Source organism: Hypanus sabinus, chromosome 20 (genome assembly GCF_030144855.1).
Source record: "Hypanus sabinus isolate sHypSab1 chromosome 20, sHypSab1.hap1, whole genome shotgun sequence".
NCBI classification, from domain to species: domain Eukaryota; kingdom Metazoa; phylum Chordata; class Chondrichthyes; order Myliobatiformes; family Dasyatidae; genus Hypanus; species Hypanus sabinus.
In genome coordinates, this window is record NC_082725.1 from 64,175,137 (window position 1) to 65,268,796 (window position 1,093,660).

Below are 1,093,660 nucleotides of genomic sequence, written 5' to 3' on the forward strand. Positions count from 1 at the left end.
GAAGACGAATCTCAGAGTTGAATACTGCATATGTACTTCAATAATAAATGTACTTTGAATCTTTTATCATTATATTAGGGAACCATTTACAACAGTGCGATAGAAGCTATCCTTGAGCCTGGTAGTACATGCATTCATCGTGATCAGTCACTTCTTTTGGTGAGGCAGTGTGAAATTTAAAAAGTGTTCGGGGCCTTTCAAGACTTTTTGATGAGTTCAATCAAAACTATTTACTTCCATAGAAGTTTGTGAAGATTTGCAATGACACCTAATTGACAAATTTCTATCGATGCATGGTGGAGAGTAAATTGATTGGTTGCATCACAGGATAGTATGGAAACACTAATGACCTTGAGCAAAATACCTTCCCCTCTGTTGAGTACATCTACACAGAGTGCTGTTGCAGGAAAACATTGGGGTCCCCACCACCCAGGTCATGCTCTCTTCTTGTTGCTGTCATCAGGAAGAAGATACAAGAGCCTTAGGACTCACACCACCAGGTTCAGATACATGTATTACCCCTCAATCATCAGGGCCTTGAACCAGAGGGGTAACTTCACTTGCTCCCACACTAAACAGTTCCCTCAACCTACAGATTCACTTTCAAGACCTCTTCATCATATATTCTCAATATTTATTGTTTATTTAATTACTATCACTTTATCTCTTTTGTATTTGCACAGTTTGTTGTCTTTTGCACATTGGTTGTTTGTGTGCCCTGTTGGGTGATTCTATTATGGTTCTTAGATTTACTAAGTATGCCCACAAAAAAAGGAATCTGTAAGTGGATCTTATCATAAGATTGCTTGTTTTACTTGCTGCAAGGGAAGACCATCACCTCACATGAACCTGCGACAGCTTCAGAAAAACAGGATAGTCACTCTTTTCTACCCAGGTGTTAGGGACTATTTGTCAGTTCAAGATCAGGGTGCATTTCATTCACCTGCTTAATCAACGTCCTTGGTGTTAATCAACGTACTTCCAGTAACCAAATCTGTTGGATCTGCAGTTTGTCAAGGACTCAGCTTTAATTGGCATAATGTTGCATGAACACTATTAGTTAAGCACAAAACAGGTTTCCATTTTGTTTCTACAAGTAAAGTACATTTTTAGTGTTGTTGTTTGAATGAATTCACCTGAGAAAAGTACTGATAGAAACAAAGCAGCTTCTTCATTCAACAAAACAAGGTACTGTAGGCATCATACAGGCTTTCATTCAAAAGGTCTGGCTGGCTCAACACAGGCTTGATATTCTATGTGCCAAACATCAAAGGACAATTCCCTATTTATAATGTGTGCACAATGTTTTCTTTGAAACAACACAAAAACTTCATACCTCCTCATTCAGACTCACACCACAGATAGCCAAATTAATTTTAATTTTAATCAGCGCTGTCTGGTCTGGGATTCCCAACTTTTAGGAACATATTGTTCGGAGCTGCACTCCAAATTAAATCCACAATACATTTTCAGATGTGAAGACCGGTAGCCAATGCCAATTGCTAAATGTATATGTCTTAAACCCATTCAGGCAGGTGGGGCTTGTCAGCCTTAGACAACAGTCCACCTAGGAGAAGGAAAGCTCTGATTTTAAACCTCCGCTGCCTCGCGGCCACACCCACCCACAGAAAAAGCTTCGGGAGTAAAACCTGGGTCCCTAAGGCAGTTTGATGTTGTTTACAACTTCACTCTGGCAACCTCTGCGATGACACTATGCCAAGCTGTATCGGTGCTTGCCCTTCCCTTGGACTACATCACTGACATGGAGAGAGGGAGCCCGCTGCATGGGTGACAGCCAGTTCTTCAAATTTTTCCACCCAGGCTCGTACCCCGGGGAGGACACAGTCCATCAGAGATGCAAACCCATGACCCCTGGGATCAACGGCTGCCTAAACCCAAAAATCGCTCTAACACTGCATTCCCTCCTTTTTGTTATTTCATTTTGACACTATATTTCACCAAATACAGTAATTGAAATATGTATATATGTGCATATAAAGCAATGATGCAGTTTCAAAGCCCTACCCAAAATTTTGTGTTCATTCATTCACTTCAACTAGTACCCAATCTTTTCCTTAATATCCTCTCCTTTGTCCTGGTATTTCACACAAAAATTGTAGAAGAATATACAGCCATTATTATAATACCAATAGTTATACCATAATATAGAATGGTTGCCACCATCCATCTCCGAGTGTAATAGTTGTGCTATTTATCCCCTACTTTCTTATCTCTTTGGTAGCTTCTCAGATGTGATTTACCCAGTCAGTTATATTTTCTGATCTGCCAGGTATGTAACTACAGCAACACAAGTGCCCCCCTTTTTCTCATAGAATAAAATCTAAAGCCATTCTGTTCTGTAACGCTACTGTACCAACAGCCATCAGTTCTGTTGACACAACACCCAGAAAATGCTGGTATTCCATTGGCATTTTGTGTGTGTTGTTTGAATTTCCAGCATCTGCTGATTTCCTCGTGTTAGTTCTGTTGACAACTTGGTTAATGCCTGTTGGGTTTGATCAAAGGCATCTGCAGTGTCATTCACTATTTTCTCCAAAGCCGATGCCATATTTATCAGTTCCCATGACAATCTTGAGGTCCCATATCCTGGAAAGGTAACCACCCTGTTTCTCTTGGCCTCTGTTATGGATCTCTGGTTTCACTGGACCAGAGGGTGGTGAGGTAGTGATGCCAAGAGTCACATGTGAGGCATTTCCAGGACTATGACCCTGTCCACTTCCTCTCATATCGGGCACAACATGCCCGGCAGCTAGAGGCAGGCCCCGTAACCACATACCCAGTAAGTGCCATTCGGCAGACAGTTCTGTACATGTATTTTTACTGTTCCCCAGGGAGGGGCCCTTGCCCTTCCAGTTGCAGTGACACATTACCTGATGAAACCACTTCAGTTCCAGAAACAAGCATTTGAATCCCACTTTCAATCATTGAGGAGCCCTCAGTGTATAGAAAGAAATTCCTGGGATGTCTGGACTGTCTTACGCAGAGAGGTTAGAGAGACTGGGCTCGTACACACTGGAATTAAGGAGATTGAGAGGGGATCTGATTGAAACATACAAGACTATTAAGGGATTGGACAAGATAGAGGCAGGAAATATGTTCCAGATGCTGGGAGAGTCCAGTACCAGAGGGCATGGTTTGAGAATAAGGAGTAGGTCATTTAGGACAGAGTTAAGGAAAAACTTCTTCTCCCAGAGAGTTGTGGGGGTCTGGAAGGCAGTGGAGGCCAATTCTCTGGATGCTTTCAAGAGGGAGCTAGATAGGTATCATATGGATAGGGGAATCAAGGGATATGGGGACAAGGCAGGAACCGGGTATTGATAGTAGTTGATCAGCCATGATCTCAAAATGGCGGTGCCAGCTTGAAGGGCCGAATGGTCTACTTCTGCACCTATTGTCTATTGTCTATTTTGGCAGGGTGCTCGGTCTCCATGTTTTTAACTTAGGACAGCTATCATGTGATTCAGGTTGACATACATTTTTAATGCACATGCAGTACACAAGGTCATGTTTAAAGTTTGAAACACTTTAAGTTGTTCTTCATTAAGAGTCACAGGTTCGACGTCTAGTCCTTCGGTAGATAATTGAGCGGTTGAGCAATAGTCGATTAATTTGCCACTAGCTTGTCAATGCAGTAATTAACAATAGTTTCATCTGACATAGCAGTCAATCTTTTTGTTTCATCACTGTCTTTCTCACAGGAGTTGCTAGGACCAGTGCAGGATCCATGTCATGTCTATTCTGTAATTCCTCAGAGTTCAAATGGTGTCACTATTCCAGGAGTCCTGTGTAAGGAGAAAGTGAATTGTTCAGCTGTATTACAGATGTTTGATGTTTCTTTCAATTAGTAAAAGATTTTACTCACTTCATTAACTTTCAATTGCTCATATATTTCACTAAGCTTGTTTTAAATTGTTCCATTCATCCTTTCTATTAAGCCTGATCCTATGTCATCTACTGAACCTCATGGGGAAGTCACACTGCTGCCACAATACAAGAATCACACACATCTATTTCAGAAATGTATAGAACAATTTCCTTATTGATGTAGGGGTCCAAATTCTAATGCATAAAATGGTCATTTCCAGCAGAATTATAATAAGCTGCACAGTGAAGGTAACAATGCCACTTACCGAGTTGTAGGTCTAAAAATAATATAGAGAAGTCTCCAGCTTTCAAGGACTCTCATAAAAATCTTCCAAACTCCTTGATAAGTGGGTTGACTACTACTGGATCCATAATTCTTCTGCCGAACCCTTCCGACTGTTATTAAAAATATACCGTACTGGTGTACCCTTATTAGGGGCAGGGAAGGACGCTCCTTGTCTCATTATTATATCAATTTCTAGTCTCCTACTTACCGTATTTTATCATTCTTTTGTTCACTACAGTGTCCTGTCCAGATTAAATTTATGAGCACAGTTTCCACAAATCTCACTCCCATTCTTGCTTGCATATTTTTCCTGGCATCATTGCATCCTTGATGACAAATCTTAGGTGTCCCTGACACTCTTACCAGATGGATTTGGTGTGTCCCTGATGCCAGAGGTGCTCCTGACACTCTTCGCAGTTAAAACTAATTATACTCATTTGTTCCTGGTTACTGTAATGAAAGTGTCAGAATCACAGAGAGAGAAACTGATCCACTCAGTAGACAGCCGCTCAGATCACTGTATATAGAATGGGAGCAGGGTGGAACCTGGCATTTTCTATTCACCACACACAGCAAAAGAACAACTCCTCCACATGAGGTTCCCTGGAAGTAGGCAGTCACCAGGAGTCCATTTGGTCCCCTCCTACACCTAAACATGAAATCTTGGTCGAATCTCCAAGTTCCATCAAGCATCTTTCCGCTACATCTTATAACTACAATTAACTCAGAGTGGATCAATCATGAGTGTGTTAATTTTACTTGCTGCAAGGGAAGACCATCATCGCACAAGAGCCAGAGATAGCTACTGAAAAAAAACAACTAGACAGCATAGTCACTGCTTTATACCCAAGTGTTAACGATTGTGTGTCAATTCAAAGTCAGGGTGCATCTTGTTCACCTGCTTAATCAGTGCACTTGGCATTCTTCCAGAATCCAAATCTGCTGGGTCTGTAGTTTATCAAGGACTCAGGTTCTGCCAGCATAATGTTGCACTCTGATACAACAGAGATTCCATTTTGTTAGAGACAAAAATTCCATTTTGTTTCTAAAAGTGAAGTATATTTCCACAGTACCTAATACTTTTTGTACAGTATTGTAAGTAATTTTATGAATTGCACTGTACTGCAGCCGCAAAAAAAAATTCAAGGCGTGTGTGTGACGATAATCCTGATTCTGATATGGGTCTCTATTGTAGACTGAGAGTGAGAAAAGGGCAGGAAGAGGGGAATCACGGTTTGGAAAAGAGAGAGGAGACAGAAAGCACCAGAATAATGTTTTGTGTTATTTATTTAATTGGGTTCTCTTTATCTAGTTTTGGGACTTGTGTGAAAATCCGATCACATTTTAGGTCACATTTATGCAAAAATAGAGAAAATTCTAAAGGGTTCACAAACTTTCCAGCACCTTGTATGTACTTTGGTATTACATTTACTTTGTACTTTGAACTTCAGGCACTTGGAAAAGGCCAATAAAAAGAAGTTAAGACTAAGGCTACATCCACACTAGACCGGATAATTTTGAAAACGCCAGTTTTGAGTAAAAATGATAGATGTCCACACTATATATTTTTGAAAATATCTCTATCCACAGTGAAATGAAGATTTTGGTGAATTTCCTCCTCCTACGCATGAGCAGGACACATCTACTGAAAACAAGCGACATGTTTGGTGTCGAATCTCGCCGTAAAAGTGCGCGTTTGTGTAGTTACAGACTAAAAAAACTTAAATGACGGACAGCTGTTGGGTCTCGCACAGGAGAACTTAAAACTAAAAAAAACAAATACTGGAGCATACGGAGGCAACTGACGGAGTTCACGGACATACTGACCCGGCTGACGACGAACATTGAAGAACTGACTAACTCTGTTGCATTAATAAAGCACCTTGTTAAATGTATAAAACATGTCTGCATCAGGGTTATTTTGTATTTCCATACAATGTTACATTAGGCTGTTACACATCTATTGTCAGAGAAGTACTTGCATAAATAGGGAAACCACCTTCATACAAGCAAGGACAGAAAACAGCGCAAAGTGAGTATACTTATTTATTCAGTAAGTTATGGGTCAAAGTATTTAGTGAGTACATTTCTAACACTTCTGGCGTCAGTCTCGTTGCCGTCTGTTCTGAAATTGTTAGGTTGCGTTCAAGAAAACAATGAAATAGTGCGCTGCTGTCTGACAGTGTTTTCAAAAGTCTCCGGTTACGCCATCCACACTGACCTGCCCAAGCGGCGTTTTCAAAAAGACCCACCCTGGAAAGCGTTTCTGAAAAGTTCCGGTTTCGGGGGACAGAAACGCTGTTTCAGTGTGGAGGGAGGGTAAAAACGAAGAGAAAAAGCTTCGGTTACGGATTTATCCGGCATAGTGTGGATGTAGTCTAAGTGCTCTAAACATTGTGTGTGCAGCCATTGAGTGAATAGGGTTAGGGTGGTTAGATTTTGTCTCAAGAGGCTGGGGCGAGTACGTTTCTGTTAAGTTTCCATCTTTCTTTGTCTATATAGTGTGCTGAGAATGGGTCAAAGGTCAGTGATGTGTTCTTTGTGCGAGTTGTTGGAATTCTGGGAGACCTCCGGTCTCCCTGATAACCAGATCTACACGAGATGCATCCAGCTGCAACTCTTTACAAACCACATTAGGGAAATGGAGTTGCAACTGGATAACCTACAGCTCATTTGGGAGAATGAGGAGTTGATAGATGGAGACAGGCACCTCTAAGATGCTGGAAGCAGGTAGCTAGCTGACTGTCAGGAGAGTGCAGACTACTCTTATGGGAATTCCCCTCAATAACAGTATACCACTTTGGGGACTGTTGGAGGGGTAACCTACCAGGGGAAAGCTGCAACAACCATTTCTCTGGCACCGAGACTGGCTTTGTGTCTCAGAAGGGATGGGGGAAGAAGAGGAGTACAGTAGTGATAGGGGAAGTTAGCGGAAGAGAGAGGAGATTCTGTGGACATAAAAGAGACATCCAGATGGTATGTTGTCTCCCAGGTGCCAGATCAGGGATTCCTTGGATCGTTCACAGCATTCAAAAGGCAGAGGGTGAGCAGCCGGAAATTCAGGTACATATTGGTATCAACGACATAGAGAAACATAGAAAACCTACAGCCCAATACAGGGCCTTCTGCCCACAAAGTTGTGCCAAACGTGTCCCTACCTTAGAAATTACTAGGCTTACATATAGCTCTCTTTTTTACTAAGCCCCATGTACCTATCTAAGAGTCTCTTAAAAGACCCTATCATATCTGCCTCCACCACCGTTGCCAGCAGCCCATTCCATATTCTCACCACTCTCTGAGTAAAAACCTTACCCCTGACATCTCTTCTGTACCTACTCCCCAGCACCTTAAACCTGTGTCCTCTTGTGGCAACCATTTCATCCCTGGGAAAAAGCCTCTGACTATCAATGCCTCTCATCATCTTATACACCTCTATCAGGTCACCTCCCATCCTCCATCACTCCAAGGAGAAAAGGCCGAGTTCACTCAACCTATTCTCATCAGGCATGCTCCCCAATCCAGGCAACATCCTTGTAAATCTCCTCTGCACCTTTTCTATGGTTTCCACATTCTTCCTGTAGTGAGGCGACTAGAACTAAGCACAGTACTCCAAATAGGGTCTTGACCAGGGTCCTATATAGCTGCAACATTACCTCTCGGCTCCTAAATTCAATTCCACGATTGATGCCTTCTTAACCACAGAGTCAACCTGCACAGCTGCTTTGAGCATCCTATGGACTCAGACCCCAAGATCCCTCTGATCCTCCATACTGCCAAGAGTCTTACCATTAATACTATATCCTGCCATCATATTTGACCTACCAAAATAAACCACTTCACACTTATCTGGGTTGAACTCCATCTGCCACTTCTCAGCCCAGTTTTGCATCCTATCAATGTCCCGCTGTAACCTCTGACAGCCCTCCACACTATCCACAACACCTCCAACCTTTGTGTCATCAGCAAATTTACTGACCCATTCCTCCACTTCCTCATCCAGGTCATTTATAAAAGCCACAAAGAGTAAGGGTCCCAGAACAGATCCCTGAGGCACTCCATTGGTCACCGACTTCAATACAGAATATGACCCGTCTACAACCACTCTTTGCCTTCTGTGGGCAAGCCAGTTCTGGATCCACAAAGCAATGCCCCCTTGGATCACATGCCTCTTTACTTTCTCAATAAGCCTTGGGGTACCTTATCAAATGCCTTGCTGAAATCCATATACACTACATCTACTGTTCTTCCTTCATCAGTGTGTTTAGTCACATCCTCAAAAATTTCAATCAGGCTTGTAAGGCATGACCTGCCTTTGACAAAGCTATGCTGACTATTCCTAATCATATTATACCTCTCCAAAAGTTCATAAATCCTGCCTCTCAAGATCTTATCCATCAACTTAGCAACCATTGAGGTAAGACCCATTGGTCTATAATTTCCTGGGCTATCTCTACTCCCTTTCTTGAATAAAGGAACAACATCTACAAACCTCCAATCCTCCGGAACCTGTCCCCATTGATGATGCAAAGATCATCGTCAGAGGCTCAGTAATTTCCTCCCTCATCTCCCACAGTAGCGTGGGGTATATCTCATCCAGTCCTGGTGACTTATCCAACTTGATGCTTTCCAAAAGCTCCAGCACATCCTCTTTCTTAATATCTACATGCTCAAGCTTTTCAGTCTGCTGCAAGTCAACACTACAATCACCAAGATCCTTTTCCATAGTGAATACTGAAGTAAAGTATTTGTTAAGTACCTCTGTTATTTCCTCCGGTTCCATACACACTTTCCCACTGTCGCACTTGACAGGTCCTATTCTTTCACGTCTTATCTTCTTGCTCTTCACATAATTGTAGAATGCCTTGAGGTTTTCCTTAACCTGCCTGACAAGGCCTTCTTATGGCCCCTTCTGGCTCTCCTAATTTCCTTCTTAAGCTTTTTCTGTTAGCCTATTAATCTTCTAGATCTCTAACATTACCTAGCACTCTGAACCTTTTTTTAAGCTTTTCTTTTCTTCTTGACTAGATTTATTACACCCTTTGTACACCATGGTTCCTGTACCCTGCCATAACTTCCCTGTCTCATTGGAACGTACCAATACAGGACTCTACACAAATATCTCCTGAATATTTGCCACATTTCTTCCATAATTTTCCCTGAGAACACCTGTTTCCAATTTAAGCCTCCAATTTCCTACCTGATAGCCTCATAATTCCCCTTACTCCAATTAAACGCTTTTCTAACTTGTCTGTTCCTATCTCTCTCCAATGCTGTTGTAAAGGAGACAGAATTATGACATAGGCAGGAAAAGGGATGAGGTCCTGAAGAGGAAATATAGGGAGCTGGGTAGAAAGCTGAAAAGCAGGACCTCAAAGGGTAGTAATCTCTGGATTGCTGTCTGTGACACACGCCAGTGAGGGTAAGAATAGGGTGATCAGGTAGATGAAGCCATGGCTGGAAAAACTGGTGTAGGGGGCAGAGTTTCAGGTTTCCTGATAATTAGGATCTCATCTGGGGAAGATATGACCTGTATAAAAAGGACAGGATACACCTGAACTCCAAAGGACCCAATATACTTGTGGGTGGGTTTGCTAGAGCTGTTGGGGAGAGTTTAAACTAATTTGGCAGGGGATATACAAGCAGATGTAGTTAGACCGTGGGGAGGACAGGGAAAAATCACAGAGTTGAATGGGTTGAAGTGTGCCTTTAAACACTTTAAAGAGTAGATTCAAAAGTTCAACAGATTGGAAAAGTGGGAATAATGTAAGAGGGCAGGAAAGGTTACGGAAGTCTCTAGAATAAATAAAAAGAAAAGTATGAGAACTTAAAGTAACATGGGAGAAAATTGAAAAGGATGCTGAAAACAGGACTGAAGGTGTTATATTTGAATTCATGTTGTATATGGAATAAGTTAAATAATCTTCTAGCACAGTTAGAGATGGAAGGTATGATGTTATGGGCGTCACTGAGACATGGCTGGAAAAAAGATCATAATTGGGAACTTAATGTCCAAGGATCGAAAGGACAGACAGGGGTATAGCTCTAAGAGTAAAATTGCTGAAATCAAACCCACATCCACCACTTCCACTGGCAGCTTGATCCACAATCTCACCTCCCTCTGAGTGAAGAAGCTCCCCCTTGAGTTCCACGTAAACATTTCACTCTTCACCCTGAATCCACAACCTCTCACCCAATGTGAATCTAATTCAGTTATGAAAATTATAAGAGGTGGAAAGAGGACTCTTTGCTATTCTTATTTGATTTTTCCTGTTCTTGGTACATTCAGCTTAGTTCTCTACTTTACTAGGTGGCTGAAAATTGTTTAATTTATTCCCTGTGCTTCTGTCATGCAACGAACTTAAGTTTTTGATGCTCATAGGAGTATGTAGCTCTTTGAAGGGAAAATGAAGAAAACAGCTGCACATGCTCCTTGACCTGCTGGAGTTTTCAGTGTTTTGTATTTTGTTCCTTTGAAGATCTCATTCCCTGTTTTACCTGCTAACCTTTCATTTCAAAACATAACTCATTTCAGCTCAGTGTAATTACCATACTGAATATTTTCACACTTATCTTCTTTCTATCCTTATTCATCCCACAAGCTGTTAGATTACAATTTTCCACTGCCCTCCACCCCTGCGAATGCACATTGCAACATTCTCCAATTCATTTGCTACTCTACATACAGAATTGATCCCTTCGGAATCAGCTTTTTATCAGCAATTTATATGTCGTGAAATCTCTTCTTTTGTTGTGGCAGTAAAGTGCAAAAACATAAACATACTATAATTACAAAACAAATTTTGAAAAATGAATAATTACTGGTAAGTAGTCATGGATTCATGGAGATTTGGTATATCAGCAAAGACTCCTGTAGATTTCTAAAGATATAACGTGGACCTGGATGCATCAGCGTCTAGTGTGGAAAGGCCACTGGACAGGATCAGAAAATAAGCTGCAGAAAACTCAGTCAGCTACGTTATGGGCACTAGCCTCCCCATCATCGAGGACATCTTCAAAGGTGATGTTTCAAAAAGGTGGCATTCATCATGAGGCACTCTTATCTCCCAGCACATCTCCTCTTCTCATTGCTACCATCAGGGAGGAGGTACAGGAGCCTGAAGACACACACTCAGTACTTCAGGAGCAGCTTCTTTTGCACTACCTATCTAATTTATGTTTATACACACACACACACACACACACACACACACACACACACACACACACACACACACACACACACACACACACACACACACACACACACACACACTACTAAACATGATCCTGCTGCAACATATTTCATGACATATGCCAGTGATACTAAACATGATCCTGATTCTGTTCAAAACGAAAGCATGCTCCTCCATTCAAAAAAGATCATTAGTCATGTCTGAAATGTTGAATATTCATTCTTCTCCATCGATGCTGCCTAACATGATGAGTTCCTCCAGCACTTCGTCTGTGCTTTTAAAGATTTCCAGCATCTGCCAAATTTCTTTATGCTTATGATCAGTGGAGGGAAATAGACAGTTGGTGATTTGGGTCAGGATCCTTCATCTGGACTGTTAGTTTACTGTAAAACACTCAAATGCTGGAGGAACTCAGCTGGCGAGGCAAGATCTATGGAAAAGAGTGAACAGTCAGCTGAGACCTTTCATCAGGACTAGGAAGGAAGGGGAGGAAGAAGTACAAGGTGGTGGGTGACAGGTGAAACTGGGAGAGGGGGAGGTGGTGAAGTAAAGATCTGGGAAGTTGACTGGTGAAAGGGATAAAGAGCTGGAGAAAGGGGAATCTGATAGGAGAGGGTAGAAGACCATGGAAGGAAGGGAAGGGGGAGGAATGCCAGAGGGAGGTAAGGAGATAAGGTGTGAGAGGAAAACAGGAATGGAGAATGGTGTAGGAGAGGGGGGAAATTAATGGAAGTTTGAGAAATTGATGTTCATGCCATCAGTTTGGAGGCTACCCAGTGGAATATAAGGTGTTGCTCCTCCAACCTGAGTGTGACCTCATCATGGCAATAGAGGAGTCCATGGACTGACTTGTCAGAATGGGAATTGGAAGTAGAATTGAAATGGGTGACCGTGGGAAAATCCTATTTTTGTTGTGGATGTTGCATAGGTGCTTAATGAAGCGGTCTCCCAATCTAGATCGGGTTTCACTGATATACAGGAGGACACCAGGAGCTGGATACAGTAGATAACCCCAGCAGGCTGATAGGTGAAGTGTCGCCTCACCTGGCAGGACTGTTTGGGGCCCTCAATGGTGGTGAAGTGTGGCATTTGTTCTGCCTGCAAGGGTAAGTACCAGGAGGGAGATCAGTGGGGAGGAACAAGTGGACAAGGGAGTCACATGGGGAGTGATCCATGCTGAAAGCATAAAGTTGGAAATGGTGGAAGTTACAGAGAAATATGTGCTGGACACAGAGGACAAGAGGAACCAGGTCCCTGGTGTGGCATTGGGTGAGGACAGATGTGAACGAAATGGAAGAGCTGCAGGTGCGGAGTATTGGAGTATAGAAGTTGCATTATTTGCTGTGTAACCGAAACTATGTAGTCAGCTTTGAAACTTGCTATTTGCTATGCATGAATCCAAAATGAAATCTTAAGAATGTAGAAGACAATGGTGTGTTAATGAGAGGTAGCTAAGAGATATAGATTAGAACACGGTTAAGTCAATGGGTAGAAACAATAGTGGTGGATGTACTTGTGATACACAACTATAGACCGATTGAATATGCTAATGCAACTAAACCAGGAGATTGCTATAAAAAATGCTATGTCCAAGGATCGGTGGGGGGGGGGGGGGGCAATCAGCGACTAGTTCAATGACTGTCTCAGCTTTGATTTGCAAATTAAAGTTTAACCCTTCTTGAAGAATCTTCTGCGTCTCCTGGTCTTTTGTGGGGCACGAGAAACCACGACAGGAGGCACTTCGAAGTCAGTTGGTGGGGGAAGGATAGCCCCTTTCTTTGAAGGAGGACATCTCAGTTATTCTGGAATGAAATATCTCACCCTGAGAGCAGATGTGGTGGAGACGGAGGAACTGAGAGAAGGGAATAACATTTTTACAAGTGGTAGGGTGGGAAGAGGCATAGTCCAGACAGCTGTGAGAATCAGTGGGTTTATAAAAGATATTGGTAGACAGACTGTCTCCAGAGAGGGAGACAGAGAGATTCAGGAAGGGGAGAGAGGTGTTGGAAATAGACCAAGTACATTTGAAGGCAGGGTAGAAGTTGGAGGCAATTGGAGAAATTGATGAGCTATGAGTGTAGGAAGCAGCACCAATGCAGTCAACACACACAAAATGCTGGAGGAACTCAACAGGTCAAGCAGCATTAATGGAAAAGAGTTGACTTTTCAGGCCAAGACCATTCTTCAGGACTGGAAAGAAAGATGAGAAGTTAGAGCAAGAAGGTGAGAGGAGGGGAGGAAGAAGTACAAGGTGGTAGGTGACAGGTGAAACCGTGAAGGGGAGGTGGTGAAGTAAAGATCTGGGAAGCTGACTGGTGAAAGAGATAAAGGGCTGGAGAAGGGGGAATCTGATAGGAGAGGGTAGAAGACCATGGAAGGAAGGGTAGAAGTAAAAGAGGGAAATGATGGGCAGGTAAGGAGATGAGGTGAGAGAGGGTAATGGGGATCGGTGAAGGGGGGAAGGGTGCAAATACCATGTTTGAGTAATCAATGTTCTTGCCATCAGGTTGGAGGCTACCCAGGGACTGAGAGATCAAGAAAGGGGAGGGAGGTGTCAGAAGTGGACCAGGTAAATTTGAGGGCAGGGTGGAAATTGGAGTCAAAGTTGATAAAGTTGACAAGCTCAGCATGGGTGCAGGAAGAGGCCCTAATGTATCGTTGGTGGAAAAGTTGGGGAGTGATACTGATGTGTAGACTTGGAACATAGACTGTTCCTCCGTGGATGAACCAGGAGGTACATTGTCTGCTGAAGGCTAGATCTGTGGCATTCAAGTCTGGTGACACTGCCCTGTACTAGAAAACCAGGTATGATTTGCGGATGGCTATTTCAAGGGTGAAGAGACCATTTTGAACGAGTTTGGAGGTGACATCGGATGCACGGCAACTCTGGCAGGATCTGCAAGACATTACTTCCTACAAAGCGAAACCCAATAGCAGGAATGGCAGTGGTGCTTCACTACCAGATGAACCTTCTATGCCTGTTTTGAAAGGGAGAACACAACTCCAGCTGTGAAGATCCCTGCTGCACCTGATGACTGTGATCTCTGTCTTTAAAGAGAGTGAACCATTGCAAAGTGGAAGGTCCCAATGGAGTACCTGGTAAGGCTCTGAAAACCTGTGCCAACCAACTAGCGGGAGTATTCAAGGACATTTTCAACCTCTCACTGCTACGGGTGGAAGTTCCCACTTGCTTCAAATATCCTGAAGCACTTATGCCATTTTGAACAACTGCTGTCCTTGTAGTGAAAATACAAAAAAATTTCCACAACATAAATTTTGAAGAATCTCTTTAAATAGCTGAATGCTTTCAGAAATTGCACATTTGAGGTAGTCTTGAAAGCTGCTGACATATATTCTGAGCAATGCTGCACTTCTGTATGAATTGCTATCACAACACAACCAACTCCAGGCCTGCTTCTTTTGCATCTGTGAGAATTTAGTGGATTTTTTCCCCTATCTTCCCCATTGCTGGGAATGTGCCTAGGTCATACACTACACTGTCCTTCTTTATACTGCAGTTTTGTCACAAAGCTTTCCTCTCAATCAACATCATTCTCATCTCAGTAATTTGGTCCTTCCCTATTAAGAATCAATAGTTGAATGTTACGGGATTAGTGTAGACAGGTACTTGATGGTTGGTATAAATCGGTGGAGCTATTTCTGTACTGATTCTGGCATGTACGGTATATTCCGGAGTATAAGCCAGGACCCCCCATTTTCAAGGTTAAAAAAGTGACATTTTCATGTTACCTTTGTATAAACCGACCCCTTTTGTAGAGGTTTTTGATTTAACTAGAAAAGATCACAAGATCTCACATGCCGGTACTCAGTTTTACCAATCCGGAACCTGGAAATTTTGTGAACCCAGTACCTGCTAAGAAAACAGGCTTACAGATTACAATCAGCGTTATTATTTAATAAATAAATCAGGGAGGGAAATTTTGGATTAGGTCTCCAATGGTAAAGAATCCTCAAACGAGAGAGAGTGGAGAAAGGCAGAGGACACGCTGAGGGAAATGCCCAAGATGAAATGTGCAAACCGTGGGAGAACATGCCAGTGGCCAGAACTGGAAGAAAAAGTTTTAGAGTGGATGAAGCACCAGCGACCGTCTGGATGCATCGTTACCAGAGAAATGATTTGAGTTCAAGTGTTGAAATGGGATGAGAAACACCGTGAGGTCGGCAAAAGTTTCAAAGCTACGCGAAGTTGGTGCACCCGATTTATGAATAGAGTGATCTTGTGCTGAGACAAAAAAGATTGCTCAGAAAATTCCCGTGGCGTGTTGTTTATGTTCAAGAACGCTGCTGGCTGGACGAAGCGGGTTGCTTGAAGTAGGTTAAAGAGGTGTGGCGTCGACATCCCGGGTTTCAGGAAGGAAAAGTCGCTACTTGTCTGGGACATGTTCAAAGCGCACTTGTCAGGTGGTTGAAGCAGCATTGAAAGCTGAAACTACGGTCATTGAAGTCATCCCCGGTGGATTGATGTCTGTGCTCCAGCCACTAGAAGTGAGTTTAAACAAATCATTCAAAGAATTCTTGCGACGACAGTGGAACGAAAGTAACTCAAAAATAGCCAATAAATACTACCTGTCTTCCGTGTATTCGTTTTTCCGAAGTTGGCACCCTCTGTATAAGCCGACCCCCTAATTTTAGGATCAAAATTTAGGGCCATATTCTCGGTTTATACACCGGAATTTACTGTAAATAGTTCTTAAACGGGGAGGTTGACCTTCAGTGCAGTGCTGCATGAGTGGCTTTTCCCAGCAGCAATGGCCAGCTGGACTCACACAATAGTTTCAGGCTTGTCAGATTTGTGAATGAAATTATATTTATTGAAGACATTGTGTTTGGCTCTCAAAATACTTTAAAATGCCCAGTCTTTGTTAAAAAGTAACAAACTAGTAAATTAACTTATTTGAAGGTTGAAAACAGATAAACATACATGATAAAAGATACTCTAATACATTTAAACTTTAAGAATTATATCAATTGAGAAATCTATTTGTAGCTCTTCTGCAAGCCATTTCTTCCCATTTCGAAGGGGCTGCTGTGTTTAATCTAGCACAGGCGTACAGCTCACTGCAGCCACAGAGATGAGTTAAGACTTAAGCCCAAATTCCCAGCCTAGAGATAGTAAGGCTGCACTGGAGTTTCAGCAGAGCATAATACTGCCAGTTGAAGTCACATTATCTATGACTTCCCAAGAGAAATACAGCCAACAGCAGAAGTGCCAGTGTCCAGGAAGAAAAGTTACCCACATATACTAAAGCTTGCATTTCAAAAGATAGTACAAATTCCAAAATCTAAGGCTTATGGGGTCTGGACTCCATTTATGACAGAGTACAACGGGCAAGAGGCTATGTTGCTTTACTGATTATAACGAGAATTGCTTCTTGACTTGCAAGGGATGAATTAATTTCTAGAAAAGAAATTAGTTAAGTTTGCAAATGGAAGTGTCTCAAGGTTATTTCTGTACAGTATGCCCTCATGCATGAAGAGTGCAGAACTATCTGTTACAGCAAATAAATTGAAGGCGCAACTCCACAGGGACAATGGTATTCTCGTGAAATTTTTCAAATTGAGGAATACCTCCACTGCTTGCAACTCTTGTTGCCACGCAAGTAGGAAGGGTATTAATGCAAATAGTAGGATGTAGGCAACGGAGTGGAGGGAGACAGAGTAAGAAGGCTTTGGCTTGAGAGACTTCGGTGAGCAGAGACTGAGTATGGGCTTCACTCCAGGTGAGGTAAGGCCGGGTAAGCTCCTTTAATTAATCTAATTAGCTTATGAGTAGGTAATGGAGGCAGCAGTTCGGGCAGTCGAGTGCTCCGATTGCAGTATGTGGGAAGTCAGGGTGAGCACTGTTGTCCCTGATGACTACACCTGCAAAAGGTGCATCCAGCTGCAGCTCCTGACAAGCCGTGTTAGGGAGCTGGAGCTGGATGAACTCAGATCGTTCGGGAGGCAGAGGCAGAAATAGACAGGAGTTTCAGGGGGATATTCACCCCTAAGAGTCAGGAGACAGGTAGCTGGGTGACTGTCAGGAGAAGGAAGGGGAATAGACAGAATGAGCAGAGCACCCCTGTGGCTGTTCCCATCAACAATAAGTATACTGTTTTGGATACTGTTGATGGGGACGACCTACCAGGGACAAGTTGCAGTGGTTGCGTCTCTGGCACCGAGACTGGACCCTCAGCTCAGAAGGGAAGGGGGGAAAAGAGCAGAGCAGTAGTGATAGAGGATTCGATAGTTAGGGTGACAGATAGGAATGTTCTGTGGAAGAGATCGAGAATCCCGGATGGTCTGTTGCCTCCCTGGTGCCAGGGTCCGTGATATCTGGGATTGAGTTCTCAGTATTCTCAAGAGGGAGGGTGAGCAGTCGGATGTCATGGTCCATGTAGGGACCAATGACGTGGGTAGGAAGAGTGAGGAGGTCCTGAAAGGTGAGTTTAGGGAGCTAGGTGCCAAGTTAAAGGACAGGACCTCCAGGTTAGCAATCTCAGGATTGCTACCAGTGCCACATGCAGGTGGGTTTAGAAATAGTAAGATAGTGCAGATCAACACGTGGCTGAAGACATGGCGCAGGAGGGAGGGCTTCAGATTTGTAGATAATTGGGCAGTTTTCCAGGGAAGGTGGGACCTGTTCTGGCGGGATGTTTACATCTGAACTGGAGGAAGACAAATATTCTTGCAGGTAGGTTTGCTAGAGAGGCTCCAGTGGATTTAAACTAGATACAAGGGGGGAGGGGAACCAGAGTGTAGGAGCAGATGTATGGGAGAAGGAAGAAAAAGAAGATAGTAAAGTTATTTGCACCATTAAGGATAAACAGAGAGTAAGAGGTAGAGAATTTCTTAAATGAATTTATTTTAATGCTAGGAGCATTGTAAGAAAGGTGGATGAGCTTAGAGCATGGATTGATACCTGGAAATATGATGTTGTAGCTATTAGTGAAACATGGTTGCAGGAGGGTGTGATTGGCAACTAAATATTCCTGGATTTTGTTGCTTCATGTGTGATAAAATTGGAGGGTCAAGAGGGGGAGGTGTTGCATTGCTTGTCAGAGAAAATATTACAGTGGTGTTCTGGCAGGATAGATTAGTGGGCTCGTCTGGGGAGGCTATTTGGGTGGAATTGAGGAATGGGAAAGGTGTAGTAACACTTATAGGGGTGTATTAAAGACCACCTAATGGGGAGCGAGAATTGGAGGAGCAAATTTGTAAGGAGATAGCAGATATTTGTAGTAAGCACAAGGTTGTGATTGTGGGAGATTTTAATTTTCTACACATAGACTGGGAAGCCCATTCTGTAAAAGGGATGGATGGTTTGGAGTTTGTAAAATGTGTGCAGGATAGTTTTTTGCAGCAATACATAGAGGTACCGACTAGAGAAGGGGCAGTGTTGGATCTCCTGTTAGGGAATGCGATAGGTCAGCTGACAGATGTATGTGTTGGGGAGCACTTCGGGTCCAGTGATCACAATGCCATTAGTTTCAATATAATTATGGAGAAGGATATGACTGGACCCAGGGTTGAGATTTTTGATTGGAGAAAGGCTAACTTTGAGGAGATGCGAAAGTATTTAGGAGTGGATTGGGACAATTTTATGGGAAGGATGTAATAGAGAGATGGAGGTCATTTAAAGGTGAAATTTTGAGGGTACAGAATCTTTATGTTCCTGTTAGGTTGAAAGGAAAGGTTAAAAGTTTGAGAGAGCCATGGTTTTCAAGGGATATTGGAAACTTGGTTCAGAAAAAGAGGGAGATCTACAATAAATATTGGCAGCATGGAGTAAATGAGGTGCTCGAGGAATATAAAGAATGTAAAAAGAATCTTAAGAAAGAAATTAGAAAAGCTCAAAGAAGATATGAGGTTGCTTTGGCAAGTAAGGTGAAAATAAATCCGAAGGGTTTCTACAGTTATATTAATAGCAAAAGGATAGTGAGGGATAAAATTGGTCCCTTAGAGAATCAGAGAGGACAGCTATGTGTGGAGCCAAAAGAGTTGGGGGAGATTTTGAACAATTTCTTTTCTTCGGTATTCACTAAGGAGAAGGATATTGAATTGTGTAAGGTAAGGGAAACAAGTAGGGAAGTTATGGAAACTATGATGATTAAAGAGGAGGAAGTACTAGCGATTTTAAGAAATATAAAAGTGGATAAATCTCCAGGTCCTGACAGGATATTCCCTCGGACCTTGAGGGAAGTTAGTATAGAAATAGCAGGGGCTCTGTCAGAAATATTTCAAATGTCATTAGAAATGGGGATGGTGCTAGAGGATTGGCATATTGCTCATGTTGTTCCATTTTTTAAAAAGGATTCTAAGAGTAAACCTAGCAATTATAGACTTGTAAGTTTGTCATCAGTGGTGGGTAAATTAATGGAAAGTATTCTTAGAGATGGTATATATAATTATCTGGATAGACAAGGTCTGATTAGGAATAGTCAGCATGGATTTGTACGTGGCAGGTCATGTTTGACAAATCTTATTGAATGTTTTGAAGAGGTTACTAGGAAAGTTGACAAGGGTAAAGCAGTGGATGTTGTCTATATGGACTTCAGTAAGGCCTTTGACAAGGTTCCACATGGAAGGTTAGTTAGGAAGGTTCAATCGTTAGGAATTAATATTGAAGTAGTAAAATGGATTCAACAGTGGCTGGATGGGAGATGCCAGAGAGTAGTGGTGGATAACAGTTGGTCAGGTTGGAGGCCGGTGACTAGTGGTGTGCCTTAGGGATCTGTATTGGGTCCAATGTTGTTTGTCATATACATTAATGATCTGGATGATGGGGTGGTAAATTGGATTAGTAAGTATGCAGATGATACTAAGGTAGGTGGCGTTGTGGATAATGAAGTAGGTTTTCAAAGCTTGCAGAGAGATTTAGGCCAGTTAGAAGAGTGGGCTGAACGATGGCAGATGGAGTTTAATGCTAATAAGTGTGAGGTGCTACATTTTGGTAGGAATAATCCAAATAGGACATACATAGTAAATGGTAGGGCATTGAGGAATGCAGTAGAACAGAGTGATCTAGGAATAATGGTGCATAGTTCCCTGAAGGTGGAATCTCATGTGGATAGGGTGGTGAAGAAAGCTTCTGGTATGTTGGCCTTCATAAATCAGAGCATTGAGTATAGGAGTTGGGATGCAATGTTAAAATTGTACAAGGCATTGGTAAGGCCGAATTTGGAGTATTGTGTACAGTTCTGGTCACCGATTTATAGGAAAGATGTCAACAAAATAGAGAGAGTACAGAGAAGATTTACTGGAATGTTACCTGGGTTTCAGCACCTAAGTTACAGAGAAAGGTTGAACAAGTTAGGTCTTTATTCTTTGGAGCGTAGAAGGTTGAAGGGGGACTTGATAGAGGTATTTAAGTTATGAGGGGGATAGATAGAGTTGACGTGGATAGGCTTTTTCCATTGGGAGTAGGGGAGATTCAAATAAGAGAACATGAGTTGAGAGTTAGGGGGCAAAAGTTTAGGGGTACCACGATGGGGAACTTCTTTACTCAGAGAGTGGTAACTGTGTGGAACGAGCTTCCAGTAAAAATGGTAGAGGCAGGTTCGATATTGTCATTTAAAGTAAAATGGGTATATGGACAGGAAAGGAATGGAGGGTTATGGGCTGAGTGCAGGTCAGTGCGACTAGGTGAGTGTAAGCGTTCGGCATGGACTAGAAGGGCCGAGATGGCCTGTTTCTGTGCTGTAATTGTTATATGGTTAAAAAAGATTTTCTAGGGTAGTTCCAAGGGTACTGGAAATTGCTCTGCCTGCAATGAAGTATGTGATAGTGATGGATGGACTTAGAATGAATTCATATTCCAGTCAGCATATTGTTGATGGATAAGGAGACAGCTTTAAAGTGATTGGTGGAAAATTTAGAACTGACGTAAAGATAAACATTTAAAAACTCAGAAAATAGTTGTCTTCTGGAATGGATTGTGAGTATGTAGTGGACATAAGTTTGATTTCAGGCTTCAAAAGGGAATTAGACAAATATTTGAAAGTAACAAAATTTGAGGGCTATGGTAGAAAATGTGGTGGATGGAACTGACAAGGTTGCTTTAGAAAGAACAGACACAGACTTGATGGTTTTTACACTGATCATTTTATGATTTTGTGCTTTTGAACTAAAACGTGAACTGCAAATCTGGAAATAGTACTTTAAAACCAGGTCATACATTCCCAAACCACTACACCTTGAAAGAAAATATAAATTTTATATCATGATATATTTCTGCTTCCAGAAGATGTTTTACCCCAGAATGAATTCTGAAAAGCGTTGGAAGAGGGACAAGCTGGAGCTTGTATATGGAGTGTAGTGTAAGCAGTTCAATATTTTAGGATTATGAGTCATTGCAAATATTGAATCAAAATTACTCTAATAGACCTGAATATGAATCACAATACTATTAGGCTGAGTACTAATACTGATAAGTAGTCTTTCTAGTCTTCTATAAACATCTCAATTGTACAAGATTTCACAGTGATGTCAAAGTGTTGAGCTTGTGTGTAAATATTACATAACTGAAAGATACTATACTGTATGTAATGGGCATAGAAGCAGATTGTGTAATGAAGTCTAAAGTATGTTAAAATTATGGGCAAGTTACAGTGGCAAGTTTATTGAAATTTGATGAAAACTATTCATCACAGGTTTTTGACATTTGTTACATTGATGTATGGATTGTTCACATTAGGTATCTGAATCAGACATTCAAGCATTAGACACCTAACCTTTGAAATTTCACGTTCCACTGTTATTAACTAAGCTTGTCAATGATTACCTACTTTTAAAGTCAATGCCAATCAGCTGAAATGTCCAATTTTTTCAGATACTCAAATGTAAGCTCTAGTAATTTCCCAGCCACTGATGTTCTGCTAACCAGTCTACAAGTACTTGGCTTCTCTCATCCAATATGATACTCTCTAAAAAGGATAATAATAATTACTATTAACCACATAAACAAACATATATAGTAATAAGTCTGAAAATAAAAATGAAGTATGGTATCTCTGGAGACAGAAAGAGTCAAAGATTCAGGATAAGATCCTTCATCAGAACTGAGGAAGAGAGAAACCTGCTGTATTTTTCTGACACTGTCTGTTATTATTTTACAAAATAAAACTGTACAATTTTCAGATCTAAAGTGGATCTCCCATGGTGATGTGAAACTGATTCACAGGGTTTTTCTTCTTATCACAATAATGTTATACTTTTTAAAGTTCAAAGTAAATTTATCATCAAAGTACATATATGTCACCTTATATGCAATTCATTTTCTTGTATGGCATACTCAATCCAATAAAAGCCATGACAAACTCACCAACCGGTGGGCAAAAGACAACAAACTGTGCAAAAACGAAAGGAAAGGAAATAAATAAATAAATAAATAAATAGATGTTGAGAATCTGGGATGAAGAGTCCTTGAAAGTGAGTTGATAGTTTGTGGAAGTGAAGTTGAGTAGAGTTATCTCCCTTGGTTCAAGAACCTGAAGGCTGAGGAGTAATAACTGTTCCTGAACCTGGTGTTGTGAGTCCTGAGGCTCCTAAACCTTCTTCCTGATGGCATCAGTGAGAAGAGAACATGACTTCAGTGGTGGGAGTCCTTCATGATGGGTGCTGTTTTCCTGTGACAGTGCTCCATGTAGATGTGCTCAATGGTGGGGAGGTGATGGACTGGGTTGTATCCACTACTTTCTGTAGGATTTTCCATTCAAGGGCAATGGTCTTTCCATTCCAGGCTGTAATGCTATCTATAGAAGTAGTTTTAGATGGATTTGCACAAACTCCCAAGGAGTTGCTGCCTTGTTTTCTTTGTAATTGCACTTACATGCTGTGCCTAGGACAGGTCCTCTGAAATGATAACATTGAAGAATTTAAAGCTGTTAACCCTCTCCATCTCTAATGTCCACTTTGAAGACACTCCTTTCTTAAACTCTACGTCACAACCTCCAACTTCTGCTTTGCAATTTTTCCTCAGGCTCAATGACAGCACAATATCAGTGCACTATTTGCGAGCTAAGTTTGAAACACATCTTGCAATAAACAAGACTGTCTTTCTATTTTCTTCTGTCCATCATGTTTAGCAAAACTCAAACTCTCTCCTCCCCTGCATTAGCTTGCATCAATAGGACATTCTCCTTGCTTGGGTTCCATTCTGCACAAATTATAACATCTTAATCGACAGTATGTTGCTTCTCAATTTATCCCTTTATTCACCGATCATCTTTGATTCCCGACTCCCTATTCATGTGCCTCAAAATAATTGTTTTTATTGCTCTCAATGGATACTTCTTCCCTCACATTTTTTTATTTGTTCTTTTTTTTCAGATATGGGTGTTTATTACAAGTTCCTATTTGCCCCTTGAACAGGTGGTGAGTCACTGTCTTGACCTCTGCAGTCTACTGGTGAAGGCGTTTCCATAGTGTTATAATGGATTTGGACCAATGAGGATCAGTGATATATTGCTGAGTCAAGATGGTCTGCAACCTGCAATGGAACCTGCCTAGAGTGCTTGCCTCTCTTCTTTGATAGTGAAAGTCACAGGTTCTGAATGTGCTGTCACAATGGATGAGGTGAGTATCATTACATCGCATATTACGAGCTGTATCATTACATCGTGTCTCTTAAACTCTATCCCTCGACTTATGAAAGCTAACACCCCATAAGCTTTCCTAATGACCCTATCTACCTGTGAGGCAACTTTCAGGGATCTGTGGACATGTACCCCCAGATCCCTCTGCTCCTCCACACTACCAAGTATCCTGCCATTTACTTTGTACTCTGCCTTGGAGTTTGTCCTTCCAAAGTGTACCACCTCACACTTCTCCGGGTTGAACTCCATCTGCCACTTCTCAGCCCACTTCTGCATCCTATCAATGTCTCTCTGCAATCTTTGACAATCCTCTACACTATCCACAACACCACCAACCTTTGTGTTGTCTGCAAACATGCCAACCCACCCTTCTCCACCAACATTCAGGTCATTAATAAAAATCTTGAGAAGTAGGGGTCCCAGAACTGATCCTTGTGGGATACCACTAGTCACAACACTCCACTCGGAAAGTACTCCCTGCACCACGACCCTCTGCCTTCTGCAGGCAAGCAAATTCTGAATCCACCTGGCCAAACTTCCCTGGATCCCATACCTTCTGACTTTCTGAATAAGCCTACCATGTGGAACCTTGTCAAATGCCTTACTAAAATCCATGTAGATCACATCCACCGCACTACCCTCATTTATATGCCTGGTCACCTCCTCAAAGAACTCTATCAGGCTTGTTAGACATGATTTGCCCTTCACAAAGCCATGCTGACTGTCCCTGATCAGACCATGATTCTCTAAATTCCCATAGATCCTATCTCTAAGAATCTTTTCCAACAGCTTTCCCACCACAGACGTAAGGCTCACTGGTCTATAATTACCCGGACTATCCCTACTACCTTTATTGAACAAGGGGACAACATTCACCTCCCTCCAATCTTCCAGTACTATTCCCGTGGACAACGAGGACATAAAGATCCTAGCCCAGAGGTTCAGCAGTCTCTTCCCTCGCCTCATGGAGCAGCCTGGGGAATATTCTGTCAGGCTCCGGGGAATTATCCGTCCTAATGTATTTTAACAACTCCAACACCTCCTTTCCCTTAATATCAACATGCTCCAGAACATCAACCTCACTCATATTGTCCTCACCGTCATCAAGTTACCTCTCAGTGGTGAATACCGAAGAGAAGTATTCATTGAGGACCTCGCTCACTTCCACAGCTTCCGGGCCCATCTTCCCACCTTTATCTCTAATCGGTCCTACCTTCACTCCTGTCATCCTTTTGTTCTTCACATAATTGAAGAATGCCTCGGGGTTTCCTTTTACCCTACTCGCCAAGGTCTTCTCATGCCCCCTTCTTGCTCTCCTCAGCCTCTTCTTAAGCTCCTTTCTTACTACCCTATATTCCTCAACAGACCCATCTGATCCTTGCTTCCTAAACCTCATGTATGCTGCCTTCTTCCACCTGACTAGATTTTCCACCTCACTTGTCACCCATGGTTCCTTCACCCCACCATTCTTTATCTTCCTCACAGGGACAAATTTATCCCTAACATCTTGTAAGAGATTCCTAAACATCGACCACATGTCCATAGTACATTTCCCTGCAAAAACATCATCCCAATTCACACTCACAAGTTCTAGCCTTATAGCCTCATAATTTGCCCTTCCCCAATTAAAACTTTTCCTGTCCTCTCCTATCTATCCTTTTCCATGATAATGCTAAAGGCCAGGGAGCGGTGATCACTGTCCCCCAGATGATCACCCACTGACAGATCTGTGACCTAACCCAGTTCGTTACCTAATACTAGATCTAGTATGGCATTCCCCCTAGTTGGCCTGTCAACATACTGTGACAGGAATCCATCCTAGATGCACCTAACAAACTCTGCCCCATTTAAACCATTGGAATTAATCAGGTGCCAATCAATATTAGGGAAGTTAAAGTCACCCATGATAACAACCCTGTTATTTTTGCACCTTTCCAAAATCTGCCTCCCAATCTGCTCCTCGGTATCTCTGCTGCTACCAGGGGGCCTATAGAATACTCTCAATAGAGTAACTGCTCCCTTCCTGTTCCTGACTTCCACCCATACTGACTCAAAAGAGGATCCTGCTATATTACCCACCCTTTCTGTAGCTGTAATAGTATCCCTGACCAGTAATGCCACCCCTCTTCCCCTTCCCCCCACCTTATCCCTTTTAAAGCACTGAAATCCAGGAATATTGCGAATCCATTCCTGCCCTGGTGCCAGCCAAGTCTCTGTAATGGCCACTACAGCATAATTCCATGTATGTATCCAAGCTCTCAGTTCATCACCTTTGTTCCTGATGCTTCTTGCATTGAAGTACACGCACTTTAGCCCTTCTACCTTACTACCTTTATACCCTTTATTCTGCTTCTCTTTCCTCAAAGCCTCTTAATATGTTAGATCTGGCTTCACTCCATGCACTTCTTTCACTGCTCTATCTTTCCGGGTCCCATTCCCCCTTGCAAATTAGTTTAAAATTAGTTTACAAGTATGTGAAGAGCAAGAGGATAAGACGTGAAAGAAAAGAATGTATCAAGTGTGACAGTGGGAAAGTGTATATGGAACTGGAGGAAATAGCAGAGGTACTTAATGAATACTTTACTTCAGTATTCACAATGGAAAAGGATCTTAGTGATTGTAGTGATAACTTGCATCGGACTGAAAAGCTTGAGCACGTAGATGTTAAGAAAGAGGATGTGCTGGAGCTTTTGAAAAGCATCAAGTTGGATAAGTCACTGGGACCGGATGGGATGTACCCCAGGCTACTGTGGTAGGCGAGGGAGGAGATTGCTGAGCCTCTGGCGATGATCTTTACATCATCAATGGGGACGTGAGAGGTTCTGGAGGATTGAAGGGTTGCGAATGTTGTTCCCTTTTTCAAGAAAGGGAGTAGAGATAGCCCAGGAAATTATAGACCAGTAAGTCTTACTTCAGTGGTTGGTAAATTGATGGAGAAGATCCTGAGAGGCAGGAGTTATGAACATTTGGAGAGGTATAATATGATAAGGAATAGTCAGCATGGCTTTGTCAAGGGCAAGTCGTGCCTTACGAGCCTGATTGAATTTTTTGAGGATATGATTAAACACATTGATGAAAGAAGAGCAGTAGGTGTAGTGTATATGGATTTCAGCAAGGCATTTGATAAGGCTTTCTGAGAAAGTAAGGAGGCATGGGATCCAAGGGGACATTGCTTTGTGGATCCAGAACTGGCTTGCCCACAGAAGGCAAAGAGTTGTTGTAGACAGGTCATATTCTGCATGGAGGTCAGTCACCAGTCTGGGACCCTTACTCTTCATGATTTTTATAAATGACCTGGATGAGGAAGTGGAGGGATCGGTTAGTAAATTTGCTGATGACACAAAGGTTGGAGGTGTTGTAGATAGTGTGGAGGGCTGTCAGAGGTTACAGCGGGACATTGATAGGATGCAAAACTGGGCTGAGAAGTGGCAGATAAGTGTGAAGTGGTTTACTTTGGCAGGTCAAATATGATGGCAAAATATAGTGTTAATGGTAAGACTCTTGGTGGTGTGGAGGATCAGAGGGATCTTGGGGTCTGAGTCCATAGGATGCTCAAAGTAGCTGTGCAGGTTGACTCTGTGGTTAAGAAGGGATATGGTGTATTGGCCTTCATCAATCGTGGAATTGAATTTAGGAGCTGAGAGGTAATGTTGCAGCTATATAGGACCCTGGTCAGACCCCACTTGGAGTACTGTGCTCAGTTCTGGTCGCCTCACTACAGGAAGGATGTGGAGACTATAGAAAGGGTGCAGAGGAGATTTCCAAGGATGTTGCCTGGATTGGGGAGCATGCCTTATGAGAATAGGTTGAGTGAACTCGGCCTTTTCTCCTTGGAGCGACGGAGGATGAGAGGTGATCTGATAGAGGTGTATAAGATGATGAGAGGCATTGATCGTGTGGATAGTCAGAGGCTTTTTCCCAGGACTGAAATGGTTACCACAAGAGGACACAGGTTTAAGGTGCTGGGGAGTAGGTACAGAGGGGATGTCAGGGATAAGTTTTTTACTCAGAGAGTGGTGGGTGTGTGGAATTGGCTGCCGGCAATGGTGGTGGAGTTGGATACGATAGGGTCTTTTCAGAGACTTTTAGATAGGTACATGGAGCTTAGTAAAATAGAGGGCTGTGGGTAATCCTAATAATTTCTAAGGTAGGGACATGTTTGGTACAACTTTGTGGGCAAAGGGCCTGTATTGTGCTGTAGGTTTTCTATGTTTCTATCTCCACAGATGCTACCTGACCCTCTGAGTTTCATTAATGTTAGATTTTGCTCCAGAAAAGAGCATCTTTTATGTCTCCATTAAACTGAGAAATATCTACCCTGCTGACAATGTCAAATGCCTTTTGTAAGTTGACTAATATTATGTCTAAGGATTTTGCTGTTTTCTGCAAATTTCTTTCTGTCATCACAGTACAAAGGATGAATAGTGTGGATATAAAGAGTGAATGTAAGTCTGTAGTTCCATTGGAATATTGAGAAGTTAGTTTGGACAATATCTGTAGGCTTACTTTCCAGGGGCTATAGTGGAAATGCAGAATAAAGTGTTACAGAGGATGTCCATTACAGGCAGACAATAAAGTGCAAGGTCAACACTTTGATGAAGGTAGAGGAGTGGATGTCATGTATATGGATTTCAGTAAGGCATTTGATGAGGTTTCTTCATAGGGTCATTCATAGGGCAATGAGATATGGGATCCAAGGAAACCTTGCTTTGTGGATCCAGATTTGGCTTGACAGTGACCAGTGGTGTTCTGTAGGGTTCTGTCCTGGGACCTCTCCTCTTTGTGATTTATATTTTTGACCTGGATGAGGAAGTAGGTTGTTTGCTGGTGACACAAAAGTTGGGGGTGTTGTGGACAGTCCGGAGTGTTAGCAGAGGTTCCAGTGGAACATTGATAGGATGCAGAAGTGGCAGATGGAGTTCAACTCAGATAAATGTGAAGTGGTTCATTTCAGTAGGTCAAGTTTGAAGACAGAATATAACATTAATGATAAGACTCTTGGAGGATCAGCGAGATCTTGGGGTCTGTGTCCATAGGACACTCAAAGCTGCTGCACAGGTTGACAGTGTGGTTAAGAAGGCGTATGGTGTATTGGCCTTCATCAACAGTGGGATGGAGTTCAAGAGCCACGAGGAAATGTTACAGCTATGTAAGACCTCAGTTAGACTGCACTTGGAGTCAATTCTGGTCACCTCATTACAGAAAGGATGTGGATACTATAGAGAGAGTGCAGAGGAGATTTACAAAGATGCTGCCTGGATTGGGGAGCATGCCTTATGAGAATAGGTTGAGTGAACTCGGCCTTTTCTCCTTGGAGCGACGGAGGATAAGAGGTGACCTGATAGAGGTGTATAAGATGATAAGAGGCATTGATCATATGCATAGCCAGAGGCTTTTTCCCAGAGCTGAAATGGCTAGCATGGGGTGGCATAATTTTAAGGTGCCTGGAAATAGGTACAAGGGGAATGTCAGAGGCAAGTTTTTCACACAGAGAGTTGTGGGTGTGAGGAATGCACTCTCAGCGAAGGTGGTAGAGGCAGATACAATAGGGTCTTTTAAGAGAGTCTTAGATAGGTACAAGGAGCTTAGAAAAATAGAGGGCTATGCCCTAGGGAAATTCTAGGCAGTTTCTAGAGTAGGTTACATGGTCGGTACAACATTGTGGGCCGAAGGGCCCAAAAGATTTTCTATTGTTCTATAACAAGATAGATTGTAAGGTCAAGAATCCATTTTATAGTTCCATTCTATAGTCTGATAACAGATGGATTGCACTGCCCTTGGGCCTGGTGTCTGTGCTTTCAGGCTTTTCAATCTCTGCCCGATGGGAGGAGGGAGAAGAGAGAATGACTGGGTGGCAGGGGTCTTTGATTCTATTGGCCGCTTTAAAGTCCATGGAGTATGTTGTACATCTATGAAGATATTGAGAGAAACCAAAGACCAAAAGGGATGGAGGGAAAATATTGAGCCTATAAAAAGTATTCATTCCCCTCCCCCGAAAGTTTTCATTTTTTTTATTGTTTTACACTGAATTACAGTGGATTTAATTTGGCTTTTTGACACTGATCAACAGAAAAAAACTCGTGTTAAAGTGAAAAGAGATCTCTACAAAGGGATATAAGTTACAAATATAAAACACAACATAATTGATTGCATAAGTATTCACCCCCTTCAAGTCAGTATTTAGTAGATGCACCTTTGGCAGCAATTACAGCCTTGAGTCTGTGAGGACAGGTCTCTGTCAGCTTTGCACATCCGGACACTGCAAGTTTTCCCCATTCCTTACAAAACTACTCAAGCTCTGTCAAATTGCATGAAGGTTGTGAGTGGACAGCCCTTTTCAAGTCCAGCCACAAATTCTCAGTTGGATTGAGATCTAGACTCTGACTTGGCCACTCCAACTTGGTTATTTTTAAGTAATTCCTGTGTAGCTTTGGCTTTATGCCGTTGTCTTACTGGAAAACAAATCTGGGAAATGGTACTGCAGCAAGAAACAGCTTCTTCCATCAGGTCATCAGACTGATTAATTCATACTGATGTAATTGTATTTCTATGTTGTATTGACTGTTGTACATACTATTTATTATAAATTATTTAGATGCAGATGTAAAGATTTTTACTCATGCTTATGAAGGATGTAAGTAATAAAGTCAATTCAATTCAATGCAAATCAAATCTCCCAAGTCGCATTTCTCTTGCAGTCTGCATCAGGTTTTCCCTGTATTTTGCTGCATTTTATTTTACCCTCTACCTTCACTAACCTTCCAAGACCTGTCGCAGTGACTCATCCCCACAGCAGGATGCAGCCACCGCCGTGCTTCATGGTAGGGATGGAGTGTTTTTGATGATGTGCGTTTAGTCTGATGGCCTGATAGCTCAATTTTGGTTTCATCATTCCGTAAAACCTTCTTCCAGCTGACTTCATTCTCCCACATGCCTTCCGGCAAACTCAAGCCGAGATTTTGTGAGTTTTTCTTCAACTGTAGCTTTCTCTTTGCTACTGTCCCATAAAGCTGTGACCAGTGAAGTACTGGGTAGCAGTTGTATGCGCAGTCTTAGCCACTGAAGCTTGTAACTTCTCCCTAGTTACCACAGGTCTCTTGGAGGCCCCCTGACTTCTTGCACAGCCACTCAGTTTTTGAGGTTGACCTGCTCTAGGCAGATTTACAGCTGTGCTATATTCTTCCCACTTCTTGATAATTGACTTAGTTGTATTCTAAAGATATTCAGTGACTTGGAAATTTTCTTGTATCCATCTCTTGACTTGTGCTTTCCAGTAACCTTTACACAAAGTTGTTTGGAGTGTTCTTTTGTCTTCATGGTGTAATTTTTTCCAGGATACTGACTCACCAGCAGTTGGACCTTCTTCTGACTTTTAATGTTGGTTGGCAGTCCAACTTAAAGGTGCATTACAGCCACCAACTGGACTGGAGTGTGGTGTAGAGAGTTGGGAAATAAAACCCCTACTAATTCTTCATCAAATGAAAACTAAGTTACCTCAAAGAGCCTATAGATTGTAAATAATTTAAGACAATACTGTGAATTAAATTATGATCACTTCATTAACTTAAAGTCTTTAAATGAAAACTGTCAATCCCCAAAGCTAGTAGTGTAGCCAGTATTTGACCTTTCAACTTTATAGTCTTCACATTGTAAAAGAATGTGTTCAATTGTTTCATAATGATGTCAAAACTTACACAGCCCAGACTGATGTTTTCCAACAAGATACAGGGAGTAATTAACCATAGTATGCCCAGTTCAAAGTTGAGTCAATACAATTCCTTCCCTCCTTGCTTACCCCCTTCTCCCATCAATCCAGCAGCTTTATTTATTTTGTAAAGGTGCTGCCCTTTATGTCCATTATCCCCCAAGTCTTAGCCCCACCAACCCTTTAGCTTCTGATATGCTAAGTGGAAGGTCTATATCTACCGATAAACTTTTAACAGCTTTTTTGGCCAAACAAGCAACCCGCTCATTCCCCTCACCACCTCTATGTGCAGGGACCCATAAAAAGAAGACATGAAGACCTATATTTTGAAAATGGAATAATGTTTGAAGAGCTTCCAGCAGTGAATTGGACCTACTGCTAGAATGACTCAGTCAAAACTGAAAAAGAATCTGAACAACTTATAACTTAGCAAGGACTTATTTCCCCCACCCACTGTAAGCCCAAAATGACAGCAATCAGCTCTAGAGTATATACTGATAAGTAGATAGTAAGACATTTCTTTACTGTCACCTGTCATTTAGGCACAAAGACAACCATACCAACATTCCCTGTTAAATTATCTTTTAATCCATCAGTAAAAATGGTTAAATATCACAATAATTTTCCTTAACATACTGATAAACCAACACACTCCCAGACATATCAGGATCCTTGGACTTCATTAAGTCAAGGAACCTAAATAGTTGGACCTTCCAGATACAGGTGTATTTTTACTACAGTCAATTAAAACACCTTGACTGCACACAGGTGATCTCTATTTAACTAATATGTGACTTCTAAAACCAATTGGCTGCACCAGTGATGTTTGGTGTATCATAATTAAAGGGGGAGGGAATGCTTATGATTATTTTGTGTTAATTTAGATCACTTCATAGAGATCTATTTTTACTTTGACATGAAAGAGTCTTTTTCTGTTGATTAGTATCAAAAAAGCCAATTTAAATCCACTATGATTCAATGTTGCAAAACAATAAACTTTAAAGCTTCCGGGGGTGGGAGGAAGGTGAATACTTTTTATAGGCATTGAATGTTATGAAGTTTAAGGCATTGTCAAAAAGGTGCAACTTTTAGAGTTTCTCTGTTAAGACTGAGTATTGAGGCACTGAATAATTGAAGGAAAATTATTTTTTTCTGCTGGATCTGATACTCAAGAGAGCCACAGTGTGACTGAGGTGTAGGCAGGGACAACACCCACAGAAATGGTAATTACAACATGGTCACCTTTAAAGCCAAGTCAGGTAGATACCGTTGAATAGGTAGGTCACATGATTGGCAGAGATGGCTGGAAGCCATATTGTGGGGAAATGTAGGAGGCCTTGTAAAGAGTGCCCTGCCTCAGAATGATTGCTCAGGATGGCTTGATGTCTTAATTGCCGCTGGATAGGCTGTATTCTAACAGGGCAACTGCCTGGCTTGATTTGGATGCAAAGGTCCAAAATAATCCCTGTGAATTACTATTCATTTGTTGAGGTTGGAGACAAAGAGATGGGGCTAGGAATGATAAATAGAATTTACTACATAGCTGCTGGGATAATTACAGGCAACACATCAATAGAAGGCACTTTAATCAGCATGCACATTAATACTGCTGCAAGCTGCAGAGTTGCAGGGAAAAATGTGGGCAGAAATACCGGAAACATTTTCCATTCAGGTAGAGCAAACTGTTATTAAGTGACTGTGCAGAAGGGATTCTTCAGGTTATGGGGGGCAGGATGGAGGAGAGGATTATCTGTTTAGCAGTAGATGTACAAGACCAGTTGTGTATTATGGTTTGTGAGGCCGGAGATGGGCATCAATTGAATCAATTTATTTGAATTCCAAACATCATTAGCAGCAGTGGGGAGCTTGGCCCCAAAAGTCATGGCTGGTCATTCAAACTCAGAGATGGTTCATATTCCAAAACTCACACATGGCTACTACAGCACTAATAAGGTGACGATGGAGAGTATGTAATCAGTAGTTACTGATCCATTATCTTAAAAGGTAGACTAAAGGTATGTCAGAGGAGAAGAGTACAAGGGTTCAGAAGACCCTGTCCTAGTAAGTAGGTGGGGTTACTGTAGTAAAGGCAGCAATGCAGTGGCACAAATGGATCACCTAAAGAGGCCTTACGGCATCAGAGAGCCAGGATCAATCCCAACCGTGGGTGCTGTCTGTGTAGAGCTTAAACATTCTTCCGGGAATGTGTGGGTGCAGCATGACCATTGTAAATTGCCACAAATGTGTAGGCGAGTGGAGTAGATGAGAATGACAAATGAATTAATGTAAATGAATGGGGTTGATGGTCAGCACAGACTCAGAGGTCTGAAGGGCCCGTTTCTACACTGAAGAGAAATACGTGGCCTGAGACATCAGCTGAGAGAAATATAATCTCTGTGCATGCTAGATAATCTAACAGTGTGTATCTGAGGGCAGGTAGAGAATTGAATGGTGAAAAATTGAAAGCTAATACTCTCAGGCATTAAATTGTGGCATGAATTGTTAACATTAATGAAGAATGCAATTTCTGCAATATTATGCAGTGATGGTATTTGTTGAAACCATGGGATTTGCTTTTACTGTGCAGGTGTTCAGCCAGGAAGAGATGTTAACATGTATGTCATTGTGGCTCTGCAAATAAATACGGTAGACAAAGAGCATAATGAGGTTGAAAGACACTGCTGGTCACAACCATGCATGGAGCTGGTAAGTGACCTGAGCCAGCACAATGGAGTTGGATACTTTAGGGAAGTAATCTGTTACTGTGTGGAGGCAGCTTAAGGAGCATAATTCCTGAGAGACTGAACCTTGATGACTGAGATCTACGCAGTGGAACCATCCAGAAAGCACATTGTTAGGCATTAGTAAATTATGTATGTTAGATGATGTAATAGGAAGCACTCTTTGGGAGTTCAAATGTAAAGGAAGAGTACAGAGTTAATAACAGGACTCTTAACAATTTTTCTGTATGGTGGGATCTTAGTGTTCAAGACCAGAGTTCCCTGAAAGTGGTTGCATAAGATGATAAGTTGGCAAAGAGAGCAGATGGCATGATTACCTTTATTAGTCAAGGCAAGCATGCCACAGGTCTTCTTTACCACCCGATCAACTTGTGCAGTTACTTGAGTTCACAAAGTTAGATGGCCTAAACTCTGGTTAGGCCAATCCGGAGTATTGCAGTCATTTCTGGTTGCCTCATTATAGGAAGGATGTGGAGTCTTTGGAGAGGCTAAAGAAGTTTTCCAGGATGCTACTTGGATTAGGGGGCATGTAGTAGTTGGATAAACTACTGTAAGGGGTTTCTTCTTTATGTTACTGCATATGTTAATCAAAATGGCTTCTTTGTTATGTTAAAAGTAAAAATGCTTCTTTGTTATGGTAACTGGTGAGAGAGTGCTCTCTCTCACAGCTTGTTTGGGTTATAATTACTGATAATGAGAATTGTATTCATTTGTTAACCGATTGGGATAGATGTTATTCTTTCTTATGGCTCTGTAAGCTAGTGTTGCGTGGACTTTTGGGGAGTTGGAGGGGAGATCGCGAGGAAGGAGAACGTGCTGGATGCGCTCTGGTCGATCACCGAGGGTGGTCCCAGGTGGCGGGTTGAGGAGGTGGGAGAAGATCGAATAGTGGACCGAAGACTTCGATAGTTGAGCTCCAATGGTTGTGCACGAATTGACTGAACTCTGATAAGTTTTGGTGCCTTTTCTTTCATATATATTGTATCGCTATTAATTACCTAGTTCTAGTAAGATTTATAAAGTGTAATTTGTAAAATGTACATTGTGTGCTGGCTGATGATTGATGTTTGAGGCCGTATCAGGAGGCATTGCACAGCAACCGACGCAACCATGAAACAAGGTTAACGGGGTCTCCCCTAGATACGTACGAGCCAATATAGCTGAGCGTTCCACTACTGTTATTTTTCTGGACTTGTGTAGGCTGAAAGGAGTCCTGATAGAGGTATATAAAATAAGAGGCACAGATAGACAGTCAACTTTTCTAATACTAGAGAGTTGCAAAACGAGCTGCAAGGGCCAAAGTTCAAAGGAGATGTGCTGTGCAAGTTGTTTTTTTACACAGAGCAGTGAATGCTTGGAATGGACTGTCAGGGGTTGTGGAAGTAGGTACAATAGAGGTGTTTAAGAGGCTCTTAAGGTAAACACATAAATGTGCAGAAAATGAACAAAAAGGGACCATGTGCAGACAGAAAGAATTAGTGTACTGTCAACATGTCAGTAAGCACAGGGTACTGACTGTCAGCTGGATCAGCCTCTGATTCGGGCATTAGCAAACTACAACAGAACTACAGTAGACAGAGCATATTTGTCTGCCACAGAATCCAGAATATTATGCTCTAAACCTACTTTTGTTTATGTTCATATCTCAGTAGATTGTTTGTTTATTGTATGTATGTTTCTCCAATGTAAAATGCATATATAAACAGGCCACTAGTATGTTGCTGTCAATATTTGTAGAGATTATTCCAGGACAAAATAGTAGCCTTGAGTACATACTTCATTAGGGAATTTTTATTGGTCGAACAGAAAACTAATATTTAACCATAGATTCTCTCTGCTCATTAGTATGTGCAACATTGAAAATTAAACATTACATTGGGATTACAAATAATGCATTTTTAATTACATAGCTGACCTTTACCTTTACTACAGAATTGAAAAAATTTAGCAATATTGCAACTTAGGAGAGTTAAATGTATTGATTACACTGTTGTGTAAGTCTTGCTTCCATAATCTTTTCCAGTGTTGCCAAACATTGTAGAGAGGGAAGATTGAGTTCCTGAAGGTTAGAATATCACCACTGGCACAAAGCAGATTGAAAGCTCCAAATGATCACTTTCACTGGTTTTCAATGACGAGCTTTTGCGTGGTGTACAAGTGGCCGATGAGTACCTACAAATAAAAGAGAGAGCACATTGTGAGGCATTTCACACAAACAGCTTTCATTTATCAGCAGGTTTTGTTTTTCTAACCTGCATTATACATTTTCTGACCTGTGCAGCTCACCTATATGACCTTTCAACCCTTCATGACATTAAACCTGGAACGGGGAGAGAAAAAAATGAGGACTTCCAGATTCTCAAAATGTGATAGAATTCTATTGTTCTCCTGGGCCTTTTAATTGAGCACATCAGGCAATGCCTCTTCCTAGAATAAAAACACCCATGTTTTTGCTGCCTTGTTAGAGAGAAACCACTTCAAAATGATGGTGTGCCTGGATGGCATTTATTTTTGACATTTGTTTGAAGTACACTCTTCTCCAGTTTATCAGGGCACCTAGAAGAGACAGGTAGGTAACAAAATAATACAAAGAATCTGCTACAGAGAGCTAAACGTTACATTCAACGTTCCAGCACAATTTGAGGAACACATGGCATCACCAGACCTAGAAAACCAACATCAGACTGGCAGATTCCATCTGCCGTTTTTCCAGCTGGCCCAGATCCCTCTGCAAGCTCTGATACTCTTCCTTGCTGTCTACTATAGCCACAATCTTGGTGTCATCTGCAAATTTGCTGATGCAGTTAACTATATTATCATCCAGATCAATATAGATAACAAACACCAGTGGAACCAGCACTGATCCCTGCTACACTCCAAAGGCCTCCATTCAGAGAGGCAACTATCTGCTACCACTCTCTGGCTTCTCCCACAAAGCCAATGTCTGATCTAGTTGACTACCAAGCAACTGAACTGTTATTGTCCATGTGGACAACATCCATTGCCTTGCTTTCATCAACTTTCCTGGTAACTTCTTCAAAAAACTCTGTAAGATTGGTTAGAAATGACCTACCACGCACACAATCCCTAATCTGCCCCCACCTATCCAAATACTTGTAAATCCACTCCCTTAAAATACCTTCCAATAACTTTCCCACTACTGATGACAGGCTCACTGCCCTATAATTTCCTGGTTTATTTTTAGAGCTTTTTAAAAGCAGCGGAACAACATTAGCTATCCTCCAATCCTCTGGCACTTTACCTGTCGCTAAGGATGATCAAATATCTCTGTTAAGAGTCCCTGCAATTTCTGCATTTGCTTTTCACAGGGTCCAAAGGAACACCTTGTCACAATAACTCAGTCAACAAATCCTTTTTTCATTATTTAACTTATTCCCACACCAATTTCTATCACCAGAAGAAGCAGATGTCACTTTATCTGATACTCTGTTGATGCCCTTCCCCAGATTAAACAAAGGAATATAATTTATATTCTATGCAATAGCAAATGACATTGTAGTTCTCTTAGCTGTGCCAGAAAATAAATTGAAATGGTAACAAACTATTCAGTCACTAACACCCAGCCCCCAAAACCATTCTCCCCTCAATTCTGCATATAGGATCAGAGAAATTTACAGTTTACTACACTGGTGTCATATGGACCATAAAGCTATGCACTTTAATCTAGTGTTCATTTTTTATCATTAACAAAAAAGTAGGTTGATCAACTTTTGAACATTTATTCTGTGGAAATAACTGCTTTCAAGTTCAACTCAAACTTGAGAACCAATTATCAGCTGCTCATAGTACTTCCATTTCTTAGTCCATACTTTGTCAACTGATGAGGTTTCTGCCTCGTCAGTTCCTTAGGCAGTGAGGTTCAGTTGTTCAGCAACCTTCACCTTAACCCCAACCAAATTCTTTTACAAATTACTTCAAATTTATGCCACTTGTTACTCACCATCTATTCAGGGAAATGGGTTCTTCCCAAGCACACTAACCAGGTCTCTCACATAAACGTTTGCTTTTATTTTACTTTGATTTTCATATGATGCTTGCCTTTGCTCTCTTTATACAGTAAACCTATCAAACCTCCCAATAAAGTGAGCCAGAAGACGGCAGCAAATTCCCAGTCCTTATCCTGAAACTCTTGGCAATGATTGCTTAGTCTTTTCTTACTCTCATCATTTGCTGAGCATTCAAGTTCTATAATTATGTTCCACAATAAGGCAAATGAATAAAATAATTATGAAGCAAGAGGTTAAAGATCTCAGTGAACACACCAGCTAGTTGGTCAGGCAGATAAAGACCATAAGACACAGGAGCAGAATTGGGCCATTTGATCCACCTACTCTGTCCAGATTTGATATTCTGTTACAATCAGGATAGAATTTTGTGTCTGGAAGTTGGTGAGCCTTTAGGAACAAGTAACCATGTAATTGTTAGTCACAAAGATTTTTTGGGAGAGTATATCAGTTAATGCAGATGCGGCAAAGTTGTCAGAAGGTAAACTGGAAGGAGCTGCTTGCTCGAGGAACAATGGGGCAAATTTAAAGAGGTAATACATGCAGTGCAAGAAATGTTCATACCTAAGGTCAGGAGAAGCAATAAAAAACAATAGCTCAACTACATGGGTGAATAAAGATATACATAAAATATTATTGAAGAAAAGACAGCTATATAAGGAATAAAGAAAAAAAGCAGGTTGAGGTTGACCCCAAGAGATTTTCTCAATACTTTAGTAGTAAAAGAAAAGTCAAGTAGGATGTTCAGTTTATTAGGAATAATAGTGGAGTGTTAAATTATGCAGAGAAGGACATTTCAGATACTCTTAACTCATATTTTACTTAAGTATTCACCTGCAAAGATGTTAGCAATATGCCAGTAGGTATAGAGAAAAATAACGTTGTTTTAAGTGATGTGTGGCACATGGCCAAGTGGTTAAGGCGTTGGACTAGCGATCTGAAGGTCATGAGACTGAGCCCCAGCCAAGGCAGCGTGTTGTGTCCTTCAGCAAGGCACTTAACCACCCAGCTGAAAATGGTACTATGGGTACTGGCAAAATGCTGGAGGTTAACCTCGCGATAGTCTGGTGTCCTATCCGGGGGGGGGGGAGAATGGGCGGAGGTCTCGTACTGTACTCTCAGTCGCTTCACGCCACGGAAACTGGCATAAGCACCTATAAGGCTCAGGACAGACTTTAACTAACTTTAAGTGACTTGGAGATCTTAGAAAGTGAAGTCCTTCTTCCGCTGAAAAGGCTGAAAGTTATTAAGTTTCCAGGGTAAGGCAACATATATCCAAGGGTACTTAAAGAGGTCTGTGGTTATATATACAAGCCCCCTCAAAAGTCAATGAAGACTGGTGAAATCCCTCAGGACTGGAAATGGGCTAATTGTTGTCCAGGTATATAAGAAGGGTGACCACATTGACCCTGGTTGGCTTAATGTGTATCGTAGGTAAGGTAATGGAAACATTAATAAAGAATGAGATGGAAAACCAGCTGATGAGAACAGGCATGTTAGCAGAAAGCCAGCATAGGTTCAGAAAGGGCAAATCACATTTTACTAAAATGCAGGAGTTCTATGAAGAGGCAACTAAAATTTATGGGAACAATAGAGCAGTTGGTATCATTTACTTGGACTTTCAGAAGGCTTTTGCCAAAGTACCCCACAAGAAGTTAATAATCACATTACAGGAGGTAGGGATTCAGAATAAGGGTGCAGAATTGGCTCAGAAACAGAAGACAGTCAGTGAGAGGATTATTTTAACACTTGGAATATGTTAAAAGTGCAGTTCCACAGTCATCAGTTTTGGGGCCGCTACTGTTTCTATAAGCACATAAATAAACTAGTAAAGTTTACAGATGACACAAAATTAGGGGGATGGGCTGATATCATTCAGGCAGCCGAATTAACACAGTTAGATCTAAACAAATTACAGATGTGGGCAGATATATAAGGGATGAAATTTAATGTAAGTAAATGTAAAATATTATATATAGAAAGTAGGAATATTAGATATAAATATACAGTGGGGTTCTTGAGTCAGAAAGTGCACTAAATGAGAAGGGTTTGGGTGTCCTCATCACTATCAACATCAAGACAACGCACAGAAGCGATTACGAAGGTGAATAGAACGTTGGGCTATATAATGTGCTCAGTGGAGATCAAGATGAGAGATATTTTCCCTAAGCTGTATAATGCGCTTGTGAGGCCACACCGTGAGTACTGTGAACAATTTTCGCCTCTATATTTTGTGAGGGATGTGAAGGCACTGGAGAGAGTTCAGAGAAAGGTGACTAGAGTCATTCCAGCTCTGCAGGGTATGAGTTAAGAAGAAAGATTGAAATAATTAAATCTTTTTAGCCTAAATAGATGTAGAAAGAGAGGAGAAATGACAGAAGTGTTCAGGATCATTCAGGGTATAAGTAAGGTGATGCCAGCTGCTACTTCGAAATTAACCCGTCATTAATCAAGGACACGGGGCCAGAGGTGGAGGCGGGTTAAAGGGAGATTTCAGACTAACATCAGGAAGCATTTATTTATACAGCGAGTTCTAGAGAGTAGTACTATAGAGACTTTCAAATCTATACTCATTAGTTACTTCAACACACTATGTGAATAGAATTTGGCAAGCTTTGTTGGGCTGAATGTTGGTCTGTTCTTGTGAAAAACTTTCTGCTGTTCTCCGCCATTCCATCATGGCTGACTTATTATCCCTCTCAACCCTATTCTCCTGCAGTAATGAAGAGGTGCAGCCCTGGCAGAAAGAAGGGTGGTACCAAGAGAATGCCATTGCTGAGAGGGTAAACTGAAGCACTGCTTCCTCTTTTGGGTAAAGGTAACATATTTCATGTAATTACTTCGAAGAATAATGGACTCATAGAAAGCTATAGGACAGAAAAGGGCCCTTTTGTCCCTCTTTATCCATGCTAGTCATGATGCCCACCTATGCTAATCCCATTTGTCACCAGGCCCACATGCTGCTAAACCTTTCTAGCTAAGTATCTGGCCAAAGGCATTTTAAACGTTGTAATTGTTTCTGCCTCTAACACCTCCTCTGGCAGAATGGGAAGTTGATTAATTGTGGATTAAAAACTATCTTTTAATTATCCTGCTGCACCAGGGGTTCTCAACTGGGGATCCAAGATATAAAAAAAGGTTGGGAACCCCTGTGCTGAAAAAAATATCATATATTCATTGTCACACTGCTTGCAGGAGTTTGCTCTGCATAAATTGGCTGCTGTATTTTATTGCAGGTCCAAAAAAATGCACCTTTGGCTATTTTGACTTATTCTAATGGGTCATGAAAGCAGCTACAGTATATGAATGCAATTCTTATTCTTTTTGCAGGCATATACCATTAGAAAAAAATCTGAATGAGAATGAGAAAGGAATTGCTTGGCCATTTTCTATAGAAGAGAGCTCATCAAGAACAATTTTAAAATGTATGCAGAATTAACGTTTACTTTAAGGATTTATCATTTCAGAACATTTTCTTACAGAGCCGAGCATCTAACACTTTAAGGAAAGCTACTCAATTTATTATTTATGATGTTTTCTCCAGAGATCATGCAACAATAAATTGTGCTTTTTTTCTGTACAAGTGAGGTATATTTTGTGTCTATTGTACTTGGAAGGTTTTAATCTGTTTCCAACTATGAAAAGTTAGGACTAGAGAAGAATGCAGTTAAAGTTTAGCTTTCTCAATACAATCAGGCAGGTTAAATACAAGAAAAGGACATTGCAACAAAAGATATACTGCAGGATAATATATGGAGAAATTATAAATTTAAATTATATGACTTCAAGGTTTTACTTATTGAACTATGTGAGCTTGGCAAAATGTGCAAACATACTGGTTTGTACATTTTATAGTAAAATGAAGCAGGTTACAATTTAAAGTAAATGCTGCCCTCTCTATAAATCAAGGACATGCTTTTGCAACAGGCACAAATCAAACAAACACAGTTACTGGGATACAGTGACCCATTCCCCATAATAAACAGATTGGTTCTGTGAACCATCATCACAAAAGGCAAGGTACCTAGAGCCAGATCTAAATTTACAACAGGAAATTCTAATTCTGCTTGTCTTCACACAGATGCTGCTTGATCTATAAGGTTGTTTAAGCAATATCTGTTTTTATGGTTGATGGCTTTGAAGCAGGCCATTTCTATATCTCTCTCATACTCAGAAGTGATGTGTGGCATGTTAAAAGCACAGAATAGGGGGAAAAAGAGACATACTTATAATCAATCTTTTTTTTACAACTGACCTAATATAAAGAGAATGATGCACCAAATTGAGCTTTTGTATTAGTAAATTTAGCTTCATTACTCTGCCTCAGACCTGCCTTCTTGCCATCATTCCAAGACAGTTACTATTGTTCTGAGCCCACGCTTGCTCTTCTACCATCCTACACTATTTCTCTTCCAGAAAATCCGCCCTCATCTTACATAAAACTCAACAGTCCATAAAACAGCCTCCTCCTTACTTAACAAATAGAGAAAATCTCCCAACTACAGTTTGCAGCACTGTTCTGCTCACTGTCCAAATGTCTAGCAGTTTCCTTGTCTAAACCTCTTTGTGCATAAGGGACAGCTGCTACAGAGACTGGTCTATATTTATTTCCACTTCTCTCTACGTGCTCCTATAAATCCCTCTGCAAGGCACTCAGCAATTAGCCTTAGCCATCACTTTTAATGACACCCAACTGGTCATTGAGAAAGATCAGAAATGCCCTTGGGTGATGCAGGTACTGCTGACAACTTTCTGCACAAGTGTGGAAATGAGATGATGAATGTGCAGGAGTCCGGTGGCATGGTTGATCTACAGACAGTTTTTCACTTCTAGCATTGTACCCAGGTGCCACTGATAGATCTAAATCTGTCCCATCTGCTAGTTCTAAAAAAGCCCACCTTTAAAAAAGGTGTGGCAATAAATTGGGCAACCACAGACTAGTTAGTGTAACCTCCATGACAAGGTAAGTTCTAGAGACAAAAATCAAGAACAAAATTGGGCATCACTTGGATAGGTATAAATTGACTGAATAATGTCAGCGTGGTGTTGCTATTAGCGAGGCATATTTAACAAATACAATAGATTTTTTCTGATGAAGTAACAGAAAGGGTAGTGCAGTCACTTTGATAAAAATGAACTTTTAAAACTGCCATACAATGCCACCAAAATAGAATTAAAATCAGAAAGTGTATAGATGGAGGTAGACGATTTCCATTGGAGAGTCCAGAACTAGAGGAGAGAGAATGAATACTCTTGTCAGACACAGGGTGTGGTTAGTTTCTGGAATGCACTGCCATGGGCAGTGAAACAGGTTGAATAAATACCTGAAGGGAAAGAATTTCCGGGTTATGGAGAGAGAACACTGAGGTGGAAATAATGCCACATGTAGGAACAATCCAACTAAATTGCATCCTTTCGCTGATTCACTGTCAATTTAGAGATAATCATTTCCCATGTTCAGACGTTGGGAAATCTCCGTTAGGCAACATAGAACAGAATAGTGCAGCAGGGGTACAGGCCATTCAACCCACAAAAACATTCAAACACTAATCTTACCTACACAATGTCCATATCCCTCATATTCATGTGTCTGTCCAAACGTCTCTAATGCATTTGGCTCTGCCACCATACCAAGTAGCACATTCCAGGCATCCACCACTATAAAAACATACCCCTCACATCCTCCTTGAACCTACCCCTCTCACCTTCAATGGTATGAGACAATTCCATCCTGGGAAACTGACATTCCCTGTCTACTGTATCTATGCCTCTCATTATCTTAGAAGCCTCTGTCAGATCTCTCCTTAGCCTTTACTGCCCCAGAGAAAACAACCCAAGTTAATCCAGCCTATCATGATAGCATGTACCCTCTAAACCAGGCAGCATCCTGGTAAACCTCTTCAGCACCCTCTCCAAAGCCTCAACATCCTTCTTATAGAGGGGTGACCAGAACTGTGTACAATGCTCCAGATGTGGGCTAATCAGTTTTATAAAGTTGCAAAATAACCTCTTGACATTTGAACTCAAAGCCTTGCTTAATAAAAGCAAGTATTCCGTAAGCCTTCTCAGCGAATATATCAACCTATGTAGCCACTTTCAAGGAGATCCCAAGATCTCTCTGCTCAGCATACCATAAAATGTACTCCTTGCTGTTTACTTTAGAAATAGACTACATTGCTACGATCAGAATTACAATGGGTACTCTGGCATCTTTCCCCTTCCTTTCTATTCCTTATGAAGGGTCTCAGCCTGAAACGTTGACTGTTTATTCATTTCTCTGGATGCTCTCTGACCTGCCGAGTTCCTCCAGCATTTTGTATGTGTTGCTCTGGATTTCCAGCATCTGCAGAATCTCTTGTGTTCTTAATACTTTATACATACAAGTCTGTTGAACTAATCAGATCAGTAGGGATTAGCTTTATTTGTCAGCTATATATCAAAAAATACAGTGAAATGTGTTGTTTGTATCAACGAACAACTCAGTGTAAGGACTGTGCTGGGTGCAACCCACAAGGGTCGCCATGCTTCTGGTGCCAACATAGCATGCCTAGACCTGACTAACTCTATCCTAAATGTATGCCTTTGGAACACAGGACACCCAGAGGAAACCCTTGTGGTCATGGGGAGACAACGGTGGGAATTGAACCCTGATCGGTGATTACTGGTGCTGTAAAGTGTTGTGCTACCTACTTTGCTACTTACCTACATGGCTGTCCATGTTATGGTGGAAATAAATTATACTCTGAAGCAACAAAGAATTATACTCTTAACACAAAACAACTATCAAAGGTTACAATTTTATGAGCTATACACACAGTGGCTACTGTGCACCTGCTTGTTAATGCAAGTTTCTAATCAGCTAATCATGTGGCAGCAACTCAATGCTTAAAAGCATACAGATATGGTCAAGGGGTTCAGATCAAACATCAGAATTGAGAAGAAATGTGATCCAATGGTGCTACAGATTGGGTGAATCAAGTTGGTTGAGGCAGTCTTGAGGAGGATTTCATGGAATGCATCCGTGACGGCGTTCTTGAACAGCATGTTACTGCAGGTAATGTGCTATCTTAGATCAATGAGACAGATAAAATTAGGGATCTTGTAGTTAGGGATCCTCTTGGAAAGACTGCCTGATGTTTGGGGTTGAAGGGGGAATTGATATTAGGTAATAAGGAAATAGCCAAGGCTTTGAATGACTAATTTGTGTCGGTCTTCGAGGTGGAGAACACACATAACGTGCCAAAGAGAGATGTTTTGGACATGATTAGAGGTGAGGACCTCAATACAATAACTATCACTAAACAGGTAGTGATGAGCAAACTTGTATGTCTGAAGATAGGTAAATCCCCTGGTCAAGTCAAGTCAAATGAAGTTTATTGTCATTTTGACCATAAACTGCTGGTACAGTACACAGTAAAAAGAAAACAACGTTCCTCCAGGACCCCGGTGCTACATGAAACAACACAAAATTACACTAGACTATGTGAGACAGCACAAGGCTACACTAGACTATGTAAAAACATAAAAACTGCACAGGACTACATAAAGTGCACAGAACAGTGCAGGGCAGTACAATACTTAATAAACAAAACAATAGGCACAGTAGAGGACAAATTACAAAATAATAATAAATGATGTAGATGTCAGTCTAGACTCTGAGTATTGAGAAGTCTGATGACTTGGGGGAAGAAACTGTTGCACAGTCTGGTCGTGAGAGCCCTTCACAAAGCTGTTAGCCTCGTGGGTGCAGCATGTGGTGTAAATGTCTGTAATAGTGGGAAAAGAGACCCCAATGATCTTCTCAGCTGACCTCATTATCCACTGCAGGGTCTTGCGATCCGAGATGGTGCAATTCCCAAACCAGGCAGTGATGCAGCTGCTCAGGATGCTCTTAATACAACCCTTGTAGAATGTGGTGAGGATGGGGGGGTGGGAGATGGACTTTTCTCAGCCTTTGCATAAAGTAGAGACGCTGCTGGGCTTTCTTTGCTATGCAGCTGGTGTTGAGGGACCAGGTGTGATTCTCCGCCAGGTGAACACCAAGAAATTTGGTGCTCTTAACGAACTCAATGGAGGAGTCATCAATGTTTAGCAGAGAGTGGTCACTCCGTGCCCTCCTGAAGTCAACAACCATCTCTTTTGTTTTGTTCACATTCAGAGACAGGTTGTTGGCTCTGCACCAATCTGTTAGCCGCTGTACCTCCTCTCTGTAAGCTGACTCGTCATTCGTGCTGATGAGACCCACCACGGTCGAGTCATCGGTGAACTTGATGTGATTCCAGCTGTGTGTTGCTGCACAGTCATGGGTCAGCAGAGTGAACAGCAGTGGACTGAGCACACAGTCCTGGGGGGCCCCCGTGCTCAGTGTGATGGTGTTGGAGATGCTGCTCCTGATCTGGATTGACTCAGGTCTCCCAGTCAGGAAGTCTAGGATCCAGTTGCAGAGGGAGGTGTTCAAGCCCAGCAGTTTCAGCTTTCCAATCAGTTTCTGAGGGATGATTGTGTTGAATGCTGAACTGAGGTCTATGAACAGCATTCAAACGTATGTGTCTTTTGTCTTTAGTATTGGTCCTGATGGAATACATCCCAGGGTATTGAAAGAAATGGCAGAAATTATAATAGAGGCTTTGGTGATGATTTATCAAAATTCTCTGGAGTCTGGGTAGGTCCCAGCGGATTGGAAGATGGTGAATGTCACACCACTATTCAAAAAAGGATGCAGGCAAAAGGCAGATAACTATAGGCCTATTAGTTTAACATCTGTAGTTGGGAAAATGCTTGAAGCTACCTTTAAAGAAGAAATAGTGAGGCATCTGGAAAGAAATGGATCCATCAGGCAGACACAGCATGGACTCAGCAAAGGCAGGTCCTGTTTGACAAACTTACTGGAGTTCTTTGAGGATATAACGAGCGCAGTGATAGAGGGGAACAGATCAACATTATTTACTTGGATTTCCAGAAGGTGTTCGATAAGGTGCCACGTAAAAGACATCCATAAGATAAAGATGCATAGAGTTGTGACAGATGTATTATCATGGATAGAGGATTGGTTAAATCATAGAAAGCAGAGAGTTGGAATACATGGGCGTTACTCTGGTTGGCAATCAGTGGTGAGTGGTGTGCCACAGAGGCCGGTACCGGCTGGGCCCGCAACTGTTCATGATATACAGTGGCATTCAGAAGTTTGGGCACTCCTGGTCAAAATTTCTGTTACTATGATTAGTTAAGTGAGTAGAAGATGAACTGATCTCCAAAAGTCATAAAGTTAAAGATGAAACATTCTTTTCAATATTTTAAGAAAGATTAGTGTATTATTTTTGTTTTTGTACAATTTTAGAGTGGAAAAAAAGGAAAGGGGTACCAGGCAAAAGTTTGGGCACCCCAAGAGATTTGAGCTCTCAGATAACTTTTACCAAGGTCTCAGACCTTAATTAGCTTGTTACGGCTATGGCTTGTTCACAGTCATCATTAGGAAAGGTCAGGTGATGCAAATTTCAAAGCTTTATAAATACCCTAACTCCTCAAACCTTGTCCTAACAATCAGCAGCCATGGGCTCCTCTGAGCAGCTACCCAGCACTCTGAAAATTAAAATAAATGATGCCCACAAAGCAGGGAAGGCTATAAGAAGATAGCAAAGCGTTTTCAGCTAGCTGTTTCCTCAGTTCATAATGTAATTAAGAAATGGCAGTTAACAGTGGAGGTCAAGTTGAGATCTGGAAGACCAAGAAAACTTTCCGGGGGAGAACTGCTCGTAGGATTGCTAGAAAGGCAAATCAAAACTCCCGTTTGACTGCAAAACACCTTCAGGAAGATTTAGCAGACTCTGGAGTGGTGGTGCACTGTTCTACTGTGCAGCGACACCTGCACAAATATGACCTTCTTGGAATAGTCATCAGAAGAAAACCTTTCCTGCGTCCTCACCACAAAATTCAGCATCAGAAGTTTGCAAAAGAACATCTAAACAAACTTGATGCAAGTCCTGTGGAGTGATGAATTTAAAATATAACTTCCTGGCCACAATGAGCAAAGGTATGTTTGGACAAAAAATGGCGCAGAATTTCATGAAAAGAACATGGGGGGGGGGGTGTCGATTATGCTTTGGGGGACATTTCACTGGTAGAGGGAAGAATGAATTCAATTAAATACCAGCAAATTCTGGAAGCAAACATCACACCATCTGTAAAAAAGCTGAAGATGAAAAGAGAATGGCTTCTACAACATGAAAATGATCCTAAACACACCTCAAAATCCACAATGGACTACCTCAAGAGGCACAAGCTGAAGGTTCTGCCATGGCCCTCACAGTCCCCGACCCAAACATCATCGAAAATCTGTGGCTAGACCTCAGTAGCAGTGCATGCAAGACAGCCCAAGAATCTCACAGAACTAGAAGCCTTTTGCAAGGAAGAAAAGGCGAAAATCCCCCAAACAAGAATTGAAAGACTCTTAGCTGGCTACAGAAAGCATTTATAAGCCGAGATACTTGCCAAAGGGGATGTTTCTAAGCACTGACCATGCAGGGTGCCCAAACTTTTGCTTCAGCCCCTTTTATTTTTTGTTATTTTGAAACTGTAAAAGATGGAAATGAAAAAGTAATCTTGCTTAAAATATTAAAGAAATGTGTCATTTTTAACTTTATGCCTTTTGGTAATCAGGTCATCTTTTACTCACTTAGCTATTCACAGTAACAGAAATTTTGGCCGGGGTGCCCAAACTTTTGTATGCCACTGTACATTAACAAACTGGAAGAGGAGACCAAGTGTAGTGTATCTAATGTTTGCTGATGATACTAAGTTGAGTGGAAAAGCAAATTGCGTAGAAGATACTGAGAATCTGCAGAAGTACAGATGGGTTAAGGAAATGGGCAAGGGTCTGGCAGATGGAGAACAATGTTGGTAAACGTGAGGTCATCCACATTGTGCTGTCTTTACGACAGTTATTTAGTTTATAATATTTTCGCTTAGTAATTCATTCAATAGTATTTTCTAGTTAGAATTAGGAGTGTTTAAAGTATATTCATTGCATGTAAAATATATCGGCATGCGATGACGTCACATCCGGTTTCGCCGCGTCTTGTGGGAAAACACCGGTTTGAAATTAGCGCGAGGGTGGGGGCTTTCCACGAGGCTCACCTGAGCAGAAGTTGTTTTGCAGGCATGAGAAATCACAGTGAGAGCAACGCTGTAAGTTAATAGATAATCCATATATTGAACTAAGATGTTAATGCCGATCCTGTTAGAAGTAACGACGGTAGATAATGTTTATGCTTTCGTTAGTTAAAGAGTCGCGGATAGTTTGCATGGAAGTGTATTTAAAGTAGTCAATGGAGCAGGTAAACTCTCCCTGTATACTGCACCTTAGTGTAATGTAGTTATAGTCACCTTTGCAAGTATTTACACTTGAAATGTGATATTAAGGAAGGAACAAATACTGTATCAATCTTGTATTGTTTTATCAACAGTTTTCACCATATGTTAATGTGAAGAGTGAACAGTAAATGGTTAATCTTACTGCGATCTGGTTCTTATTAACTGGTTTATCTCGACGTTAAATTCGGCGTTCGTTACACCCGAAGGAGAACGTTACACACATGGAAAGAAAAATGAAAGAGCAGAGTATTATTTAAATGGTAAAAATCTGCAGCATGCTGCTGTGCAGAGGGACTTGGGAGTGTTTGTGCATGAATCACAAAAGGCAAATGGAATGCTGGCTTTCATTGCTAGAGGGAATGAATTTAAGAGCAGGAAGGTTATGCTGCAGCTGTACAGGGTACTGGTGAGGCCGCACCTGGAGTACTGCGTGCACTTCTGGTCTCCTTATTTGAAGAAAGATTACTGGCTTTGGAGGCGGTGCAGAAGAGGTTCACCAGGTTGATTCCAGATATGAGGGGGTTAGACTATGAGAAGAGAATGAGTCACCCAGGACTGTACTTGCTGGAATTCAGAAGAATGAGAGGAGATGTTATTGAAACATATAAATTATGAAAGGGATAGATAAGATAGAGGTCGTAAAGTTGTTTCCACTGGTAGGTGAGAAGGCGTGCAGGAGTGAGATATGCCAAATAGTGGAGAGGTGCCACAGCAACAACTTGGTAGAGGGAATGTCAGTGAGATGACAGAGCTGATTGTGGACTACAGGAAGGGTAAGACGAAGGAACACACACCAATCCTCATAGAGGGATCAGAAGTGGAGAGAGTGAGCAGATTCAAGTTCCTGGGTGTCAGGATCTCTGAGGATCTAAACTGGTCCCAACATATCGATGTAGTTATATTGAAAGCAAGACAGTGGCTATACTTCGTTAGGAATTTGAAGAGATTTGACATGTCAACAAATACACTCAAAAACTTCTATAGTTGTACCATGGAGAGCATTCTGACAAGCTGCATCACTGTCTGGTATGGAGGGGCTACTGCACAGGACTGAAAAGCTGCAGAGAGTTGTAAATCTAGTCAGCTCCATCTTGGGTACTAGCCTACAAAGTACCCAGGACATCTTTAGGGAGAGGTGTCTCAGAAAGGCAGTGTCCATTATTAAGGACCCCCAACACCCAGGACATGCCCCTTTCTCACTGTTACCATCAGGTAGGAGATACAGAAGCCTGAAGACACACACTCAGTGATTCAGAAACAGTTTCTTCCCCTCTTCCATCCAATTCCTAAATGGACATTGAATCCTTGGACACAACCTCACTTTTTAAACATACAGTATTTCTGAGTTTTGTATGTTTTAAAAAATCTATTCGATACACATAATATGTAATTGATTTACTTGTTTATTTATTATTATCTTTATTTTATTTATTTTTTTTCTTCTTTATTATGTATTGCATTGAAATGCTGCTGCTAAATAAAAAAAATTCACATCACATGCTGGTGATAATAAACCTGATTCTGATTCTGACTAGAACTAGGGGACATAGCCTCGAGATCTGAGGGAGTAGATTTAGGATGGAGATGAGGAGGAACTGCTTTTCCCAGAGTGGTGAATCTGTGGAATTCTCTGCCCAATGAAGCAGTGGTGGCTACAGGCTGCCTCAGTAAATATACTTCAGACAAGACTGGATGGATTTTTGCATAGCAGGGGAATTAAGGGTTATGGGGAAAAGGCAGGTAGAATGCGGATGAGTCCATGACCAGATCAGCCATGATCTTGTTGAATGGCGGAGGCAGGCTCAACGGGTCAGATGGCCTACTCCTGCTCCTATTTCTTATATGCAACAGTGATTCTCACGAAGGGTTGCAACCCGAAACATTGACTGCTTCTTTTAATGGATGCTGCCTGACCTGCTGAGTTCATCCAGCTTTTCTGTACGTCTTACAGTGATTCTCTGTCCTCATACTGCCTCCTGGTAGATCTGAAGGTAGCAGAGACATGGTATCACGGGATTCCTCCTGGGATTTTCACACACAGCTATCTCCAGGATTTACAGAAAATGGTGAAAGAACCAAAAAAAACCCCCACATCTGGCAGGCAGCAGTTGTGTGGGGGAAAACACCTTGTTAATGAGACTGGGCAGATAATACATCAAACCTTAAAGTGGATGGGCTACAGTAACATAAGACCATGAACGTAAACTCAGTGGCCTCTTTATTAGGTCCAGGAAGTACATGGACCAGGAATTTTTGTGTGCTGATACTGGACTGTTTCAAACTAGGGTTGAATAGGAAAAGAAAGAGGGAATTAAAGGTACTTTTTCAAAATGGTTGGAACTGGGGGGTGGGGGGGGGTGGAAATATAGAACACATAACTTTAAACTCTGCCTCCCATATAACCCTCACCTTAAATTCCTCTGTATACCTGTCTAGTAGTCTAGTAGTCCCTTAAACTTCACTAGTGTATCTGCCTCCACCACTGACTCAGGTATGGTTGATATGGTTGAGAATATGGTTGAGAACTGCCCATAATTCTATATTGAGATTAGGTCTACTCCCCGAACACTGCAATGATAAAAAAGGGTGCAGCGTCTACATATAAATGACACGAAAAAAGGAGAAATAATAAATAACGATAAGACCACAGAAACCAGCAGGGCAAAAAGATGCATTTATGAATAACAAGCTGGCAGATTGATTTTATTGCCCTTTTGAGGTAGTGCATTTTGATTACAGAACAATGGGAGAATGCAAATTAACCACAATTACTATTTATAACATGCTTTTTATGTAGCAAAATTTTCCCTCCAAAGCATTTTTCAGGAATATTAACAGTGAGTGTGTAGACAGAATACTGTTTTGTCTATTAACATGTAGAATGCTGGAGTTGGTGTTAAGGACTGGTCTGCTAGTCCTAGTCCTATTTCTCTCTTGGGTTTGGAAGAAGACACTAAATAAGTAAGATTACATTTGGATAGATGACTAAAGTATGAGATTAAAAAAAGAAGATGGAGTGATTATGGAGGGAGAGGCAGAATGTGGCAGCCAAAGATATGGCTTCCTGCGATTGAGCAAATTAAATTCAGTCTGCCTCAGAGGCCAGAATTGGATGAGCACAAAGATCCTAAAAGTTAAGGATGGTGTAAACTCCAATATGGGGTAGTTAAATCCTGGAGGGATTTATAAACAGAGACGAGTTAGAAAGGTTAGTTAGGAAGGTTCAATTGTTAGGTATTAATATTGAAGTAGTAAAATGGATTCAACAGTGGCTGGATGGGAGATGCCAGAGAGTAGTGGTGGATAACTGTTTGTCAGGTTGGAGGCCAGTGACTAGTGGTGTGCCTCAGGGATCTGTACTGGGTCCGATGTTGTTTGTCATATACGTTAATGATCTGGATGATGGGGTGGTAAATTAGTAAGTATGCAGATGATACTAAGGTAGGTGGCGTTGTGGATAATGAAGTAGGGTTTAAAAGTTTGCAGAGATTTAGGCCAGTTAGAAGAGTGGGCTGAACGATGGCAGATGGAGTTTAATGCTGATAAGTGTGAGGTGCTACATTTTGGTAGGACTAATCAAAATAGGACATACATGGTAAATGGTAGGGCATTGAAGAATGCCGTAGAACAGAGTGATCTAGGAATAACGGTGCATAGTTCCCTGAAGGTTTAATCTCATGTGGATAGGGTGGTGAAGAAAGCTTTTGGTATGCTGGCCTTTATAAAGCAGAGCATTGAGTATAGTAACTGGGATGTAGTGTTAAAATTGTACAAGGCATTGGTAAGGCCGAATTTGGAGTATTGTGAACAGTTCTGGTCACTGAATTATAGGAAAGAGATCAACAAAATAGAGAGAGTACAGAGAAGATTTACTAGAATGTTACCTGGATTTCAGCACCTAAGTTACAGGGAAAGGTTGAACAAGTTGGATCTTTATTCTTTGGAGCGTAGAAGGTTGAGGGGGGACTTGATAGAGGTATTTAAAATTATGAGGGGGATAGATAGAGTTGACGTGGATAGGCTTTTTCCATTGAATGTGGGGGAAGATTCAAACAAGAGGACATAAGTTGAGAGTTGGGGGCAAAAGTTTAAGGGGAACACGAGGGGAGGTTTCTTTACTCAGAGAGTGGTAGCTGTGGGGAACGGGCTTCCAGTGGAAGTGGTAGAGGCAGGTTCGATATTGTCATTTAAAGTAAAATTGGATAGGTATATGGACAGGAAAGGAATGGAGGGTTATGGGCTGAGTGCAGGCCAGTGGGATTAGGTGAGAGTAAGTGTTCGACCCGGACTAGAAGGACCGAGATGACTTGTTTTCGTGCTGTAGTTGTTATATGGTTATGAAAAACAGAAGGAATTGTTGATACTTAACCAAGAGTCATATAGTTCAGCATGCACATTTATGATGGGTGAACAGGATATCTTGACAACAAGGATGGCCTTACTTACAAGCAGGCAGAATGAGGAAAATAGGCCAGGTGTGCATTGTGTGAAGTAGTGATGAGACAGGAAAAGAGTTGTGTGATGCTTCAGAAGTCATAGTGATGCTATGAATCAGTCTGGCTCAGTTAAAGAAGTTGACAGGGACGCAGATGGAGTCGTTCACAGGGAAGAAGTTTGTGACAGGAACTAAAGAAAACCTTTATCAGACACTTACTATGGGCTGAGCAGAAATTTCTTGCAGACAATTTACCAAAGAAGGACAGTTTATGGTGGTGGAGACAAGCAAAATCTTAGAGTAAACTTGAAAAATGATGCAGTGTTTTGCACCGTGTTGCTGAGAAGTGGTATAGAGAAGAGAAACAGAAGCTAAAATTATTTCCCTGTGGTATACGAGTGCGTGGAAATAGGAAGGAATGCAGGCATCTTGTGCACTCCCTCTGGACAATGGCGGAGAGGTACTGAAGGAGAATGGGCTGGTCGCATTTGTTAAAGGTTGAGACGTTGATAAGGACAAGATTGGATAGATGTACCTGCACCACAATAATATCAGATGTCTGCAATGACATTAACTAATCTATTTCAGTATGGTGGTAAAGTACACAAACAACTGGAAAGATTTAAACAATAATTTCTTGCTAAAATAGTAGATATTTGGAAGTCAAGTTTTAAGACTTTAGAAAGAAGGAGGTTAGCAATAAAATGGTAATTCACAAGGACAGTAAGGACAAGGGTCAAAAGATCAGTCATTCGTTATGTGTCATATAGTATAATGTAGATGATCATGGTCTTTCCATGACTATGATTGTTCTTGGCCATTTTTGCTACAGAAGTGGTTTCCTAATGCCACCTTCTGAGCTGTGATCTTCAGAAGACAGGTGACCCCAGTCATTATCAATATTCATAGATATTGTCCGCTTGCTGTCAGTGGTCGCGTCACCAGGACCTGTGATATGCACCAGCTACTCATACAACCATTCACCACCTGCTCCGTTGGCTTCACGTTACCCTGATCAGGAAGCTAAGCAGATGCTACATCATGCCCAAGGGTGACCTGAAGTCTAGCGGAGGGAAGAAGCACCTTGCGACTCCTTTGGTAGAGACGCATCTCCACCCCACCATCCTGTCAAAAGGTCAAGGTCTTAAACAGGAACATGTGAATTAGGAGGTTCATTTTTATAAGACTTTACAAACAGCAGGTCAAATGGCTAAGACTATTAAAAAGCTGAAAGGGTAGGATATTTTATTTCAAGGAATATAGAATATAAATTTATGACAAATCCATATATCATTATAGAAATATCCTTAGTTGTTTTACTCCAAGGAGGAAGGCTGAGTCAACGTAACTGGGAAACTGCAGACTGACTGTGAAGAGAAAATAGAAATACAAAACAAAACTGTAGCTATCTTAAAAGAATAAGGGTGCATTACTAAAAAGGTTTAAATTATGAAAGGAAGGGACAAGGTAGATGATTGAAACAGCCTTAAAAGAGTAGATATAGTTTCAAGAGTTTAAACAGAAAACAGAAAAACTGTTTTTTACACAAAGGATTAACAGACTGTGAAATGAATTACTGGAGCTAAAGTAAAAACCATTTCAACATTGAGACCAGATTTGATAAATGGATTAATAGAACATTTTTTTTACAGAAGTGGTTTGCCGTTGCCTTCTTCTGGGCAGTGTCTTTTCAAGATGGGTGACCCCAGCCATTATCAATACTCTTCAGAGATTGTCTGCCTGGCATCAGTGGTCACATAACCAGGGCTTGTGGTACATGGGGACAAAGATCACAGTTAAAATGGAGGAGATACCAACACAACAAATTACATTGAGTGGCCACTTCATTAGATTCACCTGTACGCCAGCTCATTAATGCAAATATCTAATCCGTCAATCATGTGGCAGAAACTCAATGCATAAAAGCATGCAGACATGATCAAGAGGCTCAGTTGTTCAAACCAAACATCAGAATGGGAAAGAAATGTAATCTAAGTGATTTTGACAATGGAATGATTGTTGGTGCCAGATGGGGTGGTTTGAGTACCTCAAAGTTGTTGATCTCCTGGGATCTTCACATACAACAATCTCTGGAGTATCCAGAGAATGGTACAAAAAACAAAAACAAAAAAATTCCAGTGAGCGTCAGTCCTGTGGGCAAAAATGCTTTGTTAATGAGAGAGGTCAGAGGAGAATTGCCAGACTGGTTCAAGCTGACAGGAAGGCGACAGTGATTCAAATAACCATGTGTTACAACACTGGTGTGCAGAAGAGCATATCTGAATGCATGACATGTCGAACTTTTAAGTAGATGGGCTACAGCAGCAGCAAAAGACCACAAACGTACACTCAGTGGCCACTTCATTAGCCACAGGAGGTACTTAATAAAGCGGCCACTGATTGTATGTTAAGCATTCTCTTTCTGTATTGGGAAATTTCATGTCAATGTTATACTATTTTATATCATCTGTTTGTAGCAGGTCACTCATTGTTACTGTGCTTTATATGACTTGAATTCCCCAAGCCCAATCGTGTGAATTTTAACAGTCTCTCTTGATCCACATTTTGTTTCTCCCACTTTTGGACCCACCAGTTTCATTTATTTCCAATTGTAAATCTTATCCATTATTACTAATTTGCTTTCATGTATTAAGCAAGCTGCATTTACAGGTTTCAGTAAGTTGTTCCTGCCCCCTTCTTATTTGTTGTATTTTCTCTTTTCACTACCTAACATGGAAACAAATTTCAAATAAATTTATTATTCAAGTACAGATACGTCACTATATACTACTCTGAGATTTTTTTTCTTGTGAGCATACTCAATAAATTCGATAATCATAATAGAATGAAAGACTGTACCCAACTGGGCGGACAAACAGTGTGCAGAAGACAACAAAACTGTGCAAATACAAAAGAAAGGAAGGAAATAATAACAATAACAATAAATAAATAAGCAATAATATTGAGAACGTGCGATGAAGTGTCCTTGAAAGCAAGTCCATAGGTTGTAGGAACAGTTCAGTGGTGGGCAAGCGAAGTTGAGGAGTACTAACTGTTACTAAACCTGGAGGTGTGAGTCCTGAGCCTCCTGTACCTTTTTCCTGAAGGCAGCAGAGAGAAGAGAGTGTGACTTGGGTGGTGGGGGTCCTTGATGATGGATGCTACTTTTCTGCAACAATGCTCTGTGTAGATGTGATCATTGGTAGGGAGGGCTTTACTGTGACTGACATGGCTGCATCCACTACTTTTTGTTGGATTTTCTTACTGGTGTGATGCAGCCACACATCTATAAACATTTGTTGTACTTTTAGATGTCATGCTGAATCTTTGCAAACTTCTAAGAAAACAGAGGCACTGCCATGCTTTTTTCATAATCTCCTGATACCATATCTTTGCTACCTCTAGATCAACCAGGAGGCAGTTTGAGGACAGAGAATCAAAGTAGTACAGCTCCACTGGGTACAGGCATTTCATTTCCCACTCCATGAAAACATGTTGATTTCAGATTGCAGTGTTCAAAAGAAAATTCTTTCTTCTCATCAGAAGAACAGACCATGGGACATATTGATAAAGTGGGAATCAAAATGAGGAAGCAGCAGAGGAACAGCAGGGAGTGGCAAGGAAGTAGATGCTGGGAAGGCAATGTGGGGTGGGACAGTAGAACAGAGATAGGGAGGAAGCAAGTGACCGGAAGATGGGCAATGAAGAGACAGCAAGGAATTAGTGGGAAGGCAGTGAGAGCGCAGCAGGGAAGAAGCAAGGGGAAGCAGTGAAGAGAGGCTGCAAGGTATGAATCAGAAGGAAATTTAATAGTGTTTCGGAAGCTGAAGGAAGAAACAACGTTTTATTCAAATGGCCAGTTTGACATGAGATGGATGCCAAAGCAGCATAACGTTTAGCACAACGCTCTTACAGCTTGGAGTGTTCAGATGTTTGGAGTTCAATTTCGGTGATGTTCTGTAAGGAGTATCTGCACATCCTTCCCATGGATCTAGCCCAGCGCAATGAGACAGGTAAGATTAACGACCTTGTAGTCAGGGATCCTCTTGGAAAGAGTGATCATAGTATGATTGAATTTCGCATTCCGATAGAGAATGACATAGATCTAAAACGAGTGTATTATGCTCGAACAAGGGGAAGTATGAGGATGGAGTTGACTAATGTGGATTGGGAGCACAGGCTATTTGGTAGGACAGTTGAGGAACAGTGGAATACTTTCAAAGAGATTTTTCACAGTGTTCAACAAAAGTATAGTCTAATCAAGTCTAATCAAAAGTAAGAACAGTAAGTGTGGGGAGAGCCAGCCTTGGATAACTAAAGAAATAAAAGATAGTATCAAATTAAAAGCTCATGTGCACAAAGTCACAAAGAGTAGTGGGAGACTGGAGGCCTGGGAAAACTTTAAAAAGCAACAAAGAACAACTAAACAAGAAATAAAGAAAGGGAAGATAGAGTATGAAAGTAAATTAGTACGAAATATAAAAACAGATAGCAAAAGTTTTTATAAATATATAAAGCAGAAGTCAATGTAGGTCCCTTGGAAGACAAGAAGCGGAGATTGATATTGGATGATAAGGAAATGGCTGAGGCATTGAATGACTATTTTGTGTTGGTCTTCACGGTGGAGGACACATCTAATATGCCAAAGAATGATGTTATGGATGAAATAGGTGAGGACCTCGATAAAATCACCGTCACTGAAAAGATAGTGATGAGCAAACTAGAGGGCTAAAGGTAGATAAGTCCCCTGGTCCTGATGGGATGCATCCCAGTGTGCTGAGGGAATTGGCAGAGGTTATAGTGGATGCGTTGGTAATCATTTACCAAAATTCTCTAGGCTCTGGGCAGGTCCCGGCAGATTGGAAGACAGCAAATATCACGCCACTTTTTAAAAAAGGATGTAGGCAAAAGATAGGCAACTATAGGCCAATTAGCTTAACATCTGTAGTTGGAAAAATGCTTGAAGCTGTCATTAAGGAAGAAATAGCGTAACATTTAGAAAGGAGTGGTTCCATTAGACAGACACAGCATGGATTCAGAAAGGGCAGGTCCTGTTTGACAAACTTACTGGAGTTCTTTGAGGACATAATGAGTGCAGTGGATAGAGGGGAACTGGTGGATGTCGTATACTTGTATTTCCAGAAGGCATTCGATAAGGTGCAGCACAAGAGACTTATAAATAAGATGCAGATGCATGGAATTGAGGGAAGTGTATTGGTTAATCAATAGAAGGCAGAGTTGGTATAAATGGGTGTTTCTCCTGTTGGCAGTCAGTGGTGAGTGGGGTGCTGCAGGGGTTGGTGCTGGGCCTGCAGTTGTTTCCCACTTACATTGATGATTTGGAAGAGGGGACTGTGAGTGTAGTGTAGCAAAATTTGCTGATGACACTGAACTGAGTGGAAAAGCAAATTGTACAGAGGCTGTGGAGAGTCTGCAGAGGGATATAGATAGGTTAAGTGAGTGGGCTAAGATCTGGCAGATGGAATACAATGTTGGTAAATGTGAGATCATCCACTTTAGAAGGAATATTAGAAGAGCAGATTATTATTCAAATGGTGAAAGATTGCAGCACGCTGTTGTGCAGAGGGACTTGGGAGTGCTTGTTCATGAATCGCAAAAAGTTGGCTTGCAGGTGCATTAAGAATAATTAAGGCAAACAGAATGTTGGTCTTCATTGTTAGAGGGATTGAATTCAAGAGCAGGGAGGTCACGCTGAACTGTACAGGGTACTGGTGAGGCCATACCTGGAATACTGTGTGCAGTTCTGGTGTCCATACTTGAGGAAGGATATACTGGCTTTGGAGGAATTGCAGAGGATGTTCACCAGGTTGATTCCAGAGATGAAGGGGTTAACTTAAGAGGAGAGATTGAGTCACCTGGGACAATACTCTCTGGAATTCAGAAGAATGAGAGGGGATCTTATAGAAACATTTAAAATTTTGAAAGGGATAGATAAAATAGAAGTAGGAAAGTGGTAGGTGAGACTAGAACTATGGGACACTGTCTCAAGATTCAGGGGAGAAGATTTAGGATGGAGATGAGGAGAAACTGTTTTTCCCAGAGAGTGGTGAATCTGTGGAATTCTCTACCCAGGGAAGCACTTGAGGCTTCTTCACTAAATATATTTAAGAAACAGTAGGGGAATTAAGGGTTATGGGGAAAAGGCAGGTAGATGGAGCCGAGTTTACGGACAGATCAGCCATGATCTTATTGAATGGCAGGGCAGGCTCGATGGGCCAGATGGCCTACACCTGGCTTCTAATTCTACTTTTCTTATGAATGGATGGGCTTTCTCCAGGTTTCTTCAGTTTCCTCTCACTGTCCAAAGATGTATTGGGTAGGTTAATTGATTTTTGTAAATTGTCCTGTGACTAGGTTAGGATTGGTTGGGGTTGCTGGGGTGGTGTGGCTTGAAAATTCGGAAGGACCTGCTCTGTGCTATATTGCTAAATAAATAAACACATAACCATAAAGCTACTCAAGAATATGAAGTCAATAGCACATTTGATATTGTTTAGTAAAGGTGTCAGAAGAGAAAACAAATTGCACAGAAGCTTGATCATGATAAACTGCAGACTTTCCCATCCATAAACATCAGCATAAATATTAATCACCTTTTTACAAACTACTTGCTTTTTACTTTACTCCACAAGAGGGCCACATTTACTGTACCTTGTGGGTCAAATACCTTTATGCAGAGAGATTGCTTTTCTTTAGCCTGTTTCTCAGGTCATGAGCACATGGTATATTTAAAGGAACCAAATGACCCCTGGGAGACGATTGCTTGTTTCAATGCAGGAACTATACCAAGTATTACCCTTCTGATAACGATTGCTCAAGAATAACACAATTACTTTTCAAATATTTAAACTCCTGATTTATTTAAAGTTTTCCATACCCAACAAGGAAAGCATATAAAGGAGTTTATAAATTCTAAATACTCCAGGGAAAGAATTAACATCCTACCACTCAGCTTTCCTCCATATTCATAATATTTCTTTTTAATTTGTGCACATTAGCAGTTTTCAGTATTCACATATCCAGTTTTCAGGAGTGCTTTAGCAGCCACCAGACTATTAAAGATCTCAAATGCATTCATTTTTATTGTGAGGGATTAAACAGTCAGATTCTAGGCAAGAAATGTAAGAAATTTCCAAAGTGGGAAACTAACTGGTATGATTAGTTAAAATTATTGATTATGTAATGAAATCGTTGTTTTTCAATTCCCAACCTACTCATCTAGAAAAGTTTCGATAACGCTGAATAAACAGAGTACAGCCCTACTAAGCTGGAGACGCTAGGAATATTTATTACTGAAAAAAATCTTTTAGCATACGGAAATGTTTTACTAAGTTCTTTCAAGTATAATTTTCTGGCAACTTTTCAAACTGAATGTTCAGACTATATTTCATACTCCTTGACCTAGTACATGCAGTTTTACTATGAAATTGATGAATAGTGGCTTTCTGAGCGGCTAAATTCTTGCAGTCAATGCACATATGCTTCAATATTGTTTTGTTAATTTATTTCTTTTTTTAAAATGACTGATTAAGAAGATCCACAGTTACTTTCACTATTCACTCAGATCTTCATTCCAACCCCATACTTACATGTAAAAAGAAGGTATAAACCTGGAAGTAAATGATCAAGTTTAACAAAGTAAAGATACTGATAGTTGTCCTGTTACAGGAAAACCTGGCCTAAACGAGCAAACACACAAAATGTGTAAGAACTCAGCAATCAGGCAGCATATGGACAGGAATTTGTTGATGTTTTAGGCAGAGACCCTTCATCAGGACTGGAAAGGAAGGGGGCAGAAGCCAGAATAAGGGGGGTGGGTGAAGGGGCAATATAAGCTGGCAGGAGAAAGGTACGACCAGGTGACAGGGAATGTTCAAAGGTCAAAATAAAATTACTATCAAAGTTCATATATGTCACCATATACAACCCTATGATTCATTTCCTGCAGGCATTCATAGTAAATACAAGAAACACAATAGAATGAATGAAAGACGTACTGACCAGGATGGACAACCAATGTGCAGAAGACAGACAACTGTGCAAATACAAAAATAAAGAAAAATAATAACAATAAAATAAGCAGTAAATATCAAGAACATGACATGAAGGGTCACTGAACATGAGTCCACAATTCAGTGATGGGGCAAGTGAAGCTGAGTGAAGTTATTCTCTCTGGTTCAAGAGCCTGATGGTTGAGGGATAATAACTATTCCTGAATTTGGTGCTGTGGGTCCTGAGGCTCCTGTACCTCATTTCTGATGGCAGCAGCAAGAAGAGAGCACGGCCTGCATGGTGTGGGGCCTTGGTGACAGTGCTCCATGTAAATGTATTCAATGGTGGCGTTGGGTTTACCTGTGATGGAGTAGGCTGTATCCACTGCTTTTGTAGGCTTTTCTACTCAAGGACATTGGTATTTTCATATCAGGCTGTGATGCAACTAGTTAATATACTCTCCACCACACATCTGTTGAAGTAGAGGTGCTGCCAGGCTTTCTTCATAATGGCACTTATGAACTAGACCCAGAACAGATTCTCTGAAATGATAACACTGAGGAATTTAAAATTGCTGACTCTCTCCACCTCTGATCTCCCCGTGAAGACTGGCTCATGGACCTTACATTTCCCCCTCATGAAGTCAATAATCAGCTCCTTTGCCTTGCTGACATTGAGTTAGGTGTTGTGGTGACACTAATCAGTCAGATTTCAATCTCCCTCCTATATGCTGATTTATCACCACCTTTGATTTGGCCAACTACAGCATAGTCATCAGCAAACTTAAAAATGGCATTGGACCTGTGCTTGGCCTCACAGTCAAGTATAAAGCAAGTAGAGCAAGGGGCTAAGCACACAGCCTTCTGGTGCACCTGTGCTGATGGAGATTGTGGAGATGTTGTTGCCAATCCAAAGTGACTGGAGTCTGTAGGTGAGAAAATCAAGGATCTAATTGCATATTAAGGTACTGAGGCCTAGGTCTTGGAGCTTATTGATGAGGAGGGGGGGGGGGTAATGAAATTATAAGTTGGGAAAGGATAAATGGAAGAAGGGTTAAAGAAGAAGGAATGTAATAGTAGAGAATAGTACCTGAAGAATTTCTAGCGTCCAAATGTTTACAAGTTGTCAATAAAATACTTATTTAGGCCACAAGGTGGAAGACTGCACTTGAGAAAAAAAGTTGGATTACTTTATTCCAGGAAATTACCTAAACAAGGTGCCTCAAGAGACTGGTGTGTTTTTAGTTGATTGTTGTTAAGACTTAAATGAACAAACATAAAATGAGAAGTTGTAACCAGATGGGAAAAAAACAATACATAATATTTCTGACTTTCCCCCCAAAAACTCTTCTTCTAAGATGAAAAAGAAATAGTTTCTATACAGAAAGCAGAATATTTAGTTAGGTGCCTTCTGTCACATTTGGAAATTCAAGAATATTACTTTTTGCAAAAAAAAATAATAGCCATATTTCCACTTTGCAGAATGCTTTATAATTTCTTGCCTAAGCTACTCCAATAATACCTCTCAAACCTTAGGCAATTAAAAATAATTGTCCCATAGAGTCATCAAACACTAAAGCACAGAAACAGGCCCAGCGGCCCACTTAGCCCATGCATCATTAACCATTGATCTGCGTAGTTACATTGAACTGCACCTGGACTATCACCCTCCATACCCTTCCCATCCATGTACGTATCCAAATTTCACCTTTAACTCATGACCTCTAGTTCTAGTCTCACCCAACCTCAGTGGAAAAGGCCTGCTTGCATTTACCAATCTACATCCTTCATAATTTTATATACCTCTATTAAATCTCCCCTTAATCTTCTACATTCTAGGGAACAAAGTCCTAACTTACTCAGGTCCTCAAGTCCCAGCAACATCCTTGTAAATTTTATCTACTCTTGCAGTCTTACATCTTTCCTATAGGTAGGTGATCAAACCTGCACACAATACTCCAAATTAAGCCTTACTAACGTCTTACATGTTTATACAATTTTAACATAACATCCCAACTCCTGTACTGAATACATTGATTTATAATGGCCAATATCCCAAAGGCTTTCTTTATGACTCTATCTATCTGTAACACCACTTTCAATTAACCATGGAGCTATATTCTGTGGAAATACTCTTGCAGTAACAAAATGGCATTTTTATCTGTAACAAAATGGAACCTGTATTGTACCAGAGTGCTTTGCTAATAGTATTTGTGCAACATTATGCTGATGGACTTTGAGTATATGACAAATTACAGAAAGATAAGCAGACGAGTTACTGGAAGAATGCCAAGTACACTGATTAGATGGACAAATGGTATGCACCCTTGAACTGACACACTGTAGCTACCACTTAGGTACAAAGGAGTGATTATGCTATGGGCTTTTTTGAAGCTATCACCGGTTCGTGTGGTGATGGTCTTCTCTTGCACCACGTAAAATAAAAATGTTTATGATTAATCCACTCTGAGCTAATTGTTTGTTATAAAATGTTGCAAAAATATGTTTAACAATTGCCAAATTCCTCTGTCAACTGTAGTTCTCAGTGCCACTCACTGTATAAGACCTAGCCTAATTGGTCCTCCCAAAATGCAACATGTCACACTAGTCTGCATTTAATTTCATCTGTCATTTTTCAGTCCATTTTACCAGCTGGTCTAAATCCCACTGCAAGCTTTGATAGCCTTCCTCATTGTCCACTACACTTCCAATCTTGGTGTTATTCGCAAATTTGCCGATCCAGTTAACTACACTATTATCCAGATCATTGACATAGATGACAAAGAACAAGTGACCATGTTCTGATATCTGCGGTGCACCACTAGTCACAAGCTTCCAGTCAGAGAGGCAACCATCTACTACCACTCTCTTGCTTCTTCTGCAATGTCTAATCCAATTTACTACCTCATCCAAGTGACTGAACCTTCTTGAACAAACTCCCATGTAGGACCTTGTTAAATGTCATTGCTAAAGCTCTTGCAGACAACATCCACTGCCTTACCTTCATCAACTTTCTTGGTAACTTACTCAAAAAATTCTTATGAGATTCGTTAGACACAACTTACCAGGCACAAAGCCATGTTGACTATCCCTAATCAGTTCATCTCAAGACAGCAAACATCTGTCCCTCTGTCATCTGTATAGGGTCCATGATCTTGCTGCTGCATTGCCTTACATCGAAAGAGTCTGGGTCCATTGCCAAGTAAAAACAGATGCCAAAAAATCCATTTAAGATCCCTCCCATCTGTTTCAGTTCCATGCAGAGATTACCTTTCTAATTTTCGAGAGGACCAATTTAATCCCTTGTTATCCTTTTGCTCTTAATATATCTGTAGAAGACTTAGGATTCTTCTTCACCTTGTTTTCTTTTAGTCCTCCTGATTTCCTTCTAAGTGTTCTCTTGCATTTTTATACTCAAGTACAGTTGGCCCTCCTTATCTGCGGGGGATTGGTTCCAGGACCCCTCGTGGATACTAAAAAACATGGATGCTCAAGTCCTTTATTCAATCTGTCTCAATGTGGTGGATCTTAGGACCCAGCGGAACCCCAGACCTTATTTAACCTGGCTCAGTGCGGTGGACATTAGGACCCAGTGTCCGAGCTCTGAAGCTGCAGTGTTTCTGTTCACGAAAATAATCACAATCACAATTGAAAATAAAGTGGAAATAATAAAGCAATTGGAAAGAGGTGAAACGCCATCGATCATTGGAAAAGCGTTAGGCAACAGTCTGTCAGCGATCGGAACAATTTTAAAGGATAAAGTGAGAAAGGCCCTGCCCCGATGAAAGCTACAATTATTATTAAGCAACACAGTGGTTTAATTATTGGGTTTTGGAGTTTTGGGTTTTTGATCCTCCATGTCAACCCGGCACGGAAGGAGAGCGCGCTCGGAAGTTGTCTGTCACTCGATCGAACTCCGGAACTTCCCGAGCCCGGCGCTGAATCATACGTTCTTAAGTGTTTTATACGCATAGAAAGGTAAAATATATACTATATACTAAAGACAAATGTTTGACTAACTGATGCTAAATAAAACCAGATGTACTTGTTCTGACTTCTGATTTTTTTTGATCCCGATCCATGGTAACCTACACACATCCTCCCGTATACATTAAATCATCTCTAGATTACTTACAATACCTAATACCATGTAAATGCTATGTAAAATGGTTGTTATACTGCATTGTTTAGGGAATAATGACAAGAAAAAGAAGTCTGTACATGCTCGAACAACAAGTGCTGGAAGAGTACTTCCGGGTTTCCTCGATTTGCGGTTGGTTGAATTCGTGCATGCGGAACTCGCGGATAAGGAGGGCCGACTGGACTTCACTTGTTCCTGCCTGCCTTTTTCTTCGATGCACCTCCTTCTTTTTCTTAATCAGGGCCTCTTGAAAACGAAGGTTCTCTAAACCTGTTATCCTTGGCTTTTATTCTGACAGGAACGTATAAACACTGTAGTCTCAAAATTTTACTTTTGAAGGCCTCCCACTTCCCAAGTTCACTTGCCAGAAAACAACATGTCCCAATCCACACTTGACAGATACTTCTGAGACCATCAAAAGTAGGCCTTACTCCAATTTATAATCTCAACCTGAGACCAGACCTATCCTTTTTCCACAATTACCTTGAAACTAATGGCATTATATAACCATATAACAATCACAGCACGGAAACAGGTCATCTCGGCCCTCCTAGTCCATGCCGAACTCTTAATCTCACCTAGTCCCACCTACCCGCACTCAGCCCATAACCCTCCACTCCTTTCCTGTCCATATACCTATCCAATTTTACCTTAAATGACACAACTGAACTGACCTCTACTACTTCTACAGGAAGCTCATTCCACAAAGCTATCACTCTCTGAGTAAAGAAATACCCCCTCATGTTTCCCTTAAAACTTCTGCCCCCTAACTCTCAAATCATGTCCTCTCGTTTGAATCTCCCCTACTCTCAATGGAAACAGCCTATTCATGTCAACTCTATCTATCCCTCTCAAAACTTTAAATATCTCCATCAAATCCCCCCTCAACCTTCTACGCTCCAATGAATAGAGACCTAACTTGTTCAAGCTTTCTCTGTAACTTAAGTGCCGAAACCCAGGTAACATCCTAGTAAATCGTCTCTGCACTCTCTCTAATTTATTGATATCTTTCCTATAATTCGGTGACTAGAACTGTACACAATATTCCAAATTTGGCCTTACCAATGCCTTGTACAATTTTAACATTACATCCCAACTTCTGTACTCAATGCTCTGATTTATAAAGGCCAGCGTTCCAAAAGCCTTCTTCACCACCCTATCTACATGAGACTCCACCTTCAGGGAACTATGCACTGTTCTTCCTAGATCTCTCTGTTCCACTGCATTCCTCAAATGCCCTACCATTTACCCTGTATGATCATGAGATGCAAAGTGTTTCCCTACACAAAATTCTGTCACCTGCCCTGTCTCATTCCTTAATAGGAGATCAAGTATTGCACACTCCCTAGTTGGGACTTCTATGTACTGATTAAGGAAACTTTCCTGAACACATATGACAAACTCTTTCCCATCCAGCCCTTTTACAGTATGGGAGTCCCAGTCAATATTTAGAAAGATCATTTTTAAAATCACCTACTATACCAACCTTATGTTTCTTGCAACAGTTTGTGATCTCACCACAAATTTGCTTCTCTGAATCCCATGGCTGCCTACAAAATAATCCCATTAATGTAGTTATACCTTTCTTATTCCTCATTTCTACCCATAAAGCCTCAATAGACAAGCTCTCCAGTCTGACCTGACAAAGCACTGCCGTGCGAGTTTCCTTGACTAGCAATGCCATCCCTTTCCCTTTAATCACCTCTCACTCTATCACATCTAAAACAATGGAACCCCAGAACTGAGCTGCCATTCTTGGCCCTCCTGCAACCAGGTCTAACTAGTGGCTAAAATGTCCTAATTCCATGTGCTGATCCATGCCCCAAGTTCATCCACCTTTCTTACAATACTCTTTGTATTGAAATATATACAGCTCAGAACATTAATACTGTACCAGCTTAAATGACATATGTGCAGACTCGAGGGGCTGAATGGTCTACTTCTGCATCTACTGTCTATTGTCTCCACAACCACTCTACTATCTGTTCTGGCACTCTGGCTCCCATCCCCCTGCAACTCTAAACCCCCCCTCCCCCACATCTGTGCAGCTCTAGCAAACCTTCCCGCTAGAATATTAGTCCCTATCCAGTTCAGGTTTAAACCATCCCTTAGGGTGGAAGAGACCTCAATGATCCAAAAATATGAAGCTCTCCCTCTTGCAAAAATGCCTTAGCTATGTGTATGTGAGGCTACGTCCACACTAGACTGGATAAATCTGTAACTGAAGCCTTTTCTCTTACTTTTGAACCTCTGTCCACACTAAAACGGCGTTTTCCTCCCCCAAAAATGGAGCTTTTCTAAAATGCTCTCTAGAGTGTGTAATTTTGAAAACACTGGATTGGCCGGAGCAGTGTGGATGGGGTAACCGGAGATTTCTAAAAAATGCTGTCATGACCTGCCGGAACAGATGCTGGTGGCAGCGTGCCATCTTGAACGCAACCTAACAATTTCAGATCAGACGGCAACGAGGCTGCAGCCAGAAGAGTTAGAAATGAACTCACCAAATACTTTGACCCATAACTTACTGAATAAATAAGTATACTCACTTTGCGCTGTTTTCTGTCCTTGCTCGTATGAAGGTGGTTTCCCTATTTATGCAAGTACTTCTCTGATAATAGATGTGTATCAGCCTAATGTAACATTGTATGGAAATACAAGATAATACTGATGTAGACATGTTTTATACATTTAACAAGGGGCTTTATTAATGCAACAGAGTTAGTCAGTTTTTCAATGTTCGTTGTCAGCCGGGTCATACAGTCCGTGAACTCCCTGTCAGTTGCCTCCATACACACCAGTATTTGTTTTTTTTAGTTATAAGTCCTCCTGCACGAGAGCCAACAACTGTCCGTTGTTTAAGTTTTTCTAGTCTGTAACTGAACAAATGCGCACCCAGTCTTTCATGGATAGATTCAACACTAAATATGTCACTTGTTTTTGGTAGATGTATCCTGTGCATGCACAGTAGGAGGAGATTCGCAGAAATTTGCGTTTTAATGTGGAAAGAAGTATTTTCAAAAACGCTTAGTGTGGACGCCTATCGTTTTTACGCGAAACCAGCGTTTTCAAAATTATCCGGTCTAGTGTGGACGTAGCCTTAAGCTGTATGATCTTCCCATTTCTGATTTCACTAGCATCTGGCATGGGTAGCAGTCTTGAGATCACAACCATAGAGGTTCATCCCTTTAACTATCTGAACTCACTTTGCAGGACCTCGTCACTCCTCCTATCCACGTCATTGGTACCAATGTGGACCACGACCTCTGGTTGCTTACCCTCATACTTATGAATGCTCTGAATTTGATCCAAGATGTCTCTGGCATCCGGGAGGCAACATACCATCTGAGAATTTTGTTCTTGTCCACAGAACCTCCTTCTGTTCTAACCAGTGAATTGCCTATCACTACAGCTCATCTCTTCTTCCCTTCTGAGCCATAGAGCCAGACTCAGGGCCAGATACCTGACTACTGTGGCTTTCCTCAACTAGGTCATTCCCCCCCAACAGTATCCACAGCAGTATATCTGTTGTTGAGCAGAACAGTCATGGGGTACTCTGCATTGTCTGCCTATCTACTTTTCTCCTCCTGACGGTCACCCTGTTACATGTGTCCTGCACCTTGGAAGTAACTACCACCCTGTATGTCCTCTCTATCAGCTCCTTAGCCTCCTAAATGATCTGGAGTTCATCCAGTTCCAGTTCCAGCTCCAACTCCATCCTAAAAGTATGTGGACTGTAAATCTGAAACTATAACCCAACCATTACGTGTTTTAAATTAACAGTTGTACAGCTTATTAAATCATTAAAGCTTCTTAATTTACTAACAGTGCCTGTCAAAATGGAGCACTTGGGCGACAATAAAATACTTAAGTGTGCCAGATGTTGAAGGGTGGGAGGAAAGAGAAGTGAGTGCAGTTACTATTACAAGGGAGAAGATGCTCATTAAGCTGAAAGCCCTAAGGGTACATAAGTCACCCAGACCAGATGAACTGCATCCAAGGGTCCTGGAAGAGGTAGCAGTAGAGATTGTGGAGGCATTAGTAATAATCTTTCAAAAATCATTGGACTCTGGCATGGTGCCATAGGTCTGGAAAACTGCAAATGTCACCCCACTCTTTAAGAAAGGAAGAAGGTAGCAGAAAGAAAATTATAGACCAGTTAGTCTGACCTCAGTGGTTGGGAAGATGTTGGAGTGAATTGTTAAGGACGTTAAGGATGAAGAAGTTGGTGACACAGGACAAGATAGGACAAAGTCAGCATGGTTTCCTTCAGGGAAAAATTGCCTGATGAACTTGTTGGAATTCTTTGTGGAAATTACAAGTAGGTTAGATAAAGGGGATGCAGTGGATGTTGGATATTTGGACTTTCAGAAAGCCTTTGACAAGGTGCCACACATGGGGCTGCTTACCAAGCTAAGAGCCCCTTGTATTACAGGAAAATTATTGACATGGTTAGAACATTGGCTGATTGGTAGGAGGCAGCAAGTGTGAAAAGAAGGATCCTTTTCTGGTTGGCTGCCAGTGAGTAGTGATGTTCCACAGGGGTCTTTTTATGCTGTATGTAAATGACTTAGATGATGGAATAGATGGCTTTGTTGCCAAGTTTGCTGATGATAGGAAGATGATAGATGATAGGAAGTGGGAAATGAAATACAATGTTGGAAAATGCATGATCATGCACTTTTGTAGAAGAAATAAATGTGCAGATTATTTTCTAAATGGGGAGAAAATCAAAAAATCTGAGATGCAAAAGGACTTGGGAGTCCTTGTGAAGAACACCCTAAAAGTTAACCTGCAGGTTGAGTCAGTTGTGAGGAAGGCAAATGCAATGTTAGCATTTATTTCAAGAGGTCTAAAATACAAGAGCAGGGATGTGATGTTGAAGCTTTATAAGGCACTGGTGAGGCCTTAACTTGAGTACTGTGAACAGTTCTGGGCTCCTCATCTAAGAAAAGGTATGCTGGCATTGGAGAAGGTCCAGAGGTGGTTTACAAGGATGAATCTGGGAATGAAAGGGTTATAATACAAGGAACATTTGATGGCTCTGGTTCTGTACCCGTTGGAATTTAGGAGGATGGGTGGTGGGGGATCTCATTGAAACCTTCTGAATGTTGAAAGACCTAGACCGGGGGTCGGCAACCCGCGGCTCCGGAGCCACATGTGGCTCTTTTACGTCTGTGCTGCAGCTCCCTGTTGCTTTGGGAAATAATTGGTTGTGGCGACCCTTTTCCTGGCACATCCGAACCGACTCACAATTAGATAGCCTACGGGGGTTTGCGAGCACAGAGCTTTGGAGCCTCTGCGCCATGGGGGGGGGGGGCAGGTTGAGGGAGGCTTAAAAGTGAGGCTGAAGATTTCGAATAAAGTTTTTTCCTTCGACTGCAGTTAACGACTCTGTGTCGTAATTTTAGCGCTGCGTGTAGCACACCGCTACATGGTCAGTATTTAATTAAAATGTATTTTATGTTAGTTTGTTAGTTTTTGAAATGTAAATCTAAATTTGAAGATTATGGTGATCTTGTACAATCTAAATAAGACGTTGTGGCGACCCATTTTCTGACACATCCGAACCGGCTCACAATTAGCCAGCGTTCAGGCTAAGGGAGATAGCCTACGGGGGTTTGTGAGTACGTGTCTTTTGGAGCATCCGCGCCCATGGGGGGGCGGGTTGAGGGAGGCTTAAAAGCAAGGCTGTTTAGTTCGAATAAAGCTATCTTTGACTGCAGTTTACTGACTGCGTGTAGCACACCGCTACAACGTGTTTTTATCGCTGGCTGTCCAGAGGGGAGGTGCTGAAACGCTTTGTCGCGTGTCTGGAAGAAGTGAAAACTTTCCTGGGCAGCAAAGGGCTCACCTTTCCTGAGTTGGAACAGCCAGAGTGGCTGGAAAAGCTACACTTCATGGTAGACATGACAGCGCACCTGAACACGCTGAACACAGCTCTTCAACGGGGTAAGGACGTACAGCCCTGCACATGTTGGAGGATGTTTTGGCATTCGAGCGCAAGTTGACGTTGCTTGCCAGAGATTTACAGAAAGGCACTTTGTCTCACTTCCCCAATTTGAGAGAGTTCAAACAAGGTCACGACATGATAAATTCGGAGTATTTACATTCTGCAATCATCGCAATGCAAACATCGTTTGGGAAACGCTTCTGTGAGTTCAGAGAGGAAAAAAACACATTATCCTTCCCGGTCACTCCCCTGAGCATCGATCCATCCCTACTGAATACGACTGCATTGTCAGGTGTGAGTCAACCTGAACAAGTATGATATATATTTTAATTGCCTATTATTTTACGTATATTCATATGTTTTCATTGTTCAGTGAAATAGTCCTTTTATTTTTCAGGTTGACAGCTGGCTGACGTTATTTTTGGTTTGCTGCTGGCGGCAAATTTAAGTTTGGCGTTTTTCATAAATACAAGAAGGACTCAAATAGACGTTGAGTATTTTACTTAAAAGTAACCTTCAACCCAACGTCTTTTTTTCGGAGTTCAAAATGTTTTTGTTGCATGCAGAAATGTAATTTCGTTTTCTCTGCAGGAGTTCATCAATTTCATAAATGCAACACATTGTAGTTTGTTTATACATAGCATAAAGGCAAAACAAAACGTTGTATGCAGTGTTATTTCATTTTAAATGTCAAACGGGTTTTGCGGCTCCCAGTGTTTTCTTTTCTGTGGGAAACGGGTCTAAGTGGCTCTTTCAGTGGTAAAGGTTGCTGACCCCTGCCCTAGACAAACGATAGAGCTATTGCTTAATTGATGATTATTATTATACCCGCGTTTTTTAGATTGAGTATTGACAACGTATTTTATCCGAATGTCTGTATTAATCTTATTTTTGTGCCCCTTTATAAATAAAGACTTTTAAAAATAGTACCATCAGACTTCAACGGGCCTCTCTATCTTTGCTGGTAAGTGACCCAGTTACGGGGTTTGTAACACTTTATTCCCACTCTCTGTTTTCTACCGACCAGCCAACACTCCAACAATGCTAGTAACTCCCCTGTAATTCCGTGGGCTCTTATCTTGATAATCAGCCTCGTGTGCAGCACCTTGTCAAAGGCCTGAAAATCCAATTCACCACATCTCCTTTGTCTGTCTTGCTCGTAATTTCCTCAAAAAATTGCAGTAGGTTTGTCAGGCAGGATTTTCCCTTCAGGAAACCATGCTGGCTTTGGCCCATTTTGTCATGTGCTTCCAGGTACTCTGTAATCTCATCCCTAACAATCTTCTCATCAAGGGATAACTATTGAACAGGATAATGGGAATGGTCATCCTCAAAATATAGTAGATCTTGATATATTTGCTCAAGAAAAGAGTTTTTGACCTTAATTCCTGTACAAGAGCATCAGCCCAATTTTTATGTTAAGGTCTGTAGAGGGTCTTGAACCATGAAATTTGTTGTTTGCAGTGCAAAGATTAAAAAATGACTACAAATTACAAAATTAATGAAAAGTACAAAATAAAAGGAATAATGGTAAGTATTTATGTCTTCCATAATACAAGATGGTAGTGGCTATACACCAGGGGTGTCAAACTCATTTTAGGTCACGGGCCGGATTGGGCAAAATGCAGCTTCATGCGGGCCGGATCAGTCGGGCGCGTGCGAATGCAGCTTTCATTGCCTCCGTTTTTTCAGCCTGTTCTCATGTGTCTCAGTCTCTGCTATAACTACAAAGTGTTTCACTTCACAAATTCCATTTCTTATGAAGAAGACTGCTGAGCAAGCATTATTTTTATGATTGGTACTAACTTACAATCATAGGCTTCATATCGCCAGGCCATTAATAATTAAAATAATAGATCTATCTAAAATGATCTCGCGGGCTGGATATAATTGTACGCCGGGCCGGATATGGCCCGCGGGCCTTGAGTTTGATACCTCTGCTATACACAGTGGTGTTTTGTGGGCAGTTCACAAAATGTCTATGCTTCTTCTGAACTGCTAAAATTGCAATCTTACAGTCTGTAATTTCCCTTTAGGTAGGTAGGTAGGTACTTTATGATCCCAAAGGAAACTAGTGTCACAGTAGCATTCCAAGTGCACAGATATATAAATATAAGTAAGAAAGAATAAAAAAAGTTACCTCAAACAGTCTAGCAGGATGGGGGGGGGAAGGGTCATCATTTCCCTGGCTATAGGTTGACTCGTTATAGAGCCTTAAGTCCAAAGGTAAGTAACGTACTTAAATGGCATATCTAAATGGACTAGCGATTTCACCATCTTCTGAAGGATTTGGTGTACTTAACTCTCAGGAATGCAGGTACTGTACCTTTAAGTAGACAAAAGTCCATTGTTATGGCTGGAAGAGAGGTCACCAGGGAGGACTTCAAGCTCGACTAAAACAGCAAGGTGTTAAACTTCTTCTACCTAGTATCTTGCTAGTAAATGAACAGTCACTGGAGATCAAGAACCTAAAGGCAAGATTGCTGCATCAGAGGGAAATGAGGGATCGCATCAGTATGTTGAGGCTAGGATAGATTCTCTGATATGTTGATACCCAGGAACTTGAAGTTGCTTGCCTTTTGCACTGCTGATCCCTCAATAAGGACCAGTGTGTGTCCTCCTGAATTCCCCTCCCTGAAGGCCACAATTAATTGTACACTTGGATAATGTTGAGTGTGAGGTGGTTGTTACGACACCACTCAACCAACTGAACTATCTCTCTTCTGTACGGCTGCTCATTGCCATCTAAGTTTTTAACCAATAAAACTGGTGTCATCTACAACTTATAGATAGCATTCAAGCAGTGCTCAGCCACAATCATAAGTATAGAGTGCAGCAGTGGGCTAAGCAAGCATCCTGGGGGTCATGCCTGTCATAATCGTCAGTGAGAAGGAGACTGTGGTCTCCCAATGAGGATATGATAGCAGAGGAGGTACAAAGGCCCAGGGTTTGAAGCTAGATCATTAATACTTAAGGATGATGGTGTTGAACACTAAGTTGAAATTGATAAATGGTAGCCTTGTAGCGGTGTGCTACACGCAGCGCTAAAATTACGACACGGAGTAGGTAACTGCAGTCGAAGGAAAAAACTTTATTCCAAAACTTCAGCCTCACTTTTAAGCCTCTGTCAACCGGCCCCCCATGGCGCAGAGGCTCCAAAGCTCTGTGCTCGCAAACCCCCGTAGGCTATCTCATTGTGAGTCGGTTCGGATACGCCAGGAAAAGGGTCGCCACATAACCCCCCCCCCCCAGAACCAGCGATACACCCCCCAATGTCCACAGTCTGGGCCAGAACCTGCTTGGGAGGTCGGCCTCTGCGCCGAGGCGCCGGAAACTCGGCCGGTTGCGCCAGGTCCACATGGGCCGGTTTGAGGCGGTCCACCGTGAAAACCTCCTCTATCCCCCCAACGTCCAGCACGAACGTGGACCCGTTGTTCCGGAGCACCATAAACGGCCCCTCGTATGGCCGCTGCAGCGGCGGCCGATGCCCGCCCCTTCGTACAAACACAAACTTACAGTTCTGTAGGTCTTTGGGTACGCAGGTTGGGTGCCGCCCGTGCTGTGAAGTGGGTATGGGGGCCAGGTTACCGAGCTTCTCGCGTAGTCTGCCCAGGACTGCTGCGGGTTCTTCCTCTTGCCCCCTTGGGGCTGGTAGGAACTCCCCGGGGACGACCAGGGGCGCGCTGTATACCAACTCGGCCGACGAGGTGTGCAGGTCGTCCTTGGGCGCTGTGCGAATGCCGAGTAGGACCCAGGGAAGCTCGTCCGCCCAGTTGGCTCCTCGCAGGCGGGCCATGAGGGCCGACTTCAGGTGACGGTGGAAACGCTCCACTAGCCCGTTCGACTGTGGGTGGTAGGCAGTGGTGTGGTGCAGCTGAGTCCCCAAAAGGCTGGCCATAGCTGACCACAGGCTGGAGGTGAACTGGGCGCCTCTGTCGGAGGTAATGTGGGCCGGTACACCAAAGCGGGATATCCAGGTGGCGATCAGGGCTCGGGCGCAAGATTCGGAGGTGGTGTCGGTGAGTGGGACCGCCTCTGGCCATCTTGTGAACCGGTCCACGATAGTCAGGAGGTAACGCGCTCCGCGCGACACTGGCAGGGGGCCCACGATATCCACATGAATGTGGTCGAAACGCCGGTGGGCGGGATGGAACTGCTGCGGTGGGGCTTTGGTGTGCCGCTGCACCTTGGCCGTCTGGCAGTGCATGCACGTTTTGGCCCATTCACTGACCTGTTTGCGGAGTCCGTGCCAAACGAACCTGCTGGAAACCATCCGGACAGTTGTCCGGATGGAGGGATGCGCCAAGTTATGAATGGAGTCGAAAACGCGGCGCCGCCATGCTGTCGGGACAACTGGACGGGGCTGGCCGGTGGCGACGTCACAGAGTAGGGTCCTCTCACCTGGGCCCACGGGGAGGTCCTGGAGCTGCAAACCGGAGACTGCGGTTCTGTAACTCGGAATCTCCTCATCCGCCTGCTGCGCCTCTGCCAGTGCCTCAAAGTCCACCCCTTGGGAAAGGGCATGAACGGTAGGGCGAGAGAGCGCATCCGCCACGACATTGTCCTTACCCGAGACGTGCCGGACATCCGTCGTGTATTCAGAGATGTAGGACAGGTGGCGTTGCTCAGACCCGACATCAGGGCGAACAGGGGGCGCATGATCCGGGCAGCTGAAGGGAGGAAGCGGCGGTAGAAATTGACCATACCTACGAATTCCTGAAGGCCTTTGATCGTGGTGGGTCGGGGGAAGTGGCGGACCGCATCTACCTTAGCGGGCAGAGGGGTTGCCCCGTCTTTAGTAATCCTGTGGCCCAGGAAGTCAATGGTATCGAGTCCGAACTGGCATTTGGCGGGGTTGATTGTAAGACCGTACTCACTCAGTCGGGCGCCGAGTTGACGGAGGTGGGACAGATGCTCCTGACGACTGCCGCTGGCTATGAGGATGTCATCCAAATAGATGAACGCGAAGTCCAGGTCCCGTCCCACCGTGTCCATTAACCGCTGGAACATCTGTGCGGCATTCTTCAGGCCGAACGGCATGCGGAGGAACTCGAAAAGGCCGAAAGGGGTGATGAGAGCCGTTTTGGGGACGTCGTCAGGATGCATCGGGATTTGATGGTATCCCCGGACGAGATCTACCTTGGAGAAGATCCGTGCGCCGTGCAGGTTTGCTGCAAAGTCCTGAATGTGCGGCACAGGGTAGCGGTCCGGTGTGGTAGCCTCGTTCAGCCTGCGGTAGTCGCCGCACGGTCTCCAGCCCCCCGTCGCTTTGGGCACCATGTGCAGGGGGGAGGCCCATGGGCTGTCGGACCGCCGGATGATCCCCATCCTCTGGAACTCCTCCTTTGCCAGTCGGAGCTTGTCCGGGGGAAGCTGCCGAGCGCGGGCGTGGAGGGGTGGACCCTGGGTCGGGATGTGGTGCTGTACGCCGTGCCTGGGCATGGCCGCTGTGAACTGCGGTGCCAGAACCGATGGGAACTCCGCCAGGACCCTGGTGAAGTCGTTGTCGGACAGCGTGATGGAGCCGAGGTGAGGGGCTGGCAACTGGGCTGCACCCAGGGAGAACGTCTGAAAGGTCTCGGCATGTACCAGTCTCTTCCTGGGCAGGTCGACCAGTAGGCTGTGAGCCCGCAAAAAATCCGCACCCAGAAGCAGTTGGGCTACGGCGGCCAGTGTAAAGTCCCACGAGAACTGGCTGGAGCCGAACTGTAGCTGCACCTGACGGGTGCCATAGGTCCTTACGGTGCTGCCGTTCACAGCCCTCAGGGGGGGACCCGGTGCCCTGCTGCGGGTGTCGTAACTCGTCGGGGGTAAAACGCTGATCTCAGCCCCAGTATCGACCAAAAACCGGCGTCCCGACCTGCTATCCCACACATACAGGAGGCTATCCCGATGGCCAGCCACCGTAGCCATCAGCGGCGGCTGGCCCTGGCGTTTCCCGGGAACTTGCAGGGCGGGCAACAACGGCGGGCTTCTGCGCCCCACCGCTGGTGGTAGAAGCACCAGTGTTCATTGGGCCGGGGGTTGGCGGGCTCTGCGGCCGGGCCTGGACTGGTTTGCTGCCGGGAGCGTGGCTGGGAGATCTGTGCGACGGACGCCCCGCTCACCTTTTTGGCGTTCCACAGCAAGTCCGCCCGGGCTGCCACCTTCCGGGGGTCACTGAAGTCCGTGTCGGACAGCAGCAGGCGTATGTCCTCGGGCAGCTGCTCCAGGAATGCCTGCTCAAACATGAGGCAGGGTGTGTGTCCGTCGGCCAGAGACAACATCTCATTCATTAAAGCCGATGGAGGTCTGTCGCCCAAGCTGTCCAGGTGCAGTAAACGGGCAGCCCGCTCGCGCGTGAGAGTCTGAAAGTCCTGAGGAGCAGAGCTTTGAATTCCGTGTACTTGCCGTCTGCCGGGGGCGACTGTACGAACTCCGCGACCTGGGCCACTGTGTCCTGGTCGAGGGAGCTCACCACGTAGTAGTAGCGGGTGTCTTCGGAGGTGATCTGGCGAACGTGGAATTGGGCTTCGGCTTGCTGGAACCATAGGTCCGGGCGCTGTGTCCAGAAACCCGGCAGTTTCAACGAAACCGCATGAACAGAGGCGGCGTCGGTCATTTCTGGTCCAAAAATCGTTTGGACTGTCGGGGTCACCAATTGTAGCGGTGTGCTACACGCAGCGCTAAAATTACGACACGGAGTAGGTAACTGCAGTCGAAGGAAAAAACTTTATTCCAAAACTTCAGCCTCACTTTTAAGCCTCTGTCAACCGGCCCCCCATGGCGCAGAGGCTCCAAAGCTCTGTGCTCGCAAACCCCCGTAGGCTATCTCATTGTGAGTCGGTTCGGATACGCCAGGAAAGGGGTCGCCACAGCCTGACATATGTCTAGGTGCTCCAAAGCTGAGTGGATAGCCTGTGAGATTGCATCCATTGCAGATAGGCAAATTGTGGAGGGTCCAGTTACTTGCTCAGGCAGGATTTAATTCTAGTTAATTCTCAAAGTACTTAATTAAGATAGATGTGAGTGCTACTGGGTAACAGTCATTATGGTAGCTCACCAGGTACACCATCGAGGCCTGATACCTGAACCAGATGGACTACACCCTACGGTTCTGAAAGAGATAGCTTAAGAGACTGTGGAGGCATTAGTAATAGTCTTTTAAGAATCACTAGATTCTGGAATGATTCCAGAGGACTGGAAAATCACAAATGTTACTGACTTCAGTAATTGGCAGTATGTCAGAGCCCATTATTAAGGATGAGGTTTTGGGGTATTTGGAGGCATATGATAAAATAGGCTGAAGTCAGCATGGTTTCCTTAATGGGAAATCTTGCAGGACAAATCTGTTGGAATTTTTTGAGGAAATGACAGACAGGATAGACAGTCAGTGGATGTTGTTTCCTTGGATTTTCAGGCCTTTGACAGGGTGTCACACATGAGGATACTAAACAAGATCCTATGGTATTACAGGAAAGACAGGGGCATGGACTGAAAATTGGCTGACTAGCAGAATGGGAATAAAGGAGGCCTTTTCTGGTTGGCTGCCAGTGACTAAGGTGTTCCCCAGGAGTTGGTGTTGGGCCCATTACTTATCATATAATATGTTAGTGATCTGGATGGCCAAATTGACGGCTTTGTGGCCAGGATTGCAAATAATAGAAATATCGGTGAAGCAGCAGGTAGAAATTGGAGATGCAAAGGATTTGTTAAAAGTTAATGCAGGTTGAGTCAGTAGTAAGGAAGGCAAATGCAATGTTAGTATTCATTTTGAGAGGACTAGGATATAGAAGCAAGGATGTAATGCTGTGGCTTTATAAGGAATTGGTCAGTCCAAATTTGGATTATTGTGAGCAGTTTTGGGCCCCATATCTAAGAAAGGTTGTGCTGGCATAGGAGAGGGTCCAAAGGACTTTTATGAGAATGTTCCTGGGAATGAAAGACTTAATATATGAGGAACATTTGATGGCTCCGGGCCTATACTTAGAATGAAGGGGGATTTCAATGAAATGGAGAGGATGTTTTTTAATTGTGGAAGAGTGTAGGACCTGAGGGAATAACCTCAGAATAGAAGGATATCCCTTTAGAACAGAGATGAGGAGGAATTTCTTTAGTCAAAGGGTGGTGAATCTGTGGAATTCATAGTTTCATAGTCACAACAGCTGTGGAGGCCAAATCATTGGGTATATTTAAAACTGAGATTGATAGGTTCTTGATAGTGAACAAGTCAAAAGATGGGGAGAAGGCAGGAGAATGGGCTTGATAAGTCAGCCATGATCAAATGGCAGAGCAGACTCGATAGACCAAATGCTTAATTTTGCTTCTACATCTTAAGGTCTTATAGACATTTGCAAAGGTTCACTTTCTTTTAGACTCTTCAGATTTCAGCCTCTAAGACAGAAATTACAGAGTTACTAGGTGTTGTGGGGATTCTCACAGGTGTTGTTTTACTCAACCTTTTCAAAGTGTGCATAAATGGTGTAAGTTCTTTGGGGAGTGAAGCAAAACTGGCATTTATGCTGTTAGCTTTTGTATTATAGTAATTAATGCCATGCAAACCATGTCACAGTTGTTGTGCGTAGTGTTCATTTAGTGAATCATTCCAAGAATGAAAAAGAACATTTGCGACCCACAGAATGGGTACAGCACTGAAAGTGGCCACTCAGCCTAACCTGACTATACTGTCTCTTTGTTAAAACGATCCAGTTACTTCCATTCACTCACCCTCTCGCAATACCCTACTATAATTCATTACAAAAGTTTATCCAGCTCCAGGTTAAACTGTCATAACTAACCAACATAAAGGATTCTATCTGCTGAGTTCAACTGTGATTTGAGATTCAGATGAGGCTTACCACTGGATGCAAGTTCAGTGCTTTGTTGACAGATACAGGTTGTTTTATAAGGGAAGGCTTGCTAATTGGGACAACTTGTCTGCTTGTTCAAAGAGCCCCTTTGCTCCATTGTGAATCAACAACAACCATCTACAGTCGGCCCTCCTTATCCACGGGGGATTGGTTCCGGGACCCCTCGTGGATACCAAAATTCTCGGGTGCTCAAGTCCCTTATTCAACCGGTCTCAATCCAGTGTATCTTAGGACCCAGACCCTATTTAACCTGTCTCAGAGCGGTGGACATTAGGACCCGGTGCCAGAGCTCTGAATGCACAGTGTTTCTGTTCACGGAAATAATCACGATCATGATTGAAAATAAAGTGGAAATAATAAAGCGATCGGAAAGAGGTGAAACGCCACCGGTCATTGGAAAAGCGTTAGGCTACGTCGATCAACGATCAGAACAATTTTAAAGGATAAAGTGAGAAAGGCCCTGCCCCGATGAAAGCTACAATTATTACTAAGCAACGCAGTGGTTTAATTATTGGATTTTGAGGTTTTGGGTTTTTGATCCTCCACATCAACCCAGCACGGTGGAGAGTGCTCTACGCAGTGATCTGTCCCGAGTCCCGAGAACTTCCGTTCCCGAGCCGGCGCTGAAACATGTTCTTAAGTGTCTCATATGCATAGAAAGGTAAAATATATACTATATAATAAGACAAACGTTTGACTAACTGACGCTAGATAATACCGGATGTACCTGTTCCGACTTACTTAGTAAGAGAACTTCCGATTTTTTTCGATTCCGTTGCACGATAACCCACGCACATCCTCCCATATACTTTAAATCATCTCTAGATTACTTACAATACCTAATACCATGTAAATGCTATGTAAAATGGTTGTTATACTGCATTGTTTAGGGAATAATGACAAGAAAAAAAAGTCTGTACATGCTCAAACAACAAGTGCTGGAAGAGCACTTCCGGGTTTTCACGATTGGTTGAATTCACACATGCAGAATCTGCCGATAAGGGGGGCTGTCTGTACATTTAAGCATCTCTTGTTCCCCTTCTTGCAATCCAGTCATCTTCCCCCACATCTCTTCTCAATCCTGCCATGCAGGTTAGTAGGTAATTAACCTACTAAGCTGCAGATCTTTGAGTTGGGAGAAAACAGGATTGCTCTAGAAACCAGATGTTCATCGATTCAACATTCAAACCCCATGTAGACAGCCGCCTGCTGCCTAGACTGGCTACTGCAGCCCTTGTTAGCTTTTTACCCTGGGGCAAAAGCTGAAGGAGCTGAACCTCTGCACCTAAGTAGGCTTCAGTCAGTTACCACTCCAGACCACCCTGACAGATTTAGATGCCCAACTGTTCTTAACTGTAACTAATAGTCATAAACTATTTAACATCTTTAGAAAATATATTTATTCTTTTTTCCCCAATATGAGCAATGCAAAACCAACATTTATTGTTCATTCTAACTGCCCTGAGAACGCGAGGGTGAGATGTACTTGTGAAAAGATGCAATTCTTCTGATGAAGACTCCTGCTTTAACATAGTGGTTAGAAATAATTAAATGGTTTAAGATAGCACTGGTGAGACACGGCAACGCTCTCCTGGCAGCAAACAAATCTATTAACTACTCTACTTATCCCTCTTTTTCTGGACAATGATTACTGCAACCAATTGCCTGTAACTTCCCTATTGGAGTTGTGGTTTTGAATTCTTGCTGTATTCTGGGGGAATTCTATGAACTGGAGTCTTGAAGTTGCAGTGCAGTGGCACAGCGGGTGTGGGCCAAACTGAGGCGATGGGGCCCGGGCCTGAGAGAAATAAGCCAATGTTTGGCCAATTTAAGTGCTGGGCCAGATTGAAAAGGTCAAAGGGATGGGCTGGTGTTCAGCTCACTGCTCCATGAGGTTTACTCGTGTCTGTGCTGAACTGAGGCTGTGGCCGAGCTGGCTTCATGGCTGTAGACTCATTTCTGCAAACTTTAGTTATTTATTTTTTATTGTTTGCACAATTTGTTACCACGCCCCTCACCTCCCCACACACACACACACACACACACACACACACACACACACACACACACTGAGTGTTTGACAATCTTTTTTTTTTAAGTGGGGTCTATTGGGTCTCTTTGTTTTTGTGGCTGCCTGTAAGAAGATGAATTTCAAGGTTGTACATATAGAAACATAGAAAACCTACAGCACAATACAGGCCCTTCGGCCCACAAAGCTGTGCTGAATATGTTCTTCCCCTAGAACTACCTCGGCTTACCCATAGCCCTCTATTTTTCTAAGCTCCATGTATCCATCCAGGAGTCTCTTAAAAGACCCTATCGTATCCCTCTCCACCACCGTTGCTGGCAGCCCATTCCACGCACTCGCCACTCTCTGCGTAAAAATTACACATGTTTGATCTTTGAACTTTGAAATGGACTGCTTCTAAGTTACAACAATTTTTCATTCTACAATTGCTAAATTTCTCAAGGAATCCTCCTTACTTATATCAAACTAACCTTAAAATGTAAAAATTGTATGTAAAACTCATATAAGAAAAGGTATACAACTGATAGAAACAACACTATGATGAGACCTGCCTGAACGCTAGCTTCAGTGCTCATTTGCAGCAATGACTTGTATAACCAATGTGAATCACTTACATTTCCATGCTGTCTCTGGGTTATGAACAGCTGAATAATGAACACCCCTACATATGAATAGACTCCTACAGTATTATTAAATTCAAAAGACAGACATGCATTGGTTCTTATGATTGATAGAACTAGTTTCCTCTCTCTCCTTTAGTAATTGTTCTTTTTTACGTGAGTTTGTTGTGATTCATTGCAATACAGAGGAGATGTGGTTACCATAAGTGATTTTTTTGTATGTTTTCTGACTTGTGGACAAAATCAACTTATGGATGATTGTAAAAACAGAACCCATTAGTTACACTGTATAAGTATCTATATAGGACTCAAGATGTCACTAATACTTTGTAGCCAATCAAGTAATTTTATCAAGTAACACATCTTTTCAAAGTGATAATTGTGCCAGTCAATCTATGCATGACAAGTCCCCTTTAGCAGCAATGACCAGGTTTTGTATTTTCAATGTTGTCTACTGAGGTATAAACATTGGTCCAGGTCACTAGGAATAAGTTACTTGCTCTTTTTGAAGTTTAATCATACTGCGATTTTACACACTAAATGTGTTCATGTAATGCCTAAATAATCACACTTTTGACATTGCCACACCGCTATGCAGGAATATTTTGTTTTTTTTATGTAATCTCTGTCTTCTGATTCAGGAGGGAAGGGTACTAACTGGACCAAAAGTGACACATTTGTGAACCCTTACATGAAAAGATTCTTCAAATGGATGTTTTGAACAAATCCAGCCTTGCTGATTGTTAAAATTATTTTCCAATGCAAGACAACAGGATCTTTATAGCCAAGGCTTAGCTGGCTTATTAAGGAATCATAGTAACAGAATATTTTTCTCTCTGGTGATGTGGGCTGAATATGCTCTGGAACTTTCTTTTTTTGTTGTAAAACCTTTGGTTATTGTCAGTATAATATATGTATACTTCATTCCCCAGGACAATCGTATTTTATAATTTCTCCGGGGTTCATTGTATTGAACAAAAATGATTTGGTGAAAAAAACACATTCTTACAAATATCAAGACTGCCAAAAGTGAATTTACAATTTTTAAAAGCAAAACTCTCAAGATTTTAAAAGGAACATTAATTGTCTTTTGTGAACTGTTTTCTTCCAAAATGACACTAGATCGTACTGGGTACAGTCTAAACAGCTTCTCTACTAAGTTGATGATGATGCAAATTTTTAATCAACGTATTCTCATATGTTGCATGTCTTTGGTGAGTGGCTGGCAATTTAAGCTGTATGGTTTTGTGTACGTAAAGGTTTCTTTGTCTATTTTAACATGCTACCACACAGCATCTGCAATTAATATATTTACCTTTATGTAAACACCCTGAGTCAGAAGTTATGTATGTTGTACCAAAATATAGTCGAAATAACACCCCACATGATTAACTAAAATGACCATATTGTATGAAAATATATTGCATCAAACACTTTTAGTAGTGTTTAGCATTAAAAGTTCTGTTTCTTCCAGACGTTTAAATCTAGAGGTTATCTGCTTTTTCCACCTTTCAATATTCCATGGCATTTATCCAATAACTCAGCTGTTTCAGATATTGTTCTAATATTGATACAGCATGGGAATTAATAGAAGTGGAAGGCAGCAAGTAAAGAAGAAATAGGTATTTTTGTGGTAGTGCACTTCCTAAGTACAGCATTCCAACGTGAATGCCATTGGTGGGCAGGTAGTTATGAGCAGTGGTTTTACAGAAAATTCCTTGGTATGTCATCAGGTCTCATAGAAGAATTAATGTAAACTACAGCAGAATAAAATATATCATTCACTAGTAGTTGTGTCCCTGAAGGGTCTATACTGCACCAGAATTATGTAAATGCATTAAGCACTGATGTATTTCAGCCACTTAACACCGCAGACATCGACTGTAAGGAGAATAACTGGCAAATGACGCTTGGTAGTTCAGCTCTTCTTTTGGTACAGAGACCCTAAAGAACAACTATAAATAATTCTAAATATATATGTGCATGCAGTACTCATTTAGACCATTCAATGCAGCTGTAGTCTGGACTAAACTTGGGAGGAGAGGATTGAGCTGGCGTGATAACTGTGGGGAAACAATGGCACAGATAGGGTAGCATAAGTAGGAGTGTTTTGTTCCCTCCTACCTTTGCTGTGGAAACAGGAACATGCTCTACTTAAACAAGCTGAGATCTGGCAAACTAGATAATAAAGACATAAACAAAGCTTTAAAGCTGGAAGAAATCGTAAACGCGGGAGATTCTGCAGATACTGAAAATATTGGGCACATAAACAACGCTGAAGGAACCTATGGAGGGCAATAAAGAGTCAATGTTTTGGACTGAAATCCTTCATCAGGACTAGAAAGGAAAGGGGCAGAGGCCAGAATAAGATGGTTGGGGGGAGGGTTTGGGAGAGGAGTACAAGCTAGCTGACAGATGGTAGGTGAGACCAGATGAGCGGGAAGGTGGGTGGTCACGGAAAAGCGGAGGAAGTAAGAAGCTGGGAGGTGATAGATGAAGAAGGATTTGAATAGGAGAGGAGAATGGACCATGGAAGAAAGGGAGGGAGATGGGAAACAAGAGGGGATGACAGGCAGGTGAGAAGAGAAGGGGTGAGAGGGTAACCAGAACGGGAATAGAAAAACAGAGAATGGGGAGAAGTAACTGGAATTCAGAGAAATCGATGTTCATGCCATTAGACTGGAGACTACCTGGACAGAATATGAAGCGTTGTTCCTCCAGTCTGAGGTTGGCTTCTTCGTAGCAGCAGAAGAGGCCATGGACAGGTAAGTCAGAATGGGAATGGGAAGTTGAATTCAAATGAGTAGCCAATGGGAGATCTTGCCTTTTGCAGTGGATAGAGTGAAGGTTCTGGACAAAGAGGTCCCTCGATCTGGATTGGGTCTTATTGATGTAGAGGAGGCTGCATCGGTAGCACCAGATACAATAGATAATCCCAACAGACTCACAGGTGAAGCATTGCCTTACCTGCAAGGACTGTTTGAGGCCCTGAAATGTGGTGAGAGAGGAGGTACAGGGGCAGGTATAGCAATTGTCACACTAACAGGGATAAGTGTTAGGAGGGAGATCAATGGGGAGGGATGAGTGGATAAGAGAGTGCCATGACCCCCATGGAATGTGAGGGGTGGTGAGAGGGGAAGAGAAAGATGTGCTTTGTGGTAGAAGGTGTGGAGAATGATGAGCTGGGTATTGAAGCTCTTGGGGTGGTAGGTAAGGACAAGGGGAACTCTATTCTTGTTGTGATGGTGGCAATATTTTTCCATTCCCCATTCTGTTTACCTTCTCTTGTCCTCACCTGCCTATTACCTCTATCTGATTCCACTCCCCCTTCCCTTTCTTCCATGGTCCACTGTCCTGTTCTCTTAGATTCTTTTTTTCTTAGCCCTTTACCTCTTCCCCCTATCATCCTCCATCTACTTACTTAATGCCCCACCCACATTTCCCCTCACTTGGTCTCGCCTATCACCTCCCACCATCTTATTCTGATTTCTTCTCCTTTCCTTTCTGGTCACGATGAACAGCCTTGGCATGCTACGGTGACTGTTTATTTCCTTCCATAAATGTTGCCTGAACTGCTGAGTTCCTCCAACATATTGTGCATGTTGTTTAAAGATGGAGGAGAATTTAGGTTAAGGCAAAGATATAAATGTAAAAAAGAAAAGTCAAGACTTCAGTTTGAATACTGAGGGCAGAATATGGCAAGAAGGGAAATTAAGTTGAACAAGATACATAAATTAATAGCATAAATAAAGATAAGCAAGTGTAGATGTTGTTGTATGGTGACCAATGTTGGGAACTAATCCCACTTGAACAGGACATTTAGAAAAAGACAGATGAGATGGAAAAGGTGGAAGGAATTGATTTAGAAGAGGCAGCCCTGATAATAAAGAGAGGTGTAACAGAAATCATGAAGAATGTCATTAGCATGCACTATAATCGATCCTAATGGAGTTCTGAGATAAAGAGGGGCAAACACTTTGATGGGAGTCATTTATAGTCCCCTTGGTAGCAGCATACAGATGGAAAGTGCATGCTTTGAGAAATCAAATGAGTCGCAGTAAAGATAAACAAATACAATGGATTTTAATCTTCATGTAGGCTGGACGGGACAAATTAGCAAGAGCTGCTGAGAGAAGAAAACTTCTTAAAATGTACGCAGAACAGTTTCCTTGAACCATGACAGAGAAGTCATTACAAAATGGGCTATTTTAGATCTTGCATAACGGAGTTAATAAGCAAGTTTATAGCATGCATTTTTCTACAGATCACATTTCTACAATGAATTCCAAGGTGGGTCTTAAATGTAAATTAAGCTATTGGTGTAGGTATGAAGTAACATGCAGCTAGGGAATGGGAAAATAAATTGTGTCTTCTGCAGTAACTCACTCAGCAGGTCAGGCAGCATCTATGGAGAGACTAAAGTCAACACATCAGGCCAAGATCCTTCATAAGAACTGGAAAGTAAGTGGGAAAAAACCAGAGTGGGTGGGGAAGGTGAGAAGGCAAAGGAGTACAAACTGGCAGGTGATAGGTGAAGCCAGGTTAAGAAGGTAGGTGTATGGGGTAACGGAAGGATATAAAGTGAGAAGCTGGGAGGTGATAGGTGGAGAAGGCAAAGAGCTGAAGAAGGAATCTGACACCAGAGGAGAGTGGACCATGGAAGAAAGGGAAGGAGCGGGGTGAATTCTATTATATCATGATCACTGTTTTTTAAGGCTTCCTTTACCCCTCAGCTTCCTATTTAAACCTGGTTCATTATACAACACACAATCCAGAATTGCCGTTCCCCTAGTGGGCTCAATCATAAGTTGCTGAAAAAAAGCCATCTCGAAGGCATTCCCTTTCTTGGGGTCCAGCACCAACCTGATTTTCCAAATCTACCTGCATATTGAAATCCCCCATGACGATCATAACATTGCCTTATTACATGTCTTTTCTATCTCCTGTTGTAATATATACTCCAAATCCTGGCTTCTGTTCTGTACTTAACCCCAATCAGGGACTTTTTACCCCCGCAGTTTCTTATCTCTACCCACAAGGATTCTACGCCTTCCGATCCTATGTCACCTCTTTCTAAGGTTTTGATTTCATTTTTTTACCAACAGAGCCACCTCACCTCCTCTGTCTATTCTTTGGATACAAGGTGTATCCTTGGATTTTACAATTAAAGAATTATGGGGAAAAGCCTGTTTCAGATTAGCTGTAACCTCACTGAATGATGCATCTACTTAAAAGACTAGCCCACTCCTGTTTCTATGTTCCATATGTTGTAAGAGATTGCACCGATAGCAAAATCCAAGGCACTGGAGGCATCTGTAAGCAAGATAATTAGTCTGAAATCAATATGCTAAAGAACATCTTTTAGGTACAAGAACCCTAAAGTACAATAATAAAAACAGGACAGAATGAGTAAAATGAAAATTTATTAAGTACTGCTTCAAGTGCACTTATAGGCTTGGAACATTTTAAATATGTTGAATACACAATATTGCTTTAGTTTCAAAGCTGAACCAATGGAGCTGTGGTTTATCTCAAAGAGAAGCTTTCATGTTATATTTAAATTTTAAGAACAGGTTGCAAGGTAAAACATCCCAATTGTGAATTAGCCATGCTTTCCTTTCCCATCACAATAACCAAGGGATTCCAGGGAAAACATTTTCAGAATAAAATGTTTATCTAGATTCAAAAGCAATGCAAACATCTCCGAAACTGTTGAACTTCAAATTGCCTAACTTCGTCATGCTACTGAAACGTGTAATGTCTATACTGGTAGAATCCTGCTGACAGCTGTATTTTAAACCTAATTTTACTAGACTTTTTTGTTGCTAGTAATCAATACTGTAAGCATAAACAGCATTAAAATGATTTCAATAGCCCAGCCAATTCCAAGAGCAAAAAAGTAATTATAAATATCTGTATTAATTATATTCATACCTATAAACAGATTATATTGCCGTCTATATGTAAGTTGCTCATTTAAAAAGGTAAATCCCATGGATGGCATAGGTAAATATGCCACCTGATCCAGCTGACAAACCAATCAAGCAGACCTTTGGTAGATCGGAAATTTACTCAGACATTTGCTTAGTTAGCTGTCAATTATGAGTTTCCTATTTTATTAGGAAGTTTTACTGTATCACTAGCCATCCATCAAATCTTGTCAAACACGCAGTGAACCAATTAAAGGCCAATCAGATCTAGAAAAATACAAGTAGATGGCTCAATTTTTTTTGAATTTATGCTTATATTTCCTGAAGTTTATTTTAGAAATACGAAGGGAAAATATTCTGAACACTTCACTTAATTCAAAGTACAATTACTGTATTATTAGATTGTGCATTGGAATCAGATACAAATAAAATACTGAAGCAGGAATTCAAGGATTATATCGATGCCTGGAAACATTTCTCACTGGTTCTAGTAGAAAGAAAAAAGTTCAGGAAATATTCAAATAACCATATGATCTTAAAAAAACATTCATATGTGTGCAGATTTACCTATTGAATCCTGTGAATGGTATATTTCACTATGGAAACTTAGTAGTATCCTACTTCCAAATAAATGTGGCTAGCATTTTAACTCTCGTTAAGGGAAATCAACTGCAACACCAAGACAGCATCTCATTGGACCCCTGAAGGGTGGAGGAAATGCGGGAGACCAGAGACAACTTGGTGCTGCACCATAGAAGTGGTGGGGGGGGGGGAGGGGAGGCACAATACAGAGGATAGGCAAAGACAGACAGGGATGGAGACCTTCATTGCTGCCCTAAACACCAGCAGTGTAATGGGCAGTAAGTAAGAAAAGCGAATGTGTTAAAATAACCTTCCCATCATTATAGTTTCAACATCTGTGAAACAACCATGCCCTGGTTATACATGAAGCACTTTGAAACCAATATATCAAGAGATTTTATATAGTGCAAACTGTGCCAAGTCAGAAATCATACAAATATGCATCCAAACAAAAACATTGAAAATATATGAAATTTATTAACTTGCAATGGCTGCCATCATCCCATTTATTCTATTTTGGCTGAAAATATGTGTTGTAATGTTTCTCATTATTGGATGTACCAAGTTCCTTCATTGCTCAGCCACTATATCCCATTCATTTCTGATGCTCTTATTCACAGTAGTGCTTTACTCTCACTTATTCAGACGGAGTGAGACAGCCAGTCCCTTCTCACTAATCACCATATGCATAGGTGCCTTGGCATTGGAAGAGACAACTAGCTACTGACACAAGGGCCAGGTTATTTTGAGCATGAAGCAAGATTCAGCTTTGTCCAACCAGCAGAATGTCAAGGAACTTCCCTGATACATCCACCTTCTGAGCTGAAATGCGGCCAGTTACTCTGATCGCTGCTGGGTGGCCAGTTGGACAATCTGGTTCATGATCCTTGTAGTGATAAGTTTTCCCAGTCTTTTTCTGTTACACAATGTTAGTTGAATTAAAATCAGGAAACGGTAGAAATATTTAGCAGGTGAAGAAGTAATTATGAAAAGAGAAACAAAGTTAAACATTACAAATCGATGACTTTTGATCAGAACACATTGTCACACCAATCTTAGGTGATGTATTTGTGCAATTATATTTTAAAGTTCATGATATAAATAAAGAAAAGTGACATTCTTGATTGTTGCGAAGACTCATCATAGTAAAAAAAACAAACACGAGGAAATCTGCAGATGCTGGAAATTCAAACAACACACACAAAATGCTGGTGGAACACAGCAGGCCAGGCAGCATCTATAGGGAGAAGCACTGTCGACATTTTGGGCAGAGACCCTTCGTCAGGACTAACTGAAAGGAAAGATAGTAAGAGATTTGAAAGTAGTGGGGGAGGGGGAAATGCAAAATGATAGGAGAAGACCGGAGGTGGTGGGATGAAGCTAAGAGCTGGAAAGGTGATTGGCGAAAGTGATACAGAGCTGGAAAAGGATCATGGGACGGGAGGCCTCGGGAGAAAGGGGGGGGGGGGAGCACCAGAGGGACATGGAGAACAGGCAGACTGATGGACAGAGAGAGGGAAAAAAATAAACAACTAAATATGTCAGGGATGGGGTAAGAAGGGGAGGAGGGGCATTAATGGAAGTTAGAGAAGTCAATGTTCATGCCATCAGGTTGGAGGCTACCCAGTCAGTATATAAGGTGTTGTTCCTCCAACCTGAATGTGGCTTCATCTTGATAGTACAGGAGGGAGGCCATGGATAGATATATCACAATGAGAATGGGACGTGGAATTAAAATGTGTGGCCACTGGGAGATCCTGCTTTCTCAGGTGTTCAGTGAAACGGTCTCCCAGTCTGCATCGGGTCTCACCAATATATAAAAGACCACACTGGGAGCACCCGATGCAGTATATCGCACCAGCCAACTCACAGGTGAAGTGTCGCCTCACCTGGAAGGACTGTCTGGGGCCCTGAATGGTGGTGAGGGAGGAAGTGTAAGGGCAGGTGTAGCACTTATTCCGTTTACGATAAGTGCCGGGAGGGAGATCGGTGGGAAGGGAAGGGGGGGGACGACGACGAGTGGATAAGGGAGTCACGTAGGGAGCGATCCCTGCGGAAAGCAGAAGGGGGGGGGAGGGAAAGATGTGCTTGGTAGTGGGATCCCGTTGGAGGTGGTGGAAGTTACGGAGAATTATACGTTGGACCTGGAAGCTGGTGGGATGTTAGGTGAGGACAAGGGAAACCCTATCCCGAGTGAGGTGGCAGGCGGATGGGGTGAGGGCAGATGTGTGGGAAATGGGAGAGTTGATGGTGGAAGAAGGGAAGCCCCTTTGTTCAAAAAAGGAAGACATCTCCTTTGTCCTGGAATGAAAAGCCTCATCCTGAGAGCAGATGAGGGGGAGACGGAGGAATTGTGAGACGGGGATAGCATTTTTGCAAGAGACAGGCTGGGAGGAGGAATAGTCCAGGTAGATGTGAGAGTCTGTAGGCTTATATTAAATATCACTAGATAGGCCGTCTCCAGAGATGGAGACAGAAAGATCAAGAAAGGGGAGGGAGGTGTCGGAAATGGACCAGGTAAATTTGAGGGCAGGGTGAAAGTTGGAGGCAAAGTTAATGAAGTCATCGAGCTCAGCATGAGTGCAGGAGGCAGTGCCAATGCAGACGTAGATGTAGCGAAGGAAAAGAGGGGGATGGATACCCGTATAGAGTTGGAACATGGACTGTTCCACAAAGCCAACAAAAAGGCAGGCATAACTAGGACCCATGCAGGTGCCCATGGCTACACCCTTGGTTTGGAGGAAGTGGGAGGAGCCAAAGGAGAAATTATTGAGAGTAAGAACTAATTCCACTGGATGGAGAAGAGTGGTGGTGGAGGGGAATTGGTTAGGTTTGGAATCCAAAAAGAAGCGAAGAGCTTTGAGACTGTCCTTTTGGGGGATGGAGGTATATAGGGACTGGACGTCCATGGTGAAAATAAGGCGGTGAGGGCCAGGGAACTTAAAATCATTGAAAAAATTCAAAGCGTGAGAAGTGTCTCGAACATAGGTGGGAAGAGATTGAACAAGGGGGGATAAAACAGTGTCCAGGTATGCAGAAATGAGTTCGGTGGGGCAGGAGTAAGCTGAGACAATAGGTCTACCTGGACAGGTAGGTTTGTGGATCTTGGGTAGGAGGTAGAAACGGGAAGTGCGGGGTGTGGGAACTATGAGGTTGGTGGCAGTGGTTGGGAGATCCCCAGAACTGATAAGGTTGGTGATGGTATAGGAGACAATGGCCTGGTGCTCCTTAGTGGGGTCATGATCAAGGGGTAACTAAGAGGAGGTATCAGAGAGTTGTCACTGTTCCTCAGCCAGGTAGATGTCAGTACGACAGACAACAACAGCTCCCCCCTTATCAGCGGGTTTTATAGTGAGGTTGGGATTGGTGCGGAGGGAGTGGAGAGCAGAGAGTTCTAATTTCTTCTGTAGCCACAATTCCAGCATCCTGATCATTGATGTATAACATATAAAGAAGTGGTCCCAACACCGATCCCTGCAGAACACCACTGGTCACCGGCAACCATCCACAAAAGGCACCCTTTATTTCCATTCTTTACCTCCTGCCAAAAAGTCAATCCTCTATCCATGTGAGTATCTTTTCTTTAATACCATGGGCTCTTATCTTGTTAAGCAGCCTCATGTGTGTTCAACACCTTATCAAAGGCCTTCTGAAAATCCAAGTAAACAACGTCCACTGATTCTACTTTGCCTGTCCTGCTTGCTATTTTCTCAAAGAACTCCAACAGATCCATCAAACAAGATTTTCCCTTAAGTAAATACTGACTTTGGCCTATTTTATCATGCACACTGAGACCTCATCCTTAACAATTGACTCTGACATATCCCCAACCACTGAGGTTCTTTCTTCTGCCTCCCTCCCTTCTTGAAGAGTGGAGTGACATTTGCAAATTCCCAGTCCTCTGGAACCATGCCAGAATCCAGTGATTCTTGAAAGATCATTACGAATGCCTCTACAATCTCACCAGCTCTCTCTTTAATAACTCTGGGGTGTTTTCTGTCTGGTCCAAGTAACTTATCCATCCTCAGACCTTTCAGCTTCCCAAACACATACTCCCTCTGACACTCAAACTTCCGGCACATCGCTGGTGTCTTTCCACAGTGAAGATGGATGCAAATGCTTACTTAGTTCATCTGTCATTTCCTTGTCCCTCATTTCTAACTCTCCAGAGTCAATTTCCAGTGATCTGCTATCTACTTTCGCCTCTCTTTTACTCTTTATGTACAAGTACCATGCAAAGGCTCAGGTGTGTGTGTGTGTGTGTGTGTATATATATAGCTAGGGAGCCCAAGAGTTTTGCACAGTACTGTAGTAATTGTAAGTATTGCACTGTACTGCTGCCACCATAAAAAAAAAACAAATTTCATGACGTGTGAGTAATGATAAAATTGATTTTGATATGGGTCTGTTGTGAACTGAGAGTGGGAAGGGGGCAAGAAAAGGGGAACCTTTGTTAGAAAAGGAGAAGGGAGAGGGGAAGGAGCAGGAAGCACCAGAGAGACATTCTGTATTGATCAATAAACCAAATGTTTGTAATCAAGTGACTTTGCCTGGTGTCCACCCCTATACACACACACACACACACACACACACACACATATTCATAGATACCTACATACATGTGCCTAAGACTTTTGCACAGTGCTGTATCAGAAAAAAATCTTCTGGTATCTTCTTTAATATTATTGGCTAGCTTGCCTTTGTATTTCATTGTTTCCCTCCTTATGGTTTGACTCCCCATATCAGTCATGGCTGTGTCATCGTGTGCCTTCTGAATTTCTACCAGAAACTCCAGCCATATGTGTTCTGCAGTCATCACTACTAGTGTCCCCTTCCAATCAACCTTGGCCAGCTCCTTTCATGCCTCTACAATTCCCTTTACTCCAGTTATACATCTGACTTCAGCTTCTCCCTCTCAAATTGCAAGCTGAAGTCTTATCATGTTACGATCACTGCCTCGTAAGGGTTCCTTTACCTTAAGCCTCTTAATCAACTCTGGTTTATTACACAACACCCAATCCAGAATAGACTTTCCCCGAGTGGGCTCAACCACAAGTTACTCTAAAAAGACTACCTCGTAGGCATTCTACAAACTCTCTCTCTCTTGAGATCCAGCACCAACCTGATTCTCCCAATCTACCCGCATATTGACATCTCCTTTGGCTACCGTAACATTGCTCTTTTGACATGTCTTTTCTATCTTCCGTTGTAATTTGCAGTCCACACCCTGGCTACTGTTCAGAAGCCCGTATATAATTCTGATCAGGATCTTTTTACCCTTACAGTTTCTTAACTCTTCCTACAACAATTCTACATCTTGCGATCCTCTGTCACCTCTTTCTAATGTAAACGTTCTTGATGGTGGTATAACGGTGGTCAAGTGTGTTGGCTTCTCTGGTTCAACAGGTGATATGCTGGTGGTAGTTACTGAGAGACTTCTTCAAGCTAGCCTGGTTGAAACACCCCACAATTATAGAGAAGGCATCAGGGTGTGCTGTCTAATGCTTGCTGATTATAGAGCTTAGCTTCTCCAGTGACTGCCTGATGTTGGCCTGAGGTGGAATGTAGCATTGCTACCATGGTGATGGCAGAAAACTCCCTTGGCAGATAAAAAGGAGACTATTTGACTGTTAGATGTTCTAGGTTGGATTAGCAGGACTGAGACAAACCACCACATTTATGCACCACCACGAGTTAATTATAAAGTATGCTCCACTTCCTCTGACTTTAAAGACTGAGCAATCCTGTCTTTCGAGTAAATGGTGACACCATTGAACTGCAGTGCTGCCTCCTAAATGGCAGGAGATAGTCATTTTTCTGTGAAGCAGAGTACATTGCTGTTTCTGATGTCCCTCTGGTACAACAATCTTGCCCTGACGTCTTTGATTTTATTTTCCAGACTCTGTACATTCAGCAGCAGGATATTCGGGAGTGGTGGTGGTGGGGAGGTTTTGGGAGGGTGGGAAGTCCTAAATCCTCTGTGTTTCAATCTTACTTGCAGTCCAGTACTCTTTCCTCGCTTCCTTTTGCTAAGTAGAAACTGCACTTGCCACCTCAGTTTGCAGTCCAAGATCCATCAGCTTTGAGTATTGGTAGATTTTTTTTATACAGCTTAAAACAATGTTGCTTACTGAAGTACTCATGGCTGTGACCGTGGATTTCAGGCCCTGAATGGGAATATTCGATGATTCTCATTGGAGTGCATGCAACATATTGCCCCTTATTGTGTCATCTAGACTCATGGTCAAGAATGTAGAGGCGCTGCCATGCTTTCTTCATAATGGCACTTACGTGAGCGACCCAGGAAAGATCCCTGAAATGATAAGACTGAGGAATTTAAAGTTGCTGACCCTCTTCGCCTCCAAACCCCCAATGAGGACTGGCTCATGGACTTAAGGTTTTCTCCTCCTGAAGTCAATAATTAGTTGCTTGGTCTTACTGTTGTTGTGGCACCATTCAGCCAGATTTTCACTCCCTCCTACATGGTGATTTGTCACCACCTTTGATACGGCAATGACAATGCTGTTGTCAACAAACTTAAATATGGATTTGGAGCTTTGCTTAGCCTCACAGTCAGAAGTATAAAGTTAGTGTAAAGGAGCTAAGCTCTTCCTTCAACTTATACTCCAAGCAAACACATCTCCAAACACCTAGATCTAGGACTCAACCTATCCCTTTGCAATTAGATCCTTGACATCCTGACCAATCTGCAAGGGTGGACGTCAGTACCTCTGACACAATATCCTGAATTCTGGTGCCTCACAAGACTGCGCCATCTACTCCCTACCGGCCAGATTCTGCTCAAATTCCAACTACAAATTTGCAAATGGCATCACCATAGTGGAAGATTTTTCTGTCTCTTTCTTTTGACATATACTATAGTTATTACTTTAGTTAAAGGGCACAATGTTTTCAGGAGCAATTGTTACAAACAACCAAATACTTTCAGACTTAAAATATACTATATTTCTGTGTATAACCACAGCCAAGGAGAAAATATTTTCCATTTTTATGTAACAACTTGAGAATATTACAACGCCTCTTCACAAATCCCCTTCCACTATGGAGCTTTATTTTAAACAAAAGACTGATAAATGCTAATTTTAAGTGATTACAAAGACATTCATTATATGGTTGGCAGGCACAGCAGCTCATTCCTTCTTCAACAATACAATAAGGAAGATGTGCAGCAGAAAGATATTTTGTGCATTCACTTATTGGCATAGAGCTTTTAGAGGTAATGGATTCTATGTTTTAATCATTCCAAGGATTTGAGCATCACGTCATAGAACATTACAGCACAGAAACAGGCCCTCGGCCCTTCTTGGCTGTGCTGAACCATTTTTCTGCCTAGTTTCACCGACCTGCACCTGTCCAAGTTTTTCTTAAATGTTAAAAGTGAGCCCACATTTACCACTTCTTCAGGCAGCTCATTCCACACTCCCACCACTCTCTGTGTGAAGAAGCCCCCCCAATATTCCCTTTAAACTTTTCCCCCTTCACCCTTAACCCATGTCCTCTGGTTTTTTTCTCCCCTAGCCTTAGTGGAAAAAGCCTGCTTGCATTCACTCTATCTATACCATCATAATTTTATATACCTCTATCAAATCTCCCTCATTCTTCTATGCTCCAGGGAATAAAGTCCTAACAGGTTCAACCTTTCTCTGTAACTCAGTTTCTAAAGTCCCAGCAACATCCTTGTAAGCCTTCTCTGCATTCTTTCAACCTTATTAATATCCTTCCTGTAGTTAGGTAACTAAAACTCCACATAGTATTACCATTAATACTATATTCTGCCATCATATTTGACCCACCAAAATGAACCACTTCACACTTATCTGGGTTGAACTCCATCTGCCACTTCTCAGCCCAGTTTTGCATCCTATCGGTTCCGCTGCAACCTCTGACAGTCCTCCACACAATCCACAGCACCCCCAACATTTGTGTCATCAGCAAATTTACTAACCCATCGCTCTGCTTCCTCATCCAGGTCATTTATAAAAATCATGAAGAAAAGGGGTTCCAGAACAGATCCCTGAGGCACACCACAAGATCACGTGTCAGGGGTACACAGAAGCCCAGCTTCAACGACAGGAGATCAACACCCATTTCAACATTTAACTGTCATCTCTAATTATCCTCTAAAAGGTATTGACATTTCTTTGTAGCAAAATCTATCTCAAAAGCAGGGTCAGATATCACTAAATTCATGCCACTAGCTAACTTGCACCAAATTCCATTCATCCATTAGCTCTGTTCTTGACAACCTCATGATGCTTCTCATCTGACATGAAACTGCTTCAGATCTCTCAATGTTTGTTTCACCTTCCCTTTTACAGTCACAAACTCTCAAACTCTAGAATTATCTCCTCAAACTATTTTCTTCATAACTTTTCTACCACCTAGCTCTTCAATTAACTGTTCAGTCACCTGCACTGCATCCCTTTGCAATACATCACATTTTGTTTGACAGAATTCTATGAAGTACACTGGGATGTTTCAATGTTAAAGGTTCTGTATTAATACAAATTGTAGCTCTAATAAGAGAATCTAGGTCTACCTCAAGAAATTCTTCAACATTTCAACAGTTAATTTTAGATATTCAGGTGAAATTTCTAGTAGCAACAATATACAGAGTGGTTGCAAATCATAAATGCAAAGAGATTCTACAGTTGCTAGAAATCTTGAACAACACACACAAAAGGAACCCATCAAGGCAGACAGCATCTATGGAGGGTCTTTATAGATGCTGTCTGATTTGAAGTGCTCCTCCAGCATTTTGGGTGCGTAGAAAGTGGTAGTGTAGCTTAAAGACAAGAAAATCTTCAAATGCTGGAAATCTAAGCAATGCACACAAAATGCCGGAGGAACTCAGCACCTATGAAGCACCTGAAAAGTCTCAGCCCGAAACGTTGCCTGTTTACTCTTTTCCATGGATGCTGCCTGGCCTGCTGAGTTCCTCCAGCATTTTGTGTGTTGGTAATGTAGCTTTCCCAGTTTGGAAATTCTAATAGTATGAGTCGTCTCAAAGTACACTTCCCTCAAGAAAATAGTTTTCTTTTGCTCTTTAACTAATTTCTAAGAGATACTACCGGTAGTTCTGCATCAAATAGATAACACAACTTTAAAGGATGAATAACTAATCATTGAGAGTATCAAGTGCTTCCACAAAAAATTGTGTTAGTTATTTTACTTTAAAGTTTATATAGTTTGTAAATAAAGTCAATTTTTGGAATACTGACTATTTGTTAAATAAAGAAATGTGTTAAAAACTATCAAATGAAACAGCAAACAAGAAAAATCAGATGGTGTTGATGTGCATTAAGGTTATACTTTACTAGAAACAATCATCTTTATATACATTTGCAAGTATGTTGTGTATACTTAGAAAGTGATAATGGGCAAGCTCACACTATAAATGGTGTCATTTACAACCATTTTAAGTGCCATATTTTTACATGGTGATCGGAATGAATCAGGATTCCTGAAGTGGTGGCACAATATTCCATACGTGCATTTTTAAATTGGCAAAAGAAACATAGGGCAAAATAATTTTTCTTACAATATCTGTGGATAAGAGATATTGATGTATTAAAAACTTCTATGTATACACATATTGTAAACAAGAGGAAATCTGCACATGCTGGCAATCAAAGAAAAGTCAACTGTTTGCTCTTTTCTTAACCTGTTCTGATGAGTTCCTCCAGCATTTTGTGTCTTTTGCTTTGTATACACACATCATGTTTTGTCAAATCCCCATGTAACAATGATGAAATAAATATTAATTCTGTTTCTCATTCCAGATGAGCATTTCCAGAATTCCCTCTTATTGTGTTATAATTGGTATTAAATTATTTACCTTAATTATGATCTTGTTGTTTCACTGTTCTTTTGATTGTGTGATCTGTTAAAAATGTAATTCTACAAATGAAAATAGCCCTCTGGTAAATTACTTGGAGACAAGTTTTCACATCTGAGTCTAGATAGTGAACATGTACTGGAATAAACAGTAGCAGAAATACCTATAATTTTCTTTTCTCATGTATTTTTTCACCACAAATAACCAACTTTCAGGAATCCGGGGTTGAGGCCATACAAATCTAATTTCTATACCCTTGATGCAGGATGTCACTGATCTGTAGTTCTTTCCTTATTCCTGAATGAAGTTAATCCTTCATGTATTTTTAACAAGATTCTAGAGACAAAGACCTGTCTCACTTCCTACATACAGAGGTTTGCCTGATGCTGAAGTATTGTTATACAAAGACAACATATTAAAATATGCCACCCACTTAAACTCTGCTTCACATTCCCATTCGGGTATGTCCAAACATGGCCTCCTCTACTGCTACGATGAGGCCAAACTCAGGTTGGAGGAGCAACACCTCATATACCGTCTGGGTAGCCTCCAGCACCTTGGCATGAACATTGAATTCTTCAACTTCCGGTAATTCCCTCCCTCTCCCTTCACCCATCCCAGTTTCACTCTGCCTCCTCCTCCAGCTGCCTATCACCTCTCTCATAATTCTGCCTTCTTCTACTACACAGTGCTTTCACCTTACATTCCTTCTTCAACTTTCCTGCCTATCCCACCCCTTGATCTTTCCTCTAATTGATTTTTAACCTGACACCCACCAGCCTTCTCCTTCCCACCGTCCCCCCACCTTCTTTATAGGGCCCCTGCCCCCTCCCTCTTCAGTCCTGACGAAGGGTCTCGGCCCGAAACATTGACTGCTCAATTCCACGGATGCTGCCCGACCTGCTGAGTTCATCCAGCTTGTTTGTACCACAGCATCTGCAGTGTACTTTGTATTTATATTAAAGTATCCAAACACTGTTTCATATTATGAGCAAAAAGTAGCAGATATACATCAAGTATTCTATATATGGAAACTGAACTTCTTTAACCTCCACAAATTGATTTATGAAGGTAGACAACATTAGCTCTGTATTTTTCAAAATCTTCATCTCCAATTCACGGAACTAATGCCAAAGCAATCAGCAGAGCTGTCAATTAATTTAGGCACAACTGTTCCAGACTGCTTGCCTAGAATCCTCCGGACAGTAGGCAACATGAAGAGACAAATAAACAATGCACTTCACAAAACGATGCACTTCAAAATCAAGTCTGTTAGTATGGCTTTTGTACTGGATTTATCCAAAATATTGTTCCCATTGTCCACTTGGAGTTTGCTTCTAAATCAAAGACAAAGTTGAGTTTATTGTCATATGCACAAGTACACATCTAAGTGTATTGAAAACCTTAGTTGCAGAATCACAGGTACATGGCATCATGGAAGCAGCATTCACAATAAAAACATAAATTGTACATACATTTTACAAGCAATAGACAACTATAACAAAAAGGAACTAAGTCCATTTTGGTGCAAAGTGATTAGAGTGATCATGGTGCTGCTAAATTGTAGTGATTATGGTTTTCTCAGTTAGTTAAGAACTCTTGAACTTGGTGCTGTTGATCTTCAGGCTGAGTGGTAGCTGTGAAAAGTAAAGGTCCTGTCATACTATTTTATATACTGGCATGGCATTTGATGATGTATTTCAGAGGAGTAGTTCCTTGGACAATTTCTTATGGGTGTAGAAACTTATCCAATCTAACAGGATAGCATGCTAGGAGAACCAATTAAGAGTATATCAAATTAGTTTCCAAGCCTTGATGACAATTTTTCACATGGTTACTTCTAGATGGCCCTGAAAGATTGTTAACAGCTTCATTTGCCTTTATAAAATCTAGATAACTTACTGCAATTCTAAGCAAACTTGGGTCAATATATCCTGGACAAACGTTCAAGCTTGTGTCCTGGAAATATGAACTTAGTAAGAGTTCAAATTAAAAAGAAAATATACTGAACTTTGATGATAGGAACTTAACTACTGCTCAAGGCAAATTAATAAACATACAAGTTCAATTCTTTTGTAGAATTACTTCCATATTGCTATTCGACCCTCTGATGGCAAGAAATTTGTTTGTGCCAATTCCTTCAAAATCATCTACAGATCCTGTAAGCTGGATCAGCAGATTTGTGGATTACACCAAGATTTAGGGTGTAGTGGACAGTGAGGAAGGTTACCTGAACTAGCTGGAAAAATGGCCGATAAAATTTAATGCAGACGAGTGTGAGGTGTTGCGTTTTGGGAGGACAAATCAGAATATGACTTACACAGTGAATGGTAGGGCACTAAGGAGTGCGATGGAACAAAGGGATCTGGGAATACAGGTCCATAATTCCTTACAAGTGGCATCACAGGTAGATAGGGTCGTAAAGAGAGCTTTTGGTACATTGGCTTTTATAAATCAAAGTACTGGGTACAGGAACTGGAATGTTATGTTGGAGTAAGGTACTGGTGAAGCCACATTATATCAGCAAAGATATCAATAAGATTGATAGAGTGCAGAGAAAATTTACAAGGATGTTGCCGGGACTTGAGGACCTGAGCTATAGGGCAAGTTTGAATAGGTTTGGATTTTAGTTCCTGCAGCACAAGAGAATGAGAGGAGATTTAATACAGATATACAAAACTATGAGGGGCATAAACAGGGTAAATGTAAGCTAGATTTTTCCACTGAATTTGAGTGAGTGCAGAACTACAGATCATAGGTTAAGGGTGAAAGGTGAAATATTTAAGGGAAACCGAAGGGGAAACTTCTGCATTTAAAAGCGTAGAAAGAGCTGCCAGTGGAAGTTGTACATATGGCTTTGACTGCAACATTTAAGAAAACTTTGGTTAAGTACATGGATGGGAGGGGTATGGAGGGCTATGGTCCCAATGCTGGTCAATGGGACTAGGCATAATAGCAGTACAGCATGGATTAAGTGGGCCAAGGAGCCAATGTCTGTGATGTAGTGCTCCCCACTACATCAGGTGATGACACCTCTCCAGCTAATGATTTCTTGTTTTTATGTACAGCCTGTTTATAAAAATAGAGTGCTTGGGAGACAGGCCAAGCACAGATTTTGCCTGCTATATGACTGCAAGCAACTTTTGCTGTGCAGGCACTCTGTTCACAATTGCATTTCCAACTTGTGAATTGTTTGGGTTATGAACAGATCACAGGAAGAGAGCTCTGTCATATCCTGAGAAGGGCCTGCACGAAATTGTACAGTTCAGTAAAAATATTTGACTCAAGATATATGGCACAGAGGAGACCAGATAACCCACCTGAATCCACCTAATCTGAAGAGAATAAAGCTCTTGAAGCAAATTTCTGCTTCTTGATACTTAACCCTGTAGGTTTTTGGCATCAAATATATATCTGGATACTACATATGGTGAGGAATTCTGCCTCATCCACCATTTCAGACAGTCAGACCGCAATATATCTTTGGATGAAATCATATTTTCTCATTCTTCCACCTATGCCCACAAGTATTGACCTCTTTCATACAGATCTAGGTACTTCCTGTTCACTTTGACCAAACCCCTATATTTTACACATCACACTAAATCTTCCCTTAGGCTACTTGGTTCCAAACTGATTTGCAACGGGAAATGTTTCCTGGGCCTGGGACATGATGGGTTATGGAATCTTGTGCTTCATTTACATTTATGAGACCCATGCGTTTCAGCTCGTAAGTGGAGGGATTTTCCTTTGGACTGTCACATAATAAAGAAATAAATGATGCAGCGATAGGGTACCTTGAGATTGCTTCACCACTCAACAAAGTCAAGTCCACTTGAGCTTGGCCATGTCCACCTCAGTGCCCATTTTCTATAATCATGTCCGCTCCTATAGTCCAAAAATCTGCTTATCTGAGCTTTAAATACGCTCAGTATTTCAGTATTCATAGCCTACCAGAATACAGAATACAAAATTTCAAGATCTGAGGGCAACTCCTCTATGTCTCTGTCCAGAATGACTGACCTTTCATTCTAAAAATTATACACCAGACAGGATTATTATAAAGAAACATCTTCCCAACACCTCGGTTGGCAAGCCTCCTCAGGATCTTAATAGGTTCAATCAGTTAATCTCATTCTGATAAACTCCAAAGATATGGTTAATACACACAAATTGTTAGAGAAACTCAACAGGCCAGACAGCAATTCCATGGAAAAGAGTAAACAGTCAACGTTTCTGCCCGAGTTCCTCTAGCAATTTGGGTGTATTACTTTGATTTCCAGCATTTGTAGATTTCCTCTTGTTTCCAATGGTATGGGATCACTTTTCCCACATAGGGCTTATGGATCCCACATAAAAGATTTGGATCAAGCCTAATTATGGCATGCATTGAATAATCGATTTGTTGACATGACATTAGTTGAATAACTAATATGCTGAATATTCTCATGAAAGAAGAGAGAATGTTAATTTGGTTAAAAGAAAACACTTTGTTCACTCCTGAAGAAATTGTTTACTTTGAGAAATTGTAGAGGACAAGTCAGAAGTCTCTTAAATCAGGACCAGAATATCTGGATCCAAAATATATTATGGAACAACTCTGCATTTAAGAAGCTACGTTTACGTTTCTAGTAGCTTCAGAATTGATCTACAAACTCAAGCTTTAAGAATAACAAGCAGCACAAGTAGACATCAAAAGACATCAATTTGGAATAAGTCAAAAAACACACAAAATATTGTCAAATCAGAGATAGCCCTAAACTGGCAAAAGGTGCATGCAATGTAAGAATAAATATGTAATGAAAATGCTAAATTTACAGATTTCATATTATTGAATACTATAGAGAGAGTGCAGAGGTTTACAAGGATGTTGCCTGGATTGGAGGGCGTACCTTACGAGATTAGGTTCAGGGAACCTCCTTGGAGAGACGGAGGATGAGAGATGACCTGATAGAGGTGTACAAGATGATGAAGGGCATTGATCATGTGGATAGCCAGAGGCTAACACAAGGGGGCGTAGTTTTAAGGTGCTTGGAAATAGGTACTGAGGGGATGTCGGGGTAAGTTTTTCCACAGAGTGGTGGGTGCATGGAATGCACTGCTGGCAGCAGTGGTGGAAGCGGATACAATAGGGTCTTTTAAGAACCTCTTAGATAGGTACATGGAGCTTATAAAAACAGAGGGCTAAGCACTAGGGAAATTCTAGGCAGTCTCTAGAATAGGTTACATGGTCAGCACAACATTCTGGGCCAAATGGCCTTAATGTGCTGTAAATTTCTATGTTCAAATATAACGCCTGCATTGAATCTATAACTATAATGTGATCTTAATGGCTGGTAATATCATTGATGAGGCAAAACCAGTTTTTTTTTCCAAGGTAACATACACAAAATGCTGGAGAAAATCAGCAGGTCAGGCACCAACTATGCAAAAGAATAAAAAGTCATTGCTTTGAGCTGAGACTCTTCCTCAGGATGAAGGTCTCCAAGGATTTCCCTGGTTATAATTGTGCTTCAGTACAGCTTGAAAATATTGGCCTATAGTACCTCAAGGCGTTCAGTTTTCGTTGACAGTTGGCAGGGCATTCATTTTAACACTCTCAGAAAACAAAGACTGCCTAAAAAAATAACTGCAGACAATAACATTTTTAGAATGCTTCTGTTACTAGACAAAACAGTGATTGACAAGCTATTGCACTTGATTGATAATTAACCTAAATCAAACAACCTTTACTTTGCTCAAGTTATATAACAAAATACAGAATTCTTCTTAGTTTGAAAGTTATACCACTCGGTGGTAAATGGGAAAAATCCCAAAGCTTCCCTTCACAGGGTTTTGTATTCATGGGATCAGGGATGATCAGATTCCTATGAGAATAAAAATGTAAAGTAAAAAAAAAGTTTATTCATGTCCAGAGGCTCCATTGTAAGACAGAGAATCCATGAATGCATTCATCCTGCTTGTAACATAATACTGATACCTTGAAGTTTGAAGGCTGAAATTATATTTTCTTTCAGATTTTTATCAGGATATTACATTTAAAAACAGACTGCCATTTTGAAAATTCTATGTTCAGAAAAAAAGTAATGAATAGCTTTCTTCATTTACTTCCTTTACACATACACTTTTCATGCTGTTTGTAATTCCTAACATTTAATTTGTTTCTCAATAATATATTAAATATCAGTTACATAACTAGTATTGCAAACAGATACTTTATGAATAGTTTATAATTTTCTGAGATGCATTTAGAACATTTTTTCCTAATAATTGACAATGTCCTTTGATTAGTTTATGGAGTTGTTATACTGCAATTCCTTTATTGGAAATTTTTCCTCCTCGCTTCCTCTTTTAGGTCTTCCTAATTCCTAATTTTCTCCTTTTCTTGATGGTGAGATTCTACATTGATAATTATGAATGGGTTATAATTAACTAAAAAAATGACATAATCATATAATTGACTAACTTAGGATCGAAGCATCTTGTTATAAGGAATTAATCTTAAAATAAAAGCATGATCCAGATTATTGCATTTGTATCAGGGAGGATATATAATTGATTCATAAACATCATTTAAGAAACTAAAGGTAAACTATTTTTCCTCACTCTATATGATCCATCTGCAGACTTTTAACATGATTGACCATCTATCTCCTTCCAAAATCTCTTCTTTGTAATCCAGCCACAAATGCAACATTGATAACACAAAGTACACTGTAGATGCTGGGGACAAAGCAACAAAGCAACAAAGAGGTTCAGTTAGGTAAATGTATGCCAAACACAGGAGCTAAACTCAAAACGACGACAATTCCGTCTGCCTGCAGATGCTGTTCATTCTGCTGAGATCCTCCAAAAGATTGTCTGTTGCTCCAGATTCCAGTAGATGTGTGCAGGTTAAACACATCAGGTCTCCTGATGAGAGTACTTCTGCCCATCTTACCCCTTTCCCCTTTCTCTTATTCTCCCTAAAACCTTTCATAGGTCTGCATACTTGCTGTTCATTCTTTCAGCTATGCTCCCTTCTGAGAAAAGTACCTAATAAAACATCTATGTCCGGGAGTATTTTGTTCATGGAGGCCAATAAAAAGCCCTCCAGTATGTGCCTCACTACTCCCTACAAATGTGCAATTTGTAACATAGTCTCTAAATAGCATTCTTGAGGTTTATCCTGTTGCTGGTCATGTGCTCATCCATCCAAGATTGATACACTTGACCGTTCAGCACATTTCCAGGAGAAATACACTGTGTGCCGTTTAATATCCTCAGCACATCTTCTTCATGACCGATGTAGAAGTCATGTAGAAGATGTGGTGGGGATACTAAGGAGCACACAGTGTACAGTGACATCTTCTATAAGCATAATTTTATGGGTGAATGTGTACAAGTAGAAAGTGTTACTTTAGAGGACCAAAGGTACCAAGATCATGAAAGAAACAGACAGCAAGTTCAATTACTTGCTGTGTAAAACTAAGTCTACTTTCATATCCAGACAAAATTACAAAAAGAATTTAATAGATCAACAAGGGGAAAAAAGTTAAAGATTACCTTAAAATTCATTTGAACATTCTATTAACCCAAGTTATTCATTTAACACAGAAAACTAACATTCAGAAGCCAGGAAAGGGATTATTGCTTGGAAGTTTAATTCACAAACATTTTCGTTATTTTTTCCTGTTATCTAAATAGATTTATCATAAGAAATTAATAGATGAAATATTGGATCCATTTAAGATAACAACTGAAGATCGAATAAATACATCGTTCAATACTGTGTGATACATCTTAAATCATAAAATGTTAATCTATTCATAATTTTCAAGGTGTGAATGCCACTGACATGATTAGCAATTATTACCTCTCTTTAAATGCCTTAAAAACTGTAATGTGAGCTACTGTATGTTGTTAAATTTCTTTATACTATGCCAACCAACTCTTCAACCAAGTCAGCCTTCTGCTAAACAGCGTGCATTTTATTCAATGATAAACTTCACCATTTCTTGGAGTCTCTGTTAATTACACTTTGTGGTAGTGGTGCTGTATCAATGCATGGTTGGTAGGCCATTTCAGAAGTTCAGTTAGGAGCTTACCATGTTGCAGTGGACCCCGAGTCCAAGTCAGTCACACATGAGCAAGAACATAAATGAAGCTGAGAAGGGTGTGCACCAGTTGGAGTATTATACTGAGGTTGGAGGCATTCATGTGTCAATCCATCACTTTATGAACATGTACATGTGCTGCCTTCTACTACATCAATTATGTAAAATCTTACCAAATTTAAATTCCTACACACACTCCTAATGCCAGACAGGTTTCTCCTCCTGGAAGTTTGATAGGTTCACATTCACATTGCCAATCATAGCTTTTAAGTTAATTAAACAACACAGAATTGCATAAAATTGAATTTGTCCCTAGATCATTTTTTCAAGCCTCTGCAGTATAAATCCTCTAGCTTAACCACTATACTACTAACCACAACTTGTTCGTATTAATAAGGCTTTTCTCCAAAATCTGTTGAATATCTCATAGTAAAGATATGAAAATTCTGGATTCCTATCCTCAAAGGAAGAACATTTTAAGCTACTGATCTCATTTTCTTTGGACTAGGTGCTGCATTGTGATAAATCATGTTCTTTTAAAATGCAAACTACCATCCTAAAAATCCACAAGATAAAGGGATGAAAGCCAATTCTAGCAATAGCTTGAAATTATTATGGGAATTCAATTCCTTGGCTTCAATTTACTTGCTAATAATACTGTGACTAGAGCACAAAGCTGTCCCCAAAGTGGTATTAGATTTGCATTTTACAAACAAAAATTTGGATGCTGGTGTTGCAAAAAACCCCCCACCATATTTGAATTTACAATCAGCCTTAAATGTCTTTTACACCCTGTTTTCGAAACTGGATATCCAAATACAGAAATATTCATCTTTCCAAAATAGCAAATGTAAAAAATATGACATACATTGCATTTACAGGTTTTTAAAAAGCAAGATAAAAGATTTGTCTCACGTTTCATTGTTGAACTTAATTTAACCTAATAAATGCCAGTGACAAACAATCTGCTGGAGGAACTGAGTGGGTTGAGTAACATCTGTGGGAGGAATGGAACTGGCAAAGTTTTGGGTTGAAAATTTGTATCAGAATGCAGACTGGTTGCAGCATCTGCAGTCTCTTGAAACCCTCTAATAAACTTTAGCTTTATTTTCTGTATAGGACATTATAGACATTTTTATGTTCTGCTCCAGGTACTCAGCTAAACTATAATCAAATTTATTTCTTAAACACAATATATTCTGCAGATCCTGGAAATCAGAACACACACAAAATGCTGTAGGAATTCTGCAGGCCAGGCAGCACGTATGGAAATGAATACATAAACTGTCAACATTTTGGGCCAAGACCTTAGGGAAAGCTGCCATAATAAAAAGGAGGCATGAGGGGAAGGAGGACTAGCAAGGAAATAGTTGAAGCTAGGTAGTTGGGAAAAGTAAAGAGCTAGAGAAGGAGGAACTTGATAAGAGAGGAGAGTGCACCATGAGAGAAAAGGAAGGGAACCACATGATAAGGGAAAATCATGCTTGACAAACTTGTTGGAATTATTTGAGGAAATAACAAGTAGGATAGACAGAGAATTGTTGGATGTTGTTTACCTGGATTTTAAGAAGGCCTTTGACAAGGTGCCACACACGAGACTGTTAAAAAGAGCCCTTTGTATTACACTAAAAAATACTAGCATGAATAGAAAATTGTCAGGGTTCTCTTGGGGCACTAGATGGAATAAGTTGCATTTTGGCTTTGCTCCGTTCATTTTTCAATTTTTTTTAACACCCTTTCACTATTTATACTAAAGTGTTTATAACACTTTTTTATGCCTGAACTTTGATTTTTAATCACTGAAAATGAATACCAGAGGGCAAAGGTAAGGCAAGGAAGCCAGTAATGGAAGTGGAAGGAGAGAAGGTGCTTCTAAGCAACCTAAACAGTCTCCACTCACTTTGGAAGCTATGTCGAAGCTCCTGGATGATAAATTCGATAAAACAATTTCTACTTTGGAAGTATTGTTAAAGGAGATCGAAAGTAGACTGGGAGCTCTTAATCGGGAGAGTGAAAAACAACAGTGACAAATTTCTGAACTCGATGAGGCTGTAAGACAGAGAGATCGCAGACTGGAAACTTTGGAAAAGAAATTAACTTCGACTACTCAAAAACATTGGAACAGTATAAACTCAAGATTATTGACCTGGAAAGTTGCAGTAATAGACAGAAACTGAGAATAACAGGACTCCGTGAAGACGTTGAGAGTGGTGACCTTACTAATTTCTTTTCTCAATTTTTAATGGACGTTCTTAGCTCTGAAGCTCTCTCTACTATCCCTACACTTGATCATGCCCACCAGGTTTTAAGAGCAAAATCTCCTAAAGAGTTGAAGCCTCGACCTGTTATACTCTGATTCCACTATGTGCAAACCAAGGAGCATTTAATTCGAATTGCCCATCGGAAAGGGGCTATTGAACACGGAAACCTCAAGTTTCATCTGGTTGAAGACTACTGTCCTGAGGTAATGCGAGAAAATCGCTTTTTAAACCGGTGCTGTCCGAGCTTTATCAAAGAAAGTTTCAACCAGCTCGTTTCAGGGTTGTTCTGCCTGATAAATCATGTAAATGGTTTAAATCCATGGAAGAAACTCATCAATTCCTTGAGGATCAACATTCGATCCCAGCTGTCTAATAAATTTACTGTTTCTTCATGTGTGCATTCATTTGGTTTATAAGTTAATAACCAGTTCATAGATCTAGACTTTTAAAGTTTGAAGATTTTTGCCCTTGGTTTGATAACACTTGTACTTTGTTTTGGAGTATGGATGTTTGCCATGCTTCTATGTTAAAGTTCTTTTATTTTCTTTATTAACTTATTTTATTATTTTCAATTGTTCGTTTTTGAAAATAATTAAGAATCTGATCTGGTGATTGATCTTTTTCCCTGAAATAGTAATAAGATTATATTCTGTTTCACTTTTCAAGATCTCGTTTTTCAAATTGTTTTGCAAATGGCTGATTTTTTTACATTTGTTTGGTGTTTTTTTATGGTATTCTTCATCAATGTTTTGATTATGGGTGGTATTTTGCATTTTTTTCAATTTTGGAGATTTGCCTTCAAGAGAGTGGGGGTAGGGGAGTTTCTAGTTAGCTTTCTGGCTGTCTATTGGCCAGTTTTTGGACTTCTGTGGGTGGGGGTTGGGGCTACTTTTAGTTTAGTTTTTTTTCATCTGGGCTGATCTGAAACTACAAATATGTCTGAATTGTCGTAACTTCCGGTTCCCCTTTAAACCTTTTTCCCTCTTCTGGTTCATGAGTTTCCGATGGAGTAAAGTTAACTCTTTACATACCATATGGCTTATTCAAGTAAAATGGATAATATTATTAACTTCGTCTCATGGAATATGAATGGTTTGAATAATCCAATTAAACAGAAGAATATTTTAAAAGTTTTTCATAGATTGAATGCTCAGATTATCTTTGTCCAGGAAACTCATGTGAGGAAGGAAGATAATCAGCGTTTTTTTAGGCTTTGGAAAAGTTAACAATTTCACTCTAATTCACAGGCTAAGGTGAAAGGTGTATCTATTAGACTCCTCGATTTCATTTGTTCACTATAAAACAATCTCAGACCCAAATGGTAGATTTTTATTAATTACTGGTTCACTTTATAACCAAAATGTTGTTATGGTTAATATTTATGCACCAAATGCCGACCATCCTGAATTTTTAAAATATCTATTTGCATATCTTCCTAATTTGAATGAATATACGTTGATAATGGGCTGACATTTTAACTGTTGCCTGAATCCCTCGATGGACAGGTCTGCATCCAGTGAGGTACTTCCAAACAAATCTACTGTTCTTATTAATTCCTTTTCAGTTCACGCCAGAATTTTAGAAATTTGGAGGTTGTTACATCCTAATGATAAAGAGTTCTCATTCTTTTCTCATGTATATCATAATTACTCTAGAATTGATTACTTTTTTTAATCGACTCTCAATTAGTTCCGTCTGTTACTGCCTGTGAGTATGATGCAATAACTGTTTCCGATCATGCACCCTTGAAACTATCAATCAAATTAACTGATGTAACTTTTAGCGCTAGACAATGGCGGTTCAATTCTACTCTTAAATTCAGGTCTTAAATTTTGTTAATTTTATTAAAGAACAGATTGTCTTTTTCTTTTCAACTAATTTTATGGGAGAAATTTCCAGTGGGATATTATGGGATACTTTTAAAGTATACATCAGTGGGCAAATTATTTCATATTCTGCTGGATTGAAAAAACAAATTAATAAAGAAATTCGTACATTGGTTGATAAGATTAAAGAAATTGATAAAAAGTATTCTGCTGCTCCTAATCTGCTTTATAAAAAGAGAGTTGAACTTCAGAAGCAACACAGTTTGTTATTAACATCCCCGATTGAAAATCAATTACTTAAAACTAAGAGTAAATTTTAAATACATGGTGATAAATCGGGTAAATTACTGGCCAACCAACTGAAAGTTGCTTTAACTGAATGTCAGATTATTAAAGTTCGTAAATGGGATGGTATTTTGACGGCTGACCATAATGAAATTAATAAATCTTTTCAAGAATTCTGTACTTCTTTATACCAATCAGAATTTCCTGATGATTCTACCATAATGCATGAATTTTTAAGGAAATTGAATATTCCAAAATTACCACTTAATGAACGTTTAGCATTAGATGCACCCATCATGGAAGAAGAAATAAAGTAAGCAATTTCTTCAATGAATTCTGGTAAAGCACCTTGTTTGGATGGGTATACAGTAGAATTTTCTAAATCTTTTTCAAATCTACTTTCTTCTTGGTTATGCAGAATCTTTAAGGATGCTTTATTTGTAGGTAAATTACCACAATCCTTTTACTCAGAGTCTGTTTCTGTATATGTTAACCATTATTAATGTAATCCCGATCTCTTTGTATCATTATCATTGTTAGTTTTATCTACTTGAAACTTAATAAAAAAGATTGAGAGAAAGAAAGAAAATTGTCTGACTGGCAGGAGGCGAAGAGTGGGAATAAAGGGAGCTTTTTTCTGATTGACTGCTGATGATAACTGGTATTCCTCAGGGATTACTTCTTTGTATCTTGTATATCGATGATTTTGGTAATGGAATTGATGGCTTTGTGGCCAAGTTTGTGGACGATTCAAGATAGGTGGAGGGGCAGGTAGTGTTGAGGAAGCAGGAAGGCTGCAGGATGTAGATTAGGAAAATGGGCAAAGAAGTGGCAGATGGAGTACAATGTCGGGAAGTGTATGGTCATGAACTTTGGTAGGAGGATTAAAAGCAGACTATTTTATAAATAGAAAAAATTCAAAAATCAAAGTTGCAAAGGCTCTTAGGAATACTTGTCCATGATTCTCTAAAGGTTAAGTCGGAGGTGAGGGAGGCAAATGCAATGTTAGCATTCATTCAAGAGGACTAAAATATATAAAAAAAGAATGTAATGCTGAGGATTTATAAGGCACTGGTGAGGCCTCACTTGGAGTATTGTGAGCAGTTCTCAACCCCTTATCTAAGAAAGGATGTGCTGACATTGCAGAGGGTGTAAAGCAGCTCATGAAAATGATTTGAGGAATGAAAGGCTTGTATGAGGAGCGTTTGATGGCTCAGGGCCTGTACTCGCTAGAATTTAGAAGAATTAGGGTGGATCAAATGTTGAAAGGCCTATACAGAGTGGATATGGAGAGGATATTTCCTATATTGTGGGAGTTTCGGACCAGAGGGCAGAACCCCAGAATACAGGCTGTCCATTTAGAACTGAGATGAAGATTAGTCAGGGCATGAAAGGTTACAGGTAGCAGGCAGGAGAATGGTGAGGAGAGGGAAAGGATTAGCCATGATTAAATGGCAGAGCAGGGACTAAAAGAGGGAAGGGGGAGGAAAATTAAAATGACCAGAAGGAGAAATCAACATTCCTTCCACCAGGACTCTAGCTTGACTGAATATAAGGTGTTGCTCCTCCACCCTGAGAGTGGCTTCATGGACCAACATATTGGAATGGGAACAGAATAGGAATGAAAATGGTTGGTCACTGGGAAATTCTGATTTTGGCGGATGGAGCGGAGGTACTCGACAAAGCAGTCCCCAACTTACGACGACTGTCACCAATGTAAAAGAGGCCACATCGGGATCACCAGGTACAGTAGATGACCTCAACAGATTCACAGTTGAGGCTCTAAATTGAAGCAAGGGAGGAGGTAAGGGACAGGCGTGGCATTTCTGTCACTGTTAAGGCGACAGGAAGATGGGGTGAGTGCGGATGTCCGGGAAATGGAGGAGATGTGGGTGAGTGCATCATCAATGGTGGAAGAAGGGAAACAGCATTCTTTGAAGAAGTAGGACATCTCTGATGTCCTGGAAATAAAGCCTAATTCTGGAAACTGATGTGGTGGAGACAAAGGAACTGAGAAAAGGGAACAGCAATTTTACAGGAGACAGGGTGAGAAGAGGTATGGTCAAGATAGTCAAGAAAATTATAAAAGATAATGGTAGACAGTTTATCTCCAGAGATGGAGACAGAGAGATCAAAAAAGGGGAGAGAGGTGTCAGAAATGGACCAAGTGAGTTTAATGGCAGAGTGGAAGCTGGAGGTAAAGTTGATTAGTTCAGCATGGGTGCATGAAGCAGCACAAATGCAATCATCAATTAGTGGAGGAAGAGTTGAGGAGCATTACCAGGAAAGGCTTGGAACATGGACTGTTCTACATAGCCAACAAAAAGACTGGCATAGCTCAGGCCCATGCAGGCGCCCAAGGCTACCGCTGAGTTCTGAGAAAGTGGGAGGAGCTGGAGGAGAAGTTGTTGAAGCTGAGGACCAGTTTTAACAGATGGAAGAGGGTGGTGATGGAGGGGAATTGGTTGGGTCTTTTGTTGAGAAAGAAGTGGAGAACTTTAAGGTCTTCTTTATGGAGGATAGAAGTGTATAGGGACTGGTCATCTATAGTGAAAATGAGTATGGGAGGGGAGACAGTCAAGGCCAGCAGCTTTTCTGGTATTTTGCTTCTTGAACAGCTTCCTCACCTCCTCTTCATTGACAACAATGGGTGGGGGACATTAGTGATGATCTGACTGAATGGGCACTAGAGGCGGTCTTTGAAGTGTGATCTGTGAGGCAAATCTGCAAAAGAACTCATTTAACTAGACTGAGAGTAGGGGGACATTGGGGCATGGTGGGGGGGGGCATAAACATAAGAGATTCTTCAGGTGCTGGAAATCCAGAGTAACACATACAAAATGCTGGAAGAATTCAGCAAGCCAGGCAGCACCCATGGAAATGAATAAAGAGTTGATGTCTTAGGCCGCTACTCTTCATCAGGACTGGAAAGGAAGGGGGAAAAAGCCATAAGGTGGGAGGAGGGGAAGGAACAGAAGCTAGAAGGTGATAGATGAAGCCAAGTGGACAACGAAGGGGAATAAAGTGAGAAGCTGTGAGGTGTTAGGTAGAAAGGACAAAGGGTCAAAGAAAAAGGAGTCTGATAGGAGAGGAGAGTGAACCATGTGAGAAAGGGAGGAGGAGGATCACTAGGGAAAGTTGATCAGCAGGGGAGAAGAAGTAAGAGGGGAGTCAGAGTGGGGAATGGAAGAACAGGGAAAGGGGAGTGAGAAAATGATCAGAGATCAGAGAAATCAATGTACATGCCATCACATTGGAAGCTATCCAGATGGAATATGAGGTGTTGCTCCTCCATTCTGAGGGTGGTCTCATTGTGGCAGTAGAGAAGCCATGGATCGCCATGTTGGAATGGGATTGGAATTAAAAAGATTAGCCACCGGAACATCCTGCTTGTTGCAGATGGAGTGAATGCGCTCGACAGAGCAGTCCCCCGATCTACGTTGGGTTTCAGCAATGTAAAGGAAGCCGCATTAGAAGCACCAGATACAGTTGACGACCCCAAAAGATATGTAGCTGAAGTGTTGCCTCACTTGGAAGTACTGTTTGGGGCTCTGAATGGAGGTGAGGGAAGAGGTGAAAAAGCAGATGTAGCACTTCTGTTTGCAGAGATAAGTGTTGAGAGAGAGATTAGTGGGGAGGGACGAATGGACAAGGGAATCACAGAGAGATTGATCCCTGCAAAAAGCAGGGGAAGAAGGAGGTAAAGATGGGTTTGGTGGTAGGATCCCACTAAAGATGGCAGAATTTGCTGAGAATAAAGCACTGGATGTGGAGGCTCATGGCGTTTGCAGAAAACTAGTTTTCCATATTGACTGAACATTGGTATATGACAGCTTCGATTGCCTTCTCCAGCTTGCACTGAGTCTTTATGAACTCGCCTTTATCTCCATTCTTATAGGCCTTCATCTTCTCCAGACACAACTGTCTAAGTTTTGCAATGAACCAGGATTTATTATTGCTGTAACTGGTGATTGTTTTAGTGGGTACATAGGCATCTTCACAAAAGCTCATATAGTAATTAACCATGTCAGCTGTGCTGTTGGAACTAGTATTAAAGATAGTCCAGTCAGTGGAATCAAAGCGGTCTCTTAGCCTTTGTGGCTGTATCAGACCATATTTTTACAACTTTATTAGTGGGCTTCACAGTTTTCATTTTTTGCCTGTATGCAGGGATGCTGAATTATAGTGTGATCAGAATGTCCATGGGGGCCATGGGATGTGGCATGATAGGCATCTATAATCAAGCAGAATATTACCTTCTCCAGTAGCATATTTTAAGTGCTGGTGAAAAGAGGGAATTTTCTGTTCTAATGTAACGAGATTAGATCCACTCATGATAACAACAACAGCATCTGGATAGGGATTTTCAGCCTCCTGAACTAGATCAGCAAGCATTTTTTGAGCTTCACCTGCTTTCACTTCACCAGCCAAAACGATGGAGGTAAATTCTCAAGGAGAATAAAAGGATTTGCAATTGAGGAATATAGCTTCAATGTTAGCTGTATAAATTTAGTAACATGGAATCACAACAACAACCTTTCTGTAAAAATCATTGAAACGAGAGTTGGTTATTAACTTCAGGAAGGGGAATGGTGCACATGCTCCATCTACATCATGGCGTTGAGGTTGAGAATTTCATGTTATAACCAGCGGCCTGTCCTGATCCAACCATGTAGATGCCATTGCCTAGGAAGTTCACTAATGTCCGTACTTCCTCAGGAGGATAAAGGCATATCCCTGTTGATCTTCAACAATTTTTAACAAAATTGATCCACTACAGAAATATACCCTATCTGGATACATCATGGCTTGGTATGGTAACTGACTGCAATAAACTACAGAAAGTTGTGGAAACAGCTCTGTACATCACAGAAACCAGCTTTCCCTTTATGGGCTCTATCAGCTTTTTGCTGCCTCAATAAAGCAACTGCATAATCGAAGACCCCAGCCACCCTAGACATTATTTCTTCCTTCTTCCATCACGTAGAAAATACAAAATACTGTAAGCACATACCACCAGGCTCAAGGAAAGTTTCTACCCTGTTGTTATAAGACTGTTAAGTAGTTCCCAAGTATGATAAATTGGACTCTTGACCTCACAATCTAACTTGTAATGATCTTGCAACTTAATTGCACTGCACTCTCTGTAGGGTTACACATTATTCTGCGTTGTTTTTTTACCTTGTTCTACTCGATACTCATATGATCTATATGAACAGTATGCAATACAAGCAATACTGCATCTGGCTACATCTGACAATAATAAACCAATTTCAACATTACTTTGTGGGATCCTGTGTGCAAGTTGGCTGCCACTTCTATATTATAACAGTGATTATCATTAAAATGTGCTCCATTTGTTGTAAAAGGCTTCAGGTAATCTTGGAAGAAATATCAAAGGTGTCGTAGAATGCAACTTAATCTCTAGTGTACCTCTTCACTAATTGAATTGCTTTTTGACTATTCCTAATGCAAACTATGATTTTTTTGGTACATCCTTATCTTTCAAAGGGCTTTATCACGCAAGGGTGTACTAGCAAGACCAGGTTTTATTGTTATTTCCTAACAGTCTTCGAGCAGTTTGCCAGACCGTTTCAGAAGGCATTTAAGATTCAACCACAATCTAGCACAATATCCCTTTCTGAAGGTTCTAAGCAGTTTCAGGGCAAATAAGATACTCTGTCCCCCCATGTTCATATTTCTTGACATTTTGAATTCTTATTATTCCTGAAATGATTAAAAGTGCAGATTTAGTATGCTTGCTGAATTATTATTAATTCAAGGCTATTACTTTTCTTTAATATTTCTGCATACAGTCCCAATTAATTAAATTACACAAATTGATTTTCCTTGCCTTGCAGATTTTTGGGTAGGGTTTCTTGTTTCTTACATCAAATAAAAATGGACTGTTGTTAGCTATTTCTAGTTTTGCTCATCTATGTTCTTTGTAGTGTCACTTCTGCACTCAGTCAATAGGCAATAGACAATAGGTGCAGAAGTACACCATTTAGCCTTTGAGCCTGCACCGCCATTTTGAGATCATGGCTGATCAACTACTATCAATACCCGACTCCTGCCTTGTCCCCATATCCCTTGATTCCCCTATCCATAAGATACCTATCTAGCTCCTCCTTGAAAACATCCAGAGAATTGGCCTCCACTACCTTCTGAGGCAGTGCATTCCAGACCCCCACAACTCTCTGGGAGAAGAAGTTTTTCCCTAACTCTGTCCTAAATGACCTACCCCTTATTCTCAAACCATGCCCTCTGGTACTGGACTCTCCCAGCATCTGGAACATATTTCCTGCCTCTATCTTGTCCAATCCCTTAATAATCTTATATGTTTCAATCAGATCCCCTCTCAATCTCCTTAATTCCAGCGTGTACAAGCCCAGTCTCTCTAACCTCTCTGCGTAAGACAGTCCTGACATCCCTGGAATTAACCTCGTGAATCTACGCTGCACTTCCTCTACAGCCAGGATGTCCTTCCTTAACCCTGGAGACCAAAACTGTACACAATACTCCAGGTGTGGTCTCACCAGGGCTCTGTACAAATGCAAGAGGATTTCCTTGCTCTTGTACTCAATTCCCTTTGTAATAAAGGCCAACATTCCATTAGCCTTCTTCACTGCCTGCTGCACTTGCTCATTCACCTTCAGTGACTGATGAACAAGGACTCCTAGATCTCTTTGTATTTCTCCCTTACCTAACTCTACACCGTTCAGATAATAATCTGCCTTCCTGTTCTTACTCCCAAAGTGGATAACCTCACACTTATTCACATTAAACGTCATTTGCCAAGTATCTGCCCACTCACCCAGCCTATCCAAGTCACCCTGAATTCTCCTAACATCCTCATCACATGTCACACTGCCACCCAGCTTAGTATCATCAGCAAACTTGCTGATGTTATTCTCAATGCCTTCATCTAAATCGTTGATGTAAATTGTAAACAGCTGTGGTCCCAATACAGAGCCCTGTGGCACCCCACTAGTCACCACCTGCCATTCCAAGAAACACCCATTCACCATTACCCTTTGCTTTCTATCTGCCAACCAGTTTTCTATCCATGTCAATATCCTCCCCCCAGTGCCATGAGCTCTGATTTTACCCACCAATCTCCTATGTGGGACCTTATCAAATGCCTTCTGAAAATCAAGGTACACTACATCCATTGGATCTCCCTTGTGTAACTTCCTGGTTACATCCTCGAAAAACTCCAATAGATTAGTCAAGCATGATTTACCCTTGGTAAATCCATGCTGGCTCGGCCCAATCCTATCACTGCTATCTAGATATGCCACTATTTCATCCTTAATAATGGACTCTAGCATCTTCCCCACCACTGATGTCAGGCTGACAGGTCGATAGTTCTCTGTTTTCTCCCTCCCTCCTTTCTTAAAAAGTGGGATAACATTAGCCATTCTCCAATCCTCAGGAACTGATCCTGAATCTAAGGAACATTGGAAAATGATTACCAATGCATCCACAATTTCCAGGGCCACCTCCTTTAGTACCCTAGGATGCAGACCATCTGGACCTGGGGATTTGTCAGCCTTCAGTCCCATCAGTCTACTCATCACTGTTTCCTTCCTAATGTCAATCTGTTACATTTCCTCTGTTACCCTATGTCCTTGGCCCATCCATACATCTGGGAGATTGCTTGTGTCTTCCTTAGTAAAAACAGATCTAAAGTACCCATTAAATTCTTCTGCCATTTCTCTGTTTCCCATAACAATTTCACCCAATTCATTCTTCAAGGGCCCAACATTGTTCTTAACTCTTCACATACCTAAAAAAGCTTTTGCTATCTTCCTTTATATTCCTGGCTAGCTTGCGTTTGTACCTCATTTTTTCTCCCCGTATTGCCTTTTTAGTTAAGTTCTCTTACAGATATTACTAAAACATGGAATACTGAATTGCACAGCACAGGAACAAGCAATTTGGCCCAAAATGTTGTGCCACACCAAACTAAAGAGCAAATCAAAAACCCTCAAAAACTACCTATACAATGTCCACATCCTTCCATCTTCCTCATATTTATTTGCCTATCTAAATGTCACTTAAAAGCCTCTAATGTATTTATCTCTACCACCATACCAGGCAGCACAATTCCAGGCATCTGCCACTCTCTGAGTGAAAAAAACTTACCTCTCACGTTCCCTTTGAACCCATCCCCTCTCACCTTCATTGCATGCCCTTTGGTATTAGATATTTCAACCCAAGGAAACAGATACTCTCTGTCCACTCAATCTATGCCTCTTATAATCTATAAATCTCTTTCAGATCCCTCCTCAGTCTTCACAGCTCCAAAGAAAACAACCCAAGTTTGTCCAGCATCTCATGATAACATATGCACTCTATACTAGGCAGCATCCTGGTAAACCTCTTCTGCACCCTCTCCAAAGCCTCAACACCCGTCCTATAAGTGGGATGATCAGAACTGTATACAATACTCCAGATGTGGCCTAACTACAGTTTTATAAAGTTCCAACACAACCTCTTGACTTTTGAACTCAATGCCCCAACTAATAAAAACAAGCATTCCATAAGCCCTTAATAGTGTACTGCCTCATTGCATTTGCCCTAACAAGGTGCAACACTTCACATCTATCTGGGTTAAACTCCACCTGCCATTTCTCTGCCCATATCTACAACTAATGCGTGTTGCATTCTTTGTCAGTCTTCTACATTATTCCCAACTCTATCACTCTTGGTATCATCTGTAAACTTACTAACCCACCCATCTATATTTTCATATGTCACAAACAGCAGAGGTCCCAGCACAGATCCCTGCAGGACATCACTAATTATAGACCACCAGTTCAAGTCAGTCCTTCCACCCAGTACCCTCTGTCTTCCCTGTGCAAGCCAGGTCTGAATCCAAAAGCCAATTTGCCACAGACCCCATGTGTCCTAATTTTCTGGATTAGCTTCACAAGGGAACTTGTCAAACACCTTACTAAAATCCACGTAGACAATATCCACTGCTCTACCTTCATCAATCTTTTTCATCACCTTGTAAAAAAAGCTTGCCTTCACTGACTAGTGTAATTAGTGTTATTCAAAATAAAAGATTAATCCCAATCAAATAATTCTAAAACAGACAATCAAATTTTGATTTGATTTAATTATAATGGGTTACATGGCCTCCTTTTTGGCTATGTATTTTTAAGGTTCAACAGAAAGACAATTTGCTTTTAATATATACAAACCAAAGTTACGCGATCTGCTTAGTTCCTCCAGCATTTTGTGTGTGTTACACTGGACTTACAGCATCTGCAGAATCTTTTGAGTTTATGAAGGAATCAAACAACTTGTTGCGACTATACAAATACATTCTGTTTTTATTAAGAAGAGTGCAGCCAGATTGTGCAAGAATTTAGCTCTTAGGAACCATACATTCTGTGTTATTGTTCAGTCGTTAAGTTGAGTGTGACTCTTTGCGATCAAGGACCATAAGGTTTTCATGGCAAGATATGGAAGTAATTTTCATGCACAGATACTGCTGCTACCCAGGTTGGGACCCAGCTCGGTTTGAACTCAGTGCCTTGAAGTCCAGTGTTGATGCCACTACACCACTGGCTGGCCTACATTCTGCGCACTTCTTTAAAATACAACACCCAAGTATTTTGTTGTTCATTGTGGAAAAGTAAAACATGGTAATCAGGAGGCCAAGGAGTTAGCTTCAAGAGTGGGGAAAATAGGTTCCATAGAATGCTAGCGATGGAAAGGCACGAGTTACATAATGAATACATGTTTGTCCAACCCATTATTCAAAGGTTAGGTTTTTGCAATGATGAATTAGTTGCAATAGAAACATAGAAAACCTACAGCACAATACAGGCCCTTTGGCCCACAAAGTTGTGTTGAATATATTCCTACCTTAGAAATTACTAGGCTCACCCATAGCCCTCTATTTTTCTAAGCTCCATGTACCTAGTCTCTTAAAGGTCCCTATCGTATCCACCTCCACCAATGTTGCCGGCAGCCCATTCCATGCACTCACCACTCTCTGAGTAAAAAACTTATCCCTGACATTTCCCCTGTACCTACTTCCCAGCACCTTAAACCCATGTCTTCTCGTGGCAACCACTTCAGCCCTGGGAAAAAGCCTCTAACTATCCACACTATCAATGCGTCTCATTGTCTTATATTAGGTCACCTCTCATCCTCTGTCGCTCCAAGGAGAAAAGGCCGAGTTAACTCAACCTGTTTTCATAAGGTATGCTCCCCAATCCAGACAACATCCTTGTAAATCTCCTCTGCACCCTTTCTATGGCTTCCACATCCTTCCTGTAGTGAGGCAACAGGAACTGAGCACAGTACTCCAAGTGGGGTCTGACCAGGGTCCTATATAGCTGCAGCAATACATCTTGGCTCCTAAATTCAATTTCACGATTAATGAAGGCCAATATACCATATGCCTTCTTAACCACAGAGTCAATCTGCGCAGCTGCTTTGAGCATCCTATGGACTCAGACCCCAAGATCCCTCTGATCCTCCACACATAAGGTCATAAGGCAGTGGAAGTAAGAAGAGGGGGAGCAGCACCAGAGGGAAGTGATGGGCAGATAAGGAGTAAGGTGAGAGCGAGGAAAGGGAATGCGGAATGGTGAAGGGGGTGGGCATTACCTGAATGTTAAAATATAATCTTTCCATAGGTCAATTACAAAAGGACTGAAGTGAAGTGTTCACTAAAGAATAATATATGCTCAGAGAAAAAGCAAATGAAAATCTCAGGCCAGAACTTGCTATAACCAGCAGTGGTCAATATAGATATATTTTTCCAATATCTGTCAACCTGCCTGGAAGGCAGCAATATAGTATTAAGTTTATTTACAATAAGGTGAAAAAAATAGCAGCAAACAAAACCAGTGCCTCAGGTATAGTCAATGATCAAATCCATCAAGGAACTTGAAAACTTTTGAATGTCCACAAAAATACTTGACTATTATGTCCCTGACTTTCAGAAACATTCAAGAGCTCTTCAAAATCAATGAAATTAAAATTAGGTAAAAAGACAAACAAAACTTGAAGCAAACTGAATTAGTTCAACAAGGATTTATTTACTTGGATAAGTTCCCTAAGGAACTTACCATAAGTTCCTCTCCATTTAAATGAAGAGATTTACTGTTACTCCATTGTCTATGTTGGTCCATTCAATGGACAAATTCCCCAGTTATGTACCAATTCAGAAATAGATTGAACCAAGACTGAGACATGCTAGAATTTGGCAAAGAAATATCAGTTTTTTTCCAGCAAATTCCACCTCCTCATCTCTATGACAGTAATCAAGAAAACTGTAAGGTCTCAAAAAGATAATTTGTAATAACAGTTCCATAATATTCCAATTACTTACATAGTGTTAGAATAGAACTGACAGAAAGCATATTCCAAAATATTTGCAGAAACTCTTGCATCACAAAAATAACTGACTTAAACAAAGGCACACAGATTTTGAAATAAAGAGTGAATGCTCTTTTTCAATGTTGTCGGAATAACACTGTTGAGAAAATTTTAAGGAAAGCATAAATTAAAAAAAATTCACATTGTGAACTACATTTTGACATTTTTTAGTAATGAAAATGACTTCTGTTTATGGGTTGCCTGATTGTACATCACAAGAATGTCTCAAAATGATAATCATAAAATGTTTAAATGAATATTATCTACAGGAAGATGGTTTTTGGTGATACTAGTTATAGATAATTATTAATAACAACCTAGAGAGTCTAGCATTACTTCAGTATTTCACTGTAGTGTTGATCACTGATGAGAATTCAACCCTAAATGTTGGATGAAAGATTGTTAATACTGGCTAAGCTTACGCTGGTGAAATAAATTTGGTTTAACTTTGTCACACTGAACCAGTCTTACCAAAACTCATTTGAAATACAATCTGGAAATGAAATTATCAATGAATAACCCATGTTCTAAGTTAGTTTCTTTATGATTCCTTCATTGACCATCTGAAGCATTGGGACTAGTTACACCTCATCTGTTGGATTAAGCAAAAACTTCAGCACTACAATAAATATGGTTCTGATGAATGGTCCCTGATCTGAAACACTGACTCTTTCTATTTCGACATCACCTGCTGAATGCCTCAATATTTTCTGGTCTAAATTTTGATTTCCACCTTCACAAAGTTTTATTTTAATTTCAGCACTGAACTAGAGTGTCAAGTGGAGAGTCAGTCGGTCTTGCCTTTCACCCACAGTGCCAACATCAAATCAAAATTGTAACATCAAGATTTAAGATAGAAATATTTTGCATTCTACTGAGATTTAAGCTGCACGTGAAGCTAGATAATTGTTAATGTTACTTCTATGTTATAAAAAGGAGAAACAAGAATAGGTTATTCAACACCATTGTGTAATCCATAATTCACTAAGGCTGCAGCTGATCCCATATTTCTTGGTTTCCTTTCTATCCTTTCTATCTAAAAAAAACTATCTGAATTGGAATTGGTTTATTATTGTCACATGTACCAAAGTACAGTAAAAAGATTGTCTAACATAATTTGTTAGAGTCTATTGAGGTAGTACAAAATGAAACAGTAACAGAATGCAGAATAAAGTGAAGCAGCTACAGAGGAAGTGCAGTACAGGTAGATAATACGGTACAAGATCAAAGCAAGGAACAAGGGAACCATTCAATAGTCTTACAATAGTCGGGTGCAAGCTGTCCTTCTGGTGTCACATGCTTTTAGGCTTCTGTACCTTTTGCCTGATGGGAGAGGGGAGAGGGGAGAGGGGAGAGCTGGGGTAGTTGATTATGGTGGCTACTTTATTGAAGTAGCATGAAGTACAGAATCAGGTTGGAGCATATAGCAGGAAGACCGCAAGTATGAAGAATTGAGGGGTAGGGAAGATCAGGGGATGGTAGGCAATAGGTGAAACCAGGTGAGGAGAGAGATGATGGACAATTGAAACCAGGTGGGAAATGGGAGGGGTAAGATTACATAACTACAACAGATATTCCTTCTAGCCAATCCAGAAACAATAAAAGCAAATTCAAGAATGAAGCTAATTCTTTATATTCAAATGTTTTTCCCCCAGTTGGATTGTGCCCTAGGTTGAGCTAACTTCAGCTGCTTCATTGATGACCTTCCTTCCGAGGTGGGGATGTTCTTGGATGGTTACATTAGGGTGAGTTCAATTTGCACTTTCTCAGAAAATGTAGAAACCAAATCAGCAAGGCCAAACAATAGACAGACACGTGCTGGTAAGTAGTAAGCAACATTCATGTCACCAAAGTATTACTTAGACAATAAACACTCCCTACAAGATACAATATGACTATCCCCCACTAACACTGAATGTTGTTAAAAAAACATCTGGTTCACTTATTCCCTTCTCTGAAGCTCTGGCCTGTATATGACACCAAACATATACAATGTGATCGGCTTTTAATTGGCCTCAGATGAGGAACAGTATGATCTGGCAATAAAAGCTGGCCTAACCAGCAATGCACATGCCCTTGGGAAAAAAAAATGCCATCACTGACAATCTTACAGTTGAAAACTTGAGGATGTCCATTTATGATCAGAAACTTTATGGAAGAAACCAAACAAAATTCATGGCTAAAAGTCAGAGATCAAGCATCCTATAGTTAACTTAGCTTACAACTTCATTATCTAGAAGAGTCAAACCATGGCTGACAAGCTCCACCTACTCTGACTGGTCTTAAGGTGCCAGTAACCTGCTTTTACCCATTCTCCTGACAGTAGAAGCAGTTCTGCCAGGCTAATTAGCTAAGCCACACGTGAAGGACAGGAGCTGGGCTTGGTTTTCGGAGGTTAGTTGAGGCATTTGGAGCATTTACTAGGTAGTGGGAACTTGTACTCACTACCACTCCCAGCCATAACAACCTTAAGGAACCAATGGATGTTGGCCTGTAGTCTACTCCCCAAGGTGGATTTACGGAGGTTAATAAAAAGTCAGATACATACCATGCAGAAGTGGAAAGAGGGCATAAACTGGCAGAAAAGATACTGAAATATTTGAAGCTCCATGAGTGTGAAAAACAGCCCAAATATACTAATCAATGTAAAAGGGGAAAAAAAAGGATGTGGAAGGGCACTGAAGCAAGGACTGTTGCACATTCTGAAAAAGGGAAAAGCATGGTTGAAACTTCCATATCTGCACCTTTGATTTGAAGCATGTAAAGTTAAACAGTAAAGTTTTTCAGTATAAGAATGGGTCCAATGTTCAAAATAAATGTGTTATCAAAGTACACATACTGTATGTCACAATATACAACCATGACATTCATTTACTTGTGGGCATACTCAATAAATCCATAATAGGATCAATGAAAGACCACACCAACTTGGGCATTTAATCAGTGTGCAAGAGACATCGAACTGTGCAAATACAAAAAGAAAGAAATAATAATAATAAATAGATATGCAATAAATTTTGAGAACATGGGATGAAGAGTCTTTGAAAGTGTGTCCATAGGTTGTGAGAATATTTCAATGATGGGGCAAGTGAAGTTGACTGAAGTTATCCCCTTTGGTTCAAGAGCCTGATGGTTGAGGGGTTAAATCTGTTCCTGGATCTAGTGGTATGAGTCCTGAGGCTTCGTACCTTCTTCCTAATGGCAGCAGTGAGAGAAGAGCATGTCCTGGGTAGCAGGGTTCCTTGATGATGGATGTTGCTTTCCTGAGATAATGCTTCATGTAAATGTGCTCAATGTTGGCAAGGACTTTACCTTTGATGGACTGGGCGGTATCCATTACTTCTTGTAGGATTTCCTGTTCAAGGGCATAATTGGTAAGGGTTTAAGGGATATGGGGAGAAGACAGAAGAATTGAGTTGATTAAAAAAACTGCCATGATTGAATGGCCGAGCATACTCCTTGGGTCAAATGGCCTAATTTTGTTCCTGTATCTCATGGAAGGAGTGATCCCAGTGGATCAGGAAATCTCCAGACAGGAGGAAGTGGGTGTAGGCTGAGGTGAAGACTCCTGGTCAAAGAAATCAATACAGGGTCAGTAAAATCTGGCCCTATGTTTTCAATGTAACACTGGTATTAAAAAAGGACTGCTATTTTACATCCAATCTGTAAGGTATACAAATAGCTCATGCTTAGGCTAAAAGAAAAAAGTAAGTTTCAAATCACTTTGATTGGGTAATTAACATTTGATGTTTCAAAATATTCTTTACAAGTTAAAAGAATATCAGGTTCATTTTAGTTTCAGATGTTCTCCAGAAGTTGACAAAAACAAAATGGATAAGGACATAAGCTGGAGAGAAATCAGTTTAATGTAGAAAATAACCAAACCCATGATGTCCAAATGCGCAACATGGTAATATTTTAAATACATCCTCATCACGAACATCCCGGTGATTGCTGACATTTTTTCTCCACGGAACTGATGTCATGATCATTTGTCTTTGCAAATGAAGGTCATGTTGAGTTTAAAACTATTTCTGTTAATGCAGAAGCTTTTAATGGCAGTTAACTTAGTTTCTTGCTATGGTAAAGTTATACTTACTTTGGTAAGTCAATTCTTAATTGCTTTTTTTGACACATGATAATAAATAAATGCTCTGGTTTTACTTCTACACTGTCTTTCCTGGGATATCTGGCTTTGCCTACAGAGTTTAGCTCTTGAGCTCTGCTTTTATTCTCTAAGTATATAGCAATATATTTGTCACAATATATTACTATCTCAATTGACTGTAATATAGAACAATCAATTTTGGTACAAAAATATCAGCAAATCTTTAGTTACTTATAGGATTTAGAATGTGCTTAATGAGTTCCATGTGCCCATGGCATTAAATGGGCGATACCACTAAAGAAATTAAATGGAGTGAGAAAAAAAATACAATGTTCAATACTCAACAAGTCAGGCAGCATCTCTAGAAAGAAACAGTCCATGTTTTCAGCCTGTGACCTTCTACAGACCCAAAACTTTGACTGTTTCTCTTTGGCAGAGGACTTCTGGCAAAGGTTCACTGACCCATAATGTTGATCATGTCTCTTGCTATAGACATTGCCTGACCTACTGAGATTTTCCAGCAGTTTCTGTTTTTGTTTCGTATTTTGATTATCTGTAATTTAAAAAAAAATCAAATGACAGATTGGGTTGTTCTTCCAAGGTTGCATCCAGGACACAGGACTGCACCAAAAGGAACACACACAAAATGCTGGAGGAATTCAGCAAGTCAGGCAGCATCTATGGAAAACAGTAAACAATTGATATTCATCAGAACCATCCTCAGGTAAATGGAAAAGTTGCTGACTTATATCCAGCAAATATAAATTGTGGAGATTGTTTTGTGAACACTTGTAAGAGATTCTGGATATGTTTGTTCCATTGAGCCAGGAAGAAGCTAAAGAAGGGTCTCAGGAGGGCTGGAAGGAACAGGAGAAGGTCTTGGCAAGTAGGATAAAGGAGGACCCTCAAGGCATTCAAATGTAAATGAAGGAGGATGACGAGAGTGTGGGTAGGAACAATCAAGGAAAAAACAGGAAACAGGTGTCTGGAGTTGGAGAAGGTAGAGGAGGTTCTTAATGAATACTTTGTTTAGGTACTCACCAGTGAGCGGGACCTTGACAAATGTGAGATTAATGTAGATCAGGCTGGAACATTTAGAGTTAATAATGAGAATATGTTGGAACTTTTGAAAAACATTAGGTTAGATAAGTCCCCCAGACTGTAGGAGGTACATCACAAGTTACTACAGGAAGCGGAGAAAGAGATTGCTGCGCTTTTGGCAATCTATCTTTTGAGTCCTTACTGGCCAGAGAAGCAGCACCAGAGGACTGAAAGTTGGTAAACGTGGCCCTTTTTTCACAGAAAAGTAATAAGGATAATCCTGGGGACTATAGACCAGAGAGCCTTATATCAGTGGTGGCCAAACTACTGGAGAGGGTATATGAACATTTGGAGAAGTGTAGTCTGATTAGGGATAGTCCACATGGCAGTGTGATGAGCAGGTCATATCTCAAGAGCGCGAATGACGTGTTCGAGGGAATGACAAAAAAATTGATTGAGGTAGATGCGGTTTATACAGATTTCAGTAAGACACTAGACAGAGTTCCCCATGGTTGGCTCATTCAGAAAGACAGGAGGCATGGGATCCAGGTAAACTGGGATGCATGGATTCATGAGGGTGGTAGCAGATGGAGTGTATTCTGCCTGGAGGCCGGTGGCCAGTGGTGTTGTGCAGGGATCCGTTCTGGGACCCCTGCTCTTTGTGATTTTTATAAATGACTTAAGTAAGGAAGTAGAAGGGTGGGTTAGTACATTTGCAGTTGACACTAAAATTGGTGGTGTTGTGGATGATGTAGAAGATAGTTATAGCTTACAATGGGGCATTGATAGGATGCAGACTATATTGATAAGTAGCAGATGAAGTACAATCTGGAGAAGTGTGAAGTTATACACTTTGGAAGGTGAAACATGAAGACAGGATTAATGTCAGGGGGATCATGGCCCCCACATCCATAGCTCCCTCAAAGTTACTGTGAACCCCTTGTTGATAGAGTTGTTAAGAAGGCATATGTGGTGTTGGCCTTCGTCAGCTGGGGGACTGAGTTCAAGATCCACAAGATATTTTTACAGATCTATAAAACTCTGTTTGGACCACACTTGGAATATTATGTTCAGTTCTGGTCACCTCATAATAGGAAGTACATGGAAGTTTTAGAGATAGTGCAGAGGAGATTAACAAGGACACTGCCTGGATAGGAGAGCAGCCTTTTGAAGAAAGGTTGAATAAACTAGGGCTTTTCACTTTGGCATGAAGGAGTATGAGATTTGACATGATAGAGATATACAAGATAATAGGAGGCCTAGATAGAGTGGACAGCCAGCATCTTTTGCCCTAATTTCTGTCAAGTTCTGGTATGACTAATATGAAAAGGCACAAATTTAAAATGATTGGAGGGAAGTATGGGAGGGTGGGATGTCACAGAAATTTTAGGTTAGGTAAGTCCTTGGGACTGGAACAGATATCCACCAGGTTACTACGGGAATTGAGGGAAGAGACTGCTGTGCATTTTTACAAAGGAAGTGGTAACTGAAAGGAATGCACTGCTGGGGTGGGAGTAGAGGCAGATACAATTGGGACATGTAAGAGATTCTAGGCTGGGCTGATGAATAAAATGAATAAGATGGTCATGTTGGAGGAATGGATTTTTTTGATCTTGGATTAGATTAAAAGGTCAGCACATTTTGGGCTGAAGGGCCTGTTATGTGCTGTACTGTACTAAAGGATATGTTTCTTAACTGCTGTGTTATTGCAGGGCAAATTACTTATTGATCAAGAACATTATAAATAAAATACATTAACTAAGAAAAGACCACCCTCCATTTTACTTTTGATTGGAAGAGGTCAAGTTCTGGTCATTTTATTTGATTAACTCTTGCGCAGCAGTACTTTCAAACTGGCAATAAATCAAATTATGTATTTCCTTACTACTTACAACATTTTGGCACAGCTTTCCCTTTATAAACCAAGCAGAACTGGGTGTTGATAGAATCTTGGTGCAGTTCGACACTGTGTTAACAACCAAGCTGAATTAGTTCTTTGGATATATGTTTAAGTGATCAGCCTTATAAAGTGCTCTGACTGAAGCGGAGAGGATGAAGTCCTGTGCTCAGAAGTAACTCAACAAATGAAGCACATTCAAAACCTAAAAATAGTAATGAAAATGTTAGGAGGTTTGAAAGTAGGTATGACTAAAAATAAAAAAACTTTGTACCCAGTTGTTATTAAAGGTGTCTCCTACTAGGGCTAATGAACCCAGAAATATGTCCAGTATGTCGAAGAGTCATGGATGTAAGAAGCAAAGTTGGCAAAATGGTTCATCCTACAATACCCCTATTTCTTGTCCTCTAAATGCCCTCTAACATGCAAGAAAAGGCTATTATAGTGTCATAGACTCACAGGGTTGTATAGCATGGAAAAGGACATTTTGGGCACATGCATCCTTGCTGACGAAGTTATGTATTTAGGCTGTTCCCATTTCCAAAGCATTTGGCTCATTTCCCTCTAAGCTCTTGTCATCCATACACTTTATAAATATATCTAATGTACTTGCACTAACTATTTTTGCTGTCACTCTAACGCCACTGCATTAGGTTAATTATAAAATGGCTGAACCCCCTGCTGGTTCTGGATACTCTAAAGTTTGCTGCATAATTCAATAGCAACTGCTAGGATCCCCTCAAAAGTTTTAACACCTCAGAGGTCAATATCCCAATGATATTGCATCTTATTTCTTAATCATTATTGCTTTGTTAGAATACACATTCATGGGAGAACGGGATTGCTTATAAGACAGTGATTTATTGAGTTAGTTGCAGTGAATTGATTTCTGTAACTGCTGCAGTCTATTGACGATGGTACTGTTAGATGCTAACTTCCAGGATTTGGACCCAGCAATTATACAATTATGATAACATTCTTACAGGAGGCTACTCAGCCCATATAGGTCAATGCTAACTCCCAACACAGCAATGCTCTTTTATATCCAAGAATTCCTGCAATTTATGCCTACAGGTATTAGGCTTTCTTTGATGTTTTTTGCCACTTGTTTAGAATAAGCGGGGGGGGGGGGGAGAATTTAGAGCAAACAATTAATTTGCCAGAATGCTTTTGGCTGGAAACTGGATAGCTGGGAGAACCTCCCACTAGGTTCCTCCAGCTGTGGGGCAATATTGGTGACTGCCACTCTGGTCACAATTTTAGGGAAACTCACTGCCTTTATCCTTTTAGACAGAAGGGACCCCATATTGGCAAATCTATAGAACTAACATTGACAATTTTCATATGTACATTCTGCAGGTGTTAACAGACTGCCCTATGTGGTGAAGGTCAATGTTTTAAAGAAGTTGTTACTCTGCAACATTTAGAGTTTCAGCTCTCTTTACCAGAAAACGTTAATTTTTGACATTTTACAGTTAAAATGAACTAAATAAAGTGAAGATTAATTTATTGGGCTGATAAAGCAAACAAAAAATCTCTGAAACTATTGTGGAAATTGGATAGGAAACTCCAGTGACCACATGAATGAAAATAAAAGCAGGAAACAGGCTGGTGAACAAAAATTTTTAGAGCAATTGCAAACACACTCAAGTGCAGCTGTAATGAAAAGATGTTACAATTTTTATTATTCACTGATTGTAGTTCATTAACTTTTAACTGGATTAAATCTCTACAGATTACACACAAGGTGCATGTATAATTAAAATATTTGCAAGTTTGGTCATTCTTTAGAATGGCTTTACTGTAATCAATATAACACATATTTGTCTCCAGAAGGTCAGTTACAATTTCTTAATCCTAATTATTTCTTGAACTGAGCAGTGGGTTCAGTCATTTTATAGGGTAGTTAAATACAGGTCAATTAAGAGTCAACCACATTGGCAATTCCACCAAAAAGGCTAGATCTGGTAAGGGTAGCAGATATCCTTCTCTGAAGATATTTGTGAACCAGATGGGTTTCTAATAATAATAATTATTCACCTTCAATCTATTGATCTCTTTTTTATTCTAAATGTGTTTAACTAATCAAATTTAAATTCCGCAAATGTAATTTAACTTCTTGTCAACAGTTCACATTTTTGGGTAGTAGCTAGGAACTTCCTACCATGCATTTAAAAACTGGATTGATAGTATTTATTTGAACTTGAAGAGATTGTCAAAGTTCAGAAGGAAGTAATGATATTGTGAAAATCCTTACTTCTGAACTTAACTCAGACATCACATTCTGCTACTGATTTACCACCTCCTTTGTGTAACAAGAGGCAAACGGCTACTGACCTGTCTCTTCACTTATTTTCCCTGTCCACTTTAGATGACTCCATGTTGGTGTTTTTATAATCGTCCTTAGTTAAGCTGCAAGTACTGGTTTTGGTTCTGTGGTGCTCACGCGCAAGCCACATCTACAATTCTATCATCTTGTGTTCACCACCTCCTTGGGGATCTTCAACACAAGATTTCATATTAATCTCACCTCATAACCAAACCTAAATCACCCAGAAGCAATCTCTGATGGACTCCACAAATTCTTCCTTTATGATATCCTTGCCCATTTGGTTCACCTAATCAATACATAGATTACAATCTCCCATGTTAACTGCAGTTCTTTTCAAACACGCCATTGATATTTTCCTATTTATCCTCCTCTCCATGGAGATGTCACATTTGAGCAGCCTAAGATTATTCCCATACATACATTTTTTCTCATGTTATTCATGATTTTAATCCAAACTACTGCTCTGTTACCTTCCTTGATTAATAACAGTGCCTTTCCCTTTCAGCCTGTTCTTTTAGATCATTACATAATCTGGAATACTGAGTTTTCAATCACCAAGTCATGGAGTCTTAGAGTTCTATATTACAGAAACAGGCTCTTTGATGCAAATTGACAATGCTGACCACTGACTTCTTAAATTAGTCCCATTTGCCTATGTTTAGCCCAAATGTTTCTTATACATGAGCTCATTGTAACTGTGGAACTTTTTCTGGAAATTTGTTCCATAGGTTGACCATCCTCTCTGTGAAAACTTGCCATTCAGGTCCCTTTTATAGCTTTCCCTTCTCAATTTAAACTTTTGCCTTCTGATTTCAGACCACTCTATCCTGAGAAAAAAAGGCTAAAAAGATCTGTGAAGGCACAGGAGAAGCAGTAATCTGGAGACCAAACAATCTGCTGGAGAAACAGACGCGAAAGGAATTATTGGCTTTTCATGTTGAAATCTTGCACGAGGAGGACTCCTGCAGTTGCCATCCTTGTCCACAAAGAGGATAACTTACCCAGCCACAAAGTGGTATCCCTGACTATTTGCCAATTTAAAACTTGTTAATCTTTGAGGCATGACTGTTTCCTGGATACCCAATCCAGTAGTTCTCCCCTCCCCAATGTATCATTGTGTTTGGAGCTCAGGCACTAACTCAGCTTGAACTGAAATTTCTTGATCAGTCGACACATGCCGCAGATGTGGTCACTACCACAACTGGGTACACCAGCTCCCACGTGATGCAAATATAATACTGTAGCGCCTCATTTCCTAGCGTATCCGAACCGACTCACAATTAGATAGCCTACGGGGGTTTGCGAGCACAGAGCTTTGGAGCCTCTTCGCCATGGGGGGCCGGTTGACAGAGGCTTAAAAGTGAGGCTGAAGTTTTGGAATAAAGTTTTTCCTTCGACTGCAGTTACCGACTCCGTGTCGTAATTTTAGCGCTGCTTGTAGCACACCGCTACAATTGGTGACCCCGACGGTCCAAACGATTTTTGGACCAGAAATGACCGACGCCGCCTCTGTTCATGCGGTTTCGTTGAAACTGCCGGGTTTCTGGACACAGCGCCCGGACCTATGGTTCCAGCAAGCCGAAGCCCAATTCCACGTTCGCCGGATCACCTCAGAAGACACCCGCTACTACTACGTGGTGGGCTCCCTCGACCAGGACACAGCTGCCCAGGTCGCGGAGTTCGTACAGTCGCCCCCGGCAGACGGCAAGTACACGGAATTCAAAGCCCTGCTCCTCAGGACTTTCGGACTCTCACGGCGCGAGCGGGCTGCCCGTTTACTGCACCTGGATGGCTTGGGCGACAGACCTCCATCGGCTTTAATGAATGAGATGTTGTCTCTGGCCGAGGGACACACAGGCCTCATGTTTGAGCAGGCATTCCTGGAGCAGCTGCCCGAGGACATACGCCTGCTGCTGTCCGACGCGGATTTCAGTGACCCCCGGAAGGTGGCAGCCCGGGCGGACTTGCTGTGGAACGCCAAAAAGGTGAGCGGGGCGTCCATCGCACAGATCTCCCAGCCACGCTCCCGGCAGCAAACCAGTCCAGGCCCGGCCGCAGAGCCCACTAACCCCCGGCCCAATGACCACTGGTGCTTCTACCACCAGCGGTGGGGCGCAGAAGCCCGCCGTTGCCGCCCGCCCTGCAAGTTCCCGGGAAACGCCAGGGCCAGCCGCCGCTGATGGCTACGGCGGCTGGCCATCGGGATAGCCTCCTGTATGTGTGGGATAGAAGGTTGGGACGCCGGTTTTTGGTCGATACTGGGGCTGAGATCAGCGTTTTACCTCCGACGAGTTACGACACCCGCAGCAGGGCACCGGGTCCCCCCCTGAGGGCCGTGAATGGCAGCACAGTAAGGACCTATGGCACCCGTCAGGTGCAGCTACTGTTCGGCCCCAGCCAGTTCACGTGGGACTTCACACTGGCCGCCGTAGCCCAACCGCTTCTGGGTGCGGATTTTTTGCGAGCTCACAGCCTGCTGGTTGACCTGCCCAGGAAGAGACTGGTACACGCCGAGACCTTTCAGACGTTCTCCCTGGGCACGGCCCAGTTGCCAGCCCCTCACCTCGGCTCCATCACGCTGTCCGACAACGATTTCACCAGGGTCCTGGCGGAGTTCCCATCGGTTCTGGCACCGCAGTTCACAGCAGCCATGCCCAGGCACGGCGTACAGCACCACATCCCGACACAGGGACCACCCCTCCATGCCCGTGCTCGGCGGCTTCCCCCGGACAAGCTCCGACTGGCGAAGGAGGAGTTCCAGAGAATGGAGGAATTGGGGATCATCCGGCGGTCCGACAGCCCCTGGGCTTCCCCCCTGCACATGGTGCCCAAAGCGACGGGGGGCTGGAGACCGTGCGGCGACTACCGCAGGCTGAACGAGGCTACTACACCGGACCGCTACCCTGTGCCGCACATTCAGGACTTTGCGGCAAACCTGCACGGCGCCCGGATCTTCTCCAAGGTCGACCTTGTCCGAGGGTACCATCAAATCCCGATGCATCCTGACGACGTCCCCAAAACGGCTCTCATCACCCCGTTTGGCCTCTTCGAGTTCCTCCGCATGCCGTTCGGCCTGAAGAATGCCGCACAGACGTTCCAGCGGTTAATGGACGCAGTGGGACGGGACCTGGACTTCGCGTTCATCTATTTGGATGACATCCTCATAGCCAGCGGCAGTCGTCAGGAGCATCTGTCCCACCTCCGTCAACTCTGCGCCCGACTGAGTGAGTACGGTCTTACAATCAACCCTGCCAAATGCCAGTTCGGACTTGATACCATTGACTTCCTGGGCCACAGGATTACTAAAGACGGGGCAACCCCTCTGCCCGCTAAGGTAGATGCGGTCCGCCACTTCCCCCGACCCACCACGATCAAAGGCCTTCAGGAATTCGTAGGTATGGTCAATTTCTACCGCCGCTTCCTCCCTTCAGCTGCCTGGATCATGCGCCCCCTGTTCGCCCTGATGTCGGGTCCGAGCAAGAACATTACCTGGGACGAGGAGTCTGCCGCCGCTTTCGTTCAAACGAAGGAAGCTTTGGCGAACACCGCAATGCTAGTACATCCCAGAATGGACGCCCCTACCGCCCTCACAGTGGACGCATCTAACACGGCAGTCGGTGGGGTGCTGGAGCAGCTCATCGCAGGTCGCTGGCAACCCCTGGCGTTTTTCAGCAAACACCTGCGGCCACCCGAGCTCAAGTACAGTGCTTTTGACCGGGAACTGTTGGCGCTCTACCTGGCAATCCGGCATTTCAGGTACTTCCTAGAAGGTCGGCCCTTCACCGCGTTCACGGACCACAAACCGCTTACCTTTGCGTTTACGAAAGCATCCGACCCCTGGTCATCCCGCCAGCAACGCCACCTGTCCTACATCTCTGAATACACAACGGATGTCCGGCACGTCTCGGGTAAGGACAATGTCGTGGCGGATGCGCTCTCTCGCCCTACCGTTCATGCCCTTTCCCAAGGGGTAGACTTTGAGGCACTGGCAGAGGCACAGCAGGTAGATGAGGAGATTCCGAGTTACAGGACTGCAGTCTCTGGTTTGCAGCTCCAGGACTTCCCCGTGGGCCCAGGTGAGAGGACCCTACTCTGTGACGTCGCCACCGGCCAGCCCCGTCCGGTCGTCCCCGCAGCCTGGCGGCGACGTGTTTTCGACTCCATTCATAACTTGGCGCATCCCTCCATCCGGACAACTGTCCGGCTGGTTTCCAGCAGGTTCGTTTGGCACGGTCTCCGCAAACAGGTCAGTGAATGGGCCAGAATGTGCATGCACTGCCAGACGGCCAAGGTTCAGCGGCACACCAAAGCCCCACCGCAGCAGTTCCATCCCGCCCACCGGCGTTTCGACCACATTCATGTGGATATCGTGGGCCCCCTGCCAGTGTTGCGTTACCTCCTGACTATCGTGGACCGGTTCACAAGATGGCCAGAGGCGGTCCCGCTCACCGACACCACCTCCGAATCTTGCGCCCGAGCCCTGCTCGCCACCTGGATATCCCGCTTTGGTGTACCAGCCCACATTACCTCCGACAGAGGCGCCCAGTTCACCTCCAGCCTGTGGTCAGCTATGGCCAGCCTTTTGGGGACTCAGCTGCACCACACCACTGCCTACCACCCACAGTCGAACGGGCTAGTGGAGCGTTTCCACCGTCACCTGAAGTCGGCCCTCATGGCCCGCCTGCGAGGAGCCAACTGGGCGGACGAGCTTCCCTGGGTCCTACTCGGCATCCGCACAGCGCCCAAGGACGACCTGCACGCCTCGTCGGCCGAGTTGGTATACGGCGCGCCCCTGGCCGTCCCCGGGGAGTTCCTACCAGCCCCGAGGGGGCAAGAGGAAGAACCCGCTGCAGTCCTGGGCAGACTTCGCGAGAAGCTCGGTAACCTGGCCCCCATACCCACTTCACAGCATGGGCGGCACCCGACCTGCGTACCCAAAGACCTACGGAACTGTAAGTTTGTGTTTGTACGAAGGGGCGGGCATCGGCCACCGCTGCAGCGGCCATACGAGGGGCCGTTTCCGGTGCTCCGGAACAACGGGTCCACGTTCGTGCTGGACGTTGGGGGGAAGGAGGAGGTTTTCACGGTGGACCGCCTCAAGCCGGCCCATGTGGACCTGGCGCAACCGGCCGAGTTTCCGGCGCCTCGGCGCAGAGGCCGACCTCCCAAGCAGGTTCTGGCCCAGGCTGTGGACATTGGGGGGTGTATCGCCGGTTCTGGGGGGGGGTTATGTAGCGCCTCATTTCCTAGCGTATCCGAACCGACTCACAATTAGATAGCCTACGGGGGTTTGCGAGCACAGAGCTTTGGAGCCTCTTCGCCATGGGGGGCCGGTTGACAGAGGCTTAAAAGTGAGGCTGAAGTTTTCGAATAAAGTTTTTCCTTCGACTGCAGTTACCGACTCCGTGTCGTAATTTTAGCGCTGCTTGTAGCACACCGCTACAATACATTGCCAGCTCAGCCACACATTTTAATTAAATAATTTTATTAGTTTATTTAGCTTGCAAAAGATTTCACCATTTTAAATGCGCAGACCTTCCCATATGAATATGCCCCAATTTGGGTCTCTCAACCAATCAGAATATGGCACTAAACAGTGACTCCTTTGCTTGCATCTTCGGAAACAGCTCTATTTCTATCTTTAATACCTCTTTTTTTCTTTCCAAGGTTCTTTTGAAGACCCTGATCTGGAGACACATTCTGATTTTGGTTCTTTGTGGGAACGGGACCCGCTCTCAGGGCCTCAGGAACAGCCGCTTTTTGATAACCCAAGGACGTGAAGACTAGCACACCTTCAGGGTTCTGGAGACGTGCTGACTCTAGGCTGGTGCCCCTGAGTGAGGTGTTGCGGGAGAACACGGAGCACTGGGAGCAGCGGGTTAGCTGCCATGAGTTGTGTGTCCAAAGACCTGCGCCTATCTGGGGCTGATTCTCTGGGCGCAGAGCTGGGAAACAGCAACACAACATTGTAAATGAGTAAGTTATTTGTTATATCTCCCTCTTGCTGTGAAACAAGGACACCTCTTTTTCACTTATGAGACAGAGAAATCCTGTGGTATGTCAAATTATCGGGTGACCGAGTTGTCTTTGGAGTACTGCAAGTCTGTGTCTATTGATGGGGGTGCACACTTGAGTGCGCTGACGTTTTTTTGCTGATGGAGTGGGGGAGGATCGTTGCCTCACTGCTGCTTGTGCGTGAGAGGGGGGAGCTGGGGGGGTACTTTGGGCTTCTAATGTTTAACTGTCATTTATTCCTTGAGGCACTCCTCTGTTTTCGTGGATGTTTGTGAAGAAAAAGAATTTCAGGATGTATATTGTACACATTTCTTTGACATTAAATGTACCTATTGAAACCTATTGAGACTAAAGGCAGAAGGAAGTATCAATGAAAAAAAAGAATAATCCAATGGCATAAATAGAAAGCAGAGACAAAATTCTCCTGCCAGGATGATGCAACAAATCGTAGCAATATAATTAGAAAACAAGAAAGATTGAAAATCTGAAAGAAAAACATGAAATACAGAACACCCAGATCAGGAAAATCTTTGTAGGAGAAGAGTCAATATAATGGCTATAGGCTTGAAACTTAAATGAATGCATCTTCTCCACAATGCACTGATCTGCTGTTATCCTTTTTTTTGTTTTGAAGAAGCTTACAAAACTCAGGAACATGGTCACAGAGAGATACAGCACAGTAAAAATCTAGCTACTTTAATAAAAGTACTTTATTAAATCTACTTTATAAACTTATAGAGCACCACAGCACAGAAATAAGCCTTTCAGCCCATCTATACCAAATTGTTATTCTACCTAGTATCATCAAATTGTACCTGGACCATAGCTCTACAAACCTCTCCAATGTACTTATCCAAAGTTCCCTTACAAAAATTGGAACTGAACCCACATCCACCATTTCTGCTGGCAGTTCATTCCATAGTGGCATCACCCTCAGTGATGAAGCTCTCCTTTCAGATTCCCTTTAAATATTTCACTTTAACTCTAAACCTGTAACCTCTAGTTCTAGTATCAACCAACCTCAGTGGAAAAAGTCTCCTTGTATTTACCTAATCTATATACCTCATCAGCTGGTCCAGATCCTACTGCAAGTTTTAATAGCCTTCCTAATCAGCCACTATCCCCCCAGTCTTGGGTGTCATCTGCAAATTTGCTGACCCAATTTACATGATCATACAGATTATTGATATATATGTCAAACAATAATAGAGCCAGTACTGATTTCTGGGGTACGTCACTAGTCATGGGCCTCCATTCAGAGAGGCAACCTTCTACTGGCTTCTCCCACAAAACCAATATCAAATCCAATTTACTAACTCAGCCTGACTGCCAAACAACTGAACCTTCTTGACCAACCTCTCATGCAGGACTTTTCCCAGAAGTCTTGCTGAAGTCCCTGCAAAAGTCTAATGCACATATATACACATAGCTAGGGTGCCCAAGACATTTGCACAGTACTGTAGTAATTTTATGTATTGCACTGTACTTTTGCCACAGAAAAAACTTGAATTTTATGATACATGTGAGTGATGATAAACATGATTCTGATATGGGTCTCTATCGTGGACTAAGAGTGGGAAGTGGACAGGGACAGGCGAATCATGATTGGGAAAAGGGGAAGGGAGAGAGAAGGCAGCAGGAAGCACCAGACACATTCTGTAATGATCAATAAACAAATTATTTGGAATTAAATGACCTTGACACCACTTGCATTCCATCCCTACCGCCTGTTGCACACCCCTCCTGTGGTACTTCATTCTCACCATTCCCAAAGTCCTATGTTCCAACCAGATTTACAAACTTGCTCTTTGCTTCACATTGACAGATACAGTGCTGTGCAAAATTCTTAGGCACTCCAGCTATATGCCTAATACTTTTGCCTTTTGTACAGTACTATAGATAGAAACAACTTGGACAGAACCTGTCAACCCTAATCATATCCTGTGTACCAAATGCTCCAGTGCCTTCAAGTATCTTCCAATTATTAACCCACTACTGATGTCAGCCTCATTGGTCTCACCATTGCACATCAATGGCTCTGCCATAGAGGGAGTGAACATCATTAAGGTCTTTGGCCTGCACATAATGGACGATCTAAACTAGACCCACAACACGACTTTATCTGTCAAGAGGGCACAGCGGTGTCCAGATTTTTGAAGATTGAAATGTGGAAGGTTCTCCACCCCCATTCTAACAACATTCTACAGAAGCACAATCTAGAATGCCTTGACTGGCTGCATCATCGTGTATTAGGGAAGTGCAAGGCATTGGTCCACAAGATCCTACAAAGGATAGTAAAAACAGCCAAGAGGATCACTGTGGTTTCCCTCTCTATCTCCTCCCCCATTTGTGACATTTACCAGCAGCATTGTATACAAAGGGCCTGATACATTGTTGAGGATTCCTACCATCCATCCCACATTCTCTATGACCCACTACCATCAAGAAGGAGGTAGAGAATCATCAGGAGTATGATGGCCAGACTGGATAACAGCTTCTTCCCTCTGGCTGTGAGACTAATGAATACTCTATCACCACCAAGGTCTCATCACTAGGACAGTGAGTTGTTTACCGTACTGTTTACCCTTGCTGCATTCTACATGCACTTTGAATTATATTTTACTAACTTATTTGTGGTAATGTTTTGTTTTATATGCTGTGGGTGATGTATGTTTTGTGGATGCACCATGGTCCAGAGAAAAAGTTTCATTTGATTGTATACATGTACAGACAGATAACAATAAACTTTAACTATAAATTCCTGCTTATCCTTAGACACTTTCTTGAACAACAGGATATCAGCTATCCTTCAGTCCTCCAGCACCTCATGCACAGGCAGTCCCCGGGTTACGTACGAGTTCTGTTCCTGAGTCCGTCTTTAAGTCGAAACAAGTACATCTGGTATTATTTAGCGTCAGTTAGTCAAACGTTTGTCTTAGTATATAGTATATATTTTACCCTTCTATGCATATAAAACACAAGAAACGTATGTATTCCAATAATTAAACCACTGCGTTGCTTAGTAATAACTGTAGCTTTCATCAGGCAGGGCCTTTCATGTGCTCCATTATTCTCACTTTATCCGCTAACCTTTAAAATTGTTCTGATCGTTGACCGACTGTAGCCTAACGCTTTTCCAATGACCGATGGCATTTCACCTCTTTCCAAATGCTTTATTATTTCCACTTTATTTTCAATCGCGATCGCTTCCTGTCAATGGAACAGAAACACTGCGGGTGGCAGGTTCCGAGCTCTGCTGGCTCCCGAGGTCCACTGGGTCCTAAGGACCACCACACTGAATTCCCCGGGTCCTAAAGTCCACTGCACTGAGCCAGGCTAAATGGGACAAGTGGGGGCTGCGCTGGGTTTGGGTACTTGATCCTCCACAATATTCTGCATGGGAATTTAAACTGGAGGTGGCAGTGTTTTTTTTTTACGAGGTTGAGTTGCGAGCTCAACATCAACCTGGCATGGATGGTACGGGAGTCACTGGATCGACATCAACCCGGCACGGGAGCGGTCTGTCACTAAATCGAACTCAGGAATCTCTGTTCTCCGGCCCGGCTCTGAATGGGGGGGGGAGCAGGGTCAGGATGAATCTTACTAAGAAAAATTTAAGCCAAATACAAAGTTAAACACTCAACACAGTGTCAACGGCAACAACTTAAAATGGCGGATGGCGTCGCGATCTGACTTAAAATGGTGCATGATGTTCTCCTTCCGCAGTTCGTAAGTACGAGTTGTCAGTAAGTCGGTCATTCACAACTCGGGGACTACCTGCACATGTATATTTCTTATAATCTGGAAAAGAAACACTTCATACCATACTGCTAATTCTCACCCCACATAATCTATAATTGCACATATGGAGAACATCTGTTTGCACTATGCATGTGGAATCTTTTCTTTAGCATTCATTATCCAGATGAAGGGTTTTGACCTGAAATGTCGACTGTCCATTTCTCACAACAGGTCCTGTCTGATCCACTGAGTTCATCCAGCAGTTTGTTTTTTCACTCCAGATATTCATTGCAGTAGACTTGGTTAGGCTTTACAGCAGGTTTCATAGTTGCCAAGATCAAATAAGCTACTGCCTCACTCGTTAGCTCCTCCAACTTTAATTTTGAACTTGTATTTAATCCCTAATGAGGGATAAAAACACTACAGCAATCAATCCAGAACCACAAAGTTAGAGAGGACCATGGTGGATGTGGATCTGCAGGGTTAGAACTGACACCGCACTCCTGGAGTGTGTGCAGTGAGGTGGAAACAAAGAATAGGGTGACATGATGAAAACAAGAAATACAGATGTTGGAAATCTGCAATAAAAACTGTAAACACTAAACAGGTCTGGCAGCTGGATCCCTGGTGGTGTCCTGTGCTTGAATTTCAAACGTCGACAGTGCTTCTCCCTATAGATGCTGCCTGGCTTGCTGTGTTCCACCAGCATTTTGTGTGTGTTGCTTGAATTTCCAGCATCTGCGGATTTCCTTGTGTTTGCCTGTGGATAATGTTTGGGACTGTATTTGGACCGTTAATGCCAACCATCATTAAGACTACCTTTATTCATTTTGGCAACACCACCCAAGTCCTTTGGACTCCAGCCAGCTTCTGCTGAATAGTAAGTAGCATTTCTTGTGAATGACTTTGCTTTTCAACACTCTCCCAGCAGCCTCAAATGTGGGTTACTCAAAACTTTGCTGCCCATCTTAATTAGTACAAATACCACTAATCATTCCTGTCTTGGCTGACCTACTCCAGTCATCAATTATGGAATGCTGTTAGAGTGATTTTTGGGTTTAGGTCATTTACATTTAGCAAGTGGCTTTGGCTACCAGTCTTCTGTTCCTTGAAAATGTACTGTGGATTTAATTTGGAACAATGGATTCCTGAAAGCTGTGAATCCCAGTTCACAGATGCTGCTGGAATCTGTGGGATGGATGCTAATCAGAAGGTGTGAAGTTTGTATGTAGCTTCAAAAGAAAGCATTGCCTATACTTTGTAAATGTGGAATTGTGTTTAGCAGATAGATATCGAGCCCCACGTTGGGCCAGTAGACCTTTCCACCAAAAGCATCTCTATATGATGCCTGTTTTGTCGAATAAAGAGGCTGCTTTGTATCTACCAGTAACTCACTCTGGTGATTTCATTCATGCAACAACATAATGCCACATTGTTAAAGATATCAGTTAAATTTCAAATTCCTCCCTGGCTCTCACACCTCCTCTGGTGCTCCAGTCCTCAATACCTTCAGTTCTGTTTGTTGGGCAATTTAATTGAACCAAGCAACTTATACACAGTGCTGGAGGAACTCAGCAGGCCAGGCAGCATCTGTGGAAGAGCATAGTCGGTGTTTCAGGCCAAGCCTGATGAAGAGTCTCGGCCTGAAACATCAATTATACTCTTTTCCATAGATGCTGCCTGGCCTGCTGAGTTCCTCCAGCATTTTGTGTCTAGTTCTGTGTGGAATCTCCTTGTGACAGTGTACATTGTCTTTGAGTCCTCTGATTTGTCTTACGTCCCAAAATCCTGTGAGTTGAGAGATTAATTGGCCACTGTAAATTGCTTCTAACATGTAGAAACTGGCAGGTGATGTTAGGCAGCACAATAACAGCATTGTTGACAGTATCATGGGGAGAATAAAATTTGAGTGTAAAAATGGGTGCTTGATCAATTTCATGCTGTACTCTTCTCTGATTATGATCTCAACATAGCTTGTTGTCATGTTTTATTTGAAAATGCTGATGCAAAGTAGCTTGAAGCAATTTGCAAAATTAAACACACTGCACAAATACAAGTGTTTCTGGATGCTGCCACTTTGGATCAGCTTTCTCTGCCTTTCATTTTTGACTTCATTCCTACTCTTTTCACAAATCTATTCTGGATTCTCATATTTTCATAGTAGCATATAGAAGAAAGGGAAAGAGAAATTCAGTTGACTTCATGCACTGCAAATTTAATTTACTTCAATAGATTCTTCCCCAATTCCCCAACACATATTATTGTAAAACATTCTCCTCAATCAAATGAGATATTACTCAAAACATGTGAGATATTAAATGGCACTTGATAAATTAAATCTATGGCAATATTCAAAACAATATAGAAAATTATTAGTTTAGGTAAAATCTGTCAGAGCTTGAGGAAGTGTTTCACCTCCTTGCTTATCAACCTAACAACTAGTAAACAGAATAATTTTGAACTGTTAGTTTTTGAACTGCTAGCTTTTGTTTTCGTTCATCAATCCCTGACCAGAATAAACAATTGCATCAGAATAAGCTTCGATATTTGATTTTCTGACATCAATTAATTGGTCACAAGACAGAATTGGAATAATTTCATATAAATCATGGTGGACGTACTAAAATATGGTTTCCATTCCTACTACATATATCTATATCTAGTCACTGCATAATGCAATATTATTAAAATTATGTATTATTGAAGCATTACTTCTGCCTACTATGTACTCTATCCAAGTTGTTCAGTGAACTATTACAGTGTGCAGGTCATCCAATGCACCACATATGAAGACTGTAGTTTCCTTACATACTAATTCTAAGAACTGGTATTTTGTAATTAATTCAATCACTGTAAAGCTTGTTTTTTGCCTACCTGTTAATGCAGAATCTAGTGTTTCAGAGTAACACACTCAAAGTACTGGAAGAACTCAGCAGGTCAAGCAGCATCTTATGGAAATGAATAGACAGCCTATATTTCAGGCCAAGATCCTTCATCCGGACCTGAGTACTGATGAAGGGCCTTTGCCCAAAATGTTGACTATTTATTCGTTCCCATAGATGCGGTTGACTTCCCCCTGCAATCTGTGTGTGTTGTTCTGGATTTCCAGCATGTACAGAATCTCGTGTTCATGGTGTTACAGAAACTGGAAAGCCTGGGAAACATACAGCAGATTAGGCAAATTTTGTGCAGAGATAAGAGTAAATGTTTCAGGGCAATATCATTTTTATAGATCATACAAAGTTATGATACTGGAAATCTGGATGTATTTGTACCCAATTTCCAAATCTGGATGCAATTTACACATTCAAAGCTGTGAATTATGAGCAGGAGTATAACTCCTTGAAACCTCAGTGTTTTACTTTCTTGCTTATCAGCCTAACAGCTAGAATCCTGATGAGGCATGGAAAGAGAGTAAAAATGAAGATCTTTTTGAGAAATTAGCCTTTTCAAGCACAATTAAAAAGTTCTGCAGATGCTTGCTTCAAAATGGTTATTTGCACAGCAATGTTAAGCAAGCTGATGATAAAATTAAGATATTTATGAATGCAGTCCACTATCAAGGACCCCCACTATCTAGGCCATGCTTCCATTATCAAGGACCCCTACCATCTAGGCCATACTCTCTTCCCTCAGCGACCATTGAGGAGGAGGTTTGGAAGTCTTAGGTCCCACACCAGCAGATTCTAAACAGCGATTACCCTTCAACCATCAGGCTTCTGAACCAGCATGATTAACTTCACTCACCTTAACACTGAAGTATTCTACAACCTATGGACTCACTTTCAAGGACTTTGCAATTCAAGTTTGCAATATTATTTATTACTTATTATTATTATTGTTGTTGTTTGTAACTGCAGTTTGTCTTATGCACATAAGTTGCTTATCCATCTTTGTTTTTTTGTAGTTTTTCATTGATTCTATTGTGTTCCTTTGTGAATGCCCGCAATGGTGACACTTTGATAATAAATTTACTTTGGGCTTAGAAAGTTAAAGTAAATATGAAATGCATATTATCTGAAATCATGAATAAATCATATGTAGATAAAACTTACAATGTTCTATACCATTGAATTAAATATTCAACTGGGTTTACTTTACAATCTTAGCAAGAAATATTGCTATGCTACAACTTTGGTACAATTCTCTCCAAATCCTCAAGTATTTTATAAAACAACACTTCAGGACTGATTAAGTAAGTTCAAACTTAAAAAGGATTAGTGGAAAAAATGGGATGAATTCATACTAGATCAACCAATCATTTAGCACAGGAGGAGTGCATTTTATTTACATCTCAAGTAAATGCTCTTTGAAGGTCTTAAAGTTGTAACCATACAAAACCACGCATTTACAATTTATCAATTTAAATATTGAGGCATTCTCTGATATAAACAAATCAGGATTGTAAAAATTTATTAAGAAATAGCAATAAGGTCAGTATTTTCATACTAGCACACATAATTGCATTGTTTTGTGACATGCTGGTTCGAAGATTTCTTTTGAGTGGGGTTGTAGGCAGAAAGAAAGGGCAAAGAACAGCAGCAAATACTGTATAACAGCAGTTTCCATGCACGTACTTGAAGTAATCATTTATAATGCTCTAATAAAGAAATTAAAAATTACAATAATATTTCTTTTAAAAACTGAATCCATAGCACACAAGGATAGGCAATAAGTCCTTGAAACTTCCAGTGTATGCTGCACATTTACAATTGCATGCTAATTTACAAAGAACTACAGATTTTGTGACAAGGCTTTCTTCTTTTGCCAAAATCCCCATAGCTTATATTTTGGACTTTCTTTCCCTGACAACAGATTGACTGTATTATCTAACATTTTAAACCTCCCAATAGACACAGAAAAATAAGATGCAGTCAGGGTGGCAGCAGCAGCTGATCAACACGGTTGAAAAGTCTGGGTAATCAGACCAACTCACCTGACAATATCCTTGACCGACCATTGACTTACGATTGTTGGTACTAGGTTGGGTAGCTTGAGTATCTTAGAAACTGTGACCTCCTGGGATTTTCATGCATAATAGTTTCTAGAGTTTATAGAGAAGGGTATGGAAAAAATGTATGCGATGGCTGTGGATGAAAATGCCTTGTTAATGACAGAAGCTAGAGGAGATTGGCCAGACTAGTTCAAGCTGACAGAAAGGTGACAGTAACTTAAATAACCACACATTACAACACTGGTTTGCCAAAGAGCATCTCCAAATGTACAACACTTGGAACCTTGAGCTATAGCAGCAGAAGACCACACCAGGTTCCATTCGAAGTGGCCACTGAGTTTGTTTTAGCAAGCTTTGTTAGTCCTCAAAGGAAGAGCTAATTCACTGGTTTCTAAAATTGAGGGTCTATTAAGTTCAAGAAAACACAATCGCTTTGTGATAAAGTTGAAAAAAATCTTCAGCCTTTGATAAGAACTCTCAGAACATAATTGTAACTCACCAAGCAGCATCCAATAAAGGTGCTGATAGTTCTTCAGTGCAGTCTTAACGATCAACCATTTCATTGGTTGCACATGAAAATACCCAAAATTCATATTATGAAGAACTAATTTATTTTTTATATATACACACCCTACTACTACTCAGTTACTGAATTTATGAAGACTTCATTCTAAGCAATCTCAGAGGTGGCATTAGTCGTGGCATTTTCAAGTTAATGGGAGGAAGATTGTAAGAAAGATTTAAATTTGCATTCTATTAAATTGATTTTCATGCAAACTGAATTACATAAAGAGAAAAAATTGCAATTAATTTGGCTAATTTCACCAGTGAGGGGATTCATAACATAAATATTATTTCACATGCTCTCAATATCTTCATTTACTTTAAGTTCCCTGGTCCTGGTCATGCCATTTTCACTTAGGATGTCCAGTCTGTACATGCTTCTATACCCTATCCGGAAGGCCTTAAAACTCTACTCTTTTTTTCTGGACAACAAACCTAACCAGTTCCCTTCTACCATCACCCACCTTCATCAGACAGAACTGCTCCTCACCCTCAACACTTTCTCCAATGTGTAATCATGGGGTTTTGCGTTGGCCCCAGCTATGCTGGTCTTTTTGTTGACTATATTGAACAGTCCAGGTTCCAAGCCTACACTAGTAACATCGCCCAATTCTTTCTGCAATACATTGATAACCGTATTGGTGCTGCTTCATTCATGCATCTTCAGCTCATCAAGTTAATTAACTTTGATTGCAACTTCCATCCTGCCCTTAAATTCACACCTCTTTCCCCTTTCTTCATCTTTCTGTCTCAGTCTCTGGAGAGAGATTAGCTACTGATAACTGTGAGAATCAGCAGGTTTATAAAAGTTATTTTGACTATATCTCTCCCCATCTTGTCACTTGTAAAATGCTATTCCCTTTTCCCGGTTCCTGGGTCTCTGCCATATCTATTCTCAGGATGAGGCTTTCCATTCCAGAACATCTGAGATGTCCTCCTCCTTCAAAGAACAGGGTTCCTCTTCCTCTACCATCACCACTGCCCTCAGCCTTATCGCCCCTATTTCCCAGACAACTACCTTCATCACAACTCCCCACTGCGTTAACGAAGATAGAGTTTCTATTGTTCTTACCTACCATCGCACAAGCCTCTGCATCCAGCACATTTTCTCTGTAACTTATGTCATCTTCAACAGGATCTACCACTAAATCGAACTTTCCTTCCCTCAACTCTCTGCATTCTGCAGGGATTGCTCTCTCAATGATTCCCTTCTCCACTCATCCCTCCCCTCTAATCTCCCTCAGGAGATTACTTAACTCTGTAAGCAGGACCAGTCCTACACCTGTCCTTACACCTCCTCCCTCACCATTATACAGGGTCCTCAATAGTCCTTCCAAGTGAAGCAACACAACCTGCAAAACCGTCTACTGTACTTGGTGCCCCTAGAATAGCCTCCTCTATATTACTAAGGCCTGACGTAGATTAGAGGACCACTTTGTCGGGCACCTTCACTCTGTCACAAAAGATGGGCTTTCCCTGTTTTCACTTCCCCTTCCCATTCTGACATCCCAGCCCACGGCCTCTTCTACTGCCACGATGAGGCTACGCTCAGGTTGGAGGAGTAACACCTCATTGTGTCTGGGCTGTCTCCAACCTGATAGTATGAATGTTGACTTCTCTAAATTCCAGCAATTTCTCTACCCTTCCTCTTCTTCCATTCCAGCTCCCTTTTTACCCCCTTCTCTTCTTCTCACCTGCCCATCACCTCTCTCTGGTGCCCCTCCACTCTCTCTTTCTCTCATGGTACCCTCTTCTCTCCTATCAGATTCCTTCTACTTCAGCCCTTTCCCTCCTGCTATCACCTTCAAGCTTCCCATTTCACAACCTCACCGATCTTACCTTCATCTGGTTCACTCGCCAGTCTGTACACCTTCTCCTCCTCTCCCCTTCTCCCCTTCCTCTCCAGTGCTAATGAAGGGTGTCCGCTCAAAGTGTCAATCGCCCATTCCTCTCCATAGATGCTGCCTGACCTTCTCAGCCCTTCCAGCATTTTATGTGTGCTCCTCTGGATTTCCAGCATCTTGTGTATATCATAAGTTTTTTTTGTCTCAAGCATTTTATATTAAATTTTAGAATATGCTAAGGATTTCTCTTTTGAAAATGAATCAAAAGAAAATCCACCTCAGCACATGCAATTGAAACATGACACAATTAACAATTAGAGATAAAGGAGAATTGGTTGATGTTGTGTACTTGGATTTTCAGAAGGCCTTTGACAAAGTGTTACACATGAGGCTACTTAACAAGCTAGGAGCCCATGGTATTACAAAAAAGACTAGCATGGATAAAGCAGTAATGATGGGCAGGAGGGAATAAGTGGGAATAAAGGGAGCTTTTTCTGGTTGGTTGCTAGTGACTAGTGGTGGTTTGTGTTGGGTCCGATTCTTTTACGTTATAATGTCAATGATTTGGATGATGGAATTCACGGCTTTGTTGCAAAGTTTGAAGATGATACAAAGGTAGGTGGAGGGGCGGGTAGTTTTGTGGAACCAGGGAGGCTACAGAAGGATTTACACAGATTAGGAGAATGGACAAAGAAGTGGCAGATGGAATACCATGTCAGGCAGTGCATACTCATGCACTTTGGTAGAAGAAATGAAAGGGTTGACTATTTTCTAAGTGGAGAGAAAATACAAAAATCTGAGGCGCAAAGGGATCTGGGGAGTCCTTGTGCAGCATTCCCTAAAGGTTAATTTGCAGGTTGAGTCGGTGGTGAGGAAGGCAAATCTGATGTTAGCATTCATTTCAAGAGGTCTAGAATATAAAAACAAGGATGTAATGCTGAGATTTATAAAGCACTGGTGAGGCCTCACTTGGAGTATTGTGTGTGCTTTGGGCTTTTTACCTTGGAAAGGATGTGCTGAAACTGGAGAGGATTCAAATTATTCCAGGATTAAATAGCTTGTCATATGAAAAGCATTTGATGGCTCTGGGTCTGTATTCACTGGAATTTAGGATAAGGGATGATCTAATTGAAACCCATCGAGTGGTGAAAGGGCTTGATAGAGTGGATGTGGAAAGGATGTCCACAAGGATGACACTCCCACTATGTTGGACATAGCCTCACAATAGAGGGGTGTCTTTTTAGAATGGAGATGAGGAGGTATTTCTTAAGCCAGAGAGTGATGAATCTGTGGAATCCGTTGCCCCAGGCAGCTGTGGAGGCCAAGTCTTTATCCATATTTAAGGCAGAGGTTAATAGATTCTTGAATGGTCAGGTCATTAAGGGATTGGGGTTGAGAAATAAAATGGAACAGCCCATGAAGAAATGGCAGAGCAAACTCGATGGGCCCAATGGATGAATTTTGCTTCTGCTCATTTGTGTAGGGAGAGGCGAAAAGATCTAACTTAGAAAGAAAAACACATTCAACTGTCTAGCTACCGCTGAACACTACATGTGGTGCTTGAAAATATGATATTAACACCTTTACTGCTGCCAATAAAATGAATACCCATCCTTTTCAATATGCCCCTTTAGCTCACACTTCCTTTACAATAATGTCATTAAAGTTTTCTTTCCCATATGTTCATTTATCATATACCTACATTCACTGTACTGAAAAAAGTCTGCTAAAATACTCAAATTACAATGAAGACGGTTTCTTCAATTGGACTGTTGATAAGCTTGTAGAAATCAATGACTGGCTTCGCATTCTGGCTAATGAATAATTTACTATACATCCTATGCAAGGGAGAATGCTTGAAAAATATCCAGTTACCTCCAACAGTTATAACGGAAATCGTACAATTTCACCCTGTAATCAAGCAGAGAGCATAAACAGACAGAGCAATTATGGTTCACTTAAAAGCCAAGGAAAACCTAGTTGCTGGTAACGTGAATTCAAAACAGAAAGTGCTGAGGTACTCAGCAATTCTTGTTACTACTTAGCACTTCAGTCTATATTTTATAAATGCATCAACATTTGTCACAAGTAGTAAGAGCAACACAACTGCATTGCTACAAGCATACAAGAGATTCATTTGGGGGCAAAGAAAAAACAAGGGACACCTGATCATCATTTGCCGGTCATATAAATAAATGAATGTAATTTCGTATTTATAGACAGCAGGTATAATATTACAAATTATGCACAATGGTATCAGATAACATTCAAAAGCATTGTTTTTGAAAACACACAACTGAATCTTATTTGATTTCCCTTAAGCAATCTGAAGTTTAAGGTCTTGACTTGCATTTTGATGTAACTCTGCATATTTGTACATAACACACTTAAAAATAAACTGATATGCATTCATCTGGATCTTTTAAGTTTCAAAAGAATCTACTAAATACTAACAACAAAACGTCAGTTAAATATTTCAGATTCAAACAAACATTAATAAACAGACTTCACATGTGCTGCCTTGTCAAAATAATGACAGCCTGCAAGACTAACAGACTTAACCTTTGGTCTCATCCCTCAATTACCCAGTGCTGGTGTAATTTAGGCAACATAATGTGCACCTGCGCCTCATCCACTGAACATTCACACCCAACATGTGCTATTAAAATGTGGATCCCTTCCACAGCAAAAAGCCGCCTAGGGATTTTGAACAAGAGAATAATTACTAGGTATAGGTTATCGACCTGTACGAGGATTTACAGCGAGGTTATGTCACACAAGAGACCCTGCCTTGAGCTCAATTCTTCAACAGCGTACTTCAGGTTTCAGAATAATATACGGGTAACTTATGCAATGTTAAAAAGCACTTCTTATTTATTTTCCATTATAATTGTAACTAAAATTTTCATCCTTAAATATAAAGAAAGGAAGTTAAATTACAAATATTGGAATTAAAGTCCAGATTGTTATCTTTATAAAAATTGAGAAGGGCTCCATTTAGACAAATAAATGAGGCTAAGACATGTCCAGGATCCAAGATTAAAAAACAGGCCCAGAGGACTTTCTCTTTGTTAGTTAGCACAACAGCAAAAGATTGCAATACTCTCATATATTACTACCAAGCAAATGAATCTACTGCTGCAAAATGTCCCATCTCTTTGTGTAGGTTTGTTCAACTTTGACAAAAGATGGTTACTACAGGACAAGCTAGCTTTGATTTTTGCCCAAATTCAAACAACAGAATTCTCAGTGCAGTAAAGACACGGAATCGTACTGAAATATACAAGTTGATCGAAACTTTCAATTAAAATGAAAACTGAATAAAATAAAAATGTATTTTGCTATTTTTATAAGAATAACACAAGCAATATTATTACCATATTTGCTGATGGTATTTGGTGTTTTAACAAATAAATATACCATTTAAAACTTATCAGCATCACCTGAACCCTTAGTGCTCAAGTAGTATTGTAGGCTTATATCATTTTATGTGTAACAATGGTAACTAAACATCAACAATTTTAGCAACAGCGACATTGGGACAAAATGATTTTCAGGTTTTTTTCCAAGTCAGTCGGACATGCAGGTATTCCTTCATTGCTTTAGGGTCCAGGAATTCCTTATTTATTAACACAGTGGGAATATTTTTATCATAGGGATTCCAGTAGATCAAGAAGCATCCCTACTCTGACTGCATGAGGGAAGATAACTGAAGGTACACTGAATATCCAGTTATCGCTCATGATGTATATTTGCTTGCGCTAGTTATGCAATTAACAAGCATACCATAATAATTAATTGAGACTATAAAATAAATAACATATCTAGTAAAGAAAGGCATGTCTACAATAAATAATCACAGAAAATGTTATTCACTAATAGATCAATCATTATTCAAAAAGGGTTGGTGATTATAAAACAAGGAAGACAACTGGTCGAACAATGATGGACCTGGCCTGCCACCCATACTTTATTGTGCCATATGTAAAGGGGTCTATCTTGCTGATCTTACATAACTTACAGGTCTTCTACAGTGGGATACTAAGGTGGTAAAATATGGGGGTTGTATCTCCAAAATGCATGACAGTTCCAAACAGATGGTAAATCCATGCCAAATATGGAAATTGTCACCAAATTTAATAGTTACAGTAAGTGTCTGATACTTAGAGATTTAAAATAATTAAAATCAATGCAAACTACCTGAAAGTTATTGAAATGAAAAATATGTAAATGAAATGTAAATAATATATAGCCACAAGTAGTCTGCAGGTGCAGATTAGTCATAAATAGCATACATTAAACTAAGTCAAAACAATGAAAAACTAACCTATCTTTGTGGCCTACAATCCCTATAGAAATATCTCAAATCTTAGATTCTGCACCAGATCGGACATTGCACGTAGTTCATTAGACCCAGAAAAACTGCTTTCTGAATTTGTCCTTAGATCTTGTACTTCTATATGCATGTGAGTGTCTGGGAACTGTAACTGTTACAACACTGATGGCTCAGCATATTCTGACTCTTAATTAATTCCAATGCAACAATGAAATTGACAAAACTTTCTTGGGGAGAATACTGAATATTACTAATATTTGTCAAATCTTGGCAAGTCTATTTCTTATACTGTTATCTTGATAAACTTCCTTCATTGATATCATCTTCAATAAGTGAGCTGTGCATTAAAAAAAGGAGGTCCTTAAGGTTTATATTTCAACTGCAAAAGCATCAGAAAATAATCATGCTATCTGGGAATATTTAATAAACGTAAGTTCTTGCACTTAATACCAAGGAACTGATTGTGGACTTCAACAAGGGTAAGGCCAGGGAATATAAACCAATCCTCATAGAGGGATCAGAAGTGGATAGAATGAGCAATTTCCAAGTTCTTGGGTGTCAATATCTCGGAGGACCTAACATGGACACAACACATTGATGCAACTGTAAAGGTGGCAAGACAGCAGCTATATTTCATTAGGAGTTTGGGGAGATTTGGCTTGTCAACTAAACACTCAAAAACTTCTACAAATGTACCATGGAGAGTATTCTGACTGGTTGCATCACCATCTGGAATGGGGAGGGGGGTGCGGAGGCTACTGCACAAGATCGAAATAAGTTGCAGAAACTTGTAAAATTAGTCTGATCTATCACGGGTACCAGCCTTCATAGTATCCACAACATCTTCAAGGAGCGGTGCCTTAGAAAGGTGGCGTCCAACATTGAGGATCCTCACATTGTTACCATCAGGAAGAAGGTACAGAAGCTTGATTCAGGAATAGCTTCTTCCCCTTTGCCATCCAATGTCTAAATGGACACTGAACCCATGAATACTACCTCACTACTTTTTATTTCTGTTCTTTTTGGACTACTTATTTTAACTCAACTATTTAGTAGATACTTAATGTAAGCAACACACACAAAATGCTCAGGAATTCTGCAGACTAGGCAGCATCTATAGAAAAGAGTAAGCAGTCGATATTTTGGGCCAAGACCAGGTCTTGGATTTCCAGCATCTGCAGATTCTCTTTTGATTTGCTTATGGTTAATGTAACTCTTGTTTTTCTATATTTATTTATCATGCTGTAAAGTTAACAAATTCTATGACATATGCCGGTGATATTTAATCTGATTCTAATCTTTAAAACCTCTGACTTTCTGAGTCATTGTTGTCTTACTTAACTGATAGAACAAAAAGATAGCCTGACGTCTACAAGATAAGCCAGAAACAGCAGATATTTTACTTTCTTTCCATGATAATAATGATGAACATATCTAGTTGGATTGATGAGAATAATGTTAAATAATGTTAAATAATGAATGGAAAATACATCATAAGAGCTGGTAATCATCAGATTGCATGTGTTGAGCAGCAGTCCTTTTACACTCCAGAGGAAAAAAGACAACATTATATTTCTAACAGAAAACCTTACTCAGTCATTTGCATTATCAACAAGATGCCAGAAATATTTAACAGGAAACATCTGTGGAGAAAATTGGAAGGTGATGTAATGAGTTTAACATACAATTGTAAGGTAATTAGGCTAAATAATTCAATACTTTGACATTTGTTGTTTTGTGAGCGGATCTCTCCACATTAATTTTAGGAACGAAGTCTCAATTTTTTGCTGATCTGGGGTTTAGACAGCTATTTATTTTTAGCATTTCCTCAGTGCACAGTGAAATCTGGTTTACTCCAATCAGCCTGTTAATTTACTCCTCAGCAATCCTGTTTGCTATTTTTTAGTGGATCACTGGATAATTTTGAAAAACAAGTTCTGAGAAAAAAGCTGCAGAAAGTAACAGAAATCTCTCTTTCAAACGCAATTCATCTTATAAGACTCTGTAAGAAATCCAGTTCTAATTGTACAACACTGTAAGTGGACACTTTTAGCCAAAGTGCTGCTGTAGGTAATCATCAATTCATTGATATGAAAGTGAAGAATGGATTTTCAGAACACAATTAATTTTTTTTGTACAAAATGAAAATGAAGTACTATTTCATTACTGGAAAAGAAAGCTGACTGGTGGTGTAGTGGAATCAGCACTGGACTTCAAGGCCAGTGGTCCCAGGTTTGAATCCAGCTTGCTCCTTGCACGTTTTCCATCCATGCCGGGTTGTGTGTTGAGTTAGTAACTTGATCTCATTAAAAAACAGACCAGGAAATGGCAAAAAATGCCACCTGATGCGCAACAAGATACTAAAAGGAGCAACAACAACCTTGAAGAAGGACAGCAAACACAACCTCTCTCAATCGTCTGCATATCAACAAAATGCCAGAAATATTAAACAGATAGAAAACATCTTTGGAGAAAATTTGTAGCCAATGGAATAAGCTTAACATATAATTGTAATGAAATTAGATAATTAAATTTAGGGGAGTGAGAGGAAGAGATTAGGGGAGCGGTACATCAAGGACATTAAATGAATAGGCCAGATGTCACCGAGTCCTAGGGCTGGTTGGTTTAAAAAAGTACGTATTTAAAAATCAACATTTCAGAGCTGAATCAAAACTCAAACAATCCAACGAGTGATGTTTGCTCTCCTGGACAGGGCTCTGTACATCAGGCACTTTGAAGGACAAGACAGTTACTACCATAATGGTTTCTCCAAAATCCTTCAAATTCATAGAAAGGGTATGTAAACCAATGTCAGCATCCTTGTCTAGCAGAATGTTCACAGCACTGAAGCCCTTTCAACATTACCAGCTCCATCAATATATACCATTGGCCAGTACAGCACAGGAACCAGACCTTCTGCTCACCATGTCTGTGCCGACCATGATGCCAATCCACTTAATCCCATCCACCTACCTGCACATGTAGTGCCTTCAAACAATATTTATCTCCTGCAGCTTTTTTCACATTTTACTGTCTCATTTTCTAAATTTAACATATACTTAAGTTGGACTTTTTGAGCACACCATCATGTCAAATAAAAAGAAAAAAATCCTAAATCTGTTAATGATTTATGAAAAATTAAAAACCAAAATTGTGAGGCTTAAAAAGTTTTCATCCTCTTTGTAATTACTATGCTAACTTTCCTCAGGTACAATACACTATTACCTTAACTTTCTCCCACCCCTACCACTGCTTAATGCAGAGATCATTCGCTCTGTGATTCCGTTGTCCATTCGTCCCTCTCAACACATCCCTGCAAGCAACCTAAGTGATAAACCTGCCCATTCACCTCCATTCAGGAACCCAAACAGTCCTTCCAGGTGAGGCGACACTTCACCTGCAGATCTGCTGGGGTTGTATATTGTATCCAGTGCTCGTGATGTGGCCTCCTCTACATTGCTGGAAATTGAGGGATCACTTCAGTGAGCGCCCCTGCTCCATCCACCAAAAGCAGAACTTCCCAGTGGCCAAACCATTTTAATTCTGATTTCCATTCTCATTCTGACATGCCAGTCCATGGCCTCCTCATGTGCCTAGATGAGTCAACCTTCAGGGTGGAGGAGAAACACAATTATATTCCACGGCATTGCCTCCAACCTGATGGAATGAATATCAATTTCCTCTGCTGCTAATAAAAGAAACCCTTCCCCCTCCCCTATTCCCCACTCTGGCCTCATTCCTCTTCTCTCCTGCCCATCACCTTCCTCCTTCCCTTTCTCCCATGGTCCACTCTTCTCTCCTATCAGATTCCTTCCTTTCCAACCCCTTATCTTTCCTATGCACCTGGCATAAGACCATAAGACATAGGAACAGAATTAGGCCATTAAGAACATTGAGTCTGCTTCGCCATTTCATTATGACTGCTCCAGGATCCCATTCAACCCCATTCACCTACCTTCTCAGCACATCCCTTGATGCCCTGAACAATCAGGAATCTATCAGCTTCCTCTCTGAATATACCTATGGACTTGCCCTCCACCACAGAATATGGGATAGCAAGCCACAGATTCACCACTCCTTGACTCAAAAAGCAATTGTCCCCTTACTTCTGATCTAAAAGGATACCCCTCAACTTTGAGGCTGTGCTCCCTAGTTCTGTATACTCCCACCAGAGGAAACATCCTCTTCACATCCACCTTATCTAGTTCTTTCAACATTCAGTGAGTTTCAAAGAAATCCCTTTTTATTCTTCTAAATTCCAGTAAGTAAAGGCCCAAAGCTGTCAAACAGTCCTCATTAGTAACCCCTTCATTCCCAGAATCATCCTCGCAAACCTCCCCTGGACTTTTTCCAATGACAGTACATCCTTTCTGAGATAAGAGGCCCAAAAGTGTTGACAATACTCCAAGTGTGGCCTGACTAGTGTCTTATAAAGCCTTAGTATTATTTCCTTGCTTTTATATTCTATTCCCCTTGAAGTAAACGGCAACATTGCATTTGCCTTCTTTACGACAGTCTCAACCTATAAATCAACCTTCTGGCAGTCTTGCACGAGGGTTCCTAACTCCCTTTGCACCTCTGAAGTTTGAATTTTCTCCCCATTTAGATTATAGTCTGCACTTTTGTTCCTTTTACCAAAATGCCTTATCCTACATTTCCCAACACTGTATTCCATCTGACACATTTTTTGCCATTCTTCCAATGTGACTAAGTCTGCTGCAATTGCATTGTTTCTTCAGCATTATCTACCGCTCCACCTATCTTTGTATCATCCAAAAACTTTGCCACAAAGCCATTACTCCACTATCTAAATCACTGACAAACAATGTGAAAAGTAGCAGTTCTGATACTGACCCCTGAGGAACACTACCAATCACCGGCAGCCATCCAGAAAAGGCCCCCATTATTCCCACTCACTGCCTCCTGCCTGTCAGCCATTCCTCTATCCATGCCAGTATATTTCCCGTAAAACCATAGGATTTTGTCATGCAAGGCACCTTATCAAGTCCCTTCTGAAAATCTAAGTAAATGACATTCACTGCTTCTCCTTGTCTACCCTGCTTTTTACTTCCTGAAAGAATTCTAACAGATTTGTCAGACAAGATTTTCCTTTACAGAAACCATGCTGACTTTGATTATTTATCATTTGTCTCTGAAACCTCATCCTTGATAATGGACTCCAACACTTTCCCAACAAGTGAGGTTAAGCTTACTGGCCTTCCTCCCTTCTTACAGAATGGAGTGACATTTTCTAATTTCCTAGTCCTTTGGAACTATGCTGGAATCAAGGATTCCTGAAAGATCATGACCAATGCACTCATTATCTCTTCAAAAACCCTTTTATTTTGTATATAACAGAAAACTTTTAGTATCCTGCTTTATGTTATCATCTACTTTCCCCTCATATTTCATCTTTTCCCTTCTTATAGCATTTTTAGTTGCTTTGTGTTAGATTTTAAAAGCTTCCCAATCATCCAACTTCCCATTCACTTTTGCTACCTTATATGCCCTTTTCTTGGCTTTTATGCAGTCTTTAACTTCCCTTGTCAGCGACGGTTGCCTGGCACTGCCATTTGAGAATAACTTCTTCTGTAGGACATATCTATCCTGCGCCTTGTGAACTATTTCCAGAAATTTCAGCCACCTCTGTTCTGCCATCATCCCCACCAGAATCCCCCTCCAATCCACCTGTGAAGCTCTTCTCTCATGCCCCTTTATTTCTTTGATACATGTGTCTTATGCTTCTCCCTCTCAAACTGCAGTATAAATTCAATAATATTATGATCACTGCTTCTTAAAGGGTTCCTTTACATTAAGGTGACTAATAAAATCAGGGTTATAACACAACATTCAATCAAAGGAGACTTTCCCCGAGTAGGATCAAGCACAAGCTGCTCTAAAAAGCCATCTTGTGGAGACATTCAATGAATTCCCTCCCTTGCGATCCGACACAAACCTGGTTTTCCCCATTGCCTTGCATATTGAACCCCCCCCCCCCCCGATTACAATTGTGACGTTATCCTTATTAAACGCTCTTTCCAGCTCCTTTTGCAATTTCATGGACATGTTGTCACGGACTAGAGGCTTGTAAGTGTCAGGGGGCAGGAGTGAGTGCCATTGCTATTACAAAGGAGAAAGTGCTAGGCAAGCTGAAAGGTCTTAAGGCGGGTGAGTCACCTGGACCAGACTGACTACGTCCCAGAGTCGTCCTTCAGCACAGTGTGCAAAGCTAATTGAGACCTATCCAAAAAGACTACTGGCTGTAATAGCTGCGAGAGATGGTTCAAGTAGGTACTGAGCAAAGGGGGAAGAAATGCTGACATTTCAGTATGAATTTTTAGTTTTTCATGCTTTTTTGGCTCGACTGGAGAAAAAAGGAGCTCATGGTTCACAAATAAAAATTCTCGGTTAAATTGATCAAAATTCCTGGTTTTAAACTCATTTATGTGAACAAAGGGTTGGGGCTGAAAACTTTTACAAACCGCTGTATCCCTCTTTTCCTTACTTCTTCATGTGGCTGTCTAAATGTTTTTTAAACAGTTGCTATTATATTTCTTGTACCACTTCCTCGGCAGAGTTACTTGTAATAAGCTATTAAATTGTAAGAGAAGAAGGAGTCTCATTCTCTAATTTTGTGGAGAAATGATTTTGAGGAATAAGGAAGCCAGTTACTTGAAAACATACCAAAACCGCTGAGAGACCAGGTATGAGGGTTTACACAGTGTGACATGCTTCCAAAAATAACTATATTTCAAGTTGAGAAAAAGTACGTTTGATCTTGTATTACAAAACCAGCAAAGACGAATGATCTTATAGCAATAAATTGAAACTAAAATTAGAGATATAGTGAAATTAATGGAAAAAGCGAAATAAATATTCCAATTAGCACAACTAAGCAGTCAACAAAAAAAATAATTCCCTGGTTGCCTATAACTCTAACCTAGACTAATCAACTAACAAAGACAAAGTATGAATACATAACTGTACTCATTAGGTTCTACCATGCCCCAATCCATATGACAAATTATCAGTAATAAATGTGCACCCTAAAATACAATACAGACAGACATGATTCCTACAATGTGTATGATAATGTTATGCTTGAATGACAAAATAAAAGCAAAATAAATTTAATTACAGAATATCAATCTGACTTAGCTGTGAAATGTAATACTTTGTTTTTGGCTAATTAAGTGTCACAAAGCAAATGGGGATATACAACCAGTCTGACAACTTGTGAATGTGGAACTGAGCCACAAACTATGCAACATCCCCTGCAATGCCCATCACTAGAGGAACCCTGTACTGGCGCAGATCTTACCGAATTGAGCAACAAGGAGCAAAACTGTGTCCAGTTCTGGCTGGGACATGTACAGACTGACCGTGGACATGGTAAGGAGAAGAGGCTAATTAAGCACTTGCTTTTCACCACCAATGTTTTAACGTAATTTGTATCCAAGGTCTACAAAAAGAGCGCAGGGTTGAAGTTCAAATAAATTTCAACATTGAAGCTTTCGATCTAACCACAGGAACATTTTTATGGAAAATGCAGAGTTTCTTCATTACATCTCGAACACTTAGAATGGATGTTCAAGGTAATTTACCCCTTATTCCATTAAAAAAGTAAAAATATTTCCAATATGACTTTCAATTCATATTCCATTCAATCTCTGCTTAAATATGTCTATGAAATTCACGTTATTCACTTCATCTAATTTGTTGAAGCTGATACTACTTTCTAACTACTCTCTGGATAAAGAAATTCTCCCACATTCCACACTGAATTTATTAGTGACTTTTTTATTTAAATAGCCCATAGTTTTGAACAATAGTGGACTCAAGCTATCTTAATGGACTGAGTTATAATTTTCAAGACCTCAAAATAAAGACGAGACTAGCTTTATTTGTCACACGTACATTGAATTTGCATCAAAACAAATCAGTGGACTTTGCTGGGAAGCTTACGAGTGTCACCATGTTTCCAGCGCCAAAGTGGGATGCCCTCAATTCACTAACCCTCACCTTACATCTTTGGAATGGGGGAGGAAACTCCCACAGTTATAGAGAGAACGCACAAACTCCATACAGACAATGTTGTTGGGGCCGATTAACTGGACTCTGACAATTTGCACTCGTTCTTCAATCACACTTTAGTTACTTGTGAACAAGAAGAGCATGACCCCTGTTCTGAAGTCTGAACAATGAAATACCACTTTTATACAGAAATTTATGAGTTATATACAATTATTGATCCATGGAAACATTGTGCACTTCTGAATCTCACAATTTACATATTTAAGGACCAAGCATATTTCAGGTGTTACTAATCAATTAAATCTACACATTAATGGCCAATTATACTTGAGAATTAGTAAAATAACTGTCCAACAGTAAGTGTTGCCCTAGAATCCTTCATTTGCATCTTTATCTTGTCTTGGTATGCTTGATGACCTCGTTCCCAGGCTTGGACAGAAAGGCTGTGCAAGAGTTAGACCTTCAAAGGCCACGCTCAACCTGGGTGACCGCACTATGCCTGCACACACTCTGTGTCAACTTAACATATTGACTGTTGCTGTAGATGTTGAATTCCTCACAAAGAAAGGATGAACAAAATGCCTGTGCTTTGTTCAGTTTGCATACGATTTTAATCTTTGCTTTGCTGCAATTTCCACAGAAGTGGGAATTAAACCCCGATGTTATAACTGGAGTGTGTTAAACACTATGATAACAAACGACCCCTACTGTCAAAGTCTTTTCTTGAGAGTAGACCCCAACCTGGTTCAATTTACTGTGACGGTTGAACACTCTTCTACGACTATCCTTCCAACTACTCCTTTTATTTTTTCTGTAATTTATTTTTTATTGAAGTTCATCATCAAACATTTCCATAAGATGTATTTCAGATATTGTACACATATATATCATATAGTCATATATGCCACAAATCTCCACATAATATTTATCTGAGGTATACACTTACAGAAAAGAGAGGAAAGAAAGAACAAGTGAAAGGAGAAAACTATGTACAAGTAGGCAGTGATTTTTTTAACAGCATATTCATTGATTTGTGAGGATAAAACCAGGCCTATGAGGTGTTATGTAGTTAAACCATTTTTCCCAGTATGAATCAAATTGCTCCAGCTTATGATTAACAGATGCTGTTATCTTCTACATTTTGTAAATGTCCATTGTAATTGCCACCCATGCAGTTAAGGTTGGGCTCTTCTGTGACAACCATTTCCTAGTAAGAGTCTTTTTACCAGCCACTAGCAGTATATTCATTAAATATTTATCTCTTTTCAACCATTCTTGAGGTATATACCCAAAATATATGGTCTTACTTGCTAAGGGTATTTCACATTTAAAGATGTCTTGTAGGGCATTGCGTATTCCACTCCAATAGTCTTTGATAACGGGGCATTCCCAGAAAATATGATACTGGCTTATATTTTGATTTCCACAATTTCTCCAGCAAACAGGGAGGTTACTATCATAATGGGATTTCTGAGAGGGTGTAATAAAATACCTTATCAAGTTTTTCCCATCCAAACTCCCTCCATTTCTGTGAACTGTTACAGATAACCATTGATACCTCCATATTATGTCCATTCTTCCAGATATAATTATTCCTCCTTCCTTCTCCCATTTTGTTTTAATGTATGAAGTCGAATGTGTTTCAAGATTTGACAAACCCTTATACATGCTTTAAATGATTCTACTACCATTATCCGAATTGTATGCTTTTCTAAATAGCTCTCTAAGAGAAGGAAGGCCCCATCCCCCCATTTCCTTGGCTAATTGCAAAGTTTTGAGATGAACTCTAGGCCTTTTACCTTGCCAAATATATCTTGATAAAGTGTTGTTCCATTCATTGAATTGATTTTGATTAATCTCTATTGGTAGGGTCTGAAAGAGATAGTCTGGGCAGTATATTCATTTTAACAGATTCAATCCCTGAACTGAGACTGAAAAAAAGGAATTAGGTTCCATCTTGATGTATTTTCCTTAATTTTATTATATATAGGGTGATAATTGCATTCTGATAATTTTTGCCAAATCTTTTGGCATAATGATGCTCAAATATTTGAAAGACTCTGTGTGCCATGCCCAGGGATATCTACTTTCAATTTCTCTTGGTGGGCTATAGTAGCATGAAAGTAATTAGGTTTTATCTATGTTGATTTTGTATCCTGATAATTGATCATATTGTTCAAAGGACGAAAGAGTATGTTGGTTGCCCGAGATAGGTCAAAATATCATCCACATAACAAGCCAATTTATGCTCTGTCCCTTTAACAGTAATTCCCCTGATATCTTCATTTTGTCTGATGTATTGAGCTAATGGTTCCAGATATAATGTGAAGAGTAGTGGTGACCATGCACAACCCTGTCTCATGCCCCTTTCTAGGGTAAGACTATTTGATAAATATCCATTGATTTTAATCCTAGCAGTAGGGTTGTCATATAGTGCCTGCATAGTTTTAATAATTGTGTCATGGAAACCAAATCTATGTAAAACTCTGTAAGAAACTCCAATTAACCGAATCAATGCCTTTTCAGCGTCCACTCTTATCACTATTGCTTCGATTTTTAAAAATATATGGTCCATAAAGTGAAGTGTCCTTCGTATATTGTCTTGTGCTTGACGTTGTTGTATAAAACCTGTCTGATTATTATGTATCAGTATGGTTAAAAACTCTTCTAATCATTTGGCCATGATGGAGGTAAATAATCTAAAATCTACATTAAGAACGGATATTGGTCTAAATGACCCACATTCCATTTTATCCTTGCCTTCTTTCGGTATAGCTGAGATTATTGCTTCCTTCCAGCTGGGTGGCATTTGAGCCTTTTTTAGAGCCCAGTTCAGTGTGGGGAGTAAGACAGGAAGTAACTCATTTTTAAATTCTTTATACCACTCTGCCGTATACCCATCTGACCCTGGTGACTTGCTTAATTTAAGCCAATAATTGTAGCTTTTAGTTCAACTTCAGTTATGTCAGCAGTCATCATTCTATTTTGTTCTTCGCTTCAAGTGGGTAACTCTAGAGAATTCAGGAAGGTGTCAATTTGGGTTATGCTTCCTCCTTGAGCGTTGGAATATAGAGTTTTGTAAAACACTTTAAAAGTTTCTTGAATTTCACTTAGCAAACACGAGGAAATCTGCAGATGCTGGAAATTCAAACAACATACACAAAATGCTGGTGGAACACAGCAGGCCAGGTAGCATCTATAGGGTCTCGGCCCGAAACGTTGACAGTGCTTCTTCTTATAGATGCTGCCTGGCCTGCTGTGTTCCACCAGCATTTTGAATTTCACTTAGCTTATTTTTTTTATCATTTTTGATCTTGGATCCCTAATTCTATGAATTGTATTTTCTACTATTTTTTTTCAGTTTCCACGCCAGTATTTACATAGAGTTAGATCCACTTTCATGCCTCTGTTTCAGAAACATTAACTTTTTCCTGATTTCTTGTGTAGCTAAACTATTAATTTTATTCCAAATTTTTAAAAATTTCCCCGAATGTATCCTGTGCCAAATTCAATTTGTGTTTTTTTTTCTAGTTTCTTCAGTCTATTTTGTAATTCCTCTAATGTTTTATTCCTTTCTTATATGAAGATATCGCTATAATTTTCTCTCTTAAGACAGCCTTCAGAGTATCCCATAGAATGGAAGGTGAAACCTTTCCATTATTGAATTCTAAGTAAAGACCAATTTCTTTTTTAATTTGTTCCTTAAAGTAGGGATCATTGAGTAGACTTGAATTTAGTTTCCAAATAGTATTCTTTGGTTGTAGGTCAAAATCAACAGATAAATATATAGGTTCATGGTCACTTACATCTATTGTCCCAATTCCACAGGTGTTTATTTTGTCTTTGTCTTTTCCAAGTGTTATGAAATAGTCTATTCTTGTATATCCAGAATGGGGGGCAGAATAATGAGTGGAATCTCTTCTGTTGGGGAAAAGGTCCCTCCATATTAGACCAACATCCTCAAAAATTGTATTAACTTTCTTATGTAAGGATTTTGTTTCATAGGTTTTTCTATTGGAAGAGTCTAACTTTGTTTGTAATTGTAAATTTAAGTCTCCCCCACATATCAGGAGACCTTCAGTTTCTGTTACCATAATATTAGTAATTTTCTGAAATAAACTAATATCACTTCCTGGGGGTGTGCATGTATTCAATAGAGTAACTGAATTTCCATCTATATTCCCCCTTACCAGAATATATCTGCCCTCCTTATCTCCCATTTTTAATACTTTTTCAAAATTTAGCTCGCTTGAGATAAGAATAGCAACTCCTCTCCTATGTCCTGATTTATATGAGGAGAAAAACAAATTAGTGAAGCCCATTCTCTAGTTTTCCATGCTCATTATCAATTAAGTGAGTTTCCTGTAAATATACTACACGGGCTTGTTCTTTTTTCATTTTGGATAGAATTCTACTGCACTTGATTTGATTTAACAGCCCATTGACATTAAAAGAAATGAATTTTACTTTGTCCTTAGCCATGCGTATTTATCTGTCAATATATCATTGAAATTAGCAGAATAAAACTTAATTGATCTACTCCCTGAACAAGAAAGAACCAAGGAACACGAATAATAAAAAAAGGCAATGAAGGTGTGATTCCAAGGCTGAGGTCTCTAGCAGATGACCCTGGGTTGAGCTGGAGGAAGTGTCTAGCTATGAGGGATTGCCCCTCCTATCTCTGAATTGAGGGCTCCCATTGCTGTACCCATAAAAGTAAGTGAACAAATCTATGTCCATTACACAGAAAAGATTTCCCTACGTATTCTTCCCATACATATATTCTCATTTAGGTGGGGGGAAAAAGGAGTGAATGAATAAAAAAGAATAATTGAGTAATATAAAATCCACATTATAATAAGCATTTCTTGAGATAGGTAGAGCAAAGTCTATTTTTGCTTCTGTTTAACTTATCATCACTTTTAAACTTAGCCAAACCTTACGGCTCTTCTGGAGGAGGTGAAGGCTATCTTCGAAAAACTCATTAGTCTCTTCCTGATGTACTTCTCCCACCCTCCTCCCACCCCCTGCTTTCTCGATTCTCTCACTATTTTCCAAGCAGAGCGGGATAACTGCTCAGCCAGGCTTTCCCTCGGTTTGATTACACTGACGGGCAACCCTCTGGCCTTCATGTCTGTAGTCGCCTCGTCCACTGTCTGATACAGTTGGATTTCATCCTCATAAAACACTCGCAGTTTAGCAGGGTACAGAGTCTGGAAACCAATCTTTCCTTGCTTTAATATTCGCTTTACTTCAGAGTATTCTTTACATTTTTGCAGGACTGCTGGGGAGTAATCTTGATCGAAATATATTAATTTCCTGCCCAAAAACACCCTCTTCTTTCCCCAGGCCCTTCATAGAATCTCCACCTTGATATTGTATCGAAGCAATCTAATTACTGTTTAGCGTGGTTTATCTTCTGTCTCCAGTAGGCCTTGGGGTGAGCACACGATCTGCCCTCTCAATTTCAAGCTCCATAGTCGAAGGAATCTCCAGCGTGCCCCGCAGAAACTTTCCTACAAACTCCATCATAGACAAACCCTCCACTCCTTCGGGTACATTGTATATCCTGATAGTTTTCCGTCATGATCTTCCCTCCTGGTCAAGCAGTTTACTTTCCTGTTGATTTAATATTTTTACCATCTTACTTAGTATCTGTTCCACGTTTTCCATGCGATCTTCCACCTTCTCAATTTGTGTCTCTGCCACTGCTATTTCTTTGATTAACGTTGATGAGCTCGGACTTGATATCATTTAGTTGCAGTTTTATATATTTTTGGAATTCCCATATCTCTTCCAGAACTCTTATCACATTTGCCACTTTGCCTGAAAGAGGCCCCTCGTCAGCCTCGCTACCGCGTGTTCAGGTAGGAGAGCCGCTCACTGCACCCCTCTTGTCTACAGGTGCTGCAGTGATGCTTTTATTTATCTCCATTCTTTTTCCCCATTCTTGCTCCCCTTACCAATTCAGATATTTTCGAAAGATCTTATATTGGATGGATTAATGGGGCAAAATATGCATTTTTCCAGAGGAGCTATTGACTTAAGCTGTCATTCTGGGCGATGACATCACTGGAACCTCCAAATATTCCTTTTTAAACACCACAGTCAATGTGGATTATAAATAACAAATTTTCTTTACTCACTCAAGGATGTGAGCTTAGCACATTGCTCTACTTTTGCTACACACGTCTGCAAGGTTAGGCACAGCTTAAATGTTATCTATAAATTCGCCAATGGAAACTCACATGGCAAGGAGGAGCAAGATAGATTGGCTTGAGTGGTGTCAGTAAGACCAAGGAATTGATTACAGACTGCAGGAAGCAGAAGTCGGGAGAAGACACCACAGACCTCAATGAGGAGTCATTGGTGGAAAGTCTGAGCAGCTTCATGTTCCTGGCCATCAATATCTCAGAGGATCTATCCTGGGCCAAACACATTGATGCAATCACAAAGAAGGTATGTCAGTAGCTATAATTCATTAGGAGTTTGAGGAGAATTTGTTATGTCAAAGACTCTTGCAAGTTTCTACAAATATACAGTGGACAGCATTCTGACTGGATGATTTATTGCCTGGAATAGAGGCTCTAATGTGCAGGATCAAAAGAGGCTGCAGATTCAGCCTGTTCCATCATTGACACAATCCTCCCCACCATAAAGTACATCATCTAAAGGAGGTGCCCAAAGAAGGCAGTACCCATCAGTAAGGACCCTGACCATCTGGCAGATGCCCTCTTCTCATTACTACCTTCAGGGAGGAGTTACAGGAGTCTAAAGAAACATACTCAACATTTTAAGCTTCTTCCCCTCAGCCGTCAGATTTCTGAACAGTCCATGAACCCATAAAAACTACCCCAGTATTCCTTTCACACTTTTTTTTTTGGTAACAGATAGTTTTTTTTATGTCTTGCACTGTACTGCTGCCAAAAAATAACACATTTCATGACTTAGGTCAGTGATAATAAACCTGATTCTGATTCTATTCCCCCCAAATCAGGAAATCCCTAGCAACACTGCTGATCACAAATCTACCCCGACTCTGACCAAAATACCCTTTGATAAGATCCTTCTGCTGCAATCACTTAACTTGGTAGTTGCACATTGTCTAATTTATATTTAAGTAGAAATTGAATGAGATTAGCAAATTAGTAGATATACGAAGACACAAAATTTAGCTCCAAAGGTGCCTTACCTGTCTCCTAATAACTTCCATGTTGGTTTTAGCCTTTTCTATTAGCTCTTGGATAACTTCAGTATTTGCCTCATTTTTGTGTTCTCGAAAAGTGTCCCTAATCCTCCGGAGTGCAAATGTCCTTAAAAGATGAAAAGGAACACATTAGCATTTATTTTAACAGAATTCAATCCTATTTTATGGCACTTTGTTCACATAGACACATTTAACATAAAAACATTTTTGTGGTTCCTTATTTTGGGCTTCCTTACATGTTAATTGTTAGGTAATATTTTAATCAATACATTATTTAAAACAACAAAATTTAGATTGCTCCTTTATTATCCTATTGATGATGTTACTCTGTCCAAGATCATCACTATACGAGCCAACCAGAAGCCACGGATGACCGCAGAGGCGCGTGCAGTGCTGAGGTCCCGCGACTCCGCCTTCAGATCAGGCAACAAGGCAGCCCTAACAGCAGCAAGGGCCAAACTGTCCCGAGCCATCAGAGGGGCAAAGTGTGCACACGCCCAGCGAATCCACAGCCACTTCCAGGACAACGGCGACACGCAGCACATGTGGAAGGGCATCCAGGACATTTCCAATTACAGGACATCACCTGACTGTGCAGGTGATGCCTCCCTCCCAAGTGTGCTGAATAACTTCTATGCCTGGTTTGAGGCAGAAAATGACATGGTGGCGAGGAAGTCCACCCCTCCTATAAATGACCAGGTGCTGTGTCTCACTGTGGCAGATGTGAGAAGAACCCTGTGCAGGGTCAACCCACAGAGACTGCTGGACCAGACAACATTCCTGGTAGAGTGCTCAGAGGATGTGCAGACCAGCTAGCAGATGTTCTCACTGACATCTTCAACATCTCCCTGAGCAGCGCCACCATTCCAACGTGCTTCAAGGCCGCCACCATCGTCCCTGTGCTGAAGAAGTCTTCAGTGTCCTGCCTCAATGACTACTGTCCCGTTGCACTTACATCCATCATCATCAAGTGTTTCGAGAGGCTTGTCATGAGGCAGATCAAGACCCTGCTGACCCCCTCACTGGATCCCCTGTAGTTCGCGTACCGTCCCAACTGCTCGACAGACGAGGCCATTGCCACCACCCTCCACCTGGCCCTAACCCACCTGGACAAAAAAGACACGTACATTCGGATGCTGTTCATAGACTTCAGTTCAGCATTCAACACAATCATCCCTCAGAAACTGATTGGAAAGCTGAGCCTACTGGGCCTGAACACCTCCCTCTGCAACTGGATCCTAGACTTCCTGACTGGGAGACCTCAGTCAGTCTGGATCGGGAGCAGCATCTCCAACACCATCACTGAGCCAACACTGTTTTATTAAAGTATATCTACCTTTTAAGGTTCAACCCTCTACTCTCAGGCTCTGCAAGTTTAAAAAAATTAATTCAATTTGCAAATGGAAATTCAAAACACAGGAGGGAGTGTAATCTTATTCTAATTTTAACAAATCATTATTTATACAACTAATGCAAGCATGCAACATTCACACCCTCTTCCCTATAACACTAAGTAATAGATATTATTTCATGAAAGTTTTCCTTCAATCTACTATATATATATATCTATCCATGTACAAATATTAATGGCCAGATATCATACTATTACTTAACTCTCTTCCAAACTGTCTTTAGTAATGTGGCTTAATACTTAATCAACCGTAGTTTAGTCCATTAATAAAGCAAATTTTGTTAACCCTATCTGCCATATGATATACAGCAAAGTTTTGGTAAATGAAGGTTGGCATGGGCATGACAGGGCGAAGAGCTTTACTGTGTTGTGTGATACAGTGACTATGATTGGAACTTGAATGTCTATTATAGCTGCTCTGATCATGTGAATCTCCATAAAATGTGCTTCTGAGATGTCTTCCTTATTCTTTAACTGTGGCCTTCCTTCTATGATAGTTAACAGAACCTTCGGTTGCATCCCACCTCTTTCCCTGCATCACAACTTGCACTGCATGTTCTCCTGGAACTCACTGCCTACTAACCCCTAATGGATCAGCCTTCAAAATATCTGCTAACTTCCATAGTTTTCAACAACTAAACAGAGCCTCGCACCCCCCACTTCTTATTTCAGAACTGCAGAAATAATTTTCTCTGCAAATCTGTGGACCACGCTTCCACCTCTCCCAACTACTTCTCACTTTTCCATGTAATTGTAAAGATGCAACCCATGGTCCTTCACTTGGTCTCTTTCCACTATCTGGTGATGAAAACACGCTTTCAGGTGATGTAACAATCCATTTAGGGAATTGCAGTTAGTGTTCACAATTTGGCACCAACTACATTTGAAAATCTGTACAATGAACGAGTAACAGTTTGCAGAACATGTCTATTCAATTTGCATAGACAACCTCGAGCTTCCAGTTGCCTATCACTTTGATTCTTGGCTCCATTCCTACCCTGAACCAACTTTTGAGAAATTTTGAGATCGAAACATCTTTTTAATTTGGCAAATTTATGTTACTTAACTTACACAATTGTAAACTTACTTTTCAATTATCCTTGCATTGTTATTCTATGTTTGCATTGTTCTTATAAGCTTGAAGTGTCTTCCAACTTTAAATGCCATGCAAAGTTAAAGGTCATACTTAACAAAAAAAAGACACCCTCATAAAAATGTGATCACTGTTAGTATGATGCCAAGCAACTTTAAAGGCTCAGAAATGAAACGATTTAAATTGTTTAGTCTTATTTTTTGATTCAGTCAATTCTTAGATATTCAGATTTAAATCACTTATCTTATTCTTTAATGTTCTCCTGTCCATCTCAGCTCTTAATCCAATCTTTCCTTCCCCATTTCATCACTGCTGAATTCTACTCTTTTTCTTTCCAGTCCTGACGAAAGGTCATGGCCCCAAATGTCAACTGTTCATAGATACCGGCTGACATGCTGAGCTCCTGCAGCAATTGTATGTTGTTCATTTGTATTCATTTTCCTTAAATATTGTTCTGACATCTTTCTTACTTTACAGTCCCAGCAACTTTCTTCAGGCATTTTTTTTCTCTTTCATCATCTTGCACACTTTGTACCCTTTATAAAATGTTCTTCTCTCACTCCACAAAGTTCTATTGTCATTAAATCTGTACATTTTTTTCTACTTGTGGTGGCCTATTATGTGTCTTTTCAGAATGCCTATAAACTTCCGTGTGTCTTCTGCATTAGTTCAACAATTAGGACTATTTCTGTGCTTTCTTTGTATCATTTTGTTCATTTCTCTGTGATGACGTACAGGTGGCTGCACAAAATATCCAGGTCACAAAAACTACGAAGTGATATTATTGCAAATACAGAAAGAGAACTGCCACATTCCTGTTCAGTGTACTATGCAAATTACTGAAACAACATTCAGCCTTTCTCATGATTTAGCTAAAATAATTTTATTTGCACACCTTAATTGGGACGAATTGAGTCACACTTAGTTTCGTGTCTATAAGTTTATCTTCATTTTCTTTCCATTGCTAACACAACCCTGCAAGCTCATACATAATACATTTCAATCAGTAAGGCTAGTGAATGCCAATCCACTGCTGCACACTGGCAGATGGCAACACTTTTAATTAGGGCCTGTTCACCTATGAAGAGACATGGGGCGGTATTGTTAATAGGGATCTAATTCTCATTTGCAGCTGGTCCATATCAGACTGCCCGTTCTCTGGTAGCTTTACAGTATTCGGAGACAGACATTTAAACAAATGACATGTCAAAATTTCAAGAGTCTTTGAGCCAAGAATCTCTGAATAATTTAATTGAAAGTACATTTCAATCACAACAGATTACGTGGTTTTCAGTGACCTACAAAGATGAGAGGAAAATAATCTTTAATCATGACTAAACAAATACAGAAAGCTTCAAGTTTTAATATTGTTACAAAGCAACAACAGAGAGGCATTACAGTCTCTGTCACTGATTGATCTACTCAGCTAGAAACCTAATAGTAATGGGGAAATAAATTACAAATAGGATAATAAACACAAGAGATTCTGCAGATGCTGGAAATCCAGAGCTACACACATAATATGCTGGAGGAACTCAACAGTTAAGCAGCATCTATGGCAATGAATAAACAGTCAACATTTTGGGCTGAGACCTTTCCTCATGACTGGCAAGGAAGGGGGAAAATGTCAGAATAAAAAGGTGGGGTGTGGGAGTTAAGAGGATTAGTCAGAAGGTGATAGGCGAAGCCAGGTGGATAAGAAAAGTAAAGGCTTGAGAAGAAGGAACCTGACAATAGGAGAATGGACCATGAGAAAAAGCGAAGGTGGGGCACCAAGGGGAGGTGATAGGCAGGCGAGGATAAGGGGTAAGAGGCGAGAGTGGTGAATAGAAGAAAAGGATGGAAAAAAAATTACCAGAAGAAGAAATCGATGTTCATGCCATAACCTGGAGGCTTTTTAGACATAACACAAGATATTGCCCCCAGATGGCCTCATTGTGATAAAAGAGCCCATGGAGATATGTCAGAGTGGGAATGGGATTAGGAATTAAAATGGTTAACCATGGGGAAATTCCTCTCTTAGTGGATGGAGTGGAGGTACTTGACAAAGCGATCCCCCAATTTACGTCAGATCTAGCCAATTTAGGAGGCTGCATCAGAGCACTGAATACAATAGGTGACCCCAAAAAATTCACAGATGAAGTATTGCCTCATCCAATCTCCCTCTCAGCCCCAATCTCCTGGCTTCTCCTTTTTCCCTTCTTACCCTGGCCAATCAAGAATCTGTCAAATTCTGCCTTAAATGTATATAAAGACTTGGCCTCCACATTTGTCTGAGGCATAGCATTTGTCAGATTCACCACTCTCTGGCTAAAGAAATTCCTCCTCATCTCGATACCCCTCCATTCTGAGACTCTGTCCTCTGGTCTCAGACTCTCCCACCACGGGAAACATCCTCTCTATCAAGGCCTTTCACTATTCAATAGGTTTCAATGAAGTTGAAACCTTCTAAATTCTTCATATGACAAGCCATTCAATCCTGGAATAATTTTCATGAACCTCCTTTGAACCCCCTCTGGTTTCAGCACATCTCTTCTTAGATAAGGAGCCCAAACTTGCTCACAATACTCCAAATGAGGCCTCATCTCTGCTTTATAAAGTCTCAACATTACATCCTTACTTTTATATTCTAGTACTTTTGAAATGAATGCTAACATTGCATTTGCCTTCCTCACCACAGATTCAACCTGCAAATTAACCTTCAGCGAATTCTGCACAAGGATTTCCAAGTCCCCTTGCACCTCAAATTTTTTGTATTTTCTCTCAATTTAGAAAATAGTCAAAATTTTCTTCTACTGAAGCGCCTGACCATACACTTACTGATATTGTATTCCGACATATCTTTGCCCATTTTCCTAATCTGTTTACGTCCTTCTGTAGCCTACTTCCTCAAAACTACCTGCCCCTCCACCTGTATTCATATCATCTGCAAACTTTGCAACAAAGCCATTAATTCCATCATCCAAATCATTGACATACAATGTAAAAAAACTAGTCCCTACACAGACCCCTGTGCAACACCACGAGTCACCAGCAGCCAGTCAGAAAAGGCTCCTTTTATTCCCACTCTTTGCCTCCTGCCAATCAGCCACTGCTTTATCCATGCTAGAATCTTTCCTGTAATACCATAGGCTCATAGCTTGTTAAGCAGCCTCATATAGTACCTGGTCAAAGGCCTTCTGAAAATCAAAGTAAACGACATCAACTGATTTTCCTTTGTCTATCCTGCTTGCTATTTCTTCAAAGAATTCCAGCAGAATTGTCAGGCAAGATTTTCCCTTGAGGAAACCATGCTGACTACGGCCTATTTTATCATGTGCTTCTAAGTACCCTGAGACGTCATCCTTAATCATCAACTCCAACATATTCCCAACCACTGAGGTCAGACTAACTGGTCTATAGTTTCTTTTCCTCTGACTCTCTCCGTTCGTGACATTTGCAATCATCCAGTCTTCTGGAACCATTCCAAGATCTAGTGATTCATGAAAGATCATTACTAATGCCTCCATCATTTCTTCAGCCACCCTTTTTAGAACTCTGGGGTGTACACCATCTGGTCTGGATGACTTATCCAACTTCAGATCTTTCAGTTGCCCAAGAATCTTCTGGAGGTTATGGTAACTTTACACACTTCGTGTCCCCTGACACCTGGATCTTCCACCATACTGCTAGTGCCTTCCACAGATGTGGTGAGTGTTGGTGTCTGGGAAAAGGGCATCATCAGTGGTGGTGGAAGAGAAACCCCACTCTTTGACGGAGGTGGTGGACACCTCTGATGCCAGAAATGGAAAGCCTCATTCTAAGAACAGATTCAGTGGAAAAGAAGGAACTTTGAAAAGGAAATAGCATTTTTACAAGACACATGGTGGGAAGAGGTATAGTAAAGATGGCTGTGGGAATCAGTAGGTTTATAAAATATGCTGGTAGGTAGTTTGTCTACAAAGATGGAGACAGTGAGATCGTGAAAGGCGAGGAGGTGTCGGAAATGTGAATTTAAGGGCAGGGTGGAAGTTGGAAGTAAAGATGATGAAATTGACGAGGACATTGAAGTATCATCAATGCAGTTGTCAATGTAGCGCAAGAAGAGCTGGGGAGCAATACAAGAAAAGGCTAAGAACATGGACTGTTCTCCATAGCTAATGAAAAGGCAAATATAGCTGGGTCCCATGCAGATGCCCATGGCTATCCCTTGAGTTTAGAGAAAGTGGGAGGAGCTGAAGGAGAAATTGTTGAGGGTAAGGACCAGTTCTACCAGATGGAGAAAGGTGGTGATAGAAGGGAACTGGTTGTGTCTTTTGTTGAGCAAGAAGCAGAGAGCTTTAAGGCCTTCATAATGGCAATAGAAGTACATAGGGGCTGGACATCCATGGTGAAAATGAGGCAGTCAGGGCCAGGGATTTGAAAGTTGTTGAGGAGATCAAGAGCATGTGAGGTGTTGCGGATGTAGGTGGGAAGCGACCAAACCAAGGAGGATAGAATGGAGTCAAAATATATGGACAGGCATTCAGTGGGGCAGGAGCAGGCAGAGATAATGGGCCTACCCAGACAGTTATGTTTGTTGACCTTGGGCAGGATGCAGAAGTTAGCAGTGCGGAGTAAGGGAACTACATCTTTGGTGGCAGTGGATGGGAGTATTCTAGATTTAATGAGGTAGTGATTACATCTGAGTCGAGTTTCTGTTGGTCTGGAGTGAGGCCCTTTTCATGGGTTAAGTAAGAGGAGGCATCTGGAAGTTGTTACCTGGCCTAAGCAAGATAGAGATCAGTCTGCCACACTACTGTAGCATCCTTTGTTGCGGGTTTGATAGCAAGGTTGGGATTGCTGAAGAGAGTGGAGGACAGTGCATTCAGAAGGGCTAAGGTTCGAGGAGGAGAGTGATGTGATGAAATTAATGTCTCATCAGCATTAGAAGTGAAAAGATGCAGAGCAGATACAGAACTAGAGCGGGATGTCCAAGAAAAGGAGAGCTGGAGGTGGGAGAAGGGGTCATTGTTGCCACCTTACAAATAGGACTGTTGCAGAAATAGTGCAAATAATTTCTTAAGCCAGATATATTTTAACATAGCACATACTTATTTTCCCATGTAATACAATGCTGGATAAAACTTCAGAAATCGACATGGCTTCCAGATGAGAGGGACATTATCAAAAATAGCATGTCAGATTTAAGCCCTTTTGATGTGTCAACTTCAATACATTTTCTATTGTGTATTCTGGTCTAAACATTTAGACTCTTACCTTTAATACTGACTTTTAGTTTTCCCTTTGCACCACCCTAAGAATTCAATTCCATTACTTTAAAAAAAGAAATCTGTCCATGGCCAAGCCAACATTTATTGTTCATCCCCAAACAGCAATGAGCTGCCTTCTTGACTTGTCATTTTTATCTAAATACCTTGGTTCATTATATGACCAAACTGATAAATTACATCTCTGTTTCTTGATTCCACTGTGGGCTGACCTCTGTTAAAGTCACGAGTTCTCTCCTTTGATGTTGTACATTAACAATGACTCACATTGTGTAAAGACTCAATCACACATTTCAACCACTACTGAAAGCATTTTTTCCCCCTGGGAGTAACATACAAATTTAAATATAATAGTTAACCAAGACAGAGGAAATAGTGAATGAAAAAAAAATCACAGTTTTCTTTTTTTGCATCTCATGTATTAAGCTGAACGATCTAGTTGCAATATTTGTCCAACTTGCAGTGAAGCTTTTGAATTGCTAGGATGTTGACAGCATAGTTTTGTCTTTGCACATTAAATACAAATTGCTCCATCACAAAGCTGCATTTTGATTGCTAAGACATTTAGCACTCAAACAGCATTTTTACCAATATTACATCTGCGGAGTGTAAGAACCAATTTTAAATGACCAAAACATGAATCAAGTGGGATGAATGTTCCACAATAGAACTTTTTAAAAATAAATTCTTCTCACAGAGGGTGGCAAATCACTGGAATTTCCTAACTTGGAAGGTTATAAAGGCTAGACCATTGAGGGTATTTAATAAAGAAATATATTTTATTTTTAATATTAAGGAACTGACAACTATGCGAACTGATGCACAGATCAGCCATGATCCTAGCCTATAGACCGCTCCTGTGCTTATTTTGTTACATTTTATTAAAATTAATACCACTCTATATCCCAGAGAGGGAATTGTAGCAATGTGAAATCCAGATACTGGTTGGTTCTGATGATGGCTAGTGTACATCACTGTGTGGAACTAGGTTTGACAGAATATTTATCATCATAAATTCTGATTGTAAGAAAATACCATTGATTCTAAAGTTTAGCATCCTAACTATAGATTTTTTTTCAGATGTAAAACTTATTTTATCCTCTGCAGACCTTCAAATTAAAAAAATCTAGTGGATGATATGATGTGGCGAGTGAAGATTTTGAATCATGATCCTGCAAATTAAAAATATTTGATACATTAAATTATACTTACACACCCCAGTAAAGAAAATATTCACTCATCTTAATCATGCTGTCTTAAATAAGATTTTTTAGGTAAGAATAATGATGTGGCGCTGTGATGGTTTGAAACCTATGGAAATTTGGCAGTGAAAATTCTTGCTAAGTCATATATGCTGTGCCACAAATACAATGGTTATAAACAGACTAATGTATTCACTCAAGTGATGTGATGTGTAAGCTGAAAATATCATAATTCTGGGTTTTACTTATAGAATCCTACACAGATCACAAACATTGCAGAGGTAAAGGCGAAGCTATCTAATTTAAGTCAATGCCTTCATGTCAGTACTCTTGGGCATCATGAAGTACAGAGTTTTGCCAATTAAAGATTATTTCCCCATAACTTGATTTCTCATATTCCAACTGCATAAATATGCTTCATGTCATTTGAATGACGATCAATAACCAAGATTTGTTCTCTAGGCTATATGCTGCTTTGCAATTCATGAATTCTTGCTATCACTTATCTTAATATAACCATGCAAAAAGCAATTGTTTTAGCAATCCAGCTATCCCTCATATTCTTACCTCCAGTCACCCTAAAATTATCAATGTAAATTTTGTTATTGAAGTACACATATGTCACTATATACAACCCTGAGATACATTTTCTTCTGGGCATACTTAAAAAAATCTACAGAACAGTATCTATAACTAAATCAATGAAAGACCACGCAATTAAGGCAATCAACCAGAGTGTAGAAGACAGCAAGCTGTGTAAATTCAAAAGAAGAAATAATAGCAGTAAATAAATAAGCATTAGACATCAAGAATCCTTGAAAGTAGGAACATTTCAATGATGGGGCAAGTGAAGTTGACTGAAGATATCCCTTTTGGTTCAATAAACTGATAATTAAGGGGCAATACTGTTCCTGAACCTGGTGGTGTGAAACTTGAGGCTCTTGAACCTTTTTCTGAATGGTAACAGTGAGAAGAGTGCATGTCTTGGGTGGTGAAGGTCCCTGATGATGGATGCTGCTTTCCTGTTCAATGGTTGGGAGGGTTTTATCTATGACGGACTGGGCTGTATCCTCTACTTTTTGTAGGGTATTCTATTCAAGGGCATTGAGGCTTCCATATCAGGCTGTGAAGCAATCAGTTAATATATTCTCCACTACACCCTCTATAGAAGTTTGTCAAAGTTTTAGAAGTCATGCCAAATCTCTGCAAACTCTTAAGGAAGTAGAGGCACTTATATGTTGGGCCCAGGACAGGTCCTCCAAAATAATAACACCCAGGAATCCAATGAGGACTAGCTCATGGACCTCTGGTTTCCTTCTACTAATCTATAATCAGCTCCTTGGTTTTGCTAACAATGAGTGAAAGGCCGTTGTTATGACACCACCAATCAGCTAGATTTTCAATCACCACCTTTGATTCAGCCTATGACAGTTGTTATCAAAAAACTTGAATAGGGCACTGGAGCTGTGCTTAGCCACACAGTCATAAGTGTAAAGCGGGTAGAGCAGGGGACTAAGCATACACACAGCCTTGTGGGGCACCTATGCTGATGGAGATTGTGGAGGAGATGTTGTTGCCAATCCGAATGACTGGGGCCTGCAAGTGAGGAAATCCAGGATCCAATTGCACAAGGAAGTATTGGGGTCAAAGTCATGGAGCTTATTCATTAGTTTTGAGGGGATGATAGTATGGAATGCTCAGCTGTAGTCAATAAAAAGCATCTTTGCTAACGCAAGAAAATCTGCAGATGCTGGAAATCCAAAGCAATACACACAAAATGCTGGAGGAACTCAGCAGGCCAGGCAGCATATATGGAAATGAGTAAAGTTGAAATTTTGGGCCGAGAACCTTTATCAGGACTGGAAAGGAAGTGGAGGTCAGAGTAAGAAGATGGGGGAAGGGGTGAAGTTATGATAGGTGAATGAGATAAAGGGCTGGAGAAGAGGACAGGAGACCATGGAAAAAGGGAAAGGGAGGAGCACCAGAGGGAGGTGATGGGCAGTTATGGATACAAGATGAGAGAGGGAAACAGGAATAGGGAATGGTGAAGGAGAGGAGGGTGGGGGCAATTACTGAAAGTTAGAGAAATCGATGTTCACGCTATCAGGTTGGATGATACCCAGACAGAATATAAGATGTTGCTCCTCCAAACCAAGTGTGGCCTCATCATGACAGTACAGGCGGCCATGGGATATCATGTCGGAATGGGAATGGGAAGTAGAATTGAAATGGGTGGCCACTGGGAAATCCCGCTATTAGTGGCAGATGGAGCGAAGGTGTTCAGCGAAGTGGCCACCCAATCTACGGGTCTCAACAAGAAACTTTGACAATTGCTTTCCTCTGCATGTGCTGCTTAACCCGTTGAGTTCCTCCAGCAGTTTGTTGTTGCTCTTCTTGCATGTTATTTCATTTAGAACATCTCAGTTATGATATACCTTATTTCTTGATTTACCTGCATAATTTATTATCTAATAATTTTAGCAAAAGGCTAGCAGGCAGTTACAGCAAGTAATTTGGAAAGCTGGCAACGTTATTGCTCATTGCTAGGGGAATTAAATGTAGAAGTAGAGATATTTTGTTTCAGTTATATCGGGCATTAGTGAGTCCATACCTTGAGTACCGTATATAATACAGGTCTGTTTATTTAATGAAGGATGTAAATACATTGGAAGCACTTAAGACTAGGTTAATAGCTTTATAAGGTAGTTGACATTATGATGATAGGCCAGGCTTTCACCAGCTATTATCCAGAGTGAGAGGGGTCTTGATTAAAGTGCGTAAAACTCTTAGTTATAGTTAAGGAAAAGATGTTCCTTCTTGTGGAAAGATCTAGAACTGGGTATGGGGGTGGGGTCAGTGTTTAAAAATCAGTTGTTTTAGAAACAAGGTACAATCATTCTCGTTGAGGCTCAAGAGTCTTTGGAACTCTTTAAAACAAATGACGAAAACAGAGTTTTTGAAAGGCAGTAGAAAAAAATCTTGATCAACAAGGTTCTTGGGGGGACGTCACGTGATGACGTAGGATCGAGACGTGGAAATCCAGCTCTCCCTTAAAAAAACAGTAAAATAATGTTTAAGTGAAGAAAAGTTAGTAAATACTTTTTAAAAATTACTTAAAAACTACTCAGGATTGTCTTAAGATATGTCTCCTAAACAGAAGCAGAAGAAAACTACTACTTTGAAGACAACACAAGTTGGAAAAGAATCAAGGCCGGCTGCCATGAAAGATCCTCGGGCTCAAGTGCATTTTACCTTTGGTGATACAGAACAGGAAACTGTGGCAACATCAACCGTTTCCAAAAAAAAGAGCAACAGGAATTGCGCATACGTGAAGGAAGGGGCATGCGCAAACATGAGCAACACAAACTACAAATCCCAGCTATGATCGGAACTGAAAGTGAAAGTGAATATGAGGTGGAATCAGATTCTCTGGATAAATCAGACAAAGTTGAAGAGACAAAGAAGAGCAACAGGAAGAGGTTGGAGGTGATATTGGAGACATAAAAAAATCTTTGGTGCAAATAATGCATGAATTAAAAGCATTAAAAGTAATAAAAATATATTAAAATATGAAGATTATGTTTGATTAAATGATGAAAAGACAGGACAAAATGGACAAGAAAATTAAAAACTTGGAAGAAACAACGGGAGACACCATTGATAGAGTGAATAAAATGGAAGATAATATTTCTGCCTGGACATCAGAAAGAAAATGGTTGTTGGAAAAAGTGGATGTACTTGAAAATTTTAGCAGATGAAATAATAGTAAGATTGTTGGACTTAAAGAAGTTATAGAGGGAGAATTTCCAATAAACTTTTTTCAAAAATGGATTCCGGAAATTTTGGAAATGGAAGAAAGAACCCAGTTAATTGAAATTGAAAGGGCTCACAGAACCTTAAGATCAAGACCTCAAGTTGATCAAAACCCACAATCAATCTTGATAAAATGCTTAAGGTATCAAGATAAAGAAAAGATCTTGAAGGCAGCTGCCCAACGTGCCAGAAAGAGAAACGGGACATTGATGATAGAAGGGAAAATAGTTCTTTTCTATCCTGATATAAGTTATGACCTTTTGAAGAGAAAGAAGGAATTTAACCCAGCGAAAAAAGTTTTATAGGAAAAGGGTTATAAATTTATATTGCGCCACCCGGCAACCCTGATAATTTTTTTGGATGACGGAAAAAAAAGATCTTTTACTGACTATTGGGATGCGGAAGAATTTGCACAAGAACTCCCAAATATTCACTAACCACAGCCAAAGATTTAAAAGTGAAACGGATTAAAGATGAAGACAGGGACAGTAAATGTAGTTGATGGATGTTTAAGGACAGAAGAATATTTAAATATGTTCTTAATTATATGATACAGGGGGAGAAAGGTAAAAATTTGAGAAATATTAATCGAGAGTAGTGATATTATTTTTTCTTCTCTTATATATACTTTTTTATGTTACGGGGGAGCTGGGGGATCTTCGGATCGATTGCTACGGGGATTCACGTGTGTAATCATGGCGTTTGCCATGACCCGTACAATGGAGGGAGGTAATGTTGTGTTGTTTTTTATTCACAATATTAGTAGGGGGGTATTTTGTTATTTTTTCTTTATAATCTATTTTTCTTTAATCTTACTTTCTTTGCCTGGACAATCGGGGGGAGACACATAGCAACATGGAGAATTTTAAAAAGATTCCCCAAGGTACTACGAAAGTTGAAAGTTAGGTATTACTATAGACTGGAGTAACCCTGTTAAAAATAATGACTAATTTACTGAATTTTTAAAGTTTTAATATTAAGGGGCTTAATGGACTGATGAAAAGAAAAAGAATTTTAACATACATTAAGAAAATGAAAATAGATATAGTTTTTAGCTGCATTCCATTTGAAAAAATTACTTATAATTTAAGAGATAAATATGAAATATTTCTGAAAATTTGGCCTTATTTACAAAAGATAGGATCAAATATATAGGTGCTCCGAAGATAAAATTATTGGTTATTTGGGGAAAGAAAGAAATATATATATACTAAAGCTATTATAAACTCCGTGGAGCATGTGGGGATCTTCAGATATCCAGGCATTCTTTCTTTCTTTCTTTTTCTCTTTCTACAGGGATATGTTAGGGGGAAGGGGTTAAGGGGAGGGGGGAAGGGTTGATAATTTTTTCCCCTTCTGTAACCATTTGAAAATTCAATAAAAAAATTATTAAAACGGCAAAAAAAACAAGGTTCTCAACCAGAGCTTCTCAATTCTATGAAAGCTAATGACAAAGTGGAAGTTTACTTATGCATATTTATATATCCTTGAGACTTCACAAATATGCATGCCGCATTAATACTATACAGATATCTCTCACTAGGCAACACTCACCTGGCTAATCAGAAGGCAGTTTTTTACAAGCTGCTGTGTTATCAAACACATGACTGGATATCACTGCATCCATTCCGTTTAGTTATATGCCTCAGGCGATGAGTACATTAGTTAAATACATCTTCAACAATCAGACTTCTTTTTAAAATATATTACATTGTACAAAGATCCCAGGATCCTGTAGGGCCATCTATAAATATAATTTACCAGTCTTACTATCCAAAGGTTGGCGTGTTTTATCTCTGGAGATAAAAATATTACCATATATAATATTGGAATTATCACTATAGATTTATGATGAAAGATCTGATATAATATTGAAACACACAAACCATTTGTTCCGGTTGATTTGAGATATGGGCTTTATCGAGTGATCATTCAGGTTCTGACTGAAATATAGCCCTGCTAACTTTTAGTCAGATTGCACTGCTGACTTTGATTCTAATGGGCTCCCTCCTATATATTTGAAAGTCAGTTGGACCACGTGAGAGAGCAGCCATTTTGTTTTGGTGGGGTTTTTCAGTCACACTGAAGCACATTTACACAATCTTGCCTTCTTTCCTTTGTTTTCGTAAATCATCATGTGTTGGTTCAGTTCATAAAACAGAAAGCTATCTGTGCAATATTTTGTGTTAATATTATGTAAAAGTTTATTCCTGATTATTGATGGAGCATTCAACTGGCCTTAGTTACTTAATGAATGCGTAAATGGTATTAATCTTGTTGCATACTTTAACTTTGTTTATCCATCTTCTGTTTAATTTTTGGATACTTCACATGCAAGTCTAGGTTCATATATTCCTAATTTCTTATGAATGTGCAACTTTATCATCACAGGTTTGCTGTATTAAGTACTTAAGGTTTTACTCCTTCTCAATTGTATGTGTGTGTGCTACTAAGTAAAGTTTTATCCTGACTCTCATGTTCAGTTGCTGAATTGTGTACTGTTACTTTGCACACAAGCAGAGCAGTACATTGACTGAAGATAACTCTTTTGAATTATTCTCATTGCAGTCTGCAGCATGTGATTTCCCTTTAAGCAAACAATGAACTATGGATTTCATGTTCTTCTGAAGGACTCAGCAGACTTAACTCTCAAACAAGCAGGAAAGCACCTTTAAGTTGACGAAAGTTCGTTGCCATGGCCGGACGTGAGGCAGGGTGGGGAGAGGAATGAGACCCCCTCACCCAGCTCCTTGTTAACAAATATGCTGTCTCTGGAGAACAAGATTGAGGACCTGAGGGCAAGACTGCTGTATTGGAGGAAAAATAGGAATTGTTGTGTTCTGGGTTTTACTGAGACATGGCTTACTCTGAATGTGCCAGATCCAGTGATTAAACCCAAAGGCTTCTTGATACTCAGCATGGACTGAACTTTTGATTTTAGTAAAAGGCAAAAGGTGGGTGTGTATGTTTCATGATAAACTCTCTGTGGTACTCCAAAGTGGTGGTTTTGTCATACTCGTGGTTCCCCAAACTGGAAAGTTGGTATGGAAACAACATTTCCCTTGAACAGAAAATCCTATATAAAGTAGTGGATATGGCCCAGTTCATCACAAGTAAAGCCCTACCATTGAGCACAGTTGCAGGGAATCAGCATCCATCATCAGGGAGCCCCATAACCCAGGTGATGCTCTCTTTTCGCTGCTGCCACCAAGAGGGTGGTACAGGAGCCTCAGGACTCTCACCACCAGGTTCTGGGAGTTACTACCCTTCAAACATCAGGGTCTTGTATCAGTGCGGATAACTTCACTTGCCCCATTAATGAACTGTTCCCACAACCACTTTTAAAGACTCTTCATCTCATATTCTCAATATTTATAGTTCATTTATTAATTATTATTTATTTTTTTATTTTGTATTTGCACAGTTTGCCTTCTTTTGCACATTGTTGCTTGTTAGCCCCATCTTTCATTGACTCTATTATGGTTCTTCGATTTACTAAGTATGCCCACAAGAAAACAAATCTCAGGGCTGTTTATGGTGACATATATGCACTTTGATAGCAGATTTATTTTGAACTTTGAGAATGTGATGTACCCTTTAATACGAATTACCTATCCAATTAAAGCCATGCGTGGGATTTAAGTGTTTGCATATCGGCAATGTTTACATTCATTACTACAGTTACTTCATTGTTTACAACCTCAGAGTCCAAATCAAACTAGTTGAATCTCCCCTTCCCATATCTGCTCTTCTGAGGAGTTCATAAGGAAATTGATACCAAGGCCAGTATTTACTGTATTGTCTGCCTCTAATTACCGTTTGCACTGAGTGATTTGCTTAGCTATTTCAGTTAAAAAGACGAACACACTGTTGGATCCAGAGTCACCTTTAGGCATAACAAGGTAACTGATTGACTTCATTATCTGAAGGTCACAATGTTTTATTGCAAGCTGGTAGATTCATTATAAGTTAATAACCACAAATGTTACCAATGATGCAGCTTCTATTGCAAATGTAAATAGATAACTTATTCTTCCTTTAAACATTCTCTCTCTCCCTCCCTCATGCATTTTGCTGGTGCATGGTCTCAGAATGGTTTTTCATTGTTCATCAGCTTCCACAGGTATGCTCTAACTTTCTACCCACACCTCTTAACTTCAAGACCAAGTGCTATAACATTGCTTGTCTGACAATACATAGATGAGTGAAAAGATTACTTAGCTGATAATCTGCAATTTCCTTGCCCATGTCCAAACAATTGTAGCACAGCCTTCAGCTATTCTGAACCCCATTAACAGGAACTTTCTACTCAAGGATATCATCTACCTCACTTCATTAAACCAAATTTGTGTTTTTGTTTCTCGACCTGGAATCCACCTACTAACCAGGAGTATTTCCATGAGAAATGGTTGAGATACAACCGTGGTAAATGGAAGTACTTCCAAAATGACTTTGGGGAGTAGGAGAAGAAAAACTTTCAGAAGACATTAATATGGAACCAGTCATAGTGATAAAGCAGTACTGTGGAGATAGAACAGAGAGGAATAACAGCAGAGAAGAAGTAGCCAAATGTGTATAATAGTGTGGGAAAACTGAAGACACAATTGCACAAAACAATAGTGTTAGTTACCTGAAACCATAATAATCACTCAGCAATGATCATCTGCAGAATAAAATATAGATCTGTAGAGTACAAATAGTGACAAAAGCACATGCTTTTTTAAAGAAACATTTATGTAAGTAATAATGGTCAGACGATACGTTGCGAGAAACTCTTATTTCTAAAACAAGACATCTTAGTAGAGGACTTGGGGGTGACTTATCATAAAAATAAAGGTAAGATTACCTATAATACAAGGTTTGTGCTATTAAGCAAGTCCTTCTAATTACCTTCAAGTTAAAGGTTGTACCGATTATTCAATTTGCTGAAAAGGGCACTGTAGGTGCCAAGGGATGTACTTTAAAAAAAAGTGTACGCACCTTACATAATAATGAGGGAAAGCAATAAACAACTACCTTTCGCTGTCGGATTTCACAGTTTACAACCTGGGGACTAGAAAATCTACAACTGTCTACTAGTAATTAAGATGTAATCTAGTACCATAAATTTTGCTTGTAAATAATATGTTTCCTGTAACATCTATTTCTGAATTTAGCTTTCATTTAAAAAAAAGGAGTCAACGAAAAACAACATCACCTTTTAAAAATACTATGTACTTCAGACAGAGAGTTTTTTAAAAATTGGGAATGTCAGAATTAATGTTAATTTAAATCAATTTGATGGATTTTTCTGAAGATGATCCAGACTGGAGGACCGTAAAAATAGGGAAATAACTAACCCATTATCCTTCAATTACATTAACACCGATTAATATTTGTTTTGAATATATTGAGCAACTGAACTAGCAGAATCTGCTTGGCAGAGAATCCCAAATATTCATTGGCTTTTAGGTAAAAGCCAAATCAAAAGTGATGATGAATCAGAATATAGGAGGGAGATTGAAAATCTGGCTGAATGGTGCTTTAACAATCACTCATTGTCAGCAAGACTAATGAGCTGATTATTTACTTCTGGAGGAGGAAGCTAAAGGTCCATGAGTTAATCCTCCCCAGGGGAGAGGTGGAGAGGGTCAGCAGCTTTAAATTCCTCAGTGTTATCATTTCTGACCTGGGTGCAGCACGCAAGTGCAATTACTAAGAAAGTGTGGCAATGCCTCTACTTCCTTAGAAGTTTGCGAAGATTCAGCATGATACCAAAAACTTCACAAACTTCTATAGATACGTGGTGGAGAGTACATTGAGTAGTTGCATCACAGTCTGGCATGGAAACACCAATGCTCTTGAACAGATAATCCTACATTAAGTAGTGAATCTTCCCAGTCCATCATGGATAAAGCCCTCCCACCATTGAGCACATCTACGTAAGGTCTTGCCGTAGGAAAACAGCATCCATCATCAGGGACCCCCACCATCCAAACCATGCTCTCCTCTCACTGCTGCCATCAGGAAGGTGGTAGAGGAGCCTCAGGAGTCAGACCATAAGGTTGAGGAATAGTTATTAACCCTCAATCATCAGGCTCCTGAACCAAAGGGATACCTTCACTTCACCTGCCCTTTCAATGAATTGTTCCCTCAACCTAATAAACCATATAACCATATAACAATCACAGCACGGAAACAGGCCATCTCGGCCCTCCTAGTCCGTGCCGAACTCTTAATCTCACCTAGTCCCACCTACCCGCACTCAGCCCATAACCCTCCACTCCTTTCCTGTCCATATACCTATCCAATTTTACCTTAAATGACACAACTGAACTGGCCTCTACTACTTCTACAGGAAGCTCATTCCACACAGCTATCACTCTCTGAGTAAAGAAATACCCCCTCGTGTTTCCCTTAAACTTCTGCCCCCTAACTCTCAAATCATGTCCTCTCGTTTGAATCTCCCCTACTCTCAATGGAAACAGCCTATTCACGTCAACTCTATCTATCCCTCTCAAAATTTTAAATACCTCGATCAAATCCCCCCTCAACCTTCTACGCTCCAATGAATAGAGGCCTAACTTGTTCAACCTTTCTCTGTAACTTAAGTGCTGAAACCCAGGTAACATTCTAGTAAATCGAAATGAATCATTTTGGAGGACTCTTCATCTCATGTTCTCAATATTTATTGCTTATTAATTTTTTATATTTCTTTTTCTTTCTTTTTGTATTTGCACAGTTTGTTGTCTTTTGCACACTGATTGTCCACTCTGTTGGTGTGGCCTTTCATTGACTCTTTTATGTTTATTGGATTTATTGAATATGCCCCACAAGAAAATAAATCTTAGGGTTGTATATGGTGACATACGTGTACTGTGACAATAACATTACTTTGAACTTTTGAACCTTGAAGCATTCCCTCTACCCCCCACCACCATTTCAGTCCTGAAATGTCAAGCCTTTGTATCAAAACTGTGACTAGACATGTCAGCAAATAACATACCCGCACCTATTCTGTCTAGTCATGCAAGCATTTCGAAAGTTTCAATGAAATTAACTCTCATTCTTCTTTATTCTCAAGAGTAAACCCAGTTTACTTAATCTTCCCTCATACATTTAAAAAAAAATTCCCATTCCTAGGAATCAATCTGGCCAATCTACACTGCATTTCCTCAACAACTGTTCTTCAGCAGGAAGATCAAACTTCAACACAGTATTCCAGGTGTGGTCTCACCATGCTTCTATAGGAAGATTCAAATAAGACCAGAAGACACAGGAACAGAATTGGGCCATTCCATCATGGCTGATCCCAGATCCCACTTAACCCCATACACTTGCCTTCTCATTATATCCATGCCAGTGTCTTTCTTGTAATGCCATAGGATTTTACCTTGTTAAGCAGCCTCATGTGTGGCACCTTATCACCCAGACATCTTCTGTAGTAAAATCCTGTTAAGATCAAGGCCAACATACTTTTTTCCTTCTGGTTTACCTGCTTGCTTATATATCCAGCAGCCTCCTGACAGACTCCTCACAACGCCACTCAGCTTTATGGAAATAGCAAACAAATATATATTATGCTTGGACTTCTCATTGAAATCATTGATACAGACTGAAAACCGATGAGGCTCTGATCCTTGTAGTGCCTTCCACTCAAAAATGACCTATTTATTTTATTTTCTGTCAAAATATATTAATATGTAACCTACTACTGTATCTGATCTGCAACAGTTGTATTCAATAATGAGCAATACCTTTTCAATAGCGTTTTGAAAGTCCAAGTATCCTTCATTCACTCATCTTCTTCTTATCAAGTCATTTATTTTCTTTCAATAAACATGTATATAACCATACAATATATATAGAAATGAGACCACGTTTCTCCACACAGTAGTACACATAACACACAATTACTTATGAATGATCCTATATCTGTAATGCTGTTCCAGAATCCATGGAATTTTGGGAAGTAACAACTAGTGGATCCACCAACTCCACAACCACCTCTTTCAGCACCCTGAGATGCAGATCATTAAGTGGGATGTGTCAGTTTTCAGTCTCATTCATTTTTCTAACAGTTTTTTTTACAGGAATGCTAATCTTATTCACCCTGGGAGGTTTCTGCATCTTGTTCTGTGAGTAGAGATATAAAATGTCTGTTTCATTTGTTTCATTCTCCTATCCCAAATTATGCAGCATTATGTAAAGAGAAACAGAGAAACACTTCATGCCTGGATTCCTTGAGAGTTAACATGTTAACTTCCCATAAACAAAAAGGTAAGGTGAGCAGAACAACAGTTACTGGGGAAATTTAAAAACACATTTTGGCTTTGTTTGAGGGACAGGATCAATTTACAACTACGTTATTTAAAGGGAGTCAGCTTGGGAGGCCTCGATTGACTAATTGGCTGAGCTAATGAAAGACGTACTGAAGTATATGTATGAGTGCAATGCACATGATGTAGTTGACATGGCCTTTAGTAAGGTATCTGACAATGTTTCATGTGGAAAACTCATCCAGCATGTTACAGCCCAAGGGATCCAAGGCAAACTGGATCCAAAATAGGAGTCAGTGGATGATTTCTTTATGATTAGAATCCCATGACCACAGGGATTAGTATACTTACACAGAAGGTATGATGAATGTAGATTAAAAAGTTCAAAGTCAAAGTAAATTTATTATCAAAGTATATGTATGTCACCATATACAATCCTGAGATTCTTTCTCCTGCAGACAATCACAGTAAGTACAAGAAACACAACAGAATCAATGAAAGATGGCACCCAACAGGGCAGACAATACCCAATGTGCAAAAGAAAAACTGTGCAAATACAAAAAGAAAGAGAAAAGAAATGATAATAACCATAAATAAGTAAGCATTAAATATCGAGAACATGAGATGAAGAGTCCTTGAGTATCAGTTCAGTTCAGTGATGGGGCAAGTGAAGTTGAGTGAAATTTTCTCCTCTGGTTCAAGAGCCTAATGGTTGAGGGGTAATAACTGTTCCTAAACCAGTGATGAGAGTTCTGAGGCTCCCGTAACTTCTTCCTGATGGGAGCTGCAAGAGAAGAGCTCGGCCTGCATGGTGGGGGTCCTTGATGATGGATGCTGCATTCCTTCAACAGTGCTACATATACGTTTGCTCAATGGTGGAGTGGGCTTTACTCATGATAGACTGGGAGGTTTTTTAGATAATTTTTAGATAAGTTTTTAGATAACATGCTGAATCTACACAAACTTCAAAGAAAGTAGCTGTACAAAACAGAAGAGTGTAGGTCATACAAAAATTATACCATACAAAAAATTGTCAGTGTTGTAAATGTCTTAAATCAGATGGCATAGGATTAAGGCAAGGTTTCATCTAACTTGGCAGGAGAGGTGAAGGGACTCAGGACAGGATGGATGGCAAAAAAAACAAAGACAGCGTGTAGTCAGACTGTCAGGAAGGGCAGGGAGGTGACGGGACTTAGTTGTAGCCAACAGGCTGAGTATCAAATCATTAGGGATGCAGAATCAGAAAGGATAGCAAATACGCTACTCAAGGTGTTGTATCTAAATGTGAGTAGTATAAGAAATAAGATGGATGATCTTGTTGCAATATTACAGTTTGCCAGGTACGATGTTATGGCCATTACTGAATCCTGGTTGAAGGATGGTTGCAGATAGCAGCAGAATGTCCATGGTAACACATTATATTGGAGTTATAGGAAGGTAGGCAGAGGGGGTGGCGTGACTCTACTGGTAAAGAATGGCATCAAATCAGTAGAAAGATGTGACATAGGATCGGAAGATGTTGAATCCTTGTGGGTTGAGTTAAGGGTAAGAGCAAGGGTAAAAGGACACTGATGGCAATTATGTACAGGCCTCCCGACAGTGGCTGGGGTGGACCACCGATTACAACAGGAAATAGAAAAGGCGACTCAAAAGAGCAATATTATGGTAGTCATGGGAGATTTTAACATGCAGGTCGATTGGGAAAAACAGGTTGGTAATTGATCTCAAGAAAGTGAGTGTTGAACGCCTAAGAGATCGCTTTTTAGGGCAGTTTATCATTGAGCCTACTGGGCTCAATCCTTAGGAACCAGTGATCACAATATGATTGTGTTCAACTTGAAATTTGATAGGAGAAAATAATGTCTGATGTAGCAGTATTTCAGTGGAGTGAGGGGAAATACAGTTGTATGAGAGAGGAGTTGGCCAAAGTAAATTGGAAGGAGCTGCTGGCATGGATGTCAGCAGAGCAGCAATGGCATGCGTTTCTGAGAAAAATGAGGATGGTGCAGGACATGTGTATTCCAAAACTGAAGAAATACTCAAATGGTAAAATAGTACAACCATTGCTGACAAGGGAAGTCAAAGCTATTGTAAAAGCAAAAGAAAGGGCATACATCAAAGCAAACATTAGCGGGAAGAACTAAATGAGTATTTTGTATCAGTCTTCACTGTGGAAAACACTAGCAGTTTGTCTGATGTTGTAGAGTGTGAAGGAAGAGAAGTGGATGCAGTTACAATTACAAGGGAGAAGGTGCTCAAAAAGCTGAAACACCAGGGAGACTTCCGGTGGCTGTAATGGAGTAGATTGCACTAGCTACGTGCTCCAAAATTATTTGCTTACTTTGCTGTTTAAACCTATCTCGGTGAGAGCACGGTGAAAGCTGTCAAAAAAAGAGACTTTAGAGACTTTGACTGAAATGATTCAACAAATGTCAGAGAAACTCGAAAAATTGGATAAACTGGATGACTTGGAATCCAAGTTTGACTTTTTACAGAATTCCTTCGACCTGGTTAAATCTGAACTGAAAACGCTTAATCGGAAACTTGGAAGTCTACAGCAGACTGTGAATGACCATGAAATTCATATTAAGCTACACGAAAAATCTCTGCCAGTGTTGCAGAAGGATATCGAAGGTTTCAAGAGAATTTCTAAGGAACAACTTAAAAAATACAACGCGTTACTGAAGAAACTTACAGACTTGGAGACCAGGAACCGAAGGTGCAATATCAGAATTCTTGGATTTCCTGAAAAACTGGAGGGTAATCAACCTATCGATTTTTGTGCTCAAATGCTGAAAGATTTATTCCCTGATATATTATCGGAACTACCAAAATATGAGCGCGTTCACCGAGTTACCCCGCCTAATTGGGATCCTGCCAAACCTCGCTCTATTATCATTTGCTTTTATGACTATCAGATTAAAGAACAGATCCTTCATGAATCAAGGAAGAAACGTATATTACAATTTTATGATCAACAGTTTCGGATCGTTCAAGATTATCCACTGGAAGTTTTAAGAGCTAGACAGGCTTTTAAAGAGGTCATGTCTGATCTTTTTAAGCTTGGCTGTCGCCTTTCTCTCAGAGATCCGTGTAAACTCAAGGTTACTACTTCTGATAATAAGGTTTCTTGGTTTACGAAGCCTGAAGAAACTAAGAAACTTTTACAAAGTCTCCATCCTTAAATTCAACTTTTGAGTTGTTTTATGTTAAATGTTTTAATTTCAGGTGTTCAATCAAGTAATTGGCGTTTTGTTGATAACAAGGTTTCTTGGTTTTATGAAGTCTTAATCATTTGTTTGACTAAGTAACTGGCGCCCTGTTTTCTTTCAAACTATGCAAAATATGCAGGCAGACTGCATCCATTTTCTCTTTTGCTGCTTTTCGCAGCTGTTTTTAAACAATACGTTATATTCTCTCAGTGTTATGTAGGAAGCTATCTAATCCATTTCCCTTTTAAATTATCTTTTATTTGTTTCATTACTCTTTTTTTGCACCCGCTGTTGTTTTACTTATTGATTTTCCATATTTGATTTTCCTTATCTGTCTTTCCTTTTTTACCGAGACTAATACTTATATTTTCCCATGGTTCTTTTTAATCGTAATTAGCAAACTTATTTACTTTGATTTTTTTTTGTGTATATATATATATATATATTTACCGGTACAATTGTTTATTCAGTGTAGCTATACACATATATTTTCTGGAGCCACCGGAGTTTTGGGTTGGGAACGTTAGAATTGGTCTTCAGCCTCCCTTGGCTGATTTCTCTCTTTGGGGGGAGAGAGGGGGGAAATGGGTTCTTCTATAAAGCTGATTGGATGTTTTTACTGTTTTACTTATTCACTATCTACATGTCTGTGATTACCTTTTATACATTACTAAAGGATACTTGATGGATTCTTTTATTAATATACTCAGTTTTAATGTGAAAGGTCTAAATAACCCTGTTAAACGAAATAAGATTTTCTCTTATATCTGGAAACTTAAAACTCATATAATCTTTCTCCAAGAAACCTATATTTGTAAAGATGATATCTCATGTTCTTTCAAAGGATGGAAGGGTATACATTTTCACTCACCCTCTGAATCTAGATCGAGAGGAGTCTCTATCCTGTTTGATCAGAAGTTATCTTTTATTCAACATAATGCAATTTCTGATACAAATGGGCACTTTGTTATTGTTTTGGGTAGTCTTGGGAATAAGCTAATCGTATTTGCGAATGTATACACTTCAAATACCAATGACTCCTTGTTCTTTGAATGTCTTTTCTCTTTTCTGCCTGATTTGAATCGGTATTTCCTTGGTGATGGATGAAGATTTTAATTTTTGGCTTGACCCTATATTAGACCGCTCTTCAAGTAAACCCCCTGTCACTAATAAATCAGTCTTTTTAAATCTTTTTTATCTCAATGTGGTATTCTTGACGTGTGGCGTTTTTTACACCCCCAAGAAAAGGAATATTCATATTTCTCTCAGGTTCATCATATATACTCTCGGATTAATTTTTTTTTATAGATAGAAACTTGCTTCCACTGGTACGATCCTGTGATTATAAGGAAATTGCTTTGTCTGATCATGCACCTGTGCTTCTGGCTTTATGATTACCTGTTTACTCTGTACCAAATAGAAGTTGGCGTTTTAACTTATCATTGTTATCTGATAAAAATTTTCTAAAGTTTTTGGAAAACCATATTACTTTTTTCTTTAAAGAAAATTTTAAAGGAGATACTGCTGGTAATATAGTCTGGGATACTTTTAAAGCATATATTCGTGGAGAAATTATCTCTTACTCTACCTATATAAAGAAAAAAGCTGACAAAGAAAGGTCTGACCCAGCAGTGATATTAAAAGATCTTGATCGTAAGTATGCCCTATCTCTAGATCCAAGTATATATAAGTGTATTGAAATCCAATCCAAGTATAATCTTCTGCTGACTTATCCAATTGAACGACAGCTGTTGAGAGATAAAACTTAATTTTACATTCACGGAGATAGAACTGGTAGTTTATTAGCCAATCGCTTAAAATCTTTTACAGTTAATCGTCAAATCACAGAAATTTTTAAAGATAATGGAACTAAGACATCAGACCATTCTGAAATTAACAACGTATTTAAAGACTTTTACCCTAAGTTGTATCAGTCTGACTCTTCTTCAGATGATACCTATATGAATGCTTTTTTCAGTAATATCAACATTCCTACATTGTCTGCTGATAGTCTAACACAGTTAGATCAGCCTATTTCCAATGAAGAAGTGGCTGAGGCTATACGTGCTTTACATTCTGTTAAGACCCCAGGACCTGAAGGCTTTCCTGGGGAGTTTTATAAAACTTTCACTACGTTACTTACACCTTATTTATCCTCCGTTTTATCAGAGTCCTTTAAATCAGGTAAACTCCCTCAATCTTTTTATGAAGCTTTTATTTCTCTTATTCTTAAAAAAAAATCCAGCTGAATGATCTTCATACAGACCGATTTCTTTATTAAATGTTGATGCAAAAATTTTTTGCCGAAATCTTAGCTCGAAGACTTGAAAATATTCTACTATCTTTTTTATCACATGACTAGACAGGATTTATTAAAAATCGTTACTCACATTTTAATATACATTGGTTATTGAATGTGATATATTCACCATCCAAAAAAATATCAGTGTATATTATCCTTAGATGCAGAAAAAGCCTTTGATAGGATTGAGTGGAACTATCTTTTTAAGACCTTAGAAAAGTTTAATTTTGGGCCTAATTTTATTCGTTGGGTTAAATTAATCTACTTGTCTGCTACCGCTCAGGTTATTACTAACTCCCAAATTTCTAAGCCCTTTAAATTACAGCGGGGAACTAGACAAGGGTGTCCTCTTAGTCCTTTACTTTTTGCTTTAGCTATAGAACCCTTAGCAATAGCACTTCGAGAAGCTAAGGATATCTCTGGTATACTAAGGGAAGGTATGTCTCATAAAATTTCATTATACGCTGATGATATGTTACTTTTTATCTCTAACACTGAAACTTCTTTACCTTTGGTTCTTTCTTTAACCTCCCAGTTTAGTTCTTTTTCAGGATATAAGCTGAACCTACATAAAAGTGAGCTATTTCCTTTAAATGACCTAATATCATCAAATGCCAAATTTCCGTTCAAAGTTGTTACAAGTCAATTTACATATTTAGGTGTAACAATTACTAAAAACTTCAAGAATTTATTCAAAGAAAACTTAAACCCCTTATTGAATTATGTGAAAAAGACGCTTTCTAAATGGTCCCCTCTTTCTTTATCCCTAATTGGCTGAATTAATTTGATTAAAATGAAGATTCTTCCTAAATTTTTATATCTTTTTCAGGCCTTACCTATTTTTATTCCTAAGACGTACTTTGATTCTTTAGATTCAATTTTAACCTCTTATATTTGGAATAATAAACAAGCTCGTTTAAGTAAAGTTTACTTACAAAGAAATAAAGAGATGGGTAGACTAGCCCTACCCAATTTTAGGTTTTACTATTGGGCTGCCAATATAAGGAATATTACTTTCTGGTCCTATTATATTTATCGTAAAGATTGCCCATGGGTCTCCTTAGAAGTTAATTCTGTAAAGAATTCCTCTATTGTCTCCCTTCTTGGATCATGCTCTTTTTCAGCAAATAAAACAACAGATAACATAATTGTTAAGCAAACTTTAAGGACCTGGTCTCAATTTAGAAAATTTTTTGGTTTAGCGAATTTTTCAGTATCATCTCCCATTCTCCTTAACTTTTTTTTTTATCCCATCCATGACTGATAAAGTCTTTATTGGGATGAATTAGATATTAAGTGTTTTTGGGACCTGTTTATCTCAGGATCTCTTGCTTCATTTGACCAATTGTCAAATAAATTTGCACTCCCAAAATCACATTTTTACAGATACCTTCAAATTAGAGATTTTCTACGTTTCCAATTAGCTACTTTTCCTATAGGTCCTGATAAAAATTTACTGGACGATCTTTTAAATTTAAAACCTTTTGTTATTGGTTCTATTACCGGTATCTATAACTTGCTGATTGATCCTAGACAAGACGTTTTAGATAAAATAAAAAAAGCTTGGAAGGATGATCTAAATGATCAGATTTCTGATGATAGATGGAATAAAATTCTTAAACGGGTTAATAAATCATCTTTCTGTGCTCGTCATTCTCTTCTACAACTTAATGTGGTTCAAAGCTCTCCAGTTTTTACCCGAATGTTTCTCCACTTTGTAATAAATGCAACTCTGCTGATGCCTCTTTAATTCATATGTTTTGGTTTTGCCCTACAATTGAAAAGTTTTGGCGGGAATTATTTCATACTTTCTTTCAACTTTTTAGGGTCCAATTTGACCCAAATCCCCTTACTGCCTTGTTTGGTATTATTGCAAATGAAGATATAACTTTAAATACTCCTAACATACAGGTTTTAGTCTTTACCTCTCTTTTAGCAAGAAGGGCAATCTTGCTTAAATGGAAGGAGTCTACCCCTCCTACACATCTTCAATGGCTACGTGATATTATGTTGTATTTAAATTTAGAAAAGATCCGCTGCTCAGTCTTAACTTCAAAACAATCTTTTTATAATATTTGGGGACCTTTCCTAAATTACTTTTCCAATTTATAAAGTTTAACAGTGCACAGACTTTTATGTATATTTTTAACTTCTCTACTTAAGTGAATATGTTTTCTTTTCTAATTATCCATTGTCATCCATCAGCTTTTTTCTTTGGTAGTTGGTAGGGGGTTGACTCTTTTTATATATATAAAAAAATTATTTTATGATGTATGACCTATCTTTAAATTTTTGATTACAGAATGGTATACCTTTATGTGTTATGCTATAACATTTTGATCAATTTTATTACAATATATGAATGTACACAAGTTATGTTGAGATGTATCTATGTGTTGCACTCTGTAAATCTTGTTTTTCTTCTAAATAAAAATATTGTAAAAAAAAGCTGAAAGACCAAAAGGTACATAAGTCACCCAGACCAGAGGAACTGCACCCTAGGGTTCTGAAAGAGGTAGCGTTAGAGATTGTGGTAGAATTAGAAATTATTTTTCGAAAGTCATTGGACTCTGGCATGGTGCCAGAGCACTGGAAAATTGCTGAAGTTACTCCACTCTTCAAGAAAGGAGGAAGGCAACAGAAAGGAAATTATAGACCAGTTGGCCTAACCTAAATGGTTGGGAAGATGTTAGAGTCAATTGTTAAGGATAAGATGATGGAGTACTTGGTGACACAGGACAAGATAGTACAAAGTCAGCATGGTTTCCTTCAGGGTAAATCCTGACAGACGAACTAGTTGGAATTTTTTGAGGAGATTACAAGTAGGATAGAGGGAATGCAGTCGATGTTGTACATTTGGACTTTCAGAAGGCCTTTGAAAAGATGCCACACATGAGGCTGCTTACTGGGTTAAAAGCAATAGTATTACAGGAAAGCTACTAACATGGTTAGAGCATTGGCTGATAGGTAGGAGGCAGCAAGTGGGCTGGTTGGCTGCCAGTGGCCAGTGGTGTTCCACAGGAGTCGGTGTTGGGAACACTTCTTTTTCTGCTGTATATAAATGATTTAGATGATGGAACAGATGGCTTTGTTGCCAAGCATGCAGATGAAACGAAGATTGGTGGATGAGCAGGCAGTGTTGACAAAACGGATAGGGTGCAGAAGGACTTAGATAGATTAGGAGAATGTGCAAGAGGGTGGCAAATAAAATACAGTATTGGAAAATGAATGGTCATGCACTTTGATAGTAGAAATAAATGTGTGGACCATTTTGTAAATGGTGTTACATCCCCCATGGGTATCTTGTGACTGTCTTATGACCGTGATGTAATTGAGTATCTGGTGAGCATGATGTAATGGTCTTGTGATAGTGGGATGCTGTATTTTTCTGCCACTGTGAGGTCACATGATGTAATTTTCCTGCCAGTGTGAGGTCATGTGATGGCCTGTTCCAACAGGTATAAAACTGGAAAGCCTGCTATGACGCAGGAGTTTTTGTGTTGAGACGCCATTTAGAAACATAGAAAATAGGTGCAGGAGTAGGCCATTCGACCCTTCGAGCCTGCACCGCCATTCAGTATGATCATGGCTGATCATCCAACTCAGAACCGTGTACCTGCTTTCTCTCCATACCCCCTGATCCCTTTAGCCACAAGGGCCATATCTAACTTCCTCTTAAATATAGCCAGAGAACTGGCCTCAACTGTTTCCTGTGGCAGAGAATTCCACAGATTCACCACTCTCTGTGTGAAGAAGTTTCTCCTCATCTCGGTCCTAAAAGGCTTCCCCATTATCCTTAAACTGTGACCCCTCGTTCTGGACTTCCCCCAATATTGGAAACAATCTTCCTGCATCTAGCCTGTCAAATCCCTTTAGAATTTTATGCCTTTCAATAAGATACCCCCTCAGTCTTCTAAATTCCAGTGAGTATAAGCCTAGTCGATCCAGTCTTACTTCATATGAAAGTCCTGCCATCCCAGGAATCAATCTGGTGAACCTTCTCTGTACTCCCTCTATGGCAAGAATATCTTTCCTCAGATTAGGGGACCTAAACTGCACACAATATTCTAGGTGCGGTCTCACCAAGGCCTTGTACAACTGCAGTAGAACCTCCCTGCTCCTGTACTCAAATCCTTTTGCTATGAATGCCAACATACCATTTGCCTTTTTCACCGCCTGCTGTACCTGCATGCCCACCTTCAATGACTGGTGTACAATGACACCCAGGTCTCGTTGTATCTCCCCTTTTCCAAATCAGCCAGCGTTCAGATAATAATTTGTTTTCCTGTTCTTGCAACCAAAGTGGTTAACCTCACATTTATCCACATTAAATTGCTTCTGCCATGAATTTGCCCACTCACCTAACCTATCCAAGTCACCCTGCATCCTCCTCACAGCTAACACCGCCGCCCAGCTTCGTGTCATCCGCAAACTTGGAGATGCTGCATTTAATTCGCTCGTCTAAATCATTAATATATATTGTAAACAACTGGGGTCCCAGCACTGAGCCTTGCGGTACCCCACTAGTCACTGCCTGCCATTCTGAAAAGGTCCCGTTTACTCCCACTCTTTGCTTCCTGTCTGCCAACCAATTCTCTATCCACATCAGTACCATACCCCCAATACCGTGCGCTTTAAGTTTGCACACTAATCTCCTGTGTGGGACCTTGTCAAAAGCCTTTTGAAAATCCAAATATATAACATCCACTGGCTCTCCCCTATCCACTCTACTAGTTACATCTTCAAAAAATTCTATAAGATTTGTCAGACATGATTTTCCTTTCACAAATCCATACTGACTTTGTCCGATGATTTCACTTCTTTCCAAATGTGCTGTTATCACATCTTTGATAACCGACTCTAGCATTTTCCCCACCACCGATGTCAGACTAACCGGTCTATAATTCCCCGGTTTCTCTCTCCCTCCTTTTTTAAAAAGTGGGGTTACATTAGCCACCCTCCAATCCTCAGGAACTAATCCAGAATCCAGAGTTTTGAAAAATTATCACTAATGCATCCACTATTCCTTGGACTACTTCCTTAAGCACTCTGGGATGCAGACCATCTGGCCCTGAAGATTTATCTGCCTTTAATCCCTTCAATTTACCTAACACCACTTCCCTACTAACATGTATTTCCCTCAGTTCCTCAATCTCAGTAGACCCTCGGTCCCTTACTATTTCCGGAAGATTACTTATGTCCTCCTTAGTGAAGACAGAACCAAAGTAGTTATTCAATTGGTCTGCCATGTCTTTGTTCCCTATGATTAATTCAGCTGTTTCTGACTGTAAGGGACCTACAGTGACCAATCTTGACCAACTTTTTTCTTTTCACATATCTATAAAAGCTTTTACAGTCAGTTTTTATGTTCCCTGCCAGCTTTGTCTCATAATCTTTTTCCCCTTTCCTAATTAAGCCTTTTGTCCTCCTCTGCTGGTCTCTGAATTTCTCCCAGTCCTCAGGTGTGCCGCTTTTTTTTTGCTAATTTATATGTTTCTTCTTTGGACTTGATACTATCCCTAATTTCCCTTGTCAGCCACGGGTCCACTACCTTCCCTGGTTTATCCCTTTGGCCTAACTGGGATGAACAATTGTTGTAGTTCATCCATGCAATCTTTAAATGCTTGCCATTACATATCCACCGTCAACCCTTTAAGTATCATTTGCAAGTCTATCTTAGCTAATTCAAGTCTCATACCTTCAAAGTTACCTTTCTTTAAGTTCAGAACCTTTGTTTCTGAATTAACTATGTCACTCTCCAACTTAATGAAGAATTCCACCATATTATGGTCACTCTTACCCAAGGGGCCTTGCATGACAAGATTGCTAACTAACCCTTCCTCATTGCTCAATACCCAATCTAGAATAGCCTGCTCTCTAGTTGGTTCAGAAAACCATCCCGCATACATTCCAAGAAATCCTCTTCCTCAGCACTCTTACCCATTTGGTTCACTGAATCTATATATATAGATTGAAGTCACCCATTATAACTTCCGTTCCTTCATTGCAAACATTTCTAATTTCCTGTTTAATGCCATCCCCAACCTCACTACTACTGTTAGGGGGCCTGTACACAACTCCCACCAGCATTTTCTGCAGCTCTACCCATATCGATTCCACATCCTCCAGGCTAATGTCCTTCCTTTCTATTGCATTAATCTCCTCTCTAACCAGCAATGCTACCCCACCTCCTTTTCTTTCCTGTCTATCCCTCCTGAATATTGAATATCCCTGGATGTTGAGCTCCCATCCTTGGTCACCCTGGAGCCATGTCTCTGTGATCCCAACTATATCATATTCATTAATAACTATCTGCACATTCAACTCATCCACCTTGTTACGAATGCTCCTTGCATTGACACACAAAGCCTTCAGGCTTGTTTTTACAACACGCTTAGCCCTTATACAATTATGTTGAAAAGTGGCTCTTTTTGCTTTTTGCCCTGGATTTGCCTGCCTGCCACTTTTACTTTTCACCTTACTACTTTTTGCTTCTACCCTCATTTTACACCCCTCTGTCTCTCTGCACTTGTTCCCATCCCCCTGCCACATTAGTTTGAAGCCTCCTGAACAGCAGTAGCAAACGCTCCCCCTAGGACATTGGTTCCAGTCCAGCCCAGGTGCAGATATTTAAGTCATCAGTTACTCCTTTATGCTGCATATTTGGTTTCATGATGCAGTTTTGTTTTAAAGTGGAGTTTTACTTTCTATCTTAAGTCTCAAAGGTAATTGCCGGCAGTTTCACCAAATGCTGCCAGTTTTGGTTTGATCTACCTTTGCAATTCAGTTGGAGAGTGAAGAATTTATCGAAGTATGGAAACCCGAAGGATCGAGTAAAGTTGGTGTCATCGGCAGTTTGATACAGGATCAACCTTATTGGATCTTTGTTGAAGAAATAGTAACCTGCATCTGAGATAACCCCTGCCTTGTAAGAGCAGAAAGGTTTGGGGCAGAGTTATTCACCAAGGAAAAGGTCAGTTCCTTCAAATTGGTTTTATTTCCTTCATCGTGTGTCTTTTGGGCAAGGCATATTTTAGCTGGGATCAGCAGTAACATCCTGTCGTCGAAGAATTCGTTACTTCAGGAAAGTCTCTCTTAATTGACTGTATAAATCATTTGGACTTTGCATTTATCACTTTAAGAACTGTGTTCGTATTTATTGTTTTAAGAATTGTTCGAGTTGCCGAATAGCAGTTAACTTCTGGTTAAGTTAGTCATTTGTTTACTTTTCATTTTTATTGAGCAGAGTTTAATAAATGTTTATTTGTTTATAAAAAAAAATCTGTCTCAATTCAATATTCATTGTTGCTGGAGATATACTGTAACAATGGGGAAAAAATCCAGGAATCTGAGATGCAGAAGGACTTGGGAGTCCTTGTGCAGAACACCCTGAAGGTTAACTTGCAGGTTGAGTCAGTGGTGAGGAAGGCAAATGCCATGTTAGCATTAATTTCAAGAGTTCTAGAATACAAGACCAAGTATATGATGTTGAGGCTTTATAAGGCACTGATGAGGCTTTACCTTGAGTATTGTGAACAGCCAACAATCTTGGAAGGGATGTGCTGGCATTGGAGAGGGTCCAGAGGAGGTTCACAAGGATGATTCCAGAAATGAAAGGGTTATCATACGAGGCTTGATAAACAATGATAAATTAATACAATGATTAATACAATGATAAATGAGGGTTATCATTGACAGCTCTGGATCTGTACTCGCTGGAATTCAGAAGGATGGGGGGGGGGGGGGGGTGATAGTGAAAGTCCTGGACAGAGGAGATGTGGAAAGCTTGGGAGAGTCCAGGACATGAGGGCACAGCCTCAGGATAGAGGGGCGCCCCTTCAAAACAGAGCTGTGGAGAAATTTTTTCAGCCAGAAAATGGTGAATTTGTATAATTTGTTGCCACATGCAGCTGTGGAGGCCAGGTCATTGGGTGTGTTTAAGGCAGAGATGGATAGGTTTTTTGATTGGACATGGCATCAAAGGTTATGGGGAGAAGGCCGGGAACTGAGGTTGAGGAGGGGAAAGAAAAGGAACAGCCATGATTGAGTGGCAGAGCAGACTGAATGGGTCAGATGGCCTGAATCTGCTCCCAAGTCTATTATAGGATTTTTTTCATCCAGAGGATGTTTGGAATGCACTGCCTTAGAAGATGCTGGAGGTATAAACTTAGACAACAATTAAGTATTCAGACAATACATACACAACGCTGGAAGAACTCAGCAGGTCGGGAGCTTCTGTGAGAAAAGAGTAGCCAACGTTTCGGGCCGAGACCCTTCATCAGGAATGGGGGGTGGGGGTGGGGAGAAGAGAGGGCCGAAGCCCAGTAATAGAGATAGGGGAGGGGGTAGGGCCTAGAGGCACCAGGTGGAAAACCAGAGGAAAGATAAAGGGGGGAGGGGGAGAATAGGCATGAAAGAACTATAAAGAAGCAGAAAGTTGAGAGGCAGAGAGGGACCTGGGATAGGAGAAGGGGGAAGGGGGGGGGAGGGAATTACCAGAAATTGGAGAATTCAATGTTCATACAACCAGGCTGGAGGCTACCCAGACGGTAGATGAGGTAGATGTGTATTCAGACAAATACTTGAATTGCCATGGTACAAAAAGCAATGGAGCAAGAGCTAGGACATGGGGTTAGTATAGACAGCTGCCAAAAGGGTCTGCTTCTGTGCTCTATGACCCTAAAGTTGGAGAATTTTATATACAGTCCAGAAGGCCAAAACATGCTCAAATCACTGCGGTGTTGTTCTCAGACTTGCACTGGCCTTCATTGTGACCAAACGCAAGATCATATACAAATTGGGAATGATTGGGAATTAAAAACAGGAAGCTTGAAGTCACTCCTTTGAAGTGCTCCACAAAGTGATCACCCAGAGTGTTTGGTTTCTCCAGTGTAGGTTATGAATGCAATACACTAGAATGGAAGAAATGCACGTTGAGCTGCTACTTCACCTGGATTACTTGGGTCCTTAGATGGGAAAAGATGTGTGAAAGGACAGTACATAGGAATTTTGAATAACCTTCTTGTTTGACATAGATTCTCTTACATTGAAGGTTTTGTATATAGCTTGCATTGTTTAAGATCTTGGAATTTACTTTTCTTTTCCTTGTTAAGTCTTTGGACTGCTTTACCAAAATCTGAAATTCTCACGATCATCAGGCTTGGTGGTGTCATTACAAGTCTCATCTCGAGTTAATATTAACTTGTATTAACTTACAACTTTACCACTTATCCTGTTGTGTTTTTATGTTACATATATATAGTAATTTAAATGTTAGCAAATGGCTACTGTCAAATCTTTTAATGCTATTTTTCCATTTATCCTAACTACCTTACACCTTCATTATTGCATGTTTAGATTTAAGACTAGTTTCCAGCTAAAGTAAATGCCTTCTCTTGTTTAAGTAAAATTCTATTATCACTCAATCATTTATTTTGCCAAAATCATCTTGTTCTGACACAATGAGTAACTTAATCTCAAAATAACTCAACTACTGCATTAATTTCAAAATTTCCTGCATCACCAGCCCCAATTTATTGATATCAGACAGAATTAGAGACTAGGATAAAATTTATAAACTATTTCAATATGTACCAGTGTACATTTTTAGAATTTGGGAATGGAAGTAATGCTTTAAACATAACCTCCGAGGATACTTACCTGATAGTCCACCTAGATTCCATTGTTCTGTTGGAATATTAAAACTCTCTCCAAATACAATTATTATTTAAATAGAAGATGTTCCATATCAAACCAGATTATTCTGCATTTGAGTGAAAAGGAAATCTTACCGGACATATTGCTAACTTGCTCAATTGTATGTGAAGTTCTTCGTGCCAGTTTGTTCTTTGATTTGCAGAATTATTTTGCTTTAATTTAAATGAATGTTATATTTTTCCAATACATAAGTTCCCTTGCAAGACTATTCAACCTAACTTTTAGTCACAACTCTTGAATAACAATTTCAACAGAACAAACTACTAAGGGCACTGTATACTTTGATTAGACACTCAATTCAGATAATCGATTGGAAGACTGAAAATATAATCTTGCAAGATAACTTACAGACCATTTTACCTCTTCTCTCATAGTTTAAGAACCTAGTTTTGGTACAAGCTTCAACTTTAAATTGTTGCTTTGACTTGCAACAAATTAAGTATTTTTACAATACATGCTAGTTTAATCAGTACAATGCAGACAGTGATGCTGAACCTGTGGTTGAGTTTTGATTGTCCATCTAATTTTAATTAGAATGCAATGGTACATTATCCCAAAGATCTTGTATACTATGATGTGAAATGCAGAGCACTAACTCTGTAGTGCTGTTAACAGAGTCATCAAGAGGAGGAGGCCACCAACTATTCAAAAGGAAAAGGTGAACCACTTGTTCTGTATTTATATGATCATGCAAACAAGAGAACAGAAAGGAAAAGAAAGAGCAAGGCAGCCAGTAATAGAGTCAATTTCTAGCATGTGCTGAATTTGAACATCTTAGTCGGGCAGGAATGGGATGATTACAAAATGTTTTCATTACTCTTGCGTAGAGAGAAAGAACATACTTCAGGAAGAACTTCAAAAGCAGAAGCAATCAATTCAGGTCAAATATCCAATCTGGTTCATTTATTCAGGCAATTCCTCAAGAATATTCTCAAGATATAAAATATTACTTAACACTGTACGATGCTGTAAATATTTTTTTATAATTAGCTTAGGATTTTTAAAAAATAAAGTTTAAGACACCTCTCAGGAGTTTTAAATAAGTTAAATTAGATGATATAATAAGGTGAATCTTCCTGTGACAAGCAGTTCTGAAAAGAACTGCTAGCATTTCACCAGATTGAAGAAAGCCCTGAATTTTGGTGCAGCCACTGCAGATCCAAGATTTATAGATTCACACGTTAACAGACTCCACTTGATATCAAGAGGCAGAATCATTGTCTCATATTGTATGAACCATCTTTCTGATCCACCTGGAGACGCAATTCACTAGGTGCCCACTTAGGCATACAAAATAATGAGAGGCATAGGCAATAGAAACATTTCCTCACGACAGGTGTATAGGTTTAAATGATGAGCAAGAGGCTTACTGGATATCAGAGGAAAAAATGCTTTCACTCAGGGTATGCTTGTAATCTGGACGCACTGTCTGAGGGGTGGTGAAGGCAGGTAGTCTCAAAAAAATTCAAAAACAATCTAGACAGATTGCCAAGGCCACTGAAGCATGTTTCAAATGCTGGTTAATGAGATTAGTGTAGAATAATTCTTGATGGTCAGCATCAACGTGGTATGCTGAAAGACCTGTTGCTGCATTGTACAGGACAGAAACTGGCCCTTTGATCCACCAGATCAGAGACCACAAAAACTAATCTCATTTGGCCACATTAGGTCCGGATCCTTCTAAGCCTTGCCTATATAAGTGACTATCTACCTGCCTCTGAAGCATATATCTGATTCCATCATCTCTCCTTGACTGAGTCTGAGATATTAAACACTCTGAATTAAAAACTTAATTATCACAGGGCTGATGTTGATTTAGATTGGGTAGTTATAGAACTACTGCACCACATTGACTGCAACACATTCTCCCCTTAACATTCTCTCACAACATGTGGAAAACAAGACTAATCTAAATCCTATACTATTTCACTCAAGCAGTGTGTGGAGTACAATTCATAAAGCTTATAAAATGTCATACTTAAATCGGTTATACTCCTCGCTCTGGAATAACCCTGCGATACGCATCGAGGAAAAGAATGGTGTACTGGAAAGAATGGGATTTTTATGTCATATGTGGATTTGCAGAGGAAATATAACTTTGTAGATAAAGGGAATTTCTGGAAGTATTTACAAATAAGACATTGCATTAGTAGCGTATTCAAGAATGGTGGCCCACAAAGTAATTCTTTAACTGAATACTTTACACTACCACAGGAATTTCATAAAGCATCAGTGTTTTATAAAATGTTCAAGCACTCTGTGGGTGAACCATGTAACAATCTCAAAGCAGTATGGCAGAAGGACCTTGGAAGTGATATTGAAGACAATGAGTGGTCAAACATTTTATCAAATGTGGGTAGACATATTAGGGAAGCGAGAGGGAAATTTATTCAGTGTAAGATAGTACACAGATATTACTGGACACCAACTAGACTCTACAAAATGGGGATTGTTGATAATCATTTATGCTGGAAATGTAAAAATGAGGTATTTTCACATGATTTGGGAGTGTTCCATGGTTCGTCCATTTTGGTGTAAAGTTCTTGATTTGTTGGGGAATTGGTCGGGTCCTACACTGCCCTTGTGCCCACGGCTTTGTCTCCTGGGTGATAGGACAATGGTACCTAATGTAAACAATGACAAATTTACTATTTTAAAGGTGAGTCTCATCACAGCTGCAAGAAATATATTGCAAAACTGGAAAAAACCCAGATGTCCCACTGTGAGGGAATGGACTGAGGAAATGGTTAAGATTTCATCATATGAAGACATGTTGGGAAGAATTAACAGTGAGGGAAAAGTGCAAGACATGTGGGATCAATTTTGGTTGTACGTTAATTTAAACTTAAATTAGAAGTTTTTTTCTGTTTCTTAGTTTTATATGTTTTCCTGTCATGGGATGGCTGTATAAATATGCTGTACTGTATCTGCTCTATGATATGCTGTGCTGCATTGTAAAATAAGAATATATAATAATAAAAATTTGAATTACAAAAAAAAACAATTATCCATTACCCTCTTTAAATGTTGTCTTCTTACCATAAATACATGCTCTCTTGTTTTTTACATGGCTTTAATGGGAGAAAGATTCTGATCATCTAGGACTCATTTCAAAAGTGATTCATGAAAATGATAAATGCAAGTCAAAGAAATAGTCCTTCAATTCAATTCATACATGCCTCCAAAACTACTTACTTGAGCTAGTCCCATCTGACTGTTCGGCCCACATCCTTCGAAACATTTCTTATCCATGTACTCATCTAAATATCTTATAAATTTTGTATCTGTGCCCACCTATACCTCTTTGTCTGGAAACTCATTCCACACCCTCATTACCCTCTGTAAAATGGCTGTTGCTCCATTGGTCCCCTTTAATTCTTTCCCCTCCTGGTGTAAATCTATGTTCTATAGTTTTGGACTCTCCAACATTTGGAAAACGCTGGTGTCCAGCCATATGATCTTCACCCCTATTAGTTTTATATATCTCAATAAAGTCACCCTCAGCATCTTTTTGTCCAAGGAAATAAAGCCCCAGCCTATCCAGTATCTCTTACAACTCAAACTCTCCAGTCCTATGAATGTTTTCTGCAGTCTTTTCATCTTAATTCCATAAATCCTGTGGCTGGGTGATCAGAACTATACACAATTTATTTTACAAAAATATTATAATGAAGTCAAATGATTTAAATTCTTTAACATGCTATAAGGTTTAAAACAATTTTAAACTTTCAATGTTCCAGAATGTTGGAAAGACAAAATTATTTAAAAGCCTTACAATTATGATCAAAGCCAAAATCTTTCTTCATCCCTCGTAACTCCCCTACCCCCAAGGGAAAAAACATACTGGGGCAAGGACACCACCCAAAGCATGCTTGGAATTTGTACCTTGGCACCTGCCTCCACATTGTAGAGGAATAGTAAGATCTACTCTCTATAATAAGCTTAAGTAGGCTTGAGTGAGCAGAGAGCAGCAACCAAAACCATACTCCAGTTACTTCCGACATATGGAAGTTGGTAGTTAAATGGTCATTGTAAATATAAATAGTCCTTTAATGTCTGCGGACAGTAGAATCTGGGAGTTACTGGGAATGTGGGGAGAATATGGGGTGTCAGGATAGTGTAATAGCTAGTGTGATGCTTTTGCAGCCTGGAGCATCAGAGTTTGGAGTTCAATTTTGGTACCGTCTGTAAGGAGGTTCCACGTTCTCCCCATGACTGCGTGGATTTCTGCAAGGTGCTCTGCTTAGTGAAATTTTGTGGCAAAATATCAGTGAGAATTGATGTAACTTTTCCAAACATGTCCAATTAGTAGGTTGGAAAAAAGAGAGTAAGAGATAGTAAGAATCTCTAACTATCTTTTCTTTCTATTCGTCCTGACGAAGGGTCTGGGCCCGAAACGTCGACTGTACTTCTTCCTATAGATGCTGCCTGGCCTGCTGCGTTCCACCAGCATTTTGTGCGTGTTGCTTAGGACGAAAGAGCTTTGATCTGATCATTGGATCTCTTGACTATCAGCTACGTGGTATTTTGCTATCTTACATGAAATAGTTTTATGTTGCAGTTTTACCAGGTTGGCAGCTCATTTAAAAACACTTGCTGCTCCATCAATAATGTACTTCATTTCTCATGTTCAGCTTGGTCAGAGCTAATGCTACCAAACTACCCTTCTTAATGGGCACTGAAGTCTATTATAAATAAACTGCATTCCCATCATGCTCAGTAATGGGTTTCCCCGGGTGCTCTGTTTTCCTCCCACGCTCCAAAGGCATATGGGTTAATAAGTTAATTGGTCACAGGTGTAAATGTGAGGCGTGGGCTCGTTGGGTCGGATTAGCTTGTTACCATGCTGTATCTCTAAATAATTGAAAATCCAACCAAAATCTGGAACCTTATTGCTTTCAGTTTCTTTCAAGTGTTACTAAACTTGAAGAAACATCGACTAATCAGTTACAAATCAGTCTTCACCTGCAAAGAAACATTGTGCTTTCAATTTAAACCCCATTAGAAATTCTGGAGGAATAATTTACATGGTGTTGCATCTTCTCTGAACGAATACATAACATTCACACAGGCAGGTTTAAGTACAAATGCAAATGAAGGAATTTCAAAAATAATTCAGTTTTGTGGGGAATACATGGAGCTGAAAATTTTAAAAATGTGTGCTTATTTAGGACCTTTAATGTAGAAAAGTATCCCAAAGTGCTCTGCAGAAGCATAAAGTCAACAATTATAAATCCAAAGGAAAGGTGGAAGGGGTGCGTTTTTTGAAAAGTCTTTTTAAAGGAAGAGCTGGGAATCCAGGAAAATCTTATAGTGCAATTCCAGGTGCTATTGGCACGACAAAGATTGAGATACATCATAAGAGGCCAAAGTTGCTGGAATACAACACTGGGTTTTCAGTTGCTTGTTAAAACTGTTTGAAGTGGATGGATGTAGAAGATCTTGTGGTGCTATTTGAAGTGAAATGGCATTTATTTCTCCACTGTGGACAGTGAGGGGAAAAAAGAAGCAGCAGCACCATTGTTATAACATTATTGAACAGTCTCGCTCAGACGACTCGCCACAAAGCTGTAACTGCACTAAAATTGCCTTAGTATTCCATAAATGACATCTTCTTGCAATGGAGGCCAACTTCCATAATTAAAATATGCAAGTTTAATAAACAGCCCTGTGGTGGTCGAAGGCCAAAATAAAGACAAGAGGAATGAGCATCTTGATGCATTAGAATGCAGAACACAATAGTGTAGAATTGTGCACACACCACAGACAGTATTAGAAATTTCCCAGACAAGAATCAAGTTGCAAAATGGGACAGCATGAACTGCATTGCAGATGCTCAGAGGGCACACAAGGAGGAATATTGCTACATTCCAGGAAAGCAGCACTCATCACAAGCTGAGGTCATGTAAACACTTACCAATTATAACCAAATGAACCATGCACTGAAAACACAGGAACAAAGCAAGAGTCTTCCCACTAAGCTCGGATAAAGAGGAGAAACACTGGAGAACAATGTTGAGGTTAAGCATATCAAAAGCGTAAAAACTTCCACAGAAGCCAATACATTTCATTATTTTTATATTACTTGTATCTAGACACTAGCTTTTAATTTTCTGTTTAAATTTTAATTACTTTACTCACACATGCACGGTTCTCTTACCAACAAGGAAGTATTCCGTTCTTTTTCCCCAGATCTATAGTGTGCAACTTTAGAGTCAGTAGTACTTAATTACATCCACTGTAACTTGCCTGACAGATTTTATCATAAATCCTCTAACTTCCTATTCCCATTTGTACAACCTACCCCTTCTGCAACTTGAGTTGTGTTTAAACCTGTATTCCTATAGTCAAACTGTTAAAGTACTTAGAAAACAGTCTGTTCAGCTACCCTGAGATTAAAATTTACCAAATTCCACCAATCCAAGCCTTCAGTCTCTGTAGTGAATAACTGTTGTTTACTTAAACTGGTTGAATTCTACTTTTTCCTCTATCCTACATCTTTACCATTCTTCTTTTAATCAACTCTGTAATTCACATCACCTTCAAGTGCGGTGGACAGAGACAGGTTAAATGGGACAAGTGGGGGCTGTGCTGGGTTTGGATATTTGATCCTCCACAACATTCCGTGTTGGAATTTAAACTGGAGGTGGCAGTGTTCTTTTTATATGAGGTCGAGTTGCGAGCTTGACATCAACCCGGCATGGATGGTATGGTATTGACTGGATCGACATCAACCTGGCACGGGAGTGGTCTGTTACTGGATCGAACTTGGGAACCTCTGTTCTTGAGCCCAGCACTGATCTCACTGTGCCACTAGCCGACCGGAATGGGGGCGGGGGCAGAATCAGGGTGAATCTTGCTAAGAAAAATTTAAGCCAAATACAAAGTTACACACTCAACACAGTGTCAATGGCAAAGATTTAAAATGGCGGACGGTGTCGCGATCTGACTTAAAATGGCGGACGGCGTTCTCCTTCCTCAGTTTGTAAGTACGAGTTGTCTGTAGGTCGGACATTTGTAACTCGGGGACTACCTGTGCTATGGAGCTGATTATTTCTACTCATCTCTGTCCAGAATGGCTGACCCCTTACTTTGAGAGTTGACTCCCTTTGTTTTCAGCAGCTTAACTAGAGGTTGGCCTTTCTACATCTTGCAGGATTTTATGCATTTAATGACATGATCTCTCATTCTTTGAAATTCAAAGGCCCAGCCTGTTTAATTTTTCCTCACTCTTCAAACTTACTATTCCTAGAAATCAGCTTGGTGAATCCTCACTGCACTTCATCAGAAGTTTTGGACAAGATAGCTAGAAGATAAACATATTTAGTTATAAAAGTACAAAATAAACCTTCTGTGATAAAGGTCAATCATTTTTTGCTTCTGCATCTGGATTTGTTTATTCTCTTCCAAACAATATAGAATCTCTACATAACACTTCTTTCAGCTCTCACAAAACATTCCAACTATCTTTCACCTGATGCTCCATGCCACAGCTGCATCAAGGACTGGTTCAACTGCTTTTGATTCTATCTTTGATATTCATTGATGATAATAACCCTAGTTTAGTTCTGTTATTCATATGTCTTAAGCTTTACAAAATAATGTAGATGCTGGATATCTGAAATGAAACAAAATGCCTCAGAAATTCTTGGGAATAGGGGAAAAAGAGTTAACTTTTTAGGGTGAAGAAAACTAAACAAGCCTGAATGTGAATGAATGGGAATGGATGAAGGAATTTCAAAGTCAGCAACTGCTTGGAAGCAGGGAGAATAAGTAACATATTATAGGAAATAATTCTGCCACTTGCATTTACTACTACTTAAATTCCATATTTTATTTATATTCCATTAGCACTTTCTGCACCATTATCTTTCCATCAGATAATCTGTCTGGCTTCATCTTTGCTTCCATGTCTGCTTTTCCTTCTTTCCCATGTTTGAAAATCCTTTCTTTAAAAGATATTGTTAATTTTTCTTAGTTCCGGAAAAGCCACTGATCTGATACACTTTTTATGACTGCTCAGATCAAGTTCATTGAAATCACAAAATCCATGCTGACCATACTTAATCCATTTACCGACACTTGGTTCATAGTCTTTGTTTATTTGAGACACAGATCAATACAACATGCCCTTCAGCCCAACAAGTCCATGCCAATTTGCTTTCAGTTCTTATCACTACAAGCCCTGTCTCTCCATGTACCTATCCAAGTGCTCCTTAACTGATAACCGTTGTACCGGTCTCAACCACTTCCTCTGGCAGCTCATTCCATATACTCCCCATCCTTTGTGTGAAAAAGTTGCCCTCAAGTCCCTTTTTCCTCCCACCATAAATCTCTACCCTTTAGTTTTTGGTCTAGACTACACTGAGGAAAAGACTGCTATTATCCACCTTTCTATGCCTCTCATAATTTTAAACATTCCTACAAGGTCATCCCTCAATCTTCTAAGTTCCAAATAATAAACAACTAGTCTGGCTAATAACGTAAGCCCTTTAGTCCTGACAACATCTTTCCTGCACCTTTTCTTGTTTAACCACGTCTTTCCTACAACTGGGTGGCCAAAACTACACAGTATTCTGAGTGTGGCCTCATCAACAACTTGCACAATTGCAACATAATGTTCCTACTCCTATCCTCACTGCCCTGACTGAAGACTCGCAAGCTAAATATCTTTTTCACCAGTCCACCTGTGATGCTGCTTTCAATGAAGTATACACCGATACTCCCACTGTTCCATTACACTCCCTACATGCCCTAGCATTCATAGTATAGTTCTAAGGTAATTTGAATATACAGGAAAGCAAAAAGAATAGTGGATTCTGCCCAATACATTTCAGATACAACGCTCCCCACCATCAGTAGTATCTACAGGAGGCAATTCCCCAAGAAAACAATATCGAAAATCAGAGACCTTCACCATCCACACCATACCAACTTTTCACAGCTACTTTCAGGCAGGCGGTACAGAAGCATACCGCACCACCAGATTCGAGAACAGCTACTTCCCTTCAACCATTTGTTTCTTGAACAAGCTAGCAAACCCCTCATAACTATGTTTTACAACAGTATGATCACTTTTCACTGAAGTTATATTTTTATTGTGAATCCTGCTCATATGATGCTGCTGTAAATAAGTTTGTCATTGTACCTGTGCAGATAATGATAAATTCTACTTTGAACAAAGTTCAAAATGCATTTATTATCGAAGTATGTATACAATATACAAGCCTGAGACTCGTCTCCTTATGGGAAGCAACAAAACAAAGAAACCCAATAGAACCCATAAAAAAACTGTCAAACACCCAGTGTGCAAAAAAACAAACAATCATGCAAACAATAAATATAAGAAAATAACATCAAGACTGAAGTTCACAAAGGCGAGTCCACAGCCTTGCAGACAGATATCACTGCAGTAAACGAACCTGTTAGTTGCAGGCCAGAGCCTCAGTTTAGCATGGAGATGAGTAAACCTCACAGAGCAGTGAGCTGAACAACAGCCCGTCCCTCTCCTCTGTCCCCGACACCATGAAATCTGGCCTGGCACTTAAATCAGCCAGCCCTCAGGTTGTTCCTCATTCTTGGACCTGGGCCCTGCCACTTTAATATGCTCTTGGGCCTGGGCCTTGCTGCCTCAATTCAGCCTATACCAACCTTAACAATTTGGCTTGACGAGACTTAAATCAGCCAAACAGCATGTCAGTCCTTGCTCTCTGATCCAGGCCCCACTGCCTTGACTCTGCCTCACATCAAATTGCCTCCAAGTCTGCTCCAGCATCTCCCAAACACTGGCTCATTCTCCCTCGCAGGCTCAGTCTCTGCCACCTCAATTCTGTCTTTACCCACCATTTGAAAACCATCCTAAACCTTTGAGAGTTCAGTTAACACTGCAAAAATGCCAGTCATACAAGCGGTTCAAAAGTTCATCTCTGAAAGGGAAGCTGCAGGCTGTAGTGATTGTTTTTGAGAAAAGTGAGGTTAATACATAATTTATAGTTTTGTTTGTTGTCCAGAAATTTGTTGCTATGCTTCACCAGTGACATCTTATATCAGAACCAGATCCTAGGGGTTTGTGACAAGGTAGATATTGAAATATTTCAACTCATGAGTGAGTCTCAAACAAGAGGAGATAGTTATTAAATAACGGGCCGTCATTTAAAGCAGATTAGAGTCATATTGCACAAAAACAATCCCTTCAGCCTACCATGTCTATATCAACCATTGAATTCTATGCACTACTTCCATTACCAGCAGTTGGTCCACAGCAACTTGAACTAACCATACCCAGCTTGGTGTTTCAGGTACTTGTCTAGATACATTATGTCCATAGGGAGTCCTCCTTGCAGAGAATGCCAAAACTCTGGTATGCATTGCAGTACAAACCTGGCACCACAGGCAAACAATGAGAGCTCTGGCACATATGTAGAAAGTTTCACGTTGGCTTCAACTCTCATTGCTATGCCCATGACTACAGCTTCATCTTCAATATTATAATTCCAAGCAAACTCATTTCCAAATTCCTAGACTTAGGACTCAACATCTTCCTTTGTGAATGGATGCTTGATTTCCTGACCAACAAACTCAAATCAGTAAGGATAAGCAACAGCACCTCCACCATAATTATCCTCAGTCCCGACTCCCTATACACCCATGACAGTGTGGCCCAATTCTGCTCTAACTCCATGTACAAGATTGCAGATGACACCACCACTAAATAATGATGATGAATCAAAGTACAAGAAGAACTTGGAGAGCTTAACGGCACAGTGTCATGACAGCATTCCCGCTTTCAAAGTCAGCAAAACAAAAGAGCTGGCCACTGTCTTCAGAAAGTGGGGGGTTGAGGTCAAGACAGGTGAAAGTTTCGTATTCCTTAGTGATCACCAACAATAGCATATGTTCATCCAATCACAAAGGCACCATGGCCAACAAAGCTCACCAGTGATTTTACCATCTTAGAGCCTAAGGAAATCTGGCCCCTCTGACCCTCACCAATTTTTAGTGATCGACCATATAAGGCATTCTATCTAGATACTTAGTGTGGCAACTGTTCTGCCCATTACCATAAGAAACTGCAGAGCTGTGAACACACTTCAACACATCATGGAAACCAGCCTCCCTTCCATAGAATCTGTTTAAACTTTGCCTCAGTAAAGCGGCCAATATACTGAAAAATGCACCCACTCTGGTGATCTTCTCCTCTCCACCCCGCACCCTTCACCGGGCAGGAGGTCCAAAAGCCACCTGACTCAAGGACAGCATGTACCTTTGTCTTTTAAAAAAAATCGCTACAGTCTCTATATAACTCTTACAGAAAATTTCCACACAAACACCCCATCACACTTTGATGAACGCAAAGGAGGAATTTAGAAATCGGGGCCACAGACGAAAACGTCAACTGTTTATCGCCTCCACAAACACTGCCTGACTCGCTGAATTCATCCAGCACTTTGTGTTGCTCAAGATTTCCAACATCTACAGAATCTCTTGTGTTTTTAATACTTTGATTAGTACGTCTTGGGATCAGAATACATTGCTGTTTACATTTTTAATATTAAACGGCTTGGCAACTTTCACGTGTCAAACCCTGACGTAGACACTATTCCATGTTTTAAAACACGACTAACCTGATAATTAGAGTATTTCTTCACAGATGAAAACAAACAAAAATCGTTTAGTTTACCTATAATTGTAACTGGAAAATTTCTTGCTTTCCCGCAACATCATCCTGTAGAGAGACAGCACCTCCCTGCCGCTGGGCGCCGCCATGTTGCAGCGCGGGACCTTTGACCCCGCCCGCGCAAGGCGGGTGCAGACGGTCGCCTCGCCGAGAGGAGGCCGCAGCCGCAGCCGCTTCCGTCCCGCCTGCCCCCAAGACCAGCAGAGGCGGCGGCGGCGGCGGCTCGGGCTCCGTGAAGGGGGGACGCTGTTAGTCTTGTGGAGGGAGGTGAGTGAGTGTTCGGGTGCTGGCGAGGTTATCAATGTGTAGATCTCACACACACACACACACACCACAGCAACGGAAAGTTCGGCTCATTTGGTGTAGCTGGGAAAGCAGGGAGGAACCGTGGCATTTGTTGGAGGAAGTGGGTTGCCTGGAGTTCAGACAAAATACTCACTTCCAGGTGATACTAAGAAAAAAACCCTCCTTTCTCTGAGTATTACAAAACAAGGAGAACAAGCCACTTTGCACATACCCCCACCAATCAAAGATACTATTCCCTCCCGGGCGGCTTATCGTTAAATGTACTTGCTCTCTGATCCTAGAGTCTCCCACTATTTGAATCATCCTCTGCTTATCCACTTTATCAGTATGCATTTTTGGCCAGAAGCAATTCAGAAAATGGTTTTGCATTGTAGGTCAGACAGCACCTATGGAGAGGTCGACGACCCTACATCAGGGCTGCTGAATAGTTCAGGCAGCATCTGTGGAGAGAGAAAAACAAAGTTAGTGTTTCAGGTTGGTAACCTTCATTCAAACTTTAACATTAAAACATGCAGATAAAGGAAAGGGTGGAGAGGACAAAAGGGATGTTTGCAAGAGGATGGACTCTAAGAGAGTGAATGACACAAATTGCCCACTGGTAATTAATGAAGATTTGTTAGTTGCAACAATCTCTCTGAGGGAGATGCAAATGTAGATAAGTCTGTGGTGCAGAAGTGGAAAGAGGGTAGTGATAGGGGACTCTGGACATGAATGGGACATGTCCACAGCATTTTGGAGAGAGAGCAGTCAGATGGCTTGGTACATATTGGTACCAGTGACATAAAGAGGAAAAGCAAAGATGTCCTAAAAAGAGTATTTAGAGAGCTAGATAGAAAGCTGAGAAGCAGGACCTCCCGGGTAGTAATTTCTGGATTGCTGCCTGTGCCACGTGCCAGTGAGATGAGAAACAGGATGATTTGGCAGTTTAATGTGTGGCAGGGCTTCAGGTTTGTGGATCATTGGGATCTCTTCTGGGGGAAGGTATGACCTGTTCAAAAGTGACGGATTGCACCTGAACCCGAGGGGGATGATATTTTCGCGGGCAGGCTCATTAGAGCTGTTGGGGAAAGTTTAAACTAACTTGGCAGGGGTTTGGGAATTGGAGTGAAGGGACTGACTCAGGATAGGACAACTGGTAAAAAAAAAGCATAGACAGTGAGCAGTCAGTGTGTCAGGAAGGGCAAGCAGATGATAGGACAAAATTGCTGCCAGCAGGGTATGTATCATTGCATTAGGGGCGCAGAATCAAAAAGGGTAGCAAATACGGTACTCTAATCTCAGTGCACAGAATGTAAGAAATAAAGGTGGATGATCTTGTTGCACTATTGCAAGATTGTCAGGAATGATGTTGTGGCCATCACTGAATCGTAGCTGGATGTTTGTAGTTGGGAGCTGAATGTCCAAGGTTGCATGTTGAATTGGAGGGATAGGAAGGTAGGCAGAGGGGCTGTAGGTAAAGAATGGCATCAAATCAGTATAAAGATATGACATAGAATCAGAAGATGTTGAAGCCTTGTGAGTTGAGCTAAGAAAGTGCAAGAGTAAAAGGAACTTAATGACAGGACTCCCAACAGTAGATGAGATGTGGACGATGGATTACAATGGGAAATAGAAAAGGCATGTCAAAAGGGCAATGTTATGATAGTCATGGGAGATTTCAACATGCAGGTTGATTGGGGAAAATCAGGTTGGTAATGGATCTCAAGAGAGTGAGTTTGTTGAATACTTACGAGATGGCTTTTTTGAGCCTTTTGTTATTGAGCCGACTAGGGGATCAGCTATACTGGATTGGGTGTTATGAAATGAACTGATTAGGGAGCTTAAAATAAAAGAACCCTTAGGAGACAGTGATCACAATGTGATTGATTTTAACTTGAAATTTGAAAGGAAGAAAGTAAAGTCTGACATAGCAGTATTTCAGTGGAGTGAGGGAAATTACAGTGGTATGAGAGAGGAGTTGGTCAAAGTAAATTGAATTGGAAGGAGCTGCTGGCAGGGATGATAGCAGATCAGTAATAGCATGGGTTTCTGGGGAAAAATGAGGAAGGTGCAGGATAGATGTATTCCAAAAACAAAAAAAATAGTCAAATGGCAAAATAGTACAACCGTGGCTGACAAAGAGGTCAAAACTAATGTAAAAGGAAAAGAGAGAGCATACAACAAAGCAAAAATTGGCAGTAAGACAATTGGGAAGTTTTAAAAAACCAACAGAGAGCAACTGAGAATCACAAGGAGATGTAACATGAAAGCAAGCTAGCAAATAAAAGCTTTTTTAAGTATTTAAAAAAAATAAAAGAGGTGAGAGTGGATATAGGACCGCTAGAAAATGTAGCCGGAGAAGTGCAGTTGACAAGGAGACAGCAGATGAACTAAACGAGTATTTTGCATCAGTCTTCACTGTGGAAGATACTAGCAGTGTGCCAGATGCTGAAGGAAGAGAAGTGGGTGCAGTTATTATTACAAGGGAGAACGTGCTCAAAAAGCTGAAAGACCTGAAGGTACATAAGTCACCCGGACTAGATGAACTGCAACCTAGGGTTCTGAAAGAGTTTGTGGTAGAAATTGTGGAGGCATTAGTAATGATCTTTCAAAAATCATTGCACTATGGCATGGTGCCAGAGGACTGGAAATTTGCAAATGTCACTCCACTCTTTAAGAAAAGATGACAGCAGAAAGGAAATTATAGATCAATTAGCCTGACCCTCAGTGATTGGGAAGATGTTGGAGTCGATTCTTAAGGATGGAGTACTTAGTGACACATGACAAAATGGAACAAAGGTTTCCTTAAGGGAAAATCTTGCCTAAGGAACTTTTGGAAATCTTTGAGGAGATTACAAGTAGGATAATTAAAAGTAATGTTGTTTATTTGGACTTTCAGAAGGCCTTTAACAAGGTGTCACACATGAGGCTGTTAAGTAAGTAAGCCCATGGTACTGTGCCAGGAAAGTTACTAACATGGTTAGAGCATTGGCTAATTGGTAGGAGGCAGTGAGTGGGAATGAAAGGATCCTTTTCTGGTTGGCTGCCAGTGACTAGTGATGTTCTGCAGGGGTTGGTGTTGAGACCATTTCTTTTTATGCTGTATATCAATAATTTAATGATGAAATAGATGCCTTTGTTGCCAAGTTTGCAGATGATAGGAAGATTGAATTGAATTGACTTTATTTCTTACATCCTTCACATACATGATGAGTAAAAATCTTTATGTTATGTCTCTGTCTAAATGTGCAATCGTAGTAATTTATAATAATTTATAATAAATAGAACAGTCAATGTAATATAGAGTACACTCAAATCAGCATGAGTTAATCAGTCTGATGGCCTGGTGGGAGAAGCTGTCCTGGAGTCTGCTGGTCCTGGCTTTTATGCTGCGGTACCATTTCTTGGATGGTAGCAGCTGGAGTAGATTGTGGTTGGGGTGTCTTAGGTCCCGAATGATGCTATGGGCCCTCTTTATACACCTGTCCTTGTAAATTTCCTGAATTACGGGAAGTTCACAACTACAGATGTGCTGGGCTGTCCGCATCACTCTCTGCAATTAAGGGAGGTACAGTTCCCTTACCAGGCAGTGATGCTCTTAATTTGGCCCATGGTTAAAGTTCTTAGGATTTGGGGGCCCATACCAAACTTTCTCAAATGTCTGAGGTGAATGAAGTGCTGTTGTGCTTTTTTCACCACACAACTGGTATGTATAGACAACGTGAGGTCCTCGGTGATGCGGATGCTGACAAATTTAAAGCTGTTCACCCTCTCAACCCCAGATCCATTGATGTCAGTTGGGGTTAGCCTGTCTCCATTCCTCCTGTAATCCACAACCAACTCCTTTGTTTTTGTGACATTCAGGAAGAGGTTGTTTTCTTGACACCACTGTGTCAGAGAGATGACTTCTTCCCTGTAGGCCACCTCGTTATTATTTGAGATTAGGCTAATCAATGTAGTGTCATTGCCAAATTTAATTAGATTAGAGATGCGGGTGGCAATACAGTCATGGATGTACAGGGAGTAAAGGAGAGGACTCAGATCGCAACCCTGAGGGGCTCCTGTATTGAGAGTCACCATCCGCCCTGTTCTGCTGGGTGAGAAGCTGACAGTGATGCAGGTGGATGCTTCCCTGGTGTCATGGATTATTGATTACCTGACTGGCAGACCACAGTACGTGCGCATGCAACACTGTGTGTCTGACAGAGTGGTCAGCAGCACTGGGGCTCCACAGGGGACTGTCCTGTCTTCCTTTCCCTTCACCATCTACACCTCAGACTTCAACTACTGCACAGAGTCTTGCCATCTTCAGAAGTTTTCTGATGACTCTGCCATAGTTGGATGCATCAGCAAGGGAGATGAGGCTGAGTACAGGGCTACGGTGGGAAACTTTGTCACATGGTGCGAGCAGAATCATCCGCAGCTTAATGTGAAAAAGACTAAGGTGGTGGACCTGAGGAGGGCTAAGGCATCAGTGACCCCTGTTTCCATCCAAGGGGTCAGTGTGGACATGGAGGAGGATTACAAATACCTGGGGATATGAGTGAACAATAAACTGGACTGTTCAAAGAACACTGAGGCTGTCTACAAGAAGGGTCAGAGCCGTCTCTACTTCCTGAGGAGACTGAGGTCCTTTAACATCTGCCAGACGAAGCTGGAGATGCTCTACGAATCTGTGGTGGCCAGTGCTATCATGTTTGCTGTTGTGTGCTGGGGCAGCAGGCTGAGGGTAGCAGACACTAACAGAATCAACAAACTCATTCGTAAGGCCAGTGATGTTGTGGGGGTGGAACTGGACTCTCTGACGGTGGTGTCTGAAAAGAGGATGCTGTCCAAGTTGCATGCCATCTTGGACAATGTCTCCCATCCACTTCATAATGTACTGGTTAGGCACAGGAGTACGTTCAGCCAGAGACTCATTCCACCGAGGTGCAACACTGAGCATCATAGGAAGTCATTCCTGCCTGTGGCCATCAAACTTTACAACTCCTCCCTCAGAGTGTCAGATACCCTGAGCCAATAGGCTGGTCCTGGACTTATTTCCACTTGGAATAATTTACTTATTATTACTTAATTATTTATGGTTTTATATTGCTATACTTCTACACTATTCTTGGTTGGTGCGACTGTAACAAAACCCAATTTCCCTCGGGATCAATAAAGTATGTCTGTCTGTCCGTCAGAGGGGTGGCGGTGAGGGAGCCCACTCTTACCACCTGTCGGCAATCTGACAGGAAGTCCAGGATCCAGCTGCACAAGGCAGGGTCAAGGCCGAGGTCTCTGAGCTTCTTGTGGAGCCTGGATGGAACTATGTTGTTGAATGCTGAACTGTAGTCCAAGAACAGCATTCTCACATAAGCATGCTTCTTCTCCAGATGTGTAAAGATGGTATGTAGAGCAGTGGCTATTGCGTCATCTGTTGATTGGTTGTGTCAGTAGGTGAATTGTAGGGGGTCCAGTTTAGGTGGTAGCGGGCTGCAGATGTAATCCTTGATCAGCATCTCAAAGCATTTGCTTATTATTGAGGTGAGTGTGACTGGACACCAGTCGTTTAGGCATGTTACCTTGGTCTTTTTTGGTACAGGGACAATGGTGGATAATTTGAAGTAGGAGGGCACTCTGTACTGGGAGAGGGAGGGATTAAAAATGTCAGTAAACACACCTGCCAGTTGTGCTACACACATCCGAAGTACTCGTCCTTGGATGCCGTCCAGTCCCGCAGCCTTGCGACTGTCCGTTCATTGGAAACATCTGCGTACTTCAGCCTCAGAGATGACCAGGTTGCAGGTTGTAGTGGTGGCTTTCCTCGGAGGCTCAGAGTTAGTGACATCAAACCGAGCGTAAAAGCGATTGAGCTCATCTGGGAGAGAGGCTGCAATGTTGGTGGCACCACAATGTTTGGCTTTGAAGTTTGCAATGGTATGCAGCCCTCGCCACAAGTCACGTGTGATTTTCGTTGTTAATCTTGACTCAATCTTGTCCCTATATTATTGCTTCACAGCCTTGGTAGCTTTGCACAGATCATAGCTGCTTTTCTTGAACTCCAGTTGATTGCCAGCAATGTAAGCTCGATGTCGCGCAATAAGTGCTGCTCGCACAGAACTGTTGATCCAGGGTTTCTGGTTCGGGAAGACCCTGACCGACTTCTGGGGGACAACATCGTCGATGCACTTCCAGATGAAGCACGTGACTCCATCAGTGAACTTGGAGACATCCTCACCATGGCAGACATTCCAGGCGATGTCATCGAATCAGTCCTGTAGTATGGAGGCCATTTGGTTGGACCAACAGTGGACGGTTTTAATTATGGCTGCCTCTTGATTCAACTTCTGCCTGTAGTTGACAAAAGCAGGATCAAAGAGTGATCTGATTTTCCAAAAGCTGGGCGAAGGAGAGCTTTGTAGGCATTGTGGAAGGGAGTACAACAGTGGTCAAGTGTGTTATCTTCACGAGTGCTCACTTGGATGTGCTGACCAAACTCCAGAGAGACCTTCGTCAGTGACGCTCGATTAAAGTCACTGGCGACGATGAGGGCAGTCTCCAGTGTGCTGATGGTCTTGTACAGTTTCTTGAGAGCCAGGTCAGTATCAGCCTGTGGTGAAATGCACACCGCTGTGATGATAACAGCCATGAATTCCCTAGGCAGCCAGTAGAGTCTGCACAGCAGCACCAGATATTCCAGTCTGGGCAACAAAACGATTTGAGTGCATGCACGTTCTGGGAGTCGCACCAAGTCATTGTTGACCATGAAGCATACCCCTCCTCCTTTACTCTTCCCATTGTTTTTTCGACCTGTCTACCTGGAACAGGGAGAACCCAGAGGGCTTGATGGCATGATCCAGGATCTCCTCCGTCAGCCGGATCTCCACGAAGCACAAAACGTTGCATTCCTTTGTTTCCCGCTGAGAGGAGATTCTGGCTCCCAGTTCACAAAGCTTGTAATCCAGGGACTGAATGTTAGCTAGGAGAATGCTAGCGAGCAGCGGCCAATTTGCATGCTGTCTGAGCCTCACCAGGATGCTGGCCCTTCTCCCTCGCCTCCGGTGCTTCTTCCGAGGTACTGGCGGTGTAAGAGGTGAGTCTTGCATGCATCGCACAAGCAGGGTATCCCAGTGTAGGAAAGGCAGCAGGTAGTGTTGAGGAAACAGATAAGCTGCAGAAAGATGTAGACAGATTAGGAAAGTGGGCAAGAAAGTGGCAAATGCAGTACAATGTTGGAAAATGCATGTTCATGCACTATGGTAGTAGAAATACATATGTATACTATTTTCTATAAGGGGAGAAAATCTAAAAATCTGAGATACAAAGGGACTTGGGAGTCCTTGTGCTGAACACCCTGAAGGTTAACTTGCAGGTTGAGTCGGTGTTGAGGAAGGCAAATGCAATGTTAGCATTCATTTCAAGAGGTCTAGAATACAAGAGCAGGGATGTGATGCTGAGGCTTTAAAAGGCACTGATGAGGCCTCACCTTGAGTATTGTGAACAGTTTTGGGCCCCTCATCTTAGAAGAAATGTGCAGGCGTAGAGAGTAGATGTGGAAAGGATGTTTCCAATGGTGGGGGAGTTGAGGAAAAGAGGGCACAGCCTCAGGATAGAGAGTGTAGCCGGAGGATGGTGAATTTGTGGAATTTGTTACCACAGACAGCTGTCTGGTTGTATTTAAGGCAGAGCTTGATAGTTTCTAAATTGGACACAGCATGAAAAGTTACAGGGAGAAAGCCGGGGGGGGGGGGGGGGGCACTGGGTCGGGCAAGAAAAGTTCAGCTGTGATTGAGTGGTGGAGCAGACTTGATGGGCTAAATGGCCTAATTCTGCTCTTATGTCTTATTGTTTTAGAAGATAAGTGAGGATAAAATAGAAAGAAAAATCTGAAATAAAAAGAAAATGATAGGAATACTAGTAGATTGGGCAGCATATGTGGAGTGCAAAGTTGAGTTATTGCTACAAGTTAACTTTAAATATGACTCAATCAATTTTCAGAATGGAAAGGCCAGTTATGTGAAATTGTTGAGCACCACGAGCAGAAAATGGTGGAGGAATTCAGCAAATCAGGGAACATCTCTGGAGGGGAATAAACACTCAATGTTTCAGGTTGAGACCCTTCATCGAGATTAGTAAAAGGAAGCAGTCAGAATGAGAAGGTGGGGGAGGGGAAAGGAATACAAGCTGGCACATGAGGGGGAAGGTGAGTGAGTGGGGGATAGGGATGAAGTAAGAAGCTGGGAGGGGATAGGTGGATGAGATAAAGGGCTGTAGAAGGAATCAACCCCTTCCTCCCTCAGCTTTTTCTTAAGCACTTTACCAATTACCTTCTCAGCTTCTTGAAGTTAACTCAGCTCCAAGTTTAGAAATTTACCTTTAGATTCGTCATTGCCTATTCATTATTAATCTAAATTTATGATCCGATGATCTAACTAGCCAACTGAATATTCCAAATGGTGGTGTTATAGTTGGAGATGTGGCTAGTTATGGAGTTGTCCATTTCCATAGCAATATCCAAATTCTTATTCATTTCATTTTAGACAGTTATTGCCCATCTGCATAAACTAAATCATTAACAAGCTAATTAAGGCATTCTCAACAGCGCTCTCCAACAGTACCAACAACCTACTCAGTTTGGGTTTTGCTCAGAACTCGCAGATTCTTGGCTGTCAAACTGAACAGTGAGTCAGTGAATAAGAATGCATTGTTGATTTTATTTCTAAGATATGCCAAAAGGACTAGGTATCTGTGGGAGAACATGAGGAGTGGGAGTGGATTTTTGGATAGTAAATTTAGATTAACAGTGGATATAGTGAGATAGTTCTTCCACTTGGTACTTCAATCTTATTATTGACATTCTGTCATCTTTTAGACTGGCCATGTTCTTGACACCTCCTCCTTTAGTTTGCCGTGTAACTGTTCACTGAATGCAGCAGGCCTATATAGCTTTGATCTAATTGTTTGTGGGATTACCTGACTCTGCCTCCTGAATGCTGCTATTTCTGTTTAGTGCTCATGTACTGCAGTGTTGCAGTGTCAAGAAATGAAAATAAAAAAAAACTGCAGATATTGGAAATCTCAAAAAAAACTCAAAAAGCTCATCTATGGAAAGAGCAACAGAATTGGCGTTTCAGGTTGAAGATTGTTCATTGCAACTGCTAAAGCAACCAAAACGATTAGTTTTAGGTTACAGGGAAGTTTGGGGAAGGATGGCAAGGATAAAGAGGATATTGCTGGTAAGGTGAGGCTAAGAATATTGTTTCTGGTTTATTGTTGTCACACGTACAGTGAAAAGCTTGCCTTGCATATTATTCCGACAGTTCAAGTCATTACACAGTGCATTGAGAAAGAAAAAGGGAAAACATTGCAGAATAAAGTGTAAAAGCTACTCAAAAAGTCCTGTGCAGGTAAACAATGAAGTGCAAGATCATAATGAGGTCGATGGCGAGGCCAATAATTCATCTTATTTTACATGAGGTTTGTTTAACAGTGCTAACAGTGGGGTAGAAGGTGTCCTTGAGCCTGGTAGAATGTACTTTAAGGCTTTTGAAGAGGGGTGGGTGAGGTCATTGATAATGCTGGCTACTTTACTCAGGTTGTGAGAAGTATAGGTAGAGCCCATAGAGGGGAGGCTGATTTCTGTGATATGCTGAGCAGTGTCCACAACTCTGCAGTTTCTTGTGGTCATTTGTAAAGCAGTTGCCATGCCAAGTCGTTATGCATTCAGACAGAATGTTTTCTGGTGGTGCATCAATAAAAATTGGTAAGGGCTGATGGAGACATGCCAAATCTCTTTAGCTTCTTGAAGATGTCAAGGTGTGGTGAGCTTTACCTGACTCTGGTGACTCTGCTGTTGGACCAGGCCAGGCTACTACTGGTAGTCCCTCCTAGGAACTTGAAGCTCTCAACCTCAACACTATTGATGCAGATGGAGCATGTGCTTCACCTCTTTCCTGAAGTCAATCACCAACTCTTTTGTTCCTCTGACATTCAGGGAAAGGTTATTGTTGTTTGAGATACAGACCATTATGTAAACTTGTAGATAGAGCATAATTTTGCCACAGAGTCGTGAGTGTACAAGGAGTAGAGTAGGGGCTGAAGATACAACCTTGTGGAACACCAGTGTTTAAAAAATAATCATGCCAGAGATTTTACTGCCTATCCTTAGTGATTTTGGTCTGTTGGTCAGGAAGTCATGTTACAGTGAGAGGCTTTGACTCCTACAGCTCAGAGTCTGGTGATGAGTTTGCTTGGAATAATAGTATTGAAGGCAGAGGTCTTCCGTTGGTTGGAGTTGACCATGGATATTGCGCCCATGATACACAAGCTATTATGCAAGCTGAGGCGGTATGAGCAAGCTGTTGCCCATGCAGCAAACTCCTCCCTCTCTGTGCAGCTGATGAATCCAAAGGAACAGCAGACACCGACTCAGTTTGGCATCAGTGGTGTCGCAGGAATTGCAAGTCAGGGTTGAACTCAAAATAAGGACTCCAGCTTTGGGTTTCTCTTCGGGGTTTACTCCCACTGGCTTCCCCATGAGTCGGTGTAGCTGCAAGGTAGCAAAGGTTTGAGATCAGAGCTTTCCTTCTTGATGATCTGGCAACTCCAGCTGACAATCCCCATCTGCCCAAAGCAACTGCCTCTTCTCTTGCAGTAGAAATTATTCCGCCAGGGTTAGTAGCTAAGCCATATGTGAAGGCCAGGAGCTGGACTTAGTTGTCAGAGGCTATTTGAGATGTGTGCCATTGGGAACATTTAACAGGTAGTTGGATCTTACCTCCAATACCTCCCCTGGCTGTAAGGAACCTTGAAGGCAGAACTGTAGTCAATAAACTACTTTTGTCTGATGTAGGTGTCTTTATTGTCCGGAGAATTCAGGGATGCTTGTGGGACTACAGAAATGGCATCTTAGACCTGTTTCAATGGTAGGTAAATTGCAGTGGGTTGAGGTTGTCTGGAAAGCTGGAGTTCATGCGTGCCATGACTAGCCTTTCAAAGCACTTCATGATGGTAGATATCAGAGCCACTGGTCGATAGTCGTTAAGACACATTATCTTGTTTTCCTTGAGTACCGGGATAATAGTGGTCTTAAAGTAGGGGTGAACCGCATCCTGAAGCAGAGAGAGGTTAAAATGTCTGAAAATACCTCTGCTAGCTGATCTGCACTGGACGTAAGGATCTTTGGTCTTCTGGCTGATGGATTAATGGAGCAGTTGGTGAAAATACATGAAAAAGGGACATAAAATGTGAAATGGAGGTCTGTAGCACTTGTCCAGGAGGTCATGCCATGTATATGTGCAAGAAGTGTGCTATTGAGAGATAAATAGAGTTATCTGTTGTAAACTTTGATATTGAGTCTGAAAGGCTGCAAGCTGCTCAGATGGAAGATGAGGTTCCCTAAGTTTACATTTTATCCCCTTGGTAATCCTGGCCTCGTCTATCTAGGGATATTTCCTTTATCTTGTCATCTTTCTCTGTACCTTTGTGTCATAAACAAACTGATTTTATCACTTCCCGAGTTCTGATGAATAGTTGTGTATTGGACCTAAAACATTGTCTGTCTTTCCACAGTTGCTGATTCTAAAATGTTGCCTAATTTTGCTAACCCATGGGAAATTCCAGATGTGGTAATATGAGAAAGGATTTCAGTATGATCTCTTAGAATAGTGGGATAAGTTTTAGGGAATAAATGACCTGGTTATTTTTCCATGTTTGGAAACACTAGAAATCTTTTTTGATTGTTTGAGGATTCATGCTATTTGAGTTTGGGATTCTTTTTAGAATCTCTTCTGGCTAAAAAGTGTATACTTTAATACAATGTAGTTGTAGATACAGCGTATAGCCCTGAATGACATTTGATCTGATATGTGGCACAATAGTGGTTATTGCTTGATGATGATGACTTATCTGAAAGTTATTGGTCCTCTTTCTTGAGACATATTTTTGGGGATCTTCCCATTGTAAATAATATTAGTCAAGTTTTTTTTACTTTACTGTCTAAGATGGAATGCTGTATATTTTATATAGTATATTTTTTCAAGTGCAGTAATTAATGGAAACAGCTTCAAAAGTAGTTAATTCAATTTCTTCTATTTTGTTTGTACCTTGGTATTGCTAAATGCCCCTCTCAGTTCTGACCATTTTAAGAATTAATGACATAGGAGGAGCATAAGGCCATTCAGTCCATCAAATCTGTTCTGCCATTCGATTATGGCTTATTTATTTCCCCTCTCAATCCCTTTCTCCTGCTTTCTCTCCATTATCTCTGACAACCTTACTCATCAGAAATCTGTCAACCTCCACTTTAAATATACCAATGAATCGGCCTCCACAGTTCTCTGTGGTGAATTCTACAGATTCACCACCCTCTGGCTACAGAAATTCCTCCTCGTCATCTCTGTTGTAAAGGGGCATTCTTCTATTCTGACTCTGTAGCCTCTATTCTAAGACTCTCACTATTGTAAACATCCTCTTCATGTCCATGCCGACTAGACTTTTCAATATTCAGTAGGTTTCCATGAGATACCCTCTCGTTCTTCTAACCTCCAGTGAGTACAGGCCCAGAGCCATCAAATGCTCTTTGTACATTAACTCTTTCATTCCTGGAATCATTCCCATGAACCTCCTTTGGATTCTCTCCTTACATCCTTTCTTATATGGGGTCCCAAAACTACTCAGAATACTCCAAATGTAGTCTGAGAAATGCCAAACAAGGATTCAGGATATAAAAACCTTGTTTTTATGTTCTCGTCTTATCAAATTGAATGTCAACAATGCTTTTGCTTATTATCAACTCAATCTGCAAATTAACCCTTAGGGTCTCCTTCACTAGTACTTCCAACTCTCTTTTTACCTCCAATTTCTGAATTTGCTCCCTGTTTAGAAAATGGTCTGCATCCTTATTCCTTCCAAAGTGTATGACCGTGCATTTTCCCACTGTATTCTATCTGCCACTTCTGTGCCCATTCTCCTCATCTGCTGAAGTCCTCCTGCAGACATTCTGCTTCCTCAGCATTGCATCTATCCATTCAGATGCTGATCTATTTAGACTGCTACATTGGCAAAAAAACCCACTGTTTACCTGAGTCCTGGCAGAAAAACCAATAAGAATGAAAGTTATCAAAAGTTGTGTGGTGAAATCAGCACGGTCCTGAATGTTTGAATTTTGAACTATTTAGATAAATTGGTGTTCTGTTACACTGCTTGATAAAATAGGATCATTATTAAATAATCTGTTCACTTTCATTACCAGGCAAGGAGTTTGGAATCAGAACAGTTGCACAAAGGTATGACTGCTTATGTTAATACATTATGTGTATGATTATAAAGACCACTGATATGTTTCAAGTTGAGAAAATTCACATGACTTCTACCTATTTAGTTTTGAATGAATTAGTTGGCAATTTTCATTGAAACTGGATTATTTTGCAGTATTATAAGCATCTTATATTTGTCAATAGATATTGTTTGTTAATTCACAAAATAGGACTGTGCAATCTAGATCCTTAAGCTAGTACAGTATTGAATTGCATTTATCTATTCATACTACTTATAGGTTAGAGGTAGCAGTATATCAGAACAGTATAGTGTCTAGATTTTTTGTCCAATTTTAATTTGTTAATGAGTCACCCTTCACACTTATATAGTTTGCCTTAATTGTTTTTAGAAATTACTTTCTGATACAATGGATTCCAGTTAGTTGGAATACAGTATATTTTGGCCCAATTAAGAGGCTGCCCCAATTAGCTGGTTTCACGGAAATAGTTAAAAAGGTATAACAAAAGACAACCTGCTACTTAACTGAGTAACAAATGATGTATTTAAATGAAATACTGAACAAATTAGAATATATAATAAGATAGCTTGGGTTTGCTATAATTTCCAATTCTGAAATTACGTGCTATCGGTAAACAGTCTTTGTTTTATACTTGTTCATCACACATATGTACTGATGCAGCTGTTAAGTAAGTTGGATTTTCATCAGCGATGACCTTGGCAAACTTATCAATGAATTTCTCTGCTTCTTCTTCATGATTGGCAGATGCTTTATCACCACAAATCTTTGAAAACTTAATGCCGTGTCTTTTCTTAAGTTTCTTCAAACAGCCTGCTGAATATTCAGAATTACTTTCAATTTTCAGTTTGTCGTGATAGATGTTTGTAAGTTTCATAATCAACATACCTTAAAAGGCATATGTTCAGACGCTGATGAATCCACTCTTTGAGTACATGATTGCGATTTTAATTTTTTGTATTATGCAGTGTTTTTCAATTTTTAATTAATTTTTGTTCACTTTGTTATAAACTTCTTTCGATCTACCTGATGCTACCACGATCTACCACGTACTACTGTGAAAGTAATTTTAACTCTTTATTAGCAAGTTACTCGAGAGAATCCTCCTTAAGCACTCTCCCTTGGAGGCTGCTTCGAGAATCTTTCCCTCCTGAAGCAAATACAGTTCTTTTTGTATCATGCAGTCAGGTACACAGATACTTGTGGGTTCACCCCCCCCCCCCCCTTAATTTCTCTACAGATGAGTATTGTTAACTTATAACAGTTTTAATTGCTACTATGTCTGGGTGCAGACAGACACAGGCTTACCATACAAGCATGCTGCCCTTGGAAATAGTTACTCCTTCTTTATGCTTATCTTGCAGGTGCCATAAGAAATACAAGGCACAATATGTTTCTCACACCAAGGATGCTGTCACCCACTCAGCTTATCTTATGGGAAAGCATTTGTGCATTTATACTCTTTTTCTTAAGCTCATAGCTGCTATGACCTTTAAAAAAAATAGCCAGGGTCACAAGCGGCCTATGAAATGCTAACTTCTTAATATTACATTCCCTCCTTCTATCATTCCATGATAATACATTCAGATTGGGGCTGAGAATGAATTTCTTAGCTCTTGCAGACACAACTTGCAACACGTATTAATACAAACTAATGACACACACATCGCAATAAGAGTGATCATGACTGTAATATGCCCATATAGCAAATAGGAACCCCAGGAACCTCCTAGTAGCCAACCTAACCACCCATCTCCTGGTTTGGGACCTTCCCTGCAATTATCTAATTGTTTCTTGATAGACTGAATAGCATGTGTTATTCGTTTGTGATGTGGGTGATTCACTTGTCCCCTACTAAGGCACATACTCCTTTTTGCTGAGCCAACTGGTAGTCTACAGCATACTGGGTCTGTTGGGCATACAGTCGCAACTCTGCCAGCTCTTTATTTATGGCCTCCAGTCCTTACATAGTACTGTTTCCCAGCACAGTCAGCCCATAAATAAGGTAGTTCAGATTTTTTGTGGCTATGGTCCCTGCCGAACCCCCTAGAGAGAGAGTACTCAGAAACCCATAGCCTAAAGAGGAGCCCAGCGTGACTGGATCCTCCCAGTCCGCACAGAACTCCTTACTTACTGACAGGGCTACGAGTCTTCGTCGGACGTGAGCCTTCTGGGGGCAGGGGACCGTGACCGGCCCAATCGTTCCCACTGCAAACAAAGCAGGCAGAGTGGATGTGGTGGTGGTAAAAATCCTATTAAGAAGGAAAACGAACCCCTCCTCAGACTGGCAGCATTTTATGATAGATTTCCCAGCTCCTGTCATCTGTTTTTTTTTTGTGCCAGGTACTGATTCCTGCATATGGATAAAAATCTGAAGTGTTATATGGGTATATCAGGGAATCTGTAGTAACATGTGTCCCGTTACACTTCCCACAGACCCTCTGTGGTCCCATGGTGACATTAACACACTGTTCTGTACATGTGCAACTAAGCCATCCTCCTTGTATTCTGCATCTACGGTGTATGCAATGAGTGATTGCACAAGAGACTAGACCCAGCCTTCTCCTCCAAAACAGTAGGGGTAACTCTGTGGGTCAGAAGAGTTAGCCTTTGTTCCTTTAACGGGATGAGACCCAACGCAGACGGAGGCCGACACCCTAGTAGTCGAATGGGGAGTGATCCTCATGTGGTACAGTGTCAATGGGAGAACCTTTAGCCAATTCAGGCCAGTTTCAGACATCAGTTTGGCCAATTTGTTTTTCTTTTTTTAAAATACATTATTTATAATTGTCTACAAACTACAACGAAGAAAAGAAAATCAATAATATATATAGAAGGATCATTGCCATATAAACAAAAATAACAATAATACATGTCTTAACAAATGAGCAAGTCACCCATAGTAAAAAAAGGAAAAAAAGAGAGAAAGAAAGAAAAGCACCAATCCATCACCTATCCAACTCCAAGCCAACCATTATATAAGATACACTTTTATTACCCCAGAACTACATATTGTAATTAAAAAAGGGGGGGGGGGGCAGCCTGCTACCTGATCAGAAAAAAACAAAAGTAAAAAAAAAAGCTGGAAATGTAAGGTCCGATTATCAAGGGAAAAAAAGAACAAACACCTGTCAATCTAGGTGAGAGTTATGAAAATATTCGAGAAAAGATCCCCACACCCTATGGAACTTTATGTCCGAATTAGAAAGTGAGTAGTGAATCTTTTCAAGACATAATATCCCTAAGCCATTGAGCATGGGTAGGGGGAACTACATCTCTCCATTTGAGTACTGCTCGTCTGGCTAGAAAAGAGGCAAAAGACAATGTTCGTTGTTTAGCCGGGGTCAAATGCTTGTCAGGGTCTCGAAGAATACCAAAAAGAGCGATCAAAGGATCAGGTTCCAAATGACAATTTAATATAGAAGATAAAGTTAAAAAAGCATCTTTCCAAAAATTCCAAAATTTTTCCAGAGAAGGACAGGTCCAATACAAATGGAAAAGGGAGGTCTCACCTCCTTTGCATTTGTCACACCAGGGACTAATATCAGGGTAGAACTTCGCCAATTTGGTTTTGGACATGTGAGCTCTGTGGACGACTTTAAACTGCAGGAGACAATGACGACCACATAAAGAGATTGAGTTGACGGATTTAAGAATTGAATCCCAAACCTTGTCGGACAAAGAAAAACCTAAGTCGTGCTCCCAAGCAGTTTTAATTTTATCACAAGGGGCTCGCCTGAGAATCATAAATTTAACACGAATAGTAGAAATTACGACTTTGCCCAAGGGGTTCATTTGAAGAAACGAGTCTACAGCATTTTTATCAGGTTGTTCAGGAAGATGTAGTATTAAAGGGCTAATAAAATGTCTAATTTGAAGGTATCTGAAAAAATGAGTATTTGGTAAATTAAACTTTATAAACAACTGTTCAAAAGACGCAAACCGATTATCTATAAAAAGATCTTCTAAACGCCTGATACCTTCCTACACCAGTCTTGGAATGTGGAATCCTACATAGACGGTTGAAATAAATGATTGTATAGAATAGGACTAGAGAGGGAAAAACTATAAAGACCATGGTATTTTCTAAATTGAGCCCATATTCTCAGAGTATGCCTGATTACAGGATTAATAATAGATTTTGGCAATTGGCAAGGAAGAACAAATCCAAGTAAAGCTGGAATAGATAATTTCTTATAAGCGTTTAATTCCATTGCCACCCGTGTTGGACAAACAGACTGTTTATAAAAGTAGGACCAAAAGATAATATTACGAATATTGGCTGCCCAATAATATGAACAAAAATTAGGCAACGCCAAGCCACCTTCTCTTTTAGGCTTTTGGAGATGAGCTTTATTGAGTCTGGGCTGTTTACCCTTCCATAGGAATGACGAGATAATAGAATCTAAAGAATCAAAAAAAACTTTAGGAATAAATATAGGTAAAGATTGAAATAAGTATAGAAATTTAGGGAGAATATACATTTTAATTACATTAATTCACCCAATTAAAGACATGGACAGAGGTGACCACTGTGCTAATCTCTGTTTTGTAAAATTTAAAAGATTATTGAAATTCTCATCGAACAGTCGATTATAGTTCCTTGTTACGATAATACCAAGATAAGTAAAACAATTGTTTACTACCTTAAAAGGGAGATTGTGAAATTCTAATTCTTCTGCTTCCTTATTTATCGGAAAAAGTTCACTCTTATGTAGATTAAGTTTGTATCTGGATAGCTGACTAAATTTATTGAGAAATGAAAACAACAAAGGTAAGGAGGTGGTCAGCTTTGATATAAAAAGTAACAAATCATTGGCGTATAGAGAGACTTTGTGCTCAAAACCGCCCCCCAGATCCCAGTCAGTTCAGTACAACTGCGAAACGCAATTGCCAATGGCTCGATAGCCAGATCAAATAACAGAGGGCTTAAAGGGCATCCCTGTTGGGTGCCACGTTTAAGATCAAATGGTTGGGATTGCTGGGAATTAGTCAAAACTGATGCAATTGGATGGGAATATAGTAACTTAATCCACTTAATAAAATTATATCCAAAATCAAATTTTTCTAAAACCGCAAATAAATAGTGCCACTCCACCTGATCAAACACCTTTTTGGCATCAAGAGAGATACCACATTCAGGGGTCCCGGATGAAGATGAATATAGAATATTAAGAAGACGTCTAATATTGAAAAAGGGAAGGCGATTTTTAATAAAGCCAGATTGATCCTTAGAGATAATTAAGGGTAAAATAGTCTCCAGCCTATGGGCCAAAACTTTAGTTAAAATCTTTGCATCTACATTTAATAGAGAAATTGGCCTGTATGAAGCACATTCTAATGGATCCTTGCCTTTTTTCGCTAAAAGAATGATACAAGCCTCATCAAATGATGCAATTTATTTTGTTTAAAAGAATCAGGAAAAACTAAACTAAGTTGGGATAAGAGCAATGAGGAAAATGATTTATGAAATTCTGTAGAGAACCCATCAGGACCAGGAGATTTACCAGGCTGCAAAGCTGAAATAGCAGAGGATACTTCCTCTAAGGATAATGTTTCATTCAATTTATGTTTAAGATCAGAAGAAAGTTTAGGAATATTTAAACTATCTAAAAATTGCATAACAGTAGTATTACCAATAGAGGATTCAGAGGTGTAAAGTTGAGAGTAAAAATTCCTGAATGTATCATTAATTTCAGACTGGTCCACACTAATATTCCCATTACTCATTCGAATTTTAGTGATGTGTTGTTTTGCTTTAGAGCGCCTAAGTTGGTTAACTAAGGACTTACCAGATTTATCCCCGTGAATATAGAACTTACTCCGACTGCCCAAAAGTTGGCGTTCAATCAGATTAGTAGAAATAAGATTAAATTTAGTTTGAATTTCCATTCTTTTCTTATATAACTCCAGATCCTTGACCTGGGCGTATAATTGGTCTATAGCTTTAATCTGATTGATCAGTTCTAAACGTTCTTTGTGAGTCTTTCTTTTCAAATTTGCTGTGTAGGAAATTATTTGACCTCTTAGATATGCTTTCATTGTGTCCCAAACCACCTGACTAGAGGTTTCAGGTAGTGCATTGGTATTTAAAAAGCAAGTTATCTGATCCTCCATAAATTTTACAAAGTTATTATCCGACAACAAGGGCGGATTAAAACGCCAGTGTTTATTTACTTGAGGGAGGCCAGGGAGAACTATGGGCAATGTAAGTGAGGCTTATACTCTTATACTCTCCCCCTTTTAACCGGATGATTCAAATCCTGAATTCCAGCTGACCAAGTTCAATGGACTAACCATTGAACATAAGAAAAAAAAGGATAGCAGGCATTAAAACATATCTGAAATTTATATGTAATTCTGGAGCAAAAGTATAGAATTAAAAAAACAGGATGAAATTACATCCTGTATGGTACAAATATGTCAAAATTCCATATATAATATTAGCATTGGAGTTCCCACCACACCCTCTAAACCTACAACAAGAAAGCTGCAAATATAAAGCAGCAAGGTCTCCCCGAGAAAAACTAACCCCCTACTGGACTTCCAATTAGGTAACATCTCAATTATCTCCACTCCAACTGTTGATACAGTAATGGAAATAAACATCAAAAAGCTTTAAGAGTTACAAAGAAAGATTTACCTTAACAAGAAAAAACAATACATTCAATAATAATGGTCTAAAAAATACTTTACCCCAACCTTCCCGCCAGAGTTGATAAACCGAAAAAAGATAATCTATAAACTCAGTTATACAGAAAAAAAACTTTAACGTCAAATTAAGTAATCCAACCGAAACATAAAAATAAGAAATAAAACACAAATAGCATCTTGAAACACAGGGGAAAAAAACACCAAAAAAAATCCATTCGAGAGGAATTTGATCCAAACCCGAAACTGAGTTTAAAGTACAGCATCAACTGCTGCTTAAGGTTAAAATATCTAACCAGAGAGAAAAAAAATGATCACCTTTAAAGAACTAAACTTATGTAAGGTAGAAACTAAAATTGAGAAAAATGGAAAATAAACACTTCAATGGGGCAATGCAACATAATTAAGCTACTAATTAAATAGATGCGACAACAGCTACATTTTAAATTTCCAAAAGAAAATATCAAGATTTGTAGAAATTGGAGACTGAAGTCTGAAAAGAAAAACAAAAAAACCATTCAAAGACGTCGTCACTTCACAAATCGATATCAATTTTTAAATGCAACACCGACTCCATTTTGAAATAAAGTCTCCAAAGACCTTTAAGAGGTGTCTAATTACATAGTTTCACAATCAGCTCTATTTAAGGAAAATGAAAATGCCCATACTGAAAAATAGAAATCCATCGTATCGAAATATATTGAGTTAAATGGATAATGAAAAAGATAGAATTAAAGATTAGAATATTAGAAAAAAATAACCGTTATCTAAACAGAAACGAAAAGGCTGAAAAGAAAAAAAATCATATCATATCATATCTGAGGAACTCGAAGTAGCAGATAGGCTATCAATGAAGGTCTGCGCCTCTGCAACCGAATTGAAACGATTAAAATCGCTGTTCCTAAGCTTGATTCAGAGCTGGGCTGGATAGGCAAGAGATGGATGAAGTCCACGATCGTAGAGAACTTTCGTTACTCCTCTGTACTCATAACTTGAGGTGCATAGTCCTCTACTAAACGGATAGCATGACCTTTATATTGAAGCGTTTTACGTCGGCGAGCTTCTTTAATTAGTAAATCCTTGATTTGGTAATGATGGGGGTGAATTATCACTGGACACTGTCTCTGGCCATCCGCTGAGCGAGATGTAAAGATACGGTGCGCTCAATCAATCTCTGGAGGACTGGAAAGTATCTCGCTTCCAAAAATCTCACATAGAAAGTTTGAGAAAAACTTGACAGGAGATCCCCTTCAACAGTCTCAGGCAAGCCGAGAATTTGAAGATTTTGGCATCTACTCCTGCTTTCAAGGTCCATAACTTTAAGAGTTAACTTGCTATTATGCTCCTTTAGGATAGAGCAAACTCTTTCCAGATCTCTACAATAACGGTCTAGTTTCTCCATGACTTCTTCAACATGTGATAAACGTTGAGTGTGATTCTCCAGTGTAGAGTTGATTTTATCCAGTTTCAGTTCCAACGAACTAAATTGAGAAAGCATATTTTGTCGGGTTTGTTCTAACAGCGACACAATTTCACTCAAGGTTGCTCCCGATGGAGTGTGTTTTTTTGCCGATTTTGTAGGCTTAGATACACTCATTGTGCAGCTAGCAACTTCAATAGTGGGAGGAAGAGTATGAAATAAACGCAGGTATATGAAATGGAGCGGAGCAATAGTTTTAGCGACTTAAGCTACTGCAATCTTAACTGGAAGTCCTGCCAATTTGTTTTTCAAGGTGCCGTTAGCTCTTTCCACTATGCCCGCCATGCTGGGGTGGTAAGTACAGTGGAACTGTTGCTCGATATGCTGCACCTCACACAACTCCTTATTTATCCTTCCTACAAAGTGAGGACCAGTATCTGAGCTTATCTGTCGGGGTACCCCAAATCTTGGTATAATCTCTGTGAGTAACAGTCTCACTACTGTTGAGGCTTTGTTGTTGCTGGTTGGATAGACTTCAGTCCATCTATTGAACACATCTACAACTATAAGACAATACTTATAACATTGTACATGCGGTAATTCAATAAAATCAAGCTGGATGCATTTAAATGGACCACCTGGCAAGGAGGTTTTTCCTGAGGCGCACTTTACCCCTTTTCCCGCATTCATTTTTTGACATATTAAACACGACCGTATTTTTTTTGTGTGCTGCCTCATTCAACCTAGGGTGCCACCAGGTGTGTAGCAAAATGTTACTCATTCCCTCCTTGCCAAGGTGTGTATCAGTATGTAAGCAGACAATAAGCATTGGTAATAAAGCATCAGGTATAAACACTTGGCCGACTGGCGTAAGCCAGAAGCCTGCTGACGCAGAGTGCGAGCACCTATGCGTCTTCCATAATTGTTTTTCTGAGTCAGGGGCGTCCCCCTGGGATCGATGCACAGCGCTCATGTCTGGGATACCCTTCGTCGTTGTGTTCGTCTTGCAGGCCAAGGCCAATTTCTCTGCCGTGGAGACAATGTGAATGGCTGTTTGTGCTGCTAATTTGGCCTCCGTGTCCGCCCGGTTGTTGCCCTGGGTGACTGTGGAGGAATCGGAGAGGTGTGCTGAGCACTTAACAATAGCCAATTGATTTGGGAGGAGGATGGCCCAGAGGTGGTTCTGTACATACAGAGCATTCTGAATAGGGGTTCCTGTGGAAGTGAGAAATTCTTGGTGCGCCCAAACTTGGCCAAATTCATGGGCAACACCAAATGCATAGCAAGAGTCTGTGAAAATGTTGGCTACTTTATCTTTAGCCAAAATACAAGCTCTGGTTAGGGCAAAGAGTTCCGCTTTTTGGGCTGATACAGGAGGCTGCAAGGATGCGGACTCGAGCATAGCTGAGTCATTTACAACCGCATAGCCACTGAGGCGGCTGCCCTGCTCATAGACAGAAGAACTACCGTCGACGTAAAGGATTAAATCTACAGACGGGAAAGCTTTATCTGAGAGATCCAGGTGGGAGGTGGTTCCACATCAAACAGTCATGGGTTGGCTCCGTGAGATCCTCAGGTGGGCTTTCTAGAAAAAAATGGTGGGGTTGATGGTAGTACAGTAGGCAAAGGTGATAAGTGGGTTATTAAGGAGTGCTACCTCATATCTCTTCAATCCAGCCTGGGTGAGGTGCTGGGTTTGATGGGAGGTCAAAAGCGCAGTTGCAGTGTGTGAGGAATAAACAACTACAGGCTGCTGCAGAATTATGTTGGAGGCTGCTGTTACGAGAGAGTAAATGGCTGGGAGCATCTGTGAAAATGGTGGGAGACCCCTTGCCACTGGGTCTAAGTGGGTGGAGAAATACGTTACTGCTCTTTCCCTATCTCCAGGGGTCTGAGTGAGGACTGCTGTTGCGTAGTCTTCCACGACATTAACAAATAACTGGAAGAGGCGATCATAGAGGGGACATCCCAGGGCCGGAGCACTGGCTAGCGCCTGTTTGAGTTGGTCAAAAGCATCCCTTTGTTCTTGTGTGAGTTCAAAAGGTCCCACTATCTGGTTGGACGCCAAAGGTGAGAGGTGTTTAGTTAGGAGGGCAATGTTGGGTAACCGCTGTCGGCAAAAGTTTACTAGGCCCAAGAAGGCCCTCATACGCTTTGGTGTGGTTGTCGGTGGGGTAGCAATGATGGGTGTTACTTGTTCAGGGGTGAGCTTTCTCTCATATGCACTCAATAGGGTGCCCAGGAATTTCACCTGACGTTGAGCACGTTTTACTTTATAAGGGGGTATTACATATCCCCAGGAGTGGAGGGCATTAAGGAGCCTGTTAGTGTCTTGTTCATTGGCGGGTTCAGAAGGGCTGGCTAGCAACACATCATCTATGTATTGGATAATGGATGACCTCCCTGGCAGCTGCAAGTCCTTAAGTTGGTTATGTAGGATTTGAGAGAAAATGGTCGTGGAGTGGACAAATCCTTGTGGAAGGCGTGTCCAAGTGTATTGCTGGCCTTGGAAAGTAAAGGCAAACAAATACTGGGATTCGGGGGACAGGGGAATTTCAAAAAACTCATGCTACAGGTTAATGATAGTGAAAATACATGAGTCCGCAGGGACATCACTAAGAATGGTGGCGGGGTTGAGGAGGACAGGATGTAAAGGTTCAACTATTTCATTTATCATCCGTAAATCTTGTACCAGGTGCCACTCTCTCTGTCCAGGTTTGGGGACGGGTAGAATAGGGGTGTTACAAGGTGATTGGCAAGGGCCCAAGATGCCCTGTTTGCAAAAGGAGTCTACCAGGGAAGTGACACTGTCAACAGCGTCCTTCCAAAGGGGGTATTGTGGAATGGAGGGCAGCTGTCCCCCCTGTTTCACCCGAATTTGGACTGGGGTCACAGAGGTTAGTCCTACCCCAGCCTTTGATGCAGCCCATAAGTCAGGGGCTGGCTCATCCAAGACGAGGCAGTGGGACCGGTGATGATGGACACAACCTGTTACTGAAAAAGGGGTAAGGTAATAAGTCAAAATTCCAGCTGGTATCATCTGGGGAGTCCCGAGGAGGCTCGGGTCTGTCTGTTCCTGCAGTTGGCAGGCTAGAAAACCTAACTCCTGTGGCTTGTGTCCTGCAGCCACTGACAAAGTGATGTGAGGAGACATAAGACCCAACTGGCTCCATATCTCAGGAGGCACCTGAACTAATAATGCTGCTCCCTCCTTACCCTTTACGTCTCCCAGAACAGTAATGCTGACCATGCTGCCCTCAAAGAGGGCATACTGGGTTTCTAATTCCTGTGAGACCCTTGAGGGGTCATACGCCAGTGTTACATGTGGGTCGGGCACCTGTAGGGGTGGGTCGAAATCTCCGGGCCGAAGGTCCACAGCCCACCACTGAGGAGGATGGTAGACCCAAAAAGTCCTTCTGGAGTCAGGACCACTAACAGTACTTCCAGCATCAAGACATTTTATTCTAAGTCGGAGGGAGCACAGCAGATCTCTCCCTGCTAGGTTAACTCTGAGGTCCGTGGTTTGGGCACACTGAATTGTACTCTGCTGGTCCCCAAGTTGGACTCATAGGGGTTCTGTCAGTGCGTAGGATTTTTCTTTTTAAAAAAATTTTTTTAATTGAATTTTCAAATAGGTTACAGAAAGAAAAAAAATTATCAACCCTTCCTCCCTCCCCTTAACCCTCCCCTTAACATATCCCTATAGGAAAAAAAGAAAGAAAGAAAGAATGCCTGGATATCGGAAGATCCCCACATGCTCCATGGAGTTCATAATAGCTTTAATATGTATATTTATTTCTTTCCCCAGATAACCAATAATTTTGTCTTCGGAGCACTTATATATTTAATTCTATCTTCTGTAAATAAGGGCGCCAAATTTTCAGAAATATTTCATATTTATCTCTTAAATTATAAGGAATTTTTTCAAGTGGAATGCAGCTAAAAATTTCATTCTTCCAACAATCTATACTTAGTATGAATCCGATTTCCAAGTAACTGCAATAGCCTTTTTGGCTACTGCCAATGCAATTTTTATGAATTCTTTCTGATATTTATTCAATTTGGATTTTGATTTTATCCCTTCAATGTCGCCTAGTAAAAATAATGTTGGATTATGTGGAAGTTGTATTCCAATAATTTGTTCCAGTAAAACTCTTAAATTTGTCCAAAAAGGTTGAATTTTAAAACAAGACCAAGTAGAGTGTAAAAAAGTACCAATTTCTTGATTACATCGAAAACATTGATCAGATAAATTTGAGTTTAATCTATTTATTTTTTTGTGGTGTAATACGTAATTGATGTAAAAAGTTATATTGTACTAAACTTAGTTGAACATTTATTGTATTTGTCATACTGTCAAAACATAATCTTGACCAACTTGTTTCATCAATTTTAATATTCAAATCAGTTTCCCATTTTTATCTTGACTTATGAATTCCTTGTTTAATTGCCTGTTTTTGAATCAAATTATACATACCAGAAATTTTTTTTAAATTTTTCCTTTATGAATTAAAGTTTCTATTTCACTAGGTTTCGGCAATAACATTGTTTGACCCAGTTTATCTCTTAAATAAGCCCTTAATTGGAAATAATAGAAAGTGTTATTTGATATTTTATATTTATTTTTTAATTGGTCAAATGACATTAATATACCTCCTTCAAAACAGTCTCCTATATATCTAATCCCTTTGTGAAACCAATTATATAAAAGTTGATTATCCATTGTAAAAGGGATAAGTTTATTTTGAGTTAAAGGTCTCTTTGCTAATAAAGATTTCTTTATCTTTTCATCAACATTTATCTTATTCCATAAATCAATCAAATGTTTTAGTATAGGAGATTCTTTCTTTTCCCGTATCCATTTAGATTCCCATTTATATATAAAATCTTCTGGTATATTTTCTCTTATTTTATCTATTTCTATTCTAATCCATGCCGGTTTATCTTCATCAAAAAAAGATGCAATAAATCTAAGTTGATTTGCTTTGTAATAATTCTTAAAATTTGGTAATTGTAACCCTCCTAAGTCAAATTTCCATGTCAATTTTTCCAACGATATTCTTGACATCTTACCTTTCCAAAGGAATTTCCTCACACATTTAACTTTTGAAAAAGCTTCTGCAGTAATTGTATTGATAGTGTTTGGAATAAATATTGTTAATTTTGAATATGTTAATTTTGACAGCATTGACTCTACCTATTAATGTTATTCGTAACATCATCCATTTATCAAGATCCTCTTGAATTTTTTTCAATAATGGCAAATAATTTAGTTTATATAAATTCTTTATATCATTATCAACTCTTATACCTAAATACTTTATACCATTTATCGGCCAGCTAAATTGAGTTATTAATTGACATTGACTATAATCTCCTTTAGTAAGGGGTAGAATTTCGCTTTTATCCCAATTTATTCTGTACCCTGATATTTTCCCATATTCTTCCAATCTAGAAGATAATTTATGCAACGAGTGCAATGGGTTAGTTAGATAAATCAGAACATCATCAGCAAATAAGTTAATCTTATATTCCTCCTGATTAACTCTGAAACCCATAATATCTGAGTCAGTTCTAATTAATTCAGCTAATGGTTCTATCGCCAACACAAATAAAGCAGGTGATAATGGACAACCTTGTCTATTTGACCTTGTTAACTGAAATGATGTTGAAATTTGGCCATTTGTCACCACTTTAGCTTTGGGGTTAGTATTTAAGGTTTTAATCCATTTTATAAAAGATACTCCTATTCCATAATTTCCAATACCTTAAATAAAAGATCCCATTGCAATCTATCAAATGTTTTTTCTGCATCCAAAGCAACTGCTACACTCATTTCTTCCCTCTTTTGTGCCAAATGAATTATGCTAAGTAACCGAGTTACATTATCTGCCGATTGTCTATTTTTAATAAATCCTGTTTGGTCCATGTGTATTAATATTTAGATAATCTATTGGATAAAATCTTTGCTATTATTTTATAGTCCGTGTAAAACAAAGAAATAGGTCTATATGATGATGGCTTTAAAAGATCTCTGTCTTTTTTTGGCAATACAGTAAAAATAGCTGTCGAAAAAGATTCTGGAAGTTTATGCCTTCTTTCCGCTTGGTGTATTAGCTCCATAAAAGGAGGAATTAATAAATCTTTAAACTTTTTGTAAAATTCAGGTGGAAAACCATCCTCTCCTGGGGATTTATTACTCTGAAGTGATCCTAGAGCTTCTTCGACCTCTTTTAATGTAAAAGGCACATCTAATCCCTTCTGTTCTTCCGAATTCAATTTTGAGCGAGTTATTTGTGATAAAAAACTTTCTATCTCAACAATATCATTTTGTGATTCTGATTGATACAGTTCAGAATAAAACATTTTAAAAGTTTCATTGATTTCTAAAGGTTTATAAGTAATTTTATTTACACTTGTTCTAATTGCATTTATCGTTTTGGAAGCCTGGTCTGTTTTTAACTGCCAAGCAAGAATCTTGTGTGATCTTTCACCTAGTTCATAATATCTCTGTTTAGTTCTCATAATTGCTTTTTCTGTTCAGTATGTCTGAAGTGTATTATATTGTAGCTTCTTATTAACAAGTTGTCTTTGTTTTTCTTCTGTCGTATATCTTTGAGATTCTTTTTCCAATTGATCTATTTCTACCGTATATTCCTTCTTAATTTTAGAAGTATAACTTATTCTCTGGCCTCTCAAATATGCCTTCATCGCTTCCCATAATATAAATTTATCTTCAACTGAATGTGAGTTTGATCTGAAAAAAACTGAATCTGTTTTTTCATAAAATCACAAAAATCTTGATGTTTTAATAATATTGAATTAAATCTCCATCTGTAAATCGATTCCTCCTTATCCATCATTATCAGTGTCATTATCAAGGGGGAATGATCTGACAATATTCTTGCTTTATATTCCATATTTTTCACTTTGTCTTGATTACTCGCTGATAGTAGGAAAAAATCTATCCTTGAGTAAGTTTTATGTCTATTTGAATAAAATGAATAATCTCTTCCTCTTGGGTTAATTCTTCTCCATATATCAATCAAATTTAAATCTTTCATCAATGATAAAGTTAATTTTGCTACTTTTGGTTTTATAACAAGCTTTGTTGACCTATCTAAAACTGGGTCGAGACAAAAGTTAAAGTCTCCACCTATTAATATTTTATCGTGCGCGTCAGCCAAATTCAAAAAAGCCTCATATAACTTTTACATCGTTTTCATTTGGTGCATAAATATTCATAAGAGTCCATAGCTCTGAAAAGATTTGACAATGTATAATTACATACCTTCCCGCAGAATCAATTAATACATTTTGTATTTTAATTGGTAGAGTTTTGTTAACCAAAATTGCAACTCCCCTCGCTTTTGAATTAAATGAAGCTGCTATAACATTTCCGACCCAATCTCTCTTTAATTTCTGATGTTCTATCTCTGTTAAATGTATTTCTTGTATCTATGTATCTACATCTATTTTCATTTTCTTAATGTATGTTAAAATTCTTTTTCTTTTCACCGGTCCAATAAGCCCATTAACATTAAAACTTTAAAAATTCGGTAAATTAGTCATTATTTTTAACGGGGTTACTCCAGTCTATAATAATACATAATATTTCAACTCTCATAGTACCTTGGGGAATTATTTTAAAATTCTCCATGTTGCTATGTGTCTCCCCTCCGATCATCTAGGCCAGGGGTCGGCAACCCGTGGCTCCAGACCCGCATGCGACTCTTTCATCTCTGTGCTGCGGCTCCCTGTGGCTTTGGAAAATAAATGATGAGTATTTAATTAAAATGTATTTTATGTTAGTTTGTTAGTTTTTGAAATGTAATTCTAAATTTGAAGATTATGGTGATCTTGTACAATCTAAATAAAACGTGTTTTTTGTCGCTATTAATATACGTCACCACTGCCAATGCCTGACACCTGCCAGTGCGCGATTTCTTTAATTTTTCGATCCAAGGTAGGCCAACTATGGAGAATTCTAAAAAAAGAAAAGTGACTGAAGAAAACAGAACATTTAATGACACGTGGGCAGATTCATTTGCTTTCACTGCTGACGAGACTGGTTTACCGGTATGCTTAATATGCAATGAGAAACTAGCAAACAACAAAAAGTCAAAAGTCGCAAGACATTTCCAGAATAAACATGCAGCCTTTGCTCAAAAATATCCAGATGGAGATGAGAGAAAAAAAGCCATTTTGGAACTGATGCGGATGGTTGATCTGAGCAAAAATCATTTCAAGAAATGGATGAAGTCTGGAAAATCAACTACATATGCTAGTTTTGTTGCTGCTCAGGAAATAGTCAGGCACGGGAAACAGTTTACAGATGGTGAATATATAAAAGAATCTTTCATTAAGATTTCAGAACATCTATTCACGGACTTTAAAAACAAGAGTGAAATTGTGCAGAAAATCAGGGATATGCCCCTCTCTGCAAAGACTGTTAAAGACAGAACCATAAAAATGGCAGAAGACATCACAAGACAGCAAATTAAAGACATCAATTCAGCTGTGGCCTACTCGATTGCCTGTGACGAGTCTAAAGACAAAGGTGATATTGAACAAATAGCACTGTTCTGCCGGTATGTAAACTCTGCTGGGCCACAGGAAGAAATTATTGAGTTGATACCTCTAAAAGGCCAAACACGGGGGGAGGACATCTGTGAGGCTGTCTTGAATTGTTTAAGAGCCAAAGGAATAAAGACCACCCACCTGGTGTCAGTAGCTACTGATGGGGCACCAAGTATGACAGGAGCGCACAAGGGATTTGTGGCTTTACTGCAGAAGTCGCTGGACAGAAAGCTGCTGACTTTTCACTGCATTTTGCACCAAGAGGCACTGTGCGCTTAAACATTTCCTCCGGAATGCACAGAAGTAATGGATATTGTCATTCAGATTGTCAATAAAATAATGGCAAAAAGTTTAAATCACCGTCAATTCCGTTTGTTACTGGATGAGCTGGAAAGCGCATATTCTGATCTCCTGCTGCACAACAAAGTCCGGTGGCTGTCAAGAGGGGAGGTGCTGAAACGCTTTGTCGCGTGTCTGGAAGAAGTGAAAACTTTCCTGGGCAGCAAAGGGCTCACCTTTCCTGAGCTGGAACAGCCAGAGTGGCTGGAAAAGCTACTCTTCATGGTAGACATGACAGTGCACCTGAACACGCTGAACACAGCTCTTCAGGGGAAAGGACACACAGCCCTGCACATGTTGGAGGATGTTTTGGCATTCGAGCGCAGGTTGACAGTGCTTGCCAGAGATTTACAGAAAGGCACATTGTCTCACTTCTCCAATTTGAGAGAGTTCAAACAAGCTCATGACATGATAAATTCGGAGTATTTACATTCTGCAGTCATCGCAATGCAAACATCGTTTGGGAAATGCTTCTGTGAGTTCAGAGAGGAAAAAACACATTATCCTTTCCGGTCACTCCCCTAAGCATCGATCCATCCCTACTGAATACGACTGCATTGGCAGGTGTGAGTCAACCTGATCTTGAGATGGAACTCGCCGACATAGCCGACAAAGACATATGGGTGTCCAAGTTTAGACGCTTGACAGCAGACCTTGAAGGTGTTGCCTGTCAGAAAGCCGTTCTTGCTCAGAATCACAAATAGAGTGATATTGAAAACCTCCCCTAACTGGACACTTGTGTTTGAAACATGGAATGCTATCCCCGACATTTATGTAAACATTAAAAAGTATGCGCTTGGAGTCCTGTCGATCTTTGGATCCACATATGTATGTGAGCAGGTGTTCTCCCAACATGAACTTTATTAAAAAAAAACATCGCGCACGCCTCACAGATGACAGCTTGCGATCCTGTGTAAAGATGAAGGTGATGTCATACAGCCCTGATGTGCAGACGCTGTGCGCTGAGGTCCAGGAGCAGGAATCCCATTAACCAAGTATGATAAATATTTTAATTGCCTATTATTTTACGTATATTCATATTTTTTCATTCTTCAGTGTAATAGTCCTTTTATTTTTCAGGCTGACGTGCTGCTGGCGGACAATTTCAGTTCGGCATTTTTCATAAATACAGGACGGACTCAAATAGACATTGAGTATTTTACTTAAAAGTAACCTTCAACTCAACGTCTTTTTTTCGGAGTTCAAAATGTTTTTGTTGCATGCAGAAATGTAATTTCGTTTTCTCTGCTGGAGTTCATCGATTTCATAAATGCAACACATTATAGTTTATTTATACATAGAATAAAGGCAAAAAAAAACGTATGCAGTGTTATTTCATTTTAAATGTCAAGCGGGTTTTGTGGCTCCCAGTGTTTTCTTTTCTGTGGGAAACGGGTCCACATGGCTCTTTCAGTGGTAAAGGTTGCCGACCCCTGATCTAGGCAAAGAAAGAAAGACAAAAGAAAAATAGATTATAAAGAAAAAAATAACAAAAAACCCCCCTGCTAATGTTGTGAATGGAAAAAAAACACAACATTACCCCCTTCCGGTGTGCGGGTCATGGCAAACGCCATGATTACACACATGAATCCCGTAGCGATAGATCCGAAGTTCCTCCAGCACTCCCGTAACATGAAAAAAGTATATATAAGAGCAGAAAAAATAATATCACTACTCTCGATTAATATTTCTCAAATTTTTACCTTTCTCCCTCTGTATCAATAATTAAAAGTATATTTAAATATTCTTCTGTCCTTAATGTCCATCAACTCACTTCAGTGTCCCCATCTTCATCTTTAATCTTTTCTTTATCTTGATATCTTAAGCATTTTATCAAGATTGGTCGTCGGTTTAATCACTTAAGGCTCTGTGGACCCTTTCGATTTCAATCAACTGGGTTCCCTCTTCCATTTCCAAATTTTCCGGGATCCATTTTTGAAAAAATTTTATTGGATCCTCTCCCTCTATCCCTTCTTTAAGACCAACAATTTTAATATTATTTCGTCTACTAAAATTTTCAAGCACGTCTATTTTTTCCAACAGTCGTTTTCTTTCTGATGTCCAGGCAAGAATATTATCTTCCATTTTATTCACTCTATCAATAGTGTCTCCTGTTACTTCTTCCAGCTTTTTAACTTTCTTGTCCATTTTCTCCTGTTTTTTCACCATTTTATCAAACATAGTCTTCATATTTTTAATATCTTTTCATGTTTTTAGTTCTTTTAATTCATGCATTATTTGCACCAAAGCTTCTCTTATGTCTCCAGAATATCTTCCACCTCCAACCTCTTCCTGTTGTTCTTCTTTTACCTCCTCATCTTCATCTGTATGCTCCAGAGAATCCGAATCCACCTCGGGTTCATTTTCACTTCCACTTCCAATCGTAGCTGGGATTTGTAGTTCAAATTGCTCATGTTTGCACATGCCCTTTTCTTCGCGCACGTGCAGTTCCTGTTGTTCCTTCTTGGAGACTGTTGATGTTGCCGCCGATTCCTGTTCTGTATTGCCGGAGGTAAGATGCACTTGAGTCCAAGGCTTCTTCATGGTGGCCGGCCCAGCTTGTACTGTCTTCAAAGTAGTAGTTTTCTTCTGTGTCTGTTTAGGAGACATATCTAAGGAAAATCCTGAGTAGTTTAGACGTAGTTTTTAGAAAATATTTACTAACTTTTCTTCACTTAAACATTAATTTATTAGCTTTTTACGGGAGAGCTGAATTTCTACGTCTCGATCCTACGTCATCACGTGACATCCCTGGGTAGGATTTTTCTTGTCCCATTAAACCACTCAGAGTCGCTGAGGTGTCTGACATCCTGAAACCATGTTGACTGATGCAGGAAGATTCAAGTGTTGACGTAGTTGCTCCAGTACCGAGCATAATGGGGATACTGCTGCCTTCTACTAGTAGGTTAAGTATGGGCTCCTCTTCAGGTTTATTAGTGAGGACAGGGAACATCAAGCCAGTATCTGGCTGATCAACTAGTCAGGCAGAAGTCGGGTTATGGGTGGTGAATGGTTGCCGCCGACCCGGGGGCCTGGACTGTTGTTGACAATCGGGACAGTCCCTTTGCCAATGATCAGAGGCACCACAGAGGTAGTATCCTGTAACCCTAACGCATGCTAAGGGTGGTTGTTTTCTTTCGATTAGCTCCTGGTTCGTGTTGCAACAAGGTCACAGTACAGTTCCCGGGGTGGGGTTGTTGCATCCTTTTGAGAGGTACGCGGGATTGGGGGGTATATGGGAGCGGTGGGGCAGATCATCCAATCCTCCTCAGTTTCCTCCGTATCATCATCTTGAAATAACAGGGGCAAACCAGACATGTCAGGAGGTACCTCCTCTTTACCTTTGTGATCACCATTTTTACTTCCCTGCTTCTCTTTTCTTTCATGTCTTTCTCCCTGTTGACATTAATATTTTCCATCTTTCTGCAGACCCCTGTTTCCTCTGCTTTGGTACATTTATCCAATTAAATGCGAAAATCATTTTCATCCCCCAGGTTGTCTTTACAAAGTTTAAATAAAGGGGTATTAGACCCCAATTTATCAAAGGTCTGACCCATTTCAGAATTCAAATTATTCACCCTTTTGTAACCTAGTGCCATGTCTCTCTGCACCCACTTCAGGGTCCTGACCTTCGCGTGAGGGGTTTCCCCTCTTAACAACCAGTCTAAGGCAGGGTGTCCAAGCCAAGCACTTTCAAACAATATTATCCACTCTACTTCAAAATTCTGAGGACTCTAACCCCAGATACCTCAAGTTTGAGGATTCGAACCTCACCCTCTTAGTTACTGTAGTGCTCAGTTAATTTAACTGTGGTTCTTCAGGAGCTTGTCAAAGGGTCACCCGTCAGACGAAAGGACCAAAGTGGTCAACTAACGAGAGGGATCGAGGCAAATCTTAGCTCGTGGGCCCATCCACCTCAGGTCATTGCTGCAGAGTCGACCACTTTATGAATGTACCTTGTCCTGAGGTCCCATCTGGGGTGCCAAATTGTTATAAACTTCTTTTGATCTACCCGATGCAAAGACACCACGTACTAATGTGAAAGTAATTTTAACTCTTTATTAGCAAGTTACTTGAGAGAACCCTCCTTAAGCACTCTCCCTCGGAGGTTGCTTCGAGAGTCTCTCCCTCCTGAAGCAAATACAATTCTTTTTGTATCATGCAGTCACGTACACAGATACATGTGGGTTCACCCCCCCCCCTTAGTTTCTCTACAGATGAGTATTGTTAACTTTATCAGTCATAAATTGTTCGTATAACAGTTTTAATTGCTATTATGTCTGGGTGCAGACAGACACAGGCTTACCATAAAAGCCTGCTGCCCTTGGAAATAGTTACTCCTTCTTTATGCTTATCTTGCAGGTGCCATAAGAAATACAAGGCACAATATGTTTCTCACACCAAAGATGCTGTCACCCGCTCAGCTTATCTTATGGGAAAGCATTTGTGCATTTATACTCTTTTTCTCAAGCTCATAGCTGCTATGACCTTTCAAAAAATAGCCAGGGTCACAAGCGGTCTACAAAATGCTAACTTCTTAATATTACAACATATGTGTGGTCATTTCTCACCACATATGTGGTGCGCAGGCACATGTGCATTGCCTGGGAAATTTTACAGCGTCTTGAGGGATTTTCCATTTGTATTGTCAGGTCAGCAGTTAAAAAAGTTTTGGATTTTGGATAAGAAGTACTCAACTTGTAGTTATCGACAGAGGAATTCATCCAGAGTACATGCTGTGTTCTTTTGATTTGCTGTAAACGACCAAAATCAGAGCAGACACCTAGTCCAGATAACACACACAAAATACTGGTGGAATTCAGCAGGTTAGGCCGCATCTATGGAAAAGAGTGAACAGTCGACATTTTGGGCAGAGACCATTCTTCAGGACTTCAGGACTTAGTGCAGGTAATGGACTGCCTTCATACAAAATTTTTGATGATTGCATCCTCCAAATCTTCATTTTCATTGTAACATTGAAGACCTTCAAATCCTTTGTCGTTGAAGTAGTCAAACTGTTACATTTTCACTCATAGCTGTTTCAGGCATCTCCAAATCTGAATGCTTGAAACCACAGTGAACAAAACAATTCAGAATTGTCTTACAACTTATTTCTCATCAATTGTAGGTGACAAAAATCACTGCTCTTTGAACATATACACTGATGCTCTTTAGAAACTGTTTGCTCTACGGACAGTGTACTGTCTAGCGGCCATGCAAGTGCACACGTCTGACACTTGGTAGAAACAGTCTCCTGTCCCAATCAGGTGCCATAGTGTCCCAAATAAACAAAGGGAATCCTGGCTATTTTCTCAATTAATTTGATGTTCTTTAAGATTTGTCCCAAATAAGTGGCATTCTGGATTAACCGGAATCCACTATATTTCTTTCCAGTGTTGATGACCTGCTCCTCCCCGATGGCTCATTGGCTAATGTGAAGTAAACACATCTGAAGATGAGGCTTTAGGTTTGGTCCCTGATCTTTCTTTCTTTCAGTTAAATCTCAGGAATGAAGATGATACACAAATCCTGCTGATGGCTTTAGTAGTCTTTGGATGGGAAAGCAAGAAATGGGCATGATTTTCTCTGTTTATTATCATCTGATAAATTGAAAACCACTCTTTGACATTAAAAAGCCTGCTGACCCTCATAATTTAGGCTTGTGCACAACCATTATTATTTAATTATTAAATTACATTGCATGATACTGCTTGTTTAATGTAATGTCCTTTGGCCTTGTGCACGTTAAAGGTGGAAAATAAATGGAAGTTGCTGTTGAATGTTCCAAGTTCTTACATTAAATTTCAACCAAGATCAGTTGTAAGATTTTAAATTAATTCAGAAAGGGACTCAAAGATTATGAAGTCGATTTTAGGAATTTAGCACAAATTTCTCTTTGGCATTTGAGGAGCCATTGCAGTGATGTCTGTTGGATGAGATGTTGAACTGAGCACTTCTGCTCCTGTTTGGGTATTTGTAAAAGATCCCATGGATTGATTTGAAGGCAATTTTAAGTACTAGCTGACATTATTCATCTATTGCACTACAAGAAACAAATTATCTGGAAATTCATCCCTTTGCTGAGACCAAGGCTTCTGCAATTGCATGTATAAAAACAAATGATTTTATAGCATGTAGGGGAATTTTAATAATGCTAAATATGGGATATAAACTCATCTGATTTCATTAGCAGAAAATAATAGTTATACTTTTCACATTGGTTCAAATATGTGAGTAGCCTGTGCTGATTAGTTAAATGATTGATCTGTAAATACTGTGGAAAAGGAAATGAAGGTTGTAAATTCAACTCATTTTTATTGCATTGAATTTAACTTAATTTTTATTTCTAATGTGCTTTTTAATTTCTGATTTGTATCTTGAGTTTATATGGTGTTCATGTGTAATTAAAATAACCTATACTGCTTCAGAATTGATGTGAAAAAAAGTGTCCAATAAGTAGATACAAGGGGAGATGACCAAAGAAGAAGGCTTAAAGGGGTGTCTTTAAGGAAGTTTTCAAAGAGAAAGAATGGCAGAGATTTTAAGAAAAGGAAAGCAGTTTAGAGCTTTGACAGAAAAAGGGTCACTGTTAAGTTCATGAAGCTGGAACTGAATCTCGTAATGCTGAAAGAGGCTGTTTACAGAGTAGGGTGAGATCATGGAGGGATTTGAAAACCAGGATGAACATTTTATACTAAATATGTTGCTTGACGATATTTACAAAGAATAAATTTTAAGAATTTGAAGCAGAAATGAGCCCTTTGAGTGTGCTTTGCTATTCAACAAGAGCGGCTAATTCTCCATCTCAAATTCCTTTTCTACCTGGTCATTATATCCCTTCTATTAAGAAAGGGTACTTTTAAAACCTTAAATAGACTAAGTGGCAGGGTCATTTTGCAGAATCTGCTTTTTCACTTTCCCACTTAGCTTTGTATTGTTAACAAACTTGAATGTGTCTTAAGTTGTCAATTTTGTTCAATCACTTCCATAAACTATGAACTGCTGAATGGGCATTACTTTTTCATCTGGCTCTCCACAAGTAGCATTGTTCCAGTCTGGGAAAAAGAGTCCTTTGACATCCTACTCTTTTTCTTTAATAGTTCTGCAAATTGCTATTCCCATCGGTCCTTATTTTAGATAGCAGAATTTTATGTGCTATTAAAAGTCCACTGTACATGTACAACTTCCACTAGCTCCTCACTATACTGCCCTCAAAAATACTCCCAAGTGTTTCAAATATGATTTTCCCTTCATAAAACTATGGGTACTCGCATTTATTCAAATCATGATTTTCCTTAAATTCTGTTAAAATGTCCTAAGCAATAGATTATATTGTGGCGACCCACTTCCCAGCGTACTTGAACCGGCTCACAAAGTGGCGCGCGCTGGCAGGGAGGCTGGTCCCAAAAAGGGCGCCAGGCCTTCTTCACCAGCAAGGGGAAAAGCCTGCATGCGGGACAGGACTGTGAATAGGGGAGAGCGGGAACAGGAAGGCTTTAAAGCGAGGCCGCCACGTTTGAATAAATCTCTTTTGCAACTGCAACTCACCGACTGCGTGTTGTTATTTCATCGCTGCGTGTAGCACACTGCTACAATTGGTGACCCCGACGGCCCAAATGATATTTGGACTGGAGATGAACGACACCGCATCTGTTCATGCAGTTTCGTTAAAACTGTCAAGCTTCTGGACGCTGCGACCTCACCTATGGTTCCAGCAAGCAGAAGCCCAATTTCACATTTGGCAGATAACCTCGGATGCCAGATGTTACTACTACGTGGTGAGCTCCCTCAACCAGGAGACAGCCACCCAGGTTGAGGAGTTCATACAGTCGCCCCCGGAGGATGGCAAATACACAGAATTCGACGCCTTGCTCATAAGGACTTTAGGACTCTCACGGCGCGAGCGAGCTGCCCGCTTACTGCACCTGGATGGTTTGGGAGACAGGCCACCATCAGCTTTGATGAATGAGATGCTGTCCCTGGCTGGAGGAAAACAAGCCCTGCCTCACGTTTGAGCAGGCGTTCCTGGAGCAGCTGCCCAAGGACAGGTGTCCTTGCTGTCTGACGCGGATTTCAGCGACCCCCGGAAGGTGGCAGCCTGGGCAGATGTGCTGTGGAAAGCCAAGAAGGAGAGTGAGGCGTCTGTGCACAGATCACCAGGCCATGCTCCCTGCAGCTGAGCAGACCAGGCCTGGCTGCAGAGCCCACTAACCCCAGAGACAGGAGTGAGGAGACCAACGAACAATGGTGCTTCTACCACCAGCGGTGGGGTGCAGAAGCCCACCGCTGTAGCCCGCCCTGCAAGTTCCCGGGAAAAGCCAGGGCCAGCCGCCGCTGATGGCAATGGCGGCTGGCCATCGGGATAGCCTCCTGTATGTCTGGGACAAGCAGTCGGGATGCCGCTTTTTGGTCGACACCGCAGCCGAGATCAGCGTCTTACCTCCGACGAGTTACGACACCCACAACAGAGAACTGGGTCCTACCCTGAGGGCCGTGAACGGCAGCACAGTAAGGAGCTACGGCACCCGTACGGTGCAGCTACAGTTTGGCTCCAGCCGGTTCACGTGGGACCTCACACTGGCCGCCGTAGCCCAACGGCTCCTGGAGGCGGATTTTTTGCGAGCTCACAGCCTACTGTTCAACCTGCAAGGGAAGAGACTGGTCCACGCCGAGACCTTTCAAACATTCTCCCTGGGTGAAGCCCAGTTGCCGGCCCCACACCTAGACTCCATCACGCTGTCTGACAACGACTTCACCAGAGTCCTGGTGGATTTCCCATCGGTTCTGATGCCGCAGTTCACAGCAGCCATGTCCAGACATGGGGTACAGCACCACATCCTGACCCAGGGACCTCACCTCCACGCCTGTGCTCGAAGGCTTCCCCCAGACAAGCTCCGACTGGCGAAGGAGGAGTTCAAGAGGATGGAGGAATTGGAGATCATACAGTGGTCCAACAGCCCATGGGCTTCCTCCCTGCACATGGTGCCCAAAGCAACAGGGGGCTGGAGACCATGCAGCGACTACTGCAGGCTGAACGAGGCTACAACACCGGACCACTACCCCGTGCCGCACATACAGGATTTTGCAGCAAACCTGCACGGCGCACGGATCTTCTCCAAGGTAGACCTCGTCCAGGGATACCATCAAATCCCGATGCATCCGGACGACGTCCCCAAAACGGCTCTCATCACCCCGTTTGGCCTTCTCAAGTTCCTCCACATGCCGTTCGGCCGAAAGAATGCCGCAGAGACGTTCCAGCAGTTAATCGATGCGGTGAGATGCGACCTGGACTTCACTTTCATCTATTTGGACGACATCCTCATAGCCAGCAGCAGTTGTCAAGAGCATTTGTCCCACCTCCGTCAACTCTACGCCCGACTGAGTGAATACGGCCTAACAATTGACCCGGCCAAATGCCAGTTTGGGCTCGACACCGTTGACTTCCTGGGCAACAGGATCACTACAGACGGGGCAACCCCTCTGCCTGCCAAGGTAGACGCAGTCTGCCACTTCCCCCGACCCAACACAACCAAAGGCCTGCAGGAATTTGTGGGTGTGGTGAATTTCTACCACCACTTCCTCCCCTCAGCAGCCCTGATGTCGGGTAAGGGCAAGGACATTACCTGGGACGAGGAGTCCGCCTCCGCTTTCATTAAAACCAAAGAAGCCTTGGCAAGCGCCACGATGCTAGTGCACCCCAGAACGGACATCCCTACTGCCCTCACAGTGGACGCATCCAACATGGCAGTCGGTGGAGTGCTGGAACAACTCATCGCAGGTCGCTGGCAGCTCCTGGCGTTTTTCAGCAAACACCTACGACCACCTGAGCTCAAATACAGTGCTGTCGACCGGGAACAGTTGGTGCTATACCTGGCAATCCGGCATTTCAGGTACTTCTTAGAAGGTAGGCCCTTCACCGCGTTGAGGGACCACAAACCTCTTAACTTTGCGTTCACGAAAGCGTCCGACCCCTGGTCGTCCCGCCAGCAGCGACATCTGTCCTACATCTCCGAGTACACAACGGATGTCCGGCATGTCTCGGGAAAGGACAATGTCGTGGCGGACGCTCTCTCCAGACCTAACATCCAAGCCCTGTCCCAGGGGGTAGACTATGCAGCGCTGGCGGAGGTGTAGCAGGCAGACGAGGAGATCCCGAGTTACAGAACCGCAGTCTCCGGTTTGCAGCTCCAGCATCTCCCCGTAGGCACAGGTGAGAGGACCCTACTCTGTGATGTCACCACCGGCCAGCCCCGTCCTGTTGTCCCGGCAATCTGGCGGTGGCGCGTTTTCGACTCCATTCACAACTTAGCGCACTCCTCCATCAAGTCAACTGTCCGGATGGCAGCCAACAGGTTCATTTGGCACAGACCCCGCAAGCAGGTCAGTGAATGGGCCAAAATGTGCATGCACTGCCAGACAGCCAAGGTGCAGCGGCACACCAAAGCTCTGCTGCAGCTGTTCCTCCCCACCCACCGGCGTTTTGACCATGTGGATATCGTGGGGCCCCTGCCAGTGTCGCGAGGAGCGCGGCACCTCCTGACTATCGTAGACCGGTTCACAAGATGGCCAGAGGCAGTCCCGCTCACCGACACCACCTCCGAATCCTGCGCCCGAGCACTGATTGCAACCTGGGTATCTCGCTTTGGTGTACCGGCCCACATTACCTCTGACAGAGGTGCCCAGTTCACCTCCAGCCTGTGGTCAGCTATGGCCAGCCTTCTGGGGACACAGCTGCACCACACAACTGCCTATCACCCACAGTCGAACGGCCTGGTGGAGCGTTTCCACCGTCACCTAAAGTCGGTTCTCATGGCCCGCCTGCGAGGAGCTAACTGGGCGGACGAGCTTCCCTGGGTCCTGCTCGGAATCCGCATGGCGCCCAAAGAGGATCTGCATACCTCGTTGGCCGTGTTGGTGTACAGCGCACTCCTGGTCGTCCCAGGAGAGTTCATACCAGCCCCAAGGGGGCAAGAGGAAGAACGCGCAGCAGTCCTGGACAGACTATGTGAGAGGCTGGATAATCTGGCCCCCATACCCACTTCGCAACATTGGCAGAACCCGACCTGCGTACCCAAAGACCTGCAGAACTATAAGTTTGTTTTTGTACGATGGGGCGGACACCGGACACCGCTACAATGGCCCTACAAGGGGCCGTTTACGGTGATCAGAAACAACGGGTCCACATTTGTGCTGGACATTGGGGGTAAAGAGGAGGTTTTCGCAGTGGACCGACTCAAACCGGTCCACGTGGACTTGGCGCAGCCGGTCGAGATTCAGGCACCGCGGCGCAGAGGCAGACCTCCCAATCAGGGACCAACCCAGACTGAGGACATTGGGGGGTGTATCGCCAGTTCTGGGGTGGGGGGAGGTTATGAAGCGACCCACTTCCCAGCGCACTCGAACCGGCTCACGAAGTGGCACGCGCCGGCAGGGAGGCTCGTCCCAAAAAGGGCGTCAGACCTTCTTCACTAGCAAGGGGAAAAGCCTGAGCGCTGGACGGGACTGTGAATATGCGCCCCTTACAGCATTCCCACCCAGGGAGGGTGGGAACAGGAAGGCTTTAAAGCGAGGCTGCGGTTTGAATAAATCTCTTTTGCAACTGCAGCTCACCGACTACGTGTCGTTATTTCAGCACTGCATGTAGCACACCGCTACAATATTAAATTAATTGTTCTATGTTTACCTGTTTGTCTTTACTCCCTTTAGTTGTAAGTGTTTATGTACTGCTTTTGCAATGGCAGAGTGTATGGATAGAAATAGAAATGAGGATTTGAAAATGATTTTAACCAAGAAAGCAACAAACTTGTGTTTGTCTAATGTTTTTAATGTGGAATGATGTTTCAAAGTATTTCACAGGAACATTATCAAACAAAACTTGTTGTAAAATTATGTAAATAACATTTGTTTCATGGCATGTTAACCATTTATATTTTCACTGAACTGTGTAAAGTTACCCATGTTGTTGTTAGAATTATACTTCTGCTCAAACTCTTCTATTCAAAAGGTCACCTGTATCACAGTGATTTGAGATTTGTTTTCCTTGGATCGCTGCAGAATTTCTTCTCCTAGGCTCAATTTAAATGGAAGAATACACATTTGTATTCAGCAAAATCTTGGACAATTTCTATGCTTGTCTGTTCATGATATTTATTTGGAAAATAATCTTATTTTAAGCTTCGAACACAAATTCTTAGGACTTCACCAAGATCAGTATTAATTGCCTATCCTTAATTGTCCTTAGGACGGCAGTGGTGAGCCGCTGCCTTGAATTGCTGCAGTCTGTCTTGCAAAGGTTCTCCCAGTAGTTTTCCTTTCGTTCAAGGTAGGTTAATTAGTCATTGTAAATTGTCTTGTGATTAGGTTGGGGTAAATTGGGTTTATTGGGGATTGCTGGGTGGTATAGCTCAAAGGGCCAGAAGTTCCTATTCTGTAGAGAATCTCTAAATATATAAACTAAATAAATGATTTTGAGATTCTTTACACCATCCCAAATGGTCCTTCTTCAATTTGAGTTGTCAGGGACTCCTGGATAACAGTGGAAATTTTGAGAGTTTCTCTGAATCTTTTCCTCACTTGTTTTTTTGCCAAAGCTCAGGATAGAGTATTTGTTTTAAGGATGTGTTACTGAACATGCAAGCAACATTGCTTGGCCAATGGAGCCAACTGGATGGCATTAGAACCCCAATGTAGGGGATGTTGGTCTAGCAAAGGAAGTTGAAGTTGTTTCTAATGTGCTGTTAGATTGCAAAGATTCTGCAGCAACAACTTTGGTATCTCTCTAGTGGTTTGAAGTGCATGCTGAAAGGCAGGGATCATGGCAACCTTGTAGACAATGTGTTTTGTTCAGTGTTTAATTTCTTTATGTTTACACACCCTTTTCCTCAATTGACTAAAGTGGTGCTGGCATATTGAATGTGATGATGAATTTCACTGAGAGATGGGTCTGTCTTTTCTTGGGTACCCCATAAAGATGGTGTTATATAACTGCATAATACAACTTGTGCTCTTTGGTGCAGAACATGAGAAAGTCTTCAGATGCTGGAAAACTGAAGCTACACACAAACAACTAGAGGAACTTAGCCAGTCAGGCAGCATCTATGGAAGGAAATACACAATCAGTGTTTCAGGTCAGGACCCTTCCTCAGACTGGAAAGAAAGAGGGGTGATGAGGGTATAAATGGGTGGGGTGAATCTAAGTGAGGGGGAAGATGGGCAGGAGGGGGAGGTGGTAAATATGTAAGAAGTTGGGAAGTGATAGATAGAAATAACTAAGAACTGGGGAAGATGGAATCTGATAGAGGAGGATAGTGGACCATGGTATAAAGTGAAGGAGGTGAGGAGAACCAGATGGAGGAATATATGTATGATCGTGGATCAAAGGGGTGGCGGAGGAGAAAGAGGGGGGTATGGGGGCCAATGAGAAAGGGAGAACAAAATTGGGACAGGAAGGTGATTACCAGAAGTTGAAGAAATCAATGTTCGTGCCATCAGAGTGACACTTCCAAGGTGGAATATGAAGTGCTGGGCCATAAAAGCCAAAATATCCCAGTAACCAGCTATTTCAATTCCACTTCCCATTCCCTTACCAGCATTGTCTTTCTACAGCTTCCTCTGTTGTCAGACACTGATTAGAGGAACAGAATTTCATACTCTGTAGTAGTCTCTGACCTAATAGCATGAATATCAATTTCTTCAACAACCACTCCCTTCTGTCCCCACTTTTGAGTTCTCCTCCTTTCTGATCCTCATACCTCCTATCTTTCCTATCCTTGCCCTCTTGATCCACCATCACCCGTACATTTCTCCCTCTTGCTTCCCTCCTCACTTCCCCTTTATTCCATGATATGCTGAATTTTCCAATCAGATACCATCTTCTTCTGTCTTTCGCCACTTCCAACTATCATTTCCCATCTTCTTACAGCATTTCCACTTCTCCCTTCTCCAGTCACTTATCTTACTCCTCCCTCACTTGGATTCATTTATGACAATCAGCTCTTGCCCACCCCTCCCCTCTCACCCTTTTATATTGGATTCTAACCACCTTCTTTCCAGGAAGAATCACAACCTGAAAAGACACCTACTTATTTTCCTCGATAGATGCTGTCTGACCTGCTGATTTCCTCCAGCACTTCGTATGTATTGCTCTGGATTTTCAGCATCTGCAGAATCCCATATGTTTATTGTTCCCATTATCAACTTTATTCTCTTACCATCTACTCTTTCCCTGTCCCGCATCTGAACCAGACACAAACTTGATGCCACATTTGATTCCAGAATGAACTTTGGACCACATATCTACACTGTGGGCAAGTCTGCCTGTTTCTCCTTCAGTAACATACCTAATTTTGTCCCTGCCTTAGTTTATCTGTTGCTAACATCTTTATTTTCGCCCTTGTTAACTCTACACGTAACAATACCTGTGCACTTCTGTATGGTCTCACTTGTATTCGCAATAAATTTACTTTGAAGACTCTGCTACTTGTCACTTGTGTTAATCCTGTTCATGCTCCACTCCTGTGCTTGATGATCTACATTAGCTTTCAGTTCAGAAATACCTCTTATTAAATTTTAAATTTTGTTTTCAAATTCCTTCTTGGACCTACTTTGTAATCTTCTTATTTCTAAGGTTCTGAGATCCTTGTACTCTTCCAATGCTTTACAAAATCATCCCCACATTTACTTTTAAGTGACATTATTTTCAGGTGGCAGATACCCAAATTCTGTAATCATCTCTGTGAACTTCACTATGTTTCTGTTGTGATTTTGAAGACTGAAACTTATTTTTGACCAGGTTTTTGCTTATTTTTCCAATTTCCTTGGTGTCCTATTTTCTTGCGACGGTTCCTGTGAAGTTTCTTGGCATATTATAAGTGATGTATAAATACAAACATCACCTTCATTTGATAGTGTAAATATTTTGTCAAGATTCAAGATTGTTTAATGCCATTTCCAGTATGCAAGTGTAAAGGAGAAGAAAATGATTGTTACTCTGGTCCTAATGCAGCTCAATTCTGAGTCAACAGTCATTAAGCAAATTACTTGTGTTTATTTTTCACAGGAATATTGAAACATTTCTACATTATGGAAGTTGAACATAGAACCTAGAACAGCACAGCACAGGAATAGGCCCTTCACCCTATACTGTTGTGCCGAACCAATTAAATTCGTAGTCAAATGGCAAACTAAATTAAGCTCTTCCGCCTTCACAATGTCAATATCCTTCCATTTTCCTCACATTCATGTGCCTGTCTAAACTTAAAGGTCCCTAATGTTCTGCCTTGACCACCACCCCTGGCAGCATATTCCAGGCACCAATCACTCTGTGTATTAAAAAAAACTGCCCTTCACACCTCCTTTGAAATTACCCCCCTCTCACTTTAAATGCATGTATTAGACATTGGGAAAAAGATACTATGTCTACTCTATCTATGTCTCTCATAATCTCCTAAACTTCAATCGTTTCTCCCATCAGCTTCTGCCATTCTTGTGAAAACAATCCCAGTTTGTCCAACCTCTTGTTATAGCGCATGGCTCCTAATCTAGGCAACATCTTGTTCAACCACTTCTGCACTCTCTTCAGAGCCTTGACATGCTTCCTATAGTGGGGCAACCAGAACTGTATGTAATACTCCAGATGAAACCTAACTAGAGTTTTATAAACCTGCAACTTAACTTCCTGACTTTTGGACTTACTGCCTCAACTAATAGAAGCAAACTTGCCATATGCCTTATTAACCACCTGTCAACTTGTGTAGCCACTTTCAAGGAGCAATGAACTTGGACTCCAAGGACTCCAAGTGCTCATCAACACTGCTAGGGTTTTGCCCTTAACAGTGGGCTGTCTCTTTGCATTTGACTTACCAAGATACAACACTTACAATTGACCAGGTTAAACTCCATCTGCAATTTCTCCACCCATATCTGCAACTGATATATATCCCATTGCATTACTTGCCAGTCTTCTATGCTGTCCACAATACCACCAATCTTTGTACTATCTGTAAACTTACTAAGCCACCCGTCTACATTTTCATCTAGTTCATTTATCTACATCACATACAGCAGAGGTCCCATTTGAGATCCCTGCAGAACACTGCTAATGACAGACTCCAGCTAGAATAAGTCCCTTTGACTACTACCCTGTCTTCTATGGGCAAGCCTTTTCTGAATCCAAACAGCCTATTCTCCATGGATCCATCTTAATCTTCTGATTGAGCCTCCAATGAGGGACTTTGTCAAACACTTTCTAAAATCCATGTAGACAACATCCACAGCATCTCAGATCAACTCTTAATATCTATAATTGCATATTTGCCTTCAAGCGTTTATATATGTGATCAGCAATGATAACAATAATTTACATTCTAGCTCCTCATTCTGCCCTATGAAGGATAAGCTCACTCAAGGGACCAAATATTTCATCTGTTACTTCAGTGGAAATAATAGTAGATGATGTAATAGCCATTAAGTTATGGTGAGAGTTCATTATTTCTTACAACACATCCTGTGACAGATGTCATTGAAAACTCAAACCTGCTATCTATTAGTCTTGTGATATTCAAAAATATTTCATTGTAGAGTGCCATAGTCCTTGCAGAAACCACTTATCCATGAGTGATATCTTCAAGCTTGGTTTGAAGATTGATTTGACAGGCTAATCTTATGGATAAACCTGATAAATGAAGTGATTAAACTGTTGTTGTCATCAATCTTATAACATGATGTGATTATGCATCAATGACAGTGTGTCCTGGTCTTCAGTGGCTGATAGAATAGACTGCATGCAGGAAAAGCTGAAGTGCAATTTAACTTATGAACTTCTCAGTGTGTATTGTGAAAGCAGTAGATATCATGGATTATTTTTAAACTCAGAACTTGATTTTGAGATTAAAGTGTCAATTATAAACCATAAGTGTAAATTAATCACCTTGATGGAATGCGGCAACCATTCTATGTGTACTAATATTACTTTAGAGGACTCTACTTATCCCATGGTCCTTCAAAAATATATATAGATGAGGGACATCCTTGAATATATTTAAGTCAACTTTTAACTGCATTCTAAAGGCATCCATGCTAACATGCAACTCTTGAACACTTTTGAAAAAGTAAAGATTCAGGGTAATAAATGCGTGGGGTTGTTTGTACGGCTGTTCTATTCTCCATTTGTTTATCATCCCCAACATCACCTGGGTTCCATTTATCATCTGCCAAGCCCTACCTCACCCTTTCCTCTCATATCTTTATTCTGGCTGGATTTCCTTTGTACTCTTGGTCCTGATGCAGGATCATGACCCAAAATGTTTGCCATTCCTTTGCCTCCACTGATGAACTTTGGCCCAACATGTCTGTGCTAATCATGATGTCTTACTGTGCTAGTCCCATTTGCTTGAATTCGACTCATGTCCCTTTTGGACTTTTCTATCTATTTACTTGTCCAAGTGTCTTTTAAACATTTTAATTGTGCCCAACTCTGTGGCTATCTTTCTGTATGCCCGCCTTACTTCTGTGTGGATAAAGTTTCGCCACAGGTCCCTTTTAAATCTTTCCCTACTCGCTTTAAATCTACGTGTCTATTTTTAGACTCATCAGCACTGGAGAGAAAAGACTGTGACTATTCAGCCTATCTACCATCCTCGTGATTATAAATACCTCTAGAAGGTTATTTTCAGCCTCCTAAACACCAGGGAAGAAGTTCCAGTCAATCCAGCCTCTCCTTATTACTCAAGTCCTCCAGTTTCAGTAACACCCTCATGAGTCTTTTCAGCTTTCAGATTCATTTATTTATCACATGTACATCGAAATGCATTGTCTGTGTTAACAACCAGCACAACCTCCAGCAGATTTGCAGGCAATGGGCCTCTGATTTCTCTAGTGGATTTTTAGACTTGTAGACCCAGGGCTTCAGCCATCGACCTTCAACTTATGGACCTAAAGATGATCTCTGACTTTGATCTTCAGTGTCACTCAGGTCTAGCTGATGAGCGGATCCCAAATTCCAGGCCTCTAACTTCTGACTCCCTGACCCGCGTACCTAGGAGGTCACAGGCCTTCATACCTTTTGCTCATGCAGACATTTAATCTTAGTATTCACTGACCTGGAGGGGGGGTGATTACCTCTTGTTCACTCTGATCCTCATCCCCGGCACTTGCCAACCTGACATCCACTGAAGTCCTTCATCATATACCCAGGTTGCAGACCTTTAAGTGTGGAGCAGAGGCCTAGACTCTGGAATTCCTCCACATCCCTGTCCCTAAACCTTAACCTGACACCTAACTTCTTTCTCTTTCCCCAAAACCATCCCTAAGAATTTGAAAAACATTTAGGTCCACGGTTCTCCAGCTTTGCACTGTTTCTAGTTTGATGACATTCTTCCTTTAGTTGTGAGATCAGAACTGCATATAGTATAATACTTGTATCCAGAGAGCCGTGCCTATTACGTGACAGCACTGCCCTCACCTGGTCGGAGGTCACACCACATGCCAGTCAACATTTCACCCCCCCAACTAATCAATACACACTTAACCATTGGCCACCTTAACTGGATTAACCCATTTAGCACCAAGCCGTTGGTCCCCCTGGTGAATCACCTGGACTGGACCCTCCAGCCCCCTGACCTATAAAGGGTGCTACATGTATGCTCTTTTTGCCATCCTCAAGGGACCACCCTGCTTCACTTCAGGCTGAAGACTGCAGAACAGCACTGGAGACACGTGGTAAGGTGTGCATTGAATAGGGTTGTGGGAGTGTTTATTGTTGTCACTGTACCAGAGAGCCGTGCCTGCCCGTAGTCAAGGGGTGACAGGTATTGTAGTTACATTTCCCTTGCTTGTATGTGTACCTGTACTCTGTCCCCACACTGTTTTCCTGTGTATTTACTGCCGACCCGACTTTTCCTAAGCTCGCCTATTCTACGCGCGTTTGTGTGAATATTGTAGCCGCTTGTGTTGTTCCCAAGCTTTTCTCCCCTTGTAACTAAACTCCTTATTATTGTGTCCAGAGCTCTTGCCTTTGAGACCCAAAGAATCTGTCTCATTTCCGTCACAACAATGCTCCAAGTACGATCTCACCAATAGTCTTTGCAGTGTAACATGATATCTAACTTGAGCATTCAGTGTCCTAACCAAGTGTGTGTCAAATACCTTCTTCCTGTCAAATCCCCTATCTACCTTTGTTGCCACTTTCAGGGAGCTTTGTACCTGTACCCCTTGTTTGCTTCATTGCTCTCCAAGTTCTTACTATTTACTAAGTCCTGCCTAGTTTCACTGACCAAATTGTAACTTGTCCAAGTTAAATTCTCTACCATTCCTTGGCCCACTTCCCAAGTTGATCCAGATTCCATTGTAATCTTAGGTAACCTACTTCACTGTCCACTGCACTACCCATTTTGGTCTCATTCGCAAACTTGCCATTTTAACAGCATTGTAATCCAAGTTATTACTATAGATAAGAAAGAACAGAGGATCCATTACCAATTCCTGCAGCACATCACTGCTTATTGCCCTCCACTACCACTTTCTGACTCTTTTCAGTGTCAATTTATTGAAGAACCTGTTTATATTCGTGAAAAGTAAAAATGATTTATTAAGCAGCTTTCCTATAGATAATAAGGAAGTTTATGCTATGTACTCTTTACCAACTTTCATATAGTAAGTTAAATATTACTTAAATAATTTATGCTCAGTGAATTTATGTTGACCAATAAATATCTGATACATATAAGAATTGAACACCAATTGTCATGGGGGACTTTAATTTGAACATAGATTGGGCAAATGAAGTAGGTCGAGGCAGTCTTCAGGAGGACTTTGTAGAATGCATCTGTGCTAACTTTTTTGAACAGCATGTTATTGAACCTACAAGTGAAAATGCTATCTTAGATGTGGGCCTGTGCCATGAAGCAGGTAAAATTAACTATCTTATGGTTAGAGATCCTCTTGGAAAGAGTGATCTCAATATGATTGAATCTCTCATACAATTGGAGAGTGCAATAGTTTGATCTGAAACCAGCGTATTATGCCTGATCAAGGGAGACTACAAAGGGATGAGGGAGTAGCTGGTTAGCATAGACTGGGAATACAGGTTATATGATGGGATAGTTGAAGAACATTGGAAGACTTTCAACGGCATTTTTTTTTAACAGTGCTCAAGAAAAGTATATGCCAGATAAAAGCAAGGACAGTAAGGATAGGGAGAGCCACCCTTGGATAACTAAGGAAATAAAAAGGTGTCAAACTAAAAGCTCATGAATGCAAAGTTGCCAACAGTAGTGGGAAACTGGAAGATTCAGAAAGCTTTAAGAAGCAACAAAAAAATCATTAAGCAAGCAATAAGGAAATGGAAAATAGATTACAAAGTAACCTAGGATAAAATATGTAAACATACAGTAAAAGATTTTATTATTTTATAAAGCAGAAAGGTGTTGCTGAAGTGAACATAGGTCCCTTGGAACATGATAAGCGGGGATTAATATTGGGTAAGATGGAATGGATGAGGCCTTGAATGACTACTTTATGCCAGTCTTCGTGGTGGAGGACATGCCTAACATACCAAAGACAGATGTAATGGGTGCAATGGAAGGTGAGTACTAAAGAGGTAGTGATGAGCAGATTAGTGGATCTAAGGTTAGACGAATCCCTTGGTCCTGATGGGATGCTGAAAGAAATGACAGAAGTTATAGTGGACGCGTTTGTGATAATTTATCAAAATTCTCCTGACGCTGGGCAGATCCCAACGATTGGAAGACAGCAAATGTTTTGCCACTTTTTAACAGTGATGTAGGCAAAAGGTGGGTAACTATAGATCAGTTAGCTTAATGTCTGTAGTCAGGAGACTGCTGAAGCTATCATTAAAGAAAAAATAGCAAGACATCTGGATAGAAGTGGTATGTTAGAAGTGATAGAAGACAGAAACAGCATAGAATCATGAAGAGCAGGTATTTGACAAATTTACTGGACTCCTTTGAGGAGAAAATGAGCGCAGTGGATAGAGGGGAATAGATGAGTGTAATATGCTTGGATATCCAGAAGGCGTTTGATCAGAGTCTACATAAATAGCTTTATCCGCAAGATAGGGATGCACTGAGTTGCGGTGGGGGGGGGGGGTAATGAAATTAAATTGAATGGAATAGCAAAAGGTGCGGAGAGGCTGTGAAGAAAAATACAATGAATAGGTGAATAGGTTAAGTGAGTGGGCAAAGGTCTTGCAGATGGAATTCCACATTGGCAAATGTGAGGTCATCCACTTTGGAGGGAAAAATAGAAGATCAAATTATGATGTAAATGGTGAAAGATTGTAGCAGAGGGACTTGGTAGTGCTTGTCCATAAATCACAAAAGGTGCAATAGGTTATCAAGAAGGTAAATAGAATGCTGGCCTTCATTGCCTGAATTTTTGAGCAGGGAGTTATGCTGAAACTGTAAAAGGTATTGGTGAGGCCTCAGCTAGGGTACTGTGTGCAGTTCTTATCTCCTTTCATCAGGAAAGATATACTGCTTTAGAGATGGTGCAGAGCAGGTTCACCAGATTGTTTCTGATATGAGGGTAAACTGGGTTGCCTGGGATATTGCTTCCCAAAATTCAGAGGAACAAGAAAGAATCGGCGAGGAATGCATTAAGTTGTGAAAGGCAGGTAAGAGGCAGGGAAGTTGTTTGCACTGGTAAGTGAGACTAGAACTTGGGGACATGGCTTCATGGTTCAGGGGAATAGATTTAGGGTGAAGATCAGCAGACTGCTTTTCCCAGAGAGTAGTGATTCTTGGAATTCTCAATCCAGGGAAGCAGTCAAGGCTATCTCATTAAAAATATTTAAGCCAGTTAGATTTCTTTGCATAACAGGGGAATTAGAGGTATGGAAAGGCAGGTAGATGTACCTGAGTCCATGGCCTGATCAGCCATAACCTTATTGCATGTTGGTGCAGGCTCGACAGGCCAGATTGTCCCAAATTATTTTGCTTTTTGCTAATTGACCATTTTACCTTGCAAATCACTTTGAATAATAGTTATGTTCTTATGAGTAGACTGTGTCATTTGTTAATTAGTCTGATCAAAGAGTAGCCTGAACTTTGCAATTAACATGAAACAATAGTAGGTTATGAGGAGCTACTTCCCCCCCAGTACTTCTTGACTTTATAAAGAAAGAAGTTTATTATTTTAATTACATTATAAAGATGGTGTACTAATTGGTGATACTTTAAAATGTTTTTGTTTCTGCTTCTAAAGTATTTTTGGATCTATGTTAAATGCTGTATGCAAATATGTGTTTTCAAGATCCTGGTTTCCTGATTAGCTGGTCCATTGGCAATAAACTCCGTCAGTGACAAAAACTGTAAAGTGAGGGAAGATGTGAAGATATGGTTTGGATGCTAGCTCTTGCCTCAGTGTGTTCCATTCCCATCCTGAAATCTTGAGGAGAACTGCACATAATTGTTTTCTAGATCGGACACTCTCAGTTTAGAAACATAAAAGCTATTACTATATGGGATGAAGGGGCTAGGTAACATAAAAAAATCCAATAGATTTAGTATATGCATATAAAAGGAAAAGTCAATTACAGTCAAAAAATCAGTGAATGGAAATCTTCACAAATCCAATAACATAGTTTGAGGAATTAGAGTTTATATGTAGAGAAAATGTATTGAATGTTCTGTACATAGTAGTTGAGATGTGAAGGACTTAAAAGTTAATATAATATGGGAAGCATATATTGGTAGTGGTTCATGGTTCTCAAACTGTACAACTATTGTTTCAATAGGTACATTTAATGTCAGAGAAATGTATACAATATACATCCAGAAATTCTTTTTCTTCACAAACATCCACCAAAACAAAGGAGTGACCCAAAGAATTAATGACAGTTAAATGTTAGAACCCCAAGGCCCCCCCAGCTTCCCCCTCCCATGCATAAGCAGCAAGGCAACAACTACCCCTCCCTCGCCAACAAAAAAGCATCGGCACCACCCACAGAGCACTCAAGTGTGCAGCAAAGCATCAATAAGGACACAGACTTGCAGTTTACCTGGTATTTGACATACCACATACTTGCACTCTCTCCCTCCCTAATAAGGGAAAAAGATGTGTCCCTGTTTCACAGTGAGGGGGAGACATAACAAAACATCTCGCTGATTTATGGTGTTAAAAGTTTGTTGTGTCGCTTGTTCCAAGCTCTGTGCCTCTGGGCACACAGCCAGCAGCAAGCCCACTGCTTCCGATCTTCCTTGTTCTCCCGTGATGCATCAGTTGGCAGCAGCAGTCTTGAATCAGAGTGTAACTCCAGGTCAGGGTCTTCAAAAGAACCTTGAAAGGAGAAAAAGAGATATCAAACATAGAAATATCTGTATTGTCTGTACCATTGTACCCTGGTTGTATGGTCTTTAATACCCATCTAACCTGGCATCTTTAAAAACAAAGTTCTCTAAAAACTCATATAACATTTACCTGGTAATAAGGCAGGGAAAGTCTTTTTCTGTCATTAAGTTTTGCTCCTGTTTCGTTTATTGTGCCCAGCAATATGTTTGTAATGTCAGAGCCTTGGGGAGCTTAGTGAACACCACAGCAAGTACTTCCTGTCAATAAGTGATCGCTGTGAAAGTAGAATTGTGCCTTGAAGTTTGTTATCTATTTCGTGTAACAGAAAACTGTGTTGCAGTTATTGATTTCCTTTATTGTATTCATTAAAGAGTGAAATTATTTATCTACTAGTTAGTAACACATCAGGATATGCATCAGAATACCTATGTGGGCATTGGTCTGGAGACATGAATCAAAATCAGATGGGAATGAGATTGTGTGCGTCCATAAGTATTCTGGTGCCTGTTGTCTTGATGATGGTAACATTTGTCATCATTCTGTCATTGATCAGCTGATAACACAGCATCATTTATCATGTCAAATGCAGTTTGAGGCACATTAGATATGAAATAGCTAATTGTAAAGACAAATATATGTAAATTAAAAGTTGTTTTTGAGATCCCAAGCTGAAGTCAGTCACCTCTTCACCTCCTGTTTATAGAATTATCTCTAGAAATCTTATGAAATTATAAATTTTGTGCTGCGATCCTATTTTCTTAAACCTAGTATGCAGAAGTGCAGCCTGCTATTTGACTTACATTACTGTTTTGCAAAGTTTCCTTGCGTTGGACTTTTAACTGAAGTTCTGAAAGGCCATTATTTGTGAATCCATTTTGTATAAAACAGCAAAAGATTAGGAAAGTAGGGTTCTTTGTTTAAGATCAAATTTACGATCAGTTCAGACATATTCTTCTCTCTCTGACTGTAAGGGTATTTTTTTCAACTGTGCAGGATAAGTCAACTGAATTCAGTTTATTGTTGTGTGCACAACTAAGCTGAGGTACAGGTACAATGAAAAGCTTGTAAGCAGTATATAAATGATTAAAACATTATACATAAAGTTACTTTATACAGTAAAAAAATTGTAAAAGACCTTAGTGCAAAAAAAACCAAGACATAATCAAAGACAAATTTAAGTCTATGATGTGAGTTTGAAATATACAGCTGCTTGTATTCTACAAGTATTTTCTGTTCACAGATTGCCTACATTTTCCATGGATTGACATACTTTGTATTTTACAGTGGCATTTTAGTTCAAATATCCTTCATATAATGTAAATTAATTTATTATTGAATAAACTAATGAAATAGCTACACATATATGTGGTAACTCAGGTTGGTGGTCTGAGAGTTGACATACTTGATATGCACTTGTTTATGTTTCTAATTTAAGTTAATTTGAGGTTGAGGTTGACATAATGTCTCAATATCTTCAGTTTAACAGATTTCCTGAAGTATCTTGTGCTTTCATAAATCATTTGTCAAAATGAATGCAATTTTACAGGTTTAATTCACAACCATTTTCAGTGTTCACTCAAAATTTATGTTGTTTTAAATAAATAGTTCACTCCTTAGTCTTTCCTCAAAAAATGTTTAAAACAACTACATAACTGTTTATGGGCCAGTTTTAAAAACAAAGCAGGTTTTTTTGTGAGTTCTCTGTGGAGCTGGAGATTGTTTGGGTTATTTGTAACTTAGCATGTTCCAATGAAAACAACTGAAGTGTTACTGGAGCACCCATTGTGGGAGTGGTCATTGCTGGAGTTGGGAGGCTTTGGCTCGATAGGTTTCATCAAGAACAGGTGGAAGTTTCTAGTAAGGTTTTCTTCCCTTTCTTTGCCTATTAGTATATAGCTAGTGAGTGGGGAATGGCTCCAGAATTAGCGATATGTTTTTCGTGTGAGATGTGGGAACTCTGGGAAATCTCCAATCTCCCTGATAATTACATTGTCATGGTCCCTTCTGGCAATCCCCCACCTTGCTATTTACCTCAGGAATTGGGCCTCAATGCCCTTGTTTAGTTTCCCATCATTCCCAGGTTCCACTAACTACACACACCTGCTTTCCATCTGAAAATGCAGGATATAGACCCTGTGATTACAACAAGGAGCTGCCAGCATAGGTTAAGGTATTTTTAGCTTTCTTAAGGGGTATAGGGGCTTTTTATATGATGGATAAACAGGAATAGGGTACTAGGATGGCCAAAGACGGGAGGATAAAGTGTAGGTTAGGGTATGTGTGTGTGTGATTGGGTGAAGGGATTTAGAATGTGGGTCTATCACACTCCGGAGCAGAAAGTGGCGGTAATGCACCTCTAAGCTGGGTGCCAACCACCGTAAAACGAGACAGAGAGAGAGAGAGAGAGAGAGAGAGAGAGAAGGAGCTGCCAGTTTGTTGGTCGACTCTGGTGTGTGTAACCTCGTTCTATGATTCTTAGGATGGTCAGTTCTAAGTCTAGCATTGGTCCTGCATTCACTCCTGGGGATACTGATTCCACGCTCGCTATGTCAAGAATGCCTCTCGACTCTACCTCTGCGCCTGTGTTCTGCACTTAGGTTCGTCCACTGCCACACTCGTGCAGCATATACCTGCATTATATGAGTTGAGCTGCAGCTACTTAGAGGCTGTGTAAAACAACCAGAGCTGCAGCTGGATGGCCTTCGGCTCATACGGGAAAGTGAGGAGGTGATTGAAAAGAGCTACCTAAATTGCAGGAGGCAGGTCGCTGAGTGACTGTCAGAAAATGGAAAGTGAATGGGCAGCCATTTCAGAGTACCCTTCATGGCAAGTATACTGCCTTCAATAACAAGTATTCTGTTTTGGATACTATTGGGATGGGCGACCTACTGGGCAAGCCGCAGGGAAGAGGGGAGAAGAAGAGTGCAGGAGTGATAGTGGATTTCATAGAGGATCAGACGGCAGATTCTGAGGATGTGAAAGAGACATCTGGATGGTTTGCAGCCTTCCAGGGGCCAGGGTCAGGGATGTCTCAGATAGGGTCCACACCATTCTAAATGAGGAGGGTGAGCAGCTAGAAGTCATGGTCCATAGGTAGGGCGGTGGTTGAGGTCCTGAACAGAGAATGTAGGGAGTTAGGTGGCAAACAGAAGAGCAGGACCTCCAGGTAATAATCCTTGCTGTCTATGCCACCTGCCAGTGAGCGTAAGAATAGAATGATTTGGCAGATAAATGCATGACTGAGGAATTCGTGAAGGTATAGGTTTTCAGATTTCTGGATCATTGGGATCTCTCCTGAGGGGTGGGGTGTATGATCTGTACCAAAAGAACAGGTTGCACCTGAACTTGGGGCAGCAATGTCCTTATGGGTAGATCTGTCAGAGCTGTTGGGAAGGGTTTAAACTAATTTGGCAGGATGATGGGAACTGGAGTGATAGAGCTGTGGGTGGGGCAATTGATACTCAAGTGGATACAGTGTATAGTATAGACAGGCAGATTATAGGGCAAAATTACAGTCAGTGAGATGAGCTGGAGTTTAATGCGGAGGCAAAGTGGAAAAGGGTGATGAAAACAGGACTGAAGGTGTTATATTTGGATGTACACAGTATACAGAATCATCATTAGTTAAGAGATTGGCAGGAATGATGTGGGCAACACTGAGTCTTGGCTGATAGAAGATCTTAGTTGGGAGTTTTAACATCCAAGGTTACTTAGCACATTGGAAGGACAGGCAGGTAGTCAGAAAGGGTGAGGTGGCTTTGTTGGCAAAATATGAAATCAAATCTTTAGGGATGCCATAGGATCGGAAGATGTAGAATCTTTATGAATATAGTTAAGAAACTGTAAGAGTTAAAAAGACCCTGATAAGAGTTATATACAGGTTTCCAAACAGTAGCCAGGATGTGGAGTACAAATGGAAGATAGAAAACAACATGTCAAAAGGGCAATGTTACAATAGTCATGAGGGACTTGAATTTGCAGGTACATTGGGAAAATCATGTTGGTGTTGATCCCAAGAGAGAGGATTTGTAGAATATCTACAAGATGGCTTTTTGGATCGGGTTGTGGTTGAACTCACTAGGGAAAGGCTATTCTTGAATGGGTGTTCTATAATGAACCAGATTTGATTTAGGAGATTAAGGTGAAGGAATCCTTAGAAGACAGTATCATAATATGATAGAATTCACCCTGCAGTTTGACTGGGAGAAGATGGTCAGGTGTATCAGTATTATAGTGGAGTAAAGGGAATTTTAGAAGCATGAGAGAGGAACTGGCCTGTGTTGATTGGAAGGGGACTCTAGCAGGGATGATGGCAGAACAGCAATGGCTGGAGTGTCTGCGAGCAATTCGAAGGCACAAGATAGATGCAGCCCAAAGTAGTAGTAGTATTCTGAAGGGAAGATATCACAACTGTGGCTGACAAAGGAAGCAAAGACAGTGTAAAAGGTAAAGAGAGGGCATATAATATAGCAAAAGTTAGTGGTAAGTTAGAGGATTGGAAAGCTAAAAAAAAAATCACCAGAATACAACTAGAAAAGGAGAGAAAAGATGAAATATGAAGGTAATCTGGCTTATAATATAAGAATCTATGAGAAGATTTTTCGGGAATATAAGGAGTGAAAAAGAGGATATTGGACTGCTGGAAAATGATGCTGGAGAGGTGGTAATGGAGGACAAGAAGTGGTGGATGATCTTAACAAATTATCAGAATCAGTTTATTATCACTGGCATGAAATTTGTTAGCAGCTGTACAATGTAATACATGATAATATGCAGTGCCTATAAAAGTATTCACTCCCTTGGAAGTTTTCATGTTTTATTGTATTGCAACATTGATTCACAGTGGATTTAATTTTGCTTTTTTGACACTGATCAACAGAAAAAAAGCTCGTGTGTGGAAGTGAAAACAAATTTATACAAATTGCTCTGAATTTATTAGTTATTAAACACAAAATAGTTGATTGCATAATTACTCATCCTGTTAAAGTCAATATTTAGTAGATGCACCTGGGCAGTAATTACAGCTTTGAATCTGTGTGGATAGGTCTCTCTCAAATTTGCACATCTGAACACTGCAATTTTTCCCCTTTCTTTACAAAACTGCCCAAGCTTTGCCAGATTGCATGGGGCTTGTGAGTGAACAGCCCTTTCCAAGTTCAGCCACAAATTCTCAATTAGATTGAGGTCTGGATTCTGACTTGGCCAATCGAGCACTTTAACTTTGTTGTTTTTAAGTAATGCCTGTGTAGCTTTGGCTTTATGTTTGGGGTCGTTGTCTTACTAGAAAACAAGTTTCCTCCCAAGTTGCAGCTCTCTTGCAGGCTGCATTAGGTTTTCCACCAAGATTTCCCTGTATTTTACTGTATTCATTTTACCCTCCACCTTCACAAGCCTTCTAGGGCCTGCTGCTGTGAAGCATCCCCACAGAATGATGCAGCCACCATCATGCTTCATGGTAGGGATGATGTGTAGTGTTTGGCTTTGACCAAATATAGCATTTAGTCTGATGGCCAATTAGATCAATTTTGGTTTCATCAGCCAAAGAAAGCTTTTCCAGCTGACTTCAGAGTCTTCCACATGCTTACTGGCAAACTTTAGCCAAGATTTCATGTGAGTGCTTTTTCAACAGTGGCTTTCTCTTTGCCACTCTCCCATAAAGCTGCAACCAGTGAAGCACCCGGGGAACAGTTGTTGTGTGCAGTCTCTCCTGTCGCAGCCACTGAGCTCGTAACTCAGAGAAATCAGTGGTAGTAGAAAATTACATTCGCAATGGCCATAGGATTGACTTTGATGGCACAAAGCTACTGTGCTACACCAATGGCTTTTGGGACAGCCTGGTGAAAGAAGCCATTTGAAATAAAACGAGAGGAAAAGACTTTTAATTAAGATGAAGGTCTTGCTCTAAGTCAGAACTGGAATTCGATTGTAAACAAGGTGGGAGAGTGGAAACCTGATTTGATGAGGACTAATCAATCAGGAGGGATGAACGATGAGGATATAAATATAACTGGGATAGACATGCCCAGACATCATCCCTGATGAAGATGGCAGAGGTTGTCTTTGAAACATCGTGTAACATCAATACCTCTACCTAGCTGGAAGCCCAAGAAGAGTTTATTCAATACGTACAAACAAGCTGGGTGAACTCAGCAGGTTGGGCAGCATCCAGCTTGTTTGTATGTGTTGATTTGACCACAGCATCAGCAGTACTTTGTGTTTACTAATAGTTTATTCATACTCTTTTCACCGTTAGATATCTGGCAGTGTTATTAATCCATATGATTATAATTTACGCATTCCTCACCTACTCCACTGAATTCCACCAATTGACTGTTGAACAATTGCACATTTTCTAATAATTTTACAAAAAAATTCAGTTTGTCTCAGTTGTCACAAGGGCGAAACTGCATATTTTGAGAAAATATAGAAAACATTTATTCTTTTATTAGATGATTGTTATGGCTGAAGGAAGGGTGCTGGCGTAGGGAGTTCACTCATGCCATTCACTGCTTAGTTTATCTCCACCATCCCCTCTAAAATGTGCATACCTCTGCAGACTACTATTAAGGTCGCATATGAAAGTTTTGCCAGCTAGTGTTAATGACATATATTTATAAGGATTAATGAAGGAAAAAATATCAGTTGTGGATAAGAAATAAACAAGTATCTCCAAGCCAGTGTAATTTAAGCAGGCGTTTTTTTAGAAGATTATGTTATTTTATTATCTACTTTCATCATATTTCCATATTTGCATCTTTATTTAGAAGTCTACATAATGTTAAAATTTGTGCCTTTTGCTCACTACTTGTTCGTAATACTTGTTCGTAATAAGTACAAACTTGTTCGTACACTATTCGTAATACCCAATTAGCATGATGATATTACACCTGGTGAACAAGACAAACTATGAACTGATGTCTGGAAACAACAATCATTGGAAGTGGGTAATTTTATTGTAATGATTGCTAGATCTTTTTGGGAAGCATTCAATTTTAGTGGTAAGTGCTTTTGCTGCTACTGACCACAAGATCTTGGCTAGTTTATTGAATATTTACCTTTGATGATACACTTTTCAAATACACTCTCATGCATTTGACATCTTTGCTGCAAAGTACTTGAGGTTTAATCTGGCAAGATCTCTAATTTTATATATGTATTTAGTGGAATTAAGCAGAAATCATTTTTGGTAAGTTTTTAAAAATAATCCACTGCCGATTTTTTTTACTGCTGTATTTAATTATTGATTTAAACATGTCTGTGACCTTGTTCAATTTATTCTGTGATTAACTGATATGGAGTGTATTGGTACGTAAGGTAATTGATGTGTCCCACATATGTTGAGAACTGCTGTCAGATAGAACAAGCTGTTATCTTAGAAGGCTCTGTCTAGCCAAGTGTTGCTGCAATTTAATTATTGTGGGAAACAAGGTTCAATTGGAACACTTGAAATTAGAATTCAAACATGGATATAGTTATTACAATATAAGATGAAGATAAAAATTAGAAACAGGGAATGGCATTTTTCTCATCATGCCTGTTGTAACATTGAATTACAGTTTTAGTGTATTTCAGCACCACTTTGCTGCATTAACTGTAAATCCCTAGGTTCTCTGACTTCCAAAATGTATCACTCTCTACCTTCAACATAATCTGGGGCTGAGCCTCCACTGCCCAACTGAATAGTGAATTCCAGACTTTCTGTACTGTGTTGGTGGTAACATTTCTTCTCATCTGTCTTCAACGCAAACCCTGTGTTTTGAGACTGAAAGTATCATCACCATGGGGAAAAGAGCAGCTATGCTTCTTCCCTGTCAAGCCCCATAAAAATCCTCTATGCTTTTTTACTTTATTTATCACTGAATCTAAAGGCAACTATTAGCTGTAAGTTAAGTTGCTGAATTGCTTGGAAAGCATCTTCCATTATTTTCACCTTATTAAGTAAAAAATAGTTTTACTGTTTGAATTAAGTGAGTCTCAATAATCTTTCTGGCATTCTTTACTTCCACTTTAATTAATTGTATTCATTCATCTATCCTGTGACTTTATGTTCAAAATCATTTCATTTAATCCAACCTCTACTCTAAGTTGTTGAGAAAGATAACAGCTTTTATTTTTATATGATGTTTAAATGACTCCATAATAACCCAAGGTTTTCTTTAAGAAGTATTTTTGAAATGTAATTACTGTGTTAGACACAATAAGATTGTGTAAAAGAACTGGGCTTACTGGCCAGTGATTATAGTTTGAGGAGTATATGTTTGCCAGGCCATTGGAAAGTTCACGTGTTCCTATGTGATTTTTCATATCCACCTGTAATGTTTTACAGATTCGGAGTCTCTTTTTTAAAATATGGTACCTGGGACATGGCAACATTCCATGACTATAACAACAAAATGGCACATATCTTGTGTTGTAGTTTTGGATGTGGCCCAACATTATAATTTCCCATTTCAAAGTTAAGGTTGCCCTAATTTACTCTGTCATAGAGATTTAATTATATGAAATTCTGTTACATGTTTGAATGAGAATTTTTCACTTCATGAACCAGTTACAAAATTTTCCATCTCAGTAGGCACATACTTCTGTATGATCTAACCATAATTATTAGAAGCCAGGAAGATAGTGGCTAGATAGGCACGGCAGACAAGGACAAGCAGATGCTGACTCCAAAACAAGTGGTTGTCTTAATAAGAAAATAGTTTATATTTATTTGAATAGTCAAAATTATTTGAGAATGGTACCTTGATTGGATGTGTTATTATTCAGAGGTCAGGTTGAAGCTGGTGAAATTATTTCCATTGTTTACAGTAGAGTGTGAAAGTCTATTTACAGAAGCACTTGAGAGTAAAGCTAACTGACAGCAAAACATAATAATACAACCATAACTTTTTCTCTTAGGCAAATTTCTCCATAGCTTGTTGTTGTTCTATCAATTATAATCATTGTCCAATATTTTGTTTGCAAACATTGGTAGGTAAGTGGGGGGCAAGGAAGAGAAATTGTGCCTGATCTAGTCCTTGTGTTATGTCCATTTTCATGCACTCCTTAATTATTGATAATAACCAGTAAATGAATATTAAATCAAAATGGTACTTGGAGCTTTCTGTTCAATTTTTCTTTTGTTCCAGGTATGATGGCTAAGTGCACTGTGGTCAAGTCCATAGTCCCTAGAAGGTGATTTCCCAATTTGAATTGGACTTTTTAGTGAACTTTGGTGACTTTTTAGTGACTTTAAGGATGCCCTTAAGAGTACCTGATACTGCAACATGCTTTCAGACCACAGACCATAAGAGATAGGAGCAGAGTTAGGCCATTCAATCCATCGAGTTTGCTCCATTGTTTTGTCATGGCTGATCCATTTTTCCTTTCAACCCCATTCTCCTGCTTTCTCCCTGTAATGCCCTGTCAACTAAATGTTGATACATATATATAGTTAAACTAGTATTATACAAGATATACTTTATTTTATTCTTGATCTCATTGCTGCTGGTGTTTAATAGTGAATAGAACATTGGAGATCAGTATTTTATATTTAAATTCAGAAATGCTCTCTGCTGTAAGGTGCTGGTATGCCTCCATTAATTATGTTAATTAAGAATTGTCATGAAAGTAAGTTGATACGAAAGTCAAGACAAGATAAAAAAAACATGTTTTTATGTTTAACAGAATATGCCCTTGTTTTAAAGCTTTGTACAGTCACAGATTTATAGTTGACGTATGATAAATTTAATGCTAGAGAGCTGGAATGATATATCTTTCGTACATGGGAGCACTTGCTTCACAATTTTGGGACTGTAGTTTCACTTTGTCTATTTTTTTTTAAATGCCCCATTTATTTCATTTAAATTTTCCTTTTGTATTTCTTTTAAGAAAGAACTAAGATGTAGTGAATCCCTTGCATGATGGCAAATATTCGCATACAGCAGATGGGTTGTGAGCAAACTGGTCTCTGTCTGCAGCTGTGGAATGTATCTTGACTGCTCAAGAACTTTTCTCTTCTGTGGAGGGTTCAAATTATCCCTACAACAAAAATACAGCTTTGTTTTAGTAAGATTTTATTTTTTTGTGTTAATTTTTCATAATTTTCACCAGTGTACCAAGTAGTTTTTTCCCCATTCAGGATATCCATAAAATCTGACTGTGTTCCTTGAGATAGTAACTTATCCACATGGGGATAAGAATGAAGGATCGTGTGTAAGAATCTTTAAAACAAAGTAGTAACTATTTCAGATTTATTTCTTCTGTAAGGTTTCCAACAACATACATGTTAACAGACTGGACAAAGTCAATACTGTTATTGTAAACTATTGTATGTCCATTCCAATTTTCAGTTGTAGGGGTGAGAGATTTAGCACTATGCATGGGAGTAAATGGAGACTATGATGAAATTAGAAGTTGGATGTTTTGGTGATGGAAAGGTGTGCTTGTAAACAGCCTATTTCAGAAGCCTGAAGTTCTACACTATGCGTTTCAGAACAACGACATCCCATAAATCATTTGGTTCTTGAACCAACTGGCATAACTGAAAACATTACAGTTTAACAGCACTATGACTACTTTGATTTCTATGTACTAAAATGTACTTTTTTTGATTTAATTGTATTCTTTCCTGTATCTTGCACCTTTATCAATGCACCATAAAAAACATTGTTTCAATGCATCATGGATTGGTACAGCAAGACTACAAGAAACTGCGGAGAGTTCTGACCACGGCTCAGCGTGATGTGGAGGCCAGACTCCCCTCTATGGGCTCTGTTGATACTTCTTACTGGCTTGGTGAAGGAACTGGCATGAGTGGGGACCACACCCAGACCAGACTTTCTCTCTTCTCCCCCTCTCATTGGACAGAGGGTGGGTGCAGAGGCCTGGGATTGCACCTCACCAGGCTATTGCACCTTTTGTGGGACTATTGAATGATTCCCTGGTGTGGTAGGAAGAACTCTTGACTTCACAATCTGCCTCGTTGTTACCTTGCACCGTATTGTTTACCTGCACTGCAATTTCTTGTGACTGTAACTCTGTTACTGTGTTTCCCTTGTACTGCTTCAGTGTAATGATGTGATGGGCTGATCTGTGTGGATGCCATGCAAAAAATAATTTTACTATATATGACAATAATAAAGCAAATTACCAATTTACTTTCCCTATCAGATTCCACAATCTCCAGCCCTCTATTGCCACCTCCCAGCCTCTGCCACTTTCTCAACCTTCCCTCCTTCATCTTCCTATTGTCCCATCTATCACCCACCAACTCTCGTCCCACCCCTTCCCCTCACCTCCTTTATACTGGCATCTCCCCTCTTGTCTTTCAATCTTGATAAAGGGTATTGATGTGAAACATCAGCGGTTCATTTCCCTCTGCAGAAATTACCTGACCTGCTATGTTCATCCAGCAGTTTATCTTTTGTTAATTAATCCTTTAGCGTGTACTGATTTGGTGTGTCCGATCTATGTAGATTAACGCCATATGTGATTATAGTTTTAACATATTGCTTAACATAGAACAAAGAGCAGTTCAACACAGGAACAGGCCATTTGGCCCACAATCTTGAGCCGAACCAGCTAGAAAGTAAATTGACAACACCCAAACACTGATCCTGTCTGCCTACACCATGTCAATATTCATCCATCTTCCTCATGTCCATGTGCCTGTCCAAATGTCTCTGAAAAGCCTCTAATGTATCTGACTCTACCACCATACCACACAGCACATTCCAGACACCCAACGCTCTCTGAGTAAAAAAACTTACCCCTCACATTCCTGTTGAACCTACCCCTTTCACCTTCAGTACATGCCTTTGGTTTCAGACATTTCAACCCTGGGGTAAAAGATATTCCCTGTCCACTCTATCTATGCGCCTCATAATATTGTAAACCTCTATTAGATCTCCCCTCAGCTTATGGCGCTCCAGAGAAAATAGCCCAAGTTTATCCAGCCTGTCATGATAGCACATACTCTCTAAACTAGGCAACATCCTGGTCAACCTCTTCGGCACCCTCTCCAATGCCTCAACATCCTTCCTATAGTGGGACAACCAGAACTGTATGGAATACTCCAGATGTGGCTTACCAGAGTTTTATAAAGAGTTTTCCTTTTCTAATTTCCTGTTGAATGCTATTCCCAACATCACTAGTATTGTTTGAAGTGTAGTATACAACTCATAGTAATATATTTTGCCCATTGGTAATTTTTTAGCTCTACCTGTACAGAATCCACTTTGTCTTAGCTCATGTTCTTCCTGTTAACGGAAGGACAGGGCAGAGCAGACTTGATGGGTCGAACGACCTAATTCTACCTCTATATGATATGGTCATAGGGGAAATTATATTTAATTTATATTGTGAATACTATTTATATGACATTCTGTGCCTGTGATGATGCTGCAGGATAAAATTGATGGCAGGAGAAAAATTTTTGCCTAGGGATAGGATTTGAGGGATAGAGGGCAATGAATGCAAACTTTGGGGGAAAGTGAACCGTGAATAAGTGGAGTGATTTACTAATAGATGGTGCGATTGAAAGAGATGTTAATGTATAGCTCACTGTTTTCAGTGTACATATTAATTTTAGGATATTATTTGATGAAGCCAATGAGGAATGGCATTATATAGATTCCCTGTGCATGTGAAAAATAATAATGTCAACTATATCCCCACTCATTCAATGTTACGTACCCGTAACAGTTTAAATGAACCAGCAGCAAAAACCATGCCTGGAATCTGGTTTTGATGTTAAAGCCACTATCTTTATTAGTATCTACTTAATATAGCAACTTAAACAGGAATAATCAAAAGTTAACAGTGTTATGAATATACATATGTGTAAATATAACTCCAAAACTATTGAGCTTGGGGGCACCAGGCTTAGAATCTTGAGATGGTAAAGTATGAAAGTTCAGTTCATCCACAGATTAAATGATGTGAGAGATATTTGTACATCAAGGTGATTGTCGAGAGAAGGCATTTATGTCATATTCCACAGGTTCCACGGTGGTAAAACAGGATAACAATCGCCATAGGATAATCCATCGTCGTTCCAAATCCACTTACGAATTATCACCAATAGTAGCTTATCACAGGGGTACTGTCTTCAAAGGGAACTTCCACCCAGGCAAGGGTTAACACATAGGTAGATTCCACAAGGTTGCCCCAATCATACAACGTGATAGCCATTTATCAATGTGCTGGGTCAATGCTCAACCCACCCTTGTGGACACTCGAAAGTTCTAACCAGTGACCCCTTAGTCACTGGCTTCCTCCCATTGTCCGACTCCAACTGCGACTGACTGTGTGTGAGTGAGTGTCCTTGCTTAAATCAAAGCAAGCTGCAGAGTCAAATAGTTCTGCCCCCCTCTGTCTCTTAGTAAGAATCAAACAGGAGCCAAGAAAGCCGGCAGCTGACATCACTCAGGCAAAATGACAGTCTACGGCAAGATAAACCTAGGGGTTCATCACATTCAGTATAGTCCTATACTCAGATCTTGCATTACATTTTTGCCCAATATGTTTCCTCTCCTTGAGGTTTTTTTTAAAGATTTTAATTTCTTCCTATGCCTGCAATACTGTTTGTAGTGGTTACTTGAAAACAAACCAAAACCACTGAGAGACTGAGTAGAGGAGTTGAACCTTCCAAATAACATAGCACCAAGTCAAGAAAAGTATGTTTAATCTTTTATTACAGAACCCGCAAAGACAAACGATCTTACAATGATTAAAATCACTAATGAAACTAAATTAGCAACACAGCAAAAATAACAGTAATTAGTATTCAAATTAACTTAAGTGTAATAATGAAATACAGTGGCATGCAAAAGTTTGGGCACCCCTGGTCAAAATTTCTGCTACTGTGAATAGCTAAGTGAGTAAAAGGTGACCTGATTTTCAAAAGTCATAAAGTTAAAGATGACACATTTCTTCAATATTTTAAGCAAGATTACTTTTTTATTTCCATCTTTTACAGTTTCAAAATAACAAAAAAGGAAAAGGGCCCGTAGCAAAAATGCATGCTCAGTACCCCCTTTTGCAAGTATCACAGCTTGTAAGCGCTTTCTGTAGCCAGCTAAGAGTCTTTCAATTCGTGTTTGGAGGATTTTCACCCATTCTTCCTTGCAAAAGGCTTCTAGTTCTGTGAGATTCTTGGGCCATCTTGCATGCACTGCTCTTTTGAAGTCTATCTGCAGATTTTCAATGATGTTTAGGTCGGGGGTCCGTGAGTCCATGTCAAAACTTTCAGCTTGCGCTTCTTGAGGTAGTCCGTCATGGATTTTGAGGTGTGTTTAGGATCATTATCCTGTTGTAGAAGCCATCCTCTTTTCACCTTCAGCTTTTTTTACAGACGGTGTGGTGTTTGCTTCCAGAATTTGCTGGTATTTAATTGAATTCATTCTTCCCTCTGCCATAGAACCATAGAACACTACAGCACAGTACAGGCCCTTCAGCCCTTCATGTTGTGCCGACCCATAATTTCCTTAAAAAAAGTACTAAACCCACACTACCCCATAACCCTCCATTTTTCTTTCATCCATGTGCCTGTCCAAGAGGCTCTTTAATACCCTTAATGTTTTAGCCTCCACCATCATCCCTGGCAAGTCATTCCAGGCACTCACAATTCTCTGTGTAAAAAAACTTACCCCTGATGTCTCCCCTAAACTTCCCTCCCTTAATTTTGTACATATGCTCTCTGGTGTTTGCTATTGGTGCCCTGGGAAACAGGTACTGACTATCCACCCTATCTATGCCTCTCATAATCTTGTAGACCTCTATCAAGTCCCATCTCATTCTTCTATGTTCCAAAGAGAAAAGTCCCAGCTCTGCTAACTTTGCTTTATATAACTTGTTCTCCAAACCAGGCAACATCCCGGTAAATCTCCTCTGCACCCTCTCCGTAGCTTCCACATCCTTCCTATAATGAGGTGACCGGAACTGAACACAATACTCTAAGTGTGGTCTCACCAGAGATTTGTAGAGTTGCAACATGACCTCTCTACTCTTGAACTCAATCCCCCTGTTAATGAAGCCTAGCATCCCATAGGCCTTCTTAACTACCCTATCAACCTGCGCAGCCTCCTTGAGGGATGTATGGATTTGAACCCCAAGGTCCCTTTGTTCATCCACACTCTTAAGTAACTGACCATTAATCCTGTACTCAGTCTTCTGGTTTGTCCTTCCAAAATGCATCACCTCACACTTGCCTGGATTGAACTTCATCTGCCATTTTTCTGCCCAACTCTGCAGCCTGTCTATATCCTCTTGTAACCTCTGACAACCTACAGCTCCATCCACAACTCCTCCAATCTTCGTGTCATCCTCAAACTTACTCACCCATCCTTCCGCCTCTACATCCAGGTCATTTATAAAAATCACAAATAGCAGGGGTCCCAGGACAGATCCCTGCAGCACTCCACTAGTCACCGACCTCCATGCAGAATACTTTACTTCCACAACCACCCTCTGCTTTCTTCCTTTAAGCCATTTTTTTTAATCCAAACAGCCAAGGTTCCACTTATCCTATGCCTCATGACTTTCTGGATGAGTCTGTCATGAGGGACCTTGTCAAATGCTTTGCTGAAGTCCATGTAGACCACATCCACTGCCCTACCCTCATCAATTTCTTTTGTTACCTCTTCAGAAAACTCAGTCAGGCTCGTGAGGCATGTTCTTCCCTTCACAAAGCCGTGTTGACTATCCATGAGTAGACTGTACTTCTCCAAATGCTCTTAGATCCTATCCTTAAGAATTTTTTCCAGCAGTTTGCATACCACCAACGTAAGACTCACCAGTCTATAGTTCCCAGGTTTCTTCCAATTACCTTATTTTAAACAAGGGAATTACATTTACCATTCTCCAGTCCTCTGGCACTTCCCCTGCAGCCAAAGAGGATTCAAAGATCATGGCGAATGCTCCTGCGATCTCTTCTTTCAATTCCCAGAACAACCTGAGGTGTATCATATCCGGCCCTGGAGATTTATCAATCTTGATGTTTTTAAGAAGATCCAGCACTTCTTCCTTAATCTCCACATTGTCCAGCACACAGGCCCGCTCTACTTTGACCTCATCCTGATCAAGATCCTTTTGACTTGTGAATACCAGTGAAATGTTCCCTGTTCCACTGGCTGCAACACAAGTCCAAAGCATGATCGATCCACCCCGGTGCTTAACAGTTGGAGAGGTGTTCTTTTCATGAAATTCAGCACTGTTTTTTCTCCAAATATACCTTTGCTCATTGTGGTCAAAAATCCTATTTTAACTTAATCAGTCCACAGGACTTGTTTCCAAAACGCATCAGGCTTGTTTAGATGTTTCTTTGCAAACTAATGATACTGAATTTTGTGGTGAGGACACAGGAAAGGTTTTCTTCTGATGACTTCTATGAAGGTCATATTTGTGCAGGTGTCACTGAACAGTAGAACAGTGCACCAGCACTCCAGAGTCTGCTAAATCTTCCTGAAGGTCTTTTGCATTCAAACAGGGGTTTTGATTTGGCTTTCTAGCAATCCTACAAGCAGTTCTCTCAGAAATTTTTCTTGGTCTTCCAGACCTCAACTTGACCTCCATCGTTCCTGTTAACTGCTATTTCTTAATTACATTACGAACTGAGGAAATGGCTAGCTGAAAACGCTTTGCTATCTTCTTATAGCCTTCTCCTGCTTTGTGGGCATCATTTATTTTAACTTTCAGAGTGCTAGGCAGCTGCTTAGAGGAGCCCAAGGCTGCTGATTGTTGCAACGAGGTTTGAGGAGTTAGGGTATTTGTAAAGCTTTGAAATTTGCATCACCTGGCCTTTCCTAATGATGACTGTGAGCAAGCCATAGCCCTAACAAGCTAATTAAGGTCTGAGACCTTGGTGAAAGTTATCTGAGAGCTCAAATCTCTTGGGGTGCCCCAACTTTTGCATACCACTGTAAGTGATCAACAAAAAAAAATATAATTCTCCAGTTGCTTCAAACTAGTCTAAAACCAGCTAACTAAGAAAAAGAGAGTATACGTGACTTGACTCAATTGCTTCTACTAGGCCTCAAACGTGATAAATTACCCATAATAAACACACAACACAAAGTACTATACAGGCAGACAGGAAATAGGTATATGGCTCATACACTGTTACTTATGCTTTTAAGTAGTTACTTTTAAAGGAAGAGAAGAACTTAATTTCCCAAATTATTGAGTATACATTCCCAATAATTAGAACAGAAAGCAGTACAGCATAGAAACAGTCCCTTTGGCCCAGAATATAGTACCAAACTAATTAAAGTAGTAAAGAAGTACTAAACTGATTCCCTCTGTATTTAGTGTCCACGTCTTTACCACATTTACGTGCCTATCAGAAGCCCTCTTGAATGTCTCTATTGTATTTGCCTCCACTATCACCCTAGGCAGAACATTCCAGCCACCCACCACTCTCTTTGTAAAGAGACTTGCGCACACATCTCCTTTGAACTTGCCTTCTCTCATTGTTTAGTATTAGACATTTCAATCCTGCAAAGAAAAATACCGCTGACTATTTATGCCTCTCATAATCTTTTAATTGATCAGCTAAACAATTTTGGTAATAAACTGAAAATCAGGAAATGTGAAGTTAAATTTTCATCTATAGTCTTTTTAACCACGCAGGCTTCCACAGTGCCTCTACTCTTTGCTCTTCAACATTTATGTGGAACTGCAAGAATCATAGAGCAACATTGCATGGATACATGCCCTTTGGCCAACAAATCCATGTTAACCACTGTGCCCACCCTGTTAGTTCCAGTTTCCTTTGGTCGGCTCACATCACTCCCAACCCTGTTATGCGAACTTCTAAAATGATACTCACATGTCTATCTCTGGCAACTCATTCTATATACTCATCCTCTTTCTCCTGTGTTCCAAGGAATAAAGAACTAGCAGGCCGCCTCTCCTTGTAACTCAAGCCCTCTACCTTAAATTCTTTATTTTTAATGACTGTATAATATCATCATATTGGTTAAGGTACACTGGATAATTCACATGTTTTATCAGAGTTGAACTATAAACTGAAGAAACAATAGAAATATATATGGCATTTTTATTCACAGTCTGAGTATGGCCAATTTTATCATTAGTATTGAATACGTGCTATGTATGAATACTCCGAGGATAGCTCCTGAGTGAGTGACAATAGAGGTCTTTACTTTCCAAAACAGGACCTTGCTTGTCACTGAGGTTTGCTTGGCAAATGAGAATGATCGCTATTGGATAATGTGTATTTTTCAAGTCAGGCATGACCACACAAAAGTGACTGAAGGTCAGACTCAGGATTGATTGGATGATTACAAGTCCCCACAAGTCAAATTGGAAATGGCAGGGCTGCCAACAGCAGGATGAACAATGCTGGGATGAATCTTATCGGCCTATAGAAGTTGTTTGATGGTCTAAAACCAGAGTGGCAGATCTTCAATGAAACTGATGTGTTAGCAGCAACAGTAAGCAAGCTTTGCTGTTATTTAACATGTCCTCCAGCATTTTCTTGGAAAGGCCTCCTGGCTGGACATGACAAGTGGATCTTTATAAAGGTTTTGAATGACTTAATAAATGTGTTTTTCTTAAATTTCTGCACAGGGTTGGAGCACACGCTGATCATTGCCGAGTTGCTTCTGATGTTGAATGATTGCCAGCTAAGTTATATAGTAAGTGTTGTACTGTTCTCTTGCTTTATAAATTCTGGTGCAGTGGTTTAGTGACATGGTGAATCATAATATGTGAGCTCCATTTGAGTATAATGTTGACTGTTTAGCACAACAGTTTTAACACTGCAGAGTTTTTCTTGGATCCACCAAGCTGCTTTCTGAACATCTACTGAAGGAAATGACAATGTAATTAACTCTCATGCAAATCTCTGTGCTGCTTACTTGCATTGACAAATATAATTTGAAAATAAGAGAGGAGGCATTATTGCACTGCAGTGTTAAATGGGTAATGTCATCTTTTATTACATACAACGTGGAATAGGTCCTTCTGACCTTTGCTACCCAGCAATCCTCTGATTTAATCCCCTAGCCTAATCATGGGAGAATATGCAATGCCTAATTAACCCACCAACTGGTACATCTTTGGACTGTGGGAGGAAACCAGAGCACCCGGAGAAAACACACGAGGTCACGGGGGGAACATGCAAACTCCTTACAAGCAGCAGCGGGAGTTGAACCCGTGCTGAAGTGCTGTACTAACCACTACGCTACCTTGCAGAAAAGGTTCTTATTTTATTTACATTTTGCAGTCCTTACAGCAATGGCACTGGTGAAAATAATATCTTTGTTATTTTTGTCTGTATTTTCCATTCTCCAAGAAAAACAGCAAGTGATTCTTTAAACATCCTCTTTCGAGCCAGGTATTGTAATTGTTTACCAAATGCTTGTCATCAATATTGTTTATTAAAGCTCTCAATATGAAGTGTTTTTTTGTCGTATTATCCTGATTTTTCAACTTGTCTGATGGATTGTTCTGCTCTATGAACTACTATTCAGTTACTAGATTAAGTTGTGAATATACTAATTGTGTCATCAAGTTTCATTATTTGGACGCTGAGGGACTGAAACTTGCATCTAATTGCTCAAAATGCGATTGCTTTGTTGTTTATATGACCTGGTATCCCATTGATTAAAGTTGTAAAATATTACTCTTTAACAACTTGGTTGTTTTGGATACCATTTAATTTAGATAACAGCTGTCTATCTTCGATTTTTTTTTTATACAGTGTAGAACAACTTCAGTCCATTTGTGATATCAATGCTAACTTCCACCATGTTGCAGAGGTGAAGAAATTTAAAACTACTTTTACTTTTTAATAGGATATTTGTCACCTCTAATAATTAGTGTTAATGTAATTCTTCTCACTAATTTCAGTATGAAGCGCCAATTCCCAAAACCAGTTTAAATACACCATAAAAGATGTAATTCCACCTGGAACAAAATTAGCACTGATGTATCTTAAGTAAAAGATACTTCATTACTATTTAAGAACATAAAGAAACAAGAACTGGAGTAAGCCAGTTGGCCTCTCTGATGATCCAATTTTGATTTGGCAACTCTTTACCATGCTCTCCTCATACCCTTTACATCATATTTTTCTAAAATTTTTAAATTTTAATAGATCCTAATGAGAAAATGGGAGTTCTGCTGAAGGGTCTCAGCCTGAAACGTCGACTATCCTCTTTTCCACAGATGCTGCTCGGCCTTCTGAGTTCCTCCAGCATTTTGTGTGTGTTACTTGGATTTCTAGCATTTGCAGATTTTCTCTTGTTTGTTCCAGGGATCATACTGGATCTCTTGTAACTTTCTTGATCACAAAACGTGAGTAGCTCTGATCTAGACCTCAGCTGAATGTAGATCTCATGGTTTATCCGGGGCTTCTGGTTGAGGAGGACTAAGTGATTTTTGTGGGGACACACTCATCTACAACTGTTTTAATAAAGTGACAAATGTGGTGTATTCATTCAGATCCACAGATGAGTCCTTGAACACGGCCCAGTCCACTGACTGAAGCAATCCCGTAACCACTCCTCTGCCTCCCGTGATCATCTCTTTGATGTTCTAATCTCTGGGGCCTTGCTCTTTAGCTTTTGTCTGCATGCAAGTAGAAGAAGAAAACCAAATGATCCGATTTACCGAAATGTGGTCTGGACATGAAACAATAGCCATTCCTTATCTTAGTATAACAGTGGTCTAGACTGTTGGGACCTCTGGTGCTACAGATCATATACTGTAAATGGGCAGGGTTTTCTTCAAACAAACGTTGGAAGTTCCCCACTATGATTTGAAATGCAACAGGATGGACTGTTTCCATTGTAGCATCATTCAGTATCTCAAGTGCTTGATTATAGTCATCCACTGATAGTATGTAAACTGCGATCAGATTTATGGAGGAGGACTCCCTAGGAAAATGGAACGGACAACATTTGATCATTAGGTGCTTAAGATTGGGGAACATGGGTTTGACAGAAGCGCCACATTGGAGCACCTCCAATACAGCAATCTTGCCCAGAGGTCCTCAATCTCCAGCTACTGCACATTTACCAACAAAATGCTGGGTACTGGTTGTCTCGTTCCTTTGTGTTTCATCCTGGCTTGGAGTACCCTTCTCCTGCCTCGCCTCTGGCCATGGCAATACACCTTCGTAAGCTTGAAGGTGCTGCACCTGTTTGTTTTAGAGTTAATTCTACTGAGACCTTAATAAGATCATGAAATCTGTAGTTCATTAAGTCTGTTTAAAAGTACATTGCTTAAAGGGAAATTACATGCTGAAGATTACAGTGAGAGTAATTAAAAAAAGAGGTACGAATGAAATTTAGCCATTGATGTGCCTTCTTCGTAATTGCATTAATATGTTCGGCTTATGAAGATCTTTGGAGATGTTGACATCCATATTGATGCAACAGAAATGCATTCAACCATTTTCTTGTTTCAAATGGGTGAGCAGCAGGCAATGCTTATAAAGGATAACCTGTCAATTAGTTTTAAGGTATCAAATTTGGAGTACTTGGCCAAGATGTGTTGAAATGTTATTTGTTTGTGTGGTGGACCACTATCAACATAACCTATAAATGAACTTGATCCATTAAGTACTGGAAGCTTGTTAATTTAATATTCATCAAAGTAGCTATGGAACTTTTAAATTCTCCAATTAAAAATAAACAGTGCTGGGGGAACGTCACGTGATGACGTAGGATCGCGACGTGGAAATCCAGCTCTCCCGTAAAAAGCTAATAAATTAATGTTTAAGTGAAGAAAAGTTAGTAAATATTTTCTAAAAGCTACGTCTAAACTACTCAGGATTTTCCTTAGATATGCCTCCTAAACAGACTTAGAAGAAAACTACTACTTTGAAGACAGTACAAGCTGGGCCGGCTACCATGAAAAAGCCTCGGACTCAAGTGCATCTTACCTCCGGCAATACAGAACAGGAATCAGCGGCAACATCAACAGTCTCCAAGAAGGAACAACAGGAACTGCATGTGCGCGAAGCAAAGGGCATGTGCAAACATGAGCAATTTGAACTACAAATCCCAGCTACGATTGGAAGTGGAAGTGAAAATGAACCCGAGGTGGATTCGGATTCTCTGGAACATACAGATGAAGATAAGGAGGCAAAAGAAGAACAACAGGAAGAGGTTGGAGGTGGAAGATATTCTGGAGACATAAGAGAAGCTTTGGTGCAAATAATGCATGAATTAAAATAACTAAAAACATGAAAAGATATTAAAAATATGAAGACTATGTTTGATAAAATGGTGAAAAAAACAGGAGAAAATGGACAAGAAAGTTAAAAAGCTGGAAGAAGTAACAGGAGACACTATTGATAGAGTGAATAAAATGGAAGATAATATTCTTGCCTGGACATCAGAAAGAAAACGACTGTTGGAAAAAATAGACGTGCTTGAAAATTTTAGTAGACGAAATAATATTAAAATTGTTGGTCTTAAAGAAGGGATAGAGGGAGAGGATCCAATAAAATTTTTTCAAAAATGGATCCCGGAAAATTTGGAAATGGAAGAGGGAACCCAGTTGATTGAAATCGAAAGGGTCCACAGAGCCTTAAGACCAAAACCTCAACCTGATCAAACCGACGACCAATCTTGATAAAATGCTTAAGATATCAAGATAAAGAAAAGATCCTGAAGGCAGCTGCCCAATGTGCCAGAGAGAGAAATGAGCCATTGATGATAGAAGGGAAAGCAGTTCTTTTCTATCCTGATATAAGTTATGACCTTTTGAAGAGAAGGAAGGAATTTAATCCAGTGAAAAAAGTTTTATGGGAAATGGGTTATAAATTTATATTGCACCACCCGGCAACACTGATAATTTTTTTGGATGACGGAAAACCAAGATTTTGTACTGATCATCGGGATGCAGAGGAGTTTGCACAAGAACTCCCAAATATTCGCTAGACACAGTAAAGATTTAAAAGTGAAACAGATTAAAGATGAAGATGGGGACACTGAAGTGAGTTGATGGACATTAAGGACAGAAGAATATTTAAATATACTTTTAATTATATGATACAGAGGGAGAAAGGTAAAAATTTGAGAAATATTAATCGAGAGTAGTGATATTATTTTTTCTTCTCTTATATATACTTTTTTCATGTTACGGGTGCTGGGGGAACTTCGGATCGATCGCTACGGGATTCACGTGTGTAATCATGGCGTTTGCCATGACCTGCAAAACGGAGGGGGGTAATGTTGTGTTTTTTTTCCATTCACAACATTAGCAGAGGGGTTTTTTGTTATTTTTTTCTTTATATATTTTTCTTTTGTCTTTCTTTGCCTGGATGATCGGAGGGGAGACGCATAGCAACATGGAGAATTTTAAAATAATTCCCCAAGGTACTATGAGAGTTGAAATATTATGTATTATTATAGACTGGAGTAACCCCGTTAAAAATAATGACTAATTTACTGAATTTTTAAAGTTTTAATGTTAATGGGCTTAATGGACCGGTGAAAAGAAAAAGAATTTTAACATACATTAAGAAAATGAGAATAGATATAGTTTTTATACAAGAAACACATTTAACAGAGATAGAACATCAGAAATTAAAGAGAGATTGGGTCGGAAATGTTATAGCAGCTTCATTTAATTCAAAAGCGAGGGGAGTTGCAATTTTGGTCAACAAAACTTTACCAATTAAAATACAAAATGTATTAGTTGATTCTGCGGGAAGATATGTAATTATACATTGTCAAATCTTTTCAGAACTATGGACTCTTATGAATATTTATGCCCCAAATGAAAACGATGTAAAATTTATACAAGTGGCTTTTTTGAATTTGGTTGATGCACACGATAAAATATTAATAGGTGGAGACTTTAACTTTTGTCTAGACCCAGTTTTAGATAGGTCAACAAAGGTTGTTACAAAACCAAAAGTAGCAAAATTAACTTTATCATTGATGAAAGATTTAAATTTGATTGATATATGGAGAAGAATTAACCCAAGAGAAAGACATTATTCATTTTATTCAAATAGACATAAAACTTATTCAAGGTTAGATTTTTTTCTTACTATCAGTGAATATTCAAGACAGAGTGAAAAATATGGACTATAAAGCAAGAATATTGTCAGATCATTCCCCCTTGATAATGACAATGGTAACAATGGATAAGGAATAGGAGAAAATATACCAGAAGATTTTATATATAAATGGGAATCTAAATGGATACGGGAAAAGGAAGAATCTCCTATATTAAAACATTTGATTGATTTATGGAATAAGATAAATGTTGATGAAAAGATAAAGAAATCTTTATTAGCAAAGAGACCTTTAATTCAAAATAAAGTTATCCCTTTTACAGTGGATAATCAACTTTTATATAATTGGTTTCATAAAGGGATTAGATATATAGGAGACTATTTTGAAGGAGGTATATTAGTCATTTGACCAATTAAAGAATAAATATTCTTTTCTGTTATTTCCAACTAAGGGCTTATTTAAGAGATAAACTGTGTCAAACAATGTTATTGCCGAAACCTAATGAAATAGAAACTTTAATTCATAAAGGAAAAATTAAAAAAAATATTTCTGGTATGTATAATTTGATTCAAAATCATGCAATTAAACAAGGAATTCATAAGTCAAGACAAAAATGGGAAACTGATTTGAATATTAAAATTGATGAAACAAGTTGGTCAAGATTATGTCTTGACAGTATGACAAATACAATAAATGTTCAACTAAGATTAGTACAATATAACTTTTTACATCAAATATGTATTACACCACAAAAAATAAATAGATTAAACTCAAATTTATCTGATCAATGTTTTTGATGTAATCAAGAAATTGGTACTTTTTTACACTCTACTTGGTCTTGTTTTAAAATTCAACCTTTTTGGACAAATTTAAGAGTTTTACTGGAACAAATTATTGGAATACAACTTCCACATAATCCAACATTATTTTTACTAGGCGATATTGAAGGGATAAAATCGAAATCCAAATTGAATAAATATCAGAAAGAATTCATAAAAATTGCATTGGCAGTAGCCAAAAAGGCTATTGCAGTTGCTTGGAAATCGAATTCATACTTAAGTATAGATCGTTGGAAGAATGAAATTTTTAGCTGCGTTCCACTTGAAAAAATTACTTATAATTTAAGAGATAAATATGAAATATTTCTGAAAATTTGGCGCCCTTATTTACAAAAAATAGGATAAAATATATAGGTGCTCCGAAAATAAAATTATTGGTTATCTGGGGAAAGAAATAAATATACATATTAAAGGTATTATGAGCTCCATGGAGCATGTGGGGATCTTCCGATATCCAGGCATTCTTTCTTTCTTTCTTTTTTCTTCTCATTTTTTTCTATAGGGATATGTTTGGGGGGAGGGGGGGAAGGGTTGATAATTTTTTTTTCTGTAATCTATTTGAAAATTCAATAAAAAAATAAACAGTGCTAACAATGATGACCACAAAAAGATTTGATTGTTAAGAAAATAGTCCTGTTGTTTACTAGTGTCCTCAAGGAGAGGAAATCTGCCTCTGCCTGCTTCTAGACTAATGTGACTCCGATCACCCTTTGTATTTGTCAAACAAGCAACTTATTTGTTTCATAATATTGAAACAGAAAAGTGATAAATCAGAAGAACTACCCAAGACACAGTGTTAGTCATAGTGTACTTCTCCCAGATTAGTTAACATTGCAAAGTTCTCACTGGGGATGGGGTATTTCAACTAGATGAGTTGTCCCCCATATTAACCAAACAACAACATGATAGGATCATACTTACAGAAACATACCTTTCAGAAATTAAGCAGATAATTTCTCTGTTTGTGAGTCCAAATTAAGTTCAGTCTCAGTCAGAGGTGTTGGTACTGTGATATGCAGGAGGGAAGGATTAGCTCTGAGATCCTTGACTCAGAACCCCTTGAAGTAATGTGGCATTATGTCAAACTGAGGCCAAAATAAAACCAACTCTACATTCCCCTTGTGGTACACAAGACTGTCTTGGAAATGTCAGCCCTTCATCGCTGGGTGTAAATCTTGGAACTCCCTCCCAGTAGCACTGTGCAGGAAAGGCATCAAGAAGTTTAAAAGTACAGTGAAAATTCACAAGGAGTTGTAGACCTGAGTTATAGGGAAAAGTTGAATAGGTTAGGACTTTATTTCCTGAAGCATAAGAGAATGGAGGGTGATCTTATGGGGGTATATAAAATTATGAGGGATATAGATAGGGTGAATACATGCAGGCTTTTTTCCTCTCAGGCTGGGTGAGAATAGAACTAGAGGTCATAGATTTAGGGTGAAAGGTGAAATATTTACTCAGGCTTTTTTCCTTGGAGTGGTTGGGGATGAGAGGTGACCTGATAGAGGTGTATAAGATGATGAGAGGCATTGATTGTGTGGATAGTCAGAGCCTTTTTTCCAGGACTGAAATGGCTAGCAGCAGAGAGCACAGTTATAAGGTGCTTGGAAGTAGGTACAGAGGAGATATCAAGGATAGGTTTTTTTTACGCAGAGTGGTGAGTGCGTGAAATGGGTTGCCAGCAACAGTGCTGGAGGTGGATGCGATAGGGTTTGAGCTCCATATACCTGGACAGGTATATGGAGCTCAGAAAAATAGAGGGCTATGGGTAATCCTAGGTAATTTCTCAGGTAGAGACATATTCGACACAGCTTTGTGGGCCGAAAGGCATGTATTTTGCTGTAGGTTTTCTATGTTTCTATTTAAGGTGAATCTTAGGAGGAGCTTCTTCACATAGAGAGCGGTGCAAGTGTGGCACGAGTTGCCTGTGGAAGCAGTAGATGTGGGTTCAGTTGCAACATTTAGGGAAGTTTGGATAGGTGTGGAGGGCTATGTTCCAGGTCGATGGGACAAGGCAGAAGAGCAGGCGAGTGTAGACTGATGGGGCTCTTTTTATTGTGATGCTTGATGACTGTATAACCTTCTCTAGGATTGCAATAGCTCAAGAATTCTTTCACTAGGGCAGATAGGTTTTCCTAGTGGACATCCATATCCCAATAAATGATGAAGAATTTGTAATTCATTCAACCAACTGATCAAAATAGTTCCAACTTGCAGGCTTCCTTCATTCTTTAGTCATTGTCTATTTTCTGAAAGGTCACTGCATTAAAACAAAAAGAAAACAAATTGTTGTCCCCATATAATTACCACAAGAACAATATTGTAACTTATTGATATACATAAACTTAAAATCGTGTGCTCCCTTGCTTTTTTTTGTATTGCATCTGTTGATGGAGGGTTGTAGCCTTTGAGACAATCTAATTAACACAAAATGCAGAAAGTACTTTATTTTTAGGAATGTTTTCAGGAATTGGTTCAGAATTCCATTTGTTCTAACTGTCCTAATAGGGAATGTGCCACCTTATTTTCTCTGTCTGGCACAACATAACCATCCTGTCACAGAGGGATATTCTTGTGTCACTGCTATTATGAAAGGATATTTGCAAAAGACTGAAATGGCAATTTATAAGGATATTAGCAAAATAAAATGTGAGATTTATTTACTTACAAGATACGTACCGCCATAACAATTCTGGCACCTATTACTCATTCTGAATTACAAACCCCATTTCCAGAAAAGTTGGGGTATTTTCCAAAATGCAATAAAAACTAAAATCTGTGATATGTTAATTCACATGAACCTTTATTTAACTGACAAAAGTACAAAGAAAAGATTTTCAATAGTTTTACTGACCAATTTAATTGTATTTTGTAAATATACACAAATTTAGAATTTGATGGCTGCAACACACTCAACAAAAGTTGGGACAGAGTTAAAAAAAGATTGAAAATTGCACAGAATATTCAAGTAACACCAGTTTGGAAGACTCCACATTAAACAGGCTAATTGGTAGCAGGTGAGGTATCATGACTGGGTATAAAAATAGCGTCCATCAAAGGCTCAGTCTTTCCAAGCAAGGAAGGGTTATGGCTCACCCCTTTGTGCCAAAATTTGTGAGAGAATTGTTAGTTCAAAAGGAACATTTCCCAACGCAAGATTACAGAGAATTTAGGTCTTTCAACATCTACAGTATATAATATTGTGAAAAGATTCTGAGAATTCAGAGACATCTCAGTGCGTAAAGGGCAAGGTCGGAAACCACTGTTGAATGCGCGTGATCTTCAAGCCCTCAGGCGGCACTGCCTAAGAAACCGTCATGCTACTGTGACAATTATAGCCACCTGGGCTCGGGAGTACTTCAGAAAACCGTTGTCACTTAACACAGTCCGTCCCTGCATCCAGAAGTGCAACTTAAAACTGTATTACGCAAGGAGGAAGCCATACATCAACTCTATGCAGAAACACCGGTGAGTTCTCTGGGCCCGAGCTCATCTCAGATGGACCGAGTGACTGTGGAACCGTGTGCTGTGGTCAGATGAGTCCACATTTCAGCTAGCTTTGGGAAAAAACAGGCGTTGAGTTCTCCGTGCCAAAGATAAAAACGACCATCCTGATTGTTATCAGCAAAAGGTGCAAAAGCCAGCATCTGTGATGGTATGGGGGTGCATCAGTGCCCACGGCATGGGTGAGTTGCATGTATGTGAAGGTACCGTTGATTCTGAGGCGTATATTAGGATTTTAGAGAGATATATGTTGCCATCAAGGCGACGTCTCTTCCCGGGGCATACATGCTTATTTCAGCAGGACAATGCCAGACCACACTCTGCACGGGCTATAACAGCGTGGCTTGTAGACACAGAGTGTGTGTGCTTGCCTGGCCTGCTGCCAGTCCAGATCTATCTCCTATTGAAAATGTATGGCGCATCATGAAGAGGAGAATCAGACAACGGGGACTGTTGAGCAGCTGAAGTCTTATATCAAGCAAGAATGGACAAAATTTCCAATTGCAATTCTACTACAACTAGTATCCTCAGTTCCAAAATGATTAAAAAGTGTTATTAAAAGGAAAGGTGATGTAACACAGTGGTAAACATGCCTCTGTCCCAACTTTTGTTGAGTGTGTTGCAGCCATCAAATTCTAAATTTGTGTATGTTTACAAAATACAATTAAGTTGGTCAGTAAAACTATTGAAAATCTTTGTACTTTTGTCAGTTAAATAAAGGTTAACGTAAATTATCATATCATAGATTTTTGTTTTTATTGCATTTTGGAAAATATCCCAACTTTTCTGGAAATGGGGTTTGTAGATCTGAAAATGCAAATGAAGTTAATAATCAACTACATTAGAGTAATATATAAATGAGATCGAGGGAGAATGACTGAATTCCTGAAAGATGGAGATAAGTACGCCGCATAATGTTTTACAGTCATCTGGAAGTTTTATGGCCATGATTATAGATAATGCTTTCTATATTAACTGTTTCAATTTGTGTTCCCTGGATGTCTTGATAGGGTTTGTGCTTCTAGACTGTTAGGTCTGCCCTCTGATTGCTGGGATCAAGCAATATGTTATAATGTTGTACAACAGCGCAACATTTGAACTACATATTTATTAGCAGTTACGTTATTGTAGCTCTTCTTGAAACTCAAATGGTTTTGGAAACTCGTACGTTATCACACAGGAAAAAGTGCATTTAGCTCATTGAATCTATGTCTAGCATAGCAATCCCATTGGTCCAATTGTCCACACTCCCAGTTGCTCTGCAAGTTATTCAATTCATTTTTAAGGCATTAATTTCTTGTATTTCCTCAGTCCTAACAATCCAGGTCATAACTATTTGTACTTAAAAATATTTCTTTCCAAGTACAGCTGTACGTTTGCCGAAAATGAAATCTGACCCAGTAAGATTTGAAACATTTGCAGAGCTTCCCTCTATTCCCTCAATCCAAATTAATCACAATCTTTTACACACAAAAAAAATCACTAATGCACACATCTCCCAGTATATGAGCTGAAATTTGACTACCAGTGGTTTTTAAATGTGTTACTATTATATTTAGACTAGAAAAGTACAAGTAACTTTACAAGAAGTAGTTAAGTGTGAAAGTAATTCAAAAATGTATAATCTCTTCAAGCAAATGTTATTCAAATCAAAGTATTTTGATACAAAGAAATAGCCTGCATGGATTTAAAATATGCCGAAGTACAAAAATACTTTTAATATTTATACCTTCATTCCAATAAATATCTTGCTGAACCAGCATATTATGAAGTCATGACTTCAACAAATCTTATTTAAGACATACGTAGTGTCTATTTTCTTTTATCTTATTCTCTAATTAAGCCCTTATGGTTGATTATATTGCCTATTACATTCTCATTATGCACAGTTGCTGTGCATTTTCAAGAGTCTAATTTTTTATCTTCTCAGTTTGAATTAAAACTATACTTACTTTTGTACTTTGTTCCGAGATTAAAAATGAGTCTTCAGTTGTATCCTAATTTGAATAAGTTTTTTTTCCACTCCTGACTCAATTGGAAACATGAAGCTACTGTTATTATAAAAAAAAAGATGCAACACATGCAGTTGAAAAGGAATTGTGAAGATGGGATTGGATAAGATTGACTCTTAATAAAGCATGAGAGAGTAAAAGATGGAATTATCGTAATGTATCATTTAAAAGGAATAAAAAATAGGGTTAGAAGAAGTATAAACAATATAGTGGTATGATTTACAGTTGGTGCCTGAAGAAATGAGGGAGTACATTGGTTATGGTAAATAATTATTACGCTTTCTTAATGTCATTGATTATGTTATGAGTGATGAACAGACCTGATGGACAATGGGGTGCAGAGTTAACCATTCCCAACCCCCCACCCCGGAGATCTACGATTATTGCTGTTGTTATGCTGCTCATGATAGAGAGAGACGAAACACAGGCACGAACATTCGCTACAGATAAGAGAAAGAGAGACTGTTGATTTATTCTGACTCTTCCTGGATTATTTACTTACACTACAAGGATGTTACTTTGCTCGTTAACATTCCTCAGGAGACTGCAGGAGTGGCCTGATTTGATGGACACAGTCATTCAGAATTGATGGATAGCTGAGACCCCGTGAGTGGGGATAAAATGACAGGTCTGGAGAGACACCCTTCAGACACACCATTGGACACTGATTGAGTGTTGGAACCCACAGGAAAGGTGGGGGGCTTCGGAGACTGAACCAGGAGATCGGTCAGTAAAACTCACAGTGTTACAGCAGGTCCAGTGGGGACTTGTGAGTGCGTCCACTCATGCCAGAGTGACGAGTCCACCACAGAAGAATGGTCTAGCTGAAGAACGGAGGGGTCATAGCTGAATGACTACCACAACAACGGTGCAACGGAATCAAAATGCAACAGGAAGGTTTGCTGATTGCGGCTGCTTAATCTCTCTCTCTCTCCAATGATTACAACACAACAAGCATAACTACCTCAGCACTCATGAATTGAACTGAACTTTATACTTTTCTATGACAATTCATTTACCCCTGGACATCGATAGAGCTTGTTTATTATTGCTTATTATTATTCCTACTATTATTAATTATTCCTATTATTGCTAACCTGTGTTATATGTATATTTGCATTATTGGTGTTGTTTTGCTTATTTTACTAATAAACACTTTTGAATATAGTACCACCAGACTCCAACAGATACTTCTATCTTTGCTGGTCTGACACCCAGTTACGGGGTACGTAACAATTAATATTACTTTATTCAATGTTCAACTATCTGGAAGACTGTAAAGTGCCTTCCTGGAAACTGAGGTTCTCTTTTACTTAACTCTGTGCAGAGATTGCTGACCTGCAATTATTTTAATATATTTCTATGTTTGTGTAAGATTTCAATTATCAGAGTATTTTGCTTTTAGTTACCTGGTCTCCCTGACCTAGAGGCACTAATGTTGACCAAGATGGAGGGAAAATACCTATTCTTCATAAGGTCTCCTAAAGAGGACTTTGGGGGTTGTTTAACAATTTTTTGGAAAAACGACATCTCCAAAACACGGATAAATGCTCCAGCAGGTTTGAATTGTTGATCTAGATTCTATGCATTTATTTTGTGGAATGGGCCTTTTACTTTAAAGAAAAATTTTTTTTTGGGACATGACTGCTTTCACTCTCAGGAGTTCCCAACCCATTTTATGCCATGGACCCCAACCGTTAAACAAGTGGTCCATGGCACGGAGATGAAGCTGACGTTATTGAAGACTTATTCCTTCCTGTCACTGCAAGGTATTCTTTGACAATTGTATACAACCTTCTACTGCTTATACTTCAAGTTAAGATTTTGCAAAAAAGTGAATTGTCCACAGAAAGTATTTTTTTTAACAAATGTAATTAAGCTAGTAGTACACACAATTGGAATACCTTAATGTTTCAAATTAACTTGTTTTAAATTACACTTTAAAAGTTGACAGGAGAATTTAAACTAAACTCATTGACAACACCAATCTCCTAACTACAGTAAATTATAGGTGGAATATGATTTGCCATATCACTGTTAAAGAACTTTACAACGAAAACATAATTGGAAAAAAATCACATATGATTGCGCAGCCTAGGTTATTTACTTCAGAAAATAATGAATTCTTTTGTATTCCAAAATTCGCGTGTACAAATATGGATGGTTCTAAAATTTGGAACAATCGCCATTTTAGAGAAGGTCTATTTTATTATCAAAGTATGTACGCAGAATACAATGCTGAGGTTTGTCTTCTCCAGGTAGCCATAAAATAGAGGAAAAACTATGGAAGTTGTTGAGGCTCTCCCACGCGAAAAAGAAAATGAAACAAAACTTTCAAACCCCAAACTCCCCCACCCCCCCAAACCCTCCCTCGCACAAAAGTAACAGATCACCCACCCGGAGAAGGCAGTTAAATTATGCGTTTTCATAAGGAACTAAAATTTAATGGACAGAAGAGATCCTGCAGACTGGAAATATTGAGCAATATGGACAAAATACTGAAGGAACTCAGCAGCATCTATGAAAGGGAATAAACAATGGCTGAGAACAATTGCATTGTTGTATATATTTATAAAGCTCTCTTGACTACATGATTGATGAATGAATATTCCATTCACTGATTTATGTGATGATGGGGATTATTTCTTTAAGGAAATTTCAAAAAAAATTGGAAACTATTGAGTAACCAACAAAAGGGCGCCTTGATATTGTAGCAGTTAGTGTGATGAATTATAGCTCGGGGTCTTGGACTTTGGAGTTCAGACCCGGCCAATGAGTCCTCCCTATGGAAAGCTTGGGCTTTTCCCCACAGTCGAAAGACATACTGAGTAGGTTAATTAGTCATTGTAAATTGTCCCGTGATTGGGCTAGTGTTAAATTGGAGCTGTTGGGAGTTGTTGGGAGGCATGGCTTGAAGGGCCAGAAGGGCCTATTTTGTTATGTATCTGTAAATAAAAATATTAAATTGAGCTTATGGAAATTGCACTTTGGTAAAAGGAATAACAACACAAACAATTTTCTAAAAGGGGAGAAAATTTTAAGAAAAGTCTTTGTGCAGAATTCCCTAGAGGTTAACTTGTAGGTTCAGTCAGCAGTGAAGAAGGCAAATGCAATGTTAGCATTTGTTTCAAGAGGACTAGAATATAAAAGCAGGGATTTAATGCAGTGACTGGCACTGGTGAAACCTCACTTGGAGTATTGTGAGCAGTTTTGGACCCCTTAGCTAAGAAAGAATGTGATGGGGAGGGTTCAGAGGAGGTTTATGAAAATGATTCCAGGTATGAACGGCTTATATGTAGAGTGTTTGAGTGCTGTGGGCCTGTACACATTGGAATTTAGAAGAATGAGTGGGGACCTATTGAATGTTGAAAGGCTTAGGTAAAGTGAATGTGGAGAGGATGTTTCCTATAGTGGTGTATTCGAGGGCCAGAGGGTACCGTCTCAGAATTGAGGATGTCCATTTAGAAAGGAGAAGATGAGGAATTTCTTTACTCAGAGGTTGGTGAGTCTGTGAAATTCATTTCCACAGGTGTCTATAGAGTGTCTGTAGTGTCTATAGGTGTCTATAGTGTCATTGGGTGAATTTAAGTTGGAGGTTGATAGATTCTTGATATGTCAAAGTGTGAAAAGTTATGGGGAGAAGGCAGGAAAATGGGTTTGAGAGATAAATGGATCTGCCATGATCAAATGGATTGAGCAGACTTGATGGGCCAAATGGCCCAATTCTGCTGCTATGTCTTAATGTCTAATAATGGTCTTGAAAATTACGTGTTCAAGATTAGTTATCATTCAACCATACATTAATACCCTTGAGTACAGCCAAACAAAAGTGTTCTTCTGAGGCCAAGGTACAAACACATTCATAAATGTAACACGCTGTAAGGTTTCACTGCTAAAGTAATGGTTTCTCTGTTGCAGCACTGTTTGGTTATGACTAGAGGTAAAGGGGCATGTTAGCCAGTGGGTGGGATGTTGTTCTTTCTTGTGTGTCTGGGAGAGTGATTTTGCGGTCTTTTGCCGGGGAGAGATGAGCAGAGAAGACATGAATGGAAAGAGTTAGTAGAGTGCTGAACGGAGTGGGCTTGGAATGAGGGTCCGAAGGTCAGCGACGATTGGGGGAGGTTGATGGTAGGCGATGGCCTTATCAGTGAGCTTCAACATTGTGCGTTAGACTGTTTTATGAGAATGGGCCCTTTTCTTTTTTTGTTTCTTTACCAGCCATATAGTCAAATTAAGAATTATAAGACTCAATTGTTTTATCGCATATAGTGTACTGTTTGTTATTTTGTAGTACTGATTTGTAATGGACACCGTGCAGAATCCACCCAAATGAGATTTCTTAAGTTTGGCTGGGCTGGGGCTATCATCCCCTAGCATAAGCTGCTAGCCGAAGTGAATGTTACAATTGTGGGGGCTATGTTCGGGATTGATTCCGCTGGATGCTGTGTGATTATCCTGAGCATTGAACCAGTGGGGTGGATATTTGTACTCTGGATGAATTGTTAATTCACCTGTTGAGTACTGTTAAAGTTGCAATTGTTGGTGGTTTGATAAAATGGCTGGTGTAGCTCTCGTTTTAATGCAGACCAGCACTGATGTAGCGGTAGCTGGGGGTGGAAATTTCAAAAACAGTTTTTGATCGTTTCTGAGGAGTTGGAGGAAGGAGTGGTCGGATTTGGAATGTCCAGCTAGTTCCTGTCCCCCAGGGGAGAGTGAGAATTCTGAGTTAGTATCCGCCCTTACCTCCCTGGCAAATAAATGGAAAAATGCCCAAGTTCAAAGCCCCAGCTCTGCCAATTGGCTCTGCCAATTCTCTGGAATTATGCCCACCCCTAAAGGGGAAGAGGAGTTTGAGACTTGGGCAGAGCAGACCTCTCAGTTGTTAGATGAGTGGCAGTGCTCTGATGATGTAAAGCGACAGAGATTGGTTGAAAGTTTGAATGGGTGGGCTGCTGACGTTGAGAGAGCTGGCAGGTTGTGGTATCACGTAGCGACAGCTGTCAATTACATGCAAGCACTGGACAATGCTTTTGGCCTGACAGGCAGCCCAATGGAGCTCATGGTGGGGTTTCAGAACATGCATCAAGAGAAGGGGGAGAAGCTTTCTGCTTTTATTTTTCGGCTAGAGAGGCAGCTAAATTGTTTGTGGCGCAGAGGGGTCATTCAGGTGGCTGAGGCGGATCAATTAGGAATGGACCAGATAGCCAGGGGCGCCCAGTCCCATGACCTGATTGCGAGGGGTCTTCAGCAGTCTTGTAAGACACCCCCCACCCCCACCGTCTTGTTGAGCTGATCAGAGAGGTATGAGTAGAGAATATGTCGGATGTGCAGGACGACTCTGTCAGCAGGGTACAGTCCTCTGTGGTAGTACCCTGCGGTGAAGCGACCACAGATAGCCTACCGAGGGGAGCGGTAGAGGAGATTGCGGCAGAGTTGAGAACGGAGATATGTCGGCTGTTATCAGTGGGTGTCTCCCCCCCCCCCCCCATATGATGGAGTTGATGGGAGGGGCACGAACAGTGTGGAGGGCTGCCCCGGGTACCTAAACAGAGAGAGTCACTGGGAAAACTGAGAGGAGACCCAGTTAGGGCACGGTCTGGTGTCACTCGGGGAGCATGTTCCCAGCAATGTACCAAGGAACCCCCGAAAGCAAAAGGCCCAATTCCTGAAGGCTTAGTGGGACCACGCTCCAGTGTGTCACTATGAATAGAGGGTATTTATGCTAAGGCCATACTCGACAGCAGGTCGCAGGTCACATTACTGTACCATTAGTTTTACAACCGGTATCTGAAGTATTTACCATTGACACCATTCAGGGCACTGGAGATCTGGGAGCTTCCACAGGACGGTTATTTGTCAGTGAAGTTGGAGTTCTTGGAGGCCAATGTGGGAGTGTCTGAGGTCCTTGATACACTGGTGCTGGTTTGTCTGGACCCCGTTGAGAAGGGGGGCATTTCAATTCCAGTGGGAACCAACACCCCTCTTGTGAGGAGGCTCATGGGGGTCTGCAAGGAGAAGGCTGGCGAGAGATTTCTGGGAACAATGACTGTGCATCCGGTGTTTTGAGCTGCTTTTGAGGAAGTGTGTGGCTGCATTAGGCCTGATACCGATTTTAGACGAAGGACTGTGTGGTTTACCCATTCGAAGCCGATGGTAGTAAGGCCTGGGGAGGTAGTGACAACAGTGATAGGGACACCTAAATTTCCCGGAGTGCCTGAGGTTGAGCTCCTCTTAGTGAACACTCCAGAAGACCACGAGGGGGAGTTGAGATTTCCTGCTGGGGTATTGGTGAGGCTCAAATTGCAGAAGCCGTTGGTTGTACAGGAACACAGGATGGCAGTGATTGTCAGGAACGCTACGAAGATGGAGGTCACCTTCAAGCGGGGGTGCCCCTGGAGCATTTGTTCCTGGTGACGGTAATGTCCAGTGTTCCTGTGAGTCAAGCTGGGGAGAAATTATTGGAAAAAGGGGAAAAATTGACCGCTGACTCATTCAACTTTGGAGACTCCCTGGTTCCTGGAGGTTGGTAGAGAAGATGTTGAAGCTGGAGGGTGTATCTTCCACTGACGAGTTGGATGTGGGTTATTCCAAGAGCATTTGTCACACTATCCGGGTGACCGAGGATACCCCATTCAGAGAAGGGTTGTGGTGACTGGCCCCTGCAGAGGTGGAGGATGTTTGGCAGCATTTGTGTAAGTTGAAGGAAGCTGGGATCATCACCAAGTCCCGAAGCCCCTTTGTGTCCCCAATAGTAATGGCCGGAAAGTAGAAAAGGAAGGTAAAGATGTGTGTGGACTATAGGACTCTGAACAGGCGCACCGTCCCTGACCAGTATACTGTCCTGAGCGTCCAAGATGCGCTGCCCTGTCTGAGTGGTGCAAAGTGGTTCAGTGTGCTGGACTTGAGGAGTGGATATTACCACATCCCCATGAGTGAGGCTGAGAAAGGGAAGACAGCATTTATATGTCCCCTGGACTTTTTCCATTTCTAAAGGATGCCCCTCTTGCAACATTCTAGCGGGTCATGGAGAAGATGGTGGGGGATGTGAACTTGTTTGAGGTTTTGGTGTATCTGGATCACCTCATGGTATTTGAATCCACCTTGGAAGAACATGAAGCGATGCTGCTGAAGGTGCTGGGCTGCCTGAAAGCTGAAGGGTTAAAACTTTCCCTGGACGAATGTCAGTTCTGCAAAAGGTCTGTTAGCTTTGTTGGGCACATAGAGTCATGGGATGGAGTAGCTACTGATCCGGCTAAGATAGAAGCTATTACCACTTGGCCAAGAACCAAGTGCTCTATGAGCGCTCTGTGCTCATTCCTCGGGTTCTGTGGTTACTATCGGAGGTTCGTGAAAGGCTATGTGAAAGTGAGTCACCTGTTGAATCAGCTTCTGTGCAGTTACCCTCCCTTGGGGAAGAAAGGGAGGGAGAAAAAAAGACAGGTGGAGAGTATCTTAGCCTGTTGGAGCCCTTTGGACCAAGGTTCAAAGGTTCATTTAATGTCAGAGAAATGTATACAATGTACATCCTGAAATGCTTTTACTTCGCAACTATCTTCAAAAACAGAGCAGTGCACCAAATAATGAACAACAGTTAAATGTTAGAACCCCAAAGTCCCCCCCAGCTCCCCTCCGTCCTGTGTGTAAGTGGCAGTGAGCAACAATCCCCCTCCCCCCACCGGCAAAAATAAAGCGCACCCATTACCAGCACTGAAGTGTGGACAAAGCAATAGCAAAGACATAGACTTGCAGTTACCCCAAAGACTACATTGTTCACCCGATAATTGGACATGCTGCTGGCTCTCTCTCCCCTAATAAGGGAGAAAGAGGTGACTGCATTCCATTTTCCAGCAAGCGGGGAGACATAACATACAGCTTGCTGGATTACGATGTTAAAAGTTGCTTTTTCTGATGCAAAATGTGAGGAGGCCTTTGGGTCGCTGAAGGAGCTGTTGACCCAGGCACTGGTGCTGGTTTTTGCGGACCCCCAATTGCTGGATGTACTGCACATGGATGCCAGCTGAGAGGGTTTAGGAAGGTGTCCCGTATCAGGATCAGGACTCTGGTTTGAGCCCATTGTGTTTGTCAGCTGCAGTCTGTCATCCTCCGAGGAAAAACTATCCCACGCACATTGGAATTTCTGGCTTTGAAATGGGTGGTGGTGGATAAGCTGAGTGACTGCCTCTATGGAGCCAAGTTTGAGGTGAGGATGGAAACCCTGACTTATATCTTGACCTCAGCAAAATTCGATGTCACAGGCCATCGGTGGTTGGCTGCATTGTCTGCCTATGATTTCAGCCTGAAGTACCGGCTGGGAAACAGCAACATTGATGCTGATGCTTTGTCCCAACGGGTGCATGAGGGACTGGTCAGGGGCGAGGAGTGGGAGAGCGTTCCTGCCCCTGGTGGGAAGGCCATATGTCAGTTTCCCATCACCATGAAGGCAGAGGGAAAGGAGGGACAGGATTGAGCGGTGGATCAATTGGCAGCTTCTGAATACACCATCCCCCAAGTTTACTGTAACCTGACTGCTCTGAAAACAAATCAGCTGCTGGAATTGAGTTCTGGGGAAGTGGCAATTGCTCACCGAGATGATCCAGGCATTGGTACCATTTGGGCAGCGGTCGAAAAGGGAGACATGGCTCAGGCGGAGAAGACGAAACGTGTTGGTATCTCTGTCACTGTCGAAAATGGCCTCAGTTGGAGTTGAAGAACCAGATCTTATACCGGGTCAGATCGACCTCGGCGTTGCCAGCTGGTTCTGCTGGAGAAGTGTCAGAGGATTGTGTTGAAGTCGCCATGGCAATTCTGAACATTGGGGGTGGAAAAGACCTATAGATTGCTCAGAGACCGGTTTTACTGGCCCCGGATGAAATTGGAGGTCGAAGAATACTGCAAGTCGTGCATTTGATACATACAGAGGAAGACACTGCCTACATGGGCAGCTCCCTTGTCCCACTTGCAGAGTACAGGGCCTCTAGACCTGAGAGCAGACTCATCCATGAGTTACTGGGCATGTTTGGAGTCAAGAAGTCGAGGACCACGCCCTGTTACCCACAGGGTGATCCCCAACCAGATAGGTTTAATGAGACCTTGCTGGACATGCTCGGGACCCTGGAGATCAGCAAGAAGAGCAGGTGGAGTCAACATATTAGGCACCTGGTTCGCTGCTACAACTGTACCCAAAATGGGCTACTGGGTACTCGCCATATTATTTGATGTTTGGGTGCAAGGCAAGGTTGCCCATTGACCTTGTTTTGGGACTGACGAGGGTGACTTACCCCCGAAGACTTATCTGACATATGTGTCTGATATGAGACGAGAGCTGAAAAGGGCTTATGAATTAGTTGGGGTCGCGGCTGTCAAGCGGAATCGAGGGAATAAGAGGAGGTATGATGAGAAGGTGAGGTTCTCCCAATTCCTGCCAGGAGACCGTCCTCATAAGGAAATTGGGGCTACCTGGAAGGCATAAGTTGGCTGACCGCTGGGTGGCTATGCCCCATGTGGTGGAGAGTCAGATGCTAAACCTACCAGTTTTCTGGGTGAAACCAGGGGATGCAAATGGGCCTGTCAAGATTCTCCATCGGAACCACCTGCTGCCCCTAGAACAAGAGGTGCAGGTATACCCAGAGCCTACACCTAGTAAGAGGACTCTGTGGAAACGTGGGGCAACTGCAGGGCCTACAGCAGGTGAGGTTAGGCTGGCCCCTACCCCTGAGAGGGATACTGATTCGGAGGATGAGGATCTGGATGTGTGGTATATGGTGCCTTTCACTAACTCCCCATTGATTGAGGAAGAGACTCCCGGCCCTTCTCCCACTGAGTCAGGTGAAGTGGAGGGAGCTATCCGTGGGCAGCCTGGCTTGCAATGGAACTCTGCAGGGGAGGAAGCCGCGGGTGGGTACGAGTGATAGATTGAGGGAGGCCTTGCCAGCTAGACCGGAAGCATCCCCAGTAGTGTCTGAACAAAAGAGTTAGATGATGGGGTGCGGAGGTCTCAGAGAATCAGGAGACCACTGGATAGGCTGGTCTATGTAGCACTGGGGAGCTATGTCACTGCCTTGTGCACCTGGATTTGACTTTGTGTTTTGCAGGAAGGGTTGGTGAATTATCTCAACTTCATGAGGACATGAGTAAATCTGGTGGGGGAAGAGTGTAACACGCTGTAAGGTTTCATTGCTAAGGTAATGTTTCTCTGTAGCAGCAATGTTTGGGTTATGACTACAGGTAACAGGACATGTTAGCCAATGAGTGGGATGTTGTTCTTTCTATGGGAGAGGGATTTTGCGGTCTTTTGCTGGGGAGAGATGGGGAGAGAAGACACAAATGGAGAGAGTTGTTAGAGCGTTGGACTGAGTGGGCTTGGAGCGAGGGTCCAAAGGTCAGCGACGATCGGAGGAGGTCGATGGTGGACGATGGCCTTATCAGTGAGCTCATTAGACTCAGTTTGCGCATTAGACTGTTTCATGAGAATAGGCCCTTTTCTTTTTTTTGTTTCTTTACTAACTCTATAGTCAAATTAAGAATTATAAAGTTCAATCGTTCTTTGCATATTGTGTACTGTTTGTTATTTCATGGAACTGATTTGTAACGGGGACACATTGCACAGCAATGTGATTTCTGAAGTTTAGCTGGGCCGGGGGCTACAATCCCCTAGGTTAAGCTACTAGCTGAAGCGAAAGTTACATATATATACAAAAGACATCTAGCACAATGTTAGACTGCACACCACCTTTGCATACCAACTCTGAAGCCTTTCTGTATCTGCCAGCAATGAAGTTTGCACCAAGTCCAGCATCTCCACTAACAAACAGCTCAGTGATGGAATAGACCGGCAATACTTGAAGTTCTTATTGCTCAGCGTTGTCTTGCCATTGTACAAAAGACATTTTAAAAGAAGTCAGAAACACCTTTGGTTGGTCCCAGAGAGGCCATTGCATCTGGGTGTGCCACCATTTTATTAAAGCAGTTTTAAACCAGTAAATGCATTAGGTTCAGGTATTATACATATTGTACAGTATGCTGGATTTTGTTAGATAGAATAAAATTAATTTAAATATTTTTTTCATAAGAAATGGGAAATGATAAAGTATTGAGTGCTTCACATTAATAAATGAAGTAAAGAGCAAACTAAACTTAAATATATTAACTCGTCATGCATCAGTTAACGGCAAACCAGACATTCTGTGCTTTGAAATTGTTATGAATGTACCACAGCTCTGAGGGGCCGAAGGGTGCGGGGTAGCCCCCTCCTTTGTGAGAATCGCAGGATTGCTATTGATTTGGGTCAGGAGACCCAGGAAATGAGAGAGAGAGACGTGCGGAATGTCTTGACCCCCCCCCCCCCCGGCGAAATAAAAGCTACGGGAAATGGCCATTGTCTCTTGGAGACAACTTGTGTATTACAATACTGTGCTACATGGAAGCCCTCAGGCAAAGTGGGCTGGTTGAGGGAGGGATTGCATCACCCCAACCTGATTGACATTTGCGACCCTGTGAGTCAGGATAAAACAGGGTCTGTGGGAACAGCCCCTCAGGCGCACCAGAAGAAACGCTAGCAATCCCGTAATAGCGGAAGCCGATGGGAGGAGGTCACGTGCGTTCAGTTCCATTTGCCCCGGAACCGGTGGCTTTTACCACGGACGAACGGCTTTTAGCTAACAACGGGGGAACCCAACTCCCAATGACTCTCAAAGGATTGGCATCATAAAAGGACAGGGCAAGTTTAATCCGTCTTTCTCTCAAACCAAAACGCTGCAGCTTGAACGAACTAACAGTGACTTTTATATTTCCATCAGACAATACATTATCCCCTAGACAATGATAGAGCTATTTCTTATTGATTATTATTATACCCGTGCGTTTAGATTTAGTATTGACGACATATATTACCTGTATGTTTGCATTGATATTATTTTGTGTATTTTTATCAATAAATACTGTTAAAATAGTACCATCAGGCTTCAACGGACCTCTCTATCTTTGCTGGTAAGTGACCCAGTTACAGGGTATGTAACAAAATAAACATTATTACTTATTTTACAAAACAACAGAAATATTTATTGTAGTGTATTGGCTATGCTGAAGGGTCAATACTTCAATAAATACTTCAACTGAATGACCAGATCAAGCACAACTACCATTATGATTTAACATAGAAGAAAATTTGAATGCAGTGGTGGGGTGGCAGAATATTGCATGGAGGAAGAATGAAAGTGGTATTGACAAAATTGCCTTGAAGTTGTTAGGTTGTTATTAATGTCATGCTGGGTAAGGAAATTTGCAGTTTGTTTAAATGTAACTAGTCCAAATCATCGACTCTCAGTTGTTCCTTGAAGTGTCCCAGTAACGCATTGAGTACCCTCTAACTGCTGCCTGCTGCTCCACAGAAACAAAGCAGCACATTTTCAAGTTCAGCTGGTATTAATGGTAGCTGTTACCATCTTACTTAAGAGGAATTCAAAACTATTTCTTTTTGGATACATTAGATGATATATTTGCATCTGAAATTGTTTGAGAGACAGACACAGAGTCTAAAGAACTGAGGAAAAGCAGTAGTGAGGTCGTGGACCATATCGACGTTGTGAGAAAAGGAGGTGTTTGCTGTCTTGAGGCAAATATGAGTGGATAAATCCCCAGGGCCTGGGTCTTGTGGAAGTCTGTTGCAGAATTTGCAGGGGCCCTGGCAGAGATGTTTAAAGCGTCCTTAGCCATGGGTGAGATGCCAGAGGACTAGAGAATAGTTAATGTTGTTCTGGTGTTCAAGAAAGGCCCTTAAGAATAAACTGGGAAATTCAGAGCAACGGACATAAAATCTTGGAGGAACTCAGCAGGTCGGGCAGCATCCATCACTGGTCGACGTTTCAGTTGAGACTTTATCGGCCAGTGAGCCTGAGTAAATAGGGAGTAGAAAGGGTTGTGAAGAGAGCTTTTGGTACTGAGTATAGGAATTGGAATGCTATGATGGGTTTGTATAAGATGTTGGTGAGACCAAATATAGGATATTGTGTGCAATTCTGTTCACCTACCTACTGGAAAGATAAATAAGCTTGAAAAAGTGCAGAGAAAATGACAAAGATTTTACTTGAACTTGAGGACTTGAGTATTAGGGAAATGCTTGAATGGGCTAGGACTTTATTCCCTGGAGCACAGGAGAATCAGGGGAGATCTTATAGAGGTGCATAAAATAATGAGGTGCATGGATAGGGTGAATGCAAGCTGGTTTTTTCGACTGAGGTTGGGTGAGACTAGGTGTCATAGGTTTAGGGTGAATAGTAAAATATTTAAAGAAAATCTGAGGGGGAGCTTTTTCACATAGTGGATGGTGCAAATGTGAAATGAGATCCTACTGGAAGTGGTAGATATAGGTTCATTTGTACACTTAAAAGAAGTTTGGATTGATACATAGATGGGAGAGGTATGGTGGATTATGGTCCAGGTGCGGGTAGATAGAGCGAATCAGAAGACCAAGCCAGCACTGACTAGATAGGCTGAAGGGTCTGTTTAGTGCTGTATGACTTTATAATTTTCTTTTATATGGTTCTTGTGTTTTTATATGCACAAATGGAACTTTCAGAGAAAGAATCAGTGTCCATTCAAGAAAATTGACAAATTGTTGCATTTTGGAAGTCGTGAAAGTCAAATAGAAATGGTAAAACTGTGAAGAACGATATAGCATTAAATCAAAACCAAACCATGCAAAGAGTTTTTTTTTCTAAATTCATATCTGGAATGCTAGTGTTGTTGGCGTGCTCATTTCTAACTGCCTTTGAGTGGGTGTTGATAAATCACTTCTAGTTGCACTGCAGCCCACAGGAAGGTGCTCACTGTGCTGTTTAATACAGCAGGATTTTGACCCCAGTGATGATGAAGAAAAGAGGATAAGCTGTCCAAGTCAGAATGACACATTGCAGTGTGTGATGCATTTATTTTCCTGGTGTCTCTGTTGTGCTGGATATCATGCGTTTGGGATATTGTGTTGAAGATGTCTTTTCGTGAGTTTTTCAACAGGAGTAAAACAACTGCACAAAAGGGACAAAAAATCTGGGACCACGTATTTAATAATTCAGTTGTTGCTGGAAATGCCTATATGTTTCGGGTGAAGGATTGGGTGCACACATCAAATAGGTTGCTTTTTTAGTAGATGATGTGAAGGATCTTGAGTTGTTCATGGAACTGCTTTGGACAGATAGGGGACTCGATTTTTGGCCAGTGATCTTTTGTAAGAGATGCTGCCCGTCCTGCTGGATGTTTCTAGATGTCTCTCCTTTTCTCTCCACCATTTCCAGCATCTGCAATTTTTTTTGTTTTTTGAATTCCACTGCACTGATGAATTTGTCCCTTGTGAATGATGGAAAGACTTTTGTCATTCAGAGGGAGAATCCCTCCCACAGGCTGTCCAGCCTCCATCCTCTTCACACCATGTCTGTCATAAGGGAGCGTGAAACTGGACCTAAATGCAGGACGCAGGCACTGAAGTTACTAGGGGCAGGATGGGAACAGCTAAAGGATAGGACAAGGTGTGGAGACTGTGGCGTGTGTGAGGAACGTGGTGTTCAAGGTGATACTGGAGTTCAGAGAGGCGAGGCTAGGCTAGAGGATGGGTTTTTTGTGACTAGGAATGCTAGGAGGATAGTCCTGTGGGTGGGCTGCAGAACTCGTGGGCAGGGCCTGGACCTCCCAGCCAGGACACGGGCCTGGGCACGTCGCGGGGCACAACCCATAGAAGGCAAGGGATCGGAAGGGGCAGAGCCCTCTGCCAGGCAACAGTAGTCCAACCTGGCTTACCCGACGGAGGCAAGGGATAGGAAGGGAGCTCAGTCCAGTGTGACTTCCAGACTCACTCTCAGAACTCGTCTATAACGATGGGTACTCCAAGCCAGGACAAACAGGACGACCTAGTCGGAACAGGACAACCCCAAGCTATACTCAGTCCCAGAGTCCCTTATACACTGCCAACCGATAGGCATCAGGTGCGCCTCCTTGAGCCCAAACAAGCCAAGATGATCCTCAGGTGTGACTATTTGAGCTCAAGACGAACTGAGGGACGGTCAAAGGACCCGGAGTCCGGAGTCCATGGACCGGATCAAGGACCGGAATTGGGGCTCTGGACCAGACCATAACAATGTCATTCATGCGGCTGGTTTAGTTTTAGACATTGTACTTAAAGGGGACGAGGAGATGGAACAAGGTTATTACAGTAGATGTACTAAATATTAGATGAACAAATGAGGATCACAGTATTCAGAAAAATGAGTGGTAAACTCTTCTAGCTATTCAGAATTTATTAGATGGAGAATAGAGGTCTTATAGTTAAGTACTCACAACGTAATGTTAACAATTTACATTTTGGAATTAAACCCATGATTTGATATATCAGGTTGGGGTAGGATATTGAGGAGGATTACATCAAATTTGTTTAAATTGATGAATCAGTATAGAGTCGACAAAATGAATTTCAATGCTGTTAATTGTCAGACGCCACATTTTGGTAAGAAAATAATAATGTAGTGCTTCTCATGGTAAATAAGTATCTAGATGGTCTTGCAGGTCAAAGCAATCTTGGAATACAGACACACAAATTACTAGAAGTAGTGACAGAGGTTAGTGAAACCTTAAAAAAGAGAGATCAAGCATTGGAATTTATTTCTAGAGGGATACAATTAAATACAGAAATAATGTTATTCTTGTGTTTGACTGCACCTTACTGTAGTGATTGCAGTGTTATAAAGAACATCTTGATGCACTGAAGAGGGTGTTGCATTTAAGAAGAAATAGAAATGCAAAATGATACTGTTTAAAAAAAGATGAGTAGATTCTCTCTCCTGTTGTGAAAGGAGAAAGGGATAATAAAATGGGAATTGGGAATTTGATTTAAGGTTTTCATGTTTGCACCTATTGTAGTTTTCACAGTGACTGAGTGCTCTGTGAACCTCAAACTGTACAATAGGGAGCCTGATTTAAACTTAAGTGTCCATAGGTTTCTTAGGGTTGAAGAAACCTGACAAGAAAGGGATGTGGAATCTGCAAACTCACACAAATGTACTCTGAGAACTCCTTTTGTGAGTGAGGAAGAACTGGGTTGCTCATGCTGGTCCCTCAGAAAAAGCTCCAGTCTCTTCCCACATCCATCCCATTTTGTCATTGTCAGTTTCCTCCATCCCACCACTTCATCTGCAGCATTCCCCCCCATGTCCTGAACCCTTGTAAATGCTAGTTTTCCTCCTTTCTAGTTCCAGTCAATGGCTCCTTTCCTGACTGCAGATGTGCATTCCTTAATTGCAAGTAGTTGTTACTTATTGGCCTTCTTCATAGCAAACCTGTCAATATGCTTATCTACCAGCCTGGGAAGAAAGAAAATACTGGAAGGTTCTACAATTAATTTGGTAAGGCTTGTGTGCTTGGCTTGCTGTATTTTATTTTATTTATGCTTTAATATTTTTCCAATCTTCTTGTAATTATTAGGACCATACTTACAAAAACAAGCTTCATGGCCTGACACATCCATGCTTACCAATACTAATCCCATTTTCCAGCATTTGTCCCATATCTCTATTCCTTTCCTGTCCATATGGCTATCAGGTGTGATTGAGTAAGTGCTTTAATGTTTAGGAGGAACTAGGAGAGATCTTAAGAAAACAGTTACGAGTCAAAGAGGGCACAGGAAATGACTCTTTTTGGCAGAATCAAAAAACATTTCAAACCCTTCTTAACTTATTAAAAGCAAGCGAGCATCTAGAGAAAGAGTAGATCAAGGGAAGTCTTTCTGTATGTGGGATATGTGTTGCGTACCAGGGAGAAGCAAGGCAAGGATGGAGAGTTAGGGGAGGTGTATGTTGATAGTTTGCAACATGTGCGTATCAAGAAAGAAGTGTTAGAGATATTAGCACACGTTAAGGTAGATAAATCCTAAGAGACTGATAAAATTGGGCCTGCGGTGTTATGTGAAATAAGGGAGAAGATTGCTGGAGATTTGTTAGAGAATTTTTGCATCATCTTTAATCATCAGTGAGGTGCTGGAAAAGGGTAACAAACTACAGTATGTTCTATAATCAAGATAGGCAGCAGGGATAAACTACAGGACAGTGAGCCTTATGGGACACTACTGGAAAATATTCCTAGGTATGGGATTCAGGGTCACTTTAGAAAGGCAGTTACAAATTAAGGAGAGTCCTGCCTCTGACTGAGTTGTTTGATGAGGCTACGAGGAAAATAGATGAAGGCAAAGCAGTCCATATGGTATACTGATCCACAAAGCTAGTGTACTTGGGGTCCAAGATGTAGAAGCAAAAACTGGATCTAAAATTGACATAATGATAGGAGGTAGAGGATAGTAGTGGAGAGTTGTTTCTCTGACTGTAAGTCTGTAACCAATTGTGTTTTGCTGATGTAAGTTGTGGGCATGTAGAACTTCAGAGAAAGGAGTCTTTTGCTATATTTGGAAATACTTTCTTTGTTTCCCTGAAGGAAGAAGGACACATAAAAGAGTGGTTGATTTCTGCCAGAATAATATCATTTTTTTTAAACCAACTATACTTGTAGTTAGAAACATAGAAAACCTATAGCACAATACAGGCCCTTCGGCCCACAAAGCTGTGCCGAACATGTCCCTACCTTAGAAATTACTAGGCTTATCCATAGTCCTCTATTTTTCTAAGCTCCATGTACCTATCTAAGAGTCTCTTAAACGACCCTATCATATCCACCTCCACCACCGTTGCTGGCTGTCCATTCCATGTAAAAACCTTACCCCTGACATCTCCTCTGTACCTAATCCCCAGCACCTTAAACCTGTGTCCTCTTGTGGCAACCATTTCAGCTCTGGGAAAAAGCCTCTGACCATCCACATGATTAGTGCCTCTCATCATCTTATAAACCTCTATCAGGTCACCCCTCATCCTCTGTCGCTCCAAGGAGAAATGGCCGAGTTCACTGAACCTATTCTCATAAGGCATGCTTCCCAATCCAGGCAGCATCCTTGTAAATCTCCTCTGCACCCTTTCTATGGCTTCCACATCCTTCCTGCAGTGAGGCGACCAGAACTGAGCACAGTACTCCAAGTGGGGTCTGACTAGGGTCCTATATAGCTGCAACGTTACCTCTCAGCGCCTAATTTCAATTCCATGATTGATGAAGGCCAGTACACCGTATGCCTTCTTAATCACAGAGTCAACTTGCGCAGCTGCTTTGAGAGTCCTATGGACTCGGACCCCAAGATCCCTCTGATCCTCCACACTGCCAAGAGTCTTACCATTAACACTATATTCTGCCATCATATTTGACCTACAAAAATGAACTACTTCACACTTATCTGGGTTGAACTCCATCTGTCACTTCTCAGCCCAGTTTTGCATCCTCTCACTGTCCTGCTGTAACCTCTGACAGCCCTCCACACTATCCACAACACCTCCAACCTTTGTGCCGTCAGCAAACTTGCTAACCCATCCCTCCACTTCCTCATCTAGGCCATTTATAAAAATCACGAAGAGTAAGGGTCCCAGAACAGATCCCTGAGGCACATCACTGGTCACCGACCTCCATGCAGAATATGACCCATCTACAACCACTCTTTGCCTTTGTGGGCAAGGCAGTTCTGGATCCACAAAGCAATGTCCCCTTAGATCCCATGCTTCCTTACTTTCTCAGTAAGCCTTGCAAGGGGTACCTTATTAAATGCCTTGCTGAAATCCATATGCACTACATCTACTGCTCTTTCTTCATCAATGTGTTTAGTCACATCCTTAAAAAATCCAATCTGGCTCATAAGGCACGACCTGCCCTTGACAAAGCCATGCTGACTATTCTTAATCATATTATACCTTTCCAACTGTTCATAAATCCTGCCTGTCAGGATCTTCTCCATCAACTCACCAACCACTGAGGTAAGACTTACTGGTCTATAATTTCTGAGGCTACCTCTGCCCCCCTTTTCTTGAATAAAGGAACAATATCTGCAACCCTCCAATCCTCTGGAATCTCTCCCGTCCCCATTGATGATGTAGTACAGTTGAAAAAAGTACAGTCGATATTTCAGACCAACACCCTTTGGCTAGTGTACTTTTTTCCTGCTGAGTTCCTCCAGCATTTTTTGTCTGTGTTTCCTGGATTTCAATCATTAGATTTTCTCTTACTTGTGAAATGCACTGGAGGAACTGTGCAGTTACCTGAAATTCATAGCTTCAGTTGTGCTTTGATTACATACCAATTTCCAGCTCAGTCAAGCAAATGTGGCTTCAGCTTCAGAGCTCCTCTGCTAAATGACGACTTTGAGTCTTTGGAGTGGTCTGAGCTAAGCCAATTGGAATCACTGATAGTAGTTTGCTTTCATAGAACATCAACATACTGAATATGCTGGTTGACAAGGTGGTTGAAATTTTCCTTCCTTGAAAATTTCCTGCCTGTAATTTTCTAACTGTGAATTAAATGAACAGCAAATCACAGCTAGGAGACAGTGAAACAAAAGGCCGTACTTCTGCTTCGTAAGTAATGTTGAATATCTGGTTAGTGATGGGAGTTGGTATAAGAATGCAGCAGAAGGAAATGTATCATTTCATTTTTGAAAATACATTTGTGTGGATTTTTGTGGGTCAGTGCAAATTTTGAGAACTACAATTGCAGATGTTGTGAGATTAAAAACATGAAAATACTTAAACTGGTTTGTTACCAATACAGTTGAGAAGATATTAAGAACTATTTTACACGGCAATATTTGATGTTGATAAGACAAATGCCCCAGTGTTTGGACAGATCCCTCTCTAAATGTTTTATAGTTATGGCTGTTTTAAAGCCTTCCATTGGCTATCAGCCATGTTGTTGCCTGAGGTTATGAAATGCACCGTATAAAATCCATTCTTTTCAGATTAATTAGATAAAAATATAGGCATGCGAAACATTTCCATATTCTTTAATTCTGAAGTACAAATGATCCTGTTTAAGTATGCTACGTTAATGTTCAGATCATAATGATGTATGAGTTCAGACAAATCCATTACACATTTGCTATAGCTTTATGTGGCAGAATGGAAATTAAACATATTTTTAAAGCACTAATTAGTTCATCTCAGTGCAGAAATTAGAGCCTGGAGCAAGGGGAATTTAGCATTTAATAAGATTATCAATCTATATTGATATCTGATGATCTTGAGCAGGTGCAAAATGCACAAAGAGACTGAAAAGGGATGTTGAGGGGTTAAATGAGTGGATAAAAAAATTGTTACCCGATTTTGAAGGGAAATTGAAAAGCAGTATTTTTTCAACTAGTAACAAATAAAATGCTGGAAAAGAATCATCAGATAGATGAACCCTTATGAAAAATTTTTGAGCTTGAAAGGTTAGCTTTTTCCATAGATGCTGCCTGACTTGCTGACCTTTTGTTCCCCATATTTTCTGTTTTTATTTTCAGATTTTCAGTGTTGGCAGTTTTTATGATTTTCAAGCCACTAATAGATTTTGGTATTTCAAGAAAACTGGGTCCACTCTTAAAGTTAAAATGCAAGCACTGAGGAAAATAAATGGTAAATTAGCCTTTATATCAAAAGTCAAAGACAGCACAATGCTCCTGGTCTGTTGGTCTGTTGGTCTGTTGATACCTGGTTCTGTGAATGCTTTGAAGATGTTAGCGACCTAAAACAGACACTTCAAAGCACATGAAAGATACCATTAATGCTGTCTTTGTGAAGATCTCTGGTGGGAAGTATGAGGCAATGGTAACTTATATTTCCAGATCAACTTTAGGTTGTGTGCTTCAGTCAACACTAGCAGGCAATATCATCTTCATGCCTGACAGAGAATTCCAAAACAGTCTGTTTTCTGCCCATTTGTTGAAAGGTTTTCAGGAGAACAGAAACAATTCAAGGATGTTCTTAGGTCCCCCCCTTGAAAAAAATGTAACATCATTGTTGCGTCTTGGGAATCTCAGTCCAAAATTGCTCACAGTGGAGAAGGAGCCTTCAGAGAGGCACTGTGCTCTTTGAACATGGAAACTAAGCAAGCATTGTGGAATGAGCACAGAAACACTCACACAAGCATCCACCAGCATTCCTCTGCCCACCTGTGACGAAGTGTGGCGATCTTACCCCAGAGCCTACAAAAACGTAGTGGGAATCAAGTCATTCTCAACTCCAAGGTACTGTCTGTGCAGAGAAGGGGATATCATGCAAGGACAGAAGTGCAGAAGAAAGCAAATGGTAACATTTTTATAGCAACAGGATTAGAGTATACACTCAGTATCAGGTACATTTGTACAGCTGCTTGTTAATGCAAATATCTAATCAGCTAATCATGTGGTATCAACTCCATGCTTAACAGCATACAGACATGGTCAAGATGTTCAGTTGTTCAAATCAGAGTGGGGAAGAAATGTGATCTAAGTGACTTAGACAGTGGAATGATTGTTGGTGCTAAATGGGGTTGTTTGGGTATGTCAGAAACTGCTGAACTACTGGGATTTTCATGCACAACAATCTCAAGAGTTTACAGAGAATGGTGTGAAAAACAAGAAGAAAAACACCCAGTTAGTGGCAGATCTGTGGGTGAAAGTGCCACAGTCAGTGAGAGAGGTCAGAGGAGAATGGCAGGATTGGTTCAAGTTGACAGGAATGTGACAGTAACTCAAATAACCACGCATTACAGCAGTGGTGTGCTTAAGAACATCTCTAAATGTACAACACGTTGAACCTTGAAGTGGATGGGATATAGCAGCATAAGACTTGAATGTCCAAACAGTGGCCAAGTTATTAGGTACAGGAGGTATCTAATAAAGTGGCCACGGGGTTTAAGTCCAAAGGTGATAACTTGGAATTATTTGTGGTCTTGGAAGCCTGCAGTACTCTATGTTGCTTTGGATTTTTACTTCAGAAGAATACCTTTGCCTTTCAGGGTTTGCAAGGCAATCTTATCCTTGCAAAGTAAAAAGGAGTAAGAACAACCTTTCCCTCAATGTCAGCAAAACAAAAAATTGACTTCAGGAAGGGGGCCAGTGTACATACTCCATCTATATCACTGGTGCTGAGGTTGAGAACTTCATTTCTTATGAGTGAACATCACCAATGGCCTTTTCTGGTTTGACCACACAGACACCACAGCTAAGAAAGCTTACCAACATCACTATTTCCACAGGATGCTGAAATTTGGCATGTCTCTTACCATTTTTTTTATCCATGCAGTATGGAAAGCATTCTATCTGGACACATCATAACTACACTATTCATGACATCTTGAAACTGTGGAGTTATGGAGATATCTCAGCACTTTATGGAAATCAACCTCCCCTCCATGGACTCTGACTGCACTTCTTGCTGCCTTAGTAAAGCAGCCAGCAAAATCAAATACCCTACCTACCTTGAACATTCCTCCTTCTCCCCATCCGATCAGGAAGAAGGTACAACAATCTGAAAACAAATAGCCCCGGGTTCAGGATACCTCCTATCCTGTTGTTATAAGACTTTTCTGTAGTTCTTCAGTAAAATAAGATAGACCCATGACTTCATAATATACCTCATTAGTATATTATCTTGATCTTGAACCTTAATGTCTGCTTTTTCTGTAGCTTTTGCACATTATTCTGCATTCTGTTATTGTTTTACCATGTTCTACCTCTGCATTCAGATATGAACTCACAGAAGGCACCCTGCCCAAACAGGGTACCTGGCCAAGTACTAAAGACCTGTGCTGATCAACTGGCAAAATCTTTGCTGCTACCTATAATCTCTTACTTCGGCAGTCTGAGGTACCCATCTGCTTCAAGCAGGATTCACTTATGCCAGTGTCTAAAAAGAACATGATAATCTGTCTCAATGACTATAGTCTAGTACACTTAATCCACCATGATGAAATGCTTTCAGAGGTTGTTTATAAAACATACCAATTCCTGCATGATGTGACTTGGATTTGCTCCATTTTGCCTACTTTCATAAAAGGTCCACAGCAGATGCCATTTAATTGGCTCTTCACTCAACTCTGGAACATCTGGACAGAAACGATGCATTCATCAGGTTGTTCTTTATTGGCTACAGCTCCACATTCAATACCATCAGCCCATCAAAACTAATTAATAAGCTTCAAGATCTTGGTCTCGCTATCTCCTTGTATAATTGGATCCTCAATTTTCACGCTTCCAAACCACTGTTAGTTCAGATGGCAGTAACATCTCGTTCAAAATATACATCAGCACAGGTGCACCACAAGGCTGTGTGCCTAGCCGCCTGCTCTGCTCGCTTTATACTTATGACTGTGAGGCTAAGCAGAGCTCCGATGCCATATTTAAGTTTGCTGATAACACCACTGTCATTGGCCAAATCAAAGGTGGTGATGAATCAGCGTATAGGCGAGAGATTGAAAATCTGGCTGAGTTGTGTCACAACAACAACCTCTCACTCAATGTCAGAAAAATGAAGGAGCTGATTATCAGCTTCAGGAGGAAGAAACCAGAGGACCATGAGCAAGTCCTCATTGACAGATCAGAGGTGGAGAGTGGCAGCAACTTTAACTTCCTTGGTATTATCATAACAGAGATTCTGTCCTGGGCCCAGCATACAAGTACAATTACGAAGAAAATACTTTCTTAGAAGTTTGTGAAGGTTTTGCATGACATCTAGAACTTTGACAAACTTCTTTAGATTTGTGGTAGAGGGTATATTGACTAGATATATTGTGGCCTGGTTTGAGAATACCAATAGCTTTGAATGAAAAATTCTACTAAAAGTAGTGAATACAGCCCAGTCCATCATGGTTAAAGCTCTCTCCACCATTGAGCACATCTACATGGAGTGCTGTCACAGGAAAGCAACATCCATCATCAAGGACACCCCCACCACCTAGCCCATGCTCTCTTCTCGTTGCTGCAATAGGAAAAACGTAACAACAAATTTCACGACATATGCCAGGGATAGTAAATCTGATTCTTTCAGTCTTACTTTAATGACTTCCTCTTCATACTTTAAAAATACAATCAAATTGCTCTTGACTCTTCTCAATTTTACTTTGTAGAAACAAATTACTTTAATCTGAATCCATGTGTCCTCCTAGTAAATCTATCCTGCATTGCCTCCAGGAACAATGTAGCCCAGAGCTCATCACCTTCTTTCAGGTATGATTTAAACAGGAATTTTATATAGCTGTAGTTAGATACTTCCCTCCTTATATTTTAGACTTCTAAATATAGTATTAATAGTACAGAATATGGTATATAGTAGAGAGCATGCCTATGAAAATAGGTTGAGTGAACTTGGCCTTTTCTCCTTGGGGCAACAGAGGATAAGGGGTGACTTGTTAGAGGTGTACAAGATGATGAGAGGCATTGATCGTGTAGATAGCCAGAGGCTTTTTCCCGGGGCCGAAATGGCTAAGACGAGAGGGCACATTTTTAAGGTGATTGAAAATAGGTACAGAGGGGATGTCAGAGGTAAATTTTTCACACAGAGAGTGATGGGTGCTAGAATGCACTGCCAGTGATGGTGGTAGAGATGGATGCAATGGGATCTTTTAAGAGACTCTTAGATAGGTACATGAAGCTTAGAAAAATAGAGGACTATGTGGTAGGGTAATTCTAGACAATTTCTAGTGTAAGTTACTTGCTTGGCACAACATTGTGGGCCAAAGAGCCTGTAATGTGTTGTAGACTTCTAAGTTTTATGTTCTATGTTCTAAATGTATGGGCCAGCGGTACATTGGCTTTATTGATTATTTCATGACATTTCAATGACCAGTGTCCTGGATCCCAACATTATTTAGTCCTCCACTATTTCAAAATTTTCAGCATTTAGAATTTAGCTGGTTAAATAGTAATGTCACATTCAGCTAATTTGACATTAATCATTTTCCGTATGCGTGAGTTTTAATAAAGTACATAAGTGTGAAGATGAATTTCAGCCAGGACTTGGTGGACCTAAGGACCTGCTTCTGTGCTTTATCTTTCTTATGTCTCTCTACATCCTAACTGTCTTGTTCCAAAAAATATTTCAATGTCACTGACATAATTCAACAGCATCTGTCCAGAGAAGAAGCTAAACTGCTGGAGGATATTAGTGGATCGAAACCTTCTACTCAGCCCAGATGATGGGGGAGGGGAGTGGGCCTAATGGACCAGGGACATAGAGCAAGAATATGGAAAGGCCACACAAATTTTTGGTAAATGTTTGGAATTATGTGTTTCCTTGATTTGCACAACAATTCTATATTTTTGGAATATCTTAATTTGCTATTGCTACTTTGCTAATGAAATCTTTATTGTTTCTGAGTAGCGTTATATTCATTGCATGGTTCACGGTCGATATCATGCTCTTAGACATTAGAACAAAATAGGTAAAGTTTACTATCAGAGTACATACATGTCACCACATACAGCCCTGAGATTCTGCTTCCTGTGGGCATGCTTAGCAAATCGATAGAATAGTAATTGTAAACAGGATCAGTGAAACAGTAGGAGCATAGAAGAGAGCACGCAACTGTAAATAAATAGCAATAACTAACGAGAGCATGAAATAACAAGGTAAAGAGCCCTGCCATTCAATAAGTTGTGGCTGAGCTGATTATTGGCCTTAACTTTATTTTTCTATCTGATCACATAACTCTCATTTGCAGTTCAAAACCTTTAACCTGGGGGCGGGGGGAGTGGGATCATGATTTAGTAATGTTTTCCAATCCACTTATTACAAATGGGAAATTAAATTTGGAAAATAAAATTGATTATCTATAAAGATCACCATGAGACCACTTGATTGATATAACAACTTATCTAGTGTACTAATGTTTAGGAAAGAAAACTTGTTTTCCTTACTAAGTCTGGTCTACATGAAAAGAGTGGCACTGTGGTGCTGCTGCCTCAGAGGACTGGATGCCAAAGTTAAATCCTGACTTCAGCTGCTGTCTGTGTGGAGTTTGCATTTTCTCTGTGACCACATGGATTTCCTGTCGACATAGGTAATATGGAAGGATAGGCAGGAAGGTAAGGGAGGTGGGGTAAGGCTCTTAATTAAAGATGAGATCATGGCAATAATGAGAGTCGATACAAGATCTAAGGAGCAGAATATTGAATCCATCTGGGTAGAGATTAGAAATAGTAAAGGGGAAAAAAAAAATCACTGGTGGGAGTTGTCTATTGGCCACTGAATAATAACATTACAATGGCACAGGCAATAAACATAAATATCTGAGGCATGCAAGAATGGAACAGCAGTTGTCATGGGGGACTTGTAAATAGGATGGGACTTCATAGAATACATCAGTGATGGCTTTCTTAAACAGCATGTTACTGAACCTACTGGGGAACGTGTTATCTTAGGTTTGGTCCTGTGCAGTGACACAGGTAAAATTAGTGATCTTGTAATTACAAGATCCTCTTGGAAAGAGTGATTACAGTATGATTTGAGTTTCTCATATAAATGGAGGGTGCAATAGTTTGATCTAAAACCAGCATATTATGCCTAAAAAATGAAGACTACAATGCGATGAGGGAGGATTTGGCTAGTGTAGACTGGGAACACAAGGTATATGGTGAGACAGTTGAAGGACAATGCAAGACTTTCAAAGCGACTTTTAACAGTACTCAGCAAAAGTATATTTCAGTTAAAAGCAAGGACAGTAAGGGTAAGAGAGCCAGCCTTGGATAGCTAAATAAATAAATAAAGGCATCAAACTAAATGCTCGTGTATACAAAGTTGCCAAGAGTAGTGGGGAACTCAAAGACTGGGAAAACTTTAAAAAGCAACAAAGAACCACTAAGAGAGCAATAAAGAAATGGAAACTAGATTATGAAAATTTACTAATAAAAATATAAAAATGTATAGTAAAAGTTTTTATAATTATATAAAGTGGAAAAGGTGGTGAAAGTCAACTTGGGTCCCTTGGAGGATAAGAAAGGGGAATTAATATTGGGCAATGAGGAAATGGCAGAGGCTTTGAATGACTATTTTGTGTCGGTCTTCTTGGTGGAGGACGTGTCTAAGCTGCCAAGGAGAGATGTTATGGTTGCAATGGGAGGTCAATAGCTATCAGTAAAGAGGTAGTGCTGAGCAAACTTAAAGGCCTAAAGATAGGTAAGTCCCCTGGTCCTGATGGAAAGCATCCCAGTGTACAGAAAGAAATGGCAGAGGTTATAGTAGAGGCTTTGGTGATAATTTACAAAAATTCTCTGGACTCTGGCCAGGTCCCGGCAGATTGGAAAAGATGAATGTCGTGCCACTGTTCAAAAAAGGATGTAGGCAAAAGGCAGGTAAGTATAGGCCAGTTAGTTTAACATCCATAGTTTGGAAAATGCTTGAAGCTATCATTGAAGAAGAAATAATGAGGCGTTTGGAAAGAAATGGATCCATCAGGCAGACACAGCATGGATTCAGCAAAGACAAGTCCTGTTTGACAAGCTTACTAGAGTTCTTTGAGGATATAATGAGTGCAGTGGATAGAGGGGAACAGATGGACATTATTTGGACAGATGGATGAACCAGAAGGCTGAGTACAGGGTTAATGGTCGGTTACTTAAGAGTGTGGATGAACAGGGGGACCTTGGGGTTCAAATCCATACATCCCTCAAGGTCACTGCACAAGTTGATAGGATAGTTAAGAAGGCCTATGGGATGCTAGGCTTCATTAATAGGGGGATTGAGTTCAAGAGTAGAGAGGTCATGTTGCAATTCTCCAAATGTCTGGAGAGACCACACTTAGAGAATTGTGTTCAGTTCTGGTCATCTCATTGTAGGAAGGATATGGAAGCTATGGAGAAAGTGCAGAGGAGATTTACCAGGATGTTGCCTGGATTGGAAAACAAGTCTTATGAGGCAAGGTTAGCAGAGCTGGGACTTTTCTCTTTGGGGCATAGAAGGATGAGAGGGGACTTGATAGAGGTCTACAAGATTATGAGAGGTATAGATCGGGTGGATAGTCAGTACCTGTTTCCCAGGGCATGAATAGCAAACACCAGAGGGCATATGTACAAAGTTAAGGGAGGGAAGTTTAGGGGAGACATCAGGGGTAAGTTTTTTTTACACAGGGTTGTGGGTGCCTGGAATGACTTGCTAGGGATGGTGGTTGAGGCTGAAACATTAGGGGTATTTAAGAGCCTCTTGGACAGGCACATGGATGAAAGGAAAATAGAGGATTACTGGGTAGTGTGTGTCTAGTACTTTTTTAAAGGAAAATATGGGTGGGCACAACATCGAGGGCTGAAGGGCCTGCACTGTGCTGTAGTATTCTAGTGTTCTATTTACTTGGATTTCCAGAAGGCATTCGATAAGGTGCTGCATAAAAGACTTATCCATAAGATAAGGATGCATAGAGTTGGGGGTGATGTATTAGCGTGGATAGAGGGTTGGTTAGCTCATAGAAAGCAGAGAAAAGCTTGTGCATGAATCACATAAGTTGGTTTATGGGTGCAGCAGGCTATCAAGAAGGCAAATTGAATATTGGACTTCATTGCTAGAGGGATTGAATTTAAGTGCGGGGGTGGAGGTTTAGCTGCAACTGTACAGGGTACTGGTGAGGCTGCACCTGGAGTACTGTTTGCAGTTCTGGTCTCCTTACTTGAGGAAGGATATACTGGCTTTGGAGGCAGTGCAGAGGACATTCACCAGGTTGATTCCAGAGATGATGGGGTTAAACTATGAGGAGAGATTGAGTCGCCTGGGATTGTACTTGTTGGAATTCAAAGAATGAGAGGAGATCTTATTGTGGTGGCATCCTTCGGTCTCAAGAGACCATGGATCTGCGCCTGGAGTTTCCAGGGCGCAGGCCTGGGCAGGGTTGTATGGGAGATTGGCAGTTGCCCAAGCTGCAGGCCTTCCCCTCTCCACGCCACCGATGTTGTCCAAGGGAAGGGCACTAGGACCCCTGCAGCTTGGCACCGGTGATGTTGCAGAGCAATGTGTGGTTAAGTGCCTTGCTCAAGGACACAAACACTCTGCCTCAACTGAGGCTTGAACCAGTGACCTTCAGGTTACTAGTCGGATGCCTTGCCCACTAGGCCACACGCCAACACAAATCTTATAGGAGATCTTATAGAAACATAAAATTATGAAAGGTAAAGATAAGATAGAGGCAGGAAAGTTGTTTTCACTGGTAGGTGAGACTAGCACTAAGGGACTTGGCCTCAAGACTCGGGGAAGTAGATTTAGGATGGAGATGAGGAGGATGTACTTTTCCCAGAGAGTGGTCAAGCTGCCCAATGAAGCAGTGGAAGCCACCTCAGTAAACTTATTTATGACGAAGTTGGATAGATTTTAGCATAGTGGGAGAATTAAAGTTTATGGGGAAAAGGCAGGTAGGTGGACATAAGTCCATGGCCAGATTAGCCATGATCTTATTGAACGGTGGAGCAGGCTGGATGGGCCAGACGGCTGACTCCTGCTCCTATTTCTTACATTACCTCCCACATCCCAAGCATACATGGGTTGGTAATTGCCCTTAGTGTGTAGGTAAGTGGTAGAATTTGGAGGGAGTTGATGTGAATGTTAAGAATTAAAATAAAATAATGTACTGTTAGTGCAATTGGATGGCTGATGGTTAGCATGATCCCAAAGGGATTGCTTCCAGGCTGCATCTCTCTTATCCCAATATATCCCTATCTACATGAGACTCAGCAATTTTGTTGACTCTGAAATGACCTTGTAATCCACTTGGTAATATCAAAACTAGTATGTACTCTACTTTGGACAGGAGAAGCTTACAGGCCAAACTTGATGAAATGCTTAATATATTGGATATGCTAACATGGCTGAATTGAACCAAAGGGCCTGTTCCATGCTATATTACTTTTTTTCTGAGTGCCTTTAATGTATGAACTGCAGTAGTTCAAGATGATAGTTCAATTTTCTCTAGATAGGAGAAGGCAGTAGATGTGGAAAAATACTTTTTTCAAAAATGTTCCTTTTTTTGTTAATCTTGCAGGGTATACTGTCATGGATTTCTGCTGTACTGTTCTTGCTGGTAAACTAAGTAGAATTGATTCTGAGTAAATTCATTTCTTAAATTTTATTGTAGCTACTTCTTGGAATTTGTAATTGCATTGATCGTTCTTAGTCACTAAACTGTGAAAGTTTGAGTGTAATCTGGGAAACTAATAATTGTTTTAAGAGGAAACCTTGGCTGTTTTGTGCTATTTTAAAATCCTGACCAATGAAATCTTCATAATCAGTTGAATGACTACTCTCCTTGCTTTATTGAAATAAATCCTTCGTACATTCGGCCCCTCCTTATCCGCAAATTTAACCAACCGCGAAAACCCAGAACTGCTCTTCCAGCACTTGTTGTTTGAGCATGTACAGACTTCTTTCTTGTCATTATTCCCTAAACAATGCAGTATAACAACTATTTACATAGCATTTACATTGTATTAGGTATTATAAGTAATCTAGAGATGATCTAAAGTATATGGGAGGATGTGCGTGAGTTATTGTGGATTGGGATCGATAAAAATCGGAAGTTCTCTTTCTAAGTAAGTGGGAACAGGTACATCCGGTGTTATTTAGCATCAGTTAGTCAAATGGTAGTCTGAGTATATATTTTACCTTTCTATGCATATAAAGTGCTTAAGTACGTATGTTTCAGTGCGGAGCTCGGGAATGGAAGTTCCCGAGTTCGATCTAGTGACGACCACTCCCGAGTGCGCTCTCCACCGTTCTGGGTTGATGTGGAGGATCAAAAACTCAAAACCCAATACCCAATAATTAAACCACTGCGTTGCTTAGTAATAATTGTAGCTTTCATTGGGGCAGGGCCTTTATCATTTTATCCTTTAAAATTGTTCCGATCATTGACCAACGTAGCCTAATGTTTTTCCAGTGACCGATGGTGTTTCACCTCTTTCTGATCGCTTTATTATTTCCACTTTATTTTCAATCGTGATCATGATTATTTTCGTGAACAGAAACACAGCAGATTCAGAGCTCCACTGCCGGGTCCTAATGTCCACCTCACTGAGACAGGTTCAATAAGGTCTGGGGTTCCGCTGGGTCCTAAGACCCACCTCACTGAGACAGGTTAAATAAGGTCTGGGGTTCCGCTGGGTCCTAAGACCCACCTCACTGAGACAGGTTAAATAAGGTCTGGGGTTCCGCTGGGTCCTAAGACCCACCGCACTGAGACAGGTTAAATAAGGTCTGGGGTTCCGCTGGGTCCTAAGACCCACCACACTGAGACAGGTTAAATAAGGTCTGGGGTTCCGCTGGGTCCTAAGGTCCATCGCATTGAGACAGGTTGAATAAGGGACTTGAGCATTTGCGTTTTTTGGTATCCGTGAGGGGTCCTGGAACCAATCCCTCGGGGATAAGGAGGGCCGACTATACTTTGTTGGATGGCATAATTGGGATTTTGGTGATGCATTTATCCATTATGACATATCATCAAACCTCGAGTCCTGAAACATTAATGTTGCACACATGGATGATCAAATGTGATTACACTCAATATTTGCAAAAATGAAAACCACCTATGGTTTTCACTCATGAAGGTTCCTGATTAAGGGTCTTGGCCCGAAACGTCGACTGTTTACTCTGTTCCATAGCTGCTGCCTGGCTGCTGAGCATTTTGTCTCCTGGTCTGTGCTCAGCCTCTGTGAATCACTGTCCTGGCCTGTGTTGTGTCTCAGTGCAGTGGTCGCCTGGTCTGTGTTTTCTCTCTGTCAGGCTGTGTCCTGGTCACTGTTGTATCTCAGTGAGACGGTCCCCTGGTCTGTGCTCGCTGTCAGTGGAACTGTCTCCTGGTCTGTGCTCTGAGTTAGTATAACGGTCTCATGGCCTGTGTGGTGTCTCAGCCAGGCTGTCTCCTGGTCTGTGTTGTGTCTCAATGAAACTGTTTCATGGTATGGGTTGTGTCTCAGTGAAATGGTCTCCTGGTCTGAGTGTTAGTATCATTTGGGGCTACTGAGTTTTATTTGGATTACCTTGATGAAATTACTGATTTATAATCTTTCTCTCTTTGTAATCCATGCACCTCATGAATTACACTGCTCATAATAATGTAAGTTAATTCTGAGTGTTAGCAAAATGTTTAAAATTTACTAACATGCCAGTGAAAGTAAAAGGGCTTATATCACACAGGTTGGTGGCAGAGTTCTCATTTGATGGAAAACCTTTTTTTTCCCTGACACAACTACCAGCAAAATTTCCCGATAAATGATATGCTTATTAATACTTCACGACTCCTTTTACCAACAGCAAAAGTGTGTCCAAGGCAAGGGTAGAGGTGGATGTAATTCTTCATGCAGAAACCGAAGCTTTACCTTAAATACTTTGTCTAATCTAATGACAGATAACATGGCTTAAATGTCCAAAATTAAAGGAGCTGCATAGTGTTCTAACAAATTAAACTGTTAGAAGAAATTGACAAAACCCAACAGTCCTCACCACAGATATTCAAACATTCATGTGAAATACTTGGTTCTTTTATTGTCAGTGCTTGTTAATTATATTATTGATTTTTCTCCTTGGAAGTATGAACCTGAACCCACTAGAAATATTGAAGTTGATCCTTTGAGAATATCCTGTATGTTTCCCCTAATCAGTTGAATTAAAAGACTACTGGCTACATTTTTATGTGCATCATTTGCAGAAATACACACATTGTTTCCTACAACACATAATGCATAACCTTGTCTTCCAAAGTTGTAATAGCAAGTGTAAAATATGATTTTACTTTTTATAGTTCTGTATAATTTTTAGTAGTATTTATAGCAGTATTTAAATATGTTTATAGAACACATTTCCATGTTATCTCAGGTGATGAATGGATTTGTGGTCTCCATCACAGGTGCCAAGGAAAACCTTGAGTATCTGTAGTAATTGGCCACTCCAAGGTAAAGATAATTATTTGTAGAAGGACTGCTTTCAAGAGATGAGAATGGTTTTACTTTGGCCTGTGTAATTTGATATCAAAGTTTGGGAAAATTGTAATTGAACATTGGGTTCCTTTAAGTGACGATATTTCAGCTACTCTCTGGGTACATCAGGGGTAACTAAAGGAATAGCTTCCTAGATAACTAAGAAAATAAATAGAATTACAAAAAAAAAACACAAATGAACAGACTTCTGAGGAACTGTAAAATTGTAAATGACCAGATGTGAGCTGTTAACATCTAGGAACCAAACCTGTAACTTCTCTCACCAACAAAAGCTAGGCTTTTAGGTACGTTGGATCACCAAAACCTACTTGTATTCCTCCAAGTTACAAAACATCCTAACTTCTAAACAGATCAGTGTTCTTTCATCATCACTGAGTCTGAATCCTGGCACACCCTCATCTGCTGCACAGTGGGAGTACCTTCCACCAGAAAATTCCAGTAGGTCAAGAAAGGGCTTCATTGCCATGCTTGAGGAAGATTAAGGAAGGGAAGATCCTGAAAATGAATAAATAAAAAAATGATTGTAAAAGTTCAGAGGAGAAGCAAAAAACAAAATAAGAAAGACAAAGCGAGCATGAGAAAAGACTGACAGAAAACATATTCACAATCATTCTGTAGGCATATGAATGGGAACTAGGAAAGTGATAATGTGTGTTGATCAGAGACCATAATGGAAATTCATCTTTGGAGGTAGAGGGTATAGCTAAGATGATAATGAGCTCCTTACATCAGTCTTCATTAGCGAAGAAGATGTTGCTGGAAAATTGGCAAAGGAAAACGTGGCTGAGATAGATAAAGGATACTAAAACGTCTACCTGCACATAAAAACCCTAGTACCACGGGATGGATCCTAGGTTGCTGAAGGGAGCAAGGGAGGAAATTATTGAGGCCCTAATGATAATTTTTCAAACATCATATTTTAGTGTGGGCTTGTGGACCAGGATATTGTAAGCCGTATATCCTCCAAAAAACAAACCATGCTATTTAGTTTTGGTGTTGGGAAGATTCTGGAAGCAATGGGGATAGAGTTAATTGTCACTTGGACAAGTGTGGATTGATGAGAAAAAAAAACAGCATAGATCTGACTGGTTCGATAGGGTTTTTCATAAAGTAACAGAGAAAGTTGATGAGAGAAATGTGGTTATTTATTATATATATGGATTTCCAAAAGACACTACATAAATAGGGTTGTCAGGATTGACCTCCATGGAATGAAAGCATCTGTATGGGCAGGAAAATAAACTTGAACCAGAACATTGACTGTCTTCTCTTTTCTCAGATGATACTTGTCAGTTCTTCAAACATTTCATGTTTCATTTGTTCTCCATTAAATTGACAAGTTGTCTTTCTGAGAAAAGGGAAGTATACAGTGATGTTACTGAGACAATATAACCAGTGTCTTAAAAAGAATACAGAAATGGTGGAGGGGGCCTGAAACAGGTACACAAAATGATGAAGGGGTGTAGATATGATAGACATTTGGAAACGTTTCTCCACAGCAGTTGTGTCAAAGCTAAAGGGTGTAGGTTTAAGGTAAGCAGTAACAGGTTTATATATTTTAGAGGATATATTTTATTTCACTCAGAGGGTGGTTGGAGGGTCATTGTGGGCCAAAGAGTGCTGTCCTGTTCTATATTGGGGTGGCATAGCAGCATAGTGGTTAGCCAACACTCTACAGTACAGGGTTCCATTCCCACTGCTGACTGCAAGGAGGTGTTTATGTTCTCTCCCTGACTGCTTGAGTTTGCTCTGGGAGCTCCGGTTTCCTCCCACAGTCAAAGGATGTACGAGATGATAGGTTAATAGGTCATTATAAATTGTTCTGGGTGTAATTAGGCTCAGATTAAATCAGGAGATTGTTGCCCGGTGTGGTTCTTGGAGCGTGGAATGAGCTGCTGAGAGGATGGTTAAGGCAGAGTTTTATGGTCTTCACAAAATTTCTGAACTCTTGAATCACCAAGGCACTTAGGAGTGTAAGGACCAAGTTTTATTTAATGAGATGAATGTAGATGAGTACTTGATAGCCAGTGTGGATGCGATGGAGTGACTGAATGTGTTGAGTCTTCCATCATGTAAACTGACCTCGTAACTGATGGAAAGGCATTGGGTTATCAGGAGTCGTCCCTTGCTAAAGGATAGCAGGTCTCTGCTATTCATGTCTGATCCAGATAAGTTTCTGGTCGGTGGTGAATCTACAGGAATCTGATGATAGGGGCTCAGTGATTGTAGTGCCATTGAATGTCAAGGATAAGTGATATGGCTGTAGTGTGTTTACAGATTGCCATTGTCCAACATATCTACACTTACTGGGCCATTCCTAAATGTTGTCTATGCTTACTTAGGTTTGAATTAAGAAAAAACACAGTTGCAGATTTAAAGATATTGGTACAGAATTTGCTGTACTTGCTGTACTGATCTCTCATTCCCCTCACTTACCTTAATTCAAATCTGCAAGGTACAACTTGCTGGCAGAAGGAATCTTAGTCCCAACCAATGATGCTTTAAGCAGTATAATTTGATGAATGTGCCTTGCTATAGAATTGCTGAGAAACCTGTGACATATCCTCAGACAAATGAAAATTATTAGAAATTAAAGATTAAGTTCTAGTTATTAATTATCCAAGTTAAAGATCACTTAATAATGTTACAATACTTTTCAATACTTAAAAACATGGCTGCAAATACAATAATATAATAAAATGTAACTCAACTTGCTTTTAGTGCTATTCCTTACAACAGGTTCATGTAAATAGATCTCTCCAGCCCCGCCCCCCCCGCCCCCCCCCCCCATATAGATGCTGCAGCACTTCAAAAATGTGGGCTCCACACCATATGAAGTGCAGAACATGAAGTTTACTGGCAGTGCTATCTAGAATATGTCGGCCAGTGCTGGTCCTCTGCATTTAGATAACTGTTGAAATTCTGACTGTCCTTTTGTTCAAAGGGGTAAATGTTTGCATTTAACAGCAAGATTCTGCTATTGCTATACGTCATTTGGTCAATTCAGAATCCTTTCTAAGAAACCCAGGGCTCTGATGGGGTATGATTAACTAAAATTACTATGTCACGAAACAGCTGGATCATTTGAATAATTGCAGTAACAGATATATCCGTTTTACTAATAGTGGCCATATTTCATTTAATATATTTTGTTGATAAACATTAAACTTAAGTTACCTGTATAAGTATATCAGGCTGCTATAAAATATGGTTTGAAGAATTCATTTATATATATGTGAGTTGCATTAAACTTACAAGTTGCATGTATTGAGGTCAGAGTGTTGTGGTGTATCACCATTTCTCTGTTGCATGCCTTTATACCTTTATTCAATGCAATTGAATTCATTTTTGCTAATCCTTGTAGTGAAATTGAAGATGATTTGAAATGGAATTTAGAAAAAAAGTCAGCACCACAATGACATTTGAAAACAATAATTCCCTTAACAAGAAATTCTCTACTTTTTGCTACAGGCATGCTATTAACCCCTGCCCTCATTGATTAATCAGAAGTTGCAGTTGGTTTCTAAAACCTACCGTAACCAGCATGACATTTTGTACTGTAGCACTACCAGCTGGCAAAGGCAGGTTACTGTCTCCTTAAAACCAGTCACTTTGGGCAGATGGGGCTCGTCAGCCATGATTGGCAGCTCATCTAACAGAAGGAAAACTCTTTATCTCAAACCTCCATTGTCTTGTGGCTGTACCCACTCATGAGGAAGGTTTCAGGAGTAAATCCTGATAGAAAAACCTGGAGCTGGAGTCCCCAAAGCAGTCCTACACTGAGTTCAGTGCTGACTGGCAACTCCTGCAATGCTGCTGGTACTAAACTGTATCAGTTTCTGCCGTTCCTTTGGGTTCATCAGTTGCATGGAGAGGGGCGAGTTTGCTTTCCATATCATACTGCCCAGTCTTGCGTAGCTAGAAGCTAGGATACAGTATTCCTGGTTAACTCTGACTGACGGAGGCCCTCGCCTCAGTGTGGTTTTCTCTTCTTTCGCAGCTTTTGAAGACCTTTCTTTGTTTTTCTTGAATTGGATTCCATTCATTAATTCACAATAGTTAGCTCTGGGATTGGAATGGGGCATAATGTCTTGTTTACCAAGTAGCATCAGGAACTTGGAAGTGAATTAAAAAAATTGTAGTTTAGTTTATTCATCAATAGAGAATGTTGAGTACTTTCAATGCATGATTTTGTATCGTGAGTGTTTTTTAGTCAATGCCTGCTCTTCCATCTCCTCTGACCAGTTAAATTCTCAGAATTTACCCATGCATCCACAAGATATGTAACCACTACCTTTTTACCACCTACGATTTCTATGGTTTAAGAGGTATTTTGAAAGGCATATAAATAGGCAAGGCAACAATCCTAATGCAGGCAAATGGGCAAATATATTGACTGAAGGACCTGTTTCTGTGTTGTATAGAGTGGCATGCAAAAGTTTGGGCACCCCTGGTCAAAATTCTGTTACTGTGAATAGTTAAGTGAGTAGAAGATGACCTGATCTCCAAAAGTCATAAAGTTAAAGATGAAACATTTTTTTCAACATTTTAAGAAAGATTAGTGTATTATTTTTGTTTTGTACAGTTTTAGAGTGAAAAAAAGGAAAGGGGTACCAGGTAAAAGTTTGGGCACCCCAAGAGATTTGAGCTCTCAGATAACTTACACCAAGGTCTCAGACCTTAATTAGCTTGTTAGGGCTATGGCTTGTTCACAGTCATCATTAGGAAAGGCCAAGTGATGCAAATTTCAAAGCTTTATAAATATCCTGACTCCTCAAACCTTGTTGCACCAATCAGCAGCCATGGGCTCCTCTAAGCAGCTGTCTAGCACTCTGAAAATTAAAAGAAATGATGCCCACAAAGCAGGAGAAGGCTATAAGAAGACAGCAAAGCATTTTCCAGTAGCTGTTTCCTCAGTTTGTAATGTAATTAAGAAATGGCAGTTAACAGGAATGAAGGAGGTCAAGTTGAGATCTGGAAGACCGAGAAAACTTTCTGAGAGAACTGCTTGTAGGATTGCTAGAAGGCAAATCACAATCCCTGTTTGACTGCAAAAAACCTTCAGAAAGATTTAGCAGACACTGGAGTGGTGGTGCATTGTTCTACTATGCAGCAACACCTGCACAAATATGAGCTTCTTTTGCACAAATATGACCTTCATAGAAGAGTCATCAGAAGAAAACCTTTCCTGCATCCTCACCACAAAATTCAGTGTCAGAAGTTTGCAAAGGAACATCTAAACAAGCCGACCTGATGCATTTTGGTAACAAGTCCTGTGGACTGATGAAGTTAAAATAGAACTTTTTGGCCGCAATGAGCAAAGGTATGTTTGGAGAAAAAACGGTGCAGAATTTCATGAAAAGAACACCTCTCCAACTATTAAGCACGGGTGGATCGATCATGCTTTGGGCTTGTGTAGCATCCAGTGGCACGGGGGACATTTCATTGGTAGAGGGAAGAATGGATTCCCTTAAATACCAGCAAATTCTGGAAGCAAACACCACACCGTCTGTTTAAAAAAAAAGCTGAAGATGAAAAGAGGATGGCTTTTGCAACAAGATAATGATCCTAAACACACCTCAAAATCCACAATGAACTACCTCAAGAGGCTCAAGCTAAAGGTTTTGACATGGCCCCTACAGTCCCCCGAGCTAAATATCATTGAAAATCTGTGGTTAGACTTCAAAAGAGCAATGCGTACAAGACGGCCCAAGAATCTCACAGAACTAGAAGCCTTTTGCAAGGAAGAATGGGCGAAAATCCCCCAAACAAGAATTGAAAGACTCTTAGCTGGCTACAGAAAGAGTTTATAAGCTGTGATACTTCCCAAAGGGGGTGTTACTAAGTACTGACCGTGCAGAGTGCCTAAACTCTTGCTTCGGGCCCTTTTCCTTTTTTGTTATTTTGAAACTGTAAAAGATGGAAATAAAAACGTATCTTAAAATATTAAAGAAATGTGTCATCTTTCACTTTATGCCTTTTGGTAATCAGGTCAACTTTTACTCACTTAGCTATTCACAGTAACAGAAATTTTGGCCAGGGGTGCCCAAACTTCTGCATACTACTCTTTGACTAGTCTAGGACTCCATCAAGTTATTCCAGTTGAAACAGCAATTCATATATGCATCTTCTATATTATACATTTAATGCTTTTGATGTAATTGCCTGTATGTTGGAGAAACAAATTGTATAATATATAACCACTAAAGAATATCACCATTCAGACTGCATGGACAGTCTGACCCTCTATTGATTTGTCACTTTAATAGTGTGCCCCACTTCCATTATGATTCGTCTGTATTTGTCCTACAGCGCTCCAGAATTATCCAGCATAAATTTAAGGAACAGCACCTCACTTTTTAGTTTTGTTTCGTTTCACAGAATTAACATAGAACGTAGAACATTACATCACTGGATAGGCCATTTGCCCCACAATATTGTATCGATCTTAATGCTATTTTATACTGAATGTCCTTTTCCTTTGCGTCATCCATATGATTCCTCCGTTCCCTTCATGTTCATGTGTCTTTCTAAAATTCCCAAACTCCACCAAACTACCTATTTCTACTCCTACCCCCGGTAACCCATTCTGGGCACTCATTACTCTCTGCAGTTTTCCTTACTTGGCTTTTATACTTATCCTGCTCTGTTCTTAGAAGCATGTTCTCTGGTGTTTATTATTTCTACTCTGGGGAAGAGATTTTGACTACCTACACTATCTATGCATTCCCATAACTTCTATCAGATGGCTCCTCAGCCTCCACTGCTCTAGGGAGAATAACCCAAGCTTGTCCAACCTTCCTTTATCACTCATAGCCATAAATCCAAGCAGTAGCATCCTGGTAAACCTCTCCTGTACTCTTTCCACAGCCTACACATCCTTCCAGATCTGAATATAATACTCCATATGCAGTCTGATTGAAGTTTTATGTATCTGCAGCATGTTTCTTATACTCAGTACCTCTTCCAAAGAAGGCAAGTTCTGATGCTCGTTCAACTGGCCTGGGTGTGAGGTTGGATCACTGTGGGTGCTGAGCTGATCTGAAGAGCCTGAGAGCGGCTTTGGGCTGGACAATGAAATCTGCGCCCGGAGTGAGTCTCTGGGTGGCGTGGTCTAGGCCTAGAGCCTTCCACAGCAGCGGTGCCTGGGTCCTAATCCGATGTACTGTTTCGGCAATTTAAACTCCAGCCCAGATTAGAGTGAGAGCTGATTTTGCTTGCCATCCGCGGTCTTCACTCCTCTTTCCAGGGTGTGAAGCCTTTCGCTGTTTCATTTAAACGCTGGCCCAGATTGATTGAAAAGTCAGGGTGTCAGTTAGGAGGAGAGCCGATTTTGCTTGTTCTCTGTGATGGTCATCTCATGGTGTAGAGTCTATGAAGGTTGCCCCAGCTGTTGTGCTCTGTGTCTGCTAATATGATGATCTAATAAGCAGGGCTTTGGGCCTACTCTGGGCTGCTCCAGGGTTCAGATCGGAGGACTCATTTTTGGTTTGGAATTTGTTTGCATGACTTGTATTTTTTATCTTTCTCTTGTTGGTCTTTTTATTTTCATTCTTTTTTTTCTTTAATTGGGTTCTTTTGGGGTTTTTTGCTTTGTGGTTACCTGTGAACTAGCAAATCTCAAGGTTGTTTAGTTTATATATTTTATGATAATACAGTGATCTTGAGTATTGAATCTTGAATCTGGAAGTGTGCCATGCACCTTCTTTACCACCTTACCCTCATAATTAACAACTGAACTATGGACTTAGACCCCAAGATTCTTCTGTAATTAAGATGCCTTTCATTAACTGTCTGCTTTCTCTTTTCATTGTACTTCCCAAAGTGGAGTACCTCACTCTCACTTGCCTAGGTTAAACTTTAGCTGCCACCTCTCTGTCCCTATCTGTAACTAATCTATATCCAATTATATTCTTTGATAGGCCTTTACACTGTTCACAACTAAACCAATCAATACAGATTTGCCTCCTCACTTTACAGTTCTGGTAAAAGATCCTTGACCTGAAGCATTGACTCAATTTCTCTCCTAACTGATGCTTCCCGACTTGCTGAGAGCTTCTAGCATTCTGTGCTTTTATCAGAATCAGAGTCAGGTTTATTAGAAAGAACATAGAAACATAGAAAGCCTACAGCACAATACAGGCCCTTCAGTCCACAAAGCTGTGCCGAACATGTCCTTACCTTAGAAATTACCTAGGGTTACCCATAGCCCTCTATTTTTCTAAGCTCCATGTACTCATCCAGGACTCTCTTAAAAGACCCTATTGTATCCGCCTCCATCACCGTTGCCGGCAGCCCATTCCACACATTCACCATTCTCCGCATAAGCTTACCCCTGACATCTCATCTGTACCTACATACAAGCACCTTAAAACTGTGCCCTCTCGTGTTAGTCATTTCAACCCTGGGAAAAAGCCTCTGACTATCCACATGATCAATGCCTCTCATCATCTTATACACCTCTATCAGGTCACCTCTCATCCTCCATCACTACAAGGAGAAAAGGCCGAGTTCACTCAGCCTATTCTCATAAGGCATGCTCTCCAATCCAGGCAACATCTTTGTAAATCTCCTCTGCACCCTTTCTATAGTTTCTACATCCTTCCTGTAGTGAGGCAACCAGAACTGAGCACAGTACTTCAAGTAGGGTCTAACCAGCTATATAGCTGCAACATTACCTTTTGGTTCTTAAACTCATTCCCACGATTGATGAAGGCCAATGCACCGTATGCCTTCTTAACCACACTGTCAACCTGCGCAGCAGCTTTGAGTGTCCTATGGACTCGGACCCCAAAATCGCTCTGATCCTCCACACTGCTGTTACGGCCCAGCAACAATAGATGTAGAATGGAGTCAAGGAATTATTGCAAAACAACTAAATTTATTAACATTTACGCAGAAATATAGAAAATTAAATGAACGACTAACTTAAACTGAAGTTAACGGCGTTATGCAACTATAGCTCCCAAACAGTCAAACTTAGAAACAATTCTTCACAAAGTCTTACTCAAGCACGTTCTTAGAGTGGCAGTTTAGAAAGTCCAAGTGATTCATGAAGTAAGTGAGAGGAGAGACTTGTATATTCACGATACAATAAAGAGACGATCTTGGAGATTCACAATACAGTGGAGAAGCAATCTTGCAGAGATGAAGAAACAGTTACCGTAGTTTGCAGCCAAGAAGAGTGAGATTTCACAGAGTAACTGACAGAGAATGTCCCTTTCGCTGAAATGGTCACCACACGACACCTGAGACCATGCAGGGGTTAACAAAAAGTGTGTGCCACAATCCATGTATGGATTATACGAAATGTCAGTCACATTGGAAATGTACAGAGTGCTGCCGGCTAACCCAATCCTTTAGGTTCTTTTGAAGCCTGCTATCTTTACTCTTACTCCCTCTTCCCATCGATTCCTTAACGACTCCTTACCGAGCGACTCCCAATTTCTAGCAATCGGTCTGTGTTTCTCTTCTCGGTATACGTCATCAAGTGAAGCTTACAGAAATGAAACTATGGATTCCCAGCGAAGCGAAACTATTATCACATGACATCCACAGGAATCAAAACTGTGGACCCATAACACTGCCAAGACTCTTACCATTAATACTATATTCTGACATCATATTTGACCTACCAAAATGAACCACTTCACACTTACCTGGGTGAACTCCATCTGCCACTTCTCAGCCCAGCTTTGCATCTTATCAATGTCCCGCTGTAATCTCTGACAGCCCTCCACACTATCCACAACACCCCCAACCTTTCTGTCATCAGCAAATTACTAACCCATCCCTCCCTTCCTCATCCAGGTCATTTATAAAAATCACAAAGAGTAAGGGTCCCAGAACAGATTCCTGAGGCACTCCACTGGTCACCGACCTCCATGCAGAATATGACCCGCCTACAGCCACTCTTTGCCAAGCCAATTCTGGATCCACAAAGCAATATACCCTTGGATCCCATGCCTTAGTAAGCCTTGCATGGGGTACTTTGTCAAAAGCCTTGCTGAAATCCATATACACGTCATCTATGGCTCTACCTTCATCTATGTGTTTAGTCACATCCTTAAAAAATTCAGTCAAGCTCATAAGGCATGACCTGCCTTTGGCAAAACCATGCTGACTATTCCTAATCATGTTATCCTTCTCCAACTGTTCATAAATCCTGCCTCTCAGGATCTTTTCCATCAACTTACCAACCACAGAAGTAAGACTCGCTGTTCTATAATTTCCTGGGTTATTTTTACTCCCTTTCTTGAATAAGGGCACCACATCTACAACTTTCCAATCCTCTGGAACCTTTCTCATTCCCACTGATGATGTAAAATCATCGCCAGAGGCTTAGCAATCTCCTCCCCCGTCTCCTACAGTAGCCTGGGGTACATCTCATGTGGACCCAGTGACTTACCCAACTTGATGCTTTCCAAAAGCTCCTTTTTTTAAATATCTATATGCTCAAGCTTTTCAGTCCGCTGTAAGTCATCCCTACAATCGCCAAGATCCTTTTCCACAGTAAATACTGAAGCAAAGTATTCATTAAGTACTTCTTCTCTCTCCTCCGGTTCCATACACTCTTTTCCACTGTCACGCTTGATTGGTCCTATTCTCTCATGTCTTATCCTCTTGCTCTTCACATACTAATAGAATGCCTTGGGATTTTCCTTAATCCTGTCTGCCAAGGCCTTCTCATGGCCCCTTGTGATTCACCTAATTTCTTTCTTAAACTCCTTCTTGCTAGCCTTATAATCTTCAAGATCTCGATCATTACCTAGTTTTTTGAAAGCTTTAGTAAGTTTTTCTTTTCTTCTTGACTAGATTTACAACAGCCTTTGTACACCATGGTTCCCATACCCTGCCATCCTCTTTCTGTCTCATTGGAATGTACCTCTGCAGAAACTCACACAAATATCCCCTGAACATTTGCCACATTTCTGCCATATATTTCCTTGTGAACATCTGTTCCCAATTTATGATTCCAAGTTCCTGCCTGATAGCCTCATATTTCTCTTTACTCTAATTAAATTCTTTCTTAACTTGTCTGTTCCCATCCCTCTCCAGTACTATAGTAAAGGAGATAGAATTGTGATCAGTATCTTCAGAATGCTCTCCCATTGAGAGATCTGACACCTAACCAGGTTAATTTCCCAATACCAGATCAAGTACAGCCTCTTCTCTTGTCGACTTATCTACATATTGTGTCAAGAAACCTTCCAGAATGCACCTAACAAACTCCATGCCATCTAAACCCCTTGCTTTAGGGAGATGCCAATCAATATTTGGGAAATTAAAATCTCTCACCACAACAACCTTGTTATTATTACACCTTTCCATAATTTGTCTCCCTATCTGCTCCTCGATGTCTCTGTTACTATAAAAACACCCAGTAGTGTTATTGACCATTCCTGTTTCTAACCTCTACCCACAGAGACTCTATAGACAATCCCTCTGTGTCTTCGTCCTTTTCTGCATCATAGCTCCAAGTACTGATCCACGCTATAGGCTCATCCACTTTGTTCATAATACTCCTTGCATTAAAATAAACACATCTCAAACTTTTGGTCTGAGCGCGTCCCTTATCAATCATCTGCCTATCCTCCCTCTCGCACTGTCTACAAGCTTTCTCTGTTTGTGAGCCAACCACCTCTTCCTCCGTCTCTTCAGTTTGGTTCCCGACCCCCAGCAATCCTAGTTTAAACTCTCCCCAATAACCTTAGCAAATCTCCCCACCAGGATATTGGTCCCCCTGGGATTCAAGTGCAACCTACCCTTTTTGTACAGATCACTCCTGCCCCAAGAAAGTCCCAATGATCCAGAAATCTGAATCCCTGCCCCCTGCTCCAATCCTTCAGCTATGCATTTATCCTCCACCTCATTCTAGTCCTCTAATCACTGTCACTTGGCACAGGCGGTAATCCCGAGATACGTTATTCAAACGAGAGGACATGATTTGAGAGTTAGGGGGCAAAAGTTTAAGGGAAACACGAGGGGGTATTTCTTTACTCAGAGAATGATAGCTGTGTGGAATGAGCTTCCTGTAGAAGTGGTAGAGGCCAGTTCAGTTGTGTCATTTAAGGTAAAATTGGATAGTTATATGGACAGGAAAGGAGTGGAGGGTTATGGGCTGAGTGCGGGTGGGTGGGACTAGGTGAGATTAAGAGTTCGGCTCGGACTAGGAGGGCCGAAATGGCCTGTTTCTGTGCTGTGATTGTTATATGGTTATACACAACGTAAAATATTTTTTTGTGCCTACAGTGCAGTGCAGTGTAGTGTAAAAGAAGGTATATGAGATATGGTGTAGGATCCTTTAAGGTAATTTGAGGAGTTTTGTGCTTGGCGAAAACCTACCATGTAGGATTGTATATCAATAAATCTGCTTGCTGCTGGAATCAGAAATCAAATCTCAATGACCTGAAAACATGATGTGCTGTTATAAAGTCACTAAGAAATTTTCACAGCATCTATCTGAGCGGACCAATGTGCCCAACTACAAATACCTAGATTAGTTTTGAATGATTTCTGATCAGTTCATTCTCCACTGGGAACTGATACATTTTCAAAACTCCATTAAGTTTAAAAGAAATGCACATAACTTTGGTGGAGATTTACGTATACAAGCAAATGTGATCTGTTAGATGCAGTACCAGTTTCTGCTAAATGAGAAGAATATTGAAGAAAATTGGGGTAAAGAATGGTATTGTATAATTTCCTGTTTCAAGAAAATGAAACATATTAAGACATGAACAGTTAAAGAAAGAAGGTAGTGTCTCATTTGTATACATACAGGTTTTTAATGAGTTTTGTGAATTATGTACGTAAGGAACTATTACTTTTGAATTTTGATTGTGTTTCACATTCAGGATTGTATATTAATAAGACAAGTCTACAGTTGTTTATTCCATAAATGTGATATAAAAATTTTCATTTGTATTTCTCAGAAATCCATTAAGAGAAAATTACTTAGTAGCAGAATGCATAATGATTTCTATCTATGGGATTGTTATGGTTCCCTGAAAATGTAGCTGGTTCTTATTCTGGAAAACAAACTTGGGACTTTGACTTACTTTCTTTTTGATTGGGTAAATGATTATCACCCAAAGACTTAAACTTTACAGTTTAGTATAAAAAGAAAATAGGAGCAGGAAATGACCGCTTGCCCCTTGAGCCTTCCCACCACTCGTTGTGATCATGACTGATCTCTCCCTGGCCTCATCACTGCTTCAGTGGCAGTTCTCAATAGTCCTATATTCCTTCAGCTTTCATAATTCGTCTACCTCCTTATTTAAAGCTTTAGTGATCCAGTGTCCTCAAGTCAATGGGCTAGAGAATACCAGAAGTTCTTATGTATCTTAGTCTTAAGTTACTGCCCACTTTAACCTGTGCTTCCAGTACCGTAGTGGAAGGATTTTGACATCACTCATCCCCCTCACCCTCCGTCATTCCTGTTTAGATTCTGTATGATTTAATAACATCACACTTTGTTTTTTCTTTATACCTCTTAAGGAATACAGAACAAATTTTCTCAACAACATGGCATATTTTCCATATAATTTAACTCTTTTTGCATTGTTTTATAGATAGATCTCAAACGCTGTATTTGAGTGTCTAATTTGACCAATGCTTATTCTCTATTTAATTATTTATAATTTTCACTGCTAAAGTAAAAGCAGAGGAAAAGTGTATTTTGTATTCATCTAAAATTGTATCAGTGATTTTGCTGTTAATCTTTCCTATATATCTACTAATCTATTATTACTTAATTTGACCTTAAAATGCTTTCTAGAAAAACTCTGTTAATACACAAATTCTTAGATGTCATTTTGTTTCTGTTGTTTATTAATTGATAATATTGAGTTGAGTTATTCACTGTGTTTGAGTAATATACAAACTCAATACAAAGATAATTTTGTTTTCAGGTCGATTGGTAACAATGAAGATACCTTGTAAATTCTTCCCATTTCCACGATTTCAGAAGATTTTACTATCTCTTCATTTACCATCAAGATATGCAGATAGAAATGTAAAGCAAGCCAGAAGTAAAACATCAGGTCCAGCATTCAGCGGAATGCACAACGATGCATTCGAACTCTTTGGAAAATTCTATCCTCGTGATGACTATACAAATGTTACACCAAAGATTTTGTCTAAAGTGGGGAAATGTTTACAGAACCAAAGAAGCCACCCATTGTGGCTGATTAAGGAGCGCATTAAGGACCATTTCTATGCACATTATTTGAGTCACCATACGAGTCCACTCTATTCAGTGTATGATGATCTGTCCCCTGTGGTTACCACAGAGCAGAACTTTGATAGTTTACTTATACCATCAGATCATGCAAGCAGAAAGAAAGGTGATAACTTTTACCTCAATAAAACTAACATGCTGAGGGCTCATACTTCTGCTCATCAACGAGATCTTATTCGTGCAGGCCTCAATGCATTTCTGGTATTTGGAGATGTTTATCGACGAGATGAAATTGACAGAAACCACTATCCAGTCTTCCACCAAGTGGAAGGAGTCAGACTGTTTACAAACCATGAGGTGAGAGTTGACATTATTTTTTAATTGTCTACCAAAGTTTCTGTTTGTTGCTCACTTTCATTCTTGCCTTTTGTTGATGATTTGCTGGGATACGATTTCATAGTTTGTCAGTGACCAAAGAGTCATCGATACTATGTATTCTCTGAGTTGCATCATAATTTTCCCTTTCGACACATGTCATCATTGAAGACTTAAACCAAGAAATTACTCTAAGCTACAATCACTTTTACCTTATGCATAATCACCTCAACAATCATACAGGCACAGCAAATGATCAGGAAGGAATGGAAATTTTCAGTGATTGACATGAAGGTTGGCTATTGGTACAAACTAAGGAATAAATCTAGAGGTGTAGATTTTATTAACGTTCTCATCACAGATATTAGATCAACAACTCAACCCTCCGTTCAGGAGCTCAGAATTCTAGCTGAGGAAGCAGATCAGTAAAGGAGGTGTTGCATTGCTGGAGGAGCCTTCTTCAGATCAGATGGTAAACTCCAGTCCTAACTCTGTCCTCTTCATTCTAGTGGATATTAATAGATATGAAAACTAGCACATGGCACTATTTTGAAAAAGAACAAGCCAAAATCCTATTTCCTTACACCGAGCAACAAAGTATAGAACAGAGATTTTACAGCTAAGATGAAGAACAGTACGAAAGGTTAATTTACCCAGTTGCTGATACAGTATTTGGATTTTGCTGTGCCTGCATGATTGCTGAGATGATTATGCATAATGCAAAAGTGGTTGTAGCTCAGAGTAATTCCTTGGTTTAAGTGGCTTTAGAATTATTGATAAGGATGTAATAATAATAGTTGCTTGCATTTTTTTGTAGTTTGGAGAATTAAGGAGTTAATTGGAGAAAATGTAAACTGCTAAATTTGTTAACTATTCTACTAGGACCAAGAAATTAATATAACACTTTCAGAATGTTGTTGCATGGGAAGTAAGGAGACATTTTGCTGCATTCATATTAATTATACCAGAAGTAACTAGGCATTAATTCATCAGAGCATGGTATGTGCATGATCTAGTCACTTAATTGCAGATCTTTCAAACTATGTAGAATTGTTTTTATTAAGGAGCATGTGTTGGGAGATACAATTTTAGTTGCAGTGATCAATGTAAAGCAGCTGAATTTAAAATATCATTGCAATATTAAGTCTTATTTTATCAGGAAAGAAAGCTTTGACAGTTCAGTGATTCGGGGTTTGTGGGTTTTACTGCTAGCTTTGTGGGACTTACCGGTATTTGCTAGATAAGTGGTTTGGAATGTGAAGTACTAGTTTCTGGATGTGGTGTTTCTACTTTTGATGTTAGATTTGGTAGGAGTCCAGCAGTGAAGCACAAGCTGCCTTCATGTGCTCATTCATTTGAACAGAGATTTTACAGCTATGATGAAGGAAAGAAAGAAAGGTTAATTATTAATTAATTTGCCTTTGTAGTAATATTTTAATTATTTAAGTATTTTTAATAAATGCATGACATACTTAATTGTCTATTTTTAATTGTTTTGCAAGTTTTTAAGTGCCATGGTCATTGGGGAGGCATGTTTAAAAAAATAACAGTTTTGACAGACAACCACCAAGGGAGTCTGTTTGCCATCTGTCGAATGTTTCTTGAGTAATTTCATGGACTAGGCTTGTTCTGGACTACCCATGTGACCCCATTATGTCACACAAGGTATAAGCACCATGTAGGCCCAAAAGATTATTTATTGTCCATCAAGTTCTTGTTCATGTGACAGTCCTGTATTTGAATTTGGCATGCCTATCTCAATGGCAACAAACACTTAGCAAACTATTGTTGCCTTTTATTTTAATGGGAAACTAAAACTTTAACATTTCTTGGTAATATTTGGTCTAATTGTTTAGAAGTAATTTGCTTTTTTTTTCTATGGCTGCTACTCAAGCTGAACCCAAAAACAGCCTTGGCATTCTGTTTCCCCCCAGAAATGGCTTTACACACGCACTACCATTGTTCACAGTCACTATGAGCATTGAATTTTAAAATCATTTCCTTTTCTCTGATTACTTACAAACAAATTTATGCTGCTTTCCTATGGCTAGTATATTTGTAGAAAATAAACTCATAATTTTATTTATATATTTAAAGCAGATAATTAGATGGGAGGCTACCTGTCTATGGTATGTTAATATGTTTGTGATCAGCAATAAGTCAATGCACGTACATTACCTGTTCCTGATGACCAGTTGCACTCTGGAGATATTTTTACTTTTCATTTATTGATTGAACATCTAGGAACGTTATATCTTATTTCGGGCAAGCAAGTCTTTGCAAATACATAGCAGCTGTTTCTACCTCATTTTTACTCACATTATCAACAAGTTCCATTGAGACCCAATTTTAATTGAGTCCAAAATAGCCACTATCATATATGTCTCCCTGGTTAATTGTGCTAGTCCTATCAGGGAAGCATCAGCAACTTCAGTCTCCCTGCCCACTCTTAATCTGATTTTGAAATATTGATTATAATTGGGTGATCTATCAGTTCTTAAATCCCTATTTTCTGAAATCCTTTGCTAAAAACCTTCAACCTCACCAACTTCACTGCTCATTTTTAAATGTAAATAAAAAAGCTAGCACTTTAGCAGAGAGTTCTTATTAGCAGGGGAGCTGAAGGTTATGAGGAAAAGTCAGGTAGTTGGAGCTGAGTCCACAGCCACAATAGTCATGATCTTATTGAATGATGGAACTGGCTCAATGGGCCAGATGGCCAACTCCTGCTCCTATTTCTGATGTTCTTCTGTTTTTTCTATCACCGTCCTAGAACCAGATTATTTTGCTTTTTGATAATTGACCATTCACATTGCAAATCACTTTGAATCATGTTTACTGCATGTTTATTTTGTATACAATTTATACACCAGAATTATAATGTGCTATAAAGTAATACTGTTCAATGACCCAAAGTGAACATTTCCTTTTGCAAATGATTGGCCTCAAATTATAAAAGTAATGAAACAGATACTGAATAACTGGTATATAAATGTTTATAATAAATACAAAGGGATAATAAGGTTGTTTCTATGGTAGTCGTTCTCCTAAAAATGACATCATCTTCATTCATCACATCATTTGAGCTTTGATTTAGCATTGAAATAATTCCCCTTTGTGAGTATGTGTATTATTCTTTAACTAACCAAAGAAACTTTGCCTACTTTCAGCTGTTCGCTAATGTGCAAAATGGTGAAGAGCTGAATATTTTTGAGAAGGGATCCCGCACAGCCTATAAGCAAGAGAGCCACACATTGGAAGCTGTTAAGCTGCTTGAGTTTGATTTGAAACAGACGCTGAACAAAGTCATGACACATCTCTTTGGAAAAGGTATGTAGAGTGTGATAAAATCTATGTAACTTATGTAATTTAACGCTTGCAGTTGTTTTTCATTTCTTGCACTGCCATGTCACTTACTTTATTGGAGCTCTTGACTCCAGAGGTGACCTACTTGTTTTGATTCAAAATCCGCATTGTTTTTTTCAGTGTAAAAGACTTAAAACATGAATGTGTTTTGGCATATTATCCAAGCTGAATATATCATATTATACTTCAGCCCCTTACGTTATGCTCATTTGCTTTTGGTGGTACTAAAAGCATAGGTCTGGTTGTTTGTCTTTCTGCATAACCAAAGGAATACAGCTTTTTAAATTTCTTTTGTAGACATCCTCTTCCTTGCCAAGGATGCCCTTGGCCTACATGAGCATGATAGGCAGTGTTCAGCCATCCTGCTTCATTCTGTCTCAAGTGTTTTTTTAAAGGCACTCTTATCTCTGCTAACACGAGTGAATCTGCAGATGCTGGAAATAAATAAAAACGCAAAATGCTGGCAGAACTTAGCAGGCCAGACAGCATCTATGGGAGGAGGTAGTGACGACGTTTAGGGTCGAAACCGTTATCTCTTATATCCCTTATATTGGTGAAACTGGAAAGCCATTGAAGATCAGAACAGCAGGAAGAAAATGTCTACAAGATGAAGATTAGGGAATCACAGGAGGTGGAGCATGTGGGGGACCTGAATGTAGGTTCTAAGATTGTAGAGATAGCTCCAGACTGGGGCCAAACATTTCTAAAGAGGGTTCAGCCTAAAAAATTGACTGAACAGAACAAAGCCAATTCAAACTAACCAATCAGGAATAGCTAATTCAGATCTAGCTAATCAGGATCGAGCATTAAGCCCTGCCCCAAGAGGGTATATATGAGGTATTTTAAGGGAAACTTGTTATTTGACTAACTTGTGCCTGAGAAAGATGATCAGGTTTCCCATTGGAATGTTGTAATCAGTATCTGTAAGTAGGTGACTGTTAAACCCAAATTATTGTAAGAGTAATACTTCTTCTCCCCCCACTCCCCCCATCCATCTTGTGTAGGTAGCAAATATCATAGTGCTAGAAAGTGTAAACATGAGAAATTCTGCAGATACTGGAAATCCAAAACAATAAATGCATATTACTGGTGGAACTCAGCAGGTTAGGCAGTACCTATAGAAATGAATGAGCAGTCAACAGTTCAGGCCGAAGCTCTTCTTCAGGACTGGAAGGGAAGGGGAAGATGCCAAAATAAAGAGGTGGAGGGAAAAGGAAGGAGGCTAGGTGGGTAGGAAGGGTAAAAGGGCCTGCAGAGGAAGGAATCTAATGGAGAGGAGGGGAGTGCTAGAAAGCATTTTTAGTAGTTCACAATATAATTTTTAGCTGGAGAAATAAAGTTATGTGAAGATATCTCACACTGAAGGTGACTGTGGCCTATTGCTGTTATTGTAAGTGTTATTTTATGGTACATAAAGCGAGAGCTGGAAGATTGCCTTCTCAGACATATTCCTGGTGTGTGGAGTATAACTGAGGAAAGAAGAATGCACTGCAAGGTGAATGATGCAGTTTTATTGAACTCTCAGTTATTCAGCACTACCTTTGCATTGTTATTAAGCTTTACTGCTTTGTATCACCCTGATTGCATTATGACTCACAATCGTCTGGCATTTTTGGGAATGGGGGGGCAGTTGCATAAGAATAGCTTAGGAAGAACTTTATAGTACTGGTACATGCACTGATATACCCTGCATAAACCTATCAATATATTGCTGAATTATTTGCCTTCTCCTTACCACTTGACAATGCATTTGTATTTGTTAAATAATATTAATGCAAAATACAGCAAAAAATAAATCAAATGAATGACATGAAGTTGTGATTCTTTAAGAATGTTGATGCTCATCAGCCTACAGCTTCATTTCCTTCGATATAAATGGAAATAAAAAGTATCTCTTTGCACTTATTTTGCAGAAAACTTGAAATAAAATTCACTTTTTTTGTAATTTATTTTTATTGAAGTTCATCATGAAGCAACCATTTCCATTAGATGTATTTCAGATATTGTACACATATATATCATATAGTCACATTTGCCACAGATCTCCACATAATATTTATCTGAGGTATACACTTACAGAAAAGAGAGGAAAGAAAGAACAAGTGAAAGGAGAAAACTATGTACAAGTAGGCAGTGATTTTTTTAACAACATATTCATTGATTTGTGAGGATAAAATCAGGCCTATGAAGTGTTATGTAGTTAACCATTCTTCCCAGTATGAATCAAACTGTTCCAACTTATGATTAAGATACTGTTGTCTTCTACATTTTGTAAATGTCCATTGTAATTTCCATCCACGCATTTAAGGTTGGGCTCTCCTGTGATAACCATTTCCTAATAAGAGTCTTTTTACCAGCCACCAGCAGTATATTCATTAAATATTTATCTCTTTTCAACCATTCTTGAGGTATATATCCAAAATATATGGTCTTACTTGCTAAGGGTATTTCACATTTAAAGATGTCTTGTTAGGGCATTGTGTATCCCACTCCAATAGTCTTTGATAATGGGGCATTCATAGAAAATATGATAATGGTTTGCATTTTGATTTTCCACAATTTCTCCAGCAAACAGGGAGGTTACAATCATAATGGGATTTCTGAGAGGGTGTAATAAAATACCTTATCAAGTTTTTCCATCCAAACTCCCTCCATTTCTGTGAACTGGTACACTTCCATTGATATCTCCATATTATTGTCCATTCTTCCTCAGATTTAATTATCCCTCCTTCCTTCTCCCATTTTGTTTTAATGTATGAAGTCAAATGTGTTTTAAGATTTGACAAACCCTTATGCACGCTTGAAATGATTCTACTACTGTTAGCTGAATTATATGCTTTTCTAAATAGGAATTCTGTGCTTGGGCTGCTGACCAGATCATGGTACCATTGGACATTTTTTACTATTTTCGTAATTGACATTCCTTCCAGCCAAGCAGAATTGTATTGAAAATGTAACCTACCAGGACCATAAAGCATTTAAATTATCACGGTAAAATTATTTGATCTTTTGACATAAACCGTTAGAGACAAGTTGTGCTATCTTACATCTGCAATAGAGGGAGATTAGCAGTTACTTGAAAACAAACCAAAACCACTGAGAGACTGAATATGGGGGTTGACACTGTATGACGTGTTTCCAAAGATAATTTAATTCCAAGTCAAAAAGTAGGTTTAACCCTTTATTAAACAAACAAAAGCAAAGTGATAGAACTAACAAAACTAAAGTTAATGATAGAATGAAATAAGAGTAATTAACATTCCAATTAGTGAAGTTAGTAGTACTAAGTATAATAATGTAATAAGCTGTCCATCAATGTTCCAATTAGGGGTAAAAACAACTATCAACCCCTAGCTCTAACTAGACTAAACTGATCTAAGACGAAGTGTGAATACATAATAGTATCATTAGTTTCTAGCATACCCCAACGCAGGTGATAAATTTCCCATGATAAATTTTCCATAATAAATGCGCAACACAAAATAAAGTATAGACAGACAAAAAAAAGATATATGACACCTATATTCTGGCCATTAATTATTACTATAATATTACTAATACATGCTACTAAAAATAGGAGACATGAAATCTTCAAGAATAAACATTTTAACACTCATACAAATGTCCTCCTCCTCTCTTCTTCCAGTCAAGTCATGTAACAGTCATCTTGGACAAAGGTTACCAGCATTTATAGAATGATCTTTTCCACCACTCTGTCAAGTCAGTCAAGTCAAGTCAAAGTCATAAAACCATAAGATATGGAAGCAGAATGAAGCCATTTGGCCCATTGAGTCTGCTCTGCCATTTCATTATAGCTGTTCCAATCTTTCTCTCAGCCCCAATCCCGTGCCTTCTCCCTATATCCCTTCATGCCTAGACCAATCAAGAATCTATCAACCTGTTCTCGGTGGCAACAAACTCCACATATTCACCACTCTCTGGCTAAAGAAATTCCTCTTCATCTCTGTTCTAAAAAGATGCCTCTCTATTCTGACGCAGCGCCTTCAGGTCTTAGACTCTCCCACCATAGGAAACGTCCCCTCCACATCCACTCTATCAAGGCTTTTCCACATTCAATAGATTTCAATGAGTTTACCCCTCATTATTCTGAATTCTAGTGAATACAGGCCCAGAGCCATCAAATGCTCTTTATATGCCAAGCTGTTCTATCCTGAAATAATTTTTGTAAACTTCCCTTGAACCCTCACCAGCTTTAGTACGTTGATGGACAGCTTATTACATTATTATACTCAGTACTACTAACTTCACTAATTGGAATGCTAATTACTTTTATTTCATTATATCACTAATTTTAGTTTTGTTAGTTCTATCACTTTGCTTTTGCTTGTTTAATAAAGGGTTAAACCTACTTTTTGACTTGGAATTAAATTATCTTTGGAAACATGTCATACAGTGTCAACCCCCATATTCAGTCTCTCAGTGGTTTTGGTTTGTTTTCAAGTAACTGCTAATCTCCCTCTATTGCAGATGTAAGATAGCACAACTTGTCTCTAACGGTTTATGTCAAAAGATCAAATAATTTTACTGTGGTATTTTAAATGCTTTATGGTCCTGGTAGGTTACATTTTCAATAAGATAAGGAGCCCAAAACTGCTCACAGTACTTCCAAGTAAGGCCTCACAAGTGTTTTATAACATCTCAGCATTAAATCCCTGCTTTTATATGAATGCTGATATTGTATTTGCCTTCTTCACCACAGACAGCCTGCAAATAAACCTTTTGGGAATCCTGCACAAGGACTCCCAAGTCCCTTTATACCTCAGTTTCTTGTATTTTCTCTCTATTTAGAAAATAGACTACCCTTTCATTTCTTCTACCAAAGTGCATGACTATACACTTCCTGACATTATATTCCATCTGCTACTTTGCTTCTTCTAATCTGTGTAAGTCCTTCTATAGACTCTCTACTTCTTCAAAACTACCTGTTCTTCACCTATCTTCGTAAAGCTTCTGGAGCTGTACTTCCTCAAACCGCTGCTTCCTGTAGAAGACAAATCTTGTTTATAGGCCTGTCCAGATAGTTGGTCTTGGTCTTGATACACACCTGCTGCACAAATCTCCTGTCTGGAAAGACTTGAATGACTCTTCCCTCAATCCATGAATTTTGAGGTGCTGTGTTGTCAAATATAAGCACAATGTCTCCAGGGAGGGAATTGTGCTTTGTACCTGACCATTTCTGACATTTCTGCAGCCGTGGTAAATACTCATTGACTCACTGCTTCCAAAACAAGTTTGGCATGTACAAGAAGCATAAATGTCTCCCTTTTGGAGCTCCTGGTGGTGAAGTTTCCAGAAGCTTTCCTTCCCTTTCTCCCATGGTCTTTTGCACTCTCTTGTCAGATTTCCCCACTTCCAGCCCTTCATCTCTTTAACCAATCAACTTCTCAGCTCTTTACTTCACTCCCCCCGTCCTCTCCCAGTTTCACCTATCACATACCATCTTGAACTTCTTCCTCCTTTCCCTCCACCTTCTTACACCGGCTTCTCATCTTTTCTCTCCAGTCCTGATAAAGGGTCCTAGCCTGAAACATTGACTGTTTACTCTTTTCCACAGACGCTGCCTGAGTTCCTCCAGCATTTTGTGTGTGTTGCTTTAGATTTCCAGCATCTGCATATTTTCTTTTGTTTGAGATGGTTGGGTGTCAGTGCTCCCAAATCTTTGGTATTGGAGGATGCAGTAGTAATTGAATGGCCATTTATAATATCCTTTACTTCATAAAGCACTGTGTAGAAACCTTTTTCGTCAAGATTCTGTATCTTCATGGTGAAATTGAGGACTTTTCGCACAGATCTCATCAATCCCTCCCATGTTCCTCCATGATGCAAACCAGCCACGGGATTAAAAATCTACTTAATTCCCTTTTGAAGAAGGACAGCATTGATTACTGATTCGTGGATAATTCCACTTCTCAATGGCTTCTTGCAGCTCATGTTAAGCTCCATCAATGTTGGTTGCATTATTAGAGCGCAATTCACAAAACTGTCTTCGTCTTGCTATAAAGCATCAAAATGCATTAACAAAGGAATTAATAGACAATAGACAATAGGTGCAGAAGTAGACCATTCGGCCCTCGAGCCTGCACTGCCATTCTGAGATCATGGCTGATCATCAACTATCAATACCCGGTTCCTGCCTTGTCCCCATATCCCTTGATTCCCCTATCCATAAGATACCTATCTAGCTCCTTCTTGAATGCATCCAGAGAATTGGCCTCCACTGCCTTCCGAGGCAGTGCATTCCAGACCCCCACAACTCTCTGGGAGAAGAAGTTTTTCCTTAGCTCTGTCCTAAATGACCTACCCCTTATTCTCAAACCATGCCCTCTGGTACTGGACTCTCCCAGCATCTGGAATATATTTCCTGCCTCTATCTTGTCCAATCCCTTAATAATCTTATATGTTTCAATCAGATCCCCTCTCAATCTCCTTAATTCCAGCATTTACAAGCCCAGCCTCTCTAACCTCTCTGCGTAAGACAGTCCAGACATCCCAGGAATTAACGTTGTGAATCTACGCTGCACTTCCTCTACAGCCAGGATGTCCTTCCTTAACCCTGGAGACCAAAACTGTACACAATACTCCAGGTGTGGTCTCACCAGGACTCTGTACAAATGCAAGAGGATTTCCTTGGTTTTGTACTCAATTCCCTTTGTAATAAAGGCCAACATTCCATTAGCCTTCTTCACTGCCTGCTGCACATGCTCATTCACCTTCAGTGACTGATGAACAAGGACTCCTAGATCTCTTTGTATTTCTCCCTTTGTTTTAAGCAAAAAGAGGAGGAATGGGCTCAGAATTCTATACTTGAATGCGCGTAGTGTCAGAAATAAGACAGATGAGCTTGAAGCTCAGATGAAAATGCGGAACTACGATATTGTTGGGATAACGGAGACATGGCTGCAAGGGGATCAGGCCTGGGAATTGAGTGTACCAGGGTATACGTGCTATCGTAGAGACAGAAATATGGGAAGAGGGGGTGGGGTGGCCCTGTTGGTGAGGAATGAGATTCAGTCCTTAGCAAGAGGTGACTTGGGAACAGGGGAAGTAGAGTCTGTGTGGATTGAGCTGAGGAACAGTAAGGGTAAAAAGACCCTAATGGGTGTTGTGTACAGGCCCCCAAACAGTAGCGTGGATATTGGGTACAAGTTGATTAGGGAGTTAACATTGGCATGTGCTAAAGGTAATGCAGTCGTTATGGGAGATTTCAACATGCAGGTGAACTGGGAGAATCAGGTAGGTGCTGGACCCCAGGATAGGGAGTTTGTGGAGTGTCTAAGGCAGGGGTCGGCAACGTTTACCACTAAAAGAGCCAATATGGACCCATTTCCCACAGAAAAGAAAACACTGGGAGCCACAAAATGAAATAACACTGCATACAACGGGGTTTTTTTGCCTTTATGCTATGTATAAACAAACTATAATGTGTTGCATTTTTGAAATTGATGAACTCCTGCAGAGAAAACGAAATTACATTTCTGCATGCAACAAAAACATTTTGAACTCCGAAAAAAAGACGTTGGGTTGAAGGTTACTACATAGGTAGCCTACCTTGGATCGAAGAATTAAAAGAAAGCGCGCACTGGCGGGTGTCAGGCATTGGCAGTGGTGATGTATATTAATAGCGATAAAAAACACGTTGTAGCGGTGTAGCGCTACACGCAGCGCTAAAATAAAGACTGCAGTCAAAGGTAACTTTATTCGAACTAAACAGCCTTGCTTTTAAGCCTCCCTCAACCCAGCCCCCATGGACGCAGATGCTGCAAAAGACGCGTACTCACAAACCCCCGTAGGCTATCTCCCTTAGCCGGAATGCTGGCTAATTGTGAGGAAATGTGTTGCCACACTTAGATTGTACAAGATCACCATAATCTTCAAATTTAGAATTACATTTCAAAAGCTAACAAACTAACATAAAATACATTTTAATTAAATACTGACCAATTATTTCCCAAAGCCACAGGGAGCCGCAGCACAGAGGTGAAAGAGCCACAAATGGCTCGGGAGCCGCAGGTTGCCGACCCCCGGTCTAAGGGATGTATTTTTGGAACAGCTTGTGCTTGAGCCAACCAGGAACGAGGCTATTTTGGACTTGGTGATGTGTAATGAACAGGAATTGAAAAGTGATCTTGAAATAAGGGAGCCATTAGGAAGTAGTGATCATAACATGATAAGTTTTTATCTACAATTTGAGAGGGATAAGGGCAGATCAGAGGTGTCAGTGTTGCAATTAAATAAAGGAGACTACGGAGCCATGAGGAAAGAGCTGGCCAAAGTTAAATGGGCGGATGCCCTGGCAGGAAAGACAGTGGATCAGCAGTGGCAGATAGTCTTGAGCATAATACAAAAAATGCAAGAGCAGTTCATTCCAATGAGAAGGAAGGATTCAAAGAGGGGGAAGGGGCCACAGTGGTTGACAAAGGAAGTCAGAGATTGTATAGCATTAAAGAAAAAGAAGTATGACAGGGCTAAGATGAGTGGGAATACAGATGATTGGGAAAGTTTTAAGGAACAGCAGATCTTAACTAAAAAAGCAATACGGAGAGAAAAAAATCAGGTATGAGCTCAGTCTAGCTAGGAATATAAAAGGGGATAGCAAAAGCTTTTTTAGCTATGTGAAGAGAAAGAAGATAGTTAAGAACAGTGTTGGCCCCTTGAAGAATGAATTGGGAGAAATTGTTATGGGAAACAGAAATGGCAACAGAATTTAATGCGTACTTTAGATCTGTCTTCACCAGGGAGGACACAAGCAATCTCCCAGATGTATGGATGGGCCAGGGTCATAAGATATCAGAGGAATTGAGACAGGTTGACATTAGGAAAGAAACTGTGATGAGTAGACTGGTAGGACTGAAGGCTAATAAATCCCCGGGTCCAGATGGTCTGCATCTGAGGGTTCTAAAAGAGGTGGCTCAGGAAATTGCAGATGCATTGGTAATCATTTTCCAATGTTCCTTAGATTCAAGATCAGTTCCTGAAGATTGGAGAGTGGCTAATGTTATCCCACTTTTCAAGAAGGGAGGGAAGGAGAAAACGGAGAACTATCGCCCTGTTAGCCTAACGTCAGTCGTGGGGAAGATGCTTGAGTCCATTATTAAGGACGAAATAGTGGCACATCTTGATGGCAGAAATAGGATTAGGCCGAGCCAGCATGGATTTACCAAGGGCAAATCAAGCTTGACTAATCTGTTGGAGTTTTTTGAGGGTGTAACAAGGATGTTAGATGGGGGTAAGCCAGTGGATGTTGTGTACCTAGATTTTCAGAAGGCATTCGATAAGGTGCCACATAGGAGATTGGTGAGTAAAATCAGAGTTCATGGCATTGGGGGCAGGGTTTCAACATGGATAGAAAACTGGTTGGCAGATAGAAAGCAAAGGGTAGCAGTGAATGGGTGTTTCTCGGACTGGCTGGAGGTGACTAGTGGGGTACCACAGGGCTCTGTATTGGGACCACAGCTCTTTACGATTTATGTCAACAATTTAGATGAGGGCATTGAAAACTATATCAGCAAGTTTGCTGACGATACTAAACTGGGTGGCAGTGTGACATGCGAAGAGGACGTTAGGAGAATACAGGGAGACTTGGATAGGCTGGGTGAATGGGCAGATACTTGGCAGATGTCATTCAATGTGAATAAATGTGAAGTTAACCACTTTGGAAGCAGGAACAGGAGGGCAGAGTATTGTCTGAACGGTGTAGAGTTAGGTAAGGGAGAAATGCAAAGAGACCTAGGAGTCCTAGTTCACCAGTCAATGAAGGTGAATGAGCAAGTGCAACAGGCAGTGAAGAGGGCAAATGGAATGTTGGCCTTTGTTACAAGGGGAATTGAATACAAGAGCAAGGATGTCCTTTTGCATTTGTACAGGGCCCTGGTGAGACCACACCTGGAATATTGTGTACAGTTTTGGTCTCCAGGTTTAAGGAAGGACATTCTGGCAATTGAGGAAGTGCAGCGTAGATTCACTAGGTTGATTCCTGGGATGGCAGGGCTGTCTTACACAGAGAGATTGGAGAGATTGTGCTTGTACACGCTGGAATTGAGGAGACTGAGAGGGGATCTGATTGAAACATTTAAGATAATTAAAGGATTTGATAGGATTGAGGCAGGAAATATGTTCCAGATGTTGGGAGAGTCCAGTACCAGAGGGCATGGATTGTGAATAAGAGGTCAGTTATTTAAAACAGAGTTGAGGAAGAGCTTCTTCTCCCAGAGAGTTGTGGAGGTGTGGAATGCACTGCCTCGGAAGACGGTGGAGGCCAATTCTCTGGATGCTTTCAAGAAGAAGCTAGATAGATATCTGATGGATAGGGTAATCAAGGGATATGGGGACAAGGCAGGGACTGGGTATTGATAGTGAATGATCAGCCATGATCTCAGAATGGCAGTGCAGACTCGAGGGGCCGAATGGTCTACTTCTGCACCTATTGTCTATTGTCTATAATAGAGTCTAAGGAATCAAAAAAAGATTTAGGAATAAAAATTGGGATAGATTGAAATAAGTATAAAAATTTGGGGAGAACATACATTTTAATAACATTAATACGACCTACCAAAGACATAGATAGAGGTGACCATTGTACCAGACTCTGTTTTATAGTATATGAAAGATTGGCAAAGTTTTCACGAAAGAGATCTTTAAACTTCCTTGTGACTGTAATTCCAAGATAAGTAAATTGATTATGGACTACTTTAAAAGGGAGATCACGAAATGTTAATTCTTGTGCTTCTTTATTAATTGGGAAAAGTTCACTCTTATGTAAATTAAGTTTATAGCCAGAGATCAGGCTAAACTGGTCAAGAAGTGAAAACATTGGAGGTAAGGATGTAGACGGATTTGAGAGAAAGAGTAATAAGTCATCAGCATAAAGATAAACTTTATGCTCAACACCCCCTCTCCAGATCCCGGTCAATTCAGGACAATTTTGAAATGCTATCGCCAAAGGTTCTATAGCCAAATCAAAGAGAAAGGGACTTAAGGGGCATCCCTGACGGGTGCCACGTTTGAGATTAAATACCTGGGATTTCTGAAAATTAGTTAAAACAGAAGCAGTAGGACACAGGTACAGCAATTTGATCCAAGAGATAAAACTTTGACCGAGGTCAAATTTTTCTAAGACTGCAGAAAGGTAGTTCCACTCTATACGATCAAATGCTTTCTCTGCATCGAGAGAAATAACACATTCAGGAATCCCAGTTGGAGGCGAGTATAAGATATTAAATAAACGCCGAATGTTAAAAAAAGTGAGATGGTTTTTAATAAAACCTGATTGGTCATCAGAGATAATGGAGGGAATAACGGTTTCTAATCTATGAGCCAAAACTTTAGGTAAGATCTTTATATCAACATTGAGCAAAGAAATCGGCCTATACGAGGAACACTCTGTTGGGTCTTTGCCCTTTTTTAATAGAAGAATAATGGATGCCTCATTGAAAGAGGGTGGCAATTTGCCGTAATTAAACGAGTCAGATAATACTGAAAGTAACTGAGGAGAAAGAAGTGAAGAGAATGATTTATAAAATTCTACAGGGAACCCATCAGGTCCAGGAGATTTCCCTGAGGACAGTGCAGAAATTGCAAAAGATATTTCTTCTGATGATATAGGCGCATTAATTTTGGCTTTAAAATCAGATGAAAGTGAAGGAATATTCAGATTCTGTAAAAATTGATCAGCAGAGATATTGTCATTCAAAGATTCAGAGGAATAAAGCCGAGAATAAAAATTTTTAAATGCGTCATTAATTTCTAAATGATCCGATGTAAAGTCTCCGTTCTCCTTCCCAATCTTTGTAATATGTTGTTTGGCTTTGGAACGCCTCAGCTGATTGGCTAGAAATTTACCAGACTTATCCCCATGAATGTAAAAGCGACTCTTGCTTTTGAGAAGTTGGCGTTCGACAGGTTGAGTAGACAGAAGATTAAATTTAGTTTGGAGTTCAACACACTTCTTATATAGTTCAGGGTTCTTAGTTTGAGCATATAGTTTATTTAATTCCTTAATCTGGTTAATGAGGTCTAATCGATCTGCACAGGATCTTCTATTGAGATTTGCTGTGTAAGAGATTATTTGACCCCTCAGATATGCTTTCATGGCATCCCAGACAATCTGGGATGACACTTTAGGTGATGTATTCGTGTTAAAATAAAAGGTTATCTGATCCTTAATAAATTGTAAAAAAAACATCATCCGATAAAAAAGTTGAATCAAACCGCCAGTGTTTATTCCTCTGAGGGAGACCAGGAAAGTTCAGAGAGAGAGTAATTGGGGCATGATCAGAAATCAGTATACTCTGATAGTCACAAGAGTAGGCAAATTTAATAAGTTGGTTATCGAGTAAGAAATAGTCAATTCTAGTGAAGGTATGGTGAACATGTGAAAAAAAAGAATAATCTCTCTCAGTAAGATGAAGCAAACACCATATATCAGAGTTACCAAAATTAGAGAGAAATGATTGGATAGCTAAGGCAGATTTAGTAGGTGATCTGGTAACAGAGGACGATTGATCCAGATTAGGATCTAACCAACAGTTGAAGTCACCACCCAGTATAAGAGACTATGAGTTTAAGTCTGGTAGTGAGGAAAAAAAATGTTCAAAAAAGTTAACATCATCAAAGTTGGGGGCATACCGGTTTGCTAGTACAACTTTAGTGTTATATAGTTTACCAGAAACAACAATAAAACGGCCATTTGTATCAGATATTTTATTATGGAGTTCAAAAGGAATATTTGAGTTAATAAGAATGGAGACTCCCCTAGCTTTAGCGGCAAAGGATGAATGAAAATGCTGACCCGCCCACTTTGACAGAAGCCGGGAGTTATCAAAACAATGAATATGAGTTTCTTGAAGGAAAGCAATGTCAGCTTTGAGTTGTTTGATATGTGAGAATACCTTCCTCCTTTTAACAGGGTGATTCAATCCCTTTGCACTCCAGCTCACGAATTTAAGTGCATTAGCCATTATCAATTACTAATGCATAAAAGGCAGCAGGCATATAAAAAGTCAAGCAATACAATAGCAGTCTGGGAGCAGAAATGTAAACATAGATTCGTGAAATCAAAACATAAACGTGTCCTGAGCAATAAAGAAAAACAATAAATACAGTGAGTGATGTTGGAACTGGAAAACTCACCCCACCCACACAACCCAAAACTAGACGGCTACCAAAAAGAAGCAGCTAGCTCTACCAAAAAAATTAACCCAAATATAACTTCCAGATCTGTGTCATTAACAGCAGTTCCGTATAAATACTATAACAAATAGTAACTAGTTTATGCACTAGAAAACATAACTACAAATTGGAACATCTTCTGCAGAAATATAAAACTTAATACAGAGAAAATCGGAAGAAAACCAAAACTAACCTACCCGCGAAAAATTATGGAAGAATAAAGTAAGAGAAAAGGGAAAAGAAAAAGTGAGGAAGGGGAAAATTATAGATTCAAGAAGAGTACATATCAATCATTTACAGAGAGGAAAAAAAAATCAAAGATTAAAAAAAAGGTGAAAAAAAAATAAGAAATAAAAAATAATCAGCAGTTAAACTGTGAACCAACAAACAGGGAGGCCTTCACTAAAGACTTCAAACCTCCAAAACAAGTTAGAGTCAATTGTAAAACTCTAGATAAAATTATACAAGAATAGATTACACAAGTACTATTTAAATGCCCATAGGGAAGCATTAAGCACAGAATGTCTATTTAAAAAAGACACACCAAATCCAGAGAGAGATTGTCAACAGCCCTTAGAGTTTCAATAAATAATGTCTGAGTGATTCAAGTAAAGTCTGAGTCCAGAAAAAGTAATTTTACTACGAGAAGTACTTATCCACCATTTTAGGAGGTCTGATCGGGTTCCGAAGATGGCTGGATAGCCGGAAGATTTGCAACAAATGCCTCAGCCTCCTGCACTGATTTAAACCACTTATATTTTCCAGTATTAAGTGTGATTCGTAATTCGGCGGGAGTGCGAAGAGAGGGTTTAAAACCACGATCAAAAAGCACTTTCATTACGCCTTTAAACTCAGCGCGCATCTTGAAGATCTGAGGTGCAAAATCTTCCACAAAGCGAATGATTGTATTTTGGAAAGTAAAATTACCTCTGCGATGTGCCTCCATAATCAGACGGTGTTTTACCTGGTATTGATGAAAGCACAAAATTACTGGTCGCGGGCGGGAGCCCAGAATTCCGGGGGGAACATGGACCCGGTGTGCCCGTTCGAGCTCAGGCGGGTTCGGAAGCAAGTCTTTCCCGAGTATCTCACAGAGAAACTCGGTGAAAAACTTCACTGTTGATCCCTGCTCGGTGGCCTCTGGCAACCCAAGAATTCGAAGGTTACAACGTCTGCTCCAATTTTCGAGATCCACCATTTTGGAAAGGAGTCTGTTACATTTCCCCTCTAGGTTGGAACAGAGAGACTCCAAGTATCGAACACGACTTTCTAAATCTTCAGAAGTCGAATCGATAGGAGATAAGTGTTCAGCATGTTCGTCCACTCTATCGTTGATCTGATCCAGTTTGGCTTCCAGCTGTTTGAAAGCGGTTCTAAATTCCTTTAAGATATCATCTCGGTGTTGTTCCAGCGCAGCGAGGGTCTCAGCCAACAGAGCCGGAACTTCCTTTCTCCCGGATTTAGTACTCTTGCTAGACATTGTAAGGTAGATGTGTTCACAGGCAAGTAAAAGAAACCAAATAAAGTTCCTAACTACGGTTTAAAAAATGGAGACATTTAGTGCAAAGATAGCGAAAATAATGCAACAAAAGTTCGGAGCGGCTAAGCAATCACCATCTTACCGGAAGCCCACTATTTCATCTTTTATAATGGACTCTAGCATCTTCCCCACTACTGATGTTAGGCTGACAGGACGATAGTTCTCTGTTTTCTCCCTCCCTCCTTTCTTAAAAAGTGGGATAACTTTAGCCATTCTCCAATCCTCAGGAACTGATCCTGAATCTAAGGAACTTTGGAAAATGATTGCCAATGCATCCGCAATTTCCGGGGCCACCTCCTTTAGTACCCTAGGATGCAGACCATCTGGACCTGGGGATTTGTCAGCCTTCAATCCCATCAGTCTACTCATCACCGTTTCCTTCCTAATGTCAATCTGTTTCATTTCCTCCGTTACCCTTTGTCCTTGGCCCATCCATACATCTGGGAGATTGCTTGTGTCTTCCCTAGGGAAGACAGATCTAAAGTACTTATTAAATTCTTCTGCCATTTCTCTGTTTCCCATTACAATTTCACCCAATTCATTCTTCAAGGGCCAACATTGTTCTTAACTATCTTCTTTCTCTTCACAAACCTAAAAAAGCTTTTGCTATCTTCCTTTATATTCCTGGCTAGCTTGAGTTCGTACCTCATTTTTTCCTCCCCTTATTGCCTTTTTAGTTAAGTTCTGTTGTTCCTTAAAAATTTCCCAATCATCTGTCCTCCCACTCACCTTAGCTCTGTCATACTTCCTTTTTTTTAATGCTATGCAATCTCTGACTTCTTTTGTCAACCACTGTGGCCCCTTTCCCCCCTTTGAATCCTTCCTTCTCCAGGGGATGAACTGATTTTGCATCTTGTGCATTATTCCCAAGAATACCTGTCATTGCTGTTCTACTGTCTTTTCTGCTAGGATATTCGTCCAGTTAACTTTGGCCAGCAACTCCCTCATGACTCCATAGTCTCCCTTGTTCAACTGCAACACTGACACCTCTGATCTGCCCTTATTCTTCTCAAATTGCAGATAAAAACTTATCATATTATGGTCACTACCTCCTAATGGCTCCTTTACTTCAAGATCGCTTATCAAATCCTGTTCATTACACAACACTAAATCCAGAATAGCCTTGTCCCTGGTCGGCTCTGGTACAAGCTGTTCCAAGAATGCATTCCGTAGGCATTCTACAAACTCCCTATCCTGGGGTCCAGCACCAACCTGATTCTCCCAGTTCACTTGCGTGTTGAAATCCCCCATAACTACTGTGACATTACCTTTGCCACATGCCAATGTTAACTCCCTATTCAACTTGCACCCAATATCCATGCTACTGTTTGGTGGCCTGTAGACAACACCCATTAGGGTCTTTTTGCCCTTACTGTTCCTCAGTTCTATCCACACAGACTCTACTTCTGATCCTATGTCCCCCCCTTGCAAAGGACTGAATCTCATTCCTCACCAACAGGGCCACCCCAGCCCCTCTGCCCACATTTCTGTCCCTATGATAGCACGTATACCCTTGTACATTCATTTCCCAGGTCTGATCTCCCTGCAGCCATGTCTCCGTTATCCCAAAGACATCATAGTTACCCATTCGCACCTGAACTTCAAGCTCATCCGCCTTATTTCTGACACTTCGTGCATTCAGATATAGAATTTTTAGCCCATTTCTCCTCTCTCTGTTTAAATCGCTGCCTATTGTGCTTAACCCAGCTCCCCGAACTCCCAATGGGCTATACGCCCCTTGAATTTTGTTGTCCTTCCTAAATTTACTTATTCTTTCTGTACATTTAACTCCATGTTCCGTCAGACCATCCCTCTGTACATGTGTCCTCCTTATCACTTGTTCCGCCTCACCTTTCTCTACTACACACTTAATATTCAGGAACCGTGTAGTCCCCACCTGTCCTTTATTCTTCATCTCGCTATCCTCTCTCACATTCTGGATCCCTGCCTCCTGCAAATTTAGTTTAAACCCCGCCCCCCGAGAAGCACTAGCAAACTTTCCTGCAAGATGTTAGTACCGCTCCAGTTCAGGTGTAAACCGTCCCGTCGGAACAGATCCCACCTTCCCTGGAACAAAGCCCAATTATCTAAAAACCTGAAGCCCTCCCTCCTGCACCATCCTCTCAGCCACGTATTAATCTTTATAATCTTTCTGTTCCTTGCCTCACTCGCACGTGGCACAGGTAGCAATCCTGAGACTGTTATCCTGGTGGTCCTGCCCTTCAGCTTCGCACCTAACTCCCTGAACTCACTACGCAGGACCCCCTCACTCATCCTACCCACGTCATTGGTCCCTACATGGACCACAACATCTGGGTTCTTGCCCGCCCTCTCGAGAATAACCTGCACCTGATCTGAGATGTCTCGGACCCCGGCACCAGGGAGGCAACATACCATCCGAGACTTCCGATCTTCCCCACAAAATCTCCTATCTGCCCCCCGACTATAGAATCCCCTATTACTACCGCTCTCTTCTCTTCCCTCCTTCCCTTCCTAGTCATGGGTCCAACCTCAGTGCCAGAGACAGGACCACTGCAACTTGTTCCTGGTAGTTCATCCCCACCAAACAGTATCCAAAAGGGTATACTTATTATTGATGGGAATGGCCACAGGGGTGCTCTGCTCTCTCTGCCTGCTCCCCCTGCCTCTCTTGACTGTGACCCATTTGCCTACCTCCTGTCTTTACGGTGTGACTACCTCCTGATAACTCTTATCTATCTCTGCTTCTGCCTCCCGAATGATCCGTAGTTCATCCAGCTCCTGCTTCAACTCCCTAACTCGGTCTGATAGGATGCACCTTTTGCAGGTGTGGTCATCAGGGACAACTGTGTTGACCCTGACCTCCCACATACTGCATACGGAGCACACCACTGCTCTAACTGTCTCCCCCATTACCTGATCCCAGATTAGTCAGAATAAATGAAAAAAGTACCTACTGACTTCACCTTTTTTACCTCAGCAAGCACGTACTCAGGAATTAACAAAGGAATTTGTGTCTAAAGAAGCTGCCGGTTCAATGTGAACAGCTTGGTATAGCTAGACAGGTAATGACCCCACACCTCTTGACTCCAGACCCTGTCCAGAGGTGGATCTGCCACGTGTTGGTATCCTGGAGCTGTGTGCAACTGTCAACAAACAACACACTTAGACAGGGTTCTTCTTATATCTGTACTAATGCCAAGAATCCAGTATTTTTGGCGTAACCTGGGTAATGTGGTTGTGGTCACTATGTCCTTCCTCCCCTTGGAAATATTGTACCCTCGATACTGTATGGTTTGCCTTCCTATCTGAGCCTTGTGTGGACTAATTTTAAACCCCTTGTCTCAGCAGTATCTCTAAATGATCTGCTTCATATTCAGAAGATCTGCATGTCATAGATCTGCATGTCGTGACCTTCTAAAAAATGGCTGGGCTATTGTGGAATCACTGGGGGAGTCTGGTCCATGTACACTGTGCCTGGCAAATCCGAATTGGGACTCAGGTGCTTAAAGGAGTCCCTAAAATCCATTAGCGATATCCAGGACTGGAAAACTTTGTTCTGGAAAAAGGCCATTCTGGATTGTTGCAGGGCTTGCCTCAATGGGATGCAATCTTGGTGTAGTCTTATTAAGGGCGGTATAGTCTATTATGATTCATCGGGCTTCCTTACTAGGCATATAGGTGAATTAGTAATTCACCATCTCTCTTAAGACCATCTCTCTTAGTATACCTTCGTGTTTTAGTTAACTATACTCTGAGCAGCTGTCAGTATATCAGTTTGTATAGAATACTGCTTGTGGGGTTTATGCAGGACCCCTTTATTTTATCTGTGTTTATATATACTTGACCACTATCTTACTTGTGTCTAGCCCACACAGCTGGGAAACACCATCCTGGCTCCAGTCCCTAATGACTGGGGAGCTGTAGCTATGCTAGCCATGTTGTGTATTCTGTTGGTTGTATGTGTTTGTGCATATTATTTCTCCTTTTCCTGAATCTTTAATAGCTCCTGCTTTTCTTAGTATGTCTGTTCCAATTATGGTACCCTCATTATTTGGACAAACTCAGAATACAGTAAAGTTGCACCCCTCCAATTTTGAGTATCTGCCACTCTGTACTCGTTTCCCTCCTACACCTGTAACATAAATAGCCTGTTGGTTGTTGGCAAGGGTACGCCTGTTATTGGTACTGATGCCCATGTGTCCACTAGCATTGTATTGCCAATTCCCTGACAATGCCTGTTGTGTACATCAGTGGGTCAACAGCGCTGGCAATGAGGGTCACCTCCAGTTCTTTTCCTGACCTGGAAGCAGTCTTCACCAGCATTATGGTTTCATCAGCAATCAGATTGGACAGACTTGGCACTAATGGAGTGAGAGTTTGTGTGTCTACCATAACTTTCACCTGTTTCCCCCGCCATCTTCTTTTGAACACTCCTTCCAATCATGTCCTGATAGGCCACAGTTGCAGCATATCAACGCCTTTACTGTTTTATGGCTGGTCTGGCAGTTTTTTGCTAGGTGCCATGTTCGCTGGCACACAAAGCATACCCACTGTGACGTCACAGCAGCTGCACTCACTTGGCTACTTCACGGTTTCTCTTGCACTTTCTTTGGTCTATCTCAGTGGCCCACAAAGGTATCATGGAATAAAGCGCACACACAGACCCTTTTTATCTGCCAGTTCAGGGCTCTGTTGTGTTTGGTATCTAGTGATTCTATAGCTACCAACCCTAACAGCTCCAAATGTGAGTGCTAATTTTACAAATGCTCACCCACTTAGACTGCCGACATCGCTGCACACGTGATGGGTTGCAAGAGGGTATCCCACTTCTGACACCAATGTCCTTGGGTGAATGAAGTCACTGGAGACATCTACTGGTAGACATGAAGCAGCTTCTTTATTTGACAAAATGCTGTCATAGAAACATAGAAATCTACAGCACATTACAGACCCCTCTACCTACAATGTTATGCCGGCCATGTTACCTACTCGAGAAGCTGTTTAGGTTTTCCTTCAGTGGAAGAAGGTCTGCTTGAACCAACATTACATGGCATTTTATATGCTAAAGAACAAAGAAAAATTCAGGACAATTCAAATAAATCCATATTTATAATGCTTCCTTTGAACTACATGTAACAGTTTGAAATGCCTGGATCTTCCTGGGTCTTGAATTTGAACGGGGCACAACTGCGCAAGCGTGTGAAGGTTGGCCTATGAGATAGCGGGAGAATTTAAAAAGCAAGCAGATTGAAAGGGGGAAGGTCATTTCTTCGGCAGTTTGAACGGGGCACGAATGCGCAAGCACGTGAAGCTCCTGACAAACTGAGTTAGGGAACTGGAGCCGGAGCTGGATGAACTTCGGATCATTCGGGAGGCAGGGGCAGAAATAGACAGGAGTTTCAGGGAGATAGTCACCCTAAAAGTCAGGAGGCAGGTAGCTGGATGACTGTCAGGAGAGGGAAGGGGATTAGACAGAATGAGCAGAGCACCCCTGTGGCTGTTCCCATCAATAATAAGTATACTGTTTTGGATACTGTTGGTGGGGATGACCTACCAGGGCCAAGTTGCAGTGGTCGCGTCTCTGGCACCGAAACTGGACTCTCCGCTCAGAAGAGGAGGGAAAAGAAGAGAGCAGTAGTGATAGGGGATTCAATAGTTAGGGGGACTGATAAGAGGTTGTGTGGGAGAGATTGAGAATCCCGGATGGTTGTTGCCTCCCTAGTGCCAGCGTCTGCGATATCTCAGATCGAGTTCTCCATATTCTCAAGGGGGAGGTCGGATGTCGATGTCCAGTGACCTGGATAGGAAGAATGAGGAGGTCCTGCAAAGAGAGTTTAGGGAGTTAGGTACAAAGTTGATGGACAGGACCTCCAGGGTTGCAATCTCAGGATCGCTCCCTGTGCCACGTGCTAATGAGGCTAGAAATAGGAAGATAATGCAGCTAAATACGTGGCTAAGGAGTTGGTGCAGGAGGGAGGGCTTCATATTTCTGGACAATTGGGCCTTGTTCCAGGGAAGATGGGACCTGTTTCAACGGGACGGGTTGAACCTTAACTGGAGGGGGACTGATATCCTTGCGGGAAGATTTCCTAGTGCTGCTCTGGGGGTTTAAACTAGATTTGCAGTGGGAGAGGAACCAGAGTGTTAGAGCAGATAGTGAGGTGGAGGAGGGTAAAGGTCATGCGAGATCTGCAAGTATAGTGCATGGAGTAAAGCCAGATCTAACATATCTTTGAGGAAAGAGAAGCAGAATAAAGGGTGTAAAGGTAGTAAGGTAGAAGGGCTAAAGTGCGTGTACTTCAATGCAAGAAACATCAGGAACAAAGGTGATGAACTGAGAGCTTGAATACATACATGGAATTATGCTGTAGTGGCCATTACAGAGACTTGGCTGGCACCAGGGCAGGAATGGATTCTCAATATTCATGGATTTCAATGTTTCAAAAGGGATAGAGAGGGGGGGAAAGGGGAGGAAGGGTGGCATTACTGGTCAGGGATACTATTACAGCTACAGAAAGGGTGGGTAATGTAGCAGGATCCTCTTTTGAGTCAGTATGTGTGGAAGTCATGAACAGGAAGGGAACAGTTACTCTATTAGGAATATTCTGTAGGCCTCTTGGTAGCAGCAGAGGTGCTGAGGAGCAGATTGGGAGGCAGATTTTGGAAAGGTGCAAAAATAACAGGGTTGTTATGGGTGACTTTAACTTCCCTAATATTGATTGGCACCTGATTAGTTCCAATGGTTTAGATGGTGCAGAATTTGTTAAGTGTGTCCAGGACGGATTCCTGTCATAGTATGTTGACAGGCTGACTGGGGGAATGCCATACTAGATCTATTATTAGGTGATGAACTGGGTCAGGTCACAGATCTCTCAGTGGATGAGCATCTTGGGGACACTGACCACTGCTCCCTGGCCTTTAGTATTATGGAAAAGCATAGAATCAGAGAGGACAGGAAGATTTTTATCAAAACACAAAATGCTGGCAGAACTCAGCAGACCAGACAGCATCTATGGGAGGAGGGTGGGAGGAGGTAGTGAGGACGTTTCGGGCCGAAACCCTTTATCAGGAGTGAAGTAACATGGGATGGTCGAGGGGGGATAAGAAGTGGGGGGAGGGATAAAGTAGAGAGCTGGGAAGTGATGGGCTGGAGGGAAATGGGCTAGGGTGAAGCTGGAGAATTATGGGAAATAAAAGAGAAAGAAAGGTAGGGCTGGGGGGGAGATTATAGTGAGGGGGGAAAATAGAGAGAATGAGAACCAGACTAAAATAATAGATCGGGATGGGGATAAGGGGGGGCAGGGGTATCAACGGAGGTCTGTGATATTCATTCCAGCAGGTAGGAGGCTACCTAGGCAGGAGATAAGGTATTGCTCCATCGACCTGCGTGTGGCCTTATCTTGACAGTAGAGGAGGCCATGGACAGACATGTCGGAGTGGGAGTGGTCTGTGGAATTGAAGTGTGTGGCCACAGGGAGAGCCCGCCACTGCTGGAGGACTGAGCGCTGGTGTTCAGCAAAACGGTCTCCCAGTCTGCGGCAGATCTCCCCAATGTATAAATGGCCACATCGGGAGCACCGGATACAGTATATCACCCCAGTTGACTCGCAGGTGAAGTGGTGCCTCACCTGAAAGGACTGTCTTGGGTCTGGGATGGTGATGAGGGAAGAAGTGTGGGGGCAGGTGTAGCACTTCTTCCGTTTGCAGGGATGAGTGCCCGGAGGGAGGTCAGTTGGGAGGGATGGGGGAGATGAATGGAGAAGGGAGTCGTATAGGGAGCGATCCCTGCAGAAAGCCGAGAGTGTGGGGGAAGGGGAAGATGTGGCTGGTGGTGGGATCATGTAGGAGGTGGCGGAAGTTACGGAGGATTATGCGTTGGATCTGTAGGCTGGTAGGGTGATAGGTGAGGACCGGGGGACTCTATTCCTGGCGGGCTGGCAGGGGGATGGGGTGAGGGCAGAGGTGCGTGAAATATGGGAGACGCGATGGAGGGCAGAGTTGATAGTGCACGAAGGGAAGCCCCTTTCTTTAAAAAAGGAAGACATCTCCTTTGTCCTAGAATGAAAGGCCTCATCCTGAGAGCAGATGCGGCGGAGGCAGAGGAATTGAGAGAAGGGGATTGCATTTTTGCAGGAGACAGGGTGGGAGGAGGAATAGCCTAGGTAGCTGTGGGAGTCTGTAGGTTTGTATTAGACATCTGTCTCCAGAGATAGAAATAGAAGGATCTAGAAAGGGGAGGGAGGTGTTGGAAATGGACAAGGTGAATTTGAGGGTGGGGTGAAAGTTGGAGGCGAAGTTAATGAAGTCGACAAGCTCAGCATGTGTGCAGGAAGCAGTGCTGATGGAGTCGTCAATATAACGTAAGAAACGAGGAGGACAGATACCAGTGTAGGCTTGGAACATAGATTGCTGCACATGGCCGACAGAAATGCAGGCATAGCTAGGACCCATGCAGGTGCCCATGGCTACACCTTTAGTTTGGAGGAAGTGGGAGGAGCCAAAGGAGAAATTGTTAAGGGTGAGGACTAATTCCGCAAGGCAGAGAAGAGTGGCGGTAGAGGGTGACTGGCTGGGTCTGGAATCCAGGAAAAAATGGAAAGCTTGGAGACCTTCCTGGTGGGGGATAGAGGTATATAGGGACTGGACGTCCATGGTGAAAATGAGGCGGTGGGGGCCAGGGAACTTGAAATCTTTGAAGAGGTGTAAAGCATGGGAAGTATCACAGACATAGGTGGGAAGGGATTGAACCAGGGGAGATAAAACAGTTGAGATAGGCAGAAATGAGTTCAGTGGGGCGGGAGCAAGCAGAGACAATGGGTCTGCCTGGACAGGCAGGTTTGTGAATCTTAGGTAGGAGGTAGAAACGGGAAGTGCGGGGTGTGGGAACTATAAGTTTGGTGACTGTAGACCCCACCAGGGATAGAGCACCTCTGCCCTCACCCCATCCCCCCGCCAGCCCACCAGGGATAGAGTCCCCCTGGTCCTCACCTATCTCCCTACCAGCCTACAGATCCAACGTATAATCCTCTGTAACTTCCGCCACCTCCTACATGATCCCACCACCAGCCACATTTTCCCCTCCCCCCCACTCAGCTTTCCACAGGGATCACTCCCTATGTGTCTCCCTTGTCCATTCATCCCCCCCATCCCTCCCAACTGACCTCCCTCCGGGCACTCATCCCTGCAAATGGAAGAAGTGCTACATCTGCCCTCTCACTTCTTCCCTCACCACCATCCCAGACCCAAGACAGTCCTTTCAGGTGAGGCACCACTTCACCTGCGAGTCAACTGGGGTGATATACTGTATCCGGTGCTCCCGATGTGGACATTTATACATTGGGGAGACCCGCGACAGACTGGGAGACCGTTTTGCTGAACACCAGCGCTCAGTCCTCCAGCAGTGGCGGGCTCTCCCTGTGGCCACACACTTCAATTCCACAGACCACTCCCACTCCGACATGTCTGTCCATGGCCTCCTCTACCGTCAAGATGAGGCCACACGTAGGTCGATGGAGCAATACCTTATCTCCCGCCTAGGTAGCCTCCTTCCTGCTGGCATGAACATCCAACTCACAGACCTCCGTTGATACCCCTGCCCCCCCTTACCCCCATCCCTATCTATTATTTGGTCTGGTTCTCTTTCTCTCTCTTTTTCCCCCCCACTATAATCTCCCCCCAGCCCTACCTTTCTTTCTCTTTTATTTCCCATAATTCTCCACCTTCGCCCTAGCCCATTTCCCTCCAGCCTATCAGTTCCCAGCTCTCTACTTCATCCCTCCCCCCACTTCTTATCCCCTCTCCACCATCCCATGTTACTTCACTCCTGATGAAGGGTTTCGGCCCAAAACGTCGTCACTACCTTCTCCCATAGATGCTGTCTGGCCCGCTGAGTTCTGCCAGCATTTTGTGTTTTATTTATTTCCAGCATCTCCAGCATCTCCAGATTCAGAGATGGTATACTTTGGAAGGACAAACTCCAAGGCAGAGTACAAAGTAAATGGCAGGATACTTGGTAGTGTGGAGGAGCAGAGGGATCTGGGGGTACATGTCCACAGATCCCTGAAAGTTGCCTCACAGGTAGATAGGGTAGTTAAGAAAGCTTATGGGGTGTTAGCTTTCATAACTCGAGAGATAGAGTTTAAGAGTCACAATGTAATGATGCAGCTCTAGAAAACTCTGGTTAGGCCACACTTGGAGTACTGTGTCCATTTCTGGTCACCTCACTATCGGAAGGATGTGGAAGCATTGGAAAGGGTACAGAGGAGATTTACCAGGATGCTGCCTGGTTTAGAGAGTATGGATTATGATCAGAGATTAAGGGAGCTCGGGCTTTACTCTCTGGAGAGAAGGAGGATGAGAGGAGACATGATAGAGGTATGCAAGTTATTAAGAGGAATAGATAGAGTGGATAGCCAGCGCCTCTTCCCCAGGGCACCACTGCTCAGTACAAGAGGACATGGCTTTAAGGTAAGGGGTGGAAAGTTCAAGGCGGATATTAGAGGAAGGTTTTTTACTCAGAGAGTGGTTGGTTTGTGGAATGCACTGCCTGAGTCTGTGGTGGAGGCAGATACACTAGTGAAATTTAAGAGACTGCTAGACAGGTATATGGAGGAATTTAAGGTGGGGTGTTATATGGGAGGCAGTGTTGAAGGGTCGGCACAACACTGTGGGCCAAAGGGCCTGTACTGAGGAGACTGAGGTCCTTTAACATCTGCAGGACGATGCTGAGGGTGTTCTATGAGTCTGTGGTGGCCAGTGCTATCATGTTTGCTGTTGTGTGCTGGGGCAGCAGGCTGAGGGTAGCAGACACTAACAGAGTCAACAAACTTATTCGTAAGGCCAGTGATGTTGTGGGGGTGGAACTGGACTCTCTGACTGTGGTGTCTGAAAAGAGGATGCTGTCCAAGTTGCATGCCATCTTGGACAGTGACTCCCATCCACTTCATAATGTACTGGTTAGGCACAGGAGTACGTTCAGCCAGAGACTCATTCCACCGAGATGTAACACTAAGTGTCATAGGAAGTCATTCCTATCTGTGGCCATCAAACTTTACAACTCCTCCCTCGGAGTGTCAGACACCCTGTGGCAATAGGCTGGTCCTGGACTTATTTCCACTTGGCATGATTAACTTATTATTTAATTATTTATGGTTTTATATTGCTATATTTCTTCACTATTCTTGGTGCGGCTGTAACGAAACTCAATTTCCCTCGGGATCAATGAAGTATGTCTGTCTGTCTGTGCTGTACTATTCTATGTTCTATGTTCCCACCATCTCATCCACAGTGTTATTTACTGTTGTATCATGCAGTGGGATGCTGATTGGACTATGTAGACTGTTAATTAAATGCCTGTCTCCTGGTTTGTCTGGGGTCTGCACTTTACTGTTCTGAGATGCATTTTACATTTAATCTTGAATGCATATTCAGATCTGAAGATTGAGGTCAATATTCAATGTATGTCCTAACCCCAGACACGCCCTAACAAGAGGGGAGGTGCTTGGCCAAACAAGTTGATGGTTAACTTGCAAAGTGCACTATTGAATTGTTGCAATGAATAACTGATGTAACTTCCATTGCCACATTTCAGGTTGGAAAGAATAGATTAGGTTGCATATCTGTATTGCTGAATTTTTTAATATATTGCTTCACTTTCTGGGTAACATTGGTGCTTATTATAATTATAAGCGATCGAGCAACACTGCACAAAATGCTGGAGGAACTCAACAATTCAGGCTACACCAGAGGAACTCAGCAAATAACTCCCCTCACCTGGTCTCACCTATCATCTGTCAGCTAGTACTCCCTCCCCTCCCCGCCATCTCTTTTTGGCTTCTACCCCCTGTTCCAGCCTTAATGAAGGGTCTCAGCCCAAAACGTCAACTATTCATTTGCTTCCTTAGATGTTACCTGACTTGCTGAGCTCCTCCAGCAGTTTATATGAATGGCACTTATTCGCCATCTTTTGGTCCTTCCTGTGGCTACCCTTTCAATTCAACTTCCGGTTTCTATTCAGATAGATCTTTCCACGGCCAGGATGAAGCCAAAGTCAGTTTGAAGGAAAAACACTTATTATTCCATCTGGGTAGTCTTCAACCTGATGACATGAATAATACACGCAGAGTACTGGAGGAACTCAGCAAGCCAGGTTTCTGGCTGAAACCTTGACTACTTTTTTTCCACAGAAGCTGCTTGGCCTGCTGAGTTTCTCGAGCATTCTGTGTGCGTAGCTTGGATTTCCAGCATCTATAATATATTGTTTGTGATGACATGAATATCAATTTTTCCAATTTCTGGTTATTTCTCTTCATTCTTTTTTTCTGATTGCCCTTCTCTTTATTCCATTCTCCACCGGTTATCCTCTCTACTTCTCTCAATTCACTCTGGTTTCTCACCTCCTTCCCTTTCTTCCATGGTCCACTGTTGTCTCCTATTGGATTCCTCCTTCTGCTATCCTTTACCTCTTCCCCCTATCACCTGCCAGCTTCTCAATTCATCTCCCATCCCCCCCACCTTCCTCCTCACTTGGTCTCACCTATCACCTGCGATCTTCTTAATTCATCCTCCACCGCCCATCCACCTTCCTCCTCACCTGATTTCACCTTTCAGCTGCCAGCTTGTACTCATACCCCACCATCTTATTCTTTCTTCTGCCCCTTTCCTTCCAGTCCTGATGAAGGGTCTTGTCCCAAAACATCAACTGATTATTTCCTGCATAGATGCTCCCTGACTTGTTCAGATCCGCCAGTAATTTGTATGCGTTGCCCAGGATTTCCAGCATCTGCAGGATCTCTTCTGTTTATGGAGCAATTTAAACATCAGCACAGATAGTCTGGAACCCCGTGTTGGGAACGGAGGGGAGGGCTGATTTCACTCGCTCTCCCGCAAATGTTCATTCCTTTCTCCACGGCGACAAGGCTGTGAACTGATCTAGCTGCTCTGCTGATGTGATGAGCTGGAACTAAGGCTTGGGCCTATTCTAACTGTTGCGGGGGTGGATCTGGGGACTCTGCATGGTTCAGAATACTGTTGTTGTTTACATGATATGTTTTTTTCTCTGTGTCGTGGGTTTTGGTCTTTATTTTTAAAATTGGGTTATTCAGGTTTCTTGTTTTGTGGCTGCCTCTAGGCAGACATGTCTCAAGGTGTATAATTTATACATACTTTGATCATAAAGATTCTTTGAATCTTTTGAATCTTTGAATCTCTAATTGCTCTTGAATGGCTTGCTCAGTGCAAAGAGTGCTCAAGAGACAGCCATATTGATATTTCTGTCGACATGTATGGCTAGGCAAGGTAAACAGTGTAGATTTCCTTCCCTTTTGTGAGTCTGCAAGGTTCTTATAACAATCCAGTAGCTTTGTGATCATAATTACTAATTCCAGATTATTAAGTGAATTTAAATTCTACAGCTGCCATGATGGGATCTGTATTCCAATCTCTTGATTATTAATCCAGGCCTCAAAATTAGTCATCTAGAAATTTAATTGCTGTACAAAGTCAAAACCTTTTTTGACGTTTGCTTTATTACCAAAACCCAACATCATTATTCATCCTTGTGTTTCTTTGAGGAACTTGCTATATTTTAGCACTGGGTGATCTGCCATATTAGAACTGCTGAGGTAACATCGGCAATTTCAGGCTATATTTTATGTGTGAGGCAATCCATGGAAAGTCTACAAATTTATATTTTTGTGAAGTAATGGTAGTTAGAATATGTCTTTAAAATATCCTGCAAATTGATTTAATTGTCATTCAGGTCTTGTACTGAGAAACTTCTTTATTAAAAATAGTTGTTACTTGGGGATGGAAATTATATTTTGTGCATACAATGCCTATCAAAAGTATTCACCCCCCCCCCTTTAATGTGACACACCAAATCATCACTTGTGCAGCCAGTTGGTTTTAGAAGTCACATAAATAGTTAAATGAAGAGCTGTTTTTGGAGGCCTGTGTGTAATCAAGGTGTTTCAATTGATTGTAGTAAAAATACACTTGTACCTGGAATGACCAAATGCTGGTGCATTAGTATCCTGGCAAAAACTACGCTATGAGGACAAACGAACATTGCAAACAACCCCACGAAAAGCTGATAGAAAAGCACAAGTCCGGAGATGGATACAAGACCATTTCCAAGTCACTGAATATCCCTGGGAGTACAGTTAAATCAATAATTAAGAAATGGAAAAAAATATGGCACAGTTGTAAATCTGCCTAGAGCAAGCAGTCCTCAAAAACTAAGTAACTGTACAAGAAGGGGGCTAGTGAGGGAGGCCACCAAAAGACCTGTGACCACTCTGGAGGAGTTACAAGCTTCAGTGGCTGAGATGGGAGAGACTGCACATACAACTGTTGCCTGGGTGCTTCACCAGTCGCAGCTTTATTGGAGAGTGGCAAAGAGAACGCCATTGTTGAAAAAAGCTCACATGAAATCGTGGCTAGAGTTAGCAAGAAAACATGTGGGAGACTTTGAAGTCAGCTGGAAAAAGGATCGATGGCCTGATGAAGCCAAAATTGAGGTTTTTGGCCATTAGACTAAATGCTATGATTGAAGTAAGACATACACTGTACACCATCAAAAACACACCATCCTTTCTGTGAAGCACGGTGGTGGCTGCATCCTACTGTGGGGATACTTCACTGCAGCAGGCCCTGGAAGGCTTGTGGAGGTAGAGGGTAAAATAAATGTAGCAAAATACAGGGAAATCTTGAAGGAAAACCTGATGCAATCTGCAAGAGATCTACGACTTGGGAGAAGATTATCTTGCTGAAAAACAAATGACCCCAAGCATAAAGTCAGAGCTACACAGGAACGGCTTAAAAACAACGAAGTTAATGTATTGAGGTGGCCAAGTCAGAGTCCAGACCTCAATCCAATTGAGAATTTGTGGCTGGACGTTAAAAGGGCTGTTCACTCATGATCCCCATGCAATCTGACAAAGCCTGAGCAGTGTTGTAACGAAGAATGGGGAAAAATAGCAATGTCCTGATGTGCAAAGCTGAATAGTCAACACAGACTCAACGCTGTAATTGCTGCCAAAAGGTGCATTTATTGAATATTGACTTGGTGGGGGGGGGGTGAATATTTATGCACTCAATTATTTTGTGTTTAGTATTTGTAATTAATTTATATCACTTTGTAGAGTTATATACAAGGCAAGGACAAGGCAGGGACTGGGTATTGATAGTGAATGATCAGCCATGATCTCAGAATGGCGGTGCAGACTCGAGGGGCCAAATGGTCTACTTCTGCACCTATTGTCTATTGTCTATCACTTTGTAGAAAGACATGACCATTTTATTTTCCATGTTTAAAGATTTATTGCTGCACACAAGACTGCTATATGTGGGTTTGTTTGCTATTTATTTCTCTGCAATTCAATAATTGGTGTCATTAGCTGAAGACTTTTTTTTCTGGAATCCCTAATGTCGTCATATTTGCCTTGGCAACAGATCTGGAAATTAGATGGGTGGATTGCTATTTCCCATTTACACACCCTTCATTTGAAATGGAGATCAAGTTCCAGGAAGAATGGTTGGAAGTCTTGGGTTGTGGAATCATGGAGCAGCAACTGGTAAACTCAGGTAAATCAATTGTGCAGAAGAATTGCTACTAAATTTTAGAATTTTCTGAAATTTTCTTTGATCCACTTTGTTACTTCAAATTTGTATTTTCCTTTTACGTTGTAAAATTGAATGTTTTTATCAATACATCATTTTACCTTGCCGTCACATATGGACTGAAAGACCTTTATTTGTGCTATACAACGCTCTGCCCCTATGATACTGGGAGGAGCCACAGCTAGCCATCTTTGTCTGCCCTCTCAGCACCATTCTTTCAAACAAAAAAAGCTGGCAATTTCTCTCCTGTGTCCTGTGGTCAATATTTATCCTCCTTGTAAACTCTCTGTAACAAATTGAGATGCCAGGTCAAAGTTTCAAAGGTACATTTAATGTCAGAGAAATGTATACAATATACATCCTGAAATTCTTTTTCTTCGCAGCCATCCACAAAAACAGAGGAGTGCCCCAAAGAATGAATGATGGTTAAATGTTAGAACCTCAAAGCTCCCCCCAGCTCCCTCCTCCCACGCATAAGCAGCAGCAAAGTGACGATCTCCCTCCCTCACCAGCAAAAAAAGTATTGCTGCCCTCCCATCGAGCTCTCAAGCGTGCAGCAAAGCATCATAAAGACTCAAACTTGCAGTACCCCAGAGACTACTCGTTTACTGAATAATTCGACATACTCTCTCTCTCCCTAATAAGGGAAAAAGAGGTGACCCTGTTTCACAGCGAAATGTCTGTTCTGTCGCTTTTTCTGAGCTCTGTGTCCAAAGGACCCTGGTCTCTAGGCACTCAGCTAGTAGCCAGCTTGCTGCTTTTGATCTTCTGTGTACTCCCACAGCAGACCATTTTCCTGCAGAGGCACCAACCTCGAGTCCACCTACCTCCAGAGCCATGAAATCCTGGAAAACCTGTAGTTGCTCTAATCTTCTAGACCACATCAAATAGCAGCCAATTGTGAGACTCAGAGAGTGGGTCCCATTCCTGTAAAGAACCGAAGTCAACGTGCAATTCCAGGTCAGGCCTTCAAAATAACCCTGAAAGGGATAAATAGAGATATTAAAGATAGAAATAGAGCTGTTTCTGAAGATGCAAGCAAAGGAGTCACTGTTAGGCACCATCGTCCTCCTAAGCTCCTAAATTCAAAGTAAATTTGTTAACCAAAAGTATGCATATGTCACAATATACAACCCTGAGGGCCATTTACTTGTGGGTATTCACAGTAAATACAAGAAATACAATAGAATCAATGGAAGACAACACTGTTATCACATTATCACAACAGCAGAGGTTCCAGTATGGTAAGACCCATTAACCACTACCTCTTTCTTCAGTGGGCAAGCCAATTCTGATTCTAAGTGGCCAATTCATTCTATAGATCCCATGGATCTTAATCTTCTGAATGAACTTTCCATGAGGCCTTTGGCATATCCCTTAGTAAAATGATGTAGACAGTATTCATTGCTCCACCTTCATCAATCACCTTTGACATTCAAAATTCAATCAAGTTAGTAATAAGTGACTTGCCCCACACAAAACCATGCTAATTGTCCTACTTAGACCATGCTTTGCCAAATGCTCATAAATCCTATCCTTGAGAATCATCTCCAGTATCTTCCATACCTCTGACATGAGACTCTGTTCTGTAATTTCCAGTATTTTCCCCATATCCTTTCTTGAAAAAAGAAACAACATTAGCTATTAATCAGTCCTCTGAGAGCTCTTGTGGTGTCAAATGACTTCTGTTCACCTGTTTCAATGTCTGTTAGTCCTGGATCTACTTTACTGCCATCTTGGAACTTGGACTGATATAAGGCAGTCCTATGGCTTGTTCTTATAAAAGGGGGAGGAGGAGAAATAGAAAGACAAAGTTGGCAGTGGAATTGACAGAAAGATGGTTCTGAATGTTAGTGAATTAGAAGGACCAAGTCTGGAGGAGGTACATATGAGGAGATGAATAAAATCTGAAGTTATTAGAGGATAGGGAGAGTATTAAGATTACACACGTAGTGAAGATGAAAAAATAAAATCAAATTGGTCTTTATATTGAAACTTATTTGTATACATACATAAGCATTTGTATGTTTTAAGTTTTGTAAATTTTAAGTTAAAATATGGAATTTGATGGTTTATTATTGTAAAATGGGTTGCTAGCCCATTTTGGATCCCTTAATAGCAATTCTATAGAAGGTGATTCATATAGACATCAAAAACATAGAGCATAGAATAGTACAGCACATTACAGGCCCTTCGGCCCACAGTGTTGTGCCGACCCTCAAACCCTGTCTCCCATATAACCCCCCACCTTAAATTCCTCCATATACTTGTCTAGTAGTCTCTTAAACTTCACTAGTGTATCTGTCTCCACCACTGACTCAAGCACTGCATTCCATGCACCAACCACTCTCTGAGTAAAAAACTTACCTCTAATATCCCCCTTGAACTGCCCTCCCCTTAACTTAAAGCCATGTCCTCTTGTACTGAGCAGTGGTGCCCTGGGGAAGAGGCGCTGGCTGTCCACTCTGTCTATTCCTCTTAATATCTTGTACACCTCTATCATGTCTCCTCTCACTCCTCTCATCCTCCTTCTCTCCAAAGAGTAAAGCCCTAGCTCCCTTAATCTCTGATCATAATCCATACTCTCTAAACCAGGCAGCATCCTGGTAAATCTCCTCTTTGCCATTTCCAATGCTTCCATGTTCTTCCTATAGTGAGGCGACCAGAACTGGACACAGTACCCCAAGTGTGGCCTAACTAGAGTTTTATAGAGCTGCATCATTACATCGCATCTCTTAAACTCTATCCCTCGAAATGAAATGAACCAGTAACTTGCTATTCCCTCATTTCATACAACCACAGTGAAGACTGAGTCTGTGCAACATCACGTATTTCCACAATGGATATCAGCTAGATAATACATGAAATAAAATCATCTGTAAAAATATGGTTTATTAAACCAAATAAATTTGGAAAAGGACAGTATTTTGATTGGTAATAATCCCATAGTTACATCCTGCCTGAGGAAGAAATATTTTGTACTGTGAGCCTTTCAAAAGGCAGTATGGAGAAACCATTTGAAGGTAGATTCATAATTAATTATTGGAGGTGAATAACCAAAGGAAAAGGATGATTTGCTTTACTTCAGTGACTATAATTGCAACAGATTAAAACAATACATCATTTGGTTTACAATAATATCAAATTTATGCCATTAAATATATACTTTTATCATCCAGGATTAATTCTAATTTGTAATTATGCCAATTTAGCTGATAACAATTTAATTATCAAAAGCTATCTAGAAAAACTATTACAATAGGGAACAAGCTTTTAAAAAGTTAAGAGGAACAGTAACATAAGTGTGACATTGTCTGGGCCAAAGAAACTGCCTGGTTGATTCTCCATCCACTATCCTAAGTTCAAAGTACATCTATTATCAAAGTTTGTATACCTTGACATCTGTCTCCTTATAGACAGCCACAAAACATAGAAACCCAATAGGACCCATTGAAAAAGACTGTCAAACACCCAAAGTACAGAAAAATAAACAAATCATATAAACAATAAAAGTAACCAAGTAACATTCAGAACTGAAATTCAGAAAAATGAGTCCGCAGTCATGAAGTCAGTCAACTCCGCAGCTGATCCTGAAGCCCGATAGTTGCAGTCCACAGTTCTGCACAGTGACAAGTAAATCTCTCGGATTAGTGAACTGAACACTGGCTTGTGCATCATCTCTGGCCCCAACTTCCTGATATTTTTCTATCTGGCCAGGCACTTAAAACGGCCAAACCTCTGGTCTGAACATTAATTTCTTTATTACCATTGCATAGTGTGTGCAGCGTATACCACCCAAATATGTTTCTTGCTAGACTACTCTGACAGTACCCCAAACCTGTCAGCTCCACTGAAGACAAGGGATTCTGGCATACAAGAAGATACTCCTCTGGTTAGTAGAAAGGACAATTTAATATTAGATTTATTTTGTTTCAGGGTTGTCATTGGAAGAATGAAATAGGTTCTTAAAGCACCTTTTTGACAATTGAATTAGAAGGAAAAAAGGGAATAACTGGGCTATTTTAAGGTGAAGGTACCCAGACAAATATGTTTTTCCCCAGCTCTTGTCAAATTTGATGTATTTGTCATTGTTCTTCCTCATTGCAGTCTGCTGGATTGAAAAGACTAACTGACAGTCCAGTGTTAGAGCTCGAAAGGAAAGCAGAGTGGTGAAAAAAGAGTGAAGGATGGAAAGATCGGGGTGTAAATGAGATAACTTTGTTTCAAAGCTAGATGCATTCTGGAATTGGAGATGGGAATAATCAGAAGAGAAGATAGACTGGATTTGAGTAGTAGGCACAAAATACTGGAGGAGCTCAGCAGGTCTGACAGCATCTATGGACAGGAATGACACATCTACCAGTTTCCTTGTTTTCTATCTCCCTTCCCGGTCTACTGTTTGAACTGAAAAACTGGAGAACCATACCCTTAGCAACATGATTGTGAAGACTCTTCTGAATGCATAATGATAAAACATAATTTCTGTTAAGCCTCAAAATCGCATTCCAATTGTAAAACACTGACATTTGCAGTGTCTTTATTTTACTTGTTGGACATTTTGACTACTGTTACATTACAAATGATGATTATATTCAAGTGACAGATTATATCATAAGATTTTAGTAATTTTCTGTAACACAAACCAACTATATACATGAGATCCTGTAGATGTTGGAAATCTAGAGTAACACATACAAAATGCTGGTGGAACTCTGTAGGTCAGGCAGCATCTATGGAAAGAAGTAGAGTCAAAGTTTCGGGCTGAGACCCTTGTTAATACATCACAGATACAGTCTTGGTCGAAACATTGACTTCTTATTTCTTTCTATATATGCTGTCTGATCTGTTGAATTCTTCCAGCATTTTGTACACATAATTATTTTTTTTGTACTTAATTTGAAATTTTGCTGAGGCATTTTCCATCAAACATTTGTCCACAAACTACTGAAAAATAATTCTGCCAGCTTTAGCAAAATTGACTGTAATAAAAATTGCCAGGAGAGGACATTCGTCAGAAGGCATTGTGGACCTCCATTATGTTAAACATAATCTTGGAAGGAATATTTAAAGCAAAAACAAAATGGGCGGCAGTACAGCCTTAAGCATGTTCACTGAAAAACTTCTGTTTGGTGGTGCGGTCGTAGCAAAAGCGAAGCACTGAATTTGGAAGGGTATGGGGAGATACGTTCTGATGATGGACATTGATCCATTAGAGAAATGCTTTGTGTTGCACTTACTCAAGCTACTGCTCACTGTAAAATGAAATTTTCATGATCTACAACCCATATAGTAACATGCTAAAATATTTATTGGTTTTACAGATGATAAAACAAAATTTCTAAAGATAAGTGACAGTATAGATTCTTAACACTTCAGTAAGTTTAGGTTGTAAACAAAATGCTTAAAACTCTTTATTAAGATGTGATATATTAACTAATGGAAGAATCTTGTTAGGATATCACAGTTGCAGGTTTAATAGTTATATTTACAAATGTTCGTTAAATCAAAATAATGTAGAATTTCCAAATGTTTGAGTTTAGAGATCGAATATTTATTTTTATTATTGAAGAACCTTACAACTGTGAAATTTAATTGTAGTGTACTATGCAATTTTTGAATGTTGGTGAAATGATATATGGTAGATTGTGGAACCCAATAGTTTTTTGCATATGTTATGAGAAAATAAAAAAAATATATCTAATTTTTGAAATACTTATGGTTTTGGTGTTGAAACAAATTTGCATCTTTTTATTACATTTACTTACACTTAATAGACATGGATTGCCTGAAAGAAGGTTTACAGTATCATAACAGATTATTTGATTACTTCAGAAAGCAAATCAGAGGTATTGTGCATTATGGCACATTGATGCCAGAAGCATATTGATTGAGTTTCTGAGGAGATGATGAATATAGTGCAATGGTTGTTGTCTATATGGACTTTAAGTAAGTCATTTGACAAGGTCTGTTATGGTAGACTGATCCAGAAGACAATTACCAGGGACAAGTTGCAGTGGTTGTGTCTCTGACACCAAGACTGGACTCTCAGCTCAAAAGGGAAGGAGAGAAAAGAGGAGAGCAGTAGTGATAGGGGATTCGATAGTTTGGGGGACAGATAAGAGGCTCTGTGAAAGAGATCGAGAATCCCGGATGGTCTGTTGCCTCCCTGGTGCCAGGGTCGGCGATATCTCAGATCATGTTCTCAGTATTCTCAAGAGGGAGGGTGAGCAGCCAGATGTCGTGGTCCATATAGGGACATGACGTGGGTAGGAAGAGTGAGGATGTCCTGAAAGGTGAGTTCAGGGAGTTAAGCGTCAAGATAATGGACAGGACCTCCAGGTTAGCAATCTCAGGATTGCTACCAGTGCCACGTGCAGGTGGGTTTAGAAACAATCAGATAGCGCAGGTCAACACGTGGCTGAAGACATGGTGCAGGAGGGAGGGCTTCAGATTAATAGATAATCGGGCAGTTTTCCTGGGAAGGTGGGACTTGTTCCGGCGGGATGTTTACATCTGAACTGGAGGGGGACAAATATTCTTGCAAGTAGGTTTGCTAGAGAGGCTCCAGTGGATTTAAACTAGATAAAAGGGGGGAGGGGAACCAGAGTATAGGAGCAGATGTATGGGAGAAGGAAGAAAAAGAAGATAGTAAAGTTGTTTGCACTGTTACTGATAAACTGAGAGTAAGAGGTGGAGAATTTCTTAAATGCATTTATTTGAATGCTAGGAGCATTGTAAGGAAGGTGGATGAGCTTAGAGCATGGATTGATACCTGGAAATATGATGTTGTAGCTATTAGTGAAACATGGTTGCAGGAGGGTTGTGATTGGCAACTAAATATTCCTGGATTTCGATGCTTCAGGTGTGATAGAATCGGAGGGGCAAGAGGGGGAGGTGTTGCATTGCTTGTCAGAGAAAATATTACAGTGGTGCTCTGGCAGGATAGATTAGAGGGCTCGTCTAGGGAGAATTGGGTAGAATTGAGGAATGGGAAAAGTGTAGTAACACTTATAGGGGTGTATTATAGACCACCTAATGGGGAGCGAGAATTGGAGGAGCAAATTTGTAAGGAGATAGCAGATATTTGTAGTAAGCACAGGGTTGTGATTGTGGGAGATTTTAATCTTCCACACATAGACTGGGAAGCCCATTCTGTAAATGGGCTGGATGGTTTGGAGTTTGTAAAATATTTGCAGGATAGTTTTTTTGCAGCAATACATAGAGGTACCAACTAGAGAAGGGGCAGTGCTCCTGTTAGGGAATGAGATAGGGTGATGGAGGTATGTGTTGGGGAGCACTTTGGGTCCAGTGATCACAATGCCATTAGTTTCAATATAATTATGGAGAAGAATAGGACTGGACCCAGGGTTGATATTTTTGATTGGAGAAAGGCTAACTTTGAGGAGATGTGAAAGGATTTAGAAGGAGTGGATTGGGACAATTTGTTTTATGGGAAGGATGTAATGGAGAAATGGAAGTCATTTAAAGGTGAAATCTTGAGGGTATAGAATCTTTATGCTCCTGTTAGGTTGAAAGGAAAGGTTAAAAGTTTGAGAGAGCCATGGTTTTCAAGGGATATTGGAAACTTGGTTCAGAAAAAGAGAGATATTTACGATAAATATAGGTGGCATGGAGTAAATGAGGTGCTCGAGGAATATAAAGAATGTAAAAAGAATCTTAAGAAAGAAATTAGAAAAGCTAAAAGAAGATATGAGGTTGCTTTGGCAAGTAAGGTGGAAATAAATCCAAAGGGTTTCTACAGTTATATTAATAGCAAAAGGATAGTGAGGGATAAAACTGGTCCCTTAGAGAATCAGAGTGGACAGCTATGTGTGGAGCCGAAAGAGATGGGGGAGATTTTGAGCAATTTCTTTTCTTTGGTATTCACTAAGGAGAAGGATATTGAATTGTGTAAGGTAAGGGAAACAAGTAGGGAAGTTATGTAAACTTTGACGATTAAAGAGGAGGAAGTACTTGCACTTTTAAGAGATATAAAAGTGGATAAGACTCTGGGTCCTGACAGGATATTCCCTAGGAGCTTGAAGGCAGTTACTGTCGAAATAGCAGGGGCTCTGACAGAATTATTTCAAATGTCATTAGAAATGAGGATGGTGCCGGAGGATTGGCATATTGCTCATGTTGTTCCATTGTTTAAAAAGGGTCCTAAGAGTAAACCTAGCAATTATAGACCTGTAAGTTTGATGTCAGTGGTGAGTAAATTAATGGAAAGTATTCTTAGAGATGGTATATATAATTATCTGGATAGACAGGGTCTGATTTGGAACAGTCAACATGGATTTATGCATGGAAGGTCATGTTTCACAAATCCTATTGAATTTTTTGAAGAGGTTACTAGGAAAGTTGATGAGGGTAAAGCAGTGGATGTTGTCTATATGGACTTCAGTAAGGCCTTTGACAAGGTTCCACATGGAAGGTTAGTTAGGTAGGTTCAATCGTTAGGTATTAATATTAAAGTAGTAAAATGGATTCAACAGTGGCTGGATGGGAGATGCCAGAGAGTAGTGGTGGATAACTGTTAGTAAGATTGGAGGCCGGTGACTAGTGGTGTGCCTCAGGGATCTGTACTGGGTCCAATGTTGTTTGTCATATACATTAATGATCTGGATGATGGGGTGGTAAACCTGATTAGTAGGTATGCAGATGATACTAAGATAGGTGGCGTTGTGGATAATGAAGTAGGTTTTCAAAGCTTGCAGAGAGATTTAGGCCAGTTAGAAGAGTGGGCTGAAAGATGGCAGATGAAGTTTAATGCTGATAAGTGTGAGGTGCTACATTTTGGTAGGACTAATCCAAATAGGACATACATGGTAAATGGTAGGGCATTGAAGAAAGCAGCAGAACAGAGTGATCTAGGAGTAATGGTACATAGTTCCCTGAACGTGGAATCTTATGTGGATAGGGTGGTGAAGAAATCTTTTGGTATGCTGGCCTTTATAAATCAGAAGATTGAGTATAGGAGTTGAGATGTAACGTTAAAATTGTACAAGGCATTGGTGAGGCCAAATTTGGAGTATTGTGTACAGTTCTGGTCACCGAATTATAGGAAAGATATCAACAGAGAGAGTACAGAGGAGATTTACTAGAATGTTACTTGGGTTTCACACCTAAGTTACAGAGAAAGGTTGAACAAGTTAGGTCTGTATTCTTTGGAACGTAGAAGGTTGAGGGGGGACTTGATAAAGGTATTTAAAATTATGACGGGGATAGATCGAGTTGACATGGATAGGCTTTTTTCATTGAGAGTAGGGGAGATTCAAACAAGAGGACATGAGTTGAGAGTTAGGGAGTAAAAGTTTAGGGGTAACACGAGGGCGACTTCTTTACAAAGAGAGTTGTAGCTGTGTGGAATGAGCTTCCAGTAGAAGTGGTAGAGGCAGATTCGGTATTGTCAATTCAAGTAGAATTAGATAGGTATATGGACAGGAAAGGAATGGAGGGTTATGGGCTGAGTGCAGGTCTGTGAGAGTAGGTGAGAGTAAGCATTCGGCACGGACTAGAAGGGATGAGATGGCTTGTTTCTGTGCTGTAATTGTTATATTATTATATGAAAGCGAAACAGCGAGATTTTTGTTGTTCCCTGCTGTTCTCCCGGAGTTGACGGAGTTAGAAAATCAAGTCGATAGTTGACCTCCTTGCGCGAACCTTCTCCTGGAGTTGACGGAGTTAGAAAATCAAGTCGATAGTTGACCTCCTTGTGCGAAAAACTCATTGGGGCTCAGGGTAGACCTGTTCTGCCAGAGTTTGTAGATATGCCAGAGTTACATGAGCAAATACTGTGAAGGGAGGTACCCCTGTAGTTGTTGCAGTTGCTCCTATCACCCTTGTTCTTGTACGAAGTGATGATTTTGGAGTCACGCATATCCTGTGGTACAGCTCCTTCCTACCAGCACTGACGGAGGATCTCGTGTAAAGGTTGGAGAAGTGAGCTCTTGCATTGTTTGATCAGGTCTGGAGGAATCCCATCATTGCCAGGAGCTTTCCCTGGGGCCAGACTGTCAGTTGCCTTGCTGAGGTCCTCAATGGTTCGTTCGGAGTCAAGTTCATCCATGACTGGTAGACAATCGATGGCATCAATGGCTGAGCTAACAACAACATTTTCCCTCAAGTAGAGCTCAGAGTAGTGTTCCACCCAGCGTTCCATCTGCTTGCTTTTATCGGTGATTATTTTACCACTGGATGACTTCAGGGGTGCTGTCTTGCTCTGCATTGGGCCTTCTTGATACCATCATACATTGATCTGATGTTGCCTGTCACAGCTGCTGTCTGAATGTCCTCACTGAGCTGGAGCCAATACTCCTTTGCGCACTGCCTTGCAGTCTGTTGCACTTTGCTTGGCTTCGATGACAGGAGTCATGATGTTGGACTTTGCCTCAAACCAGTCACTGCTCTTTGTGGCCTTTCTTCCAAAGATAGAGAGTGCTGACTCGCGGATGGTGTCGTGAAGGTATGACCATTGTTCTGTTGCAGTATCTCCTTGTGAGGAGGTAGTCATAGCACCCTGTACTGACTTGGCAAAATGGTCAACCTTTTCTCTGTTGTGTTGATGCGAGGTTTTCCAGTTTGTTTGGAGTGGTGGATTTTCTTCGGACATAGTTTGATCTTGCAGCATACTGAAGCATGATCTGTATCGCAGTCTGCACTGTGGTATGACTGGGTGATTAGTACAGAGTTGATGAAAGAGCGCCTGGTGATGATCATGTCTAGTTGGTGCCAGTGCTTAGACTGTGGATGTCGCCATGAGACCTTGTACCGCAACTTCGTCTGAAAGTAGGAGTTCATTACACACAGGCCGTGATAGGAGCGGAACTCCAGGAGATACTGTCCATTGTCATTTATTTTGCCAGTTCGAAGGTGGCCAAGACAAGATGGCCAGGAATCGTTATCAGCTTCCATTCTGGTGTTGAAGTCACCAAGGAGAACGAGGTGCTCATCACTGGGAATATTCCTGACAACAGCTTCTAATGTGTCATAGAACATGTCTTTTGTCTCAGAGGTCGACTTCAAGGTAGGGGCATACACATTGACGAGAGGTACTGGGCCATGACTGGTGTGTAGGTGGAGAGTCATAAGTCGTTCTGATCCATTTTCTGGTGGCTGTACCATTTGCAACAAGGATTTCCTAACAGGAAACCCACTCCACAATCGCGGGGCTCGTCTTGGTTCTTTCCCTGCCAGAAAAATGTGTAGTCCCTTTCCTTAAGTGTACCTGAATCAGCCAAACGTGTTTCTTGTAGGGTAGCTATATCTACCTTGAGCCTTAGTAGCTCATCGATAATGATCGCTGTTTTTCGTCCATCTTTGACTTCCTTGAGGTTTTGGTCAAGTCCAGTCATCATTGTGCGGTCATTCCAACATCCCAACTTGAGAGGTGTTGTCTTATTCGATTTGTTTTCTCTCTTGTCTGGTGCAGTAGAAGAGTCAGCTCTTCTTGGAATAATCCGTTATCCCCATGCACCCAGTGAGGAAGACTGCCTGTGGTGGGACTGCACCTTATTGGGTGGGGGCTGCCCAGCTTGAGGCAGGCGGTAGCTGTCTAGTGAAATGCAATGGTCTCTCCCTCTGTCGGAAGCAACCTATAAAGCTAAGCTGGAGTGGCTTCTCCAGGGCGCAAGTCAGGGCAGAGTTGATATGGAGATCTGTCTGTTGCCCATGCAGTGGGACCCCCCTCTCCATGCTGATGACAGGTCCAAAGGAACGACGAGAGTCGATACGGTTTGGTGCCAGCAGCCTTGCAGGAGTTGCCGTGCCGGTGCTGGGTACAGCAGTCAGCCGCCTTCGGGACTCCGACTCCGGATTTTTCCTCGGGGTTTATTCCCAAAGCCTTTTCCGTGAGCAAAGCAGCAGAGGCTTGAAATCAGAGTTTTCCCTCTCCTAGATGAGCTACCATCTGTGGTTAACGAGCCCCATTTGTCCGGAGCAACTGGTTTTAAGGCCCCAGTGGTCTGCCTTTGCCCCTTCTCCTGTCAGTGAGAACGGCTCCGCCGGGCATGAGAACTATGCCACACGTGAAGGCCAGGAGCTGGACTTGGTTGTCAGAGGCTGTTTGAGATACACACCATGAAGAGCATTTGATTAGTAGTGGGAGCTAAGTCCTGTTCTTATCCGTAGAAATATGTATCTTTAACACCTTTAAATTCCTGTTGGGACCATTCTACAATTATCTTTGAATAGCTTGTCTCTTTCGCAAGATGTCGGTTCCAAAAATATTCCAATTTGTTTGTTTTATCCTCTAAATGGTTCACAGTTGGATAGTTCACAGTGGGATGTAAAACTATTTCAGCTGTGTTCTCACACTAACACTGACCAGGTGTTGATTATGTGACTTTCCTACATTGTGCTTCTTAATTCTTAGTTCCCAGCATCTCATAATTTAGCACAGAACCAGAGACCTAATGGGATACTTGATATCTCTCTGGCTTCTGCAGTAAGCTTCATGAGTAAGCTTACCCATCACCAACAGCCCTTACAATGTGGTAGCAATCTGCCTCAATAAATGATGCCTGACCCACTGAGTTTCTCCAGCACCTCTTAAGTTGCTCCACATTTCAGCACTGTAGTCTCGTGTCTCAATAAATCAAATAGTGGTTTTCCACAACTGAAGCTCAGAAATCAGTTTGCAAATTGTTGTTTTATTTTCAGAATTATGATTTTAGTTGGAATAAATCACTTTAGTGAAGTTAGTATGAAATTGCACCATTCCTAAAATTGAACTGAACATTTCTGTTCCCAATTTATACAAGTGTATCGGAGATTTTCCCAGCACTAAGCACACACCTAGTGATGTCACTTCACCTTTCCCTGAATTGTTATTGGTGTTTACTGTAATGCGTATACAGGAGGAGATGAGTATCCCAATACTACTGGATTAGTTTGATTATAACCTGTGTTCTTTTCTGTTGAAGAATATAGAATGTGCGATGGGAAAATGGTAGATGTAATTGGCACTGATTTTGGGAATGCTAGCTGTGAAGCCTTAAGTTTTGAAAATATGTGCAGAAAATGTAGTTTCTTTGTTTCTAACTTAGTGGCCCTATACAGTACTTTTCTTGTCAAAAGTCAAAGACTTCATTGTAAATGTGTTTGTGTCTCCAAAACTGCACAGAAGTTCTAGTTAACTTAAAATATTTAAGGTGTCTGTCAAAAAAAAAGCTTTCATATAAAACCTGGGAATTAATTTTTAATTTAGTAGTAAACTGTAGATATTACTTGAAAGAATAAATGTTAATATCAAATATCAAAATAATCATTTAAGTACTGATGGAGACTTGGTGCTATAAGAAATGTAAGCCTTATCTAAGAAAGGATATGCAGGCATTCAAGAGGGTTCAAAGGAGGATTACGAAAATAATTCCAAGATTGAAAGGCTTTTGGAGAAGCATTTGATGGCTCTGGGCCTCTACTCATTGGAATTCAGAAGAATGAGGGGTGACCTCATTGAAACCTATTGAATGTTGAAAGCCAATCACAAACAAGAGAAAATCTGCAGATGTTGGAAATCCAAGCAACACACAAAATGCAGGAGGAATTCAGCAGCCCAGGCAGTATCTATGGAAAAGAGTACAGTCGACGTTTCAGGCTGAGACCCTGCATCAGGACTCTTTTCCATAGATACTGCCTGGCCTGCTGAGTTCCTCCTGTATTTTGAGTGTGTTGCTAGAATGCTGAAAGGCCTTGATAGAGTGGATGTGGAGAGGAGGTTTCTAATGGTGGGGGAGTCCAAGACCAGAGGATACAGCCTCAGAATAGAGGAGTGTCCTTTTAGAATAGAGATGATAAGGAATTTCTATAGCCAGAGAACGGTGAATCTGCGGAATTCATTGCCATAGGCAACTGTGGAGGCCATGTCAGTGGGTATATTTAAGGCAAATGATGATAGATTCTTGCTTAGGGCATGTAGGAATATGGGGAGAAAGCAGGAGATTAGGGCTGAGAGGGAAAATTATTCAGATGGATGGTGGATCAGACTCGATGGGCCAAATGGCCTAATTCTGCTCCTGTATCTTCTGGTCTTGTAAGTTTAAGTACTTTATAGTTCGTGATTACTCTTGCATTCTAACAGGCAAATAAAAGGCAGTGACTATAAATTACTAACTTGGAGTAGTATCACCAAATACTACTCAAGGGATATTTGTTATTTTCCCATTTAGTACATTGTTATAGTCACCAGAACAGGAAATGTCTAAGTTGTAAATATTTTCAATTCACATTGTTCAAAAAGAACAAAATATTTAGGTAGTTTTTATTTTCTGCAGAAATATCTTGGTGGGTTAAAGAATACAATTGAAGTTTATGCTTTGGCACATCATATTGCACATTTTGAAGAACTTCAGAAAATAGGAACGCTCACTTAGTCAGACAGTATCTGTAAAAAGAGAAGCAGAATTAACATTTCAGATCATGAAAGGTTACCAGTTGATGCTGTTTGACTAAATGAGTCTGTAGCATTTGCAGTTTTCACATTCATTTTCAGTTACTGAGCAGATGATCAAAGGATGTATTTTCAGAAAATATCGCGATTTCTTGATACGCACCTCTTGTGTTGCAATGTTTAATCACTGGTGAGCTGTTGAAGTAAGCCTGAACGTACTACAGTACTGACAGGCTAAACATTACTCATGTAGCAGGGGGCCTTCTCCCTTGTAGCTGCTACAAATACTCAAAGCTGACCATAGTGAGGCACTTCGAAGCAACTTAATGAGACGAGATTTAGGAGAGGGAGACTCAATTCTCAGCTATCATCACTGGTAATGTGACTGATGCTTGTTACCATTGCTGCAGCAAGTAGTAGGCAGGCGCCCTTGGGGTACTGACTTGACAGATTGCAGGCTACTGACGGCAAAGTGTTGGGATGGACTCTAGTTTTGTTGGACTCTAGATCATAGTCTCTTTTGGGTCTTTGCTGTGCTTGCATGGTGGGTGGTGGGGCTGATGCTCTTTGCTGGAATAAATGGGGAGGGGGAGGAGGGAAGGTTGATGCTTTTGCTGCTGCTTGGGAGGGGAGGAGGGAAGGTTGATGCTTTTGCTGCTGCTTGGGAGGGGAGGAGGGAAGGTTGATGCTTTTGCTGCTGCTTGGGAGGGGAGGAGGGAAGGTTGATGCTTTTGCTGCTGCTTGGGAGGGGAGGAGGGAAGGTTGATGCTTTTGCTGCTGCTTGGGAGGGGAGGAGGGAAGGTTGATGCTTTTGCTGCTGCTTGGGAAGGGGAGGGCAGGCTTTAGGGTTCCTACGTTTTTTCTATCATTTGTTCTTTGGGGTTTTTCTGTTTCTTAGATGTTTGCAAAGAGTAAGAATTCCAGGTTGTATATTGTATACATTCTCTGATATTAAATGGAACTATTGAACCATTGAACTTTTGTGGGTATTTAGTTGAACACATTAGTCTGGCCAATCCTCGCCTCACTGCTTGCTGACGGTTATGGCATCTCAGCTTGAGGAGAACTAAGTTTCATTTATACTCGCTAACAGAAGTGAGTGCCTCCCATGGGGCCAATGCAGGCTTGATGTTGTAGTTACTGTGTGCTATTTATAGATATAGCTTCTGTTCATAAGGAGCTGAAACTGCAGTTCTGTTTTCCGTGAGAAAGTGCGTTATAGAAGTGAATATTGTGTCACTTTTTCCTAACACAAGAGATTCTGCAGATGCTGGAAATGATGAGCAACACACACAAGGTGTTGGAGGAACTCTTTCAGGCAGTATCTATAGAGGGAAACAATAAGAGCCAAGATCCTTCATCAGGATGGTAAGAAAGAAGGCATGGCCTACTCTGCATGGAGGTCGGTCACAGGGATGGAGGTGTGCCTCAGGGATCTGTTCTGGGACCCTACACTTCGTGATTTTTATAATTGACCTGGATGAGGAAGTGGAGGGATGGGTTAATAAATTTGCTGATGACACAAAGGTTGGGGGTGCTGTGGATAGTCTGGAGGGCTGTCAGAGGTTACAGTGGAACATTGATAGAATGCAAATCTGGGCTGAGAAGTGGCAGATGGAGTTCAACCCAGATAAGTGTGAGGTGGTTCATTTTGGTAGGTCAAATATGATGGCAGTATATAGTATTAATGGTAATACTCTTTGCAGCGTGGAGGATTAGAGGGATCTTGTCCGAGTCCATAGGACACTCAAAGTTGCTGTGCAGGTTAACTCTGTGGTTAAGAAAGCATACGATGCATTGGCCTTCATCAATTGTGGGATTGAGTGTAGGAGCCGAGAGGTAATGTTGCAGCTATATAGGACCCTGGTCAGATCCCACTTGGAGTACTGTGCTCAGTTCTGGTCGTCTCACTACAAGAAGGATGTGGAAGCCATAGAAAGGGTGCAGAGGAAATTTACAAAGATGTTGTCTGGTTTGGGAAGCATGCCTTATGAGAATAGGTTGAGTGAATTCGGCCTTTTTTCCTTGGAGCAATCCTTCAAATGCCTTATTATTTCCACTTTATTTTCAATCGTGATCGCTTCTTGTCAACATAACAGGAACACTGCGGGCGGCGAGTCCCGACCTCCGCCGGCTCCCGAGATCCGCTGGGTCCTAAGGACCATCGCACTGAATTCCCCAGGTCTTAAGGTCCACCGCACTGAGACAGGTTAAGTGGGACAAGTGGGGGCTGTGTTGGGTTTGGGTATTCGATCCTGTTCAATATTCTGTGTGGGAATTTAAACTGAAGGTGGCAGTGTTTTTTTTTACGAGGTCGAGTTGCGAGCTTGACATCAACCCGGTGTGCTCAGGAGTGGTTGTCACTGGATCGAACTCGGGAACCTCGGTTCTCAAGCCTGGCACTGATCTCACTGCACCACCAGTCGACTGGAAAAGTGTGGGGGGAGGGGGGAAGTCAGGGTGAATCTTGCTAAGTAAAATTTAAGCCAAATACAAAGTTACACACTCAATGGCAACGACTTAAAATGGCAGAAGGCATCACGATCTGACTTAAAATGGCAGACGGTGTTCTTCTTCCTCGGTTTGTAAGTACGGGTTGTTCGTAAGTCGGATGTTCGTAACTCGGGGACTACCTGTATATATTATAGAATTGGTTCTGTTCGGTTGAACCAAATTAGAATTTATGTAATGATATGGCTGTGATATTTTATATATCCACCCCACGAAACAAAAGTAGAGATTTCTGCATTCATTGTGTGGAGGTGTGGTTCAAGAAACCTGGAGGTTTTGGAGGTTACGGGATGAACGTCAGGTTGTTGCTTGCCATCAGATTTGAGTTAAAGAGGAGCGGATCTCTGTACATGCTGTTTGTAAACTCTACTCTTTGATATCTCACAGTCACATCAGGGTTCTATGCCAGCTACAGTCTTCAAGTTCAGTTTGAAAATTGGCTCTTGCCTGAATTAGGTGGGTGGCTGGACTGTTCAGTCTAAGTCTACAAAGAAACTGACAACAGCCATAATGAGGAGAGAGCAATAAACTGTACATTCATTTTTAGCACTATTTTCACTCGATGGCTCTGAGATATTAAAAGTCAGTCTTCAAGATGTTAAGCTTGCCTCAGTAATGACTCTCGCATGAGATCTGAGCTCTCACAGTTCAAGTCCTAAACTGATGCTTGACTTAATTAAGTGCAGTACTTAAGTGTTCATTTGGTGACCTTCAACCCTAAAACCCATGTGGGAATTGTGAGAGCCTGATTGGGTGTTGTTGGCTTGATTTGGAAGGAAGCACTTCACCTCGGTGTCATATTCTTGCAGAAACAGAGCTGAAATGAAGAATGAATTTGGAATTCAGATGCAGCAAGGTTCTATGATATGTGGAAAGCTTTACCTTGCTTGGGAATGCGTGATCAGTTGTTTCACCTTCAAACAACAAATTAAAATTTTAACTTAATCTTTTCAAGTCATCCTCATTTTGTTCTGATTATTAAGTAGTTTTATAAAGAAAAATTCACCTTCTAAGTCGGACTATTCAGCAGTTAGTGTTTCAGTTTTCTGGAAGTCTAAGATACTTCCCACTATGGTTATTAGATGGAATATTCTGATTTTTATGTAACCATTAAATATATTTAAAATTTTGGTTGAATATTTGCCTGCTGTTCAGCAGTACATCTTGATTCTTTTAGCAAATGGAAAATAAATGTTGCAAGAAAGTACAGCATTGTTAATGTCTTTAAGATACTTTTCTTGAAATACATGCATGGTTTTATTGAAATTATTTATTTGTGGAGTATGTTGCTGGCAAAACCGTAATTATAAATAAATAATTATATTTATTATCACATGTTCCAAGGTACAGTGAAAAATTTGCCTTGCATATCTTTTGTACAGATAAATTGTTTATAACAGTGCATTGAAGTAGAATAAGATAAAACAGACCAGAGTACAGAATAAAGTGTTAACAGTTACAGAGAAAGTGTCATGTAGGTAGACAATAAGGTACAAGTGGGCATAAGGAAGTAGATTGTGAGGTCAAGAGTCTATTCTTCTGAATTTTTCAACAGTTTTTGAGCGTGATGGTACTTGCTTTCAGACTGTTGTACCTCTCCCAGTGGGAGGGGGGAGAAGAGAGAGTGTTTGGGGTGGATGGGATTTTTGAATATGCTGGCTGCTCTACTAAGACGTAAGAACTATAGGCAGAGTCTATAGAGGTGAGGCTGGTTTCCATGATATGCTGAGTGTGCAGTTTCCTGCAGTCACAAGTAGAACAGTTGCCGTACCAAGCTGTAATACATCCAGATAGGATGTTTTATATGGTTGGCATATCTATAAAAAAAATAGTGAGTTTCAGAGGGGACTTCATAAATTTTTTCAGCCTCCTTGGCAAGTAGAGGTGCTAGTAAGCATTCTTGATGATAGCATTAATGTTGGACCAGGACAGGCTATTATTGATATTCATTCCTAGGAATTTGAACCTCTAACCCTTTCGATCACAGCACCATATGCACCCTTGCTGAAGTCAATGACCAGAAAAAGGAAAATTGTTAGCTGCTCCCAAGTATCCTTCAAAGTACAATTCAGCCGATAGAAGAAGTGAAAAGTGGATGATTAGCTCCTCAAGCAGCAATATGAAAAGCTAATTTTGCCCCACAAACATTTCTAGCGCAGAAAAACATGACCCAATTTAGGCTGTGAATGCACCAAAGAAGTGTTCTTTGTCATTTGCTCTTGTCATTTCAATGTTGAAAGTAAATTTATTATCAAAGTACATATATGACAGTATATACAGCCCTGAGATTTGCGGGCATAACACTAAATCCATGAAACACAATACACTGAATGAAAGACTACACCCAACAGGGTGGACAACAACCCATGTGCAAAAGACAAGCTGTGCAAATATAAAAGAAAATAATGATAATAATAATATAATAGGAAGACCACTTAGATGAACACTACGTTGGATAGAATGGGGAAGAGAAATAGCAGACAAAAACAAATCAGCACAAAAGTCAGATAAAACTTATGAGGATATATTTTCATCTCTGAAAACAGAATTCAGCATTCGATGTGAGCATATGCAATTCTGATAAGAAATATACACCACTAAACTTACATAAGAACACAACCCAGAAAAGTGAAGAAAAAGTTAACCAATGGAAAAGCATGACCCACCATGGAAGACATCCCCATGATCTGAACAGACTAGATGTCGACAAGGTAGCGTCAAAATCTTGGCTCAGAGTTCCCAGAAACAGAAGGGTTCCTTGTGGTAATACAAGACCAGGTGGTTAACACAAAAAAACATAAAAATACACAAAAAAAGACCAACAAACTCAAGATGATTAATGTAGAAAATTGCAAGAGAAACCAGAAACAATCCAACACATTACAGGTTCCTGCAGAAGTTTAACTCAATCTGATTACTTACACAGGGACAATCAAGTGGCAAACATTATTCACAAAAATCTTGCTTTAAAATACAATCATACCGCACTATACGAGGGGTGATTGATAAGTTCATGGCCTAAGGTAGAAGGAGTCAGCATTTATTTTTCAACATAGTCCCCTCCTACATTTACACACTTAGTCATAGAGCGTATGGATCTTGGACCTCCAGAAAGTGTCCACAGCATGGATGATTGATAAGTTTGTGGCCTAAGATAGAAAGAGATGAGTTATACAGTTCTCGTTACATGCACATGCAGTTCAACTCTTAGCGTGATTATGCAGAAAGCTTGAAGTTTATAACTCATCAGTAAATAACTCATCAGGGTGATTGATAAGTTTGTGGCCTAAGGTAGAAGGAGATCAGTAAAGGAGGTGTTTTAAAAGGAATAGGATGGGAGGTAGAAAAGGGGGGATAGTTTCATTGCTGGTCAGGGATAGTATCACGGCTATAGAAAGGGAGGACGCTGCAGAAGGAGTGTCCACGGAGTAAGTCTGGGTGGAAGTCAGAAATAGGAAGGGATCAATCACTGTGGTGGGAGTAGTCTATAGGCCCCCAAATAGCCCTCGGGACACCGAAGAGCAGGTAGATTTTAGAATGGAACAGGAAATACAGGGTAGTAGTTATGGGTGACTTCAATTTCCCTCATATTGACTGGCACCTCCTGTGTGCAAGGGGGATTGATGGGGCTGAATTTGTCAGGTGTGATCAAGAAGGATTCCTGACACAGTATGTGGACCGGCCGACAAGAGGAGAGGCCATACTGGATCTAGTTCTGGGTAATGAACCTGGTCAGGTGACAGACCTCTTGGTGGGGGAGCATTTTGGTGAGAGTGACCACAACTCCCTTAGCTTCAGCATAGCTATGGAAAGGGATAAAATCAGACGAAATGGTAAAGTGCTTAACTGGGGAAGGGCTAACTTTGAAGGGATGAGGCAGGAACTAGCGAGAGAAAATTGGAAACAGATGTTCAAAGGGGAAAGTTCAGAAGTAATGTGGGAGAAGTTTAGGGACCATTTGAGCTGGCTTCAGGATAGGTTTGTCCCACTGAGGCAAGGAAAAAATGGTAGGAAAAAGGAACTGTGGCTGACGAAACACGAGGCAACTCGTCAAGAGGAAAAAGGAAGCATATGTTAGATATAAGAAGCAGGAAGTAGGAGGGGCTTATGAGAAATATAGGGTAGCCAGGAAGGAGCTAAAGAAAGGACTTAGGAGAGCTCGAAGGGGGCATGAGAAGACCTTGGCATGTAGGATTAAGGAGAACCCCAAGGCGCTCTATGCGTATGTGAAGAATAGGAGGATGATGAGAATGAAGGTGGGACCGCTAAAGGATAAAGAGGGCAACATGTGCCTGGAGGTGGAGGAGGTTGGGGAGATCCTGAATGAATACTTTGCTTCGGTATTCATAAGTGAAAAGGAGCTTGATCAGGATGAGGTCGAAGTAGAGCGGGCCTGTGTGCTGGACAGTGTGGAGATTAGGGAAGAAGAAGTGCTGGATCTTCTTAAAAACATTAAGATTGGTAAATCCCCAGGGCCGCATATAATACATCCCAGGTGGTTGTGGGAATTGAGAGAAGAGATCGCAGGAGCATGAGGCATGATCTTTGAATCCTCTTTTGGCTGCTGGGGAAGTGCCGGAGGACTGGAGAATGGCAGATGTAGTTCCCTTGTTTAAAAAAGGTAATAGGGAGAAACCTGGGAACTATAGACTGGTGAGGCTTATGTCAGTGGTATGCAGACTACTGGAAAGGATTCTTAAGGATAGGATCTATGAGCATTTGGAGAAGTCCAGTCTACTCATGGATAGTTAACATAGCTTTGTGAAGGGAAGATTGTGCCTCACGAGCCTGATTGAGTTTTTTGAAGAGGTTACAAAAGATATTGATGAGGGTAGGGCAGTGGATGTGGTCTACATGGACTTCAGCAAAGCATTTGACAAAGTCCCTCATGAGAGACTCATCCAGAAAGTCATGAGGCATGGGATAAGTAGAACCTTGGCTGTTTGGGTATAAAATTGGCTTAAAGGAAGCAGAGGGTAGTTGTGGAAGTAAAGTATTCTGCCTGGAGGTCGGTGACTAGTGGAGTGCCGCAGGAATCTGTCCTGGGACCCCTGCTATTTGTGATTTTTATAAATGACTTGGATGTAGAGGTGGAAGGATGGGTGAGTAAGTTTGCGGATGACACGAAGATTGGAGGAGTTGTGGATGGAGCTGTAGGTTGTCAAAGGTTACAAGAGGATGTAGACAGGCTGCAGAGTTGTGCAGAAAAATGGCAGATGGAGTTCAATCCAGACAAGTGTGAGGTGATGCATTTTGGAAGGACAAACCAGAAGACTGAGTACAGGTTTAGTGGTCAATTACTTAAGAGTGTGGATGAACAAAGGGACCTTGGGGTTCAAATCCATACATCCCTCAAGGTGGCTGCACAGGTTGACAGGGTAGTTAAGAAGGCCTATGGGATGCTAGCTTCATTAACAGGGGGATTGAGTTCAAGAGTAGAGAGGTCATGTTGCAACTCTACAAGTCTCTGGTGAGACCACACTTAGAGTATTGTGTTCAGTTCTGGTCACCTCATTATAGGAAGGATGTGGAAGCTATGGAAGGTGCAGAGGAGATTTACCAGGATGTTGCCCGGTTTGGAGAACAAGTCATATGAGGCAAGGTTAGCAGAGCTGGGACTTTTCTCCTTGGAGCATAGAAGAATGAGATGGGACTTGATAGAGGTTTACAAGATTATGAGAGGCATAGATAGGGTGGATAGTCAGTACCTGTTTCCCAGGGCACCAATAGCAAACACCAGAGGGCATATGTACAAAATTAAGGGAGGGAAGTTTAGGGGAGACATCAGGGGTAAGTTTTTTACACAGAGGGTTGTGAGTGCCTGGAATGACTTGCCAGGGATGGTGGTGGAGGCTAAAACATTAGAGGCATTTAAGAGCCTCTTGGACAGGCACATGGATGAAAGAAAAATGGAGGGTTATGGGGTAGTGTGGTTTTTGTACATTTTTAAGGATTATATGGGTCGGCACAACATGGAGGGCTGAAGGGCCTGTACTGTGCTGTAATGTTCTATGGTTCTATGTTCTCTATGTTCTAACTTACAGAAATCAATCAGCGAAAAACACCAGAAATATGCCGAATTGAAAGACTTTGGAACATGAACGGGGTATACATTATTCTGATAGTAATATTCTGTAACTTGTATCATTCGAAAGTCACTGCACAATAGCATTAAATAATTAGGACTATACAGCAATATCTATGTCAGTCTTCAGAATGCCATAATACTAAACACCACTAGAATAGTCTGAAAGTTCCTAGCAATTGAGAAATGAGTGAGCTTGACTATGCTGTTTCTCAGGTTTCACCAGCTTGAGCTAAAAAAAATACAACAACAAATAAATAAAATTGAGAACAACAAGAAATAGAGTCCTTGAAAGTGAGTCACTAGGTTGTGGAAAAATTTTGTGATGGGGCGAGTGAAGTTATCCCCACTGTTTCAAGAGCCGGATGGCTGAGGGGTAATAACTGTTCCTGAACCTGGTGATGTGGGTCCTGAGTCTCCTGTACCACCTTCCTGATGGCAGCTGTGAGAAGAGAGCATGGCCTGGATAGTGGAGGTCCTTGATGATGAATACTGCTTTCTTGCGACTGCACTCCATGTAGATGTGCTCAGTATGGGGAGGGCTTTACTTGTGATGACTGGGCTGTGTCCATTACTTTATGTCAGCTTTTCCATTCATGAGCACTTGTGTTTCCATACCAGGCTGTCATGCAGCCAGTTAGTATACTCTCTACCACACATATACAGTATATAAGTTTGTCAAAGCTTTAGATGTCATGATGAATCCTCGCAAACTACTAAGAAAGTAGAGGAACTGCCGTGTTTTCTTTGCTGCACTTACGTGCTGGACCTCGGGCAGATCCTCAGAAATGATAACATCGAGGAATTTAAAGTTGATTATCCTCTTCAGCTCTGATTTCCCGATGAGGGCTGGCTCATGGACCTCCAGTTTCCTCCACCTGAAGTCAATAATCAGCTTCTTGGTCTTATTGTTGTAGCACTACAGCCAGATTTTCAATTTCCCTTCTATGCGCTGTTCATCACCACCTTTGATTTGACCTACAACAGAAGTGTCATCATGCAAACTTAAGTATGGCATTGGAGCTGTACTTGGCTCCACAATAATAAGTACAAAATGAGTACAGCAGGGGGCTAAGCACACAGCCTTGTGGAGCACCTGTAGTGATGGACATTGTTGAGGAGATGCTATTGCCAATCCAAACAGACTGGGGTCTGCAAATGAGGAAATCGAGGATGCAATTGCACAAGGAGGAATTGAGGCCAGAGTCTTTAAGCTTATTGATTAGTTTTGAGGGGATGATAGTGCTGGATGCTGAGCCGATGAAGAGCTTTCTGATTTATGCATCTTTGCTGTCCAGATGTTCCATAGTAGAGTGAAGAGCAAAGAAATGCATCTGGTGTGGACCTGCTATGACAGTAGGCAAAATGGAGCAGATCCAAGTCTCTATGCAAGCCGAAGGTGATATGTTTCATTATTAGCCTTAAAGCACTTCATCACAGTGGATGTATGTACTACTAGACAATAGTCTCTGAGGTAAGTTACCGTGTGCTTTTTAGGCACTGGTATAATTGAAGCCTGCTTGAAGCAGGTGGTTACTTCAGACTGCTGAAGCAAGAGACTGAAGATTTCAATGAACACTCCAGCACAGGTCTTTAGTACTCGGTCAGCTACCCCATCTAGACCACATGCTTTCCATGTGGTCACCCTCCTGAAAGGTGCTCTCACTTCAGCCTCTGAGATTGCAATCACATACTCATTGAGAGCTGCGGGAATATGCAAAGGTTCATCCATGTTTTGATGGTCAAACTGAACATAAAATGCATTGAACTCATCTGGGAGCAAAGTCTTTTTGTCATCTATGTCACTTGGATTCACTTTGTAAGAGGTGATAGCATTCAAGCCTGCCACCGCTATTGAGCATCCTTCAGTAGTTCAAGTGCAGTCCAGAACTGGCCTTTTGCACATGAGATGGCTTTCCAGAGATTGTACCTGGACCTCTTGTAAGTTAGTTGGTTGCCAGACCTGAAAGCCACTGTTTTGGCCCTGAGCAGATTGTGGATCTCATGGTTCATCCAGGGTTTCTGGTTGGGGAAGACTTGTTTTTATAGTCTGTGACAACCTTGGTGTATTCATTCAGATCCTCTGATGAGTAGTTGAAAATGGCCAGTTCACCAACACAATGCAATCCTGTAGCTGTCCCTCTGCCTCCCGTGACCATCTCTTTGTTTCTATCTCTAGAGCCTTGCTCATTAGCCTCTGCCTGTATGCAGATAGGAGAGGAACTCAGCAGTCCAGACAGCATTTATGGATAAGAGCACACAGCCAATGTTTCAGCCCAAGACCCTTCATCAGGACAGCCAATTGTTCAGATTTCTGGAAAGGAGCTCTGGGCATTAAATGGCAGGCATTCCTAATCGTATTATAGAGGTTGTTGAGTGTGTTGGGGCCCCCTGGTGCTACAGGTTATATGTTGATGATAGTTTAGCAACGAGTTCTTCAAACAAGCCTGAGTGATTGATTTGAAAGGCACCAGGGAGGGTTGTTTCTTGTTTGCCAATGGTAAAAGAACCCTTGAATGATAATTACACTTGAATTTAATATGTATGTGACTCATCCACTCCTGAGAAGCCTGGCTCTAATCTTACTTCGAAGAAGATATTTTTTGCTGTCAATCCACTAAAACAAAGAAAATATTATTACTTAAAAAAAGAATGGTTGTATATAGGGCCAGTAGTTATGAAGTAAATATAGGGCTATGAAGTAGTAATGAAGTAAATCAAAATATATTTTGTTATACTAATAAGAATTAGCAGCAATAGATGGTACAATGCATTCCATATTTCTTCAGATTATTTAAGATAAGAATCCAAAAATAATATTTCACAGTGCATTTGTGTTTTGTTACAGAATTTTATTTGAAAACCAATTAGGGAAAATATTGTGTATTTTCCACACAGTTGCTTAACATAACTAAATTGTTTCTAGGTTCTCCACACCGATGCCGTAGTTATTCTCAGTAATGCCTGAAAGGTTATACCTTAATGCATGGAGTATAAGAAATAAGGTAGATGATCTTGTTGCACTATTACAGATTGTCAGGTATGATGTGGCCATCACTGAATCGTTGCTGAAGGATGGTTGTAGTTGGGAGCTGAATGTCCAAGGTTACATGTTTTATCGGAGGGATAGGAAGGTAGGAAGAGGGTATAGCGTGGCTCAGCTGGTAAAGAATGGCATCAAATCAGTAGAAAGATGTGACATAGGATTAGAAGATGTTGAATCCTTGTGGGTTGAGTTAAGAATCCGCAAGGGTAAAAGGACCTTGATGACGATTATATATAGGTCTCCCAACAGCAGTTGGGATGTGGGCCACAGATTACAACAGGATATTGAAAAGGCGGGTCAAATGGGCAATATTATGATAATCATGGGAGATTTCAATATGTAAGTCGATTGGGAAAATCAGGTTGGTAATGGAACTTGAGAGTGAATTGGTTGAATGGTTATGAGATGGCTTTTTAGAGCAATTTATTGTTGAGGCTACAAGGGGGATTGGCTCTACTGGATTGGGTGTTATGTAATGAACCAGTGGTGATTAGGGAGCTTAAGGTAAAAGAATGCTTAGGAGACAATGATTACAATATGACTGAGTTTAACTTGAAATTTAAATGAGAGAAAGTAAAGTTTGATACAGCAGTATTTCAGTATAGTGAAGGAAATTACAGTGGTATGAGACTGGAGTTTGCCAAAGTAAACTGGAATGAGATGCTGGCAGGGAAGACTGCAGAGCAGCAAAGGTGTGAGTTTCTGGGGAAAGTGAGGAAGGTGCAGGGCATGTGTATTCCAAGAACAAAGAAACACTCAAGTGACAAAATAGTACAACCATGGCTGACAAGGGAAGTCCAGACGAATGTAAAAGCAAGAGAGGGAATACAACAAAGCAAAAATTAGCGGGAAGACAGAGAATTTAGAACCTTTTAAAAACCTACAGAGAGCAACTAGAAAAATTGTTAGGAGGGAAAAGATGAAATATGAAAACAAGCTAGCAAACAATAGCAAAGTGGATAGTAAAAGCTTATTCAAGTTCATCAAAAATAAGAGAGATGAGAGTGGATATATCACTGCTAGGCCGGAGATATAATAACGTGGGACAAGCAGGTGTCAGATGAACTAAATGAGAATTTTGCATCAACCTCTTCTCTGTGGAAGACACTAGCAGTGTGCCAGATATTGAAGGGTGTGAGGAAGAGAAGTGAGTGCAGTTACTATTATAAGGGAGAAGATGCTCAAAAAGCTGAAAGACCTAAGGGTATATAAGTCAACTAGACCAGATGAACTGCACCCTAGGGTTCTGAAAGAGGTAGTGGTAGAGATTGTGGAGGCATTAGTAATGATCTTTCAAAAATCATTAGACTCTAGCATAATGTCAAAGGACTGGAAAATTGCAAATGTCACCCCACTCTTTAAGAAAGGAGGAAGGCAGCAGAAAGGAAATTATAGATATGTTAGCCTGACCTCTGTGGTTGTGAAGCTGGTGCTATCAATTGTTAAGGATGAGGTTATGGAGTACTTGGTGACACATGACAAGGTAGGACAAAATTAGAATGGTTTCCTTCAGGAAAAATCTTAACTGACAAACCTTTTGGAATTCTTTGAGAAGATTACATGTAGGATAGATAAAGGGGATGTAGTGGATGTTGTATATTTGGACTTTCAGAAGGCCTTTGACAAGGTGCCACACATGAGGCTGCTTGTCAAGCTAAAAGCCCATGGTATTACAGGAAAGTTACTGGCATGGCTAGATCATTGGCTGATTGGTAGAAGGCAGCAAGTGGGAATAAAAGGATCTTTTTTGGTTGGCTGTGTTACGTACAAGCAACCCTGTAGAAGTATCAGCAGCCATACAACACACCTGGAGCCTGGTTTTGCTTTTAATAATCACTATTTTATTAGAAATTACATAATATAGTAACTTAAACCAGGTAAATCAGGAGTTAGCAGTGTTATACATAAATGTGAGTAAATAGAATTCCCAAACTCATTCAAGCTCAGGTGACAAGAGTTACAGTTTTACGATGGTATGTAAGAAAGTTCAGTTCAATCCTCAGGTTATTTAATGTGAGATATTTGTAATCCAAAGGCAAATGTTGTGAGAAGGCAATTACGTTGATATTCGGCAGATTCCATGATAGCAATTCAAAACAACAATAGCAGTAGGTTTTATCTCCAAAGTTGTTCCACTCCACACACGAAGTATCACCGACAGTGATCTTCAACGAATATCCTTTCAACATAAGTGGTACCACACCCGAATTCAGCTATGGGACATCCCAAAGTGGTGGTCACAGGATACAAACAGAATCCATGTATGGATTATCACCAACAGTAGCTTATCACAAAGGGGACCCTCTTCCAGGGAAAACTACCACCCAGGCAAGGATAGATACACCGGTAGATTCCACAAGGTTATCCCAGTCACACACAACATGATAGCCACTTATCCAGTTCTACGACATACAAAATAACTCCAATAGTGATTTGCCACAGGAGTGCCTTCTTCAGTGAATTGCCACACCCAGACAAGGGTAAACACACAAGTGGTATTCACAAAGGTATTCCCCTTACCAGAGAACCCACTCCTGTGGATTAACTATGTGACAATCACACTTGCTTATGCAAATGGAATCAAATTCACCCTTATGGGCTACTTGGAGAGAGTCCAAACAGTGACCTCTTTGTCACTAGGTTTCTTTGCGTCTCTTCTCCTCTCTCTTCTAACTTCTTCTAGTTGCAGCACTTGTGAGAATCATTTATCAATACTCTGGATCTATCTCAACTCACCCCTTTGGGCTACTGAAAGTTTAAACCAGCGACCGACTCACTGGTGTCTTTCATTGACCAGACCCATCTTGACTCTGACTGTATGTGTCTCTGTGTCCTTGTATATTCAAAACAAGCCACAGAAAAAATGTAAACATTCACTGTCCATCAAATAACTCCACCTCTCTCACCACAGTAACCAAGCAATTTCATAGTCGGTACAAATGCAACAGTGTCCAAAAGTCAGTTTCATTCTCTCGGCATTTTAAAGTGACAGTCCACAGAAAAAAATGAACCCTAGGGGTATATAACAGCTGTCAGTGACTAGTGGTGTTCCCCAGGGTTGGTGTTGGAACCATTTCTTTTTATGCTGTGTATCAATGATTTAGATGATGGAATAGATGGCTTTCTTGCTAAGTTTGCAGATGATATGAAGATTGGTGGAGGAAACAGGTAGGCTGCAGAAGGACTTTGACAGATTAGGAGAATGGGCAAGAAAGTGGCAAATGTAATTTAAAGTTGGGGAATGCATGGTCATGCACTTTGGTAGTAGAAATAAATGTGCAAACTATTTGGAGAAAATCCAAAAACCTGAGATGCAAAGGAACTTGGGAGTCCTTGTGCAGAACACCCTAAAGGTTAATTTGCAGACAGAGTCAGTGGTGAGGAAGGCAAATACAATGTTAGCTTTCATTTCAAGAAGTTTAGAACAGAAGAGCAGGGATTGGATGCTGAGGCTTTATAAGGCACTGGAGTTTTGTGAATTTTAAAACGTGCTGGCATTGGAGAGAATTCAGAGGAAGTTCACAGAGCTGATTCTGGGAATGAGAGGGTTATCATAGGAGGAACATTTGATGGCTCTGGATCTGTACTCGTGGGAATTTAGAAGGATGGGGGGGGATCTCATTGAAAGCTTTTGAATATTGAATGGCCTGGACAGAGAAGATGTGGAAAGGATGTTTCCCATGGTGGGGGAGTCTAGTACAAGAGGTCACAGTCTCAGGATAGGGGGACGTCCATTTACAGCAGAGACGCGAAGAAATTTCTTTAGCCAGATGGTGATGAATTTTTGGAATTTGTTACCACAGGCAGCTGTGGAAGCCAGGTCATTGGGTGTATTCAAGGCAGAGTTGGATAGGTCCTTGATTGGACATAGCATCAAAGGTTATGGGGAGAAGATCGGGGATTGGGGTTGAGGAGGGGGAGAAAAGGATCAGCTAAGATTGAATGGCGTAGCAGACTCGATGGGCCAGATGGCCTAATTCTGCTCCTACGTCTTATGGTCTAACGTGGTGCTGAGCAAGCATTCAAATCAAGTATAAGTTGTATTTCAGCATGGCTTAAAAGGGACTTCTCAGACTGCCTCTGAAACTGTGGAGCCTGCAATTATTTTCAAAAGGGATCAGTTAGATCTGTACTTGTCCTTGCTGCACAAAGTACTGTACCCCATTTGCAACTCTCAACTCCTTGATATTCCAATCCTGAAACTAAACCTCACACCAGTATCCCATTTACAATCCCATTTTTTTGCCCATTCACACTTCCAGTTGTTAAGTTTCCAGCATGACTAGTTTTTAATCAATATTAATTTTGCCCTTAAGAAAGTGGCAGAACTCCTACTGGCATTGCAAGAAGTCAACGTGTTTTTCAAATGGCTCTGTTCTTTTTAAATTACTGAATCCAATCTAAAAACTTACTCTTGGAGTATTATGGTTCTCATGCTAAAACTTCTAAAAAGGAAGAGGATCCTTCCATGACGATGGAAACTATTGCGGAGCTAATTTGGAAAGCTCAGAGCGAAACTTCGGAACATCTATCGGATGTGTGTTTAAAAGTTATCACAGAACTTAAACGAATGGAGATTCTGCTGCAGACTATTCAAAAAGCTTTACAGGAAGATACTACTCAGATTCAAGAACATGAAGATGCTTTAATGGGACTGGATACTAAGACGGATGAGTTGGAAAAGTTTGGAGATAATCAAAAATTGTTGAATCTTTAAGACAAACCATTGCCACCTTGGAGAATAGATCAAGAAGGAACAGTTTACGAATTTTGGGTCTTCCTGAGTTGGTCGAAGGCAATCGACCTTCAGAATTCTTTGCAAAGCTGTTCGCTCATTTGTTTTCTGATGTTTTGGATACTCCACCAAGCTCGAGCTCACCGACTCCCAGTTTTTAGATCCTCTTCTCAACAAAAACCATGACCTTTGATAATCGCGTTTCATGACTTCCAAACAAAGGTTACTATAATTCACAAATCTCATCGGTTAGTTATGATTAACTTTGAAGATTATAAGATAAGGTTGGTGGAAGATTATTCCCCTGAGGTACTAAATGAACGTTTTAAGTATAAAAAGGTCATGGCGGAATTATATAACAAAGGCTATAAACCTTCACTAAATTACCCCGCTCGCCTCAGGATTATTTTGAAAAATGGATCTCCTAAGTGGTTTCTTTCAATTGAGGAGGTGCACGATTTTCTTCAGGCCGAATCAAGTCCAGAAGATTAATTGTTTAATACTGTACCACATAAACTACACTTCCTTAGTTTGACCAATTCTTTGTTGTTGGAATTTTGTAGTCTAATGGTTTTGTACATTTTTCTTTTGAACAATTCTCTCTTCTATTCTCGTATACTCTCATAATTAGTTTCTGTTCTTATCGTATCTTCTTTGCTGAGTTAATTTTTTTCAACATGATGTTTTGAACTCTTTTTTAGCTCTTTTGAATATTATTTAGTCTATCAACTCCAGAAGTTTAACTGCTTATTTCTGCTTCGTATAATCTTAGTCCCTCAGTTTGGCTGATCAATTCATTACAATTTTGCAGTTTTTTTCTTTATTACTTTTTTCTTTGAACAATTTTTTTTCTTTTGATATATTTTCATAAATAATCCTTTTTCTTCTTGTATTATTATTTTTCTGTTTAGAAAATTAATAGACCAAAGTAAGTTTTCTTTGAAATTATTCTTTGCAAACACTATGTTTTGTATTTTTTTTAGTCCTTTTGAAGGTTATGTAGTCTAGGTTGGAATTTATTCTGTACTAATCTTTTCTTCTCTTGGAGCTCTGCCAGTAGGATGTTATTGGTGTGATTTATCAGTAGATTAGCCTTCTTGGGCTTTTTTTTCTTTGGGGGGGCGGGAGTGGGCTGTTTTTTTTTCTTTTTTCTTTTTATCAGCTGTTTGGTTATCCTTGCCTCTTCTATTGCTTGGTTAAGTATTTTGTATTTTAAGGTTTGGATTTTTAGTATATTCCAGTGGTTTATATGATTAACCTCTGTTTTAAACATATTTAAGTGGTACACAATATTAATTTACTTAGCTTAAATGTGAAAGGTTAAATCGCTCTGTGAAACGCAATAAGATTTTTACCTATATTAAGAAATTGAATGCCTCAATTATTTTTTTTACAAGAAACACATGTTCGCAGATCTGACTGTGGGTGTTTGTTCAAGCGTTGGAATGGTCTAGCTTTTTATTCTTCCTTTCAAGCCAAGGCCAGGGGTACTTCAATTTTGATTGACAATTCAGTTGCCTTTGTTCAACATGATGTAATGTCTGACCCTAATGGGCGGTTTGTTATAGTCTCGGGGAAGTTAGATAACAAATTAATGGTTTTTGCTAATCTTTGTGTTCCGAATATAGTTGATCCTGGCTTTTTTGTATGTTTTTTTTTAAATTTTTTACCAGACTTAAATTTGTATTCTTCAATCTTGGGAGGTGACTTTATTTGCTGTTTTGACCTTGTTTTAGACCGTTCATCTTCGAAACAATTGAATATTAGTAGATTCGCCTCCTATATCCAATATTCTGTAATGATATTTGGCATTTTTTACACCTAACAAGTAGAGAATATTCCTTTTTTTCTCATGTTCATCATACCTATTCCAGGATTGATTATTTTTTTGTCAATACTCATTTGATACCATATGTTTGATCCTGTGAATATAAAGAAATTGCTGTTTCAGATCATGCCCCCGTCTTTTTATCTTTAAATCTTCTGGATGTTTCTCGATCAAATAGATTTTGGCGTTTTAATCCAATTTTACTATTGGATAATGTTTTAAAAAATTTTTTAGAGAGTCAAATTACTTTTTTCTTTGAAGAGAATATGCTAGATGGCACTTCTAGTCTTATTATTTGGGATGCTTTCGAGGCTTATATTAGAGGCCAAATTATTTCCTATACAGCAAGTATTAAGAAAAAAAGCTATTAAGGAGAGAACTGATTTACCCAATCAGCTGAAACATATAGACCAAAAATATGCTTCTGATCCGGATCCCGTCTTATATAAAAGACGTGTTGAAGTTAAAACTAAACATGATCTGCTATTAACTTACCCTGTTGAAACTCAACTTTTAAAGGATAAAAGTCAATTTTATGTTCATGGTGATAAAATGGGCAAACTTTTGGCTAATCAGCTTAAAACTTTAATAGTTAAACGTCAAATTAAGGAAATCTCCAAAGCAAGTGGTGATATAACTTCTGATCAATTAGAAATAAACGATACTTTTAGAGAATTTTACTCTAAACTGTAAAGCTCTGATTTCCCAAAGCCAATTTTGCTATGAATAATTTTCTAGATCATTTAAATATTCCCTCACTTTCTGAGGTTAGTCGAAAATGGTTAGTTCAACCTTTTTCTTCTGAGGAAATTGCCTGGGTTGTCCATTCTCTGAGTTCGGGGAAAGCTCCCGGTCCCGATGGATTTTCTGGAGAGTTCTGTAAGGCCTTTGCTCTTTTGCTTATTCCTCACTTACTTTCTGTTCTTTCTGACTCTTTTAAATTTGGCAGGTTGCCACAATCCTTTTATGATGCTGTGGCGACCCACTTCCTAGCGCACTTGAACCGGCTCACAAAGTGGCGCACGCTGGCATTGAGGCCAGTCCCAAAGAGGACTTCACCAGCAAGGAGAAAAGCCCGGGCGCGGGATGGGACTGTGAATATGTGCCCCCTACAGCATTCCCGCCCGGGAAGGGCGGGAACAGTAAGGCTTTAAAGCGGTGCCGCGAAGTTTGAATAAACCTCTTTTGCAACTGCAGCTCACTGACTACGTGTTGTTATTTCAACGCTGTGTGTAGCACACCGCTACAATTGCTGACCCCGACGGCCCAAACGATATTTGGACCGGAGATGAACGACACCACATCTGTTCATGCAGTTTCGTTAAAACTGCCAAGCTTCTGGACGCTGCGACCTCACCTATGGTTCCAACATGCAGAAGCCCAATTTCACATTCGGCAGATAACCTCGGATGCCACGCGTTACCTTGACCAGGAGACAGCCGCCCAGGTTGAGAAGTTCATACAGTTGCCCCCGGAGGACGGCAAATACACAGAATTCAAACCCTTGCTCATAAGGACTTTCGGATTCTCACGGCGCGAGTGAGCTGCCCGCTTACTGGACCTGGATGGTTTGGGAGACAGGCCACCATCGGCTTTGATGAACGAGATGCTGTCCCTGGCTGGAGGACACAAGCCCTGCCTCATGTTTGAGCAGGCGTTCCTGGAGCAGCTGCCCAAGGACATACATCTGCTGCTGTCCGACGTGCTGTGGAATGCCAAGAAGGAGAGTGGGGCGTTCGTCGCACACATCACCAGGCCACGCTCCCAGCAGCAGACTAGACCAGGGCCGGCTGCAGAGCCCTCTAACCCCAGAGGCAGGGGTGAGGAGACCAACGAACAATGGTGCTTCTACCACCAGTGGTGGGGCGCAGAAGCCCGCCACTGTAGCCCGCCCTGCAAGTTCCCTGGAAATGCCAGGGCCAGCCGCCGCTGATGGCTATGGCGGCTGGCCATCAGGATAGCCTCCTGTATGTCTGGGACAAGCAGTCGGGATGCCGCTTTTTGGTCGACACCGGAGCCGAGATCAGCGTCTTACCTCCGAGGAGTTACGACACCCGCAACAGAGAACCAGGTCCCACCCTGAGGGCCGCGAACGGCAGCGCAGTAAGGACCTACAGCACCCGTACGGTGCAGCTACAGTTCGGCTCCAGCTGGTTCATGTGGGACTTCACACTGACCGCCATAGCCCAACCGCTCCTGGGAGCGGACTTTTTGCGAGCTCACAGCCTACTGGTCGACCTGCCAAGGAAGAGACTGTTCCACGCCGAGACCTTTCAAACGTTCTCCCTGGGTGAAGCCACGCTGTCCAACGACAACTTCACCAGAGTCCTGGCAGATTTCCCATCGGTTCTGGCGCCACAGTTCATGGCAGCCATACCCAGACACGGCATACAGCACTATATCCCGACACAAGGACCACCCCTCCATGCCCATACTCGAAGGCTTCCCCCTGACAAGCTCCGACTGGCGAAGGAGTTCAAGAGGATGGAGGAATTGGGGATCTTGCGGTGGTCTAACAGCCCATGGGCCTCCCCCCTGCACATGGTGCCCAAGGAAACAGGGGGCTGGAGACCATGCGGCGACTACCGCAGGCTGAACGAGGCTGCAACACCAGACCGCTACCCTGTGCCGCACATTCAGGACTTTGCATCCCGATACATCTGTCGACGTCCCCAAAACAGCACTCATCAGCCTGTTCGGTCTTTCTGAGTTCCTCTGCATGCCGTTCGGCCTAAAGAATGCCACACAGACATTTCAGCGGTTAATGGTTGCGGTGGGACATGACCTACTTCGCTTTCATCTATTTGGACGACATCCTCATAGCCAGCAGTAGTCGTCAGGAGCATTTGTCCCACCTCCGTCAACTCTATGCCCGACTGAGTGAATACGGCCTAACAATCGACCCGGCCAAATGCCAGTTCGGGCTTGACACCATCAACTTCCTGGGCCACAGGATTACTAAAGACGGGGCAACCCTTCTGCCCGCCAAGGTAGACGCGGTCCGCCATTTCCCCTGACTAACACAATCAAAGCCCTTCAGGAATTCAGGGGTATGGTGAATTTCTACCACCGCTTTCTCCCTTCAGCAGCCCGAATCATACGCCCCCTGTTCGCCCTGATTTCGGGTAAGGGCAAGGACATTACCTGGGACGAGGAGTCTGCCGCCGCTTTCATTAAAACCAAAGAAGCCTTGGCAAACACCGTGATGCTAGTGCACCCCAGAGCGGACATCCCTACTGCCCTCACAGTGGACGCATCCAACACAGCAGTCGGTGGAGTGCTGGAACAGCTCATCAAGGGTCGCTGGCAACCCCTGGTGTTTTTCAGCAAACACCTACGACCACCCGAGCTCAAATACAGTGCTTTCGACCGGGAACTGTTGGTGCTATACCTGGCAATCTGGCATTTCAGGTACTTCTTAGAAGGTAGGCCCTTCACCGCGTTCACGGACCACAAACCACTTATCTTTGCGTTCACAAAAGCATCCGACCCATGGTCGTCCCACCAGCAGCGACATCTGTCCTACATCTCCGAATACACAACGGATGTCCAGCATGTCTTGGGAAAGGACAATGTTGTGGTGGATGCCCTCTCCCGCCCTAACATCCAAGCCCTGTCCCAGGTAGACTATGAAGCGCTGGCGGAGGCGCAGCAGGCAGACAAGGAGATCCCTAGTTATAGGACTGCAGTCTCTGGTTTGCAGCTCCAGGACCTCCCCGTAGGCCCAGTTGAGAGGACCCCTACTCTGTGATGTCACCACTGGCCAACCCCGTTCCATCGTCCCGGCAGCCTGGCGGCGGCGCGTTTTTGACTCAATTCACAACTTAGCACACCCCTCCATCAGGTCAACTGTCCGGATGGTAGCCAACAGGTTTGTTTGGCACGGATTCCGCAAGCAGGTCAGTGAATGGGCCAAAATGTGCATGCACTGTCAAACAGCTAAGGTGCAGTGGCACACCAAAGCCCTGCTGCAGCAGTTCCACCGCACCCACTGGCGTTTTGACCACATTCTGTGGATATCGTGGGCCCCCTGCCAGTGTCGCGAGGAGCGCAGTACCTCCTGACTATCGTGGACCGGTTCACAAGATGGCCAGAGGCGGTCCCGCTCACCGACACCATCTCCAAATCCTGCGCCCGAGCATTGATTGCAACCTGGGTATCTCGCTTTGATGTACCGGCCCACATTACCTCCGACAGTTCACCTCCAGCCTGTGGTCAGCCATGGCCAGCCTTTTGGGGCACAGCTGCACCACACAACCACCTACCACCCACAGTCGAATGGACTAGTAGAGCGTTTCCACCGTCACCTGAGGTCGGTTCTCATGGCCCGCCTCAAAGGGCCTAACTGGGTGGACGAGCTTCCCTGGGTCCTGCTCGCCCAAAGAGGATCTGCACACCTTGTTGGCCGAATTGGTGTACGGCGCACTCCTGGTCGTCCCAGGAGAGTTCATACCAGCCCCAAGGGGGCAAGAAGAAGAACCTGCAGCAGTCCTGGACAGACTACTCGAGAGACTCAGTAACCTAGCCCCCATACCCACTTCACAGCATGGGCAGAACCCGACCTGCGTACTCAAAGACCTGCAAAACTGTAAGTTCGTTTTTGTACGACTAGTTGGACATTGGGCACTGCTACAGCAGCCCTACGAGGGGCTCTGAAACAATGGGTCCACATTTGTGCTGGACATTGGGGGGAAAGAAGAGGTTTTCACAGTGGACCGACTCAAATAGGCCCATGTGGATTTGGCGTAGCCGGTCGATTCAGGCACTGCGGTGCAGAGGCAGACCTCCCAAACAGGGACCAACCCAGACTGAGTACATTGGGTGGTGTATCGCCAGTTCGGTGGTGGGGGGGGGGGGTTACGTGGCGACCGATTTCCCAGTGCACTCGAACCGGCTCACAAAGTGGTGCGCGCCGGCATTGAGGCCGGTCCCAAAGAGGGCTCCAAGTCTGCTTCACCAGCAAGGGGAAGAGCCCACACGTGGGATGGGACTGTGAATATGCATTCCCGCCTGGCGAGGGCCGGAACAGGAAGGCTTTAAAGCGAGGCCGCGAAGTTTGAATAAACCTCTTTTGTAACTGCAGCTCACCGACTATGTGTTGTTATTTCAATGTTGCGTGAAGCACACCGCTACAACACCTCTATTTCGCTTAATCTCAAAAGGAATAAAGATCCAAGTGATTGCTCTTCCTACAGACCTATTTCTTTACTTAATGTTGAAGCTAAAATTTTATCTAAACTTTTGGCCCATAAGATGGAAAGCATTCTGCCTTCTATTATCTCTGATGACCAGACCGGATTTATCAAAAATCGTTATTCTCGTTTTAGCATTCGTCGTTTACTGAATGTTATTTATTCTACTTCTAAAGAATCTTTGGAATCCATGATTTCTTTAGCTGCTGAGAAAGCCTTTGACTTGGTTGAATGGAATTATTTAAAATATTAGAAAAATTTAACATTGGGTCCAATTTTATTCAGTGGATTAAATTACTTTATTTATCTCCCACTGCACAGGTTCTTACTAATTCTCAAGAGCTCTAAACCATTTGTCTCCAACGTGGAATCAGATAAGGATGTCCTTTGAGTCCTTTGCTTTTTGATTTGGCTTTAGCGCCTTTAGCTATCGTGTTTCATGAATCTGTTGACATCTCGGGTATTTTAAGGAGGGGTATCACTCATAAGTTGTCGCTTTATGCTGATGACCTTTTGCTCAACATCTCTAATGTGGAGTCCTCTCTACCCTCAGTACTTTCTTTACTTTCTGAATTCAGTCAGTTCTCAGGATATAAACATAATCTTCATAAGAGTGAACTTTTTCCTTTGAATAATTTGGTATCACTCAACTCTGACCTTCCTTTTAAAATTGTAAGAAATCAATTTGCTTATTTGGGTATAGCAATTACTAGGAATTATAAATCTCTTTTTAAAGAAAAGTTTATCACTCTTTTGGAGTATGTTATGAAGGTGCTATCAAACTGGTCTCCCCTTTCTTTATCGCTGATTGGACGTATCAATTCTATTAAAATGAATATTTTGCCTAAATTTTTATATTTATTTCAAACCCTATCTGTTTTTATTCCTAAATCCTTTTTTTTGATTCTTTAGATTTGATTATATCTTCTTATTTATGGAAGAATAAACCCCCCCGATTAAACAAAGTTCATCTTCAGAAAACTAAAAAAATGGGGGATTAGCCCTACCCAATTTTAGGTTTTACTACTGGGCAGTCAACATACGCTACCTTACATTTCGGTTATATTAATCATGAAGACTGTCCGGTCTGGGTTTCCTCAGAAGTTAATTCTGTTAATAAATTTTGTGTTATTTCTCTTCTTGGTTCTTCAATTCCTCTATCCTTAAGTAATTTAACTGCTAATTATGTAGTTAAATATTCTTTGAGGATTTGGTTACAGTTTAGAAATTTCTTTGGGTTATTTGGTTTTTCACTCTCTAGTTCCATTTTTTCTAATTATTTTTTAAACCTTTGACTAATGTAGTTTTTAAAGAGTGGAGTAGACAAGGTATTAAATGTTTTCTGGATCTGTTTATTGGAGATAGTCTTTCCTCATTTGATCAACTATCTATTAAATATAATCTTCATAAAGCTCACTTTTTTAGATACCTACAAATTAGAGACTTCTTGCATTCTCAACTTCATACATTTCCTAAATGTCCAGATAAGAATCTAATTGATACAATTTTTACTCTGAAACCTTTTCATAATGGACCTATTTCTAATTTTTATAGTATTATTAGTTGGCAATGAGAAACATTCCATTAGATAAAATTAAAAACTTCTGGGAACAAGACCTACAGATTTCAATTGATGAGGATACATGGAATGAAATTTTTAAACTTGTCCATACCTCTTCGTTATGTGCACGTCACTCTCTTTTACAATTTGGTTCATAGAGCCTAAATGACTAAAGATAAGCTCTGGTTCATAGAGCCTAAATGACTAAAGATAAGCTTTACTCAGATTTTTCTCCATACTGTAATAGGTGTAATGTCGAAGAAGCCTCTCTAACTCATATGTTTTAATCCTGATAAATCTTGATAAATTTTGGAAAGAAGTACTTCTAACTTTTTGGGAGCTTTTTAAAGTAAACTTTAAACCCAACCCTCTGACTGCCTTGTTGGCATTGTTGGAGGAAATGATTTTACTCTTTAAGCTGAATGATTTGCATATTTTGGCTTTTATTTCTCCTTTAGCCAGAAGAGTTTTGTTGCTTAAAAGGAAAGATGCTGCTCCGCCTTCTCATGTCCATTGGTTGATTGATATGTTATGTTTAAATTTAGAGAAGATTAGGTGTTCTATTTTTGTACCTAGACAAGATTTTTTCATATTATGATGACCTTTTTGGAACTACTTTCACAGTCTTTGACTTGCTCATCAATGATGATGGCTACTATATGTTTGACTTTATGACTACGTTAAGGATTTTTGTTCTTTTCTTTTAATCAAACGAATGTTTTTTTCTCTCTTTTTCTTTTTTTTTGTTATGGGGTTTTGATTTTATTTTAGATTAGAATAAAATATACCAATATTACATTTAATTTACTATATACAGATATGGGGCATTTTGACTGTGTTTCTGTTTTCATAATATCATAATGTATTTGTATTCATCTATCAAGTAATCAATAAAAATATTGAAAAAGAAATGAAAGTGGCATTTCAGTCCTGAACTGCTGCTGTCATTATAGTGAAGGTGCTCAGAGTGTTGTTGGTAGGGAGTCTCAACACGTTCACCTTGTAAGTCTGAAAAGTAACATACTTTTTCAACTTGGAATATATGTGATGTTAGAGGCACTCTCTTTCCCTTCTTACCTCCTGGAAGGTCGGTATCAGTGGTGTTAGAAGTTATTAAATCATCGTGCCTTTGCTGTGCTCTGTAGCTGTAGTAAGTGCTGAATATTAAACATGGTGGATGTGATGGCAGTCATGTGGCCACATTCCTCTGAATGGGGTGTTGAGCTTTGAGTATTATTGAACCTACATTCATTTAGTCACATGAGCAATATACAATCACACTCCTAAAAGAACCCCTGCAAATGCTTTGGGAAAACGCTCTTAATGGTCTCTTACATTTGCATTGTTTGAATGGGAGAAAAGATTCAGGCTGATTTCCTAAATAATTGAAGCATCTTATTATAGAGCAATATAATTTACCTGTAATATTCATAATGCCTTATGCAGTGATCAGATTTAGTGTTTATAACACATTTATTACACAAATGGCAGATAGGAACAAGAGAATACATTAGCTGAGATGATTTTAGGTCTCTGAATTTAAGTTGAGTTTAGTTTTGTTAGTCACATGTATTTATTTATTTATTGTCATGCAGAATGGAAAGCCATGCTACTCAGTAACCTCCGATTTAATCCTAGCATATTACGGGACAATTTACAATGACCAATTAACCTACCAACTGGTAGGCCTTTGGACTGTCGGAGGAAACTGGAGCACCGGGAGGAAACCCATGCAGTCAGAGGGAGAACATACAAACTTCTTACAGGTAGAGGTGGGGTCTGAAGCATATGCTAACCACTACGCTTTCCACATGTATATTGAAATAACAAATGAAATATATCCTTTGCATCAATGGCCTGCACAATCTGGGTATGTGCTAGGGTCAGCCCGCAAATGTCATCATGCTTCCAGAGCCCACATAGCACACCCCCGCATAGTATCAATCGTAGAGTATTGTTCTAACCACTACCATGCTGCCTAATATACTTGACTGGTAAATATCAATCAACTTCAGTTTTCAAAGGTCTGAACATGAAATTGATGACAGAATTACCCATTTGTGTCTAACAGTTCAGGATGTGATGAATCTGAATTTCCTGGAGGGGCTCCACTGCTGATTTCCTGGCTGTGCTTTGATGTTCGGTTCACATGTGGTCGATTGGCAGAGCCTTGGGACTCAAACTGAGGAATCTGTCCATTAGACCCACCCAAGGTTAGATAGAGCACATGTACAGTGAATCTACTCATTTGAATAGAGAGCAACAGCTACTACGGAGATGAGTATTAGGTACTTTATATTGTTTTGAATTAATTGAGTTTGCCTTAATTGTTTTCTAATTGATAAATGGTATTTTTAAAGTTTTTGAATGTCAAGAAATTACAGAATCTATCAAGGCTTTTTGCAACTTTGCTAGCCAGCAAAAGCTAGATGGTATGACTTTTTAAATCTGTAATTGTTGAAATGCTAGTCTAATGCAGCTATGTATTTGGATGCCTGTAAATTTGCAGATAAATATACATTGTCCTTCACCATACGCCAACACCATCAGTTCTTTGAAAATCTTTTTGATCCCCTTTTTTACTTATCACTCCATAATTTTTTAATTGTTCTATATTCTATAATATCAAACATTTTATGTGATCTTTTTTCAAATATAATACTTGGAGTCCTAGTTGCATTCTTATGAATCTGTAGCAAAAATTAAAAAAATAAAAACTGCTGATGGAACTTATCAAATTGAGCAAAATTTGTGAGTGAAGAGTAGTTAATGTGCTGGATCAAACCCCTGCATCAGGACTGAGAGGAGGGGGAAGATAGTTTGCATAAAGAGGAAGAAGGGGATTAGGATGGGGTCTGCTCAGTGATAGGTGGATTGGGTAGGGTGAGGAATGATGGACAGGAGGAGGAAGGTGGGTGGAAGAAAGAGAAGGGCAAAGGTGGAGACATGCTGGAGGGTGATAAGCAGGGACACTAAAGCCATGAGTGCTGGAACCTAGTGTAAGGGAGGTAATAATGGGAACCATTAAGGAAGAGATGAAGGGCAGGTAGTTTCTTTTAAGAGTGAATCCTGTGGGGGAAACATTTGGTTAATAAGTTAGTAGAACCAGGAAGGGATGTAAATGGATGATGGGGAAGCAGAATGGATTGGAAAGAGAGGGAGAGATACACAAGCAGTAAGAATTAGATGAAATTCATAAATTCAATATTCATACCATTACATTGTAGACTACTGAGGCAGAATAAGAAATTTTATTACCCTGTTTGAATCAGGCTTTACCCTGACGGTGGAGAAAGATGAGGGCAGAAAGGATGGTGTAGGAATGGTAGTTGAAATAGCATGTGCCCAGGAGCTTGGGATGACCATTGTGCATGAAGTGCAGATACTCTGCAAACTGATTGCCTAGTTTGTGCTTGGTCTCACCAATATAAAGTGGCCACATCAGGACCACATTGAATGTAATTGACAAGGTTGGAGGATGTAAATGGGAGTATCTGCCTTATTCGGAGAGGCTGTTCAGGTCCCTCAATGGTGCTGGAGTAGGAGGTGTAGGAACAAATTGTACCACTTCTTTCCCCACTCCACAGTATCTTAAGTGACTTGTTTCTCCTGAGATATTGTGATCACAACTGGCGATGTCATCTAGTCAGACATCCTTGTACCAGTAGCAGAGCTTCCATTTTGAATTCTAACCCTCTAGTTATAAAGACTAACACAGTGGATTCTGATTGATTAGGATGTAATGGGACCAATACATCTTAACCCAATAAAGTGGTTACCCCAATTAGCAGAAGTTTCAAGGAAAAGCATAAGAGGGACAAACTACTGTTTAACTGAGTAACAGATTATGCATTTAAACAAAATAAAGAAAACATTGAGCAATACCAGTACTACTAAAGTACTACAAAACTGTCTATTATCTCCTAAAATTTATTGATAGAGGAATTTGTGCAGTGAACATTGTGGTGAGCGACCATAAACGACAAAGTCCGTACGGACGCAGAGTCCAGAAAATTGATCCATTGCTTTCTTTGAATCTGGTAGTATTGCATGTTTGTAGCCAAGGGAGGCATTTGGCATGCCATGATGAAAAAGAAGCTGGTTATATTGACATTGTAGATACCATCTGCACAAAATTTTTGAAGCATGCCAGGAAGTTTTGTAGATTTCCATGTTTCTGCACTTAAATCATTAACACTACTTTTCCCGCTGTGTGCTTTCTTGAAGTTAATGCAGTGCCAACATTTCTGTCAAGATTATCGGCCATTTGTTGCTTTAAAATCTTCGTGACCAGCTTTTTAGCTACTTCCTCCGTCTTGTTTTTTAACATTGGTCCACTAACACTTACACCTTCGCCGGTTACAATGGAAAACCATTGATTGAGGTCATCTTCAGTTTCATTTTTGGGATGTTCCATGTTGTCCTGCACGTAATGCCTATTCTTCCTGCATTTTATCTCACAGATGTACCAAGATGCAATTGTAGATTAAGGCACTCCAGTTATCTCTGCCAGGTAATGAGTGGTGTTAAGTGGATGGTTTTTAATTTGGTGCAGTGGGTTACATTTTTTTGGCTAGTGTTACATCTTTTTGTGGCACCTTAGCAAGTGTCTCAGAGGTAGTTTAAAGTCAAAATAAAAAACAAATTAGCACAAATCACTGCTTTTTGAATCAGTGTCCATTGACTGAAGCAGCTAACTTAACAAGAACACGCAACTGATGCTATTTAAAAACTGTTCACTCTATGCACAGTCAAGTGTCTAATGGTACACAAGTGCACACGACACTAGTTAAAAACTGTTCAGCAACAATATCTGATGCACCATCAATAACTCACACTGAGACGTAGGCGAGATATCGGCTTTTATTGACTGGAAGAAGGAACCAGGAGTGAGTGTCTATCATACAAGGTCCTGGAGACTGAGGCCGATCTTCAGGCCGCAGGTCTCCTTTATACAGGGGTCTGTGGGAGGAGCCACAGGAGCAGTCAGCAGGGGCGTGTCCCGACAGGCACATAGTTCACCACATTCACCCCCCCTTCGTTTGAAAAAGTCCGCATGTAGCGAAGGTTCTTACAAGTCAAGCCGATCAGGCGGTCGAATCTGTCGCTGCGATCTACGTAGCACCGGCTGTGACCGCATAGGTGCCGGCAACATTGGCGATTGCACAGGGGACGGGGGTTGCGCGTGTTCTTGCCCACTAGGCGCCGGTGATCCCTCATGCATGTGCGAGGCGCCTGGTATAAATGCGTACGAAACGCCCGGTATACAAGTGTCGTGAGGAGTCTGTGTAGGGCCTGGTGAGTACGGTGTCACCTCTGGTGCAGGGTTCACAGTTACCGGAGAGCCTTCAGGGTAGTGGTCTGCTGCACCTGCGGGTGCCAGGTCACGGATGGAGACCGTGTCCTCCCGCCCATCAGGTAAGACCACGTAAGCATACTGGGGGTTCGCATGGAGAAGGTGAACCCTCTCCACCAGCGGGGAGTATTTATTGCTCCTCACATGTTTCCGGAGCAGCACTGGCCCCGGGGACGTCAGCCAAACTGGTAGGGTGGTCCCAGTGACAGACTTCCTGGGAAAAGAGAATAGGCGTTCGTGAGGGGTGGCATTGGTGGACGTACATAACAGAGAGCGGATAGAGTGCAGTGCCTCAGGGAGGACCTCCTGCCATCGAGAGACCGGCAACCCTTTGGACTTGAGGGCTAAAAGTGTGGCCTTCCACACTGTGGCATTCTCCCGCTCTACCTGGCCATTACCCCGGGGATTATAACTCGTGGTCCGACTGGTAGCAATGCCCCTAGCTAGCAAGTACTGGCGCAGCTCTTCACTCATAAAGGAGGACCCTCTATCACTGTGGATATAGCAGGGATACCCGAACAGAGTGAAGAGCTGGCGCAGGGCTTTTATGACGGACGTGGCAGTGGTGTCGGGGCAGGGGATGGCAAAGGGGAACCGTGAGAACTCGTCAATAACACTGAGAAAATAGACATTGCGGTCAGTGGAGGGAAGGGGGCCCTTAAAGTCAACACTCAGGCGTTCAAAAGGGCGGGTGGCCTTGACAAGTTGTGCCGTGTCAGGACAGTAGAAGTGCGGTTTGCACTCGGCACAAATTTGGCAGTCCCTGGTCATCGTCCTGATGTCCTCCAGGGAGTACGGCAGGTTCCGAGCTTTCACAAAATGGTAAAATCGGGTGACCCCCGGATGGCAAAGTTGAGCATGAAGGGCGTACAGCTGGTCGAGCTGTGTGCTAGCACATGTTCCCCGGGATAGGGCATCAGGGGGCTCATTGAGTCTGCCAGGCCGGTACAGGATATCATAGGTGTAGGTGGAGAGTTCTATCCTCCACCGCAAAATCTTATCATTTTTGATCTTGCCCCGCTGTTGGTTGCTGAACAGGAACGCAACCAAGCGCTGGTCGGTCAGCACAGTGAATCTTTTGCCAGCAAGATAGTGCCTCCAGTGCCTAACAGCCTCCACTATGGCCTGGGCTTCTTTCTCCACCGCGGAGTGCCGAATTTCAGAGCCTTGGAGGGTGCGAGAAAAGAATGCTACTGGTCTGCCTTCCTGATTAAGGGTAGCAGCCAGAGCGAAATCGGAGGCATCACACTCCACTTGGAAGGGAGCGGTCTCGTCCACTGCATGCATCGTAGCTTTGGCAATGTCCGCTTTAATGCAGTTGAAGGCCGCGCAGGCCTCAGCAGAGAGGGGAAACGAGGTAGACTTGACCAGGGGGCGAGCCTTGTCTGCGTAATGGGGGACCCATTGGGCGTAATAGGAAAAAAACCCCAGGCACCGTCTGAGGGCCTTGAGAGTGGTGGGAAGAGGGAGCTCTAACAGGGGGCGCATACGTTCGGGATCAGGCCCAATAACCCCGTTTTCCACGACATACCCAAGTATAGCAAGGCGGGTGGTACCAAAAACACACTTGTCCCTGTTATAAGTAAGGTTCAGAGCTGCGGCCACTTGGAGAAACCGTTGGAGGTTGGCGTCGTGATCTGGCCTGTCATGACCACAGATGGTGATGTTATCCAGATAGGGAAATGTGGCCTGCAGTTGGTACTGGTCCACCATCCGGTCCATTTCCCTCTGGAAGACAGAGACACCATTCGTGACACCGAAAGGGACGCGCAGGAAGTGATAGAGCCGGCCGCCCGCCTCGAAGGCGGTGTAGGGGCGGTCCTCTGGGCAGATGGGGAGCTGGTGATAAGCGGATTTCAGATCTATTGTCGAGTACACCTTATACTGAGCAATCTGGTTGACCATATCCGCGATGCGGGGTAGGGGGTATGCGTCAAGCTGCGTAAACCTATTGATGGTTTGACTATAGTCCACCACCATCCTATTTTTCTGCCCAGTCCGAACAACAACCACCTGGGCCCTCCAAGGGCTTGTGCTCGGCTCAATGATCCCCTCCCTGAGCAGCCGCTGCACCTCCGACCGAATGAAGGCCCGGTCCCCCGCGCTGTACCTCCTGCTTTTGGTTGCCACAGGTTTACAGTCGGGGGTCAGGCTGGCGAACAGCGGTGGGGGAGGGATCTTGAGAGTGGAGAGGCTGCAAGTGTCGGTAGCGCAGCTGTTGGCCTGGTTCTGGATGGGATGTGTGTGTCCGTGTGTGTGTGTGGTCAGTAGCGGGGTATGTGAAGAAGTCCCACAAAACTGAGGATTCTTGACAGTGAGTGGTGGGAGGGGCCCGTCGTATACCATAGTCACACTTTCGAGATGGCTCTGGAAGTCCAGCCCCAATAGCACAGGTGCACACAGATTAGGCATGACCAGCAGTTCAAAGTCCCGATATACTGTGCCTTGCACCACCAAAGTCGCTACACAACCCGCCCGGATGTCTGCGGACTGCGACCCAGAGGCCAAATGGAACCTCCGACTGACCGGCCGCGTTGCAAGTCCGCAGCGTTGCACTGTGTCCGGGTGAATAAAACTCCCAGTGCTGCCCGTGTCAAACAGGCATCCAGTCCAATGCCCCTCCACCTGGATGTCCATCATGGATCTTGCAAGCTGGTGTGGGGCGCTTTGGTCGAGAGTCACAGTGGCCAGAGTTGGATCGCCGTCGGGGTACCCGGTCAGCATCGGAGGGTCGGGGGCGGGGCATGCTGACGCCGACAAAGATGGCCGCTCACATCCGGGGTACCCGGTCAGCATCGGAGGGTCGGGGGCGGGGCGTGCTGACGTCGACAAAGATGGCCGCCCACATCCCGGCATGCAAGATGGCGGCCCCCACGTTTCACCCACAGCGCTGCACTCCGCTCGAGGTTGAGACTTACAGACCTTGGCGAAGTGGCCCCGCTTTCCGCAGCTGGAGCAGGTCGCTTCTCGCGCTGGACAGCGTCGTCGAGGATGTTTCTTTTGGCCACAGAAATAACAAAGCACGAGTTCCTTACGGGCCACAGCCGTGGTCTGGGTCGGGGAGCTCGTGGAATGGCGACTGGCGGCGGCGTTGGCGAATTCGCTCCCGGGAGCCGGCAGTGGCGGGGTCTGAGGCGTCCACGAAACCGGTGGGGAATCGCGCGACTGGACAGCGTCGGCGTTATGCCGCGCAGCTTCTAGAGCGTTGGCCTTCTCTATCGCCGAGCTTAAGGTAAGATCCGAGTTCTCCAGCAGCCGCTGGCGCATGTACACTGACCTCAGTCCCGTCACAAAGGCGTCTCGCACCAGCAGCTCCGCATGCTGTTCTGCCGTGAGCGTCTTGCAGTCGCAAGCTCGGACGAGTGTCTGTAGTGCTCGGAGAAACTCAGCGCACGATTCGCCAGGCCACTGTTGCCGGGTAGCTAAACGATGTCTTGCGTAGACGGTGTTCACCGGCCGCAGGTACTGTCGTTTGAGGGCGTCCAGTGCCCCTTCGTAGGTCGGCAGGTCCCGGATAATGGAGTAAACTTTGGGGGTGACCCTCGAGAGTAGGATTCTGTGCATAACGGCGGGTTCAGTCGCACGAAGCTCCGCCAAGTACGATTGGAAGCATGCAAGCCAGTGTTCAAAAGCGAGAGCTGCGTCAGGGTCTTGAGGGTCCAAATCCAACCGGTCCGGACGCAAAACGGGTTCCATGTTTTAAAACTTCCAGTCAATAAAATTGATGCACCATCAATAACTCACACTGAGACGTAGGCGAGATATCGGCTTTTATTGACTGGAAGAAGGAACCAGGAGTGAGTGTCTATCATACAAGGTCCTGGAGACTGAGGCCGATCTTCAGGCCGCAGGTCTCCTTTATACAGGGGTCTGTGGGAGGAGCCACAGGAGCAGTCAGCAGGGGCGTGTCCCGACAGGCACATAGTTCACCACAATATCCTATCCCAATTAACTGGTATGGTGATCAAAATAAATAAAGGACATCTCAGCTATTTTCTCAATTAGTTTTTGCTCTTTAAAAGTCATCCCAAATAAGCGGCTGTCCCAAAAATCCAGTGGCCCAATTAACTGGAATCTATTAGGTATCTGCCACATCTCAATGATCATCTAAATAGACCCTTAAATCTTATTGGATCTCCTCTGGTTTTTGTTTTGTAGCATTTAAACATAATTGAAATTTTAATTCTTTATTGAATAGATTCAAGCTGCATTGAAGTCGATCTCTCTTTTGCCCAGTCATTTAATCTATCAAAGCTTTTTGATAATCCTATACTTCTTAGATCATTTTTCTTTGATATAGAATTTCCTTTTCTAGGTCACAGGTGAACATGTTAAGCAACACTTAGTAATTTAATCAGAGAGAAGGAGAGAGTATAAAAAAAAACTGAAGGACTGTCATGAGCAGAAGATAGAAGAAACATGGATACTAAACATCTTTTGTCATTCAAAATACAGTGTGTATACAATTAAGAGTGGAAGACATACTCCAAAATAGTATCAGTGACCTACAACAAGAATCTTGAAAACAGATCCCTTTTCCTCATTTTATAGATCTAATCTCGAAATTCGAGGTTTTAAAGGAGAAAGGAAACAAGGGAAACATGCAGTCAATTACTATTGCAAGATGTTTCATTCCCTGGGATTGCTATGTAATAAATGTACTGTGGTATTAACGTGCTTAATTTGTCAGGCTATGGAATGCAAAGGTCTGAAACGGAAAAGATAGAAAATTGTCTTAGTATAAGGAATAGCAATGAAAAAAGAGAAAAACATATTGATGCTGGATATCTGAGTTCAAAACATGAAATAAATCATCTTGTATGTTCAGACAGTGAAATACAGGGTCTGAATCAAAGGATAGAAAATTGTTAAGTATAAGGAAATTAGGAAAATTAAGTATATATATTAGCAAGAGCAAGGAGCTAATTATTGAGGAGGAGGAAGCAGGAGGTTCATGAGCCAGTCCTCATCGGGGGATCAGAGGTGGAGAGGGTTGGCAACTTTAAATTCCTCCACTTTATCACTTACACTGACCCAGCACCTTAGTGAAATTATAAAGGGAGCATGGCAGCTTCTCTATTTCCTTAGAAATTTGTGAAGATATGATCTCTAATATCTTGACAAAATTCTGTAGATATTTGGTGGGGTGTATATTTACTGGCTGCATCACCACCTGATATGGAAACACCAATGCCCTTAAACGGAAAATCCTACAAAAAATAGTGGATATTCCCGAGACCATTATGGGTAAAGCCTTCCCTCCATTGAGCACATCTACACAGAATGCTATTGCAGAAAAGCAGCTTCCATCATCAGGGACCCCACCATCCGGGCCATGTTCTCCTCCCACTGCTGCCATCAGGAAGAGGAGCATCAGAACTTGTACCACCAGGTTCAAGAACATTTATACCCCATCACCTGCCCCATGACTGAACTGTTCCCACAATGAATGGGCTCTCATCTTATGTTCTCGATATTTATTGCTTATTTATTTATTTATTTTTCCCTCTGGTGTTTTCATAGTTTGTTGACTTTTGCACATTGGTTGGTTGTCCACCCTGTTGGGTGCAGTCTTTCATTGATTCTTTTATGGTTGGATTTATTGCGTATACCTGCAAGAAAACGAATCTCAGGGTTGTATATGTTGATGTGTGTACTTTGATGATAAATTTACTTTGAACTTTGAACAGCAATGAAAGAAAAAGAGAAAATCTGAAGACACTGGAAGTTTAAATTCATAACAGGAGATGCTGGAAATAATCACAGATCAGGCTGCATCGGTGAAGAAAAAGCAGCTAATAGAGTTATGAATTTGGTTCTGACAAAATGTTAATTCTGTTTTCTCTCCACAGTTGCTGCCTGACACACTGAATATTTCCTTCATTTTTTTTCTGTTAATTATAGTGGTATACTCCAAGTTGTTTTTGGGATTAGAGTGAAGTGTACTGTGAGAGTAGCCCAGCAATTAATACTTGAACTTGAGCTGAGGTCTCCATTGGCCAGTGTCAACCATTGATATTGTGTCCTAGCTGTCTACATATGCAAACCTGGGCTGTACAATATGGAGAGCAAGCTGTTGCCCCATGTAGCAAGCTTCCCCTCTCTGTGCATCTGATGAACCCAAAGGAATGGCAGAGATCAGTTTGGCACTAGCAACATCGCAAGATTGCCAGTCAGCATTGAACTTGACGTAAGACTTCCTTCAGGACACCAGCTTCGGATTTTTCCCCATTAATGGATTTAGCCACAAGGCAGCACAGATTTGAGATTAGTATTTTCTTTCTCCAAAGTGAGCTGCTAATCATGGCTAATGAGCCCCATTTGCCCAAAGTTACTGGTTTTAAGGTGCCAGTAATCCATCTTTGCCCCTTCTCCCATCAGTAGAACTGGTTCTGCCAGGCTTAGTCGCTAGGCCACACATGAAGGCCAGGAGTTGGACTTGTTTGTCAGAGGCTATTTGAGATGCACACCATTGGGAACATTTAGTAGGTAGTGGGAGCTCATCCCCATTACCACCCTCAGCAAAAACAACCTTAAAGAATCATACTTGAATCTTTGTGTTTCTTAATGTAAATGACAGTCTTGGGTAAATGACACATAATTTCAAAGTTTGTAGAAGGCAGAATGATGAAATTTGAGTATAGTAATGGAGTTAAAGGAGATAGAGACTGGCTGGTGAAATAGGTAAGTGACAGGCAAAATTTAGTACTGAGAAATTCAGTGTTACATTTTGATTGAAGGAATGAGAAGAAATATATAAATTGGAGAGCACAACTCTATATGGGTACAAAAACAGTAAGATCTGGGAGTATATATTGCATAAATAGTTGAAATGGAGTGGCATGGTAGTATAGCAGTTAGCATAATGCTACTATAATACCAGTGACCTGGGTTCAATTCTGCTGAATTAAAGAATGATTCTTTACGGTTGTCTGTAAAGAGTTGGTACATTCTTCCCATGACTGTGTGGATTTCCTCTATGTGCTCCCGTTTACTCTCACATTCCAAAGACGTATGGGTTAATAACTGGTGTTAATACTGTGTTGGTGCCAGAGGCATGGTGACACTTGTAGGCCAATCCCAGCTCATCCTCAGATTGTGCTGGTCGTTGACACAAATGACATGTTTCACTGTATATTTTGGTGTACATGTGACAAATAATGCTAATCTAATATCTGATAACTGATAAATAATCTAAAGTGATGGAGCAGATAAAGAGAGGAGCTTAAAGAAAACCCTCCAGGAATCTGGGCAGAGTAAATAGAGGAATAATGTACAAGAACAAGGAATTATGAAGTACCTTTCTAAAACACGACTTTGACAGCTGGAGGACAGTATCCATTTTAGGGGGCATCAAGAGTGCAGATGAGATTTACACCAGGGACTTTAGTTTTGTGAGTAAACTGGGGAAATAGGGATTATTCTTTTCTGTCAGAGGTGTAGAAAATCATGAAAGATATAGATGGAATACTTAAAAAGAAAGCTTTTCTGCCACTGGAAAGGAAAGGAAGCTTAAGTGGCACAAGAGAAAACATTTTGACGAAGCTAAGGTGAAGAATGCTTTGCTGGGTTAATGGAAGCAGGTTCAATGATGGCATTCAAAAAGGGAGCTGGTTAAATATTTGAAAGGAAATAATTTATAAGTGAATGTGGACGAAGGATGATGTAGTGAGGCTTGTTTAATTGTTCTTATTAGCCGCTACAGTTGTGACAGAATTAGCCTTTCTTGAATGGATGACAATGATAACTAATGCTAGTTTTTCATCTTTGTATAGTAAACTTATTTCCTTATCCAATAGGAAAAGTCAAAAGAAAAGGTAAGCTGTTTATTCAATAATTTGTTATTTGGTGTGTTTAGCTGCCACAGGATCTTAGCATTTTCCTGAATGCAATTTCCCAACAAGTACTGATAGCTCTTTAGCTTTGAAATACAGCAAAAGCAAATTAGGGTCAGTAGAAAGAGCATGATTTTGTGTGGTTTTCCAATGTTGAATAATTCCACTTACATATTTTACAGTTACACCAGCTATGTGAGTCTTTTTCTAAAACCTGGTAGCATTCAGCTGTGGTGGTGATTTTAAATGAGTGATCAGCAGGTTTATCACCAATTGTAAACTTTGCTGGATTTTGCTCTGCACTGGCGTTTGATAGAAAGTTGTGGTTGAATGTAAAAAAAACAGTTGATTTACTGTCATCCATTTACTGCTTTGCCAGAATTGAATTTTAGCCTCTGGTGTGTGCATTATACTAGGAGTTTAATAATGTAGCTGGTCTGTCATGGTTAAACTTAACATCTTAATATAATAGGTCCATATAATTATTGCAAAATAATAATTCAATCAATTTTTGGTTGCCATGATAGTTAAACACCCAGCCCCCATTCTCTCCTCTGCTTCCACCCAAGGGGAGAAGAACAACCAGTATCCTTTTGTTGTCTCAACCTTCCCCCCCTTGCCTGTTTGACAAGCATTCCCATGATCTGGTGAAGGTTTATCAAACTAAAATGTTAGGTTTGTTTGTTTCTCTATAGTTTCAGGGTGTCAGAGTTCAGAGTTCACTTCCAGTGTTACCTGTAAGGAGTCCATACATGTTCTGTACGTGACTGTGTGGATTTTCTCCAGTAGCTCTGGTTTCATCCCACAGTCCAAAAATGTACTGGTCAGCAGGTTAATTGGCCATTGTACAATTGTCCTGTTTTTAGGCCAGGGTTAAATTTGGGATTGCCTGGCAGCACAGCTTGAAGCTCTGGAAGGGGCTATTCTGCGTGGTATCTCAATAAAGGAATAAATCATGCTGGCTGGTTGAATTTGGGTAAAATGTTGGGAGTTAATTTATGAATAAGTGGTGTGGCTTTTATATGTTTGAATAACAACAATTCCTATCTACATCAATGATGTTTAGAATGAGACCTGTGAACATTATCAACAGCTTTTCCTGGTCTTCTTAAAACCTACGGAATGTTGAAAGGACTAGGTAAGGTGGATGTGAAGAGGATGTTTCCTCTGGTGGGGGTATCCAGAACTAGAGGGCTCAGCTCAGAATTGAGGGGCAACCCATTAGAACAGAGGCAAGGAGGGATTTTTTTGGCCAGAGAGTAGTGACTCTGTGGAATGCTTTGCCTCAGACTGTTGTGGAGGCCAAGACCGTGGGTAAATTTAAAGCAAAAGTTGATAGTTTCCTGATTGGTCAGGACATCAAAGGTTATGGTGAGAAGTTAGGTGTATGGGGTTGAGTGGGATTCGGCATCAGCCATGATAGAACTGTGGAGCAGAATGGTCTAATTCTGCTGCTGTGTCTTAAGGTCTAATGACATAGGTAGACAAGGTGAGGAGGTGCTGAAGAGAGATTTTAGGGAGCTATATAGAAAGTTGAGAAACAGGACCAACAGGATAGTAATTTCTCAATTGGTACCTAGCCACACGTCAGTGAGGGCAAGAATAGGATGACTTGGCAGGTGAATGCATGGCTGAGGAACTGGTGCAGGGGTAGAAGTTCAGACTAATGGATCATTGTGATTTCTTCTGTATGACCTATACAAGAGAGGTGAGTTGCACCTGAACTCAGGGTCCAATATCCTTGCAGGCAGGTTGGCTAGAGTTGTTCGAGTAGGTTTGAAATAGGGCCTAAGATGAGGTAGGTTTACAAAAAGAGGCAATATGTGTTTAGACTCATAGCAAGAAAAGGTTGATGAAAGAGCAAAATTGCAGTCACCAGGATGAGTTGCTACATAAAGAAGCAGACAAAATTGAAAAGGGTGAATACAGGACTGCAGTTGTTATAATTGAGTGCGCGCAGTATAGAGAATAAGGTAGATGAACTTGAAGCACAGTTACAGATTGGAATTATGATGAGGTATCACTGAATTGTGGTTGAAAGAAGATTATAGCTGGGAGCTTAATGTTCAAGGATACACATTATATCGAAAGGACAGGTGGGGGTGGGGTTGTGTGGCTGTGTTGGTAAAAAAAAAATGAAATCAAATAATTAAAAGGAGCTGACATAGGGTCCTCTGGTGAATCTTGAAAAATAATTACTAATGCCTTCATAATTCTGTCAGCCACTTCTTCCAGAATCCTGGAATGTACACTATCTTGTCCAGGTGATTTATCAACCTTCAGACCTTTCAGTTTCCCAAGAACCTCCTCCCTAGTAATGGTAACTTCAGGCTTCATGACTTCTGACACTTGGAACTTCCACCATAATGCTAGTGCATTCCACAGTGATGCCGAATACTTATTCAGTTCAACTGCAATTTTCTTGTCACCCATTACTACTTCTCCAGCTGTTCCAATATCCATTCGAGCCTCTTTTGCACTTTATGTATCTGAGGAAACTTTTGGTACCATCTTTAATATTATTGACTAGCTTACTTTTGTATTCCATCTTCACCTTAATTACTTTTTAGTTGCTTTCTGATGGTTTTTAAAAGATTCCCAATCATCTAACTTCCCACTAATTTTTGCTCTATTATATGCTTTGGCTTTTATGTTGACTTTGACTTCACTTGTTAGCCACAGTTGTGTCATCTTGCCATTAGAGTACTTCTTCCTCTTTTGGATATATACTGTGCCTTTCAAATTGTTTCCAGAATTTGCAGCCATTGCTACTCTGCCATCATCCCTGCCAGTGTTATTTTCCAAACAATTCTGGCCAACTCCTCTCTCATATGTCTGGATTTCCCTTTACTCCACTGTAATACCAATACATCTGACTTTAGTTTATCATTAAATTTTAGGGTGAATTCAATCATATTATGATCACTTTCCTTGAAGGGTTCTTTTACCTTGAGCTCTCTAATCAATTCTAGTTCTTTGCACAACACCCAGACCAGAATAGTTGATCCTCTTGTGGGATCAACTATGAGCTGTTCTAAAAAGCTATCTCGTAGGCATTCTACAAATTCCCCCTCTTGCAATCCAGCACAAACATGATCTTCCCAATATAGCTGCATATTGAAATCCACCATTATTATTGTAACATTTCCCTTTTGGCAGGCATTTTCTATCTCCTGTTGTAATTTGCAGGTCACACCCTTACTATGTTTGGAAATCTGATTAAAACTCCCATCAGGGTCTTTTTACCCTTGCAGTTCCTTGGCTCTGTCCACAAGGATTCAACATCTTCTGACCCTATGTCACCTCTTTCTAATTATTTGATTCTCTGAAGAAATAACAAGCAGGATTGACACAGGAGAATTGGTTGATGCGGTGTATTTGGATTTTCAGAAGGCTAGTGATGCTCCGTGGTGGTTTCTTTTGGGTCTGATTCTTTTTATTTTATATCTAAGTTATTTAGATGATTGAATTGATAGCTTTGCAACATTTATAGATGGAGGGCAGGTAGTTTTGAGGAAATAGAAAGGCTACAGAAGGACTTAGACACTAGGAGAATGAGCTAAAGTGATAAATGGAATACTGTGTCAGGAAGTGTATGGTCATGCACTTCGGCAAAAGAAATGAAAGGGTTGACTATTATTTAAATGGAGAGAAAATACAAAATAAAACTGAGATACAAAGGGATTTGGGAATCCTTGTTCAGGATTCCTTAAAGGTTAATTTGCAGGTTGAGTCTGTGGTGAGGAATGCTAATCCGATATTAGCATTCATTTCAAGAGGACTGGAATATAAAAGGAAGGATGCGATGTTGAAACTTTATAAAGCACCAGTGAGGCCTCACTTGGAGTACTGTGAACAGGTTTGGGCCCCTTATCTTAGAAGGGCTGTACTGAAACTGGGGGGTTCAAAGGAGGTTCACAAAAATGATTTCAGGATTAAACGGCTTGTTATATGAAGAGCGTTAGATGGCTCTGGGCTGTATTCACTGGAATTCAGAAGAATGAGGGGAGACCCAATTGAAACTTAACCTATTGAGTGGTGCAAGGCCTTGATTCTGTGGATGTGGAGAAGATGTTTCCTATGGTGAGAGAGTCTAAGACCAGAGGACACAGCTTCCAAAGAGAGGGGCATCTTTTTAGAATGGAGATGAGGAGGAATTTCTTTACCAGAGAATGGTGAATCTGTGGAATACATTGCCATAGGCAACTATGGAGGCCAAGATATTGGGTATATTTAAGGTAGATGTTGATAGATTCTTGATTGGCCAGGGCATGAAGAGATACGGCGAGAAGGCTGACAGGAAAAATGAATCGGCCATGATGAAATGGTGGAGCAGACTTGATGGGCCAAGTGGCTTAATTCTGCTCCTATATTTTATAGTCACATGGTTTAAGGCAATCACTCAGTATTAGACTCCACACTTCCTTCGTGCACCCACTCTGACATCTGTGACACGCACTAAGTTCAGCTCCTTCAGTTTCTCTGCCAATGTGCAACTTGCTGATGGGGTGGACCTGCAGTAATTTAAGTTAATGTTTAGTAGTGTATTGTAATCGTGAAAATATGGTGAAAAAAGACAATTATATCTTTGTTTGGCCCCTAGAAGCTGCTGTGTCCGAGCATGCTACCATCTTAACTGAAGACCCCTCTGTCTCCTCTGACAAATCAGCTCCCTCCCTGCAAATGTCAGTTATTAAACCCGACCGTACACAACATTGGTGCACTATGTGATTCTGAGAGGAGTTTACATCTATGCTTGATTAAGATTCTCTATGTGACAATACCCATCACCATCTAGCTAATGTAATGTTGGGTATATTTCTTTACTTCTATGCTGTTACTCCCTTGCACCCTGGTCATTTCCCTTTGTTCTAACTTTTCACAGTTTATCCTGGTTTATGGTTAAGTCTCCCAATATTGGAATTCTCTTCCTGGTTTTCAAACTCCTCCATGATCCTGCTCATTACAACTCATCTCTGCAATCCAACAATCCTACAAGACACATACATTCAACATACTTTATCCTCCCCTTTCCTAATCACTGCTAAGATAACAAACTCTGGAATTCCCACCTGAAATCCTTCCATCTGACCCGCTGTAAGCCTCTCCTTAAATCCCACCTCCTTAACCAATTTTTGGTTATCACTCCCTGTGTCAGTACAAATTTTGATTGATAATATTATTGTAAGGGACCTTCGAAATTGTTACTGCTATTGAAAAAGTTGCCTAACTCCAGACAAGATGAAGTGAGATTTAAAGCAATATTATGATAATGACTACAAAATAACTTCCCTGGCTCTGAAAATTAATTTGGCATTTTGTTCCCTTAGAGGTAAATTACTGTTGTCTCTTTACCTTTTCTTGCAGTGTTATTTCAGATAGCAAAATACAGACTCTTTCAATAACTGGTTTAGATTCTGTAAGATCTGAATATAATTACCTTCAAGAATAGGTGCAGTGATTTATCTCTGCAACTCTGAAAGGAAATTGTTCCAGCATCATGTGCTGAAGCTAAACTGGGAGACATTCATCAATGGCAAAATATGGTTGAAGGGTAGGCTAGACCACTTTGAAATTGAAACAGAGACCTTGCCCAAGAAGTGGAGAAGAGTTTTGTTTCTACGTGGGCTACATGACCAACTTCATATACACTAAAAAGGAGCCAGCCAGGCAATCAATGTGGAGGTCATGTTCTGATAACCTAAATACAATGGCAAAAGAGTTAGCTCAATGAATGTATCATTAAATGCAATATTACAATCAAGTGCACTACTAAATTAATTCACTTACACCGCTCATTCATTGAGCTAGAGAGAATTCGTTTTGAAACTGGCCCTTTGACCCACCAAATGCACGACAAACTAAACACTCAGTTATACTAATTCCACACTAATATAATTTTTTAAATTCTCCCCACACTTCCATCAATTCTACTTCCCCTCACCCACATACCAGTGGCCAATTAACCGACCAAAACACATATCCTTGGAACATGGGGGGGGGAACCCATTTAGTTAAAGGGAGAGCATGCAAACTCCACACAGAGAGCACTGAAATCAAGATTGTACCTGGGACTCTGATGCTGTGAGATTGTGGCTCTACTAGCTATGCCACTGGATAAATAAAGGATGCATCTCGATCAATTAGTACCTAATATTTTTGTCTCACCAATGTTGCACAAATGGGAGGCAATGAGAGTGGCCTATGCCAAATCATTTAAACTGCCCAGATGGGCTGAAGGGCCTGTTTCTGTGCTGTACTATTCTATGACCAAATCCTTCTCACTCCTCACAGATTACCAACACAACCTAAACATGACAGCAATATCACAGAGACACTTCCTGGATTTACATTCCATAAAATTGCAATTAACTGAAGTACAGCAAGATTGGAGATCGCTATAGCCTCACAGTAGAAGACAGGAAAGGTTGCAGTATCTTTCTTCCATGGAAAGAAATGGTGTTGGTTATCATTGGAACAACTGTGATTTGAGTCCGCAACCACCTGCAGTCCAACACCATAGGTATCCTTCTTGCATTGCATTTGTCCTCATCTCAATCTCTACAAGCTGGTCCTATTACTTCCTGCCCCACAGACTGAAGCTTATGCAGTTTCATTTTTGATCATCAAGATAAACCACTTAGTCACATGCTGTCAGAAAATTGAGAAGAGCATGGAGATATTTAATTATCTTTCAATCCAAGACCCTAAGCAAAAGCTGAAGATACTGACACTGCTTAGAATTCAAAGCTAAGCTGAAAGGCTGATCTGAGAATAGGTAGACTTTGCAGGAAAATTGTACGGAGAAGATTCTAGAGCTGTACACAACATTCCAGGTGTGATGACACCAGGGTCTGCGATACCTAGCAGGACAGCTCCACTCTTTTACTCAAATTCTCTTGTTATAAAGGTCAACACTCGCTTTCCTAATTTCTTGCTAAATCTGCTCAATAACTTTCAGTCTGTGTACTGATACCCTCGGTCCCTCTGAACACTAATACTTTTCACCTTCTCACCATCTGAGCGAGGGGATAAACATACAGTTAAGTGTTGGTGTCTCTGGCTAGTAACAGGATGCAGTTTTTGAAAGGACAGAAATGTTTAGTTGATAAAACAGGCTGAAAACTGGAAATACTTGGTCATTTGAAAATTGATGTGTGAAGGATATATCATGAATTCAGATAGCAAGATGTGAGTTTTACCTTGACACACAATTAAGGAATACAATGGCAAATTAAATCTAGAATTGACTACATCATGAGTAGAGTTTTTGAGTGCAGCAGGTCATAAAGTAGGAAAGTGGCAGATATTTCACTAAAATGACAGCAAGTTTTCTTGGGTCATGAACAGAAATTGGAGTTTGAACTTGGCACTGGGTCATGGAACAATGACAATGAAGACAATCTAGCTTAGCCCAAACAACATCTGGGAAAGAGAGAGAATCGGCAGCAAGCTTAGTTTTTGGTAAGAGTCAAGTATTTAGCAAGGGCATCAGGATCTCAGAATTTGTTATTACCCTTCTGCATTGTTTAGATGGGCGATTTTTCCTGGATCATGAATATTTCTGCATATAACCAGCTGAGTTACTCAGTCTCATATTGCTAAGGCAATTATTTACTGATAGCCAGGACGTAGTAGCACAACCTAAAATGGATTCCCTGATCCATTCCAAAGTCAAACTTGGTAACTTTGTTTTGGATACCCGGTTTTGTTTTGAAAGGTGTATTAACCTTTATTTGAACTGAGTCCATTTCTGTTCATACAGATTATATAAAATTCTTTATCCAAGCAAAATATTCTGTAACTATCAAGAGCTGAAAAAAAAACAGGGCTGCATCTGTTATTGCTCAGCTTATTAAACATGGATAATTGACTTCCAAGATTTCTCTGGAGACATCAGTACACTTTACAAGTCTAATCATTTCTGTGCCTTTTTGGTTGCCCTGCTGATATCCATTGTTGTCCAGAGTTATACCAGGACTGATTACATGGACTAAGAAATTAAGTTATTATTCTCAATCTCTAATTTACTGTAAATTTATCCAAATGTAGAAGGTTATGATGCAACTAGAAGTGCATTATTCAATACTTCTAAATCCTATGGTATTTAGACTGTGGTATATCGTTCAATTTTATGCCCAAAGATAGAAAGCACAGCTAGTCAAATTAATGATTTGTCAGTTTTATCCTCAGCATACTAGTTTATTACTAAGATGCAGTGAAGAGCTGAGGACTAACATCATCATTAGCAGAGAATATATTATTGCATGGATTATTCAGTTTGTACCAATCAATTTTTAATTACGATTTTGTTTTTTTATACTGGAGATGCATTACTGAAATGGCATATTGCATCTGCTTTTGGGTTGTACTCGAGAGTCAATTTCAAAGTATATTTTATTGCTAATATAATTACGATTAAGGATTGCATTTTATTTTACACACCATGCCTGCAGGATGGGCTTAACATGTGTTCTATACAATACCATGTATAATAAGAAAATGACGGATGCTGAATTGTTAAAAATCATTTATCAAAAACAAATGCCCAAGGGGAATTTCAAGTGCTCAGACATGAATCAAAGAATCTTAATTACAGTCATGAACATTTCATGAACAGATAAGTAGAATATGGGCGAAGGGTTAACACCAGGTCTGTACACTGGATGGCTTAACAGAGGAGTCTCAGGTTTGTTATATATATTGGATTCACACATGTCAATAGTCTTGACTAGTTGAAAGCTATAACATCAAACTTAAATGCATGGCATGATGCATCAACAGTACCACTTCAGAGTACCCAGGATGCTTAAATAAATAAAGCAGCTTGTGTGTTGCTGGATGAATATCAAAGAATTACTTTTACTACAGTTTTGTAATTAACACATCTTCTTCCCACCGAAGAAACTGAATATATACATTTTACATTATACATTATATATGTAAATATATACATTTTAAAATGTATATTCTTACAATTTTGTTGACTATGGATTATGAAGAAAACCTTCTCATAACATTTTAAATGCACTTTAAGCATCCTGAAATTGTAAACTTACTTGCTTCTTGTCCATCACACCGCTGGCATTTTGAGCAGCAATGAAGGTTCTCCATCTTTGGTGTTGTCCAGGGCTTCCTCAATCATGTCATTAGCTTATGGGTTTTCACTACTGTCAGTCATGCAAGTCCCGGCTGGGCACTCAGGAATACCCTCACATTCAGATGTTTCACATTCACATTCTTTGCTGTTTCTGTAACAATTTTGTTTTACTACCCACGGTTGTTGGTACTGAGCTGATGCCCTGAATATGGCCTGGTGGACCACTCTTAGTCTGGCCTTTACCTGTTTGGCATGGGTGACCCTACCAAGAGCCAAAGCATAAAGCCCTGGCTCCAGCCAGCATAACAGTGCCTATAAAAAGTATTCACCCCCCTTGGAAGTTTTCATGTTTTATTGTTTTACAGCATTGAATCACAGTGGATTTAATTTGGCTTTTTTGACACTGATCAACAGAAAAAAAATCCTCTTTGGTGTCAAAGTGAAAACAAATTTCTACAAATTGGTCTAAATTTATTGTAGTTATTAAACTTAAATAATTGATTGCATAATTACTCACCTCCTTCAAGTCAGTATTTAGTAGAAGCACCATTAGCAGCAATTACAGCCTGGTGTGTGTGGTTAGATCTCTATCAGCTTTGCACATCTGGAAGCTGCAATTTTCCCCCCATTCTTCAGATTGTATGGGGATTGTGAGTGGACAGCCCTTTTCAAATCCAGCCACAAATTCTCAGTTGGATTGAGATCTGGACTCTGACTTGGCCACTCCAGCACATTAACTTTGTTGTTTTAAAGCTATTTCTATGTAGCTTTGGCTTTATACTTGGGTTCATTGTCTTGCTGGAAAACAAATCTTCTCCTAAGTCGCAGTTCTCTTGCAGACTGCATCAGGTTTTCCTCCAGCATTTCCCTGCATTTATTTTACCCCCTACCTTCACAAGCCTTCAAGGACCTGCTGCAGTGAAGTATCCCCATACCATGATGCAGCTACCACCATGCTTCATGGTAGGAGTGGTGTATTTTTGATGATGTGCTGTGTTTGGCTTACACTAAACATAGCATTTACTCTGATGGTCAGAAAGCTCAATATTGGTTTCATCAGACCATTGAACCTTCTTCCAGCCGACTTCAGAATCTCCCTCATGCCTTCTGGCAAGCTAGCCAAGATTTCATGTGAAAGTTTTTTCAACAGTCCCAGTTCGAATTTGAGTCAATACAATTCCTTTCCTTCTTGCTTACCCCCTTCTCCCATCAGTCCAACAGTTTTATGTATTTTGTAAAGGTGCTGCCCCTTTTGTCCATTATCCCACGAGTCTTGTCCTAAACCCTCAATTCTTAGCCCCACTGACCCCTTAGCTTCTGATTTGCTAAGTGGAAGTTCTATATCCTCCGATGAACCTTTAACAGGTTTTTTGGCCAAACAATCAACTCACTCATTCCTCACAACATCTCTATGTGCAGGGATCCAGAAGAAGCAGACATGAAGACCAATAAATTGAATATGAAATTAAGTTTGAAGAGCTTCCAGCAGTAAATCTGACCTACTGCTAGAATGACCTTTTGTAAGACCTGTCAAAACAGGTAGAGTCTGAATAAATTATGACATTGTAAGGACAGATTTCCTCCACTCACTTTAAGCCCAAAACTATGGCAACCAGTTCTGCAGTATATACTGATAAAAATGGCTAGTCAGACATTTCTTTGCTGTTAACTGTAATTCAGATGCAAAAACAGCCACACTGACATTCCCTGTTAAGTTATCTTTTGATCCATCAGAAAAAAAGGTCAACATATCAGAGTAATTTTCCTTAACATATTAATGAACCAACAGATGCTCAGGCATATCAGGATCCTTGGACTTCATTAAATCATGCAATGTAAAATCAACTAAAGCCATTGGAAAAAGCACAATGGGGTTACTGAAAAAGCTACAGTGGGATATATTGTATAATGCAGCAAACCCATATTCCTAGCATGGTAAGAAACTATGCTAAGCTAAACTAAAAACCCTCTTCTTGTGATGTTCCCAACAATCTCCCAACTCACTTTTAATAGGGTGATCATTCCTTTGCCCCCTCAAATCAACCCAGTATGTTAACAATAACTTCACCCTCTGCACTGTAAGGGTAATTGTTCCATTTCAACCAGTAAAGCTGAAATAGAGGACAACCTTATTGTACCATGACACAATCTTAAAGCTTGTACTTGTATCACATCCAAACATTATAAATTTGATGATGCTGATCCATTAGCCACTCAGTAATAATCAAGTATGGATCTAATTAAACAAATATAAATGGTCAAAAGAGACTTTCATGTAGCACCCCAAGAATACCCACGTAGACAGCCAAGGATATTTAATGCTCCGTCACATTTGTCAATTATCTCACTGATATGGTGTTTCCATGTCAACTTATTATCCAGCTGCTTGCCAAGAAACCTGACCAGTGACACTTCAGGAGCTTGAGTATACAACTTCAAATTGAGTTCAACATAAAACTTGTGTTTAAGCTACTGAGAGCTTAAAACCCTATCTATATAGTCACTGCTCAACCTTATTAATCACTAATTGCATCCTGTATAGAGGAAAATCGCAATTTCTACCTCTAATCCATAAAACTCCATCACTTGTAAAGAGTAATTTACCCACCCAGTACCTATCTCAGAGAAAATATCATTGATAAAGGGCTATAAATACTGCTTTGTGGGGTCCAGTTCTGTACCTTACAGGAGCACGTATAAACCTTACCTACCCTTACCTTCAATTGTCCAAATAAAAAACTCCAAAAAAAATTATATAGCCTTCCTCACTCCTAATTTCCATAATTTAATCAAAAGTATCTCCTTCCATAACATATCAAATGCTTTTTCTATACCAAAAATACTGCTATTACAACTTTATTTACCTGTGCTTTCCTAATATCTTCCAGACATAAAACTGAATCCAGTGTCATTTCTATCCTTCCAAAATCCGCTTTGATCAAACCTCTATATCACCTCTTTTTTCCAAAATAAAATTCACAACTGCTCTATTACCATATGTTCCACAAGTTTGCGCAAATGGGACATTAGTAATCAAATCACAAACAAGAGAAAGTCTGCAGATGCTGGAAATCCGAGCAACACACACAAATGCTGGAGGAAGGGTTTCGGCCCTGAATGTCGACGAGATGCTGCCTGGCCTGCTGAGTTCCTCCAGCATTTTGTGTTGGGATGTTAGTGATACTGGTCCACAAATAGAAGGATCCAATGGAGGTTTTCCAGGCTTTAGAATAGGCACTGTTACTGCCATTTTCCATGAGAAAGGAAGATGGCCTAAACTCTACATATGATTCAAAACTTTTAATATGTTGAGAGTTGTCAGCCATATCATATTGTATGTTTAAACATACATCATCCTCTCTTGGAGCCATCTGACCTGTACTTATTAATAGCTTTCTTAAATTCACGCAAAGAAAACTACATCACTAATACTATCATTGTTATAGTTAGGTTCCAACACATCAGGATATTCACTTAGAACTTTACCCCTACTTTGTTCAGCCTCTTCACTTACATTATCTTGATTATGAATTGCCATAACTCAACCTTCTCTATTTCAGTAACATTCGTATTACCTTCTTTAATCAATATTGGAATGTCATTAGCCCTACAAGTTCCCCCACCCCCCCCCCCCCCATTTTTTTAATCATTCCCCAATCATCTCCAAGTTTAATATCCTTTCCAGTTCTATCACAATATCAGAATCAGGTTTATCATCACTGGCATGTGACGTGAAATTTGTTAACTTAGCAGCAATAGTTCAATGTAATACATAATCTATCAGAGAAAAAAATAATAAACAAGTAAATCAATTGCAGTATACGTATATTGAATAGATTTTAAAAATGTGCAAAAACAGAATTTCTGTATATTTTTAAAAAGTGAGGTAGTGTCCAAAGATTAAATGTCCATTTAGGAATTGGATGGCAGAGGGGAAGAGCTGTTCCTGAATTGCTGAATGTGTGCCTTCCGGCTTCTGTACCTCCTACCCGATGGTATCAGTGAGAAAAGGGAATGCCCAGGGTTCTGGAGGTCCTTAATAATGGATGCTGCCTTTCTGAGGCACCACTCCCTAAAGATGTCCTGGGTACTTTGTAGGCTAGCCCTGTGCAGTAGCCCCCCCCCCCCCATACCAGACGATGATGCAGCCTGTCAGAATGCTCTCTACAGTAGAAGTTCAACCTCCAGTAAACTTTTCTTGAAACCTTGACTACTTTCCTCACCACTGCTTTTATACTGAATAAAGTCACTCAGTGATACTTTCCTAAACGCCTTATTTCTCTCCCTAATTGCTTCTGCACACTCTTCCATCCTCCGTGGTACAGCCTTTCTCCTATTAATGCCCTTTCTAATAGGAGGCGCTTCCACCGCAGTTTGATAAATAATGCGATGATTTTTCATTGTGTAAATCCGCATCACTCTCAACACTCAACCCAGACAAACGTTCATCACATAAAGCCTTAAACTTCTCCCAATTTGCTATACACAAATTCCACCTCCTAAAAGTGGCCTCCTGTCTCCTATTCAAATCCAAACCCAAGCTTATAAATATAGGAAGATGATCACTTCCCAATGTTTCATCTTCCATGACATCCCACTCACTCACTCCAGCCAGAATGTTCAAAACTAAAGTTAAATCTATGGAACTATTATGAACATTAAATTTCATACCCCTCCATCAAGACACAGAAGATGTGAATTATCTAAAAATTCTTCCACAGTCAAACCATTACCATCATTCTGTGAACAACCCCACAGTGAACTATGTGCGTTAAAATCCCCACACCATACAACCCTTAGTGAGCTAGAGCTATATATACTTTCCAGCAGATCAATGCAAAGCTATCCACAAGGATTGTACAAGTTTACCACTTTATGCCCCTACCTGTTGAATCAAGTACTTCTACTACAAGTGCCTCATATACTCCATTTACATTCACAACTCTGTCCTACCCTTTCCTCGTAAAACTTGCAACACCACTTCCTTTACCAAAAAACCTATCATGCCTGATTACAGTATAATCCTGCAAGGAAAAGCTTAAGTGTGGTAACATCCAGGTTTCCTGAATACATGTAACATCAGGTGGATTTGATAAATCAGAAATAAACTTCTTAAAGTCTTGACCATTGAAAATCAGGCCTTGCATTCCACTTTTAATATTCTTAATCCCATTATGTACCTTCACTAGGAGACTGAAATACAGATACCCCGCCCATCAGAGCTTTATTTACAGTTTCCACATAGCTCCAGCTGTACCCAGATAACTTTTCAGCAGCTTTCACAATTATTTTAATTTTCTCAGTACAACTTGATGTCTGAGCAGTAGAATTCACCACATCCATTATAAACATCACAAACTTCATTTTATCAACTAGTGATCTTTAGTAATAGAAGTATGATGCAGACATAGCCTCTGACTTTACATGTTGTTATGTCACCCGCTCTCTCCTTCTCCCTTATTAAGGAGGGAGAACCTGTCGTTTGTCGAATGCCGGATGAAGTGCGAAGTTTTTGGTGTAACTGCAAGTCTGTGTCTTTGCTGGTGCTCAGCTTTCTCTCTTGTGCTTGGTGGTGGGTGCGCTTTTTTTGCTGGGGGAGGGGAAGGAGGGTGGTTGCTTTGCTGCTGCTTACACACGGGAGGGGGGAGCTGGGGGGGGGGACTTTGGTTCTCATGTTTAACTGTTGTTCATTCTTTGGAGCACTTCTGTTTTTGTGGAAGAAAAAGCATTTCAGGATGTATATCATATACATTTCTCTGACATTAAATTGGACCCTTGCACCTTTGAACATTCTGTTCTCTAAACAGTAATACTTTATCAACATTCAGTTTAACTTTTTGCAAGGCCTCTGCCTAAGACTCACCTAACCGTTGAACTTCAGCTGCCTTCTTAAGCACTTCACATCCTCTGTAAGCTGTACCATGTTCTTCACTGCAATTACAACATTTAATCTTTATGCCTTCTCCCATCTTCACACTTATGTTCCCCCGCCACACTTACTACATCGTACTTTCCCACGACACATTGCCACAACGTGCACAAACCTCTGACATTTGTAACAGCCAAGTAGAGGTGGAATACAAGCTCATACATTATAACCAACGTACCCAAAGCTAACTATCAGGGAGTGTAACTTCATCAAAACATATCAAAGTAGATAAACTTTCCCCATTTCTGACTACTTGTGATCTCTTTACCTCCTTAACCTTGCCTCCCAATAAATGAGATTTAACCCCTATTGCTAGCTCTACCGGAACACCCATTATAACACTCCGAATAGCTCCATTTTCATTTGGCAACATAGACACTATCTTTTTGCCAAGTAGAGTCTTCAATCGTAATGCATTCTCACATGGTTTCGAATCCTTACAAACAACTAACACATCACCTCATCTTAAAATACAACCACAATTTATTCCTTGTGGCCATTTTTAACTCTGTATTTAATTCAATGGGATTTGTAGAAGAAGGCCACTCCAGGTCAAATTTAAACAATACCTTGAAATCTTCTTTGCTTTCTTCCCCCAAAGTATCCCACCTTTCCTCTCCATCACTTGAAATCATTCCAATATTATGGTTTCTTCTGTTCTCCAGATTTAGATTCATCTTCATTCCAACCTCCTTCCACCAACCCACACACACCCAAACCCTCCATTTGCACTTTTTTTCTCCCAGATCCTCTCTCCTACCTAAGTTTATGTTATTTCCCTATATCCCCACACCAGCAGCACAAATTGCCACTCCTCAAGCCAAATTGAGTTATAACCTTATTGGACTTTCCAGATACAGGTGTATTTTTATTACACTTAATTGAAACACCTTGACTGCACACAGTGATCTCCATTTAACTAATATGGGACTTCTAAAACCAATTGGCTCATTTGGCACGTCATGTTAAAGGGGGTGAATACCTAATCAATTATTTTTGTTTTATGTTTGTAATTTAGATCACTTTGTAGAGATCTGTTTTCACTCTGACATAAAAGAGTCTATTTCTGTTGAGCAGTGTCAAAAACAAGACAAATTAAATCCACTGTGATTCAATAAAACATGGAAACTTCCGGGGGGGGGGGGTGTTAATACTTTTTACAGGAACTGGAGCTCTCCGATTCTTTGAAGCACCCAAGCTTCCAAACCTTACAGCAAGGTCGTGGTCCTCTTGAAGATAAAATTGTAAAACATCTTTTGTAAATACAAGACATTTTTCAAACAAAGTTTACACAAGAACATACAAAATAAGAATAGAAATAGGCCATTTAATCCTCTGATCCTCCTGCTCCACAATTCAGTAGGTTGATGGCTTCACTCTTTGGCTTCAACTACACATTCCTGTGTGAATTTCATAGTAATTTCATAGTGAATCTCAAGTCTTCACTGTAACCTGCAAATCTGTCTATTTCAGCCTGAAATGTAGAATAAATTAACATCCACAGCCTTCACAGGGTTAGTGTATTTTAAAAGTTCACAATAATCTCACAGGTTGGATTTCTCTTAATTGACTCTTAATGCTGAGACAATGACCCTCCTAGAAAGGGAAATATCCTCAAAAAAAACTTTGAATATTGAGGTCCCTCAGAATCTTACATATTTCGATGATTTCACATTTCATTTTAGGAGTTCAGAAGAAAGCTTAAAAAAACATCATAATAACATCGATAACGTCTCATAAATAACATCGAAGAGTTGCGCTAACATGAGGAAATCTGCAGATGCTGGAAATTCAAACAACACACACAAAATGCTGGTGGAACACAGCAGGCCAGGCAGCATTTATAGGGAGAAGCACTGTCGACGTTTCGGGCCGAGACCCTTCATCAGGACCAGTGTCAGAAGGATAAGCATAATAAGCATAAGCATAAATTATATATATTTGCAAGAAAATAATTAAAACTTAACACAAAGAAATCTGCAGATGCTGAAAATTCAAGCAACACACACAAAATGCTGGTGGAACACAGCAGGCCAGGCAGCAGCTATAAGGAGAAGCACTGTCAACGTTTCGGGCCGAGACCCTTCATCAGGACTAACTGAAAGGAAAGATACTAAGAGATTTGAAAGTAGTGGGGGGAGGGGGAAATGCGAAATAATAGGAGAAGACCGGAGGGGGTGGGGTGAAGCTGAGAGCTGGAGAGGTGATTGGCAAAGGGATACAGGGCTGGAGAAGGGAAAGGATCATGGGACGGGAGGCCTAGGGAGAAAGAAAGGGGGAGGGGAGCACCAGAGGGAGATGGAGAACAGGCAGAGTGATTGGCAGAGAGAGAGAAAAAGAACTAAATATATCAGGGATGGGGTAAGAATGTGTGGCCACTGGGTGATCCTGTTTTTTCTGGCGGACAAAGAAAGCAGTATCTCCCAGTGGCCACACATTTTAATTCCACGTCCCATTCCCATTCTGATATGTCTATCCATGGCCTCCTCTACTGTCAAGATGAAGCCACACTCAGCTTGGAGGAACAACACTTTATAGGCTGGGTAGCCTCCAACCTGATGGCATGAACATTGACTTCTCTAACTTCCGTTAATGCCCCTCCCCTTCATACCCCATCCCTGATATACTTAGTTTTTTTTCTCTCTCTCTGCCAATCACTCTGCCTGTTCTCCATCTCCCTCTGGTGCTCCCCTCTCCCTTTCTTTCTCCATAGGCCTCCCATCCCATGATCCTTTCCCTTCTCGAGCTCTGTATCCCTTTTTCCAATCACCTGTCTGGCTCTCAGCTGCACCCCACCCCCTCTGGTCTTCTATCATTTCGTATTTTCCCCTCCCCCTCCTACTTTCAAATCTCTTACTATCTTTCCTTTCAGTTAGTCCTGACGAAGGGTCTCAGCCCAAAACGTCAACAGCGCTTCTCCCTGTAGATGCTGCCTGGCCTGCTGTGTTCCACCAGCATTTTGTGTGTGTTGAAGAGATGGGCTAATAGGTCTGTTTCCATGCTGTATTCCTCTATGATTCCATGCAGCCCAAAATCTATGAATCAATCCTGTATACCAGTTCTGTACAAGGTAAATAACTTATTTGTTAAATAAGGATGTCAAAGCAGTATGCAATATTCCACATGTGAGCTCACCCATATGCTCATCTCATGTTCCCAATATTTGTTGCTTATTTATTCATTATTTAGTATTTGGACAGTTTGTTGTCTTTTGCACACTGGTTAAATGCACAGGTTGGTGCAGTCTTTCGTTGATTTTATTATGGTTATTCTATTATGGATTTATTGAATATGCCTGCAAGAAATTGAATCTCAGGATTGTATGGTGACATATATGTACATTGATAATAAATCTACTTTGAATTTTGAACTTTTAGATTTGGATTGATTTCATTTGTGGCCAAGTTTGTGGACGATACAAAGATAAGTGAAGGGATAGGTAGTGTTGAGGAATCAGGGAGTCTGCAGAGAACTTGGGTAGTTAGGAGAATGGGCAAAAATGTGGTAGATGGAATGTAGTGGAAGACATGTATTCTCATGCACTTTGGTAGAAAGAATAAAAGGCAGAGACTTTTGCCGGGTATGATGTTGTGGCCATCACTGAATCGTGGCTGAAGGATGATTGTAGTTGGAGCTGAATGTCTAAGGTTACATGTTATATCGAGGGATAGAAAGGTAGGCAGAGGGGGTGTTGTGACTCTACTGGTAAGGAATGGCATCAAATCAGTAGAAAGATGTGACATTGGATTGGAAGGTGTTGAATCCTTGTGGTTTGAGTTAAGAAACTGCAAGATAAAAAGGATTTTGATGGCACTTATATACAGGCCTCCCAACAATGGCTGGGAGGTGGACCACAATTTACAACAGGAAATAGAAAAGGTGACTTCTTGATTTGACCACAGCATCTGCAGTGTACTTTGTGTTTAGTAATAGAAAAGGTGAGTCAAAAGGGTAATATTATGGTAGTCATGGGAGATTTTAACATGCAGGTCGATTGGGAAAGTCAGATTGGTAATGGATCTCAAGAGAGTGAGTTTGTTGAATGTCTAAGAGATATCTTTTAGAGCAGTTTGTCATTGAACCTACTAGGGAATCAGCTATACTGGATTGGGTGTTATGTAATGAACTGGCAGCGATTAGGGGGCTTAAGGTAAAAGAACCCTTAGGAACTAGTGATCACAATATGATTGTGTTCAATGTGAAATTGATAAGGAGAAAGTAAAGTTTGATATAGCAGTATTTAAGAGGGGTAAGTGAAATTGCAGTGGTATGAGAGGAGTTGGTCAAAGTAAATTGGAAGGAGCTGCTGGCAGGGATGTCAGCAGAGCAGCAATGGTATGTGTTTCTGGGAAAAAGGAGGAAGGTGCAGGACATATGTATTCCAAAAATGAGGAAATACTCAAATGATAAAATAGCACACCCATAGTTGACAAGGGAAGTCAAAGCTATTGTAAAACCAGAAGAAAGGGCATACAACAAAGCAAACATTAGTGGGAAGATAGAGGATTTTCAAAACCTACAGAGAGCAACTAAAAAATAAGTAGAAGAGAAAGGATGAAATATCAAGCCAAGTCAAGTCAACTTTTATTGTCATTTCGACCATAACTGCTGGTACAGTGCATAGTAAAAATGAGATAACGTTTTTCAGGACTATGGTTTACATGATACAGTAGAAAAAACTAGACTGGACTACGTAATAAAACACAGAGAAAGCTATACTAGACTACAGACCTACACTGGACTGCATAAAGTGCACAAAAACAGTGCAGGCATTACAATAAATAATAAACAGGACAATAGGGCAAGGTGTCAGTCCAGGCTTTGGGTATTGAGGAGTCTGATAGATTGGGGGAAGAAACTGTTAAATAGTCTGGTCATAAGAGCCCGAATGCTTCGGAGCCTTTTCCCAGACGGCAGGAGGGAGAAGAGATTGTATGAGGGGTGCATGGGGTCCTTCATAATGCTGTTTCTGTTGTGGATGCAGCGTGTAGTGTAAATGTCCGTGATGGTGGGAAGAGAAACCCCAATGATTTTCTCAGCTGACCTCACTATCCGCTGCAGGGTCTTGCGATCCAAGATGGTGCAATTTTCGAACCAGGCAGTGATGCAGTTGCTCAGGATGCTCTCAGTACAACCCCTGTAGAATGTGATGAGGATGGACTTTCCTCAGCCTTCTCAAAAGGTAGAGATGCTGCTGGGCTTTCTTTGCTATGGAGCTGGTGTTGAGGGACCAGGTGAGATTCTCTGTCAGGTGAACACCAAGAAATTTGGTGCTCTTTACGATCTCTACCGAGGAGCCGTCGATGTTCAGCAGGGAGAGGTCGCTCTGTGCCCTCCTGAAGTCAACAACCATCTCTTTCGTTTTGTTCACATTAAGAGACAGGTTGTTGGCGCTGCATTAGTCCGTTAGACGCTGCACCTCCTCTCTGTAAGCTGACTCGGTGTTCTTGCTGATGAGACCCACCACGGTGGTGTCATCAGTGAACTTGATGACATGGTTCGAGCTGTGTGTTGCAGTACAGTTGTGGGTCAGCAGAGTGAACAGCAGTGGACTGAGCATGCAACCCTGGGGAGCCCCCGTGCTCAGTGTGATGGTGTTGGAGATGCTGCTCCCGATCTGGACTGACTGAGGTCTCCCAGTCAGGAAGTCTAGGATCCAGTTGCAGAGGGTGGTGTTCAGGCCCAGTAGGCTCAGCTTTCCAATCAGTTTCTGAGGGATGAAAGCAAGCTAGCAAATAATATGAAAGTGGATCATAAAAGTTTTTTTCAAGTTTGTTAAAAATAAAAGAGAAATGAGAATGGACATCGGACCGCTAGAAAATGAGGCAGGAGAAATAATAACGGGGGCAAGGAGATGGCTGATGAACTAAATGAGTATTTTGCATCAGTCTGCACTATGGAAGTGTGCCTGATGTTGTAGGCCAGACCGCCTATGGGACGGCTCTTTAGAGCAGTTTGCGGTTGAGCCCATTATGGCATCAGCTATTCTGCACTGGCTGTTGTGCAGTGAACTGGAATTGATTTGAGAGCTCCAGGTAAAAGAACACTCAGAGGAAAGTGATCATAAGATGATTGAATTCACCCTGAAATTTAAGAAGGAGAAGCTAAAGCCAGACGTATCACTATTACTGTGGAGTAAAGGGAATTACAGAGGTATAAGAGGGGAGCTGGCCAGGATTGATTGGAAGAGAACACTGGCAGTGGTGATAGCAGAGCAGCAATGGCTGGAATTTTTGGAAGCAAATCGGAAGGCACAGGGTATATATATCCCAATTAGGAAGAAGTATTCTAAAGGCAAGATAAACCAAGGCTAACAAGAGAGGTCAAAGGCAACATGAAAGCCAAGGAGAGGGGATATAATAGAGCAAAAATTAGTGGGAAGTTAGATGATTGGGAATCTTTTAAAAACCATCAGAAGGCAATTAAAAAGTCATTATTAAGAAGGAAATGATGCAATACGAAAGTAAGGTAGCCAATAGTATTAAAGAAGATAACAAACGTTTTTTCAGATACATAAAGTGTGTAAAAGAGAAATGAGAGTGGATATTGGACTGCTGGAAAATGATGCTGAAGAAGTAGCAATGGGGGACGAGGAAATGGTGGATGAACTGAATAAGTAATTTGCATCAGTCTTCGCAGTGGAAAACACTAACAGTATTATAGAGGTTCCAGAGTGTCATCGGTCAGTAGTGTGTGAAGTTGCCATTATTAGGGAGATGGTTCTGGCGAATCTGAAAGGTTTGGAGGTAGATAAGTCACCTGGACAAGATGGAGTACACCCCAGAGTTCCAGAAAGCTGGATGAAGAGATTGTGGCGACATTAGTAATGATCATTCAAGAAGCACTAGTGTTACGTCCGTGGCCCCCTCCTTTTTGAGAATCGCAAGATCACTATTAAGTCAGTTCAGGAGACCCAGGAAATGAGAGAAAGACATACAGAATCCACAAAGAGTTTGGAATGTGTCCTGGCCTCCGAAAGGCGGAACCATTGATAACGGCTATTGTCTCTTGGAGACGGAATTGTGTATTGAATACTGTATGATGCATCGAAGCCCCCAGGCAATGAACCGAGGGGGGGGGGGGGTTGGTGGAGGGATTGCATCATCCCAACCTGATTGACATCTGAGACCCTGTGAGTCAGGATAAAAGAGGGTCTGGGGAACAGCTCCTTGAGATGCACCAGAAGAAATGCTAGAACTCCTGTAACAATGTAATAGCGAAAGCCGGTGGAAAAGCCCACGTGCGTCCTTTTCCATTTGTCTTGGAATTGGTGGGCCTTTACCACGGAAGCACGGCTTTAGCTAACCACAAAGGGGAAATCAGCCCCCAACGACTCTCGAAGGATTGACATCATAAAAGGAATGAGCAAGTTAAACCTCCGTCTTTCTCTCCAACCAAAAGCTGCAGCTTGAATGAACTTGAGTGACTTTTATATTTCCATCGGACAATACGTTATCCCCTAGACAACGATAGAGCTATTTCTTAATGATTATTATTATACCCGCGCTTTTAGATTTAGTATTGACAACGTATATTATCTGTATGTTTGCACTGATGTTATTTTTATTAATAAATACTGTTAAAAATAGTACCATCAGATTTCAACGGACCTCTCTATCTTTGCTGGTAAGTGACCCAGTTACGGGGTACGTAACACTAGATTCTGAACTGGTTCCATAAGACCAGAAGATTGCTAATGTCATTTTTCAAGAGGGGTGAGAGGCAAGAAGAAAGGAAACTATAGACCAGTTAGTCTGACCTCAGTGGCTGGGAAGATGTTGGAGTCAATTATTAAGGATGAGGTCTCAGGGTACTTGGAGGCACATGATAAAATAGGCTGTTGTCAGCATGGTTCCCTCAAGGGAAAATCTCGCCTGGACCAATCTATTGGGATTCTTTGAAGAAATAACAAGCAAAATAAACAAGGGAGAATCAGTTAATGTTGTCTACTTGGATTTTCAGAAGGCTTTGACAAGGTGCCACACATGAGGCTGCTTAACAAGCTACAAGTCCATGATATTACAGGGAAGATTCTAGACAGATAAAGTAGTTGCTGATTGGCAAGAGGCAGAGAGTGGGTATAAAGGGAGCCTTTACTGGTTTGCTGCAGGTGAGTAGTGGTTTCTACATTGGTCTGTGTTGAGGCCGCTTCTTTTTACATTATACATCAATAATTTGGATGATGGAATTGATGGCTTTGTTGCAAAGTTTGCAGGGGATGTGATGATAGGTGGAGGGGCAGGTAGTGTTGAGGATGCAGAGAGGCTACCAATTAGGGGAACAGGTAAAGAAGTGGCAGATGGAATATATTGTCGAGAAGTGTATGGTCATGCACTTTGGTAGAGAAAATAAAAGGGTAGACTGTTATCTAAAATCTGAGGTGCAAAGAGACTTGGGAGTCCTTGTGCAGGATTCCCTGAGGGCTAATTTGTATGTTCAGTCTGTGGTGAGGAAGCAAGTGTGATGTTAGCATTCATTTCAAGAGGACTAGCATATAAAAGCAAGAATGTAACGTTGAGGCTTTAAAAAGCACTGGTGAGACCTCACTTAGATTATTGTGAGTAGTTTTGGAACCCTTATTGTAGAAAAGATGCGCTGACATTGGAGAGGGTTTAAAGGAAGTTCATGAAAATAATTCCAGGATTATACAGCTGGATGTATGAAGAGTGTTTGATGGCTCTGGGCCAGTATTCACCAGAATTCAGAAGAATGAGGAGTGACCTCGTTGAAACCTAACTAATCAAATGGTGAAAGGCCTTGATAGAGTGGATATGGAAAGAATGTTTCCTATGGTGGAAGAGTCTAAGACCAGAGGACACAGCCTCAGAATAGAGGTTGTCCTTTTAGAATAGAGTTTAAGAGGAATTTCTTTAGATAGAGAGTGGTGTATCTGTGGAATTCATTGCCCCAGGCAGCTGTGGAGGCAAGTCATTGGGTAAATGGTATTTAAGGGAGATGTTGATAGATATTTTATTGTTCATGGCATTGAAGGGATATATGGAAAAAGTTGAGGGGGAAAATAGATCAGCCATGATGAAATGGCGAAGCTGATTCAATGAGCAAAATGGTTTAATTCTGCTCCTATGTCTTATGGTCTTGTATTGAAAGGCCTAGATAGAGTGGATGTGGAGAGGTTGCTTCCAGTAGTGGAAGAGTATCAGACCAGTGACATCCCTTGTACAACACAGGCGGCAAAGGGTTTGTTTAGTTAAAGGGTGGTGAATCTGTGGAATTAATTGCAGAGGTCAAGTACTTAGGTAAGTTTGAAGTGCAGGTTGATGGGTTCTTCATTTCCTGTGTCAAACATTACAGGAAGAATGCAGGAGAGTGGGTTTGAGAGGGGATGATAAATGAACCATGTTCAAATGGAGAGCAGAGTTAATGGGCCTAATGACTTATGCTGCCTCTTTTTCTTGTGGTCTTAACTTTGGGTCCTTTGGGCCTTCTTAAGAATGGCAACTTTAAACTCTGATGATATACAAATCTTTTGACAACTTTTTTGGAAAGGAAGTGAACTAATCATGTTTTGTAAAATCAGGTCTTGTATTCTCAATTTTAAAGCACCTCTTTAAAGTTTAGTTATTGTAATAATGTAGGAAATGTCTGCAGAACAATCAACATGCCAAAAAACAAGATGAGATTAATGGCTGCATTATTATCCATATCATATTTTATATGACAAGGGATAAATGCTGTCGAAGATAAAAGGAGAACTCCCCTGTTCTACTTCAAACAGAATATTTGATAGAGACCAGGCTGAGCCTTGATTCAATGTGTCACCTGAAAGGAGTATCTCACAATACTCTGAGTATTTCACTGCATGACAACCTGGAGTAAATGGCCAAGAAAGACTCAGATATATGAACATTCAAATTAGGAGCAGGGGGAGACCACTTGCCTCTCAACCCAGCTCTGACAATTAATGATCTTGGTGCTAATCTAATTTTAATCTCAATCTACATTCCTCTCTACCTGCAGAAAGTACCTCACTTTCTTGCTTATCAAGCATCTATCTATCTGACTTAAAAGTATTCAAAGATTTTTCTTCCATTGTTCTATAAGAAAGCATTCCAAAGACTCTTGGCTGGGAGAGGAAAAAGAAGATCCCATCTCTTCGGTCTTAAATGGGTGTCTGCTTATTAATAAAGACTGATTCATATTTCTAGATTCTCCCATTAAACCACCCTATCAAGTCCCCTTGAATCTCTTCTGTTTCACTATCCTTTTAAATTCCAGTAGATACAAAGCTCTCCATGATCTCTGTCAGTGCAGGTGCGCCACATAGCTGTTTGTTTAGTCCCCTGCTCTACTTACTTTACACTTATGGCGGCGTGGCTAAGTACAGCTTCAGTGTCACATTCAAGTTTGCTTATGACACCACTATCTAAGCTAAATCAAACATAATGATGAATCAGCATATAGGAGGGAAATTCAAAATGTGCCTGAGTGGTGCCATAACAATAACACCTTACTGAATGTCAGCAAGAACAAGGAGCTGTTTATTGCCTTGAGGAGCAAACCAGAGGTCCATGAGCCCGTACTGGTTGGAGGACCAGAGGAGGAGAGAGTCAGCAACTTTAAATTCCTTGGTGTTATTATTTTGGAAGACCTGTCCTGGGCTCACCATGTAAGTACAATTATTATGAAAGCACATTAGTACCTGTACTTCTTTAGAAGTTTACAAAGATTCAGCATGACATCTGAAACTGAAAAACTTCTATAGATGTGTAGTGGAGAGTAAGTATATTGACTGGAAACATCAATGCCCTTCAATGAAAAAACCTACTAAAAGTAGTGGATACAGCACCGTGCATCATGGGTAAACCCTCCCCACCATTGGGCATGTTTACGTGAAATGCTGTCACAGGAGCATCCATCAACAGGAGCCTCCACTACCCAGGACATGCTCTGTTCTTGCTGCTGACAGTACAGGAGTCTCAGAACTCACACTACCAGGTTTAGGAACAGTTATTACCCCTCAAGCATCAAGTTCTTGAACAAAAAGGGATAATTTCATTCACTTGCCCTATCACTGAACTATTCCCACAACCCATGGGCTCACTTTCAAGGATTCTTCATCTCATATTCTAGATATTTATTGCTTATTTATTTACTACTATTATCTCTTTTTTTGTATTTGCACAATTTGTTGTGTTTTGAACACTGGTTGAATACCCAAGTTGGCATGGTCTTTCCTTGATTCTGTTATGGATATTATTCTATGGATTTATTGAGTATGCCCGCAAGACAATGAATCTCAGGGCTGTATATGGTGACATGTATGTACTTTGACAATAAATTTACTTTGAAGATTAGCCTAACCAATTTTTCCTCATAATGTGGCCATTCTCTGTAATTGTCCCAAACCCCCAAAGTATGAACATTCTTCCTTGGGTAAGAAAATTAGAACTGCATGCAGCAGTCTCAGCAATGCCCTGTATAATATCTAACTTTGCATAGAGAGTTACAGCACAGAAACAGGCCCTTCTGCTCATTACCATACTGGCTATCATGCTTCCATTTTTATACTATTCTTTCCTTAACCCACTTTATTCTCCACCCACTCCCATCACCTCCTCCCACTCCAGATGCTATCACTTACCTACACAATAGGGACAATTTACCAAAGCCAAGGTCAGGATTGACTTTGAAGTGCTGGAGCTCTGGGGCAGCAACTCTGTAAGCTGAACCATTGTATTTAATTCCCTTAGTAATAAGCAGTTACTCTTAGCATTCCAGATTACTTGCTGTATCTACATACTGTTATTTATGCAAATACTTGTCCTCCAGTTAGCAAAATCTGGCAATCATGCCCAAATATGAATAAAATATTTAATTGTTGAATACTTTAGCCTTGTCTCATACAATACAATGCTGATTCAATGCTGAGGTTTATGTTGAGTTAAGTAAGAGAGTGGGAAAGAAGAAGCACTTTCACTCACACAGCTCTCGGAATTAAATCATTATGTTGGGATCTATGTAAAAGCACAGATGTTAGCTATGGTCGAATTTTATGCATGGATTGTTTAATCAGTTTGCAATTTTCAGTGAATATGTAAAAGCTTTTGGTAACACTATGCATATCTATTCCACTGGAGAGAACAAATGATTTCCATCAAAATGATGGGCAGGATTGGAGAATGAAATACATTTGAAGAGTTTTAGATGCCACTCACTTTTAAGGTTCTTGTGGAAATTGTCTTTAGGACTGATGATTGTGATAATGGAACTTTTGATAATTAATAGAGACAGCAGGCTTCTTACTATTGGCAGTGTTCTTACTATAAGCATACAACATGGAAGGGTGCAGCATAATGTTTCCTGTATTTACACAGGATATAACTTATAAGATCTGTGCTTGCTCTCATGTTAAAGTTGTAGTCTGCAAACTAGATTCTTTAATTAAATTGAAATGTTGTGAAGTAGTTTACAATTTTAAAAGTGCTCTGTAAATGTATGTTACTTTGTATAGTACATTTGGAGGTTAAAAACTTGTGTGTCCACATGGAACTTGGCAGAGGATGAGCAACCTTGCTTTATTGCCACTCATGGCCGTGACCTTGGTGTATCCCAGAACACCCAATTAGTAATTAAGTTATTTAGAATGTAGTTAATGATATATGGGTAGATAATTCCTATACCCATAGTCTTCCTATGTCCTTTTGTAAAATCTCATGACGGTAGTGGTTGTCATAGGTCTTTGAGTTTCTTATGCATGAAGCTCAGATATGTTAGAACAACACCAGTCACCTTGCAATCCATCCTTGTATCAGGAAGTCATGAAGGAATCATCTTTGTAGGTCAGTTAATTCATTGTTTCTACCTCTGACCAAGAGATTTGTGGCCCTTCAGTGTAAATTACATTTTATGGTGTGTATGCGGTATACAATTGCATGGTATATGAATATTATTATACTGATTTACTATCTCCTTCCTCTTTAGTCCTTTTATTTTATAAAGCACTGTTTGATATTTCTACCATGCTTTCTGTTGTGGACTGCAAGGATTGAAGAAGGTGACTCACTATCACAAACTCAAAGGCAGCTGTGGATGAGGAGTTAATGCTGGCCTTGCCAGTGAACATTCAATTTCTTTAAATGGATTAAGATAAAAGAGGAAAATGAATTAACTGTCTGACCATTTGCCTCTCAGACCTGAAGTTCAGGATTGCTTTCCACGGCTAAGATGGTTTTGCTCTGCTTCTGGATACGGGATGGAGAGGTCGGGTATGAGGTAGCTACCCATCAACTTAATAAACCGTGTCCAGCACTCACTTATTCCTTGTTGCTGAAGTTCCAGCAAGTTAACAATAAACCCATGTACCTGTTCTCACATTTAATGGATTATTCTTCAGTTTATCTAACAATTCCTGCTGCTTTTCTCTTGCTCAGTAGTTATTTGGTCCACATCTAGTAATGTACTTTGGCAGACCTTTAATGTAGGATAAAGCTTCTTGTAGCGCTTCAATCTTCAGAAGTAAACATACTGTACCTAGCCCTATATTAATCCCCAAAATAGCACTAAGTTGCATGCTTAAATCTATTCATCACATTGTAGCTGGATTAAAAGTATAAAAATGCTGTTTGAACGAGATATGTTTGCAAATGTCAGTAGTTTGTAGAAAGCAAAAACTTCTACAAGTTTCAATTAAAAGTTCAGTTTATTTGTGTTTCATATAATTCTTATGAAGCAAGCTTTCATAGAATATGTTCTCTACATGTTTCTGTAATGACAGTGAACACTTAAATCCAATCCTGTCTAATATATAGCTTTAGCAAATTAAAAAAGGAAAATAATTAAGGTATCATACATTATTAAGCACTTTCTTTCACTGAAGGAAGTATAAAATGTAATAAATGTCTTGATTTTTATTTCTTTTCAGCAGAATCAGTGAGCGATCAGACAGTCTTTTAAATCTGGCAATCTTAATGACAAACGGAAAACTTTTGTCCTATTACTCGAGAGCTCTGCTTGATTCTGCTTTGGAAAAATATAATTTATATGTGATCTTGTTCATGCATATTTCTCAATGATTAAATTAGGTCTTCCATCAACCAAAGGATTTTCCCTTTGGGAAAATCCTGTCCCACCAGTTCATGTACCAGGCTTTGTCTGACACTTGGGGTGACAATAGAATTCAGCTGACAGTGGCTGCAGTATGGTGTGGCAGATTGAGTACCAAGGTTGCCATGGAGATAACAAATACAGCTGTAACTCAAAAGGGCAGTTGTTAAACTGGAAGAGTTTGAACACCAGAGATGCTGAGGAATAATGCTAGCAGCAGAACTCCCAGATGGAGTGCTAACCTGTTTATAGGATCATTGGAAGGAGTTACACGTTTTACATGATAAAGTAATGTTTTCCTGATGCCTGTTTTTACGGCCAAGCTCAGTAAAGCCTGCTGTGCAACACATTATTTATTCAAGAGTCAGTCACAGACCAGTGGGAATAATATTGCTAAGGGATTTGTCTGTAACATATGTGCTGGTGTTAATGATGAAAAAATTACCACATCAATTAGACATGGATTGCTAAAGGGAGGGCCGGAACACTCTGTCAATGTGATTAAATCCATGTATATGACAATTAACTCTCTTCTGGCTTTATTTTGTTGAAAATCAAATGAAAGGGGACGGGGGAGAGTAACACGCGAAAGGCTGGGTGCAGCTGGCACCACTACTTCTAATTTGACATGAAATTAATCACACTGAAATCAATCTATTCCTTATTATCTGATATTTGTTCAGCTTTATTTACATTTTTTTATACTTTGTGAGCAGTAGCTGCAGCCATAACTAATAAGATGCCTTTTATGTGGTGTGCTGAATATTAAGGGAAAGTCCCCAGGCTATTTTTTTAAATTTCTGATGGTCTAAGACATTGTTAATCTAGAATAAATCAAGTACCTGTGGAGAAAATTACTGTCAGTTCTCTGATGCTTCCTTGGAAGCCCAGCCAAAATAAACATTTGCTTGTGAAAAATGCAACATTATTTTTCAATAAGCTTTGTTCAGTGAATTTTAAATTTTGTTAGCAATCTAAAGATATTTCATTTTAGCAAAAGGAAATGCCCTGCATGTGTTCAAAGGTGTGTCACTTAGGTACCAAGAATATTTGAAAAATGGTTGGAATCCCTTTTGGCCAACATAATGTGCTTTGTAAATATGGTTGGGAACTTCTCCAATACGGTCAATATAGATGTATATTGAACATAAATTGGAAACCAAAGAAGAACCAAAGGAGCAAGTTGGCTGGATTTAAAGTGTGTCTATCTTTAATTATTTTTCAGTGGTGTTATGACCAAAAAACTACTTATGTTCTAGCTAATAAGCCAAACAAAGGTAGTTAAAGAGTACCCACCTTTAGATTTAGTAGTAATAATAATAACTTTGTTTATATTAGCACCTTTCATATATTAAGGTACATGCACAGAGTGCTTTACATAGATTGTAAATATAAATCTGTATAGTTATAAAAATACAAGACCAAATTAAAAAATCATAAGACAAACATATATAGAATAAAATGTAATTGAATATACCAAATTATATAAATGTAATCAACATCAACAGACATTAATTAATCCTATAAGTAGGGCAAATTAAAGAAGCAGGTTTATAGAAGTGTTTTGAAATGCTCCACAGTACTATGCTGGAGGATCCCAGTCAGTAGAGTATGTCAGATTTTTGGTGCATAAGGGCAAAGGGCTACATTACCAGTTGTTACATGTTTGGCTCGAGGAACACAAAGTAAACCAGTATTTTGTGAATCTAAGATTATGACAAGGGGTATAAGGGGATAGACGTGCCAAAACATATGGAGGAGCTAGATTATTCAGAGCATTATATACAATTAAGAATATTTAAAAATTGATCCTAAAGGACATAGGCAGGCAGTGTTTTGATGCCAAAACTGGTGAAATGTGTTCAGATTTTCTGTTGCTTTGGTTAAGATTCTTGCTGCTGTATTTTGAACAAGCTTCAGCTGATTTATGCCTTTCTAAGGAAGTCCTGAAAAGAAGGCATTACAGTAATCTGATTGGCTAAAAACAGAAGTATGTATCAATTTTTCTACATCTTGAGATGTTGTAAGAATTGAACTCTTGCAGAGTTCCTTAAATGAAGGAATAGACTAATCAAGGTTAATATGTGATTTGAAATTTAGCTCACAGTCAATAATAACCCCTAAATTATTTACTTCTGGCTTGATTTGTAAGGCTAGATGATCAAGTTTATTTATAATATCCATGCTCATTTTTATTGTGACCAATAACTAATTTCTGGTTATTTCTGTGTTTTTTCCCCCTTATTTAATTTAAGGAAATCGGAACTCATCCAGTCTGTAATGCTAGTAAGACCAGAGGTTTTAGAGCCTCAGGGTCATCTGTCATAATAGACAAATACAGTTGTGTGTCGTCTGCATAGCTGTGGTGATTTGCCTTGTGTTTTGAAATAATCTGACCTAATAAATGGGAGTGCATAGAGTGAACAATGACAGGTCAACAATGGGTCAATAATTGGTCTACACTTGCTTTGTTTATTTGGCAATGACACTATTCAGTACTGCAGTTTACTAAATTTGGGAGATGGAAATCTCTCAGATCTCCAGGCTATCTGGAATCTACATGAAAGTAAAAGCAACGGCTTATCTTCTTACTTTGAAGGATTATAGAAGTTATCAGTGCAAAGACTGAGTGAGAATCATTTCTGAATGGTGAATTCACTGTCAAATCAACTGCAGATAGCAAAATAAAGAGAGGAAAAGTATGCTGCAATTTAAAGAGAATGAGATTAGAGATTAAAGGAAAAGAGAAATTATAAAGTCTGATGTTAATTCTAATAAAATCTCCGATGCAATTAAAATATGTAAGAATGGAAGTCTACATTTGAAGTAGCTACTTTTCAGTGCCAGTGAAATATTTTGTGTAATTGATACATCATTGGTTAAAGAGTACTTAAACTTGAAATGATTTACCATAACTTTTGTGCTGATTTTAATATGTACCTGCATTACAAGTACAGCCACTGCACATAATTTAATGAATTTGAATAAGGAGTCAGGCAATGAAATGCTATTTTTTTTTCTAATCTAATACCAGGGCGGTACATCTTGAACAGCAGCCTTTAGATTGCCCTTGCCTGAAGTTGCAGTGTCATTTGCATATAAATAATGCTGAGCATGATTATTCTCTGCTGTTTAAACAGCAATTTTTAGGCTATTAAAAGTAGCCAGAAAGCTCAAATAACAAAACAGAAGTGTTACAATGAAGACCTGAAGGGAAATGATGTACAGGTAATAATGTACATCTTTCCCATTCTACTATTTTAAATGTTACCTATTATCAAGCTTTAACATTTAAAGGCACGGCACAGAAACAGGTGTCCTTGCCAACTTTTTTTGCCCATCCATTCTAATCACAGTTGGACTGCATCAGGTTTGAATCCTATACCTTTTCCTATTTTAATGCTTCTCGAATGTTTTTTTAATTGTACTAATTAAAATCTGATTCTACCACTTCCTCCTGCAGCAAGTTCCAGTTATCAGCCATGTTGTGTAAAAATACTTTCCTATCAAATCCCTTCTGAATCTTCTTCCTCTCTCTTTAAATCTATGTGCTTTTGTTCTTTTTTATACCTTTGAGTTTTTCCTGTATCCCTTTATTATTTTGCTTTAACATTGTGGACCATATTTCAGATCTTCAGTTATGGTTCTTGCTGATTTGCACACAATATTCATGGTCACCATGCTACTGCATTTCAACTAATATGAAAAAAAAATGCCATCCTCTGCAAAAATCATGGGCATGGGCATAATAGCTTGTGGTTAAATTTATAATTGAAAATAGCCTATGTAAGCCAAGGGCATCATGAGCTCCACCTTTTGATACCCTCCGGCCTTCATCGGTAATGTAACATACTATATTTGTGATCAAGTTTAAAATTGCAAGGAGTTTTAACTTTCCTTTGTATTTGGTAGCAGGTGCCTTTTCTGTTTATCAATACCATGCAGACACAATGTAAGTGAACTTAACATAATGCTGTATTTCTTCTGGAATGAAATGAATGAGCAGGGGATTGTGAGAGAGAAGGCTCCAAATTTGTGATATGCATCTCCCAGCACACATGGTGCTCAGTGCCAGAGGTACCAAAGATGACAGTTTTATTCATTGCATGGTTTCAAAATTTATGCAGATTAAATATACTTGTCAGCACTTTTGGGCAGGACAATAGCTTAATTATAAAGCCTTTTTATTTTGACTTGGGCCTATGCCTTATGTGGAGTAATTAATTATTAAAATGTTAGGACAGTTTCACCAATGAATAAAGTCTGGCCGAAAACCTCAATTAGAATTTCTCTCTGCATTCCCCTATACCACCATCTTACTGAATTATGCTTACAGGTAAATAGAGGAAATACTCTAATTTTAGTTTGCAGTACTGGAAGAGAGGAAACTACATATGTTTTTGTCAATATACAGAAGAAGTTATATGGCAGAGAGAAGACAGTTTTATCATAACAGAAAAATTTTCAGGGGAACTTGCATCTTATTAAGCAAACTAATATTTTCACATAGACACATCCAAGGCTGGTAACGTGTTAACACAGCCAAAATAATAAGTGTTAAATTTATTGCAAAAAATTATTTTTTATTTGAGAATTTTGTGCTTCCAAATGAATTTTAGCAAGTTCCATGTTATTTCACGCCCATTTAAAAAGTAGTATGCAACAGGAAATAATAGTGTCAAAAATATAGTTTTCCCCACTGATCTTTATTGTCTGCTAACATACCGTGGGTGCCATGGTAGCATAATGATTAGTGTGACACAATTACAGCTAGGGTATCATAGTTTGGAGTTCAATCCTCTGTAAGGAGTGTATACGTCCTCCCCGTGGAATGCAAAAGTTTCTTCAGGGTGCTCCAGTTTCCTCCCACAGTCCAAAGACATATCAGTTAGTAGGTTAATTGGTCATTATAAATGTTTCCGTGATTAGATTGTTAAACTGGTGGAGTGCTGGCAGCGCAGCTCAAAGGGCTGGAAGGGCCTATATCTCCAAATAATTCCTCTGTCTGTACCTTCTCATTGATATTGTAATCCGTGGACTAGAGCATTTATATGTAAAAAGAATCAGCCAGGATTATTTTAGATACATAAACTAATTACCATAAAACATTTTTTTGATGATGTTACGTAAGCATTCATACAGTCCACAAGAATACCTGTACTTTGTAATGGTCATTGAGCATGAGAGGATTTTGCTGATAGAACTGGAGGAGCAATCAAACCCTGTTGTTCCATTGACAGATGCTACTTAGCACAAAGCATGATGGCCTAGTCCTTTTATCTTTTTGTGCTACAAATCACTTTCTGGGGATGACTGCAGAGGGTCCTATCCTTCCAGTACTAATCAGAAGAAATAATTTCACTATTCTTTGTATTCAAATAACTGTTTTTCCTCTCTGCCATCAAGAATTAACTCCTAGTTTTCCTAGTTGTTTAGAACCAAGAACATTCCATTAATGATATTTAAGCATTAGGATGTTAAAAAGGGCTATGATAAACATTCTTTCCTCTGACCCTGAAGCTATTGTTCATAGTGTCATATTGTATATAGTGTCAGCCATTTGATTGTTTTGCAACTGTAATTTTACTGTATCAAGTAAGGGTTTGTCAAGTAGTTCACATTCTATGATTTGACTTTGCATCTATAGGCTTGACTAGAGTTGAATTTGATGAATATATAAAGTAGTTCATATATGCAACAAGAGGGTTATTGTCAGGTTTGGCATTGAGGTGTTGGAAGATGATTGGAGATTGGGGAAGAATGTGTGATTTTGATTGCATGGGCTTGCCATCAACAAGGGTGACAAGGCACTGTTCCAACAGCTCTGCAAAGCCCAATACCTGGAGCTCTACACCTGATGGACCTGGAAAGTTTAGGTGCGGCATGACAAGTTTGTATGTTTATGAGTTATCTCTGTAAAATATGAAATACAGCACAATCACAGTAATTCCTGGATGTTCTTCTTTTTCATGACTCCACTGCCATTGATCATAAATGCTTACATTTTCTCAGTTTTAACAAATCAATGTGGATTAATATACTATGTTTCTGGATTGCTAAGAGGCTTTATTTTCCTTAAGAAGAACATAATTTATGACAAAGAAAAGCACTATAATTTCTATTTCTGGACATATTGGTTAGCAATTTTAGCATGCTGATTATGATGCACAGTAATGTCATGCACTGAGGAATAGAGTACAAGATCAGACTAGTGACGATAAATCTTTATAAAACATTGGCTAGCCACATTTGGAATATTGCTTGCACAAGAGACTAGAAGTTAGGAATCCAGAACAACACATAAAATGCCAGCAGGTTAGGCAGAATCCCTGTGAAGAAGTAGACAGTGACTTTTTGAGTTGAGGCCCTTTATCATATCTAGAATATTGTTGGAATATTGCTAAAATCTTTGGGTGTTATATGTCAGGAAAGATGTAAGTGCTTAACTGATGTACAGAAGAGATTTACCAAAAATTATTTCAGGGATGAGGATCCAAGATTGGGCTTCTCCTTTGAATAGAGAAGGTTGTGAGGAGATCTGTTATAGGTATTTAAATCCTGAAGAATTCCAACAGAAGATAGAAGGAAAATATTCTTTAGTGGATCAGCAAAAAAATCTAAAAAATAGCATGAAGACATTTTTCTTTGTTCAGTAACAGATCAGTATCTGGAATGCACTTTTGTGGGAACAGTGAAGAGATTTAATCAAAGTATTTCAGAGGAGGTGCTGCATAGATATCTGAAAAGAAAGAATGTGCAGGGTTATTATGGAAAAAGGAACATTGCCAGTATATGAGGCTACCTGGGAGCCTGTCAAAAATTCTAGTACGAAGTCTTGAAGATTGAATCTCATGATGTTATGCACTTGCCTTAACATGCAGTATAGTTAACAATTTTACTGTACCGCATGAGTGTATTTATAAAGTGTTATTGTCAAGTTAGTCAACATTGAAATTCCTATAATCCCTCTATTCCTTTACGTCCATTGATTACCCTCCCTTGTATGTGCAATAACTTACCATCACAGTCTTCTACAGTTCACAAACCAGAAACCTTTAATTTAGAAATAAGGTTCCTGCTTTAAGAACTACTTACTTTCCAACCATCAGTTCTTTCAATATCTTCTGTGCTGTTTTGGAATTTGTGAAATATCATAAAACTCTTGTGATTTTGTTAAGAAAATATATCATGACTGAATTATTGTATATTAATTTATATTTTCTGAAGATTCTGGTTCAAAAATTAAGGGTCAATGCTTTGATTTTCCTCCTTTTAATGTGCTCTGAGTGTATTTCATAATGACCAGGGTAGGACTTGTACAATGAATGGTAGGGACATACAAGGAGTACAAGTGTGAAGTTCCCTGAAAACCACTACACTGGTAGACAGGGTGTTAGAAGAGGGGTTTAGCATTCTAGCCTTCAACAGCATGATGTTGGTTATCAGTGTTGGGGCATTATATTGCAGTTGATCAAAGTGTCATTGAGGCTGACCCTTGGAGTGTGCTCACAAAGATGTACAAAATCCTGAAGGGCATAGTCATGGTGAATGCACACTATCTTTTCCCCACGGAAAATGAATTAAAAACTAGAGGGCATAGGTTTAGAGCCAGGTGTGAAAGATTTGAAAGAGTCCTGAGAAGCAGTTTCTTCACACAAAGGGTGGTATGTGTATGGAATGAGCTGTCAGAGAAAGTGACTGAGGCAGGGACAAAAATAACATTTTAAATCCACTTGGACAGAAAGTTGGATAGGAAAGATTAAGAGAGATATAGATCAAGCTTGGTCATAGATAGGGAATTTGATCTGCATCGATGTTGGGCCAGAGGGCCAGTTTCTGTGCTGTATTACTCCATGATATTATGATTCTGTAACTGAAGAATCTTATTAAATTGGAACAGAACTTGTTTTTGTATCAACGTTTTCAAGTCAGGATCAAATTGGGAGAGGTTTCTTGAAGTAATGAAAGATCCGTGCGATTCTGTAAATATTGGACAAGATGCTTAACTTCAAACCTGCAATATCATTGAGAAATGAGACTGTAATATCATTAGTTGTTTAAAAACTTTGGATAGTTTAGGTTCTGAACATGATTCTAATGCTTGCTGCATTTTGAACAGCAGAAAGCAATTGATTCAAGTTAGTAGAATGTTCAGGGAAATAATTTCTTAAATAAATTATTAGGATTAGGAAATTATAGATGACTATAGGTAGTTGTCAGTTTGAATCGATAATGTAGAAATTGAAGTAGCTTTGGACTGTCCTCTAGCTGCAAACTTTTGAAGAAGACTTCCTACTTCAAGGCTGCTTCCAGGATATGGAAAACAGCTTGCAAGGAACAAATGAGGGAGGATTGAATGGGATGTGCTACGTTGATCCTTGGACAATACAGTGTACTTCATTATGCAAGACATTGCAGACATAAGCTCACTAGCTTTTAGAACACTCATACCACTATATTCAGTTGGGTTATTTTAAATTGCATCACTTCAATTAATAATATTTCTAACTTGTGAGATATGTCAACTAGTGGAACGGTGCCACAGGAACAACCAGGTACTCAACGTCAGTAAGACGAAAGAGCTGATTGTGGACTTAAGGAAGGGTAAGATGAAGGAACACATACCAATCCTCACAGAAGGATCAGAAGTGGAGAGAGTGAGTAGCTTCCAGTTCTTCAATGTCAAGATCTCTGGTCCCAACATATTGATGTAGGCAAGACAGCAGCTATACTTTAATTAGGAGTTTGAAAAGATTTGGCATGTCAACAAATGCACTCAAAAACTTCTATAGATGTACCATGGAGAGCATTCTGACAGGCTGCATCACTGTCTAGTATGGACAGGCTTCTACACAGGACTGAAAGAAGCTGCAGAAGGTTGTAAACCTAGTCAGCTCCATCTTGGGCACTAGCCTACAAAGTACCCGGGACACCTTCAGGGAACAGTGTCTCAGAAAGGCAGCGTCCAATATTATGGGCCACCAGCACCCAGGGCATGCCTTTTTCTCACTGTTACAATAGACAATAGGTGCAGAAGTAGACCATTCGGCCCCTCGAGTCCGCACCGCCATTCTGAGATCATGGCTGATCATTCACTATCAATACCCAGTCCCTGCCTTGTCCCCATATCCCTTGGTAATCCATCAGGTAAGAAATACAGAAGCCTGAAGGCACACGCTCAGCGATTCAACCACAGCTTCTTCCCCTCTGCCATCCGAGTCCTAAATGGACATTGAAGCTTTGGATACTACCTCACTTTTTTTTAATATACAGGATTACTGTTTTTGCACAATAAAAAAAATCTATTCAATACATGTAATTGATTTACTTATTATTATGTTTTATTTTATGTATTATTTTTTTCTCTTTTTGTTAGATTATGTATCGCATTGAACTGCTGCTGCTAAGTTAACAAATTTCACCTCACATGCCTGATAATAAGCCTGATTGTGATTTACTATGATTTAAGTCCTTGATTTAATTTATTGTGTATACAGAGGACCATCTGTGGGAGGAGAGTGGAATTATTCAGCTTTATCATTTCTGGATCCCAAGAAACAGCTAGTCATGTATCTGCTTTACAGATGCTTGATGTTTCTTGCCCATGATCTGAAAATTTGATCTGGAAGGCACAAGGCCGTGTGCTTGGCCCCCTGCTCTACTAGCTTTATGACTGTGAAGCCAAGTGCTGCTGCAGTGCCATATTTAAGTTTTCTGACAGCACCACTTTTGTTAGTGGTGACGAATCAGCATATAGGAGGGAGATTAAAAATCTGGTTGAATGGTGCCACAACCTCTCAGTCAATGCCAGCAAAACCAAAGAGCTGACAATTGAGGAAGAAACTGGAAGTTCATGAGCCAGTCCTCATCAGGGATCAGAGAATCATTGGTGTTATCACTTCTAGGCCCAGCATGTAAAGGCTCAAGTTGTTATAATCTGAAAAGTTATCATTTGAGTTTTAATTGCAAAATAAAAGTTTACATACAAAATAGGTTCTCAAAATCCATTTTGTCTCAAATATGCATTGGTTTAATTATTCCTTTTAAAAATTGCAGATAATATCCAAGTCCTTTTACATGACCCATTTTGTCAGTTTTTGTCTGTTAACTATATACTCAGCATTTCACTTTTTGGTTTGTGTGCATGCTTCTTTTATTTAGATTTATAGAATCTTTATTGACAACTACATCAGCTAAACAAGAACTTAAGCTCCTACCATCAAGAATAGGGTATGTTCCCCACAAAATCACAGTGAGTTATATATACAAACGTTTGTAAATTATCTACATGAAATCATCAGTGCCTTGCACCAAGGTGCTCATCAGTCTTGACTGAAAGGGAAGTTAATCCTCCTTCATTCTGGTTAGTTATTGCAGGTCTCTATAGTTCAATTTCCATAGTTCTAAGAGCACCTGGTGTTTCAGTGTTGTGCTAGCTATGATAACATATTCCTTAGTAGGTTAAAGGATCTTTGTAAATTGTCCCTAGAATTTACCAGATTATTGGTAAATCTGGGGAGAGTTGATGAAAATGTGGGGAGAATTTAGCAGAAAGAATTGGTGCGGAATTGTTGTAAATAAATGTTTCTCCCTCAACGTTGCAAGAACAGAGGAGCTGGTTGTAGACTACAGGACCAATGAAGCCCTATTAACATCAATGGATCTGGGATTGAGAGAGTAAATGACTTACAGATCACTGAGGATCTCACGTGGTCTGTACATACTGGCTGCGGGTGAAAAAGGCACAACAGCACCTCTTTCACCTCAGACAGTTGAAGTTTGGTATGGGCCCCCAAATCTTAAGAACTTTCTACAGGGGCACAACTGAGAGCATCCTGACTGACTATATCATTGCCTGGTATGGGAACTGTACCTCCCTTAATCGCAGGGTTCTGCAGAAAGTGGTGTGGACAGCCCAGCGCGTCTGTAGATGTGAACTTCCCACTATTCAGGACATCTACAAAGACAGGTGTGTAAAAAGGGCCTGAAGGATCATTGTGGACCCGAGTCACCCCAACAACAAACTCTTCCAGCTACTACCATCTAGGAAATGGTACCACAGCATAAAAGCCAGGACCAGCAGGCTCCAGGACAGCTTCTTCCACCAGGCCATCAGACTGATTAATTCATGCTGATGCAATTGTATTTCTATGCTTTATTGACCATCCTGTTGTGCATACTATTTATTATAAATTACTATAAATTGCACATTTAGAGATGTAACGTAAAGACTTTTACTCCTCATGTATATGTAAAGGATGTAAGTAATAAAGTCAATTCAATTCAGTTGATGGTCAGTTTGGAGTTGGGGGGTGTCAAAGGGCGTGTTTCTATGCTGCATCTTTCTATAGCTCTACAACTTTATGTTGGCTTCTTAATTGATGTGACCTTGATGCAGACAGTTTATAAATGTTAGACCGAGATAAAGCAAAGAAAGATTATTTGGCAAGTCAAGACAAAAGCACGTGTATCACCTTGCAGCCATTTTGCACAGGGCCATTGTCTGCTCTCACTGAAAGCACAATTGGTACTAGTCTTGAGCATCAAACAGTGCACTCAAGGAACTCAGCAGGTCATGCAGCATCTGTAGGAGGAATAAATTATTTACTTTTTGGGTCCAGCAGCTGGACGAGAATCAGTCCTAAAGCATGATTTCAACTTGAAACACTAATTATTTTTTTCTTCCCACAGATGCTGCATGGCTTGCTGAGTTCTTCCAGCACATTGCTGTTCCAGTTTCAGCATTTGTAGTCTCTTGTATCTCCATGGTATTAGTATTGGTTTATTATTGTCACCTGTACTGAGATTCAGTGAAAAGCCAGACCATGTTCTACCGAATTACATTGAAGTCGTAAAAAGAAAACAGAACATAGAGCATAATGTTGCAGTTACAGAGTAAGTACAATGTACGTAGACAAATACAGTACTAGGGTCACAGTGAGATAAGTTGGGAGATGAAGAGTTTAGGAGTTCACCTGTTAGTTTATGGGAGTCTGTTCAAAAGCCTGATGACAGCTGTCTTCAGGTCTGGTGATTCATGCTTCATGCTTTTGTATCTTCTGCTAGATGGGAGAGAGAAGAGAGAGGGTGACCACTGTGGGAGCGGTCCTTGATTATGTTAACAGCGTTTCTGAGGCAACAGAAAATGTAAATGGAATCAGTAGAGAAGGTAAAATGTTGAGTGATGGGTTGACTACGCAGTGTTGAACACTAAGTCAGAAACTATATTAGTGCCTTAATTATTCCTTTAACACTAATGGGTCAGTGTAAGTTCTTTACAGTATAAGACCAGTTCTTTTTCATTATGTATCTCTGGTGACTTCCTATTAATTCAGCAGATGAGTAATACATTGCTTATTTTTTTCTTCACTCTCAAAATATATATTAAATTTCTTTGATTGTTTTACGAGAAGTAGAGGATAGAATATTGGATTGAATAGATTTGATTCAGCTCCAGTTGTAATGAACCATGCAAGCCTTGGTATTCAGGTCATTCTCTCACAACAAAATTCTTACTTGATGATCAACATATCACCTGATTAAATTTCTGCAACCCAATAAATTAATGATATACATTTAATTGCTTGTGAAGTTTCATTTGCTAGCTCTTCCCCACAACAGTGAGCTTTCTCACATATTTGATCGTATTTTTCACCTGCCTTTTGCTCATTCTTCTGTGACCCCCCCCCCCAGGTGAAATGAAATACAATTATTGCACAATGTAATTTCAACAAGTCTTCTTAGCTTTGGGGAAAAGCAATCTGTTCAAAAGATCTATTCTACTGTGGCTTAATTCTGGATGTAGGTGACCCATAGCGTCTCAACTTCAAATTAAGTGATTTTCTAGAAATAATGGCAAACGCGATTGATATAGGAAATAGACACTGATGTTCTGCACAGAGAAAGTTGCTGATCATGGCGCGTTTTGAGAATATGATGCATATCCACCCTTGCAGGAAGAGAGTTTCAATTACGTGTAACCAACTCCCACCCAATTGGAAGGAGTTAACCACATTCCTTTCTTAAATGGATGGCCTCTTATTTTTAAACAGTGATTCCTTCAGAGAGGGAATAATTTTCTTTACATCCATGCTGTCAAGATCTCTTAGGATCTTGTATACAGTGGATTCTGGTGTGGGTTTAGTACTTTCTTTTAAGGATTATATGGGTCGGCACAACATGGAGGGCTGAAGGGCCTGTACTGTGCTGTAGTGTTCTATGGTTCTATGGTACTACAGTACTATAAATCTGTGTGTTGGTTCTAATACATAGTGATGCAGAAATGAATCTAGTGTTATTTTGATAGACTGTAAATTAACGAAGTCAGCATTGTGTGGATAATGGACTGCTTTAATACAATGTTTTCAACAATTACATCTTCCGAATCTTCATTTTCATTGTAACATTTAAGATAGTGGAAGTTCCAGGTGTCATGGGTCATGAAGTGTGGAAAGTTATCATAACTAGAGAGAAGGTTCTTGGGAAATTGAAAAATGGAGGTATATAAGGCACCTGGATCAGATAGTGTACACCACAGAGTTTTGAAAGGGTGGTTAAAGAGGTAGTGGAGGCATTAGTGATAATCTTTCAACAATCACTACGTTCTGGTATGGCTCCAGAAGACAGGAAAATTGCAAATAACACTCCAGTGTTTAAGAAGGGAGAGAGGCAGAAGAAAACTATAAGCCAGTTACTCTGACCTCACTGGTTGAGAAGATGTTGGAGTTGATTATTAAGCATGAAGACTTGGGGTGTTTGGAGGCACTTGATAAAATAGGCTGTAGTCAGCATGGTTTCCTTGAGGGAAAATCTTGTCTGACAAATCTGTTGGAATTCTTTGAAGAAATAACAAGCAGGATATACAAAGGAGAATCAGTGGATGTTGTGTACTTGGATTTTCAGAAGGCCTTTGACAAGGTGCCACACACAAGGCTGTTTAACAAGCTACAGCACATGATATTACAGGAAAGATTCTAGCACAGATAAAGCAGTGGCTGATTGGCAGGAGGCAAAGAGTGGGAATAAAGGGAAGCTTTTCTGGCTGGTTGCCAGTGACTAGTGGTCCACAGGGATCTTTGTTGGGACCAATCCTTTTTACATGTCAATGCTTTGGATGATGGAATTGGTGGCTTTGTTCAGTTCAGTTTCAGTTTATTGTCACTTAGAAACCACAAATGCAGTGCAGTTAAAAAATAAGACAACATTCCTCCAGAATGATATCACAAAAGTACACGACAAAACAGACTACACCACAAATCCACATAACGTTTGGTAATCCCCAAATCCAGAGTCTGAAGAAGCTGCTGCATATTAATATCGCGCTACCATCTTAGCAACTTCCCGGGAAAGCAGTTCCAAATCCACCAGACAAAACAAGACTACCCAGACACACCAAGTCAGGAGACCAACTCTAGCACCCAACAAACCAAAAACTAAAGCTACAAGACCTACACAAAACCACATAGTTACATATAGTTATAATTAATGTATAGTTACAACAGTGCAGACAATACCATAATTGATTAAAAAAACAGACCATGGGCACAGTAAAAATAGTCCAAGGATGTTAAAAGACTGTAAGTTTGAAAGAAACCACCACACAGTTTCCACAAGTCCTCAGGGTCTCGATAGACTCGTCATCCCACACAGGCGGCAGAAGGGAGTACACTCGCTATGGACTTCCAAGGCACTGCCGGACTCAGCCTCGCAGACACAGCACACAATGAAAGTTCCCCGAGTCCATTGAACCACCTACCATCCCCTCCGGCACAGCCTCTCTGAGCACCATCCTCTGCCGAGCGCACTACGACGCCCCGCCAACGGCCACCGGCAACGCGACCCCGAGGATTGTGGGCCTGTCCTTCTCAGCAGAGACCCAGACCTCACAACAGCAGCAGCAACAAAGAAGGCCTTCCTGGAGATTTCCAAATGTTCCTCTGTGCTACCACGTCCATTGTGGTCTAGGGGCAGGAAGGTTTGAGGAAGTAGAGAGGCTACAGAACTTAGACGGATTAGGAGAATGGGCAGAAAAATGACAGATAGAATACAATGTCGGGAAATGTATGGTCTTACTGTTTGGTAGAAGAAATGAAAGGGTTGAGTTTTTTCTAGATGGACAGAAAATACAAAAAGATGAGGCACGAAGGGACTTGGGAGTCCTTGTACAGGATTCCCTGAAGGTTAATTTGCAGATTGAGTCTATGGTGAGGAGGCAAATGTTAACATTCATTTCAAATGGACCAGAATATAAAAACAAGGATGTAATGTTTAAACTTTATAGGACACTGATGAGGCCCCACTTAGAGTATTGTGAGCAATTTTGGCCCCTTATCTTCAAAATGATGTGCTGAAACTGAGACAGTTTAAAGGAGGTTCACAAAAATGATTCCAGGATTCAGTGTCTTCATTGAAACCTAACTTATCGAATGGTGAAAGGCCTTGATTGAATGGATGTGGAGAGAGTGTTTCCTGTGGTGGGAGAATCTTAAGGCAAGAGGACACAGCCTCAGAATAGAGGGATGTCCTTTCAGAATGGAGATGAGGAAGAATTTCTTTAGCCAGAGAGTAATAAATCTTTGGAATTCTTTGCCCCAGGCAGCTGTGGAGGCCAAGTCTTTGTGTTTTTTTAAGGCAGAGATTGATTGATTCTTGATTGGTTAGGACGTGAAGGGATCTGGGGAGAAAGCAGGAGATTGGGGTTGAGAGGAAGATTGGATCAGCCATAATGAAATGGTGAAGCAGACTTGATGGGCCAAATGACCTTATTCTGCTCCTATATCTTATGGTCTTACGGTTGTAGATACCTTCAAGTTCTTCTTAGTGCCTAGCTTGTGAAGTAGTAAAATCATTTCATTTTCACTCACAGCCAATATTGACATCTCCAGCCTGAATGCTTGAAATTGCAGTGAGCAAAACAGTTCTGAATTGTCTTACTGCTTATTTCTTGTCAACTATCAGTGACAAAAATCACTGCATTTTGAACAAAAATGTATGCAACTGACATTATTTAAAAACTGTTTCATTCTAAGCACAGTGTAATGTCTAATGACCACATAAGTACACACAACTGATCCTAGGTAGAAACCGTTTGGCAGCAGTCTCCTGTCCCAGTCAAGTGGAAAACAATGAAGGGAGTCATGGCTATTTTCTTGAGTAGTTTTTGTTATTTAAAGGTTTCCCCAAATAAGCAGCTGTCCCGATTAACTGATCAGTCCCAATGCACTATCTACCACCAATATGGGTGTCCTCCTTAATGCCAGATGAAGACCATGCTGGGTCCCACAGAAATATGCACTTCATGGGTACTTTTTGGAAGACAAATATTGGTCCTTGGTTGCAGTCCTGGTTATTCATACAGGAATTCATAGTTGGATGCGTCAGCAAGGGAGATGAGGCTGTGTACAGGGCTACAGTGGGAAACTTTGTCACATGGTGCGAGCAGAATCATCTGCTGTTTGATGTGTAAAAGACTAAGGAGCTGGTGGTGGACCTGAGGAGGGCTAAGGCACCTGTGACCCCTGTTTCCATCCATGGGGTCAGTGTGGACATGGTGGAGGATTACAAATACCTGGGGATACGAATTGACAATAAACTGGACTGGTCAAAGAACACTGAGGCTGTCTACAAGAAGGGACAGAGCCGTCTCTATTTTCTGAGGAGACTGAGGTCTAACATCTGCTGGACCTGTCTGTGGTGGCCAGTGCTATCATGTTTGCTGTTGTGTGCTGGGGCAGCAGGCTGAGGGTAGCAGACACCAACAGAATCAACAAACTCATTCGTAAGGCCAGTGATGTTGTTGGGGTGGAACTGGACTCTCTGACGGTGGTGTCTGAAAAGAGGATGCTGTCCAAGTTGCATGCCATCTTGGACAACGACTCCCATCCACTCCGTAATGTACTGGTTAGGCACAGGAGTACGTTCAGCCAAAGACTCATTCCACTGAGATGTAACACTGATCGTCATAGGAAGTCATTCCTGCCTGTGGCCATCAAACTTTACAACTCCTCCCTCGGAGTGTCAGATACCCTGAGCCAATAGGCTGGTATTTCCACTTATTTCCACTTGGCATGATTAACTTAATATTATTTAATTATGTATGGTTTTATATTGCGATATTTCTACACTATTCTTGGTTGATGCGGCTGTAACAAAACCCAATTTCTCTCGGGATCAATAAAGTATGTCTGTCTGTCTGTCTACTGCTGCCAGACAATGGTCAAAAGAGTTGTTTTACAACTATAGTGCCATTTCAGTGCACCTGTTATAAATCATTATTAAAATCTGATCTAAGTTTCCCTTATGATTCTGAGATACATCTCACGGATGCGCTGGGACACATCATCAGTGATGTAACCTGGAGTCGTCGGGTGTTTTGGGTCTTTCAACATCATACACCCTTGCCCAGGTGACCCAGCCGGGGTTGATCAGACCCCAGCTTGTGTCCCAGCAGCGTTGGCCCATGGATCACCCCTCCTGATCTGGAGGCTCTCTCAGCAGATCGCTTTCTTCTTGCCAGCCCGAGTGATGCCAAGTAGGGTGTAAACTCTGCAGAGTGAGCAGCTGGCAAAACCCCTGCACCCTACCTCGATAGGCTCACAGCGAGCCTTCCAGCCTTGCCTCCACCACTGCTCCACCAGCTCCTGGTACTCAGCCAGCTTCCGCCCATTTGCCTCCTCGATGTGGTCCTCCCAACTCGATGAGGGCAACCTCTTTCCAGGATACTGAAGAAAGGACCACATCTGGCTTCAGTGGAGTTGTTCCTATTTGGTCGGGGAAGTTCAGCTGCCCCCCCAGGTCAACTTGGAAATAGCCAGTCTGATGCGATGCTCAGCAGGCTCGATGATGATGATGGTCTGGGCCAGGGGTCAGCAACCTTTACCACTGAAAGAGCCACTTGGACCCGTTTCCCACAGAAAAGAAAACACTGGGAGCCGCAAAACCCGTTTGACATTTAAAATTAAATAACACTGCATACAACGTTTTTTTTGCCTTTATGCTATGTATAAACAAACTATAATGTGTTGCATTTATGAAATTGATGAACTCCTGCAGAGAAAACGAAATTACTTTTCTGCATGCAACAAAAACATTTTGAACTCCGAAAAAAAGACGTTGGGTTGAAAGTTACTTTTAAGTAAAATACTCAATGTCTATTTGAGTCCTTCTTGTATTTATGAAAAACGCCGAACTTAAATTTTCCGCCAGCAGCAAACCAAAAATAACATCAGCCAGCTGTCAGCCTGAAAAATAAAAGGACTATTTCACTGAACAATGAAAAAATATGAATATACATAAAACAATAGGCAATTAAAATATTTATCATACTTGGTTAATGGGATTTCTGCTCCTGGACCTCAGCGCACAGCGTCTGCACATCAGGGCTGTATGACGTCACCTTCATCTTTGCACAGGATCGCAAGCTGTCATCTGTGAGGCGTGCGCGATGTTTGTTTTTAATAAAGTTCATGTTGGAGAACACCTGCTCACATACATATGTGGATCCAAAGATCGGCAGGACTCCAAGCGCATACTTTTTCATGTTTACATAAATGTCGGGCATAGGATTCCATGTTTCGAACACAAGTTTGTCCGGTTTTGGAAGGTTTTCAATATCACTCCATTTGTGATTCTGAGCAAGAACGGCCTTCTGACGAGCAACATCTTCAAAGTCTGCTGTCAAGCGTCTAAACTTGGACATCCATATGTCTTTGTCGGCTATGTCGGCCAGTTCCATCTCAAGATCAGGTTGACTCACACCTGCCAATGCAGTCGTATTCAGTAGGGAAGGATCGATGCTTAAGGGAGTGACCGGGAAGGATAATGTGTTTTTTTCCTCTCTGAACTCACAGAAGCGTTTCCCAAACGATGTTTGCATTGCGATGATTGCAGAATGTAAATACTCCGAAATTATCATGTCGTGACCTTGTTTGAACTCTCTCAAATTGGGGAAGTGAGACAAAGTGCCTTTCTGTAAATCTCTGGCAAGCACTGTCAACTTGCGCTCGAATGCCAAGACATCCTCCAACATGTGCAGGGCTGTGCGTCCTTTCCCCTGAAGAGCTGTGTTCAGCGTGTTCAGGTGCGCTGTCATGTCTACCATGAAGTGTAGCTTTTCCAGCCACTTTGGCTGTTCCAGCTCAGGAAAGGTGAGCCCTTTGCTGCCCAGGAAAGTTTTCACTTCTTCCAGACACGCGACAAAGTGTTTCAGCACCTCCCCTTTGGACAGCCACCGGACTTTGTTGTGCAGCAGGAGATCAGAATATGCGCTTTCCAGCTCGTCCAGTAACAAACGGAATTGACGGTGATTTAAACTTTTTGCCATTATTTTATTGACAATCTGAATGACAACATCCATTACTTCTGTGCATTCCGGAGGAAATGTTTGAGCGCACAGTGCCTCTTGGTGCAAGATGCAGTGAAAAGTCAGCAGCTTTCTGTCCAGCGACTTCTGCAGTAAAGCCACAATTCCCTTGTGCATTCCCGTCATATTCGGTGTCCCATCAGTAGCTACTGACACCAGATGGGTGGTCTTTATTCCTTTGGCTCTTAAACAATTCAAGACAGCCTCACAGATGTCCTCCCCCCGTGTTTGGTCTTTTAGAGGTATCAACTCAATCAGTTCTTCCTGTGGCCCGGCAGAGTTTACATACCGGCAGAACAACGCTATTTGTTCAATATCACCTTTGTCTTGCGACTCGTCACAGGCAATCGAGTAGGCCACAGCTGAATTGATGTCTTTAATTTGCTGTCTTGTGATGTCTTCTGCCATTTTTATGGTTCTGTCTTTGACAGTCTTTGCAGAGAGGGGCATATCCCTGATTTTCTGCACAATTTCACTCTTGTTTTTAAAGTCCGTGAATAGATGTTCTGAAATCTTAATGAAAGATTCTTTTATATATTCACCATCTGTAAACTGCTTCCCGTGCCTGACTATTTCCTGAGCGGCAATATAACTGGCGTATGTCGTTGATTTTCCAGACTTCATCCATTTCTGGAAATGATTTTTGCTCAGATCAACCTTCCGCATCAGTTCCGAAACGGCTTTTTTTCTCTCATCTCCATCCGGATATTTTTGAGCAAAGGCTGCGTGTTTATTCTGGAAATGCCTTGCGACATTTGACTTTTTGTTGTTTGCTAGTTTCTCATTGCATATTAAGCATACCGGTAAACCAGTCTCGTCAACAGTGAAAGCAAATGAATCTGTCCACGTATCATTAAACGTTCTGTTTTCTTCAGTCACTTTTCTTTTTTTAGAATTCTCCATAGTTGGCTTACCTTGGATCGAAAAATTAAAGAAATCGCGCACTGGCGGGTGTCAGGTATTGGCAGTGGTGACGTATATTAATAGCGATAAAAACACGTTGTAGCGGTGTGCTCACGCAGTCAGTAAACTGCAGTCGAATAACTTTATTCGAACTAAACAGCCTTGCTTTTAAGCCTCCCTCAACCCAGCCCCCATGGACGCAGATGCTGCAAAAGACGCGTACTCACAAACCCCCGTAGGCTATCTCCCCTAGCCGGAATGCTGGCTAATTGTGAGCCGTTTCGGATGTGCCAGGAAATGTGTCGCCACATTTAGATTGTACAAGATCACCATAATCTTCAAATTTAGAATTACATTTCAAAAGCTAACAAACTAACATAAAATACATTTTAATTAAATACTGACCAATTATTTCCCAAAGCCACAGGGAGCCGCAGCACAGAGATGAAAGAGCCACAAATGGCTCGGGAGCCGCAGGTTGCCGACCCCCGGTCTGGGCTGACGTAGGGGCTGTGCTCCAGCTCTGACAAAAGAGATGGTCTTTCTCTGACCACTCTGTTTGCTGGTGGTCCTGGCCATTGCAATGCTTTCCGCCACTGCCATCAGCACCTGGTTATGATGCCACCAGTGGCAACCTTCCCCCAAGGCTTTAGGCAGCTGCTATTAAAATCTGATCTGAATTTCCCTTATTTACTTTGTCACTCGGATCTGCAGGATCTTATGGTACAGGGAAAGTCAACCTTCCTTCAGGGAAATATGCTACATATATTTAGGATGACAGCCCTCCTACTGAAGTTAGAACTTTATACTGTTACAACTTTAGAATATTCAGTGGAACCTGAAGCAGTGAGAAAAAGGAATTACAAATAAAACTATCAAATAATATGAAAAGAATTGTTAATCCATTCCTCAGTCATGTGAATCAGGAAAAGAACATTTAGACAGGCATCGAGCTACTTAGGAATGCAAAGTTCATAAACTGTGACCATGAAATTGCAGGAACATTGCATATCTACTTAAGACTGAAAAGAGGGAAATGTTTGATAAGCTAGTCAAAGTTACAGAACATAAGGCAGAGAATCCAGCAGGATATCATCCATCCTTAGAGGCTAAGAAATGATAATATTCAAACGATATGGGAATAGTGTCAGAAGGCAGGATGACTGCTTATGTCCAAATGCAAAATGCTCCAGATGCCTAAAATAAGACAGGAAACTGCTCAGCATGTCAAGCATCTGCCATCAGAGTACCAGTCCTAATCCATATGGCCCTCCTTCTATCTCCATCCCACTTCCCCCTGTCCACCCTAAACGTGGGTGTTAAATTTTTGTAGGAAGGATTTACGTGTGAGTTTCACTTTGGAGTAGTGAGAGCAAGATCTGTGCAAAAGTGAGAACTGTTGAAAAGAGCAGTGTCACTGTGTTTGATTTTCACTTGTGCCAAAGTGAGGCCATTTTGAAATGGAATTAGAGTGGGGATCAGGAAACTAGCGAGAAGGGGCTGACCATGGATCAGTATACACAGCTGGAAAAGGGAAATGATCTTGGGATGGGAGGCCTAGGGAGAAAGAAAGGTGGAGGGGAGATGGAGAACAGGCAAGGAGTGATTGTGAGAGGGGCAGAGAGAGAAAAAAGTGGGGGGGGGGGTGTGGATAATAAATAAGGGATGGGCTAAGAAGGGGAAGTGGGGCATTAACAGAAGTTAGAGAAATCAATGTTCATGCCATCAGGTTGGAAGCTACCTAGCCGGTATATAAGGTGTTGTTCCTCCAACCTAAGTGTGGCTTCATCTTGACAGTAGAGGAGGCCATGGATTGACATATCAGAATGGGAATGGGATGTGGAATTAAAATGTGTGGCCACTGGGAGATCCTGCTTTCTCTGGCGGACAGAGCGTAGGTGTTAACTGTCTCCCAGTCTGCGTCAGGTCTCACCAATATATAGAAGGCCGCACCGGGAGCACCGGACGCAGTATACCACACCAGCCGACTCACAGATGAAGTGTCGCCTCACCTGGAAGGACTGTCTGGGGCCCTGACTGGTGGTGAGGGAGGAACTGTAAGGGCAGGTGTAGCACCTGTCCTGCTTACAAGCATAAGCGCCAGGTGGGATCACTGGGAGGAAGAATGATATTGCTCATTGGGGATATTATCACAGCCTCAGAAAGGGAGGACACCATGAAGGGTTCCTCTATTGATTGAGCATGGATGGAAGTCAGAAATAGGAAGGGCATAATCACTCTATTGGGAGTGTTCTATAGGCACCCCATCAGCAGCAGAGAGACTGAAGAGCAGATCAGGAGGCAGACTTTGGAAAGGTGAAAAAAATAACCAGGTTGTAATCATGGTTGACTTCAATGTCCCTAATACTGATTCACGCCTCCTTAGCGAAAAAGGTTTAGATGGGGCAGAAATTGTTAGGTATGTCCAGGACGGATTAATGACACAGTATGTGGACAGGCTGATTAGAGGACAGTCCATACTGGATCTAGGACCAGGGGTAATAAACCTGCTTCGCAAATAGATCTCTTGGTGGGTGATCATTTCAGAGACAATAACCATCACTCACTGACCTTTACCACAGCATTGGACAGGGATAGGAGCAGATGGTGTGGAAAAATATTGAAGTGGGCAAGGGGAAATTATGATATGATTAAGCCGGAACTTGTAAGTGTAATTTGGGAACAGATGTACTCAGGGAAATGCATAGTGGAAATGTGCAAGTTGTTTAGGAGCATTTGCACAGCGTCTGAATAGGTTTGTCCTGTTGAAGCAGGGAAAAGAACCATGGTTGACAAGAGATGTAGAAGAGGAAGAAGGAAGCATACTTAAGGTTTATGAAACAAGGATCAGGGATATTGAGGGGTATATGTTAGTCAGGAAGGAGTTTAAGGAGGGACTTAGTAAAACTAGAATGGGACATGAAAAGGCCTTGATGTTTAAGGAAAACCTTATGGTGATATACATATACATGAAAAATGGAGGATGATGAGAGTGAGGGTAGGACTGAGGAAACATAAAAGAGAAAACATATGCCTGAAGTCAGAGGAGGTAGGAGAGGTCATTAATGATTACTTAGCTTCAGTATTCACCAGTGAGAAGGACCTTCATGAATGTGAGGACAGTGTAGAAGAGGATAGTATGTGGAATGTGTTAAGATTAAGAAACAGGATGTGTTAGAACATTTGTAAAACATTAGTATAGATGTTCCCCGGGCTGGCAAGATATATCCCTTGCTAATGGAAGCAAGGAAAGAGATTGTTGCACCTTTGGCAATGAGCTTTGCATCTTCACTGGCTAAGGGAATAGTACCAGAAAATTGCAAATGTTGTTTCTTTGTTCAAGAAGGGTAACGGAAAATCTTGGGAATTATACGCCAGTGAGTCTTACATCAGTGGTGGACAAACTATTGGAGAGAATTCTTAGAGACCAGATCTACGAGCATTTGAAGAAGCATAGTCAGATTAAGGATAGTCAGTATGGCTTTCTGAGGGGTAGTTCATGCCTCACAAGCCTGGTTGAATCTTTGAAAAAGTGATAAAACAAATTGATGAAGATAGAGTAGAGAATAAAACAGTGTAAACTGCTCTAGATGTGAAGTTTTATGAAAGTTTAACATAGCTGCTTTACATTTGAATTCTGTTATACAAGAAATTAACCTCATAAGTAGAGCAGCTGTGTTCAACTTTCTTAAAACTTCACATCCAGAGCAGTACACACTATTTTGTTCTCCATATGACCATAAGGGAATTAAAAAAAATGCAAAAATTTGGGGAGTATCCTATCAAGAAATATCAATAGACCAGAAATTCATTCTTTGGTGAAGGAACATTGAGGGATAGTATGATAATGTTTCAAATTGTGCCTTGATAGGTGAACATAAAATAATTGGCCAAAATGCTAATACATCCAAATGTTACCATTGCTGCTTCTTGGCCAGTACCTTAATATGGAGGGTGACTTGCTTCCAATCCAAATTTTATGATTTCTGAAATGGCTGATGAGACCAGTAGTGGAAATGTAGATGGGGCAGGAGGTATCTGAGAAGGTAGGCAGGTTTTAATTTGTGACATGGTGCTTTCCTGCCGTTTACACAAGGCTTTTTATGCTCTTGGTGTATGACCTCAAGATTCTCATTACCATCACAAATGTTCCTCTTCCACCTTGAGTTATCAGGGCAGTAAAACAACAATACAGAGACAAGACTCAGACTCAACACGCATGTCTGCACAACATCACAGACTTAAAAAGCTAAACGCAGTGGAGTTTCCAACATCACTGCCTGTCTCCCAGATTAGCTATGTCTTTTTTACGCTTGATCCGACGTCGCCAATGCTGAGCCCCTGAGGAGACCTGCAGACGATGTGACCGGCAGCCTGGTCATCTCTGAGGCTGAGGTACGCAAGTGTTTCCAATGGGCGGACAGTCGCAAGGCTGCGGGCCGGACGGCGTCCCAGGGCGGGTACTCAGGGTGTGCATGGCATAACCGGCAGGTGTGTTTACAGACATTTTAAATCTCTCTGTCCCAGTGTAGAGTATCCTCCTGCTTCAAAACATCCACCATTGTCCCTGTACCTAAAAAGACCAAGGTAACATGTCTGAATGACTGGTGACCTGTCGCACTCACCTCAATAATAAGGAAATGCTTTGAGAGGCTGGTCAAAGACTATATCTGCAGCATGCTGTCACCCGCACTGGGCCTCCTACAATCTGCCTACTGACACAACCAATAGACAGATGACACAATAGGCACAGCTCTACACACCGTCCTTACACATCTGGAGAGGAGGGATGCTTATGTGAGGATGCTGTTCTTGAACTACAGTTCAGCATTCACACCATAATTCCCTCCAGGGTCGACAAGAAGCTCAGAGACCTCGGCCTTCAATCTGCCTTATGTAGGTGGATCCTGGACTTACTGTCAGATCGCTGGTAGATGGTAAGAGGGGGCTCCCTCACCTCTGCCCCTCTGACCCTCAACAACAGGAGCCCCTCAGGGATATGTCCTAAGCTCCCTCGTTTACTCTTTGCATACCCATGAATGTGTCGCCACCCACAGCTCCAGTCTGCTAATTAAATTTGGTGATGACACTAAACTGATTGGACTAATCTCAAATAATAATGAGGCAGCCTACACAGAAGTCATCGCCCTGACACAGTGGTGTCAAGAAAACAGCATCTCCCTCAATGTCACAGAAACAAAGGAGCTGGTTGTGGACTACAGGAGGAATGGAGGCAGGGTAACCCCTACTAACATCAATGGATCTGGGGCTGAGAGGGTGAACAGCTTTAACTTCCTCGCCATACGCATTACGGAGGATCTCATGTGTTCTATACACACTGTTTGTGTGGTGAAAAGGGCACAACAGCGCCTCTTTCACCTCAGACAGTTGAAGTTTGATATGGGCCCCCAAACCCTAAGAACTTTCTACAGGGGCACAACTGAGACCATCCTGACTGGCTGCATCACTGCCAGGTATGGGAACTGTACCTCCCTTAATTGCAGGACCCTGCAGAGAGTGGTGTGGACAGCCCAGCGCATGTGTAGATGTGAACTTCCCATGATTCAGGACATTTACAAGGACAGGTGTGTAGAAAGGGCCCGAAGGATTATTGGAGACCTGAATCACCCCAACCACTAACTGTTCCAGCTGCTACCATCCGGGAAACGGTGCTTCCACCAGGCATCAGACTGATTAATTCATGCTGATGCAACTGTATATGTAATATTGACTATCCTGTTGTACATAATATTTATTATAAATTAATATAATTGCACATTTAGACGGAGATGTAGCGTAAAGATTTTTACTCATGTATATGAAGGATGTAAGTAATAAAGTTAGTTGAATTCAACTCATAGGAAATGGTGGAAATGTTGCACTTATCTGAATCCTCTTCTTGATCCACCCAGAGCTGATTCAGAGTAATTAGGGCCTCAATGCTGAGCATGCCTACCTGAGGGAGGATACCAACATTGGTTCACTATTCCTTCCATGATCTTAGAGGAGTTTGCAGGGACAACATTGGTGCTGTCTTTCGAGGATCTTGAAGTACGTCTCAGAAGAATTTAGGAGAGTAGGAATCAGTGTTGTACGTGTTGTCCATTTAATATTTGAGTAATATTTAAATATATTGTTTGATTCTTTGTTGTTTACATTATGCATGGTGGGTTATATGTAAAAGTACATAAATGGCATACATCATTACATCTCCATATGTACGTGCCCCACTTAAAGTAAAAACAAAAGTAGACTCGCATTCTAGACTTGCCATGTTTTCTGTCCAAATGGTTTTATGTTTTGGAGTTATTAAACAACAAGACAGTAGATTATGATTTTTTTTTTCCAGGTCTGATTTCTAGTTTTTCAAATACCCTTTTCCTCAAACAACCAATGACTGTGCTAATGCATGGAGGGATGACGGTGAATTTCAACATTGTCAATCAAACTTCACAGAGAGGTGGCTTTGAGAAATGGGTGTTAGTCCACATTTGCAGGAGTTTTGTCATGAGTCTTTAGTTCTGAGAGTCAGGGACCTTTGTCTTGTAGATATAGAGCATAAAGCCCTTCTGTTTTATGCATCGTTAATGAGTCAGCAAGGGCTTGGAGCTCTATTCCAGAGTGTGCATTCATGCAAGCATTGACTGTAATATTATATTTATAGGAGCAGAATTAGGCCATTTGGCCTTTGCCTCTTCTCTGCCATTCGATCATGGCTAATTTATTTCCCCTCTCAAACCCATTCTCCTGCCTTTTCTCTATAATTTTTAATGCCCTTACTAAACAAGGATCTATTAACCTTTGCTTTAAGTGTACCCACGTATTGTAACTTAACTACAGATATTTGTGTTCTAGACTGTGGTCATCACAAGCCAAACAGTTACCTGCCGATTATTTCCACTCTTAAGAGGAATTTTGTTGGAGTTGCGCTAGAGCATTATGGCAAGAAAAAGGGTGAAATTGCCAATGCAATGATACAGTCTTGTTTGACACTGGTCTTTGAGGTTGGGTATATTGAAGACCCAGTGGTTAGGATCATGATTTGCCTGCTGTTACGATACAGATACAAAATACAGGCAAATTTTCTGCAGGAAGCCAAATTTTATGGGTGGTTTATTTGTCCTCCTTAGTTGTTGGGGTCAAAGGCTTTAATGGAGTCACAAAAAGCCATATATAGTTAGTTGTTAGTGTTGTTTCTTGAATTTCTCAGTGTTATCACACAGTAAAAGTACTATCTGCTGGGCCTCTCAATGGCTGAAAAGTGCACTGTTATTCAGAGAGCAGTCCTTCAGCCACTAGAAAGAGATGGTTGAATTGAATCCTGATGATAACTTCCCTTGTGGAGGACTGCAGAGAGAACCATCTGCAGTTACAAAAGCCTTTTGTTGAAGCTGGTCACAATTACAGGATCCCTAAAGTATACCCTCTTCTTCCCCTCCATTTATAATCAAAGCTCAGCAGAGAATAGCATTAGTCACAAATCTAAAGGGAAGAGTGGTGCAACAGCATGGACTGTTTATTAGTCCTTTGCTGAAGCCTTCATTTATGCTATGCTTAGGAATGGATGATTTAAAGAAATTCAGGGTGGATGAGCAGTGGCACTTCATAGTGAGGATTCATTGCCAATGGCATATCAGTGCTATCTTTGAGATAGGCAATTCAAAAGCAGTGTGGAAATTGATTTAGGCTGTATTTTAGGTAATGAATCAGAATTGACATTCCAAGGGAAGGGGGTAGTTTTAGCAGGACTAGTATTTTGTGCAAGAGAGAATGGATTAAACTGACATTTCCAGTGGGATTCAAGAGAACCAGCATTTCAGAGGCAAAGAGGATGGGTCTTGACCATCATTTTGGAGGAAGGGGAATGGATCAGGACCAAGATTTATTGGGTAGATACAGGCATTTCAGAGGAAGCGAGTGGGGGTGGTGTAGGGTGTTTTGTAATCAGCATCTCAGATGAAGGAGGGTGCACTGGAACTGGCATTAAAATTTAAAGGGATTAGCAATTCAAAGAAGAAAGACCAAGTTTGCCATTTTATCAGAAGGGAGATTGGACCAGAAAGACCGGGATTTCAAAGAAGTACAAATGAATTGGACTTGCATCTCTTTCACCCTCTCCCTTTGCCTCTCCCTCTAGCTCTGTCTCTGCCTCCTTACCTTCTGACTCTGCCTCTGCCACTCCCTCTGCCTTCTCACCCTCTGCTCCTGCCTCCTTCTCCGCTGCTGCCTCTCACTCTCCCTTTGCCACACCCTCCACTTCTCCCTCTTCCTGCTTCTCTCCGTCCCTCTTCCCCTTCCTTCTTTTCCCTCCTTCCTTCCTTTGCAATGTAAAGGCACTCTATAACTTAAAGTTTTCATTGTTGTTCACCTAAGAAATATTGGCAAGATACCTTTGTAGGTAATGTGAAATTTGACTGGGTGATTGACTGTTCACAAGGCCTTTCTTTCTTTTGGATTTCAGCTGGTGCTCAAGACAGGATTGGATATGCTTTTGGCCTGGGTCTTGAACGACTGGCCATGATTTTGTATGGAATACCAGACATACGGTTGTTTTGGAGTGAGGATGAAAGATTTTTTAAACAATTCCAGGTTACTCATATTGACCAGAAAGTCACGTTTCAGGTAAAATTACACTATTTTTCTTCCTTCTTTCTACTGCATTAGGTTAATTAGTGTGCATTAACAACTTAATCAGAGGTTTGCTGTGTAATTTATATTTATTTTCAACTTCAATGGTAACTTTTGAATTTTATGCTCTGGGGTAATTCCTCTTTGTTTTTTGACATTTGACATTTTTTTCCTGATGTCTTTCTCAGCTGTAGTGATTGAGTTTCTGAAGCACCTAATATCCTTATGTTTATGAAGCTCTCACAATGATGTTAAGATGGGAGTTCCAGGATATTGACCCAACAACAATGAAACTAAAACAAGTCACTGCACAATTGCATGTAACTGACCCCTAGAACTTGAAAGCATGTGGTATTGTATGCAAAATAACTTTGGTCTTGTGCAGTGGTGTGTAACTTACATTTGGGGGGAAGTAAAACAAGCTGATTTACAAGCATCAACATTACTTTATGCCATAAATGACCACAACTGATTCAAAGGAGGAGGAAAAGGATTTGTGTTGATCCCTTACCACATGGCTCTTCCAGCCAAGAAGGAAAGGCAATTAATCATTTCCAATTCTAAGCTACATCCGTTGCATATATTCACTGGCTGGAACATATGCATTGGATGTAGTCTAGAGTCATAGGAGAGACTCATGCTTGTGGTTTTCTCTTCCTTGTACGGTTGGAACTCAAATCCGCTGAGATACTAACCATGAATTGAGTAAATTCTGTCAATCCATTATAAAGAAAATTGGTGCTGCAGCATGCCAGCCACACTACCATGTGATCATACGTTTCCTACTGGAATATCAATAACCATTTTGGAAGTTTTAGAGGAAGAACATCAAGTTTCCCCAGGTTGAGGTTATTTTGTTTCCATGTTATTGCTAACTGCCATTCAATTCAATGTAGTAGCAGAGTTTCGTAAACATTGCTAGTCATCAACAGCAGCAAAGTTGTATTCCATAAGCTTATGGCCCTGCATCTCCCTTATACTGTCAAAAACCAGCAAAGCAGAAACCAATTCGTTTTCACAGAAAGACATGGTGGGAGCTGCTTTAAAAATCTCTGTGTGCTAAAGAGCAGAAATGGCATTTAGAGCCAGAATCAAATGACATCCAGTCAACAGAACACTACAGTGCTGTCAGATCCCATTGTGTATGATGAATGGACCACTGACAGGAGGTGGAAGGTCCAAGAACAACCCCATCCTTAGTAACTCAGAGCCCAATCCATGAATGTATTGAAACCATTTTCAACCCTCTTTGGCCTCCCCCAAGACCCCATCATCATAAAAGCCAAGCTTAAACCAGTGACACTAAATCAAGGAATAGTCATGCATCGGACACAACAAAGACCGCAGGATGAGGTAACATCTCATACATGGTGCTTCGGATTTGTACTCTGGATGAGCTCAACTTATAGTCAAGCTGTTCTAGTACAGTGATAGCTCTGCCATCTACCTAACAATGTGCAAAATTTCCAATTAATATTCTGTGTAGAAGATTAAGAAAAAATCCAGTCCAGCAAATCACCACCCAATATGTTTACTCTTACTCATTAGCAGTCCAGAGAATGAATTTTAAAGCTTAGGCAAGTATGACTACACTTATGATTGTTTGACTTGATGTGACATCAATGAGCTTAGGTAACACTGATGTCAATGGGAATCAAAAGAAAAGTGCTTCAAAGGTTGGAGTACCTTGTTCCTTGTTCATGCTGGAATGTTAAATGAGAAGCATCAGCAGATTAAATTAAATTTTGGAGATGAAAGATATCTGTTGAAGTATCATGTCAGAACTGTGCAGTATCTCGACTTTTTGTCTCCATAGATGTTGTTTGTCCCATTGAGTTCTCCATTGTTCTGTGTTTTGTACAAAGGAAGATGGTTGTGGTTATTTCAATTCTATTATCCTAACTCCAGGAATCACTACCGGGCGTTTATAGGATAATGTTCAAGGACAAATCATTTTCAGTTGTTTCACTGATGACCTTCCTTTCACCATAATTTCCGAAGTGATGATCGTATAAAGTTCCTTTGTATTTGGAACTTAAAATGAGATATTACGGCTTGGAACAAGATCCAGACAAAATCTAGGCCTAGACTGATGCGACAAGTAACAAGTCTTACAAATGTCAGGCAATAGCTATCTCCAATGATAAGAAAGTCTAACTGCCTAAACATTCTGTGGCATTCTCATCAAATTCCCACTCCTACCATTGATGGCCTGGGAATCACTTTTGACCAAAAGCTTTACTGAACATAAAAAGTACAAGAAAAGGTCAAGGGTGAGAATCCTATAGCAAGCAACCTGTAGCTTTCTGAAAAAGCCTTTCCAACATCTAGAGCAGGAGTTCCCAACCCTTTTTTTATGCCTTGGACCAATACCATTAGGCAGGGGTCTGTGAACCCCAGGTTAGGAACTCTTCATCTGGAGCATATATGGCAAACTCAAGGCCCGCGGTGGAATTACCTTTGGCCCGCGAAATAATATCTAATTACTATTAAAACTGGCCCCAGTAATCGAAGCGCCTATGACGTATGATATGGCTAATGCTGAGTTTATTCAGGTACCAGGTTTTCAGGGTTTTTAGTGTTTATTCGGTTTCCCTGGTTTATTTCCTGAATATCATTAATGAATATTTTTTTTCTATTAGAGCTGGCCCGCCGGTATATTGCATGCACCACTAATACTACAAATCCCACAATGCACTGCCAGTGCATTGCTCGCGCTTGCCTTACTCTCTCATCAGCATCCTTATGGCGCTAGTCACGTGTGGTCAACTTTCAGCTATCCCTCACCCCAATAGTGGCTGAACGAAAGGTGGACTTTGAAAACAGGGGTTTCAAAGCAGGTATATGAGTATATGTTTGCAGATATAAAGGGCAAACCTGTTTGTCTTGTGTGCGGAGACGGTGTGGCTGTAATTAAAGAATATAACATAAGACGACACTATGAAACGAAACACCACGACAAATACAAGCATCTGGACAAGAAACAGAAGCCCGCGATGTGCGGTCAAAAGAGTGGATTGGTGGGCAGGATCCGGGAGAAGATGCGGGAGGAAAACGGCGCAGGTGAGCTGACAGCTTATCACTGCATCATACACCAGTAATAGTTGTGTGGCAAAGCCTTGAAAATGGAACATATAATGAGCACCATAACACAAGCAGTTAACTTCATAAGAGCCAAAGGTTTAAATCACCGCGAGTTCAAGTCGTTTCTGGAGGAGTTGGGTTCAGAATATAATGATTTGCCCTATCACACAGAGGTGCAATGGTTAAGCCAAGGAAAAGTGCTGAAAAGATGTTTCGAGTTGCGTGAGGAGATCTGTCAGTTCATGGAAAGCAAAGGGAAAGACACAACAAAGCTCCGGGATAAAAAGTTGCTTTGTGAAATGGCGTATCTGTGTGACATCACGAGCCATCTCAATGTGCTCAACCTGCAGCTTCAGGGGCTGGGTTGTGTGATCACAGACATGTACGCTGCAGTGAGGGCTTTTAAAACCAAACTGCGCCTGTGGGAGACGCAGATGCAGCAAGAAAACTTGAGCCATTTTCCATGTTGCCAAACTATGAAAGAGCAGGTTTCTACCGCAGTGTTCCCACGTGCAAAGTTTGCTGAAAAACTTAGCATACTTGGTGCCGACTTCACATGGCGATTTGCCGACTTTGAAGCCCAAAAAAGCAGGTTTGAACTGCTCAGTAATCCATTTGCAGCTGACGTGGAAAGCGCACCAACCAACATACAAATGGAGCTGATTGAACTCCAATGTAGTGACACACTCAAGGCAAAGTATGACTCGGTGGGCGCTGCACAGTTTCTACGTTTCATTCCCGACACAATGCCCCAGCTGCGTACCCAAGCTGCTCAAATGCTCTCTATGTTTGGCAGCACATATCTGTGTGAACAACTGTTCTCTTTGATGAAGATAAACAAAACATCACACAGGAGTCGTCTTTCTGATGAACACCTTCACTCAATTCTGAGGATTTCCTCAGCTCAGAGCCTGACTCCAAACATTGATGAACTTGCATCCAAGATGAGATGCCAAGTATCTGGCTTAGACTAGTGTGAATCACAGAGTGTTGGCCTGTGGAAAAATGTTTTCATTAGAAATTACTCCGGAAAAGCTGCAGATAAAGCCATAAGAAATAAATGCAACTGATTTTTTATTTATTTAATGTTCAATGTTGTTTTTGTAGGCAATAACCTAAGCTTTGTTAGTTCCAGGTTAATATGTTTAATAAATTCATTTCAATAAGTTTTGCAATAAACGCTGAACCAGTCCGGCCCTCGACTTGTACCAATTTTTTAATTTTGGCCCACTGTGTTTTTGAGTTTGACATCCCTGTGTTAGGTCTACATTTGTGTTTGCTAATGCTTGATTTCAAATGGTTTATTAATGGTAAAGGTATGGCTCCCAAAACAATCTTAGCCGAAATAGCATTGTTTCTTTCTCGTTGCCTACTTTCTTGTAATCTACGTCTGTAAGTTAATACCAATCATAAAAAGAATGCTTGCTAGGCAATCTGCTTCATAAAAAATGAAATTCGTAAAGTGAAACAATTTTAGATATAGCAGAGACTGAGACACATGAGAGCAGGTTGAAAAAATGAAGGCAACGAAAGCTGTGGGAGCACACGCGCGCGCACAACTGATCCGGCCCGCATGAAGTCGCATTTTTCTCAATCCGGCCCGTGACCTAAAATGAGTTTGACACCCCTGATCTAGAGTATGATAGAGTACTTCTCCCATGCCTGGATGACTGCAGTCTCAGTCCCACCCAAGAAGTTTGACACTATCCAGCATAAAGCCTTTCACTTGATTGGCACTTCATTCATTATCCTAAGGATTCATTTTCTGCAAGGCCAATACACAATAGCTCCAATGTGTAACATCTACAAAATACCTGCAATTACCCAGTCTACTTACTTCAGGCTTTCAATCTCAGTTACCAAGGTCAGCAAGAGCTAGGAAACTTAGCCTCCTATGGGTTCTCCTCTATGTCACACACCATTCTGTTTTGGAAATACATTTCTGTTCTTGTCACTTAGTTTAAAATTTGGAGCTTTCTATCCATTAATAACATGGCAGTGCCTCAATAAAAGGACTGCTGTGGCTCAACACCATTTTTTTATGCAGTGTAAATTATATTTAAAAAAATAACCTGAAATTAAAAACAAAATTCTGGAAGTACTCGGGCCAGGCACCATCTGTGGAGAAAGAAACAGACACCCATCATCTTTTCTGAAATATACTCATTAGCCACTGAGTGTATTTTCATGGTCTTCTGCTGCTGTACCCCATCCACTTCAAGGTTTGACATGTTTTGCATTCAGAAATTCACTTCTGCACAAACTGTTGTAACATGTAGTTATTTGTATTATTGTCACCTTTCTGTCAAATTGAACCCGTCTGGCCATTCTCCTCTGACGTCTTTCACTAACAAGGCATTTACTGAGCTACCGCTCATTAGATGTGTTTTGTTTATTGCACTATTCTTTTAAACTTTAGAGACAGTTGCGCGTGAAAATCCTAGGAGATCAGCAGTTTTTGAGATACTCAAACCACCCCATCTGGCACCAACTATCATTCCACAGTCAAAATCCCTTAGATCACATTTTGTCCCCATTTTGAAGTTTGGTCTGGATAACACCTGAACCTTTTGAATGCTTTTATGCATTGAGTTGCTACCAAGTGAGTGGCTGATTAGATATTTCCATTAATGAGCAGGTGTATAGGTGTACCTAATAAAGTGGCTACTCTGTGTATATTTTAAAGATATTGTCCAATAAGCTGATTTTAACTTTCCAGACTATAAAATATATAGTTGTAATAAATTTAAATCTGTGGAAAATTGGCATTAGCCAATAGAAGGTTAAAGTAGAAAAATCTTTGGAGGCAAACAAACAGTTAAGTAGGTATTTCTTGAAAACTTTTGAACTATTTCTGATTTGAACTATTGCTGTCTCTTTTGTGCAGTTTGAGTAGGAAATTGGATTTGCATTACTCATCAAAATTCCAACAGATGTTTATTTTAAATCTATTAGTAATGTAGCTGGAGGATTAATTGAATATATTTTCTAATGTCGGCATTTCTTGTCTTTGGTTGTTTGCTACTGACCTTTGATCGTAAAAGGAAATGAGTTTGTTTTTACTTAATTTGAGATTGACAACTGTTGATAACAATCTAATGTTATTATTGAAAACTGATATAAAAATGATTAACTTTGAGGTTTCACTTGCATTAGATTGCATATTTATTAAATATAAATGAAATTTCATCCTGACATATTAACTGAAGTGTGGAGGGTTGGGCCACTGAATAAGTGATGGTTTAAAAGGCTTGGCAAGTGTCTTCTGTGTTACCGAGAAGTACTGTATGCATTTTAGGTATTTGGTATTGTAAGTTCAAGTTATTGAAAATAACTAAAACCAAGGTTAGATGTTTCAATGTTCCCTTCCTAGTAATACTTTTTTTTCCTGTGTGTATTGTGGGTAGCTGGCATAGCAGTCCCAATCTTTCTGTAGACCAACTCTTTCGTGCCTTAGGGATATTTCTGTGGCATTTTCAAAAAATAACTCTCTTTAGATTTCTGTGGATGAGTGACCTATGCAATAAATACTACACTAAAAATGTTTATTGTCCAACACTTAAGTTGTCTATTTATTCATTCTGTTTTTGATACTTTTGACTTTTGTATTGAGATCAATATGTAAAGTGTATTAATAATGAAAGTGACAAAATGTAGTGTTTGAAGTGCTTTGGGAGTCAATGCTGTTAATGTAAATTGCGTCCCAGTGGAGTCACTTTAAATAATATACTATTTCCCGGTTATCCTCTTTACTGTCATACATAGGTTATGACTTTTGAATCCATTTCTATCTTTAAATCGTGATGTACACAAAATATGACACCTATCTCACAGCTGACTTACAGTGAGTCAAGAGGATCCAATCCAATTTCCAAGCTCTGTTGCTTAAAATTCACCCTAGAGTTCTGGAAATGCTCAGATAGATTTCTACAGTCACACTATTTGTACTGGGTGCACTCAGCCTCACATTTTTCTGTAGTGAAAATGCAACTTTTCCCCAGATTTTTGACTTCGGCATGTTTGTGGTTAGTTTATAAAAATTACAATGGGAAAGCACCAGATAGGGATAGAACGTGTAACATATTGCATGTTCTTTCGGAGTGGGGTAATCAGCGTTGACTTTAGTAATAAGCTATGGTGGATTGGTAACCAAATCAAAGTTAGACTCCACCGTACATAATACTATAAGCAGATTTAATATTTCTGATTGAACTGGTTTATTTCATTGTGTGTTAACTGATTTTAGAGTCAAGTTGTCAGTTGACTTAAAACTCCTGAGTGACATAGAATGAGAAATCTGTGTGGACAGGGCTAGGGGAAGAAATCGAATGAAGTGGAAATAGTCATAGAGTCAGAGAGTCATCAAGCACTACAGCACTGAAACAGGCCCTTTGGCCCATCTAGTTCTTGTTGAACTACTATTCTGTCTAGTCCCATTGACCAGCACCTGGAAATAGTACTCCATACCACTCCCATCCTTATCCAAACTTCTCTAAATTGTTCTAGGAAACAAAACAAACAGTCATTGCAGAAATGGACAAAGTTTGCTTTTTCTGTCACATTTAGTTAGATTTCAGATATTGAAGGTCTGCAGAAGTTTCCTCTCTGCTCAGCAGAAATCTGTGTTCTGTCTGTCTGTGAGGCTGTTGCATTACCTTCCATAGCTTCTGTGTTCCTCAAGCACCGCTTACCAGCCAATCTCATCTCAAAACAAAAGCATACCAGCTAAATAAGGCAAAGTATGCAATAATATTGATCTGATTTATTTCCTTATTCTCATCTGTTCATTTTTAATCTGGATTTTATTTCTTACCTATTTTTTCCTTCAATTCAAAATTTTTTACTAAGCAAATGACATTTTATTCAGTATGTCAGTCGATTGTTTGAGTACTTAATTTGTTTTCGACCAATCTTGTGGATATCAGAGTCAAAAGTTGAGCTTGTAGCAGCATCATAGTCACATTGCATCATCTAAATAGCATTTATAAAAATCAGTTAAGCATAAATTATATATATTTGCAAGAAAATAATTAAAACTTAACTCAAGGAAATCTGCAGATGCTGAAAATTCAAGCAACACACACAAAATGCTGGTGGAACACAGCAGGCCAGGCAGCATCTATAGGGAGAAGCACTGTCGACGTTTCGAGCCAAGACCCTTCGTCAGGACTCCTAGTTCTGCAGAAATTAAAACTTAAAGTCTATTGTAGTGCAAAGTGATCAATGTGGTCAAAGTGCTGCTAAACTGTAGTGATTAGGATTTTGCGGGTTGATGTTGAGAGGAAGAGATGTTTCAGGCAGAGCATATTAAGTGATTAATTTTTTTTTTGTTTTTCCCCTGCATAATAAATGCAGAAAGTCTGTCTACATTCTTTCTCCAGTCAGTCTAATAGTCTAATTCTTAATAATCTGAAAACATTTAGTTTGCCTCAGAATCAGTCTGAAATAATGATTGTATAACACACTGCGATATATTTTTGCATTGGCAACAAAGATGGAATTTCCATTAGCAGTTCCCACAGTAGTGCCACACAATTTTAGTGATCAATTTTAATGTAAATCTCAATTCAAGAAATAACCAAAAGCAGAAAGATTTTGCAGTAGTTCAGTGACAGGTTCACAAGGCATTCCTCAACTTCCATTTCTGCTCTGTTCTCTTCTGCCTTGTCAGCTTTATAATGTGCTGGAGGCTATTCATGCATTGAGAAACTGTATGACAAATTAAAAGAAACTGTTAGACACATTGAGTTCATTTCTGCCTGAAAAAATGCAATTTAAAATGATCTGCTGAAGTCTTTAAGACTATGAAGGAAAAGAACAAAAGTAATTGGGTAGCAATGTTCCCTCTTCCCTTTCCTCCCTAATGTGTCTGCAACTCTTTACCTGTATTTTTCTCAATTCTGACAAGTAGTTGTTCATCTGAAATGTCAATTCTTTCCATCTTCACAGATGCTGCTTGACCTGCTAAATATTTCTAGCAGTTTGTTTTTAAAATGGACTTTCAGCAAGTCAGAGGCTGTTTGCATTAGTGATGAATTCATTCCCAAATTTTATAGGCACAAAATGAGTAGCAAAAGTCAGGCAGAACTTTACATTTGGGAGACTATACATTGGAGATACAAGTTGTTGAGCAATGATATTAAAACAGAGAGTAAATATATGTAAAAACAGACATTGGATATGTGTATGGAAGAAAAGGGGAATCAAAGATTATGCTTAGAGAAGAAGAATTTATGGCTCACTTTTTCTTAATAAGTTTTGTTCTGTGAGTTGGGTACAGCTGCATTGGAGCATAATCCCAGTTCTGCAGAAATTAATCAAACATAATCAGGTATGCAAGAGAACTGCAGAAACATGGGAACTACCCTTGTTGATCTGTTCAGCATTGATCACTGTCCTACAGTTGGGTTACTCTTCCCGGTCAGCACAAAGATTGAGTTACCGATTGTTGTAAGAGTCTACGAGACTGAAATAATGGATGAAGTAAAACTGAATAGTATGTACCTCTACAGTTCTTTGTGCTCTGAAGAGAGACTTGCATCATTGTGTTTGCAACAAACCCTCATCATCATGGAAATACAAACTATAGCCTTGATAACACAGGGCATTTAGTACACCAAGCACAATGCTGCCTCAGCAAAAGGTTCCTTTCAAGGACTAAAATGTGACAAAGAGAATTCTAGTAGAATTGAATTGTTGATGAGTAAGGGGGTGGTAGTTAAGTGATTAATTTATTTGACACAAGAAGTTCTGAAGATGCTGGAAATCCAGAGTGACGCACACAAAATTCTGGAGGAACAGCAGTTCAGGCAGCATATATGAAAATTAATAAATTGTCAACATTTCGGGCGGAGACTCTTCATCACAACAAAATTATTGGGCTGGTTGTTTGATTAATTCCTTTGAAATTTGTGCCCTGTCCCCTCAGTCACATCTTCTGTTATTCTCTAACTTTCACCATCCTCACTCACTGATGTAACTCACCACTCCCGGTCTCCACTCTGTAACCTTCCCCTTTGTTTGCCTGCTCCTTTTTCCTTTGTAAGTTAAAAGTTATTTTCTATGTTTGCTCAGTTCTGATAAAACATTATGAAATTAAAATATTGGCTTTTTCTTTCTCCACAAAGAAATGTATTTCCAGCATTTTATATTTTTGTTTTAGAATTGCCACACTACTATTTTGCTTTTGTGTTGCAATTCTACTTGGAAAATCTAAATTCAATAAATCACTCTGAAACGAAAAGCAACTGTCATTAATAGTGACCATTAAGCTACTACAACATTGTTAGAACAGTCCATGTTCCAAGCCTTGATGATAATCTCCAACTCTTTCTACACTTGCAACTTGCTGTACCCACGTTGAACTTTGCATCCAACTTCCACCCTACCCTTACATTTACTTCATCCATCTCTACCACCTTATTTCCCTTTCTTGACCTTGCTGCCTTTATCTCTGAAGACAATCTACTGATATCTTTTATAAACCTCCTAACTCTCACAGCTATCTTGACTATACCTCTTCCCACCCTGTCACTTGTAAAAATGCTATTCTCTTCTCTCAGTTCCTCTGTCTCCGCCACGTTTGTTGTCAAGTTGAGGCTGTCCATTCTAGAACATCTGAGATGTCCTCATTCTTCAAAGAATGGGGTTTTGGTTCCGCCACCATTGCCAAAGCCCTCAACCACATCTCCATTTCTCATACATCTGCCTTCATCCCATCCTCCCACTGCCAAAACACAGATAACATTCCCCTTGTCCTTACCAACCACCCCACAAGCCTCCATATCCAGCACATAATTCTCTGTAATGTCTGCCATCTACTACAACGTCCTACCACCAAGCACATCTTTGCCTTTCCCCACTCTCCACTTTCCGTAGGGATTGGTCTCTACGTGACCCCCTTGTCCATTCATCCTTCTGCATTAATCTCATTGAAGTACACTTCTCTTGTGAGTCTGTCAGGATCATTTACTGTATCTGCTACTCATGGTGCAGCCATTTCCACATTGGTGAGGCCCAACATAGATTGGGGGACTGCTCCAATGAGTACCTTTGCTCCATCCACCACAAAAGGCACGATCTCCAGGTGGCCACGCACTTCAACTTCCCTTTCCATTCTGACATGTCAATCCATGACCTGCTGTACTGCCACGATGAGGTCAAACTCAGTTTGGATAAGCAACGCTTCATATTCTGTCTGGGTAGCCTCCAACCTGATGGGGTGAAGATTAATTTTTCTAGTGTCCAGTAATTTCGCTCCACCCAATCTCTCTTTTTCCATTTTTCATTCTGGCTCCATCCCTTCTCTTCTCCTCACCTGCCTATCACCTCCCTCTGATGTCCCTCCCCCTTCCCTTTCTCCCATGGTTTACTCTTCTCTACACAAAGAAATCTGCAGATGCTGGAAATTCAAGCAACACACACAAAATGCTGGTGGAACGCAGCAGGCCAGGCAGCATCTATAGGAAGAAGCCCTGTTGACGTTTCGGGCCAAGACCCTTCATCAGGACTAAGGTCTCGGCCCGAAACGTCAACAGTGCTTCTTCCTATGGATGCCACCTGGCCTGCTGCATTCCACCAGCATTTTGTGTGTATTGCTACTCTTCTCTACTATCAGATTCCTTCTTCTTCAGTTTTTTTTTACCTTTTCCACCTTCCACCTTCCAGTTTCTAAATTCGTCCCCCCTCCCCTGTCCACCACCTTTCCCTTGGTTTTACCTGTCAGCTTGTATACTTCCCCTCCCCTTTCTTATTCTGGTTTCTTCCCCTCTCTTTGCAGTCCCGATGAAAAGTGTCATCCTGAAACGTTGACTATTTAATCCCCTCTGTAACTGCTGCCTGACTTGCCGAATTCCTCCAGCACTTTGTTGCTCAAGATGTCCAGCATCTGCAGAATTTTCAGTTTATTGTTTGAATATCATCTAGTTACAATTGCAGGGAAGAGATCCCAATATCTTCGCCCTTTCTGGTGTGTTTCTGACTCAAGTCACAAAAGACTGCAGATGCTGAAATCTAGAACAAGAAAAGAGCTGCTAAAGGAACTGGGGTTAAATAGCATTTATGGAGGGAATCAACTGTCAGTTTTTTGGGAAGATTTTCAGTATGTTTTTTCTGAAAACTGAGAAATTAGTGATCAAAATGTATTGTAATTCACACAATAGCAAAATAGTAAAAACACCATGTTGTTGATAATGAGGCGCAGCAACTTGGTTGACGCTTAATTAAAGAGTTCTAGCAAGCCATATGCTTTAATGGGAATGCTGATGTTGCCTCTGATGTCAACATAATGTGAATTAATTTAAAAAGATCTTAGAACAGGAGAAAGGTATGAATGTTGTCATTTGTTACTTGATGGTTGTTGGTTATAGATTAATTGATAACAAAAATGAATGCTTAGTGCCTTGCTGTTCTTAAAGCTAACATGGCATGGTGGATGTATAAAGCTCTGATATTTGTAAAATGTTATAATTTAAATTCTACTTAAGAATTAGAATTCTGAAGAAATCAGTGCACCACCAGATCCCAGGCCCACTAGAATGGCAATGAGTGAAGGAAGTGTGATGGTGTGCTGCTAAGACATAGTTTTGTTGTACTTAATCTCAGGTTCAAAGTATGTTACATGTTGCAGTCATGTAAAAAAAACTGGAGGCTGCCATTCTTCATAAGACATAGGAGCAGCATTGAGCTATTCAGACCATCAAGACTGCTCCACCATTCCATCATGGATGATTTATTCTGTCTCAACCCCATTCTCCTGCCTTCTCCCTGTAGTAGTGGCAACTTCACTTTCTGCCCCAACACTCTTGAATCTCCATTGTACTGCTAGTATCTTTCACAGTGAAGACGATGCAAAATCTTCAGATATATATCTGAAGAAACTTTCAGTATTCTCTTTAATATTATTGGCTCGCTTACCTTTGTATTCCATCTTTTCCTTCCTTATGACCCTTTTAGTTGCCTTCTGATGGTTTTTAAATGCATCCCAATCCTCTAACTTCCCACTAATTTTAGTTCTATTATAAGCCCTCTCTTTGGCTTTTATGTTCATTTTGACATCTTGTCAGCCACAGTTGTGTCATCTTGCCTTTAGAATACATCTTCATCTTTGGGGTGTATCTATTCTGGCCTTCCAAATTGCTTCCAGAAATTCCAGCTTTTCCAGCTTTGCTGTCTTCCCTGCTAGTGTCCCCTTCCAATTAACTTTGGCCAGCTCCTTTCTCATGCCTAGTAATTCCCTTTATTCCACTATAATACTGATACATCTGACTTTAGCTTCTCCTTCTCAAATTGCAGGGTGAATTCTATCATATTATGATCACTGACTCCTAAGTGGTCCTTAAGCTAGTTTTGCTACAATAAGTGTATGGGAAACTGGAAAAATGTTGAATTTCCCCTTGGGGATGAATAAAGTATCTATCTATCTATCTAATCAATTCTGGTTCATTGCGCAACACCCAGTCCAGAATAGCTGACCCCTCGTGGGCTCTACCAGGAGCTGCTCAAAAAAGCTATCTTGTAAGCATCCTAGAAATTCCCTCTCTTGGGACCCAGCACCATCCTGATTTTTTCAATCTACCTGCATATTGAAATTCCCCCATGGCTATCATAACTTTGCCTTTTTGGCATGCATTTTCTGTATTTTGTAAAGCACGTCTTTGCTACTGTTTGGAGGTCTGTATCTAACTTCCATCAGGTCTTTATACCCTTGTAATTCCTTAGCTAGACCCAATTCTACACTTTTTGATACTATTTCACTTCTTTCGAATGATGAGATTTCATTTTTTACCAACAGAACCACCTCACCCCCTCTGCCTACCTGCTTGTCCTTTCGACACAATGTGTATCATTCAATGTTAAGCACTGTTATAACCATGACTCACTGTTGCCTCCAGCATAATATGTATCAATCTGTAACTGTGCAACAAATTCATCTTACCTTATTTCATATACTGTGTGTATTTAAATATTTCACCTTCAGCCTTGCATTCATCACCCTTTTCAATTTTGACCCCTTTTACATTGCAGCTCATCCTCTTGACTGCTATTTTGCCCTACCGTCAGTCTGTCTTTGCTGGCAGTCTTACTCCTCACTGCCTCTGTTTGCAAATCAACTGCCTCATTCTCAGCTCTATCACCCTGGTCCCATTCCCCTGCCAAGTTATTTTAAACCCCCCTGAGCAGCTCTAGTGAACCGACCTGCAAGGATATTTGCCCCTGCTGGGTTTTGGTGCATTCTTTTCCTTTTGCACATGTTGTACCTTCCTCAGAAAATATCTCAATGATCCAGAAATCTGAACCCCCTTGTCGCCTGCTCCACTTCCTCAGCCACACATTCATTTGCCATATCATTGTATTCTTACCCTCACTGGTTCATGGCACGGGCAGCAATCTAGAGATTACTACCCTCGAGGTCCTGCTTTTCAGCTTCCTATATGTAAATCCATGGCTTCCTCTTCTGCCATGATTAGATTAATCTCACACTGGAGAAATAATACTTCATATTCCATCTGGATAGCCTTCAACTTAATGGGATAAATATTTATTTCACGAACTTCCAGTGATCACTCCCTTATTCCAAACAAGAGAAAGTCTGCAGGTGTGGGAAATCTGAGCAGCACACACAAAATGCTGAAGGAACTCAACAGGCCAGATAGTGACTGTGGAAAGAAGTACAGTCGATGTTTTGGGCCGAAACACTTCAGCAGGTCTGGAAAAGAAAGCTTAGGGGTAGATTTAGAAGGTGGGTGGGGGAGAGAGCCACCAGGTGATAGGTGAAACCTGGAGGGGGTGGGATGAAGTAAAGGGCTGGGAAGTTGATTGGTGAAAAAGACAGAAGGCGAAGGAAGAAAGATAAAAGGGAAAGGAGCACCAGAGGGAGGCAAAGTGCGGCCAAGGAGATGAGGTGAGAGAGAGAGATAAGGGGATGGGGAATGGAGGGGGGGGTATGGGAGGCATTAGCTGAAGTTTGAGAAATCGATATTCATGCCATCAAGTTGGAGGCTACCCAAACAGAATATAAGCTGTTGTTCCTCCAACCTGTGTGTGGCCTCATCACGACAGTGGAGGAGGCCATGGATTGACATATCGGAATGGGAATGGGAAGTGGAATTAAAATGGGAGGCCAGTGATAGATCCTGCTTTTTCTGGTGGATGGAGCATAGGTGCTCGGCAAAGCGGTCTCCCATTCTACGTCCGGTCTCACCAATATACAGGAGGCCACACTGGGAACACTGAACACAGTAAATGACCCCAACAGACTCACAGGTGAAGTGTTGCCTCACCTGGAAGTACTGCTTAGGACCCTGGATGGTAGTGAGGGAGGAGGTGTAGGGGCACGAGTAGCACTTGTTCTGCTTGCAAGGATAAGTGCCAGGAGGGAGATCGGTTGGGAGGGTCGAATGGACAAGGGAGTCGCGTAGGGAGCCATCCCTGCTGAAAGCAGAAAGTGAGGCAGAGGGAAAGATGTGCTTGGTGGTGAGATCCCATTGGAGGTGGCAGAAGTTTCAAAGAATTATGTGCTGGATAAGGAGGCTGTGGGGTGGTAGGTGAGGACAAGAGGAACCCTAATCCTGGTAGGCTTGCGGGAGGATGGGCTGAGAGCAGACGTGCATGAAATGGAAGAAATGTAATTGAGGGCAGCATTGATGGTGGAGGAAGAGAAGCTCCTTTCTTTGAAAAAGGACATCTCTTCTGTTCTAGAATGAAAGGTCTGATCCTGAGAGCAGATGCGGTGGAGTTGGAGGAATTGAGAAAAGGGGATGGCATTTTTACAGATAGTAGGTTGGGACAAGGTGTAGTCTAGATAGCTGTGAGAGTCCGTGGGCACAGAAAGCAGCACCAATGCAGTCGTCGATGTAGCAAAGGAAAAGTGCAGGATTGTCACCAGTGTAGGCTGACAGTATAGTGCATGTAGCTGACAAACAAGCAGACATAGCTGGGACCACCTCCCTTCCCTTTCTTGATCTCACTGTCTTTATCTCTGGAAACACCTTATCTACCGATATCTATTACAAATCCACAGACTTTCACAGCTACCTAGACACCTCGTCCAACCTTGCTACTTGTAAAACCTCCATCCTCTTTTCTCAATTACTCCTGCATCTTTGTGTGATGATTTTGTTTGTTGTCTGTAGATAATGCATGATCTATGATGTCTGAAAATCATCAATGACTAATAAGATTGTGGGTGTATTTTAATGACATAGGGCTAGCTCTTTGAAACTGGAGAAGTGATGGTCAGTCTCTCCCCATTTCACTTTATTGAACTCAGAAATTTTACTGAAAAAATGCTGCAATTTACGCAACAATAAAGTTTGAAAGTGTAAATTACATATGTTGCTCTTAACATAGAATATGATTTGTTCAGTCAGCTCTTAATTGATCTCGTATCATGAGGCAGAACATTCAGAGTTTCCAGGCTGAATGATATTCTAATACTGTGGAATTTCAGAGGAATGAATAATATTTTCTTATTCATAGTCTTTTATTCATGTAATTTATTCCATTCTGGGAATTGGGATGCCCTGCCCCAGAACTGCCTCAGTTGATGCTCTGAATATAAGATATTTAAAATAATTTGTGATATTGCTGGGTCTACATTTCTATCACTCCAAATTACTGCCCGTAAATATAAATGTGTTTGAGAATTGGTAAGTTGGGAAATATTAGAAATGATGAGTGTAACCTTATAACCAGCAGTTAATTTTACATGGTGGAAACTGCTAAAATTTCTTGATGTTCATATTTTGATTAATCAGAAATTAGAAATTTAAATGGGCTTCAAATTGGCTCTGGAGCTTATTGCAACATGTAGCCTGTCAATCATGTTGAACTGTGTGCATTGAAGGCAAAGTATACTAGGTACTGGGCCAAACCTAATGAAGTTACTTCATATAAAAACCTGCGAGGAATGAAAGGCTGTCTTCCTTGACAGTAGAAGGGATTAAAGTCCTGTCTCCACTGACAGTACCGTGGATTATTGTACAATTAATAGAACAATAAAATTCAATATTTTTATATACCACACTTATGATGTGATCTGAGTCCCCAATTGTGTAACATGAGGTGAAATATTTGTTATATTCATGAACATGGTCTTCATAAGACTTTCCAACTTTGGTACCATTGAGCTCTCTGGTTTAGCTCACATGGCGATTGTATCATCCCAACACAGCAATCAAACGACATTCTCCTTGCAGCCCTTTATAAATCTCATTGTCAGTTTTTTGCAGATCAGTTCTTCATCACTACAGAGGATGGTTGGGTGCTCATTAGGTTGACTGTGTGTTGAGGCTGGTGATAGATGCAACAGTTGTATTAGCAGCTTCCCCATCAAGTACAATTAATATTCTGCTTGACTATGCTAAATGACACTACATCCATATTGGCATTGTCATGGTATCTTCTTGTCCTTCTAGCTGAGGAACTATTTATGTCTCTTTAATTGGTTTCATAATATTTGTCGGCCCTTCATTAGTCTGAACTAATACTGATTTTTAAACAGTCCAATAATTATTGTCCATACTTCAAGTATTTAATCAAACACATTAATATTTATTCAGAAGCTTTTTGGGGGTTCTCTTTGTCTTGTGTTAAAGCAGATGTTTGACCTTTCATCACTAGAAGCATTCTCCTAATTAATGATTTAACACTACAGAAAGATTTTACGCTTTATGATTATTATCCTGTAGACTACAGGCTCCTTGATGGATCATTGGGCAGAATAAACCAGTGGGGAGTAAAAAGCAGAACTCCTGGGCTGTGCACAGTCAGGTCGTTTCACGAGGAATTGATTGAACTCCAGATAATCCTGCCTGTTTCCTATTGTTTGAATATTCTTAAGGCAAAGCCCGATGGATATTTGAGGAACAAGAAGCTGAAAGGTCACTGTAGAACAGGAGCGCAGAGTTGAGGTTACGATCTTTTTAAATGGCAAAGCAGGCTAAAGCAGCCAAGTGGCCTTTCCTGTTCCTAACTGAATGCTCTTGTGTTTGCAGTGTTTTCACCTGATCAGTGTTTTCTGCTTCCAATGAATTGTTTGAAAGGGAGGTTGAGAGAGTGATTTAAAAACTATACTCTGTAGTGTGGCAAACTGTGGGAATGCCAAGTAAAATGTATTGCTTGTTTTGTGCAGAAAAAGGAGGCATTTAGGATCAGAAACCCTCACAAAGAGCAATTAAAGCTACATGGCAATGAGTGCAGTCCTTCCATGTTTATCTCATGGGCATTGCCTCTATAGATCTGTTCTAGCTGGGTAATCCAGGTGTACCACACCAAAGATAGATTTGGGCCGCTTATGAAAGGGTGTGCTGAAGGAGGCCCGGAGCAACTTCATGAGAATGATCCTGCAAATATAAGGGTTGATGTTTGAGGACCTGGGGCTGTAGTCGCTGGATTTTAGAAGAATGAGGGGGAGATTTCATTGACACCTTTCAAATATTGAAAAGCCTAGATCAGGGGTCGGCAACGTTTACCACTGAAAGAGCCAATATGGACCCATTTCCCACAGAAAAGAAAACACTGGGAGCCACAAAACCCGTTTGACATTTAAAATGAAATAACACTGCATACAACGGTTTTTTTTTGCCTTTATGCTATGTATAAACAAACTATAATGTGTTGCATTTATGAAATTGATGAACTCCTGCAGAGAAAACGAAATTACATTTCTGCATGCAACAAAAACATTTTGAACTCCGAAAAAAAGACGTTGGGTTGAAGGTTACTCCATAGGTAGCCTATGGATCGAAGAATTAAAAGATTGCGCGCACTGGCAGGTGTCAGGCATTGGCAGTGGTGATGTATATTAATAGCGATAAAAAACACGTTGTAGTGGTGTAGCACTACATGCAGCGCTAAAATAAAGACACTGCAGTCAAAGGTAACTTTATTCGAACTAAACAGCCTTAATTTGAAGCCTCCCTCAACCCGTCCCCGTGGGCGCGGATGCTCCAAAAGACACATACTCACAAACCCCCGTAGGCTATCTCCCTTAGCTGGAACGGTGGCTAATTGTGAGCCGGTTCGGATGTGCCAGGAAATGGGGTCTCCACAACGTTTTTAGATTGTACAAGATCTTCAAATTTCGAATTACATTTCAAAAACTAACAAACCACTGGGAGCCGCAGCACAGAGATCAAAGAGTCGCATGCGGCTCCGGAGCCGTGGGTTGCCGACCCTTGGCCTAGATAGAGTGGAAATGGAGAGGATATTCCTATAGTGGGGGAGTCCAGAACCAGAGGGCACTTAAATAGAAATGATGAGGAATTTCTTTTGTCAGAGAGTGGTGAATGTGTGGAATTCTTACTTCAGATAGCTGTGGAGGCCAAGTAATTGAGTATATTTAAAGAGGAGATTGATATGCTTTTGATTAGTAAAGTCATCAAAGGTTACAAGGAAAAGGCAAGGTTTGAAAGGTATAACAAATTAGCCATGATGGAATGGTGGAACAGACTCAAATGGCTTTAATGATTAATTCTGCCCCTATGTCTAATAGTTTTATGGTATTTTTGTTAAGCTATGTGGGCTGATAAGGATGCTGACGATTAAGTATCTTACAACTCGAGATCTTGAGAGCTAAAATCCACACACTCAACACTTTAGGAATAACTCATTCCTAACTACAGCCTCATTATTTTGTACTGTTATTGCACTTTGATTATTATTTTATATTTCTTATTGTAACTTATAGTAATTTTTTAAATTTATTACGCTGTATTGCTGCTGTAAAATGACAAATTTCACGACATATAAACCTGATTCTGAGTCTGAAATTCTGGGACATATGAATCTAGTCTATCTGTATGCAGTAAAATGATCTTCTTCTTATCGTGTCCACGGACAGTACATGGCCCAGCCAGAACTGGACACATTTTTGCACCTTGTTGTTGAACTCAGGAAGATCTGCGCCAGATGGGCATCGCAAGAGATGTTGCATAGTTTGTGGCTCAGTTCCACATTCACAAGTTGTCTGGCTGGTTGTATATCCCCATTTGCTTAGTGACACCTTTGATTGACCTTCTCCAGGATCTTGCAGAGGAGACAGCTATGGTTCACTGTATCATAAGCTGCTGACAAGTCTACAAAAACAGCACCTCTTACCATCCCTTGCTCAAAACCATCTTCGATATATTGTGTGAGGTTGAGCAGTTGACTTGCTGGGGTGGAAACCTGCTTGCTCTGGAATGATCTTCTCATCTAGAGTTGGTGCTATCCTATTGAGTATCAGGCGTTCAAACAGCTATTGATGTGGCAAAGCAGTGAGATTGGCCGAAAACTCTTCGGATCTGAGGGATCTTTTCCGGGCTTTAATAGTGCTATTACATATGACTTCTGCCAAATATTATGTAGCTTGTGTGTTGCCAGCCATTTCTTTGCTTGCTGTCCAAAATGCTTTATCTGCTCTGATGCTATGTTGTCAAGACCAATTGGTTTCCTGTGCTTTAGACTGGATATACCAATTTCCAGCTCCTCCATGGTGAATGGTCCAGTGAAGCCAGAGTCATCGCTGTACTTCTTCCTGTTTAGTTGTGCTCTTGGTTATTTCTTGTTGGTTTTTCCATTTAGGAGCAGCTCGTGTGCAGCTTGGTTAGCAGATACATTGGGATGTTGGGCGGCTTTCTTGGGATCGCCTCCAAGTTTGCATATGAGAGACCATGCCTTCTTGCTGTTTTTTTTGTAAGATCTGTTGTCTCTATCAAGGTGTACCAGGTGTTTTGATGTTCTTGAGAGATACTTAACATCACCCTCTCACCGGTAGATATTGTTTCCTCTGAGAAGGGGTCAGATTCAAACATTGAGACATTCTCCCTGTAGCGTTCAGCATCCTCTTTGGTGAGACCAGAGATGTAGTGTGCTCTACAACCTCGGGGGATCTTCCTTTTGGCTATTTTCTGGACAGCTTTTGCAAACAGGTTGTAGTGCTCAGGTAGTGGTATAATACATTTAACGTTATGGTGAAGTGCTTTTGTGATCCCCTTCCAATCGGCCTTCTTGTAGTTGAAGCGCCTTTTGAATGGTACGACGGTTGGTAGCACTGCTGCATTTATCTGAATACTAACAGGATGGTACTGTGTCTGTGATACTGGGTCTGTGACAAGCTTCTTGCAGAGGCCAGCGATGTTGTTACAGACAGTGGCAAGATCTGGGGGTTATATCTGCATTTCCAGCGGGCACAATGGAAGGAGGCTGGCAGTTTAGGATCGTGGATGAGACTAAGCTGGTTAGCATCCATCCATTCTCTGACTGCTTCTCCATCGTTGTTAGACTCCTTGTACCCCCATTAGGTACTTTGGCTATTAAAGTCTCCAATGATGATCTGTGGTTTACTGTGCAGGTTGGGTACAGGGTTAGAGAAGCTGAAAGCTGTGCCCGGTGGCTTGTACACGGAGGTCACTACTACTTTGTTCAGCTGTACAATTGGAATTTCGATGTTGTCCTCCTCTGATTTAGAAGTGGCTTCTACGACTGAACCAGCTCCAACAAATAGAGCACTGCCATATTGTCGATGAGGTCTTTCAATAACCAGGGACATTCCTGGTATTTTTGGGCAGTTGTTTCCGCTTCCTCTGTGTGTCTCCTGCAAGCAGAGATATCACACTGCAACTCGTTGCATAATGTAGCGAGGATGTTTTGTTTAGCTGCGGAGAATCCTTCAGATATAACTGTCAATGCTGGTCCCGTGTTTCTGACATCGACAACCTCTGTCTTCAGGCATGATCAAATCAATGGAACAAAAATGTTGAATACTACTTGCTGCGCGTGGTGATGGTAGAATTGGTTGAAGCAGGGCCGCGACGTGAACACTTCTACCTTGGCCCCAGTAAAATGATAAGTGAAGTAAATATTTTGCCACTATTCGATCACAGGACTGAACAAAAGATCTGTTTCAGTTTTGGTGTGATCTACGTAAATGAACATTGAAAACCGACTACATGTAAAAAGACCATGAGGTGAGCTAGGAAGGACCCCACTCATTGCAGCAACGTTTTTATCGCTCGTTTTGAGGATTTCTGTTTCTGCAAGTATTTTCTCGTGTCTCACCATAATGTTGTGTGGCACAGCTTGGCAGTAGCCAAGTGTACAAGTATACATGCTCTCCTACATCTCAGCTGTTGTGCACCTCTGATTGTTTTTTACTCTACTGTAACTGGATATTTTCAGTGATCTGGAATTTCCACCATTGACTCCTCTGCACGTAAATTCCTATCTTTCTTTAAGTCACTCATTAATATCTATTTCTTTGATTGAGGTTTTGATCACCTGATCTTTTCATAGAGCAGTAACTTTATATGATTTAAACATTCATCCCTCTGCAAAAGCAATGGAAATGTTCAGCTCTCCAATTCTTTCCCCTTTCAGTTTTCTTTGAAGTATAAATGCAACTCCCCTTTGAAAACAATGATTGAATCTGCCTCCACTAACCAAACAGACTATCAGTTCAGATGCTAACTGTTCACTTTGGTTTGTATGTAAAGAATAGCATCAATTGCAAAATGAGAGGGATGTGAAAATGTTGAACAAAGAATAGCACAGCAGAGGATAGGAAAGGAGTCTATTCAAAATAAGTTTAATATCAAAGTATGCATATGTTAACCATATCCTAATGAGATTCAGGCATTTATAGGAAAAAAGAAACAGAAAAGAATTTTATGAAAACTGTACAAAGCCTGATTAGCAACCCGTGTGAAAAGAAGGGAAAATGGGCAAATACAAATAAAACACAAATTGTAAAGAGTTCTTCAAAGTCCATCTGTAAGTTATAGAGGCAGTTCTGAGTACTGGTGAGTGAAGTTATCTGCTCTGGTTCAGAGTCTGATGATTGCAGGGTAATAACTGTTCCGGAACTGGCAGTATAAGATCTATTCTTCAATAGGGGTACAACATTAGCCACTCTCCAGTTCTCTGGGACCTCACCTGTGCCAAGAGAAAACATGAAGACACTAAAGGCCCCAGCAATCTTGTCTCTTTCCTCCTCCAATAACCCAGGTTAAATCCCATCAGGACCTGGGGGCTTATCCACCTTAATACCCGTTAGGAGACCCAACACTTCCTCCTCCTTGACCTCTAAATGCCTAACATATTTATGTACCAGGCATTGATCTCCTGGACATCCATGTCCTTTTCCTTGGAAAATACTAAAGTAAAATACTCTTTAAGGACCTTACTCACTTTCTCCACATCTAAGCAAATGTTCCCCCCTTTATCCTCTCCCTAGTTATCCTCTTGTTCCTGTTGATGCATGTATAGAATTCCTTGAGATTCACCTTATTCCTACTTGCCAAAGACATTATGTGGCCCCTCCTGGCTTTCCTAATTCCCTGCAACACCGACAATTGATCTTTAAACACATCTAATGACTTGCTAGAAAATAGGTGTTTCCAATTAACTCTCCTTAGTTCCTGCCTAATACCATCATAAATTGCCCTACTCCAATTTAAAACTCTCCTGCAAGAACCATGCCTATCCTTATCTATAGCTATCCTGAAAGTTAAGGAGTTGTGGTCACTGTCCCCTAACTGTTTAACCAGTGAAAAGTAAGTCACCTGGTCAGGCTCATTATCCAACACCAGGTCTAGTACTGCCCCTGCTATCGTTGGACCATCTACATATTGATTTAAGGGACCCTCCTGGATACACTTAACAAATTCTGTCCCATCTAACCCCCTTGCACTAAGAAGGTCCCAGTTTGTATTAGAGAAGTTGAAATCCCCTACGATAACAACCCTATTATTTTTACACATTTCCTTAATTTGTTTACATATCTGTTCCTCAATGTCCTGGTGGCTATTGGGGTATGTTGTACAGTCTCATCAGTGTGATCGCACCCTTCCTATTCCTGAGCTCTGCCAATATGGACCCATAGTGTCTGACCCCTCCATTATGTCTCGCTTGAGTGCAGATGTGATATTGTCTCTGATTAGCAGTGCAACTTCACCCCCCCCCCAACACTTTTTACCTTCTCCTCTATCTTTTTGAAAACTCAAAAATCTGGTACTTTAATCATCCATTGCTGCCCCTCTCTCAACCAAGTCAAGTCTCTGTAATGGCCACAGCATTGTAGCATGTACTGATTCATGTTCTAAGTTCATCACCTTTACCCAAAATGCTCCTAACATTAAAATATAACTCTGCAACCCATCACCCTGTTATTTTGGTTTTGCCTGTCAATACTTCCCCCGACATGTACCTTCTTATCTGATCCTTCACTGACTGACCTGGTGCTCCAGATCCCAGCCCCCTACAAAATTAGTTTAAATCCTCCCGAGTAGCATTAGCAACCTCCCGGCCAGGATATTGGCCAGATTTGCCTGCAGTATTTCCATATCTTCTAATACACTCAATATCAAGAAATCGATCAATTTCCGTTTGAATGAATGGCATAATGGTGCAGCTAATAGAACTTTTGCCTGTTGCCCCATAGCACGAGTGACCCAAGTTCATTTCTGATCTCCACTGTTGTCTGTATGAAGTTTGCATGTTCTTGTGACTGTATGGGTACTCTGGTTTCATACCGCATCCACAAAGTCTTCATGTTGATAGGCTAACTGACCATGATAAATTGCTCCTAGTTTGTAGTTCAGTGTTAGAAGAATTATAATGTTGAAGAGAAGGGTGGAACAGGGAGACGGTGGGTGGCAGGGTAGGTTCAGAAGATGGTTGAAGAAAAACAATACTAGGTCATACTAGCTTTAATGAGCTATTAAAAGTGAAAATTGTTTAAAATTAATTAATTTTATCTCAGATACAATGTTTTCATTATTTTATATGATGGCTGGCAGGAAACATTTCTGTGGGTTCTGTGGATGATTGGATTTATGAAAGTATTCTCTATTCAGTTAAGTTTACTTAAAATAGATGTCACTGAGTCCTGGTCAGTACGAGTGCCCAAAATCTTAGAAAACCAAAAAAGTAAACAATGCAATACCAGAAGGGCAAAAACTCCTACCCCCACAGTAAAATGAACACCACACGCACACACGTTCTCACATTCTGGGGTAGGACATCGGGTGGAAGGTGAGTGAAATACTGTGAAGCTAGACTTCTTTTGATGGATACAGTATGGGTACAGACTGTGTTGTAATGAGTGCAATACTGAAGAATCGTTTAATTGTTTATCACTGAAGTGAAATTTGTTGTTTTGTAGCACCATTACAGCACAGATACAAAATTGCTATCAATTACTAAAATAAATAATGCAAAGTAAGGAAATAATGAGGCAGTGTTCATGAATTCATGGACTATTCAGAATCTGATGGCAGCAGAGAAGAAGCTGTTTCTAAATCATTAAGTGTGGATCTTTAGGGTCCTGTACCTCCTCTCTGATGGTAGTAATAAGAAGAGGGCATGCACTAGATGATGAGGGTCCTTAATGATGGTTCCACTTGGTACATTGTTTCTTGAAGATGTAAAATTTAATTGTTAAATGCTAGATGCAACTCAGAAGAAATTCTGTGCCCAGATGATGAGGTACTAAGGTTAAGGCTGAGAAAGATGATTCATTATGCATTGGAGAAGGTCCAGAGGAGGTTTATGAAAATGATCCTGAGAATGAAGTTAATGTATAAAGAGTGTTTGATGGCTCTGTGCCTGTACTCACTGATGTTTAGAAGAATGAGGGGGAAAATTTCATTGAAACCTGTTGAATATTGAAAGACCTAGATAGAGTGGACTTGGAGAGGAGTTTTTCTACAGTGGGGAAGTCCAGGACCAGAGAGCATAGCTTTAGGATACAAGTATGTCCTTTTAGATCAAAGATGATGAATATCTTTAGGCAGAGGGTGGTGAATCTGTGGAATTTATTGCCACAGACAAGCCATATTTAAAGCGGTGATTGATTTGTTTGTGATTAATAGGGGTGACAAAGGTTCGAGGAGAAGGCAGGAAAATGGGGTTGAGAGGGATAATAAATCAGCCCTGGTGTAATGGGGAACCAGACTCAGAATCGCCTAATTCTGTTGCTGTTTCTTACTGTCTTACATGTGGCTGAAGACAGTTGCAAACATTTCAATTCTTTTCTAGTACTACCTGAAAGGTATTCTTGGAGTACTCTCATTGTTTTCCTTTCAGCTTTTTCATCTTCCAGCACCTGATAATATGTTGTGGTTTTGTGAGGGAATCATTAGGAAAATGGGATCTTGTATTTTTGTTCTGCTTTACATCATAGAAAACTCCTGGCACTTCAGATAAAAGTTATGCTCTTAACCTCCATACTCTGTTCTTTCCCCATAGCCTTGAAAAGCTTGACATTTTCAGCAGTAGATCCAATCTTTTCTCATTTTTTAATGAAAAGATAAATAGTGACATCTAAAACACCAGCCATTATTTAAAATCACAATCTTTGAGTCCCACTCTTAAAACGATCCTAAAATCCCTTTTATGCTTCTGAAGGAATCAGTTTAGTTTATTGGCATATACACCAGGGTGCAATGAAGTTCTTTGTTCATGTGAAGCTTACAGTGTAAGCAATGTACATGGTAATAATTAATACAAAACTGAATACAGCAACAAGTGGAAAACAGCAGAATGGTGTAGTGTAATATAGTAATAAATGCTGAAGTGCAATAACAAAATTGCCAACACTTCTCAGTAGCTTTGGATCATTTGTCGGAATTCAACTATTTCTTATTCATTGTCCAACTCTAAAATCTCAGAAGTATATTTGGAAATAGACTCTGTCAGTGGCAGCTTCTAAGTACTAAGATGTCTTGGGGACAATGGCATTCAGAAAGTACTTGACATTTGGATATGTGGAAACACTTCTGGACCGCATTGTTCTTCTGTTACATATTCTATTTCCATTCTGGCTTTTCTCCATTTTCTAAATATCATTTGGTAATGTCAGTTTTAATTCCTGGACAATGCTTTTCACTTAAAGCCAGACCTGACCAAAAATGAGAAAAATCAGTTTAGTGTTCAGTTTGAAATTTTATATCCAAGTGTAAGAAAAGACAAAAGCAGACAAAATTTCATGTCCATGTTCTTGTATGGGTATGAGTGAAAATCTGGATTTGCATGCCGTTCCTCAGTTACTCAATTTACGTGTGATAACTTCGATTTCACCAGTACTATGCAAAATGCTTGGATTTTTGTATAATTTTTGTTTTAGATGTTTTGTCTTTTGCATTAGAGTGTCAGTAGAAAAGAGCAAATTTTAGATTTCCAAACATTCATTTTCCAAAAAATTTAATGTTAGAGAAATTAGAAACATAGAAAACCTACAGCACAATACAGGCTCTTCATCCCACAAGGTTGTGCCGAACATGTCCCTACCATAGAAATTACTAGGCTTCCCCATAGCCCTCTATTTTACTAAGCTCTGTGTACCTATCTAGAAGCCTCTTAAAAGACCCTATTATATCTGCCTCCACCACTGTCGTCAGCAGCCCATTCCACGCACTCACCACCCTCTAAAAAACTTAACCCTGACATCTCCTCTGTACCTACTCCCCAGCACCTTAAACCTGTGACCTCTTGTGGCAGCCATTTCAGCCCTGGGAAAAAGCCTCCGACTATCCACATAATCAATGCCTCTCATCATCTTGTACACCTCTGTCAAGTCACATCTCATCCTCCTTCGCTCCAAAGAGAAAAATCCAAGTTCACTCAACCTATTCTCATTAGGCATGCTCCTCAATCCAGGCAACATCCTTGTAAATCTCTTCTGCACCCTTTCTATGGCTTCTACATCCTTCCTGTAGTGAGGCCAACAGAACTGAGCACAGTACTCCAAGTGGTGTCCTATATAGCTGCAACATTACCCCTCGGCTCCTAAATTCAATTCCACATTTGATGAATACACCATACACCTTCTTAACCACAGAGTCAACTTGCACAGCTGCTTTGAGCGTCCTATGGACTCGGACCCCAAGATCCCTCTGATCCTCCACACTGCCAAGATTCTTACCATTAATAGTATATTCTGCCATCATATTTGACCTACTAAAATGAACCACTTCACACTTATCTGGGGTGAACTCCATCTGCCACTTCTCAGCCCAGCTGTGCATCCTATCAATGTCCCTCTGTAAACTCTGACAGCCTTCCACTCTATCCACAACACCTCCAACCTTTGTGTCTTAAAAGTCATGAAGAAAAAGGGTCCCAGAACAGATCACTGAGGCAATCCGCTGGTGACCAACCTCCATGCAGAATATGACCCGTTTACAACCACTCTGTGGGCAAGCCAATTCTGGATCCACAAAGTAATGTCCCCTTGGATCCCATGCCTCCTTACTTTCTCAATAAGCCTTGGGGTACCTTATCAAATGCCTTGCTGAAATCCATATACACTACATCTACTGCTCTTCCTTCATCAATGTGTTTAGTCACATCCTCAAAAATTTCAATCAGGCTTGTAAGACACGACCTGCCTTTGACAAAGCCATGCTGACTACTCCTAATCATATTATACCTCTCCAAATGTTCATAAATCCTGCCTCTCAGGATCTTCTCCATCAACTTACCAACCACTGAGGTAAGACTCACTGGTCTATAATTTCTTGGGCTATCTCTACTCCCTTTCTTGAATAAAGGAACAACATCCGCAAACCTCCAATCCTCCGGAACCTCTCCTGTCCCCATTGATGATAGAAAGATCAACGCCAGAGGCTCAGCAATCTTCCCCCTTCACCTCCCACAGTAGCCAGGGGTACATCCCATCTGGTCCTGGTGACTTATCCAACTGGATGCTTTCCAAAAGCTCCAGCACATCCTCTTTCTTAATATCCACATGCTCAGGCTTTTCAGTCTGCTGCAAGTCATCACTATAATCACCAAGATCCTTTTCCATAGTGAATACTGAAGTAAAGTATTTGTTAAGTACCTCTGCTATTTCCTGCGGTTCCATACATACTTTCCCACTGTCACACTTGATAGGTCCTATTCTTACACGTCTTATCCTCTTGCTCTTCACATAATTGTAGAATGCCTTGGGGTTTTCCTTAATCCTCCCCGCCAAGGCCTTCTCATGGCCCCTTCTGGCTCTCCTATTTTCCTTCTTAAACTCCTTCCTGTTTGCCTTATAATCTAGAGCTTCTTAAACTAGCCTAATAATTTTCTAGATCTCTTAACATTGCCTAGCTCTCTGAACCTTTTGTAAGCTTTTCTTTTCTTCTTGACTAGATTTATTACAGCCTTTGTACACTACGGTTCCTGTACCCCACCATAACTTCCCTGTCTCATTACAACATACATATACAGAACTCCACACAATTATTCCCTGAATATTTGCCACATTTCTTCTGTACTTTTCCCTGAGAACATCTGTTTCCAATTTAAGCATCCAAATTTCCTGCCTGATAGCTTCATAATTCCCCTTACACCAATTAAATGCTTTTCTAACTTGTCTGTTCCTATCCCTCTCCAATGCTATTGTAAAGGAGATAGAATTATGATCCCTATCTCCAAAATGCTCTCTCACTGAGAGATCTGACACCTGACAAGGTTAATTTCCCAATACCAGATCAAGTACAGCCTCTGCTCTTGTAGGCTTATCTACATACTGTCAAGAAACCTTCCTGAACATACCTAACAAACTCCACCTCATCTAAACCCCTTGTTCTTGGGAGATGCCAATCAATATTTGGGAAATTAAAATCTCCCATCATGAGAACTCTGTTATTATTACACCTTTCCAGGATCTGTTTCCCTATCTGCGCCTTGATATCCCTGTTACTATTGGGCAGCCTATAAGAAACACCCCGTAAAGTTATTGACCCCTACCTGTTCCTAACCTCCACCCACAGAGATTCCGTAGACAATCCCTCCATGACGTCCACCTTTTCTGCAGCCGTGACATTATCTCTGAACAACAGTGCCCCCACCTGTTTTGCCTCCCTCCCTGTCCTTTCTGAAACATCTAAAACCCAGCACTTGAAGTAACCAATCTTGTCCCTGAGCCATCCAAGTCTCTGTGCTGGCCCCCACTTCATATCTCCAAGTACTGTTTCACGCTCTAAGCTTGCCCACTTTGTTCACAACTCTCCTTGCATTAAAATAGACATATCTCAAGCCTTTGGTCTGAGCGCGTCCCTTCCCTATCACCTGCCTATCCTCCCTCTCGCACTGTCTACAAGCTTTCTCTATTTGTGAGCTAACTTCCTCTTCCACAGATCTCTTCAGTTCGGTTTCCACTCCCCAACAATTCTAGTTTAAACTCATTCTATTCCTATTCTCACTGTTGCGTGGCACAGGCCGTAATCCGGAAATTACTACTTTGAGGTTCTGCTTCTCAACTTCCTTCCTTACTCCCTGTAGTCTTTTTTTCAGGAAACCTTCCCTTTTCCTACCTATGTCATTGGTACCAATATGTACCACGACCTCTGGCTGTTCTCCCTCCCACCGCAGGATATCTTGGACAGGATCTGAAACATCCCAGACCCTTGCACATGGGAGGCAAACTACTATCTGAGTTTCTTTCCTATGTCCACAGAATTGCCTGTCTGATCCCCTAACTATAGAGTCCCCTATCACTACTGCCTTCCTCTTCCCCTTCTGAGCCACAGGGCCAGACTCTGTGCCAGAGGCACCGCCACTGCCGTTTCCCCCAGGTAGGCCATTCCCCCCCACCAACAGTACTCAAACAGGAGTACTTATTGTCAAGGGGTACTGCCACAGGGGTACTCTCTAGTACGTGCCTCTTCCCCTTCTTTGCCCCTTATTATTATATATTACTTTCTTTAACAAAATAAATTATTTTATTTTGTTAAAGAAAGTAACATATTTAGTAATAAACCACTTTTTCAAATAAAAACTTGTTTACTTGATAGGTATATAGCCCAGTGCATGATTAACAAAGATAACAAGCAGGATGCTAATGATCAAAGGCATAATGAGTTAAATGAACTAAACTGATCAACTAAAACAGAAGCAGAAATGGGTGAAGAGGGAATCTAACTGGGCCAAAGAAAAAACAAAATGTGGGTGCGGCAGATGTGACAGTTTAACCTTCAAATCATTGATTCTTACACCATGGCAATAGTGAGCATAGCAATAGACACAAAGGTTCAAAGGTCCAATTTAATGTCAGAGAAATGTATACAATATACATCCTGAAATGCTTTTTCTTTACAAACATCCATGAAAACAGGAGTGCCCCAAAGAATGAACGACAGTTAAACATGAGAACCCAAAGTTACCCCCCCCCCCAGCTTCCCCCTCCCCCACCGGCAAAAAAAGCAAGTATCACACTCAAGCATGAGCAAAGCAATAGCAAAGACACAGTCTTGCATTTACCACAAAGACTGCGTTTCACACCGGCATTCAACATGCCACAGGTTTTCTCTCTCTCCCTAATAAGGAAGAGGGAGTTGTCTCCATTTTCACAGCAAGTGGGAAGACATAACAAACAGCTCGCTGGTTTATGATGTTAAAATTCCGTTACGTGCCTGAAGATCACAACGATCTCGAGTCTTCGGTTGCACAGCTGAAGATTTTCAGGTTCCCCTGATGACATAGTGGTCTCCTGCCGTGACACCAACCCTCGATCCGCCCGTCTCCAGAGCCTTGAGATCTTAGGCTTCCAAATACAAGCCAGACTCTCAGGCCAAGCCCTTGACGTGCCAAACAACGGTCAGTCCTGAAACCCTGAGAATGGGTCCCATTCCCGCAAAGAACTGAAGTCAGTGTGTAACTCCAGGTCAGGGTCTTCAAAAGAACGCTGAAAAGGAAAAATAAGGATATTAAAGATGGAAATAGAGCTGTTTTTGAAGATGCAAGCATAGGAGTCACTGTTTAGCGCCATCTTAACTCCACCTCTGTCTCTATATCAGCAAGGTCTCTCCCAAGCAGAAATTTCACAGCAGACAGGATTTTCAAGATGTGCTGTCCAAGCTCTTCTGAAGAAGCACAAAGAAACAGGCAAGGTTGAGTGCGGCAGGTGTGATGTACATCAAACTGACGTCCCATCAAAATCAGAAGCCCAGCATTGCTATCAGCTGTGAACTGACAGAAACCACTGGAATCCAAGTACACCCCTCTCCAGCCTGGAGAGGTCTTGTCAGAAGTGGTCTTCATGGAAGAGTTGCTACCAAGTAGCAAATCTTCCAAAGTAGAAACAAAGCCAAAAGACTCACCTATGCAAAATTACACAAGGTCTGGGGTGCTGAACAATGGCAGCAAATGCACTGGGCTGATGAGCCAACATTTGACATTCTTGACTCAAGCAGGATGCAGTTTTTTTGTAGAAGAGTTGGAAAGTGCTTCATGGATAACTGTCTGCAGCCAACAGTGAAGTACAGTGGAGGTTCTCTGCAGGTCCATGGCTGCATTTCTGCAAATTGAGTTGGTGATCTAGTCAGAACTAATGGAATCCTCAATGGATGAGAAGTATAAGCAGATTCCATCTATCATGCAGTACCATCAGGAAGGCATCTAATCGGTCCCAATCTCATTGTGCAGCAGGACAATGATCCCAAACATACAGCCAAGGTAATAAAGAACTGTCTTCAGTGAAAAGAAGAGCAAGGAGTTTTGCAGCAGTTGGTATGGCCTCCACGGAGCCCATTGCAATTTGCCATCGCCACAATAGGTCAATGGAAGACGCAATCTCAATGGCTCTCCTACGTCAGGATGCTGTTCATCAACTATAGCTAAGCATTTAATACCATCATTCCCAAAATCCTGATTGAGAAGTTTCAGTACCTGGACCTCTGTACCTCCCTCTGCAGTTGAATCCTCGAATTCCTAACCAGAAGACCACAGTCTGTATGAATTGGTGACAACATAATTCTCTCTGACAATCAACACTGGCACACCTCAGGGGTGTGCGCTTAGCCCTTTGCTCTACTCTCTATATACACATGACTGTGTGACTAGGCATAGCTCAAATACCATCTATAAATTTACTGACGATACAACCATTGTTGGTAGAATCTTAGGTGGTGATGACAGGGTGTACAGGAGTGGGATATGCCAACTAGTGGAGTGGTGCTGCAGCAACAACCTGGCACTCAAAGTCAGTAAGACGAATGAGCTGATTGTGGACTTCAGGAAGGGTAAGACGAAGGAACACATGCCAATCCTCATAGAGGGATCAGAAGTGGAGAGAGTGAGCAGCTTCAAGTTCCTGGGTGTCAAGATCTCTGAGGATCTAACCTGATCCCAACATATCGATGTAGTTATAAAGAAGGCAAGACAGTGGCTATACTTCATTAGGAGTTTGAAGCAATTTGGCATGTCAACAAATACACTCAAAAACTTCTGTACTTGTACCGTGGACAGCATTCTGACAGGCTGCATCACTGTCTGGTATAGAGGAGCTACTGCACAGGACCAAAAGAAGCTGCAGAAGGTTGTAAGTCTAGTCAACTCCATCTTGGGTACGAGTCTACAAAGTAACCAGGACATCTTCAGGGAGCAGTGTCTCAGAAAGGCAGCGTCCATTATTAAGGACCTCCAGCACACAGGGCATGCCCTTTTCTCACTGTTACCATCAAATAGGAGGTACAGAAGCCTGAAGGCACACACTCAGTGATTCAAGAACAGCTTCTTCCCTTCTGCCATCAGATTCCTAAGTGGACTTTGAATCTTTGGATACTACCTCACTTCTTAAAAAATATACAGTATTTCTGTATTTGCAGATTTAAAAAAATCTATTCAATATATGTAATTGATTTACTTGTTTATTTATTATTATGTTTTATTATTATTTTACTCTACTAGATTATGTATTGCATTGAACTGCTTCCGCTAAGTTAATAAATTTCATGCCAGTGATAATAAACTTGATTCTGATTCTGGTCTCCACATCATCGAGGTTGTCTGTGATTAACTGGACAGACAGAAGCAAGCGAGACAGCCAGCATCTGCTGAAGAGTTGTGGCAAGTTCTCCGGGATGCTTGGAAGAACCTACCAGCTGCTTTTCTTATACAACTGTACAACAGAATACTGAGAGAATTGATGCAGTTTTAAAAGCAAATGCTGGTCACACCAAATATTGATTTGATTTATTTTTTTACTGTTTACTGCTCTTTATAGTAATCTTGTGATATTTGGAAACCTTTCATGTTATTTTTGTAACTATCTAAGTTAAAAAAAAATGTGCCTAAGATTTTTGCATAATACTGTCTGAGTTTATCCTTAGGATTCCCATTTTCCCCAGATTGGTTATTGCATTCCAGGTAAAATTTGATCTTTTAACCTGCTGTTGTTTAAAAAAATATAGCCATGATAGGCTTCTGGAATGAACCCAAGCCATCATTTACATTTCAGTAAAAGAAGAATAAACAAAACATAAGAGACGAGCAAATGAGGCAGTACAGCTATGTTTCCTTGGCAACAAGATGCCAGACAGACCCTTATTCTCCTACTGCCATCAGGGTCAGGTGGCATTGGTTGGCAGTCTAATGCTGATGGGAAGTTAGCGACAATGTTATTTAGAGAGGTGCCAGAAACAATGCACGGGCACTTGAGGACTTTACTGTTGAGAAAGAGGAGTGAATCAGAAATGGAGAAGGCAATAGCATGGCCATCAAATTGTCGGGCTGTGAAATTCTTCAACTGAGTGCAATTTTTAAAACAATTCTTGATTACTTTTAAAAGTTTGTGCATGACACAAGTAATTTTTCCAACAATTGTTTACAGACAGATTATTTCACTTTTGGTTGACTATATCACAATTCCAGTGGGTCAAAAGTTTACAAACAAAATCAAAAGAAATCAGCTAAGACCTCAGAAAAAAAATTGTAGACTTCCACAAGTCTGTTTCATCCTTGGGAGCAATTTCCAAATGCCTGAAGGTATCACGTTCATCTGTACAAACAATAGTACAAAAGTATAAACAACATGGGACCACTCAGTCGTCATACCACTCAGGAAGCAGACTCATTCTGTCTCCTAGAGTTGAACGTACTTTGGCACAAAAAGTGCAAATCAATCCTAGAATAACAGCAAATGACCTTGCTGGAGGAAACAGGTAGACAAGTATCTATATCCATAGTAAAACGAGTCCTATATTGACATAACCTGAAAGGCTGCTCAACAAAGAAGAAGCCACTGCTCCAAAACTGCCATAAAAAAGCCAGACTACAGTTTGCAAGTGCACATGGGGGCAAAGATCTTACTTTTTGGAGAAATGTCCTCTGGTCTGATGAAACAAAAATTGAACTGTTTGGCCATAATGACCATCGTTATGTTTGGAGGAAAAAGGGTGAGGCTTGCAAGCTGAAGAACACCGTCCCAACAGTGAAGTAGGAGGGACTGGTGCACTTCACAAAATAGATGGCATCATGAGGAAGGAAAATTATGTGGATATATTGAAGCAACATCTCAAGGCATCAGCAAGGAAGTTAAAGCTTGGTTGCAAATGGGTTCTCCAAATGGACAGTGACCCCACGCATACCTCCAAAGTTGTGGCAAAATTGCTTAAGGACAACAAAGTCAAGGTATTGGAGTGGCCATCACAAGCTCTGACCTCAATCCGATTGAAAATTTGTCAGCAGAACTGAAAAAGTGTATGCGAGCAAGGAGGCCTACACACCTGACTCAGTTACAGCAGTTCTGTCCGGAGGAATGGAACAAAATTCCAGCAACTTACTGTGAGCTTTTGGAAGGCTACCCAAAACGTTTGACCCAAGTTAAACAATTTAAAGGCAATGCTACCAAATACTAACAAAATGTATGTAAACTTCTAACCTATTGGGAAAGTGATGAAAGAAATAAAAGTTGAAATAAATCATTCTCTCTACTATTATTCTGACATTTCACATTCTTAAAGTAAAGTAGTGATCCTAACTGACCTAAGACAGGGAATGTTTTCTAGGATTAAATGTCAGGGATTGTGGAAAAACTGAGCTTAAATGTATTTGCTGACTTCAACTGTACACACTGAAGCAGCTGGGTGTATCTAATGGAAGAAAATCGAGATGCAACAATTAATTCATATCACAAGTGCAGAATTGCAGTGCAGTGAACAGCTTGAATTTGAAATACCTGGGTAAATCTCAATCTGAGTGTTGAAGGTGTTTTTACATTGCTGAAAAAGTTTGGGTTCTATTTGGGCTGCAGCAGAGAATCAATCATCTAGCTACCTAGTTAGTTCCTTCCTTAATTTATCGTTAGGAATTGACCCACCTTTCTCACTTTCTTTTACAAACTCCACCAACCCCTGTTGGGATACTGTCCCCACCATGCTTCTAGCCTTTCTCACTGAATTTCACTCCTTAGTCCGCAACCTAATTCTACAATCTGTCCTTTCTACAATGGCAAGAGATTGCAGAGGAAATGCACCATAGACCATGGGGAAATACATTTGAGTCAAAAGGCTGCATCCAAAACTAATGTGGGTCTCCCTGTACAGCACTACTTCTACATAGAAATTTGAAAGCACATGCTAGAGGAGTGAATGCATAACCTTGAATTGGTTTACACTGAACTCTCTAAAGCATAGGTAAATCAATATCCAATATGCTTTAGTAGTTGTGAGGTTTCATTGAGATGATTGTATTGAGCCTTTTTCTACAATCATTACAGGTTTTCAGATGATAATCCACCCATATAAATTTAGTGAGGCTTCTGGATACTCCCCAGTTATTGCAGTTGTCACCTTGTTAGTAAGATTTATGTTTCACGCCTAAGATTTCCTGGTTAAACACAGCTTGGGATCAGACATTTAATGTAGCACTTGACTAAAGTAACACCATGAGGTTCTGCACCAGTAACATTGTAAATAAAGAAAGATGAGCACCCTTCACTTTAGAGCTTAATACTGCACTAACTTTCCACCAAGCACAGGAAAAAAGTTAACTTTATGTGCATAGTTGTTAATTTAGCATCTCCAATATAATCTGCTATATTCAATAACTGTTAATATACAATAGATTGCTATTGGAAATATATTTTTAAAACAGTAATCATCAAAAGCCAAGATGGTCTCCTATTGAACACAGAGTGTTACTTTTGTTTTAAAAATCATGCTATTAGTTTGCAAGAACACTTAAGTTGTCACATATGCTTACTTTCCAGATCTTGTTCAATGTTTTTTTTTGGTTCAGAATTTAATTCTGTATAAGAGTTTTGCCTGAATGCAGGGTGCAGCTGCCCTGTGGAGAGAATCTTTTGTCCCATTCTTCTGCACTTGGACGGCATTCTCCCTAAATTCTTGACACTGCTTTTCAGCTCACTGGAGCTGAAGAAGTGTTAGATGATTCTTTCTACATATTGTTGGAAGAAGCCCAGACAGCTCCTGATAAAAAATCTGGCAGTAATGTGTACAGAACTGGCATTTAGACACACTTACCATAAAGAGAAAGACTGCTTTGCTGAGAGACATTTTTAATACAAAAAGCTGAACTTGTAAATGGTTAGTTGCTTTGGATCTTTTTGCTGAAGGTACTTTGCACACTGAAAGCAGTTGTGTATCTGCAATCCGATTTTCCAGAATAAATAATATCATAAACTCCCCCCCCCCCACCCTTATTAATTGTTTGGAAAGTTCAGCTGATCCTGCTTTGAGCCAAAAGCATCTTGGTCAATACCACAAACCAAGGATTGTCCAAATGACATCACTGCTGCATCTCCACAATTGCACAGTTAGGCCCTTACCATATCACAATTCAGATCGGTCAGGTCACATATGAATCTTTGGCACCATGTTGCTTCCTATTTATCCATCTTTCAAGTTGTAAGAGAGAGGTTCAGCTTTGTTTACACTATTTTACGGATTACTGCATCTCTGAAGAGAAGGCAGTAAGTCTCTACGGATAGTACTGTAGCTAAGCTGCTGCTGAAATCTTGGCTCTGGGCCATTCATAAAGGGCAAGCAATGTAACACTGCAGTTGAGACAGCACCTGCTGTTGCTATGCCTGGTTCTGTTTGGAAACTCCATACTTGCAAAGCATGGATTTGGTGGCACTGAACATGTTTCAAAGCCCTTTCAGTCATAAACTACTTTCAAGAACTGCGTGACTACAAAGATTGCTCGAGATACTCTGCAGATTGAGCAGCTCTTGTTGAGGACAGAATGAATGTTTTGGGTCAATAATCTTTCGTCGGAACTGGAATGACTTAGAAATCATCAGCACAGCATCAGCTCCATCAGCACAGGAGGACCATAGGGATGTGTGCTTAGGCCCCTGCTCTACTCACTTTACACCATGACTGTGTGGCTAAGCACAGCTCCAACACCATAAACAAGTTTGCTGATGAGACAAACCTGGTGATGAACCAGCATACAGGAGGAAGCTAGAAAATTTGGCTGTGTAGTGTAACAAGAACAATCTCTCACTCTATGTCAATAAAACCAAAGAACTGATTGTAGACTTTAGGAGAAAGGTAGCATCCATCATCAAAGAACCTCAGCACCCAGACCAATCTCTTTTCCCGCTGCAGCCATCAGCTAGAAGTTGCAAGTGCCTCAGGACTTGTACCACCAGGTTCAAGAAGAGTTACTACCCCTCAACCATCAGGTTCTTGAGCAAAACGCATTCTATTTATGGTGTTCCCTCAGCCAATGGTCTCACTTCAAGGACTCTTTATCTTGTTATTTCATGCGCATTATTTATTGTAATTTATTTATATTTGCATTTTCACAGTTTGTTGTTCATTGATCCTGTTTACAATTGCTCTTCTATAGATTTGTTGTGTATGCCTGCAGGAAAAAGAATCTCAGCATTGTATGTGGTGACATGTATGCAGTCTGATAATAAATTTTACTTTAAACTTGGAAATCACTCAATTGTCACAAAGAAATGGGTGGGGTAGAGATATGCCGAGCTGACATATGATAGTGCTGGTGCAGCTGAGGGATTGATGAATGCTTTGTATCATGACACAGACGATAAGATGGACTCTTGACCTCATTCTACCTCCTTATGATTTTGTGCCTTATTGTCTACCTGTACAGCATTTTCTCTATATCTGCTACCTTTTATTCTGGATGGCATACAAATCAAAGTTTTTCACTTTATCTCAGAACATGTGACAATTATAAACTAATTTATTTAATTTCCCATCCACAAACTACATCTATGATGCCCATCTATACTATCCCACTTGTCTGCATTAATGTCATATCTCTCTGTGTCCTGCTCATTCAAGTACCTGTCAAGCTGCCTCCTACCTGGTAGCATGCTGTAGGCTGGTGATAATTTCTAGTTAATAAGGAGAGTGAAGTCATCAGAGCCCAGGCAGAAGGATTTTCTAAACACAAAGTACACTGCAGCTGCTGTGGTCAAATCAACACCTACAAAAGCTGGATGAACTTAGTAAGTCGGGCAGCATCCATTGAAATGAGCGGTCAATGGATGCTGCCCAACCTGATGAGTTCATCTAGCTTTTGTACAGGAGGATCTTCTGCTACTTGGATCAAGATGTGTTGTGGAAAAAGCCCAGACCTGCCATCAGCTCGAATTCTAATGGGGTACAGCATCCCACTCAATTTTCCTTTCAATGAAAGTGAAATGAAAGGATAATTAGGAGGTATGAATGACAGGCATTTAACCCAATATCTGCCACCCGAATTCTTACCGAAAGCCCTGACCATCATGTATAGTCTCATAGATTCAACCTCATTCCAGCAGAAGTGGCCAGATCCATTCCCAAAGAGTCCATCAGCACTCTTGCACAAATAAGCATTGCAGAAAGTATTTGGTGTTTGTATTGGTTTATTGTCATATGTACTGAGATACAGTGAAAAACATTGTATGCAATCCAGCCAGTTCATTCCATACACAACTATATTGACATAGTATCAAAGGGAAAATAAAGGTACAATAATAGAATGTAGGTGGATTGAGACTGGTGCCTTAAGGTTGTCATACTCGCAGGTGACAATGGGGACAAGCTCCCATTACCTATTAAATGCTCCCAATGGCATGCATCTCAAATAGCCTCTGACAACCAACTCCAGATCCTGGTCTTCACGTGTGGCATAGGTACTAAGCCTGGCGGAATCGTTTCTACTGACAGGAGAAGAGGCAAAGACAGTTTACTGGTACCTTAAAACCAGTTGATTCAGGCAGATGTAGCACATCAGTAGTGGTTGGCAACTCATCTAGGAGAAGGAAAATTCTGATCTCAAACAGCAGCCTTGCATCTTTACTCACTTATGGGCAAGGCTTTGGAGTAAACTGAGGAAAAATGCAGAGCTGAAGTCCTGAACACAGTCCTATGTTGAGTTCAATGCTGACTGGCAACTCCTGTAACGCCACTGGTGCCATACAATGTTAGTCTCTGCCTTTCTTTTGAATTCATCAGCTGCAGGGAGAGGAGAGCCTCCTGCATGGGCTTGTTCTCCATATCATACTGCCCTGACTTGTGTAGATAGCTAGGATGCACATCCATGGTCGACCCTTCTCAATGGAGGGCCTTAATAGATTGTGAGACAATGAGTTTTTATCATAGAAGAAATCAATTCAAGGGGAATAGAAGCTGATAGTACATGCTCTTAAGCTTTTAGATCTCCTGCCTGATGGAAGGTGGAGCGCAGAGAGAATGACCAAAGTGAGAAGAGTCTTTAATTATGTTGTCTGCTTTCCTGAGGCAGCTGAAAGTATAAACAATATTAATGGAGTGGACACTGGTTTTTGTGATAGACTGGCCTCTCCTCACAACTTATTTTAAAATTCTAATTGTAATTCCATAAATGAAAGGGTTACCATATGAGGAATATGAGGAACAAGGCAGCTCTTGGGCTGTATTCCCTGGAGTTCAGGAGAATGAGAGGGGATCTCATAGAAACATTCCAAATGTTAAAAGTCCTGAACAATTAGATATGGCAAAGTTATTTCCCATGGTAGGGGATTCTAGGAGAAGAGGGCATGACTTCAGGATTGAAGGATATCCATTTAGAACTGAGATACAGAGAAATTACTTTATTTAGAGGGTGGTAAATCTGTGGAATTTGTTGCCACGAGCAGCTGTGGAGGCCAAGTCATTGGGTGTATTTAAGGCAGAGATAGACAAGCACTTGATTAGCCAGGGCATCAAAAGGTATGAGGTGAAGGCAGGGGAGTGGGGATGACTGGAAGAATTGGATCAGAATGATGGAGCAGACTCGATGGGCTGAATGGCCTAATTCTTCTCCTATATCTTATGGTCTTATAATATTGTAAGATTTCAGGAAGTAGCTCTTGTAACATATTGTAAGTGTCATCATTGGACAGGACAAGATGAAGTCAAAACCTGAGATTTAACAATTTTTGAATTGTGGAATTTGGGTGTCAAATTTCAGCTGCTTTGAAAAGTTCAAAAGCAAAATATTGCAGATGCAGTTAATTGGAGTTGAAACAAAACTTTAAGCAATGCAGTCCTTATCCCTGATTAGCCATTGCATAAGACATTTTGTTGCTGATATTTGCCATTTGGAAATTGCTCCATTTTCTTGGGGAAGACAGTAGAAAGTGGAATAGGGAGCATGAAGTGTACCTCTGTCAGGTACCTAGGTTCTGTCCAAAATCTGGTGCTGTCTATGTGGAGTCTGCATATCCACCCTGTGACCATGTGTGTTTCCTCCAGGTGCTCTGATCTCCTCCCATGTCCCAATGATGGATCGATTAGTAGATTAATTTCTCAATTGTAAATTGCCTGAGTGTGTAGATCAGTGGTAGAGTGTGGGGGGGGGGGGGGAGCAGAGGGCATGTGAGAAAAATAAAATAGGGTTAGTACAAGCACAAAACTGATGATCAGTGCAGAATTGGCTTACTGAATGGCCGATTTCCATGCTGTACCTCCCTTAGTATTGTGATCTTAATCAAATTTACCAACACTTTTTAGTTTGACTCATTTTTAAAAATCTATTTGAACTAAAACTGATAAACAACCAACATTAAAAACAATTTACAAAATTCAGACAGCAGTGAAATACTGAAAGGCTAGCAACGTGATCTGGGAGTTGGGCCTCAAGATCCAGTGCCCGAAGTCTAGCTATAATTTGCCAACTCAATTGGTCCAGCACAGTTACAAGGAACATGGGGCTGAGCCAGGTTAAGCATGATTTTAACAAGTCAGTCTGGGTGTGCTCATCATGCTTCTATCTGGCCAACACTCCTGACAATTTCACGTACGTGCTGACTCCAGTGGGCCCAACCAGACTACTCTTGTTTGGGGATAGTGTCTAGTTGTCCACCTGATATCTACTCCTGCACACCGACTTCTGGAAGCTCTCTCCCCAGTCCATTGGTCCCTTCAAGATTACCAATCGCATCAATCCAGTCACTTGTCATCTCCAGTTGCTAGTGATTCTCAGGCTATAACCTCGTGACCAGTCACAAGCCTGCTGTCCATGGACCACTCAATTCACCTGAGCCAACAGCTCCAAAACCTAGGACGGTGGAAGAAGGTTCAGTGCACACAGTTCACTGATTGATGGATTCACATCTTCATGGATGGGATGTGCAGAACCTGGTTGACTGGGAAGTGTACAGTCCAGAGGAGAGGTCATGGGTGTAGTCCAGTTTCATCTAGGGTCCATCACTCATCGAGGAGTTCTTCTAGACCCATCCAGTTTGCCCTGGTCCATCAGGCATCGCAGTGCAGGGATGGGGGGGTGGTTCTGTCAGGCCCGCACAGACAAGCACCTCCGAGTTTCCACCCAGCTAACACAAAAGTGTTAGCGAATCGGCTCAGTAAGTATATAGCAAATATCATTCACTTGGACCAAACAAGATTTATCCCTGGCAGGTACTCCTTTTGTAACGTCCGCAAAATTCTCAATATTTTGTATGCCGATTATGGGAAAGATGATAGAGCTGCTATACTGTCTGTAGACGACCACAAAGCATTCGATATGATAGAGTGGACCTATCTAATTGCAACACTCAAGAAGCTTGAATGGGTTAAAATCCAAAATCTTCCATTCTTACAAATGGTGATAAATCCAATCCATTCTCCCTGCAATGTGGTGTTCGCCAAGGGGACCCATTGTCCCCCTGCTGTTTAACATAGAGCACTGGAGCCACTGACAATTGGCATTAGGGACCACCCACACATTAAAGGCATTAAGTTGGGCAATATTGAGACCCATGTGACTTTGTACGCGGACGACCTTCTTATTTGTCTAGCCGATCCAGCGGTCTCTATTCCCAACCTACTAGAGTATATAAATTTCTTTGGGAACATTTCTGGCTATACCATAAATTGGGGAAAGAGCGAATTCATGCCCTTAGTCATCAATTTACTGAAGACTTCCTGAAAGAATTGCCTTTTAGAGTAGAGAAGGACTGTTTCACCTATTTGGGGATTAAACTGACTAAGAACTCGAAGCATCTTTTCAAATTTATCTTTATAGAATCCTTAGAAAAACTCAGAACAAATATTGAGTCCTGGAGGATGATTGGACAGGTAAATGCGATCAAAATGGTGACCCTACCCAGGTTTCTATATCTTTTTTCAAAACCTGCCTATATACTTAAATGCATCCCTTTTTAAGAAACTTGATTCTATCATATTGCCTTTTGTTTGGGTCTATAAATCACACAGGATATCTAAGGTTCACCTTCACAAACCTCTTAAGAAGGGTGGTCTTGGTCTGCCAATTTTCAAACATTACTATTGGGCAGCTAACTCCAGGGCTCTTACACATTGGAAGTGTGGAGGCGGCGAGACCAAAGAAAAACCTTTATGGCTACAGCTGGAAGCCTCTGTTGTTAAATATTCTTCACTTCCTGCTCTTCTGCTTTCCACTTATGCCTCAACAGATAAGCTAATCCAACAAAACTTTACCTTAAAGAATTCTTTATGAATATTAAACCAGATTAAAGTGGTTCACCAAATTCTCAGTGTTTCCATACATGTTCCCATTTGTCAAAATCACTCATTTAAGCCTGGACAATTAGATGGGGTTTGCAGTCTGGAGAGAGAGGGGTATCAAAACTTTCTTAGATCTGTACATCGATGGCCAATTTGCATCATTCACACAATTAAGCACTAAGTTTAACCTTCCAAATTCACAGTTTTTTCACTATCTCCAAGTTAGACACTATGTCAAGGAAAAGTGCCCACACTTCAAGCCTATTTCCACCACCCGCCCCTTTCTTGAAAAACTCTTGCTCCCTCCAGACTCCAAACAGTTAATATCAAAAATTGTGAATTGCTTTACTCCTTTGGTTTCTACAGATTCTATTATGGAAGCCTGGGCTAAGGACTTGAACTCAGAGATATCAGTGGAACTTTGGGAGGAGGCAATGTCCCAGTTTCACTGTTGCTCTATTAATTCACGCCACAGGTTAATCCAGTACAAGGTGATGCATTATTGAAAAACAAAATTGAATCGCGTCTTCCCATCTGTGTCTCCTGATTGCGACAAGTGCCGTTCTGCTGAGGGCTCACTTGCACATCTTTTCTGGTTTTGCCCTACATTATACAACTTCTGGTCTGCAATTTTTGAGTGGCTCTCAAAAGCCTATTCTAGAGACACTCAGCCCAATCACGACCTCGCCATCCTTGGATGTTCTGCAGTGACTCTTGAGTTGCCGCACGACCTGCAGATTGCTCTGCATCTAGGAATGGTGGTGGCTAAGAAACTTATTCTTCCGATCTGGACGTCTACTACTGCACCTACCTTTGCACACTGGCTCATTATACAATTGTCCATTGTATAATGTTGTCCATTATACAAATGGAAAGACTGCATCTGCACAAACTCAATATACTGAATATATTTGAGGGAATATGGGGACCTTTCTTGGCTCAGTGTCATTACCTCACATACATAGTGATCTTGACCTATCTAGTTTCATGAGTGGGTGTGGTGCCTAACCGGATTCCTTTATTCATTTTATTTTACATTGCTTCTGTGATAACACTATTGTGTCAACTTTTTTTGAAAGTCTATTTATGTAATTTTGTAAATTGTCTGGCAGCCTTTTTGTTTTTGTTTTTGATTTGTTTTGTCTGTGCTCCATCTGGAGCTGCATCTCCTTGGTATTGGTTTGTATATCTCCAATATGTTTTGTCTTTGTAAAATTTAAAATTGTAAATAAAGTATTTAAAAAAAGGATAGGTTGTTGGGACTCAATGAATTTAAGGAAGAAATGTGTAAATATTAAAGATTTAATGTAAAACTGAGTTGCACCCCCAGCTCTACCTACTCCACCTCACTGCCCAGATGCCACCTGATCTATGTTGCTGGACTTGGAAAGCAGAGGGCTGCAAGTTCAGTCCAGTGTGCAGCCCAGGAAACCACAGGGAGCATGGTGGTGATTCCAAGAAGTGGAACCATATACTCAGTCTGCACAGCTGTCTTCTATGACAAATGAAATTATTTCTCATCTCAGTATGAAATAGGTGAACCTTTATCAGAATGTTGGGTCCCTTAGTTTTAGATTCTCAAGGCTTGTGTCAAGGCTCCTCAGAATCTCATATACTTCAATATGGCATGAACATTGATTTTTTTAACTTCTGGTAATTTCCCCCTTCACCATTACCCATCCCCTTTTCCCTGTCTCACCCTATCTCCTTGCCTGCCCATTAACTCCCCCTCCCCTTTTCTTTCTTCCATAGCCTTCTGTTCTCTCTTATCAAACTCCCCTTCTCCAGCCCTGTATCTCTTTCAACAATCAACTTCCCAGCTCTTTACTTCACCTCTCCCCCTCTCGGTTTCACCTATCACCTTGTGTTCTCCCTCCCCCACCCCACCCACCTTTCAAATCTACTGATCATCTTTTTATCTCCTGGCCGGCTGAACGGTCTCGCCCCAAAATATTGACTTTTTTTTCCATAAATGCTGCCTAACCCATTGAGTTCCTCCAGCATTTTGTATGTGTTGCTTCAATATAATCCTTTATAATTCTAAACTGTGGATTGTAGCCAAATTTCCTTGACTATCTACGTTTGTATGTCAGACCTTCCTCCTCATCTTTGGATTCAATCTAGTGTATCATCACTGAACTGGCACCAAAGCAACTACACAGCTTTTCTAAGACCAAGGGGGTACACAGTACATTAAGTATGACATTGTACAATTGCAGTAACACTTTACTACTTTCAGACTCTTACCTTTATTTCTATAAAGGTCAATATTCGATTTGCCTTCTCAGGTTCTCCCTACTCATATACCATCTTCTTGATTTTTTTACTTTACCTTACATTATACTTCCCTGCAGATAAGGGAGGTGCTGTAGTGGTATGGCAAACTGACCTCTAACATGCTGAGGCCCATCGCCAACTCTTAGACACCTCTGCTTACTTGCCCCTTAAACAGGACCCTACTAAGAGACTCCAGGCTATTGTCTCCCATACCATCATTAATCTTATTGACTGGGGATCTCCCATCCACTGCCACCAACCTCATAGTTCCTGCACCCTGCACCTCCCGTTTCTACCTTCTACCCAAAATCCATAAACCTGCTTGTCCAGGTAGACCCGTTGTTCCAGCTTGTTCCTGCCCCACTGAACTCGTACCTGCATACGTCAACTCTGTTTTATTCCCCTCTGGTTCACTCCCTTCCTACCTACATCTGTGACACCTCACATGCCCTTGATTTTTTCAAGGAATTCAGATTCCCTGGCCCCCATCATCTTATTTTCACTATGGATATCCAGTTCCTATACATCTCCATCCCCCACCAGGAAGGCCTCAAAGCCCTCAATTTCTTTCTGGACACAAAACCCAACCAGTTTCCCTCCACCACCACTCTCCTCTGCCTAGCGGAGCTTGTCCTCACTCTAAATAATTTCTCTTTTGGCTCTTCCCACTTCCTTCAAGCAAAAAAGATACCCATGGGCACTTGCATGAATCCCAGCTATGCTGGCCTGTTCGTTGGCTATGTGGAACGGTCTATGTTCCAAGCCTTCACTGATGACCATCCCGCATTGATGACTGCATTGGTGCTGCTTCCTGAAACCATGCTGAACTCATTGATTTTATCCACTTTGCCTTCTACTTCCACCTGGCCCTCAAGTTCACTTGGTCCATTTCTGACGCTTCCCTTGCCTTTCTCAATCTCACTGTCTTTATCTCTGGAGACAGCTTATCCACTGATGTCTATTTTAAACCAACGGACTCCTACGGTTACCTCATCTATACCTTGTCCCAAGCTGCTACTTGTAAAAACATCATCCCTTTTTCTCAATCCCTCTGTCTCCGCTGCATCTGCTCTCAGGATAAGGCTTTTCATTCTAGAATGAAGGAGATGTCCTGCTTTTTCAAAGAAAGGGGCTTCCCTTTCTCCACCATCAATGCTGCCCTCAACTGCATCTCTTCCATTTCTCATGCATCTGCTCTTACCCCGTCCTCCCGCCACTCTGCCAGGGATAGGGTTCCTCTTGTCCTTATCTACCACCAGACCAGTGTCCAGCACATAATTCTCCAAAACTTCCACCACCTGCAACTGGATCCCGCCACCAAACAAATCTTTCTCTCCCCCCACCCCCCACCACTTTCCACTTTCTGCAGGGATCGCTCCCTAAGCAGCTCCCTTGTCCATTCATTCCTCCCCACTGATCTCCCTCCTGGCACTTATCCTTGCAAGCAGAACAAGTGCTTCACCTGCCGCTATACCTCCTCCCTGGCTACCGTTCAGGGCTCCAAGCCATCCTTTCAGGTGAGACGACACTTCACCTGTGTATCTGCTGGGGTCATATACTGCGTTCAGTGCTCCTGGTGTGGCCAGTGAGATCTGACATAGACTGGGAGACAGCTTTGCCAAGCATCTATGCTCCATCCGCCAGAACAAGTGGGATCTCCCAGTGGCCACCCATTTTAATTCCACTTCCCATTCCCATTCCAATATGTCCATCCATGGCCTCCTCCTCTGTTGGGACAAGGCCGCACTTAGGTTGAAGGAACAACACCTTATATTCCATTTGGGTAGCCTCCAACCTGATGACATGAACTTCGATTTCTCAAACTTTCAGTAATGTCTCCACCCCTCCCCACTTCACCATTTCACATCCCCTTGTCCCTCTCTCATGTTATCTCCTTGCTTGCCCATCGCCTTCCTCTGGTGCTCCTCTCCCCACCCCCTTCTTCCATGGCCTCTGTCTCTTTCACCAATCAACTTCCTAGCTCTTTGCTTCATCCCTCCCCCTCCAAGTTTCATCTATTGCCTGGTATTACTCTCACTCCCCCCCCCCCCACCTTTCAAATTTACTCCTCAGCTTTTTCTCTCTACGCCTGCTGAAGGGTTTCAGCCCGAAGCATCGACTGTACTTTTTTCCATAGATGTTGCCTGGCCTACTGAGTTCCTCCAGCATTTTGTGTGCGTTGCTCAGATAATCAGCATCTGCAGATTTTATCTTGTTTGTGATTATACCTTTCTTCCTTACTTTTCCACGAATCTTTGCATTATTAGCAGTCTTGACTGCTACCCCTTTGGGAATTGTTATATGCAATTAACTGCATTCTGAATTGCAGCTGTATTTTGTGGAAGATGAGTAAAGAGCTCTTAAATAAGTTTCACACTGAGTTTTTGTGCCTTGTACAGTTACAATAAAAAGTTTGTTAATCCTTTGCAATAACCTGGTTTTCTGCATTAATTACTCATAAAATGTCATCTGATTGTCATCTAAGTCACAATAGACAGACACAATCTGCCTAAGCTAATAATACACAAACAATTGTACTTCTACTCTTCAATACTGAGTACACCATTTAAAAAATCACAGTCTGGGTTCAAAAAAGTATGTGAACCTCTGAAGGTTTGCCTTCTGCAAAAGCTATTAGGAGTCAAATGTTCCAATCAATGAGTTGAGATTGGAGGTGTGCATTGTAGAGGTACCCTGCCCATAAAAAAGGCACACAAAGTCAGGTTACTGACAGAGCCGGCTCCTCTCAAGAAAGATCTGTTTATGTGCACCATGCTTCAATCAAAACAACTTTCAGAAGGCTTTAGAAGAAGTATAGAGATGCATGAAGCTGGAAAAGGCTACAAAAGCATTTCAGAAGACCTGAGCATTCATCAGTCCACAGTAGGAGAAATTGTCTACAAATAGAGGAAATTCATTACTGTTGCTACTCTCCCAAGGAGTAGGCATCCTGCAAAGATTACACCAAGCGCACTACATGCAATGCTGAAGGAGGTGGGAAAGAACACAAGGGTAGCAACAAAAGACATGCAGAAATCTCTAGAACTTGCTAAAGTCACTGTTCATGTGCCCACTACAAGAAAAACACTGAACAAGAATAGTGTTAATGGAAAGACACACTGCTTCCCAAAAAAATCATTTCTGCACCTGTCAAGTTTGTAAAAGACTGCCTGGATGTTCCACGGTGTTTCTGGGACAATGTTCTGAGAATAGAAGAGACAAAAGTTGAACTTCTTGGCAGAAATGCACACTGCGATGTTTGGAGGGAAAAGGGCATTGTGCATCAACATCAAAACCTCATCTCAGCTACGAAACATGGTGGAAGGAGTATCATGGTTTGGGGCTGCTTTGCTACCTCAGGGCCTGGACAGCTTGCAATCGCTGAAGGAACAATTCAAGACATTTTACAGGAGAATGTCAGGGTAGCAACCTGAGGCTTAATAGAAGTTGGATGATGCAACGATCCGAAACACAGGAGTAAATCGACAATAGGATGGTTTAAAAAGAAGAAAATTTGTGTTTTGGAATGACCAAGTTAGAGTGCAGATCTTAACCCAATTGAGATGTTATGGGATGAGCAAGGTATCCCAGAAATATTGATGTACTGAAATAGTTTTGTATGGAGGAATTGTCTAAAATTCCTCCTCACCATTGTGCAAGTCGGACCAGTAATAGTGGAGGTTATTGCTGCTAAAGGAGGCTCTGCCGGTTATTAAATACAAGGGTTCACATATTTTTTCAGACTGGACTGTGAATGATTAAACAATGCGTTCAAGAAAGGCATGAAAAGTAGAAATGTTTGTGTGTTTTTAGTTTAGGCAAATTGTGCTTGTTTATTATTGTGACTTAGATGAAGATCAGACCACAATTTATGTGTAATTGATACAGAAAACCAGGTAACTTAAAAGGGTTCACAGTCTTTTTCTTGTAACCAAATATGTAACTTTGCTCTGCAATGGACTTAGTTATTCACTGAACACATATAATTTACAGATGCCCTGCGCTCATCTTCCATCTATTCAGAAGCCACAATACAGATTCATGTGGCAATCTACAAATGACTCCTGATGAAGAGTCACCGCATATAACCCTGAGATTCATTTTCTTGTGGGCATACTGTATTAAATCCAAGCACCATAATAGAATCAATGAAAGACTGCACCCAACAAGGGAGACAAGCAACCAATGTGCAAAAACGACAACAAACTGTCAAATACAAAAGAGGAAAAAATAAACAATGAACATCGAGAATATGAGATGAAGAGTTATTAAAAGTTCAGTGAGGGGGCAAGAGCCTGATGGTTGAGGGGTAATAACTGTTCCTGAATCTGGTAGTGTGAGTCCTGAGGCTCCTGTATTTTCTCCCTGATGGCAGCAGTGAGAGGAAAGCATTGCCTGGGTGGTGGGGTTCCTTGACGATCAATGCTGTTTTCCTGCGACAGCACTCCATGTAGATGTGTTCAAAGGAGGTGAGAGCTTTTCCTGTTATGGACCAAGCCATGTCCTCTACATTTTGCAGGATTTTCCACTCATGCTTATTACCAGGCTGTGATGCATCCAGTCAATATACTCTCTATCAAAGTTTGTCAAAGTATTAGATGTCATGTGAATTTTGCAAACTTCTAAGGAAGTAGAGGTGCAGCATTGCTTTTTTTCATAGTTGTACTTTCTTTCTGAGCCAGGACAGAAATGATAACACCGGAGAATTTAAAGTGGCTGACCTTCTCCACCTTTGACTCCTCCCCCCCATGAGGATTGGCTCATAGACCTGCAACTTCCTCCTCCTTGTCAATAATCAGCTCCTTGGTCTTGTTGACGTTGAGTGAGAGGTTGTTGTAATGGCACCACTCAGCCAGATTTTCAATCTCCCTCCTATATCCTGATTTATGAAGTTGGTTAAGCAATGTCGCAATTTTAAAGCTTTCATGTTGTTTTCAAATCCTTCCATACACTTTTTTTTCACTCCACCCCACAGTCCTCGAAGGTACGACTGTCTCTCTCAATCTATCCTTTTAATTTCCCACATATATAATGGCTACACTATTATCAGCTTTGCCTCCGGTTCCCAGTGCCCTAAACTCTTGAATGCTCCCCGGCCACTTGCCTTCCTACCCTTCTTTCCTCCTTTAAATATTTCTTAAAACCTTACTCTTTGACCAAACTTTTGTTGATCTGCCTTAGTATTACGATTACTTTGATATTTTCTTGCTAATGCTCCTTTGAAACAAAACAGAGAAATCAAAGATTACGCTCCTTATGCACCATCAGCAGTATGTTTTGGTGGTGTAAGCTGTCCGAAGGTGCATGGCTGCTTCTGCAGCAGTGAGAGTGATAATTTCCCCGTGTCCCTTCGATTTTTCTTTAGGCACTTATCTTTTTGCATTTTGTTAGCTTTTCCTCTGACCCTTGTCTAACCAGCTTATTCATCAGCTGATGTCCAGCATCAACTGTGTTTTCTCCTCCCCTGAGAAACAATATTCCCAATTCACCAGGGTATTTTGCTTCACAGACATTGCAAGCAGTGAAATTGAAGTGCTTTTCATGACTGCATCCAGTGGATCTAAATGCTCACTGCATTTTAATTGCCAACTAAAAGTGATGGTCCAAATATTTAAGAGTTACTTTGCAAAAGAAATTTCATTGCTTTGCAGCATTTTCTGGATGTTCAATAACTTAAAATGTAATTTACTTGTCACATTTTTCATTTATAGTTTACCATATTAAACTACAGTCAGTGTTTTATTCTGTAGTGCAATGAAATATTATGTTTGAAAATGAGTTTACAGATTTACAGCCATGCTTTCGCTGCTGGGCCATTTTGAGTATTTGCTCAGATATTTATAATCCATAAATAGCAGTCTTGTACATCACTCACTTAAATTTCCTCACAGGCTTATCTCTGCCCCAGTAATGAATTTCTGACATGTAAAAAAAGAAACAAAATAAAACAATTTTCCTTTCTGCGTCTGAAAAGAGAAGCAGTGTTCCCCCCACCCACCCTGTGAATAAATGTGTTCTTGCTTGTTGCACATCTTGTCATATTGATGGTGCAGTGCTTCCTGCTCTATCTGTTGGACGGACGTACATATATCCGATGAACCTTAACCAGGTAGGTGTTCAGGGAGGAATATGTTTACACCATTGCAGTTTCTATTTGCCAAGAAACTGTAATTTCTTAATTTTAGATTCCAGCAAGATAGCCGCGCATTCGTAAGGAGCGGGCACTCTGGGTCCAATTGAATGTGTATTTGTTTGTCCTGTATGTCTCTTTTACAATCGCAAGTCACTGTTAGATACTAGGCATCAAGTACTGCAGGAGTATCCTATCAGCAAGTTGCTCAATAGCAATGAAGCTGGACTTATTGCAGACTGTTGTTTTGTTGTCATCTGCAGTTATATAGTGTTATGCCAAAATGGTGCATAGTCCAAAAAAAGGTGCAAGTGATCATTTTGGTTGTTTTTATTGTGATCGCAAGACCTTATCCAACATTGGTAGTATTAGAATACTGCAAGCCCAGTTCACAGGTTCATCGGCGAGAGGAATGGCAAGGGAGCTGCATTGACAAGGCCCACATACCCCCAACTCGCCTATTGTGGCCTGCAAAGGAGATGCTGGAGCTGGCTGGATTTCATACTGGGTATGAAATGTCATTGCTGCTCTCCTGTGGAAGTACAAGCAGGACCGGGACATCTCAGGGACAGGCTATCTTTTTTTCTCTTTGTGACTGTATGTATTTTTTAAAAATCATAACCATATGTGCTATGTGCAGTGTGTTGTGTGATGCTGGTAATGTGTTTGCACCTTGCCCCAGAGGAATGCTGTTTCATTTGGCTATATTCCTGTACGGTTGAATAATAATTAAACTTGAAAGTTGCAACTTGAACTTGCAGTAGGCATAGATGTCAAGGTCACTGCAACATGCTTCTCTCTCTCTGGCAAATGGGAATGAGAACAAGCTCCAAATTCTTCAAAAACGTTCCTCTTTTGGTGGTGTGACAGATTGCAAAGTTGTCAGCTGTTATCCCCAGATCCTGCAGTCTGCCATTCTTTCTGCTAAGAGCTGCCTCAGGCCCAGCCACTGATTTGGATTAAAGAACCAAAGCACCGCATTGCAGTGCTGTCCTCCACACTGCAAGGATATATGGCATTTAGCACCAGGACAACTCAGTAGAGAACAGTCTCACAACATGCTAAGATTTCTGCCTATTATTGTTCTCCAGTATTGCAATAATCACAAATTTAATAGCAGATTTTTTTTTTGCTTCTGTATGTTTTATTTTAAAATTAGTCCAATATGAGCTTCAAAATGTTTAACTGAATGCAATTAGAACATAAGGAAAAACAAATGGCATAAAGAAAAAAATGATTGGTATTGATTCTGTGGTAATTTTGTACCTTCTCAAAATAAGCTTATTTTATCAGTGACTTCTGTTGCCTAGAAACTCCTCACTGTCTATTGTGTGTTAAGTGTATCCTCACATCAATAGGCTTCCTCATATGATGCATTATATTAGATATCCATATGAAATCATAAGGAGCATTTTTGGATTCAGGAAGTGTTTGGTCGCTTTCCCAAACGTTAAGCCATGATTAACATCAGGAATAGTTTCCTTTATATAGTTTCATTTGACTCCAGGAGTCAAATATCTGGAGAGGTGACCAGAACTTTGGCTGGACATGGGTATAAGGCATCCTATATTAAATTGGAATTAATATGGAATTGGTTTATTATTTCACATGTACAGGTAGTCCCCAAGTTACAAACATTCGACTTATGGACAGCTCGTACTTACGAACCAAGGAAGGAGAATGCCGTCCGCCATTTTAAGTCAGATCGCGATGCCGTCCGCCATTTTAAGTCGTTGCTGTTGATACTGTGTTCTGTGTTTAACTTTGTATTTGGCTTAAATTTTTCTTAGTAAGATTCACCCTGAGCCCCCCTCCCCCCGTTCCGGTCGGCTGGTGGTGCAGTGAGATCAGCGCCGGGCTCGAGAACGGAGGTTCCCGAGTTCGATCCAGTGACAGACCGCTCCCGTGCCAGGTTGATGTCGATCCAGTGACTCCGGTATCATCCATTCCAGGTGGATGTCGATCTCGCAGCTCGACCTCGTAAAAAAAGCGCTGCCACCTCCAGTTTAAATCCCCATGCGGAATATTGTGGAGGATCAAATACCCAAACCCAGCACAGCCCCCACTTGTCCCATTTAGCCTGTCTCTGTGCGGTGGTCCTTAGGACCCAGCGGACCTTGGGACCCACCGCCCGCAGTGTTTCTGTTCCATTGACGGGAAGTGATCGCAATTGAAATTAAAGTGGAAATAATAAGACGTTGGGATTGAGGTGAAACGCCATCAGTCATTGATGGCCATCGCCATCGTAATTTTAAAGGATAACGGATAAATTGAGAATAATGGAGCATGTGAAAGGCCCTGCCCCGATGAAAGCTACAATTATTACTAAGCAACGTAGTGGTTTAATTATTGGAATACATACATTTCTTAAGTGTTTTATATGCAGAGAAAGATAAAATATATACTATATACTAAGACAAACATTTGACTAACTGACGCTAAATAATACCGGATGTACTTGTTCAGACTCACGTACAAATCCGACTTAAAGATGGACTCAGGAACGGAACTCGTACGTAACCCGGGGACTGCCTGTAGTGAAGTACACTGAAAAGCTTGTCTTACATACTATTCATACCGATCAAGTTATTACACAGAGTATTGAGATAGAACAAGGTAAACGGAATGCGTAGTAAAGTGTTACTGTTACAGAAACCATGCAGTGTATGTAGACAATAAGGTGCAAGATTATAAGGAAGTAGATTGTGAGGGTGAGTCCATCTTAGTACACCAGGGAACCATTCTTATGTTATATTTGCAGGATAGAAACTTCCCTTGAGCTTGGTGTATGTGTTTTCGGGCTTTTGTACCTTTTGCCTGATAGTAGAGGGGAGAAGAGTGGGTGGGGTGCTTGATTATGCTGGCTTCTTTACTGAGGCAGCAAGAAGTATAGAGAGTCCATGGAGGGGAAGCTGGTTTCTGTCTGTCCACAACTCTGCAGTTTCTTGCGATCACAGGCAGAAAAGTTGTCATACCAAGCCATGTAAACCCAAGATAGGATGCTTTCTGTGGTGCATAGATAAAAATTGGTAAGGGTTAGCATGGATATGCCGAATTTCTTTAGCCTCCTCAGGAAATAGAGGCATTGATAAGATTTCTTGGCTATTGTACCAGTTCAGATGATGTCCACTCTGAAGAACTTGAAGCTCTCAGCCCTCTCAACCTCAGTACCACTGATACAGACAGGAGCATGTGCACTGTCCCCTTCCTGAAGTCAATGACCAGTTCCTTTGTTTTGCTGACATTGAAGGAAAGGTTGTTGGTATGAGACCGTGTTGGTAAGCTTTCTTTCTCCTTCTTGTACTCCATATAATCATTATTTGAGATATAGCCCACTATGATGATATCATTTGTAGATGGTTAGAGAAGAATTTGTCCATACAATCAGTACCGTACAGGGAGTAGAGTAGGGGTCTGAGAACACAGCCTTGAGGAGCACCGATTTTTAGAATAATTGTGATGGAGGTATTGTTGCTTATCCATGCTGATTGCAGTATATTGGTCCAGAAGTTGCAGAGGAAAGTGCTGACTTCTGAATAAGAAAGGTGAAGTAGAGAGATTTAAGGATTAGCGGTGGAGTGCTTAAAGTCAGGAATGTTTAGATAGTCTAAAATGGAGGAGAACAGAGTTAATGAGGAGGGATAAAAAGAGAAGATCATGAGAAAGGTTTGCAAACAGGGTGTTCATTCTAATGCCAAGCCGTTGCTCCCTTGGGAGATATTACAGGTTAGTAGGTGCAGGGTGATGAGTAAACGGTACTCAATACAGGACAGCAGAATTTTAGATGACCTTATATTTAAAATGAAAGAGTTTTTTTTTTAAAAAAAAGCATGGATAAAGATTTTTTCACCAAATGAGTTGAGAAAGAGGCAGACATACGAAATATTACCAGGCCAAAAATGATGATGACGTCAACTCAGGCCTGAGAGGCCAGTGTTGGGCAATTTCATGCATTACAAGATGCAGAACAAAAGACCGTGTGGCACGCCTCTCCTCACACAGACATTTCACAGTATTTTTCTATTATTTTATGAGGTCAAGTTGTGAGCTCAACGCTCAACCCGGCACGGATGGAAAGTGTACTTGGGAACGGCCTGACTGGATTCGAGCCCGGGAACCTCCTTTCCGGTGTCCAGCGCTGATGTCACTGCGACCAGCAGGCCAAAAATAATCTGTTCTTAATGACAACTCCAATAAATAGTCTGAAACTTACTTGGAGTCAAACGAGATATTGCAAACTTAGCCTACTTATACAACAGAATGAGATTAGTTGCTGGGGAATATTAGCTTGTTACATGGGCTAATGTCTATACATCAAGTCTTAATATTTTGATGGGAGAAGTGTCATCTTCATGAGTACTGGATGGCAAATAAATAGCTTGAGAAGTTAGAGGTAGTGAAAGCATAAAGGGCAAGGTGCTGCTGGTTATCATCATTGTGGATGCGGAAGCTGATGCTGTGTTTTCTAATGATGTTGTGAGGGACAAAGGGTGGCAGTGAAATTGGAGGAGAACAATAGAGGTAATGATGCAAATAGATAAACCATTGCAGGAGATACTTCTGTCCATATCTTTCACGTAATTCCAACTCTATCCCAAGGACATGTGAGCCACAAGTATATTCTTCTGACTGAACTGAGAAATCTGACGTCATGCTGAATATGCCCATATGGAGCCAAGTTTACCAGCGTCTCATACAAATAAGCATGCAATGGATCACCTAAGCATAAGGCTGGGAGCTCTCAGTTAAGTGTATCTTTTTGCAGTAAACCGTGCTAGAAAATCCCCCAACAACAGCTTGGAGCTTAGTTTAATTTGACTGTATTGAAATATTTACTCAATTCTTTCTCAACCGAAGCTTCATGACCTCAGTTTTTTACATTTCAATTCCTCTTTCAAGCATCTGCAATATTTTATTTTCAGTCACTGTCAGCACAGTTATGCTGGAACTTGAGTTCACAAATCCCTGCTGCATCTTTAAGTGGGGCCAATTGGAAGGAAGCCTAGTCTTAGGCATGGATCCAATTGGAATCGAAATGTTACACAGTAGGTACCTGCAGCCAAAGTGAGAGAATTTGTTCTAAGCTTAAGTTTTCTGTCCCTGTCCCCAAGTGACGTTCCTAAACCACAATCTCTCCTCACTGAAGTGTTGCTCTCCTGATTAATCTTAGAAATTTCCATCCATAGTGTCTCCCTCCTTGGGTAAGGATCCCCACCTCACTCCGCTAAGTTGCTCGATTCTGATTGTACTTCGTGAATATAATGCTCTGGCTGGATCTTTAAACTGGCTCCAGTATAGACAATCAAGACTAACAAATTATTGTGTCCTTTTAAATTTGTCTGGGGCTTTGTCACCAAAGTAGGGTTCCATTAAATACAGCAATAGGTTTTCAGCACTGTGCATTTGTCATTCTCAAATATTAATTGACCCTCAAAGCTCAATTTCTCGTCTCAAGATGTAATTTCCATTCCCGTTATATTTGTTCCAAGGCGAATCTTTAGTTTGTTACCTAAAATGATTCTAGGAAGCCTGCATAAATACTGTTTTGTGAAAACTTTCATTATAAATTACGACTGTTAAGTTTTGCTCACAAATAAGAATTCTGCAAGGATTGACATCGTATATCCGTAACTTTTGTGAGGCTTTCTCAGAAAATTCTGAGATCTTGTATCACAAATAAGAAATCAATGATCACAAATCTTTTACCAGCAGAAGCTGCACAAGGTTGTAAATCTAGTCAGCTCCATCTTGGGCACCAGCCTACAAAGTACCCAGGACATCTTTAGGGAGAGGTGTCTCAGAAAGACAGCGTCCATTATTAAAGACCTCCAACACCCAGTGCATGCCCTTTTCTCACTGTTACCATCAGGTCGGAGGTACAGAAGCCTGAAGGCACACACTCAGCGATTCAGGAACAGCTTCTTCCCCTCTGCCATCCGATTCCTAAATGGATTTTGAAGCTTTGGACACTACCTCACTTTTTTTAATATGCAGTATTTCTGTTTTTGCACATTTTTTAATAATCTATTCAATATACTTAATTGATTTACTTGTTTATTTATTATTATATTTTATTTTGTTTATTATTATTTAATTACTTTTTTCTGTCTCTCTGCTAGATTATGTATTGCATTGAACTACTGCTGCAAAGTTAACAAATTTCAATTCACATGCCGGTGATAATAAACCTGATTCTGATCCTGATTATACAATAAATCAATAACCTATAAAGCTTTACTTTGCAAATCAATAATGTCATACTTTGTATCACATTTGAGCAGTCTTCAAGGTTTTGGATCGTGTAACAGTAATTAGTGATCTTTTACATGACAAATTAGTGATCTGTCAGACTGTAATAAACATTAATGAAAATACTGGGCACATTAAAGCATTAACACCAGAATTCTATTGGTGAAATAATCAACCAAAGTAATCAACCAGAGATGTTGAACTAAAGTGTGGACAGTATTGATTGCACAATTTAGAATGTGATCTGACAATATGAGCTAATGATATACAACTGCAGGGTTTGACTTGGTGCCCGAACGCCACCTCTCATTATATTCAGTTGTAAATGCTGAATTGTTGTCATTTTGTTAAATTTATCTCAGTGCTATGCACAAAGCAAATATTTCAGCACAACTACCTGGAATGAATTTTTCCTCACGTATCAGAAATCTGCCTAACTAATGTTATGGCATCTTACATGCAGACTAATGTTCACCATGTATTTAAAATTAGAAGCATTAGTTAACTAGACATTAATTAGAGTCACAGAATCATAGTGTCATAGAAAGTACAGCACAGAAACAGGCTCTTCAGCCCACCTAGTCTGTGCCAAACCATGTAAACTGCCTACTCCCATCAACCTGCACCAGAACCATAGCCCTTCCTACCCCTCCCATCCATGTACCGATCCAAACTTCTCCTAAGTGTTGAAATTGAGCTCACATGCGCCACTTGTGCTGGCAGCCCCTTCCACACGATCACAAGCCTCTGAATGAAGAAGTTTTTCCTCATGTTCCCCTAAAATTATCACCTTTCACCCTTAACTCATGACCTGTGGTTTTAGTCCCACCCAAGATTATCCACAGTGTTGCAAGAATTGTTAATCAAAGCTTGCTTCTACTTTGTCCAGTTCAGATTAAGTGTGCCAAAAATAAATTGTAACTAAGATGATCTAACAGATTGGCCCGTGGTTCTCTCATGTAATTGTGATGACTATTTATTAACTCAGAAGTTCCTGAACCTACCTAAGCTTTAGTCTGTTAGGAGGACTGGCTTAACATTCAGTCCTTTTCCTAAGTATGTTTGTTGCTAACTGGTGGCTTGTGCTCTGTGACTGCTGAGTGAATCCATCCAAGGTGTAATAATTAGAGTTCTGTGAGTTGTAAGAGTTAAACAATTGACAATATCTAATGAACGACACACCACAAACATAACTATTTCCAGAGCGTGTGCCTGTGCAAGTTTGAAAGCTGACTGACCACGTCATGTCACTGAGGCGGTAGCTAAAGAGGGTTGTTGTTGCAATCATTGGCTGTGTACTGTATATCTGAGGTTGGATCTAACCTCGGTAATAAAACAAACTCAGAGAAAAAGAAATCAAAATAGCCACACGCAAAACCGACATAAGTTTAACATAAAGATGTTTTATTTGAGATTGTTGTTGAAGTACTTTTTTAAACTTTACTCATTTTCTATTTGAGAAAAATAGGCTGAACAATTGAATGACGATTAGTAAACACATAATTGCAAATTACATTTGATTGACTCCACCTTCATTATGTTACTTTAACTTATAAACAGTTTACAGCGAATTTAGTAAAGTAAATCTCATGCCTTCAATCCAACTTAATCCACATAACAACAAAGTGCTTTTGAACTATAGTCATTCACACGCAGCAATGTGTGTATTAAAAGTCATTCTCAGCACCTTCAGAATTGTCAGGGATGTTTTACATCATATCCAAAAAATAAAATGGCACTACAGGCAACACAGCACCCCTTCATTACTAAACTAAACAGCCTGGATCCTTCTGGGCTCTCTCCTTTCTGATTCTGAAGAACGTACTGCCATTTGAGCTGTGTTTGATATTGAAGTAGTGAGCAATGGGAGACCAGAGTCCACCCTGAGACTGTGGAGCAAGATCAGAAATTAGATTTGAAGTCCATTGTCACTTCTAGTCTGGATTGGTTCGCAAGTCAGACAAAGAACACTATCAATTTAGTATTTGATAGTGTGTACTGTATAAGGGAGATAACCGTCTTGGAAGAAAGCATGTGAACTATGGCATTCTCTAGTGTTGTGAACGAATGAATGTGATGAATGCACCTGTGTACCTCTATGGAAATACAATGACATAGACTGAAAACAATGAATTATGATCACTTAGCTGCTTTAAGGTACTAAAATATTCAATTATGCTTTATTGGAACATTATCATACACTGCTGACACTAAGATACACAAGGAGCTAGTTAGCTGGAAATCTGGGCAAAGAGTTTGTCTTTAAGGACTGTATTAAAGGGAGGGCTATGCAAAAACATGGAATTTATAGTCTTTGTAGCTGAATGCCCAGGTGTTAGTGTTGTTGGAATTAAATTTGAAGATATGCAAGAGCCCATGAAAAAGATTACAAAAGTCTTGGCAGAACTGGATTGTAACATATTAGGAGCGAAAATGATTCATCTTTCTGTTAAAAATGTGATCTTCTGTCACTGGTGAAGAGCAGATTCTAGAAAGATGATCAAGCCACAAAAGCCAAAACTACTCAGTATTCAAAGTGTATTAGCAGAAATAGTTAACATCTTTTTTTACAGTAAATTTTAAGATCAGATACACTATGTCTGAAGAGGAGAGATATTGAGGGCTAAAAGTAGGGCTTGTGGTATATGCTTTGCTATCCAGTATCATAGTGGTTCTATTAGGTATGCTTGTGTAAAGTTTTCAGTGCCTTGTCTATAGGGTGGATAACTCTATACCATTGTTCTGCACCATAACCCCTGCAAATTTCCACTTCTAACATGGTTATAGAGTTATATAGCTTGCAAACAGGCCTTCAGCTTAACTGGTCTATGCCAACCAAGATTACCTATCCAAGCTAGTATCATTTGCCAGCGTTTGGCCAATAATCTTCTAAACCTTTCCTGTCCATCCAAACCTGTTATTTTACCTCACTCAACCACCTCCTCTGTCAGCTGATTCCACTTAGATACCACCCTTTGTGTATAAAAAAAGTTGCCTCTCAAATTCCACTTAAATCTTTTCCTTCTCACCTTAACAGACAGACATACTTTATTGATCCCGAGGGAAATTGGGTTTTGTTACAGCCGCACCAACCAAGAATAGTGAAGAAATATAGAAATATAAAACCATACATAATTAAATAATATGAAGTTAATCATGCCAAGTGGAAATAAGTCTGGGACCAGCCTGTTGGCTCAGGGTGTCTGACACTCCAAGGGAGGAGTTGTAAAGTTTGATGGCCACAGGCAGGAATGACTTCCTATGACGCTCAGTGTTGCATCTCGGTGGTATGAATCTCTGGCTGAATGGACTGTGCCTAATCAGTACATCATGGAGTGGATGGGAGACATTGTCCAAGATGGCATGCAACTTGGACAGCATCCTCTTTTCAGACACCACAGTCAGAGAGTCCAGTTCCACCCCCACAACATCACTGGCCTTACGAATGAGTTTGTTGATTCTGTTGGTGTCTGCTACCCTCAGCCTGCTGCCCCAGCACACAACAGCAAACATGATAGCACTGGCCACCACAGCCTCGTAGAACATCCTCAGCATCGTCCGGCAGATGTTAAAGGACCTTAGTCTCCTCAGGAAGTAGAGATGTACTGAACATACTAGTTTTTGATTCTCCATTTCTGGGGTTGATGTGGGGACTGCTTCTTTTCACATTATATGTCAATGATTTAAATGGCTTTGTGGCAGACAATCTGAAGATAGCTGGGGGGGGCAGGTAGTGTTGAAAGCAGGACGTCTGCAGAAGGACTTAGATTAGGAGAATGAGCAAAGAGGTGTATGTTCGTGCACTTTTGGTAGAAGGAATACAGGTGTACACTATTTTCAAGATAGGAAGAAAATACAAAAATCAGAGGTGCAAAGGGACTTGGGAGCTCCTGTGGAGGATTCCCCAAGGGTTAACTTGCAAGTTCAGTTGGTGATAAGGAAGGCAAATGTAATGTTAGCATTCTTTTGAGAAGACTAGAATATAAGAGCAAGGATATAATGTTGAGTATTTATAAGGCATTAATCAGATTGCACTTGGGAGTATTTTCAACATTTTCGGGCCCCTTATCTAAGAAAAGATCAAAGGTTCATTTTATTGTCAATGCTTGCATGTACAATACATCTCTCATATTCGTCTTCTGATAGCTGTAAGATACAGAAAAAAACACAGGAGCTGTTAAACAAACCCCTCCCTGCACAAAAGGAAAAATAAACAAAATTCACAAATCCCAAACCCTCCACCCCTTCCCTTGCACAAAAGCTAACGGATCACCCACACAGAAAATGGCGACTAGATCATCAAACCACAAGCCCCCAACCCACTCCTTCACAATAAAAAAGAACAACAATATCATCAAGCCCCTGCCTCACAAAAAAATCAGCCTGTGAAGCACCTAGGGTAATGGTGATTGTGGAGATGTTGTTGCCAATGCCTACTGACTGCGTCTGCAAGTGAGGAAATCGAAGATCCAGTTACACAGGGAGTTATTGATACCGAAGTGTTAGAAATTAGTAATAAGTTTCAAGGGAATGATGATGTTGAATGCTGAGCTGTAGTCTATGAAGAGCATCCTATGTATGAATCTTCACTGTTCAGATGCTCCAGAGCTGAGGGAGGCAGAGCATTTGTGATCTATTGTGGCTATAGTTTTTTTAATTATGTATTGCAATGTACTGCTGCCACAAAATAACAAATTTAATGACATATACCATATTAAACCGGATTTTATCTACGTCCCTCATGATTTTATACGTTTCTATACGGTCACTTCTTAGAGTCCAAAATCTGAGCCTGTTCATCTCATCTGGGCCTGGAGACTTAAACAACTTGATGCTTTCCAAAAGCTCCAGCACATCCCTTTTCTTAATGTCTATATGCTCAAACTTTTCAATCCGCTGTAAGTCATCCCTACAATTGCCAAGATCCTTTTCTGGAGTAAATATTGAAGCAAAGTATTCATTAAGTACCTCTGCTATCTCCTCCAGATCCATACACACTTATCCACTGTCACCCTAGACTGGTCCTATTCTCTTATGTCTTATCCTCTTGCTCTTCACATACTTATAGACTGCCTTGGGTTTTCTTTAATCCTGTCCGCCAAGGCCTTCTCATGGCCCCTCCTGGCTCTCCTAATTTCATTCTAAAGCTCCTTCCTGCTAGCCTTATAATCTTCTAGATCTCTATCATTACCTAGTTTTTTGAACCTTTTGTAACCGTTTCTTTTCTTCTTGACTAGATTTACAACAGCCTTTATACACCACGGTTCCTGTACCCTACCATCCTTTCCCTGTCTGATTGGAACGCACCTATGCAAAATGCTGCTCAAGTATCCCCTGAACATTTGCCACATTTCTTTTGTACATTTCCTGAGAACAACTATTCCCAATTTATCCTTCCAAGTTCCTGCCTGATAGCTTCATATTTCCCCTTACTCCAATTAAATGCTTTCCTAACGTGTCTGTTCCTATCCCTCTCCAATGCTGTGGTAAAGGAGATAGAATTGTGAACATTCTCCAAAATGCTCTCTCACTGAGAGATCTGACACCTGACCAGGTTCATTTCCCAATACCAGATCAAGTACAACCTCTCCCCTTGTAGGCTTATCTACATATTGTGTCAGGAAACCTTCCTGAACACACCTAACAAACTCCACCCCATCTAAACCCCTCACTCTAGGGAAATGCCAATCAATATTTGGGAAATTAAAATCTCCCACCACAACAACCCTGTTATCATTGCGTCTTTCCAGAATCTGTCTTCCTATCTGTCCTCAATGCCCTTGTTATTATTGGGTGGTCTATAAAAAATGCCCAGTAGAGTTATTGACCCCTCCCTGTTTCTAATTTTCACCCACAGAGACTCAGTAGACAATTCCTCCATGACTTCCTCCTTTTCTGCAGCTGTGACACTATTTTTGATCAGCAGTGCCACGCCCCCACCTCTTTTGCCTCCCTCCCTGTCCTTTCTGAAACATCTAAAGCCTGGTGCTGTCAGTAACCATTCCTGTTTCTCAACCATCCAAGTCTCTGTAATGACACAACACCATAGCTCCAAGTACTGATCCATGCTCTAAGCTCATCCGCTTTGTTCATGATGCTTCGTATATTAAAGTAGACACATAAGAAACTATTTGTCTGACTATATCCCTTCTTTATCACCTGCCTATCTTCCCTCTCACACTGTTTCCAAGCTTTCTCTATTTGTGAGCCAACCACCCCTTTCTCTGTCACTTCAGTTTGGTTCCCACCCACCAGCAGTTCTAGTTTAAACTCTCCCCAACAGCATTAGCAAACCCTGCCAGGATATTGGTCCCTCTCGGATTCAAGTGCAACCCGTCCTTTTTGTACAGGTCACGCCTGCCCCAAAAGAGGTCCCAGTGATCCAGAAATCTGAATCCCTGCCTCCTTCTCCAATCCCACGCATTTATCCTCCACCTCACTTTATTCCTATACTCACTGTCATGTGGCACAGGCAGGAATCCTGAGAATACTACTTTTGAGGTTCTGCTTCTCAACTTCCTTCCTAACTCCCTGTAGACTGTTTTCAGGACCTCCTCCCTTTTCCTACCCATGTCATTGGTGCCAATATGTACCAGGGCCTCTGGCTGTTCTCCTTCCCACTTCTGGATATCATGGACGCGATCAGAAACATCCTGGACTCTGGCACTTGGGAGGCAAACTTACTATCCTTGTTTTTTTCCTGCCTCCAGAGAATTGTCTGATTCCCCTATTACGGCTGCCTTCTTCCTTTTCCTACCTTTCTGAGCCACAGACTCTGTGTCAGAGGCGTGGCCACTGTTACTTCCCTCAGTTAGGCTTTCTCCCCCCAACAGTACTCAAACAGGAGTACTTATTGTTAAGGGGGACAGCCACAGGCGTACTCTCACATATCTAACTCTTGCCTTTCCCTCTCCTGTTACCCACTTATCTGTCTCCCAAGGCCCCAGTGTGACTACTTGCCTATAGCTTCTCTCTATCGCCTCCTTATTTTCCCTAACGTGGTCCCTAAGGAGCTGCAGCTTGATACACCTGGTGCAGATATGGCTGTCCGGAGGCTGGGAGTCTTCCGGACTTCCCACGTCCTACAACCAGTATAGAACACCAGCCTCACATACGTACTTCCTATTTCTGTTCCTCAGTGGTAACTTACCTTGCCTCAACCCGTTATCGCTGAAGTCCGAATGAGCCAAAGCCCTACTACTCTGCCTCAGGTCACTCTGTTTATGACCACTCCTTTGCTGTCTGCTCTGCCAGGCAGTGTCTCCCTTTCATGCGTGAACCTTCCCTGCTATCTAACTCATGATTGGTGCTCTGGTTATAGTCACTGATAGGCCACGTACAATGGACAAATGCTCTTGAAGCTCCCTTTTTAAATAATTGCCACTGACCTGTGAGAAGTCCCTCTTGGTTAAGCGCTGTTGATCCTGCTAAAGGGCCACATACAAATAATTTTGTTATTTACATTTTTATGTTTGCCTAAACTGTCAGTAGCATGAAGTTCACTCCACAGATGCTGCCTGAGCTATCAAAGTTTCTCAACATTATGTTTTAGATAAATAAAATGGATACTTTAATTATTTCTCTTTTTCTTTTTCCAGCCATTTAGCAAATACCCACCTTTAGTAAATGACATCTCTTTTTGGATTCCACGAGATGGATATGAAGAAAATGATTTCTATGATTTGGTGCGTAATATCGGCGGAGATCTGGTGGAGAAGGTCAGCCTCATCGATCAGTTTAAACATCCCAAGTAAGTGCCACTGGGACCATTTATGACCACATGAGAACTATGGTCTACATTAATCCGTGTATTCTGATGCTGGAGTAGAATTTTTTGTGTGTGTGCCTTCAGGCATGCAGATAACTGAAGAGCAAGGCAAGTATCCAATTAAAACATTGAAGTAACTTCGGACAGATGTCTGACATGTGATTATGCTACCACTGAACTTCCTCAGTTCTTTGTACCCGTTTAACAATCTACTCTGAATGCATCTCGATGTGTTTAATGGCTTTGTTTTAACGATGAAATGTTGCAGTAATGTAATCCCTGAAATTATGTGGACTCAAAGCAAGTGTGAGATCACACGCAGCTTTTAGGTAAAGTTGAAGGCATAATTACCCTAGTTTTATTGCAATTTCTTTGAACAATTTTAAATATTCATCCTCACATTACGTGCTGTATTTTATTTTTTTCAGTGTATTTTTAGCATATTGAACATTGAAAGGCTCCTATAACTGCGTGTTTCTTCAACACGTTGACCCTAATATTTATCAATGGGCTTATGAGCAGGTTTATCCTTGGATGAAGCTTCCAATTACATTGTTCCATTCCACTGTCACATGGCTGCATAAAATGGGAAATAGAACATAGAAGTACTCATAAACTATTCTGTTGAGCTTCAGGCTGAAGCATTGAAACAGATTAGAGGAAAATATCTAGTAAGGCAGTTTTTATCATGGCCAATATCCCATTCATGTTTTATGTTTGGTGCCAACTCTAACCACCAATAGCAATTTATTGGCTTACTAACTGGACAAAATTGCATTAAGACTGTGAGCCTAATTCAGTCATAGTCCAAATCATGAAGCAGAAATTCAACTTTGATTGTTAGCATTAAATGGCAGTGGATAGCTTTACTGCTATTTGATGTCATGGAGCACCAGTAAATGAAGAAGTATTTCAGTGCTCTTGGGACCTGTTAGCATGGGGTGTTTTCTTTTCATATTTTTACTTTTTCCCTTTGGCTATCCATGACCAGACATTGCAATCCAGGATACAGTAAGCCACACATCATAGCCACATCTGTACTTGAGATTATAATTCTGTCTGGCAGCCAGCAGTTGAAAAAGAATGAACGGTTGTACCTTGTAACTTGGGCAAATCCACCACTGTATTGGCCCTAAGTCACGTGAGACTGGGAATGTATCTGTTTCAGGGTCTGGTCACTACAGAACTGGCTAATCTCAAAATAGGAGAGGTTGCTGCAGAATAGCCAAATATTTACTTTTATCATCAAATATTTCTAAAAACCAATGTTGCCTGTGTATGGAATCAGACAGGTTCAATAATCTACCAACAGCAACCTAGTCTCATCTGAACATCCATCTGACACTAAGCAGTTGGTCGCTCCTCTAAAGCAGCTCGCAGCACGTTTTGCCATGTTCTCCATTAAATCAACCAACCTTGTGCAGGCTCTGCACTTAGGAGGAATCAAAGGCAAAATATTGATGTTTCAAATGAACAAAGTACCGAGGGATCTGGATGTTCTGTGCATGAGTTTACAAACAGGTTTCCAAGCAGGAATAGTGACTAGTTTCCACATTTCAAGAAAGGTGTAAAGACTTAAATGAAAGTGTGGAGGAAGTTTATTAAAATGATTTGAGGGATGCAGGATTTTAAATGGGTAGATTATTAAAACTGAGGTTGTTCTCTTGGAAAAGAAAAAGTTACTATGATATCTTACAGAAATATGCATTTAAAGTCATGATGTGTGAAAGCAGAGTGGATAGGAATGGTTTCCATTGGGGGAGAGGACAAGATCCGTGAAGGTTAATGGAGAAAGAACCAAAAGTGTCTTGAAGGAAACCTCTTTATTTAGTAAGTGGTTAAAGGCAGGACTGTATGAATGGAGGAGACACATTTAATTGTAGTGTTCAATATGGAGCTGCATTATATCTGACATTAAAGCAATTGCAGGATGATGGGGAAACTGTGACCAACTGGATTGTAGTTGCATAGAACTGGTATGATTTTGATGGGCTGAATGGCCTCCATTGAATGGTGTTCCAAGAATCTCATACTCAACATCAGCAAGACTTGATTAGAAGTATTGTAGGAAAGGCGGATAATAGTGCTAAAGATGAGGTAGCTGGTTTACAAACAGAGGCAATGTGTAGTGAGGAGAGGCTGTTGATGGGGCAAAATTGCAGTCAACAGGATGAGCTGCAATGTAAAAGGCGGACAAAATCGAAAAGGGTGAATTCAAGGCAGAAGGTGTTATATTTAAGTGCGGCCAGTATATGGAATAAGGTACATGAACTTGCAGCACAGATGCAGTTTGACAGGTATAATGTTGTAAGTATCACTGAATCATGGCTGAAAGAAGATTATAGCTGGGAGCTTAATGTCCCAGAAACACGTTGTATCAAAAGGACAGGCAGGCAGGCAAAGGGGACAGCGTTGCTCTGTTGGTAAAAAAATGAAATCAAATTTCATTAGAAGGAGGTGATATACATTCAGAAAGTATTAAAACATTGTGGATAGAGCTGAGGAACTGCAAGGGTAAAAAGACTGTGATGGGAATTGAATACAGACCCAAAACAGTAGTAATATGCAGCTTACAGATTACAATGGGAGATGGAAAATGCATGCCAAAAGGGGAGTGTTACAGTAGTTATGAGGGACTTCAATATGGAAGGAGACTGGGAAAATCAGGTTGTTGCTGGATTCCAGGAGGGGAGTTTCTAGAGTGCCTATGAGATGGCTTTTTAGAGCAGCTCATGGTTGAGCCCACTAGAGGATCAGCTATTCTGCACTGGCTGTTGTGCAATGAACCAGAATTGATTAAATAGCTTAAGGTAAAAGAATCCTTACGGGAAAGAGATCATAATATGATCGAATTTACCCTGAAATTTGAGAGGGAAAAACTAAAGTCAGATACATCGATATTACAGTGGAGTAAAGAGAATTACAGAGGCACGAGAGAGGAGCTGGCCAGAATCGATTGGAAAAGAACACTGGCAGGGATGATGTCAGAGCAGCAATGGCTGGAATTTCTGGAACTAATTCAGAAGGCGCAGGATTATATACATCCCAAAGAGGAGGAAGTATTCTAAAGGAAAGATGACACAACTGTAGCTAACAAGAGAAGTCAAAGCCAGCATAAAAGCCAAAGAAAGGGCCTATAATAGAGCAAAATTAGTGGGAAGTTAGAGGAGTAGGAAGCTCTTAAAAACCAACAGGAGGCAACTAAGAAAGTCATTAAGAAGGTAAAACTGGAATATGCAAGTAAGCGAGAGGATACCAAAAGTTTCTTTGGATACATAAAATGTATAAGCGAGGTGAGAGTGGATATTGGTGCTTTGGAATACAGTACTGGAGAGGTAGTAATGGGGGTAACAAAATGGCAGGTGAACTGAATAAATATTTTGCGTCAGTCTTCATTGTGAAAGACACTAGAAGTATGGTGGAAGTTCCAGGTGTCAGGGCTCTTGAAAAGTGTGAGGAGGTTCTTGGGAAACTGAAAGGTCTGGAGGTCTGGACCAGATGATGTACACCCCAGGGTTCTGAAAGTGGTTTCTGAAGAGATTTATGGAGACATTAGTAATGATCTTTCAAGAACCACTAGATTCTGGAATGTCCCAGAAGACTGGAAAATTGAAAATGTCATACCCCTCTTCAAGAAGGAAGAGAGGCAGAGGAAGGAAACTATAGGCCAGCTGATCTGACCTCAGTGGTTGGTAGGATATAGGAGTTGATTATTAAGGCTGAAGTGTCGGGTATGTGGAGGCACATGATAAAATAGGCTGTAGTCAGCATGGATTCCTCAAGGGAAAATCTTGCTTGACAAATCTGTTGAAATTCTTTGAAGAAATAACAAGCAGGATAGACAAAAGAAAATCGGTTGATGTTGTGTACTTGGATTTTCAGAAGGCCTTTGACAAGGTGCCATACATGAAGTTCGTTAACAAGCTATGAGCCCATGGTATTATAGGAAAGATTCCAGGTTGGATAAAGCAGTGGCTGATTGGCAGGAGGCAATGAGTGGGAATAAAGGAAGCCTTTTTTGGCTGACTTCCCATGACTAGTAGTGTTCCACTGGCGTCTGTGTTGAGACTTTTTATGTTGTATGTTAGTGGTTTGGATAATGGAATTGATGGCTTTGTTGCAAAGTTTGCAGACAATGTGAATATAGGTGGAGGACAGGTAGTTTTGAAGAAGCAGAGAGACTACAGAAGGACATAGGTTAGGACAATAGGCAAAGAAATGGCAGATGGAACACTGTTGGGAAGTGCGTGGTTATGCGCTTTCGTAGAAGAAATGCAAGGGTTGCTATTTTCTAAATTGAGAGAAAATACAAAAACCTGAGATGCAAAGGGACTTGAAAATCCTTGTGTAGAATTACCTAAAGATTCAAGATTCAAAAACTTTATTGTCATTCTAACCTTACATCAGCTCTGCAGGGCAGAATGAGACAGCGTTTCCCAGGAGCAGTGCAATCATAACATAACAAACGCAACAATAAATAGTAAACACAACAATAAATAGTAAAACACAACTGCCACATGTCGGTTAAAATCAAGTTATAAGTGTCCAATGCAAGTTAAAAGTGTCCAAAGCAGAGTCAGGTAGAGCAGCTATTCAGCAGTCTGACTGCCTGTGGGAGGAAGCTGTTTAGTAGCCTTGTGGTTTTAGTTTTGATGCTCCTGTAATGTTTACCTGATGGCAGAAGAACCAACAGTTCATGGAGAGGGTCTGGGGGGTCTTTAATGATGACCGTGTCTTCTGGAGGCATTGACTCTGAAAGAGGTCTTGGACAGAAGGTAGGGAGACCCCAATAACCTTCTCTGTTCCCCTAACCACCCTCTGCAAGGCTTTTTTGTCGGCAGCACTGCAGCTGGAGTACCAGGTTGTGATGCAAAAGGTCAGCACACTCTCAACCACGCCTCTGTAGAATGTAGTTAAGATGTTAGTGGGGAGTGATGCTTGTTTAAGCTTCCTCAAAAAGTGCAATCTCTGCTGGGCTCGTTTCACAATCCCAGTGGTGTTCCTGGACCAGGTGAGATTGTCCAAGATCTGCACCCCAAGGAACTTGATGTTTTCCACTCTCTCCACTGTGGAGCCGCTGATGCTGAGGGGTGTGCTCTCAGGCTGAGACCGTCTGAAATCGACAATATCCTCCTTGGTTTTGGTGACATTAAGCATCAAGTTGTTGTCACTGCACCAGCTCTGTAGGAGTTTGACCTCCTCCCTGTACATTGTTTCATCATTTTTGCTGATGAGCCCCACCACTGTGCTATCATCAGCAAATTTAGTGATCAGTTTCTCCTTGAATCTGGCTGCACAGATGTGTTAGCAGTTTAAGGTTAATTTGCAGGTTGAGAATATGGTGAGGAAGGCAAATGCAATGTTAGCATTCATTTCAAGAAGACTAGAATAAAAAAACAAGGATGTAATATAGAGACTTTATAAAGCACTGGTGAGGCCTCAGTTGGAATATTGTGAGTAGTTTTGGGTCTTTATTATAGAAAGGATGTGCTGAAACTAGAGAGGGTTCAAAGGAAGTTCTCACAAATGATTCCAGGATTGAATAACTTGTCATATGAAGTGAATTTGATGGCTCTGGGCTTGTATTCATTGGAATTCAGGAGAATGAAGGGTGACCTCATTGAAACCTATTGAATGGTAAAAGTCCTTGATAGAGTGGATGTGGAGAGGATGTCTCCTGTGGTGGGAGAGTCAAAGACCAGAGGACACAGCCTCAGAATAGAGGGGCATATTTTTTAGAACTAAGAGGTGGAATTTCATTAGCCAGAAAGTTGTGACTGTGTGATATTCTTTCTCACAGGCAGCCATGGAGTCCAAGGCTTTATGTATAGTTAAGGCAAAGGTTGATCAATTCTTGATTGATCAGGGCATGAAGGGATTATGGGGAGAAGGCAGGAGATTGGGGTTGAGAGGAAAATTGGATCAGTCATGTTGAAATGGCGGGGCAGAATCGATAGGCCAGATGGCCTAATTCTGCTCCTATATTATTTTATGATTGTGGATTTCAGAAAGGGGAAGTTAGGAGAACACATGTCAGTGCTCATTAATGAGCCAGCAGTTGGAAGGGTGATCAGCCTCTTTCATTGATCTTGTTATAGTTACTATTCTATAGAGTTGCTGAGTATGCCCACAGGAAAATGAATCTCAGGGTTGTATATGGTCACATATACTGTATGTACTTAGATAAAATTTACTTTGAAATTTGGAATAAATTTATTATCACAAGTTCCTGGGTGTAGACACCTCAGATGATCTATCCTGGGCCTGGCCCACTGGTGCAATCACAAAGAAGTCACACCGGGGCCTGTACTTTGTTAGGAGCTTGAGATTTGTTTTGTCACCAGTGGCCTGATTTACTGTGGGGAACTCTCTGACCGGTCGCCTCACAGCCTGCTATAGGATTACACGAGTTTGTGGAGCATTGTAGACTCAGCCAACTCCAGCATGGCACAACATTCCTCACTATTGAGGACATCATCAAGAGGTGGTGCCTCCATTGCTAAGGACCTTCACCTTCCAGGAGGTGCTCCCTTCTTGTTACTATCATCAGGGAGGAGGTACAGGAACTGAAGACCCACACTTCCCCTCTGACTTCAACAGATTTCTAAATTGTCCATACACTAATTATTATTCCATTTTTTACAATGTTCGTAATTTACAGTAATTTTATGCCTGTGCACTGTACTGTGGCTGCAAAGCAGCAAATTTTACATCCTATAAGACTGATAATAAATCTGATTATGATTCTTGGTGACACAGTAATCAGAGTGATTACCATAGTATGAGGCTTATTACATTTTTCGCAGTCAGATCAATTGCCTTCATTTGTGTCCTGCTAAACACTCTGAGCCAAAGTGATACACCAATGTACTTTGAGCTATGTAGCATCAAAATTGAAGGACACTGGCTCAGCATCGTAATTACCAAATGGAATCTTTTTAAAAACATCTATGACAAAGTAAATATATAATTCAGTTGCTTTGCAAATCAGATGAGTTTGGTAAAGTCTAATGAAGGTGTAATTTGGCACTTTATTATAATGAACCTGCACAAAACCTTCAGGCTTGAGACCTGATTATGGAAGACCAATGGAGGCGAGAATTTTGGCATTGCTGTTTCAGTAATGGTCTGAATGATGAAGAACGTAAAGTACTTCCATCCAGCATGCAGTCTCCTCCATACCTCCTCATTCTCTGTAGTTATTAGCTTAACACTAATTCAGTAAGAAGACTAAACATCAGTTTCCAAACATATTTCAACTTTGCTTTTCAGCAATAAGACTGAAGTGTGCTTGAAGTTGGCTTATAATAATTAAAATAGCAATGTTTGCTGTCCTGGAGGCATTTCAACTAACTACAGAAACAGTGATAAATTTAAAGTACAAATTTGTTATAACTTCACAGTCCAGAGCGCATATTAAATATATCATTTGTGAGGACCTGTAATCATGCTTCTAAACACAGGACTAATCATGACTTTGCTGAGGTATGCAATCATTAAATTAATCTTTCAATCTACCATTTTATATCTATGGCAGGTTGCCAATTTTAGGCACCAAGAATATATCATCTTTCTGGATTTATCTACCGACTTGGTGCTGTTTTGACAGAGAACAAAGTCTAAATAATGCTCATCACAGTAGAACTGTTTCCATTATTTATGTACATTGCTTCACTGCTTTATTTTGTCCAGTATGAAACTAGCCAGTTACTCTGTGTTCTATTATTTATTTACTTGAGCTCTGATTGAACAGTGATTCTTTGCTTAAGTGATGGCCTTTCTAAATTTTGTCATTTGACTTGACATTTGTGAAGAAGAGATATAAAAATTCATTGTCTTATTATCATCTGCTTTTGGTGTCCTTTCACTTGTCCATGTTCATTTTTAATCAATACACAGTGAAACAGAAGAGGAAAGCAATAAAGGGTAATTTACATGTAGCTTCAGGCCAGTTTTAAGTTGACTGATATATGGGTTTGTATTATTAAAAGGGAATTAAAATAGATAAACTGTTCAAATGTCTCCATGCAAATGACTGAAATGAATGAAAGATTTTTTAATAAGCTGACCAAAATCTATTTATTTTATAGCTGTTGATTATTGATGAATATCAGACAGCTCAGCTGGAAACAAATTTTCACAGTGAAGAGTTATCCTGAGTTACTTACATCCATGAAGTCTAATTATTTGAATAAAAATAAATCAAGCAAGTAATTTCTCTTGACTAAATTGTGTATTGGATTTAATACTATTTGATTAGCAGTTAAAGACTAGCTTTGATCTTGACCTTGAGTGGGAAATGAGGTGCAAGTGGGGTGATTCGTAAATATACCCACACCTGCTCTTACTCTCTTTACTGTCCATCCTCCACCACCACCACCCCAAACCTTTTCTGGAGACTTGAGACTCAGAGGCTTTGCTTTCCAGTCTCACTTAGAGTTCTTTCCCAGCTTTTCAACAGATATATGATGTTGCAGATGAAAATCAAAATATTGGGAACACTCAGAACATTTATGTGGAAAGAGAAACAAACTTAATATTTCAGGTCAATGTCCATCAGGATTGGGAAAGACAGAATGAACTGGATAGGCCACAAGGAATATCATTGAAACAGTGATGCCAGGGCAGCTGCTAATGAAACTATTTGATAGTGTAACTCCCTGGGTCGCCTCAGGCTCGCTCAGCTCGTTCTCGTCTAGGGGGAGCAGCCTTCGGCCCCGCCAAACTGGGTAATCAGCTGGTGTGGATGCTGTGTGATGTCCCCGCCTCGCCCAAAACCAGACAGTACACCATATGCGATTAAATGAGTACAATTTATAAAGGTTACTATAACTAAGTGATTAATAACGATACAGTATATATGAAGAGAAAATTAAAGAAAAGGCGCCAAACTTATCAAAGTCCAAACCACTTCGTGCACAGCCGTTGGAGCTCAATTACTGAAGTCTTCTGGCCACCATTCGATCCCCTCCGAACTCCTCGACTCTCCAAACAGCTCAGGACCCTCCGAGTGGTCAACCAAGCACATCTAGCTTCATTTCCCCCCCCCCCCCCCGGAGAATCTCCCGGCCTCGGACCCCCCTTTGGGGTCCGATCCTCGCCCAGCTTAGAGCATTGCGTCCTCTCTCTCGACCCCCTCGCGCCGATCTGCCCAAAAGCCCGTCAACAAAAGCTTACAGACTCAGAAGAAAGAACATTAATCCCCATTTGGTTTACAAAGGAATACCATTCTCGTTATCAGTAAATTAGCATTCCTGCTAGTTAACAAAAGGAAACCCTTTCCCAACAGTAACAAAGAAAAAAAAAGAAACCCCCTTTACACAAGGAACTTTGTAGACATAAATGGGAAGAATTGGGATCATCTTATCAGAAAATTACACTGGTAGCCAAGTCTGGAAATTCACAGAAACCATGCCCAACCACTTAAATTATCAGTGGATTGGTGGAGGGTGTTGGGTGGACTAATTGAAGGTGTATAGGGAGGAAAAACATGGTTGAGGAGGCAAATGGGTTTCTTGATGGACTATGCAAAAATAGTTTTTACCCATGACTGTACCCGTGTCTATTTCTCCATTGTTATTGCCTCACCTGTTGAATATTTTGATGGTTTTCTATTACTTATGCCATTGCTGTCTGTGTTTGCTGAAAGCACCAGACTGTCTTCAATTTGTATGTCTTTCAATTACAATTTTGTACAGCAATTTTGCTTTACTCATTCTTTTTTGATATTTAGTGTTGTTAAATGAATAATATTTCTACTGAAGTAGCCAGAATTTTTTTTAAACAAGAGCTGGAAAACATTGGGACCTAGTTTGATGATCATTAAATATCTGTTTAATGATTGGAAGGGGGCACTAGCAGTGGCTGAAGTTTCTGGTGGCAATTTGGAAGGCACAGGATAGATACATCACAAAGATGAAGTGGTATTCTAACAGGAGGCAACTGTGGCTGACAAGGGAAGACAGACAGCATAAAAGCAAAGGAGAGGGCATATAATAGAGGGAGAGTTAGTGGGAGATCAGCAGACTGTGAAGCTTTTAAAAACCTACAGAAGGCATCTTAAAAAGCCATAAGGAGAGAAAAGATGAAATAAGAGAATAAGTTAGGCAATAATATAAAAGAGGATAGCAAAAGTTTTTTTCAGAGCTATAAAGAGCAAAAGGAAGGCAATTTCTTAAGATTCTAGTAGTAGGATTGGTAGTGCAGATAAGCTCCCACTACCTACTAAATGTTCCCAATGGTGTGCATCTCAAATAGCCTCTGACAAACAATTCCAGCTCCTGATCCTCATATGTGGCTTAGCTACTAAGCCCAGCAACTAAAAAAGTCATAAAAGAGAGAAAAGATGAAATATGAAGGAAAGCTAACCAATCCAAAAAAGAGGATACCTGTACCAGAAGTCCCCCCTGCCCCAGATATGCAAACAGTAAAAGAAAGATGAGAGTGGATTTCAGACCCCACTGGAAAATGGCGCCGGAGAGATAGTAACAGGGGACAAAGAAATAACTTACAAATTTTGTAGGTATATTACATCAGTCTTCACTGTGGAAGATTCTAGCAGTATGCCAGAAACTCAAGGGTCTCAGGGGCAGAAGTTAGTGCAGTTGATATTCCTACAGAGAAGGTAAAAGGTCTAAAAGTCAACTGAACCAGATGGACAACACCTCAGGGTTCTTAAAACATTGTGGAGGCATTAGTAGTGATCTTTCAAGATCATTAGATTCTAGAATGGTTCTCGAGGTCTGAAAATTGCAAATGTCATGCCACACCTTAAGAAGGGAGGGAGGAAGGAAAAAAGAAATTATAAGCCAGTTAACTTGTCTTCAGTGGTTGAGATGATGTTGGAGTTTGTTATTAAGGCTGTTTCAGGGTACTTGAAGGCACATGATAAAATAAACCAAAGTCAGTATGTTTCCTTAAGGGGAAATCTTGCCTGACAAATCTGTTGGAATTCTTTGAGGAAATAACAGGCAGGGTAGACAAAGCAGAGGCACTGGATGTAGTTTCCTTGGACTTTCAGAAGGCATTTTGACAAGATACAGCACATGAGGTGGCTTAATAAGATAAGAGCTCATGGTATTACAGGAAAAGTACTAGCATGGATAGAAGATTGGCTGCCTAGTAGGAAGCAAGGAGTGGGAATAAAGGGGGCCTATTCAGGTAACTAGTAGTGTTCCTCAAGGGTTAGTAGAGAGCCCACTCATTTTCACATTATATGTCAATAATTGGAATGATGGAATTGATGGCTGTGTGGCCAAGTTTGTGGATAGGTGAAGGGGCAAATAGTGTTGAGGATGCAAAGAGTCTGAAATGACAAAGAGATCAGACAAAAAATGAGAGAATGGACAAAGAAGTTTCAGATGGGACAGAATATAGGGAAGTGTATGCTCATGCACTTTGGTCGAAGGGGTAAAGGTGTAGACTATTTTTTTAATGGGGAGAAAACTCTAAAATCAGAGGGGCAGAGGGACTTGAGACACCTTGTGCATGATTCCCTAAAGGTTAACTTACAGGTTGAGTTGATGTTAAAGAAGGCAGATACAATGTTAGTGTTCATTTTGACAGGAGTAGAATATAAGAGCAAGAATGTAAGGCTGAGGCATTGATCGGACTGCACTTTGTGAACAGTTTTGGGCCCCTTATCTAAGAAAAGGTGGACTGTCATTGGAGAGGGTCCAGAGGTGGTTCACGATTGCAGGAATGAAAGGGTTAATATTTGAAGAACATTTGATGACCACGGGCATGTACTCACTGGAGGTTAGAAGAATGAGGTTGGATCTCATTGAAATCTATATTGAAAGGCCTGGATACTGTGGATGTGAAGAGGATGGTTCCTATCGTGGGTGAGTTTAGGACCAGAGGCCACAGCCTCAGAATAGAGGGATGTCCATTTAGAACAGAGGTGAGGAGAATTTACTTTAGCTAGAAGGTAGTAAATCTGTGGAATTCATTGCCATTGAGTATATTTAAAGCAGAGATTAGTAAGAGAATCAAAGCTTACAGGGAGAAGGCAGGAGAATGGGGTTTGAGAGGGATAATAACTCAGCCGTCATGGAACGGTGAAGCAGACTTGATGGACTGTATAGCCTAATTGTGCTCCTTTGTCATATGGTATATGTCAAGTTTAATTAATGTGGAGTACCCCTGAAGCTGCTTTGATCACCTCAGGAGAGAATGGAGGAAACTGAAGAAACTTTTTTTGTGTGTTTGAGTTCCAGTGTTGATGGGATCTAATCATTATCCTTCGTGTTAACACGTGTCCAAATGGAGGACTGCAGAAATCCTCCCACCACTTTCATTAGCTTTAACACATAAAAATTCAAAGATTAATTTATTATCAAAGTATACAACTCTGTAATTCTTCTCCAGAAGAAAATAATAGAATCAAGAAACACACATGAAATGCTGGAGGAACTCAAGCAGGCCAGGCAGCATCTATGGAAAAGAGTAAATAGTCAACATTTCGTGTGAAGGGTCTCACCCTGAAACATCAACTCTTTCCATAGATCCTATTGGCCTGCTGAGTTCCTCCAGTATTTTGTGTGTGTTGCTTAGATTTGCAGATCTGCAGATTTTTTCTTGATTGTGAATAGAATTAAGGGAAGGCTGTTTGGCTTTTGAGGCTGGTCCACCATTCATTATGACTGTGGATGATCATCTATTTCAATACTGTATCACGCTCTCTCCCTTTGCCCTTTGTCTTTTGCATTTATTAAACTCCTCTTCAAGTATACTCAGTGATTTGGCCTTTACAGACATCTGTGATAGTGAATTCTACAGGCTCACCACCCTCTAATAAAGATATGTCTCCTTATCTCAGTTGTAAATCTGTTACTCCGACTGTCACTACTTGTTCTGGACACTCCAACCAGGAGAAACATAGTTTACCTAATTCTGTCAGAATTTTGTAACTTTCATTTAGGTCCCACAATGCATATAAGCTGCAATGATTTAATCTCTCTTCATACATCCCCCATCCTAGTGTTCAGGTTGGTGAACCTTCACTGCACTCCTCTACTACTATGATATCCTTTCTGATGTGAAGTGATCAAAACTGTGCACCGTACTCCAGAGAAACACAAAACACAGCAGATGCTGGCATCTGGAGCAACAGTCTACTGGAGGAACACAGTAGGTTGTGATGCAGGGTTCCAACTCAAAACATTGACAATTCCTTTCCTTCCACACCTGCTGAGTTTCTTTAGAAGATAGTTCGTTGCTTCACAATACTCCCAAACATGGCCTCGGCATAGCCCTATATGATAGGACTAAGTCCTCTTGCTCTGAAGGCCAATATCTTAACTGTGTGTTGGACTTCAGTGACTTTTGTAGATCATCCTTTTCCAGTCCAGCATCATCAATACAGGTAGTCCCCGATTTAGGAACGTCTGACTTACGGACAACTTGTACCTACGAACCAAGGAAGGAGAACGCTGTCCTTCACTTTAAGTCAGAACGCGACGCCATTCGCCATTTTAAGTCGGATCATGACGTCGTCCGCCATTTTAAGTCATTGCCGTTGACACTGTGTTGAGTGTTTAACTTTGTATTTGGCTTAAATTTTTCTTAGTAAGATTCACCCTGACCCCACCCCCACCTCCCCCCTGCCCCCCGTTCTGATCGGCTGGTGACGTAGTGAGATCAGGAGAACGGAAGTTCCCAAGTTTAATCCAGAGAGAGACCGCTCCCGTGCCAGGTTGATGTCGATCCAGTAACTCCCGTATCATCCATTCCAGGTGGATGTCGATCTCGTAACTCGACCTTGTAAAAAATAAACACTGCCACCTCCAGTTTAAATTTCCATGCAGAATATTGTGGATGATCAAATACCCAAACCCAGCACAGCCCCCACTTGTCACATTTAGCCTGTCTCAGTGCAGTGGTCCTTAGGACCCAGCGGACCTTGGGAGCTGGTGGAGCTCAGGACTCGCCCGCAGTGTTTCTTTTCCATTGATTGGAAGCGATCACGATTGAAAATAAAGTGGAAATAATAAAGCGTTTGGAAAGAGGTGAAATGCCATCAGTCATTGGAAAATCATTAGGCTACAGTCGGTCAAAAATCGGAACAATTTTAAAGGATAACGGATAAAGTGAGAATAATGGAGCATGTGAAAGGCCCTGCCCCAGTGAAAGCTACAATTATTACTAAGCAACACAGTGGTTTAATTATTGGAATACATGTGTTTCTTAAGTGTTTTATATGCATAGAAAGGTAAAATATATACTATATACTAAGATGAACGTTTGACTAACTGACGCTAAATAATACCGGATGTACTTGTTCCGACTTACGTACAAATCCGACTTAAAGACGGACTCAGAAACGGAACTGGTCCATAACCCGGGGACTGCCTGTACTTTATTGCAGTTTGCTCTACTAGTGGCTAACTTCACATTAATTCCCATTATTCTGCATCTGCAATGTTTTTGTACAATTTCCCATTCTTAGTCCAGATGAAACAATTTTCTTGCAACTAAAATCTCACCCAGTTTAATGTTGGCAAACTTTATAACATTCATTTCCCTCGTTCACATCTTTGTTGTACGTTCTAAGTACATCACCAAATGCACAAAAGTTAAATGAAAAACTCATCGAGCTATATTGGTGAAAAGTGCATGGTTTGAATCCATGTGTATCAGATGAATATATTCATCTACGTGGAAGTATTCTACTTTGGAACCATACAACATGATGAGCACATCGGTGGAGATGCTCTCTCAGCAGTTCTACTGTAGGGGCATCATCCTGCGATCTGTTCTTGACTGAAATTCTATATTTTGTCTCCTCTCTTAAGTCAACCATACAGCATTCAAGGGAATAAACCTTTTGATAAATTCTTTCTTTATTGACCTGGTGTCCAAAAGCCAGGATGAGTGTTTCACGTGTCAGCTAGTCAGTCAATCAGACAAATCATTTGTCTTCCAATGCCACTACATGGTAGTTATCCACGAGGGAAATGTTGAGAGGAACACAGTTCTATCTGGAACACTGAATAATTATTGCTCTGGGGAGGCAAACTTTTCTTATGCACTTTTCTAGATAAGTGCGAAAATCTCTTTAATATTCTATATCCATGTATCAGTTGGTTAATATTTCAACACACTTTATATTGCAATTTTAAAAATAAATCTTTTTACTTCTATTCATTTGATGAAATAGGGGAACAAACCTAATTAAATTTGTTATTACTTTAAATCACAATTTCATTCTATTTGAAAAATGAAGCTCCATCAAGATTTACCATCTTTTATAAGATGAGAGCTGATCTTTGCAGTTTAGCTACAAAAGCAGGTTATGGGAATTTGTGAAAATATACTTTCTTTGCAGCTGTAGGGAGGCCGGACAGGCTTCCAGCGAAGCTGAAGCCTTTAAATGTTGTTATGTCAGATTTACTTCACTTTTGTAACATCTTGCTTCACTTTTCTGCCACTGTCCCTGTCAAAACCAATTTGCTTGAGTCCAATATTTAAAGCACAATCTCAGTTGCTAAGCTGTAGTCAGAAACTAAATCTTTTAAGCAACAGATTTTCATGGAAGATGTAAGACATTGGAGCAGAATTAGGTCACTCAGCCCATAAGTCTGCTCCACAAGGAAGAGCATAGAGAAAGAGACTTCACCCCTGCTTCAAAATGGTTGTAAATTGAAAATATAAGCTCTGATGAATTCTGGATGGTCACAATCCTTTTCAACTGTCATTAACTTTAAAAGTGGTTAATTCATACAGCATGAGCTGTCCAACCCAGGACTGTTCCACATAGCCACTGTTCTGTAGGGAAAAGTAATTACAATTCCAACTGAGGCTTGTTCATTTCTTTTTGTCATTAGCCATACTAATGGGCCAAATCAAATAGCCTGCATGTATTTGCACAGTGCATTCTCCTGGTATTTAAAAATGCACATGTTTTTTTTTTACTGATTAATGAAACAACATCTGAGACTTTTCTCATAATCCAGTTCTAGATTCATTATTTTGTACCTCTTTGAATCCTCTCCAAAGCTTCAGTGCTATTTTGAAATTTGTATGCCCAAATATTTACATGTATGTCATTCTCAATGGCCAAAATAAGATTTTTTTTACTTCAAGTGTCTTTGGGATTCACTTCAATGCAAAGTTATCTATATAACTGACACTGGCTCACTGGGCATGTCATCTGAAACTTTGACACCTTCTTTAGATGTGTAGTGAAGAGTATATTGACTGGTTGCATCACGGCCTGGTATGGAAACACCAATGCCCTTGAACGGAAAAGCCTGCAAGATCCATCATGGATAAGACCATCCCCACCACTGAGTATATCTACACAGAGTGTTGTTGCAAGAAAGCAACATCCATCATCAGTGACCTTCACCATCCAAGTCATGCTCTCTTCTTATTGCTGCCATCAGAAAAAAGGTACAGGATTCTCAGGACCCCCACCACCAGGTTCAGTAACAATTATTACATCTCAGCTATCAGGCTCTTGAACCAGTGTGTATATCTTCACTCACCCCATCACTGAACTGTTCCCATAACCTAATGTACTCACTTTCAAAGAATCTTCATCTCATGTTCCTGATATTTATTTATTTATTGGTTATTTATTATTAATATCAATCTTCTTTTTTGTATTTGCATAGTTTGTCTTTTGCACACTGATTGGGTGTGGTCTTTCATTGACTCTACTGTGCTTCTTGTATTTACTGTGAATGCCCACAGGAAAATGAATCTCACAGTTATTTATGGTGAAATATACGTAGTTTGATATTAAATTTACTTTGAACTTTGACTTTTTGTACTTTGATTCATTCATGAATGGATAGCAATTCCATCCATATTCTTGTTCGTTATTGGCACTCATTTGTGCATGTGTACTATTTACTTACGTGTTTGATGCAGCCGCAAACAGGCCTTTCTGGCCGCACCACCCAGCAACACACCTACTTGACAGTCTAATATGTGCTAGAGTTCTATCTTATGCTCCAGTATGGAGAGCCTTCTTATATTAAGTAAAACAATGTTCTAAATGCTGTAAGTACAGTAAATATCAGATAACAGAGTTATAGAGCTAGTGGCACATCTCAGATCTCAAAAGAATCTTATATTGCTTAATTTGGTTGAACAGAACGCTCTTGAACAAATGAATCTTTGACAGATGACAATGGATTTCAGATTTGTCCTCACAAATAAGGAGATAGGTCTTGAGTTTGTGTTAAGCTTTAAAGGAGATTGTTCAAAACATACTGCCTTCTTGTTTTGATTTATATGTATGTTGGACTCACTGTTTACAATACTGTATGGTCAAGATCTAACCATGTGAGTTTTACAGTTTGGCATTATCCTTGAATATGGCCTTTTATTGAAAAAAGGAAATAGACAATAAACAATAGACAATAGGTGCAGGAGTGGGCCATTCGGCCCTTCGAGCCAGCACCACCATTCAATGTGATCATGGCTGATCATCTACAGTCAGTACCCCATTCCTGCCTTCTCCCCATGACTCTTGACTCCGCTTTCTTTAAGAGCTCTATCTAACTCTTTCTTGAAAGTATCCAGAGAATTGGCCTCCACTGCCTTCTGAAGCAGAGCATTCCATAGATCCACAACTCTCTGGGTGAAAAAGCTTTTCCTGAACTCCGTTCTAAATGGCCTACCCCTTATTCTTAAACTGTGGCCTCTGGTTCTGGACTCCCCAACATCAGGAACAAGTTTCCTGCCTCTAGCGTGTCCAATCCCTTAACAATCTTATGTGTTTCAATCAGATCCCCTCTCATCCTTGTAAATTCCAGTGTATATAAGCCCAGTTGCATCAATCTTTCAACATATGACAGTCCCGCCATCCCAGGAATTAACCTCGTGAACCTATGCTGCACTCCTTCAATAGCAAGAATGTCCTTCCTCAAATTTGGAGACCAAAACTGAACACAATACTCCAGGTGTGGTCTCACCAGGGCCCTGTACAACTGCAAAAGGACCTCTTTGCTCCTATACTCAACTCCCCTTGTTAAGAAGACCAATATGCCAAATGTTGAAATGGTAGTGTTAGGTGTAATAAAAGAAGCTGATTTGCTAATCTTTTACCAGTCACTGCATGGCATCTAAGAATTCTGTAGTTCATTTGGGCTTATCTCTGACCAGGTAATTTTACAGTAGATCTCAGTACTATGAGATACCTGCCTGATCTTTCTTCAACACTGAAATGTGCATTATTTGTGACTTTTGCACCAACACCCAGAAATTGGCGTAATTTCTCTGATATTTGTATTTATACATTCCATGATAATCACTGTTTTTAATGTTTAGTGTTTCTATATGCCAAAGCAGTGGAAAGGTCCTCACAATCCAGTAAAATTCCTGAATCTGCTGCTGGATTGTTTGGAAATCCTGTTCACTGAGCCTCTGGCTCACACACACACACTTTAACTCAGTGGGGCTCTGATTTCTGCACTTCATTTAAGACCCCATTCCTAAGCTCCTGTTAATGCACCTTGCCTCGTTCTAGCCCTCCCTCTGCCATGTCTGGTGCCGGCATTCTATTACATGCTGGGGTTAGTAACACATTGCTTAGGCCACAGTTTAAGAACTGCCACCACATTACAAGAAAGATGTGGTTGTATTTGAGGGTGTGTAGGTGATATTTACAAATTTATTCCAGCTTTTGTAAGATGGTGGTGAGCTGTGGTCTCTGTTAAGATGTTGGCTCAGGCTTGTGTTTTTTTAAGTTTGTAGGAATAGCTTTGGGCACAGAGAGGGGAGTTAGGGGTTAGGTTGGGTTTAGGTACAGGTGTAGAGGGGTTAGCGGTCAGGTTGGAATCTAGTCCTCTGCTCTGCATTCTGCATTGGGAGTCCAGCAATATTGACGCGTCACAAAGGACATCTAGAGTTTTTAGACTTATTCTATTAATTCACTTCAGGTATGGGGGAGACAGTCAGAGCAGTGATGTGCTCCTTATGCAGTATGTGGTAAGTCAGGGTCAACACAGTTGTCCCTGATGACCACACCTGCAAGAGGTGCGTCCAGCTGCAGCTCCTATCAGCCCGAGTTAGGGAGTTGGAGCTGGAGCTGGATGAACTACGGATCATTCGGGAGGCAGAGGCAGAGATAGATAGGAGTTATCAGGAGGTAGTCACACCAAAAAACCAAGAAGTAGGCAGATGGGTGATGGTCCAGAGAGGCAGGGGGAGCAGGCAAAGAGAGCAGAGCACCCCTGCGGCCATTCCCATTAACAATAAGTATACCATACTGGATACTGTTGATGGGGATGACCTACCAGGAATAAGTTGTAGTGGTCCTGCCTCTGGCACAGAGGTTGAACCCTCAACTAGAAAGGGGAGGAGGGAAGAGAAGAGAGCGATAGTTTTAGGGGATTCTATAGTCGGGGCAGATAGGAGATTTTGTGGGGCAGATCGGGAGTCTCGGATGGTACGTTGCCTCCCTGGTGCCAGGGTCCGGGTCTTCTCAGATCGGGTGCAGGCTATTCTTGAGAACGAGGGCATGAACCCAGATGTAGTGGTCCGTGTAGGGACCAACGATGTAGGTAAGGTGAGTGAGGGGGTCCTGCTTAGAGAGTTCAGGGAGTTAGGAGTGAAGCTGAAAGGCAGGACCTCCAGGGTGACAATCTCGGGATTGCTATCTGTGCCACGTGCGAGTGAGGGGAAGAATAGAATGATTATGCACATCAATACGAAGCTGAGAGCATGGTGCAGGAAGGAAGGGTTCAGGTTTTTGGATAATTGGTCTTTGTTCCAGGGACATTGGGATCTGTTTTGAAGGGATGGTCTACATCTGAACCGGAGGGATACTAACATTCTTGCAGGAGTGTTTGCCAATGCTGCTCGGGGGGGTTTAAACTAGATGTGCAGGGGGCAGGGATCCAGATCCAGAGGGTTGGTCAGAAGGAGCATGGGGTTAAATGTGTAGAAGGTTTGGGTGATCTTGAGAAGGTCATCAAAATTCAGGGTGCAGTTAGCCCGATGGAAGTTCAAGGAGCTGGGTTAGGTACAGTAGACAGTGTTTTAAGCAAAGAGAGGAGGAATGGGTTCAGAATTCTATACTTGAATGCGCGTAGTGTCAGAAATAAGACAGATGAGCTTGAAGCTCAGATGAAAATGGGGAACTACGATATTGTTGGGATAACGGAGACATGGCTGCAAGGGGATCAGGCCTGGGAATTGAGTGTACGTGCTATCGTAGAGACAGAAATATGGGAAGAGGGGGTGGGGTGGCCCTGTTGGTGAGGAATGAGATTCAGTCCTTAGCAAGAGGTGACTTGGGAACAGGGGAAGTAGAGTCTGTGTGGATTGAGCTGAGGAACAGTAAGGGTAAAAAGACCCTAATGGGTGTTGTGTACAGGCCCCCAAACAGTAGCGTGGATATTGGGTACAAGTTGATTAGGGAGTTAACATTGGCATGTGCGAAAGGAAATGCAGTCGTTATGGGAGATTTCAACATGCAGGTGAACTGGGAGAATCAGGTAGGTGCTGGACCCCAGGATAGGGAGTTTGTGGAGTGTCTAAGGGATGTATTTTTGGAACAGCTTGTGCTTGAGCCAACCAGGAACGAGGCTATTTTGGACTTGGTGATGTGTAATGAACAGGAATTGATAAGTGATCTTGAAGTAAAGGAGCCATTAGGAAGTAGTGATCATAACATGATAAGTTTTTATCTACAATTTGAGAGGGATAAGGGCAGATCAGAGGTGTCAGTGTTGCAATTAAATAAAGGAGACTACGGAGCCATGAGGGAAGAGCTGGCCAAAGTTAAATGGGTGGATGCCCTGGCAGGAAAGACAGTGGATCAGCAGTGGCAGATATTCTTGGGCATAATACAAAAGATGCAAAAGCAGTTCATTCCAATGAGAAAAAAGGATTCAAAGAGGGGGAAGGGGCCACAGTGGTTGACAAAGGAAGTCAGAGATTGTATAGCATTAAAGAAAAAGACGTATGATAGGGCTAAGATAAGTGGGAATACAGATGATTGGGAAAGTTTTAAGGAACAGCAGATCTTAACTAAAAAAGCAATACGGAGAGAAAAAATCAGGTATGAGCTCAGTCTAGCCAGGAATATAAAAGGGGATAGCAAAAGCTTTTTTAGCTATGTGAAGAGAAAGAAGATAGTTAAGAACAATGTTGGCCCCTTGAAGAATGAATTGGGAGAAATTGTTATGGGAAACAGGGAAATGGCAACAGAATTTAATGCATACTTTAGATCTGTCTTCACCAGGGAGGACACAAGCAATCTCCCAGATGTATGGATGGGCCAGGGTCATAAGATATCAGAGGAATTGAGACAGATTGACATTAGGAAAGAAACTGTGATGAGTAGACTGGTAGGACTGAAGGCTAATAAATCCCCGGGTCCAGATGGTCTGCATCCGAGGGTTCTAAAAGAGGTGGCTCAGGAAATTGCGGATGCATTGGTAATCATTTTCCAATGTTCCTTAGATTCAGGATCAGTTCCTGAAGATTGGAGAGTGGCTAATGTTATCCCACTTTTCAAGAAGGGAGGGTAGGAGAAAACAGAGAACTATCGCCCTGTTAGCCTAACGTCAGTCGTGGGGAAGATGCTTGAGTCCATTATTAAGGACGAAATAGTGGCACATCTTGATGGCAGAAATAGGATTAGGCCGAGCCAGCATGGATTTACCAAGGGTAAATCATGCTTGACTAATCTGTTGGAGTTTTTTGAGAGTGTAACAAGGATGTTAGACGAGGGTAAGCCAGTGGATGTTGTGTACCTAGATTTTCAGAAGGCATTCGATAAGGTGCCACATAGGAGATTGGTGAGTAAAATCAGAGCTCATGGCATTGGGGGCAGGGTTTCAACATGGATAGAAAACTGGTTGGCAGATAGAAAGCAAAGGGTAGCAGTGAATGGGTGTTTCTCGGACTGGCTGGAGGTGACTAGTGGGGTACCACAGGGCTCTGTATTGGGACCACAGCTCTTTACGATTTATGTCAATGATTTAGATGAGGGCATTGAAAACTATATCAGCAAGTTTGCTGACGATACTAAACTGGGTGGCAGTGTGACATGCGAAGAGGACGTTAGGAGAATACAGGGAGACTTGGATAGGCTGGGTGAGTGGGCAGATACTTGGCAGATGTCATTCAATGTGAATAAATGTGAAGTTATCCACTTTGGAAGCAGGAACAAGAGGGCAGAGTATTGTCTGAACAGTGTAGAGTTAGGTAAGGGAGAAATGCAAAGAGACCTAGGAGTCCTAGTTCATCAGTCAATGAAGGTGAATGAGCAAGTGCAACAGGCAGTGAAGAGGGCAAATGGAATGTTGGCCTTTGTTACAAGGGGAATTGAGTACAAGAGCAAGGATGTCCTTTTGCATTTGTACAGGGCCCTGGTGAGACCACACCTGGAATATTGTGTACAGTTTTGGTCTCCAGGTTTAAGGAAGGACATTCTGGCAATTGAGGAAGTGCAGCGTAGATTCACTAGGTTGATTCCTGGGATGGCAGTGCTGTCTTACGCAGAGAGATTGGAGAGATTGTGCTTGTACACGCTGGAATTGAGGAGATTGAGAGGGGATCTGATTGAAACGTTTAAGATAATTAAAGGATTTGATAGGATTGAGGCAGGAAATATGTTCCAGATGTTGGGAGAGTCCAGTACCAGAGGGCATGGATTGAGAATAAGAGGTCAGTTATTTAAAACAGAGTTGAGGAAGAGCTTCTTCTCCCAGAGAGTTGTGGAGGTGTGGAATGCACTGCCTCGGAAGACGGTGGAGGCCAATTCTCTGCTTGCTTTCAAAAAGGAGCTGGATAGATATCTGATGGATAGGGGAATCAAGGGATATGGGGACAAGGCAGGGACTGGGTATTGATAGTAAATGATCAGCCATGATCTCAGAATGGCGGTGCAGGCTCGAGGGGCTTAATGGTCTACTTCTGCACCTATTGTCTATTGTCTATAGAGTCTCAGTCTCTGTTCCGCTTTTGAAGGCCAGTGACATGGACATGGGGCAAAGGACATCCACGGATGTCAGTGGGTCCCGGGCTTGGATGTCTGTTCAAACAGGACAGTTAATGAGCTTGGAGGTCGAGATTCAATACAGAAGATTGGAACCCGAAGATCTATCTGAAGTCCAGAGGTCTAAGCCCCATTTCTGAAGCCTGGGGATTGGAGACCCAGAGACCTGCCCTGAAGTTGGAGGAGTGTCTGTGTTTGTGGGTGAGTGGGAGGAAGGAAAGAGGCTTGTTTTGCTGTTGATATTTTGTTACCTCTTGTGTTCTTTGTTGTTCTGCTGAATATTGTCTGCATGCTGTGTTAGTGTTGGATTGTAGAGCGACACTTGTGGGCTGCCCCAAGCATGACATTGGGTGTGTTGGTTGTTAACACAAATGATGCATTTCACTGCGTCTCCATATCCATGTGATGAATAAATTAGAATCTGACTGGAAAGCCAGTTATCAGAAAAGATTGGTTATTTTTAAAGTGTGGTATATAAAACTATGAGGGAACTGTGTAGTATTAATGGGCACATCAGAATCCAGATAACATGGAGTTAAAGAAATTGGTTGAAGAATGGGGATGAAATATAGTGGCAGCAGTCTGAAGCGCACACATGCAACAGTAACAAAGGCAAAAATCTAGGTTGTAATTAAAAAGACCAATGACTACTCCACGCAAAATTAACATAGTGTATTCATTGCTTAATTTTTGATATTTAAACCTCAGCCTAAACAGTTGAGTAAAATCAGAAGATGCTTAAAATTAAGAATTGTACATTTAGCATCTGGATAAAGAATAGGCATGAAATGTTTTTTGACTTATTTTCATGCACTGATACCCAGCATCAGATGTTACCAATTCACTTTCAGAATTAAATTTTATGGTACGGAAGAAGGCTGTTTAGCCATCAAATTGATCCAACTGATCCTCAAAATCTTTCAAAAGGTTATTTGCTGTACTGTATTGTTCCAGGGCTTTCAGGATCCATGATTTAGCTCCATACAGTAATGTAGGAAGGACGACTGCTCTGCAGACCAAAGGTTTTGTTTGGACCTGTAGGTCACGGTCTTCAAAGATAATTTTACCTTAATCTTGTGTAGCCTTCAGTAACACTACTCAGGCAGTGGTTGATCACTGAGTTGATGTCTGGTTTTGAGGAGAGAATGCTGTCAAAGTAGGTAAAGTGGTCTATGTTTTCAACGGTGATATCGTCAACTTTTACGGAGGGCTGGATAAATGACTGCTTGGTCAGTGGCTAACATTGGACTTGTAACTTTTTTATATTCAAAACTAGACATGGCTGTATATACCTTGGCAGAGACATTCAGGATACATTGGAGGTCTTCTTCAGAGTGTGCTGCGATGACATTGTCATCCACATAATGAAGCATCATGGTAGTGGTGGTGCTGACATTGTCTTCGGCCTTGAACCATTTGAGGTTGAAAGCCTGTTGTCCATTTTGTACAAGAATGTGTTTTCCTGTGGCGGGTCTTGGCCAATGAGGTGAAGGATGTCAGCAATATCAATGGCAAATTAGGTGTGTGCAATGAAACAGCTCTGTTTGAGTCTTGTGTTGACAGTGAAGAGTTCTGACTGAGTCAGTACCACTATTGCGGAGTACTCTGGCTGATACACCATCATGCAGTAGCCTCAATATTTGGAAGTTGTCAGGATAACCATGTCTTGATAGTATATGCCGGAGAACTTGGCAGTGTACTGTATCAAATCTATGAAAGCCAAGTACAACAGTTGCCTTTGTTCATGGCATTTCTCCCAAAAATTGGCATGCTGTGAAGATCATTGGTACTTCTAGATGGGCAAGAACCAAACTATGATTCAGGGAGTACATCTTCAGATAGTGGAAGGAGTTGGTTGACAAGGATACATGTAAGCACTTTGCCTGTTGATGACAGGAGGGAAATGCCTCTGTAATTGCCACAATCTACCTTGTCTCCCTTCTTGAATATGGTCACTATTAGAGCATCCCTGAGCTCTGAGGGCACTTGTTCCTTTTCCCAAACTTCCAGGATCAAGGCATGTATGTGGTGCAGGAGTGTTGGTCTGCCTTCCTTAAGGATCTCTGTTGCTCTCCCATCAGGAACAGTAGCTTTGTTGCTTCTCAGGTAGCTGTGAGAATCAGTGGGTTTGTAAAAGATAAACTGTCTCCAGAGGTAGAGACAGAGAGATTGAGGAAGGTGTCGGAAATGGACCAGGTAAATTTGAAGGCAGGGTGGAAGTTGGAGGCAAAGTTGATGAAGTCAACATACACAGCATGGGTGCATAAACTGCACCAATTCAATCATCAATGTAGTAAAGGAAGAGTTGGGAAGTGATGCTGGTTGGAACATTGACTGTTCCACATAGCTGAAAAAAAGGCAGACATAGCTGGGACCCATGCGAGTTCCCATGCCTGCACTTTTGGTTTGAGGGAAGTGGGGAGAGATGATTGAGAAATTATTGAGAGTGAGGACCCAGGAGAGTGGTGGTGGAGGGGAACTGGTTGGGTCTGTTATCTAGAAAATAGTGGAGAGCTTTATCCCCTGATTGGGGTTAGCGGTGCATAGGGACTGGATGTCCATGATGAAAATGAGACGATTTGGGCCAACGAACTTGAAGGCATTGAAAAGATCCTGAGCGTGTAAAGTGTCATGGATGTAGGTAGGAAGAGTTTGAATCATGAGGGATAAAACAGAGTTGAGGTATGCAGATATGCTTTGTATTCCATTTAGGTAGCCTCCAACCTGATGGTATGAACATTAATTTCTTAAACTTAATGGCAATTGCTCTGCCCCCTCACCATTCCATTCTGATTTCTCTCTCTCACCTCATCTCCTTACCTACTCATTAACTCCCTCTGGTGCTGCTTCCCCCCCACCCTTTCCTTTCTTCCATGGTCATCTACCCTCTCCTATCAGATTCTCCTTTCTCTAGCCCATTATCTCTCTCACCTATCAGCTTCCCAGCTCTTTACTTAACCCCTTACCCTCTCCTTGTTTCACCTGTCACCTACCACCTTGTACTTCTTCCTCCCCTTCCCCCCACCTTCTTGCTCTAACTTCTCATCTTTTTTTCCAGTCTTGATGAAAGGTCTTGGCCAGAAATGTCAACTGTGTATTCTTTTCCATAGATACTGCTTGGCTTGCTGAGTTCCTCCAACATTTTATATTTATGTTATGTTTCTTGGGTTTCCAGCATCTGCAGATTTTCTCATCTTTGTGGCCCTTGTGATATTCACATCATGCTGGTCCCTAGCTCAGACAATGACACAGTCAATGTGATGCCATTGTTTAGTTCAGGGCTGCTGCCTAGATGCCCTGAATTTATTTTTCTGGTGAGAGTGAGTGGTTGTGATGATAAGGTTGTGTTCAGCACAGGTGAGAAGTAGTACTCCTTTTGAGTTGATGCTGCTATCTCCTTTCATTCCTATGGTACCCTTCCAAAGGTTGAAGTTCCGACCAATCCTGGCATTGAAGCTCACTAAGCGAAATAGCTTATCCTTCTTGGGAATGCTCAATGGTGTCATGTATAGGCAATGATAGAGGCTGCTTTTTCATGCTTGTGAGTCCAGATTGGTATTCCCCATGGGAAGTTCACAGAATTGCCTGACAAGCTGGTTCTTTACTGCAAACCCAACACCATGGATCCTGGGCTCATCAGCAGCCTTCCCTTTCCAGAAGAAGGTATAACCACCCTTCTCCTTCAGTTGCCATTGATCTGCCAGGTGGGTTTCAGAAAGAACAGCTAATTAATCTGGCATCTCTTCAGTTTTTTGGTGATAATCAGTTCTCCTCTCCAGTTGATCACTGGTTGTACTGTCTATCAGAGTGTGCACATTCCTGGCTTCAAAGGTCATGATTCTTTGCTCCTAACCCTGTACAGTGATCCCCCTGGATGTGGTAATTCAGTCGAGGATGACTGTTCTTAGGATACCTTTTCCAGCCCCAAGTGGATCCTAAGTAGGGCTGCTCAGATGTGGCTGCAACCGCCAAAGGGCTCTTGCTGCCTCGGCCCAAGAGCTCAGCAACTGAATCAAATACCCACTGCCCAATTTGCCCACTCATGACTAAGGGCTTTTAGAGCTCATAATCCTACCTCTTTTGCCACTTACTGATCACTACGGGACTTAATCCAGGATGTTAGGAGACTGATGCATGGGCAGCTACCACACTCCAGATGACAACACGCTTGGGATCTCAGGAACTCGCAAGCCTCTTCACCACAACAAGGTGCTGATCCTCGGAGATTAACATTCCATGATTAAGTGAGGAAAGCCTGCTATTTTTGGTAGCCATTCATGACTGTATCTGTTCTACCATCAATCCACCCAGAGTCTCTGCTCCCCCTCCTGGTTCCATCTCTCCACCATTCCTCCCTTATCTGGTTCAGCTTATCTAGTTATCTTCCTTAACTAGTTCCACCAGCCTCTGTCTGTACCCTTCCCCCTCCCCTGTTCCACTTGGCTTCATCTGTCTAATTTTCCTTTCTTATGTTTCCAGCTCTCCCCTAGTATCCTCTGTGTCAATATCCTCCCTCTTCCCCTACTGACTCTGTCTACCAGCTAATCTCCCCAACCCAGAATCTGGTTCCACCTGTTCCACACCTTCCTTCATCTTCTATGTACTGGAAATCTTCCCTCAGTATTGATGCAGGGGACTCAACTCAAAACTTCAGTCATCTCATTGCCTCCCCAGATGCTGCCTGACTCATTTGAGTTCTTCCAACAGTTTATATTTTGGCTTCAGATTCCAGCATCCACAATCTCTTGCGTCTCCTTTGAAAAATCCCTCCCTCTCCACATAAGAAATTACTTATCTGATTGTGGCAAAATTACCTAGGGACATCAGTGAGAATGAGTTAATATGAAAAGAATCACAATCGATCTATAATTAAATAACAGTGATTAATTTCAGAGGGACAGATGGGGAACTGGAATTAATCTTTCAAGGGACTGCTATAATTATTCTTTCTTTTCTGGAAAGGGAATAATTTGGTAACAAATAGTGTGCATTTATTCAGTTAATGGAAATAGTACAATTTATGTAATAAATATCTGATACTTTGGTTAACAATGTATCCTAGAATGCTGCTCATGATCTTAAAAATATAAATACTCTTTTGGATGGCCATCCAGCAACTATTTCAAGTAAAATTAATAAGATCATATTTCCCTGGTATCCTTCAGACACTATATTGTCATCTTTGTAAAGGGCGTTTATAGACACAGGGAATTTTTAGTTGAAAGCAATTACTCCTGAATGGCAAAAAAAACAGAAATGGAGAAATATATAAATAAACTTGAAGCTGTCAAGGAGTAATACAAATAGTTGTTTTAACTGAAATGACTCATAGGTATATCTCTATTATAGTCTCTGCAGACAATGTACTGTTTCAGGTTGATTCTAATTAACGATAATCACAATGTATCAAAAGTGGTGTCCAATTCCATTTAATTTAGTATGACCATGCTTTTGAAAGGGTTTCTCTTAGACTGGCATAAAAGTGGTGGAATGATCTAGAAGGACTTACTCAAATGTACCAATGCAGGATAAAATTTTACTTTATTTTAGTTTGCACATGGATAACACAGTCACTTTGGTGTGGAGTGGAGACTAGCAGAAAGAAATTAGAATTGTTCAGTAAGCAAGCTATGCTATAATACCAACTGTGCCCAGTGGCAACGACTACACTGATAATCCCGAACAAGTGAGCATTGTAGTTATATTCCGTGAACATTACAATCACCTATCTTTCCTTGATATTTTGATGTGCAATGAAATTAAATAGAGCAGCATTTTAACTTGTATGTGCATTTTCAGAAATTGGTTTAACTACATGTGTTTCTTTTGAGTTCAATTGAATTCAGTCACTTTAAATTTACTGGTAGAACCATAAATGCCTTTTATTCCTTTGCCAGTCACTGATGGTGTCAAGGAATCCATAACTATCCAAACACCCACGTGTGCCTGATTAAAATTATCTATTTTTGTTAAGCGGACATGTGTAGGAGTTAGAACCACATTACTATGGGAATATTGAGCTGTAACTTAATATTAAGAGAATTTTTTTTAAACATGTTGGGAAATATTTCAATAATTTTAACTCTACACTTTATATCTTTTTAGGTAGGTAATATTCAGATCATTCATGTTAAAATGAGTTATTTGCATACCAGGTCGAACTGAACCAATTGAAAAAAACAAAATAGCTTATTGCAAAAGGTAGGGTATACTTCAAACTGCCAAGAAGTAATTTTCTGATCCAATGTACTAGGTGTACCTTTGCAAGACCTTCCAATAGTAGTGTGATCACTTGAGTCGAGTTTGATGCTCTCTAAGGGTCTTCACGTGGCTGTAGACCGATCTGGATTCATAATAATGCTGCGTTCACTGCTTGCTGATTCCCTTAATGGACAAAGTCTGTACGAGCTTTTATTTAACATAGGTAGCCACCACAAAGTCCTTGACAGATCGGGGTCAGGATACAGTGGCATGGAATGCAAGATGACTGGGGACACTTCACTGCTGTTGCGATGTGTGGTCAACTTCCACCAGCTCTCCTGTTGAGGTCTTGGTTGGATCAACCGTTGTCTTTTCTGCCATGGGTGACACTACCAAAAGATCAGTGCCAGATGGCTAAACTTCAGACAGCATTGCTCTTGTGATCTGAGGAACTCACAAGCCTTTCCACCATGACTTGGTAATGATCCTCAGAGAAGTCCTTCAATAACTCCACACATAAATGATTCTGCCTGCATTGTTATACAATTTCATGGAACAATTTACACAAGCTCTGAAGAAAAACATTTTGCTTGCTGGGCATGCTGTTTTGAAAGGTTTGTCAAACAATGTAGAGATAACACTGTAGATAACATTGTTGGAATCTAAAGTTGTCCCGAAACAATGAGTTCCTTAAAAATTAATTTTTGATGATTCCAAATTACTGTGTGTATATTGTATTCTTCTTTATAACTTTTAAATATGTTGGCATCTTTTCGTCCTTTGGTTTTGATATAATTTTTGCTTTTGGTTTCACTCAGAACTGTCTCTTATCTCTTGTCTATTTGTCCCTTTCCCCTCAATAACGGTGCATCTTGTTTATCTCTTTATCTGTATCAATGCTCTTTCCTTTAGGTTTGTTACCTCTTTTCAAATTATATTATTCTCAGCTCCTTCATATCTCCTTTCTGTTTCTACTCCCATATATCCTGAGTCTGTTTTTTAACTCTCTACCACTAACTCTCTCTCTTTCTCCCCTCCATGGTTTGGTCCATCTACTTCTCTCTCACACAATTCCTTACTCATTCTACTTTGCTGTCACTTTTTATATTTTTCTATCTCCAATTTTTTTTTACCTTTTTTTATTTCCTTTGCTCTCTTTGTGTAGTCAATATACAAAAGTGATACTTATGATTTACCTACACTGGATCCTTGTGATGGAAGGTTACTGACCTGAAAAATTAAGTTTGTTTCTCTTTCCACAAATGCTGCTTGAGCAGATGAGTGTTTCCAACATTTCTGGTTTTTATTTCAAGTTTAGAACATCTACAAGGTTTAAACTTTCTATTGCTTGTTATCTGACATTGTATGTGACTAAATGCTCTGACTGAAGTACTGAAAGGTGGCTGTTTCCCCTGGAATAAACTAATTATAACTGCAATAGGAACAAGAAAGTGATGCAGAACAAATCAGGAATTCTAAGATCAAGCTCTCCAGAAACACTGCTCTGAAGCATCAGTGTCCTGCATGTTCTACAAGCTTGCTGGAGAATTGTTTCTTCCATTTGAAAGTCTCAGGGAGAATTAAATCAATTCAGAGTAAAGTCTCTAAAGTGCTCTTAAAATGGTTTCCCTGAGTTTGAGTTGTCTAGTGTAATTTTGCTCAGTGGATTAGGTTGCTTTCTAAAACATTAATGCACGGAGGGAATTATGGCTTCTTTTTCAACTCTCTCAGCTAGAATCACAGAAACAACTGCCTGAGCTGGTTCTGAATCAGAATGAACATTAATGAGTCTAGGGCAGAGAGAGGGTAGCAGGGAAGTGAATCTTAAATTTCTCATTTCTGTAAATGAATGAAATCTGGGATTATTTTCAAAGTGGAGAGCCCTAGTCAGAAAATCAAGAAATTGTACTGCATTTAAATATGTCCTCGGCCCACTGTATTGATGCCAACCTTTAGGCCATGCCCACCACCTTCTTGAACCGTTACAATATCGCTGGTGCAAATGCTCCCAGAGTGCTGTAAGAAAGGAATTCTAGGTTGGAGCATGACCTAGAGGGGAATTTGCAAGTAGTGCTGTTCTTGGACACAAGCTCCCTTTGTTCTTCCTGGTTGTAGAGCTAGTGAGTTGGGGGGGGGTGTTCCATTGATGTAGACTGGACAGGTAACTACAATGTATTGCATATCTCTGGTACATGCATAGGCGATTGTGTTCCAGTGGTGGAGAGAGAAATGATTTGGGGTAATGGATGGGGCACCAAAATAGTGCATTGTTTTGTCTTGGATTGTCTTGAGCTTCCTAGGAGTTGTAGCCTCTCAGAAACTTTCCGAAAGTACATTAGTCCCGAGTTCACAGTTGTTGTCTTAATGTAAGTTCAGACCTCAGCTTTCAACTTATACCTGTCCCTCCCTCTTTAAGAGATTCACCAAGGAAAATAGTTTGAGGTTCCCATTGAACTGTTTTCCCTGGCGAATCTCTTACAATTATTAATTAAGCTTGTCTCGTTACATGAAACATCTAATATTCCAGTTCCCTGGTTGATTATGTGAGTTATTGTTTCAAAAAACTGTCCCAAATGCACTCTGTGCATTCACCCTCCAAATTACTTATGCCATTTGATTTTCCCAGCCCACATATGAAATTAAAATCTCCTATAATTAATGTATTATCTTTGCTGCAAGCTTTTCTTATTTCTTAATTCTGTCAGTTTATACAATTGGGCTACCTGTAAAATAAAACCATGAGATACAGGAGCAGGAGTAGGCCATTCGGCCCATCGAGTTTGCTCTACCATCCGATTCTTCCAGTCATCCCCACTCCTCTGCCTTCTCCCCATACCCTTTGATGCCCTGGCTAATCAAGAATCTATCTATTCTGCCTTAAATACACCCAATAACTTGGCCTCTACGGCCACTTGAGGCAACAAATTCCACGTATTTACCACCCTCTGACTAAAGTAATTTCTCGCATAGCAGTCTTAAATGGATGTCCTTCAATCCTGAAGTTGTGCCCTCTTGACCTGGACTACCCTACCATGGGAAACATCTTTGCCATTATCTAATCTGTTCAGGTCTTTTAACATTCGGAGTGTTTCTGTGAAATCCCCCCTCATTCTCCTGAACTCCAGGGAATACAGCTAAAGAGCTGCCAGAGGTTCCTCATATGGTAACCCTTTCATTCCTGGAATCATTCTTGTGGATCTTCTCTGAATCTTCTCTAATGTCAGTATATCCTTTCTAAAATAAGAAACCCAAAACTGCACACAATACTCCGTGTGGTCTCACGAGCACCTTATAGAGCCTGAACATCACATCCCTGCTCTTATATTCTATACCTCTAGAAATGAATGCAAACATTGCATTTGCCTTCTACACAACCGACTCAATCTGGAGGTTAACCTTTAGGGTATCCTGCACAAAGACTCCCAAGTCCCTTTGCTCCTCTGCATTTTGAATTCTCTCCCCATCTAAATAATATTCTTCCACCAATGTACATGTCCATAGACTTTTCAACATTGTATTTCATTTGCCACTTTTTTGCCCATTCCCCTAAACTATCTAAGTCTCTCTGCAGGCTCTCTGTTTTCTCAATACTACCTGCTCCTCCTCCTACCTTTGTATCATCGGCAAATTTAGCCACAAATTCATTAATCCCATAGCTCAAATCATTGACATACATTGTAAAAAGCAGCAGTCCCAACACCGACTCATCTGGAACTCCATTGGTAACTGGCAGCCAGCCAGAATAGGATCCCTTTATTCCCACTCTCTGTTTTCTGATGATCAGCCATTGCTCCACACATACTAGTAACTTCCCTGTAATTCCATGGGCTCTTACCTTGCTAAGCAGCCACATATGCGGCACCTTTTCAAAGACCTTTTGAAAATCCACGTACAGTACATCTACTGAATCTTCTTTGTCAACCCTCCTTGTAATTTCCTCAAAAAATTGTAATAGGTTAGTTGGACAGGACTTCTCTTTCAAGAAACCATGCTGGGCTTTGGCCTATTTTGTCATGTGCTTCCAGGTGTTCCATAATCTCATCCCTTACAATCGATTCCAATGACTTCCCAACCACTGATGTCAGGCTAACATGTCTATAGTTTCCTTTCTGCTGCTTCCCACCCTCCTTAAATAGCGGAGTAACATTTGCAATTTTCCAGTCATCTGGTACGATGCCAGAATTTATCGATTCGTGAAAGATCTTTGTTAATGCCTCTGCAATCTCTCCAGCTACTTTCTTCAGAACTCAAGGGTGTATTCCATCAGGTCCAGGAGATTTATCCACCCTCAGACCATTAAGCTTCCTGAGCACTTTCTCAGTCGTAATTTTCACTGCACAAACTTCACTTCCCTGACGCTCTTGAATGTCCGGTATACTGCAGATGTCTTCCACTGTGAAGACTGATGCAAAGTACGCATTCAGTTCCTTTGCCATCTCTGTGTCTCTCATTACAATATCTCCAGCATCATTTTCTATTGGTCCTATATCTATCCTCAACTCTCTTTTACCATTTATATACTTAAAAAAGCTTGTAGTATCTTCTTCGATATTACTCACCAGCTTCCTTTCATAATTCATCTTTTCCTTCCTTGGTTTCCTTCTGCAAGTCTTTAAAAGCTTCCCAATCCTCTATCTTCCCACTAGCTCTGGCTTCCTTGTATGTCCTTCCTTTTGCTTTTATGTCCTTTTTTCTTTTGCTTGTATGTCCTTACTTTGGCTCTGACTTCACTTGTCAGCCACGGTAGTGTTCTTCTTTCATTGGAAATTTTTTTCTTATTTGGAATATATCTGTCTTGCAGTTCCCTTATTTTTTGCAGCAACTCCAGCCATTGCTGCTCTGCTGTCCTTCCTGCTAGTGTCCCTTTCCAGTCAACCTTGGCCAACTTTCCTCTCAAGCCTCTGTAATTTCCCTTATTCCACTGAAATACCAACACATTGGAATTCAGTTTCTCCCTCTCAAATTTCAAAGTGAACTCGATTATATTGTGACCACTGTTCCTTAAGGGTTCCTTAACCTTAAGCTCTCTTATCACCTCTGGATCTTTGCACAACACCAAATTCAGCACAGCTAATCCCCTAGTGGGCTCAACAACAAGCTGTTCTAAAAAGTCATCCCTTAGATATTCTACAAATTCTCTCTCTTGAGGACCAGTACTGGCCTGGTTTTCCCAATTTACTTTCATGTTAAAATCCCCAACTATTATCATGACATTACCTTTCTGACATGTTTTTTCTATCTTCTGCTATAATTTGTAATCCACAATCCCGGCTGATGTTTAGAGGCCTGAAAACAACTGAAAACAAAAGGATCCTTTTACCCTTGTCATTTCTTAACTCAACCCATAGAGATTCTCCACCTTCCGATCTTATGTCATCCTTTTCTAATGATTTAGTATTATACACAGGGCCACACCATCACCTCTGCCTACTAACCTATCTTTCTGATGCACCGTATATCCTTGGATCTTCAGCTCCCAATGACAGCCATCCTTGAGCCAAGTTTCAGAGATGGCCACAACGTCATACTTGCCAATCTGTAACTGAATTTCAAGATTGTCCATGTTATTTCTAATGCTGCGTGTATTCAAATATAACTCTTTCAGTCCAGTATTTGTTGCTTTCTGCCTTAACTGCACCACACCACTATTGCCCTATAATTCATCCCACTGGCTGTGATTATTCCTCACCTCCTGTCTGTCCTTTCTATCATCTCTGTTGCACACTATCTTTGACTTATTTCTGTTTTCCCTTTCGTCAGCCCTATCACTCCAGTCCCAATCCCCTGCCAAATTAGTTTAAACCCTTCCTAACAGCTTTATTAAACCTGCCTGCTGAGATGTTGGACACCTTTGGGCTCAGGTGTAACCCATACTTTTCATACCGGTTGTACCTCCCCCTAATGATCCAGGAACTCAAAGCCCTGCCCCCTACACCAGTCTCTCAGCCACATGTTAATATGCCTGATCATGCTATTCTTAAACTTATTAGCATGTGACACCGGCAGCAATCCTGAGATTACTACCCTGGAGGTCCTGCTTTTCAACTTCCTACCCAACTCCCTGAATTCTGTCTTCAGGACCTTCTCCCTTTTTTCTGCCCATGTCATTGGTACCAACATGCACCAAGATTTCTGGCTGTTCACCCTCTCCCTTCAGAATACTCTGCACCCATTCCAAGACATCCTGTACCCCTGCACCTGGGAGGCAACACTCCATGGGGGCATCTCTATCAGGCTGACAGAAACTCCTCTCTGTTCCCCTCACTATGGAATCCCCTATGACAACCGCATTCCTCATCTTCTTTTCTCCCTTCTGCACCACAGAACTAGGCTCAGTGCCAGAGACCTGATCGCCATGGTCATCCTCTGTCAGGTCATCCCCCTCAACAGCATCCAAAACGAGATAACGATTACTGAGGGGGATGGCCACAGGAGTGCTCTCTACTGTCTGAGCTCTTCCCATCCCTTCCCTGACAGTCACCCACTTATCTCACTCCTGCAGCCTCGAGGTGACTAACTCCCTGCAGCTCCAATCTATCTACTGTTCACTTTCCCTAAAAAGCTGTGGGTCATCAAGCCTCAGCTCCAGGTCCCTAACACGGTCTCTCAGAAGCTGCATCTCGTGCACCTGGTGCAGATGTGGCCATCTGGGAGACTGGAAGATTCCCAGGATTCCCACATCCGACACTCAGAGCAAAGTATTAACCTTACAGACACGCTCTGTGTTCCTCCAGAAAAAAATGCAAGGAAAAATAAAAACGATGTCCGCTTAGCCACTTACCTTGCCGAAGCCCGAATGAGCCAAAGCCCTACCACTCCGTCAATGACCACTCCGCTAGGCAATGTCTCCCTTTTATGCCTGTACCTTCCCTGCTCTCCAGCTCATGATTGGTGCTCCAGTTATAGCAGGGTTCCCGCAAAGCTCTCCCCTTTTAAACTTTGCTCCCGGACCTGGGTGCTGCCTCCTCTCTCGGAGCTCTCCCACTCATAATTGGCACACCGGTCATAGCCAAGTTCCAGCGAATCTTTTCCCTTTTAAACTTCACTCCCGGACCTGGGTGCCACCTCCTGTCTTGGAGCTCTCCAACTCCTGATTGGTGCGCCAGTTAACCAATCCCACCAGGATCCTTTAGTCTTTGTTGTCTCCCTTATTGAATCAGTATCTCATTTTTCAGTGCTAGGGATCCTACTTCACTATTTCTATTAATGTCAGCCTTATTAATCTGACTCCCCTTCACCAGATTATAATTGTGGAGTTAAAAACATGCCCTTTGGCCCTCTACATCCATGCTGACCCTTCACTGATCCTATTTACTCATTTGTGTATTTCCATGCCATTCTTGGTTAAGTATCTGTCTAAATGCCTTTTCAATGTAGTGCTATCACCTGTGTCCTCCACTTCTTCTGATGTTTAAAATAAAGCACTTCCCTCTTCTTTGGACAGTCCTACAATGGGAAAAAGATTCCATTTGCCTTACAATTTTATACATTTATCATTTCTTGGCACCTTTACTCTGGGGAAAACTTGCCCAACATTTCCAATGTCACCCCCTAAAGTCTTCCAATCCAGACCTCATCCTGGTGGATTTCCACTGCATTCTCCCCAGCCCCATCACATTTTTCCTATAGCGTGGCAGTCAAAACTGTACACAGTAATCTATTAATTGCATTTTTATAAAATTGTGACATCACGACTCGTATATCCTTTGCTGTCACTGATGAAGACAAACATGTCAAAAGCCTTCTACAGCTCCAATCAACTTGTGTTGTGACTTTCAGTGAACTATAAACTCGAACCCTTAAGTATAATGAGGGAAGATAACATTGCTTGGTGGGCAGTAGGGATATTCGAATGGGAGAAAAAATGTTAACTCGATCAATCTTTTAAATGTTACTGTATGTTCCTGAAATTTCATGGCAGTATTAATCTTGCATGTGATAGATAAACAGAATCCCAAGACAAAAGATGAGAGGGGAGAGATTTAATAGAGCAGTGAGGGACAACTTATCACCCTGAGGATGGTCAGTATGAGCTACCAGAGGAAGTAGTTGAGGCAGGCACATGAACAACGTTTAAAAGGTAATCAGGCAATACATGAATAAGAAAGGTTGAAGGGGTTATGAGCCAAACATGGCAAATGGGACTAGCATGGATGGAAATCCTGGTCAGTATAGACAAATTGGACCAAAGGGCCTATTTATGTGTTTTATGACTCTGCCACTTTCTGTGACTAAAAAGCTATTTGTTCACCTCATGGACTATGGCACAGATTAAGAAAATGTGTAGAATTTTTAATTCAATATATTTTTGTTATGGATTATAAAAGCATGTATCCAAAGCAGAAGAACAGCAAGTTTTTTTTTACTGTTGGCTGAAAGGAGAAATGGCTTCAATCCTCTGTTGCATATTACAAATCACAATAACTAATGTAGAAGCAAGAAATCGATCCTGGAATTGATATGTTGGCTTTTCTTGTTATTCCCAGACAGACAAAAAATGTTGGCATTAGTCTGGCCAGGAACCTGAGGCTTGCAGCTTTTGAGTAATATTGCATCAGTTAATGGCTAGAAAGCCTAAAAAAATCCATTACTGGAAACTTTTATTTGAGCAAACCCTCAGGATCAAGGATGTTTTACGTCCATACATACGGTCTTATAGATTCTGAAGTGGCTAACAAAGACGGTGTGGGAGTCACAGACTCTTCCACAGAAGGTTCAGGGTGGGTGGGTAGTATCTAAGGTGGACCACTCCTTCTGCCAGCTGTGTGCTCATAATATTCTCAATTTCACCCTGGCTCCTCTGTCTTGAATGGAGGTTCTCAGAAGCAATTGGGGTTGTTATACTTATTCAAGGAGACATTAAGCACATTATTGAAAATACCACCCTGTTTCATTCTTCTGCTGACAGAGCTTGGAATAGGATGTCTGTGTCAAGAATGTATTGATATGTATGAAATGTGGCATAACCAATATAATTGTAATTAGTACCTCAATGACTGGATGTTGTCTTGGGAGAGGACAGTCAATTTAGGATATCTTGCAGAGCAGCACAAGTTAATATTTCCAGTGCCTTGTGATGCCTGTGCAAGTTATAGAAGTTTATTGGAGTGTAGGGGTTGGTCTGACTGGTTGATCATTAGTTTTGTGCCAGCTCAGAGATCTTGATTTTCTAATGGCCTTCCCTCAAATGACCAAGATCTGTACTAGCCCTTTGAAGACAAGAGTGAATTTAATCATCGGCATGATCTTTTGCCTTGCGGTCTATATTTTCCAGCATCTCTCCATGAATCTTTATCGTTGAAGGGCACTGCAGCTGCAGTAGGGTCAGACTGGCAGAGTTTGCACCATCCTCTCACGTTTCAGCAGAAGCGTCAACTGTGGCTTGAGCTTAGCTTCTGAGCATGGGCAATCACAAGAGTATTTCTGCCCTTTGCACTTTGTAAGAATTTAGAAGAGTGTATCAGAAGTTATGGAAATACCATGTCTATGAGTGAGTTGAAAATGGTGATATTTAAAAAGTTACTTCTCTTTAATGTAGCTCATTGGAGAGTTATAGAGACCTGCAGCATGGAATCAAGCCCTTCATCTGTCAGCTCCATGCCACATCAGTGATCCATTTTAAAATTAATTTTACATGAATCTTATTTTATTCTTTCCCCAGATTCTACCACTCACCCACATGCTAGGTTAATTTACTCAAGCTAATTAACCTAACATCGTCATGTCTTTAAGATATTGTGTGAACTTTTAATAGCATGAAAAAAATATTAGTTTTTTTTTAATTTAAGGAATTGCATTACCTTTTGATTTACTGTAGCTTTTGGTAGATTGAAAATGTGGCATCACTGAAATGTATTGCACAGAAAGTGATCATTCAATCTTTTGTGATTGTGATGGGACTTTAAAAGAGCTGTTGTGCATTCACACTTCTTCATAAGCCAATATATTTCTCATCCTCAAGAACTTGTCCAGCTCCTGTGAGATGTTGTAGATGCTGTTTACTTGGATTTTCAGAAGGCTTTTGACAACATATTGCACATGAGGCTGTGAATTATGGTAAGAGCTCATGGTATTACAGGAAAGATACCAGCATGAACAGAAAATTGGCTGACTGGCAGAAGGCAAAGAGGGGGAATAACGGGATCCTGTTCTGATTGTCTGCCAGTGTCTAATGGTGTGCTACAAGGGCCAATGTTGGGTCTTCTACTTTTCACATTATATGTTCAGTGTCTGGATGACAGATTTGATGTGTAGTTTTCAGACGATACAAAGGGGCAGTTGTGTTGGGCCTGCAAAACGACTTGGCCAGATTAGAAGAATTGGTAAAGAAGTGGCAGATGGAATACAGCGTAGGGAAGTGCATGGTCATGCATTTTAGTAGAAGGAATAAAGATGCAAACTATTTTTAAAATGGGGAGCAAGTTCAGAACTTGGAGGTGCAAAGGGCTTGAGAGTATTTGTGCAGGATAACTTGAAGGTTAACTTGTAGGTTAAGTCATTATTTAGGAAAGCTAATTTCAAAAGGACTTTAAAAGAAAAGGATATGATGCTTTATAAGCATTGGTCAGACCATGTTTGGTGTTTTGTGAGCAATTTGGAGCCTTATTTAAGAAAGAGTGTGTTGTCACGAGAGAATGCAGTGAGGTTCACAAGCAAGGATGTAGATCCACGATAATCTGCCTAATGCCTCATTGGATCAACAGCAGATGCAATCTCACTGGCTCTGCACTTAGTCTTGAATCACTTGGGCAATAGCAATACCTACATCAGGTTGCTATTTATGGGTTACAGCTCAACACAATCACACCATCTGTACTAATCAACAAGCTCCAAAACAAGGGTCTCTATACCTCCTGCTACACCTGGATCCTCGACTTCCTCATTGTGAGACCACAATTAGTGCAGATCAGAAATAACATCTCCTCCTCGCTGACAATCAATACTGGTGCACCTCAGGAATGTGCACTGATCTACTGTCGCTACACCCATGACTGTGTGCCTAGGCCCAACTCAAATGCCATCTATAAATTTACAAATGACATACTATTGTTGGCAGAACCTAAGATGGTGACTATGAAGTGTACAGCAGTGAGATGAATCAGCTAGTTGAGTGGTATCACAACAACGACCTTGTACTCATCATCAGTAAGACCAAGGAATTGACTGTGGACTTCAGAAAAGGAAAGTTGAGGGAACTCACACCAGTCCTCATCAAGGGATCAGAAGTGGAGAGGATGAGCAGTTTAAAGTTCTTGGGGGTCAACATCTCTGAAGATCTATATTGGGTCCAGCACATTAATCCAATTACAAAGAAGGCACAATCATGCCTATATTTCATTAGTGGTTTGAGGATGTCACTAAAGACTCTTGCAAATTTCTACAGATGTACTGTGGAGAGCATTCTAATCGGTTGCATCACCATCTAGTATGGAGGTGCCACTGCACAGGATCAGAAAAAGCTGCAGAAGGTTGTAAGCACAGCTGGCTCTGTCATGTACACTAGCCTCTCCAGCGTCGAGGACGTCTTTAAAAGATGATACTGTGGCGACCCATTTCCTGGCACATCCGAACCGGCTCACAATTAGCCAGCGTTCCGGCTAAGGGAGATAACCTACGGGGGTTTGCGAGCACAGAGCTTTGGAGCCTCTGCGCCACGGGGGGCAGGTTGAGGGAGGCTTAAAAGCAAGGCTGGGTATTTCGAATAAAGTTTTTCTTCGACTGCAGTTACCGACTCCGTGTCGTAATTTTAGCGCTGCATGTAGCACACCGCTACAATTGGTGACCCCGACGGTCCAAACGATTTTTGGACCAGAAATGACCGACGCCGCCTCTGTTCATGCGGTTTCGTTGAAACTGCCGGGTTTCTGGACACAGCGACTGAACCTATGGTTCCAGCAAGCTGAAGCCCAATTCCACGTTCGCCAGATCACCTCAGAAGCCACCCGCTACTACTACATGGTGAGCTCCCTCGACCAGGACACAGTGGCCCAGGTCGCGGAGTTCGTACAGTCGCCCCCGGCAGACGGCAAGTACACGGAATTCAAAGCCCTGCTCCTCAGGACTTTCGGACTCTCACGGCGCAAGCGGGCTGCCCGTTTACTGCACCTGGATGGCTTGGGAGACAGACCTCCATCGGCTTTAATGAATGAGATGTTGTCTCTGGCCGACGGACACACACCCTGCCTCATGTTTGAGCAGGCATTCCTGGAGCAGCTGCCCGAGGACATACGCCTGCTGCTGTCCGACACAGATTTCAGTGACCCCCGGAAGATGGCAGCCCGGGTGGACTTGCTGTGGAACGCCAAAAAGGAGAGTGGGGTGTCCATCGCACAGATCACCAGGCCACGCTCCCAGCAGCAAACCAGTCCAGGCCCGGCCACAGAGCCCGCCAACCCCAGGGGCAGGGGTGGGGGGCCCAATGAACACTGGTGTTTCTACCACCAGCGGTGGGGCGCAGAAGCCCGCCGTTGTCGCCCGCCCTGCAAGTTCCCGGGAAACGCCAGGGCCAGCCTCCTGTATGTGTGGGACAGAAGGTCGGGACGCCGCTGTTTGGTCGACACCGGTGCCGAGATCAACGTTTTACCTCCGACGAGTTACGACACCCGCAGCAGGGCACCTGGTCCCCCCCGAGGGCCATGAACGGCAGCACAGTAAGCACCCATCAGGTGCAGCTACAGTTCGGCTCCAGCCAGTTCACGTGGGACTTCACACTGGCCGCTGTAGCCCAACCGCTTCTGGGTGCGGATTTTTTGCTGGCTCACAGCCTACTGGTCGACCTGCCCAGGAAGAGACTGGTCCACGCCGAGACCTTTCAGACATTCTCCCTGGGTGCAGCCCAGTTGCCAGCCCCTCACCTCGGCTCCATCACGCTGTCCGACAACGACTTCACCAGGGTCCTGGCGGATTTCCCATCGGTTCTGGCACCGCAGTTCACAGCGGCCATGCCCTGACACGGCGTACAGCACCACATCCCGACCCAGGGACCACCCCTCCATGCCCGCGCTCGGCGGCTTCCCCTAGACAAGCTCCGACTGACAAAGGAGGAGTTCAAGAGGATGGAGGAATTGGGGATCATCCGGCGGTCCAACAGCCCATGGGTCTCTCCCCTGCATGTGGTGCCCAAAGCGACAGGAGGCTGGAGACCATGCGGCGACTACCACAGTCTGAACGAGGCTACCACACCAGACCACTACCACACACACGGATCTTCTCCAAGGTAGACCTCGTCCGAGGGTACCATCAAATCCCAATGCATCCTGACGACATCCCCAAAACGGCTCTCATCACCCCGTTTGGCCTTTTCAAGTTCCTCCGCAAGCCGTTCGGCCTGAAGAATGCCGCACAGACGTTCCAGCGGTTAATGGACGCGGTGGGACGGGACCTGGACTTTGCGTTCATCTATTTGGACAACATCCTCATAGCCAGCAGCAGTCGTCAGGAGCATCTGTCCCACCTCCGTCAACTCTGCGCCCGACTGAGTGAGTACGGTCTTACAATCAACCCTGCCAAATGCCAGTTCGGACTCGATACCATTGACTTCCTAGGCCACAGGATTACTAAAGACGGGACAACCCCTCTGCCCGCTAAGGTAGATGCGGTCCGCCACTTCCCCCAACCCACCACGATCAAAGGCCTTCAGGAATTCGTAGGTATGGTCAATTTCTACCACCGTTTCCTCCCTCCAGCTGCCCGGATCATGCGCCCCCTGTTCGCCCTGCTGTCCGGTCCGGGCAAGGACATTACCTGGGACGAGGAGTCCGTCACTGCTTTCATTCAAACGAAGGAAGCTTTGGCGAACGCCGCGATGCTAGTACATCCCAGAATGGACACCCCTAACACGGCAGTCGGTGGGGTACTGGAGCAACTCATCGCAGGTCGCTGGCAACCCCTGGTGTTTTTCAGCAAGCACCTGCGGCCACCCGAACTCAAGTACAGTGCTTTCGACCGGGAACCGTTGGCGCTCTACCTGGCAATCCGGCATTTCAGGTACTTCTTAGAAGGTAGGCCCTTCACCGCGTTCACGGACCACAAACCGCTTACCTTTGCGTTTACGAAAGCGTCCAACCCCTGGTCGTCCCGCCAGCAACGCCACCTGTCCTACATCTCTGAATACACGACGGATGTCCAGCACGTCTCGGGTAAGGACAATGTCTTGGCGAATGCGCTCTCTCGCCCTACCGTTCATGCCCTTTCCCAAGGAGTAGACTTTGAGGCACTGGCAGAGGCACAGCAGGCAGATGAGGAGATTCCAAGTTACAGAACCGCAGTCTCCGGTTCGCAGCTCCAGGACCTCCCCGTAGGCCCGGGTGAGAGGACCCTACTCTGTGACGTCGCCACCGGCCAGCCCCATCCCGTCGTCCCGACAGCCTGGCAGCACCGTGCTTTCGACTCCATTCATAACTTGGTGCATCCCTCCATCCGGACCACTGTCCGGATGGTTTCCAGCAGGTTCGTTTGGCACGGACTCCGCAAGCAGGTCAGTGAATGGGCCAAAACGTGTATACACTGCCAGACGGCCAAGGTGCAGTGGCACACCAAAGCCCCACCGCAGCAGTTCCACCCCACCCACCGGCGTTTCGACCACATTCATGTGGATATCGTGGGCCCCCTGCCAGTGTCGTGAGGAGCGCGGCACCTCCTGACTATCGTGGACCGGTTCACAAGATGGCCGGAGGCGATCCCGCTCACCGACACCACCTCCGAATCTTGTGCCCGGGCACTGATTGCCACCTGGGTATCTCGCTTTGGTGTACCAGCCCACATTACCTCCGACAGAGGCGCCCAGTTCACCTCCAGCCTATGGTCAGCTATGGCCAGCCTTTTGGGGACTCAGCTGCACCACACAACTGCCTACCACCCGCAGTCGAACGGGCTAGTGGAGCGTTTCCACCGTCACCTGAAGTCGGCCCTCATGGCCCGCCTGCGAGGAGCCAACTGGGCGGACGAGCTTCCCTGGGTCCTACTCGGCATCCGCACAGCGCTCAAGGACGACCTGCACGCCTCATCGGCCGAGTTGGTGTATGGCGCGCCCCTGGTCATCCCCGGGGAGTTCCTACTGGCCCCATGGGGGCAAGAGGAAGAACCCGCAGCAGTCCTGGGCAGACTACGCGAGAAGCTCGGTAACCTGGCCCCCATACCCACTTCACAGCATGGGCAGAACCCGACCTGCGTACCCAGAGACCTGCAGAACTGTAAGTTTGTGTTTGTAGGAAGGGGCGGGCATCGGCCACCGCTACAGCGGCCTTACGAGGGGCCGTTTACGGTGCTCCGGAACAACGGGTCCACGATCGTGCTGGACGTTGGGGGGAGAGAGGAGGTTTTCACGGTGAACCGACTCAAACCGGCCCATGTGGACCTGGCGCAACCGGTCGAGTTTCCGGCACCGCGGCACAGAGGCCGACCTCCCAAACAAGTTCCGGCCCAGGCTGTGGACATTGGGCATTGGGGGGTGTATCGCTGGTTCTGGGGGGGGGTTATGTGGCGACTCATTTCCTGTCACATCCAAACCAGCTCACAATTAGCCAGCGTTCCGGCTAAGGGAGATAGCCTACGGGGGTTTGCAAGCACAGAGCTTTGGAGCCTCTGCGCCATGGGGGGCAGGTTGAGAGAGGCTTAAAAGCAAGGCTGGGTATTTTGAATAAAGTTTTTCTTAGACTGCAGTTACCGACTCCGTGTCGTAATTGTAGCGCTGCATGTAGCACACTGCTACAATACCTCAAAAGGGCGGCACCCATCATTAAGGATCCCCATCACCCAGATCGTGCCCTCTTCTCATTTCTACCAGTAAGGAGGAAGTACTGTAGCCTGAAGACTTGCACTCAATGTTTCATGAACAGCTTCTTCCCCTCTACCATCAGATTTCTGAATGGACATTGAATTATAAGACAATAAGATACAAGAGCAGAATTAGGCCATTTGGTCAATTGAGTCTGCTCCACCATTCAGTCATGGCTGATCCTATTTTTTCCCCTCTTCAGCCCCACTCCTTGGCCTTCTCCCCATAACCTTTGATGCTGTGGCCAATCAAGAACATCAATCTCCGCCTTAAATACACCCAAAGACCTGGCCCCCTTAGCAGCCTGTTGTAAAAAATTCACCACTCTCTGGCTAAAGAAATTTCTCCACATATCTGTTTTAAATGGATACTCCTCTTTCCTAAGGCTGTGCCCTCTTGTCTTAGACACCCTCATCATGGGAATCCTCCTTGAGAAGCTCCTTTGAGACCTTTCCAATGCAAGCACATTTTTCTCAGGTAAGGAGCTCAAAACTGTTCGCAATACTCGAGGTGAGGCCTCACCAGTGCCTTATAAAGCCTCAGCATCACATCCCTGCTCTTGTATTCTAGACCTCTTGCTAACATTGCAGTTGCCTTCCTCACCACTGACTCAACCTACAAGTTAACCTTTAGGGTGTTCGGCACAAAGACTCCCAAGTCCTTTTGCATCGCAAATTTTTGGACTTTCTCTCTGTTTATAAAATAGTGTGCACATTTGTTTCTTCTTTCAAAGTGTATGGCCATGCATTTTTCCCACATTGTATTTTATTTGCCACTTTCTTGCCCATTCTCCTAATCTGTCTAATTCCTTCTGCAGCCTTCCTGTTTCCTCAACACTACCTGCCCCTCCACCAATCTTTGTATCATCTGCAAACTTGGCAACAAAGCCATCTATATTCCATTATCTAAATCATTAATATACAGTATAAAAAGACGCCATCCCAACAACAACCCCTGTGGAACATCACTAGTCACTGGCAGACAACCAGAAAAGAATTCTTTTGTTCCCACTCGCTGCTTCCTACCAATCGGCCAATGCTCTAACCACGCCAGTAACTTTCCTGGAGTACCGTGGGCTCATAACTTGGTAAGCAGCCTCATGTGTGGCACCTTGTCAAAGGATTTCTAAAAATTGAAACATATCTCCTTTATCTATCCTAGTTGTAATCTCCTCAGATAATTCCAACAGGTTTGTCAGGCACAATTTTCCTTTAAGGAAACTATGCTGACTTTGCCCCATCTTGTCCTGTGTCATCAAGTACCCCATAACCTCATTCTTAACAATTGACTTCAACATCTTTCCAGCCACTGAGGTCAGGCTAATTGGTCTATCATTTCCTTTCTGCTGTCGCCCTCCTTGTACACTACCTCACAATTTTGCTCTTTTTGTGCTACTCATTTAATTTATAAATATATTCCTTATTAAGTTATCGTCTTTATTAGTATGTATTGCGATGCACTGCTGCTACAAAACAACAGATTTCACATGTATGCCAGTTTTAAGATGTCACAGAGAGTAGATCAATCCCAGCCCAATTGATATGATATAATTCAGAGTGAAGTCCCTTTGTCTAGTTTTGGTGGCACAGCTTTGAGCCGGCTATCCAAGAACATAGAAATACAGTCTGTGAGTTATACTTCTCAGCCGACAGAGTAGATTGTTGTGATCCGGTGACTCCAGAATAACTTTAGAATAAAGGTGTAATTTCCTTTGTCTGCCTTAGCAGCCTTTGTTTTCAATGGCATTGGCCCTAGGAATTTGCTGTTCTTAATATCAATAGGGTTTCCTAGATGGAGGGCGCTTCTATATCAATTTTAAAATTGCAAATTGTCTTGACTGACTAACTGCTATATCTACTGTATTATTCCCTTTAAATATTCCTTCAGCATTAGATCCACTTAGTTGCTAACTATGGTGCTAAAACAAGGTAATAAATTTAAAGTGTCGTATCACATGAGTATTGGAATCAGCTGACAAAAAGGGCATGCATTGGGAAGTAAGGGCTTTATCATTACAGTACAACAACTGCTCCTATATCTTATGGTCTGACTTTTTGTCACTCTCTCTTCATGTTGCCGATGTCATTTAGAACCTTGAATTACATGGAACAAATTTGGAGCATCTGCCTCTAAATGTTGTGGGGAGCCAGATCATGAAATATATTTTAGGTGGATAACTATTTGAAGGATCAAGAAATTGAGCATTGTGGTGAGCTGGTACAGAGGAGGAATTGAGGCCAGTGTGCATAGGTCAGCCATGTTCATATTGAATGGCAAGACAAGTCTGATGGCCTGCTCTTCCTGTTTTTGTGTGTTGTGATGAGCTAAACCTTTGTGGAGCTACTTCCCAAAGAGTCCAATAAAGTTGACAAACCTTGTTGAGAAACAGAAATGGTCTACAAACAGCCCATCAAGAGTGAATGCAGATATTGCTGATGCAGTCACTACCAGGGCTTTTTCCCTGTACAGTGGTTTTAAGGCTGTCTTTTGATTGCATCATGATCTCTGCAATCTTTGCCTTTCATATGGGTTTAACGCTCATGCAATCTCTTTAAAACTATAACTGATAATTTTTTCAGCAGGTTGAGAAACCAAGGGTCAACCTACAACAACAACATTAGATTCCAATTTTATCTCTGATATCTCTGGCACTGTGATTGCTTTGAGTGAAAAATAGCTACATTTTGAAGAGCTTGTAAAAGAAGTTACATTAAGAATTTGTTGAATGGCATTACAGAGATTGTATTGCTGAACTAGCAATCTAAAAGTCTGGGTTCATGACTGGGTGACAAGTTTACATCCAACTTGGCTAGGATACTTAAATTCAGTTAATTCAATAAATCTAGAATAAAGACACAACATTAGTTATGGTGACCATGAAACTACCAGACATGTTGCAAGGACCTATTATAGACCAATAAAAACCAATAGGTCTTTAGAATCTGTCTGGTAGTCTCATGGCTGTTCTTATAGAATGTGGGGCGGCAGTGGTATAGTGGTTAGCACAATGCTTTAGAGAACCGGTGACCCAGATTCAATTTCCGCCACTGCCTGTAAGGCAGTGTACATGCTCCTCAAGTCTGCATGGGTTTCCTTCCGTTACTCCAGTTTCCACACATGCTCCAAAAACTTCCCTGTTTGGTAGGTTCATTGGTTGTAAATAAATAAACAAAATGTGATTGATGGTGAACTTTCATTTAAATGGTTGTAGCAAACAGCCAGTTCAAAACAATTAGGGACCAATGCTTTTTTTCTTTGCGCTAGCTGTCATCGTTGTGAAACCCCCTGGTTTCTCGTCCCGCCAAACTCGGAGATTGAGACAGCTCTCTCACCCCAAATCCCGGTTTGTGTGGACTCTGTGTAATTTGCTACCCTGTTACAAATTAGTGCCGTGAAATGGCAGGCAGTGCACTGCATACAATTAAAGAAATCACATTTATGAATCTTAACTAAAGGGTTAGTAAAGAAAAATAAAAAGAAAAGGGCTCATTTTAATTAAACAGTTAAATGTGCACAAGTTGGAGCTCAACATTTCACCATATTCATCGATCCTCAATCGATCTCGGCCTCTGGCTTCATCAAATCATGGTCCCATTCTGGGCCGAATCCTACAACCTGTTCTCTCCAGCATCTTCTCTCTTAATCTCTCGCCAGACAAAAACCCCCAAGCCCAACCTTTGTGGCCTGCACCAGAGAAACCTCGCCTCAGATCTTCCATCCTAATTGGATGGCACACATTCTTCATCATCCCTCATCTTCGACAATAACCCAAACAGGCTGAAAACAGAACAGACGGCTCTTACAGAGCTACTAAATGAAATACCTACAGCACAACAGTAAAAATATGAGCCAGGACATTACACTTGTCATTTACTTTTATATCCTACACCAGGTATCTGATTATCTTCTAGACTCTTCTGGGTTTTCTTTGCCTTTATTCCAGACTTTATCAGTGTTTTCCAGGGATCTCACCAATCTTTATATCCATGGCATATTGTAGGGAAATTACAGTGGTATGAGAGAGGAGTTGGCCAAAGTAAATTGGAAGGAGCTGCTGGCAGGAATGTCAGCAGAGCAGCAATGGTATGTGTTACTGGGAAAAATGAGGAAGGTGCAGGACATGTGTATTCCAAAAATGAGGAAATACTCAAATGGTAAAATAGTACAACCATGGCTGACAAGGGAAGTCAAAACTATTGTAAAAGCAAAAGAAAGGACATACAACAAAACAAAAATTAGTGGTAAGTTAGAGGATTGGGAAGTTTTTAAAAATCTACAGAGAGCAACTAAAAAGACATTAGAAGGGAAAAGATGAAAAATGAAAGCAAGCTAGGAAATAATATCAAAGTGGATAGTAAAAGTTTTTTTAAGTATGTTAAAAATAAAAGAGAAATGGAAGTGGACATAGGACTGCTAGAAAATAAGGCAGGAGAAATAATAACAGGGGCAAGGAGATGGCTGATGAATTAAATGAGTATTTTGCATCTGTCTTCACTGTGGAAGATACTAGCAGTGTGCCTGATGTTGTGTGTGTGAAGAAAGGTAAGTGGGTGCAGTTACTATTACAAAAAACTGAAAGAGCTAAAGTTACGAAAGTCACCTGGACCAGATGAACTGCACCCTAGGGTTCTGAAAGAGGTAGTGTTAGAGATTGTGGTGGCATTAGAAATGATCTTTCAAAAATCATTGGACTCTGGCATGGTGCCAAAGGACTGGAAAATTGCAAATGTCACTCCACTCTTTAAGAAAGGAGGAAGGCAGCAGGAAGGAACTTATAGACCATTTAGCCTGACCTCAGTGGTTGGGAAGATGTTGGAGTCAATTGTTAAGGATGAGGTAATGGAGTACACAGGACAAGAGATTGGTGGTTGGGAAGATATTATGATAATGTGATGGAGTACTTGGTGACACAGGGCAAGATAAGACAAAGTCAGCATGCTTTCCTTCAGGGAAAATCCTGCCTGACAAACTGTTGGAATTCTTTGAGGAAATCACAAGTAGGATAGATAAAGGGGACGCAGTGGATGGTGTATATTTGGACTTTCAGAAAGATTCTGACAAGGTGCCACACATGAGCCTGCTTGCCAAGTTAAGTATTACAGGAACGTTACTAAGATGGTTAGAGCATTGGCTGATTGGTAGGAGGCTGCGAGTGGGAATAAAAGGATCCTTGTCTGGTTGGCTGCCAGTGACTAGTGATGTTCCACAGGGGTCGGTGTTGGGACCACTTCTTTTTATGCTGTATATAAATGATTTAGATGATAGAATAGATGGCTTTGTTGCCAGGTTTACAGATGATACGAAAATTGGTGTAGGGGCAGGTAGTTTTGAGGAAACAGGTAGGATGCTGAAGGACTTAGACAGATTAGGAGAATAGGCAAGAAAGTGGCAAATTAAATACAGTGTTGGAAAATACATGGTCATGTGCTTTGGTAGCAGAAATAAATGTGTAGACTATTTTCTAAATGGGGAGAAAATACAAGAATTTGAGATGCAGAGGGACTTGGGAGTCCTTGTGCAGAACACCCTGAAGGTTAACTTGCAGGTTGAGCTGGTGGTGAGGAAGGCAAATGCCATGTTAGCATTCATTTCAAGAGGTCTAGAATACAAGAGCAAGGATGTGTTGCTGAGGCTTTATAAGGCACTGGTGAGGCCTCACCTTGTGAACAGTTCTGGGCCCCTCATCTTAGAAAAGATGTGCTGGCATTGGAGAGGATTCAGAGAGGTTCACAAGGATGATTCCAGGAATGAAAGGGTTATCATACGAGGAATGTTTGAGAGTCTGGGTCTGTACTCGCTGGAATTCAAAAGATTGATGGGGAGATCTCATTGAAATCTTTCAAATTTTCCTTAACAATCCTTAACAATTGACAAATTTTTCCAATTGAAAGGCTTAGACAGAGTAGATGTGGAAAGGATGTTTCCCATGGTGGGAGAGTCTAGGACAAGGGGGCACAACCTCAGGACAGAGAGGCACCCTTTCAAAACAGATGCGGAGAAATCTCTTTAGCCAAAGGGTGGTGAATTTGTAGAATTTGTTCCCATGTGCAGCTGTGGAGGCCAGGTCGATTGTTGTATTTAAGGCAGAGATTGATAGCTTCTTCATTCGACATGGCATCAAAGGTTATGGGGAGAAGGCTGGAAACTGGGTGTTGAGAAGGAGAAAAATATAGGATCAGCCATGAGTGAATGGCAGAGCAGATACAATGGGCCAAATGGCCTAATTCTGCTCCTATGTCTTGTGATCTTCTTGATTCAGGATATAATTGTTAATTTTTATCACTTTATTCCCTCCTTATTGAATATGAGAAATTTGCAAATCCCAATAGGCACTTCATTTCACTTAAAGTGGTTAGCCCTGAAAATTAATGTCCCAGTGTCACAAATGGTGAGTATTCATTGAGTCATCCAGTATTGAAAGATGCCCTTTAGCTCACTGTATCAGTGCTAGTCATCAAGTACCTATCTACAGGAATCTTGTCTTCTAACACTCATTCTGTGGCCACCTACATACTGCATTCCAGGGTTCCTCAGCTCTCCTCAGATCCCCTCTCAACTGTGCCCTTTGATTATAGGCATCTTTGATAAGGAGAAAGTTTATTATTAACTAACCCATCAATGCTCCATGTGGTTTTATATCTCAGACGGATTCCTCTTCATCCTTCTCTGCTCCAAGGAAAACAAATCCAGCTTCTCCAGAATATCATAACTGAAATGTTTCCTCACGGGCAAAATCATTCAGCCCCTCCTGTTCAGTCATGCTCTTCCTATAGTGTAGTTATCAGAACTGCGCATGGTACTCTCCATATGGCCTAAATAATATTGTATGCATAAGTTTACAAGTTTACACAACTCACTGGTCAGTGAACTCAGGTATGCTGTATGCCATCTAGCCATCTTATCTACTTTGCAGTCATCTTGGGGACAGCACAGTAGTGGAACAGTACTGTAATGCTATTACAGCGCCAGAAACCTGGGTTCAATTCCACTGCTGTCTGTAAGGAGTTTGTATGTTCTCCCTGTGTAAGTTTTCTCTGGGTGCTCTGGTTTCCTCTCACATTCCAAAGATGTATGGGTGGGTAGGGTAATTGGGTAACACAAGTTTGTTGGGCTGGGAGAGGCTGTTACCGGGCTGTATTTCTAAAAAATCTTCAGAGATCATTTCCAAGGTTCCTCTGTTCCCCAGTACTTGCTAAAATCCTTCCATACGTTGTAACTATACAATGGCCTTATTGGACCGAATGCATCATTCTACATTTTTCAAGCTTAATCTTCATCAATGAGTTTTCTCCCCATTGTACCAACTCACTGATATTAGTAGCTGAAGATTACCATCATTATGATCAACACCAACAATTTTCATGTTATCTATAGACTTACTAATCTTACCTCTTATATTTGTAGCTCAAGTTGCATAGTTTGAAATTTCATTGATCCTGCAAAACCTTGTATCATTGGGATGAAGTGCAGGTGAAGACATTGAGGGCTAAAGTTGATATGGGCAGCCAAGTGGAACAACATTACAGTGACATGTTTAATTAAGGTAGAAATCAAAATTGAATATTATTTCAAATTAAGAACAAAAGTCTGATCTGAACATCAGTATGTCAAGATGTTCGATATATTGAATTCAGCTTATGATTCTTATAATATTAGGAAGCTTTTAAATCTGAGGCTGTGGGAGTACAAAATAAAATTAGTTTTAGAATTTCTACCTGAAAATTCAATTGTTAAAAAAATTGTCAGTGTTATGCAATTGAAAATGGATATATTTCCTGGAGCAAAATAGCTCTTCTAGGTGCTTTTGCACCATGCTGGAAATTCGACTGGATCTTTCCTAGAGTGATTCACCCTTGTGACCTTATGTAACGTCTATACAATGCACAGTAGATGTTGCTATTCCACCAGGAATTTTGCAGGGAATACAGACTAACTCTTGTGTGTGACCTTCACGTAGTGGTGCTGGACTGTGACTGCAATACAGCAAGGCCCTGTCTTTCATGCTTTTGTTCTATGGCTGTCATTCATCCCCAGACACCTACACACTTCCAATCCACTCTCAAATGCTTGATAAAAGTTTTGATCTCCAAGGTCACTTCCTATGACTGTCCATTATCGTAATCAATCCAATACTCTGATCATTCATTCCACCATTACAGCAGAGGCCTCCATCACTCTTCTGCCTCTTTTATTACCCAAAGCATAAGGCCAACCTCAGCACCAGGTAGCTCCTTTTCAATTAGCAATGTAATTGGGACCCTGGAATACTTTGTGAAATTGTTTGGAGGTATTGAAGTCTGTACATGGCTTTATTAGAAATTTAGATCAGTTTCTGAAGTTATGATTCTGCAACACAGATTGTTGTACATTGTTCACTGAATCAAATGGCAAGTTTTACTTAACATGCATGCTAATGAAGGAATAGATCACTGTATCAACCAATCAATTCCTGCCAGGAAGGAGACGAGTGAAGAGCAAATAGCAAAAAGCTACATTTTATGCAGCAGCCTTTTAAAAAAAAACTGAAATATACTTCATATATACTGCAAGATCTTTTGGGCAGTTCACCTAACTACAAATTCTCATTGAATAAAGTAGGCTGCCTATCACCAGCGAACTAATTTCAGTCGTTGCATTACAAGTGAAAGGCCCACATCTATGCTATAATGCTCGTGGCAGTTTAAGTTGAAAATTAAGGTCTGAAGGACCGAAATGAGCTAATTTTGTTTTCTTTGAGATACAAAAATAGCACAATCTGACAAAGCTTCTCTTTCACAATGTTTCTTTGATTCGGCAGGTTGTGTTAACACTCACTCACTTCTCCCACATAAAAATTGTTCATTACCAGAATTTAACTACCTTGGCTTTTTGTTCCTTCTGCCTCTCTGTCATGTCTATTAGAGGTGCTGATTAAACTGTCAGTGGATCTGAGCAGAAAGTGTGCTGCCCCTCAGGGGAAACCAAGTTCTTGAATAAATCTCAACCAGGCACACTGGTTGACATATCAGTATTTTCAAGGCTAGTGCATGTTTTAGACTGATGACTGCAGCACACCCGAGTACAGATGACATTCAATTCTGATGGAATGCCACCAATCTGAAATGTTAACTTGATGTCTTTCTCCACCGAAGTTGTCTTACCTACTGAATATTTTCAACATTTTCTGTTTCTTACTATCTAGTGTTGGATGTTTTTCAAGTACTATGCTGGCATCCCTTTGCCTTTGCTTGTCAAATGAGGTGTCCATTGGTCAGTTGGTTACAGACTCACCTGAGTGACAAGGCAGTGGTTTCAAGTCTAACTCCAAGCATTTGCTTCCCACTGAAATCAACTCTCAATGGCAAAGTACTGGTTTTATGTTGCTGGAAGGAGTTTCAAGCCTCCTGTCTCCCTCCCCCCAATGTAAAAAGTATGATGGCATGATTTTGAGGATCTAGATGGATTCTCCATAGTGTCCTTTTCAGCATTTAACCTTCAAATAACATCACCAAAACACATGTTTATGCTTAATATTTGCTTTATGAGAATTTGTTTTGCACTTACTGCTTTCTGCTTTTCTAACATTTCAGCAATGTTTACAATACAAAGGCACCTTATTGGCTGTAGATTGCTTTGGGTGAGTGGTGGGAGGGGGGGTCCAAAGATTGGGAAGCATGTTTTAGAAATGTAAATCTTCCTCATTTTCTAAATCAACATTAACGTAGAAATTAGATTCAAAATGAGCTAGAAATGAGTAAAACAAATACATTGGTCCCTGACACAAGTAACAAATTCAGTGATCTTCCATGTATTGTCCTTATTAGCAGATCCACAGTCTATATCTAAATGTCAAAAAGCAGTTATGTGTTTGCCTGTCACATTGCAGATGTTGTTCTCTTCGTATCATGCTTCATTCCAGTTTAAGATTACGTGACTGAAGACAAGTGTTAACCTACTGGTGGTTCATAAAGCAAGAAATACAACTAATTACTTTATTAATAGCAATTTTTCTTAAAATTTAATTAAGGTAAATGATAACTGAAAACAATGAAGAGGCAAATGAAGGTGAGGCTGACTGAAGGGTTGAGGCATGTGGATGCGATGCAAAGTCGGAGTGAGGTTGAGGCATATTCAATGAGAAGTGGTCAGAGCAAGGTTGAGAAACGGTTGAGATGGAGGCAGGGTACGTGAAGCAGGGAAAAGCTGGAGCAAAGTAGTTTCAAAGCCTGTGCACTTAAACTGAGTGCAAGGTCTGATTGATCTAAGCAGCAGGCTGACTTGGAAAGGACGGGTATGGGTTGAAACATGGCGGCAGGTACTGGGTCCAGGGCATATCGATATAGGAGCAAAGAATGACCTGGTGTTTGGGCAATTTAAAAGGCAGGGTGTCAGGGCCTGAAATGAGGGTCAGGCCAGTTCTGCTCACTACTCCATGCCGTTTGCATTGATCTTCTTTGCACTAGTCCAAGGATGTTGGCCTGCTCTGAGCTCGGTGACATTTTTCTCCTCTGTGTGATGTACTGAGGCTGAGGCTGTGGGCTCATTTTTGTTCTGAATGCTGTTTGCTTGCTTTATTGTTTTTTCTCTCTCTGCATGTTGGATGTTTGTTGGATTTTTTTTTTAGGTTCTTTTGGGTTTCTCGTTCTGTGGCTGCCTGTAATGAGATAAATCTTGTGGTTGTATAAAATCTATACATAATTTGATAATTAATGTACTCTGAACTTTGAACATATTATGTCTATATGGAATTAGTTCAGGTGTAGCATTACTGCCACAATAGAATTAGAGATAAATTGTAATTCAAAAAGTGCTAATGATGCATAAGCCTGGTTTATAAAAGATGGAGCATCATGAAATGAATATCATTCAGAATTTAACTTGCTGAATTAGTGTTGACATTATGTAGGCACAAAATAATTGTAAAGCAACAATGAGTTTAAAATTCCTCCAAAAATATCTGTTGTTAATGCCGGGTAGCCCTCTGAGAAACATATAAATACTTACCTAAGTTACCTCCCTCCACTAAATGGTCTTAACAAAATAAATGGCAGTAATATTATGCATTTTACAAATGCATGCCTAAAATTAGCAAGCAGCAAGGCTGAGACCTCCTGTAATTTGTAGTGATATCATAGTGATACCCATCAAAATGTAGTATAACTTTTTCTGTAAAGGAGAAATGCTTCTTCAAGAAGGAGCTGCAAATACAGCATGTGTGATCTGCTATCTGTTGCATTTAGTGCCACTGATGAGAGAGAGAGAGAGAGATTTTTCAGCAAGATTCAATGTTCTATATACAAGGAGTACTTCACTTAACAAATTCTGTGTGTAACATATATGACCCAACTGCAATATTACACTTAGAAATCTGCTATTTCTTTTAAATTTATTTACATTGTGCTGTGCTATGAATCGTAAAGTGCCCACATTTATTTATGTGCTTGTTTTGGAATTCAAAGCAATTGTTAAAAATTAATGAAGCTTGATTATTAACGTTTTAGTCCTAAAAGGAAAGTTTACTTAAACAGAACCAAATGCTAAAAAATAAATGCTAAATATTGTTGCAGAAACAGTGATAAAGGGAGAAAAGTACGAATCATTTACTCATTAAAATAACTTAAACAGGAGTGACAGAATGCTAGTTTGTCTTCTCCCCGGCCCTCCATCTCCCTTCCAACTAAACCATACATGAGCTTGCGAGAAGAGACAAAAATGTGGCAAAGTGTGCTGGACCCAGCCTGCTGCCCACCTGCACTTACCTGGAACAGATGTGGAGTGTCAGAACAGCTAACACTTTACAACCAGAAGGCATCTGGTGAATTGTATTGAAATCCTGTTGACTCAGAGGACTTAGACATTGTGCCCCTGAGGTCTTTGTCTTGGAATGTACTAACAGCTTATAACCCAAAGCAAAGTAAAGGGTTTTTTTCTGCCAAGTTTTTAAGTTCTGTGATATAAATTATTATAATTTAAAAATATATATTAAAATATTATGCAATGAATATAAATAAGCTTAAAGTACATTAAGAAAGAATTAAAAATATAATTTACCACTTTTCTTCTGATCGCCAGGCCAGGATTACTAGGGGCTCAGATCCTATACCAATGCTAACAGATGTAGGATTGAGGTGAAATCCAGCAGTGTGATGTGGCATCAGCTTCACACCCCATTATGTGAAAAGTTAGTATTAATTTTGTCTTCCATGACAATACAGTTTATTGGATTCATATTGCATATCAGCAAGGGGGACAATTGTGGGGAAACTTGGTATTTCATAAGCAATATACACAATGTGCTCTAGGAGCTCAGCAGGTCAGGATGCATCTATGGATGGGAATAAATAGCCAATGCTTTGGGCTGAGACCCTTTGGGCCACGTACTCAAGTAAAATTTGCTTAACGAGAATCCACAAACATACCCATGGAAAGGAAGGAGTATCAAAATCTACAGGAACACAAAAACCAGTCTCTGTTTTTTAATAACTGTTTACTATGACATCTTATGATATTTGATGTTAACCAAAATCCTTTCTAATGTGCAAATATGTGGCTGAGATAAGCTGCTCCCTGGCTACCTTCACAATGTTAAAAGCCTTTGTGTATTTCACAAAGTAGGACAGACCCTCATTAAAGTTGACAAACTCTAGTCCCGATGATCATGATATATGGAAAGCAAATCTAACTGGCTACTTCACATTTCACGTAATGTCACTGCTTGCTATAATGAAGCTCTTGTAGCTGGCTTTGTAAAGTGCATCCAGAAGCCAAAGATAAATCTATGTCCTTGGAGATGAAAGATTAATGGTTTCTCTTTTCTCAGCATGTATCATAGCAGCTGCCGATTCCTATTTCTAATGTCATGCTTTTCTTCATTCTTTTTGTGAATTGTCCATATAATGAAGAGATTTCTTTTTCGGGGAAGAATGAAAGCTGTGCCATTGTTCATAAAAATAATTTCACAATATGCTGAGCAAACAAGAACGCCAATGTCAATTTGTTCTAAATAAGGTTCTTAATCCATAAAATTGTAAATTTGACATACTTAAGCTTTCTGAAATTGAGACTGATACCTGAGGGGGAGAGGGTGTGAATGAGTATTGCCATGTAGTTCATTGTTTTTTCTGAATAAGCTTTTGGGAAAAGGTGTTACTGATAATGAGAATACCAGTATGTCAGTTGCAACTAAACTGACATTATGAATGATTCTCTCTTTCCCCTTCTGATTGAAGCAATTGGTTATCTGTGCTCCCTTTATGCTAGAAATCTGCATGGTTACTGATGAATCATTTCCTAGAATTAACTGCAAAGGAGTTAGTAATTTCAAACAATGAATCAAATATATAGAAATCCTGTTTGAAGGCGAGATCGTTCTAGCATTATCATGTCAGGAATGGAGTAGTAACGTACAAGTATATACCGTAGTGTGTATAGACTCTTGTTACTAGGTAACCACTGAAGCAAAACTCATACCAGATCGAGCATAGAGCCTTCTTCTAAAACCATTTGAGACACAATTAAGTTTGCTGTCGACAGTGTTGTCAAGAAGAGCATTACTGGTAAAGGTGAGAATGTGTTGAAGTACATCTCCTTTGCCTGGAACATAATTGCTTAACTAGATGTGCTGTGTACTGTTGGTGTATCATTGCTATGTGTACTGTGATGCTTCATCTTTCAGCAGCCTTGGTTACACCACCGGATTTCCAGCCAGCTGTATTCTTCTGTGTGTTTCTCTCCATTTTCTCATTCCATTGTCCAAATGAGCCAATGTAGAACAAACCCACTGCATCCTAACTTTTATTGTCAGGTATAATTAAAGTAGATGATGCAAGTCATCAAGTCAGATAGAAGCTGTAGAGAAAGAAGCAGAGTTCATGTTTTAGGTCAATGGCCATTAATCAGAACTGGAGAAAGTTTGGCGTTTTGTGCTACAGCCAGAGGAGGGGGTGGAGAAAAGAGTTAGTGATAAGGTGAACGGAAGTTAAAAAAAGGGGGATGTCCTATCACTTGACCAAAACAAAATAGTTGTTCCAATTTTATGAGAGTTCTATCATCTGCAGAATTTTGGACTAGTATTTTTCAACAGGGAATTTAATCCAGATGAACTCAGAAAACCAGTTCAACTTTTTTGATTTCTGCACCTCTACTACCAAGGGCCCAGCAAATCATAGGAACAAGAGTTGCAAACGTTTCCAGATTTTCTGTTTTTGTTACAGGATGCTAGTTTATATTTTATTCATCGAATAGAATATCAGCGTTTTTGGCAAGAACAGTATTTATTACCCATTCCTGATTACCTTTGAAATATATATCATGCTTCATCAAAAGAAATGAAAATACATAAAGACGTGAAAAACCTGGTGGGTTCAATTGTCTTTAGTGTCCCGGATCTCTCACTGAATATATTTGCTTACAGTTCATGCTTGCAAAAAAATAAGTGAACCGTACCGTTAGGTTCCTTTAGGCAGAGCAATACTTGTACTGTGAGTACACCTTTGGATAGTGTGCCCATAAAACTGTCCCAGAACACCCTGCTAGCTTATTGGTTGCCAAAGGCTGTAAAAAGATTTTCAACCAACAGGTCAGAGACATTTTAGAAAAAAAAATCCAGTTGTTATTGTTACATAATTAACTTGTTTAAAAAATTATTAAAACAAAATTAAGCCGGATCACATTTGATCTGACTCACTTCTCGTGTAGGTGGCTGCAATATTCTCGTGTAAATCTGTCAGTCAAATTGAGCTCCAGATTACAGCCTGTTCATCACACACTACATGTGACAGGTGACAGACGTATCATGTGTCCCATCCTAGACCATCTTCTTGGTCTTTTTTAGCTCATTCCATTTAAAGTTCTTAAATTAGTTTTAAACATTTCTGATCTTCAAAAACATTTAAAATCAATTCAAGAGAACGTGATAAACAGAATATTGGAAATAGTTTCTTTAAAACACATTTTTGTACAAAACCTGAATAAAAAAGAACAGTTTTTCTTCCCTGTAGAGACTGTGATCAGACTTGATTAGGTTTTGTAGCAGTGTAATCAGGCATGCAAGCCTGCCAACATGGTGCCCACGTTAACATCTGGTCCAGTGTGCTCTTTAGCTCACATTGTGAAGTCAGTGGCATATTTTTAAAAATGAAATGCATTAAACATAGATTACTCATGTCCTCAAAGGGTATCAAGACTTCTCTTTAACTAGATCCTGAACTTATTGGCAGATAGGCCACAGTCAGTCTGTGGCAGAAGCGACTCTAGCTCCATCACACTAAACACCGGCAACTGTCAAGGCTGTGTGCTCAGCCAGCTGCTGCTGAAGCATTGGTTGCACTGCTAGATCCAGTTCAAACCAAATCAAGTTCGCTGATGGCTTTACAGTGGTTAGCCTCATCAATGACGAAAGAAGGTAGAGGAGCTGGTGTGAGCAGAGCAACAGGAGTTTCAATGTGGTCAAGACCAAAGAGATGATTGTGGACTTTAGGAGGGTGCAGGCTGACCACTCCTTACTTCACATACATGGCTCGTCAGTCGAGAGAGTTAGGAGCACTGAGTTTCTGAGAGTGCATGTAGTGGACATTGTCACTGGCCCCTCTACACCACCTCTTTGGTTATGAAAGCACAGCAGTGCCTTCATTTCCTGAGGAGATGAGTAAGGCTCTTCCCAACCACCCCCATTCTGGCCAGTTTTTACAGGAGCTCCATCGAGAGCGTCCTGACCAGCTGTATCGCCATCTGGTATGGTCATTGCAAGGCATCTGACTGCAGGTCCCTACAAAGGACTGCAGGGACTGCTGAGATGATCATCGGGCTCTCTCTTCCACCCATTGGAGATATTTATCATATCTAGGGCCCTTAGAATATGTAGGGCCCTTAGCATTGTCAGTGATCCCTCCTGTCCATCCAGTAATCTCTTTGATCCCCTACCACCAGATGTGTCATAACATTGGGACTAGAATTGTCAGGGTGGGAAACAGCTTCTTCCACCAGGCTGTAAGACTACTGAAGTCCCTACCACTACCTAGGTCTCATCACATATGAAGCATCAGTAACATTATACTATATGCTCTTTAACTTGTGCACCTTATTATTTGTTAATTTACTGGTAGTACTATTACTTTATGTGTTATAGGTACTGTTGTGCACCTCGATCTGGAGGAATGTTTTTTTTAACTTTTTTTATTGAGTTTTCAAATGATTACAGAAAGAAAAAAATATATACCCTTTCCCCCTCCCCTTAGCCCCTCCCCCCTAACATCCCTATAGAAAAAAAGAAAAAGAAAAAGAAAAAAAAAGAAAGAAAGAGAGAGTGCCTGGATATTGGAAAATCCCCACATGCTCCACTGAGTTCGTAATAACTTTAGTATATATATTTATTTCTTTCCCCAAATAACCAATTATTTTATCTTCGGAGCACCTATATATTTAATCCTGTCTTTTGTTAATAAGAGTGCCAAATTTTCAAAAATGTTTCATATTTATCTCTTAAATTATAAGTAATTTTTTTCAAGTGGAATACAGCTGGAAATTTCGTTCTTCCAACAATTTATACTTAAGTATGTATCCGATTTCCAAGTAACTGCAATAGCCTTTTTGGCTACTGCCAATGCAATTTTTATGAATTCTTTCTGATATTTATTCAATTTGGGTTTCGATTTTATCCCTTCAATATCGCCTAATAAAAATAATATTGGATTATGTGGAAGTTGTGTTCCAATAATTTGTTCCAATAAAACTCTTAAATTTGTCCAAAAAGGTTGAATTTTAGAACAAGACCAAGTAGAATGTAAAAAAGTACCGATTTCTTGGTTACATCGGAAATACTGATCAGATAAATTTGGATTTAATTTATTTATTTTTTGTGGTGTAATATATAATTGATGTAAAAAATTATATTGCACTAATCTTAACTGGACATTTATTGTATTTGTCATACTATCAAGACATAGTCTTGACCAATTTGTTTCTTCAATTTTAATATTCAAGTCACTTTCCCATTTTGTTTCAATGTTGTTTCAATTGGCGGTATACTTGTATGTGGTTGAGTGACAATAAACAACTTGAACTTGAATTTTTAAAATGTGGATGAAGTAGCTGAGTTTTGTGGCTGTTCCACTCCCGTGCTTCGAGGAGAGGTTGGAAGGAAGATGTCTTGTACTAGCAGTGTTATGTTGGAAGCTATCTAGTAAATGTGCAAAAAGTGATGCAGGAATGACATATTGCAAGAGAAGCATTAACCATGTTCGCAAAGTAACTCTTGTTATTACTGAGATGTAACCAGCTAGCCCATTTAATTTGCATCTCCAGGGTTGGCAGTCACCTTTTAATGCTCATAATAAAATGTTAGAAAGTTTAAAAAGTCCAATGTATTGTGGATCAGTTAAAATCAGAATTATAGTTAATGTATTCTCCAGTAACTGTGCCAACATGTTCCAGAGTCTGATTTCTGCTTTCTGTTTATAGAACTATAGACAGCTCAGAATAGTTTAGTAAGGGGCTTAAGATGACATCATAAGCTGCTGTACCACACGATTCTCCTTGGAGACTCCTGTATCCTCTGTGTTGGCTGCAGTCCCTGACAGTACTAAGGAAAGCTGCTGACACTGCCAGCCAATGCAGCAGTACAGGCAGGAAGCCAGCCTGCAACATTGGGGGCTGGACTAACACAGATGACCCAGAACAGGATACTTGCAGTGTATAAATCACAAGACTGAAGTTATAACTGTTCATATATTTATCTGACCTACTTAGTTAATTTTGGAACAATTTTAAGAAGAGTTTGACCATAAGACGTAGGAGCACAGTTAGGCCTCTCAGCCCATCGAGTCTGCTCCACTTTTCCATCATGGCAGATTTATTATCTCTCTCAACCCCATTCTACAACCACCTCCTTGTAAGCTTTGCCTGCCAGGTAGTCAAGACCACCTGCCTTGACTAACCAATAACCTATCAACTTCACTTTAACTATGCAATGACTTGGTCTCCACAGCAGTCTGTGGCAATGAATTCCACAGATTCACCATCCCCTGGCTAAATAATTTCCTTCTCATCTCTGTTCTAACTGGATATTCCTCTATTCTGAGGCTGTGCCCTCTGCTCCTAGACTCCCCACTACAGGAAACATCCTCTTCACATCCACTCTGTCTAAGCCTTTCAATCTTTGATCCCCCCTCCTCATTCTTCTAAACTCCAGTGAGTACAGGCCCAGAGCCAGCAGTCATACATTAACACTTTCATTCCTGGAATCATTCTGATGAACCTCCTTTGAAACATCAACAGTGTGAACACATCCATTCGTAGATAAAGGGCAGTCTGACCAATGCCTTATAAATCCTCAGCATTACATACTTGTTCTTTCATTCCAATCCTCTCAAAATGAATGCTAACATTGCATTTGCCTTCCTTGCCATCCACTCAACCTGAAAATTAACCTTTACGGAATCTGCACAAGGACTCCCAAATACCTTTGCACCTCATATTTTTGAAATTTCTGTCACTGCTTCATCAACACTTCCTGCCCCTCCACCAGATGATACGCTCCAGAATTGTATCATCTGCAAACCTGGCCACAGAGCCGTCAATAATGCCATCATCCAAATCATTGACATACCACATGAAAAGAAGTGGTCCCAATACCGACCCCTGCAAGACACCACTTTCACCAGCAGTCAACGAGAATAGGCCCCCTTTATTTCCACTCTTTGTCTCCTGCAAATCAGCCAATTTTCTATCCATGCTAGTATCTGTCCCATGATACCATGGGCTCTTAGCTTGTTACACAGCCTCGTGTGCAGCACCTTGTTAAAGGCCTTCTGAAAATCTAAGTAAACAACTTTCACTGACTCTCAGTTGTCTATCCTGCCTGTTATTTCCTTAAAGAATTTCAACAGATTTGTCAGGGAAGATTTCCCCTTAAAAGAAGCTATGCTGACTTTGACCTATTCAACTTCCCAAGCATATTCTTAGTAAAAGCCAACTACAACAAACCCTGACACTCAAATTTTTGGCATACTGCTAGTGTACTCTCAGTGAAGACAGACACAAAATACTTATTAAGGTCCTCCGCCATTTTCTTGTCCTCGATTACTACCTCTCCAGTGTCATTTTCCGGCAGACCAATATCCACTCTCGTCTCTCTTTTACTCTTTATATATCTGAAAAAAATTTTGATATTCTCTTTGATAGTTTCGGCTAGCTTACCTTCACAATTCATCTTTTCTTAACTTCCCACTAATTTTTGCTATATTATATATCCTCTCTTTTGTTTCTATGCTGTCTTTGACTTCACTTGTTGGCCACGTTTGCCTAATCCTCCCTTTAGAATACTTCTTCAACTTTAAGATGTATCTATCCTACACCTTCGGAATTGCAGAAGAAACTGAGCCATTGCTTTCTGCCATCAGTGTTTCCTTCTGATCAACTTTAGACAGCTGCTCTATCATGCCTCAGTCATTCTGACAGCATCTTCTTCCTTTCAAACTGCAGGGTGAATTCTATCATATAATAGTCACTCCTCCTAAGAGTTCCTTTACAAGAGCTCCCTAAATCAAATCTCGTTCACTATACAACATCTGATCCAAAGTAGCTAGTCCCTAGTGGGCTTAACCACAACCTGGTCTAAAAAGCCATCTGGTAGGCTTTCTACAAATTTCATTTCTTGAGATCCAGCACCAACCTGACTTTCCCAATCTACCTGCATATTGAAATCCCCCATGACTAGCATAACGTTGCTTATTACATGCCTTTTCAATTTCCTATTGCAATTTATATCCAGGCTACTGCATGTAAATCCCATGAGGGTCTTTATACATTTGCAGTTTCTTGACACTACCCAGAAGCTTTCTACATCTTCCAGTCCTATGTTACCTCTTTCTAAGGATTTGATTTCATCTTTTATCAGCAGAGCCACCTCATCTCCTCTACCTACCTGCCTGTCTTTGTGATACAGTGTGTATTCTTGAATGTTGAGCACCCAATTGTGATTTTCTTTCAGCCATGTCTCAGTGATGCCCATGACTTCATACTTGCCACTCTCTAACCATTCTACAAGATTATCTATCTTATTCCATATACTGCAAGCATTCAAATATTACACCTTCTGTTATGTATTCATCATCTTTTTCCATTTCCCCCCCATTTTACGCTTCACCTCATCCCACTGACTGCAATCTGCCTGTCCTTCCTCACAGTCTCACTACACAATGTATCTAATTGTATACCAACTGCACTCATCCTCACCCCTATCACTGCAGTTCCCATCCCCTTGCCAACCTAGTTTAAACTCTCCTCAACAGCTCAAACCTGCCTGCAAGGATATTGGTCCCCCTTGGGTTCGGGTGTAAACTGCTCTTCTTGTGCAGGACATACCGTCTCCAGACGAAATCACATTGATCTAGAAACCCCCTTCCCTGCACCAGTTCCTCAGCCCTGCATTCATTTGTACCATCATCCTATTCCTGCCCACACTGGGACTTAATTAGCCTTTTTTCTAACTCTCTATCGTCACTCTGCAAGACCTTTTCCTCCTTTTTACCTATGTCATTGTGAACCACGACCTCTGGCTGCTCATCCTCTCTATTGAAAATCTCCTGCAGCCGCTTTGTGACTTCCTAGACCGCAGTACCTCAGAGGCACAGCATCCTGGCTTCTCTTTTGCAGCCACAGAATCTGCTATCACTACTGCTTTGCTTGACTTTTCCCTTCCCTGCTGAGCCTCAGAGCTGGCTCCAGTGCCTCTGGCCTGGCTGCTGCTGCTGTGCCCTGTTAGGTCATCCGCCAGCAGTATCCAAATAGATCTACATGCTGCTGAGGGGAAAGGGCACAGGAAACCCTGCACTGACTGTTAGTTCCCCTTACTCCTCCTGGTGGTCACCCATCTATTATCAGAAGCCTGCACTCGAGGTGTGACCACCTCAGGAAAAGACTTATCAATGAAGTTTTCAGCCTCCAGGATGGTCCTAAGTGCATCCAGCTTCTTCTCCAGTTCCTTGACCTTGTCGGTCAAGATCTGAAGTTGGACGTATTTCCTGCAGAAGTAATTATCTGGAAGACCATTAGGTACCCTTAAATCCCTCATCTCACAGGAAGAGCATTCCATTTCCTGAACTACCATCCTGCCTACAGATGTTATGTGTCTATCTTCTCAAAATTAATTTCTAGCCTGCTGCTATTTTCACTCAAGTCTGACCACTCTGATACTGGCTGCAATAACGCTTACGTCTTGCTTCTTTTTATTGACCCATGATAATTAACCAAAGCAATCTCCTACTCCGTAGACAGGTCCTTACTAGCCCCACTTACTTTTAAAACTGGTGCATAAAGTCCACAAGAATCTGCCTCAAACTCACTCCGCAATATCCCGCTGTGTAACATTTATACGTTATAATGGCATCAATAATGTTTCTGATGACTTGATAGAAATTGGTGCAACAAATTGTGGTATCATCTCCATAGAAAATGATTGTCATAATTAACAGATTGCTCTTGCACAGAGATTTATGCAAGGCGGGTTATTGTTTTCAATGGTCTTGCACAGGCTATGTTTATTTTAGGCAAATATTCTGGGCACTCAAGTTCTAGTTTTCATTTGTTATTATTCCTCAAGGTGAAAATGCCAGTGCTACAGAAATAGGACATTCTTTCTACTTTTAGCATGAAAAGTAGGCATCAAGAACTCCGGCACCAGATGTAGAGCTTGCTCAAGTACAAAGTCAAGTTGCTCCAAGTAAATGCAAATTTTAATGTTGGAAACACTCAGAGGCGAAAAAACTTACAATTCGTACAACAGCAATCTACATGCTACTCTGAATTTGCGTTATCTTTCAGAAGTAGCAACAGTGAGGTCCTGAATCCCATATTATTTTCCCCAATAAAAGTTTGTAACATTTCAAATCTATAAAATTTCTCTCCTGACATTTTTTTTTATTTTCATCTGCTACTAGTACTTTACCTTCCTAAACTCAGTAAGAAATGTACAGAAAGCTTTTATTGAACTAGTCTACTTCTTCTTGTTGTCTACTTGTCTCCCACCTCCTAGCCTTCAGTGGATACATCCAGCTCTCAGAAACACTACAGTTGCAATAGAGGAAAAAGCTGTAGTGGAAAGGGAGAATCAAGGAAGAAGCCATACTAGATCTTGTTTTTGGCAAAGAACCTGGCCAGGTTATTATAGTTTCAGTGGGAGAGCATTTTGGGAATTGTGATCATAATGCTAAATTTTCAGATAGTTATGGATAAGGATTAGATCAAATCTCAGGGGAAAGTGCTAACTTGAGAGAAAACTACAAAAGTGTTGAGCAGGAACTGGAGGAAAGAGATTAGGAGCACTTATTGGACAAATCCACATTTGGCACGTGGGAGTCACTTAAACATCACTGTTCTCAATTCATGATCGACATGATCATGTGAGGAAGAATGACAAGGATGACAAAGTTCAGGAATCTTGGATGATAAAAGATGCTGTAAATTTGTCGAAAGGAAAAAAAATGGGAACAAATGTAAGATGTAGGAAGCTGAAATCAGACAGAGCCCTTAAGAAATATAAGGAAACAGGGAAGAACAGTGAATCAGCAGGGCTAAAAGGGGCTAGTGCCTTTGGTAAATAGGATTAAGACAAATCCCCAAGCACTTTGTACATATGCTAAGAACTAAAAGGAAAGAGAAAGGGTAGGACAAGGATAAAGGAGGCAGAGGGAGTAGCTGAAATACTAACTGAGTACTTTGCATCAGCATTCACCGAGGGGAAGTTCATGAGGGATTGAGAAATCAGGAGGGGATGTTAATATTCAAGGAAATGTTGGGTTTCAAGAAGCAGGATTGTGTTTAATCTTTTGCGGAACATTATGACTGATAATTTCTTTGGGTCTGATGAGAGGAGTTTGCTGGACTTTGACAGAAATCTTTGAATTCTTTCTAGCCACAGGGAAAATCCCAAAAATCATGGGTAGTGAGCCTCATATGAGCAGCAGAGAAATTATTATATAAGATTCTTAAAAGTAGGATTTACTCACATTTGTAAAATAATGGCCTGATTGGGGATCGTTCCTATGAGCAGTGCAGGCCATATCGTACAAACTTGATTGAGGTGACGGAGATAATTGATGAGGCTAGTGGATGCTGTCTGCATAGACTTTAATAAAGCATCCAACAAGGTCCCTCATGGTAGGCTGACCCCAAAGATTAAGGAGCATGGGATCTAAAGAGATTTGATAAACTAAATCAATAATTAACTTGACCATAGATGGCAAAGGATCATGGTGGAAGGGTGTTATTTTAATTATAGGTCTGTAATCATTGGAGCTCCACGAGAATCAGTGGCGGGACATCTGTTATTCATAATGAATTTGAATGAAAATGTATTTGGGCTGATTAGTAAATTTGTTGATGACACAAACAATGGCAGAGTTGTAGATAGTGAAAAATGTTGTCATGGGATACGGTAGGATATATATCAGTGGGAAACATAAGCGGAGAACTGCCAGATGGAAGTTAATCCGGACAAGTGAGAGGAGTTGGACTCTAGGAGGCCAGATCTAAGAGGAAAGAATATAGTAAATGCCAGGACCCTTTGAATCATTGATGTACATACAGGGGGACCTTAGGGTAGATAGCTAGAGTTTTCTGAAAGGCAACACAAGTAGGGTGATAAAGAAGGTGTACAGTATACTTGCCTTTATAAATTGGGGATTGAGTATAAAAGTTGGGTAGACATATACCAGCTGTCTAGGGCTTTAGTTAGGTCACACTTAGAATCTTGTATACAGTTCTGATTATTGCATTACTGGAAGGATGTGGAGACTTGGTTCTCCAGGATGTTTCCTGAATTAGAGATTACTATCTCTAAGGAAATTGGACAAACTTGGATTATTTTCTTTGGAATGTTGGAGACTGAGGTGCGACCTGATTGAAATAAATCAAGTTACGAGAGGTGGATAATCAAGGTCTTTTTCCCAGCGTGAAAATAAAAGTTCAGAGTAAATTTGTTATCGAAGTATGCATACAGAATACAACTCTGATATACGTCCTTCTGCAGGCAGTCATGAAACAAAGAATTCAAGAAAACATCAAATACCCAATGCATGAAAAAAGAACAAATTGCACAAATGGCAAAAAGCAAGTGGAAAACACATAGAATATCAAGCATCAAACCAGGAGTCCAGTAGTATTCAGTTTAGTTCAGTTCAGCGCTGTGCTGCTAGCCAACTGCAGGCCACAGAGTCATTCTTCCCCAACACCCCCCAGTCTGCATCAATCACCCCAAACAAACTGCTCAAAAACAACAAAAAACAGAGGAACCAGAATCCAGGAGCATGAGCCTCAAAGTCGCCCAAAATGAGTCCCCAGCCTCACCACTCAATGTAGGTCCCAAGACTCCTGCGCTTTCTTCTGACAGCAGCTACAAGACGGAGAGGAAGGCAATAGGCAATAGGTGCAGAAGTAGACCATTCGGCCCTTCGAGCCTGCACCGCTATTCTGAGATCATGGCTGATCATCTACTATCAATACCCCATTCCTGCCTTGTCCCCATATCCCTTGATTCCCCCTATCCGTAAGATACCTATCTAGCTCCTTCTTGAAAGCATCGAGAGAATTGGCCTCAACTGCCATCTGAGGCACTGCATTCCACACCCCCACAATTCTCTGGGAGAAGAAGTTTTTCCTTAACTCTGTCCTAAATGACCTACCCCTTATTCTTAAACCATGCCCTCTGGTACTGGACTCTCCCAGCATCTGGAACATATTTCCTGCCTCTATCTTGTCCAATCCCTTAATAATCTTATATGTTTCAATCAGATCCCCCTCAATCTTCTTAATTCCAGCGTGTACAAGCCCAGTCTCTTTAACCTCCCTGCGTAAGACATCCCAGGAGTTAACCTTGTGAATCTATGCTGCACTTCCTCTACAGCCAGGATGTCCTTCCTTAACCCTGGAGACCAAAACTGTACACAGTACTCCAGGTGTGGTTTCACCAGGGCTCTGTACAAATGCAAAAGGATTTCCTTGCTCTTGCACTCAATTCCCTTTGTAATAAAGACCAACATTCCATTAGCCTTCTTCACTGCTTGCTGCACTTGCTCATTCACCTTCAGTGACTGATGAACAAGGACTCCTAGATCGCTTTGTATTTCTCCCTTACCTAACTCTACACCGTTCAGATAATAATCTGCCTACCTGTTCTTACTCCCAAAGTGGATAACCTCACACTTATTCACATTAAACCTCATCTGCCAAGTATCTGCCCACTCACCCAGCCTATCCAAGTCACCCTGAATTCTCCTAACATCCTCATCACATGTCACACTGCCACCCAGCTTAGTATCATCAGCAAACTTGCTGATGTTATTCTCAATGCCTTCATCTAAATCGTTGATGTAAATCGTAAACAGCTGTGGTCCCAATACCGAGCCCTGTGGTACCCCACTAGTCACCACCTGCCATTCCGAGAAACACCCATTCACCACTACCCTTTGCTTTCTATCTGCCAACCAGTTTTCTATCCATGTCAATATCTTCCCCCCAATGCCATGAGCTCTGATTTTACGCACCAATCTCCTATGTGGGACCTTATCAAATGCCTTCTGAAAATCGAGGTACACTACATCCACTGGATCTCCCTTGTCTAACTTCCTGGTTACATCCTCAAAAAACTCCAATAGCTAGTCAAGCATGATTTGCCCTTGGTAAATCCATGCTGGCTCAGCCCAATATCTAGATATGCCACTATTTCATCCTTAATAATGGACTCTAGCATCTTCCCCACTACCGATGTCAGGCTGACAGGACGATAGTTTTCTGCTTTCTCCCTCCCTCCTTTCATAAAAAGTGGGGTAACATCAGCCATTCTCCAATCCTCAGGAACTGATCCTGAATCTAAGGAACATTAGAAAATGATTACCAATGCATCCGCAATTTCCAGAGCCACCTCCTTTAGTACCCTAGGATGCAGACCATCTGGACCTGGGGATTTGTTATGGACCTGGGGATTTGTTATGGACCTGGAGATTTGTTATGGACCTGGGGATTTGTTATGGACCTGGGGATTTGTTAGACCAGTCAAATGCAGGCAGATGGCGTCAAACACCCACCCATCATCCACTTTTGTCCTCATTGACTTCATCCTAGCTCTATGCCTCAGTTGGAGAGGAGCAATGGTTTATGTTCTGTGTCTGGGCTTCCAGGTCTCCAGGCTCCACACTCTACTCCAAACGTCACTGAACTCCCTCAGAGACTGCAAAGTGCCAGATTGTCCAATCGGCCCAAAAACATACTATCAGAATGTAAATCACATGTTCCAATCGCACTCAGCCTGGTAGCAGGATCATATGTGAAAGAAGAAGAAGAAGTAAAAGAAGTTTTGTGAACTGTCTGCAGGACATTGCCATTGGTCATATTGTTCACTGGTGCCATCTTGAAAATGTCAAATAATTGAGGGTGGAGGTTGAAGGCAAGACGAGAGATATTTATAGGAAACTTACAAGGCAGCATTTTACAGAGAGAATGATAGGTGCCTGGAACATGCTGCCTGGAGAAGTGCTGGAAGCAGATACAATAGCAACAATTAGACACATGAACAGGTAGGGAATGGACAGATAGAGAGATACAGACTATGTGCAGGCAGATGGTTTTGTTTTAAAAGGAATCAGCATCAGCACAGTCATCACGGGTTAAAGAACATGTTTGTTTTCTATATTCATTTTGCTTCTACGCAGTGAGAGGGCAAGGTTCAAATTGGGGCAGTTTAGAATGCCACCAGAAAGCAACTCAGGTCTTAGCAGTGAAATGGTAATCATTAAAAAAAAGTGCAATCTACACACTGTGGCCATTCTGTTAAGTACCGGCTGTCTGTACCAACTAAAGTGGCCATTAAGTGTACCTTAGTGGTTTTTACTGCTGTAGTCTATCCACTTCAAAGTTCTGATGTGTTAGGCGTTCAGAGATGCTCTTCTGCACCAAACTGATGTGGTTATTTGAATTATGTTGCCTTTCTGTCAGCTTGAACCAGTCTTGCCATTTTGCTCTGACCTCTTTCATTTACAAGGCATTTTTACCTACAGAACTACCACTCTATGGTTTATCACACCATTTTCTGTACACTCGAGAGACTGTTGTGTGTGAAGATCCCAGGCAATCAGGAGTTTCAAAGATACTCAAACCACTCCATCTGGTACATTGAAGTAGTAAAATGGATTCAACAGTGGCTGGATGGGAGATGCCAGAGAGTAGTGGTGGATAACTGTTTGTCAGGTTGGAGGCCGGTGACTAGTGGTATGCCTCAGGGATCCGTACTGGGTCCAATGCTGTTTGTCATATATATTAATGATCTGGATGATGGGGTGTTAAATTGGATTAGTAAGTATGCAGATGATATTAAGGTAGGAGGCATTGTGGATAATGAAGTAGGTTTTCAAAGCTTGCAGAGAGATTTAGGCCAGTGGGCAGATGGCAGATGGAGTTTAATACTGATGAGCGTGAGGTGCTACATTTTGGTAGGAATAATCCAAATAGGACATACATGGTAAATGGTAGGGCATTGAAGAATGCAGTAGAACAGAGTGATCTAGGAATAATGGTGCATAGTTCCCTGAAGGTGGAATCTCATGTGGATAGGGTGGTGAAGAAAGCTATTGGTATGTTGGCCTTTATAAATCAGAGCATTGAGTATAGGAGTTGGGATGTAATGTTAAAATTGTACAAGGCATTAGTAAGGCCGAATTACAAAATAGAGAGAGTACAGAGAAGACTTACTAGAATGCTACCTGGGTTTCAGCACCGAAGTTACAGGGAAAGGTTGAACAAGTGGGTCTTTATTCTTCGGAGTGTTGAAGGTTGAGGGGGGACTTGATAGAGGTATTTAAAATAATGAGGGGGATAGATCAAGTTGACATGGATAGGCTTTTTCCATTGAGAGTAGGGGAGATTCAAACAAGAGAACATGAGTTGAGAATTGGGGGCAAAAGTTTAGGGATAATACGAGCGGAAATTTCTTTACTCAGAGAGTGGTAGCTGTGTGGAACGAGCTTCCAGTAGAAGTGGTAGAGGCAGGTTTGGTATTGTCATTTAAAGTAACATTGGATAGGTATATGGACAGGAAAGAAATGGAGGGTTATCGGCTGAGTGCAGGTCAGTGGGACTAGGTGAGAGTAAGCGTTTGGCACGGACTAGAAAGGCTGAGATGGCCTGTTTCTGTGCTGTAATTGTTATATGGTACCAACAATCATTCCATGGTCAAAGTCACCTAGATCACATGTTTTCCCCATTCTGCTGTTCGGTCTGAACAACAACCAAACCTGCTGACCATGTCTGCATGCTTTTATGCATTGAGTTGCTGCCACATGATTGGCTGATTAGATATTTGCATTAGCAAGTAGGTGTTCAGATTGACATAACAAAGCAGCTACTGAGTGTATGTTCTCCACGAGTGAAGAGGTGTGTGCATGAGCAGTTAACAGATGTGTATCAATAGAAAAACGCTGCTTGACTGCAGACTAATCTCTGGACAGTGCAGAATTGTTGCATGTAGAATATATCTCATAGGAGTAGGAATATGCTCCCCCCACAAAGTACCTCTTTGGAATGAACTGAACCCTGCAGAGAACTGGATCCAAACAGTGAAAATGTTTGTGGTTCATGGGCTGTCAGGTCAGGAGGATACCCCCACTCTAAGATCCATCTTTAGCAGAAGATCAGGGGATTTTATGCCTTTCTAGGCTCTTCTGGCTGATCATTATTGCATAAAATTATACCTAAGAATTATAGTGTGGAGAGAGACACTGGGTCACATTATAATCTTACTAAGCAAATTCCTTACAAACTTATCTATTAGGAAGACCCTTTTACTGTATATCAAGCAACCAGTGCCTTCTTGACAGCTTGGCGGTAAGGCTGTGGATGTTGGAAGCTGACTTCCTTATTTTGTCTCTGGTGCTGATGCTATGAACCAGCCTAATGTGGCCTGGCTATTGTTTTGATTCACAAACTGTGTGGCATGGTTGTGCTTGGAGTGTAATACGTGGTGCCCTCAGATAGAGGGAGGAAAGAAAATTTCACCTTCAAGAGACCGTAGCATTTTCCATTATTCACTCAGACCCCTCTTAACTTTGAGGATGCATTCCTCAGAGGTGGAGCGCTGTGTAAATCAGCACTATGCGGGGTCATTATATCATTACATAAATGGACATGTGTGCCTGATTTTTAAAATATCAAACCTTGATTATTATTTTAGATAGATTATTTTATGTATACATAGTAATTTGTAGAGTAGGCCTAACCTGTAATTCAGTGGAGGAGTAACACATGGCAGCAGCAGCAGAGGGAAGAAGGTGGTTACATCTGAGAGGAGGGATCAGGCTGTGCGCCCTCCTCTCATTTTGGCCTCTTCAAGTAGGCGTTGAGATTTGACGCCTTTTCTTCTTCTCATGAAGCAGTTCTCGGTAGCAGGAAATCATGTTTTTGCCTTATTGCTTCATTCCCAGTCAGGGTCATTATTGATGAACTGGTCCATGATTTGTGTGATCATGGTGATGTTAGTGTTCAGGAATTTTGTGGTGAGGTTTCTTGCTGGTGTTTCCTCTTCTCCATCCGTGTCCTCAGATTCACCCAGGATTTTGCTCTGCAAATTCATGAAGCTCTTCGCTATTAAGGCCCTCATGAAAATGCAGTAACTCTTCAATATCATAAACATCCTCTAATCTCACTTCATTGGCCAGTTCAACGTTATTTTGGATGACTCTGTCTGCTTGAAATCTTAGTCTTTCGTTGCATGCTTTTGGCCATAGCTTCTTCCACACTCCATTCATGCAGTTTGAAGTTACTTCAACCCAGGTTGGCTCTGATTTGGTCAACCACTTTAGTGACATTGCAGTTTTTCTAAAACTGCCTGATTGGTTGTTTGTCTTGCCCTTGCTTGAATGTGCAACAAAGGTAAGTAGGCTTTAAAATCCGATATTACTCCTTGATCTATTGTTGGAGTAATGAAGTGTTGTTGGGTGGAAGGTAAACCACTTCTACAGGAATGCAGATTTCGAAGTGTGTCAAGATGCTCAGGATGGCTTGGAGAATTATCAAGAAAAATGTGAAACAAAATAATCGTGGAAAACATTCATTATTATCAACTGACGGGCATGCTTCAGTATGTTCGGTCATCCACCCATATATTCAGTCTATTTTCCATTTTTTTTCAAGCAAATGACTCCATGATGATGAAAACTTTGATGCCATTGTTGTAAAAGTTTTTATCTTGTTTGCATTTTTGTAATTATTCTGATTGTCGATGCAGCCAATTTCAAAATGGCACCAACATCAACCTGATGCAAACCAGCTTCCAAACGCCATATCACTTACCGCTTCACATCCAAGCTAATGCTTTTCCTAGACATCTTAGATGTATTATCCTCAATGGAAGTTGCAGGCCGTCTTCCAGACATTATGGGTGAAAAAAATAGAATCAATTGGTGAGGGAGCAAGAACGTTTTCACATGCGGGTGAAGGCAGAGCGTGAACTAATATGTGATTAGCTGTGATTGGCTCAGAGTGTCTATAAAGTGCTCTCATTAGCTGGTTGAATGTTTACTGTGATAGCCGCTCTTGAGAAGTTTTAATTGTTGTTTAGAATGAATTTTTATTTGTTTAAAAAAAAGTCAATAAAGAATTTTGAATAACCATGTTGTAATGAATCGGTGCTATGTAGGGTGGTGCAATGCTAGGAGTTCCCATTGTGATGCTACTTGTTCTCTGCCAAAACCAAAACTGATGAAAGAATTTCCTTCTTTGTGGTGTGCTTGGATAATCAGTATCTCTGATGTAGAGGTGAGCAACCAATTGTGATACAGCACAGCTGTTTGATAGAATCCTATGACAAGGAAGCTGTGAGTCAATAGACCATAAGAGATAGGAGCAGAAGTGGGCCATTCGGCCCATCAGGACTCCTCTGCCATTTCATCATGGTTGATCCATTTTCCCTCGATACGTTCTTGACCTCCAAAGAGAGAGCTGCCCCAGCATAAAAGCATGGCTGAAAGATGTTCCACAGAATGTCACAAGACTGTGATAACTACATTGAAAACTTTAATCTATGAAAGCATCATTCATCAGAGTGGCCCCACATGGATGTAGAACCTTTGAAAACTCTCTGGGTTATCGCTGTCTAAGGTCCTTGATACACTCTGATAAGCTACGTCCAGTATAATGTCTCAGTAACAGAAGAGCTGCTAGCAGTGACACTACTGAAGCAGTCATGTAATGAGATGTTGGGAGCTAAGTACAGGAGAAAGTACTTTGTGTTAATTGTAGCAAACTTTCTGGATTTTTGAAGGTGTTAGAGAAACCTGCAGTCTCTTCTAAAGTTAACTGTCTGATGGATTCTCTACTGCCTGTTATGCCGTTGAAGTTTAGGGCAGCAATGAAGGTCCTCCATCTCTGGTGGTGTTCATCGTGTCAGTAGCTGGGTTTTCACATCTGTCAGTCATGCAAGTTCCAGGTAGAGACTCAGGAATACCATTGCACTCAGATGAAGAAGGATTCTTCATTGCTATTTCCTTAACAGTTTTGTTTTGCCAGTCAGGGTTGTTAGCCCTGAGCCAAACCTCAAACTAGCAGGACCGGTGGGCCACTCTTAATCTGACCTCTACCCTTTGACCTTCTTTGGCATGAGTGAACCCACTAAGAGCCAAAGCACATATCTCTGACTCCAGTCAATATAGCTCTCCAGGTCATTGAAGCACACAAGTTCCAAATCCTACGACAAGTTGTGGTCCTTTTGGAAGTAAGTGTCTGATGGAAGCATTCCTTAAAATGATGAGAAAAGCAATGATCTATCACAATTTGCATTGACTTCCGCTGAGAATGCTCAGTTATTTACATTGTATCGCTGTTTGGCAGTACAGTCAGAATTGACGTTAAGTGGAACCTGATGCCATGAGAAGGACAGAAGTGCATGTGGTGGGTCACAAGGAAGTCAGATTTTGAGTGGTTAGCATCTAAACATCAGCTGTTACCCAATCTAAATTCTAGACAGTTATCTTTGGGGAAAGAGGAGAGAGAGTTGGGGGAAATGTTTCCATGTATATTTATCTGGCAATATTGAAGAACAAGACAATTTTACAAGACTTTTTTTCAAAATGTTGTGTGCTTGTTAATACTATGATCACCTGATCTGGATTAAAGATCACCATTTGCCCTTCATTTGGTCCACTCGGATCATTCATTGCCATTAAATGTACCATTAAAAATGAATGAGATCTGCTGTCAATATTATTAAACTGAGTGGAAATCAAACAGTATTTCAATTTTAATATTTGCAGTTGTATGAATAAAACATTCAAACATTTTGTAAAGAAATTGATAATAATATGTAGACTAAATGCTATTAAAGCACTATATCAATATTATTTACTGATGTATGCATGATATTAAAAATTAATTACTTTATCTAATTCAGTTTTTTTTATATCTAGACATGTGGTCTAACAACCATAGAAAGTTATGCATATTATAAATCAATTACAATTACAAAATAGAATTTTGTATTAGTGTTAAAACAAATCATGATAAATCTGGGAGTCATTCGGACAATACCTGTGATGGTAAAGTAGTATTTCTTAAGTTAAAAAAAACAGAAAATGCTGAACATTCTCAGGTCAAAAAGAAATGGTTAACTTTTCAACTCAATGTTTCATCAGTTCTGGAATATTCTCCTTCCCCCTCCCTGCCTCTCTCTCCCCCTCCCTGCCTCTCTCTCCCCCTCCCTTCCTCTCTCTCCCCCTTCCTCCCTGTTGCACTGGATTTGTGCATTTTTATTTATGTTTTGAGATGATACGTATTTAGCTGGTGCTTAATGTATATGCTATTTTATTTCTTCTTTACTACTATTGGAAAATAACAACTAAATCTTCTAAGAGACAAATTTGACTTTTCAATAACAAAATTTGTTACTCGAATATGAGTATTTCGCCTTTTCTTCTGTCCTGATTGACCTAAATGTTGCACAGTGCTGGTAATTTGTCAAATTTATTGTTAACTTCATGATCTCCTTTAATTTTGCCAACTTTTTTTAATATATCAGTTGTTAATGGGTCAGAGTCAGCATGCAGACCTATCAGATTTGTGGCAGTTGTTACCTGGCAAAAAATCCTCTTGAAATGACTTTCATCATTTTCCATTTCAGATAAGATTTTAACACAAGAGTAATAGATTACAAACTCCTGTTAAAGTCAATTATAGGAGGTAGATTGAATTACTATAGATGAATTTATTGTTTTCTTGGCATTTAATTACTTATGGGCAAACAAAATTCCATAAAACATATAATAAGCTAATCTTTCAAGACCAGACTGCTAATAGGAAATTTCAGTCACTGGTGTATGAAAAATCAGGGCAGCTACTAAGTTGTAAAAGGGGCTAACCAATACATTACAATGCACTAAATATATTTTTCAATAAATTTTCAATGTGTGAGTGACTTGGGACACTAACACTTTACTAGTTTGATTAGGGTGTGGATATTAAACAGAATATACATTTTATAAGTGTATTTTTCCACTGATAATAAATGAAGCTCTTCTTTCAAGTGGTATAATTTGATGTGCCTTGTGGATGAGTAAATTAATGAAAACATGGTGCGGACTAAGTAATAATGCCATGTAACAGAAGACTCTGAGGGATGTTGAGCAGCGGAACGAAGGGTGACCTGGAGCAATCTGCAAAGTCCGAACACTTCTCCACAGGCTGTACTGCTGAGGTAATGACACATCAGCAGCACTGGGACTGGATGCTGGCCAACAACGCCTGCAGCACGACCTTCACTGAAGTCAAGCTGTATTCTAAAACTTCTAAGTTGCTGGTTGCTGAACAAACTGATGAGCAAATTAACTGAGTCAGGCTACTCAGCCAAATTTTGAATCTTGATGCCATTTACTTATAAGACATAATGAGCGTTGAAGTAACAAAATTTCTGGTGTGAACATGTGATTGGACAATGAAGGGCCATTTACTACCCACTTCATTTGATGTTTTTATTAGACTTGTCAGCCTAAATTATACAATTCAGAGAAACCCAATGAAGAAACTTCAGTAGCAAGCCCACTAGGTTCCCACTACAGAGATGAGCTATGAATTTGTTTCATTTGTATAAAGTGACATTAGAACTTGATGAGATCAGTTTTACTAGCAAACCTGTATGCCCCCAATTTTAATGATGTTAATTTTTTTGAACGTTTTTTCTCCTCACTACCAGACTTAAACTCGTACTCTCTTATACTGGGTGGCAATTTCAATTGTTGGTTAGATCCTAATTTGGATCGATCGTCCTCTGTTACTAGACTACCTACCAAATCTGCCTTAGCTATTCAATCATTTCTCTCTAATTATGGTATCTCTGATATATGGCGTTTCCTTCATCCTACTGAGAGAGATTATTCTTTTTTTTCACATGTTCACCATACCTTTACTAGAATTGACTACTTCTTACTCGATAACCAACTTATTCCATTTGTCTATTCTTGTGATTATCAGAGTATACTGATTTCTGACCATGCCCCAATTACTCTGTCTTTAAATTTTCCTGGTCTCCCTCAGAGGAATAAACATTGGCGGTTTGATTCGACTTCATTATCGGATGATGATTTTCTAAAATTTATTAAGGATCAGATAACCTTTTATTTTAACACCAATACATCATCTGAAGTGTCATCCCAGATTGTCTGGGATGCCATGAAAGCATATTTGAGGGGTCAAATAATCTCCTATACAGCAAATCTTAATAGAAAGTCCTGTGCAGATCGATTAGACCTCATTAATCAGATTAAAGAATTGGATCAACTGTATGCTCAAACTAAGAATCCTGAATTATACAAGAAGCGTGTAGAACTTAAAACTAAATTTAATCTTCTGTCTACTCAACCTGTTGAACGCCAACTTCTCGAAAGTAAGAGTCACTTTTATATTCATGGTGACAAATCTGGTAAATTTCTAGCCAATCAGCTGAGGCGTTCCAAAGCCAAGCAACATATTACAAAGATCTGGAAGGAGAATGGAGACTTTACATCGGATCACTTAGAAATCAATGACGCATTTAAAAATTTTTATTCTCGACTTTATTCTTCTGAATCTCTGAATGAGAATATCTCTGTTGATCATTTTTAAATAATCTGAATATTCCTTCGCTTTCATCTGATTTTAAAGCTAAACTTAATGCGCCTATATCATCAGAAGAAATATCTTTTGCAATTTCTGCATTGTCTTCAGGGAAATCTCCTGGACCTGATGGGTTCCCCGTAGAATTCTATAAATCATTCTCTTCACTTCTTTCTCCTCAGTTATTCTCAGTATTATCTGATTCGTTTAATTACGGTAAATTGCCACCCTCTTTTAATGAGGCATCTATTATTCTTTTATTAAAAAAGGGTAAAGACCCAACACAGTGTTCCTCGTATAGGCCGATTTCTTTGCTTAATGTTGATGTTAAAATCTTGGCCAAAGTTTTGGCTTATAGATTAGAAACTGTTATTCTCTCTTATTTCTGAGGATCAAACTGGTTTTATTAAAAATCGTCTTCCTTTTTTTAACATTCGGCGTTTACTTAACATTTTATATTCACCTCCAACTGGGATTCCTGAATGTGTTATTTCCCTCGATGTGGAGAAAGCATTCGATCGTATAGAGTGGAACTACCTTTTTGCAGTTTAAAAAAAATTTGACCTCGGTCAAAGTTTTATTTCTTGGATCAAAAAGCTGTATTTGTGTCCCACTGCCTCTGTTTTGACTAATTTTCAGAAATCCCAGTTGTTTAACCTCAAACGTGGCACCCGTCAGGGATGCCCTTTAAGTCCCTTTCTCTTTGATTTGGCTATAGAACCTTTGGTGATAGCATTTCGAAATTGTCCTGAATTGACCGGGATTTGGAGAGGGGGTGTTGAGCATAAAGTTTCTCTCTATGCTGATGACTTATTACTTTTCCTTTCAAATCTGTCTACATCCTTACCTCCAATGTTTTCACTTCTTGATCAGTTTAGCCAGATCTCTGGCTATAAACTTAATTTACATAAGAGTGAAGTTTTCCCAATTAATAAAGAAGCACAAGAATTAACATTCCGTGATCTCCCTTTTGAAGTATTTCATGATCAATTTACTTATCTTGGGATTACAGTCACAAGGAAGTTTAAAGATCTTTTTCGTGAAAATTTTGCCAATCTTTCATATACTATAAAACAGAGTCTGTTACAATGGTCACCTCTATCTATGTCTTTGGTAGGTCGTATTAATGTTGTTAAAATGTTTGTTCTCCCTAAACTTTTATATTTATTTCAATCAATCCCAATTTTTATTCCTAAATCTTTTTTTGATTCTTTAGACTCTATTATTTTGTCATATCTGTGGAAGAATAAGCGCTCTAGAATTAATAAAGTCTATCTCCAAAAACCTAAAAAAGAGGGTGGCATGGCTTTACCTAACTTTCGTTTATATTATTGGGCAGCCAATATACGTTGTGCTACCTTTTGGTCTTTTTTCCATGGCCAACCCGAGTGCCCTAATTGGGTGGCAATGGAGTTGAGCTCCACTGAAGATTTATCTATCTCTGCACTTCTTGGCTCTGTAATCCCTAGCAGTTTGTCCAGATTAATAGTTAATCCTCTTGTTAGACACACTTTGCGTATATGGGCTCAGTTTAGGAAATTTTATGGTTTCCATGGTTTTTCCTTTTCTAGCCCTATCTTACATAATCACCTTTTTTTACCTACTATGTATGATTCAGCATTCCGTGATTGGTATAGGAAGGGCATTAGACATTTTGAAGATCTTTTTATTGATAATCGCTTTGCTTCTTTTCAACAGCTCTCTGCTAAGTTCAATCTGTCCAATGCTGATTTTTTTAGATATCTCCAAATTAGACACTTTATTAATCCTTTAGTTCCTAACTTCCCTGAAATGCCTGAGAAAAATGTTATGGATTTATTTCTTTCTATTAATCCACTAGGTAAAGGTTTAATATCATTTATTCGTGATAATACGACGTGCCCCTGTGGATAAAATTAAAATGGCATGGGAACATGATTTAAATACCTACTTATCTGATGAGACTTGGGACTCAATTCTCAAATCAGTTATCTCAACCTCTCTTTGTGCTCGCCATTGCCTTTTATAGTTTAAGATTGTTCATAGAGCCCATATGTCTAAATCTAAATTATCTTGATTTTACCCTAACATTAGTCCGCTTTGTGATAAGTGGAAAAGGGGCGAGGCCTCTCACATTCATATGTACTGGTTTTGTCCTAGCTTGGAGAAATTTTGGAAAGATGTCTTCATAACGTTATCGTATATTCTGAATCACCACCTAGAACCAAACCCTTTAATTGCTTTGTTCGGTCTCTGGGGTGAGACAGATTTACGTCTGAGTTCGACTAAGTGTCGAATATTATCTTTTGCTTCTCTCCTGGCTAGACGTTTAATCCTCCTTAGATGGAGAGATGTTGCCCCGCCCACGCATGCCCAATGGCTTAACGATATTATGGCCTGCTTAGACCTTGAAAAAATTCATTATTCAGTTCTTAATTCGGATATAAAGTTCCATAAGGTCTGGGGACCTTTTACTGAGTACTTCCATAACCTTCCTCTTAACTAAGGTGTTTTTCCCAGTCCCTTGCTTTCAGCTCCTTTTTTTTTGGTAGTAGGCGTTAATATGTTCTGTTTTTAAGTGTATTTACAGTTTTGGGGGTTTGAATGTCCTGATTTATATTCTCTATATTGTGTTGTGGTTGGTCTGGAGTTTTTTTTTGTTGCGGGGCTTGGGGAGGATACTAATTTTACACGTCTTCAATTTTGGTGCTTTGTCAATTATCTTTTTTTGTACCATATTATTATTGTATGTTTATTTTTGCACTGTATCAATGTTCTTCATTTTGATCTGGGGTTTTTTATCTGTAGCGATGTAAAAAATGTATAAAAAACTAATAAAAAAAATAAAAAGGAACTTGATGAGATCGATCCCCCTCCAGCAAAAAGGAAGTTAGATAGAACAGGCCCATGTTCTCTGGAGTTGAGAGTAGTAAGTGATAATCTCACTGAAAAGTACAAGATCACGAGAAAAATTGATAAAGGCCTTTCTGTTAGTTTGATATACTCTAATACAGTGTCAGTACAAGCAATCATCCACGCAGCACTCAAACTGAAAAAATTTCTTCACTCGAAGAGAAACAGATCTTCACAATTCTCCTCCTTGGGTACTGTGTTTGCACAAACAATGAACATATGCAAGGCAGTAATCAAAGTTCAAAGGACACTTCTTATCAAGTTATGTATACCACATAGATTCATCTTCTTGCAGGCAGCCACAAAACAAAGAAACAATGGAATCCACAAGCAAACAATCAAAAAGTAAGCAAATAATACACAGAACGTGAATAGCAGAGTCCCCAATAGTGAGTTGACTGTTCAGTTCAGTTGACTTTTGGGCATTTAGAGAATTAACCAATGTGGGAATAGCACAGAAATGTTGAATTGAAAATGTAGATTGATTATGTCATTGAGTGATAGACAGACTTAGGAATAGTATGGCGTACTACTGCTTCTGATCCTTATTTCAACTGTAGTAGTCATCATGCTGATTATCTTCCTTCTCCACTTTAAAATAACAAAGGATCTCTTCAACACATCAAGGCAAGAAAGTGTGATTAAGAAGGCAAGATTCTATCAGTTGTTTTTATGTAGTCCAAACAAAAAGATGTCTGTCCAATTGCTCTGTAACATCATAGTGCTGATGCAGTGGAGTGGCTAAATTAGTGCTTGGTAAACTAGAGACTTGGATAAACAATCTAGAGTTGTCAGTCAAATCATACAATAGTAGCTGTGGAACTTAAATTCAGCTTTACAAACAGAAATTTAAAACCACTATAGTCATATTAATAACCCAGAAACTACCAGATTGTCATTAAAAACTATTTGGTTTACATTCTTACCTTGAAGTGATGACGAAATCCTTTGTTATTTTAGAGGGGAGAAGGAAGTTGATTTAGGAAAGGAAGTCTATCATCCTTATCTGTTCTGGCCCACCTTTATCTCTCTCCACAGACGTTGCCTGACTTGTCAAGTGTTTCCAGCTATTTACATTTTTATATTTCCAGTATCTGCATTTTTTTTAACTTTCATTGGTAGAGATTGCCCTGGTCTGTCCTGCTCACAACAAGGAGGGAAAATCCAATCCAGCTACTTATCGCTCAATGAGTCCACTCTTAGTCACTGCAGATTGATAGGAAGCTCTGTTTTAGTGGTGCAATCAAGCAGCATTTTCACTCCAGTTGTGCACTGCTTCCCAATCATGGCCTGGGCTCAAACAATTACTAAAAATTTTAATTTCAGAGTTCAGATGAGAGTGTCTGCCCGTGAAATCAAAGCAACACTTCAATGAATGTATCACACAGGTGCCCTGGTATATCTGAAGTCAATGGAAAATCCTCAGTACTTTACACACAATAAGGTAGTTCTGGTTGTCAGAAGTCAACATCCTGAAGTCAACATCAGTAGTACATCATGGCTGGAGTACCTTGGTGCATGCAGTTCTCTGAAGCCCAACAGCTTCTTCAATGACCTCATTCACATTTTATAGCCTTAGCTGGGGATGTTCACTGATAATTGCATAATGTTCCATTCCATGTACAACTCCTCAGCAAATGAAGTAGCCCATGCCTGCATGAAGCAAGACCTGGACAACACTAAGGCTTGTCTGATTAGTGGTTAGTAACAAAATTGTGAGACAGCGACCATTCTAACAGGAAGAGTTTAGCTGCCACACTTTACGTTCAGTGGCAAAATCATCACCAAGTCCTCACTGAACAGAAATTCAACTGGATAGTCATATAAATACCTTGGCTACAAGCGCTGTTCAGAGACTGGATATCTTGCAAGAAGTAACTCATTACTGGCAATCCAGTCAAAAGTGTGCTGGAATACACTGCATTTGCTTAGATGAGTGTTTTTTTAGTAACATTCAAAAGGCTTGACACTATTCAGGGAAAGTAACCTGCTTGATTGGCACCCATCCACCATTTGCTTCAAAGTGCAGAATTTTTACTCACCCACATGAATCCAAACCATGACCTCTATTAACAAGAAGGAAAAGGGCAGAGATGTAAGAAATGCCTTCATCTATCGGTTCCTCTCCAAATCAGACACCATCCTAACTTGGAAATTTATTGCTTCTCTTTTGTTATTGTTGGGTCCAAATCCTGGAGCTCCCTCACCAATACCACTGTAAAAGTGCCTTCATCTGAAGACAGGTTTCAACCATCTTTTTAAGAGTAATTAGAATGAGAAATAAGTACTGACTTTGCCAGTGATGCCTTTATTCCAAAGTTGTAAGGCTAGCGTGGGCTCAATCATTTTCTGAAGAGTTCCAAATGTAATTGAATTTTGTGTAAGCATTATTGATTACATAGTCCTTCTATTGACCTTATAATTGTATCAAGGTCATTGGTGAGCTGTAAATTTGGTTCTCTGTAATTGGGTCTATTTTTATTTTGCAGCTGCTGTTCCATGCACAGATCATTGTGCATTTTGTTAGTAAATTTTGAACAACTGAAAAGTGGCAAACTTGAGAAGTGTGACTTGAGCACTGCATTTTATATCATGGGCGATAAGTACATAACAAAATTTTGCCATCTGGATCTTGGCGTGTTGTGGTAAGGAGGGGGTTAGCACTTGTTTGGTGGTTTTGCTGAAAAGCAAGGTTGAAGTGGGCAAAGGTCTGGCTTGGCTCTCAGGGATTTGTGTGTGGAGCTGTATGGATTAGGTCAGGCCAAGGACATTTGGGAGCTCCATGCCTGGGCTAATCATGAATGGTAGGGCCTGAGTTAGTGGATGAGGTGGGTGTTTGTGAGAAGATGAAGCCTTGAGGAGGGTGACCCAAGGATGGAAGGTAAATAACCTACCTTAATGGCATCCTCCACTGACATATTTTGAGGGTGTAACAGTCAGTGAGAAGGAGAGAAGACTAGTGGAAGTATCTTGCATGGAATTTCCAAAATCAAGTACTACATAAATGGCAGTTCTGTAGAATGAGGTGTCACTCGGATTGGGTTAACATATTGGAATGGGCAAAAAAATGGTTAAAGGATAAAAAGTAAGTAAAAATTAACATCATTTCCAACTTTGCAGGCTATTGTCAAGTGGGGAGCCCTAGGGACTGTATTTTGACCTCAGCTATTAACAGTTTTACACAATTGACACATCTAAAGAACAGTTTGCAATATTTCCATGTTTGATTTACGGTAAGGCTGGTTGAAAAAGTGACTTATTAGAGGGCGCAGAGAGTCTGTAAGAGTCAGGTTAACCAAGTGGGTCACTTGAAGGGCTGTATAGGAAAATGTAAAATTCTCTTCTCTTATTGGAAGAATAATAAAGCAGATTTTTTCTGTGTTGAAAAGTTAGTTTATGGCCGTATGCAAAGGGATTAGGGTGTGCTTGTACAGAAGGTTCAGAAAGAAAACAGGCAAAACAAAGAATGCTAGAAATACTCAAATAAAAGAAACAAATGATACTGGCTATTCAGCAGCTCAGACAGCATCTGTGGAAAGGGAAACAGGGTTAAGATTTCAGCTCCTTGCCGCCTGACCTGTAGAGTATCCCAAGGATTTTCCATTTTAATTTGAGGTTTCCAACATCTGTGGTTTTCATTTTGATTTTCATCCTGAAGATATTCACTTACAATTTCAGGTAGTATCTGTAGAGAGAGAAAAACAGAGACAATGTTTGTTCTTGATAAATCTCTCGGAGTTCTAATGAAAGGTCACTGATCTGAACCATTAAATTCCGTTTCTTTCACTGTAGATGCTATTTGACTGGTTGATTACTTACAGCATTTTTTTTTAAATTTCTGTGTGTTTTAATTCTGAACTAATATATGGATGCAAGAAGCAATGAGGAATGCAGATTGATATCTTCAAGAGATTAAATAGTATGTTGGTGAGGCCTAATCTGGAATATCATGTGCAATATTGATCTCTGTACTTGAAGAACCACTACATACTGAAGAGGTGGGTGCTTTAAAGAGCAAATGAGCAAACTTTGTCTGTTTTCAATCTGAAGTTTAGAAGAATGATCTCATTGAAACATACAAGATTCTGAGAGGGATTAATTGGATAGATACTGAATAATTATGGAGGAACAGGGTAAAGTAAATTGACAGTGGCAATCGGGGCAAACCAACCAGGAAATTGTGTTCCAGTAAGCGTTGCATCAGTGGAAGGGAAATTATTGGAAACGATTCTTAGGGATGTGATTTACATACATCTGGAAAAGCAATGACTTCTTAGGGAAAGCCAGCATGGCTTTCTACAGGGGAGGTCATGTCTTACAAACTTGATTAAGTATTTTCATAAGATGACTGATGTTTGATGGGAGTAGAGAAACAGATGTAGACTTTAATAAAGATTTGACATGTTCCCGCATGGTAGACGTTGGAGGGCTAACTGGATTACATTGTAGGTAAAATATTGAAAGGTATTTTTATGGGACAGGATATATAAGTATTTGGATAGACAGGGCCTGATTGGGGACAGTCAACATGGCTTTGGGCATATAACCAATCATAAAGAGTTCTTTGAGAAGGTTACAAAGAAAATTGATTTAAGGAAAGGCTGAATGTTGTCTACAGTAACTTTAGTAAGGCCTTTGACAAAGATCTGCATGGGAGATTGGCCCAGAAGGTTAAATTGCTTGACATCCAGAATAAAACGTAAATTGGATTCAGGACTGGATTAGCAGGAGAACACAGAGAGTGGTGGTAGATGATTGTTTCTCTCACTAGTGGTGTGTTGCAGGGATAAATATTGGGTCTGTTGGTAATTAATGATTCAGATGATAATGGATCAGCAAATTTGCAGCTGATGCTATGATTGAGGGCATAGTGGAAGTGAGGAAAGCTATCAAAGTTTATATTCCCTGGGCCAAGTGGAAAAATGACAGATGGAATTTAGTGCAGACAAGTGTGAGTTGCACCATGGTTTTACAAACCAGTGTAGGACTTACACAGTGAATGTTAGAGCACTGAAGTGTGTGATAGAACAAAGGGATCCGGGAATACAGATGCATAATTCCTTGAAAGTGGTGTCATAGGTAGATAGGGTAATAAATTGAGATTTTGGCATATTGACCTTCCTAAATCAGAGCAATGAGTACAGGAGTTGAGATGTTATGTTGAAGAAGTTGGTGAGGCCAAATTTGGAGTATTGTGTGCAGTTCTGGCCACCTCACTACAGGAAAGATGTCAATAAGCTTGAATAAGCACAGTGAAAATTTGCAAGGATGTTGCCAGGACTTGAGGATCTGAATTATAGGGAAAGGTTGAATAGGTTAGGACTTTATTTCCTGAAGTGTAGAAGAATAAGAGGAGATATTAGAGAGGTACACAAAATTAAGAGGGATATAGATAGGGTAAATGCAAGCAGACTATTTCCCCTGAGGTTGGGTGAGATTAGAACTATTGGTTAAGGGTAAAATGTAAAATATTTCATGGGATGCTGAGGAAGAACGTCTTCCCTCAGGGGCGGTGCGAGTGTGGAATGAGATGTTAGAAGTAACGAATGAGAGGAAGAGAAATTTTCATAGCTACATCAATGAGATGTTGCTTATAGTCTGTTTGCAGGTAGTTGCAACTAGGCAGAAAAACAGGTTGGCGTAGACCAGAAGGGCTGAAGGGTTTGTTTCTGTGATATAGTGCTCTGTGTCTCTATGACTCTGTAGGAAGCAACAGTTTGAGGGAGATTTGCAAGGCAAGTATTTTTTATGGAGAGTGGTACATAGCTGCCTGGAACATGTTGGTGAGGAGGTGGTGAAAGTAGATAAAATAAAAACCTTTAGACGGGCGCATGTATCAAGATCACGTGCAGACAGATGACCTTGTTTAAATTGGTATCATGTTTGGCACAGGAGTGATGGGCTGAATGGTCTGTCTCTGTGCTGTACTGCTTTATGTTCTATCTGTTTCTCTGGTGGAAATTCCTCTTCTTCTCAGTCATTTCATTGGATCAAGGATGATTTGTTTCCATTCTGGTTCTATGGATTCTAAGGTGACTAATGATGCCATTATGTGACGAGGGCAAGGAATGCCTGAGAAGATAGCAGGTTTATGAGATAAATTCCTATTTCTGCCAGGATTGATTGTGATCCCAACAAAGGGTCTTCTCAGTGACATGCTGAATGCTCCTACATCACTTAGAATAGTTAATGGCCAGAAATTCCCGCTAGTTAGTAGAGGTGTTACACTTTTCAAGGAAGTCTTTGAGAATATCTTTAAAATGTTTCCCCTGTCCACCAGGTCTTCTATTGTCCAGAGTTTAGTGTGAATGTTTCAGGTGTATGATGCTCAGCATGTGTACGACATAAAGCATCAATTCCTGGAGCACTAGCTCACAGAGAATGTTGACAATAAAACGTTTCTCCTGACAATGAATTTTGATGATTTTGTGGAAAGAGTATTTTAATGTGCTTGTTATTGGTAGTCCCAGTCTCAGAGATATACGGGTATACAGGGATCAATGCTGCCTGTTCAACTGTAAGCTTTTGCTGTGCTTCAGATTTTAATTTATTGACTTGGGCTGGGCCTTTGCTGAGAAGTGGTTCCTGTACAGATGGGAAATGGTCCATATTCCTGAGTCTTTTTGTAAGGCAAGTATTTTTTATGGAGAATGGTACATAGCAGTTGGTTGGAGCCAGAGTGCTGAGCCCTGGGGTAAGCTGGCAAAGTACTTATGGTTTTACACACTTCAGTGAATGGATTAACAATGGCTTGGCTTTCAAGTATCTACACCACTTGCCACTTTGATATATGAGATTGAAGTCACATTGATTCTGGCTTAGAGGTGGTGTGGATTGCACAACTTCCCGTATGTTCTGTCCATTAACTTCACTCCAGTGAAAATCCTGCTAGATGTGGCATGTAACATTGTGTGAGAAAAGATTTAGAAAATTATTACCAGTATTGTAGCCTTTTATGATACTAGCCATGAGACTGAGGACCAGGTCTGGTTAAGATCACAACTTCGGTGCCATCATGTAACAGACAAAGGCTGGAGATGAATTTCTGAGTGTGGCCAAATCTAAGGATGATTTTCACGTAATCCCTTTTGATTGATGGAGCCAAAGGCTTTTTTGCAGCCGAAAGAATGCGTGTAGTGGTTAATGCTTCATGATTCATCCCTTTGAAGTTGCTTCCAATATGGTCTTTCTCCCTTCACACAGAAATTGATAGATGGGATCCATCCTCTGATGCAAAGAGCTGGGAAGAGTTGAGGAGGTCCTTACAATGACTTTCCCTTTGGATGACAGCAGGGAGACTTTTCTATTATCATAGATGTTGATTTCTTTCCCTTATTGAAGACACCTGACCTCTGAGGTTCTTCGTATTGTTAGTTTTCGCAAGTAAAACGAAGTGAGGCATTCTATATTTAATGAAACCCATAACATATTTTATTAAACTCCAAAACCTAAACACATAAGTGTGCTAAACATCCTTACATAACAATGTTATCAGGTCAGACCAGCCTCTTAAAGCGAAACCCCAATTCAGTGACGGTGGTTGTGGATTATGTGCATTTTTCCCAATTATGTTACTCTACACAGGCCCTCCTGGAATTCACTAAAAACAGCATTGTGTGCCTGTCTGGAGCTCAGGCTTGGGCCCCATGTTCCATGGGTAGAGGAACCGCACGTGCCTCTGGTTCATCCAGAGGTGTGTTACACGCTCATGGTCACATCGTGATGCCGTGGGCTTGGCAGGGGAATACTCCAAATTTTGGTGGAACAGTTTAAGGCAATGTACCAAAATATGTTAAGTATTTAAAAGTCTTTTCTCCCTGTTCCAAAATCCAGTACGGACCTTTGTAAGGGGCCCTCAGGGGATGTTTGTGTGCGTCATGGCGGACGAAAACAAACGAGGTGGAATGTAGGTCAACAGGAACCCAAGAGTGCTGTACGCCATGATGGGAAGTAGAAATAGGTAAAAAGGAGTTGAATCTATTGAGGACAGTGGAATGCTGTTGAGAGGCCAACCAGGCAGCCATGACATCAGGAACCTGCCACTCATATTGGCTGCCTGTATACCATCTCTGCCAGCGACAACTACAGGGCCTCTTCTGAAGCCCCAGCAAGACCCACAGGAGGCAATCATGCCAACACTCATTGGTCAGGGAAGCCCTCAGAACAACCTTTAAGGAGCGGTGAAATCGCTCGCATAGGCCATTGGACTACTGGTGATACACCGTAGTGTGATGTAACTAACACTGAAGTTCTGGGACATGGTCAAATTCCCACTCAGGGACCACTAAAGGTGCCAATGGCGCCTGAATATGAAGATTAATTTTTGTCTGCTGGCACTCCACACAGGCTGCAGTCCAACCATGCCCGTCCCTTTTGAAGCCGTGCCAAACAAGCTTCAGTGCAACCAGATTCTGTGAGGCCTTCAGGCCCGGATGCAAGAAAACAGTCCATCTCAAGTTTGCAGGCGCGATGGGGGCAAAGGTGACTGGTTGAGACATCCCACGGGAGAGAAACCCCAGCTTCCTTGAACTTCATGTCAGCTAAACACAGGCCCTTGACAACTGATCTGTAAGCCTGGACCTCTAGATCAGTAACTTGGTCGGCTACCATGCCAACATAGTCAACCTCTCTGTGTACGGCCTTAACGGCTGGCTGTGAAAGGCAATCAGCCATAGCATTATTTTCCCCCTTGATATGTTGTATACCTGTTGTGAATTCGGATATGTAGACCGAGTGGCGTTGCTGCCGTGCAGACCAAGGATGGATAGAGGCTGAGAAGCACACGGTCATGCGTACTGTACTTCCTTTCGGGTGGACAGAGCTCACGACTGAAGAAGGCGAGCAAATGCCACACGCCTCCGACCAGCTGTCGTGCACAGCAGCTGAAGCATAGTCTGAGGCACCAGTAGTAATGGTGATGGGTGCGTTGGGGAGTAGGGTCGCATTGGGAAGAGCTTGTATGGTATCATCAAATGCCCTGGTCATGTCCGCTAACTAAGCACTTAACTAGCGGTATTGTTTTTAAGCGCACTTTATAAGTTCAGTAGCTTGCAGAATGAATGGTTGATAGAAATCCACCATGCCTGCAAACTCCTGTAGAATTTTAGTCGTGCAGGGTGGTGAGAAATCCATATAGCGGCTACTTTTCACAGGAGGGGTTTCACACCTTCTGTGGAGATGCGATGGCCGATAAAGTCAATGGTTGACAACCCAAACTGGCATTTAGCAGGGTTTGAAAGCAACCTGTATTTCCCTAAGCACGTGAAAAGTGTGTTCAGATTTGGATGTACTGGCGATAAGTATATCATCCAGGTAAACGCAAAGAAAATCGGAGTCTTTTAATACAGAGTCCATCAGCCTATGCTGCATTTTTCAGTCAAATGGCATGCAGCAACTCAAAATTTGCCAAACCAGGTTATTGCAGCTGTTTTGGGGAATGTCATCCAAGCACATAGGCAGATGGTAGCCCCTAATTATATCAACTTTGGAAAAAATTAACTTCCTGGCTATATCTACCAAAAAGTCTTGGATGTGTAGAACCAGGTAATGATCGAGAGTGGTGAGTTCATTAAGGTGTCAGTAATCATCACATGGGCAGCAACTACTATCGGACTTAGGGACCATATAAAGGGGTGAAGCCCAGGTCAATTTGCTGGCTTACAATGCCAAGTCTTTCCATGTTGGTAAACTCAACCTGGTTGCCAGCTTTTCTGAGTCCAGTCTACGCACGGGGGCAGGTCAGTTGTGAGAATGTGGGCTTGGTGAGATCTGGAAATTCGCCCAGTATATGAGTAAACTCACATACAGTGGTGCATGCGCTTGACAGGTTCTCTGTGGGAAACTTACTGGGGGGGCAGGGTAACGACCCAAAGTCCTTGACATCCCAAAGCCAGCAGTTCTAAATTTCGACCAACTGTCCTTGGGCAGGCAGGAAACCTGATTCGAATAAAGGTCTAGCCACCTTAACCAGGATGAAGTCCCATATATAATGTTGCCCATTGAATCAGCATCATTCATTGTACCCCATGAGTCTGGATTTTGCTGCTATTGGTGGCCTCTAGCAAGGTTTCATCACTTTTTATTTCTGGTTAAGGTGCTACTGAATGTGTGTAACAGCTTCTAATAGTCAAAAAAATAAGAAATCCAACTAAAAACAGCACTAAAAATGCCTTTTCTGGTGTAAATTGTGTTAAATTATTGCCACAAACACCAAAGGGTGAGTTTGGGGGATGAGCCGAGATAGTATGTTGCTGATGCCCGTACAGCTGGCCCAGGAGTGAAGTTGGATCACTCTGGGCACCATGAAGAGAGGTTGGGGCCTGGGCAGAGAAGCTCTGATGATCGTTCAACTGGCCCTGGTGCGAGGTTGGATCGCTCTGGGTGCTAGAGAGAAGTCGGAACCCAGGCAGAGAAGTTCCCAATGTCCGAACAGATGATCCAGTAGTTTCAAAGTGATTGTATTTGCACAGCTGGGATACAGTCTGCTCCTGAGACCATGCTGTTCTTGAGACACTATTGATGCATGGTCTTCGTGACTCCAAGTGAGGCTGAATTGGCTAGCTAGTATTAGCGTAGAGTCAAGAACAGTGGTGTCAAGGACAGCACAAGGGTGGAGGAGTGTTCCTTCCAGCAAGTGCCCTTCTCAATTCTCGACTTTCAGGAATGTACAGCCTTGTGTTGAAGGTGGTTTTTGATTTTGGTAAAATTACTCAGGCCACACTTGCACTAATGACAGATTGGACTGCCAGTACCTTCAAATTACATCCTAAGGGCAAATGATTTCTGAAAAAAATGTAATTTAAGCTGCAGCAGTCTATTCTTTATAATAATTTTAGGATTAACACACTCAACCCTGATATTTTTGAAAATATTGGTAATATGTACTATCTATTATTTGAAATAACAAAGTGACCCATAATGAAATCAGTGTTGATCAATGGCTGTCCTTGATTTTATTGAATGGTGGAGTACAGGGCTGTCTGGCACACTCCTGCTTCTTCTGTTTATGTCTTCACCCATTTCTTATTCAGCAATAATGCTTTATGGCTCCCAGTGCTTCAGACTTAAAATTCTTTCTGTTATGTTTAAATTCCTTCATGCCTTGCCTGGTACTACCACTATAAATTTCTCTGGCTGTATAATCTCGATTGTGATTTGGCAAATCTATGTTGCAAACTCTCAATCCATTCAATACATTTTTGGTGACCACCCCCGTGAATCGCTTTCCCAAACTGTACCATCTGTTACTCTTCCTTTGAAACCTCTGATGTCTGGGCCTTACCTTCCTTGAGATCCGGGTAGTTGAACTTCCCTCTGCTCTAAGGGTGCGATTCAAATCGACACTTCCTTTATTAAACGACTGTGTTAAAGTACAGGCAGGGCATTAATTAAAAGCACAAACAATGGAAACACTATAGGTTAGGAATCTGTGGAAAGACAAACAGGATTAATATTTCATTTTATGTGTTGGTCTCGGATTTCCAGCATCTGCAGATTTTTTTTTGATTTTCATGGGCTAAATGTTAATGGCTCTATAACAACTTTCAACTGCTGCTCTCCACCAAATCTTACCGAATCTGATGGCCCTGTTTTGCAATGACTATAAGGAAGTGAAAATGTTGTACTGTAGTTTGGTACTTTGATAGCTTCATACATCAGATAAATAATGAAAAGTAAATAATGTTTGGTGATTACAAGAATATTATTCTGAAATCTTGAAAGAGTCTTAATATTTCTGACATGCGCATCCATTTTCTTAGCATTATTTTTGAATGTTGAGCCCTATCTTTGTCAATAGGGCTTTTTTGTCAATGTCGTGAACATCTGGGATAGTGGCGCTCTGGCGACCAGCAATGTTGTTTTAGCTGACACCTCTGTGTAATCATGGGGCAGAATGTGATCCTATCTCCAAATGATGCACGACTCCCTGCAGCTTGTTGGTAACTGCTATAGAGAATTGTTATCTACTCAGAGATTACCTTAATTTTCCATGTATTCTGAATGTGAATGTTTAATACAGCATGGATATTGTCATGATTGTATTATAGTTCCACTTCAGTACTTTATTGAAAATGCAGGTAGACATATGAAATGAAAGGGCATAACGAGGTAGATTGGGAGACCAGGAATTCCCTTTTAGTGAATAAGAGGTCCATTCAAGATCACAGTGTGATAGAGGCCATCCTTGACCTTGGTGGCACATGCTCTCAAGCTTATTGTCTTTTGGAGGGGGGAGAGGAAAGAACAACTGGGGTTTGGGAAGGTGTTCATTATAAGGGCTGCTTTCCCGAGATAGCAACATGTATTGATGGAGCCAGTGGAGAGGGAGGCTGGTTTGTCTGATGGACTGAGCTGAGTTCACATCTCTCTGCAGTCTCTTGTGGTCTTGGGCAGAATGTTTGCCATACCAAGTTGTGATGCATCTGGATAGGATGCTTTCTGTGCTGGATTACTAGTCAAATGACTTAATCTTTGATCACCACCATAGTTTCTTATGACTGATTGGGAAAAACATAGAAAACCTACAGCACAATACAGGCCCTTTGGCCCACAAAGTTGTGCCAAACATGTCCCTAACTTAATATCTAAAAGCCTCTGAAGAGACCCTATGGATCTGCCTCCACCACTGTTGCCGGCAGCCCATTCCACACACTCATCACTCTTTGAGTAAAAGACTTACCCCTGACATTTCCTCTGTACCTACTCCCAAGCACCTTAAACCTGTGTTCTCTTGTGGCAATCATTTCAGCCCTGGGAAAATACCTTTGACTATCCACACGATCAATACCTCTCATCATCTTGTACATCTGTGTCAGGTCACCTCTCATCCTCCGTCACTCCAAGGAGAAAAGGCCAAATTCACTCAACCTATTCTCATAAGGCATGCTCCCTAATCCAGGCAACATCTTTGTAAATCTCCTCTGCACCCTTTCCAAATCCTTCCTGTGGTGAGGCAACCAGATCTGAGCACAGTACTCCAAGTGGGGTCTGACCAGGATCCTATATAGCTGTAACATTACCTCTCGGCTCCTAAATTCACTAGAACACTAGAATACTACAGCACAGTACAGGCCCTTCAGCCCTTGATGTTGTGCCGACCCATATTTTCCATTAAAAAAAGTACTGAACCCACGCTACCCTGTAACCCTCTATTTTTCTTTCATCCATGTGCCTGTCCAAGAGGCTCTTAAATACCCCTAGTGTTTTAGCCTCCACCAGCATCCCTGGCAAGTCATTCCAGGCACCCACAATCCTCTGTGTAAAAAATTTGTCCCTGATGATTCCCCTATACTTCCCTCCCTTAACTTTGTACATATGCCCTTTGGTGTTTGCTATTCATGCCCTGGGAAACAGGTACTGTCTATCCACCCTATCTATGCCTCTCATAATCTTGTAGACCTCTATCAAGTGCCCTCTCATCCTTCTACACTCCAAAGAGAAAAGTCCCAGCTCTGCTAACTTTGCCTCATAAGACTTGTTTTCCAAACCAGACAACATCCTGATAAATCTCCTCTGCACCCTCTCCATAGCTTCCACATCCTTCCTATAATGAGGTGACCAGAACTGAACACAATAATCTTGAGTGTAGTCTCATCAGAGATTTGTAGAGTTGCAACATGACCTCTCTACTCTTGAACTCAATCCTCCTGTTAATGAAGCTAGCATCCCATAGGCCTTCTTAACTACCCTATCAACCTGTGCAGCCACCTTGAGGGATGTATGGATTTGAACCCCAAGGTCCCTTTGTTCATCCACACTCTTAAGTAACTGACCAGTAATCCTGTACTCAGTCTTCTGGTTTGTCCTTCCAAAATGCATCACCTCACACTTGTCCGAATTGAACTCCATCTGCCATTTTTCTGCCCAACTCTGCAGCCTGTCTATATCCTCTTGTAACCTTTGACAACCTACAGCTCCATCCACAACTTCTCCAATCTTCCTGTCATCCGCAAACTTACCCACCCATCCTTCCGCCTCTTCATCCAGGTTATTTATAAAAATCACAAAGAGCAGGGGTCCCAGGACAGGTCCTTGCAGCACTCCACTAGTCACCGACCTCCAGGCAGAATACTTTCCTTCCACTACAATCCTCTGCTTTCTTCATGCAAGCTGATTTTTTTTATCCAAACAGCTAAGGTTCCACTGATCCCATGCCACATGACTTTCTGGATGAGTGTAGTTACTCTGGTAGGAGTGGGCCCTAGGTCTGGGTAAGCGTGAAGCACGAATATTACCCTTGCATTGCTTCTTGGCTAAACATAACCTTGGCTAGGAGTCACATTGTTGCCTTTTAATACTGTTCATGCAACATTACGAATCACCTGGTCACATAAAGATCAAGTTACTTACAGGGCATCATTTTAGTGAAAACCAACATTATCTGCAGGAAACAAGTGGATACTGCATTAATGAATGAGGTTGGGAGGTCAGGTAGACCAGAGCAGGCTATGAAGATTGGTTATCAGACAGTCTCTGTGAGAGCATAAGCAACCTGGAAATATCCCTGAAGCTGAAAAACAGCGAGTGAACATTGATGACCAGAGGGAAAGTCGATGAGCGATGTTTGTGAACACAGGGACCTCAGGTCTCAGTGAAGAGAACTAATGTAGTTTGAATGTTGGTCTTTTAAATAGCTCGGTTTCAGAGGAAATAGGATCAGTGAGACTCAGCTGTTTGAGGGAATAAGAGTTCTCATTTATAGGACTGGTGATGTTGGAAATCTTGCAGAAGATGGATTTTATGTGTCACATTACTTTTGACATTATTTGGGGGAAATGTTGCACAAGGTACTAAAGGAAGCAAAAATATGCCATAAAGTCAAGACAAAATTCCCACTGCTGCTCAGATGTTCTGAAAAGTGTACAAGTCTACTCTACTTTAAATTATTCAACATTCATTTGCGTATCACCAGTTTTGGAGCTGTCAGAGAGGTCTTTGTCTTTAGCTGGTTGGTGTGGTTGAGGCATAATGGCCTTCATCTTTAAATGTGATGCCCAAAGAACTTTAAAAGGGTTAGTCTGTCTCATCTTTAACATTGCAGAGATAAAGGAAAAAAAGTTTTCCCCTGCAAAGAATACATAGGTAAACAAGTAGAGAGTTCCTTGAAAGTGGTGACATAGGTAGACAAAGTTGTGAATATATATGGCATCTTTACCTTCATTAGAATGTTCACTGAATACAAGAGTTGTGGCGTCTTGTTTAAAGTGTACAGGACGTTGATGAGATGATACCTGGCTAATCGTGTAGCTACACTATGGGAAGGATGTGACTAAGCTAGATTCACAAGGATATTGCCAGGACTGGAAGGCTTGCGTTATGAGGAGAAACTAGATAGGCTGGGAATGTTTTATATAGAGTGAAGGAAGCTGCTGATCTTATAGACATTAATAAAATAATGAGGAGATTTGTTAAATTGGATGGTCACAGATTTTTAAAAAACTGATCCTGATGCATTCTTCAAAATCAGCTTACTCCATAGCTAGATGATCAAGTTTTAGAATTTTTATTGATGTACAGATTAAAAGGTGGTAAAGAAGATGTTTTTCAGGCTGGTACATAGTGATTTCAAGGGGAGTGGTCCTGGGTTCAAATCCTTGCATGGTTTCCATGCATGCTGGGTTGAGCATTGAGCTAGCCACTCAGTCTTGTAAAAAGACAGACAAAAGTGCTAAATAAATGGCAAGATTGCCACCTGATTCAACACAAGATGCAGAAAAGAACAACAACAAAGAAGGCGTTTGACATGCTTGCTTTTATTAGTCAAGGAACTGAGTTTAAGAGTTAGAGAGTTAAGTTGCAGCTTTATAAAAGTCTGGTTAGGCCACATCTGGAGAATTGCATTCAGTTCTGATTGCCCCAATATTTAGAAAGGATGTGTAGGCCTTAGAGAGGGACAGAGATTCACCAAGATGCTGCTGTGTTTAGGATAGGATAGGATAAGGCAAGACAAGGGAGCAGAATCATGTCATTTAGCCTATTGAGTCTGCTCCATTATTCTACTATGGCTGATTTATTATCCCCTCAACCACCACCACCATTCTCCTGCCTTCTCCAACACCCTAACTAATCAAGAACTTATCAACCTACATACTGAATACCTTGGCCTCCAGAGCCATTTGTGGCATTGAATTCCCAGATTCACCACCCTCTGGTTGAAGAAACTCTTCCTTATCTCTGTTCTAAAGTGACATCCTTGTATTCTAAGGCTGTGCCCTCTGGTCCTAAACTCACCCACGAAAGGAAACATCCTTTCTACATCCACTCTATTTAGGCTTTTCAATATTCAATAGGTTTCAGTAAGATCCCCATCATTCTTCTAGACTTCAGAGAGTACAGGCCTAGAGCCATCCAATGCTCCTCCATCACTTTTATCGTGGGATCATTCTTGTGAACCTCCTTTGGACCCTTTTGAATTTTAGCATGTCCTTTCTCAGATAAAGGGCCCAAAACTGCTCACCAGATACCAAGTGTGGTCTTCCAAATACTATATAAAGACTTAGCGTTACATCCTTGCTTTTATATTCTAGTCCTCTCGAAATGAATGCTAATATCGCATTTGCCTTCCTTACTACTGACTTAACCTGTAAGTTAACCTCGGGGAATCCTGCACTAGGACTACCAAGTCTATTTGAACTCTGATTTCTGAATTTGTTCCCCATTTAGAAAATAATCTACATCTTTATTCCTTCTACCAAAGTGCATGACCATACTTTTCCCTCCACTGTATTCCATCTGCCACTTCTTTGCCCATTCTCCTAGTCTGTCCAAGTTCTTCTGCAGATTTCCTGCTTCCTCAACACTACCCAGCTCTCCAAACTTATGTCATCCACAAACTTGGCCACAAAGCGATCAATTTTGTCATCCAAAATTGACCTATAACGTGAAAAGAAGCAGTCCCAATAGAGCCCCCTGTAAAGTACCAGTGGTCACTGGCAACCAATCAGAAAAGACCTTTTGTTCCCATTCTTTACCTCCTGCCAGTTAGCCAATCTTCTAACCATGCTGGTATCTTTCCTGTAATACCATGGGTCATATCTTGTTTAACTGCCTCATGGGTGGCACCTTGTCAAAGGCCTTCAGAAAATCCAAGTAAACAACATCCACTGCCTTTCCTTTGTCTACCTAGCATGTTATTTGCTCAAAGAGTTCCAAAAGATTTGTTAGACAAGATTTCCCCTTCAGGAAACCATGTTGACTTCTGTCTATTTATCATTCGAAATTCAATATTAGTTAATGTCATTTCCAGTGGACAATTGTAAAGGAGAATGAAATAATTGTTACTCTGGATTCAATGTAGCACAAAAAAACAATAAAATAAAGAACACAACAATTTTTAAAAAGACACAATAAATATAAATACATAAGATCATCATCATGTGCCATGTCACATGATATGGGCGATCATGGTCTTATGACCAAGGTTGTACTTGGCAAATTTTTCCACACAAGTGTTTTGCCATTGCCTTTTTATGAGCAGTGTCGTTGGACAGTTACCCCAATCTATTCTTTAGAGATTGTCTGCCTGGTATCAGGACTTGTGATATGCACCAGCTGCTCATATGACCATCCACCACCTGCTCCCAGGGCTTCATGTGACCCTGAACGGGGGGGTAGGGGTAAGCAGGTGCTACACCTTGCTCAAGGATGACCTGCAGGCTAGGACAGTAAAGGAACACCTTTTACTTCCATTGGCAGAGACATACAGTATCTCTACGTACCAATGGGAAATACATTATATCAATAGATTGAATGTATGTCCTTTAGGTGACTAGGCACAGGAGTGCCTGTATGTAAGGTGGCTTACAGGAAATGAAGAAGTACTGGTGGTGGAGGTGTTGATCAGCCTTCCTGCTTGGAGAAAGGAACTGTTTTGGAGTCTGGTGGTCCTGGTGTGGATGTTATGTAGCCTCCTCTCTGATGGGGGTGGGTGGAATTCTTTAGGATGGACTCCAACATCTTCTCAACCATAGATGTCCTGTGAAGTGGCTTATAATTTCTTGTCAATTCCTCTCTCCCTTCTTATAGAGTGGAGTGACATTTGCAATTTTCCACACCTCCAGAACCATTCTAGAATCTAGTGATTCTGGGAAGACCATTACTAATACCACTTCAATCTCTTCAACTGCCTCTTTCATAACTCTAGCATGTCATCTGGTTGCCTCTGATCTGGTCCAGGAGACTTATTTACCATCAGACCTTTCAGCCTCCAGAGCGTTTTCTCCTTAGTGATAGCAACTGCACTCACTTCTGCCCCAGACGCTCTCCAATTTCTGGTATACTGTTGGTGTCTTCCACAATAAAGACTGATGCAAAATACTTCTGAGTTCATCTACCATTTCCTTGTCTCCCATTACTACCTCTCCAGCGTCATTTTCCAGTAACCCATATCCACTCTCGCCTCTCTTTTGCTCTTTAAAGTTCTAAGTAAATTTATTATCAAAGTATGTATACTATATACAACCTTGAGATTCATCTCCTCACAGGCAGCCACAAAACAAAGAAACCCAATCGAACCTAGTAAAAAAAAGATTGTCAAACACCCAATACGCAGAATTTTTTTTTGCCAACCATAAAAGTAAACAACTAAAACTCAGAACTGAAGTTCACGATTGTGAGTCCACAACCATCCAGCCAATATAGCCAATCGCAAGCCCGTTAGTTGCAGACCACAGCCTCAGTTCAGCGCAGAGACAAGTGAACCTCGCAAGCAGTGAGCAGAACACCAGCCTGTCCCTTGCCTCCGGCCCCAATACCCTGACCATTTCAGTTTGGCCTCGTGCTTAAATCAGCTAAACCATGTTTTGTTCTTCACTCTTGGACCCTGGCCCTGCTGCTTTGGGCATGAGACCTGCCACCTTAATTAGGCTGCACCCAATACTTCCCATCTAAAACATTGAGTTGTCCCTCGCTCTTGGATCAGGTCTGTGCCACTTGGATATGCTCTGAGGCCTGCACCCTGCCAGCTCAATTTCCACTCTTTTTTACCAACAGAGCCACCCCACCCCTTCTGGCCACCTGTCTGTCCTTCACAGGGCCCTGGTCTCTGCATGATTCAGGTGGAGAACAGTTCCCACCCCCACCTTCCCCAATACTGGTGCCAATGTCCCACAAATTCAAACCCACTTCTCCCACACCTATCTTTGAGGCATGCATTTAACTCTCTGATCCAATTAATCTTATGCAAATTCACACACCCATCTTTGAGACACACATTTAGCTCTCTGATCTAATTGACCTTGTGCAAATTCCCTCAGCAGAACCTCTTTCCATATTCTTCCTACATTCTTCCTACGTCAAAGCCAAAGTAAAATCAAAGGAGAGGGCATACAAGGAAGCAAAAATTAGTGGGAAGTCAGAGGATTGGGAAGTTTATAAAAGCGTACAAAAGGAAACTAAGAAGGTCATTAAGAGGGAAAAGAGGAACTATGAAAGGAAGCTAGCAAATAATATCAAAGAGGATACTAAAAGCTTTTTCAAGTATATAAAGAGTAAGAAACCTGACAAACCTAGTGCCTTACAAACCTTACAAGTAGGTTAGACAAGGGAGATGCAGTAGATGTTGTGTATTTGGATTTTCAGAAGGCCTTTGACAAGGTGCCGCACATGAAGCTGCTAAACAAGATAAGAGCCCATGGAATTACGGGAAAGTTACATACGTGGATAGAGCGCTGGTTGATTGGCAGGAAACAGAGTGGGAATAAAGTGGTTGGCTGCCGGTTACCAGTGGTATTCCACAGGGGTCCGTGTTGGGGCCACTTCTTTTTACGTTGTATATCAGTGATTTGGACTATGGAATAGATGGCTTTGTGGCTAAGTTTGCTGATGATACAAAGATAGGTGGAGGGCCCGGTAGTGCTGAGGAAACAGAGAGTCTGCAGAGAGACTTGAATAGATTGGGGGAATGGGCAAAGAAGTAGCAAATGAATTACAGTGTCGGAAAGTGTACGGTCATGCACTTTGGTAGAAGAAATAAACGGGCAGACTATTATTTAAATGGGGAGAGAATTCTGACATGCAACGGGACTTGGGAGTCCTCGTGCAGGATACCCTTAAGGTTAACCTCCAGGTTGAGTCGGTGGTGAAGAAGGCGAATGCAATGTTGGCATTCGTTTCTAGAGGAATAGTGTATAGGAGCAGGGATGTGATGTTGAGGCTCTATAAGGCACTGATAAGACCTCACTTGGAATACTGTGTGCAGTTTTGGGCTCCTTATTTAAGAAAGGATGTGTTGACATTGGAGAGGGTTAACATATGAGGAACGTTTGACTGCTCTTGGACTGTACTCCTTGGAGTTTAGAAGAATGGGGGGGGGGGGAACCTCATAGGAAAATTTCGAATGGTGAAAGGCATGGACAGAGTGGATGTGGAAAAGTTGTTTCCCATGGTGGGGGAGTCTAGTACGAGAGGACATGACTTGAGGATTGCAGGGTGCCCATTTAGAACAGAGATGTGAAAAAAAATTTTTAGCCAGAGGATGGTGAATCTATGGAATTTGTTGCCATGGGCGGCAGTGGAGGCCAAGTCATTGGGTGTATTTAAGGCAGAGATTAATAGGTATTTGAGTAGTCAGGGCATCAAAGGTTATGGTGAGAAGGCGGGGGAATGGGACTAAAGGGGAGATTGGATCAGATGATGAAATGGTGGAGCTGACTCAATGGGCCGAATGGCCGACTTTTGCTCCTTTGTCTTATGGTTATTGGTACCCACATAGAGAGTGCCAAGTGGATTTTTCCCCTCCCACTTCAAGTTCCTCTGCAGGTTAGTTGAGATGTGCTGAACCTGGGCACCAGGCAGACTATGCAGCTTTCAGGACTCTCGATCCTTGCAACAGAGAATTGTGTCTATTCCCCTGACTATACTATCCCCAATTACCACTACATTGCATTTCTCTCCTCACTGTTGAATGACTCCCTGAATCACGGTGCCACAGTCTGGTTACTCATCTTTCCTACAACCCCCCGCTCATCCTCACGGTTGTTCTCTGACCTGTTGAACAATCTCAAGAGCTCAAGCTTCTCCAGCAGCTCCTCTTGGATCCTTCTGCCTGCCACACAGAGTCCAGGCAACTTTTCCCCTCCATGATGCATTACAATGTTTGAAAATAATACTGTTTTTAAAAAAAAACGTAATTGTAATCACCTGTGTCTCCAGGCCAAAGGCTCAGATTTTAAACTCTTCCATTGGGCCACACATACAATGGCCGAATCAAAATAGCTTCAACCAACTCATCAATTCCCCACTCTAACCCTGCCCACTCCAACAATGGCCAATCTGCTTAAACCTCATACCTTTTTCGTCGCATGTAACTCTCCCTCTCCCTGATGCATCACAGTGTTCGAAGCTCAGATTCCAGATCATCAGCTTTGAGTCTGAGTTCCTTGAGCAGCCAACACTTGCTGCAGATGTCATCACCAGGAACCACAAAGGGGTCTGTCAGCTCCCATATCATATAGTGACAACACACCAACACGTGGGCATGTGCTATAAGGAAAGGCTTGGCAGACAAGACATTCTACAAGTAAGTGAAGAGCAAGAGGATAAGACATGAGAGAATAGGACCAATCAAGTGTGACAGTGGAAAAATGTGTATGGAACCGGAGGAGATAGCAGATGTACTTAGAATACTTTGCTTCAGTATTCACTACGGAAAAGGATCTTAGCGATTGTAGGGATGTCTTACAGTGGACTGAAGAGCTTGAGCACGTAGACATTAAGAAAGAGGATGAGCTGGAGCTTTTGGAAAGCATCAAGTTGGATAAGTCACCGGGGCTGGACGAGATGTACCCCAGGCTACTGTGGGAGGCAAGGGAGGAGATTGCTGAGCCTCTGGCCATGATCTTTGCATCATCAATGGGGACGGGAAAGGTTTCAGAGATTTGGAAAGTTGCAGATGTTGTTCCTTTATTCAAGAAAGGGAGCAGAGATAGCCCAGGAAATTATAGACCATTGAGTCTTACTTCAGTGGTTGGTAAGTTGATGGAGAAGATCTTGAGAGGCAAGATTTATAAACGTTTGGAGAGGCATAATATGATTAGGAATGGTCAGCATAGCTTTGTGTTATGAGCCTGACTGAATTTTTTTAGGATGTGGCTAAACACATTGATGTAAGTACAGTTGTAGATGTAGTGTATATGGATTTCAGCAAGGCATTTGACAAGGTACCCCATGCAAGACTTATTGAGAAAGTAAGGAGTCATGGAATCCAAGGGGACATTGCTTTGTGGATCCAGAACTGGCTTGCCCACAGAGGGCAAAGAGGGATTGTAGAGTGGTGATATTCTGCATGGAGATCGGTGACCAGTGGTTTTGCCTCAGGGATCTGTTCTGGGAACCCTGCTCTTCGTGATTTTTTTTATAAATGACCTGGTTGAGGAAGTGGAGGAATGGGTTAGTAAAATTTGCTGATGACACAAAGGTTGGAGGTGTTGTGGATAGTGTGGAGGGCTGTCAGAGGTTACTGTGGGACATTGATAGGATGCAGAACTGGGCTGAGAAATGGCAGATGGAATTCAACCCAGATAAGTGTGAGGTGGTTCATTATGGTAGGTCAAATATGATGGCAGAATATAGTATTAATGGTAAGACTCTTGGCAGTGTGGAGGATCAGAGGGATCTTGGGGTCCGAGCTCATAGGACACTCAACGCTGCTGCGCAGGTTGACTGTGTGGTTAAAAAAGCATAAGGTGCATTGGCCTTCATCAATCCTGGGATTGAGTTTAAGAGCCAAGAGATAATGTTGCAGCTATATAGGACCCTGGTCAAACCCCACTTGGAGTACTGTGCTTAGTTTTGGTCGCCTCACTACAGGAAGGATGTGGAAACTATAGAAAGGGTGCAGAGGAGATTTACAAGGATGTTGCATGGATTAGGGAGCATGCCTTATGAGAATAGGCTGAGTGAACTCGGACTTTGCTCTTTGGAGTGACAGGGGATGAGAGGTGACCTGATAGAGGTGTATAAGATGATGAGAGGCATTGACCATGTGGATAGTCAAAGGCTTTTTCCCAGGGATGGAATGGCTAGCACGAGAGGGCACAGTTTTAAGGTGCTTGGATGTAGGTACAGAGGAGATGTCAGGGGTAACTCTTTTACTCAGAGAGTGGTGAGTGTGTGGAATGGGCTGCTGGCGACGGTGGTGGAGGCAGATACAACAGGGTCTTTTAAGAAACTACTGGACAGGTACCTGGAGCTCAGAAAAATAGAGGACTGTGGGTAACCTTAGGTAGTTTCTCAGGTAAGGACATGTTTGGCACAGCTTTGTGGGCCAAGGGGCTTGTAATGTGCTGTAGGTTTTCTATGTTTCTATGTTTTCTAAAAGGTTGTTTTCTCTGGGGCAGTAGAGGCTGAGGATAGACCTTATTAAACTTCATAAGATCAGATAGAATAGACAACTGGTATCTCCCTCCCAGAGTCAATATATCTAAAACTAGAGAGCATGCATTTAAACTGAGAAGGGTTATGTTCGTTGGAGATGTGTGGGACAGGTTTTTATTTTCACGGAGTAGTGGATGGCTGGAATGTGCTGCCAGGGTTAGAAATGCCTCCATTCTAGGCACATGGATCGGCACAGAATGGAGAGATGTGGACATTGTGTAGACAGAAGAATTTAAGTATTAAATTACTAATGTAATTAGATTGGCACAAATTGTGGGCCAGGGAACTCGTTACTGGGTTCATGTAGTCAGTTGAGGCAGTCCCACCCCTTAGATAATCTATCTTGCGATTTTCTGGGACAAGACAATGTGACTGCAGAACAAGCAAGTAGAGGGATCAAAATACTGGCCTTTATCCAAAAGGTGTGATGTTCTTAGTCCCTGTGTGTGTGAGGGTGGGCATTACCAGAGGATGTGTAAGCAAGTGGTTTTCTGTGCCACTGTGGTGGAGGGGGGAAGGAAGTCACATTGTTTGGGGAACAGACACTGTTCTCTGCTACAAAGAAAGTGAGTCTTGAAGGCTGTGCTACCAGCCTGTGCCAGGGTTAAGGCTCTTTATTGACTATAGCTTGGTATTCAATATTATTATCCCTCAAAACTAATCAATAAGACATTGACCTCAATACCTCCTTGTGCAATTAGATCTTCGTTTTCCTCACTTGTAACTCCAGTCATATGAGATTGGCAACAACATCTCCTCCACAATCTCCATCAGCACAGCTGCACCCCAATTCAGTATGTTTAAGCCCATGCTCTACTCACTTTATACTCATGACTGTGAGGCTAATTACAGCTGTAATACCACATATAGATTTGCTGACAACACCACTGTCATTGGCCGAATCAAAAGTGGTGACAAATCAGCAGAGAGGAGGGAATTTGAAAATCTGGCTTAATGGTGAGAGAACAACAATCTGGCTGAGTAGCGCCTCAATAAATGTCAGCAAGACCCAGGAACTGATTATTGACTTCAGATGAGGAAACTGGAGGCAGTGAGCTTCTTCTTGGGGCCTTAGAGGTGGAGAGTGTCAGCAACTTTAAATTCCTCACTGTTATTATTTGAGAAAATTTGTCCAGGCCCAGCACGTAAGTGCAATTATGAAGAAAGCATAACTCTGCCTCTACTTACTTAAAAGTTTGTGGAAAATTGGCATGACACCTAAAACTTTGACAAACTTCTATGGATGTGTGATGGAACATCTATTAACTGGTTGCAATATGGCCTGGTGTGGAAACACCAATGCCTGGTAAGAAAAATCCTGCGCAAAGTAATGGATATGGCCCAGTCTATCGCAGATAAAGCTCTCCCAATCGTTGAGCACATCTACATGGAGCGCTGCCACAGGAAAGCAACAAAAATTAGCAAGGACCCCTACCACCCAGGCTCTGCTGTCTCCTTGCTCATGTCATCAGGAAGAAGGTACAGGAGCCTCAGGACCCACACTACTAAGTTCAGAAACAGTCATTAGCCCTCAACCAACAGGCTTTTGAACCAGAGGGGATGACTTCACTCAGCTTTATTTGCCCCAACATTGACATCTTCCCACAACCTATGGACTCTTCATCTCATGTTCTCAATATTTATTGCGAATTAATCAGTATTATTATTTTCTCTTTTCTACTTGCACAGTTTGTTGTCTTCTGCATATTGGTTGTTAGTCTGTCCTTTTGGGTGTGGTCTTTCATTGATTCTATTGTATTTCTTGGACTTACTGCATTTGCCTGCAAGAAAAAGAATCCCAATGTTGCATATGGTGACATACATGTATTTTTATAATAATCGTACTTTGAACTTTGATCTCTGATCTCTTCTGGCCTGGAGAACATAGAATGGGAGAGAGAGAAGCCAGTTGTTTTCCACCTAGTTAAGACTAGGAAGAAGGTTCTGCTGGAAGATGATGAGGCAATCAGGACAAAATCAAAAAAACAGAACCACAAAGTAATAATTTTATCTGAGATAAGTGTAAACTGGCAAATAGTGAATAGGAATAGGGAAGTAAGTGTATGGCATAAAGTTTGGTAGGAACTGATAGGGAAGCAGAAAGCTGTTCCTTTAGGGTGGACTTCATCTGATCCATGCTCAAGCCAGTATTCTGGCGAATCACATAAATAGAATTGTGGGCAAGGCTTTGAACTAAATAGGAATGAGTGGGGTCGAAGAACAGGATATTTAATAAATAAAGGGAAATGATAGCGCAGAGGCACAGGATAGTGATTGGGAAAATGACAAAGTGTGACAGGAAGATGCAGAAAATTTAAACAAGAGCGTGTAGCACAGAGCAAATCCAGAGTTAGTATAAGCTGTAAAGAAAAGCCTAAAGGGCTTTATTTGAATGCAATAAGGGTGTAAAGGGCTGAAGAAAAAAGAATCAGATATGAGAAGACAGTAGACCATGGAATAAAGGGAAGGAAATGGGAAACCAGAGGGAGGAAGATTTAGGTGTTGGCAGGCCTTAAGGGTGGGGAATTCTTCAGCTCTTTACATCTTCCACCTATCACTTCCCAGCTTCTCACCTCATCCCCATCCTACCCTCCCAACTTCCTATTTTTTCTCCCTCACCCCTCCCCCACCCTTTTAGTATGGCCTCTGTCTTCTTCCTTTCAAGTCCTGACGAAGTGCGTTAGGCTAAAAAGTCAACTGTTCATTTTCCTCTTTTTATGCTGCCTGACCTGCTGTGTTCCTCCAGCATTTTGTGTATGTTGCTCCAGATATCCAGCATCTGCAGTCTCTCTTGTGTCTTAATGTGAGGTCATTTGGTAAGAGGAATGTAAATGCAGATTATCTAAATGACAAGCAAATGAGTGTAGGTCAGGGAAATCTGAGAGTTTTAGTGTATGAATCACAAAAAGTTAGAAGGAAGGTCCACCACATAGTTAAGAAAATTGATGTCATATTGGTCTCTATTGTAGGGGGGTTGGAGTTTAAAATAACAAAACTTGAATTTAGTTGTACAGGTTGTTGATGAGGCCACACCTGGAATACTGTTAGCAGCTTTGGTTTCCTCACCAAAAACAGAATATCTATTTAGCCATCTTCAAAATAAGCTTCACATTTGCTTCAGCATCTTACTGAACCAGAGAACAAGATATAATTCCTATGTGAAGACTAATCATTCCAGACCCGATAACACTGGGCTGTGAATCAAGAAATTCATTTTATTTTTGATCAATTAAATTGGGCCATGAATTACTGATTCAGTTTGAAATTAAATCAAAAATTGCTTAGCTGCTCTGACTGAAGCATTGAACAAGCTTCTTAATCATTGGGGTTTTTTAGAGCCCACCTGAATCTAATTCCGCTCTATTTTATTTTGCTGATATCTGTAGTTGGAATGCAATGGTAGACACCTAAGTAAAATGTTACACTGATGGTTTCTCTTCTTACTGCACAGGCAAGGAACAGCAGTCAATGTCAGCAGAAACGTGCACATGGTTCAGCCTTATAAAACTCAGGAAAAAACTCAAATGCCAATGCAAGTACCCCAAACCACTAAGCATCTTTTATAAGCCAGTGTGTTTCATTTCCCAATCCAATCTGTTCTTGCGCTGTGTAGGTATTTGTTTTAATTTTAATATTAGCTTTAATATTACCAATAGGAATTGATGGTGATAATTCTTTATGTCCTGCTGACCATGTCGGGCTCACCTGTATAGTTAGTTTGATTTGTGAATCTATGACGTTATTAATCTTTCAAAATCAGCTATTTGGGGACCACTTTAGCAGTCAATAGCTTGAGGTTGTGTTTACCCACCGAGAGCTACATATCCTTTTCTGTGTCTGTTGTCCTCAAAATTCAACTCACATTTATGCTGCTCCTTCAACAAATGCTGTCTATTTTTGCCAATTAGGTAATCAATAAGCTCTTTTTAAAATATTATTAAGTGTTTGACTTGCTCATCTATTGAAAAAGCATTCAATAGGGTAAGGATATAACATTCATTAAATGTAAATAAATGAGAATAAGAATCCTCAGGAGTTCCATTAATTCTGACTGTGCCATCCCATCTCAACTCACCTTTCTAAAGTTTCTGTTGTTTTTGCAAATAAACTAGAAAGAATGGAGTAGGTTCAAGTTGGAGGCAGCACTTAAAACCATTTCATTGTGTTAGATTCAAATTATGATTTATCTTCTTTCCAGAAATCTGTTCATTTTAAATGTTGCTTACACTGTACTATGTCCATAAGTTGCAGAAGTCCAAGTATAGTGATCAAACAATTTTCAGCATGGGGTAGAAAGCCATTTGCCACCTCACTGACATCCATTAGGTATTTTCAACACTGGGTGCTTCCAGCCTTCCTTTAGCATTACAAGCTTGTTTGGATGGGAAGGAAAACAATAAGAAACTTGTATTCTGCTCATAGACAGCAATAAGGGATGGTAAATCCTGACCCTATCAGGACCTGAGCCTCAGAAATGAAAGTTTTTCTTTAATTGGGAGTGACCACATCTGCTTCTAAGAGGTTACTTCAGATGTATTTCTGATATATCCACCACTGGCCCTTTTAAACTTCACGTGGCCCCTTCTGGAGAACTGATGGCTACAAGGAGCAGAATACAAATAGTTCAAGTGAGGCAGTATTTCCAATACTTCGTCAGGAGTTCTTCTGTGTTCCTGTTGAAGCAACATCAACTGCAAGTCAAGTGCAGAATGATCAAGGAATCTCAGCGCCAGTGGTGCCCTGAGCAAAAGTATCCCATGTTGTTTCTGGATATTTTTAGGATACCTGTTTAACTTACTTGCCACACTGCAAAACTTACATTCAAGAAAAATAAATCTTCTTGAACCAGGTGATTTTCTAGAGCAATTGAGAGTGTACTGACGGTATGACAGCTTACTTACTAATAGGAGGCATTGCTGTTCTGAACCTCTTCATGTGTAAAGGCTACCAGCTATCTGTATCAAGTGGAGGTGACCATAAGAATAGTTTGAGAAGGAAGGTTCAGAACTAAGAAACTGTAGATGTGCCTGAGATCTTTCGCTGCTTGAGATGAATGTTATATAGTTGACAGTATTTAGTTGGAACCAATAATGTAGAAAGAATAACAGCAAGAAATTATGTCTCTTTTCTCTTTCTTACAGCCAGCTGCTTAACTGCAGTTTATACAGGCCTTTGTTGGGAATCTCATATGTGGATGACAAGTGAGGAAATGTCTGATTAAGCTGCAATGCTGGTGTTGTTTAATATCATACTGACTCTCTAAGCATGGATAAAGAATAATTTCATTGAGAGAGTGCTGCTTAGGCCTGTGAACACAATTGTTTTTCATGAACTGGGAAGCAACAGGAAAATAATTCATTTTCATTTTTCAGTGCACAGTGACCTAGATATAAGTTAATTTTTATTAAAATGAACTGTTGCTGGGTCAGTCGACATTGGTGATTGATATTTCTCTCTGGCAAAATAAGTGAAGTAATTGTACACATATCACACAGAGGAATTTGGAATTGTGCTGAAATAGGACACCAATTCACAAAGCTGCTGGGTATAGATAGTGTATCTGTCCTTTCAAATCTGAAAATGTGCCTACATGGTATCTACATACTGTCAGTTAAAAAGGGAAAGCTGGAAATCTTGGAATAATTAGTTCATCACAGAACTGTGCAGAGTTCATCTGACTAGACTAGAAACAAAATGAATAAAATGAATAGTCTGTACCTTTTGAATGTATTTGCATCCAGTAGATTGGTCAAGTGCAGTTCATGTCTGCAGCGGATGAACTCATGATTATTTCTCTATCTAGGACAGAAAAGATCAGCCACTGCTATAGGATTACCTATCGCCACATGGAACGAACGCTGACCCAGGAGGAGGTGTGCACCATTCATCGAGCTATTGAGAAAGGAACCGTTGAGAAACTGGGAGTAGAAGGCAGATATTAAATCATGAGAACAATGGAATGTTTCTAAATTTACCTGTCAATCTTTTTGTGCAGAAGAGAAGTATGAATTAAAAAACATTGTAATTAAGACCAAACTGGATTTCAGTAAAGTAGAATATTTTATATGAATATGGCATATCTTCATGTATTTGAAAGAATAACTTGCACTGTAAAACAGGGAAGTTTTCTCTGAGAGTTTATGCTGTACTCCATGTTAATTGGCTCCAAAGAGCTGAACTTCATCAACAAAGTACAGGGGGCATCAAGCATTTGGTATGATGGAGTATACCTTTGAGCTCCTCACCTTGGGTTGATTCTTAAATGTTTGATTCTGGCCTGGACAGAACTGATTATTCCCTGAATGAAATGAAAATAAATGCAGACATCTGAGTGGTGACCATATATTGAAGCATATGATGGAACTAAGATATAGTCCTTCATGAATCCCCATAATTAAATCATTTCATTGGGTACTGGCCATTAATTTCAACAGTGACTCATCTAATCCCTTGCCATCACTGATGAAAGGTTAGCATAAAAACTGAACAGCACAAACAACTGAATTTGAGGTTACTACTGATGTTCTCATAGGTGGCAATGTACTTAAAACCAAAGTGCCAACGGCTTACACAGGCAGAATTTGCTAGTGCACCCAGGAAGGCTTCTGGAGATAATATGTATATAGTCCAACTTGGGATTAGTCTGTACTGGACCTAAGATTAGGGAATGACCCTGGCCAGGTGATTGAAGGTTCACTTGGAGAGTATATGTGAACGGTGACCATAATTCTGTAAGTTTTAATATACTGTAGATTTGGATAAAGATGAGATTGGCCCTTTTAAATTAGGGGAAGGCTAATTACAACAGTAATTTAGTGCTAAATTAGGGGAAGGCTAATTACAACAGTATTAGGCAGGAACTGAAGAAAGTAGATAGACCAACTTTTGGAGGGTAAATCTACATCTAACATGTAAGAGTCATTTAAAGGCTAATTGATTAAAGTTCATGGTGAGAATGTTCCTCTGAGAATGAAAATAAGGATGGCAAGCTTCAGGAACATTGGATGATACAAAGATTTCCAAGTTTTGTTAAAAAGTAAAAGGAAATGTAAGGTTTACAAAGCTGAAATCTGAGACAAGGTCCTTGAGAAACATAGAGGAAGCAGGAAAGAAGTTAATGGAGAAATTAGGAAAGCGAAAATGGGCAATGAAATGCTCTTGCAAATTGAATTGTGAGGAATATCTATACATTAATGCATTACAGATGGGTACCCAGGAGGGTTTCTGGAAATAATATGCAGATAGTCCAACTTGGGATTGGTCTGTACTAGAGCTAGGAGAATGAGAATGACCCCGGCCAGCTGATTGAGGATTCATTAAGGCATTTGACAAGGTTCCTGATGGTAGGATGCTCCAGAAAGTTAAATCATATGTGATCCACCTTGGGTTGGTAGATAGGATTCAGAATTGGCTTGGTCATGAAAGATACGGAAGATAGGGTATAGTGGTAGAGGGCTGTTTTTCTGATTAGGGGTCTGTAAAGATCAGGGCTAGATATGTGATTTTTTTAAAAAACTTAATAATTTGGATAAAAGTGTAGGTTGGTAAGTTTGTGGTAGATATGAAAATTGGTGGAGTCATGAATAGCAAGAAAATTTGTTAAGTGATTTTGACCAGTTGGAAGTTAGGGCAGCGTAGATGATAACTTAAAAACTGCATCCTTTGTTGATAGAAATGCAACCTGCTGATAAAATATCCTTACCTTTAGACAAAATTCAGGACCTAACACATTCAGTGAAGTACTACCTATTTATTGAAGCCCCTCATAAGTTTGAATATCTCTTACAAGTACCCCTCTCAGTCTCTGTACTTCCAAGGAAAAAGGCCCAGCCTATCCAATCTCTGTATCTAAAATATCCCATCCCTCAGGCATTATCTTGTCAAATCTCTTTTACACTTTTACATACAAGCCTATCCTTCAATTGGTGGCAACCAGAACTGCACTCCACAGTCCTGGTGTGGGCTAACCAAACTTTTACAAAGATTACTCTAACCTCCCTGCTCTTAGATTCTGTTACTTGGCAAATGAAGCAAGGTATCCCAGGATTCTTTCAAGTATCCTTTCCAGGACATCAGAGATGTCATCCTTCTTCATAGAACAGGGTTGCTTTCCTCTACCATTGATGATGCCCTCCATTTCTCCATCCACGCTCACCCTATCACCCTGCCACCTTAATAGGGATAGAGTTTCTCTTGTCTTTACCAACCACCCCATGAGCCTCCACATCTAACACATAATTCTCACAAGACAAGACAAGACAAAGTAAGAGAAATAGGCCATTCGGCCCATCGAGTCTGCTCCGCCACTCCACCATGAGCTAAACTATTCAGCCATCTAGTTCCAATTTCCCCATATCCCTTGATACCCTGACTAATTAGATACCTATCAATCTCCTCCTTAAACACCTTCAACGATTGGGCCTCCACAGCTGTATGTGGCAACGAATTCCATAAATCCATGACCCTCCAGCTTAAAAATATTTCTCCTCATCTCTGTTTTAAATGGGTACCCTCTAATTCTAAGACTGTGACCTCTTGTCCTGGACTCACCCACCAAGGGAAACAGCATTTCCACATCTACTCTGTCCAACCCTTCCAACATTCGAAATGTTTCTCTGACATCCCCTCTCATTCTTCTATACTCTAATGAATACAGTCCAAGAGCCGACAAACACTCCTCATATGTTAGCCCCTGCATTCCAGGAATCATCCTCGTAAATCTTCTCTGAACTCTCTCCAACATGAGTACATCCCTTCTAAGATAGGGGGCCCAAAACTGCACACAGTATTCCAAATGAGGTCTCACCAGTGCCCCATAGAGCCTCATCAACATCTCCTTACTCTTATACACTATTCCTCTTGAAATGAATGCCAACATAGCATTTGCTTTCCTTACTGCCGATCCAACCTGGTGGTTAGCCTTTAGGGTATCCTGCACGAGGACCCGAGTCCCTTTGCACTTCCGATTTTTGAACTTACTCCCCATCTAAATAATAATCTGCCCGAGTATTTCTTCTTCCAAAATGTACAACCGCACATTTCTCAACATTGTATCTCATCTGCCATTTCTTTGCCCACTCTCCTAAACTGACCAAGTCTCTCTGCAACCTTTCCGTTTCTTCAACACTTCCTGCTCCTCCACCTATCTTGGTGTCATCGGCAAACTTAGCCACAAAACCATTTAATCCATAATCTAAACCATCGATATACAGTGTAAAACGAAGCAGCCCCAACACCGACCCCTGCGGAACACCACTAGTAATCGGCAACCAACCAGAATAGGCTCCCTTTATTCCCACCCTTTGCTTTCTGCCTATCAGCCATTTTCTGCCTCCACCCATTCCATTATCTTACCTGGAATTCCATGGGCTCTCATCTTATTAAGCAGCCTCTTGTGTGGCAGCTTATTGTAGGCCTTTTGAAAATCCAAAAACACAACATCTACAATGTTTGTCACTTCCAAATGAATCCTACCACCAAACATATCATTACTTACCTCTCCCACTTTCTGCTGGGCTTCCCGCCTCCAGAATTCCCTTATCCAGTCATCCCTCCCCACTAATCTCCCTCCTGGCACTTATTCCTACAAGCGGCCCATTCACCTCCTCTCTCACCTACATTCAGGGCCCCAAACAGTCTTTCCAACTGAGAGAACACTTCAACTGAGAACCTGCTGGTGTCTATTGCATCAGTACTCCTAATGAAGCCTCCTCTACATTGGTGAGATCGTCATGAATTGGAGAACTGCTTCATCAAGCACCTCCGCTCCATCCGCCAGAAGCAGAACTTCCTGGTGGCTGAACATTTTAATCATGATTCCCATTTCCGTTTCGAGCCCATAACCTCCTCTTGTGCCATAATGAGACAATCCTCAGGATGGAGGAACAACACTTTATATTCCATCTGGGTAGCCTCCAACCTGATGGCATGAATATCAATTTCTCCTTCTAGTAAAAAAATTATTTCCCCCCTCATCTGCTATTCCCCACTCTCGCCTCTTTTCTTCTGCTTCCCTTTCTCCTAGGGTTTGTTCTCCTCTCCTATCAGATTCCTTCCTCTCCAGCCCTTTACCTTTCCCACCTACCTGGCTTCACTTATAACCTTCTAGATATCCTCCTTCCCCTCATCCCACCTCTTTATTCTGGCATCTTCCATTTCCTTTCCAGTCTTGAAGGTGGCTCTCAGACTGTTCATTCATTTCCACTGATGTTCCCAGGCCTGCTGAGTTCCTGCAATTTGTGTGTGTTCCTTTGGATTTCCAGTATCTGCAGACTTTCTTGTGTTTTCAGGTATCCCAGTCGTCTTCGCCATTTTGCCTACCTGTGATGCCACATACAGAGATCCTTGAACTAAAGCTTCTGTGCTCCTCAATACTTTCTGATAGTCTGCTATAGACTTGGTATGAATAAGACAGGCCTGAATCTCACTGAAGCAACTTTATTGCATCAATACCAGGCTTGTCAGTAAAAGAGGCCTGATATCAAGATTGACCATGCATTAACCTTTAAGAACTAGATCTTTCTGCACCATTTTCCACATACCTATCAACTCTCCTATAACTAAAGTCATTGTCTGACCTCTGTATGACAACTTGCAGCTTTGTGCCAATTTGAGCCATTTGATTGAATAAGATGGATCGGCCAACTTACCTGGATATTTTTACTAGTCAAATCCTCAAGAAAAATTGCTCAAAATGTTAACAGATTCTGTGTGTGAAATTTTTAAAAAAAGATGAATAGAACTCATGGCCAAGGTGAAACTCTGCAGCAGAGTGAAAGAGTGAGTCAAATAAGGTGTTATGAAACATCACAAAGAAAATTCTTGCAGATGCTTTTCCTTCAGTGAGAGTTGTCATTGTAAATTAAAGAAAGAGGTATATTGTATTTTACCCTCTTTTCCAGGATGTAACATGTTTAAATCTATTTTTTCCTTTCAGTTGAATTCCATCCATTTCTCAACATTTTTAAGGAAGAATCAGTATTTCAGGGATATTCTGAACTTACTGTTGTGGTGGTGGATATAGATGCCCATAACAGGCATGAAAGTATCTTCAGGATATTGATGTTTTTATCTTTGTCTTTAATAAAGACTTTTAGAAGTTGTGCCTAGAGGGTATTTTATTCAGTTATTATTTAAACTCAATAAGCAGTTGTTAAATAGTTAGAATCATAGAAGAATACAGCACAGAAACAGGCCTTTCAGCCCATCTCATCTGTGCTGAACCATTTAAACTGTCTACTCCTATCAACCTGCACCAGGACCATTGCCCTCCATACCGCTACTATCCATGTACCTATCCAAACTTCTCTTAAACATTGAATCACACACCACTTGCACAGTCAGTTCATTCTCTACTTTCATGACCCACTTTGTGAAAAAGTTTCCCCTCATGTTCCCCTTAAACTTTTCACCTTTTATCCTTAACACATGACTTCTAGTTGTAGTCCTACCCAACTTTAGTGGAAAAAGCCTGCTTGCATTTACCCTATCTATACCCCTTATGGTTTTGTATACCTCTATCAAATCTCCTCTCAGTCTTCTTCATTGTCCTTGTCCATTTGTCCTTCCCCACTGATCTCCCTCCTGGCAAGCGGAGCAATGCCACACCTCCCCCTGCACATCCTCCCTCACCACCATTCAGGGCTCTAAACAGTCCTTCCAGGTGAGACATCACTTCACCTGTGAGTTTGTTAGGGCCATTTGCCATGTTCATTGCTCTCAGTGTGGCTTCGGTAAGACCTGACATAGATTAGGAGACCACTTTGCCGAGTATCTAAACTCCAACCGCCAGAACAAGCGGGATTTCCCAGTGACCACACATTTAAAATCCACTTCCCATTCCGATATGTCTACTCATGGCCTCCTCCACTGTTGTGATGAGGCCATACTTAGGCTGGAGGAATAACACCTTGTATTCTGTTTAGGTAGCCTCCAACCTGATGGCATGAACATCGATTCCTCAAAGTTCCAGTAATACCCCCAATGCCTCCCCCATCCCCCTTCTCCATTTCCCATCCCCTTTTCCCTCTCTCATCTCATCTCCTTGCCCACCCATTGCCTCCCTCTGGTGCTCCTTCCCCCTTTTTCTTTCTTCCGTGGCCTTCTGTCTCTTTCACAAATCAACATCCCAGCTCTTTAGTTCATCTCTCCCCCTCCAGTTTTCACCTATCACCTGGCAGTTCTCTCTCCCCTCCCCCACCTTTTAAATCTACTCTTCTGGTTTTTTTCTCCAATCCTGCCAAAGGGTTTCGGCCTGAAATGTCGACTACTTTTTCCATAGAAGCTTCCTGGCCTGCTGAGTTCCTGCAGCATTTTGTGTGCATTCCTTGGATTTCCAGCATCTACAGATTTTCTTCTGTTTGTGGACAATATCCACTGTCTTTCCTACATCAACTTTTCAGATAATTTCCTCAAAAAACACTGTAAGATTGGTTAGACATGACTTATCACACACAAAGCTATTCTGACTATCCCTAATCAGTCCATGTCAATCCAAATACTCATATTTTTGCTCCTTTAGAAAACTTTCCAATAACTTTTCCACTCACTAGTCTTTAATTTCCTTGTTTATTTTTAGCACCTTCCTTAAATAGTGGAATTCCATTGGCTATCTTCCAATCCTCCAGTGCCTCATCTGTCACTAAGAATGATTTAAATATCTCTGCTAGGGCTCCTGCAACTTTTATACTTGTCTTCCATAGGGCCTGAGGGAACACCTTGTCAGACCCCAGGAATTATCCACCCTAACTCACCCCAAGACAGCAAACACCTCCTCCTTTGTAATCTGTATTATGTCCATGACCTCACTGCAGGTTTGCCTCACTTCTATAGATTCTATATATATGTCTGTCTTCTGAGTAAATACAGATTGAAAAAAAATCCATTTAAGATCTCCCCTATCTCTTTTGGCTGCATGCATAGATTACCATTCTGATCCTCCAAGGGCCCAATTTTGTTCCTTGCGATCATTTGCTCTTAACATATCTGTAGAATCACTTAGGATTCTCCTTCACATTTTCTGCTCATGCCTTCTTTTAGCCCTCTTGATTTCTTTCTTAAGTTACTAGCAGAATGAAAGGTTGTCTCTTTAGTACTTAAGGTTAAGCATATAACCACCTATTCCATACTTTTTCATCTCAGCATTTGTTTCTTGGTTACAACAACAATTTGTACAGCAAAATCACACAAGATCATTCATAGAGGCTGATGCCAATAATAGTGAACCCAAGAGGGAGGTTAGGAAAGGTGATTAATAGCTTGGTGGAAACAATATGTTTAAGGGAGGAGTTAAAAGTAGAGTGTAGACCAAACTTGGAATTTGAAGCACATTTATCAATAATAGGTGAAAATAGAAGTTGTATTTAAGAGTAGAATGTAGCACTGTGTGAAAGAAAACATACTGGAGGGAGCTAGAGAGGATTTCATTCTGTAAGTAAATAATCTTGATTTAATCATGACCTTGAAGGTTTCATTGCAAATACGTTGTCAAACTCATGAGTGAAAGTTTAAAGAATTGTTCGTAGATGTGGTTGTTTTAAACTCATGTCAATAACTGACCACCCACTGCGTACTCCGTGCAGACTGAGCAAAGAAACACTTCATGACAATTTTTATTGTAACAGGTATCAGCATTTTTTAAATATTCTGACATCACAGCAATGCTGGGAGCACTCAGCAGCTCAAGTGGCAACATTTAGGAAAGAAGGGGTAAGTCATATAAGGAACTTCGCAATGTTACAAAAGAAATTTCTTATGTTTTTCCTTCCATGAGAGCTGTCAATGTAAATGAAAGGATAAGGTCTGATAATTGTAGAAGCCTTGCATCTGTTTTCTATCTGCATTGTATTCTGAGTTGTGCATTTATTATGATTATTATGGTAGTCATGTAAGTGGAGCTGTGCTAATAGCCAAGGGAATAAGTTACATATTCATGCTTTATTCTGGTTAGCTTTAAAGCTGGGGGCCGCCAGATGTGATATCTTTTGTTAACCACTTAATTACATTTGAAATCATTTACCCCTGCTTAACTTTGCTTGTCTAATATCGCTTATTTTAGTTCCATTAGTTCATCGCTTTAACATTGCATGTTTTGCCAGTTACTTGTAAAGGATCAAATGAATTTGAATATTATTATTGGATTGGATCAGAAGGTGTATCATACAGAATAACTCCCTGTGCTTGGTCTCTAACTGTGACATTAGTTTGTTCACTTAACCACTATATTGGTTTTCAGCACATCTTTTTCTCCAGGAAGAATATTAATTTTAATTCTTTTACCTCTTCCTTGAATTCTATTTCTCAGCATCTTCTTTAAGGACCCTTCAGCAGAACAGAAAAACTGAGGAAACAGGCATACCAACTTTCAGAAGTGGGTGGAGGGAAGAGATGGGCAGAAAGTATTTGATCTCCAACCAATAGTGGACTTCAAAGTAAATACAAGAAATGCTTCTTTAGGCAGGCAACTTTGGAAAGAAAAGCAGATAGCATTTCGGGTCTGAGACCCATTCTTCAGAGTCTCAACATAGGCATTCTCTCTGTTCTTTCCATCCCTCAAGCAACATCTTTCCAAAAATTATTTTATAGGATGTGGATGTCAGTAGCAGGGCTCACATTTCTTGCCCATCCCCAATTCTTCTTGAGAAGGTGGTGTTGAGTGACCTTAAACTGCTGTGGTCTTCCAGCTGAAAGTGTTTGCACAATGCCGTCGGGAAGGGAGTTCCAGGATTGCACCAAACTGTTCATAAAGGAATGGTGATGTAGATCAGTCAGGACAGTGGAGGGAACCTACAGGTGGCAGAGTTCCTCAGTGCTCACTGCCCTTGGATTCCTGACGGTAGTGACTGTGAGGTTTGGAGGTGCTGTTGGAATATCCTGGACAAGTGACTGCAGAGTATTTTGTCAACAGTACAACTTGCAGTAGAGGTTATTTAATGTGAGTTCAACTGCTGAGTGTGCTGGCAGAGGGGAACAGGATTATCCTCTGATTGAAGAGGAAATGAGGACTCTTGGCCCCTCATTTTGAGTCGTGGTGTAGAAGAATGGGAATGCCAGTATTGATGATGAGCCGATGAAGAGGGGACCGAGTTGGAAGTGGGAAGTTACCAGACCAGGAAGAAAGGATGGAATCAAGGTAGGAGGCAGTAGGTTTGGTAAGCAAGAGCAGGCTGAAACAATGAGCCTTCCTGGACAGTTTGACATGCAAAGTTAAGTAGGAGGTTGAAGCAGGCATGGGGAACAAAGAGAAAATCTGAAAAATTGAGGTCATTGACATTCTGAGAGACAACAGCCTGATGCATAGTGGGGTTATCAAATCCAAAGGGATTTTCTTTTAGAACTATCCAATTTAGAGCAACAGAGGATACACTTTATACAATGTATGGTGTAAGTGATAAAACAGTGAACTAATACAAGGGCTATGTGATGATTACTTCTGCCAGTGCTGTCATGGACAAACATATTAGCAAAAGGTAGTTTGGTGAAGATAAGTTTGTCCCCTGCTATCTGCTGAAGATCTGACTGGAAATTGCGCCCTTTGGGACTCAGCTACCTTGGTCAATGATGAAGCTACTAAATCACTCTTACACAAGAAAACAGTAAGCCACTCAGCCTCTCAAACCTTCCCACCATTCAATATGATGGCTGATCTGTGCCAGTTCCCCTACAATCCCTCAATCATTCAAAAAAAAATCTTATCCATCTTAAATAGTTCTAATCATCTAACCTCCAGAACTCCCAGGAGAAGAGAATCCCTGAGATACATCACTCTGAGAGAAGACATTTCTATATACCTTAGTTTTAAATTACCGTACCTTTATCTCGTAAATGCATCCCCTGTTTGAGATCTATCTGCTGCTGGCAACATCTGAACATCCACCCTATCATGCCTTATCAGGAACTGACATAGAACTCTTTCCAGCCCATATACCACTGCAGTGTCCACTCTGGATGACCTGCCCCTTTGGTGGGGCCAGATGTACATGGTATTTATGATGGAGGAACACACACAAAACGCTGGAGGTTGTTCAGATTTCCAGCATTTTGTGTGTTGTTCGGATTCCTCCAGCATTTTGTGTGTTGTTCGGTTTCCTCCAGCATTTTGTGTGTGTTGCTCGGATTTCCACCAGCTGCAGATCTTCTCTAGTTTGTGTTTTATGATGCAGATGGGTACATAGTACGTAAAGTAGCATTTGGTGTTAGGATATTACTTGACTAACATCAAGCTAATGTGATGAAGTATATCAACTCCTGCCTAGGAGTGAGTTGGGGATCCACTCCAATTTGTCACATCAGGTCAACAGCGAGTGTCACTTTATTGGCTCTCCTCTCAGCTGTGAAATATGGACAGTGAAGATGTATACATCAGGATGCTCTTCATTAACTACAGCTTTGCATTACCATCATCCTTTCAAAGCTAATACTTAAGCTTCAAGACTTTGGCCTCAATACCTCCTTGTGCAAATAGATACTCAATTTCCTCACTGGCAAACCCCAGTCAGTTTGGATTGGCAACAACATTTCCTCCACAATTTCCATAAGCACAGGTGCACCACAAAGCTGTGTGCTTAGCCCCTTGCTCTACACACTGTATACTTACAACAGTGTGGCTAAGTACAGCTCCAATGCCATATTTAAGTTTGCTGACAACGCCACTGCTGTGGGCCAAATCAAAGGTGGTGATGAATCAACATATAGGAACCAAATTGAAAATCCAGCTGAATGGTGCCACAACAACAGCATCTTACTCAATATCAGCAAAACCAAGGTGTTGATTGTTGACTAAAGAAGGAAGAAACTGGAGATCCATATGCCAGTCATCATAAGTAGATCTGAGGTGAAGAGTGTCAGCAACTTTAAATTCCTCTGTGTTATCATTTTGAGAATCTGTCCTGGAATCAGCACAAAGAAGGCACAGCAGCAATCTACTTTCTCAGAAACTTGTGCAGATTCAGCGCATCATCTAAAACTTTGACGCACTTCTATAGATGTGCAGTGGAGCATGTACTGATGGGCTGCATCATGGCCTGGTGTGCCCGTTTTCCTTTTATGGTTTCTTTGACTTCCCTTGTCAATCACAGATGCCTCACCCTTCTTTTGGAAAACTTCTTCATCGTATGGATGTATCTATCCGAATTGCCCCCGGAATCTCCAGCCATTTCCTAATCTGTGAAGATTTGGCATATCATATAACACTTAGACAAACTTCTATAACTGTAAGATGGGGAGTATACTAACTGGTTGAATCATGGCCTGGCATGGAAACACTAATGTCCTTAAATGGAAAACAAACTCTATAGAGTAATGGCAAAAGCCCTATCTGACATTGAGCACAATTACAATGGCACTGTTGCAGGAAGCAGCATCTATCATCAAGGACTTCCGCCATCCAGGTCATGCTCTCTTTTCATGGCTGCCATTAGGACAATAGACAATAGGTGCAGAAGTACACCATTCGGCCCCTCGAGTCTGCACCGCCATTCTGAGATCATGGCTGATCATTCACTATCAATACCAAGTCCCTACCTTGTCCCCATATCCCTTGATTCCCCTATCCATCAGATATCTATCTAGCTCCTTCTTGAAAGCATCCAGAGAATTGGCCTCCACCGTCTTCCGAGGCAGTGCATTCCACACCTCCACAACTCTCTGGGAGAAGAAGCTCTTCCTCAACTCTGTTTTAAATAACTGACCTCTTATTCTCAATCCATGCCCTCTGGTACTGGACTCTCCCAACATCTGGAACATATTTCCTGCCTCAATCCTATCAAATCCTTTAATTATCTTAAACGTTTCAATCAGATCCCCTCTCAATCTCCTCAATTCCAGCGTGTACAAGCACAATCTCTCCAATCTCTCTGCGTAAGACAGCCCTGCCATCCCAGGAATCAACCTAGTGAATCTACGCTGCACTTCCTCAATTGCCAGAATGTCCTTCCTTAAACCTGGAGACCAAAACTGTACACAATATTCCAGGTGTGGTCTCAACAGGGCCCTGTACAAATGCAAAAGGACATCCTTGCTCTTGTATTCAATTCCCCTTGTAACAAAGGCCACCATTCCATTTGCCCTCTTCACTGCCTGTTGCACTTGCTCATTCACCTTCATTGACTGGTGAACTAGAACTCCTAGGTCTCTTTGCATTTCTCCCTTACCTAACTCTACACCGTTCAGACAATACTCTGCCCTCTTGTTCCTGCTTCCAAAGCGGATAACTTCACATTTATTCACATTGAATGACATCTGCCAAGTATCTGCCCACTCACTCAGCCTATCCAAGTCTCCCTGTATTCTCCTAACGTCCTCTTCGCATGTCACACTGCCACCCAGTTTAGTATTGTCAGCAAACCTGCTGATATAGTTTTCAATGCCCTCATCTAAATCGTTGACATAAATCGTAAAGAGATGTGGTCCCAATACAGAGCCCTGTGGTACCCCACTAGTCACTTCCAGCCAGTCCGAGAAACACCCATTCACTGCTACCCTTTGCTTTCTATCTGCCAACCAGTTTTCTATCCATGTTGAAACCCTGCCCCCAATGCCATGAGCTCTGATTTTACTCACCAATCTCCTATGTGGCACCTTATCGAATGCCTTCTGAAAATCTAGGTATACAACATCCACTGGCTTACCCTCGCCTAACATCCTTGTTACACCCTCAAAAAACTCCAACAGATTAGTCAAGCATGATTTGCCCTTGGTAAATCCATGCTGGCTCGGCCTAATCCTATTTCTGCCATCAAGATGTGCCACTATTTCGTCCTTAATAATGGACTCAAGCATCTTCCCCACGACTGACGTTAGGCTAACAGGGTGATAGTTCTCCGTTTTCTCCTTCCCTCCCTTCTTGAAAAGTGGGAGAACATTAGCCACTCTCCAATCTTCAGGTACTGATCCTGAATCTAAGGAACATTGGAAAATGATTACCAATGCATCCGCAATTTCCTGAGCCACCTCTTTTAGAACCCTCGGATGCAGACCATCTGGACCCGGGGATTTATTAGCCTTCAGTCCTACCAGTGTACTCATCACAGTTTCTTTCCTAATGTCAATCTGTCTCAATTCCTCTGATATCTTATGACCCTGGCCCATCCATACATCTTGTGTCCTCCCTGGTGAAGACAGATCTAAAGTACGCATTAAATTCTGTTGCCATTTCCCTGTTTCCCATAACAATTTCTCCCAATTCATTCTTCAAGGGGCCAACATTGTTCTTAACTATCTTCTTTCTCTTCACATACCTAAAAAAGCTTTTGCTATCCCCTTTTATATTCCTGGCTAGACTGAGCTCATACCTGATATTTTCTCTCCGTATTGCTTTTTTAGTTAAGATCTGCTGTTCCTTAAAACTTTCCCAATCATCTGTATTCCCACTCATCTTAGCCCTGTCATACTTCTTTTTCTTTAATGCTATACAATCTCTGACTTCCTTTGTCAACCACTGTGGCCCCTTCCCCCTCTTTGAATCCTTCCTTCTCATTGGAATGAACTGCTTTTGCATCTTTTGTATTATGCCAAGAATATCTGCCACTGCTGATCCACTGTCTTTCCTGCCAGGGCATCCGCCCATTTAACTTTGGCCAACTCGTCCCTCATGGCTCCGTAGTCTCCTTTATTTAATTGCAACACTGACACCTCTGATCTGCCCTTATCCCTCTCAAATTGTAGATAAAAACTTATCATGTTATGATCACTACTTCCTAATGGCTCCTTTACTTCAAGATCACTTATCAATTCCTGTTCATTACACATCACCAAGTCCAAAATAGCCTTGTTCCTGGTTGGCTCAAGCACAAGCTGTTCCAAAAATACATCCCTTAGACACTCCACAAACTCCCTATCCTGGGGTCCAGCACCTACCTGATTCTCCCAGTCCACCTGCATGTTGAAATCTCCCATAACGACTGCATTACCTTTAGCACATGCCAATGTTAACTCCCTAATCAACTTGTACCCAATATCCACGCTACTGTTTGGGGGCCTGTACACAACATCCATTAGGGTCTTTTTACCCTTACTGTTCCTCAGCTCAATCCACACAGACTCTACTTTCCCTGTTCCCAAGTCACCTCTTGCTAAGGACTGAATCTCATTCCTCACCAACTGGGCCACCCCACCCCCTCTTCCCATATTTCTGTCTCTACGATAGCACGTATACCCTGGTACACTCAATTCCCAGGCCTGATCCCCTTGCAGCCATGTCTCCGTTATCCCAACAATATCGTAGTTCCCCATTTTCATCTGAGCTTCAAGCTCATCTGTCTTATTTCTGACACTACACGCATTCAAGTATAGAATTCTTAGCCCATTCCTCCTCTCTTTGCTTAAAACACTGTCTACTGTACCTAACCCAGCTCCTTGAACTTCCATCATAGGACGAAGGTACAGGAGCATCAGGACCCACACCGCCAGGTTCAGAAACAGTTATTACCTCTCAACCATCAGGCTCTTGAATCAAATGAGATAACTTCACTCACCCCAACATTAAATTGACTCCATAACCTATGGACTCACTTTTATGAATTCTACAACTATGTTCTTGATAATCATTGCTTATTATTATTACTATTACTTTTTTTATGTACTTGCATGGTTTTTTTTATTTGTACATTGGTTGTTTGTCATTGCCATGTGCAGTTTTTCATTGATTCTGTTGTGTTTCTTTCTATTTTCTATGAATGCCCACAGGAAAATGAATCTCAGGGTGGTGTATAGTGACATGTATGTACTTTGATAATAAATCTACTTTGGATTTGAAACTTAGAAATTGTGAAGCAGTTTCCCCAACGAAGACACCAATCCCCACATTAATTAAACATCAACATTACTGTGATCAGCTTTGCATGTTGAATTCAGATGCTTCTTAGTTTGTCTAGTTACATTCTTTTTCTGTTTCAACCCAGTGGTTATGTCTTGCATGACCACCTCAGAAGGCACTTTCAAGCCCACAGTAACTCTATAGGTCTGGAGATGCATATAGGCAAGACTGCTTATTGAGGACAAACAGCTTCTAAGGATGTTAGTGAACCAGGTGGCATCATTCCTCAGTCTGGTAGTTCTTCTGATTACCATTACCAACAACATTTTTTCAATTGATTTTGTTAATTTATTTAAATTCTGGAGATGCTGTAGTAGGATTTAAACTCGGGTTTCTGGATTATTAATCCAGGCCTCCAGATTGCTAGGAGGGAAACTCAATTATTTTCAGATAGATAGATACTTTATTGATCCCAAAGGAAATTACAGTGTCACAATAGCATTACGAGTGCACAAATGTAAATATTAGAAGAGAAGTAATAAAGAATAAAAAATAAGTTACCTCAAACAGTCTAACAGGAGGAGGTCATCACTTCCCCGGTACAGGTTGACTCGTATAGAGCCTATTGGCCGAGGCTAAGAATGACCTCTTATAGCGCTCTTTGGAGCAGTGCAGTTGTCTTAGTTTATTACTGAAAGTGTTCCACTGTTCAGTCAAGGTGGCATGCAGAGGGCAAGAAACATTGTCCAGGATTTTCTGAAGGGTTTTTTTCTACCTCAGCCTCTAGTGTATCCAGTTTGATTCCTATATCTAAGCTAGCCTTCCTAATCAGTTTATTGAGCCTGTTGGCATCTCCATTGTTGATGCCATTGCCCCCGCACACCACAACGTACAAGATTGTACTGGCAACAACAGACTGGTAGAACATGTGAAGGAGAGGCCTGTGTACACCAAAGGAGCTCACTCTCCTCAGGAAGTAGAGGTGATGCTTTCTCTTCTTATACACAGGCTCTGTATTGATGCTCCATTCAGGTCTGTCATCCAGCTACTTGTAGGTCCCCACCATCAATAGTAACGGAGCAGTGCAGGCTTAGTCCATCACCATGTCCTTTGTCTTACTGATGTTGAGCTGCGGATGATTCAGCTTGCACCATTTGACAAAGTTCTCCACCAGGGCCCTGTATTCATCTCCATCCTCCCTTTATACACCCTGAGTCATCAGACAATTTCTGCAGATGACGTGACTCAATGTTGTATCTAAAGTCTGAGGTATACAGGGTAAACAGGAAGGGAGCCAATACAGTTCCCCATGTAGCCTTAGTGCTGCCTGTGGTCTGCCATTCAGGTAGTCCATTATCCAAGGTACAATGAAGTGTCAACCTGCATTGAATAGAGATTCTCTCCCAGCAATGAGGGCTGAATGGTATTGAAGGCACTTGAGAAATCAAAAAGACATGATCCTCACAGTGCTGTCCTGTTTATTCAAATGGGAGTGGGTTCTGTTCAGCAGGTAGACGACAGAATCATCAGCTCCAATATGCTCCTGGTAGGCAAACTGCAGAGGATCAAGGGGTCAGAGGTGAGCCAGGACCAGCCTCTCTGGGGTCTTCATGATGTGTGCGGTCAATAAGATGGTATGTTAAATAAAGGGTATTAATAAAACAAGGATGTGTTAGCAGGTAGAAACATTCTAAATATGAAACAAAAACACTCAACCAATTTGCAGTATTAAGGCCACGTTAGTGAGCTGTGTTTCACAGGAAGTGATTCTGTGTTCAGAGATACAAACTCTCTTGTCAGGAGGAGAGTCCATGTAAATATATTGTGTAGGACAGTGTCTGTTCATCTTGTTGACAGACAGAAATCATCAATGACCCAGACTTTGCTGCCAAGGATCAGCTATAAAAATGCTTGTGAATAAAGCCTGCTGTTTAACAGCATCAGCAACTTTTCACACCTGCCACTCCCCCAGATACTGTGCCCTTGGAAATACCAATACATTGACCATACTTGCTGCTGTATCAGGTAACAAATTATACAGCTACCTATTCCATGTAAAAATAATGCTCCAAATAAATCATTTTAAACAAATGATTGTAAAAGAAAAGGGTTGTAAACTTTATTGCACAAGTCTGTTAATAAGGTTATATTATTTTTGATAAATTAATGAAAATTTGTAAACTCTCAAATTCACATCCACTCCATATCTTCATTATCATGGAATATCATTATTAATGTACCGTGTGTAGAATTCACTACTATTTCCTTAGAATGCCTCAGGATAAACAAAAGAAAGTAGAAGCTTCTCTACTTACTCAAACATTGCAAACGGAATTCTCTTGCTTAGCTGGTTGTGTAACCCATTATAATGTTGTACTTTAACACCACTCTATGTATGCCAGCGGTAGACTTACTCTCAATGGAATTTGTTTTGTTTGGGAACGTCCTTCCTTTAATGGTGATTTACTCCAGAACCTTTGATGTGCATTAAATACTGCATGCACTTAAGCCTAACCTACTTATTTGAAAGCATAGTTTTCAGCCAAGACATTGGAATAGTTTGCTTGTCTAAACTTACCAAGGAAACCAGAGAGTAATTTCATTTGAAGTATCCAAAATTGGATTCTGTGAGCACTCCTGTGATAAAAAAAAAAATGCTTTTATCATTTCAATCACTTATTATTGTACACCATAGAGTAGTTTTCAAAGGTGCCTTTTTTTAGTTTAAAATAGTCCAGGCTTGGCAGCCAGTTGTGAATTATATGAGAACTAATCATTTTACAATTATGCACCTCTAATTAAATAACCATGGTTATGTGATAACATGACTGGTAATTGCAAGACAACATTCTTAATTTGATTGCAGTAATGTACAGAAGACTGGTATTACAGTCTCATTTATCTGTTGATAAAATTTTTCTTCCAATTAAAAAGAGACTTGTTCTATGGCAACAGATTGGCGCTGAAACCAACTAATCTGCTCTGCAACACTTCCTGCTTCTGAATCACTAAAGATGTTATTGATTGTAGCAAGATTTGATTTTCTTCCACCCCGCTGAGAGATGAGATGGTTGCAAACAGCAAGCAGAGGCTCTGCGCTGCCACACAATAAGAGGTATATGAAAGCTGCCGTGTTCATATAAGTTCAAAGCTGCTGTCAGAGGTTACAGCGGGACATCGATAGGATGAAGAACTGGGCTGAGAAGTGGCAGATGGAGTTCAACCCAGTTAAGTGTGAGGTGGTTCATTTTGGTAGGTCAAATATGATGGCAGTATATAGTGTTAATGGCAATACTCTTGGCAGTGTGGAGGATCAGTGAGATCTTGGGGTCCAAGTCCACAGGACTCTCAAAGCTGCTGTGCAGGTTGACAGTGTTGTTAAGAAAGTTTATAGTGTGTTGGCCTTCATCAACCATGGGACCAAATTCAAGTGTCATGAGGTCATGTTAAAGCTAGATAAGACCTTAGTAGACCCCACTTGGAGGTAGGTACATGGAGCTTAGAAAAATAGAGGGCTAGGGTAATTCTAAGCAGTTTCTAGAGTAGGTTACATGGTTGGCACAACATTGTGGGCCAAAAGACCTGTAAATGTGCTGTAGATTTCTATGTTCATCACACAAGGGTGGGTTTGATGGATGGGTAGAGGACAACACACAATCTTGGAAGACCTGGGCAATGCTTACATTTTTTCCACCATAATGTTTTGGAGAAGCCAAGAGTTTAGCTGCACTTAGTAGGTGACAGCTGGTAGAGAGGTGGAGATGGAGAAGTTGGAATCAGGTATTTCTGAAAGGGCCTTGCCATCAACCTACAGGACCAACTGTTCCTTCTCTAAAAGAAATGACTTCTAAATTATTTTGATGGTGTCCTCTTGTGATATGCTGGTTATACCACTCAGTGGACTTTGTCAGTGGATGAAACATCGAAACATAGAAAACCTACAGCTCAATACAGGCCCTTTGGCCCACATTGCTGTGCCAGATATGTATTACTTTAGAAATTCCCTAGGGTTACCTGTAACCCTCTATTTTTCTAAGCTCCATGTACCTATCCAGAAGTCTCTTAAAAGACCCTATCGTATCCGCCTCTACCACCGTTGCTGGCAGCCCATTCCATGCACTTACCACTCTCTGAGTAAAAGACTTCCTCCTGACACCTCCTCTGTGCCTGCTACCAAGCATCTTAAAACTATGTCCTTTTGGGCTAGCCATTTCAGCCCTGGGAAAAAGCCTCTGATTATCCACACAATCAATGCTTCTCATCATCTTATACACCTCTATCAGGTCACCTCTCATCCTCTGTTGCTCCAAGGAGAAAAGGCCGAGTTCACTCAACCTATTCTCATAAGGCATGCTCCCGAATCCAGGCAACATCCTGGTGACTCTCCTCTGCAGCCTTTCTATAGAATCCACATCCTTCCTGTAGTGAGATGACCAGAACGAAGCATAGTACTCCAAGTGGGGTCTGACCAGGGTCTTATAGAGCTGTAATATTACCTCTCAGCTCTTAAACTCAGTTTCACAATTGATGAAGGCCAATGCACCGTATGCCTTCTTAAACACACCATCAACCTGTGCAGCTGCTTTGAATGTCCTATGGACTTGGACCCCAAGATCCCTCTGATCCATCGCACTGCCAAGAGTCTGACCATTAATGCTATTTTCTGCCATCATATGTGACCTACCAAAATGAACTGCCTAGCATTTATCTGGGTTGAACTCCATCTGCCACTTCTCAGACCAGTTTTGCATCCTATCAATGTCCCGCTGTAACCTCTGACAGCCCTCCACACTATCCACAACACACCCAACCTCTGTATCATCAGCAACTTTACTAACCCATCCCTCCACTTCCTCATCCAGGTCATTTATAAAAATCACGAAGAGTAGGGGTCCCAGAACAGATCCCCAAGGCACACCACTGGTCACCGGCCTCCATGCAGAATATGACTTGTCTACAACCTCTCTTTGCCTTCTGGATCCACAAAGCAAGGTCCCCTCCTTACTTCCTCAATAAGCCTTGCATAGGATACCCTATCAAATGCCTTGCTGAAATCCATATACACTACATCTACTGCTCTACCTCCATCAACGTGTTTAGACACATCCTGAAAAATTCATTCAGGTTCGTAGGACATGACCTGCCTTTCACAAAGCCATGCTGACTATTCCTAATCATATTATGCCTCTCCAATGTTCATTAATCCTGCCTCTCAAGATCTTTTCCATCAACTTACCAACCACTGAAGTAAGACTCACTGTTCTATAATTTCCTGAGCTATCTCTATTCGCTTTCTTGAATAATGGAACCACATCTGCAACCCTCCAATCCTCTAGAACCTCTCCCGTCCTCGCCAGAGACTCAGCAATCTCCTCCCTCACCTCCCACAGTAGCCTAGGGAACATCTCATCCGGTCCTGGCGACTTATCCAAATTGATGCTTTCCAAAACTCCATTACATCCCCTTCCTTAATATCTACATGCTCAAGCTTTTCAATCCACTGTAAGTCATCCCTACAATTGCCAAGATCCTTTTCCGTAGTGAATACTGAAGCAAAGTATTCATTAAGTACATCTGCTATCTCCTCTGGTTCCATACACACTTTTCCACTGTCATATTTGATTGGTCCTTCTCTCATGCCCTACCCTCCTGCTCTCACATCCTTGTAGAATGCCTTGGGGTTTTCTTTAATCCTGCTCACCAAGGCCTTCTCATGGCCCCTTCTGGCTCTCCTAATTTCATTCTTAAACTCCTTCCTGCTCGCCTTATAATCTTCTACATCTCTATCATTACCAAGTTTTTGAAACTTTCATAAGCTTTTCTTTTCTTCTTGACTAAATTTTCAACAGCCTTTGTACACCACAGTTCCTGTACTCTACCATCCTTTCCCTGTCTCATTGGAATGTAATTATGCAGAACGCCACTCAAATACCCCCTGAACATTTGCCACATTTCTTCAGTATGTTTCCCTGAGAACATCTGTTTCCAATTTATGCTTCCAAGTTCCTGCCTGATAGCCTCATAGTTCCCCTTACTCCAATTAAACATTTCCCTAACTTGTCTGTACCTATCCATTTCCAATGTTATGGTAAAGGAGATAGAATTATGATCACTATCTCCAAAATGCTCTCCCACTGAGAGATCTGACACTTGACCAGGTTCACTTCCCAATTCCAGATCAAGTACAGCCTCTCCTCTTGTAGGCTTATCTACACATTGTTTCAAGAAACCTTCCTGAACTCACCTAACAAACTCCACCCCATCTAAAACCTTTGGTCTAGGGAGATGACAATCAATATTTGGGAAATTAACATCTCCCACCACGACAACCCTGTTATTATCACACCTTACCAGAATCTGTCTCCCTATGTGCTCCTCGATATCCCTGCTACTATTGGGTGGTCTATTAAAAACACCCAGTGGAGTTATTGACCCTTCCTGTTCCTAACTTCCACCCACAGAGACTCCATAGACAATCCCTCCATAACTTCTTCCTTTTCTGCAGCCGTGACACTATCTCTGATCAACAGTGCCACACCCCACCTCTTTTGCTTCCCTCCCTGTCCTTTGTGAAACATCTAAAGCCTGGCTGGCACTCTAAGTAACCATTCCTGCCCCTGAGCCACCAAGTCTCTGTATTGGCCATGACATCATAGCTCCATGATCCACGCTCTAAGCTCATCCGCTTTGTTCATTATGCTTCTTGTATTAAAATAGACACATCACAAGCCGTCGGTCTGAGCACATCCCTCCTCTATCACCTGCCTATCCTCCCTCTCACACTGTCTCCAAGCTTTCTCTATTTGTGAGCCAACCGCCCCTTCCTCCATCTCTTCAGTTCAGTTCCCACCAACAGCAATTCTAGCTTAATCTCTCCCCAGTAGCCTTAGCAAACATCCCTGCCAGGATATTGGTCCCCCTTGGATTCAAGTGCAACCCATCCTTTTTGTACAGGTCATGTCTGCCCCAAAATGGGTTCGAATGATCCAGAAATCTGAATCCCTGTCCCCTGCTCCAATCCCTCAGCCACACATTTATCCTCCACCACACTCTGTTCCTATAGTCACTGTCACGTGTCACAGGGAATAATCCTGAGATTACTACCTTTGAGGTCCTGCTTCTCAACTTCCTTCCTAACTCCCTGTAGTCTGTTTTCAGGACCTCCTCCCATTTCCTGCCTATGTCGCTGGTACCAATATGCACCACGACCTGGTCACCTTCCCACTTCAGGATATCATGGACGCGGTTAGAAACATCCCAGACCCTGGCATCTGGGAGGCAAACTGCCATCTGTGTTTCTTCCCTGTGTCTACAGAATCGCCTGTCTGACCCCCTGACTATAGTCCCTATCACTGCTGCCATCCTCTTCCTTTCCCTACCCTTCTGAGCCACAGGGCCAGACTCTGTGCCAGAGGCACGGCCACTGTTGCTTCCCCCAGGTAGACTGTCAGTACTCAAACAGGAGTACTTATTGTTAAGGGGGACAGCCACTGGGGTACTCTCTAGTATCTGACTCTTGCCCTTCCCTCTCCTGACCGTTACCCATTTATCTGTCTCCCCAGGCCCCGGTGTGGCTACCTGCCTATAGCTCCTCTCTATCACCTCCTCACTTTCCATAACCAGACGAAGGTCATCGAGCTGCATCTCCGGTTCCCTAATGGGTCCCTAAGGAGCCGCAGCTTAACGCACCTGGCGCAGATGTGGCCATCAGGGAGGCTGCAAGGTTCACTGTAGGTTCATTCATCTGTGCCTTGGAAATGCTGAACTGATATAATGATGTTTCTGTCTGCTTCACCTGGGCCAGCTTGACAAACTGAGACAATTCATTGGGAATGGGGCAGAGTTAAAGTTCTTATTCTTATCCACATCTATTTTCAAATTTTCCTAACAATCTGCTCTTGCAGAACACATATTACTGAATGAGCAGGATGCTGTGTTTTTAAGCATTAGATTTAGAGCTTAAAACTCCATCAGTATAAATAATACAGAACATGAAAGCAGAAGACAGTAGCTGGTATTCCCACATTCTCTTTCATCACAGAGCCTTCTCATCAGCCTGACGAGTTCTGTTTCATTAAGACTGAATGACTCAATCAATCTGATTTAAAAATGTATATGGTTCTGTTCTTATATATTACTTTAAAAATAATCACAGTATCTTCAGTCTAAAGAACTTGACAACCTGTCTCACTTGATCATAAACCCCATCACCATTTCACAGGGAGAACATTCAAACTCCATACAGACAGCGGCGAATTGAGCCTGTGTTTCTGGCGCTGTGATAGTGTTATATCCTAACACAGTGCTGTGTGGGTTTCCCTGGGTTCTCCAGTTTTCTTTCACATTCTAAAGATGTACAGGTTAGTAGGTTAATTGGTCATGAGGGTTGTAATTGTAACTGGTAGGACCTGTTCCTGTGCTGTGTCTGTAAATAAATAAGTATTTTTTCTCTGTGTCCACCACCTTGAATATTCATTTTTGCAACATTTTTGGAAGTGTACTGCTGCCAAAGATCCAATGAGCCAATGCAAATTCTGTTACTGGTGTTTTCTGTTCAGTGTGTTTGAAAGGCAGCACCCACCACCCAGAACATGCCCTGTCTTTATAACTACTATCAAGTAGGTTCAGGAGTCTGAACACACACTCAATGTTTCAGGAACACCTTCATCCCCTCCACCATCAGATTTCTGAATGGACATTGAAGCCTTGTATGATGGGTGATTGATAAGTTCATGGCCTAACGTAGAAGGAGTCAATTTTAGAAAACCGAGCACACTTATTTTTCAACATAGTCCCCTCCTACATGTACACACTTAGTTGAGCGGTCGTGGAGCATATGGAGGGTGTCTTGGACCTCCAGGTGGTCCACAGCAAGGGTGATTAATAAGTTTGTGGCCTAAGGTAGAAGGAGATGAGTTATACAGCTCTCATTACATGCACGTGCAGTTCAACTCTTTGAGTGAAAATACAGGAAGTTTGAAGTTAATAACTCATCTCCTATCCTTGGCCATGAACTTATCAATTACCCCATGCTGTGGACTAATTCTGGAGGTCCAAGACACCGACTTCTAAAAGAAGGGATCCGTGTGCTCCACGACCGCTGGATTAAGTGTGTAAATGTAGGAAAAATAAATATGCTAGGTTTTCTAAAATTGACTCCTTCTACCTTAGGCCACAAACTTATCAATCACCCCTCGTACACTACCTCACTATTTTTCTTTTCTCACTCTCCTTTTGCATTGCTTGTTTATTTCATTTTTAAAATATATAGCTTATTGTAATTTGTAGTATTATTTTATATTTTATTATTTCAATGTACTGCAGCCACAAAACAATAAAATTCATCTAATATGCCTGTGATGTTAAATGTGATTCTGATTCTGAAGGTTCTTATGCTGAACTGCATTTTTCTAAGAAACATTCCATTGTTCTATGAATTATTCTTTTTTTGGCATCTTACACTTTGAGCCATCTTGATTTTCCATTTGAGATGATTGTCAAATATGGCACCATTTAAAGATGGAATTTGAAACCTGGTATGAGATTTGGCTGAGTTCCTGCTGCCAGGCTGGGGAGGGAGGATCTGACACGAGCAGACCTTCCTCTCCTCAGTGGGATGTCTAGGGATACTTTGAAGAGGGAGGGGTGGGAGGAGGGGGAGACACACAGACTTAGGAAGTCACAAGATCACAAGACCAAGGAGCAGAAGTAGGCCATTCGGCCCATCGAGTCTGCTCCGCCACTCCACCATGAGCTAAACTATTCTCCCATCTAGTTCCAATTTCCAGCTTTCCCCCATATCTCTTGATACCCTGACTAATTAGATACCTATCAATCTCCTTAAACACCCTCAATGATCGGGCCTCCACAGCTATATATGGCAAAGAATTCCATAAATCCATGACCCTCCAACTAAAAAAAATTCTCCTCATCTCTGTTTTAAATGGGTACCCTCTAATTCTAAGACTGTGACCTCTTGTCCTGGACTCACCCACCAAGGGAAACAGCATTTCCACATCTACTCTGTCCAACCCTTTCAACATTCGAAATGTTTCTCTGACATCCCCTCTCATTCTTCTATACTCTAATGAATACAGTCCAAGAGCCGACAAACACTCCTCGTATGTTAGCCCCTGCATTCCAGGAATCACCCTCGTAAATCTTCTCTGAACTCTCTCCAACATGAGTACATCCCTTCTAAGATAGGGGGCCCAAAACTGCACACAGTATTCCAAATGAGGTCTCACCAGTGCCCCATAGAGCCTCATCAACACCTCCTTACTCTTATACACTATTCCTCTTGAAATGAATGCCAACATAGCATTTGCTTTCCTTACTGCCGATCCAACCTGGTGGTTAGCCTTTAGGGTTTCCTGCACAAGGACCCGAGCCCCTTTGCACTTCCGATTTTTGAACTTTCTCCCCATCTAAATAATAATCTGCCCGAGTATTTCTTCTTCCAAAATGTACAACCGCACATTTCTCAACATTGTATCTCATCTGCCATTTCTTTGCCCACTCTCCTAAACTGACCAAGTCTCTCTGCAACCTTTCCGTTTCTTCAACACTTCCTGCTCCTCCACCTATCTTGGTGTCATCGGCAAATTTAGCCACAAAACCATTTAATCCATAATCTAAACCATCGATATACAGTGTAAAACGAAGCAGCCCCAACACCGACCCCTGCGGAACACCACTAGTAATCGGCAACCAACCAGAATAGGCTCCCTTTATTCCCACCCTTTGCTTTCTGCCTATCAGCTAATGCTCCACCCATTCCGATATCTTTCCTGTAATTCTTATTAAGCAGCCTCTTATGCAGCACCTTATCGTAGGCCTTTTGAAAATCCAGATACACAACATCCCCAGCCTCTCCCTTGTCAACCTTATTTGAGATTACCTCAAAAAATTCCAATAGGTTGATGAGGCAGGATCTTCCTTTCATGAAACCGTGTTGGCTTGGGCCTATCTTGTCATGCACCTCAAGGTATTTCATAACCGCGTCCTTGAGGATCAACTCCAATAACTTTCCAACTATCAATGTCAGACTAGTAGGTCTGTAATTTTCTTTTTGCTGCCTCCCTACTTTCTTAAACAGTGGAACTACATTTGTGACCTTCCAGTCCTCCGGAACCATGCCAGAGTCTATTGATTCCTGCAAGATCATTTCCAATGGCTCCACAATCTCCAAAGCCACCTCCTTCAGAACCCGTGGGTGCACCTCATCCGGTCTGGGAGACTTATCTATCCTTACTCCATTTAGCTTCCCAAGCACTTTCTCTCCAGTAATCTAGACTGTACCTAATTCTATTCCCTGAGATCTCTGGCTATCAGGTATGTTGCTAATGTCTTCCATTGCAAAGACTGATGCAAAATATTCATTTAGTTCCTCTGCCATCTCTTTGTTACCCATTATAATTTGTCCAGCATCATTTTCAATCGGTCCCATATCTACCTGTGTCACTCTTTTACTCTTCATATATTTATAAAAAACTCTTAGTATCCTTTTTTATGTTAATTGCCAACTTCATTTGATACTTCATCTTTTCTTTCCTAATGACTTTCTTAGTTTCCTTCTGTAAGTTTTTAAAAGTCATCCAGTCCTCAGTTTTCCTGCTAATTTTTGCTTCCTTGTACGCCATCTCTTTTGCATTTATTTTAGCCTTAACCTCAATTGTTAGCCACATTTGTGCCATTTTTCCATTCATGATTTTCTTTTTTCTTGGAATGTATTTTTCCTGCACTTTCCTTATTTCTTGTAGGAATTTCATCCAGTTCTGCTCTACCGTCCCTCCATCTAGCTTACTTTTCCAATCAATTTGAGCCAGTTCCTCACTCATACCACTGTAATTTCCTTTGTTCCACTGAAATATTGATACACCTGATACCAGCTTCCTATTTTCAAATTTGGAACTGAACTCAATCATATTATAATCACTACTTCCTAATCGCCTTAGGTTCATTACACAGCACCCAATCCAAAACAGGCTGCTGTTGGGCTAATGGACAAGCTGCTCCAAAAAGACATTCTACAAACTCCCTCTCCTGACATCCAGTACCTTCCTGACTTTCCAAGTCCACTTTCATATTAGAATCCCCCATAATTATCTTGACATTTTCCTTCTGACATGTTTTTTCTATTTCCAGCTGTAATTTGTAGTCCATATCCTGGCTGTTGTTTGGAGGCCTGTATATAACTGCTATTAGTGTCTTTTTACCCTTGCCATTTCTTAACTCGACCCATAACGATTCTACCTCTTCTGATCCTATGTCCCTTCTTTCGAGTGATTTGATATCGTTGCTTACCATCAGGGCCATGCCACCCCCTTTACCTACCTTCCTATCTTTCCTATACACTGTGTATCCTTGGACATTCAGCTCCCAATCATACCTATCATTTAGCCATGACTCGCTGATGACCACAATGTCATATTTTTTAACCTGTAGCTGTACAACAAGGTCATCCACTTTATTTCTAATGCTGCGTGCATTAAGTACAGTACATTTCTCTGTTACCAACTTTGCTATATTTCTATTGCCCAGCAAATTATCCTGTCTATTCACCTGCCTGTCCTTCTTGCCATCTTTGCTGCACCGTATCTTTGACTCATTTCTATTTTCCTCTTCCTCGACTCTAACACCCTGGTTTCCTTCGCCCTGCCAACTTCGTTTAAACTCTCCCTAACAGCTATATTAAACAATCCCACCAGGATATTAGTACCTTCTGAGTTGAGGTGTAACCCATCGTTTCTGTATAAGTCATACCTCCCCCAAAATAGATCCCAGTGATCCAAGAATTTGAAGCCCTGCCCCCTGCACCAGTTACTTAGCCATACATTCATCTGCTTAATTCTGCTATTCTTACCTTCATTAGCGTGTGGCTCAAGCAGTAATCCTGAGATTATTACTCTGGAGGTCCGGTTTCTCAATTTTCTTCCTAGCTCCCAGTAATCTTCCTTCAGGACCTCCTCTCTTTTTCTGTCTATGTCATTGGTACCAACATGTACCAAGACTTCTGGCTGCTCGCCCTCTCTCCTCAGAATACTCTGGACCCGATCTGTGACATCCCGTACCCTGGCACCAGGGAGACAACACACCATCCGGGTATCATTGTCTGACTCGCAGAATCTCATCTGTTCCCCTCACTATGGAATCCCCTATAACTACCGCATTTCTCCTTGCTCTCTTGATCATGACACTTCAAGCAAGTCATTGGGCTTTAGTACTTGGATACATAGCTATCAATACTACAGCAATTAAAATCTGTGTTTGCCATATATGAAGATTAGTGTATCTTTAAGAATTAAGTACCATAAGTTTTGACTTTTACTTGTTGTGCCAGCTACTGCTGTTTGGCAATTGATTGCCTTCAGCAAAGGTTATTTTGTTAGAAGAGTGCCCTTTGTCATTAAGCAACATCATCAAAAACCTGCAGTCACTGTGCTCAGATCAGCAAGAGAGGCAGATGTGTGGGAAATTGGGTAGGTACAGGAGGGACTTGAAAAGTCAAGCATTTTACAACTGAGGAATTGTTAGATTCAGAGCCATGTAGATTTAGTGAACACAAGGATTAAGGTGGCACAAGGATTCTTATGACATAAGAGACAACAGAGCTTTGCTTCCAGCTGAGCTTAATGCCTTCTATGCTGGCCTTGACCACCAGAACAGGGAGGAACCATCACGCAACCCCATGTCTCCCAATGTTCCTTTGGTCTCAGTATCTGAAGATGATTTGCAGGCTGCCTTCAAGAGATGAATCCGATGTAAGCATCCGATCCTGACAGAAGGCCTGGTCAACCAATTGGCTAGTGTATTCACAGATATCTTCATCCTCTCACTCTGGCAGTATGTGGTACCCACCAAGCCTCAATCACACCAGTGTCCAAGAACAGCGTGGTAACCTGTCTCAATGACTATCGCCCAGTGGCACTGACATCCACAGTGATTAAGTGTTTTGAGAGGCTGCTGTTGAAGCATGTCAGCTATTGTCTGAATGGCAACTTGGATCTGCTCTAATTCGCCTACTGAAACAACAGGCCAACAGCATATGCTGTCTCATTGGCTCTATATACAGCCCTGGAACATCATGATAGCAAAGATACATACATCAGGATGCTCTTTATTGATTTCCAGCTTGGCATTTAGCACCATCATCCCCTCAAAACTAATCAGTTAACTCAAAGACGTGTGCCTCAGTACTCTCTTGTGCAATTGGATCCTGGATTTCCTCACTTGTAGACCCCAGTCAGTTCAGAGTGAGACCCGATGCAGACTGGAGGACTGTTTTCTTGAGTATCTTCATTCCATCAGCCACTAAAGGTAGGATCATCTGGTGACTACCTATTTCAATTCAACTTCTGAGATGTCTGCCCATGGACACCTCTACTGCCATAGTGAGGCCAAACTCCGGTTGGAAGAGCAACTCATACTCCATCTGGGTAGCTTCCAACCTGATGGCATGAGTATTGATTATTCTAACTTTTGGTGATTTCTCCCCTTCCTTCTGTCTTTTTCCATTCCTCATTCTAGTTACCCTCTCACCCACCATTACTTCCCTCCTCGTTCCCTTTCTTGCACGGTCCACTGTCCTCTCCTATTAGATTCCTTCTTCTTCAACCCATTACTTCTTCTACCTATCCTCTCCCAGCTTCTTACCTCATTCCCTCCCCCACCCACCCACCTTCTCCCTCACCTGGTCTCACCTATCACCTGCCAGCTTGTACTCCTTTCCCACACCCACCTTCTTATTCTGGCCTCTGTCCCCTTTCCTTTCCAGTCCTGATGAATGGTCTCGGCTGAGTTCCTTCAGTTACTCAAGACTTCCAGCATCATTTCCACAATTGCTTGTGTGTATGGCATGCTTGCTTTCATCGGTCAAGTGTCAGGAACTTATGTTGCAATGTTATAAAACTCTGGTTAGTCCGTATGTGGTTGCCCCATTATAAAAAGGACATGGAGGCTTTGACAGAGTTTTACCAGAATGCTGCCTGGATTAGAGGGTATGAACTATAAACAAAGATTGGGCAAACTTGGATTGTTTTCTGTGGGGTGCCAGAGGCTGAGGGAAGCTCTGATCGAAGTTCTTAAAAATCATGAGAGACATCCTGTATCTTTTTCCCGGGGTCAAAATGTGGAATATCAAAGGGCAGGCAATTAAGGTAACAGGGGATAGTCGAAAGGAGGTCTGTGGGACAATTTTTTTTTCCGGAGCATAGTGGGGTGCAGCTAGGAATGGTAACTGAAGATATGATAGAGATCATGCAAGAGTCTCTCAGGCTCATGAATATGAAGAAAATGTGCAAGCAGAAGCGGTTATTTAATTATGTATTATTAGATTAATCAGATTGGCACAACATCACAGGAGAAATAGTCTGTTTCTGTCTTGTGGTCTTATAGGTTCTATGCACTTGAATTGTTGTAAAACTACCATAATTATATATTCCCAAAAATATATCCTTTGGACACACATTCCTGATACAATCAGTCATTACGCTCATAGTAACAAAGTAGGAAGATAATTTAATTTTAGATAGATTTAATCAGGTCCAGTAGTTTCCTAATGGTGAATGTACAAAGTATGTAGTCACAAATGTATCTAGCGGTGGTTAGGGGCGATCAAAGACATTTAGCACTGGAAATTGAAAAGAATCATTTGATGCACTGGGATACTCTTTAGATTTTTATTGGGCCAGAGTAATGGATGTTAATATCAGCTCAATATATTAATTTCAACTGTTTTTGCATTACAGTGAGCTCTGTTATAAATCTGAGTGCTTAGGTTGCAAGACAAATTAAATAGGAGGCTTTTACAGTCCCCAGTTAAGTATAGTGGAGAATCACATTCATTCACAGCAAGGCCACTGGATGGTGTTCAGCATCAGCAGCCAGAACAATTTATTCTTCATTCAAACATTTGGCTAATGCCATTACTTTTCCAAGTACATTTGCAAAGCCACTGCATGAGTATGTTCAATAACCTATTTTTCCTTCAGCTTCTTTTTGTTCTTATGTAAAACAATATTCATTTAATTAAAAGAGAAAAAATTCTGTTATACATGTTAAATTACTCCATGCAAGGAACTGCAATATTTGTTCTTTAAAACATTTATAACTGTGCTTCAAATGCGATTCATTGATTATAAAGCATTTTGGGATTTCTTGGCTGTGAAAGGTGTCCTTTAAATGGGAAGTGTTACTGTCTGTCTTTGTGTATAATGAAACATGCAGCAGTCAGGTTGATTAATTATTGAAATCTGAAGTTTGCAGATGCTGGAAATCTGAACTAAAAGCAGAATACTCTGGAGAACTCTCAATAGATCAGGCAGCATTTGTGGAGTTAAATCTGAGACCCTAAGTCCGAACTGGTAAAGAAAGAGATATAAATTTGTTTTTAATCAAAAAGGAAGTGCAAGAGGGGTGTGCAGAACAAAGGAAATATCTATGAAGGAGAAAATTAAAACCAACCTTTCCCCTGCTAGCAGCACCCTTCTCCTATGGCAGAACTGGTCCTCACCCTGAGAAATTTATCCTTTGGCTCCTCTCTCTCCAGACTTGAGCAGTAGCCATGGATCCCAACTATGCCTGTCTCTTTGCTGGTTATGTTTGAAGCCTTCCCCGGTTTTACTTCCCAACTCTTCCTCCTCTACACTGACGACTGCATTGGCTCTGCCCAAAACGCTGACTCTTTATTATTTTCTGTAGACGCTGCCTGAGCTGCTGAGTTCCTCCAGCATTTTGTGTGTGTAGCTCAGGATTTCCAGCATCGGCAGACTTTCTCACATTTATGGTGCCTTCTTTTCCGTTTAATTCCAACAGCACTGCATCCACACCTACTTGCTGACTGTACTCCACAGCCATCAACGGATACGAGAATCCAACCTGACCACAGAAACCTTTGCAATGATTAAGGGGAAAGTAGCTCGGAACTGGAGGGTTCCTCTTCATGGCTCACTCGAGGCTGCTACAGTAATGAGCCCAGGAAGAGGGGCACTGAGGACGGGAGTAACCACCCAAGAACATGGTCATTTCACCAGTCCTCAGCTTCACTCCTGCAGGGAGGTGTTCAGTTGGAGAGGTTGTATCTATTTAGATGTGAGGACTAACACTGAAGAAAACCCCTGAAGCCCCAAGGAAACAAGCTATTTGTGAGGTTATAAGAATGGCCTTCATTTGTCTAGCCAGCAACCATACACAGTAATTGTAGTGCATTATAATATTGGATTAGGGTGGTTACAGAACTAACTGGTGTCCTTTGGGGTTCAATTCCTAGTCCCCGTAATGTAAACTAGCCTTGATCCTCACTGGTTGGAATAGAGAAGGGATGGCTTTCCTGGTGGTTACCATCTTTTATGAGCACCTGTGGTTCTGAATCAGCTCAAATTGGGCTGCAACAATCCTGTGATCTGGAGCATCAATTTTACACTGAGTGAGATAATGATATGGACATCCCAATGGTTGGGATACTCTCAGAGAGGAGTTGAAGATTGGGGATTGGTAATTCCACACAAGTACATACTGGACAGGTGATGTGATGTCCAATGATGTACATTGTGCGTTTGACATCTATTACATGTTCAAGAACCACAAAATCATTGCAGTATCTTAACCAGGGATTTGAGGCCTACTTTGATGTCTATGAAAGAGCTCCACCCCGCAAACCATTTCCCAGAGCCCCTCACATCACAACAGAGTTCCCTCTCTCCCACAACCCTGTAGGGTCCTCTCCTTTGATGCCAGCTCTCTGGTGAGTTTCGCTTCACTTCCTATCACCTCTTCTCCCTATCTTGACCCTCTACATCTATGCTAATCCTATTTAACTTTCTCATAACCTTCCAGACCTTGGAGATTCAGAAACTTGCCTGTATCTTTTTAAAATATTGTGAGAGTACCAGCTTCCACCACCCCGTCAGTCAGTGTTTCCTACTATCCGCTGAATGAAAAATTCTTCCCTGGATCCCCTATGAACCAACTGCCTATTAGGTTAAAAAACAATCAATCTCTCTCTCTCTCTCTCTCTCTCTCTCTCTCTCTCTCTCTCTCTCTCTCTCTCTCCCCCCCCCCCTCCCCCCTCTCCCCCTCTCCCCCTCTCTCCCTCTCCCCCTCTCTCCCTCTCCCTCTCCCCTCTCTCTCTCTCTCCCTCTCCCCCTCTCTCTCCCTCCCCCTCTCTCCCTCTCCCCCCCTCCTCTCCCCCTCTCTCTCTCTCTCTCTCTCTCCCTCTCTCTCCCTCTCCCTCTCTCCTCTCCCTCCCCCTCTCTCCCTCTCCCCCACCTCTCCCCTCTCTCTCTCTCTCTCTCTCTCTCTCTCTCTCTCTCTCTCTCTCTCTCTCTCTCTCTCTCTCTCTCTCCCCCCCCCCCAGGCAATGTTCTGATGACTCTCCCCTGCAACCGTTCTGGTGATGATTTTGGTTGTTAAAATGGTGAATCAGGAGGGCCCAAACATCAAAGTTCAATGAAGTACATTTCTATCACGATAGGCAACCCTGAGATTTGTTTCCTTGTGGGAATACACAGTGAAATCAAGAAACACAGTAGAATCAATGAAACAGGACAGGCACACAATGAATGTGCAAAAGACACCAAACTCTGCAAATACAAAATTAATAATAATAATAATAAATATCAAGAATATGAGATGACATGACCTTGGAAGTGATTGTGGGAATAGTTCAGTAATGAGGTGAGTGAAGTTATCACCTCTGCTACAAGTGCCTGATTGGTGTGGGTAATTACTGTTTATCAACCTGCTTGTGTGAGTCCTGAGGCTCTTGTACATTCTTCCTGATGACAGCAGTGAGAAAGGAGCATGGTGTGGAAGGTAGGGGTCTTTGATGATGGATGCTGCTTTCCTGTGACGTCAGTCCGTGTCGATGTGCTCAATGCTTTATCCGTGATGGACTGAGCTGTATTTACTTTTTTTGTAGGATTTTCCATTCCAGGAGATTGGTGTTTCCATACCAATCAGTGATGCAACCAGTCAATATACTCTCCACCACACATCTATAGAATTTGTCAAAATTTTAGATGTCATGATGAATCTTAGCAAATTTCTAAGGAAGTAGCAATGCTGATGTCCTTTCTTCATAATTGCACCTTAGTGACAGGACCAGGACAGATCCTCTGAAATGATAACACCAAGGAATTTATAGTTGCTGACCCTCTCCACTTCTGATTTTTTGCTGAGGACTGGCTCATGGACCTCCAGTTTTCTCCTCCTGAAGCCAATAATCAGTTCCTCAGTCTTGCTGACATTGAGTGAGAGGTTTTTGCTGAGGCACCACTCAGCCAGACTTTCAGTCTCTCTCCTGTATGTTGATTCATCGCTACCTTTGATTTGTCCAATAACAGTGGTATCATCAGCAAACTTAAATATGGCATTGGAGCTGTGTTTAGCCTCACAGTCATAAGTGTAAAGTGAGGAGAGCAGGGGGTTGACCACCCAGCCTTTGAGGTGAACCTGTGCTGATGGAGATTGTGGAGGAGATGTTGTTGCAAATCGGAACTGACTGGGGTCTGCAAGTGAGGAAATTGTGGATACAAGGAGGTACTGAGACCAAGGCCTTGAAACTTAATTATTAGTTTTGAGGGAACGATAGTGTTGAATGCTGAGCTGTAGTTGATAGAGCATCCTGATGTATGCATCTTTGCAGTCCAGATGTTCCAGGGTTGAGTAAAAGGCCAGTGAAATAGCATCTGTTATGGTCCTGTTGTGCCAGTAGTCAAATTGGAGTGGATCCAACTCCAGTGGCATCCAGATCTGATGATTTTCTTATTAAAGTATTTGAAAGAAGAAGTGATGGTTCATTTATATGGTGCCTGAGCTTTAACTCACTTACTAAGCAAAGGAGACCATTCAGCCCATCACCTTCCAACAGTGCAATCCCATCAGATGCATTCCCTCTCTCCTTTCCCTGCAGCCTTATTCTGACTGCCTTGCCACATATTGTTCAATTCCCTCTGAGGCATTGTTGTCAGTGTGGGGGGCCAAGCATCAAGGAAACCTAACTGACTTTGGAAGTGTGTCATTACAGATGTCCCAGGCTCATGCAATGGCAAATTAAATGGACAGGATGCTTGATAGGTCTGTATTCCCTCGAGTCTTGACAAATAAATATTTGATTCAATTGGTTGGAGCAGTGAGCAGATTTGATTTGGGTTGATTTCATCCCGTGGAGAAATGAGGGCATAAGTTGCAGGTTGACCAGTCAGGATTGAGAACATTTGGAAACCCTGCCTCCAAATGAACTTCCCAAGACAGAAATTAAAAAAGTTTTTAATTAAGATTGTGAAAGAGTATAGAGCAAAGCAAGGTGAGTGGAACTGAGGTATAGATTAACTGTGGTAGTCTCGACCTAACCCTAGATGCACCATCAAAAGATTCATTGATGCATTTTTGAAGCAGCTGTGTCTCATCACATGTAGGGTGTCAGAGAAAATTCAACAAGATACATTACAATGGAATCAATCACATTCCATAACCTAGGTTACTTTGCAAGATGTTGTGTTGTGGTGGATTCATCCAGCAAATAGAATAGACAAGGCTTTAAACTAAATAGTCATGGGAAAGTCCAAGTAAAATTTAGAGAGTTGAAGAGAAGGGTGACACAAGGAGGCTGGACACAAGTGCAGGATGCAGGCACTGAAGTACTAGGAGCAGGACAGGAATAACTAAAGGATAGAACCAGATGGGGAGACAGGGTTTGCTAGGGTTCCTGGGATCCTGGGGTTTAGAAAGTCCATGGCTGGGCTGGAGAGCTCCCTGGGTGGCCACATAACTCTTGGGCAGGGCCGCCTCCCAGGCAGGAACACAGAGGCCCAGGAAAGACGCAGAACACCTGGGCAGGTAGCAGGCACAACCCATCAGAGGTGAGGGGTAGGAAGGGGACAGAGTCCCCCCCACCAGGCAACGGCAGTCCAGCCTGCTACCCGACAGAGGCAAGGGATCAGGAGGGAACTTGGTCCAGGGTAACTCCAAGGCTGACTCACAGAACTTGAGGATGAAGCCGTGGGCCCTCCAAACCAGGACAACCAGAACAAACAGAGCCGATCAGACAAAACACCTCAGAATATGGCAAACCAGCTCATACAAAGAAAACAGGACAACTCACCAACCAGGCTCAGTCCCAGAGTCCCTTATATCCACCTGCCAGCTGATAGGCAACAGGTGCGCCTTCTTAAGCCAAGGTGATCCTATTTGGCTTAAGGGTGACAGAAGGGATGCCCGCAAGACCCAGAGTCCAGAGTCCGCGGACCAGATCAAGACCCGGAATGCGGGCTCCGGACTGGACCATAACAGATTATCTCAGTATTGATCACCAGATGGTGATAGAGAAGGACAGAGAACACAACTGTAATAAGCTCACAGACTACCTCATAGACAAGTGGAACCAAAAACTAATGGGGATTTAATTAAGGTGAGAGAGGAAAAATTTAAAAGGGACTCAAGGGGCAACCTTATCATACTGAACTGAGGGTGGTAAGTACATAGAATGAGCTGCCAGAGGAAGTGATTGAGGCAGGTACAATCGTAACATTTCAGAGACCTTTGGCTAGGTACATAGAGGGGTACAACTTCAAGGGATATGGGCCAAGTACTAGTTGGGCAACCACCAAGGTCAGCACTGTCTGGTTGAGTCAAAGGGCTTGTGTGTGCTCTATCAATCTCTGAGTCCATTACTCTTATAGTACTGCAATAATTGTTCAATCTTCATACAGATTGCATAACTCAATTAGCAAAAGTAGCCTTGAGTTCATATAGGATATTTAGAGCAGTTTATTAAAACAGTACATTATGGAGCCAAACTGATAATGTGCTTCTTGAGATCCAGTCATTTGTACTGAAACATAACCAGAAGATTTCAAAGTAAACAATCACCTAGAGAAGAGAAATTTAAACATGAGACAATTTCACATTCGGTTTGAAGTGGGAAACATGGGTGTGAAACTGGTCTGTTGACCATAGCATGTTACAGAGGTGTGAAGTTAGAGCTGATACCAAAGGGATCCAGGGATATGCATTGGTGCCGGAAGATGGCTCTGAAAGGATTTCATTGGCCAATGAGCAGTCAGTGTTCTGCATACAGCAACCAATGGAAGGTCAGGATAGGATGGCCTTTCTCAGTAAAGATAAAGCTGAGAAGCTTCCAATGTGTTCATTTTCATAGAGATTTTATGGCACAGAAAGGGGTCATTATTGTGGATCCAGGAATGTTTCCTGTACCTCCATAAATCACTCCAGTTGCTGAACCAGATGTTAGGAGGGTGGATAATCTAAGTTACATGTGTTTGTGGTGCACAGACAACACTGAAATTTTACCACTAAACATTGAAGCTGGGTTTTATCCTACAAACTGCTACATAATAAAAGACATAGGGTTTCCTCTCTGGTTTATGGGAGGGTGTGGATACTGAGCACCACCTGTCCTCCAACATAGACATTGAGTACTACTGGTGGGATTTACTCTGGTATTGAAGCCAAGTCCCATGACCAAATATACACACTTTTCCATACTGAACTATGTTCACCAGTGTAAACAGGAGCCTGCTACTCTCCTGAGATCTTGAAAACTGATATTATTTCCAGTCTATCCTCTCCCCACCCCTGTAACCCTATTCAGAGAAACAGCCTTCAATGACAACGGTCTGCTTTCAATCGCTGAGACAATTTTTGAATTGATTAAACTTGCTCTTCCTAGTTTCCACGGATTCTACCATGTGAAACCTTGTTGGAAGTCAAAAGCTCAGAGTTCAAGTTTATTGTCATTCAGTCATACACAAGCATGCAGCTGAACAAACAACATTCCTTGAGGACCAAAGTGCAAATCACGGTGCATATAACAATATTAACACAATAATGTTAGCAGATGATAAAAATGTATTCTGTAGATGTACAAGTTGACATAAAGTATATGTGACATTTTGTTAAATATACAACAGTATAATGCTACTGGCTCTGTCATAAAGAATGTGTGCTGGGTGGTAGCAGGATGTTCAGAGCCTGGGGGGAGAAGCTGTTAACCAGCCTAACTGTGGTACCTGCTGCCTGATGGTATGAAGTCAGAGAGATTGTGGGAAGGATGGGAGGGGCACTCATAATGCCGAGGGCTCGCAAACACGGCAGTCCTGCTGAATGTCCTGTATGGAGGAGGGAGACCCCAGTGATTCCCTCATAACCTGCTGCAGATGCCTTTCAATTCCCGTAAGTGAATTGGTTGAAATGTAGAAATGGTTGAAACTAGTGTCTGATGGGATAGTTGACCATCCTGGAGCAGCTGGGCTTAAGACAGCTGATGCATGTCGAGAATAACCTTGGATGATAAGCACAGTACCAGGAACTCCAATAAACAAGATACTAGGCCCCCGGAACCAGGAGGGAGGGTGCCTCTGGGGGTAAATTATGAGTCCCAATAGCAGGAAGTAGGAAGAACTGTTAGACACACACTGAGAGATAATTGACATGTTTTTTAAACAATTGATCATGTACTGACTGTGGGATGTCAAACAAAGTTATGTGAAGTTGTTCGTCTTGCTGTATAAATATGAGCTCGGTATAACCTAAAAATCAAAGTTCTGGAGGTGGTGGAGATTGCTGCAGACTCTCATGTTAATAAACTCTTAAAATGAAACTCAAAGTCACTCTGGTGTTCTTAGTGTTTCCATGACACCATAGCAGATGGTGAGAGAGCTCGATGGAGCTCAGGTAGAACGTTGTTAGAATGGGGCGGGAAGCCTCGTTCATTTGAATCTCCTCAGGAAGTGGATGTTACAAGCGGAAGTGGGAGTACATATACTGTATGTCACCATACACTACCCTGAGATTCATTTTCTTGTGGGCATTCACAGTAGATACAAAGAAATACAATAGAATCAATGAAAAATCACACACAGAGGAGGACAAATAACAAATGTGCAGAAGAAGACAAACTGCACAAATACAGTCTGTAGGTTGTGGAATCAGTTCAGTGTTGAGTGAAGTTATTCATGTGGGTTCAGGAGCCCGATGGTTGAGAGGTAATAACTGATTCTGAACCTGGTGCTATGGGACCTAAGGCTCCTGTACCTCCTTCCCAATGGCATCAGTAAGAAGAGAGCATGGCCGGGATGGTGGGGGTCCTTGAAGATGGATATTGCTTTCCTGTAACAGCAGTAGTTGTAGATATGCTCAGTGATGGGTTGGAGGGCTTTTCCACTCCTGGTCATTGGTGTTCCCATATCAGACCAGCCAATATACTCTCCACTGCTCTTCTATAGAAAATTATTAAAAACTTAGATGACATGCCAAAACTTTGCAAACATCTACCAAACTAGAGGTACTGCTGTGCTTTCTATGTAGTGGTATTTACATGCTGAGCCCTGGACAGATTGTCTAAAATTATAGCATCAAGGAATTTAAAATTACTGACCCTCTCCATCTCCAAACCCCTGATGAGAACTGACTCATGGACCTCTGAGTTCCTCCTCCTGTAGTCAATGATCAGCTCTTTGACACAAAACAAGAGGTTACAGTTGCAACACTATTCAATCAGATTTTCAGTCTCCATCCGATTCATCGCCACCTTTGATTCGGCCAACAACTGTGGTGTTTCCAGCGAACTCAAATATGACATTGGAGCTGAACTTTTTACCCTCAGCGTCAGAAGTATCAAGTGAGTAGAGCAGGGTCTGAGCAAACAGGTTTGTGGGGCATGTGTGCCGATGGTGACTGTGGAGGAGATGCTGGCAATCATAACTGACTTCGGTCTGCAAGTAAGGAAATTGAGGATCCCATTGCACAAGGAGGCATTGATGCCAGGGTTTTGGAACGTATTGATTAGCTTTGAGGGGATGTAATGAAGAGCACCTTGATGTATGTATCCTCACTGTCCAGATGTTCCAAGGCTGAGTGAAGAGCTAAGGCCTTAATAAAGTCTAAATAGACAATATTCATTGCCCTGCCCTCATTTACTCTTTTGGTTACCTCTTCAAAGTACTCCATACTGACACCTTCAAACCTTGAGAGACTTTGTTCCCCAGAATTCCTTTTAGTAACTTCCCCACTATCGGTGTCAGACTGATAAGCCTGTACTTTCTAGACTTATCCTTCTTAAACAACGGAATGACTTTGGTAATCTTCCCATTCTCAGGAACTCCATCTATGGTTAATGGGCAAACAAATTTCCTTGGAAGAGCATTTTAAATTTCCTCTCTAGCCTTCCGCAAGATTCAAGAATGTACCAGTTTGGCCATGGAGATTCATGCACCTTAATGCACTGTAAAGCTGCAAACATCTCCTCCTTGGTAATATGAATGTTTTCCAAAAATTCTCCACTTATCTCTTGAGCAATCTTGATTTTCTCCTCAGTAAACATCGTGGAGAAATATTCATCAATAATCCCACCTGTCTCCTGTGGCTCAAGATATGGGAAGTCCTGATGGTCTCAAAAGGGACCCATTCTCTTCCTAATTACCCTTTTACTCTAATAGGTTTAAAAAACCTCCCTCAATTTTCCTTAACCTTACCTGCCAAATCCATTTTATATCCTTCCTTTGCCCTCTTTTCAATCATTTTACAATCGCAAGTGATTCACTTGTCCCTGACTTCCTAAACCCAATGTATAGTTCCTTCTGTTTCTTGACCACAGCCTCAATATCTCTTGTTGGCTAGTGTTCCTTATACGCCAGCTTTACCCTTAATCCTCACTGGGACATGCTCCCCCTGGACTCTTAATATTTCATGCTTAAAAGCCTTGCTCTTGCCATTACTTCTTTTCTCTTCGAACAATTTCTTCCAATTGACCCCTGCTAGATCTTGTGGGTCATTAGAACCAAAGTGCTCCCTGACTGTGATCTCAACACTTGCCCTGCCTTGTTCCTTATGAAGAGGAAATTAAAATCTCTCACTAATTCAACTCTATTATTCTTACAACTGTGAGCAATTTCTCTAAATATCTGCTCCTTGGGTTCCAGTTCTGGCTGACCTTTGAGAGGGGGGTGTGGTCTATAACGCAGCCCCACTACAGTGACATAGGAAACCTACAGCACAATACAGGCCCTTTGGCCCACAAACCTGTGCCAAACACGTCCTGACCTGAGAAATTACCTAGGGTAACCCATAGCCCTCTATGTCCAGGACTCTCTTAAAAGATCCTATCGTATCCGCCTCCACCACCATCACTGGCAGCCCATTCCACGCACTCACCACTCTCTGCGTAAAAGACTTACCCCTGACATCTCCTCTGTACCTACTTCTAAGCACCTTAAAACTATGCCCTCTTGTGCTAGCCATTTCAGCCCTGGGAAAAGGCCTCTGACTATCCACACAATCAATGCCTCTCATCATCTTATACACCTCTATCAGGTCACCTCTCATCCTCCATCGCTCCAAGGAGAAAAGGCCGAGTTCACTCAATCTGTTCTCATAAGGCATGCTCCCCAATCCAGGCAACATCCTTGTAAATCTCCTCTGCACCCTTTCTATGGCTTCCACATCCTTCCTGTAGTGAGGCTGGATCATCCTCAAAGGATGTAATCTATAAGCACTCCTTTATCAAAAAGGCAACAGCCCCACTGGCACCCATACCTCTGCTATGCTGGTGGCATCTGTATCCTGGAAGACTGGGCTGCCAGTGCTGCCTTCCTTTCAACCACATTCCTATTATGATCATTACATCCCAGCAAAGTTCCTTCTAATTTTTTTTTTACAGCTATGTGAACCAACCATTGCTCTGAGCAGGAAATATTTTACATGGCCTGAAAACTGTATGGCTTATTAAATGTTCTTTTTGTAATATGTATACCGTGAACATTGATAATGAAAACTGAAAAATCACAAACTTTTGGTTATATTTATTAATTGAAGTATATAATGAAGTACAGCACAATGAAGAAAATCTTTCTCATTTTGTAAACCTCTTCTGGCTGTGTCCAGTTCCAGCTGCACAGCAACCAAGGCGATGTGTGTGGGAGTATTTCAGTTACTGCACGGTCGCACACCCACACAGCTTAGAGGGAATAATGCGTCCCAGTCTCCAGAACTACTCCATTCTCTGAGTTCATCCTCCTTATCTGTTAAACCTTATGCATTGAGATAAATGCAGTTTAATTAATTATCCCTTTCCCTCCCTTTACTTTGCCCCTAACTATCCCGATTCATAAACTTGCTCTGGCAGGCTCCCATCACTTTTGCTCAGAGTCCCACGGAGCTGTCAATCAAGTTTAAACCTACCCATGTAGTATTAGCAAATTATCCAGCAAGAATATTGGTCCATCTCTGGTTCCAGTGCAGCCCGTCCCTCTTGTACAGTTCACCTCTACCCAGACATCTCAATGGATCCTGAATCCCTTCCCACTGTACCAGCTCCTCACCACAAATTCATCCAGTCCATCTTTCTATTTCTGACCTTTTTGCATATGACACTGGGAGTAATCCGGAGATGGTCACCCTTGAGATCCTGCTTCTTACCTAACTCCCTATGCTCATTCTGGAGGACCTCATCCTATGTCATTTATACCTCTGGCTGTTTAGTCTCCACCTTGAGAATGTTCTTCTCCCACTTGGAGACATCTTTGACTCTGGCCCCTGGGTGGTAGCACACCATCCTGGTATCCCTTCTTTTGTTACAGGCTATCCTGTCTGTCTCCCTATTGCTATCACTGAGTATGACTACACCTTGTCTATCTGAGCTTTGGAGCTGGTCTCTGTGCCAAAGACCTGAATATGGCTGCTGGCCCCTGAAAGATTACACTTCAACAGTATAAGAACATAAGAACCTCAGAAATAAGAGCAGGAGTAGGCCATCTGGCCCATTGAGCCTGCTCCGCCATTCAATAAGATCACGGCTGATCTGGCCATGGACTCATCTCCACCTACCTGCCTTTTCCCCACAACCCGCAATTCCCTGATACAAGGAACTGTAGCTGCTACGTGAGGTGAATGGTGACCGAGAACCCCTGCACTGCCTACCTGTTGCCTTTGCTTTTCCCGACAGTCGGCTATCTCTCTGAAACCTGTACCTCAGTAAAATCCTCATCGATGAGAATCCCAGATAATCCTGAGTATGCCAAACTCCAGCTCCAGTTTCTTGACCCAGGCTGTCAGGAGCTGTGGCTGGGTGCACTTCCCACAGATGTAGTCATCAGGGAAACTGTGAGGTTCCCTGATTTACTTTTAGGAGCAGCACATTAGACTCAGCCAGGTTCAATATCAACCTGTGTGGAATTTGCTCATTCTCTCTACAAATTAATGGGTTTTTCTCCAGGTGCTACACTCAACCCCCCCATCCCAAAGCTGTGCGGGTTGGTGGGTAAGTTGTCTCAAGTGGTAGAATCTGGGCAACTTGGAGGGGGTAAAACTGGGCTTGTGTAGACATCTCATAGTTGATGGAGGGACCTATTATATGATCCAATGACTTCAGACTAGACTTGGGATCACAAGCTGAGGCATTCTAGGTCTGTATGGCTCAGTAGGTACACACTATGGCACACACTTTGGTTGTCCTTATTTGTAAAATCCATGAAGCAACAGATTCATCTTCCAAACTCCTGTAGTGCTGTTGTTATTTCAATGATGACACACCGGCATATTCAGCTAAAAAGAAGACGGAATTGAAATGATAGAATACGGAAAATGGAAACGCATTTGGGATTTGTACAAGGTAAGCACATCCATTTTTCAGCAAAGAGCATTATTTTGTACAAAAATTGGTTATATAACATCGTATTACCTGAGCTCCGCATTATTCCACCACCAAGCCACATTGAGCAGTTTGTTCCAAGAGCAACAGCGAATTCTGAATTTCTGAAAATTACTGAAAGAGGAGCAAAGAGGTACTAAAACATGTCAATCTGAGATTTTGGAAAAAAAATTGATACAAATCTGCAGAATAAATATCCACAAAGACTATTCTGATGTAAACAGGATCATAAGGGAACATATAGCTCGTTGATATAAATAGGGTGTCTATAGAGAAATGGGCAGTCTATAAATATACAACTCCTGTGAGGAATCATGCACAGATAGAAACTCCTGGAATCTATGTAGGAACCTGCAGTATAACTTGGGCAGTGTGAACACAGCTCTTGTGCTCATGTCATCTTGTATCAAAGAGAAGCTGGTTCTGAGCTGACAGCTGCCGCTGGCACACAACACAGCCACAAGATGAAGGCTAGGATGTAAAATTGAAGCAATTCATGCTTAAATGAAAGAAAACCCAGAAAATCTTTCAAACCAGCCTTCTAATTATGAAGGTTTAGATATTGTATAGGAAATAAAAACAACTGCATCCTTCTTTGGCATCACCTAGTTAAATTAAATTCCTGCCCTGTAAACACCAGGTATTCATCAATTAATTCCACCTATGAGTGAAATATTTGCATTGTTTATGGGATGAAATGAATCATCAGATTTTTGATTGGAGTTGTACCATCGAATCTTATAAAGCAGATACCTGTACCAGGTCCCCAGAGACTTTTTTAAAGAAGGAACTCTCTCATAAATGCCTAACCTTTGTATTGGTTGGAGTGACTAAACTTCACCTGTGTCAGCTCAGCAATGGCCCCAAGGTGTCCTGTAATTTTGCAAAGACAATTAAGTCTACGAGCACAGCTTCCTTTATTCAAAAGTGGCAGTAGCGAATTGCAATTGCAGTATAACTGAATTAATTCAGTAATGACAGGATTAGTCTAATAGTTCCGAGTAATGATGAAATGGAGCGGCCAATAGTTATGAAATATTTATGAATGGGGAGATGATATGTTGCACTGCAGAGCACTGAGCAAAAAGTAGCATTTCCAGAAAACTATCCATTAATTACATGACCAGATACCAAAACCAGTCGCTGTGGAAACAGAATATTCCAGAAATGTTCTTCCATTAAATGTATTCTGTCACTTCTCACTATTTGATCTCCTACTGCACTGAAAATTAGATTTTTTTCCCCAGAAAGGCTTTGCGTAGAACGTCAATGGAAACAGAGGATCACTACCCTTCCCATTGCTTGCCAGGCAGAGCAGTTTCATTCAGAGCAGGGGATGCCATTCCATTTGAATGTTGCAGTCTGCTGTCGGGGGGACTGCACAAGAATGAGTGCCAATTCCCTCGGCCTGGTATTAGTGAGGGTGTTGCTTCATGTTTTCATAGCAAGTCATAAACTTATACAACTTGTCTATGCCAGTGACCATGGTGCCCACCTGATGCATCATCAATAACTCTCGGAGACGGGAGGCAAAGGATAGGCTTTTATTAGCTGCAAACGTGACCACGACATCTTGGAGACTGAGGGAGGAGCAGTGCCTCCAATCACCTTTATACAGGGGTCTGTGGGAGGAGCCATAGGAGCAGTCAGCGGGGGGGGGGGGGGGGCGTGTCCAGACAGGTATACATAGTTTACCACACCACCCAACCATACCCATTGCCCACATATGCTCTATAATAGACAACTTGTCTATGGCGGTGATCACAGAGCCAACCCAACTAGCCAAATTGACCAGATATGCCCTATATCCCTCCAACTTGAAAAAACTTTTGCGACACCTAGAGTAGACAGCTGGTGTTTCTTCTCCCCACGCCACCCCTCCTAGTCGTCAAAATGTCTAATAATAGCAGGCATGCGTTTAAGGTGAGAGGAGGAAAAGTCGAAGGAGGTGTGCAAGCACGTTTTTACACAGAGGGTAATAATTGTGCGGTCGGGGTGCTGATGGAGACTGATACAATGGAGATATTTAACAGGGTCTTAGGTAGACTCTTGATTGGTCAAGACACCAAAGGATATTGGGAGAAGACAGGAGATTGGGTTTGAGAGGAAAAATAGGTTAGCCATGATGAAATGGCGGAGCAGACTCAGTGAGCCAAATGGCCTAATTCCACTCCTTTCTCTTATGGTCACATGAATGTGCATAGAATGGAGGGATATGGACAATAGAAGGGATTAGTTTAGTTTGGTGTTCAATTGTTTGGGCGTAAGATTGTGGGCCATAGGACCTGTTCCTGTGCTGTACTGCCTGATGTTCTATATTTTTTTGAAAGTTGTGATTAATGCTGTTCCTCATTGACATGATGGAGAGGATTTTCTGTTTAACTTGAGTTAGACCAATCCAACCCTGTCCTCCATAAACCTGAGATCAGGTCCTCACACACACCATCACTTTCACACCCATGTTTGCTGGCTTCCAGTCACCCTCAGTTAACCGACATCTTGATCTGAAAATTCCCAGCATTTGAAAGTCTCTCCATAGACTTCCCCTCCTTATCTCTGTCTTGTTCTAGAAAGGTCTTTGGTTCCATTTCTCATGAAATTGTAGTCTATTAATTATACTGAAGTTACTCTGTTCCACCTTGGATGCTCTTATCAGCTGTTTGGTGAAAGCATTTAACAATATGAAAGGATGAGACCTAGTATCGAAATGGATTATGTACTAAGGTTGAGAGGTCTAGAATAAACTGAGGTTTAATATTAAGTGTAAGATGCATGAGAGAATCTTGAAGCTGTATAATATAGTGGTCAGAGATAGAAGGAAAGGCGGGGGGTGGGGGGGATAGAGTGTATTATGGCTCTAATCTGGGAGATGTGATGAGCTGCTCCTGGGGAATCTGAAGGTCACTGTAAGCCTTTTTCACATTATTATTTCTGTACAGTTCATCTGCTGCACTTGGTTTCTGGTGTGCTCAGGGAAATGCATAATGTCTCAGGACCTTAAGCAAAGTGCGACAGACAGACACTGAGCATGGAAGAAATGTTAAAGTGAAAAATATATCAAAAGGCACAGAGAATTCACAATAAAGTAGTTGAATTAACAGAACACAAAGAAGTAAATGACTATGACCTAATTTTGGTTAAGGAAATGTGGCTGCAAAGTGACTCAAGCTGCACACAGAATATTCAAGATATTTGACATTTACGAAGGACAAGCAAAAAGTGAAAAGGAGTGTATTCATCCCAAATGTGAACTGCAGGTGGGACAGACCACGTAGCAATGATGTCACTGGTGATATCATTGGTTTATTTGCATAAACAACATTGCTTCCCTCTTTGCCTTTAGAAATGAGAATGAATGGGTAAAGGGAAACACTTAAATTTTCCCATGCATATATGTATTTAAAAGATCTATGTTCAATTTCTTCATCATCTCCGAACTCTTTGATACATGTTCTGTAACATCCATGTGGTTTAAATCTTGTCTAGACCTTGGCAGATGATCCCAGGAGTCACAGTAACCTGTACATCTTGTTAGTTGTGTGGAAGTTGTAGGTGATCTACTGTACACATAACTCCTGAATTTTCTGTCCACTTTAATGACTTTACACAATTCTACACAATCTCCCGGATTCCACCTGGATGCTTGTAGCCTGTGGATCTGAATTATGTTGCCCATAGAAAGCCCTCTCTTTCCAGCTTTAATTATGTACCCACATCTTCCCCTCCACTTTGACCACAATTTGGCCAGGACGCCAGTGGTGGAATGTGGTGTAGCACAGTGGGTAGCACTTACAGACCCAGTGACTGGCTTTCAATTCCCATGCTGTCTGTAAGGAGCTCGCATGCTCTCCCCACAACTGCATGGGTTTCCTCTCCCTGCTTTCTCCCACATTCCAAAAAATGTTTGGGTTAGTAAGCATTAGAAAACTGTGGGGACACCTTGTTGGTGATGGAAATGTGGTGACGTGTGCAGGCTCGCCTCAGCACACCCTTAGACTGTGTTGGTTGTTCACACAAATGAAGCATTTTGCTGTTTTTTATGATGTTCTGATGTACGTACATGTGACAAATAAAGCTAATCTTTATCTATCAAGAAGGCTACCAGACCACATTTTCACCTCCAATGTTTCCTTCATGGTGTGAACAGGATGAGGCAGGTTGGTGATGTGACTGTGCAGGCTATTTCTGCATCTGGGCCGTGTGCAGAAGGGGCTTTAGCTATATTCAATGCCTTGGTTCAGTCTGAGCCAGGAAAGAAAACCACAAGCTATTGCCTTTGAATGGGTTCTGTCACAATTGATGCATTACTGATTTGTAGACAATCAAAGATTATTGCAGAAGGTGAAGCAGTGGATTGAAGATTTTCTAGCTGACGCGAAACTGAAGGCAAATTAAATGTGTCTTTTTCTGGTTGGTAAGATGTTATGTGTCACAGATATTGGTCCTGTGGCCTCAGTTCCTTAGATGAAAGAAAAATTAGAAGTGATTGCTAAATTTATTAATGATACAAAGGCAAATGTGGGGAAGTAAATTGTAAACATATAGAGGATGTGAGGGATACAGATAGATTCAATTAATAGACAAAGGTCTGGCAAGTTGGATATAATGTAATAAAATGTGAAATTAACCATTTGGGTAAGACAATTGAAATTTAAAAACATTTGATCTAAAAGGATAGAGATTACAGAGACTTGAGATACAGAGGGATCAGACGTGTTCTGAAACATATAGGTATTGTATTGTGTTGTACCAAGGTAGAGTGAAAAGTTTGTCTTGCACACATCAAATCATTACACAGTGCACTGAGGTAGAACAACTTAAAACAATAATAATGCAGAATAAAGTTTAAAAGCTACAGAGAAAGTGCAGAGCAGTTAAAATGCAAGTTCGTAATGAAGCAGATTGTGAGGTCAAGAGTCCATCTTATCGTACAAGTGGTCCATTCAAGAATCTCATGACAGGGTGATACAAGTTATCCTTGAGCCCAGTGGTACATGCTTTCAGGCTTTTATATTCTCTGGCCGATGGACCAGCTGTGACGTTAAGGGGAAGTTTGCTGCCATCACACCACGTCACCAAGCGCTCGATCTCCCTGACTCATCATTGTTTGAGATATAGCCCAGTACAGTGGTATCATTTGCAAACCGGAAGGTGGAGTTAGAGCAGAATCTGGCCATGCTATCACGAATGTACAGGCTGCAGAGTAGGGGGCTGAGGGTGCAATGTTGTGGAGCGACAATGTTTAAAATAATTGTGGTGGAGGTGTTGCTGTCTATCCTTACTGACTGTGGACTGTTGGTCCAGAAGTGAAGACTCCAGTTGCAGAGGGAGGCATTGACCATTAGTGAAGAATTTGCTTTGAACTATAGTACCGAAGGCAGAAATGTAGTCAATAAATAAGTAACTATCCAGAAGCTCCACTCATCTAGAGATGAGTAGAGGACCAGTAGATGGCATCTGCTGTAGACCTGTTTCTATGGTAGGCAAATTGCAGTGGGTTGAGGGAACCAGGAGGGAACCACAGCCTAAAGCAAGGAGAAGCTTAAAAATGTCTGCAAACACCCCTGCCAGCTGACCTGCACAGGTTCTGCCTAGACCAACAGCCAAGCCTGATGTTCCCTGGAAGATTGATTTTGCATCCCCAACAAGACCCAGGTGCACTGGAGACTGTCTGGGTGAGTGGTGACATCCTTTCTGTTCAAAACATGTTAAGCTAATTGGGGAGAGCTGTTCTGCTCTTGGCAATCCTGCCCAACTTTGATTTGGAAACCTGTTATAGAGCAGGTGACCAGGAAAGCAGGCAGGATATTATTACTTATTGTGAGGGGAAATCCCTCAGTTATATCACTTTTTCTTAGGTAGCCCCATGGGTTCAAAGGTGAATTCCGGGGAGATTGAGGCCCGATGTAGGAATCACAGACTGGGTACAAGGTCGATGATGTGTGTCCAGGTGATGGGTGGCCATGTTTGATTTGCTGCTTGCACAGGACTTCTGTGTGCTCCTATTGTATGGTTACAAGATCTCAATACCTTCCAAGTGTGTCGCTTCTCCACTGTGTGGTCACTGGTGAGAGCACACCTGAAATATCCTACAATGGGTAGCCAGTTTGTTACATACGGAAATGCAACGTAAAGCTTTTGTTTAATAGAATATAGCGCAGTACAGGACAGTACAGGCCCTTCAGCCCACAATGTTGTGCTGACCCATTAACCAATAATTGTAGGTCTTCAGTCTTCTGTATCTGTTCTCAGGCTTTTATATCCAATGGAAGAGGGAAGAAGAGAGAATGTTTGAGATGGGTGTGTCACACCTGCACAGGCAGGCATCTCCCAGTCTCCACCCAGCTAACAGAAGTCACCTGCCACTTGCTTCCAACTTGTCACCTGCAGCCTATTTAAGCCCAATTGTCATCCACAGTCCTTGTACTCAGATTGAACTAACCAGCCGCTGCCTACCTTCAGTTAACTTGTTGCCTGTGGCGTTTCGTGGTTCCTTGTGGCTTATTACTTTGCAGTTTATTATTAAAGTTGTCACTCACTGCTAAATTGCCTCTGCTGCTCTGCTTTTGGGTCAAACCTCTACATTTTTTGACAACTAGTGGTGAGCATAATAATGGTAAAGGCATTGGTCAGCAGGTCAGGGATCCAGTTGTAGAGAGAGGAGTGGAGTCCTAAACCTAGGAGTTTGGGGATGAGTTGATTCAGAGTTATGGTACTGAAAATGGGGCTTTAATCAATAAAAAGGAGGCTGATGTAGGTTCCTTTGTGATCCAAATGTTCAAGAGATGGGTGTATAGTCAGGGAGACAACATCTGCAATAAACCTCCTTTGGTGATTGTGGTTTCCTTATTCTAAGGAAAGATTTGAAGCATTTCAGAATATTTTGTCTTACAAGGACAGGTTGGACAAAGAAGTCTTGTTCACTAGAGTTTAAAAAAACAGAAAAGGCAGTTGATCAATATATTTAAGTTCCTGAGCACTGTGTATACATGGAAAGGACTTTTTCCCTTGTTGAGAGTCTAGAACTAGGGAGTCATTGTTTAAAAATAAGAGCTGCCCTTTCAAGTCAAATATTTTTTTTTCCTTGAGTCCTTAGAATTTTCTTTCTCCCAGAGAGAGGATACTTTTAAGGCAAAGATAGGTCATTTCTTGCTTAGAAGAGAATGACGGTTAGCATGGGTGGACAAGAATCTGGCGTTAAAGTTGTAACTAGATCAGTCATGATCTTATTAACAGGACAGGAGGCTTGACGGGCTAAGTAGTCTAATACTGGTTCTGATTTGAATGAGGAAGTCACTGAGGCAGGTAGAATTGTAATGTTTAAAATACATTTAGACAGGTGCATGGACAGGAATGGTGTAGGGGAACTTAATCCAAGTACAGGCACATGGGATTCCATAGTAGTATCTTAGGCAGCATGGACCACTTGTGCCAAAAGGATTCTTTCTGTCCGATATCACTGAAGGCTAATTCATTTCTTCTTGGGTGAAATAGATGAATGTTCTCACTCTGTGACTTGTTTCAAATGGTCAGGGTGTATTTTCACACCTGCTTTTAAATAACATTTAACTGAGTAAGCACTCAATTCCCACAGCTGCAACCAGAGAGATGCCGAGTGAGAAAAGAACTCAAAAAAAGGGATTTAGGAAAGCTACGAGGAGCCATGGAAAGTCTTTGGCCAGTAGGATTAAAGAGAATCCCAAGGCATTCTATACACATATCAATAGTAAACTGATAACTAGGGAAGGTAGGACACTCACAGATAAAGGAGAGATCATTTTCTTGGACATGGAAGATGTAAGTGAGATACTTAATGAGTACTTTACATCAGTATTTACTAAGGAGAAGGACATGGAGGATAAGGAGATCAATGCCAAGTGTCTTAATATGTTGGGCATTTCAAGATGAATGAGGAGATGGTGTTAGATCTCTTAAAGTGCAATAAGGTGGTTAAGTCCCCAAGGCCTGATGAAGAATAGCCCAGGTTACTGAGAAACTGGATTGCTGGGGCTCTGACTGATATCTTCATGCCTTCCTAGTCACGGCAAGACTGCGGAGGGCTGGCGAGTAGCTAATGTTGTTCCATTATTCAAGATGAGAACCAGGAATACTGTTGGAAACTATAAATGAAGTTAACAGAGAGAATTCTTAGGGATAGAATTTATGAGCTTTTGGAAAACCATGGCCTAATTAGGGAGACCCAACTGGCATAGCTTTGTATGGGGCAAGTCATGTCTTACTAACTGACTTAAGCGTTTTGATGGGGTGACGTGGGTGAGTGTTGAAGGTAGATCTGTAGATGTTGTCTATATGGATTTCAGTAAGGCTTTTGACAAGGTCCTTCATGAGAGGCTCATCCAAAAGATTAAGATGCATGGGGCCCATGCCCATAGAAGGGAGAGGGTAGTGGTTGAAGGGACCGGAGGCCTGGAAGTCTGTCGTTAGTGGTGTTCCACAGGGATCTGTGCTGGGACCTCTGCTCTTTGTGACGCATATAAATGACCTGGATGAAAATGTTGATGGGTGAGTTAGTAATTTTGCAGATCAGGTGATATTATGATCAGCGTAAATACTGGCAAAGAATACAGCACGATATAGATCAGTTGAACATATGGGTGGAAAAATAACAGATAGAATTTAACCCAGCCAAATGTGAGGTGTTGAGCCTTGGTGGGTCAAATGTAAGGGTAGAGTAGACTGCTAAGGGAAAGACCCTTAAGTGTTTGCTGAGCAGCAGGATCTTGGGATCCAAGTTCACAGCTCCCTGAAAGTGGCTACACAAGTTGATAGGGTGGTTATGAAGGCTTATGGCATGCTTGGCTTTTAGTCGAGCCACTGAGTTCTAAAGTCAGAAAGTTATGTTGCAGCTTGATAAAACTCTAGTTTGGCTGCATCTGGAATATTGTACACACTTCTGGTTGCCCCACATGGTAAGAATGGTGAGGCTTTGGAGAGGGTGGGGAAGAGGTTAACCAGGATGCTGCCTGGATTAGAGGGCAATGTGAATGACAGAAGGGTGGACAAACATCCAAACCGCAACTCTCGGAATGGCGTTGCCCCTGGGATCAGCAACACTGTCCCCTCGAGAGCCGTATTTCCCCAAGCCCTACACTGGGGACCTAGGGAGGTGCCGGGCCTTCCTGTTACAATGCTCTCTGGTCTTTGAGCTACAGCCACGTACCTACACTTCAGATAAATCCAAGATTGCGTACATCATGGGGCTGTTACGAGGGGATGCCTTGGCTTGGGCAACCGCGATATGGGATAACCAACCAGAGATTTGTTCCTCCTTCCCCTCCTTTGTTGCTGAAATGAGGAAGGTCTTTGAACAACTCATTCACGGTAAGGATGCTGCTATACGCTTGATGACTCTTTGTCAGGGTCCGCAGAGCGTAGCGAGGTATTCCATCGAGTTTTGAACCTTAGCCACGGAGTCAGGGTGGAATGACAAGGCCCTATGGGAGGTGTTTCCATAGGGCCTCTCAGACAAGATAAAGGATGAACTGGCAGTGAGGGACGACACAGACTGTCTGGACTCTCTGATCTCACTAGCCACTAGATTAGATAATTGACTTCAAGAGCGGCTGAGAGAAAGAACCAGTTGGCCCGCTCCTCGGAGAAGCCCACAGTCCACCCTATCAGTCCCAGCCACTCCAAGTGTAGCCCCTGCTCCAACCATCCCCACCACCCTGGGGGAGGAACCGGTGCAGATGGGACGGAACCGGCTCTCCCCGGCCGAACGACTTCCGAGGTGGAGAGCTGGGGATTGTGGCCAGCCGGGACATTTCCGGGATACCTGCCCTCAGCGGCCAAAAGGGAGGCACCTGGTGAGTCGGACGATACTCCCTTTAGCCCCCCAGTCTCGGATGCAGATCCCGGCGACCATGAATTACCAATGACAGTCTCTGTCCCTATCCACTCCGGTGGATTCCGGTGCTGAGGGCAACCTGCTGGATGAAGGCATAGCCTCCCAGACTGGAATACCTCCCAAGCTACTAACTACCCCCCGGACGGAAAACTGCTGGCTCGGCTGACCCACAGTACGCCACCCCTGACCTTGATGCTATCCGGCAACCATCAGGAGGAGGTACGGTTCAGTCTCATTCATTCACCTCAAGCCCCGGTAGTTCTAGGGTACCCATGGCTGACCCAACACAATCCCTACATCGACTGGTCTACCAGGAGGATAGCCAAATGGAGCCAGTCTTGCCATTCCAACTGTCTGCGGTCAGCCCCATCTCCCAGGGAAGCTACCACGACCCCGCCTGTCCCGGAACCCCTCAATTTGTCCCGACTCACCACAGAATACCATGGCCTGCGACTGGTATTCAGTAAACAATGGGCCCTTTCCCTGCCTCCGCACCGCCCATGTGATTGTGCCATCGACCCTCTCCCCGGGGCCTCGCTACCCACCAGTCACCTTTTTAACCTATCCCGACTGGAGAGAGAGGCCATGGAGAAGTACATCAGTGAGTCATTATCAGATCTTCATCTTCTCCGGTAGGCGCCAGTTTCTTCTGAAAAGAAGGACGGGTCGTTTCATCCTTGTATTGATTACAGAGGCCTAAACAGTTTAACAGTTCAGAACAAGTACCCTTTACCCCTCATTAGTTCAGCTTTTGCACCACTGCATGGAGCCACCACTTTCTCAAAGCTGGACCTTCAGAACGCATACCATCTAGTCAGGGTGAGGGAGGCGTCGAGTGGAAGACAGCCTTTAATACACCTCTGGGTACTTGGTCATGCCGTTTGACCTCACCAATGCTCCCGCCATTTTTCAAGCCCTCATTAATGACATACTGAGAGACTTTATTAATTGGTTTGTATTCGTTTACCTCGATGATATCCTGGTATTTTCTAGCACCCCCCACGAACACAATTCACCATGTCTGTCAAGTCCTTCAGAGACTATGGGAAAACCAATTATTTGTGAAAGCAGAGAAAAATGAGTTCCACGTTCCTTCGGTCAGCTTCCTGGGTTATATCATCGAGAGCGGGCAGGTGAGAGCAGACCCCGAGAAGATCCGGGCAGTGGATGAAAGGCCTAGGCCCACGACCCGCAAACAACTTCAACGATTCCTGGGGTTTGCAAACTTCTACCGCCGATTTATCAGAGACTACAGTCGAGTGTCTGCCCCCCCTTACCCGGCTTACCTCGCCTAATACCCACTTCTGTTGGGACTCTGAAGCTGACTCAGCGTTCACCGACCTGAAGAGGCGTCCACCGCCACTCCCATCCTGGTCCATCCGGACCCAGCCCGTCAATTCATTGTCAAGGTGGACGCCTCTGACTCCGGGATAGGAGCAGTCCTGTCCCAACGATCAAGTTCAGGTGAAAAACTTCACACCTGTGCCTTCTGTTCTCACCGACTGTCCCCCGCTGAGTGGAATTACAACGTGTGGAATTGGGAACTCCTGGCGGTCAAACTAGCATTGGAAGAGTGGAGGCACTGGTTGGAGGGGGCAGAATACCCATTTTTGGCGTGGACTGATCATAAAAACCTGGGGTATATTCAGACTGCCAAAAGTTTGAACGCCCGCCAGGCCCGATAGGCATTGTTTTTGGATGGTTCAAGTTTTCCCTCACATACCATCCAGAGTCCAAGATCGGGAGTCCAGACGCATTCTCCTGCCAATATGACTCCAAGGAGGACACGTCCAGCCCAGGGACCATCCTCCCACCACCCTGCATGGTCGCCACCCTCACTTGGGGGATCGAGTCCAAAGTAAAGGAAGCCCAGCGGGACGACCCCGACCCCGGCAATGGACCCGGCGATCGCCTGTACGTGCCCGTCTCCGTCAGGTCTCAGGTTCTCCAATGGGGGCACACGTCTTGGTTCGCCTGCCACCCCGGGAGTGATCGGACCCCAGCGCTCCTGAAAAAAATACTTTTGGTGGCCGTCCGTGGAGGCGGATACCAGTTCTTGTGTCTCGGCATGTTCCATCTGTGCCCGGGCAAAAGCCTCTCATTGGCCACCTGTGGGTTTACTTCCTGTCCCTGGTCGTCCCTGGTCGCACGTCACCCTAGACTTCGTCACGGGTCTGCCCCCTTCACATGGGAACACCACCTTACTCACCGTGGTAGACCAGTTCTCCAAGGCGGTGCGCTTCGTAGCCCTCCCTAATCTCCCTTCCCCTCAAGAAACTGCAGATCTTCTCATCCGCCACATCTTCCGCCTCCACGGAATCCCCGCGGACATCGTCTCCGATCGAGGTCCCTAGTTCGTCTTGCAGGTATGGAAGCTCTTCTGTCAAGCCTTAGGGGCATCGCTCAGCCTGTCGTCTGGCTTCCACCCCCAGACGAATGGGCAGACGGAACGGGTCAACCCAGACCTGGAGGTGACGCTACGTTGTGTAACAGCAAACAACCCATCGACCTGGAGCGACCACCTCCCGTGGGTTGAGAACGCCCACATCCCGTCGACCTGGAGCGACTCCCTCCCGTGGGTTGAGAACGCCCACAACCCGTCAACCTGGAGCGACCACCACCCGTGGGTTGAGAACGCCCACAACCCGTCGACCCGGAGTGACCACCTCCCGTGGGTTGAGAATGCCCTGAACCCGTCGACCTGGAGCGACTCCCTCCCGTGGGTTGAGAACGCCCACAACCCGTCAACCTGGAGCGACCACCTCCCGTGGGTTGAGAACGCCCACAACCCGTCAACCTGGAGCGACCACCACCCGTGGGTTGAGAACGCCCACAACCCGTCGACCCGGAGTGACCACCTCCCGTGGGTTGAGAACGCCCAGAACCCATCGACCCGGAGCGACCACCTCCCGTGGGTTGAGAACGCCCACAACCCATCGACCTGGAGCGACTACCTCCCGTGGGTTGAGAACGCCCACAACCCGTCGACCGGGAGAGACCACCTCCCGTGGGTTGAGAACGCCCACAACCCGTCGGCCTGGAGCGACCACCTCCCGTGGGTTGAGAACGCCCACAACCCGTCGACCTGGAGCGACCACCTCCCGTGGGTTGAGAACACCCACAACCCGTCGACCTGGAGCGACTCCCTCCCATGGGTTGAGAACGCCCACAACCCGTCGACCTGGAGCGACCACCTCCCGTGGGTTGAGAACACCCACATCCCGTCGACCTGGAGCGACCACCTCCCGTGGGTTGAGAACGCCCACAACCCGTCGACCTGGAGCGACTCCCTCCCGTGGGTTGAGAACGCCCACAACCCGTCGACCTGGAGCGACTCCCTCCCATGGGTTGTGAACGCCCAGAACCCGTCGACCTGGAGCGACCACCTCCCGTGGGTTGAGAACGCCCACAACCCGTCGACCTGGAGCGACTCCCTCCCGTGGGTTGAGAATGCCCAGAACCCGTCGACAGGGAGCGACTCCCACCCGTGTGTTGAGAACGCCCACAACCCGTCGACCTGGAGCGACTCCCTCCCGTGGGTTGAGAATGCCCAGAACCCGTCGACCTGGAGCGACTCCCTCCCGTGGGTTGAGAACGCCCACAACCCGTCGACCTGGAGCGACTCCCTCCCGTGGGTTGAGGACGCCCACAACCCGTCGACCGGGAGCGACCACGTCTCGTGGGTTGTGAACGCCCACAACCCGTCGACCGGGAGCGACTACCACCCGTGGGTTGAGAACGCCCACAACCCGTCGACCTGGAGCGACCACCTCCCGTGGGTTGAGAACGCCCAGAACCCGTCGACCGGGAGCGACCACGTCCCGTGGGTTGTGAACGCCCAGAACCCGTCGACCGGGAGCGACCACGTCCCGTGGGTTGTGAACGCCCACAACCCGACGACCTGGAGCGACCACCTCCCCTGGGTTGAGAACGCCCACAACCCGTCGACCGGGAGCGACCACGTCCCGTGGGTTGTGAACGCCCACAACCCGTCGACCGGGAGCGACCACCTCCCGTGGGTTGAGAACGCCCACAACCCGTCGACCGGGAGCGACCACCTCCCGTGGGTTGAGAACGCCCAGAACCCGTCGACCTGGAGCGACCACCTCCCCTGGGTTGAGAACGCCCACAACCCGTCGACCTGGAGCGACTCCCTCCCGTGGGTTGAGAACGCCCACAACCCGTCGACCTGGAGAAACCACCTCCCGTGGGTTGAGAACGCCCACAACCCGTCGACCTGGAGTGACCACCTCCCGTGGGTTGAGAACGCCCAGAACACGTCGACCTGGAACGACCACCTCCCGTGGGTTGAGAACGCCCAGAACCCGTCGACCGGGAGCGACCACCTCCCGTGGGTTGAGAACGCCCACAACCCATCGACCTGGAGCGACTCCCTCCCGTGGGTTGAGAACGCCCACAACCCGTCGACCTGGAGCGACCACCTCCCGTGGGTTGTGAACGCCCACAACCCGTCGACCTGGAGCGACTCCCTCCCGTGGGTTGAGAACGCCCACAACCCGTCGACCTGCAGCGACCACCTCCCGTGGGATGAGAACGCCCACAACCCGTCGACCTGGAGCGACTACCACCCGTGGGTTGAGAACGCCCACAACCCGTCGACCCGGAGCGACTCCCTCCCGTGGGTTGAGGACGCCCACAACCCGTCGACCTGGAGCGACTACCACCCGTGGGTTGAGAACGCCCACAACCCGTCGACCTGGAGCGACCACCTCCCGTGGGTTGAGAACGCCCAGAACCCGTCGACCGGGAGCGACCACGTCCCGTGGGTTGTGAACGCCCAGAACCCGTCGACCGGGAGCGACCACGTCCCGTGGGTTGTGAATGCCCACAACCCGTCGACCTGGAGCGACCACCTCCCCTGGGTTGAGAACGCCCACAACCCGTCGACCGGGAGCGACCACGTCTCGTGGGTTGTGAACGCCCACAACCCGTCGACCGGGAGCGACTACCACCCGTGGGTTGAGAACGCCCACAACCCGTCGACCTGGAGCGACCACCTCCCGTGGGTTGAGAACGCCCAGAACCCGTCGACCGGGAGCGACCACGTCCCGTGGGTTGTGAACGCCCAGAACCCGTCGACCGGGAGCGACCACGTCCCGTGGGTTGTGAACGCCCACAACCCGACGACCTGGAGCGACCACCTCCCCTGGGTTGAGAACGCCCACAACCCGTCGACCGGGAGCGACCACGTCCCGTGGGTTGTGAACGCCCACAACCCGTCGACCGGGAGCGACCACCTCCCGTGGGTTGAGAACGCCCACAACCCGTCGACCGGGAGCGACCACCTCCCGTGGGTTGAGAACGCCCAGAACCCGTCGACCTGGAGCGACCACCTCCCCTGGGTTGAGAACGCCCACAACCCGTCGACCTGGAGCGACTCCCTCCCGTGGGTTGAGAACGCCCACAACCCGTCGACCTGGAGAAACCACCTCCCGTGGGTTGAGAACGCCCACAACCCGTCGACCTGGAGTGACCACCTCCCGTGGGTTGAGAACGCCCAGAACACGTCGACCTGGAACGACCACCTCCCGTGGGTTGAGAACGCCCAGAACCCGTCGACCGGGAGCGACCACCTCCCGTGGGTTGAGAACGCCCACAACCCATCGACCTGGAGCGACTCCCTCCCGTGGGTTGAGAACGCCCACAACCCGTCGACCCGGAGCGACCACCTCCCGTGGGTTGAGAACGCCCAGAACCCGTCGACCGGGAGCGACCACGTCCCGTGGGTTGTGAACGCCCAGAACCCGTCGACCGGGAGCGACCACGTCCCGTGGGTTGTGAACGCCCACAACCCGACGACCTGGAGCGACCACCTCCCCTGGGTTGAGAACGCCCACAACCCGTCGACCGGGAGCGACCACGTCCCGTGTGTTGTGAACGCCCACAACCCGTCGACCGGGAGCGACCACCTCCCGTGGGTTGAGAACGCCCACAACCCGTCGACCGGGAGCAACCACCTCCCGTGGGTTGAGAACGCCCAGAACCCGTCGACCTGGAGCGACCACCTCCCCTGGGTTGAGAACGCCCACAACCCGTCGACCTGGAGCGACTCCCTCCCGTGGGTTGAGAACGCCCACAACCCGTCGACCTGGAGAAACCACCTCCCGTGGGTTGAGAACGCCCACAACCCGTCGACCTGGAGTGACCACCTCCCGTGGGTTGAGAACGCCCAGAACACGTCGACCTGGAACGACCACCTCCCGTGGGTTGAGAACGCCCAGAACCCGTCGACCGGGAGCGACCACGTCCCGTGGGTTGTGAACGCCCAGAACCCGTCGACCGGGAGCGACCACGTCCCGTGGGTTGTGAACGCCCACAACCCGACGACCTGGAGCGACCACCTCCCCTGGGTTGAGAACGCCCACAACCCGTCGACCGGGAGCGACCACGTCCCGTGGGTTGTGAACGCCCACAACCCGTCGACCGGGAGTGACCACCTCCCGTGGGTTGAGAACGCCCACAACCCGTCGACCGGGAGCGACCACCTCCCGTGGGTTGAGAACGCCCAGAACCCGTCGACCTGGAGCGACCACCTCCCCTGGGTTGAGAACGCCCACAACCCGTCGACCTGGAGCGACTCCCTCCCGTGGGTTGAGAACGCCCACAACCCGTCGACCTGGAGAAACCACCTCCCGTGGGTTGAGAACGCCCACAACCCGTCGACCTGGAGTGACCACCTCCCGTGGGTTGAGAACGCCCAGAACACGTCGACCTGGAACGACCACCTCCCGTGGGTTGAGAACGCCCAGAACCCGTCGACCGGGAGCGACCACCTCCCGTGGGTTGAGAACGCCCACAACCCATCGACCTGGAGCGACTCCCTCCCGTGGGTTGAGAACGCCCACAACCCGTCGACCGGGAGCGACCACCTCCAGTGGGTTGAGAATACCTGAACCCATCGACCTGGAGCGACCACCTCCCGTGGGTTGAGGACGCCCACAACCCGTCGACGTGGAGCGACCACCACCCGTGGGTTGAGAACGCCCTGAACCCGTCGACCTGGAGTGACCACCTCCCGTGGGTTGAGGACGCCCACAACCCGTCGACCTGGAGCGACTCCCTCCCGTGGGTTGAGAACGCCCACAACCCGTCGACCGGGAGCGACCACCTCCAGTGGGTTGAGAATACCCTGAACCCGTCGACCTGGAGCGACCACCTCCCGTGGGTTGAGGACGCCCACAACCCGTAGACGTGGAGTGACCACCACCCGTGGGTTGAGAACGCCCTGAACCCGTCGACCTGGAGCGACCACCTCCAGTGGGTTGAGAACGCCCACAACCCGTCGACCTGGAGCGACCACCTCCCGTGGGTTGAGAACGCCCACAATGCGTCGACCTGGAGCGACCACCTCCCCTGGGTTGAGAACGCCCACAACCCGTCGACCTGGAGCGACCACCTCCGGTGGGTTGAGAACGCCCACAACCCGTCGACCTGGAGTGACCACCTCCCGTGGGTTGAGAACGCCCAGAACCCGTCGACCCGGAGCGACTCCCTCCCGTGGGTTGAGAACGCCCACAACCCGTCGGCCTGGAGTGACCACCTCCCGTGGGTTGAGAACGCCCACAACCCGTCGACCGGGAGCGACCCCCTCCCGTGGGTTGAGAATACCCTGAACCCGTCGACCTGGAGTGACCACCTCCCGTGGGTTGAGAACGCCCAGAACACGTCGACCTGGAACGACCACCTCCCGTGGGTTGAGAACGCCCAGAACCCGTCGACCGGGAGCGACCACGTCCCGTGGGTTGTGAACGCCCAGAACCCGTCGACCGGGAGCGACCACGTCCCGTGGGTTGTGAACGCCCACAACCCGACGACCTGGAGCGACCACCTCCCCTGGGTTGAGAACGCCCACAACCCGTCGACCGGGAGCGACCACGTCCCGTGGGTTGTGAACGCCCACAACCCGTCGACCGGGAGTGACCACCTCCCGTGGGTTGAGAACGCCCACAACCCGTCGACCGGGAGCGACCACCTCCCGTGGGTTGAGAACGCCCAGAACCCGTCGACCTGGAGCGACCACCTCCCCTGGGTTGAGAACGCCCACAACCCGTCGACCTGGAGCGACTCCCTCCCGTGGGTTGAGAACGCCCACAACCCGTCGACCTGGAGAAACCACCTCCCGTGGGTTGAGAACGCCCACAACCCGTCGACCTGGAGTGACCACCTCCCGTGGGTTGAGAACGCCCAGAACACGTCGACCTGGAACGACCACCTCCCGTGGGTTGAGAACGCCCAGAACCCGTCGACCGGGAGCGACCACCTCCCGTGGGTTGAGAACGCCCACAACCCATCGACCTGGAGCGACTCCCTCCCGTGGGTTGAGAACGCCCACAACCCGTCGACCGGGAGCGACCACCTCCAGTGGGTTGAGAATACCTGAACCCATCGACCTGGAGCGACCACCTCCCGTGGGTTGAGGACGCCCACAACCCGTCGACGTGGAGCGACCACCACCCGTGGGTTGAGAACGCCCTGAACCCGTCGACCTGGAGTGACCACCTCCCGTGGGTTGAGGACGCCCACAACCCGTCGACCTGGAGCGACTCCCTCCCGTGGGTTGAGAACGCCCACAACCCGTCGACCGGGAGCGACCACCTCCAGTGGGTTGAGAATACCCTGAACCCGTCGACCTGGAGCGACCACCTCCCGTGGGTTGAGGACGCCCACAACCCGTAGACGTGGAGTGACCACCACCCGTGGGTTGAGAACGCCCTGAACCCGTCGACCTGGAGCGACCACCTCCAGTGGGTTGAGAACGCCCACAACCCGTCGACCTGGAGCGACCACCTCCCGTGGGTTGAGAACGCCCACAATGCGTCGACCTGGAGCGACCACCTCCCCTGGGTTGAGAACGCCCACAACCCGTCGACCTGGAGCGACCACCTCCGGTGGGTTGAGAACGCCCACAACCCGTCGACCTGGAGTGACCACCTCCCGTGGGTTGAGAACGCCCAGAACCCGTCGACCCGGAGCGACTCCCTCCCGTGGGTTGAGAACGCCCACAACCCGTCGGCCTGGAGTGACCACCTCCCGTGGGTTGAGAACGCCCACAACCCGTCGACCGGGAGCGACCCCCTCCCGTGGGTTGAGAATACCCTGAACCCGTCGACCTGGAGTGACCACCTCCCGTGGGTTGAGGACGCCCACAACCCGTCGACGTGGAGCGACCACCACCCGTGGGTTGAGGACGCCCAGAACCCGTCGACCTGGAGCGACCACCTCCCGTGGGTTGTGAACGCCCAGAACCCGTCGACCGGGAGTGACTCCCTCCCGTGGGTTGAGAACACCCATAAATCTCGTGAGCTCGGTCATTGGAAGTTTTCCATTCGAGTGTTCCCTGGAATGTTCCCCGCTGCTCCCTGTGCAGGAAAAGGAGATTGCGGCACTGTCAGTTCAGGACTATATTCATCGGTGCCTTAGGGTTTGGGAGGAGACACGCACGGCCCTAATTAGATCAGCAAAACGCAACAAGAAGACGGCCGACTGACACCAGACTCTGGCGCCTGAGTACCAACCGGGGCAGATGGTGTGGCTTGTATCCAAGGACATCCTGCTCAAGAACAAGCATAGGAAACTCGCTCCTCGCTCCCTGGGACCATTCAAGGTCAAAAGTGTTATCAATCCCACAGCGGTCCGCCTAAAACTGCCAAGATCTATGCGCATCCACCCAACTTTTCATGTTTCCCAGTTAAAGCCAGTTTCCGTCAGCCCCTTGTGTACCCAGCTGAGACTCCCCCAACTGCCCATATCATCGACAACCATCCGACTTACACCATCCGAAGACTACTGGATGTGTGCTGTAGGGGCAGGGGTTTCCAATACATGGTAGATTGGGAAGGGTACGGTCCAGAAGAACGTCCCTGGGTCCCCCGCTCCTTCATCCTAGATACTTCCCTCATCCAGGACTTTCATCGGGACCATCCAGACAGGCCTGGAGGTTCCCGTTGAGGGAGGGGTACTGTCATGGTCCCTTCTGGCAATCCCCACCTGGCTGTTTACCTCCGGAATTGGGCCTCAATCCCTTCATTTAGTTTCCAATCATTCCCAGGTCTCACTAACTACACACACCTGCTTTCCATCAGGAAATGCAGGAAAAAGACCCTGTGATCACAACAAGGAGTTGCCAGTTCGTTGGTTGACTCCAGAGTGAGTAACCTCATTCCATGGTTCTTAGGGCTGCCAGTTCTAAGACTAGCATTGCTTCTGGATGCCGACTCTGCCTCCTTGCCCGTGTTCTGCACTTGGGTTTGTCCACCGCCTCATTCGTGTAACAAGGAATGCCTATGATGATGAATTTGAACTTGTGTGTGGTAACACTGTAGCCAATACGTGTGGGTGGTAGAGGGAACAAATGTTTATGGTAGTGCTTAGCGCATTAATTAAATGGCTGCTTTGCCCGAAATGGTGTTGAACTTCTGGAATTGTTGGAGCCTGTTATGGTTTGTAACTCCATATTGAAGGAAAAGCACAGAGCTGGGGCTACTTTGTTTTTACAGGGTCACTCTGTGTGGCAGGTCAAACGTGGTTTTGGTGCCTCCTCTGTGGGAATTGTAAGAGCTGGCTCTGGCACTGCAGGAACTGGTTATGACAGCAGGAGACACCTTTCCTCTCTAACAATTGTCTCTGCTCTCCTCAAATGATTGACAGTCCAGCTCCAGATGACTTCAGATGCAATCTCCTCCATGTAGGAGAGTGGTCCAGTTCTGTCCTTAATCTGAACAAGTATCCAGTTTTGATCCCCTTTTAGTCCCTTGCCAGGACTGCTTGTCCAGGAACGTTTTTGTTTGAGGAGCCTTCAGATTGTCTCAGCTGTTTGTCCTGCATATGTCTTCTGAGATTGGGCTTGAGGAGATCGAAGCATGAGCACAGGGGTCGGCCCTGGAACAGCAGAGCTGGTGAGTTGTTGGTTGTGGAGTGTGCTGCATTGTGATATGCAAAGAGGAAATGACTGAGCTTCTGATTCAGTGTCAGTGTGGTGTGTTCTGCTGACATTGGTTCTTCAGACTCTGGGCAAATCTTTCCACCAAGCCGTTTGTAGCTGGGTGGTACGGTGCAGATATAATATGTCTTATTCCATGACTGAAACTCTTCTGCAACAAACCATGGTCCTTTGTCACTGACTGAGCGGTAAGGAACACCTGTCCTTGAGAGGATGCTACTCAACACATCACCAGTGTGTGAGACTGTAGCTGAGGCTGTTGGGAACACCTCTGGCCACTTTGTAGCTGCATCCACTACCAGAACGGTCCGGCAAAACCTACATGAAGCCTCTGCCAGGGCAATGCAGGGATGGAGAGGCATGGCTCTTGGCATCTTCTGGACGTGTTGGCCTCCCGAACAGTGCAGAGCAAGTGCTCGATCTGCTGATCTATCCCAGGCCAGCAGACAAAGCTTTGATTTTGACCACACCAAGATGACTGGCATGTAGCTCCTCCAACACTTTAGCTCTCAGCTTGGATGGTACAGCAACTCTCAATCCCCACGTAAGCTGAGCCCTGTTAAGGACAAGTTCATCCCAGCTCTGGTAAAAATGGGGGAACTGTGATTTTTGCTGCACAGTCCAAGCATTTTGGGTGGCCATGTAGACCTGAGACAGTATAGGATGTTTTCTGGTTTTCCTTTGGATCACCTCTGCCATAATTGGGAGACATTCAATTTGTATGTCAAGAGGAATGTCCTCTTTTGTAATTTTTCAGGGGGGCGGAGTTTCAAGATGGCGACGTAGACATCTGCCTTTTAGGCGCTCTTCATTTTTTAAACTATAATCACCCTTTAATCAAATCTTTTTGTACTTAATTACATGGGTTGATATTCACAATTTACTTCTTTTCTAAAATAATACTTGATTTAATCTTTTCAAACTTAAAATGTCTGTATCTAAGAAATCGTCTAAAGAGCCTCTGTCTCTTGAGGCAATTTCTAATCTTCTGGACACTAAACTTGCAAGTTTGGAAAATAAACTTACTGTGAAAATGTCTGAGCTTGAGATTGATACCAAGCTTCAATCGCAGGCAGCAGATATTGAACGGCATGAAGAAAAGTTTGCGGCTCTTGACAAGTTAATTTGTGAAAAATTACATACAATTGAAACTTTGGAGAAGAAGGTACTGTCGACTGCTAAAATAGTAGAGCAGAATAAGTTTAAAATCACCGATCTTGAAAACCGATCTCGCAGACAGAATTTGTGAATCATCGGACTTCCCGAAAGTGTTGAGTCTGGTGACTTAACTGAATATTTCTCTAACTTATTATGGGAAGTTTTTGGCGATGACGCTTTGCGGGCTAAACCTACTATTGATTGTGCCCACAGAGTTGCGAGATTTTCAATCTCGAGAGACAAGCCATGAGCTGTGATTGTTCGCCTCCATTATCCTCGGGAGAAAGAGCTTTTAATCCGATTAGCTCGTCAGAAAGGTATGATTTCTCACAGAAACAACAAGTTTCGTATTGTTGAAGATTATTCATTTGAAGTGATGAAGGTGAGAATCGCTTTTAAACCAGTGATGGCAGAGATTCATTCGATTGGACTTAAACAAGCTTTAAGATACCCAGTGAATCTCAGAATTACATTGAGTGCCGACAATCAGCGCTTCTTTAATACTCCGGAAGAGGCGAAGAAATTCGTCGAAGAATATCGATCTTCTAGTACAAGTTGAACTATATGTTATGTTGAAGAATTTTTGGAGAGAAGAAGCCATTTCGTTTTGGGCTTTAACTTATGAAGCTGCGGTATAGCTTTTTACTTTGGTCTGTAGACCTGTTTTTTTTTATTATCATGGTTTATAGATGCTCTTTTAATTTTACTATAATGTCTTTTTTCTTAATTTTTTTTCTCTGAATTGGATATACACGTTAATACTTTGTAATAATGATTTATTTTTTAAGATGTCCTTTCTTCTTCCCATAAGCCTTTGCTTTCCGTAAGCATTTATTTGCTTGTACTTGAAAATGGGATGAATGTTTTGGATCTTTGGACCTTATTTTTTATATTGTAGTGATTATTGAATCCTTTTTTAATCCTATTTTGATGACTTTTTTTTAAAATTTCTTTTAACAGATTGGTGAATTTACATTTATATTCTGTAATATGGTCTTTTCAAAATGTTGTTTCTTCTTCCCATAAGTCTCTGTTTTTGAAACGTCATTTTCTTATATTTGAATATGGAATCTTTTTTTAAAGGCATATTACACTATTTTAAACTTCAATGGTTATCCTTTTTTTTATTAATGATTTTTTGCTTTTTTATATTATTTTTTTCATTTTGATTGATATATATTCTTTCTTTTTACAACCCTGTATTTATATCTGGGTGTTATATAGCTTCTCTTTTCTTTCTTTTCATGAAGTTGCCATCTTGAAAATGGGGATAATATTAGTGTTAGTTTGTGCGCCTGCCGCTTGGCTTTTTTTCGAGGGGTGGGGGAGGGGGTAGGGATCTTTTTTCACGCTTTTGCTTTTTATTTTTTGCTTTTAGTTTATGGGCCGACTTTAAATTATTAATATTGTTGAGGTGTCAGGATCTCCGGTTGCTCCTGAATCATTTTTCCTTCTTTCTGAATTATGGGTTATGTGTCTTCTTAACCTTTTATGATATACACAATCAATACTGGCATGATGGATAAGTCTATTAACTTTATCTCTTGGAATACTAATGGTTTAAATCATCCGATTAAACGTAAAAAAATATTTAAAGTATTCCATAGACTAAATGCTAATATTATCTTTGCACAGGAGACCTATATTAGGAGGGAGGATAATCAATGCTTTTTTAGGTTCTGGAAGGTTCAACAATTTCACTCGAATTGTACCGCCAAAACTAGGGGTGTGTCTATTTTTATAGACCCTTCAATTTCGTTTACACATCATGAAATTATTTCTGATCCACAGGGCAGATTTTTGTTGATTACTGGTTCACTTTTTAATCGAAAAGTGGCTCTAGTTAATATTTATGCTCCAAACTTTGACTGCCCTGAATTTTTTAAACGTTTATTTACTTCCCTTCCTAATCTAAATGAATATATGTTGATAATGGGTGGAGATTTCAATTGTTGTTTGAATCCTTTGATGAATAGATCTAAACCTATTCGAATTCTTCCGAATAGATCAGGCTTACTTATTAATTCCTTTATGGTTGATTCGGGAATGACTGAAATATGGCAGTTTTTGAACCCTAAAGATAAAGAATTTTCGTTTTTTTCACATGTATATCACACTTATTCTAGAATTGATTATTTCCTTATTGATCATCGTTTATTAACAGATGTTACTGATTGTAAATATGACTCTATTGCCATTTCGGATCATGCACCTTTGAAGTTATCTATCAAGATTTCGGACTCTTCCAATAATACTAGATCTTGGAGACTCAACGCTACTTTGCTTCAAGATCCAGAATTTATCACCTTCATAAAACAGCAAATTGACTTGTTTTTTTCAACAAACTATACCGAAGAGATTGACAGAGGAATACTTTGGGACTCTTTTAAGGCTTTTATCCGTGGACAAATTATCTCATATTCCGTCGGTAAAAGAAAACAAAGATATTTAGATATAGCTTTATTGGTGGATAAAATTAAAGAAATTGATAAGATTTATTCCGTGACTCCTATCAAAGAACTTTATAAGAAGAGAGTTGAGCTTCAAATGGAACATAGCTTATTATTATCTTCTTCAATTGAGAATCAATTAATTAGGACCAGGGCTCAATTTTATATCCATAGTGATCGAACTGGTAAATTGTTAGCTAACCAATTAAAAGCTATTTCGACTAAGCGACAAATTATTAAAATTTGTAAACAAGACGGTAATCTGACTACTGATCATAAAGAAATTAATAATACTTTCCAAGATTTTTATAAATCTTTATATCAATCAGAATTTGATGGCGATCTGTCCATGATGTATAATTTTTTTAACAATTTGAATATTCCCAAACTGACAGATGAAGATCGAAGCTTGTTCGATGCTCCTATCTCTATGACCAAAATAGGAGAGGCTATCTCATCAATGAATTCAGGGAAAGCTCCTGGTCCTGATGGTTATATTATAGAATTTTTAAAAACTTTTTCTTCTTTGCTTTCTCCTTGGTTATGTGAAATCTTTAATGATGCATTTACGAAGAAGAGATTACCCCAGTCTTTTTATGAAGCTACTATCTCTCTAATTCTTAAAAAAGATAAGGATCCTACTTTATGTGCATCTTATCGCCCTATATTGCTATTAAATGTAGACTCTAAGATTCTTACAAAAATTTTAGCTATTAGGTTAGAAAAGTTACTATCACAGATTATTTCAGAAGACCAAACTGGTTTTATTAGGAACCGGTATTCCTTTTTTAATGTTAGAAAATTGATTAATATAATTTATACTTCTTCACCCACAACCTCAGAATGTGTTATTTCATTAGATGCTGAAAAAGCTTTTGACAGAGTTGAATGGACATACTTATTTAATGTCTTGAAAAATTTTAATTTTAGTCCTAATTTTATATCATGGAGTAAATTAATATATTATAAACCTGTTGCTTCTGTTCTTACAAATAATTACAGATTCTCTTTTTTTCAATTATCTCGTGGTACGAGACAAGGTTGTCCCTTAAGTCCTTTATTATTTAATATCGCATTAGAACCTGTAGCCATTGCTATTCGTGAATCTCCCAATATTTTTGGTATCACCCGTAATGAGAAGTTATACAAGTTATCACTCTATGCTGATGACTTGTTGTTATATATTTCTGATCCTGACAGGTCTATTCCCGCTATTTTATCCTTGTTGGTTCAATTTGGTAGTTTTTCTGGTTATAAACTAAACTTGGATAAGAGCGAATTATTCTCTTTAAATGCTCTTTAAATTCTCTTTAAATTATTGAATGACAGGACACCATCTAAAGTTGTTACTGATAACTTTATTTATTTAGGTATAAAAATTACCAAGAAATATAAAGATTTATTCAGATTGAATTTTTTACCTATGCTTCATCAAATTCAACAACTTACTACAAGATGGTCTCCCTTATCCTTATCATTAGTTGGTCGGATTAATGCTATTAAAATGATGATTTTACCAAAATTTTTATATTTATTTCAAGCCTTACCAATTTTTATTCCTAAATCTTTTTTTGATAACATTGATTCAAAAATTTCCTCATTTGTGTGGCAAAATAAAAACCCCAGGTTAAGTAAAAGACTGTTACAAAAATCTAAAAAAGATGGTGGTTTAGCTTTACCTAACTTTAGATTTTACTATTGGGCAAATAATATTTGAAACTTAATATATTGGAAATTAGATTTGGATTCACCATTGTGCCCACAGTGGGTAAATTTAGAATGTAATGATGCACAGGGATATTCTTTATTCTCCGTTCTCCTCTTCCTGCTGATTTAGTTAAATTCAATAAACAGATATCCAACCCTATTGTCAAACACACATTATGAATTTGGTTTCAATTTCGTAAGTGTTTTACTCTGAAAAACTTTGTTCTTGATAGCCCTATCTTACTTAACTTCTTTTTCAAACCTTCTTTGACAGATCAAGCTTTTAGCATATGGAAAAGGAAAGGTATAAAATGTTTTCGTGATCTTTTTTTTGAAGGTAGTTTGATGTCTTTCGACCAACTTTCCAACAAATTTAAGTTACCTAAATCTAATTTTTTTAGATATTTACAAATCAGAAATTTTTTATATAAAGTTCTACCATCCTTTCCCAATTCAACTTTGATAGATTTTTCAGATATGATTTTTACCCTGAATCCTTGTCAGAAAGGATTAGTGGCTCTTATTTATAACATGATTATTAAGATACAACCAGAAATATCAGGTAGAATTAAACAAGAGTGGGAAAAAGAACTTCAATATAATATATCAACAGAAAAATGGGAAAAAATTTTACAAATGGTTAATTCTTCTTCTATATGTGCTAAACATGCTTTAATACAATTTAAAATTGTACATAGAGCTCATATAAGATAAGCTTGCTCGATTCTATTCCCATATTAACCCTCAATGTGACAGATGTCATTTAGATGTGGCCTCATTGACCCACATGTTTTGGTCATGTCCCACTTTACATAACTATTGGAAGGACATATTTGCTATCATTTCCTCAATTTGGAATATTGATTTACAACCTCATTTTATTACTGCAATTTTTGGTATCCCAAATGAGGATGGTAGTCGACTTTCCCCTTCAATTAGACGAATGATCGCCTTTGTAACATGAATGGCCAGAAGGTCTATATTACAAAATTGGAAAGAAGTAAACCCTCCTACCACATTTCAGTGGTTCTCTCAAACTATTTCTTATATGAGCTTAGAAAAAATTAGAAGTACTATTTTTGATTCATCAATTAAATTTGAAGAAACTTGGGGACCGTTCATTCGACACTTTCATATGAATTAATTTGGCCTCTTCCAGACCTTTTCTCTTTTTATTCTTGTTCTGGTATGGAGTTCCAGAGTTTTTGATACTATCATATGCATATAAACTGTTATTATTGCCCATGTTAGTTTAGTTTAGGTTTATTTTTTTTCAATATATATTTTTTCTTGTATTTTTAATTTTTTTTTCTTTTGATGATTATTCTTACTCTTTTTCATGTATAATTAATATAGGTTTGATTGATTAATGTACTATTTTTTGCTGATATTTTAATAAGATATTGTTATCTTATTACTAATTCAACTTCAAGTCTAGTGCACTTATAACCTATTTAATATTATGTTATGTTTTTTTATATATATGAAATTTAATAAAAAGATTGAAAAAGAAAGAAAAGAAAAAAAAGAAAAATGTAATTTTTCAGATATTTGCTTTTCCAGGGAAAACAGGACAATTCATCAGTATTTGCATGATTAGATGTTCTCTTGAATTAGATCTTGTAATTGTGTCCTCCAAGAAACAGAGCCGAGCTCTGCACTCGTGCTGCTGCTGGTCGTGGAACACCCTGCTGTGGATTGAAAATGGACAGCAGTGGCTGATGATTAGTAAGGAGGGTGAACTCACCCATCCAAGCACTGGTTGAAATGTTTTACACCACAAACCAGACTCAAGGCCTCTCTGTCAATTTGTGCATAATAATTCTCTGCAGCTGTAAGGGACCATAATGCAAAGGCATGTAATGTGCATGTAATGAGAGCTGTATAACTCATCTCCTTCTACCTTAGGCCCCAAATTTATCAATCACCCCTCATATGTCAGACTTTACTTTCTCCCTATCAAATTTTAATTTGAACTTTAATTAGTGATCATATTGTGATCACTGGTTCCTAAGGGTTCTTTTACCTGAAGCACCCCAATCACCTCTGGTTCATTTCAATACACCCAATCCAGTATAGCTGATCCCCTAGTAGGGCCAATGACAAACTGCTCTAAAAAGCTATCTCTTAGGTATTCAACAAATTCACTCTCTTGAGATCCATTACCAACCTGATTTTCCCAATCAACCTGCATGTTAAAATCTCCCATGACGATCATAACATTGCCCTTTTGACTCGCCTTTTCTATTTCCTGTTGTAACCTATGGTCCACCTCCCAGCCACTGTTGGGAGGCCATCAAGTCCTTTTTTCCCTTGAAGTTTCTTAACTCAGCCCACAAGGATTCAACATCTTCTGATCCTATGTCACATCTTTCTGCTGATTTGATGCCATTCTTTACCAGTAGAGCCACACCACCCCCTCTGCCTACCTTCCTATCCCTCCGATATAACGTGTAACCTTGGACATCCAACTCCCAACTACAACTATCCTTCAGCAACGATTCAGTGATGGCCACATCATACCTGGCATAAATCCTGGGATGTAGGTTGTCTTATCCTTAAGAATGGTAATTGGTTTATATAGTGAAAAAATTTTTCCTTGCACGCCATCCAGGCAATTTATTCCATGCATTAAATATATCAAGGTAGTAAAAATGAAAACAGGATGCAGAATATAGCCACGAGAGATTCTGCAGACGCAGGAAATCCAGAGTAACACACACAAAATGCTGGAGGAACTCAGTAGGTCAGGTAGCGTGTATGGAGTGTAAGGATATGAAGGTGCTGGAGAGAGTTCAGGGAAGGGTGACTAGTCTCATTCCAGGTCTGCAGAGGATGAGCTATGAAGAAAGATTGAAATAATTAAATCTTTTTAGCCTAAGTAGACATAGAAAGAGAGGAGAAATGACAGAAGTGTTCAAAATCATTCAGGGTATAAGTAAGGTGATGCCAGCTGCTGCTTTGAAATTAACCCGTCATTAATCAAGGACACAGGACCAGAGGCGGAGACTGATTAAAGGGAGATTTCAGACTAACTTCAGGAAGCTTTTCTTTATGCAGCAAGTTGTGGACACATGGAACAAACTACCTAGTTGTGTAGTTGAGAGTCGTACCTTAGAGACTTTCAAATCTAAACTTGATAGTTATTTAAACACTCTACGTGAGTAGGAATTTGGCAAGGTTTGTTGGACCAAATGGCCTGTTCTTGTCAAAACTTTCTAATGCTCTAATAAACTTTTCATAGCATTGTCGTTAGAGAAAGCTCAGTGCTATTAGACAAATACAGCGCAAGGGCCTGGACAAGGCCTACCCCTGCCCCTGCCCCTGCCCCTGCTTCTTGTGTTCTCATTTCTGCTGTTGCAGGATCCATCACTTTCATGCACCAATCCCATATCAAATGCAATTATGTTGCTAAGATTTAACCACCCAAATTTCAAAGTAAATCTATTATCAGAGAACATATCCATCACCATTTACAGGGCTGAGACTTTTGTTTTCCTGTGGACATATACAGTAATAGCAAGAAACACAATAGAATCATGGAAAGACCATACCCAAGAGGACAAACAACAGATGTGCAAAGGACAAAAAACTGAGCAAGTACAAATCAGAAAAAAAATAATAAATAAATAAGCAATAAATATTGAGAACATGAAATGAAGAGTCCTTGAAAGTGAGCTCCTAGGTTCAGTGATGGGATGAGTGAAGTTGAATGAGGTTATCGTCGTTGGTTCAAGAGCCTGAACCAAATAGAGTCATACCTATTCCTGAACCTGGTGATCTAGGTCCTGAAGCTTCTGTACCTTCTTCCGAAAAGCAGCAGTGAAAAGAGAAACAACACACACACAAAATGCTGGCAGAACGCAGCAGGCCAGGCAGCATTGATAGGGAGAAGCGCTGTCGACGTTTCGGGCCGAGACCCTTCATCAAGACTAACCGAAAGGAAAGATAGTAAGAGGTTTGAAAGCATAGCCGAGATGGTGGGGGTCCATGATGATGAATGCTGCTTTCTCGTGACAGCACTCTATGTAGATGTGCTCAGTGGTGGGGAGTTACGGACTGGGCCAACCAGTGCACTACACATGTACAGAAGTTTGTGAAAGTTTTGTTTGCTCTGCCTGACAACTGAAGTTATCTTGATGTGTCAAATTAAGTTAATTGTAGGAAAAACCTGTGGCAGTGTGTGAAGTGGTACTAAAGATAGACAATGCTAGTTATTCTCAACAAGTCAGGCAGTATCAACCGAGAGGCACTGAGTTAATGCTTCAAGTCAAAGACCATTCAGTGGAATTGGGGAACCATACTTGGAGTATTGTGCACAGGTTTGGTTGCCTACCTATAGGGAGGGGGTCATCAAACTGAAATGAATGCAGGAAAGGTTTACTGGAACGTTGCTTGGACTGAAGGAGTTATAAGGAGAGGCTGGATAACCTGGAGCATTTTCATTGTGTGGAAAATGTTGAAGGCTGAACTTGTAGAGATTTATAAAATACTATAGATAGTCTTTTTCCAGAGTAGGAGTTTTGAAAACCAAAGGGCATAGGTTTAAGATGAGAGGGGAACAATTCAAAGAGGATCTGAGGGGCAACATTTCTCACAGGGGATCAAAGGTATATGGAATGAGGTGCCAGAGAAAGTGGTAGAGGCAGGTATAGTACAATTACACTTAAAAGATATTGGTACACATTCATGGATGAGAGTGATATGAGCCAAGTGAAGTCAAATAGGACATGCTCAGATAAACATCTTGGTTGGTAAAGACAAGTTGGGCTGAAGGGCCTCTTTTCATGCTGTATAACCCTATGGAAATGAATAGATTAGTTTTCAGTTGCAGGGTAAAGGGAATATGTTTGATAAGTTGAAGTCAGGTTTGCAATAATGATGAGCTGTTCCCAAGACTATCTGAGTGACAGATTAGTGGGGAAATTTAGTGAGAAGGGGCAGATAGAAGCTGTGAATTACAGGTCAGAGGTGCAGGAAATGCCTGTCAGGTTAGGAGGTGCCTGCAGAGAGTGGAAACACTAAGTTAATATTACAGATGGATGAATAAGAATACTGGCCCTCAGGGGGATGTGCTATACTGGGAAAGACGAAATAGAACAGGATTAGAAAGAAGATGGAGAGATTAGATCGGGAGTGCCTGCATTCTCTTTGGAGTATTACGTGTGTTTCTTGTCACCACTTTACAGAAGAAATGAGGAGGCTTTGAAAAAATCATCAGAACATGGTCCAGGTTAGAGAATATTAGCTACTATAAGGACAGCTTCAACAAACTTGGGTTGTTTACTCTGAAGCATCGGAGGCTGAGAAGCGACTTGAAAGAAGTAAATAAAATTTTGAAAAGCATAAATCAGGGTACATGGATTCTTTTTCCCAGGTGAAAACGTCAGGTACTAGACAGCATTGCATAATAGTGACAGGGGAAATTTTCGAGTTTAGTTCTTTTACATAAAAAGTGGTAGGTGCTTTGTACACGCTGCCAGGAAAGATGGTGGAAGAAAATATATCAGCAACATTTGAAAGACCTTTATTCAGGCAGGAATGAATGGATAGTGACGACAGGATCTGGTATCATGGTCAATGTAGACATGGTAGGTAGTCTGGAAGGCATGTTCCTATGCCGTGCAGTTCTGTGTTCTGTTGCAGAACAAACAAGTTACCTATATTGAGTCCTAGAGGCTCCACAATACCCAGACAGAAGTGGGGATGTCTCTGAATCCCTTGTCAACATGATGTTGTTTACACACCTTATTACCAGCTCTATGTAATAGATTCCTTTGTAAGATATTTGACTTCACAACTCCTGAGAAAATTAGGTTGTGAACTTTTCTCCAAAGGCCACTGAACACATCCTTTTCTGGAGGTAACTTTATTTATAGAGATAAGCAAGGTAAATAGCTTATTATTCCTTATCAGTTTAAAGAGTGAATTCAGGTAAGTCTTTCGGATAAAGTATGTAGGTCAAGAGAAGCTGACCCAAGTTATTGCTGTAGTCATCATGGGAAAAGTGTCTGACCATCCACTCTGTCTTTTCTGTGCGGTTTCTTCCTCCTCCCTGTTTCTTTCTCGTTTTATTAGGGCTAACCTGGGGTTTTAACTAAATGATACTGCGCCAGTGTCACCCGGCATCACCAAAGGCCAGCCCATTACGAAGTAAGGGCACAACTGGAGCTGGGGTTTGAGCATAGATTTTGGGAAGCCATGGAGCTGGGCAGGGCAGGACACACATAGAGTATGACAAGGTACTGAAGAGAGGGACCTAGGGTACAGGCACATTGTTACCGGAAAGTGGTTACAGCGGTGGACGGGATAGTGAAGAAGGTAAATGGCATTCTTGCCTTCAATAGTCGAGGCGCTGGGTGTGAAAGCTGAGACATAATGCTACAACTGTATGAAACATGTTGACTGCATTCAGAGTACTGTTTGCAGATCGAGTTGCCATGACAGAGAGAGGATGTGATTAAGCTGGAGGGGGTGCAGAAATACCCACAAGGATGTTGTTGGGACTTGGGGGCTTGAGTTTTAAGGAAAACCAGAACAGGTTGGGACTATTTCCCCTGGAGTGACCATCTAATAAAATCATAAGGGACGGAGATAGTGTGGGTGGTCACAGTATTTTTCCCAGCAGAGGCGATGTTATAATTAGAGAGCATAGGTTTGAGATGAGAGGGGAAAGATTGAAAGGGGACCTGTGGAACAATTGTTTTCACACAGACAGTGGTGATTGTATGGAACAGAGGAGTGGGAGAGATAAGTACAATTACAATGTAATTGTAATGTAATGTAAATGTAATTTCTGATTCAAAATCAGAAAGGCGTAGAGGGATATGGGCCAAATGCAGGCAGGTAGGACTAGCTTGTGTAGGCATCTTGGCTGGTTTGGATGCACTGGGCTGAAGGGACTGTTATTATACTCTGTAACAAGATGAATCTTTTGCCTAAAAACATCTCACAGAAGGAAATGAGGTTACACATGACAAATCTTAAGTGGGTTGGAGAGATCACGTCAGCTGAGAATATTTTGAAACATTGTGTGACTGGCTGCACTAACCCTAATGCCACTCAGCCCCCCACCACCCTCTCTTGTGGCAAGGAAGGGTTAGCTTGTGACTTGTGAGCCACTGGTTGATTCATGCTGTTAGACTCTGTGAAAGCAACATCTCAGCCTGAACCTCCCTGTGGTTTCCATCAGGTTACCTATATCTGCACATTGCACCCACAGAATGCTATCTCCCACAATGATCAGGCATGGAGCACCAATATAATGTCACAATTGTAAGTGAATGTCATTTGATCACTTAATAATAAAAATTTTTTTACAATGAGAGGCTTCTTTCCTTCTGGTATTGAAATAACATTGAAGATTTTAAAAACTGTCCACATTAAAGTTTTATGTTCTTGATTTACTTTTCCCTTCTTTCTTCCCCTTTCTTTATTTCTCCTACATCTGTTTACATTGAATTCATCCCCTTTTCCATATTTTTCATAGTGCTCTTAGTTGAAAAGATGTACCCCTGTGGTATTGCACAAGCCTCCTTCTCATGAGCTTCCAGACAACTCATCGCCCTCATTGCATCCTTATTAGCTCACTGTCCCAGAAACTTGGTGCTGAAAGTGAACATCAGGAATGAAATGGAGTCACAAGAGGCTGCAGATGTTGGAATTTGGAACGAAAGAAAAATACTTTAGGAACTCAGTAGGACAGGCAGTCCCTGTGGAAGCAAATGGACAACTGATGTTTCTCATCGAGCCATTCATCAGGACTAAAAGCCAGAGGGGAAATAGACAGTATAAAGAGGTGGAGGAAAGGGGTGAAGCAAAAGTAATAGGTGAGGAGTAATGATAGGCAGATGGCAGAGAGAAGAGTGGAAATAGCAACAGGGACTGGGAGGTGGTAGGTGGAGACAGCAAGGGCTGAAGATGGGATCTGATAGGAGAAGAAGGTGGAGCATAGAATCAAGTAAGGGAGATAGAGGAAGGAGATGGGGGTGGGGGATATGGGAACAGAGGCTGGATGCTGGCCAAATCCAGGGCTCAGACCTTTCAGCAACACTTCATTTGAAGGGTACCGATGACCTTCATAAATGTTAGCTGGATGGGGTGGCTTATTATTGTTCCCTTCATATTGATTTTTCACATTTATTTTGAAGTAAATGTATTCTTTCTCAGATAGTGAAATCTATCTGAATCAATTTTAAAAGTCTGGTTTTATGTGACAAACTTACTAAAAACCAACTGCTGAAGAAACTCAACTGGCCAGACACCATCTATGGAGGAAGTAAGACAGACAATATGCTGGAAAGACTCAGGCAACATCCACAGAAAGGAATAAACAGTCGATGTTTTTGGCCAAGACCCTTCGTTAGGACTGGAAACTGGGGGAAGAAGTCAGATGAAGGAGGTGGGGGGAGGAGTGCTGATAAACTTGAAGGTGATAGGTGAAACCAGGTAGCTAGGTGGGTGGGGATTGGAGGGGATAAAGTGAGAAACTGGGAGATGATAGGTGGGAAAAATAAAGGACTGAAGAGAAAGGAATCTGATAGGACAGGAGAGTGAACAATGGAAGAAAGGGAAGCAGGAGGATCACCAGCAGGAGGTATTAGGCAGGTGGTGAGAAGAGAAGAGAAGAGGTAGAAGGGAGCCAGAATGAAGAATGGGAGAAGAGGAAAGTTGTGGAGGTGGGGGGGAATTACTGGAAGTTACAGAAATCAATGTTCATGCCATCAGGTTGGAGGCTGCCCAGACAGAATATGAGGTGTTGTTCCTCCAACCTGAGAGTGGCCTCATCATGGCAGTAGAGAAGGCCGTGGACCAGGGTGTCGGAATGGGAATGGCAGTTGGAATTAAAATGGTTGGCCATTAGGAAATCATCCTTGTTGTGGACAGAACAAATGTTCTCAACAAAGCAGTTTCCCAATCTATGCTGGGGCTCATCATTGTAGAGTAGGCCCCACCAAAAGCACCAGTTACAGTGGATGACCCTAAAAGACTTGCAAGTGAAGTGTTATCTCACCTGGAAGGACTGTTTAGGGCCCTGAATGGAAGTGAGGGAGGATGCGAATGGGCAGGTGTAGTATTTTTTCGCTTGCAGGGATAAATGCCAGAAGGGAGAATGGTAGCTTTTTCCATTGAGAGTAGGGGAGATTCAAACAAGAGGACAATAGTTGAGAGTTAGGGGGCAAAAGTTTAGGGATAACACGAGGGGGAATTTCTTTACTCAGAGAGTGGTAGCTGTATGGAACGAGCTTCCAGTAGAAGTGGTAGAGGCAAGTTTGATATTGTCATTTAAAGTGAAATTGGATAGCTATATGGATAGGAAAGGAATGGAGGGTTATGGGCTGAGTGTGGGTCAGTGGGACTAGGTGAGAATAAGCGTTTGGCACGGACTAGAAGGGCTGAGCTGGCCTGTAATTGCCTTCCCTCCCTTTCTTAATCTGGCTTCTTCCCCCTTCCTTTCCCTTCCTGATGAAGGGTCTCAGCCCAAAATATCAGCTGTTTATTTATTTCCCTAGATGCTGCCTGACCTGCCAAGTTCCTCCAGCATTTTGTATGTCTGGATTCCCAGCATCTGCAGAATCTCTTGTGTTTGTGATCCATGGAGGAAAATCGACAGTCGATACTTCAGGTCGATACCATTCATCTGTACAGTTTAAAAGCTGTCAATGCCTTAAAGAGGGATTCACTCATGGGATGTCAGCTGATATCTCAATAGTGCAGTGGTTCCATGTGTCTGAAGATTCAATGTGGATCACAAGGGCCAACAGAATTTGTATATTTTCTAAATTTATGATATTGTAACATTTTGTCGGTCCAATTTCCTTTAGTTGGGACTCAAAAACACTTTTCAAGATACTTACATTTGTCTGCTCTGCAAATTCCATTTTAAGTGGAATTGAAGTGGAACCCAGGGGATTGAAGTGAAGCTGATATAATCAGGCCAACACTGTAAGCTTAAACCTGTGTATCTTAACAGCTGAGATGTAAAGTGTTTCTCCAATGCATAGAGTCATAGAAAACTTCAGCACTGAAACAGACTATTCAGCACATCTAGTCTATGCTGAACCATTTAAACTGCATAGTCCCATCGACCTGCACCTGGATCATAGCCCTCAATACCCCTCGCAACCATGTACCTATCCAATCTTCTCAAACATTGAAATTGAAATCGGACCCACCACTTGTGCTTGTTTCACTGTCTCACGACACTCTGAGTGAAGTAGTTGCCCCTCGTTCCCCTTATAAATTTCACCTTTCACTCTTAACCCATAACCTCTAGTTGCAGTTTCACACAACCTCATGTAAAAAGCCTGCTTGCATTTACTGTATCTATATCCCTCATAATTTTGTATACCTCTATCAAATCTCCCCTCAGTCTTCTACGTTCTAGTGAATAAAGTTCTAACTTACTCAATCTTTCCTTATAACTCAGGACAACCAGACCTGACAACATCCTTGTAAATTTTCTCTGTACTCTTTCAACCTTATTTACATCTTTCCTGTAGATAGGTGACCAAAACTGCACTCAATACTCCAAATTAGTCCTTACCAACATCTTATACAACTTCAACATTACATCCCAACTCCTGTGCTCAATAATTTGATCTGTGCCAAAAGCTTTCTTTACAACACTATCTACCTGTGATGCCACTTCAATGAATTATAGACCTGTATTCCCAGATCCCTTTGTTCTACTGCACTCCTCAGTCTCCTACCATTCACTGTGCAAGACCTACCTTGGTTGGTCTTCCCAAAATGCAACACCTCACACTTGTCTGCATTAAATTCCACCTGCCATTTTTCAGCCCATTTTTCCAGCTGGTCCTGATCCTTTTGCAAGTTTAGATAGATAATCTTCCTTGCTGTCCACTATACCCCCAATCTTGGAGTCATCTGCAAATTTGCTGACTCCCGTTAGCCACATTATCATTCAGATTGTTGATATAAATAACATATACCAACTGACCCCTCACCAAACTCCACTAGTCACAGACATCCAGCTAGAGAGGCAACTATCTACTGCCACTCTCTGGTTTCTCCTGCAAAGCCAATGTCTAATCCAATTTACTAGCTCATCTTGAATACCGAGTGACTGAACCTTCTTGACCAGCCTCCCATGTGGGGCTATGTCAAATGCCTTGCTAAAGTCCATGTAGAAAATATCCACTGCCTTGCTGGTGTCTTCCTTGAAAAACTCTATAAGATTAGTTAGGCAGGAACCATACACGAAACCATGCTGACTAACCCTAATCAATCTCTATCCAAATACTCATATGTCTGGTCCCTTCCAATAATTTTCAAACTACAGATGTCAGGCTCATCAGTCTATAATTTCCTGACTCATTATTAGAGCCTTTTGCCAACAGCAGAACAGCATTAGCTATCCTCCCATCCTCTGGTACCCGATCTGTTGCTAAGGATGTTTTAAGTATCTTTGCTAGTACTTGCCTCCCACAGAATCTGAGGAATCACCTTGTCAGGACCTGGGGCTTGTCTACCCTAATTTGCCTCAAGACAGCACATACATCCTCCTCTGTCATCTGTCTAGGGCCCATGAACTCGCTGCTGCTTTGTCTCGCTTCTCTAGACTCTGTTCATCTCCAGAGTAAATATAGATGGAAAACATCCATCTAGGCTCTTTCCCATCTCATTTGGCTCCACACATAGGTTACCTCTCTGATCTTCCGGAGGACCAACTTTGTCCCTTGCAATCCTTTTGCACTTAACATATCTGTAGAAGCCTTTAGGATTCTCCTTCACCTGCACCTCATGCCTTCTCTTAGATCTCCTGATTTCTTTCTTAAGTGTTCTCTTACATTTCTTATACTCCTCAAGTGCCTCATTTGTTCCCACCTGCCTGTACCTGTATGCACCTGCTTTTTTTTTCATAACCAGGTCCTCAAAATCTCTCTGAAACCAAGGTTCACTAAACCTGTTAATCATTTCTTTTTTATTCTGACAGATATATACAAGCTTTGTACTCTCAAAGTTTCACTTTTGAAGGCCTCCCACTCACTAAGTACACCTTTGATAAAAATCAGCCTGTCCCAATCCACATTTGCCAGATCCTTTCCGATACAATAAAATTGGCTTATCTCCAATTTAGAATCTCAACCTGTGGACCAGACCTATCCTTTTCTATAATTACCTTGAAAATAATAGTGTGATCACTAGATGCAAGTACTCCCCTACACAAACTTCTATCATGTGCCCTGTCTCATTCTCTATTAGGACATCAAGTATTGTACACACTCTCATTGTGTACTGATTAATGAAACTTTCCTGAACATAAACTCTGTCCCATGTAGTCCAATTACTGTATGGGAATCTCAGTCAATATGTGGAAAGTTAAAATCACCTACGATAACATCCTCATGTTTCTTACAACAATTTGTGATGTCTCTGCAGATTTGTTCCTCTAAGTCCCATGAACTGTTGGGGAGTCTACAATATTGCAGCATTAACATGGTTATACGTTTCTTATTCCTCAGTTCGACCTATAAAGCCTCATGAGTCAAGTTCTCCAGTCTGTCCTGACTGTGTGCTTACATAGGCAAAATATGATGATTGTGACTCTCTTCTTCACTGCTAGTAAGTGTGTTATGAACCAAGGCTCACTGAAATGATAGAGCCAGTAGTTTAGCAGGTTCAGGGCAAGTAATATCAGCAACATATTTCACTTACAAATAGTAATTCAAGTGTTGTCAAAAATATAAGATGTATGACCACTTCAAATTGAATTTTGACAGTATGTTTAGCATCTGAGATCCCATCCACCCCATTTTCTAGTGGGAAATTGTATCTCACTGTCTCACTGGAAAACATTTTCATTCTGTGGTAATTTCATTTTAGTATTGATTGGAGGCAAAATCTGTTTGACACTGATCTGATAAACTCAGCTGTCTTTCCCACATGTTGGTAAAGCATTAACTGGATGTCCCCACTAAAATTTTAATTTTAGAAGGTGCACTTCTTCAATTAGTTAGGCCAATTAGTGTTGGCTACAATGGAAGATTGCCACCCCAACCATTGACTTACAACTTTTGCTCCCACTGATGCTGCCTGACCTCCTGAGTCCATCTAGCATTCTTTTTTAATCTAATGTCAGGAGGGTAGCCTCTTTAAAACCTTGTCAGGGTGGCAGAAAGTTAGAAAGGGTGACTGTTAAACTGAAAAAATCTCCAATTTTGTGTTTAGCTGAGAGGCACAGAAATTCAATTACAAGCTGACACTTTCTCTGGAAAATCAACATTGGTCTCTGGAATATAAAATTGAAGAGCTCAGAGCAAGATTACAGTACCAGAGAGACATCAGGGTGTGCTGTGAACTCTGCTTCACGGAGACATGGCTCATCCCCAGCATTCCATCCCTATGGGTTCACTTTCCACTGCAGGGTATCGTGCAGATGGTCATCGTGCACATATGTGGTGGCAGTTCTGTCCTGCTACCCTGCCCTGGAACATCTGGCACTGAAGTGTTGTCCATTCTATCTACTGAGGAAGACCCACCTTCCCCCTGGTTGCAGTGTACATTCTAATCCAGGCCAACGTCAGGCTGGCCCTGGAGTAGCTGAACACCATGAAAAGCAGTAAGAAGACAGTGCACCCTCTTGCCTTCCCTATCATTGTAAGTGACTTCAACCAGGCCATTTAAAAAAGTGTCTGTTAAGCTAACATCAATATGTGACCTGAGTGACTCGAGGAGCGGTTACACTGTGCCATCTCATGCTTGCACTTTGGTAAGTTTGATCACTTGGCTGTACCCACGTACAGGCACAGACTGAGGACCACAGCACCAGTGGTGAGGACTATGGAGAGTGGTCAAGTGAGGTGGCGGGGTACTTACAGAACTGGTGGACTGGACCATATTCAGAGTTTCATCTTCGGATCTATATGAATATACCACAGTCATCACTGATTTCATCAAGATTTGCATTGATAATTGCATTCTTTTGAGAACAAACCCTGAGGAGGAGTGATGAGCTAAAGGACACCCTTGTGCCCCAAGACCCAGTGGATGATCCAAAGAATCTCATGGACCTGGCAATTCAACTCAACATCTGTTTGATAGAAAGGAGAAAGGACAGATGAAGGAGATTATTCCAAAGTGACTCTTCCCTGATTTTCCTCCATCGTCTCCTATTCCCCAGCTAGGACTTCTCCTCGATTGCCAATGATCCCAGCCTCTGAGGAGCCTAGGTAAGCAGGCTGAACCAGGCTCTCTCAAGCTAAAACAGAGAGAAAAAGGATGAGGTGCTGCTGTTACTGTGGAGAGGCCGGATATTATTGGACCTCTTGTCCCAATCTGCTGGGAAACTCCTGGGACCATCCAGTATAGGGAGGGCTGTGAAGGTTGCTAGCCCCACTCCCAGTTCTGCTCCCTCTGGATTGGTGCTTCTGTGTCATTTTCATGTGGAGACCAAAAACATTCCCTCGATGCTTTTATTGACTCCGGTGCAGCAAGGATGTCAGACTGGCCAGAAGATTGAAAATCCTGTTTTTGTGTCTCAATCAGCTGCTGGTTGCCATGACCCTGGATGGGACACCTTTGGTGCAGGGCAGATCAACCACCAAACATCTAGCTCATGATCAAGACTGGCTAGCATGTGGAATCAATCCAGCTCCATCTCATTGGCACCCTATAACCTCTGGTTTGAGATGGCACTACTGATGTTGAGCAACAGTCTACTGGTAGTTCAAGAGGCGAGATATACAACTAAACCGCATTAATAACACTTTTACTCCAGTAAATTGTGGTAAACTATCACCGCAAACAATGAAGAGGTGAATGGAGGCAAAGCTGACTCCAGGGATAAGCCGTACTGGTGTTTGCAAAGTCGGAGCGTAACATGTTTGAGTGAATTGGAGAGGAGTGTGGCGGAGGAGTTTCGATGCCTGTTCACCTAAAGTGTGTGTGATGTTAGATTGCTCTAAGTGTGACATGGAGTCTGGACAATTTAAACTCCAGCCCAGATAGACTGGAAAGGCAAGATGTCGGGACCAGAGGCAAGGGTTTGGCCGATTTCACTCCTTCTCTCAGCTCAGTGCTGACAGTGTGATGCACCATCAATAACTCTCGGAGACGTGAGGCGAGATATAGGCTTTTATTGGCTGGCAGAAAGAACAAGCAGCAATTGACCACCACACTGCATCCTGGAGACTGAGCCCGGGGCGGAGTCCCCTATCGCCTTTATACCGGGGTCCGTGGGAGGAGCCGCGGTTAGTGGGAGGAGCCACAGGAGCAGTCAGTGGGGGGGGGGGGATGTCCAGACAGGTATATGTAGTTCACCACATTCACCCCCCCCTTTGTTTTAAAAGAGAGTCCCCACGGGGCAAAGTTTCTAACAAGTATATTTACAGGTTAAGTCTATCAGGTGGTTGAATCTGTCACAGCGATCTACATAGCACCGGCTGTGATTGCACAGGTGCCGGTGGTGATTGCACTGGAGATGGAGGTTGTGCTGGTTCCGGCCTAACTGGAGGTGTCAGCCCACTAGGCGTCAGTGATCCCTCATGCGTGTGCGAGGCGCCCGGTATAGGAGTGTCGTGAGGAGTCTGTGTAGGGCTCGGTGTGCGTGGTGTCACCTCGGGTACAGGGTTCATAGTTACCGTGGAGTGTTCGGGGTAGTGGTCTGCTGCTCCTGTGGGCGCCAGGTCGCGGGTGGAGACCGTGTCCTCCTGCCCATCAGGTAAGACCACGTAAGCATACTGGGGGTTCGCATGTAGAAGGTGAACCCCCTCGATCAGCGGGGAGTATTTATTACTCCTCACATGTTTCCGGAGCAGCACTGGCCCTGGGGATGTCAGCCAAGCCGGTAGGGTGGTCCCAGTGACAGACTTCCTGGGAAAAGAGAATAGGCACTCGTGAGGGGTGGCATTGGTGGACGTACATAACAGGGAGCGGATAGAGTGAAGTGCCTCGGGGAGGACCTCCTGCCATCGAGAGACCAGCACCCCTTTTGACTTAAGGGCTAAAAGTGTGGCCTTCCACACTGTGGCATTCTCCCTCTCCACCTGTCCATTTCCCCAGGGATTATAGCTCGTGGTCCTACTAGTAGCAATGGCCCTAGCCAGCAGGTACTGGCGCAGCTCGTCACTCATAAAGGAGGACTCTTTATCACTGTGGATATAGCAGGGATATCTGAACAGAGTGAAGAGCTGGCACAGGGCTTTTATGACGGACATGGCAGTGGTGTCGGGACAGGGGATGGCAAAGGGGAACCGCGAGTACTCATTGATAATGTTGAGAAAGTAGACATTGCAGTCGGCGGAGGGAAGGGGGCCCTTAAAGTCAACACTCAGTCGCCCAAAGGGGTGGGTGGCCTTGATAAGTTGCGCCTTTTCAGGATGGTAGAAGTGCGGTTTGCACTCAGCACAGACTTGGCAGTCCCTGGTCATCGTCCTGATGTCCTCAAGGGAGTACGGCAGTTTCCGGGCTTTCATGAAATGGTAAAATCGGGTGACCCCTGGGTGGCAAAGATGTGCATGGAGGGCATATAGCTGGTCAAGCTGTGCGCTAGCACACACTCCCTGGGATAGGGCATCAGGGGGCTCATTGAGTCTGCCAGGCCGGTACAGGATGTCAAAGTTGTAGGTGGAGAGTTCTATTCTCCACCTCAAAATTTTATCATTTTTGATTTTGCCCCGCTGTTGGTTGCTAAACATGAACGCAACTGAGCGTTGGTCGGTCAGCAAGGTGAACCTTTTGCCGGCGAGATAGTGCCTCCAGTGCCTAATAGCTTCTACTATGGCCTGGGCTTCTTTTTCCACCGCGGAGTGCCGAATTTCAGGGCCTTGAAGGGTACGAGAGAAGAATGCTACTGGCCTGCCTTCCTGATTGAGGGTAACAGCAAGTGTGAAATCGGAGGCGTCACTCTCTACTTGGAAGGGAATGGTCTCGTCCACCGCATGCATCGCTGCTTTGGCAATGTCCCCTTTAATGCGGCTGAAGACTACGCGGGCCTCGGCAGAGAGGGGAAATGTGGTGGACTTGACCAGGGGGTGGGCTTTTTCTGTGTAATGGAGGACCCATTGGGCGTAATAGGAAAAGAAGCCCAGGCACCGTCTGAGTGCTTGGTTCCGAACACACACACGTCCCTGTTATAAGTAAGGTTCAGGGCTTTGGCCACTTGGAAAAATCATTGGAGGTTGGCGTCGTGATCCAGCCAGTCGTGACCACAGATGGTGATGTTATCCAGATAGGGGAATGTGGTCTTCAGTTGGCACTGGTCCACCATCCGGTCTGAACAACAACCACATGGGCCCTCCAAAGCCTTGTGCTTGGCTCAATGATCCCCTCCCTGAGCAGCCGCTGCACCTCCGACTGAATGAAGGCCCTGTCCCCTGCGCTGTACCTCCTGCTTTTAGTTGCCACAGGTTTACAGTTGGGGGTCAGGTTGGCGAACAGCGGTGGGGGAGGGATCTTGAGGGTGGAGAGGCTGCAAGTGGTGTCGGTAGCGTAGCTGTCGGCATGGTGCTGGGCCGGATGTGTGGTTCGGTGTGTGTGTGTGGTCAGTAGCGGGGTATATGGCGAAGTCCCACAAAACTGAGGATTCCTGACAGTGAGTGGTGGGAGGGGCCTGTCATATGCCATAGTCACACTTTCAAGGTGGCCCTGGAAGTCCAGCCCCAATAGCACAGGGGCACACAGTTGAGGCATGACCAGTAGCGCAAAGTTCCGATATTCTGTGCCCTGCGTCACCAATGTCGCTACACAACCCCCCCGGATGTCTGTGGAATGTGACCCAGAAGCCAAGGTGACTCTCTGACTTACCGGCCGTGTCACGAGTCCGCAGCGTTGCACCATGTCCGGGTCAATAAAACTCTCAGTGCTGCCCGTGTCAAACAGGCAGCTAGTCCTGTGCCCCTCCACCAGGATGTCCATCATTGACCTTGCAAGCTGGTGTGGGGCGCTTTGGTTGAGGGTTACGGAGGCCAGAGTTGAACCGCCATCTTGGTACCCGGTAATCACCGGTGGGTTGGGGGCGGAGCGAGGTGGGGCCGACAAAGTTGGCCGCCCCCATGTCTCGCACGAGGCGGGCAGGCAAGATGGTGGCGACCAAGATGGCGGCCCCCATGCCTCACACGCAGCGCTGCCCGACCCCGCTCGTGGTTCAGACTTACAGACCTTGGTGAAATGGCCCTTCTTCCCACAGCTGGAGCAGGTCGCTTCTTGGGCCGGGCAGCGTTTTTGGGGGTGCTTTTCGAGTCTGCAGAAGTAACACTGCGCGGACTTGCGACTGGCAGCAGCTGTGGTCGGTTTTGGGGAGTTTGTGGACTTGCGACTGGTGGCGGTGGGTGGTGGGGTCTGCAGTGTCCACGGAACCGGTGGGGGATCGTGCGGCTGGACAGCATCAGTGTTGTGCAGAGCAGCCTCCAGCGTGTCGGCCGTCTCGATCGCCAAGTGTAAGGTAAGATTGGCGTTTTTCAGCAGCCTCTGGTGCACGTACACTGACCTGATCTCCCGTAACGAAGGCGTCTCGTACTAGCAGCTCCGCATGTTGTTCTGCCGTCAGTCCTTTGCAGTCGCAAGTTCGCACGAGTGTCTGTAGGGCTTGGAGAAACGCAGGGCTCGTCTCGTCGGGTCGCTGCCGTCGCGTCGCTAAGCGATGTCTTGCGTAGACGGTGTTCACCGGCCGCAGGTACTGTCTTTTGAGGGCGTCCAGTGCCCCTTGGTAGGTCGGCAGGTTCCTGATAAGGGAGTAAACTTTCGGGCTGACCCTCGAAAGGAGGATTCTGTGCATAATAGCGGGCTCAGTCACACGAACCTCCTCCAAGTATGATTGGAAGCATGCAAGCCAGAGTTCAAAGGCAAGAGCTTCTTCTGAGTCTTGAGGATCAAGGTCTAATTTTTCCAGACGTAAAATGCTTTCCATGTTTTAAAACTTCCAGCTAATAAAATTGATGCACCATCAATAACTCTTGGAGACGTGAGGCGAGATCTACCACACTGCATCCTGGAGACTGAGACTGGGGCTGTGTCTCCAATCATCTTCACACCGGGGTTAGTGGGAGGAGCCACAGGAGCAGTCAGCGGTGGGGGGGGGGGGGGGGATGTCCAGACAGGTATATGTAATTCACCACACAGTGTGGGACTGCTGACTGCTACACGTCCTGTGTCTGTGACTTTGTGTGATATACTGAGGACTCAATTTGGTTCAGAATGCTGTTGATGTTTCTATTGTTTACATGATTTGTTTTTTTTCTCTTTCTCAGTGCATTGGGTGTTGGTATTTCTTTTTTTAATTGAGTTCTTTTGGGTTCCTTGCTTTGTGGCTGCCTGTAAGAGACAAATTTCAAGGTTGTATAATTTATTCATACTTTGATAATAAATGCACTTTGAACCTTTTGAACTTTGAAATACTGTTCGTTCTGGGTCATCCCTGGTTCTCATCCCACAAACCAAGAGTCAATTGGACTATAGCATCGTTCTGGTCTGGCCAAACCAGTGCAAGAAGAGCTTATACATGTTCTGGGTTACTCCACAAAATACTGTACCTCCTGAGCTCACTTCCAAGGGAACATCCAAGTCTACCACCAAGTCAACTTCCAACATGCCTCCTGAATTACCTGTTGAATCTTCTACCTCTAACCCCCGTGCATCTGATTTGTCTAGAGAATCTCCAGAATATTCAAACCTGCCAGAAAAAGGCCACCACGCTACCACCTCACTGGACTGCGCTGTGCCATCAAACTCACCGGGTACCTGTTCTCCTCAGGGACGGGTCTACTCTTTCCCAGCTCCAGAAAGGGAAGCTACGGAATCTGGGCTGATGGCATGAACACTAATTTTTCAGACTTCCAGCGATGCCTCCTCCCACCCCTTTCACCATTTCCTATCCCCTTTTCCCTCTCTCATGTTACCTCCTCGCCTGCCCATTGCCTCCCTCTGGTGCTCCTTCCCACCCTTTTTTTCTTTTTTCCTTCTGTCTTTTTCACCAACCATGCATGAAACCATGTTGACTATTCCTAGTCAGTCCATGTCTATTTATATATCCAGTCCCTTAGACTACCTTCCAATAACTTTCCCACAGCTGATGTCAGACTCAGTCCTTGTGCAGGATTTCCAAAATGTTAATTTGCAGATTGACTCTGTGGTGAGGAAGGCAAATTGCGATGTTAGTATTCATTTTAAGAGGAGCAGAATATAAAAGCAAGGATGTAACGTTGAGGCTTTATAAAACACCAGTGAAGCCTCACTTGGACTATTGGGAGCAGCTTTGGGCTCTTTATCTAAGAGAGGATGCACTGATGTTGGAGATAAATCCATGGAATGCCCTGCTACAGGTACGGTAGAGGGAGATACATTAGGGGAATTTAAGGAACTCTTAGATAGGTACATAGATAATAGAAAAATGGAGGGCTATCGAGGAGGAAAGGGTTAGATTGATCTTAGAGTAGGTTAAAAGGTTGGCACAACATCACAGGCAGAAGGGCCTGTACTGTTCTGTAATGTTCTATGTTTACTTTCTCACTATTTTACCTTCTTTTTGTACTTTATATATATCTTATTGTAACATAGCAATTTTTATGTATTACACTGTGCTGCTGCTGCAAAACAACAACTGTCACGGCATATGTCAATGACTGTAAACCTGATTCTGATTTCAAGAGATACTGGGTAGGTTAGTAATACAGCTAACACGAGGAAATCTGCAGATGCTGGAAATTCAAACAACACACACAAAATGCTGGTGGAACACAGCAGGCCAGGCAGCAACTGTAAGGAGAAGCATGGATGCTGCCTGGCCTGCTGTGTTCCACCAGCATTTTGTGTGTGAGGTTAGTAATAGAAGCTGGAAAGAAAGCGACCCTTTGGTCTTTTCTTCTTCTTTATTGAAGACTGATGTGATGTGGTCTTAGTTCATGCTCCATTTCAACAATGTTCTGTAGATAAATTTAGCGATACCAATGATTCTAACCAAACATGCCTTGTCTCTGCTTAGTGTGTGATCCAATATGATTCAGTTTGCAGTCTAAATTTGTAATGAATATGCTGATAAGTAAAACTGAGTGAGCACAGATGAAGAGCCTAACGAAGGAAGAATTGCATAGAGTGGGTGAGAGGAGGTTTAGCTTTTTGGGATGTTTCAATTGTGAGAAGAGACTGTTTGTTCCACTCGGAGTGGAGGAGACTGAGTGTCATCTGACTGAGATATTAAGTTATGAATAGCCTAGACTGGATAGAGAGTGAGTGATTTTTGTCTTAGGAGAGTATAGATTAAGGCGAAAGGTAAGATATTTCAAAGGGATTTGAGGAACATGTTTCTCGCCAGAGGGTGGTCAATCACATTACCTGAGAGGGTGGTGGGGGCAGACATTTTAGGAATAGTTAAATGAGCACTTGACATCTCAAGGCATAGGAAGGTATAGACAAAGTGCAGGAAAAAAAGATTGATTACAATAGGTACTTAATTGACCAGTGGTGGGCCAGTTTCCATGCAGTATCACCATAACTCTATCTTCTGTTCTATTCTTTATGCATTGGCTCACAGGAGATGGGCATGGCCATCAATTGTTGCTCAACAACAATCTCACTTCAATCCTGGACCTTCTCAGAGACATCGTCAACCACATACCATGGTCATCCTCTCTTCTCCTCCTTCCATTGGGCAGAAAGCACAAAGACAACCCCAACAAATTTGTAGGTGAAGTGTTGCCTCACCTGGAAGGACTATTTGGGGCAGTGAATGGAGGTGAGGAAGGAAGTGAATGGGCAGGTGTAGCACTTTGGCTGCTTGCAGGGGTAAGTGCCAGGAGGGAAATACTGAGGAGGAACACGGAGATCACGGAGGGAGTGGGGTGGGACATTTAGTGCTAGGGTCCCTTTAGAGGTGGTGGAAGTTGTGGAGGTTGATGTGTCGTGTGGTTGGTAAGGACAACAGGAACTCTATCACCGTTGAGGAGGCGGGAAGATGGGGTGAGCACGGATGTTCAGGAAATGGGGGAGATGTGGGTGAGGACAGCATCAATGGTGGAGGAAGGGAAACCCCGTTTGTTGAAAAAGGAGGACATCTCATTGTTAGTAGCTTTTTATTCCTTGCTAAGTTTTCATCCCTAGCTGAATTTAAGTTCCCCAGCTGCTTTGATGAGATTTAAAGTTTTGTCTCCTGACCAATAGCTCAGGCTCTGGTATAACCATTGTACTGTGTTCCCAGTTTAGTGTGTGACAAGGGATGAGGTGGTTTGTGGAGGATGGTAGCGAAGGGGGTTTCATAGTCGTACAACATGGAAGCATTCCATTTGGCCATATTCATCAATGACGACTGTATTGCCCATTGAGCTGGTCCCATCTGTCCGTGCTTGGACCATAACCGTCTAAATCTCTCCAATCCTTGCACTAATCTAGATGGTGCTTAATGTGTCCACCTCAACCACTATTTCTGACAGTTCATTTTAAAAACACGTCACATTTTGTGAGAAGGAGCTATCCCTCCCATCCTTTGTAAATCTCTTGTCACTGACCTTAAACCTATGCCCTTGTGTTTTTAGCACCACCTCCCTTTGAAAATGTGCTTTACTGGGTACACCTGTACACCTGCCCATTAATGCAAATATCTTATCAGTCAATCACATGGCAGTCACTCGAACCATAAAAGCATGCTGACATGGCCAAGAGGTTCAGGTGTTGTTCAGACCAAACATCAGAATGGCGAAGAAATGTGATCTAAGTGACATTGACGGTAGAATGATTGAATATCTCAGAAACTGCTGATCTCCTGGGATTTTCATGCACAGCAGAATGATGTGAAACCAAAAAAAAAAAATCCAGGGAGCGACAGTTCTGTGAGCAAGAACACCTTGTTGATGAGAGAGGGCAGAGGAGAATGGTCAGACTGGTTCAAGCTGACAGGAAGGCGACAGTATCTCAAATTACTACTAGTTACAATACTGTGCAGAAGAGCACAACATGTTAAACCTTGAAGAGGATGGGCTACAGCAGCAGATGACCATGAGCATACAGGAGGTACCTAATAAAGTGGCCTCTATCAGGTCATTCCCCGAATCTCCCGTGTCCCAGGGAATGAAGTCCTAGACTCTATGCAACATCTCCTTGTGACTCAGTCCCCCAAGTCCAGGCAATATCCCAGTTAACTGTTTCTGCATGCTTTCTGGTTTCATGACTTCTTTCCTATAACAGGATGGCCAAAACCGTACACTATATTCCAAGTTATCAGGGGATAGGGAAACGGTGTTGAAAAGTGATTGTGATGTCTGCCAGTTCCATCAAGGAATCAACAGATCCCAGACACCTATTAGATTACCATTCAAAAACCTTGCATAGTGCAGGCACAACATAATATTCCGAATACGATCTCCAACCATACCATAATATTTAACATTAAATTAACAGTTTTTTCACAGCACAGAAGTATTGTCAGGAAGTGTGAATCAGACATCCCATCTGCCAACGTTGTAAATGTAACAGAATCCTGCACTCCCAATATAATGAACTAATTGTCAGGAAACTACATAGAGGTATCCCAAGAATAAGAAAATTGCTATAGAAATGCTTGTCTTTCATTTCAACATCAGCAACCAGGACAGTAGATCCTTTCCTGTCACTTAATCAACTTTCAGCTAACTCCTAATGGAAGAGAGTCACCTCATTACATTTGAGTTGACCCAGAGCTAGTTCCAAAGCGGAGTATGTGGGCAGTCTGGGCAAATTGAATGCTGTTGATAATGGAAATATGCTATTGGGTGCCCAGTGGGAGTATCTAGTGAAATTTCTCAGCTTCTAGAAACCAGGATAGTCAAAAACTGATGTTGACAACACAATAATAACTTGCAAGCTGGGGCTGCACTAATAAATGATGAGGCTTGTGTGAACAAGTCCAATTCATTCCCTCCGGTCTAACTATATTCTGCTTGCATAATTTGTGCTATTTTCTTGACAACTACAGTTTCATTCTTTTATCTTGTTTCTGACTTAAGGTGCTTTGTCTTTCAGATATAAGTTTAGACACAGTAAATCCTTACTGCAGGCACACACAAGGATCATGGAGTCATATATTACTAAGGACAGGACACTTCCAACTCATTCCCCTGCCTTCAATTCTCCTTCAACTTCTCCTTTATCCAATTCTTTTCTGAAATTTGCTCCTGTGATCTTTTCTGTGATTGCTGAATCATAAGACTCTCTGGTAGAACAAAATTTTCCTCTTTGCCTGACTGTCATACTACAGCATGTCTCTCCTGATTATTGATTCTCCTGTTGGGGAGAGAGTAGGCTAGAAGTTTACTAGTTCCCAAAAAGAAGTGGTAAAGCAACACTGTACACTGGCGTTGTTTAAAATGTCACCTGAAAATATGGTTTGTGTCTTAAAGTGTTGTTTTTTGCAATAATATGTCCATAATAATATTTCCAGCTAAATTTCAAGCATCACCCACATATTCCTCCCACTTTTTCCACCTCACTCCAAGACTCACTGTCCTCTCCTATAATATTCTGCCTTATTTAGACCTTTGTAACTATCACCTATCACCTCCCAGTTTCCTACATCATTCCCCCTCTCCCACTCCCTCACCTGCCTGTCATCCCCCATCGTTCCAACATGCTTCAAGGCCGCCACCATTGTCCCCGTGCCAAAGAAGTCTTCAGTGTCCTGCCTCAATGACTACTGTCCCATTGCACTCACATCCATCATCATGAAGTGTTTCGAGAGGCTCATCATGCGGCATATCAAGACCCTGCTGACCCCCTCACTGGACCCCCTGTAGTTCGCGTACCGTCCCAACTGCTCGACAGACGAGGCCATTGCCATCACCCTCCACCTGGCCCTAACCCACCTGGACAAAAAAGACACAAATGTTCGGATGCTGTTCATAGACTTCAGTTCAGCATTCAACACAATCATCCCTCAGAAACTGATTGGAAAGCTGAGCCTACTGGGCCTGAACACCACCCTCTGCAACTGGATCCTAGACTTCCTGACTGGGAGACCTCAGTCAGTCCGGATCGGGAGCAGCATCTCCAACACCATCACACTGAGCACGGGGGCTACCCAGGGCTGTGTGCTCAGTCCACTGCTGTTCACTCTGCTGACCCACGACTGTGCTGCAATACACAGCTTGAACCACATCGTCAAGTTCGTCGATGACACGACCTTGGTGGGTCTCATCAGCAAGAACGATGAGTCAGCTTACAGAGAGGAGGTGCAGCGGCTAACGGACTGGTGCAGAGCCAACAACCTGTCTCTTAATATGAACAAAACAAAAGAGATGGTTGTTGACTTCAGGAGGGCACAGAGCGACCGCTCCCCGCTGAACATCGACGGCTCCTCGGTAGAGATCGTTAAGAGCACCAAACTTCTTGGTGTTCACCTGATGGAGAATCTCACCTGGTCCCTCAACACCAGCTCCATAGCAAAGAAAGCCCAGCAGCGTCTCTACTTCTCTTCTCCCTCCTGCCATCTGGGAAAAGGCACTGAAGCATTTGGGCTCTCACAACCAGACTATGTAACAGTTTCTTCCCCCAAGCCATCAGGCTCCTCAATACCCAGAGCCTGGACTGACACCAACTTACTGCCCTCTACTGTGCCTATTGTCTTGTTTATTATTTATTGTAATACCTGCACTGGTTTGTGCACTTTATGCAGTCCTGGGTAGGTCTGTGGTCTAGTGTAGTTTTTTTTCTGTGTTGTTTTTACGTAGTTCAGTGTAGTTTTTACACTGTTTCATGTAACACCATGGTCCTGAAAACCATTGTCTTGTTTTTACTGTGTACTGTACCAGCAGCTTTGGTTGAAATGACAATAAAAAGTGACTTGACTTGACCTGGATCCACCTATCATATTTTTGCTGTCACTCCATCCCATCTCCCCACCATTTTACACTGGCTATCTCCCCTGCACTGTGATGTAATAGATGGATGGTAAAGCCTTCATGGAATGTAAGTGCAGGGTTTTCTGGAGAAAAACCATTCTCTATTGTCTAACACAGTAAGTATAAATTTTTTGTTTTCATTTTGCTAATATAGTCTGAATGGAAAGGGCTTTTATGTTATAATTGTTGTAAATGCTACTTCCGTTTAAAGCTTAATGGTGCATTGTGTTTGCTTCAATATTTCTATAGAAGACAAACAATTTGAGGAATGAAGAATAAATGGTTTTGGTGAACAGAAGCGGACTGCTGCTTTTTCAGCAGCTGTTACTGTAATCCAAAGCAGCTAGAGTCACCCCTGGCAACATGGAGAAAGATCACAAGATGAAGAGTGGCTAACATGCTAACACATTTTGTCAAATCTTAATGAAAGGTAAAACAGGATCTCCACAGTACCCATTAGTAGGGTATCTGGAGGAGAGACACTGTTATCTTTCACTGCAGGACTGAATGCAAAGTAGAGAGCATTCACAGGAGATGCCAATTTATCTACACCAGCCCCGTTGAATGGTTAGTTTGCAACTGATAGATTATCTGATAATTAATCTTTTCTGTGCCTCTACATTCCCATTGACACAAATAGAAGAGTAACTTCTATTTAACCCAGGGGATCCCAACCAGGGGTCCACGGACCCCTGGGTTAATGGTGGGGGTCCATGGCATAAAGAAGGTTGGGGAGCTCTGAACTTTAAAGGAAGTGAATGCACATCACTGTATCTCACAGCCCATTTGTAGGAATCCTTACCCGTGGAGCAGGAACTTCACATAAATCACTCCTCCGAACAAATGGTTCTTGTGTTACCAGAGTGGCTTCACTGTCACTTCATTCAGAAACCTTCACGGCAGAGAATAGCCAGTCATCAGTGGGACCAGAGCTCCACACCAGGAATCCCATTCACCTTTAATCACAGATCTGGTGAGCAAAAGCCACTGCTTAACATTTCTTTTGAGTTAGGGTATTCAATATGACCATTCCTCAGAAATCTGTGCGTAAACTGTCTTTGTTGTGCCTCAACATCTCCCTCTGTTACTAAACCTTGGACTTCTTGATGGAGAGACCTCAGACTGTCTATGTTGGCAACAACATCTCTAGTTCCATCACACTGTGGAGGCCCAGCCCCCGTCCCTGGGCTGTGTGCTTGGCCTGCTGCGTTTACACTGCTGACACGTGACAGTACTGCTCGATCAACCACATCATTAAGTTCGATGATGACACATCAGAGGTTGGTCTCATCAGCAACAGTGATGAGTCAGCATATAGAGAAGATATAGAGCAGCTTGTAGACTGGTGCAAACACAACAGTTTGAGTCTCAGTGTGGTCACAGGTGTGATAATTGTGGTCTGAAGGAAGGTGTAGGCTGACTGCTCCCTATAGCACATTGATGAATCCACCACGGGGAGAGTTTCTTGGAGTGCATATTATGGGTGATTTCACCTGGTCCCTCAGTACCACCTCTCTGCTGCCTCCACTTCCTGAAGAGATTGAGGTGTGTGAGGCTCCCACCTCCATTCTAACAGCATTCCCCCATATCACCATTGAGAGCATCCCACCAGCTATATCTTTGTCTGTTATAGGAATTGGAAGACATCTGATGCACGATACTGCAATAGGTTATGAGGACCACTGAGAGAATCATCGGGGCCTTTCTCCACACCACCCCCATCTTGGAAATGCCCCGGAAGCCCTGCATTCGCAGAGTCCTCAGAATGGTCAAGGACCCCTCCCATCCATCCCACAATCTCTTTGACCTCCTACTGTCAGGCAGAAGGTACCACAGTAAAAAAACAAGGACTGTTAGGCTGGATAACAGCTTCTTCCCCCAGGTTCTGAGCACCCTGCTGTCACCCAGTACACATTCTTTATGACTGTGCCAGAAACAGTATACCATAGTATATTTAACTATATGTCAGTTTATATCAACTTGTACACCTACAGAATACTTATTTATCTGTTAATAGTATTGGATTCATATTGTTTCATGTGCTATATGTGATATATGTGCTGTGCTTTTTACCTTGGTCCTCAAGGAACATTGTTTCCTTTAGTTGTATATGTATGTATGGTTGAATGACAATAAACTTGAACTTAACATAGTCATTCCATGTCCATGAATAGAGTGGGCAAGATGAGTTTCATATTCAGAGAATGAGTAATTCTGCATTTTTAAGCAGATTGTTCTGTAGTGTGTGCTCGAGAGGCCTGAGGGAGGGAAATGAAAGAAGGGTATGAAGTCCTTGAAATATCTTTATAGGTTCTTCCTGGATGCAAAGTATTGGCTTTTGAAATTAGACCAACACATATGACTGGGATGGGAAATGCATACACCACAGGCAGCTGTGCATACCTGAGGGCCCGTGACACCACATCATGATACGTTCTCCCTGTTGTGCAGTTGCTTTGACTAGACCAACCCCACCTTGTCCTTCTCCTCCGTCATCTCCTTCTGCCCCTACAAGATAGGGTTCTGCTTGCCTATTTTGAAGTTGTTCGGTAAGCAGGAGACAACATGAAAGTAAGAGAACCTGTGTGGTGAGTACTGAAGTTTGACCTGAAGGGCCACAGACAGTGAAATCTCATTTGGAAGATTCCAATATGAATCTCCCTTAATCGTGACTTTCACAGTGGTGGTTGAAATAGCTGGAGGAGGGTCATGAGGGGAGCAATTTTAACCCCCATTATTCATTCATTAGAGAATTGTGCCCCTTGGGAATTGATTCAAATGCAGGATTTGTGATATCCCAGTAGATACTTGACATTGACCATATCAATGACAACCTGAGTGAGGGGGGGACCACACACAGCTCCAAGGAGCAGAGTGCAGGACACCTGTCAATACTGACAAGTACTGGCCACACTACTAATTCAGTATGGCAAACTATGACTGCATTGCCGTTTTTATGTTCTAGTCATGCTCTTTCTTCTGTAACTTTGGGTGATTTATGTTTTTTTGTGAATGTTATGTCTCCGATTCTATGTACTTGTGCATATGGCAATAAGCATGACTGACTTGAGTGAATAAAATGTCTGCAAGTTTGAGAGTGCCTGTCCTGGTGTTGGAGAGGGAGGATGGTAACATAGCTTGTTTGCTGTTGTTGTCTTGTTTTGTTCCATTCCTGTTTTTGCTCTGTTGAGCATAGTGGGCATGCTACGTTGGCGCCAGTATGTGTGGTGACACTTGTGGGCTGTCCGCTTGAACACGCTTGGTGTGCTGAGCACCTGCACTCTGTCTGCCAAAAGTGGAACTTCCATTTAAGGTATTGGAAAAATATGAGTTAGGAAAATCTTTTATACAGTGGATTCAAACCTTAAATACTAATCCTCAAGCTAAAGTAGTTACAAATGGTCAGATTTCAACACCAATTTGCTTAACCAGGTCAACTAGACAAGGCTGCCCATTATCACCTGCTTTATTTGTATTGGCAATAGAACCATCAGCTGAGTTAATTAGAACAGATTCAGACATTGGGGGCTTTAGAGTTAATCAAGAAGAATATAAGATTAATTTATTTGTTGATGATGTTTTGATTTATTTAACAAACCCATTGCAATCTTTGCAAAGATTATCTTTTAGATTGGAAGAATATGGGAAAGTATCAGGGTATAAAGTAAATTGGGATAAAAGTGAAATTTTATCCTTTACCAAGGGAAATTATAATCAATGTTGATTAGTAACTCAATTTCGATGGTCAAGAAATGGGATAAAATATTTAGGTATTAGAGTTGATAATTATGTAAAAAATTTATATAAACAAAATTATTTGCCATTATTAAAAAAATAAAAGAGGGTCTTGATAAATGGATGATGTTACCAATAACATTAATAGGTAGAGTTAATGCTGTAAAAATTAATATATTTCCTAGATTGCAATATTTATTTCAAACTTTACCAATACAATTACCTCAGAAGTTTTTTCAAGAACTGAATAAATATGTAAGGAAATTTCTTTGGAAAGGAAAGATGTCAAGAATATCATTGGAAAAATTGACATGTAAATTTGATTTAGGAGGGTTACAACTTCCAAATTTTAAGAATTATTATAAAGCAAATCAACTTAGATTTATTGCGTCTTTTTTTGATGAAGAAAAACCGGCATGGATTAGAATAGAATTAGATAAGATAGGAGAAAACATACCAGAAGATTTTATATATAAATGGGAATCCAAATGGATACGGGGAAAAAAAATCTCCTTTATTAAGACACTTGATTGATTTATGGAATAAGGTAAATATGGACGATGAGATAAAGAAATCTTTATTAGCAAAACGAACCTTAGTTCAAAATAGACATTCCTTTTACAATGGATAATAAACTTTTACATTATTGTTTCCAAAAGGGGATTAAATATATAGGTAATTGTTTTGAAGGTATACTGATGTCGTATGATCAATTAAAAAATAAATATAAAATATCAAATAACACTTTTTTCTGTTATTTTCAATTAAAGGCTTATTTACGAGAAAAGCTGGGACAAACAATGTTGATGCCAAAACCTAGTGAAATAGAAATATTAATTCAAAATGGAAAAATTAAAAAAGTTAGATCTTGTATGTATAATTTGATTCAAAAACAGACAATTAAATCAGGAATTCATAAATCAAGACAAAAATGGGAATATGATTTGAATGTTAAAATTGATGGAAAAAACTGGTCAAGATTATGTTCTGATAGTATGAGAAATACAATAAATGTTTGACTTAGATTAATATAATTTTTACATCAATTATATATAACACCACAGAAAATAAATAGATTAAATTCAAATTTGTCTGACCAATGTTTTTGATGTAATCAAGAAATTGGTACTTTTTTACATTCTACTTGGTCTTGTTTTAAAATTCAACCATTTTGGATAAATCTAAGACTTTTATTGGAACAAATTACTGGAGTACAACTCCCACATTGTCCAGTATTATTTCTATTAGGAGACATTGAAGGGACAATACCGAAACTTAAATTGAATAAGTACCAGAAAAAATTTATAAAAATTACATTGGCAGTAGCCAAAAAAGTTATCGCAGTTACTTGGAAATCTGATTTATATTTAACTATGGATCGTTGGAATAATGAAATACATAGTTGTATTCCACTTGAAAAAATTAAATATAATCTAAGAAATTAATTTGATATATTTTTGAAAATTTGGCTCCCATACTTACAAAGGATAGGCTTAAATACATAGGTCCTTTGAAGATAAAATTATAAAGTAATTGGGGAAAGTAAAAATAAATATTAAAATTATTTTGAACTCCATGGAGCATGTGGGTATCCTCCGATATCCAGGCAATCTTTCTCTTCTTTTTTTTCTTTCTTTAGATAAGGGTTAAGGGGGGTTAAGGGTTAAGGGGAGGGGGGGAGGGTTAATATTATTTTTCTCACTATTTCATCATCTCTTTTATTCTTGTAATTTTCTAAAATTTAATAAATAAAAAAAAAGTGGAACTTCCCAGTGTCCAGGTGCAATACCTTATACTCTGTCTGGGTCGTCTCCAACTTGATGGCATGAATATAGATTTCTCCTTCTGGTAAAATATTTTCCCTCCTCCTCCCCTCTTCTTCTATTCCCCAATCAGGCCTTTTACCACTTCTCACCTGTCTATCACTTCCCCCTTGTTCCCTCCTTCTTCCCTTTCCGCTATGATTCACTCTTCTCTCCTATCAGACTCCTTCTTCTCCAGCCCTATACCTTTCGCACCCACTCTTCCAGCTACCTTCCCTCCCCTCACCCCATTTTTGTATTCTAGCACCTTCTCACTTCGTTTCCAGTCAAAAGGGGTCTTGACCTAAAACAGTTTGTTCATTTTCATGGATGTTGCCGAGCCTACTGAGTTCCTCCAGCATTTTGAATGTGTTTCCTTGATTGAGACAAACAACACCTCTTACAACACATTTCAATGTACATATGATAAGTAAATCTGAATCTAAACCTGAAGAAGAGGAAGGAATCTATTAGAGTGTAAACTATCAGTGGCCTTAGCAACATTACAGTGAGCAGCTGGCTGGGAGACACTGCAAAATTCAATCTGGAATAGTCTTGGAGCCAGGAGGTTCAGTGTGGCTCTGACTGCCAAAGCTTTGCAGTTTCAGGTGTGGGCCTACTGCCCAGCCTCAAGAGGTCACTCTCGTAATGACTGTCTCAATGAGTGTTAGCCAAAGAAGATATTGTCCCTTGGGAAGTATAGTTAGTTGCAAGGACTTCTACAGACCACGGAGGAAAGAGACCCCATATCTTCCCCTCAGACACACCGCCCATATATGCAGCCTCTCCAACGTTACTAGAAGTCCATCATTGGATTTCTGTGCCACATGCTTCTTCACCAATCTCCTTAAACTCCCTCACAATCCATCCCATCATACCCCTGCACCTTATTGTCTTTCCCCAACAGCCTATTCTGCATTCTGTTATTGCTTTTCCCTTTGTACTTATGTATGGAATGATCGGTATGGATGATATACAAAACATTTTTGTAAAGCTTTTCCACTCTACCTCAGTACATGTGACAATACTCACTACCAACTACCCAGACCTCTTAGGTCTCTTATCTCAGGGTCCATCTTGTTGATCTCCTCTAATCCCTCTCCAAGGCTCTGGCACTTTTCTTGATGTTTGCTCCCAGACTGGGAAACATTATTCTATGTGAAACTAAACTAATGTTTCTTAAACTTTAAGCATAGTTTCCTTGATTTTTTCACTCTATCCCACTATTTATAAAGCCCATGATTCTACTGAAGTTCCTCAGAGGTTGTCCTGATGCCTTCAAAGAACAGAAACTCTCTAGAACTGGAGTATTCAATTTGTATTGCCATTCTATTCACATTGCCATTAAATTTAATTTGTTTTATTTGAACTTCTTCACTAATAGTGCTGATATAACTTTGGTTGAGGTAGATACTTGCTTACCAATCTCAGTTATGTTCTGTGAAAGTAACTTACTATATTTGTACATATACAAATCATAAAGTGCTCTAGTTAATTTAAATTCACAACAAAAGTAGATGGAGTAGGTTAAGGTCCAGGTAATGCACCACATGACAGACTCCCCTACAAAATAAAGTCAGAGCTTAGACCTAAAAATGTATTAATTATGGGCCTGTGGGTACAAAATTAAGGGGTGTTGCAAAAGAATCTAGATCAATGGGGTAAGAAGGAACTATGGGGAGTGTGCTTGGGTTTGCAAGTGATATATTTTGTCATTTTAATGTAAGTTAGGGCTACTGCTGTTGTATGTACATATTAGATAAATTGGTTTATTAATGTCACATGTAGCAAGGTACAGTGACAAACATTTTTCATACAATCCATATAAATAATTTCTTCACAGTGTGTCGAGGGAAGAGAAAAAGCTATACAGAATATTACAATACTGTTCCAGAGCAAATATGGTAATGGCAAACAATGAATTGCCAGATTATAATGAGATCAAGTATCCATTTTATCATACTAGGGGACTGTTAAATAATCTTATAACAGTGGGATAGAAACCCTCCTGGAGCCTGGTGGTATGTGCTTTTAGTCTGTCCAGGGGGTAAGGGCAGAGGGGGCAAAGAGCTTGGCGGGATCTTACATTGTGTTGGCTGCTTTACTGAGGCAGCAAGAAATGTAATCCATGGAAGAGAGGCTGGTTTCTGTAATGTGTCCACATCTCTCTGCAGTTTCTCTGCAGTTTCTTTGGCATAGCAGTTACCGTATGGAACTATGATGCACCCAGATATGATGCTTCTATGGTGCCTCTATAAAAGTTAGTGAGGGTCAAAGTGGTTATGCCAAATCTCTCTAGCCTTCTGAGGAAGCAGAGGTATTGAAGTGCCTTTTTTTTACCATGATACCTTTATGGTTGGACCATGGTAAGCTATTGGCGATTAATATCTTCGAGGTACCTGAATCTCTCAGTGCATCTGAGTCGAGCATGGTTGGTGTAAACAGGATCATGTCCACCAGCTCCATTCCTGAAGTGAGTGACCAGCTCTTTTGTTTTGCTGACATTGTTGTGTTGTCATCACAGTTGGATCATGCTCAATACAAGGTGGTTCAATAAACTGAAGACAATATGGCAATTGACGTTTTCGAGTTGCAGAGACCTTACACAGGATTTACACCTCTACCCAATGACTACATTTGCAAGATATCTAACAGAGATGGTGAGAAATATTGGTGCTATTTTCAGCTCTAACATTTATGCTTTGCCAGATTAGTGGAGATACAAGCTGATGGTATTGTAGTGAGGCAGATTCCCAGGTGCTCAATAAATAGGAGAAACTAAGGATAATTCCTGACCCCATTTCACTGAAGAGTGAAGATAGATGACAGTGAATAAGAGATGAAGACATAATAGACTACAGATGCTGGAATCTGGAGTACAAGACAAACTGCTGCTGGAATTCAGAAGGTCAGGCAGCATCTGTGGATGGAAATGGAGAGTCAGCATTTTGGATTGAAACCCTTCATGTGGAGCGGAAGGCAAGAAAGCCCCTTTCTCTTTAGGAAGGAGATAACCAAAGAGGTGGATGAATTTGGATTCATCAGAGCAAGAGAAATAGGAATGCAATGCAAAACTGAATCTTAAAATTCAATTTTGCTAAAAACTCTACACTCTCATTGGTAATTTAAATGATAGAGACATTTATATGCAATAATTTCATCTTATCATTTTTCTTTACAATATTGAAGGGGTCTATTTGGCCCTTTGAGTTGATGCTGGCTGTTGAACTATACTATTAATACTCCTACTCCACTTCCCTGGAAGTTCATTTTCATGCATGCCCAATTAACTCTCCCTATCCCTAGTTCTTCAAGCTGCAACCTACACTAAGGAGTCATTTGCAGATGCCAGTAAATCTACCAACCAGTAAACATTTACTGGTAAACAGTAAACAGTGTTAACAAAAGTACAGAACAAATATTAGTGATGGTTTTGCTCTGTACCAAAACCAATGGTTCATTTTATCACTGAACAGTTTGATCCCCATTTTTACAGTGGAACTGACAGAAAAACCCAAGTTAGATAAGCAGCTCTTGGATTCTGAGGAAGGCCTGAAATGTTAATTGCCACAGAGTTTTCCCAACATTTTCTTTTATTATTCCTCTTGCATTTGATGTTCCATTTGAACATTAATGTAATCTCGATGATAGTTCATCAGCATAACCAGACCTGATAGATGAAAGAATCAATGCGTTTTTGGAATTTGTGAGAGATTCGTGGCAGTGAATTGACTTATCAACTGCTGTGTATAAACACTGTGCAGCAGTAATAAAGAAAGGGAAGAAATAACAGAGACGACATTCTGGATGGTATTGCCTGAAAATCCAATTTGAATCTTTGGGAGATTGCCAGAGACTGAACAGCGACCTCGACAATCCATGTGTATTCATATTACCATGGCAACAGCCTGTCGTAGACCCAGCAATGTCTCAGACAGACAGTTAAAATGAACCAAATTGGGGTCCCACTCTCACCCACACATTCTGAATTTAAATTTCTATTGACAAGGATATCCCAAATTAACCAGGAGTATTTTTCTTAAAATATGCATATTGGGTAGCTGTGCTGAGTGATGTCAAAAGCATGAAATGAGGTTATGCAGGTATTTAAGAGTCACAGACACCTCACACAGGATTCATAACTCTGCCTATTAATTTATCAATTATGCTTTCTGTTATCAGGGGATCTAACAGAGTCTGCTCTGGCGATCAGTCCATCATCAATACATAGTGAGGTAGGTCATAGAGTCATAGACAAGTACAACACAGAACAGGCCCTTTAGACCATCTAGTCCATGCTGAAAGCCATTTAAACTGCCTACTCCCAACAACCTGCACCGGGACCATAGCCCTCCATATCCCTACCATCCACGTACCTATCCACACTTCTCTTAAATGTTGAAATTGAGTTTACATGCACCACTAATGCTGGCAGCTCTTTGCACACTTGCACGACCCTTGGGGTGAAGAAGTTTCACCTCATGTTCCCCTTAAACTTCTCATCTTTCACCCTTAAGCCTTGACCTCTGGTTCTAGTCCCACACAACCTTAGTGGAAAAAGCTTGCTTGCATTTACGCTATCTATACCCTTCATAATTTTGTTTACATCTATCAAATCTCCTCTCAGTCTTCTATGTTCTAAAGAATATAGTCCAAACCTTTCCAAACTTTCCTTGTAACTCAGGTCCTCTAGACCCAGCAACATCCTTGCAAGTTTTCTCTGTACTCTTTTAACAATGTTTACATCTTTCCTCTTGGTTGGTGAGCAAAACTGCACATGATTCTACAAATCAGTCCTCGCAAACATCTTTGCACCTTCAACATGACGTCCCATCTTCTGTACTCAATACATTGATTTATGGCAAATGTGCCAGAATTTTTCTCTACCTGAATTCCCAGATCCCTTTGTTCTACCGCTCTCCTCAGTGCCCCATCATTCATTGTGTAAGTCCTACAAAGCCTCGCACTTGTCTGCATTAAACTCCATCTGTCCTCTTTCAGCCCATTTTTCCAGCTGATGCAAATCCCTCTGCAAGCCATGATAGGCTTCCTCTCTGTCCATTACACCCCCAATCTTGGTGTCATCCACAAATTTGCTGATCCAGTTAACCACATTATCATTCAGATCATTGATACAGATGACAAACAACAAAGGACCCAGCACCGATCCCTGTAGCACAACACGAGTCAGAGAGGCAATCCTCTATGATCACTCTCTGGCTTCTCCCGCAAAATCAATGTCTACTTCAATTTACTACCTCATCCTGAATGCCCAGCGACTGAAACTTCTTGACCAGCCTCCCCTGCGGGACCTTTGTCAAATGCCATACTATAGTCCACGTGGGCAACATCCACTGCCTTGTCTTCATTCACTCTGCTGCTAACTTCCTTCAAAAGCTCTTTCAGATTGGTTAACCATAACCTACCATGCATGAATCCATGATGTCTATCATTAATCAGTCCATGTCTATCCAAATACTCATACCCATTCTCTTAGAATACCTTTCAATACTTCTCCACAACTGATGCCAGACTCACCAGCTTATAATTTCCTGGTTTATATTTTTAAACAGCAGAACCTCATTAGCTATCCTCCAATTCCCTGATACCTCTCCTGTCACTAAAGATGTTTTAAATATCTTTGCTACGGCCCCAACAATTTCTGCACTTGCCTCCGTAGGGTCTGATGGAATACCTTATCAGGTCTTATCAGGGCTTTATCCACCCTGATCTGCCTGAGAGTACCGAACCCCTCCTCCTCTGTAATCTGTACAGGATCCATGAAGTTGTTGCCACTTTGCCCCACTTCTATAGACTCTGTATTCCCCTCCCCCACCCATCTGTTTTGTCTCCACACATGGATTATCATTCTGGTCTTCCAGAGGACTGATTTTGTCCCTTACAATCCTTTTGGTCTTAATATACTTGCAGAATCCCTTAGTATTCTCCTTCATCTTGTCTGCTGGAGCATCTTCATACCTTCTTTTACCCTTCTTGATTTCTTTCTTAAGTGTTCTTTTGCATTTCTTGCATCCCATAGGTAGTATGTTTATTTCTATTTACTTATAACTGCTATGCATCTCCTTTTTTCTCTTAACCAGGGCCTCAATATCTCTTGAAAACTAAGTTTCCCTACACTTGTTATCAAAATTTCGTTTTGGAGACCCCTACTTTCAAAGAAAACCTTTGTCAGAAAACAGCTTGTCCCAATCCACACTTGTCAGATAATTTCCGATATCATCAAAATTGGCCTTTCTCCAATTTAGAATCTCAACCTACAGACCAGACTTATGTCTTTGCATACTTACTTTGAAATTAATGGCGTTGTGATCACCAGATGCTAAGTGTTCCCGACACAAACTTCAGTCACCTGCCCTGTCTCTACCCTAGTAGCTGATCCAGTATCACATGCCATCTCATTGGTGCAACCATCATCTACAGATTCATTGAGTATTGTATCCCTCACCTCATCTTTCCACAACCATTCCCTGACCTAAAGCTCAACCTTTCAGCTTCTATACAACTTGTGAAGCTACATTACATCCAACCACCACCCCCCAAACTCCCACTCAGACCCTTGTTCCCCCTCATCCCTCAACACCCTTCACAATGCAGATTCTAATACTGATCAATCACTGTTTAACAACAGAATGCAGGTACCGTCACAAAAAAAACAATATAAACCAAAACCAGGCAGCTTGACATATGTCCAACTTTGGAAAGAGTCAGGCAGCTTCGTCCAGCCGATGCACTAATGAAGTGAGGAAGTCCCCAGGAATGATGCTGCTTTATTTCCAGAAATGACATCTTTTGTTGAAGCAAGAAGGGCCACTTGTGTGTCACACAGCTTAGCTCATTATTCTAAATTATGTCAAAAATTAAAACTAACCAGGGCCACTTGTGTGTCACACAGCTTAGCTCATTATTCTAAATTATGTCAAAAATTAAAACTAACCAGGCGGTTTTGCAAAGAACAACAAAATCCTGAGCAAATTGATACTGGACCAACTCGTTCCATGAAATCGGGATCTCTAGCAACAACACAAGTCAGGGCGTCTGATGATAGTAAGAGAGCACTTTGCCCTAACTTCAGCAAAACTTCCTCCTAAATTCTACAATACCAGAAACAAACAAACAGATGGCTGGTTAGACTGCACTCACATGGAATTGCTTTTTCCCAGCCTTTGATGGATCGTCTTGCTAAATTCCATCTACAAGTTATTCTTGCAGGGAGCAGAGCAACTTGGCAAGAGCAGGGTTTTAGCAAAACTTCCCAATTATGGAAGTTTTGATCAGATATACACCTCCATGGCCTGCACTTCTTCTACTGAAGGGATGCCTCTACCCACAAGCTTAATGCTTGCAGTGTCGCATTGTGTAAAAACAAGGATGACTAGGGAGACTGCAGAGACAACTGGGGAATCTCAATCCATCACGTCAGCATGAACACCTTTGTTAGAGTCAGTTTAAAAATTCTCCACCTGACAGAATATACCAGTTGGCACAGTCTGGCTGGACAAAGAAGATATATGATCTTCTCCCTACATCTGTTCTGAGGGGTGTAGTGCATACCAAGTACCAAACATCTTCTTTTCTGATCTCATCAAAGCATTTGACAGCATGAGAAGGGTAGTTCGCCAGGGTTTCAGGGAGAAAGTTATTTCCACACGAAGTGGTTCAGTCTCGTTACTCCTCCTATTTCATCACATCTGGGTGCCTCACTGCTTGGAATAGCAACTGCTTTGCCCAAGGCAGCAGTAAATTGGAAAGAGTTGTAATTAGAGCCCACTCCATCATACAAACCAGCCTCCTTTCCATTAACTCTAACTTCAGGAAGCAACCAACATAATCAAAGACCCAGTCATTCTCTCTTCCCCTCATCCCACCACCACAGTCAGGCAGAAGACACAAAATTTCAGAACATAAAACCATAAGATATCGGAGCAGAATTAGCATCGCTTCCATTTCACACACAACTGCCCTCAACCCATCCTCCTGTCACCCCACCAGGGATAAGGTTCCTCTTGTCCTCACCTACCTCCCCACCAACCTTTGCACCAACACATAATTCTCTGTAATTTCTGCCACCTCCAATAGGATCCCACCACCTTTCTCTCCCCGGCCCTGCTTTTTGCTTTCCGCAGGGATCGCTGCCCATGTGACTCCTTTGTTCATTCATCCCTCTCCACTGATCTCCCTCCTGGCACTTACCCTTGCAAGTGGAAGAAGTACTACACTTGCCCCTACACCCCATCCCTTGCTACTCGTCAGGACCCCAAACAGTCATTCCAGGTGAGGCAACACTTCACCTGTGAGTCTGACGGGGGTCATCTATTGTATCCGGTGCTCCCAGTGTGGCCTTTGCTATAGTGGTGAGACCCAACGTTGATTGGGAGACTGCTTCATCAAGTACCTGCCTCTGCCAGGAAAAGTGGGATCTCCCAGTGGCCACCCATTTTAATTGCACTTCCCATTCCCATTCCGACACATCCATCCATGGCTTCCTGTACTGTTGCAATGAAGCCACACTCAGGTTGGAGGAACAACACCTAACAGCAAGAACATCGATTTCTCGAACTGCTGGTAATGCTTCCCCCCCGCCCACCTTCTCTTGTCCCCATTCCGATTTCCCTCTCTCACCTTATCTCCTTGCCTGCCCATTGCCTCCCTCTGATGCTTCCCCCCCCCATTTTTCTTTCTTCCATGGCCTTCTGTTCTCACCTATTAGATTTCTTCCTTCACCAGCCCTGTATCTCTTTCATCAATCAACGTCCCAACTCTTTACTTCACCCCTCCCCCCCCCCCCACCCCCAGGTCTCACCTATCACCTTGTGTTCCTCCCTTCCCTCCCCCACCCTCTTACTCTGATTCCTCATCATTTTTTCTCCAGTCCTGCTGAAGGGTCTCAGCCCGAAATGTTGACTGCAATCTTCCATAGACGCTGCCTGGCCTGCTGAATTCCTCCAGCATTTTGTGTGTGTTACTTAGATGGGAGGCTTTTTGAGCTGCTGATAGTGAAATCCAAGAGGACGATGAGTCCAGCCCAGGAAAGGAAACTCCACTCTTGATGCTTTCTTGCTTGCTGAGCTTCATCAACCCAGGGTCTGTATTTCCCAAACTCTCCCTCAACAACTCTTTCAAAAAACTGTAGTTAAGAGACAAGAGTCATGTTTTTGTCTATCAATAAACTTAACACATCATTGGAAGTGGTCAGCATATCTGCTGTCTTGGAACTGCTGTTCTCTTGATGAAGAACTCAATGTTAGCATTAGAAAGGCAGATGGTAACTATGGCCAATTAACACAGCAGGCAGGAAAGTACAACAGCCTCACCCCCCCAGGGTAAAGATGTCAATTGAGAAGGAAATTGAACATCTAATGTCTGACGAGAAGGATGCCATAGAAATTTCCAGCCTTGATATCTGCAGTATATTCTTGGCATTTCATAGATGTGAATATTTCTCAACACAAGATTCCTCTCTTGGGTAAAAGTGTGAAGTATCACAACATTCTTTGAGCAAAGAAGGTGAAAAGAAACCCATATATTATATGAAAAGACAGTGTGAGCCAAGAGCTCAAAACTCTGTTTTAAATGTGTTAGAAGTAGGAATATGAATGCCTTTGATTTTGTGGCTGATATCAGAATTCAGCAACAATATTACCTTATGAGGAGGGATGTGCCATCATGACAATCAGTGGTTACAAGAGTTGCAGAGTCCAGTACCTTGATCCTGAAACATCATCAACCAATTGAATGATTATCAGAACCATGGACCATTCTCCACCATCAACACCATAGACGCTCAAACATCATCAGCACTACATAAATACCTGAACATCAACAACCAATTCAATCATTATCAGAACCATAGATCCTCAAACATCATTAACTAATGAAATTGTTAGCAACACAAATCCCCAAGCATCATTAACCAGTAAAATCATCATCAGAATGATAGAATTTTCTACATTATTAGCCAATAGAGTCATCAGCACTACAGATTCCCAAGCATCATTAAACAAGTAAATGTCTTTAGCACCATAGATCCCTGAACATCTTCAGCCAACAGAATTATCATCAGATTCTTAGACCCCTGAACTTCATTGACTAGTATCATCATCAATAGAACCATAGAACCAATAGAATCATTGCCAAAATAATATCAGCCATTGGCATTCTCTTTCATGGCAGTTTGTCTTTCCAGAATTGGTATATTTTGTTTTCAATGGAACTGCTGTGCACGATCCACCTTCTCAATGTTGGAAAGCTGCCATGTAGGTTGTAGAATGCCTACCAATTACCTTATGAAACGTTTTTCACAAAGAAGAAAACATTAAGTTTGAATCAGTTGCCAGGAGAAATGATTAAAGAGACTGGATTGATTTAAGGATTAGTCAAGTACTGTCTAAACAGGTAATGGCAATGGTACCCCACTACTGGTTTTGAGTACAATTAAAAATGTCCAATGTAACAGAAGGAGGTTGTTTTACAGTTGCTGCAATTAAACTTTGAGCAGATCTTTCTGAGATGGTTGATGCCTAATTGAACGTTTCACCTGTTATTTGGCACTTCCTTTGATGTCGATACATTGCTCTTTGGAAACGGCCTGCTGCCATATGCTCCTGTCATCAGTTATTTCTTCCCAGGTGTTATGGTCAATTCTGAACACTTTCATGTCTCTTTAGCAAGCACCTTTCAATCTCAGCTGGGTCCTGCCATTTGGATTCTTGCCAAATGAGGCACCTGTGCACACAACATTTTTTTTGGTGTGTTGGAACTCTGCTCCTTCTATGGACATGTCTCAGCCATCTCATTTGACATTGGCTCAACATGACATGCTTATTGAGTAGCTGGGTGCATTCCATTTCCTCTGTGTTCATCCCCTGTATTATCAGTTGATTTTTTGGTGCATAACAGAAGATTGGAATCAAGTTATCTTTGGTTTTTGTAAGATCCATCTCACGGGGTAGAGTAAAAAGCACACCGTATTTATACACTTGTGCTTTCTTGATGTTGTTCGAAGTTCTTTTGTTTAATACACCTAAAGGTGTTGGCTGCTTGTTCAATTCTGTTGTTGATTTTGATGTCATGTGGGAGGTGATCATCACAATTCAGTCAACACCTCTCAATGATCATTAAACTAATCCATGTGAAAGGATCAAATGCTTAGTCAATATTGTTCATTGTGGAAGGTTCCCTAAACATTAAACTGCAGTTTCATGAAACCTCTTGACACCTGAAGTTGAGGTTTGCTGATTAGTCTTGTTTCGTGCATCATTTGCCTAGAGTAGACTTGGGCAATGGTGGACTTATGTTAGATGGGTTAGATGGTGACTGAAGTGCCCACGTAAGATATTCCCATTTGCTTATGAGAGAGACTGTTCACGTTGGATATCCTGATGCAGTTCCAATGAAGGGTCTCAGCTCGAAATGTTAACTGTACATTTCCTTCCAGACCTTTTAGGTTCCCCAGTGTTTTGTGTGCATTGCCCCATTTGTTTGTGTTTGGCCCATATCTCTTTAAATCTTTTCATGTAATTTCCCAAATGACTTAAATGTTGTTATTCCACCTGCCTCAACTACTTTCTCTGGCAGATCATTCCATAGACTGGCCATCCACTACATGAAGCAATTGTCACTCAGGTCTCTTTTAAACTATTCCCCACTTACCTTGAAGCTCAACTCCATTCTATCCCTCTTGGTTCAGTCCCTTTCCACCAATATTTGGGACGCTTCTCATGCTCTCACTTTCCTCACTAACTTTCAATTCCCTGACCCTTACTGCCACATTTTCACACTTCTAACCCCCATCAAGACAGCCTTAAAGCTCTCTGCTTCTTTCTCAATAAAAGAACTAATTCCCCTCAACCACCACCCTCCTCAGTATGGCAGAACTGGTCCTCATCCTCAACAATTTCTCCTTCGGCTCCTCTCACTTTCCCCAGACTCGAAGGGTATCCAGAGGCCCTGAGACTCACCAGGGAAGGGTAAAGACAGGCAGCGTGGTAGTGGTAGTGGACTTGATGGAGAGGAGATCCTGTGGCTGCAAAAGAGACACCAGGATGGTGTGTTGCCTCTCGGGTGCTAGGGTCCAGGATGTAGTGGGGCAGCTGCAGGATATTCTCAAGGAGGAAGGTGGACAGCCAGAGCTCATGGTGCAAATTGGCAAAAAAGGGGAAGAGGTCTTATGTAGTGAGTATATAGAGTAAGGAAAGAGGCTGAAGAGGAGGACCTCCAAGGTAGTAATCTCCTGATTACCCCTGGTGCCATGGGCTAGTGCAGGTAAAAATGGGGCATTAGCACAGATGAATGAATGGCTGAAGAGATGTGCAGGGGCAGTCTTTTATGTTCTTGGGTTATTGTAAGCTATTCTAGGGAATGGGTGACCTGTAGAAGAGGGACAGTTTCACCTGAACAGGAGGGGCATAAATACCCTGGCCAGAAGCTTGCTAATGCTACTCGTTTAAACCAGTTCTGCAGGGGCTGGCAACAGGAGCACCAAGTCAGTAAGTGCAGGGTCAGTCAGGAAGGTAGATGTCAGAGAACATATTTACAGGCAAAATCACAGTAACAGGTACGATGCATCAGATAGTTTGAAATGTGTGTATTTTAATACTAGGAGTATAAAAGTGATGAACTTAGAGCATGGATCAGTACATGGAACTACAATGTTGTGGCCATTACAGGTTTGGTTGAGAGAGGGGTAGAAATCTGTGATTAATGTAACAGATTTTTGAGTTTTTGTACAGATAGAGGAGGAGGTAAAAGGTAAAAATGGGAGTGGGGGAGTTGGGGCAGTATCACAGCTTCACTCAGTGGTGACTTAATAGAGGGGTCAGACACTGAGTCCATATTGGCAGAGCTCAGGAACAGGAGGGGTGCGATCACACTGATGGGACTGTACTACAGACCCCCTAACAGCTACCGGGGCATTGGGAAACAAATTTGTAAACAGATTAAGCAAATGTGTAAAAATAATAATGTTGTTGTCTTCGGGGATTTCAACTTCCCTAATACAAACTGGGACCTTCTTAGTGCAAGGGGGTTAGATGGGGTAGAATTTGTTAAGTGTATCCAGGAGGGTTTCTTAAATCAATATGTAGATGGTCCAATGACAGCAGGGGCAGTACTGGACCTGGTGTTGAGTAATGAGCCTGACCAGGTGACTGACCTTTCAGTGGGTGAGCAGTTAGGGGACAGTGACAACAACTTTGTGAGCCAAAGAGACTGTATCATGCTGTAGGTTGTCTATGTTTCTAAATTTCAGAATAGCTACAGATAAGGAAAGGCATGGTCCTTGTGGGAGAATCTTAAATTGGAGTAGGGCAAATTATGAGGTAATTAGGCAGGAACTAAGAAGAATTAATTGGGAGCACCTTTTCTCTGGCAAGTCCACATCAGGCATGTGGAAGGTGTTTAAAGATCAATTGCACAGATCACAGGAAAGGTATGTTCCTGTTAGAAGGAAGAACAGGATGGACAGGTAAGAGAACCTTGGATATCCAGAGAGGTGATGAAAGTAGGATAACTAGAAGAGAGTTGAATCATTCAAGGATAAGGAGGGGGACATTAGCTTGGATGCGGAGAGTGTGAGTGAAGTACCTAGTGAATTCTTTACTTCAGTATTTACCAAGGAAAAGAACATGGAGGACCGTGAAATCAGTGCTGAGTGTATAAATATGTCAGTGCATTTTTTGCATCAGTATTTACCCAGGAGATGGACAGAGTCTATAGAAGTGAGGCAAAGTGGCATCAACTTCATGGACCCTGTACAGATCACAGAGGAGGAGGTGTTTGCTACCCTTTGGCAAATCAGAGTGTATAAACCCCCAGGGCCTGACAAGGTATTCCCTCAGTCCCTATGGGTGGCAAGTGCAGAACATGCCGGGGCACTTGCAGAGATATTTAAATCATTGTTAGCGACAGGAAGGGTACCAGAAGATTTGAGGATAGCCAATATTGTTTCACTGTTTTAAAAAAGTTTGAAGCATATACCAGGAAATTATAGGCTGGTGAGTTTGATATCAATGTGGAAAAAGTTATTGGAAGGTATCCTAGGGGACCGGATATATAAACATTTAAATAGACATGGATTGATTAAGGATAGTCAGCATGACATTGTACATGGTATCATGTCTAATCAATCTCATAGATTTTTTTCAAGGAAGTTGCCAGGAAAGTGGGTGAAGGCAAAGCAGTGGATGTTGTTTGCATGGACTTTAGCAGGGCATTTGAAAAGGTCCTGAATGGGAGGTAGGTCAAAAAGATTCAGTTGCTCAGCATTCAAGATGAGGTAGTAAATTGGATTAGACTTCAGCTTTGTGGGAGAAGCCAGTGAGTGGTAGTAGATGGTTGGATCAGAGCTTGGTCCATTGTTGTTTGTCATGTAAATCAATGATCTGGATGATAATGTGATTAATTGAATCAGCTAATTTGCAGATGACACCAAGATTGGGGGTGTAGTGGACAGTGAGGAAAGCTATCATGACCTGCGGAAGGATCGACATCAGCTGGAAAAATGGGCTGAAAATGGCAGATGAAATTTAATACAGACAAGTGCAAGGTTTTTCACTTCTGGACGACCAGCTAGGGTAGGTCTTATATAGTGAATGATGGGGGCACTTGGGAGTTTGGTAGAACAAAGGGATCTGTGAAAACAGGTCTATAATTCCTTGAAAGTTGTGTCACAGGTAGATAAGATTGTAAAGAAAGCTTTTGGACATTGGCCTTCATAAATCAATTACTGAGTACAGGAGATGGGATGTTGCGTTGAAGTTGTATAAGACATTTGTGACGCATAATTTGGAGTATTGTATGAAGCCTTGATCATCTGCCTACAAGAAGGATGTAAACAGAGTTAAAAGAGTACAGAGAAAATCTACAAGGATGTTGTCAGTTCTGGAGGACTTGACTTATGAAGAAAGATTGAATAAGTTAGGGCTGTATTCCTTAGGATGTAGAAGATTGAGAGGAGATTTGATGATAGAGGTACAGTATACAAATTATGAGCGGTATAGATAGGGAAAATACAAGCAGGCTTTTTCCACTGAGGTTAGGTGGGACTACAACCGAAGGTCATGGGTTAAGGATGAAAGGTGAGGAGTTAAGGGAAACATGAGGGGAAACTTCTTCACTTGGGGTTCTGAGAGCGTGGAATGAGCTGCCAGCACAAGAGGTACATGCAAGCTTGATTTCAATGTTTAAGAGAAGTTTGGATAAGGACATGGATGGTAGGGATATGGAGGGTCTGGTCCTGGTGCAGGTTGATGGGAGTAGGCAGTTTAAATACTTTCAGCATGGACTAGATGGGCTGAAAGGCTTGTTTCAGGGCTATAATTTTCTATATTTAGAGGTCAAGGAGGAGGAAGTGTTGGGCCTCCTAATGAATATTAATATGGGTAAGTCCCCAGGGCCTGATGGGATTTACCACAGGTTATTGAAGGAGGCAAGAGATGAGATTGCTGGAGCCTTGACCAGTATCTTTGTGTCCTGTCTAGCCAGGCAAGGTCCCAGAGGACTGGCAAGTAGCTAATGTCCTACCCATATTTAACAAGGGAAAATCCTTCATAGACCAGTGAGTCACATATTACTTGTGGGGAAATTGCCAGAGAAAATTCTTGGGCACTTGGAAACCCATGCCCTAACTAGGGAGAGCCAGCATGGCTTTATGTGGGACAAGTCAAGTCTTAACGACTTGATTGAATGTTTGAACAAGGTGATGAAAGAGACTGATGGATGTAGAGCAGTGAATGTTGTCTACATGGATTTTAGTAAAGTGCTGCCTGGTATGGCAGTAAAGGCAAATACATTAGAAGCTTTTAAGAGATGTTTAGATAGGCACATGAATGTGAGGAAGATGGAGGGATATGGACATTGTGTAGGTAGGAGGGATTAGTTTTCGGGGGTTTTGATTTACTCTTTAGCTGGTTGGCACAACCTTGTGGGCACTTTGTTGAAGAGTTCTATGTTAAATCAGCAGTGATCGAATGGTGGAACAGACATGTTGGGATGAATGGCCTAATTCTGCTCCTATGACTGATGGTCAAGCTAACTAGGTCCCCACCATGTGCCAGGACTGGAAACCCACCCATGTGTTGCAGAGCTAAGACTTATCTCTTCAGCCCTTCTATGTTTCCAGTTTACCCCACCTACCCAACCCATTGATTTGCTTCTGACTCATCGATGGATCCATCCACTAATCTCATCTCTAGAAAATGGACAAGGGAGAGCCAATGGATGTAGTGTACCTGGACTTCCAGAAAGCCTTTGATAAAGTCCCACATAGGAGATTAGTGGGCAAAATTAGGGCAAATGGTATTGGGGGCAGAGTACTGCCATGGATTGAAAATTGGCTGGTTGACAGGAAACAAAGAGTAGTGATTAACGGGTCCCTTTCGGAATGGCAGGCTGTGACCAGTGGGGTACCGCAAGGTTCAGTGCTGGGACCGCAGCTGTTTACAATATACATTAATGATTTAGATGAAGGGATTAAAAGTAACATTAGCAAATTTGCCGATGACACAAAGCTGGGTGGCAGCGTGAAATGTCAGGAGGATGTTATGAGAATGCAGGGTGACTTGGACAGGCTAGGTGAGTGGGCGAATGTATGGCAGATGCAGTTTAATGTGGATAAATGTGAGGTTATCAACTTCGGTGGCAGGAACAGGAAGGCAGATTACTATCTAAATGGAGTCAAGTTAGGAAAAGGGGAAGTACAACGAGATCTAGGTGTTCTTGTACATCAGTCAATGAAAGCAAGCATGCGGGTACAGCAGGCAGTGAAGAAAGCTAATGGCATGCTGGCCTTTATAACAAGAGGAATTGAGTATAAGAGTAAAGAGGTCCTTCTACAGCTGTACAGGACCCTGGTGAGACCCCACCTGGAGTATTGTGTGCAGTTTTGGTCTCCAAATTTGAGGAAAGACATTCTTGCTATTGAGGGAGTGCAGCGTAGGTTCATGAGGTTAATTCTCGGAATGGCGGGACTGTCATAGGTTGAAAGATTGAGCGACTGGGCTTGTATACACTGCGATTTAGAAGGATGAGAGGGGATCTGATTGAAACATATAAGATTATTAAGGGATTGGACACATTGGAGGCAGGAAGCATGTTCCCGCTGATGGGTGAGTCCAGAACTAGAGGCCACAATTTAAGAATAAGGGGTAGGTCATTTAGAACAGAGATGCAGAAAAACTTTTTCACCCAGAGAGCGGTGGATATGTGGAATGGTCTGCCCCAGAAGGCAGTGGAGGCCAAGTCTCCAGATGCATTCAAGAGAGAGTTAGATAGAGCTCTTGTAGATAGTGAGGTCAAGGGATATGGGGAGAAGGTGGGAACGGGGTACTGTGTGTATGATCAGTAATGATCACAGTGAATGGCGGTGCAGGCTAGAAGGGCCGAATGGCCTACTCCTGCACCTACTGCCTACTGTCTATTGTCTCCAAGGCTCTGAATAGACCAGTGCTTCATTATTCACCCTACATTCCCCCCAACCCAACCTTCTTAACACCTTCCAACCCTTCAATGGTGCTCGCTTGTTGCAGCAGTCACCAAGACTCTTCCCTGACCCCTGATGAAGACCTCTCACCAACTTCCAGTGGCCCAAAGGCCTGACCCCACATTATCTGATATGGACCTGTCGGTTGATAGAGTGTCTGTCACTCTACAGTGCTGCTGGGCTTCACCAGGAATCAAACCTTCTTAGGATTCTCCTTTGTTATACTGGGCATCCACCTTTCTTTTAGATGTCATGTGCGGCCACAGTTCCTATTCAAAGCAACCTACACAAAATGCTGGAGAAACTCAGCAGGTCAGGCAACATAGATGGAAATGAATAAATAGTCCACATTTTTTCAAGAATCAATAGTCATCGTTTAGGGCTGAGACCCTTTTCAAGAATCGATAGTCAAAACATTGACTATTTATTCATTTCCATGAATGCTGCCTGATCTGCTGAGTTCTTCCAGTAGGTTGTGTGTTGCTTTGAATTTCCAGCATCTGCAGACTTTCTCCTGTTTACAGTTCCTATTCAACCTAGAAATTCAGTGTAAAAGGAGTTCTAATTATTATTTTTATTTAACTTGTTGATGATATTTATGGGTTTATTAAGTTTTCAACATTGGTATTGATTAGTTACATGTACTGAAATACAGTTCAAAGCCATCAACGACAGCCCGTGGCATCCAAAAGGACAAGGTGCGGATACAGCACTGTATTTATAGAGAAAGGGCAGTTCAGGTCGACAAGTGAATGCGGGGGCATGACAGGTAGATCTTCAGCCAATGAGAGTCTGTTAACTGTGGAATAGCAGCTGTCCTTGTGTCTGGCTGTACGTGCTTTCAGCTTTTACATTTTCTTTTTGAAAGTTGAAGGTAGATGAGAATGACTGAGGTGGGAAAGGCCTTGATGACTTTAGCTCCCTTCCTGAGGCACTGGGAGTGTAAACGGAATCAATGGCTAGGAGGCTGGGTTTCGAGATGGACTGGGCTTGGTTTAGAACTCTTGCAATTTGCTGCAGTCTCGGACAAAGAGGTTGCCATACTGAGCTGTGATACATACAGATACACTGCGTTCTCTGGTGCATCTATGTATGCCAGATTTCTACGTGCTTTGTATATATTTTATTTATTCTAGCGATATAAAAGCTGTAATGATTTGGCATCCAAATGGCTGTTGGGATGCACTGGGAGTTGGGACCAAAGATCTATACAATCTGAGACCCCCTCACCACGGAGGCAATCCTGTACCTCAGTGGGTAGTTCTGGAGCTCTTCGATCATCACCTCTAGCCCAAGGAAGGGCAGGGTAGGGACCGTGGCTAGCTGAATGGAGATTGATATGGTAAAGTGTGATTGCTAGCACTTGTATCATTAACTTGGACACTCAGATGGCACCCTTGCATCGGCCAGGAGATCACCCTGTCTTTTCTATCCCTTTCATGTGCCAAGGAGTCCTTTAAACATTTGAAACGGTCATTCTCCTAACTGCAGCCGATAAGGTATTTTTGAACAGAAATAGCGCAGTAAATATGGCGGTGGATTTCTTTCGTTCATTTTGAGGGCCTGAATTTTCCAAAACAGAGCAGGGATTTCTGCTAGTGGGGCACTGCGGAAGCAGCAAGTAGCCTGTGGTGGATTTGGTTACAGCACTACACCATTAAACGGTAACAGTATCTGCATGATAGCTCTTGGACCGAGATCCTCACTGACTGTTTCTGCATTAAAAATATCTCTTCACTATCAGCATGTCTGATTTATTTCCACATCATTTTGTTGGAAATCCTGATGACATGTCACAGTGCAGTAGCAGACTGGTGCAGACTGCAGTGACAATATTGCAGTGTCCTGCTGCTGCAGCTTTGTGCTGAGCTCAGGAACTCGGTGTAATGAGAAGGAAATGAAAGTGAGCCTGCTTCATTGCAGCTCCGAGCTCTGGCCGCACTTCGATCCGGGTTTCTATGCAAAGTTTGAAAGGAAAGATTCTGCCGCAGATTAAATTTCATTATTAAGATGTGTTACCTCAAAATTGTTCATGTCCTTTGCACCTGAAAGTTGTAGGAGTTGTCCGGGGATTGTAAAATGCGAATCACATTTATAATTCATTCAGGGTGGGTGAAGTGTATTGAGACACTGACAAGGTATGTGACCGGGTTCAGTCCAAATGAATGTTTACTCATACCCACCTGGAAGATCGCGAAAATGTTTTCCTCGATACAAAAAAACAGATTAATGTAATTTTGACAGAGAGCTTATCTGTTGAAGGTACATTTTCACTAACTACATTAACACGAGTGTGTTTCATTATTCAAGTTGCATGGTTTCTTTATTGGAATTCTTCACGACAAGTCAAGTTGCAGGAGTTGATTATTACAGAAAACACAGACTGTGTCTGTTGAAGGTGCTGAGGGGGATTTGATAGAAACTGCACATTAATACACAACGACTGGCTGTCGAAGGTGTTGAGGGGGATTTGAGACAGACTGGACATCAATACACAGAATGTTTGTGTTGAAGGGGCTGAGGTGGATTTGACACAGAATGCACGTTAATACGCAGCCTGAGTGTGTTGAAGGTGCTGCAGTTGATTTGACACAAACTGCACGTTGATAAAGAGCTTGTGTGTGTCGAAAGTGCTGAGGGGGAGTTGACATAGACCTCACATCAATACACAGAATGTTTGTGTTGAAGGGGCTGAGGTGGATTTGACACAGAATGCACGTTAATACACAGCCTGAGTGTGTTGAAGGTGCTGCAGTTGATTTGACACAGACTGCACATTGATACAGAGCCTGTGTGTGTCGAAGGTGTTGAGGGGGAGTTGACACATTCTGCACATGTATACACAGCCTATTTGTGTGGAAAGTGCTGAGGGGCTGTTGACACAGACTGCAGATCAATACACAGCCTGTGTGTGTCGAAGGTGCTAAGGGGGAGTTGATGCAGACTGCTCGTCAACACACAACATGTGTGTGTTGAAGGTGCACAGAGGGAGGTGACACAGATTGCACGTCAATCAACAGACTGTGCGTGTCTCATGTGCTGAGGGAGATTTGACACAGACTTCACGCCAATACACAGCCTGTGTGCGTCGAATGTGCAGAGAGGAAGTTGCAGATTCTGGACGTCAATACACAGCCTGTGTGTGTCACAGGTGCTGAGGGGCAGTTGATGCAGACTGCACGTCAATACACAGCCTGTGTGTGTCGAAGGTACTGAGGTGGACTTGACACAGACTTCACGTCAATACACATTCTGTGTGTGTCGTACGTACTGAGGGGGATTTCACACAGACTGCACATCATTACACAGCCTTTGTGTGTCCAAAGTGCTGAAGGGGATTTGACACAGACTGCACGTCAATACACAGCCTGTGTGTGTCGAAGGTGCAGAGGGGGAGTTGACACAGACTGCACGTCAATACACTACCTGTGTGTTGAATTTGCTGAGGGGTGTTGACACTGACTGCACATCAATGCACAGCCTGTGTGTGTCGCAGGTACTGAGGGGCAGTTGATTAAGACTGCACGTCAATACACAGCCTGTGTGTGTCGAAGCTGCAGAGGGGGAGTTGACACAGACTGCACGTCAATACCCAGCCTGTGTGTGTTGAAGGTACTGAGGTGGAGTTGACACAGACTTCACGTCAATACACATTCTGCGAGTGTCGTAGGTACGGAGGGGGATTTGACACAGACTGCACATCATTACCCAGCCTTTGTGTGTTCAAAGTGCTGAAGGGGATTTGATACAGACCGCACATCAATACTCAGCCGGTGTGTGTCGAAGGTCCAGAGGGGGAGTTGACCCAGACTGCAGGTCAATACACAGCCCGTGTGTGTCCAAGATGTTGAGTGGGATTTGCCACAGACCTCACATCAAAATACAGTCTGTGTGTGTCGAAGCTGCTGAGTGGGAGTTGGTACAGTCCGCACATCAATACACAGAATGTTTGTGTTGAAGGGGCTGAGGTGGATTTGACACAGAATGCATGTTAATACACAGCCTGAGTGTGTTGAAGGTGCTGCAGGTGATTTGACACAAATTGCACGTTGATAAAGAGCTTGTGTGTATCGAAGGTGTTGAGGGGGAGTGTACACATTCTGCACATGTATACACAGCCTGATGTGAGGAATGTGCTGAGGGGGTGTTGATACAGACTGCACATCAATACACAGCCTGTGCGTCGAAGGAGCTGAGGGGTATTTCACAAAGTCTGCACATTAATACACAGACCATGTGTGTCGAAGGTGCTGAGGGGGATTTGACACAGACTTCACGTCAATACACAGCCTGTGTGAGTTGACGGTGCTGAGGGGGATTTGATATAGAATGCACGTCAATACACAGCCGGTTTGTGTCGAAGGTACTGAGGGGTATTTGATATAGACTGCATGTTAATCCACAGCCTGTGTGTTTCGAAGGTACTGGGGTGGAATTGATACTGTCCGTACGTAAATAAACATCCTGTATGTGTCGTAGGTCCAGAGGGGGAGTTGACCCAGACTGCTGGTCAATACACAGCCCGTGTGTGTCCAAGATGTTGAGTGGGATTTGACATAGACCTCACATCAATATACAGCCTGTGTGTGTCGAAGGTGCTGAGTGGGAGTTGGTACAGTCCGCTCATCAATACACAGAATGATTGTGTTGAAGGGGCTGAGGTGGATTTTACACAAAATGCACGTTAATACACAGCCTGAGTGTGTTGAAGGTGCTGCAGGTGATTTGACACAGTCTGCACGTTGATAAAGAGCTTGTGTGTGTCGAAGGTGTTGAGGGGGAGTTGACACATTCTGCACATGTATACACAGCCTGATGTGTGGAAAGTGCTGAGGGGGTGTTGACACAGACTGCACATCAATACACAGCCTGTGTGTGTTGAAGGTCCAGAGGGGGAGTTGTCCCAGACTGCAGGTCAATACACAGCCCGGGTGTGTCCAAGATGTTGAGTGGGATTTGACACAGACCTCACATCAACATACAGCCTGTGTTTGTCGAAGGTTCTGAGTGGGATTTGGTACAATCCGCATATCAATACACAGCCTGATGTGTGGAAAGTGCTGAGGGGGTGTTGACACAGACTTCACATCAATACACAGCCTGTGTGTGTCCAAGGTGTTGAGTGGGATTTGACACAGACTTCACGTCAATACACATTCTGTGTGTGTCGTAGGTACTGAGGGGGATTTGACACAGACTGCACATCATTACCCAGCCTTTGTGTGTCCAAAGTGCTGAAGGGGATTTGATACAGACTGCACATCAATACACAGCCGGTGTGTGTCGAAGGTCCAGAGGGGGAGTTGACCCAGACTGCAGGTCAATACACTGCCAGTGTGTGTCCAAGATGTTGAGTGGGATTTGCCATAGACCTCACATCAATATACAGCCTGTGTGTGTCGAAGCTACTGAGTGGGAGTTGGTACAGTCCGCACATCAATACACAGAATGTTTGTGTTGAAGGGGCTGAGGTGGATTTGACACAGAATGCACGTTAATACGCAGCCTGAGTGTGTTGAAGGTGCTGCAGTTGATTTGACACAGTCTGCACGTTGATAAAGAGCTTGTGTGTGTCGAAGGTGCTGAGGGGGAGTTGACATAGACCTCACATCAATACACAGCCCGTGTGTGTCCAAGATGTTGAGTGGGATTTGACATAGACCTCACATCAATATACAGCCTGTGTGTGTCTAAGGTGCAGAGGGGGAGTTGACAGACACTGCACGTCAATACACAGTCTGTGTGCGTCGATGGTATTGAGGTGGATTTGATACAGAGTGCACGTCAATACACAGCCTGTGTGTGTTGAAGGTACTGAGGTGCAGTTGATGCTGACTGCTCGTCAATACACAGCCTGTTTGTGTAGAATGTACTGAGGGGTATTAGATATAGACTGCATGTCAATCCACAGCCTGTGTGTTTCGAAGGTACTGGGGTGGAATTGATACAGTCTGTATGTAAATACACAGCCTGTATATGTCGAAGGTGCTGAAGGGGATTTGACACAGACTGCACATCAATACACAGCCTGTGCGTCGAAGGAGCTGGGGGGCAGTTGATGCTGACTGCACGTCAATACACAGTCTGTGTGTGCCGAAGTGGCTGAGGGGGATTTGATATAGACTGCACATCAATACACAGCCTGTGTGTGTTGTAGGTGCTGAGGGGGAGTTGACACAGTCTGCACGTCAATACGCAGCCTGTGTGTGTCACAGGTGCTGAGGGGCAGCTGATGCAGACTGCACGTCAATACACAGCCTGTGTGTGTCGAAGGTACTGAGGTGGAGTTGACACAGTCTTCACATCAATACACATTCTGTGTGTGTCGTAGGTACTGAAGGGGATTTGATACAGACTGCACATCAATACACAGCCGGTGTGTTTCGAAGGTCCAGAGGGGGAGTTGTCCCAGACTGCAGGTCAATACACAGACCGTGTGTGTCCAAGATGTTGAGTGGGATTTGACATAGACCTCACATCAAAATACAGTCTGTGTGTGTCGAAGGTGTTGAGTGGGAGTTGGTACAGTCCGCTCATCAATACACAGAATGATTGTGTTGAAGGGGCTGAGGGGGATTTGACACAGAATGCACGTCAATACACAGCCTGTTTGTGTCGAAGGTACTGAGGGGTATTTGATATAGACTGCATGTTTATCCACAGCCTGTGTGTTTCGAAGGTGCAGTGGGGGAGATGACAGAGACTGCACGTCAATACACAGCCTGTGTGTGTCGAAGGTGCTGAGGGGGAGTTGACGCAGACTGCACATCAATACACAGCCTGTTTGTGTCGAAGGTACTGAGGGTATTTTGATATAGACTGCATGTCAATCCACAGCCTGTGTGTTTCGAAGGTACTGGGGTGGAATTGATACAGTCTGTATGTAAATACACAGCCTGTGTGTGTCGAAGGTGCTGAGGGGGATTTGATATAGACTGCACATCAATACACAGCCGGTATGTGTCCAAGTTGTTGAAGGGGTTTGATACAGACCGCACATCAATACACAGCCTGTGTGTGTCCAAGGTGTTGAGTGGGAGTTGGTACAGTCCGCATACCAATACACAGCCTGTGTGTGTTGAAGGTGCACAGGGGGAGGTGACACAGATTGCACTTCAATCAACAGCCTGTGCGTGTCTCATGTGCTGACGGAGATTTGACACAGACTTCATGTCAATACACAGCCTGTGTGTGTCACAGGTGCTGAGGGGCAGTTGATGCAGACTTCACGTCAATACCCATTCTGTGTGTGTCGTACGTACTGAGGGGGATTTGCCACAGACTGCACATCATTACACAGCCTTCGTGTGTCCAAAGTGCTGAAGGGGATTTGATGCAGACTGAACATCACTACACAGTCTGTGCGTCGAAGGAGCTGAGGGGTATTTGACACAGTCTGCATGTTAATACACAGCCTCTATGTGTCGAAGGTGCTGCGGGGTATTTTATACAGAGGGCACATCAATACACAGCCTGTGTGTGTCGCAGGTGCTGAGGGGCAGTTGATTCAGACTGCAAGTCAATACACAGCCTGTGTGTGTCGCTGGTGCTGAGGGGGATTTGATATAGAATGCACGTCAATACACAGCCGGTTTGTGTCGAAGGTACTGAGGGGTATTTGATATAGACTGCATGTTAATCCACAGCCTGTGTGTTTCGAAGGTACTGGGGTGGAATTGATACTGTCCGTACGTAAATACACATCCTGTATGTGTCGTAGGTACGGAGGGGGATTTGACACAGACTGCACATCATTACCCAGCCTTTGTGTGTTCAAAGTGCAGAGGGGGATTTGATACAGACTGCACGTGAATACACAGCCGGTGTGTGTCGAAGGTCCAGAGGGGGAGTTGACCCAGACTGCTGGTCAATACACAGCCCGTGTGTGTCCAAGATGTTGAGTGGGATTTGACATAGACCTCACATCAATATACAGCCTGTGTGTGTCGAAGGTGTTGAGTGGGAGTTGGTACAGTCCGCTCATTAATACACAGAATGATTGTGTTGAAGGGGCTGAGGTGGATTTGACACAGAATGCATGTTAATACACAGCCTGTGTGAGTTGACGGTGCTGAGGGGGATTTGACATCGTCTGCATGTCAATCCACAGCCTGTGTGTGTCGCTGGTGCTGAGGGGGATTTGACATAGAATGCACGTCAGTACACAGCCTGTTTGTGTCGAAGGTACTGAGGGGTATTTGATATAGACTGCATGTCAATCCACAGCCTGTGTGTTTCGAAGGTACTGGTGTGGAATTAATACAGTCTGTACGTAAATACACATCCTGTGTGTGTCGAAGGTGCTGAGGGGGATTTGATATAGACTGCACATCAATACACAGCCGGTGTGTGTCGAAGGTGCTGAGGGGGATTTGATATAGACTGCACATCAATACACAGCCTGTATGTGTCCAAGGTGCTGAGGGGGATTTGAGACAGACTGGACATTAATACACAGCCTGTGTGTGTCGAAGTTGCTGAGGGGGAGGTGACACAGACTGCACGTCAATACACAGCCTGTGTGTGTTGAAGGTACTGAGGTGGAGTTGACACAGACTGCACGTCAATACACAGCCTGTGTGTTGAATTTGCTGAGGGGCGTTGATTCAGACTGCACATCAATACACAGCCTGTGTGTGCCGAAGGGGCTGAGGAGGAATTGATATAGACTGCACATCAATGCACAGCCTGTGTGTGGCGAAGGTGCTGAGGGGGAGTTGACCCAGACTGCAGGTCAATACACAGCCCGGGTGTGTCCAAGATGTTGAGTGGGATTTGACACAGACCTCACATCAACATACAGCCTGTGTTTGTCGAAGGTTCTGAGTGGGATTTGGTACAATCCGCATATCAATACACAGCCTGATGTGTGGAAAGTGCTGAGTGGGTGTTGACACAGACTTCACATCAATACACAGCCTGTGTGTGTCGAAGGTACTGAGGTGGAGTTGACACAGACTTCACGTCAATACACATTCTGTGTGTGTCGTCGGTACTGAGGGGGATTTGACGCAGACTGCACATCATTACACAGCCTGTGTGTGTCGAAGGTACTGAGGTGGAGTTGACACAGACTTCACGTCAATACACATTCTGTGTGTGTCGTCGGTACTGAGGGGGATTTGCCACAGACTGCACATCATTACACAGCCTTTGTGTGTCCACAGTGCTGAAGGGGATTTGATACAGACTGAACATCACTACACAGTCTGTGCGTCGAAGGAGCTGAGGGGTATTTGACACAGTCTGCATGTTAATACACAGCCTCAATGTGTTGAAGGTGCTGCGGGGCTTTTATACAGAGGGCACATCAATACACAGCCTGTGTTTGTCGCAGGTGCTGAGGGGCAGTTGATTAAGACTGCACGTCAATACACAGCCTGTGTGTGTCGAAGCTGCAGAGGGGGAGTTGACACAGTCTGCACGTCAATACCCAGCCTGTGTGTGTTCAAGGTGCTGAAGGGGATTTGATACAGACTGCACATCAATACACAGCCGGTGTGTGTCGAAGGTCCAGAGGGGGAGTTGACCCAGACTGCAGGTCAATACACTGCCAGTGTGTGTCCAAGATGTTGAGTGGGATTTGCCATAGACCTCACATCAAAATACAGCCTGTGTGTTTCGAAGCTGCTGAGTGGGAGTTGGTACAGTCCGCACATCAATACACAGAATGTTTGTGTTGAAGGGGCTGAGGTGGATTTGACACAGAATGCACGTTAATACGCAGCCTGAGTGTGTTGAAGGTGCTGCAGTTGATTTGACACAGTCTGCACGTTGATAAAGAGCTTGTGTGTGTCGAAGGTGCTGAGGGGGAGTTGACATAGACCTCACATCAATACACAGCCCGTGTGTGTCCAAGATGTTGAGTGGGATTTGACATAGACCTCACATCAATATACAGCCTGTGTGTGTCTAAGGTGCAGAGGGGGAGTTGACAGACACTGCACGTCAATACACAGTCTGTGTGCGTCGATGGTATTGAGGTGGATTTGATACAGAGTGCACGTCAATACAGGGCCTGTGTGTGTCGAAGATGCTGAGGTGGATTTGATACAGAGTGCACGTCAATACACAGCCTGTTTGTGTCGAAGGTACTGAGGGGTATTAGATATAGACTGCATGTCAATCCACAGCCTGTGTGTTTCGAAGGTACTGGGGTGGAATTGATACAGTCTGTATGTAAATACACAGCCTGTATATGTCGAAGGTGCTGAAGGGGATTTGATATAGACTGCACCTCAATACACAGCCTGTGTGTGTCGAAGGTGTTGAGTGGGAGTTGGTACAGTCCGCATACCAATACACAGCCTGGTGTGTTGAAGGTGCAGAGGGGGAGGTGACACAGATTGCACTTCAATCAACAGCCTGTGCGTGTCTCATGTGCTGAGGGAGATTTGACACAGACTTCACGTCAATACCCATTCTGTGTGTGTCGTACGTACTGAGGGGGATTTGCCACAGACTGCACATCATTACACAGCCTTCGTGTGTCCAAAGTGCTGAAGGGGATTTGATGCAGACTGAACATCACTACACAGTCTGTGCGTCGAAGGAGCTGAGGGGTATTTGACACAGTCTGCATGTTAATACACAGCCTCTATGTGTCGAAGGTGCTGCGGGGTATTTTATACAGAGCGCACATCAATACACAGCCTGTGTTTGTCGCAGGTGCTGAGGGGCAGTTGATTCAGACTGCAAGTCAATACACAGCCTGTGTGTGTCAAAGGTGCAGAGGGGGAGTTGACACAGTCTGCACGTCAATACGCAGCCTGTGTGTGTCACAGGTGCTGAGGGGCAGCTGATGCAGACTGCACGTCAATACACAGCCTGTGTGTGTCGAAGGCACTGAGGTGGAGTTGACACAGTCTTCACATCAATACACATTCTGTGTGTGTCGTAGGTACTGAAGGGGATTTGATACAGACTGCACATCAATACACAGCCTGTGTATTTCGAAGGTCCAGAGGGGGAGTTGACCCAGACTGCAGGTCAATACACAGACCGTGTGTGTCCAAGATGTTGAGTGGGATTTGACATAGACCTCACATCAAAATACAGTCTGTGTGTGTCGAAGGTGTTGAGTGGGAGTTGGTACAGTCCGCTCATCAATACACAGAATGATTGTGTTGAAGGGGCTGAGGGGGATTTGACACAGAATGCACGTCAATACACAGCCTGTTTGTGTCGAAGGTACTGAGGGGTATTTGATATAGACTGCATGTCAATCCACAGCCTGTGTGTTTCGAAGGTGCAGTGGGGGAGATGACAGAGACTGCACGTCAATACACAGCCTGTGTGTGTCGAAGGTGCTGAGGGGGAGTTGACGCAGACTGCACATCAATACACATCCTGTGTGTGTCGAAGGTACTGAGGGGTATTTGATATAGACTGCATGTCAATCCACAGCCTGTGTGTTTCGAAGGTACTGGGGTGGAATTGATACAGTCTGTATGTAAATACACAGCCTGTGTGTGTCGAAGGTGCTGAGGGGTATTTGATATAGACTGCATGTCAATCCACAGCCTGTGTGTTTCGAAGGTACTGGGGTGGAATTGATACAGTCTGTATGTAAATACACAGCCTGTGTGTGTCGAAGGTGCTGAGGGGGATTTGATATAGACTGCACATCAATACACAGCCGGTATGTGTCCAAGTTGTTGAAGGGGTTTGATACAGACCGCACATCAATACACAGCCTGTGTGTGTCCAAGGTGTTGAGTGGGAGTTGGTACAGTCCGCATACCAATACACAGCCTGTGTGTGTTGAAGGTGCACAGGGGGAGGTGACACAGATTGCACTTCAATCAACAGACTGTGCGTGTCTCATGTGCTGAGGGAGATTTGACACAGACTTCATGTCAATACACAGCCTGTGTGTGTCACAGGTGCTGAGGGGCAGTTGATGCAGACTTCACGTCAATACCCATTCTGTGTGTGTCGTACGTACTGAGGGGGATTTGCCACAGACTGCACATCATTACACAGCCTTCGTGTGTCCAAAGTGCTGAAGGGGATTTGATGCAGACTGAACATCACTACACAGTCTGTGCGTCGAAGGAGCTGAGGGGTATTTGACACAGTCTGCATGTTAATACACAGCCTCTATGTGTCGAAGGTGCTGCGGGGTATTTTATACAGAGGGCACATCAATACACAGCCTGTGTGTGTCACAGGTGCTGTGGGGCAGCTGATGCAGACTGCACGTCAATACACAGCCTGTGTGTGTCGAAGGCACTGAGGTGGAGTTGACACAGTCTTCACATCAATACACATTCTGTGTGTGTCGTAGGTACTGAAGGGGATTTGATACAGACTGCACATCAACACACAGCCGGTGTGTTTCGAAGGTCCAGAGGGGGAGTTGTCCAAGACTGCAGGTCAATACACAGACCGTGTGTGTCCAAGATGTTGAGTGGGATTTGACATAGACCTCACATCAAAATACAGTCTGTGTGTGTCGAAGGTGTTGAGTGGGAGTTGGTACAGTCCGCTCATCAATACACAGAATGATTGTGTTGAAGGGGCTGAGGTGGATTTGACACAGAATGCACGTTAATACACAGCCTGAGTGTGTTGAAGGTGCTGAAGGTGATTTGACACAAACTGCACGTTGATAAAGAGACTGTGTGTGTTGAAGGTGCTGAGTGGGAGTTGGTACAGTCCACACATCAATACACAGAATGATTGTGTTGAAGGTGCAGCAGGTGGATTTGACACAGAATGCACGTCAATACACAGCCTGTGTGTGTCGAAGGTGCTGAGGGGGATTTGACATAGAATGCACGTCAGTACGCAGCCTGTTTGTGTCGAAGGTACTGAGGAGTATTTGATGTAGACTGCATGTCAATCCACAGCCTGTGTGTTTCGAAGGTACTGGGGTGGAATGGATACAGTCTGTACGTAAATACACAGCCTGTGTGTGTTGAAGGTGCTGAGGGGGAGTTGACATCGACTGCACGTCAATACACAGCCTGTGTGAGTTGAAGGTGTTGAGGGGGATTTGACATCGACTGCACGTCAATACACAGCCTGTGTGTGTCGAAGGTGCTGAGGGGGAGTTGGTGCAGACTGCACATCAATACACAGCCTGTGTGTGTCGAAGGTCCAGAGGGGGAGTTGACCCAGACTGCAGGTCAATACACAGCCCGTGTGTGTCCAAGATGTTGAGAGGGATTTGACATAGACCTCACATCAATATACAGCCTGTGTGTGTCGAAGGTGCAGTGGGGGAGATGACAGAGACTGCACGTCAATACACAGCCTGTGTGTGTCGAAGGTGCTGAGGGGGAGTTGACAGAGACTGCACGTCAATACACAACCTGTTTGAGTCGAAGGTGCTGAGGGGTATTTGATATAGACTGCATGTCAATCCACAGCCTGTGTGTTTCGAAGGTACTGGGGTGGAATTGATACAGTCTGTATGTAAATACACAGCCTGTATGTGTCGAAGGTGCTGAGGGGGATTTGATATAGACTGCACATCAATACACAGCCGGTATGTGTCCAAGTTGTTGAAGGGGTTTGATACAGACCGCACAGCAATACACAGCCTGTGTGTGTTGAAGGTGATGAGGGGGAGTTGACATCGACTGCACGTCAATACACAGCCTGTGTGAGTTGAAGGTGTTGAGGGGGATTTGACATCGACTGCACGTCAATACACAGCCTGTGTGTGTCGAAGGTGTTGAGTGGGAGTTGGTACAGTCCGCTCATCAATACACAGACTGTTTGTGCCAAAGGGGCTGAGGTGGATTTGACACAGAATGCACGTTAATACACAGCCTGAGTGTGTTGAAGGAGCTGCAGGTGATTTGACACAAACTGCACGTTGATAAAGAGCTTGTGTTTGTTGAAGGTGTTGAGGGGGAGTTGACACATTCTGCACATGTATACACAGCCTGATGTGTGGAAAGTGCTGAGGGGGTGTTGACACAGACTGCACATCAATACACAGCCTGTGTGTGTCGAAGGTGCAGAGGGGGAGGTGACACAGTTTGCACGTCAATCAACAGCCTGTGCATGTGTCATGTGCTGAGGGAGATTTGACACAGAGTTCACGTCAATACACAGGCAGGGTGAGTCGAAGGTACTGAGGGGGAATTGACATCGTCTGCATGTCCATCCACAGCCTGTGTGTGTCGCTGGTGCTGAGGGGGATTTGACATAGAATGCACGTCAGTACACAGCCTGTTTGTGTCGAAGGTACTGAGGGGTATTTGATATAGACTGCATGTCAATCCACAGCCTGTGTGTTTCGAAGGTACTGGGGTGGAATTAATACAGTCTGTACGTAAATACACAGCCTGTATGTGTCGAAGGTGCTGAGGGGGATTTGACACAGACTTCACGTCAATACACAGCCTGTGTGTGCTGAAGGGGCTGAGGGGGATTTGATATAGACCTCACATCAATACACAGCCTGTACGTGTCGAAGGTACTGAGGGGTATTTGATATAGACTGCATGTTTATCCACAGCCTGTGTGTTTCGAAGGTGCAGTGGGGGAGATGACAGAGACTGCACGTCAATACACAGCCTGTGTGTGTCGAAGGTGCTGAGGGGGAGTTGACATAAAATGCACATCAATACACAGCCTGTGTGTGTCGAAGGTACTGAGGGTATTTTGATATAGACTGCATGTCAATCCACAGCCTGTGTGTTTCGAAGGTACTGGGGTGGAATTGATACAGTTTGTATGTAAATACACAGCCTGTGTGTGTCGAAGGTGCTGAGGGGGATTTGATATAGACTGCACATCAATACACAGCCGGTATGTGTCCAAGTTGTTGAAGGGGTTTGATACAGACCGCACATCAATACACAGCCTGTGTGTGTCACAGGTGCTGAGGGGCAGTTGATGCAGACTTCACGTCAATACCCATTCTGTGTGTGTCGTACGTACTGAGGGGGATTTGCCACAGACTGCACATCATTACACAGCCTTCGTGTGTCCAAAGTGCTGAAGGGGATTTGATACAGACTGAACATCACTACACAGTCTGTGCGTCGAAGGAGCTGAGGGGTATTTGACACAGTCTGCATGTTAATACACAGCCTCTATGTGTCGAAGGTGCTGCGGGGTATTTTATACAGAGGGCACATCAATACACAGCCTGTGTTTGTCGCAGGTGCTGAGGGGCAGTTGATTCAGACTGCAAGTCAATACACAGCCTGTGTGTGTCGAAGGTGCAGAGGGGGAGTTGACACAGTCTGCACGTCAATACGCAGCCTGTGTGTGTCACAGGTGCTGAGGGGCAGCTGATGCAGACTGCACGTCAATACACAGGCACTGAGGTGGAGTTGACACAGTTTTCACATCAATACACATTCTGTGTGTGTCGTAGGTACTGAAGGGGATTTGATACAGACTGCACATCAACACACAGCCGGTGTGTTTCGAAGGTCCAGAGGGGGAGTTGTCCCAGACTGCAGGTCAATACACAGACCGTGTGTGTCCAAGATGTTGAGTGGGATTTGACATAGACCTCACATCAAAATACAGTCTGTGTGTGTCGAAGGTGTTGAGCGGGAGTTGGTACAGTCCGCTCATCAATACACAGAATGATTGTGTTGAAGGGGCTGAGGTGGATTTGACACAGAATGCACGTTAATACACAGCCTGTGTGTGTTGAAGGTGCTGAGTGGGAGTTGGTACAGTCCACACATCAATACACAGAATGATTGTGTTGAAGGTGCAGCAGGTGGATTTGACACAGAATGCACGTCAATACACAGCCTGTGTGTGTCGAAGGTGCTGAGGGGGATTTGACATAGAATGCACGTCAGTACGCAGCCTGTTTGTGTCGAAGGTACTGAGGGGTATTTGATGTAGACTGCATGTCAATCCACAGCCTGTGTGTTTCGAAGGTACAGGGATGGAATGGATACAGTCTGTACGTAAATACACAGCCTGTGTGTGTTGAAGGTGCTGAGGGGGAGTTGACGCAGACTGCACGTCAATACACAGCCTGTTTGAGTCGAAGGTACTGAGGGGGAGTTGACGCAGACTGCACATCAATACACAGCCTGTGTGTGTCGAAGGTGCTGAGGGGGAGTTGATGCAGACTGCACGTCAATACACAGCCTGTGTGTTTCGAAGGTACTGGGGTGGAATTGATACAGACTGTATGTAAATACACAGCCTGTATGTGTCGAAGGTGCTGAGGGGGATTTGATATAGACTGCACATCAATACACAGCCGGTATGTGTCCAAGTTGTTGAAGGGGTTTGATACAGACCGCACATCAATACACAGCCTGTGTGTGTCCAAGGTGTTGAAGGGGATTTGATACTGACTGCATATCAATACACAGCCTGTGCGTCGAAGGAGCTGAGGGGCAGTTGAAGCAGACTGCACGTCTAGACACAGTCTGTGTGCGTAGAAGGTATTGAGGTTGATTTGATACAGAGTGCACGTCTATACACAGCCTGTGTGCATCGAAGGTGCAGAGGGGAAGTTGCCACAGTCTGCTCGTCAATACACAGCCTGTGTGTTGAAATTGCTGAGGGGCGTTGATTCAGACTGCACATCAATACACAGCCTGTGTGTGCCGAATGGGCTGAGGGGGATTTGATATAGACTGCACATCAATACACAGCCTGTGTGCGTCGAAGGTGCAGAGGGGGAGTTGACACAGACTGCACGTCAATACACAGCCTGTGTGTGTCACAGGTGCTGAGGGGCAGTTGATGCAGACTGCACGTCAATACACAGCCTGTGTGTGTCGAAGGTACTGAGGTGGAGTTGACACAGACTTCACGTTAATACACATTCTGTGTGTGTCGTAGGTACTGAGGGGGATTTGACACAGACTGCCCATCATTACCCAGCCTTTGTGTGTTCAAAGTGCTGAGGGGGATTTGATATAGACTGCACATCAATACTCAGCCGGTGTGTGTTGAAGGTCCAGTGGGGGAGTTGACCCAGACTGCAGGTCATTACACAGCCCGTGTGTGTCCAAGATGTTGAGTGGGATTTGACATAGACCTCACATCAATACACAGCCTGTGTGTGTCGTAGGTACGGAGGGGGATTTGACACAGACTGCACATCATTACCCAGCCTTTGTGTGTTCAAAGTGCTGAAGGGGATTTGATACAGACTGCACATCAATACACAGCCGGTGTGTTTCGAAGGTCCAGTGGGGGAGTTGTCCCAGACTGCAGGTCATTACACAGACCGTGTGTGTCCAAGATGTTGAGTGGGATTTGACATAGACCTCACATCAAAATACAGTCTGTGTGTGTCGAAGGTGTTGAGTGGGAGTTGGTACAGTCCGCTCATCAATACACAGAATGATTGTGTTGAAGGGGCTGAGGTGGATTTGACACAGAATGCATGTTAATACACAGCCTGAGTGTGTTGAAGGTGCTGCAGGTGATTTGACACAAACTGCACGTTGATAAAGAGCTTGTGTTTGTTGAAGGTGTTGAGGGGGAGTTGACACATTCTGCACATGCATACACAGCCTGATGTGTGGAAAGTGCTGAGGGGGTGTTGACACAGACTGCACATCAATACACAGCCTGTGTGTGTCGAAGGTGCTGAGGGGGAGTTGACGCAGACTGCACGTCAATACACAGCCCGTGTGTGTCCAAGGTGCTGAGGGGGATTTGACATAGACTGCATGTCAATCCACAGCCTGTGTGTTTCGAAGGTACTGGGGTGGAATGGATACAATCTGTACGTAAATACACAGCCTGTGTGTGTTGAAGGTGCTGAGGGGGATTTGACACCGAGGAAGTCAATACACAGCCTGTGTGTGTCGAAGGTCCAGAGGGGGAGTTGACATCGACTGCACGTCAGTACACAGCCTGTGTGTGTCGAAGGTGCTGAGGGGGATTTGACACCGAGCAAGTCAATACACAGCCTGTGTGAGTCGAAGGTCCAGTGGGGGATTTGACATTGACTGCAGGTCAATACACAGCCCGTGTGTGTCAAAGGTCCAGAGGGGGAGTTGACCCAGACTGCAGGTCAATACACAGCCCGTGTGTGTCCAAGATGTTGAGGGGGATTTGACATAGACCTCACATCAATATACAGCCTGTGTGCGTCGAAGGTGCAGAGGGGAAGTTGCCACAGTCTGCTCGTCAATACACAGCCTGCGTGTTGAAATTGCTGAGGGGCGTTGATTCAGACTGCAGATCAATACACAGCCTGTGTGTGCCGAAGGGGCTGAGGGGGATTTGATATAGACTGCACATCAATATACAGCCGGTGTGTGTCGAAGGTGCAGAGGGGAAGTTGCCACAATCTGCACGTCAATACACAGCCTGTGTGTTGAAATTGCTGAGGGGCATTGATTCAGACTGCACATCAATACACAGCCTGTGTGTGCCGAAGGGGCTGAGGGGGATTTGATATAGACTGCACATCAATACACAGCCTGTGTGTGTCGAAGGGGCTATGGGTGATTTGATGTAGACTGCACATCAATACACAGCCTATGTGTGTTGAAGGTGCTGAGTGGGAGTTGGTACAGTCCACACATCAATACACAGACTGTTTGTGTTGAAGGGGCTGAGGTGGATTTGACACAGAATGCACGTTAATACACAGCCTGAGTGTGTTGAAGGTGCTGCAGGTGATTTGACACAGTCTGCACGTTGATAAAGAGCTTGTGTTTGTCGAAGGTGTTGAGGGGGAGTTGACACATTCTGCACATGTATACACAGCCTGATGTGTGGAAAGTGCTGAGGGGGTATTGACACAGACTGCACATCAATACACAGCCTGTGTGTGTTGGAGGTGCACAGGGGGTGGTGACTCAGATTGCACGTCAATCAACAGCCTGTATGTGTCGATGGTGCTGAGGGGGATTTGATATAGACTGCACATCAATACACAGCCTGAGCGTCGAAGGAGCTGAGGGGCAGTTGATGCCTACTGCACGTCAATACACAGCCTGTGTGTGCCGAAGTGGCTGAGGGGGATTTGATATAGACTGCACATCAATACACAGCCTGTGTGTGCCGAAGGGGCTGAGGGGGATTTGATATAGACTGCACATCAATACACAGCCCGTGTGTGTCCAAGGTGTTGAGTGGGATTTGACACAGACTTCACGTCAATACACATTCTGCGTGTGTCGTAGGTACTGAGGGGGATTTGACACAGACTGCCCATCATTACCCAGCCTTTGTGTGTCCAAAGTGCTGAAGGGGATTTGATACAGACTGAACATCAATACTCAGCCGGTGTGTGTCAAAGGTCCAGAGGGGGAGTTGTCCCAGACTGCAGGTCAATACACAGCCCGTGTGTGTCCAAGATGTTGAGTGGGATTTGACATAGACCTCACATCAATATAAAGCCTGTGTGTTTCGAAGGTGCAGAGGGGGAGTTGACAGAGACTGCACGTCAATACACAGCCTGTGTGTGTCGAAGGTGCTGAGGGGGAGTTGACGCAGACTGCACATCAATACACAGCCTGTGTGTGTCAAAGGTACTGAGGTGGATTTGACACCGAGCAAGTCAATACACAGTCTGTGTGAGTTGACGGTGCTGAGGGGGATTTGACATTGACTGCACGTCAATACACAGCCTGTGTCTGTCGCTGGTGCTGAGGGGGATTTGACATAGAATGCACTGCAATACACAGCCTGTGTGTGTCGAAGGTACTGAGGTGGATTTGACACTGAGCAAGTCGATACACAGCCTGTGTGAGTTGACGGTGCTGAGGGGGATTTGACATCGACTGCACGTCAAAACACAGCCTGTGTGTGTCGCTGCTGCTGAGGGGGATTTGACATAAAATGCACGTCAATACACAGCCTGTTTGTGTCGAAGGTACTGAGGGGTATTTGATATAGACTGCATGTCAATCCACAGCCTGTGTGTTTCGAAGGTACTGGGGTGGAATTGATACTTCCTGTACATAAACACACAGCCTGTATGATTCGAAGATGCTGAGGGGGATTTGATATAGACTGCACATCAATACACAGCCGGTATGTGTCCAAGTTGTTGAAGGGGTTTGATACAGACCGCACATCAATACACAGCCTGTGTGTGTCCAAGGTGTTGAAGGGGATTTGATACTGACTGCATATTAATACACAGCCTGTGCGTCGAAGGAGCAGAGGGGCAGTTGAAGCAGACTGCACGTCTAGACACAGTCTGTGTGCGTAGAAGGTATTGAGGTTGCTTTGATACAGAGTGCACGTCTATACACAGCCTGTGTGCGTCGAAGGTGCAGAGGGGAAGTTGCCACAGTCTGCTCGTCAATACACAGCCTGCGTGTTGAAATTGCTGAGGGGCGTTGATTCAGACTGCACATCAATACACAGCCTGTGTGTGTCGAAGGTGCTGAGGGGGAGTTGACATCGACTGCACATCAATACACAGCCTGTGTGTGTCGCTGGTGCTGAGGGGGATTTGACATAAAATGCACGTCAATACACAGCCTGTTTGTGTCGAAGGTACTGAGGGGTATTTGATACAGACTGCATGTCAATCCACAGCCTGTGTGTTTCGAAGGTACTGGGGTGGAATTGATAGAGTCTGTATGTAAATACACAGCCTGTATGTGTCGAAGGTGCTGAGGGGGATTTGATATAGACTGCACATCAATACACAGCCTGTGCGTCGAAGGAGCAGAGGGGCAGTTGAAGCAGACTGCACGTCTAGACACAGTCTGTGTGCGTAGAAGGTATTGAGGTTGATTTGATACAGAGTGCACGTCTATACACAGCCTGTGTGCCGAAGTGGCTGAGGGGGATTTGATATAGACTGCACATCAATACACAGCCTGTGTGTGCCGAAGGGGCTGAGGGGGATTTGATATAGACTGCACATCAATACATAGCCCGTGTGTGTCCAAGGTGTTGAGTGGGATTTGACACAGACTTCACGTCAATACACATTCTGCGTGTGTCGTAGGTACTGAGGGGGATTTGACACAGACTGCCCATCATTACCCAGCCTTTGTGTGTTCAAAGTGCTGAAGGAGATTTGATACAGACTGCACATCAATACTCAGCCGGTGTGTGTCAAAGGTCCAGAGGGGGAGTTGTCCCAGACTGCAGGTCAATACACAGCCCGTGTGTGTCCAAGATGTTGAGTGGGATTTGACATAGACCTCACATCAAAATACAGCCTGTGTGTGTTGAAGGTGCTGAGGGGGATTTGACAGAGACTGCACATCAATACACAGCCTGTGTGTGTCGAAGGTCCAGAGGGGGAGTTGACATCGACTGCACGTCAGTACACAGCCTGTGTGTGTCAAAGGTGCTGAGGGGGATTTGACACCGAGCAAGTCAATACACAGCCTGTGTGAGTCGAAGGTCCAGTGGGGGATTTGACATTGACTGCAGGTCAATACACAGCCCGTGTGTGTCAAAGGTCCAGAGGGGGAGATGACCCAGACTGCAGGTCAATACACAGCCCGTGTGTGTCCAAGATGTTGAGGGGGATTTGACATAGACCTCACATCAATATACAGCCTGTGTGCGTCGAAGGTGCAGAGGGGAAGTTGCCACAGTCTGCTCGTCAATACACAGCCTGCGTGTTGAAATTGCTGAGGGGCGTTGATTCAGACTGCACATCAACACACAGCCTGTGTGTGCCGAAGGGGCTGAGGGGGATTTGATATAGACTGCACATCAATATACAGCCGGTGTGTGTCGAAGGTGCAGAGGGGAAGTTGCCACAGTCTGCACGTCAATACACAGCCTGTGTGTTGAAATTGCTGAGGGGCATTGATTCAGACTGCACATCAATACACAGCCTGTGTGTGCCGAAGGGGCTGAGGGGGATTTGATATAGACTGCACATCAATACACAGCCTGTGTGTGCCGAAGGGGCTGAGGGGGATTTGATATAGACTGCACATCAATACACAGCCCGTGTGTGTCCAAGGTGTTGAGTGGGATTTGACACAGACTTCACGTCAATACACATTCTGCGTGTGTCGTAGGTACTGAGGGGGATTTGACACAGACTGCCCATCATTACCCAGCCTTTGTGTGTCCAAAGTGCTGAAGGGGATTTGATACAGACTGAACATCAATACTCAGCCGGTGTGTGTCAAAGGTCCAGAGGGGGAGTTGTCCCAGACTGCAGGTCAATACACAGCCCGTGTGTGTCCAAGATGTTGAGTGGGATTTGACATAGACCTCACATCAATATAAAGCCTGTGTGTTTCGAAGGTGCAGAGGGGGAGTTGACAGAGACTGCACATCAATACACAGCCTGTGTGTGTCGAAGGTGCTGAGGGGGAGTTGACGCAGACTGCACATCAATACACAGCCTGTGTGTGTCAAAGGTACTGAGGTGGATTTGACACCGAGCAAGTCAATACACAGCCTGTGTGAGTTGACGGTGCTGAGGGGGATTTGACATTGACTGCACGTCAATACACAGCCTGTGTCTGTCGCTGGTGCTGAGGGGGATTTGACATAGAATGCACTGCAATACACAGCCTGTGTGTGTCGAAGGTACTGAGGTGGATTTGACACTGAGCAAGTCGATACACAGCCTGTGTGAGTTGACGGTGCTGAGGGGGATTTGACATCGACTGCACGTCAAAACACAGCCTGTGTGTGTCGCTGCTGCTGAGGGGGATTTGACATAAAATGCACGTCAATACACAGCCTGTTTGTGTCGAAGGTACTGAGGGGTATTTGATATAGACTGCATGTCAATCCACAGCCTGTGTGTTTCGAAGGTACTGGGGTGGAATTGATACTTCCTGTACATAAACACACAGCCTGTATGATTCGAAGATGCTGAGGGGGATTTGATATAGACTGCACATCAATACACAGCCGGTATGTGTCCAAGTTGTTGAAGGGGTTTGATACAGACCGCACATCAATACACAGCCTGTGTGTGTCCAAGGTGTTGAAGGGGATTTGATACTGACTGCATATCAATACACAGCCTGTGCGTCGAAGGAGCAGAGGGGCAGTTGAAGCAGACTGCACGTCTAGACACAGTCTGTGTGCGTAGAAGGTATTGAGGTTGCTTTGATACAGAGTGCACGTCTATACACAGCCTGTGTGCGTCGAAGGTGCAGAGGGGAAGTTGCCACAGTCTGCTCGTCAATACACAGCCTGCGTGTTGAAATTGCTGAGGGGCGTTGATTCAGACAGCACATCAATACACAGCCTGTGTGTGTCGAAGGTGCTGAGGGGGAGTTGACATCGACTGCACATCAATACACAGCCTGTGTGTGTCGCTGGTGCTGAGGGGGATTTGACATAGAATGCATGTCAATCCACAGCCTGTGTGTTTCGAAGGTACTGGGGTGGAATTGATAGAGTCTGTATGTAAATACACAGCCTGTATGTGTCGAAGGTGCTGAGGGGGATTTGATATAGACTGCACATCAATACACAGCCTGTGCGTCGAAGGAGCAGAGGGGCAGTTGAAGCAGACTGCACGTCTAGACATAGTCTGTGTGCGTAGAAGGTATTTAGGTTGATTTGATACAGAGTGCACGTCTATACACAGCCTGTGTGCCGAAGTGGCTGAGGGGGATTTGATATAGACTGCACATCAATACACAGCCTGTGTGTGCCGAAGGGGCTGAGGGGGATTTGATATAGACTGCACATCAATACATAGCCCGTGTGTGTCCAAGGTGTTGAGTGGGATTTGACACAGACTTCACGTCAATACACATTCTGCGTGTGTCGTAGGTACTGAGGGGGATTTGACACAGACTGCCCATCATTACCCAGCCTTTGTGTGTTCAAAGTGCTGAAGGAGATTTGATACAGACTGCACATCAATACTCAGCCGGTGTGTGTCAAAGGTCCAGAGGGGGAGTTGTCCCAGACTGCAGGTCAATACACAGCCCGTGTGTGTCCAAGATGTTGAGTGGGATTTGACATAGACCTCACATCAAAATACAGCCTGTGTGTGTTGAAGGTGCTGAGGGGGATTTGACAGAGACTGCACATCAATACACAGCCTGTGTGTGTCGAAGGTCCAGAGGGGGAGTTGACAGAGACTGCACATCAATACACAGCCTGTGTGTGTCGAAGGTCCAGAGGGGGAGTTGACATCGACTGCACGTCAGTACACAGCCTGTGTGTGTCAAAGGTGCTGAGGGGGATTTGACACCGAGCAAGTCAATACACAGCCTGTGTGAGTCGAAGGTCCAGTGGGGGATTTGACATTGACTGCACATCAATACACAGCCGGTGTGTTTCGAAGGTCCAGAGGGGGAGTTGACCCAGACTGCAGGTCAATACACAGCCCGTGTGTGTCCAAGATGTTGAGGGGGATTTGACATAGACCTCACATCAATATACAGCCTGTGTGCGTCGAAGGTGCAGAGGGGAAGTTGCCACAGTCTGCTCGTCAATACACAGCCTGCGTGTTGAAATTGCTGAGGGGCGTTGATTCAGACTGCAGATCAATACACAGCCTGTGTGTGCCGAAGGGGCTGAGGGGGATTTGATATAGACTGCACATCAATACACAGCCTGTGTGTGCCGAAGGGGCTGAGGGGGATTTGATATAGACTGCACATCAATATACAGCCGGTGTGTGTCGAAGGTGCAGAGGGGAAGTTGCCACAGTCTGCACGTCAATACACAGCCTGTGTGTTGAAATTGCTGAGGGGCATTGATTCAGACTGCACATCAATACACAGCCTGTGTGTGCCGAAGGGGCTGAGGGGGATTTGATATAGACTGCACATCAATACACAGCCTGTGTGTGTCGAAGGGGCTATGGGTGATTTGATGTAGACTGCACATCAATACACAGCCTATGTGTGTTGAAAGTGCTGAGTGGGAGTTGGTACAGTCCACACATCAATACACAGACTGTTTGTGTTGAAGGGGCTGAGGTGGATTTGACACAGAATGCACGTTAATACACAGCCTGAGTGTGTTGAAGGTGCTGCAGGTGATTTGACACAGTCTGCACGTTGATAAAGAGCTTGTGTTTGTCGAAGGTGTTGAGGGGGAATTGACACATTCTGCACATGTATACACAGCCTGATGTGTGGAAAGTGCTGAGGGGGTATTGACACAGACTGCACATCAATACACAGCCTGTGTGTGTTGGAGGTGCACAGGGGGTGGTGACTCAGATTGCACGTCAATCAACAGCCTGTATGTGTCGATGGTGCTGAGGGGGATTTGATATAGACTGCACATCAATACACAGCCTGAGCGTCGAAGGAGCTGAGGGGCAGTTGATGCCTACTGCACGTCAATACACAGCCTGTGTGTGCCGAAGTGGCTGAGGGGGATTTGATATAGACTGCACATCAATACACAGCCTGTGTGTGCCGAAGGGGCTGAGGGGGATTTGATATAGACTGCACATCAATACACAGCCCGTGTGTGTCCAAGGTGTTGAGTGGGATTTGACACAGACTTCACGTCAATACACATTCTGCGTGTGTCGTAGGTACTGAGGGGGATTTGACACAGACTGCCCATCATTACCCAGCCTTTGTGTGTCCAAAGTGCTGAAGGGGATTTGATACAGACTGAACATCAATACTCAGCCGGTGTGTGTCAAAGGTCCAGAGGGGGAGTTGTCCCAGACTGCAGGTCAATACACAGCCCGTGTGTGTCCAAGATGTTGAGTGGGATTTGACATAGACCTCACATCAATATAAAGCCTGTGTGTTTCGAAGGTGCAGAGGGGGAGTTGACAGAGACTGCACATCAATACACAGCCTGTGTGTGTCGAAGGTGCTGAGGGGGAGTTGACGCAGACTGCACATCAATACACAGCCTGTGTGTGTCAAAGGTACTGAGGTGGATTTGACACCGAGCAAGTCAATACACAGCCTGTGTGAGTTGACGGTGCTGAGGGGGATTTGACATTGACTGCACGTCAATACACAGCCTGTGTCTGTCGCTGGTGCTGAGGGGGATTTGACATAGAATGCACTGCAATACACAGCCTGTGTGTGTCGAAGGTACTGAGGTGGATTTGACACTGAGCAAGTCGATACACAGCCTGTGTGAGTTGACGGTGCTGAGGGGGATTTGACATCGACTGCACGTCAAAACACAGCCTGTGTGTGTCGCTGCTGCTGAGGGGGATTTGACATAAAATGCACGTCAATACACAGCCTGTTTGTGTCGAAGGTACTGAGGGGTATTTGATATAGACTGCATGTCAATCCACAGCCTGTGTGTTTCGAAGGTACTGGGGTGGAATTGATACTTCCTGTACATAAACACACAGCCTGTATGATTCGAAGATGCTGAGGGGGATTTGATATAGACTGCACATCAATACACAGCCGGTATGTGTCCAAGTTGTTGAAGGGGTTTGATACAGACCGCACATCAATACACAGCCTGTGTGTGTCCAAGGTGTTGAAGGGGATTTGATACTGACTGCATATCAATACACAGCCTGTGCGTCGAAGGAGCAGAGGGGCAGTTGAAGCAGACTGCACGTCTAGACACAGTCTGTGTGCGTAGAAGGTATTGAGGTTGCTTTGATACAGAGTGCACGTCTATACACAGCCTGTGTGCGTCGAAGGTGCAGAGGGGAAGTTGCCACAGTCTGCTCGTCAATACACAGCCTGCGTGTTGAAATTGCTGAGGGGCGTTGATTCAGACTGCACATCAATACACAGCCTGTGTGTGTCGAAGGTGCTGAGGGGGAGTTGACATCGACTGCACATCAATACACAGCCTGTGTGTGTCGCTGGTGCTGAGGGGGATTTGACATAGAATGCATGTCAATCCACAGCCTGTGTGTTTCGAAGGTACTGGGGTGGAATTGATAGAGTCTGTATGTAAATACACAGCCTGTATGTGTCGAAGGTGCTGAGGGGGATTTGATATAGACTGCACATCAATACACAGCCTGTGCGTCGAAGGAGCAGAGGGGCAGTTGAAGCAGACTGCACGTCTAGACATAGTCTGTGTGCGTAGAAGGTATTTAGGTTGATTTGATACAGAGTGCACGTCTATACACAGCCTGTGTGCCGAAGTGGCTGAGGGGGATTTGATATAGACTGCACATCAATACACAGCCTGTGTGTGCCGAAGGGGCTGAGGGGGATTTGATATAGACTGCACATCAATACATAGCCCGTGTGTGTCCAAGGTGTTGAGTGGGATTTGACACAGACTTCACGTCAATACACATTCTGCGTGTGTCGTAGGTACTGAGGGGGATTTGACACAGACTGCCCATCATTACCCAGCCTTTGTGTGTTCAAAGTGCTGAAGGAGATTTGATACAGACTGCACATCAATACTCAGCCGGTGTGTGTCAAAGGTCCAGAGGGGGAGTTGTCCCAGACTGCAGGTCAATACACAGCCCGTGTGTGTCCAAGATGTTGAGTGGGATTTGACATAGACCTCACATCAAAATACAGCCTGTGTGTGTTGAAGGTGCTGAGGGGGATTTGACAGAGACTGCACATCAATACACAGCCTGTGTGTGTCGAAGGTCCAGAGGGGGAGTTGACAGAGACTGCACATCAATACACAGCCTGTGTGTGTCGAAGGTCCAGAGGGGGAGTTGACATCGACTGCACGTCAGTACACAGCCTGTGTGTGTCAAAGGTGCTGAGGGGGATTTGACACCGAGCAAGTCAATACACAGCCTGTGTGAGTCGAAGGTCCAGTGGGGGATTTGACATTGACTGCACATCAATACACAGCCGGTGTGTTTCGAAGGTCCAGAGGGGGAGTTGACCCAGACTGCAGGTCAATACACAGCCCGTGTGTGTCCAAGATGTTGAGGGGGATTTGACATAGACCTCACATCAATATACAGCCTGTGTGCGTCGAAGGTGCAGAGGGGAAGTTGCCACAGTCTGCTCGTCAATACACAGCCTGCGTGTTGAAATTGCTGAGGGGCGTTGATTCAGACTGCAGATCAATACACAGCCTGTGTGTGCCGAAGGGGCTGAGGGGGATTTGATATAGACTGCACATCAATACACAGCCTGTGTGTGCCGAAGGGGCTGAGGGGGATTTGATATAGACTGCACATCAATATACAGCCGGTGTGTGTCGAAGGTGCAGAGGGGAAGTTGCCACAGTCTGCACGTCAATACACAGCCTGTGTGTTGAAATTGCTGAGGGGCATTGATTCAGACTGCACATCAATACACAGCCTGTGTGTGCCGAAGGGGCTGAGGGGGATTTGATATAGACTGCACATCAATACACAGCCTGTGTGTGTCGAAGGGGCTATGGGTGATTTGATGTAGACTGCACATCAATACACAGCCTATGTGTGTTGAAAGTGCTGAGTGGGAGTTGGTACAGTCCACACATCAATACACAGACTGTTTGTGTTGAAGGGGCTGAGGTGGATTTGACACAGAATGCACGTTAATACACAGCCTGAGTGTGTTGAAGGTGCTGCAGGTGATTTGACACAGTCTGCACGTTGATAAAGAGCTTGTGTTTGTCGAAGGTGTTGAGGGGGAATTGACACATTCTGCACATGTATACACAGCCTGATGTGTGGAAAGTGCTGAGGGGGTATTGACACAGACTGCACATCAATACACAGCCTGTGTGTGTTGGAGGTGCACAGGGGGTGGTGACTCAGATTGCACGTCAATCAACAGCCTGTATGTGTCGATGGTGCTGAGGGGGATTTGATATAGACTGCACATCAATACACAGCCTGAGCGTCGAAGGAGCTGAGGGGCAGTTGATGCCTACTGCACGTCAATACACAGCCTGTGTGTGCCGAAGTGGCTGAGGGGGATTTGATATAGACTGCACATCAATACACAGCCTGTGTGTGCCGAAGGGGCTGAGGGGGATTTGATATAGACTGCACATCAATACACAGCCCGTGTGTGTCCAAGGTGTTGAGTGGGAGTTGACACAGACTTCACGTCAATACACATTCTGCGTGTGTCGTAGGTACTGAGGGGGATTTGACACAGACTGCCCATCATTACCCAGCCTTTGTGTGTTCAAAGTGCTGAAGGGGATTTGATATAGACTGCACATCAATACTCAGCCGGTGTGTGTCAAAGGTCCAGAGGGGGAGTTGTCCCAGACTGCAGGTCAATTCACAGCCCGTGTGTGTCCAAGATGTTGAGTGGGATTTGACATAGACCTCACATCAATATACAGCCTGTGTGTTTCGAAGGTGCAGAGGGGGAGTTGACGCAGACTGCACATCAATACACAGCCTGTGTGTGTCAAAGGTGCTGAGGTGGATTTGACACCGAGCAAGTCAATACACAGCCTGTGTGAGTTGACGGTGCTGAGGGGGATTTGACATTGACTGCACGTCAATACACAGCCTGTGTCTGTCGCTGGTGCTGAGGGGGATTTGACATAGAATGCACTGCAATACACAGCCTGTGTGTGTCGAAGGTACTGAGGTGGATTTGACACCGAGCAAGTCGATACACAGCCTGTGTGAGTTGACGGTGCTGAGGGGGATTTGACATCGACTGCACGTCAAAACACAGCCTATGTGTGTCACTGGTGCTGAGGGGGATTTGACATAAAATGCACGTCAATACACAGCCTGTTTGTGTCGAAGGTACTGAGGGGTATTTGATATAGACTGCATGTCAATCCACAGCCTGTGTGTTTCGAAGGTACTGGGGTGGAATTGATACAGCCTGTACATAAACACACAGCCTGTATGATTCGAAGATGCTGAGGGGGATTTGATATAGACTGCACATCAATACACAGCCGATATGTGTCCAAGTTGTTGAAGGGGTTTGATACAGACCGCACATCAATACACAGCCTGTGTGTGTCCAAGGTGTTGAAGGGGATTTGATACTGACTGCATATCAATACACAGCCTGTGCGTCGAAGGAGCAGAGGGGCAGTTGAAGCAGACTGCACGTACAGACACAGTCTGTGTGCGTAGAAGGTATTGAGGTTGATTTGATACAGAGTGCACGTCTATACACAGCCTGTGTGCGTCGAAGGTGCAGAGGGGAAGTTGCCACAGTCTGCTCGTCAATACACAGCCTGCGTGTTGAAATTGCTGAGGGGCGTTGATTCAGACTGCACATCAATACACAGCCTGTGTGTGTCGAAGGTGCTGAGGGGGAGTTGACATCGACTGCACATCAATACACAGCCTGTGTGTGTCGCTGGTGCTGAGGGGGATTTGACATAGAATGCACGTCAATACACAGCCTGTTTGTGTCGAAGGTACTGAGGGGTATTTGATACAGACTGCATGTCAATCCACAGCCTGTGTGTTTCGAAGGTACTGGGGTGGAATTGATAGAGTCTGTATGTAAATACACAGCCTGTATGTGTCGAAGGTGCTGAGGGGGATTTGATATAGACTGCACATCAATACACAGCCTGTGCGTCGAAGGAGCAGAGGGGCAGTTGAAGCAGACTGCACGTCTAGACACAGTCTGTGTGCGTAGAAGGTATTGAGGTTGATTTGATACAGAGTGCACGTCTATACACAGCCTGTGTGCCGAAGTGGCTGAGGGGGATTTGATATAGACTGCACATCAATACACAGCCTGTGTGTGCTGAAGGGGCTGAGGGGGATTTGATATAGACTGCACATCAATACACAGCCCGTGTGAGTCCAAGGTGTTGAGTGGGATTTGACACAGACTTCACGTCAATACACATTCTGCGTGTGTCGTAGGTACTGAGGGGGAGTTGACACAGACTGCCCATCATTACCCAGCCTTTGTGTGTTCAAAGTGCTGAAGGGGATTTGATACAGACTGCAGATCAATACTCAGCCGGTGTGTGTCAAAGGTCCAGAGGGGGAGTTGTCCCAGACTGCAGGTCAATACACAGCCCGTGTGTGTCCAAGATGTTGAGTGGGATTTGACATAGACCTCACATCAATATACAGCCTGTGTGTTTCGAAGGTGCAGAGGGGGAGTTGACAGAGACTGCACATCAATACACAGCCTGTGTGTGTCAAAGGTGCTGAGGGGGAGTTGACGCAGACTGCACATCAATACACAGCCTGTGTGTGTCAAAGGTGCTGAGGTGGATTTGACACCGAGCAAGTCAATACACAGCCTGTGTGAGTTGACGGTGCTGAGGGGGATTTGACATCGACTGCACGTCAATACACAGCCTGTGTGTGTCGCTGCTGCTGAGGGGGATTTGACATAAAATGCACGTCAATACACAGCCTGTGTGAGTCGAAGGTACTGAGGGGGAATTGACATCGTCTGCATGTCAATCCACAGCCTGTGTGAGTCGAAGGTGCTGAGGGGGATTTGACATAAAATGCACGTCAATACACAGCCTGTTTGTGTCGAAGGTACTGAGGGGTATTTGATATAGACTGCATGTCAATCCACAGCCTGTGTGTTTCGAAGGTACTTGGGTGGAATTGATACAGTCTGTACGTAAATACACGGCCTGTATGTGTCGAAGGTGCTGAGGGGGATTTGATATAGACTGCACATCAATACACAGCCGGTATGTGTCGAAGTTGTTGAAGGGGTTTGATACAGACCACACATCAATACACAGCCTGTGTGTGTCCAAGGTGTTGAAGGGGATTTGATACTGACTGCATATCAATACACAGCCTGTGCGTCGAAGGAGCAGAGGGGCAGTTGAAGCAGACTGCACGTCTAGACACAGTCTGTGTGCGTAGAAGGTATTGAGGTTGATTTGATACAGAGTGCACGTCTATACACAGCCTGTGTGCGTCGAAGGTGCAGAGGGGAAGTTGCCACAGTCTGCTCGTCAATACACAGCCTGTGTGTTGAAATTGCTGAGGGGCATTGATTCAGACTGCACATCAATACACAGCCTGTGTGTGCCGAAGGGGCTGAGGGGGATTTGATATAGACTGCACATCAATACACAGCCTGTGTGTGTCGAAGGGGCTATGGGTGATTTGATGTAGACTGCACATCAATACACAGCCTATGTGTGTTGAAGGTGCTGAGTGGGAGTTGGTACAGTCCACACATCAATACACAGACTGTTTGTGTTGAAGGGGCTGAGGTGGATTTGACACAGAATGCACGTTAATACACAGCCTGAGTGTGTTGAAGGTGCTGCAGGTGATTTGACACAGTCTGCACGTTGATAAAGAGCTTGTGTTTGTCGAAGGTGTTGAGGGGGAGTTGACACATTCTGCACATGTATACACAGCCTGATGTGTGGAAAGTGCTGAGGGGGTATTGACACAGACTGCACATCAATACACAGCCTGTGTGTGTTGGAGGTGCACAGGGGGTGGTGACTCAGATTGCACGTCAATCAACAGCCTGTGCGTGTCTCATGTGCTGAGGGAGATTTGACACAGACTTCACGTCAATACACAGCCTGTGTGAGTCGAAGGTGCTGAGGGGGATTTGACATCGTCTGCACATCTATACACAGCCTGTGTGTGTCGCTGCTGCTGAGGGGGATTTGACATAAAATGCACGTCAATACACAGCCTGTTTGTGTCGAAGGTACTGAGGGGTATTTGATATAGTCTGTACGTAAATACACGGCTGTATGTGTCGAAGGTGCTGAGGGGGATTTGATATAGACTGCACATCAATACACAGCCTGTGTGTGTCGAAGGTACTGAGGGGTATTTGATATAGTCTGTACGTAAATACACGGCTGTATGTGTCGAAGGTGCTGAGGGGGATTTGATATAGACTGCACATCAATACACAGCCTGAGCGTCGAAGGAGCTGAGGGGCAGTTGATGCAGTCTGCACGTCAATACACAGCCTGTGTGTGCCGAAGTGGCTGAGGGGGATTTGATATAGACTGCACATCAATACACAGCCTGTGTGTGCCGAAGGGGCTGAGGGGGATTTGATATAGACTGCACATCAATACACAGCCCGTGTGTGTCCATGGTGTTGAGTGGGATTTGACACAGACTTCACGTCAATACACATTCTGCGTGTGTCGTAGGTACTGAGGGGGATTTGACACAGACTGCCCATCATTACCCAGCCTTTGTGTGTTCAAAGTGCTGAAGGGGATTTGATATAGACTGCACATCAATACACAGCCCGTGTGTGTCCAAGATGTTGAGTGGGATTTGACATAGACCTCACATCAAAATACAGTCTGTGTGTTTCGAAGGTGCAGAGGGGGAGTTGACAGAGACTGCACGTCAATACACAGCCTGTGTGTGTCGAAGGTACTGAGGGGGAGTTGACGCAGACTGCACATCAATACACAGCCTGTGTGTGTCAAAGGTGCTGAGGGGGATTTGACTTAGAATGCACTGCAATACACAGCCTGTGTGTGTCAAAGGTACTGAGGTGGATTTGACACCGAGCAAGTCAATACACAGCCTGTGTGAGTTGGCGGTGCTGAGGGGGATTTGGCATTGACTGCACGTCAATACACAGCCTGTGTGTGTCGCTGCTGCTGAGGGGGATTTGACATAAAATGCACGTCAATACACAGCCTGTTTGTGTCGAAGGTACGGAGGGGTATTTGATATAGACTGCATGTCAATCCACAGCCTGTGTGTTTCGAAGGTACTGGGGTGGAATTGATACAGTCTGTACGTAAATACACGGCTGTATGTGTCGAAGGTGCTGAGGGGGATTTGATATAGACTGCACATCAATACACAGCCTGAGCATCGAAGGAGCTGAGGGGCAGTTGATGCAGTCTGCACGTCAATACACAGCCTGTGTGTGCCGAAGTGGCTGAGGGGGATTTGATATAGACTGCACATCAATACACAGCCTGTGTGTGCCGAAGGGGCTGAGGGGGATTTGATATAGACTGCACATCAATACACAGCCCGTGTGTGTCACAGGTGCTGAGGGGCAGTTGATGCAGACTGCACGTCAATACACATTCTGTGTGTGTCGTAGGTACTGAGGGAGATTTGACACAGACTGCACATCATTACACAGCCTTTGTGTTTCCAAGGTGCTGAGGGGGATTTGATACAGACTGCACATCAATACATAGCCGGTGTGTGTTGAAGGTCCAGAGGGGGAGTTGACCCAGACTGCAGGTCAATTCACAGACCGTGTGTGTCCAAGATGTTGAGTGGGATTTGACATAGACCTCACATCAATATACAGCCTGTGTGTGTCGAAGGTGCTGAGTGGGAGTTGGAACAGTCTGCACATCAATGCACAGAATGTTTTGTGTTGAAGGGGCTGAGGTGGATTTGACACAAAATGCACGTTAATACACAGCCTGAGTGCGTTGAAGGTGCTGCAGGTGATTTGACACAAACTGCTCGTTGATAAAGAGCCTGTGTGTGTCGAAGGTGTTGAGGGGGAGTGTACACATTCTGCATATGTATACACAGCCTGATTTGTGGAAAGTGCTGAGGGGGTATTGACACAGACTGCACATCAATACACAGCCTGTGTGTGTCGAAGGTGCAGAGGAGGAGGTGACACAGATTGCACGTCAATCAACAGACTGTGCGTGTCTCATGTGCTGAGGGAGATTTGACACAGACTTCACGTAAATACACAGCCGGTATGTGCCCAAGGTGTTCAAGGGGATTTGATAAAGACCGCACATCAATACACAGCTGGTGTGTATCGACGGTCCAGAGGGGGAGTTGACCCAGACTGCAGGTCAATACACAGCCCGTGTGTGTCCAAGATGTTGAGTGGGATTTGACAAAGACCTCACATCAATATACAGCCTGTGTGTGTCCAAGGTGTTGAAGGGGATTTGATAAAGACCGCACATCAATACACAGCTGGTGTGTATCGACGGTCCAGAGGGGGAGTTGACCCAGACTGCAGGTCAATACACAGCCCGTGTGTGTCCAAGATGTTGAGTGGGATTTGACAAAGACCTCACATCAATATACAGCCTGTGTGTGTCGAAGGTGCAGAGGGGGATTTGATATAGACTGCACATCAATACACAGCCTGTGTGTGTCGAAGGTGCTGAGGGGGATTTGATATAGACTGCACATCAATACACAGCCTGTGTGTGTCGAAGGTGCTGACGGAGATTTGACACAGACTTTACGTCAATAAACAGCCTGTATGTGTCGAAGGTGCTGAGGGGGATTTGATATAGACTGCACATCAATACACAGCCTGTGCATCGAAGGATCTGCGGGGCAGTTGATGCTGACTGCACGTCAATACACAGTCTGTGTGCGTCGAAGGTATTGAGGTGGATTTGATACAGAGTGCACGTCTATACACAGCAAGTGGGTGTCGAAGGTGCAGAGGGGAAGTTGCCACAGTCTGCACGTCAATACACAGCCTGTGTGTTGAAATTGCTGAGGGGCGTTGATTCAGACTGCAGATCAATACACAGCCTGTGTGTGCCGAAGGGGCTGAGGGGGATTTGATATAGACTGCACATCAATACACAGCCTGTGTGTGTCGAAGGTGCTGACGGAGATTTGACACAGACTTCACGTCAATACAGAGCCTGTGTGAGTCGAAGGTGCTGAGGGGGATTTGACATTGTCTGCACGTCAATACGCTGCCTGTGTGTGTCGCTGGGGCTGAGGGGGATTTGACATAGAATGCACGTCAATACACAGCCTGTTTGTGTCGAAGGTACTGAGGGTATTTTGATATAGACTGCATGTCAATCCGCAGCCTGTGTGTTTCGAAGGTACTGGGGTGGAATTGATACAGTCTGGACGTCAATACACAGCCTGTGTGTGTCGATGGTGCTGAGGGGGATTTGATATAGACTGCACATCAATACACAGCCCGTGTGTGTCCAAGGTGTTGAGTGGGATTTGACACAGACTTCACGTCAATACACATTCTGCGTGTGTCGTAGGTACTGAGGGGGATTTGACACAGACTGCCCATCATTACCCAGCCTTTGTGGGTTCAAAGTGCTGAAGGGGATTTGATATAGACTGCACATCAATACTCAGCCGGTGTGTGTCAAAGGTCCAGAGGGGGAGTTGTCCCAGACTGCAGGTCAATACACAGCCCGTGTGTGTCCAAGATGTTGAGTGGGATTTGACATAGACCTCACATCAATATACAGCCAGTGTGTTTCGAAGGTGCAGAGGGGGAGTTGACAGAGACTGCACGTCAATACACAGCCTGTGTGTGTCGAAGGTGCTGAGGGGGATTTGATATAGACTGCACATCAATACACAGCCTGTGTGTGTCAAAGGTACTGAGGTGGATTTGACACCGAGCAAGTCAATACACAGTCTGTGTGAGTTGACGGTGCTGAGGGGGATTTGACATCATCTGCACGTCAATACACAGCCTGTGTGTGTCGCTGGTGCTGAGGGGGATTTGACATTGACTGCACATCAATACACATCCTGTGTCTGTCGCTGGTGCTGAGGGGGATTTGACATAGAATGCACTGCAATACACAGCCTGTGTGTGTCGAAGGTACTGAGGGGGATTTGACGCAGACTGCACATCAATACACAGCCTGTGTGTGTCGAAGGTGCTGAGGTGGATTTGACACCGAGCAAGTCAATACACAGCCTGTGTGTGTTGGCGGTGCTGAGGGGGATTTGACATCGTCTGCACGTCAATACACAGCCTGTGTGTGTCGCTGCTGCTGAGGGGGATTTGACATAAAATGCACGTCAATACACAGACTGTTTGTGTCGAAGGTACTGAGGGGTATTTGATATAGACTGCATGTCAATCCACAGCCTGTGTGTTTCGAAGGTACTGGGGTGGAATTGATACAGTCTGTACGTAAATACACGGCTGTATGTGTCGAAGGTGCTGAGGGGGATTTGATATAGACTGCACATCAATACACAGCCTGTGTGTGTCCAAGGTGTTGAAGCGGATTTGATACAGACTGCACTTCAATACACAGCCTGTGCATCGAAGGAGCTGAGGGGCAGTTGATGCAGACTGCAAGTCAATACACAGTCTGTGTGCGTCGAAGTTATTGAGGTGGATTTGATACAGAGTGCACGTCTATACACAGCCTGTGTGCGTCGAATGTGCAGAGGGGAAGTTGCAGAGTCTGGACGTCAATACACTGCCTGTGTGTTGAATTTGCTGAGGGGCGTTGATTCAGACTGCACATCAATAAACAGCCTGTGTGTGCCGAAGGGGCTGAGGGGGATTTGATATAGACTGCACATCAATACACAGCCTGTGTGTGTCGAAGGTGCTGAGGTGGATTTGACACCGAGCAAGTCAATACACAGCCTGTGTGAGTCGAAGGTGCTGAGGGGGATTTGACATAGAATGCACGTCAATACACAGCCTGTTTGTGTCGAAGGTACTGAGGGGTATTTGATATAGACTGCACGTCAATACACAGCCTGTGTGTGTCACAGGTGCTGAGGGGCAGTTGATGCAGACTGCACGTCAATACACATTCTGTGTGTGTCGTAGGTACTGAGGGAGATTTGACACAGACTGCACATCATTACACAGCCTTTGTGTTTCCAAAGTGCTGAGGGGGATTTGATACAGACTGCATATCAATACATAGCCGGTGTGTGTTGAAGGTCCAGAGGGGGAGTTGACGCAGACTGCAGGTCAATTCACAGACCGTGTGTGTCCAAGATGTTGAGTGGGATTTGACATAGACCTCACATCAATATACAGCCTGTGCATGTCGAAGGTGCTGAGTGGGAGTTGGTACAGTCCGCACATCAATGCACAGAATGTTTTGTGTTGAAGGGGCTGAGGTGGATTTGACACAAAATGCACGTTAATACACAGCCTGAGTGCGTTGAAGGTGCTGCAGGTGATTTGACACAAACTGCACGTTGATAAAGAGCCTGTGTGTGTCGAAGGTGTTGAGGGGGATTTGACATCGACTGCACATCAATACACATCCTGTTTGTGTCGAAGGTACTGAGGGGTATTTGATATAGACTGCATGTCAATCCACAGCCTGTATGTTTCGAAGGTACTGGGGTGGAATTGATACAGTCTGTATGTAAATACACAGCCTGTATGTGTCGAAGGTGCTGAGGGGGATTTGATATAGACTGCACATTAATACACAGCCGGTATGTGTCCAAGTTGTTGAAGGGGTTTGATACAGACCGCACATCAATACACAGCCTGTGTGTGTCCAAGGTGTTGAAGGGGATTTGATACTGACTGCATAACAATACACAGCCTGTGCGTCGAAGGAGCTGAGGAGCAGTTGAAGCAGACTGCACGTCTAGACACAGTCTGTGTGCGTAGAAGGTATTGAGGTTGATTTGATACAGAGTGCACGTCTATACACAGCCTGTGTGCATCGAAGGTGCAGAGGGGAAGTTGCCACAGTCTGCTCGTCAATACACAGCCTGTGTGTTGAAATTGCTGAGGGGCGTTGATTCAGACTGCACATCAATACACAGCCTGTGTGTGCCGAAGGGGCTGAGGGGGATTTGATATAGACTGCACATCAATACACAGCCTGTGTGCGTCGAAGGTGCAGAGGGGGAGTTGACACAGACTGCACGTCAATACACAGCCTGTGTGTGTCACAGGTGCTGAGGGGCAGTTGATGCAGACTGCACGTCAATACACAGCCTGTGTGTGTCGAAGGTACTGAGGTGGAGTTGACACAGACTTCACGTTAATACACATTCTGTGTGTGTCGTAGGTACTGAGGGGGATTTGACACAGACTGCCCATCATTACCCAGCCTTTGTGTGTCCAAAGTGCTGAAGGGGATTTGATACAGACTGCACATCAACACACAGACGGTGTGTGTTGAAGGTCCAGTGGGGGAGTTGACCCAGACTGCAGGTCATTACACAGCCCGTGTGTGTCCAAGATGTTGAGTGGGATTTGCCATAGACCTCACATCAATATACAGCCTGTGTGTGTCTAAGGTGCAGAGGGGGAGTTGACAGAGACTGCACGTCAATACACAGTCTGTGTGCGTCGATGGTATTGAGGTGGATTTGATACAGAGTGCACGTCTATACACAGCCTGTGTGTGTCGAAGATGCTGAGGGGGATTTGATATAGACTGCACATCAATACACAGCCTGTGTGTGTCATAGGTGCTGAGGTGCATTTGATGCAGACTGCACGTGAATACCCAGCCTGTGTGTGTCGAAGGTAGTGAGGGGAAGTTGCCACAGTCTGCTCGTCAATACACAGCCTGTGTGTTGAAATTGCTGAGGGGCGTTGATTCAGGCTGCACATCAATACACAGCCTGTGTGTGCCGAAGGGGCTGAGGGGGATTTGATATAGACTGCACATCAATACACAGCCTGTGTGTGTTGTAGGTGCTGAGGGGGAGTTGACCCAGACTGCAGGTCAATACACAGCCCATGTGTGTCCAAGGTGTTGAGTGGGATTTGACAAAGACCTCCCATCAACATACAGCCTGTGTGTGTCGAAGGTGTTGAGTGGGAGTTGGTACAGTCCGCATACCAATACACAGCCTGTGTGTGTTGAAGGTGCACAGGGGGAGGTGACACAGATTGCACTTCAATCAACAGCCTGTGTGTGTCTCATGTGCTGAGGGAGATTTGACACAGACTTCATGTCAATACACAGCCTGTGTGTGTCACAGGTGCTGAGGGGCAGTTGATGCAGACTTCACGTCAATACCCATTCTGTGTGTGTCGTACGTACTGAGGGGGATTTGCCACAGACTGCACATCATTACACAGCCTTCGTGTGTCCAAAGTGCTGAAGGGGATTTGATGCAGACTGAACATCACTACACAGTCTGTGCGTCGAAGGAGCTGAGGGGTATTTGACACAGTCTGCATGTTAATACACAGCCTCTATGTGTCGAAGGTGCTGCGGGGTATTTTATACAGAGGGCACATCAATACACAGCCTGTGTTTGTCGCAGGTGCTGAGGGGCAGTTGATTTAGACTGCAAGTCAATACACAGCCTGTGTGTGTCGAAGGTGCAGAGGGGGAGTTGACACAGTCTGCACGTCAATACGCAGCCTTTGTGTGTCACAGGTGCTGAGGGGCAGCTGATGCAGACTGCACGTCAATACACAGCCTGTGTGTGTCGAAGGCACTGAGGTGGAGTTGACACAGTCTTCACATCAATACACATTCTGTGTGTGTCGTAGGTACGGAGGGGGATTTGACACAGACTGCACATCATTACCCAGCCTTTGTGTGTTCAAAGTGCTGAAGGGGATTTGATACAGACTGCACGTGAATACACAGCCGGTGTGTTTCGAAGGTCCAGTGGGGGAGTTGTCCCAGACTGCAGGTCAATACACAGACCGTGTGTGTCCAAGATGTTGAGTGGGATTTGACATAGACCTCACATCAAAATACAGTCTGTGTGTGTCGAAGGTGTTGAGTGGGAGTTGGTACAGTCCGCTCATCAATACACAGAATGATTGTGTTGAAGGGGCTGAGGTGGATTTGACACAGAATGCATGTTAATACACAGCCTGAGTGTGTTGAAGGTGCTGCAGGTGATTTGACACAAACTGCTCGTTGATAAAGAGCCTGTGTGTGTCGAAGGTGTTGAGGGGGAGTTGACACATTCTGCACATGTATACACAGCCTGATGTGTGGAAAGTGCTGAGGGGGTATTGACACAAACTGCACATCAATACTCAGCCTGTGTGTGTCGAAGGTGCAGAGGGGGAGGTGACACAGATTGCACGTCAATCAACAGACTGTGCGTGTCTCATGTGCTGAGGGAGATTTGACACAGACTTCACATCAATACACAGCCTGTGTGTGTCGAAGGTGTTGAGGGGGATTTGACATAGAATGCACGTCAATACACAACCTGTTTGTGTCGAAGGTACTGAGGGGTATTTGATACAGACTGCATGTCAATCCACAGCCTGTGTGTTTCGAAGGTACTGGGGTGGAATTGATACAGTCTGTACGTAAATACACAGCCTGTATGTGTCGAAGGTGCTGAGGGGGATTTTATACAGACTGTACATCAATACACAGCCTGTGTGTGTTGAAGATGCTGAGCGGGATTTGATATAGACTGCACATCAATACACAGCCTGTGTGTGTCAAAGGTCCAGAGGGGGAGTTGTCCCAGACTGCAGGTCAATACACAGCCTGTGTGTGTCCAAGGAGTTGAGTGGGATTTGACATAGACCTCACATCAATATACAGCCTGTGTGTGTCGAAGGTGCAGTGGGGGAGATGACAGAGACTGCACGTCAATACACAGCCTGTGTGTGTCGAAGGTGCTGAGGGGGAGTTGACATCGACTGCACGTCAATACACAGCCTGTTTGAGTAGAAGGTGCTGAGGGGGATTTGACATCGACTGCACATCAATACACAGCCCGTGTGTGTCGCTGGTGCTGAGGGGGATTTGACATAGAATGCACTTCAATACACATCCTGTTTGTGTCGAAGGTACTGAGGGGTATTTGATATAGACTGCATGTCAATCCACAGCCTGTGTGTGTCACAGGTGCTGAGGGGCAGTTGATGCAGACTGCACGTCAATACACATTCTGTGTGTGTGGTAGGTACTGAGGGGGATTTGACACAGACTGCACATCAATACACAGCCTTTGTGTGTCCAAAGTGCTGAAGGGGATTTGATACAGACTGCACATCAACACACAGCCGGTGTGTGTTGAAGGTCCAGTGGGGGAGTTGACCCAGACTGCAGGTCAATACACAGCCCGTGTGTGTCCAAGATGTTGAGTGGGATTTGACATAGACCTCACATCAATATGCAGCCTGTGTGTGTCTAAGGTGCAGAGGGGGAGTTGACAGAGACTGCACGTCAATACACAGTCTGTGTGCGTCGATGGTATTGAGGTGGATTTGATACAGAGTGCACGTCTATACACAGCCTGTGTGTGTCGAAGATGCTGAGGTGCATTTGATGCAGACTGCACGTGAATACCCAGCCTGTGTGTGTCGAAGGTACTGAGGTGCAGTTGATGCAGACTGCTCGTCAATACACAGCCTGTTTGTGTAGAATGTACTGAGGGGTATTAGATATAGACTGCATGTCAACCCACAGCCTGTGTGTTTCGAAGGTACTGGGGTGGAATTGATACAGTCTGTATGTAAATACACGGCCTGTATATGTCGAAGGTGCTGAAGGGGATTTGACACAGACTGCACATCAATACACAGCCTGTGCGTCGAAGGAGCTGGGGGGCAGTTGATGCAGACTGCACGTCAATACACAGTCTGTGTGCGTCGAAGGTATTGAGGTGGATTTGATACAGAGTGCACATCTATACACAGCCTGTGTGCTTCGAAGGTGCAGAGGGGAAGTTGCCACAGTCTGCACGTCAATACACAGCCTGTGTGTTGAAATTGCTGAGGGGCGTTGATTCAGGCTGCACATCAATACACAGCCTGTGTGTGCCGAAGGGGCTGAGGGGGATTTGATATAGACTGCACATCAATACACAGCCTGTGTGTGTTGTAGGTGCTGAGGGGGAGTTGACCCAGACTGCAGGTCAATACACAGCCCATGTGTGTCCAAGGTGTTGAGTGGGATTTGACACAGACCTCCCATCAACATACAGCCTGTGTGTGTCGAAGGTGTTGAGTGGGAGTTGGTACAGTCCGCATACCAATACACAGCCTGTGTGTGTTGAAGGTGCACAGGGGGAGGTGACACAGATTGCACTTCAATCAACAGCCTGTGTGTGTCTCATGTGCTGAGGGAGATTTGACACAGACTTCATGTCAATACACAGCCTGTGTGTGTCACAGGTGCTGAGGGGCAGTTGATGCAGACTTCATGTCAATACCCATTCTGTGTGTGTCGTACGTACTGAGGGGGATTTGCCACAGACTGCACATCATTACACAGCCTTCGTGTGTCCAAAGTGCTGAAGGGGATTTGATGCAGACTGAACATCACTACACAGTCTGTGCGTCGAAGGAGCTGAGGGGTATTTGACACAGTCTGCATGTTAATACACAGCCTCTATGTGTCGAAGGTGCTGCGGGGTATTTTATACAGAGGGCACATCAATACACAGCCTGTGTATGTCGCAGGTGCTGAGGGGCAGTTGATTCAGACTGCAAGTCAATACACAGCCTGTGTGTGTCGAAGGTGCAGAGGGGGAGTTGACACAGTCTGCACGTCAATACACATTCTGTGTGTGTCGTAGGTACTGAGGGGGATTTGACACAGACTGTACATCATTACCCAGCCTTTGTGTGTCCCAAGTGCTGAAGGGGATTTGATACAGACTGCACATCAATACACAGCCGGTGTGTGTCGAAGGTCCAGAGGGGGAGTTGACCCAGACTGCAGGTCAATACACTGCCAGTGTGTGTCCAAGATGTTGAGTGGGATTTGCCATAGACCTCACATCAATATACAGCCTGTGTGTGTCGAAGGTGTTGAGTGGGAGTTGGTACAGTCCGCTCATCAATACACAGAATGATTGTGTTGAAGGGGCTGAGGTGGATTTTACACAAAATGCACGTTAATACACAGCCTGAGTGTGTTGAATGTGCTGCAGGTGATTTGACACAAACTGCACGTTGATAAAGAGCTTGTGTTTGTTGAAGGTGTTGAGGGGGAGTTGACACATTCTGCACATATATACACAGCCTGATGTGTGGAAAGTGCTGAGGGGGTGTTGACACAGACTGCACATCAATACACAGCCTGTGCGTGTCGAAGGTGCACAGGGGGAGGTGACACAGATTGCACGTCAATCAACAGACTGTGCGTGTCTCATGTGCTGAGGGAGATTTGACACAGACTTCATGTCAATACACAGCCTGTGTGTGTCACAGGTGCTGAGGGGCAGTTGATGCAGACTTCACGTCAATACCCATTCTGTGTGTGTCGTACGTACTGAGGGGGATTTGCCACAGACTGCACATCAGAACACAGCCTTCTTGTGTCCAAAATGCTGAAGGGGATTTGATGCAGACTGAACATCACTACACAGTCTGTGCGTCGAAGGAGCTGAGGGGTATTTGACACAGTCTGCATGTTAATACACAGCCTCTATGTGTCGAAGGTGCTGCGGGGTATTTTATACAGAGGGCACATCAATACACAGCCTGTGTTTGTCGCAGGTGCTGAGGGGCAGTTGATTCAGACTGCAAGTCAATACACAGCCTGTGTGTGTTGAAGGTGCAGAGGGGGAGTTGACACAGTCTGCACGTCAATACGCAGCCTTTGTGTGTCACAGGTGCTGAGGGGCAGCTGATGCAGACTGCACGTCAATACACAGCCTGTATGTGTCGAAGGTGCTGAGGGGGAGTTGGCGCAGACTGCACATCAATACACAGCCTGTGTGTGTCGAAGGTCCAGAGGGGGAGTTGACCCAGACTGCAGGTCAATACACAGCCCGTGTGTGTCCAAGATGTTGAGGGGGATTTGACATAGACCTCACATCAATATACAGCCTGTGTGTGTCGAAGGTGCAGTGGGGGAGATGACAGAGACTGCACGTCAATACACAGCCTGTGTGTGTCGAAGGTGCTGAGGGGGAGTTGACGCAGACTGCACATCAATATACAGCCTGTGTGTGTCGAAGGTGCAGTGGGGGAGATGACAGAGACTGCACGTCAATACACAGCCTGTGTGTGTCGAAGGTGCTGAGGGGGAGTTGACATCGACTGCACATCAATACACAGCCTGTGTGTGTCGCTGGTGCTGAGGGGGACTTGACATAGAATGCACGTCAATACACAGCCTGTTTGTGTCGAAGGTACTGAGGGGTATTTGATGTAGACTGCATGTCAATCCACAGCCTGTGTGTTTCGAAGGTACTGGGGTGGAATTGATAGAGTCTGTATGTAAATACACAGCCTGTATGTGTCGAAGGTGCTGAGGGGGATTTGATATAGACTGCACATCAATACACAGCCTGTGTGTGTCCAAGGTGTTGAAGGGGATTTGATACTGACTGCATATCAATACACAGCCTGTGTGTCGAAGGAGCAGATGGGCAGTTGAAGCAGACTGCACGTCTAGACACAGTCGGTGTGCGTAGAAGGTATTGAGGTTGATTTGATACAGAGTGCACGTCTATACACAGCCTGTGTGCCGAAGGGGCTGAGGGGGATTTGATATAGACTGCACATCAATACACAGCCTGTGTGTGCCGAAGGGGCTGAGGGGGATTTGATATAGACTGCACATCAATATACAGCCTGTGTGCGTCGAAGGTGCAGAGGGGAAGTTGCCGCAGTCTGCACGTCAATACACAGCCTGTGTGTTGAAATTGCTGAGGGGCATTGATTCAGACTGCACATCAATACACAGCCTGTGTGTGCCGAAGGGGCTGAGGGGGATTTGATATAGACTGCACATCAATACACAGCCTATGTGTGTTGAAGGTGCTGAGTGGGAGTTGGTACAGTCCACACATCAATACACAGACTGTTTGTGTTGAAGGGGCTGAGGTGGATTTGACACAGAATGCACGTTAATACACAGCCTGAGTGTGTTGAAGGTGCTGCAGGTGATTTGACACAGTCTGCACGTTGATAAAGAGCTTGTGTTTGTCGAAGGTGTTGAGGGGGAGTTGACACATTCTGCACAGGTATACACAGCCTGATGTGTGGAAAGTGCTGAGGGGGTATTGACACAGACTGCACATCAATACACAGCCTGTGTGTGTTGGAGGTGCACAGGGGGTGGTGACTCAGATTGCACGTCAATCAACAGCCTGTATGTGTCGATGGTGCTGAGGGGGATTTGATATAGACTGCACATCAATACACAGCCTGAGCGTCGAAGGAGCTGAGGGGCAGTTGATGCAGTCTGCACGTCAATACACAGCCTGTGTGTGCCGAAGTGGCTGAGGGGGATTTGATATAGACTGCACATCAATACACAGCCTGTGTGTGCCGAAGGGGCTGAGGGGGATTTGATATAGACTGCACATCAATACACAGCCCGTGTGTGTCCAAGGTGTTGAGTGGGATTTGACACAGACTTCACGTCAATACACATTCTGCGTGTGTCGTAGGTACTGACGGGGATTTGACACAGACTGCCCATCATTACCCAGCCTTTGTGGGTTCAAAGTGCTGAAGGGGATTTGATACAGACTGCACATCAATACTCAGCCGGTGTGTGTCAAAGGTCCAGAGGGGGAGTTGTCCCGGACTGCAGGTCAATACACAGCCCGTGTGTGTCCAAGATGTTGAGTGGGATTTGACATAGACCTCACATCAATATACAGCCAGTGTGTTTCGAAGGTGCAGAGGGGGAGTTGACAGAGACTGCACGTCAATACACAGCCTGTGTGTGTCGAAGGTGCTGAGGGGGAGTTGACGCAGACTGCACATCAATACACAGCCTGTGTGTGTCAAAGGTGCTGAGGTGGATTTGACACCGAGCAAGTCAATACACAGTCTGTGTGAGTTGACGGTGCTGAGGGGGATTTGACATTGACTGCACGTCAATACACAGCCTGTGTCTGTCGCTGCTGCTGAGGGGGATTTGACATAAAATGCACGTCAATACACAGCCTGTTTGTGTCGAAGGTACTGAGGGGTATTTGATATAGACTGCATGTCAATCCACAGCCTGTGTGTTTCGAAGGTACTGGGGTGGAATTGATACAGTCTGTACGTAAATACACGGCTGTATGTGTCGAAGGTGCTGAGGGGGATTTGATATAGACTGCACCTCAATACACAGCCTGTGTGTGTCCAAGGTGTTGAAGCGGATTTGATACAGACTGCACATCAATACACAGCCTGTATGTGTCCAAGGTGTTGAAGAGGATTTGATACAGACTGCACATCAATACACAGCCTGTATGTGTCCAAGGTGTTGAAGGGGATTTGATACAGACCACACATCAATACACAGCCTGTATGTGTCCAAGGTGTTGAAGAGGATTTGATACAGACTGCACATCAATACACAGCCTGTGTGTGTCCAAGGTGTTGAAGGGGATTTGATACAGACTGCACTTCAATACACAGCCTGTGTGTGTCCAAGGTGTTGAAGGGGATTTGATACAGACTGCACATCAATACACAGCCTGTGCATCGAAGGAGCTGAGGGGCAGTTGATGCAGACTGCAAGTCAATACACAGTCAGTGTGCGTCGAAGTTATTGAGGTGGATTTGATACAGAGTGCACGTCTATACACAGCCTGTGTGCGTCGAATGTGTAGAGGGGAAGTTGCAGAGTCTGGATGTCAATATACTGCCTGTGTGTTGAATTTGCTGAGGGGCGTTGATTCAGACTGCACATCAATAAACAGCCTGTGTGTGCCGAAGGGGCTGAGGGGGATTTGATATAGACTGCACATCAATACACAGCCTGTGTGTGGCGAAGGGGCTGAGTGGGAGTTGACCCAGACTGCAGGTCAATACACAGCCTGTGTGTGTCCAAGGAGTTGAGTGGGATTTGACACAGACCTCACATCAATATACAGCCTGTGTGTGTCGAAGGTGCAGAGGGGGAGTTGACAGAGACTGCACGTCAATACACAGCCTGTGTGTGTTGAATGTGCAGAGGGGGAGGTGACACAGATTGCACTTCAATCAACAGCCTGTGTGTGTCTCATGTGCTGAGGGAGATTTGACACAGACTTCACGTCAATACACAGCCTGTGTGTGTCGAAGGTGCTGAGGGGGAGTTGACGCAGACTGCACATCAATACACAGCCTGTGTGTGTCAAAGGTGCTGAGGTGGATTTGACACCGAGCAAGTCAATACACAGTCTGTGTGAGTTGACGGTGCTGAGGGGGATTTGACATCGACTGCACGTCAAAACACAGCCTGTGTGTGTCGCTGCTGCTGAGGGGGATTTGACATAAAATGCACGTCAATACACAGCCTGTTTGTGTCGAAGGTACTGAGGGGTATTTGATATAGACTGCATGTCAATCCACAGCCTGTGTGTGTCGAAGGTGCTGAGGGGGATTTGATATAGACTGCACATCAATACACAGCCGGTATGTGTCCAAGTTGTTGAAGGGGTTTGATACAGACCGCACATCAATACACAGCCTGTGTGTGTCCAAGGTGTTGAAGGGGATTTGATACTGACTGCATATCAATACACAGCCTGTGCGTCGAAGGAGCAGAGGGGCAGTTGAAGCAGACTGCACGTCTAGACACAGTCTGTGTGCGTAGAAGGTATTGAGGTTGATTTGATACAGAGTGCACGTCTATACACAGCCTGTGTGCGTCGAAGGTGCAGAGGGGAAGTTGCCACAGTCTGCTCGTCAATACACAGCCTGCGTGTTGAAATTGCTGAGGGGCGTTGATTCAGACTGCACATCAATACACAGCCTGTGTGTGCCGATGGGCTGAGGGGGATTTGATATAGACTGCACATCAATATACAGCCTGTGTGCGTCGAAGGTGCAGAGGGGAAGTTGCCACAGTCTGCACGTCAATACACAGCCTGTGTGTTGAAATTGCTGAGGGGCATTGATTCAGACTGCACATCAATACACAGCCTGTGTGTGCCGAAGGGGCTGAGGGGGATTTGATATAGACTGCACATCAATACACAGCCTGTGTGTGTCGAAGGGGCTATGGGTGATTTGATGTAGACTGCACATCAATACACAGCCTATGTGTGTTGAAGGTGCTGAGTGGGAGTTGGTACAGTCCACACATCAATACACAGACTGTTTGTGTTGAAGGGGCTGAGGTGGATTTGACACAGAATGCACGTTAATACACAGCCTGAGTGTGTTGAAGGTGCTGCAGGTGATTTGACACAGTCTGCACGTTGATAAAGAGCTTGTGTTTGTCGAAGGTGTTGAGGGGGAGTTGACACATTCTGCACATGTATACACAGCCTGATGTGTGGAAAGTGCTGAGGGGGTATTGACACAGACTGCACATCAATACTCAGCCTGTGTGTGTTGAAGGTGCACAGGGGGTGGTGACACAGATTGCACGTCAATCAACAGACTGTGCGTGTCTCATGTGCTGAGGGAGATTTGACACAGACTTCACGTCAATAAACAGCCTGTGTGTGTCGAATGTGCTGAGGGGGATTTGACATCGTCTGCACGTCAATACACAGCCTGTGTGTGTCGCCGGTGCTGAGGGGGATTTGACATAGAATGCACGTCAATACACAGCCGGTTTGTGTCGAAGGTACTGAGGGGGAGTTGTCCCAGACTGCAGGTCAATTCACAGCCCGTGTGTGTCCAAGATGTTGAGTGGGATTTGACATAGACCTCACATCAATATACAGCCTGTGTGTTTCGAAGGTGCAGAGGGGGATTTGACATTGACTGCACATCAATACACAGCCTGTGTGTGTCAAAGGTGCTGAGGTGGATTTGACACCGAGCAAGTCAATACACAGCCTGTGTGAGTTGACGGTGCTGAGGGGGATTTGACATCGACTGCACGTCAAAACACAGCCTGTGTGTGTCGCTGCTGCTGAGGGGGATTTGACATAAAATGCACGTCAATACACAGCCTGTTTGTGTCGAAGGTACTGAGGGGTATTTGATATAGACTGCATGTCAATCCACAGCCTGTGTGTTTCGAAGGTACTGGGGTGGAATTGATACAGTCTGTACGTAAATACACGGCCTGTATGTGTCGAAGGTGCTGAGGGGGATTTGATATAGACTGCACATCAATACACAGCCGGTATGTGTCCAAGTTGTTGAAGGGGTTTGATACAGACCGCACATCAATACACAGCCTGTGTGTGTCCAAGGTGTTGAAGGGGATTTGATACTGACTGCATATCAATACACAGCCTGTGCGTCGAAGGAGCAGAGGGGCAGTTGAAGCAGACTGCACGTCTAGACACAGTCTGTGTGCGTAGAAGGTATTGAGGTTGATTTGATACAGAGTGCACGTCTATACACAGCCTGTGTGCGTCGAAGGTGCAGAGGGGAAGTTGCCACAGTCTGCTCGTCAATACACAGCCTGCGTGTTGAAATTGCTGAGGGGCGTTGATTCAGACTGCACATCAATACACAGCCTGTGTGTGCCGATGGGCTGAGGGGGATTTGATATAGACTGCACATGAATACACAGCCTGTGTGTGTCGAAGGGGCTATGGGTGATTTGATGTAGACTGCACATCAATACACAGCCTATGTGTGTTGAAGGTGCTGAGTGGGAGTTGGTACAGTCCACACATCAATACACAGACTGTTTGTGTTGAAGGGGCTGAGGTGGATTTGACACAGAATGCACGTTAATACACAGCCTGAGTGTGTTGAAGGTGCTGCAGGTGATTTGACACAGTCTGCACGTTGATAAAGAGCTTGTGTTTGTCGAAGGTGTTGAGGGGGAGTTGACACATTCTGCACATGTATACACAGCCTGATGTGTGGAAAGTGCTGAGGGGGTATTGACACAGACTGCACATCAATACTCAGCCTGTGTGTGTTGAAGGTGCACAGGGGGTGGTGACACAGATTGCACGTCAATCAACAGACTGTGCGTGTCTCATGTGCTGAGGGAGATTTGACACAGACTTCACGTCAATAAACAGCCTGTGTGTGTCGAATGTGCTGAGGGGGATTTGACATCGTCTGCACGTCAATACACAGCCTGTGTGTGTCGCCGGTGCTGAGGGGGATTTGACATAGAATGCACGTCAATAAACAGCCTGTGTGTGTCGAAGGTGCTGAGGGGGATTTGACATCGTCTGCACGTCAATACACAGCCTGTGTGTGTCGCCGGTGCTGAGGGGGATTTGACATAGAATGCACGTCAATACACAGCCGGTTTGTGTCGAAGGTACTGAGGGGCATTTGATGTAGACTGCATGTCAATCCACAGCTTGTGTGATTCGAAGGTACTGGGGTGGAATTGATACTGTCTGTACGTAAATACACATCCTGTATGTGTCGAAGGTGCTGAGGGAGATTTGACACAGACTTCACGTCAATACACAGCCTGTGTGTGTCGAAGGTACTGAGGGGTATTTGATATAGTCTGTACGTAAATACACGGCTGTATGTGTCGAAGGTGCTGAGGGGGATTTGATATAGACTGCACATCAATACACAGCCCGTGTGTGTCCAAGGTGTTGAGTGGGATTTGACACAGACTTCACATCAATACACAGCCCGTGTGTGTCCAAGGTGTTGAGTGGGATTTGACACAGACTTCACGTCAATACACATTCTGCGTGTGTCGTAGGTACTGAGGGGGATTTGACACAGACTGCCCATCATTACCCAGCCTTTGTGGGTTCAAAGTGCTGAAGGGGATTTGATATAGACTGCACATCAATACTCAGCCGGTGTGTGTCAAAGGTCCAGAGGGGGAGTTGTCCCAGACTGCAGGTCAATACACAGCCCGTGTGTGTCCAAGATGTTGAGTGGGATTTGACATAGACCTCACATCAATATACAGCCTGTGTGTTTCGAAGGTGCAGAGGGGGAGTTGACAAAGACTGCACGTCAATACACAGCCTGTGTCTGCCGAAGGGGCTGAGGGGGAGTTGACGCAGACTGCACATCAATACACAGCCTGTGTGTGTCGAAGGTGCTGAGGGGGAGTTGACGCAGACTGCACATCAATACACAGCCTGTGTGTGTCAAAGGTGCTGAGGTGGATTTGACACCGAGCAAGTCAATACACAGCCTGTGTGTGTCGAAGGTGCTGACGGAGATTTGACACAGACTTCACGTCAATACACAGCCTGTGTGTGTCACAGGTGCTGAGGGGCAGTTGACACAGACTGCACGTCAATACACAGCCTGTATGTGTCCAAGCTGCTGAAGGGGATTTGATAGAGACTGCACATCAATACAAAGCCTGTGCGTCGAAGGAGCTGAGGGGTATTTCACAAAGTCTGCACATCAATACACAGCCTGTGTGTGTCGCTGGTGCTGAGGGGGATTTGACATAGAATGCACGTCAATACACAGCCTGTTTGTATCGAAGGTACTGAGGGGTATTTGATATAGACTGCATGTCAATCCACAGCATGTTTGTTTCGAAGGTACTGGGGTGGAGTTGATACTGTCTGTACGTAAATACACAGCCTGTATGTGTCGAAGGTGCTGAGGGGGATTTGATGCAGACTGCACGTCAATACACAGTCTGTGTGCGTCGAAGGTATTGAGGGGAATTTGATACAGAGTGCACGTCTATACACAGTCTGTGTGCGTCGAAGGTGCTGAGGGGGATTTGACATCGTCTGCACGTCTATACACAGCCTGTGTCTGTCGCTGGTGCTGAGGGGGATTTGATACAGACTGCACATCAATACACAGCCTGTATGTGTCCCAGGTGTTGAAGGGGATTTGATACAGACCACACATCAATACACAGCCTGTGCATCGAAGGATCTGCGGGGCAGTTGATGCTGACTGCACGTCAATACACAGTCTGTGTGCGTCGAAGGTATTGAGATTTGATACAGAGTGCACGTCTATACACAGCAAGTGGGCGTCGAAGGTGCAGAGGGGAAGTTGCCACAGTCTGCACGTCAATACACAGCCTGTGTGTTGAAATTGCTGAGGGGCGTTGATTCAGACTGCAGATCAATACACAGCCTGTGTGTGCCGAAGGGGCTGAGGGGGATTTGATATAGACTGCACATCAATACACAGCCTGTGTGTGTCGAAGGTGCTGACGGAGATTTGACACAGACTTCACGTCAATACACAGCCTGTGTGAGTTAGCGGTGCTGAGGGGGATTTGACATCGACTGCACGTCAATACACAGCCTGTGTGTGTCGAAGGTACGGAGGGGTATTTGATATAGACTGCATGTCAATCCACAGCCTGTGTGTTTCGAAGGTACATGGGTGGAATTGATACAGTCTGTACGTAAATACACGGCTGTATGTGTCGAAGGTGCTGAGGGGGATTTGATATAGACTGCACATCAATACACAGCCTGTGCATCGAAGGAGCTGAGGGGCAGTTGATGCAGTCTGCACGTCAATACACAGTCTGTGTGCGTCGAAGGTGCTGAGGGGGATTTGACATCGTCTGCACGTCTATACACAGCCTATGTGTGTCGCTGGTGCTGAGGGGGATTTGACATAGAATGCACGTCAATACACAACCTGTTTGTGTCGAAGGTACTGAGGGGGATTTGATATAGACTGCACATCAATACACAGCCTGTATGTGTCCAAGGTGTTGAAGGGGATTTGATACAGACCACACATCAATACACAGCCTGTGCATCGAAGGATCTGCGGGGCAGTTGATGCTGACTGCACGTCAATACACAGTCTGTGTGCGTCGAAGGTATTGAGGTGGATTTGATACAGAGTGCACGTCTATACACAGCAGGTGGGCGTCGAAGGTGCAGAGGGGAAGTTGCCACAGTCTGCACGTCAATACACAGCCTGTGTGTTGAAATTGCTGAGGGGCGTTGATTCAGACTGCAGATCAATACACAGCCTGTGTGTGCCGAAGGGGCTGAGGGGGATTTGATATAGACTGCACATCAATACACAGCCTGTGTGTGTCGAAGGTGCTGACGGAGATTTGACACAGACTTCACGTCAATACACAGCCTGTGTGAGTCGAAGGTGCTGAGGGGGATTTGACATTGTCTGCACGTCAATTCGCTGCCTGTGTGTGTCGCTGGGGCTGAGGGGGATTTGACATAGAATGCACATCAATACACAGCCTATTTGTGTCGAAGGTAATGAGGGTATTTTGATATAGACTGCATGTCAATCCACAGCCTGTGTGTTTCGAAGGTACTGGGGTGGAATTGATACAGTCTGGACGTAAATACACATCCTGTATGTGTCGATGGTGCTGAGGGGGATTTGACACAGACTGCCCATCATTACCCAGCCTTTGTGTGTTCAAAGTGCTGAAGGGGATTTGATATAGACTGCACATCAATACACAGCCTGTGTGTGTCGAAGGTACTGAGGGGTATTTGATATAGTCTGTACGTAAATACACGGCTGTATGTGTCGAAGGTGCTGAGGGGGATTTGATATAGACTGCACATCAATACACAGCCTGAGCGTCGAAGGAGCTGAGGGGCAGTTGATGCAGTCTGCACGTCAATACACAGCCTGTGTGTGCCGAAGTGGCTGAGGGGGATTTGATATAGACTGCACATCAATACACAGCCTGTGTGTGCCGAAGGGGCTGAGGGGGATTTGATATAGACTGCACATCAATACACAGCCCGTGTGTGTCCAAGGTGTTGAGTGGGATTTGACACAGACTTCACGTCAATACACATTCTGCGTGTGTCGTAGGTACTGAGGGGGATTTGACACAGACTGCCCATCATTACCCAGCCTTTGTGTGTTCAAAGTGCTGAAGGGGATTTGATATAGACTGAACATCAATACTCAGCCGGTGTGTGTCAAAGGTCCAGAGGGGGAGTTGTCCCAGACTGCAGGTCAATTCACAGCCCGTGTGTGTCCAAGATGTTGAGTGGGATTTGACATAGACCTCACATCAATATACAGCCTGTGTGTTTCGAAGGTGCAGAGGGGGAGTTGACAGAGACTGCACGTCAATACACAGCCTGTGTGTGTCGAAGGTGCTGAGGGGGAGTTGACGCAGACTGCACATCAATACACAGCCTGTGTGTGTCAAAGGTGCTGAGGTGGATTTGACACCGAGCAAGTCAATACACAGCCTGTGTGAGTTGACGGTGCTGAGGGGGATTTGACATCGACTGCACGTCAAAACACAGCCTGTGTGTGTCGCTGCTGCTGAGGGGGATTTGACATAAAATGCACGTCAATACACAGCCTGTTTGTGTCGAAGGTACTGACGGGTATTTGATATAGACTGCATGTCAATCCACAGCCTGTGTGTTTCGAAGGTACTGGGGTGGAATTGATACAGTCTGTACGTAAATACACGGCCTGTATGTGTCGAAGGTGCTGAGGGGGATTTGATATAGACTGCACATCAATACACAGCCGGTATGTGTCCAAGTTGTTGAAGGGGTTTGATACAGACCGCACATCAATACACAGCCTGTGTGTGTCCAAGGTGTTGAAGGGGATTTGATACTGACTGCATATCAATACACAGCCTGTGCGTCGAAGGAGCAGAGGGGCAGTTGAAGCAGACTGCACGTCTAGACACAGTCTGTGTGCGTAGAAGGTATTGAGGTTGATTTGATACAGAGTGCACGTCTATACACAGCCTGTGTGCGTCGAAGGTGCAGAGGGGAAGTTGCCACAGTCTGCACGTCAATACACAGCCTGTGTGTTGAAATTGCTGAGGGGCGTTGTTTCAGACTGCAGATCAATACACAGCCTGTGTGTGCCGAAGGGGCTGAAGGGGATTTGATATAGACTGCACATCAATACACAGCCTGTGTGTGTCGCTGGTGCTGAGGAGGATTTGACATAGAATGCACGTCAATACACAGCCAGTTTGTGTCGAAGGTACTGAGGGGTATTTGATACAGACTGCATGTCAATCCACAGCCTGTGTGTTTCGAAGGTACTGGGGTGGAATTGATACAGTCTGTACGTAAATACACGGCTGTATGTGTCGAAGGTACTGAGGGGTATTTGATACGGACTGCACATCAATACACAGCCTGTGTGCATCGAAGGTGCAGAGGGGAAGTTGCCACAGTCTGCTCGTCAATACACAGCCTGCGTGTTGAAATTGCTGAGGGGCGTTGATTCAGACTGCACATCAATACACAGCCTGTGTGTGCCGATGGGCTGAGGGGGATTTGATATAGACTGCACATCAATACACAGCCTGTGTGTGTCGAAGGGGCTATGGGTGATTTGATGTAGACTGCACATCAATACACAGCCTATGTGTGTTGAAGGTGCTGAGTGGGAGTTGGTACAGTCCACACATCAATACACAGACTGTTTGTGTTGAAGGGGCTGAGGTGGATTTGACACAGAATGCACGTTAATACACAGCCTGAGTGTGTTGAAGGTGCTGCAGGTGATTTGACACAGTCTGCACGTTGATAAAGAGCTTGTGTTTGTCGAAGGTGTTGAGGGGGAGTTGACACATTCTGCACATGTATACACAGCCTGATGTGTGGAAAGTGCTGAGGGGGTATTGACACAGACTGCACATCAATACTCAGCCTGTGTGTGTTGAAGGTGCACAGGGGGTGGTGACACAGATTGCACGTCAATCAACAGACTGTGCGTGTCTCATGTGCTGAGGGAGATTTGACACAGACTTCACGTCAATAAACAGCCTGTGTGTGTCGAATGTGCTGAGGGGGATTTGACATCGTCTGCACGTCAATACACAGCCTGTGTGTGTCGCCGGTGCTGAGGGGGATTTGACATAGAATGCACGTCAATAAACAGCCTGTGTGATTCGAAGGTACTGGGGTGGAATTGATACTGTCTGTACGTAAATACACATCCTGTATGTGTCGAAGGTGCTGAGGGAGATTTGACACAGACTTCACGTCAATACACAGCCTGTGTGTGTCGAAGGTACTGAGGGGTATTTGATATAGTCTGTACGTAAATACACGGCTGTATGTGTCGAAGGTGCTGAGGGGGATTTGATATAGACTGCACATCAATACACAGCCCGTGTGTGTCCAAGGTGTTGAGTGGGATTTGACACAGACTTCACATCAATACACAGCCCGTGTGTGTCCAAGGTGTTGAGTGGGATTTGACACAGACTTCACGTCAATACACATTCTGCGTGTGTCGTAGGTACTGAGGGGGATTTGACACAGACTGCCCATCATTACCCAGCCTTTGTGGGTTCAAAGTGCTGAAGGGGATTTGATATAGACTGCACATCAATACTCAGCCGGTGTGTGTCAAAGGTCCAGAGGGGGAGTTGTCCCAGACTGCAGGTCAATACACAGCCCGTGTGTGTCCAAGATGTTGAGTGGGATTTGACATAGACCTCACATCAATATACAGCCTGTGTGTTTCGAAGGTGCAGAGGGGGAGTTGACAAAGACTGCACATCAATACACAGACTGTGTCTGCCGAAGGGGCTGAGGGGGAGTTGACGCAGACTGCACATCAATACACAGCCTGTGTGTGTCAAAGGTGCTGAGGTGGATTTGACACCGAGCAAGTCAATACACAGCCTGTGTGTGTCGAAGGTGCTGACGGAGATTTGACACAGACTTCACGTCAATACACAGCCTGTGTGTGTCACAGGTGCTGAGGGGCAGTTGATGTAGACTGCACGTCAATACACAATCTGTGCGTGTCGAAGGTTCAGAGGGGGAGTTGACACAGACTGCACGTCAATACACAGCCTGTATGTGTCCAAGCTGCTGAAGGGGATTTGATAGAGACTGCACATCAATACAAAGCCTGTGCGTCGAAGGAGCTGAGGGGTATTTCACAAAGTCTGCACATCAATACACAGCCTGTGTGTGTCGCTGCTGCTGAGGGGGAGTTGACACAGAATGCACGTCAATACACAGCCTGTTTGTCTCGAAGGTACTGAGGGGTATTTGATATAGACTGCATGTCAATCCGCAGCATGTTTGTTTCGAAGGTACTGGGGTGGAATTGATACTGTCTGTACGTAAATACACAGCCTGTATGTGTCGAAGGTGCTGAGGGGGATTTGATGCAGACTGCACGTCAATACACAGTCTGTGTGCGTCGAAGGTATTGAGGGGAATTTGATACAGAGTGCACGTCTATACACAGCAAGTGTGCATCGAAGGTGCAGAGGGGAAGTTGCCACAGTCTGCACATCAATACTCAGCCTGTGTGTTGAAATTGCTGAGGGGCGTTGTTTCAGACTGCAGATCAATACACAGCCTGTGTGTGCCGAAGGGGCTGAGGGGGATTTGATATAGACTGCACATCAATACACAGTCTGTGTGCGTCGAAGGTGCTGAGGGGGATTTGACATCGTCTGCACGTCTATACACAGCCTGTGTCTGTCGCTGGTGCTGAGGGGGATTTGATACAGACTGCACATCAATACACAGCCTGTATGTGTCCCAGGTGTTGAAGGGGATTTGATACAGACCACACATCAATACACAGCCTGTGCATCGAAGGATCTGCGGGGCAGTTGATGCTGACTGCACGTCAATACACAGTCTGTGTGCGTCGAAGGTATTGAGATTTGATACAGAGTGCACGTCTATACACAGCAAGTGGGCGTCGAAGGTGCAGAGGGGAAGTTGCCACAGTCTGCACGTCAATACACAGCCTGTGTGTTGAAATTGCTGAGGGGCGTTGATTCAGACTGCAGATCAATACACAGCCTGTGTGTGCCGAAGGGGCTGAGGGGGATTTGATATAGACTGCACATCAATACACAGCCTGTGTGTGTCGAAGGTGCTGACGGAGATTTGACACAGACTTCACGTCAATACACAGCCTGTGTGAGTTAGCGGTGCTGAGGGGGATTTGACATCGACTGCACGTCAATACACAGCCTGTGTGTGTCGAAGGTACGGAGGGGTATTTGATATAGACTGCATGTCAATCCACAGCCTGTGTGTTTCGAAGGTACTGGGGTGGAATTGATACAGTCTGTACGTAAATACACGGCTGTATGTGTCGAAGGTGCTGAGGGGGATTTGATATAGACTGCACATCAATACACAGCCTGTGCATCGAAGGAGCTGAGGGGCAGTTGATGCAGTCTGCACGTCAATACACAGTCTGTGTGCATCGAAGGTGCTGAGGGGGATTTGACATCGTCTGCACGTCTATACACAGCCTATGTGTGTCGCTGGTGCTGAGGGGGATTTGACATAGAATGCACGTCAATACACAACCTGTTTGTGTCGAAGGTACTGAGGGGGATTTGATATAGACTGCACATCAATACACAGCCTGTATGTGTCCAAGGTGTTGAAGGGGATTTGATACAGACCACACATCAATACACAGCCTGTGCATCGAAGGATCTGCGGGGCAGTTGATACTGACTGCACGTCAATACACAGTCTGTGTGCGTCGAAGGTATTGAGGTGGATTTGATACAGAGTGCACGTCTATACACAGCAGGTGGGCGTCGAAGGTGCAGAGGGGAAGTTGCCACAGTCTGCACGTCAATACACAGCCTGTGTGTTGAAATTGCTGAGGGGCGTTGATTCAGACTGCAGATCAATACACAGCCTGTGTGTGCCGAAGGGGCTGAGGGGGATTTGATATAGACTGCACATCAATACACAGCCTGTGTGTGTCGAAGGTGCTGACGGAGATTTGACACAGACTTCACGTCAATACACAGCCTGTGTGAGTCGAAGGTGCTGAGGGGGATTTGACATTGTCTGCACGTCAATTCGCTGCCTGTGTGTGTCGCTGGGGCTGAGGGGGATTTGACATAGAATGCACATCAATACACAGCCTATTTGTGTCGAAGGTAATGAGGGTATTTTGATATAGACTGCATGTCAATCCACAGCCTGTGTGTTTCGAAGGTACTGGGGTGGAATTGATACAGTCTGGACGTAAATACACATCCTGTATGTGTCGAAGGAGCTGAGGGGCAGTTGATGCAGTCTGCACGTCAATACACAGCCTGTGTGTGCCGAAGTGGCTGAGGGGGATTTGATATAGACTGCACATCAATACACAGCCTGTGTGTGCCGAAGGGGCTGAGGGGGATTTGATATAGACTGCACATCAATACACAGCCCGTGTGTGTCCAAGGTGTTGAGTGGGATTTGACACAGACTTCACGTCAATACACATTCTGCGTGTGTCGTAGGTACTGAGGGGGATTTGACACAGACTGCCCATCATTACCCAGCCTTTGTGTGTTCAAAGTGCTGAAGGGGATTTGATATAGACTGCACATCAATACTCAGCCGGTGTGTGTCAAAGGTCCAGAGGGGGAGTTGTCCCAGACTGCAGGTCAATTCACAGCCCGTGTGTGTCCAAGATGTTGAGTGGGATTTGACATAGACCTCACATCAATATACAGCCTGTGTGTTTCGAAGGTGCAGAGGGGGAGTTGACAGAGACTGCACGTCAATACACAGCCTGTGTGTGTCGAAGGTGCTGAGGGGGAGTTGACGCAGACTGCACATCAATACACAGCCTGTGTGTGTCAAAGGTGCTGAGGTGGATTTGACACCGAGCAAGTCAATACACAGCCTGTGTGAGTTGACGGTGCTGAGGGGGATTTGACATCGACTGCACGTCAAAACACAGCCTGTGTGTGTCGCTGCTGCTGAGGGGGATTTGACATAAAATGCACGTCAATACACAGCCTGTTTGTGTCGAAGGTACTGACGGGTATTTGATATAGACTGCATGTCAATCCACAGCATGTGTGTTTCGAAGGTACTGGGGTGGAATTGATATAGACTGCACATCAATACACAGCCGGTATGTGTCCAAGTTGTTGAAGGGGTTTGATACAGACCGCACATCAATACACAGCCTGTGTGTGTCCAAGGTGTTGAAGGGGATTTGATACTGACTGCATATCAATACACAGCCTGTGCGTCGAAGGAGCAGAGGGGCAGTTGAAGCAGACTGCACGTCTAGACACAGTCTGTGTGCGTAGAAGGTATTGAGGTTGATTTGATACAGAGTGCACGTCTATACACAGCCTGTGTGCGTCGAAGGTGCTGAGGGGGAGTTGACGCAGACTGCACATCAATACACATCCTGTTTGTGTCGAAGGTACGGAGGGGTATTTGATATAGACTGCATGTCAATCCACAGCCTGTGTGTTTCGAAGGTACTGGGGTGGAATTGATACAGTCTGTACGTAAATACACGGCTGTATGTGTCGAAGGTGCTGAGGGGGATTTGATAAAGACTGCACATCAATACACAGCCTGTGTGTGTCCAAGGTGTTGAAGCGGATTTGATACAGACAGCACTTCAATACACAGCCTGTGCATCGAAGGAGCTGAGGGGCAGTTGATGCAGACTGCAAGTCAATACACAGTCTGTGTGCGTCGAAGTTATTGAGGTGGATTTGATACAGAGTGCACATCTATACACAGCCTGTGTGCGTCGAATGTGCAGAGGGGAAGTTGCAGAGTCTGGACGTCAATACACTGCCTGTGTGTTGAATTTGCTGAGGGGCGTTGATTCAGACTGCACATCAATACACAGCCTGTATGTGCCGAAGGGGCTGAGGGGGATTTGATATAGACTGCACATCAATACACAGCCTGTGTGAGTCGAAGGTGCTGACAGAGATTTGACACAGACTTCACGTCAATAAACAGCCTGTGTGAGTCGAAGGTGCTGAGGGGGATTTGATATAGACTGCACATCAATACACAGCCTGTATGTGTCCAAGGTGTTGAAGGGGATTTGAGACAGACCACACATCAATACACAGCCTGTGCATCGAAGGATCTGCGGGGCAGTTGATGCTGACTGCACGTCAATACACAGTCTGTGTGCATCGAAGGTATTGAGGTGGATTTGATACAGAGTGCACGTCTATACACAGCAAGTGGGCGTCGAAGGTGCAGAGGGGAAGTTGCCACAGTCTGCACGTCAATACACAGCCTGTGTGTTGAAATTGCTGAGGGGCGTTGATTCAGACTGCAGATCAATACACAGCCTGTGTGTGCCGAAGGGGCTGAGTGGGATTTGATATAGACTGCACATCAATACACAGCCTGTGTGTGTCGAAGGTGCTGACGGAGATTTGACTCAGACTTCACGTCAATACACAGCCTGTGTGAGTCGAAGGTGCTGAGGGGGATTTGACATTGTCTGCACGTCAATACGCTGCCTGTGTGTGTCGCTGGGGCTGAGGGGGATTTGACATAGAATGCACGTCAATACACAGCCTGTTTGTGTCGAAGGTACTGAGGGTATTTTGATATAGACTGCATGTCAATCCACAGCCTGTGTGTTTCGAAGGTACTGGGGTGGAATTGATACAGTCTGGACTTAAATACACATCCTCTATGTGTCGATGGTGCTGAGGGGGATTTGATATAGACTGCACATCAATATACAGCCTGAGCGTCGAAGGAGCTGAGGGGCAGTTGATGCAGTCTGCACGTCAATACACAGCCTGTGTGTGCCGAAGTGGCTGAGGGGGATTTGATATAGACTGCACATCAATACACAGCCTGTGTGTGCCGAAGGGGCTGAGGGGGATTTGATATAGACTGCACATCAATACACAGCCCGTGTGTGTCCAAGGTGTTGAGTGGGATTTGACACAGACTTCACGTCAATACACATTCTGCGTGTGTCGTAGGTACTGAGGGGGATTTGACACAGACTGCCCATCATTACCCAGCCTTTGTGGGTTCAAAGTGCTGAAGGGGATTTGATACAGACTGAACATCAATACTCAGCCGGTGTGTGTCAAAGGTGCTGAGGTGGATTTGACACCGAGCAAGTCGATACACAGCCTGTGTGAGTTGACGGTGCTGAAGGGGATTTGACATTGACTGCACGTCAATACACAGCCTGTGTCTGTCGCTGGTGCTGAGGGGGATTTGACATAGAATGCACTGCAAAACACAGCCTGTGTGTGTCGAAGGTACTGAGGTGGATTTGACACCGAGCAAGTCGATACACAGCCTGTGTGAGTTGGCGGTGCTGAAGGGGATTTGACATTGACTGCACGTCAATACACAGCCTGTGTGTGTCGCTGCTGCTGAGGGGGATTTGACATAAAATGCACGTCAATACACAGCCTGTTTGTGTCGAAGGTACTGAGGGTATTTTGATATAGACTGCATGTCAATCCACAGCCTGTGTGTTTCGAAGGTACTGGGGTGGAATTGATACAGTCTGTACGTAAATACACGGCTGTATGTGTCGAAGGTGCTGAGGGGGATTTGATATAGACTGCACATCAATACACAGCCTGTGTGTGTCCAAGGTGTTGAAGCGGATTTGATACAGTCTGCACTTCAATACACAGCCTGTGCATCGAAGGAGCTGAGGGGCAGTTGATGCAGACTGCAAGTCAATACACAGTCTGTGTGCGTCGAAGTTATTGAGGTGGATTTGATACAGAGTGCACGTCTATACACAGCCTGTGTGCGTCGAATGTGCAGAGGGGAAGTTGCAGAGTCTGGACGTCAATACACTGCCTGTGTGTTGAATTTGCTGAGGGGCGTTGATTCAGACTGCACATCAATAAACAGCCTGTGTGTGCCGAAGGGGCTGAGGGGGATTTGATATAGACTGCACATCAATACACAGCCTGTGTGAGTCGAAGGTGCTGAGGGGGATTTGACATAGAATGCACGTCAATACACAGCCTGTTTGTGTCGAAGGTACTGAGGGGTATTTGATATAGACTGCACGTCAATACACAGCCTGTGTGTGTCACAGGTGCTGAGGGGCAGTTGATGCAGACTGCACGTCAATACACATTCTGTGTGTGTCGTAGGTACTGAGGGAGATTTGACACAGACTGCACATCATTACACAGCCTTTGTGTTTCCAAAGTGCTGAGGGGGATTTGATACAGACTGCACATCAATACATAGCTGGTGTGTGTTGAAGGTCCAGAGGGGGAGTTGACCCAGACTGCAGGTCAATTCACAGACCGTGTGTGTCCAAGATGTTGAGTGGGATTTGACAAAGACCTCACATCAATATACAGCCTGTGTGTGTCGAAGGTGCTGAGTGGGAGTTGGTACAGTCCGCACATCAATGCACAGAATGTTTTGTGTTGAAGGGGCTGAGGTGGATTTGACACAAAATGCACGTTAATACACAGCCTGAGTGCGTTGAAGGTGCTGCAGGTGATTTGACACAAACTGCACGTTGATAAAGAGCCTGTGTGTGTCGAAGGTGTTGAGGGGGAGTTGACACATTCTGCACATGTATACACAGCCTGATGTGTTGAAAGTGCTGAGGGGGTATTGACACAAACTGCACATCAATACACAGCCTGTGTGTGTCGAAGGAGCAGAGGAGGAGGTGACACAGATTGCACGTCAATCAACAGACTGTGCGTGTCTCATGTGCTGAGGGAGATTTGACACAGACTTCACGTCAATACACAGCCTGTGTGTGTCGAAGATGTTGAGGGGGATTTGACATAGACCTCACATCAATATACAGCCTGTGTGTGTCGAAGGTGCTGAGGGGGATTTGACATAGACCTCACATCAATACACAGCCTGTGTGTGTCGTTGGTGCTGAAGGGGATTTGACATAGAATGCACGTCAAAACACAGCCTGTGTGTGTCGAAGGTACTGAGGGGTATTTGATATAGACTCCATGTCAATCCACAGCCTGTGTGTTTCGAAGGTACTGGGGTGGAATTGATACAGTCTGTACGTAAATACACAGCCTGTGTGTGTCGAATGTGCTGAGGGGGATTTGATATAGACTGCACATCATTACACAGCCGGTGTGTGTCCAAGGTGTTGAGGGGGATTTGATACAGACCACACATCAATACACAGCCTGTGCGTCAAAGGAGCTGAGGGGCAGTTGATGCTGACTGCACGTCAATACACAGTCTGTGTGCGTCGAAGGTATTGAGGTGGATTTGATACAGAGTGCACGTCTATACACAGCAAGTGGGCGTCGAAGGTGCAGAGGGGAAGTTGCCACAGTCTGCACGTCAATACACAGCCTGTGTGTTGAAATTGCTGAGGGGCGTTGATTCAGACTGCAGATCAATACACAGCCTGTGTGTGCCGAAGGGGCTGAGTGGGATTTGATATAGACTGCACATCAATACACAGCCTGTGTGTGTCGAAGGTGCTGATGGAGATTTGACTCAGACTTCACGTCAATACACAGCCTGTGTGAGTCGAAGGTGCTGAGGGGGATTTGACATTGTCTGCACGTCAATACGCTGCCTGTGTGTGTCGCTGGGGCTGAGGGGGATTTGACATAGAATGCACGTCAATACACAGCCTGTTTGTGTCGAAGGTACTGAGGGTATTTTGATATAGACTGCATGTCAATCCACAGCCTGTGTGTTTCGAAGGTACTGGGGTGGAATTGATACAGTCTGGACGTAAATACACATCCTCTATGTGTCGATGGTGCTGAGGGGGATTTGATATAGACTGCACATCAATATACAGCCTGAGGGTCGAAGGAGCTGAGGGGCAGTTGATGCAGTCTGCACGTCAATACACAGCCTGTGTGTGCCGAAGTGGCTGAGGGGGATTTGATATAGACTGCACATCAATACACAGCCTGTGTGTGCCGAAGGGGCTGAGGGGGATTTGATATAGACTGCACATCAATACACAGCCCGTGTGTGTCCAAGGTGTTGAGTGGGATTTGACACAGACTTCACGTCAATACACATTCTGCGTGTGTCGTAGGTACTGAGGGGGATTTGACACAGACTGCCCATCATTACCCAGCCTTTGTGGGTTCAAAGTGCTGAAGGGGATTTGATACAGACTGCACATCAATACACAGCCTGTGTGTGTCAAAGGTGCTGAGGTGGATTTGACACCGAGCAAGTCAATACACAGCCTGTGTGAGTTGGCGGTGCTGAGGGGGATTTGACATTGTCTGCACGTCAATACACAGCCTGTGTGTGTCGCTGCTGCTGAGGGGGATTTGACATAAAATGTACGTCAATACACAGCCTGTTTGTGTCGAAGGTACTGAGGGTATTTTGATATAGACTGCATGTCAATCCACAGCCTGTGTGTTTCGAAGGTACTGGGGTGGAATTGATACAGTCTGTACGTAAATACACGGCTGTATGTGTCGAAGGTGCTGAGGGGGATTTGATATAGACTGCACATCAATACACAGCCTGTGTGTGTCCAAGGTGTTGAAGCGGATTTGATACAGTCTGCACTTCAATACACAGCCTGTGCATCGAAGGAGCTGAGGGGCAGTTGATGCAGACTGCAAGTCAATACACAGTCTGTGTGCGTCGAAGTTATTGAGGTGGATTTGATACAGAGTGCACGTCTATACACAGCCTGTGTGCGTCGAATGTGCAGAGGGGAAGTTGCAGAGTCTGGACGTCAATACACTGCCTGTGTGTTGAATTTGCTGAGGGGCGTTGATTCAGACTGCACATCAATAAACAGCCTGTGTGTGCCGAAGGGGCTGAGGGGGATTTGATATAGACTGCACATCAATACACAGCCTGTGTGAGTCGAAGGTGCTGAGGGGGATTTGACATAGAATGCACGTCAATACACAGCCTGTTTGTGTCGAAGGTACTGAGGGGTATTTGATATAGACTGCACGTCAATACACAGCCTGTGTGTGTCACAGGTGCTGAGGGGCAGTTGATGCAGACTGCACGTCAATACACATTCTGTGTGTGTCGTAGGTACTGAGGGAGATTTGACACAGACTGCACATCATTACACAGCCTTTGTGTTTCCAAAGTGCTGAGGGGGATTTGATACAGACTGCACATCAATACATAGCCGGTGTGTGTTGAAGGTCCAGAGGGGGAGTTGACCCAGACTGCAGGTCAATTCACAGACCGTGTGTGTCCAAGATGTTGAGTGGGATTTGACAAAGACCTCACATCAATACACAGTCTGTGTGCGTCGAAGGTATTGAGGTGGATTTGATACAGAGTGCACGTCTATACACAGCAAGTGGGCGTCGAAGGTGCAGAGGGGAAGTTGCCACAGTCTGCACGTCAATACACAGCCTGTGTGTTGAAATTGCTGAGGGGCGTTGATTCAGACTGCAGATCAATACACAGCCTGTGTGTGCCGAAGGGGCTGAGTGGGATTTGATATAGACTGCACATCAATACACAGCCTGTGTGTGTCGAAGGTGCTGACGGAGATTTGACTCAGACTTCACGTCAATACACAGCCTGTGTGAGTCGAAGGTGCTGAGGGGGATTTGACATTGTCTGCACGTCAATACGCTGCCTGTGTGTGTCGCTGGGGCTGAGGGGGATTTGACATAGAATGCACGTCAATACACAGCCTGTTTGTGTCGAAGGTACTGAGGGTATTTTGATATAGACTGCATGTCAATCCACAGCCTGTGTGTTTCGAAGGTACTGGGGTGGAATTGATACAGTCTGGACGTAAATACACATCCTGTATGTGTCGATGGTGCTGAGGGGGATTTGATATAGACTGCACATCAATACACAGCCTGAGCGTCGAAGGAGCTGAGGGGCAGTTGATGCAGTCTGCACGTCAATACACAGCCTGTGTGTGCCGAAGTGGCTGAGGGGGATTTGATATAGACTGCACATCAATACACAGCCTGTGTGTGCCGAAGGGGCTGAGGGGGATTTGATATAGACTGCACATCAATACACAGCCTGTGTGTGCCGAAGGGGCTGAGGGGGATTTGATATAGACTGCACATCAATACACAGCCCATGTGTGTCCAAGGTGTTGAGTGGGATTTGACACAGACTTCACGTCAATACACATTCTGCGTGTGTCGTAGGTACTGACGGGGATTTGACACAGACTGCCCATCATTACCCAGCCTTTGTGTGTTCAAAGTGCTGAAGGGGATTTGATATAGACTGCACATCAATACTCAGCCGGTGTGTGTCAAAGGTCCAGAGGGGGAGTTGTCCCAGACTGCAGGTCAATACACAGCCCGTGTGTGTCCAAGATGTTGAGTGGGATTTGACATAGACCTCACATCAATACACAGCCTGTGTGTTTCGAAGGTGCAGAGGGGGAGTTGACAGAGACTGCACGTCAATACACAGCCTGTGTGTGTCGAAGGTGCTGAGGGGGAGTTGACGCAGACTGCACATCAATACACAGCCTGTGTGTGTCAAAGGTGCTGAGGTGGATTTGACACCGAGCAAGTCAATACACAGCCTGTGTGAGTTGACGGTGCTGAGGGGGATTTGACATAGACTGCACGTCAATACACAGCCTGTGTGCGTCGAAGGTATTGAGGAGGATTTCATACAGAGTGCACGTCTATACACAGCAAGTGTGTGTCGAATGTGCAGAGGGGAAGTTGCCACAGTCTGCACGTCAATACACAGCCAGTGTGTTGAAATTTCTGAGGGGCGTTGATTCAGACTGCACATCAATACACAGCCTGTGTGTGCCGAAGGGGCTGAGGGGGATTTGATATAGACTGCACATCAATACACATCCTGTGTGTGCCGAAGGGGCTGAGGGGGATTTGATATAGACTGCACATCAATGCACAGCCTGTGTGTGTCGAAGGTGCTGACGGAGATTTGACAAGGACTTCACGTCAATACACAGCCTGTGTGTGTCACAGGTGCTGAGGGGCAGTTGATGTAGACTGCACGTCAATACACAGCCTGTGTGTGTCGAAGGTTCAGAGGGGGAGTTGACACAGACTGCATGTCAATACACAGCCTGTGTGTGTCGAAGGTGCTGAGGGGGATTTGATATAGACTGCACATCAATACACAGCCTGTATGTGTCCAAGCTGCTGAAGGGGATTTGATAGAGACTGCACATCAATACACAGCCTGTGCGTCGAAGGAGCTGAGGGGTATTTCACAAAGTCTGCACATTAATACACAGACCATGTGTGTCGAAGGTGCTGAGGGAGATTTGACACAGACTTCACGTCAATACACAGCCTGTGTGTGTCGAAGGTGCTGAGGGAGATTTGACACTGACGGCAGATCAATACACAGCCTGTGTGTGTCGCTGGTGCTGAGGGGGATTTGACATAGAATGCACGTCAATACACAGCCTGTTTGTGTCGAAGGTACGGAGGGGTATTTGATAGAGACTGCATGTCAATCCACAGCATGTTTGTTTCGAAGGTACTGGGGTGGAATTGATACTGTCTGTACGTAAATACACGGCTGTATGTGTCGAAGGTGCTGAGGGGGATTTGATATAGACTGCACATCAATACACAGCCTGTGCGTCGAAGGAGCTGAGGGGCAGTTGATGCTGACTGCACGTCAATACACAGTCTGTGTGCGTCAAAGGTATTGAGGAGGATTTCATACAGAGTGCACGTCTATACACAGCAAGTGTGCGTCGAAGGTGCAGAGGGGAAGTTGCCACAGTCTGCACGTCAATACACAGCATGTGTGTTGAAATTGCTGAGGGGCGTTGTTTCAGACTGCACATCAATACACAGCCTGTGTGTGTCGCTGCTGCTGAGGGGGATTTGACATAAAATGCACGTCAATACACAGCCAGTTTGTGTCGAAGGTACTGAGGGGTATTTGATACAGACTGCATGTCAATCCACAGCCTGTGTGTTTCGAAGGTACTGGGGTGGAATTGATACAGTCTGTACGTAAATACACAGCCTGTATGTGTCGAAAGTGCTGAGGGGGATTTGATATAGACTGCACATCAATACACAACCTATGTGTGTCCAAGGTGTTGAAGGGGATTTGATACAGACCACACATCAATACACAGCCTGTGTGTCGAAGGAGCTGAGGTGGATTTGATACAGAGTGCATGTCTATACACAGCCTGTGTGTTGAATTTGCTGAGGGGTGTTGATTCAGACTGCACATCAATACACAGCCTGTGTGTGCCGAAGGGGCTGAGGGGGATTTGATATAGACTGCACATCAATACACAGCCTGTGTGTGTCGAAGGGGCTATGGGTGATTTGATGTAGACTGCACATCAATACACAGCCTATGTGTGTTGAAGGTGCTGAGTGGGAGTTGGTACAGTCCACACATCAATACACAGAATGTTTGTGTTGAAGGGGCTGAGGTGGATTTGACACAGAATGCACGTTAATACACAGCCTGAGTGTGTTGAAGGTGCTGCAGGTGATTTGACACAGTCTGCACGTTGATAAAGAGCTTGTGTTTGTCGAAGGTGTTGAGGGGGAGTGTACACATTCTGCACATGTATACACAGCCTGATGTGTGGAAAGTGCTGAGGGGGTGTTGACACAGACTGCACATCAATACACAGCCTGTGTGTGTTGGAGCTGCACAGGGGGTGGTGACTCAGATTGCATGTCAATCAACAGCCTGTGCGTGTCTCATGTGCTGAGGGAGATTTGACACAGACTTCACGTCAATACACAGCCTGTGTGAGTCGAAGGTGCTGAGGGGGATTTGACATCGTCTGCACGCCAATACACAGCCTATGTGTGTTGCTGGTGCTGAGGGGGATTTGACATAGAATGCACGTCAATACACAACCTGTTTGTGTCGAAGGTGCTGGGGGGATTTGACACAGACTGCACATCAATACACAGCCTGTATGTGTCCAAGGTGTTGAAGGGGATTTGATACAGACCACACATCAATACACAGCCGGTGTGTATCGAAGGATCTGCGGGGCAGTTGATGCTGACTGCACATCAATACACAGTCTGTGTGCGTCGAAGGTATTGAGGTGGATTTGATACAGAGTGCACGTCTATACACAGCCTGTGTGCGTCGAATGTGCAGAGCGGAAGTTGCAGAGTCTGGACGTCAATACACTGCCTGTGTGTTGAATTTGCTGAGGGGCGTTGATTCAGACTGCACATCAATAAACAGCCTGTGTGTGCCGAAGGGGCTGAGGGGGAGTTGACGCAGACTGCACATCAATAAACAGCCTGTGTGTGTCGAAGGTGCTGAGGTGGATTTGACACCGAGCAAGTCAATACACAGCCTGTGTGAGTCGAAGGTGCTGAGGGGGATTTGACATAGACTGCACGTCAATACACAGCCTGTGTGTGTCGAAGGTACTGAGGGGTATTTGATATAGACTGCACGTCAATACACAGCCTGTGTGTGTCACAGGTGCTGAGGGGCAGTTGATGCAGACTGCACGTCAATACACATTCTGTGTGTGTCGTAGGTACTGAGGGAGATTTGACACAGACTGCACATCATTACACAGCCTTTGTGTTTCCAAAGTGCTGAGGGGGATTTGATACAGACTGCACATCAATACATAGCCGGAGTGTGTTGAAGGTCCAGAGGGGGAGTTGACCCAGACTGCAGGTCAATTCACAGACCGTGTGTGTCCAAGATGTTGAGTAGGATTTGACATAGACCTCACATCAATATACAGCCTGTGCATGTCGAAGGTGCTGAGTGGGAGTTGGAACAGTCCGCACATCAATGCACAGAATGTTTTGTGTTGAAGGGGCTGAGGTGGATTTGACACAAAATGCACGTTAATACACAGCCTGAGTGCGTTGAAGGTGCTGCAGGTGATTTGACACAAACTGCACGTTGATAAAGAGCCTGTGTGTGTCGAAGGTGTTGAGGGGGAGTGTACACATTCTGCACATGAAAACACAGCCTGATGTGTGGAAAGTGCTGAGGGGGTATTGACACCGACTGCACATCAATACACAGCCTGTGTGTGTCGAAGGAGCAGAGGAGGAGGTGACACAGATTGCACGTCAATCAACAGACTGTGCGTGTCTCATGTGCTGAGGGAGATTTGACACAGAGTTCACGTCAATACACAGCCTGTGTGTGTCGAAGGTGCTGAGGGGGATTTGATACAGACTGCACCTCAATACACAGCCTGTATGTGTCCAAGGTGTTGAAGGGGATTTGATACAGACCGCACATCAATACACAGCCGGTGTGTATCGACGGTCCAGAGGGGTAGTTGACCCAGACTGCAGGTCAATACACAGCCCGTGTGTATCCAAGATGTTGAGTGGGATTTGACAAAGACCTCACATCAATATACAGCCTGTGTGTGTCGAAGGTGCTGAGGGGGATTTGACATAGAATGCACGGCAATACACAGCCTGTGTGTGTCGCTGCTGCTGAGGGGGATTTGACATAAAATGCACGTCAATACACAGCCTGTTTGTGTCGAAGGTACTGAGGGTATTTTGATATAGACTGCATGTCAATCCACAGCCTGTGTGTTTCGAAGGTACTGGGGTGGAATTGATACAGTCTGTACGTAAATACACGGCTGTATGTGTCGAAGGTGCTGAGGGGGATTTGATATAGACTGCACATCAATACATAGCCGGTGTGTGTTGAAGGTCCAGAGGGGGAGTTGACCCAGACTGCAGGTCAATTCACAGACCGTGTGTGTCCAAGATGTTGAGTGGGATTTGACAAAGACCTCACATCAATACACAGTCTGTGTGCGTCGAAGGTATTGAGGTGGATTTGATACAGAGTGCACGTCTATACACAGCAAGTGGGCGTCGAAGGTGCAGAGGGGAAGTTGCCACAGTCTGCACGTCAATACACAGCCTGTGTGTTGAAATTGCTGAGGGGCGTTGATTCAGACTGCAGATCAATACACAGCCTGTGTGTGCCGAAGGGGCTGAGTGGGATTTGATATAGACTGCACATCAATACACAGCCTGTGTGTGTCGAAGGTGCTGACGGAGATTTGACTCAGACTTCACGTCAATACACAGCCTGTGTGAGTCGAAGGTGCTGAGGGGGATTTGACATTGTCTGCACGTCAATACGCTGCCTGTGTGTGTCGCTGGGGCTGAGGGGGATTTGACATAGAATGCACGTCAATACACAGCCTGTTTGTGTCGAAGGTACTGAGGGTATTTTGATATAGACTGCATGTCAATCCACAGCCTGTGTGTTTCGAAGGTACTGGGGTGGAATTGATACAGTCTGGACGTAAATACACATCCTGTATGTGTCGATGGTGCTGAGGGGGATTTGATATAGACTGCACATCAATACACAGCCTGAGCGTCGAAGGAGCTGAGGGGCAGTTGATGCAGTCTGCACGTCAATACACAGCCTGTGTGTGCTGAAGTGGCTGAGGGGGATTTGATATAGACTGCACATCAATACACAGCCTGTGTGTGCCGAAGGGGCTGAGGGGGATTTGATATAGACTGCACATCAATACACAGCCTGTGTGTGCCGAAGGGGCTGAGGGGGATTTGATATAGACTGCACATCAATACACAGCCCGTGTGTGTCCAAGGTGTTGAGTGGGATTTGACACAGACTTCACGTCAATACACATTCTGCGTGTGTCGTAGGTACTGACGGGGATTTGACACAGACTGCCCATCATTACCCAGCCTTTGTGTGTTCAAAGTGCTGAAGGGGATTTGATATAGACTGCACATCAATACTCAGCCGGTGTGTGTCAAAGGTCCAGAGGGGGAGTTGTCCCAGACTGCAGGTCAATTCACAGCCCGTGTGTGTCCAAGATGTTGAGTGGGATTTGACATAGACCTCACATCAATACACAGCCTGTGTGTTTCGAAGGTGCAGAGGGGGAGTTGACAGAGACTGCACGTCAATACACAGCCTGTGTGTGTCGAAGGTGCTGAGGGGGAGTTGACGCAGACTGCACATCAATACACAGCCTGTGTGTGTCAAAGGTGCTGAGGTGGATTTGACACCGAGCAAGTCAATACACAGCCTGTGTGAGTTGACGGTGCTGAGGGGGATTTGACATAGACTGCACGTCAATACACAGCCTGTGTGCGTCGAAGGTATTGAGGAGGATTTCATACAGAGTGCACGTCTATACACAGCAAGTGTGTGTCGAATGTGCAGAGGGGAAGTTGCCACAGTCTGCACGTCAATACACAGCCAGTGTGTTGAAATTTCTGAGGGGCGTTGATTCAGACTGCACATCAATACACAGCCTGTGTGTGCCGAAGGGGCTGAGGGGGATTTGATATAGACTGCACATCAATACACATCCTGTGTGTGCCGAAGGGGCTGAGGGGGATTTGATATAGACTGCACATCAATGCACAGCCTGTGTGTGTCGAAGGTGCTGACGGAGATTTGACACAGACTTCACGTCAATACACAGCCTGTGTGTGTCACAGGTGCTGAGGGGCAGTTGATGTAGACTGCACGTCAATACACAGCCTGTGTGTGTCGAAGGTTCAGAGGGGGAGTTGACACAGACTGCATGTCAATACACAGCCTGTGTGTGTCGAAGGTGCTGAGGGGGATTTGATATAGACTGCACATCAATACACAGCCTGTATGTGTCCAAGCTGCTGAAGGGGATTTGATAGAGACTGCACATCAATACACAGCCTGTGCGTCGAAGGAGCTGAGGGGTATTTCACAAAGTCTGCACATTAATACACAGACCATGTGTGTCGAAGGTGCTGAGGGAGATTTGACACTGACGGCAGATCAATACACAGCCTGTGTGTGTCGCTGGTGCTGAGGGGGATTTGACATAGAATGCACGTCAATACACAGCCTGTTTGTGTCGAAGGTACGGAGGGGTATTTGATATAGACTGCATGTCAATCCACAGCATGTTTGTTTCGAAGGTACTGGGGTGGAATTGATACTGTCTGTACGTAAATACACGGCTGTATGTGTCGAAGGTGCTGAGGGGGATTTGATATAGACTGCACATCAATACACAGCCTGTGCGTCGAAGGAGCTGAGGGGCAGTTGATGCTGACTGCACGTCAATACACAGTCTGTGTGCGTCAAAGGTATTGAGGAGGATTTCATACAGAGTGCACGTCTATACACAGCAAGTGTGCGTCGAAGGTGCAGAGGGGAAGTTGCCACAGTCTGCACGTCAATACACAGCATGTGTGTTGAAATTGCTGAGGGGCGTTGTTTCAGACTGCAGATCAATACACAGCCTGTGTGTGCCGAAGGGGCTGAGGGGGATTTGATATAGACTGCACATCAATACACAGCCTGTGTGTGTCGCTGCTGCTGAGGGGGATTTGACATAAAATGCACGTCAATACACAGCCAGTTTGTGTCGAAGGTACTGAGGGGTATTTGATACAGACTGCATGTCAATCCACAGCCTGTGTGTTTCGAAGGTACTGGGGTGGAATTGATACAGTCTGTACGTAAATACACAGCCTGTATGTGTCGAAAGTGCTGAGGGGGATTTGATATAGACTGCACATCAATACACAGCCTGTGTGTGTCACAGGTGCTGAGGGGCAGTTGATGCAGACTGCACCTCAATACACAGCCTGTGTGTGTCGAAGGTTCAGAGGGGGAGTTGACACAGACTGCACATCAATTCACAGCCTGTGCGTCGAAGGAGCTGAGGGGTATTTCACAAAGTCTGCACGTCAATACACAGCCTATGTGTGTCGAAGGTGCTGAGGGAGATTTGACACAGACTGCACGTCAATACACAGCCTGTATGTGTCCAAGCTGCTGAAGGGGATTTGATAGAGACTGCACATCAATACACAGCCTGTGCGTCGAAGGAGCTGAGGGGTATTTCACAAAGTCTGAACATTAATACACAGCCTATGTGTGTCGAAGGTGCTGAGGGCGATTTGACACAGACTTCACGTCAATACACAGCCTGTTTGTGTCGAAGGTACGGAGGGGTATTTGATATAGACTGCACATCAATCCACAGCCTGTTTGTTTCGAAGGTACTGGGGTGGAATTGATACTGTCTGTACGTAAATACACGGCTGTATGTGTCGAAGGTGCTGAGGGGGATTTGATATAGACTGCACATCAATACACAGCCTGAGCGTCGAAGGAGCTGAGGGGCAGTTGATGCAGTCTGCACGTCAATACACAGCCTGTGTGTGCCGAAGTGGCTGAGGGGGATTTGATATAGACTGCACATCAATACACAGCCTGTGTGTGCCGAAGGGGCTGAGGGGGATTTGATATAGACTGCACATCAATACACAGCCTGTGTGTGCCGAAGGGGCTGAGGGGGATTTGATATAGACTGCACATCAATACACAGCCCGTGTGTGTCCAAGGTGTTGAGTGGGATTTGACACAGACTTCACGTCAATACACATTCTGCGTGTGTCGTAGGTACTGACGGGGATTTGACACAGACTGCCCATCATTACCCAGCCTTTGTGTGTTCAAAGTGCTGAAGGGGATTTGATATAGACTGCACATCAATACTCAGCCGGTGTGTGTCAAAGGTCCAGAGGGGGAGTTGTCCCAGACTGCAGGTCAATACACAGCCCGTGTGTGTCCAAGATGTTGAGTGGGATTTGACATAGACCTCACATCAATACACAGCCTGTGTGTTTCGAAGGTGCAGAGGGGGAGTTGACAGAGACTGCACGTCAATACACAGCCTGTGTGTGTCGAAGGTGCTGAGGGGGAGTTGACGCAGACTGCACATCAATACACAGCCTGTGTGTGTCAAAGGTGCTGAGGTGGATTTGACACCGAGCAAGTCAATACACAGCCTGTGTGAGTTGACGGTGCTGAGGGGGATTTGACATAGACTGCACGTCAATACACAGCCTGTGTGCGTCGAAGGTATTGAGGAGGATTTCATACAGAGTGCACGTCTATACACAGCAAGTGTGTGTCGAATGTGCAGAGGGGAAGTTGCCACAGTCTGCACGTCAATACACAGCCAGTGTGTTGAAATTTCTGAGGGGCGTTGATTCAGACTGCACATCAATACACAGCCTGTGTGTGCCGAAGGGGCTGAGGGGGATTTGATATAGACTGCACATCAATACACATCCTGTGTGTGCCGAAGGGGCTGAGGGGGATTTGATATAGACTGCACATCAATGCACAGCCTGTGTGTGTCGAAGGTGCTGACGGAGATTTGACACAGACTTCACGTCAATACACAGCCTGTGTGTGTCACAGGTGCTGAGGGGCAGTTGATGTAGACTGCACGTCAATACACAGCCTGTGTGTGTCGAAGGTTCAGAGGGGGAGTTGACACAGACTGCACGTCAATACACAGCCTGTGTGTGTCGAAGGTGCTGAGGGGGATTTGATATAGACTGCACATCAATACACAGCCTGTATGTGTCCAAGCTGCTGAAGGGGATTTGATAGAGACTGCACATCAATACACAGCCTGTGCGTCGAAGGAGCTGAGGGGTATTTCACAAAGTCTGCACATTAATACACAGACCATGTGTGTCGAAGGTGCTGAGGGAGATTTGACACAGACTTCACGTCAATACACAGCCTGTGTGAGTCGAAGGTGCTGCAGGTGATTTGACACAGTCTGCACGTTGATAAAGAGCTTGTGTTTGTCGAAGGTGTTGAGGGGGAGTGTACACATTCTGCACATGTATACACAGCCTGATGTGTGGAAAGTGCTGAGGGGGTGTTGACACAGACTGCACATCAATACACAGCCTGTGTGTGTTGGAGCTGCACAGGGGGTGGTGACTCAGATTGCATGTCAATCAACAGCCTGTGTGTGTCTCATGTGCTGAGGGAGATTTGACACAGACTTCACGTCAATACACAGCCTGTGTGAGTCGAAGGTGCTGAGGGGGATTTGACATCGTCTGCACGCCAATACACAGCCTATGTGTGTTGCTGGTGCTGAGGGGGATTTGACATAGAATGCACGTCAATACACAACCTGTTTGTGTCGAAGGTGCTGGGGGGATTTGACACAGACTGCACATCAATACACAGCCTGTATGTGTCCAAGGTGTTGAAGGGGATTTGATACAGACCACACATCAATACACAGCCGATGTGTATCGAAGGCTGTGTGCGTCGAAGGTATTGAGGTGGATTTGATACAGAGTGCACGTCTATACACAGCCTGTGTGCGTCGAATGTGCAGAGCGGAAGTTGCAGAGTCTGGACGTCAATACACTGCCTGTGTGTTGAATTTGCTGAGGGGCGTTGATTCAGACTGCACATCAATAAACAGCCTGTGTGTGCCGAAGGGGCTGAGGGGGAGTTGACGCAGACTGCACATCAATAAACAGCCTGTGTGTGTCGAAGGTGCTGAGGTGGATTTGACACCGAGCAAGTCAATACACAGCCTGTGTGAGTCGAAGGTGCTGAGGGGGATTTGACATAGACTGCACGTCAATACACAGCCTGTGTGTGTCGAAGGTACTGAGGGGTATTTGATATAGACTGCACGTCAATACACAGCCTGTGTGTGTCACAGGTGCTGAGGGGCAGTTGATGCAGACTGCACGTCAATACACATTCTGTGTGTGTCGTAGGTACTGAGGGAGATTTGACACAGACTGCACATCATTACACAGCCTTTGTGTTTCCAAAGTGCTGAGGGGGATTTGATACAGACTGCACATCAATACATAGCCGGAGTGTGTTGAAGGTCCAGAGGGGGAGTTGACCCAGACTGCAGGTCAATTCACAGACCGTGTGTGTCCAAGATGTTGAGTAGGATTTGACATAGACCTCACATCAATATACAGCCTGTGCATGTCGAAGGTGCTGAGTGGGAGTTGGAACAGTCCGCACATCAATGCACAGAATGTTTTGTGTTGAAGGGGCTGAGGTGGATTTGACACAAAATGCACGTTAATACACAGCCTGAGTGCGTTGAAGGTGCTGCAGGTGATTTGACACAAACTGCACGTTGATAAAGAGCCTGTGTGTGTCGAAGGTGTTGAGGGGGAGTGTACACATTCTGCACATGAAAACACAGCCTGATGTGTGGAAAGTGCTGAGGGGGTATTGACACAGACTGCACATCAATACACAGCCTGTGTGTGTCGAAGGAGCAGAGGAGGAGGTGACACAGATTGCACGTCAATCAACAGACTGTGCGTGTCTCATGTGCTGAGGGAGATTTGACACAGAGTTCACGTCAATACACAGCCTGTGTGTGTCGAAGGTGCTGAGGGGGATTTGATACAGACTGCACCTCAATACACAGCCTGTATGTGTCCAAGGTGTTGAAGGGGATTTGATACAGACCGCACATCAATACACAGCCGGTGTGTATCGACGGTCCAGAGGGGTAGTTGACCCAGACTGCAGGTCAATACACAGCCCGTGTGTATCCAAGATGTTGAGTGGGATTTGACAAAGACCTCACATCAATATACAGCCTGTGTGTGTCGAAGGTGCTGAGGGGGATTTGACATAGAATGCACGGCAATACACAGCCTGTGTGTGTCGAAGATACTGAGGGGTATTTGATATAGACTGCATGTCAATCCACAGCCTGTGTGTGTCGAAGGTACTGGGGTGGAATTGATACAGTCTGTACGTAAATACACAGCCTGTATGTGTCGAAGGTGCTGATGGGGATTTGATATAGACTGCACATCATTACACAGCCGGTGTGTGTCCAAGGTGTTGAAGGGGATTTGATACAGACCACACATCAATACACAGCCTGTGCGTCAAAGGAGCTGAGGGGCAGTTGATGCTGACTGCACGTCAATACACAGTCTGTGTGCGTCGAAGGTATTGAGGAGGATTTCATACAGAGTGCACGTCTATACACAGCAAGTGTGCGTCGAAGGTGCAGAGGGGAAGTTGCCACAGTCTGCACGTCAATACACAGCCTGTGTGTTGAAATTGCTGAGGGGCGTTGATTCAGACTGCACATCAATACACAGCCTGTGTGTGCCGAAGGGGCTGAGGGGGATTTGATATAGATTGCACATCAATACACAGCCTGTGTGTGCCGAAGGGGCTGAGGGGGATTTGATATAGACTGCACATCAATACACAGCCTGTGTGTGTCGAAGGTGCTGACGGAGATTTGACACAGACTTCACGTCAATACACAGCCTGTGTGTGTCACAGGTGCTGAGGGGCAGTTGATGTAAACTGCACATCAATACACAGCCTGTGTGTGTCGAAGGTTCAGAGGGGGAGTTGACACAGACTGCATGTCAATACACAGACTGTGTGTGTCGAAGGTGCTGAGGGGGATTTGATATAGACTGCACATCAATACACAGCCTGTATGTGTCCAAGCTGCTGAAGGGGATTTGATAGAGACTGCACATCAATACACAGCCTGTGCGTCGAAGGAGCTGAGGGGTATTTCACAAAGTCTGCACATTAATACACAGCCCATGTGTGTCGAAGGTGCTGAGGGAGATTTGACACAGACTTCACATCAATACACAGCCTGTGTGGTTCACAGGTGCTGAGGGGGATTTGACATAGAATGCACGTCAATACACAGCCTGTTTGTGTCGAAGGTGCTGAGGGGGATTTGACATAGAATGCACGGCAATACACAGCCTGTGTGTGTCGAAGATACTGAGGGGTATTTGATATAGACTGCATGTCAATCCACAGCCTGTGTGTGTCAAAGGTACTGGGGTGGAATTGATACAGTCTGTACGTAAATACACAGCCTGTATGTGTCGAAGGTGCTGATGGGGATTTGATATAGACTGCACATCATTACACAGCCGGTGTGTGTCCAAGGTGTTGAAGGGGATTTGATACAGACCACACATCAATACACAGCCTGTGCGTCAAAGGAGCTGAGGGGCAGTTGATGCTGACTGCACGTCAATACACAGTCTGTGTGCGTCGAAGGTATTGAGGAGGATTTCATACAGAGTGCACGTCTATACACAGCAAGTGTGCGTCGAAGGTGCAGAGGGGAAGTTGCCACAGTCTGCACGTCAATACACAGCCTGTGTGTTGAAATTGCTGAGGGGCGTTGATTCAGACTGCACGTCAATACACAGCCTGTGTGTGCCGAAGGGGCTGAGGGGGATTTGATATAGATTGCACATCAATACACAGCCTGTGTGTGCCGAAGGGGCTGAGGGGGATTTGATATAGACTGCACATCAATACACAGCCTGTGTGTGTCGAAGGTGCTGACGGAGATTTGACACAGACTTCACGTCAATACACAGCCTGTGTGTGTCACAGGTGCTGAGGGGCAGTTGATGTAAACTGCACATCAATACACAGCCTGTGTGTGTCGAAGGTTCAGAGGGGGATTTGACACAGACTGCATGTCAATACACAGACTGTGTGTGTCGAAGGTGCTGAGGGGGATTTGATATAGACTGCACATCAATACACAGCCTGTATGTGTCCAAGCTGCTGAAGGGGATTTGATAGAGACTGCACATCAATACACAGCCTGTGCGTCGAAGGAGCTGAGGGGTATTTCACAAAGTCTGCACATTAATACACAGCCCATGTGTGTCGAAGGTGCTGAGGGAGATTTGACACAGACTTCACATCAATACACAGCCTGTGTGGTTCACAGGTGCTGAGGGGGATTTGACATAGAATGCACGTCAATACACAGCCTGTTTGTGTCGAAGGTGCTGAGGGGTATTTGATATAGACTGCATGTCAATCCACAGCATGTTTGTTTCGAAGGTACTGGGGTGGAATTGATACTGTCTGTACGTAAATACACATCCTGTATGTGTCGAAGGTGCTGAGGGGGATTTGATATAGACTGCACATCAATACACAGCCTGTGCGTCGAAGGAGTTGAGGGGCAGTTGATGCTGACTGCACGTCAATACACCGTCTGTGTGCGTCGAAGGTATTGAGGAGGATTTCATACAGAGTGCACGTCTATACACAGCAAGTGTGCGTCGAAGGTGCAGAGGGGAAGTTGCCACAGTCTGCACGTCAATACACAGCCTGTGTGTTGAAATTGCTGAGGGGCGTTGTTTCAGACTGCAGATCAATACACAGCCTGTGTGTGCCGAAGGGGCTGAAGGGGATTTGATATAGACTGCACATCAATACACAGCCTGTGTGTGTCGCTGGTGCTGAGGAGGATTTGACATAGAATGCACGTCAATACACAGCCAGTTTGTGTCGAAGGTACTGACGGGTATTTGATACAGACTGCATGTCAATCCACAGCCTGTGTGTTTCGAAGGTACTGGGGTGGAATTGATACAGTCTGTACGTAAATACACGGCTGTATGTGTCGAAGGTACTGAGGGGTATTTGATACGGACTGCACATCAATACACAACCTGTGTGTGTCCAAGGTGTTGAAGGGGATTTGATACAGACTGCACATCAATACACAGCCTGTGTGTCGAAGGAGCTGAGGTGGATTTGATACAGAGTGCATGTATATACACAGCCTGTGTGTTGAATTTGCTGAGGGGTGTTGATTCAGACTGCACATCAATACACAGACTGTTAGTGTTGAAGGAGCTGAGGTGGATTTGACACAGAATGCACGTTAATACACAGCCTGAGTGTGTTGAAGGTGCTGCAGGTGATTTGACACAGTCTGCACGTTGATAAAGAGCTTGTGTTTGTCGAAAGTGTTGAGGGGGAGTTGACACATTCTGCACATGTATACACAGCCTGATGTGTGGAAAGTGCTGAGGGGGTGTTGACACAGACTGCACATCAATACACAGCCTGTGTGTGTTGGAGGTGCACAGGGGGTGGTGACTCAGATTGCACGTCAATCAACAGACTGTGCGTGTCTCATGTGCTGAGGGAGATTTGACACAGACTTCACGTCAATACACAGCCTGTGTGTGTCGCTGGTGCTGAGGGGGATTTGACATAGAATGCACGTCAATACACAACCTGTTTATGTCGAAGGTACTGAGGGGTATTTGATGTAGACTGCATGTCAATCCACAGCCTGTGTGTTTCGAAGGTACTGGGGTGGAATTGATACTGTCTGTATGTAAATACACATCCGGTATGTGTCGAAGGTGCTGAGGGGGATTTGATATAGACTGCACATCAATACACAGCCTGTATGTGTCCAAGGTGTTGAAGGGGATTTGATAGAGACTACACATCAATACACAGCCTGTATGTGTCCAAGGTGTTGAAGGGGATTTGATACAGACCACACATCAATACACAGCCTGTGCATTGAAGGATCTGCGGGGCAGTTGATGCTGACTGCACGTCAATACACAGTCTGTGTGCGTCGAAGGTATTGAGGTGGATTTGATACAGAGTGCATGTCTATACACAGCATGTGTGCGTCGAAGGGGCAGAGGGGATGTTGCCACAGTCTGCACGTCAATACACAGCCTGTGTGTTGAAATTGCTGAGGGGCGTTGATTCAGTCTGCAGATCAATACACAGCCTGTGTGTGCCGAAGGGGCTGAGGGGGATTTGATATAGACTGCACATCAATACACAGCCTGTGTGTGTCGAAGGTGCTGACGGAGATTTGACACAGACTTCACGTCAATACACAGCCTGTGTGAGTCGAAGGTGCTGAGGGGGATTTGACATTGTCTGCACGTCGATACGCTGCCTGTGTGTGTCGCTGGGGCTGAGGGGGATTTGACATAGAATGCACGTCAATACACAGCCTGTTTGTGTCGAAGGTACTGAGGGTATTTTGATATAGACTGCATGTCAATCCACAGCCTGTGTGTTTCGAAGGTACTGGGGTGGAATTGATACAGTCTGGACGTAAATACACATCCTGTATGTGTCGATGGTGCTGAGGGGGATTTGACACAGACTGCCCATCATTACCCAGCCTTTGTGTGTTCAAAGTGCTGAAGGGGATTTGATACAGACTGAACATCAATACTCAGCCGGTGTGTGTCAAAGGTCCAGAGGGGGAGTTGTCCCAGACTGCAGGTCAATACACAGCCCGTGTGTGTCCAAGATGTTGAGTGGGATTTGACATAGACCTCACATCAATATACAGCCTGTGTGTTTCGAAGGTGCAGAGGGGGAGTTGACAGAGACTGCAAGTCAATACACAGCCTGTGTGAGTTGACGGTGCAGAGGGGGAGTTGACAGAGACTGCACGTCAATACACAGCCTGTGTGCGTCGAAGGTGCTGAGGGGGAGTTGACAGAGACTGCACGTCAATACACAGCCTGTGTGTGTCGAAGGTACTGAGGGGTATTTGATATAGACTGCATGTCAATCCACAGCCTGTGTGTGTCGAAGGTACTGGGGTGGAATTGATACAGTCTGTACGTAAATACACAGCCTGTATGTGTCGAAGGTGCTGAGGGGGATTTGATATAGACTGCACATCAATACACAGCCTGTGCGTCAAAGGAGCTGAGGGGCAGTTGATGCTGACTGCACGTCAATACACAGTCTGTGTGCGTCGAAGGTATTGAGGAGGATTTCATACAGAGTGCACGTCTATACACAGCAAGTGTGCGTCGAAGGTGCAGAGGGGAAGTTGCCACAGTCTGCACGTCAATACACAGCCTGTGTGTTGAAATTGCTGAGGGGCGTTGTTTCAGACTGCAGATCAATACACAGCCTGTGTGTGCCGAAGGGGCTGAGGGGGATTTGATGTAGACTGCACATCAATACACAGCCTGTGTGTTGAAATTGCTGAGGGGCGTTGTTTCAGACTGCAGATCAATACACAGCCTGTGTGTGTTGAAGGTGCTGAGGGGGATTTGACATAAAATGCACGTCAATACACAGCCAGTTTGTGTCGAAGGTACTGAGGGGTATTTGATACAGACTGCATGTCAATCCACAGCCTGTGTGTTTCGAAGGTACTGGGGTGGAATTGATACAGTCTGCACATCAATACACAGCCTGTGTGTGTCGAAGGTGCTGAGGGGGATTTGATATAGACTGCACATCAATACACAACCTGTGTGTGTCCAAGGTGTTGAAGGGGATTTGATACAGACCACACATCAATACACAGCCTGTGTGTCGAAGGAGCTGAGGTGGATTTGATACAGAGTGCATGTCTATACACAGCCTGTGTGTTGAATTTGCTGAGGGGTGTTGATTCAGACTGCACATCAATACACAGACTGTTAGTGTTGAAGGGGCTGAGGTGGATTTGACACAGTCTGCACGTTGATAAAGAGCTTGTGTTTGTCGAAAGTGTTGAGGGGGAGTTGACACATTCTGCACATGTATACACAGCCTGATGTGTGGAAAGTGCTGAGGGGGTGTTGACACAGACTGCACATCAATACACAGCCTGTGTGTGTTGGAGGTGCACAGGGGGTGGTGACTCAGATTGCACGTCAATCAACAGACTGTGCGTGTCTCATGTGCTGAGGGGGATTTGATACAGACTTCACGTCAATACACAGCCTGTGCATCGAAGGTTCTGAGGGGGATTTGACATAGAATGCACGTCAATACACAACCTGTTTGTGTCGAAGGTACTGAGGGGATTTGATATAGACTGCACATCAATACACAGCCTGTATGTGTCCAAGGTGTTGAAGGGGATTTGATACAGACCACACATCAATACACAGCCTGTGCATTGAAGGATCTGCGGGGCAGTTGATGCTGACTGCACGTCAATACACAGTCTGTGTGCGTCGAAGATATTGAGGTGGATTTGATACAGAGTGCATGTCTATACACAGCATGTGTGCGTCGAAGGTGCAGAGGGGAAGTTGCCACAGTCTGCACGTCAATACACAGCCTGTGTGTTGAAATTGCTGAGGGGCGTTGATTCAGACTGCAGATCAATACACAGCCTGTATGTGTCGAAGGTGCTGAGGGGGATTTGATATAGACTGCACATCAATACACAGCCTGTGTGTGGCGAAGGTGCTGACGGAGATTTGACACAGACTTCTCGTCAATACACAGCCTGTGTGAGTCGAAGGTGCTGAGGGGGATTTGACATTGTCTGCACGTCGATACGCTGCCTCTGTGTGTCGCTGGGGCTGAGGGGGATTTGACATAGAATGCACGTCAATACACAGCCTGTTTGTGTCGAAGGTACTGAGGGTATTTTGATATAGACTGCATGTCAATCCACAGCCTGTGTGTTTCGAAGGTACTGGGGTGGAATTGATACAGTCTGGACGTAAATACACATCCTGTATGTGTCGATGGTGCTGAGGGGGATTTGATATAGACTGCACATCAATACACAGCCTGAGCGTCGAAGGAGCTGAGGGGCAGTTGATGCAGTCTGCACGTCAATACACAGCCTGTGTGTGCCGAAGGGGCTGAGGGGGATTTGATATAGACTGCACATCAATACACAGCCTGTGTGTGTCAAAGGTCCAGAGGGGGAGTTGTCCCAGACTGCAGGTCAATACACAGCCCGTGTGTGTCCAAGATGTTGAGTGGGATTTGACATAGACCTCACATCAATATACAGCCTGTGTGTTTCGAAGGTGCAGAGGGGGAGTTGACAGAGACTGCACGTCAATACACAGCCTGTGTGTGTCGAAGGTGCTGAGGGGGAGTTGACGCAGACTGCACATCAATACACAGCCTGTGTGTGTCAAAGGTGCTGAGGTGGATTTGACACCGAGCAAGTCAATACACAGCCTGTGTGTGTCGAAGGTGCTGACGGAGATTTGACACAGACTTCACGTCAATACACAGCCAGTGTGAGTCGAAGGTGCTGAGGGAGATTTGACATTGACTGCACGTCAATACACAGCCTGTGTGTGTCGCTGGTGCTGAGGGGGATTTGACATAAAATGCACGTCAATGCACAGCCTGTTTGTGTCGAAGGTACTGAGGGGTATTTGATATAGACTGCATGTCAATCCACAGCCTGTGTGTTTCGAAGGTACTGGGGTGGAATTGATACAGTCTGTACGTAAATACACAGCCTGTATGTGTCGAAGGTGCTGAGGGGGATTTGATATAGACTGCACATCATTACACAGCCGGTGTGTGTCCAAGGTGTTGAAGGGGATTTGATACAGACTGCACATCAATACACAGCCTGTGTGTGTCAAAGGAGCTGAGGGGCAGTTGATGCTGACTGCACGTCAATACACAGTCTGTGTGCGTCGAAGGTATTGAGGAGGATTTCATACAGAGTGCACGTCTATACACAGCAAGTGTGCGTCGAAGGTGCAGAGGGGAAGTTGCCACAGTCTGCACGTCAATACACAGCCTGTGTGTTGAAATTGCTGAGGGGCGTTGATTCAGACTGCACATCAATACACAGCCTGTGTGTGCCGAAGGGGCTGAGGGGGATTTGATATAGACTGCACATCAATACACAGCCTGTGTGTGCCGAAGGTGCAGAGGGGAAGTTGCCACAGTCTGCACGTCAATACACAGCCTGTGTGTTGAAATTGCTGAGGGGCATTGATTCAGACTGCACATCAATACACAGCCGGTGTGTGTCGAAGGTGCTGAGGGAGATTTGACACAGACTTCACGTCAATACACAGCCTGTGTGTGTCACAGGTGCTGAGGGGGAGTTGGCGCAGACTGCACCTCAATACGCAGCCTGTGTGTGTCGAAGGTTCAGAGGGGGAGTTGACACAGACTGCACGTCAACACACAGACTGTTTGTGCCAAAGGGGCTGAGGTGGATTTTACACAAAATGCACGTTAATGCACAGCCTGAGTGTGTTGAAGGTGCTGCAGGTGATTTGACACAAACTGCTCGTTGATAAAGAGCTTGTGTTTGTTGAAGGTGTTGAGGGGGAGTTGACACATTCTGCACATGTATACACAGCCTGATGTGTGGAAAGTGCTGAGGGGGTATTGACACAGACTGCACATCAATACTCAGCCTGTGTGTGTTGAAGGTGCACAGGGGGTGGTGACACAGATTGCACGTCAATCAACAGACTGTGCGTGTCTCATGTGCTGAGGGGGATTTGACACAGACTTCACGTCAATAAACAGCCTGTGTGTGTCGAATGTGCTGAGGGGGATTTGACATCGTCTGCACGTCAATACACAGCCTGTGTGTGTCGCTGGTGCTGAGGGGGATTTGACATAGAATGCACGTCAATACACAGCCGGTTTGTGTCGAAGGTACTGAGGGGCATTTGATGTAGACTGCATGTCAATCCACAGCTTGTGTGATTCGAAGGTACTGGGGTGGAATTGATACTGTCTGTACGTAAATACACATCCTGTATGTGTCGAAGGTGCTGAGGGAGATTTGACACAGACTTCACGTCAATACACAGCCTGTGTGTTGAATTTGCTGAGGGTTGTTGATTCAGACTGCACATCAATACACAGCCTGTGTGTGTCACATGTGTTGAGGGGCAGTTGATGCAGACTGCACGTCAATACACAGCCTGTGTGTGTCGAAGGTGCTGAGGGGGATTTGATATAGACTGCACATCAATACACAGCCTGTATGTGTCCAAGGTGCTGAAGGGGATTTGATAGAGACTGCACATCAATACACAGCCTGTGCGTCGAAGGAGCTAAGGGGTATTTCACAAAGTCTGCACATTAATACACAGCCTATGCGTGTCGAAGGTGCTGAGGGAGATTTGACACAGACTTCACGTCAATACACAGCCTGTGTGTTGAATTTGCTGAGGGTTGTTGATTCAGACTGCACATCAATACACAGCCTGTGTGTGTCACATGTGTTGAGGGGCAGTTGATGCAGACTGCACGTCAATACACAGCCTGTGTGTGTCGAAGGTGCTGAGGGGGATTTGATATAGACTGCACATCAATACACAGCCTGTATGTGTCCAAGGTGCTGAAGGGGATTTGATAGAGACTGCACATCAATACACAGCCTGTGCGTCGAAGGAGCTAAGGGGTATTTCACAAAGTCTGCACATTAATACACAGCCTATGCGTGTCGAAGGTGCTGAGGGAGATTTGACACAGACTTCACGTCAATACACAGCCTGTGTGTTGAATTTGCTGAGGGTTGTTGATTCAGACTGCACATCAATACACAGCCTGTGTGTTCCGAAGGTACTGAGGGAGATTTGACACAGACTGCACGTCAATACACAGCCTATGTGTGTCGTAGGTACTGAGGGAGATTTGACACAGACGGCACATCAATACACAGCCTGTGTGTTCCGAAGGTACTGAGGGAGATTTGACACAGACTGCACGTCAATACACAGCCTATGTGTGTCGAAGGTACTGAGGGAGATTTGACACAGACGGCACGTCAATACACAGGCAGTTTGTGTCCAAGCTGCTGAAGGGGATTTGATACAGACTGCACATCAATACACAGCCTGTGTGTGTCGAAGGTGCTGAGGCGGATTTGATACAGACTGCACGTCAGTACACAGCCTGTGTGTGTCCAAGCTGCTGAAGGGGATTTGATACAGACTGCACATCAATACACAGCCTGTGTGTGTCCAAGCTGCTGAAGAGGATTTGATACAGACTGCACATCAATACACAGTCTGTGTGTGTCGAAGGTATTGAGGTTGATTTGATACAGAGTGCACGTCTATACACAGCCTGTGTGCGTCGAAGGTGCAGAGGGGAAGTTGCCACAGTCTGCTCGTCAATACACAGCCTGTGTGTTGAATTTGCTGAGGGTTGTTGATTCAGACTGCACATCAATACACAGCCTGTGTGTGCCGAAGGGGCTGAGGGGGATTTGATATAGACTGCACATCAATACACAGCCTGTGTGTGCCGAAGGGGCTATGGGTGATTTGATGTAGACTGCACATCAATACACAGCATATGTGTGTTGAAGGTGCTGAGTTGGAGTTGGTACAGTCCACACATCAATACACAGACTGTTTGTGTCGAAGGTGCTGTGGATTTGACACAGAATGCACGTTAATACACAGCCTGAGTGTGTTGAAGGAGCTGCAGGTGATTTGCCACAGTCTGCACGTTGATAAAGAGCTTGTGTTTGTCGAAGGTGTTGAGGGGGAGTTGACACATTCTGCACATGTATACACAGCCTGATGTGTGGAAAGTGCTGAGGGGGTGTTGACACAGACTGCACATCAATACACAGCCTGTGTGTGTTGGAGGTGCAGAGGAGGAGGTGACACAGATTGCACGTCAATCAACAGCCTGTGCGTGTCTCATGTGCTGAGGGAGATTTGACACAGACTTCACGTCAATACACAGCCTGTGTGAGTCGAAGGTGCTGAGGGGGATTTGACATCGTCTGCACGTCAATACACAGCCTATGTGTGTCGCTGGTGCTGAGGGGGATTTGACATAGAATGCACGTCAATACACAGCCTGTGTGTGTCGAAGGTGCTGAGGGGATTTGATATAGAATGCACATCAATACACAGCCTGTATGTGTGCAAGGTGTTGAAGGGGATTTGATACAGACCACACATCAATACACAGCCTGTGCATCGAAGGATCTGCGGGGCAGTTGATGCTGACTGCACGTCAATACACAGTCTGTGTGCGTCGAAGGTATTGAGGTGGATTTGATACAGAGTGCACGTCAATACACAGCCTGTGTGTTGAAATTGCTGAAGGGCGTTGATTCAGGCTGCAGATCAATATACAGCCTGTGTGTGCCGAAGGGGCTGAGGGGGATTTGATATAGACTGCACATCAATACACAGCCTGTGTGTGTCAAAGGTGCTGACGGAGATTTGACACAGACTTCACGTCAATACACAGCCTGTGTGTGTCACAGGTGCTGAGGGGCAGTTGATGTAGACTGCACGTCAATACACAGCCTGTGTGTGTCGAAGGTTCAGAGGGGGAGTTGACACAGACTGCACGTCAATGCACAGCCTGTGTGTGTCGAAGGTGCTGAGGGGGATTTGATATAGACTGCACATCAATACACAGCCTGTGCGTTGAAGGAGCTGAGGGGTATTTCACAAAGTCTGCACATTAATACACAGCCCATGTGTGTCGAAGGTGCTGAGCGAGATTTGACACAGACTTCACGTCAATACACAGCCTGTGTGTGTCCAAGCTGCTGAAGGGGATTTGATAGAGACTGCACATCAATACACAGCCTGTTTGTGTCGAAGGTGCTGAGGGGGAGTTGATACAGACTGCACATCAATACACAGCCTGTGTGTGTCGCTGGTGCTGAGGGAGATTTGACACAGACTTCACGTCAATACACAGCCTGTGCGTGTCTCATGTGCTGAGGGAGATTTGACACAGACTTCACGTCAATACACAGCCTGTGTGAGTCGAAGGTGCTGAGGGGGATTTGACATCGTCTGCACGTCTATACACAGCCTATGTGTGTCGCTGGTGCTGAGGGGGATTTGACATAGAATGCACGTCAATACACAACCTGTTTGTGTCGAAGGTACTGAGGGGTATTTGATGTAGACTGCATGTCAATACACATCCTGTATGTGTCGAAGGTGCTGAGGGAGATTTGACACAGACTTCACGTCAATACACAGCCTGTGCGTGTCTCATGTGCTGAGGGAGATTTGACACAGACTTCACGTCAATACACAGCCTGTGTGAGTCGAAGGTGCTGAGGGGGATTTGACATCGTCTGCACGTCTATACACAGCCTATGTGTGTCGCTGGTGCTGAGGGGGATTTGACATAGAATGCACGTCAATACACAACCTGTTTGTGTCGAAGGTACTGAGGGGTATTTGATGTAGACTGCATGTCAATACACATCCTGTATGTGTCGAAGGTGCTGAGGGGGATTTGATATAGACTGCACATCAATACACAGCCTGTGCATCGAAGGATCTGCGGGGCAGTTGATGCTGACTGCACGTCAATACACAGTCTGTGTGCGTCGAAGGTATTGAGGTGGATTTGATACAGAGTGCACGTCAATACACAGCCTGTGTGATGAAATTGCTGAAGGGCGTTGATTCAGGCTGCAGATCAATACACAGCCTGTTTGTGTCGAAGGTGTTGAAGGGGATTTGATACAGCCTGCACATCAATACACAGCCTGTGCGTCGAAGGAGCTGAGGGGCAGTTGATGCTGACTGCACGTCAATACACAGTCTGTGTGCGTCGAAGGTATTGAGGAGGATTTCATACAGAGTGTACGTCTATACACAGCAAGTGTGCGTCGAAGGTGCAGAGGGGAAGTTGCCACAGTCTGCACGTCAATACACAGCCTGTGTGTTGAAATTGCTGAGGGGCGTTGTTTCAGACTGCAGATCAATACACAGCCTGTGTGTGTCGAAGGTTCAGAGGGGGAGTTGACACAGACTGCACGTCAACACACAGACTGTTTGTGCCGAAGGGGCTGAGGTGGATTTTACACAAAATGCACGTTTATACACAGCCTGAGTGTGTTGAAGGTGCTGCAGGTGATTTGACACAAACTGCACGTTGATAAAGAGCTTGTGTTTGTCGAATGTGTTGAGGGGGAGTTGACACATTCTGCAAATGTATACACAGCCTGATTTATGGAAAGTGCTGAGGGGGAGTTGACACAGACTGCACATCAATACACAGCCTGTGTGTGTCGAAGGTGCAGAGGGTGAGGTGACACAGATTGCACGTCAATCAACAGACTGTGCGTGTCTCATGTGCTGAGGGAGATTTGACACAGACTTCACGTCAATACACAGCCTATGTGTGTCGCTGGTGCTGAGGGGGATTTGACATAGAATGCACGTCAATACACAGCCTGTTTGTGTCGAAGGTACTGAGGGGTATTTGATGTAGACTGCATGTCAATCCACAGCCTGTGTGATTCGAAGGTACTGGGGTGGAATTGATACTGTCTGTACGTAAATACACATCCTGTATGTGTCGAAGGTGCTGAGGGGGATTTGACACAGACTGCACATCAATACACAGCCTGTGTGTGTCGTAGGTACTGAGGGGGATTTGACACAGACTGCACATCAATACACAACCTGTGTGTGTCCAAGGTGTTGAAGGGGATTTGATACAGACTGCACATCAATACACAGCCTGTGTGTCGAAGGAGCTGAGGGGTATTTCACAAAGTCTGCACATTAATACACAGCCTATGTGTGTCGAAGGTGCTGAGGGAGATTTGACACAGACTTCACGTCAATACACAGCCTGTTTGTGTTGAAGGTACTGAGGGGTATTTGATGTAGACTGCATGTCAATCCACAGTCTGTGTGCGTCGAAGGTATTGAGGTGGATTTGGTACAGAGTGCACGTCTATACACAGCATGTGTGCGTCGAAGGTGCAGAGGGGAAGTTGCCACAGTCTGCACGTCAATACACAGCCTGTGTGTTGAGATTGCTGAGGGGCGTTGATTCAGACTGCACATCAATACACAGCCTGTGTGTGTCACAAGTGCTGAGGGGCAGTTGATGCAGACTGCACGTCAATACACAGCCTGTGTGTGTCGAAGGTTCAGAGGGGGAGTTGACACAGACTGCACGTCAATACACAGCCTGTGTGTGTCGAAGGTGCTGAGGTGGATTTGATATAGACTGCACATCAATACACAGACTGTATGTGTCCAAGCTGCTGAAGGGGATTTGATAGAGACTGTAAATCAATACACAGCCTGTGCGTCGAAGGAGCTGAGGGGTATTTCACAAAGTCTGCACATTAATACACAGCCTATGTGTGTCGAAGGTGCTGAGGGAGATTTGACACAGACTTCACGTCAATACACAGCCTGTGTGGTTCACAGATGCTGAGGGGCAGTTGATGAATACTGCACGTCAATACACAGCTTATGTGTGTCGAAGGTACTGAGGGAGATTTGACACAGACGGCACATCAATACACAGCCTGTTTGTGTCGAAGGTGCGGAGGGGGATTTGATACGGACTGCATGTCAATCCACAGCCTGTGTGTTTCGAAGGTACTGGGGTGGAATTGATACAGTCTGTACGTAAATACACAGCCTGTATGTGTCGAAGGTGCTGAGGGGGATTTTATACAGACTGTACATCAATACACAGCCTGTGCGTCGAAGGAGCTGAGGGGTATTTCACAAAGTCTGAACATTAATACACAGCCTATGTGTGTCGAAGGTGCTGAGGGCGATTTGACACAGACTTCACGTCAATACACAGCCTGTTTGTGTCGAAGGTACGGAGGGGTATTTGATATAGACTGCACATCAATCCACAGCCTGTTTGTTTCGAAGGTACTGGGGTGGAATTGATACAGTCTGTACGTAAATACACAGCCTGTATGTGTCGAAGGTGCTGAGGGGGATTTTATACAGACTGTACATCAATACACAGCCTGTGTGTGTTGAAGATGCTGAGGGGGATTTGATATAGACTGCACATCAATACACAACCTGTGTGTGTCCAAGGTGTTGAAGGGGATTTGATACAGAACACACATCAATACACAGCCTGTGTGTCGAAGGAGCTGAGGGGCAGTTGATGCAGACTGCACGTCAATACACAGTCTGTGTGTGTCGAAGGAGCTGAGGTGGATTTGATACAGAGTGCATGTCTATACACAGCCTGTGTGTTGAATTTGCTGAGGGGTGTTGATTCAGACTGCACATCAATACACAGCCTGTGTGTTCCGAAGGGGCTATGGGTGATTTGATGTAGACTGCACATCAATACACAGCATATGTGTGTCGAAGGTGCTGAGTGGGAGTTGGTACAGTCCACACATCAATACACAGACTGTGTGTGTCGAAGGTGCTGAGTGGGAGTTGGTACAGTCCACACATCAATACACAGACTGTTTGTGTTGAAGGGGCTGAGGTGGATTTGACACAGAATGCACGTTAATACACAGCCTGAGTGCGTTGAAGGTGCTGCAGGTGATTTGACACAAACTGCTCGTTGATAAAGAGCTTGTGTTTGTCGAAGGTGTTGAGGGGGAGTTGACACATTCTGCACGTCAATACACAGCCTGTGTGTTGAAATTGCTGAGGGGCGTTGATTCAGACTGCACATCAATACACAGCCTGTGTGTGCCGAAGGGGCTGAGGGGGATTTGACACAGACTTCACGTCAATACACAGCCTGTGTGTGTCGAAGGTTCAGAGGGGGAGTTGACACAGACTGCACCTCAATACGCAGCCTGTGTGTGTCGAAGGTTCAGAGGGGGAGTTGACACAGACTGCACGTCAACACACAGACTGTTTGTGCCGAAGGGGCTGAGGTGGATTTTACACAAAATGCACGTTAATACACAGCCTGAGTGTGTTGAAGGTGCTGCAGGTGATTTGACACAAACTGCTCGTTGATAAAGAGCTTGTGTTTGTCGAAGGTGTTGAGGGGGAGTTGACACATTCTGCACATGTATACACAGCCTGATGTGTGGAAAGTGCTGAGGGTGAGTTGACACAGACTGCACATCAATACACAGCCTGTGCGTGTCGAAGGTGCTGAGGGAGATTTGACACAGTCTTCACGTCAATACACAGCCTGTATGTGCCGAAGGGGCTGAGGGGGTATTGACACAGACTGCACATCAATACACAGCCTGTGTGTGTCGAAGGTGCTGAGGGGGAGTTGATACAGACCGCACATCAATACACAGCCTGTGTGTGTCGAAGGTGCTGACGGAGATTTGACACAGACTTCACGTCAATACACCGCCTGTGTTTGCCGCAGGTACTGATGTGGATTTGTAACAGACTGCACATCAATACACAGCCTGTATGTGTCCAAGCTGCTGAAGGGGATTTGATAGAGACTGCACGTCAATACACAGCCTGTGCGTCGAAGGAGCTGAGGGATATTTCACAAAGTCTGCACATTAATACACAGCCTATGTGTGTCGAAGGTGCTGAGGGAGATTTGACACAGACTTCACGTCAATACACAGCCTGTTTGGTTCACAGATGCTGAGGGGCAGTTGATGAATACTGCACGTCAATACACAGCTTATGTGTGTCGAAGGTACTGAGGGAGATTTGACACAGACTGCACATCATTACACAGCCTGTTTGTGTCGAAGGTGCTGAGGGGGATTTGACATCGTCTGCACGTCTATACACAGCCTGTGTGTGTCGCTGGTGCTGAGGGGGATTTGACATAAAATGCACGTCAATACACAGCCTGTTTGTGTCGAAGGTACTGAGGGGTATTTGATACAGACTGCATGTCAATCCACAGCCTGTGTGTTTCGAAGGTACTGGGGTGGAATTGATACAGTCTGTACGTAAATACTCAGCCTGTATGTGTCGAAGGTGCTGAGGGGGATTTGATATAGACTGCACATCAATACACAGCCTGTGTGAGTTGACGGTGCTGAGGGGGATTTGACATTGTCTGCACGTCAATACGCTGCCTGTGTGTGTCGCTGGGGCTGAGGGGGATTTGACACAGACGGCACGTCAATACACAGCCTGTTTGTGTCGAAGGTACTGAGGGGTATTTGATACGGACTGCATGTCAATCCACAGCCTGTGTGTTTCGAAGGTACTGGGGTGGAATTGATACAGTCTGTACGTAAATACACAGCCTGTATGTGTCGAAGGTGCTGAGGGGGATTTTATACAGACTGTACATCAATACACAGCCTGTGTGTGTTGAAGATGCTGAGGGGGATTTGATATAGACTGCACATCAATACACAACCTGTGTGTGTCCAAGGTGTTGAAGGGGATTTGATACAGAACACACATCAATACACAGCCTGTGTGTCGAAGGAGCTGAGGGGCAGTTGATGCAGACTGCACGTCAATACACAGTCTGTGTGCGTCGAAGGTGCTGAGGTGGATTTGATACAGAGTGCACGTCAATACACAGCCTGTGTGTTGAATTTGCTGAGGGGTGTTGATTCAGACTGCACATCAATACACAGCCTGTGTGCGTCGAAGGGGCTATGGGTGATTTGATGTAGACTGCACATCAATACACAGCATATGTGTGTCGAAGGTGCTGAGTGGGAGTTGGTACAGTCCACACATCAATACACAGACTGTTTGTGTTGAAGGGGCTGAGGTGGATTTGACACAAAATGCACGTTAATACGCAGCCTGAGTGTGTTGAAGGTGCTGCAGGTGATTTGCCACAGTCTGCACGTTGATAAAGAGCCTGTGTGTGTCGAAGGTGTTGAGGGGGAGTTGACACATTCTGCACATGAATACACAGCCTGATGTGTGGAAAGTGCTGAGGGGGTGTTGACACAGACTGCACATCAATACACAGCCTGTGTGTGTTGGAGGTGCACAGGGGGTGGTGACTCAGATTGCACGTCAATCAACAGCCTGTGCGTGTCTCATGTGCTGAGGGAGATTTGACACAGACTTCACGTCAATACACAGCCTGTGTGTGTCGCTGGTGCTGAGGGGGATTTGACATAGAATGCACGTCAATACACAGCCTGTTTGTGTCGAAGGTACTGAGGGGTATTTGATGTAGACTGCATGTCAATCCACAGCCTGTGTGTTTCGAAGGTACTGGGGAGGAATTGATACAGTCTGTACGTAAATACACATCCTGTATGTGTCGATGGTGCTGAGGGGGATTTGATATAGACTGCACATCATTACACAGCCGGTGTGTGTCCAAGGTGTTGAAGGGGATTTGATACAGACCACACATCAATACACAGCCTGTGCGTCAAAGGAGCTGAGGGGCAGTTGATGCTAACTGCACGTCAATACACAGTCTGTGTGCGTCGAAGGTATTGAGGAGGATTTCATACAGAGTGCACGTCTATACACAGCAAGTGTGCGTCGAAGGTGCAGAGGGGAAGTTGCCACAGTCTGCACGTCAATACACAGCCTGTGTGTTGAAATTGCTGAGGGGCGTTGATTCAGACTGCACATCAATACACAGCCTGTGTGTGCCGAAGGGGCTGAGGGGGATTTGATATAGACTGCACATCAATACACAGCCTGTGTGTGCCGAAGGGGCTGAGGGGGATTTGACACAGACTTCACGTCAATACACAGCCTGTGTGTGTCGAAGGTTCAGAGGGGGAGTTGACACAGACTGCACGTCAATACACAGCCTGTGTGTGTCGAAGGTTCAGAGGGGGAGTTGACACAGACTGCACGTCAATACACAGCCTGTGTGTGTCGAAGGTGCTGAGGGGGATTTGATATAGACTGCACATCAATTCACAGCCTGTGTGTCGAAGGAGCTGAGGGGTATTTCACAAAGTCTGCACATTAATACACAGCCTATGTGTGTCGAAGGTGCTGAGGGAGATTTGACACAGACTTCACATCAATACACAGCCTGTGTGTGTCGAAGGTGCTGAGGGGGATTTGATATAGACTGCACATCAATACACAGCCTGTATGTTTCCAAGCTGCTGAAGGGGATTTGACACAGACTTCACGTCAATACACAGCCTATGTGGTTCACAGCTGCTGAGGGAGATTTGACACAGACGGCACATCAATACACAGCCTGTGTGTGTCGAAGGTGCTGAAGGGGATTTGATAGAGACTGCACATCAATTCACAGCCTGTGCGTCGAAGGAGCTGAGGGGTATTTCACAAAGTCTGAACATTAATACACAGCCTGTCTGTGTCACAGGTTCTGAGGGGGAGTTGACACAGACTGCACGTCAACACACAGACTGTTTGTGCCGAAGGGGCTGAGGTGGATTTTACACAAAATGCACGTTAATACACAGCCTGAGTGTGTTGAAGGTGCTGCAGGTGATTTGACACAAACTGCTCGTTGATAAAGAGCTTGTGTTTGTCGAAGGTGTTGAGGGGGAGTTGACACATTTTGCACATGTATACACAGCCTGATTTGTGGAAAGTGCTGAGGGGGTATTGACACAGACTGCACATCAATACACAGCCTGTGTGTGTTGGAGGGGCTGAGGGGGTGTTGACACAGACTGCACATCAATACTCAGCCTGTGTGTGTCGAAGGGGCTGAGGGGTATTTGATATAGACCGCACATCAATATACAGCCTGTGTGTGTCGAAGGTGCTGACGGAGATTTGACACAGACTTCACATCAATACACAGCCTGTGTGTGTCACAGGTGCTGAGGGGCAGTTGATGCAGACTGCACCTCAATACACAGCCTGTGTGTGTCGAAGGTTCAGAGGGGGAGTTGACACAGACTGCACATCAATTCACAGCCTGTGCGTCGAAGGAGCTGAGGGGTATTTCACAAAGTCTGCACGTCAATACACAGCCTATGTGTGTCGAAGGTGCTGAGGGAGATTTGACACAGACTGCACGTCAATACACAGCCTGTATGTGTCCAAGCTGCTGAAGGGGATTTGATAGAGACTGCACATCAATACACAGCCTGTGCGTCGAAGGAGCTGAGGGGTATTTCACAAAGTCTGAACATTAATACACAGCCTATGTGTGTCGAAGGTGCTGAGGGCGATTTGACACAGACTTCACGTCAATACACAGCCTGTTTGTGTCGAAGGTACGGAGGGGTATTTGATATAGACTGCACATCAATCCACAGCCTGTTTGTTTCGAAGGTACTGGGGTGGAATTGATACTGTCTGTACGTAAATACACATCCTGTGTGTGTCGAAGGTGCTGAGGGGATTTGATATAGACTGCACATCAATACACAGCCTGTGTGTGTCCAAGGTGTTGAAGGGGATTTGATACAGACCACACATCAATACACAGCCTGTGCGTCGAAGGAGCTGAGGGGCAGTTGATGCTAACTGCACGTCAATACACAGTCTGTGTGCGTCGAAGGTATTGAGGAGGATTTCATACAGAGTGCACGTCTATACACAGCAAGTGTGTGTCGAAGGTGCAGAGGGGAAGTTGCAGTGTCTGCATGTCAATACACTGCCTGTGTGTTGAATTTGCTGAGGGGTGTTGATTCAGACTGCGCATCAATAAACAGCCTGTGTGTGCCAAAGGGGCTGAGAGGGATTTAATATAGACTGCACATCAATACACAGCCTGTGTGTGTCGCAGGTGCTGAGGGGCAGTTGATGCTGACTGCACGTCAATACACAGTCTGTGTGCGTCGAAGGTATTTAGGAGGATTTCATACATAGTGCACGTCTATACACAGCAAGTGTGCGTCGAAGGTGCAGAGGGGGAGTTGACACATTCTGCACATGTATACACAGCCTGATTTGTGGAAAGTGCTGAGGGGGTATTGACACAGACTGCACATCAATACTCAGCCTGTGTGTGTTGAAGGTGCAGAGGGGGAGGTGACACAGATTGCACGTCAATCAACAGACTGTGCGTGTCTCATGTGCTGAGGGAGATTTGACACAGACTTCACGTCAATACACAGCCTGCGTGTGTCGAAGGTGCTGAGGGGGATTTGACATCGTCTGCACGTCAATACACAGCCTATGTGTGTCGCTGGTGCTGAGGGGGATTTGACATAGAATGCACGTCAATACACAGACTGTTTGTGCCGAAGGGGCTGAGGTGGATTTGACACAAAATGCTCGTTAATGCACAGCCTGAGTGTGTTGAAGGTGCTGCAGGTGATTTGACACAAACTGCTCGTTGATAAAGAGCTTGTGTTTGTCGAAGGTGTTGAGGGGGAGTTGACACATTCTGCACATGTATACACAGCCTGATTTGTGGAAAGTGCTGAGGGTGAGTTGACACAGACTGCACATCAATACACAGCCTGTGTGTGTCGAAGGTGCTGAGGGAGATTTGACACAGTCTTCACGTCAATACACCGCCTGTGTTTGCCGCAGGTACTGATGTGGATTTGTAACAGACTGCACATCAATACACAGCCTGTGTGCGTCGAAATTACAGTGCGGGATTTGATACAGACTGCATTTCAATCCACAGCCTCTGTGTGTCGAAGGTATTGAAGGGGATTTGATACAGACTGCACCTCAATACACAGCCTGTGTGTGTCTCATGTGCTGAGGGAGATTTGACAAAGACTTTACGTCAATACGCAGCCTGTGTGTGTCACAGGTGCTGAGGTGCAGTTGATACAGACCGCACATCAATATACAGCCTGTGTGTGTGCAAGGTGCTGAGGGGGAGTTGATACAGACTGCTCGTCAATACACAGCCTGTGTGTGTCGAAAGTGCTGAGGGGGAGTTGATACAGACTGCACATCAATACACAGCCCGTGTGTGTCGCTGGTGCTGAGGAGGATTTGACAGAATGCACGTCAATACACAGCCTGTTTGTGTCGAAGGTTCAGAGGGGGAGTTGACACAGACTGCACGTCAATACACAGCCTGTGTGTGTCGAAGGTGCTGAGGGGGATTTGATATAGACTGCACATCAATTCACAGCCTGTGTGTCGAAGGAGCTGAGGGGTATTTCACAAAGTCTGCACATTAATACACAGCCTATGTGTGTCGAAGGTGCTGAGGGAGATTTGACACAGACTTCACATCAATACACAGCCTGTGTGTGTCGAAGGTGCTGAGGGGGATTTGATATAGACTGCACATCAATACACAGCCTGTATGTTTCCAAGCTGCTGAAGGGGATTTGACACAGACTTCACGTCAATACACAGCCTATGTGGTTCACAGCTGCTGAGGGAGATTTGACACAGACGGCACATCAATACACAGCCTGTGTGTGTCGAAGGTGCTGAAGGGGATTTGATAGAGACTGCACATCAATTCACAGCCTGTGCGTCGAAGGAGCTGAGGGGTATTTCACAAAGTCTGAACATTAATACACAGCCTGTCTGTGTCACAGGTTCTGAGGGGGAGTTGACACAGACTGCACGTCAACACACAGACTGTTTGTGCCGAAGGGGCTGAGGTGGATTTTACACAAAATGCACGTTAATACACAGCCTGAGTGTGTTGAAGGTGCTGCAGGTGATTTGACACAAACTGCTCGTTGATAAAGAGCTTGTGTTTGTCGAAGGTGTTGAGGGGGAGTTGACACATTTTGCACATGTATACACAGCCTGATTTGTGGAAAGTGCTGAGGGGGTATTGACACAGACTGCACATCAATACACAGCCTGTGTGTGTTGGAGGGGCTGAGGGGGTGTTGACACAGACTGCACATCAATACTCAGCCTGTGTGTGTCGAAGGGGCTGAGGGGTATTTGATATAGACCGCACATCAATATACAGCCTGTGTGTGTCGAAGGTGCTGACGGAGATTTGACACAGACTTCACATCAATACACAGCCTGTGTGTGTCACAGGTGCTGAGGGGCAGTTGATGCAGACTGCACCTCAATACACAGCCTGTGTGTGTCGAAGGTTCAGAGGGGGAGTTGACACAGACTGCACATCAATTCACAGCCTGTGCGTCGAAGGAGCTGAGGGGTATTTCACAAAGTCTGCACGTCAATACACAGCCTATGTGTGTCGAAGGTGCTGAGGGAGATTTGACACAGACTGCACGTCAATACACAGCCTGTATGTGTCCAAGCTGCTGAAGGGGATTTGATAGAGACTGCACATCAATACACAGCCTGTGCGTCGAAGGAGCTGAGGGGTATTTCACAAAGTCTGAACATTAATACACAGCCTATGTGTGTCGAAGGTGCTGAGGGCGATTTGACACAGACTTCACGTCAATACACAGCCTGTTTGTGTCGAAGGTACGGAGGGGTATTTGATATAGACTGCACATCAATCCACAGCCTGTTTGTTTCGAAGGTACTGGGGTGGAATTGATACTGTCTGTACGTAAATACACATCCTGTGTGTGTCGAAGGTGCTGAGGGGATTTGATATAGACTGCACATCAATACACAGCCTGTGTGTGTCCAAGGTGTTGAAGGGGATTTGATACAGACCACACATCAATACACAGCCTGTGCGTCGAAGGAGCTGAGGGGCAGTTGATGCTAACTGCACGTCAATACACAGTCTGTGTGCGTCGAAGGTATTGAGGAGGATTTCATACAGAGTGCACGTCTATACACAGCAAGTGTGTGTCGAAGGTGCAGAGGGGAAGTTGCAGTGTCTGCATGTCAATACACTGCCTGTGTGTTGAATTTGCTGAGGGGTGTTGATTCAGACTGCGCATCAATAAACAGCCTGTGTGTGCCAAAGGGGCTGAGAGGGATTTAATATAGACTGCACATCAATACACAGCCTGTGTGTGTCGCAGGTGCTGAGGGGCAGTTGATGCTGACTGCACGTCAATACACAGTCTGTGTGCGTCGAAGGTATTTAGGAGGATTTCATACATAGTGCACGTCTATACACAGCAAGTGTGCGTCGAAGGTGCAGAGGGGGAGTTGACACATTCTGCACATGTATACACAGCCTGATTTGTGGAAAGTGCTGAGGGGGTATTGACACAGACTGCACATCAATACTCAGCCTGTGTGTGTTGAAGGTGCAGAGGGGGAGGTGACACAGATTGCACGTCAATCAACAGACTGTGCGTGTCTCATGTGCTGAGGGAGATTTGACACAGACTTCACGTCAATACACAGCCTGCGTGTGTCGAAGGTGCTGAGGGGGATTTGACATCGTCTGCACGTCAATACACAGCCTATGTGTGTCGCTGGTGCTGAGGGGGATTTGACATAGAATGCACGTCAATACACAGACTGTTTGTGCCGAAGGGGCTGAGGTGGATTTGACACAAAATGCTCGTTAATGCACAGCCTGAGTGTGTTGAAGGTGCTGCAGGTGATTTGACACAAACTGCTCGTTGATAAAGAGCTTGTGTTTGTCGAAGGTGTTGAGGGGGAGTTGACACATTCTGCACATGTATACACAGCCTGATTTGTGGAAAGTGCTGAGGGTGAGTTGACACAGACTGCACATCAATACACAGCCTGTGTGTGTCGAAGGTGCTGAGGGAGATTTGACACAGTCTTCACGTCAATACACCGCCTGTGTTTGCCGCAGGTACTGATGTGGATTTGTAACAGACTGCACATCAATACACAGCCTGTGTGCGTCGAAATTACAGTGCGGGATTTGATACAGACTGCATTTCAATCCACAGCCTCTGTGTGTCGAAGGTATTGAAGGGGATTTGATACAGACTGCACCTCAATACACAGCCTGTGTGTGTCTCATGTGCTGAGGGAGATTTGACAAAGACTTTACGTCAATACGCAGCCTGTGTGTGTCACAGGTGCTGAGGTGCAGTTGATACAGACCGCACATCAATATACAGCCTGTGTGTGTGCAAGGTGCTGAGGGGGAGTTGATACAGACTGCTCGTCAATACACAGCCTGTGTGTGTCGAAAGTGCTGAGGGGGAGTTGATACAGACTGCACATCAATACACAGCCCGTGTGTGTCGCTGGTGCTGAGGAGGATTTGACAGAATGCACGTCAATACACAGCCTGTTTGTGTCGAAGGTTCAGAGGGGGAGTTGACACAGACTGCACGTCAATACACAGCCTGTGTGTGTCGAAGGTGCTGAGGGGGATTTGATATAGACTGCACATCAATTCACAGCCTGTGTGTCGAAGGAGCTGAGGGGTATTTCACAAAGTCTGCACATTAATACACAGCCTATGTGTGTCGAAGGTGCTGAGGGAGATTTGACACAGACTTCACATCAATACACAGCCTGTGTGTGTCGAAGGTGCTGAGGGGGATTTGATATAGACTGCACATCAATACACAGCCTGTATGTTTCCAAGCTGCTGAAGGGGATTTGACACAGACTTCACGTCAATACACAGCCTATGTGGTTCACAGCTGCTGAGGGAGATTTGACACAGACGGCACATCAATACACAGCCTGTGTGTGTCGAAGGTGCTGAAGGGGATTTGATAGAGACTGCACATCAATTCACAGCCTGTGCGTCGAAGGAGCTGAGGGGTATTTCACAAAGTCTGAACATTAATACACAGCCTGTCTGTGTCACAGGTTCTGAGGGGGAGTTGACACAGACTGCACGTCAACACACAGACTGTTTGTGCCGAAGGGGCTGAGGTGGATTTTACACAAAATGCACGTTAATACACAGCCTGAGTGTGTTGAAGGTGCTGCAGGTGATTTGACACAAACTGCTCGTTGATAAAGAGCTTGTGTTTGTCGAAGGTGTTGAGGGGGAGTTGACACATTTTGCACATGTATACACAGCCTGATTTGTGGAAAGTGCTGAGGGGGTATTGACACAGACTGCACATCAATACACAGCCTGTGTGTGTTGGAGGGGCTGAGGGGGTGTTGACACAGACTGCACATCAATACTCAGCCTGTGTGTGTCGAAGGGGCTGAGGGGTATTTGATATAGACCGCACATCAATATACAGCCTGTGTGTGTCGAAGGTGCTGACGGAGATTTGACACAGACTTCACATCAATACACAGCCTGTGTGTGTCACAGGTGCTGAGGGGCAGTTGATGCAGACTGCACCTCAATACACAGCCTGTGTGTGTCGAAGGTTCAGAGGGGGAGTTGACACAGACTGCACATCAATTCACAGCCTGTGCGTCGAAGGAGCTGAGGGGTATTTCACAAAGTCTGCACGTCAATACACAGCCTATGTGTGTCGAAGGTGCTGAGGGAGATTTGACACAGACTGCATGTCAATACACAGCCTGTATGTGTCCAAGCTGCTGAAGGGGATTTGATAGAGACTGCACATCAATACACAGCCTGTGCGTCGAAGGAGCTGAGGGGTATTTCACAAAGTCTGAACATTAATACACAGCCTATGTGTGTCGAAGGTGCTGAGGGCGATTTGACACAGACTTCACGTCAATACACAGCCTGTTTGTGTCGAAGGTACGGAGGGGTATTTGATATAGACTGCACATCAATCCACAGCCTGTTTGTTTCGAAGGTACTGGGGTGGAATTGATACTGTCTGTACGTAAATACACATCCTGTGTGTGTCGAAGGTGCTGAGGGGATTTGATATAGACTGCACATCAATACACAGCCTGTGTGTGTCCAAGGTGTTGAAGGGGATTTGATACAGACCACACATCAATACACAGCCTGTGCGTCGAAGGAGCTGAGGGGCAGTTGATGCTAACTGCACGTCAATACACAGTCTGTGTGCGTCGAAGGTATTGAGGAGGATTTCATACAGAGTGCACGTCTATACACAGCAAGTGTGTGTCGAAGGTGCCGAGGGGAAGTTGCAGTGTCTGCATGTCAATACACTGCCTGTGTGTTGAATTTGCTGAGGGGTGTTGATTCAGACTGCGCATCAATAAACAGCCTGTGTGTGCCAAAGGGGCTGAGAGGGATTTAATATAGACTGCACATCAATACACAGCCTGTGTGTGTCGCAGGTGCTGAGGGGCAGTTGATGCTGACTGCACGTCAATACACAGTCTGTGTGCGTCGAAGGTATTTAGGAGGATTTCATACATAGTGCACGTCTATACACAGCAAATGTGCGTCGAAGGTGCAGAGGGGGAGTTGACACATTCTGCACATGTATACACAGCCTGATTTGTGGAAAGTGCTGAGGGGGTATTGACACAGACTGCACATCAATACTCAGCCTGTGTGTGTTGAAGGTGCAGAGGGGGAGGTGACACAGATTGCACGTCAATCAACAGACTGTGCGTGTCTCATGTGCTGAGGGAGATTTGACACAGACTTCACGTCAATACACAGCCTGCGTGTGTCGAAGGTGCTGAGGGGGATTTGACATCGTCTGCACGTCAATACACAGCCTATGTGTGTCGCTGGTGCTGAGGGGGATTTGACATAGAATGCACGTCAATACACAGACTGTTTGTGCCGAAGGGGCTGAGGTGGATTTGACACAAAATGCTCGTTAATGCACAGCCTGAGTGTGTTGAAGGTGCTGCAGGTGATTTGACACAAACTGCTCGTTGATAAAGAGCTTGTGTTTGTCGAAGGTGTTGAGGGGGAGTTGACACATTCTGCACATGTATACACAGCCTGATTTGTGGAAAGTGCTGAGGGTGAGTTGACACAGACTGCACATCAATACACAGCCTGTGCGTGTCGAAGGTGCTGAGGGAGATTTGACACAGTCTTCACGTCAATACACCGCCTGTGTTTGCCGCAGGTACTGATGTGGATTTGTAACAGACTGCACATCAATACACAGCCTGTGTGCGTCGAAATTACAGTGCGGGATTTGATACAGACTGCATTTCAATCCACAGCCTCTGTGTGTCGAAGGTATTGAAGGGGATTTGATACAGACTGCACCTCAATACACAGCCTGTGTGTGTCTCATGTGCTGAGGGAGATTTGACAAAGACTTTACGTCAATACGCAGCCTGTGTGTGTCACAGGTGCTGAGGTGCAGTTGATACAGACCGCACATCAATATACAGCCTGTGTGTGTGCAAGGTGCTGAGGGGGAGTTGATACAGACTGCTCGTCAATACACAGCCTGTGTGTGTCGAAAGTGCTGAGGGGGAGTTGATACAGACTGCACATCAATACACAGCCCGTGTGTGTCGCTGGTGCTGAGGAGGATTTGACAGAATGCACGTCAATACACAGCCTGTTTGTGTCGAAGGTACTGAGGGGTATTTGATATAGACTGCATGCCAATCCACAGCCTGTGTGTTTCGAAGGTACTGGGGTGCATTTGATACAGACTGCACATCAATACACAGCCTGTGTGTGTCGAAGGTGCTGAGGGGGATTTGACACAGACTTCACGTCGATACACAGCCTGTGCGTCGAACATGCCCAGGGGCGTTGATTCAGACTGCACGTCAATACCCAGCCTGTGTGTGTTGATGGTTCTGAGAGTGAGTTGGCACAGACTGCACATCAATACACAGCCTGTGTGTGTCGAAGGTGCAGTGGGGGAGATGACAGAGACTGCACATCAATACACAGCCGGTGTGTGTCGAAGGTACTGAGGGGGAGTTGACACAGACTGCACGTCAATACACAGCCTGTGTGTGTAGGAGTTGCAGAGGGGCAGTTGATGCAAACTGCACGTCAACACACAGCATGTGTGAGTCGAAAGTACTGACGGGGATTTAACACAGATTGCACATCAATACACAGCCTGTGTGTGTCGACGCTGCTGAGGGTTGTTGATACAGACTGCACGGCAATACACAGCCTGTGTGTGTCGAATGTGCTGAAGGGGATTTGACACAGACTTCACGTCAATACACAGACTGTATGTGTCACAGGTGCTGAGGGGCAGTTGATGCAGACTGCACCTCAATACACAGCCTGTGTGTGTCGAAGGTTCAGAGGGGGAGTTGACACAGACTGCACGTCAACACACAGACTGTTTGTGCCGAAGGGGCTGAGGTGGATTTTACACAAAATGCACGTTAATACACAGCCTGAGTGTGTTGAAGGTGCTGCAGGTGATTTGACACAAACTGCTCGTTGATAAAGAGCTTGTGTTTGTCGAAGGTGTTGAGGGGGAGTTGACACATTCTGCACATGTATACACAGCCTGATGTGTGGAAAGTGCTGAGGGGGTATTGACACAAACTGCACATCAATACTCAGCCTGTGTGTGTTGAAGGTGCAGAGGGGGAGGTGACACAGATTGCACGTCAATCAACAGACTGTGCGTGTCTCATGTGCTGAGGGAGATTTGACACAGACTTCACGTCAATACACAGCCTGTGTGAGTCGAAGGTGCTGAGGGGGATTTGACATCGTCTGCACGTCAATACACAGCCTGTGTGTGTCGAAGGTGCTGAGGGGGAGTTGACGCAGACTGCACGTCAATACACAGCCTATGTGTGTCGCTGGTGCTGAGGGGGATTTGACATAGAATGCACGTCAATACACAGCCTGTTTGTGTCGAAGGTACTGAGGGGTATTTGATGTAGACTGCATGTCAATCCACAGCCTGTGTGATTCGAAGGTACTGGGGAGGAATTGATACTGTCCGTACGTAAATACACATCCTGTATGTGTCGAAGGTGCTGAGGGAGATTTGACACAGACTGCACGTCAATACACAGCCTGTGTGTGTCGAAGGTTCAGAGGGGGAGTTGACAGAGTGCACGTCAATACACAGCCTGTGTGTGTCGAAGGTTCAGAGGGGGAGTTGACAGAGACTGCACGTCAATACACAGCCTGTGTGTGTCGAAGGTGCTGAGGGGGATTTGATATAGACTGCACATCAATACACAGCCTGTATGTGTCCAAGCTGCTGAAGGGGATTTGATGTAGACTGCACATCAATACACAGCCTGTGTGTGTCGAAGGGGCTATGGGTGATTTGATGTAGACTGCACGTCAATACACAGCATATGTGTGTCGAAGGTGCTGAGTGGGAGTTGGTACAGTCCACACATCAATACACAGACTGTTTGTGTTGAAGGGGCTGAGGTGGATTTGACACAAAATGCACGTTAATACGCAGCCTGAGTGTGTTGAAGGTGCTGCAGGTGATTTGACACAGTCTGCACGTTGATAAAGAGCTTGTGTTTGTCGAAGGTGTTGAGGGGGAGTTGACACATTCTGCACATGAATACACAGCCTGATGTGTGGAAAGTGCTGAGGGGGTGTTGACACAGACTGCACATCAATACACAGCCTGTGTGTGTTGGAGGTGCACAGGGGGTGGTGACTCAGATTGCACGTCAATCAACAGCCTGTGCGTGTCTCATGTGCTGAGGGAGATTTGACACAGACTTCACGTCAATACACAGCCTGTGTGAGTCGAAGGTGCTGAGGGGGAATTGACATCGTCTGCACGTCAATACACAGCCTGTGTGTGTCGCTGGTGCTGAGGGGGATTTGACATAGAATGCACGTCAATACACAGCCTGTTTGTGTCGAAGGTACTGAGGGGTATTTGATGTAGACTGCATGTCAATCCACAGCCTGTGTGATTCGAAGGTACTGGGGAGGAATTGATACTGTCCGTACGTAAATACACATCCTGTATGTGTCGAAGGTGCTGAGGGAGATTTGACACAGACTGCACGTCAATACACAGTCTGTGTGCGTCGAAGGTATTGAGGAGGATTTCATACAGAGTGCACGTCTATACACAGCAAGTGTGCGTCGAAGGTGCAGAGGGGAAGTTGCCACAGTCTGCACGTCAATACACAGCCTGTGTGTTGAAATTGCTGAGGGGCGTTGATTCAGACTGCACATCAATACACAGCCTGTGTGTGCCTAAGGGGCTGAGGGGGATTTGATATAGACTGCACATCAATACACAGCCTGTGTGTGCCGAAGGGGCTGAGGGGGATTTGACACAGACTTCACGTCAATACACAGCCTGTGTGTGTCGAAGGTTCAGAGGGGGAGTTGACACAGACTGCACGTCAATACACAGCCTGTGTGTGTCGAAGGTTCAGAGGGGGAGTTGACACAGACTGCACGTCAATACACAGCCTGTGTGTGTCCAAGCTGCTGAAGGGGATTTGATAGAGACTGCACATCAATACACAGCCTGTGCGTCGAAGGAGCTGAGGGGTATTTCACAAAGTCTGCACATTAATACACAGCCTATGTGTGTCGAAGGTGCTGAGGGAGATTTGACACAGACTTCACATCAATACACAGCCTGTGTGTGTCGAAGGTGCTGAGGGGGATTTGATATAGACTGCACATCAATACACAGCCTGTATGTTTCCAAGCTGCTGAAGGGGATTTGACACAGACTTCACGTCAATACACAGCCTATGTGGTTCACAGCTGCTGAGGGAGATTGACACAGACGGCACATCAATACACAGCCTGTGTGTGTCGAAGGTGCTGAAGGGGATTTGATAGAGACTGCACATCAATTCACAGCCTGTGCGTCGAAGGAGCTGAGGGGTATTTCACAAAGTCTGAACATTAATACACAGCCTATGTGTGTCGAAGGTGCTGAGGGCGATTTGACACAGACTTCACGTCAATACACAGCCTGTTTGTGTCACAGGTTCAGAGGGGGAGTTGACACAGACTGCACGTCAACACACAGACTGTTTGTGCCGAAGGGGCTGAGGTGGATTTTACACAAAATGCACGTTAATACACAGCCTGAGTGTGTTGAAGGTGCTGCAGGTGATTTGACACAAACTGCTCGTTGATAAAGAGCTTGTGTTTGTCGAAGGTGTTGAGGGGGAGTTGACACATTCTGCACATGTATACACAGCCTGATTTGTGGAAAGTGCTGAGGGGGTATTGACACAGACTGCACATCAATACACAGCCTGTGTGTGTTGGAGGGGCTGAGGGGGTGTTGATTCAGACTGCACATCAATACACAGCCTGTGTGTGTCGAAGGTGCTGACGGAGATTTGACACAGACTTCACATCAATACACAGCCTGTGTGTGTCACAGGTGCTGAGGGGCAGTTGATGCAGACTGCACCTCAATACACAGCCTGTGTGTGTCGAAGGTTCAGAGGGGGAGTTGACACAGACTGCACATCAATTCACAGCCTGTGCGTCGAAGGAGCTGAGGGGTATTTCACAAAGTCTGCACATTAATACACAGCCTATGTGTGTCGAAGGTGCTGAGGGAGATTTGACACCGAGCAAGTCAATACACAGCCTGTATGTGTCCAAGCTGCTGAAGGGGATTTGATAGAGACTGCACATCAATACACAGCCTGTGCGTCGAAGGAGCTGAGGGGTATTTCACAAAGTCTGAACATTAATACACAGCCTATGTGTGTCGAAGGTGCTGAGGGCGATTTGACACAGACTTCACGTCAATACACAGCCTGTTTGTGTCGAAGGTACGGAGGGGTATTTGATATAGACTGCACATCAATCCACAGCCTGTTTGTTTCGAAGGTACTGGGGTGGAATTGATACTGTCTGTACGTAAATACACATCCTGTGTGTGTCGAAGGTGCTGAGGGGATTTGATATAGACTGCACATCAATACACAGCCTGTGTGTGTCCAAGGTGTTGAAGGGGATTTGATACAGACCACACATCAATACACAGCCTGTGCGTCGAAGGAGCTGAGGGGCAGTTGATGCTAACTGCACGTCAATACACAGTCTGTGTGCGTCGAAGGTATTGAGGAGGATTTCATACAGAGTGCACGTCTATACACAGCAAGTGTGCGTCGAAGGTGCAGAGGGGAAGTTGCAGTGTCTGCATGTCAATACACTGCCTGTGTGTTGAATTTGCTGAGGGGTGTTGATTCAGACTGCGCATCAATAAACAGCCTGTGTGTGCCAAAGGGGCTGAGAGGGATTTAATATAGACTGCACATCAATACACAGCCTGTGTGTGTCGCAGGTGCTGAGGGGCAGTTGATGCTGACTGCACGTCAATACACAGTCTGTGTGTGTCGAAGGTATTTAGGAGGATTTCATACATAGTGCACGTCTATACACAGCAAGTGTGCGTCGAAGGTGCAGAGGGGGAGTTGACACATTCTGCACATGTATACACAGCCTGATTTGTGGAAAGTGCTGAGGGGGGTATTGACACAGACTGCACATCAATACTCAGCCTGTGTGTGTTGAAGGTGCAGAGGGGGAGGTGACACAGATTGCACGTCAATCAACAGACTGTGCGTGTCTCATGTGCTGAGGGAGATTTGACACAGACTTCACGTCAATACACAGCCTGTGTGTGTCGAAGGTGCTGAGGGGGATTTGACATCGTCTGCACGTCAATACACAGCCTATGTGTGTCGCTGGTGCTGAGGGGGATTTGACATAGAATGCACGTCAATACACAGACTGTTTGTGCCGAAGGGGCTGAGGTGGATTTGACACAAAATGCTCGTTAATGCACAGCCTGAGTGTGTTGAAGGTGCTGCAGGTGATTTGACACAAACTGCTCGTTGATAAAGAGCTTGTGTTTGTCGAAGGTGTTGAGGGGGAGTTGACACATTCTGCACATGTATACACAGCCTGATTTGTGGAAAGTGCTGAGGGTGAGTTGACACAGACTGCACATCAATACACAGCCTGTGCGTGTCGAAGGTGCTGAGGGAGATTTGACACAGTCTTCACGTCAATACACCGCCTGTGTTTGCCGCAGGTACTGATGTGGATTTGTAACAGACTGCACATCAATACACAGCCTGTGTGCGTCGAAATTACAGTGCGGGATTTGATACAGACTGCATTTCAATCCACAGCCTCTGTGTGTCGAAGGTATTGAAGGGGATTTGATACAGACTGCACCTCAATACACAGCCTGTGTGTGTCTCATGTGCTGAGGGGGATTTGACAAAGACTTTACGTCAATACGCAGCCTGTGTGTGTCACAGGTGCTGAGGTGCAGTTGATACAGACCGCACATCAATATACAGCCTGTGTGTGTGCAAGGTGCTGAGGGGGAGTTGATACAGACTGCTCGTCAATACACAGCCTGTGTGTGTCGAAAGTGCTGAGGGGGAGTTGATACAGACTGCACATCAATACACAGCCCGTGTGTGTCGCTGGTGCTGAGGAGGATTTGACAGAATGCACGTCAATACACAGCCTGTTTGTGTCGAAGGTACTGAGGGGTATTTGATATAGACTGCATGTCAATCCACAGCCTGTGTGTTTCGAAGGTACTGGGGTGCATTTGATACAGACTGCACATCAATACACAGCCTGTGTGTGTCGAAGGTGCTGAGGGGGATTTGACACAGACTTCACGTCGATACACAGCCTGTGCGTCGAACATGCCCAGGGGCGTTGATTCAGACTGCACGTCAATACCCAGCCTGTGTGTGTTGATGGTTCTGAGAGTGAGTTGGCACAGACTGCACATCAATACACAGCCTGTGTGTGTCGAAGGTGCAGTGGGGGAGATGACAGAGACTGCACATCAATACACAGCCGGTGTGTGTCGAAGGTACTGAGGGGGAGTTGACACAGACTGCACGTCAATACACAGCCTGTGTGTGTAGGAGTTGCAGAGGGGCAGTTGATGCAAACTGCACGTCAACACACAGCATGTGTGAGTCGAAAGTACTGACGGGGATTTAACACAGATTGCACATCAATACACAGCCTGTGTGTGTCGACGCTGCTGAGGGTTGTTGATACAGACTGCACGGCAATACACAGCCTGTGTGTGTCGAATGTGCTGAAGGGGATTTGACACAGACTTCACGTCAATACACAGACTGTATGTGTCACAGGTGCTGAGGGGCAGTTGATGCAGACTGCACCTCAATACACAGCCTGTGTGTGTCGAAGGTTCAGAGGGGGAGTTGACACAGACTGCACGTCAACACACAGACTGTTTGTGCCGAAGGGGCTGAGGTGGATTTTACACAAAATGCACGTTAATACACAGCCTGAGTGTGTTGAAGGTGCTGCAGGTGATTTGACACAAACTGCTCGTTGATAAAGAGCTTGTGTTTGTCGAAGGTGTTGAGGGGGAGTTGACACATTCTGCACATGTATACACAGCCTGATGTGTGGAAAGTGCTGAGGGGGTATTGACACAAACTGCACATCAATACTCAGCCTGTGTGTGTTGAAGGTGCAGAGGGGGAGGTGACACAGATTGCACGTCAATCAACAGACTGTGCGTGTCTCATGTGCTGAGGGAGATTTGACACAGACTTCACGTCAATACACAGCCTGTGTGAGTCGAAGGTGCTGAGGGGGATTTGACATCGTCTGCACGTCAATACACAGCCTGTGTGTGTCGCCGGTGCTGAGGGGGATTTGACATAGACTGCACATCAATACACAGCCTGTGTGTGTCGAAGGTGCTGAGGGGGAGTTGACGCAGACTGCACGTCAATACACAGCCTATGTGTGTCGCTGGTGCTGAGGGGGATTTGACATAGAATGCACGTCAATACACAGCCTGTTTGTGTCGAAGGTACTGAGGGGTATTTGATGTAGACTGCATGTCAATCCACAGCCTGTGTGATTCGAAGGTACTGGGGAGGAATTGATACTGTCCGTACGTAAATACACATCCTGTATGTGTCGAAGGTGCTGAGGGAGATTTGATATAGACTGCACATCAATACACAGCCTGTGTGTGTCGAAGGTTCAGAGGGGGAGTTGACACAGAGTGCACGTCAATACACAGCCTGTGTGTGTCGAAGGTTCAGAGGGGGAGTTGACAGAGACTGCACGTCAATACACAGCCTGTGTGTGTCGAAGGTGCTGAGGGGGATTTGATATAGACTGCACATCAATACACAGCCTGTATGTGTCCAAGCTGCTGAAGGGGATTTGATAGAGACTGCACATCAATACACAGCCTGTGCGTCGAAGGAGCTGAGGGGTATTTCACAAAGTCTGCACATTAATACACAGCCTATGTGTGTCGAAGGTGCTGAGGGAGATTTGACACAGACTTCACGTCAATACACAGCCTGTGTGTGTCACAGGTGCTGAGGGGGAGTTGGCGCAGACTGCACCTCAATACGCAGCCTGTGTGTGTCGAAGGTTCAGAGGGGGAGTTGACACAGACTGCACGTCAACACACAGACTGTTTGTGCCGAAGGGGCTGAGGTGGATTTGACACAAAATGCTCGTTAATGCACAGCCTGAGTGTGTTGAAGGTGCTGCAGGTGATTTGACACAAACTGCTCGTTGATAAAGAGCTTGTGTTTGTCGAAGGTGTTGAGGGGGAGTTGACACATTCTGCACATGTATACACAGCCTGATTTGTGGAAAGTGCTGAGGGTGAGTTGACACAGACTGCACATCAATACACAGCCTGTGTGTGTCGAAGGTGCTGAGGGAGATTTGACACAGTCTTCACGTCAATACACCGCCTGTGTTTGCCGCAGGTACTGATGTGGATTTGTAACAGACTGCACATCAATACACAGCCTGTGTGCGTCGAAATTACAGTGCGGGATTTGATACAGACTGCACCTCAATACACAGCCTGTGTGTGTCTCATGTGCTGAGGGAGATTTGACAAAGACTTTACGTCAATACGCAGCCTGTGTGTGTCACAGGTGCTGAGGTGCAGTTGATACAGACCGCACATCAATACACAGCCAGTGTGTGTCGAAGGTGCAGAGGGGGAGTTGATACAGACTGCACGTCGATACACAGCCTGTGTGTGTCGGAGTTGCTGAGGGGCAGTTGATGCAGACTGCACGTCAACACACAGCCTGTGTGTGTCGACGCTGGAGAGGGTTGTTGATACAGACTGCAGGTCAATACACTGCCCGTGTGTGTCGAAGGTGCAGTGGGGGAGATGACAGAGACTGCACATCAATACACAGCCGGTGTGTGTCGAAGGTACTGAGGGGGAGTTGACACAGACTGCACGTCAATACACAGCCTGTGTGTGTAGGAGTTGCAGAGGGGCAGTTGATGCAAACTGCACATCAACACACAGCATGTGTGAGTCGAAAGTACTGACGGGGATTTAACACAGATTGAACATCAATACACAGCCTGTGTGTGTCGACGCTGCTGAGGGTTGTTGATACAGACTGCACGGCAATACACAGCCTGTGTGTGTCCAAGGTGCTGAAGGGGATTTGATAGAGACTGCACATCAATTCACAGCCTGTGCGTCGAAGGAGCTGAGGGGTATTTCACAAAGTCTGAACATTAATACACAGCCTATGTGTGTCGAAGGTGCTGAGGGAGATTTGACACAGACTTCACGTCAATACACAGCCTGTCTGTGTCACAGGTTCTGAGGGGGAGTTGACACAGACTGCACGTCAACACACAGACTGTTTGTGCCGAAGGGGCTGAGGTGGATTTTACACAAAATGCACGTTAATACACAGCCTGAGTGTGTTGAAGGTGCTGCAGGTGATTTGACACAAACTGCTCGTTGATAAAGAGCTTGTGTTTGTCGAAGGTGTTGAGGGTGAGTTGACACATTCTGCACATGAATACACAGCCTGATGTGTGGAAAGTGCTGAGGGGGTATTGACACAGACTGCACATCAATACACAGCCTGTGTGTGTCGAAGGTGCTGACGGAGATTTGACACAGACTTCACGTCAATACACAGCCTGTATGTGTCCAAGCTGCTGAAGGGGATTTGATAGAGACTGCACATCAATACACAGCCTGTGCGTCGAAGGAGCTGAGTGGTATTTCACAAAGTCTGCACATTAATACACAGCCCATGTGTGTCGAAGGTGCTGAGGGGGATTTGATATAGACTGCACATCAATACACAGCCTGTATGTGTCCAAGTTGTTGAAGGGGTTTGATACAGACCGCACATCAATACACAGCCTGTGTGTGTCGAAGGTGCTGAGGGAGATTTGACACAGACTTCACATCAATACACAGCCTGTGTGTGTCACAGGTGCTGAGGGGCAGTTGATGCAGACTGCACCTCAATACACAGCCTGTGTGTGTCGAAGGTTCAGAGGGGGAGTTGACACAGACTGCACATCAATTCACAGCCTGTGCGTCGAAGGAGCTGAGGGGTATTTCACAAAGTCTGCACGTCAATACACAGCCTATGTGTGTCGAAGGTGCTGAGGGAGATTTGACACAGACTGCACGTCAATACACAGCCTGTATGTGTCCAAGCTGCTGAAGGGGATTTGATAGAGACTGCACATCAATACACAGCCTGTGCGTCGAAGGAGCTGAGGGGTATTTCACAAAGTCTGAACATTAATACACAGCCTATGTGTGTCGAAGGTGCTGAGGGCGATTTGACACAGACTTCACGTCAATACACAGCCTGTTTGTGTCGAAGGTACGGAGGGGTATTTGATATAGACTGCACATCAATCCACAGCCTGTTTGTTTCGAAGGTACTGGGGTGGAATTGATACTGTCTGTACGTAAATACACATCCTGTGTGTGTCGAAGGTGCTGAGGGGATTTGATATAGACTGCACATCAATACACAGCCTGTGTGTGTCCAAGGTGTTGAAGGGGATTTGATACAGACCACACATCAATACACAGCCTGTGCGTCGAAGGAGCTGAGGGGCAGTTGATGCTAACTGCACGTCAATACACAGTCTGTGTGCGTCGAAGGTATTGAGGAGGATTTCATACAGAGTGCACGTCTATACACAGCAAGTGTGCGTCGAAGGTGCAGAGGGGAAGTTGCAGTGTCTGCATGTCAATACACTGCCTGTGTGTTGAATTTGCTGAGGGGTGTTGATTCAGACTGCGCATCAATAAACAGCCTGTGTGTGCCAAAGGGGCTGAGAGGGATTTAATATAGACTGCACATCAATACACAGCCTGTGTGTGTCGCAGGTGCTGAGGGGCAGTTGATGCTGACTGCACGTCAATACACAGTCTGTGTGCGTCGAAGGTATTTAGGAGGATTTCATACATAGTGCACGTCTATACACAGCAAGTGTGCGTCGAAGGTGCAGAGGGGGAGTTGACACATTCTGCACATGTATACACAGCCTGATTTGTGGAAAGTGCTGAGGGGGTATTGACACAGACTGCACATCAATACTCAGCCTGTGTGTGTTGAAGGTGCAGAGGGGGAGGTGACACAGATTGCACGTCAATCAACAGACTGTGCGTGTCTCATGTGCTGAGGGAGATTTGACACAGACTTCACGTCAATACACAGCCTGTGTGAGTCGAAGGTGCTGAGGGGTATTTGACATCGTCTGCACGTCAATACACAGCCTGTGTGTGTCGCTGGTGCTGAGGGGGATTTGACATAGAATGCACGTCAATACACAGCCTGTTTGTGTCGAAGGTACTGAGGGGTATTTGATGTAGACTGCATGTCAATCCACAGCCTGTGTGATTCGAAGGTACTGGGGAGGAATTGATACTGTCCGTACGTAAATACACATCCTGTATGTGTCGAAGGTGCTGAGGGAGATTTGACACAGACTGCACGTCAATACACAGCCTGTGTGTGTCGAAGGTTCAGAGGGGGAGTTGACACAGACTGCACGTCAATACACAGCCTGTGTGTGTCGAAGGTGCTGAAGGGGATTTGATATAGACTGCACATCAATACACAGCCTGTATGTGTCCAAGCTGCTGAAGGGGATTTGATAGAGACTGCACATCAATACACAGCCTGTGCGTCGAAGGAGCTGAGGGGTATTTCACAAAGTCTGCACATTAATACACAGCCTATGTGTGTCGAAGGTGCTGAGGGAGATTTGACACAGACTTCACGTCAATACACAGCCTGTCTGTGTCACAGGTGCTGAGGGGGAGTTGGCGCAGACTGCACCTCAATACGCAGCCTGTGTGTGTCGAAGGTTCAGAGGGGGAGTTGACACAGACTGCACGTCAACACACAGACTGTTTGTGCCGAAGGGGCTGAGGTGGATTTGACACAAAATGCTCGTTAATGCACAGCCTGAGTGTGTTGAAGGTGCTGCAGGTGATTTGACACAAACTGCTCGTTGATAAAGAGCTTGTGTTTGTCGAAGGTGTTGAGGGGGAGTTGACACATTCTGCACATGTATACACAGCCTGATTTGTGGAAAGTGCTGAGGGTGAGTTGACACAGACTGCACATCAATACACAGCCTGTGCGTGTCGAAGGTGCTGAGGGAGATTTGACACAGTCTTCACGTCAATACACCGCCTGTGTTTGCCGCAGGTACTGATGTGGATTTGTAACAGACTGCACATCAATACACAGCCTGTGTGCGTCAAAATTACAGTGCGGGATTTGATACAGACTGCATTTCAATCCACAGCCTCTGTGTGTCGAAGGTATTGAAGGGGATTTGATACAGACTGCACCTCAATACACAGCCTGTGTGTGTCTCATGTGCTGAGGGAGATTTGACAAAGACTTTACGTCAATACGCAGCCTGTGTGTGTCACAGGTGCTGAGGTGCAGTTGATACAGACCGCACATCAATATACAGCCTGTGTGTGTGCAAGGTGCTGAGGGGGAGTTGATACAGACTGCTCGTCAATACCCAGCCTGTGTGTGTCGAAGGTGCAGTGGGGGAGATGACAGAGACTGCACATCAATACACAGCCGGTGTGTGTCGAAGGTACTGAAGGGGAGTTGACACAGACTGCACGTCAATACACAGCCTGTGTGTGTAGGAGTTGCAGAGGGGCAGTTGATGCAAACTGCACGTCAACACACAGCATGTGTGAGTCGAAAGTACTGACGGGGATTTAACACAGATTGCACATCAATACACAGCCTGTGTGTGTCGACGCTGCTGAGGGTTGTTGATACAGACTGCACGGCAATACACAGCCTGTGTGTGTCGAATGTGCTGAAGGGGATTTGACACAGACTTCACGTCAATACACAGCCTGTGTGTGTCGCAAGTGCTGAGGGGCTGTTTATACAGACTGCACGTTACTACACAGCCTGTGTGTGTCGGTTGCTGAGGGTGCGTTGACACAGACTGCACGCCTCTACAGAGCCTGTGTGTTTCGAAGGTGCAGAGGGGGAGTTGACAGAGACTGCACGTCAATACACAGCCTGTGTGTGTCGAAGGTGCTGAGTGGGAGTTGATACAGACTGCACATTAATACACAGCCTGATTTGTGGAAAGTGCTGAGGGTGAGTTGACACAGACTGCACATCAATACACAGCCTGTGCGTGTCGAAGGTGCTGAGGGAGATTTGACACAGTCTTCACGTCAATACACCGCCTGTGTTTGCCGCAGGTACTGATGTGGATTTGTAACAGACTGCACATCAATACACAGCCTGTGTGCGTCAAAATTACAGTGCGGGATTTGATACAGACTGCATTTCAATCCACAGCCTCTGTGTGTCGAAGGTATTGAAGGGGATTTGATACAGACTGCACCTCAATACACAGCCTGTGTGTGTCTCATGTGCTGAGGGAGATTTGACAAAGACTTTACGTCAATACGCAGCCTGTGTGTGTCACAGGTGCTGAGGTGCAGTTGATACAGACCGCACATCAATATACAGCCTGTGTGTGTGCAAGGTGCTGAGGGGGAGTTGATACAGACTGCTCGTCAATACCCAGCCTGTGTGTGTCGAAGGTGCAGTGGGGGAGATGACAGAGACTGCACATCAATACACAGCCGGTGTGTGTCGAAGGTACTGAAGGGGAGTTGACACAGACTGCACGTCAATACACAGCCTGTGTGTGTAGGAGTTGCAGAGGGGCAGTTGATGCAAACTGCACGTCAACACACAGCATGTGTGAGTCGAAAGTACTGACGGGGATTTAACACAGATTGCACATCAATACACAGCCTGTGTGTGTCGACGCTGCTGAGGGTTGTTGATACAGACTGCACGGCAATACACAGCCTGTGTGTGTCGAATGTGCTGAAGGGGATTTGACACAGACTTCACGTCAATACACAGCCTGTGTGTGTCGCAAGTGCTGAGGGGCTGTTTATACAGACTGCACGTTACTACACAGCCTGTGTGTGTCGGTTGCTGAGGGTGCGTTGACACAGACTGCACGCCTCTACAGAGCCTGTGTGTGTTGATGGTTCTGAGAGTGAGTTGGCACAGACTGCACCTCAATACACAGCCTGTGAGTGTCGAAGGATCTAGGCGGATTTTACACAGACTGCAGATTTATACACAGCCTGTGTGTGTTTAAGTTTCTGAGGGGCAGGCGGTTCACAGATTCAAGTTCTTGTGAGTGAAAATCAGCAATAGCCTGCCCTGGTGTCATCACATGGGTATGAAAGCACACCAGTGCTTCTACTTTCTTAGGAACCTGAAGAAAGTAGGTATGTCCCCATGGACCCTCGCCAGTCTTCTGCATATACAGATCGGGATGCCTGACTGCTCAGTATAGTAAGTACAGCACTGCGAGAAGCTGCAGAGGCTTGTGAACATGGCTCAGCAGATTAAGCAACCAGAACCCGCAACTACTCCTCCCCACCCCTCGCCACTCCATGGAGTCTGTCTACAGAACCCGATCCCTTTTTAAAGCAGACCCTTTCATCAAAGACCTTCTCATTCTTTCTCTTTTCTCCCCTGTCCCATCAGAAAGAAGATACAAATTCCTGAATGCTTGTTCCACCTGGTTCAAGGCAACTGCCTATGCCCTGTTATATGACATGCATAAAAAATGGACTTTTAACCTCACCATCTACCTTGTTGTGACCTTATTGTCTGGCTGCACTGCACCTTCACTGTAAACTTAATAGTTTATTCTGCATTCTGTTATTGATTTTCCCTTGATGTACTGATGCAATGAGGTCATCTGTATGGATGGCATTGAAAACGAAGCTTTATACTGCACCTCAGCACATGCGACCAAAGATCACAAATTAACAATACTCAATTAAACAAAATCTCATTAGTTTCTGATAAAAATGCAAGCTCCAGCACTATTCCTGCTTGTTTACAATTTCCACCTTGTTTGTGCCTTTCTCGAAAGCTATTTCATTCTGCAAGTAAAAGCTTTATGGAATAGAATGAGTGACGATCAAGAGAATCCTGCCAGACCCATTCTCATTTGTCCAGCTGCCCTGTAAATTGTTTCCCTTCAAGTGTCCATTTAATTGCCTTCCAGAAACCTGGCTTGTCTCTATCTCCATCATCTGTACAAGTGGTTTCAGATCGAAGCCAACCTTTGCAACTGCTATAAAGAAACAGCCAAGGTGCCCCTTGCATTCTGATCGATATTTAAATTAGACATAAATAAAGCAAAATCAATTCTGCCTCTGTGTTGGGTTGTTAACTGGGGAGATGCTGTGACAACAAAAATTAATCTTCAGTCCATAATCAGAGGTAAATGTAATAAATTATTCATCACTTTTAATGCTATTAAGTGCCTTCATTATGCGAAGTGTCATGTTATTGGGTAATGCTGAAAGTCTTGTAAATGATTGGTGGTCAAGGAAAAGTCATGTGACGTGTTTGCTGTACGGAGCACTTTTGAGTCCATCACATTTCCTTGGAAGTAGCATCATTTTCAAAAAAAAATTCCCTTTACTGATCAAGGTGGTATTAGAGAGGCTGGCATTTGTCCCCCATCCCTTGAGAGAGTAGTGGTGGGACACAGTCCTTATAATTAGGGTACAGCCACATTGCTGTAAGGGAGAGAATTCCTAGTTTCAATTGCAATGATGATAACAGATCAGTGAAATATTTCTCATCATATTTCACGATGGTGGTGGTAATCAGGATCGTATGATAATATATCAGGAAAGTGTGGTGTCTGGCAGGGAACGCACAGAAGGTGGTGCTCTCAGCTGCTGCACTTGGCTTTCTGAAAGGTAGATAGATGTTGTGGGTGTGAGTAACTGCTGTGTCGTTATTTTAGCCTGGGTGGAATTGAGCCCCTTGAGGGCTGTTGTAGCTTCATTCATCCAGGCAAATGGGGAGCATCCCAACACACTCCTTCCCGATAGCTGATGGAAAGACATTGTTTGTCACTAGCTGCAATAATCACCATGGAAGTGTATTCAGGAAACTGATGCATTTTTGGATATTAAAGGAATTAAGGCATATAGAATTTATACACAAAAATGGAACCACTATGCTGAGTTTGGAAGTATTATCTCTGATTTACAACAAACAAATGTTCATGCCTCTCCTAGCAACAGTGAATCATCCTAATGCCCTTCCTAATAGCTCCTTTCATGAGTTGAAGAGTTATAATACAAGAGGATCTAATTATAGAACCAAAATATAAACCATGGAAAACCACAATCTGCTGAAAATGAGGATGCTTGTGAAAGTCTGGGTTCTCCCAAAATGGAAGGATGATCATTGTCCAAGGTCTTGCTGCCAGGAGGGATCAACCTTATATACGTCCACTTCACCAGCCAGGGTATGCCCTCTTTTCACTGTTACCAGTTCACACTCAGTGATCAGGAACAGCTTCTTCCCTTCTGCCATCTGAATTCAGAATGGACCGGACGTTGAACCCATGAACACTACCTCATTAATTTTTTTTGCACTACTTATTTTAACCATTGAACAGACATTTATATGCTTAATGTAATTCACTATCTTCTATACTTGTTAATCATGTATTGCATTGCACTGCTGCTGTAAAGTTAACAAATTTCATGACATATGCTGGTGATATTAAACCTGATTCTGATTCTGTAACAGGGGACACACACTAATAACACTAGGCAACAAATATTTTGCTTCCTGAATACTTTTAGCTGTATCTCCTGGATTTTGGGCTGCTGATCATGAAAATCACCATGTAATTTCCCTATAGTGCCCCATTTTCTTAAAAAATTGCTAAAATTTGTTATTTCAATTCATAATTCAAGTGGATAGATGAACGACACTGATACTGATACAGATTTTTAACCCTTAACATCGAGTGAATGTCATCTGATAACTCAATCTGAGTTAAATAACCTGGTCAGAGATTTGGTTTTGTCAAAAACAAAAGCCGAATCATTGGGTTCGAGACTGCAAGGATGGAATCTGCTGTCACCCAGGCACAAACATTTCCATGAAGGATTTCGATATTTGAGGCAGATGTTTCCCAGAATAACTGACTTTTTTGTTGGTCCACTAATCAAGCAGGCCATCAATAACAGGCAATTCGAAGAACTTCTAGTGTGATCGGAGAAAATTGCATGGAAGTCATTTAGAGATGTTGTTGAAAATTTTCTTGGCAACTACAGAGCACCAAACTACATGAAACTGGTTGACAACATGCTTGAAACATACAAAGCCATGAACTGAAACGTGTCACTAAAGATTCATTCCCCTTTTGACTTCTTCACTGCCAGTCTTGGTGCTGTCAGTGATGAGCACAGTGAAAGGTTTCACCAGGACATTGCAGTCATGGAGAAACGGTAGCAGGGCAACTGGAATCCATCAATGCTGGCTGATTATTGTTGCGTGCTTAAGCAAGAAACCTCAGATGCTTGAGTGCAAATGAAATCATCAACAAAACAGTTTTAGTTTAGTTGAACTATTGCAAAGTGTCAGCACCATTATGCATTTAATCCATTATATTCAATAAAAGCTAATTTCTTGTTTCTCCAAATTCCTACATGATATAGGTAGTCTGAAATTATATTTGTGTACAGCTTCAAGCTGTAAACAAAAAAATTCTGAGGAAGCAACACTTTCAGAAAAAATTGCTGTCCAGTGTAATCGATTTATATTTTCAATTCAGTTCTAAAAATGCATTTCCATGTTTTGATGTTAATGCAGAATCAATTCTGGGTTTTAGGGAGGATGTTTCCACCTAGAACGCATTGTGTTCCAGAACTTGGTTCATCCATTGCAGAGAAAATGTGGAAGAAATATGCTTTGTATTATTATGATGAATATAAAAAATTTTAGTTCCTACAGAAAATTCATCAAATGCTGAACACTAAAATACATCAATAGCTTGTAATCTACTGTGAACAGAATGTAGTTCATAATTATGATAAATGAACTATGCAAATATGTATGATACAAAAAACATATTTAATTGCTGAATTGGTAAAATGGTTCTTTATTAACACATACTGAAGAACTGTTAAAAGTTTCCAGCATCTGCATAGTGTTCTGTTTGATTTGCATGTGTTTGTGTACATGCTTGACAGCATGAGTGTATGTACATGTATGTACATGCTTGAGAGAACACGCATGGGTCTGTGTATGTATGTGTGTGTGTGTCTGGGTGTTTGCAATCATATGGATATGCTTGTGTGAGTGCATGCATGCATATTTGTGTAAATGGGGGCAACACAGGCTGTGGGGAGTGGGGGGGGGGGTACAGTGGGGAGGACAACAAAAGGTAACATTGGGAAAGGTTGGAAGGTACAACCAGTTAAGTGAGGAAAGTGTGCAAGATGAGTAATGAGACAGATATTGCTGTGAGCGGGGGCCGGTAGGCTGCAAAGATGTAGGCCACTCAGGTTCACTGATTGGAGAGAGGAGGCAGCGACTCACACCAGACTGGCGCTTTGAGCGGCAGCAAGTCGGAGATTTGAAGCCTGAGAAGATGCCGTTCACTCGGGTTGACCGAATGAATAGAAAAGGCAGCAATTTGCAGCATTCAGCATTCGGGAATGACGGGCAAGAACAAACCGAAGTCAGGCTAAGGCAAGTGGAGCAGCCACTGTTGGAGTGGATAGAGTTAGAGTGGAGATGTTTAAGCTTTAGCAAAGAGAAGCTTCAGTCAGAGAAAGCAAAAATATCTGTAGATAGAATTTCTTTTTATATATAACCCTATAACAATTACAGCACGGAAGCAGGCCAACTCGGCCCTTCTAGTCCGTGCCGAACAATTACACTCACCTAGTCCCACCGACCTGCACTCAGCCCATAACCCTCCATTCCTTTCCTGTCCAATTTTACCTTAAATGACAATACCAAACCTGCCTCTACCACTTCTACTGGAAGCTCGTTCCACACAGCTACCACTCTCTGAGTAAAGAAATTCCCCCTCATGTTATCCTTAAACTTTTGCCTCCTAACTCTCAACTCATGTCCTCTTGTTTGAATCTCCCCTACTCTCAATGGAAAAACCTAACCACATCAACTCTATCTACCCCCTCATAATTTTAAATACCTCTATCAAGTCCCCCCTCAACCTTCTATGCTCCAAAGAATAAAGACCTAACTTGCTCAACCTTTCTCTGTAACTTAGGTGCTGAAACCCAGGTAATATTCTAGTAAATCTCCTCTGTACTCTCTCTATTTTGTTGACATCTTTCCTATAATTTGGTGACTAGAACTGTACACAATACTCCAAGTTTGACCTCACCAATGCCTTGTACAATTTTAACATTACATCCCTTCTCCTATACTCAATGCTCTGATTTATAAAGGCCAGCATACCAAAAGCTTTCTTCACCACTCTATCCACATGAGGTTCCACCTTCAGGGAACTATGCACCATTATTCCGAGATCACTCTGTTCTACTGCATTCCTCAATGCCCTACCATTTACCATGTATGTCCTATTTGGATTATTCCTACCAAAATGTAGCACCTCACACTTATCTGCATTAAACTCCATCTACCATCGTTCAGTCCACTCTTCTAACTGGCCTAAATCTCTCTGCAAGCTTTGAAAACCTACTTCCTTATCCACAACACCGCCTATCTTAGTATCATCTGCATACCTACTAATCCAATTTACCACCCCGTCATCCAGATCATTAGTGTATATGACAAACAACATTGGACCCAGTACAGATCCCTGAGGCACACCACTAGTCACCGGCCTCCAACCTGACAAATGGTTATCCACCACTACTCTCTGGCATTTCCCATCCAGCCATTGTTGAATTCATTTTACTACTCAATTTTAATACCTAATGATTGAACCTTCCTAACTAACCTTCCATGTGGAACGTTGTCAAAGGCTTTACTGAAGTCCATATAGACAACATCCACTGCTTTATCCTCATCAACTTTCCTAGTAACCTCTTCAAATAATTCAATAAGATTTGTCAAACATGACCTTCCACACACAAATCCATGTTGACTGTTCCTAACCAGACCCTGTCTATCCAGATAATTATTTATACCATCTCTAAGAATACTTTCCATTAATTTACCCACCACTGACATAATTGCTAGGTTTACTCTTAGAACCCTTTTTAAACAATGGAACCACATGAGCAATACGCCAATCCTCCGGCACCATCCTCGTTTCTAATGACATTTGAGATATTTCTGTCAGAGCCCCTGCTATTTCTACACTAACTTCCCTCAAGGTCCTAGGAAATATCCTGTCAGGACCTGGAGACTTATCCACTTTTATACTCTTTAAAAGCACCAGTACTTCCTCTTCTTTAATCATCATAGTTTCCATAACTTCCCTAGTTAAACAAGTACCTTACACAATTCAATATCCTTCTCCAATATTCTTCTCCGAAAAAAAGAAATTGTTCAAAATCTCCCCTATCTCTTTTGGCTCCACACATAGCTGTCCACTTTGATTCTCTAAGGGACCAATTTTATCCCTCACTCTCCTTTTGATATTAATATAACTGTAGAAACCCTTTGGATTTATTTTCACCTTACTTGCCAAAGCAACCTCATATCTTCCTTTAGTTTTTCTAATTTCTTTCTTAAGATTCTTTTTACATTATTTATATTCCTCAAACACCTCATTTACTCAATGCTGCCTGTATTTATTGTAGATCTCTCTCTTTTTCCCAATCAAGTTTCCAATATCCCTTGAAAACCATGGCTCTCTCAAACTTTTAACCTCTTCTTTCAACCTAACAGGAACAAAAAGATTCTGTACCCTCAAAATTTCACCTTTAAATAACCTCCATTTCTCTACTACATCGTTCCCATAAAACAAATTGTCCCAATCCACTCCTTCTAAATCCTTTCACATCTCCTCAAAGTTAGCCTTTCTCCAATCAAAAATCTCAACCCTGGGTCCAGTCCTATCCTTCTCCATAATTATATTGAAACTAATGGCATTGTGATCACTGGACCCGAAGTGCTCCCCAACACATACCTCCGTCACCTGACCTATCTCATTCCCTAACAGGAGATCCAACACTGCCCCTCCTCTAGTTGGTACCTCTATGTATTGCTGCAAAACTATCCTGCATACATTTTACAAACTCCAAACCATCCAACAATTTGTGGAAGTTGGGAATTTTCTTCGGCAGTTTAACGGGGCACGACTGCGCAAGCGCGTGTAAGTCGGACCGTGAGGCAGTGGGAGTATTTAAAGACACAGTGGGCGAGGGAGTAGAGGAGGACAGAGTAGGAAGGCTTTGTCTCGAGAGGCTTCGGCGAGTAGAGGCTGAGGACGAGCTTCACTCTAAGTGAGGTAAGGCCAGGCAAGTTCCTTTCAAAGGAGAAAGTTTCAAAAGTTGAGGCAACATATTGGATAGGTCATGGCAACTGAGATCGGCCCCGTGGTTTGTTCATCCTGCAGCATGTGGGAAATCAGGGATACTTCCAGTGTCCCTGACGACTATGTGTGCAGGAAGTGTGTCCAACTGCAGCTTCTGGCAGACCGCATTGAGCGTCTGGAGCTGCGATTGGATTCATACTGGAGCATCCGCGATGCTGAGAAAGTTGTGAATAGCACGTTCAGTGAGTTGGCCACACCGCAGGTAAAGGCTACACAGGCAGAAAGGGAAGGGGTGGCCACTAGACAGCGAAGCAGTAGGCAGGTAGTGCAGGAGTCCCCTGGGGTCATCTCCCTCCTAAACAGATATACTGTTTTGGATACTGTTGGGGGAGATGTCTCATCAGGGGAAGGCAGCAGCGGCCAAGTTCATTGCACCATGGGTGGCTCTGCAGCACAGGAGGGAAGGAAAAGGAGTGGAAGAGCTATAGTGATAGGGGATTCGATTGTAAGGGGAATAGATAGGCCCCAAACGAGACTCCAGGATGGTATGTTGCCTCCCTGGTACAAGGGCCAAGGATGTCTCTGAATGGCTGCAGGACATTCTGGAGTGGGAGGGTGAACAGCCAGTGGTCATGGTGTACATAGGTACCAACGATATAGGTAAAAAACGGGATGAGGTCCTACAAGGTGAATTTAGGGAGTTAGGAGATAAGCTAAAAAGTAGGACCACAAAGGAAAAGCCCAACATGCCTTCACAACCCTGCAACCTGTTTGGAGATCTACGGCCACCTCTGTCAAAACTAAGCTCCGTATATTCAGCTCCAATGTGAAAGCCATCCTGCTATATGGATCCGAAACATGGAGAATCACAAACACCAGCTGCAACAAGAGCCAGACCCTTCTCAACAAATGCCTCCGGCAGATCCTCCGTCTCAAGTGGTACGACAGAGTGTCAAACCTAGACCTATGGAAGAGAGCAAATCAAGAGCCCATTGTATTCCAGATAAGGAGGAGGAAGTGGAGATGGGTCGGCCACACCTTGAGGACGAGCCAGTCGAATGTCACTCAATGATCACTCGAATGGAATACACAAGGGAAGAGAAGAAGGGGTTGCCCAGAGCAAGCCTGAAGGCGTAGGCTTTTGGATGAACTGAAAGCTGCTGGCCAAAATTGGGAGACTGCAAAAACATCTGCTAGAGATCGCAGTAAGTGGAGGACTTCTGTTGAGGCCCAATGCTCCATAAGGAGCAAAAAGGATTAAAGAAGCTGAGGAAGAGGATTTCTTGGAATGTATGCGGGATGGTTTTCTGAACCAACATGTCGAGGAACCAACTAGAGAGCAGGCCATTCTAGATTGGGTATTGAGCAATGAGGAAGGGTTAGTTAACAATCTTGTCGTGCGAGGCCCCTTGGGTAAGAGTGACCATAATATGGTGGAATTCTTCATTAAGATGAAGATTAAGATGAAACAAAGGTTCTGAACTTAAAGAAGGGTAACTTTGAAGGTATGAGACGTGAATTAGCTAAGATAGACTGGCAAATGGTACTTAAAGAGTTGACAGTGGATATGCAATGGCAAGCATTTAAAGATTGCATGGATGAACTACAACAACTGTTCATCCCAGTTTGGCAAAAGAATAAACCAGGGAAGGTAGTGCACCCATGGCTGACAAGGGAAATTAGGGATAGTATTAAGTCCAAAGAAGAAACATATAAATTAGCCAGAAAAAGTGGCACACCTGAGGACTAGTCCAGCAGAGGACTTAATTAGGAAAGGGAAAAAAGATTATGAGAGAAAGCTGGCAGGGAACATAAAAAATTGGCTTTTATAGATATGTGAAAAGAAAAAGATTGGTCAAGACAAATGTAGGTCCTTTACAGTCAGAAACAGGTGAATTGATCATGGGGAACAAGGGTATGGCAGACCAATTGAATAACTACTTTGGTTCTGTCTTCACTAAAGAGGACATAAATAATCTTCCGGAAATAGTAGGGAACCGAGGGTTTAGTGAGATGGAGGAACTGAGGGAAATACATGTTAGTAGGGAAGTGGTGTTAGGTAAATTGAAGGGATTAAAAGCAGATAAATCCCCAGGGCCAGATGGTCTGCATCCCAGAGTGCTTAAGGAAGTAGCCCAAGAAATAGTGGATGCATTAGTGATAATTTTTCAAAACTCCTTAGATTCTGGATTAGTTCCTGAGGATTGGAGGGTGGCTAATGTAACCCCACTTTCTAAAAAAGGAGGGAGAGAAAAACTGGGGAAATTATAGACCGGTTAGTCTGACATCGGTGGTGGGGAAAATGTTAGAGTCGGTTATCAAAGATGTGATAACAGCACATTTGGAAAGCGGTGAAATCATCGGACAAAGTCAGCATGGATTTGTGAAAGGAAAATCATGTCTGACGAATCTTATAGAATTTTTTGAGGATGTAACTAGTAGAGTGGATAGGGGAGAACCAGTTGATGTGGTATATTTGGATTTTCAAAAGCCTTTTGACAAGGTCCCACACAGGAGATTAGTGTGCAAACTTAAAGCACACAGTATTGGGGGTACAGTATTGATGTGGATAGAGAATTGGTTGGCAGACAGGAAGCAAAGACTGGGAGTAAACGGGACCTTTTCAGAATGGCAGGCAGTGACTAGTGGGGTACCGCAAGGCTCAGTGCTGGGACCCCAGTTGTTTACAATATATATTAATGATTTAGATGAGGGAATTAAATGCAGCATCTCCAAGTTTGTGGATGACACGAAGCTGGGCGGTGGTGTTAGCTGTGAGGAGGATGCTAAGGGGATGGCGGGTGACTTGGATAGGTTAGGTGAGTGGGCAAACTCATGCCAGATGCAATTTAATGTGGATAAATGTGAGGTTATCCACGTTGGTTGCAAGAACAGGAAAACAGATTATTATCTGAATGGTGGCCGATTAGGAAAAGGGGAGATGCAACGAGACCTGGGTGTCATTGTACACCAGTCATTGAAGGTGGGGATGCAGGTACAGCAGGCGGTGAAAAAGGCAAATGGTATGTTGGCATTCATAGCAAAAGGATTTGAGTACAGGAGCAGGGAGGTTCTACTGCAGTTGTACAAGGCCTTGGTGATACCGCACCTTGAGTATTGTGTGCAGTTTTGGTCCCCTAATCTGAGGAAAGACATTCTTGTCATAGAGGGAGTACAAAGAAAGTTCACCAGATTGATTCCTGGGATGGCAGGACTTTCATATGACGAAAGACTGGATCGACTAGGCTTATACTCACTGGAATTTAGAAGATTGAGGGGGGATCTTATTGAAACGTATAAAATTCTAAAGGGATTGGACAGGCTAGATGCAGGAAGATTGTTTCCAATGTTGGGGAAGTCCAGAATGAGGGGTCACAGTTTAAGGATAAAGGGGAAGCCTTTTAGGACCGAGATGAGGAAAAACTTCTTCACACAGTGAGTGGTGAATCTGTGGAATTCTCTGCCACAGGAAACAGTTGAGGCTGGTTCATTGGCTATATTTAAGAGGAAGTTAGATATGGCCCTTGTTGCTAAAGGGATCAGGGGGTATGGAGAGAAAACTGGTACAGGGTTTTGAGTTGGATGATCAGCCATGATCATACTGAATGGTGGTGCAAGCTCAAAGGGCCGAATGGCCTACTCCTGCACCTATTTTCTATGTTTCTATGTTTCTATCCAGCCCTTTTACAGAATGGGCTTCTCAGTCTATGTGTGGAAAATTAAAAGCTCCCACAATCACAACCTTGTGCTTACTACAGATATCTGCTATCTCCTTACACATTTGCTCCTCCAATTCTCCCTCCCCATTAGGTGGTCTAGAATACACCCCTTTATATGTACTACACCTTTCCCATTCCTCAATTCCACCTGTAGTCTCCCTAGACAAGCTCTCTAATCTCTTCTGCCAGAACACCACTGTAATATTTTCTCTGACAAGCAATGCAACATCTCCCCCTCTTGCCCCTCCAATTCTATCACACATGAAGCAACAAAATCCAGGAATATTTAGTTGCCAATCACACCCCTCCTGCAACCATGTTTCACTAATAGCTACAACATCATATTTCCAGGTATCAATCCATGCTCTAAGCTCATCCACCTTTCTTACAATGCTCCTAGCATTAAAATAAATGCATTTAAGATATTCTCCACCTCCTCCTCTCTGTTTATTCCTAATGGTGCAAACAACTTTACTATCTTCTTTCCCTTCCCTCTCCCCTGCACCTTTGCCACAGTTTATGGCTCTTCCGATTTTATATTTGCTCGGTTAGAATAGTAGAGATGCCAGGCAGGATAGCCAATGCTCCTCTTGTGGGACGTGGGAAGGCAGGGAGTCCTCCTCTGTCCCTGATACTGATGACACCTGTGAGAAGTGCATCCAGCTGCAGCTTCTAACACTCCACAATAAGGAGTTGGAGCTGGAACTGGATGAACTCCAGGCCATTTGGGAGGCTGAGGGGTTGTTAGACAGAACATATAGAAAGGTAATTACACGTAAGGTGCAGGACACTGGGTGACATTGGTGTACATTAATCAAAGTACTGAGTACAAGAGAGGGCATGTTATGTTGAAGTTGTGGAAGTTTGGAGTATTGTGTGCAGTTTTGGTCACCTACCTACAGGAAAGATGTAAATAAGGTTGAAAGAGTACAGGGAAAATTTACAAAAATATTGTTGGGTTGGGAGGAGTTAAGGAAAGATTAACTAGGTTTGAACTGTATGTAGGACATTTGATAGAGATATTCAAAATTAGGAGTGGTATAGATAGGGTAAATATAAGTAGGCCTTTTCCACTGAGGGTAGGTGGGACTGCAACCAGAGATCATGGGTTAAGGGTGAAAGGTGAAGAGTTTAAGGGTTCAATGAAGGGAAACTTCTTCACTCAGATGGTCATGAGAGTGTGGAACAAGCTGCCAGCACAAATGGAGTATGTGAGCTTAATTTCAACGTTTAAAAGAAGTTTGGATAGGTACATGGATAGTGATTGTATGAAGGCTATGGTCCTGGTGCAGGTCGACGGGAGGAGGCTGTTTAAATGGTTCACATGGACTAGATGGGCCAAAGGGCCAGTTTCTGTGCTTTTCTTTTCTATGACTATAACTCTTTCACTTATCTGAGGAATTTTATAGGCATCGCAAATCAAAGCATGAAACTACTAAAATATTAATAGATTTGATTAGGTGCATGGGCAATACTACAGGAAATGGATTTCCATATAGGCAAGTATAAGATTGTTTATTTCAAGACAGAACAGAATACTTCATGTTCAGTGAAAAGCTGGAAACAATATTCAGAGGTCAATGCACATAGACACAGAAAGTAAGTTAAATGGAAGCGTTAATCTTTACATCTAGGGTACTGGGACACAAGCGGGTAGAGGCTAGGCCATGTCCCAATTAAACAAGCCCTGCATGGCCCACCCTTGGAGAAATGGGAACAGCTTTAGGTCCCATCCCCGAAGAACTGGGAGCTATTCCAGGTTCCACATTGTAGGAAGATTGTACTGGCCTTAATTAATGGCTGGAAGTGTAAGAAAGGTTGTACAAACCAAAACACAAATTCACTGGAATTTCGAAGGTTAAAAGGTGACTTGATCAGACCTTTCTTTTCTTTCTTTATCAATGTTTTTATTAGTTAAATTAAAAGGTACACATATATATATATATATATAAACAAGAGGAGAATTATCACAAATATCTTTATCAATAATAGTTTGAATAAAAGGAAAAATAAACGTTATCAAGATCAAACACAGTATTAATCTAATAGTACTGTATATGATAAAGGAAAGGTAATTGATTCTCCTCTTATCCATAAAAAGAAAAAAAAGATAAAGAAACTTATATAATCAAAATGTACAGGAAAAAAAACCCAAAACACAAAAAAAAACACAAAAGAAATAAAGAACTGGGCAGCTGAAACTGAGAGTGAAAGCAAAAAAAAAACAAGGAAAAGCTTTCTGATTAAATCCAAAACTTCAGAAAGGTAACTGGAAGGGCCATAAGTCAGAGCAAATGAAAATATTGAATAAAAGGTCGCCAAGTTTCCTTAAATTTAGAGGATGTATCAAATGTCCTACTTCATATTGGACCTTTCATGATTCTCCAGGGAACAAAAAGATTGGACAATGATCTATCCTTAAAAGCACCGTGAATATAAATCTGTTGTTGTCCCTAGATGACACTATGGTCTCCTCCTCTTTCTACTTTCAACAAGTCAAGTCAAGTCACTTTTATTGTCATTTTGACCATAATTGCTGGTATAGTACATAGTAAAAATGAGACAATGTTTTTCAGGACCATGGTGTTACATGACACAGTACAAAAACTAGACTGAACAACGTAAAAAAAAACAACACAGAGAAAGCTACACTAGACTACAGACCTACACAGGACTACATAAAGTGCACAAAAACAGTTCAGGCTTTACAATAAATAATAAACAGGACAATAGGGCAAGGTGTTAGTCCAGGCTTTGGGTATTGAGGAGTCTGATAGCTTGGGGGAAGAAACTGTTACATAGTCTGGTCGTGAGAGCCCAAATGCTTTGGAGCCTTTTCCCAGACGGCAGGAGAGAGAAGAGATTGTATGAGGGGTGTGTGGGGTCCTTCATAATGCTGTTTCCTTTGCGGATACAGCGTGTAGTGTAAATGTCCGTGATGGCAGGAAGAGAGACCCCGATGATCTTCTCACTATCCGCTGCAGGGTCTTGCGATCCGAGATGGTGCAATTTCCGAACCAGGCAGTGATGCAGCTGCTCAACCTGATGATCCTGTGGAGAAAGTTTATTTCTGTGGCGGGGGAACTTAGATTTAAGGCCCAAAACTTAGAATCAGAATCAGGTTTATTATCACGGCATGTGTCGTGAACTTTGTTAACTTAACAGCAGAATTTCAAAGCAATACATAATTAAGAAGAAACTAAATAAATAAATGAATTACAGTATATGTATAATGAATAGATCAGAAATCATACAAAAACATAAATAATATATATTTTAAAAGTGAGGTAGCGTCCAATGGTTCAGTGTCCATTTAGGAATTGGATGGCAGAGGGGAAGAAGCTGTTCCTGAATCGCTGAGTGTGTGTCTTCAGGCTTCTATACCTCCTACCTGATGGTAACAGTGAGAAAATGGCATGTCCTGTGGGTTAGGGGTCCTTAATAATGGACACTGCCTTTCTGAGACACCTCTCCCTGAAGATCTCCTGGGTACTTTGTAGCCAAGATGGAGCCGACTAAACTTACAACCCTGTGTAGCTTCTTTCAGTCTGTGCAGTAGATTCCCCCCCCACCCCCCGCATACCAGCCTGTCAGAATGCTCTCCATGGCACATCTATAGAAGTGTTTGAGTATATTTGTTAATACACCAAATCTCTTCAAACTCTTAATGAAGTATAGTTGCTGTTTTGCTTTCTTTATGGCTACATCGATATATTGGGACCAGGTTAGGTCCTCAGTGATCTGGACACCCAGGAACTTGATGCTGCTCACTCTCTCCCTCTATGAGGATTGGTCTGTGTTCCTTCGTCTTACCCTTCCTGAAGTCCACAATCAGCTCTTTCGTCTTACTGATGTTGAGTGCAAGGTTGTTGCTGTCACACCACTCCACTATCAAGCTCCTGTATGCCCTCTAGTCACCACCTGAGATTCTACCAGCAATGGTTGTATCATCAGCAAATTTATAGATGGTATTTGAGCTATACCTAGCCACACAGTCATGGGTATGGAGAGAGTAGAGAAGTGGGCTAAGCACACATCCCTGAGGTGCTCCAGTGTTGATCGTCAGTGAGGAGGAGACGTTATCACCAATCTGCTCAGATTAGGAAGTCAAGGATCCAATTGCAGAGGGAGGTACCGAGGCACAGGTTCTGTAACTTATCAATCAGGATTGTGGGAATGATTGTGTTAACTACTGAGCTATAGTCTGGACATTGGTGTTTGTGTTGTCCAAGTGGTCTAAGGCCATGTGTAGAGCCACTGAGATTGTGTCTGCCATTGACCTATTGTGGTGATAAGCAAATTGCAATGGGTCCAGGTCCTTGCTGAGGCAGGAGTTCAGTCTAGTCATGACCAACCTCTCAAAATATTTCATCACTGTAGATGTGAGTGCTACCAGGCAATAGTCATTAAGGCAGCTCACAATATTCTCGTTTAGTACTGGTGTAATTGTTGCCTTTTCAAAACAAGTAGGAATTTCTGCCCATAGTAGTGAGAGGTTGAAAATGTCCTTGAATACTTCTGCCAGTTGGTTGGCACAAGTTTTCAGAGCCTTACCAGGTCCTCCATCGGAACCAGCCACCTTGTGAGGGTTCACTCTCTTTAGAAACAGCCTAACATCGGCCTTCGAGACAGAGATCACAGGGTCACCAGGTGCAGCAGGGATCTTCACAGCTATGGTTATATTTTTCCTTTCAAAACAAGCATAGAAGGCATTGAGTTCATCAGGTAGTGAAGCATTGCTGACATTCATGCTATTGAGGATGGGTATTATGATGGTATAGATACAATGAATGCAAGCAGGCTTTTTCCACTGAGGCTAGGGGAGAAAAAAACCAGAGGTCATGGGTTAAGGGTGAAGGGGAAAAGTTTAAAGGGAACATTAGGGGGAGCTTCTTCACACAGAGAGTGGTGGGAGTGTGGAATGAGCTGCCAGATGAAGTGGTGAATGCGGGCTCACTTTTAACATTTAAGAAAAACTTGGACAGGTACATGGATGAGAGGGGTATGGAGGGATGTGGCCCAGGTGCAGGTCAGTGGGACTAGGCAGAAAAATGGTTCGACACAGCATGGTTGGTTAATTGTCTTGGTAGAGTTTATTAACCAGAAGTATCAAAGGATATACAGGAGAGAGTTAGGCAGAGGAAGCGAGCCAGAAGACAGAAGCCATAATCAGTCAAGATCTTACAATGTCAAAACTGGCTTGAGAGGATGAGTATTCTCCTGCTCCCATTTGTCCTGTCCAATAAGTCAGAATCAGGTTTAATATCACTGGCACCATGTATGTCGTGAAAGTACTTGTTGTGCAACTGCAGTACATTGTAATATATAATAATAAAAATACTTAAAATATAATAAATTTACTAAGTAATACAAAAGAGGGGGAGATTAGTGAGTTAGTGTTCATGGATTCACAAATCTGATGGTGCAGGGGAAGAAGCTACTTGTGAAACCTTAAGTGTGTGTCTTCAGGGTTCTGTACCTCCTCCTCAATGACAGCAACGAGAAGCAGATGTGTCCTGGGTGCTGAGGATCCTTAATAATGGATGTCGCCTTTACGAGGTATGGCATTTTGAAGGTGACCTTGATGCTGGTCCTGTTGTTTCTGTGGCATATTCAGGATATTTGGGATCATTTGGGATCAGAAAATTTGGGATCATGCTGGTCCCGTTGTTTCTGTGGCATATTCAGGATATTTGGGGTCATTGCAGCTGTTCTTGCTTCCAGGCCTGACCCTGTTATCAATTATCCCTCTGTTTCCCCCAAGCAGCATGAATCTTACTTCCAGAGGGAATCCATTAAAATAATACAACAGAAAAGAAAATGATGGAAGCACTCACAGGGTTATCTAGGAATGACACAGAGTCTTTAGTCCATGATGCTGTTTTAGGGACTTGAAATGTTAACTGATTCTCTCTGCACTGTTACTCTCTGAATTGCTGAGTGTTGGTGGCATTATCAGTTTTTATTTCTGATCTCCAGATCTAAAATTTAATTTTGTTTTTCATTTCATATAATGCAATTTTTAATCTTGGCTTTGGAAAAGCAATGCTATTTAAGAACAATGGCATAAAGGTTCAATAACATCAGAGAAAAAGATTCCATATAATTGACACAATTAGTGCTTTAAGTGTGTAATGTTTGTGTTTACTCGTAAGTGAAAGCCAGTGCACATTCATGGGTGTCAGTCTATCAACAGTAAGGACTTTTCATGAATGCTTCACACCACTGAGAGGAGCCTTTCACCTCTGGAGAAGATATCATGACACTCGCGGCAGGGGCGTAGCCAAGTATTTCTAATGACCTGTACTGTTTATTGTTCTTGTGTTAAAATGCTTTTGTGGGTGTATGGTGGGAAGTTCCAGTTCATTTATTGTTATATTTTAGCTTGGGTTATACAGTTATTCACTTGTGTATTTGTGGGTCACCCTAACTGTAACCAGGGTGTGTGATGACCACCTCCCCGGGTTGGGTTCACTCTCTGGGTCACGGTGCCCTGTCTGCTTTGTGTTTATCTAAACAAGATGGATGTTGAGATCAACGAGCTTCCTCATCTGTCATTATGAACCAAATGCTTGCCACAATATTTTAAAAAGCATTTTGCAGATATTGCCTTTGAAATTCAGTTTTGGGGTACAATAATTTTATGGTTTGACCAAATTTGAATATAGTGTGCACTTCTAGTTGCCATGTATAGGATGGATAGCTCATCAGTTTATTGGACAGTGCTTGCATTCAATGAGACCCACGGTCTGCATGTGACTACTAGTTGCCATGTATAGGATGGATAGCTCATCAGTTTATTGGACAGTGCTTGCATTCAATGAGACCCACGGTCTGCATGTGACTACTAGTTGCCATGTATAGGAAGGGTCGCTCGTCAGCTTCAATGGACAGTGCCTCGATTTAATGAGACCTACATTCAGAATGTGACTTTTGTCCAACACCACCTAAATCTGGAACACAAGAAAATATGCCAGTGCTGGAAATCCAAGGCAACACACTCTAAATACTGGAGCAACTCACCAAGTCAGGCAGCAGCTACGGACGGGAATAAATAGTCAGTTTTGGGCTGAGACACTTCATCAGGACTGGGAAAAAGATGAGAAATCAGACTAAGAAGGTGAGGGGAGGGAAGGGAAGGAAGAAGTACAAGATGGTAGATAATAGATGTGTTCCATAAATGGTAGGGCTTTGAAGAATGCTTTGAAGAAATTTGAAGAGTGATCTAGGAATAATGGTGCATAATTCCCTGAAGGTGGAATCTCATGTGGATAGGGTGGTGAAGAAAGCTTTTGGTATGCTGGCCTTTATAAATCAGAGCATTGAGTATAGGAGTTGGGATGTAATGTTAAAATTGTACAAGGCATTGGTAAGGCCGAATGTGGAGTACTGTGTACAGTTCTGGTCACCGAATTATAGGAAAGATGTCAACAAAATAGAGAGAGTACAGAGAAGATTTACTAGCATGTTACCTGGGTTTCAGCACCTAAGTTACAGGGAAAGGCTGAACAAGTTAGGTCTTTATTCTTTGGAACGTAGAAGGTTGAGGAGGGAATTGATAAAGGTATTTAAAATAATGAGGGGGTAGATCAAGTTGAAGTGGATAGGCTTTTTCCATTGAGAGTAGGAGAGATTCAAACAAGAGGACACGAGTTGAGAGTTAGGGGGCAAAAGTTTAGGGGTAACACGAGGGGGAATTTCTTTACTCAGAGAGTGGTAGCTGTGTGGAAGGAGCTTCCAGTAGAAGTGGTAGAGGCAGGTTTGGTATTGTCATTTAAAGTAAAATTGGACAGATATATGGACAGGAAAGGAATGGAGGGTTATGTGCTGAGTGTAGGTCAGTGGAACTAGGTGAGAGTAGGCGTTCAGCACCAACTAGAAGGGCTGAGATGGCCAGTTTCTGTGTTGTAATTGTTACATGGTTATATAGATAATACAGTCTTACGGTGGTACAGTAAGTAGTCAGTTCAGTTCTGGAATTTGATTTGAGTAGAGTTGGAGAGAGAGAGAGTTGTTGTGTCTTCCCGATGCCGATGCCAATCCTCCACATCGTCCTCCTGCTTCCGAAACTTAGTCACCGACTTGTGACCACAAAAAGAGGACCGTTTTCCATGGTAACGATATCAACGCAGGCGAGGGTTAAACACACTGATAGCGTTCCACCGGTCTCTCCTTTGTCCACACTGTGAGCAAAAACCTCACCCTTGTCGTGGACACACAAAGCTCACCAGTGTCCTCCTTGTCTCTGGTGTGTGTCTGATTAAAAAGCCAACTGACCTTGTATATATCACCAGTGCGGAACACGAGCTGTCCATCATATAGCTCCGCCTTTCAGTTTCCAAGGCAACTCACCGACTCTCTCTCTCCCTGCTGCAATAGCACACAAGCTGTTCGCTCCCTCTCTCTCTCTTTAAAGGAACAGTCCACTTCAGAATAATCCTTCAGATCTCGTCACGGGTGAAACTGGGAGAGGGATGGGGTGAAGTAAAGAGCTGGGAAGTTGATTACTGAAAGAGATAAAGTGCTGGAGGTGGGGGAATCTATATCAGAATCTGAGATATTTATTATATATCAGGATTGACTCCACTGTCCATACCCCGTATTCTGCCAGAAGAATTCCAAGGAAGTAAGTACATCATATCAATGAGCATTGAATTGAAAATACACGTGGACTAAGATGTTAACCGTCCTGTGCTGTCACCAGTGGGTTCATCAGTTGACCTGCCACCTGTCTTCAGGAGTTTCAGCCGGCTTATGATCAAGACCCCCTCGAGGTGGTGGGCCAGCACCACCTCCCACTGATGAGATTAATAACTTGGCATCTGCCTCTGTCAGAGTTGTTGGTCGCTGCCATCCAACAGATAGTCTACTCTTCAGGTGTCTATGCAGCTACTGAAGGGTTTGCAAAAGATGGATGCACTGTTCGACTATCTGCCCCTGTGTAAAGTTTCCCATAAATTAAAGATACATGTGTTAATTTCATATTTTGTATATATTTGTCATGTGAAATCCTTGCAATTACTCTCACAATACTAGTGTCCTTAAAGCAATTGGAATCCACTTCATCCTAAGATTGAAACTTTTGGTAAGTTTCATCATTTAAAAAGCTCGAGCACAATCGTATTTGGCCTCCTCTTGAGGTAGTCGTGATCAGTTTCCGGCTGGTTCAGTCCAATAGTTAAATACAGGAGCTTAGCAAAGGCTTTAGCACCTGATAATATCTTGGCTGTAATACTGAGGTCCAGTGTCCAAACCCAGACTGCACTCCTAGGGAGAATGTTCAGATGCAGCCAAGAAACTTGGAATATGCTCAAGAATGTGGACATGTGGCTATAAAAAAATTACCCACACAATAAAAAGAGCAAATTTCATCTGGCTGGTTGTTACTCTTTCAGGCTCCTTCCAACTTCTGTTAAAGTGACTGAAAGAAGCAACATTAATGGTACTGAGAGATGCTAGCCGTCACCAGCCAAACCAGTAGTCTTAACGCTTCACCACGGCCTTGAATCAGGCACACACAGCCGGAGGAGAAAGTGGGAGTGGCTCAACATCGCGGAGTTTCTCTGCTACTGAATGAGTTCACTCCATCCGTTAATCGGGCACTAAAGTCATTGTATTCTCCCACATTCAATACTCCTCAATAGCTCCTTATCACATGTTTCGTTAAACTTTTTATATCTGAATCACTGCCTTAAAATAAAGGAGAATTGAATTTAATGTTTCACTCGGGGACAATACTTAAGACAACTAAATAGTTCCTTAATACAGTGCAAGATTTACAATGGGAACTCTGGGTCTGACCTTCTGACTGTATTCTGAAACCTGATTGGAAGAGACGTTAGCTGAACCCTTGTAACTGTATAATTGTTATGGACGCAATGTAGTCCCATTGAAAAAGATCCTTGCACAACATAAGGCACAAGCACAATATATTGAGACTCAAAAGTGAATAAAAGTGCTTAGTGAAATTCTGTGGCAAAAATACCAGTGAGAATTGATGTAAGGACGGTTAGTTGATGTTAGTTGGTTGATTGGTCATTGTAAATTGTCCTGTGATTAAGCTCGTCTTAAATAGATGGATCGCTGGGTGGGGCAGCTTGTTGGGCTGGAAGGGCCTGTTCTGTATTTTACCTCTAAATTAACTAATTGATTAACTATCCTCTGTTATAAGCATGCAGAAAGCATATCTTACACGTTGCAGTCAATGAAATACCTTTGAAGTGTGGGGTAAGCATCAGCAATTAGTAATAGAGGCACTTGGGAAAGTCCAAAAAAGGGAAAGAGAAAGACAACATTTAACAAAGAGAAGTGGAAATCATTTAACTTAATGGAAAAATACAGGAGGAGTTTATAATGGATATTTTTTCATCAAAATGAATAGACATGCATGCATGAACATTATGGCATGGTTTAATGAATATCACCAGGAAGGTTTTAATTGGAAGGAAACATTTTTTTTATCTGTCTCATTGATATTCATTCCTATGTATGCCATCAGCACTACTGCTACAACAAAAATCACTTCTGGCTCTTTCTCCTGTTTACTTTCCCCTTGCACCAGCATGTAAGTATTCCGACCTTGTTCCCTGCACATCCCAGCAGTTTGTGTCCTTGGACTATTTCCATCAGACTACATCCTCTAATTGCCTCATACTCTTGAATGCCATTTATATATGCTTAATGCAGATTTCTATTTGGTCTTCTTCCAGCAAAACAATTACCGACTCCTAAAAATCAGGATATAAATGCACTAAGAAATGAGCATATTAACAGAATTAAACTTAGTGTTCGTAGCTGTTTTAGTCCTTTGCCATTGACAATGTCTTTGAGTCAAATTTCTGATAATATTGTATTCAGAGAACCTACTCCAGATGGCTACCTGCCTAGGAGATTCCATTAACAAGCTTGTTTAAAACAAATTGTTGACCCTCTTATTTAAACCTAGCATGTTGGAAATGACTCTGGTAATGTTCTTAAATGTGCTTGATGTTGACTTGGCGTCTAAGGGTCCTATTGAGCTTAGTATATCATTTATCGAGCTATATTTTCAGTAAATTAATACTTTTAGTAGATGCACAAACTCTAAGGTAAAATTAGAAATTGCTGGTCAGGCACCATCTGTGGATAGTTAAATGGTCAAGGTTTCAGGGCTTTCTTTAGAACTAGGGAAAAGGGAAACAAATTAGTTCAGGTAGTAGAGAAAATGGGGAAGCATTGATAAATCAAAAGCAATAACCCTGATAGGGTGGGACTGGATGACTTAATATGGTGCTTAGTGAGCAGTTAAGATTAGATTAGGCGCATCTGCCTGTTACTGATATGTTGCTATGAAGTTCAAAGTAGATTTATTATTAAAGTAGCATATGTCAAGAATACTCTCGAGCTACTATAGGCGGATGACCATACTCTTCTCACACATACAGTGGGTGCGCTACAGGCTGCAGTCACGGTTTGCCAAGGCTGCAAGGGCTTTTGGTTAACGATCAGTCTGAAGAAAACAATGATCCTGCATCAGAAGCCCCCTCCTAGCATTCAGAATCCATCTCAGGTCATCATTGATGACCACCCTCTCACCACGGTTGAGCAGTTCACCTACCTGGGCAGTGCCATCTCCAACAACGGTACAGTAGTAAGGGACATTGACATCGGCTCACCAGAGCCAGCAGCGCCTTCAGGCGCCTCCAGAAATGTGCGTGGAAGAACCACCAACTGCGTCTGTCCACAAAAATCCAGGTGTACATGTCTGTCATCGTCACAACATTGCTATATGGCTCCGAAGCCTGGGTCTTGTACTGTAAACAAATCCAGTTACGTGAGCACTTCCATCAGCGTCACCTCCACTCTATCATGGGTATCAGCTGCCAGGATCACATCTCCAATAACAAGGTCCTGGAGGAGGCTCAACTTCCAAGCACTTTGCTGGTCAGGGCACATGTCTCACATGGACATCTCCAGGTTATCGAAAACAGTACTCCATGGAGAACTCTCTCAGGGCAGGAGAGATCATGGTACCCCACTCAAGAGGTGCAAAGACCAACTTAAGCAGCAGCTCTCTTAGGCAAATATCAAGGTTAATGAATGGCCGCAGCTGGCTTGTGGCAGAGAACGCTGACCCATGGCGCAGCCTAGAATTTTGAGGAATCCAGAAGAGCAACTGCTGAAGAGAAGATGCAGAAAGGATCCTACTACCCAAGTACACACATCCCAGCTGCTCCTGTGTCCCAGAGTCTGCAGATCCAGTCACCGATGATCGTGCCATCGCTCTTGCTAACTCTTCTTTCCTCCTGATCTTCGCAAGCAAAGGACCAGCCACATACTACACTCAGACTCATTTTCTTGCAGGCATTTACAGGAAAATACAGTAGAGTTTGTGAAAAACTTTACATAAACAAAGACTGGCAAATAACCAATGTGCAAAAGATGACAAATATATAAATTAAATATAAATAAATAAATAAAAATGCTGAGATGATGGTGTTATGTTTTCTAACTTCAGAAGCTAATAGAAAGAAAGACAAAGGAGCTAGGATATTTGCCTACTTCATTTTTCTTCTAGTGAGGCTGTCAAAGGTGATGTGGTGGTGTAATGACATGTGCTACTCATGTGCCCACCCTCGAGGCTTGAGGACAAAATGCAGTGAAAGGACTTCCACCCTGGATCCCACACACCAGGGGTATTTTGCAGTGGCCTACCAACCTGCTCATCTTTGGGATACAGGGGGAAACTGGAGCATGTGGAGAAAACCCATGCGTTTATGGTGAGAATGTGCAGACTCTACTCAGGGTGCAACAAAGGTTAGGGTTAAACTCCAGGCTTCGGCATTGCGAGATGGTGCCTCTACTGGCTGTGTCATTGTGCCTTATTGAAGGGAAGGAGTGAAAATTTCCCCCAGTGGTTTGGAGTAACACTTATGCTTTGATTAGCATCACTGAAATATTATTCTGATCTGCTTGCTATCGGGTTGGGTCAATATTCATCTCCTGATTCATGCAACTAAGAATACATGTTCTGGCCATCATAAACATTTCTTCTAAGTCATACAGCAGACTTTGAAGATGATCATCAAAAATTACAGGGACATCTTGATCTGTTGAGTAAGTGGGCTGTGTCATATGGGGACACGAGGCTGGACCCAAGTGCAGGACACAGGCACTGAAGTACTAGGGGCAGGACAGGAACAACTAAAGGATAGAACCAGATGGGGAGACCGTGGTGTGCATGAGGGGTGTGACAGTCAAGGTGATTCTGGGGTTCCAGGAGAGTCTTAGAGTTCAGGCAAGGCAGGATCCCAGAATTTAGGCAGGGTCTAGGAGTTTACTGAGTGGGCCACCTCCCAGGCAGGAACACAGCGGCCTAGGCAGGTCACAGGGCACCTGGGTGGGTTGCAGGGCACAACCCATTGGCAGCAAGGGATAGAAAGGGGCAGAGTCCCCCACCAGGCAACAACAGTCCAGCCAGGCTTGCCCGACGGAGGCAAAGGATAGGAAGGGAACTAGGACCACGGTGACTGTCAGACTTACTCAAAGAACTCATCCTTAACCAGGGGAACTCCAAACCAGGGCAACCCCACCAACTCCACTCAGTCCCAGAGCCCCCTATATACACCACCAGCCGATGGGCATCAGGAGCACCTCCTTGAGTCCAAACAAGCCACAATGATCCACAGGTGTGACTACTTGGGCTCAAGGGCGAAAGGAGGGACGGCTACAAGACCCGGAGTCCGGAGTCCATGGGCTGGATCAAGACCCGGAATGCGTGCTCCGGACTGGACCATAACAGGCTGATGAATGGCAAATGCAGTTTTATTTGGATAGGGTTTTGCAGTTTCGAGAGTCAAATGAAGGGAGGACTTTCATAGTGAATGGTAAGACAACGAGGAGTGTTGAAGAACAGAGGGACGTGAAGTTCATGTAAATGACTCCATGAAAATGGAGATAGAAGTAGACAGGGTAGTGAAGGAGGCTGGCCTTCATCAGTCAGGAAAATGAGAATGAAAGTTGTGAGATTTTGGTGGGGTTGCTCAAGGCACTGGGTTTCTATCTATCTATCTATCTATCTATCTATCTATCTATCTATCTATCTATCTATTTATTTATTTATCTATCTATCTATTTATTTATCCAGCAGCAATGAAGTGATGTGAGTGACTTGGAGGGGGATTTCCAAGTGGTGGGGTTACCAGGTATCTGCTGTTCTCGTGGTGGTCGTGGGTCTGGAAGGTGCTGCCTTAGGAACTTTGGTGTGTTGTTGCAGTGCATCTTGTAGAGATTTGGGTCTGAACTGATTCGCTATATGAGCAGTCATGAATGCTGAAGAACATCGTGCAGTCATCTGCGAACATCCCCACTTCTGACCTCATGATGGAAGGAAGGTCATTGATGAAGCAGCTGAAGATGTTTGGTCCTAGGACACTTCCCTGAGGAACTCCTGCAGTGATGTCCTGAGGGTTTGATGATTGACCTCCAACCACCACAACCATCTTCCTTTGTCAGGAGAGGGTTTTTCCCCTAATTCCCATTGACTCCATTTTAGCCAGGGCACCTTGATGCCATACTCAGTCAAATGCTGCCTCAACATCGAGGGCTATCACTCTCACCTCACCTCTGGTATTTAGCTCTTTGGACCATGTTTGGACTGAGGAGTGATGAGGTCCTGAGTGATAAGGTCTGAGTAGACTTGACGGAACCCAAACTGAGCATCTATAAGCAGGTACAACAACACACACAAAATGCTGGTGGAACACAGCAGGCCAGGCAGCATCTATAAGGAGAAGTACTGTCGATGTTTCGGGCCGAGGCCCTTGTCTGTAAGCAGGTTATTGCTGAGTAGGTGCTGCATGATAGCTCTGTTGATGATCCCTTCCATTACTTTGCTGATGATTGAGGATAGGCTGATCGGGTGGTAATTGGCTGGGTTGGACTTGTCCTGTTTCTTGTGTACAGGACATACCCTGACAATTTTCCACATTTCCGGGTAGATGCCGGTGTGGTAGCTGTGCTAGAGGCGCGGCAAGTTCCGGACTATTGCCGGGATTTTGTCAGGGCCCATAGCCTCAGGGTATCCAGAGCTTTCAGCCGTTTTTGATATCACGTGGAGAGAATCGGATTGGCTGCATACTGACATCTGGGATGCTGGGGACTTCCGGAGGAGGCCGAGCTGGATCATCTACTCGGCTCCTCTGACTGAAGCTTTTTGCAAATTCCTCAGCCTTATCTTTTGTGTTATTTGACTGTCCACCACCATTCACGGCTGGATGTGGCAGGACTACTGAGCTTGGATCTGATCCGTGGGTTGTGGGACCACTCAGCTCTGTCTGTTTCTTGCTGCTTATGGTGCTTGGCATGCAAGTAGTCCTGTATTGTGGCCTCACCAGGGAGACACTGCAACACCAGGCATACCGCAATATGCCCTCCTGCACTCTTCATTGATCCCCTGGCCTGCTGGTGATGTTGAGTGGGGGATATGCTGGGCCATGGGGTTACAGATTGTAGTTGAGTACAGTTCTGCTGCCTCTGATGACCCACAGCACCTCATAAATGCCCAGACTTGGGCTGCTGGATCTGGTTGAAGTCGATCCCATTTAGCACGGTGGTAGTGCCACACAGTGCAGTGGAGGGTTTCTTCAATGTGGAGACGGGATTTAGTCTCCACAAATACTGTTCAGTGGTCACTTCTACCGATGCTGTCATGGACAGATGCTTCTGCGGCCGGCAGGTTGGTGAGAAGGAGGTCAAGTGTGTTTTTCCCTCTTGTTGGTTCCCTGACCGCCTGCTGTAGTCCCAGTCTAGTAGCTCTGTCCAGTAGGACCTGACCAGCTCGGTCTGTGGTGGTACTACAGAGCCACTCACATTGAAATCCCCACCCAGAGTACATTCTGTGCCCTTGCCACCCTCAATGCCTCCTCCAAGTGCTGCTCAACGTGGGGAAGTACTGATTCATCAGCTGAGAGAGGACGGGCCGTGGTAATCAGCAGGAGGTTTCCTTGCCCATGTTTAACCTGGCGCCATGAGACTTCATGGGTCCAGAGTCGATGTTGAGGGTTGCCAGGGCATCTCCCTCTCTACTGTAAACCTCTGCTAGGTCTACCCTGCCGGTGAGACAGTACGTACCCAGGAATAGTGATGGTGGAGTCTGGAATGATAACTGTAAGGTCCGATTCTGTCAGTACAACTCTGTCAGGCTGTTGTTTGACTAGTCTGTGAGACAGCTCTCCCAACTTTGGATCAAGTCCCCTGATGTTAGTCAGGAGGACTTTGCAGGATCAACAGGGCTGGTTTTGCCTTTGTCATTTCCACAGCCTAGGTCGTTGCTGGGTGGTCCGTTCGGGTTCATTCCTTATTATTTCCTTTTTAGCGGGTGGATACAACTGAATGGCTTGCTCGGCCATTTCAGAGGGCATTTAAGAGTCAACCACATTGCTGTGGGTCTGGAGTCACGTGTAGGCCAGACCAGGTAAGGACAGCAGCATTCCTCCCCTGAAGGACATGAGTGAACCAGATGCATCATGAGTTGCAAAGTTCCTGATTTTACTGGTCAAGTTATACTGTTACTGTAACATTTTCACTCTAATAAGGTTGTGCCCTTTCTTTCCAAACTATTTTGAATAATTTGCTCTTTAATTCACCAGAAGGACATCTATGGATGTTAGGCTGTCCCAGGTTGGTGGTTCCTGGGATTGGATATCTATGCAAGAGGAGGCACTGAGGGCAGAGTGCGCCCTGACTTCAAACCTGGAGTTCAGGGTCCCATCATTGTCTTTGTTTTACGTAAACAAAGAATGCTTAATCAAACAATATATTTACAATTTTACTCAAATATTAAGTACACAATATTCTTCCCTGCTTAGCTATGAACACCAACTAAACATAGAATGCATCTGAACTCAAATATGTAAGGTACTGCTCTAGTTACCATGTTTAATCTATCTAGTCTGTCTTGGTTATCTTATAATTATTGTGTAGGCATTTACAGCATAGTACGTTTTATTTTGTCCCATTCAACCCTAAAGATTTAATCATTGTGGAGGATTTCTGACTCTTGTGGGATGATGTCTTTCCTGACGAGGGGTGCGGGTGGGGGAAGAGTCTTTCCACTTGGCAGGTCAGAATTGTGGCTGTGAAACAATCCTCCATGGTGGTTGTAAGAGTTGACTCCGGGATACAGGAAGCGATTCTGACAGTGCTGGACACATTTCTTTTCTAACAATTGACTGCTCTCCTCATTGCTCATTCTGTCATCTCCAAATGATATCTCGATTGTGTGGGAGAGTTGTCCAGTTCTGTTGTAATCTTTCCAAGGACACATTATTAATCACCTCTGTAATCCCTCGCTAGGACTGCTTGTCCAGAAATGAAACAGTGTACCTCCTTGGTTGAGAAGCCCTCAGTTTGTCTCAGCTGTTAGTCCTGCATACCCCTTCTAAGAGTGGGTTTGAGGAGATCCAAGTGTGAGGGCAAGGGATGACCCTGGGACAGCATAACCAATGAGCTGTTGGTTGTGCAGTGTCAGGGTGGTGACATTGGTCTCAGGGCATTCTTCAGACTCTGAATAAATCTTTCCACCAAGCCATTTTGTAGCTGGGTGGTATGGTGCAGATGTAATAAGTTTTATTCCATTTTGTTTCAGGAATGATTGAAACTCTCCTGCAACAAACTGTCCATTGTGACTGACTAAGTGTTCTGGAACACCAGTCCTTGAGAAGAGGCTTCTCAACACACTGTCAACAAACTGTCCATTGTGACGGACTAAGTGTTCTGGAACACCAGTCCTTGAGAAGAGGCTTCTCAACACACTGTCAACAAACTGTCCATTGTCACGGACTAAGTGTTCTGGAAGAGGCTTCTCAACACACTGTCAACAAACTGTCCATTGTCACTGACTAAGTGTTCTGGAACACCAGTCCTTGAGAAGAGGCTTCTCAACACACTGTCAACAAACTGTCCATTGTCACAGACTAAATGTTCTGGAACACCAGTCCTTGAGAAGAGGCTTCTCAACACACTGTCAACAAACTGTCCATTGTCACGGACTAAGTGTTCTGGAAGAGGCTTCTCAACACACTGTCATCAAACTGTCCATTGTCACTGACTAAGTGTTCTGGAAGAGGCTTCTCAACACATCAGCAGTGTGTGAAGCTTCAGTGGAGGCTATCGGCAACTCTTCTGGCCATTTTGTAGCTGCGTTTGCTACTACTGGGAAATTTGTGCCCATGAATGGTCTGGCATAATCCACATGAATCCTCTGCCAGGGCAATGCATGCCATTCCCAGGGATGGAGTGGCATTACTCTTGGTATCTTTTGGATGTTTTGGCATCTCAAACAGTGCATAGCAAGCTGCTCGATCTGCTAATCTATTCTAGGGCACCCAGCAGACAAAGTTTTGAGCCAACACTTTCATTTTGACCACACCTAGATGACTGGCATTTAGCTCCAACACTTCAGCTCTCAGCTTGGATGGTACAGCAATTGTCAATCCCAATATAAGGCAACAACTGTTCAACCCAGTGATGGTAAAAGTAGGGGAACTGGAATTTCTGCTGCACATTGTAGGAATTTTGAGGGCTTTTCCACAGACAGTGTGGCATTTTCTCTGATTTCCCTTTGGATCATCTCTGATTCCATAATAGGGAGGCTTTCAATTTGCATTATGGAGAATATGTCAAGAGGAGTGTTGCTTTTGTCAATTTTTCAGGTATTTCCTTTTCCAAGGGTAAATGGGGAAATCCATCAGTATTTCCATGATTAGTTGTCCTCTTGAATTTGATCTTGTAATTGTGTCGTCCAAGAAACAGAGCCCATCTCTATTTGTGTGGCTGCTGTCAGTGGAACACCCCTCTGTGGTTTGAAAATGGACACTAGAGGTTGATGATCAGTAATGATGGTAAAGTTTTTCCCATAGAAGTACTCATTGAAATGTTTTTCACCTCAAACCAGCCTGTGCATAATTTTTCTATGCAGTGATAGGAAACATAATGCAAAGGCTTTGGAGTGTTCACCTCCATCTCTCATAACGTGACAAGATTGCACCAACACAGTAAGGCGAAGCATCACAGGCAAGTTTTGCTGGATGATGTGGATCATAATGTGTGAGTACAGTGTCTGATGTCATCATTTCATTTGCCTTTTGGAAGACCACCTCACCCACCTCATACTGTCCATTTAGCCTCCGTAGTACCAAGGACATCTTCAAGGAGCAGAGCCTCAGAAAGACAATGTGCATTATTAAGGACCCCCATCATACAAGACATGCCCTCTTCTCATTTTTACCATCAGGGAGGAGGTACAGAAGCCTGAAGGCACACGCTCAGCTATTCAGGAACAGCTTCTTCCCCTTTGCCATCCGATTCCTAAATCGACATTGAACCCGTGAACACCTCCTCACTTCTTAAAAACTATTTCTGTTTTTGCACTGTTCTATTCCATAAACACCCACATATATACCTAAAGTAAGAGATCGATTTATTTATTTTATTTATTCTCAAATAAGCCTGATTCTGATTTCTTCCTGATCTGTAGTATTGAATTCAAGGGGTGGGACACAATAGCCAGGTTTGTCAGGAACCTGATATAATAATTGACAAATCCTAAAAGGGACAGCAACTGTCATATGTCTTTTGGCCTTTAATTTTCTCAGCACACTTACGTAATCCTTAGGTGTTGATGGTGTGACCACATTAAGTGATGCTTGGTTTAAAGAATGCGTCTGGTCACATCGTGCTTGGAGCGTATAATCTTCTAATCATTTTAACACTGTCTTGAGATTTTGGAGATGTTCCTTGTCATCCTCGCTGGTAACAATGATGTCAACCCGGTAACGGAGTACCTCGACAGCCTAGCAGCACCTGCCAAGAATAAGCCTATGATAGCAAGTGTGAGTGTTTATGGTGAGCAACACTTCATCCATCTCCATCTGTAGATAGGCCTCAACTAAGTCCACTTTGCTGAAGTTCTTCCTCTACTGGCATTGCCCATGTGTTTCATTCAACTTTGTAAAGAAGTCCCTAGTCTCCATGTGATCTAGTCATTGGCTACTTTATCATGGATGGCAAAAAGAACTGTGTGGGCTTTGTAAAACAGGTGTGGCATTTTGACTTAACATTATTTTACGAGTTCTTCAGTGCCATCCTTGAGCACTGCTGTGACATGATCTAGTACCTTTCTTAATTTGTTTTCGGGGGATATGGCATACAAACGACAGGTGGATATTTAATCAAGTTGTAGTTGTCTCAGTCAATCACAGCCCCATAATGCTGGTTCTCCTGTTTTTTTCTAAAACACATACAAGCCCAATGTAACTTGTTGGTTGTTGTATTTCACTGCTACAAATGTCATAGCCACAGGAGTTATTCTTTCTCCAGTATAAGTTCTTAATTTGGATATCTGCAGTATTTTTCAAAAGCCGTTCAAACTCATTTTGTGGAATGACTGAGCTAGTGTCCGATTCCATTTTAATTAATGGAATAATTGCCATTCATTTCTGATGTAAGCCATATTGCTTGTCTGTTGTTAGTTTTCACATTATAAATCGCAAGGCTACTCAGTCTTGCGTCACTCTCATCATTATCAGGATTTTCATCAACAGCATGCAGATTAGTGCAACTTTTTATCTTTTTCTCTTCCCTGTGCAGTGCATTTATTGTTGCATTTTCTGCCCATTTCTCCATTAATCCTGCATTGTTCTGGTTAATGTGATCCCCTGTCACAATGGTAACACAAATTGTTTGGCCAGGCAGGTTTCTGTTTAGATATTGAAATTTTGTTCATGCTCACTTTTATTCCTGACTGCAACTCAGTTGCATTTATGGCTGCTGCTTCCATTGATACAGCAATTTTAACTGCTCTTTTAAATGTGAGTTAGAAACCATTTTTGAATGTTTTCTTTTAAGATTCCACAAACTAAGCTATCTCTCAGTACATCAGTAAGCTCATCACTGAACTGACAATGTTCAGACAAATTCTTCAATTCAGCCATGTAAGCTGAAATGGTCTCCCCTTCCCTTTGATTCTGCTTATGAAACCTAAAGCATTCTAAATGTTTTTTTTTTCATTACGTTCATGATAGCAGCAAAGCTCATTTCGTCTGGTTTGATTGGAGCAGTTAAACGTCTAAACAAATCATATGTTTGTCCACTCATTGCACTCAGAATCACAGGAACTAATTTTTCATTTACTTCAAGATACTGCTGGGTATGGGCAGTATACATCATCCAGTTATCTATTGTTCAATCAAACACATCTATCTTTCAGATGTAGCCAGTCATGCCTGCTTTTTAAAATGTATTATTATCATCACCTGGTACTGTCTATTTATGAACCAGTGGCTGTACTCGTTGCTTGTTAATTTTATCCAATTTCTGCTTTTTTAAAAAAAACTCAAATGTCTCTCTCCCCTTCTGAATAAAAATGTGCTTCATTTTAACTCAAGTGCCTCTCTCTCTTTCCAATAAAAACATGCTGTGCTTCAACAGGTAGTTAGTTGTCTCATGTTTGTTGTAAAACTTCCTTGTCACCACTTTTATCTTTTGTAACTCCAGAAACTAATTGAAAGAAAAACACAGGAGTCGGCATATTTGACTACTTAGTCTTTCTTTTAGGGAGACGCTCACATATGATTTAGTGCCAAAATGACATGTACCATTCATGAACTTCTTGCATAACCTGTAATGAATTATGTAAACAAAGAGCACTGAATCGAGCTATATATATATACCGTATTACTCAAATATTACTGAAATATTAAATATACTATACATGCATTTAGAATCCTTGTAAGTGAGGCTATATGTTGTGGAATCAGTTCAGAGTTGAGGTAAGTAAAGTTTTTCACAATGGTTTAGGAACCTGATGGTTGAAGGGTAATAACTGTTCCTGAACCTGGTGGTGTGGGTCCTGAGGCTCCTGTACCTCCTGCCCAATGGCAGTAGTGAGAAGAGAGCATAGCTTGGATGGTGGGGGTGATTGATGATGGACACTGCTTTTTTGTAGCAGATCTCCTTGTAAATGGGACATGCACAGAAACCTGACTGTACAGAAAAAGGAAAAGTTGCATCAACAGGCAGAAGTGGCTATTTCTGACCCGGACAATGAGTTACCTGATGTTGGAGAATTCAGCAGTGAGTTCTGCAGACTATTATGTACCCAGTCAGAAGACGAGATGCTGTTCTTAGAGCTTGTGGTGGGCTTCATTATGAAGAGCAGGAGGCCACAGATAGAAAGGTCAGGGTGGATTAAAGTGGCAGGGAAGCTGAAACACCAGCTTACTCCTGTGGACTGGCATTTGGGTTCTCTGGTATGGAAATGTGAACACTGAATGCAGTACATTGAAAGAAGTGGAACTAAATCTCTGCTTCCCTGCAATGACTAAATATGTTCCTGGATTGTGGGAAATAGGAAATGTGAAATGGAAGGCCTGAGGACTACTTTCAAATGAAACAGGAGCATCAGTAAGCTGCCTGGCCCCTCGAGCCTGTCCAATATGATCATGGCTGGTCTACCCAGATCTCATCCCCTAAGCTATTTCCCATAGCTCTTAGTTCCCTAATCTTTAAAAACTGTATGGATCCCCCTTTAAACCCCCAAAGTGATATAGACTCTGTTACCCTCTGAGATGGGGAATGCCAGGTATCCATAATCTTCTACTTTTCTGTTTTAAATGACCACCCCCAGTTTTCTAGCTATGACCTATCAACCAAGATTCTCTCACAAGTGAAAACCAAATCCCAATTCTATCCTTACACAATGTTCCTCTGTGTACAATTTTGTAATGAGACACGCTCATCAGTAATCATGAGTTACTAGATTAAGGTATGGTGCCATAGAAAGTTCCTTTCTTTTCTAAGGCATGGTACCACAGAAAGTTCCACTTTAGAATAAAACCCACCAGCTTCATGATTTCCTGGTCCTAATTTACTGAGATTAAAGTATCAACTGTAGTACCTCTCTTGTCTCCTTTACTCCAGCAATTAGACATAAAATCCAAGCTGATGGCCCTGGAGTACTCAAGGAGTAATGCACTTCAGAATTGTAGACATTTGGGAGTGATTGAACCCAGAGTAGTGTTGCTTTCTATGTTGGGTGTTCACCAGAGAGACTTTGCCAACATTTAGCCTCAACCTACGTCTCTAGGCACAAGTTATCTAGCACTTAGCTACAGGTGGGAGCTTGCTGTGTATAATGTGGCTCCTGTATTTACTATATAACACTTCAGGTTTTGATTCAAGATTCAGTACTTCCAGTACACAAGTGTAAAGGAGAATGAAAGTATTGTTACTCTGACCCTTTGCAGCCGACAAAAAAAAAATCACAAGCTAAACAACATAATAATAATAATAAATATAAATATAAATACATAAGATAGCTTGTATACATAGATTGATTGTGTATCCATAAAGTGACATTAAGCACAGGAGTGACTGTATATCAAGTGACTTACAGGACAAGTGTTCCAGAAATTACTTAAATGAGAAAGGAATGAAAACACTTCATTAACATTAATACCTGACTAACAAATTGAGCAAACATAGACTGTGCTTATTTAGGTGAGTTTCTCTAATCCCATACCAAAAGTTAGGAGATTCTGATGTAAATTATAACAAGTTTAAATTGTTTTTCTGACATTTGGTTTTTGCGTTAGAACCATTTTGCTCAAAGATAGCTCTCCCAACAAAACTCAGCACAGATGGGAAAGTAAGCTTGGCTGCTTCTTACTTTTACTGGTTGAGAAGATGCTTCATACTGAATCTATTTTCACACTGGCAACAGATAACACATTTCTCAAGTACCTCTGGTTTAGAAAAAATGTATAATTACCAAGTTATTTTCACTGATTCCGATGGGTTTCTCCAACCTGGGAATTGGACATATAAAATGATGAATTTTAATGAAAAATCTTCTCAGTTTTTTAAAACAAAACTGTACCAGATTATTTCTCCTACATACATAAATAAATTAGTTTCAATACAACAAAATGTAAAGAATTATGATTTATTATACTGCCTAATTATTCTGTGTAATGAAAGATTTTATTTTTGAGATTGTGCAAATATAATTTAGCCAAGTTATGACCTGTTACCCCAATGAGCATCATTTCAGGTATACTTTTTATCAATTTGTGTAAATCAATGTGAGAATGTCCCCATCAACTGGAAAATAGCAGAATTAAATGTGGGTCTTCTTGAGGAAGAGACTGTGGAATTAATAATATGGGAATCACAAAAATTCTAAATAATTGTTTTAGATTTGCCTTTATGATGGAAGATGCTAAAAATATTTGGATTATAAACCAGAGGCAGGATAGCACTTAAAGGAAACATATGGAGTCAAAGATCAACATAGTGGCCTGCAATCTCAGATCTTAAAAGCAGAATTGACAGAGGCAGTGAGTTCACTGGTTGTAATCTATTCAAATTCCATTGAATCCGGAGAGCTCCGAAAGCACTGGAAAACCATGAATACAATGCCACAATTCAAAACAGGAAGAGACAGAAAGGTGAAAATGCTAGGCTAGTTGGGGAGTGGAACATATTTTTAAGATCATGTGACAACCAAAGAGAGTTCTTCAGTACTCTAGCAAACTTTTGGTTCTTAGAAGGTGAAGAAGGGGAAGCCAATTGATGTAGTATATTTGGAAGTTTACCTCACAAATTAAGAATGTATATGATTAAAAGTAACATATTGGCATGATTAAAGGATTAGCAATCTGTAAAACAGAGAATCAGCATTTGTGAATTATTTTGGCTTGGCTATCAGTCACAAACAGTTGCCACATAGATCTATTTAACTATTTATAATCTCAATTAATAAATTGGATGTAGGAAACTACCACCTGGTTGTCAGATTTGTTGATGGTACAAAGGTAGATGGGCTAGCACAACGTGAGGAGGAACAGAGAATTGTAAGTAAATAAAGATGGGTTATGTAAGTGGGCAAGAAGTTAGTAGATGCCCTATAGTTTAAGAAAATGTGAAGTTGTCCACTTAAGAAGGAAGAAATGAGTCGTAGACCTTTGGCTCAACTTATCCATATAGACTACAGCAACTATCTAAGTTAGCTTGATTGTGCCCATATCCCTCTAAACCTGTCCATGTATCTGTCTGAAAAGCAAATTATTATTTTAAATGGAATAAGATGGTTGTAGGGCAATGAAATACAGGTTCAACAAGTAAACAGGGAGGCTAATGAAAGCTAGCCTTTACACAAGTGTAGGAAAATGTTGATGCAACTTTACTGAGGATTGGTGTAACTGCACCCCAGGTACTGCAAACTTCTTTGGCCTTCATCTCTAAGGAAGGATGTGTTTACATTGGAGTAGTGCAGAGAAGGTTCACTGGTAGATTCCTAGAATGAAGGGACTGACTTATGGAGAGAGAATGAACAGGCTGAACCAATACTCACTGGAGTTTAAAGGAATAGAAGGCAATTTCATTGAAACATTTAAGATTTCAAGTGGGATTGACAAGGTGAGTGCTGAGAGGATATTTTTCCTAGTCAAGGTAATTAAAACTAGGGATGTTTCAGAATCAGGAGTCATTATCTCCCATACTTATACCTCTCTAGATTTTATACAGTATGACTATATCCATTTACTTAACAGTCTCCAATAATCCAGGTATGCCATTCTTCCCTTATTGTTAATTGTGTTATGATCCCAGCCCCCTCCTTTGTGAGAATCGCAAGAGCACCCGTTGAGGGGGGGGGGTGGTCAGTAGACTCAGGAAGTGAGAGAGAGAGAGAAACGTGCCAAATTGCACATCCCACCCGGGATACAGAATAAGACGACAGCTACTATTGTCTCATGGAGACCACGTGAAAAGCCCTCGGGCAAGGTGGGCTGGTTGAGAGAGAGATTGCATCATCCCAACCTGATTGACACCTGCGACCCCGTGAGGAAGTATAAAGGAGAGTCTCAGGGGGACAGCCCCCTCAGACGCACCAAGAAGACACGAGAGAGTGATCCCACAGCAGCGGGAAGCCATTCTGAAGGAAGCCACGTGCGTTAGATTCCGGGATTGGAATTTGTGGCTGGAATCACAGAAAACCTCTTTGAACTAACATCGGGGAGAGGAAACCAACGCTCCCCCGATTTCACGGAAGATTCATCAAGACTCGGCAAGTTCTTTCTCTTCTCCCCCAATCTCTCTCTCTCGGTCGCCCCACGTGAAACCCAGTGATTTTCAAAGGGCTGAGGCCTGCAGACTTTCTGAGCGACTTTTATATTTCCAACGGACAATCTATTAACCCCTAGACACCAGCAGAGCTCACTTCTTAATGATGATTATTACTATACCCGCGCTTTAGATTGAGTGTTGGCGATGTGCACTATCTGAATGTATGTATTAACCCTACTTTTCTGTCCCTTTATAAATAAAACGTTTAAAAATAGTGACATCAGACTTCAACGGACCTCTCTATCTTTGCTGGTAAGTTATCCAGTTACGGGATTCATAACAATTGCTGATACTCTCCAATCCAGATGACATTCTGGTGGGCCACTTCTGTATCCTTTCTAAAGCCACCCCCATCCTTCCTGTATTTGGCAACCAGAACAGAACACTTCAAATGTAGTCTAACCTAAGCTTTATAGCTGTACTATGACTTCCCAACTTCTATCCTCAAAGCCCCAACCAATGAAGACGAACATGCCATATACTTGCCTTCTATAATGCCCTATCCACTTGTGTTGCCACTGTCAGAGAACATGCCTCTGTACATCATTGCTTCTAAGGGTTCTTACAATTATTACCTTTTATTTGCTTCATTTTTAAATAGAGAAACCAAAGGTTAGGTGCTTGCTATTCACAGCCTGACATAATGTAAAATGAGGAAGAGAAGGAGAGATTTGAAGATGCACAATGGAATTATTGGGTGATATCAAATCTATAGCTTGTGGGCAGAAAGAGGGCTTGAGGAAACAGGGAGATTCTGAGATGGAATGGATCAATGACTCCTCATGCTGGTTGCTATCCTGAAGAGATTGAACCATAAAAACATGCATAACTAAAGAATCCTATTACTGTAATTCCATCTAAATAGCCCAGCTCCCAAAATATAATTGGGCAGATGAGCAGAATATTGATTTTTAAAGAACTCTGTTCCCTGTTCTTGTGTAATAAAACCATAATTCTATCTACATTCTCTGTAGATCAGTGTCCTATGGTCAGACTGGGCTTATCCATGTACACCAGATAAAATCATTAAAATGTTTTATTTTTCATGAGTTAGGGATTTTTAAAATGTTATTATGTCTTTACTTAATCTTTTTCTTTTATTGGACTCTGGTGTTTTACCTGCTGAGGGAATCTACATCATTTATGACAGAAGTCTGCATTATTTGTTATAAAACTCTTTTCCCTCTTATTGGCTACCATATTAATAATGCCTTCCCTGACATCTTGCTTGGACTTGCATTTGAACTTGACCTTGCCTGATGCCTTGAAACCCCAGTTCATGAATCAACACTGTTATTCCAAAATGACATCCCTTCTAGTGAAATAAAACTGTATGCGGCTGCTGGTTTCAATGGCTGTAATTATGAGTTTCCTTGGGAGTGAAGAACTGCTTTAATTTAATAAAGTAACACAAACCCATTTCTGAGGCTAAATGTTGACTGTAGTTACTACAACATAGTCCCAGTGCCATTATCTCAATTTCCAACTGTAATCAGAACTGTTTACTGTAATCCTTCTGTTACAACTGCTCATAAGAACGGGATAATCCTTTCTTCCTGCTGGTTTGTGCTTGTGGTTGAAATGATGATTCATGCAAGAACTGGTTGGTGACAGGACTGGAGAGAAAGAACAGGTGTTAAAGAAGGCTATTCAGAGCAACTGAAAGCACAAAATGTGGTCCTATGCAGATAGGTGCTAGCATTGTTCTTCAGAATTTATAAAGGCAATGTAAAACTTTGGAGTCAAAAGAAAACAATTTACATGCCTGAATAGCATTATAAACATGAGAAAGCCTGCAGATGTTGGAAATCCAAAGCGACACACACAAAATGCCGTCCTGAAGAGGGGTCTCGGCCTGAAACATCGACTATCTATTCATTTCCATAGATGCTGCCTAACCTGTTGAGTTTCTCCAGCAATTTGTGTGTGTTGCCCAGAATGGGACCAAATTTGGAGGTTGTTGATGCTGTGACAGATTAATAAATATGTGGGGCTGAATTTTGAAGTTTTAACGAAAAGACTGCTTTTGATATTTGTAATTCTTACACCATTAAAGTAACACAAGAAAATTGGAGCAGAACTGGATTATTTGGCCCCTCATGTCTACTCTGCCATTCAATATGTTCATGTCCAACCTAATTCAGGCCTCAACTACCCTTCTCATTGAGTCATAGGTAGCCAGAGCATGGAAACAGATCCTTTGGCCCATGTAGTCTATGCCGAACTGTTATTCTGTCTGGCCCTATCAGCATCCACCTGGACCATAGCCCTCCATACCCCTTCCATCCATGTACTTTTCAATGTTGAAATTGAACCCCCATCCACCACTTCTGCTGGCATCTCGTTCCACATTCTCACCATATTCTTCCTTGTCCCCTAAAATACTTTACCTTTCACACTTAACTTACGATCACTAGTTCTAGTCTCATCCAGTCTCAGTGGAAAAATGCCTGCTTGCATTTACCCTATCTATATCCGTCATAGTTCTGTAGACCACTATCAAATCTCCCCTCATTCTCATACACCCCAAGGAATAAAGTCCTAACCTATTCAATCTTTCCCTTTAACTGGGGTCCTCAATTTCTGGCAGCACTTGTGTAATTTTTCTCTGTGCTCTTTGAATCTTATTGATACTACACACAATACTCCAAATTAGGCCTCACCAACGTCTTATATAATTTCAACAGAACATCCCAACTCCTGTACTCGGTACTTTGATTTAAGAAGGCCAGTGTGCCAAGAGCTTTCTTTACATGTGACACCACTTTAAAGGAATTATAGATCTGTATTTCCAAATCCCTCTTTTCTACCACAGTAACCTGCTGTGTAAGTCCTACACTGGTTTGTCATCCCAAAGTGTAACACTTGCACATTTGTCTGCATTAAATTCAATCTGCCATTTTTCAGCCCATTTTTCCAGCTGGTCCAGATCCTGCTGCAAGCTTTGATGGACTTCTTTGCTGTCTATTACACCTGCAATCTTGCTGTCAAATGCAAATCTGCAGATGCAGTTTCCTACATTATCATCCAAATCATCGATGTAGATGACAAACAACAATGGACCTAGCACCACTAGTCGCAGACCTCCAGTCAGAGAGGCAACCATCTACTACCACTCTGTGGCTTCTCCCACTAAGCCAATGTTGAATCCAATTTACTACTTCAACCTGAATGAATCTTCCTGACCAGCTCTCATCTCCTTTCCTTCATCAACTTTCCTGGTAGCTTTTACAAAAATCTCTATAAGATTGATTAGATGTGACCTACCACACAGAAAGCCATGCTGACTACAGCTCATCAAAATGTCATTTTCCTATTGTCCTCAGTTTTCTGGTCTTACAAAAATTTATCCACCTCCTCTTTAAATACCCGCAGTAATCCAACTTCCACATTTCCCTGGGGATGGGAATTCCTGAAATTCACCGCCTTCAGGAGAGGTTCCTACGCAATTCAGTTATAAGCGATCAGCTCTAAGCTAATAAGGGATCAGCTCTCATTCAGTGTGAGATCTCACAATCTAAATGGCTCAACAACCAGCCTGTCCAAAGTATATTGATCTAATTTCTTCAGCTGCTTATGATAGGACAACCCTAGGACATCTGTTTGGCATTCCCATGCACACGTATTAAGTCCCAGTTGTCCTGCTTCAGTCTCCTCCACTGCCATCCAAGAAATCAGGCGTAAAATCAGCTTCAGATACTTGCAAACCATTCTAGCAGTAAGCCCCTTGAGAATATCTTCATTTGCTGCCTTGGATTCACCTTGATGTTTAATGGCCTCATAATCTATAATTACTCCTTAGTAAGTACCTTTGTCCCAATGAAATCTAATTTTATGCATGTAATTTGTAACAATCATGCATAAATATTTCAAAATGCAAAGGCTTTTAAAATAGTAAGAATTATTATTTTCTTACTTTTTGAAAGGATTATTTCAGCTACTAACTTATACATTTACTTAACTCTCAACTTTAATAAAAAAAACATGGAGGTCATATTGCATACACACAAATGCCAACGCAGAACCTACATGCAATCCTAGCATATGGAACCCAGCTGCATTCATACATGCTGTACATACTGTCATAAAATATCTGCTCTTGGTCACATTCCTCCTCCATGGCAATCTCAGCACACTATCCTGAACCCCCTCTTTCCATCTCCCACCCGCCCTCTCAATTCTCACTGTGCCATCTCAATTACCCCCCCCCCCCCCCACACACACTTCGTCTGCCAGTTTTCTTCCAGGAAGGCTGTTCGCTAACTCCTGCCTGCACATTTCCGCTGCTACCTGCTGTTAAAGACACACCATAGAGACCTGGGATTAGTGTCTAATGGGATTGCTGACAAATTCCAAAGTGAGATTGACAGTAAATAAAAGTAGAAAGAAAGCCCTTTGCCAAAGTAGAGCAATTGTTATCCAGACAATGGGATCCATATCATTCACCAGACTGTGGATTACATAAAACCATAAGACATAGGAGCAGAAGTAGGCTGATCCAATTTTACCAGTCATCCCCTCTCCCCTGCCTTCTCCCCATACCCTTTGATGCCCCGGCTAATCAAGAACCTGTCTATCTCTGCCTTAAATACACCCAATGACTTGGCCTCCACAGCTGCTCGTGGCAACAAATTCCACAGATTTACCACCCTCTGACTAAAGTAATTTCTCCACATTTCTGTTCTAAATGGACGTCCTTCAATCCTAAAGTCATACCCTCTTGTCCTAGAATCCCCCACCATGGGAAATAACTTTGCCACATCTAATCTGTTCAGGCCTTTTAACACTCAGAATGTTTCTATGAGATCCCCCCTCATTCTCCTGAACTCCGGGGAATACCGCCCAAGAGCTGCCAGACGTTCCTCATACAGTAACCCTTTCATTCCTGGAATCATTCTTGTGAATTTTCTCTGAACTTTCTCCAATGTCAGTATATCCTTTCTAAAATAAGGAGCCCAAAACTGCAGACAATACACCAGATGTGGTCTCACCAGTGCTTTATAGAGCCTCAACATCACATCTCTGCCCTTACATTCTATACCTCTAGAAATGAATGCCAACATTGCATTCGCCTTCTTCACCACCGACTCAACCTGGAGGTTAACCTTTAGGGTGCCCTGCACAATGACTCCCAAGTCCCTTTGCATCTCTGCATTTTGAATTCTCTCCCATCTAAATAAATGTATGCCTGTTTACTTTTTTCACCAAAGGGCATGACTATACACTTTACAACATTGTATTTCATTTGCCACTTCTTTGCCCATTCCTCTAAACTATCTAAGTCCCTGCAGGTTCTCTGTTTCCTCAACACTACCCACCTATCTCTGTATCATTGGCAAATTCAGCCACAAATCCATTAATCCCATAGTCCAAATCATCGACATAGATCGTAAAAAGCAGTGGTCCCAACACCAACAGCTGTAGATCTCCACTGGTAACTGACAATCAGAATAGGATCCCTTTATTCCCACTCTCTGTTTTCTGCCGATCAGCCAATGCTCCACCCACGCTAATAACTCCCCTATAACTCCATGGGATCTTATCTTGTCCAGAAAGTAGCGGAGGGCTTTGAGGCTTTCTTGATGGGGAATGGAGGTGTATAAGGATTGGACATCCATGGTGAAAATGAAGAGGTCGGGACCAGGGAACTGGAAGTTATTGAACAGCTGGAGGGCATGGGATGTATCCTGGATGTAGGTGGGGAGAGTCTGAACTATGAGTGACAAAATGGAGTCAAGGTAGGCAGATACAAGTTCGGTGGGGCAGGAGCAGGCCGAAACTATGTGACTACCGGGACAGTCAGGCTTGTGGCTCTTGGGGAAGAGCTAAAAGCAAGCAGTGTGGGGTGTGGGAATTATGAGTTTTTTGGCTGAGGATGGAAGATCTCCGGAGTTGATGAGGGCAGTGATGGTACAGGGGACAATGGTTTGATGTTTTTAGGTTGGGTCCTGTTCCAGGGGTAAGTAAGAGGAGGTGTCAGAGAGCTGCTGTTTGGCCTCAGTGAGGTAGAGGTCCGTCCGCTAGACTACTACGACACCACCTTTGTCTGTGGGTTTGATGGTGAGGTTGGGGTTAGTGCAGAGAATGTGGAGGGCAGTGCGTTCAGAGGGAGTAAGGCTGGAATAGGAGAGAGGAGTGGTGAAGTTGAGATGGTTGATGTCTCGGTGACAGATCGAGTGCAAGTAGAAGGCCCGGTGGGGATGTCCAGGAGAAAGAGGAGGAGGACGGTGGGACGGGAGAAAGGGTCATCAATAGGGGGAGGGGAATCCTTGTTAAAGTAGTAGGCTCGGAAATGTAGGCGACAGAAGAAGAGTGGTGGGCACGGAACTCACTGAGGTGTGGACGGGGAGACAAAAGTGAGGCCCTTGCTAAGGACAGAACGTTCTGCCTCAGAGAGGGGAAGGTCAGAGGGGATGGTGAAGACACAGCAAGGGTTGAGGCTAGGGTCAGAGAAAGGTAAAGAGTGGGAGGTCTTGGGAGGGAGAGGAGGTTTGGGATGTTCAGGGAGGGCGGGGTGAGGGGAGGATGAGGGATCAGAGGAATGGAGGCGAGCTGAGAGGTGGAGGGAAGGTTGGGAGTTGCAGGGAGGATAGGGGGTAGTAGAGGGATAAGACGAGCGGTAGGACCCAGCAGCAGTAATAATGGACCTGGTCAGGAGAGGGTTAGCATCTCGGTCCAAGCTGGATCTGGAGCTGTGGGTGTCGGAGCCTGTGGCCTGCAGGGTGCCAGAACTGAGGTCCGAGTCAGAAGTGAGTGAGTCCAGGGCGCACTGGGGGCTGGTGCCCATGTCCAGGAGGCAGTGGTTCGAGTCGGGGTCAGAGTCAGAGGCGGATGGGTCTTCAGCCTGCCGAAGGCCTGAGAAGTCGAAATCTGAGGGGTCGGTCCGGGCTGGAGGCCGTTGTCGTCGTGGGCTGCAGGTGAGCAAACTTACGATCCTTCTTGGATGCGAGGAGGGAGAGGAAACGGAGTTTGGGGGTGTGAATCCAGCGGAGAATGAAATGTAGGAGAGGTCCATGGCAGATGGTGGAGAGCGAGGCCTGCAGTGGTGGCAGAGAGAGAGACAGGGTCTATTGGTATCTCCGCATGGCGGTGAGCGTGGCTCGTTGAATCTGGCGGGAGCAGCGGAGGGAGCAACGTTCAATAAAATGGAGGTACCTGGGATCCTCGCTGGGCCCTCACTGGGAGGCTTGGAACCGGAGCTGGAATCCCTGCAGTACGAGATGGCAGCAGAGACATGTTCCCAAAAATGAGACGTGGTTGTGGTAGCGTGTCTGGGTCAGGATGTGATCGAAGAGTCGGAGGGAGGTGGAGATCACAGAGGGGGAGCAGTGAGAGAGGGTCTCACTGAACTCCCGTCGAAGGGAAGTTTTAAACTTCTTCAGGGTAGGTATACCTTGAAGTAACATCGCAGCGGAGTAGCGAATTGTAAACACAAAATACTCTGCAGGTGCTGGGGTCAAATCAACACGCTGGAGGAACTCAGCAGGTCAGGCAGCATCTGTGGAAATGCACAGTCAACTTTTCAGGCCAAGACCCTTCGTCAGGACTGAAGAGGGAGGGGGCAGGGGCCCTATAAAGAAGGTGGGGGAAGGTGTGGGAAGAAGGCTGGTAGGTGCCAGATGAAAAACCAATAAGAGGAAAGATCAAGGGAGAGGAAGCAAGGAATGGATAGGCAGAAAAGGTGAAGAAGGAATGTAAGGGTCTGGGTATGGGTAGTAGAAGGAGGCAGAATCATGAGAGAGGTGATAGGCAGCTGGAGGAGGAGGCAGAGTGGAACTGGGATGGGGGATTCCTTCTTCACCTTTTCTGCCTTTTCAGTCCTGAGGAAGGGTCTTGGCCAGAAACATTGACTGTTCATTTCCACGGATGCTGCCCAACCTGCTGAGTTCCTCCAGCGTGTTGTGCGTGTGGCCTATCTTGTTATATGCCTCCAGGTACTCTAATCTCGTCCCTAATGATCGATCCCAACAACTTCCCAACCACTGATGTCAGGCTAACAGGTCACAGTTTTCCTTTCTGCTGCTTCCCACCCTTCTTAAACAGTGGAGTAACATTTGCAATTTTCCAGTCATCCGGTACAATGCCAGAATCTATTGATTCTTGAAGGGTCATTGTTAATGCCTCTATAATCTCTCCAGCCACTTCCTTCAGAATCTGAGGGTACATTCCATCAGGTCCAGGAGATTTATCCACCTTCAGACCATTAAGCTTCCTGAGTACCTTCTCAGTTGTAATTTTCACTGCACAAACTTCACTTCCCTGACACTCTTGAATGTCCGGTATACTGCAGATGTCTTCCACCGTGAAGACTGATGCAAAATACCCATTCAGTTCCTCTGCCATCTCTGCATCTCTCACTGCAATATCTCCAGTGACCTGTATCTTCCCTCAACTATCTTTTACCCTTTATATATTTAAAAAAGCTTGTAGTATCTTCTTTGATATTATTTGCCAGCTTCCTTTCAAAATTCATCTTTTCCTTCCTAATGACCTTTTTAGTTTCCCTCTGCGAGTTTTAAAAAGCTTCCCAATCCTCTATCTTCTCACTAGCTTTGGCTTCCTTGTATGCCCTCTCCTTTGCTTTTACTTTGACTCTGACTTCAATTGTCATCAATGGTAGTGTCCTTCTTCCATTGAAAAATCTCTTCTTATTTGGAATATATCTGTCTTGCACTTCCCTCAGTTTTTGCAGCAACTCCAGCCATCTCCTTCCTGCTAGTGTCCCTTTCCTTTCAACCTTGGCCAGTTCCCCTCTCATGCCACTGTAATTTAATTTATTCCACTGAAATACCAACACATTGGAATTTAGTTTCTTCTTCTCAAATTTCAAAGTGAACTCAATCTTATTGTGATCACTGTTCCCTAAGGGTTCCTTAGCCTTAAGCTCTCTTATCACCTCTGGGTCATTGCACAACATCCAAGCCAGCACAAATGATTCCTTAGTGGGCTCAACAACAAGCTGTTCTAAAAAGCCATCCCTTAGGCATTCTACAAATTCTCTCTTGAGGTCCAGTACTGGCCTGGTTTTCCCATGTTAAAATTCCCAATGATTATCATGACATTGCCTTTCTGACTCGCCTTTTCTATCTCCTGCTGTAATTTGTAATCCACATCCCAGCTGCTGTTTGGAGGCCTGTATACAACTGCCATTAGGGTCCTTTTACCTTTGCCATTTCTTAATTCAGCCTATAGAGTCTCTACACCTTCTGATATGTCATCCCTTTCTAATGATTGAATATTATTTCTTATACAAAGGGCTCAAGACTTTTGCACAGAACTATAGTTTTGCCTTATGTAGGCCTGTGTTTGTTCTATGTAATGTGCCATTTGTCCTGTGTCATTCATCAAGTGCTCAAGTCATTCAGCATGCAATTAAGTTGAGAGTGTGTGTTTAAAGGAGATGAGCAGAGCCTGGTTTATCTACAAAAATACTAAGTGCTCGGATGGGTAAAAGGCTTTTAGATAGACACATGAATATCAAGAAATGGGGATATATACATCACGTACACGTAGAAGGTATTAGTTTAATTAGTTTTATTTAGCACAGACATTGTGGGCGAAAGGGTCTGTTCTTATGCTAAACTGCGCTATATACTATGTATACCTGAATTCTAAAATCATGAAAGATTCAGATATTCAGCTATTTCAGATAACCGGTGCCTTTGCAACTTGTGTCAGAATTGGCTGATTCTGGTAGACTGCTGTCAGGTTTCTCGCCATTCAGGACGTGCCTGACGCTGATTTACATCCTCGGATGCACTGGGACACATCATCGGGTGTTGTGGGTCTTCTCGCCCGGGCGACCCAGCCAGAGCTGACCGGGTCCAGTAGCATTGGTCCACGGGTCACACTAGCCGTCTGGGGCTCAATTAGCAGCCTCTGTGATGGTCCTGTTGGCTTTGTTCTTTGCAGCCTGCTATAATGTCAAGGAGAGAGTAGATTCTGCAGTGAGCAGCTAGCAAAACCTCTACACCCCACCTCAGTAGGCTGGCATCGTGCCCTCCACCCCTGTCTCTGGCACTGCTCTACCAGCTCCTGGTATTTGGCTTTCTACCATCAGAGAGGACATGTAGGAACAGAAGATCCACACTCAATATCAGATTTCTGATTGTTCTATGAATACTACGCCTTGCACTGTACTGCTGCTGCGAAACAGCAAGTTCATTACACACGTCAGTGATAATAAACCTGATCTGATTTTATGGTCTTCAATCTCAGTCTGAAGTTCTCACTCCACAAATGTTGCCTGACCTGCTAAGCATTTCAAGTATCCTGTTTAATTTCAGATTTCAACTGCTGTATTTTGTAATTAACAGTTTCCCCTCCTTTTTTCTCTTATCATCTCATCTTCTTCATCTCCCTATTTACCCCTCCTACAGACTGATCAGCTGTAACTGACTAATCCTGACTACTCTCTCCCAGCCAGCAGTACCCCATTTGTCTCATTCAGTCTCTCTCTGTCAGACACGTTCCCTCTGCCCTCTCCACTCATTCTTCTCTGCAACTTCAAACATGTTCAGTTCCTTACTTCTACCTCAAAATAAATGTTAGCAGTCTGAAATGTTAACTCTGCTTCTCTCTCCACGTATGCTTCGCTAAATGCTCAGCATCAGCAGAGTTTTTCGCTTTAGTGTGTAGACGCTTTCTCTGAAGAGCAAAGAGTGCTAAACAGGAGCTTTGGCAGAATTGTTTATGATCATAGTTAGGCAAAAGGAATAAAGATTAATTGTAAATGCTCTGAAGGACTGATGACCGGAGAGCGATTGGAAGTGATATCAGAAGTTTGGATAAGTGCATGCTGGGAAGGGTATAGAGGGCAGTGGTTGATGAGACTCGGCAGAGTAACAGTTCAGCATGGGTAGATCTGCTGAAGAGCATGTCTCTGTTCTGTCGAGCTCCGTGACTCTCAGTCACAGAAGCAGTAAGGGGATAAGGATATTCAATTTTCCGATGGAACCATAGGTACACATTCAATGGTGGCTTAAAATAATAATATAAAAACTTAAAGGGAAAAATGTTGTGCTGGTTTGGCAAAAGAGCAAGATAAGGGGGCAGACAAAATTGCATTTAGAAAGCATGAATGGAGTTTATGGGCAAAATGGCCTCTTTCTCAATAGAATTATTTGGCGATTCTCTTTCACTGGCAAAAGGAATAAACTACAGAAGTGAAAAACTGCTTGTCAAAGTTAAAGGCAACATGAGTGAATCTGCAGATGCTGGAAATAAATAAAAACACAAAATGCTGGCAGAACTCAGCGGGCCAGACAGCTTCTATGGGAGGAGGTAGTGACGACGTTTCGGGCCGAAACCCTTCATCAGGAGTGAAGTAACATGGGATGGTGGAGAGGGGATAAGAAGTGGGGGGAAGGATAAAGTAGAAAGCTGGGAAGTGATAGGCTGGAGGGAAATGGGCTCGGGGGAAGGTGGAGAATTATGGGAAATAAAAGAGAAAGAAAGGTAGGGCTGGGGGGAGATTATAGTGAGGGGGAGAAAAGAAAAAGAGAACCAGACTAAAATAATAGATAGGGATGGGGGTAAGTGGGGGGGGGCAGGGGTATCAACGGAGGTCTGTGAGTTGAATGTTCATGCCGGTAGGTAGGAGGCTACCTAGGCGGGAGATAAGGTGTGGCCTCATCTTGACAGTCGAGGAGGCCATGGACAGACATGTCGGAGTGGGAGTGGTCTGTGGAATTGAAGTGTGTGGCCACAGGGAGAGCCCGCCACTGCTGGACGACTGAGCGCCGGTGTTCGGCGAAACAGTCTCCCAGTCTGCGGCGGATCTCCCCAATGTATAAATGGCCACATCGGGAGCACCGGATACAGTATATCACCCCAGTTGACTCGCAGGTGAAGTGGTGCCTCACCTGAAAGGACTGTCTTGGGTCTGGGATGGTGGTGAGGGAAGAAGTGTGGGGGCAGGTGTAGCACTTCTTCCGTTTACAGGGATGAGTGCCCGGAGGGAGGTCAGTTGGGAGGGATGGGGGAGATGAATGGAGAAGGGAGTCGTATAGGGAGCGATCCCTGCAGAAAGCCGAGAGTGGGGGGGAGGGGAAGATGTGGCTGGTGGTGGGATCATGTAGGAGGTGGCGGAAGTTACGGAGGATTATGCGTTGGATCTGTAGGCTGGTAGGGTGATAGGTGAGGACCGGGGGACTCTATCCCTGGCGGGCTGGCGGGGGGATGGGGTGAGGGCAGAGGTGCGTGAAATATGGGAGACGCGATGGAGAGCAGAGTTGATAGTGGGCGACGGGAAGCCCCTTTCTTTAAAAAAGGAAGACATCTCCTTTGTCCTAGAATGAAAGGCCTCATCCTGAGAGCAGATGTGGCGGAGGCGGAGGAATTGAGAGAAGGGGAATGCATTTTGTTCTGCCAGCATTTTGTGTTTTTTATTTGTCAAAGTTAAAGTCAAGTTTATCATCATTTGCACAGGATGTCATGGGAAACTTAACTTGCAGCAGCAACACTGACATTTAACATCAAAGGTTAATGAATCAATGAGGAAATATTTTTCTGAGTAATACCTATTCTGAAGTTTCTGTGAAGACTGTATTTGCATGAACACAGCCTGTACACCTAGTGTAAGCAATAGTTATATATTGTGAACAATGAATTCAATGTATTCAATCTGTCCTGATGAAGGGTCTCGGCCCGAAACGTCGACAGTGCTTCTCCCTATAGATGCTGCCTGGCCTGCTGTGTTCCACCAGCATTTTGTGTGTGTTGTTTGAATTTCCAGCATCTGCAGATTTCCTCGTGTTTGCCTTTTGTATTCAATCTGTGCTGGATTTTAATCATCAGTAAACAAAGTCTCAAATCCATTATCTATCTAATTTCCATATTTCTCGATTCCTTCAGTTCATGCGCTACCCACGGGGGTCAAAGCTGCTCACTTGTTTGGCCTATTAACTTAGTCAAATGCACCTGCCCCATCACACTGTTCCCGTTCTTTTGCATCTACAAGATTCAAGAGGGATGTTTTAAACTTTCACTTCAAAAATCATCAGTTTTTGTGAAACTGAGCAGTTACATCAATAGAGCTAATAAATGATTCAGTATAGTTTCTTCCTAATGTAGTTTTCAGTGATTTTATATCAGGTTATTCTGAGGTGGAGCACTTATGAAAAATGGTTATTTTGGTAATAACCCATATTCAGCTGTCTTTTTCTAGGTTCTCTATGTTCTGAGATACATCTGGATTCTCTACAACGGAAGAAGATGTATTTTTTCTGCTGTGCTGCCCAACTCTGCTGTTCATGGAGGATTTGTGTTTTTGACACTTTGCAAATTAATTTTGGCAGAAATTTGACCTATAAACTAAGCAATGTAATTTTATTTTTAGCCTGAAAGGAAGAACTGTCTTTGCTTTCTGTTTACTGCAATTTCCTTTTTTTCCATCTAAAGAATTGGCCTCATTTTGGTGAAATTCATATGAAGGTATAATGTGAAGCTGGAAACATGTCCATTATTTTAATGATTAACGTGCTGGTTTGCAAATTGCTCAATGCTTCAAACTCACAGACAGACTACGGAGACTGCAGATGATAGGTCCACTAAAGGGGTGAGTTAGTGTCTCTGTAATTACAGATCTTCTTTCTCTTCTGAGGTCAGAACATTGCGAAGTGCGTCAGGAACAGAATTGTATCATTCAGGAAGTCTGAAGAGATTGGGAGAAAAGTTTGGAATCAACTGTTATGTTAAGCCATTTTGCATTTTTACATCCACTGTGATTTAGAAGAAAGGCAGAGAGTTTATTCCCAATATCCCAAGGATGGCAGCAGACCCACAGTCATCAAAGATAATCCAGTCACCATTACACTGTTACTTGTGGGAATATGCTGGCTACAAATTGGCTGCTGTGTTTAACTTCAAAAGCTTTGGAATGGCGTTAAGTGCAGAGAGGAGACAAGAGGTCACTCTGGAATTGTAAGACTTTCCTCTTTGTTAAGCCCCTACGGAAATGTTCAACATCTGACTCTGAGGACAGAAGCTACTGGTCAACAACAAGCCCCTTCCCTGTCCAGGCTAGAAGTGTGAAGAGGTTTGGTATTGACCACAGTATAACCCTACGCTCTTTAAAGAGTCAGTTCACTTTTGGCCCTTAGAGACAACTTGCAGATTGAGGACATGCATTAGATTTCAGCAGGATGCCTCTGACACCCAGCAAGGTTCCTTGTGATTCAGTCCAAGAACCTTAGGACGTATATAGCACTAACTGTATGATGTGCCAACGAGGTGCCCAGTGTGCCCATTAAGGCTTTCACTAGCACAACTGTACAGGAAGTCTCTGATCCAACAGACAGTTTGTGGGTGACTTCGGTGAGCTTAGTCTTCCATGCCACACTAAATCAGTAAATTTATCAGACGGGGCACACCTTTGTGAAGCAGAATAAATTCCTGTCCGGTCTGATTTACAATCATCACAACCAAGATGGTGTGCCTTGGTTGGTTCGTCTTCAGACAGCTAAGAAACATTAGTTTCTGTCCTTGCTGACCAGCCAGTTGGCAACACAAGTTCATCTAATACCTCACTTTTAACAAGTCACAAGTAAAGAGCTACAACTTTTAAGATACCTAGAATTTAACAATAGACTAACAGCTATAATTTTTTAAAATCATCCTCTTCCTAAAAGGGAAGAAGGGAATGAGGTAGCATGTAGAGAGAGAAAACAATCATAATTAAATCAATCACGAGGAAATCTGCAGATGCTGGAAATTCAAACAACAACACACACAAAATGCTGGTAGAACACAGCAGGCCAGGCAGCACCTATAGGGAGAAGCGCTGTCGACGTTTTGGGCCGAGACCCTTTGTCAGGACTAACTGAAAGGAGAGATACCAAGAGATTTGAAAGTAGTGGGGGGAGGGGGAAATATGAAATGATAGGAGAAGACCGGAGGGGGAGGGGTGAAGCTCAGAGCTGGGAAGGTGATTGGCGAAAGTGATACAGAGCCGGAGAAGGGAAAGGATCATGGGACGGGAGGCCGAGGGAGAAAGAAAGGGGAAGGGGAGCACCAGAGGAAGATGGAGAATAGGTAAAGAGTGATGGTGAGAGGAACAGAGAGAGAAAAAATGGGGGAATAAATAAATAAATGAATGAATAAATAGATAGATACATAAGGGATGGGCTAAGAAGGGGAGGAGGGGCATTAACAGAAGTTAGAGAAATCAATGTTCATGCCATCAGGTTGGAGGCTACCCAGACGGAATACAAGGTGTTGTTCCTCCAACCTGAGTGTGACTTCATCTTGACGGTAGAGGAGGCCATGGATAGACATATCAGAATAGGAATGGAACATGGAATTAAAATGTGTGGCCACTGGGAGATCCTGCTTTCTCTGGCAGACTGAGCGTAAGTGTTCAGCGAAATGGTCTGCCGGTCTGCGTCGGGTCTCATCAATATATAAAAGGCTGCAGGCCCTTACACTTCCTCCCCTCACCACCATTCAGGGCTCCAGACAGTCCTTCCAGGTGAGGTGACTTCACCTGTGAGTCCGCTCAAGTCAAGTCAATTCAAGTCACTTTTATTGTCATTTCAACCATAACTGCTGGTATGGTACATAGTAAAAATGAGCCAACGTTTTCGACACAGTACAAAAACTAGACTAAACTGTAAAAAAACAATACAGAGAAAGCTACACTAGACTACAGACCTACACAGGACTGCATAAAGTGCACAAAAACAGTGCAGGCATTACAATAAATAATAAACAGGACTGTAGGGCAAGGTGTCAGTCCAGGCTCTGGGTATTGAGGAGTCTGATAGCTTGGGGGAAGAAACTGTTACATAGTCTGGTCGTGAGAGCCCGAATGCTTCTGAGCCTTTTCCCAGACAACAGGAGGGAGAAGAGATTGTATGTGGGGTGCATGGGGTCCTTCATAATGCTGTTTCCTTTGCGGATGCAGCGTGTAGTGTACGTGTCCTTGATGGCAGGAAGAGAGACCCTGATGATCTTCTCAGCTGACCTCACTATCCGCTGCAGGGTCTTGCGATCCGAGACGGTGCAATTTCCGAACCAGGCAGTGATGCAGCTGCTCAGGATGCTCTCAATACAACCCCTGTAGAATGTGGTGAGGATGGGGGGTGGGAGATGGATATACTGCGTCTGGTGCCTCACCTGCCCTTACACTTCCACCCTCACCACCATTCAGGGCCCCAGACAGTCCTTCCAGGTGAGGCGACACTTCACCTGTGAGTCGGCTGGTGTGGTATACTGCGTCTGGTACTCCCGGTGTGGCCTTTTATATATTGGTGAGACCCGACACAGACTGGGAGACCATTTCGCTGAACACCTAAGCTTGGTCCGCCAGAAAAAGCAGGATCTCTCAGTGGCCACACATTTTAATTCCACGTCCCATTCCCATTCTGATATGTCTATCCATGGCCTCCTCTACTGTCAAAATGAATCCAAACTCAGGTTGGAGGAACAACACCTTATATACCGGCTGGGTAGCCTCCAACCTGATGGGATGAACATTGATTTCTCTAACTTCTGTTAATGGCCCTCCTCCATTTCTCAGCCCATCCTTTATTTATTTATTTATTTATTTACCCATCCATCCATCCATTTATCTATCTATCTATTTATTTATCTATCTATCTATCTATCTATCTATCTATCTATCTATCTATCTATCTATCTATCTACCTATTTATTTATTTATTTATCTCTCTTTCCCCCCCCCCCACTTTTTTCTCTCTCTGTCCCTCTCACCATCTCACCACCTGTTCTCCATCTCCCTCTGCTGCTCCCCTCCCCTTCTTTCTTTCTTCCAAGGCCTTCCATCCTATGATACCCCCCCCCACTCCAGGCTTGTACCCCTTTTGCCAATCACCTTTCCAGCTCTTAGCTTCATCCCACCCCCTCCGGTCTTCTCCTATCATTTCACATTTCCCCCTCCCCCCACTACTTTCAAATCTCTTTACTATCTTTCCTTTCAGTTAGTCCTGACGAAGGGTCTTGGCCCAAAAAGTTGACTGTACATCTTCCTATAGATGCTTCCTGGCCCGCTGCGTTCTACCAGCATTTTGTGTGTGATAATTAAGTCAATGTTGTTTTACAGTAAAGGGGGAGTGATGTATTAAAAACAGCACATTAACAGGTTATTATTCAGGGGAATATTTATGAGCATTAACAAAGGTGTAAGTTATACAAAGGCAACAAATGTGGAAATACATTTCCTCATTGGCACGATTTCCTGCAGGAATTGTACATTGGCAGGATGAAGGTAATGCTTTGAATGTAATGTTTTTGAAGTTTCAGAAGGCATTTGAAAAGGTGTTGTTTGCAAAACTTCTTATAAAGCTTCAAATATCTGATATAAGTTGCTAGTGCTCAGGATGGAGGAGATTTTAAAGGGGCCTGCCACAAGTTGAAAGTTGAAAGTTCAAAGTAAATGTGTTATCAAACCCATATATATGTCTGCATATTCTACCGTGAGATACGTTTTCTTGTGGGCATTCATAGTAAAAACAAAAAAGCTGAATAATATCAATGAAAGACCACATACAAGATGGACAAACAACCAGGGTGCAAAAGACAACAAACTGCAAATACGAAAAGAAAAAGAAACAATAAATACCGAGAATGTGAGATGACGACTCCTTGAAAATGAGTGCTTAGGTTGTGGGAGCAGTTCATTTGAGGTGAGTGAAGTTATCCCCTCTGGTTCAAGCGCCTGATAGTTAGGGGTAATATCTGTACCTAAACCTGGTGGTGTGAGTCCTGAGGCTCCTGTATCGCCTTCCTGATGGCAGCAGCAAGAAGAGAGCATGGCCTGGATGGTGGGGATCCTTGATAATGGGTATTGCTTTCCTGTGACACCCCTCCCTGTAGATTTGCACAATAGATAATGGATGTCTTTCTTCTGAGTCAGCAGATATGCTCAATGACACCACTGAAGCCTCTTCTGTTGGATATTAGACTTTTGATTGGAGGGACATCAGTTTCAAGAAACAGGAAAGAAATGGTTGGTGACAGGCAGTCAGAGGACTGTAAAAGCTGTAAACCTGAAACCTTGATGGAATGGCAAATGGATTTGGCTGGTATGATAATGCAGGGAGTGTGATATAATATAGTTTAAGGGGAATAAAAGAGGCATCCTGTGCAAAGATGCTGCTGAGTTTGGGTGAACAGGAATGTCTTAGGGTTCCAGAACATAATTCTCTGAATCTGCCAATATAAAGAGTGGTAGAACATAGAACATAGAAAACCTACGGCACAATACAGGCCTTCAGCCCACAAAGCTGTGCTGAACATGTACTTACTTTAGAAATTACCTGAGGTTACCCACAGTCCTCTATTTTCATAAGCTCCATGCATGTACTTATCCAGGAATCTCTTAAAAGACCCTATCGTATCTGCCTCCACCACTGTCACTGGCAGCCCATTCCATGCACTCACCACTCTCTGTGTAAAAATCTTACCCCTGACATTTCCTCTGTACCGACTTCCAAACACCTTAAAACTGTGCCCTCTCCTGCTGCTAGCCATTTCAACCCTGGGAAAAAGCCTCTGACTATCTACACGATCAATGGCTCTCATCATCTTATACACCTCTATCAGGTCACCTCTCATCCTCCTCTGCTCCAAGGAGAAAAGGCCGAGTTTACTCAATCTATTCTCATAAGGCATGCTCCCCAATCCAGGCAACATCCTTGTAAATCTCCTCTGCATCCTTTCTATGGCTTCCACATCCTTCCTGTAGTGAGGTGACCAGAACTGAGCACAGTACTCCAAGTGGGGTCTGACCAGGGTCCTATATAGCTGTAACATTACCTCTCAGCTCTTAAACTCAATCCCACGGTTGATGAAGGCCAATGCACCGTATGCCTTCTTAACCACAGAGTCAATCTGCGCAGCAGCTTTGAGTGTCCTATGGACTCGGACACAAAGATCCCTCTGATCCTCCACACTCCCAAGAGTCTTACCATTAATACTATACTCAGCCATCGTATTTGACCTACCAAAATGAACCACCTCACACTTATCTAGGTTGAACTCCATCTGCCACTTCTCAGCCCAGTTTTGCATTCTATCAATGTCCCGTTGTAACCTCTGACAGTCCTCCACACTATCCACAACACCCCAACCTTTGCGTCATCAGCAATTTTACTAACCCATCCCTCCACTTCCTCAACCAGGTCATTTATTTAAAAAATCATGAAGAACAGGGTTCCCAGAACAGATTCCTGAGGCATACCACTGGTCACCGATCTCCATGCAGAATATCACCACTCTACAATCCCTCTTTGCTCTCTGTGGGCAAACCAATTCTGGATCCACAAAGCAATGTCCCCTTGGATCCCATGCCTCCTTACTTTCTCAATAAGCCTTGCATGGAGTACCTTATCAAATGCCTTGCTGAAATCCATATACACTACATCTACTGCTCTTCCTTCATCAATGTGTTTAGTCATGTCCTCAAAAAATTCAATCAGGCTTGTAAGACATAACCTGCCCTTGACAAAGCCATGCTGACTGTTCCTAATCATAATATGCCTCTCCAAATGCTCATAAATCCTGCCTCTCAGGATCTTCTCCATCAATTTACCAACCACTGAGGTCATACTCACTGAACTATAATTTCCTGGGCTACCTCTACTCTCTTTCTTGAATAAGGGAACAACATCTTCAACCCTCCAATCCTCTGGAACCTCTCTTGTCCCCATTGATGATGCAAAGATCTGTGTGGAATTGATTGGAATGAGGGGGAATAAATGGAAGTATTTGTGTAAAAAATGGGTGGTTAATTGTAAGGGTAGTGTCGATGGTCTGGAGGGCCTAGTTCCGTGCTGCAACTCTCTGAGAGCATCTGGGAGTGTCCAGATCTCAGGGACTGGCAGGGACCTAGTACAAAGAAATGATGGACTGCTTTTTAAGGAATTAACTTGGAAGTCAGTAAATCTTGTGGTTCAACACACCGTTGTTTCAGGGTAAGTAGCACAGGGTCCAGAGCCACCACCAGATCTATGTTGCGATTAAAGGTTAATGAAACAGATCATAACTGCATTTTGTCAACTGTAATTAACACTACATTTGTGCATTTGGCTTCGTGTACACAAATGGAACTTAAAAATTCAGCTTTGTGACTCTCTGTGATCTCTATGAAGTTCCCAACAGTCAGGATGTATACATCCCCACTCCCTGGAGATAGAATCTTTAATGCATAAGCACAATTGTTTGAAGTAAAGCAGTTTCCATTCTAGCTGTCTGATGGACATCACACAACAAGCTTTCTGTAAGTGCAGGAATTGCCGTTGGCCCTGTAACCGAGATATGAAGCAGCGAATAAAATATAATAATAACGAAATGATCCACAAGAAGGCAGTGATAAGAGCAGTAAGCAGTTTTTTAAAAGCTGGGACAATATTTCAGCATTAGCTTTGACAGCACTTGCCATTATATGTCCTATGACAAGGGCTCCAGTGAATATGACTGATATTAGGGGCTAAGATTTTATGTATATATTGGGTAATAAAACGATAATAGAGTCAGAAATGCAGGATCGGACAATCATACTGTGAAAATAGTTTATCAAACTTCTGAAAACTTTAAGAAATATTTGGAGCACAAAGTTCGACTTCTTTGGAGTTGAAAGACTAGAATAATGCCAATGACAGAATTTGTCCTGTGTCAGACATGTTGAAAAATGTAGAATTGGCTGCTGGTGCATCATATGCAAGGGCCTGTGTAAAATTCACAGTGGTAGACCATTATCATTTGACAGCTCTGTAGCCAGAGCTAACCACACTGATCGTTGTCTATCCAAGTTAGAGGAAGACAGGAAATTGAACACGATTGACTCCCCTCAAGGCAGATTCCATTGCTTTTCATTCACTTATTGAATGTGATGTCTGTCACACGACTGCAATTTGCTGTGCATCTTTCATTTCTTTTGAACCTTGACAGTATTGGTTTATTGTCACACGCACCGAGATTCAGTGAAAGACCTTTTTGTGAGACATCTGAACAAATCATACTGCACATAAGTGCATTGAGGTAGTAAAAAGGAAACCAGGATGCAGAATAAAGTGTTGCAAATACAGAGAAAGTGCAGTGCAGGTAGGCAAATAAAGTGCAAGATAGATTTGGAGATCAGTGGGAGAAGTGAGTATGTGTTTAGACTGAAGTGTTAATCAAGTTGCCCACTTTTCCTTAGATACTTCCTTAGAGTAGTTGGAGCTGCTCGCATCCAGGCAAGTGGAGAGTATTTCATTACAGTCTTGACTTGAGTGTTGTAGATGGAGGAAAGCTTTGGAAACTCAATGTGTGAGCTGGGCTGTGAGGTTGCTCACCTTCAATTGTGGGCGTATGGTTTCTGACCAAGACACACAAGATGCTGGAGGAATTCAGCAGCTCAGGCAGCATCTACAGAAAAGAGTAAACAGCTGGTATTTCAGGCCGAGAACCTTCATCAGAACTGACCTGATGAAGGGTATCGGCCCAATGTGTCAACTGTTTACTCTTTTCCATGGATGCGGCCTGGGCTGCCGAGCTCCTCCAGCATCTTGTGTGCATTACTTTGGATTTCCAACAACTGCAGATTTTCTTGTGCCATATGATTTCTGCGATTAGTCCATGTTGGTCACAAATAAATTTGAAACTCTAAGACTTGGAATTTTGACAAACTGACTGTTGTGGCCCTGAACAGCAACCAAATTCAATTAACAATGTCACAGATGTTTGTTTTGGTCTGTGGAGTGTTAGACAAGATTCAAGCAGGGTGTTGATACTCCTGGGTGAATGTTGAATAAGATTGCATTGAAAAAATAATTCAGTCTTGCACAATCATGACGAAATAAGTGAAAAAAGTCTGGCGTCAAAAAGCAGAAAAATCAACCCCTCAGATTTGAAAATTCAGCAACTAGAGGTGTAAGCTTTTTGTGGTGACTGGAGATGGGTTTTGCCTTTACTAAGACTTAGAGGGAATATCACCTCACTCAGTATTGGAGAGACGAGAGGGCTGCGAGTGGAGGCACTGGTGGTGTCAGTGTGCATGTAAAGGATAACAAGTGGTGGCAAAGTGTCTAAACTATTGGTTTAGTAATCCTGAGAGTTCAGTGAGCAGTGGAAAAACCGAGGCGCAGTATGTTAATTGTAGAATTTAGATTCGATCAAAAATCTTTCATCTTTAATAATCTTTTAAAACTACAATCTTAATAATAGTATTCATGAAACTGCTAGATAATGGTTAAAATCACATCTGGTTTACTATTGTCTTTCAGGAAAGGAAATCCCCATTCCTTTATATGCCTTTATCGATAGAAATAACACAGCAAGACAACATGTTCAGAAGAGTTAGGAACTGGGCAATCACTGTAGCCTTTACCAGCAGTGGGCTTATCCCAAACAAGGAATAATTTTTATTTTAAATGAGTGGAACCTGAGGCTGTGTTCCTTTATGATTCAGTTCATGAGCAGTGAGTAGATGAGGAACAGAAGAAAAATGCCAGGGTTAAGTGCAGGAGTGGAAAGAGAAATCATTGCTGCTGACTCCCACTTAATACTGAAAGGATGGAAAGAGAACACGGGAGAGACTGATTAAGACACTGGAGTAAGGACAGAAAATTCTGGAGATACTGAGGCAGGCAGCATCTGTGGAGAGAAACAGAGTTAGTGTTTCAGGTTGATGACCTGAAATGAAAATCAGAAGAATAGAATCAGAATCAGATTTATTATCACTGACTTAGATGACGTGAAACATTGTTTTGCAGCAACAGCAGAGTGCTGAGAAATGAAATTACTATAAAATACGAAGTAACTAATACTAAAAACAATAATGAAGTAACGTTCGTGGGCCATTCAGAAATCTGATGACGTGGGGGAAGAAACTGCTTCTGAATCACTGAGTGTGGGTCAGTCTCTCTCTCTCCCTATCTCTCTCCCCCCTTTCTCTCGCTCTCTCTCCCTCTCTCTCTCCCTCTCTCTCTCCCCCCTTTCTCTCGCTCTCTCTCCCTCTCTCTCTCCCTCTCTCTCTCACTCTCTCTCTCCCTCGCTCTCTCCCTCTCTCTCTCCCTCTCTCTCTCTCTCCCCCCCTCTCCCTCTCTCTCTCTCTCTCTCTCTCTCTCTCTCTCTCTCCCTCGCTCTCTCCCTCTCTCTCTCCCTCTCTCTCTCTCTCCCCCCTCTCTCCCTCTCTCTCTCCCTCTCCCCCCCTCTCTCTCCCTCTCTCACCCTCTCTCTCCCCCCTCTCTCCCTCTCTCTCTCTCTCTCTCTCTCTCTCTCCCTCGCTCTCTCCCTCTCTCTCTCCCTCTCTCTCTCTCTCCCCCCTCTCTCCCTCTCTCTCTCCCTCTCCCCCTCTCTCTCTCCCTCTCCCCCCTCTCTCCCTCTCTCTCCCTCTCTCTCTCCCTCCCTCTCTCTCTCTCTCTCTCTCTCCCTCGCTCTCTCCCTCTCTCTCTCCCTCTCTCTCTCTCTCCCCCCTCTCTCCCTCTCTCTCTCCCTCTCTCTCTCTCTCCCCCCTCTCTCCCTCTCTCTCTCCCTCTCCCCCCCCTCTCTCAGCATCCTCCTTTATTCTTCTCACTCAGCATTTATTTTAGACTCTACCTATTTCCACCTTCCTACCCCAACCTTAACTCCCAGCTCTTCCCTGGCTACTGCCACCTACCACTGTTTATATGCCTCAGGGCAGCACTGTGAGATATCAGCCTGTCTCTGACACACAGCCCCCTACCTGAGAGACTGGGAAGAAACTCCAGTTCCTTGATACCTGTGCCCTTTGGGTGAACAGGAGGAGTGGATGGAATGAAAAGTACAAACTATATCAGCGTGTCAGTACTCAACAGCTTCTCTCCTCCTGTTAGGAGATTGTTCAGTCTTTCCCTAGTGTGGACTTGACTCCACTGTTTACCTTGTTATAGTCTAACCCTTTATTGTCACCTGCATTGCACTTTCTCTGAAGCAGTAACACTTTATTTTGCATTCTGTTATTACTTTTCCCTTGTCTACCTCCAAACTCAATGTACTGATGTGATGAACTGAACGGATGATGCATAAAGCGAAGTGTCCACGTGCTACATGTGACAATAATAAACCAATTTACCAGTTCTTCCTGACTGTTAATCTGATGCTAAAATGTCTCTATCACCTTCAGATAGGTCCCTTTCATTTACTTCAACACATTCAGCCACCTTCTCTACAATTTAAAACTAACTGGTTTTCCCTCTTGAAATCAAAAGACTGGGAAGGATTCAGGACCTCAAACACACATGGTTACCCCCTCCACCAATATTGCCTGACCTGTTGACTGTCCCCAATATTTTTTGTTTTTATCTCAGTTTCTCAGTCCTGCAGATCTTTCTGTTTCTCCTCTGCTTCGATATATTGCTGATCAGCTCTCCTCATTGACCATGAGATGATTTGAAATCCTGGTGGTACTGTCACAACCTGCCTGAGTCATATCCATTCATGATTGATTATTGATGGTCCTGGTTAAGCAACAACTCAATTTTTAACAATTTCATCCATTTTTCAAAATCCCTGGATTTGCACCTTTCTGCCTCTATAACCTCCTGCAACCATATAATCCTCTGAGACATCTGCTCTGCCCACCTGGTATTCCAGTACTGGCTTCAGCTGTCATGATTACAATTTCCACAATTCCCAAGCCTTTCCACCTCTTGCATCCCCTTCTGCCTCTAAATTACTCCTCAAATCCATCCCTCTAACAAAGTAGTTGGCATTCCATCTCAGAACCTCTGAATGAGCAACACACACAAAATGTTGGAGGAAATCAGCAGGCCAAGTAGCATCTACAAAAAAGAGTATGGTTGACGTTTCTGGCCAGAACCCTTCAGCAGGACATGCTGCTTGATCTGCTGAGTTCTTCCAGGATTTTGTGTGTTTTGCTTGGATTTCCAGCATCTGCAGTTTTTCTCTTCTTTATGATTGGCTCTCTGCATGAGTCTGGATCAACTGTCGTCTATAAATTTGCTGACAATACAACCATTGTTGGCAGCACCTCAAATGTTGATGAAAGGCCCTACAAGAGCGAGATATACCAGCTAGTTGAGAGGTGTTGCAGCAACAACCTTGCACTTAAGTAATACCAAAGAGCTGATTGTGACTTCAGAAAGGGTAAGACATGGGAATCCTCACACAAGGGTCAGAAGTGGAAAGTTTGAGCAACTTCAAGTTCCTGGATGTCAGTGTCTCTGAGGATCAAACCTGGACCCAACGTATCGAAGCAGCTACAAAGAAGGCTTATTTCATTAGGAGTCTGAGGAGATTCGGTATGTCACAAAAAACAATTGTAAATTTCTACAGATCTCCTGTGGAGAGCATTCTAATTGTCTGCATCACCATCTGGTTGTGGGGTGGGATCAAAGTAAGCTGCAGAGAGCTGTAAGCTTAGTCAGCTCCATCATGGGATCCATCAGCCTTCATAGTATCCAGGACATCTTCAAGGAGCAATGCCTCAAAAAGGCAGCGTCCATCATTAGGGACTCCTATCACCCAGGTCATGTCTTGTTCTCATTGCTACCACCAGGAAGGAGGTACAGAAGCCTAAAGCACACTCTGAATGATTCACGAACAGCTTTATCCCCTCTGTCGTTGGATTACTGAATGGACAATTAACCCATGAACACCTCACTACTTTTTAATTTCTATTTTTGCACTACTTATTTAATTGAAATATTTTATATATAGATATATATATATATATTTACAGTTATTTCTATTATTATGTATTGTAATGAACTGCTGCAAAGGTAACAAATTTCACAACATATGCTGGATTCTGATTAATTTATTTGGTGACCCTCTCAGACAGTGTTGTGGGAATGTATTTCCTGTATTTTCAGTAGTATATCAACGTAAATGGTGACTGTGATCATTGGAAGTCAAATAAACACGAGAAAACTTGAACACAGAAGCAGCTGCAGACCATTTTGCCCCTCAGCCTGTCCCACCATTCAATATGGCCATGACTAATCTCCTATGTGCCAGTTTCACACAACCCTTTAATTCTCTGATGATCAAATTGTTATCTATCTCCTCCTCAAATACGGAAAAGCAAGAGAGTGAAGATGCTGGAATCTCGAGCAGCAAACAAACTGCTGGATGAGCTCATCAGGTCGAGTAACATCTGTTATGGGAGGACCAGCAGCCTGTTGTTCCATATTAAAGAGGAAATACACGCAGTGCAGGAAACTGTCTGGAAAGACAACAGATTAACTATGTTGATGAATAAAGATATACATATTATAAAATATTGAAGAAAAGACAATTATATAATGGATACAATTATATAATGGAAAAAAATAGTAATGATGTTAACTATAGGGCATATGAAAATATGAGAGCTGTAGTCAAGAGGGAAGGTCAGATCGCCCAAAGCAAATTGAGAAGGATATTGCTGATCATGCCAAGATTGACACCAGGAGATTTTTTCAATACTTTATTAAAAGAAAATTCCAGGAGGAAGTGTGTTAGGAATAATAGTGGGGTGTTAAATTTTGTAGAAAAGAACATGTGCAATATACCAGTAAGTGCAGAGAAATATATGGTTGGTTTAAGTGACGTGGAGTGCTTAGAAAGTGAAGTCCTGTTTCAGCTGAAAAGGCTGAAAGTTAATAAATCTCCAGGGCCACACAACATACTGTATATCCACGGGTACGGTCATTAATTCTCAGAAGTCAGTGAAGAGTGATGAAATCCCTAAGTATTGGAAATCGGCTAACATTGTCCCAGTATACAGGAAGGGTGAGCACACTGATCCTGATAACGTATATCCATGGTAAGATAATGGAGATGTTAATAAAGAATGAGATGGGAGAGCAGCTGATAAGAACAGGTGTGTTAGCAGAAAGCCAGTATGGGTTCAGAAAGAGGAAATCAGGTTTTATTAATATGCTGGAGTTCTATGAAGAGGAAACTAAAATTTATGGTAACAGTGCAGTGATGATGTAATTTACCTGGACTTTCAGAAGGGTTTTAACAAGGTGCCCTGCAAGAGTGATAATCAAGTTACACAAGGTAGGGATTCAGGGTGCAGGACTGGCTCAAAGACAGAAAACAGCGAGTTATGGTGAGAGGATCATTTTCACACCTGGAAGATGTTAAAAGTGGAGTTCCGCAGGGATCAGCTTTGGGGCCGTTGCTGTTTTTAATTTACACTAATGATTTTTGATAAGCACATAACAAATAAATTGGTAAAGTTAGCAGATGACACAAAATTAGAAGGGTGGTCTGATAACTGGAATTGATACAATTAGATGTAAACAAATTCCAGATGTGAGCAGATAAATGGCAGATGAAACTTAATGTAAGTAAACGTAAAATATATATAGGAAGCAGAAATATTAGATATAAATAAACAATGATGGGTCTTGAATTAGACAGTGCACTGTATGCGAAGGATTTGGGCATCCTGTCAGACTCATCACTATCAACATCTGGACAGTGCACAGAAACGATTTGGAAGGCTAACAGAATGTTGGACTCTGTAAAGTGCTCAGTTCAAGTCTAGAGATGTTCTCCTTAAACTGTAAGGATGCAATTGTGAGGCCACACCTTGAGTACTGTGTACAATTTTGGTCTCTGTATTGTGAGAGGGATGTGAAGGCATTGGAAAGAGTTCAGGGAAGGGCAACTAGATTTATTCCAGGTCACAAGGTATGAGCTATGAAGAAAATTTTAAAGAATTAAATCTTTTTAGTCTAGATAGACAGAGAATGAGAGGAGACATGATAGAAGTGTTCAGGATCGTTACGGGTATAAGTAAGGTGATGCCAGCTGCTGCTTCGAAATTAACCCGTCATTAATCAAGGACACGGGGCCAGAGGTGTAGACTGGCTAAGGGGAGATTTCAGACTAACATCAGGAAGCATTTCTTTACACAGTGAGTTGCAAACACATAGAACAAACTACCTAGTTGTGTAGTTGAGAGTAGTACTTTACTTTGCTTCAGTATTCACTACGGAAAAGGACCTTGGTGATTGTAGGGATGACTTGCAGTGGACTGAAAAGCTTGAGCACGTGAATATTAAGAAAGTGGATGTGCTGGAGGTTTTGGAAAGCATCAAGTTGGATAAGTCACAGGGACCAGACAGAATGTACCTCAGGCTACTATGGGAAGTGAGGGAGGAGATTGCTGAGCCTCTGGCGATGATCTTTGCATCATCAGTGGGGACAGGAGAGTTTCTGGAGGATTGGAGGGTTGTGGATGCTGTTCCCTTATTCAAGAAAGAGAGTAGAGATAGCCCAGGAAATTATAGACCAGTGAGTCTGACTTCAGTGGTTGGTAAGTTGATGGAGAAGATCCTGAGACACAGGATTTATGAACATTTGGAGAGGTATAATATGATTAGGAATAGTCAACATGCCTTACGAAGGTCATGCCTTACGAGCCTGATTGAATTTTTTTGAGGATGTGTCTAAACACATTGATGAAGGTAGAGCCATAGATGTAGTGTATATGAATTTCAGCAAGGCATTTGATGAGGTACCCCATGCAAGGCTTATTGAGAAAGTAAAGAGGCATAGGTTCCAAAGGGACATTGCTTTGTGGATCCAGAACTGGCTTGCCCACAGAAGGCAAAGAGCGGTTGTAGACGGGTCATATTCTGCATGGAGGCCGGTGACCAGTGGCATGCCTCAGGGATCTGTTGTGATTTTTATAAATGACCTGGATGAGAAATTGGAGGGATGGGCTAGTAAATTTGCTGATGACACAAAGGTTGGGGGTGTTGTGGATAGTGTGGAGGACTGTCAGAGGTTACAGTGGGACATTGATAGGATGCAAAAATGGGTTAAGAAGTGGTGGATGGAGTTCAACCTAGATAAGTGTGAGGTGGTTCATTTTGGTAGGTCAAATATGATGGCAGAATATAGTATTAATGGTAAGACTCTTGGTGGTGTGGAGGATCAGAGGGATCTTGGGGTCTGAGTTCATAGGACGCTCAAAGCAGCTGCACAGGTTGACTCTGTGGTTAAGAAGGCATACGGTGCACTGGCCTTCATCAATCGTGGGATTGAGTTCAAGAGCAGAGAGGTAATGTTACAGCTATATAGGACCCTGGTCAGACCCCACTTGGAATACTGTGCCCAGTTCTGGTTGCCTCACTACAGGAAGGATGTGGAAACCATAGAAAGAGTGCAGAGGAGATTTACAAGGATGTTGCCAGGATTGGGGAACATGCCTTATGAGAAAAGGTTGAGTGAACTCGGCCTTTTCTTCTTGGAGCAACAGAGGATGAGAGGTGACCTGATAGAGATGTATAAGATGATGAGAGGCATTGATCATGTGGATAGTCAGAGGCTTTTTCCCAGGGCTGAAATGGCTAGCACAAGAGGGCACAGGTTTAAGGTGCTGGGGAGTAGTTACAGAGGAGATGTCAGGGGTAAGTTTTTTACGCAGAGAGTGGTGAGTGTGTGGAATGGGCTGCCCGCAGTGGTGGAGGCAGAAGCGATAGGGTCTTTTAAGAGACTTCTGGATGGATACATGGAGCTTAGAAAAATAGAGGGCTATGGGTAGGCCTAGGTAGTTCCAAGGTAAGGACAGCTTTGAGGGCAGAAGGGCCTGTATTGTGCTGTAGGTTTTCTATGTTCCTATGTTCTAAACTTGATAGTTATTTCATTACACAATGTGAATAGGATTTGGCAAGCTTTATTGGGCTGAATGGTCTGTTTTTCACCTTCATCATGTTGTAATGTTCTGATTAAATATGTCTAATAATCTGGCCTCCAGCACCTAGTGTCAAATGCGTTTCCATTTGTCAAAAAAGAACAGCTTCACGCAATGTTCCAAAGGCCAATACCTGGCCCAGATATTGTACCCCCATCTTGCAGCTGGCTCCACCAACACCGAACCTTCTGCGACACGTCCATCTCTCTGGGTGTATAGACTGACTCTTGGAAATTGCTTCGCTCTGCTGACCACACGTACAGTACTGAAACATCTTCAGACTGACAGTAGTTAGGCAAAGATATCGGTTGTGCATTTCGAAATGAAGCCGAACATTTTCCGCAGAAACGTTTGACTGAATAGTGTACTCCGCCTGCCAGTTACAGCAGAGCTGCAGAAATATTTTGAATTAAGGAAAATATTTAACCGCGCTCTAATATCGCAAACCATGTCCGAGACTTTACTCTAATATTATGGCAGTAAAAAAAACAATAGATATTTTAATTGAGATGTTAATGATCGTTACGTTTCGGGCGTGCCAAATGATCAGAATACAGATTCACACTGTTCTGGGATTAAGGCCTGCGTTGACCAGATGGGATAAATCAATATCATTTCGCCGATTTATGTGCGGTCATGTTGGGGGGGGGGGGGGGGGGGATTGGACGTCCGTGGTTTAATGAGGAGAAAGGCGCATTATCTCCTCCCGTGTGCACTGGTAAAGATCGTGCCTTATCTTGTCATCGGCGTTGGGAAATAATAGAGCTGGGGTTTTCAGCATTGCACCCCGTTCTTACTTTGGGTTTAGGAGCCCGGTGACCTGACAGATTATTCACAAGCTGCAGCCACGCTGGTAAATTTAAACTAGGCTACTGTTTAGTGAAATAGGCTAAAAACTAATTAAAACCGTTAGTAGTGAGACATTTTTGTGTTCCTGCAGTAAGGGTCTCTGCTTCACTATGAAAGCTGTATTATATGTGCGTCCCACCCAAAATTTGAAAAGTGTTGGAGCTGTCCAATCTCACGTCTCCCTTCCGATGCTGTTCTGACTGGAATGTAAAATGTCCAAGGGAGAGGCACTCCCGTCGGCGCCGAAATCTAACCACTGTGGACAAGACCCTCAGTGCCCAAGTGGAGTGGAGAGAGCGAGAATGCGGCGGTGGGAAGGAATGCAGGGTGAATTCTCCCTGCTTCAGCATCCATGGAGACAATTAGGACAGTTGTCAGGCAGACAGCAGTGCACCGTGGATACAAGTGTCTGTGCTTTACATGACATCTGAACACAGCACTCCACGGCATCACAAGGATGAAGGAGCGGGAGGATTGTGTCTGTTTTCTACATAAATCGCCCCTCGTTATAAAGGCCTGTTTTATATCAGTGATACCACAAAGATCAGTTTTATGAAAGAACTGAGAGGAACGCTGTAGGTGCATTTCATAGCCTATAAATAAAAGACAACAGCTAACATGTATAAAAACTAAATGAAATTTATTTATATCTCTAGACGGAAGAAAGAATATAACACAGTTAAAACCTAAAACAAAACACCAGCCTTTACCACATAAATATAATATTTCTAAGAGATATGATTTTTCCCCAACTCGCCCCTGAAATGAACAGAAAATATAAAGGTACAGAAACATAATCGTCCCATTTAACAGTCAATAGCATATCGCCCGGGTCTGAATGAATAATGCATGCCTACATAACAACACTGGATGAATCTGCAAACGAGGAGGATCATGCATGTCAGTTCTTCGTCCGATTCATGGCTAGCGAGGGAGGTGTTGCAAGGAATCCGGGGACAGAATTTGCCCATTGTCCCCTCAACGTCGCTGTCTTGCTGAGGCGAAACCGCTGAGCGTCCGCTTCCTTGCAATCTTCCTTCGTTGGATCCTTTGAGAATCATCTGTAGAAAACGATGAACTAACGGGCTTCGCCAAAGATCCACCACTGCCCTCACAAGAGCCCCCCACCCCCCGGTTCATCGCATACAGAGCTTAATAAAAGTCAAGGTAAACGTTGTCAGATTTCATTACAACGTTGAAATGAACATATCCAACGAAACAAATCGAGGTTATTTTAAAGACATCAGGCATTATTACATCACGACACTTTTGCACATTCTTATGATTATGGGCACAAGGATTACATAAAGGCATCAACTCCACTTAAATGGTTGCAAGCAACTATCCCAATCTTTAAACACGTAGCACACTTGGTTTTGTTCGCACAAGAACTAATATTACAAAAAAAAAGAATTCTATATAAAACCCCCAAACAGAAAAGCGCGGAGAAGCAGGTAAATCGTTAATCTCAAAACTACATCTGTTGCGACGTATATTTTGCTTTTACTTGAGGTAACTATTTTTGAAGACGGTTTTATTGGAATGGAATCTGCAATCTATTTCGATAACCAACCTACTCGTTATTTGTGCCGTTTTTGGGTGTAAACAGTGCTCTCGTTTTGCGGTTCTTTGTTAAAGCTGGGCTTTTTATGCAGACCTAATATTTGATATGTTTATTCAATGTAACATTTATAGGTATACACGCGCGGGTGTGTGAGGTTGCAAAAAACAATCTAAACGAATGTGTAGAATTATACCAATACCGTTCAGGCGGTACGCCGCTTCCTGTGGATGAGTATCGAATGTAACAACAGGGCTGGGCATAAACCTTCGGCATCGCGGCCCACCACGTCTCTGAGGCGTTTGAGTCCGGCCAGCCACTGAGCTCGGTCTGAATGTGCAAAAATAATTCTAAGTAGTTTAAAGCGCAAGTTGGGGTTAACCCCGTTAATGTTTGGATAAAATAGCAGAGAGTGCATACCATTTGGGGAAGGACTGTTGGTCTATTCGTACTCTGCCGGAAAGGCAGAACTGCTGTCAGATCTTCAGATAATTTCTCACACTTTTCCATCGGTAACTTTGTGTTACGTTCAGGTTCTTTTTTCAAACCATTCGTACAAACGTTTTCTTCTATTTATAGCAATGAATGTTAACATAGTTGATGGCCTAATTTAAGTTTCAATCGTACTATACTGTTTTGTTTTAGAGTCTCAGACCGTTGCCAAGAATATGGTTATACTGTTTGTTGACCTTTTGGCAAAGCGCCCTTATTTCGTTTTCCTAAACTTCTGAAATACTGTATTTGTTGTAAATCGAGTTCTCACTTCACGAGAATTTTATTTTCATTTCTGAAACTACGTTTTTTGACGTGAAATTTGGCACTCCGACTCTGCTACAGCCGAGACGCACTCGGCCTGAAACCATACGGCAGGCGGGGTGTTAATTAAGTACCAGCTGACTCGGCGTGACTGAGGAAAGACCACACGTTCACACTGTGGCTGTTTTAGTTGTGATCTCTGAGTTGCTCCCTCCCATCCAGCTCCAGAACTCAAGGAACAAGCAGTCACATTCAGGGCTTGGCGGCTTCTCCACCTCCCTGCAGGACAATTCCATAAATAGTTCATCTCAGATCCGCCGCAGATAAAATCACAACAGAGGCCCCTGCACGTCGTTTTGTTTTGCGGATACGATTACAGAAAACAAAAAAAATCCTTTTGTTGGATTAAAACTCAGACCAATTCACGTTTAACAGCGATGATTTATGAATTTATCTCTTGCGGGGATCAGTTTTAATTTGTATCTCTTTTTCTGAATCCCTCCCATTTCTGTTTCTTCTCAACTGCACGCACCTGAAGTTGTCTATCAACCTTCGCCCCGCCGCCGTCGCCTAGGTAACGCAGTCTCCTGCAGAACTAAGCATGAAACATTCATTATTAAATCATTTTCTGATCCCCATGAATACCCGCGCCTTAGTTGCATTGCTAGCAACAGAAACTCACTCCTCCTCGCTTTCCACTATGCTCTCTCTTCATTAATATTTTCTAAAAATTGGCACTCGTTAACTGAATCTGCTTCGACTAGAGCTTTGATCCGATGTAACGTGTACTGCATAAAAAGCAAGGTTGTTTAAGTGTGTGCTTTACTCTTCCTACTTTAGCTGGAGACATATAGCCATTGATCAGCTGGTTTCACGATTACAAGTCTACATTGGAAAATTCCCCTCCCACCGCCCTGCAATGGTTCTGCAATGAAGCTCACTAAAATAGCTTGCGCTTGGGGGCGGGTTCTCGCCCTTCCTCTTTTTGCGGCGGGGCTGTGTGAATGTGATCTGTGCATGGCATGGGAGGGGTTCGCACTCACTGCCTGGCCGTGTGCACTCCCCCCGGGGCAGCATTCATTTATATCAGACCCTCTGGAGACTTGGCGCTGGAAGACGGATACAAAACCTGTGGAACGTCTGGCACTCACCGGCACTGCGAGATGCAAAGTCAAAATCCTGAACCTGAACCCGAATTTCCAGTTCCATAATTCAAAACAGCTCCTCTCTCATTCCAACTTACTTTGATAGACTTGCAATCTTAAAAGCAGCTGATCGATGGGTTAACAGCCCCATCAGATCCCACCGTCAAATATATGTTATGCGCGGGATCTGCTCAGCTGATAAATACACCTGTTAAGATTGTTGATCTTGCGTGAGATCGTCTTAGACCATAAGCGCCAAGGCAGCGTCTCTGTGCAATGGGTTACAGGGTCGTTTAGCAGAATTTATACCTCTGCATCATAAAAACCATGATTTGATATTTCATCTCTATTTAAGCACATTTTCCTTTGCTATGGTAGGATTTAATTGCAAAAACAAATTGTTTCCAAGGAGATCAATTCAGACCTATATCTAAATAATTTCGTGTTTTGCCCGGACTGCTAATGTCGCTTCTTCAGACTGGGGAATATCCTGAAAGGTTTGGGGGAAATCTTATGGGGAAGGTAATAAGTAATTCTCATCACACTGGACTTGGTTAATCTAATTTTTAAATCATGTCTCAGTGCATTCGAAACATAGAATGTTATAAATCCGGCTTAGTTCCTGGTTTTAGTGGATTTACAATACTCTGATAAATATGTTAATTCAAGTTATTGATTTGGGTTATTATATTTATCCGAATATTGTAAAATTCTTTTTGCAGAATAATTTGGACGGGCTCTTCCCCCATCTGCACCAACCAACCTTCACCGGGTTCTGGAACCGGACCGTAGGAAACCATGTTCGCGTTGGCTCGAGAATCACTTCGACACGCTCCCTGCTTAATCCTTAACAAGACGACGAATAATTCTGAAAATTGAACATAGACCCAAAACATCATATCCTTTCTAAACCAGTTCTGGAGAAAGAATTGAATCGTCTTGGGGTCTATCTGAAAGCGGGCTGATGAGAGCCTGCAAAGGTCTGCAAGGAAAGAAAGCACGCCAGGTTACCGCCCCGACTAATGCTCAGGGAACTGGTGGAGATTTGAAATCACTATCACAGTGCAGTTGTAGCGGAGAAATCTTCCCTATTTGGTATTGTATTCAAAGCACGCGGGAGAGCCGGGGATACATTCACGCATAGTGCCTCCGTTATCGAGAATATCTTCAATGAATCAGCCGTTGCCCTTTCTCCTTCCATATCAAAATCTAAACTCGTTATCAGATACCCACTGCCTATTCTGTCTCTACTGTCCCCCTCTTCTCTCCACTCCTACCTCTATCTCACTCTCCCTTCCATTAAACTAAAATCACTAGATAACGGGAGACATTACGCCGACTCCTATCGATTACAAACTCACTGCTGCCTGAATATCCTGTCTTATTAATTATTGAACAATCCATCTGCTACTAAAAGCATGAGCAACAGAGGCTGGGAAATGGATATTTTGAGTCATAATTTTAATACAAATCTTACGACAACAGTATAACCATATTCTTTTAGGATATTAATATATTAAACTGATTAATATTGTTCCCTCTAATACTCGCTCAACAACAAGCGACACTGCCATTTCAAACACACAAACTCATACATTTTATTTAGTTATGGATATGTAGCTCTAGTTATTTTTTGCCCGTTTGTGAATATTACGAATATTTTTTGTTGAACTCTAAAATAATGATCGATTCTCATATCGTTTCGTTTGACATACATTGAAGACCTTTTGAGATCTATTCTGCTACGCGACATCCAAAAATAAGTCAGCATATATATTTATTATTTATAGATATCTATTTAAAATAAAGAAATTAAAAAAGCTGATGAAGATGGCAATATATCTTTACAATACGAAACAAATCTCCGAAGAGGGAATGCCATTCGAACCGTGCCCATCATTCGGAGATTCCCTGGACGTGATCACCATAGCTGTGTTGCGAATAATATAAGAACTGTGCAATGGTTGAAGCTGTAGACTTGAATTCGCGCGGGGTGGTGGCACACTAGAACAGAACGAATTGGTAGATTAATCGCATAAAAGAGTGAACTGGTTTTTGCTTTACTCTTTCCTTCTCTCGTCCTCGCTCCCTCCTCCTGCGAATGACCCACGATCTATAGCGATGGCCCGAGGCCGTTCCTGAGTTTGATCCGAACTTTTGGGTTCTGGACTGCATCCTTTATTATTCAGGTGATAACTGCGAGTTTTCCCGCCGATCGCTTCTCGGTAACATTTTGGCAAATAACACGAAGCCGCCTTTGTGTAAATCAAAAAAAGGAGATATTTCCAGTCCTTGCAATTATCTTTTGAAAGTCCAGTGGTTCTGAAATGATTGCAAATCCACACTATGCGTGTGTGTGTGTGTGTATGTTTTAACGCCTGTCTGTCTTCCTAGAGTGTAATCCAGGTCAGTAAGGCGGACAATGTTAAAATGACCAAGGTAAAACACTGGGGAATTATTGTGTTTGCGGACTTATTCCTTTCACATAGATCAAACAAACTGCCTTCGAAATCCAAGTTTTTGGAATCTTCTTTGAGTTTCTCCCAAACATCCGTCGCTCCATCTTGACAGTCTGCGAGAGCCGTTGTCGCACATGCATGGAAGTCGTTCCAGTATCTAGAATGGTGGAATGAATTCACAAATAAAACACACAGACAACGGAAGCATCTCGGGAACAAAACAATAAAAGAAACAATCCTATAGATCGCAGAACGAGATCAAGTACCCAATAATTTGTTCCTTAGTTCTTCCAGTTTCAATTCCAAATTGCTTTCGTTACCAGTGAATCATTAGTGTGAGTTAGCTTACATATGTTACTTGTCCTAGGAGGGGCTATTGAATCGGATAAATATTCTCGATTGTGTATTGTCTTAAAGCGATACAGCGCAATGGCTGCATGCGTCCCAAGATGCCGCTTTCTCTCTAACAGAGGGCGGCTGTCTGGTGCTTTGGAGCTGTTTAGTATATAAAATGATCGATCTCTGGGAAAAAAATCTAACACAAGCGCGCGCTCACACACACACAAATTCATCAAGTGTTACATGCATCTATCATTAGCAGATTCGATTTCTTACTGCAATTATTTCTCTATACATTTAAAATAAACGAGATATTTTAAAATACACAATAGTAGGGACACCCGTGTGGCATCGGCTAGGACGATTGCACTCAGTTACACGCCGCACTGGTCTGTGCATTTCCAATAAATAACGAGACGCTGAAGCGCCAGCGCCGGTAGTGCTTCTCTCACATTTCTTGCAATTGTCCCTGAGGAGAACGGAATTATTTCTGATCTCTCTCTCTCTCTCTCTCCCTCCCTCCCTCCGTCCCTCCCACTCTCTCTTATCCCCTCCCTCTCAGAGAATTATAAATCAGGAAAGCAAATGAGGATCAGGATATCGAATTTAAAAATCCATTTGAAGAGTGTTGCAGAGTTATTGGAATTTTGTGGCGGGGACTGCAGTGTGCAGGGTGAATGTATGCGCCTGATCTATACCTTTCCATAGGCCGTTCTGACGCAGGGACGAACGGGGCGAAGCCGAGCACAGTTTTATTTTAGCCTTTTAGTAGCAGTCTTGTCTCGCCTCGCTCCTATCGGAAGGCTTATAATTAATCCAACTACAATGCATTATAACAATATCTTCTCGTACGCCTAGTCCGTATATTAATTTCAGTAATCTATAAGCATTTGAAATGAGCAAAAGTGTTTGCATTTTAACCATAACAGGTTGCTGGTGGCAGTTAATTTATCATGGAACACGATAGGAACGAGTCAATCAGTAAGAGAGACTACGGCGTCTGCAATTTTGTAAGAGATTAAACAGAGAAGGCGGCGTTTTCAAATAAGCCTTACGCAGCCTTTCGTTTCACTTAATATTTACGTGTCATGTGATATGTTAACGCCTACACAGAGGCTATATGTGGTATGTTAAAGCCTATACTACACACCAGGTACAGAGGCGTATCTGCATGCATGTGACTTGCATACAAGAATCAGCACAAACACAGAATGGATAATAATATCGATTAAAAGAAACGATGGAATATTTCTGTGTAACGTGGGAGGCTCAGAAATGAACTAAACCGGAATTTCTGATGGTCGAGCCGTATTGGAGCTACATTTAAAGCGACGTGGTTGGCTGGGGAGAATTGTATATTGTCCATTATAGATCCACCAGCATTTTGTGTGTGTTGCATAGATCTAGGGTTATAGGTTCAAATTCTACTTCAAATACTTAAACATGCAATTGATGCTAACACCTCAGTACATTACGGAGTCAATGCCACATTGTGGGAAGTAACACTTTTGGGATGAGGTATTAAAATGAGCCCTGCGTAGACTCTCACGTGGATCAAAAACATCGACAGCACTATTTCCAGAAACAACACTGGGGGTTACAACAGTACCCTGCGACGTCCTCATTCAGATTCACATGAAACAACGTAGTTGACTATTATCACACAACTTGCCGTGGACAGTGGGCAGCCACCTTTACCACAGTGCACCACTGACTAACTGCAAACCCCTTCTTTGGATGTGAAGTCGTTCAGAACGGGACTCGAAAGATGAAACCCTAAGCTTTCAATGGAATGGTGATGGAATAGAGCCGTTTATAAATACCGCGCTGTACTGACCGACTGTGCACGTCGCGGTGTCAAAAATATTCGTTGCAGGCACCAACCTGTACAGATGTTGAGAGGGGGCGAGTGAAGAGTGGGTGCTTGAGAATGTGTGGGTGGGTGTTAGAGACATGTGGGCGAGGTTAACAATGAACAAGAGTGAGCACACACGCGTTTGGGTGTGAGTGCGAGTGTGCCGCGGTTCTATACTTACGAGCAGATGGTTTTAACGTTCTGCTTGTCATCCGTGCCCTGCTGGTAACTGGCCACGTTGTCTCCGAGTTTCAACAGACAGTCGGAAAACCCTTTAAAAACTGCATCGCACTTCCCCGCCGCTCGCACACTACGGAACAGATAGGCTGCGAGGAAAAGGGCGATGATATTAGTGAGAGTAAGTCAAGCCCTGCGTTCTTTCACACACACATCGACCAAATGAACAATTGCTGCCCCATCTTCACGTCGAAATGTCACATACTTTATACAGTAGGTACAACAGACTTTGAAAACAATAACCTTCAATGTCCTCTTTCCTCCATTGAAAGGGCTGATGGTCATTGCCAAGAGCGCCTCTAATCTCCTGAGGAAAGCTCCCCCCCCCCCCCCGGGATTTATTTTTAAATTATCCCTTGTGTGACCACCTGCGGTAGTTTTGAAAAGCGAGGGCTGCGGCTTCAGGAATACTCCTATTTCTCTCCTGGATTTATTAAATGCGTATTTCCAACATGAACTGCTTTCGGGCAATTCCACCGGGTGAACATGGCCCCGCGACTCCTTGGTAGCACCAGTCATCGGCCCCACCACCTCAACGCATGCATACATCTGAAAGGGTGTTTTCTAGCCACATTTCTTTACAAGCTGTGGAAGTTGTTGGGGTCCTTGAACTCGCCGACGTTCTGTGGGAGAGCTTATTTTAGCTAATTCACGCAGACTTGTTTTTTTTTCAAATTGCTCACTTCAGGTTATTAGTCCCTTCTTGCTCTGCAGACCATGCTCAACTGATTTTAAAGGTACAGTTTAGTTTTACGGGAGGACGCCGGGATTTGCCTGCGGAACCGTGGGCATGTTATTTTAGATCCCTAGCAATCTCGTCCTAAATGGTCGGAATTAGAATAGTTTGGGCTAATTGATCACTCCATGGTTGCAGTGAGCAAGTGCGTCACACTGACAGAAGGGAGCCGAACACAGTAAACCAGTGCCATATGGTGCGGCTAACATCCAGCTTAGTTGAACTGAGATCCTGCATGTCGCAGGAGCTGACGGCGGCCGGAGATACACGACAAGGATGGATCTTTTCACCTGCCCGTAGTCTTTTCCCCAAACAGCCAGGGCACTCTCGATCTCAGTCTTTTGACAGGTATCACTAATTCCGACCTGGACCTTTGATTGTATTTAAACGATTTTAACACCAATAAAATCATGTTCAAGTGTGGGTAAATAATAAAACACAAACAATGACTAAAACAATAGGCAATATTAACGAAAATTAACCTTTTTGGTAATAAATTTATCAGTAACCGGCTCTCATACATAATTTACTGGAAGCCTTAGGCTGGCTATATGCTTTCATACATTAAAAATAATTAAGATTATATTTGAATGAATAATGTATGAACACAGAGCTTATCACGGGGGCGATAATTATCACCCCCTTCCTCAGAAGCGCGAAGGAAACGCACCTGAACGCCTGCAGCCTGGTTCTGGAACCCGAGTGCTCTAACGAAGTAAAACAAAACGTTTTTATCACTGTGTTATTTACAAATGGAAGATATTCTTCTAAACTCACGGCACTTAATTCGTTAATTTAAATCTCCGGTTCTCCGCAATTAAATGTAATCTCAATCTCCTCTCAAAAACATTCTCCCCGAATTTTCAGCACATGTTCAACTCTGCTTATTCTTGTGCTTTACTCGAATTATTCTATTAACCCAATGCCAAAGCTCATTTTAAAAAACGTGAATGTAGTTCTTGAGACCATTCCGGAATTATGTGAAAAAGCCAATCGTTGTCTCATTAATGAATTTTTCATGTACACATGCCTGCAGTATCCCTCTCTCTGTTATCTGAATCATTATGCTGAACCGGTAGTTAATTTGATTGCATTTTAATATTTGGTTATTGGAAGTCCAAGTCGATGATTTATTAAATCCTTGCTATTTCGAACTATACGGACAAAGGATTTGTGCGTCTCTAATATCACTCAGAGGTGGGTATACCTGAGGTTCGGAGACGGGGATTGTGCCTCCTTGTTCTGAGAGGCGAGATTCGGCGGAAGTTAAAAGCCAACAGTCGAAATTTCGTACAGCAAACCCTCCAGGGTTTCGGAACCGCAGAGATTCTCGGTTTTTTTTAAAGCAATTTCCATTTTTTTCGACTCATTCTTATCGCCAAATCTACACCAGCCTATCATGCAAGGATTACCAGACCCAGAAGTACGGCCCAGCCAGAGTTCAATGTCGGCTTCTCAGAATCGGAAATAAGATCGCGTTATCGACAACATTTTAATCGCCTTTTGGAAATAGCAAAGTATAACGGATAAAAGCAGGGCACCGGATCAGGTTCGTTACCGAGATGGGGAAGCGGAGTGGGGTTAAACATTAAAACATTTCCGCAGGTTTCGAACGACAGAGTTTCATTCGAAGCTAGAAACATCTACCCGCCCGTTGCGTCTCCGCGCCGGGCCGGCTGTGGAAGTATATACCTGGTCATCTCACACCGGCAACAGACTGAAGGGCGACTGGTGCAGGGATATGAATGAAACACTCACCGAGCTGTACGCCAAGAATAAGCACAAGGTACACTCCGTTTAACGTAAGTCCCATCCTACGTTTAGTAAAACCATTGGAGACTGGAAGCTTTCAAATGGTTATCTGTGAATATGTGAGCAAAAGCCGGACATTGCAGAGTGCCAACAAGTTGGTGCCCGCAGTAATGGCAGCACAGAGCTGGAGTGAAGAGGCTGAACGTGGCGTCTGAGGAGGGGGAGGGATGTTCGAACAGCCTCGCAGGCCACGCACAGTCCTGACGTATGGTTACAATTACTGAATCCTAGCAGGGTAGAGAAAAGACGCGCCATTTATAGGCATCAGAGCCAGCGCGACATTCAGAACTCGGCGCTGATGAACAGAATGCAAACTGTCAGCGCCCGCCCTCGCACTCTCAGCAGAGGGGCCAGTGGGGATTTGACCCTGTGCAGTTGAACCTGCTACTCAATGGGCTGAAGATCATTGAAGCCACTTGGTGTAAGAGCAAGGCGAAAGAGAGGGGTGCGTGCTTGTGGCATTGGCTTCATTCCCTGCCACGGCTGGGAGAGCGAGTCAGTAGTTAATGGGCGAGCGACTGTCTATGGTGTGTTCCTGAGTGAAGATTTGCCATTTTTCTTCCTAAACCGGTCACAAAAGTACATTTACAACCCCCATCTCCCCATGACGCACAACTTGAACTCTGGTCTGCTTAAAGACTCGCCCTTGCGAAAAGTCTCACCTTTCGTTAATGGGAATGTTTGATGTTTGACTAATTGTGTGTGAGTGAGTGTGTGTGTGTGTGTGTGTGTGTGTGTGTGTGTGTGTGTGTGTGTGTGTGTGAGAGGGGGCGGGGGGGAATTTGGGACTACGTCTGCGCTTTGCCGCTCTGCTTTCCTAACGCACGGGGTAGGGTGTGGGGTTTTTGAATTTCTCCAGAAACCGGACGCTCCTCAATCTAAGCAACACGAAGAGTCCGCTGCGCTTAGCTTCTTTCGGGCGCCATAAATCCAGGAGGATCTGGAATTAATTCACATACAAAAAGGTGGAAAATGGCTTGTAGACTGTACTTGCACTGTGTGTGCGCGGGCAGGATAGTTCTGTTCTGGTGGATTAAACGGAAACCAACCCATCCGCCCCAATCCTTGGCGCTGTCACCCTGCGCTGGATCGCGATAGGACTGTGTTAGTACACTCACAGGCTGGGCCCCTGCAAACAGCAAACGGAACTCTCGATAGATGCTCGGTGAATGTGCGCTGAGGTCTAATGATTGAGTTTACGTTTGAAGCCTTGCTAAATTATTCATTTCTCGGTGGTATTGCTGGAGAATGGATGACGCCAGTATGTGTTGTGTGCTCAAAGTGGAGTGTCTCTCCGACCTGACGTCAATCGGATTCGCCCTGACAGAGGGGAGGATGGAATTAATCAGAGAGGGGAGGCAGTCCACTCGACCTCTGCAGGAGCTGCCCTCGCTCTTCACACAGAGTGGACGGGATATGTCTCATTCAAGGACTGCCCGACCCTGCACTCAGCCGGTTCCCCTTGACTTCCGAGAGGCACAACGCCCCAGCGGCGGGGTTAAGGCTCTATCCTCACCCCTACAACTAATTCTCAAATCAGGATGCTTTTCAACAACAGAATCCGTTTTGTGAGACTTTGAAACTATATTATTAAATTTATAATTTGCTGTCAATGAACATTCGTAGAGTAGCCCAAAAGCCCAGGGTAATTGTTGACCTGGGTGCGTCAGGGTAAAGTGTATTGAACATCATATAGGGACAATATATAGTCACAGAGGCTGCTGTGTGGTCACCCTTGTTCCAACTATCGCCCCGGCCTGAATAATCCTTGCAAACCTTGCATCAGCGTGGAGCACAACACAATCCTGGATCTCAATCCAAACTATCCGACAAGTATAATCTAAGTCATTTATGATCCGGATCATATTAGAAGGTTGAAATGTTTTTTCGTAACTTTCTGAAGTTTGGAGCTTGTTCAATTATTTGCGACCCACGCAAATCTGTTTGATGAGAAAAATTGAGTAAAACTCTGAGATAAACACTTAAGAACGCGCTTAGCAATAAATTGGGATAAGTTGTGATCTCGCTTGCCAATAATCGAAGCCAATAATCCCGCTACATATTTTACTATAAGGGTTTATCCAAACTTGATTAGCATAAATTTGTATATATTTTAGACAGTACCTGGGAAAGATGATCACTGTTCTGTTTGATAGAGATCAGTGTTAAATATGCACAAAATGTTGGAGGATCTCAACATGTTTCATCCGTCTTGATGAAGATTCTTGGGCCGAAACGTCGACTGCATTCATTTCCATAGATGCTGTCTGGCCTACTTTCCAGCATCTGCATCTTATTAGTGTTAAATTTGACGTACTCACTAGAGAACACCACCCGTCACTGAAGGTTAATTGACCGGCTAAGGAATATGCAAAGTTTTGGATTTGATTGCGGTGTTTGAGCGTGATGCACAAAAACAAACCCCTCACTTCACTGCGATGAGATCTCGCACGTGGAAGATGGCGTGAGAATGAATGGGGAAGGGGAAGATTAGATTGTGAGGGTGGGGTGGTGATTTCGCTATTCAGTTACTGTCTCTGATTAATCCCCTCTCGCTCACTGCTCCTGCTTCACTGGTACGCAATCACTATCAAACCCCACCTTCCCGACCACGCACATCCTCTCTCAGTTCCAGAGACAATCACGATCAGTCACGGTCCGGTCACCCACCTCTCACCGCTCACACGCACTCTCATTCCCATCGTGAACAGCCATCCTCACCGCTCACACGCACTCTCATTCCCATCGTGAACAGCCATTCTCACCGCTCACACGCACTCTCATTCCCATCGTGAACAGCCATCCTCACCGCTCACACGCACTCTCATTCCCATCGTGAACAGCCATCCTCACCGCTCACACGCACTCTCATTCCCATCGTGAACAGCCATCCTCACCGCTCACACGCACTCTCATTCCCATCGTGAACAGCCATCCTCACCGCTCACACGCACTCTCATTCCCATCGTGAACAGCCATTCTCACCGCTCACACGCACTCTCATTCCCATCGTGAACAGCCATCCTCACCGCTCACACGCACTCTCATTCCCATCGTGAACAGCCATCCTCACCGCTCACACGCACTCTCATTCCCATCGTGAACAGCCATTCTCACCGCTCACACGCACTCTCATTCCCATCGTGAACAGCCATTCTCACCGCTCACACGCACTCTCATTCCCATCGTGAACAGCCATTCTCACCGCTCACACGCACTCTCATTCCCATCGTGAACAGCCATTCTCACCGCTCACACGCACTCTCATTCCCATCGTGAACAGCCATTCTCACCGCTCACACGCACTCTCATTCCCATCGTGAACAGCCATTCTCACCGCTCACACGCACTCTCATTCCCATCGTGAACAGCCATTCTCACCGCTCACACGCACTCTCATTCCCATCGTGAACAGCCATTCTCACCGCTCACACGCACTCTCATTCCCATCGTGAACAGCCATTCTCACCGCTCACACGCACTCTCATTCCCATCGTGAACAGCCATTCTCACCGCTCACACGCACTCTCATTCCCATCGTGAACAGCCATCCTCACCGCTCACACGCACTCTCATTCCCATCGTGAACAGCCATTCTCACCGCTCACACGCACTCTCATTCCCATCGTGAACAGCCATCCTCACCGCTCACACGCACTCTCATTCCCATCGTGAACAGCCATCCTCACCGTTCACACGCACTCTCATTCCCATCGTGAACAGCCATCCTCACCGCTCACACGCACTCTCATTCCCATCGTGAACAGCCATTCTCACCGCTCACACGCACTCTCATTCCCATCGTGAACAGCCATCCTCACCGCTCACACGCACTCTCATTCCCATCGTGAACAGCCATTCTCACCGCTCACACGCACTCTCATTCCTATCGTGAACAGCCATCCTCACCGCTCACACGCACTCTCATTCCCATCGTGAACAGCCATCCTCACCGCTCACACGCACTCTCATTCCCATCGTGAACAGCCATCCTCACCGCTCACACGCACTCTCATTCCCATCGTGAACAGCCATCCTCACCGCTCACACGCACTCTCATTCCCATCGTGAACAGCCATCCTCACCGCTCACACGCACTCTCATTCCCATCGTGAACAGCCATCCTCACCGCTCACACGCACTCTCATTCCCATCGTGAACAGCCATCCTCACCGCTCACACGCACTCTCATTCCCATCGTGAACAGCCATCCTCACCGTTCACACGCACTCTCATTCCCATCGTGAACAGCCATTCTCACCGCTCACACGCACTCTCATTCCCATCGTGAACAGCCATTCTCACCGCTCACACGCACTCTCATTCCCATCGTGAACAGCCATTCTCACCGCTCACACGCACTCTCATTCCCATCGTGAACAGCCATTCTCACCGCTCACACGCACTCTCATTCCCATCGTGAACAGCCATTCTCACCGCTCACACGCACTCTCATTCCCATCGTGAACAGCCATCCTCACCGCTCACACGCACTCTCATTCCCATCGTGAACAGCCATCCTCACCGCTCACACGCACTCTCATTCCCATCGTGAACAGCCATCCTCACCGCTCACACGCACTCTCATTCCCATCGTGAACAGCCATCCTCACCGCTCACACGCACTCTCATTCCCATCGTGAACAGCCATCCTCACCGCTCACACGCACTCTCATTCCCATCGTGAACAGCCATTCTCACCGCTCACACGCACTCTCATTCCCATCGTGAACAGCCATTCTCACCGCTCACACGCACTCTCATTCCCATCGTGAACAGCCATCCTCACCGCTCACACGCACTCTCATTCCCATCGTGAACAGCCATCCTCACCGCTCACACGCACTCTCATTCCCATCGTGAACAGCCATTCTCACCGCTCACACGCACTCTCATTCCCATCGTGAACAGCCATTCTCACCGCTCACACGCACTCTCATTCCCATCGTGAACAGCCATCCTCACCGCTCACACGCACTCTCATTCCCATCGTGAACAGCCATCCTCACCGTTCACACGCACTCTCATTCCCATCGTGAACAGCCATCCTCACCGCTCACACGCACTCTCATTCCCATCGTGAACAGCCATCCTCACCGCTCACACGCACTCTCATTCCCATCGTGAACAGCCATTCTCACCGCTCACACGCACTCTCATTCCCATCGTGAACAGCCATCCTCACCGTTCACATGCACTCTCATTCCCATCGTGAACAGCCATTCTCACCGCTCACACGCACTCTCATTCCCATCGTGAACAGCCATTCTCTGAGCCCCGCGGCTTCATCACACACTCTTTTCAGGCTGTCGGTCTTTTGCTGCTTTACTCACCATGTGTGCTCGGTCACAATCTGTCACTATCATATCTGGATTCACACCGAATCTGTGATTCCTATGATGAGTCAATCACTCCCCGATCCATGCAAAAACTTTGTTACAATTTCTCACATCTCACCATGTTCATTTGTTCCCAGGCTCCAACTCTTAGTTAGACAGTCTTTACCCGTGCAAACGCAGAACCAATCTCCAGCCATTCATATTCCGCATTGCGTTCTACCTTGTGTCCATGCAATTTTTAGGGTAGAATGCAATGGACTATCTTGTGCTTGGCGTCCATCAGTGCCGTTGGCTGCTCACCCAAGGTCACTTCCACGTGGATATGCAGAGACACTGGAAATTCCGGCTGTTATTTGCCTTTAATATTACAGACTCACTAGTGAGCAGAATGTAAAACTTTGGTTTGAGCACACTTGTCTCTAAGTCTGGTCAGTCCCTTACAGGAAGTATATGAAGGCCTTCAAAAGGATACAGAGAATGTTTACTAGGATGCTTCCTGGATTAGTGGATCTGAGTATAAGGAAAGGTAGGACAAGATTAAAGTGAATGCATAAAGTTAATGGAAGGATCCTTAAAAGCGTTGATGTGCAGAGGGACCTTGGAGCTCAAGACCAAGGCTCCTTGCAAGTGACCACACAGATAGAATGGGTGGTAAAGGAAGCACATGGGGTCCTTGCTTTAAGAGTAAAGAAGCAATGTTACAGCTATATAAAACTTGGGTTAGGCTACAATTGGACTATTATGTATGATTCTGATTGCCCCCTTACTGAAAGGTTCTGGAGCCCTTAGAAAAGGCACAGAAGAGGTTTACCTAGATTGAAAGGTAAGAGCTATAAGGAGAGTTTGGACAATATAAGTTGTTTTCTCTGGAGTGCCAGAAGCTGAATTTTATAAAATTATGAGAGGCATAGATAAAGTAGATAGTCAGAGACTTTTTCTTAAGGTAGAAATGTCAAATACTATAGGACATACATTTAAGGTGAGAGGAGGAAGGATCAAAGGAGATATGCAGAGCAGGGTTTAATTTTACGGAGTGGAAGGTGTTAAGAAAAAGCTGTTGGATTAGTGGTGGAAACGCACAACAGTGGTGTTGAATGGGATGCTGAGATTGTGAATTGCCAGTTCTTTCAGAAACTTTGGTAGGGGAGAAGATTTCAATAATAGTGCGCCCCTACATTTTTCAAAGAAAATTATAGATGTTCTTATTTACACAGCAAAATAGCCTCTTTATTGTATTTAATGGAACAGTACAGTATAGGAACCAGCCCTTGGTTGGCCTAACCATTATTAAACAATGCATTGTTACACTTTCATTATATACGACAGGTCTGTTTAATCACTGCATTTTAATTTTGAAGATTAATTAAGGTTAAATTTGATGACCTAGCTCCACTCAATTGACCAAAACAGTGGTAACTTACTTTTAAAGGTAGCAAAGCGGGGTGGGACAGCTGGCAGGAGGAGTGTGGGGAAGATAATTGGTCATTGTAGCTATCTCACTCTTCCACAAATCTGCTCTGATGAGGTGAGAATTGGGCATAAATCTCATATTCTATCTCATGAGCAGTTTGATGGCAGCTCACTTTCTTGGGTTAGCTCTGATTTCTCCCTAGAGCAGTTCAGTTCTGGCCTTTTAGCAAGGTCAGCCCAGAGTTCCCCAGTTTTGAACAAAACAAGATTTAGTTGTTCAACCAGATATCAAAGAAAACACAACTTACATTGAGGCTGTTATCCTGCCAGCTATGCAAAGGTGGAAATTTGGAAGCAATCGCTCGTTGCTTTGTAGCACAAGCTCTACAAGTTCCTCAACAGCGAGTTTATATGTGGGATAAGTAAAATCATGAGGATTACTCCACAGTGACTGAAGGGGTACTGTCAGTATTGATGATAAAGTAGATAGGTTACTTTGGGATTAGTTTACATTGGGCACAATCATCACAAATGTATTTTCTTCATTTAATTGAGCACAGCTGGAAAACTTACAGAACCTCATGATTCAGGGCAAATTGAACTGTAATTAGCACTTAGCAATTTTTCAGATATTTTGTGCTTACAAACCAGTCCTTTAAAGGGTCACTATTGAACAGGTAATAACATCTGTTAATTCCTATGGCTGCTACATTATACACCTGGTTTCTGTACTTTACTTGTTAATATAAACTTAAGCAGGTAACCTACACTGATTCCGTCCTTGTGCCTTTGCTCTCCCCTGGCCTCATCACGCACAGCACACCCAGGCTCTTCTCTTTGCTGTTGAAATTAGAAAGTTGTCATCTCTGACCATCCTTGTCTTGACTGTTTCCAGTGCTCATAATTCAGTTCTGGTGCTTTTCAACTTCTCTTGCTGGATTTGAATACATTCATTGAGCTGACATGAGTAAGCCCTTCTCCCCCTGGTAATGTGCCTAGACTGAACAGAAACATCACTTCAGGCTTGTTAATTTACAGTTTTGACTACTTATTTTGATTCCATTTTCTCGTTACCAGATCTGTTCTCATTCAATTGAAATTGTTTTATTTTCAATTGGCTGTTTTCATCATGCAGTCATCTATGTCCTTTTGCTAAGCTATATAAACTTTATGATAACATGATCTCTTTTTGCCAGATTTTTCTCCAGTTATACCTACCCACTTAGCCTGGATAATTTCTCACAACTGAATCCAACAAAGCGTAATGGTAGCATGGTGGTTATATGACACTATTGTCAATTCCTGCACCCTCTCTAAGCTTGTACACTCCTTTGCACGTGCACCTGGGTTTCCTCTGGGTACTTCGGTTTTCTCCACAGTCCAAAGACATACCGGTTAGAGAGATTGTAAATTGTCCTGTGAATAGGCTGGGAGTAAATCGATGGGTTGCTGGGTGATACAGCTCGAAGGACCAGTAGGGCCTGTTCCGCACTGTATTTCTAAATAAAATAAAAATTAAATGAGTAAATGCCATTTCCCTTCTTCAGTTTAGCGAGTTTCCTGAATATAACTCAGAAACATCTCTTCCCCTTAATCTGTTCAAAGGGCAGTTTGTGGCTTGGACTAATTTTAGCCCATTTTTTAGTGTGCAGACTGTTGAATGAGAGAATTCAGGCAATAATTATAAGGGAACTGGAGCTGAATAACAAACAATCTGCCTGATGAACACAGTGAATCAGACATCATCTGTGGAGAGAAAGGAATTGTTGATGTCAAAATCGCATCGATACTGGGCGTAGACTTGGAGCCGTGGGCTGATATGTTCCTTGGTCCTGATGTAGAAAGCTACAGGCCTGTTGGCTTAACATCAGTCATTGGGGAAAATGTTAGAAACTATTTATGTCCTTGCAGGGTATTTCAACAAACCCATAGTCATCAGGTAAAGTTGTTGTGGTTTTGTTAAAGGATACTCATGTGTGACCAATTTATTGTTTGCAGAAAATAGAAGCTCATGGTGTCAGAGGTAGTATGTTGATGTGGATGGAAGTTTGGCTGTCCAACAGTAGACAGAGAGTTGGCATAAACAGGTCTTTTTATGGTTAGCTAAATTTAATGAGTCGTGGGAATTCAGCTTTTTACAAGTTAGATTAGTGAGTTGAATGAAGGAACTGAAGGTGTGTTTGCTAAACCAGCTGATGACACAGAGATAGATAGAACAGCAAGTTGTGAAGGAATCAAGATGCTATGTTGAGAGATAGACAGGTGAACATAGAGCATGGAAGAGTACAGCACAGGAACAGGCCATTCGGCCCTCAATCGTGCCAAACCAGCAAATCAAAAAAATGCAATCACTAATAATCCCTCCTACCTACACCAAGTCCATATGTCTCCATCTTCTTAACATTCATGTGCCTATCTAAATGTCTCTGAAAAGCCTCTAATGGATTTGCCACTACCACTGTACCAGGCATCCACCACTCACTGAGTAAAAATAAAATTACCCTTCACATCCCCTCTCACCTTCAATGCATGCCCTCTGGTATTAGACACTTCTCCCCTCGGAAGCAGATACTCTGTCCACTCTATCTGCGCCTCTCGTAATCTTATTAACCTCTATCAGATCTCCCCTCAGCCTCCGGCAGATGTCTGACAGATAGAGTATTATGTGAGAACATGTAAACTTCTCCATCCTGGAAGAAAAAGATAAAGAACCACCTTAGGTGAGTGCTGAGTGAATACGGAACCCTAAGGTACAGAGGGATCTCGGTGTCCAAGTGCATGATTCATGGATAAAGGAGTGGCAGCCTGGTCGGAAGGTAAACAGAATTCTCTCATTTAGTGATAGGGAATTGAATAGAGTAGTGGAGAGATAATGCTTTAGTTGTACAGTATAGGGCATTAATGGAACCACATATGCATTGCTGTGTACAGTCATGGTCTCTTTATTGAAGAAACAATGTTAAAGCAGTTGAGTAAAGATTTATGAGATGAATACCTGGAATGTCCTAAGAGGAAAGATTGGACAGGGCAAACTTGTATCTGCTGAAATTTTGTCATGAAAACTGCTGTTTTGTGACATCAGTACAATGCAAGACATAAAAAAAATCACTGAGTTATATTAAAATAAATAAAGAGTGTAAAAGGGGAATAGTGAGGTAGTGCTCATGGGTTTCTGAACCATTCACAAATCTGATGGAGGAGGGAAAGAAATTGTTCCTAAAAGGTTGAGTGTGCATCTTCAGGCTCCTGTATTTCCTCCTTGATGGTATTACAGGAAAGATTCTAGCATGGATAGAGCATTACCTGATTGGCAGGAGGCAAGGAATGGGAATAAAGGGAGCCTTTTCTGATTGGCTAACAGTGACTAATTGGAGTTCCATAGGGGTCTGTGTTGGGATGACTTCTTTTTACGTTATATAGCAATGATTTGGATGATAGAATTGATGGCTTTATGGCCAAGTTTGTGGACGATATGAAGATGAATAGAGGGGCAGGTAGTGATGAGGAAGTAGAGAGGCTAGAGAAGGGCTTAGACAGATTAGGCAGATGGAATACAATGTCAGAAAATGTACAGTCATGCACTTTGGTAGACGAAATAATAGCTTAGACTATTTTCTAACTGGAGAGAAAGAACAGCTGCTTGTGCAGGATTCCCAAAAAGTTAATTTGCCAGTTGAGTCAGTGGTGAGGAAAGCAAATACAATATTACAATGCATTTTGAGAGCTCTGGAATATCAAAGCAAGGATGTAATATTGAGGCTTTATAAAGCACTGGTGAGGGCTCACACGATGTATTGTGAGCAGTTTTGGCTCCCTTATCTAAGAAAGTATGTGCTGATATTGGAGAAGTTTCAAATGAGGTTACTGAAATGATTCCAGATCTAAATGGCTTGCCATATGAGGAGCATTTGATGGCTCTGGGCCTGAACTCACTGGATTCAGAAGAATGAGGGGTGACCTCATTGAAACCTATCAAATAGTGAAAAGCCTTGATAGAGTGGATGTGGGGAGGATGTTTTCTATGGCGGGAGGGTCTAAGACCAGAGGACACAGTCTCAGAAAATAGGGACATCCATTTAGAACTGAAATGATTTAGCCATAAAGTGGTGAATCTGTGGAATTCATTGCCACAGGAGGCTGTAAAGGTGAAGTCATTGGATATATTTAAGACAGAGGCTGATAGATTCTTGATTGGTCAGGGCATGAAGGGATATCGGGAAAAGGCAGGAGATTGGGGCTGACAAGGAAAAGGATCAACCATGATGAAATAGCAGAGCAGACTTGAGTCTAATTCTGCTCCTATGTCTAATGTCTTATTAGAAGGCATGTCCTGGATAGAGAGGGTCTTTAATGGTGGATGCCATCTTCTCGAACAAGCACTGCCTTTTGGAGATATGCTAGATAGTGGGGAGGCTTAGGCATGTGATTGAGTATAACCCTGCATAGCCTCTTGCAATCTTGTGCATTGCAGCCTTCATACCAGGCAGTGATGCAACCTGTCAGAATGATCTCCATTGTACATCTATGTATAGACATTCATACTACAGTCTCTAGTAACAGAACAGCTGCCTTCAAACTCCTAATGAAGTATAGTGGCTGGCGTGTCTTCTTCATGATTGCATCAATATGTTGGGCCCAGGGTAGATCCTATGATATGTTGATGCTCTGGAACTTCAGCTACTGACTCCTTGATGATGACTGGTGTGCATTCTCCTGACTTCCCCTTCTCAAAGTCCACAATCGATTCTTCACTTTGCTGCTGTTGAGTACAAGGTTGTTGTGACTTTCCTTAACCAGCTGATCGATCTCACTCTTGTACACCACCTTGTTGGCATCTGAAATTCTGCCAGTAACAGTGGTGTCATTGGCAAACTTATAGATGGTGTTTGAGCTGTGGTTAGTAACATCCCCATGAGTGTAGAGAGAGTAGAGCAGTGAGCCGAGCACACATCCTTGAGGTGCAGCTGTGTTGATTGTCAGCGAGGAGGAGATTTTATTATCAATTTGTCCTGATTGTGGTCTCTTGACGAGGATGCTAAGAGCCCAGTTGCAGAGGGAGGCACAGAGGCTCTGGTTTTGAAAATGTTGATTAGTACTGATGGAATGATAGTGTTGAGCTGTAATAATTAAATGGCAGCTTAATGTAAGAATTGCTGTTGTCTAGGTTGTCCAAGGCTGAGCGGAGACACGATGAGATTGTACGTTGTAGTCTTATGTGTTTGAGCCTCTGTTCCTCAAAGGGTAATGGAAACAAGTTGTTTTGTAGATTATTATATTTGAGATTGGAAGATAATTGAAAAGGAAGGTGTGAAAGGTAACCACAAATAGGGAGGAATATAATGCTGAGGTTATAGTGATATCAGCTATGATCTGATGAAATGGCAGAGTAGGCTTGAAGACCAAAATAGCCAACTACTGATTTTGCTCTTAATTTTTAAACACTCATGCTCATGTATAATTTTATTGAAGGCAGGAACACTCAGTTAACTGAGAAACCAATGCAACAATGAATCAAGAGTCACATCAGATGATGCATGCAGATTTTAAAGGTATATGGCGTAGGGGAAATATGATGCTATTAAGCAGGAATTTGGGAGCATAAATTGGAAGCAGATGTTCTCAGGGAAATGAACAGCAGAAATGTGGCAATTTTTTAGAGAATATTTGTTTGGCATTCTGCATAGGTATGTTCCATTGAGGCAGGTAAAAGCCAATGAATGTATAAAATCTAGTTAAGAAGAAAAGTTTACAAAAGGTTCAAGGCACTGTTAGAGTTCTATAAAATTTGAAGGGTGCCAGGAAGGAGCTCAAGAATTAAATTAGGAGAGCTAGAAGGAGCCATGAGAAGGTCTTGGTGAGCAGGATTAAGGAAAACCTGGGATTAAGGCATTCTACAAGCTTGTGAAGAGCAAGAGGATGAGCTGTGTGAGGATAGGACCAATCGGGTGTGATTTTAGATACATGTGCATGGAGTTGGAGGAGGTAGCAGAGGTGCTTAGTGAATACTTTACAATGAAAACAACCTTAGCAATTGTGGGGATGACTTACAATGGACTGAAACACCTGAGCCTATAGACATTAAGAAAGAGGATGTGCTGGAGGATTTGAAAGGTATTAAATTAGTTAAGTCACCAGGATCAGATGAGATATACCCAAGGCTACTGTGGGAAGTGAGGGAGGAGATTGCTGAGCCTCAGATGATGATCTTTGCATCGTCAATAGGGACAGAAGAAGTACCAGAGGATTGGAAGGTTGTAAATGTTGTTCTCTTGTTCAAGAAAGGGAATAGAGATAACCCAGAAGATTATAGACCAGTGAGTTTTACTTCAGCTGTGGACAAGTTGTTGGAGAAGATCCTGAGAAGTAGGATTTATAAGCACTTGGAGGGACATAATCTGATTAAGGATAGTCAGCATGGCTTTGTCAAGGGCAGGTCGTGTCTTATGAACCTGATTGAATTCTTTGAGGATGTAACAAAACACATTGATGAAGGTAGAGCACTGGATGTAACATATATGGATTTCAGCAAGGCATTTGATAAGATTCCCCATGCAAGGCTTATTCAGAAAATGTTGAGGCATGGGATCTAAGGAGACCTTGCTTTGTGGATCCAGAAATGTCTTGCCCATAGAAGGCAAAGGGTGGCTGTGGATGGCTCGTATTCTGCATGGAGGACAGTGACAAGTGGTGTTCTGCAGGGATTTGTTCTGGGACCCCTCTTCTTTGTGATTTTTGTATGTGACCTGGATGAGGAAGTAGAGGGGTGGGTTAGTAAGACTGCTGATGACACAAAAGTTGGAGATGTTGTGGATAGTTTGGAGGGTTGTCAAAGGTTACATGAGACATTGATAGGATGCAGAACTGGGCTGAGAAGTGGAAAATGGAGTTCAACCCAGATACGTGTGAAGTGATTCATTTCAGTACATCAAATTTTAAGTTAGAATATAATATTAATGATAAAACTCTTGGCACTGTGGAGGATCAGTGAGATCTTGGGGTCAATGTCCAGAGGTGTATGGTGTGATGGCCTTCATCAACCATGGGACTGAGTTCAAGAGCCGTGAGGCAATGTTACAGCTATAGAGGACCCTGGTCAGACCCCACTTGGAGTACTGTGCTCAGCTCTGGTTACCTCACTACAGGAAGGATGTGGATACTGTAGAGAGAGCGCAGAGGAGATTTACAAGGATGTTGCCTGGATTGGGGAACACGCTTTATGAGAATAGGTTGAGTGAACTCGGCCTTTTCTCCTTGGAGCGATGGAGAATGAGAGGTGACCTGATAGAGGTGTACACGGTGATGAGAGGCATTGATCGTGTGGATAGTCAGAGGCTTTTTCCCAGAGCTGAAATGGCTAACATGAGAGGGCACAGTTTTAAAGTGCTTAGAAGTAGGTACAAGGGGAATGTCAGGGGTAAGTTTCTCACACAGAGTGTGGTGGGTGTGTGGAATGCACCACCAATGACAGTGGTGGAGGTGGATACAATAGGGTCTTTTTAGAGACTCTGAGATAGGTACATGGAGCTTAGAAAAATAGAGGGCTTTGTGGTAGGGAAATTCTAGGCAGTTTCTAGAGTAGGTTACATGGTCAGCACAACATTGTGAGCTGAAGGCCTTGTAATGTACCCTTCTATGTGATTTTTATGTTTCTAGGTTCCTTGTACATTTGCATTCACTATATATATGCTGCATTAATTTTAGAGACCAGCTGTTTGTATTGCATTACTGGGAGTGACCGATGGAAGGGAAGCTCCATGGTCCTGATGCAGGTTTCAACATGAAATGCAAACACTTCATACCCTCCCTACTGATGCTGTTTCACCAACTGAGTTCCTGCAGTAGATGGTACGTTGTTTCCAGATAGTATGTAACTTCCCAGATGGCAGGGTCGGGGATGTCTCAGATCGGGTCTACAGACTCTAAATGGGGAGGGGGTGAGCAGCCAGAAGTCTTGGTACATATTAGTACCAACAAAATAGATAGGAAAAGGGATGAGGTCCTGGAGAGAGAACATTGGGAGCTAGGTAGAAAGCTGAGAAGCAGGACCTCCAGGGTGGTAATCTCTGGATCGCTGCCTGTGCCTCGTGCCAGTCAGTGTAAAAATAGGATGATTTGGCAGATGAATGCATGGCTGAGGAATTGGACCTGGGGTCAGGGTATCAGATTTCTGGGTCATTGAGATCTCTTCTGGGAAATGTATGACCTGTACAAAAGGGACACCTGAACCCGAGTGGGAGCAATATCCTTGCAGGCAGGTTTACTAGAGCTGTTAGGGAAAGTTTAAGCTAATTTGGCAGTAGGCGAAGCAGTTGGGATACACATAGATGCAGTGTGTAGTGAGACTGTTACTGGGGTCAGGCAAATGACAGGACAAAATTGCAGACAGTGGGATGAGTTGAAGAGTACCACGAGGGCAAATTTGAAAGGGTGATGCATACAGGACTGAAGTGTTATATTTGAATGCACACAATACGGAATAAGATAGATGATCTTGTAGTGTAGTTAGAGATTGGCAGGTATGATGTTGTTGTTGTCTGAAAGAAGATTACAGCTGAGAGCCTAACAACCAAGGACTCACATTGTATCGAAAGGACAAGCAGGTAGGCACAGGGGGTGAAGTGGCTCTGTTGATAAAAAATTAAATCTTAGAAAGAGTTGACAAAAGATTGGAAGATGTAGAATCCTTGTGAGTAGAGTTAAGAACCTACAAGGGCAAAAAGACCCTGATGGCCCATTACAACTGTAGCATTACCTTTGCGACATGCTAATTTTAGCTCTTGATTCAACTTGCACCCTATATCCAGGTTACAGGCCTCCAAACAGTAGCCAGGGCTGGGAAATGAATATTCAAGGGTATACGTCCTATTGACTATTGAAAGGACAGACAGGTGGGCAGAGGGGGTGGGGTGGCTCTGCTGGTGAGGAATGAAATTCAGTCCCTTGCGAGGGGTGACATAGAATCAGGAGATGTAAAGTCAGTATGGATAGAATTGAGAAATTGTAAGGGCAAAAAGACCCTAATGGGAGTTAGCTACAGGCCCCCAAATAGTAGCCTGGATATAGGGTGCAAGTTGAATCAAGAACTAAAAGTAGCATGTCACAAAGGTAATGCTACGGTTGTTATGGGGGATTTCAACATGCAGGTATACTGGGAAAATCAGGTTAGTACTGGACCCCAAGAAAGGGAGTTTGTGGAGTGCCTCCGAGATGGATTCTTAGAACAGATTGTACTAGAGCCTACTAGGGAGAAGGCAATTCTAGATTTAGTGTTGTGTAATGAACCGATTTGATAAGGGAACTCGAGGTAAAGGAGCCATTAGGAGATAGTGACCATAATATGATAAGATTTAATCTACAATTTGAGAGGGAGAGGGGAAAATTGGAAGTGTCAGTATTACAGTTGAACAAAGGCAACTATGGAGTCATGCGGAAGGAAATGGCCAAAATTGACTGGAAGGATACCCTAGCAGGGATGGTAGTGGAACAACAATGGCAGGTTATTTCTGGGAATAATACAGAAGGTGCAGGATCATTTCATTCCAAAGAGGAAGAAAGATTCTAAGGGCAGTAGGCAGTAGGACTGTGGCTAACAGGGGAAGTCAAGGACCGTTTCAAAAATAAAAGAGAAGTATAACATAGCAAAGATGAGTGGGAAGCCAGAAGATTGGGAAACTTTTAAAGAGCAACAGAAGATAACTAAAAAGGCAATACAGGGAGAAAAGATAAGGCACGAAGGTAAGCTAGCCAAGAATATAAAGGAGGATAGTAAAAGCTTCTTTTGGTATGCGAAGAGGAAAAAATTATTTAAAACCAAAGTTGGGCCCTTGAAGGCAGAAATGGGTGAATTTATTATGGGGAACAAGGAAATGGCAGACGAGTTAACAGGTACTTTGGATCTGTCTTCACTAGGGAAGACACAGACAATCTCCCAGATGTAATAGTGGCTAGAGGACCTAGGGTAACGGAGGAACTGAGGGAAATTCACATTAGGCAGAAAATGGTGTTGGGTAGACTGATGGGACTGAAGGCTGATAAATCCCCAGAGCCTGATGGTCTGCATCCCAGGGTACTTAAGGAGGTGGCTCTAGAAATCGTGGATGCATTGGTAATCATTTTCCAATGTTCTATAGATTGAGGATCAGTTCCTGAAGATTGGAGGGTAGCTAATGTTATCCCACTTTTTAAGAAAGGAGGGAGAGAGAAAACAGTGAATTATAGAGCAGTTAGCCTGACATCAGTGGTGGGGAAGATGCTGGGGAAAATGAAATAACAGCACATTTGGATAACAGTAACAGGATCGGTCCGAGTCAGCATGGACTTATGAAGGGGAAATCATGCTTGACTAATCTTCTGGAATTTTTTGAGGATGTAACTATGAAAATGGACAAGGGAGAGCCAGTGGATGTAGTGTACCTGGACTTTCAGAAAGCCTTTGATAAGGTCCCACGTAGGAGATTAGTGGGCAAAATTAGAGCACATGGTATTAGGGGTAGGGCACTAACATGGATAGAAAATTGGTTGGCAGGCAGGAAACAAAGAGTAGGGATTAATGGATCCTTTTCAGAATGGCAGGCAGTGACTAGTGGAGTATTGCAAGGCTCGGTGCTGGGACCACAGCTAATTACAAGAGACATTAATGATTTAGATGAAGGGATTAAAAGTAACATTAGCAAATTTGCAGATGACGCAAAGCTGGGTGGCAGTGTGAAATGTGAGGAGGATGTGCGGAGAATGCAGGGTGACTTGGACAGGTTGGGTGAGTGGGCAGATGCATGGCAGATGCAGTTTAAAGTGGATAAATGTGAGGTTATCCACTTTGGTGGCAAGAACAGGAAGGCAGATTACTATCTGAATGGTGTCAAGTTAGGAAAAGGGGAAATACAATGAGATTTAGGTGTTCTTGTACATCAGTCACTGAAAGTAAGCATGCAGGTACAGCAGGCAGTGAAGAAAGCTGATGGCATGTTGGTCTTCATAATAAGAGGAGTTGAGTATAGGAGCAAAGAGGTCCTTCTGCAGTTGTACAGGGCCCTGGTGAGACCACACCTGGAGTATTGTGTGCAGTTTTGGTCTCCAAATTTGAGGAAGGACATTCTTGCTATTGAAGGAGTGCAGCATAGGTTCACGAGGTTAATTCCTGGGATGGTGGGACTGTCATACGTTGAAAGATTGGAGCGACTAGGTTTATATACACTGGAATTTAGAAGGATGAGAGGGGATTTGATTGAAACATATAAGATTATTAAAGGATTGGACATGCTAGAGGCAGGAAACATGTCCCAGTGTTGGGGGAGTCCGGAACCAGAGGCCACAGTTTAAGAATAAGGGGTAGGCCATTTAGAACAGATTTCAGGAAAAACTTTTTCACCCAGAGAGTTGTGGATCTATGGAATGATCTGCCTCAGAAGGTAGTGGTGGCCAATTCTCTGGATGCTTTCAAGAAAGGGTTAGATAGAGCTCTTAAAGATTGCAGAGTCAAGGGATATGGGGAGAAGGCAGGAACGGGGTACTGATTGTGTTTGACCAGCCATGATCACATTGAATGGCGGTGCTGGCTCGAAGGGCCAAATGGCCTACTCCTGCACCTATTGTCTATTGTCTATTGGGATACAAATTATACCAGGAGACCAAAATGGCATGCCAAAAAGGCAATGTTATGATAGCAATGGGGGATTTCAATTTTTCTTTATTTGTTTACAGGATGTGGGTGTCGCCAGCTAAGCCAGCATTTATTGCCTATCCCTAGTTGCCCTTGAGAAGGTGGTGATAAGTCTTCTTGAACCACGGCTATCCCCAAGGGGTAGGTACACCCACAGTGCTGTTAGGGAGGGGATTCCATGATTTTGACCCAGCGACAGTGAAGGAACGGTGATATGTTTCCAAGTCAGGATGGTGAGGGACTTGGAGGGGGATTTCCAAGTGGTGGTGTTCCCAGGTATCTGCTGTTCTCGTGGTGGTCGTGGGTCTGGAAGGTGCTGTTTTGGTGTGTTGTTGCAGTGCATCTTGTGGATAGTACACACTGCTGCAACTGTCCGTCGATGGTGGGGGGATTGGATGCTTGTGGAAGGGGTACCAATCAAGTGGGCTGCCTTGGACTGGATGGTGTCGAGCTTCTGGAGTGTTGATGGAGCTGCACTCATCCAGGCGAGTGGCGAGTATTCCATTACACTCCTGACCTGAGCCTTGCAGATGGTGGATGGGCTTTGGGGAGTCAGGACGTGAGTTACACACTGCAGGATTCCTGGCCTTTGACCTGCTCTGGTAGCCACAGTGTTTATGTGGCTAGAACAGTTCAGTTTCCTGTCAGTGGTAACCCCCAGGATGTTGATAGTAGGGGATTCAGTGATGGTGATGCCACTGAATGTCAGGGGACGATGGTTAGAGCCTCTCTTGTTGGAGATGGTCATTGCCTGGCACTTGTGTGGCTCAAATATTACTTGCCACTTGTCAGGCCAAGTCTGGATATTGTCCAGGTCCTGCTGCATTTGGGTCTGAACTGATTCGCTATATGAGCAGTCATGAATGCTGCAGAACATCGTGCAGTCATCTGCGAACATCCCCACTTCTGACCTTATGATGGAAGGAAGGTCATTGATGAAGCAGCTGAAGATGGTTGGTCCTAGGACACTTCCCTGAGGAACTCCTGCAGTGATGTCCGGAGGATGAGATGATTGACCTCCAACCACCACAACCATCTTCCTTTGTCAGGTATGATTCCAACCAGCGGAGGGTTTTCCCCCTAATTCCCATTGACTCCATTTTATCTAGGGCACCTTGACACCATACTCGGTCAAGTGATGCCTCGATGTCGAGGGCTATCACTCTCACCTCACCTCTGGTATTTAGCTCTTTGGACCATGTTTGGACTGAGGAGGTGATAAGGCCAGGAGCAGAGTGGCCTTGACGGAACCCAAATGGAGCCTCCGTAAGCAGGTTATTGCTGAGTAGGTGCTGCATGATAGCTCTGTTGATGATCCCTTCCATTACTTTGCTGATGATTGAGGATAGGCTGATAGGTGGTAATGGGCTGGGTGGGACATTACTGGGCAATTTTCCACGTTTCTGGGTAGATGCCGGTGTCGTAGCTATGCTGGAACAGCTTGGCTATTGGCACGTCAAGTTCCAGAGCACAGGTCTTCAGGACAATTTCTGGGATTTTGCCTGGGCCCATAGTTTTTGCAGTATCCAGTGCTTTCACCACCATTCACAGCTGGATGTGGCAGGACTACTGAGCTTGGATCTGATCCGTGGGTTGTGGGACCACTTAGCTCTGTCTGTTTCTTGCTGCTTATGGTGCTTGGCATGCGAGTAGTCCTGTATTGTGGCCTCACCAGGGAGACACTGCAACACCAGGCGTACTGCAATATGCCCTCCTGCACTCTTCATTGATCCCCTGGCCTGCTGGTGATGTTGAGTGGGGGATATGCTGGGCCATGGGGTTACAGATTGTAGTTGAGTACAGTTCTGCTGCCTCTGATGACCCACAGCACCTCATAGATGCCCAGACTTGGGCTGCTGGATCTGGTCGAAGTCGATCCCATTTAGCACGGTGGTAGTGCCACACAGTGCAGTGGAGGGTTTCTTCAATGTGGAGACGGGATTTAGTCTCCACAAATACTGTTCAGTGGTCACTTCTACCGATGCTGTCATGGACAGATGCTTCTGCGGCCGGCAGGTTGGTGAGAAGGAGGTCAAGTGTGTTTTTCCCTCTTGTTGGTTCCCTGACCGCCTGCTGTAGTCCCAGTCTAGTAGCTCTGTCCAGTAGGACCTGACCAGCTCGGTCTGTGGTGGTACGACAGAGCCACTCACATTGAAATCCCCACCCAGAGTACATTCTGTGCCCTTGCCACCCTCAATGCCTCCTCCAAGTGCTGCTCAACGTGGGGAAGTACTGATTCATCAGCTGAGAGAGGACGGGCCGTGGTAATCAGCAGGAGGTTTCCTTGCCCATGCTTAACCTGGTGCCATGAGACTTCATGGGTCCAGAGTCGATGTTGAGGGTTGCCAGGGCATCTCCCTCTCTACTGTAAACCTCTGCTAGGTCTATCCTGCCGGTGAGACAGTACGTACCCAGGAATAGTGATGGCGGAGTCTGGAATGATAACTGTAAGGTCCGATTCTGTCAGTACAACTTTGTCAGGCTGTTGTTTGACTAGTCTGTGAGACAGCTCTCCCAACTTTGGATCAAGTCCCCAGATGTTAGTCAGGAGGACTTTGCAGGATCAACAGGGCTGGTTTTGCCTTTGTCATTTCCACAGCCTAGGTCGTTGCTGGGTGGTCCGTTCGGGTTCATTCCTTATTATTTCCTTTTTAGCGGGTGGATACAACTGAATGGCTTGCTGGGCCATTTCAGAGGGCATTTAAGAGTCAACCACATTGCTGTGGGTCTGGAGTCACGTGTAGGCCAGACCAGGTAAGGACAGCAGCATTCCTCCCCTGAAGGACATGAGTGAAATTGCTGGTAGATTGGGAGAATCAGATTAATGCTGGATCCTGAGAGAGGGAATTTTTGGATTGCCTTTGCGATGGCTTTTTAGAGCAGCTTTTGGCTCAGCCCACTAGGGGAAAAGTAACTCTCGATTGGGTGTTGTGTGATGAATGTAGAGAGCTTAAAGTGAAGGAACCCTTAGGAGACAGTGATCATAAGATGATGGAATTCACCCTGCAATTTGAGAAGGAGAATCTAAAATCAGATGTATCAGTACTTCAATGGAGTAAAAAGAGTTACAGAGGCATGAGAGAGGAGCTGCCCGAAGCTGATTGGAAGCAGATACTAGCAGGGATGACTGCAGAATAGCAATGGCTGGAGTTTCCGAGATCAATTTGGAAGGCACAGAATAGATAAATTTTTCCAAAGATTAAGAAGTACTTGATAGGGAGGATGAGGCTACCATGGCTGACAAGGGAAGTCAAAATGGCATAAAAGATAAAGAGGGCATTTAACAAAACTTAGTGGGAATTTAGAGTATTGGGAAGCTTTTAGAGATCAGCCGAAGGCAACTAAAAAGCCATAAAGAGTGAAAAGTTGAAATATGAAGGTAAACTGGTCAATAATATAAAAGAGGAGACTAGAAGTTTCTGTTCAGTTGTATAAAGAGTAAAGGAGTGGATATTAGACCACTGGCAAATGACACAGAAGAGGTGGCAATGGGGGACAAAGAAATGGCAGACAAACTTAATAAATATTTTGTGACATCTTCACTGTGAAAGTAGGTCAGAAATTCAAAAGTGTCAGAGGGCAGATGTGAGTGTAGTTGCTATTTCTAAAGAAAAGGTGCTTCCAAGCTGAAAAACCTAAAGGTAGATAAATCATCTGGATTACACCCTAGGGTTCTGAAAGAGGTAGCTGAAGAGATTGTTGAGGACATAGAAAAGACTTTTCAAGTAATCACTAGATTCTGAAAGGATGAGAACATTGCAAGTGTCACTCCACTCTTTAAGAAGGGAGGAGGTATAAAAATGCAAATTATAGATTATAGGCTAGTTAGTCTGACTGCAGTGGTTAGGAAGATATTGGGGTTCATTATTAAAGATAAGTTTTCAGGATACTTGGAAGCACATGATAAAGTAGGTCGAAGTCAGCATGGTTTCCTTAAGGGGAAATCTTGCCAGACCAATCTGCTGGAATTCTTTGAGGGAATAACAAGCAGGATAGACAAGGAGATGGATATTGTTTTACTTGGGTTTTTGGAAAGCCTTTGACAAGGTACTGCACATGAAGCTGCTTAACAAGATAAGAAATCATGGTATTACAAGAAAGCTACTAGCATGGCTAGGGGATTGGCTGACTGGCAGGAGACAAAGGCTGGGAATAAAGGGGGCCTCTTCTGATTGGCTGTTGGTGAATAATGCTGTTCCACAAGGTTTGGTGTTGGGACTGCTTCTTTCATGTTATCTCTCAATGATTTGGATGATGGAATTGATAGCTTTCTGGCTGAGTACGTGGACAATACAAAGTTAAGTGGAGGGGCAGGTAGTGTTGAGGAAGTAGGGGGTCTGCAGAAGGACTTTGGTTGATTGGGAGAATGGGTAAAGGAGTGGCAGATGGAATATAGCAAGGGAAGTGTATGGTCATGCACTTTGGTAGAAAGAGTATTTTCTAAACAAGGAGAAAAATCAGAAAATCAGAGGGGCAAAGACACTTGGGAGTCCTTGTGCAGGATTCCTTAAAGTTAAATTCTAGATTGAGTTGGCAGTAAGGGAGACAAGCATTCTTTTCAAGAGGACTGAAATTAAGAGCAAAGATGTGATGCTGAGGCTTTACAAGGCATTAGACAGTCAACACTTGGAGTATTATAAGCAATTTGGGCCCCTTATCTAAAAAAAGATGTGTTGGCATTGGAGAGAGTTCTGAGGAGATTCATGAGAATGATCCTGGGAATGAAAGGGTTAATGATGTTTGATGAGGCAGGACCTGTACTCGCTGGAGTTTTGAAGAATGAGGTGGGGAATCCCATCGAAACCTATTGGATATTGAAAAGCCTAGACAGAGAGGATGTGTAGAGGATGTCTCCTATCATGGGGGACCAGAAGGTGCAGCCTTAGAATAGAAGGATGTCCATCTTGAGCAAAGAAAAGGAGGAATTTCTTTATCCAGAGAGTGGTGAATATGTGGAGCTACACGTGGTTGTAGAGGCCTAGTCATTGGGTATTCTTAAAGCGGAGGTTGATAGGTTCTTGATTAGTCAAATCGTTAAAGGTTACAGGAAGAAGTCAGGAGAATGGGATTGAGAGGGTTAATAAATCAGTCATGATGGAATGGCGGAGCGAACTCGATGAACCGATGGCTTATTCAGGTCCTAAGTCTTTTGGTCTTAATTAATGTTTAAGTGGGCCTATGGGTCAGCTTTGGGAATTGTAGGCATAATCATAAGATAAGCAAAGACCCCCTCCCACCCGAGTCATTCTCCCTTCTCCCCTCTCCCATTGGCAAGAAGATTGAGAAACCTGATGGCACCAACCACCAGACTCAGGGACAGCTTCGATCCCATTATCACCAAGATTTTCAATGGATGCTTGCTGCAAGATGAACTCCTGATCTCCCGATCTTCCTTGTCATGACCCCTGCAATTCATTTGTCTACAGCAAGGCCTTTAATTTCACTGTAATTGCAACACCGCATTCTGCATTCCGTTTTCTTTCTGTTACCTCCGTTTAATTATGCATTCTGATCTGTCTGAATGGCACGCAAAAAAAGCTTTTCACTGTATTTTGGCACATGGGAAATGAATAACTCAATATCAGTACCACTCTCCAGGACTGTTCCTGCAGCTGGCGTTGGTTATCCTGGAGTTTTGTAGATGATTGAAGATCCAAAGTACCACATCAGTCGTGGCAATTAAATTTATTTATAGATCATAGTGTACCTTTAAGTCTCTGATGATTGGTTGATGATCGAGTGATTGGCATCACTCTTTACAGAAGCACAGTGAGCAAGATCTTTTTTAACATGCAGCAAAAATGCTACAATGAAGTTCAGGTTTATTATCTCATTTTCATGTTAGTCCTTTACTCTCATAATTGCTGCTGTGCTCTCTTCTTGCTTTCAGTGGTTCTACCTAATTTGTGAAACCATGTTAATATTACTGTAATTGAGTAATTACCTTATTGACCTGACAACCTGCTCTCTCAAGGGTGTCGCTTCTATGCTGCCTGTTGCTTTCCAGTTAGGTCTAGGAGTGGGGTTGGAGTTTCTTCCTGACAAATTTTTAATTTTCTGCAGTTTTAACCCCTCCACTTTTTCCAAAGCCCACACATTCCCAGGTTTTAAAATTTATCCCCTCTCTCTGTGAATAATGTAATAAAAAAAAGGCAAGAAATAAAAGTTACCATCTGGACTGCTACTCTTTACTTGTCAAGAACAGAGTGTGTGCAAATTGGTTCAGGTTAATGATAATGGAATAAAATTAGATTAAAGAAAGCAGCACCAGAACGTTATCAAGCATCACAGGATTCCAATGACAGTCCATCTCACCCAAAGACCACAACACCTCTTCAGCCTTCACCATCTGAGCTAGAAGGCTCTCCGAGTAAGCCGGCATCCAGAAAAAATGTTCTGAAAGATATGTTTCTTTCAAACTATGCCTTTGAGAACATTCAATGAATATGTGTGACTGAACTCTGCATCACCTGCATCAGTTTCTATTCTAAGCATTTGTGTGTGAAATTCCAGACACTATTGCTGTCAACAGATTTGTATAGGAGACAAGTTGAAAATAGAAAACATTCACATCACTCCTACCTGCTATATACAATCTTAACATAATCATTTGAAAATGTGATACATATGTTTTACTCCTCATTCATATTGTATATTGAAAGTTAGAAGCTTCTGTTACTTAACCGTGAGTAAATACTTGAAAATCAGATTAGAGCACGGAAGAGTACAGCACAGAAACTGGCCCTTCAGCCCACAATGTTGTGCCAAAGCAGCTAAAAAGTAAATCAAAAACACTTAAAAATTAATCCCTCTTATGTACACAATGTCCATATCCTTCCACCTTCACATCCATCTGCCTATCAAAGCATCTCTTAAAAGCCTCTAATGAATTTACCTCTACCACCGTACCAGGCACCCACCACTCTGAGTTAAAAACTTACCCCTCACATCCCCTTTGAACCTACCCCCTTCCCACCTCACCTTCAATATATGCCCTCTGATAATGGACATTTCTACCTTGGGGGAAGAAAAGATACTTCCTGTCAAATCTATCTATGCTTTGCATAATCTTATAAACTTCTATCAGATCTCCCCTCAGCCTCCACTGTTCCAGAGAAAACAACCCAAGTTTATCCAGCCTCGCATGATAGCATATGTCCTCTAAACCAGATAGCATCCCGGTAAACCTTTTCTGCCCTCTTTCCAAAGCCTCAACTTTCTTTCTGCGGTGGGGCAATGAGAACTGTATGCAATACTCTACATGTGGCCTAACCAGAGGTTTTTAAAGTTGCAACATAACCTCTTGACTTTTGAAATCAATGTCTCGACTAATAAAAGCAAGGCCTTCGTAACCACCTTATCGACCTGTGTAGCCACTTTCAAGGAGCTATGAACTTGGACCCCAAGATCTCCATGCTCAGTAACACTCCTAAGGGTCTTGCCTTTAACAGTGTACTCTCTCCTTTCATTTGGCCTACCAAGGTGCAACCCCTCACATTTATCTGGATTAAACGCCATCTGCCATTTCTCTGTCCATATCTGCAACTGATCTGTAAATCTAACTGCATTCTTTGCCAGTCTTCTACACAATCCACAACTCCACCAACTTTGGTATCATCTACAAACTTACTGATCCACCCATCTACATTTTCACAAACAAAAGAAAATCTGCAGGTGCTCGAAATCAAAGTAACACACAAAATGCTGGAGGAACACGGCAGGTTAGGCAACATCTATGGAAAAGAGTAAACGGTCAACATTTTGGGTCAAGACCCTTCATCAGGACTGGAAAAACAGAGATGAGAAGCCAGAGGGAGGGAGGGGAGGAAGAAGTACAAGGTAGTAGGTGGTAGGTGAAACCAGGAGAGGGGAGAGTGAAGTAAAGAGCTGGGAAGTTGATTGGTGAAAGAGATAATGGGCTGGAGGAGGGCTAATCTGATCGGAGAGGATAGAATGCTATGGAAGAAAGGGAAGGGAGAGGAGCACCAGAGGGAGATGAGGGGCAGGTAAGGAGATAAGGTGTGAGAGGGAAACAGGAATGGGGAATGGTGAAGGAGGGGGAGGAGTCATTAACAGAAGTTTGAGGAATCGGTGCTCATGCCATCAGGTTGGAGGCTACCCAGATGGAATATAAGATTTTGCTTCTCCAATCTTAGTAAAGGCAGCCGTGGTCTGACAGGTCCCATTGCATGATCTCTCTAACTCTGGCTTCTCATCTCTTTTTCCTGTCTTGATGAAGGGTCTCGGCCTGAAATGTCGACTACCTGGCCTGCTGAGTGTGTCCAGTATTTTGTGTTGTGTTACATCTACATTTTCACCTAGGTCATTTATCTATTTCACAAACAGCAGAGGTTCCAGAACAGGTCTCCATGGGGCAGCACTAATTAGATGCCTAAGTCCCTTCTACCACTACTCTCCATCTTCCAGTGTGAACCAGTTCTGAATCCAAATAGCCAATTAACAGCAGAGCAAGTCTTAACCTGCTGGATTAGCCTCCCATGAGGGACTTGGTCAGCAGCTTACAAAAATCCATGAAGGCAACATCCTCATCTTCATTAATCTCTCTCTTCACATAGTCAAAAAAACTCAATCAAGTTGGTAAGACACACAAATCCGTGCTATCCCTCCCTAATTGGGCCATGTGTTTCCAAATGCTCATATATCCTATCCCTAAAAGTTTCCCTGAACTGTTATGAGACTCACTGGTCTATAGACCCCAGGATTTTCCCTTCTTCCCTTCTTAAATAGAGGTACAACATTAGCCACTTGCCTGTCCTCCGGGACCTCACCTGTGCCTCCAGAGGACACAAAGATTCTTGTCTCTTGCCTCCCTCAATAACCTAAGGTAAATCCCATCAGGCCCTGGGGACATCCCCCTTAATTCACAGAATGAGGTCCAATACTTCCTTCTCTTTGACCTCTAAATGCCCTGACATATTTATTCACACAGCACTGATCTCCTGGTCCTCCCTGTCATTTTCCTTGGTAAATACTGAAGTAAAGTGATCATTAAGTAACTCACTCACATTCTCCACATCCAAGCAAATGTTACCCTCTTTATTCCTGAGTGGTCCTATCCTTTCTCTAGATGTCTTCTTGCTCTTAATGTGTGTATAGAATGCCTTGGTATTCACCTTAATTCAACTTGCCAAGGACTTTTCATGGCCCATTCTAGTTTACCTAATTCCCTTCTTGAGTTATTTTCTGGCTTCTTAATAATCCTCATGTGCTTTGTTTGATGCTAACTTCTGAAGCTTTGCCTTTTCCTTTTTCTTCCTTTCATCACCTCTCTGGACATTCAAGGTTTCCTAATCTTTCCTTCCTTGTCCTTTCTTCTACAGGACCATACCTTGCCTGTTCTCAGTGCAAATGACCTTTAAGCAACCTCCACATGTCTGCTGTGAACTTGCCAGAAAGAATGGAGTTCCCAATTACCTCTTTAGTTCCTACCTAGTGCCTTCATAATTTGCCTCACTCCAATATAAGATTCTCGCACAAGGACCATACCTATCCTTATCTATAGCTGTGCTGAAAGTTAAGGAGTTGTGGTCTCTGGCCTCTAACTGTTCATCCACTGAAAGGTCAGTCTCCTGGCCAGGCTCATTATGCAACACCAGGTCAGTACTGCCCCTCCTCTCACCCGACCGTTCACATATTGATTTAAGAAACCTTCCTGGATACACAACAAATTCTGCCCCATCTAAACCCCTTGCACTAAGAAGGTCTCAGTTTATATTAGGGAAGTTGAAAGCTGCCATTTCCTAAATCTATTACATCTGTTCCTGAATGTCCCAGTGGCTATTAGGAGATCTATAGTACAATCCCATCAGTGTGATCATAACCTTCCTATTCAGACTCAGTGCCCGAACCCTCCATTATGTCTCCCCTGAGTGCCACTGTGATATTGTCCCTGATCTGTAGTGCAACTCCCTCCACCTTTTTCCTCCTCTATCTTTGCGAAAACTTTGAAAACCTGGTCAATTAATCTCCCATTCCTGCACCTCTTTCAACCAAGTCTCAATAATGACCACAGCATCATAGTTCCATGTACTGACCCATGCTTCAAGCTCATCACCTTTGCCCAGAGATCTCCTAGCAGTAAAATACACACACTTCAAACTATCCAACCCAACATACCTGTTATTTTGATTTTGCCTTTCAATACTTTCCTTGACATCTACCTTCCTGTCCAATCCTTCACTTACTGACCTGGTGCTATGGCTTCCAGTCCCGTGCAAAACTAGTTTCAACCCTTCCGAGTAGCATTAGCAAATTTCCCAGCCAGGGTGTAGGTTCCCCTGCAGTTCAGGTACAACCTGTCCCACTTGTACAGGTTGTCCCTCCCAGAGAAAGTTCCAGTGATCCAATAACATAAAACCCAGCCCCCTGCACCATCTCCTCAGCTATTCATTAATCTGTGCTATCATCCCATTCCTACCTGCTCTAACCTGTGGCACCAGGAGTAATCTGGAGATTGCAACCTCGGAGGTCCTTCTCTTCAGCCTCCTTCTAAATTTATATACTCACCATTTAGGACCTCTTCCCCTTTTATACCTCTGTCATTGATGCCAATATACACCACAACCTCTGGCTGCTCCCCCCCCCCCCCCTTGAGAAAATCCTGCAGCCCTGCAGCCACTTCGATACATCCTGGACCCTTGCACCCAGGAGGCACACACCATCCTGGTGTCTCTTCTGTAGCCACAGAGTCTCCTGTTTGTTCCCCTAATTATCGAGTCCCCTGTCACTACTACACTGCTTGACTCAGAGCCGGCCACAGTGCCAGTAGCTGGACTGGTTGTTGCTGTGCCCTGATGGGTCATTTCTCCCATCCCAAGCAGTATCCAAAGAGGTATACTTGTTGCTGAGGGCACTGTCTGCTTAATCCCCTTACCTCTCCTGGTGGTCACACATCTACTCTCTGAAGTCTGTACTCCAGGTGTAACGACCTCTTCAAAAATCTCATCTGTAATGTCTTCAGCCTCCTGATGATCTGACTGTATCCGAATCCAGCTACAACTCCTTGGCCCAGTCAGTCAGGAGCTGAAGTTGGATCTACTACCCTCAGATCAGAGAAACCAACATCCTGATTACTCTGTACAAAACAACAGCTTATGTCTTCTCATCTGTACCTCTGCCTATCCTTGTCGAAAGCTGTTAAGCCAAAGCCTTCCCATTCTATCATTGACACACTCCAGCAAAGGCCCCTCCACTTGACCCCGCCCTCCTTTCACTTGACGCTGAGTTTAGGCCTCTGATGCTGATGCTAGAAATCTGAAATAAAAATAAAATTAGTTTTGTGGAGAGAGGAACGGAGTTGCCATTTTTGGTCAAAGACCTGAAGTGCTCAGTCTACTTATTCCCGCAGGTGTTTCCTGACCTTCTGAGTGTTTTAAACATTCTCTGACGGGGCTTCCAGTTGAGACGACGCTGATAAGTAGTGACATTTTGCATGTGGCTCCAATGGGAATCATCAGATATTCCAATTAAGGACTACTACAGCTGAAAACCACAGCCACACCTATCAGTGTGCACCAATCAGTAAGCAGCATCATCTCAACATCTATGAAAGATCTATTGATACTCAAAATCAGTGGACGCCAATGGGCATATTCAGTTTGCAATTGCAGTTCCCCTATGGGGATGGCACACTGATCTACAGGAACAGTTGAAATGCAGAGGCTTTGACTCCCACTCCCGTCTATCCTGTCGAATGTAGTCTCTGGACAATAAAACTGAAGAACTCAGAGCAAGATTGCAGTACCAGTAGATCATCAGGGAGTGCTGCGCACTTTCCTTTATGGAAACATGGCCCACACCTGCCAATTTGGATGCAATGTGCCAAGGGCTTCACCACTCTCCTTAAAGAAAGTTCAGCTCATTTTCTTAAAGATACTGGAACTTCTAGTGGTCAAATGTTGCCCTTTTTATTTGTTGGGGGAGTTTCCATCATCAGCTTGTTAGTGGTGTAAATTGCACCTCAGGCCGGTACTGGAATGGCTAAACACTGTAATCAGGAGGCATGAAACAGCGCACCCTGATGTTCTCTGGATCATTGCAGGAAATTTTAACCAGGCCAGTTTGAAGAAGTCTCTGAACAATTACCACCAACGTATCACCTGTGGAGCTGAAGAGGCCAACACACTTGACCACTGTTACACCACCGTCAAGAACATTTACAGTGCCAAACCACATGGACATTTTGTAAAGTCCGATCCCCTGGCTGTACTTCAATCCCAACGTATAGGTAGATACTAAAGACCGTAACATCTTGGTGAAGACCAAGAACGTATGGTCAAGGGAGGTGGAGGAGTGCTTACAAGGCTGCTTTGAGTCGGTGGACTGGACAATATTAAGGGATTCATCTTCGAATCAGAATGAATACGTTACAGTTGTCACCAATTTCACCAAGACCTGTGTGCCTTCAAGAGCACACCAGATATACCTGAACTAAAAGCCTTAGAGGAACCTGGAGTCTCATAGTCCATGGAGGGCTGGACCTCTGGCATTCAAGATCAGTGATCCAGAACTATTCAAGAAGTCCAGGTGAGAACTGGCTACTTTAGGAGTGAAAAAAGCAATTCCAGTTGAGTTTAGAGGTGGAATTGGACAAATGTAGGTTCTAGCAGGGTTTGCAGGCCAAGACTTACTGCAAAATGAAACTTAACATGATGAATCGCTGTGATGCTTTACTCCCAGATGAGCTCAACACCATTTACACATGCTTTGAAAGGGAAAATAAAGTTACACCTGATGACCCTGTGATTCCATCTCAGTTAGAATATCTTACAAGAAGTTGAATGCTGACAAGGCATCAGTCTCTGTTGGTGTACCTGGTAGGAACTTCTGCCAACCAGCTGTCAGGAGTGACCAAGGACATCTCACTGTGCTAGCCAGAGATTCAAAAGGGTGATAGTCATACCTGTACCCAAGAAGTGTAAGATGAGCTGCCTGAATGACTAGCAACAAATTGCACTCCTATCTACTGTGATGAAGTGCATGGTCAGAATCAACTCCTAACTAAGCAAGGTCATGGATCTGCTGCAATTTGCTTTTCACTGCAATATGACGACAACCTATGCAATCCACTTGCCCTTGGATCACCTAGATAACAGTAATATTTATGTCAGGTTACTGTTTTTTGATTAGTGTTCAACACAATCATATCTCATTTCTAATCAAGTTCCAGAAACTGGGCCTTTGTAACTCCCTCAGCAAGTGGATCCTTGACTTCCTCTCTCATCTGTACTGATCAGAAATATCATCTTTTCCTCATTAAGAATCAACACTCTGCACTCAAGGATGTGTGTTTATCCCACTGTCCTACTCTACATTCACGATTGTGTGGCTAGGCACAAATCAAACTTCATCAATAAATTTGCTGATGTCACAACTATAGTTTGCAGAATTTGAGATGGTGACGAGGAAGTGTACAGGACTGAAATTAATTGGCTGTTTGAGTGGTGACACAATAACAACCTTGCACTTAATGTCAGTAGGACCAAGGAGTTGATTGCGGACTTCAGGAAGGGGAAGTTGAGGGAACACACACAAGTCCTCATCGTGGGATCAGCAGTGAGCAGTTTCAAGTTCCTGGATGTCAACATCTCTAAAGATCTATCCTGAGCTCAACATACTGATGCAAGTACAAAGAAGTATGATAGTGGCTATATTTCATTAGGAATTCAATAGATTTCAATGAGGTCACCACTCATTCTTCCGAATTCTAGGGAGTACAGGCTCAGAGTCATCAAATACTCTTCTTAGGACAAGCCTTTCAATCACCGGATCATTTTCATGAACCTCCTTTGAACCCTCTCCAATGTCAGCACATCTTTCTTTTAGATAAGGGGCCCAAAACTGCCACAATACTCCAAGTGAGGCCTCACCAGTGCTTTATAAAGTCTCACCATTACATCCTTGCTTTCATATTCTAGTCCTCTTGAAATGTATGCTAACATCGCAGTTCCCTTCCTCACCACCAACTCAAGCTGTAAATTAACCTTCAGGGACTCCTGCATGATGACTCCCAAGTCCCTTTGCACATCGGAGTTTTTGAACTTTCTCCCTATTTAGAAAATAGACAACTCTTCGACCAAACTTCGACAATTTCTTCGACCAAAGTGCATGACCATACACTTTCCGCCACTGTATTCCATCTGCCACTTCTTTGTCCATTCTCCTAATCTAACCTGTAGCTTCTCTGCTTCCTCAAAACTACCTCCCCTCCACTTAACTTCATATCGTTTACAAACTTGGCCATAAAGCCATCAATTCCTTCATCCAAATCATTGACATATCGTATAAAAAGAATCAGTCTCAACACAGACCCCTGAGGAACATCACTAGTCACTAACAACCAACCAGAAAAGCTTCCCTTTATTCCCACTCTTTGGCTCCTGCCATTCAGCCAAAGCTCTATCCATGCTAGTATCTTTCCTGTAACTCTTAACTTGTTAAGCAGCCTCATGTGTGGCACCTTGTCAAAGGTCTTCTGAAAATCCAAGTCCATAACATCCACCAATTCCCCTTTGTCTATTCTACTTGTTATTTCTTCAAAGAATTCCAACAGATTTGTCAGGCAAGATTTTCCCTTGGGGAAACCATGCTAACTACAGCCTATTTTATCATGTGCCTCCAAGTGTCCTGAAACCACATCCTTAACTATCCACTCCAACATCTTACCATCCACTGACGTCAGACTAATTGGCCTATAATTTCCTTTCTTCTGCTTCTCTCCCTTGGAGTGAAATTTGCAATTTTCCGGTCCTCCAAAACCATGCCAGAATCTATTGATTCTTGAAAGATAATTACTAATCATAATCTCTTTAGCCACCTCTTTCAGAACCCTGGGGTGTACACCATCTGGTCCAGGTGACTTATCTACATTTAGACCTTTCAGTTTCCCCAAGAACCTTCTCCCTTGTAATGGCAACTTCACTCACTTCATGACCCTGACACCTGAAACTTCCACCATACTGTTAGTGTCTTCCACAGTGAAGACTGATGAAAAACACTTATTCAGTTTACCTGCCATTTCCTTGTCCCCCATTACTACCTCTCCAGTGGTCCGATAACTACTCTCACCTCCCATTTATACTTTAGATATCCGAGGAAACTTTTGGTAACCTCTTTAGCTTTCCTTTGTATTCCATCTTTTCCTTCTTTATGACTTTTTCTAGCTGTCTTCTGTTGGCTTTTAAAGGCTTCCCAATCCTGTAACTTTGCACAAATTTTTGCTCTATTATATGCCCTCTCTTTGGCTTTTATGTTGGCCTTGATTTCTCATGTCAGTTGTATTATCCTGCATTTCTTCTTTGGGATGTATCTATCCTGTGCCTTCTGAATTGCTCCCAGAAATTCCAGCCATAGCTGCTCCACCATCATCCCTGTTAGCGTTCCTTTCCAATCAATTCTAGCCAGCTCCTCTCTTATGCCTGTGTAATTCCCTTTACCCCACTACAATACTGATACATCTGACATCCGCTTCTCCTTCTCAAATTGCAGGGTGAAGTCTATTACCTCCCAAGGAGGAGGTACAGGAGCCTCAAGACACACACTTGATGTTTCAGGAATAGCTTCCTCCCCTCCATGGGCAGATTTCTGAATGAACGATGAATCCATGAACACACCTCACTATTTTTCCCTTATTAATGCTGAGTATTTAATTCAGTTTTTTAATATTCTTCTTAGATATATAGATACTTTACTGATCCCAAAAGAAATTACAGTGTCACAGTAGCATTACAAGCACACAGATGTACAAATATTAGAAGGGATGTAAGAAAAAGTAAAAATAAGTTACCTCAAACAGTCTAACAGGAGGAGGTCATCACTTCCCCGGTACAGGTTGACTCGTATAGAGCCTATTGGCTGAGGGTAAGAATGACCTCTTATATCGCCCTTTGGAGCAGTGCAGTTGTCTTAGTCTATTATCCAAAATACTCCTCTGTTCAGTCAAGGTGTCATGCAGAGGGTGAGAAACATTGTCCGGAATTGCCAGGATTTTCCGTAGGGTCCTTTGTTCTACCACAGCCTCTAGTGTGTTCAGTTTGACTCCCAGAACAGAGCCAGCCTTTCTAATCAGTTTATTGAGCCTGTTGGCATCACCCATGTTGATGCTATTGCCCCAGCACAGTGCCACATAGTAGATTGTACTGGTGACAACAGACTGGTAGAACTTGCAAAGGAGAGGCTTGTGTACACCAAAGGAACTCACTCTCCTCAGGAAGTAGAGGCCACTCTGGACCTCCTTGTACACAGCCTCTGTGTTGGTGCTCCACTCAAGTCTGTCATCCAGGTCCATCCCCAGGTACCTGTACACAGCCTCTGTGTTGGTGCTCCACTCAAGTCTGTCATCCAGGTCCATCCCCAGGTACCTGTACACAGCCTCTGTGTTGGTGCTCCACTCAAGTCTGTCATCCAGGTCCATCCCCAGGTACCTGTACACAGCCTCTGTGTTGGTGCTCCACTCAAGTCTGTCATCCAGGTCCATCCCCAGGTACCTGTAGGTCCTCATGACATCCACGTCCTCACGGTCAATATTACCAGGGAGCAGTACAGGCTTAGTTTTCCTGAAGTCCATCACCATCTCCTTTGTCTTACTGATGTTGAGCTGCAGATGATTCAGCTTGCACCATTTGACAAAGTCCTTCACCCAGGCCCCATATTCATCTTCCCATCCTCCCTTTATACACTCACCTATTGCTGAGTCATCAGAGAATTTCTGCAGATGACGTGACTCAGTGTTGTATCTAAAGACTGAGGTATACAGGGTAAACCAGCAGGGAACCAATACAGTCCCCCGTGGGGCTCTGGTGCTGCTTATGGCCATGCCTGACACACAGCTCTGAAGCCGCACAAACTGTGGTCTGCTGGTCAGGTATTCTTATTGTAATTTATAGTTTTTTATTATGTATTGTAATGTACTGCTGCTGCAAAACAACAAATTTCACAACATGTGCCGGTGATATTAAACCTCATTCTGAATCTGATTTTATCGATGCATTTGTTTAGCCCTAGTTCTCACCTTTGCTCAAAAATCTTTCAACAGCCTCAACATTCTCACTTGTTGACCTTCCATTTTTCTGTTGTGGGGCTCCTCTCGGGTGACTCTAGCAGAAATAGAAAAGGGGATAAGAGTTTTGGTATCCTGTTCCACTACCAACATCAACAAGGTCTGGCACTTTTCTAAGTGCAGATAGTGGGATCTTACTGCGTGCAAACAGGCAGCTGTGCTTCCGACAATGTGATTGATCGCATATAAAACTTTTCATTAGGCATCCCAGTTGATGAATGGTACAATGAAAATGGAAATCTGTCTTGCTGTCATTGTTACCCTCTCCAGTCCTCCGATTTTGCACATTTTAGAGATAGTTCTTGCCTTGAAATTCAATATCTCTGTGCTGTGGCCAAATGGGTTTCAAAGATTTAATTTAATTTTTTTTTAATGGCTAGTTTTGTGTGAAAATGGATCTGTTCCTCCTTGAGATGAAGCTTTATGATGCTTGCTCAGGCCCTTTCTCCACATTTACCACCTGCAGAACATCATCCAGACTCGTTAACAAAAGTCAAGTGGGTCATTTATAGTAGTTAAGCTGTTTCAATTTCATTATTACATTTAATTTTCTATCAGACAGCTTAACTTACTTAAATTAACATGAAGAAAAGCAATAAATAGCATACAAGTCTGCTAGATGGAGAATGCATATAATTTCTAAGTGGCATTAAAGGCTCTTAAAACTGCAGTTTTGCTGTCAATTTTTATTACCAATTCCGTGTATAAGATAATATATCTTATTCATTAAAATTATAAAAAGATGTCTTGTTTAAATGGAGACACATCAATATATTAATTGTTGATAATTATTGAGCTCTCCCTGGCTTGATTATAGTATTTATTGCTCTATTAATATCATTAAGCAAATGATTATGACTTTGTTGTTTGTGGGATCCTGCTCTGTACAAATTGGTGAACTCATTTCCTACATGATAATGACGTCTATGTAGAATGCAACCAGTTTAGTTACAGTCTTGTGGTTGTAGGCACCAGGGGTTGATCCTGACATCCGGTGCTCTCGGTGGATTTCTCCTGGTTTCTCCAACATATACCAAAGAAGTGTGTGTTGATAGTTTGAATTGTCATCAGTGTGTTGGGAATTGTGGAACATGGATGAGTAGCAGAGAATAAAATAAGATTAATATATGATTAGTGTAAAAGTTGGTGCTTAATGATCAATATGGATTTGATGGCAAAAGTATTGATTTTGTGACATTAAGAAAATTTTAAAGGGCGAGAACAACTCTGTGTGGACCTGAGGTCAGGGAAGCAGCTACAGAGGGAGGTCGGATAAGATGCACCTGCATCTGCTGATGGCAAAGGGTACACACAACACCGCAGGAAGTTGCAGAGGATTATAAAAACTACTCACTCAACTGAGAGAAATAGCCTCCCCAACACAGACCGTCTCCACTTCCCTCTGCCTTGGAGAAACCACCCCTCCACAGACTGTCTCTACTTCCCTCTGCCTTTGGGAAAACCTCCCCACCACAGACTGTCTCCACTTCCCTCTGCCTTGGACAAAACCTCCCCACCAGAGACTGTCTCCACTTCCCTCTTCCTTTGGGAAAACCTCCCCACCACAGACTGTCTCCACTTCCCTCTGACGGACAAAACCTCCCCACCACAGACTGTCACCACTTCCCTCTGTCTTTGGGAAAACCTCCCCACCTCAGACTGTCTCTACTTCCCTCTGCCTTTGGGAAAACCTCCCCACCACAGACTGTCTCCACTTTCCTCTGCCTTTGGGAAACCACCCCTCCACAGCCTGTCTCCACTTCCCACTGCCTTAGAGAAAACTCCCCAACACAGACTGTCTCCACTTCCTACGGCCTTGGAGAAACCTCCCCTCCAGAGGCAGTCTCCACTTCCCACGGCCTTGGAGAAACCTCCCCTCCAGAGACTGTCTCCACTTCCCTCTGCCTTTGGGAAAACCTCCCAATCACAGACTGTCCCCACTTCCCTCTGCCTTGGAGAAACTTCCCCAATGCAGACTGTCTACACTTCCCTCTGCCTTTGGGAAAATATCCCAATCACAGACTGTCTCCACTTCCCTCTGCCTTGGAGAAACCTCCCCTCCAGAGACTGTCTCCACATTCCTATGCCTTGCAGAAACCTACCCTCCACAGACGGTCTCCACTTCCCTCTGCCTTGGAGACACCTCCCCACCACAGACTGTCTCCACATCCCTCTGACTTTGGGAAAACCTCCCCACCACAGACCGTCTCCACTTCCCTCTGCCTTTGGGAAACCACCCCTCCACAGCCTGTCTGCACTTCCCTCTGCTTTAGAGAAAACACCCCAACACAGACTGTCTCCACTTCCTGCTGCCTTTGGGAAACCTCCCCACCACAGACTGTCTCGACTTCCCTCTGCCTTGGAGAAAAATCCCCATCACAGATTGTCTCCAATTCCTTCTGCCTTGTAGAAACCTGCCCTCCACAGACTGTCTCCACTTCCCTCTGCCTTGGAGAAACCTCCCCAGTACAGACTGTCTCCACATCCCTCCGCCTTTGGGAAAACCTCCCCACAACTGACTGTCTCCACTTTCACTGCATGGGAGAAACCTCTCCACCACAGAATGTCTCCACTTCCCACTGCCTTTGGGAAACATCCCAACCACAGAATGTCTCAACTTCCCTCTGCCTTGGAGAAACCTCCGTTCAACAGACTGTCTCGACATCCCTCTTCCTTTGGGAAAACCTCCCCACCACAGACTGTCTCCACTTCCCTCTGCCTTTGGGAAAACCTCCTCACCAGAGACTGTCTCCACTTTCTCTGCCTTGGAGAAAACTCCCGAACACAGACTGTCTCCACGTCCCACTGCCTTTGGGAAAACCTCCCCACCACAGACTGTCTGCACTTCCCTCTGCCTTGGAGAAAACTCCCCAACACAGACTGTCTCCACGTCCCTCTGCCTTTGGGAAAACCTCCCCACCACAGATTGTCTCCACTTCCCTCTGCCTTTGGGAAAACCTCCCAATCACAGACTGTCTCCACTTCCCTCTGCCTTGGAGAAACCTCCCCAACGCAGACTGTCTCCACTTCCCTCTGCCTTTGGTAAAACCTCCCCACCACAGACTGTCTCCAATTTCCGCTGCCTTTGGGAAACCACCCCTCCACAGCCTGTCTCCACTTCCCACTGCCTTAGAGAAAACTCCCCAACACAGACTGTCTCCACTTCCCTCTGCCTTGGAGAAACCTCCCCAACGCAGACTGTCTCCACTTCCCTCTGCCTTTGGGAAAACATCCCAATCACTGACTGTCTCCACTTCCCTCTGCCTTTGGGAAAACATACCCACAACAGATTGTCTCCACATCACTCTGCCTTTGGGAAAACCTCCCCACCACAGACTGTATCCACTTTCCTCTGCCTTGGAGAAACCTCCCCAACGCAGACTGTCTCCACTTCCCACGGCCTTGGAGAAACCTCCCCTCCAGAGGCAGTCTCCACTTCCCACGGCCTTGGAGAAACCTCCCCTCCAGAGACTGTCTCCACTTCCCTCTGCCTTTGGGAAAACCTCCCCACCACAGACTGTCTCCACTTTCCTCTGCCTTTGGGAAACCACCCCTCCACAGCCTGTCTCCACTTCCCACTGCCTTAGAGAAAACTCCCCAACACAGACTGTGTACACTTCCCTCTGCCTTGGAGAAACCTCCCCAACGCAGACTGTCTCCACTTCCCTCTGTCTTTGGGAAAACATCCCAATCACAGACTGTCTCCTCTTCCCTCTGCCTTGGAGAAACCTCCCCAACACAGACTGTCTCCACTTCCCTCTGCCTTGGAGAAACCTCCCCAACACAGACTGTCTCCACTTCCCTCTGCCTTTGGGAAAACATCCCAATCACTGACTGTCTCCACTTCCCTCTGCCTTTGGGAAAACATACCCACAACGGACTGTCTCCACTTTCCTCTGCCTTGGACAAAACACCCCAACACAGATAGTCTCCACTTGCTCTCCTTTTGGGAAAACGTCCCCACCACACACTGTCTCCACTTCCCTCTGCCTTTGGGAAAACATACCCACAACAGATTGTCTCCACATCACTCTGCCTTTGGGAAAACCTCCCCACCACAGACTGTCTCCACTTTCCTCTGCCTTTGGGAAACCACCCCTCCACAGCCTGTCTCCACTTCCCACTGCCTTAGAGAAAACTCCCCAACACAGACTGTGTACACTTCCCTCTGCCTTGGAGAAACCTCCCCAACGCAGACTGTCTCCACTTCCCTCTGTCTTTGGGAAAACATCCCAATCACAGACTGTCTCCTCTTCCCTCTGCCTTGGAGAAACCTCCCCAACACAGACTGTCTCCACTTCCCTCTGCCTTGGAGAAACCTCCCCAACACAGACTGTCTCCACTTCCATCTGCCTTGGAGAAACCTCCCCTCCAGCGACTGTCTCCACTTTCCTATGCCTTGCAGAAACCTACCCTCCACAGACGGTCTCCACTTCCCTCTGCCTTGGAGAAAACTCCCCTCCACAGACTGTCTCTACTTCCCTCTGCCTTTGGGAAAACCTCCCCACCACAGACTGTCTCCACTTCCCTCTGCCTTTGGGAAAACCTCCCCACCACAGACCGTCTCCACTTTCCTAAGCCTTTGGGAAACCACCCCTCCACAGCCTGTCTGCACATCCCTCTGCCTTAGAGAAAACTCCCCAGCACAGACTGTCTCCACTTCTCTCTGGCTTGGACAAAACACCGCAACACAGACTGTCGCCACTTCCCTCTGCCTTTGGGAAACCTCCCCACCACAGACTGTCTCTACATCCCTCTGATTTTGGGAAACCTCCCCACCACAGACCGTCTCCACTTTCCTCTGCCTTTGGGAAACCACCCCTCCACAGCCTGTCTGCACTTCCCTCTGCTTTAGAGAAAACACCCCAACACAGACCGTCTCCACTTTCCTCTGCCTTTGGGAAACCTCCCCACCACAGACTGTCTCGACTTCCCTCTGCCTTGGAGAAAAATCCCCATCACAGATTGTCTCCAATTCCTTCTGCCTTGTAGAAACCTGCCCTCCACAGACTGTCTCCACATCCCTCTGCCTTTGGGAAAACCTCCCCACCACTGACTGTCTCCACTTTCTCTGCATGGGAGAAACCTCTCCACCACAGAATGTCTCCACTTCCCACTGCCTTTGGGAAACATCCCAACCGCAGAATCTCTCAACTTCCCTCTGCCTTGGAGAAACCTCCGTTCAACAGACTGTCTCGACATCCCTCTTCCTTTGGGAAAACCTCCCCACCACAGACTGTCTCCACTTCCCTCTGCCTTTGGGAAAACCCCACCAGAGACTGTCTCCACTTTCTCTGCCTTGGAGAAAACTCCCCAACACAGACTGTCTCCACGTCCCACTGCCTTTGGGAAAACCTCCCAATCACAGACTGTCTCCACTTCCCTCTGCCTTGGAGAAACCTCCCCAACGCAGACTGTCTCCACTTCCCACTGCCTTAGAGAAAACTCCCAAACACAGACTGTATCCACTTCCCTCTGCCTTGGAGAAACCTCCCCAACGCAGACTGTCTCCACATCCCTCTGCCTTTGGGAAAACATCCCAATCACAGACTGTCTCTACTTCTCTCTGCCTTTGGGAAAACATCCCAATCACTGACTGTCTCCACTTCCCTCTGCCTTTGGGAAAACATACCCACCACAGACTGTCTCCACTTTCCTCTGCCTTGGACAAAACACCCCAACACAGACAGTCTCCACTTGCTCTCCCTTTGGGAAAACGTCCCCACCACACACGGTCTCCACTTCCCTCTGCCTTTGGGAAAACCTCCCCACCACAGACTGTCTCCACTTTCCTCTGCCTTGGAGAAAACTCCCCAACGCAGACTGTCTCCACTTCCCACGGCCTTGGAGAAACCTCCCCTCCAGAGACTGTCTCCACTTCCCTCTGCCTTTGGGAAAACCTCCCCACCACAGACTGTCTCCACTTCGCTCTGCCTTTGGGAATCCACCCCTCCACAGCCTGTCTCCACTTCCCACTGCCTTAGAGAAAACTCCCCAACACAGACTGTCTCCACTTCCTACGGCCTTGGAGAAACCTCCACTCCAGAGGCAGTCTCCACTTCCCACGGCCTTGGAGAAACCTCCCCTCCAGAGACTGTCTCCACTTCCCTCTGCCTTTGGGAAAACCTCCCCACCACAGACTGTCTCCAATTTCCGCTGCCTTTGGGAAACCACCCCTCCACAGCCTGTCTCCACTTCCCACTGCCTTAGAGAAAACTCCCAAACACAGACTGTATCCACTTCCCTCTGCCTTGGAGAAACCTCCCCAACGCAGACTGTCTCCACATCCCTCTGCCTTTGGGAAAACATCCCAATCACAGACAGTCTCCTCTTCCCTCTGCCTTGGAGAAACCTCCCCAACACAGACTGTCTCCACTTCCATCTGCCTTGGAGAAACCTCCCCTCCACAGACTGTCTCCACTTCCCTCTGCCTTTGGGAAAACATCCCAATCACAGACTGTCTCCACTTCCCTCTGCCTTGGAGAAACCTACCCTCCACAGACGGTCTCCACTTCCCTCTGCCTTGGAGAAAACTCCCCTCCACAGACTGTCTCTACTTCCCTCTGCCTTTGGGAAAACCTCCCCACCACAGACTGTCTCCACTTCCCTCTGCCTTTGGGAAAACCTCCCCATCACTGTCGGTCTCAACTTGCCTCTGCCTTTGGGAAAACATCCCCACCTCAGACTGTCTCTACTTCCCTCTGCCTTTGGGAAAACCTCCCCACCACAGACTGTCTCCACTTTCCTCTGCCTTTGGGAAACCACCCCTCCACAGCCTGTCTCCACTTCCCACTGCCTTAGAGAAAACTCCCCAACACAGAATGTCTAAACTTACCTCTGCCTTGGACAGAACACCCCAACACAGACTGTCTCCACTTCCCTCTGTCTTTGGGAAAACCTCCCAATCACAGAATGTCTCCACTTCCCTCTGCCTTGGAGAAACCTCCCCAACGCAGACTGTCTCCACTTCCCTCTGCCTTTGGGAAAACATCCCAATCACAGACTGTCTCCACTTCCCTCTGCCTTTGGGAAACATCCCCACCACAGACTGTCTCCACTTCCCTCTGCCTTGGAGAAACCTCCGTACAACAGACTGTCTCGACTTCCCTCTGCCTTTGGGAAACCTTCCCATCACAGACTGTCCCCACTTCCCTCTGACTTTGGGAAAACCTCCCCATCACTGTCTGTCTCAACTTGCCTCTGCCTTTGGGAAAACATCCTCACAACAGACTGTCTCCACTTCCCTCTGTCTTTGGGAAAACATCCCAATCACAGACTGTCTCCTCTTCCATCTGCCTTGGAGAAACCTCCCCAACGCAGACTATCTCCACTTCCCTCTGCCTTTGGGAAAACCTCCCCATCACTGTCTGTCTCAACTGCCTCTGCCTTTGGGAAAACATCCCCACCTCAGACTGTCTCTACATCCCTATGCCTTTGGGAAAACCTCCCCACCACAGACTGTCTCCACTATCCTCTGCCTTTGGGAAACCACCCCTCCACAGCCTGTCTCCACTTCCCACTGCCTTAGAGAAAACTCCCCAACACAGACTGTCTCCACTTCCCTCTGCCTTTGGGAAAACATCCCAATCACAGACTGTCTCCACTTCCCTCTGCCTTTGGGAAACATCCCCACCACAGACTGTCTCCAGTTCCCTCTGCCTTGTAGAAACCTCCCCTCCAGAGACTGTCTCCACATTCCTATGCCTTGCAGAAACCTTCCCGCCACAGACCGTCTCCACTTCCCTTTGCCTTGGAGAAACCTCCCCTCCACAGACTGTCTGTACTTCCCTCTGCCTTTGAGAAAACCTCCCCACCACAGACTGTCTCCACTTCCCTCTGCCTTTGGGAAAACCTCCCCACCAGAGACTGTCTCCACTTTCTGTTCCTTGGAGAAAACTTCCCAACACAGACTGTCTCCACGTCCCTCTGCCTTTGGGAAAACCTCCCCAACACAGACTGTCTGCACTTCCCTCTGCCTTGGAGAAAACTCCCCAACACAGGCTGTCTCCACGTCCCTCTGCCTTTGGGAAAACCTCCCCACCACAGATTGTCTCCACTTCCCTCTGCCTTTGGGAAAACCTCCCAATCACAGACTGTCTCCACTTCCCTCTGCCTTGGAGAAACCTCCCCAACACAGGCTGTCTCCACGTCCCTCTGCCTTTGGGAAAACCTCCCCACCACAGACTGTCTCCACTTCCCACGGCCTTGGAGAAACCTCCCCTCCAGAGACTGTCTCCACTTCCCTCTGCCTTTGGGAAAACCTCCCCACCACAGACTGTCTCCACTTCGCTCTGCCTTTGGGAAACCACCCCTCCACAGCCTGTCTCCACTTCCCAATGCCTTAGAGAAATCTCCCCAACACAGACTGTCTACACTTCCCTCTGCCTTGGAGAAAACTCCCCATCACAGAATGTCTCCACTTCCCTCTGCCTTTGGGAAAAGATCCCCACCACAGACTGTCTCAACTTCCCTCTGCCTTTGGGAAACCACCCCTCCACAGCCTGTCTCCACTTCCCAATGCCTTAGAGAAATCTCCCCAACACAGACTGTCTCCACTTCCCTCTGCCTTGGACAAAACACCCCAACACAGACTGTCTCCACTTCCCTCTGTCTTTGGGAAAACCTCCCAATCACAGACTGTCTCCACTTCCCTCTGCCTTTGGGGAAACATACCCACAACGGACTGTCTCCACTTTCCTCTGCCTTTGGGAAACATCCCCACCACAGACTGTCTCCAGTTCCCTCTGCCTTGTAGAAACCTCCCCTCCAGAGACTGTCTCCACATTCCTATGCCTTGCAGAAACCTACCCTCCACAGACCGTCTCCACTTCCCTTTGCCTTGGAGAAACCTCCCCTCCACAGACTGTCTGTACTTCCCTCTGCCTTTGGGAAAACCTCCCCACCACAGACTGTCTCCACATCCCTCTGCCTTTGAGAAAACCTCCCCACCACAGACTGTCTCCACTTCCCTCTGCCTTTGGGAAAACCTCCCCACCAGAGACTGTCTCCACATCCCTCTGCCTTTGAGAAAACCTCCCCACCACAGACTGTCTCCACGTCCCTCTGCCTTTGGGAAAACCTCCCCAACACAGACTGTCTGCACTTCCCTCTGCCTTGGAGAAAACTCCCCAACACAGGCTGTCTCCACGTCCCTCTGCCTTTGGGAAAACCTCCCCACCACAGATTGTCTCCACTTCCCTCTGCCTTTGGGAAAACCTCCCAATCACAGACTGTCTCCACTTCCCTCTGCCTTGGAGAAACCTCCCCAACACAGGCTGTCTCCACGTCCCTCTGCCTTTGGGAAAACCTCCCAATCACAGAATGCCTCCACTTCCCTCTGCCTTTGGGAAAACCTCCCAATCACAGAATGTCTCCACTTCCCTCTGCCTTTGGGAAAACATAACCACAACAGATTGTCTCCACTTCCCTACGCCTTTGGGAAAACCTTCCCACCACAGACTGTCTCAACTTCCCTCTGCCTTTGGGAAACCACCCCTCCACAGCCTGTCTCCACTTCCCACTGAATGGGAGAAACCTCCCCACCACAGACTGTCTGCACTCCTCTCTGTCTTGGAGAAAGCTCCCCACCACAGCCTGTCTCCACTTCCCTCTGCCTTAGAGAAAGCTCCGAAACGCAGACTCTCTCCACATCCCTCTGCCTTGGACAAAACACCCCAACACAGACTGTCTACACTTTCCTCTGCCTTTGGGAAAACCTCCCAATCACAGACTGTCTCCACTTCCCTCTGCCTTGCAGAAACCTCCCCAACGCAGACTGTCTCCACGTCCCTCTGCCTTTGGGAAAACCTCCCAATCACAGAATGTCTCCACTTCCCTCTGCCTTTGGGAAAACCTCCCCACCACAGAATGTCTCCACTTCTTTCTGCCTTTGGGAATCATCCCAACCAGAGAATGTCTCAACTTCCCTCTGCCCTGGAGAAACCTCCGTACAACAGACTGTCTCGACTTCCCTCTGCCTTTGGGAAACCTTCCCATCACAGACTGTCTCCACTTCCCTCTGCATTTGGGAATCCTCCCCACCACAGACTTTCTCCACTTCCCTCTGCCTTTGGGAAAACATCCCAATCACAGACTGTCTACTCTTCCCTCTGCCTTGGAGAAACCCCCCCAACGCAGACTGTCTCCACTTCCCTCTGCCTTTGGGAAAACATCCCAATCACAGACTGTCTCCACTTCCCTCTGCCTTGGAGAAACCTCCCCTCCACAGACTGTCTCTACTTCCCTCTGCCTTTGGGAAAACCTCCCCACCACAGACTGTCTCCACTTCCTTCTGCCTTTGGGAAAACCTCCCCACCACAGACCGTCTCCACTTCCCTCTGCCTTTGGGAAAACACCCCAACACAGACTGTCTCCACTTCCTTCTGTCTTTGGGAAAACCTCCCAATCACAGACTGTCTCCACTTCCCTCTGCCTTGCAGAAACCTCCCCAACGCAGACTGTCTCCATGTCCCTCTGCCTTTGGGAAAACCTCCCAATCACAGAATGTCTCCACTTCCCTCTGCCTTTGGGAAAACCTCCCCACCACAGAATGTCTCCACTTCTTTCTGCCTTTGGGAATCATCCCAACCAGAGAATGTCTCAACTTCCCTCTGCCTTGGAGAAACCTCCGTACAACAGACTGTCTCGACTTCCCTCTGCCTTTGGGAAACCTTCCCATCACAGACTGTCTCCACTTCCCTCTGCATTTGGGAATCCTCCCCACCACAGACTTTCTCCACTTCCCTCTGCCTTTGGGAAAACATCCCAATCACAGACTGTCTACTCTTCCCTCTGCCTTGGAGAAACCCCCCCAACGCAGACTGTCTCCACTTCCCTCTGCCTTTGGGAAAACATCCCAATCACAGACTGTCTCCACTTCCCTCTGCCTTTGGGAAACATCCCCATCACAGACTGTCTCCACTTCCCTCTGCCTTGGAGAAACCTCCGTACAACAGACTGTCTCGACATCCCTCTGCCTTTGGGAAACCTTCCCATCACAGACTGTCCCCACTTCCCTCTGACTTTGGGAAAACCTCCCCATCACTGTCTGTCTCAACTTGCCTCTGCCTTTGGGAAAACATCCTCACAACAGACTGTCTCCACTTCCCTCTGTCTTTGGGAAAACATCCCAATCACAGACTGTCTCCTCTTCCATCTGCCTTGGAGAAACCTCCCCAACGCAGACTATCTCCACTTCCCTCTGCCTTTGGGAAAACCTCCCCATCACTGTCTGTCTCAACTGCCTCTGCCTTTGGGAAAACATCCCCACCTCAGACTGTCTCTACATCCCTCTGCCTTTGGGAAAACCTCCCCACCACAGACTGTCTCCACTTTCCTCTGCCTTTGGGAAACCACCCCTCCACAGCCTGTCTCCACTTCCCACTGCCTTAGAGAAAACTCCCCAACACAGACTGTCTCCACTTCCCTCTGCCTTTGGGAAAACATCCCAATCACAGACTGTCTCCACTTCCCTCTGCCTTTGGGAAACATCCCCACCACAGACTGTCTCCAGTTCCCTCTGCCTTGTAGAAACCTCCCCTCCAGAGACTGTCTCCACATTCCTATGCCTTGCAGAAACCTACCCTCCACAGACCGTCTCCACTTTCTGTTCCTTGGAGAAAACTTCCCAACACAGACTGTCTCCACGTCCCTCTGCCTTTGGGAAAACCTCCCCAACACAGACTGTCTGCACTTCCCTCTGCCTTGGAGAAAACTCCCCAACACAGGCTGTCTCCACGTCCCTCTGCCTTTGGGAAAACCTCCCCACCACAGATTGTCTCCACTTCCCTCTGCCTTTGGGAAAACCTCCCCACCACAGACTGTCTCCACTTCCCACGGCCTTGGAGAAACCTCCCCTCCAGAGACTGTCTCCACTTCCCTCTGCCTTTGGGAAAACCTCCCCACCACAGACTGTCTCCACTTCGCTCTGCCTTTGGGAAACCACCCCTCCACAGCCTGTCTCCACTTCCCAATGCCTTAGAGAAATCTCCCCAACACAGACTGTCTACACTTCCCTCTGCCTTGGAGAAAACTCCCCATCACAGAATGTCTCCACTTCCCTCTGCCTTTGGGAAAAGATCCCCACCACAGACTGTCTCAACTTCCCTCTGCCTTTGGGAAACCACCCCTCCACAGCCTGTCTCCACTTCCCAATGCCTTAGAGAAATCTCCCCAACACAGACTGTCTCCACTTCCCTCTGCCTTGGACAAAACACCCCAACACAGACTGTCTCCACTTCCCTCTGTCTTTGGGAAAACCTCCCAATCACAGACTGTCTCCACTTCCCTCTGCCTTTGGGAAAACATACCCACAACGGACTGTCTCCACTTTCCTCTGCCTTTGGGAAACATCCCCACCACAGACTGTCTCCAGTTCCCTCTGCCTTGTAGAAACCTCCCCTCCAGAGACTGTCTCCACATTCCTATGCCTTGCAGAAACCTACCCTCCACAGACCGTCTCCACTTAGCTTTGCCTTGGAGAAACCTCCCCTCCACAGACTGTCTGTATTTCCCTCTGCCTTTGGGAAAACCTCCCCACCACAGACTGTCTCCACATCCCTCTGCCTTTGAGAAAACCTCCCCACCACAGACTGTCTCCACTTCCCTCGGCCTTTGGCAAAACCTCCCCACCAGAGACTGTCTCCACTTTCTGTTCCTTGGAGAAAACTTCCCAACACAGACTGTCTCCACGTCCCTCTGCCTTTGGGAAAACCTCCCCAACACAGACTGTCTGCACTTCCCTCTGCCTTGGAGAAAACTCCCCAACACAGGCTGTCTCCACGTCCCTCTGCCTTTGGGAAAACCTCCCCACCACAGATTGTCTCCACTTCCCTCTGCCTTTGGGAAAACCTCCCAATCACAGACTGTCTCCACTTCCCTCTGCCTTGGAGAAACCTCCCCAACACAGGCTGTCTCCACGTCCCTCTGCCTTTGGGAAAACCTCCCCACCACAGATTGTCTCCACTTCCCTCTGCCTTTGGGAAAACCTCCCAATCACAGACTGTCTCCACTTCCCTCTGCCTTGGAGAAACCTCCCCAACACAGGCTGTCTCCACTTCCCACTGCCTTAGAGAAATCTCCCCAACACAGACTGTCTACACTTCCCTCTGCCTTGGAGAAAACTCCCCATCACAGAATGTCTCCACTTCCCTCTGCCTTTGGGAAAAGATCCCCACCACAGACTGTCTCAACTTCCCTCTGCCTTTGGGAAACCACCCCTCCACAGCCTGTCTCCACTTCCCAATGCCTTAGAGAAATCTCCCCAACACAGACTGTCTCCACTTCCCTCTGCCTTGGACAAAACACCCCAACACAGACTGTCTCCACTTCCCTCTGCCTTGGACAAAACACCCCAACACAGACTGTCTCCACTTCCCTCTGTCTTTGGGAAAACCTCCCAATCACAGACTGTCTCCACTTCCCTCTGCCTTGGAGAAACCTCCCCAACGCAGACTGTCTCCACTTCCCTCTGCCTTTGGGAAAACATCCCAATCACAGACTGTCTCCTCTTCCCTCTGCCTTGGAGAAACCTCCCCAACGCAGACTGTCTCCACTTCCCTCTGCCTTTGGGAAAACATCCCAATCACAGACTGTCTCCTCTTCCCTCTGCCTTGGAGAAACCTCCCCAATGCAGACTGTCTCCACTTCCCTCTGCCTTTGGGAAAACCTCCCCACCAGAGACTGTCTCCACTTTCTGTGTCTTGGAGAAAACTTCCCAACACAGACTGTCTCCATGTCCCTCTGCCTTTGGGAAAACCTCCCCAACACAGACTGTCTGCACTTCCCTCTGCCTTGGAGAAAACTCCCCAACACAGGCTGTCTCCACGTCCCTCTGCCTTTGGGAAAACCTCCCCACCACAGAATGTCTCCACTTCCCTCTGCCTTTGGGAAAACCTCCCAATCACAGACTGTCTCCACTTCCCTCTGCCTTGGAGAAACCTCCCCAACACAGGCTGTCTCCACGTCCCTCTGCCTTTGGGAAAACCTCCCCACCACAGACTGTCTCCACTTCCCTCTGCCTTTGGGAAAACATACCCACAACAGATTGTCTCCACTTCCCTCTGCCTTTGGGAAAACCTCCCCACCACAGATTGTCTCCACTTCCCACGGCCTTGGAGAAACCTCCCCTCCAGAGACTGTCTCCACTTCCCTCTGCCTTTGGGAAAACTTCCCCACCACAGACTGTCTCCACTTCCCTCTGCCTTTGGGAAAAGCTCCCCACCACAGACTGTCTCCACTTCGCTCTGCCTTTGGGAAACCACCCCTCCACAGCCTGTCTCCACTTCCCAATGCCTTAGAGAAATCTCCCCAACACAGACTGTCTACACTTCCCTCTGCCTTGGAGAAAACTCCCCATCACAGAATGTCTCCACTTCCCTCTGCCTTTTGGAAAAGATCCCCACCACAGACTGTCTCAACTTCCCTCTGCCTTTGGGAAACCACCCCTCCACAGCCTGTCTCCACTTCCCAATGCCTTAGAGAAATCTCCCCAACACAGACTGTCTCCACTTCCCTCTGCCTTGGACAAAACACCCCAACACAGACTGTCTCCACTTCCCTCTGTCTTTGGGAAAACCTCCCAATCACAGACTGTCTCCACTTCCCTCTGCCTTTGGGAAAACATACCCACAACGGACTGTCTCCACTTTCCTCTGCCTTTGGGAAACATCCCCACCACAGACTGTCTCCAGTTCCCTCTGCCTTGTAGAAACCTCCCCTCCAGAGACTGTCTCCACATTCCTATGCCTTGCAGAAACCTACCCTCCACAGACCGTCTCCACTTCCCTTTGCCTTGGAGAAACCTCCCCTCCACAGACTGTCTGCACTCCTCTCTGTCTTGGAGAAAGCTCCCCACCACAGCCTGTCTCCACTTCCCTCTGCCTTAGAGAAAGCTCCGAAACGCAGACTCTCTCCACATCCCTCTGCCTTGGACAAAACACCCCAACACAGACTGTCTACACTTTCCTCTGCCTTTGGGAAAACCTCCCAATCACAGAATGTCTCCACCCCTCTGCCTTTGGGAAAACCTCCCCACCACAGAATGTCTCCACTTCTTTCTGCCTTTGGGAATCATCCCAACCAGAGAATGTCTCAACTTCCCTCTGCCTTGGAGAAACCTCCGTACAACAGACTGTCTCGACTTCCCTCTGCCTTTGGGAAACCTTCCCATCACAGACTGTCTCCACTTCCCTCTGCATTTGGGAATCCTCCCCACCACAGACTTTCTCCACTTCCCTCTGCCTTTGGGAAAACATCCCAATCACAGACTGTCTACTCTTCCCTCTGCCTTGGAGAAACCCCCCCAACGCAGACTGTCTCCACTTCCCTCTGCCTTTGGGAAAACATCCCAATCACAGACTGTCTCCACTTCCCTCTGCCTTGGAGAAACCTCCCCTCCACAGACTGTCTCTACTTCCCTCTGCCTTTGGGAAAACCTCCCCACCACAGACTGTCTCCACTTCCTTCTGCCTTTGGGAAAACCTCCCCACCACAGACCGTCTCCACTTCCCTCTGCCTTTGGGAAAACACCCCAACACAGACTGTCTCCACTTCCTTCTGTCTTTGGGAAAACCTCCCAATCACAGAATGTCTCCACTTCCCTCTGCCTTTGGGAAAACCTCCCCACCACAGAATGTCTCCACTTCTTTCTGCCTTTGGGAATCATCCCAACCAGAGAATGTCTCAACTTCCCTCTGCCTTGGAGAAACCTCGGTACAACAGACTGTCTCGACTTCCCTCTGCCTTTGGGAAACCTTCCCATCACAGACTGTCTCCACTTCCCTCTGCATTTGGGAATCCTCCCCACCACAGACTTTCTCCACTTCCCTCTGCCTTTGGGAAAATATCCCAATCACAGACTGTCTACTCTTCCCTCTGCCTTGGAGAAACCCCCCCAACGCAGACTGTCTCCACTTCCCTCTGCCTTTGGGAAAACATCCCAATCACAGACTGTCTCCACTTCCCTCGGCCTTTGGGAAACATCCCCATCACAGACTGTCTCCACTTCCCTCTGCCTTGGAGAAACCTCCGTACAACAGACTGTCTCGACTTCCCTCTGCCTTTGGGAAACCTTCCCATCACAGACTGTCCCCACTTCCCTCTGACTTTGGGAAAACCTCCCCATCACTGTCTGTCTCAACTTGCCTCTGCCTTTGGGAAAACATCCTCACAACAGACTGTCTCCACTTCCCTCTGTCTTTGGGAAAACATCCCAATCACAGACTGTCTCCTCTTCCATCTGCCTTGGAGAAACCTCCCCAACGCAGACTATCTCCACTTCCCTCTGCCTTTGGGAAAACCTCCCCATCACTGTCTGTCTCAACTGCCTCTGCCTTTGGGAAAACATCCCCACCTCAGACTGTCTTTACATCCCTCTGCCTTTGGGAAAACCTCCCCACCACAGACTGTCTCCACTTTCCTCTGCCTTTGGGAAACCACCCCTCCACAGCGTGTCTCCACTTCCCACTGCCTTAGAGAAAACTCCCCAACACAGACTGTCTCCACTTCCCTCTGCCTTTGGGAAAACATCCCAATCACAGACTGTCTCCACTTCCCTCTGCCTTTGGGAAACATCCCCACCACAGACTGTCTCCAGTTCCCTCTGCCTTGTAGAAACCTCCCCTCCAGAGACTGTCTCCACATTCCTATGCCTTGCAGAAACCTACCCTCCACAGACCGTCTCCACTTTCTGTTCCTTGGAGAAAACTTCCCAACACAGACTGTCTCCACGTCCCTCTGCCTTTGGGAAAACCTCCCCAACACAGACTGTCTGCACTTCCCTCTGCCTTGGAGAAAACTCCCCAACACAGGCTGTCTCCACGTCCCTCTGCCTTTGGGAAAACATCCCCACCACAGATTGTCTCCACTTCCCTCTGCCTTTGGGAAAACCTCCCAATCACAGACTGTCTCCACTTCCCTCTGCCTTGGAGAAACCTCCCCAACACAGGCTGTCTCCACGTCCCTCTGCCTTTGGGAAAACCTCCCCACCACAGACTGTCTCCACTTCCCACGGCCTTGGAGAAACCTCCCCTCCAGAGACTGTCTCCACTTCCCTCTGCCTTTGGGAAAACCTCCCCACCACAGACTGTCTCCACTTCGCTCTGCCTTTGGGAAACCACCCCTCCACAGCCTGTCTCCACTTCCCAATGCCTTAGAGAAATCTCCCCAACACAGACTGTCTACACTTCCCTCTGCCTTGGAGAAAACTCCCCATCACAGAATGTCTCCACTTCCCTCTGCCTTTGGGAAAAGATCCCCACCACAGACTGTCTCAACTTCCCTCTGCCTTTGGGAAACCACCCCTCCACAGCCTGTCTCCACTTCCCAATGCCTTAGAGAAATCTCCCCAACACAGACTGTCTCCACTTCCCTCTGCCTTGGACAAAACACCCCAACACAGACTGTCTCCACTTCCCTCTGTCTTTGGGAAAACCTCCCAATCACAGACTGTCTCCACTTCCCTCTGCCTTTGGGAAAACATACCCACAACGGACTGTCTCCACTTTCCTCTGCCTTTGGGAAACATCCCCACCACAGACTGTCTCCAGTTCCCTCTGCCTTGTAGAAACCTCCCCTCCAGAGACTGTCTCCACATTCCTATGCCTTGCAGAAACCTACCCTCCACAGACCGTCTCCACTTCCCTTTGCCTTGGAGAAACCTCCCCTCCACAGACTGTCTGTATTTCCCTCTGCCTTTGGGAAAACCTCCCCACCACAGACTGTCTCCACATCCCTCTGCCTTTGAGAAAACCTCCCCACCACAGACTGTCTCCACTTCCCTCGGCCTTTGGCAAAACCTCCCCACCAGAGACTGTCTCCACTTTCTGTTCCTTGGAGAAAACTTCCCAACACAGACTGTCTCCACGTCCCTCTGCCTTTGGGAAAACCTCCCCAACACAGACTGTCTGCACTTCCCTCTGCCTTGGAGAAAACTCCCCAACACAGGCTGTCTCCACGTCCCTCTGCCTTTGGGAAAACCTCCCCACCACAGATTGTCTCCACTTCCCTCTGCCTTTGGGAAAACCTCCCAATCACAGACTGTCTCCACTTCCCTCTGCCTTGGAGAAACCTCCCCAACACAGGCTGTCTCCACGTCCCTCTGCCTTTGGGAAAACCTCCCCACCACAGATTGTCTCCACTTCCCTCTGCCTTTGGGAAAACCTCCCAATCACAGACTGTCTCCACTTCCCTCTGCCTTGGAGAAACCTCCCCAACACAGGCTGTCTCCACTTCCCAATGCCTTAGAGAAATCTCCCCAACACAGACTGTCTACACTTCCCTCTGCCTTTGGGAAAAGATCCCCACCACAGACTGTCTCAACTTCCCTCTGCCTTTGGGAAACCACCCCTCCACAGCCTGTCTCCACTTCCCAATGCCTTAGAGAAATCTCCCCAACACAGACTGTCTCCACTTCCCTCTGCCTTGGACAAAACACCCCAACACAGACTGTCTCCACTTCCCTCTGCCTTGGACAAAACACCCCAACACAGACTGTCTCCACTTCCCTCTGTCTTTGGGAAAACCTCCCAATCACAGACTGTCTCCACTTCCCTCTGCCTTGGAGAAACCTCCCCAACGCAGACTGTCTCCACTTCCCTCTGCCTTTGGGAAAACATCCCAATCACAGACTGTCTCCTCTTCCCTCTGCCTTGGAGAAACCTCCCCACCACAGACTGTCTCCACTTCCCTCGGCCTTTGGCAAAACCTCCCCACCAGAGACTGTCTCCACTTTCTGTTCCTTGGAGAAAACTTCCCAACACAGACTGTCTCCACGTCCCTCTGCCTTTGGGAAAACCTCCCCAACACAGACTGTCTGCACTTCCCTCTGCCTTGGAGAAAACTCCCCAACACAGGCTGTCTCCACGTCCCTCTGCCTTTGGGAAAACCTCCCCACCACAGATTGTCTCCACTTCCCTCTGCCTTTGGGAAAACCTCCCAATCACAGACTGTCTCCACTTCCCTCTGCCTTGGAGAAACCTCCCCAACACAGGCTGTCTCCACGTCCCTCTGCCTTTGGGAAAACCTCCCCACCACAGATTGTCTCCACTTCCCTCTGCCTTTGGGAAAACCTCCCAATCACAGACTGTCTCCACTTCCCTCTGCCTTGGAGGAACCTCCCCAACACAGGCTGTCTCCACTTCCCAATGCCTTAGAGAAATCTCCCCAACACAGACTGTCTACACTTCCCTCTGCCTTGGAGAAAACTCCCCATCACAGAATGTCTCCACTTCCCTCTGCCTTTGGGAAAAGATCCCCACCACAGACTGTCTCAACTTCCCACTGCCTTTGGGAAACCACCCCTCCACAGCCTGTCTCCACTTCCCAATGCCTTAGAGAAATCTCCCCAACACAGACTGTCTCCACTTCCCTCTGCCTTGGACAAAACACCCCAACACAGACTGTCTCCACTTCCCTCTGCCTTGGACAAAACACCCCAACACAGACTGTCTCCACTTCCCTCTGTCTTTGGGAAAACCTCCCAATCACAGACTGTCTCCACTTCCCTCTGCCTTTGGGAAAACCTCCCCACCAGAGACTGTCTCCACTTTCTGTGTCTTGGAGAAAACTTCCCAACACAGACTGTCTCCATGTCCCTCTGCCTTTGGGAAAACCTCCCCAACACAGACTGTCTGCACTTCCCTCTGCCTTGGAGAAAACTCCCCAACACAGGCTGTCTCCACGTCCCTCTGCCTTTGGGAAAACCTCCCCACCACAGAATGTCTCCACTTCCCTCTGCCTTTGGGAAAACCTCCCAATCACAGACTGTCTCCACTTCCCTCTGCCTTGGAGAAACCTCCCCAACACAGGCTGTCTCCACGTCCCTCTGCCTTTGGGAAAACCTCCCCACCACAGACTGTCTCCACTTCCCTCTGCCTTTGGGAAAACATACCCACAACAGATTGTCTCCACTTCCCTCTGCCTTTGGGAAAACCTCCCCACCACAGATTGTCTCCACTTCCCACGGCCTTGGAGAAACCTCCCCTCCAGAGACTGTCTCCACTTCCCTCTGCCTTTGGGAAAACTTCCCCACCACAGACTGTCTCCACTTCCCTCTGCCTTTGGGAAAACCTCCCCACCACAGACTGTCTCCACTTCGCTCTGCCTTTGGGAAACCACCCCTCCACAGCCTGTCTCCACTTCCCAATGCCTTAGAGAAAACTCCCCAACACAGGCTGTCTCCACGTCCCTCTGCCTTTGGGAAAACCTCCCCACCACAGATTGTCTCCACTTCCCTCTGCCTTTGGGAAAACCTCCCAATCACAGACTGTCTCCACTTCCCTCTGCCTTGGAGAAACCTCCCCAACACAGGCTGTCTCCACGTCCCTCTGCCTTTGGGAAAACCTCCCAATCACAGAATGCCTCCACTTCCCTCTGCCTTTGGGAAAACCTCCCAATCACAGAATGTCTCCACTTCCCTCTGCCTTTGGGAAAACATAACCACAACAGATTGTCTCCACTTCCCTACGCCTTTGGGAAAACCTTCCCACCACAGACTGTCTCAACTTCCCTCTGCCTTTGGGAAACCACCCCTCCACAGCCTGTCTCCACTTCCCACTGAATGGGAGAAACCTCCCCACCACAGACTGTCTGCACTCCTCTCTGTCTTGGAGAAAGCTCCCCACCACAGCCTGTCTCCACTTCCCTCTGCCTTAGAGAAAGCTCCGAAACGCAGACTGTATCCACTTCCCTCTGCCTTGGAGAAACCTCCCCAACGCAGACTGTCTCCACATCCCTCTGCCTTTGGGAAAACATCCCAATCACAGACAGTCTCCTCTTCCCTCTGCCTTGGAGAAACCTCCCCAACACAGACTGTCTCCACTTCCATCTGCCTTGGAGAAACCTCCCCTCCACAGACTGTCTCCAGTTCCCTCTGCCTTTGGGAAAACATCCCAATCACAGACTGTCTCCACTTCCCTCTGCCTTGGAGAAACCTACCCTCCACAGACGGTCTCCACTTCCCTCTGCCTTGGAGAAAACTCCCCTCCACAGACTGTCTCTACTTCCCTCTGCCTTTGGGAAAACCTCCCCACCACAGACTGTCTCCACTTCCCTCTGCCTTTGGGAAAACCTCCCCATCACTGTCGGTCTCAACTTGCCTCTGCCTTTGGGAAAACATCCCCACCTCAGACTGTCTCTACTTCCCTCTGCCTTTGGGAAAACCTCCCCACCACAGACTGTCTCCACTTTCCTCTGCCTTTGGGAAACCACCCCTCCACAGCCTGTCTCCACTTCCCACTGCCTTAGAGAAAACTCCCCAACACAGAATGTCTAAACTTACCTCTGCCTTGGACAGAACACCCCAACACAGACTGTCTCCACTTCCCTCTGTCTTTGGGAAAACCTCCCAATCACAGAATGTCTCCACTTCCCTCTGCCTTGGAGAAACCTCCCCAACGCAGACTGTCTCCACTTCCCTCTGCCTTTGGGAAAACATCCCAATCACAGACTGTCTCCACTTCCCTCTGCCTTTGGGAAACATCCCCACCACAGACTGTCTCCACTTCCCTCTGCCTTGGAGAAACCTCCGTACAACAGACTGTCTCGACTTCCCTCTGCCTTTGGGAAACCTTCCCATCACAGACTGTCCCCACTTCCCTCTGACTTTGGGAAAACCTCCCCATCACTGTCTGTCTCAACTTGCCTCTGCCTTTGGGAAAACATCCTCACAACAGACTGTCTCCACTTCCCTCTGTCTTTGGGAAAACATCCCAATCACAGACTGTCTCCTCTTCCATCTGCCTTGGAGAAACCTCCCCAACGCAGACTATCTCCACTTCCCTCTGCCTTTGGGAAAACCTCCCCATCACTGTCTGTCTCAACTGCCTCTGCCTTTGGGAAAACATCCCCACCTCAGACTGTCTCTACATCCCTCTGCCTTTGGGAAAACCTCCCCACCACAGACTGTCTCCACTATCCTCTGCCTTTGGGAAACCACCCCTCCACAGCCTGTCTCCACTTCCCTCTGCCTTTGGGAAAACATCCCAATCACAGACTGTCTCCACTTCCCTCTGCCTTTGGGAAACATCCCCACCACAGACTGTCTCCAGTTCCCTCTGCCTTGTAGAAACCTCCCCTCCAGAGACCGTCTCCACTTCCCTTTGCCTTGGAGAAACCTCCCCTCCACAGACTGTCTGTACTTCCCTCTGCCTTTGGGAAAACCTCCCCACCACAGACTGTCTCCACATCCCTCTGCCTTTGAGAAAACCTCCCCACCACAGACTGTCTCCACTTCCCTCTGCCTTTGGGAAAACCTCCCCACCAGAGACTGTCTCCACTTTCTGTTCCTTGGAGAAAACTTCCCAACACAGACTGTCTCCACGTCCCTCTGCCTTTGGGAAAACCTCCCCAACACAGACTGTCTGCACTTCCCTCTGCCTTGGAGAAAACTCCCCAACACAGGCTGTCTCCACGTCCCTCTGCCTTTGGGAAAACCTCCCCACCACAGATTGTCTCCACTTCCCTCTGCCTTTGGGAAAACCTCCCAATCACAGACTGTCTCCACTTCCCTCTGCCTTGGAGAAACCTCCCCAACACAGGCTGTCTCCACGTCCCTCTGCCTTTGGGAAAACCTCCCCACCACAGACTGTCTCCACTTCCCACGGCCTTGGAGAAACCTCCCCTCCAGAGACTGTCTCCACTTCCCTCTGCCTTTGGGAAAACCTCCCCACCACAGACTGTCTCCACTTCGCTCTGCCTTTGGGAAACCACCCCTCCACAGCCTGTCTCCACTTCCCAATGCCTTAGAGAAATCTCCCCAACACAGACTGTCTACACTTCCCTCTGCCTTGGAGAAAACTCCCCATCACAGAATGTCTCCACTTCCCTCTGCCTTTGGGAAAAGATCCCCACCACAGACTGTCTCAACTTCCCTCTGCCTTTGGGAAACCACCCCTCCACAGCCTGTCTCCACTTCCCAATGCCTTAGAGAAATCTCCCCAACACAGACTGTCTCCACTTCCCTCTGCCTTGGACAAAACACCCCAACACAGACTGTCTCCACTTCCCTCTGTCTTTGGGAAAACCTCCCAATCACAGACTGTCTCCACTTCCCTCTGCCTTTGGGAAAACATACCCACAACGGACTGTCTCCACTTTCCTCTGCCTTTGGGAAACATCCCCACCACAGACTGTCTCCAGTTCCCTCTGCCTTGTAGAAACCTCCCCTCCAGAGACTGTCTCCACATTCCTATGCCTTGCAGAAACCTACCCTCCACAGACCGTCTCCACTTCCCTTTGCCTTGGAGAAACCTCCCCTCCACAGACTGTCTGTACTTCCCTCTGCCTTTGGGAAAACCTCCCCACCACAGACTGTCTCCACATCCCTCTGCCTTTGAGAAAACCTCCCCACCACAGACTGTCTCCACTTCCCTCTGCCTTTGGGAAAACCTCCCCACCAGAGACTGTCTCCACATCCCTCTGCATTTGAGAAAACCTCCCCACCACAGACTGTCTCCACGTCCCTCTGCCTTTGGGAAAACCTCCCCAACACAGACTGTCTGCACTTCCCTCTGCCTTGGAGAAAACTCCCCAACACAGGCTGTCTCCACGTCCCTCTGCCTTTGGGAAAACCTCCCCACCACAGATTGTCTCCACTTCCCTCTGCCTTTGGGAAAACCTCCCAATCACAGACTGTCTCCACTTCCCTCTGCCTTGGAGAAACCTCCCCAACACAGGCTGTCTCCACGTCCCTCTGCCTTTGGGAAAACCTCCCAATCACAGAATGCCTCCACTTCCCTCTGCCTTTGGGAAAACCTCCCAATCACAGAATGTCTCCACTTCCCTCTGCCTTTGGGAAAACATAACCACAACAGATTGTCTCCACTTCCCTACGCCTTTGGGAAAACCTTCCCACCACAGACTGTCTCAACTTCCCTCTGCCTTTGGGAAACCACCCCTCCACAGCCTGTCTCCACTTCCCACTGAATGGGAGAAACCTCCCCACCACAGACTGTCTGCACTCCTCTCTGTCTTGGAGAAAGCTCCCCACCACAGACTGTCTCCACTTCCCTCTGCCTTAGAGAAAGCTCCGAAACGCAGACTGTATCCACTTCCCTCTGCCTTGGAGAAACCTCCCCAACGCAGACTGTCTCCACATCCCTCTGCCTTTGGGAAAACATCCCAATCACAGACAGTCTCCTCTTCCCTCTGCCTTGGAGAAACCTCCCCAACACAGACTGTCTCCACTTCCATCTGCCTTGGAGAAACCTCCCCTCCACAGACTGTCTCCACTTCCCTCTGCCTTTGGGAAAACATCCCAATCACAGACTGTCTCCACTTCCCTCTGCCTTGGAGAAACCTACCCTCCACAGACGGTCTCCACTTCCCTCTGCCTTGGAGAAAACTCCCCTCCACAGACTGTCTCTACTTCCCTCTGCCTTTGGGAAAACCTCCCCACCACAGACTGTCTCCACTTCCCTCTGCCTTTGGGAAAACCTCCCCATCACTGTCGGTCTCAACTTGCCTCTGCCTTTGGGAAAACATCCCCACCTCAGACTGTCTCTACTTCCCTCTGCCTTTGGGAAAACCTCCCCACCACAGACTGTCTCCACTTTCCTCTGCCTTTGGGAAACCACCCCTCCACAGCCTGTCTCCACTTCCCACTGCCTTAGAGAAAACTCCCCAACACAGAATGTCTAAAGTTACCTCTGCCTTGGACAGAACACCCCAACACAGACTGTCTCCACTTCCCTCTGTCTTTGGGAAAACCTCCCAATCACAGACTGTCTCCACTTCCCTCTGCATTTGGGAATCCTCCCCACCACAGACTTTCTCCACTTCCCTCTGCCTTTGGGAAAACATCCCAATCACAGACTGTCTACTCTTCCCTCTGCCTTGGAGAAACCCCCCCAACGCAGACTGTCTCCACTTCCCTCTGCCTTTGGGAAAACATCCCAATCACAGACTGTCTCCACTTCCCTCTGCCTTGGAGAAACCTCCCCTCCACAGACTGTCTCTACTTCCCTCTGCCTTTGGGAAAACCTCCCCACCACAGACTGTCTCCACTTCCCTCTGCATTTGGGAATCCTCCCCACCACAGACTTTCTCCACTTCCCTCTGCCTTTGGGAAAACATCCCAATCACAGACTGTCTACTCTTCCCTCTGCCTTGGAGAAACCCCCCCAACGCAGACTGTCTCCACTTCCCTCTGCCTTTGGGAAAACCTCCCAATCACAGACTGTCTCCACTTCCCTCTGCCTTGCAGAAACCTCCCCAACGCAGACTGTCTCCACGTCCCTCTGCCTTTGGGAAAACCTCCCAATCACAGAATGTCTCCACTTCCCTCTGCCTTTGGGAAAACCTCCCCACCACAGAATGTCTCCACTTCTTTCTGCCTTTGGGAATCATCCCAACCAGAGAATGTCTCAACTTCCCTCTGCCTTGGAGAAACCTCCGTACAACAGACTGTCTCGACTTCCCTCTGCCTTTGGGAAACCTTCCCATCACAGACTGTCTCCACTTCCCTCTGCATTTGGGAATCCTCCCCACCACAGACTTTCTCCACTTCCCTCTGCCTTTGGGAAAACATCCCAATCACAGACTGTCTACTCTTCCCTCTGCCTTGGAGAAACCCCCCCAACGCAGACTGTCTCCACTTCCCTCTGCCTTTGGGAAACATCCCCATCACAGACTGTCTCCACTTCCCTCTGCCTTGGAGAAACCTCCGTACAACAGACTGTCTCGACTTCCCTCTGCCTTTGGGAAACCTTCCCATCACAGACTGTCCCCACTTCCCTCTGTCTTTGGGAAAACCTCCCAATCACAGAATGTCTCCACTTCCCTCTGCCTTGGAGAAACCTCCCCAACGCAGACTGTCTCCACTTCCCTCTGCCTTTGGGAAAACATCCCAATCACAGACTGTCTCCACTTCCCTCTGCCTTTGGGAAACATCCCCACCACAGACTGTCTCCACTTCCCTCTGCCTTGGAGAAACCTCCGTACAACAGACTGTCTCGACTTCCCTCTGCCTTTGGGAAACCTTCCCATCACAGACTGTCCCCACTTCCCTCTGACTTTGGGAAAACCTCCCCATCACTGTCTGTCTCAACTTGCCTCTGCCTTTGGGAAAACATCCTCACAACAGACTGTCTCCACTTCCCTCTGTCTTTGGGAAAACATCCCAATCACAGACTGTCTCCTCTTCCATCTGCCTTGGAGAAACCTCCCCAACGCAGACTATCTCCACTTCCCTCTGCCTTTGGGAAAACCTCCCCATCACTGTCTGTCTCAACTGCCTCTGCCTTTGGGAAAACATCCCCACCTCAGACTGTCTCTACATCCCTCTGCCTTTGGGAAAACCTCCCCACCACAGACTGTCTCCACTATCCTCTGCCTTTGGGAAACCACCCCTCCACAGCCTGTCTCCACTTCCCACTGCCTTAGAGAAAACTCCCCAACACAGACTGTCTCCACTTCCCTCTGCCTTTGGGAAAACATCCCAATCACAGACTGTCTCCACTTCCCTCTGCCTTTGGGAAACATCCCCACCACAGACTGTCTCCAGTTCCCTCTGCCTTGTAGAAACCTCCCCTCCAGAGACTGTCTCCACATTCCTATGCCTTGCAGAAACCTACCCTCCACAGACCGTCTCCACTTCCCTTTGCCTTGGAGAAACCTCCCCTCCACAGACTGTCTGTACTTCCCTCTGCCTTTGGGAAAACCTCCCCACCACAGACTGTCTCCACATCCCTCTGCCTTTGAGAAAACCTCCCCACCACAGACTGTCTCCACTTCCCTCTGCCTTTGGGAAAACCTCCCCACCAGAGACTGTCTCCACTTTCTGTTCCTTGGAGAAAACTTCCCAACACAGACTGTCTCCACGTCCCTCTGCCTTTGGGAAAACCTCCCCAACACAGACTGTCTGCACTTCCCTCTGCCTTGGAGAAAACTCCCCAACACAGGCTGTCTCCACGTCCCTCTGCCTTTGGGAAAACCTCCCCACCACAGATTGTCTCCACTTCCCTCTGCCTTTGGGAAAACCTCCCAATCACAGACTGTCTCCACTTCCCACGGCCTTGGAGAAACCTCCCCTCCAGAGACTGTCTCCACTTCCCTCTGCCTTTGGGAAAACCTCCCCACCACAGACTGTCTCCACTTCGCTCTGCCTTTGGGAAACCACCCCTCCACAGCCTGTCTCCACTTCCCAATGCCTTAGAGAAATCTCCCCAACACAGACTGTCTACACTTCCCTCTGCCTTGGAGAAAACTCCCCATCACAGAATGTCTCCACTTCCCTCTGCCTTTGGGAAAAGATCCCCACCACAGACTGTCTCAACTTCCCTCTGCCTTTGGGAAACCACCCCTCCACAGCCTGTCTCCACTTCCCAATGCCTTAGAGAAATCTCCCCAACACAGACTGTCTCCACTTCCCTCTGCCTTGGACAAAACACCCCAACACAGACTGTCTCCACTTCCCTCTGTCTTTGGGAAAACCTCCCAATCACAGACTGTCTCCACTTCCCTCTGCCTTTGGGAAAACATACCCACAACGGACTGTCTCCACTTTCCTCTGCCTTTGGGAAACATCCCCACCACAGACTGTCTCCAGTTCCCTCTGCCTTGTAGAAACCTCCCCTCCAGAGACTGTCTCCACATTCCTATGCCTTGCAGAAACCTACCCTCCACAGACCGTCTCCACTTCCCTTTGCCTTGGAGAAACCTCCCCTCCACAGACTGTCTGTACTTCCCTCTGCCTTTGGGAAAACCTCCCCAACACAGACTGTCTGCACTTCCCTCTGCCTTGGAGAAAACTCCCCAACACAGGCTGTCTCCACTTCCCTCTGCCTTTGGGAAAACCTCCCCACCACAGATTGTCTCCACTTCCCTCTGCCTTTGGGAAAACCTCCCAATCACAGAATGCCTCCACTTCCCTCTGCCTTTGGGAAAACCTCCCCACCACAGAATGTCTCCACTTCTTTCTGCCTTTGGGAAAACCTCCCAATCACAGAATGTCTCCACTTCCCTCTGCCTTTGGGAAAACATAACCACAACAGATTGTCTCCACTTCCCTACGCCTTTGGGAAAACCTTCCCACCACAGACTGTCTCAACTTCCCTCTGCCTTTGGGAAACCACCCCTCCACAGCCTGTCTCCACTTCCCACTGAATGGGAGAAACCTCCCCACCACAGACTGTCTGCACTCCTCTCTGTCTTGGAGAAAGCTCCCCACCACAGCCTGTCTCCACTTCCCTCTGCCTTAGAGAAAGCTCCGAAACGCAGACTCTCTCCACATCCCTCTGCCTTGGACAAAACACCCCAACACAGACTGTCTACACTTTCCTCTGCCTTTGGGAAAACCTCCCAATCACAGACTGTCTCCACTTCCCTCTGCCTTGCAGAAACCTCCCCAACGCAGACTGTCTCCACGTCCCTCTGCCTTTGGGAAAACCTCCCAATCACAGAATGTCTCCACTTCCCTCTGCCTTTGGGAAAACCTCCCCACCACAGAATGTCTCCACTTCTTTCTGCCTTTGGGAATCATCCCAACCAGAGAATGTCTCAACTTCCCTCTGCCTTGGAGAAACCTCCGTACAACAGACTGTCTCGACTTCCCTCTGCCTTTGGGAAACCTTCCCATCACAGACTGTCTCCACTTCCCTCTGCATTTGGGAATCCTCCCCACCACAGACTTTCTCCACTTCCCTCTGCCTTTGGGAAAACATCCCAATCACAGACTGTCTACTCTTCCCTCTGCCTTGGAGAAACCCCCCCAACGCAGACTGTCTCCACTTCCCTCTGCCTTTGGGAAAACATCCCAATCACAGACTGTCTCCACTTCCCTCTGCCTTGGAGAAACCTCCCCTCCACAGACTGTCTCTACTTCCCTCTGCCTTTGGGAAAACCTCCCCACCACAGACTGTCTCCACTTCCCTCTGCATTTGGGAATCCTCCCCACCACAGACTTTCTCCACTTCCCTCTGCCTTTGGGAAAACATCCCAATCACAGACTGTCTACTCTTCCCTCTGCCTTGGAGAAACCCCCCCAACGCAGACTGTCTCCACTTCCCTCTGCCTTTGGGAAAACCTCCCAATCACAGACTGTCTCCACTTCCCTCTGCCTTGCAGAAACCTCCCCAACGCAGACTGTCTCCACGTCCCTCTGCCTTTGGGAAAACCTCCCAATCACAGAATGTCTCCACTTCCCTCTGCCTTTGGGAAAACCTCCCCACCACAGAATGTCTCCACTTCTTTCTGCCTTTGGGAATCATCCCAACCAGAGAATGTCTCAACTTCCCTCTGCCTTGGAGAAACCTCCGTACAACAGACTGTCTCGACTTCCCTCTGCCTTTGGGAAACCTTCCCATCACAGACTGTCTCCACTTCCCTCTGCATTTGGGAATCCTCCCCACCACAGACTTTCTCCACTTCCCTCTGCCTTTGGGAAAACATCCCAATCACAGACTGTCTACTCTTCCCTCTGCCTTGGAGAAACCCCCCCAACGCAGACTGTCTCCACTTCCCTCTGCCTTTGGGAAACATCCCCATCACAGACTGTCTCCACTTCCCTCTGCCTTGGAGAAACCTCCGTACAACAGACTGTCTCGACTTCCCTCTGCCTTTGGGAAACCTTCCCATCACAGACTGTCCCCACTTCCCTCTGTCTTTGGGAAAACCTCCCAATCACAGAATGTCTCCACTTCCCTCTGCCTTGGAGAAACCTCCCCAACGCAGACTGTCTCCACTTCCCTCTGCCTTTGGGAAAACATCCCAATCACAGACTGTCTCCACTTCCCTCTGCCTTTGGGAAACATCCCCACCACAGACTGTCTCCACTTCCCTCTGCCTTGGAGAAACCTCCGTACAACAGACTGTCTCGACTTCCCTCTGCCTTTGGGAAACCTTCCCATCACAGACTGTCCCCACTTCCCTCTGACTTTGGGAAAACCTCCCCATCACTGTCTGTCTCAACTTGCCTCTGCCTTTGGGAAAACATCCTCACAACAGACTGTCTCCACTTCCCTCTGTCTTTGGGAAAACATCCCAATCACAGACTGTCTCCTCTTCCATCTGCCTTGGAGAAACCTCCCCAACGCAGACTATCTCCACTTCCCTCTGCCTTTGGGAAAACCTCCCCATCACTGTCTGTCTCAACTGCCTCTGCCTTTGGGAAAACATCCCCACCTCAGACTGTCTCTACATCCCTCTGCCTTTGGGAAAACCTCCCCACCACAGACTGTCTCCACTATCCTCTGCCTTTGGGAAACCACCCCTCCACAGCCTGTCTCCACTTCCCACTGCCTTAGAGAAAACTCCCCAACACAGACTGTCTCCACTTCCCTCTGCCTTTGGGAAAGCATCCCAATCACAGACTGTCTCCACTTCCCTCTGCCTTTGGGAAACATCCCCACCACAGACTGTCTCCAGTTCCCTCTGCCTTGTAGAAACCTCCCCTCCAGAGACTGTCTCCACATTCCTATGCCTTGCAGAAACCTACCCTCCACAGACCGTCTCCACTTCCCTTTGCCTTGGAGAAACCTCCCCTCCACAGACTGTCTGTACTTCCCTCTGCCTTTGGGAAAACCTCCCCACCACAGATTGTCTCCACTTCCCTCTGCCTTTGGGAAAACCTCCCAATCACAGACTGTCTCCACTTCCCTCTGCCTTGGAGAAACCTCCCCAACACAGGCTGTCTCCACGTCCCTCTGCCTTTGGGAAAACCTCCACACCACAGACTGTCTCCACTTCCCACGGCCTTGGAGAAACCTCCCCTCCAGAGACTGTCTCCACTTCCCTCTGCCTTTGGGAAAACCTCCCCACCACAGACTGTCTCCACTTCGCTCTGCCTTTGGGAAACCACCCCTCCACAGCCTGTCTCCACTTCCCAATGCCTTAGAGAAATCTCCCCAACACAGACTGTCTACACTTCCCTCTGCCTTGGAGAAAACTCCCCATCACAGAATGTCTCCACTTCCCTCTGCCTTTGGGAAAAGATCCCCACCACAGACTGTCTCAACTTCCCTCTGCCTTTGGGAAACCACCCCTCCACAGCCTGTCTCCACTTCCCAATGCCTTAGAGAAATCTCCCCAACACAGACTGTCTCCACTTCCCTCTGCCTTGGACAAAACACCCCAACACAGACTGTCTCCACTTCCCTCTGTCTTTGGGAAAACCTCCCAATCACAGACTGTCTCCACTTCCCTCTGCCTTTGGGAAAACATACCCACAACGGACTGTCTCCACTTTCCTCTGCCTTGGAGAAAACTTCCCAACACAGACTGTCTACACTTCCCTCTGCCTTGGAGAAAACTCCCCATCACAGAATGTCTCCACTTCCCTCTGCCTTTGGGAAAAGATCCCCACCACAGACTGTCTCAACTTCCCTCTGCCTTTGGGAAAACATACCCACAACGGACTGTCTCCACTTTCTGTTCCTTGGAGAAAACTTCCCAACACAGACTGTCTCCACGTCCCTCTGCCTTTGGGAAAACCTCCCCAACACAGACTGTCTGCACTTCCCTCTGCCTTGGAGAAAACTCCCCAACACAGGCTGTCTCCACGTCCCTCTGCCTTTGGGAAAACCTCCCCACCACAGATTGTCTCCACTTCCCTCTGCCTTTGGGAAAACCTCCCAATCACAGACTGTCTCCACTTCCCTCTGCCTTGGAGAAACCTCCCCAACACAGGCTGTCTCCACGTCCCTCTGCCTTTGGGAAAACCTCCACACCACAGACTGTCTCCACTTCCCACGGCCTTGGAGAAACCTCCCCTCCAGAGACTGTCTCCACTTCCCTCTGCCTTTGGGAAAACCTCCCCACCACAGACTGTCTCCACTTCGCTCTGCCTTTGGGAAACCACCCCTCCACAGCCTGTCTCCACTTCCCAATGCCTTAGAGAAATCTCCCCAACACAGACTGTCTACACTTCCCTCTGCCTTGGAGAAAACTCCCCATCACAGAATGTCTCCACTTCCCTCTGCCTTTGGGAAAAGATCCCCACCACAGACTGTCTCAACTTCCCTCTGCCTTTGGGAAACCACCCCTCCACAGCCTGTCTCCACTTCCCAATGCCTTAGAGAAATCTCCCCAACACAGACTGTCTCCACTTCCCTCTGCCTTGGACAAAACACCCCAACACAGACTGTCTCCACTTCCCTCTGTCTTTGGGAAAACCTCCCAATCACAGACTGTCTCCACTTCCCTCTGCCTTTGGGAAAACATACCCACAACGGACTGTCTCCACTTTCCTCTGCCTTTGGGAAACATCCCCACCACAGACTGTCTCCAGTTCCCTCTGCCTTGTAGAAACCTCCCCTCCAGAGACTGTCTCCACATTCCTATGCCTTGCAGAAACCTACCCTCCACAGACCGTCTCCACTTCTCTTTGCCTTGGAGAAACCTCCCCTCCACAGACTGTCTGTACTTCCCTCTGCCTTTGGGAAAACCTCCCCACCACAGACTGTCTCCACATCCCTCTGCCTTTGAGAAAACCTCCCCACCACAGACTGTCTCCACTTCCCTCTGCCTTTGGGAAAACCTCCCCACCAGAGACTGTCTCCACATCCCTCTGCCTTTGAGAAAACCTCCCCACCACAGACTGTCTCCACGTCCCTCTGCCTTTGGGAAAACCTCCCCAACACAGACTGTCTGCACTTCCCTCTGCCTTGGAGAAAACTCCCCAACACAGGCTGTCTCCACGTCCCTCTGCCTTTGGGAAAACCTCCCCACCACAGATTGTCTCCACTTCCCTCTGCCTTTGGGAAAACCTCCCAATCACAGACTGTCTCCACTTCCCTCTGCCTTGGAGAAACCTCCCCAACACAGGCTGTCTCCACGTCCCTCTGCCTTTGGGAAAACCTCCCAATCACAGTATGCCTCCACTTCCCTCTGCCTTTGGGAAAACCTCCCCACCACAGAATGTCTCCACTTCTTTCTGCCTTTGGGAAAACCTCCCAATCACAGAATGTCTCCACTTCCCTCTGCCTTTGGGAAAACATAACCACAACAGATTGTCTCCACTTCCCTACGCCTTTGGGAAAACCTTCCCACCACAGACTGTCTCAACTTCCCTCTGCCTTTGGGAAACCACCCCTCCACAGCCTGTCTCCACTTCCCACTGAATGGGAGAAACCTCCCCACCACAGACTGTCTGCACTCCTCTCTGTCTTGGAGAAAGCTCCCCACCACAGCCTGTCTCCACTTCCCTCTGCCTTAGAGAAAGCTCCGAAACGCAGACTCTCTCCACATCCCTCTGCCTTGGACAAAACACCCCAACACAGACTGTCTACACTTTCCTCTGCCTTTGGGAAAACCTCCCAATCACAGACTGTCTCCACTTCCCTCTGCCTTGCAGAAACCTCCCCAACGCAGACTGTCTCCACGTCCCTCTGCCTTTGGGAAAACCTCCCAATCACAGAATGTCTCCACTTCCCTCTGCCTTTGGGAAAACCTCCCCACCACAGAATGTCTCCACTTCTTTCTGCCTTTGGGAATCATCCCAACCAGAGAATGTCTCAACTTCCCTCTGCCTTGGAGAAACCTCCGTACAACAGACTGTCTCGACTTCCCTCTGCCTTTGGGAAACCTTCCCATCACAGACTGTCTCCACTTCCCTCTGCATTTGGGAATCCTCCCCACCACAGACTTTCTCCACTTCCCTCTGCCTTTGGGAAAACATCCCAATCACAGACTGTCTACTCTTCCCTCTGCCTTGGAGAAACCCCCCCAACGCAGACTGTCTCCACTTCCCTCTGCCTTTGGGAAAACATCCCAATCACAGACTGTCTCCACTTCCCTCTGCCTTGGAGAAACCACCCCTCCACAGACTGTCTCTACTTCCCTCTGCCTTTGGGAAAACCTCCCCACCACAGACTGTCTCCACGTCCCTCTGCCTTTGGGAAAACCTCCCCAACACAGACTGTCTCCACGTCCCTCTGCCTTTGGGAAAACCTCCCCAACACAGACTGTCTGCACTTCCCTCTGCCTTGGAGAAAACTCCCCAACACAGGCTGTCTCCACGTCCCTCTGCCTTTGGGAAAACCTCCCCACCACAGACTGTCTCCACTTCCTTCTGCCTTTGGGAAAACCTCCCCACCACAGACCGTCTCCACTTCCCTCTGCCTTTGGGAAAACTTCCCAACACAGACTGTCTCCACGTCCCTCTGCCTTTGGGAAAACCTCCCCAACACAGACTGTCTGCACTTCCCTCTGCCTTGGAGAAAACTCCCCAACACAGGCTGTCTCCACGTCCCTCTGCCTTTGGGAAAACCTCCCCATCACAGACTGTCTCCACTTCCCTCTGCATTTGGGAATCCTCCCCACCACAGACTTTCTCCACTTCCCTCTGCCTTTGGGAAAACATCCCAATCACAGACTGTCTACTCTTCCCTCTGCCTTGGAGAAACCCCCCCAACGCAGACTGTCTCCACTTCCCTCTGCCTTTGGGAAAACATCCCAATCACAGACTGTCTCCACTTCCCTCTGCCTTGGAGAAACCACCCCTCCACAGACTGTCTCTACTTCCCTCTGCCTTTGGGAAAACCTCCCCACCACAGACTGTCTCCACGTCCCTCTGCCTTTGGGAAAACCTCCCCAACACAGACTGTCTGCACTTCCCTCTGCCTTGGAGAAAACTCCCCAACACAGGCTGTCTCCACGTCCCTCTGCCTTTGGGAAAACCTTCCCATCACAGACTGTCTCCACTTCCCTCTGCATTTGGGAATCCTCCCCACCACAGACTTTCTCCACTTCCCTCTGCCTTTGGGAAAACATCCCAATCACAGACTGTCTACTCTTCCCTCTGCCTTGGAGAAACCCCCCCAACGCAGACTGTCTCCACTTCCCTCTGCCTTTGGGAAAACATCCCAATCACAGACTGTCTCCACTTCCCTCTGCCTTGGAGAAACCACCCCTCCACAGACTGTCTCTACTTCCCTCTGCCTTTGGGAAAACCTCCCCACCACAGACTGTCTCCACTTCCTTCTGCCTTTGGGAAAACCTCCCCACCACAGACCGTCTCCACTTCCCTCTGCCTTTGGGAAAACCTCCCCACCACAGACTGTCTCCACTTTCCTCTGCCTTTGGGAAACCACCCCTCCACAGCCTGTCTCCACTTCCCTCTGTCTTTGGGAAAACATCCCAATCACAGACTGTCTCCTCTTCCATCTGCCTTGGAGAAACCTCCCCAACGCAGACTATCTCCACTTCCCTCTGCCTTTGGGAAAACCTCCCCATCACTGTCTGTCTCAACTGCCTCTGCCTTTGGGAAAACATCCCCACCTCAGACTGTCTCTACATCCCTCTGCCTTTGGGAAAACCTCCCCACCACAGACTGTCTCCACTTTCCTCTGCCTTTGGGAAACCACCCCTCCACAGCCTGTCTCCACTTCCCACTGCCTTAGAGAAAACTCCCCAACACAGACTGTCTCCACTTCCCTCTGCCTTTGGGAAAACATCCCAATCACAGACTGTCTCCACTTCCCTCTGCCTTTGGGAAACATCCCCACCACAGACTGTCTCCAGTTCCCTCTGCCTTGTAGAAACCTCCCCTCCAGAGACTGTCTCCACATTCCTATGCCTTGCAGAAACCTACCCTCCACAGACCGTCTCCACTTCCCTTTGCCTTGGAGAAACCTCCCCTCCACAGACTGTCTGTATTTCCCTCTGCCTTTGGGAAAACCTCCCCACCACAGACTGTCTCCACATCCCTCTGCCTTTGAGAAAACCTCCCCACCACAGACTGTCTCCACTTCCCTCGGCCTTTGGCAAAACCTCCCCACCAGAGACTGTCTCCACTTTCTGTTCCTTGGAGAAAACTTCCCAACACAGACTGTCTCCACGTCCCTCTGCCTTTGGGAAAACCTCCCCAACACAGACTGTCTGCACTTCCCTCTGCCTTGGAGAAAACTCCCCAACACAGGCTGTCTCCACGTCCCTCTGCCTTTGGGAAAACCTCCCCACCACAGATTGTCTCCACTTCCCTCTGCCTTTGGGAAAACCTCCCAATCACAGACTGTCTCCACTTCCCTCTGCCTTGGAGAAACCTCCCCAACACAGGCTGTCTCCACGTCCCTCTGCCTTTGGGAAAACCTCCCCACCACAGACTGTCTCCACTTCCCACGGCCTTGGAGAAACCTCCCCTCCAGAGACTGTCTCCACTTCCCTCTGCCTTTGGGAAAACCTCCCCACCACAGACTGTCTCAACTTCCCTCTGCCTTTGGGAAACCACCCCTCCACAGCCTGTCTCCACTTCCCAATGCCTTAGAGAAATCTCCCCAACACAGACTGTCTCCACTTCCCTCTGCCTTGGACAAAACACCCCAACACAGACTGTCTCCACTTCCCTCTGCCTTGGACAAAACACCCCAACACAGACTGTCTCCACTTCCCTCTGTCTTTGGGAAAACCTCCCAATCACAGACTGTCTCCACTTCCCTCTGCCTTGGAGAAACCTCCCCAACGCAGACTGTCTCCACTTCCCTCTGCCTTTGGGAAAACATCCCAATCACAGACTGTCTCCTCTTCCCTCTGCCTTGGAGAAACCTCCCCAACGCAGACTGTCTCCACTTCCCTCTGCCTTTGGGAAAACATCCCAATCACAGACTGTCTCCTCTTCCCTCTGCCTTGGAGAAACCTCCCCAATGCAGACTGTCTCCACTTCCCTCTGCCTTTGGGAAAACCTCCCCACCAGAGACTGTCTCCACTTTCTGTGTCTTGGAGAAAACTTCCCAACACAGACTGTCTCCATGTCCCTCTGCCTTTGGGAAAACCTCCCCAACACAGACTGTCTGCACTTCCCTCTGCCTTGGAGAAAACTCCCCAACACAGGCTGTCTCCACGTCCCTCTGCCTTTGGGAAAACCTCCCCACCACAGAATGTCTCCACTTCCCTCTGCCTTTGGGAAAACCTCCCAATCACAGACTGTCTCCACTTCCCTCTGCCTTGGAGAAACCTCCCCAACACAGGCTGTCTCCACGTCCCACTGCCTTTGGGAAAACCTCCCCACCACAGACTGTCTCCACTTCCCTCTGCCTTTGGGAAAACATACCCACAACAGATTGTCTCCACTTCCCTCTGCCTTTGGGAAAACCTCCCCACCACAGATTGTCTCCACTTCCCACGGAGAAACCTCCCCTCCAGAGACTGTCTCCACATCCCTCTGCCTTTGGGAAAACTTCCCCACCACAGACTGTCTCCACTTCCCTCTGCCTTTGGGAAACTACCCCTCCACAGCCTGTCTCCACTTCCCAATGCCTTAGAGAAATCTCCCCAACACAGACTGTCTCCACTTCCCTCTGCCTTGGAGAAAACTCCCCATCACAGAATGTCTCCACTTCCCTCTGCCTTTGGGAAAAGATCCCCACCACAGACTGTCTCAACTTCCCTCTGACTTTGGGAAACCACCCCTCCACAGCCTGTCTCCACTTCCCTCTGCCTTGGACAAAACACTCCAACACAGACTGTCTCCACTTCCCTCTGTCTTTGGGAAAACCTCCCAATCACAGACTGTCTCCACTTCCCTCTGCCTTGGAGAAACCTCCCCAACGCAGACTGTCTCCACTTCCCTCTGCCTTTGGGAAAACATCCCAATCACAGACTGTCTCCTCTTCCCTCTGCCTTGGAGAAACCTCCCCAACGCAGACTGTCTCCACGTCCCTCTGCCTTTGGGAAAACCTCCCCAACACAGACTGTCTGCACTTCCCTCTGCCTTGGAGAAAACTCCCCAACACAGGCTGTCTCCACGTCCCTCTGCCTTTGGGAAAACCTCCCCACCACAGATTGTCTCCACTTCCCTCTGCCTTTGGGAAAACCTCCCAATCACAGACTGTCTCCACTTCCCTCTGCCTTGGAGAAACCTCCCCAACACAGGCTGTCTCCACGTCCCTCTGCCTTTGGGAAAACCTCCCAATCACAGAATGCCTCCACTTCCCTCTGCCTTTGGGAAAACCTCCCCACCACAGAATGTCTCCACTTCTTTCTGCCTTTGGGAAAACCTCCCAATCACAGAATGTCTCCACTTCCCTCTGCCTTTGGGAAAACATAACCACAACAGATTGTCTCCATTTCCCTCCGCCTTTGGGAAAACCTTCCCACCACAGACTGTCTCAACTTCCCTCTGCCTTTGGGAAACCACCCCTCCACAGCCTGTCTCCACTTCCCACTGAATGGGAGAAACCTCCCCACCACAGACTGTCTGCACTCCTCTCTGTCTTGGAGAAAGCTCCCCACCACAGCCTGTCTCCACTTCCCTCTGCCTTAGAGAAAGCTCCGAAACGCAGACTCTCTCCACATCCCTCTGCCTTGGACAAAACACCCCAACACAGACTGTCTACACTTTCCTCTGCCTTTGGGAAAACCTCCCAATCACAGACTGTCTCCACTTCCCTCTGCCTTGCAGAAACCTCCCCAACGCAGACTGTCTCCACGTCCCTCTGCCTTTGGGAAAACCTCCCAATCACAGAATGTCTCCACTTCCCTCTGCCTTTGGGAAAACCTCCCCACCACAGAATGTCTCCACTTCTTTCTGCCTTTGGGAATCATCCCAACCAGAGAATGTCTCAACTTCCCTCTGCCTTGGAGAAACCTCCGTACAACAGACTGTCTCGACTTCCCTCTGCCTTTGGGAAAACTTCCCATCACAGACTGTCTCCACTTCCCTCTGCCTTTGGGAATCCTCCCCACCACAGACTTTCTCCACTTCCCTCTGCCTTTGGGAAAACCTCCCCACCACAGACTGTCTCCACTTCCCACGGCCTTGGAGAAACCTCCCCTCCAGAGACTGTCTCCACTTCCCTCTGCCTTTGGGAAAACCTCCCCACCACAGACAGTCTCCACTTCCCACTGCATTTGGGAAAACATCCCAATCACAGACTGTCTACTCTTCCCTCTGCCTTTGGGAAAACCTCCCCACCAGAGACTGTCTCCACTTTCTGTGTCTTGGAGAAAACTTCCCAACACAGACTGTCTCCATGTCCCTCTGCCTTTGGGAAAACCTCCCCAACACAGACTGTCTGCACTTCCCTCTGCCTTGGAGAAAACTCCCCAACACAGGCTGTCTCCACGTCCCTCTGCCTTTGGGAAAACATACCCACAACAGATTGTCTCCACTTCCCTCTGCCTTTGGGAAAACCTCCCCACCACAGATTGTCTCCACTTCCCACGGAGAAACCTCCCCTCCAGAGACTGTCTCCACTTCCCTCTGCCTTTGGGAAAACTTCCCCACCACAGACTGTCTCCACTTCCCTCTGCCTTTGGGAAACTACCCCTCCACAGCCTGTCTCCACTTCCCAATGCCTTAGAGAAATCTCCCCAACACAGACTGTCTCCACTTCCCTCTGCCTTGGAGAAAACTCCCCATCACAGAATGTCTCCACTTCCCTCTGCCTTTGGGAAAAGATCCCCACCACAGACTGTCTCAACTTCCCTCTGACTTTGGGAAACCACCCCTCCACAGCCTGTCTCCACTTCCCTCTGCCTTGGACAAAACACTCCAACACAGACTGTCTCCACTTCCCTCTGTCTTTGGGAAAACCTCCCAATCACAGACTGTCTCCACTTCCCTCTGCCTTGGAGAAACCTCCCCAACGCAGACTGTCTCCACTTCCCTCTGCCTTTGGGAAAACATCCCAATCACAGACTGTCTCCTCTTCCCTCTGCCTTGGAGAAACCTCCCCAACGCAGACTGTCTCCACGTCCCTCTGCCTTTGGGAAAACCTCCCCAACACAGACTGTCTGCACTTCCCTCTGCCTTGGAGAAAACTCCCCAACACAGGCTGTCTCCACGTCCCTCTGCCTTTGGGAAAACCTCCCCACCACAGATTGTCTCCACTTCCCTCTGCCTTTGGGAAAACCTCCCAATCACAGACTGTCTCCACTTCCCTCTGCCTTGGAGAAACCTCCCCAACACAGGCTGTCTCCACGTCCCTCTGCCTTTGGGAAAACCTCCCAATCACAGAATGCCTCCACTTCCCTCTGCCTTTGGGAAAACCTCCCCACCACAGAAAGTCTCCACTTCTTTCTGCCTTTGGGAAAACCTCCCAATCACAGAATGTCTCCACTTCCCTCTGCCTTTGGGAAAACATAACCACAACAGATTGTCTCCATTTCCCTCCGCCTTTGGGAAAACCTTCCCACCACAGACTGTCTCAACTTCCCTCTGCCTTTGGGAAACCACCCCTCCACAGCCTGTCTCCACTTCCCACTGAATGGGAGAAACCTCCCCACCACAGACTGTCTGCACTCCTCTCTGTCTTGGAGAAAGCTCCCCACCACAGCCTGTCTCCACTTCCCTCTGCCTTAGAGAAAGCTCCGAAACGCAGACTCTCTCCACATCCCTCTGCCTTGGACAAAACACCCCAACACAGACTGTCTACACTTTCCTCTGCCTTTGGGAAAACCTCCCAATCACAGACTGTCTCCACTTCCCTCTGCCTTGCAGAAACCTCCCCAACGCAGACTGTCTCCACGTCCCTCTGCCTTTGGGAAAACCTCCCAATCACAGAATGTCTCCACTTCCCTCTGCCTTTGGGAAAACCTCCCCACCACAGAATGTCTCCACTTCTTTCTGCCTTTGGGAATCATCCCAACCAGAGAATGTCTCAACTTCCCTCTGCCTTGGAGAAACCTCCGTACAACAGACTGTCTCGACTTCCCTCTGCCTTTGGGAAAACTTCCCATCACAGACTGTCTCCACTTCCCTCTGCCTTTGGGAATCCTCCCCACCACAGACTTTCTCCACTTCCCTCTGCCTTTGGGAAAACCTCCCCACCACAGACTGTCTCCACTTCCCACGGCCTTGGAGAAACCTCCCCTCCAGAGACTGTCTCCACTTCCCTCTGCCTTTGGGAAAACCTCCCCACCACAGACAGTCTCCACTTCCCACTGCATTTGGGAAAACATCCCAATCACAGACTGTCTACTCTTCCCTCTGCCTTGGAGAAACCCCCCCAACGCAGACTGTCTCCACTTCCCTCTGCCTTTGGGAAAACATCCCAATCACAGACTGTCTCCACTTCCCTCTGCCTTGGAGAAACCTCCCCTCCACAGACTGTCTCTACTTCCCTCTGCCTTTGGGAAAACCTCCCCACCACAGACTGTCTCCACTTCCTTCTGCCTTTGGGAAAACCTCCCCACCACAGACCGTCTCCACTTCCCTCTGCCTTTGGGAAAACACCCCAACACAGACTGTCTCCACTTCCTTCTGTCTTTGGGAAAACCTCCCAATCACAGACTGTCTCTACTTCCCTCTGCCTTGGAGAAACCTGCCCTCCACAGACAGTCTCCACTTCCCACTGCCTTGGAGAAAACTCCCCATCACAGACTGTCTCCACTTCCCTCTGCCTTTGGGAAAACATCCCCACCACAGACTGTCTCAACTTCCCTCTGCCTTTGGGAAACCTCCCCTGCACAGCCTGTCTCCACTTCCCTCTGCCTTAGAGAAAACTCCCCAACACAGACTGTCTCCACTTCCCTCTGCCTTGGTGAAAACTCCCCACCACAGATTGTCTCCACTGCCCTCTGCCTTTGGGAAAACCTCCCCACTACAGAATGTCTCCACTTCCCTCTGCCTTTGGGAAAACCTCCCCACCACAGAATGTCTCCACTTCTTTCTGCCTTTGGGAAACATCCCAACCACAGAATGTCTCAACTTCCCTCTGCCTTGGAGAAACCTCCGTACAATAGACTGTCTCGACTTCCCTCTGCCTTTGGGAAACCTTCCCATCACAGACTGTCTCCACTTCCCTCTGCCTTTGGGAATCCTCCCCACCACAGACTTTCTCCACTTCCCTCTGCCTTTGGGAAAACCTCCCCACCTCAGACTGTCTCCACTTCCCACGGCCTTGGAGAAACCTCCCCTGCAGAGACTGTCTCCACTTCCCTCTGCCTTTGGGAAAACCTCCCCACCACAGACTGTCTCCACTTCTCACGGCCTTGGAGAAACCTCCCCTCCAGAGACTGTCTCTATTTCCCTCTGCCTTTGGGAAAACCTCCCCACCACAGACTGTCTCCACTTCCCTCTGCCTTTGGGAAACCACCCCTCCACAGCCTGTCTCCACTTCCCAATGCCTTAGAGAAATCTCCTCAACACAGACTGTCTACACTTCCCTCTGCCTTGGAGAAAACTCCCCATCACAGCCTGTCTCCACTTCCCTCTGCCTTTGGGAAAAGATCCCCACCACAGACTGTCTCCACTTCCCTCTGCCTTGGACAAAACACCCCAACACAGACTGTCTCCACTTCCCTCTGTCTTTGGGAAAACCTCCCAATCACAGACTGTCTCCACTTCCTTCTGCCTTGGAGAAACCTCCCCAACGCAGACTGTCTCCACTTCCCTCTGCCTTTGGGAAAACATCACAATCACAGACTGTCTCCTCTTCCCTCTGCCTTGGAGAAACCTCCCCAATGCAGACTGTCTCCACTTCCCTCTGCCTTTGGGAAAACATCCCAATCACAGACTGTCTCCACTTCCCTCTGCCTTGGAGAAACCTCCCCACCACAGACTGTCTCCACGTCCCTCTGCCTTTGGGAAAACCTCCCAATCACAGAATGCCTCCACTTCCCTCTGCCTTTGGGAAAACCTCCCCACCACAGAATGTCTCCACTTCTTTCTGCCTTTGGGAAACATCCCAACCACAGAATGTCTCAACTTCCCTCTGCCTTGGAGAAACCTCCGTACAACAGACTGTCTCGACTTCCCTCTGCCTTTGGGAAACCTTCCCATCACAGACTGTCTCCACTTCCCTCTGCCTTTGGGAATCCTCCCCACCACAGACTTTCTCCACTTCCCTCTGCCTTTGGGAAAACCTCCCCACCACAGACTGTCTCCACTTCCCACGGCCTTGGAGAAACCTCCCCTGCAGAGACTGTCTCCACTTCCCTCTGCCTTTGGGAAAACCTCCCCACCACAGACTGTCTCCACTTCCCACGGCCTTGGAGAAACCTCCCCTCCAGAGACTGTCTCCACTTCCCTCTGCCTTTGGGAAAACCTCCCCACCACAGACTGTCTCCACTTCCCTCTGCCTTTGGGAAACCACCCCTCCACAGCCTGTCTCCACTTCCCAATGCCTTAGAGAAATCTCCCCAACACAGACTGTCTACACTTCCCTCTGCCTTGCAGAAAACTCCCCATCACAGACTGTCTCCACTTCCCTCTGCCTTTGGGAAAAGATCCCCACCACAGACTGTCTCAACTTCCCTCTGCCTTTGGGAAACCACCTCTCCACAGCCTGTCTCCACTTCCCAATGCCTTAGAGAAATCTCCCCAACACAGACTGTCTCCACTTCCCTCTGCCTTGGACAAAACACCCCAACACAGACTGTCTCCACTTCCCTCTGTCTTTGGGAAAACCTCCCAATCACAGACTGTCTCCACTTCCCTCTGCCTTGGAGAAACCTCCCCAACGCAGACTGTCTCCACTTCCCTCTGCCTTTGGGAAAACATCACAATCACAGACTGTCTCCTCTTCCCTCTGCCTTGGAGAAACCTCCCCAACGCAGACTGTCTCCACTTCCCTCTGCCTTTGGGAAAACATCCCAATCACAGACTGTCTCCACTTCCCTTTGCCTTGGAGAAACCTCCCCACCACAGACTGTCTCCACTTCCCTCTGCCTTTGGGAAAACATACCCACAACAGATTGTCTCCACTTCCCTCTGCCTTTGGGAAAACCTCCCCACCACAGACTGTCTCCACTTCCCACGGCCTTGGAGAAACCTCCCCTCCAGAGACTGTCTCCACTTCCCTCTGCCTTTGGGAAAACCTCCCCACCACAGACTGTCTCCACTTCCCTCTGCCTTTGGGAAACCACCCCTCCACAGCCAGTCTCCACTTCCCAATGCCTTAGAGAAATCTCCCCAACACAGACTGTCTACACTTCCCTCTGTCTTTGGGAAAACCTCCCAATCACAGACTGTCTCCACTTCCCTCTGCCTTGGAGAAACCTCCCCAACGCAGACTGTCTCCACTTCCCTCTGCCTTTGGGAAAACATCCCAATCACAGACTGTCTCCACTTCCCTCTGCCTTGGAGAAACCTCCCCACCACAGACTGTCTCCACGTCCCTCTGCCTTTGGGAAAACCTCCCAATCACAGAATGTCTCCACCCCTCTGCCTTTGGGAAAACCTCCCCACCACAGAATGTCTCCACTTCTTTCTGCCTTTGGGAAACATCCCAACCACAGAATGTCTCAACTTCCCTCTGCCTTGGAGAAACCTCCGTACAACAGACTGTCTCGACTTCCCTCTGCCTTTGGGAAACCTTCCCATCACAGACTGTCTCCACTTCCCTCTGCCTTTGGGAATCCTCCCCACCACAGACTTTCTCCACTTCCCTCTGCCTTTGGGAAAACCTCCCCACCACAGACTGTCTCCACTTCCCACGGCCTTGGAGAAACCTCCCCTGCAGAGACTGTCTCCACTTCCCTCTGCCTTTGGGAAAACCTCCCCACCACAGACTGTCTCCACTTCCCACGGCCTTGGAGAAACCTCCCCTCCAGAGACTGTCTCCACTTCCCTCTGCCTTTGGGAAAACCTCCCCACCACAGACTGTCTCCACTTCCCTCTGCCTTTGGGAAACCACCCCTCCACAGCCTGTCTCCACTTCCCAATGCCTTAGAGAAATCTCCCCAACACAGACTGTCTACACTTCCCTCTGCCTTGGAGAAAACTCCCCATCACAGACTGTCTCCACTTCCCTCTGCCTTTGGGAAAAGATCCCCACCACAGACTGTCTCAACTTCCCTCTGCCTTTGGGAAACCACCTCTCCACAGCCTGTCTCCACTTCCCAATGCCTTAGAGAAATCTCCCCAACACAGACTGTCTCCACTTCCCTCTGCCTTGGACAAAACACCCCAACACAGACTGTCTCCACTTCCCTCTGTCTTTGGGAAAACCTCCCAATCACAGACTGTCTCCACTTCCCTCTGCCTTGGAGAAACCTCCCCAACGCAGACTGTCTCCACTTCCCTCTGCCTTTGGGAAAACATCACAATCACAGACTGTCTCCTCTTCCCTCTGCCTTGGAGAAACCTCCCCACCACAGACTGTCTCCACTTCCCTCTGCCTTTGGGAAAACATAACCACAACAGATTGTCTCCACTTCCCTCTGCCTTTGGGAAAACCTCCCCACCACAGACTGTCTCCACTTCCCACGGCCTTGGAGAAACCTCTCCTCCAGAGACTGTCTCCACTTCCCTCTGCCTTTGGGAAAACCTCCCCACCACAGACTGTCTCCACTTCCGTCTGCCTTTGGGAAACCACCCCTCCACAGCCAGTCTCCACTTCCCAATGCCTTAGAGAAATCTCCCCAACACAGACTGTCTACACTTCCCTCTGCCTTTGGGAAAACACCCCAACACAGACTGTCTCCACTTCCTTCTGTCTTTGGGAAAACCTCCCAATCACAGACTGTCTCTACTTCCCTCTGCCTTGGAGAAACCTGCCCTCCACAGACAGTCTCCACTTCCCACTGCCTTGGAGAAAACTCCCCATCACAGACTGTCTCCACTTCCCTCTGCCTTTGGGAAAACATCCCCACCACAGACTGTCTCAACTTCCCTCTGCCTTTGGGAAACCTCCCCTGCACAGCCTGTCTCCACTTCCCTCTGCCTTAGAGAAAACTCCCCAACACAGACTGTCTCCACTTCCCTCTGCCTTGGTGAAAACTCCCCACCACAGATTGTCTCCACTTCCCTCTGCCTTGGAGAAACCTCCCCACCACAGACTGTCTCCACGTCCCTCTGCCTTTGGGAAAACCTCCCAATCACAGAATGCCTCCACTTCCCTCTGCCTTTGGGAAAACCTCCCCACCACAGAATGTCTCCACTTCTTTCTGCCTTTGGGAAACATCCCAACCACAGAATGTCTCAACTTCCCTCTGCCTTGGAGAAACCTCCGTACAACAGACTGTCTCGACTTCCCTCTGCCTTTGGGAAACCTTCCCATCACAGACTGTCTCCACTTCCCTCTGCCTTTGGGAATCCTCCCCACCACAGACTTTCTCCACTTCCCTCTGCCTTTGGGAAAACCTCCCCACCACAGACTGTCTCCACTTCCCACGGCCTTGGAGAAACCTCCCCTCCAGAGACTGTCTCCACTTCCCTCTGCCTTTGGGAAAACCTCCCCACCACAGACTGTCTCCACTTCCCACGGCCTTGGAGAAACCTCCCCTCCAGAGACTGTCTCCACTTCCCTCTGCCTTTGGGAAACCACCCCTCCACAGCCTGTCTCCACTTCCCAATGCCTTAGAGAAATCTCCCCAACACAGACTGTCTACACTTCCCTCTGCCTTGGAGAAAACTCCCCATCACAGACTGTCTCCACTTCCCTCTGCCTTTGGGAAAAGATCCCCACCACAGACTGTCTCAACTTCCCTCTGCCTTTGGGAAACCACCTCTCCACAGCCTGTCTCCACTTCCCACGTCCTTGGAGAAAACTCCCCTCAAGAGACTGTCTCCACTTCCCTCTGCCTTTGGGAAACCACCCCTCCACAGCCTGTCTCCACTTCCCAATGCCTTAGAGAAATCTCCCCAACACAGACTGTCTACACTTCCCTCTGCCTTGGAGAAAACTCCCCATCACAGACTGTCTCCACTTCCCTCTGCCTTTGGGAAAACCTCCCCACCACAGAATGTCTCAACTTCCCTCTGCCTTTGGGAAACCACCTCTCCACAGCCTGTCTCCACTTCCCAATGCCTTAGAGAAATCTCCCCAACACAGACTGTCTCCACTTCCCTCTGCCTTGGAGAAACCTCCCCACCACAGACTGTCTCCACTTCCCTCTGCCTTTGGGAAAACCTCCCAATCGCAGACTGTCTCCACTTCCCTCTGCCTTGGAGAAACCTCCCCAACGCAGACTGTCTCCACTTCCCTCTGCCTTTGGGAAAACATCACAATCACAGACTGTCTCCTCTTCCCTCTGCCTTGGAGAAACCTCCCCAATGCAGACTGTCTCCACTTCTCTCTGCCTTTGGGAAAACATCCCAATCACAGACTGTCTCCACTTCCCTCTGCCTTGGAGAAACCTCCCCACCACAGACTGTCTCCACGTCCCTCTGCCTTGGAGAAAACTCCCCATCACAGACTGTCTCCACTTCCCTCTGCCTTTGGGAAAACATCCCCACCACAGACTGTCTCAACTTCCCTCTGCCTTTGGGAAACCTCCCCTGCACAGCCTGTCTCCACTTCCCTCTGCCTTAGAGAAAACTCCCCAACACAGACTGTCTCCACTTCCCTCTGCCTTGGTGAAAACTCCCCACCACAGATTGTCTCCACTGCCCTCTGCCTTTGGGAAAACCTCCCCACTACAGAATGTCTCCACTTCCCTCTGCCTTTGGGAAACATCCCCACCACAGAATGTCTCCACTTCCCTCTGCCTTTGGGAAAACCTCCCCACCACAGAATGTCTCCACTTCTTTCTGCCTTTGGGAAACATCCCAACCACAGAATGTCTCAACTTCCCTCTGCCTTGGAGAAACCTCCGTACAACAGACTGTCTCGACTTCCCTCTGCCTTTGGGAAACCTTCCCATCACAGACTGTCTCCACTTCCCTCTGCCTTTGGGAATCCTCCCCACCACAGACTTTCTCCACTTCCCTCTGCCTTTGGGAAAACCTCCCCACCACAGACTGTCTCCACTTCCCACGGCCTTTGAGAAACCTCCCCTCCAGAGACTGTCTCCACTTCCCTCTGCCTTTGGGAAAACCTCCCCACCACAGACTGTCTCCACTTCCCACGGCCTTGGAGAAACCTCCCCTCCAGAGACTGTCTCCACTTCCCTCTGCCTTTGGGAAAACCTCCCCACCACAGAATGTCTCAACTTCCCTCTGCCTTTGGGAAACCACCTCTCCACAGCCTGTCTCCACTTCCCAATGCCTTAGAGAAATCTCCCCAACACAGACTGTCTCCACTTCCCTCTGCCTTGGACAAAACACCCCAACACAGACTGTCTCCACTTCCCTCTGTCTTTGGGAAAACCTCCCAATCACAGACTGTCTCCACTTCCCTCTGCCTTGGAGAAACCTCCCCAACGCAGACTGTCTCCACTTCCCTCTGCCTTTGGGAAAACATCACAATCACAGACTGTCTCCTCTTCCCTCTGCCTTGGAGAAACCTCCCCAATGCAGACTGTCTCCACTTCCCTCTGCCTTTGGGAAAACATCCCAATCACAGACTGTCTCCACTTCCCTCTGCCTTGGAGAAACCTCCCCACCACAGATTGTCTCCACGTCCCTCTGCCTTTGGGAAAACCTCCCAATCACAGAATGCCTCCACTTCCCTCTGCCTTTGGGAAAACCTCCCCACCACAGAATGTCTCCACTTCTTTCTGCCTTTGGGAAACATCCCAACCACAGAATGTCTCAACTTCCCTCTGCCTTGGAGAAACCTCCGTACAACAGACTGTCTCGACTTCCCTCTGCCTTTGGGAAAACTTCCCATCACAGACTGTCTCCACTTCCCTCTGCCTTTGGGAATCCTCCCCACCACAGACTTTCTCCACTTCCCTCTGCCTTTGGGAAAACCTCCCCACCACAGACTGTCTCCACTTCCCACGGCCTTGGAGAAACCTCCCCTCCAGAGACTGTCTCCACTTCCCTCTGCCTTTGGGAAAACCTCCCCACCACAGACTGTCTCCACTTCCCACGGCCTTGGAGAAACCTCCCCTCCAGAGACTGTCTCCACTTCCCTCTGCCTTTGGGAAACCACCCCTCCACAGCCTGTCTCCACTTCCCAATGCCTTAGAGAAATCTCCCCAACACAGACTGTCTACACTTCCCTCTGCCTTGGAGAAAACTCCCCATCACAGACTGTCTCCACTTCCCTCTGCCTTTGGGAAAAGATCCCCACCACAGACTGTCTCAACTTCCCTCTGCCTTTGGGAAACCACCTCTCCACAGCCTGTCTCCACTTCCCAATGCCTTAGAGAAATCTCCCCAACACAGACTGTCTCCACTTCCCTCTGCCTTGGACAAAACACCCCAACACAGACTGTCTCCACTTCCCTCTGTCTTTGGGAAAACCTCCCAATCACAGACTTTCTCCACTTCCCTCTGCCTTGGAGAAACCTCCCCAACGCAGACTGTCTCCACTTCCCTCTGCCTTTGGGAAAACATCCCAATCACAGACTGTCTCCACTTCCCTCTGCCTTGGAGAAACCTCTCCACCACAGACTGTCTCCACTTCCCTCTGCCTTTGGGAAAACATACCCACAACAGATTGTCTCCACTTCCCTCTGCCTTTGGGAAAACCTCCCCACCACAGACTGTCTCCACTTCCCACGGCCTTGGAGAAACCTCCCCTCCAGAGACTGTCTCCACTTCCCTCTGCCTTTGGGAAAACCTCCCCACCACAGACTGTCTCCACTTCCCTCTGCCTTTGGGAAACATCCCAACCACAGAATGTCTCAACTTCCCTCTGCCTTGGAGAAACCTCCGTACAACAGACTGTCTCGACTTCCCTCTGCCTTTGGGAAACCTTCCCATCACAGGCTGTCTCCACTTCCCTCTGCCTTTGGGAATCCTCCCCACCACAGACTTTCTCCACTTCCCTCTGCCTTTGGGAAAACCTCCCCACCACAGACTGTCTCCACTTCCCACGGCCTTGGAGAAACCTCCCCTCCAGAGACTGTCTCCACTTCCCTCTGCCTTTGGGAAAACCTCCCCACCACAGACAGTCTCCACTTCCCTCTGCCTTTGGGAAACCACCCCTCCACAGCCTGTCTCCACTTCCCAATGCCTTAGAGAAATCTCCCCAACACAGACTGTCTACACTTCCCTCTGCCTTGGAGAAAACTCCCCATCACAGACTGTCTCCACTTCCCTCTGCCTTTGGGAAAAGATCCCCACCACAGACTGTCTCAACTTCCCTCTGCCTTTGGGAAACCACCCCTCCACAGCCTGTCTCCACTTCCCAATGCCTTAGAGAAATCTCCCCAACACAGACTGTCTCCACTTCCCTCTGCCTTGGACAAAACACCCCAACACAGACTGTCTCCACTTCCCTCTGTCTTTGGGAAAACATCCCAATCACAGACTGTCTCCATTTCCCTCTGCCTTGGAGAAACCTCCCCAACGCAGACTGTCTCCTCTTCCCTCTGCCTTTGGGAAAACATCCCAATCACAGACTGTCTCCACTTCCCTCTGCCTTGGAGAAACCTCCCCACCACAGACTGTCTCCACTTCCCTCTGCCTTTGGGAAAACATACCCACAACAGATTGTCTCCACTTCCCTCTGCCTTTGGGAAAACCTCCCCACCACAGACTGTCTCCACTTCACTCTGCCTTTGGGAAAACCACCCCACCACAGACTGTCTCCACTTCCCTCTGCCTTTGGGAAAACCTCCCCACCACAGACCGTCTCCACTTCCCTCTGCCTTTGGGAAAACACCCCAACACAGACTGTTTCCACTTCCTTCTGTCTTTGGGAAAACCTCCCAATCACAGACTGTCTCTACTTCCCTCTGCCTTGGAGAAACCTGCCCTCCACAGACAGTCTCCACTTCCCACTGCCTTGGAGAAAACTCCCCAGCACAGACTGTCTCCACTTCCCTCTGCCTTTGGGAAAACATCCCCACCACAGACTGTCTCAACTTCCCTCTGCCTCTGGGAAACCACCCCTGCACAGCCTGTCTCCACTTCCCTCTGCCTTAGAGAAAACTCCCCAACACAGACTGTCTCCACTTCCCTCTGCCTTGGTGAACACTCCCCACCACAGATTGTCTCCACTGCCCTCTGCCTTTGGGAAAACCTCCCCACTACAGAATGTCTCCACTTCCCTCTGCCTTTGGGAAACATCCCCACCACAGAATGTCTCCACTTCCCTCTGCCTTGGAGAAACCTCCCCACCACAGACTGTCACCACTTCCCTCTGCCTTTGGGAAAACCTCCCCAGCACAGACTGTCTCCACTTTCCTCTGTCTTTGGGAAAACCTCCCCACCACAGACAGTCTCTACTTCCCTCTGCCTTGGAGAAATCTCCCCACCACAGACTGTCTCCACTTCCCTCTCCCTTTGGGAAAACCTCCCCACCACAGACTGTCTCCACTTCCCTCTGCCTTTGGGAAACCTCCCCATCACAGACTGTCTCCACTTCCCTCTGCCTTTGGGAAAACCCCCCCACCAGAGACTCTCTCCACTTCCCTCTCCCTTTGGGAAAACCTCCCCATCACAGACTGTCTCCACTTCCCTCTGCCTTTGGGAAAACCCCCCCACCAGAGACCGTCTCCACTTCCCTCTCCCTTTGAGAAAACCTCCCCTCCACAGACTGTCTCCACTTCCCTCTGCCTTGGAGAAACATCCCCATCTCAGACTGTCTCCACTTCCCTCTGCGTTGGAGAAAAACAGCCAAAATAATGAAGGAAACTTCTCACATCAGCTGTTCATTCCTCTTTCCCCCTCCCATCTGACAGCAGATGAAACACACCTGGGATGAACTTCTGTGCTGTTGTTGTATAACTCTGATCCAATAACGAAGAACTCCTTGTCTCGAAATGTAATTCACGATTATCCTTTTGCTTTATTTGTCTCGCTGCAGCATACTCCGACTGTAATGGTGGCAGTATATCGTGCATTCCACTAGTATTTTTGTAATGCCTTTGTGTACTTATGAATGATCAGTCCAGATTGCATGCATACGGAAGTTTTTCACTGTACATGTGAGAATATTCCAATTGACAAGTGGCAGTTAGCGCTTTTCTCCAGCACTCGTGGGCTGCAGAATGAGGTACTGTCAGGAGAAGACCGAGTATAGGGAACAAGTCTCTAATAGCACCCACTTTATCCTGGATGAGCAAATGGAGACCCTTGCGGGAGTTAGGCATCCGGTTTACAGGGCTGTGTGCCAACACAGGATGCATAATTTCCTGCAACAGATATCCTTGCTAATCTTCAGCCAAAATAGTAAATAATCTCCGTCTCTCACCCAAGGCATTCTCCTCTTCTTCCTCCCATTCAGCAGAAAACGAGAAAACATTCTTTCCCTTCACTTGCCCCGATATCTGAGGACAATTAGCCGCGACTTCCTGATTGATGGCCATTGTCCTGAGGCTGAACTGCGACCCATTCTTTATTTCCCAGCTACTGTTTAGAGATACAGCACGGAATGGGCCCTTCTGATCCTCCCAGCCGTGCCGATCAGCCATCCCTGATCACCTCCGATTTGCCCCGAACCTAATAATAAAACTATTTAAAATGACCAACTAACCTTCCATAGGCTTTGGACTGTGAGAGGAAAACCCACGTGGTCAGTAAAATCCTTACAGGCAGTAGCGGTAAGTAAACCCAACTCAGCTGTCCCATAATGCACTGTGCTGACCACTATCTACCAAGCCACCCGTGTGCCTTGTGTTTAACACACACACTCACACACACACACACACACTCACACACTCACACACACACACACTCACACACTCACACACACTCACACACACTCACACACTCACACACACACACACACACACACACACACTCACACACTCACACACACACACACACACACACACACACACTCACACACTCACACACACACACACACACACTCACACACTCACACACACACACACACACACACACACACACTCACACACACACACACACTCACACACACACACACACACACTCACACACACACACACACACACACACACACACTCACACACTCACACACACACACACACACACACTCACACACTCACACACTCACACACACACACACACACACACACACACACACACACACTCACACACTCACACACACACACACACTCACACACACACACACACACACTCACACACACACACACACACACACACACTCACACACGCACACACACACACACACACACACACACTCAGATTTGATGGGACTGTGTTGGCAAAGTAGTGACACCATTCAGTAACCACTGCATCATGTTCAACTCAGGTGACCATAAACAAATATCTGCAGTCTTGCAAACTTTCTGGCATTCCTCCCCACATACGCACACAGACACAGACACCATGCATTCAGCCATGTGCATTCTCATATATACTCCCACTCAGTCTCTCTCTGTCTCGGTAGGTGTCTTGTCTGAGACAATGTTCTCGGTTTGAATGAGCATCCACAGCGATCGGGAACATGGAGTCCGTGAGCGGCCCATCAAAGTCAATATGTACTCTTTGTCATGGTGAAGTTGGCCACTTCCACATGCATGTGGAGGTGCATTTTGAACGTTTTGGTATGCCTAACAGCATCTGGTCAAGTCTTCAATATATCTATTCCCAGCCACCACACATAGCTCTGGGTGACTCTTCATCCTGACTGGCCCCAGGTGTCCTCCATACAGATTCTCTAACACTCTGGTACACAGTTTAGAGGGAAACACAACATGAGCTCCACACATCAGCGTTCTTTGAAATTGGTCTCATCTCACTGAGAACTCTGGAAACACAGGATTGCCATGAGCTGGCCATCCTTGCATGGTGATTTCATAGACCGGTCATTCCTTCTTTCCCTTTGTATTTCAGAATTTGTTACTGGCAACTGACCCACCAATGCTGTGTGGAAAACTTCTGCTGGGTCGCAGTATGAAGACTTTTCCTCTTCAGTTGCCAACAGTGGAAGTCACGACAAGCCATCAGTGTTGCTGTGTTGTTGCTACCTTTGAATTCTCGGTCATAAGACTGGGCTCCGAGGAACAGAGCTCAATGTTGTAATCGGGTAGCAGACATCACGAGAATTCTTTTCCTGGGATTGAAAATGGACACAAGAGGCTGGTGATTTGTCATTAGCGTAAACTTTTTCCATAGAGTTAGTGGTGGAATTTCTTTATTCCCTGTACTAGACTAAGGGTGTCTTGGTCAATCTGTATGTAGATCCATCTTTCATAATGTGTGACAGAACAGCTCCAATGCCATAAGGAGACACATCACATGCCCGTCTGATGAGTCACAATGGGTGAACAGTTCATCTGATGTTAATATTGTCTTTGTTTCCTTGAATGCTTTTTCACGTCTTTCTGAACATTCCCACTTGGCTCCTGTCTGCAACAGTGCATTCAATGGATGCAGCACAGTAGCAATGTTTGGAAGAAATCAGTGGTAGTAGTTTACAAGGCCCAAGTTGTGACACACTTTCCAGTTTGGGTGCCTGTAGCAGTGCTTCAGTCTTCTCTTGTGACTTACGTAAGCCAGGCTTGTCAATGACACATCCACAACATGAGATTTCACTCTTGAAAAACTCACATTTCTCTCTCTTTGCGCACAGACCACACTCACTCCGTCAGGTGAGCACTTCACCAAGGTTCAGGAGATGCTCTCCATCATCCTTGCCATTCCTGATGATGTCATCGAGGTAGCATTGTGTTCCTGGGATATTTTGGAGCACCTGGTCCATTGCTCTTTGCCAAATTGCTGAAGCTGTTAATGTCTTCTATTCGTGACAGGGGATACCGCACAGTACACAGCACTGGGTTGATGCTCACAATGAAATCCCCACATATGTCAACGACCTCGTCCTTCCCTTCCCTGATCACCAGGTCAATGGGTGTGGCCCATTCGATCAACTTAACCTTTGCAGAGAATTCCAGGTGCTTCCAAGCTCTGCAGTTCTGCATCCACTTTAGGACGTAGTGCGTAAGGTACTGGATGCCCTTTATGGAATCTTGCTGTTGCTGTTTCATCCAGTTTAATTCTGGCCATGCATTTGAGTTTAGCAATACCCTTCTCAAATACCTTCAATTAGCATTAAGCAGCAGTGCCAATCTCTGGCTAGTGCTACCATTTGGGCTGCCATTGCCTGTTGTTGTCACACTGAGAGCTTCGATTGAGTGCCGGTCTAGTTGGATTTTTCTCAACCCTCCACTTTTCAATGTTCCAGCTTTTGTGTTTGGCCTCCACATATCACATTTACTTCACTTTGCCTTTGGGAGACACTTTTTCACTTGTGTAAGTCTTAACATCACTGAGGTCTTCCCTAATGGGATCTTCGAAAACAGTCTTTTGTAGTCAGCTTCTGGAATTGCGGACAAAGCTGACCCTGTATCCAGCTCCATTTCCAGTTTTACATCAGCCACATTCTTTGTGATCCAGATTTGTGATCTGGACACATTCTTTGTGATTCTTTGTGATCTGCTTCAGTGATACAATGCAGTTCACCTTTGTCAGACTCTGTGTTGTCTGATTCTGTTTTACGTTTTGCATTTGGTTCGTTTTGTGTGAGACTCTTCACTTGGTTGTGTTTTTAATCTGCCTTTCACACGCTCCCTGTGACCTTGTCTGTGACATTTTCTGCGGACTTTTCCTTTGAAACAACAGCCATTTTCATCATGAGAGGATCTGCCACATCGGTAAGATCTTTGGCTTTTTGCATCATTCAGGGATATTCTCTGCATTCACATTCTAATCTCCTTTCTGTAGTTCTGCTGCACCCTTTGCTGCAGTCTCTAATGATAGTGCAATGGCCAATGCCCGTTCTAAGGTTACATCTCCCTCTGACAGTAGATTCGCTTGAGAGAGTGAGAGTGTGAGAGAATCAGAATGCGAGTGTGAATGAGAGTTAGAATGAGAGAGAGAGAGTGAGAGAGAGTGTGAATGACAGTGTGAGTGTGAGTGCGAGTGAGAGTGAGAGAGAGAGAATGTGAATGACAGTGCGAGTGTGAGAGAGAGAATGTGTGAATGATAGTGCGAGTGAGAGAGAGAGAGAGAGAATGTGAATGACAGTGCGAGTGAGAGAGAGAGAGAATGTGAATGACAGTGCGAGTGAGAGAGAGAGAGAATGTGAATGACAGTGCGAGTGTGAGTGAGAGAATGTGTGAATGACAGTGCGAGTGAGAGAGAGAGAGAGAGAGAATGTGAATGACAGTGTGAGTGAGAGAGAGAGAGAGAGAATGTGAATGACAGTGCGAGTGAGAGAGAGAGAGAATGTGAATGACAGTGCGAGTGAGAGAGAGAGAATGTGTGAATGACAGTGCGAGTGAGAGAGAGAGAATGTGAATGACAGTGCGAGTGAGAGTGAGAGAATGTGTGAATGACAGTGCGAGTGTGAGTGAGAGAATGTGTGAATGACAGTGCGAGTGTGAGTGAGAGAATGTGTGAATGACAGTGCGAGTGAGAGAGAGAGAATGTGTGAATGACAGTGCGAGTGAGAGAGAGAGAATGTGAATGACAGTGCGAGTGAGAGAGAGAGAGAGAGAATGTGAATGACAGTGTGAGTGTGAGTGAGAGAATGTGAATGACAGTGCGAGTGAGAGAGAGAGAATGTGAATGACAGTGCGAGTGAGAGTGAGAGAATGTGTGAATGACAGTGCGAGTGAGAGTGAGAGAATGTGAATGACAGTGCGAGTGAGAGAGAGAGAGAGAATGTGAATGACAGTGCGAGTGTGAGTGAGAGAATGCGTGAATGACAGTGCGAGTGAGAGTGAGAGAGAGAGAATGTGAATGACAGTGCGAGTGAGAGAGAGAGAATGTGAATGACAGTGCGAGTGAGAGAGAGAGAGAATGTGAATGACAGTGCGAGTGTGAGTCAGAGAATGTGTGAATGACAGTGCGAGTGAGAGAGAGAGAGAGAGAGAATGTGAATGACAGTGTGAGTGAGAGAGAGAGAGAGAGAATGTGAATGACAGTGCGAGTGAGAGAGAGAGAGAATGTGAATGACAGTGCGAGTGAGAGAGAGAGAATGTGTGAATGACAGTGCGAGTGAGAGAGAGAGAATGTGAATGACAGTGCGAGTGAGAGTGAGAGAATGTGTGAATGACAGTGCGAGTGTGAGTGAGAGAATGTGTGAATGACAGTGCGAGTGTGAGTGAGAGAATGTGTGAATGACAGTGCGAGTGAGAGAGAGAGAATGTGTGAATGACAGTGCGAGTGAGAGAGAGAGAATGTGAATGACAGTGCGAGTGAGAGAGAGAGAGAGAGAATGTGAATGACAGTGTGAGTGTGAGTGAGAGAATGTGAATGACAGTGCGAGTGAGAGAGAGAGAGAGAATGTGAATGACAGTGTGAGTGTGAGTGAGAGAATGTGAATGACAGTGCGAGTGAGAGTGAGAGAATGTGTGAATGACAGTGCGAGTGAGAGTGAGAGAATGTGAATGACAGTGCGAGTGAGAGAGAGAGAGAGAATGTGAATGACAGTGCGAGTGTGAGTGAGAGAATGTGTGAATGACAGTGCGAGTGAGAGTGAGAGAGAGAGAATGTGTGAATGACAGTGTGAGTGAGAGAGAGAGAGAGAGAATGTGAATGACAGTGCGAGTGAGAGAGAGAGAGAATGTGAATGACAGTGCGAGTGAGAGAGAGAGAGAGAATGTGAATGACAGTGCGAGTGAGAGAGAGAGAGAATGTGAATGACAGTGCGAGTGAGAGAGAGAGAATGTGTGAATGACAGTGCGAGTGAGAGAGAGAGAATGTGAATGACAGTGCGAGTGTGAGTGAGAGAATGTGTGAATGACAGTGTGAGTGAGAGTGAGAGAATGTGTGAATGACAGTGTGAGTGAGAGAGAGAGAGAATGTGAATGACAGTGCGAGTGAGTGAGAGTGAGAGAATGTGTGAATGACAGTGCGAGTGAGAGAGAGAGAGAATGTGAATGACAGTGCGAGTGTGAGTGAGAGAATGTGTGAATGACAGTGTGAGTGAGAGAGAGAGAGAATGTGAATGACAGTGCGAGTGAGTGAGAGTGAGAGAATGTGTGAATGACAGTGCGAGTGAGAGTGAGAGAGAGAGAATGTGAATGACAGTGCGAGTGTGAGTGAGAGAATGTGTGAATGACAGTGCGAGTGAGAGAGAGAGAGAGAGAGAATGTGTGAATGACAGTGCGAGTGAGAGTGAGAGAGAGAGAATGTGTGAATGACAGTGCGAGTGCGAGTGAGAGTGAGAGAATGTGTGAATGACAGTGCGAGTGAGAGTGAGAGAATGTGTGAATGACAGTGCGAGTGTGAGTGAGAGAATGTGTGAATGACAGTGCGAGTGAGAGAGAGAGAATGTGAATGACAGTGCGAGTGAGAGAGAGAGAGAGAGAATGTGAATGACAGTGTGAGTGTGAGTGAGAGAATGTGAATGACAGTGCGAGTGTGAGTGAGAGAATGTGTGAATGACAGTGCGAGTGAGAGAGAGAGAATGTGAATGACAGTGCGAGTGAGAGAGAGAGAGAGAGAATGTGAATGACAGTGTGAGTGTGAGTGAGAGAATGTGAATGACAGTGCGAGTGTGAGTGAGAGAATGTGTGAATGACAGTGCGAGTGAGAGAGAGAGAATGTGAATGACAGTGCGAGTGAGAGAGAGAGAGAGAGAATGTGAATGACAGTGTGAGTGTGAGTGAGAGAATGTGAATGACAGTGCGAGTGAGAGAGAGAGAGAGAATGTGAATGACAGTGTGAGTGTGAGTGAGAGAATGTGAATGACAGTGCGAGTGAGAGTGAGAGAATGTGTGAATGACAGTGCGAGTGAGAGTGAGAGAATGTGAATGACAGTGCGAGTGAGAGAGAGAGAGAGAATGTGAATGACAGTGCGAGTGTGAGTGAGAGAATGTGTGAATGACAGTGCGAGTGAGAGTGAGAGAGAGAGAATGTGTGAATGACAGTGTGAGTGAGAGAGAGAGAGAGAGAATGTGAATGACAGTGCGAGTGAGAGAGAGAGAGAATGTGAATGACAGTGCGAGTGAGAGAGAGAGAGAGAATGTGAATGACAGTGCGAGTGAGAGAGAGAGAGAATGTGAATGACAGTGCGAGTGAGAGAGAGAGAATGTGTGAATGACAGTGCGAGTGAGAGAGAGAGAATGTGAATGACAGTGCGAGTGTGAGTGAGAGAATGTGTGAATGACAGTGTGAGTGAGAGTGAGAGAATGTGTGAATGACAGTGTGAGTGAGAGAGAGAGAGAATGTGAATGACAGTGCGAGTGAGTGAGAGTGAGAGAATGTGTGAATGACAGTGCGAGTGAGAGAGAGAGAGAATGTGAATGACAGTGCGAGTGTGAGTGAGAGAATGTGTGAATGACAGTGTGAGTGAGAGAGAGAGAGAATGTGAATGACAGTGCGAGTGAGTGAGAGTGAGAGAATGTGTGAATGACAGTGCGAGTGAGAGTGAGAGAGAGAGAATGTGAATGACAGTGCGAGTGTGAGTGAGAGAATGTGTGAATGACAGTGCGAGTGAGAGAGAGAGAGAGAGAGAATGTGTGAATGACAGTGCGAGTGAGAGTGAGAGAGAGAGAATGTGTGAATGACAGTGCGAGTGCGAGTGAGAGTGAGAGAATGTGTGAATGACAGTGCGAGTGAGAGTGAGAGAATGTGTGAATGACAGTGTGAGTGTGAGTGAGAGAATGTGTGAATGACAGTGTGAGTGAGAGAGAGAGAGAGAGAATGTGTGAATGACAGTGCGAGTGTGAGTGAGAGAATGTGTGAATCACAGTGCGAGTGTGAGTGAGAGAATGTGAATGACAGTGCGAGTGAGTGAGAGTGAGAGAATGTGTGAATGACTGTGCGAGTGAGAGTGAGAGAGAGAGAATGTGAATGACAGTGCGAGTGTGAGTGAGAGAATGTGTGAATGACAGTGCGAGTGTGAGTGAGAGAATGTGAATGACAGTGCGAGTGTGAGTGAGAGAATGTGTGAATGACAGTGCGAGTGAGAGAGAGAGAGAGAGAGAATGTGTGAATGACAGTGCGAGTGAGAGTGAGAGAGAGAGAATGTGTGAATGACAGTGCGAGTGAGAGTGAGAGAGAGAGAATGTGTGAATGACAGTGCGAGTGAGAGTGAGAGAGAGAGAATGTGTGAATGACAGTGCGAGTGAGAGAGAGAGAGAGAGAATGTGAATGACAGTGCGAGTGTGAGTGAGAGAATGTGTGAATGACAGTGCGAGTGAGAGAGAGAGTGAGAGAATGTGTGAATGACAGTGCGAGTGAGAGTGAGCGAGAGAGAATGTGAATGACAGTGCGAGTGAGAGAGAGAGTGAGAGAATGTGAATGACAGTGCGAGTGAGAGAGAGAGAGAGAGAGAGAGAATGTGAATGACAGTGCGAGTGAGAGTGAGAGAGAGAATGTGAATGACAGTGCGAGTGAGAGAGAGAGAGAGAGAGAGAATGTGAATGACAGTGCGAGTGAGAGTGAGAGAATGTGTGAATGACAGTGCGAGTGAGAGTGAGAGTGAGAGAATGTGAATGACAGTGCGAGTGAGAGAGAGAGAGAGAGAGAGAGAATGTGAATGACAGTGCGAGTGAGAGTGAGAGAGAGAATGTGAATGACAGTGCGAGTGAGAGTGAGAGAGAGAATGTGAATGACAGTGCGAGTGAGTGAGAGTGAGAGAATGTGTGAATGACAGTGCGAGTGAGAGTGAGAGTGAGAGAATGTGAATGACAGTGCGAGCGAGAGAGAGAGAGAGAGAATGTGAATGACAGTGCGAGTGAGAGAGAGAGAGAGAATGTGAATGACAGTGCGAGTGAGAGTGAGAGAGAGAATGTGAATGACAGTGCGAGTGAGTGAGAGAGAGAGAATGTGAATGACAGTGAGAGTGAGAGAGAGAGAATGTGTGAATGACAGTGCGAGTGAGAGTGAGAGAGAGAGAATGTGAATGACAGTGAGAGTGAGAGAGAGAGAATGTGTGAATGACAGTGCGAGTGAGAGTGAGAGAGAGACAATGTGTGAATGACAGTGCGAGTGAGAGTGAGAGAGAGAGAATGTGAATGACAGTGAGAGTGAGAGAGAGAGAATGTGTGAATGACAGTGCGAGTGAGAGTGAGAGAGAGAGAATGTGTGAATGACAGTGCGAGTGCGAGTGAGAGAGAGAGAATGTGTGAATGACAGTGCGAGTGAGAGAGAGAGAATGTGAATGACAGTGCGAGTGAGAGTGAGAGAATGTGTGAATGACAGTGCGAGTGAGAGAGAGAGAATGTGTGAATGACAGTGCGAGTGCGAGTGAGAGAGAGAGAATGTGAATGACAGTGCGAGTGAGAGAGAGAGAATGTGTGAATGACAGTGCGAGTGAGAGAGAGAGAGAGAATGTGAATGACAGTGTGAGTGAGAGAGGGAGAGAGAGAATGTGAATGACAGTGCGAGTGAGAGTGAGAGAATGTGTGAATGACAGTGCGAGTGAGAGAGAGAGAATGTGTGAATGACAGTGCGAGTGAGAGAGAGAGAGAGAGAATGTGAATGACAGTGCGAGTGAGAGAGAGAGAGAGAATGTGAATGACAGAGCGAGTGAGAGTGAGAGAATGTGTGAATGACAGTGCGAGTGAGAGAGAGAGAGAGAATGTGAATGACAGTGCGAGTGAGAGTGAGAGAATGTGTGAATGACAGTGCGAGTGAGAGTGAGAGAGAGAGAATGTGAATGACAGTGCGAGTGAGAGAGAGAGAGAGAGAATGTGAATGACAGTGCGAGTGAGAGAGAGAGAATGTGTGAATGACAGTGCGAGTGAGAGAGAGAATGTGAATGACAGTGCGAGTGAGAGAGAGAGAGAGAATGTGAATGACAGTGCGAGTGAGAGAGAGAGAGAATGTGAATGACAGTGCGAGTGAGAGAGAGAGAATGTGTGAATGACAGTGCGAGTGAGAGAGAGAGAATGTGAATGACAGTGCGAGTGAGAGTGAGAGAATGTGTGAATGACAGTGCGAGTGTGAGTGAGAGAATGTGTGAATGACAGTGCGAGTGAGAGAGAGAGAATGTGTGAATGACAGTGCGAGTGAGAGAGAGAGAATGTGAATGACAGTGCGAGTGAGAGAGAGAGAGAGAGAATGTGAATGACAGTGTGAGTGTGAGTGAGAGAATGTGAATGACAGTGCGAGTGAGAGAGAGAGAGAGAGAATGTGAATGACAGTGTGAGTGTGAGTGAGAGAATGTGAATGACAGTGCGAGTGAGAGAGAGAGAATGTGAATGACAGTGCGAGTGAGAGAGAGAGAGAGAGAATGTGAATGACAGTGCGAGTGAGAGTGAGAGAATGTGTGAATGACAGTGCGAGTGAGTGTGAGAGAATGTGAATGACAGTGCGAGTGAGAGAGAGAGAGAGAATGTGAATGACAGTGCGAGTGTGAGTGAGAGAATGTGTGAATGACAGTGCGAGTGAGAGTGAGAGAGAGAGAATGTGTGAATGACAGTGTGAGTGAGAGAGAGAGAGAGAGAATGTGAATGACAGTGCGAGTGAGAGAGAGAGAGAATGTGAATGACAGTGCGAGTGAGAGAGAGAGAGAGAATGTGAATGACAGTGCGAGTGAGAGAGAGAGAGAATGTGAATGACAGTGCGAGTGAGAGAGAGAGAATGTGTGAATGACAGTGCGAGTGAGAGAGAGAGAATGTGAATGACAGTGCGAGTGAGAGTGAGAGAATGTGTGAATGACAGTGCGAGTGTGAGTGAGAGAGAGAGAATGTGAATGACAGTGCGAGTGTGAGTGAGAGAATGTGTGAATGACAGTGTGAGTGAGAGAGAGAGAGAATGTGAATGACAGTGCGAGTGAGTGAGAGTGAGAGAATGTGTGAATGACAGTGCGAGTGAGAGTGAGAGAGAGAGAATGTGAATGACAGTGCGAGTGTGAGTGAGAGAATGTGTGAATGACAGTGCGAGTGAGAGAGAGAGAGAGAGAGAATGTGTGAATGACAGTGCGAGTGAGAGTGAGAGAGAGAGAATGTGTGAATGACAGTGCGAGTGCGAGTGAGAGTGAGAGAATGTGTGAATGACAGTGCGAGTGAGAGTGAGAGAGAGAGAATGTGAATGACAGTGCGAGTGTGAGTGAGAGAATGTGTGAATGACAGTGTGAGTGAGAGAGAGAGAGAGAGAATGTGTGAATGACAGTGCGAGTGTGAGTGAGAGAATGTGTGAATCACAGTGCGAGTGTGAGTGAGAGAATGTGAATGACAGTGCGAGTGAGTGAGAGTGAGAGAATGTGTGAATGACTGTGCGAGTGAGAGTGAGAGAGAGAGAATGTGAATGACAGTGCGAGTGTGAGTGAGAGAATGTGTGAATGACAGTGCGAGTGTGAGTGAGAGAATGTGAATGACAGTGCGAGTGAGAGAGAGAGAGAGAGAGAGAATGTGTGAATGACAGTGCGAGTGAGAGTGAGAGAGAGAGAATGTGTGAATGACAGTGCGAGTGAGAGTGAGAGAGAGAGAATGTGTGAATGACAGTGCGAGTGAGAGTGAGAGAGAGAGAATGTGTGAATGACAGTGCGAGTGAGAGAGAGAGAGAGAGAATGTGTGAATGACAGTGCGAGTGAGAGTGAGAGAGAGAGAATGTGTGAATGACAGTGCGAGTGAGAGTGAGAGAGAGAGAATGTGTGAATGACAGTGCGAGTGAGAGAGAGAGAGAGAGAATGTGAATGACAGTGCGAGTGTGAGTGAGAGAATGTGTGAATGACAGTGCGAGTGAGAGAGAGAGTGAGAGAATGTGTGAATGACAGTGCGAGTGAGAGTGAGCGAGAGAGAATGTGAATGACAGTGCGAGTGAGAGAGAGAGTGAGAGAATGTGTGAATGACAGTGCGAGTGAGAGTGAGAGTGAGAGAATGTGAATGACAGTGCGAGTGAGAGAGAGAGAGAGAGAGAGAATGTGAATGACAGTGCGAGTGAGAGTGAGAGAGAGAATGTGAATGACAGTGCGAGTGAGAGTGAGAGAGAGAATGTGAATGACAGTGCGAGTGAGTGAGAGTGAGAGAATGTGTGAATGACAGTGCGAGTGAGAGTGAGAGTGAGAGAATGTGAATGACAGTGCGAGCGAGAGAGAGAGAGAGAGAATGTGAATGACAGTGCGAGTGAGAGAGAGAGAGAGAATGTGAATGACAGTGCGAGTGAGAGTGAGAGAGAGAATGTGAATGACAGTGCGAGTGAGTGAGAGAGAGAGAATGTGAATGACAGTGAGAGTGAGAGAGAGAGAATGTGTGAATGACAGTGCGAGTGAGAGTGAGAGAGAGAGAATGTGAATGACAGTGAGAGTGAGAGAGAGAGAATGTGTGAATGACAGTGCGAGTGAGAGTGAGAGAGAGACAATGTGTGAATGACAGTGCGAGTGAGAGTGAGAGAGAGAGAATGTGAATGACAGTGAGAGTGAGAGAGAGAGAATGTGTGAATGACAGTGCGAGTGCGAGTGAGAGAGAGAGAATGTGTGAATGACAGTGCGAGTGAGAGAGAGAGAATGTGAATGACAGTGCGAGTGAGAGTGAGAGAATGTGTGAATGACAGTGCGAGTGAGAGAGAGAGAATGTGTGAATGACAGTGCGAGTGCGAGTGAGAGAGAGAGAATGTGAATGACAGTGCGAGTGAGAGAGAGAGAATGTGTGAATGACAGTGCGAGTGAGAGAGAGAGAGAGAATGTGAATGACAGTGTGAGTGAGAGAGGGAGAGAGAGAATGTGAATGACAGTGCGAGTGAGAGTGAGAGAATGTGTGAATGACAGTGCGAGTGAGAGAGAGAGAATGTGTGAATGACAGTGCGAGTGAGAGAGAGAGAGAGAGAATGTGAATGACAGTGCGAGTGAGAGAGAGAGAGAGAGAATGTGAATGACAGAGCGAGTGAGAGTGAGAGAATGTGTGAATGACAGTGCGAGTGAGAGAGAGAGAGAATGTGAATGACAGTGCGAGTGAGAGTGAGAGAATGTGTGAATGACAGTGCGAGTGAGAGAGAGAGAGAGAGAATGTGAATGACAGTGCGAGTGAGAGAGAGAATGTGTGAATGACAGTGCGAGTGAGAGAGAGAGAATGTGAATGACAGTGCGAGTGAGAGAGAGAGAGAGAGAATGTGAATGACAGTGCGAGTGAGAGAGAGAGAGAGAATGTGAATGACAGTGAGAGTGAGAGAGAGAGAGAGAATGTGAATGACAGTGCGAGTGTGAGTGAGAGAATGTGTGAATGACAGTGCGAGTGAGAGAGAGAGAGAGAGAATGTGAATGACAGTGTGAGTGAGAGAGAGAGAGAGAGAATGTGTGAATGACAGTGCGAGTGTGAGTGAGAGAATGTGTGAATGACAGTGCGAGTGTGAGTGAGAGAATGTGAATGACAGTGCGAGTGAGTGAGAGTGAGAGAATGTGTGAATGACAGTGCGAGTGAGAGTGAGAGAGAGAGAATGTGAATGACAGTGCGAGTGTGAGTGAGAGAATGTGTGAATGACAGTGCGAGTGTGAGTGAGAGAATGTGAATGACAGTGCGAGTGAGAGAGAGAGAGAGAGAGAGAATGTGTGAATGACAGTGCGAGTGAGAGTGAGAGAGAGAATGTGTGAATGACAGTGCGAGTGAGAGTGAGAGAGAGAATGTGTGAATGACAGTGCGAGTGAGAGTGAGAGAGAGAGAATGTGTGAATGACAGTGCGAGTGAGAGAGAGAGAGAGAGAATGTGTGAATGACAGTGCGAGTGTGAGTGAGAGAATGTGTGAATGACAGTGCGAGTGAGAGAGAGAGTGAGAGAATGTGTGAATGACAGTGCGAGTGAGAGTGAGAGAGAGAGAATGTGAATGACAGTGCGAGTGAGAGAGAGAGTGAGAGAATGTGTGAATGACAGTGCGAGAGTGAGAGTGAGAGAATGTGAATGACATTGCGAGTGAGAGAGAGAGAATGTGAATGACAGTGCGAGTGTGAGTGAGAGAATGTGTGAATGACAGTGCGAGTGAGAGTGAGAGAGAGAGAATGTGTGAATGACAGTGTGAGTGAGAGAGAGAGAGAGAGAATGTGAATGACAGTGCGAGTGAGAGAGAGAGAATGTGTGAATGACAGTGCGAGTGAGAGAGAGAGAGAGAATGTGAATGACAGTGCGAGTGAGAGAGAGAGAGAGAGAATGTGAATGACAGTGCGAGTGAGAGAGAGAGAATGTGTGAATGACAGTGTGAGTGAGAGAGAGAGAGAGAGAATGTGAATGACAGTGCGAGTGAGAGAGAGAGAATGTGTGAATGACAGTGTGAGTGAGAGAGAGAGAGAGAGAATGTGAATGACAGTGCGAGTGAGAGAGAGAGAGAGAGAATGTGAATGACAGTGTGAGTGAGAGAGAGAGAGAGAGAATGTGAATGACAGTGCGAGTGAGAGAGAGAGAATGTGTGAATGACAGTGTGAGTGAGAGAGAGAGAGAGAGAATGTGAATGACAGTGTGAGTGAGAGAGAGAGAGAGAGAATGTGAATGACAGTGTGAGTGAGAGAGAGAGAGAGAGAATGTGAATGACAGTGCGAGTGAGAGAGAGAGAATGTGTGAATGACAGTGTGAGTGAGAGAGAGAGAGAGAATGTGAATGACAGTGCGAGTGAGAGAGAGAGAATGTGTGAATGACAGTGCGAGTGAGAGAGAGAGAGAGAATGTGAATGACAGTGCGAGTGAGAGAGAGAGAGAGAATGTGAATGACAGTGCGAGTGAGAGAGAGAGAATGTGTGAATGACAGTGCGAGTGAGAGAGAGAGAATGTGTGAATGACAGTGCGAGTGAGAGAGAGAGAATGTGTGAATGACAGTGCGAGTGAGAGAGAGAGAATGTGAATGACAGTGCGAGTGAGAGAGAGAGAGAGAATGTGAATGACAGTGTGAGTGAGTGAGAGAGAGGGAGAATGTGAATGACAGTGCGAGTGAGAGTGAGAGAGAGAGAATGTGAATGACAGTGCGAGTGAGAGTGAGAGAGAGAGAATGTGAATGACAGTGCGAGTGTGAGTGAGAGAATGTGTGAATGACAGTGTGAGTGAGAGAGAGAGAGAGAATGTGAATGACAGTGCGAGTGAGTGAGAGTGAGAGAATGTGTGAATGACAGTGCGAGTGAGAGAGAGAGAGAGAATGTGAATGACAGTGCGAGTGTGAGTGAGAGAATGTGTGAATGACAGTGCGAGTGAGAGAGAGAGAGAGAGAGAATGTGTGAATGACAGTGCGAGTGAGAGTGAGAGAGAGAGAATGTGAATGACAGTGCGAGTGAGAGTGAGAGAGAGAGAATGTGAATGACAGTGCGAGTGTGAGTGAGAGAATGTGTGAATGACAGTGCGAGTGAGAGAGAGAGAGAGAGAGAATGTGTGAATGACAGTGGGAGTGAGAGTGAGAGAGAGAGAATGTGTGAATGACAGTGCGAGTGCGAGTGAGAGTGAGAGAATGTGTGAATGACAGTGCGAGTGAGAGTGAGAGAGAGAGAATGTGAATGACAGTGCGAGTGAGAGTGAGAGAGAGAGAATGTGAATGACAGTGTGAGTGAGAGAGAGAGAGAGAATGTGTGAATGACAGTGCGAGTGTGAGTGAGAGAATGTGTGAATGACAGTGCGAGTGTGAGTGAGAGAATGTGAATGACAGTGCGAGTGAGAGAGAGAGAGAGAGAGAATGTGTGAATGACAGTGCGAGTGAGAGTGAGAGAGAGAGAATGTGTGAATGACAGTGCGAGTGAGAGTGAGAGAGAGAGAATGTGTGAATGACAGTGCGAGTGAGAGTGAGAGAGAGAGAATGTGTGAATGACAGTGCGAGTGAGAGAGAGAGAGAGAGAATGTGAATGACAGTGCGAGTGTGAGTGAGAGAATGTGTGAATGACAGTGCGAGTGAGAGAGAGAGTGAGAGAATGTGTGAATGACAGTGCGAGTGAGAGTGAGAGAGAGAGAATGTGAATGACAGTGCGAGTGAGAGAGAGAGTGAGAGAATGTGTGAATGACAGTGCGAGTGAGAGTGAGAGTGAGAGAATGTGAATGACAGTGCGAGTGAGAGAGAGAGAGAGAGAATGTGAATGACAGTGCGAGTGAGAGTGAGAGAGAGAATGTGAATGACAGTGCGAGTGAGAGTGAGAGAGAGAATGTGAATGACAGTGCGAGTGAGTGAGAGTGAGAGAATGTGTGAATGACAGTGCGAGTGAGAGTGAGAGTGAGAGAATGTGAATGACAGTGCGAGTGAGAGAGAGAGAGAGAATGTGAATGACAGTGCGAGTGAGAGAGAGAGAGAGAATGTGAATGACAGTGCGAGTGAGAGTGAGAGAGAGAATGTGAATGACAGTGCGAGTGAGTGAGAGAGAGAGAATGTGAATGACAGTGAGAGTGAGAGAGAGAGAATGTGTGAATGACAGTGCGAGTGAGAGTGAGAGAGAGAGAATGTGAATGACAATGAGAGTGAGAGAGAGAGAATGTGTGAATGACAGTGCGAGTGAGAGTGAGAGAGAGACAATGTGTGAATGACAGTGCGAGTGAGTGTGAGAGAGAAAGAATGTGAATGACAGTGAGAGTGAGAGAGAGAGAATGTGTGAATGACAGTGCGAGTGAGAGTGAGAGAGAGAGAATGTGTGAATGACAGTGCGAGTGCGAGTGAGAGAGAGAGAATGTGTGAATGACAGTGCGAGTGAGAGAGAGAGAATGTGAATGACAGTGCGAGTGAGAGTGAGAGAATGTGTGAATGACAGTGCGAGTGAGAGAGAGAGAATGTGTGAATGACAGTGCGAGTGCGAGTGAGAGAGAGAGAATGTGAATGACAGTGCGAGTGAGAGAGAGAGAATGTGTGAATGACAGTGCGAGTGAGAGAGAGAGAGAGAATGTGAATGACAGTGTGAGTGAGAGAGGGAGAGAGAGAATGTGAATGACAGTGCGAGTGAGAGTGAGAGAATGTGTGAATGACAGTGCGAGTGAGAGAGAGAGAATGTGTGAATGACAGTGCGAGTGAGAGAGAGAGAGAGAGAATGTGAATGACAGTGCGAGTGAGAGAGAGAGAGAGAGAATGTGAATGACAGAGCGAGTGAGAGTGAGAGAATGTGTGAATGACAGTGCGAGTGAGAGAGAGAGAGAGAATGTGAATGACAGTGCGAGTGAGAGTGAGAGAATGTGTGAATGACAGTGCGAGTGAGAGTGAGTGAGAGAGAATGTGAATGACAGTGCGAGTGAGAGAGAGAGAGAGAATGTGAATGACAGTGCGAGTGAGAGAGAGAGAATGTGTGAATGACAGTGCGAGTGAGAGAGAGAGAATGTGAATGACAGTGCGAGTGAGAGAGAGAGAGAGAGAATGTGAATGACAGTGCGAGTGAGAGAGAGAGAGAGAGAATGTGAATGACAGTGAGAGTGAGAGAGAGAGAGAGAGAATGTGAATGACAGTGCGAGTGTGAGTGAGAGAATGTGTGAATGACAGTGCGAGTGAGAGAGAGAGAGAGAATGTGAATGACAGTGTGAGTGAGAGAGAGAGAGAGAGAATGTGTGAATGACAGTGCGAGTGTGAGTGAGAGAATGTGTGAATGACAGTGCGAGTGTGAGTGAGAGAATGTGAATGACAGTGCGAGTGAGTGAGAGTGAGAGAATGTGTGAATGACAGTGCGAGTGAGAGTGAGAGAGAGAGAATGTGAATGACAGTGCGAGTGTGAGTGAGAGAATGTGTGAATGACAGTGCGAGTGTGAGTGAGAGAATGTGAATGACAGTGCGAGTGAGAGAGAGAGAGAGAGAATGTGTGAATGACAGTGCGAGTGAGAGTGAGAGAGAGAGAATGTGTGAATGACAGTGCGAGTGAGA

The 1,093,660-nt window shown here is 43.2% G+C and overlaps 3 protein-coding genes across 10 annotated transcripts; 1 reads left to right on the top strand and 2 right to left on the bottom strand.

Annotated features, from left to right (window-relative positions):
• Positions 1–36,182: 36,182 nt before the first annotated feature.
• Positions 36,183–218,222, bottom strand: LOC132378605 (LYR motif-containing protein 4). The gene is made up of 3 exons (XM_059945682.1): positions 218,096–218,222; positions 170,144–170,264; positions 36,183–36,578 (listed from the first exon to the last, which is right to left on the bottom strand). Exons 1-3 carry the CDS (start codon positions 218,179–218,181, stop codon positions 36,525–36,527), a joined length of 261 nt encoding a protein of 86 aa, XP_059801665.1. The 5' UTR covers positions 218,182–218,222; the 3' UTR covers positions 36,183–36,524.
• On the top strand, positions 218,180–677,483 carry fars2 (phenylalanyl-tRNA synthetase 2, mitochondrial). 8 transcript variants are annotated; one of them, XM_059945675.1, is made up of 10 exons: positions 218,222–218,359; positions 218,773–218,872; positions 231,612–231,645; positions 290,524–290,591; positions 349,021–349,646; positions 352,835–352,994; positions 383,194–383,325; positions 493,717–493,877; positions 559,907–560,058; positions 672,184–677,483. In XM_059945675.1, the coding sequence occupies exons 5-10, from the start codon at positions 349,035–349,037 to the stop codon at positions 672,320–672,322; spliced, it is 1,356 nt and encodes a 451-aa protein (XP_059801658.1). In that variant the 5' UTR covers positions 218,222–218,359; positions 218,773–218,872; positions 231,612–231,645; positions 290,524–290,591; positions 349,021–349,034; the 3' UTR covers positions 672,323–677,483. The 8 variants fall into 8 exon arrangements, with proteins under 8 accessions (XP_059801663.1, XP_059801656.1, XP_059801662.1 ...); XM_059945681.1 differs by lacking the exon at positions 349,021–349,646; XM_059945678.1 differs by lacking the exon at positions 290,524–290,591.
• Positions 677,484–983,848: 306,365 nt separating this feature from the next.
• Positions 983,849–988,897, bottom strand: nrn1a (neuritin 1a). Its single transcript, XM_059945756.1, has 3 exons — positions 988,843–988,897; positions 986,293–986,437; positions 983,849–984,074 (listed from the first exon to the last, which is right to left on the bottom strand). Exons 1-3 carry the CDS (start codon positions 988,895–988,897, stop codon positions 983,849–983,851), a joined length of 426 nt encoding a protein of 141 aa, XP_059801739.1.
• Positions 988,898–1,093,660: the final 104,763 nt, after the last annotated feature.

Bases quoted from the DNA above. Each gene is read 5' to 3' on its own strand.
- fars2 (XM_059945673.1), top strand. From the start codon at position 218,180: ATGTTGCAGCGCGGGACCTTTGACCCCGCCCGCGCAAGGCGGGTGCAG. The intron at 218,360-231,611 runs GTGAGTGAGTGT...TTTCATTACCAG, and splicing joins TGTTAGTCTTGTGGAGGGAG to GCAAGGAGTTTGGAATCAGA. The intron at 349,647-352,834 runs GTGAGAGTTGAC...GCCTACTTTCAG, and splicing joins GACTGTTTACAAACCATGAG to CTGTTCGCTAATGTGCAAAA.
- LOC132378605 (XM_059945682.1), bottom strand. From the start codon at position 218,181: ATGGCGGCGCCCAGCGGCAGGGAGGTGCTGTCTCTCTACAGGATGATG. The intron at 170,265-218,095 runs GTAAACTAAACG...TCATCTTTTAAG, and splicing joins TTTTCCAGTTACAATTATAG to GACATTTGCACTCCGGAGGA. The intron at 36,579-170,143 runs GTAAGGCACCTT...TTTTATTTGTAG, and splicing joins TGGAAGTTATTAGGAGACAG to GTACTCATCGGCCACTTGTA.
- nrn1a (XM_059945756.1), bottom strand. From the start codon at position 988,897: ATGGGACTTACGTTAAACGGAGTGTACCTTGTGCTTATTCTTGGCGTA. The intron at 986,438-988,842 runs GTGAGTGTTTCA...TTTTCCTCGCAG, and splicing joins TATTCTTGGCGTACAGCTCG to CCTATCTGTTCCGTAGTGTG. The intron at 984,075-986,292 runs GTAAGTATAGAA...CCACCATTCTAG, and splicing joins AACGTTAAAACCATCTGCTC to ATACTGGAACGACTTCCATG.